This window comes from Panthera onca, chromosome A3, assembly GCF_046562875.1.
Source record: "Panthera onca isolate mPanOnc1 chromosome A3, mPanOnc1 haplotype 2, whole genome shotgun sequence".
Classification (NCBI taxonomy): domain Eukaryota; kingdom Metazoa; phylum Chordata; class Mammalia; order Carnivora; family Felidae; genus Panthera; species Panthera onca.
The window spans coordinates 81,150,881-82,242,913 of NC_138341.1; the positions used below are offsets into that span (position 1 = coordinate 81,150,881).

Below are 1,092,033 nucleotides of genomic sequence, written 5' to 3' on the forward strand. Positions count from 1 at the left end.
GGGCCCCAAGCCTTGAGCTGGTGCTATTATTATTGTAATAGCCCACGCATTCTTGCCTGTATGTAGAAGCACATATGGACACCTATAGTGTACATATTTTGAGAATTTAATTGGATAAATGTTTTAAATTAGGGTAGGCCCCAGATTCAACTTCCATGATGGAAAAGAACATCCAATTAGATTGCAAAAACTGAATTGTTTCGCTGATCTTCAAAGATTGATATAATTGCAATTTAAAATTTTGATCCCCCTCCCCAAAAAGTTTGATTCTTTGAGACTTATCCAAGGTTCCTGGATACACTATTGCAACATTCAATGAAGAAAGCCGTGTTCTTTTAAAGAACTAACTACATCAGACTTGAGAATTTCCCCAAATTGGCAATGCAGTTTTGAGTGGTTCTTTTACTCCATGCTGCCCCTCTTGAACAATGTATGGATTATGATCTAGTTTGACTTGATATCTAGTTGATGGAAAGTCCTGGTATCAGTGTCATCTCCTCTAAGAAGCCCATCCTGATTCCTTCCTTTGAATACACAGGGCATTTTGTCTTCTGCCATTAGCCTTATTTGGCCTCATCTTTCTTTTTTTAATGTTTATTTATTTTTGAGAGAGAGAGAGAGAGAGAGAGAGAGCGCGAGCACGCGCGCAAATGGGGGAGGGGCAGAGGGAGGGAGACACAGAATGTGTAGCAGTCTCCAGCCCCTGACACAGGGCTCAAACTCACTGACTGCAAGATCATGACCTAAGCTTAAGTCGAATGCCTAACTGACTGAGGCACCCAGGCGCCCCTGGCCTCATCTTTATCCTGGCTTCTACCCTGTAAATACTTCTTGTATAGAAACTGCTGTAAAGTTTCCCTTGATCCCTCACAGGCCAAGTCCAGCCTGATTCATGCAAGCTGTCAACAAATGCGGATAAAAGGAACTGAACAGTCAAATGCATAGAATGAATTGCAGGTAAACTTTCCTCTTTGATTGTCTATGTTTTGGGGGAAGGGCACATTCTTCTGAGGACACTGTGCTCTAGTCCTGATTGGGTCCTGTGCTGCAGACTCCACTTCCCGTGATGGTCAGACAGATGTCCTAACCAGTCGGATTAATACTAGGAGATGAGATGGAGTCTGGAATGAGTGCAACAACTACATACACATTATCTGCACAATTAAAAGGCAGAAACCACACATTTGGTAGGATACCTTACTGGGCAACAGGTAAAAACAGACCATAGCAAACACATTTGTTGCACTGCAGAATTATTTCATGCATTATTACTGTAGTTCATTTGTTTCCTAAAAGATCATTTAAGGATTGTTCAACTAGTTCCCAAAAGGGAGGAGGAGGGAGTTGGAATCTCTTTCAAAGCAAGAAAGGAAGGGAGGTGGCTTTAAAGTCTGCATTGAATCAGCTTAAAAGCACATAACTTTATCCTTTAGTAGATATTAGGCCTATGCTTTAAAGGCAGGGCAAAACCTACTTGCGTGAAGAAAAAAAAGCAAATCAATCAATCAATCAAAAAAAATGTTTTCTTTTTTGGAAAGGGAGGGACTTCAAAACCCAAATGTGCCAAATGCCTCCTCCTTCTTGAAAAGCCCTCCAAGTTAGAAGCAAGCCTAAGAAAAACGGCTTCTCTTAGGATGCTCAAAGTTCCTTGCAGCTGATTATTTTTCAGGAGGAGAATTAGACAAAAATAATACAAGTGGGAAATAAAGAGAGTGACCTACTTTACAGGGGGGAAAAAGGAGCTCTGTGTGAGCGTTTTGATCTAATTGACGGTGTGGGGTTGCATGCCCAAATAAGGCGCTGTTGGTCGAGTCTGCGCGGGAGAGGGCCTATCTCGAACTCGAGCCTAGGAGAGGATAAAACAAGGGCCCTGGAACTGGTGGGCAGGGAACCCCAGTACACTGGACCGACTGGTGTTCAGAGGAAGTTCCCTAGGAGATTCCTTCTGGCTACAAAACCAAGTATGATAGAAAAGGACCGGTAGGGGCGCCTTTCTTTTCAAGGGCTACTTGCTGGAATGTGCGAGGGACCGAGGGACATCTGAAAAAGGCTGCTGGGTGCACGGCACCGCGCCAGGCGCTGTACTTAGGTGATGTTAGGGAAGAGGTGACTTCCCGGGGCTAGTGGGCCTCTCCTCTCCTTTGGTTTCCCCCCCGGGGGCGTCTATACCACGCCGTGGAGGGAGGTCTGCGAGCCCAGAGGAACCTGCTCACTGTTCCAGGCCTCATCGAGGCACAGGATCTCCCCTTTTCACCCAACGCTGTCTCGGGGCCCCGCAGAGTATCAAACCACAGCTCCTGGCTCCGGGGACTATTTATGTGCATCTGTCTCTGTTGGGCGTTTGCTGCGGGAGCCTCGGTGAAAGCCTCCCTGTTTTCTCGCGCGCGCGCCGCTCCAGCTTCTCCTTTTCTTGGATTCTCGCCTGTCTCCTCCCACAGAGGGAAAAAAAAAAGGTCACGTATGTTTGGAAAAATATGTAGGTCAGTGGAACATTTCCTGCACTGGTGCAAAAGGAGAGGAGGGCAGGGAGGGAGGGGAGGGAGAGGCAGAGCGGAGCTCCGAGGGCGCGCTCCTGGCCACAGCCCCCTACCCCAAGTGCCTCTGCGGGGGGTGGGGAGGGGGTGCTGCAATTAGCCGTTCCTTTCCATCCTTGACCCATTTTCCAGACCGGCTATGTTAGCCTTGGAAGCGACACCGATTATTTCTCCCCAGCAGGCGCTGTAGTCCTCCCTAGAACAGCACTCTCCAGCTTCTCCCCCAACCCCAGTGTCCAACTGCCCCCTCCCTCCCCGCCCCGCCGCCAACGCTCATTGAGAAATCGCAGTGGTCCGCTTGCAGAGACGCGCCCTGTGCCCGGGCTCTGGCTCGGCGCTCAGACCTGCCCCGCAAGGACGGTGTGGAGGGGACGACAGTCGTGTGCTCGTCCCCCTTTCCCCCCAACGCACGGGACAGCGGGGTGGCAGCGGGCTTGGCGAGGGTCTACACTAGGTAGGAAGGGAAGATTGCTTGCCACCCCCAGCGACAACTTTAACGGGACTTCAGCTGGCAGCCCCGCGTCCGCCTATCTCCCCTCTCGACCAGTTCACTTCTAAGCACACACACCCCCACCGCGCGCTCAGTTCCGACCCCGCGCCCCAGGCCGGACTTCGCCGCGCGTCCTGGCAGCCCAGAAGGGGCGGGGGCGGCCTCGGGCGCGCGGGTGTCTAGGCCGCCCAGAGGAGCTGGGGGTCCGGGGGTCGCAGGATGCGTATCCCAGGCTGGGTCGGGGCCAAGGCCCGGCGTGCGGCCAGAAGAGACCCGGCAGCAGGAGCGGAGGGAAGGAGGAGGAGGCGAGGGTGGAGGAGGAGGAGAGAGGAGGAGGGAGGAGGGAGAAGGGAGGGGGAGGAGGAAGAGGCGACGGCAGCTCTCCCCACCGGCTCTACGTGCGGAAGAGTTTGCCGCGCGAGCAGCCGGCCTCCTGCAGGAGCCGAGGGACCCGCGCGACGGCGGCCAGGGAGCAGCGGCCGCGTAGCTCGGAGACCCGCAGCCGCGGTGGCGGTGGCGGCGGCGGCGGCGGCGGCAGCGAGAGCAGCGCCTCCCGCCGCCGCCCGGGAGGAGCTCGCCGCGCCCGCTCGCCGCCTCGGCTCCCAGCGGCGGCGGCGGCGGCGGCGGCGGCGGGAGGCGCGTCTCCCCGGCCCAGTCCGCGCCCGGCCCCGCGGGGTCGCCCCGGCCAGCTCCGAGGTAAGGGGCCGCGCCTGGGGACGCGGGGAACCCGGGTTGGAAGTCCGTGAGCGCGGGGTCGCGGGACTCGGTCACCTGCTAGTCGGCGCGGTGAACGCGCGGGGCGGGGAGGGGCGCTCCGACACGGGGCTGCGCGGCGCGGGGGTCAGGGGCGTAGAATGTTGGGGCCCCACCCCCACCCCGGGTCCTGCCGCCCGGGACACCGCGTCTTGCAGGACTGCAGCGGCGGCCGGGCTGGTGTGCTCCGTGTGCCTCTCGCCATAGGAAGCAGAGGACGAGGCACCCCGAACCTCAGGATTTGGGGGAGCTCAGAGGATACTGTCAGGGTGGGTAGAAGCCGTGCCCAGGTAGCAGCCTGGAGGCTTGCCCAGTGGCCTCTCTGGGCCCCACTGCGCGCCTTCGCGAAGAGTGGGGAGCCGGGTAGCCCTGGAGGGTGCGGCGTGCGCGCCCCGGGCTCGCGATCTCTCTGGGTCCCTAGGTCGGAATTGTTTCCGGGCCCGATTGGGTACCTAGTCTGCCCCAGCATGTTTAGAGAGCGTCGCCTTGCCACTGCTTCCCAGGTTAGATGCCGTCGAGTTGATTTGATAGGTGTGCCCCCTCCCCGGGCCGAGGAGGAAGGCACACCTTTGACCTTTCTATAGAGCTGCGCAGGGTCGTTAACCAGAGGGTAGGGACAGGTGCCAAGGTGCTAAATTAAAAACTAACCCGCTCCTCTGCCTGCCACTCCTTAACTGCTCAAGGTAAGAAAGTTTGTTTTCAGCCTTGTGATTCATAAATAATTAGTAACCAGTTTCGTAGATTAAGCAAGATGGAAACCTTAAAAATACATACGCACTTCCAGAAAGTCTAAAAACTTCCAAGGTTGGATCCGGGAGTCTTTAGTTCAGGAAGTTAAAAGCCTCGGGACTCAACAGGTGTTCAGAAGGGGTCCGAGAGGGGAGAGCTCTGCGTGTTTGTCTTTAGTACCTGCTCCTTTGGTATCGTGCCCCAAATTCGTTGAATTTGTTGGCTTGTTTCTTTACAGGTATTGAGTAGTTATTAACTTAAATAGCAAAGATGAACTCATCATTTATGATCATTTAGAACCCAAACCTTCTTTTCCTTAATAGGAGGGTTCTCCCCGTTTGGACTTGCCAGATAATTAGCTTTAAAGCAGTTCCTGGCAAGGTGCACTCTGTCCACGAACCTCTAACACTAACTTAGTACCTGACCAGTGAATTGACTAATTATGGCTTGCATTAAAGCACAACTGCCCTTCTTGGGTGGGAGGCGCCGGTTCAAAATTCAAGGGCAAGTTCTAGCTCTTTCTATCACAAAGATTTCCTTAATGGGAGTGTTTGGCAAAAATAATCCCAAAATGTCTTTTAAAATAACCATCGAATAAATAAAATGTTTAAAAGCGTTATTCTGACCAGGGCCACTATTTTGCAAAAGAGAAAAAAAAAAATCTGTTTCATTACACAGCTAACCCAGGACCCATAGAAGTATTGGCATTTCTCAGCAGTCTACTTAAAGATTTAGTTAAAAATAAAGTGTGCAACATAAAGACATTCAATAATTGTCTTCCATTTCCCAGAGAGATGCGGTGTGTGGCTTAAAACAATTGTAAATGTGCTGCTTTTAGCCATTTTCTTCTTGGAAATCGATGCCTCTATTTATTTGCTGATTTGTCCCACTGTGCACGATCATAGAATTGGTTTTATTCCTACTATTCCCCAGAGTGACTCCTGCGGAGGTGAGAGAAGGGACTACATGCTAGAGGAAATATGTTATTAATAAAACGTTACCCCCCAAAGAGTTAACCATGCCAAGAAAAGAACCAAGTGAGGTTTTACTAATTAGTGTGATGAAAAAAATTCCCTGATATGATGACAGTGTTCAGATGGTGACTAAAAACTTCATCTTTATGTAGAAAATAACAATTGTTTTTAAGCTTCTTTGGTCCTTTTTGGAGTTTGGGTCCTTTTTAGTGTTTCTGGATGTTTAATAATGAAAACTATAAAGATAACAAAAATGGTAAAAAAAAAATTACATCATCTGATGTATATCATTATGAAGTTGAATTTATCCTAGTTTTTAAACAATCTTTCTTAATTCTTGGTGATCTTTATAGGTGGCTCTTAACCCTGCCACTTGTTTTCAGATTGTAAATTCAAAATTAGCGATTTGTTCAGATGACAATAATAATGCCTGCATATACATTTTATATCGCCATCTGTATATGTTAATTTTTTCAAAGTCTTGCTCTTGAGCCTGAAGGACCAAAGGGCTAAGTCCTTTTTGTTCATTTAAAAATTTTTTTTTAACGTTTATTTATTTTTGAGACAGAGAGAGACAGAGCATGAACAGGGGAGGGGCAGAGAGAGAGGGAGACACAGAATCTGAAACAGGCTCCAGGCTCTGAGCTGTCAGCACAGAGCCCGACGCGGGGCTCGAACTCACGGACCACGAGATCGTGACCTGAGCCGAAGTCGGCCGCCTAACCGACTGAGCCACCCAGGCGCCCCGATCTTCATTTTTAAAACAAGTAGATATCTTGTTCTTCACGTGAAAAGTCAGTTTTTCCATTGTGATCTGGACACTGATTGTCCCATGCTGATCCCATGTAAGCGGTGACATCTCTTTCCCAAGAGAGGTCAAATTACAAGGTGTTGAAAATAGCCCAGTGACTCAGTATTCTTGGCTGCTGTACACCAACGGTTTAATTGGCTGCATCAGAGAAGCATCTAATTGAGTTTCACATTTAAATAGTGGAAATGATACTTGATGCATTATTTGCTTACACAAATGTTTAATTAGCATGTTCCTGATCTTCATTCTATTTGTAGCAAAGAAGGGAGGTCAGGGACTGCTCATTCATATTCCCTGCAGCATCTCAGCCCTATGAGGCCTTGTTCATAATAGATGCTCAATAAATAGGTGTAGGAAATGAGCTGAACCATTGATGAGAGTTATCCAAAGGTTAGAAATTTGTGAGTGCTAATAGGATACTTAACTATGAGTAACTCTAGTTTAAATCTGATGATGATCAGTAGTACCTGAGAGCACTGAACAAACACTTACTAAATGTGAACACTTGTTTTAAAAGGGGAATTTTTTTTGAATTCTCTGGCAATGGGGACCACTTGGCATTGCAAACAAAGTAATCTCTTAGGTAAAGTTCCCCCAAAGATCACTTGAACTTCTGCGGGTCCTAAAACAATGTGTGGTTTCCATTTGATGATTCAGAATAGAAAGGAGAGAGCTTAACTTCTACACTGGTGTGAGAAAAGCAGTGTATTAAAGAGGGTGGGAGGTGTCAAGGATCACGCCTCAAACTTCATAGTGCGTGCAGTTTCCTGGGGACCTTGTTAGTACATGCTAACCCAGCACATCTGGGTCAGGACCCAAGATGCTGCATTTCTCACAAGTTACCATGCACTCTTGATGCTGTTGAAACACCAGCAAAGTTCTGGAATATACTTAATTCAGTTCAGCATATGTTTACTGAACATCTACTACATGGTAGGCCCAGGCAATGGAAAAATAAAGAATGTGGGTCCTCTCTGCCCTCTCATCAAGCAGCTGACTAGATGAGGAAGAGAGAAGGATTCTTTCTAGACCAAAAATGAGGTCCTGGACCAGAGAATGGGCCCAGGAAAGGGGGTTTTCTGATAGGGCTTCTACTTTGCTGACCTTGACCTCTATCTAGTCTTCTTGGAATGGAAAGCTTTGTGATCTGGCAGAAAATAAACTGCAAATGTTGAAATCAGACAGACCTGGGATAGCCTCCCTGCTTAGCTATCGTGTGACCTGGAGCAACCTTTTTTTAACCTGTTTGAGCCTCAGTGTCCTGGTCAGAAAAAGGGTGGGAATAATGCTTCGCTGGTCAGGTTGCTAGGATTACCAGAATGATTGCTTTCATTACTGTCAGTGGGAAAGGGGGGGCTGGTAGGCAAGAGAAAGGAGAGGTTCCTAAAATATTTTTCTATGTAGTTCACCAATTAGAGATTCGATTTGGTCAACCAGCAAACCCCAGGCAAGCAGTAGAGAACCAGGCTAGGGCTGGAGGGTGGGCAGCTGTGGAAGTTAATCAGAGGCAAAACGGAATTATCAGGAGCACGCACATCTCCACTCTTCTCCTGTAGTGCCCTGGCTTCTGGTTAGCCTTGGTGACACCCTGCTAGCAATATATTTACCTGAGGGTGTTCCTGGAGCCTAGCCTTTAGGTTCCAGTGATCAAGACCAACTGGTGTTTGTACAGTCAGGCACTCCTTTAAAAATCTGATTCAGAGGGAAGGGCAAGTGCCTCCCCTCTTTGAGGGGCACTGGTGCATTCCCTGGCAAGGCACTTTTAAGGAAGGATTAAGCCATGAGCAGACTTGCGGGGGGGGGGGGGGGGGGAGAGAGAGAGAGGGAGAGAGAGGGAGGGAGAGGGAGAGTCCTTTCCCATTTAGCTGAGTTAGCTGAAATTAGTGCAGGGTGTGTCCGAGTTCATCAGGCAGATGTTTTATACTTCAGGCTGTGAGATGATTGTTTCCTCTTGACATCCAGGGAAGATGGATATTCCAAGGCAGTGATCTCTATCACTCTGATCTTAGGAGGGGTAATCTGGGTGGCCCTCAAAATACTTCAACATTGCTCTACTTTATATATATATATATATATATATATATATATATATATATATATATATATATATATATATATAATATAAGGTATATATACTATGTAAGATATATATAATATATAAGATATAGGTAGTATATGTATTAGAGTTCCATTTATTATTTGCAAAGGAAATTTTACTGCTATCATTCCAGCTCCATGCCTCCCCACCTAAAATAAACCTTGAAAACCAAGTTGTAAGAGAATGCCAGTGGCCTTTTGATGTGTGGGGGAAGGAAAAGCAGAGGAATGACTGGAGCCAAGGCAGTCCTGGGGTTGGGGTAGAGGGGTAACAAGGAGGGAAAGGAGGGCAGCAAGCATCTGAGCACCCAGAATGGAGGTTAGAGCAGTGGCAGGGGCAGAGGGTGGGAGGTAGGAGCCAGGGACCCAACTTTGTAGACTCTGCTGCTGTGCAGAAAGCTGTGGAGGATTATGCCCCTGGGTCTTTGAAAATCATCCAGGCTTCCAGTAGACACAAGCCCATCTAAAGGAAGGTAAGGGGTGCCTGGGTGTCTCATTTGGTTAACCATTGGACTCTTGATTTCCACTCAGGTCATGATTTCACAGTTTGTGGATTCAAGTCCTGCATCAGGCTCTGCACTGACAGTGCTGAGCCTGCTTGGGAATCCTCTCTCTTGCTCTCTCTCTGCTTCTCTGCCCCTTGCATGTCTGCTCTCTCTCTCAAAATAAATAAACTTTAGGGGTGCCTGCATGGCTCAGTTGGTTAAGTGTCCAACTTTGGCTCAGGTCATGATCTCACAGTTTGTGAGTTTGAGCCCCACGTAGGGCTGTGTGCTGACAACTCGGAGACTGGAACCTGCTTCGGATTCTGTGTCTCTGTCTCTCTCTGTCTCTCTCAAAAATAAACATTAAAAATAAGTAAATAAACTTTAAAAAAAGAAAAGGAAGGTGAATGACAGAGCTAAGCAGCATTATTCTTCCAGCCTCTTCTGAACAAAAAATGGTAGTGCACAATTTCATGAAGAATATTTGTGCCCCTTGATCATCAAGATATGGAGGAGAATGTGTTTAAATTATCATTTTTATGTCATAAAAGTATATTTAATTTTTGGAAAGCCCAGAAAAGAGTGAAGAAGATAGAGATTACCTGCAACCTCAAGGTGTATTTCCTTTCAGTCTTTTTTTTCTATACATTAAATGTTTTTTAATGTTAGATATTTTAAAAATATGTATGAATAATCTCATAAAAATTTCAAATAATCCAGGACCATTTCTAGTAAAAAGATGACCTTCACAGTCTGTGTCCTATGTAAGTGTCATTCCCCTTTTTCTGCCTAGCAGAAACCTGGTTTTGCTGCTGAGTCTACCCTCCCTGGTCCATATGTCTCAGGAGTAAATCCTGATTGGCCAAAGCTACCCAAGTGAGCCTGCCATTCTTGCCAGTGATTGGCTCAGCACAAGCATGTGGACTTTGTCCTGGCCAATGAAGCATGAGGGTGGGTTACTGGCCCTTCAAATCAGGCAAGGAGGGAAGCAGCCCTTTTCTTCTGGATATGCAATGCCTGTAAGTGGGGCAACCATCAGCCCCCAGAGCAGGCTAGGCCAGGTCCCAGCTGACCTGCCAAAGAATGCAAAGGTGAAGAATTGGACTCCATAGTGCCCTTAGCCTTCTGAATTACCCAACGAGGAGTCTCTGCTTTGCGATGTTTGGGAGATCCTGAAACTGTCCTGACCACGTAAAGCAGGTCAAGTTAGGTTTTTGTTAGTTGTAGCCAGAAGCATCCTAACCGATGCACCACATACCTCTCCACCCTTCTCAGGAGATGAACTTGGGGGTGTAGTCTGCTAGTCATTTTCCGGTGCATTTACATATATACCCATATATGTATGTCTTCTTTTTAAACAGAACTTATCCCATGACTTTTATGTAGCGACTTTTTTTGGCATGAGAATTTTTTGGGTCATTTCTTATATCTACTTCATGCTTTTTAAAGGCTACATAGTTATACCGAGGAGTACGGCCGACACATAATTTAACTCATTGTTAAACACTTACTGTGCTTTGTTTCCACTTCTTTACTATTACATTCCATGTTGTCTTAACTTCCTTATCTGTATATCTTCGGGTACATTCCAAGTTTTTGTAAGTCAAGGGGTTACTAGGAGGGGATTCCTGAGTAGAGGGGCGCATCTGTTGGAAATATGGATAGATGCTGCCAAGTGGATGACTCAAATAGCTGTATCCATGCCCTTTCCCACCCACCCACCCATGTCTTAACCAACACCACACATTACCAGTCTCTTGAATTTCTTTTATGCATTTTCCCATGCTTGACGTAATGCTGGTTTTCTATTCTGGTTGCTTGCCTTAATCTGAGCATAGGCATTTCCCCATGTCATTAAATATCCCATGCAAATATAATTTTAATGGCTGCATGATAGTTCATGATAGTCATTTTTGAAGTATTCCAGTGGTTTGTGAGGACACAAAAGAGAATAGTGGAAGTTGAGGCTTTCCATAAAAACTAAGGAGACCTGATCAATCTTGCAATCATCTCAAAAGAGCCCTGAAAATGGTATTAGGAGACATACCCCTTCAGTGATCTGTTTCCAAGAAAACTCTTGAGGAGATGGCTTTCCATCAGACAGCAGGCTGCCTCTAGCATTTCTAAGAAGCTTTACTGTTTCTGGGATCAAAGCGTTTACACCCTGACCGACATTCTTTCTCTGAATGTACAGGAGTCACTTAAACAAATACTTTGTGCCTGACGCATAGCTGAAATGTGAGTTTGTTGTAGTCTTTGAAATTTTCCGCTTCTGCCAGGGAAGACAGGAAAGCAAATGGGATAGATGAAATTCATAAAAGATGTTCATCATGTTTTTTCCTCTTGTTAATTCAGAGAGGAAAATCTAATGTTTCCAGGAAGTTCCTGGGGATGGGACAATTCCATTTCCAGTCTTGGTCCTCTTTGTAGGCCTACAGTGCTTCAGGGAGCAGTTCAGATTTGTCTTTAGTGCTTAGAAAAGTCCGGTATTTTTTCAATTTCAGAACTAGATAGCTTCAATTTTCCACAGTTCCGTTTCACAAGATTAAGGCCTATTTGGAAATAGGCAGCAGGATAGATGTACACAGTGCAGTGTGAGTGTTCAGCCTGCCTGCTGATGCTGTGAGGGAGGTGGGTGGGCATTGCTTTGTAGCGGGAGAAGAGTTTTGGAGGATGTGGGTTTGCGGGGCAGGGAGGAGCCCATCCAAATGGGGTGTTTGCCGCATCAGCGCTTCCCTTCATGCCGTCAATGAAAGACACAGCCTGCAGTTCAGTCATCACTCACTACATGAGATGCCTGGTTTTCTGCAGATGGTGATCTAATAAAACTGAGGAAAACTTTAAAATCCCAGTTTTGGTGTGTGTTTGTGGTTGGAGTGGGGGCAGGCGTGTTAGGTGGAATGGTACCAAGAACGATTGCTGTATAGCTCTGGAATATCCGTTCATCTTAAGACCCAAAACAGAGATCGTTGCTGAGCTCGCCAAGGCTTTAATGGTCGGGGAGGATTTTATTTTTATGGCTTCGCCTCCCTTCCCCTTCACAGCGGTTGTTGGAGAGAGAGATGCATTCACAGCAGATTTGCGTGGCAGTTTTGAAGAGGTTTTATGATCTCTCGAGTTAGAGAACTTGTTTCTATTTCCAATCATAATGCAGTCCTTGGCTGGTAATAATCTCTAGGATTTCTGGCTCAGGACAAACTGATTTCATGTGAGGTAAGGAAGCTTCTTGCGTTGGAGCTGCTTCTGGGGCTTTCCCTCAATGCTTCCACTCTTGGCCTCTGTCTCTCAGTTCCCTATCCTGGATGGCCGGGTGGTCTCATCCCATGTGGTCCTGGGATCATGGGAGCACTTGCCACACTTGTTATGGAAGCACTTCTGGAATTGATGGTTCGCTAGCACACACCGGGTTTACTAAGTGGAGCTGGGGTGACGGTGGGGGACACAGCTCATAAAAGACCCTCCACCCTTGGACTGTCTTCTGTACTTTCATCTGATCAAGAAAGGCACTGCTTGAGATTGTGTCTGAAGAAGCCCAGTACCCCTCGATTTAGAGTTATACACGGCCTCGATGGAAACAGTGCCCTCCCCTGCATTACACATCCCATTCTCAACTTCCACCTTCTTTGCTGTCATTCACCACTCTCCCCACACCCCACCCCCTTCCCCAAGCAAGCAGACTCTTAGCTCCTGGCCGCCCTTGTCCCTCACTCACTCTCTAGTGAGCCATGGGGTACTCCCTGGCAGGGCCCCCAGCTGCCACTCTCTGTCAGTCCAGTCTTGGACACAGCCACCAAAGTCACTGCCCCTGTCCGTACATGTGTGTGTCATCCTGGGCCTGGGCTCAGGCTGGGTTCGTGAGCCCCCCAGGACGCCCAGCACCTCATGGGAGGAAGGTGGGTAGGTGTGCAAAGTGTGCTGTGGACAGGGTGAGGGAAGAACCTGTACTGGCTCCTGACTGCCACACACAACAGATGTGACCCACTCAACAGCGTCTAAGGAAACATGACAGCGCCCTGCTCCTTCCATGGGGCCTCAGAGCAATCCATGTCTGCCTCCCCACCTGGGGGCAACTCCTCAGTCACCCTGGCCCCTGAGTTCTTTGGAAACCTGCTCCACACACTCACCGGGACAGTTTCCTGGCTGTTCCTGCCCTGGCACTTGTTTGCTCTTGCTTGGCCAGGGCCTGTTGCGCTGGCCACACAACTTCAGGGGCACCATTCATTCTCCCTTGTGCCATGAAAATAGCCATGCTTAGCAGCCAGTGTGGCTCCAGTGTGCGCCACATTCGTTTGGATTCCTGCTGTTCAGTGTATGTGGACTTACGAGGTGGGAAGAGTCTATTACTCTTCCCACTGTACGGTGGGTTTCTTCTCTCTTTTGTCTCTCCATGGCTGGGCTAGTGGCATTCTCTACGCATGTGATGAGACTGTTCCAGCTAACCTGCTCCAGAGATCTGCACTGGCCCCTTACTGGCAGAGACCTGGGAAATAGTGGGGGTGCCTAACGAAAAAGACATCATGCTTCAAATTTTTTTAATGTCTATTTATTTATTTATTTATTTATTTTTAACGTTTATTTATTTTTGAGACAGAGAGAGACAGAGCATGAACGGGGGAGGGGCAGAGAGAGAGAGAGGGAGACACAGAATCGGAAACAGGCTCCAGGCTCCAAGCCATCAGCCCAGAGCCCGACGCGGGGCTCGAACTCACAGACCGCGAGATCGTGACCTGAGCTGAAGTCAGACACTTAACCGACTGAGCCACCCAGGCGCCCCAATGTCTATTTATTTTTGAGAGAGTTTAAGTGGGGGTGGGGTGGGGAGAGGGGCAGAAAGAGAGAGGGACAGAGGATCTGAAGTGGCCCCTGCGCTGAAAGCAGTGAGCCCAATGTGGGGCTCGAACTCATGACCTCGAGATCATGGCCTGAGCTGAAGTCGGAGGCTCAACTGACTGAGCCACCCAGGTGCCCCGCCCTTGCTTAAATTTTTAAAAGAAGAATAGTTCCTTTTGTGTTCCCCGTTTCTGTGAAGTTGTGCTGTGTTGGCGTGAGTTGGCTGTTCCCAGTGGCCAGCTGTTTAACCCCTGTGTACAAAATCTCCTGTTTCCTTTTTGCTGTGTGTCTAAGTATGTATGTAGCTCTATTAAGCACCAGAGTCTCATTTCCTAGTTTGTGCCACTTGGGGTGGTATCGTTAGGATGAACCTACTTGAGGCTGTGTTTGTGTTTTCTGGCAGCTTGGGTTTGACAGCTCTGGTGTGTATTGCAGCCTGTTTATAGGAGATACCTATTAAAACATTCAGGCTTTTCCTTGGCTATGGCAACGTTGACCTATGACCTGACTTTAAATCAGAGCATGTGAGCGGCCATCGCCATGGAGGCGGGCAGCATTTTAAATGGTTTGATGAAAGCAGTTTGTGGCCCGTAGCAGGAAGCCTTGGCAGCCTGACATGGTCACTGTGGCCAAGTGAACTTGGCAAGTCACAGACACCCCAAAACAGAGCCTCTTCATCCATAAAAGGGAGGTATTCATACTAAACAGTCGATATCAAGAGGAGAGATGTCCATAACAATGAGAAGTAGTAGTCATCTTTTTATCACTCCCTGCTGGGACCAGCTCATCCCTCAGACTGCCCACACACCACCACTGCCCCCAGGAAATGCCAGCCTCAAGGTAATTTCTTAATGAACGATGTCCTTGCTTTTTTCAGACAAGGTACACGCTAGCAATTAAAGACACAGTATATCCCAGTGTTCTCTTAAAAGCTAACGTCATGGGAAAAAATGAAATGCTCAAACTATAGAAGCCAAACACAGTGTCTTGGCAGTTGCTTGGGGTTGCACACTTTGCTTTCAAAAGCTTTTCCCGTTTCTAAGAACAAAGTAGCCTGATAACCTTTTGTGTCTGAAAATTCGGTCTAAGTCAAATAGACTCTGTGGATTCCCGTGGATTCTAAGATCTTATGGGATGTATGGGGCATCTCACCATGATAAATGTGACATGTGCTGTTTCTTCTGACCTCCTGTTTTTTCTAAAGAGGGTTGGCCTGCAGCCGTAGGGCTTAGCTCTGACCACCTGGAAGGATCCCGTTACTTTTCTCCTATGTCACAATCCCCTAAGGAGCAAGAAACCACCTGATTTTCAATGGAAATGGGAGTTTACTCTTTGGATTGGATGCACAGACACACACAGAGATACATACACACCCTGATTTTGGTTAATAAGCTGCTTTTGCAATGGAAGGAGAGGACCTACAATGGACTGAATGTTTGTGTCCCCCTAAAATTCATATGTTGAAACCCCAAGTCCCAGTGTGACGGTATTAGGAGGTGGGGCCTTTGGAAGGTGATTAGGTCATGAGGGTGGAAACCTCATGGATGAGAGTCACGTCCTTATAAGAAGAGGCTGGAGAGCTAGCTAGCCCTGGCCATGCCGTGTGAGGAGACAAGAAAAGGCCCCCATCTGCAACCAGGAAGAAGATTCTCACCAGAACTGACTGTCCTGGCATCCTGATCTTGGACTTGCAGCCTCCAGAACTGTGGGAAATAAATGTCTGTTGTTTAAGCCACTCAGTATATGGTAATTTGTTACAGTAGCCAGAATAGACTAAGACAGGACCTTGGTGATCCTCATGTTTTCCAGATGAAAATGAGAGGTTGCAAAAGCCAAGGGTCCTTTCCCTGCTCCCAGAACTCGCAGGTCCTGCAGCCAGGCAGGACTGCTGACCCATTCCAGAAGGTTCAGTGCTTCCCTTTCTCTGCTGAGGCCTGAGCATGATGCCTCTCCAGCTGAAATCCAGCCAGTCGGCAAGAATGAGGCTCCCTCTGGCCTCAGCCAGCGCACTCACTGCCCTGAAATCCTGGGAGGGAACATGGTAGTCCAAATGACCAGCCGGCTTCCCCCCAACCATTGTCTTATCTCTCCCTGTGTGCTGTGCAGCCCGCTCTCTGACATGAGCACAATAAGATAAGGAAGCCAGCGTCCTGGGGCAGCCTGGAACAGGGAGAAACAAACACAAGGCTGGACACAGACTGTCCACTTTGACTTCTGGAACCCACTCACTCTTGTGGGCACTGACATCCAACTTCCTTCCAGATAAGCAGAATAAAAGCACAAAGCTCACTGGTGTCTGTGATGAAGAATGAGATGTCCCTTGAACAACTTCTGATAGTGCTTCTCATGCATGGGGGACAGGCAGGGTCAACAGTAGGAGCTTCCCCCTGCACATTTTGTATCCCAAAGCTTTGTCACTGCCACCCCATGGGCATCTCATTGTCATTTTTTCCATAATAAATTAGGCAGCATAAACTATCATTAGGCCTAGGGGTTAGGGAGGGGCTACACCCAACTGTCACTGTCCCACACATTAGCTCCTTTGATTCGACAACCGTCTCTGGAGGGAGCACTATTTTATTCCCATTTTACAACTATGATACCAAGGCACAGAGATGTTAAGTGATGTGTTCGGGGACATTCAGAGCAAGCACTTGAATGTAGCCCTTTAAAGAAGGAGCAAAAATAGAACAGCCAGTTTTTGTTTACTTTTTCTGAAACGCCACTTCTAAGAAGATAGGATGTGTCTAAAACAAAGCGAGCATCTTGAACATGACTTCTGTAGCTTACGCGGCTGTCCTGAGCTTGAGGTTGTTGTGTGGTGGCTGGGTTCACCCTGTGGTTTGACAACAACTCTGATTTGTTGTCCGAGTTCAACCCGGCCCTCAGGAAGAGGAGACTGCGTGTCAAAGGCCATAAAGAAGGAAAGCTGGCAGGAAAAGCGTTTTTAGGGCAAAATCGTTATTCTGTTCTTTGCCATCTTTTAGTAGCTAACTGCTTTTCAAAATTATTTCTTTAGCTGTAATGAGTACTGTTAAATCAGGACACTCCTTGTGTCTTTCCTCATTTTCTCTGGAGTCAGGTATGTCTTTCTTTAGCTGAGAGCAACAGAGAAGTCAGCATGAAAAGGTCAGGGCCAGCTAGCACTTTTGTGAAACATCATTTCACCTGAGTCTCATCAACCCCGGGGCCTAGAAAACCAGCAGCTGACTGGTTGGTGGAGAAGCCTCCCCCAAATCGCCCAGGGTTCACCCAGAGTGTGTTTTCCCACATGCTTCCCCTCCACATGTAAGTGTGAACCTCAGCACTCAGTGAATGTGAAGGAAAATACATGCAGGCAAGGTATTGAAGAGTTTTTGGTGTTTTTTTTTTTTAACATTTATTTATTTTTGAGAGAGAGAGAGAGAGAGAACGAGTGGGGAAGGGGCAGAGAGAGGGAGTATCGGAGGCAGGCTCCACGCTGTGAGCACAGAGCCCAATCCGGGGCTTGAACTCCTGAACTGTGAGATCCTGACCTGAGCCCAAATCAAGAGTCAGCTGCTTAACTGAGCCACCCGGACACCCCCAAGGTATTGAAGAGTTTTGAATAACAGGGTTTGACTCCTGGCGGGGGCATCTGTGAAGCGGCTCCCCTCCCTCTGCCAGCTTTGGGTGGCTGTGGGCCCAGGTGTTGGGCTCGTCTTGGGGGTGGAGCCTCGAGGAGCCCTGTCAGATCACTTGGGTCTCTGTCTTGCTGCTCCCACCACCGATAGAATCAGAAGCAGAAGCCCAAATGAGCATCAGTAAGGTCATTCAGTCTATCCCATGATTGGCATACGTGGGCACACACATGAAATCAGATTCATTCTAGTCCCTGTTTGTACCACACCCACACCAAAGAAGCAGGATTAGCCATCCAGGACCTTCTCGGAATGAGTGTTATTATGCTGACGTGATAAATGTTTCTTTTGTCACCAGAATCCTTTAATAACATCTATCTGATTTATTCTGGGCTGCGTATTATTTCAGAGAGCTCTAAAACAAACTGATTTAGGATGGTTTTTCAGCTATGGAGAGTTAAATTTGTGCCTTGGATGATGACGACAGGGGATGGAGGGATTGGGATTGCTTCTTTTCATGTCTGGCCGTGAATTTATATGAGCGGGAGTTAACTCTTATTGAAGGGGCACTTGAATTCTGATCACACAGGTAGGTTGTACCAGGTCAATTTCCTCCTTCATCCGTTCCACATACGCAGAATTTTGGTGTCTCGGTTTCAACATTTCTCTGGTTCTTCGGTGTTGCCTTTTGCTCCTAACATGAAGTCACGTCCCCAGGCCGCAAGAGCAGTGTCAGAAGAAAGAGAGGTATGGGGTTTGGGAGGAATAGTTCTTTCCATCTTTCTCAGATGGGGAAAAGTGGGGTTGGAACTATGGAAGAACTTTAGAAAGAATATGAGGTGAGGTCTGTAAATTCTGAAATGTGGTATTCCTCTTAGTTCTGGGGCAGATTTTTCAGATTTTTAATTTTCCAATTAAAAACAACAGTACCTTTAAGCATTTTAGTATAGCTTAACTGGTGGCAGCACTTGTATTGCTAATTCTAGTAAATTATGATGCTCACAGACACCTGAGTCATTTGGCTAGGCCCCCTCATCCTTCCAGAAGTTATTAGTGTTCTAGGGCAAACCTCGTATCCCAAGGAGATTCTTTCCACCCAAAGTAGAAGCGTGAATTCACTTGAATTCAGGCAGAGGAGATAATTGATTCCAATAACTTGGGGCCCATACTGGATCTATTTTATATTCTGTCTAAAAGTTAGGCTGTAAAATGCCATATTTACCCCAATGTCCTATTCTCTATATTATACCTAACCACAGGTTTCCAGCCTTAAGATAAACAATTTGCATTTTGCTTTTGCAATTTCCTCTTTCCGTAACTATCAAGAAACTTCTGGGAAGTCTGTGGGGTTAGCTTCTAATCTGCTAGAACAGTCTTATCCCCAGCTTTGAATCTTATGGCAGTCTCCCCAAGAGGAGAGTCGGGGCTGTGGAGCTGAAAGAGAGCTTAGAGGTCAGGCCACCAGGACCATCATTTTACAGAAGGGGAAACTGAGGCTGGGGTTTGGTGATGGCAGAGCCCAGCACAGAAATAGGTCTTCACCCTCCTGGCACAAGGTCATCATCCACCCGATCCCATGCCTCACTTTACCTGTCTTTCCATGCAGGTGCTGACCATTTTACAAATAGGAACAGGATTGTAGTGAAATAAAAGACAAATATACAGTATATTTCAAGTCCCCAGATTGCCACCATTGGCTTACCTTATTATTATGATTCCCATAAGTTGTAACGATAAACATTTAAAATTTGCTTTTCATGGTTGTATGCACTGATTTCACTTCTTTGCCTTGAAGATGAATTTGCATAGTCAGTGGGTTGAGATGGACAGACCAGTGCAGGGCCAGGAGACCCCTGCTCTAGCCCCTTGTAGCCATGGGGGAGTACTTCATTTCTGAGAAGTTGAGAATATGAGGCCCATCTTCCAAAAAGCATTTGTGTGATGATCAAATGAATCAATTGATGGTGAACACATTCTCTTTTTTTAAATATTTATTTATTTTTGAGAGAGAGAGAGAGAGACAGAGCATAAGTAGAGGAGGGGCAGAGAGAGAGAGACAGAATCTGAAGCAGGCTCCAGGCTCTGAGCTGTCAGCACAGTCCCATGCGGGGCTTGAAACCATGAACCCATGAACCAACTGAGCCACCCAGGCACCCCAAGGGTGAACACATTCTAAAAATAGTTAGTGCCTGAGAAATGTAAGGGATGCCTCTATCCACTGCTTTGGAGATGTTATTTTTTAATATGTAAAAAAAAAATTAAGTTTTAGATTTGTTTTTGTGGTTTAATGCAGATTATTTTTATGGTCCTTCCAATAAAAGAGATCTCCTTCCATTTCCTTTTTATCCAAAATCGACACCAAGTGTGTCTAGAACTTTTGTTTTATATCCTTTAAGAATGTTTGTGCTTGACTGTAAACAATCTTTGAACAGTAGTTAAAGGAATATATACTTATCACTTTTTTGCTTTGGGGCCAAATTAAGGATTGATTAAAAACTCATGCTTGGTAGCGATAGAGTATATTAATGAAAACTGGTTTCATCTATATCCTGGGAGTATATCCTGGCCCTTTACCCATGCTGTTACCTCTGTCTGGAACACTCTTTCTGTCCTCCTCACCTGCTGACTCTGGTTCACGCTTTAAGACTCAGCTCTGGTTTCTAAGAGCCTGATGTCTGCCCTCTGGGGTCCCATAGAACGTCTTGCTTGTGTTCTCACGGCAGCACCTTAGTTTAAAGTTTCAAAGTTACCAGCTTCTGCGGCTTACTCCCCGCTTGTCAGGTTCCCGGGAGTGGAGATCAAATCTTGTTTGTTTTGTCTTTTAAGAGCTGCTGTATAAGAGACATCCTCCATCAGCGTTTATTGAACTGAACCAAAGGACAGGAAGCCTCTATCATTTGAACCAAGACCGACTTTTAAAAAGTTGCATCATTCAGTTGCTTTTATGTTCTTGAGATATTCCAGTGTATTAAAGTTCTCTTCTCGGCCAAGGGCTAATTCTTGTGTTCAGAGGCCCTGGGTCCTCAAAACCTTCTAATGCTTCCTGCTGGCGGCTGCTTCATACCCCAGACAACCTTCTCTCGATGGCCTCTCTTCTTGTCCTTTTTTTTTTTTAAATGTCTATTTGTTTTGAGAGAGAGAGAGAGAGAGAGAGAGAGAGAGAATAAGCAGGGAAGGGGGAGAGAGAATCGCAAGCAGGCTCTATGCCGTCAGTGCAGAGCCCTACACGGGGCTTGATCTCACTAACCGTGAGATCATGACATGAGGCGAAATCAAGAGTCAGACTCTTAACCAACCCACACACCTTGCTGTCTTCTCATCTTAAGCTGCTACAGCCTGATGTTCCTGAGGCTTTGGGGTTTAGAATCTGGCATCCCAGATATGATATCTCAGAGAACATTGGATGCCTGTGAAAACACATGTCCCATAGTGGTGGGGCACAGAACACTGTCAACCATGTCCATCAAAGAAGGTCACATGTGATAAGTGAAAACACGTGACAAATGACAGCCTGATTCCATTTTAGTTACAAAAATGGATAAATGGAAGGACTAAGCTATCTGTTACAATTCAGGGGCTTGGGGTCAGGCCCCTGCTCTACTCCGTCCAGCTCTGCAGCTTTGGAAAGTTGCTGGAACATGGTACCTCCATTTCTTCCCCTGGAAAATAGGGGTGTGATAGTGCCAGCTTCATGGTGTTGATCTGAGGATTCACTGAGATGGTATATCATCTAGGATTGCGCCTGATATTCAGTAAGTAGGCAGTACCTATTAGTTGTCACTATTAAGTTTTCTTCAGTGAACATTTATGTTCATGCCAATTGTACCTAAGAAAATTGTGGAGAAAGTGTTAAAAGTTAAGAGAAAGAAAGCAAACAGTCCCTATCTGTGTGGCTGGGATCTTGCTGGAGGACTGGGTAGGGGAATGGCCAGGATGGGCTGCTGTGTCCATTGACTAAGGGTTGGAACATTCCATAGCCAGAGTGATCCTGCAGAAAGACACACACACAGTTAAGCCCCAGGTGCCAGGGAGACTAGAGTGCTGTCTCCCTAAGTATTTACTGTCCAAAGGGATAAATCCCAGACCTTGGAGACATCTCTGGGTTATAGAAGCCCAGACACATGGGACTCTCTGACCCCTCGAGTGATTTCATATCCAAAAAGGTCAAGGTAAGAATCCAGGGCCCTTTTTATCTCATTTCCAAGGAGCAAAGGTTTCTCTTCCTCCTTTCTTGACAGAGAGAGGGGCAGTTACTTCTTTCCCGTATGTAAGCAGAGAAATCCTTTTGTGTTCCATCCCTCATCTCTGGCATGTAATCTGTACCTATGCAGAATGTCCCCATAGTCTCTCATCACCTTGCCTGGGGTCAAGGTGTGGGGGCTGATGCTGTAGCATCACTGGCTATTGGTCTAGACATCAGTGTCAGGAAAGAGCTGTCTTGTGTTTCTGCAACATTCACATATATAAAGTACATAACCATACAAGCGGGTAACATCTCAGACCCTGCACAGTTTGACAAACAGGCCGTATAACTGGGCACTGGGAACACCACTGACCCAGAGAAACTCATGTCCTGTCTCTGGGACACATTTAAGGAATGAGGGAACTAGGTCAGCACAGCCCACAGGGGACATGGGCAGGACCAGGAAGCTCCAGGTGGCCTCACCAGTACTCCTTCTTTTAGAAGAGCCACCCTATACATGAATAAGCAGCCAATTTTTACAAATTGTTGCTGGATTCTTTTACAGAACAGTACAGTCCTAATGAAAGGGCTCTGTCCCAAGCTGTTCCTGAAAGAAGTAGAGAATGCTGGCGTCTCCTGGCATTTCCGTGTCTGATCAGCCTCATCTGGGAATTTAATCCATTTTCTGATCAAAGTCCAAAGTCTCTGTTTTGCTCCAGCTTTAATCATTGGCTGTAAAGACTCCCTGCTATTTCACTCACTCACACACACACTCACACACACACACACACACACACACACACACACACACACATTCAAATCAGGTTACAGGCAAATAGTGATTTAGTTTTGAGGGTTGGGGGGGTTGGGTAGGGAGTACACATCCAGATAAATAAGCAATCAGTACCTTCATTATGGGCAGATGTTTTGGCAATCTCAGGTAAAAGTTAATGTTTCCAGAATGTTGGGAATATTTTATTCTATATGCTGAATTCTATATGTGAATTGTTGAAAGGGCCGTGGCCCGTGTTTTCTGTTATTTTTTAACATTTCTGCTGAGCAAAAGAAGAAAAATAAAGTCAAATGCTTTCCAGACTCCAGTATGAACTTTCACTTCTTTTTGATTAAAAAAAAAAAAGTTTCCATTTCCTTCAAGAAAGTAGATGATATTTTTGAAGGTGACTGAAGGATCCCTTTATAAAGGAGAGTGGGCAAGGCTTGTAAAGGACTCGTGCACACAGGAACCCTACACAGGACTTCCTTCACCTTACCTATCAATGAATCGTTCAGATGGGTTGGAAGATGGGAAGATGGTGTGTGAGATCCCAAGCCAGAACTAAGGAATTCCAGCCCCAGTGTGCGGGGCTGTCGCTAAGGATCCCATGCCAGCGGAGGGGGATGGAGTTTGGTGCTTGAAAGGGCCCTGAAGACTTTTACCCAGGATATTTGGAGAGCAGGGGCTCAGATCAATGAGCATTTTGATGATTCTCCTTAACCATGTATTTCGTACTCAGAGCACCAATTTCCAGAGAATTAGAAGAAATAATACATAAACTCTACTGGAAAATTCACCTTTCGTTGCTCATTCAGTCTCCAGCAACGCTGAGGAGCCCATGATTATGAACTGGTTTCCACATGATTCCCATTGGCTCTACGGGTATAGAAGATATAGGGTACAAGGCTGACATGCATAGGTCCAAGGGTGCATTTTGCAACAAATCCTTAATAATATATTGCCTTTCTATTTATCTGTTATATTTGATGAGTGTAGGGGAACTTTCTGTTGTTCTAGTTCTGGATCAGTGAGTATTCACTCTTGATGCTATCCAGATAAGTCACATATGCCAATTGAACATAAGAAGAATGTTTCATGATTGTACATATTGGTCCTATGTAGGTCTACCTTTTCCCAGAGCAATGGTTGACTCTCTCATTGAAATTCATTTTCTTCATGCTACTTTGGTTTGGGAAGGAGATAGAGAGGCAAGGATAAGGGAGGCCTGAGCAACACAGGGCTGAGGAAATAAATGGAGACCAGCCAGAAGAGAACCAGCAAAGCCTATTTATGCTGAACTGACTATATAGCAAGGGAGTCAGCCACCATCTCTTGCATTTCGGCAGAGACTCAGAGGCAGGCAGAGGAGGGGGAGAGCTGTACGTGGGAGCAGGGAAGGCTCCTGGTGTGCCCTGATGGGAGGCCATTGGCGTGGGGAAGCTGGAGGTGAGCTCAGGAAGGGGGGCATCTGTGATCATTTAAAGGTGCGTGTTTGGCTTTCTCTAGTAGTTCCTCAGTTGTAAATGGGAGGTGTTGGAAATTAGGGAAGTTCTCAATTTTTAATCAAGTCCTGGCCATTTGTAGCTGATCACTGCAGAAGTTATTGGTTGGCATTTTGGATTATTGCTAGAGGCAGTGGCCTGACTGTTTACAAGCATGATGTAGAGATAGCAGGCTGGCTACCCGGGCTGGTTGCTGTAGATAAATGCTTGGTCTCCTGGCCAGGTTGCTGCAGGTTGTGGGTCAGAGTTCTGCTTTTACGTACTGTCCGGCCGTTGTTTGTTTGTAGGCTTAGTACCATAGTACCAACATAGCGCTGTCCGAGAGTAAACAAGAGGGCCAGCACCCGTTAGCCTGGGAGCTACTCAGGCTGTTTAGCTCCCAGTCAGGTAGTGGGCACTGAGAGTGCTCTGGTGGTCACCAGCAGGGCCCACCCGTGACCATCTGAGATCAGCTGTGCATTTGGTCATGAGGCTCATAGACACTGTAGCGTTTGTGTGCAGGGAGCTTCCGACTGCCTTCCTTCAGCTTGGACTTCACGTTAGTGAACTCCTTCCCTGAGGGACATACTGTTTTATTGGTCAGGGAGTCCCCAGCCTGGTTTTTAGTCCATTTTTGGTAGTGACTGACTGTCTTCATCATCTGAGGACTCCTTGACAGTGGAAGATTCTCGTCTGCCTCCTTCGTCTCACCTCTGCTCTTAGCCTTGACATGGCAGAGGGTTTTCTGGACAGGAATGGAGTCTTCCACATGGCTCTGAAATTTCTGTGGTAATCTCCTTCTTCAGTCAGTTTCTCAACACCCCTGGAAGATCGATGTCATGACCTTCCTACCCAGGGCACGGCATCTGGCCTGAGGCCAATGGAGACCGCAGCCAGATGGCTTGGTGGTATTTGTGCCAGACCGTGGTGCCCATCCCTGTGGTCCTGACAGGCCCCTGGGGGTCCTTCTAAAGGCGGTCCCCCTGCCCCCTAGTTTATCGTTTGTGTTTTTATTGTGTGTTTAACATCACTGATAGTCAAAGGAGACACTGGAAACCTTCACTTTTCTAGAATTCAAGAAAAAAAAAAGTTTTCAGAGTTTAAAACAGTAAGTTCTACACAAAATGTGTCTAAAGTATCTAAGTTTATAAATAAACTCTAAAAACATTATGTAGGGTTTTTGAAAGACATCTGCAAGTTTTGAAGAGGGGATGGTTTTAAGCAGGCATTTCTTCTCTTGCCTTTGTGTGTGTTTGCGCTTTTACATTAAATGACATCCTCTGAGCGTAGGAGTTAAGTCAAAGCTGTCAAAAGATTTTTTTTCCATTCTAATAACAACCCTTGTGCCATTGACTACCAAGAATAACAATGAGCCTTTTTTTAAGCTAAAAAAGAGTATTTTTGTCGCTGAAAGAACAATTATTCATGTCCTTAAGTTATTTAAGGTATTTTTTTATGAATTCTAAGAATAAGTCATTTTGAAGTTCAACCACACAAAATAAAAATGCTTTATTAGTAGGCCCTCCACCTGAAATATTTCAGTTGGTGGTCTTGGCCTTTCAATAATAGTAACTAACATTTAGTGAGGACTTTTATGTGCCTTACCCTGTAAGGAATGCTGTAATTATATTAACCCATCTACTTTTCACATTATCCTCGCTTTATAGCTTGCAAATTGAGGCCCAGAAAGGTTCAGTCATTTGCCCAAGGTCACATATTGCCACGATTTGGACGTGGGCCATCAGACATCCACCTTATGTCTGCATTGACTCTAGAAGCTTCCACTTGCATGCTGTTGAGGAATTTAGTTTCTCTCTTATTTCCTCCCAAAACATAAACTTGGAAAGAAAAAGAAACATTTGCTGTACATGCTTTTGTCTCAGAACCCTTCAGACCTTTGCTGTCTAAGAAGTAATGATGATCATTATGCTCTTCCCTAGAATTTGGCCTAAGCTGTTGCAGATATGGCTGCCACTGCTGGCTTGCTATCTATAGTGCTACCTCAAGAAAAGACAAGTGGAAAAACAAGGAGGAGGGTGGTGGTAAAAGTAATTTCTGATTATCTTCTGATCTTGTTATTTTATCTTTTGGTTAAATAGGTTTTTAGAAACCCCCCCTTTTTTTTTAATTGCAGTAAAATATTTAATACCACTGAACTCTCCACTTAAGGATGGTTAAAACAGTCAGCCTTATGTTATACATATTTTACCAATCAGTCAATCACAAGAAGACAAAAATTTAAAAATCCAGTGAGCTGACGGTCAGCTCCTCAGCAAGGTGTGATGTCTGTGGGATGCATGGGTTGCATTGGCTGGAATGGAGTGAGACTTTCCCTGACATATTAACATTGATCTCACAAGGAACCAGAAAGCCTCAGCAGGATATGAAGACCTTCAGAAAGAAGCCAAAAATAGTGTAGAAGTGCCTCCTTTTGGTGCAAAAAGTGGCTGATTTAGTGACTTCAAGAACCACTTCAGTTCCTGCTGTGTTTGGGGAGTGACAAGTGCAGATAAAGACACTGTGAAGATAGGCCTTCCTGTGCTTGAGAGAAGAAAACAAAGAATTAATGAAGAAGGGCGTCCCTGGCACGTATGTTTAAGTTTGATGGATCTAGTCTCTTTTAGAAGTGAATGTCTTCAAGGACTTTTCTCTGCAAGGAGGAAGCGCAAGCCCAGGGAAGGAGGCTGTGTGGCACTGATGCCAGGGTGTGTGGCTAGGCCAGGGAAGATTCAGCCAGGTTCATGATTTTAGGAGGGTTGTTACAGGTTTTGCGAGAATCTTGATTACAAAGTTCCATGGGTTCTTGGTGGTCTGTTCCATCCCTGTTTTTTTCATAAGCTGTGATTTTTAGGGTGCAATTTTTGAGGGTCTTATAATGTTCTAGAAGAAATACCTGCATCATACTTGGGAGGGTGATGCCCTGAAAAGTTCTTATAGGTACAGGGGCAGGTCAAGATCTGGATCAGAGCTTGAGTTTTGCCACTCTGGGCTCACTCATAAAGGATTTAAAGAAGGAAGAGATGGATAGTCAAGAGAATTCACAGAGCCTCAAATGTCCTGCACAATTTGGCATAGAGCTAAGCCAGGCCACCTTAAAATGGTCACCTCCACACCTAGAGCATACACTCTTTCTCAGAAGCATCCCATTGAATGATGGGAATAGACACATGCCATCACAAGGTGGAAAAAACAATCTTTTGCTTCAATGTGTGGGTGTTTAAGAGCGTTACCTGCATGATCAGAAAACCTAGGGCTGGAGATACCTAAAGAGCACATTTCTCTCTAGTCGGAGAATACATAAATCTAGAGCTGGAAATTATTTTAGATTTGACATTTACGTTGTCAAGAAACTTTCCCATATGTCCAACAAGGCTTTCTATTTAACTTCAGACTGGCAAAAATAATTCTATTTGGGAGAAAGGCTTGTTGTTGTTGTTTGTCCTGAACTGCCCTGACACCTGCTCTCTGCTTTGAGCCGCTTCACCATGAGCCCCCAGTCTCCTGCGCTGAGGTATAGCCAGTGTGTGACTGGCACACGTCAGGACCCGGGGCTCGCTGTGGCGGGTCACTGACAACATCATCCGCACGTCAGTCTCAGGAGTATGGGATTCCCCTTACGTTTGAATCTAGGTGTAACCTGAGTTTAGAGACTCAGTGGGGAGAGAAAGACCCCCATTTTCTCCCCTAAGTGCTGTTCCATGAGCAAGATGCACTTCTTCCAAACAATCCTCTGAAAGTATTTATTTTAGCCTATGTGGCACATCAGCCTAAAGTCAGCTTCCTTTCTCTGGTTTGGATGGTCGTTGGGTGTAAGAATGAACGTATTTAACAGACCCTAAATGGGGTCTTTAAGTCAACTGTCACCTCCCTGCTTAATTACGACCACCAATAAATCCTAGAGAGGATGGTGGCCAAAGCACTTTGGAGTTTCCAGCAGATACAGACCATGAATTCTAGCCCTGTTGCCCATTAGCTGCAGGAATTTGGGCACCTGGTTTTAGGACTCTCTGTTTCAGTTTGTTTCTTCACAGGGACTGAACTAGAGGTAGCTGTTCCTTAAGGTCCCTTCAGCTTTAAAATTTCTGCCTCGATGATATTTGAGTCACAACATTATTGTAAAATTCCTATAAACATGAATTTATCATATATACCAAAAGCTATAATGCTTTTCCTAGTCATCTGTAGGAAGAAATTAAAACTGTTGAATTAACTTTGCCTAAAGCCACACCGTGGAAGGTTTCAGGGACCAGGAGTTTTCTCAAGGCTAAAGTTTGTGACAAAAATGTTTTGAAAACTGGAGAGAGGACATGGCAAGGTTCTGTCCATCAGAGGCCCCACCATCTGTAAGTATTTGATGTAAGCTAAAAGAGGCATCAAGAGTTGGTGACGGAGGGAGAAATTACATTGTAATGGTTGGTGGAAGGTGGTTAGTCATTTTGAAAAACAAAATCTAAAATTTTACATCTTTACTTTATGCCAGATAGCCAACTTAAATTCCAGATAGATTTAGCAGTGATTTTTGTTTTTAAAGAAGGAGAAAATTAAAAAAGCAACATTTGTAAAGCTTTACCCTTAAGTAAAAAATTTTCTGTAGAAGAATGAAAAGAAGTTGCAAAAGAAAATATTGGCAGATTTGACTTAAGTTCCTGTGCTTCATAAAAAGGCAATCCAGGGGCGCCTGGGTGGCTCAGTCGGTTGAACATCTGACTTCGGCTCAGGTCATGATCTCACGATCCATGAGTTCGAGCCCCACGTCGGGGTCTGTGCTGACAGCTCAGAGCCTGGAGCCTGTTTCAGATTCTGTGTGTCCTTCTGTCTCTGACCCTCCCCTGTTCATGCTCTGTCTCTCCCTGTCTCAAAAATAAATAAATGTTAAAAAAAAATTAAAAGAAAAAAAGGCAATCCAAATGTGAGGATTGTTCACTGGAGAGGATATTTGCTGAAAAGAATGAAATCTTCAATGTAAGGAAAACTCTAGAAACAGGTTTTATAACTAACACTCTTACCCAGAATTTCTCCAATTCTGCCCCAAGAATCACTTGCATTAGAATTAGTTAAAAAGGTAGATCCCCATCCTCTGCTGAACTTTCCCACCAGTTCTTCAGCATGCTGAAGGTTGGGATCCATTGCCCCACTCTGGCAGAGAGCCTTCCTCCTGTGAAGGCACAAAAGAGGAATGACATATGGTTAACACGAAAATGGTTGATCTCTTGAGAAGTTGAGGAAGTGTAAATAAGATCATTTTTCATCAATCAAGTTATTTAAAAAAATCTTAAGTGGTAATTCCTAGAGATGTGAAGCGTGCTTTCCACAGCATTGCTTGTGGCAGTGTGTATAAGGAAAGCCAACTGCAGCATGTGTCAAGAGCCCTTGACATCTTTATGCTCAGAGCCCCAGAATTCTAATTCCAGGACTTCTCCTAAGGGTATGCTAACCACAGTGCTGTTTGTATTGGCAAAAAGTTGGACACAGTGATATCTGAAAAGCTTGGTGTGGTTGAATAAACCTTGAGCAGTCACTGGCCGGAATAGTCTACAACTATTGAAAGTATTATTTCTGGAGACTATACAGAGTAACACAGGAAAATGCGTATAATGTTAAGTGGAAGAAGGATCAAAGTTCTGTCTATAGCATGATCTCAACTACATAAAATGCACCTGTACTTAGGAAAGGAAATGCAAAATGTTAGTGGTGGTTGCCTTGGGTCATGAGTCCATGGGAGGTTTTAAAGGTTTTTATTTAAATTTTTTTTTTTTACTTTTCTGGGTCCTCCATGTTTTTGAATGACTAAATATTTTAATGTGTATGAAGGGAAGGGGGTACCTACTCGGCTTAGTCTGTTGAGCGTCCAACTCTTGATTTTGGCTCAGGTCATGATCTCAGGGTCATGGGATCGAGCCCTATGTCAGGCTCTGTGCTGAGCGTGGAGCCTGTTTGGTATTCTTTCTGTGTCTCCCTCTGCCCTTCTCCCTTGCTTGTGCTTTCACTCTCTCTCTTAAAAAATAAAAAATAAATACATGACGGGAGGTGGGAATACACTCAAAGGTGATCTTCAGTGAAGGAGAAGAAAAGAAAGTGATGTCCTGCTTCAGGTAGGCTCTGGGGGAGGAGGCTCAGAGAGTCCTGCATTACCTCAGGTGGTGCTGGCTAGGTAGGTGGTGTTGTGCTCCCATTTTGAAGATAAGGCACTGAGGCTTGGGTAGGGTAGATAACTTGACTTGGATCCCTTAGTAAGTAAGAGTTTTTGGAGGGGCGCCTGGATGGCTTAGTCGGTTGAGCATCCAACTTCAGCTCAGGTCATGATCTTGCAGTTGTGAGTTGAAGCCCCACATTGGGCTCGCTGCTGGGAGCCCAAAGCCTGTTTCAGATCCTCTGCCCCCCTCTCACTTCCCCTCCCCTGCTTGTGCTCTCTTAAAAATAAATAACCATTGAAAAAAAAGTTTTTGGAAACTCCAGGGTTGGATACCCTGGCCATTTTGAGGTAAGAATTTTCCCCGTGGGACTCAACCTACCGTTCTTAGAGCTGGTCCTAATTTGACAGATGTTTACATCTTCAGCAGACTCAGGGTGACCCGTTCAGACCCACAAACCTGTCCTCTTGCTGAGGTAGGGAAGAAGGGAATGTGTGATGGGGCAGTTTGAGGAAGGCACCCAAACTGGTGTAGCTGCAGAGAGATGGGCGGGGCTGCTCCCTACTTGTGAGCACCTCACTCTTCACAGCTGAAGGAAGAGAATGTGCAAAATAGAAGAGCAAACCTCTATGACCTGCACTCTCCAGAAGCGTCAGACCTGGTCGGTTCACACTAGTTCTCTGGCAAGGGAGTTAGTTCAGTGGGAAGAAAAAAAAAAAGCCCACTAAAGTCTCCATATGAATTTCACTCATCATTTTTCCAGATCACTTAAAACATTAAGCACACTGAAGCATTAATTAGCGTGCTGAACTTCCTGAGAGGAGCAAGAATAATTGGAACTGTGAATTTTAATTACCTATCTTGTAAACTCCTTCGAGGTAAAGAAGGCCTGTCTACTTCCCCATAGACTTTCAAGGGGACTCCTTCAGATTTCATAAGACTCTCCATTAGAACCACAGTCAGTAAAGTGTTGTTGTGGGAATATATTGATCACAGGCACCTGAAGGGAACGCTGTCAGCATCTGTCTGGAACTTGCTCAGGCGAGACCAAGACTGAAGCTAGAGGCAGAATTGATAACTACTTCACTTAATGATGAATCTTCAATTTGTTTCTCAAAAAATAGCATAATATGTAAATTTAAATGGACATTTCTCAGAATTCTCTCAGTCAGTCAATCCTCTATGATGGAGTGTAGGACAGGTTGGGTTTTATCTCCACAGTCCTCCAAGGGGTTGCTCACCAGGGCCGTTGGTAGCTATGTCCTGGGTGAATGTATTTGCAGTCATGCTGGGGATATCAGTGTGGATCCCATGCAAATGCAGAGGACGTGGTTGTCATTTTTGCGTTTATAACCTCAGGCCAGGAACAGTGTCCTTTTGTGTTCACTTGCTTCTAAAAGGTCAGTGCTTCAGAATAGGTCTTTCATACATTTCAGAAGGAGGCCAGTGAGACCCTGTAGTGCCAAGACAAACTCGTGGTACCATTCTGCTTCTCAAGGCAGGATGCATGAAAGGGGAAATAAAATAAGCAGACACGTGGGGAGAACAAAGGGGAACCACAGGCTCCAGCAGCAAGGTGGAGCAGCTCACCTTTCTGGCACATCTGTCCACCGGATGGAGGTGTAAGGGCCAAGGTCTGCAAGGCAAGTGGTGACCCCGGGAGGGAACAAGAACTAGCACAGCCCTGAGGAAATTTAAAAGCTGTAAGCCCTGCCATTTGAGGGTGGCCGGTGGCCCTCTGTGGCCTGGTATGTTGTCTCAGAGACAGCACCGAGGCATGTTGTGGGAGATCATGGCAACTGGCCAGGCCTGTGGCTTGGGCCAAATCATGACTCTGTCTAATGAGAGTGGATGAAACACACTTCAAATTAGCCTAAGCAAACGAGAGAACGTGCCAGGAGGATACAGAGTAGGTGCAGAATCCATGGAGGGAAGATCATACCAGGGCCAACATATGGACTAGGGTTTTCCTTTGCTGCGTCAAGGCCCCATCCTAAGACAGGCTCTCCCGATGATGGGAAAAGCCCCCAAATCACACCCTAGCACCCAGAGGGGAAAGAGAAAGCCTTTTCCCCTGGCTTCTATAGTCCAGTCCTAGGGCCATATTCTGATTGGCTCTGCTTGGTCACATGTTCTCTTCTTGGGCTGCTGCAGTGGCCTAAGTTATGACTGTAAAGTCCCGGGTCATGCTCACGCTTGGAGTCTGGTGATAGGTTCTATGAGTGACAGCTGTGTTAAAACAATGTGACAAGAACCTAAAGGAAGTAAGAGTGGGCTGGAATAACTGGAGCCCACAAAGAGGTATACTCCAGACCTGCTGCTTTTTTGATGATGCTCATTGTGAATATGTCCATTCATCAGTCTTACCAGACTGTCAGCACCAGACCTGTGCTGACATGGCGAGGCCGTTAGCCACCTGTGGTTGTTGAGCACCTGAAACATGGTAAGCCCAAACTCTGATGTGCTGTAACTAAAATACAAACTGGATTTCAAGATTTAATAGGAAAGAGAGAATGTAAATTACCCTATGAATAATTTTGAAAAATGTATCACATGTCAAAAGATAGTATTTTGTATACATCAGGTTCGACAACATATATTGTCAAAATTACCTTTATTGTTTTATGTTTTTTATTGTGGCTACTAGACATTTAAAATTACATATATGGCTCACATTTTATTTCTCTTGATGGCACAGTGGTAGACTGAATTCATATTTCTATCTTGGGGGTATTCAAGTAACAAAATACCAGTTTATCCTTAAGTTTACTATCCACTGGGCCATGTACTTTTATTTTCCTTGAAACTGTCTCCTATAACTTCAGTGTGTATTCCTTGTTTGAATGTTAGGGGATTTCAGTGAGTAAGTTGCCCTTCATAATTCTGAGACAGAAGTCTATTCTTTCTAGAAAGGCCCAGTCTGTCTTATCAAGACCCAGAGACTGTGGCCCAGACTTACCAAGCTAAAACCACATCAGATTCAGGGGGATAACGGTGACTGACAGATGTCACAGTTTAGGTATAGAATCTCATTCTTAGATCCTGTCAGTGAAGGTTTGCACGTCTCCATTAAAACCACCAGCATTCTGAGCTACTTTGTTTCAGCTCTTGCAAATTATTTTTGTGCCTCCTTTGTTGACTCACCATGCATTTAGTCTGTAATCCGGATGTAAGAAAATGTTTCAGAGCTTAATCAAAATGGGAGCTCTCTGCCCACTTTTAGGTCTCACTGTTGCCTCCCTCCATTCATCCATCCTAACATTCCTTCATTCAACAAGTGGTTACAGCCTCTGGTATGTGTGAGGCCTGGTATGGGTCCTGGGAATGAAGCAGTGAGCCAGCCAGGCCATTCCCCAAACTGGTGGATCTGGCAGTCTGTAGAACCAGCTTTCGCTTGCTTTCACGTCTGGTGAATCAGTGGCTCTAAACCAATTTTCCCCAAAACTCTTGCAGGAAAAGTACAATGCCTAGTATGGAGAGACTCCGGATAGTTCAGCTTGAATGGAGCCAATGAGGACACAGGTGGGGACCCTGTGCCTCTACCCTCTTAAAGGGCTCCTCTGAAAACTCTTGTTTAAATCACCTTTCTCTCTCCAAACATGTTTTAGTTATTATGTCTCCGGTAATACATTTTGATTAGCTGGATTAGAGCTAAGATCCCCACTTGATCAAGCAAAATTAAGGAGCTTTTCCTGAAATTGACATATTGAGAGAAATACATCCAAAAACAAACCAAAAGAAAACAAAAAATGGATCCAGCTCTGTCTGGCTCCTTAGGAATGTTTTCTCTAGGACAGGCATTAGATTTCAGGTAATTCTCCCCATGACATGTAAATACCAAGTGAAAATCAGGCAAGACTGCAAATTAGTTCATTTGGTTGGGTGATGAGAACTGTTTCATTAAGCCATTGCCCACTTTCCCAAGCAAAAGCTCCCAATGCTGTCGCTGTTACCCTTCTTTTTCATGAGCTGTGCTGATCCAGTTACAAGGCACCCATTTTACCTGCCAGAAGGAACATTCTCTGATGAGTATTTAAATGCATCCCATTTAGACCTTAATGGAACTAAATTAGTGAAGATTTGAAGTGTAAGAGAAAAAAAGAAAACCTTTCCCCTTTCTTCTCCTTTGAAGGAGACCATCTGAAGCTGATTTTTTAAAATTCATTGTTTTTAAAGGGAAAGCACTGAAAATAATAATGCTCAGCAGAATTAAAACCACTTAGCACACTCTGAGTACAACTCAGTGTGTTTCCTAGTTGCTTAACAACTAGGAAATTAGAAGCTACAAAGAGAAAGCTTGTATATACGTGTGTGTGAGGAGGGATGTTCAGAATCATAATTAATATGAGTCGAAAAGAAGCATCCGTGTGGTCCGGGGAGAACAGAGCCATAAGGAGAGGAAGATGTTCTGGTCAGCATTCGGACTGCTGCATACTCCCCTTTTTGTTTTGGTTGTGTCATGTAAATGTGGAGGAGTGGGTAGTGAGGAGATGAGCAGAGCAAGTGCTGGAGAGTGGTGGGGTGCATTATTGCTGGAATTAGGATGACCTGGGGTAGAAAGGACAGTGTGTCCAAGCACAAGCTTAAGATACTGTTGTTCCCTGAAATCCCCTTGAGCTTTCACTCACCGGAGACATCGCTAAGCCTGACTGTGTACTAAGTGGCAGAGACATAGAGATAAAAAGCCCAGTCTCTCTTCTCAAGGAACTGGCTAATGGGAAAGGCAGCCAGGGGACCATCACTCAGTGTGACAGCTGCCCTTGGATATGGCTGCTGGGCTTCCTGCGCCCATGTTTGTCAAGGCAGGACAGGCCGGAGCAGGCCACTGTGCGAAGTTGCTAAAGGGCAGGCAGAGGTTACTGGGCTTTAGTCTCAGGGAGAGTTCTAATATTGAGGGGCCACTGCTTCCCCAGTGGAAGCTGGCCAAGTAAGTATGATCATGTGCTCTTGAGTGCCTGGTCTGGAGGCCACGCGAGTGTTTCTGTACACCCGGTGTCTGCTACAGGCAGACCACTCTTCACTCCGTGGTTTGGTTTTCCTTCAGTGTCTTCCAGAGTTCTCTGCCTTGTACCACTGAAACAACCACTCATGCATATCTTCTTATGTATAATATGTGGTCTCCCTTACATCTTTTTTTGAGAACTCAAGCTGCCTTCCTGTCTGCACTGAAGAACAAGCACGTCTATTTAGCCATTATCTGTTACAGGTGAGCTGGAAAGCTGGTTCTGGAACATTCTTTAGGAATCTGGAAGAAAAATTGGTACTCAAAGGAGGAAATGATACTATTTTTTTAATGTTTATTCATTTTGAAAGAGAGAGAGAGAGAGAGAGAGCGAGTGCGCAAGTGGGGAGGGGCAGAGAGGGAGAGAGAGAGAGAGAGAGAGAGAGAGAGAGAGAGAATCCCAAGCAGGCTCCTCACTATCAGCCTAGACATTAAGAGTCGGACGCTTAACCGACTGAGCCACTCAGGTACTCCAAAATTATGCCATTTTTAAGAACATGTGATTTGTTCAGTGTTAACCAATATGTTGGCATAGTGGGCCTAGAAAAGAGATGAGGGTTAAGTCACCCCCACTTTCTTCCTATCAAGACTTGTGCTGCAACTGACATTACTTGTCACCATAAAAGCCACAGGTCTTCTGACTCGGCCTCTGCCATCTGGGGTTCAAGGTCCTGTCCACATTTAAAAATCGTAACCCAGGGAAAGTGAGACCTAGAGAAAGAATGTGATTTGCCAGGCTATTAAGTGGTAGTAGTGGTTAGACTTGAACTTGGATCTTCTTTTTATTGAATATGGTCTTTCTCCTTTTTGTCCTCTGCTTTGTACCTTTAAAAACTGCAGAGAGAAAACACATTCTCCCATAATACTCTCTTGCTTGTATTAATTACTTTAATTCCCTCTCGGAGCCAAGAAAGCATTGCCAAACCAAAGTTTTGCTGCATTTCCGGTTCTCTGTGTTTCCCCTTTCTTTACAGAGAAGGCTGGATTGTAGGGAGGCTGGAAGAGTCAAGTGTGCTGGTCAAGGTGCAATTCAGAAGGTGGTGGGGAGCCCCCAGGACTACACATAAAAATTAATTACAGAAAAATACATCATTAACAGCAGATCTTACAGAAGGTCCCAGGGTGACTATTATGTGAAATTAATTAGTACTTATTTAATTTTTTTTAATCACCTTCTTGGTACTATGAAAATAGTCCTAATTACTGACATCAGTAGTTTTAAGTCATTACGGGTCATTATTTTATGTGTCAGTGTACTCATTCAGCCCTACATACATGGATTTAAATATAGCAGCCCCTTCACCCCTTGGGACAGTTTTCCTACATGGTAACATGTTTGGAAAAACTAAGTAAAGCTGGCCAAATCAAAGTCTCAAGGAAATAAGATGTTGGAGTAAAATAATTGACAGTTATGCTGGGACCAGGTCACCAAGGACCTGATGTTGCTTTTTTAGCATTTGTCCTGAGTGTCATGGGAAAACAATGAAGGTGTGTTTAACTTTTTATTTTGAATAATTTCAAACTTAGAGAAAAGTTGCAAGAACAGTACACTAGCCAGCTTTCCTATACCTTTCACTAAGAATTCCTGTGAACATTTTATCATACTTGCCTGATCATGCACTGTATTTATATACGTATTATTATATTTTACTAAACCATTTAAAGATAAGTTGCTGATATGATGCTAAAGGACCCTTTCCTGTAAGTCCATAGTGCAGTCATCAAGATAAGGCAGTTAACCTTGACGCAGGCCTTTCTAATCCTCAGGCCCGTTAGAATGTTGCACATTGTCCCTTTAATGTGCCTGGTGGGTCTAGAGTCCAGCTGTCTCTTCCATCTGAGACAGTTACTCTTTTTTTTTGTGACCTAGACATTGTGGAAGATCACATGTCATTTACTTTATAGAATAACCCTCCATTTGGGTTTGTCTGATGTGTACTAATGATTACATTGTGTGTTTTTGCAGAAACACACTGTGATGCAGCATATCAGAAGACCATGCTCTTGAGGTGCCTGGGTAACTCAGTCAGTTAAGTGTCTGACTCTTGATTTCAGCTCAGGTCATGATTTCACAGTTCGTGAGTTTGAGCCCCATATCGGACTCTGCGCTAACAGTGTGGATGGAGCCTGCTTGAGATTCTCTGTCTCCCTCTCTCTCTTCCCCTCCTTCTATCTCTCTCTTTCTCTCTCTCAAAAATAAATAAACATTTTTAAAAAGTGAAGTAAATATTTGAAAAAAGACCATATTGTTGACTGGTCCCATTACAAGTGATGTTAACTTTGATCACATGATTAAGGTAGTGTTACCAGCTTTCTCCACTGAACTATTTTTTCCTGTTAATAAGTATTAAAAGATATTTTGAGGCTAGATGAATATATTGTTTCTCATCAAGCATTCACTCACTAGTAGATGCTTGCTAGGTGCTTCATACTTGAAATAGTCTTTACTATGGTGGTAGGCAAATGCTAAGCTTGGAACTCCTTCATCCCATCTACATGTGTTAGTTGGCAATCTACTTGAAGGAGGAGATTTCTTTCTCTCTCATTCATTCATTCATTCATTCATTCGGATCAGTATGAGTTCATAGATTCTTGATTTATTCCGTGGGTTATAATTACATTTGTGGCACTCAGACTATCACAGGTTTTGTCAGCAAGAGCCCCCTTGAGCTGGCTTTTGACATGTCTGCATCCTTCTTTGAGCATGTGTTACCTTCTGGCACAATAAGATGGTCCAGACTCATCCTGTCCTTTCCCTGCTCCAGCCCTGGAATAAGCAGTACATTGAAGGGCTCTGAGTTGGAGAGTGGCCTGATCTGATTGGCATTTAAAAAATATTATGTGGCTGCCCTTGAGGACACTGAAGGGAGAGGCAAGAGCCGAATCAGAGAGTCCATTCATAGAACTCCCAGCTATCACTTGGTCTGTTGGCTTGGGCTAGGTAGTGACCGTGCAGATGGGAAACGGGGGTGGATCCAAGGTAGATTTTGAAGCTAGAACTGACAGAGTGTAATGGTGGGATGTGAGGGGGACAGAGGGAAAAATGGAAGTGTCCTTTCCTGAAATAAGAAAGGCAAGGAAGGGGATGACAGCTTTTGGCAGGAAGATCACAAGTTCCAGTTTGGGCCTGTGGAATAGGAGCTCTAAGGTAGCACCAAAGTGGAGGGCACATTTAGACACAGGAGTCTGGAGCTCAGGACAGAGGCCTGGCTGGACACACATACCTGAGTATTGTGAGGTTCCACCACATTCTTAAGGGCCTCTTCTATAATTTTTTTTTTTGAGAGAGAGAGAGACAGAGACACTCCATGCCCAGCAGGGAGCACAACACAAAGCCCAACTTGGGGCCTGATTGGGAGCTTAGTCTCACAACTGTGAAATCATAACCTGAGCCAAAATCAAGAGTCGGACGCTTAACTGACTGAGCCACCTAGGTACCCCACTTCTCCAAGTTTTGCATCGAGTCATACTGACCAGCACAGTTGTCCTGCTCACTTGCATTCTGCCTTGTTTTCTTTTTGCAGCTCTTGGCAAGCACTTGGCATTTTTCACACATATTTCAAAGCTTCGGGGCAAGTTTTCTGAACTGGCCCTTGATCCATTTTTCAAGAAGGAGGAGTATAAACAGATTTCCTCTCTGCAGTACCCCATGACCACCCAGCCCCAGTAGACTGGAGGAGGTGTCAACAGTAATTGCCACACATTTTTTATGTTAAGGGATCTGTACTGAACTATGAATATGTTAAGAAAAGAAGAAAGAATATGTGTGTGTCTTTACATATACATATACGTGTGTGTACATATTAAAATGTTTGGTTTCAAAAAATACATTTTCACAAAATTAAGATTGACAAGGGATTTTTGAAAACAGAACATAGATAAAGAATCCACGAGGGGCACCCAGGTGGCTCAGTCAGTTAAATGACTGACTTCTGCTCAGGTCAGGATTTCATAGTTTGTGGGTTTGAGCCCTGTGTGGGGCTCTGTGCTGATAGTTTGGAGCCTGGAGCCTGCTTCAGATTCTGTGTCTCCCTCTCTCTGTGCCCCTCCCCTGCTCATGCTCGCTCTCTCTCTCTCTCTCTCTCTCTCTCTCAAAAATAAATAAACATTAAAAACATTAAAAAAAAAAAAAAGAATCCATGATAAGGGGAACATAATCCTGGCATTGCCACGGCCCATCAGATGGGTAAAAGGAGCAGATTAGAAAAACACATACCAACCAAGGACAGCCAGAGTCAGAACTGCTTCCAAGTAGATGCTTGCTCACAAATAACACAATGCTTTTATCACCCAAAATTTGCTCCTCAGACCATAAACAAGGGATCTGGCTTTCATGCATGAAGTTCAGTCCTCTTAGTAGATATGGATGTCATTTGTTTTGGCATTTTTGCTAATGTTTATGGAGTTATTTTTGCCTCTAAATCAGAAACAGCTGGTTTTACTGACGTTCATGGGGCTGCTTTTTTAACTTTTGCTTTTGTCTGAAAAGCTATGTCGGGAACTCTCCATGCTTCTTACATTAATTTTGGTTTTACATCTAGGACTGGCACTGACAGTAACCTGGCAATATGGGAGGCCAGACAGACAGCCAGGGCCACGCCGGGCAGTACCGTCGTGTGGAACACGTGGTGGTGGAGGGCCATAGTGATGCAGTGGTCGCCCCAGCAACTACTGCCTCCCTTATCGCAACCTTCTTGGATCCTTGGTAGACTAGAAGAGGAGGTCTTTGGGTCCCCTTTTGCCCTGATTTTTTTTACATTTCCCAGAGGCATATTTTGTCATCAGGTCAGCATACCCCCTACTCCTTTTTCATAAGGGTATATAGAGTCTGGTTTCTATATAGTCAGTTTGGCTGGAAGATCTGTGGAGAAAAGTACAGACAGTGTTCAGCTCTGTTGTTGTTTTTATTGAGGTAGAATTGACATACAGTGTTGTATTAGTTTGGGGTGTACAACATAGTGATTGGACAATTCTGTACATGACTTGGTGTTCACCATGATAGTGTAGTTACCATCTGTCACCATACAACGTTATTACAATATTATTGACTATAGTCCCTGTGCTTTACCTTTTTTAGTTTTCATCTCCATGACTTATTCATTTTAGAACTGAAAATTTGTACATCTTAATCCCCTTCATGTATTTTGCCCATTCTCCTAGCCCCTCCCTTCTGGCAACCACTATTTTGCTCTCTGTATTTATGATTCTCTTTGTTTTTTGTTTGTTTTGTTTTTTAGATTCCCTATGTAAGTGAAATATTGCACTCATCTTTAAGATGTCTGACTTCACTTAGCATAATACCCTCTAGGTCCATCCATGTTGTCACAGATGTCAGGATCTCATTCTTTTTATGGCAAAGTAATATTCCATTGTGTGTGTGTGTGTGTGTGTGTGTGTGTGTGTGTGTGTGTACACACACACCACATCTTTATCCATTCATCTATCAACAGACGCTGGGCTGCTTCTGTATCTTGTCTACTTGTAAATAATGCAGTAGACATAGTGGTGTGTGTAGCTTTTTGAATGAGTGTTTTTGTTTTCCGTGGGCAAATACCCAGTAATAGAATTACTGGATCATATGGTAGTTCTATTTTTAAGTTTTTGAGGAAACTCCGTACTGTTTTCCACAGTGGCTGCACCAATTTATATTCCCACCAACAATGCATGAGGGTTCTCTTTTCTCCACATCCTTCCCGACCATCGTTATTTCTTGTCTTTTTGATACTACACTTAATGTGAGTCTCCCTTTATAGGGCATACACATGTACAGGTCCCATTTTGTGTCCTCACCATACTAGAGATGGCAGCTGTATGGGACTCACGTGGCTCTCCTTACATTGCCTTTTAGCAGCATTAATAACAGCTGTTTGTAGAGTTGTTATGAAACAACTTGTTTTGGGATGGCATCATCTCCAATAAAGAAGAATGTGTATTTACTTCTCTATCAGGAACCATAGCTCATACAAAACAGAGTAAAAATAGCAGCTACTGTTCTGTCCAGTTATTCCGATGCCTCTGAAAGCCTACCTTGAAAAAATGTCCCCCCAAAACAAGAGAGAGAGAGCAAAAGGGCCAGCTTGTAGCTAATAAACACTCACCACAGAGAACATTTATCCCAAGTGTTTGAGTGCCACACGTAGGTAATGCAACTTTGCTGGTCAGTCAGACTAGTTTTATACAAGCGGGAGGGGACCAGCTGCCAGATTGTGCTCTTTTCCACATTTGGTTGGTTGGTTGGTTGGTTGGTTGGTTGGTGGTTGGATGGGAGCCCCATGTGGTTACCCACCAACCCCTGCCTGGGTTACTGATTGTGTCTCAGAGGGAGAGACTCTGGCAGGTAGACAGAAGCTCGTATCAATGCTGTGCTGCCCATGGGCCCACACATCCATAGCCCATGTTCAGTGGGTTGTTTGCCTTTGTCAATATCCTCAAGGGATGTGAAGCCCAGCACTAGCTTTGGATGGGGGAAGTATATCTCATGGGTCAGAATTGCACGTGAAGGACTTAAAATAGCTTCTCTTTCCTCCTTCTAGTCTAAACACAGGAATGGGAAATTGTGGACACCAAAGGGTTGCATATTTAAATACAGCTGGACTATTTTTGCACAATGGTGAAGAAATGGTTTTTTGTGTCATGTTTTATATCTTTGCCATTCTGACCATTTTTATTTTATCTCTTCCATCTGTGAGCTCTAATACCTCCTATTATGTATATAATTCATATAGAGGTCCCTGGATTCCACTTTGGAGTGTGATTATTGCTGTACATTTCTCTCTCATACACTATACCCTCCCTGAAGGCCAGCTTGGGAGCTAAAGCACATCTTAATTTGTCACACTGCCTAAGCTGAACTGAACACAGTTCAGCACTGAGGAATTGCCTGAAATGAATGAACAAAAACATTCCTACTACATCAAGACTGGTCTACTTGTGAAAATGCTATGCTGAGATGTTGTCAAGGGATATGTATTGCACCTGAAATATCGGAAGCTAGATGCTCAGTGGGAATTTGGTTGACTTGGAGTATTACGATTTAACATTATATTCCTTTGGAAGTTATGAATAATTCAGAGCACATAGGGGATACCTTTTATCTTTTCTGGGTTGTTGATTTGCGTGTGGTTATTGTGCTTAATAAAATATGAAAAAGAGGACAGAGAGCTCATCTGAATGTCAGCTCAACATTTTGTGGTTATTGTTTTAGGAACTATTACATTACCTTAAAATGCTAGACCCAGTAGCCCATTGAGGTAAAATATTAGGAGTGTATCGAAACAGCTTATAAATTTCCTTGATATTTTCTAAAATATTGTGATATAATAAGATTCTCTGCTTCCTAAAAAGATATAAATAAGGCCTCTACAGCATAAAATGGTGATGAGTTGAGACTTAAGTTGCCCTCTGATCAGCCAAATAACTCCCAGGAATAAATAACTCCAGGAGAAGCCAGCTTTAGAACATGTGTATGAATTGTCTGGCTTTAAAATTATAGAGTCATTTCTAGGCATAAGGAAAATGACATTGAAAAATGGTTGCCAAGTCATTTGTATTGTTTGTATATCTGTACAGGCAAAAATTGCGGCACAACACTCCGTTATTTTTTAACTACTGCATGTTTCAGTGCTTGTCACCATGGATTTATGGTGAAAATACAAAGCAATAGTTTTCAAACTTACTCATCTCAGGATCCCTTTACATTCTTAAAAACCAGGGAGAATCACAGAATATTTTCTTACATGGCTTATATTTATGAATATTTGCCATCTTAGAAATTGAAACCAAGGAAAATTTAAAGTCATTATTAGTTCACTTGGAAATAACAATAATAAATGCACTGCATTGTAACCTAAAAATAATAACTATGTTTCCCCTAAACAATAGAATTTAGTAAGAAGAGTGGCATTGTTTGACTTTTGGCATATCTCTCTAATGTCTGCCTTAATAGAAGGCAGATAAAACATATCAGTATCATCTAGGAAAACTCCACTGTGGACTCTTGAAAAAATAAGATTCATAAAGATGAATAATGTCTTAGTATTATTATGAAAATGGTTTTGATTCTGTGGGCCTTGTTGCAAAGCCTATGAGCAACCTAGGGGTCATCAGCCCACATTTTGAAAACTGAGTAATTAGTTGAATACAAAGTAATTAATTGAATCAGGATATTCTTGGACATAAAAACGCTGAATCCAACTAAGAATCTGTTCTCTGTGCCAAGGTGTTGGCAGTCTGTGGTGAGAAAGTGTCTTGTTCTGCCTAACCAAGCTGATGGGATCCTTTGGACAGACTTTCAGCCTTCTCTCTGTATAAGGGACAAAACCTGGCCTCCTGTCTGCTTAAGGTGGTGCAAAGCCTCTACTTACCCGCTCTCGTCTTCTTCACACACTTTCTTCTATACTTTCCTCCCATTGCTGTGTTTTGGAAAGCTCGCATGATTCACCTAGTTCCCTTACCAGTGACTACTGACATATTCTGCTTTGTGTGACACCTTTGCTCAACCTAGGGAACCTGGTATACTGTTCACCACCATGCACTAAAATAAGAAGGTGACCTCTTGAACAAACAGAACCCTAGGAAGACCCAATACTTTGACCATTAGAGAAGAATTTAGAAAAGGGGAAGTTCCAAGTGCTTTGTGCTGTTGACTGAATCCTCAACCCACATGCACGAGGGCAAGCTTCCACCAGGCTTACAAACTGAAGGTGCTCTGTCTGGGAAGGACAACTGCCAACTTTGGGGACAAAGAGACTCCTGTTTAGACCAAGACTATGTAAGTTCTAGAAGACCGGACCTGGAGCAGTGCTACAGAGGGAGACCTTGAGCTGCCTCTAGTTAAAACTGTTAACATCCTAAGCACTTGCCTACACGTTGACTGTGATACCTGCTTATTCCTGCCTCTTTACTGACTCCAGCCTGTGACACAACCTCCAGCCTGACTCCCCCACATGGCCCTCCACCCCCTCATCAGTGTTCATATTAAACTCTTCCCCTTATGAATGAACAGTTTCCTTCCTCATTGCCTGGCATTGATCCCTGCTGTGTAACCACAAATTCACCTGGAACCTAGCTATACCATCAGTTAGGGCTGAACCATTGGAACTGGAGTAAGCAGTGCAGTGTGACAAAGGGGTTGAGACCAGAGAGAGGAGAGGAGAACGATCAATCAGTACAAAGGATTCCTGTCCATCTTCTGCTTTTCTCCTTGAACACTCCTGACACAGTTTGTCAAGAGCAGTCTACTCATGAGTCACTTGTTTACTGTGGGATTTCATTCCCCTCCCTGTAAGAAAACTATGAGGGAAGTAGAGCTGAGTTAATTTTCCTTTAATCTGGCCCCCTTCTGCTTTTCCCAGCAGGCTTTATCCCTATCAGCAGGCCCAGATATTTCCATCAAGGTATCTCTTTGTCAGCAGCCTCAGATAGAGTTAACCTGACATGTCAAGGTTAACACAGATGCTGTGTGCTTTCTTTCTGAAATATTATGCTGAAACCTGAATGCAGGACGATTAGGTTACTCTACCAAATAGAATACACACTACAAAATATCCAGAATTATTACAATGCCACAAGTAAAGACAAGAAGACATAGTAGTATATGATCTTTGTTCATTTATGCATCCAGTCATTTAAAAATATTTTTTGAGTGCTGTTATGTGCCAGACATTGATACATCTGTAAACAAAACACAACAAAACAAAAGATTCTTACTGTCATTGTACTTACATTCTAGCCAGTAACCACTCATCATTTGTCCAAAATTTTGGATGAAATAAATCTTTTCCCTAGATTCCCAGTGGTCATATTGGTTGATGTAGTTTCTTGTTTGCTGTTGGCTAGATGTCCAAGAAGCTGAGGTGAGTGAGGAAAACAGTACTTGTTCTTTTCAGTGACATAAGACATACTAGTCTAAAAGGAAATCATTTACAGATTAACTAATTTATTTGGTAACCAATGTAATATCTGGTCACTCAACAACTTGCCAGATTTGAAATGGTTGTTCCGATCTTTTGTTAGGAGCACTGAAAAATAGTGTACTCTGACCTAAAAAAACAACTTCCTAGATAGTCAGTATTTGCTGTGTGCTTGAAAAGACTGCTTATTCTTGCATTATTGGGTGCAGTATTCCATATATGTCCATTACATCTGTGCTACCCAATTTTATATATCATAACTCATTGTTGTGTTGCTTAATATTTCATTTATGAAATAAGATTTGTCAGAAGTTTCTGACTGTGATAGAGGAGTTGTCAGTTTCTCCTTATGGTTTTGCTCTATATATTTTGAGACTGTATTGTTAGGTGCATACAAGTTTAGAATTATTTTTCCTTCCAGGTGAACTGTAACTTTTATACACATTTTGTGACCCTTTCTTATTTCTAGTTATGCTTATTGCCTTAAAATCTATCCATCTGGTATTAATAGAAGTACACTGGATTTCTTTTGTTAGCATTTACCTTGTATTTGTTTTTCCTCCTTTTACTTTTAAGTTTTCTGTTCTTACCTTTTAGATGTGTTTCTTATAAACATAATTTGCTCAATTTTTAAAATTATGTATGATCATATTTTTAAATTAGGGATATAGTTCATACATTTATTATGATTAATATAAATATAATTAATAGATATTTATATAGTATAAATATAATGTTAAAATATTCTATTTTAAACCATTTTATATTATATTTGGCATTTGTCCTTTTTGTGTTTTCCTGCCTTTTTTTGATTTTTCTTTTTCTGTTTATTGCATTTCCCCCCTAATCTGAATTTACAATCTTTTTTTTTCAAAGATTTTGTTTTTAAGTAATCTCTACACTCAATGTGGGACTTGAACTAACAACCCTAAAATCAAGAATTGCACACTCTACCAGCTGAGGCAGCCAGGCACCCCAGAATTTATAACATTTATGACCTTCATTACCCTAGTATTTTAACATGAATACTTAACAGAGTTCTATGTTAATAATATTTTTCTTCTTCTCACAAAACACAGGAAACTTAGATTGATTTATTACTTAAGTGCTATTGTTATCCAGCATTTTAGTTCCATCTTTTTGGTACCCTCAATTAGTCACTATTATAGTTGTTTGATAAAGCACAGTATCTTTTCTACCATTTCTTCTTGCCTCTCAGAATTCCCATCTGAAATAATTTACTTTTTTTCCGAATGAAGTCGTTTAGAATTCAGTTTAGTGGGAGTTTGCTAATGGAAATTCCTTCATCTGAAATATCTCTATTTTATCTTAAATCTTAAAAAATATTTTTATGCGGTATATGGTTCTAGGATGATGATCAAGTTCCCTCAGGACTTTGAAATTATTATTTTCCTGTCATCTGGCTGCTATGTTATGTTTGCAAAGTCTGGAGCCAATCCAGTTGCTATTCCTTCTTTAGGTGGTCGATATTTTTTCTGTCTGGCTGCATTTAAGATCATCTCTTTGTCTTTGGTAATCTCCAATTTCATGGCAATTGTCCGTAGGAGTAGATACATTTATATTTATTCTGCTTAGGGTTATTGGGTGTCCTGAATCTACAGAGTCATGTTTCTCATAAACTTTGGAAATTTTTCTTTTGAATATTTCCTGTTCCCCATTCTCTCCAATATCTCTTACTAGAACTCCAGTTTGATATGTATTATATCTCTGTTAGATTTCACTCTGTCTTCTCTCAAATTCCCTCTTATATTTTCCATCTTTTTGTCTCTCTATTTTGCAATCTGGGCAATTTCTTCAGATCTGTCTTAAATTTTACTGATTCTTGCTTTACTTATGTCTCACCTTAATTTTAACAAGTCTATTGAGATTTAATTTATTTTATTCTTATTCTTTTTTTTCCTTTGTCAAAATTTCAGAGTTGCTTGGTCTTTAAACAGAAAACAATTTCTCATTTCTTGTATTTCTAAGCCTCCTGTTTATATCTTTAAACATATAAAACATACTTATTTTATGATTTATCTATGATCTTTCCAATATCTAAAATCACTGTGGACCTGATTTCTCTCTCTATTGTTTCTGCAGGATCTTGTTCGTAGTGTTCTTTTTGCACATTTTGTGAATTCTGACTGGGTTTCTATAACTAGGAACTTGATCTGTAAAAAATTTTGACACCTAGGTTAAGGTTATTTTCCTCTAAAGAGGATTTGCATTTTTTCTGCTATGTACCTGAGTACTTTCAACCTGAAGTCATTTTAAATTCTCTCATGTGGATTTTCAAACCACACAGGTAGAATTTGGGCCTGAAACCTGTGTAAAGACCATCTTGTGGTTTTGACTATTTGGGGGAGACTATTTTTCTCCTTGAGGTTGAAAAGTCAAATTCCTTCCTGTCTCTTCTGTGTGAGCAGGTTTGCTTCTTATTCCCATTTATGCTGAACATAACCCTCCTCTGAGATCCAGGCTTTATGCAATGGTCTCATATGTGATTCTCCACCACGGATAGGGTTTATCTCTTCTTTCTGCCTCTTGCCACACAACATCCTATCAAAGTTTACAGTCACCAGGGTCTGCCTCCTGGGAAAACCTAACTTTAGCTCACTTACTCCCAGGACCCCTACTTCCACTCTGTGTTTGGCCTGTACACACTTATCAGCTCAGCAACAATTCAGATGTTTTCTATTCTTTTATCTTTCATTTTTAGTTGACTTGATTAGGAGGTTGTCCAGGGTATCTGGAAGTAAAACCACATGCTTAATTAGTTAATAAATAATCCGTAGGCTAGAACATTTGAAGGTCAAGAGACCCCATCTTGGTTCTAGCGATGTCACCCTCTCTGTTCAGCTCCTCAACCACGGATGGCATTGGATAGGCCCCATTCTTCTTCTTTGTTCTTTCTAGTTCAACAAACACCCCCAACTAGCACTTTAGTGAGAGGAGCTATGCACATGCCAACAAGTGTGGTTATAGCAAATGCTGATGCTTCAGATCCTTCCACATGATGATTCTTGTGAGGAGTTGGCCCTTCCCATTTTTGCCTCTGAGTTGAGCTGTGTGGCCTTTAGTGGCACCTTGGACTTTGGAAGAACCAAGTCCTGTATCATTCAGGCCCGAGATCAATGACTCTCGACCTCTTTGTCACTGCTATTTTGGCAGCGTTCTCCCTGGTGAGTCCGGGTGTCCACTGCCCCAGGCATCCTGTTGCCTTCTTTCAACCCCATGCCCTAAGGAAGGGACCAGCAAACTACAGCCTGTGGGTTGCATCTCAGCCATGCCTGTTTTTGTAAATAAAGTTTTATTGGAACACAGCCATGCCCATTTGTATTTCTTTGACTGCTTTCATACCACAATAACCCATTAGCAAAACCGAAAATATTTACTATCTGTCCCTTTACAGAAAGAGTTTGCCAGCTCTGCTCTGTGGCCCTATACTAGGCTGCTCACCCCTCCTTTAGCTCTTCCCTACAGCATCCTGTATCCACACATTTCCTCCTCATTACCCACACTCATAACCTTGACAGCTCCAGCCTTGTGCCACTGGAAGCTCCCTCCTTACCTCAGCCTCGTCAGCATTTGACCTTTGAAGCATAGAAATGCATCTCTGCATGTTAAAAGACAATTAATAACTTGCCCTAGGAAGCCCTCAGTTAATTAAGTTAGACACTTATAGTGTCCCTGATCCATTAGGAACCTTCCTCCACCCTGGAGTAGGTCTTCAATGCCAGACTTTTTGGGGAAAGACAGGTATCTGGACATGTTCATGGCAAATACACATTTCAAGAGGCAGACTTGAAAATAAATAAATAAACAATAAACATTTTAGTGAAGTTAAATAAAACAATAAACATTGTTTATAAAACAATAAACATTTTAGTGAAGTTAAATGGCACTTAATGGCATCAGAGGAGCTCTCCTTTTAAAGCAGTATCTTTAAGAGTGAAGAGTTAATTTCTACTGAAAACAGCCACAATCAAGCATGTCTGTCTCTCAGAAGAGGCACATCAATATGCTTTCTCTGACTGAAAGAACACAGTCTTGTGGTCAGGAGTGTGGACTATGGATCCAGACTGCTTAGGTGGCATTCCCCACTCTGCCATTAACTAAATGGTGATCATGGTAAAGATACTTAGTTTCTCCATGCCTCAGTTTCCTCATGTGGATAAAGGGGCCGTAGGGTTACCAACAAGATCCAATGAGATAAAATATTTTAAAGTACCTAGAACGGTGCCTGGAGCCTAAGAAGCCTTCATGTTATTTAATCTTTCTTCTTTCCTCATCTGTAAAGTGGAAATCAAAGCAACAAACTATTATTTTGTTTGAGGAGTAACCACGATGGATTTAAAGTACCAAAACAGGACACTGTAGGAGCCAAGTAAATGGTAGAGAGATGCCATTTTCTGGGGTTTCACTAATATTTGTTCCAGATTTCCCTTTCCCCAATGAGGTTTTCTATGAATTCCTTTTTTAAAAGAAATGGTTGCTGGAAACATCTAGAAGCTAGTGGCCATCCTCAGGATGGTGGGCTTTCAATGACTGCTTTAGGCTCATTCTGTTGCTAAACACTAGATGAGAAGTCCAGTGAGATTTGTGGTGTTCTCTTGTCTACCAACTCTTCTTACTCCCGTACTCAGCCACCACTTCCAGGAAGCCTTACCTGATCCCTAATCTCCTTGGTGCTTCTGTGGCTTCATGTAACGACTTTATTTGTCCAGATAGGGAAAGGGATGGAGTTATTCATCTGCATATCTGTTGTGACTGACAGACTACATTCCAGGAGGTACCAAAGACCTACTGGTTCAGTACATAAAATAAATTAATGAAGAGAGGCACTTGGGTGGCTTAGTTGGTTAAATGTCCAACTGTTGATCTCAGGGTCATGAGTTCAGGCCCCACACTGGGCTCCACGCTGGATGTGGAGCCTACTTAAGAGATAAAAATAATGAATAAACAGATGTCAGTTAAGACCTCAAGAGCTACAATGAAGATATCGATCTTAAGAATTTTGCAGTTTGGTTCATTTTCTCAACACAATATTAAATCTCATATGAGTACCGTATAAATATATACCCCCTCTCTTTAAAATATGTGTCCAAATTGCAGAGTTAATGAAAATATGTGCACAAAATAACACCCGCAAATAATGCCAACCCAGCTATAGTGTCCTTTAAGAGCTCTGTCTTCTCCTATTCTTTACATTTTGTTCAAACACCATCTTTTTAATGCCATCTCTAAAAATATTTTAGAATTATGATATTATAAGATATTTAATTTTGCAATAATTCAGTAGGGATGTGTTTGATGAGTGGACTTGGTTTACACAATAAGCAGGACTGCCAGATCTATACAGTGGACTGCAAGTGAGCTCAGAACCCTCCCCCAGTCCCCGTCCCAGCATCCCTTATATATGTTGCACCTGCTCCGTTCCTCATCACTGAAACTATCTATAGCTATAGCGTTATGGGGCTTAATAAGGCCTTAAGGACAGATAATGGCTTCACATTTCAACGAACCTGAAAAATAGGAATGGCTTCCAGAGACTTTTTTTTCAGAGGACAGTTTTTTTTTTAATGTTTATTTGTTTATTTTGAGAGAGAGAGAACACGCAAACGTGGGCATGAGCTGAGGGGGGGGGGAGGCAGGAGGGGGGTGAGAGAAAATCCCAAACAGGCTCCATGCTTTGTGTGGACCTTGATCTCAGGACTGAGAGATTATGACCCGAGCCGAAATCATAAGTCGAGTGCTTAACTGACTTAGCCACCAGGCTCCCCTCAAAGGACAGCTTTAAATATGTAATCGACTCTTGATTGATGAGGAAGTAGAGAGGAGTAGTGGAATAAGACCCACACGTTGGGATTAACAAAGATTAATTATGTTTGAATTTGTCATGGACTGAGCAACCTCCAATGCCTCACATGGGCCAGAGGTATGATTTCTGCTTCAGGGAAGAAACTGGGAATTCTTGTATAGTAATTATGATTTTCAAAGATAAAAACAAAAAGTAAGACATAGGTTTTCTGTAGGCTTTCTCACAGCCCTGAACCATGGTCAGGGCAGGAAACGTCTGGAAATCTGGTGCTCTTCACCACTGGCTTTCTCCTGTCCTCCAGTTTGGGGTGCTATGATCCAGGTTCCAAGCCACAACCCCAAGAAGGGTGGATAATGGTGAAGCCATTATCTGTCCTTAAGGCCCATGTCATGGGCCTCTTGATGGATAATTTGTCTTTCACATTTGCATCTATTGAAAATGGGGGTGGAATCCTGGCCCTTTTAGCAGGTTGAGGAGAATTTTTTTCATCGTTTTTAGAATCAAAAGCTCAAGGACTTGTGTTGTCTACATACATTGGAATATTACTCAGCCATAAATAGGAAGGAAATTCTGACACAAGCTATACCATGGATGAACGCTGAAGATACTATGCTAAGTAAAAAAGCCAGACACAAAAGGACAAATATTGCATGATTTCTACTTACATGAGGTTTCTAAAGTGGTCATATTCAGAGACAGAAAGTAGAACAGTGGTTTCCAGGGGCTGGGTGGAGGGCAGATGAGAAGGTAGTATTTAATGGGCATAGAGTTTCAGGTTGGGAAGATGAAAAAGTTCTGGAAACGATTGGTGGTGGTGGTTGCAGAACACTGCAAACGTGCTTACTGCCACTGAACTGTCTATTAAAAATGATTAAGATGGTAAAAACTTTTTGCTGGTAATATATATTTTACCACAGTTAAACAAACAACAAAAAAAAAAGCTTAAGCATACACCTGACACTAAGGGATCACGCAGATGTGATTGAAAAGCTGCCGTGGGCGGGCTCTCAGGGCGGGAACAGGACAGCCCCTTTCATGAGGTCCAATAGGCTCAGACCCTGGTGGGTTCTGAAAGCAGACAGCTTGTGGAGACTTGAAGGAAAGGGACAGGGCCATGTTCTGTTGGTTTTGCAGACTGGAGGTCATTTACTTTGGTATTTTGAACATTAAAGCTTACGAAGTTTGCCGGTTGGGCTGGTCTTAAGGCTCAGATTAAGCAGCAAGTACTTTTTTTTTTTTTTACCTAAAATGCAGAACAATAGAGGACGGCAGAAAAGCCTTCCCGGGCTGCTTTTCCCCTGGAGTAACAAAAGGGAGGATGGATGGGGGGAAACTCCCACATGGAATCAAATACCACAGGAAGCAAATCTCAAACCACATGATGTGAGTGCAGAGGGAAATGGGAGTTGGGTGAAAACTGGGTGAAGTGCAGAGAGTTCTGAAGTGAGGGCTCTTAACCCTATTTTTAGCATCAAAAATGCTGTGAGTCCTGTTACACCATTACACTCCCTCGAATCAAATTATTTGCCTTTCTCCACATTTACCACTGCTAATTGTTGTGTTTGAGTAAATCAGAGCAGGCCTGCCTGCCAGGGCAGCCAGCATCAGTGGAGAGCCCTCCTCTGGGGGGAAATGGGGGGGCCCCCTGCTTCTGTTACACCTTCCGCGGACCTGGCACTTGAGTGACACACTGGAATTGTAAATGCACTTTTTAGTATTTCTCCAGGGTAGACAGGACAACCAAATATTTTGAACCAAAGCACTTGGCCGGTACCATTTTGTGGGACCAGAATGTGTTGCCTGGAGCAGGTACGGCCATGGGTCACCCCCCACCCCCAGGCCTGGGAATGAAAACTGCCACGGGGTGGGGGGGGGCGGGGGGCACCTTCCATTCATTCAGTGCAGTGCCGATGCCGCCCTCACTTCTGCTAGCTCCCCCCCTCACCCCAAGAACTCGAAATCAGGTATCAGACTCTTGCTTCCAGACCTGGCCTTCCCAACAAGGCTGTGCATCAGAATCTGTGAGGGGCCCAGGAGTCTGTATTTTAGTGGCTCTCCCAAGTAATTCTGCTGCCCAGCCAGACTTGAGAAGCGTGGCCTTAACCGGCTACTTTCCACCAGTGGTAGCGAACAACAAGTTCCAGTGTGAACCGGGTGCATGGTGAGAGGAGAAGGAAGTTGCTTGAGGCCAACTGCTGTGACTGTCAGTGGTAGTCATATGCTATGACTGTCAGTATGTGCCCTGGCACCGGTAGCTCTGGTCCCTTAGGAAAGCTGCACCTCGCTAAAATCTGTTTCTTTGGCCATCTCAGCCGCCTGGTAAACGCAGCCACAGGGCATTGCATGCTGAGCTCCTAAAGAGGGAAGAGAGCCCGTTGGGCCTCTCTGCCTTCCCTGACTCTTACCTCAGATGCACAGGTGGAGGTGGCCACCTGCTCTCAGAGGCTCAGGGAAGAAGTGATGTGAAGAGCAAAACTGCAGCAGCCAGAAGAGGCGGGTGGCCCTGGTGACCAGAGAAAGGACAGACAAGGGAGAGAAAGCCAGTAGAAGAACCAAAGAGGTCTGGTGTTCCAGGGGCACTTGACTTTGTACACAGTCCACTCATCAGGAGTCCTCCCTAAACCTCACTGATCATGCTCATCAGAGTGAGTCTGAGCCACCCAGAAGAGGTGATAGTCACGTTCACTTCACTCTGTTGAGGTCAGCAGGGAGGTGTGAGATCCATATAGGAATTGTTCCATCCAAAGTGGATAAAATAAGAAAGCTTTCTGGAACAGTTTGTTTCTTAGAACAATGTGTTTTCCCACAGAGCTAAGCTGCTCGAGGTCTGGCCCAACAACATGGCTGGTATTCACGAGCCTCCTCCTCCTTAGATGGGCTCTGCAGCCCTCCAGGCTTTCCTGGGGACTCTTTCATTTGAGACTGTGAATACTGTCACACCCATTTTATGTAGCCCCCCACACAGTTTCTGATTCTTTTGCATTCTGGAGTTATCATTCCAACCTTCAGTGGCAAATTAAATATGACATGAATCTTGAGTCAAGCAGCTCTTCCTGACTCTTCTTAGGAAGCCCCCTCATTTCACTATTATGCAGCTTTATCTTCAGTTGATGAACTCTTTTGATTTCATTCCATGAACTACCTTGTAAGAACCATACAATACCATGGACCCAGAAAAATGAAATTCATATACATGGCTGAAACTAAGTGGAACATGTTAAAAACTTACAGGCTGGGGCACCTGGGTGGCTCAGTCAGTCGAATGTCCAACTTCAGCTCAGGTCATGATCGTGTGGTTTGTGAGTTCGAGCCCCACATCAGGCTTGCTGCTATCAGCCTGTCAGCACAGAGCCCGCTTTGGATCCTCTGTCCCCCTCTCTCTGCCCCTCCCCTGCTTGCACTCTCCCTAAAATAAACAGTTATTAAAAACAAAAACAAAACTCTTATATAGTTTGACAACTTTGGGATTTGTTAATTACTTGCACCATAGCCAAACCAAGAATGCTCTGTGTCTGTGGGCCGTCTGGACTCCTACATTAATTGCAAAAAGTGATGAGAAGTCAGAGTTACCCAATGCCTGTGGAAGGTTTTTTGTCAGCAGCTTAGCTGGGCTGCCTGTGGCAGATGACCACCTCCAGGAACCTGGTCAGTGTGTGTAGCCAGGCAAGGGTCAGTGGCCACCTGGCTCCAACCTCTAGGGAAGGCCAGGCAGGAGGAAGAAGAGTCTGGAGGAGTGTCCCAGGAGCTCAGTAAGGAGAGAGGACCAAGGGAGACAACATTCCCTGATATCTGTGTCTAATCAAGATGGCTGCAGGCCAAGAGGAGACAGGATCACCCCTAACAAAATAGGCATGCTTTGGAACAGCTGAGAACCTGGAAAGCCAGCCTTTCATCTTTACAACATTGGGTGAAAGCATGAGAAAATTCCACAGGCTAGAGAAAAACAGCTACCTGTAGCACTGAAGGAAGAAGATTTGGCTGCTTTGTTTGTTCTTTAAAATGAATACCTGGCTTTAGCCCTCATCTGCAATGGCCTTGTGTAGTCATTAGGCTCAATAAGAATATACACCCTGGTCTATCTGCCAGTCAAATCAAGGTCACCTCCCTGTTTTGTTTGCAAGAAAAGGTTGCTGATTTTGTTGGTGTTGATTTTGTAGATTCTCATTGATACCCAACTATAGGGGAGTGATGTTTACTTGTTTGAAATTTATCCCAGTTCAAATAATACAACCTGGGCTTTAAATGTTACCACTGATTTTTTTAAGGTGTCTGTGAATTATTTAGGACCAAATGCCTTCTAAATCTTTTTGTGAAAGTGCAGTAGAAAACATCTCTGGAGCACATATTGGTAGATATGAATAATTTGCTTCACATAATATTTAAATATTCAAGACGTTTTCTCTTCTAAATCTGAGATTTAGAGGTGGCCCATTGGAAGGGAGTTGACTGCAAATCCAAGATCATAATTATGTCCTTGGAATCAGCTTTCCCTGACTCCCCTCTCCCAAATTCAGTAGGGCCTGGCTACAGTGAGCACCTGTCTCTAGAAATGCAGAGGCCAAGAGAATCAGGACAGGGATATTGTGCTTCATGTGTAAAGTGGTAGAGGGTGCTCTTTGCAAAAGGCTTTCACATTTTTTAAGTTAAAAACAATCGTAAATATGGAACAAGGTGTGTGCTACAGCAGCTTAGGGAGAGAGGCCACTGATTCTATGCCTGAGTGAGCTAGCTTTGGTGGGGAGGCGCTGGCTACCTGTGCTCACCAGATCTAGTCTGGCCACCAAAGGCACGTACCACTCACTTCCAAAGATAGCATTTCAGGGAAGAGGGGGCACCTGAGGATATTTGGCCTGGAAAAGAGGTCTCTGGGGGGACAAGATTACCTTTCTCTGATACTTGAGAGCTGATTTCATCCCTAGGATGGCTTTAATAAAAAGAAAACACTTTTAATGGAAAATGACAAGTGTTGGTGGGGCTATGGAGAGATTGGAACCCATGTATGTTGTTGTAAACTAGTATAGCTGCTGTGGAAAAGTTTGGTGGTTCCTCAGACAGTTAGATGTGGAGTTACCATATGACCAAGCAGATGAGAACATGTGATCCACACAAAAACTTACACCCATGTTCACAGCAGCATATGCAGAACAGCCAAAAGGTGGAAGCAACCCAAGTGTCTATGAATAGATGAATGAATAAACGAAATGTGGTATCAACATGTAATGGGATCGTGTGAGCCCTTACAAATGAAGGGAGTTCCGAAACATGCACCCACGTGAATGAACCTTGAAAACATTTCACTTATGGGAGAAGCCCAAGACAAAAGGTCACATGTTGCATGATTCCTTTTATATCCATATATCCAGAACAGACGGAAAAGGGATTGAAGGGGAACGAAGGGCAGTGACTTACTGAGTCCAGGGTGTTTCTCTGAGGTGACGAAAAGGTTTTGACTCTAGAGACGGGTGGTGGTTGCACGACCTTGTGAATGCAGTAAGTGCCGCTGAATCGTACACTTTCAAATGGTTAATTACAGGGGCGCCTGGGTGGCTCAGTCGGTTAAGCGTCCAACTTTGGCTCAGGTCATGATCTCGCAGTTCGTGGGTTCGAGCCCAGGGTCGAGTCCTACATCTGGCTCCATGCTGGCAGTAGGGAACCTGCTTGGGATTCTCTGTCTCTGTCTCTCTTTCTGTCTCTCTCTCTCTCTCAATCTCTCTCTCGCTCTCTGCCCCTCCCCCACTTGTGCTCACACATGTGCATGCACGCTCTCTCTCAAAATAAATAAACTTAAAAAAAAGAAAAAGAAAATGGTTAAGTACATGCTAAGTGAACTGCACTTCAATTTTTAAAAATAGTGATCTAATCTGAGTGCTGCTATTCTCTGTGTAGCCCCTGGACATGTAGCAAGAAGAAATGAATAGAAGCCCCGGGATGGGGAGGAGGTGGGGGGCAGTGGTATTTTGGCTCAATAGGAAGAATTTCTGATGAGTTCAATTAACAGGAAGTAGAAGAGGCTGCTAGAGACAGTAGCAAGTCCCCTCCCCCCTCTCCATGAAGAAGACTTAACCAGCACTCCCCCGGGTGCTATGGATGGCATGCAAGCCTATGGCAGTGCTTCTCCACCCTGGGTGCATCAGACAGAGGCTCCCGGGTGTCCGTCTGCCTTAGGTGGAAGAGGTGACCACTGGTATCCCTCCCGCCACCCCTCCATCCCAACAGGTACTTCTGTCTTCAGGACACTGTCGCCTTGCATGCCCGGCGGTCCTCACCGCACAGTGTGAACACTCCATGGGCAGCTTCAGCAGCTCCAGGGTGCTGGTTAGGAATGCAGAATCTCAGCCCCTCCCCAGACCCTCTGCGGGATCAGAATCTGCCCTTTAATCAAACTCCAGCGTGATTCATATGTACATTTGAGTTTGCTAAGCTGCTATAGACCTTGATTTACAAAACGCTTTGAACTGCTTTTTTCATTTTATCTCCTGAACCATCAAGAGTAGCCACCAGGGCAGGTGACACACTACTATTTGCCGGATGAGGAAGTTGAGGCCCAGAAGGCTTCACTCCCTCCAGGTGTTGCTGGCAATGCTAGTCTCCTGGTGCCTAATCAAGGGCGCCCTCCACCAGGCCCCCCAGGGCCTGTGTCCTTCATCCCTGACTGCCTGCACACCTCCCTCCAGCTGCCCATGAGGCCTTGCCCGCAGCCCAGGCTGAGTCAGTGTTTGATGTGCTGAGGAGGAAGACACAAAAGATGGAGGAAATGCAGGGCCCCTTTTGCCGAATCAAACTCTCAGGTGCCAAACGCACCTGAGCTTCCCCGGGCACGCTTATGTTTCCCAGTCTCAGTTCACGACTTTATGTGATATTCTATGTTGTGATGAGGGGGCCACGCTGAAGAAGGTTCTGGTGAGGGTGGGGACAAGGATGAATATACATTGTGCCTCCCCCAGAGGTGGGGAAGGGTGGAGGCACCACCCTTCTGCTGGGGAGCAGAAGGGTGGGGCCAGCAAGCCCCCTTCCAAGTACTAATATTCCTGGTTTGGGAAGTATTGTTACTAGCACGACTAGCTAACATCAGTGAGATACTTGCAGGCTGCATGAACTTCTTACCCCTTCTCTGCTCTGGATTCCTCACTAGTGAAGTGGGGAGCAGCCCTGTGGAGCCCAAGATGGAAGGGAAGAAGTGTCCCATGCCTGGGTGACGGGCCAGCTGAAGGCCCCAGTTCTCTTTACTGCAGGGGCACACTGAAGAATCTCAGTGACCCTACAGGGCCACACCTCAGTGCGATGAGAAATGGAAGTGTGGCTGCTAGAGGGAAGGTCCGGGAGAAATTCACGCTGGCCACCCAGGGTCACCATGCTTCTCGTGGGAACTCTTTACACTTAAAGTGCTTTGTCCTAAACACATGAATTTGCAGCAAGGCTTATTGCCGAGTTACCCTTTGAAAGTCTGCAGGCTCCAGGTGCTGCAATGCTTGGTAAAACCAGGAGCTGGAATATCAAACAATAGAATAAATAATAGGGGCGCCTGGGTGGCTCAGTCGGTTAAGCGTCTGACTTTTGATTCTGGCTCAGGACATGATCTCACAGTTCTTGAGTTCAAGCTCCACATCAGGCTCTGCACTAATGGCATGGAGCCTGCTTGGGATCCTCTTTGTCTCCCTAAATAGATAACTAAACAAACATTTTTTTTAAAAAAATAGTATAAGCAGGGGCGCCTGGGTGGCTCAGTCGGTTGAGTGTCCGACTTCAGCTCAGGTCACGATCTCACGGTCTGTGAGTTCGAGCCCCGAGTCGGGCTCTGGGCTGGTGGCCCAGAGCCTGGAGCCTGCTTCTGATTCTGTGTCTCCCTCTCTCTCTGCTCCTCCCTCGTTGATGCTCTGTCTCTCTCTGTCTCAAAAATAAATAAACGTTAAAAAAAATAAAAATAAAATAAAATAAAAAATAAAAATAGTATAAGCAAAACAGGTAACATCTGAAATCTCTGAATAATGGCTTTCTTGTCCTCATATTGGTAGCATCCAGCATAAATATGCAGAGAGACAGATTAGGGAGTCCCATTTCTCCACACCTGGGAGGTGTTGGTGCAGGGCACTTCCCCAGGCTGAACTAACTGGAGGCAGGGCCTGGAGAGAGTGGAGGACCCATCCCCAGCCTTGGGGCTTGATGCTGGGTGGTTCCTCACTGCTCAATGCTCTTGCTGTCATTTGCTGGTCCCTTGCCTTTTAAAATTTTTATTTTGCAATAATCATAGACTCAAAGGAAGTTGCAAACAGTCCAGGTTCCATGTACCCATCACCCAGCCCCTTCCAGTGGCTACGTCTTACCTCCAAGAAACTGATACCGGTATAATGTGTGTGTATCGTGCTGTCATTTTACCGTATGTGTAGCTTTTTGTGACCACCATCACCTGTTCCCTTGATTTTTAAAAAAAAAACAGCTGTGGGATCTCACAAACTCCGTAAAGGCTGATTTCTTGGAGCTATCCTGATAGCAGGAAGGGGCTACCGTGCATCTCAAATGGAGGAGGCATGGTTCGCATTATATTCTAGAGCTGTGTGGTACAGCGACCCTCTGTCTTGCCTGTATGAAGTCACATATACACATGTACACGCACTCTCATTCTTTCTCTGTGGAAACTTGGAAGTGTTTAGCAGACTGTTCTGGTGGCCTGTTCCTTCCTGGGCTGGGGAAAAGGGAGGAGCCTGTTCTGCTTATCTGAATTCCTTTTTAGAGGAGAAATCAGTGTGAAGTCAGACAGTCTTGGAAGTAGAAGTTGCTTTCATCTGTAAGAGAAGGAAATCAGCCTAACCAATGGGAAATCACTTGGAGTCATGTGTGCCCTAAACTTGCAAACATAGATATGCATCCTACAGGACACCCGAGTCTATAATGGATTGGAATCAAAACAACTGGAGGAAGAATTTGCATCCAGAAACCACAGCATAGACAACCCACAAGTATTGCCATTTTCCTTCTTTAATACTAACTTTCAGATAGAAGGTTAATTTTTTTTAACTGACCCTAATCCAAGAAACAAAGGACTTGCTGGGATCCACCGGGGCTGGATGTTGTCATCAGTAATTGTGCTTATTGCAAGCCATCAGCAAACTCGGTCACAGGTGGTGCAAGCAAAGCCCTACAGGATCAGAATAGATTCATACTCTAGTCGTTCCCAACTGAGAACATCGGCACCTGACAGTGTTATAGGTCAGGTCTTACTCATTTGCAGAGAGGCATGTCAGAGCCACACACAGTAGCAGCATAAACCTGAACTTCAGGTAGCCACATGCTTCAGGATATTAAGCATTTAGGTACCCGTGGTTAAGAGAGTATACACAGCCTTGATTCGTCACCATGGCACAGTCATGGATGGACAATGCTGTCTTGTAACCAGGGTGTCTACTCTCATGGGTTCTTATCCCCCTTCCTCACCCTGCCTCCTTGTCACCTGTATGGACACCTCCCCATAATAGAACATGGGCTAAATGACTATATTCAAATAGTTGGAAGATCTCATTTTTATATGACATTTCATAGTTCACAAAGTTATTTCTTACTTTAACCAAAGGAAGAAACCAGTCCAAAAAAAGAATCACCTGATTCTCAAGGTCCCCCAGCTGGTCAATGACCGAGCCAACCCCATACAGTCCACATCTTCTGATTATACCCTCCCACTGATTAGGCCCCATCACACAGAGCAGCCTTCCGGTCTCCCCTTAGAGGGTGGTGTGCAGCCCTGAGGCATTTTTTGAATTTGCAGAAAGAAGAGCAGCTCCTTCCATGGGGAGCCCAGCTCTGGCCTCCTTTCTCCTCATCCTGCTCCTTAAAAGTCCCCCAAGGGCAGAGCAAGTGCTTGACAGAACTTGACCCTGGTTCTGAATTCTGGTTTCCAAACCCAGATCTGTGGCTACAGCTCCATGGGTCATTATTCACACTGCTTGCTTACGCATGAAACCACTATAGTTTTCAGCATTTTAAAGTTTCTATGAAGCGGTTCTTCCTGAAGTCACTTCTTTCCTCTTTGTCTATACTTAAGTCACACTCTCAATCTTCTCCTTGTGGCTGTACAGCACTTAGGAACTTATCAGAAAGCAAACCAAGAGACCACAGAAAGAGGAAAGCATATGCTTCAGACAACTCACCACAATCCCATCTCTGATGTGGACGTGCTCTTCCCACCCCTGGGATGCTTGGCCTCACAGTGTGTAAATCTTACTGTGTCGCCATGCAACAACATATGGGAACACTGCATGCGTGTACACACACACACACACACACACACACACACCCATACGTTGTTAAATCCTCACTTGTGATGATGGCTAAGAAAGGCTATGTAGTTGTTAATATCATTTTTTAAAACCTCAAAGTGTTTGCCAGTGTATAGCCAGAGACAGACCACCCCCTCAGAGGGAGCTGGCCTGGTGTCATTCTGACATAGCTGTGAACTAGGCTTCTTACTCTGGAGCAGGCACAATAAACACTTTCAACCACGTGAAGGAGGAAGGAATCTCAAATGAGAGTATAGGTTAAGAAGAGGAACTATTTCTAGGAGAAGGAGGAAGGACTTAATACTTCTTATTGCCATTTTATTTTTGTAATTAAATATATTTAATTTTATGTATATACACACATATACATATAATAGAGAGCTTGACTTTATTTAATGAAAACTTGTCTAAGATCCTTTACCTTTTTATTCTTAATGAAAGAAGGGATGAATTGCAATGAATATACATTGCTTCTCCCTCAGAAAACAATGAGAAAATTTGTAAATGTTTTCATTCAAACCAGACATCTCCTTTTGTTTTGTCAGTTGACTTCCTTCTCCTTCAAATAAGCTTACAAAAATGAAATTTATTTGTTTACATTTATAATCTCCAAAAATGTTAGTGTGACCTTGCAATAATTATTCAGTTCTGTTGTTCTAAAGAATCTGATCGTTTTGGGGCGCCTGGGTGGCTCAGTCGGTTAAGCATCCAACTCTTGGTTTTAACTCAGGTCATGGTCTCATGGCTTGTGAGTTCGAGCCCCACATTTGGCTCTGCACTGACAATGTGGAGCCTGCTTGGGATTCTCTCTCTCTCTCCCTGTCTCTTTGGCCCTCCCCTGCTCCTCACATGCTCTCTGAATGAATGAATGAATGAATGAACTTAAAAAAAAATAGTGTTGAACCAGTTAAACCACTGACATTGCGGAGACGGCTTGGGATTCTCTCCCTCTCTCTTTGCTCCTCACCAGCTCTCATTCTCTTTCTCTTTTTCCCTCTCCTTCTCTCCCTCTCTCCCTCTCTCAAAATAAATAAACTTTATTTTAAAAAAAGAATCTGATAGTTTTTTCATAGACTCGAGAATTTAGCATCTTGTAGGGGTTGAAAACCACATGACTTAATATAGGTAAAGATAAGAATGTAACACCATTAAATATACTGAATTACTTAGTTAACTAAGCAAGTAAATCAAACATGTTTTGAGAGGCTGCAGCTGCATTGAATAAATAATAATAAATGCATTGAAGAGTAGATTTGACTAATGTGTACTCAGTGTATTTTAACAGCGTTTCACTTTCAACTGTGTTAAATTTGGCTAAAAGTGTAAAATTAATTATTTAAAACCATAAAAGGAATCCAAACTTCCCCCAACTTTACCCTGAATTATAGAGTTAAAAAAAAATGTAGTTGTGGCCTAATGGAAAGCAGGTGTATGATACTTTGTTAAGCAGACTAATTGGTGGTGATGAGCCTTGCACCTGCAGAAGGGTCATTAGTGAGGGTGGGATTCTGCACTCCTCCAGCGCGTGGGCCCTGAGCCACTCACACATTTAGAGTATGATTCAGTTCGCAGAAATGTTGTTTATCACCAGCTCTTCAGGAAAATACTGTTATGCAAGCTGAAGTCTCCTAGTACAGGAACCTTTGGGATTGCGAGGGACCTTTAAAAGGACTTGCTGTGTTGGTTTCCTGGTAGCTGCAATTGAAAAATAAAACTAATTGATGTCCATGATTAGTATCTGTTATTTAAATGTGGAATAGCACCTTTTGAATGGCTCCTAGGGTTGATGTAACAAGAACTACCGCCTGAGCTAACATTCATCGGGCTCACATTCTAGGCGGTTTGCAGCTATTGTGTCCTTGTCTCAACTGCTCTGTGAAGGTGGATTTTGAACACAGGATCCTCCTGCCCTGTTGCCTCTTTGCCAGCGGATCTGCATCTCTTTGATTTTGGCGGGGCTCCCAGGGCACAGCTATGTGCTGAGTAAGTAGTGAACAAGTGTTCAAGGGCCAGGAGGAAGAAGGAAGGAAGGGATGATTTGCAAAGGCCAAAGGACACTCTTTTTGCCCTTTTGTTCTGAAAATGTGAAAGAGAAGTTTTCCCATAACGTTTCCGAAAGAGGGTGGGCGAACATTCTCAAAGTTGTGGGTTTTTAGGTTGGGATGTTTCTAATTTTTTTAATGTTTATTTATTTTTGAGAGAGACAGAGTGTGAGCAGGGGAGAGGGAGACAGAATCCAAAGCAGGCTCTAGACTCTGAGCTGTCAGCACAGAGCCTGATGTAGGGCTTGAACCCACAAACTGTGAGATCATGACCTGAGCCAAAGTCAGACACTCAACCTACTGAGCCACCCAGGCACCCCAGAGATCTGAATGTTTCTAAAAGGTTTATTGCTAAACCTTGTAACACCTTTGTCACAGAAATGAAATAAAGAGGAAACAATGCTCAGCATTTTAGAAGAAGGCCCTCTAAAAATTATACATATCTGCATTTACAGATTATGTCACCACAGCCTGGCTTGAGATACACGACCACTGCTCTGTGGAGAAACTTCTCTGAGACAACCCCCCCCCCCCCCCCAGACTAACTTTTGTTTGTTCCTGCTCTGGGGGCACCAGGGAGCTATTTCAGGGTTGAACTAGGGTCCTGTCCCTCCTGGGAGTCCTGGGGAATAGGACCTGGCCCTCTGGGGACCCCAGTATCAGTCTCCAGGTTTGAGCTGGGCCCTCCTGAGAAAACCAGATTTCAGCCTCCTGGAAGTAGGTTAGATCACCTGGGCCTCAGGGGAATTTCCCCCAGCGTGTCTGGTGCTTTGTCCAGCTCCTGAGCCCAAGAAGCCCGGATAGTGGTTTTTCCTCTGCAGAGCTGCAGGCTGAACCAAACACGGGGAACATAGGAACAGCGGCAGGACCGCCTCTCCAGCATGGGGTTCTGGCACCGCTGGCTCAAGCCTGTCCTTGCTCCCAGCAAGTGTCCGGTGATCACTAGGATTCATGGGGGAGTTGGGGGAGAAGCGTCAGGTGGAGGACGCCCCCAAGCAGGTGGCCTCAGCACCACCACCATTGGCCTCAGTGTTCTTGCAAATTGTCAGGGCTGTGCACCTCTGCAGGTGAAGCAGCTGATTTCACTGAAGAAAAACACGAATCGATTGGTCTCTGAAGGCAGGGAAATGGTAGTGGGTGTCAGTCCACGCTGTTCTTTTTAGGCAGTTTTGTTTGTCTTGCCTTTTTTTTTTATTTTAAAGAACCATCTCTCAAGCTTTCTTTGAATTTTCCCCATTACCTGGGTCCCCTGGCTGCCCCCTAGAGGCTGGCCCAGGCCACCCAGGCTGGGCTGCGAGCCGGCACACCCCTCTCCCCGAGGACGCAGCACATCAGTAGTTCAACACAGTGCACGGTGCTGCTGAGCTGACCTACTTTTCCTGTTTGCCCACAGCAGGCTAAGCCTGTTTAGCGTTGTCCCGAGGGGCTGGGCAGAGCAAGGAGCTTTCCGAGGCGTACAGATGGCAGTCTTCTGGGTGAACGTGGTTTAATCTGTTTGCCCTGTTTTCCATTAGTCTAAAGGGTTAGGCCCCAGCACCCAAGGTGACGTGGGGACAGGGTCTGAGCGCAAGGCATCCTGCATCCTGATTCAGCCTGTCTCCTGGAGATCCTGCATTATGGTGAATTATTGCTGGGAACCAAGGCTTCCTTCCAAACTTTAAAAACAGATTTCTCAATGGAAGCCCTTCAACCATATCTCCTGTAGCAGGAACCTGTACTGAGCCCCAGGAACCTCTGCTTGCTGAGATGCAGAGAAGTTGGGAACTGTGTTTGTCCTCCCTTGAGGGGTCTTCCTTCTCATGTGAATGTGTGAGTATGTGTGTGTGTGTGTGTGGCAAGAGGTGGCTGGCGCAGGGATTGACTGGGTAAGGCCAAGGCACTGCAGAAACAAATAGAGATTATAATGAGGTGGGGCAGGGTAGGGGTGCTTCCCTGACCTTGGATGGATAAGGCTGGAGGGACGAAGAGGCTGGTGTTGCCAATGTAGGTGTCAGGGGACAGGGACGGAGGAGGGGACAGTGTGACCGTGGATGGCAGTTTGTCATCCAAAGCTGTGGATGCCATGCTCAGGAACGTGGAGTAGATCCTCTGAGCAGAGGGGAGTGTGCACTAGCAGGTGTATATATGCCCCCCAAACACACACATGTATTTACTGCCTTTATTCTTTGCTGAAATATTGCTGCATTGCTGCTTGTGGGCATAGGATAGTGTCTGTTAGAGTTGTTCAGGGAAGAAAATCGTAGGATCAGAGAGTCATGATTAAATAAGCTGACATATGAGAAAGCCAGAAGCTAGCGATTTACGGTTTTTCACTAATTCCTCCTGTATTTTGTGCATTGCAAAATGCCTTATGGAAGACGTCCTGGGCCTGCCCTTTCTAATTGCAAAGCCCTGTCTGACTGAACCGTCCTCACAGTGGGGCTTGCGTCTGGAACTCTCCTGGACACATTGAAGCCACTGCCCCCAGGGGAGAGTCAGACCATCAGGTACATTGTGCATTTCCTGGGGTCGCTTCATTAGACATTTATAAGAGGAGAGGATTCAAACTCTGTTTGAAAAAAGAAAAAAATAGACTTCTCATACTTTCTCTTGCAGTTTCTTCACTGTTATCTGGCCAGATGGAAGGAGAGAGATCAAAAATGCCTTTAATTTACAGCATGAATATCTGAATGTACAAAATGAGAAAACTGGAGGTTTCTAGTCCTGCCAGGGAAAAACCCAAATGGCCTTTAAATGGTGTAGAAGTCAGGCCTTTTTGGACCTGCTCACACTCTTTGCTTGTCTGATGAGCAAGACTGTCTCAGGCAGTGATCATCCATACCGTTGGCCAACGTCTTCCTGGTGGAAGTGCTTCGAGCCCCTTCTCTTGGGTGGACTGGGGGCTTCCTAGGTCTGTTTTTGCATCTCATCTTCCCATGTGTATTATTGCGTCCATAGGGCAGGACTTTCTTCAGACTCCGTGTGTGGAAGGGGCTGTGTGTTTCTGGAAGAGAAAATGGAAGGCGGGCATCCAGCGAGAGAGGGAAGGACATCAGTCTGTGTTGGAAATCGTCCTCCAGCCAAAGCTGGTGGGGCATCCAGACATGGGATTGTTTCTACAGAACATTCCTGTCGTGGCTACGTTACATCTCATGAATGCCATTTGTCCATTGGGGAGGTGGGGCACCCCTTTTCCTTCTGCCCTCCCTAGTCAGGGGCTGCTTTCTGTTGGTGGGCTGGACCTCTCCTTGGGGTGCCCCCTCACCAGGCCCCTTGTGACATTGGTGATTGTGGCTCAGTCTCCACACTGCCTGCCCACAGAGGCACATGCAAGATGTCGCACCCACAAGAGGAGTAGTGGCTTTGAGCAGGCAGAGAGACAGACACTGACCAAGGCACAAGACCACCCTCTGCTTGCTTAGACACGTCTGGATGTTAGCCATCAAGGCCCATTTCCCCACCATAGGCACCAGATACAACCAGAGTCATGTCAGGAGGGGAGGGCTGTCCAGGTGGCTCGGATGACCTGTCAGGATTCCCCACCCCAGAGGAAAGCCCCGCAGGCCAGCACCCATTTCCCCTGGGGGAATGATTCTCAGCTGAATTGTACCATAGAGCCAACAGCAGAAGCATCAGAGGATCTAACTTTATGGATACCCGTGCAAGTGAACACATTAAATACGGTAAGTCACCATAGGGTCTCACGTCATGAAGAGTGCTCCCGTGGGCTCTTTGCAGCCCATGAGCTTGGCTAGGCCCAGCTGTCCTAGCATAAGTGGTGGGCACGCGCTCCCTGGCTTTCCACGGAGAACATTCTTCATTTAAACTGTAAAGAAAAGAAAAATCTTTCAACGAGAGGAAAGAGAAGACCATGCAAAGTAAAGCCATTTGTACTAGTGAGGCATTTGGCGTGCAGCTCTGGAGGTCTGGCCCGCTCTCATCACAAAGTCATGATTTCTGACCACTGCACTGTGAAAAAGGAGGCAATTCACCTTTCTTGCCCAGCTCTCCCCAGCCAAGTGCTCTACATGGGCGAGCTGCCCTCCTGGGTCTCGTATGGATGGGGGAAAGTGGGCATCATCCCACATTCGCAGTGAGCTAGCTGTTCCCGAGTCTGTGTCTAGGCCACCACGCTAAGTGAAGGGAAAAAGGCAGAGGACATTCGTACCTAGATCCTGTTAGCTCCCAAAGTAATTTCGTTGCCTCCCACAGTTAGCAGTTCACATGAAACATCCCACATTTTTATTAAACATTATTTGAAGCTCTGATAGGAAGCCCAAAAGTCCACAGCCTGGGTGTCCAAAACAAGCTTGACTTCCCCTCTCATGGACTTCTTTTTCTGCTCTTCTTCTTACAAACTTGAGCACAATTTGGATGAGTGTTTCCTGGGCCAGAAGGAGCTTTAGGACCCACGGTTATGTGGAGGGGAGCTGCTGGCTGGAACAGGGTTTTATGGACTCATTTCAGTTTTTCTGTGGCAGCTGACGAGTGGTTCCCAACAAAGGCTTTCACTGACTCAGCTCTGAACATGACTCATAAATCTCCTTTTCCCCTCTTGCTGATTTTTATAGACATCTATTGTCCACACCCTGACCACACACTGTCACCCATCGAAATCTCTAGTTGACTCAGGTTTACACTTTATAAAGGGCCCTCTGAAAGGAGTCTTAAGTGATTGGAACCTAAGTTCCAAAGGTTGCAAGAGTAATATTTCATGTTAGGGTGACCCTAAACATCCAGATATCTAGATGATTCTTATTTTGGAAGTTCTTTGCTGGCCACACGATGTCATTGTGAATTTATTCAATAACTAAGTTTCTTTCTCTATCCATTCCTTCATTGCTATGTCACTGTTTCCCTGAATAATGAATCATCAGACCGTTGCATGGGGGACTCATGATGGTACCAGGCAGATAAAACCTCGGCGTTGACCGTGGAGAAGCTTGTGGTATAATTTTCATGTGTTCATGGAAACTCGCTGAGGTCGGGGCAGGGGTGGGGTCTCATCTGAGTTGTTTCTGGGAACTGGGCTCAGTGAGGCCGCCGGCAAGGTTCGGGAAGCACGGCTACCTGGGGGGATTGCCAGAGTGGTTGGGGTTAAGGATAGACGTGTCCACCTTGCATTTCCCAGGTCGAGGGATGTGCCAGAGTGTAGCGAGCATTTCTCAGTCGAAGGGGAATTGGGATTGCAGGAGCAGGCAGCGCTCAGGTTTCCACTGCCCATTTCCTTTAGAAAAGCTATTTTTTCCCCCAGAAAATGAATCATTGCAACCAAAACAACATTCCCTGGAGAGGAAGAATTAAAATGTGGAAGTTATTTTCTAGCCTCCCCCAGAGGACAAAGGGAGACGAGTGAGCATTGCAGTTCATCAGTGACTGTTTTTCAAAGTATTTTTATTTCTTAAATATAATGAGAAAAAATCATTATCAAGTTCCCACGTGGAAGACAAAGATGTTAATCCAAAACGACATGAGGTCCCCTCATCAGGGGCTGACTGGGAGGACAGAAGGCACCCTCCCTATCCACAGTAAATAAACAGCAGTCAGTGGGGGAGATGCATGTGCTTGGTATTGCCCCTTTTGATTTCAACCCATTCTTGCGTTTAATATTTTTTCTTTTTAAGGAACTATATTTACCAGGTTTGGTTGGTATGGTGGGGAGGAATATTAGGATTTTCCAGCTAACTTGGGGTCTATAATTCAAACCATTTCTCAGCCAGTTGGAAAATGTCATGCTTTTATTTTGTAAAATTCATGGACCTTTTAACACAACAGGCTTTATAATAGTCAGTTGGAGGAAAATTCAAGGCGATACAGAATGACCCACTGGGCCTATAGTGGTTGTACAAAAAGTTAGAAATTAAAGACCCTGAAGAGTAAGGCTGAGTAGTGATTCTAGTGACTCTGTCTGGCCCCCAGCCTACTTTTCTAAATAAAGTTTTATTGGAACACACCCACACTCATTCATTTGCATACTGTCTGTGGCTTCTTTTGCACTGCAACAGCATAGCTGAGCAGTTGCAGCAGAGACCTGAGACCGTACGGTCTGCATTTAAAATATTTACTAGGTAGCCCTTTACAGAAAAGGATTGCCAACCAACCCCTGCGTTAGTAGAATAACATAATTTTCATTTATGTTGCATGTAGGCTTCTCTGGAGACCCAGAAATGAGCTGCCAGTCCCCAAGTATGTCCCTGTCACCTGTATGATTCATTAGTCTCCTATCTCGCTGACACACTATGGGACCCAGGACAGATGTGCCATGAGAAAAGAGTTACACTGCCATTTGCTGGTCCTTGCTCACCAGGGGCCAGAGTTCCAATCAGTTATATAGCAGTAAGTAGCTGTGAGAAAGAATGCTCCAGAATTCTTAGGGTAGAAATTTCACCTGGGTAATGAAAATGTCACTTACAGAACTCACTTGTGTTCTTCAGTTCAATTAAAGGCAATAGCTATTTCTTGAGGACATCCTCAGTCATTCTGTGTTTGCTCCATTCCCTTCTCCCCCCACCCCCAGCCTCATGACCTAGATTTCTGCTGGGTTATCACTGGACACCATGGGCAGTCTGTGTGCATGTCTGTCTGTCTTTCCGCCATGCCTGCTTCCACACACACACACACACACACACACACACACACACATACACATACACCTACACACACAGTTTTCAACACTGACTGGGAGACAGGAACAATAATCTCACTCTGCTCAAAGACATTTTATAGACTGAGGTACCAGTTCCTACTGCTAGCTTTTAACTTCTTATCATTACTGATATCGTGCTTAATAGTAGCTAGAAATTTTTGAGGACTTGTATGTGCCAGGGACTGTGCTGGGGGTTTCTCACTGATTCTCTCATTTTCTTCTTACAACCCCACAACGAGGAGGCCCTGCTGTTGTCTCCACCTCACCAGAGGGGCACTAGGACCCTGGAAGCACACATACTTGCCCGAGGTCACAAAGAGCTACCGAGGAAGCAGGGTTTCTGGCAACTCCGGGCCACCAGGGCCTTTTCCCCCTCCCAGAGGTGGATGCCAGACCCAGGAGCTCAGAGACCCAGTGTGCCCCACTAGCTCTGCCTCCTATTGCGGCGGGTGTGGCTTTCTGATAAATTCCTGGGGACTTCCTGAGTCCAGCCAGTGCTCACTGGCCTTGCTTGGTTAGATTCTCCAACTGGTCTGCTTCCTTCCTGGGCCCGAACCAACTTGCTTTATGCACCCCATCCTGCTGGGTGGTCTCCACAACCCTGCTTGCTGGCAGCCACAGGTGGTCTCTGGAGGTGGGACAGGAGCACCCATCTGTGGGTACCTCTGGCCGCTAATATAGTCCTTCCTTTCTCTGGTCAGGAGCATCTCTAGGAAATGTTAGGTCTGTGTGACTGCATTCACTCTGCAGTGACCTTCCTGCTGTGCAGAGAGTATGTTTATTGAAATTCAAGTGAAGATAAGAAGAAAGGATGATCCTGGAGTTACCTGCCTTAGCAGGGGCTCAGGACCACCACAGTGGGAACATAAAGGTTAGGACAGTTACGCGAAGCAGGCATGGGATGGACAGGACTCACTTTGAGGCCTGTGCTGCAGGCATCACGCTGGCCCTTTATTGTATGCATGCGTGCAGAGATACTTCTCATTTATGGCTCACGAGCTCTCTGCCTGGTGGGTGTCAGCCTCACTTTAGGAGTAAGGGAAACAAACTCATGAAGTTTAAGGGACTTGCTCAAGGTCATAGAGCAAGTGGGTTGGAATTGAAATTTAAATCAGCCTGACCCTGAAGTCAGAGATCCACGCATTCTCAGTAGGCTGGGGGTGAAATGCCTGAGTCAGCTCCAAGGAGACGACGCGGGGTGGGGGTGGGGGGCAAGGGGGCGCTCCGCCTGCAGTCCTTGTGTCCATGGTCAGGTCACTCAGCCCTTCTGGGTGGTGCCTCCTGATTTGTAAGGGGAGGTAGCCAGAGCCAGCTCATTCCATCCATAGAACTGGATGGACATAACATGAGATTATAGTTTTTCAGAAGTTTGCTGTGGCTGAGGTTGGTGAGGGAGCCAGAGGCCCTTCCCGAAGAGTCCGATAGCGCTTTAGTTAATAGCTCCTTCACACACGACAGTTCCTGTCTTAATTTTTAGTCTTTAGGACATAGCTGTACCTTTAAATGTACTTCGTGAGTACTGTTACTCTGGATTACCCATGATCATTGAGAAGTTTGTGGGAGTCAGTGTTAGGCAATCACATCAGAATTCAGATAGGGTTTGGCTCTGGCTCTGACCTTCCTTTCCTCCCTCTCTGCCTGTCTCACCCTCCCTTCCTTCTCTCCTTCATTCCTCAGATACTTATTGAGCACTCCATGTGGGTAAGGAGCAGGTCCAGACATCATGGCATGTGTAAAGATGGGTGATGCCTGGTCCTTGCCGTCAAAAAAGATAACCTGATTTTTTGAGTGTCTGCTGTGGGCCAGGCTTGTGCTGGGGTACTGTCACATGTGTAAACTTAATTCTTTTCCAGAATCACAGCTGTCCTCTGAGGGAGTTCTCTCGCACCCCTCGGATCAGAACCTCCAGTGTCCTCCCTTTCACTCAGAGCAAAAGCCAACCTTGGTCCAGTCTCCCTGGTGTGCATCCCTATGGCCCACTTCCCTCAAGTCATGGTCAAATGTGGTCTTATTAGCAAGGACTTGCATTGACTTCTGAAAGCTCCCAGAGCAAGACTCTGGCTCACTATAGCGCTCCCTAGCCTCCCCTCCCGCACCTGAGTCTCCAGTATTTTTCTCCACAGCAGTTACAAGCAGGTGACGATATTTACTTATTTACTTGCTTGTGGCTTGCCCCCACTCTCCTGCCTGACCCCACCATCTAAGAGCCACAAGAGCAGGAACTTCGCAAGGTGCCCTGGCACTCGGGGAATGCCTGTGGAATAGCCCACCCTCACACATGAACACCATGTTCGTGCTTCAGTGAACGCACTCTGTTACCTCTTCACAGAGAGATGCCGTGTACATGGATCAGAGGCCTTGGGGTCGCTAAGATTCAGCTTTTCCCAAATTGTTCTCTAGATTCAACACACTCCCAATCAAGGTTGCAGCAGGCATTTTATAGAAATTGACAATGTAAATTCTAAAATCTGCAAGGAAATGCAGAGACTTAGAATAGCCAAGAATCTTAAATAAGAAGAACAAAATTGGAAAGCTCACACTACATTGCTACCAGAAGTCCCTGTAAAACCAGAGGAGTTAAGCTAGTGCAGAACTGGCATAAAGATAGACAAATACAGGATGCTACAGAGTCGGGAAACAGAAGAAGTTTCCCTACACAGAAGGTTCGCTGTCTTCAAATAATATGCTCAATATGTTTCCAGGTGAAGTGCCTCTAAGTTTAAAGCAATGGGTCCAATTGTCAATCTGATGAAAGTTCAATAAGTATGTCTCAAAGTCTAAAAACAGAGAAGATAGTATATTCGTTGTACTTCTTTGAGGTTCATAATTGGATCTACCACTTTAAATTTAGAGATTCTTCATCTGGAAAAGGGGTATCTGAAAGCTGAAGAAAAACACTGTGTATTCTATGTGTGAATGTAACTAACATGCAGTTTAAAAATAAGTTTGTCGCTACCTCAGCTGGGTGATTAAGGCCAGAGCCACAGAGATACATGCTGTTATTACCCTTGATATGAAGTGATAAGAATGGCACTTTACCCCTGTGAACGTCCTCCTAAAAACCCACATGTCCAGTCTGACCATGAGAAAAAAACATCGGACAAACTCAAATTGAGGGACATTCTACAAATACTCCTCGAAATTGTCAAGGTCATCCAAAACAAGGAGAGTCTGAGAAACTAAGGAGGCATAATGACTAGGTGTAATGTGGTGTTCCAGATGAGATCTGGGGACAGAAAAGGGACATTAGGTAAAAACTAAGAAGATATTAATAAAGTATGGACTTTGTTTAATAATAATGCGTCAGTGATGTTCATTAATTGTGCCAAAGGTACCATACTAATATAAGGTGTTCATAATAGCAGGTACTGGGTACAGGATATAAAGGAACTCTCTATAATGCCTTTGTATTTTCTGTAAATGCAAAATAGTTCTAAAATTTTTTTATTTTTCTAATTTTTTTAATGTTTATTTTTTGAGAGAGGGAGAGAGAGAACATGAGTGGGGGAGGCGAAGAGAGAGAGGGAGACACAGAATCGGAAGCAGGCTCCAGGCTCTGAGCTGCCAGCACAGAGCCCGATGCAGGGCTCCAGTCCATGAACCGTGAGATCATAACCTGAGCTGAAGTCAGATGCTCACCGACTGAGTTACCCAGGTGCCCCAAAATAGAGTTTATTTTTAAAAAAATGTTTATCCTGTGTCTGCTACAGAGACTTGGTATATAAATGGAGCTGAATAGAGATTCTGTTAATATATGTATAGGATCACACAAGACATTTGACAAAAATGCCAGTGCAATTCAATAGGAAAAGAAATGTCTTTTCAAGAAATCACCCTGGAGTAACTGAATGTCCAGATTGGAGGAAAAAATTAAAAGATGATCCTTGACTGCTTTTACCCCACACATAAAATTTAATTTGCAGCGGACTGTGGATCTAGATGTGAAAGCTAAAATGATAAAGCTTCTAGAAGAAAACAGGATAATTCTTCATGACACTGAGGTGACAAAGATTTCTGAGGACACAAAAATCACTAACCTGGAAATTAAAAAGTTATAAATTGGACTTCATCAAATTTAAAATTTTTTTTTTTTCAACTTTTTTTTATTTATTTTTGGGACAGAGAGAGACAGAGCATGAACCGGGGAGGGGCAGAGAGAGAGGGAGACACAGAATCGGAAACAGGCTCCAGGCTCTGAGCCATCAGCCCAGAGCCCGACGCGGGGCTCGAACTCACAGACCACGAGATCGTGACCTGGCTGAAGTCGGACGCTTAACCGACTGCGCCACCCAGGCGCCCCCAAATTTAAAAACTGTTCACCAAAAGATGCCTTCAAGAAAGTGAAAAAAGGCCAGCCACAGACTGGGAGGTGTTCACAAATTGATCTCTAGATCTGGCAAAGTAGTGTATGCAGAAGAGAAAAACGTATAAATCAGTACAAGGAAGACAAAAAGAAGCCCAATTTTTAAGAAGAAAGAAAAGAAAAAGGAAATGGGCAAAAAACTTGAACCGACACCTCACAAAAGAAGCTATCCGTGGTCAAAAAGCACATGAAAAGATACTCAGCATCATCAATCATGAGGGAAATGCAAATTCAAATCCCAGTGAGATCCCACAACACACCCACTAGAATGACCAAATGTAAGAAACCAGTACCAAGTGTTGGCAAGAATGTGGAGCTGCTGGAACTCTCATATGTTCCTGGTGCAAATGTAAAATTGTACAGTACTATGGAAAACAGTTGGCAGTTTTTAATAAACTAAGCATATGGCTACCATATGATACAGCACTTACACTCCTAGGCATAAACACCCAAGAGAATGAGCACTTATTTCCACCAAAAGACGTGGGTATAACTTACACTGGTGACCCGTAGGGAAGGCGGTATCTGCCAACTTTCTCCACTTACAAAGTTACCATTTTCCTTTGTAATTAATAAATATATTGAGGGAAATACTTTTTTAAAGTTTATTTTGAGAGAGTGAGAGAGAGAGAGCATAAGTGAGGGAGGGGCAAAGAAAGAGAGAGAACCCAATAGGCCCTTCACTGTCAGCATGGAGCCTGATGCGGGGCTTGAACCCACAAACCATGAGATTGTGACCTGAGCTGAAACTAAGAGTCAGATGCTTAACTGACTGAGCCACCCAGACAACCCTTGAGGGAGATGCTTTAAACTATGCAGATATCCTGAGTCTTCTCAAACGTTTGCTTATTAACTTAAGCATCCATGAGTGGATCTTGCCTGCAACAATTATTACTATGGGGTACTGATGGTGATTTTCTATTTCCCATATTCTTTCTACATTTATTAATTAGAATTCTTCTGTAAGGGAGATCTGTCACCCTGCCCCTGTTTCTTTCTTTCTTTGTAGCAGTATAGACGCCTGAATAGTTTCTTCTGTGGGTTACAATCTATCGTTACTGATTTTGTGGCTTAAATAGTTACAAGACACTTCTCTGCCAGGCTCTCCTTCCTCAGCCTCTCATCATTATTGTATTATTATTTCTTGAGTGTTATTATTTCTACATGTAGATGCCTATACTTCAAATTTGGACAGTTGTAAAAGGTTTTTAAAAGACTCCAAATAGTTTGTGTTCCAGAAAAATCCAGACATATCCAGAACTGGAAGAGCTCCTCAGAGATGAACATTAGTGGCATGCTGGGTGTCCTTCCTGTTCCCCTTCACACCTCTCCACCCTTCACTCTGCACTGGGGGCTTCCCCACGTGGGTGATATCATGGCCTCCCTGCCTCAGCCTTCTGGGTGGTATAGCTAATAAGAGACACAAACAGGCGATGAGATGGGTGGAGAGTGAAGTGAGGTATTTATTCCCTTGACTCCCCTCTCAAAAGGTTTCTTCATGCCGGCTGCATCCTTCCACCAAATGCTGCCTCCCCTATATGACATACTCCTTCCAGGTTTGGCAAACTATTTGCCTCTGGTCCCTTCACCCTCAGAGCTGGTAACAGCTCATCTGATACCAACCCTAGGTAACCATACCATCCCTCTTGGTTCCCCTACCCCACCCACAGCTTGGTAATGAAGTCCTGTTTCCTGTTGGGATTCTGGCTAATAAATCTCATAAACATCTAACATACTTAGAATATATATTTATCGAGAGTAAAGATTCTATAGCTTCCCTCCCTTGTTCACTCTTGGGGTTAATCACAACAATAGTTATTTTCTCAGCTCCAGACAGACTCTCCTCTGCCTTCACTTAAGCTCATTTTCTCTTCCCTGGCTCTGTGTGGTCGTAAAAAAACAAAACAAACTGCTCAAAATCCTTTTCATTGGAAACTCTTTATGCAACTGGGAAGAGTAGTCGTCACCTCTTAAACTTCTCTACTCTTCCTTTACCCAAACCTCACAGGAGAGATTTTTTTGCCTTTGACCCTCCCCCTTTTCTTGTGTGCCTTTGGACCCTGTCTAGCTTCTGCACATCGTGAAGTAAAAGAATGGCTCAAAAACATGAGGCAGGAGGAGCATAGCCATGTTCATAGCAGCACTACTCATAACAGTCAACAGGTGGAAGCCACCCAGTGTCCGTGGATGGATGACTGGATGAACAAAAGGTGGTATAAACACACAATAGAATATTATTCAGCCCTAAAAAGGAAGGAATGGGAGCACCTGGGTGGCTCAGTCGGTTAAGCAACCTACTTCAGCTCAGATCATGATCTCATGGTCTGTGAGTTCAAGCCCCGTGTCAGGCTCTGTGCTGACAGCTCAAGGCTGGAGCCTGCCTCAGATTCTGTGTCTCCCTCTCTCTCTGCCCCTCCCCCACTTGCACGAGCGTGCTCTCTCTCTCAAAAATAAATAAACATTAAAAAAATTGATTTAAAAAAAAGAAAGGAATGGAGGAATGGTGGTTGCCAGGGTCTGGGGAGAGAGGGAATGGGGAGTTAGTGTTTAATGGACACAGAGTTGCAATTTTATAAAATGCAAAGACTTTCTGGAGATGGTGGTGATGGCTGCACAGCAATATGAATGCACTTAATCCCACTGAACTATACACGTAAGAGTGATCAATTTTATGTCATGTGTATTTAATTAAAAAAAAAAAAAAACCTGGGGAGGGCATGGGACACAATGGGCTCAGTGACAAGACAGTGAGGACTTCAGTGTGGGGCTCCTGTGGCAGGTGCTACTGAGGAACTTGGCTTAGGGGCCCTGTCTCACCAGGCACAGTTGAGCAGAGTGGCACAGACAGGGGACAGATGACAGGAATCAGTCAAGACAACAGGAGGGATGGGGAAGAAGAGGAAGGAGGTATAGGTCATCACAGCTTCATGGATTCAGGAAATGTTTAAGGACAAACAAATATAAAACAGAGAAGATGTGGTCAATAAAGAATAGCTATTAGTCACTCCTAAATGTTTCATTTATGACTAAGCAATCCCAGTAATCCAAACAGGATTCCGGAACCTCAGGAAAGCAGTGTGAAGCCCACATCCCTCCTGAGAACGTGCTCTGTCCAGGGGCACCGGGTGAAGGGCTTGGCTTGGCTGGGTCCTTGCTCGTGACCTGGACGCATGGGCAGCCAGCACTTTCTTCAGAGCAGGGACCTGGGGTAGTGCATCACTAAATGAGTTGATGCCGTATTTTTCACATCTTAAAACTTTGAACAGATTCCATCTGGGAGACATTAAGCACATGCCTGTTTGCAGATGTGTTAACCCCATTTTAATTACGATACAAGCCTTAACTGCCGAATAGCGTGTCTTGCAAGTCTATCACCAAAATATGCCTTTCCGTTTACTGAATGGGGCATGTGTGTAAACAAGGGCTGTAGCTAGAATTCCTCCTCCTCTTCCAGCTCACACCCATCCCTGTGCACTTGTCAGACCCAGATCACAAAACCAAATTATCTTAGAAATATTCATTTGCCCCAGTAAAAGGTTATCTAAAACTTTAAGTTTCGAGAGTGTTAGTGCATTTGCAAAGCGTTGGTTTTGGAGTTCTGACTTCAGACCCTCTTACAACAGAAGCGTGTGGGCAGTGGCGATTCAGCTTCCCTGGGGTCCGCACCCATATCTCAGCCACTCTGCCCTCTATGCTACCGCATAATTCTCCTACAGTTCTCCCTGCAGGCTGTGGCCTCATGGACACCCTGAGAGTGTTTCTGCTCTGAGGGCTGGCTGGAGGGGGTTCCCCAAACAGGCGGGACCCTGGGAAACATGTGAATGAAATAAAGAGTCCGAGCATGCCTGCATGTGACAGAGGGACCCAGATCTGTGGGGCAGCAAGAAATCCAGCCGGCTGCCTAGGAGAGTACAGGTTCTGGGCGGTGAGCTAGTCTCTGATGACTTTGGGCTACAAGAACATTCCTGGATTGTTACTTAATTTTTCACATCTGTGTGCCTTGACTGTCTAGGGAAGTGTAAATGCCTGGAAGGACTATGGATTATAGTCCTTTGGGGCCCCAATTTCTTCCCAGCTGCATGTAAGAGGGGTCTGTGTATTTGAATGACCAGATAGATAAATGCTGTTCTTTACAATGTCATGGGCACCTTGCAGGTTTAAGGTTTGAGATAAACAGATACTTCCTTGAGCCGGGTGTAGACAACAGTTGTCAAAGTGCAGTCTGGGGGACCCCTGGTGGGTCCGGGAGGTCAAAACAACTTTCCTAATACAAACACATTATTTGCCTTTTTGACGCTCGTGAATATACAGTGAACCTTTCTAGAAGCTCCTTGAAAGCTATGACTGCATGGCTCTGACACCTAGAATGAGTGTTTGGGGATTTAAGATTTTTCAGTTTGAACCCACATACATATACAAGAGCTCTTTGGATCCTCAGTCATTTTTGAGAGTGTAAAGGGTTTTGCTGGAACCAAAAAGTTTGAGAACCTCTGGGCTAAGACTTGTGGGTTAAATCAGAGCAAAACAACAACCCCAGGAAAGACCTAGAAGAAAGGTCTAGAAGTAGACGCTAATCATCTGTTCTTTTTTTGCAGGAAAAACTGTGTAGAAAATCTAATGGATGAAGATGAGAAAGACAGGGCAAAGAGGTAAGAAGGAGCATCTTCCCTGCCTTGGTCTGTTCCATGCCATCTATGAGGCTCAAACATGCTTGTCCTCTTCCAACATAGATGAGCTATCCTGTGCATGTCCTGTGCAGCGGGACAGGGCACTAGGGACATGTTCTTGGTACCCACTCTCCTTGAAATATTGTAGTGCTCTACTAAAAAAATGTAGACCAGCTCCCCCAATTTTGTTCCTTATCCTGAAATTCCTCATTGTCTGGGACTTGCCAGGTGGTTTATATTTTCCACATGTTCATGTCTTAACCCTGGTGACTTGGGTCTCCTTTGAGAGGCCGCTGGCTCTTGCTTTTCCAGCACAGACACTGCTGAGCAAGGCAGCATGACCGGAGAGCCAGGCAGACCTGAGTTCAAATCCCGCTCTGCTGTGGGGAGTTGCCTGGCTTTGGACAATAATAGTAATAATCATTCCCAGATGTTGACCACGTAGTAATCACCCTCATGTGCTACGTGCTTCCATATACCCTATCTCAGTTTTCTCACCTGCACCTGGAGATATCGTAGCCACCTTGCACTGCTGTGGGATTGGCCAGAAATCCTAGTTCATTTGCTGGCATGTCAGAGCTCTTATAACCCTATTCTTGCTTATTCCTTCACTGGGCATTGATTGACTACCTACTGTGGGTAAAGTGGAGTCATAAAGCTGATATTTTGAAGGTAAAGACCTGTCAAATGTTACCAACATCGCACAGTTTGCCCCCGTGGGCAGTTACTATGTCAGGCTTCAGGGAAATAAAGATGATACGAGGAGGACACGGGTGAATGGTAGGTGGTTTGTAGGTGACTACAGATGATCAAGCTGCAAGTGACAGGCCCAGCAATGGAGTGTGTTCTCCTGGGAAAGTCTTCACTCAGGCCTGAGGACAAGCCTTCTCCCTCCAGTCTCATCTCTTTCTGTTCCCACAGTTGTGTGTATACCTGGGGGCAGGGGGAGGAAGAGGGGACGGTCCTTCAGTCCCCTGTGACAGGCTCTTGAACAGTTGCATGGCTGAAGGGATTGCCCACTTCCCTTCACAGAACCCACTGCCTGGTTGTCACTTACAGAATCCTCCACTTGCAAATGTTGCAGCCTTCAGAGATCCCCCAGTTCGGCATCTCCAGGGAGAGGGGCATCTGTCTTTCCAGTGTCACCAGTTGGGGGGCGGAAAGGGTGGTGGGCATGAAGACAACAAATCCCCAGCCACTCCAGACCTGCTAGACCTGAATCTGCAGAACACAGTGGGAGTCTGTATTGGTTGTTAATTCCCCCAAGTATTTCCTTAAAGAAAAATCAGGGAGCAGGGGAAATGGCCAGAGTTGTAGGCCGGACGGGGTTGGCATGGAGTGAGGATTGTCGAAACTGGATGGTCAGCACGGGGGGTTCATCATACTCTTACCTCTATACTTCTCCATGTTTCAAATTTTCTCTGATAAAAATTTGAATAGACAACAATTCAAATAATACCTCAGTTTATTCTGAAGGAACATGCCCTTCCCTTGGCATTGGGAAACAGGACTCCCCACAGCCATGCTTCTCAAACCTTAGGCCACAGCCTTCAAGGGTCACAAAATCCCTGTGGTCCCAAGTAACAAGTGGATGAATAGACTAACCCAGACCAGACAAGAATAGAATCTTCCTGCCCTCTCTCACAGACAGACTGGCTTCCGGTTCTTTCCTCTGTGTGTTTGACCTCTTGGTTTCCTCCCAGGTAGCTGTGGATTGCGTGCAAAGGCAGACAGCAGCGCTGTCCCAGATGATGAATTCCAACAAACCCTCACCTCTCCCCGCTTCCACTTCCTCACCTGCAACACTAGGCAATCATTTCTGTCCTGCAGCGACAGGGTTATTTGGGGAGGCAGCCACAAAATACACAAAGAAGCTCTTTCGTGTGTGTGTATGCGTGTTAATCGTTACACACGTGTGAAAATACAGGACACTCTCATACATTTACAAGGTATTCTCCTTGGTTAGCAGCATGAAAAGATGGGTAGGGGTGGCCAGCAGTCACCGAGTGCTTCTTGTGTGTCCTAATCCTCTACACTAAGTACTTTTCTATGCGTTAGCTCGTGTCATCTCAATGTTCTCTGAGGTGTGTTTCATTGTTATCCCCATTCTACAGAGGAAGAAACGAAGGCTCAGTAACATCATAAAGCTCTCACAAATGGCAGACGTTAAAGTTAAACAGGCTTCCTAACCTCAGATTCTGGTCCTATTCCCCAGACTACAAGAAAATCCCTTCATGTAGGGACTAACCCAGTCTGTCTGGCAGGCCCACACTGAGAGCTGTGTCGTGGTGTAACTTCGGAGTCCATGGGAGTTTGCTTCTGCCATCCTCATGTTAATGTCACCTTCCAGGCCCCCCCACCTCAGCCCTCCCTCTACTGCACTGCTTACCTCAAAATGCAGAGGAGATGAAATGCTACCATTCTCAGGGGTCACCAGATGGAGACATTCCAAGAAAATCTTGGCTAAAAGTTCTTAGAAATAAATCAGGTCGTATGCAGTTTCTTTCCATTCACTCCCACCCCCCGTGGCTTTGAGGAGGTGGGCACGCATGCTCTCACACTGCCCGTTTGGGAGTCTCCAGGCACACATCTGGGGTAGTGAGGTTGCTGGCTGGCCCTCACCCCCTCTCGACCTCAGTTGGGGAAACAGGTCTATAACGCTTGGCAATACCCAGATCTGTTTGCCAGAATAGCAGTGATAATGCAGGATCCCTCATAACACTTGGGAGAACCCAGGAGGAAATAACCATAATCCTAAGATTATATCCGTCTCAAAGCCTCTGGTTGTGCAGGTTTTGTAGCAGCAGCATCGGGAGGCCCTTCCCCTAATCCCACCTGGAGGCCTGAGAGGAATAGTTTTCACTCACACAGTTTTTTTTGACAAGATTAGAAATGCTTAGCTTCAGATCAAAACCCTCATTGTCTCCAGAAAACACACGCTATGTTGGGCAAGGTTTCCAAAGCTTTGGGCAATTCATGGTTTGTTCGGATTGTTTGATCAAGTATTCTGAACCGGGACACAGGTCCACTTTCTTCTGCGAATTTCCGTGTAAAACCAGCGAGTACTGAGTGCCTATTGTGTGTCAGAACTATTTGCTGTTTTTCCTTAGGGACAATACAAAAACATGGTCCATGAACTCAAAAAGGAAACAGTCTGATTGAGAGACATTTGGAATCCCTAGATAATGAGGTTCACAGTTTACCATTTTGTGGTCCAGTGATGCACATGCCTTTCTAATTCTGGTGTGACATAGTTTTGCGGGACGTGTGTCTGTGTGTGTGGCGGGGGGAGTCATCCAGGAAGTGGCGCAGTGGGGCAGGAAGTGCACAGCTTAGTTAGGAATGAGACAGGCCTGGCTTTGACTTCTGACGCTTTTACTTTCTGTCCTTGGATGAGTTACTCAACTTCTGTTACTGAGGAACTAAATGCAGCTGCGTGTAAGCGCCTCCTCGCACACTGCGGGGAACACAGTGCTAATAAGAAATGCTAAGATGTATGGAGCACTCAGTGTGTGCCTGCGGCAGCTGACATGCGTAAGCTCTCTCATCCTCACAACACCCCCCTCAACATAGGCTTTTACCAGCCTCATTTTACAGTTGAGAAAGCCAGGGCCTGGAACCACACAGCCAGTAAGTGGCAGGCAGGGATTCAAACCAAGGTATGATTTTGAGTTCTGGGCTCCTAAGGACCTCTCCTGACAGTCAGTAAGTGGAAGCTACTCCCTTTGGTCGACCATGTGCCCAAGGGGTAGGGACAGAAAGTGTTGTATGAATCCTCGCTTTCCAAAGAAAGCCAGTTTCTATAACTTTGCAGTGTTGTAAAGTACAACTTACTCCATTTCTTGAGAGAACGGAACACTAAGAGGAAATTCTTTCATGGTGGCCTCTTCCTTCTGTCCAGTATTGAATGAGTAATTCATCAGCATTCGTTAAAGTTACATTAACTCCTACCAGCTGGGAAGTTTTGTTTCCCTAATTGTGTGCATTTTTGTCGCAGGAGGGAAGATGGGTGGTGAGTTGAGAGCTATTGCTACCTTTTGTTAATAAGAATGAAGAATGTCAGGCAAAATAGCTTGGGGTTCTCAATAAAGGATGCTGGTTTGCAAACACAAGCTAAACAATTTTATTATTCTTTGACCCTCATCCTTACAGTCTTAACACTGATAAAATGGCCAGGCAAGAGGGAGAGAACATCGCTGCAACCGAGACACTCATCCATGCACTTTTGCAGAAGCAAGTGTTGCAAAAAGAAAAGCTTTAGCCTTAGTATTCCTCCTGGCTCCCCCCAGGGTAGTTTGTCGACATGGACCAATGACTGAGACCATTCGGGCACCCTTCCATCAGTGTTGGTTAACTAAGAAATGTACTAAGCAGCGGGAAGATAAAGAGGAGGATACACAGCATCACCCTGCCCTCAAAGGATTTTGGGGCAAGTTAGGGAGGCTTTCTTGAAAACAAGCATAAAGGAGAAATCATATCTTGCAGGGTCTGTGTTGAGCTAAGCCAGGATGATGGTCACAATTCATAAGCTCTGTTTCTCAGCCAAGTGCCTTTCATGGAGAGTAATATGGTTAAGAGGAAAGACTGGCCTCATTTTATTGTTTCATTTCTCTAGATGTAAATTCTGTAGGTCTGAAAGGAAAGGCTAGTCCGATCCACGAAGGTTGTAGCCCACTTGGAGGACTCCAGCTCTGGGCGCACTCACTGATGCCCCTGTGTACAGGCTCAGTGCAGAATGAAAAGCCTGACCCTGTGCAGTATATGTCGATGTTTCCAGCTGGAGCCTATCTTGCTAATTTTGCTGTGATTTTCTTTCATAGGCTCTTGACTGGGAGTTACGCATATCATCATAAGCCCCAACACAGGGAAAAAAATGATAGTAAAAACATTTTTGAGACTTCCTTTCTGTTTGTTTTATTTGGTGATTAAGGCAGCAGCAGGCATTGCAAGAATATAGACGTATCAGGACACACGATTCATTTATATTACCCTGTAATTTCCAGATGAGTGATTCTGTATTCCAAACAAAGGGAAAAAGTAGAACTGTACTCACAGGCAGAATGCTAATTCTTACTGTGGCCCAGTAAACAGCAGAATGGAAAAAGGGCCTCCCTCTATTTGGGGCTCTTGGCTTCTACCCTAGTGGGGTACTTTGGTCAGCTAAGAAGCATTGTCAGAAAGAGAATTGTATGCCTGGTAGGCTTAGAAACTTGGGAAAGTCTTAGCTCAGGGACACCCAGAAATTCTCTGGGAGCATCTGAGGTAGAGAAGAATTCACTAAAAACTCTTTCAATAATTTCAATAAATTTTAAATTGAAAAAGGGATGGGCAGAAGTCAGCCATTTTGAAAATGTTTCTTTTCTGCAGAAAAAGCTAAATATTCCTTTGAGAATTTCAGTGACAAGTTGCTAAAGATTGTGCTCCCATGAAACTCTCCCTGTGTGACTGTTAAGTAAGAATCACTGGAAAATTAGGCCAGCTTCTCATTTGGGCCCCAACATTTCCTGATACCTCTGGGTAGAAGTAAAGATGTTCCGGTTACATCTCAGGAAGAAGGAATAGCACAAGCCGAGCACAGTCATCCCACAAACACTTCACCAAATGTCTGCGGTAGAAAACAAATTGAGTCTCCAGAATTCTCCATGAGGTGAGGGAGACATCATCCTGACCCATCTAGCTCCACATGGGATGACTTTTCTCTCCACACACCCAGATGATATTCTTTCCTGGAACCAAGCTGCTGAAGGCTCCTGAGCTCAGTGGTGTCCCCAGCCCCCACAGTCTGGGCGTGCAGGGAGGCTGTCTGACTTATGGTCATGAGGAGGTGTGCACCTGTCCCAAGGACCCAGGCCTGGGCACAGGAAGGGACTGCACTGGCTTTAAATGGAACTTGCTTTATGTCAGAGTTCCCTGGAATGTATTCTGAACAACACTAACCTCAGGAAATGCCCCCCCCCAAGACAAGTTTGGGCCATGCTGTTTACTTTTTCTCCCTTTTGGAGAGTTTCAGGGCTCCTTAGCACATTGAAAGTGCTAAAACTGCAATTAGAAAATAAACCAAAATCTGTTCCATTTTATGTAACTGTGAATTTAAAAAATTATCTGGAGGAAAAAAACAAAAATTGGTAACAACAAAATAAACTTCTCTGACCATAGTCCTTTTTCCCAAAATAATTCTTCATGATTTTCCATGGAAGCCCTTTTACCCAACACTGTCTTAAATCAACTTTATTCCCATCATTTTAGCACATTTTCTTACATATGAAAATACACCAAAACAACATTTGAAAAATAGTAAAATGTTGAAAGAAGTAAATAAATCTCATTTATAATCATACTACCTAGAGATAGACACCGTTAACATTTTGACGTATTTCCTGTCTCGTTTTCCTACATGTCCATCAAATTTTAAAGGGAATACTCTTACAAGGTTTTTGTTAATGTGGCTGATCAGACTCTAATTTATTCTTCATGAAAGTTGACCTTTCACGGATAGGACTGTCTTAATGTGGAACATACTTAAATTTATGTCATGCCTGTGAGCATTGCATTGTTCCATTTGCCTCTCCGGATGTTGACAGTGAGCACCTACTTGATATATTTCAATTCTACAAGAAACTGTGAGTTCATTCCTCAACCACTCCCTCTGTTTCAGGTACTCCAAAGACTTGTAGAGACTTCAAAAGAAGCATAAGACCTAATTCCAATAAGGATAGCCTTCTCAAACAGGTTCATTTTGCTCTGTGTATAATACTCAAGTCTGAGAGGGCTCATCTGCACGCTTATCAGTTCCTGTCTCATACTATAATGTGGAACTAGTTAGCTCAGTGTAGATATGCCAGAATTCCTGGTCTGGAAGGAACCTTGGGCATCACTGAGTCTTTCTTTAGGCATTAACTCTCCTGAGTATCTGTTACCGTGTAAATGTGCCTCTCCAAAATGCACAGGATTAAAGCGACAGCATTTATTTGCCTGTGGATCTTCAATATGGGTATGGCCTAGAAGGGAATGCTTGTCTCTGTCCCATGTGGTCTCAGCTAGAGCTGAGATGGTGGGCTGGCACCACCTGAAGACACACTCATTCCCATGGCTAGTGGTTGATGTAGGCTGTCAGCTGGGACTGTGGCTTTCCGTATGGAGATGTAGCGGCTTCCTCACAACACGTGACTGGGTTCCAGGGTGAGCGTCATGGACAAGAGAGTCAGTGGGGAGCTGTGTGTCCTCTTACTCCCTGACCTTGGAAGTCAGGCAGTTCCCTTGTGCTACATTCTGTTCCCTTAGACACAAGTCACTGAGGCCAGCCAGCCCACACTCAACGGGAGGGGAATTAGAACTCACCTTTTAATGGGGGGAGTGAATTTCAGACAATTTTTAATTCTCCAGCTTGAAATCACCTTATCAGTGTCCTCACTATTCTGTAAGAGGAAGCCAAGGTCCATGGAGGTGGAAATCCCTTGTCCACTCTCTCTCATGGCATAGGTAGCAGAACCAGGATGAGGACTCCTATCTTCTGGTTACTGGTCTAAGGTTCCTCCGGCTAAGCTGTATCATCCCGGTTCTCTGCTACCCCACCACTCTTCAACTTCCAGGGGTAGCTGTAAGTGTGAAAACAATATACTTCATAAAATGTCTTTAGCTCCTCACCATGGAGACCCTCTATGGGAAAAAGCCGTTCTTCATGGAACTACATACTTCCAGACTTACTGCATACTTCATGGAACTTCATGGAGTTCCAGCAAGGGAAGCCCACTGGTGCTTCCGTCACCAGTTCTGGCCACTGCTGTCCAACTGTATTGGGTAGCATTTGATTTTTTCAGTTTTTATTTCATGTGGCCAACTGCATGTGATTCAGAGAGCATCTTCGATTTTCCCTCATCAGCATGTTCTATCTACTCAGTTAATAAAACTAGACTTACTGGGGCTAATTTAAAAGATGGATACCTTGGGATTAAACATCAGGAAGAGATCCTAGTATGGAAGTATGTCAGGTGTTAAGGATAGTTTCTCACTGGATGCTGGAGAGGTGTAAGCAGCAGGTGCCACCAGCCAGACCTGTCTGCACATGAAGTAGATTAAAAGGAAGAGTCCACTCATTATAGTAATTTTTTCCCCTTTTCCACTGATTTGTTCTTTATTCCTGATCTAGCTCACCAATCAGGAGTTCTGATACAGTGATTTTTAATTTCTTCCCCTTAGGGAAACACAGGATTTTTGGTGACATAAAATGCACCTGCATCACTGTCATGTGCCCTTGTGAATTTAGAGAGGACTGAGTACACATTCACCTACATGCTCAAACTCCCCATTCCTGCCATGGGGGCCTCCCTAGAAGGATGGGAGATGAGCATCTTTCTTCTTGGTCTATGCCACAGGTTTCTCAGAAGGACCTGATCCCCATCTCAGCTATAGCTATGCCTCTTGAGTAGTTGAGTGTAAAACCCAGTCTTGCACACTAAGTGTGCACACCCTGTGATCATCTCCTCACCAAGAAGAAAAGGAGAGAAGCATTGAGTATGGTTTATATAATATGCATCTATTTCATGAAATCCCCCAATAAAAGGGCATTCAAGGTACCACTTATTGGAGAAATACAAGAGGGGTGTGTTTGTGTGTGTACATGTGCATATATGCTCAACCCCCCTCCACAACACTTGACCTTGGAACCATGGTCCTATCCCACCTCCCTTTGTGTAATACCTCTCCTTCCTTGAGTCCCCCTGATATACCATAAGCACCATCATCTTATAAGAATGCCAGTGGCTGTGTTAAATCTCACTTAGATCCTGAAATGCAAGTACAACCCTCCTGTGGAATTCCAGAGCTCTGGGAGCCTACACCTCTGCCTCTCACCCCATGTGCCCTAGCTAGACCAGTATGGGTACCCAAATTTATCCTCAGTCAGTAGGGAGAGTAGTTTTATTGGCTTAATAAACTCCATGTTGATATGCAGTATAGTTTCCTTTTGATACTTTTCAATGCTAGATCACATCAAAGTGATACACTCATGCCAAGGGAAGGACCTACCCAATTAATCTGTAATCCTCCTTGTTTTCCAAAAGCCACCCAGAAATATGTTTCCTTAAGAGTCTATTATTACTATTGTCCAGCTCTCCCCTATATACTTTCCTGCAAAAGAATCTTCTTTACAGACCCTGCCATCAGGACTTCAGATTCTATGTTCCCACCTTTTGATTTCTATGGATCTTTTACATACTCACTAAAAAAAGTATGAAAAGATATGTGGACATTCTGAACTGGGTAAGATGGAGTCAGCCTACTCCATCCTGTCCACCACACTGAATACAGTTCTAAAACCTTGGCAAAATGTATGTAACAGCTAATTGAGGACCCTGAAAGTATGTAGTAGGAGGCAGATTGGAAAAGTATCAAAATTTGAAGTACTACTGAACTGGCATTTTCTTCCCTCTAGTACCCCCTAGCCTAGACTCAATGCAGCCAAAACCCAGAAGTGGGCATCTGTGCTGACAAAGAGAGGACACAGAGAAGCCCTCTACATGCAGGACAGGATCAGGGTCTCTAATGCTCAGATTGAGTGAGGGGAAATCTGCCCTGTTTTGTTTTTTTCTCCATATCCTTGTACCCTGTAAGCAATCCTGTGATAGCAGCAGCAACAGTAGCAACAGCAACAACAACATGGGCCCATAGGAAACTTAAAATGTCGAGGAAAAGGAATCTTTCTGAGCAGAGGAACTATATTCTAAGAGGGTGGGATGAAACCCTGTTGTTTTTTTCTTCCTTTCTATTTTCCTACTGCATGGCCCCAAATGAAGGTGCACATGTAGGAAGTGTGAGGCAAAGCAGAATAAAGCAAAGAACCAGCTTTCTGGCCAGAGGAACTAAAAGGGAGCCTTGGGAACCAAAAAGTACTGGGAAGAGATATGAGAGGAAGGAGCTCAGGAAAGTGAACATATAAAGAAGGTTATGAGATCCTGAGCTCCCCACCAATCTGAATATGCATGGGTCTGACCTTAAGTAGTATACCGTAGACTTTCAGACTGAACCGCAGGATAGACCACCACCCGACATCCAAGACCAGCCACATGGGATAAATCTAGATAGCACCATGAATTTCTTATCAGAAACTATGGAAGCCATCTATCTAGTAGTGACACAATATTTTTTAAAAGTTTAAAGGAAAGAACCATTAGCCCAGAATTCTATGTCCAATAAAAATATCCTTCAGAGATGAAGGTAAGTGAAGACATTCTCAAGTTAAAAAAAGCAAAACAAAACAAGACAAAAATAAGAAAGTTTCTTATCAACAGACCTTCTCTGAAAGAATTGCTGAAGGAAGCTGTTATAACAGAAAGGAAATGATACCAGATAGAAACTTGGAGTATGAGATATAAAGGAAGAAGAGAAATGGTAAATATCTGGCTACATAGAATAAATAGTCTGACATTTGGGGGAAAACAACATAATCTGATCTGATTCACTGTATGTAGATGTAGGGCACAAGATGACTACATCATAAAGGAAGGGAGTATATAGAGAACTATATGGAAAAAAGTTTCTACATTCCACTTTAAATGGTAAAATATTATAAGTAGGTTCTGAAAAGATAATTTTTATATTATAATCCAAAGAGTAATTACTGAGCACTATACAAGGAACTATAGTAAATAAAAATATAATAGATAAATTAAAATGAAATACTAAAAATGTTTAAACAACCCAAAAGAAAACAGGATAGAAGAAATAGAAACAAAAACAAAAAAAATGAAAAAAAACCCAGAAAACAGATGGCAAAATGATATACCTAAATCCAAACTTATAATTATATTAAATGTAAATGGTCTAAACATGCCAACTAAGAAAGATTGTCAGAATGAATTTTTCTAATGACTTAACTATATGCTGTCCACAAGGTATTCACTTCAAATATGATGATATAAGTAGGTTCAAAGTAAAACTGTGGAAAATGATATACCACAAAACATTAATAAATTAATAAATTAATTCATTAATAAATTAATAAATTAATAAATTAATTTATTAATAAATTAATAAAAAGAAAGCCAGAGTGACTATATTAATATAAAATAAAGTAGATTGCAAAGCAAAGAAAATTTCCAGGAATAGTGACAGTACATAATACTAGTCAATTTACCAAGAACACATAGCAATTCTAAATGTGTATACACCTAACAACTGAGCTTCAAAATACATGAAGCACAACCTAAAGAAGTTTACTGAGTCTTTAATATGCTTATCTCAGGAATAGAACTAGTAGAGAGAAAGTCAGCAAGGGTATAGAAGAATTTAAAAACACCAAAACACCATTGACATTTATAGAATACTCCACCTACCAATAGCAGAATACACACTGTTTTCAAGTACCCATTGAACATTCCCTAACCAAATTCTGCTTTATAAAATAAGTGTAAACAAGTCTAAATGAACCGAAAGTAAATTGCAAACAGAAAGATGGCAGGAACAATATCTCTAAAACTTGGAAGTTAAACAGTTTGGCTCCTAAGTAATTCAAAGGTTAAAGGGAAGTCTCAAAGAATTTTAGAACTGAACAAATATAAAAAATACAACATACCCAAACTTGTGGGTTTCAGTGAAAGCAGTGCTTAGAGGGAAATCTCTAGCATTAAATGATTATAGTAGGAAAGAGAAAAGTCTCAAATCAATAACTAAGCTTCCACCTTATGAAACTATAAACAGTAGAGCAAAATAAATTCAAAGCAAAAAGAAGAATGGAAATTATAGATGTGAGAGCAGAAATCAATAAGATTGAAAGCAGAAATATAATAGAGAAAACCCAAAGGTAACTTTAAAAAAATCAATAAAATTGGTAAGCCTTTTGCAAATATGACCAAAAAAAAAAAAAAAAGCCACAAATTACCAATAGCAGGAGTAAAAAAGGAGATATTATTACACACCCTTCAGACATTTAAAAAGACATTAAAAGACCATAATAGAATACTATAAACAACTGTATCCATGTAAATTTGACAAATTAGATGAGAGGTACCAATTACTCAAAAACCAGAAGCTATCAAAACTCCTACAAGATGAAATAGAAATCTTGAAGTGTCCTATAATTAATAAAGAAATTGAATGTGTAGTTAAAAGTCTTCTGAAAAAAGGAATCTCAGACCCAGATGGTTCCACTGATAACTTCTGCCAAACATTAAAAGAAAAAATATCACCAATTCTACACAGTCCCTTCCAAAAAGTTAAGAGAAGGAAATACTTCCCAACTTATTTATGAGACAAGCATTACCCAGAAAAAAAATAGTACAAGAAAAGAAAACTACAGACCAATATCCTTCATAAACACAGATGTAAAAATCCTCAATAAAACTTTAGCAAGTTGTATATGTGTGTGTGTGACATATACATCATGTACACATATATGTAAACTACATCATGACCAAGTGGAGTTTTATCCAAGGATTGCAAGGCTGTTCAGTATTCAAAAACCAGTCATTATAATCCACCAAGTTAGCAAGCTAAAGAAGAAAAACCAAAACCACATGATCATATTACATGAATACAGGGTTTTGACAGGGGTTTGACAGAATTCAACTTTTATTTATGATATAAACTCAGCGAACTAGGAATAGGAGAGAATTTCCCTAAACTGGATAAAGGGCATTTGCATAAAACCATTAGCTGATATACTTATTGGCAAAAGACTGAACATATTCCCCCTAAGGTGGGGAATAAGACAAAGGTATCTGCTGTCATCACTCCTATTCAATATCATAGAGCAGTAAGACAGAAAAAGAAAGCAAAGTCATGTTGATTGGAAAAAAGGAAATAATACTAACCTATTCAAAGATACCATGTTTGTATATATAGAACATCCCAAGAGATTTATCAAAACAAAGAAATATAAAACTCCTATAATTAATAAATAAATTTAGTAAGTTGACAGGATACACAAGGTCAGCACACAAATCATCTTTCTGTCGGCTAGCACTGAACTATTAGAAACTAATATTAAAAATACCATGCCACTTGTAATCAATCCAAAAGAATGAAATAGGTATAAATTTATATATGGGATATATGTGTGAAAATTGCAAAATGCTCATGATAGAAATCAGGGAAAACCTAAATAAATAGAAAAATATATTGTGTTTATGACTAGAAGACTCAAAAGAGTAAAAATGCAAAATTTCCACAAATTGGTCCATAGATTTAAAGCAATTTCAATCAAGGGGTGCCTGTGTGGCTCAGTCAGTTGGGCGTCTGACTTCGGCTCAGGTCATGATCTTGCAGTTTGTGAGTTCGAGCCCCGCATCGGGCTCTGTGCTGACAGCTCAGAGCCTGGAGCCTGCTTCAGATTCTGTGTCTCCCTCCCTCTCTGCCCCTCCCACATTCGTGCTCTGTCTGTCTCTCTCAAAAATAAGTGAACATTAAAAAAATTGAAAGCAATTTCAATCAAAATCCTGGTAGAACTCTGTAGATATAGACAAGTTGATTATAAATTATAATGGAAAGACAGAGAAACTAGAATAGTCAAAATAATTTTGAAAAAGAAGAATAAAGTTGGAGGAATCACATGATCCAATTTTAAGGCTATTATAAAACTACAGTAATTGAGACAGCATGGCATTGTGGAGGAATAGATCCATAGTCAATGAGACAGAATAGAGAGTATAGAGAACCCAGAAATTGACCTACATAAATATGACCAACTGATTTTTTTACAAAGGTGCAACAATAATCCCATGTAGGAATGCTTTGTCTTCAGTGGTGCTGGAACTATTGGACATCCATATACAACAAATAAACTTCAACCTAAACCTTATAGGTTATAAAAATAACTAACTCAAAATGGATTGTGAAATGTGGAATGTGTAAAACTCCTGGAAAAAAAAAACACAGGAGTAAATTTCTGGTCTGAGGTTGGGCAGAGGGTTCCCAGACCTGACAACAAAAGCACAATCCACAAAAGGAAAAAAATTGCTAACTTGGACTTCATCAAAATGAGAAACTTTGTGAAAGACACCATTAAGAGAATAAAAAGGTGAGCAGTGAGAAAATACGGACAAATCATATGTCGGACAAAGGACTTGTGTCGGAATATATAAAGGATGCTTAACACTCAACAGTAAGGATATAAAAGACCCAGTTTAAAAATGAGCAGAATGCCTGGGTGGTCAGTCAGTTAAGCTTCTGACTTCAACTCAGGTCATGATCTCATGGTTCATGAGTTCAAGTCCCACATCAGGCTCTCTGCTGTCAGTGCAGAGCCCTCTTTGGATCTTCTGTCTCCCTTACTCTCTGCTCCTCCCCTGCCCTCTCTCTCTCTCTCTCTCTCTCTCAAAAATAAATAAACATTAAAAAAATTTAAAAATTGGCAAAAGACATGAACAAATGCTTCACCAAAGAAGATATAAGATGGCAAAAAAATGTACATGAAAAGATGTAGAACATCATTAGCCATTAGATAAATGCAAATTTAAGCCCCAGTGAGATAATACTGCACATGTCTTAGATTAGGTAATTTTTAAAGTACTGACAATACTAACTCCCCTTAAGGACATAGAACATCTGGTTTGCTCCTATAGGACTGGTGAGAGGTAGGATGGTAGGGCCACTCTGGAAAACAGTTTGGCAGTTTACTATGAAGTTGCACATACAATTTCCATATGATCCAGGTTACTTTCTTCAGAGGGCTAAAACCTTGTGTTCACACAAAAACCTGTACACAAATGCATACAACAGCTCTCTTCATAATCACCAAAAGTGGGAAGCAACCTGAATTTCCTTTGCAGGTAAATGGATAAACCAGCTGTGGGACATCCATACAATAAAAAAGTGCTCAGCACTAAGAAGGGGCAAGGTACTGATAGGCACCATGACTTGAATGAATCTCAAAGGCATTCTGTGGGTAGAAGAAGCCAGGCTCAGGGGTTACATGCTGTATGATTGTATCTCTATGACATTTTCCACAAGGGAGCATAGTGATGGAACACAGAACAAGGCTTGCCGTTGGTTAACAGGCATGGAGAGAATGAAGGAGCTTTAGAGGGAACTCTTCTGTCTCTGGGTCATGATGATGGTTACATGAATTTATACACATGCAAAAATTTATAGAACTGTGCCCAAAAGAAAATGTTTACCGTATGTTCATTTTAAGAGTAATAATCTTAAAGATATGTATCATCAGTGTTACTTTCTCATAGACAAATGAAATTCAGGTGAAATTCCTTTGCCTCTGACCCCCACATTCTCCCCCATGCTCCACATAGTGGGTCTGGTTAGTGCCCAATTCAGGGAGCAGAGTCCCTAGCCATGTAGGGCACAGTACTGTGGCTGACCAGCCTCACCTCTCCTTCCTGTCTCTGCTCACTTCCCCCTGAGCTGGGGTCCCTTTCCCCCTTTCCCCGGTTTCTTAACCATTTCCCTCCCCCAGACTGTCCATCAGTACCCTGTCCTGGATTCATCCAAAAGCCAAGACCAGATTGCCTGTACTGGCATTTGAGACTGTGGTTGACCTCACTCTTCTTGTCCTCTCTCTCACTTTACTTTCTCACATGTCCCCAACTGTCCTGTCAAACCTGGCCAGTCAGCTCTTCCTGGGCTGTCTTCCCACCGCCTGCCTGCCCACCCCTCAAGGCCACCTTGCATGCAGCCCCTTCCCTGAGGGCTCCCCTCACCGCCTCACAGGGCTGATCTCCTTCCTTTGTGAACTCCCTTGGCAATTTGTCTAAACTTGTCACCTAGCCCTTATCATGTTGTACCTGATGTGTGAAATCCATCTCTTCCTCTAGACTCTAAGCTTCTTTTAGTTGGCTGTTTTTAGTTGTTTTTCTGCAGCATTCTTCCCTGAACACAAATACCATTATCCTATTAGCATGAAATGCCATTTTTCTGCAGAATGTGTTTTGTTTCTGTGCTATAACCTCAAGCAGCCAGAATTCGTCACTCTTAGTCCTGTGCTTCCAGAGCACTGGTACAAAGCTCCATAACACATACCTTCACGGTGGTTCTGGAGGGAGTTGTGGAAGGGAACAGGAGAGTGCAGCGCTTCACGGCATGGGCATCCAAGCCAGCCTGCTCCACCACTGCCTACTGATGTGACTTCAGTGAGTCACACAACCTCTCAGTGCCTCAGCTGCTTCATCTGTGAAATGGGGATAATAGTATCTATCTTAAAGGGTCATCATGAGGATTAATATATGTGAAGCACTTAAAATGGTGCCTGTTACATAGTAAGTACCCAGCAAAGGTTATCTGTGTAACCAATATCCCTTGAGGGACACTAGGAAATATAACTTGGGGGCTTTTTGAGCCCTTCATTCAAACCAAAGGGTCAGGTTTGTATCAATGTATATTTAACACACACACACACACACACACACACACACACACACACCTTCCCTTCCAGCCTTTCTCTCTCCCCCTCTCTCTGTCTCTCTTTCTCTCCCTCTCCCTCTCCTGTCTCTTAAATCCAATATGAAGAGAAACACCCCAACTGAAAAATGGGCAGAAGATTTGAACAGACATTTTACAAAAGAAAATATATGAAACAACAGTAAGCATGTGAAAGGGTGTCCAACATCATTAGTCATCAGAAAAATGCAACCTAAAACCACAATGGGGAAACATTACAATGCCTAAAGGAAGAAGAGACAGACAATACCACATGTTGACAGGCGTGTGAAGCATAAACTGCTGGTGGAAATGCAGGCACAGTACAGCCACTTGGCATAACAATATGGCGGTATCTTATAACAGTGAACTAGTAAACATATATATACTTACAATAGGAATTAGCAATTTCACACCTATGTATTTACCCAAGAGAAATGTGTGCCTATGTCTACACAAAGACATGGATGTGACTGCTCACAGCAGCATTCTTCTCAATACCCCTGAACTGGAAACAACCCAATGGAATACTAGTCAGCCATCAAAAGGAATGAAATGTTAATGTATGCAACAACATGGATGGATCTCAAAAACTTAATGCTCCATGTACGTTAGAGACTATATGCTGTCTGATTCTATTTGTATGAAATTCTAAACATGGCAAAACTAAACTGACAACAGCAGTGGCTTCCTGTGGCTGTCATCAAGGGGGACATCAGCAAGTTGGAGGAGAATACCTTTCAGGATGAGGGAACCATTCTGTCTCTGGGTTTCGGTGGTGGTTACACAATTACCAAACTTCATCAAACCAGACACTTAAAATGGGTGAATTTTGTTGAATGTAAATAATGATGTAAAAAAGAAAAAACAAACCCAGAGGCTGATTAAGTGTCTTTCAGCTGGTTGCGCCAGTGCCTTATGTGTGGTGTCTCGGGGCCTGCCAAGCTGACTTCCTTATTGGAAATAAGGTCATTCGAGGCTCATTTTCTTTCTCTTGCCTCAGAGCTGCAGATCCAGCTGACATTGACCGATTTCCAGTGGGCACCATAGTGTGTCCCAGGCGGAGGCTGACGGAAACAAGCTTGTGTTTCTGTCACTAATGATATAAGCCTTCATCGTATTCTCTGCCAGGCCATGTTGGTTGTCATTACACCCATTGAAGAAGAGAACAGAGTAATAATGAGCTGGGTGTTATCGGCTCACAAATAATTTATAATGGGCAAACTAGGACAGGAACAGAGCTTTTTTTGGCTAAGGAGGCTGCATGTCACTCTTAAAATCTAGGCCAAAAAATTATTTATAATGCATAGACAGTCACTCAGAAAGTTGAAAGGTTCCTTTCTTCTCTCCCATGTGTTTGAACATTAGGCTTTTTACCCTAGACTAGCAAAAGGCACCTTAGGTTCTTCCTTGGACACCTGCATTCAGTCTGCAACTCTGAGAACACATGTGAGGGCAGTTACTTGGTTAGGAATGAGGCCTTTGTAGAAACCCCTATCCAAGGATAGGAATGAGGGAAAAGTCAGGAAAAGGAAGAGATCCTTACATATGGGTAGTGACCACACACTTGAGAAGTGAGCTTTAAAGAATTGCCTCAGGTGTTATCAGAAAGGAGCCCAAACCAAGATATTATCAGCAAAGGATGGTTTGTAAACAGGTGTGTTGAAATAAAGGCAGGTCATGTGTCCTCAGGCAGAGGCAGAGTGGTAATGGCCATCGTGGCATCTAAGAAAAGGATATTTTCATCATGTCCCTGTGTTTACAAGGGCTGTTTGGGAAGGCAGAATCATTATTGACATTGATACCTGTAGATGTGGATACCTACCCCAAGGGAGGCCAGTTCCCCTGATGGGAACTTGCTGAATCGTCACAAGCTACCAGCACCCAGTCCTGACTTCATGCTGGCCAACAGCCTCCTGATAAGTGATCAGCCGTCCTGGGCACCTTGATGCCAGACCCCAGGGTACGTAGAGCAAGTAGACCATGTTTAACGGGCCCTGCCACTGTGGCTCCCGCTCTCTCAGGGAGCCAACTTTGTGGAACAAGCCCACCCTGGGTGAGTTGAAGGTTGGTCAGCTCTCCCAGCTCTGGCTCACCTTTGACTAAGGTGACTGTTGATGAGGAGCTAGTCCTGTGGGGCTGAGATCCAGCCCCTGGGTCTGTGGCATGTCATTAAAGATCAAGTCTTGGGGCGCCTGGGTGGCTCAGTCGGTTAAGCATCCGACTTCAGCTCAGGTCACGATCTCGCGGTCCATGAGTTCGAGCCCCGCGTCGGGCTCTGGGCTGATGGCTCAGAGCCTGGAGCCTGCTTCCGATTCTGTGTCTCCCTCTCTCTCTGCCCCTCCCCCGTTCATGCTTTGTCTCTCTCTGTCTCAAAAATAAATAAAACGTTAAAAAAAAAATTTTAAAGATCAAGTCTTCTAGAGCAGTGCTGTTTCCCAGACCTCCTCAGGGTGAGGGCAGGCTTCCTATGGCACGTGCTCCTTGTTTAGCCATCTAGGAGAGTGGCCCCTAGAGCCATGTTTTCCTCTTCCAGTTCCTGAGGTTCCCAGGCCTCCTCAGAGGTCCCCTCCTCTCAAGCCGAAGGACTCTACTTTGTTCTCTGTATAGATTGTGCAGTGTAGCATGTCATTTTTTAAATAGACTTTATTGTTTTTGGAGTAGTTGTTCACAGAAAGAGTGGAGAAAAATAGAGCAGAAGATACAGAGGTTTCCCATATATCCCCCATCCCTACATATGGACAGCCTCCCTGTTATCAGCATCCCTCACCAGAGTGCTACATTTGTTCCAATGGATGAACCTTACGTCGACACATCATTATTACCCAGAGTCCACAGATTACATTAGCGCTCTTGGTGTTGTACGTTCTGTGGGTTGGGACAAAGGTATAATGATGAGGATCCACCATTATAATGTCATACAGAGTAGTTTTGCTGCCCTAAGGTCCTCTGTGTTCCACCTATTCATCCATCCCCACCTCAACCCCTGGCAGCCACTGATCTTTTTACTGTCTCCATAGTTTTGCCTTTTCCAGAATGTCATATAGTTGGAATCATACAGTATGTAGCCTTTTCAGATTGGCTTCTTCCACTTAGTGATATTCATTTAAGGCTCCTCTATGTCATCTTTAAAAGGGTTCATCTGCTCTCAGCAGCTTGACAGCCATATGCGTTCTCTGTCACACATTGGCCCTGGGTCGAGCATGGCTTGCAGACGGTTATGCTTCGTCTCCCCAACAGGATGACGAGTTCTGGGGCAGAGGCCAGGACATATGCCCTGTGTGGCACTGGCTCCCTGCCAGACACTCAGGGAATTTGGTTTGCCCTTGGAACTCAGTGCCAAGGGCTGGGTGCTCTGGGTTGGAGGGGCTATAGTTAAAGCCTAAGGAAGGGCTATCAGAGCAAAACCCTCTGGGCTGCAGCCATGTACACAGCATGTCATTTGCTCTCTGAAGGTTAAAGCTCCATGAAGTCAGAGTGAGCAGCATCTGGCAACAGAGCTAATCTGTGTAAGATTTCGCATCTGAGTCAGAACTTACTTATTAACACTGTCTGTCTTTGTGGCCAAGAGTCTAGCAAAACATTTTTCTGTCCCCATTAGTCAACGCGAAAATGTGGCAAATGTTACTTTCCCTGAAAGGGTTCTGATCAGATGATCACAACAGAACACACTCTGATAGAAAATACTTCTATTTCATAATAAAGCCTTTATGATGTGGAATGTTCTAGTAACCTGTGTGTTCTGTGCTTACAGAGCTTCTCGAAACAAGTCTGAGAAGAAGCGTCGGGACCAGTTCAATGTTCTCATCAAAGAGCTTAGCTCCATGCTCCCTGGCAACACGCGGAAAATGGACAAAACCACCGTGCTGGAAAAGGTCATTGGATTTTTACAGAAACACAATGGTAAAGGTTACGCCTCTCTCCATTTTTATCCCATTCCTGTCCTTTCATTTGACGATGACTTCATCAAGCTGGTCTTCTGCTTGGTTCTGGCAAAGCCCGATCTCATCAGTCACAGGCTTCCTCTTGCAAAGGCACTCCACCTTCTTTAATATCCCACCTCCAGCAGGTTTGGGAGAGGACGCTTACCTCCCAAATTGCTTTACTAGCCAGAGGAGAGAACCCAGAGCCGCCTCACAGGTAGCACCCAAGCCCAAGTGGAGTGGTGTTAACAGTGGGAATGTCTTGATTTAAAAATGGCTGCAGCAAGCATTTTTCATTCAGCCCTGAAGAGATGCAATGCCCAAGAATTCATTTTCCACTGGACGGGAATGTACTGGTTTCCTCAACCACCTCTGCCATGGCCCTGAACTCTTTGGCTTTCTGAACTACACCATGAAAAAAATAGTAATTTATTTACAGTCAAATACTTTTTTTAAAAAATATAATTCATGTGCCATAAAAGTCACCATTTTAAAGTTTATAATTCAGTGGTTTTAGTCTATTCAAAGGGCTGTGCAACCATTAACACTAATTTTGTCATCCCATAAAGCAGCCACTCCCCATCTCCCCTCCCTCCAAGTCCTGACAACCACTAACCTACTTTGTCTCTATATATTCTAGGTATTTCGTACAGATGGAGTCCTCCAATATGTGGTCTTTTGTTTCTGGCTTCTTTGACTTAGCATCCATAGTTTAGCAAGTGTCAGTAATTTCACTCCACTTTATGGCCAAACAATACCAATTGTATGGATATACCACATTTTGCTTATCCATTTATCAGTTGAGGGTTTTGTGTTGTTTCCACTCTTTGGCTGTTATGAACAATGCTGCTGTCTGTGGACCTACGTGTACAAATTTTTGTGTGGATATATGTTTTCAGTTGTCTTGGATATATATCTAGAATTAGAATTGTTGGGTCCAGTGGTAACTCAGGGAACTGCCAAACTGTTTTCTGCAACAATTTCATACTCTCAGCAGCAGTGTGTGAGGGTGTCAGTTTCTCCACATCCTCACCAACATGATATTGTCTGGTTGTGGGTGTGGGTGTGGGTGTGGTGTGGTGTGTTTATTATAGCCTTCCTAGTGAGTATGAAGGAATATCTCATTATGGTTTTGGTTCGCATTTCCCTAAAGATTAATGATGTTCAGCTTTTCATGAACTTATTGGCCATTTATAGATCCTTCTTTAGAGAAATGTCTATTCAAATCCTTTGTTGATTACTTATCTTTTTTTTAATGTTTTATTATTTATTTTTGAGAGAGAGGGGCAGAGCATGAGCAGGGGAGGGGCAGAGAAAGAGGGAGACACAGAATCTGAAGCAGCTCCAGGCTCTGAGCTGTCAGCACAGAGCCCAACGTGGGGCTCGAACTCATGAACTGTGAGATCATGACCTGAGCCAAAGTCAGACACTTAACCGACTGAGCCACCCAGGCGCCCCTACTTACCTTTTGTAATTGGAGTATTTATCTTTTTTTGTTGGGTCGTAAGAGTTCTTCATATATTCTGGATACTAGACCCTCATCAGATGTATATAATTTGCAAATTTGCAAACATTTTTCCCATTCCATGGGTTGCCTTTCACTTTCTTACAGATGTCCTTTTACAAAAGTTTCTAAGTTTGAAATCTAGTTATCTTTTTGTTGTTGTTGGTTTTGTGTGCCTTAGGTATTCTAAGAAATCATTGTCTACGGATATGAACATTTACACCAGCAATGTTTTCTCCTAAGAGTTTATAGTTTTAAACCATAGATAAAGCCTCAAGTATACAAGCTACAGGGTGAGCATTTAAGTATTTGATTCATTTTGAGTTATTTTTTGTATATGGAATAAGATAGGGTGTTGAAATTCATCCTTTTGCATGTAGATATCCAGTTATCCCAGCGTTCCTTTCTTTTTTAAAAAAATTTTAACACTTACAGAAAATATACAAATCATAACTGTACAATTGAATTACTTATCACACTGCTTATTAGTGAACACAACTAGGAACCCAGGTCAGTAAATACAAGCTTCCCCAAAAGATGGCCCTTCCTCCCTATCTACCTCTGCTTTCCCCAAAGGTAATCTGTGTTCTGACTTCTAATACTAGAGATTGGCTGTTGGAACCTTATTCAGATGGAATCATACATTATGAACATGATGTTTATGAGGTTAATCTGTGTTCTTCCAGTGTTGTGACTGGTTCGTTTTCATTGGTATATGCTATTCTATTATATGAAGTTACCACTTGAATCTGTCCTTGACCTTATGTCTTTCTCAAATAACCTTCTCTCCCTTTTACCTTTTTCCTTTAAACCATTTTACTTCTTAGCACTGACCACCCTGCCCTGCTGCTCACCTATGGATGGTACCAAAAAATTGGAGGAGTTAAGAGGGTTCAGTAGATATTAACAAGCAAAAAGAGCAGAATTCTTTTTTTCCTTAACCATGACACCAAAAATAATAAAGTCAGAAATGTCAGGTTATTGAGGAGATAATTACAGTTCTTCTGTGCTTACAGTGATGCTTCTCTTTCACTGAACATTTTCCTAGACAAGATGATTTCATGGAAGAGGGCACAGCTAGGACATTAGAAAGTTTCATTATACTTGCTGTTCTTTTATTATTTCTTTAATAATTGTGTATACCTATTAAAAATATGACAGTAATGATACATCCTCCTTCTTTTTTTTTCCAAAGCTGCCCAGGGGAGTGTAAAGAGTATGTTAATTGCTTTTGCTAAAAGTCAGGGAAGAACAATCAAGCAGGATTGGAATAAAGTGTTGCAGCAGTATTCGATTGCCCCAATAATTTAATCAGAATGGTTATGTTTCCTAAATAATGATTTAGCTAAGTGAAATAGCAGGTTGGTTTGATTACTGAGATATTTTGCGCAAATTACTCAAACTAGGTCAGTGCCACTGAGAAGCAGGACAGCTGTTAAATAGGACAGCTGGGATCAAGTTCATCAGTGTGACATTTATGCTGGGCTCTGTCTGCTGCAGAATTACAGAATTGTCAAATTGGGATCTGGAAAAGATCAGTCAACAGAAATGCAGCCTCCTAACACCAGGAGCACCCATATCCATCTCACCTTTTTTATAAGACTAAAGACTGGTTTGCACAGCCCCCTTAAATGCAACCAGGATCACCTCGGGATTTTACTTATCCTTTGTGATACTATATTCCAAAAAAACCCAAAAAATCCATAGTAGATTTTATGGAGGAATTCAGTGGTTGGACCAAAATTTGGATTAAATCAAAAACAAAAACAAACAATAACTTCACTTATAATCCAAATGGACATGAACTCCACAGGCATCTGCAATAGGGTAGAGAATAACATGGTCAGCATTTACTCAGTCCTCACCATGAGCCAGGCAGGCATTGTTGTAAGGACTCTTGTATAGTTATACAAATGAGCTTCATAGCAGTTCCCCTAAGTTAGTATCATTTCACAAATGAGACAGCTGAGGCACAGAGACGTTAGGTCAGTCACCTGAGTCAGCCAGCCATGATAATGGGGAATCTATATGAGGCAGTCTGCCTCCAGAGCCCAAGTTTTTAATACTATACCATACTGTTTTTCAACAAGGCATAGTTCATGGGGCTCTTACAGATATTTGTATCATAGCTGTGCTATAGCTGTCCATTAGCACAGCCATTTAGACTACTGGTTCTCAACCTTGGCTGCCCATTAGAATCTCCTGAGGAGCTTTTAAAATACATGTAACCAGGTCTCACATCAGAGACCAATACATCAGAACATCTAGGGTGGAACCCCAGTGGTGAGCTGGAGCTGGCTCATCCTGGCTTGCAAAAGATGATTATTAAATTTTCAGGAGTTTTGCAAGCTAGTTGACAGCTTAGAATCAGCCACCATGTGAGTATTTACACCACAGAAATGGCAGAGGGCTTTTTTTTTTTATTTGTAGGGATGGAGAGCCTTTTACTAGCACACTACTGGGTAGGGCACAAGCATGTGTATTTTTAAAGCTCCTCAGGTGATTCCAGTGTGCAGCCAGAGTTAAGAACTGTGGATTTAGACATGCTTTCTGCTTTCATGATAAAGCAAGACCACATGATCAGTAAGAAAAGATGATTAGGTCTAGGTAGTCGTTATAATTACTTATAATGACTCTTTCCTCAATAATCTTTCAAGCATCCCCATTTTCTCAGCTTGGGAGATAAATCTTGATCCATATGTATTCTCTTTGAAGTAATCCAGATCAAACTGAGAACCTGACCATGTTTCTTTGTAGATACATTTTGTATCATCAGTATCTGTTTTAAGAGATAAATCCCTAAATTATGTAAATAGCAGTGTATCACACGGCCTTATCCATGCCCATCTAAATGTTGCTTCTACAGGGCCAGACTGACCTGCATGCTTTCCTTTTCTTGTGTGAATCTCAAGCTGATTTAATGGGATTTTCTTCCAACATCAAATCCTGTTCCTCATTCATGCCCCTTCAATTTGTCTGCCTTAGTGGAGAAGGAATGAGGTTGTGTGAAGAAGCTGCAGAAAAAAGAGAAACACCTTTGTTGGACAGGGTAATGTTAACCCAGCTTAGTAGAGAGTTTTTACCCCATTTCCAAGACTTTGCTTTGACTACATATATCTCAAAGACATACTTCTCCTATTTCATGAATAACAGGAACAATTAGAAGGCGAGCACTCTAGGGCACAACTACAACTTATACTATAGTAGAATTTTGGGGTTTAAATATTAATTGCAATGTTTTCCTGAAAACAAAATGCTTCTAGGTGGTTTTGTTTCCCTTGCTATTTAGAAATTACTTTGACCACACCTCTTTGCTAACCCTGCCCTGTCACCTATAGCTTCTAATATTGGAACCTCAAATGCCAATGGAGACATGATTATAACACTGAACTTTATTTCCCAGTTTAACATTTTTCTATTTGCCTTGAGACATTTTATCTAACATAGACACACACACACACACACACACACACACACACACGCATTTTTAATATGCTGTGAATTGATGGGGCACCTGAATGGCTCAGTTGGTTAAGCATCCGACTTCGGCTCAGAGCATGATCTCATGGCTCGTGGGTTTGAGCCCTGTGTCAGGCTCTGTGCTGACAGCTCAGAGCCTGGATCAGATTCTGTGTCTCCCTCTCTCTCTGCCCTTCCCCCACTCATTCTCTCTCTGTCTCGGTCTCTGTCTCTCTCTCAAAAGAAAACATTTTTAAAAGTTAATATGCTGTGAATTGAGCCTTAACTTCTAAGGATTACAATCAAATTGTTGAAATACAAAGTGAATAAAATGGCTGCTCTCAGTATTCTTATGCTGGTGTTTGGAAAGTATCTAAGCCATACTGAATGATCTAAAAGTTACTTACAGAAAAGAAATGGGTCTTTCATTTTCCTTTATTGCTTAAGTTGAATGAACCATTGTCTAAATCAACTTTGGACTCCTGGAAAGACTCTTCTCCTGGACAGTTAATCTACAACTTGATCCTAATGATCAAAAGAACTTTACAGATGAGTTTATATCTTAGGGAAAGGGGGAGACCTTTATGGCATTTATTTATTAACATGGCCTTGGTAGATTTCTTTCCTACGTGGTCAAACTATGGCAACCATTTGAGGAAACGAGAGTTTCACCCTCTCTTCCTTGCCTCGGCTGGCACCCCGGAATGAACACTGGCCCAGAACTGCGTGTAGCACACTGCCTCTGCTTCCCAGGATGCATTTCATCTTGTGCAGCCTCTGGCCACAGTGGCGGAAATAGCTTGTTCATTTAGAATCTTGGAAGAAGAAACCATCTTGGGAGCACCAAGAAAATAATCCCTAAAGAAACCTCGTACTACATAAAGTGGAGCAAATGCTGGTTAAGATGGAGGATAAACTGCAGGAAAAACAAATATATCTGATATGGCATTTGATCTCTCTGTAATAATATTATTAGGAACATTTTAGTAATAAAAAATACACTTTCAAAAATGCAAGAGAACTAGGGTGCATAAGGAGTTTTATGTATTCCAATGACTACTACATTTACAAATGTGAATAACATCTTCAGTACAAGGTAGTCACCATAATAAGAAAATTATAGATAAATCTAGAAAAAGTTTGATAAGAATAAATTCTGGCTGTAAAAGCCACTAAGTAACATATATTTGTCTAACATTTTGTACTTCAGTACCTGGAAATGCTGAAAACTACACTACATCCTGCATAGACACAGTAGGTCATTTACTACAAGTCTAAGATGTTTCTGGAATTTTGAAAACCCCAGATCTCTAAAGTGTTTTGCTTTGCCTTGACCATAAAGAGGCAGCTGAGGAACTCGTCCTACCATCCCAGTCGCTGTTTCCATTACCTTCATAGGTGACAACTACCTAACCCCCAACTGCTGATGGTGGGCTTTGTCCTGTAGAAATTCAAGGGCTTTGTGCTGCTTGCTACTGGCAGGCACTCCGGCCATGCAGAGGGTAGAGCACTCTTCTCCTGAACCTCATTAAAAGGGTGTGAAAACATCCAGAGACCTTTTTAAGTCCATTACATCCAAAGTCCCTAGTCCTTAGAAATCAGGGTAACATATTTCTTTATACTGGCTTCTTTAAATGACACAGAAGTTTACACAAAAATTACACAGAAATAAGCATGCTTTGTTTGTTAATTCTAATTCCAAGGTGACTTTTAACATAAAAGTTTATGTCTTTTTTTTAGAAGTCTCAGCGCAAACGGAAATCTGTGATATTCAGCAAGACTGGAAGCCTTCATTCCTCAGTAATGAAGAATTCACCCAGCTGATGTTGGAGGTGAAATGCACTTTCAAATTAGCTTCATTGGTTGCAAATCAAAATGTAGCTGCTTGTTCCAGATAAGACCCTGTGCCCAAAGTGAACAACTATTCTTGACTCTGGAAAGAGGTCTTGAAACAGATACCCCTTGGAGCTCTGCATGCTATTGCTTATATTTTGGCTACTGAGTTTGGCAGTAGAAGCAAGAATTCCCAAACTGAATGTGAGTGTGTGCTGGGGCATCCGTGACTGCAAGGAGAACCCCACTCTTGGGCTCCCAGTCAGAGGGACACCCAATCTTGGAGCTGGGAAGGGCAAGGATGCAGGTAGGTAGACAGGGGGGAAGGGGGAGGAAGAATTACGTCTCTGCACTGACTTTTGGCTCAGAGAGCCTCCTCCTTATGCAGTGATTATGTTTCCCTTAGTAGAACACGTTTTGAAAACAAAATTCTTTTCAGGTTAGGCTTTGAACTTGAGTTCTGTTGCATCAACATGGCATGTGGGTGTCAACTGTAAGTGACCCTGTGCCTCCCTGCCCTTTCTGGGCTGAGAAAGAGGCTCATGTGTCTTCCTCCAGAAAGTTAGGTGCCCACGCCCATCTCCAGGGTTGTATTTGTGGAAATCTGGCTGATCTGGGCCAGTGGGCTTCTTCAATGTCCTGTGTTTACATTTGGGTGAAACTTCACAGATGAGGATGAGTCGCTACGGAAACGTGTGGCTGGGTGTTCTGACTTCCAAACTGGGGATTAGTCTGGGAGAGCATGGACGTGATAGTGGAGGGAGAGAAGGCTCCAGACCTGGCACGTCTGGGCCCTTGACTTAGAAGAGGCAACAGGGACAAATGAGTTCAGCGAAAGGAAGTTAGGCACTGGCTGCACGTCCGTGGTTCCTGGCAGGGTTTTTGGAGAGTGGCTTCTTTCTGTATCTCCTCTTAGGTGCCTGTACAAGACTGATGTAAACTTTAATTTACATAGATTAACTATGCAGAAAACAGAAAGTACTGGAGTAAGAAAGTGCCAGAACGAAGATGTCCAAATATTATGAAATATAAGCGCATTAATGAACATTTGCATAAAATGAAAGATACTTAAATCTGCATGTGAACTATATTTAAAGAAAATACAGAACTTTCTCCAGAAGCAATGCATTTTAAGTATGTTAAATTTAGACCAGCTTGCGAAATATAATGTTGAATTAATGTATCATTATGCTACTTTACATAAACCATTTTATCTTTTAATTCTTAGGGAACAGTAGTTAAAACGCATAACCCTATAGCACCCAGCCTCTTTTTCAGAATGTGTAGCACAGCCTTCTTTTTTTCCCACTGAGTTTCAAGAAATCAGAAGTGTTTGAGGAAACAAGACTTTTATAAAGTTAAAAATGGATACATATTTGGGCTGAAAGGCAGGACTGAGATTCAGTAGACTGGAATTTCTAGAAAAAGATTTTTAGATTTGTATGTATATTCTTTTAAGATTTTTAAAAATTTTGTTTTGAGAGAGAGAGAGAGAGAGAGAGCACATGAGCAGGGGAGGGGCAAAGAGAGAAGAGAGGGGCAGAGGATCCTAAGCAGGCTCTGTGCTGACAGCAGAGAGCTCGATGTGGGGCTCAAACCCACCAACTGTGAGATTATCACCTGCACTGAAGTCAGATGCTTAAACGACTGAGCCACCCAGGCGACCCTGTATGTATATTCTTTATGCACTTTCCCCTGCTCCCAGTATAGACTTCTTGAAGTGGATCTAAAGGAATCATGCTAGGTGAGTGAATTAAGCCTGAAATTAAGACTGTACAACAAGCAGGTCTTCTGGACACATTGCAGCTTTGAGGGGTCTGGGAAACCCACCAACTAGTACTTCTGATTGATCTTTGTTTTAGACTTTTATTCCAACCTGTTGCTCCTCAGTAGACACAGACCTGGAGATGAGTAACTATACCTCCAGTATATTCTCCCAGATGGCCTGGGCCCTGGATTGGCCCTCACAGGATGATGTTGTCACCATTTGCCACTAGGCAATTTCTAACTAGTTTGTGTCTCTTTCTAGCTGCACAGCCCTCTCCTTTTCCAGAGCCGTTTCAGGGAATGTGACGGATTCAGATGCCATGTCTTGATGACCATGAGGTTCCTCTCTCTTTCTGCCCCTCCCCCACTTGCACTCTGAAAGAAAGAAAGAAAGAAAGAAAGAAAGAAAGAAAGAAAGAAAAGAAAAGAGAAAAAAGAAAAGAAAAGGAGGAAGGGAAGGAAAGAAGGGAAAGCTCTTGTTGATTGGCAATTAAGGAATTTGTAGTACTTCTTCTGAATTTTATTCAGAAAAGCTATAGTGATCTTTTCTCACAGCCCAGAGGTTGTCCCAGGGAACACAAGAAGCATCAGACCCAGGAATTGACATAAAGGGGTGTTTTCATGTCTTTCTGGCATGTGGCAGGTATAAAATTTGGGCCATTATGGCGTTTCGGGTGTCCCCGAAGCTGTTATCACAGTCAACTTTACTTTGAGAGGGACGCATGACTTCCCAGTCACAGAGTGTTGAGTCACTCAGGTGGTACTGAGGGGACCTTCTAAAACCACAGCAAGCGTTTTCCAAGCAGTGACTCAGCGCACGTCTTGCGCATTGGATGGGAAACGCCAATAAGCTGATGAAAGTTATCTTCCATCTATAAATACCTTCAGCTCTTTAACACCCACATGCTTTACAAATCCAAGAGGGGCTTGGGCTCACTGTGCAAGAAGATCATTTGTACTGTTTCTATTTTCCCAGTACTCTGCCCCACTTTTTCCTAAAAGGTCCAGCTGACATCCTCAACAGTGGCCCCACCTTGTAAAATTCACCGCCAGGAGGGCTGAAAATATGACTGAAAAAAAAAAAAACCAATTAGGAAAAGAAACAAAAGGTACCAGGATGTACCTCTGTGTTCACCATGACCCATAAATTTTATTAGGGTTTTTTTAATCTCGGCCCTATGGACATCTCAGACCTCATCATTCTTTGTTGGGGGGGAGCATCCTGTGCATCGTCGGATGTTTCAAAGCATCCTCAGCCTCTACCCACTAGATGCCAGCAGCACCCACCCCAGTAGTGATGTCTGCTGACACTGCTAGATGTCCCTAATGGGGGCAGGGGGGAGGGGTCGCTTTGCCCCTCATGGAAAAACCCTGATATAATCCAAAAGGATGAGGTCCTTAAGAAACATGCTTTAATATAGTTTTCAGTCTTATATCCTGCCATATGTAAGTATAAAATAACACATGACCCTAGTGTGCATTTTCCTGGTGAAGAGAACTCCCTCCCATTTTGGCACAGTGCCTCTTGTGTGCAGTTAGCGGACTGTTTCTGATTCCTGCTGCAGTGCACTTAGCTGCACCCACCTAACAGACAATGCATGCCCTTTTGGCAGTGCAGACCTCCAGTAACACCCGGGAGGAACTAGCTGAATGCATACAAAACGTTTCCAAAACTTTCTAAGCACATATTTCAGTGTGGCTTTTTCCCCCTTTAAAGCAGAAAAATCCTCACATTCAGAGAAGATGTTACTTCAAAGATACTGTCGATAAAGCAACAGTGATAGGTTTACAGTAACTATCCACCTGAGCCTTTTACTCCCTCAGAGATTTGTTTTCTGGTGAGATGGGCTTTGTTTTAATCTTTTCCATCTATTCTGGGCACCTATATAGCCCGTAGCCAAGAGGACCCCATTCAGAATTACATAGTCTGAATTTTAGAAATCACCTTGCAGATCTTATGAAAGCATCATGAGAATCCAGTAAAGAATCTAAAAACAAAACCGCAAAGCTGTCTGTAAGAAAATGTTGACGGCTGGGGTGCCTGGGTGGCTCAGGTGGTTGAGCCTCCAGCGTCGGCTCAGGTTATGATCTTACAGTTTGTGAGTTCAAGCCCTGCTTCGGGCTCACTGCTGTCAGCTTAGAGCCCTCTTTGGATCCTCTGTCCCCCTCTCTCTGCCCCTCCCCCACTTGCGCTTTCTCTGAAAGAAAGAAAGAAAGAAAGAAAGAAAGAAAGAAAGAAAGAAAGAAAGAAAAACATTGGCAGCCTCTACCCCTTCTTTCCTATCAGAAGCATCTATAGCAGCATGCCTCACATACAGTAGACACTCAGTAAGTAATGTGAATGTTCTTTACAAACAGCTCCTCCAGGAGGTATTCCTCCTATGGCAATGAATGAAGGCAGAGGTTGACCCTGACTGACAGTTGTTAATGCATCTGTTAGGTCCAGTATCTTCCGGTAAATGTTTCCTGCTGAACTCAAAGCCATATTGACGGTAGAGGGATGGGAACCATACAATATCACTGACATCTTTTAATGGTAATTGAGGTGTTTCTGATTTAGCCCAACGGGATGCTTATCATTAAACACTACTTAGGTAATTTCCATGGCTAAATTTTGTCTCATGATATCAACAGGTAGGATTCCAGGGAGTCCTTTACTGCTTTGGCAAGCACTTTGCCTAGGCTAGACGAATCCGCGTACGTAATCCTCCTGTGCAAGGCTGAAAAGTGCGGCGAGGTTATTTGTGGAAATATTCTAAGAGTTACACCACAAAGTCAGTGTCATGACAGGGGGTCCTTTGCTTCAGTGACATCCTCCTCCATAAAAGCACGGCTAAGGAGCCTTCCACTGTTGCATTTTCCGCAGGCGTTAGACGGCTTCATCATCGCAGTGACCACGGATGGCAGCATCCTCTATGTTTCAGACAGTATCACGCCTCTCCTGGGGCATTTACCGGTAAGTGTCTGCTCTGCTGACCTTTGCCAGTACACATTATCATCTTACCTTGAGAACCATTCAGATCTCAGATCAGGGGTGACGTAGGTATGAGGGGGTCTGTGCGTAAGAAAAGTTAATGGTGTTCTCAGCAAGAACTTCCCTTCTAGAGGAAGGGCAGACGCAGGCATGTGCCATTCTGGAACAAGCGAGGCACCAAGATCTTGGCAAACCCCGACCTGTCAGGGGGACATGGGAGCAGGTCCTCACCCTCTGTGGCCCAGAAGCCATGCAGCAGCTGAACCGATGAGAGAGTCCCAGCACAGTTAGCAGATCTTAGAGCCTGTACCGAGGCTGATGGGTGTCCCTCCAAGGGAAAAGCCGACTTCCTGGGTCAAAGCAGAGCTGGTGGAGGAATGTACAACAGATGGATGGTGATGGGGTGTGGTTTGGGGATCACTGAGGACATGTCTGAGATCACAAGTGGGTGATGACACTTAATGGTAGTAAGAGATCTGTGACGGGGGGGGATGGAGGGTGAGGGGAGAGTTGAACTATTCTGAGAGGATGTAGTTGGACCAGGGAGGCCTTGGGGAATGAGAAGGGTGTAGGCAGCAGGACAAGCCCTGCTGTCCAGGAGAGCCAGGTGGAGGCTCAGAGTGGGGGTGGGTGCTGCTTGACAAAAACCATCCTAGATGTTCTTCCCTCCCCTTCTTCCTCCTTCTTTTGCTACCTTCTTGCCTCTTTGCCTCTCCTCCTTTCTCCCTCTCCTCCTCCTCTCTGCATAAGTCCTCCTGGAACCCTGCTAACACCCACTCACCAAGCAGCACCTAGCCTGTGGAGGGTCCACCTCTGGGGATCTCTCAAAGGCGTTTGGCCGGCCTTCCACTTCCTGCCACACCATTATTTATTCCTACAGAGTGTGATCTTGAATGACAGCTCTACCAGGAGCATCCCAAATGAGATAAAAACCTCTCTTCTCTCTCCTCCCAACAAGCCCTGCCAGACCACCTAACCCCACCACTCCCCACTCCCCGCACATGGGTGGGTGGGTGGCCAGCAGGTGTGATAAGGAGGGTAACTGCTTCCCCTAGTTCCTGTACAAAGGAAATCCTGGGCTAGGAAGACACTGGAGGACCATGGCCGCCTCTCCTTAGCTGCACCTGACAGAGAGCAGTGTGGCCTTGCTCTGTGAGCAACTCTGCTTCCTTGGGGTGATGAGCCCAGCTTTGCTACTGGCCCAGGATTCCACACTGTCTTGGGTTACACTTGTCCTCGGAAGCCACTCCCCATTGCATCATTTCTGCAAATGACACTGTGTGGAGATCAAAGCCACTGTCCACATTTTTCCTTTGCTTGGTCATTGTGTGACATAGCCCAGAAAAGGAGTTTTTACCTTGCTAGGCAGATGCCTTTGAATTACCCCATAATCTGTCTAACCTTTGTGTTTTGGCCCACTCCCTGCACCATCTCCAAGTGAATTTGGTCGGGGGGGGGGGGGTTGGCTATCTCCTCTTGATAGCTGTCAGAGAGGCTGGTTCTCATTGAGTCCCAAGGAGACAAAAGCACAGTTTCACCCTGGTTTTATCTGAGGCTAGAATAGTGATGAGGCCAATACGAGGAACACAGAAGTGATCCCACCAAATCAGCCCAGCTTCTTTGGGCTGACCTGAGGTGGCTGAGGAAAAAGAAGTGATGGGTGCTTCTTTGGAGGAGTCTGTGTTTTGTCTTGAAGGGGTGGACTGGGGTCATGACAGGCACCGATTGAAAGCAATGACATGGAGCCTCCTTAATGACCCAGGAATGAGATGTAGGAGCCCAGAGATGTTTGGGCAAATAGGATTTGCTCTGTTCTGCTTTATGCTTTAGTAATTATCTGATGACCCAGTTACTATACATGCCAGAGGAGAGTCAGAAAGTAAGTCTGGAATTCTGATTTGAAATTACGGAGCATTTTAGGACCACCTATGTGAATGATTCTGTAACTCTGGAAGGATCAGAAATGATCCTGTCTCTGGCTTATCAATGCTAGAGACTCATATGAATCATGAGCATCTGTCAATACACAGACCACACCCAGACATACATAGAGTCAGCCCTTAAAATCTCGCCAGGGGAGGTGAGCTCAGGATGGGCAATCCCCAAACTTAACTTCTATTTAACTTATATTATCCAGTTTTTATCCAGAGCATCACCTTCTTCTCTTTTTTTGCTTGCATCTTTGTTCTCGTGGGTGGACAAGGGAGATTAAGGATGGATGCTTCCCAGGTGCCAATCAGTCACCGGCTGGTTCAGCAGAGGAGCCCATCCAAGAATACCTGTATCCCCTCTATTTTACAAAGAAGGAAACCCAAGGTGGCCTGGCCAGTGAGGTGTAGAGCAGGGCCTAGCCCAGACATGACTGCCTGCAGAGCCCAAGCTCATCACCACTTGGCTCCAGTGTATTCCTGATGCCAAGGGTTGGAGTTGTCATTTGGGAATTCTGCTTTTGGTTTAATTCACTTTGAGTCTGACTTAGTTACTACTCAGCATGAGCCGAGGACTTGTCCACAGACAATGCAGCCTTTCGAAAGGCCCACGTGAGATTATTTTCCCTTAAGGGTTTGCAGTTTTGTTGAGAGATTTCACCTATAAAACCATTAGGGACTAATCGGAAAATAGCCAACAAGTATTGAGCACTTACTATGTGCCAGGCACCACTAAGAGTGCCTCCCGTGAGTGAATATGTGTAAAGCACTTAGTACCTGGCACAGAGCTAGAGCTATATCACATTCGCTCTCCTTACCCTTATAATTCTTACAATGACTCTGTGAGATAGGTACTTACCCCAGTTCAAAGATGAAGAAGCTAAAGCACAGAGAGCTTCAGGTTCTATAGCCAGTAAGTGGTGGGGCTGGAATTTGAACTCAGGCATTTTGACTCTAGGATTGGTTGCTTAACCACTACTCAGAATTCTATATAAGACAGAGTAAAGTTCGGTGTACTCTCAGGGTAGGGAGACTGGTTAAGAAGAGAGGATGGAGAACTGAAAGGTAGTGGTCAGTCTTCGTGGGAGAGGTGGCCATTGAGGGAGGGCACGTCCAACAGAGACGCAGTGTGGGCAGGGAGCAGGAGGCTGTGGGCCCCGGCAGCAGGGCCCCATCGGTATCAAAGGCTGGCACACCAGGGGTTAGGTCCCACTATCACTTGCGTGGCCTGGGATTGGAGGCCCATCCATGATTGGGAAGGTTGGGGGACAAAAAGCAGCAAGAATTCCTTTCTATTTTGAGACTGTCAGGTTTATAGTCTCTCTGTCCCCTTCCTACTACCAGAAACTCAGACATGGCAAAAGCTCCCGTGATAGATTTCTGTATAGCAATCTTCTGCTGAAACATGCTAGAACTTTCTCTCCCAACTTGATAGAGAAAAAAAGAAGAAAATAGCTCAAAGAAGAAAATGATGTTAAGACAAAGTCAAAACTTTCCTGTGGTGGCGACACCAGTACATTTCAGTATCTAGAATTAACAAACACTGGTGGTCAAAGAAGAAACATGGGCATGGTGGATGAGTGTGCAGATGGAAGACCAAGGGCTAGAGGGAGCTTCCGAAATGAAAACTTTCCAGGAAAGATCTAAGGGACTCTAAGTCACATGCCTCTGACAGACTTGGGAAAGAATCATATGGCTGAGGCAGAACCAAATGAGAGACTCAAAGTAGGCATAATCTGTGTTTCCTGTTTGGACTTTTGTTTGAGTTTCTAAAAAATCTTCCCAGGTGGTTGTTTTGATTTGTTAATGATTGCAATGTTTGCTGAATGAGGGGGATCATGCTAGGCTCATAAAGCAGAAGTCCTGTCTCTAGCCCTGAGCACAGACCCCATGTGGCTAAGTGTTCACTGGGTGATGGGCTGAGGTCTTAAATGGGGCTGCTACCTCAGAAGCAATTGCAAACAGCTCTGGGAAGTGCCTCAGAAGTGAGAAACATGGGCGTGGACAACACCACTTCCCCAGTGGGAGATAATCTAGGGCATAGTAATTATAAAGTTGGAGAAATCTACAGACCAAAAATTACTTTTGTGGAATGCTGGTTCTCCTAAGCTCCAGCAAGCAGTGCAAGATCAAAGTGGAATAAGGGAACAAATTCCCGTGGTGAGGGTCACAGCAGGGAGAGGAGGTCATGAATAGGAAAGACAGAGCTCTGGGCTGTGTTACCACACAATGTAGCAGCAAGTCCGTGAAACACCTTCCAGGAAACATCGCTCTGCCCTCCCTTCCCCCTCCACCTGCCCTCACCTGCTGGAAGAACCTACCTGATCCCAGTCACCTGGTCAAAGGTGGCTCTTGGTGGGGGCCAAGCTGGGGGTCCCTCTGTCTAGGAGGGGTGTGGCAGGTGTGGCTACATGCAGCTCAGAGTTGGTCACAGGTTGAAAGAGTCCAGGTCACCAGTTAGATTGTTTTTATTTTAATGTGCCTTTTGATTTTTATAAAGCATACATGCAAAAGTATGTATAAAACATACATTCAGTTTTTAAATTGACGATAAAGTGAGCAGGAACATACAGGTAGCTGTCACTGAGGTGAAGAAACAGAATATAGCCAGGACCGTGGAAGCTCCTGTCTGTTCTTTTCCCATCATACCCCCACCTTCCAGCCAGAGGTGACCATCTTCCTGGCTTTTGAGATCATTGCTTTCTTGTTTTTCTTTGCAGTTCTACCAACTTGTGATCTGTCACTGAACACTGTAATTTAGTACTACCTTTTGTTTAACTTCATGTAGAATAGAGCCATAGGAAATGTACTCCTTTTGCTCAACATGGTTTATGAGATCCATCCATCCCACACTGTTAGTAGTGGCTGTCATGGGTTTATTTTCACTGCTGCCCAGTATTCCACTGGAGGAATGGGCTAAAATTTCTGCATCTGTTCCAGCTTGGAAGTCTTAGAAAGGGCTTTTGTGAACATGCTGCGTGTGTTTCCTGATGGACATCTGCAAGCATCCTATAGGGACTATGTGTAGAATTGCTGGATTATAGAGTAGGTTCACCCTCACCGCTACTAGGTAATACCAGGTTGCTAACAGTGGTTGCACCCATCAACCCTCCACCTGCAGAGTTGAGTTCCAAGTGCTCCGTGCCACAGAACTTGGATTGTCATGCTTCCTACTGTTTGCCAACCTAATGCATGAGGGCATCTCATGGAGTTTTGATTTGTGTCTCTCCCCCATTGCTAATGAGATGGAGCATCTTTGCATATGTTTGTTAGCCATTTGGATTTCCTCATTTGTGAACACGGTGCTTGTTCAGGTATTTTGCCATTTTCCTACTGGATTGTCTAGTTTGTTTCTTGTAATGATTTGTAAGCATTCTTTTCATGTTCTCAATACTCGTCCTGTGTCAGGGGTCATTTGAATTGCCTCCTACTCACTCTGCCTTAGGGATACAGGTTCGGTGGAACATACAACACCCAATACTGGACACGTGAGCTCAATAGCTGTTTAAGTCACGTATGCTTACAACCTGGAGGGCGAGGACGCACGGCCACACGGGGCCGCGCTCTGGAACAGTGAACCAGCAGGGGCTGTGAGAAGCAGGCTTCCTAGTAACAAGGGGGTGAGGTACTCCCTGATCCCCACAGGAGTGAGACTGGCTTGTTTGAATAATTCTACAGGCTGGCAGGGAACTAAACCCTCTAGTCAGGGATGAGCAGGAACTGTGCCTGTCCCCCTTGATAAGGAGCACTGTTTAGCTAGGGGACCTTATCCATGGAGCCAGAGTGTGAAGGAGAACTTTCAGTTGTGCAAAATCGAGGCCCTCCCAATTTTGCCAGGTGACAAGGCAGCAGTTAACAGTGAACCTTAATTTTAGGACTTAACACCATGGTGTGTGTGTTGCAAACATATTCTCTCATTTTGTGGCTTACCTTTCCCTCTCTCGGTTCTTTTCATGAATAGAGATTCTTCATAATTGGTACCTTTTATACCCTAATTAATTCTTCACTACTCTAAGGTCAAAGCCACTTGCAGTGCTGTCTTCTGAAAGCATTACTGTTTGGCCATCAGTTTGATTCCGAATCTAAATTGCATCAAAGCATATCGACTATGCTTCCAGCTTCCTGGCCCCTTAGGGAGATCAAGGGCCTGACTGCTTCCCTGAGCTCATTCCTGCCTCTTCGCAGTATGAAGCTTCTCCAGGACTTCCCACAATTGCCCTTTGCAATTGTGGCCAACACATCTCCAGCCAGAACTGCCAGGGCCCGTTTGGGACATTGCTGGACAGAGTGTCCACCCAGCTCATTTCCAACTCAGCTGGCCAGCCTCTGTGTGCTCCCTGTGCAGGCTCTCACTTAACTTTGCTGGGTAGGACTAATCTGGTGCTGCTGGTTTGTAGGGTGAGAGGAAAATGCCTCACTGCCTCCCGAAGCGCTTCCAGATCATCCCCAGGCCCCCATGGGGCCCCAAGAAGAAACATGGGAGATATGCAATTTGGAATTTAGGAATAGGCATTCGTATTGAAAGTATTCTTGGTAAAGATTCTTGATAAAGCAGCCAAGGACATCCCAGTAAGTTGAGAATGAGAACCTTCCACCTCCAACAGGTAAATGATGTTCTAGACACTGTGATTCAGCTATGAAGATAGCTGCAGATGGCAAATGCCCTCCCTTGTCTCTGTAATTGCTGTGATTTTAATAAGCAGAGCTCAGCTCATTCAAGGGACAGTTCAATTGCATATATAATTTACTCTCCGGTAAGCGTTAGGGTTTAAATTTTCAAATTATCATTGTTTGTGTTGGTTGTCATGTTGAAATGGCATAATAGTAATATAACAGTGAAGAGAGAGAGAGAGCTTGCTCTGTGCCAAGCACAGCTCTGAGCACTTTACGTGCATGTATTGACTCATAATCCTCACAGCCTCCCCCCTCCCACCAATCTCCATCCAGGGTTCACCTTTATTCTATGCAGAACTTGTAGCCTGAGGTGCCCCCTGTGACCTGCCAACTGCCATCCACAGGAGCAACAAGGTCAGGTAGCCCTGTAACCCTGCTCCCTGTCATACATCAGGGGAAGGGGTTTCCACCTGGCTCTCCAAGAAAAGGCCATGGAGTGACTTCGTCATCATTTTCTTGTATCTGAAATGTCTCTAAGAAGAAAGAATACTGTTGTCTTTGAGCATTAGTCAGCATCTAAAAAACTAAAGGGAATGTGCTTACAATAAAATCAAGAACATCAGAAGGAACTTGGAGAAAGCCTGAATGAGAAAATGATAGCACAGGCTAGTGAAGGGTTTGCAGAGTCTTTGCCAATAGAGATCAAGCCAAGCCAGGGTGCAATGGAGCTGGGAGTCCCTTCCTTTCCTCCTCCTGTCCTTCATCAGCCACCAAGTTGGTATCTCCCTTCCTCACAGCCTCTAGAATGCTGGCTGCAAGAGGGAAGGGGCTTGCCTGCTTTGTTGTGTTTCTTCCCAGTGCCAAAGGCAGTGGCTGGCAGGCACACAGTAGCCCTCAGTGTTGGGTGGATTATGCTGTTGAATGACCTGTTTGGACTCTCCCTTCTCCTGTGCATTACATCTCCCCATTCCCTGTGCCTACTCAGACTCTGACCATCTCTAGTCTGGTTTCCTGTGCTCCCTCCCTCCTCAGACTAGAAACCTTAAGGGATTTCTTTAAAGCACTGGTACAGTGCCTTCCTCTAGGCCCTCAGTGGGTTCCATCTCCCCATCCCAGGCACACAGGACAGGGCACTCTCTCCTCTGCAACCTTCTTTGCTCTGGCCTCACTTCCCTTTGCAACCCCTGCCTCCATTGCTCTCCTCCCTCCCCTGTGATGTTTCTGTGCATGCTGTGCCCCCTGCCTAGAGCACCCTGGTTGCCCTGAAGATGCCATCTTGTCCCCCAGATCCCACTCAAGGATCCCTGCCTGTGGGAATTGTTCCCTGAATGCCTCTCGTTCCTTGTGATTGGATTCAGCACACCATGCTCAGTGTTCTAGGGGTGTCTTGTTTTTACTCCTTTTACTTCTTTCAGCTAGTTAATGCATTTTTTTTTAAGGCCAGGCACCATTAGATGTCAGGCATATCAAGATGAAGGCAGATAGGACCCCTACTCTCCTGGGGCTCCTGTTGGATGGGGCAGGCAGAGGATACACATCAGCATGTGAACGAACAAGAAAACTTCAAGAACTTTCTTAAAGGGTTATTAAACAATAACACTGAGCATCCATTGAGTGATTGCTCTGTGCCCTTTGACCAGTAGCTCCTGGCTTCCTTCTCTTTTGGTTGAGCAAAGCGCAGCCCTGAGGGGGTAGAGCCAGCTTTCAGTCCCAACCTCTAGGGTTCTCCCCACCTTGTCGTGACACAGGCCAGTGTGGTCTAGGCAGACTTGCCCTTCACCAGCGGTTTCAATATGGCGCATAGTAAGGGGCTTCAGAGGCCAGAGCCACAGCAGTCAGGGTGGCATTTATGCATGCATTCTCAGAAGCAGTGCCTTCAAAGCAGGGACCTAAAGGATGCACAAAAGTTAGCCAGACAAAAGGAGCAGTGCACGATGTCCCAGCCTCAGGGTGCAGTGTGGGGAAGAGCAAACCTGGTAGACTGGAAAGAAGGAAGTTTAGAGGGTGGGTAATACGCAGCCTCAGAAGTGAATGGGGAGGTTCAGACTTTGTCATGGGAGCATTTGGAAGCTGACTGACAGTATTTGATTTGTTTTGTATTGTTTTGTTTTGTCTTTAAGTAAGCTCTGCACCCAACATGGGGCTCAAACTCACAGCCCTGAGATCAAGTCACATGCTGTACGGCTTGAGCCAGCCAGGTGCCCTGCCGCTAGATAGATTTAAGCAAGGGGGTGACCTGATCTGATGCTACAAGGCTCCTTCTGGCTGCTGATGGAGAATAAGTTGGACAGGAACAAAAGTTGATGTGGGAAGACCAGTTTGGTCAGTTCATTCCCCAGATAAGAGATGATGGTGATCTAGACTGGGGGTTGAGGCCATGGAAATAGAGAAGTGAGGAGATCTGAGAGAATTTGAGGGAGGAACGTCTCACAGCACTTGAACATCATTTGGATGTGAAGATGAGGGTGAGAAGGGGAGACGTTGAGAATGCCACCAAGGTGTCTGGGATGGGCAAGTGACCAATTGGCAATACCGGGCATCGGGACATTGAGCTCGAGGGAAGAGGAGATATGGGCGCAAAAGAATGAGGACATTAGGGATGCATGTGAATCTCAGGTTCTCAGGGGGCACACAACAGAGAGTTGCCTGGATATACAAATTTAAGAGTGTTTGCAGGTCATGTTTCAAAAATGTATGAAAGCATGAGTTTATCGAGGGAGACTAAGGCAGCAAGAGACGTGCCTGTCTTCTCTTTCTCCTCTGTGAGCTTCCACCTGCACTAGCCACTATGGAAACCACTAGCCACATGTGGCTATTTAAATTCCAATTAAAATCATTAAAATTAAATACAATTAGAAATTCAGTCTTCAGTCCTACCAGCCACATTTCAGTGTTCATAGCCACGTAGCTGGTGGCTCTTGTAAGGGACAGCGCACGTTATAGACCATTTCCATCTTCACAGACAGTTGTATTGGACAATGCTATAGCTAGATTCTACATCTTACTCATTTTGTATGCGCAGTGCCCAAGCACTCAGAAAAAAAGTGCAGTTCCTTCGATTGGAGGGATCTTAAGAAGTAAACAGGCATTCGGAAATGGGGGTCAGAAAAGGAACCCCACACATTCTTTACAACCCTTCACACGAGTGACAGGGCTCACACGGGGGCCCCAGCCAGAACACAGGAGTGCTGGTAGGTGGGGCTCCTCCAGGAAGAGTGGGACTGTCTGCATATTTGTCTAATTTAACTCTTACTTTTCTCGTGGGCCCTTGGGCAATACCATAACACATTTGCATTGGAACAAGTGACACGTTCTAGATTATAATCCTGGATTACAGAGTGATGGAACTGAGAGTCTTTGTGGAAAATCAGATCTTGGACTTTTCATTTCAGAGATCAGTTCTAAATGGTCCTGAATGTCCAGGTTTTGGTTTTGCTTTTGTTTTTCATCTTCGTTGAGTGTGTACCTTTGTTCTTTATTTTCTTTTTCAGTCAGATGTCATGGATCAGAATTTATTAAATTTTCTTCCAGAACAAGAACATTCAGAAGTTTATAAAATGCTCTCTTCCCATATGCTTGTGACAGATTCCCCCTCCCCAGAATACTTAAAATGTAAGTTTACCTTTACTGGTTTTACAAGATACAAAGATAAGAATTTTACTTTGGAAAGGAGGTTAGCATGAATTAAGAGAGGGAGAACTAATTTTAAGAACAGCTTTCCTTGTGACTCAGAGTATTTCCAAATTCCTTAGAGGTATATTTTATTTGAAATTTAAAGCTAAAACTAGAGTTTTATGTAGTAGTAGTATGTAGTAGAATCATATGACATTTAACTTCTCTGTGGAAAATTTGAAAGCATGGTGCTTAAGAATAAGAATTCATTTTGCCTGTAATACAAGTTCTTTTTTTTTTTTTTTAACATGAGAGTCTTTTGGTAATCAACACTGCAAAAAATCAGGGAACAGTCGACTTGCTTATTTTAGAGGGCACTGTAAAGCTAGATGTATATAATAACCAAGTATCCAACTGAAAACTGAATAATTAGGTCAAAACGCCAAATTCTCCTCTCCCGAGGCTGTCATCTGGTTATTCCTATACGTTTCCAGTTTTTATGGAATTTTAAAGTTTTTCTCAAAATTGGCAACCTGGATGGAAAGGGCGGCCTCGGTGCCTGCTGAACCATGTACGTTGATGGAGGTAATGCAAGTGCCTCGTGCTTGTTCAAGCCTTAGTCCATTTTCCATGAATAATTTGTCCTGTTGTATATCTGATTTTACTTCAAAGCAATGTGAAAAGATTAAATTAAAGAGAGCAGCTCTATATGAGCAGCTTTATTTTAATACACCATATGAAAACAACCAGAACTAATCAATGCCGACATAAGCAACCACAGACATCTGGGAGCAAATTAAGACTAATTGGGCCCAAGTACAGAATGCAAAAATATCCATATAGACTATGGGGGAAAACCCCCTATTCTGCAAAGGTTATAAAACCATGTCCAAAAGTCAGTCATAATGAGAGAAATGTCCTGGCCGTGTGTAGACTAAAGCCCATGAGTTACACAAAGATAAACTTGTTTAGTCTAGAATCTATGTCATATTCATGTTCCTTTTTCTTTTTTTCCTTTAATGGCCCAGCTGACAACGATTTAGAGTTTTATTGCCATCTTCTCAGAGGCAGCTTGAACCCAAAGGAATTTCCAACTTATGAATACATAAAATTTGTAGGAAATTTTCGCTCTTACAACAATGGTAAGCTTTAATTGTCATATAATTGCGGCAGTGTCTTTTATCATGCAAACGTGCACACGGGGGCATAAGAATCCCTGAGGGAGGAGGAGTGAGAATACGTGCTTTTCATATTTGCGTTTGGATTTTCATGTTCCCAAGATGCGTTTTGTGCTCGTAAATGCTGTCTCCCGTTTGAGAAGAACGTACTCCCACACTTGTTTATGCCGGTGCACAAAGTCCCACTGAAATGCACTTTATTCATGTATTTATTTTCAGGCTGATGGAATAGTTCTGTACTGTGGGAAACAGCTTCTAGTTAATAAAGAACAGGCTCAGCCTACACACAGCCAAACAGGGCTTCACTGTGACATGAAGATCCATAACCTTGGTTTCTGCATCTTTAGTCTCCTTTTTCCAGAACTGCTGTGAGCATGTTCTCATGGGTCTGGCACATAGGTCTTCTGCTCACTCTGACCCTAATGCACGGAAAGTGGCCGTTTTATGAGGAGCCAGAAAAATCCACATTTGGATGGATTATGAAGCAGATTAGCCAAGTGTAAAATCTTACTTTCTGAAATTATCCAGATAACTAATGGTCCAAGCTCTGGTTGTACCCCTAAACTAGACTGACACCCTCAGTTTCCCTTTTGACCCTGGGAAAATGGGAAGGCAGGCCTGGTGGCGGAAATTCCGAAGTACAGTCCCCAGCCCACAGCCCCACTGTGGAGCCCAGCACAGAAAGGCCTGCCTTTTGTTTGCTTCACTCCTCAAACCTCAACACAAAACAAACCACTTTGAATGATCTGACATTTCATAAAACCACAAAGATGGGAAAAACAGAAGGAAGAGTTGACAGGGATGGGAGAGAGAGAGGGAAGGAAAGGAGAAAAATACCAAAGGAAAAGAGACAGGAAGATGAGGCACAGAAATGATGGGTGGGCAGGTGGAGACACCAGGGAGTTGATGGCACCCCTGCTTGGGCAGCCTCTGGACCCACGATGGAGTCCATTTACCCACCAAATTAGACCCAGAGTTTCTGTTAGAATCTGCCAACATAATGGCCCCGAGTCCTAATGCTGAAGCTGACCAGGATCTTTCCTTCCCCCTCAAACAATCCTCTGTTGTATGTTGTTTGCATAAATATACATACTTTGTCTAAAAGCCTGAACTAGATGCTAAACACTTTGGTCCTGCCAAAGTGATTTTCAAGCCTAACGTTCAGGGCTCGTGCCTGGATGATGGGCTCCTTGGCTAACTTGGGGCCCTTTGGGAACCTACCCAAACAGGGTTCCTAAGTGGTTGGAAGTGAAGACAGGTCCGCTTACACAAGTGGGGCCCTAAATCTGGGTCAAACAGGATAAAGCCAAAGCCTGACCATGTCTAACCCGATTCATCTGAAAGGCTTTCCTAAACCTCAAGAGATGAATGTTTTATGAACCACACAAGTAAATGGTAGCTGGTTGGGCTGCCTAGTTCAAGAAATTGACCTACGAGACACCTGGTAGAACACCCAGCATGATGCCAGCCCTGGTGCAGAGTTCACTGGGTGAGGCACCTTGTTAAAATGAAGATTCTAGTTCAGGAGATCTGAGGGTGGGGCTGGGATTGTACAATTGGAAAGAACCTTGGGGCTCTGATGAAAGGGGTCATGGACTTTGAGAAACACTGCCCTATTGTGATACTAAATGCTATTCCATAGGAATTGTAATGGTACTCCTCACGTTAATGGTGCTCCTTCCTACAGCTTTATTCTTGAATTCATATAAGCAGTGGTTTGCAATTTGCTTAAAATGTGTGCTGTGGCCATCATGCCAGCTGCTGGAATAGCAGAACATCCCATGTGTCTGCGTGCGAGGAAGGGGAAGGCACCCTGGCCCCCCGGAGTGCCAAGACTGGAAATTCTGGGATGCTGCTCCCACGTGTCTCCATGACAACGGCGCACCGCTTAATTAAGGAACCGACCTGTGATTGGCTGTCGAGCAGCAGTCCCATCCTTTGTTCATTTACATTTCCACAACTCTCCCTTACTATGCTGCTGAATATCACTTTGAAGCTTCCTGTCGCTTATCACATTTTAAAGGGTTTCAAGGAAAGAGGCAGACTTCATTGTGAATACCTGTTTGTTTTTTTTTTTCCTAACCAGCAAAGCTTTATTTTCACTTCACGTTGAGACAATGTTTGTTTGCCTGAAAGAATATGTGGAAATTATGTGTGATTTTTTTTCTTTTTTTTTGGAAACTGTTACTGCTATAAACACACAGCATCGAAAAGTGGAAAATTTAAAGCCAAGAGTGCCAGAGTGTCTTTCCAGAGCCTGTTGAACAAACCAGAGTTAGGGGGGCTTTCCTGAGGCAAGAGTCTCCAAATGTAATTGTGGAAAACCTGACATATCATTCTCACTTGGATGAAAATAGACCACAACAAATGTCAGAGGGAAATGAATTTCTAAGATGGAACCCTATGAAATCACCAACATTCAATTATTTTTTACCTGTAAAACAGAGTTTAACATACTGTAAGAAATACTGCAAATTTGATTTTGTAGGTTTACTTCTTAATAAACATTGGACAATGGGTTAATCAAAATAGCTCACCTTAGGAGTGCTTCCTAACTCCCAGGTCCTGGGCCCAGTCTTTGCATTGATAATCTCATTGAATCCTCTCGCCAACCTTATAAGTGGTACCATTGGCATCATCGCATCTTAACAGAGAAGGAAACTGATGCACATAAGAATCAGAAGTGCACATTCTAACCCTGAACTCCTACCCTTAACCCCAGTGCTTTGCTATGTTGCAAAGCAAATCTATGTTGAAATTAAACATGTAGATGCAGCACACAGGCCTGTCCCTGCCACTGGGCATGCTGTTGGGACATGATGTCCGTCCCTATGCACATCAGATGTCCCGCACCTGTGAACCACGCTGTTTTAAGGATACCCAAGATTTGTTTGAAAACAAATGGGTTTATGCTCACAGATCTCTAAAAATGGGCACAAGACACTGTGGAGGCCACACGGGGAAGCACCAGGGTAGGTCAAGAGGCAGGGAGATTAGGAGATGTGGGCAGGAGCCTCCTAGTGTGGTTTCTGTAGAAAAGATTGAGTGAGGCAGCATAAACAGACTTCAGTTTGGTGGGTTTAAATAATTTTAGTAGGCTCTTGGGTAGAGGGGTTTGTCTCTAGTTCTCAGGGACCTGAGTGATTAGGGCAAGTGGATAGTAGCCCAGAGTGTCAGAGCCCCATAAAGGATATGGTTGGGCTGTGAGCTCTAGATTGATTGGTTTGCCTATGAAAGGTGCACTGGAAGGTGAGTCGTACCCTATTTCTAGGAATTGACCAACCCTGAAAGCAGCAGTTTCTCCAAGGTCAGCAAGGCCCCAAATGTCAAAGCACCAAATACAGAGAGTACAAAATGTGGTTTGTACACAAGCCACCCCATGCAACTTCCCTGAGTCCCCAGGCATGGCACACCTTTCAAAGCAATATGTGTAGAAGAAAAATGACTATGAACATTGCTTTTATTTTAATAAAATCCCTGTGTGCACTTCAAAGAACTATGTAGGAAACCCTACCCTGGTCCGTTATCAGGAAAAGTCCTATCATTTCTGTAGGGCTGCTGAGTTTATGGAGCATTGCCTGGCACATTCTCTTTTGATACCTGTCAGGAAAATACAAGGCTCTCATTTTTATCAATAATGGAGTGGAAAGGATGGTGACATTTACTGATCTGTGAGCTCTTTGCACCCCTTCCTGGGCCTATGCAGTCCATGCCTGGTATATAAGTAAGGCTCAACAAAAGTACGTTGGCCTAGACTGAGGCTCAGAGATCTTAGCCCTGGACGTACAGGTGGTAGGGGACAGAGGTCCAGCTCAGACCTGACTTTTGACTCACAGGGAAATGAGGCTTTTCCAAAACTGAGAGCTAATAATAGAGCTCTCCTTCACTGACCCCAAAACCCACCCCAGAGATGGAGGGGTGGCTTCCAGGAGGGTTCCCACTACTTCTTTGGCCTTTAATCCGATGCAAAGATTAAATCCACTGTGGTACGTGCTGGGTAAACTGGCACATGTATAACTTATGGTGATTTGTGAATTGTGTGCACTGAAAGGTCACTGACCAGTGTATGGTCAGTGTATGGTCATCTTTGGCCTCCATTCTCTCCCCATTCTGTGTCCCCCACCCCCATCAAGTTTCTTCCCCACCTGGACTCCCTGGGTGCTCCCTGATGTCCTTATCCAGGCCCCTCACCCAGGTACCCCTGCCAGTAGTGTTTCTGACACACTCTCTTCCCTGCCTCTTGTTCATCTGATCAACCAATTTGCCTTGAGCCTGATAGAGGTGCGGGCTGTGACTCAAAACTCACATCTGTAGGTACCCTTGGGCCTTAAGCCAAAGGGCCCAAAGGGGAACATGTAGGCTTCAGGGCATGGAAGACAGGTGACATTGATCCAGAGAGGGCTTTTGATGACCCCTAAATCCCATAGATGAAGACCCTCATCTGCTTGCCTGCTAACTCAGATAACTTCATTTGGCTCTGTCACCAGTATAAGTAGGTCGAGTTAGGAATTTGGGGTGTGGGGAGGCACAAAAGCCCCTTTGCCCTTGTTAATGAGATTAAACCCTCCAGTGGGACATTTCCAGATTCAGCAGCTGATTGTGCCATCTTACCCCTTTACCTCTGTACCCCCCTCCATGCACCATGGCTGCACAGACACAGCAACCATCGCCTAAATACTTCACCAAATGGAATTTTCCTCTGCTTCAGTATTTGCACATCTCGGTCACTCCTTCGGACTTCATCATTTGGTACAGATGTTCCGGGGTTGGGGTGGGAAGGAGGTGAAGATGGGACTTCACATCTTTAACCTAGATTTTTAATAAACGTGAAGAAGTATGTGTCAGGAAATGGAACAAGAAAGTAGCTTTCCTAGAACTGTTTCACTTCAGGACAGTTTCTAACCAAGTCTGTGAAGAGCTTCCTGAGGGAATCTGAGCTGGAATACGGAACCACATGTCTCCTCCTCTTCCCATAAAAAGCCTACTGTCTGATCTTGGCCATGTGGCCAGGAGCACCAGAAATCACCACTGATGGCAACAGTCCCTGGTCTACCTCTGCTCTGCACATCATTTCCAGAAGAGAGGTGAAATGAAGTTACTTTATTCGGGGCTATGTTTGTCCCATAACAGATGTTTAAAAATACCTCCAACAAATACACCCTTCCATCTTTTTTCCTGGTCCAGTTAAATAGAGGAGCCCCTGGGGCCTCTCCCAACCCCCCACCCAAGTCCCACAGCCCTGCCCACCACTCTTACTGTAGAGGAATCAGCCACGTGATTTTAAAAGACGTAAATGAACAGTCTTTGCTTTCAGGGGTCCTAGTAAACAGGTTCCAGTTCCTGAAATATAAGTTCATGCCAGGAAGAAGGCAATCCTCTATTTAAGCCCTTGCTCCTCCCCCAGACTTGGATTTAAATGTGCATCTGACTGAAATCCAGAAAGCAGTATTTCAAAAGTCGTTGGTGTGGTTCCAAATAGGTCACCCTCAGCAAACATTCCACTCTGGGCTTTCCAGAAACCACACACCAGAGTATAAAAGTTTCCCTGCCCTCATTTTACCTATTCGCCTCTAACCACACAACCAGATTTGAAATACTGGCAGAAATGGAGGCTTTTTAGCTTACAACACTTGATTCCGTATGTTCTGTGGGATTTCTGTAGGTTGCCTCATTTTATGGCTTTAGGGGTTTTGTTTTTTGTTTTCCTGAACTGAATTGAGATTTCTCAGTTAGGGGAACAAATCCACTCCCACCAGATCTCACTGAGAATGGAGATGTGAGTTTAGCACAGGAAGGACAGCCTCGGGGAAGGAATGTCTCATCTATCTGTCACAGGCCCCCAAGAGCAAGAAGCAGAGTGTCCCCCCTCCGCCCCAACATGGAAGTACCACATCTTTCTCCAGCAGAGGCCAGTGCTGCCAGATTAGATTGGGGAGGAAATAAGAATGCAATAAAGAACAAGGTGTTACCCAAGGTCATTGTCTTGCTTGAGCATCTAGAGCCCATATTAAAATGGAGCAGTGAGGAACGGTCACACAAACACATCTTCCTGCTTGTTCCAGCCTGGGAGCAGGGCACTTCCGTAGAGGTTGTCCAGGAATTGTGACAACAAATGTGCACAAGACATCCAGATGGAGGACAGGGGACAACATCCTGTACGAAGTCCACTTTCCTTAGGGGGAAAATCAGCTGGCCCTGTCCACAACAACTGTCTGGTGGATATCTTGTCAATGCCATTACAACCTCCTGCCCCCCAAATACTCATTTTTATTAACAAACACCAAGGAAAAGAAGAAATATTTGAGACGTATATTTTCCCATCTGAGTAATTTTTTCAATCCAGCAAATTGCAAACCCTTAGCCTTCTTGTGTGGCTCTCAGTCTGTCTCCAGCCTCGTTCATTCTTATGCCAAACAGAACTGGCAGAAAGAAAGCAAAGAACCACGCCTTACCCCAGCTAGTTAGGTGGTGCTCTGGGCCAGAAACCGGGGCAGGATTATTTTGCTGCGGCTGTCCTAAGAACCGAGTAACCTGGCTATTCAGAACACATCGGGTAAAGCATACCATACTGCTAGGAGAAAAAGGAAGCCTCTGAAAATAGTGCTTGATTAGAGGGAGAGGATTTCTCGTGAATGTTCAGGAAATCACTTTTTCCTTAACATTCCGACACTGTAACCCAGACGTTTTGGACAGTTATCATAAATGAGATTTGAGAACGTTTTTCTTCTCTCAGCAAGCCTCCTCACTGATTGTTTCATGTCTTCCTGAACACCTTTCGGCTTTCATTTTTGTTTGCTCCAAGAAGTGCTGAGAAAGCTATTTGTCACTCTCCTTGCGGACTATTAGTGTGCTTTCCTACAGCTGTTGCAACTAATTTATCATAAGCAGGCCATCTCTGATCAGAATACTTAATTGTTTAGGCCTGATGACTGAACCAGTACTGAGGAACCATAGGTACATCTTTTTCCATTTCTTTCTACTCTTTTGCTATTAGCTAATGTTCACTATCCCCACCTCTGCTTCTTCCTCATTCTTTCCCACCCCTTTGCAAACATGTCTCACGCCACCGGAGACTTCCCTGCCCTTTCAGACATCCTTGTCTTCTTTCCATGACTGACTTGAGAGGTCACCTTTGAGATGGAAGCCAACCCCAGACACTAGGAGAGACAGACTTTAATCACTCTTATTCTCTGGAGAACCTTAGGGCTCTCTTGTGTTCAAGCCCAAGGCAGAATTCTTCCAGGGTCTCTAAAATTTGAAATTGTGATGAAAGGTTCAGGAGCAAAGAAGGGCTGGATCACCCCCCATGGACTGTTTTAATAGGAAGGCTAAACACAGAGCACCGTCTTGCATGTTTCTGAGCTTGAGACCCATATGGGCACTTGTGTTGTTTTCACCGAGTAGCAACTGCGATATACTGATTGGCAGCAGACCTTGCCCAGGTCCTTCTGACCAGTGTAAATGCACCAGTAGGGCAGTGAGCCAGCCCAAGTGCCGGTGGGACCCCGGACCATGCTCTGTAGGCACCCTCCCACAGCAACCCAGCCCCCAGCAGCACCAGGCTGGGCTGCAGAAGGGGAGCCCCTGTGGGGTCTCGAGGCCTGTGTGTTTGTTGCAGGCTGGGATCAGAAGGTCTCTTCCCCAGCTAGATCTTAAGCTGTAGTTTTGGGGGTGAGATGGAAGGTCCTCTCATCAGAGACACATTCAGTAAACACATGTTGAGCACCTGCTGTGTACAAGACGCCTGCTCAGTGTGGGAAACAGGGAACTAGATCCAGTTCCTACCACGGGGAAACCTGTCTCTTTAGCTTTGGGCAAGAGTAAGATCAATTTCAAGTAAGATGACCCTCGGGGCAAAAAATGTAGCAAGAAATCATTGCTTTTATCTGTGGCATGAATGCTGTGCGTGTGTGCGTGTTGTAGTGGTGGAAGAAAGAAGTGGGAAAGCAGGCAGAGATCTGATAAATAGGGCTGCGTCTGCATCAACTGGTTAATTCTTCCGAGAGGCTCAGGAAGCCAGTTGTAATTAGATATGTTTTTTCTATTACTTAAATTGAAACAACTAATTAAATCCTTAATTAATGTTTTTTAACTACCTTGGGATAAGAAGTGCCAGAGAAGTTATTCTAAGTGCTAAATATTACTCTGAAGTCCCAGGGAGCAGTTTGCTCATGTGTTGACTCTGGAATCTGTGAGGAGGCTCATGCTGTGAATAAAAGTCATTTGAATCGCGGTTGGCAAAATGTTTCAAGTATCTTCTTCCCCTTGACTTCCCCCAAGGTTATCCCCTTGGCCTCTGTTACAACTTTCATCCTTGATTCACCATCACCTTTGATCAAGCCCTCAGCTGTTTAAGGTTTTGGGGGAGAAAGCTCGTTTAGAAGAGGAGTTTGATTGGTTCTGGGCCCCTCTGTAAAGTATCTAGCTTATCAAGTGCAAGCTATAAGCAATAATGAAATTTCCCCTGCGGGGTGCATTTTCATCTTTAAAACCTTAGAAGTTATAAAAGGAGTGATACACAACTGCATTGGGAGGCAGCCAGGCCAGCAGTAAGCTCTGCGAACATTCACATAATTTCCGTGGTCTCTGCCCCTTGAAGAAATTATTAGGGGCTGGTGTTTCACTCCCCCACGCTCCTTCTGTCTCCCTGTCTTCCTCATGGTAAATCACCAAGAAAGGCACTTACTGACAGAATACATTAATTTGGTAGCCAGAAGGATCATTCCAGCAAGGCACATGGTTTAGAGACAAATGAGAGAGACTCTCTAGAAATTTCCAGGAAGTCCTTTTGGAAGTTTGCTTCGAAGGCCTAGGTTTTCTGAAAGAGTAGGGAGAATTTTATTAGGTCTTTATTTGGCAGTCGATGTCTCTTAGATTCAAGCAGAGGGGGTATTTCACATCTGGGAGATTTTTTCATGTCTTTTTTTATTATGCAGATGTTCACATCTGCAGACCCTTCCCTTATGGGATTGCCTTCTCTCCCCTCAGTGAGTCCCTTGGCTCACCCTCCACATTAATCTACAATGGACTAAGCCAACTAATGACAGCTGTAAACTCCTCAGGGACCACTGTTTTCTACTTTGCCCCTTTATATTCATGTTTGGAAACATTTATATTAATATTTATGTGAATCAATTCAGAGAATATGTTTGGTAAAATGAATTTATTCATGTTAGTGGATAGAAGACCACATTATAGAATCACTTAGAAACCTACGAACATATAAAACAAAAATTATTGGAAAGCTAAAATCCAAAGAAAGTCTTGCAGATTTCATTTTAGAACGCATTTCATTTTCTGTTGCTTTATATGTTCTCAAATTGGAAAACACAACTATGTTTAAGTCTACAAGTTCAGAAATGTAGTTAGAATTCAGGATCTAGTTCAGGATATAATCAACTACATTTGAAAAAGAGAGAGGTAGTATAGATTATCTAGCATAATGATCCAACACCCTAACTACATGGTAGTAAGTGTGGGGGAGCTTTTAAAACCTCCAGTGCCTGGGCTTCACAGCCAGAGTCCCTGGATCAGCTGATCTGAGAATGGCGTCTGGGCATCTGGGAGGCCATGTAAAAGGTCCCAAGGAATCCGATGTGTAGCTGAGTTCAAGAATCCCATATACATAGTCCATTGACTTTTCTCATACTTAACAGGGTTCTTTTTCCCACCCAGCATACTCCACCTGAAATAGCAGAATTGTTCCCTGGCCCAAAAGGTAAAGCAGCTCTCCCCAGTCACTGTGAAGTCATCTCTGTAGCTCCCAGGGAAGATGGCAGCTGGCACCAGCTGGCACCTCCCTGGAGGGTGTGCGGGGGCCTGTTCTCAGCCCTGTAGTGGGCACGAGCCCTGAGCAATCACCCGTCTGCCCTGTAAGAACTTCAGGCTTGGCGACGGAAGACCTGGTTAGAGTCCCTGCTCTGTTATTTCGATTCTGAGCCATCTTGGTTAATACATATAACCTTTCTGGGCCTCAGCTCCCTCATCTGTAGAATGAGGAAGGTCACACCTTCCCAGACTTGTGAGAATATGAGATACTCATGAATAGGTTTGTCACCTGTGCAGAGCTACAGAACTAGTGAGTTTGTGGGGGACACTGTGTACCTCTGGGGATCACCCTGGATCCTGAGGCCATCTCCTCAGTAGCACTGGCCAAGCCCAGCATCAGCCTGGCTCCCGATGTGGAGTTTCAGGGCGGAAAGCCCTTGGATCCCAGGTGTGCTGTGCCAGAACCAGGGGTAGAAAGGGGGGGTCAACAAATGCTGGGGGCCCGTCGTATCAGAAACCGTGTCTGACTAGGGAACACACCCCGAAGTGAGAATGCGGGCCCATACCGCAAAGCGAAGCTCTCTTCTCCTTTTGTCAAATGTTTTTCCCAGCACAACAGTCTGTGTCCCTGTAGGACTACTGGGAGCAGGAGGCAGGGTAGTCTGCTGGTACTCGGATTCCAACTCTATTGGGCTGTGAGCAGGTTACCTCACAGGCCGTGCCTCCCGTTTCCTGTGCGGGGCGGATAATAGTAGCCCCTACCTCACGGAGGTGTCTGTTGTACGAATGAAGAGAGTGAATGTACGCGAAGCCCTGACTGACAGTGATGCCAGGTCGGGGTCGGCTGCTGTGCCACACAGGGCTAACCCATCTGCCTGTCTCCTCCCGCCCCAGTGCCTAGCCCTTCTTGTAATGGCTTTGACGGCACCCTTTCAAGGCCCTGCCGGGTGCCGCTGGGAAAGGAGGTCTGCTTCATCGCCACAGTTCGTCTGGCAACACCACAGTTCTTAAAGGCAAGTACCTGGGAGAGCTCGTGTTGTGTGAAACTAGTACAGCTGAGTCACGTTTAGTTACAGCTCACTAACCGTCTTTATGGGAAAGAATAAGATGGCAATGAAGTTGCCACTGACTTTGAAAAGTTGAAATGTCTGCTTTCTGCACCTGTGAACTGCGCCGCATGCCCCTTGCCCTAACTCTGGTTTCCCAGGAGCTCTTTTGCTGGAAGGCAGCATCAGCTGCCCTTCAGCTTGCAGAGATGCTCATTGGCAACTCTGTAGATCCTCCTCCCTTTCATGCCAACGTTACTACCACTCAGGGCAGGCCGAGGTGAGGGCCAAGTGTCAAAACCCAGGGCTTGTCTGTATTCTCTCACCCGTGATTGCTTTAACATCCATGGCATGAATGCGGAGTTAAATTAGTCATTCAAATTCAGATGAAAAGCCATTTTCCACATGTTTACCACCCTTCCAGATAATGGGAAGGGAGTGGTGTGGCATTTTGGCTCTTAGGTATTTTTCCCCAGCTTGTGAAATAAATTTAGTATCAGCTAATACTGAAATTAGCTACAGATGATGAGTTTCAGCCCAACACAACTTGGAGACTTGCTCTAAATGATTTTAACTTCTGTTACCCACCATGCGTTCTTGAACCAACCTAGGGTGAGCATCTGGCACCCCAAGCAATATTTTTTTCCCTTCTAATACAGGAAATGTGCATAGTTGACGAACCTTTAGAGGAATTCACTTCAAGGCATAGCTTGGAATGGAAATTTTTATTTCTGGATCACAGGTTTGTGAAAAGAAAAACATATTTGGGTTGGGTCCTTTTCAAGTTGTTTGCATGAGCCAGGCTCTCCTTGGGAGAGAAAAGTCGGGACTTGTCCCTTCAAGGAGAAGGGCTTTCTGGCAGCAGGGAAAATCATTCCCGGCCAAGAGCCAGGCGGCCTCCCTTCAACTCCAAGTGCCCCATCCATGGGTATGATCCGTGTTTGTGCCAGAGCATCTCAGGAGAGCCAGGTGCCACATCCCAGGGACATCTTTAGGATACCCTCACCCCCATCCCACTCGGGACCCTCTCCAGTTCCCCGGAAGGCAGGGGCAGATGGGAGAGAACCTCCTCGTCTTAATTTTCTCAACACCCTTTTGTCCCTTTAACTTCACCTTCTTTCTTTCTTCTGTAACATTTTTCACAGTTGAAGGATGAGAACTCTCCCCTCCCCACCCTTTAAGTTTTTGTTAAGCTTTGGGACTGGACTGCCCCAATCGATAGCTGTTTTTAATTATTCGGTAATGATAAAATGTATTATTATTTAATGCAGGTTACGCTAAGCAAACTGAATATATAAATGCCAAAAGGGTTGAGCGCTTTGGGAAACACAGCCTCTCTGGTTTTAACCATTGCAAAATTACTGTCCTGCCATCGTTCTTGAGAAATGAGGTCTCTGTGTTGATCATGAAACATGCAGACTGTACCCTCTGTGTTGAGGTGCCACCACGGTGAGTCTGGCAGGGGGACCTGCTTTCTGATGAATTATCCCCGTTGCTTGGCAGAGCCCCTCCGATCATAGGATACCTGCCTTTTGAAGTTTTGGGGACCTCAGGCTATGACTACTACCACATTGACGATCTGGAGCTCCTGGCCAGGTGCCATCAGCACTGTGAGTACCGCACACCCTGCCCCAGCGCCTGACGGCCCCCAGCACCCTCCACAGTGCCCCGACAGCAGGACTCTTGGGCCCTGGAAGTCCACTTATTGCTTGGTTTCTTTTTGAGGAGGAACACTTTGTTTTCTTGAAAATGATGTACGAGTGTGGCAGAGGTCCCTGTGGTTTGAGTTTTTACCTGGAATTGACTTTGTTCCTCCTTCTCCCACCCCCCAGCACCTTCCCAGTATCCTTTAGATAGGTAAGCTGTTTAATCTTACCTAAGAAAGCAAGGTAAGTGATGATGGTCATTTTTTCTAAGTTATGCAGTACATTATTTTAAGTTTATTTATTTATTTTGAGAGAGACAGAGAGAGAGTGCAAGCAGGGGAGGGGCAAAAAGGGGGGGGGGGGTGCAGAGGATCCGAAGCAGGCTCTACGCTCACAGCAAAGAGCCTGACACGGGGTTTGAACCCACGAACCGTGAGATTATGACCTGAGCCTAAGTCGGATGCTTAACAGACTGAGCCACCCAGGTGCCCTATGCAATACATTTCAAAGACAAACTATTGAACTCACATCACTGCTCATTGTAAGCAGACGTATATTGGTCACAAGCTACAGGCCAGATACTGAGCTAGACTAAGCACATAAGGATGATCAGAATCTCCTTGCTGCTCTGCAGGAGCAAGGTCTAATGGATGCTTATAGGATGCTGTCACTGCATTGGAGGGAACATGTTCAGGATACTGGGGGTGCTCAGAGGAGGATTCCTCACCCAGCTAGGGGAGGGGACCGGGAAGGCTCTCTGCCATGGAAGAGGGCCACAGGTTGGGAGGTAGGGGAGGTACCCCATGTTGTGGGGTGGGCAGGGGATAGAGGGAGAATTACAAGCATATCTGTGTTCTCACTTAGCAAGAGGAGTCAAGAATTAACCATTTAAAGCCATATTTTCAGTACCAAGTTCTAGCTTTAAACAGGAAAATTTTTAATCATAACGGATCCTGACACATAAATTGACCACCAACACTGTATTTTGATAGATGTCCTGTCTGTAGTATCCATTGTAACTTTCCCTTCTCTGCTGTTCTTATCAAAAGAATAGGCTTAAGTTCCATCAGGATCCTCAGAACCTAAGGCTGATCTTTTTTTTAAATATTTATTTATTTATTGGGAGAGCACAAGCCGGGGGGAGGGGCAGAGAGAGGGGAACAGCAGATCCAAAATGGGCTCTGAGCTGACAGGCTGGCAGCAGCGAGCCTGATACAGGGCTCGAACTCATGAACCTTGAGACGTGACCTGAGCCGAAAACAACTGAACCACCCAGGTGCCCCTAAGGCTAATCTTTAAAACGTTAACCCTTTGCTCCTCAAAGTGTGGTCCTCAAACAGCAGCAAGGACATCACACGGAGTTGGCTAGCCTTGTAGACTCTCAGGCATCCCCACCAGGCCTGCGGAATCAGAACGTCCATTTTTACAAGATCCCCAAGTGATTCATGGGCACGTGAAAGTTTGAGAAGCAGGGTTACCTCAAGCCTTGGCTGCTTCTGACTCTTCTAATGGAGCAAGGCCACCTTGGTTGTAGGATTACCTTCATCATCTGAAGGAGTTGCCCCAGGGCTCAGGCAAGATGTTCTCACTCTGTCCAGCCCATGCCCTTACTCAGCTGGGCTTCCTACGTCTTTGGAGATCACATTTTCCAAGGCAGTGGCTCCCTTTATAGCTTTGGTTTCCTGGTTGTGATATCTATTAACTGTTTGCCAAAAGAGGTGCTAAATTCCAGCCACTGAGGCAATAAAGTCCAGATTATTCTTCTTCCCTAGACCCACAGTCCAGCCTTCTGCCCTGTGCAGTCTAATATTCCAACAGCATCCATTCTGTTCTTGACACCCCCAGGGAAGCCCACCAACAGACTTGACCGCAGGGGACTCCACGCAGCCCTGCAGCACTGGGGCCTGAGGTGGAAGGCATCTGTAGCTGACTCTCTAATTTAGGACCGTGTAGACTAAGCATGAACTACTGACTGACAGAATCCAGCCAGAGGTTGCTGTCAGGTCTGTTTTGGGCCCAGATCCCCCCGTGTCTGGATCATCTCTTCTGTACTCAGCTCCTGCAGCTCCAAAGACAGCTCCACCTCCAGCAGGAAAACCTGTGCCTCTTTTTAATTAAACTCCAGTTTGGGAATCTGCCCTTATCCGAGGCTCTCTCAAGCCTTTGAGCATCTGGGGAAGCCTGCAGATTGTTCTTCCATTATTTAAGAATTCATTATCGCTTACCATTATCTTGAGAGTCACTTAAAATACAGCGCACCTGGGGAAATAAACCGTGTTTGGCACTTTCTGGAAGCTTGTATTTTTAACAGTAACTTCTGGGGAAGAGATCATTTTTGTATTAACGTTTGCTACCCGCAGACCCCATTTTCTCCTAACAGTGATGCAGTTTGGTAAAGGGAAGTCCTGTTGCTACCGGTTCCTCACCAAAGGCCAGCAGTGGATTTGGCTGCAGACGCATTACTACATCACTTACCACCAGTGGAACTCCAAGCCCGAGTTCATCGTGTGCACGCACTCGGTCGTCAGGTGAGGGCTGGGGCTGGGAGGGCGGGCGAGCCCCTCACAGCTCACACAGAGCTCCTGCCGCCTCAGGCATCCCAGCTTCTGGAGAGCCAGCAAGCCCCGGGCTTGAATTCTTCAGTTGGGGCCAGGCTGTGCTCTGCAGTTCACAGAAGAGTCTCCAGGTACACATCCCACTCGTTCCCTTGACGCTGAAGGTTCAGTTAGGCCCCTCCTCAAGCCTCACACGCTCTTTCAGGCTGCCAGGATGTTACTTACTGACTTACTGCTTCACTGACCTACTTGCATATTTTCCCCTCATCTCCATCCATCCCCCAGCCTTCCCTTGTCACCATTTTGGGAAGAAAATTAAAATTTTGCCTCTAAATAACTCACAGATATAGTCCCCTTTATTGTTAATGCATTAAAAAACAAAACAAAACAAAACAAAACCCTGCTGGCAACTGAGGCAGTGATGGGAATAGAGCCCAGCTGCCGGTGGGAGGGGGTTCCTGGTGGTTCCTGGTGGCCTCAGGGAGCCCCCGGCCCAGTGTGGGTGAGGAGAGCTTTCAAGGGAGGCAGCATATCCAGCATTTCCTAGACGCAGGCTGTGTAGGGTCATAATTCCCAAAGGTGAAGGAGAAATGTCATTTGTGGGGTTTTTTTCCCTGACTACAGAAATTGTAAGGACATAAATCAGTTTTAAACTGGTCTGGAGAAGAGCATTTGAGCAGAGCAAAGAAAGAAAGGTTATATATATTGTATGTCTGTATGCACGTATACGCAATAGGTAGATAGATAATGGATATATATAGAGAGATATATGTACACATACATATAGATACATACATACTGCATTTATATATATACATAAGAGATAAATGATTGATAGATAAAATGGATAGATACCATGCATACGTACATGCACACACGTGCATATATACAGTTAACAAGTAAATCTCCCTTCTTTTAGCAAGTGAGGAAAGAGGAGAAATGTTGGTCTTTCTTGCCAGTGACCCTGACCATCACACTGCATGCCACTCTTAGGGACTTGATCTTGGCTTCCCAGCCCACCCTTGGGCACTTCAGCAGCCAGTGATTTCCCGTTACAGGCCAGTCCCACCCACCACCACCCAGCCTGGGCCTTCATCAGAGGGCCTTTTTGCCCCCACCAGCAGCATCTTGGTCTTCAGACTCTGCCCTTGACCCTGCTCTTCCTCTCCATCCCCCACCTCCCAAATCTTGGAAAGTAACCCTCACAGAGAGTAGGGAGTGAACTAGTGAGTAAATAAGGTAACAACATTCCAGAAGCCCAAGAGCCACTGTCACTGCCCAAGTCCCCTTGCCCAGCCTGCACCTCCACACATGAAGCAGAAGCCATGGCTGGGTCACTTTGGCCTTCACCACATTGAATTGATTAGCCCACGCTATTTTATTTTATATTTTATTTTATTTTAAAGTTTATTTATTTATTTTGAGAGAGAACGTGAACCGGGGGGGGAGGGGCAGAGAGAGAAGGGGACAGAGGGTTCAAAACAGGCTCTGTAGTGATAGCAGCAAACTCGATGTAAGGTTTGAACTCAGGAACCATGAGATCATGACCTGAGCCAAAGTCTGACACTCAGCCAACTAAGCCACATAGGCGCCTCTTACCCACACTATTTTAAAAGTGGGTCCACAAATTAATTAATCAGATCTAGATTTGTTTGAGAGAAATTAATTAATTTAGAAATTAATTAATCTAGATCTAGATTTGTTTGAGAGAAAACTTTCAAAGGTTGTAATTATTTAAAAAGTCATGTGTCCCTTCTCTGTGTGCATAGTCCAGACTGAGTAGGTTTTAGGAAAGGCTTCTGATTATTCAAAGGCCAAGTCTTATCCTGTAGATGAAAATATGTTTCTAAAGACAATGATGTTTGGAAGTTTCAGGGCATGGGGAGAAGGTAAGTAAAAGAGAAGGGAGTAAAAACATCCTGGAAAGGAAAATATTTTGAATGTCACATTAGTCGCTCTGGTGGAATTTAGGCACAGAATGAAACTCCTTCCTCAAACAAGTGACAAGACCAGCCTCTTTCGTGGCGATGATCGTGGGGTGGGTGTCATGTAGGGTACCTCGATGTACCACACAAGCCCTCTTTGCTGTTGCTATCTGAAATGTCCTACCTCCTGCTGTGGTCTCTTGATTTCCTGATCAGTTACGCAGATGTCCGGGTAGAAAGGAGGCAGGAGCTGGCTTTGGAAGACCCGCCACCCGAGGCCATCCACCCTTCAGCACTCAAGGTATGCTGATCCCCACCAGATATCTAAAGGCCAAGTTTGCCTAAGTAAGCATTCCCATGAGATGTTATAATAGAAAGAGTAATAGTTTTATTTGCTATGTTCCCAGTACTATCCAACACGTTTCTCAGGTATTCTCTTGTTTACCATCATGACGTTCCCGTGAAGCAGGCACTGTTACTGCCCTCGTCCTGCAGATGAGGCCCAGAAACACACAACACACAAAATTTAGCTAACATACTGGAGGGTACTGAGGATTAGAACTCACAGAGCTGTGTAAAACATACCCTCTGGACTCAAAGCATGATTTGGTGAATTTCCATCCTTACAGGAGTGGCTACAGTAAGTCCACTTTGTATCTCTCCCACAGATAAAAAGCTGGGGGCTTATCCCATCATCCCATTGAGGTATAGAATAATTTAAGTGCCCCTGTCCTTCCCTCAGCCTAAGTTCCGGGTCCTCCACAAGTGCCCCTCACGGATACTGTCCGTGTCGTCGTCGGCAAGGTGCACTTTCTACTTCCTCATCTGAAGGTCTTGGTTAACAGCCATGTTGGAGCCAGCTTCATGTCAGGGAGCTCTGCTTGTGTATTTCCCTTCACAAAGTCTTATCTCCTTCCCTGCTCCACACTCAGCTTTTAGGTTCACCCCCCCCCCCCCCACAACCAGGCTTTCCCCCTGTGTCAAACAACTAGGGAAATGTGCAAGCAGACCAGAGCCCTGCTCCTCAAACGTCAACCTTCAAACAGACACAAATGTTGGGGAAAAAAGAGAGAAGGCAAGGAAGGGAGGGAGCATTGTATTTTATCAAAGCCAAGACGCTAACCATTGTAAGATCCACCATTATTTATCTCCCGCTAAGAAAGAGAAAATGCTGCCACCAGTCAATCTGTGAAATAAGGATTTCTTTTCATCAGTTGAAAGACACATCCCAATTTTAGAAATGTCAAAATGTAGGGGGGAAAGTGTCTCTTAATAATTGGTAAAATGTGGTTCAAGTTCCAGGCTGCCCAGTGACCTAGAATCCAGAGACTTCGGCCAGAAGCTGCTGTGGCAGCAATGGTACAATGAAAGCATCTCTGGTCCACGAGAGCTGAGTTGGGAGGAAAGAGGAATAACCTTTAAAGACCAGAGAGCAGTCAGTGTCTTCAGCGAGCCTCCCCTGCTGGCACGCTGCATGGTGATATATTGTATGGTGATTCATCACCAGCACACTGATACAACGCACCTGCCATTGTTTGTGGAAATGTTTATTATCCCACTCTGTCATATAATGCATCATGTATCATGTCCAAGAACAGAATTAAGCTGCTCATAGGCAGGTGTTAGACACCCCATATATCACAGCTCACAAATGGGCATAATATGTATCATCCGCTCAGAAATTCATTATTGAGGTTTCAGATCCTTTGGGACTCCTAGAACCCAGTGGAACTTCTCATAAACATACACGTATGTATAAGCACACCAATACAATCTCGGGCTGCCTCTTTTCAAGGAAAAGCTCCGGGACAATGCTTTTCAAACTATCAGTGGTGATGAACTATTGTTTTTTTAATTTCAAATCGGTCACTGACTGTTCGCTTTTGTAAAACGCTAATTCCCATGCTTGGATGTGATGTGCAGATATGTCAAATGGCTATAAAAGTCTTTTGGTGCTTCCTCTCATTTCCTGTCCTTATTTCTCTGCTGACCAGGAGCACACGATTTGCCAACAGCCCCGGGCCAGGGACCTCACTCTAAGGGGTGTATCTGGGGAGACTCTGTGACTAAGGAGCAAAGTCCCAAAGCTGACATTTTAGCATAGCAAATCCAGGCACATACTGTAATTTGAGTTTGCACAAAGGACTGTAGGCCAATATCAGTCATTTCAGCCCTTCTTGGGCACATACACAGAATCCACCCTCACTGGAGCCATGACTCAAAAGACAGAATAGCCACATAGACTTGCACCCAGAGATTTAAGACCCAAGACTGTAGGACATAGAACGGCCTGTGCAGACAGCCTAGTGGATGCCAGGAATGTCACTGTCCTCCTCTGCCTGGGTAGGAGCATGGCTCAGGAGAGTAAGCATTATGTTTCTTCTTTAGCTTAAAAATTATCCTACCCCCTGTCTTCTCACGCTTATGACATGAAGCCATGCAGGATGGAAAGATGGCTCCTGAGGGTTGGAAGGTCACAGTTGCTTTCTCATCACATCACACTTGAAGCAAGGGCATCCTGGGATCCAGGATTGGTTAGGATCCAGGAGCGAAAGGATAGGAGACCTTTGGCCTTTTGCCTGTTCTTCACTCCGGGGCCCTGAGACTGCAGAGGAGAGGCAGTGGGGAGACTGTGTGGGGCACATTCTGAAGGCTCCAAAGGCATTTGTTTCAATGGCGTGTTAACAATCCGGTACCACCACCAACTTCATTTCTAGAACCTGCCTCTCCCCCTGCCCCCACTTCTGGGAAAGCCAAGAATCTGGGCAGTGAGGTGACAATTTTAAGAAAAAAAAATGCAACATCAGTTATGAATATCTAAAAAATCAAAATCCAAGGTGAGCAAGTGTAATAGATACTGCTTATATAAGGCCACAAGCCTCTCAAAGATGTCTGGATTAAATACATGTACAAATATTGTACCTGAATGTGTCTGGAATGATCTCCAAATTGTTTCAGTCTTTCTCCCTACACCCTCCAAAATTTTCCACATAGTTAGAGGAGAACTAAAGTCACATTCCTGTCATCTCGATACTGCAACGTGGACTCTGTGTGTGTTTCAGGACAAGGGCTCCAGCCTGGACCCTCAGCAGCACTTTAACGCACTTGACGCAGGCACCTTGGGCCTTAACACCAGTCATTCACCATCAGTGTCCTCCAGAAGCTCCCACAAATCCTCGCACACGGCCATGTCAGAACCCGCCTGTGAGTGTGCTGCCACGGATGGCGAGGGGGTGGGCGCCCATGTGGGGCCAGGGTGGTGGGAGTATAGAGTCCCACAAAGGGTCCCAGGCCTGAGCAGAATCAAGACAGTCTCCGCCTGCCAAGTGGAAGCCGCCTTCCGGTTCACACTGTTTCTTGCTTCCTTTCCCTCCGGCTTTCTGCCCTCCACCTCTCCACACTCCAGAACAGACATAAAGCAGGTGACACGCAGGCCGGATAGTCTGGCCAGGTTTTGGTGACCCTGGTAAGATGTAGGATCAGGCAGGTGGTTGAACCAGGTGGTGGACATGAAGCTCGGGGATGGTTTGCTCCCAGTGGGGGTCGGGTGCTGGCAGAACCTGAAGCTGTGGCTCTTGCAACAGCTTCCATTCATGCTGGACTTTTTTTTTATCAGACATTCCACCCAAGCCCTTGTTTCAGGCATACTACAGTCATTGCTCCCCTCTTTTGATAAGAAAGCTGTTAAGGATGCATGAATCAGGAAGGTGATCGGTTGCTTTCTTACAGCTGCCCCAAGCAAGCTGATGGCAGAGGCCAGCACCACGGCTTTGCCGAGACCAGCCACCCTGCCCCAAGAGCTCCCCGTGCCAGGGCTCAGCCAGGCAGCCACAATGCCGGTATGTATGTGACCTTAAACTCCTTCTCGACCAGAAGTGCCACAGCGTGGCAGGGCTGACAACACCATAGGACAGCATTACTGCATCTTCCCAGAGAAGCAGTTGTACTTGGAGATTAAGAGTATGGCGTGGCAGGCAGGGGTGGGAAGCTAGGTAATTGAATTGGCAAGTAATCTGAAACATTTTTATTCCAAAATTAACATGGATGTGTATTCAAGGAATGCAAAATGCAAATGAATTTTAAAGATTAAGCTGAAAAACCTCAAACCGGGAGTCACATCCCCAGTGTCTCTGAGGGTACACAGGATCCTTCCATCTGAGGTCCTGTTTCACTCCAGGGAAAATGTTCAAGAAGTCAGTGCCAACAAAAATCTATCTCTGCATACATCAGGCAGTGTCCCTGATACACACCAGACCTCCCCAGAAGGTCAGGGAGTGAGTGGCCTTTTAGAAAGCACGCTGGCTGTATGCAAAATCACTGATACACACAATACTCCAGTTATCTCCTGCCTCGTAAGGGGTCACACCAAACTTAGCGACGTAAACCAACAGTCATTTCTCACATTCGCGGGATTCAGGAAGGGCACAGCAGGGCTGACTCCTCTCTGCTGCCTCGTGTCAAGAGGCCTCACCGACTAGACCTGGGGAATCCACACCCCAGGGGTGTCTGCGCTCATGTCTGGTACGTGGGGTAGGCCGGGCTACCCTGAGACCATCCACCCTCCACTTGCCTGGGCCCCTTCTTGCCTGGGCCCAACTTGCCTTAGGCTTCTCCCAGCATGGCGACCGGGTTCCAAGAAGAAATGTCTGGAGATGGAGCTTTCTGTGAGAGCCAGCCAGAAGCTACATGGCTTTCTGTGACCTAGCCTTGGAAGTCCCACAGTGTCACCTCTGACATCCTTCTTGATCAGAGCAGCCCCAGCTCACCCACAGAGATCGACATAGACTCCACCTCAGGATGGGAGAAGTGTCCAAGAATGTCAGGGGCCACATCCAGGTAGTTGCCAGATACCCCCTACCCAACCCTCGCTGACATTTTGGAGATGGGAGGGAATGTGCCAGCTTCCTGCTTGCGGTCTCCAGGAAAATCATGCAGGCCCTCCTTGAAAAGCTGGAGTGACGTGTTTTATTTTCAAATCGCACAAGACAAAGACCACTTTCTTTTTCTCCAGCCACCTTCCAAAAATGCTTCCAAGCCATGAATGCCATTCTTCCGATACTTGGCAGTCCAGTAGAACTACTTTCTGCCACTGATGGGGGTGCAGTTCTGGTTCCTCTCCGCTGTGTGAGGGATGCGATCCGAGGAGAACAAACCAGGCTCCAGGCAGCCCTGTGCTGGGGATTCCTCACTCAAAACAAGGTCTCCTGTGGTCACTTCCTCCCAATGTTGTCCTGCGTGACACTTCCCATTTGGGCTTCTCTTTATGGTCTCTAGGGCCTGAGGGACAGTTTGGGAGTAACTTCAGAAGAACCCTTTTACTTTTCTTTTAAAAACTCTCAATAGCCCACGAAGCTGAGGATTTCATTTCTTGTTTCTATACATTGCTACGTATCGCCCCCACTGTCCTCCTGCCCTGCCCTGAGGGATCAGGAAACAAGGTCTGTGACTCAGCTGACTGCCCAGGAGTCTCTTGAACAGATTCCAGGCAGAGCCTGGTGAAATTGCACCAGTATTCACTGCCTGGATGAATGAATGGATATAGAAACGCATGGCACATCTGTCCGCTGCATTCAGGTTGAGCAGGAAGGATAAGGGCCACACGGAAAGCCAGCGCTGGTTATTAGCACAACCCCATTCGTATTGCTCGATGACAGTGCTAAGAATTTATCAATTTGGGAGAAGAAGCAACCAAATCCAGCAAGAATGGAGTCTAGAACAGAGGCAAGGAAGGGGGAGCGAGAGGAGCTACCAAGCTCCGGCACGTCATAGCGGCTTTGCAGGGCACACCATGGTGGGAAGGCATCCCAGACCCCGAGTGACTCCAGGATCTTGCTCAAGGGCACCCTGCACCCTCCATCAGCCATGTGTCAGCTCTGACTCTGTGTCTTGCAAGGGCGGCAGCACAGCCTACCTTCTGCATGTAAGCTCTTCACTCTAGTGCAGAAGGGCCTCCTCTAGGCCAGAGAACCCAGCTGAGCGAGAGCATCCATGTGCCTCTGTAATGGCCCAGAAGTGGTGTTTGTTAACAAGGGCCCCCTCTCTTCCCCAGGCTCCCCTGCCTGCCCCGTCATCCTGTGACCTCACACAGCAGCTCCTGCCTCAGACCATTTTGCAGAACCCACCTGCCCCCATGACACAGGTGAGTCTGGGGCTCAGGGAAAGGGGAGCCTGGTGGTGGCACTCCCCGGGACAGAATGCTTGCTATCCTCTTGGGTGTGTAGATGCATCCGTGCCAATGTATAGGTACCAAAGCAAGATCCCAAACCGGGGGATGTTTCTCTTGACACGCAGGTGGGGCACGTCGAGCTATGAACTTTGTCCTCTCCCTGTCCCCTCTGGCCATATCTTTTTCTTAATCTTTGTTCATCCCTCAGCCACTTCTCCATGTTCCTCTTACTTTTTATGACTCCAAATTGGTTATGTTATTTCAGGAAAAGTTTGAATTAGGCCAAATGTCATAGGAAGCTGTGAGTCCAGTACTATAAATACCACATTTGTTGGTTGTTTTGTTTTGTTTTGTTTTGTTTTTTAAGGACCGTGGCTTTGCTGAGTAATTCCTTCCTTGTTTTAGCAACATTCAGTGAGTTACTATTTGGGTCAGTCCATGAGCTGGTGTGAGGGGCACAGCCCTAGCTTTTAGCACTCAGAGTTGAAGGGAGAGGTGGGCATACCAACAGACCAACCTCCATGGCAGGGTATGTGTGTTTACACAACCAGTAAGAAAAGAGCCTACCGAGGAGGTGACCCCTGAGCTGGGCCCTGCAGGACGTGCTCGAGGCCTGGTGAGAGGCTGAATGAAATAGTGGTCATTCATTCTGTGGCCGCGTAGGGCCTTTGAGCTGACTAGCATACACTGCACTGAGGCCAGGCTCCACTTTCAGTTTCTTTATGGGATATCTAGCTTTGTGCCACTGTCTGGCTACAAGGGGATCCAAGGTCACAGTTCACTGACAAGTACTCCTGGCCGCACTCCTGCCAAAGTGTGGACTTCTCTCTTGGGGCAAATCCATCAGCACCGATGAAAACTCTTTTACAGCACATGTCCCATTAACAGCCGTCTCAGATGCTTTCCTGGAATCAGAAAGACACCTGCTAGCACATGCCCCTCGACAGAGTTAGGCTGGAAGGATGTCAAAGCTACTCATCCAGAGTCAACTAATTAAAATAGTCTATGTTCATCCTCATTTGGAAAAAAAATTTTTTTTTTCTCTTCGAATTTCCAAGGCACATTTGGTATGAAATTAGTAAGTTTTTCAATCCAAAGGCACATGAAATGAGGGTTCCTATAACTTCTGGGTCTTGCATCCTAAAGGAATGTCTTTGTTTTATTATGCATAATGATGTGATTAAGGCCTTCTTCAAATTCTAATGTTTCATGTATTAAACGTCATTTTAATTAACAGAAACAGTTCTTAGTCTCTTAGGCATGTTATACTTAATAATAACCATATTCTTTAAGACATTCTTGCATAATGCTGACCTTTCAAGTCAGACAGTTCTTTGCATACCAGCTCCATGTAAAACAGTGCATTCTACAGTTTTCTCTCTTTCCATTCTCTGAAGCTATCTATCACTCTAGCACCCTGTCGTGGAAAGGGGCGGGGGGAATAAAACCTAAAGTCTGACAAAGGGTTTTCTGGGTAACTAGCTGGTGGTTTGGCTTCAAGATGTGTTTCTAAAATGTCTCTAAGTTAGAATAAATGTCTTTCTCAAAGAGGCCATGATCAAGAATATAACAAGAGACTAAGGCCTGGGTGTCTTGGAATCCCTTGAGAAAATCAGAATAATATTAGAAGTCACTATCACTTATGAAGCACAGCGCTGGCCCCTCCGTGACTGCCCTGCCCCCTCCTATTTCCCTTTGGAGCCAACTGGGCAACCCAGAGTGTCCTCTCCACTGGACATGCTAGGCGTAGCCCCCAATGTTTCCTGACTTTGTAGAACCCCTGGAAGCTTTTGTGTTGTGGTTGTGTGTGTGCGCGTGTGTGTGTGTGTGTGTGTGTGTGTGTGTGTGTGTGTGTGTTTAATTTGCTACCTAGTAGAGGTCGCTTTCTTAATGGAATTCTCTTTCAAATTCCCAGCTGTGTGTTTTGATTACTTACATTCTGATGAAGATTTTTGTGATACAGTCTGGTTTAGCACAGAGAACTCATATTTAGCAAGAGACTTTTTCTGTTAAATGAAATCTGAAGGCAAAGCTGCTCTGATTGAGGTGGATTTGGGAGGTGGGGGAGGTGTTGCTGGCAAAACCGCTCGGCCTCATCCAGCTCCTGAGACTCAGAATTCACATTTTGGCCCTGGACCACCAGCTAGCTGTGCGATCTCAAGCGAGCCACAACCTCTGCGTGACATGGGGGTATGATGTAAAGAATTAAACGACTGGCCAGTGTGGGTCTCTGCAAGTGGCAGCATATAGTGGGTTTTTTTAATGATTTTGCCACTCCAAAAACTGCAGTCAGTTATTCCATCCTTCAGTGTATCCTATCTGTGTTCTAAAGTCTCCCCAGCCTCCTTGCTTTTCCATGTAAGAAAGGTCAAAGGGCAGAGGAAGAGTCTCTGGAGGTGTTTGCAAAAGACAATGAGCAAGAATCAGACTAGGGAGAATGTTGGGATAGAGATTGAGGGAATGGAGGTTAAGTCATTGTTTAAAAAAAAAAAAAAAGGAGGAGGAAGGGAAGGAAAAGATAAGGAGAAAGGGAGAGGGAGGGAAGGAGGAGGAAGGCAGGGAGGGAGGAGGGAAGGGGAAGTCCCAGGCCAGCAAACACATGTTCCTCAAGAAACAGGAATTATTGAGTGCTCCAGAGAGCCCAGAGCAGGGTAGCCACTCCAGGGAGTGCCAGCCTCCCTTGCCACGATCCCCTACTTTCCTCGTGTTTCCTTGCAAGGAAACACCCTATGTCAAGGTAGGACCTATGTCCCAGAGATCACCTGTAGAATCTTTCTAAAACCAACCTCCATCCCAGGAAAAGGAGTAAGAGGTGGAATGGAGGGGAAACTTGGAGCTTATGTGCAAAGCAGATATCAGTGTCCCTCCTGTAAGGGCACCCTCTGCCAGTGTTACCCTCAGGATAAATGTCAGGTGATTGTACTATTCTTTTCCTTAGTCTTTTGGTGCACAGATCTCTAAGTGCAGAGCAGCAAATGAACCTGAGGGAAGTGAGGGAGGGTGGTAAGGCCTCCCCACGGCCTCAGGCTGGTTTGGAGAGCAGGGCCCCCACAAATTGTAGCTATCAAGCTCATTTGTGAATTGTTACAGAAGAGCCCTGTATGCCAGGATCAGATTTAGGATAACGATAGGACCCCAGATTGCCTGTGAAGCTGTCACATGCTCTCTGATGCACTGCTTTTGACATTCATCCCCAAAACCATTTGTCTGTCTAACCAAATTTGGAATGTCAGTTTGTGAGCACTGCTCACAAAATTGTGTCCCAATTCTGTGGCCCTCCCAAGCTGCAGTGCAATACATTAGACCTGCAGGTTCTGGTAGGCCTGAGAAAAGCTCATGTGGGGACCACTGGGCCTCCCAGTGCTCATCCAAAGACCCTGTGCCCTGCCGAGCGCCCCAGCAGTGAGTCACTCAGGAGGGATACCAAAAAGGGTGGATAAGGGACCGGAAAAGAAAGTGGGCAGGGCTGCTCAGAACAGCAGCAACATCTGTCTGCAAGGCTGAAATAACTCTTTCATCTGGTCTTGTGTTTTGACTCCACCTTCAAGTTCTCAGCACAGTTCAGCATGTTCCAGACCATCAAAGACCAGCTGGAGCAGCGGACACGGATCCTGCAAGCAAACATCCGGTGGCAGCAGGAGGAGCTCCACAAGATCCAGGAGCAGCTCTGCCTGGTCCAGGACTCCAATATCCAGGTGAGGCCTCTTCCTGGGCCAGCATCCGCCACGGTCTCTGTCCTCCCTGCCTCCCTGCCATATTTATCCACTGTTTCGGGGTGGGCAGGACTCCCACCAAAGTGCCTCTGTACTGCCCTAATGAGTCCTGCTTACTAAGCATATTGCAACCTCCAATACCAAGTACAAGGAACAAATCCCCCCTCCTCCATCCCCAACTCCAGGCCAAACACGAATTTCACATGACACCCTCCCTGTTGACCCCTTGCTCTGTTGGGCACATAATGTCTGTATATCACCTGCATTTTCATTCATGAGTGGTGGTGGTTTGCCCTACATTGATGCCTGCCTCCCTCCCTCCTGTGGGGGTGTAGACTCCCAGCACCTGTGTAACTGCTTTCATAGCACCGGGCCGGGTACTGGCTACCCGTGGGGAAATGGAGGCAGCTCTACTGTAGCCTCTCACCCAAAGGGGCCATGAAGGGAGATCTGGGAAATGATGAGATCTGCACCCTGCACAGAGGGGGGATGGGAGAGGGAGCTGGGGACTGGAGGTCAGCACCCTGGCGTCTCCAGGCCACCCCATTTGTGGCATGCCCATTGAGGCATGCTGCAGTTCTGACAACAGCAGCTTTCAACCATGACACTGCCCCCCACCCCCGCCAGATGTCGCTTCTTTAAATCCTTTGGAGAGATTGCTTTTGGAGTGAAAGCTGTATATATTAGATTTCTTACAAGGATAAGTGATTTTTACCAAGTTTTACTTGTATCAGGTGAAGACTATGTTTCTTCCCAAGTGCATTCTTTTGACCCAGCCTCTAATTGTGAACGTAATTCTAGCTCACCTTGGAGTCTGCCTTGAGAGCTCTAAGCATTTGCACTCCTCCCCCCACGCCCCTTAGAAGAGGCGGAAGGAAGCAGGAGACACCCTTGGAGAAAATGGTTGGAACACTGGCCCTGCCGCTTCCCGGTCACGGTCCACACAGACCCTTCCGGGGGGACCAACAGGTTCTATGCGAGCGCAGCGCCCTAGCCCTGCGCGGTGAGATAACGCGTGAAGGATCGGCGATGCTGGGTAGCGGGAGACACCTGCTGCCGGCCTTCCTGCCTCCCTGGGCTCCTCAGAGGCGCTCCTGGCTTGCTTTCCAGAGCCTAACTGCCCCTGCCACCCCCATCCGCACAGACTCTCAGCCTGGGCTCTCCCTTCCCCCCGCCCCACCACCCGGAGGACAGAGCCCAGCGGGACGCGCACTTCCCGCCCCGGGGGTCCGGGGGCGGAGAGCTCGGCCACACCCAAAGCCCTGCAGCTGCCCCGCCTCCTCTACCACTCCCCAAAACGGGCCCGGGAGAAGACCACAGTGTTTACAGGAAAAGAAATGCAGTCATGGAGGTGTCAAAGTCCCTTTTTGCTTATTCCTTCCCAGCTGTAATATTTTCTCACTGATCCAAGGCCCGATTGGCAGAACTTGCCTGACTCCAATTACTTGAATGGAATTTTTACACTAACAGGAAGGGGAAAATTGAGCCAGAAACTGCTAAAAGCAAGGTAGGCGTATGAACATCCTCCTCAGAGCCCGGGCCTTTCTATTTCCTGCCTTTTCCACATTCAAGCTGAATTCTAAAATAACAGGCGACACAAGGTTATCTCTTTCACTCCTTGTTATGAAGAAGTCTTATTTTTCTTCCTCGTGACCAATGCATTTTGTTACACCCCCCCCCCCCCCAAAGTATCCATACCAACAGAGCACCTGAGTTTTGTGAGGGTTGAGGTGGAAATCAGGCCCTGCAGTGTGTTCCTTCCCGGTTTTCATGCTTGTGACCTTATCTTTGCAGTGGAATTTTCCAAAGAACATGGAAATCCACAGATTGTCCAACCAGAGAATATTTCCTCAAGCAGCCTGCCTTCTTGTAGTTTTACAAGTTTACAGATTTAAAGAAATACATTCCAAAATGTACAACCAAAATGTGATATTCCTTAAAAACAAAACCAAAAACCTGCGTGGTTCAAGCATAAAGAAAAAGCAAGTAAAAATTACTCCACCCCTTCCCTAAAAAGGTAGGAGTGGGGAAGAGAGATTAAATAAGAATAATTGATATTTGATAGACTATCAACTATTGATATATCAAACTATTGATGAAGAGTTGATCATTGTTGAAGCCTAAATATGATACATGGGGTTTCATTATACCTCTATTTTGTGTATTTCTAAGATGTTCTGTAATAGTAAGTATTGTAAAAGGAAGCAGATTAGAATAATGAAAAACCACATGTGAGCATACGATTGGTTTATTCTTAAAAATTAGAAGCTTTTTTTCTCTGATAGCTTTTTCTATTTGAATGTGAAGGAACTATTTTTCTCATACTTCCTATAAAGTTGACCCCCTGTGCCTTTTAAGAAGTCATCCTCCTAAACCATAAAATTCTACTTTTTTGTGGGTAAAACAGAGGCATGGATGTGCACAGTGAATTAGGATTGTCACCTACAAAAGCCTTTACCAGAATGTCAGTGGACTTTCCTACTTTACTTCAGTGCCCCTGAGCTTTCATTGAGACTATGTGTGCATGTGATGCTTACTGAGTACAATTAAAACACACACAGTAACACACACACACACACACACACACACAACTGGGTTATGAGGGAAAGGTCCTCTGAAGTGTTTGTGTCTGCACCTAGATGGGAGCCATGAAGGATGCTACTTGGGGAGAGCTGTTCCCATGAAAGGTTGTGTCACCCCCTGCAGTCCAGAGAAGGATGCCTCTTGTTCTCTTTTTGAGAGTATGCACGCCCTCTGCTGGCTACTCAAAGAAATGCCAGGAAGGGCACCTGTAGCAATGGCAAATGTGTTCCTTGATAGTTCTTTTCAATCACTCATCTATCTTTCTTTCCTTTCTTCCATCCACCCATTCATCCATCTATTCATCCATCATACCTTCCTTCATTCCCTCCATCCACTTATGCATCCATCCATCATTCCTTCCATCCATCCACCCTCCAATACACCTATCAATCCATCTATCCATCCATCTATCCTTCCATCTGGCAGACACCCATTATGTATCAAGCACTTGGTTAGGCACTGTGCAAAAACAGAGATACACAGGACAGGGTTTTTACCCTTAGAAGGCACACATCAGTGGGACAGAGTAGCAGAGCCAGCAGTCTCTGACATAACACAAGCAGAAATAGTTTGCCCTTCTCTGAGCAAAAGCCTCATTTATTTGTTTATTCATTCATTTATTTATTCATCACTCATTTTTCAGATAGTTTTTGAATGCCCAAAGAGGCAAAGGAACAAAAAGTTCCTTTTTTCATTTTAAATACTGTTGTTACTATCTAACGTTGATTGAGCCCTTACTATGTCTCAGCATAAATTTTATTTAATCCTTTATGAGATATATGATGTTAATGTCACTGTTTTATTAATGAAGAAACTAAAGCTTTGGAAAGTCATGAAAACTGCCTAAGGTCATACCAGTAATACATGTTGGGGTTGGAATCTGAACCTAGGTATGTGATTTAAGCCACATTATACTGCCTGTCATAAATAAAGGTTGCAGTTTTTTTGAAGTCTAACCAGAAGGTAAATTGTTCCCTACCGGAAAAATGTATGTTATGTAGTTTTGAGTATTGTGTTTTTGCTAAAGTGATGAAGTGTAGGTCACTGTAAGTGCTATAAGTAATAATCTCCAAACTGAATCTAAGATGATTGATACCCAGAAAATTCTTCTTAACTTCTTAAGTGACAAAGAGCTCTCATTGAAAACCTCTCTGGTGGGGTAGAGGTGTGAGTGGAAAGCAGGGAGATCAGGTGGGGTGGTGGAAAGGGGACCAGATGGGAACCTGGTCCACTCAGCTCAGCCACCCACCTGCCTCAGGCCTCTCGGAGCCAGCTCAACCCCCGCCCATGAGGCGTAAACTTGAACTAACTACTCTGCTCCTGCTAGTATCTACTTGGCATGGTTCTACCTCTGCCTTTCCATAATTACTCTGTCACTCAGCAAATGTTGGCATGTCGGTTCTGTACTGGGTTTGAGGTTGTACTGACCTGAGTACAGGAATGGAGGATTAAAACTCCAGATGCTAGAAGGAAGAGGGACTTGCTCCTCAAGAACTCAAAGCTATAGCCCTTAAAGGGAGGGGAGCACTGCCTGTCAAGAATCCAGTATATTTGGGGGCACCTGGGTGGCTCAGTCAGTTGAGCATCTGACTCTTGGTTTCGGCTCAGGTCATGATCTCACAGTTCATGGGTTCGAGCCCCGCATCAGGTTCTTGGTGATGGCGCAGAGCCTGCTTGGGGTTCTGTCTTCCTCTCTCTCTTCCCCTCCCCTGCTCTCTATCTCTCTTTCTCAAAAATAAATAAACATTTCTAAGGAAAGAAAGAGAGAAAGAAAGAAAGAAAAGAAAGAAAGAAAAAGAAGGAAAGAAAGAATCCAATATATTCAATAATACCAGTTTTCAATGCCCACAAGGACCTTTGATTCAAAGAGCTGGTTACACGTCTTAGGTTTAAATTATTATTAAAAGTATTAAAGTTGTTTTTCTTAAGGCTTTAGAGTCAATTTACAGATTATATTTTATTTACAAATCTAATTTGGTCTAAAAATAGCAATGCTTTTACTTGTTTTTATTTTTTCAGCTAGTTTATAAATGTAACAAATCATAAATAACCAACATTCTCTACCAAAGCCATTAGTCTACAAGTTCAATATGTCTAAATCTTCCAAACGTTTCATGTGCTGAACAAGGCAGACCTGTCAACTTAGAAGTAAAATTTTTCTAAGCTCTTAAGCAATTCTTTTAAATCAAACACATCAAAAATGAAGTAGATCGAGGTTCTCATAAACACTTAAACATTCTACAAACTTATCAAATTCTCTTAAACCTTTCAAATTAAAACTTCCAGGCCAATGTATCACATTTGCCTCCCTGGGAATGCAGAGTCACCTAGCTAATGGGAGCGGATTGCTGGGTAAGATGCCCGACCGCAATGTGGGTACACACCCAGGCCAGTGGTCAGAGATGTAAGGCCTGGCACAGGGCCTGGTCCTACTGCCAGGATGGTGCAGCCTTATGGCACAGGTTAGCCTACCCTCTGCCACCATTCATCCCATTAACAAGATATTTCTCTCTTCTAATAAGAAACTGGTAAGCCAATGCAGTCTCTATGCAAGTACATTGAGTTATTTATAGACCATCTGGATCTTAGCATCTTTTACACTGATAGACCTCCATCGCTAGACGGTAGCCTTCTATAAGGCAAGGTCAGCATCCCTCCGACCCACTGCTCCACCTCCAGAACCCTTGCACTGTGCTTGTGGCATCACAGCACCCAATGTCCCCACGTTGAGTGAATGAATCCTTCCCAAGCAGGTCAGAGAGAGCAAGAAAGCCGTGGATAGGGAATACAGAGAAGGTGCAGACACCTTGGTGTGTGAGGCATAGCCCTGAAAGTGGAGGCACATGTGATCCCAAACTTAAAGGTACACTGTTCTGCTTCCAGATGTTCCTGCAGCAGCCAGCTGTTTCCCTGAGCTTCAGCAGCGCAACGCGGCCTGAGGCTCAGCAGCAACTCCAGCAGAGGTCAGCCCCAGCCTCCCAGCCCCAGCTTGTGGCCAGCCCTCAACTCCCAGGGCAGATTGCCTCAGCCCAGGTGGCAAACCAGCACCTGCTCAGAGAATCAAGTGTGATATCAACCCAGGTAAAAGTGCTTGTCTTCATACTCAGTCCTCACCACCGAAGCAGACCAGGGCATGCTTGATTCCTGCAGTATCCCGAACTGGAAACCTATTGAGCCTTTCCTCTGTGACCAGGGCTAGAGTATGTTGGGGGGGGGGGGGGGCGCGAGGAGGTTCTTTTCCTTATTCTAAGTCACTCTGAAGCCCCAAGTTGTACTAGTTTCCTTCTGTGTTTTATTAATATGTTAAAATATCTCAATGGTATCCTGCAGTTGAAACTTTCAGCATTGATCCTGACCTGGGTTGGAGGTAGATATGGATACCCAGACACTCACATTGACAGCCATATGTCCCCGTGTGTGTGTCCTCAGTCCTCTTCATCTAGTCTGGTTATAGCCATTATCAGTGTGAGAACACAGGTTATCCACTTCTGTTCATTGTCCCTTTCCCCTGGGCCACCGTGCTCCCTCTCCTTCCTCCAGATTCCCCACCAAGCCCTTCCCTCATTGTCATTACTACCTACTACAAGCCATCAATGACTTTGCAATCTGACAGTCAGCCAGCAATAAATGGCACTTAAATTGAATGAAATTGAGAGGACCTAAGCCCCTGCTTCTGGAAGATCAAAGATTGGAAGGCAAGATACAGCCTCTCCTCAAGTCTCATATTGGCACCTGTTCAGCAGATCTGCTGAGCTCCTCTTATTCACCATCTCCCAGGGGAACAGAGACGAATAAGACTTATCTTGACTCCAAGGAGCTTCTAGTCCCATGGGGCCTCTGGGAATGTAAACAGATAACGTACAGATAACATACAATAAAATGTGGAAAAAGTCCACATTTAATAGTTTGGCCCATCTTCACCCAGATTTGAGGGTTTTCCTCTAAAATGCAGCCTTTTGGTTCTAAAGGTCAACAGAAAAATTAATGAGAATAGCCAAGAAGAATTTGGAAAAGAAAAACTGAGGAAGGGCCTACACTATCCAATATTGAAAAATTTCAAAGATGCCTCAAGAGTTAAAACACTGTGGTGCCATCATATGAATGGATAGTCAGTCAAACACTGGAAAACCCAAAAAACAAAAAAGCAAATCCAAGCCCATTCCATCATTCATTTAAGATTTCAGTCACAAGTATTTATTATGTGCTCACTGTGTGCTAAGCACTGAGGGAAAGCAGTGAACAAAAAAGAAAACAGCATCTCTGTTGCAAGTCAGGAGAGAGATGCAAACGAGTAAAGATGACAGCATGTCAAATGGTTATGCAAGAACACAGGTGAATGCTGGGGGTGTGGGCAAGAACACAGGTGAAGGTTGGGGACTGTGCTGGAGTTTTCAATAGGTAGCCTTTTCTTAGAGTAGATAATATTCGATAAAAGAGACCTGATGGAATGAGAGAATGAACCATACCAGTATTAGGAGGAAGAGCATTCTACATGGGGGAATCAGCCAGTGCAAAGGCCCTGAGGCCTGATGAGTTAGAAACAGTAAGGAGGTCCACGTGTCTGGAGTAGAATTTGTGAAGCAGAAGGTAGTTCCATGCACATTTTCCTTATTTGCTGAGTGCCCAACACTGTTCTAGGCCCAAGGGATTTAAAGAATCCTTGAGGTGGTTAAGCATCCAACTCTTGATTTCAGCTCAGGTCATCATCTCATGGTTTCTGGGTTTGAGTCCTGCATTGGCTTCATGCTGACAGCATGGAGCCTGCTTGGGATATATCCTCTGTCTCTCTCTCTCTCTCAAAATAAATAAACTTAAAACAAACAAACAAAACCACAACAAAGAAAAGTAGTGGGTCCTAAGAGGAAGGGCCAGGGTAGGTAGAACAAAGAGGTTCTGGGGAGGATTCCTGGAGAGATGACACCTGAGTTGAGTCTAAGTCTTACCTCTCTCATTAACATGATGGCTCCAGGGTCCACGGCCTATGAGAAGCTCACAGATGATGCAGGGAAGTGGCCACTCAGTGAGCAGCTTGACGCCCCAGTTCAGCAGCACCACGGCTGTGCTCCCACCAGCTCTGAGCCTGACCACGCTTGCTTCCGCCTCCCAGGATGGCAGCCAGTGCCAGCCCAGCCCAGACTTTGGTCATGATCGGCAGCTCAGGTACTGAGATCGCCCTCATTTAAAAGATAGCTCAGGTGCAGCTTTACAGTAGCCACTTCAGCCTCCCTTCTGCTGCCTCCCAGTCTCAGCTAACAAAGTGGCAAGAGAGGGCTGGGGTCTTGGATGGCTGTGCTCATCTTCCTCTGAGAGCAGAGTGGGCACAGTGGGTGTCAGGGGCAGCCAGAGAGGGCCCAGCCAGGCTGGGCAGGTGCTGCCGTCAGCCAGCGGGTCTACAGTTTGGGTGCTGATTCAAGTTTCCCATTTATCTCCTCCTCTGCTCCAAGGCTATTGCTGAGCCAGCCCATCCAGCCCATGATGCCTGGGTCCTGTGATGCGAGGCAGCCCTCAGAGGTCAGCAGGACTGGACGGCAAGTCAAGTAGGTGGCCCCGGGTGGAGGGAGGAGGCAGAGAACTGCACTGAGTGGTCTCAGGCTGGCAGGGCTCTCATCGGCCTGGACCAGCAGCGTTCCTGTGCGTCTCACACGAAAGGCAAGGTCAAAGTGTGCCCACACCCTTTGCAAGGAGACCCCCTTAGCTCTTCTTCCATTTCCCATTGAAGAAGATCAAACTGTGTGTCAGCATTCCGTGCTTAAAACAGGACCTGAACAAAACAATTAATTATATCCCCTGTCTGTCATCATCTTCAGATATCTTTATGGGTCCTTTGCCCTCGGTAACATCCCAGGTAAATGTAGCCTGATCCCCTTCCCCAGGGCGCTCCCATGGCTCCATCTGACCAGCAGATGCTGGCACATTCCACAGGCATACTTGGACACTTGGAGCTCTCCAGCTGTGTGGTTCTGGTGCCGAGCCACGGGACTGTGAAACCCTGCAGATGTGGGCTCTCCTTCCTTCCCAGACACGCAACTTTCTGTGTCTCCTTCCGCAGACTCTTCACCACTTGCAGCCCCCACGTCCAGAAGCAGCTTTGTTCTACTATTGCATTAATTACTGGGGACAAAGGTCACTGGAGACCTAGGAATGGATACTCGAAAAGCTACTGGAAAACAGTTCCTAGCTCTTGACAGGAGGCAGAACTATCTCACAGACGTCTTTTTTGCATAAACATTGGTTGAGTGTGTGTCTGAAGTTTACTAGGACAGGGCTAGCTAATTAGGCCTGGCCATCCTTAGAGCCATCCCCTAAGACCAGCTCCCAGAAGCCCTTCCTCCCATGTCCTCCTTCAGCCAGTTATAATAATAACAGTGGATGTTTTCTGAACATTTCTGAGAGGCAGGGGCTGGTACCTGTATCGTTTCATTTTATCCTGATAAAAACCCCGTGATGGAGAGAGATGGGGGATGTGCACTTCAGGAGCTGCCTTTCAATTCTCTGATGGTGCTCTCAATTAGACAAAACAAAGACTTGTTACATCGCGTTCCAGAGATGCTTAAAATGCAGTGAACTAGGCAAAAATGGGCATTCTTTCTTCCAGAACTCTGCCATTTTCCGTCAACCCAATGATTGCTACCCTCCCCATATTCTCTACCGTAGTCTCTTCCAGACATGACCTAATGCTCCACCTTGTTACAAATGACCTCATAGAAAGAAATCACATTTCCAGAATATATAAATACAAAATGAACTTCTCTGTGCTGTCTTTAAACACCTGTTCCTGGTTTGTGCTCCTCCAGAGCTTTCCCTAAATGGCCTTCTTCTGCCTCTTGTTCATAGACCATTATCATCAACACCTTTTCCTTTTCTAATTTTTTAAATTGTGGTAGAATATATATACACCATTTTTACTATCTTTAAGTGGACAGTTCGGTGGCATTCACCATCACCACCATCCATCTCCAGAACTTCTTCATCTTCCCAAACTAAAACTCTGAACCCCATTACACATTAGCTCCCCACTCCCTGTACCCTCCATCCCCACTGGTCTACTTTCTGTCTCTTATGAATCTGACTCCTCTAGGAATCTCATCTAAGTGGAGTCACACAGTATTTGTCCTTTCGCAACTGGCTTACTTCCTTTAGTATTACTTCATGTGCTCTGGATGTGTGAGAATTTACTTCTTTTTTGAGGCTGAATAATATTCCCTTATATTTATATACCGCATTTTGCTTATCCATTCACCCATCGATGGTTACTAGGCTTGCTTCTACTCTTTGGCTACTGTGAATATTGTTGCTACAAACATGAGTGTACAAATATCTGCCTGAGTCCCGCCTTTCGTCTTCTCTTGGGTACATTTCCCGAAGTGACATTGCTGGATTGTGTGGTAATTCTAAGCTTTTTTGAGGAACTGCCGTCTTGTTCTCCAGAGTGGCTGCACCATTTTACATTTCTATCAGTGCACAAAGGTTGCAATTTCTCCATGTCCTCGTCATCACTTATTATTCTGGTGGGTTTTTTTTTTTTTCCATAATAGCCATTATGATGGCTGTGAAGTAGTCTCTCATTTCGATTTTGATTTGTATTTCCCTAATGACTAAGGATGTTAAGCATTTCTTCTTGTGCTGATTGGCTATCCTTTTGGTATCCTTTTTAAGAGCAATGTTGTTCAAGCCCTTTGCCTATATTTTTAGTCAGGCTGTTTTGTTGTTGTTGAGTTGTAGGATTTTTTTTAATAACCTGGGCATCAGTCCTTCATTAGATATATGATTCGCAAATATTTTTCATTGGTGGCCTTCTCAATCCATGGATAACGTCCTTTGAGGCATCAAAGTTTTCAATTCTGATGAAGTCCAGTCTGTCTGAGGGTCCTTTTGTCGTTGCGTGTGCTGTTGGTGTCACATGAACACCTCTTTCTCAAAAGTCTGTTTTCTCCCTCCCACGTATGACCCAACAGGTATCCGCAGAGCCAGTCCGTGTTTCAAAATGCAGACATGCACACCACCAGCAGCAGCACCTCGCCCCCCGTCCTGCTGATGGGACAGGCGGTGCCTCAGCCCAGCTTCCCCGCCGCCGCCTCCAGGCAGTCACCCCTGCAGCCCGCACAGGCCCCGCAGCAGGCACAGCACTTCCTGCAGGTGGGCACCCCCGCACTCATGCGTGAGGGCACAGGGCCCGGCTCCAAGGCAGAGGCCCGGCAGGATTTCCCTCCCTTGCTTTCAGGATGGTTCTAGTCCTCAGTTCCGAAATAAGCACCACATAGATTTGCATTTGAATCTTTGCAGTCTATGAAGTTTATAATACTTAAAGTTTATAAAATCCGTACATCTTTAGTATAAGAACTTAGACTCAGCCATTATGCCTCATAGGTCCGTATTTTTATTATAGTGTCCATATTTTTTTTTGCTCTACTTTTAGAGCAAAAATCAGACGCTGACTACTGTGTTTGTCAGACTTGTTAGTGTGTTTATACACAAAGTCTGATACAAATATAAAATTAAACCATGTTTAAAGATACATCAAACTTGCCTGATAAATACAATAATGTGGCATGAATTTGGGGCTTTCCAGGGAAATGTGGGGCACATTTACATGTGGTCACCACTTATTCAAGCAAGTGCCAAATCCACTGGAGCCCGAGAGCCAGTAATTGGAGTTCAGATGGGACAGAAGTGTCTGCTTGGTCTCTGGCCTTCCCTCTGACATATGCCCAGAGCGCCTTCCTGCCCCAGCCCTGACCCTGTCCTGTGTACATCCTTCCTGGCCTCCAGCTCCCACCACAGGGCAGGGCATAGCTTTTCTGTCACTCTGCCTACCGTGCTTGGGCACCTTCAAAGCCACAGGAGAGTGTGGTGACTGAGACATTTTAAGGATAGAGGGATAAAGATGAAAGGAGTCACCCTTGAAGGTCTTGAATACAATTTAATTCCAAAGATGCTAAACCATTTGTGATATACCTTTCAAAGTTCTCTGACCTCAAGCATAGTGGGAGCCAACTCTAGACTTCAGTGTGGCATGTCTTGTCATTTTGCAGGACACAGAAGCAATTTTTGGATGGGTTCAGGTGAAGTGAGAAGACAGGGATGGTCTGGGCAGAGTTAGAGGCCTCCTGTGTCTTTCTTCAGCCTTGGCAACAAACATGTTCACAGACACCTGTAACTTCAAGATGTGGTGCTAAGAATACACAGAGCACTTGGGCCTGTTTGCTGCCCTCAGGGGCCTCAGGGTGCATTGTGGGGAGAGGGGATGTCACAGAGAGCTGTCAGATTCTGGGTTAGTGCCAGGTAAGAGCATTGTGCCTGGAGGCCTTCGTGGAGGAAGGACTCGAGGCTGGTGGGGGGGGGGGGGGGGGGGCGGGGCGGCACCTGCTGCAGAGCCGAGGTGTGGATGGAGTGAAAAGACAGGAAGGGACAGTGTTCCAACAAGAGAGACAGCCTGAGCAAAAGTGGAGGGGCAGGTGTGCCTGTGGTGTCCTGGGTTGTTTGGATGGGGGAGATTTCATAGATGAGAATAGTGGGAGACGGGGCTTACCGTTCCAAAGTTAGGGTTTGACCAGTTGAAGTTTCTGAGCTTCAAATGAGGATGTTCCCCAGTAGATGCTGGCGAATGGCAGTATTTGGAAGTAGTTACCGAATCAGGGACCATGGTGAAAAGTATGCCGACTGCACGTGTGTTTGGATTCTGCTCTGTCAGTTATCTGCATGTGGTCTCAGGTTCCAACATCCCAAAACATATAGGCCACATGTTCAGGAAACCATTCCCCAAAGCCTAGTCCCTGGCCCACTGGCCCAAAGGAACCCCTAGTGCTCGGCTTCCGAATTCACACCCACCTGGGGGAGCCTCAGGCTCCTTTCTTCCCCACCCACCCTACGCCCAAGGTCCTGCCACCACAAGATCCCGCCCTCCCCCCTCCCAGCCATGGAGGTGAGGCCTGTAGTCTGACCACACCGGCATTACCGCCCCAGCATCTCAGCGGAGGAGTTGCCAAAGCACAGAGGCACCTCTGGAGCCCTTTGTCTCTTCTTTGCAGGTACAGGCACCGACCTCTTTGCACAGTGAGCAGCAGGACTCCCTACTTCTCTCCACCTACTCGCAACCGCCAGGGACCCTGGGCTACCCACCCCCACCCCAGCCCCCACGCCCACCCCGAAGGGTCAGCAGCCTGTCTGAGTCCTCGGGCCTCCAGCAGCCGCCCCGGTAGTGCCCTGGCACCTCAGTCGGGTCACAATCAGCTTTAACCAATGGACGGACAATGGGAATGGCCACAGGAGTGGGGGAGAGGAGTTTTAAACCCTTGGCTTTTATGCACACTGCATACATTTCAGAACTCCTGGATGGTAACCTTCTCCAGAGCACAGCAGCTGGCATGTGACACATGATCAGAGTACTGGCCGTGTTTCCCTTGCCTGTGTGTTTCTCGGGCACACTCTACAGCCATACTCGGATGGGAACCGAGTGCCCCCGCGTAAGTGTCGTTACTCAGTTGACTTAGCAGGTGGCATGGCTCACTGCGTCCTCCTGAGAGAGCGCACTGGTCCCTCTAGCCGGCTGTGGTCTGTCCACGCTTGCTAGCTGGCCTTCACTGTCTTGACCCTCTTTTCTTTGCATTCGAGAAGCACTGGGTCAGAGATCTGTTGAAGAGAGAGAATAAAGAGATTATTTTTCATTATTTTTAAATGGTTGTTTTTGTTTTAATTTGCACAGCTGCACAGAGGAGATAACTTAGGCACTTTCAGGTTTTAAAAATAATAAGGTCTCCTGACTTCATTTGGAGACCGCAGTAACAAAACCAGCCCACCAATCAGATGGCAGAGCTGGTCATTCTTCACCAGGCTGCAGACCCACACCCTCTGGCCTAAAACCTAATGGAAGGAGGTTCTTCACCCCATGCCCGTTCTGGTGATTATTGTTTCCCCTAAATATAACACTGGACTGTTCCTGTTTACTTGGTTGATTGCAACTACAAAGGCCGACTCAAAGCAAAGCACAATCATGCAGCTGATGTTCCAGAATTCTGTCGGGAACTATGAGACTTTGGAGGAAGAGGTTCCACAAGCCAGACAGGCCTGTGGAGCCCCAGGTCCCCTAGGAGACCCCACCACGCACCGGCCCCTTGAGTCAGAATGCTGCATCTTTCTACAGATCTTTCATGATAAGACCGAGGATTGGATTCTCCTTTTCAAAATGCACTTTGCTTTTTTTGTATGTTTTGTTATGTTGAGATGTTTCTAAAGAAAAAGGTTTTATGTAATTAAAAGACGAAGTGTAGTGAACTGTACAGCTGTTGTAATAATGACCTATTTCTATATAAAATAAAATTGTATGGATTATGTGTAAATTATTTTGTATCTGAGACGCCAGTTCCTTTCCCAAATATAAAAGTATAAAAGTTTTCCTGTGTTTTTCTGTGAGTGGAAATTTTGTAATAAATTAACGAATTTGTACAATTTCCTCTGGAGGCAGTTTCTGTCCCTTGGTATACATGCATGCATACATCTTTTCTTCATTAACTTTTTTTTTTTTTAATTTCAAGACATTTCTAAGGATAATCGAAGATATCGAAAAGGTGAAAGCAAGCAATGAATAAATCAGGTTTTTTGAGCTGCAGCATATGCACCAGCCCATCAGGCTCCTGACCTTCATAATTAAAGGTTGCGCCAGAAAAAAAAAACAACAACGGTATAAAGATGACAGCACAACAAACAGAAACAGCAAAAGCCCCTGGAAACATCTCAGCCTTCTAGACATAGGGAATCTGTGGATCTGACGGAGACAATCTGCATCAAAGCAGTCACAACTCATAATTAAACTCACCTGGGCTGGACTTCATGGGCTCCAGCTGCCAACACTTAGATCTATCGGTGATGTGCATGGGGTTTGTGTGTCTGTGTGTGAGAGGTGTGTACACACGTTTTGTTGGTGGGGGGAGATATAACAGCAGCATCTAGGAGACTTCTGCCAACTACAGATATCCCCCCACCTCCCATGAGGCCTCATCACGCTGACATAAGGGTGCCCTGGCACACCATGATTGAGAATCACAGAGATGGCGCTGCTCAGCACAGCCCTTTCCGTAAACATTGGCCCAAGAGAACTAAGTTTCTTTCCTTGTTCCATTGCTGTAGTTCTGTGCGTCTACCTGCCTCCCTGTGACGTAGGGGTAGCTCCTCTGTTCCGTGGCAAGGATCACTTTTGGTTGGCACAAGAGGCTATGCAAATAAAGTCACCAAAAAAGGAGTTTTATTGTTCACACAGTTGCTGTATTCCCAAAAAAAGGTAAGTCTCAATGTTCTGCATGCTTTAGGATGATTTACTACTCTTTAAAGGAATCAGAAGTGAACCTTCTTTCTAAAATGAGAAGTCTAGGGGTTGCCTGGCTGGCTCAGTCAGTGGAGCATGTGACTCTTGATCTCAGGGTCATGAGTTCGAGCTCCATGTTAGGCGTGGAGCCTACTTAATAATAAATAAAAGAAAAATGTAGAGGCTGCTTTTAAGGCAAACAGGCTCGAGCAATGGAATATATAGAAAGGGCGGACAGTGGCCCCATGGCTGAATACAGACAAGCCCATCAACTGACCCACCTCAAAATATCCATAGGCCCTAATTAACCAAAGGGCTACATACAACCAGGCTCAGTTACCAAAAAAGGGGTCATTCCATACCTCACCATACCTCCTCACCTTCCCTCTTTAAAAACAGCCCCCACCGTCTTGTTGCAGACAGCCTCTCTTTTGCTGTCCTGCTTGCAGCTCCCTTGTGGTATATTCAATAAACTTCTATCACCTTTCTGCCTTGGGTAAATTCTTTCACCGCCCATACTGCTAGCCCTGCATAATCCAATCAGGAAAGACACCACATTTAGACACCACAAAAAAGTCTGTGTGAAACTAGATGAACTATTTGGCAATTGAACTGTTTTGTAAATTCGAAGGTTTATACATCTGATTTTTCTGTATTTGTATTTTAATTGGCCTTCAGAATCCTAAATAAAGCAAGATTTTTAATGGAAGCAGCATACTTATTATACTAGGATTTTCAAGCTGGAAGCCATTGAAAGATGGCAGAGTACAAACCATGTTACTAATTTAATTTAGCATTGCTTAAATTTCATACATGTTGGATAAATCTCTTATTGTGCAACATTTCTTTAAACCCACATAACATCAAAAAAAGCAAAAAAAATAAATAAATAAACGCACATAACATCAGTGGAAGTTCAATCCTTAAGATTTTGATTCATTTAATTCCACTCTTTAAAAGGTGGTTTTGTAACCCTGTCTTGTTTCCAGAAAAAATCATGACCTTTCTCTTCGGAAAACTGTAAAGCCTTGGCTCGTAAGAAGCGGTTGAGATGTGAACTCTGGAAAACGCAAGCTTTGGAATGCTACTACTGGACAGATCTTCCTTTAGTGCCTTCCTTCTGCACCACCACACCCCTTTCATCTTAACAATCTTTCAGTGGCTTTTCTTAGGAAATCCCATTGGACCTTCCTAAGCACAATCTACCCAAAAAGACCCTTCAGCACTTTAGGGTTTGTTGTCCCTCGAGACTGGGATCTTCTTCCTTGCTGCCCCTACAGGGAAGCATTCAGATCCTGTCTCATTTTAAGGATTCCCTGGTAATCACTAAAAGTCAAAAGACATGGGAGAGAAACCCAGCTAACAAAGTTTATCTTAAAGGTTTTGGTCTCTGGGAGGCCAGCAGTGACTGGCCTGACCCCTGAGGCTTGAGAGAGAAGAAGCTGGAAGAGCCTGCAGGGCTAAACTGAAACAGGAGAGCCCCCCAGCCAGGCTAATGATTATCAGTCCTTCAGACCAAATGGTTTTTATTGTCTGTTCAACCTTGACTTAAAGCAGCACAGTTGACATCTGAGAGGGCCATTTCGTAGATTTCCACTGGTGGGGTCTATTTGCTTGAAATTTCAAGACTTTAGAGATAGGAGAAGATCCTACAATGTTTCAGAGAAAATAAAACAGATCACCAAGGAGGCCACATGACTTCTCAACAACCACTCTGAAAGAAGACAATGGAGAATACCTTCAAAACAGTGGGGAGAAGTTATTTTCAACCCGAAATTCCATACAAGTCAAAACATTAATAAATTTGAGGGTTGAATAAAAACCTTCAGGTATGTGAGGGCTCAACAACTTTAGCTCCCATCCTCCCTGTCTTAAGAAGCCATTAAATGGTGTGCTCCTGTGAAGAAAGGGAGTTCATTTAGAATAAGGAAAGCACGGATCCATGGATCAAACTGACTGTCTTAGAATCCCCAGATTGGTGATACCCAGTTCCTAAGCCTCTGGGGAGCTCTAGAATCATCCCTCTGGGCGTCTCCTCAGAGCTCCCTATTGTCTCTCACATCATATCTAATCCACTTGTTCAGCTGGACTGCTTACTGCTTCCCCAGTTCCCCTGCCTTTTGATCCCCTTCCTCAGTATGTCTTCTCTCCTAGTCTTTGTGCCCCAAGGGACAACACAGGTAGAAAGCAACCCAGCCCCATACTCGGTCCTTACTCTGTCCTCATCTGGCTCTTTCCCACTCCCCATGCTCCAGTAGTGAAACTTGCTAAAATCACTGATACTCTCCTGTTTGGAGAATCTAGTGGGTACATGTTTTTGCCTTCCTTAAACTCTAGCATTTTTTTTTTTTTTTTTAAATGGTAGTAGTTCCTTGTCCTATTGTTTTGGGTTTTTTTTTTTTTTTAATTTTTTTTTTTTAACGTTTATTTATTTTTGAGACAGAGAGAGAGAGACAGAGCATGAATGGGGGAAGGGCAGAGAGAGAGGAGACAGAATCGGAAGCAGGCTCCAGGCTCTGAGCCATCAGCCCAGAGCCCGACGCGGGGCTCGAACTCACGGACCGCGAGATCGTGACCTGAGCTGAAGTCGGACGCTTAACCGACTGAGCCACCCAGGTGCCCCTAAACTCTAGCATTTAGAACGTGCTGACCACTTTGGCTTCCTTTTGACTTAGAACATGTTCAACTAAATCTTTTCCTACTGCTCCAATGACTCGTTCCTATTTTCTTCAGCCCCCATCTCTTAAATGTAGTGAGTCTACACCGGTTTTCTCTCTCCAAATCCTCTTGGTTTTACCTACTTGTATCTATAAAATCAGTCTGCTTCTTTCCAATCCCGCTGCAACTGCCTTAGTTCAGAACTCCTTGTCTCTTATGTAAATAACTTCTTCCTACTAGTTTCCTTGCTATGATCTTGCCCACCTGCTCCCAATCTATTCTTCACAACGTAACTGAATTAATTCTAAAACAAATCTGACCATGGCACTGCCCTCCTGATAACTTCAATGATGCATTACTTGTAAAACTCTTGAGTAAGGCCCCACACTACCTCATCTCTCCGCCTAGAGTCTAGGAAGCCCTATTGCTTCAGACGGTTCACCTGCCACGCTCCACTTCTCTGCCGGTCTACCTCCTGCCCATCCTTTCAGCGCAGCACTAGCCTCCCTGCTTTCTGCACCCCCGGCCCACCCATGCATCGGGCCGGACACGACCCTCGGGTGGCTCCACAGTCCAGGACAGTAAGTAAGCACTCCCATTCAGGAGTGTCCTTGCTCGACGAGGGCGCCGCCAGGGCGGCAGCTGTCTCCAATTTCAATGGTACCGCCAGCTAGGTGCGGCGCCACACTCAGGTTCATCAAACGTCGGCCGAATCAACGAGAGAATGGGAAAAACAAATTGGAGTCTTTTTTTCCCGCCCCAGGTCCCATCCAGCTGTGGGCCTGGGCTTTATTTCCTCTGAAGATTTAGGGGCAGAGGCGAGAGACCCTGCCGCACCTCCACAGCGCGGTGGAGGCAACTAGGCTACTAGAAGGCAGACGCCGAGAGCGCGCGGCAGGAACGCGCAGTCTTGGCCCTCCCCGGCTCCGCCCCCAAAGTGTGCTTGCTTTTCCCCGGACGCGCGCCGCTTACGTCGCAGCCTCGCCTCCCTCTTCCACCCACCTCCAGGCGACCCGGAAGTTGTACTTGTGACGCTGCTTTCCCTCTCCCACAATACCTCGCGGTCTTCCTTTCCAACCCGGGCCTGGCAGGGTGAGTGTGGGTGCTGGGTTTCGGCTTCGATAATCTGCTTCCATCCTCGCTGGGGATTGTGCTGACCGGGACCGCGAGATTTTTTCTAAGCCGGTCCAGGACTCCGCTTTTCTCGGGGACGCGAACCCGCGCTGTTTAGTGGGTTTCCGTAGCCTGGGAAGAAGAGTGGCCAGGCTTACGGGAGCCAAGCCTGCAGGGGTTTCTGGGGCTCCGGGAGCATCTGAGGGGCACGGCGCTTTGACCGCGGGGAAGCTGACTTGGCTTTGCCAATACCTGGGGTTTCGGGCTTGCCACGACCTTTTGCACCGGCAGCGCCCTGAGGGTGGCAGCGTGAGGCCGGGCTTGGGAGGGAGGGAGGACTTGGGTTTGTGCTGGTCCCATTCTGGTCTGAACTTCCTTGTCGCCTGGGTTTAGATGGCTCCCGCAAAGAAGGGTGGCGAGAAGAAGAAGGGCCGTTCTGCCATCAACGAGGTAGTGACCAGAGAATACACCATCAACATTCACAAGCGCATCCATGGAGTGTGAGTATGTCTGCAGTCGGCCCGATGCCTTGCTGGTTGGGGGCTTCTGAACTCACGCGTCTGGCTGTCACTCTGAGGTCTGTCTAGTTAAAAGCTAAAAATTCGGATCTCTGTTCCATGTCCCCTGTTTAAGGTTTATAGGGTTTAAAGCGTAATCCTGGGAGGTTCGTGATTGGAAACACAAGATTGAATTGTAGTTTCTGGGAGAACCAGTTGGGGGAACTTGGTGATGATAAAATGATTTCACTGGGAGCTTTGTAACTGAATAAACCTGGGCAGGCTAAAGGGTAAAAGATGCATATAGGAAGACAAACTTTTAAATGTCTCTAGACCCCCGTAAAGCTAAGCAATTAACTGGAAAAGGAGTATTCAATCCAGGATGTGGACATTTAGAGGGGATTCTTTTAGTTCCTGACACAAATATGTATTAACTAAGCCTGGTTGAGTTGAAATACCAGAAATGAGACTGTTAGACAAGAAAAGAATGTGTCAATAGAGTATTAGGGCAATATGTGTGCAAAGGACACGTGGCTGTTGTGGATTTGTGATGTACAAGAATATTGAGAATGATTTTGAATGTTGTAGTTCTTGGGACTTTTTGTCTGTATGGTTTTAAGTTCTTAAGTTTACTGCTAAGAATGGAGACCCAATCCCTTATTGAATACTGTTATTTGGAGTATTTTTTGAAGATACGATATTTGTTAATTTTAAAACATCCACAAACAAGCGCATTCCCCCCCCCCCCCGCCCACTAGTATGTATGCATATTTTCTATTTGGCTTAATCATATCCTTGTAAGGAGAGACAAAGTAACCTTAAATTGGAAAAAAAAAAAAAAAAAAAAGAATTATTTTGGTTCAGTATCCATAGCCCCAGTTTGCAAAAACTTTTCAAGTAGTTCTGCCAAGGTTTAACCAGATATGATCCTTAAGGCTCAACTTGGACTTACAGTAAATAATTTTTCCTGTATTCTAAAGTTCACAAAATGTTTCTACAGGCAAAAGACACCAAAAGCAAATACAGAAATGAGAAGGTGATTGATCCTAGGTTCAGGCATTGAAGTGATTTTCACACTGATCTTTAAATATAGATAACACTGGGGCGTGCCTGGGTGGCTTGGTCGGTCAAGCATCTGACTTCAGCTCTGGTCATGATCTTGCGGTTCATGAGCTTTCAGGGAGCTTGAGCCCTGCATCAGGCTCCTTGGTGACAGCTCAGAGCCTGTAGCCTGCTTCGGATTCTGTCTCCCTCTCTCTTTGCCCCTCCTTTGCTTATGCTCTGTCTGTCTCTCTCTCTCTCTCTCTCTCTCTCTCTCTCTCTCACACACACACACACACACACACACACACACAAATTAGAAATAACGTTGATATGGGACACCTGGGTGGCTCAATCTCATGGTTTGAGTTCGAGCCCCAGATGGGACTCTGCTGACAGCTCAGAGCCTGGAGCCTGCTTCCGAGTCTCTCTCTCTGTCTGTGTGCTTCTCTCTCGCTCTCTCCCTCCCTCCCCCCCCCCCCCCCCCCCCCCCCGCTTCCCCGCTCACACTTTCTCAAAAAGAAATGAACATTTAAAAAAAAAGTATTTTAGAAATAACGTTGATACAAGCTGTAAAGTTTCTTGGCTTTTAAGTATTATCTGCTTTCCATTGTGTAGAGTCTGTTGGCAGTATTTCTCAGTAAAAATAAAACAACATTCTAATGTGTGTGGAGCCTGTTAATGCCTAAACACTAATTTTGATTGGCATGTTAGCTATAGCAATCTAGCTAAACACCTGGTCAGATTAAAAGAGTTCCAAAATCAAGACCAAATTTTAATTGGACCGCCTATAAACTTCTACATTGGAGTCCCTTACTTTGCCTCCTGAATGTCTTGCTCTTTTGAGGTCATTCTAAAGTTTCAGTATTAAGCTCCTCAGAGCAATAGAGCAAAGTGGTAGCTAAATTCTTGGGGCAAAGGACACATGGCTGTTGTGGATTTGTGATGTACAAGAATGTTGAGAATGATTTTGAATGTTCTAGTTCTTGGGATTTTTTTGTCTGTATGGTTTTTACAGTCTGTGCCTTTTGGAATAACCAACACCTTGTTAACTGGTTTAAGGCAAAGACCCGTACAAATTCTGGTCCCCTTAACCATTCTCTAAAATGGTGGAGTATGACTGACAACCTAGAAACCAGAAACCTGGAGCCATTTTGGCTGAAAGTTGTGGACCAGGGCATGAGAAAAGGTGGCTGTAAGGAGATTTGCATTGTTGGTGAAGAGCTTTTCGGAAGGCCTAAGTGTGTGCAGAAACAAGACCGGAACGTGTGTGTTGTAATATCGACCTCAAAGTATCCGTAAATAGAAGTGAGGTCCCAAACAGACATTCTGTCCCCAAAGCCTCTTTGGCTAGAGAATTCAATAGTAATTGGTCCAGAGAAAAGTAGTGAGTCCTTGTCAAATTGATAGCCCTGCTTCCCATGTCCTAATTTTGTAGGTATGTATATACGTCTTTATTCAGTGAGAAGCACAGTACTCTGGGGTATACCTACAAAATTCTCCTTGACCATTCTTCCAGTCCTCCTCTGCCTGCACACAGGAACATCAGCACCAGAATCTTAATTCAGAGGACTACCTAATGCCAGAGTCATACTAAGTCATTTTAACAGGTTTCTTTGAGAAATTGACTTAGTGTGGTTCTTAGAAGATCAGCACAGAGGCCAGATTCCCCTAATACAGTGATCAGACATCAAAGTTCATGTTTCTCTCTCCCTTTTTAAAGTCACCTTTAATCTTAGATACTTTAAACGCACAAACTAATAGTAAACACATTCATGTAAGGAATACCATATCACTATTCTTTGGATAGATCTTGAAATAGCAGTGGACTTGCAAGGTGATGAGATAATAGTTGGGGTGGGGTACTTGTTCAGTCTTCCTTTGAAACGTTTAGAAATCTTTTTTTTTCTCCTGCAAGGTCTTTCTCAGAAAATGCAGGCAGTGCAGAAGTAAATGACCAAAACTACAAATCTGTCCTTGTAGGATACCAGCACTTTTGTTGCAGGAAGATGTCCTCTCAGTTCATGAGGAGCATCCAGATCAGAACCAAAGTGACTCTCAGTGCTGGTGTTCCATTCAAAGCAGATCAGCCTCCGAATCGTCTGATGGTGGAGATCCTGATACCGGCTATAATGCTATACTGGGGGCACACAAGTCAGTAGAGGCCAGAGAAGGAATTTGAAGAGTCTGAGAGATTTTTGTTCTTTTTCCTTATTAGGCTGGAATTCTGAACCACCCCTTCCAAGGCTCTTAATTGAGGGAGATGATTATACTTTAGTTGAGGCCAACAGACCTGTCTTGGAGTATTCCTTTGTTTGCCTGAAGTAGGCTCTTTCACTGTAATGTGATGTGGTCACATTAATATTAAAAATGCCTGATGGAGAAGTATGTTTGGTTTAACAAGTGGAATATAGTATTACTTGGTTTTTTCATCTACTGTAACTCTGGATGCCTGGGATAGTCCCCATTCCATAATTAATAACAGGAGCCATCACAGAAAGATTGTGCATAAGTGGGATTATTGCCACACCTACATTTCTCCTGTATTCCACAGTGCCATTGGGGCAATCTCTGAGATTTGTTGAAGGCACTGGGTTTTTTTGTTGCTTTTTAATTTTTTTTTTTTTCCAACATTCATTTTTGAGAAAGCAGAGTGTGAGTGGGGGAGGGGCAGAGAGAGAGGGAGACACAGAATCTGAAGCAGGCTCCAGGCTCTTGAGCTGTCAGCACAGAGCCTGACCTGGGGCTCAAACTCAAACCTTGAGATGACCTGAGCCAGTCAGACACTTAACCAACTGAGCCACCCAAGTGCCCTGAAATCCAGTGCCTTTTTGTATTGATGCTTCTTGGGAATAACCACATTTCCTTCCCCTCACCCCTTTATTTGGGACATTCATACATTTGTTTGGGAGAATATCAAGCACTTGACTATATTAGGCACAGTCCTGGGCTCTGCAGATTCATTGGGAAAGCAAAGACCCTGTCCTTCTAGTTTACTTTAGTAAGAGATTAAGATTCAAAATGGTAAAAAGCGCCCGGTGAAAAGTCAGTCATCTGTGAAAGTGCGTGCTGTTTTAAAGGCCACACAGATGATGGAACATTTGAAAAGTGTAGGTGTGAATCAAGTTCTTCAGGCAATTTATGCTTTGTTCTAAAACCCCCAAGTGAAGACCTGAATCCTTATTCATTTCTCAGTGCCTGCTTGATAAGTAACAATTGACGGTTCATTGTTCATTCTTCTGTGGGAGTGCTTTATTATTTTTTTACATCCAAAGATTCCACAGTCTTGTTCTTTTCTTATTTCTCCTCTAGCTGCTAACCTTGTGGTACCTCCTCACATCCTTTTAATCCTCCTTTCATCATCCTCTTAATGTTGAAGAGCCCCAGGACTCTGTCTGTCTTCTATCTATGCTGGGTAATAGTAACTGGTCTCAGGGCCACGTATATCCAATTACTATTGGCTTGGGTATTTATTCACATGTCCCAAACCAAGCTCCTAATCGTCGTCATGCCTAACTTTCCTATTCCTCTCGAGGCTTTTCCCCCTTTCAGTCATTGTCAGGTGAGCATGTCCTATTGGTCCTGCCTGCCACATTTGGACCAGTTGCCCTGGTCCCACCACCATTTCTCTCACTTAAATGGTTACAGTTAGCCTTGCTCAGATTCCACATGAGCTGGCCACTTACTTTCTTAATCATACCAGTAGCTGGGGTGTGTGTGTGTGTGTTTTGCTTTTTTTTTCCTTCTGCCTGAATGCTTTTCTCACAGATACCTAAATTGCTGTTCTCATGATCTGCAGATCTAGACTCTAGTATCTTCTTGGCCATCTTATTTAAACCTGCATTCCCTTTCCCTAATGTTCCCTCTTTTTTCCCTGGTTTATTTTTTCTCTGTGGTACTTGATACCATCTCTTTTACTCCATATTTCACCTACATATAGCAGTTGTACCTACTGCTGTTATTTCAGGCACCTTTTATTTCTAGATGGTCAGGTGTTTACATGAATGAACTGAACTTGCTTGATGGGTTCTAGAAATAGCAAGGAAGCTAAGTGAGGGTGGAGCAAAGGGAGCAGGGGAGATGGTACAGGGGTCATCTTTTGTAAGTATGGAAAATCACTGAAGGTTTTAGCAGAATTAAGTCAATCTACCATGCTCTGTATGTTATATTGGATTGCATAAAATTCACTTCCATCTAACAAGTGAAGCGCCTATTAATGCGCCAGGGCCTGCATTGGGTTATAGAGGTGAATGGTTGACATGGCCCCTTCTCTGAGCTTCAGTCGTAGGTGGTGGGGCACCTTTTTAGACTTGGGTCTCTGCTCCCGTTTGAAATGGCCTTCACTTCCAAATGCTTGGCCATTTCAGTGTGTAGTAAAGTTTTGCTTTTTCAACACTTTTTTATTTAAAAGCATGAAATTTAGATGAATTTGTGTGTCCTCATATGAACAACAGGTTAATAATATCTAACTCCGTTGAAACAGACATGAGTTAATGACCATGCCTGACACATGCTAAGAGCTCCAAGAATTGACTGTGGTTTTCATTCTCTCAAGAGGAAATGTTTAGTTTCCAAAAACATGCCATGTCTTAAGATATGACAAATAATGTATACTTTGATCTGAGAACACTTTTAGTTTTATAATCCATGTATTTTATGTTCCAAGTATATCCTGTTCTTTGATTTTGCTGGGCAGATGGTATTAGAGCATAGGGTGTTTTATCAGGAAAGAATTGTGTGTGTGTTAGCATTTCTTAGGATCATATGCAGAGCTCTTATCCCACATCATTGAAAGTAGATTGTGCATTTTCTGTTTCCCATGTATAACACTAGTTTTTGGGCATTGCACACTGCGGGGAAAGAGGATTATTATTGCCTTAAGGCTTTGGTTTAGATTTGTTTCGTGAAAACGGGACATCATATGTTACATATTTCATTTAATTTTCTACTTATTTATTTTCTTTGAATCTCAGGGGTTTCAAGAAGCGTGCCCCTCGGGCACTCAAAGAGATCCGGAAATTTGCTATGAAGGAGATGGGAACCCCAGATGTGCGCATCGACACCAGGCTCAACAAAGCTGTCTGGGCCAAAGGAATAAGGTGCTACAGTTATCTATGTTATAAGATGAACTTTTACAATTACACTAGCTTAACCAACTCTGCGCAGTCTATGTAGGTTCAGTGGAAGTATTTCCTTAAAATGTGATGATGACTCAAAGGGTGGGGTGGCATCTGCAAGGAAGTCCTTTGATGTGGTATTTGAACTGAGACCTAGATGATGAAAGAGCCAGCAGTGTTGGGGTCAGGTAAGAGCATTGCACAAAGAGCACACTTGGTGTGAGCTGGAACAGGTTGGTGAAGATGGGAGTACAGATGGTAAAGTGACTTGAACAGTAAGTGAAGATGGAGAGTTAGGAAGGGAACAGACTATGTGGCATTTTGTTGTTTATGGCAAAGAGTTTGGTTCTATCTTCTAGACATAATGGGAAACCTATGGCACAGTGGTTTTCAGCAGTAGGCAGTTCTGGTGTCACTACTACAGGTTGCCACAGGTCAAGGGCTCTGCTAAATATCCCACAGTGCACAAGGCAGCACCCCTACAATTATCCAGCCCAATTGTCAATAGTGCCAAGCCCTCCTTATAAGCAGGACAGTGGTTTTTGCTGTGGAGGATGATATAAGGTGCTGGAGTAGACCAGCTAAAGGGAATGGTGCTGGTGTGGATCTAGGTGATTATTAAGGCTAGAGCAGGGTGAGGGAGCGGTCTGCATCTGGTGTTAAGGGAATGACAGAGGGACCTGAGATTCAGCCCTGCAGTTGCTGTCATTGAGCATTCTGGTAGAGAAGATATGTCTAATAAAGGAGTGTCCAAAGAGGTTCATTGAGATGATGGGGGGAGGGGAGCACAAAAGCCAAGAAGAGTCCTGAGGTTTGGATTGCTTCAGAATGCTTCATGGCCTCAGACCAGTAAAAGGAGATAGTCTGCTGTAATGCTGCTAAGGTTGGGTGAGAGGAGAGGGTTGTGTGCATAAGGTAGGGAAACTGAACAGTTACTAGTCTTCTGTGTTGAATGTGTCCATCAGTGTTTGGTGTTTCTCCAAATTTACATTGAACATAGACAAATCCTATAATTAAGATTTGGGTGTTGGTAAGAGGGAAAAGATCTAGCATGTTTGGATCCATGTTTCAGCGTAGGTTGAGTGTCAGTGGTTGCTGCCTGCTGAGACAGACGTACATCCTGAGACCATAGCATTTAATGTCCACCTTGTTGGTATTTCTTTTCCAGGGAACTGCTGTCTACTTGTAGTGCCTGATCAGATTGAGATAAAGGATAGAACACAGATGAGGGGATAGAAGGTGTTAGTACCAGTGGCAGTTATTTTCTTGATAGGAGGCATTGACTTAGCAGCATGTTTATATCTTTATTAGGAATGTTCCATACCGTATCCGTGTGCGGCTGTCCAGAAAACGTAACGAGGATGAGGATTCACCAAACAAGCTCTATACGTTGGTTACCTATGTACCTGTCACCACTTTTAAAAGTAAGTTGAAATCCCATAAAGCTGCTGGAATTAGAAAGGCAGCCTTAGCCCTTTTAGAACCTGAATTCATCTGTCCCAACAGATACTTAATTATGCACCTATGTGCCCTGCATCCTTCTTATAGGGAAATGGGTAACAGGCATAATAGTCACTGTAAACCTTTGTGTCATGGTGTGGGAAATTGCAGGAAGATACAAAACAGGTCCATAGCTGGGTTGTAAAAAGGTCATGTAATACTGGCCTCCACCCTTCAAGAGAAGGTTTTGGAATGTTAAAGTGTGAGGTGTGAGGATGGAAATTGACTGACTCTCCCTCCTTTTGCAGATCTACAGACTGTTAATGTGGATGAGAACTAATTGCTGATTGTCAAATAAAGGTATAAAACTGCCTTTCTGTTTGGTTTTCCCTTTCTAGTTGCCATGTACAGTTGACTCTTGAACAGTGTAGAGTTAGGGGTACCAGTTCCCACAAAGTCAAGTACCCAAAACTTAATAGACTTACCAATGAAGTAAGCTAGAAGGAAAAATGTCAAACTAAATCAAGAGAAAATAAATTTACAGTGCTCTGTCAAAAAAAAAAAGTCCACATGTAGGGGTGCTGGGTGGCTTAGTAGGTTAAGTGTCTGACTTCAGCTCAGGTCATTATCTCGCGGTTTGGTGGGTTCAAGTCTTGCGTCGGGCTCTGTGCTGTGTTTCCCTCTCTCTCTGCCCCTCCCCCCTCACACTCTCAAAAACAAACATTAAAAGAAGAAATCCACATATAAACGGACCTATGCTGTTCAAGAGTCAACTGAAATATCTTTATGCAGTTGCCAGTTACATAGGATTGCTTGGAGAGCTTTTCCTATAGGGTATGCCTGTGCCCCTTCTCCCCAACACCTGGGGTCTGAGTATCTGGGTAGAGTAGAGCCTAAGCAGGTTTTAAAAGTGATTCTGAAGTGCATCGTGGCCTAGGAAAACCTTTTTAGGTTATCTGGGGGACATTGGGGGTATACGTAATTCTAGGAAAGATTTTTCTAGAGACTGGCATGTAGAACTCAATCGCCATTGGCCACTTTACATATTTTAACATCTTTAAATGATGGAAATATCTTAATATATTTGATAGTAGCTTAAACTATTTTTTAATATAATTAAGCTGTTTGTATTGAGTATACCTTCAAAAGGTATAGAATAGTAATTGATTTTTGATAGATTAAGCCAGATTAAGGCTTTTATATACAGATCATGTTATACGTACAGCTCACTTGTTTGTAATGGCCCCCTGAAGTATTTTTAATCCCCATTTATGTGGAACCGAAGCTCAGGTAAAGTTTACCGTTACAGTAATAAAATCCACTAAATTCAGCCTGAAAGCATTGTGTTGGAGGGATTATATTTCATCAGTGTTTACACCCCTGGTGTTATCAAATGCTGTTGTAAATAGGTACTTCATTTTTGAGCCCCAGGGGTGATGGTACTATACGTAACCACTGTGGGGAGTTGAACACCTACACTATCACAATTTACTGAGAACGCAGACTGGGTGGGGATGATGGTGGAGATACCTCTAGACACAAATAAGTTATAAACAAGGACCAAGTCAATACAAAAGTTTCTTATTAAAAAACTTAGAGGCCAACATTGAAAGCATGGTTTGTACACAACATTTTTGGAAGGACAGAGTACAACCAAATATATTAAAATGGTTTCAATTACCAGCATTGAAACAAAATTAGTGCAAAAGAAAGCCAAATACAATTGCACAGATAGTGGCTCTTGGATCTTGAAAGTGAACTTGATTTGTAACCTCTCCCATTATCCAAGTGAAGAATGAGAGCTTGGGCTTTTGTCTCTGGTTTAGTATGATACATTCAACTCTTCTGTTGCATCTGAGAACGAAATCATACTAGCGTCACAGCAGAAGTGCCCATTTCAGCCAATCTGATGAAAGCAAAACAGCAAGTCACAGCATCAAGGGAACTAATGTATGGATTCCCTATAGCACTGATAGGATCCAACTCATAATTCTCTTAAAGAATAAATAGAAATGCTTGCGGGTTGCATCAGTTCCCCTGGCCACAGTTGTGGCTGTCCGGTTGCTCATCCAGATACCCAGCTTGCAAAATACGCTCAAAATGAATTAGGCTGAAATGAAGATTGAGGGGCTGACCCCTACAAAACAGGTCCAAGGCTTTGGTATGGCTGACTCCTCTCAGTAAACTGCTATCTTGCTACACGTTGCTCAGCTTGAGTTCAGGCTGTGATTGGCGGCTCATTTCAAAAGTTTTGAGACTGTACTGATTGATCTTGGCGTTTTCAAGTTTCGATTTAATGTCCAGTGGCTTTTCAAAAAAGTTTACTAATGACTGTTCAGTCAGAAGTGAAGCTAAAATATGTTCAAGGGAGACAGTCCAGTCCCCTTCTACCTCTTCAGTAAATGTCCGGGAGTCCTGGGGAATCTTCCCAGCGTTGTTGTCTGCAAAAACCGAGTCCTGGTCTGGAGAAAGAGCTGAAGCCCGCAGCTCCTCCCCACCTTCCTGGGAGCAGCTTCCAGAGCTGCTGCTTCTCTGCCCCACTTCCCCAATCTGCAGCAGCAGAGTGGTTACTGTGGCAATGGCTTGATACAACTCGTTTTCTTCTGGATCTTCATGAAACATACTGTACAAAGTTTTACAGAACTGGATAAATTCTCTCTGGAATTAAAAAATACACAGCAACATAACCAGGATAGAAATATAATGTATATATTTTTTAACTTAAAAGTTCTTAGAGAAAACCACATAGCAGTCTTTGAAGCAAATGATAAGATAGTTTGCCTTTCTACTCAGAAAGTACTACCAGTGACTCCAGGGAATTTATAACACAGAAATGTGCTCTTTGTCTATACAGTAACTATTAAGAAAAAATCTGTGCATTCCAGAGGACATGTGCACCCTTTAATCCAAATCAACTTGTAGAAATGGATCCAAAAGCTATAGAGCTTGTTTATAATGATGTTTAAATCTAGGATTTACAACAGAGAGAAAGTTGGAGACTGCTTAAATGTTATGACTAAACAAAATAATGGCTTATTCATCTGATAGGATACCAGGCAGGAACTTAACAGATGTGAAATGACGTAAAACAGTGATGCCTGATGCTTTTTCAAAGTATATACGCATTGCGGCTCAAATGGAGAGTCTAATGTGATGAAAGGCACTTCTGGTGGGATTTAGCTATACATTTACTCTAGGAATAGGAACATGGTTGAGACCTAACTTAATAATTTGGGAGAGGGGCACCTGGGTGGCTCAGTCAGTTAAGCATCCGACTCTTGATTTCATCTAAGGTCATGATTTCATGGTTTGTGAGATAGAGCCCCACATCAGAGCCTGCTTGGGATCCTTTCTCCTCTGCTCCCCTGCTCACTCTCAAAATTTTTAAAAATAATTTGGGAGAGCTATTCATGATTTTGCAGTAAATGAAAGCAAGGTATTAAAACAAGCCTACTTTTGTTTATAGTTAAAAGTTGACATCCTGTATATCAGAATGTTAGTACCGGTAGCTCTGGGTGATGGGATTTAACTGGCTTTTTAAAAAATGAGGTAGAGTTGACCTACAGCATTGAAATGTGACTATATCCAAGAGAGAATGAAAATTTGAAAGCAACTCCCCAACAGAGTAGAGCAACCCTTCTGAAGTATTCCAGGATATATGAATGCCATGTGTTCTGTGGTCAAAAGAGACCAAGAAACACTGCATGCTGAATTCCTTCTTGAAGGCTCACAGTCCACATTAGCACCAAAAAGACTGATAATCCTATAATAAAGGGACATTTCCAACTTGAAGCCTACATTTCCCAAACTTTGGGAGGAATCCTTTAAACATTTACCTTTTAGTCACCAGTGTTCAGCTCTGATCCTTTGATTATGGTTTTGGAAGTAGGCCCCAGCTCAACTTTCAAGCTTACCTCTGAACAAACTGGCAAAGTGGTTAATTCTCTGCATAGAATAAGGTTCATACCTGGCTCATTTTGGGCAACTCTTTCTCAGTTTTATCTTTTTCTTTGGCTAAATCTTTAATCATCTGCTTCAGCTGTTTCTGATAATCAACTGCATCACCTTGAGACACAGAAAATACAATATATATTTTAAAACTCAGTGAAAGCAAAAAGGAACATATAGAATGGGGCAGTGAGGGCAGAATTCCACTAAGTATACACAAACTGAAAACAGATTAGAGAGTCTGTTCTACAACTGATCATGAATGGAGTGTGGTAGCTGCATGACAACCCCTCAAACCTTAGGCAAGAGGAATAAACGTGGTGGTTGGGCCGAGGGGCAGTCCCTCAATACACTGCCACTTGAAAGGTTTCTGGCTTCTGAAAGCAGTGGGCTGTTGATTCACAGTATGAAGGGACTAGGTAAGTCCACTTCTAAGAAGAGCTGTGAAGTTTCTTCTAACAATTGCAGTGTGTGCCTGCAGGGGAATTAATGAAAAGAAGTACATACCATTTGACTTCCCAAAAACCAGCGGTCTTGATGTCGACAACAGAGGATTCTTTAATGGGGACTGGCTGTCTCGATCATTTTCAGTGAGTGCTTAAAACAAACAAAAAAAAGTTACGTTGAACAAATTACTGCATGTTAAGCAAAACTGGCCATAATTCAGCTTCTTATGTAATTAAGAACTAAAGGCTAAGCCAATAGCAACCCCTCCCCACCCCCGCACCCTGTGGGCTGCAGTCTTTGCAGGGACTCTGAACTCACCTGTACACCAAGCACTGGATACACAGAGTAAAGAAAACAACAGACCACATAAAGCCTTTTTCTGGATTTACGTAGACAAGATTTTAATTAATGAAATACAAATTCATAGGACATTGCTGATACTGCCCTGGAAAAATGTATGTAGTAAAATCCTATTTTCTAAAACTCAAAATATATGTACGTATATACATACACAGAAATTCTAGAAATACACAAATTTCTGGATGGTGGGATTAGCATTTTAAACTTCATGGCATCTGTTTTCATAGTGAGCATATACTAAGTTTCTAACAAAAACTGAAAAATTGGTGATTACAAAGCATTTTATCATTGCAAGTTTTCTTGAAATATACAAAAATACTCCTAGCAGAATCTTCATTATACTACTGAAAATAGGAAATGGCACAGCCATTTTGAAAAACCATCTGGCAGTTCATCAAAAAGGTAAACACAGAACTACCATTTGACCCAGAAATTCTACCCTTATGTATATACCAAAGAGAAATGAAAACCTACCCACTTAGAAACTTGTACACAAGTTATAGGAGCATTGTTCACAAGAGCCAAGAAGTGGCAATAAACCCAAGTGTTCAATTAATGGGGGGATTAGGACATAATTATCAAATGGAGTATCAAATTCAGTCATGAATAAGCACAGAGACAGGCTATAACATGGATGAACCTTGAAAACTGAGTAAAAGCCACACACAAAATGGCAAATTGCATTATTCCCATTTATAGGAAATACCTAAAACAGGATTCTATAAAGACAAAGCAAAGCAAAATGGATGGGCTGGGAGCAACAGCGAGAGTATGGTCCTTTTTAGGGTGATGAAAATTCCTAAAATTGTGATGATGGTTGTTTAAAGATACTAAAAAACGGGTTTTGTAACTTTAAATGAATGCACTATATGGTATGGGAACCACAGATCAAAAAGCTCTTATAAAAAACAATTCTAGGGGTGCCTGGGTGGCTCAGTGGGTTAAGCCTCTGACTTAATTTCAGCCAGGTCATGATCTCAGTTTGTGAGATTGAGCCCCGCATCCGGCTCTGTGCTGACAGCACAGAGCCTACTTGGGATTCTCATTCATATTCATTCATTCATATTCTCTCTCTCTCTCTCTCTCTCTCTCTCTCTCTCCCTCTCCTTTCTGCCTCTCCCGCATCGAAGTGCACTCACTCCCTCAAAATAAATTAAAAAATTATAAAGAATGAATGGACACAGCAGGATCCTTATATTTACTAGTAAGCCACTCACTGAGAATAAAAGGAAAATTCAGTTGTAATCCAACAAATATCCCCAAGATGGCACCAAAGCCTTGATAAGGTACTCTCCTTCCTACTTGGGAGACATGTTTCTGGGGTTTGGGGGGTGGGAATTGTTTGGGGTTGTTTTAGGTTTGGGGGTTTTATTATAACAGATGTTAAGTCATTTTTCCAGGCTTGCCCAAAAATTCTACACAGTGGCACATGCGAGCATCCACTCACTGAATAGGAGGAAAATCATAATAAACCCTGGATGGTACTTAGGGCAGTCATGATGGAAACAGATTTTTTTAGGTAATAGCTGCTAGAAGATGTCAAGAGGATATTGGGTCTCTAAGAGGTGAAATGTGTACACAAGTCACTAAAAAATTGCTCTAACAGAAGAATAATACAAATATTATGGGAGCATAGAGAGGAATGGTTAATTCAAGAGGAGGGTGAGTGTCTAGAAAGGAGACAGGTAAAGAATCAATGAAAAAACTCATTGTTACCTATGCTCCGAAGTATACAATGCATTAAGGGAAAGTAGTAAAGGTTGTTTACAATCTTTAAATGTACTTTCCACCTTCTTAAATGAGGTATCTGAACTCTCATAAATGTTTCATAAACATTTTTACATTCTGATGCGTAACTTGTAATTCAAGACTATAAATGAAATAAGAGACATTTCTATTAAAGTTTTCATTGTGTCTCGCTTCAAGTATAGCACAAGTTAAAATATCTTGAAGGATTTACATTTGCAGTCTATCTCAAACTTCTATCTTAATGTGGTAGATACCTTCATGACTTCAATAAATGCCACCAGCAGGAAAGTCTGTTCTCTGGCTTCAAGGACTTCATCGTCATCACCACTGCTATCTTTGTCACTTTCTAAATGGGATTCTTGTGGAGGGGAAAAGCTAGTTCTATTGTATCTTAGCTCTGGTGGAAGAGTACATACACTGCTTTCAATACAGTTTGGTTTTCAGATGCAGTTGAGACACTACAGTCATCAAAATAATACCATTCTCCTATTTTTTCTTGCAAAAACAGAATAGTGCCTTCCTAGCCCTCCACAGTGGTTGAAAACAGCAAATTATAGCAGCTAGGACTTGCAATTAATTAGGAATTCCAATATATCCAACCAAGTCTTTGATAGGAAAGCTAAGTAAAGTATCCAACTTGGGTCTCAGATATCTAAGAAAATCACTGAAGGGGCACCTGGGTGGCTCAGTTGGTTAAGCAGCCGGCTTCGGTTCAGATCATGATCTTATGGTTCTGTGAGTCTGAGCTCCACATCAGGCTCTCTGCTGCCAACACACAGCCCACTTCAGATCCTTTGTCTCCCTCTCCCTCTGTTCCTCCCTTGCTCATCCTCTCTCTCTCAAAAATAAACATTAAAAAATTTTTTTAAATGAAATTAAAAGAAAAACACATGATGTAAACAAGTACTGGATGCTATGATCAAATCCATTTTCCTAGTGGCTTGACAATTTGGGTAATACCAAAGATCTTCAGTACCCAGCTCTTCTAAAAGGTTCAATGCAATATTACAATTTCACAAAAGATGTTTTCGGAGGTGTGTACACCACATTTTTCATATTTTTCAAAATCCTCTTTTGGTATTTTAAACTCCAGTCGAAAGAAGAGATCTTTCGTCTAGCTTAAGCTATCACCAAAATGAATGTGCATGGTATAATTTCTGATGTCGTTATCAATGCTGCTTAAGTTGTTAAACTAGAATGTAATCTTATCATTTTAGTGTGTCCTGTGAAAAGCTGACCTTTGTAAGTTTGCTTGGTATGTCATCCATTATCAGAATCATCTCAAAGAGACTATATCCATTCTCTGAGAGAAGTTCCTGATCTTAGCTGGATTCATCAATTAGCTCATCTGTTTCCACTTCATTTGGTGAATCCTCTTCATGTGTGCCATTTGAGCCATTTCCATTAATAATTTGGTCCTTAAGGCAGTGTGTCTTTCAGTTTCTTGGATTTTAATAGATCCTTTGACATATTAACACATTCTCAAAAGCAGTAGATTATATAGAGTTTATCATCAGTATTGTTTCTTAGTATAACCATAAGAAAAGGCTAAGCAAAAAGTGGAGAACCAATATGGTGGGTGTAACTTGGGTGCCAGACTTTTCTCTTAGGCAAACCATGGTCGTCACATGTTCCATTGTCTTTGGTCCTGTTGATGTTAATTTCACACACATAACATCCATTTCACAATACTGCTAAGGTTTTTATCCACAGTGACTACAGTATGAAATCTGTGATTGTATATGTCCATTCCTATCATCTGCCAATACTCTTGACAAAGCAGACAATGTCATACAAAGATCTTGTGTATTTCTAATTGTACTGCATAGGTTTAGAAAGGGGATCCATTCTAAGTAAACAAACTTCAAAGATACATTCTTTTACCATAAGTGATGAAATAAAATATTTTGTCAAGTAACAAAATGGATCTAATGGTACTGAAATGTTAGAATACTTAGGATTTTTTTTTTTAATGTTTATTTATTTTTGAGAGAGGGAGACAGAGAGACAGAGCGTGAGTGTGGGAGGGCCAGAGACAGGGAGACACAATCGGAAGCAGGCTCCAGGCTCTGAGCTGTCAGCACAGAGCCCAACGCGTGGCTCGAACCCACAGACTATGAGATCATGACCTGAGCCGAAGTCGGAGGCCCAACCAACTGAGCCACCCAGGTGCCCCAGGACTTCTTAATATTAGTTATCATACCACTATTTATATTGAAATGGTTACATGCAATTCCTGATTAGGACTTTTAAATAATGATCTCTTCAAAACAGGCTGCCACTATTACTGAAAACTGAACAAAAGGTGGAAGCAAGTGTCATTACCAAGAATTTGAATGTTCAAGTGTTTTTTATTTTATGTAAAGCATGAAACATCACACAGCTTCACCCTTACTGACAAATATATTACTGAATTTTTTTTGGCTAATATGACTGGATTTTGACCCCTTTTAAAAATTTTTTATATCAAATATTCTAAAATAACAAAGCTTTTCCTCTTTTGTACACAGATACTGCTATATTTGTCTACAGTTAGGTTTCAGATTTCAAATTCTAACACTGACTATCACTGAGAAGCATTGCTAACATCATTCTTGGTTGAATTTTTGCTTTGAATCCATACTTTGTTGCTACATGTTAATATATTTTCAAGTGTGCTTTCAATTTTCAATTAAGTTCATTCAGGTCTTCAACTTGAAATCCTTTTTAAAATAACCATCTTTAACCAAATGGCAAATTGGAATTATCTGTAAGATTTTTCCTTTTAACTCCACTTCTTTACAAAACCCTTTCTTTGGACAGCAAATTCACTTGTGTGTATAAGTCCTCAAAAAGAAACCTATTTCTTCACGTAAAGCTGAACACAAGACTGGAGCAGCTCAAATTCTATTGGATTTAACACTTTAAGATCATTTAATGTGGATCCAGACCAGCAGGACCCCCAGGGGAGAGCTGCTCTGCAAACATAACGTATTCCCTGAATCTTGGCATCTCTAGGAGCTGGGGGCATAAGCTGCCCCCTCACTATGCTCCTTTACAGAAAGCCTCCAGTGTCTCATTTGTTTGTGCTCATTTACCATTTCCAATAGAGCATTCTTGGTAGCTTGCTTTGATGCTTCTAACGAATCTGATGTTCCAGAAAATGGTCTTCTGGAAGTCCAATTAGTATAATTCACTGAGCAAAATGACCAATATCTGTAGATTTATCAGTCTGCAATGAAAACTCCCAATTTAATAATCTTCTGGAATACTGTTCATCTGTACGTCACCTGATAAGGCATCAAATCATCTGGACTATTTCTCTTCTATTTCCTCTGCTAAACAAACAGTGTTGTAATCACTATAGAGCCAATAAAGGGAGCTCTTCTGGAACTGAGACCCTGGGCTTAGCACTTTCTTGCTTCCTGAGTTGCATCAGATACCTTTGTAAGCGAGCTCACAAAATCCCTTTGCCTCCCATAATACCCTTGCAAAGTTACAAGCAAGAGCTCTGCACAAGGTGGGTGTGTAGGGCCCAGGGGCTGTTGTGCTTTGTTTGGTACCATGCCTCCCTCATCTGGCAAATGAGGCCTTACTCTCTGAGGGTACAAATTCAAACTTGCAATCCTCAGTATACCTCCTCCTAATTAACAAGACTCTTCTTTTACCTCCCTAGTGTGTGTGTTCCACCTTTACTCAAAAAGTTATGATGGGAAGTATGTGTTAAAATTAAATTTAAATTAAAAATACCTCAATGTATTGTGGATCTTTATGGCCTTAACAAATTGATACCTAAATAGGTTTTAGGTTGTCTGCATTATTAAGACTTTTATTTCTTTGTGTCAAAAATTCCAATGTTAAATATAGGTAAGCGAAATAACATATATCAAATCTCAATTTGCACTTAATTAAAAATTTTAAATTTGGAGTCATATAATATAAATGTTACAATCCCATACATTCAAAAAGTTTTTGAAAAGTTGATTTTCAAAAGCCATGAAGGTCTACAAATGTCTTTTAATGAACTAATAATTAAAACATGGCTTTTGGAAATAAACAATTTTGAAACAAGTTCAATATGAAGCTAGATCAAGAATCAAATATCAGCCTCAAATGATAATATCAAAAACCAGTAAGTTTAAAGATATATTACACTACAATCAAATGGGATTTATTCCCAGGATGCAAGGGCAGCTTAATGTTCCCAAATCAACATGATACATCCTATCAACAAGAGAAAGTATAAAAACCATATGGTAATTTCAATAGTTGCAGAAAAAGCATTTGACAGAGTACAATATTCATTCATAATAAGAACTCTCAACTAGACCTAAAGTAGGTCTAGAGGGAACATACTTCAACATAATAAAGGCCTTATGAAAATATGAAAAACCCACAGCTAACATCATACTCTGGGGAAACACTAAGAGTTTTTCCCCCAAGGTCAGGGAAAAAACAAGGATGTCCACTCTCACCACTTTTACAACATAGTACTGGAAGTTCTAGCCACAGCAATCAAAAACAAAGAAATAAAAGGCATCCAAATCGGTAAGGATGAATTCAAATTTTCACTATGTTTAGACGATATCATACTATATAGAGAAAACCCCAAAGGCCACCAAAAAACTACTAGAACTGATAAATGAATTCGGTAAAGTCACAGGATACAAAATCAGTATACAGAAATCTGCATTCCTATACATTGATAATAAAGCAGCAGAAAGTGAAATTAAGAAAACAATCCCCAGACCCGGGACCCAGAGCAGCTCACAGGTGGTAAACAATAGCTCTTCAAGTCTGCAATAAAAAATGGCCTCCAATAAACCTACATTGCAAAAAATGAGAAAGAGAACGGAAAGAGTAAAAAAGAAGAGGCAGGGCCTGAAGAATTTGTGATGAGAATAGTACTGGGCCGACGTGTAGTGAACAGGAAAGTGGAGTACTTCCTGAAGGGGAAGGGATCTATAGATGCTGACAATACTTGGGAACCTGCAGAAAATTTAGATTGTCCAGAGTTAACTGAAGCATTTCTTAATTCTCAAAAGCTGGTAAAGAAAAAGATGGCACAAAAAGAAAATCTTTATCTGACAGGGAATCTGATGATAGCAAGTCAAAGAAGAGAAGAGATGCTTTTGCCAAAGGTCTTGATCCCAAATGAATAATTGGTGCCACAGACAGCAGTGGAGATTTCATGTTTCTCATGAAATGGAAAGATTCAGATGAGGCAGGCTTGGTGCTGGCAAAAGAGGCAAATATGAAGTGTCCTCAGATTGTAATTGCTTTTTATGAAGACAGACTAACTTGGCATTCTTGTCCAGGAGATAAGCTCAGTAACTGTTTGCATTGTTTTTTATATACATTTATACATATGTAAAATCCGGGTCTTGGTTTTTTGATTTATTAGTGTGAAGAAATAACATTCTAATGAAAATCAAGTTTCACATGTTTGTTTTGAAGTAGTATTGGGGGGAGTTGTTGGGGGTTTTCCATCTATACCACTGGGTATTCTGGGCAAATGAAAGCTTCCTTTATCAGAAAGGAATATTTAAGAATATGGTATATTATTCCCCTGCTTTAGACAACACATTTTCTAAATGTTGGGGGAAGTCTTCATAGTTGTTACTCAATCAGAACTTTTTGTTAACTCTCCTATATGCCTAAGGACCACTCTGGGTTTTTTTTGTTTATTTGGGTTTTTTTTTTGTGTGTGTATACTTAAAATACATATGTAAATGGTTTTTTTTTTTTTCTTCCTTTTTTTAACATTCCCCAAAATAAAAACAGCATTTTATAACCATGGATAAGCTCATGTTTCTGGGATGCCATCATTTTTAGCAACCTAAGAAATAAATTGTTTAAATTGACATTTTTCCTGAAGCCTTAACCTTTAAAATTTTGTAATTAATTGTGCCATTTTAAAAAAAATGTAAGCAATTTAAATGGGACAATTTGAAAAGCCATATCAGAATCCATATCTACATTCATACAAATGCAAGTTTATTTGCAAGATCCCTGAAAGGAAAATTTTATCACTACCAACAGTTCCCCACCCAATGAGAAAACTAGACAAGTCCTGGTGTGTTTTAATTAATTAAGCTAAACTTAGTTAAGTGAACATTTAAAGCTTCCTTCTAGTGACCTTTTCCTTTTCAAGAAATTGAAATCCCTGTGCTGTACTAAGTGGTCATGATTCATGGAATCTTTAACACTTCGTTCATGGAAACCTAATCATAATCAGATGGTTAGAGATGTTGGCAATTTAGCACCTTCTGGAATAAATGGGGGGACAAACGTCTGTAATCTAAATTCTTGACCTGTGTGTTTCGTCTTTACCCCAACTCATTCCTTACATGTAAGCTTAATCTTCTCAGTATTTGAGTTACTGGTTCAGCAGAAACCAGGAGAAGCAGTACCTTTGTAGTCAGAATGTTATCCAACTGTATATTGTTTACTTTATTGTAAATACTGGTAAACAGTGGTCAATAAATAGTTTTATATGCCTTAAAAAAAAAAAAAAGGAAAACAATCTCATTTACAATTGCATCAAAAATAAAAAGATACCTAGGAATAAATGTAACCAAGGAGGTGAAAGACTGGTACTCTGAAAACTATAAAACATTGATGAAAAAAATTTAAGACAACACAAAGAAATGGAAAGACATTCCATGCTCATAGGCTAGAAGAACAAATATTGTTAAAATGTCCATACTACCCAAAGCAATCTACAGATTTAATGCAATCCCTATCAAAATACCAACAGCGTTTTTCACAGAACTGGAACAAACAATCTTAAAATGTGTATGGAACCATAAATGACCCTGAACAACTAAAGCAATCTTGAAAAAGAAAAACTGGAGGTACCCAATTGCAGATTTCAAGTTATAGTACAAAGCTATAGTAATCAAAATAGTATGGTACTGGCACAAAAACAGACACATAGGTCAATGGACAGAATAGAAAATCCAGAAATAAACCCACAATTATATGGTCGATTAATCTTCAACAAACGAGGAAAGAATATCCAATGGGAAAAAGACAGTCTCTTCAACAAATGGTGTTGGGCAAACTGGACTATTTTCTTTCACCATACACAAAAATAAACTCAAAATGGATTAAAGACCTACAAGTGAGACATGAAACCATAAAAATCCTTGAAGATAGCACAGGCAGTAATTTCTCTGACGTCAGCCATAGAAACATTTTTCTAGATATGTATCCTCAGGCAAGGGAAACAAAAGCAGAAATAAACTGTTAGACTACATCAAAATAAAAAACTTCTGCACAGCAAAGGAAACAATCAGCAAAAACAACAAAACAAAAGGCAACTTATGGAATGGGAGAAGATATTTGCAAATGATGTAGCTGATAAAGGGTAAGTATCCAAAATATATAAAGAACTTACACAGCACCCAAAAAACAAATAATCCATTAAAAATGGGCATAAGAAATGAACAGAAATTTCTCCAATGAAGACATCCAGATGGCGAACAGACACATCAAAAGGTGCTCAACATCATCATCATCATCAGGGAAATACAAATCAAACCTATAATGAGCTACCACCTCACATCTGTCAGAATGGCTAAAATCGACAACACAAGAAACAAGTGTTGATGAGGATGTGAAGAAAAAGGAACGCTTGTGCACTGTTGGTGGGAATGCAAACTGGTGCAGCCACTGTGGAAAACAGTATGGTGGTTCGTCAAAAAATTAAAAATAGAACTATGATCCAGTAATCACACTGCTGGGCATGTACCCTGAAAATACAGCAACACTAATTCAAAGGGATACATGTACCCCTATGGTATAGCAGCATTATCGACAACAACCAAATTATGGAAGCAACCCAAATGACCCCTGACTGATGAATGGATAAAGATGTGGTACATATACACAATGGAATATTACTCAGCTATAAGAAAGAATGAAATCTTGCCATTTCAACAACATGGATGGAGTTAGAGAGTATAATACTAAGTGAAATAAGTCTGTCAGAGAAAGACAAGTACCATATGATTTCACTCATATGTGGAATTTAAGAAACAAAACAAACAAGCAAAGGGGGAAAAAAAGAGAAAACCAACAGATTCTTAACTATAGAGAACAAACTCATGGGTGCCAGGAGTGGGGGAGGGAGATGGGTGAAATCTGTGATGGGGATTAAGGAGTGCACTTGTTGTGATGAGCACTGAGTAATGTATAGAAGTGTTGAATCACTATATTGTACACCTGAAACTAAAAACCCTATGTTAACTATACTGCAATAAAAATAAAACACTTAAAAGATATTTAAAAAATGAGAACTCCATCATGACTATCTTTGCAACTTTTCTGTAAATTTAAAATTATCCCAAAATAAAATGCTTATTTAAAAATTAAGATGAAATAAATGAATGAAATACAATCAATCACATGTCCTATTTAGCAATACTAGATACAGATGATTGTGAAAAGAGTGACAGCGATGATAATAAGGGAATAATTATGCACGTCTTCTATGTTAGTAGGAATACATTTGTGAAAAATAAAGGCAAATTCAAGAACAAAAGTCACTAACTTATACTGGCATAAAAGGCAAAAAACTTCACTGATGCTAAGCCATTTGCAGTAAAATAATAATGAGCCTGTGGGGAGGTGGAGGAGGAGCTGGGTGGCTGCTACAGAATGTTCCCTGGGGATACTGTAGAGCATATATTATATGCCAGTTCAGTAATGGCTCAATTCAGGAAGTGTACCCAAAAACCCCACAAATTATGTCCACCCACATTTCCAACTTTTGTAGAGGTGTTAGTTGTAAAAGGCACCAGGATCTCATGGCCCTAAAAATTCCCTTCCTAGTCTCCCTCGTTGGGAAGTCCTGTCAGAGCCCCATCCAACACCAGAACCATATGGCCCTGGGTCCAGAAACCATCTTGGCATTACTAACCCACCTCTATGAGTTTCAAAGATCCAAGGAATACCTTACGGTTAAAGCCACGTAATACCTCATAGGTATCAAAACTGATTTCTTTGTTACTGGTTACCACTGCTTAAACTTGAGAGAAGCAGGGTCTTACCTGCTGGAAAAATGATACGGTCCTTCAAAAGAGTAGGCTAAAATAACCATCTATTAAGGCAACCAGGGTCTGCTGCCCCACACATTTCACAGACCAGCAGTTCCCAGCATGTTGTCTTCAGAACTAGTGAGTCGGAAACTCTGGAGCGGGGCCCAGGAACCAGTGTTTTAACAAGCCCTCCAGCTGATTCTGATGCATGCTGAAGTTTGGGAACCACTACCATAGGCCATACAGTACAGTACTGAAAATCTGTTACCAGTAACCCCAAACTAGAAACATCTGTGGACTCAAGTCTAAATGAAATTTTAAATGAGAACTTCAGAGTCATGCGCAAAGCTTCTTTGTGTCAAAGCAGAACAGAGCCTAAATTTTTTCCTTAGTATTTCTTACCTGGAGGGATATGAAGTCTATATAACAGCTTAATTTTCTCATTCATTTCTCCATTATACATAACATCTGCAAAAACAGAAAAGAGACTGAGTATATGCAAATGGTTAAAGTACCTTTGTCATGACACAAACTCACTGTGGGGAGAGAACTTAGTAAGGTCAATACTTGTTGACCCAATACCTCGTTGCCGCTACCCCCAGACACACTATGTTTGAAATGAAAATGTAAAAGGTAGCGATTGGTCACTATTGACCGGTAAGATAACCTCGTGAACTTTGGCCTCATACAGTCTGAAAGATTTTAACTTTTTGTGCAAGACTTAGGAACGTGGCTCCTAACAGGCCACCACCACACCCTGGGTACCAGAGGAGAACAAGGGCAATGACCTTGTATGTTGACAGTGTGGGCCCTTCTCACCCTCCTTAAGGAAGCATAAAATTAGACATGAGAGGAGCCTGCAGAGTGGTTTCTAAAATCACAAAATCATGTCAGGCCCGTGCCCAAATACATTTCATCGTGTGGTCTGCCTGCTCCACAGTCCACCTTGTCTTGTGTTCATGGACTCCCGTCCCAAATTAACTTGCCACGGTGAAGACCCACAGAGTCCTACCGAGACAGCTCACAAATGCTTTGAATTCGATCAGATGATCCATGTTGTCATCCAGGAGCCTGAAAGTCCTTTCAGCGAGGATCTCCGTGTGGGCCCCACAGGTCCAGGGCGAGACAAGCTGAAACAGGTGTGTAAACTGCCGGACGTCTATGCGGTACTGCTCTGCATAGGGCCTGCTGGGGTCGTGGCGTGGGGCCACCGGCCTGGGCTGCTCCCAGTAGCAGCTCATCATGTGTTCTCTCTTAAAACAAGAGAGAGGGATCTTTGAGAGATGGTGGTCCCTGGAGGAGCCCGCATGCTTACAAGCCACGGTCCACACAGCCCTCTCTCAGGACTCACCTGGCCTTGGAAAATATGTATTGAATAAGCAATATTATAACACAAGTGAAAAAAATTAAAGCACTTGCAATCTCATTACTCTAACCAAACATGCAAAACATTTCCCTTGTTACCTTCTTGTACTTCTTACCCACATGAATATGTAATTTTGACCTCTTTTTCTAAAGTTACTTTTTTCATGGTAGCAAACTACACCTAACAAAATTTACGGTTTTAACCATTTTAACCATTTTTTCAGTGTGTACTTTAGCTGCCATAGTGTTAATTCTAGGAGACCTAATTTTTATTCTATTGTCTCATAAAATCACACCTGAAAACGACAAAGCGCTAACTAAACAAGTCTACAGAATACAGCAGAAACCAGTAGCATGGGTTGCCTGTCAGGAGGGAAAACGGGTGGGGACCCCAATGTAGAACCAAGTCCTTTTACTGCATATTTGCTTACAGGTTTTGAATTTTGAACCAAATGACTATATTAACAATTCAAAAAAAACAGAAAAAAAAAAAAGGGACTCAAAGTTTTAGGACTATACCAACAACTACAGCAATCAAAACTGGCCCTGTCCCTGAGGCTCGCCTCTTTAGGACCATCTTTTACACCCATACTAAATCACCTCCTGGGGCATCTCAACTCATAGAAATGGCTCCCAGTGACTGCAGGGTTCTTCACAATTTCACTGCCCTCCACCTGTAAGAGTGGCACAGACACAAGTGTGGATGCTGTAATATGCAAGCACATATCCTTGGATGAAAACCAAAATGCCATTTCTAATTTTACTGTTGTGTTGGTTGGCAGCCGAATTCTTCAAATAGTCTTTGTAGAATTGTGAAAGATGCCACAGGAACTTTTCAGTGTGAAACAAAGGTCTAATGAATTTCCATTCCTAAAAGCCCCAGACATACTATGAAATTCCATGTACATTTGTGCATCCTGTGATGCTAAACACCCACAGAATCCTGCCAAGAAAACAATTACAATAAGCAAACCAAGGACTTGGCACTGTTGGACCTCATTAGTGGAAATGAATTTTGAAAAAATCAAAAACACTTTAGCAATACAGGCTACAGTTTGGTTTGTGTATCCCTGAGGAACTCATCCTACAGAAACTGCAGCACCGGTGTCCAGATAAAGGCACAGATTGCTCAGGGCAGCAGTTTATAAAGCAGCAAAAAACTGGAAACTTCAATGCCTCTCGATAGGTAAATGGTTAAGTAAATTATGGTTCAACCCTACGGTGAAACTGTACAGCTATTTTAAAAAATTTTTTAATGTTTTTATTTATGTTTGAGAGAGACAGAGACAGTGTGAGTGGGGGAGGGGTAGAGAGGGAGACACAGACTCTGAAACAGGTTCCAGACTCTGAGCTGTCAGCACAGAGCCCAATGTGGGGCTCGCATTCACGAACTGTGAGATCATGACCCGAGCTGGTGGGACGCTAAACTGACCCACCCATGTTCCCTGAAACTGTACAGCTATTTTTTACATGAGAAAAGATCTGTATATATTATCTATAAACATATCCATGATAAAAAAAAACTGCAGGCTAACATGTAGCATAATCTGTTATGTGCGGAAAAAAATGTGTGTGTGTGTGTGTGTGTGTGTGTGTGTGTGTGTGTGTGAGAGAGAGAGAGAGAGAGAGAGAGAGAGAGAGAGAGAGAAAGACATAGTATAAAAGGGGAAAAAAAATCAGGAAAGATACTCACCAATTTGTTAATAGGAATTACCTGTACAAGGGTAGGACTGCAGGTGGAGACAGGATGAGACCCTTTCATTTTTGCTTAAAAGTTTCTTTTTTTTTTTTTTATGGGAAGAATAGGTATAATTTTATTTTCTTTGTTTTGTGATTTTTAATTAAAAGTTGAAAATAAGTCTTAACCAGAATGTGGAAGCAAGCAAAATATTAAAGAGACCAAATAAACTTTTAAAAATTTATTTTGAGTAAGAAAGAGCAAGAGCAAGGTGGGGGGAGTGGGCAGGGGGGGGGGGGAGGGAGAATCTCAAGCAGACTCTATGCTGCCAGTGCAAAGCCCACTATGGGGCTCAAACCCACAAATCAGGAGATCATGACCTGAGCCAAAATTAAAAGTCATACACTTAACCAACTGAGCTACCCAGGTGCCCCCAAATATTATTAAACAGCCTGATAATTCATTCAAGAGTGAATGAATTTAACAGATCATTAATAACAGCAGGTTTATGGAATACATAAATAACTGTTTTTCAGGTCTTTGGTGTTTCCAGAAATATTCTGTGACACCAAGTTTGTATTATATTGTTCACATCTTACTGGGGTAAGATTAATGATACTATTCTCAATTTGAGAGAATAGGAGACAGACATCACAAATCTGAATTTATATAATTTGAAAGACTGCTTTACAAACACGGATGGACCATGAAGGCATTATGCTAAGTGAAATAAATCAGGCAGGAAAAAAAAGAAAAATATTGTATTGATCTCAATCTAAAAACAAAACGCTAAACTCGGAAAAAGAAATCAGACTTGTGGTTCTCCGAGGCTGGGGTGAGGAGTGGGGGAACTGGGTGAAGTGGCCAGAAGGTACAAATTTCCAGTTATAAGAAGCACTAGGGATGTAATGTATGACGTGACGACTATAGTTAAGGGCTATATGGTATACTTGAAAGTTGCTAAGAGAGTGGATCCCAAAGTTCTCATCACAAGGAAAAAAAAAATTCTTAAGCTTACTGTAGTAATCACCTGACAATATACGTAAGTCAAGTCATCATGCTGCATGCTTTAAACTTACAGTGCTGGATGCTGGTCATATCAATAAAACTAGAAGAAAAAAATTGCATTCAAACCTTAAAAAACTGCTTTAAATTACCAATAAAAATAGATTTCATTAAGTATCAACCACATGGTTCATCTTGAATAGGAAAGAGTATGTAATGAAGACGGTCAGAGCTACTGCTTGTTAACACAGAAGGATCATGCCCATTCATTCCAGGCTTAGGGAAGGATGCAGTGAAGTTATGGAACAGACTCCTTATTAATAACCTATCATGTATTTATAAAGCAATGGAAGGGTATCTCTATGTGAACCTTTCCCTGAGAAAATGAAATTCTGACTGAAAAGACCAGAGGTGTATGTAAAACCCAACTGGAGAACATTATACCCCACACAGTACTTAGGCAAGTATTAGGACACATGACGTCAGGCTATGAAAGCCAAGGGAATTCAGAGAAGGCCAGAAGCATGGAGAGAAAGGACAGTCTGACAGGGCTCTTACGTGGTGGGGCATATGCAGACTCTGGGCCCAGAAGCACTGGAGCGAGTACATAAAAGTGCTGTACAACGCAATCAGACACCATGATTATCATGCTATTTTCCTGCAATTTCCTTTGGAAGTGTATCTTAAAAAAATATTTTGTATTTATAGTTCTTAAGTTTCTATTTGTAGTTAGTCCTAAGAGTTGGAAAGCTAACTACAAATAAAATTTCATTAAGTACCAAACACATCGTTCACAGGAAAGACAGAAATAGGAAAACAGCTCTACCTTCTTTAAATACTCTTTGTATTAAAGATGAACATGGCGGGGCGCCTGGGTGGCTCAGTCGGTTAAGCATCCGACTTCAGCTCAGGTCACGATCTTGCAGTTTGTAAGTTCGAGCCCCGCATGGGGCTCTGTGCTGGCAGCTCAGAGCCTGGAGCCTGCTTCAGATCCTGTGTCTCCCTCTCTCTCTCTACCCCTCTCCTACTCATTCTCTCTCTCTCTCTCTCAAAAATAAATAAACATTAAAAAAAATTAAAAAAAAAAAAGATGAACATGGCTAGTACTTAATGAATTTTACTCATTTAAACCAATCTTTTAAATTATAGAAATTCAGATTTGTGTCAGGTCTTAGACCGAGAACAGTTAGCCTTAAATAAACGATATACTTTCACGCTAAACAACACACTTGTCTACCTGTCTTTATGTTTCTAGTATTCCCTATTTTTCCTCCTCGAAAGTCGAAGAGAGGTGGGGGCTTGGGACACCAGTAACCTTTGACTTCATATTTTCTCTTCTCAACAGAGGAAACTATCAAACTTGAAGACAGGGGATGTTCACAGAAGACACGGATCTGAGAAGTCCTCCCTATACATCCTGCTCACTAGGAACGAGGGTGCCAGGACTCTAGGCCAACAGCCATTTCAGTGACTGCAGGCAAATATGCCACGACAGATGTGCACAAGGTTCAGACCACCTCTACTGCTCTGCTTAGAAGCACCTGACGTGTAGCTTAGTACTATTTCCATCAGTTTGACAATCTGAGTTCAGGAAGGACAGCAGCTCAGAGTCCCCACCAGGAAGGGTCCTGGAAGCCAGACTCCAGACTTGCTTTCTCCAACTGTCCTTTCTTTCTCCCCCTTCGCTGCCATAGTGTCAGGTGTGGGTCACCTAAATCCTGCCTGTCTTCCCCATTTTCATCTGCTGTTTCAAGCAAGGACAGTTCTAGCAGGGTTATGGAAAATTTTCTTTGCTGGGTGATTTAAGTAGCAAGATCTGGATATCTACCTCAATATCCAAATATTAGAAATACGGTTTAGTATATTTAGTATCGCCAATGATAGACTCTAAGGTCATTTTAAAATGAGTAAGACTACGTGGCAACATGGAAAAGTGCTAGAAAGAGTATCAAGGGCAAGTCAAGTATAAAGTAGCGCACTCTATAAAGCCAAATATCAAAATATGTCGATATGTATTACGGAGGGGAGTAGGAGTCATTACAAAGCATAGGAGGTGGTGATGATAGTAACGGTCACTGTTCCACGTACTCAGGCCTGAGAACTCCATGGAGAACCGTGAAGAACGGGTTACCGGTACCCAAGGCCCTCAGCAGAGCACAGCTCTCGTGTGTGAGCCGCAGGCAGGCGAGGAGAAGATGGAGCCAGCAAGTGGGGCAGCTCCGGCCTCTGCTGCCACTGAACAGGCGCGTGGCAGACTCCGCAGCTTCCACATGCTCACCCACCCACCCCGGCAGGCCGACAACATGGGCTTGGCCTTTCACTCCCCCATTTGCCCAGAGTTTCCTACCTTGAATAAGTCATAGAGTTCTTCCAGGTCTTCAGGAAGAATGGAGACTTCTGGGGTAACAACGCGGAGCTTGAAAGAAGAATGAACAGCAATGGAGTGAGTTCTGTGCCTGCACTTAGGAGGATCGGAGGAACAGGGGGCTCTTCTTGCTTGCAGGGGGGCGAGGGGACGCCAGGCGCCAGTCCTGTCACCCAGAGCAGCCTGTTCCTCTCTGACGCAAAGATCACCATATGGTAACTTTCTCAAGGTGTTTACCCTCAACCTTTCCAATTCACACATCAGTGCCTCAGGACAAATGTGTAGGTTCTGACAGAAGTCAAACTCTAGCAAAGACGGGGCTTGGGCAGGAAGTTCCTCCTGAATAACAACGAACACTGCAGGCCTTCTGTGCTAGGCATTTTATATATCGGACTTCATTTAATCCCGGATGCTGGGTATTAGTATCCTCATTTTACAACCGGGTAAGCTGGGGCTCACGGTGGTTAAACTGCTCACAGTCTGACTTGAGAACCTCTGCTGTTTCTATACCAGGTCATTCTAATTCAATGGGGGGTGGGTACAAAGCTGGCATTCAGTTTATGTATTTATTTTTAGTAATCTCTACACCTAATGTGGGGCTTGAACTCATGACCCTGAGATCAAGAGTCACAGGCTCTTCTAACTGAGCCAGGCAGGCACCCCAAAAGCTGGCATTCTTATGAGACCAACAGGAGACCAGAGCCCAGGTTAGTGCCTGACTGCCATTCTGATAACCCTTGACTCACCACATTCTGCTTTGTGGTGTCTTCATGGCCTTGGAGAACCCTGATCCTGTGCTTACAGCGCAGGTGCTCAATCTGCTCCACAGACTGGTCTCCAAATTTCTGCAGAGAAACAGAGTCACTCATGCACAGAATCCCTTTTTGCATACAAACAGAGGAAAGTAGTAGTAGTCAGGGAACCTCCCTCAAAACCCACCTCTGAGAAAGTTTCCAAGAGGGCGAGGGTGGGGATGGGGCCAGGTCCAGTTACCTCATAGGAGTCCCGGATCAGGTCAGCAATGTCAGTCACAGGGTAAGGCTCCTGGTCATCAGAGAAAAAGGCATGGTGGCTGCCGACTGAGGGTCCAGGGCTGTCCTCATTCTTAATGTGATCTAGAAACCTGAGCACACAACCCACCTTTGAAGCACTGGTTTCCCCTCTCACCCGAGCACCACACCACACCCACTACCTTCACAGGGGCCATGAAACATTTCAGAGCATTTTCAAACAGAGTTCATTTGTCTTCAAACACTGGGAGGAAGGCAAGGTAGCAACCACTGTGCTCCTTTAGAGAAAAGGAGACATCCCTAATGCCAGACTTGTTGATCTGGGCTCCATGGGCGGGTTTGCAGAGATCGGGAACTCTCTGGAAGTCAATACAGAGTTCTGTGCATATGTGCAATTGTAAGCTTCCACAGTGTTCTGAAAGGGAAACTCTCATCTGTCTTTCACCTTGCCCTCAGCTCCAAGAAACCCAGGTTCCAGTCCTCAGCCTCATGGGGCTTTTCTTTCACTGTAACACACCAGCCCCTGCACATCAAATGTCTGAAACCTCCAGCTAGCTGCCTGAGACCACCATTTCCTAGTGCCTACCTGCCTCATTCAAGGCCACTCTGAGTGTGTATCTCCTCAGAGAAAAGCACTGAGAGCCCACTCTCCTCCTGTACCCTCTCACTAGCTGGAGAGGAGTAGGGAAGATGGCGCTTTTCACCACACACAGCCAACAGTGCCACCTGATGGGATGACAAGTGGCAGAGTGGAAGGAAAAATTCCACAATGACGGCCCTGCTGGGCACCTGCTGCTGCCTTTACCCATCATCTGTCTGGCAGAGCCCTCGGCTGCCCGCCTCGCCCCCCATGAGCCCACCTGCTGAGGACCATGAGGGCCTGGCCATCGTCCTTGCTGCTGCACAGGCCCTCAGCGTTGGCTTCCAGCACGGCCAGCCCCAGCTGGAAAATGGCTTTGATCCCATCGTAGAAGAAGCAATCCACAACGCTCACCGCACTCTCCAGAGGCATAATGCTGAGGAACAGCGTCAGGAACCACGAGAGAGAGATGGACGCTAGGGCTGAGAGGTCGTTCATGTGCTCCGCCAGCTCGGGGAGGTGCTCCTTGATGAGCTCCTCAAAGACTGACTGGTCCACCTGGGCCCCTGGAAAAGGCAGGCCATGGAGACTTGGTTGGGCAGGGAGTCACACTTTCTAAAGTTAGCCTGAAACTGAAACTAATCTGAGATGATCAGAACAATGAAACCAAATTGGAGTCCAGAAAAGGACTCACACTTAACTGATTTTTGACATTGACTAGGGTAATTCATTGGGGATAGTATTTTCACAAAATAATGCTCAATCAGAGGATACCTGTGTGGGGGAGGGGGGAGGGGGGTGGGAACCTCGAGTCCTACTTCACACCATACAAGAAAATACATCTGAAATGTGTCACAGACCTAAATATAAAAGCTAATACTATAAAGCTTCTCAAGGAAAATAGAGGAAAAAGGCAAAATTTCTTAGGACACAAAAAAGCAATAGCCACAGAAAAAGTTATAAATTGGACTTCATGAAAATTAAAGACTGGTGTTCTTCAAAAAACAATAAAATAATAATACAAACTGCAAACTCAGAAAATATCTGTAATACATATACCTGACAAAGGTCTTGTATTCAAAACAACAACTCTTGCAACTTAGTCATCAATAACCAATTTTTTCTTTAAATAGGCAAAAGATGTGAGCAGACACTTCAAAGGAGACAGTAAACAAATGGCCAGGAAGCACAGAAAAATATGCTGAAGATCCTTAATCAAAGAAAGGCAAATTAAAGCCTCCATGACAGATCCCTTTTACCCACTAGAATGGCAAAAATTAAAAAGACAATTCCAAGGACTAACAGGGATGTGGAGCAGCTAGAACTTCTACACTGCTGGTGTGAGATGTGTGACTACAGAATATCTTGCTTTGAAAAACAGTTTCTTACAAAATTAAAAATACATCTAACCTAGGACCTAGCAATTCTACTCCTAGGTAAATACTCCAGAAAACAGACAAACTTTATTCACAAAGAGACTTCTACAGGAATGTGTATTGCAACTTTACTTACAATAAAAAACCTGGAAACAACTCAAATCTCTACTAACAGGTGACTGGATAAACAAATCATGGTATAAATGTATAGTGAAGGGCTACTCGACAATAGGAAGGAACAAATTACTGATGCACCAACAACCTCATGTTATACAAAGGAAGCCAGACACAAAAGAGATTACATTCTCTGTCATTACATTTATACCAAGTTCAAGAATGGGTTGAACTAATCCGTGGTGATGGAAATCAGTATCCTGCCACAGGTGGGGAAGGGGCAGAAGGGAACTTTGTGGGTTATGGAAATACTCCACCCTGCACTGGGTGGTGGTCACAGTGTGCACATTATCACTGACAGTCTGCTGGTCACCGAGGAGTATGAACTGTGCCATTGCAACACCATCAACAGATGACCGCTTTGGCAACTTGCCTCCCGATGTCCCTGAGGTCTGATGAATCTGTACTACCATGTACAAGGTTAAACTGCCTCCCACAATATAAAGTACAAAGGGGAGTACTCAGGCACATGAAGGGAACCAGGAAAGACAGTCTAAAGTGTACCGAAAGACCACTAAAAGGCACCAAGTGGTCACCTCCTTCCCAGCTAACCCCCCCTTTACTCTCAGTGGTCATCACATTCCCTCAGTTCTTTGGATACCAGTCTTCAGAAAGCTTCTTCTTCCTGCCTTGCTCCTACATCCAGTCCTTTGCCAAATTCTGTCTCAAATTCGTTCTTTGGTTTCTGTTCTCACAGCTGCCACCCTAATATTAGGCCACCTCCAGAAAGGGTATCTAAGAGTATCACCAAGCAGAGGCAATTTTTCTGTCACTTGTCCACTAGGAGGTGCTGGACCACAAAATAATGCAAGTTCAAATCAGCCATAAGAAGAAGAGAAGGCATCAAGTGTGTGCCTGTGAGCTGTGGGGTCATGGGTCTGCCCAGAGCCCAGCAGCAACAAATGGACCTTCTCACTATCAACGTATGCAAGTGGTGGGGGTACGGGGGCGTTTCCAAGTGTGCCCTTCAGGTCCAGCCTCGAGGGTCGCCAGCACGGCTCCATATGCCTCCTGTCCTCGGGGCGAAAGGGGTCATCTGTCTGCATGAGCTCCTTGGATACTGAGAGGAAGACCACCCTCTGTTTCCAGGCCACAGGGAAAAACCTCTCTGGTTTTCACTCTTCAACTTGTTTCCTGAGCCTAAGAAATTTTCTTTTCAGGTTATCTCAGTACACCATTTTGCTAGAATAGTGCAGAGAATTACACCGGTTAGTTGTGCAAATTCAAGAGCCAAGCAGGGTTTGTACAGAGACCAGCTGAGCAGCACAGGGGATTTTTTACTGAGAACTGATGACACATGTCTTGGCCCAGGCTCTGTCCCTACTCCCCAAGCACAGAGGATGAGGAGGAAGGGGAAGGAGGCACATTACCAATGACTCGGTGGTTGAAGTAGTCGGGGAGCATCCGCTCACACACAGCAACCAACAGCCAGAAGGCCTCCTCCTCCTTGGCATACAGCAGCAAAACAGAGGTCAGGATGTTCATGGACTGCTCGGGTTCACAGAGGAGGGGACAGTTAGTGACCAAGGCACACAGACACTAAAAACCACACAAGTCAGACTGCAGATGAGAGACCCAGGGCAGCCCAACCACACTGACGCTCATGAGGTGGAATGATCACGTTATCAACATGGTCCCCACAAGACACACCAGGCTGAGTGACCAGCCATCGTCCCGTTACTGTCCCCATCTAGTAATGCTGAGCCTCAGGCTCAGGTCAAATCCAACCATTCTGTATGTTCAAACACACACAAGACATTCACACACTGATTTTGCTTATTTACAGGAAAACAAAGTTTAAAGTCTTCTATTTTCAAATATCAGAAACACCTCTAACCCCGTCTCATGCTGGGGCCGGAGGGCAGGTGTTTTAATTTACTGAGTTTTATTTTGTGCTTCTTTACCACATCCCTGAGTAAACTTCCCGAGCAAACTCAGCAACTGCTCCAAGGACATCTTACCTCCACTTGTGCTTCCTGAAGGAAAGGGACTGACCCCAAACATCTTTTTCCTCCCCAAACGGCACTGATATTTTTTTAAATAATCCCCACAACTTCTGTAGAGATCTAGAAAAATAAAGCTCCACAGAAGGGTTATCAGTGCCGTCCTACAGCGGAGGCCTGGAGGGGTGGTGGAGACAATCTGTCCTACAGTGGACAGCAACTCAGCATGTGCACTGCTCTTTGCTCCAAGCAAAGTTTCTAATTTCAAGTAATCAGCCTGTTTGACTATATGAAGATGATTCCTTCCGCCTTATTTGATACATTCTTTCAGGGAAGGGACGAAGCACAGAGCCCTCACAGAACAGTCAGTACCAGACAGCCAAGAACACCAGGAGCTGAAGCCCAGCAGATCAACACAAGACATGGACTCAACGCAAGACTGCTCCTCACTGCACGCCTCACCTGGCAGTACCCAATTTTAGGGTTCCGGTGGGCATAAGCCGTCAGGACTCTCCTCAAAGCAGCAATTCCGGTTTCATTTTGGAAGGCGGGGTGCTCTGGTAAGGAACGGTGCAGGTCCCGTTCTATCTCCTCCGTCACCAGGCAACATTTTCCCATGGACTCCTCCACCAGATTACCATAGTAACCGGGATGCGAGGCGAGATCAGTTACGGCATCTGACGATTTAAAAGTAATTTTTCAAGGGGGTGGATTACCAGGATAGAGTCAACATGGGGAGGGGGCTTGTCCTGCCGGAAGACCTCAATGGGGTCTCATTACTTGAGGGACATAAAATATTTTGAGACCACACACAACCAAAAGGACTTCATTTCTGCCAAAAATAAATAAAGAAAGAAAATGAAATAATGTGGCTTTTCTAAGAATAACCTTACATAGAGGGAAACAGCTCATACTAGAAATAACTGTATTAATATGTTTTTAGTAAGTTGTATTCTCTTGTAACAGGAAGAGTGGATATGTGGGTGTATTCATACATACAGATGTACACACAATTTTCATATATTCACTCAACAATAAATTACTGAGCATGTATGTGCGAAACATGTACAATTATGCTTAAGTAATCACACAATTATCAAGGAGCCAACAAGCCAACAACAAGAAAGTCTGAGGCCGGGATCATGATGTGCAGGTCGACTAAGCATAGCCCACCTACTGCTGACCTCCCACCCAAGCCTCTGACAGGCAGATGACATCAGGGGTGAGGCATCCATAACACATGAGGATCCCATTCCCTTATCAGCCAGCACCAGGGCACCTGTGCTTCCAGCCAATGGTCCCGCTTGGGCGCTAGTGGCAGGTGGGGCTCCAGTCCTGAGACCAGCCCCACACAGGGAGGTCCCAGGAGAGCAGGGCAAGCAGAAAGGGCCCAGTTCTGCCTTTAAATGCTAGCTAAGGTTTTTTACTTCTGACTGGGTTTAGTATACTACGCTCCTCAACTCTCCCATCTGCTGTGATTCCCATCACATCTGATAAACAACCATTTCGGCACTCCCCTGTCATCAATGCTTAATACTAACAGCTGTCACTCATTACGCAACAGCCTAAACACCACAGCAATCTTTCTGTCAACACTACTGCTTGAAAGGAAAGACAGCCCTTTATGAACTAGCCTTTTTTTTTTTTTTTTAAATAAAACGTGTGTGTATTTTCATTAAAGAGGCAGACGATAAGCCGGTGGCATTAACAGGTGTCACTCATTGGGTGGTAAGATTATGAGTCATGTTACTTTCTTTGCTCGTTCCTCTCTGTTTTCTTTCCAACTCTGAGTAGGGGTTGTTTTTATTAGATACAAAAATACAGAAGGCATTTTTTAATTTTAAAAAGGCCTGTCTTTGGTAGGCAGCTACAGAAACAAGGCAACAGGTGGGGGGGGCTCAGAATGTGAGACAAGGTGAGCAGTGGTAGCAGACCTATCAATAAATGCCAGCAAGTAGGTCAGAAAGCAGGAAATGTGCATCTGGGCACCCAGGGCTGGAGAGGTTATGGGCTTGATTATCTGGGGGAGAGACTGGGAAGAAGGAAGACAGAGGGTGAGGTGGGGTGAGAGTCAGCATGAGGCTGACATGAGAGAGGAATATAAGAAATGTGCAGGGAGAGGCTCCAGGGTGGCTTAGTCGGTTAAGCTCCCGACTTCAGGTCATGATCTCAGTTTGTGAGTTTGAGCCCCACATCAAGCTCTGCACTGACAGTACGGGGCCTGCTTGGGATTCTCTCTGCCCACAACTCAATCTCTCTCTGCCCCTCCCTCCCTCCCTCTCTCTCTCTCTCAAAATAAAAAAAAATAAACTTATAACAACAACAAAAAAAAGTGTACAGGGAAAGTCCAGGTGCCCAGGCTCGGCCTCTGGGAGGCCCATGCTGACCTGAGAGCAGCAAGGCCACTGAAGGAAAGGGGACCTCCTCACCATGCCTCCCGCTGCACCCTGAAAGGAGCAGCTAAGTCACACTACTGGACAACAGGGCCTTCCCTTCCTGCCCGCAGGGCCCCACCTCCTCTACCGAGCCAGATGAAACAGCCACACTCAATGCAGAGAAAGACAAACGCCTGCTCAGCCTGTCTCTGGAGAAGTTGGTCCCTGTCTCTGCGCACCCATCAGTGAGTGTCACCAAACAGCACCTGGGGCCTGAGGCCAGACAAGGTCATCACTGAATGGGTCAAGTGGTATAAGAGGAAGACGTGGGCAGAAGAAAAAATGTCCACAATTGTACCTCTTAGGGACCCTGTGTGTCTTCAACAGACAAGGGACCAATAGAAAGTATGATGGGGGGGGGGGGGGGCGCCTGGGTGGCTCAGTCGGTTAAGCGTCTGACTTCAGCTCAGGTCACGATCTCGCGGTCCGCGAGTTCGAGCCCCACGTCGGGCTCTGGGCTGATGGCTCGGAGCCTGGGGCCTGCTTCCAATCCTGTGTTTCCCTCTCTCTCTGCCCTTCCCCCATTCATGTTGTGTCTCTCTCTGTCTCAAAAATAAATAAACGTTAAAAAAAAAATTTAAAAAAAAAGTATGCTGGGGGATTTATTTGAATGCCACTGCAAGTGAACAACATACACAGATTTTTGTTTGTTTAGTGTATTTCAGAATGCATGTCCTAGAGAGATACTTCCCTTCTAGAAGGTTCTTTACAGAATTCTCAGGACTATGTATAGACTCAACATTATTTTTAAAAGAGAGGAGGTCACTTCAGCCAGATCTCACATTGACCAAGGAGAACATCGCAGCCCAGGGGTCTCAGGCAACTTGACCCAGGTCCCACAGGTACCACAGTAAGAGTGCTGAAGTTCTGGGCTGGGAACATCACAGAAAGAATCTAAAGATGGATGACTTGCCTGCACACACACATTGTTCAGATCTGGGCCTCTGTTCCTGTTCTGCTCCAGAAAGAACTTTTGGCCTCAAAATACCAGAAACACTTACCTGAGAAAAGCAGCCAGAGTTTGCCACGTAAAGACTCAGGGATCCCCATGGCTACAAGCTTCCGGATCTTCTCTGTGCGAAACATACACACGGTTCTGCCATATTCCACAAAGTGGTCATTCCACAGGCTTATTTTTATCTGCTCCCTGGACTGCAAATGGAAATTTTGTTAATGTACAAAGAAGCCCGTCCATACCTTCCACTACAGCCCATCCAGAATGCATAGCAGAGGGATGTTGCCTCTGTTAACAGAGGAACCAACAGTAATGGGCAACTGGGTCAGCAAATATTTTTGAAACACTTCCAGGCACAGAGGATGTAAAGATGAACAACAGTGTACCAGCCCTTGTGGAGTTCAGAGCCCAGCAGGAGGGTTTACACAAATAAAATGCCATTTTCTTGGCAAAGTTGATCGTAAGAATATGTTTGTACAAACACTCAAGTCACCCAAAGCAGATAGGAGGGAGGGGTGGGAGTGGGGGACGTTAGGGAAGCTTCTCAGGATGTTGACAGCAAGCCAGCTGCTGAAACACAGGTCAGCTCAGAGGGCAAATGAGGGCAAGAGGTGGGTGGGGATCATAATTTACCCTGAGCTCTGCCACAACCAGAAGAAAAACTGAAACCTAAAAAAATTACATTGTTCTCATTATCAGAAACAAGAAAGATATCATTTCTCTAGGCAACTAAAAATCCTTTAAAATCATCTGTAGATGGTGGGGTCTGGGTAGCTCCATCGGATGAGCATCTGACTCTTGATTTCAGCTCAGGTCATGATCTCCTGCTTTGTGGTTTGAGCCCCTTGTCAGGCTCTGTGCAGACAGTGTGGAGCCTGCTTGGGATTCTCTCTCTCCCTCTCTCTCTCTCTCTCTCTGCCCCAACCCTGCTTGCACGTACATGCTCTGTTGCACTCACACTCTCTCTCAAAATAAATAAACTTAAAAAAAAATTATCCCTAGATGGCTTTTTAAGCAAGAGGTCCATAGATACCCCTGGCACATGGGTCCCAACGCAGCTTCCTTCTAGCCATCGTATCTTTTAAGAGTACAATTTCTAGCCCATTCACCCTATTGTATGTAACATTGCCCTTACATTCTCCCTACAAAGAGGATGAGTATAAATAAATGTAATAGAAATATCTTCAGTCCAGTAAAACTACAGTATAGGAGACCTTTTGTTCCAGGAGAGAAACAAGAAACATTGTAAAAGGAACCCACACAGACACCACTGGGTAAGAAGAGAAACACTTGTTCTGTATCTGGAAGAACCCACAGAGGACAGCACTGATGGCTCTATAGGTCACATGGCCAAGAGTTTCGTCAAAGAGCCACTTAATAGGGCAGGTAGGAAAGTCATTGCCCTTGGTCATTTGACCACATCCTCCATGTATCCAGATGTGCCCAGGCAACTGGAATCAGCTGACCCCCTCCCACTACTGCCAAAGAGGAAGAGGGAGGGGCGCTAGCCGCTGGGGCTGCACGGCCACCCGCACCACACCTGCTCTCCCGAGGCCTGCGGGGCTGGGGCTCAAGAAGGCAGAGCCATGCCACCCACCATTCGCAAGTCGGGGCTCTGGCTGCCTGACTGCTGGAAGACAGATATCAGGGCCTCGGGGTGCAGGCGCGGGCTCTTCTCTTTTTCACTTTCCTCACTATTTTGAGAGGACACCATTTCAAGATCTCCAAACTTGTGGTCACCGCACATGCTTGTTGAATGAAACACAGGTGAAGTCTGCTGGAAAGAAAAGGAGGGGAGCCAGAAGAAAGTCACCGCTTTACCTATGGAAGAGTCTTTGTTTTGCCTTTGGAGGCATGAAGATAACATACTTAAACATGCCTATTAATGACTCAAGGGAAACAGACTAACATTAGACCCAGCAGATTTGATCCTCATTGTGCTTTCCCGGTAAGGCTGCTCACACACACCTAGCATGGGTCCAACAGGGAGCCAGCCAAGCACCATTTCTTGTATGCTTCCAGAACTGAGGATGTCAATCTTCAAAAAACAACCCTACGGTACGGAGAGACTATCTCCTTTCCTCCCTCTCACTGCGTGGGTAAAAAGAGGTCAAGCAAGAGAGGGACGGGTGTGTAACAACAGGAGACAAGGCCCCAGCAGATCCGGGTCTGTTTTACAGCTGTCCAACCTTAAGGACAATGTAACGTCTCTTTTAACAAGTTACATCTGCTCCCAAATAACATCCAAAGTCAGGTGGGGGGCACTGACCCTTCCAACCTGTGAGGGGGTTGTTCACTAACCTGCGGGTCAATTCCCCAATCAAACCCTCCAACCTGTGAGTGGTGCCCTGTCAATCCCTTTGCCATATGGGTGTCTCCCACCAACCTAACATATGGAGGGGTGCCCATCAGATCCACTCACCTCTGCTGAGGGGTGCCCTATGAACCCCTGTAACCTGTGAACAGGGGGCCCCGTTAGCCCCTCCAACTGCTCATCTGCATGGGGCACCCTCGGACCTGTGTAGCACCCACTCAGGATCCCTCGAGTATCAGAAGCGATACAGTGTCTGGTACACAGGTCCAGTCATCTCTTACACACTTCTCTCATACCCAAGTAGATTAGTGTCACGTGCACACCCTTTAGAGATCACTGCCCTGGAGGTGGTGAGGAAAGAGACCTTCATTTTATAGGATCCCACTGTTTCTAAGGATCATACCATGTCTTCATCTTGGGAGGTGTCATAATGCACGGGGTGGTTGGCGTGCACCCGCTGCAGCCTCACGAGCAGGCTCCCCACCAAGTTATCTCTGTCCTTTAGCTCAATGAACTGGAAGGCCATCTTGCTCCTGATGCTGACAATGACGGGATTAGGTAGCAGACTTGTGTCCTCCATCTTCTCAATGCTCACCACCTATTGCAAAAAAATTATACACAAAGGTGCAGCAAGAGAAAAAGGAGGGCACGCATTTCAGTTACATATTTAGAAAATATCATGTGCTAGAAAGTAAAACCAAGTAACTTCAATAAGAAACTGATACAAAGGTTAAAAAGTGGTAAGGCAGCAAGCATATTCACAAGAGCCAAAAGGTCAAAATAACCCAAGTATCCATCAGCAGGTGAACGCAGAAACAAAATGTGCTCTATCCACACAAGGGAATATTACTCAGCCTTAAATAGGAGAGAAATTCTGACACCTGCTACAATACGGAATGAACCTTGAGGACATTATGCTAAGTGAAATAAGCCAGACACAAACAGGCAAGTGTTGTATGATTCCACTTACAAGAGGGAACTAGAGCTATCACATTCAGAAAAAGAAAGTAGAGTGGTGGTTGCCCGGGGCTGTGGGAGGGAGGATGGGGAGTTAGTGCATAATGGAGACAGAGTTTCAGTTTGGGAAAATGAAGAAGTTCTGGTAATGGGTACACAATAATGTGATGTATTTAATGCCACTGCACCGTAACACTTAAACATGGGTGAAGTGAGGGGCACCTGGGTGGCTCAGTTGGTTAAGCATCCGACTTCGGCTCAGGTCATGATCTCGTGGTTCATGGGTTTGAGCCCCATGTTGGGCTCTGTGCTGACAGCTCAGAGCCTGGAGCCTGCTTCGGATTCTGTATCTCCCTCTCTCTCTGCCCCTCCCCTGCTCATAGTCTCTCTTGTCTCTCTCTCTCTCTCTCTCTCTCTCTCTCAAAAATAAACATTAAAAAATTTTCTTTAAAAAATGGGTGAAGTGCTAAATGCAATGTCATATATATGTTACAACAATAAAACAAGTACATACGTAAGACAACCCTTGGATTTCTTGCTCCACTCCTAAGTAAGAATATTTGCAAAATGAAAACAGCTAGAAAATGACATGGAGGGAGATCACACAAATGAAAAAAATTTGAGTTTTTCCAAAGAGAAGTGCTTAGAATTTGGAAGGCCTGGTATGAAACAAGAGTTGCTGTTACTGTCCCAACAGACATGCCTTGAAACCGAAGGACTGGGCTTATCAGATCCAGAAGTGGCCGCAGGTTGCCTTGCATTTCCGGGAACACAACTGCAGAATTTTCTAGGAGGAAGGGACCTGATCCATATTAAAGGCAACACTTTTTAAATGTTTAACTCAAGTCCCAGGAGGGTATAAAAGCCAAGCAATCTGACATTTTCAAAAGGTGACGCTTTTTTGTCAGTTGTTTTTTTGCTTTCCCCATTTTTGTGAGTGAAAGGGGTGGATTCATTCCTAAGGGCTGTTGGAAAAGCTATAATTGCTAGGCATGTACTTTCTAATGAGAACTTTATCAAAAACCCTGAGGTGAGAGTGTTTTATTCTCACCAATCACTTCTATGCAAATTTCAGGTGGCTGTAGCAACGACAGAAAAAACAACAACCAAATGAGTACTGGTCAAATTCAGGCCGTGCTTCCCCCCAGAGGCCCGTGTTTAGCTGGCCAAACCCTGCTGGCTGAGCACCCCTGCCTGTGCCAGGTCCCACAGTGACCATGGGCTCAAGGATAAAAGGTGGGCTTGGGAAGCTCCTGCCAGGGCGGCTACCTCTCTGAGCGGGAGGATGACATTACAGCAGCCGTCTTCCTTGCTGGCGAAGCAGATGTAACGGTCAGATGTGAACATCCGCCCGACGGTGTGACAGCGACTGAACGGCGTCCACAGCGAACAGTCCACAACTGCGTGCAGCTTCTCTTGCCTCGGCAGCCTGAAGAAAGCCCGGAAGAACTCATTCTGTGCTCTGGCTTCAAGGTCCCTGGCAAAGGAGGGACAGAGAAGAAGAAGAGGCAGGAATGGTGACTGAACACACTGGAGTACAAAGAAAAACCCTGTGAAACCACTCACTGGCATAGCCGGATATTGAAGTGGATGCCAAAAGGTGCTGAGCCCCTCCAGGTCCTGTGTGGGTCATTAGCGTGCACCCCACTTCACAGCCAATCTTTGGAACGCGTACTCAAGGCAGAAGGGGCTGCCCCTGCACAAAAGTATTATGACAAACTCACAGACCTTCCTTCCTGGTTTGAGTAACATTGTGAATTACCATAAAACAATGAAAAATCCAGTATCCAAAAGTCAGATAACAACAAGGGTTGACAAGGATGTGGAGAAACTGACACCTTCGCACACTGCTGGTGGGAATGTGCAGCCACTTTGGGCAACAGTCTGGCTGTTTCTCAAAAGGCTCAACATGGAGTTACCATAAGACCCTGCAATTCCCCGCCTAGGTATACACCCAAGAGAACTGAAAAGGTACATCTGCTGAAAACCCTGTACATGTGTGTTCACAGCAGCATTATTCATAATAGCCGAGAACTGGCAACAACCCAAATGTCCATCAACTGATAAATGGATAAACACAACATGACAGGGCCACACCATGGAATATTACTCGGCCACACAAAGCAAAAGTACAGACACATGGTACAACATGGGTGAACCCTGAAACCTTACAGATACAAAAGACTACACACTGCCTGATTGCATTTATATGGAATTTCCAGAATGGGCAAAACTCATAACCACAGAAAATAGATTAGTGATTGCTTAGGGCTGGGGATAAAGGGAGAAGTGGGGAGTGACTACTCATGAGTACAGGGTTTCTTCTTGGGGTGAAGAAAATGTTCTAAATCAATTGTGGTGATGGTTGCACAGCTCTGTGAACAGACTAAAAAACCACTGAATGGACACTTTAACAGGGTGAATTGTATGAATTATATTATGAATTAAATGTATGAAGTATAGCTCAAAAAAGCTTAAAAAAAATTTAGATCTGTGCGGGCATATAGTAAGTGCTGAATAATCATTAACTATTATTACCTTTAAAAAACAAATCCAGGGGCACCTGGGTGACTCAGTTAAGTGTCCAACTCTTGGTTTCAACTCAAGTCATGATCTTACAGTTCATGGGATCAAGCCCTGCATTGGGCTCACAGTGACAGTGTGGAACCTGCTTGAAATTCTCTCTCTCCCTCTCCCTGTGCCCTTCCCCCTCTCATGTACACACTCTCTCTCTTAAATTAAAAAAAAAAAAAAAAATCCTTCTAAATAAAAAAAATCTAAGTAAAGTATCGCCAGAGAGAAGCACATCAGTGTCACATCAGTACAGACAGCAGAGAATGGTGGTGAGCTAGGGGAGAGATCCTACCCCAGGGAACCCCCACCAAACCCCGATTCTTGGCTGTAACATCCAGTAAAGCAAGAAGGCAGCCAAATCACAATGTTTAAAAATACTGATGAATGTATGTCATACCCCAAAATTCTAGGAGAAGGGAAATTCCACTGTACAAAGATAAAAAATTTTCTTTGTGGGGCGCCTGGGGTGGTTCAGTCAGTTAAGCATCTGACTCTTGATTTTGACTCAGGTCATGATCTCACAGTCATGAGATCAAGCCCCACATCGGGTTCTGTGCTCAGCTTGGAGCTGGCTTGGGATTCTCTCTCTCCTCTACTCTGCCCCTCTTCCACTCATGTTTTCTCTCTCAAAAAAAATTTTGTTTTTCTTTGCCACATTACATAAGAGTTCTTTAACTTTGTCTGATATAATTAGCACTATGCTCAAAGTAAGGAATACGAACTCTTGGCTTATTAGCTGTGTGACCTTAGACACACTCCTCCATATCACATCCTGACATCTGTAAAATGGAAACAATAACCTTTCTGCTTCAAGGGATCCCTGCAAACATAAAATGATGTCCACAATATTGAGAAAGCAGGTTAGAAACAGTATCTACAGGGGTGCCTGGGTGGCTCAGTTGGTTGGGCATCAGACCCTTGGTTTCCATTCAGGTCATGATCGCATGGTTCATGGAATCGAGCCCTGTGCTGGGCTCTGCACTGACAGCTTGGAGCCTGCTGGGGATCCTCTCTCTCCCTCTCTCTATGCGTCTCCCCTGCTCACATTTGTGCTCTCCCTCTTTCAAAAAAAAAAAATTAAAAAATAATTAAGAAAATAAACAGCATCTACAGTATGACCCCATTTACATAGATTCTATATAATTTGCAGAAGTGATGTGTAAAAAGACTTTGCCTAAAATGTTAATAGCAGTTGACTCTTCATTGTAGGATTTCCACTTTTCATTTTATTCTGCTTAAACTTTCTACCTGACCACATATTGTTAGCTTTTTAAAAATTATTCCATTTTCTTTTAGGAAAAGAGAAACTTTTTAAATATTGCATAAAAGAAAAGTATGAAACTCTGCAGCCTGAGTGATCTTTTAGACACGTGCCCCCCTCACCAGGGCCATGCTTGCACACAGATGCCCCTTCTGCCCCTGTTCTCGTTCCCAACCCAGTCCTTGTTTTCACACCATCACACAACTCTCTTCCCAGAGACACCCCACCCCCCCCCCCAACCCCAGAGACGGGCAAGTGCTTGGAATTTATTATCAAACCCTCACAAAGAAAAGATACTTACATGTCCAGAAAGTCCTCTAGGTACAAAAAGAAACTATATAAATTCCAAGATCAAGATGGGTCCAGTTACTGCAGGCCAAAGCTACAGTTCCTTACCCTGCAGTGCTGATATTCCACAGATGGCTGTTTCCAAAGGAGCCTACACTTGCTCCACAGAGGAGCCGGGAGAACATGGGAAAGCACCATGAATGCTCTAGAAATTCATGTACTAAAGGATGGAAGGCAAGGCCCCTCAAGATCACCCCAGTTCCCTGAAAGGAGGAAGGAGACACATACATTCAACACATTTACACTGGAAGACTTACATCCTTGTCCCCAAAGCATGCTGGCCAGGCTGGCTGTGGTGAAAGTGAAGCCAGTGCAGCCTGTCTGTACTTATCTTACAGATGTGGCTCCAGCCACCACTGAATTCACCTGTTGGCTATTCTTCCCTAGAAGCACAGAGAGAGGGGATAGAAGGACTTTTTGTATTTACTTTGCATCCAGCTCTTCAATTTAAGAGTTAAGGTGCTCAGTTATCTGATGTTTCTATTCAGTACACCTGCTGCGTCAGCCAGTTCAGCCCCTTCTCCATACTACACACCATCTCCATTCTCCTTTCTGGGCTGTTCCCTGTCACTCCAAGGGTCCATCTCTCACACATTCAGCAGCCGGAGACCAGTGACCTAGCATTACAAGACAGAAAGCAGCAGGAGGGACTTCTGAAGTCATCTTCCTTCCTTAGAAAGTTCTCTTCCAATTCTACTTCTAAATATGCATTACATGTATATATGTGGTATTTAACTTTCCGACATAACTGAGATGAAGACCAGCAGCTTGAGAGATGAGTAGCACAAGCCCTTTATGAAGCTCAGAGTAAGACCGCCTCATCCCTTGGGTCTGTTTCCAAGCAGGTGATAGTTGTGATGCTAAAAATGCCAGCTCATCTTTCTGAAGAGCACCAACAACAAAGCCTGCTGGCCACAATTTGCCTTTCAGACCTTCTACCACTTACTAAATGTTCCCACTTTTCCTCCATAGAGATGACCAACAGACACGGGTCATAACCTACCATTCAGAAAGCACTAGCTAAGCTCGGGCCTGAAAGCCACAGCAGAAGTGCCCCCAGAAAGACGGAAACTAGCCCAGGAACCCCAACAGTATTCACCAGCTCTTGTCCACGGTGCTGGTATGTGCCGGCCAAAGTAACTGCTCCAAGAGAAAGCTACAGTGGATAAGAGAAGGGGAAGGTGCCACAAATCATCCTGTCTTAACACATGTCATTGTATGAGCCCGGAACCACCTGGAAATCAACAGGGGTTCATCAGAATATGGAGCAACACCAAGTTTGCTGTTAAAGCTGAAATTAATATGTGCAATCGTGCATGACAACCATGCAGACAATTCTAGACTATATACAGACAATTTAAAAATCCAGACTTGGGGTGCCTGGATGGCTCAGTCGGTTAAGCATCTGATTCTTGATTTTGGCTCATGTCATGGTCTCATGATTCGTAGGCTTGAGCCCCACATCAGGCTCTGCACTGACAGCACAGAGCCTGATTGGGATTCTCTCTCTGCTCCTGTCTGCTTCTCCCCCACTCCCACTTAAAAATAAATAAATAAACTTTAAAAAAATCTAGACTTAATTTCTTAGACCTCAGACCCAAGAAATGAAGGGGTAGGTAGTTCTTTTGTTTTCTGCAAACCTAGAATTAGGTTTTCCCCTCCTAGTTTAGATACAGGTATGAAAAACAGGTTTCCCCTCTCTCTTACTCATCAACATTTTAGAATGCTTTAGGGAAAACCTGTATTAGGCCTTATACACAAACTCTCCCTCCCTCATTTATCACTCATGTACATATACAAACCTACTGTGTGTCAGCAGCTCAGAGCTTCTCAAGGTCAAATGCTTCCCCAAACTCAGTCTGTGTGTCAGGCTGGGGCAGATGGGCTCCCCCATTAGCTCAGGGTGTGAGGACTTCCTATCTGTGTCCTCAACAGGAGGCCTCAAGCACCATCCCGGCCCTGCTGGAATATCTCAGTCCTCTGCAGCCAGTCAGCCCCAGAAAAGCACATACAACGATTTCTGGAGGCTCTTAGTTAACATACTTGCCCACAGACCCACGCCCAGCTCCTCTGAAACTCTGGAATATACCAAGAACCAATAATGTAGAAACAAGGCAGAAAGGCCAGATACACTATGTCTCCTCAAAGCCCAAGTCTGCACATAAAACACTGTGTTTCTCCAATGTGTGTTTACTTAAAACACCTTTCCTCAGCCTTCCCCCAAGAGCACTCCGGAAACAGAAGGAAAACACTGCCCTGCAACATCTTAGGCTGGGTCCCCTGGGCACAGTGGCGGCATGATCGGCCCTCAGACAACAACCAGTAGCGTGGAGGTGGACTCAGCTGGTGCCTGCAGTGCCCCATTTCTCTGAAAATCCAGCCAACGGAGCCCCGACAGACCAGGGCCTCAACGACACCGGCATCCAGAAGGCTTTTTCACACTCAGGGCTCCTGCCTTTGTCCCGCCCCAGAGAGAGCCACCTAAATGACCTGCACAAGCTCAGGGCAGCTAGGGCTCTACAGGGTCGGGAGACGCAGGCCTTTCCTGGTCAGGTGGAAGCTGTTTGGGACTGCATGAGCCCCAAGAGATGTCAACTCTGAACTAGAATCACAAGGGCTGAAAGTTGAATAAATTACAGAGTGAGCCTGGGAATTCTGAATAGGGACTCAGGAGAAGAGCAGAAAAGGGAGTGAATCTAGGCAGGAAAGGCCAAAGGTCTGACAAGCCAGGCTGGGGAGCTGAGAATCAGCCAGGCAACAGGGGATGAGGGCTTTTTTTTTTTTTTTTTTAATTGTTAAGGCTTATTATTATTATTATTATTTACTTGGGGAGGAGGGAACTGGGGAGGGACAGAAAGAGGGAGAGAATCCCAAGAAGATTCCACACTGCAGAGTCCAATGAGGGCCTCGAACTCATGAACCGTGAGATCATGACCTGAGCTGAAATCCAGAGCTTAACCAACTGAGCCACCCAGGCACCCCATGAGGATGAGGGCTTATTACTGAAGACATCAGCCCCCCTGGCAGCCACTGTTCACCTCTGGAAATCGCAGAAATACCTTACAACAAATCTTACAATAGCTTAGAATGAATCTCCATTTACTACAGTGCATTAACTGAGCTTCCCTCCAGTACTTTCCAGCCAGTCAATACAGATTTTAATGAAGATACTAATTCTGATTTATTGAAACCCATCACCTCACCAATATCCCACCCCCAAAATAGCTGGCCATACTGTTCTCAACCTATCACTCACAACATCAGTCTGGTTATTTTATGTTGTAAATTTCAGGACCAATCAATGCATTTGTTCTGCCCAACTCCTGAAAGCCCCTTCCCCAGCCTCAGTCACCCCCCCATCCCTGGATTCTGTTACTATACACCAGAATCCCTGATCCAGGCCCTCCTCTGTGCAGTGTGAGGGCTAGGCTAGGGGACTCTCCAGTTCTGCTGGCTCTAACTTATCTGACTGGTTCTGTTGTATGATGTACCATCCCACCCTCCTGGCTCCCACTGGAGTTCCAGCCCCACTCTGCTCTGTCCCCAAGTCCCATGGGAGTAAGCACAAGCAGTGAACATGACTAATCCATAATCAGATGGCTCACCACATTCGTGACCCCAAGGGCACCTTTCTAAAGCCCTTATCTGGGAAGGGAAGTGAAAATACATCAACAAAAGGGAGCCTGAGGAGCATTCCAGCACTTCTGATTGTGCCCTTAGCATCAAGAGACTGTTTTCCTCAACTTGAAAACCTGGGCTCTCTTGGCAGGATGTCAAGTTGACTGAGTCATTACCTGTTTATGTCCACAGGCCTATGTCTCCATGACAGAAAGCTACACGAGACCCGGCAAGCAACTGGTATGCAAGGACATGCCTTTCACTTTTGGAAGAAGTCACTCAAAGTGCAGTGACCAGCAAAACACACCACAGACCAGAATCCTGCCGTCCACGCTGGGGCCAGCCCTAGGCACCCATGGGTCCCCAGCAGCTCCACCACCAGCCACTGCCAGGGCTCCCTTTTGTCCTTTTCTCTCTCTTCTCCTTTCTACTTGTTTCTAGGACAGAAAGTAGAGGAAGGAGAGCCTTGTATAATGCACCTGAGTTCTGGAATGTGAATGGAAACTGTCCGTACTGATGAATTCTCTTCCAAAATGAATGAGTATACCAAAGGGTCTGAAGCGCTACAAACCTGCCATCCGCCTCTTCTTTCCCTATTTCTGCCCCAAGCCAAAATGCTGCATCTAGAAGTGGAGCCATGAAGGAACATCAGGAAATTTGTGAGCAGTCACCTGAGATCCCAATGCTCATGGAGCTGACCAGAACACACAAGGCTATTAGCTGGCCTCCTATTCCTAAAACCCAGCTGCAATTCACACACGTACACATCTGTGTGCAAAACCCACAGGAGAGGTGTTAAGTTCTAATGGGTGATTTATAGGAGCCCTTTAACAACTCCTACAACTGAGTTGTAGTAACTGATCTTTGTTGGACTAAAAAGACTCAGATACCAAACTACTATAGAGATACTTAAAGAAATATAGGAGGGACACCTGGGTGGCTCAGTCGGTTGAGTGTCTGACTTCTGCTCAGGTCATGATCTTGCAGTTGGTGAGTCCAGGCCCCACATCAGGCTCTGTGCCGACAGCTCGGAGCCTGGAGCCTACTTTGGATTCTGTGTCTCTCTCCCTCTCTCTCTGCCCCTCCCCTGCTCACGCTCTCTCTTTCTCTCAAAAATAAATAAACATTAAAAAAAATTCATATGGGGCACCTGAGTGGTTCAGCTGGTTAAGCGAAGTCTGACTTTGGCTCAGGTCGTGATCTCGTGGTTCATATGTTCAAGCCCCACGTCAGGCTCTGTGCGGACAGTTCAATGCCTAGAGCCTGCTTCAGATTCTGTGTCTCCCTCTCTCTGCTCCTCCCACGCTCATGCTCTGTCTCTCTCACTCTCTCTCAAAAATAAACATTAAAAAAAAATTTTTTTTAATTAAAAAAATATAAAAAGAAATATGGGAGAGCAGGGTGACCACTGTGCTGGACTGTCTTCTCTGGACCAGAGACAGAGCCAGAGATATAATGTGAAACCCGCAGGAGGCACAGGGAGGAGCTCAGGGCTGGGAGTCAGAAGACCCAAGGGCAGCAACCCAAGGTTCCCTTTTTGTAAGGGAGTGACAAGCAGCAGCATCCCCTCTTGCAAAGGAAGTGTCAGATTATCAGAGAGGACACAAAACCAAGTGAAATTAAATTCATTGGAGTTTTACCAAAAAGTGCACTTTTTGATTTTTGCCTTATTTTGTGACTATACATGATCAATTTATAACATATGCACATAGCAGGGGCTCTGAATTCTTGCTGAGTACATGTAAACTACAAACAAACACACCACCATTTAGAGACTATTAATTAGACCCATGTTCTCCCAGATGTTCAGAGAAAACAGTAAATGTGTCTAAAGAGTAACAGGAATGTTACAGTGGATTAAAAAAAAGATTTTGGGGTAGCGCTTGGGTGGCTCAGTTGGTTGAGCATCTGACTTCAGCTCAGGTCGTGATCTCACGGTTCGTGAGTTTGAGCCCCACATCGGACTCTCTGCTGTCAGCACAGAGCCCACCTCAGATCCTGTGTCCCCACCCCACCCCCCTGCCCCTCCCCCACTCATACTGTCTCTCTCAAAAATCAACAGTTTAAAAAAAATTTTTTTAAGGTTTTATTTTTTTATTTTTTTTAATATATGAAATTTATTGTCAAATTGGTTTCCATACAACACCCAGTGCTCATCCCAAAAGATGCCCCCCTTAATACCCATCACCCACCCTCCCCTCCCTCCCACCCCCCATCAACCCTCAGTTTGTTCTCAGTTTTTAAGAGTCTCTTATGCTTTGGCTCTCTCCCACTCTAACCTCTTTTTTTTTTCTTTTTTTTCCTTCCCCTCCCCCATGGGTTTCTGTTAAGTTTCTCAGGATCCACATTAGAAAGAACACATATGGTATCTGTCTTTCTCTGTATGGCTTATTTCACTTAGCATAGCACTCTCCAGTTCCATCCACGTTGCTACAAAGGGCCATATTTCACTCTCTCTCATTGCCACGTAGTACTCCATTGTGTATATAAACCACAATTTCTTTATCCATTAAAGGCTTTTTTAATGACTGGACACAGAATGACACAGAACTACCCTATGATCTCATAATTCCACTTCTGGGTATATGCCCAAAAGTCATGAAAGCAGGAACTCGAACAGATATTTGCGCATACCTGCTCATAGCAGCATCATATACGATAGCTAAAAGGTAGAAACAACTTTGTGTCCATCAATACATGAATGGACAAACAAAATGTGGTATATACATACAATGGAGTATTACCTAGCCTTAGAAAGGAAAATAATTCTGACACAGGCTACAACATGGATGAACCTTAAGGAATTACACCTAAAGCCAGTCACAAAAAAACAAATACTGTAGGAGTCTACTTATATGAGGAACCACAAGAAGTCAAACTCAGAGACAGAAAGTAGAACGGTGGCTGCCAGGGGTTGGGGGAGGAGGGAATGGGGAGTTATTGCTTAATGGGGACGAAGTTTCAGTTTTGCAAGATGAAGAGTCCCAGGGTTGGATGGTGGGGATGGCTGCATAACAATGTGAATATACTTAACCATTTTTCAAGCATACGGTTCAGTGGTATTAAGGCAACAAATTTTAGGTTATGTGTATTGTATCATGTAACAAAAAAACTTGTGTAATGACTAATAGTATTCAAATAGCAGTGGTGATTCTATAATGATATCAAATATATCCATCCAGGACAGCATTTGACAGAAGGCTTATTCCTCAAAGGGTATCTTGGTATCAACTCTGCAGTTACCTGGTCTGACCCACCAAGTCAGAAATCACAGTCAAGCTCGAACACCACTGTTTAAATTTTAGATAATAAAGCTGAACTTCTTTAAAAGACTAATAATTCAGGGGCACCTGGGTGGCTCAGTCAGTTGAGTGTCTGACTCTCAATGTCAGCTCAAGTCATGATCTCACAGTTGTGAGCCCCATGTCGGGGTCCATGCTGGATATAGACTCTGCTTGGGATTCTCTCTCTCCCTTTCCCTCTGCCTCTCTCCCCCACTTGCATGCCCACCCTTCCCTCTCTCTCTCTCAATAAATAAATAAATAAACAAATAATAAATAAATGAATAAATAAATAAAGTGACTAATAATTCAAGCAACTGCCTCAGACATCTCCGTAACTAGCATCAATTTGGGGCAAACCAATAATAAAGAATGCTACCTTACAGTATTACTAAGGCACATTTCTTTGTTTTTTTTTTTAATGTTTATTTACTTTTGAGAGAGACAGAGACAGAATGAAAGTGGGTCAGGGCAGAGAGAGAGGGAGGCACAGAATCTGAAGCAGGCTCCAGGCTCCGAGCTGTCAGCACAAAGCCTGACCCGGGACTCGAACTCACGAGCTGTGAGATCATGACCTGAGCCGAAGTCAGACGCTCAACCAACTGAGCCACTTAGGTGCCCCTAAAGCACATTTCTAATGACAAACCAGTAACAAAAATAAATCTCATTGTCCTGAACACTTATTTCTACAAAGCGATTTCATATGGAAATATAACATTTCTTAATGTTCACTGATAAAACACAGTGTTGAATGGAATTCTACCATGAAGCTATTCATATTACATTGCCTAGAAGTAGTTTTTTATAAAAATCAGTTTCAAAATATCAGGGAAAAAAAAGCAGAATTGGATCCAGAAATCAAAGACTACTGCATAAAAAAAAAAAAAAAAAAAATTAGGGCGCCTGGGTGGCTCAGTCGGTTAAGCGTCCGACTTCGGCTCAGGTCATGACCCTGCGGTCCATGAGTTCAAGCCCCGCATCGGGCTCTGTGCTGACTGCTCAGGGCCTGGAGCTTGGAGCCTGTTTCGGATTCTGTGTCTCCCTCTCTCTCTGACCCTCCCCCATTCATGCTCTGTCTCTCTCTGCCTCAAAAATAAATACATGTTAAAAAAATTAAAAAAAAAAATTAACAATCTCAGCCAATTATTATGTCACAATCATGATTAACAACATAGGAAAATCTGCATTTTGCCAAAGGGAAACTTAAATCTAGTACAACTAAGACTAACAAAGCCCATGTAAATGAAGCCACGGTCCCCCAGGTGAGAAACAACTGAAAACAGAAGTTCTTACCTCTTGGTGATCTGGCTTGGCTCCTGCAGGTCTGGGTCCAGGTCAAAGACCTCATTGTCCAGCAGCCTTCGAAGTGTCACATCGGCCAGCTGCTCCATGATCTTGAACACCTCATCAAGGTTCAGGAACATGGAGAAATCACGCTCCTTATTCTGTGTGGTGATTCGGATGGTGTCCGTCAGAAAGACGTTGGATGTTCTTTCTAATTTCTGGATATCAACCCAAGGGACTATAAGTTTAACTAGAGGGAAAAAAAGGCAAATACAGATTTTAACCTAACATTTGAGTCATACTTAAGTGTATCAACAAACAAGAGTCCAAGGCTTTCCTTAAGCTGAAATGCAAACACCTTTTAAACCAGAGCAGTAAAGAGGAAGCACAAAACTGGTTGACAGCTGTGTGTCAGAACCCAATTCATGTTTAATGGTTTTCTTAAAGATTTAAGTAAAATTTTCTAAGTTGCTGGCTACCGTACACATGGAGGGGACACTGTTCTGAAAACATGAAAACTTCAAAAACATTTAAACTTAAATATTTGAAAAATATGCAAAAGTTTCTCAATCTACATAATTTCTGGTTTCAAAGGCAGCATTCATGGCGTAAGCTATGAAAAAAAAGAAGTGCAAAAGAGGATTATTCATGATCTCGGATAGAGAAACAGGCTTAACATTTAGACTGTGTCAAATGACAGAGTCTTAGGAGACACAGTACAAATTTTTATGGAATTCTTTTTAAAGTAATACAGTACAAACAGTACATTTTATAAACAAGTACTCTATTCTGGGAAATGTTTCCAATACAGTGGGTAGCCAGGCTAGCTTGCTAATGCAAATGGAGAAGGGACGATGCAACAACTTGAAATGATAAATGTTATCAAATATAGAAATTCTTTTTTTTTTTTCCAAACTTATCCTAACAAAATTTGGCTTAGTGACCATGATCGATCAGTGTCAGAAGATAACTCGTTTTCTTTTTCAAATCAAGGAGGGGATCATTAAGTGTTTCTATTTCTAACATTTCTTTCTGCTTATTCTGCAATAATGTTTTCAGTGCTTCAATAATTTAAAAGGCCACAGATCTTCTCAGGCTTGAGAAGAAACTGCTTCAGCTACTTCTAGTTGCTTTCACGTAAGTCTCTTACACAAACACACATAGACACTCTATAATCATCAACTTTCACTTCATTAAGCATCTACTCTGTGAAAGCCCTTCACTTAGAAAAAAGCTCAAATAGAGAAAACAGACATGTAAAATAAGCAACCACTAATTTGACAAAATCAAACAGAAACACAAACATGGTTTTGGGAAAGTCCCTGGAGGTGATAAAATCTGAACTGATTTTGAGGGGTGAACAGGAATTTCCAAACAGGCACAAGAACGGGGAAGAGAAAGAAATTAATTTTGAGAAGCATTTCAAGGGGCGCCTGGGTGGCTCTGTCGGTTGAGCACTGGAATCTTGATTTTGGCTCAGGTCACGATCCCAGGGTCGTGGGCCCAAGTTGGGCTCTGCACTGTGTGTGGAGCCTGCTTAAGATTTTCTCCCTCTGTCTCTCTCTCTCTCTCTCCTTCTGTTCCTCTCCTCTTCTCATGTTCTCTAAATAAAATTTAAAAATTTTTTTGAGAAGTATTTTAGAAAGTACAAGAATAAGGATCATCAAGATTAGGTCAGAGTACACGAGGGTGGGGAAAGGCTATGTACGCAGAGTGTATGTACTGGAGCATCAGACTGAGGCTGGCAGCGTGAGAAAGAGAAGTGATGACCCTGTGCAGGAAGCTGGTTCAGCAAAATTCAAGAGGAGCCCTTCCCACTCGTTAAACTTGAAATGTAAACTTAAATGCAGGAAGAAAAAAAAAAATTCTGCATATAAACACACATATATATATATATATACACTCATTATATATATATATATATATTATATATACTCGTACTCATATAAACACACACACACACACATATATATATATATACACACTCAGTTTATATACACACAGCTTCCATCCTGCATGGGTGCTTGAAACAGTATTTGGTTCCAAAAGAAGTTTCAGTGGGAATAACTTTTTAAAAATTCAATATACAATTGACACTTGTGGCTTTTCTTTTCTTACCTGGGAATTCCATCATCTAGCATGGCAATGGTCAGTGGATAAATGTGCGAAAAGTTAATTACTACCTGAATCTCAAGTGGACCCAGGTGAAGAATTCCTTCTGGTTCCAAGGAACAACCGTATATCTTGCTAGTTACTCTTCCGGGAGCAGTCATAACCTTCAGGGCTGGGAATTTTTAATTTTTTTAAAAATGTTTTTATTTATTTTTGAGAGAAAGAGACAAAGTGCTAGTGGGTGAGGGGCAGAGAGAGAGGAAGACACAGAATCCAAAGTAGCTCCAGGCTCTGAGCTGTCAGCACAGAGTACAATGTGGGGCTTGAACTCACAAACCATGAGATCATGACCTGAGCCAAAGTCAGAGGCTTAACCAACTGAGCCACCCCAGGCTGGGAATTTTTTACATGCTCCCCAACCCCGCCCCCCCACCAGCCCCCGTTCATCTTAAGAAATAACATGTTCCACTCCTTTAGAAGTACTGGGGCCATCAGTTTTAACAACGTGTTTTCAGAATAAGATAAAGTAAAAAACCTGCAGGAGCTATATGAAGTGAGCTACACAGAAATGTTTAAGGCAATAGAAAAAATGAATTCTCACAAAATCAAAGCCCCTTAAGGGTAGCAGTATATATCAATATAATTGTCTGCACAAGTCATTTGGAAGTTAATCAAGTATCACTTGTTATCATCTCAACTACTCATTTAAATCTTCTGTTCTCTAACTCTTCATCTTGTCTCAGGACAGCACAAGCATCCCGAGGGTCAACTTCATCTGTGAACGCCCAAATCGCTCCAAATGCCTCACTTACGTTCCTTGCCCAGGAAGAAGGAGTAGAAGCAGAGGTGGTTGATGCTGAGGTACAGCCAGCCTTGGCGGGGAACCCTGCCCTTCCAGCAGCAGCAGGAGTAATAGGTGACCAGCTTCTCCGCCTCCGGGAAGTTGAACCTGGCTTCGAACTTTACCAAGGCCTCTCGGAACTTCTCCGGCTCTTCTTCCTGCTCAGCAAGCCTGCTACTTGTCTCCTCAGCAATCAGAGCCTGCCACACAGAAAGATACAGGTCCCCTCGTTAGTGTAAGGGACGAGGGGAGGGACAGGCAGAAGCAGGAAGGGACAGCTGAGCACAGGCACCTAAGGAGTCTGCACTGCTCAACAACAGACATGCAGGGTGGAGGAGAGAAGTTCATCACACTGTCCACCACCCAGAAACATGGCCACACTCAAGGGGGTGGGGGGAGGGGAATGAGCTGGGAGGTAGAAAACCCAAGAACAAGTCTCTCACTTGGCCACTTACCAGCCCTGAGGCTTTGGACAAATCACTGACTTCTAAGCCTGAGTTTTCTAACAAATTACTATTTTATACCTCCCTGTTCTACCTACAGGAACAGGATGATCAAATTATTGGCTCCAGCATGAACCCAGTGCATCAACTTTAACGAACCACCCAAGTTTGAGTTATAAGTTAGTTGTTTTTAAAAGGCTAATGAATGTCGGGGCGCCTGGGTGGCTCAGTCAGTTAAGCATCTGACTTCAGTTCAGGTCATGATCTCACAGCGTGTGAGTTCGAGCCCCACATCGGGCTCTGTGCTGACAGCTCAGAGCCTGGAGCCTGCTTCAGATGCTGTGTCTCCCTCTCTCTCTGCCCCTTCCCTGCTCACACTCTGTCTCTGTCTCTCTCTCTCAAAACTAAACATTAAAAAAAAAGCTAATGAATGTCTTCCTCCTTAGATTCAAAAATTTTAGTACAAAGCCAACAGGTGCCTATCTGTGTGACATCTGACACCTTTCACTACCACTGAATATTCTACAGTCTTCTAAGGTAGAAAAGGAGTTATGTTGGCCAAGGTTGTAAACACCTCCAAAGCACTCAGGTGCACGAAGAGGCAAGACAGAAAAGAAAACATCTAAATGTACAACAGCTTTGCCAACAACAAGTAACAGTAAGGATCCTTTCTAAGTCTGGGGTAAGGCTATGGAAGTGTCTAACATAAGCTTGTGGCCTGTTCCTAAGGGGTGACAACTCGCTGACAAGATCAGAATTCTGATTCCCCACATTCTTGTATTTCATGAAAGGCTAGGTCCCTTAAGACAAAGCCACTTTTGGGGCAAAGCTACCATACCCTAGACTTTATAAGAGATTTTAGAAAATTATTTAGAAAACCTGAGAGTTTCTATTAAAGTAAGAATTATTTTTAAAATGAATCTGAAGGTTGATAAAATTTCAAGTGCTTTTCATTTCATTATGTTTTTCTTCTTTCCCAAATTTTATTTAACCAGACATTATAAAATAGAAAAGTTATAAGAAGTATGAATAATTTTAAAGGCATATGAATGGGGCACCTGGGTGGCTCAGTCAGTTAATCATCCAACTCTTCATTTTGGATCAGGTCATGATCTTGCTGTTGAGGAATTTGAGCCCCACGTTGGGCTCCATGCTGGCAGTGTGGAGCCTGCTTAGGATTCTCTCTCTCTGTCCCTTCCCCACTCACTTGCTCTCTCTGTCCCTCTCTCAAAATCAATAAACTTAAAAAAAAAAAAAAATTAAAAAAAAGAAGCTTACGTAATATAGGGGCACCTGGGTGGCTCAGTTGGTTGAGCATCTGATTCTTGATTTCAGCTCAGGTCATGATCTCCTGGTTTGTGGGATCGAGCCCTACATCAGGCTCAGTGCTGACAGTGTGGAGAATGCTTGGGATTGTCCCACTCTCCCATTGTCTCTGCCCCCACTCTCAAAATAAATAAACATTTTTTTTAAGGTGTATCTAATATATAAAGCTCTGGACCGTGAGGTATGAAGGGGATTTTAGGAAGGCTCTACAGCAAAGAGTCATGGATCCACTGGCTCCAGAGGCAGCCACAATGGTGGCTGTACAGACTCCTGACTTCTGTGGATTATTGCAGTGTCTGGTAACCAGCACAGCTCAAACCACAGGGATTTCTTTAAAGCTTCAGAGAGTAGCCAACTGTTCAGGATAGGAGTGGGAAAGCCTCAGTTTCTAATTCCTTTGGATCTTCCCAGAGGAAATGGAGAACCACCACTACATGTGTTGGCCCCAAAGGTATAACCCCATCTCAGACCACAAGAACCCCTCCATCCCCAGCCCCTGATCCAGACCAGCAGCCTCCCTCGGACTGTTTTTGTTTTGGTTTGGTTTTTGCTTTTTTAAGGCCTTTTAGCTTTGATGTGCAGGGGATCAGACTACACCATCCCAAAATACACCTCTTTGGCATAAGAATTATTCTGAAAACAACTGAGAAACAGCAGACACCAAAAAGGCTCTCTGCCCTCCTCCACTATTTGTCTAAAACAAGGATATCAATTCCCATTTGTGAAGGTATCTCCCTCTCCTGTGCCAGGAAGAGGAGGGTAACTCTAGACTCTGACCAGTGCTGAGAGGGTAACAAACCTCACAAAAATAGCCCTTCTCTTCCTTTCATTTCCCCCTACACATTTAATTTACCTTCCCACAGTGTGCCACCCCTGGAAGCCAAATTCTTCTTTGTCCTGTCACTTCTCTACAAACATATGGCTCTTTGTTAAGATGCTGTATAAGCCCTACATTCTAACTACCCTTCTGAGTTACTCATCACTGAGTTTCCCCCTGTGCATGCATACTGCACGTGTTGATAAACTGGTTTTCTCATTAATTTGACTTTTGTCGGTTTAATCTCCAGGCCATGGGAGGAGAACCTAGGACAGTAGAGGGAAGGTTGCTTCCTCCTCTACAGAAGATTTCCTAAAGCCACTGTAGCAGAAATGAAATTTCCTTCCTCCAAATTAAAAGGAGAAACCCTAAATCAAAGAACCACCACAAGCTACGTTAGACTAAGGAGAAGGGAGATAAGTGTAAAAAATTACCATGAAATGGGCATTTCTGTAGCTAAGCCCCAGTGTGAGCTGACCCAGGGAACCAAGCTAGTCAGCTGAACCAAGCAAAGATGGTAACCCATGGGCTAGGTATGTCCCCACCACAGCCTGGGTCCACCTGCCAACTGCACAGGCCAAAGGTGACACTAAGAGGATACCTGCCTGGATTCAGGAGACCTTTGGTTTCCACCTGGCCCCACAAGTGTTCCTGATGCCCAGAGGAAAAGAATACTTCTGTTTTTGTCCCTTTAAAATCAAGAATTCACTTTGATGCCCTTTACTAAAAGCTGAAGCACTCGGGGTGTTAAAAAGACAAACTTTTGAAGAGAAAACAAAACAAAACAAAACAAAACAAAATCAATGGTCTGGGATATTTTACCCTCAAGGAGGAAAACTATTACAGGCTAACATGTTAAAATGTTTAATAAGAGATAACCTCAGAATGAGAAACAGTCTCTCCCTGCCTGAGAGGGCTTTTATTTATGTTTTTTTAATGTTTATTTTTGAGAGAGAGACAGAGTGTGAGTGGAGGAGGGGAGGGGCAGGGAGAGAGGGAGACACAGAAACTGAAGCAGGCTCCAGGCTCTGAGCTGTCAGCACAGAGCCTGATGTGGGGCCCGAACTCATGAACCGTGAGATCATGATCTAAGCCAAAGTTAGACAACCCACTAAGCCACTCAGGCACCCCTACGTGATAGGGCTTTTAAAACATTGGTTACCGGGGCGCCTGGGTGGCTCGGTCGGTTAAGCGGCCGACTTCGGCTCAAGTCATGATCTCGCGGTCCGTGAGTTCGAGCCCCGCGTCGGGCTCTGTGCTGACGGCTCAGAGCCTGGAGCCTGTTACAGATTCTGTGTCTCCCTCTCTCTCTGACCCTCCCCCGTTCATGCTCTGTCTCTCTCTGTCTCAAAAATAAATAAACGTTAAAAAAAAATCTTTTAAAAAACATTGGTTACCAATCATGTTATTGCAATGACAGTTATAGAAAATATAACTTACAGGAGATATTAACAGATACCTCCCAAAATATTCCTCTCTTGCTTCTCAAAATATAATTGGTTTTAATTCCATTTAATTAACATATTTCAAAAACAAACAGCCACTTTGAGGGAGAGGAAAGTTCCAGGTCCAACAAAATACAGTGACAAGCTGTCACAACTGCAAAAAGGAGGGAACAGCTAATTTAAGGAGTCAAATAACAGGGGAATCTGGGTGGCTCAGTCAATTAAGTATCCGACTTCAGCTCAGGTCACGATCTCTTGGTTTGAGGGTTCGAGCCCCACATCAGGCTCTCTGCTGACAGCTCAGAGCCTGGAGCCTGCTTCAGATTCTGTGTCTCCTCTCTCTCCACCCCTCTCCTGCTCACACTCTATCTCTCTCTCAACAATAAACATTAAAAAAAAAGGAGTCAAATAATATTTTTTGCTCTGCAAATACATAAATCATAGCATTTTTTTTTCCTGAGACAAAAGAGGACCTTTCACTTTTTGTAAAGGTTAACAAAAACTTAGGCCTGAGAATAATGTGTGGATCTTTAAATTTCAGGTGTATTTTGCCCAACTGTCTGCAAAGTTTGACAGGTGACAAGTCTAACTCCTTTGACTGTGTATTAAAAGCTAAGATGTTCAGTTACAGTGGAGAAAACTTCAAACCTGGTCAAAAATGCTACAATGGCCAAAACATTATATGGAAGTTTGTAAGAAAGACGGGGAAATGAGGAGAAGCATTTCAATCAAAGGACCTACCTTTACCTTCCCTTTGACAAAGCTGGCAATGTCATCTTTATTATCAAAGACCGACAAAGTATGGAGGAGATTTTGCTCCAGCCAGTCCCAGTGCTGGTTTATTTCCTCTAATGTTGCACCTGGATTAGAACAGAGAAAGATGCTAAGGTTAAAAGTAACTCCTAGCACATGAACTCATTTGCCAAATATTATGAATGCTGTGTTTGTTATTAAAACACCTCGGTTTCTCACATCCTGGGCCACAGCAGACTTGGAAGGCCCCCTCCTTCGGAGACACGGTCTCCCTCACCACAGCACTGGGATTTGCAAACACCTGTCCACTGCCACATGGATGAGCCAGGTGACCAATCAGGTCACTCTTGGGATTGCTATGCGGACATTCCTGCCAGCCTCACTGATGCATGGACTTCCTACCACATCCACTCAAGGGATGGAAACATTTATAATTACGCAGCCATTCTGGGGGAAACAAGCCCCAGGAAGCAGGCCAATTCTGAACAGTCTCACATGGTTTATTTACCTTGTGTGAACAGGGATCCCTCAAGAGGGACCTCAGCCCAGGTTCACAGAGGAAAGAGCCTCTTGAGAAAGCGCTGCAGGTTGCCCAAGGGTGTCGCCACTTGCAACAGGCACCATTAAATACAGCAACAACCTAGGAAATCTCCAGGTTTACCCATCTATACTTCGTATCATTCACAACCATATCCATTAAGAACATTCATAAAAAGAGGTTGTATAATGCATGCTAAAAAACACAGAAAGTTAAGTCCTATATAGCAAGTTAATTTCTTTCAAAGTCAATTAAAAAAAAAACAACACTCCATTACTGAAGCATTAGGCAACACTGTTACCAAAAAGCTTAGTTATTTTAGTATTTCCTCTCAAGGAGCCTCTTAGTACTCTCCATTAGACAACGAGCACCTTGATACGGTGACCATGACAGCTCCTAGTGAAGGACCTGGCACACAGCACGTGCTCCAAAAAGTCCCCTGACTTGAAGCAAGCATGGTCCTGGACAAGAAAAGGCACATGTGCATCAGGTGTGTGTAGAACGGAAACAGATACAACGCCCAGCTAAGAGGATCAGATTTCCCAAATGGGAAGCAGGAGATACTCTAACTTCAAAGGTTAAGGGCTACCAAACACCAGCGCAGAATAAGCTTGCCGATGTGTGAGGCACAGTGGTCAAAAGAGCCACATGCCACTTCACAAAAGCCAGATAGGCATTTTGTTGACACCAAACTTTGTGAATGCTGTTTGCAGCCTTCCTCGCTGTAGAGTTATAGATGCACGTAGGGATCTTAGGAAAACCTCAGGCATAGAATGCCAGAGAACTCACTCCAGACTTGTGCACTTGGGGTCAGTGAGTATCAAGAACATCTGTGTTAGGATGTCTCCTTGGGAAGGAGTCATCAGAGCAATCAAAGAGAATTCTTCATAAGGAAAAGAGCGCTCTGGTCTCTCTTCCTCTTCCTATAAGGAATCCCATCATGGGGGCCCCACCCTGCGGACCTTCTCTAAACCTAATTAGCTCCTGAGGTCCAACCTCCAAATACTATCACATTGGCGGCTGAGGCTTCAATGTATGAACATGGGGGAGGGAGACATCATCCAGGGCACACCAACCAGTGATCTGCCCAGCCTTCCGTCAGCGCCCCACCCCCCCAGTCTTGCTCTTTAAGGTGGGGTTTAGGAGAGCCAGCTCTGGGCAGGCATGGTCAGGATCCTCTCACTCTCCATCCCCCTCCCATCCAGGGGGCCCTTGTGGCGGGAACCCCTGGCCCCTCAGGCTCTCCATTCCTCTTACAAGGGGGAAAGATCCTTTTAAAACAAAATCAAACCAAGCGGTTCCACGTTTCACAGCATAACTCTCGTGAAGCTTCTAAATGTTGTCTAGCTGAACTCCGGCCCCACACTGTCTGTGTGGTTCCTCACATTCAGTACTGAGGCGCTTCAGGCAGACGTCAGTTTTGCCCACCTTTGGCTTCAATATCTGTCATTTACCGTCCTCCAATAGCAACCGTGTAGGTGTTAGTCACAAAAAACATCTCCTAAATCTGTGGGTCAGCAATGGTGTCTTCCTAGCTGGCAGACAGTACATCACACCATTGAGAGAGAGTCCTTCGGTCTTCACTGAAGCCAATAAACTTGCACAGGTGCCTTGGGGATGCCTGGGCCTCTGCCCTTCTCTTTAAGGTTTACTCTTTCTAGGTCTTTGTCCTTTATTATCTATTATAATAAAACCAACTGGTCAGAATATTTTTTCTTTAAAGCTCATTTATTTTTGAGAGAGAGAGAGAGAGAGAGCAGGGGAGGGACAGAGAGAAAGAGAGTCAGAGAGAATCCCAAGCAGGCTCTGCACTGTCAGCACAGAGCCTGATGTGGGGCTCGAACTCATGACCTTAGCTGAAATCAAGAGTTGGATGCTTGACTGACTGAGCCACCCAGGCGCGCTGGTCAGGGTATTTTTAATAAAAGCAAAGAATAAATGGGAAAAATTATCTTTATTGGTCACCAATCTTTTGAGTATGAGAACTTCTTTCTTGGAAGGAAGGAAGGAAGGAAGGAAGGAAGGAAGGAAGGAAGACAGACCTTGGCGGAATGAGGAAGAACAAGAGAAAGGAGAAGACTCACCTTTGCGACCTTTCTGTTCCAGGGACTAGGTCACTGCTGTGTAATGAAGACTGAATGAGGAAATGGTGGCTCAAGCACCTCTCCGAGGTCAAATATACAGAATGAAAGGCAAGAGCAGGGTATGAAATCATTCTCTACAACCCTGAAGTACTCTGGGGCCCTCCCCTAACAAGCTACATTTCAATTTCTTTTTTTTTAAATTTTTTTAATGTTTATTTATTTTTGAGAGAGAGAGCGAGAGAGACAAAGTGTGAGTGGGGAGGGGCAGAGAGAGAGGGAGACACAGAATCCAAAGCAGGCTCCAGGCTCTGAGCTGTCAGCACAGAGCCCGACACGGGGCTTGAACCCACAAACCACGAGATCATGACCTGAGCAGAAGTTGGATGCTTAACTGACTGAGCCACCCAAGCAACCCATCAATTTCAAAGTAACATTTACATAATCTTTAGGTCCATTACTTCATCTGGCCTGACACTTAAAAAAAAAAACAAAAACAAAAAAACCATTTTGTGTTTGTACTTAAGAGTCTTTCCAATTTCCTGAATGCATCTTCCTTCCTGGATGACATGAAACAGGTTTTCATTTATCCCATTAAGCTCACAGGTCCAGCACAGTTAATTGTTAACAGCTAAACAAGGAGGTTGTCCTCAACTGATAACCGCAGACACCATGAATAAAACTATAATCAAGCCCCAACAGTGTAGCACATGGAATTAAGAATTGAGACAAAGTCATCAAAAATGTACGCCTCTATTCTTTAAAAGAGTCTTCTACCTACGGGGAGAAGCTTATGACAGGGAAAGATAATTCTAAAATAAAACCAAGCCTACACCTTGAGAGAGAAAATAGGCACATAAAAATACAAAAATCTGTCACTGAGCCACAGTTAGATTTCATTACAATCTGCCCTGTTGTTGAATAGAAGACATAGCTGTATGTCTCTCCTGGCCAAGACAATCAATATGATGAAACTTTTCCACCCTACTGTCTTCCATTTCCTACAAAAGTTGCCAAATGGCAGGGAAATTTTCCAAACTATAATTTCCTCTGCAGGGAAGTCTTATGATAGGCTTCCAAAATACTACAAATCAGTGCAAACCAACTGCATGTCCTCGGCCCCAAAGGACTAAAAAGGAAAGTCACTAACAGAGCTCACACACCAAAGTTCTGAATCGATGCTGTAGCCAGTCTTCCCAAATTACACAAAGTAACCCAACAGAAAATAGCTTTTGAAAAAATGAAAAAGAGAATACGTGTTACTTTATAAGGGCAACCACTGATTGTAAAGTATTTGTTAGAGGTAAGTACACATACATAAATATTTTTCTGTCTGTGAGTCATGCTCAAAAAATGTTGGAGGGGCACCTAGGTGGCTCAGTCTAATAAGCATCCGACTTCGGCTCAGGTCACGATTTCACGGTTTGTGAGTTTGAGCCCGGCATCAGGCTCTCTCCTGTCAGTGCAGAGCCCGCTTCGGAACCTCTGTCCCCCTCTCTCTCTGCTCCTCTGCCCCCTCAAGGATAAGTAAACATTAAAAAAAAAAAAAAAAGTTGGAAAGCCACCACATCACAGACATACGAGTGGCAGGAAATGTAAAGAGAAAAATAAGAACATGAGAAAGTGTCACCACTGAAGAGGCAGAATGATAAAAAGTCTACAAATGAACAACATAGCAATATTCCCACTGCTTCTGCTACAGGTCTTCCAAAACCAAGACGGAGGAGAGTTGTTCTGGATTGAAGTGTATCCCTTGCCCCAGACAAATGCATATGCTGAAGCCCTAACCCCCTAAAATGACCATATTTGCAGACAGGGACTTGAAGGAGGTCATTAAGGTTAAATGAGGTCATAAGGGTGGCGCCTGGGTTGGAGAGAACTCAGTGCCCTTTTGAGAGGAGGAAGGGGGGCACCTGGGCGGCTCAGTTGGTTAAACGTCCAACTCTTGATTTCAGTTCAGGTCATGATCTCATGGTTTCGTGAGTTTGAGCCCAGCATTGTCAGCCCCGCTGTCAGCATGGAGCCTGCTTTGGGATTCCTTATCTCCGCCCTCTGCCCCTCCCCCTGCCAAGTAAATAAACAAACTTAAAAAAAAAAAAGTCCACTTTAAAAAAAAAAAGAAGAGAAAGAGACACCAGGAATGACCATGTGAGGATATAGGGAGAAGGCAGCCATCTGCAAGCCAAGGGGAAGGGCTTCAGGAACAACCAATCCCGCCAGCTCCTGGATCATGGACCTCCAGCCTCCAGCACTGAGAACCAATAAATATTGGTGTTTAAGCCACCCAGTTTGTGGCAGCCCTAGGAGGCCAATATAGCTGTTTAAAACCACACTTTATAGGAATACTGTGGATTTTAACAGAAGTCCAAATGGCAAAATTATACCTGTTTTATTAAGACAAAATAAGACTTCTATTTCCCAAGAAAATTAAAGTTCAGAGGATCGTAAACATTACCCACACAAGAACTCAAATAAGATTTATAAATGCCGATGCAAAACTAAAATCCAGGATTAGAAGCCCCAATTAGGCACAGATCAAACAACCATGATGATTTATAAATTACCAACTCTAAGGCAGAACAGCCGTAGGTGGTAGACACAGGACATTTTCTGAATTCTTAGCATGTTCCCAGGCATTTTGTAGATATGTCATACACTTGACATTGTTTATCTTAATAAAAATAGCACAAGGTAGGTGGTATTATTTTCTGGGTAAGAAAACTCAGGGCAGAGAAGAGCCAAGCTCAAGGCCACGTCTCCGGGCTCCTAAGGCCTCACTCTATCGTAACACACAGTGGAGATGGGAGCCTGGGGAGCTGGGTGGGCAGTTCCCAAGAGCTGAGTCACTTTCAAACTCACACACAGTATTTATTCGCCTAGGTTTCCTCCAGGGAGGTTTTCAGGAAATAAAACAAGCATCTCATTGTCTATACCTACAGCTTCTGCACGAACACAGCCATAAATAACATGACCCAAGCTTCAGTTTTAAAAAGCAACTGTTTCTCTCTGCTTAATAACTACCCAAATGAATTAAGGGTCTTTCGTGGCCATCGAAATCCTAATTTACAATGAATGGGCATTCCATGTGCATAGCTCAGATCTGTTCCTTTGAAATAGTACATTTCTCTATTGTCCAAACACTAAATGTCTACCATCAAATGCCTGGACTAAAAGCCATATGGACCATAAAGGGGCTAATTAAAAGCAACACTACCATTTCTCAATTTCATGTAACACATCGTATACAGAGTAACTCAAAAACAGCATTTGAGTAAAAATCACAAATGAGCAGGGGAGAGGGTTGAACCAAAGCCTTTAATTTTCAGAAACCTCACATTCTTCAAGTGGATATTCTAACATCTAATCCATGCCTGAAGCAGCATCTTTACAGAAACCTGTGAAAGCCCAATATCAACATCACGTCATCATGACTGACAGTATTTTCATACATACACATCTATGTTGCTTAAGAAAATAAGTTTTAAATACTTTTACGTAATTTCCTTGACCTTTTCTGCCTTCATATTAAGTCCCTAAAAGTATTTGCAATAAGTGAAAAGACCAACCTCCCTGACACTGAAAGTAAAATATTTTAAATTTGCAACTGAAACCGTCATTAAAATGTCCTTGTATTAGTGCCATTAGAAACACTTCTCAGAATTAGAAGCAAAGGAGTAAGAAAATTTGATCATTAACCAAAGGAAAAAAAAAATCAATAGAAATGGAACCAGAAAGGACATAGATAAAATAATCTGTAGACAAGGACAGAAACAGCCATTATAAATATACTCCAAATATTCAAAAAGCAGAGGAAAGCATGAGGATGGTGAGAGACCACATGAAAGATATAGAGAAAGAACCAAATCAAACTTTTAGGGATGGAAAAACAGTGTCTAAAATCAGAAATACACGAATGGGATTAAAAGTAAACTACACATTACAGGGAAAAAAAAAAAAAAGAGTAGGGAACTAGGACATAGTGATTAAAAACTAAAATGAAAAGCAGAAGGAAAGGGATTAACAAGAGAAATAACAGAGCATCAGTGAGCTGTGGAACAGCAGCAAGCAGTCTACTAATTGGAGTCCCAGGGGAAAGAGTTGGGGGGGGGGGGGGGGGAACAGAGGCCAGAGAACAGAAAAATATGTATATATTGGAAAAAACAGCTAAAATTCTTTTCCAATTTGATGAACACTATAAACACACAGATCCAAGTATCTCAACAAACCTGAAGCAGAAAAAGCATCCAGAAAATCACATAAAAATGCATATCTATTGCAACTGCTGAAAGCCAGTGATAAAGAAGAAAAAAAGACAATAATTATAGAGCAACAAAGAATGACAATAGATTTGTCAGAAACAATGCAAGCCAGAAGACATAGAAGAACAGCTTTAAAAGTATTAATTTAAAAAAAAAGTTAATTTACAAGTACTTGAAAAAAATTAGTGAATTCATGTATAACTTGGGAATAATAAAACCTTCCTAACCATGCCTCAAAATCATAAAGTATAAAAGAAAGGCATTCTAAATCCCACTACATTAAAAAAACCTCTAGGAGGTAAAACACATCAAATGCAAAGCCACTAAAGGATGTGACAAACTGGAAAAAGATTTTTGTAATTTCATTTCCCAGATAAAGGACTAATATTCCTAATACAGAGACAATGCCTAAAAATTAAGGGGAAGAAAAGAACCACCTAATAGAAAAAAGCAGAGGATAAGAACAAGGAGTTTCTGAAAACAGCCCTAAACGTGAAAAACACTCAACGTCCTCATAATAAAAGGACAGCAAATGAGAAATATGCAGAAACACCTATGAGGCTGACAGAAAGCCAGAGGTTTGACAAGAGATCCAATGACGAAATCTGGGAAAGCAGGTACTTTCATCCATTGCTGATGGTAATGTTTTCCAATGCACAAATCTAAGGGAGGGAGGGGAATTTAGTAATATCTAAACAAAGCTTCATATTCATTTACTAGAGATGGGATTGCGAGATTGAAAGTGTGATCTAGCCCAATGATTCAGCGGTAAAGGTACAAAACTATTTGCCAGGTTACTCACTGAGACGTTGCCATGGCCAGGGATGAAAACACCACAAATGGCCTTCATTAGGGAACAGGCTGAATAAACTATGGTACTCCTACAAAATGAAAGACAAAACAAAGGAGAAAATAATCTCTGCTCTCTGATATAGAATGATTTCCAGGATATGTCCCTAAGTGAACAAGGGCAAGGGACAGAACATAGTATGTGTGACCTTTGTAAAAACAGGGTGGGAGAATGTATCCTATATTTGTAAAACAAAACAGTAGAAACCTAAGTCAGAAAAAGACAGGTTTCCTAATAGCAGAGGGAAGGAGGCAGGGAGGGGACAGCAGTGAAAGCCTGGCTCCTTTACATATATCTTGTTTACAGATTTTATAGGTTTGATTAAGGAATCATAAAAGAGTTTTCCTTTTTTTTTTTTAAGGTTAAACCAATAAAGGAAAAAAGTAATCCCTAATTTAAGTAAATGGATACTTATCAGGTTATTGAAATGATTACACAGAGAAAATAGGTATTTTAAACAATGTTGACTATACATCCATAATTAAATATATTCTAAGGCCAAACAGAGCTGCAAAACCTTAAATTTCATTCGGCACTCTTATCGTTAATATTAGTATTATTTAGAAATAATATGTATGTGGATGTAGATGTGAGATAGTCAGAAAATTATGTATTGTTAGAAATCAAGATTTTCAATGTATAAGAGAAAAATATAAAATCAAAGCTAAGTTATAACTATGCAGTTTTACAGTTGAATTAGAAAATTAATATGGACTCATAATTGGGGTGCCTGAGTGGATCAGCTGGTTAAGCATCCAACTCTTGATTTTGGCTCAGGTCATGATCTCACAAGTTTGTAGGTTCGAACCCCACATCAGGGTCTGCAATGACAGTGTAGAGCCTGTTTGGGATTCTCCCTCTCCCCCTTTCTCCCTCAGCCCCTTCCCTGCTCACACTCTTTCTCTCTTATAAAATAAACCTAAAATTTTTTTTTTAAATATGAACTCACGATTTATGTTGCTTTTTCATAACACACACTTCTTAGCTCATGCTTATTTGAAAAGCCTTAGAAGCAGTGGCAACCCAGTAACAATGAAGGACCCTACACCAGACTGTGGCCCCTATATACCGCTCTCCACTAAAAGGAACCAAGGGCTACTGGAAAAATGGTGGATCCACACAAGAGGCAGAAAAATGCACAAGATGAACCTTTAACATCTCACTGGTCAGAAAACAAAGAAGCACTCAAAGGTGACTGGGAGCAGGACCACGTGCCGGAAGCCACAGGAAAGGCTGCCCTCCAAGGGGCAGATGAGCCTGACAAGCACAATCTGAGCATGACAAAGGACTACAATTAACAGATGCATACTGGATGTATAAAAACTCCTGGCGTCTACTGTGCACTGTACAATCCTCCCAACTTCCTGTACTTTGAAAATTTTCATGATAAAATATTGGGAGTGAGGAGCACTTTAAACTTTAAAACGATACTAAAAAGGGAGAGGGTGGGAAGAAGGAAAAATCTGAAACAATTCACTGTCACCACTGCAGATCACCAGGGCACCCACTCCTCACGCTAATAGGCAAGTAAAGCACCAACATCAGCATTCTCCTCCCCTCTTTTCTGAATGTACCACATCTCAGGGTGACCAAGTAACCCCAGTTAAGGAATTAAAGCTCTTCTACACAGTCAAGCTGAAGCTCAGGGCTGTGAAAGCACAAATTGAGTTGGGGGGGTAGGAATCACCACTTTATGACATGTAGAGAAAAAGTTAATTGGGCAGGTGTTTACAACAGGTGAAACCACTAGATGAAAGGTTGAAGGGGAAGAAGGCAATGAAAAGGGGCACCTGAACTCATTAGCTGGTCTAAGCATCACTAAGAGTAGGACATGCAGGGGATACATGCCTGCTGAGAGGACATGGTATAAAAGATGTGGAGCCACCTATCAGGTATCTTTTTCTTTAAAACTGTTGGGGGCATCTGGATGGCCCAGTTGGTTAATCAGTCCAACTCTATTTCAGTTCAGGTCGTGATCTCATGGTTGTGACATGGAGACCCTCATTGGCTCTGAACTGGGTGTGGAGCCTGCTTGAGATTCTCTCTCTCCCTCCCTCTGCCCCTCTCCCCCACTCGTACTTTCTCTCTAAAAAATAAAATAAAATAATAATAATAAATAAAATTTAAAGACACTAAACCTGAATTTAACTGAACGTTTCCAAGTACCCCCCAGTCTGGGGGACATACAAGGAGGTGAGCCCTATAAACAGAAGCGTAGCATACGCGACATTCTATGTAAAAACTGACCCAATTTCTTCACTAAGTCAATGACTTGGGGGGAAAAAAGCAGGGTGGGGGAGGGTTTCCCGACTAAAGGAGACAAGAGACACAACCACCCAATGAAGTGTGTGGTCCCTCTTGAATGTGGATTAGAACCATCCAGACCTATATGAAAGACTCTTTAAGCAGACATGCAGCCTTGGGATGGAGAGTACACATGACATCAGAGAGTCCCAGTTAACTCCACGAGTTTAACGATGCCACTGTAGGAGCAAAAAAATGGCCATAGATTCAAAGATCTCTACTAAAATATGTAGAGGTGAAATATCAATTTCTAGGATTTGCTTTAAAATACACATCAGAGGGGTGAGGAGAAGGCAGAGAATAAGAAATAAAGAAAAGTGGGGAAAACCATGACCCAAATGCACCTGTGTTCTGATCCCCACGCATGGGCCTGGAGGATCTAATTATAATGTCCTCACTCCTCTGGGGTATGTTTGAAAATCCTCACAATGAGAAACACTTTAAAATCTCTTTTTAACAAAAACAAGTCATCAACTTGGATAAACTGACCTCCACACCTGAGGAAGAGTATTTTGTAAAATCAGAAGTGAAAACAGAGCAAGAAAACAGGGTAGAGGACTTCACACTCCCTGAATTTCCTTATTTTTTCAATCAGGATCATTCCCACGCCCAGGCCACTCAGATACATCAGGTTCACAGCGTAAGTCCGAGAAGCCAGGGCAACAGCAAGCCCTCAAGTGAGCCCTCGGGTTGCAGACAGCTTCGATGGCATGGAGACCAGGGTGACCCCAATCAGACAACACACCCAGGCCAGCAAGACCTGAGGGAGAGGCAGAGCTCTGGGCACCCCAGGGAGTCTGGAGGCTTCTGCTCCCAAGCTCTGCCTTTGTTTTTGATCATTAAGGAATCATTTAATAAAAAGCCATTCACCAAAGTCATCTTATTTTGAAACCCATCGGCCTCGGTCAGTCTCCTCACATCTACTAAAATGGAAGAGATGAAACCAGATGTCTGCGAAGATCCCCTCCAGGTGGTTTCTTTTGTCCAACAGGTCGTGCTCTGTGCCGATGTCAGACAATCTGTGAGATGCCAGAGAGAAGTCTGATTCCCAGCTTCACAACTCTAAGATTCAATGCAGGTCATATCTATTCTGAACTATGTCCAGCAACAAATCAGGACTTAGGTAAGGAGAGACTTCATGGGGAAGAATTATTTCAAGTGGGAGAAACAGGGCCTGTTGCAAGAGAGGCAGGGGGCCATGGCTACCTGGAGAACGCAAGACAGTGTGGTCTGCAAGTGTCTACCCAGGTTAAAAGCATGGGTTTTTTAAATAGGACTTTTGACCTTCAATTTACTAAGTCTAAAAGTTACACTCAGGATTTTCTTGCTTTTAAAAATAATTATAAGCAACATCCCTCATGGACAAACATCTTTAGTGAGTTTAATTATTTGAGCATAAGCAAAATTATTTAAACCAGTAGGACCCTGGTGACAGAAACTCCCCAAATGAAAAGAAGCATTAGCCATGGCATGTCTCAGCCATTTCCGAGTGTAAATCCTACACGGAAAACGCCAGTTAGTATTATTGAAGGAAATCCCAAGCAACTAAAAACAAATGTGACAACTCACATTGAGTGACCTCAGAGTGCGCACCCAAAAAAAAGTTCTTACTTTCCTCCTGCAGGGCTGCCTCCCAGTTTTTCCTTGAAGTGCACAGTGAGTTCTGTTCTTGAAAAAAGATCTGGCTGGCACTTCCTTTGCTGCCCTGGCACCAAGTTAACCAAGACACTAATCTGATCCACCCTGGAACATTTCCTCCTGTAATAAAATTCTCTCTCCAAAGACAAAGCAAACAGTGATGCAGAATACAAGAAACTAAAACGCCAGCCACGGTCAAGGGCAGAGATAAGAAACATCAGAATGAACACTTGAAGAGAACGTTCTAGAAGGACCTGTGCCTGAGCTACCCAGTGAGGCACTCGATGCAAGATGTGGCCCTGGCAACTTACTAAGCAACTTAGGCCTTGCTTCCTCCCTCTCCAAAGTCAGCAATTATACATACCTATACGTTGTTAAAAGGAACAAATAAGGAAAGTGTGTGAAAGGAAAGTATTTTTTAAGCTGGAAAGCCTAACTGCTGTGATTCTCAATTTTTAAAAACCTATGCCACATATTTTGTTAGCAACACTACCACAGCTTCCTTTAATGGAACTTGGAAATTTCAAAGTCTTGTATTTTTTTTTTCATTTTCCAAATTGAAAATATTAACTAAGTTTTTTCAAACTACCCACTTACTCCCTCTCAAGATGCAGGTATGCCTCTGCCCACCCAGGTGGGCACCTCGCCCTGGTCTGCTTGAAAATCTCTGTACTCTACTGGTGTAAGATGTGTCATGGCATCGTCATGCCCACCTACTTACCTTTCCCCCATTTTCCTGCTCTCCCTTTCCCTCAAAACCATGGGCCTAGACCTTACTAGAAAGGTGAAAACTTGGCACAGCAATAGCACAGAGAGTCACCTACTAACAGGAACACGAAATGATAAATCGCTAACTCACAGCCAGGCATGGCCTGGACTTTTCAACTGCAGGATAAAGCACAGGCTGAGACATCAGATGAGAAACCCCAACAAAGTCTCCTTGCTCTTCCAGGGTCCCCATGAGCTCTTCATGCTTAGGTGTCAATTCAGTCAGGGCTGGAGCCCTAGACCTCTCATCTCCTCCCCCTACTCTTCCCTCCTTCCCCAACCCGGTCCGGGAATTGGCTCCAGGAATTGACTCTCCTGGTTCCCCACACCACGTCCTTGCTTTCTACTCATGCACCAATCATTATATCCAATATCAAAGGGAAAGTAGACATGCAATAGAAGGTTACTCGGTCATAAAAAAAAAAAAAAAAAAAAAAAAAAGGAAATTCTGACACCTGCTGCAACATGGATGAACCCTGAGGACACTATGCTAAGTGAAATAAACCAGTTACAAAAACACAAATACTGTATGATTCCACTTATATGAGGAACCTAGAGTAGTCAAACTCACAGAGACAGAAAGTATAGTGTATTGGGGAGGGGGCTGGCAGGGAGAGAGGAATGGGGAGGTCATGCTTAATGGACAGAGTTTCAGCTTGGGAAGATGAAGAATTTCTGGAAATGGACAGTGGAGATGGTTGCACAACAATGTGAACGTACTTAATGCCACTGAACTGTGCACTTAAAAATGGTGAAGATGGCAAATTTTAGGTTATATATGTTTTACCACAGTAAAAAAAAAAATGCCTTCTTTCTTCTCTTCTTTCTTTCCTTCTCTTTCTTTCTTTCTGTTTTTTTTTAAATTTTTTTTTTTTTTCAACGTTTTTTATTTATTTTTGGGACAGAGAGAGACAGAGCATGAACGGGGGAGGGGCAGAGAGAGAGGGAGACACAGAATCGGAAACAGGCTCCAGGCTCCGAGCCATCAGCCCAGAGCCTGACGCGGGGCTCGAACTCACGGACCGCGAGATCGTGACCTGGCTGAAGTCGGACGCTCAACCGACTGCGCCACCCAGGCGCCCCTCTGTTTTTAAAGAAAGCAAGATCCCTCTTTCGCAAGTTTTTCTACTGTCAATGGTGCTGGTGGCTCATTACAGAGCTCCTGACCCAGGCCCTCACCCAGCCATAGAATTTCCCTGCTGTGGTTTCTCAGAAAGGGCCGAGAAGTCTTGTTTGTGACCTCATGCCCCCTCTCTCACTCCTCACATACAGGACACTGACGTGCTGAACCCATCACCTTTTCTGAGTAACCGACTACTTACTCATCCCTAAAGATGGAGTCCCTACTTGACTGCTTTGGCTTATTTGCACACCTACTATTTGCTTAATACCAGGCTCTATCTACCCTGGACACTGGAGGGTTAGTGGTGAGCAGGACTCTGAGAAAACTTTTATTTTCATTAGAGAGGTAGACAACAAAGAAAGTTGAGTGACAGCACAGGTAAGTGCTGGAGGGGTTCCACCGGCAGAGTGGGGGGAGCGGTTGGCAGGGGGTGTGTGTGGGGTCTCTCGGAGGGGGCATCTGAGCTCCAACCTGAAAGACAGGGCATAGTCCTCCTCACCCTCTTCTAAACAAGTGCTCACTCTCATCATGTGTCTTTTATCCAGCGAGGCCAGTAAAGTCCATAAAGCCTTGAAATTCATGGCATGTCAGTTAAAAAATAGTAACAACTTATTGCTTATCTCTTTTAACCACAATCATCCACAGATCTGCTGCCAAATAATATTGCTCACCCATGGCATTCTCTACCTAGCTCTTCTACCTCTGCTTAAAAGCAAATAGAAGAAAAAAATTATTCTCAAAAGCTCTCCTATGTCTCCCCATCCTGCCGTGCAAACAGCCGAAATCAAATGAAGATATAAATCGTTCTTGCAGGCCACTCTTCCTGTCCCTGCCCACGTCCTGGTGCCGCCCAGGCCCTTCCTACAGTTCTTGTTTGTGCTTTATCTGAGACTTAAAACCCTGGGCAGGGATCCTTTCTCAATGCTCAAGACACAATAAAATATTAAATATGGTTGAGTCAATATCACAGTGCAGGATGCCCACATAACTCCCAGAAGAGGCCTAAGTATCTAAATCAATACCACAAGCCCAAGCCCCTCCCCGTTCTCTCTTCCCTAACCCAAGAAAAGCAGCACTGGAAAGAACCGCTGCTTACACAGGGGACCTTCTGTGGGCAATACAGCACAAGAACATGAAGCATCTGTAGACCTGCCATGGGTCAGGTCCAAGGCAAATACTCAGCCAAGTGGAGACTAAAACAAGCAGATCCTTGAGATCCTGGCTCAAGAGAAAGAATGTTCTAGGAATTCAACCTGCTCGGAACTACACTGCCAGTGGTAGACGGGGTGTAGGGGAAGCAAGCGTAAGCTGCTACAACCTTTACAGCATGCAGCTTGGCAAATATATGTACAGATGGCCTTAGAAAGTACACGCCCCTGACACAGAACTTCCTTACTATGTGCTCGTCAAGGGCCTTGCCACCTCTCACCTTCCTAATCCTCGGGCCCGCTGGACCTGCCACTTCCAGGTTGCTCTTTGTATCCCCCAGGGCCCTGTAACTCCAGGTGGAGGAAAACTCCCCTCACACACTCACCAAGGAACCCTGACACCAAGCACATGTCTGGTACGTGACAGTCACCCAACATTTCACGTGAATGGACTTTGAGGATGAAGAAGCATCCTGAAATATTTAAGTGTATGGATGTTCATTTAAGTTTTGAAAATGCTGAAACATCAGAATCAATTAAGTATCTAATAAAGGACTGGATGAGTAAATTAGGCCACAGCCATAAGGCTGAGTGCTGTGCCACCATCTACTCACTGTGGTCTGAAAGTGCTTCGGGAGCCCCAGATGGCTACTGTAGACCTCCCAGGCTACAGAGATGCAGGATCTAAGCAGGGTCCCTGCTCCACAGACTCCCCAGAAGCCAGCCTAGTGAGGAGACAAACTCCAGAGGTTCCCATAAACAGCTCTAAATCCAGAGCAAGACCAACTCTTTGGCTTGGGGCAGAGTGAGAGGAGAGATACCAAAAAGAAACTGGAGAAAGTCAGAGGATCCTGCGGCCTCACATCCCACATCCTGCCCAGCAGCACACCTGTCCTCTCTGCTCTGTCCCCTAAATACCAGTCAGAAAGTCATACAACATTGGTACAAATAACAGTGTCAATCTTAGCTAACCATGTCCAAGCATGAGCATGTCCAGGGATGCAGAGGAACAGCACAGCAACCAAGCCAACATCTGACAGCAAAAGAGCATCAACAGATGAACAGAAAGTGTTCAAAAGACAGAGACTGTGCCCTAGGGAAAAAAAAAAAACACGGAACCCTCAAAGAAGAAAGGGAAATTCTCACAAATGCTTCATAGTCCAAGACAGTTAAGAACATGACTTCAATAAAACAAGAGCATGAAGATGAGATGATGAAATTACACATGAAAGGGCGAGCAGACACCTAAGAAAATCATGATCAAAACAACATAGCAAGGGGCGCCTGGGTGGCTTAGTCAGCTAAGCGTCCGACTTCGGCTCAGGTCATGATCTCACAGTTTGTGGGTTAGAGCCCTGTGTCGGGCTGTATGTGGACAGCTCAGAGCCTGGAGCCTGCTTTGGATTCTATGTCTTCCTCTCTCTCTGCTCCTCCCCCATTCATGCTCCCTCGCTCTCTCTCTCTCTCTCTCTCTCTCTCAAAAATAAACACTAAAAAAATAAAAAATAAATAAAAACACAGCAAGAGGAGGAGGAAGTTAAGCAAAGTGTGGGATCCAGGGCTGAAAACAGAATTATGAACTTGTTGGAAAGGATTATGAACAGCACAGAGGATACAAGTTGAAAAGACAAATCAAGAAAAACAGGAATGAAAAGTAGACAATAGCTTTCCAACATAAAGGATCTTTGAGGCAGGGATTCCAATAAATGGAACATAAAATACATTTTTAAAAATACATATAAAGAAGAAAATTTCCTGAAGTGATTAAAGAAATCAATCTACATATTTTTTAAATTTTTTTTCAAATTTTTAATTTAGTTTTGAGAGAGAGCATGAGTTGGGGAGAGGCAAAGAGAGGGAGACACAGAATCTGAAGCAAGCTGCAGACTCTGAGCTGTCAGCACAGAGCGGGGTTCGAACTCACAGACCGTGATATCATGACCTGAGCTGAAGTCAGATGCTTAACCGACTGAGCCACCCAGGCGCCCCTCAATCTACATATTTTTTTAATGTTTTTATTTTTATTTTTGAGAGAAAGAGCTTGAGCAGGGTAGGGGAAAAGAGAGACAGAGACACAGAATCTGAAGCAGGCTCTAGGCTCTGAGCTGTCAGCACAGAGCCCAACACAGGGCTCAAACTCACGAACTGAGCCAAGTTGAACACTTAACCACCTGAGCCAGGTGCCCCTCAATCTACATACTAAAAGAGCACATCAAGTTCCTGACAATGTGCTCAAAGCAGTAACCAAGGAAGTTACTAAACTACTTAACTTCAAGGGTTAGACAGTTACAGGTGCAAAAAAGCACATCGCCCACAAGGGGACAAAAAGGAGAGGGGAAAAAAAGGCCACCCTAAGATTTCTCCCATTGCCTCTTTAAATATAGGAAGACTCTGGAGCAATGGCCACTATACTCTAGATGGCTGGAGACTATCATACCCAGCCGAATTATCATTCAAGTCCAAAGCCAAGGGACAAATACTTACAAATGTGAGACATAACTGAGGTAAGAAAACTGTAATCTAGTCAATCAAGAGATGAGCCAAAATTAAAGATTCGATATTAGGAAAGCCCTACCTGAGTAAAAGCATTAGATCAATTTAAATACAGGACAAAGCCAAAGAACGGAGGACAGCATGGTGGCAGACAGAATGAAAATTACAACGTCAAGTTAATAGTAACACGTTTTTAAATGAAAGGCTGGAGAGAAAGGGGGGAGCATATGAAGGCTGGAGCATATGAAGGCTGGCATCCTTGTCTTCCAGGCTGGGGAGTCAACACACATGGTCAGAGTTGCAACACTGCTTTAAAAAGCCACAATCCTAACCCTGTGATACTTTCACAAATCTCCTCCCTTAGTCTTAGATGAACCTTTTAGAAAATAAGCTCTCACGTTAAGGAAACATTTTTGAAGTTTCTCTGGTTTTACTTCAGCTTCTTGTTTATTGAAATCAAGTAAAAACATAACACTTTTATTATAAAACAGCATTGTCAGATAGATTGCATTTTTACAAAGGTACTTCTGACCATCTTCAAAACTATTGTTGTACCTGTCCTAAATACAGTATAAAGTGGTCTCAATGAGGTGAACCCAGTGTGGCCAGAGGTTGCTTTGGGTGGCTAGGATGTGAGGCGAGAGACATTTTCTTCTTTGAACTTGTCAAAGGTTAATGGATTATACTGAACATGCATCGTGTTTACCATTCGAAACCCAAACTAGAAGCTTCTGTGTGTATTAGCACATGTACTCAGAAGAGAGACCAGCACTTTGATAAAGGGGTACAGAAGATTTCCTTTTCTTTCTCTCTTACCAATTTAATTTCTAGAAGGTGAACATTTATGACTCATGTGGTTAAAAAGACACATCTTGCTTTAGTTTTTTAATAGAAGGGGCTTCTCAGATGTAATGATTGATTCCCAGCCCCAGAGGTGCTGGAGAGGCAAGTAGAGCATTAGACGGTGCAGGAGGACTGAAATCCTAGAAGAAGAGGACGGGGGGAGGGGGGGGATTGCAAAATTCCCGTGGGGTGCAGCAGTCCAGTAATGCGGCACAAACATGGAACAAGGGGGTGAAGACTACCCTAAGTCAGACACAGCCCTCAGTCGCCCCCCCACCCCCATGCCTTGTACCATTACGATAGGTGCACTTGCCCAGGAAGGCATTCGTTATGTCAGAAACAAGATTCAGGAAAAAAGGGTTCCATTCATACTCAACAATATACAGCACCCTGGAACAGCACACCACGCAAAAGCCTGGCATGCCCAAGCTAAGGTGCCCAAGCTTGTAGCCTTTATGTGTTTTTGATGGGTGAAAAAAAAGAAAAGAAAAGAAAAAAAAAAAAAAAAAAGAACTCATAAAAGCAGATGAGTTTCTAAAAGGAGTTACCTTCAAGCTTCACCAACATGCAGATAGTCAGCATGCTTAGACCTTAAGGTTTGGAATGTTCCAACTGGAACAAAACTCACCAGTGGCTATGGCCCAGTAAACGTCTGATCCACTCAGTAACTCACCACATGCTATGGGAGAATAAACCTGGGACCCAGGCACTTGAAGCAGAATTCGAAATGGAGCGACCCGTGCATTGGAATCCAGCACTGCATCCAGAGCACCTACCAGGCGACCTTCAAAAGAAAAAAGAAAGTGCACCACTGAGCACAGAGACCGACCAGCTGCCCACTCCCTGCAAAACAAGGCAGTTCGCTTTGTGTCTAGACTTGACACCAGAAGGCAGCAGGCTCACGTCCAGTTCTTCAACTCACCTCACAAGAGCCTGAGCTCCAGGAGGCCCAGGGCTTTGGCTGCCTAGTACCACTCACCCAGCATCTGGAATAGGGCCTGACATTAACAGGCACTCAGTACAGATTTGCAGAATCCAACAACCACGGGAACAAGGGGCCCTGAACAAGTCACCTAACCTAGCTAAGTGTTTCCTTTCCTCAGCATCTCAATTACAGAGGCAACACAACTCTATAAATAAGAGCTGGAAATATGGAGTCAGAATGTCTGACTCAAGTCTCAGTTTCCCAACTTTTAAGCTGTGTGACACTGGGCAAGTTACTTAACCTCTCTGTGCCTTGGTCTCATTTGTAAAAGGGAATTATCACAGTATATCTACCTTATAGGGTAATTGTGAGAATTAATGTATGCAACATTCAAAGTTCTTAGACTATTGCCTGGCTGTAAAAACTACCGTTATTATATCATATCCTCAAAGGTAGAAAAATAATCCCTGCCCACTCCAGAAGGGGACCGTGAGAAGAAAATAAAATATTGAAGTCCTTCACAGACCATAAAGCACACAAAGTAAAGGTCTATCACTCTGCTGTAATGAATATCATCATGAATCAACAGCAAACACACACACACACCCACACACCAGGTGGCAGACGATTTCGTATTGTCCCATTACTCGTTTGCCAGGGTTCTGCACTGTAGAGTTACTCCTTTTTCCCTTTGTAATTAACAAGTATTCTGTGAAGTTCTTTGAAACTGCATTCCTCCTTAAATTTAACTTGTTTATTTCTAGCAGTATGGTTTCATGTTTCCCTACCTTATCCAATCTAGTATGACGATTATTTTGATGTTCACGTTGTCTCTGACTTGGCCAGTAGGTACCCCTTCAAGCTGGCTTCTGTGTCCTTTGGACGTGTCCCCATTATTCTACTTTCTGGCAAATAATCCAAGTTCACCCTTTATTCTTCCTGCTCTAGCCCTGGCATCAGCCATTTCTCCAAGAAGCCCTGGTTCCTTTAGTGAAGAATGGTATTTAAAAGCCAAGGTCTGGGAGCCAAGTACACTTACTGCTGTGGGGGTGCTTGCTCCCAGAACCTTTCAGTGGACAGAACCTGGACTGTACATATATGTACATATGTATGGGTACATGTTTATGTATGTATACACACATATACTCATTGACATTTTCATTTTTATACTGATTTTATACATAAAAACTTCCAATTATGATCCAATGCCAGCACTGCGATCAAATACCAGGGTCATTCCAGTTTCTTTCCATATTTGCAACTCTCTTCTCCAACATGAGGAACCTGGCTTCCATTATTCTTAATATATTTACTTATCTGATCAATTCTATCCCCTTTCTGACAGATGCCCTCTTTACCTTATCTAGGCTCCAACTGACCATCCACCCCACCCATACAATTACCTTGATCTGTCCCCATTAACAGCTTTAGGGAAAGAAGGAAGGGTGCCTGAGTTTTTATAGCAGTTATTCCTTAGGCTGCTCAGAATTTTTGTCTTACTGGTTTGTTTGCACAGAGAGAGAGCACACATGTGCGTGAGCCAGGGAGAGGGACGGAAGGAGAGAGAGAATCTTAAGCAGCCTCCACACTCAGTGCAGAGTGGGGCTTGATCCCGTGACCCTGGTATCATGACCTGAGCTGAAATTAAGAGTTGGATGCTCTAATGGACTGAGCCACCCAGGCGCCCCTCACTGGTTTGCTCTTGACTTACATGTAATTGAGAGGGCCTGAAAGCTGTCAGCTAAATAAAGGGGCTGCTACTTTAACACAGAACTTGCACAGCTGCTTAGGGGAACTCTGTGATCAAAAGCACAGGTGGGGGGCACCTGTGTGGCTCAGTCACTTAAGCAACTCTTGATCTCAGCTCAGGTCATGATCTCATGGCTTGTAAATTCGAGCCCCCCATTGGGCTCTGCACTGGGGGCATGAGTCTGCTTAGGATTCTGGATCTCCCTCTCTCTGCCCCTTCCCCACTTGTACTCTCTCTCACATGCAAATTAAAAAATGAAACTTAAAAAAAACCACGGGCAGGAAGGCAGGACAGGGTAAAGATTAAGCCGTATTTGTGTAAGATTGATAAAACATTTTTGCCTGTCAAAGCTTAGAGGGGGTTAGTGATAGGGAAGCAGATGGAAGGAAAGTAGAAAGGTGCTAAAAAAAAAAAAAAAAAACCCCACCCATCCCACATGCAGACCCAGTATTTCCCAATTTAAGAGATCTGTTGTAGAACCCCTATCTGGTTTGCTAATAAGTAAAACCTGAGCAACAAAAGGAGGAAGTGAGAAGGGTGGGCAATGACTTGGTGTCACCATAACTCAGAAGCAGTCTCTCTGATCGGAAACAGTGATTTTTTTTTTCTCTTCAAGACTCAGGAGCTTTTGCAATGGTCAGGATGTTTTATACCAACACAACCAACCTGGTAGGAAGGTGGGGAGGACAACAAGGAAGCAAAGAGGGGACTTCTAGTTTCAGCTCCCCCGCGTAAAGAATTTGAAGTCCTCACTCCCATCCTAATGATAAGAAGCTGAGCAAATTGAATATCCGCGGCTTTTCTGGGACCCATCAGAGACCCAAGGGCACAGGTCAAAATCACAACCCAGAAATCTGGAGAGAGGGGACAATCCAAAGTCACAGCCCAGATCACTCACCTGAAGCAGAAGCCGCTGGGGCCATCAACTGATAGAACACTTCAATAAGGTTTTGACAAATTGCTGGGAGGCTGAGTGTGTGGACTAGCAGGAGAGTAGGAGACTCCTGATGGCCACAGTCTTAGGTTTTACCTGTACAGGTTTTACTACCAGGTTCTCACTATGAAGAGCGAGGAAAAACCTCTCCTGATCTCCCAGAACATTCTCCACAACAGGGGCCTGCTCTCCGGCAGGGATGGAGACTCTCCAGAACCTTATCCCAGCTGGGGGAGGGGCGTTTCTGGGACTCCAGCCCCCTTCAGCCTTCTGGTCTCACCTGGTGAAGGGGGAGGGGTCAGGGTAAGGGAGGCGTCCAAGAAACACTGTCCAGAGCACATCCCAGGGACACAGACCCACTGAAAGACCAAGATTCTTTGATAAGACTTACAGGGTGCTTCTTCTCCCCATACTTTACCACCACATCAACAGGTTCTGGCATAATGACATTGGGAAGGACTGGAAGACTCTCAGACTCCATGTGAGGAGCTCAAGTTTCTGTATTTTTTTTAATGTCTTTAAGCAAGCTCTAAGGCCAATGTGCACCTTGAACTCACGACTCTGAGATCAAGAGTCGCACGCTCTACCAACTGAGCCAGCCAGGCGCCCCGGAGCTCATTCTTAAAAGAAGCCCGAAGACAGAGAGAGAGACCAAGGCAAGGACACCTGAGGAATCAGAAAACCTGGGGCATCTGTGGCTACAGCAAACCAACAGCCCAAGTCCTAGACAAAATAACATAAAACTCACACTAAAGAACTATTTCTTCAGTTCTTGTTACTCCTTACATTATGCCTGGCTTGCAAAAACAATGACAAAGAATGCTGAAAGGCAAGAAAACACAGTCTGAAGAGACAAAGCAAACATCAGAATGAGCCTCATGCCTGACTCAGAAAACATACCTGACCAGTACTATCAGAACTATGAAAGTCACTAAAAACCAGGGAGGTCTGAGAAACGGTCACAGCCAAGACAACAACTAAATGTGAGGTGTATCCTGAGAGGGATCCTGGGTAATTAAAAGGCCAGCAAAATCTGAATAAAACACAGACTTTAGGGGGCGCCTGGGTGGCCGAGTCAGTTAAGCGTCCGAGTTCGGCTCAGGTTATGATCTCACGGTCTGAGTTCGAGCCCCACGTCGGGCTCTGTGCTGACAGCTCTGACCTTGGAGTCTGTTTCAGATTCTGTGTCCCTCTCTCTCTGCCCCTCCCCCACTCAGGCTCCGTCTCTCTCTGTCTCAAAAATAAACATTAAAAAAAATTTTTTTTAAAAACACCGACTTTAATTAACAATCACTGTCTTTATATTCTACCACTGCTGTGACAAGTTAGTACAAACACAATAGCTTAAAAGAAGCAAATTTATTACCTTATAGTTCTGTAGGTCAGAAGTTTGATACAGATCTCACTGAGCTAAAGTCAAAGTGTCAACAGCCTCCTTTCTGGAGCCTCAAGGTGAGAACCCCTTTCCTTGCCTTTTCCAGCTCCGAGTGGCCGCAGCTCCCTCACTTAGTTCTCGGTCCCCTCCTCCATCTTCAAAGCCAGCAACACCAGGATGAGTTCCTCTTCCAGTTTTAAAAACCCTTGTGATCACATTGGGCCCCCCTAGATAATCCAAGCTCATCCCCTATATTCAGGTCCACTGATTAGCAACCCAATTAATTCTATCTACATCCTTTAATTCCCCTTTGCCATGGAACCTAACACATTCGCAGGCTTGCAGCATTATTCTGCCTACCACCAAAATCCATCAGTACCAGTTCATTCGTTGTAACAAATACACCATGCTAATATGTCAATAGGAGAAACTGGGTGTGGGGTATATGAGAACTCCCTATACTACCTTCACAGTGTTTCTGTAAATCTAAAACTGTTCTAAAAAATAAAGTTTAGTTTTTTTTAAAAAGTGACAAGGGAGGGCGCCTGGGTGGCTCAGTCGGTTAAGCGTCCGACTTCAGCTCAGGTCACGATCTCGCGGTCCGCGAGTTCGAGCCCTGCGTCGGGCTCTGGGCTGATGGCTCAGAGCCTGGAGCCTGCTTCCCATTCTGTGTCTCCCTCTCTCTCTGCCCCTCCCCCGTTCATGCTGTGTCTCTCTCTGTCTCAAAAATAAATAAACGTTAAAAAAATTAATCTTAAAAAAGTGACAAGGGGAGTGAGTCAGTGTCCGCCTGCAGACAAGGGCCCTCCACTCCACATCTGCGCAAATGCAGACTGCCCCTGCAGGAACCCCAGGAGCGGGCAGGGGCTCTGAATCCGAGGTAAACCAGAGCACTCAGGGTGGAACCAACCACAGCACGAACACAAAAACAGCAGACAAGGGTCCAATATGGCAGAGAAGACACACAAGTGGGAGACAGATCAGTAAGAGTCCTCAGTAGGAAAACCAAAAGGAGAAACGAAACATCTGAAAGAAAAAAGCATCCTTAAATCTCTGCTGAATGGTGAAGGAAAATGGTTAGTGTGGCAAAGAAATCGTTCAAAGTCATTAGAAAATAGGGTATGATGTCCACAAATTTCAAATGGGTCAAAGACAAAAATATATACACACGTACATATCAATAAGGTAAATAGATGGCAAAATGTTTACGCATAGCTCCTAACAGGGTATGCAGCCCTACTTATCTTTTTATAAGGAAGCTGACGACAACTCACATGGATGGCTCTGAGGCAGTATTTATTTGGCAGACTCAGGCTCATTAAAAAGAAAAAATACTGGGGCGCCTGGGTGACTCAGTCGGTTGAGCGTCCAACTTCAGCTCAGGTCACGATCTCACGGTTCGTGAGTTCGAGCCCCATGTCAGGCTCTGGGCTGATGGCTCAGAGCCTGGAGCCTGCTTCCGATTCTGTGTCTCCCTCTCTCTCTGACCCTCCCCCATTCATGCTCTGTCTCTCTCTGTCTCAAAAATAAATAAACATTAAAAAAAAAAATTAAAAAAAAAAAAAGAAAAAATACTGAAGTCTGTTTTCTCATTAATCCTCATGGCCACCTTTGGAGGGAGGGATAAAGTGGCTAAAGCTCTGAGCACTAAGGACTGGGCCCTCCCCAGCTCCAGCTCCAAAACAGGCCTCTTCCCCTGCTCTAGGGCTGTTTAAAGACAGGGGTGCCTGGGTGGCTCAGTGGTTAAGTGTCAGACTTCAGCTCAGGTCATGATCTCGCGGTTCCTGAGTTTGAGCTCCACATCTGGCTCTCTGCTGTCAGCGCAGAGCCTGCTTGGGATCCTCTTGTGCCCCTCTCTCTCTGCCCCTCTCCCACTCATATTCTCTCTCTCTCTCTTTCAAAAATAAACATTAAAAAAAAAATTTAAAGACAGGGTAACAATTATTTTCAGAAATGCTCCGCCATCCACAAACCTACACTTCTAACTACATTCAGACTGACTTTGCTCTCCCAAGCCCCGACTGGCTGAGTCTTGGCTCTGTCTCCAGGAACAAATCCCCCCAAATGCAGGGCAGCTCGCATGGAGCATTCTGGTCTGCCTTCTGTGGCAGCTCCATATGGCTTGTCTGGCTCTACAGGAAAACCCTCCTGGCGGCACAGTGAGTGCAACACTCCTATTTTTAGGCTATTAGAATAACAACTCTGGCGGAGATAGATGTCAAGTGACAAGTTTTATAATTAGGGCCCAAAAGGGGCCTATGAATAATTTGCTTCTAAGTGATAATGCTGCAAATCTTTCATTCTGGCTGGATTTCATGCACATGGGTGGTACCGAGTTTAAGACGAAATGGCAGCTACTGACATGGAACAAACAAGGACACTTGGAGAAGCCTTCCCACTGCCTCCTGGTTTATATAACAACCTCTGTGTCGGGCCTGGGACTTAACCACAGGCAGCAGTGACAAACTGCTCTGCTCTCACCAGTAACAACACCCTCGCATAGTAAAACCCATTTAAAACACAGCAACACCCAACCCCCACAGAAAGCATTTTAAGGAAAGCAAAAAAAACAGAAAACAGTCTATTTTTTACCCCCTGCACTGAAGAAAGCGGGTCTCCCTAATGGCTTTGGGCTTAGAATAGACCTCAGCAGCCCCATGACAAAAAAAAAAAAAAAAATTCTTTCACTCCAGTAAAAAGCTTCTCATCATTATACCTAAGCCATCGATGTGATGGCACACCCACAGTGCACCACAGCTCAACACCATAATCCACAGTTGGGAAACTAATTTGGTCTCAAGGTCTGTCTTCACGTTGGGGCTGTTTGGTTTGGCTGGTATTGCTGTTTTGGAGACTTAGGAGAAAAGGCAAATAAAGAGCCAGAATAAAGGAAAAAAAAACTTTTATTTGTGAAAAGTAATAAATAACGTAAAAGATCATGTGAAGTCCTTTCTACTAGGCTTGAAAAGAGAAGATAAATGTTGGGGATATTTGCATTCCCAATGAGAAAGCTCTACCTATTCAAAGTAAAATTCATAATCCAAATTACCAGACTCTGACTTTTTTCTACAAAGCATTTTATATAATTCAATATACCTCTCAGTGTGAGTCCCTTATGATTCCCACAAATCTCCGCGAAACCGAGAGATGATGGTGCTATTTTCAGAGTGCAGTCAATTGGTGGGCAAAGCCACAGGGTAACTGAATCACGCGGGAAGCTCGGGAGCCGGCCACCTGATGAGCTCATCTTTGTAACGAAGTGCCTAACACAGCAGCCACGTGCCCATCGTGGTGACAGGAAGAGCCTGCCAAATCCACAACACAAGTCGGAGCAAGTGCAGGTCCGGAGGAGAGCTTCAAGGGCACCACAAGGGAGGGATTCTGGTCCCAGTTCTCGAGAACAGGACAGGCAGCCACCATGCCCTCACCTGCACACTGCATTCCAGTCCCATGGGGACAAGGAGAGCCACACAATGAACCTAGGCTTTCCCAGGAAACCAAGAGAGGATGGTGGGTACAGTGGGTAGCTCTGATCAGCCAAGAGGAGTTACAAGTGCAGACCATTCGGTCCTGTTCTCACTGGAATTAAGGGACTCTCAAAGAATCCTTTTTGCCTTCACTCAAAAGCTGTGAAAATTCTTCAGTGGGAACAGAGTTTCTGTTTTCCAAGATGAAGAGAGCCCTGGGGATGGACAGTGGTGATGGTTGCATAACAATGTGAACTGTACACTTAATACCACTGAGCTGTACACTTAAAAATGGTCCAGATGGTCAATTTTATGTTACGTGTATTTTACCACAATTTAAAAAAAAAGCATGACAATTCTAATGATCAGAAATGTCCACAGTGGGGCTCCTAAAGTAAATATAAAAACAATTTTCCTAACTCCATTCCCCACGTGATAAATCATAAATGCATCTGAACATAAATGCACTCCGGGTCCACACTGCTGAACTCTGACACGTTCTTCTAGAGGCTCCATAAATAATCCTTGGATGGGAACCAAGCTGCCTGCTTTGGCTCAGACCGAACATAAGGATCCTGTCATAGTGAACCTCCAAACAGGGTGACGTAATGCTCGAAGTGCCTGACAACAAGAATCCTACACAAAACACCATCATGACAGCCAGTTCCAAACACAGTGACTTCCCTGCCTTAACAGACACATGTTGCCGTGGATATAACGAACACTGTCTTGAAAATTCTCCATCATTTCCATCCACTTGACCATCCATTTATCTGGTCTTCTGGCATGATGATTATGTAAAGCAATTAGGATTAAATCCTTATAGTACAGGGATGATCCAAGGCTATAAAATAAGAGGTAAGGGGTACAGTAACAAAGAAGTTGACTTGAAGGCCTGATACCATCTCTAAATGAAACGCCAGCTGCTAGGGGCATCCAGAATGGATGGGGATGGGTACCTGTTCCACCTCTACTGCCAAGCCCAGCACAATCCAGGATTGCCCATAGCTCTTCCCTGGACACTAATATGTCAATTTTGGCCACTCCCAATGGCTATGAAATGGGACCCAAGTGCTCTAGGACCACGTGCTCACCATCCTGATGGTTCTAGCCCCGTGCTAACCTGTCCTTCCCATTCTGTTCAGCTCTTTCCAGATACTTGTCACCCTTTTTTTTTTTTTACCTACAAAAAGGTATACATAATTAATGTATGAGTTTGAAGTATGCACCCATGAAACCATCACCATAATCTATGCCATAAACATATCCATCGCCTCCAAAAGCTTCCTCCCACTCTCTTATAATTATTAATATATAACATTGTGATAAGAACATTTAACATAAGATCTATCCTTTTAGCAAATATTTAAGTATAAATATTGTTAAGTACAGGCATTATGCTATATACTGGACCTCTAGGACATGCTCATCTTGTGTAACTGAAACTCTGTACCCTTTGACTAGTTCTTCCCCATTCTCTCCTCCCTCTAGCCCCTAGCACCACCATTCCATTCTCCGCTTCCATACGTTTCACTATTTTAGACTCATCACAGAAGTGGTATTATGTAGAATTTGTCCTTCTGTGACTGGCTTATTTCACTCCGCAGAATGTCCTCAAGTCACCCACACTGTTGAAATGGCAGGATTCCCTTCTCTTTCAAGGTACTCACTTTAATCCTGAAACTTCCTCCCTTAGATTCCAGGGACCCCTAACCAATAAAGATTAGAACCATCCCCTAACCCATAAAACCTAGAAAAACAAGTCACAGGAGCGCCTGGGTGGCTCAGTCAGTTGGGCATCCGACTTGATTTTCGCTCAGGTCATGATCTCACAGTTCATGAGATCGAGCCCTGAGTCAGGCTTTGCACTGATAGCGTGCAGCCTGCTTGAGATTCTCTCCCTCTCTCTCTGCCCCCTGCATTGGTAAATAAATAAATAAACTTAAAAAAAAAAAAGAAAAAAGTCACAAAATTATGTTATACTGACCCTGGTGTATTCAAATGTAACAGAAGCAAACTATATTCCCTTGCCTGTTTCACCTTCCTCAAAAGAACCAAAATCCTTTGACAAAACATCTCTGAACTCTCAATTTTGTTGAGAAACTATCTGCTTGGGCCAAAGTCCTTAAACAGCCTAGAGCACTCGGGTACCTGCAGACTTTAACAGCAGACTTCCTGTTTGGGACTTATTAATTTATCACTTTTGACATCCTGTGTTTAACAAGTCCAATGGGTATTGCCTGTACTCCCAAAATCACATTAAGGGAACCAATTATGAAGAATATCTTTTCCAAAAATCTTTCCTAAAATAATGAAGTTTGGTCTCAATTTACCCTTCTAAAGCAGTTTGGTTTTTTTTTTTCTTGATTACAAAATAAATACATTCTTATTGTAAGACATTTTGGGAAATATATAAAACCACAAAGAACATTTACCTCACATCTTGCCCCTTGACAATAACTCTTCGTACATGTCCCTAAGGCCTTTTTTCTAACTAGTCACAGATAAAGACTATTCCATTCCCACATTGAAGATTTTGAAGAAAGGAAGTAAAAAACAAGGCTGAGCATGAAGTTCAAAGAATTGTCCTTTCCTGCTCAGAGGCAGTTGCAGAAAGGCTGTTAAACTTGTTCAACAAGACTCATGTGTGGTGCACAAACCAGTTTACCAGCCAAATTTCATTAAGTGCAGCCTGCTGCCTGATAGCACCTTATACTGTTACAGTCACAACCACCTTGCCAACCACACTTTTGTTTAATGACCCTGTACATAATTAAAGGCAGGAAATGGAGCTTAGAGGCATTCAAGGATCACAGAAAAATAAATAAATAAGGTAAGGCAATAGTACTTCCTTTGCAAAATGGAAATCAATGTGAGAGTCAAAAGGGTCAGTGAAGCAAGACATTTCCACAGACTCAAGTTCAAAATGAAAGACAGTACTTCACTGGATTCCAGCTCCTCACATGGAAAGAGCCCCCTGGGAGCCTGTAAAACTGCAAACCAGTCTTAAAAGGGATTAGTCTGCCTGTTTCATCAAGCTTACCAAGCTACATGTATTTCAATACAGCAACTCACGTGCAATTGTTAAGACACTTTTAGTGAACACCTACTATGTGTGCGACACACTTTAGCTTGATTAATCCTTCCCCAGAGGTATTGCCATCATTTCTAAAGTGCAGCCAGTGAAGCCACAGTGGGTTCCATTCATCTTGAGAGTGTGCAGGTATACCAAAAGAGGTCAAGCTTGGCACACCAGTGTTTGGCACAATTGTTTATGATGCTCTTTACTACCTTTGCAATAAAGCCCATATTTCTGACTTTGGTTTCAACATTTCTGTCCTTGGTAACAAAAGAGTCTTTTTAGGCATCAAATTACAACTAATTTGCTATAATTAAATGTTAGATGTTTACCACCTACAGAAGTTTCTCACTTTATAAATAAATAAACAAACACACACACATTTTTTTTAAGTAGGCTTCATGATCAGCACAGAGTCCAACATGGAGCCCAACTGCAGAGCCCGACGCGGGGCTTGAACTCTTGACCTTGAAATCAAGACCTGAGCCAGACACTTGATTGAGCCACCCAGGCACTCCAGAAGTTTCTTACTTTAAATGCATGTATAAGGGTTAAATGCATGCAAGGGTTAAATGCACGTATAGAGGGTTACAAGGGGAAAGGCAGGGATCCTTTATCCGTTCCCAACACCTGGTGTACCTGGCTCCTGGTATGCTTTTAATAAATATTTGCTTAACAAATCCTCTGAATAAAATAAAACTAAAGAACACAGTTCTTTAAGTTCACTTGAAAGAAATTAGTTTTCCATAAGCTACAAGTAGCTGGAGTTTTGCTCCCTGTGGATTCTGATCTTGAAATCCGATTACTCAAAGTCTGCCATCTGTCATTCTCTTTCAGAGACTTGCAACATATCAACAATTGCATGGTTCTGTTACAGAACTCCACTAATCTTATCTCAGACTAGGCAGGAGGTAAGTGTTTCAGTAACTAAATTTATCTCAGGGATTAAGTAGATTTTCTTATTTTTGTGTTGTGTTTTGTTGTTAGAAGAAAGCACACAGCACAGAAGTCCCAGCCTGTACTAAGTATGTACCCTGCTTAGCCCTCCCTTCTATAGGGTCAAACAGATGGTAATTTAACCATTAATTCAGGAAAGGCTGGAAAAAAAAACAGGACAACAGGGCAAGCTAGAGAGTAAGGAGAATATCCTATCTCCCCAAGAACAGGTATTCTATCCCATGGAAATAAGGAAGTGAATTTACTCCTATGACCCATGGCCTGCCTTCCCCATCAGGTGACACTACTATAGACCCAGTCTGTAACAAGCTGCCAGTTAGCACATCTCACAGAACCTGTTGCCATCTTCAGGTCCTAAGAAAGCTTTGGACCAGGGCTTAGCCATGTGCGGGTCAAGATAGTGTCCAAGGAAGAATCAGGGAAGAAAGGGACAGCGAATAAAATGACAGCTTGCCCCTGTCTCTACAGTCACACATCGTAGTAACAGTGGTCACCTAACCCTTTTAAAAAACGTTTCTTTCTGAACCCAAGATGCACATCTACCAACGTCCATGGGCGGAGAACCTGTGGGGAAATGCAAAGTTGGAGCCAGTAATTAGGGAAAAAAAAACAAATAAAATTAAATTTTAATAAGATGGAATAGAGAAGCCTTAGCAGCTGCAATTTACTCTCTCAGACTCATGGGCAACGTTTTATTACAGGAGTTTTCTACTGGGAATTCTGATCTTGAAATCTGACTGTTCAAAGCCTTCCTCACTTAGGAAAAGCTGCAGCAGCCTTCAAGACCCTGGATCCTTGCAACAAGCCAGCAGTTGTTGGCAAAACACTCTGACATTTATTCTGCGGACATACACCCCGTAGTAATGATGGAACCAGGACATCTCATGACCTGGCTCTTCCATTCAGAGCACTTTTGTGCCAGAGAACCTGGCCACCAGTAGAAACTGGGTTAAGTCCTTATCACATAAGGCTGAGGACATAAGAAGATCCCAAGAGACAAGCAACTTTCAGCAGGCTGTTGGGTAGCCAAGATCTAAAAGTCTTCTCTTTATACCATTTAGGAGGATTTTAAGTTGTTAGAGCAGTAAGAATGGAAATAAAAATAAATATATGAAAAATCCCCACTGAATCCCACCGGATCAACAAATCAAACTAACTTCATATTTCTGTGCTTCCTTCTAACAAAAGGATGATATTGATTTCATGCAGAAAGGTGAAGAGAGTGGCAAAGTAGTAGCCCAGTACTCACCCTTCAGTTGGTCTAAACTAGGGAAGTCATATATTCAGGAGTGCCAAAGACCTGGGTTCAAATCCTGACTCTGTCCCTTATTAGTGGTGTGGCTTAGATAAGCGTCCTCACCTCCCTCAGTCTCTGCTCCCTCATCTGTCCAGTGAGGTCCACATGGATCTTGAAACATGTGCAGAGTACCTGGACCAGACAGCTGTTACAGACTGAGTTGTATCTTCCCAAAAAAGATGCTGAAATCCTAACCTCCAGCTCCTCATGGTGTGACCTGACTTAGAAATAGAGTCTCTGTAGATGTCATTAGTTGAAATAAGGTCATACTGGGGTAATCTAATATGACTGGTGTCCACATGAGAAGACAGACACACAGGGAGAACGCCATGTGATACTGAAGCTACAGATTGGAGCTGCACAGCTGCAGGGAATCCCAAAGATTTCCAGCCATCATGAGAAGCAAGGAAGAGGCAAGAAAGGATTCCCCTACAGGTGTCGGGGAGCATGGCCCACAAACTTCTCGATTTGGGACTTCTGGGCCCCAGAACTATTGTTCTGTTGTTTTAAGCAACCCAGTTTGTGGTTCTTTGTTACAACAGCCCTAGGAAATGAATGCATTGCCCAACTCAGGAAGACTTCCTACTGGTCCGTGTACATGCACACAGAGAGTGGGAGAGCTTCCAACATGCAATGTACAACCATCTTCCTGTACCCAAAGTGGATTTCATAACCAAGCTCTATTTACTAATTGTTTATATTATTAATTTTACTTATTGCCCTGGCTTGCCAATAATCTAAGTACAGAAAAAGACAAATTCAGGGAAGAGGCATGCATTCATTCAAAGTCATTGTCAGTTGCTTATAGGGGAAAACATTTTTTAAGCCCTTAGAAGAGTGAATGCCTTACAATTTCCCTATAGGGGGGTTGGGGGTGGGGATAGCCCCCTGCAAGGAAGTTGGAGAGTCTGCTCTTGATAACTTCCTCATGATCAACATGAACACAAAGCTTATTCGCAGAAGTTCCTGAAATATGGGCGCCTGGGTGGCTCAGTCACTTGAGGGTTCGACTCTTGGTTTTGGCTCAGGTCATGATCTCGCAGTTTGTGAGTTCCATCCTTAAGTTGGGCTCTGCACTGACAGTGAGGAGCCTTGGGATTCTCTGTCTCCCTCTCTCTCCCCCTCCCTCATGTTCTCTCTCTCAAAATTAAGTAAATTAAAAAAAAATTTTTTCCCTGAAATAGCCAAAGTTACAGTTATCATAGTTCCCATCAGTCACAGAATCATGTTCAGGTGAGGACCAGGCCCACTTCAAAGTGGGGGGCAGGGGGCTCTCACTGCTCCTGGTACATACATGGCCAAGCCCCCAGGCTCTGCCCAGAGACTCGAGTCCTATGGGCCTCCGGGCCTGGACTTAGCATTCCTAAGTGCCCTCAGGGGGTCTGCCATGCAGAGGGGTGAAGACCAGCAGCTGGTCCAAATCCTTTCCACTCCACACAAACCTGGGGGCCCCCTCACATGAAGGCCCCTCTAGCAGGCAGGCCCAAAGGGACAGGGGAGCAAGGAAGATTGGATACAAACCACTCTACTCACAGATTCCTTCACACCAGTCACCTGGTCCCTACCTCCCTGCTGACTGAGGAGCCCACATGTCCTCTACACCCTAATATGTCCTGTCTCCACCTGCCATGTTGCTCCTTTCCGGCCAGCCTCAGAAGAGACACAAGCCTGTCCATCCATGTTCCTGACACCTTCCTTCTGGGTCTGGTTGCATTAATGACTCCTTTAAATCTCTAAAACAGGTGTCCCCTCCAATCTTTGGCTTCAACGCAGAGTAGCCTGGGGAGCTTCCAAAATACTGATGCCTGGGCCCTGCCCCAGAGTCTGGTGTAACTGGTCTGGCATGCCGCCTGGGCACCAGCACTCTTACAGGTTACTCTGTGACTTTGCTGTGCAGCAAGACTGAGAGAACCGCCATCCCAGCATCTCTTTCTCCTGAATCCCTAAGGCTCTGCATCCTGCTACTTTGCCCTTGAGCTGCTCTTTTGTTTCACTACTTTCACCTTGAAAGTTGCAGAGAAGTAGGACACACTTGCCACCCCCTTTCTTCTTCATCCATTCTATCTGGCCTCCATCCAGACCATCCTTCTGTAGGAGTCCCTGCAAGGACAACAACCGTGTCTTTGACACATGGCTCATTCAAGCCTTAGTCTTCTTATCTGTAAAATGAGGATGATAACTACCCTGACTTGTCATGGTAAGGACTAGATGAAACAAGGTGACATATACTAAGATTTCTCTCTCCACAAAACAGGCAAAATAAGCCAAGTGAGTAAAAGGATTGGTGTAGAATCCTGGTCTCTATGCTCCTGGCTGCTCCTGATCTTTGTCCGGGGGCTTGTGCCCACTGTTCAGGAAGGGCCCCTGACTCCTGCCATTGGAGGGGCAGGGGGCCAACATCAGTGATGTTCTATCATCTGAAAGCCAGCTCCTCAGACCAGATAGGGCTGACATGAAAACCTACACATGCTGAGGGCCATCCTGACCCTTCTCAGCCACTGCTCTCAATGCAAACCATCTCTCACACACCCTTCCTGGGCTCTGATCTGCATCTGTCCACCCATCACGCACATCTCAAGATTAGCCATGGGTCACTCCACAGGTTCTGAATCCTGCCTGAGCCCTGGAACTTCCTGGAGAGATTTCAAATCCAAATCCAGAGATGTGTGGTATGGCCTGGGATGGGGGCTGCTGAAAGCTCTCCAGGATCCTGAATCACTGGTTCTGGCCTATTATTTGCACAGTAAGCAGGGGCCTTCATTATCTGATACAGCTGCTAAAGAGAACAAAAAGTACAGGTAAGAATAAACCAATCCATGATAGCCAAGACGTGGGAACAACCTAAGTGTCCATCAACAGATGAATGGATGAAAGACATGGTATCTCACACACACACACACACACACACACACACACACACACACTAGAATATTATTCAGCCAGGAGAAAGAAGGAAATCCTACCATTTGCAGTATGGATTGACCTTGAGGGCATTATGCTAACAGAAACAAGACAGACAAAGACAAACACTGTATGATATCACTTACATATGGAAGCTAAAAGCGCTAAGCTCCTAAAAACAGTAAAATGGTGGTTACCAGGGGCTGGGGGTGGGGGGTGGTGAAACTGTGGAGATGTTTTAGGGTACACACGTGCAACTAATAAATAATTTCTGGAGAGCTAATGCACAGCGTAGTGATTATAGTCAACGATACTCTATTATAAACTTCAAAGTTGCTAAGAGACTAGATCTTAATAGTTCCTACCACAAAAAAGAAACAATAATTATGTGACAGGATAGAGGTGTTAGCTAACACTACAGTGGTAATCATACTGTAATTTATAAATGTATTAAATCAACACGTTATACATCTTGTATAAGATATTATATGTCAATTACATCTCAATAAAAAAAAAGAAAAAATCAACCCACATTTAGGAGAAAACCACCTCTCAGTCTCCACAGTAAAATAACTAAATACAAAAGTACAAGAAGGGGGAATGTCTGGGTGGCTGAGTCAGTTGAGCATCTGACTCTTGATTTCAGCTCAAGTCATGATCTCACGGTTCCTGGGATCCACGTTGGGCTCTGTGCTGACAGCCAGGAGCCTGCTTGGGAATTTCTCTCTGCCACTATTTCTGCCCCTACCCCACTCGCACTCTAAGTACAATAAATAAACACACAAACAAAAAACTAAGTAAGCACAAGAAGGCCCATGCAAGAAATGCCAATTTCAGGTTCAATCTGGCAGCAGAAACTGGATAAGAAACATAATCCCAGGAAAGCTCTGGACAGACACAGGGACAAACCGAGCAGCTGATTCATGTGTGACCCTAATACTGGGCTAAGGGCATATGGTCTTGGAAAGAAGGCATTCAGAAGGCATGAGCACATACTACTCATACACCTGGAAGAACTTCTGAGTAGGGTCAGTTATGCTTAAAACTCAGAAGCTGGCCCCTATGATTATAGTGAAACGCCAGCATTCCCTTGAAGGGTGTATTTTATTTCTTTAACTTCTTAGCCCTTATGAAATTTAGCAGACCAGAAATATTGAACTTACAAGTCACATGACAACATTGACCAGCCTCACCTAACAGAGTCTATGACAGAGCAAACCTCCCTCACTCCTGACAGAATTCATCTCAAATCACCAAGGGGCTCTTTTGAGAGGAAAGAAAAATAAAGTCAGAGAAAAACAATTCCAAAGAGCTTTACTGAAAAAATACAAAGCATACAGTATTCTATCCTTTATAACACTGTTACCAGCTGGGCTTATCTGAACACAAGCCATTTCAGTGCCCCCACCCCCATCCCCACGTTGTGGACATCGTTACTACTGTCATCAGCTAACACATTATCACACACATAGCATGTACCAGGGCCGACAACAAGCTCTGGCCACTCATTACCTCGGTTTAAGACTCCCAATGCTAAATGGTTTCACTCCTGAGGCTCAGAGAGATTATGTTGCTGGTACAAGGTCACAAAGCAAATGAGTGGGGGAGGAGCCAGGACTCACATCCAGGGAAGATGTCCCCAAACTAGGCTCTGTTACCTCCTGTGCTTAGACTGGCAGCCTGTGATTCTAAGCAAACCAACTTGTATTCTGAGCAGGGACAACAGAGCGGCAACATGGGCCCCTGGCACCAGCAGGCTACTCACTAAATGAGGAATCCTTGGAAGCTGGGCAGGCACAGCCATGGGGCAGTCACTTCACCCAAGGGGGAAGAAGACTCCCTCAGGAAACACCCATACACATACTCCATGCCATCACAGAGATCCTTGAACCCAGGGACAGTCCCTGGGCAACCTTCGCCTACACTCCAGGTCCCTAGGGAGAAAAGGGTCTGACAGAAGTCCATTCCTGGCACCTACCATCAATGTGTCCCCTACGCTCCTGGGCCAGGAGGAACCAGGCTGAATATTCTGCAATTACTTGACTCTCATTCAACTAAGCAGAATGTGGGTTGTCTGTTCAGGAGTGAATTCCATATCTCACAACAAGAGATAGAGAGAAAATATGGGGTAAGTATGAATTCTGTCCTAATAAGGCATAATACTTCTTGCAGGACTACACATGAAATCCAGTCACTGGTAGCAAGGTGAGCTCTCAACACCACTCAGGACTGTCACTATCAAGGGGATGATTAAAGGGAATGATTAAAAACTACAAACGACAGGGGTGCCTGGGTGGCTCAGTCAGTTTCAGCTCAGGCATGATCTCACGGTTTGTGAATTCAAGCCCTGAGTCGGGTTCTGTACTGACAGCTCAGAGCCTGGAGCCGGCTTCAGATCCTGTGTCTCCTCTCTCTGCCCCTCCACCATTCACGCTCTGTCTCTCAAAAATAAACAAACATTCAAAAAAGTTAAAAAAAAAACCAAAAAGCTACAAACTACATCACTGACATCCTAAAAGATGAAGAAAACAATCCTGGAAGACAGGTAGTATGTGTGCAGAGGGCCAGCCAACTACAAAGGGGCCCAATTCATCAATACATCCATATTTTTTTAGACTGACTCTTGGGAAGAGGACTCTACACAAGCCTCTTAACCATCCTGTTAGAATGCCGTGATATGGAAGAATGGAGTGTTATTTATTCACTAACTATGCGACTGTGAGTAAGTCATTGTTTTAACAGCTTGGCACAGTCTAGTACTAAGTGTCAAGTGAGGTTGAGATACCAGGAGTGACACAGGTCACCCCTCCAGTCTCAAGTCCCTCCTCCAAAACACGAGGGTCCCATTCACAGACAGGCCTGAACTGAGAACGAAGAATGAGCACATGCTTCAAAATGATGAGGCTGCTGGGAGCCCACTGTGTCCACATCCCAGGCAGCTGGGGTGGAATGGCAGGTCCGGGGCATGCACAGGAAGCAGGTGTCGATGCACAACTCTGCTGGGAGGAGCATAAATCATACAAACACACAAAATATGCTGTGACACATTTTCCAGTGCTATTATTCTGGTAGGTGAAGAACAAGGTGTCTGTGCAGATACATATGAGCTTGATTATATAGACAATGGATAAAGCTGGAAAATCAACTCAAAAAAGTTAACTGGGATTTGGGGGTTTTTTTTCCTATATTTTCTCCAATTTTTTACAAGCAGCATTTATTTACAAGATCATGGGAGAAAGCATCACTACAAATTTTTTTTTTTTAAGTTTATTTATTTTGAGCAGGAGCGTGCACATGCAAGTGGGGGAGGGGCAGGGAGAGAAGGAAAGAGAGAATCCCAAGTAGGATTCTCTGTGCTGCCAGCATGTAGCCTGACCAGGGCTCAAACCCACAAACGGTGGGATCATGACCTGAGCCAAAACCAAGAGTCGAACACTCAACAGACTGAGCCACCCCGGTGCCCCACTACAAAATCTACAAGATGTTTTTAATGTTCTGTTCTCTAATTTAAAGAATGAAATTATGACCAGAAGTTATCTTTTTTATACTACGTTGACTGCTTATTAAGTCTATGTGCCAAGGATAGCCAGCTCTTGTGGCTGCATATTACATAAAATTGTACATGGAACCAAGATGTACTTCCAGACCAGTCAAGATCCCAGCTGGTTTTTAAAATAACTTTTTAAAACAAAACAGTGCTCCCAAATTTGGAAGATTGGTCCACCTGTGTTCTCACCAGTGCACAGCTCACATCAGCATGCTGCAAGCCTTTGCAGTGGGGCCAAATGTTGATCGAAGTGTAAAATGTGTTTTGCCACAGCCAGGAATATACACTTGCACTGTGGTGTCTGTTGAACAACATATCAGGCCCAGCAGCCAGATAACGTGGGTGTATAAACTGCAGCAAATGAAAGGTGAGAGGCACAGGAGAATGTCAAGGCAGCACCTATGTTCACCAGAACACACAAGGTCAACGTCTCACGAACACCTAAGACGGCGCAGGAGACCCAGCGATGGACAGAGACACAAAGCACAAACCAGCAAAAGGCATGAGAGCCAAGAGATGGTGTGACCCCACAGCACTAACTGGCTATAACTGTTACTAAGGTGCTGAGCTACATTCCAGCAGTATCCAAAGTACATGTGATCGCCAACTACGTTGGGATCCACTGCCCTAGATGTAGCAAGCATCTCAAGCAGGCTCCCAAAATAGAGCATAACGCTGGGTAAGGTATACACCTCAACTTGTGCCTTCACAATCTGTGAAAGCTTTGTGTTTTTGAGCCTTTTTTTCATTCTGTGATTCTAACCACTACTCCTAAGACAGACAATTTTACTCTTCCTGTGTGGTGTTTCATGGTCACCGCTGCAGGCCTATGTTACCAAAGAGAGGAAGATTCATTACCATAATAGACAGCTAGCTGTTTAGATTCAGCAAGGTGCTCACAGAGTTCTCCGCAAGCCAGAGAACACATTTCTCCCACGGCTACTGGCCACATCTCCACCTAGCACCTTACAAATATATGGCCAGAGGTGCCAGAAACAGCAGGAGGAAGGAGGTAGAGGATTCACTGTAATCTCCAACAACGGGATAACTCAAACCTTTTTCCTCTCTTTTTTTTTTTTTAAAGTTTATTTATTTTGAGGTATGGGGTTGGGGCGGAGAGGGAGAGAATCCCAAGCAGGCTCCGCACCGTCAGGGTTCGAACTCAAACAGTGAGATTATGACCTGAGCTAAAATTAAGAGTCAGACACTTAGCTGACTGAGCCACCAAGTGCCCCAAACCCTTTTCCTTTCTTTACATACATTTAACAAAGTATTTTCATCATTATGTAAATGTAGCATAGAAGTACTGTGTGTCTAAGAAAAGTTCATTTGATATTCAAGGTTCTATGAGAAATGCTTTCAAATTTCCTAAAAATAATTGCTACAGAGTCCTAAGAGGGTTGTTTGCAGGCTAACCAAGATTAAAAACAAAAAACTAAGCAAACAAAACAAAACAAAAAAAAAAACCCTACCATATTTCTATTCCCCCAATCCAAAAGACTGACAGTAAAAAAACAAATTTAAGGGAAAACTTCACGTTAATTTGATATATATTCAGTTGGCTGAAGGGGAGTGAACAGATTTGGCAAGGGTTTTAAGAAAACTCTCAGCTGACAGAAGGTGAGCAAGGGTTATTCCCCAAGAAATTCACTGAAAGCAAGACTGAATTTGAGGACCAGACCCAATATAACCTTTGCTTCCAATCTTCCTGAGGATGTGGTCTTTTTTGGTACACAGCCCAGGTTTACCAGCTGCCAATAGTACTTGCAGATCATTACTTAGGAAGCTGTGGGGGGAAAAAAATCTGACAGAGTCACGAAAAGCCAACTGGGCAAAATAAAGCATTTAGAGACACTGTAGGACTTCCCCACAACAGAACAGGACCTGTACTCCCCTAAATGGGCTTGTGAGCAGAGACTCAGAGCCCTCACCTTGTCAAGTGCCTTAGAACTAAGCTCTTCAATATGCAAACTATCTCACAAATGAACAATACAAATCATCAAGCTATACATTCATGACATTTGTGTGCAGATTAATTTCCTTTGAGCAAGTATTTTTATGCCTGCTTAAAAAACAAGTGGTCTCCCATGACAGATGCATTCATCATCCAAATAATCAAGTGGTCTTCCGGCCACTCCTTTGTCCAACAGCCAACAAGTTAATTGGACAACCCAGCACCTCTGGAGCCCACGGGGCGCCCGGGGCCAGGGTTCAGATTCTGAAAACAGAATCCCACATTCCTGAACCTACTATTCACAGCCACTCCCTCCCAAGAGTAGACAAAATGAACTGTTTAAAAAAAATTGTAGAAAATAGCCCATTTCCATGTCTTATATATCCAGACCTGAATACCAGCATTTTTACAGATTTATGAAGCTCCTGCAAAGTCAGAAACCTGAGAAAATAGACATATAGAGATTTAAAAAAAAAAAAGCTTCCTTGCAGAAGTTTTATTTCCACAAAGCGAGGCAGATTCTAATCTATTCAAATTTCATTTATTTTAAAAAATCTTCATTTGTTTCAAAGAAAGTCCTGCATTTACTTCCAGTAATCCTCTGAAAAAAAGCAACCAAAACCACAAGCCCTCAATATCAGAAATAAATTATGTTAGGCACTGTTTCCTGTCTTTTTACACCTAATAATAGTGTGAACTAGTTTGCAGATATGAGGTATAGCAGTTTTACATTGTAGCACTATGATATAGAGCCCAGAGGCTTAGAGATATATAAACGCATTGTTTAAAAACTATCACCTAAAAAAACTTTTCTTTTAATAAAATAAAAACTGTCACCTTTCCCTAACACTAGAGTCAGGCAGAGTAACCAATATGCACACGTTAAATTCGGAGACAGCCCCAAACCTCATTTGTGATTACAGCTCTTCCTTCATCCAGACATTTTAATTCCTGGCATTAATTAATTGTAATAGTTAATTAATTACAGGTAAAAAACTTGAACTCCATCCTCCTCCCCTTAAGACCCTATTAGGTTATAATGTCTTAAGAATAACAATTCTCTATCACAAGCATCTCTGCTGTGCACATATGGACTTTCCATAAATACTTGTTGATGTTCCTGACTGATCAGCTTTAGAGAAAGACAAAGTGCCAGGATTCTGCTACCAATAGCTTGACAAATCAGATGACCATACCAACCTCATCTTGCCAAATGAAGATACCCGGTGGCCTAGACAAATCTTCATATGTAGGTTAAATGAGGTAAAGTAGATGAAAACACTATGAAAAGTACAATACAATATGCAAAAATGCTGTATTATTATTGCAGAGTAATAAGCAATAATATTTATAAAAAATAGGAAGTTTGGAAGAAAAAGGCATTTTAAGTTGGCTGTTCTTTCCTGGAGAAAATGAAGACAGAAAACTGTAAATAATAAAGACAGACAAGGTCAATTGTAGACATTGGTCAAGTCTTGAGGTGGACAGAGTCAGAGAGCTTTCCTAATTCTTTGAAGACAGCTTCACTCTATTTCTGAGCAAGTCAAAATTATATCCACAGCCCCTTCTACTTCCTCCTCCTCCCCTTTACTTCTTTTCCTCTCTCAGATTAGAAGGACTCTCCCTATTCACTTGCTACATGTGGCTAGCCCCAGAGACACGGGTATTTGGAACTGGGGGCAAGAGCCACAAACTTAGCACCCAAGCTGGTAACAGTAAAATAAATCTTGGACTCAACCTGGCCCTAAAGAAGCAGATCTTCAAATGCCAGAAATTCTCAGTTCACTTCACATACCATGGAGGGGATATGTCCACCACCTATGAAGAGTAGCCTTGCCTATGTAGAAAAGAATCAACTCTGCAGTCAGAAGAAGACTAGGCAGGGAGGAGGTGGAGAGTGGGGAGTGGCAAATGGATGAAGGGGGTCGAAAGGTACAAACTTCCAGTTATAAAATAAATAAGTCCTAAGGATGTGATGTACAGCATAGTGCCTATAGTTTATAATACTGTATTATATATTTGAAAGTTGCAAAGAGTAAATCTTAAAAGTTCTCATCACAAGAAAAATAAACTTGTAACCATGTACAGTGATCAATGTTAACTAGACTTACTGTGGTGATCATTTCATAACATACACCCACATCAAGCCATTATGCTATATAACTGAAACTAAGATCATGTTATACAACAATTCCATCTCAATTAAAAAAAAAAAAAGACTAGACACACACTATTTGAAATCGCTGAACTTTTAGAGCTACAAGGAAATACAGAGGTGACAGGGACCAGCCTCCTCATTTGACAGGTGAGGAATCTGAGCCTCCAGGAGGTTGGGTAGATGTCTCAGGGGTCACACAGCACTGGGAATTAACTACACCTGTGAGACTGAGTCCTGTCCCCAGCTCTCCCTACTGCTTGGTGTTCACCCTTCAGAAGTTAGGACCACCTCACGCCCTCACCTACAACTTACAATTATTCCAGGATAATGGGGGGAAGGTGACTAACATTAACTAAGCACTGCAGCTGTCAAGCACTGTCCTAGTACTTCAGATCCATTTTTTTTTTTTTTGCCATTTACTATCATAATTACAACAATTTATATTAGTAGTATTAGCTCCATTTTACGGAAGAGGAAACTAAGGCCAAAGGTCATACAAGTAGGAAGAACAAGATTTCTCTCCTTTTCTAACTCCTAATAGTCCTATCCTTTGCCCCAACAATGCTTAAAGAAATTAGGTATGGATATGATTGAGATCATGGTAGAAAAATCCACCGAAACCAAATTCACCTTAAGCATTCTACTCCATATCTTAGCTTTGAAAAACAAATACATATCAAATCCAAAACAAATAATTTAATTATAAACTTGAAAATGCCTAACTCAAATTCAAATTCTGGTTTGTTTGTTTGTTTGTTTGTTTGTTTTTAATGAATTGCAATGCACCTCTAAACAAACTTCAGTTCTTCCCTTCAATTGTCCACTCAGCCCTAATGGGAAGAGAAACAAGGGTTTTAAGAGATAGACTGAGGGTACTTGGGAAGCTGGGAACCCAGGACCAGGGGCTACAGTCCCAGCGAACCAAGTACAGTCCTAGCCATTCATTCAAGTCTACAGAAGCCAGAAGAAACTGAGAACTACATGTAAAAATCAAGAGTTTCCTTAACAGTTAAATACAGAATTACTGTGTGATCCCACTATCTCACTTCTGAGAATATATCCAAAAGAACAGAAATCAGAGACTCGAATAGATATTTGCACATCTACATTCATAGCTGCATTATTCACAATAGCCAAAAGGTAGAAGCAATTCAATGTGTATCAATAGATGACTGATCAAGCAAAATGTGATATATCCATGCAATGGAATCTTACTCAGCCTTAAAAAAGAAGAAAATTCTGATACAAGCTACAACATAGATGAACCCTGAGAACATTATGTTAAGTGAAATAAGCCAGACACAAAGACAAATACTGTATGAAACCACTTACATGAGGGTAGTCAAACTCCTAGAATAGAAAGTAGAATGCGGGTTGCCAGGAATTGCAGGGAGGGAGGAATAGGGAGGTCACGCTTAATGGGCACAGAGTTTCAGTTTGGGAAGATGAAAAAGTTCTGGAGATGGATGTGGTGATGGCTACATGACAATGTGAATGTACATATCACTAAACTGTACACTTAAAAATGGTTAAAATGGTAAGTTTTCTGTTCTGTATATTTTACTACAATTTTTAAAAACTTTGTTACCTAAGCCATCTTAATAAACAAAATATAACAGGGTCTCAACAGATGCCAGCCCAGCACAAGATGAGAAGGAGCAGGTCTGGAGAATGCAGGCATGGGGACTCCTGTCTCAGCAGTCCCTTCACCTTTCTGGAAAGGGCTAAGTGCAGTCAAGTGAAAACAGAGCAAGAGCATCGCTGCCTCAGATCAGTCCGGCTCCTCATCTGTATACAAAGGAATATGGCTGGTGGTCTCCAAAATCTGAGCCCCATCAGTCACCCTGCTGTGACCCCCAGAGGCCAAACAACTAAGAGTCCCAGTGGCATGGAGGTCAACCTCATGACTGGGAGACTCGAACCCACAGCTGCTGAGGCTATTTTTAAATAGGAAAAGGAGTCCACTTCATTTCGGTAACCTACAGAAGGCTGCAGAGTGCTTCTACAAAAGGGAAAGGGAGCAGGGGTGCTGGGAAATGCCGCAGGAGCCCACTGTGCCAACACTTCCAGAGCACAGGAGGGCTGAGTCCTTGGAGGGTGTCCATAACCCAGGGCCAAAGCAGAGCACAGACGGGCCCAGAGCCAAGCTGTGCTTACAGGTATTCCACGAGCCTCTGTCTCAGATGAGGACGAGGGGTCAGAAAGACTTCAAGAGATAATATCCCTAAGGCTGGCAAGAACCTAAAAGATAGGGCTCAAAGGCCTAACTTATTTGACTAAATATTTCAGTTTTTAAAAGCAAGGACAACAAAAGCCAACCTCTTATAGTGTGGCGGCAAAAAAAACCACAAAATGTTTTAATGAAGGAAGTTTAAAATGAGGTTAACATAGTTAAGGGGATTTGTGGCACACACTGAGAATTCCAGTCCTAGGTTAATTACCAGAGTTAGCAATTACAAGAATAAAATCACTCTAGATTAATTATAGTAGAGTAAGTTCCCTGAGGGCAGGACTTTGTTTTGTTCACTGCCTGGAGAAGAGCTAGGCACACAGTAAGTACCTACTGAATGAATATCTTTTCCATGATTTTTATTCTTTTAAAATTCAGCTATTTATTGGCCACAACTAAGGCCTAACCTAACACTGTAACATATATACATGATATTAAAAAGTCTTATGTCATAGTCATTTACAGTTTGGGGCAGGTGGGGAATATCTATATATGCCACCCACCCTGCTGCACATAGTAACTGGGACCCCCAAGAAACCTCAACTCTAGAAAGCATGTTACCAAAATGGTTGTTTCCATGACAAAAGCAGAAGGTGCTTAGTTCAGACTCACAATTAAGTTATTTTTCCTGCAGAAATTTCCTAATGGGTTTTTGTTGTTAAATTACAGGTGTATCTTACATTTTCTTATTACAGGCTAAAAATACCTCTATCAAAATGGACAAGTGCTTCCGGGTTCACACTTAAAATTATCTTTTTTTATTTATCTTTTTATTTGGAAATAACTTCAAGTTTAAAGAAAAGCTTCAGGAATTAAAATAGGACAAAGAACAGTCATATACCTTTTGCCAAGAATCAGATTTGCCTACTGTTACAGCATACCTCATTTGCTGTGTTATCTGCTCTTTTTCTCTTGATATGATGTGATAGGACGTAATTACATACACACATTTTTTTTTCTGAATCATTTCGAAAGGAGACCTATTTCCATGGATAGGGGTATTTTCTTACACAACAATAGCATCGTTATCAACCTCACTAAATGTAACACACATGGTACTTTTATCTACCACTGGTATTCCAGTTTGGTCACTGACCCAACAAGGGACGCCCTTTGCAGCATGCTTCTCCTTCCAGTTCAGGACCCATTCTAGGGTTGGGCATTGCATTTAGTCATGTCTCTAGTTGCCTTTAATCCTCAGCCTTTCCTTGTCTTTACAACTGATGAAGACAAAGGTCCCTATCCCCCTTTTTTTGTTTTTGACAGTTTTGATCAAGTTATTCTCTTTCTTTCTTTTCTTTCTTTCTTGTGAGAGGGAGAGAGGGAGAGATTGAGCACGAGCAGCGGAGGGGCAGAGAGAATCCCAAGCAGGCTCCGCACTGTCAGCAGAGAGCCCAATGCAGGGCTCAAACCCACAAACCGTGAGATTGTGACCTGAGCGGAAATCAAGAGTCCACACTTAACCAACTGAACCCAAGCACCCCTATTTTCAGTTTGTAATAAAAACATGCTAACATCTGAAATATGTATTCAAATTTACAGATTTTACACACAGTTTTAATCATTTGCTCTGTACTTAAAATGTACCTCTCTGAAGTTGTGATGGGAAAATCGTCCAATTTATACAATTCTGATTCTAAATAAAACTTTTCAGAAATGTATACAGCAATATTATAACTATAGCATATTAGAGCATGTGTTCTCAAAGCTTCTGCAATTATGATCTCTTTTGGTGTCAGTAAATCTGCCATTCAATTCTCTCTCTCTGAGATTCTCCTTCCCTCCTTCTCCCTGCTTTACTCTCTCCCCCTCCAACCCTCCCTCCCATGCACACACAGACTTTCTAATAATCCTTCTGGTATAAATGCATGCTTGCCTATGGAAACTCTGGTCTTGAACCTTACCAAGATTTCAGGCACCATCAACACATTTCTGGCTTTGCCTATAGTTAAGGTTTCTGCAAATTTTAATTCAGAGAAAATAACTAAGTGTACTATTACATGGTTCTAACTTAACTTTTGGCTATGAAATATAGAGTACTCAAATCTAGCTTTCCAGGTAGTACAGGAAGTTAAAAAAATCACACAAGAAAAGCAACTTTTACAGTGGGATACACATCCTATCAAAGAGAATTTCCAGTTCCACAAGAGGCTCTCCAACCCCATTTATTCACACCTAAATGTTTTATTTGGATAAATGAAGATAAGCAAAAGGCTGCAAGATAAAACAACATCCACTTCGTGCAGACCTTTGCATTGCAAGCACCTAAGCAGTAGACATCAGAAATGCAGCTCCAGCTACCATCGACCTCACCTAATAAATAGCAATTCCCAAATTAAGATGCCAAAGTGTAATGTGATCACTCTTAGCCTCACCTGGCCATGAAGCTGACTCAAGTACATTACTTCAACTAGCAAGTGGCGGTACAGCAGACACACATCTCATATTTATCAAATTCAACAATATGCCCTGGCCAAAACGCAGAGGGAAAAACAACCGCTCACGTGGACTGCCCATCCATCAAGGAGCACAGGCCCTGGTGTGAGCTCCCTGGGGAGCTGGAGGCTCTGGGCTCCACAGAGGCCCCGACTTTCCAGGAACTCCTTGTAACATGAGCAGATTACCAAGAAGGGGGCCCTGCTGATTTTAAGGGTAATTTTTCAAGCAATTTTTGTCCTTCATGTTGATTTTGGAACCTAATACCCACATTAAGAGGCAGCTCCGTTATACTGAGATTAAACAGTATCCACTTTGAGCCCTAAATGAGTGTCCAAACTCTACCTCAAGAACATACAGGAAACTAAAGGTTAAAACAAAAACACACAGGTGTGCGCGCGCACACACACACACACACACACACACACACACACACACACAGTTTTGGGACACTAGTTTTATTAAAACCTAATTTCTCCACCCAAATCCTTGCTGTGACTGAATCCTTAATATATGGAAGATCATGAGCTATACATTCCTAAAGCAATCTTAACGCCTTGCTTACATTTTACATTTACTTTTCATTATAACAGCAATATAACAGAAACTCAAAATCCAAATTTGCTCACTATGCTCCCAGGGTAAGTGTAATATCCAAATCTCTACCTGAGGTTGAAATATGCTGTTTCTCCCTTGTAAAACTGTGTCTGTCATGCAAATACTGCATCTCAAGTGAAAAATTCCAGAAGTGCCTTCCAAATCTTTCATCATAGGCCAATCCCACTTTAGAAGGCTAACACATTTCCTTATGAAAACATCCCTATATCACAAACATTGGTGCACAAATTTATTTAAAACTCTGTTGAATGGACAGTAATAATAATTCAGGATAGCCAAACTTTCTGGTCAATCTTTGTAATTTACTAAAATGATATTTAATCTGTATTTTCCTTCTAGAAATAAATCCTATTGTTTGAATCCCAATAACATTACTGATAACAAAAGTTTTTTATTTACATAGTAAATAAATGGTAACACACACACACAGGAAACTCAATGTGGCATCCAATGCCAAGCAATTAACAATGAATTTTTAAGTTGCTATGGTTTCCTCGAATAATTTCTTTTGCCTGGTGAAACAATTACCACCCATTCTGACCCAGCATCCCTGGGATCCATTTAAAATAGTTCATCCTTCTGGTGACCAGTTACAGATTCTTTGAGGTAATTTTTTTCCCCAGTACTCAGTATTTAACCTTATTCCCAAATCAAAATTCCTTGGGAATTGTCTCCTGAGGTCCTGCTCACCTGGATGCCTTACCTCCTTTACTGACCTATTCAAAACCTAGCCATGACCACTTCAAGGCCCAGCAGCCACAGATGCAGCATTCAACAGACCTTCCATTTCCTGACAAAGAATAAATTTGTGGTTTTCCCTCTTTTTTTTTAAGTTTCTTTATTTTCAGAGAGAGAAAATCCCAAGCAGGCTCCGCACTGTCAACGCAGAGCCCAATGCGGGTCTTGAACTCATGAATCATGAGATTCATGGACCTCATGAGATTCAGGACCTCAGCAGAAACCAAGAGTCAGACACTTAACTGACTGGGTGACCCTGGAGCCCCAACAAATAATAAATTTATAATAACAACCAAAACCAACCAAATCCCACCTTGATAAAGCTGCTCACGTGCATGTCTACTTCCTCTCCACCCATCCACTCCCAAACTACTCTCCCTGAGGCAGCCAATGTCCCTCGAGCCTTTTCCATACCATACTGCAGAGTCCATCCCTCTCCCCTCCCTCTTTCTTAAATACACTTTTCTCTTGGCCTCTGGGAAATACACTCTACTCATTTCCTCCTGTTCTCCTGACCACTCCTCTGTCCCCTCTGTGTTTTCCTCCTCTACAAGCCTTTCTAGACAACTCACAAGCACATCAAACTGAACTTGTCCAGAACAGCTTCTCAGAGGCCACAGAGCTCTCACACATGTGCTTTCCTTTGCTCAGAAGGTCCTTTCCTCCCTGTTTTACCCAGCTAACACCATTCTAAGCACCCTACAGGTCTTAGCTGACACAACAGATCCTCAGAGAAATCCTTCCTGACACTCCCAGCCTAAATTAGCTTCCCCATTATTCCTTCTCATCACCCTCGCCTCCCTGAACTTACCACCATTTATAATTCTTTCATGGTTTAATAATCACTCCATCACTACCACTAGCTTTTTCCATCCCTTTAGATGATAAGCTGCATGAGAACACAGGGCCTGACACTGTTGAAAGAAATGTTCTTTTGGCTTTTTCTTCTTTAAATACAAATAATTAAACAGGGGTGCCTGGGTGGCTCAGTTAGTTAAACGTCCAACTCTTGATTTTAGCTCAGGTCATGATTTCACACTTGTGAGATCGAGCCCCACATTGGGCTCTGAGCTGAGCATGGAGCCTGTTTAAGATTCTCCTTCTTTCTTTCTCTCTCTCTCTCTCTCTCTCTCTCTCTCCCTCCCTCCCTCCCTCCCTTCCTCTCTGCCTCTCTCCCACTCATGCATGCATGTGCTTGCTCTCTCTCTCAAAAAAATAAAAATCAATTTTAAAAAAAAGGGATTTTGACAACGTATCTAGAAAACATAACAATTTGAAGTATGAAATCTTCCACTGTTATTATAAAACTCTTAAAATAACACCAACAATAATTGTTTCTCAGGTTAAGAAACTGAACCCCAGAAGGAATGGGTCAGTCACAGAACCACATCTCTGAGGTTAGGTAAGAGATAAAAATCATAAACTTGTAACTCTAAACCAATTTCTTCTCCAGAGGGGGGAAAAAAAAATCTAGGCTATCTTTTGATTTCAAATTAAAGTACCTGACTAGATTAGATGCATTTCTGAAAATAGTTCCTAAGCCTCAGTGAAATTGACACACCCCACACATGGTAGACATTTTGAAGGCTAAATATAGTTTACCGAGAGGACAAATATCTGAAGCATGGGTAATCCAAGAGTAATCATGGTCCACGAGGCAAGAATGAAACATTGCTTCAATGCCTCTCCTTATCCCCATTACACATACGGTGCTGGTAACCAGAAAAACTGCCAAGCTCTCCCAAATTTTAGATTCAGTCTACATTTTATCCAATTTACATGTGCATGTAAAAAAACAAATAATTCTACCAGGCTCAGTGAGAAACACAACAGCTCCCTCATGACCTTCCCTACTCCCACTTCCCAGCCCCTGAAGGAAATTGCTTCGATCCTTAATGGATTCTTTTTGCATTTACCTTCATATCTCTGATTGTATCACTAGTTCTTTTTTTTTTATTGTTTATTTATTTTGAGAGAGACAGGAGAGAGAAACAGACTACAAGTGCGGTGGGGGCGCAGAGAGAGAGAGGGAGACACAGAATCCGAAGCAAGACTCCAGGCTCTGAGCTGTCAGCACAGAGCCCGACACGGGGCTCAAACCCATGAGTGTGAGATCACGACCTGAGTCAAAATTGGATGCCCAACCTACTGAGCCACCCAGGCACCCCTATCACTAGTTCTTGAATTTATAGAGAGCTGAGCTTTGTAGTAAAACTATGAAACTTGGCTAACCTACACAACTTTTTATTTTCCCTGCAGTTAACAACTGCCAAGAATTCTTGGCTGATTTAGCTTTATCAATAATTTACCCACAATTCCTCTCCTAGTGCACAGACCTTCCTTCAACATGTGCATGGATGGGAGGTGCTCTACCAATCTCTCTTCCCCTAGGAGCTGTCTTGCAGCCTTTTGCCCTGCTCTCATCTGGACTGAGGGGTCTCTGAGCTGTCATTTTACAATTTCCCTTCACCATCATCCTGGAGATTCCCTTATAAGGACTTGTTTTTAAACAAGTAACAAAAAGCACAAACTCTTGGGGGAAAAGATTGTACCCGACTGCATGAAAATTAAGAATGTTAGTTCTTCAAAAGACCCAAAATTAAAAAAGTCCAGTCATAAAGTGATAAATTTTTAATACTTAAAAAATACAGAACACACAGACACATGTGCATGTATACACACACACACACACACACACACACAGCTCCTAAATTAAGAAAATCATACTTCCTCATGTATTTCAGGTTACTGAGCCATGTGACTTGCTTTTGCCAATATAAACTGAATAGGAGCTCCAGGTTGGCTAAGTCAGTCGAGGATGTGACTCTTGATCTCAGGGTCATGAGTTTAAGCCCCACACTGGGAGTAGAGATTATTTAAAAAATATACAGGGGAACCTGGCTGGCTCAGTGGGAAGAGTGTGCAAATCTTGATCTCGGGGTTGTGGGTTTAAGCCCTATGTTGGGTGTACAGATGACTGAAAAAAAAATAAACATTAAATAAAGTGAATGGAAGGGATAGGTGTCACTTCCAACTACAAGTTCTAAAACCCAACATGAGAGTCACCAAATTCCTTTCCCCCCTTACCATGTAACCATGGAAGCATTAGGAATGGAGCCTCCATCAGCCCATCTTTGGATGCCTACAAGAGAACCTTGGGAAGCCACATTGGATATATAACATGAGGGAGAAATAAACTAATGTGGATCCACAGAGATGTTTGGGATGTTTGTTACCACAGCATAACCTAACCCATTATGGCTGATATACCCAACAAGATCACTCACAGGTATATTCTCCAGAGAAGCTTTCACACATATGAACGTTATACAAGAATGTTCATAGCAGTATTATTTGTAATAACAAAAACAACTAGAAACCCAAATATGAGCTGACAAAAGAACGAATAAATGAGTCATTCCCATCAATGAAAATGAATGAATGCGGCTATATGCATCAAAATGGTTCAATGTTAGGGAAACATTAACTATATATATACACATATATATGTAAAACTATAAATATAAATATAACTGGGATGTGGAAAACAAGCTTCAGAAAAAAACAAAGTAAATTATTATTCCTTTTGTATAAAGTTTAAACAGCACACAAAACTCAACAATGTATTGATTAGGGAGGGGAATATAATCAGGAAAACACACAAGAGATCTCTTAAACATTGGAAATACTCTATTTTTTTAGTAACAGGTGATAGGTATTGTATTACTTACACTTTATATTTACATTATGTACTCCTATGCACACAGATTTCGTATTTTAAAACTTTAGGCAAACTACCATCCTATTTATTATTTTTAAATGTCCAATCTCCATCAGTAACTACTTATTCAGAATAAAACCAACCACAAAATACAGTGCCCTTTCTTAAGGAGAACTTATTTGTGGCTGTTTATTTTGCTGCTGATTTTTCCTTCCTTTTTTGAAAGTAAAAAGCAGGAAGCAGAAAAATAAAATCTGGTGGAACAACAGACCCACCAAATGTTCAAGAATATTAATGACTCAACTTCACAGAGCTGTGTCAGTTGGCTGGTGATATACTGGGGAAATCATTCCTAGGTCTGTACAGGATCATTTACATAAAGGTTACCAACGGGCAGTTCTAACAGCTGGGCTGGCGCAGCTGACAAACTACCGCTAGTCCTTACAGGCACGCAGGGCAGGCGTGAGAAATAGCAATGACAACACTCTGTATTATTTATTCCTGCCTTTCGCATAATTCCCATTTCCAGGATGATACAAAACATTTCTCAGCCTCAGAGGCTCACACTCATCAATTCTACTTGGACATCCATGTACTCACTAAATATTTACTGAGTGTTGCAAGCAACAGAAACTGTTCCAGTGCTGGAGGCATGGTGGTGAGGGACACAGACCTGGGATCTCCATCCTGGAGATCATGGTCTGGTTCCCTAGAAAGTGATAAAGCCACAAAAGGCCACATCATGGGAAACAGCGGTGAGTGCTCTAAGGTGTAAGAGGATCAGAGGAGGGAGGGGTCCAGTGCCCCATCGCCAGGTAGCAGAGCTCAGGCTGAGATCTGAAGGGTGTCAAAGGGAGAGAAGAATTAGCCAGGCAGAGGGGGAGGTGAGGGCACCCCCAGGCCGAGGGGACAGCAGGTGAAGGTCTTGGGAAGTGCCTGACAAGTTGTCCTTACCAGGAGAAGGTGAAGGAGAAAGAGCCTGAGAGGTGGTGCGGAATAATAGCTCTTGCAACACCCAAACAGCTGTTAAAATATGCTCAGGGCTGCTTTTCAATACAGATGATTAAAGTTTTTTAAGTTAGGGGGAAAATCTGTCTTGGAAATTTGATCAGATTTACTACTTTCATTTAAAATAAATTCCTTCTCTATCCAATGCTGCCAGAATATAGAGTCAAGACCATAAAATCCTATCCCTTCACAGCTAATAAATGAATTCTTTAAAAGCTACAAGCCTCTCAATCATTTTCAGCTCTTCCTAAGGAGTTCCAATTAGGCTGAAATGGCTAGCCTCCGCTACTGCACCACCCACACATTTGTACCTCATATTATTCCTCGAGGGACACAGTCTTTGCCTTGTTTGATTACCTAATTACAGTGCCCTTATTATGCCTTAATTAAATGCAACCGTTGGAAACCCCAATGTTTTAATGGCTTATCAGCCCTTAAAAACGTATCAGTTATTTTACCCGTATATCTGTATCGTAAGATATCTTCCAGTTTATGCTCTTAAAATCAAAGTACTTCCTTTATTTGTGTTCCTTCCTTAATGTGCTTTTGGAAAATAAGACCAAAGCATGTAAGACTCTGGAGCCAATATCTGGGAAGTCTACACAATGCAAAGGCTGCCCAACTGAACTGAAGAATTTTGTTGGTAGTAAAGACTAAATCCACCAACAAATTCAAGGGCTCCTGGCTGGCACAATCAGTACAGCATGCAACTCTTAATCTCAGGGTCGTGGGTTCTAGCCCCACGCTCAAGTGGAGCCTACTTAAAATAAAGTCAAGGGGCACCTGGGTGGCTCAGCTGGTTAAGCGTCCGACTCTTGATTTCGGCTCAGGTCATGATCTCATGGTTCATGAGTTCAAGCCCTACACATGGCTCTGCACTGACTACAGAGCCTGCTTGGGATTCTCTCTATCCCTCTCTCTCTGCCCCTCCCCTGTTCGTGGTGTCTCTCTCTCTCTCTCTCTCTCTCTCTCTCTCTCTCTCTCTCTCATAAATAAATAAATAAACTAAAAAAAAGTCCAAAAAAAAAAAAAAAGGGGCAAAAATCCACCCACAAATTCAGCTACCTGAGCAAGACTATAGCCAAGAAAGCCAACACTCAAGCTGGGCTTCACCAATTTCCAATTTTTCAACAGAGTCATTCTGAGCAAGGCTAGTGACCACACACAAATCCCTGGTGTCAGTTTCGTATCCCCCAGTCTTTGGCACACTGTCCCAAAGAGAGTAGACAATTCACTCTGAGCACAGTCACTCAACGCCTGCAACACCGAAGTGAAGTTCCCTTTATTTACTAGGATTTAACAAAGGATTTCAAAGAAGCTCTGTAAAACAAATCCTGCTAGCACAAACTGCTATTTAAATATTTAACTTTCTGGGGCACCTGGGTGGCTCAGTAGGTTGAGCGTCTGACTCCTGACCTCAGCTCAGTTCACGATCTCACGGTTTGTGGGATTAAGCCCTGCTTCAGGCTCTGCACTGACAGCATATAGCCTGCTTAGGAGTTTCTCTTTCCCTGCCCTTTCCCCACTTGCTCTCACGCTCTCTCTCAAAGAAAATAAAATTTTAAAAATAGTTTAAGATATAAACAAATATTTAACTTTCTGGGATACCTGGGTGGCTCATTGAGCATCTGACTCATGATTTCAGCTCAGGTCATGATCCCTGGGTCACTGGATCGGGTCTGCACTGAGTATGGAGCCTGCTTAAGATTGTCTCTCTCTCCCCCTCTGCCCCTCTCCCCTGCCTACATTCTCTCTCTCTCTCTCTCAAAAAAAAAAAATAAAACTAAAACAAAAATAAAAATTAATATTTAACTTTCTGGGGCACCTGGGTGGCTCAGTCACATTCTGGTTGAACGTCCACCTCTTGGTTTCAGTTCAGGTCATGATCCCAGGGTCATGAGACCAAGCCCCACACTGGGCTCCATGATGAGCCTGGAGCCTGCTTAAGATTATCTCTCTCAGAACACCTGGGTGGCTCAGTCGGTTAAGCGTCCAACTCTGGATTTCAACTCAGGTCATGATCTTGTGGTTAATGAGACTGAGCCCCATGTGGGCTATCTGTGCAGAGACTGCTTGGGATTCTCTCTCCTCTCTGCCCCTCCCCCTGCTTGCTCGCACATGCATTCTGTCTCAAAATAAATAAATACACATTAAAATAAAGGTTCTCTCTCTCTGCCTCTTCCCTGCTTGCTCATGCATGCTCTCTAAAAACAATTTATATTTAACTTTCCAATTATACTTATTAAATACTGCAGTAATAAATATTTTTTATATCCTTCACTTTAATGCAAACTTCTTTACAACACTTTTATTCTAAGAAGCCCTCTTGTTAGTCAATTTTTTAAGTGTTCCTTCTCTTTTTTTCCAAACAGACTAGGTGGCAAGCCCAGATAAGCCCTTCATATAGTTCTAATCCTAAGCCTTGTTTGAATTGGAACCCTTGTGTATTGCTGGTAGGAATGTAAAATGGTACAGCCACAGTGGAAAAGTTTCTAACCCTCTAAAGTAAGCTTCCTTATTGTCCCTATCTTGAGGCTGTTACAACTAAGACTCAAATAAACCAAATAAACTAGCACAAGGCCTCTCTGTCCAGATTTGTAACAGACTTATCTTGACTCAAAGTCGCTATTTTCCACTACACCATACTTCCCCCTGTGACCCTAGCTACTTAGGAAATTGTTAGCCCCTAACTATTATAAATGCAATGACAGCAACAGGGGCTGAAGGCAAACATCCTGAAAAGTAGAAGCCATCAATATTTTCTTCAAATTACAACTTTTTAACTGCCAGGCTCTTTGGGAAAAGAACTACAAGGTTATACAGAAACACACATAATAGAACTCTGAAAAATAAAATCCTTTAGAGGGGCATATCCAGGTGGTGACATTAGGTCTTTAAAGCTACATTTGTGCTGCTCATTTTAAGTGCTTCAGGGAGCACTGGAGGAGAGGGCAACAATGATGTGTTCTTCTGTCTGCACCTCCCAAATGCTAACTTCTCCCACTCAGTTCTCCCAGAGCTGAACTTTCATAACAAACATTCCTATACACCTGAAACTAATTTAACATTGTGTGTCAACTACACTGAAATAAAAAAAAATTAATAAAAAAATATTCCCACAGGTTGGAGATTGTATTCAAGTGAATACTTTTATACCTTGACTTCCTCCCTTCCAGAGCAAAATCACTTCTGTCCCAGGAGCTTTGGAAACATTTTATAATGCTGTATTCAGCCACACCATGTTGTAACTGGAGGATAAGGTGGCTGCCTCCCACTACTGTCCCCAAGCCCAGGATTTCCTTCTCCAAACAGGTCCCAAGGGGTGGTAACAGAGGCCGCCTGAGAAGCTGGTGCCATGATCCTTCCCTCTCAAAGGGAGCTACTTAAAAAAAAAAAAAGACAGAAGGAGGAGGTCTATGTTTCCCACTGATTCCCTCCAGCTTTCCACAATGGTCAGACTGCCAGGTAAACAGGAAGCCGAGGAGAGAGGAGAACGTTCCCGTCCCATGTGATCAGCTCAGCCTCAGTCAGAAAAGCTGGGCCTCCACTCTCACCCAACTTTTAACGAAAAGTAGAATCCATCATTCATGCATATGTTCTTCCATGTAGTCACCCTACAAATGTCTAATGAGCATATACTATGTGCTAGGCACCATCATAGGTAAAATACCTGCCCTCATAGAACAGACAATCAGTAGGAAGAAACAATGAACAAAATGATCAACGATATTGTATATTAGAAAGTGAGAAAGGGCTATGGAGAAAATAAAACTGAAGATATATATAGGGAATGTGTGTATTAGTCGGAAGAGCGATTATTTTCCTCAATGAAACGAAACCTTATATTTCTGAGGGTAGGTAATTTTTAAACATGTCAGACTAAATGCCAATGGAGACCTCATATGTTTAAGCTCCTATGAATGACAAATTCAGCATCGGAATAAAAAAAAAAAGGACTTCGTTACCACTCCCTTACATTTTATTTCCAACCCCTCTTAACCACCTCTACTTGCTTCTCTCCAAAGAAAAGCCTACAACCAGTCAGAATACCCATCATGCTAGCCCTCATTATCTTCATAAACTCAAAATAAATTGCTCAAAATCTGCCAAATCAGAATTCTACATATTCTGAAAACCACCACCAACATTAAGCTGCCCTCTGTGTCACACAGTCTTGATTTTATAACATTCATAAGTGGTTAGGTTAGGACCAGCCCATTGGTGGATGTGGTAACTCTGGGTTGCTCAATCAGCACAGCTACGTAAGTTGCTACCCAGCTAAATGTCTGAAGGTAAAGCAGCCTAGGAAATGTCAGGCTTTCACAATCAACAGGAGGTTCAGAGTCCCTGAGAAATAAAGTGTCATCTGTCTTTTCATGGGGTATTTTTTTTTTTTTGGGTTGATCCTTATTGCCTTTAAGAATATTGTGCATATTCACTGTAAGCCCAAACCGAAGTATACACCAAGGAAGGCCAAAGCCACAGGTATGATAAGAGACCTGCTTGGTGCACCTGGGTGCCTCAGTCGGTTGAGCATCTGACTCTTGATTTTGGCATAGGTCATGATCCCAGGGTCATGGGATCAAACCCAGCACTGGGCTACTTGTTGAGTTTGGAGCCTGCTTGAGATTCTCTCTGCTCCTCTCCCCAGCTGGCACTCTAACTCTAAAATTAAAAAATAAATAAATAAAATAATAAAAAAGATCTGCTTGATTTTGGAATGCAAAAAGGAGGCGGACTGCATCATTTTGAGTTCATCACAGATACAGATTCTGGACAACAAAGCCAGGCTCTCCGGAACCTCCTGAATCTCCATCAGCATCATAGCTGAGGCTTTGTCCAGCTTCTCTGGACCTGTCTCCCTTGCTAGATGGCGAATAACCCGAAGTCTTTCCCAAAGCAGCCTCAACAGTACCCCACACAGTCAGCATGAACTAAGTGATGAAAACACTTTCTGGGCAGATGTTCCATGTTTCCCATTTCACAAACCTTCAAACCCTGTCCTTACCCTCTACTAAAGGAGACCATTTACTCCTGCCTCCTATACTAACTCCCTCCCTCAGAGCTTAAAACTGCTCCCAGAGCAGGCCCACCTGCTGCCCAACCTGTCCTCACTACTCACCACCACCATAGGTAACCCCACTACAGCTTTCATCCAGATTCTTCAACTACCCCACTACTCTTTCGTCCAGAATGCCCACCAAGTCATACCCACTCCTTGAGGCTCAGTGAAGTCCATCCTCTTAAGGAATCCAACTGCCAGCTTTCTCACCTTCCGGGTTTAAAGTACAGGAAGGGTAATTCCCTTTACACTTGGTTCTGTTTCAGGGCCTGTTGATCACATTCCCCCATTAAACTTTACTCCAGGAGGGCTTCCCCCAGAATAAGCAGACAGTGGAGTCACCAACAGTGAGGCCAGGGACCCAAGCTCAGTCCCTTGACCTCTCTCTCCCGCCGTGGTCTGATTCTCAGTATAAGGAGGGATGTGATGGGAAAAAGATCTAAGGTCTCCTTTATTTCAGATTCCAAAATTCGGAAATTTCATATAGATCCCCTAGACACAAATGAAAATTCTAATAAACTGTTCTTCCATTGACCCATTTAAACAGGTGGCCCAACTATGCAAGCTGGCCTCAATGTTTCCAAATGCTTGATCTTCATGGAGCCTTGGATAGTAACTTTTAGAAAAATTGCTTTGTTTTTTCATAAATTTTACAAGCCTGAGTTTTTCCTCCTATCATTGCTTGGAAGAAACAAGTGGGGGAGGGGGTAACTGACCCGCTCAATTTTGCTACTAAGATCGTAAGCTTGGGATTCGCACTGCCTCGGCTTCTCCTCCGGGCGCGCAAACGGTCCCCAGCCCGCCCTGCCCACACGCCCGACAGCCGGGGATTGCCAGGGTCGGTGGCGGTGGGCCGTCCGTGTGTCCCCAGCCGAGACACCACCTGGAACGTCGGGGCGCATCCAGATGGCCGAGTCGGGGCCGCACCCCGCTGTCACCTGGCCCCGCACAGCGGCCTGCGCTCCTCCCGGGGCGGCCCTCGCTCCCTCGGCTCGACCTCCAGCCGGCGCTTCTCTTTCGATTCCTGAGCCGAATCTGGCCTCCAGGCGGTCACTGGGCCAAGAGGCGAAGGCACCTGCCTCTCCCGCAAGAACGCACGAGCCCGCAAGTCCCTTTTGCCACAACCTCGACGGGGGCTTGCAAGAGAAATACAGAAGAAAGGAAAACAAGCCCGAGGCAGGGCCGTCCCGGCCCGGCGTCTCCCACGAAATCGCCACCTGCGATGCACCCCGGGCTGGGGGCCGCGGGCCCGGCAGGGAGCGAGGTCCGGGGCCCGGCCCGCCGCGCCCGCCCGCCCCGGCGCGCCCCTTACCCGTGAGGCGGCCACCCCCCTCGCCGTGCCCGCGGCGCCGCTGCAGGATGAAGTAGCAGCTGCTCTTCTGAGTCACCCAGAGCTTCAGGGCGTTCTTCAGCAGCACCTCCTCGGGCTTGAGCCACATCGCAGCGGTCCGACCGCGCCCGCGGGCCCCGGCTTACATCGCCCCGGCCGCCTGCCGCGCCGGGCCGAGCCCGCTCGGGAGGAGGCGGCGGCGGCGAGGACCGCAGCCAGCCGGCGTCCTGCGCTCTCAGAGTCCCGGGAGCGCGGCCGGCGCAGCTCCAGGCTCGCAGCCCGCGCAGCCGCGCAGGCCCCGCCCCCGGCCCGGCTCCGCCCCCGGCCCCGCCCCGGGCCCGCCCCCGGGCCCCCACCGCCACCCCGCCCGCTCCCGCGGCGCCGCCTGGGTTTCCGAGTCCCGGCCGCTCCAGCGCACAGTTCCGGAGTGGAGGGAGGAAGTCCCATCCCGGCTGCCAGGTTCCCCCCCTCCTCTCTCCGTTGCGCTTGCAAGGAGCGCCTAGACTCTTCTTCCTCCGCCCCTCCTGGGAGGCAGCTCGGGACCGCAGGACTTGACTCCCCGCCCCTCACTCTGAGAGGGGGAGGAGCGAGGGAAAAAGACATCTTGTTCTCACAGCTGCAGGTTGCCCAACCGAGGGCATTTATTTGTCTTTTGGGGAGCAGAGTGCACGCCAGAAAACCCAGGTGTGTTTGGAATAATATAGCATTTAACACAACAAGGAACACTTTTACGGATAACAAAAAATAGCATTAAAAATTAAAAGCAATTACTTTCCGATTTTAAAAAATTGTTTGGCCCACGTTTTCCATGCTCTCACAAGGGATCCGACAGAGCTGCTGAAGAGGCAGCAGCGATATTGTACGACCCTGAGTCAAGGCATCAGATCAAACTCAATCTGGACGTCCTCGTGAGTATAGAAGACAGCGATATTAGGGCTCCCCTGTGAGTCCCCTACACGGCAATCAACCCAGTCACATTTGTTCTAAGAGAATTGAAAGGCTGGGAAACACGGAGTACGTGATACTAAAGAAAAGCTATAGAGAATGTGGAGGTAGGGCTTTTAAAATGAGTATTTCCTCAAAGCTGTTGTAGAACTAGACACATGGTAGCTGGCCTTGCACAGGCTCATGGTCCTTCTAGCAATGTCCTCAGAGAGGCAGTTAAATCCAACACCCAAAAGAGAAGTAAAGGAAAACTCCCATCAAAATGACCCTCAGGTTTTGACAAAGGAGTCCCTGACAAAATGTGACTGTTAATTAGGACAGAACTGAAAAGTAGAAGTAAATCCCCTACAGAACATGTGGGAACTGAGTGATATTTCTCACTGGAAACCAAGAAATCTGCAGAGGATCAGAAGGGGTCAGCTCAGAAGCCTGGACCTAACCGGGCAGGTTAGAAGCCACATGAAGAGAAGAGCCCTGTGGGAAGAACAACCAGAATTGACCGCCCAGAGAGGAGGGACCTCTGTGGTTGAGAACTGGGAGGCCACTGACAAAGATCCTCTGAGTAAAACTGAGGAAGAGCGCTGTAATCAGGGAGATTTGGAGGCAGTGGAGCAGGGGCCAGGGATGGCAAGAAAATACTCCTTCCAGAAATATTCACTGGAACCTCTCCCTCTCAGACATGCTGCCAGACCCTGGAATTGCAGAGAAGAATGGGGGATGGGCCCTGCCCTGATGAACTCACAGGTAAGCAAATAGGTACAAAGGGTAGTGGGAGTCAGGGTGGAGACAGTGGGGATGCACAGAATTAAGGTTGGGTTCCTCAGGGAGGGGACTGAGAAAGCCCCACAGAACAGCTGTTGCTTGACTGGGGCTTGGGAAGTGAATACGTGTTTGCCACCCGGTCAAGTAGAGAGTCGTGTCTGGTAAATGGATCAGCATGTATGACATTGTCGTTTGGGGCATAGGGGATGCAGCCTACAGAAGTCAGCCTCCTGGGCACAGAGCAAAGTGAAGAAGGCTGGAGAGGGGATCTGGAGGGGCCAGTGGAGAATATGTCACACGATGGTGACAACTTTCTACTCTTGCTCATCTCTGGGTACTCCTCACCTCTTTTTGGTATTATGGTTTGAATTGGGTCCCCCAAAATTCATATGTTAAAGTCCTAATCCCCAGTACCTCAGAATGTGACTTTATTTGGAAATAGAATCATCACAGATATAGTTAGTTAAGTTACAGTAAGGTCGTTAGGGTGGACTTCGATGCATTGTGACTGGTGTCCTTTTAAGAGGGAAGGTTGGACATGGACACACACACACAGGAAGAGCACCTTGTAAATTTTGGAGTTATGCTGCCACAAGCCAAGGAACTACCAGAAGCTAGGAGAAAGTCCTAGAACAGATCCTTCCCTAATGCCCTCAGAAGGAACCAATCCTACAGACACCTGGATCTCAGACTTCTAGCCTCTAGAACTGTGAGACGATTTCTGTTGTTTTAAGCTGCATAGTTTGTGGTACTTCATTATGGCTATTCAAACAAATACAACTGGCTCCCTAAACCTGTCCATACCTGTTCAGTAGCAAGTCTCTCGAGCCATTCTGGGTTGAATTCTGTTCCCTGCCAGGACCCCAGGAAACCCGTTTCCTCAATAGGGAATTCTGGCTGGCTCCTCACCTATTTGTGCCTGCACAGGGAGCAAAAGAGATGTAGTAATCTGTGGCACACAGAGCCAGCAAGATACTCAAATTAGCACTGTTGGTTAGCATGAGGGGCTGATGGAGGACAAGGCTTTTGGGGCTCTTGCTGCTGCTGCACTTGATTGCTATAGCAACCCTGATAACTACAAAGATCGTAGAGTGAGATGGCTGTTCCTGACTGCCCTAGAGAGTTTGTTTGTTTAAAGATAAGCGTGAAGTATTAAATTCCCATCTCAAGGTATAGATATGGGGAAATTGAAAGAATCCTTTATCTGGTATAGACATAGGACAGACAGGGGTCATCTTCCGATTTCAAATACAGTAGTTCCGGTTACAAATTGTTGCAAAGGTTAAGTGTTCAACTTGAGCAAATTCTCTTCCTGCAATTAGGACACGTGATTGGGAAGTAGGACCATAGACTTGTGATGGGAATATTTGAAGGGATGCAGACAAAGTGATAATTATGTGACACAATAAAGGTGTTAGCTAACGCTACAATGGTAATCATATTGCAATATAAATGTCAAATCTATATAGTAGTCCTCCTTTATCCTTCGTTTCAGTTACCTGCTGTTAACCGCTGTCTGGAAACAGATGGTCTTCCTCTGATCTATGGACAGAAGGCCAAGGGTAGCCTGATGCTATATCACAACACCATTATTCACCTCACTTCATCTCATCACATGAGCATCTTATCATCTCACATCATCACAAGAGGAAGAAGGGTGAATACAGTACAATGAAATGCTTTGAGAGAGAGACTACATTCACATAACTTTTATTGCATTGTGTTATCATTAGCTATTATTATTAGCTATTATTAGCTATAATTGTTAATCTCTTACTGCCTAATCTATAAACTAAGCTTAATAATAGGTATATATATAGGAAAAAACATTGTATATATAGGGTTCAGTACTATTCATGATTTCAGGCATCCACTGAGGGCTGCAGGTTAAGGGGAACTACACCTTAAACTTACACAATGTTGTATGTCAATTATACTGTATCTCATTTTTTTTAAGATTTTATTTTTAAGTAATCTCTACACCCAACGTGAGGCTCATACTCTTAACCCAAGATCGAGAGTTGCATGCTCCTGAATGAGCCAGCCAGGAGCCCCAAATATATCTCAATTTTTTAAAAAGCAAGTCGGATGCAGAAACTTGAAAGAAATAAGAGACAGAGAATAACAGAATTAGAATAGAAATTGACAAAATTATCCCCAAAGGCTATCAAAAAATGTATCAAAACAAATGTGTAACTGAGAAAAATAGGTAAATCCAAAAGTCAGATACTGAAAAATTAATACAGGCTCTAGAAAAATTGATCAACAGAAAGAAAAAGAGGGAAGATTCAAAATAGAGCTTCATAATGCAAAAAAATAGAAATCATCGCAGATTCCAGAGTTACTGAACAAACAATACTAATGTATTATTAATAATACTTTAAAAAGCTGAGTTCCCAAATCCCAAGCTTCCCTTGCCAACAGAAGTAGCATTTCTCTATATGAGAAAACTATCATTCACTAATTGGAAGAGCTTTCAAGACTTCATCTGAGGCCTTTGCCTATTCTCCTCAAAACCTGCCCACATGGCACCTCACCGGCTCCAGGGCCCATAGTAAGAGTAACTCCCAGCATAGCCCAGGAAGATGATTGCACGGTCTCCTGGGGCAGGGATGGAAATAGATTTATACACCAAGGGAGTTAGAATATCTTGCCAATATGTATTGGGAGAAAGCTGACAGCCATATATGGGCATGGAACATAAAGTGTTAAACTGAGGCACCTGGGTGGCTCAGTCAGTTAAGCATCTGACTTCAGCTCAGGTCAGGATCTCACAGTTTGTGGGTTCAAGCCCCGAGTCGGGCTCTGTGCTGACAGCCTGGACCTGATTCAGCTTCTGTGTCTCCTTCTCTCTCTGCCCCTCCCCTGCTCATGCTCTGTCTCTCTCTCTCTCTCTCTCTCTCTCTCTCAAAAATAAACATTAAAAAGTTAAAAAAAAAAAAATGAAGTGTTAAACCAATGGGCCCCTGGGAGGCTCAGGTCATGATCTCATGGTTCATGAGTTTGAACCCTGCATCGGGCTCTACACTGACAGTGTGGAGCCTGTTTAGGATTCTCTTTCTCTCCCTCTCTCTCTGTCCTTTCCCTGCTCCCATCCATGCTGTCTCTCTCTTAATAAATAAACTTAAAAAAAAAATAAAGTGTTAAACCAAGAAGTATAAAATATAAGGTTGGATTCAGCAGAATTTATGAATAAATTTTGTACTCAGGATTCTTGATAAAATATGTCATATTCAGCACCTGTGAGTGGCTCAAAGGTTTGATTCCTTAGTTTATTGAAGCCTAGATTTAACAATGGCCTATAGTCAATGAGGCTGAGATACCAAAATTTCCCTGGCATATTATAGATTGAGAAAAGAGTCTGAAGATTCTGGAGATAGGAATGTTTGAGTGGATATGTTATATGCAACCTACTTGGCCACCAACCCACAACCATATCATGCATCTTCATCAAGACATTAAAAGATGTAGGGAATTTCTTCTACTAATGGCAGTTAAAGACCAATCTTCCTGCTGAAAACAATCATAAAAGCTGGATAAAGTATAAGAACAAATCTGTTTCAAGTCATGAAAGAACTGCTATGGCAGCAAGGACTTGAGGGGATATGTACCTGGGAGAGGTGAAACTGACATATAATCAAGTTCTTCCCTTCAAAGTATGTGCTGATTCCCAAGTTCCAGCTCAGAGACCAAGAAGCCAAGCATATCTTCTAGAATTTTACAGGCCCAGAGGGACAAAAATTGGAGTTGGGGTCCTCAAAGTGTTACACTCCCAGTGTAGACAGGAACCAGAAAAAGACAAGACTTCCCAAAGATTAGACCTGCCCAGCCCACAAGCATCTCAATGCCTAACTAAAATAAGATCTTCCCCAACCATAATTACCTTCCAGGAGCAAAAATATATCCTCCCAACAGATGATAACACCATCCAGAGTCTCAGTTTTTTTCTTTGATCTTTCATATACCATATCAGCATCAATATATTACCAGGCATAATAGGAAACAAGACCATATGACTAAAAAGAGAAAAAAATCAAAATCTATTAGTAAGAAATTCACAAAGTAAACAGATATTGGATGGAATTGCCAGATGCAGAATGGGATTATATATAAATGATAAGTTCAAGGATTGAGATGAAAATATAGAGAATTTTAGCAAAGAACTAGAAAAAATATACATTTTTTAAAAGATCTAATGGAATCTTAGGAAAAAAACCACAATACTTGAAATTAAGAACTCCATAGATGGGGGTGCCCGGTGGCTCAGTTGGTTAAGTGTCTGATTCTTGGTTTTGGCTCAGGTCATGATCTCAGGGTTCCTGAACTCAAGCCCCACATCAGGTTCTGTACTGGCAGAGCAGAGCCTGCTTGGGATTCTCTCTCTCTCCCTCTCTCTCTTTCTGCCCTTCCCCCCTGCTCTCTCTTAAATTAAAAAAAAAAAAAAAAAAAAAAAAAAAAAAAAAAAACCAGCTTTGAAAGAACTCCAGGGGCACCTGGGTGGATCAATCAGTTGAGCGTGTGACTTCAGCTCAGGTCAGGAGCTCACAGTTTGTGAGTTCGAGCCCTACGCTGGGCTGTGTGCTGACAGCTCAGAGCCTGGAGCCTGTTTCAGATTCTGTGTCTCCCTCTCTCTGCCCCTTCCCCGCTCATGCTCTGTCTCTCTCTGTCTCTCAAAAATGATTAAATGTTAAAAAAAATTTTTTTTAAAGAAAGAACTCCATAGATGGGTATAAAAGTAGACTGCACAAAATTAGACCATTAGTGAAGTAGAGGATTAATTAAAATAGCCAGATATTTCTCCCAAGAAGATATGTAGATAGTCAATAAGCACATGAAAAAATACTCTACATCATTAGCCATGAGGGAAATGCACATCAAAACTACGATGCGAGGCACCTGGGTGGCTCAGTCGGTTGAGCTTCTCTAACTCTTGATTTCAGCTCAGGTCATGATCCCAGGGTCGTGGGATCGATCCCTGTATTGGGCTCTGTACTGAGCATGGAATCTGCTTGAGATTCTCTCTCTCTCCCTCTGCCCCTCTCCCCCACTCAGCCTCTCTCTCTCTCTAAAGTTAAAAAAAAAAAAAAAAAAAAAAAAAACTATGGGGCTCCTGGGTGGCTTAGTCAGTTGGGTGTCCAACTTTGGCACAGGTCATGACCTCATGGTTCGTGGGTATGAGCCCTGCATCAGGCTCTGTGCTGATGGCTCAGAGCCTGGGGCCTGCTTTGGATTCTGTGTCTCCCTCTCTCTGTCCCTTCCCCACTCACACTCTCTCCCAGCTTGCACTCTCTCTCTCAAAACTAAATAAACATTAAAAAAAAAAAAAAAAAGGAAAAAAAAAAACCTACCATGAGATACCACACTGCACTCTCTAGGATGGCTTCAATTAAAAGACAAGAAATAGACAATAATAAGCATTGGTGAAATTAGAACTTCCATACCTTTCTGATGAGAATTTAAATGGTGTAGTTGCTTTGGAAAAGAGTTTGAAATGTTCTCAAAAAGTTCAACATAAAGTTACTATATGACCCAGCCATTCTGTTCCTAGGTATGTACCCAAGAGAACTGAAAAATCTGTATTCACACACAAAAAAAACTTTACATGAATGTTCAGGAGCAACATTATTCATAATAGTTAAAAAGTGGAAACATCCATATGTCCATCATCTGATGAATGGGCAAACCAAATGTGGTATATCCATACCGTGGAATATTATTCGTCCATAAAAAGGAATGAAGTATTGGCACATGCTACAATACAGCTTGATTGAATCTTGAAAGCCACTATGGTAAATGGAAGAATCTAGACACAAAGAGCCATATATTATATGATTCCATATGTATGAAATACATAGGCAAATCTGTAGAGATAGAAAATAGGTTAGTGTTTGTCATGGGCTAGGGGAAAGAGAAGAGTGGGAGAAATGGAGAGTAACTGTTTAATGGGCACAGGTTTTCATTTGGAGTGATAAACATGTTTTGGAAAACGCAATGATGCTTGCACAACATTGTGAACATACTGAAAACCCCAGAATTGTACACTTTGAAAGGTAACTTGTAGAAAATGGTGTCCAAAGCAGTGCAAATAAACTCTGGTCCATAGAGATACCCCCACTGGATATTAACCTACTTTACATCTATTAGCAAAATCACTTCAATATTTCTGACCAATATCTTAATCTGTACCTATTTATCTGTTTTTAAGATTCTCCTTTGAACTAGTCTTAACATCTTACTGGTTCCCTCATTAATTACTAAATTGAATAAAACTGTTACTTCATGTTCATTTTATGGCTGCCATGAGAGTCGTGCTTTTAACTTTTTGAAAATTATACTTTAGCGGTAAGAAGAAGGGAGATGATGCCTAGCAGGATGCTGAAATTATTTCATTGTAGTAGAAAGATGGGGAATGGAGAGAGAAGTTAACCTTCAAAGATACTTTTGTTCCCTTACAGAGAATACAAATACCCTCACTAAATATACCCCGTGACCCCCCAGAAAGATGCCACTTAGTCTAAAATCTTTGGCAAAGCACATCTGAAGAAATAGGCCTGGTCTCCAGGACAGGTCTCTCCCCTGAGAGCACTTGAACCCCAGTGGCCAGCTGCTTTTACTCTGACTGCAGTCTGAGAAAGAACATGGGGACACAGGCACAGACACATGCCCTGGGATGGTAAGTGTTCAGAGATGAAAGTATACCTTCAATTCAAAACTTGAGTAACACTATTTGCTTGTGGTTAGGGTAATGGTTAGAGTTAGGATAGGGTTAGGACAGGGTTAGGTTAGGGTCAGGGTTAGTTTTATGGTTAGGATTAGAGACCAGCTGTCAGGTAATTGGCCAAAGTGTCATGGGTTTAGTAACACCAAAAGTCTTTACATTAGAAGTGGAAAACTTCACATATGAGTCTTTCCTCATGAGTTGCCTACACCTTAGGGTGGTAGTGATCCAGGATCCTGCCCCTGTACTCAGTGCCCTGACTTTTATGTTCTGTCCACATCTGTCCACCTTATCAGTTGCATCCTCTCCTGGCCATCAGTTCCTCCTCATAAGCTTTTTTTCACACATGCAATTTCAAAATAATGAAAAGGCATTTAAATTGGGAAACGTGGGGCGCCTGAGTGGCTCAGTCGGTTAAGCGTCCGACTTCAGCTCAGGTCACGATCTTGTGGTCCGTGAGTTCGAGCCCCGCGTCGGGCTCTGGGCTGATGGCTCAGAGCCTGGAGCCTGCTTCCGATTCTGTGTCTCCCTCTCTCTCTGCCCCTCCCCCGTTCATGCTCTGTCTCACTCTGTCTCAAAAATAAATAAACATTAAAAAAAAAAAATTTAAATCGGGAAACGTAAGGTGCGCCTAGGTGGCTCAGTAGGTCCAACTTCAGCTCAGGTCATGATGTCGTGGTTTGTGGGTTTGAGCACCGTGTCGGGCTCTGTGCTGACAGGTCAGAGCCTGGAGCTTGCTTCAGATTCAGTGTCTCCCTGTCTCTCTGCCCCTCCCCTGCCGTGCTCAGTCTCTCAACAATAAAATTAATCTTAAAAAAAATTTTTTTAAACAGGAAAGGAAAGCTGAATATTCTCCTGCTTACACCTGATGCCAGAAAGAATTCGTAAGCGAACTCTTTGATTTCTGTTCACAGTTAATGTTCTTTAATTCGTAATAGAATTGTCATTGTGTTTTCTATAAGCATCCATTAGTTGCCAGTTAGTTACTAAATGTAATAATTTTCTGTTTTTCTTTGATTTAATTTCTTTAATCCTGGAAGCAATATGTGTTTTTGACATTACTGATTTTCTTTTGAGCCCTGCTTACAGATTCTGCTACTTGACTTGACTTTTGGCCCACATTTTCAACTTGACTTCTCCTACTCATGACTTTGTGTTTCCTCTTGTAACATGAATTCTGTGAATGTAAACCTGTGACCTAGGGCATAGTTTCTTGGTCTGTCTATTAATGATAGTCCATTTGAATGTAATGTACAGGGAAATTATCTTCTTTGTACTCACACATCCTTGTTACAGTACCTTTCTTCTAATGGGCTCAAAACCCTGCTCAAAACCAGTCCCAAAACAAGTTTTAGGAGATTAGTTAAGTCAAAAAACATCCATTGATCCGGTTCAACTAGCTAGCACTATGCGAAATTCCAGGGATGAAAAGAGGAGTAAATCCCAGATCTGATTTCAGATCTTAGCAAGGGAATATTCCCCCAAAGGAAGAGGAACACTGCAAAAAGACTCTTATGTCCTAACCACTGTGCTTGCTGTATTTCTGAAAGGTATCTCTCTTTTCTCACAATAAAGCTAAAAGAAAAATAAAATTAGTCCCATTTTACAGATGAGAAAATTGAGGCCCACAAAAATTTTAGTAGCTTGCCAATATCACATATCTGATAGGTAGCAGAACCAGGATTTGTCGCTATTCTTTTCTGAATCCCAAACCAATGCTTTTTCCATTAATGCACAATCTGAGTTGATTTCGGTATTGTTCACAGAAGCAGAGTAACATCACTTTTTTTTCCCTTAACATTACTTTCGTTGAAGATTAGAGTCATCACCCAAATTACGTGGGCTTTAAGGAGGCAGACCTGCATTCAAAATTCTTCTTTCCATGGTGCCTGAGCCAGTGGCTCAGTCGGTTAAGCATCTGAATCTTGATTTTGGCTGGGGTCACGATCGCATGGTTTGTGAGATCCAGCCCTGGCTCCATGCTGACAGGGGGAAGCCTGCTTGAGATTCTCTCTCTCCCTGTCTCTCTGCCCCTCCCCCACTCATGCACTCTGTTTCTGTCTCTGTCAAAATAAATAAACTTAAAAAAAGAAAAGAAAGGTAATTTATTAAAACGGAAGCAAGTCACAGACCAAATTTTGGAGCATATTCAAACATATATTGAACATTTATTAGAAATAAAGCTCAGGGGTGAGAGGCAATATGGAGGACCCTTGTTGGGATGAGCACTGGGTATTATATGTAAGTGATGAATCACAAAATTCTATAGCTGAAATTATTATTACACTATATGTTAACTAACTTGGATTTAAATTAAATACAAAAACTTGGATTAAATTAAATTTTTTAATATAAGTTTAAAAAATTAATTTTTAATTAAATTAAATCTTAATTTAATTAAAGAAAGTCCATATAGTCCTACACCCTGTTCTATAAGCTCTTGAAGTCTCAGAGCTCTGACTACACCTGGCATTAAATGTTAACTCAAGACAAAATCACAATCATATCCCAGAAGTAATTTTGTGGTTGATATCAGGCAATCAGAATCCTTGTGTCGGAAATTGGACACAGGAATGTTTAGTTTAAGCCATACATACCATTCTAGAGGGTGAGAGGTGAAGGGCTCACTACATTTTACTCAACTCACCTTCTCAAACAAAACAAATGTTGGAGCACCTGGGTGGCTCATTTGGTTAAGCGTCCGACTTCAGCTCAGGTAATGATCCCACCATTTGTGAGTTTGTGAGTCTCACATTTGTGAGTCTCACATCAGGCTCTGTGCTGATAGCTTCGGATCCTCTGTCCCACTCTCTCTTTGCCCCTCCCCCAGTCGCTCTTGATCTCTTTCTCTCAAAAATACATAAAAACGTTAAAAAAAAATAAATCAAAACAAATTTCACCGATAAAATCACTTAACTTTTCTTTTTTAAATAATTTATTGTCAAGTTAGCTAACATACAGTGTATACAGTGTGCTCTTGCTTTGGGAGTAGATTCCCATGATTTGTTGCTTACATACAACACCCAGTGCTCATCCCAACAAGTGCCCTCCTCAATGCCCATCACCCATTTTCCCCTCTCCCCCACCCCCCCATCAGCCCTCAATTTGTTCTCTGTATTTAAGAGTCTCTTATAGTTTGCCTCCCTAAAGTCACTTTTTTTTTTAAATTTTTTAATGTTTATTTATTTTTGAGAGAGAGAGAGAGACAGAGCATGAGCAGGGGAGGGGAAGGGAGAGAAGGAGACACAGAATTCAAAAAAGGCTCCAGGCTCTGAGCTGTGAGCACAGAGCCCGATGCGGGGCTTGAACCCACAAACAGTGAGATCATGACCTGACCTGAGCCAAAGTCAGACACTTAACCAAATGAGCCACCCAGATGCCCCTAAAATCACTTTTCTAATATCCATTGGGTTGATTAACAAAATTTCTGTTTGGTGCTTGGAAAGAAAGACAGCTGGAGTGTGGGCATTTGATTATATGCTCCCCAACTACCTCTACAATATGTATTCACATTTAGAACTAAAGTGTCTGATGCTGGCTCCAGAGTGTGGATTAAAACCAACTCATACATATATCTATGTCACTTTATAACCCAATGTAAAGTATTTTAAAGTAAATTCCTGCCAGTACCACAACTGTCATCTGTGCTCCAGGAGTCGTGGTGGCTCTGTGGCTTAGAATACAGTTATTATAAGCACTCTCTTCGAGGATTTGTGCAGCAGGAAAGTCCTTGGCATTCCCTTTTGTAAGGACAGTGCACCGATCCTTCTGTAATCTAGGGCAGTTCATCTAACCTCTGCTTGCATTTTTTCCCATGCCTGTACTTACATAAAGAACATTAACATGTTTGGAAAGAATCCAACAAAATACAGTTAGTGTTCAGCTCCTTAGAAATCCCCTTCCCAGGGTCTGTGCAGGCTCAAACAGATCAGGCTCTTCTCCCTGGAGAAACAATGCACAAAAATGAGGCCAAAAGAGACAGGAGAACTAGGGAGGAATAATTATTCTTGTATTTTTCTTCTTAGCTCTTTTTCCATCTCAAAAAAGAGATATAATCTGAGAAATCATATTAAATGGCAATGCTTATGAGTCTGTACATGTGCCAAGAAAAATTACACAATTAGGAAATGTACAAATGAGCCATGTCCTGTCCCAAATTCTTTCCCTATTTTACAACCAATTTGTTTCATTTCTTTACCAGATAGAGAACCTGTATTAATAACCCCCACAAAATAGATCATCCTTTAATTTACCTCATGATAATAGTAAATCAAAAGACAAATTTTGAAACACTTTCTATTAGTGCTGAAAGATTGCTGATCAATAGATGATACATAATCTGAATTCTTTTTCAATAATAAGCTTCTTAAATAGAAGATTTTGATAAATTAAAATGATCTTTGTAAATTAGAATCTTCCCAAGAGAGAAGTTATACTATTTTTTTGGAGGATCCAGGATTTAACCTAAAATGGTTTTTGTTTGTTTGTTTGTTTTTGCATATTCAGCCATCACCAATAAGAGTGAAGTACTCTTATCCTGGTAGGATTTCTAATTTTACTCACTAGAATATATTGTGAACCTCCCTTTTTCACTTCTTCACATATATTGACATTAATAAGGGCTCACTTTTGAATGAAAGATAAAATCTAAGGACCCAGTTCAAAAGAGATAGCCCAGCAAAAAAGGACCTATCCTGAGGCACATCCTCATGCTATTTCAGAGTGCCAATGAAAGAAAATCCTAAAATCTTCCAAAGAAAAGAAAGAAAAAAAAATCACAAACAAAAGATTAGGAATCAGAACAATATGACACTTCTCCACAATAATACTGGAAAGTAGAAGACAGTGGAATAAAACCTTCAAAATTCTAAGGGAGAATCGTTTTAAACTAGGAATTATATACCCAGCCAAACTATTAATCAAGTACAATTTGTTAACCAAGTGAAGACATTTTCAGATACTTCAAAAACTTTACTTGCTGAATATACATTCTCAAGAAATACTGAAGAATGTGAAAAGAGGGAGGAAATCAAGGAAAAGCGGAAGAAATGGGAGCCAGGAAGTAGAGGACTCAACACAGGAGAGTCAAAGGGAGCTCACGCTCCAAAGGTCAAGGTGAGACCCCACACAACAGTCGTATGTGGTGAAAGCAACCCAACGGCAGTGGAAAGTTTGGTACCTGAGGAATTAACCTGCTTGAGAACAAGTAGGTTGTGAGGAGCTTGAGAGCTCTGGTGGAGGGTTTGAGAGCAAATTTGTGTTGAATACACAGAAAAATAAACAAATTTTTTTTTTTTTAATTTTTTTTTTTTTCAACGTTTTTTATTTATTTTTGGGACAGAGAGAGACAGAGCATGAACGGGGGAGGGGCAGAGAGAGAGGGAGACACAGAATCTGAAACAGGCTCCAGGCTCCGAGCCACCAGCCCAGAGCCTGACGCGGGGCTCGAACTCACAGACCGCGAGATCGTGACCTGGCTGAAGTCAGACGCTTAACCGACTGCGCCACCCAGGCGCCCCTAAACAAATTTTTTAAATGAGGAAATGTTTAATGCAAGGGGAATGAAGATGTACATGGAGAGAAATGTAATCATACATAAATAGAACTTGGCTGTGAACAGTATTAATTTTTTTTAATGTTTATTTTTGAGAGAAAGAGAGAGAGAGAGAGAGAGAGAGTGCAAGGGGGGAAGGGGCAGAGAGAGAGGGAGACACAGAATCTGGAGTAGGCTCCAGGCTCTGACCTGTCAACACAGAGCACGACGCAGGGCTCAAACCCATGAATTGAGAGATCATGGCCTGAGCCGAAGTTGGACACTTAACTGACTGAGCTACCCAGGAGCCCCTGAACAGCATTAATTTAATCAAAATAACATAACCACTGAATGTGGGTTTTAATTATGGTGGAAGAATGGGCTATGTATTGGGGAAAAGTGAAGGGTAGAAAAATGAAATTCTCATCATTTGTAAAAGGAAATTAATTGATAATATCTTCTGTTGAAAATCAAGAATTAGTAGTATAAGCATTTGGTTTAGAAATAGGGAAGCAAATAGCAGAAGAAAGAGCAAAAAGAGTTGAAGAAGTTTGTAGGGAGTGGACATGAGGGGTGAGGAAGGGTATGAACAGGAAGCTGTTTTAAGTTTAAAGAAATATATCTTTTTAAAATTTTATTCTGTTTTTATTTTAATTCAGTATAGTTAACATACAGTGTTGTATTAGTTTCAGGTGTACAATTTAGTGATTCAACAATTTTATACATTACTCAGTGCTCATCATGATAAGTATACTCTTTAATCCCTATTACCTATTTCACCCACACACACCTCCACATCCCCTCTGGCAACCATCAGTTTGTTCTCTGTAATTAAGAGTCTGTTCAGATAATACCAGCATTCTTCACAGAGCTACAATGAACAATCCTAAAATTTGTATGGAACCAGAAAAGACCCCAAATAGCCAAAGCAATCCTGAAAAAGAAAACCAAAGCTGGAGGCATCACAATTCTGGACTTCAAGATGTGTTACAAAGCTGTAATAATCAAAACAGTATGATACTAGCACAAAAACAGACACATAGATCAATGGAACAGAATGGAGAACCCAGAAATGGACCCACAAACATATGGCCAAATAATATTTGACAAAGCAGTAAAGAATATCCAATGGAATAAAGACAGTCTTTTTAGCAAATGGTGTTGGGAAAACTGGACAGCAACATGCAGAAGAATGAATCTGGACCACTTTCTTACACCATACACAAAAAAAACCCTCAAAATGGATGAAAGACCTAAATGTAAGACAGGAAGCCATCAAAATCCTCGAGGAGAAAGCAGGCAAAAACCTCTCTGACCTCGGCCACAGCAACCTCTTACTCAACATAACTGTGAAGGCAAGGAAAACAAAAGCAAAAATGAACTATTAGGACCTCATCAAGATAAAAAGCTTCTGCACAGCAAAGGAAACAGCAAAACTAAAAGGCAACCAATGGAGTGGGAGAAGATATTTGAAAATGACATATCAGATAAAGGGTTAGTATTCAAAATCTATAAAGAACTTACCAAACACAACACCCCAAAAAACAAATAATCCAGTGAAGAAATGGGCAGAAGACATGAATAGATATTTTCCAAAGAAGACATCCAGATGGGTAACAGGAATATGAAAAAATGCTCAACATCACTCATCATCAGGGAAATACAAATCAAAATCACAATGAGATACCACCTCACACCTATCAGAATGGCTAAAATTAACAACTCAGGCAACAACAGATATTGGCAAGGATGTGGAGAAAGGGGATCTCTTTTGCATTACTGTTGAAAATGCAAACTGGTGCAGCCACTCTGGAAAACAGTATGGCGTTTCCTCAAAAAATTAAAAATAAAGTTACCCTACAACCTGGCAATTGCACTACTAGGTATTTATCCAGAGGATACAGGTGTGCTGTTTCAAAGGGACACTTGCACCCCAATGTTTATAGCAGTACTATCAACAATAGCCAAAGTATGGAAAGAGTCCAAATGTCCATTGACAGATGAATGGATAAAGAAGATGTGGTATATATATACAATGGAATATTACTTGGCAATCAAAAAGAATGAAATCTTGCCAGTTGCAACTATGTGGATGGACCTATAGGGTATTAGCTAAGCAAAATTAGAGAAAGACGAGTATCACATGACTTCACTCATACGAGGACTTTAAGATACAAAACAGATGAATATAAGGGAAAGGAAGCAAAAAGAATATAAAAACAGGGAGGGGGACAAAACAGAAGAGACTCTTAAATACAGAGAACAAACAGGGTTGCTGGAGGGGTTGTGGGTAGGTGGATGGGCTAAATGGGCAAGGGGCATTAAGGAGAACACCTGGGATGTCCTCCCAATCCCAACACTTGGGATGATCATTAGGTGTTAAATGTAGGGAATGAATCACTGGATTCTACTCCTGAAATCATTATTGTACTATATGCTAACTAACTTAGATGGAAATTTTTAAAAAAAATTTTTTTTAATTTTAAAAAGAATCTATTTCTTGGTTTGTCTCTTTTGTTTTCCTTTGTTCATTTGTTTTGTTTCTTAAATTCCACATATGAGTGAAATCATATGGTATTTGTGTTTCTCTGACTTATTTTCACTTAGCATTATACTTTCTAGCTCTGTCATGTTGTTGTAAATGGCAAGATTTCATTCTTTTTTAGGGCTGAGTAATATTCCACTACATATATATACATGTGTATACACATACATACACACCACATCTTTATTCATTCATCTATTGATGGATACTTGGGCTTTTTCCATAATTTGGCTATTATAAATGATCCTGCAATAAACATAGGGGTGCATGTATCATTTCAAATTAGTGTTTTTATATTCTTTGGGTAAATACCCAGTAGGGGGGTGTAGGACAGTAGTATTTTTATATTCTTTGGATAAATACTCAGTAGGGGGGAGGTGTTAAGTTGTAGAAGTTCTTTATATATTTTGTATACTAACCCTTTATTGAATATTTCATTTGCAAATATCTTCTCCTATTCAGTAGATTGTCTTTAATTTTGTTGATTGTTTCCTTCATTGTGAAGGACTATTTTGATATAGTCCCAATAGCTTATTTTTCCTTTTATTTTCTTTGCCTCAGGAGTCAGATCTAGAAAAATGTTGCTATGACTCATGTCAGAGAAATTGCTGCCTGTGCTTTCTTCTAAGATTTTTACAGTTTCAGGTCTCATATTTAGGTCTAAGAAAGATGTATCTTGTAAAAATATGTACGTTGATAAGTATACTTTTGTTTTTCATTTTGAAGAGTGAGCAGGAATTGAAAAATGAGTAGAATGAGTTTAGAAAACTCACATTTAAAGATGAAAATGATGAATTGAATTCCAGATGGCTGAGGCCTATGATTTCCTCTCTTTACCTGTAAGAAAACCAATGGCCAACTTTAAAATCTCTATTTTGGTTGCTGGGGACATGGAATGATAAGTAACAAAAATTCACAGATTCCTCCCCATCACCTAATACCTACAAGGAAAGGTTTGGGCCTCTAGTAGCACTAACTCCCATTTCTCAGTTTGGTACACCCATAAATCCCCACTCTAAGGAACTGAGCATTGTTTTAGTTGCTTGGAAATGAGCAAAAGAGATTACCAGGTGTTCCTTAACATCAGCATATGTTTTACAAGTCCATAGGGACAAAGGTTAACTTGTAGATTTTTGTCTAGTTTCATGCAAATTAATTTCCATCCCATGGAAAAGATAACCTCAAAGGTTAGAGCTTATGGCCATGTTGGACATTATCCAGTTCTGTATATAACCAGCAATGTATTAAATTGGTGATGTATACCTAAGTTTCGCAAATGCTTATAGTATCTTATTAGTCACAGCATTTTAATTGTTCCCTCATTAATTAATGAGTTGCATAAATCTTTGACATTTTCATTGTATATTTGCATTAGAGTATGGTGTTACCTTTATGAAGACTGTATTTTAGCAAAGACTAAAAAGAAATCTATATAAACATTTAAAACTCCTATTCTGGGGCACCTGGGTGGCTCAGTCGGTTAAGCGTACAATTCTTGATTTTGGCTTAGGTCATGATGTTGCGATTTGTGAGTTCAAGCCCCACATCGGACTCTGCATTGACAGTGTGGAGCCTGCTTGGGATTCTCTCTCTATCTCTTTCTCTGCCCCTCCCCCCCATCAAAATAAATAAATAAACTTAAAAAAATTAGAACTCCTATTCCTAGAATTAGCCTTTAAAACACATTGTTATAGAAATTAACACATTTTTTTAACCAAAGTAATGTAGAAGAAACTGGGTTTTATTCTCTTTCCTGTTCTGGTTGGAGGTACCTGTTAGGCTTAGTCAATCAAGCAAAATGTTTTCAGGGAGAATCTTCCAGGCTCATAGGATGGACCCAGGCCTCACAGACATTACAAAATAAATAGGAAAAGACCAAATATTAACAATGAAGCTTGGAGGCAGAAGAAGATTCCCCTTAGAGTCTAGAAGAAGACAAGATCATGCTCTAGGTTAATGGGAAGGCTTCTTTCCCAAGCAGGTGTCAGCTAGAGTTGGGGCTTCAAAGGTGGAACAAGGAAAAAAAAGGAGGGCACACAGTGAGCACAGACTAGGAGGTTTAGCTGGGGAAGGCCTGTGGGAAGCTGGACAGCTTGAGAGCAGGAATAAAGAGACTGCTACTCTCTTGGGGTGCCTGGATGGCTCAGTTGGTTAAGCGTCTGACTTCAGCTCAGGTCATGATCTCACAGTCTGTGAGATCTCACGAGCCCCGTGTCGGGCTCTGTGCTGACAGCTCAGAGCCTGGAGCCTGCTTCAGATTCTGTGTCTCCCTCTCTTTCTGCCCTTCCCCTGCTCATGCTCTGTCTCTCTCTGTCTCAAAAATAAATAAAAATATATATTAAAAAAAAAGAGACTGCTACTCTCTCCATCCTGTTCATTTGACAACAATGTATTACCTCACTGCATTCATTCATGATCTTTTTATGTATCTTAGTCCTTTTAGCCTGCAGTAGCAAGAATACCTACCACAGGCTGAATGGCTTATAAACAACAGAGGTTTATTTCACATAGTCTGTAGGCTGGGAAATCCATGATTAAGGTGCTGGAAGATTGGGTGTTTAGTTCACAGACAGCAATCTTTCACTGGGTCCTCACTTGGCAGAAAGGGCGAGGGAGTTTTCCTGGGCCTCTTATACTGGCACCCATCCTATATGAAGCTCATGACCTAATCACCTCCCAAAGGCCCCACCACCTAATACAACATCACATTGGGGATTAGGTTTTAACACATGCATTTCACAGTGAGGGGAACAAAAACATTCAATCTATAGCATTGTGTTTTTAAATTAGTTGTAAGTTCTTTTGCATTGCTTTATTTATACCTATGAGAAAAACAAAAACAAACAAAAAAAACGTATTCATGTAATATATTACTGTGCTAGGGTTGCCAAAACAAGATAACACAGACTTGTACCTTAAACAGAAATCTTTTTCTCACAGTTCAGGAGGCTAGAAGTCCAAGGTCAAGGTGCTGAGGAGGTTGGTTTCTGATGAGGTTTCTCTCTGATTTGCAGATGGCCACCTTCCCACCGTGTCCTCACATGACCTTTCTTCACACATCCCTGGTGTCTCTTCCTCTTCTGATAAGGATGCCAATCGTATTGGGTTTGGGCCCAGCCATATGGCATCATTTAACCTTAATTACCTCTTTAAAAGTCCTGTCTCCAAACACAATCACATTCTGAGGTGTATTAGGGGTGAGGACTTCAACATAATGAATTTGGGGTAGGGGACACAATTCCATCCATAACCCATGGTAAAAACTCGAACAGTACAAAATGATGCACTTTGAAAACTGTCTTTCATCCACCCCGCCTTCAGTCACATGTCCTCAAACACACATTACCATCCACATTTTATATGCCTCTGTTAAAAGTTCTTTGAGGGGCACCTGGGTGGCTCAGACAGTTAAACATCTGGCTTCGGCTCATGGTCTCATGGTTTGTGGGTTTGAACTGCACGTTGCACTCTGTGCTGGCAGTGTGGAGCCTGCCTGGAATTCTCTCTCTCTCTCCCTCCTCCCTCTCTAAATAAATAAATAAATAAATAAATAAATAAATAAAGTCCTTTGAAGGTTGAGACTATGTGGTGTAATCTTTACAAAAAGGAGAGGTAGGACACTTGCTCAGGCCTGCAGAGGGTGGTGAGCACCAGACCTTACAGGACGGCACTGCCCTGACCTCTGCCCTCCTCCAAATGCACGGGGACAGGTAAGAGGAGAGCCTTACATTTGCTGAGAATGCACCTTCTGGGTGTGGCTCTAGACAGAGAGGTAAAATGGGAAGGAACCATCATCAGATCAAACATATCATACAGGGAAAGGGGAGAAAGGGCAGGGAAGCAAAAGATAAACAAATAGTGGCCTGGAGATTTCCTAAAGTATTTTAACCTAGTGAACAAAATAATATGATGGCTACTGTACTTACATTTTGAAAATTCCTTTAAATTGTATATGTGCATAAACTTTTTTAGTTTTTTTTAGATAACAGCTTTATAAGATATAATTCTCAAGGCACCTGGGTGGCTCAGTTGGTCGAGAGACCAACTATTGATTTCCACTCAGGTCATGATCTCATGATTAGTGGGACTGAGTCCTGCATCGGGCTCTGCACTGACAGCGTGAACCCTGCTTGGGCTTCTCTCTCTCTCCCTCTCTCTATGCCTCTCTCTTGCTCTTTGTTTCTCAAAAATAAATAAATAGGCACACCTGGGTAGGTCAGGTGGTTAAGTGTCTGACTCATGACTTCAGCTCAGGTCATGATCTCAGAGTTCATGAGTTCAAGCCCCGCATCGAGCTCTGCACTGACAGTGTGGAGCCTGCTTGGGATTCTGTTTCCCTCTCTCTCTGCCCCTCCACCACTTGCTCTCTATCCCTCTCAAAATAAATAAAAATTAAACTTAGAAAAATAAATAAACATTTTTTCAAAAATATATAACTCACATATCATAAAATGTACCTGTTTAAAGTACAAAATGCAGTGGTTTTTAGTGCATTCACAAGGTTGTACAACCATCCCTACTATCCAATTCCAGAACATTTTCATCACATTTTATAAAAGAATCCCTGTGCACATTAGAGTCATTTCCATTCCCCATTTCTCCCAGCCCCTGGCCAATGCCAATCTATAGAGTTGCCTATTCTGGTCAGTTTATATAAATGAAATAATACAATATGTGTCTGGCTTCTTTCAGTTAGCATAGTGTTTTCAAGACTCATCCACATTGCAGCCTGTATCAATACTTCATTCCTTTTTATGAATATTATCCCACCCTGTGAACGCACCACATTTTGTTCATCCATTCATCAGTTGATGGGCATTTGGGTTGTTTCTGTCTTTTAGCCCTTATGGATAATGCTGCTGTGGACATTCACGTACAAGTATTTTGTCCGCACAGGTTTTCAGTCCTTTCAGGTTAGATACCTAGGAGTGCAATTGCTGGGTCGAATGGCAACTCTGTTTACCTTTCTGAGGAACCGCCAAACTATTTTCCATGTAAAGCTGCATTGCTTTACATCTCTTCCAGCAACATGTGAGGGTTCCAATGTCTCCACACCTTCCTAACGCTTGTCTCTGTCTTTTTTGATTATGGCCAATGTGAATGTGATAGTGATACTGCAGCGTGATAGTCAATGTGAAGTGGTATCTCATTATGTTTTTTTTTAATGTTTATTTGTTTTCGAGAAAGAGAGAGACAGAACATGAGCAGGTGGAGATGAGGGGGGCAGAGAGACAAGGAGATACAGAATCTATGCTGAGCTATCAGCACAGAGCCTGATGCAGGGCTCAAACTCACGAATTGTGTGATCAATTGAGCCAAAGTCGGATGCTTAACTGACTGAGCCACCCAGGAGCCCCGTCATTATGGTTTTTCTTTTTCTTTTTTATGTGAGAAAGAGAGAGAGAGCATGTGTGCGAGCAGGTGCCGAGGAGAGAGAGATTTTGTGTTTTTTGTTTGTTTTTTTTTTTTTAGACTTAAATTAGTTAATATATAGTATAGTATTGGTTTCAGGAGTAGAATTTAGTGATTCATCACTTACATGTAACACCAACAGGTGCCCTCCTTAATGCCCATCACCCATTTGGCTCATCCCCCCCCCACCCAACTTCCCTCCGTCAACCCTCAGTTGTATTTAAGAGTTCTGTTCTCTGTATTTAAGAGCCTCTTATGGTTTGCCTCCCTCTCTGTTTTTATCTTGTTTTATTTTTCCTTCCCTCCCCCTATGTTCATCTGTTTTGTTTCTTAAATTCCGCATATAAGTGAAATCATATGATCTTGTCTATCTCTGACTTATTTTGCTTAGCATAATACACTCTAGTTCTATCCCATTGTTGCAAGTGGTAAGATTTCATTCTTTTTGATTGCCAGGTAATATCGCATTGTATATATACCACATCTTTCTTATCCATTCATCAGTCAGTGGACATTTGGGGTCTTTCCATATTTGGCTATTGTTGACAGCACTCCTGCAAACATTGAGGTGCATGTGCCCCTTCGAATCAGCATTTTTTATTTGATGCAATTGCTATTTCTAGGTCATAGGGTGGTTCTGTTTTCAACTTTTTGAGGAACCTCCATACTGTTTTCCAGAGTGGCTGCACCAGTTTGCATTCCCACCAGCAGTGCAAAAGAGATCCTCTTTCTCCGCATCCTCGCCAACATCTGTTGTTGCCTGGGTTGTTAATTTTAGACGTTCTGACAGGTGTGAGGTGGTATTTCATTGTGGTTTTGATTTGTATTTCCCTGATGATGAGTGATGTGGAGCATTTTTTCATATGACTGTTAGCCATCTGGATGTCTTCTTTGGAAAAGTATCTATTTGTGTCTTCTGCCCATTTATTCACTGGATTATTTGTTTTTTGGGTGTTGAGTTTGATAAGTTCTTTATAGATTTTGGATACTAACCCTTTATGTGATATTTCATTTGCAAATATCTTTCCCATTTCATCGGTTGCCTTTTAGTTTTGTTGACTGTTTTCTTCACTGTGCAGAATCTTTTTATCTTGATGAGGTCTCAGTAGTTCATTTTCTATTTTGTTTCCCTTGCCTCTAGAGATATGACTAGTAAGAAGTTGCTGTGGCTGAGGTCAAAGAGGTTGCTACGTGTTTTGTTCTCTAGGATTTTGATGGTTTCCTTTCTTACATTTAGGTCTTTCATCCATTTTTAGTTTATTTTTGTGTCTGGTGTCAGTGGTCCAGTTTCATTCTTCTGTATGTTGCTGTCTAGTTTACCTAGCATCATTTGCTAAGGAGCCTTTTTTTCTGTTAGATACTGTTTCCTGCTTTGTCTCAGATTAGTTGACCATACATTTATGGGTCCATTTCTGGGTTCTCTATTCTTTTCCATTGATCTATGTGTCTGTTTTTGTTCCAATAACATACTGTCTTGATGATTACAGCTTTATAATATAGTTTGAAGTCCAAAATTGTGATGCCTCTAGCTTTGGTTTTCTTTTTCCTCTTTTTTTAAAGTTTATTTTATTTATTTTGAGAGAGAGAGAGACAGAGAGAGAGAGTGGGGAAAGGGCAAAGAGAGAGAGATGGAGAGAGAGAATCCCAAGGATGCTCTGTGCTGTCAGCATGGAGCTTGACACAGGGTTTGACCCCACAAGCCATGAGATCATAACCTGAGCCTAAATCAAGAGTTGGATGCTTAACCAACTGAGCCACCCAGGTGCCCCTGGTTTTCTTCATCAGCATTGCTTTGGCTATTTGGGGTCTTTTCTGGTTTCATATAAGTTTTAGAATTATTTGTTTTAGCTCTGTGAAGAATGCTGGTGAATGCGTAGACTGCTTTGGGTAGTATAGACATTTTAACAATATTTGTTCTTCCTATCCAGGAGCATGGAAGGTTCTTCCATTTCTTTGTGTCTTCTTCAGTTTCTTTCATAAGTGTTCTATAGTTTTCAGCACACAGATCTTTTATAAGGTTTATTCCTAGGTACCTTATTTTTTAAGTGCAATTAATTATAAAGGGATAAATTCCTTGATTTCTCTTTCTGCTGCTTCATTATTGGTGTATGGAAATGCAACAGATTTCTCTTTTTTCAACATATTTCTGTATGTTGACTTTATATCCTGTGACTTTGCTGAATTCATGTCTCAGTTCTAGCAATTTTTTGGTGGAAACTTCTGGATTCTCCACATGGAGTATCATATCATCTGCAAAGAGTAAACGTTTGACTTCTTCCTTACCAATCTGTATGCCTTTTACTTTTGTTGTTGTTTTTGTTGTTGTTGTTGTCTGATTGCTGAGGCTAGGACTTCCAGGACTATGTGAACAACAGTTGTGAGATTGAACATCCCTGTCATGTTCCTGACCTTAGGGGGAAAGCTCCCAGTTTTTCCCCATTGAGGATGGTACTAGTTGTGGATCTTTTGTATATGGCCTTTATGATGTTGACGTGTGTTTCTTCTTTTTTTTTAATGTTTATTTATTTATTTTGAGATAGTGCACATGTGTGAGCAGGGGAGGGTCAAAGAGAGAGAGACAGGGAGAGACAGAGAGACAGAGAATCCCAAGCAGGCTCTATGCTATCTGTGCAGAGCCTGACTCAGGGCTTGAACCCATGAACTGTGAGATCATGACCTGGGCTGAAATGAAGAGTCAGATGCTAAAACTACTCAGCCACCCAGGCGCCCTGAGGTATGTTCCTTCTATCCCTAGTTTCTTGAGGGTTTTTTTTATCAAGAAGGGGTGCTGTATTTTGTCAAATGCTTTTTCTGCATCTGTTGAGATGATCATGTTGTTCTTATCCTTTCTTTTATTACTGTGGTGCATCACGTTGATTGGTTTGCAGATATTGAACCATCCTTGCAGCCCAGGAATAAATCCTACTTGATTGTGCTGGATAATTCTTTTAATGTATTGTTAGATTCAATTTACTAGTAGCTTGACAATTCTTGTATCCATGTTCATCAGGGAAATTGGTCTGTAATTCAAGAAAGAGAGAACCTTAAACAGTCTCCATACTTAGCATGGAACCCAATGTGGGGCACGATCCAATGACTCTGAAATTATGACCTGAACCTAACTCAAGAGTTGGTCGCTCAACCAATTCAACCACCCAGGCACCCCATGATTTGCATTTTCCTAATTGCCAATGATGTTGAGCATCTTTTCAAGTACTTATTGGTCATTTGTATATTTTCTTTAGAAAACTGTTAAGATCCACTGCCTATTTTTAAATTGTACTGCCTTCCTGTTTTTGACTTATAATAGTTCTTTGCATATTCAAGATAAAGTCTGTATTGGTTGGCTCGGGCTGTCAAAACAAAATACCACAGAACAGGTGGCTTAAACAACAGAAATGTATTTTCTGACGGTTCTGGAGGCTGGAAGTCCAAGATCAAGGTGCCAGCAGGGTTGGTTTCTGGTGAGACCTCTCTCCTTGGCTTGCAGACAGTGTCATCACATGGTCTTTTTCCTCTGTGTGCCCACATCCCTGGTGTCTCTTCCTCTTCTTATAAGGACATCAATCATATTGGATTAGGGCCCACCTTTATGATCTCATTTGACCCTAATTATCTCTTTAAAGACCTTTCTCAAATATAGTCACATGGGAGTTAGGGCTTCAAAATATGAATTTGGGGAAAACACAATTAGCCCACAACAAAGTCCCTTATCTGATGTATGATTTGTAAAAGTTGTCTCCCATTGTGAGTATCTTTTCACTTTTTTGATAATATCCTTTGAAGCACAAAAGTTTTTCATTTTTATGATGTCCAGTTTATTTTTTTTGTTTTGTTGCTTATACTGTTGCTGCCATATGCAAGAAATCATTATTTAATTGAAGGTCACAAAGATTTATAACTATCAGTGTTCTAAGAATTTTATAGTTTCAACCTTTAGGTTTATGTTTTTGATCCATTTTGAGTTAATTTTTGTATATGGTGTGAGGTAAGGGTCTGATTTCATTCTTTTGTACGTCAGGTATCCAATTGTCCCAGAACCATTGGTTGATAAGACTCTTCTTTCCCTATTAAACTATCTTGGCACACTAGTTGAAAGTCAGTTGACCATCAAGGTAAGAGTTTATTTCTGGACTTTCAGTTCTGTTTCATTGATTTATATGTTTATGCCTATACCAGTTCTACACGGGCTTGATTTTTGTAGCTATGTAGTAAGTCTTGAAATCAGAAAGTATGAGTTCTCCAATTTTGCTTTTCTCTTCTTCAAGATTGTTTTTGCTACTTTGAGGCTCTTGCATTTCCATAGGCATTTGAGATCAGCTTGTCAATCCCTGCAAAAAAAGCCAGCTGGACTTCTGATAGGAATTGCATTGAATCAGCAGATCACTTTAGGTATTATTGCCATCTTAATAGTATTAAGACTAAAAGTCCATAAACATGAAATGTCTTTGCACTTATTTCAGTCCTCTTTAATTTCTTTCAACAATATTTGTAGTTTTCAGTAAACAGATTATGCACTTCTTTTGTTAAACTTATTCCTAAGTGTTTTATTGCTTTAGATGCCATTCTAAATGGAATTTGCATGAACATACTGCTGAATGTTTATAGGATATAGAGTTACAGTTTTAAGAGAGAAAAAATGGTTTCCTGATAGTGGCGATCATTAAAACTTCCCTACAAAGTCTCCCTATTAGCTCTTTGTCACTTTGCTCTCATTTTCCTTTCCTCCCACTCCTTTGCCTGAATGCATTCACCTAACACATGTGCAAACAAGCTCTAACTAGCCTCCCTAAGGTGAACAAAAGAAAAGGTAAGTGGAATAAAGAAGCAAGGAGATCAACTGTTTCTGTTTGCTCAGCAGCTGTCAAGGGAAGCTTTTCCCCCTAACATTGTTCACGCAAACGGCACCATCTGTGATATTATATCCCAAACTTCTTCCTTGAAAAAAAAATCATGGAACAAAATTGCCCACATGGAGAAACATGCTTATAGAAGTCAAGGACTTTCTGGGATTTGCCTCAATGCTGGATTGTACTGGTGATTATTAATTATGGTTGAGGCTAACTTTGCACATAGGAGAGAAGGCTTCCATCCACATAGCCCATTTTCATGGATGTTAAGGAACTCCCTGCTCTGTAATATATACCCTTTCTTTGATAGAGCTTGCTGTGTATCAACCCCAACTTCTGGAATTAGAGGTTGATTCCTTTGGCTTGAAACATTAAAGTTAAAAATCCGCTATCTCTGGGCTGGGTTATTTAGTAAACCTTTAGAAGTGTTTTATTGCTGGATGTATTTACCTCTCAGATCAGGACTCTAGACCTGCTGACGTAAAGAACACAGGAGGTATCTCACCATGAACAGTCCAAGGTGTCATTTGTCTATGTTCACCAAAATTCCAACACTCAAAGTTCATCTCTAACCATGAATACAACTTCAGGAATAGGCCAGGCCAGCTTGTGGGAAAGGGAAAAGCAGAAACCCCCCAAAAAAATGCTGTAGGCTTGGGGTGCCTGGGTGGCTCAGTTGGTTAAACAACTGACATTGGCTCAGGTCATGATCTCACAGCTTGTGGGTTTGAGCCCTGCATTGAGCTCTGTGCTGACATCCCAGAGCCTGGAGCCTAATTCAGATTCTGTATCTCCCTCTCTCTCTGCCCCTCCTCCACCTCTCTCTCTCAAAAATAAATAAACATTAAAAAATAAAAATTAAAAAATTGCTATAGGCATGATCTTCAAGATTTTTTCCCCAGGGTTGACTTAGATGAGATACATGTGAGGTTTTGTCCACCAAAGTTGTCTAAGGCAATGTCCTGTCCAGGATGTTCCTAAGAACTCTCTTTCAGTGAGCACACTTGTAGTTTTTATTACTGGGAGACTGGGCTTTATCTTCTTTGAAAATCACAAACAACATCTTCATATTACTAATGGGCAGGCTATTTCTTGAATATACTCTCTTTAACTGGACACCTGGCACAATTGATCCCAACTCCCTCACAGAAGAAGTACATGGCTTTAAAAAGAGCCACACTTCATCCAAAGAAATAAACTTCAAACTTGGTCCCAGGGCTTCTGATTCACTGCTCTCTTATCCCTGCAAGATGAGGAAGAGGCAGTCTGCAGAGTGAAAAGCTGGCCCCCTAGGGATGCTTGGGAATTCTGAAGGGTCCTGGATGTGTGTGGGGTGAGCTGAACTCAAGGACCTAGTTTTCTTTTCAGATGTCCCCATTCTGATTAAAGCCGTCATTAGCTACCAGGGCAGAGACTGCTGGCTGTCCACCAAAACCCAGTCCTCTCTTCTCCCTGGACTCAAGGCTAGAGTACATTTCTCAGACTCCCTTGTGGTCTGGTGCGGCCATGAGATGAAGTGCGCACCAGGGGAAGCGAGTAGAAGTCATGGAGGCCAGTTCCAGGCCTGCTCTGTAAAGCCATTCCCTTTGCCCCCTTCCTTCTAGCCGAATGGTACCAATCAGGGCCTCTTTGGAAACCAGGTGTGGGGAATGACAAAGTGATCATCAGCTGAGCCCCCTGAGTAACCTTGTGGAGTAGACCTCCAGCTGACCCCTATGTGGGTTGTTAGCGAGAAAAATAGGTTTCTGCTTTAAGCCATTGTAAGCGAGGGCCTCTTAGTCACAGAAGTTTAGACTTTTCCTCAAGTCAACGACATCCTACTCGTGACTAACTTTGTTTGTTGACCCTCCTTAGTATCTCTTAACTTCCTCCCCTCTCTACCTCCACTGCCACTGCCTTTTGAGGCCCTCATCACCTCTTATCTGGACTATGACAACAGCCCCTAACTGGGAAACATTGAGATGCAGGCTGGGCCCTCTCTAGCTCATTACCTTCACGCTACTGTTCCCTCAGCAGGAAATGCCCACTCTCTCCCCGCCCCCCCTTTGTGCCCTCTCCATCTGGCAAGCTCCTCCTCACCCCTAGCTTCATGGGATCCCTTCCCTGATACCCTATGACTCTGTCGTGTCGTGGTTGTTGTCCTGTCAGCTCCTAGAGGCCGGTCTGGGTTCTTGTCACTTCTCTCCCCAGTACTTAGCCCGGTGGCTACCCACTTAAGGTGTTTAATAAATGAATCAGTGGGTGAGTGACAGTTTCCCAGCACCCTAGAGTTCCCCTCTCCCCCATTTGATGCTACCATCTGAAAAGTCAGGGCTGTCTCATCAAAGCCTATCCCTCAGGCTTTGGCCCCTGCTCCTGTTTTCCCTCCAGTGCCGTAAGTTTCTTCTGCCATTTCAAGTACACAAACATTCAAAGTACAAGTGGTAAACAGATTAGGAGAGCTTCATGTGCACAGCCGTTAAGCCGTTGACATCTCCCCCTTCAGGGTCATCCTTACTCCCCCTCCGGTCTCATTTCCCTCACCCCTCTTCACTTAGAGAAATAGGATTGGATGAAAAGGCAGTCTGACTTCACAGAAGGTACAAAACATGGGGTTTTCCAATCAGGGATGGTTTCCTGTCAGGGGTGGTTGCCTCCCTGTGCAGGAAGCTGTCAACCTTCAGGCTTCCCTCCCACATCCTACCCCTTTCCTCTGCCTCCAGCTCCTACAGAAAGTATTTAAGGGGCAGTTCTGTGCTGAGCACAGTAGAACTGAAACCCCTGTCCCCCGCAGGGTCCTCACTGTGGCACATGCAGTACTTTCACTCCACAAGGGAGGAAGCATGATGACAGGCTGCTCCAGGCTTGAGGAAGGACAAGAACGACCTTATTCTGATAACATCCCCCACATTGAGCTGGGAAACTCCTGACCCCTGGAGGCTCTTCTCTCAGGGATGATCAGCAGCACCTCCTCTGACATAAGACATGCCCATGGTCTGAACTGCTCAGGAATGCAATGAAGAGAAATCGAGACGGCGAACCTTTCCTATGGCTGACCTAAATCTGAGAACACGCCCCCTCCTATTCATCAAGGGCCCCCTCCTTCTTTGAGCTCATGGGCATTTTTTTTTTTTCTATTCAGTATTAGCAAGAAGTTGTTATGATACGAAACTGCCCATAATCCATTTTCCCCAGATCTGGGGTTATTGTTGATCACTTGCGGGTCTGTGACAAAGCATAAAGAAGTAGTTCAACAAACAAAACTCACTGAACATAAACTCTACATTTATAGAAAAGAAACATAGCAAAATTGAAATACTTCGTTCTAAAGTAATAGTGTTAGCAGATCATTTCCAAGTATTATTCAGAAGGTAGAAATGTCCTATAGTTTTCCCAAACGAATCAACTTATGTCTGCATAATGGGTGGTAAGGGTGATGCTCAGGGCTGGGAATTGAGAATCATGGGCTCCAGCTCAGTTCAGGTCTGCCACTCATTCTGATTACAAGGGGCTTATAGCCTTGGGGCGCCTGGGTGGCTCAGTCTAAGCCTCTGACTCTTGGTTTTGGCTCAGGTCATGATCTCACAGGTTCGTGGGTTTGAGCCCTGCATCGGGCTCCGCACTGATAGTGCAGAGCCTGGGATTCTCTCTCTTCCCCTCATCTGCTTGCTCCCATGCTCTCTCTCTCTCAAAATAAACAAACAAACAAGCAAAAAAGAATGAAGGGGCTTATAGCCTCTCCGTCAGGGTGTTTGCTTCTCTGTTTAACCAGGACCCTGTGCGTTCTGCAGACTATGTTGCGGGAGATGCAGGACTAAGCCCGGTTGGGGACTGGATACAGAAGAATGCCCTGACACTTGGTGATGTTGTCCAATGTCTTAACATAAGTGGGCAAAGCCCACATGGTGAGACGGTTAAATTCTTTGGAGGAGACATAATGCTAAGCCTTGGTCTTTGCGCCTCTCTGATTTATTGTGAAAGCATTCCTTGACCTCTTTTCTGTCTCCTGACCTTCAAGTATTTCATTGGTTCCCCCGAGCTCTCCTTTCCCCCTGAATATCTTTTAAAAGTCTTAAATGTTGTACTTCATGGTCATTTTAAGGTTATATGCAGGATTATCTTACCGCCTTCCTTTGGTTAGTGCTTAATTCTGTTTCAGAGGAAAACTAGCCTTCCCTACATCCCCCACCACACACAACACACAGACAAAAAGACATTTGCAGAATCATCAACATTTAATGATCCTGCTGAAATTAGTCTCCTCGGATGCAGCTAATGGAGAATGTGTGTCTGCTTTGAGATTCCCAACCGTCCCCAAGGCGGCTCCGGTTCTTACCTGGCCCCTTTATCAAATCTGGCCATCAGATACCATCAGATTGATTTCACTTGGGGCCCTTTGGCGGAGGAAGCAATCAGAACGGGTTGGCTGAGAGTTTAAGGTGAGCTGAGAGGGGAAGCTGCACTGGGCCCTGAGCCTGCACAGGGTCTCAAGGACCCTCAAAAACATTTCAGTCCTGGAAAGAAATGTTATAGCCTCCAAAATATGAAAAGAAAATAACAAAGTCAAATAATGTTTATTTCTAACACCAAATTATAAAATCTTTAACATTTTTGATAGCAGCATGCATTTATTGTGGAATATCAGCTACCTAAATATGTCTAATGTGGTGTGGCAGCAAGAAGACACCCAGGCCACAGGAGGTGACCAGGGCTGCTGTCGGGCGAAGAACCCAGGATGCAAACACTTGACTGAGGTCCTTCTCTCAGGTGTCACCCTGACCTTGCAAGCACCTTGAGTACCTCCTACAAGTGTGCACCCCAGGCAACTTGTCTCTGTCCTGGGGCCAGCTTTGGGTTCTATGACACATCTCTGGATCCTTAGCATAAATTCTCCCTTTTCACTTAATCCAGCTTAAATTGTAAACAATTGTAAACAATTGTTAACAATCCAGCTTAAACTTGTAAACAAAACTCTTAAGGGGGCGCCTGGGTGGCTCAGTCGATTAAGCCTCTGACTTCAGCTCAGGTCATGATCTCGCAGTTTGAGTTCCAGCCCCGCATCGGGCTTTGTGCTGACAGCTCAGAGCCTGGAGCCTGCTTCAGATTCTGTGTCCTCCCCTCTCTCTGTTCCTCCCATGCTCATGCTCTGTCTCTCTCTGTCTTTCAATAATAAATAAATGTCAAAAAATAAAAATAAAAATTTAAAAACCTCTTAGGGCAAGGATCCAGAGCCACTTGGCCACCCCCTCTCCCCGCTTTCCACAGGAGGGCAATCTACAGATCTTCCTCAACTTGTAAGAGGGTGACATCCAGATAAACCTATCCGAAGTTGAAAATATCCTAAGTCGAAAATGTATGTAACACACTTGACCTACTGAACATCATAGGGTATTTGTTGTTTATCCTCATGATTGTGGGGCCGCCTGGGAGCTGCTGCTGGCTGCCTGCTCAGCATCATGAAAGTATTATACTGCAGAAGGCTAGGGTGGAAAAGATCAAAAGTAAAATTTTGAAATATGTTTCCGCTGATGCATATATTTTTCACACCATCATAAAGTCAAAAAATCCTAAATTGAACCTTCATAAGTTGGGGACTATCTATTGTTAGTTGGTTAAAGAAAGCAGTAACTATTAAAACTTTCAAACGAGCTTTCTCCACAGGAGGCTGGTTTGGGGTGTGTACTTGGATGTGCTTTTGCTGGAATTATCCACATAAATAATGTGTTGTTGTTATATAATTATAACTTTGTATTTACTATGTTTACTATTTAGGATCTGTCTCTTTCTGCTAGGATGTAAGTTTCATGCAAGGTGGGAATCTTTGTTTTCATCATTTTTTTATCAAGTGCCCAATGGGTACTCAATAAATATGTCTTGGAAGAATGATAAGCACAATCCTGCTAGAAATACCCAGGCCTGGGTGGCTCAGTTGGTTAAGCGTCTGACTCTTGATTTGGGGTCAGGTCATGATCTCTTGGTTTGTGGGATCGAGCCCCATGTTGGGCTCCATGCTGACAGTGCAGAGCCTGCTTGGGATTTTCTTTCTCCCTCTCTTTCTGCCCCCACCCTGCTCACGCACATGCTCTCTCTCTCTCTCAAAATAAATAAATAAACATAAAAAAAAAAAAAAAAGGAAATACCCAGGCCTAACCATATTCCTACTATTAGAAATAACCCCCAGGCGCCTAGGTGGCTCAGTCAGTTAAATGTCTGGTGCTTGATTTCAGTGCAGGTCATGATTTCATGGTTTGTAAGTTCAAACTGTGTTCACACTGTCAGCACAGAGCCTGCTTGGGATCCTCTCTCTCCCTCTCTCTGTGCCCTTCCACTCCCCTTCTCTCTCAAAAATAAATAAACATTAAAAAAAAAAAATAACCCTCTTGGGGTGCTGGACTAGCTCAGTCACTGGAACATGTGACTCTTGAACTTGGGGTTATGAGTTCAAGCCCCCTACATTGAGTGTTGAGTTTACTTAAAAAATAAAAATCTTCCAAAAAAAAAAAAAAAAAAAAGAAAAAGAAGAAGAACCCTCTTAAGTCAATTAAACTTTTTACATTGCTTCCAAAGTGATTGGTGAGCAAAAGCTAGATTTAGAAGAGGGTCATTTGATTATCTGAATCAGATCCCTTCTTTTTATAGATGAGGGGAAATAGGCCCAAGGAACAGAAATGACTTGCCCAAAGTCTTACAGCCCAAAAGTAACAGCCCTGGACAGAGCTTGGGTCTCCCAGCTCAGTATCTTTCTGCTACAGCACACAACCTCTCATTCTTCGTACCTGTGGGTGAGACGCTGGGCCGGGACTGCTTTTTCCTCTGCTACCTGACTACACAGCTCAGCAGGCAGACAGTAAGGCAGTAAGGCAGTAAGGCAGTAAGATGGTAGAGGATTCGGCTTTCCTGTCCCCGTGCATCAGCAACACAAAAGCCACAGACCCAAGGACTGTAGCAGTCAGTTTTCCTTCCATTCTGATCATTACAACAGGTGTTATTGGACTAGCCTGAAGCTGTATCCTGTACCCGAGAAGAGGGGGCACCCCAGGAAGTTTCCAAGATAAATCACACTTTTTTTGAGCCCTGATTTTCCAGAGTCAACAGCTTCTTTGATTGATCAACCTCCAAAAGTGCTTTGCCCCAGCTAGCAAGATCTTGCCCAGGACAAAATCAGAGCCCCTTCTGACAGGTAACATAAGAAATGATCATGAATATTCAATAGTGCAGCATTTTTGTTGTTGCCTGAAACCCCTGTGGTTTAGCATGGGGAAAATCCAAATAAATCCAAGACATGATGGTGGTGTGTGTCCAGCTTTGAGGCTGCCCAGCAGATCCCTGGGAAGAATCAGGAATGGAAGAGCTTGGTGAAAATATCAGGACAATTCAGTGATATGCCTCATTTATGGACCAGAGTGAACCTGTTCACCAATGCCCCTGTGCAAAAGTTCAAGGTACTACTGAACTGTGATTATCTCAGAGTATTTCCATTTTATCTGTCATCCATAATTTATAAGGCTCTGAGCATACAATATACATATGGTAGTCAAGGTATGAAAAGAAATTAGAAAATAAGATATAGCAATAAGATAAAAAATCTGATCATCTGGCATAAAATTTGTTCTAAATATACATTTTTTTTTCCTTTGTATCCAAAAAACTAGGAAAATCTAGATACTTGGCATTTGGAGAGCTCTGGGATGGGAGAAAAAGTATCCCTAGATACTGGAATGTAGATGATTACTCTAGAAATGTTAAGCTGGTGTGCTTGGAGAGGTTTTGCTTTAAAAAAACAAAAGCTCCCTTGATTTGTCATCACAGAGGGATGAATTTTTTTTTCAAAGGAGTCTGCTCCACAGTCTTTGTTATCAGAGCTGGCTGGTCAAGACAAACTCTAGCTGTGGGTACCCTCGGTTGGCGAATAATTTGGCATCCCTTCAAACTGACATTCTTTAAATGTTTTTTTCAACATTTTCTTAGTGGGGGCAGAAAGAACAGATTGTCTACTAATAAAAACTGTGTACCTCTTTCTTTATGTTGATAATAAAGGATTTATTATATGCTTGTGAAGGACAAAAATGAGCCAGATAAGTAAGGAGATGATTTTATTTAGGCTATAGCAACAGGGAGAACATTCGTTGGTGAGGAATGCCTCTGCATATAGGAGAGAGGTGTGGGCTTTATGGAGGCACGGAGACCAGGGAATCACCCACCAGGCCTATGGCATCAAGAGAAAGAGTGGACAGCAAGTCTTATCTAATTCTAATGTAAAGGAGTTGTTCTTTGTGATAAGGGTGTAGTGGCCAAGGGTGGGCCACCCCAAGATGGTCCACTTTGAAGATTATTTTAAATTTAAAACAACCAAAACCCAGCAAATTCAGGAAAAGCTCTTTACCTCCCCCTCAATTGCCTAAAAAGAATTTAGATAGAGGACCTGCTTCAGGAAAGGAGCTATCACCATAGATAACTCCATCATACTATGAACTAGGTGTGGTAGGCAGGGAGGAGGAACCTAGCAAGGCCACTTTGATCAAAGTCCTCTGTGTCCTCTTGTTTCTGAGTGGCCCAGCAGACATGTGTTTAACAAACATTTACTCTGTTTCATTGTCCTGTGAATTGCACTCCTTCCCTTTGAAGTCCCAGACCCCTCTCCCCTTCCCCTTAATTCAGAATGACATCTATACCTCATTATACCTATCTTTGGAATTTCCATGTCTGTGTGGATTTCCTGTACATACACAGTTAGATTAAATCTTCCCCTGTGAATCTGTTTCATGTCAATTCGATTCTTAGTCCTACTAAAAGGACCTTGAAGGAGACAGGAATTCTTGCTCCCCATCAAAGGTTAGCTGTTTCTCAGAACACAAAAGGGTAGGGAATCTTCTTAACCATAGGTGTTTTCCAGGAGGACAGCACTCAGGTCAAGTTCTATATTGTCATACCCTCATTGGCAATATTTGAATTTTTTAATAATTATCTTTTGGGGTGCCTGGATGGCTTAGTCGGCCACCAGTCCGACCCTTGATTTCCGTTCAGGTCATGATCCCAGGGTCGTGGGATCGAGCCCCGTATTGGGCTCCATGCTCAGCATGGAGTTTGCTTCAGATTCTGTCTCTCCCTCTGCCCCTCTCTCTTGTGAGTGCTCACACACGCTGTCTCTTTCTCTCTCTGAAATAATTTAAAAAAAATAATAACTGTCTTTCATGTCCCCGCTTTTCTGTTATTCATTACTGCAGAGCATAAATCATTCCCACTCACACAGTTCTGTTCAGATTATGTTTACATGCTCTGTCTTCTGGCTTGTGTGTGGCAAACACTTTCCTGCTTTTCTGTAGTTCTCGTTCTCCAGTTGGTTTTGTTGTTGTTATATATTCTGAAGCTGGCAATTTCAATGGTAAAAATATTGAAGAGTTTATAATTTAGGTAATAAATCACTCATCTCCAGTTATCAGCACTAATCTGGGCATTGTTTTACCTGGCATTATCTTGTCAGATGTTTAATCTCAAATTCAGAGCTGGGTCTGCACAAGACAGTTATCCACACACACAGTGCAAAAGTGCTCCATAGTGATGTGTTGGTGCTTCTGAGGAATGGTACACTGATTGATGTGGGGGGTGGGTTCCCCCCCGCCAGGGCATTTTACATTTTGCCAATTATGTGAAGAGTCCCATGTGGGCACCCTACTTCTCATTTATTCTAATGATTTTTAAAATTATTATTGAGCTATAATTCATGAACCATAAAATTTACCCTTTTAAAGTAGATGATTCAGTGGTTTTTAGTATATTCAGAAGGTTGTACAACCACCACTACCATCTAATTCCATAATTTTTATCACTTCTAAAAGACATTCATACCCATTAGTAACCATTCTCCATTCCCTTGTTAAAGAACAAGAATTGAACTGAGTAAATCTGAGGATCTAACTGGCTTTATTAAGTGACTCAGGAATTGGGTGGCATCCCATCTACCAAATAGGATGGAGCTCTGAGGAGTTGTACAAAATGGACTGTTTTTATAGGAAGGAGGGTTTATAGGAACATCTTTGCAAAAGGTATTAGCAAAAGAAAAGATTATTTCAGGTGAGGTCACTTTCCCTTAGGGGAAAGAACATGGGGTCTCATCGTGCAGATTACCTCATCTTCCTTGGTGGGGGAAGTGGAGAGGGCCCATGTGATAGATTACCTCATTGGTACTGACCAGAAAATTCCTGACTGACCAGATAAGACTACATTTCTAGGGGAGTTTGAAACTGTAATTAAATCTTGGTTTGCTATCATAGGGGGCAAATGACTCCACTTTGGACTGGTTTCCTTTTTAGCACCTTGCTGCCTCTCTCCGCAGCTGCTGGTAATGATTAACCTATTTTCTGTGTCAGTAGATTTGCCTATTCTGGACATTTCATAAAAATGGAGTCATATAAATATGGCTTCTTTTTGTGTGTATTTGGCTTATTTCACTTAGCATAATGTTTCAAGGTTTATACCTGTTGTAACATGTAGCAGTACTTCAGTTCTTTTCATTGCCAAAGACTATTCCATTGTATGAATATACCACATTCTGTTTATCCATTCGTCGGTTGATGGACATTTGGGTTGTTTCCACTTTTTAGCTATTACGAATAAAATACTGTTATGAACATTTCCATACAAGTTTTTGCATAGATATGTTTTCATTTCTCTGGGATATGTACCTAGGAGTAGAATTGCTGAGTCATATGGTAATACTGTGTTTAGCTTTCTGAGTAACTGCCAAACTGTTTTCCAAAGCAGCTACACCACTGTTTTACAGTCCCAATAGCAGTGTATGAGAGTTCCAATTTCTCCACATCCTTGCTGATACTTGTTATTGTCCATCTTTTTAAATATAGCCATCCTAAGTGGGTGTGAAGTGGAGTTTCATTGTGGTTTTGATTTCCCTAATGACTAAAGACTTGAACATCTTTTCCTGTGTTTGTTGGCCATTTGTGTATCTTCTGTGTGGAAAGATAATTCTCATTTCTTAGTTAGTTCGGTTGTCTTTTTATTGCTGAGTTGTAAGTACATAAGTTCTTTATGCATACTGGATACTAGTTCCTTAATATACATAATTTATAAACATTTTCACTTTTCACTTTCTTGATAGTGTTCTTTAAGCACAGAAGTTTTTAATATTGATGAAGTTCAGTTTGTCTATTTTTTTCTTTCGTTGTCTGTGCTTCTAATGATGATTTAGTGCCATGTAGACATTCCTGCCCCAGGCAACCAGCTGATTGGCATTCTCTTGATCTGCGCCAAGCTAGGGACTTGAAAACTTTGGAAAATACATTATGAAATGTATATTTCTGTAATTACAGTCTTTGTCTTTCTCCCCAAAGATGGTAATTAGATGGCAGCGTCCAAACCCCTGAGCACTGTCTCAGACATATCCTAAGACACATCATGGGGCAGAGTGGTGCCTCTTTCTGTTCTAAGTTTTAAAAGACTTTTACCATGTTCAATTCTACAATGCAGTATTTCCCCCCAAGTATATTTTTCAGAATGTTCTTTCCCATGAGATACCTGCATAAAAAAGTCTCTATTGTCAAATAAGGGAGTGTCAACGTGTCAAAGCTCTGTAGAAGATTCACAACCCATGTTAGAATAATGAAGTCTCTAAGAAGTTCTTCAATAAACAAGTCTAAACCAAAGTTTCTCAAATTATTTGAGCAAGAAACAATTACAAACAAGGAACTTAATAAGTGTTTGAAATAGCACACAACTGAACAGTCAGGAAAGGATTGGCTATCTTAGGGAAATAGTGACCTAATGCAATGAAAATGTTAACATTCATGTCAGGGTACAGCCGTGAGTCCCAGTGCCCTCCTCCCTCCTATAGCCTCACCATCTGGAACATGTGGTCTTCAAAATAGCTAGGGGAGTGAGAGAAAGAATGGGGGAGCTTGGTTGGTAGTTTTCTATGGGCTGGACCTAGATGTTCCCCATACTGCCCTGGCCACAGTAGTCTCATCTGTCAAGATACAGTGTGGTCTCTCTGTGTGCTTAGGAAGAAAAGGCTTAATGACATATAATATGAACTCTATGCACCACACACACTTTGGGGAGCACTGCTCAACTACTTACATGGCTTCAGAATGGTCATCCATGTTGATTGACTGATTGATGGCATATGAAGAAGCCCCTGAGAGCAAGCACTGTGGCCTCTGCTCCTGGACCACCTCCCAGTGGGGAGGCTCCATCTTGCCTCAGAGCCCGGCCCTCAGTGTGGAACCAGGGAACACACCTGTTCTGACCCTGCACTTACATTGCCACCAATCGTGCGCATTTCCACACAAAAAAACAGGCGAACATTTGGAAGATCGCATGCCAAAAACTTTGTACATTTTTATTTCATCAGAGACGAAATTTGACAGGAGCAATTGAGTCAATGAATTTAAATTGCTCAACTGAAAATCAGGCCAGTGGGATACTAATGGGAGAATATGGCTGTGTATATGAACAGACCGGCAGAATCCTGAAAAAATAGCCAATGCATTAACATGACCAACCCATAGCCATTATTCCTTAGTGTCTGGTCATGTCACAGAAATGAAGAGAGAAGGGAAAAAAGGTAATGTTCATGGTAAATACTCAATGTTTTCCCAGAAACTAAACTAGGTCTTAGTGTGGTTGGTGCATCAGAAAGGCATCGTGAGCTCTGTAGTCTGACATAAATGGTCTGAAAGACACGTTAATATTTTACACAAAACAATCAATAATTCCTCACTGAGGGCAGATGATGTTTTTGTGCCCCATTAGTGTGCATTTAAAGCCTTTTCAACATCAAGTGGTGTTGCAAAGGAGAATGAGAGCTACTGAGCACGTGGCAGTGAAAAAGAAAGTGAGGAATGAAAAGGGTTAGGAAAGGTGCTGTGGGTGACTGGAATGTGAGGTTCTTGGGAGGGTCTCCTCAGTGGCGAGGAGGCCTGGCACAGTCCATCCAAGGTGGGTCAGTGCCCAGTGCCCTGAGCTACCGCCAAGACCAGTGCAGGGCCCACGCGACAAAGGTGGCTGGGCCGGGGGGGGGGGGGGGGGGGGGGGGGGCAGGGGACGAGGCAGAGCTACCTGTCAGAACCCAGATGGGAGGCAAAGCTCCTTTTGGCCACAGGGTGATAACAGGCAAAGAGCACCCGCTTTGGAGCCAAAACCTGGCTCTGCCACCTCTGTGACCCTGTTTAGGTCACTTACCCCCCTGCAGGGCCTGCTTCCTCCTCAGACTCAGAATTATAGTCAGGCCTGGAAGTAGCACCGTCAAGCCCTGATGCACAGCGGGCGTCCCAGGATGGCAGCCACCCTGTTGCTATCTGTCTGCCCATATTTCTTTTTCTCTCCCAGCACTTGCATTCCTCTCTGCTGTTCCCTACACCCACCACTCCAGCCTGAAGCCAGAGACCACGCTGTTTCTCTCCTGGCTCCACCTCTGAGCGGCTGCAGCAGTCTCTTGAGGAGCTTGCTAAGGCTCAGCCTATTCAGCTGAACGTGAGGAACATGTCATCTGCCGTCTGCTTGAGCGGTTGTGAAGATTCAGCATGGTAATGTGTGTAAAGTGTGAACACACTGCTGGACACAAGCAGACACTCATGGAATACTCACGGTTGTTATTCCACTACTGATGTGAGCAAGGGAATTTCAAAGGGGTGGTGATGGGTACTGAGTGTGTTCAATGTCGTGACAGAGGAGAGAAAAATGAGCACTGAGAACGGACACGTACCACATGGTCAGTGCAGGTGGCATGCTTTCTCTCCAGCAGAGGGCAGCTGTGGGGAGAGAAGAAGATGGGCCTTCCAGAAGCTTCTCTCTTCTCTTACAAATATTTCCCAAATAGCCCCTCATTCATTGCAGATGATGATGTTCCTTGCCTAAAGCTGAGCAATCCTTTTCAGAGTGTCTGCCTAGCGACCTGGCATTTCCCTGTCACTGCACAGGTAAACCAGTAGGATGTGTTTGGGGGGTAAAAGTAATATTGTAACTGAAATCTGACTGGGCTCCCCAAGCTGGTTCTGCTGTCATCCCACACCTCAAGGCCAAGGTTATGTAGCCATACCTTTTAAAAAACCCCAAACCCACTGAAAAACATCCCCTAAATAATGTGGATAAAGTTTCAGGGAGAGAAGAAGGAAAAGGTTCCACTGACATCACACCCGCAGACATTTAAAAAAATCCATCATAACTGCTGGTGAGAATGCAAACTGGTGCAGCCACTCTGGAAAACAGTATGGAGTTTCCTCAAATAATTAAAAATAGAGCTACCCTACGACCCAGCAATTGTACTGCTAGGTATTTACCCAAAGGATACAAAAATGCCGATTTGAAGGGGCACACACACCCCAATGTTTATAGCAGCACTATCAACGATAGCCAAATTATGGAGGAAGCCCAAATGTCCATTGACTGATGAATGAATAAAGAAGATGTGGTACACACACACACACACACACACACACACACACACACTGGAATATTACTCGACGATCAAAAAGGATGAAATCTTGCCATTTGCAACATTGTGGATGGAACCAGAGTATATTATGCTAAGCAAAATAATTCAGTCAGAGAAAGATAAATATCATATGATTCACTCATATGTGGAATTCAGGGAAAAAAACAGATGAATATAGAAGAAGGGAAAGAAAAATAAGATAAAAACAGAGAGGGAGGCAAACCATATGAGACCATTAAATACAGAGAACAGACTGAGGGTTGCTGGCAGGGTGCTGGGTGGGGAGATGGTCTAAATGGGTGATGGGCATTAAAGAGAGATGAGCCTTTGTTGGGATGAGCACTGGGTGTTATATGTAAGTGATGAATCACTAAATTCTAGTCCTGAAACCATTATTACACTATATGTTAACTAACTTGGATTTAAATAAAATTAAAGAGAGAGAGAGAAAGAAAGAAAGGAACAACGAAAGAAAGAAAGAAAGAAAGAAAGAAAGAAAGAAAGAAAGAAAAAGAAAGGAAGGAAGGAAGGAAGGAAGGAAGGAAGGAAGAATCCACCATAACCTCTCTCAGCTGCCTTCCTAAGGTGGTTCTGTGTGTCTTCTTGTCCAGCCCTGCCTTTGGTGCCTCTCCCCTCTCCCACCCTTCAGCCTTCCTCTCCCTTTTTTTTTTTTTATTTTTTTAAGCCTTATTTATTTTTGAGAGAGAGAGACAGAGAGAGACAGAGAGAGAGAGAACATGAGTGGGGGAGACACAGAGACAGAGAGAGAGAGAGAGAGAGACACAGAATCCAAAGCAGGTTCCAGGATCTGAGCTGTCAGCAGAGTCCATTGCGGGGCTCGAACCCACGAGCCGTGAGATCATGACCTGAGTCAAAGTCAGATGCCCAACTGACTGAGTCACCCAGGCGCCCCTCTTCCTCTCCCTTTCTGCACACGCTTTGCTTCCCTCCCTGCCCCCTTACACCTCTACTCATTTGCACCCCCATCCACAGCACTGCTGAGAAAAACAAACCTTCCACCTCAGGCTCCACCCATAGGAAGGCAGAAAAGGAGAAATTAATCAAGGAGTAATATTTTCCTTGTCACAAGGTAAATATAAATTCATCTTTAATAGTTTTTATATTATGCACATTTCCTAAAATTTCTTTTTTCTCCTTTCTAGTGGCAAAGTAGCAAGAAATGAAAATCTGTCTGGGTAGGGAAATGTAATTAACTGACTACTTCTCTCTCGTAACTTCTCAGCCTGGAGAAACACTCTCAGAATGTCTAAAGTGAAATTTAGTTTTTACTTTGCTTTGACGCTCAGTAGCCTGGTAAGGAAATACCAGAGTTGAATTTTATGTAAGATACATTTTCTTAAAGACTCCATTTATTTTAAAATGCATGTAATTCAGAACTAATAATGGTGCGTATTTTTGTACAGCAACTAAAGTATGCTGGGAGATGACACTCCTTGGATCTTGTACAGCAAGGCATAGACTGCCTTTGTTTTGGATCATCTTTTCAATGACGTGAATATAGCAAACAGCCTGGGCAAAGGGTAGGTGCAGCTAAAGGTGTCCTTCTTTGTAACATGTCTGCTGTCCATTATAAAAGATGTGGGTTCCACAAGCTCTGACTCCTAACCCACTGTGGTGCAGGTGTCACCTGGTCGTGTCTGTGTTGTCCTGGGAGCTGGGGCTCTGGGAACTGGCATGAATGCAGCTGGTCCGGCTGATGCGATTGCTGTGAGTGCTGGGAAAGGTCATCAAAAAGACATGCCCACCAGTTGACCTGTGAGCTGGATCCCAGCGCTTGGAGGCTCCTTACCCCCTCCCCTGTCCTTGGAATGTGGGTTCTGCTTGCCTTTCCCGCTCCAAGGACACAGCCTTGAGATGGTGATGTGGTTTTGAAAACACCCACATAGTATCTGTGACTGAACCCAGTTAAGGCCTCTATAAACTTTTAAGATGCAGTGGGCAGATGTGAGGATCCATTCATCTTGCTATATCACCCAAGACAAGCCTTATATGGAGGTTCCCTTTTTTACTAAAACTGTCATCTACCAACCTAGAGTGGCTTGCCTTTCTTTGGTCTCTCCCTGCCCTCCCTATATAGGGACTGATTTCACATTACACCCAGGGAGCTCCAAGAGGACTGTGAGCCAACATGTGAACAATAAACCATCCTTCATCTCTGATCCAGGACTCCCCTTGTCTACCCTGGGTGATGAACTTCCAGGGAAACTCCAGTGAGCACAGTTTACCATACACCAGGCTCTCCAGCTTGGAAAGGGTGTATTGGAGGTTTCCCTTATTCTGACCCCAGAGCACAGTCATGGCTGGGCATGAAGTCAGTGATGAGCTGAGCCAACACAACAGTGCAGTGCTCACACCCTGAGTTGCCAGTAGGAATGTCAGTGGAAGTTAACAATTCTTAGGCTTTAGTTTACTCTATTTCAAAGGCCAGTGGACTGTCTCTATTACATTTGCTACATTTTTCTACTAAAAGGGATTCTGTGACTTGGAATGTTCTCTACCTGAAGGCTGTGTCTCTTGTCATTGCTTGCAAATGAATCAGTGTGTGGAGGTCATTTATCATCAGTGAGACGGAAATCAGGAGAACAAGAGACATAGAGCTTGGTCTCTGGGAAGTAAGGAGATATTCTGCCTTCCTCTGGTTCCTTCTGGCGTTTTCCAGTTAGAAAGGTTAGAACTAGACAAATGCTGGGGAGAAATAAGACTGAAAAGAAATTAAAAAAAAAAAATTTGAAATAGTAGAAGGGCTCCTGGGTGGCTCAGCTGGTTGAACATCTGACTCTTGATTTCATCTCAGGTCATGATCCCAGGGTGTGGGATCAAACCCTGCATCAGGCTCTACACTGAACATGGAACCTGCTTGGGATTATCTCTCCCTCTCTCTGCCCCTCTCCCCTGCTCACATTCTCTCTCTTTAAAAAAATTTTTTTTAATTAAAATAGTAGACATGCTACCTGTTAAACTTTCAAACAACACACAGGCTTATTGAATGCACCTGCTAAATTCTCCCTGGCACCCCTTGGTTTGCTGGGTGTCCCATCAGGCCTTTTTCTTTGCCAAACTGGGGATGGGGAAGATATGTATATAAGAGATGATATTGATGGCTCCAAAGGAAAGCCATGGAAGCAGGTGGGAACTTCATGCATGATCAGTTAAGGGAGGGGGGGGGGGGTGGTCAGAGAACATTTCTGAAGAATCCAGAGTCCATCTTAGAAGGTGGACCGTAGGGGCACCTGAGTGGCTCAGTTGGTTGAATAACCAACTTTGGCTCAGGTCATGATTTCACGGTTCATGAGTTCAAGCCCCTCATCGGTCTCTCTGTTGTCAGGACCAAGCCTACTTCAGATCCTCTGTGCACCCCCCTCTGCCCTCCCCACTTTTGCTCTCTCTCAAAAATAAATAAACATTAAAAAAAGTAGACTATAAAAGAGAAGGATTCCATACTTAAAACCACTGAGTTACACACTTGAAATGGGTAAATTATATGGCATATAATTTATATTTCCATAAAACGGTGATTAAAAAAAAAGATGTGGGGGCACCTAGGTGGCTCAAGTACTCAGTTGAGCATATGACTCTTGATTTCGGCTTGGGTCATGATCCCTGGGTCATGGGATCAAGTCCTGCATTGGGCTCCACACTGAGCATGGAGCCTGCTTGGCATTCTCTCTCTCCCTCCCTCTGCCCATCTCCCCACCTCTCACTCTCTCTAAAATAAGAAAAATAAATACTTTTTTAAAAAAGGATTTCAAACCAAGTTAGGTTAGTAAAAAAAGAAGAGAGACTGTTTTAAAACCCAGACATAAGCTTACATGTTTTTGGTGTATCTATGGTGTCTGTAGAAAGATTCTAAGGATGGGGCGCCTGGGTGGCTCAGTCGGTTGGGCGTCCGACTTCGGCTCGGGTCATGATCTCACGGTCCGTGAGTTCGAGCCCCGAGTCGGGCTCTGGGCTGATGGCTCGGAGCCTGGAGCCTGCTTCGGATTCTGTGTCTCCCTCTCTCTCTCTCTGACCCTCCCCCGTTCATGCTCTGTCTCTCTCTGTCTCAAAATTAAATAAACGTTAAAAAAAATTAAAAAAAAAAAAAAGAAAGATTCTAAGGAGGCAGGAGCATATTCATAGATTCAGACCTTTCAAAATAGGAGGGGTAGGGAGAGGAGAAACTTACTCAGGGGATTACAATTGTATTTATATTTTTTTTATTTCTTAGCCTGGGTGACAGGCAAGTAGTCCTTATTATTGTAATGTACCGTGTGTCTAACATGTTTTGTTTTTGAAGGGAAAGTGATTAGAAATAACTAAAATCCAGAAAAATAATTTCACATTCTGTAGATTTGTATTTCTTTCATCAGATTTGGGTTGGTGTTTATATTGGAATTATGTAACTTTTAACTACAACTGATCTTCCGTTTTTGCTTAATTTTAAAATAAAAGGTAGTGGGGCTCCTGGGTGGCTCAATCAGTTAAGTGTCCGACTTGGCTCAGGTCATGATCTCGTGGTTTGTGGGTTCCAGCCCCACATCAGGCTCTCTGGTGTCAGTGCAAAGCCTGCTTCAGATTCTCTGTCTCCCTCTCTTTCTGCCCCTTTCCCACATGCACTGTCTCTCTCAAAAATAAATAAGCACTTAAAAGAAAAGAAAGGTAGATTAGTATTGGTTTCATGGTTCCCTAAGGGCGTGGGCTTTAAGGCTTTGGTTGGTGACATCTGACCAGTTTCTAATGCCATTTAGTGGTAATGACATACACAATCTTTGAGATCAGTTTCTCAGACTCAGACTTGGAAATATTCAGGAGCTTTAAAACAAAAGAACAAAAACAAAAACACCAACATCTTGGTCCCAACACCCAGAGATTCTGACTTAATTTGTCTTGGGTACAGCCTGGTATCAGGGCTTTTTAAAAAGCTACTCGGGTCATTTTAAATGCAAACCGAAGATTGAGATGAATGAGATAAATGTTTTACTCCTAATGTACAGTAATGACCAATCATTCATTCATTCCTTCATTTGCTCAGCAAATATTTATTGAGCACATATTTTGTGCCAGGCACTCTTCCAAGTCCTAGGAGAGTAACTAACACACTTAAGATCCCTGTTCTCCTGGTGCCTAAGTGGCTCAGTCGGTTAAGCATCCAACTCTTGATTTCAGCTCATGTCATGATCCCAGGGTGGTGAGATCGAGCCTAGCATCAGGCTGCAATGTGGGCATGGGGCCTGCTTAAGATTCTCTCTTTCCCTGTCCCCCTCCCACCTTGTGCTCTCTCTCTCAAAACAAAACAAATCAAACAAAAGATCCCTGTTCTCATGGAACATGTGTTCCATTGAGAGAAGAAAGACATGAATCAATAAATAACATCAAGAACACTACCAGGCAATAATGAGTACTTTGCAGAGATTGAAGGGGAGTGATGGTGTGGAGACTTGTGGGTGACTGTTTCCCTCAGGATCAGAGAAGTCTCTGAGGAGAAGCTGAGGATGAGAAGACAGGAAGGAGCCAGCTCTTTGGGTAGAGAAAAGAGCAAGTGCAAAGGTCCTGAGGTTGCAATGAGTTGGCCTGTCTACAGGACAGAAGGACGGCCAATGTGAACAAAGCACAGATGAAGGGGGACAAGCATTGCCACATAAGGTCAAAGAGTTGCTGTTTGTAAATTAGAGAAAGGAATTAGGGTTTTATTCCAGCTGCGTCAAAAAGCCACTGGGTTGTTCAGCAAAGTAGTAAATGAGCTGTAAGCCTAAAATATTAAGAACTTGCTTTCACATGTCTTAAAATTGAGGCTTTTCATCAGATTTCTCTATAGGTTATCATATTCAAGATTGTTTCTGTAAGCAGTGGGTGGATATATGTTAATTTTTTTTTTAAAGTTGGGTATTCTATTACATTTTAACTAAAGTTGCAATTCAGAGATCTCCAGCACCACTCCCAGGTTCGATGATTTGCTAGAAGGACTCACAGAGTTCAGAAAAGTGGTTATCCTCACAGTTATGGTTTGTTACACACAAAACGATACAGATGAAAGTCAGCAGAGCAAAGGGACTCACAGGGCCGTGTCCAGGAGACAGCAGGTGCAAGATTCCACCTGTCTCTCCTGTCACACGTGTATGGACCACCTGTTCCTCCCAGTAACGGCGTGTGGGAGCACACACTATATTGCCAACCAGGCACCTCTTACTATCAAAAGTAATTTATCAAAAAAGGGCATTATAAATGTGTTATGTAGGTAAGACATGAGGTTACTAAATGCCAGAAGAAGACAGCTGAAAGAGTTGAAAAAGGTTGTCTCCTTGAAGAAGAATAGCACGGGGAGGAAAAGGCCAGGAGACTGCTGTTTCTTCATGATGAGTTGTTAGAACTATTCCGTCTCGTTTGCAACTATCAATTTGGTAAAAAAAAAAAAAAAAAAGTCAATTTGTGTTTTAAGAAATTAAAAAGACAGTGGTGAAAACTTAGTCATGTTTTGAAAAATCATAAAAGGAAGGCAAAAGGAAACTATTTTTTAATGTTTTAGAAAACTTAAGAAAGTTTGGAAGATACAAGATACCCTGAAAATGTTCTAGGAAGGGAACAGTGACAAATGAAACCAAGTGGTATTTCTTTTTAAATATTTATTTTATTTTTGGAAGAGTGCAAGTGGGGGAGGGGTAGAGAGAGGGGGACAGAGGGTCCAAAGTAGGCTCTACACTGACAGGCTGACAGCAGAGAGCCCAGAGCCTGATGTGGGGCTCAAACCCACGAACTGCGAGATCATGACCTGAGCTAAAGTCGGACACTTAACCGACTGAGCCACCCAGGTGCCCCACAAGTAGTATTTATGTGATGGAAAAGGTCTTGGGTTGTTTTAATTTGAGTGCTATTTTTAAATGTTATTTTTATAGACGTGAAAAACCCGTGAGGGTTTTCCTAGGTTCATGTGCAACATCGGGCCCTTCATTTTTTGCAAAAGGCACCGGGTTTCAACTTGTTTTCCTAGAGCCTGTGGGAATATGACAGCACCTCCAGGCCACCTCGAGGGTTAGTCCAGGGGAGTCAAAGTGAGTGGGGCCCTGGGAGTCCTCAGTTCAACCAGAAGGGCTCTCCTTTAGTCTGGTTTGCATAGTGGTGTTCTCTATGAGATTTCTTAGGAGAGGGGCGACCTCTGCTGGTAAAAGTCAGAAAGCTACTACCGGAGTCCACTTCTGCAGTGATCCTGTGCCTGAGGAAGGATTCTGGACTCAAATTCCTAAACAGCTCAGCTCAGTGCATCTCTAGGCAGTTTTGGACAGCCAGTCTAGATTTCAAGAAGCACTGGCCCAGCAGCAGCAGCAGCTCAGGTGCTGGACGTTCGGGTGCTGGTGGTCTCCTGGGTCGGCTGGTTCAAATGGTCGAATTACGGGTGAGTGAGGGCTTATTATGGCTCCGTAGGGCCTCCTGGCCACAACAGCTGGACTCTCACGCATTCTTTGTCAGCAAACCTCACAGAGGGCCACGTGTTGAGAACTGTGTATCCAGTGGTGAAGAAAGGCATGCATCTGACTTCACATCGGGTGTCTACTTGAAGATACAGGCAATTATAGGACATTGTCATGCCACGTATCTTCATCTGCCTCTCCTAGAGCCAGTGTCCACGTGTCTCTACCCTGCCATGTAGTGCAGGAGGTTGTGGACCACATCAACAGCTCCCCTAAGCCTCTGGTTTCTGGTTGGGTTTTCTCCAGCAGATCTGAGTGGACAGAAGAGTAGAATATTTAGGGTATTTATTTCCCTAGGACATAGGAACTTCACCAATCCCAATAGACGCTTTCCTTCTAGGTTCTGACAATCCTTCTGTCCACTTGTTTCTTTGGGCCTGGAGATGGTAACTCCCCACCCCTGGGTGATTGCCCTGTTCCTTGTGACTCCCCATACCCTCCTCCTCCAACTCCCCTAGAGTTATATAATTTGAACATGACACCTGCTTCCTGTTGGGATCTTGACCCAGGCATCTCTGACAAGTGCAATGTCAGGACAAGCACAGAGCCTAGCACTGAGGACAGTGTATCTTGTTACCAGGGTGGGGAAGAGGTTGTGTGAAAGAGGCAGGGTGGAGTAAATTTTGTTGTGTTTTGACTTGATTGCCTGATGTGACATTAATAGGCAATCATCTTGTGGTTTAAAAGTCCATTAACAGTTTAGATTGTCTAAAGCAGGGGTCAGCAAATTACCATCTGGGTCAAATCTGCCTGTTTTGTAAATAAAGCTTTATTGGGACACAGCCACGCTCCTTTATTTACATACTACCCAAACCTGTGTTTGCACTATAACAGTAGAGTTGAGTAGTTGTAAGAGATGATACAGTTCACAGAGCTCAAAATATTTACTATCTGGATCTTCACAGAAAAAGCTGGCTGATCCCTGGTCTAAGGCAGCAGTTCTCAGAGTGCGGTCCATGGAAGCGTGGGGAGTACCTGAGAACTTTTCTGGATGTCAGGAAGGTCAAAATTATTTTCATAACAAAAACAAGACATCATTTGCTTTTTTTACTGCACTGACATTTGCACTGACAGTGCATTCGCAATGCTGGGTAAAATTGCAGGGTACTTCTGCACCAATCGAGCCCCCAGCACCACGTCATTCTGGCAACTGTAGTGTTCACTGCTGTGAACATGCTCATGGTAAAAAAGGAATAAAAGCCAGCTTCACTTAAGAATACCCTTGATGAGGGGCGCCTGGGTGGCTCAGTCAGTAGAGGATCTGACTCTTGATGTCAGCTCAGGCCATGAACCTAAGGCTGTGGGATCAAGCCCCACATCAGGCCCCAATGCTGACTGCAGAGCCTGCTTAACATTCTCTTTCTCCTCTCCCCCACTCATGCTCTCTTTCTAAAGGCAAACGTATATAAAAAATATATATGCTAAAATTTTTTTAAATATATATTTCAGATAAAAAATGTCCTTGATAAAACAGTAAACATTATTAAGTGTATTAAATCTCATCCCTTAAGCACATGCCTTTTTAATATTCTATCTGACAAAACAGGAAGTACACATGAAGCATTTCTGCTACATCCATAGTTGTTTCAAAGAAAAGCACTTTGGCACTTTGCTTGAATTTAGAGCTGAATTAACCATTTTTTTTTCATGGAGCACCATTTTTACTCTCAAGCCTGATGAGCAAATGATGGCTATTCAGTGCAAGGTACTTGGCAAATGTTTTCTTGAAAATGAACTAAGTGAACCTGTCACATCAGGGAAAACTACTGGGAGTATTTGTTGCCAATGATAACATTTGAGCATTCACGTGAAAATTAGAGTTTTGGAAAACTGGTGTTTGCACTGTGAGCTTCAGAGCTTCCCAATACTTAAAATACTTTTCTGATATCAGTGATGATGCTAATAAATGTGTTTTATTTTATTTTTTAATTTTAATGTTTTTATTTATTTTTGAGACAGAGCATGAGCAGCGGAGGGGTAGAGAGAGGGAGACACATAATCTGAAGCAGGCTCCAGGATCTGAGCTGTCAGCACAGAGCCCGACGTGGGGCTTGAACTCATGGAGTGTGAGATCATGACCTGAGCTGAAGTCGGACTCTCAACCGACTGAGCCACCCAGGCACCAAATAAATGTGAGTTTTAAATATTGTGTAATGAAATGCATCAACATATAGAAGATCTGCATATCGCAATGAACAGTATTTTCCAGATGACTAATGTATGATAATCCAAAAATCATCCATGGTGAAAGATCTCCACAGTGTGCAAACTAGACCAACAGACTTTAACATAACCGACTATGAAAATTCATTGACATGGTTTCAGATATTGATATGGTTTATAAAGAGCCTTTAAGAAACTGTAAGTTTTGGTGTTTATCAAAGGATAGCCAGAATTATGTAAACAGCATATTGAGCTGCTCCCTTTTCAACTAAATATCTGAGGCTGGGTTGTCTTCATATACATTAACCAAAAAATATTCCAACAGATCAAATATAGAAGCGGATATGAAAATTGAGCTCTTTTCCATTAAGTCAGACATTAAAGATTGTAATGTGACTCTTCTCATGATAGGTGTTTTGTTATTTTCATTGTTCTTTTTTTTTAATTTTTTAATGGTTATTTATTTTTGAGAGAGAGACAGAGTGTGAGCAGTGGAGGGGCAGAGAGAAGGAGGCACAGAATCCAAAGCAGGCTCCAGGCTCTAAGCTGTCAGCCCAAGGGGTAAATCTAACCAAAGATGTAAAAGATCTGTATGCTGGAAACCATAGAAAGCTTATGAAGGAAATTGAAGAAGACATAAAGAAATGGAAAAACATTCCATGCTCATGGATTGGAAGAATAAATATTGTCAAAATGTCAATACTACCCAAAGCTATCTACACATTCAATGCAATCCCAATCAAAGTTGCACCAGCATTCTTCTCGAAGCTAGAACAATCAATCCTAAAATTCATATGGAACCACAAAAGGCCCCAAATAGCCAAAGTAATTTTGAAGAAGACCAAAGCAGGAGGCATCACAATCCCAGACTTTAGCCTCTACTACAAAGCTGTAATCATCAAGACAGCATGGTATTGGCACAAAAACAGACACATAAACCAATGGAATAAAATAGAAACCCCAGAACTAGACCCACAAACGTATGGCCAACTCATCTTTGACAAAGCAGGAAAGAACATCCAATGGAAAAAAGACAGTCTCTTTAACAAATGGTGATGGGAGAACTGGACAGCAACATGCAGAAGATTGAAACTAGACCACTTTCTCACACCATTCACAAAAATAAACTCAAAATGGATAAAGACCTGAATGTGAGACAGGAAACCATCAAAACCCTAGAGGAGAAAGCAGGAAAAGACCTCTCTGACCTCAGTCATAGCAATTTCTTACTTGACACATCCCCAAAGGCAAGGGAATTAACAGCAAAAATGAACTACTGGGACCTCATGAAGATAAAAAGCTTCTGCACAGCAAAGGAAACAATCAACAAAACTAAAAGGCAACTAACAGAATGGGAAAAGATATTTGCCAATGACATATTGGACAAAGGTCTAGTATCCAAAATCTATAAAGAGCTCACCAAACTCCACACCCAAAAAACAAATAATCCAGTGAAGAAATGGGCAGAAAACATGAATAGACACTTCTCTAAAGAAGACATCCAGATGGCCAAGAGGCACATGAAAAGATGCTCAACGTTGCTCCTCATCAGGGAAATACAACCAAAACCAAACTCAGATATCACCTCACGCCAGTCAGAGTGGCCAAAATGAACAAATCAGGAGACTATAGATGCTGGAGAGGATGTGGAGAAATGGGAACCCTCTTCACTGTTGGTGGGAATGCAAATCGGTGCAGCCGCTCTGGAAAGCAGTGTGGAGGTTCCTCACAAAATTAAAAATAGACCTACCCTATGACCTAGCAGTAGCACTGCTAGGAATTTACCCAAGGGATACAGGAGTACTGATGCATAGGGGCACTTGTACCCCAATGTTTACAGCAGCACTCTCAACAATAGCCAAATCATGGAAAGACCCTAAATGTCCATCAACTGATGAATGGATAAAGAAATTGTGGTTTACATACACAATGGAGTACTACGTGGCAATGAGAGAGAATGAAATATGGCCCTTTGTAGCAACGTGGATGGAACTGGAGAGTGTGATGCTAAGTGAAATAAGCCATACAGAGAAAGACAGATACCATACGTTTTCACTTTTATGTGGATCCTAAGAAACTTAACAGAAACCCATGGGGGAGGGGAAGGAAAAAAAAAGAGGTTAGAGAGGGAGAGAGCCAAAGCATAAGAGACTCTTAAAAACTGAGAACAAACTGAGGGTTGAAGGGGGTGGGAGGGAGGAGAGGTAGGTGATGGGTATTGAGGAGGGCACCTTTTGGGATGAGCACTGGGTGTTGTATGGAAACCAATTTGACAATAAATTTCATATATTAAAAAAATAAAAAATAAAATAACCACGATTAACTATTAAAAAAAAAGAGCTGTCAGCCCAGAGCCCAACATGGGTCTTGAACTCATGACCTGTGAGATCATGACCTGAGCCAAAGTCAGACACCTAACCAACTGAGCCACCCAGGCTCTGTGGACACCTGCCAGCCTGCCCAAGCAGGCTCTACTCTGTCAGTGCAAAGACCAGTAAGGGGCTCAATCTCACAAACCACAAGATCATGATCTGAGTCTAAATCAAGGGTCATACGCTGAACTGACTGAGCCACACGGTGCCCTAAGAATAAAGGGTTTCTGAGTCCTTTAAATCTGAGGACTGCTCATCTGTGATAGGGAGACCTGGATGCTGTTGGGTAGTGAGGCAGCATTCAGGAGATGGAAAGCTGGTCAGTCTACAGAGTCCAAGCCCTGGATGGATATGATTTTGACTATCACGGCAGCCAGGCTTTGTGTGCTAGGCGCTGTGCCAAGCCTTTATCATCATTTGCAAGCACGCTCTTAAAGTTCATACTGTTGACCTGTCGCTTACCAGTGAGGAAACTAAGACTCAAATTTCAGTTCACAAAGCTGGTAACTGGGGTGGGAACTCAAGCCCGGTCAGCTGGGTCCCATGTTCTTAACTGTGACTCCATGTTACTCTGGACAAGGCTGTTTCTTTATGTTCCTTTCCCAATAAACTGAAATGGTTCATGAAAATCCTGTCTCACTATCAGCCTCCAAATGCCAAGGGACCTGCACTTTAGCTCTTACTAAATTATCTTTGGGCATACATAAGTTCATGTACAATTATATGCAAACAAAAACAAAGCATTGGAAATTATCTGCAACAGGGAAATGAGAACAATAACCACTTAGTTTTTCATTCATTTCCCCTCTGAGTTTTGTTTCTAAGGTTTGTTTTGTTTTGTTTTGTTTTGCTTTGCTTTTAGGTGGGGAGGGGAGGGGAAGAGAGAGAGAGGGAGAGAGAGAGAATCCCAAGCAGTGACAGCGAGAAGCCTGATGTGGGACTCTAACTCGCAAACTGTGAGATCATGACCTGAGCTGAAATTGAGTCAGACACTTAATTGACTGAGCCTCCCAGGTGCCCCTCTTCTGAGTTCTTAACTCACGATTTACAATTTGTAGCTGTTTTCAATTCTATGATTGTCATTAATGAATGGCATTGCCAATTCTCTTCAGCAGGATCATTTATCGCTGAATAAAAAAAAGGGGTGTTCCAAAATATCTACACTCATAGGTTTGGTCTTTCTCATTGGAAGGATTTAGAAATGCTCGAAATCAATTTCATGTCAGATGTTTTGTGCTGAGGTCAACAAAAGGCTAAATTAAAAGTTTTATTGGAGGTGAACAGTGAAGCCAGTTTTATGCTTAAAAATCTACAAAGAAAGATTAGTTCTTTCAAAATAAACTCAACTTTTTTCTCTTCTTTCTCAAGATAGGTAAGGGGATGCACGGGGAGCCCCAGGGAATGGCTTCTGTCCCTGTGGATTTTCTTTGTTACCCAGAAGAGGAAACTGAGGCTCAGAGGGGTCAACAGCCTGCCTAAAGTTATAAAGTAGAGGAAAGACTAAGCTTCTCCTCATCTAGCGTGAAGTCTCCTCAAGGTAGGGACCGGTGTCACTCACACTGTTGTCCCACCTGGGCCAAGCAGGCATGCAAATGGGCTTGGCAAATGGGTCCTGGCAGGTGTCCGCTGAGCTGCACCCCAGCAGCATTCCTGGTGAGCCTGATGGTGAAGCTCGCGCTCACCTCCCTGGCTTCCTACTACTCTGACGTTGTGGGTCAAGTGGTTTGAATGCCCTGACTTGAAAAGAAACCAGATTTATCACCACATGCAGAATAAGGAAGGGCTTTGAGGGAGAATCAGAAAAATGGAAAGAGCCTTCTGATGCTAACCTATTCGCCGGAGGCGACTATTCAGCTGATGGGCAGAAAACCAAATGTTCCCACCAAAGCTGACCCTTTCTTGCCTCGCTCAGTTTTTCTGAAGGAACCACATGGAAGGGATAAGAAAAACTAACCCCAAGACCTATTACACGGCACCACAGGGAGAGTTAAACTGTTTTGCCTTGTGTTTCATAGTGTTCCACGTGGAGAGTGGATTGCAGCTGCTCTCAACACCAAGAATGGAGCTGTCAGAGTTTCAGGAGGCAGAACAAAGGAGAAGGAACATCTGGCACTCCTTTCAGTTTGGGACATGGGGGAGACTCCAGGAAGAACACATAGGCAGGTGTTTGAGTGAAAAAGAACAAATCCCAATCATACACTTACAAGAGATGTTTTCTGTCTTTCAGTGACATTTTTCTCATCTTGGGGTGCCTGGGTGGCTCAGTCAGTTGAGTGAAAGACTTTTGATTTCAGCTCAGGTCATGATCTCACGGTTAGGAGATTGAGCCCTGCCTGCATCAGGCTCTACGCTGACAGCATGGAGCCTGCTTGGGATTCTCTCGCTTCCTACCTCTCTGCCCCACCCCCCCCCCCACTCATGCCCATGCTCGCTCTCTCTCTCTCTCAAAAATAAACAAACATTTTTAAAAAAAATTTTTTTTCAGTCTTAAAATTAATGCATGTTTATTTGGAAGTCACATGAATGTAAAAAGAAAAACAAGTATCCATCTGAAGACAAACACTGTTTACAACTTTATGTATGTATGTATGTAATATATATACATACACACGACTATAAATATCACCTTTGCTTTTGGCATTATAGCATTATAGTATAGGATGCTGTTATGTATTTTTTAACTTTTGATTTTGAAATAATTGCAGATTCACAGGAAATCACAAAAAACATGTAGGGACAGTTCCCGTGTACTCTTCACCCAGTTTCCCTTAGTGGTAACATCTTGTGTAACTATAAAACACAATCACAGTTAGGAAACAAGCAATTGCAAGGTGTGTGTAGAGTGTTATGAAATTGTATCACACATGTACACCTGTGTAGCTACCATCACAATTACCACACAGAACTGTTCCATTACCACAAAACTTACTTGTGCTTCCTTTTCAGAGTCCCATCTACCTCTCTGCCCCTCCATCTCTACCACCACCCCTAATCTCTGGAAACCATTGATCTATTTTTCAGCTCTAGAATTTTATTATCTCAAGAAAGTTATATAAATGGAATCATAAGTATGTGACCTTTTGAGATTGTTTTTTTTTTTTAGCTAGCATAATTCTCTTGAGATACATCCATGTTGTTACATATATCAATAGATTCATTCATTTTTAATTGCTTAGTAGTATTCCATGTATAGATTTACCATATAATTTTCAATGGTTGGTAAACAACATTTATAATGACTGCATAACATTCCCACTGGTAGAGATGCTATGGATTTCCTAGCTATTCCCTTGTTGTTAGGCTTTTAGGTGTTAGTGATAAAAATAAATGCTGTTGAATGTCTTGTCCAAAAAGGGTCTCCTGATTCTTATTTCTTTAAGATAGACTTTCAGAAGTGGAATTTGCCAGAGAACCTGGCAAACTAAGTCCTTGTCCCCAACCAGGGAGTAGACAGGACCAGGACCCAGCATACCATCACTGCTTGACGAAGATAGTGGTTCTCACCAGAGTTGGGCATCTTCCTTGTAAGCCTAAGAGATCCAGTTGGATCTAAAATGGGGAAATTGGAACTGAGGAGTTACAGTTTGTGATTTAACTCATGGAAGCTACTGCAACATGCAGTGAGCAAAGGTTACAACCAGGAAAGATGAGTCCACTAACATATGCAGATACCTTGACCTCATCTCCCCTGATGTTAAGGTATGTAGCTGCAGAAGGCAGCAATCACATATGCTCAGCTTTGTTTGTACCTACACTCAGGACTGAGGTGGACCCGGTCCCTCTGAAGTGGCTGGGTTTTTAACCATGTTACAGACATCTTACAAAGTCCTGTAGGTGTTGGTACACCAAAAGTGGCAGTGAGAAATCAGGAACTTAGGCATAGGAACCCACCGATAGAGTGAAAAGCAATTGCAGAATGGGAGAATATATCCACAATACCTATATCTGACAGAGGACTCATATATAGACTACATAAAGAACTTCTACAAATCAATATGAAAACATCAAACTGCTGAATACAAAAATGGGCGAAAGATTGAATAGGAATTCTGCACAAGAGAACACCAAATGTCCAATAACGTGTGAACTTCTTTTAGACATCAGGAAAGTGGAAATTAAGAGCACAATGCAAAACCACTAGACACTAGACACCCAGTGGAAAGGCTGAAAAGAAACAAGAAAGCATTGATTGTTGATGTGAGGAAAAACTTGTTGCTTTACTCACTACCCACAAAATGCTCTGCACTCCAAATGTGTAAGTCTTCTCCCCGAGTATAACTTTGGTATGAGCTCTTCAGTCGTCTCCCTTTTGTTTAGAGTTTCCTGGGATTCTTGCAGCCAATTGAGAGACAATGAAACATTTCCTTGCCTCATACCAAAGTCAAGTTCACTCTTTGTTATGGGTTGAGTTGGGGTCCATCTCTCCCAAATTCGTGCTGTTTAGTTCTAACCCCCTGTTAGAATGTGACTGTATTTGTAGAGGGTCTTTAAAGAGTAATTGAATTAAAATGTCATTAGGGTGGGCCTTAATCCACTATGCTTGGTGTCTTTATAAGAAAAGGAGATTAGAACACAGACAGAAGACCATATGAAGATACAAAGAGAAGATGCCCATCTATAAGCCAAGAAGAGAGGTCTGAGAAGAAATTGACCCTACTGACAACCTTGATCTTGGACTTCTAGCCTCCTGAACTGCCAGAAATACATTTCTGTTGTTTAAGCCGCCCAGTCTGTGGTACTTTGTTATGGCAGCCTGAGCAAACTCCTACACATTTCCAGCTGCCTTTGAAAGGGAAATGTCTTTCCCAGAATAGGGAGCAGTGGAAAAACAGCATGAGAATTTCTACAAAAGGATGAAAACAGAAGTAAACATCTGGCAAGATTTTAGCTCAGATATGAAAGCCAAATGTCCATCGACCTCAGCTACCTGAAGCACAGCAAGGAAGCAGTGAATGTTCTGAAAAGTTTCTAAACAGTGTCACAGAATCAAACTTCCAGCAACTACACACCCTCTCACTGTATCACTCATATTTGAACCCCAACTGCAAGGCTCATTTCACTCTTGCAGGAGAATAACAACAACCCAACAGGGATGAGAGAAATAGAAAAACTATAGAAGACAGACCCAAGAATTTAAAAAAGTGTAGCTACTGGAGGACACTTTGTATACAGCAAATAGTTCTTTATGCCTAATTGGCCCTTGTCATTAGTGTATCAGAGCATGATCGGAGCAGGGTTAAATTGTGTCCATATACTCCATTTGAAGAGAGGGTAACATGTGATCCATTTTAGAAAGAATTTAAATCAGTTTCAGTGGGGTGTTTGACTATCTGGTAAAGTCAATTATCATAAAGGATGAGGTGATTCTCCAGTGGGGGGTTCTAGACTGCACAGATAGTTACTGTGAGGCTAACCAAGAGGTCACCAAACTCCCCTAAGCATTATGAGAGCAGGGCTTGATCTCTCATTCACTACCTTTCAGCAGTGCCTAATATCACTGTCTGGCACATATTAGGAGCTCAAAACTGTTTATTAAATCCCCAAATGCTGGTGTCGAGTTTAAGGGCAGCGATGAGGTGGGTGTGAAGGAGAACAACTCTCGAGACACAAGCTCAGGAGAACTTAGGGCCTTCAGGAGGCCAAGGGTAGGCCACTCAAAATTGGCCTATTGATTATTTAAAATAAAATTTACTTAAGACACAGCCTGTGTAGGACACTTAGACCTCCTCTGTCCCCCTGAAATCGTCCTTAGGAGAAGTACCTTCCTGTGCCACCCTTATCATCAGAGATGGGAAATTTAGAGGGATGAAAGGTGTACCAACAACACTTGTTACTTTTTACTACTGTACTACCCCAGCCCAAATTCTGTGTGGAATTCCTTACTAATTGTATAATAGGAAAAGATAGGATAAAATAGGCAGAGAGGGAAAGGTTAGGACCTGAGGTCCCTCCCTGGGTGGGGAAAAACACATATTTTGGAACAATGCTGGGAGCGGCTGACCACAGCAAACCTCTTTGGGCCATAAGTTTCCCCTTAAGAATGTAACAGACACCACCTACTCCCCCTCAGGTTCCCCTCAGGAATCTGACAATCAAAATACTTAAATAAGTAGATCATAAAATGTATGGGAATGATATGGCCATAGGCCACCCCTCATACAATAGAAACAAGCCAATCAAAAAGGAATGAGTAGACATTTAGAGTTACCTAGTCAATAAGGGTAGAACCGGAGAAGACACAAGAGGGAAGGAAAGGGGCCGACCAAAACCCTATAAAACGAAATGCCCCCTCTCTGTAAAGAGAGCTTTCATTCTATTCTTACTTTCTTACACTCTAATGAATTTTTGCCTGCTGCTAATTCTTTGTGGTGCTCACCTCTTCATTCTTTTTTTTTTAATTTATTTTTTAACACTTATTTATTTTTGAGACAGACACAGAGAGAGAGAGAGAGAGAGAATGAACAGGGGAGGGTCAGAGAAAGGGAGACACAGAATCTGAAACAGGCTCCAGGCTCTGAGCTGTCAGCACAGAGCCCGATGCGGGGCTCAAACCCACGGACCGCGAGATCATGACCCGAGCCGAAGTCGGATGCCCAACCGACTGAGCCACCCAGGCACCCCATCACCTCTTCATTCTTTGAAGAAGCAAGACAACGAACTACAGGTATTGAGGTTAAAAAAAAAAAGCCTGCAACAATTGAAGTTCCCAAAGTTGTTCTTGTCTTGTCAATGCCTCATAGATGTATTGTCTCTTTGTCTAAAAAGTATGAAAACTGCCTTGATCATTTTTTTAGGTTTCAATTTCATTAGTGGACCTCCTTGCCCATGTAATAAAACTCTGGGGCTTTTCCCCTACTGTTAACCTGTCTCATGTAAATTTAATTATTAGTCTAGCTTGAAGAACTTTGGGCCAGCAATCCTCCCCTCAGCGTCTTGTAGGTTGAATGGTGTCTCCCCAAAATTCATGTCCACCTGGAACCTCAGATCGTGACCTTATTTGGAAATGGAATCTTTGTAGATGTAAGTGAAACCGCTTAAAAGCATAAAGTTGCACAAAAATCAAAATGGCTGCACTAATGCTTCAGCAAAGGTCAATTTTAAAGCAACCATTTTCCTCTCTTCCACACACCTCCCCTCCTCCCTTCTTAGCCTTTTGTATCAGGAACTTGGTACCACCCTGAAAACTACTCTGGAGGTTGGCAGCACCTACACAATTCCTGTTGAAACTGGCCAGGCCCTGTATTTCCCAGTAACTCCCTTCCCCCGCCCTTTCCTTCAGGGAGGGGGAATGGGTCAGGCTTGCAGTTTTTTCAAGGGCTGCCTGCTGCAGTCTCCTTTGCCAGGCAAAGCAATAAAGCTATTGTTCCTCTCTTTAAAAAAAATTGTTTTTTAATGTTAATTTTTGAGACAGAGAGAGACTGAATACAAGCAGGGGAGGAGAAGAGAGAGAGGGAGACACAGAATAGAAAGCAGGCTCCAGGCTCTGAGCTGTCAGCACAGAACCTGATGCGGGGCTGGAACCCATGAACCATGAGATCATGACCTGAGCCGAAGTTGGACGCTTAACCAACTGAGCGATCCAGGCGCCCCAAAGCTATTGTTCCTCTTTATCCCAAACTCTGTGTTCGCATTGTGTTCTGGCCCGGAAGCAGAGAGGTTGGTTTTTGACAACATAATCAGTGAAGGTGAGGTCCTACTGGATTAGGGTCGACCCTAAATCCACTGACTGGTGTCCCCAGAAGAAAGCCATGTGACACACAGACGCACGGGGAAGAAGGCTATGTGTCTACAGAGGAAAAGATGGGGCTGGGGCAGATATGAGGCAAAGGATGCCAGAGACTGCTGGTAACCACCAGAAGCTCAGAGACAAGGATTCTTCCCTAGAGCCTTCTGAGGGAGCACAGCCCTGCCAACCCACACTTTTATTTTGAACTTTTAGCCTCCAGGACGGTGAGGAAACAAATTTTTATTGTGTTAAACCACCCAGTTTGTCATTATTTGTTGCCAGGAAACTAATTCAGGACCTGAGAACTGTTTTCAGGGAACATGTAGGAAACTCTGGATATCATCTTAATTTTGAAAATGATCCTGATGGGGTTTTGGGGTCATGGTGGGGTTCAGAGCTGATGGCCAAGAAAGAATTCTCGAACACGTCTTTGGTGCAAAAAGGTTATCTTATTAAAGCACGGAGACAGGACCTGTGGGCAGAAAGAGCTTCACTGGGGTTGTGAAGAGTGACTGATTACATAGTATGAAGATGGGGGAGGTAAAGTCAAGAGGAAGTTTATAAAGGTATTTCTATATGCTAAAGAAGACTCACAGATTACTGGAGGCCTGGCTAATGTCAAGCTAAGGTTGTTATTCCCTCTAGCAAAGCATTGACTTTATGACAGTAGGGAGTTCCTGGACTTTAGGCTATTGGTAAGATCCTCCTTTTTTTTGGTAATTGTATCAGTTTAACCATTTGTTTTCTGTACTTTCCTTTGTTCTTGGGCAGCCTGAAGTACCTGAGGAATCTCACACGTTTCCCACCTGGTGGGTGTGTGTGTGTGCTAGCTTGTGCTTTGCCCTCAGCTTGCTTTATAGCTCCCTCATCAGTCCTACGGAAAGAAAAGTATTTAGTTCTTTCGGTGGTGGTGATGGTGGTGGGTAGTATGTTCAAATATTTTGAAACATCTTTAAAGAAAAGTAAAACCTAGATATGTGTACTGATTGCTATTACAAAGAGAGCCCAAAATGCAAAATGGCTCAAACACAGTAAGGTTTATTTACCACAGTAAAAAAAAAAAAAAAAAAAAAAAAGAAAATGAGAGTATTTTCTAGCTAATTTGAGTCAGTTTCCCAACGGTCCAGGTGTTAGCAAATAGTATTTGCTGCTGTTAGAAATGTTTTGGCAGGGGGCGCCTGGGTGGCTCAGTTGGTTAAGCGGCCGACTTTGGCTCAGGTCATGATCTCACGGTCCCTGAGTTTGAGCCCCGCGTCCGGCTCTGTGCTGACAGCTCAGAGCCTGTTTCCGATTCTGTGTCTCCCTCTCTCTGACCCTCCCCATTCATGCTCTGTCTCTCTCTGTCTCAAAAATAAATAAACGTTAAAAAAAAATGTTTTGGCAGGATCTTTCAAGTGGACAATCTAGCAGTGGATTGCAGCAGCCTTCATAATTTGCATACCTGGTGACCCGGCCATTTCTCTTCCTTCAGTTTTACTTGAGATGAAGGTGGTGCCTAACTAGATGATTCTTGAGCTGCTATCATTGTGTAGTGCAGACCGGATTTCCCTAACCTGCCTGGCAGAAATCCCTTAGGATTTCGTTAAGTCTAGGGAGGGGGCTGGGCAAGTCTGGGGAATACCACTGATTTCAGCCCTGAGTTCACATTAGTCACCTGGGGAGGTGTTTTTGTTTTTTAAATACTTGGGCCCTCATCTTTGGGGGCTGGTGCTACTTTTTTTTTTTTTTTTTAAATTAGAGAACATTGTCAAGAAAACTACATTTCTTTTTTCTTTTTTTAATTTTTCTTTAATGTTTATTTATTTTTGAAAGCGAGAACAAGCAAGGGAGGGCAGAGAGAGAGAGAGACAGAATCTGAAGAAGGCTCCAGGCTCTGAGCTGTCACTGCAGAGCCCTGGGCAGAGGAGGGGGTGGGGAGACTGGTGGCTCCAACTCACAAACTGCCAAATCATGATCAGAGTTGAAGTTGGATGCTTAACGGACTGAGCCACTCAGGGGCCCCTGGAGCTACTATTCCTAAAGTTTCCCCAGCGCCTTACAACGCACACTCAAGGCCAGAATCAGAGCCTTAGGGCAGAGAAAGCAAAAAGTCGCATAACAATTTTGTAAATGAGTATTAACTGGAAAAATTTTCTCAATATCCTGTTAAAATAACCATGTACAAAAACTCAAGTGCAGTAAGATTCCATTTATGCAAAAAAAATGTGAGACGAAATTAACTTTGGTTATGAGAAATGTCCTTGTTCAGTTACTTGCACTTAAACAGTTTAAAATCATGAACAATCACGTATGTTATATTAAGAAAACCATTTTGAATCTAAGACGCATTTTTCCACACGATAACGTGGCCCACGGTCGTCGGAACCGTTGGCTGCCACGCACCGCCCCGGGAGCTCCTAGGAGGTCCGCTTGGGATCGCGGAAGTGCAGATCTCGCCCCCAGCGCCGGGTGGTCCCACAGCCGCTAGAGGCCAGAACCCCGCTGGCCCGCCCCTCCCGCAGGCCCCGCCCCCGCTTCCGGCCTCTTCACCCTTCCCACCCAGCGTCTCCGGATCCTCTCCCTGGCCTCGCTCCAGCCGGCCTCGCTTTCGCTCGGCGCTGCCCCACCGCTCTGCTGCTGTCTGGCTTCTCCGACGTGTTTTGTTTGCGACGCTGTCGTGTAACAGCGCGCTTTACGGCCGTGGGGACGGGGCGAGCCGGCGCCAGGGCCGCTCCGGCCGGGAAGCAGGGCAGGCGGTCGAGGTTGATGCCCGGCGGCGGGGTGAGCGCGGCGTCTGGCCGACTTCTCACTGCCGCGGAGCAGAGGGGTGCCCGGGAAGCGGCGGGGTCGGCGTCCAGGAGCGGCCCGGGAGGCTCCGGCGGCGGCGGCGGCGGCAGAGGCGGAGCAGGCGGCCCCGGGCCGGGCAGTGGAGGCCCGGGGGGGCCCGCGGGCAGGATGAGCCTGACCCCGAAGGAGCTCTCGAGCCTGCTGAGTATCATCTCGGAGGAGGCGGGAGGCGGCAGCACCTTCGAGGGCCTGTCCACTGCCTTCCACCACTACTTCAGCAAGGCCGACCACTTCCGCTTGGGCTCGGTGCTGGTCATGCTGCTACAGCAGCCGGACCTACTGCCCAGCGCGGCACAACGCCTCACCGCGCTCTACCTGCTCTGGGAGATGTATCGCACCGAGCCTCTCGCCGCCAACCCTTTCGCCGCCAGCTTCGCCCACCTGCTCAACCCCGCGCCGCCCGCTCGCGGCGGCCAGGAGCCCGATAGGCCGCCCCTCTCAGGTACGCCGGGGCAGCCCGTCCCTTCCGAAGCCAGATGTGCGCTGTGGTTAGATTGGGAACTTTCCACCTATCCTTGTGCGAGTTCATCCGCAAGTGACATTGTCTCCTTTTGAAATTGTCTATCCCCCCCCCCCCCCAAATATGGAGAATCGGTAGCTTAATTACAGATTCAGGGCACCGCAGATTATTCCTCTCAACTGTACAGGCCATGAAACCATGCAGCTGAGTGGGGCTTGAGAGTTTTAGCAACTCAGTCGCGCTTCATTCTTGTTAAGCCCGTTTGAGATGTGTGACGTTGTAACTAATGACAGCCCGCTCCTGGTTTAAGTCTCAGTCAAGTAAATAGAATTCGTTCAGAACTCGAAGTTGTTGGGCGGAAATAGACATTAAACGGCGTTTAAGGACTTTGCGCCACCTTCGTTGGTTTGTTGCGTGTCCTAGGATAATGTGATGGGAGCAGAAGATAAAAGGTAGTCTCAAATTTACGGCCTAAGTTAGGAAACGCCTGACTACTGGACGTTATGTAAAATGTATATTGGTGCAGCATTGGTGAGATCAGATCTGTGGGTTACATTCAAGGCTGCCTTTTCTTTTTAACTCAAAGAGATACCTTTTGAGACGTGACTTTGGGAGAAGACTCGGCCAGGAAAGCAGAAGGGCACAGAGGGGATGGTGATTAGTGATAAGGGTACTCGGAAGACTAAGACAGAGACCAGTGTACTGGGGGAAGCAGGTAATTAGAGGTGGGAAACAGTTTGATCTTAAAGTACTCAACCTGTGAGAAAATGAGCAAAACACGGTGTGGGTAGAGGCCACTATACAGGGAGTTAAAAGTGAAGGCAGTGGATTTTGAAGTAATACCATGAAGTTTTTCATGGCACAGGAGGGTTTCTACGTTGCAGGCCACTTGGTGTTCATGTGTGGCACCCCCTTTGGATCTAAAACATCCTCTAGTTGGTTTCCTGCGGTGCTCTTATGTAAGAGGGACAAACTTTGTGTTGGATAAGATGCCCTTTTAGGGTACTAGTTCTGAACTAGGCTTTCAGGGAGTTCCAGAATGCCCAGAAAGCAATGGAACATATTATGGGTTGTCAAAACCTACCATCCTAAGAGTCCCTTAGCAGAGAATGGGGACATTGTGGGATTTATTCAGAGAGCCCTTTGAATTCTGAAGGCCAGGTTAGGCATAGGAAGGATCACTTACGTCATTCTCAGATGTAGTGAGTGTAAACCTAGATGTAGACCATAGACTGCATTACTTTCATTAAAGCAGGGATGGTGCTTAAATGGACAATGGAAGCTATATCAACACCAAGACTTATATTGTATGTCTAGGGTGAACGTCTAATAGATATATTTTTGTAAAGTTTTTCAGATGATTCAGATTCAGAGCTAGGTAAGTAAGATGACTTCTCTTCACTCAAGCTTGCAGTCTGGTTGGGGAGACATAAATGGAGTCATAACCAGTGTAGTAAGAGTTGTATTAGATGTCACATATAAAATGCTTGGTAGCAGAGAGGAACAACTACCTGTGTGGCTGGAGACGTCCTCAGAGGGAGTGATGTTTTTGCTGGATGGTGATTAGAGGTGGAGTAAGGGGTGTGTGTGGGGGTGGGGTGTGAGGGAAGGGTGTGGCCCTGTCAGGTACTCTTAAAGCGCTGGATATATTGGATGTTTTGAAATCAGAACTCCTAAAACCTGGAAGATTTTGTGCAACTGGAATGTAGGATATGTGGGTTGGAGGGGAGAGATGATATTTGGCAAGTGGGTCAGGATTAGATTATGAAGGGACTTAAAATGGTGCAGAAGTTTGGGTTTAATCCTGTGTAAACAGGTTAAGTATTGTGAGCATATGTGTACATAAAAATATGACTAGGTGGTAAGTGGGAGTGTGAACTGGGTGATGGGTGGGCAGGAGTCAAAACTGGGAGCTGGGGAAATTAGGAAGGCTGACCTGTAGTTCAGGCAGGAGAGGAGAGGAGGGGTCAGAGAGGAGGGAGCAGAGTCTGGGGACAGTGCCCCTGGGGAATGGATGAGGCTTGGTGAACCACTGGATATGGAACAAAAGGGGACAGCATTTGGCACGGTGGGAATTTTGTAGCTTCACTGTTTTTCGAAGCAGGTGTGAGAAGTGTATTTGCCCTAGTGATGTTTCCTTGTCTCTTCAACCTGTACAGTTGCAGCAGCAGAAGAGAAAACTTTTTTTTTTAACCTTATTTATTTTGAGGGGCACCTGGGTGGCTCATTTGGTTGTGTCTAACTTTGACTCAGGTCATGAGCTCACGGTTCGTTAGTTTGAGCCCTGAGTTGGGCTCTGTGCTGACAGCTGGGCACCTAGAGCCTGCTTGGGATTCTGTGTCTTCCTCGCTCTCTGTGTGTCCTTTCCCTGCTCACGTTCTGTCTCTCTCTCAAAAAATAAATAAATGTTAAAAACTTATTAGAGCACAAGCAGGGGACAGGCAGAGGGAGAGAGAGGATCCCAAGAGGGTTCTGCGCTGGGGCTCTATCCCACAAACCATGAGATCAAAACCTGACTGAGCCACCCAGGCGCTCCAAGAAGAGCATTTCTGAGCACTGTAGCTTTTTTGTTTTTGCTTGCACGGGTAAGCTTTAGCCTTTGCATGTTGGAAATACAGGTAAAAAAACCTTAAGTTTCATTGATATTGCCACAAATAGAATTTCAAATGACATATTTAATTACATTTTCATAAATGTATATATTTGGTTCACTGAAACTTAATTTTGTTTTTAAAAATAAGTGAATGGAAATGGCAAGTAGCAAATGCTAATTTTACCAGAGTCAAGTTAATTTTAAAAAATAACCATTGGAGAAATTGTTATACATTTCTGTTTACAGGATTTTTACCTCCTATAACTCCACCAGAAAAGTTTTTTCTTTCCCAGCTGATGCTGGCACCCCCAAGGGAACTCTTCAAAAAAACACCTCGACAGATCGCATTGATGGATGTTGGAAATATGGGCCAGTCTGTGGACATTAGTGGGCTTCAGTTAGCCTTGGCTGGTAAGGAGGAATCAGTGGTTTGGGTATTCTTGTGTGGTAGCACTAGGCCGCCTTTTTTTTTTTTTTTATGAGCTTCTCCACTTAAAATGAAGGTTTTTGTAACTGTGCTAAAAGCTTAATAACTTCTGTGAAAAACAGCTTCAGTACTGGATCCTTGTTAACATGGCACAGAAGTTCACTCTGAGTTTTCACCTGAATTGATTGTGTTTCCAATTTAAGAAGAATGCTGGATAAAATTTAGTCTGTTTAAAAATTTTTTCTTGATGTCAAAATGATCTACAGATTCAGTGCAATTTCTCTTAAAATCCCAACAATGTGTTTTGCAGATAGAGAAAAACCCACCATAAAATTCATATGAAATCCCATGGGACCCTGAATAGTCAAAACAATTTGTCTTGGCACCCTTGTTGAGAATCATTTGACGATATATGGAAGGGTTTATTTCTGGGCTCTCTATTCTATAATAATTGCTTTGCCTGTCTGGATTCTACTATACTTCTGATTACAGTAGCTTTGTAGGAAGTTTTGAAATCAGGACATATGAAACCTCTGCTATGTCCTTCCTTCTGTTTCAAGATTGTTTTGGCACCTTCTGTGTTACATGTGTAAACGAATGAATGGATTCTCTTGAGGCAAAACCATGTTGTAATAGAAAATAGGGGGACTTTCTTGATCTGGATGGTCAGAGCATCTCTGAGTAGGGAAGGTAAGAAGAGGCGCCTTTTGTTTAACTGCTCTCAGCAAAAATATGGACGAATGGGTCTTAACCACTTGAGAGTGATTCATTAGGGAAATTCTAATATATAGGCAAATTTTTGAACCCTTGATCTTGTGATTGAGCTGCAGTATTAATTAATTTTGACAGTTTCCCATCCTTCTTAGATTTAATGCATCTGTGACATTGTTCAATAAACTCCTTTTTCCTTGGAGTATTCTGAACCTCTGAACCTCACTTTTTAACTCCTGGGTATCAACAATATAACAGTGGTTATTTTCTGAAACCAAGAGAAATCTTTTTAAGGCTTTTAAGATTGAACGTACACAGAAATACCTATTGGTCACTAGTGCTGGATACAATCTATTCACAGAAATAAAATACAATTTTGAAAAGATAATATGAAAGCTGGGTACAGAGGTGATAGGCAATTTCAGTCACCTTACCTTCAGAAGGGATAGATATTCTGAGGGTTCTAGTTTTGTATTTAATAGAGTGAGAATCTGATTTCCCTTGCAACTTAGGATGACTTGAGTTAGTTTGTGAGAAAGTTTTAAAGTATATCAAGCCCAGAAAAGAACACGTTAGTCTTGAGAAAATTGGGCACAGTGGCTAAGCTTGCTGCTTGCTGTCCCCTACCCAGATTGAAGATATCCTAATCCATTCATTTTTACAAGTACCAAAAAACAAAAACAAAGTGATGCACCTGTCTTCTCTGGAGCTGACTACACACAGATGATCTTTGCAGAGACCCTCAATTCATAGGTCTTGTGGTAGGGTTCATGGACCAGAGGTGTGTTTATGGAGGATGCCTTTGCATTTTTTTTTAAACTTTAAATAAACAAGCAGACAAGTTAAACAGAAGTAACTATAAGGTAAAAGTAACACTTTTACCCTGTTAACAATGTCAGTATTCATTTTAGAGGTTTTATTAAAAATTCCTGACAACTTGCACTTACTAGTTTACCACACAATGTGCCAGTTTAAACATTTTCCTTGCATTTTGGTCAAGAGTATGTTAATTTTTTGTGCTTTAGTAATCTGAGATGAGAAAATGGCATCTCAGGATAATTTTAATTAGCATTTTCCTTGAATGAGTTGAACATGTGGTTACAGATCTAAGGCATCTTTCATGTCTGGCCATTTTTCCATTGGATCGATGGTCTTTTATTAACACTGGTAGCTCTTTAAGGAATTAGGAATTTAGCTCTGTGTTTTCAAAATTACAAAATCTGAAATACATAATTTCATAAAACCAGCATGTACATTTTAAGGAATTATAAAGTGACCTTGGAGCAACCATTATCTAAGTTCAGAAATGGAATCGTTTCAGGATCTTGTGGCTCCTTATGTGTTTCTCCTACTCGCTGCTCCCTTTCTTCCCCATCACTAACCTGACTTTTGGGATAATCATTCATGATTTACTTTATAGCCCTCCAAACTGTGCATGCCTATAGTTTAACTTTGGATGTTCTTAAACTTGATGTGCATGTGGAATCATACAGTGTTCTTTTGGGTGTGGGTTGTAAGATGAATCCATGTTGATGACATAATGGTAGTGGTTTCTTTATCCATTTTACTATTGATGGGCGTAATGTTGCCATGAACATTCTGGTACATTCTCCTAGTGTACATATGAAAGTGTTTCTTCTAGCAGGAAAGATAAGCACATGTAAAACTTTACTAGCTAATGGCAGATTATTTTCCAGATTTTGCTGTGCCATGTTTCATTCCCATTACCAGTGTGCAAGTTACATGACATTGTCTACATCTGATAATTTCAGATGTTAATTTTTGCTAATCTGGAGGGGATCTTGTGTTTTGACTGATTTCCCCACCCCCTGTCCCCAATGGAATTGAACATATTTTCAGATGTTTATTGACCATCCAAGCCTTTTGAAATAAAATGCTTGTTGAAGTCAGCCCATTATTTCTTTTTTAAAACACTGATTTGACTTTTTTTTTTAAGACATTAAAGTATAGTTGACCTACAATATTACATTAGTTTCAGGTGTACAACATGGCGATTTAACAGTTCTGCACATTTATTCAGTGCTCATCATGTTAGGGGTAGTTACCATCTGTTACCATACAAAGTTATTGCATTATTGACAGTATAACCTACGCTGTACTTTTCATTCCATGATTTATTTAAAACTGGAAGTTAGTACCTCTTTATCCCCTTCACCTATTTTGCCCATCCTCCTCCTTCCCTCCCCTCTGGCAACCACCAGTTTTCTGTCTTTAGGAGTCTGTTTCTGTTTTTTTTTTTTTTAATTTGTTTCATATTTTTAGATTACACACAGAAGCAAAATCATATGGTATTTGTCTTTGTGTGTCTGACTTATTTCATTTAGCATAATAACTTCTAGGTCCATCCATGTCACAAATGGCAGGATTTCATTCTTTTTTAATATTCCTTTTCACAATTCTCCATTGTGTATATATATACCACATCTTTATCCATTCATCTTTTGATGGACACTTAAGTTGCTTCCATATCCTGCTATCATAAACAATGCTGCAATAAACATAAGCGTGCCTATGTGTTTTTGAAATAGTGTTTCTGTTTTCTCTGGGTAAATATCCAGAAGTGGAATTACTGAGTCCTATGGTACTTCTGTTTTTAGTTTGTGAGGAACCTCCATACTGTATTCCAGACATGCTGCACCAGTTTACATTCTCACAGTGCACAAGGGTTTCCTTTTCTCCACATCCTCACCAACATTTGCTGTTTGTCTTTTTGATACTAGCTATTCTGACTGGTGTGAGGTCATACTGTGGTTTTGATTTGCATTTCTCTGATGATCAGTGATGTTGAACATCTTTTCATGTGTTTGTTGGTCACCTGTGTATCTTCTTTGGAAAAATGTTCTGGTACTCTGCCCATTTTAAAGTCTGATTATCTGGGGTTTTTTTTTTTCCCTTGGTGTTGTAGTACTTTATTTATTTTGGATATCAACCCTTTATCAGATACATCATTTGCAGATAGCTTCTCCCATTTATTAGGTTGCTTTTTTATTTATGGTTTCCTTTGCTGTATAAAAGCTCTTATTTTGATGTAGCCTCAGTTTGTTTTGTTTTTTTCCCCTTGCCTGGAGAGACGTATCTATAAATAAGTTGCTAAGGCCAATGTCCAAGAGTTTATTGCCTATATTTTATTTTAGAAGTTTTATGGTTTCAAGTTTTATATTTAGGTCTCTTATCCATTTTGAGTTTATTTTTGTGTATGGTGTAAGAAAGTGGTCTAGTTTCGTTCTTTGCATGTAGCTGTCCAGTTTTCTCAGCACTATTTATTGAAGAAACTGTCTTTTACCCCAGTCATATATTCTTGCCTCCTTTCTTGTAGATTAATTGGCCATATAAGCATGGGCTTATTTCTGGGCATTCTATTCTGTTCATTGATCTGTGTGTCTGTTTTTGTCCCAGTACTATACTATTTTGATTACTGTAGCTTTGCAGGTAGTTTGAAATCCAAGAGCATGATACTTCCAGCCTTGTTCTTCTTTCAAAAGATTGCGTTGGCTATTTGGGGGTCTTTTGTAGTTCCATACAAATTTTAGGATTATTTGTTCTAGTTCTGTGAAAAATGCTATTGGCATTTTAATAGGGATTGCATTGAATCTGTAGATTGGGTAGTATGGACGTTTTAATAATACTTGTTCTTCACAGCCATGAGCCTGGCATGTCTTTCCATTTCTTTGTGTCATCTTCACTTTCTTTCGTTAGTGCTTTATAGTTTTCAGAGTGCAGGTCTTTACCTCTTTGGTTAGATTTATTCCTAGTTATCTTACTGTTTTTGGTGCAGTTGTAAATGGGATCATTTTCTTGATTTCTCTTTCTACTACTTTGTTACTAATGTATAGAAATGAAGGGGCACCTGAGTGCCTCGGTTGGGCGTCCGACTTCGGCTCAGGTCATGATCTTGCGGTGCGTGAGTTTGACATCTGCGTCGGGCTCTGTGCTGACAGCTTGGAGCCTGGCGCCTGCTTCGGATTCTGTGTCTCCTTCTCTCTCTGCTCCTCCCCACCTTGTGCTCTGTCTCTCAGAAATGAATAAATGTTAAAAAAAAAAAAATTAGAATGCAACAGATTTTCTGCACGTTGATTTTGTATCCTGTGATTTTAGTGAGTTTATCAGTTGCAGCAGTTTTTTGGTGGGTCTTTTCAGTTTTTCTATAGGTTAGTATCATGTTATCTGCAAATAGTGAAAGTTTTACTTCTTTCTTACCAGACTATTTTTTTGTCTGACTGCTGTGGATAGGACTTCCAGTCTTGTGTTGAATAAAAGTGGTGAGAGTGGAAATGCCTGTCTTGTTCCTGACCTTATGGGGAAGCTTTCATCTTTTCACCAGTGAGTGTGATGTTAGCTGTGGGTTTGTCATATATGGCCTTTATTATGCTGAGATTTGTTCCCTGTATACCCATTTTAGTAAGAGTTTTTAATCATGAATGGATGTTGAATATTGTCGAATGTTTTTTCTGCGTCTATTGAGATAACCATATCAGTTTTATCCTTCATTTTGTTAATGTGTATCACACTGGTTGATTTGTGAATATTCAACCGTCCTTGCAACCCAGGAATAAATTCCACTTGATCATTTATTTTTGTTGTAATCTTTATTATTTCCTTCCTTCTGCTTTTAGGTTTTGCTCTTCTTTTTCTGGCTCCTAAAGGTGTAAAGTTCGGTTGTTTGAGATTTTTCTTGAGGTGGACCTGTACTACTATAAACTTCCCTTTTGGAGCTGCTTTTGCTGCATCCCAAAAGTTTTGAACTTGTGTTTTCATTTTCATTTTTTCCACGTGCTTCTTTATTTCCTGGTTGGCCCATTCATTGTTTAATAGCATGTTATTTAACCTCCATGTATTTGTTGTCTTTCCAGTTTTTTTCTTGTGGTTGATTTCTAGTTTTGTAGCATTGTGTTCAGAAAAGATGCATGGTATGACTTGATCCTTCTGAATCTGTTGAGACTTGTTTTATGGGCTAATAAATGATCTGTTCTGGAGAATGTTCCATGTGCACTTGAATGTGTATTCTGCTCTTTTAGGATGGAATGTTCCAGATATATCCATTAAATCCCTCTGTTCCAGTGTGTCATTCAAAGCCACTATTTCCTTATTGATTTTTTGTTTAGAGGATCTGTCCACTGATGTGAGTAGGGTGTTAAAGTTCCCTACTATTATGCATTACTGTCAATTTCTTCCTTTATGTTTGTTAGTATTTGCTTTATATATTTGGGTGCTCCTATGTTGGGTGCATAAATATGCACAATTGTTGTATCTTCTTGTTGGGTTGTCCCTTTTATGATTATATAATGCCCTTCTCTGTCTCTTGGTACAGTCTTTGTTTTAGTCTAGTTTGTCCTGGGGCACCACGGTGGCTTAGTCAGTTAAGCCTCCGACTTCACAGTCTCATGGTCCTTGAGTTTGAGCCCAAGCCCTGCGATGGGCTCTGTGCTTGACAGCTTAGGGCCTTGGAGCCTGCTTCAGATTTTGTGTCTCCCTCTCTCTTTGCCCCCCACCACATTTGTGCTCTGTCTCTCAAAAATAAACAAACATTAAAAAAAATTTGTGAAAGTCTACTTCGTCCTGTATAAGTATTCCTCCCTGTCCCCCCCTCCCCCCCATCCATTTGCATGGAATATTTTTTTTTCTATACCTTCACTTTCAATCTGTGTCTTTGGATCTGATGTGTGACATCGGACATGTCTCTTGTAGGAAGTATATAAATGGGTCTTGTTTTTTAATCCATTCAGTCACTGTCTTTTGACTTAAAAGTAAATGTGCATTTAGTTCACTTAAAGTAAATATTCATTGATATGTATGTTTTGCCATTTTGTTAGTTTTCTGGTTGTTTTTATAGTTCTCTGTTCTTCTCTTGCTCTCTTCCCTTGTGATTTGATCCCTTTGTTTAGTGTTATGTTTGGATTCCTGTTTGTTATGTATATGTTACAGGTTTTTGGTTGGTGGTTACTATGAGTTTTATATATAATGTTCTTTGTATATACCAGTCTAAAGTAAATTGATGGTTGGTTAAGTTTGAACATTCTGAAGGGCACTATATTTTTACTCTCCCACCTCACCCCTGGCTCTGTATTTTACGGATGTATTGTATGTATATGTATGTATACATACATGTATATATTGTCATATTTTACATCTTTTTATTTTGTGCCCCTTATCTAATTATTATAGATATAATTGATTTACTACTTCTGTCTTTTAACCTTCATACTAGCTTTATAAGTGATCTACTACCTTTAGTATGCATTTGCTTTTAACAGTGCATTTTTTTTTTCTTTTCATAATTTTATTCTAATTATGGCTTTTTCTGTTTCACTTATGAAGTCCCTTTAACAGTTGTTGTAAGGCTAGTTTAGTGGTGATGAACTTTAACTTTTGTCTGTCTGGGAAACTATCTGTCGTTCAATTTTGAGTTCTAGCATTGCTGGGGTTAAGTACTCTTGATTGTAGGGTTTTTCCCAGCACTTTGAATATCATGCCACTCCCTTCTGGCCTGCAGTTCCTGCTGAAAGAACATCTGATAGCCTTTTGAGGTTTTCCTTGTAACTATGTGCTTTTCTCTTGCTGCTTTTAATATTCTTTTTTATCTTTTAATTTTTAACATTTTAATTATGTGTCTTGATATGCACCTTCTTGGGCTCATCTTGTGTAGGGTTCTCCGAGCATCTTAGACTTGGCTGGCTCTTTACTTCCCCACGTTAGGGAGGTTTTCAACAATGATTTCTTCAAATAAGTTTTCTGCCCCTTTTTCTCTTCTTCTGGGACCCATTATAATACCTGATGTTGTCATAGAAATCCTTTAACCTATCCTCATTTTTTTTTTCTTTTTGCTGTTGTGCTTGGTGTGTTCCATTACCCTGTCTTGCAGATCGCTGATCCTTTCTTTTGCATCTGCTATTTATTCTCTAGTTTTCATTTCAGTTATTGTATTCTTCAGCTCAGTTCTGAGCTTATTCACTTTTCTCTCCGGTCCAGTGTGAGCATCTCTATGACCATTACCTGAACTCTTCATCAGGTGGATTGTTTATGTTTCCTTTAGTTCTTTTCTGAGGTTCAGAACATATTCTTCTGTCTCATTTTGTCTGACTCTGTGTTTCTATATATTAGGTATGTCACTTACATCTCTTGGACTTGAAAGTAGTGGCCTTATATAGAAAATGTCCTGTGGAGCCCACTAGTTTAATACCCCCTGATCACCAGTCCGGCGCTATGGATATCCCTTGTATGGGATGTATGTACCCTTCTGTTGTGACTGGTCTGCAGCAGATGGGGATGCTCTGGCGGGTGTGGCTGCCCCCCAGCACAACTGGCTGAGAGTGTGGTTGCAGCTGCTGCTGGCTTATTGGTGGGTTTTGTAGCTCCTGGCTGATTTGTATTGGTGGGGGAGGGGGGGATGTATCTATATTCTGAATCTAGCCCTTTGTTCATATGTTGCAGACAGCTTTTCCCAGTTAGTTTTTTCACTTTCCTTGTGTTGCCCTCAATTTAAAAATGTCTCTTATTTTACCCTTTTTCAGAACGCCAGTCTGAATTGCCAACCCAAAGTAAGGCTAGCTTCCCTAGTATTCTCAGTGACCCAGACCCAGATTCTTCTAATTCTGGATTTGACAGCTCAGTTGCCTCTCAAATCACAGAAGCTTTAGTCAGTGGACCAAAGCCACCTATTGAAAGTAGGTATATTACTTTTTTGTACTTGGTTTTATTTTACCAGCATCCTGAGACTTTTGGTTTTCTAAAACATGGTGTTACTTTTGTTGCTGCTTAAACTTGAATTCAGTGAGACACTTCCCAGTTATAGTGTCTTGTAGAACATAGTAGTGATGGTCTGTGTTCTTTAATAAAATTACATGCCAAGTTTTTTTATCAGCATTCCTGAAGATACAACTTCTGATTTTACTGAAACGAGTCTTCTGTAATTTATTAACTTTTGTATTCAGGCTTCTATGTGGTTTTAGTGATGAAGGCATGCTTTATCCTTAGGGATAAGAAAATGTTCTCCAAATTATAGTGTCACCATGAGTTTAAAACTTACATGACTTTAATGCCATTATTAGATCTTTGACATAAATGGGTTTAATATTTGAAGTCTAAGCAGAGCACAAGTGTGCCTGACAGCCCCATGGCACATACTGGTTTTCATTTAATATTTGCTTACTGTGTGTTGCGTAAGCCATCAGAAAAGTATGTGAAAAGCAAATCAGATACGGAGTCTGGCTAAACGTACGTACTTCATGGGAATGTTTTCATTATCATATAAGTAGTGCTTCTTCTGAGGTGTTAAAAGTTTTTTCTTTTTATAAGTGGTCTGAAAAGAGATTGAGATGCCAGTCCTACTAGATGTAAAATGCTGGATGTGAGTGAAGAGAGAGTAGAAGATAAACTGGTGATTCTTAGCCAGAAAACCTTTTCAACAAACCATTCTCAAATTTGGCAGGGGCTAGGACCCATGGTCAGAATAAGCCATCTGAGGCCCTGTGTGGAAACCAGAGTGAGTTATGAAATTTGTTCAGCAAAAATCCCAGCCAGCATTTATTTTCTTGGGCTTATAACTTAGGGTTCAGTCTTATTTCATACAACAATTGAGGTAGAGTCACTGCATTTTCCTATTGTTGTTTTACTGTTCTATGAAAATGAATATGGGATTTGTGAATTCAGGGGTTTATGAAAGTCTCTGGATTCATTTGGGAATGTCAAGCCAACTGTACTTTTTTGTTCCCTGCCATTTTATCCACACATAATTTGCCACCTCAACATTAGAAGATGCAAAGAAAAAACCACAAATAGTGCTGAATAAAATAATAGTAATTATTCACTACTACTGAATAAAATAATAGTAATTAATGGGGCACCTGGATGGCTCAGTCAGTTAAGTGTCTGACTGTTGATCTCAGCTCAGGACTCGATCTCAGGGTTGTGAGTTCAAGCCCCACGATGGGCTCTGCACTGGGTGTGAAGCCTACTTAAAAAAAAAAAAAATACCGGTCACTAAGAATAGGAAGAGTGAGATCAAGTAGCATTTCATTTTTCCCATCAGAACTCTCACCAGTATGTGAAGTTGTATCCTTTTGCTTCTCAGTGGTGATCATGCTTGAATTAAAAATCATCAGATCATGGTAATGCCTTCATCTCTCCTGAAAAGTAGATTTGGGCTCTGGAATAATAATGTTATATCAGTGTTTCATTTTTATGGCATCCTGAATAAAACCCTGACTTTCTATATCATCTCTGCTTTGGATTTTGAAGTCTGCAAGTTTTATCATGTTATCTTTATACAGATGTGCATAGATGGTAGCTTACTGATCGAAGCAAACATTTCCACTCTCGTTACAGGCCATTTCCGGCCAGAGTTTATTCGTCCACCACCTCCACTCCACATTTGTGAGGATGAGCTGGCTTGGCTGAATCCAACAGAGCCTGACCATGCGATTCAATGGGACAAATCAATGTGTGTCAAGAATAGCACTGGTGTGGAGATCAAGCGAATAATGGCCAAAGCCTTCAAAAGCCCCTTATCTTCTCCTCAACAAACACAGGTATGTATTTATTTGTAGGTGTTTTATTTTAATCCTTCACATGATAAATGACCAATAAAATGATCCTGCCGATAGGAGCCAGCAATAATAATGTTTTGGATCCAAGAAGTCTTGGATCTCTGGAGCTTTGTTCTGCCCCTCCCACTCTGGTCATTTTACTCTGGAAAAAGACTGATGACTCAACACGTATCAACACTTATTTGGGGCCATTTTGACTATGGGAGAGGAGGGGTAGGATGGATCTCACATTTTTGGCATTTTGCAGATGTTGTTACATTTGCTGGACAGTAACTACTGAGGGTAAGTGAGATTAACATCTTATGGAGGAAGAAAATGAGACCTAGGGAAGGTAAGCTAGCCACTGTCACACAGCTGGTTAGTGGTGGATTTGAGATTTAGAATAGCCCCTGCTGTTCTTTGTGTAAGACTCCCCTGGGCTGGGAAAGGCAAGGATACCTGGTGGGTGGTTTCTGTTTGGTGAATTTTACCCAGCTTTGCAAACTTAAACAGTGGAACTTGTGAGGACATACTGACACTTCCAATCCAGTTTACCACTGAAAATGTTACTTTCAGAGTCAAATAACAGCTGTTCGTAGTTCACTTTGTTTGCTAGGCCATCCTAAAACACAGTCCACTGTGGTATATGCAGGCAGGTAGGGGAATGAACATAGAGAATTTGTTAGAAAAACCACTTATTTGGCAGAACTACTTTTGAAGGTATTTATTTAGATTGCGTCGCGTGAGTAGGGCCTGAACTGTACGGTCTTGCCGTGAGGCACCACGACAGGGCAGCGATCTCCTCCCGTCATGCTTCTCTCCTTGAGTGTCTGTTCTCTGCCTGGGCTGCACTCTTTCCCCTGTTCTCAGTTCTTTGTGGCCTGTGCTTTTCTGGAGAACTGGTTGGCAACTAAGATAATTTTTGGTTATAACAGAGGATAGGAAAAGCCTACAAAGCTGTTAAGGAGGATGCTGTTACAGTCCACACAGCATTCTATCCAACCAGACCATACTGAGGCTGGTTTAATGCCCTGGAAAGGGATCACTAGCATTTTTAGTCTTGAAGTTGTCTGCATTTTAATATCTTCACAGCTTAAATGTAAATTTAAAAATTAATACAAGATTATGATGGGTTTGAGGGAAGAAATTTACCAAGTGGGTTCAATGTAGATAATTTTATAGTTTGGTTTTGTAGGCAGGAAAGAGAATATTTGACTCAAGAACCTCTCTCTTTTTAAAAATTTGGTTGTATTTAGCTCCTGGGTGAATTGGAAAAAGACCCCAAACTCGTTTATCATATTGGCCTCACTCCAGCCAAACTTCCAGACTTAGTGGAAAACAACCCTCTAGTTGCTATAGAAATGCTGCTGAAGTTAATGCAGTCAAGCCAGATCACGGAGTATTTTTCGGTTCTGGTCAACATGGACATGTCTTTGCATTCAATGGAAGTTGTAAATCGGTAAGTTTTTATACTTGATCGGGTGTGGGTGGGGGCAGTGTGAATCTAGATCCTGATTAAATGGCCAGAAGGCAAAAACTAGCAACAAATTTTTAGTTTTTTGGTTTTTTTTTTAACCTTCTTGAAATTGTACTGAAGGCTGCTCTTTTAAGCTTATCAGCAAGTAAGAACTAAGTAATCACAAGTATGTGTACAGGAGTGTTCTTTCTGGGGTGGGAGAGAGAGGAGGCAGGCATGAGGCTTTCAACTTTATTTTCTGTCATTGGCAAAACTGGTCAGCTGTTTGTTGAAAACACACTACTGTGTGTCTGCATTATCCTGTGCAGGCTTTTCCCTCCAGTGCAGACTCACTTCCTTCTGGGGCTGCTTCTGCTCCCTTCCTTGGACCGGCTGCCCTCTCAGTGCCAGCTTTTTCCCCTTCACTATGTTCTTGTAGCACTGTTTTCACCAGCTATTTGGTATTTATTCCAAGAATAACCACATCTTTTTATCAGTAGTATTCTTTCTAGAGAATAATTTCAAGGATGAGGTCTGTTCCTTGTGGCCCCCCCCCCCCGCCCTCCCCCTCTCCCCCCCAATCTCAAGTGACCACAGCACTTTTCTCAGAGCACTGGTTCCTTGGTGCTTTATGGGGAAAGGTTCTGTAGTCAAAGAAGTTTAGAATTCCTTTTGGAAATTCATACTGTATAGTTAGCATAGCATACCTTTATTTGAACATGGAATTCCCATCTTTTTGTTTTCCTTAAAATATTTCACAGAATCTTTCAGAAAATACCAGCTTTCCTCTTGGAGACACTAATGTGCCACCAATGCCTTCTGTCACATTCCATCCGGATCTCTATCACCATGTTCCTGAATGTGCCACACTAATCCCAGATCCCAGCTTTTCCTCACATCACTTGCTAGGTTATAAGAAATACTTCAAGGTTTCAGTTTTAGGCCACTTGACCTTTTAAGGGTTTTCCTGTTTTTTCATTTACACTGCTTTTTGCAAACCCCTCATTTTAGCCCTTAATTATACTTACTAAAAATTATACCTTCTTGGACCTACCACCTTGCATAGCGCTTACATGTAATTGGGGTTTAGTTAACATTACTTACTAGAGCTTGAAGACCATTAACTACAAATTAGGATTCAACCAAGATCACAGAAATGTGGTGTTCAAAATTATGAGTAATTTTCATGTGTAATGTAATGCTAAGTATAGACTTAAAAAATGAAGTGCCATTGACTAACAAAGTGGGTGACTCAGGCTTATTTGCATAAGTATGTTTAAAAGTAGGTAACTGATCATCTATCAGAAATTTTGACTAAATGACCAAAGAGGAATTTTATATTTTATGGGTAACAGTGTTTTTTTAACAGCCCTAACTTTTTAACTTTCTGAAACAGACTCACTACAGCTGTTGATCTACCTCCTGAATTTATTCACCTTTACATATCAAATTGCATCTCTACTTGTGAACAAATTAAGGATAAATATATGCAGGTAAGTAGCAGAGATTTCTGTAAATTTTATAAATACCTGCCAAGAAAACGGGTACACTAAATTTGCTTTCTCTTTTTCAGAATCGTTTGGTGCGTCTTGTGTGTGTCTTTCTTCAGTCCTTGATCCGTAACAAAATAATTAATGTGCAGGACTTGTTTATAGAAGTGCAGGCATTCTGTATTGAATTCAGCAGGATACGAGAAGCTGCTGGCCTTTTCCGATTGTTGAAGACCTTGGACACTGGAGAAACACCTTCCGAGACCAAAATGTCAAAATAATACCTCATCAGAACCACCACATTCATTATTCAGCTGTATTGTGACTTAATTCTTAAACTGTTAGAACCCTGAGTGGATTGCTTGGCCTAATGCATATAAACACTACTTTATCTACTTAAAGCAAAATTTTCCCTTCCTGGATGACTTTTTCCTTGAAATGGATTTTTGGTAAGAACTTAGAAAAATGTGTCTATTTTGGTGTCTTTGCTGATGATTAGGATTAGCAGTTATCCAAAAAAAGTTCCTGCAAAAAAGTAGATGCGGTCTTTAGCACTGTAGAACCAAGGTGCCTGTTTTTGTTTAAAACACAACTTACAGGCTACTGATAAATCAAGAATCCCAGTTTTCTTAAGGTTCTAATATTTTAGTATTTAATGAGAGTAAATGAAGACATTCTTAAGAATTTGTCATACTGCCCTTGAGGTGAAATCAGTTAAGTGTTTTTGAATCAAGTGGCAAACAGAAGTTTGGTCCTTGAACCCATTTATGCGTATAGCCCTTACCGCCTCCTGAAGCACAGTTTGAATCAAGGAAATGCTTCTAACTTTATCCTTTCTTGTCATGGGGACTTAATAGACAACAGAATACATGCATTCCTTGGACCTCTTAGAAACATGGAAACTCTTAGAAACCTTTTTTGAGACTATAATAGCTGGTGTAGTGTTCTGTTTTTTTCCTCTCGAGCTGTTCATTAGTTCTTCAGTTCTTAGTCTAAGATAGTTATTTTCTTGTTTAAAGGAAAAATATTAGTCCATGTTTTGGGAGATAACATCACCACTGAGGAACTGTCATGTACAGTCTGTACCCTGCTGCCTGTGCTAGGGCAGATGACCTGTTTGAGACGTAGGAGGACAAGGTGGCTGGCGTCATGTGGGCTGTTATCCCTCATTTAACTTTGGACAACAGTGCCTTACATTAAAGTTTTTTATGAACTGTATTATGTGTTTTTTTTTACTTGAAGAAAGCATGAAAAATTCCTCATTTACTGAGGTACTTCCAAAGCCTGCTCTTTATAGGGAAATAATCTATTCAACAGGAATTCACCTTCCAATTTAACCCTCAGCAAAAGTTAAAGGAAACCGAGCCTACGGGTTTAAAGAGGAGTTTCAACCTTATCATACCGGCAAAAAAACAGTACTCCTAGATTTATAAGAAATTTTATGTCTCATGTAATCTTATGAAAGTAAGGTATTTATAAATGTATTTGCTTAAAGGAATTAAGAACCCAAGCCAGTGTACTAGAGGAATGCCTTTAAGACATCCAAAATGATAGTAACAGCCTTGATTTCCATACCTATAAGTGGGCGTCACTGTTTTACGTTATTAGGTTTGGGAATTACTTCCAAAAGTACTTCCAAATACTTCCAAAAGTATTATTGAGATACTTCTTGGAATGGCAAAGTTTGGACGACTGTTGGAAGGGCTCCAGGACCTACTGATTCTCTGATAACGTTGAACGGCACTGGCCAACAGCACTATTAACTCATGCCTGAACAAAGCTTACCTAACATGTACTTTCTCTATAAGGCACATCAGCCTTCATGTGCTGAGAACAGGAGACAACACTATGCGTGGGGGCCATTTTAAACTGTAAAATCACCAAGGTACAAAATTTTGGAAAAGACGCTAAATACATAGTGGAGAAGGATACACTATTGACACTTTGAGAGCTGAAACAAGAAGGCAGAGTGTCCTCTTACTAAACCTCAATTGGAAAAAGTGTGTCACATGCCTCAAAATTTCACTGCACTGTACGTGTCCACAAAGGACTTGCAAAAAGCACTGCCCATCCTGATGTGAGGGTTACAGATAAATTCAGTTGGTGAATTTACAAGTTCTGGACTCTGCAAATAGACTATTGCTAAAAATTCCAGGATCACACTATTGGTGTTTACTTGAAAGAGGAAAGATTTCCAAATCTAAATAGTTAACAAAAAACAGTAGTTATATTTAGGGAACATTTTACCCCCCCCCCTCCAAAAGTGAGTCAGGTTTACATTTAACACCAGCCGGGCTCTGTGCTGACAGCTCAGAGCCTGGAGCCTGCTTCCGACTCTCCCTCTCTCTCTGCTTCTCCCCTGTTCTCTCTCTCTCTCTCTCTCTCAAAAATGAATAAATATTAAAAAAATTTAAACACCAGCAAGAGGTTCTTCATTAAACATGTTTAAAAGTAGAAGAAAGGTTACCTGAAATCAACTATAGTCCTGGGATTCAGTAACTGTAATCAACTTTTAAGTGTAGTTCAATTGACTGCCATGTTAAAAACAATGTATCTTGAATTCTCTGGGTTTTCTAGTTCCGGTTTCTAGTTGTAGTATCTTCAAATCACCTGTAAAAAGACAGCACTAAGTTACACCATAGGGTAGAAAGAAAAAATGCTTCAAAATTAATCAGATCCCAAGATACAACTACTTTAATTCTTTTAGCAGTGTTTATACATTTAAACAACTTCAAAGAAAGTTATCACTCACCTTTCTTACAGAGTACACACTTTCCCACAATTTTAAGTGGTGTGTACCACTACTTAATGTATCTTGTAATGATTCTCATGGAAAGCGATGGCTCACGTGCTTATTTTAAATAATATTTTGAAGGGCAGCACTTTAGCATTTTAAGGGTATCTGGAAAAGTAACGCATATTTTTACGTACTCTTTAAAATTCTTGCACACTCTACCTAGGTACTAAGACATTTTGTTGGTTTCACTTTATATCTGGTCTGTTGTTTTTATGCAATCACTACTGTTCTGATCAGGAAATCCATCCCTAAAATGCTTCCAAAAACACAGTCCTGGGATCCAATACCTATGCAGCCAAGCCCCACGAAAGTGCTGGTGTTCTCAGGTTTCTCATTAGCCCATAATATACAAACTTACACCTCTTCAAAAAAATGGATTGAATTAATGTGATCCATATACCTTTTTCAATTTACAACTTCTACTTTGCTGTTAGAATAAAGGCAAATCTAGCTAAATGGCTGATTACACTGTAGAAATTTTACTTTTATAAGAATTACGTTAGTACCTTTTAAAATGAAATGGTTTTAAAACTTCAAAAGCGAAATTAACTGGGAAAGGCGTAGGTGGCTTTTCTAATTGGTTGTTGCATCACAGAAGCACAGCGTATGTTATATATAAGACTCACTTTGGTTCAGGCCAGCATCCTGTGCTTTGTAAATCACAAATTGGGTTACACTGAGCTCAAAGAGACTGCTTTTGACCAAACATGTAATTACCTCAGGTTCTCGTTAATAACATACACATACTGATTTAAGCTCAGCCTTCACTGAGCAAATAAACTTTAATGTGCTCAAAAGAAGAAACTTGCCAATTAAGCTATCCTCTTGGGGAATTTAGTTACACTGGGTATTTCATCCCAGTGGGAACACACCTGTTCTTGAAGGCCTATTTCTGTTTCTGATTCTAGCAGTCCCTGATGCAGCAAGTAGACTGCAAAGTATGTAGACAGGTATTTACTACTCAATTTAAGATCCAATGCCTTCAATTCACTGATTTTTTCTTCTAAAAATATCAGCTCTCTTTGGGAAGAGCAGACCCCTCTGAGAAAGCCTGCCCAAGTGCAAAGCTTCAATCCTGAGGTTACTGAGGTCAGACCAGTGATTCGCTTCTGGAGATTTTGTCATCGTGTGCCCCACAGAGAGCAAACTGCTGATGGGCACACTGCAATTCGGCCTTTTATTGTCATCACTCCTCAGTGACTGCAGGAGACAAGCTCTCAGGAGAGGCTTTTTATATTCAAGATCCCCCAGACTTCAGCATGTGAGGAAGTTTACCTGTCCAAGGTGCCCTGTTTTTGCACATCTCCTCCTGCCCTTTGTGGTGTTCTAGCGGGAAACCCAGAGGTAGCACCTGGGCAGGCGGCTGACAACAGTGCTTCACGTTCATGGTCAAACTGCTTCTTTCACATGCTGCCTGGGACTTTCAAAGTTAAAAAAAAAAAAACAAAAAACCGTTTCTACAGTATTTGTGAACAAATGGCTTTTATGACAATTGTTAGAGGGAACATGATTACTGCCATAAATAATATGACTAACCTTAAACCAAATCTCTCTGGTTTACCCTTTCTTGATTACATTCCCATATTCCGAGTAGCATTTTATCAATTTCATGTCTCAGCAAACATTCTGCTAATATTTGACCCTTTTCTATCATATTTATATCTTAAAAAAAAGCCTATAAAAGGAAGCTTTCAAAGTGTTGCAGTTCTCTATTTTTTCTTGGTAATTCCTTTCTCTGCTATTAAAGACATGTTTCCAGGGGTGCCTGAGTGGCTCAGTCGGTTAAGTGACTTTGGCTCAGGTCAGAATCTCACTGCTCTGTGGGTTTGAGCTACTGATAGCTCAGAGCCTTGAACCTGCTTCAGATTCTGTGTCTCCCTCTCTCTGCCCCTCCCCCATTCATGCTCTGCCTCTCTCTCAAAAATAAACAAAAAAAATTATTTTTAAAGACATGTTTCTGCAGATGAGACCAGACCACTACAGTTCTTCCCATCTCCTGAATTTGCAGTTTAGTGTTCAAACGTTTGAATTATGGAAAGCTGTATCTGATAGCTGCTAATGAAGAAATCATACTTCTGTAATTATCAAACAATTTAGCTTGATCTGTCATGGTATTCTTTTTAAAAGTCTGCTTCATTGGATACTGGAAAGAATTATTAATTAAAGCATGTCTCCCAAGTATGTATCTTAAAATACAAACAGCAAAAAACCTACTTCGTACAGAATCAAGGACATACTTTCCTATTTGCAATGAACCACAAAGATAATGGCTATTATGGAAACCTACTTTGAGGCTGTCAGTGAGAGCTCAAAGTCAGTCAACTTTTCTACTTCAGTAGCTCCTCAAGTTGAATCTGGCCACAGAATTTACACCAGCAAAACTGTTTACTCACCAAATGTTTCACTATGAGTGGCTAAAATCCAAAGGCAACAAATAGTTTGAAGGAAAAAAAAGAAAACAGAGCCATACAAAACTTAGATGCAGCTGTTAAGAATGAATTCCTTACATTTTTTAAAACTCCAAACAGACCTTTATTTTTACTCACAAAATAAAGATACACACAACTAGCTTAGAAGCAACAAAGGACAACAGTTTCAAGTTTTAAAAAAATAACTCTCCCTCATCCTCCTCAACTTCCACCTCCAAGAAGGGAGAGGAGAGCAGAAAGTGTGTGTTTTTACTTAATAATTTTATAAAATTTAAGAGTGCAGTCTCCAAAAGCTTTACATTCACCTGCCGCTTTCAACCTACAAGTGAGAACAGCCAAGATTAAAAAGGATAGATGATTACACAAGATCATGATCTTTAAATCAATCAAGAAAACTGCTTACTTTGTAACAGAAACAAAGTTCTCCATCCTTTTAATTGTAAAGATTAAATTGTAGTTGGAACTAATACAGTCATCATTTACAAAAAACTCTGCCTGCTCGATTTTCTTAAGGCAATGAAGAACTTACTGCTCATGTGTGATGAAGGATCTTAGCTTTTCATTCGTAGAAAAAATGGACACATTTCCCTCTCCTTTAAGGTATCACAAGCAATTAGGGATTAAAAAGGGAAAATGCAAATCCTAAAGTCATCTAACGCTTTTCCTATAATTCCAAAGAGAGAACAATGAAAAGGTGTTCGTAGGTTTCAAAGTCTATATAATAACACGGAGGTTTGAGAAAGCTGTAGATTTCTCAGATCTCATTTATAAGTTTAATGTTCTAGAAAAGCCTTTCCTCCAAGGAAAACTCGTGATCAATAACTGAAGTGAATTATACAATTCCACTTCCCACTAGTCTAAATTCAGTTGCTCAGTCTAAAGCCATCCTTGAGAAACAAAATCCCATTTGTACAGTACCGTGGTAGCTAGTCTAGTAGTATTCAGAAAAACCTCCCCCTGCTACCCCCTTTAAAGGGCCTTCCTAGTGGTCTCCTCTGTAACAGTCCAAAACAACATACTGTTTATTGTAAATGATATATTTTAGTAGATAAATATATTAAGACTAATCAAAACATCTCTTTAAGAATAAAATATCTTAGCCCTTTGTGTATCAAATCAGAACCTGAAAGGTAAAAGAATGTACATTATTTTCAAATATACAAACTATGTGCTGAAGTAAAAAAAAAAAAAAAAAAAAAAAAAAAAAAGTCCTTTAATTGAAGTCAATGCTCTGTCCATGACGCGGTCACCAGGATGTGTGCTAGGAGACGGGCCTTCCATGTTCAAGGTCGCTCCTGCCCATTTCTACAATGAAGCAACAAAAGCCAATGTCAGCCACTTAGCATATTCTAAACTTCAATTACAGAAGCACTGTGACTCATTTGGAGACTATAATTCAAGCAACAAATTACAAAAAAATTTACATAAAACCTACATGTAAAATTGGCAACTCATTCCAGAGAGCAAAAAAAAATATACAAACATCTTCCTCACACAGAGTGTGAGAAGTTTTCTCACATTAGCTTAACCAATGTTACTTTAATCAACATGGTGCTATTAAAAAAAGGATGCAGTCTTCTGGTTGGTGAACTAGTGTATGTTTTCAAAAGTAAACCAGACAGCTATGACGACATCTGATGATGATGATGGTGGTGTCACTGCCCACAAAAACAACAAAGAGCATTTCCTGTGTTATATATGTGACTCTGTGAGGTAAGGATTAGGATGTTATTATGCTCATTTTACAGATGATGAAACATGGGCACAGAGACATTAAACTATCTTGGAAAAGGAACTGGTGGTTCAAAGTCAGAAGGTTTCTTACAGGAATAGAGTACTTCCTTAAATACAGAATCAAATACTTCAACTCACCTACAGTCAGAGCCAAGAAGGTCAACTGGACAACAGAAGGAGTACTCACCAGGGAAACACAGTCTCTAGTGAGTAGTCTATCATTAGTAAGTTCCACATTTTATTTCTAGTTGCTCCGAAGAGCCTAGTAAATGTTTTCTCAACTTTAAGTGAAGCCACATTTTATTCTGGAAGTACTAGTGTCTGCTTAAGAGAACTGATTTCTTGGGAGTACCTGGGTGGCTCAGTCGCTTAAGCGTCCAACTCTTGGCCCAGGTCATGATCTGATGGTTCAGGAGTTTGAGTCCTGTGTCGGGCTCTGCTTCGGATTCTCTCTTTCTCTCTCTCTCTCCCTTTTTCTCTGCCCCTTCCCTGTGTGCATGCATGTCCTCTCTCTCTCTAAACTTTTTTTTTTTTTTAAAAGAATATATTTCTCCAATTTAATATTTCTCAAATTATATTGGTACAATGATAAGGTGGAAAGAACAGAACATTTAAATTTACCTATCAATTTACTCGTGAACAAATACTTGGAAATTAAAAATAAAAAAGGACAAAAACAAAAAACAAAAAACAAAAAAGAAGAAAGCAAACACACACACAAAAGGCAGGTGTGGGGAGTGGGCCCAGCTTCTTCAGAATGTATCCAACATCCTGTTGTTTTATAACCTAGCATCTTTTTCCACTTTTATTTTTATGCACTATTTCTTTGTGTGTGTGTGTGTGTGTGTGTGTGTGTGTGTGTGTGTGTAGGGGTGATTTTATTTGTATAGAATACATTTCCAAGGACGAAATATCAGCTTCAAAGACTATGTATTTTTAATTTAATAGATGTTGTTACATGGCTATTCAAAAAGGCCAGGGGGCGCCTGGGTGGCTCAGTCGGTTGAGTGTCCGACTTCGGCTCAGGTCATGATCTTGCAGTTCATGAGTTCAAGCCCCACATTGGGCTCTGTGCTGACAGCTCAGAGCCTGGAGCATGCTTCAGATTCTGTGTCTCCCTCTCTCTGCCCCTTCCCCGCTCATGCTCTGTCTCTCAAAAATGAATAAATGTTTAAAAAAAAATTTTTTTAAAAAGGCCATAACAATTTACATTTATAGCACAATGTATGGAAATGCCCATTTCTTGCATCCCAGCCAGCAATAAATGTTAGCTGTCTTTTGAATTTTTTTCTCATTTGAACACTGGAAAGTGATATCTCACTGCTATTTCAATTTGCATTTTCCTAATTAACTTGCATTTGGATTTGATCTTTTCTTGTTTTTGTTGTATACCTGCACTTGTAGTCTACACTATGCACTATTTCAAATGATAATAATATCCTACTTCTAAGAGGGGAGAGGAGATGCTGACAGACCAATGCACGGCAGATAACAAGAGTGCAGGAAAACGTGGGGGACGCTTAGGGTGAGTCTTTATCGGCCTTTAACTATCTCAAGGGTGGTCAAGTACTAGAGAAAGGAAAGTTAGTTTTTTTTCTGGAGACTGAAGGCAATGGCAAAAATGACACTGGCACGCACTTGGGCTCAACTGGACAGGATGGATTCTAAAGGTGGTTCCATCCCAGCAGGCAACCAGGGAGCTGGCTGGGAGAATGTCCTTTCTGCATTCCAATGCTCGGAAATGGGTTTTTCCTTCTCTTCCACAGTGTGCTCTTCTTCCTTGGCTACTGGTTTAAAACCTAAGTTCTAGTATTTGTTTATTTTTGCTTCATAGCCAAACATAAAACTGATTCAGTTTGAGTTTTACTGATTTGGGAAGATATGCTTCCTCTTCCCGTATGGAAAAATTCAAAATTGGAAGCATCAATTCTTCCCAGTTAAAATAAATTCGATTATAATAAAAATTTTCACTCAGCAGAGTAATTTTAATTTTTTAGAAAAATGCAGAATAGTCCAGAAATGTTTTTAAATTAATAAAGGTGAAAGAATTTGCCTTGCCAATATCAAAACATATGTAATTATTATTCACTAAAATGATTATAATTCACTAAATATTGGGACAACTGGTTAAACATTTTGGGGAAAAATAGGTTAAACCTTCCGTTAAGCTATGTGAATTAAAAATTTAAATGTAAAATACAAAACCACAAATATTAGCAAAATATGAGTTAATATATTTATAATCCTGAGATAAGGAAGACCTTCCCAAGTTAGTATGCTATCAAAGGCAGAATCATGAACATATGTTGGGACTAGAGAAAAATTAAACATTTCTACTAGCAAAATATACCAACCAGTCAAAGGACAGACAAACTGGGGGAGAAATATATGTCATACATCTGACAAAGATCAAAGAACTCTTAGAAGCAACATGAAAAAATTAGTTTCTCCAGAGAAAAATAAGGATGAAACAGGCAACTCCTGAAAGAATAAAAATGACCAACAAATATGAAAAGAAGGTCACCTCATTAGTAATTAAAAAAAATGCAATTCACTCTGTCTCCTCTCTCAGAATGACAAGAAATAATCAGACATCTAAGTGGTGAGGGTATATGCATAATAAGTTCTTTTTTTTTTTTTTTTTACTTTTTAAACAATGTTTATTTATTTTGAGGAAGAGAGAGAGACAGAGAGATTGAGAACACTCAAGCTCTTGGGGCAGGGAGGGAGAGAGGGAGAGAGAGATTCCCAAGAGAGATTCTGCACTGTCAGTGCAGAGACCGATGTGGGGCTGGATCTCTCTCTCTCTCAAAAATAAACAAACATTAAAACAAAACAAAAAAAGAGTCAGATGCTTAACTGCCTGAGCCACCAGGTGTCCCTACACAGCGATTTCCGAGTGTTAAAAATAAAGTCGCCAAAAGGGTGCGGTTTAAAGAAATTACAGTGAATCTAAACTGTAATACTATGTAGCCACACAGAATCATGCACCTATTGATACAGAAAAGAGCTGCACACATTAAGAGAAAAACAGGTAACCTAACAGCACATAAATGATATGTGATTAAACACAGAAAAACATCTGGAAAGCTATTTATCAAAATGTTAAAATGGTATTTCCAGGTGTCGGATCACAGTTTCTATTTTTCCTTTATGTTTTTCTGCATTTTATGTATTTTTTCATTTTGTTCCCTAACTGCTAGCAACATTGTTTTAAAACCTGGAAGGCACTTACCTAGTAAGGCTGTGTCTTCACCTGCATCTTCTTTAAAGCCGGCATCACACTGCAGTGCAGACTCACTAGTGGAAGAGGACGGTAAATTGTTCCCGTCACTTCTGTCCTCCTCTTGTAGAGTAATACTCAAATTTGCAGCCAAAACACTCCCAGGGGTAGATTCTGGAGCGGGCATCTCCTGCACATCCTCCACCTCTCCCTTGAGAGACGAAAAGAAAATACCTTGTCTGGGTAACACATTCAAAGCTTATCTATCATCTCCTAATGATTAGGCATAATCCATACGGAATATTTTTATACACAGAACCAGGCAAGAACATTAATGTCTTCTTTATTTAGCAACATCAGAAAATTAATTACTTCTCAATAAGCAGCTTTCTAAGACCTAAACGGTATTTATTTTAAAAACCATTTCCCACCTTGACGTAAGCAATGCCACATTTAAATTCTTTATTGACAGTAAGTGAAGCTTTGTCATAGATGCATTTTCCCTGCTTCCTGGACAGAGGGTGTGAATCAGCCTGGCTGTGGCCGTGAGCTAGGATTACTGCCTCTAACTGTCGTACTGTCTTACTGCAGGCACCAGGGTTTGGGGGAAGAACACAGTATCTGAAAACAGAGGGCTTCAGACTGCATTTAGTTCACTTAAAAACAATCAATTGTGGCTCCCTGAGGACAGTGTCTATTGGCTCTCAGTCTACCTTCAACTCTCCCGTGCGCTGCTTTAAAGAACAGGACCATGAAAGTGACATCCCGGTCTTACATGGAGGCTAATCCAGATACCTTTCTGATTAATACCAGAGTCAGGCCATGTTGTGAGAGAGGAAACCACTAGGTCACCTGGTAAATGAGCAGTGGCTTTTGGGTTTACTGTGAGCCTGGGCTTTACGTGAGAACATGGTGTTTGTTGCACCTCCCTCACCGGGCTCTCAGGGTCAAGGGCACGGCTGGCACGCTGCTCCCACTGCCACTCCACAGGGTTTTAGAACCGCCCTCCTGAACAACACAGCACACAGACTCCTCCTCACTGGTAACTGAGACTCCCGACACAGCAAACCACGAATCCTACTGAGTTGCTAGAAAGTCCAAACTCCCACCCAGCCCACCCTTATCTGTTTTCCCAGATAGTTACTGAAGTGCCTGACAAACTGGACTACCTGCCAGTCTCAAAGCCCACACGGTCATACCCCTATCTGCAAAATAGTGATTGGTCAGACAAACTCTTTAACACCAGGCTCAGACTCCCCTCTTAAAATACCACCTTCTTATCTCCCCACTCCACCTGGTGGAGTAAATTCCTCCTTCCTCCATGCTCCTCAGCACTTCAAACATACATCCTCTGCTACACTGTGCGCGGGTGTGTCCCCTGGCCCCCAAAGTCCAGAAAATGAAATCCCCAAGAGCCCACAGGCAGAAGGGCTGCGTCTCACTTGTCTTTGTCTCCCCAAGTCAAGTTTCGATCTAGCACCTGAAAGAGTGCTCCTTTGATACATGCTTGCTGAATGAATGAAAACAAGAGTGACAAATGGACCATCCAGGAGGTTACAACTGCAAATGAAAGGACCACCTCCCAAGTCCATGTGAAGGACTGACAGCAGCTCTCTTACCAGTCATTACCATATGAGAGTGTCATACCTATGAAACCCAATGCAGGATGGGCCACAGGGTTTAAAGAAAATGGCCATTCATCCAAAAAGTAAAAACTAAGGGCAAGACAAGTTAATCTCTTACTATAGGTTTCTGTTCTTCAAAAAAAAATTACTTTCTGAGGACATACTCAAGCTTTCTGAAATTAACATTTTAACAAATATACATACGTAGATATATTTCCCAAAACAAAGCTCACAACGATTAAAGTCTCAGTACTAAGTTTAGCGAAATATCTTTATAAAAACTTTTAGGGGGCACCTGAGTGGCTCACCCGGTTGAGCATCTGACTCGATTTTGGCTCGGGTCATCATCTCATGGTTTGCGAGGATGAGCCCTGTGTCAGGCTCTGCACTGACAGTATGGGGCCAGACAGGAAGGGAAAGAGGAAAAGGGAAACCTTTGCCAAGAAAAACATCTGTCAAGCTCCCTGTATTGTATTGGTTAAAATCCTAGGAAGGTGCACTCTCTTGTCTGAGCTACAGGCTCAGTTCACTAAGTTTCAAGTTCACTAAGAAAGCATGTTATGCCCTGCTAAGTAGAGCCATCATTATTAAAAACTATAAACTATAGAAATTCTAGAGGAAAGACAAAATTTCTAGACATTAAAGCGGGTGAAGTTTTCTTTCAATAAGACAGGTCTTGAATGCTGGCCAACCACCCCCCCCCCCCCCCCCCCCCCCCCCCCCGCCGGCTCTTTCTGTGTACCTATGGTGAGGGCATTCTGGGACTCACACTGAAAAATATAATTCACATAAAATTACAGTAGTAATTAAGGCAGCAGGCTCTCAACTATCTTTCCAAGGCTCACTAAGCTAGAAGATGACAGGGTACCTCGAGGACTATTATGGCTATAAGGTGCATGAAAAACCTCCTTGTGGTCTCTAGCTCTACCATAAACACTATAAATTTTCTAAAAAAAAAAAAATGTTTAGCAATACAAGAAGTTTATTTGATACTTAAATGACTTCTTCCAGAGATCAGTATTTCAAAATTATTTACTGTTTAACAATCAAGAATATTTTAAGACATTAATACATTATACGAAGACTCTAAAAACAATTAAAAATACAGCAATCTAGAGAAATCTTTTTTCCCCCTATGTCTCCCCTTTTGGGTGGGACTACTGGTTAAAAGCTTATACCTAAGAATTAAGCAAGCTGGTGTCTGAAAGCTGATTCCCCAGTAACTAGCTGTGTGACCTAAGCAAGCTACTTGGCTTCTCTAAGCTCAAGTTCCTAATTAGAGAAATAGTACTTACCTCTTAGAGCGGCCTTGAGGACTGCATGTAATAATGTACATAAGGCCCTCAGCACATGGCTGGCTATGATGAAGCACCCCCTTTCACTCTGCCCTCATGTCTCTGTTTTCTGAGGAAGGACCTATGACCACCTGAGTACCACAAACTGACAGAGCAAATTCCACACGGGACCAATTTCCCCAGCAGGATTTGGTTTCGAAAGCCAGGAATCTGAGGCCTTGTGTCAAAGAGTGTTGGCTTCAGTTTCCTCATATGTAACATGTGTGCCTGGAGCCAGAAAATGTAGGAGGCTCCTTTCATTTCAAACTTTATAATTCTTGTTTATATGACACTGATGAGTATATATATATATTCTGCAGGGCAGCATACCAAAGCTCATTGCTCTAAGCAATTACAAACTCTCTGGAGGGAAGCATCTGGCCGTATTAGTCTATAACCGCAAAGGTAGCAGTTCATTAATTTTTTGGGATGTCTTAAAAATGCATTTTTAATCACGAGGAAAATTTCTTCAGAGAACCACAAACATGTTAGAAGGAGCACTTAATCTGTTCCTCTTGCCTCTGGTCAGTAATGAAATCGCATCACTCAGGAAGAACCGGGGCAGAGATTGAATATAAACAAAAATGTAACAAACCCAATATCCCAGGGCTTTGATGACATCAAGTTTACACATTGGACACGTGCGGTGATCCAAAAGCCATGGGTCAATGCATATTCTATGAAAAATATGCCTAAAAAAATTAAGTATGTGTTAATGTTTTAAAATAAATGTTTATATCTTATTAAGGAAACAACACATTCTACTAACTCACCTTCTCAGAACAAGTTAAACAACTTCAAATCAACATTCTAGTCTATTCACTTATTCTATGTCATTATCTATTCTATTTCCCATGTTAAACAGAATCTGGAACTTACAGGGAAATCTTCCCTTCACTCCACAAAAACAGCACGGTTTATTTTTGCTTCATGCTAGGCTATATTTTTATGTGCCCCTGTAACTTACTTAAAAGCCTTTTGGGAATAAATGTGGCATAAGTAAACCAAGAGCAATAAACTTATCCTGAACTCAGAGTATCTTATAGAAGTTCATGAAATGAATCAAATGGAAATACAGCAAAATATAAACAGATCGTCTTAGACTGTAGGCTTAAAAGAAAGCACTTAATTTCTGTCTTAACTGTGTTTTTGTATACTCCATGTTTTTCTAAAATGATCACTTTCAGAATCAAAAAGAAAAAAAGAAAAATTGCCTACATATTTTCTTTTACTGATTTGTCTTAGTTGGCTCACTTTGCCTCCTACCTGGTGAATCTGTCTTCTATACATGGTGAAGATACAGAGTCAGGAGAATGGGTACAGTATCCATGGCTCCAGTGACCACTGTGTGACGTAATGCTGGCAGTCTGAACCAGCTGTTCAACCTCTCTGTATCTACACCCCAGGCTGTTCTCAGCAGCCGACATGCAGTGTGCTTACAACCGTGCTGGGCACAGGAAATACTGAGCAACTGTTATCACTATTAATGCTGTTGTTTGAAGACCTCTTCTTCATACAGAAGTCTGACAGCACAGTTAAAGATAAAAGAACTTAATTACAGAATACAGTCTAGCCCAGCTTGTCTTCTGTCCTTTCCATCCTCAAATTGAAACTGAAGCTGACTGACCCAATGGAATGATTTTTACAGAAACACAAAGGAAACGTGTTGGCTTTATTGCAAAATTTGTTAAATAAAGCATGGGAGAAAATGGGGAGAAACAAGTAAAAACCCCAGATCAGGAGACCAGGAAATGTGCACATGCAACATGTCTGCTTGTTAGGGTCAAGTATGAAACCCAGCTCAGCTATCAGGACAGATCTGGTGTCACAAAGGAAGTGAGCCTCAGGCCGCTCACTTGTGCTGTATCCCAAGCATTATTTTTAAGTCAGAAAGACTGGCCCTAAAGCATCCTACAGTAAAAATCCTTTCTGATTTTAATAACTTTCTACAGGACATACTGACCCAATACATTAAGTGCCCACCACACCAACTTCATATAAAAGCCTGCAGACTGAAGTTAGCGATCTTTATTCTGGAAACTTTTGTTATTCTGATATTTATTTGTTTTCTCTACAGAATTACTGAGAACTTAATCTACTATAGAGTACTTATATATAAATACTGAAGTACTTTGTAAACACAAAGCAAACCATAATTACATATTAACTTCTGACCTATTTCTCCAATAGGTGAGAAGTATAATTAAAACTGATCAGACTCTAAAGTATATTGTCATTTTGTACATCTTTCTGGTAACAGCCATTCTTCTAAATGGTTATCAATAAAGTATCCCATTATTTAATTAAAAAAAAAAAAAAGGAAAGCTTGACTTCCCATTGCTAAAGCAAAGCCCCTAGCATACCTAAAGCAAGAAATATTTATTTGGCAGAACCTACCTAAAGCACTACACCCCAGCATGCAAACAATAGCAGACCACTGCCCTCCCCGATCGACTCTCTGCTAACTATACCTGGCCGCCCCCCTTGGGGTCCTTCACCAGTCATGCTTCAGTCTCCTTACTCCGACACAGCATATCTTGCATGGCTAAATGTGGGATGGGATTCCCAGGTTCCTAATGAAGCCTGCTTTAGACTAGAAGCCAAACAAAGATACATAATGGGTCTGTCTTAGGACCTGAAGCGTCCTAAGCAATTTGAAGGCAATATAATCCAAATCCAGGAGCCTCGAAGGCTCCAGCTTCCTTCCTAAAAGATGAGACGATCACAAGATCATCACATGATAGCAAGATCCTTACATCATAAAAAAACACGTTAACACTTTTGTCGGAAACCTGAAACATAGTGGGTAGTTTGCAGCGTCTCAGGAAGTAACAAGGACGTACTTGCATGGCAGAATTCTGATAACATCCTTCACTTTAAAATTCTCAATACACACCGCACAGTTTTCTGCATCAACGTCGACTCCCTGTAAAGAGGAAAGAAAAGAGTTCACTACATCCTTGCTACACGGTCTATGCTTAGTAAAACTCATCACGTCCTGGCTAAAACAATGACCAATTCTATACTACAGAGGTGCAGCCGGAAACTAAACACAATCTTTTCCCCACTGTCCAGAGATTTTTTACAGAAGCTGCCTGAAAAGGAAAAAATGTCATTGTCTACCTAATCAGACACCAACAGTTTTTAGCTACTAGGGGAGTGTTCATGTGTCTTTAATGTTCACGTTTTAAGGGTTATGGAAATAAATGTACATGCTTGCTTTACAATGGTAAGTTATTTTTCAAATGTAAAACTTATAAGGAGGATTAATATCCAATAAGATACTCATTTCTAGAATCATTAAAAACTAACAAAAAATCACTAGAATTTGCTAAAGAACATGGTTTCAACTTGTAAATGAGAAACACAAATGGCTAAATATCTGAAAATGTTCACCTCACTAGTGATAAAAGAATCACAGATTAAAGTCAATTACTGTTTTTCTTTTTTTTTCTTTTTAATTTTTTTTATGTTTATTTATTTTTGAGAGAGAGAGAGGCAGAGTGTGAGCAAGGGAGGGGCAGAGAGAGAGAGGGAGACACAGAATCCGAAGTAGGTTCCAGGCTCTGAGCTGTCAGCACAGAGCCTGACATGGGGCTTGAACTCATGAACCATTAGATCATGACATGAACCAAAGTCAGACGCTTAATTGACTGAGCCACCCAAGCACCCCTCAATTACTGTTTTTCATCCATCAAATTAACAAAGGCAAAAAGAAATAAAATGTGCTGGAGAGGAAAAGTCTTGTGACAAAATTCCCACTTCTAAGAATCTATGAATCACAGACCTTTTTGGTGGTATCAGCTTTCCCCCCGTTTCCCTGGGTACCCCCCATATTAAACCACCTGGCCTCAACCAATCAACCAAAGCAGGCATGGCCAGAGTGGTCATCTGACCCAAGACAGGCCAATGAGACTCTCTTTGATTCCGGGATAGATTCAGAAATTACAACCAGTGTCTGCATGTAGCTGCAACTTTAGCAAGTGGATTGTATGGGAACATGGCTACCCTGTCCTTATGTAATTATTTAAAAATACCCTGAGCCATGTGTATCACTTGCTAACAAGCAAGCAGTAAACACTGATTATTATTATCAAAGATTATATGAAAATTTCTTAACATTTAAAATGGTATGGTACCACTAAAGTAAATATTATCACTTGTTTTATCATATGCCATGCAAAAGTAATGAAATAATTTAAGTTTATTTATTTATTTTATGAGAGAGAAGAGAGCATGCACACAAGGAAAGGGCAGAGAAAAGAGGGAGAAAGAATCCCGAGCAGGCTCAATCTTACAAACATTGGGATCATGACCTGAGCCAAAATCAAGAGTCAGACACTTAGCCAACTGACTGGGCTAGCCAGGTGCCCCATGATGAAATAATTTTTAAAGCCCCTAATGGTTTGCCAGCTTACACATTACTGTGAATGCACCCATAAGAAAAGAAAAACTAGAAAACAAACCTGTCTCTAGAACTGGACATCATGTAGATTTAAGAAAACACACTTTTCAGTATAAGTTCAATCAAAATCATCAGAAAATCTATGTATGTGGTGCCCGGCTGGCTCATTCGAAGAAGCATGCGACTCTTCGGTCTCAGGGTGGTGAGTCTGAGCCCCATTTGGGGTGTACAGATTAAAGAAATAAAACTTAACAAAAAAACAAAAAGAAAAAAAGAAAGTAAGAAAGAAAGAAAACCCATTTATGTACCTCACAGGCCATTTAGGGATCCTTTTTTTTTAAAAAAAAGTTTGTTTATTTTTGAGAGAGACAGAGACAGAATGCGAGTGGGTTAGGGGCAGAGAGAGAGGGAGACACAGAATCCAAAGCAGGCTCCAGGCTTCGAGCTGTCAGCACAGAGCCTGACAGGGGGCTTGAATTCACAAGCTATGAGATCATGACCTGAGCCCAACTCAGACGCTCAACCGACTGAGCCACCCAGGTGCCCCTAGGGATCCTTTTTTAACCATTATTTTGACAACTTAAAAAAAATTTTTTTTTAACATTTATTCATTTTTAAATTTTTTTTTTTTTAACGTTTATTTATTTTTGAGACAGAGCATGAACGGGGGAGGGGCAGAGAGAGAGGGAGACACAGAATCGGAAACAGGTTCCAGGCTCTGAGCCATCTGCCCAGAGCCTGACGCGGGGCTCGAACTCATGGACCGCGAGATCGTGACCTGAGCCGAAGTCGGACGCTTAACCGACTGAGCCACCCAGGCGCCCCAACATTTATTCATTTTTGAAAGACAGAGCATGAGCGGGGAAGGGGCAGAGAGAGGGAGAGACACAATCTGAAGCAGGCTCCAGGCTATGAGCTGTCAGCACAGAGTCTGATACGGGGCTCAAACCCATGAACGGTGAGATCATGACCTGAGCCTAAGTCAGACGCTCAACTGACTGAGCCACCCAGGCGCCCCTATTTTGACAACTTTCAAAAACAGTGGAATCATATTTTCAAAAATGTTCTATTTAAAATATGCTCTGTATAGGAAGAGGATATCAATTTACTTATGTTCTCAAAGATTCAATTCAGTATATTATACATATAAGCCTCTGTTTTCTCATATTTTATAGACTGAGACTTCCTGCTATGGAGTAAAAGACATTTTCTCAGGGGAACATAAAACTACATGCTACTCAAGTAACAGGCCACATCTAATGCATGTACAGTTTGTCACAGGCTTTCACTGGAGACTCTCTCCCCAAGGACCCTCAGTGATCTGTACATCAGGTGCTAAACCTAAGCTGTGACATGAGAAACTTCTATTATTTATTTTTTTACTTTTTCTGTTCAGTACACATCTGCATGGGAAGAAACCAGTACCCTGCACAAACTATTAAAATTCAACTGTTACTTCTGTTTAAGGCATGAGGGAAAGAATGGCAGCCAACGATGTAATTCCAAGAGTATCTCCATATTAATATTCTAAATAACCCATTAATATCAGAAGCCAAAGTTAAAAAAAAATCAAAGGCCTATATTTAATGAGTATTATGTTTTCCTCGCCCTCCTCCCCTTCCCCCTCCTCCTCCTCCTTCTTCTAAAGATTTTATTTTGAAGTAATCTCTACATCCAGGATGGGGCTTGACTCTACAACCATAAGATCAAAAGTCTCATGCTGCACTGACTAAGGCAGCCAAGAGCCTCTAATGAGTATTATTTGTTTTAAACCTTTAAGTTGGTCAGAAGAGATACATACAATAAGTATGGTTATTTTTGAAGGGGGAAGAGAGAGTGGAATAAGTGAAGTCTCAACAATTTGGTGAGATGTAAGAAAAAAGAAAAAAAAGGGGGGGGGGAGCACTTGGGTGGCTCAGAGCGTCTGACCTCAGCTCAGGTCATGGTCTGTGAGTTTGAGCCCAGCATAGGGCCCTGTGCTTATAGCTTGGAGTCTGGAGCCTGCTTAGGACTCTGTGTCTCCCTCTTTCTCTGCCCCTCCCCCACTCATGCTCTGTTTCTTTATCTCTGAAAAATGAATAAACCTTTAAAAACAAAAACATGGCACAAAAACACTCAGATCAATGGAACACAACAGAGAACCCAGAAATGGACCCACAAACGTATGGCCAACTAATCTTTGACAAAGCAGGCAAGACTATCCAATGGAATAAAGACAGTCTCTTCAGCAAGCGATGCTGGGAAAACTGGACAGTGACATGCAGAACAATGAACCTGGACCACTTTCTTACACCATACACAAAAATAAACTCAAAATGGATGAAAGACCTCCATGTAAGACAGGAAGCCATCAAAATCCTTGAGGAGAAAGCAGGCAAAAACCTCTTTGATCTTGGCCACAGCAACTTCTTACTTAACACGTCTCCAAAGGCAAGGGAAACAACTGCAAAAATGAACTACGGGGACCTCATCAAAATAAAAAGCTTCTGCACAGAGAAGGAAACAATCAGCAAAACTAAAAGGCAACTGACAGAATGGGAGAAGATATTTGCAAACGACATATCAGATAAAGGGTTCGTATCCAAAATCTATAAAGAACTTATCAAACTCAACACCCAAAAAACAAATAATCCAGTGAAGAAATGGGCAAAAGACATGAAATAGACACTTCTCCAAAGAAGACATCCAGATGGCCAACTGACACATGAAAAAATGCTCTACATCACTCATCATCAGGGAAATACAAACCAAAACCACGAGATACCACCTCACACCTGTCAGAATGGCTAACATTAACAACTCATGCAACAACAGATGTTGGCAAGGATGCGGAGAAAGAGGATCTCTTTTGCACGGCTGGTGGGAATGCAAACTGGTGCAGCCACTCTGGAAAACAGTATGGAGGCTCCTCAAAAAATTAAAAATAGAACTACCCTACAACCCAGCAACTGCACTAGTAGGTATTTATCCAAGGGATACAGGGATGCTGTTTCAAAGAGGGCACTTGCACCCCAATGTCTATAGCAGCACTATCAACAATAGCCAAAGTATGGAAAGAGCCCAAATGTCCACTGATGGATGAATGAATAGAGAAGAAGTGGTATCTATATACAATGAAGCATTACTCGGCAATCAAAAATAATGAAATCTTGCCATTTGCAACCAAGTGGATGGAACTGGAGGGTATTATGCTAAGTGAAATTAGTCAGAGAAAGACAAATATCATATGACTTCACTCATATGAGGACTTTAAGACACAGAACAGATGAACACAAGGGAAGGGAAGCAAAAATAATATAAAAACAGGGAGGGGGACAAGACATGAGACTCTTAAATATGGAAAAGAAACAGAGGGTTACTAGAGGAGTTGTGGGAGGGGGGATGGGCTAAATGGGTAAGGGGCATTAAGGAATCTACTCCTGAAATCACTGTTGCACTATATGCTAACTAATTTGAATGTAAATTAAAAAAATAAAATTTTAAAAAATGATAAAAACAAAAACAAAGACAAAAACAAAAAACAACGGAACCAACCAAGTCAACCAACAAGTCAACATGGTTATCCACACTTTACAGCACAGAAGACAGACTAATAAAAAAGTAAATACTACTTCATTAGCAACTGTTTTCCTTTTAAAGAATCAATCCTCTAAGAATCTGAGGTTCTAGATTAGGATCTGTCCTATTCCAAAAATGCTTTAAAACTCTGGTATGATTTTGACCTTTTCAGTCTCATGTTGGCCATGTCAAAATGTTTTCTTTTTTTAAAAAGTAGTTTTCAGTACATCTGTTCTCACCCTCTCCACAAATCCCAGTGTTTTTTCCCTGCAATTAAGGGAATCAGAGAGAATGGATACACAGCCTTAGATTTAACAGAAATGAATTTAAACTATCAAAGGTCTATGGTCTAACAGAACTTGAAGTTCTTTAGGTTCCTTAGAGTCATCTGGGACTGACCAACAGGAAGAACTTTCTTAGCAAATGAACATACCGGTCCTGTCCAGTATGGTAGCAACCAGCCAATGGGGCCATTTGAGTATTTGCAATGTAGTTAGTGTGACTCAGGAATTGAATTGTAAGTTCAATTTCATTCTTTTAAATTATAATAGCTACATATGACTAAAGGCTACCCTATCTGATGGCACAGGTCTGGAAGGCTCTTCACATGTGCAAAGGAGTATTTCTGCCAACCCTTCTCCAAAATGAAACATGTATGCAACTTAGTTCTAACTCAAACCAGCCAAAACTCCACACAGTCAAGGTGAGTTTAACAGAATGGAAAGTTTTACTTAGACATATAAACAGATACGTACTTTAAAAGAAGCAAACAAAAAAAAACCTCATGAAAATATTACCTTTTCTCCATGCTTTACAGTATGAAGTGGAAGCTGGCCAATAATTTTCTTAGCTTCTTTTCTATGACTCTTAGGTAGGAAAAATATCATCATTAAAAATTTTAAGTCACTATTTCCAAAAATTTACATAAGCTTGTAGAAAAAGCTTCATTTAAAAAACAAAGTTGAATGACTACAATGAAAATAACAAAAACTAATATTTACATCCTAATGTATAAAATAGCCACATATAACTTAAAGAGATGTTTGATCAAGAATACTGATTTTCAACTCCATGTCTGAGGAAGAAACCAATTCTCACGTTTAAATGTTGGCAAGAGAGGAGTAAGCTGAGGATCGGGGCCCCACATATTCATCAATATATTAACGTCTGTCCCTAAAATGAAAGCGGCTTCCTATGCAGCAGGTGCCAGATGACCCAGAAACGACTACCAGATGCCAGACGCCTACCAAAGCCAGAGAGGGTGGCTTTTCAAGACAACAGGATAAGCATGAAATTCAAAGGCCTGTCTTTGGAAGCCTCTGGCTCTTCTTTTACTGCCCTCCTCTTTGTTGTGACAGAGACACTGTCTCTCTGCAGAAAAATTGCCTTGAAAGTTGCCCCACAATGGAAGCCGGGAAGGCCTTCCCACTCTGCTCCTTGCCTTCAGGCCTAGTGTTCTTTTATTTTAAACACAGAACCAGGTCCACTCTACCTCAGGCCTATTTATTACCTCTTTATGTCTGAAAAAGGCAAAGATGGTATCTGCAGGAGCAAAACACGCAAAAAGTGGCCCCATTTAAAGGTATTTAATATCCTACAGAACAGAAAATTTAATATATTCTAATTAAAAAGTTATTTTCAAACAGTTGTGTTGTAATTAAACAGTATGAGTGAAAATGAAATTAAGAATATGGTCCAAAAAAAAAAAAAAACCCTCAAATGTAACTTAAATTAAGACAATATATATGAGAAATATTTATGAGCTATCTTTTAAAAAGCAAAGTTAAAAAGAATTATCCGTAATTACCTGACTTCCAAACTGTGAGCCAGTGTATAGGAAACGCTGTATATAGTAAAATATCAGCCAGGCTAACGAGATAATCATCATGGTGATAAATGCAATGGCCACAAATACCACAGACTGACCACTGATGAACTCCTGCACATGACGGGTGCCAACTCCTATGGTCATTTTGACTGCAATGCCTTTCTGCACCAGATCCAAAATTTCTCTTCCTTTTGGGTAGCTAACCATAATGACCACTATATTTCCTGTTCCTGGAGGAAAGAACAAAAAAAGTCAATATGAAGAACACAAAATAAGACACAGAAAAAGGTTAAGAGAAATAGAAGAATACTACAGTCTGTCCACATATAACCATCCCAAAACTTCCAAAAATGTTTAATTTTCAAGGAAAACTGGTCCCAAAAGAGAAAACAGACTGATTACATTAGAAGTAAAATAAGTCTTAAGGCACCTGGGTGGCTCAGTCAGTTAAGCGTCCAACTCTAGATCTTGGCTTAGGTCATGATCTCACGAGTTCATGAGATTGAGCCCCAGTCAGGCTCTGTGCTAACAGCATGGGGTCTGCTTAGATTCTCTTTCTCCCCTCCCCCGCTCATGCTCACAGGCACACTCTCTATCAAAATAAATAAACTTGAAAAAAAATAAACAAGTAGAATAAGTCTCTAAAAACTACCCCCAAAAGTTAAGAGCGCCATTCAATTTCACAGGTGAATTCTACCACCAAACCTTTAAGTAAAACCAATAGTACTAAAATTGTTCCACAGATTAAAAAAATTAAAAAGGAAGTTTAGAAATTATTTCTAGAGAATAAAACCAAACATGGGAGTGAAACCAAAAGAACCATACAGACTAATTTCACTTATGAACATTAATACATGATGCCCAAAGCATGCCTATTAAACACAAGGAGGCATCTGAGAATTTCTACTATAATCACTGTTATTTAACATTGGTCCGAAGACATGAGCAGACATAATACAATAATACAATAATAATAATAATAATAATAATAATAATAGGAAAGAATGGGTAAAGATGGGTGAATTCCATCTGTAGATTAATAACCATAAAATATCAGTAGTATTCTTTATTTTTTTTTTAATGTTTATTGTTGAGAGAGAGAGAGTGTGTGTGTATGTACATGAACACGGGAGGCAGAGAGAGAGAGAGAGAGAGAGAGAGAGAGAGAGAGAGAGGCGGGGGGTGGGGGGGGGGGAGGAATGAATTACAAGCAGGCTCTGTGATACCAGCGCAGAACTCGATGTGGGGTTCAAACTCACAAACTATCATGACCTGAGCTGAATTGGACGCTTAACTGACTGAGCCACCCAGGTGCCCCTTGAGGCCCCCTCAAGATTTAAGTATTCTTAAATCCTTAAGTGCTGTTTCTGAAGTTCATTAGGAGAAAACAATCAAGAATGATCAGGCAAAAATATTTTTTTTGACTGGGAAAACTTTCTAAACAATAAAACCCAGACTAAACCTTTATAATAAAAGTAATTAAAACAGTGTAGTAGCAGCACAGGAAACAACCAGAATAACGGGGCAGAATCAAAAGTCCAGAAATTAGACTCTAATATATAAAAAAACCCCTCAGTATATGATAAAAATGCAATTTTAAATCACTGGGGTAAAATGGATTACTTTTTTAAAAATAGTATAGGGAAAATTGGGTATTATCTGAGAGAAAAAAAGCTACATCCCTTTCTCACAACTTATGCCAAATAAGTCCCAACTAAATCAAAGATTTAAATATATAAAAAAGAGGAAATATAAACATGAAAATTTTCCATGTGGCTAGAAAAGAGCAAAATCAAGGAGTCAAGATCAAAAGAGCAAATGGTCATCAAGGGGAAAAAAGGCATATAACACAACAAAGACTGAAAACAGTTTCCTGGAAGAGAAAGAGCAACAGAAAAACAAAGGAAATGAAGTCAGTTTGCAGAAAAGATGAATACGTTTTTTTTACATAGCAGCTTCGGCGAGAACAGAATTCACACGCCACAAAATTCACCTCTTTAAAGTGTACAATTCAGTGGTTTTTAGTGTATTCAGCAAAATTGTGCAACCATCACCCTAAATAGAAAACCTGAATGCCTCTGTGGTCACTCCCCAACAAATGGGTTTTAAACACATTAAGTCAGGGTACAGATGAAAACATTAAACAGATCTTCAACTTATGATGGGTTTACATCCTCAAAACCTATCATAGGTTGAAAATATCCTAAGCAGAAAATGCATTTAATATTCCTTATTGAACATCACACTCAACCAAGCCTACCTTACAAGAGCCTAAGGTTGGGCAAAATCCTCTAACATTAAGCCTGTAAGAAAGTGCTATCTGATGTCATTTATTGAGTACAGTACCAAAACTGAACAGAAGGGTGGTCTGCATGCAGAATGGTTGTATCGATTGTCGACCTTCGTGATTGTGTGGTGTAGGAGGAGCTGGGGCTGCTGCCACTGCCCAGTATCACAAGAAAGTACTGTAGGGCACATCGCCAGCCCCGGAAAAAATCCAAATTCAAAATTTGAAGTACGGTTTCCACTGAATGTGTATTGCTTTCGTGCCATCATAAGGTCAAAAAATCGTAAATCAAACCATGGTAAGTTGGGGACCATCTGTGTCCATATGATTGGCAAAGATCAAAAAGTTTTGATCCTCTATATTGTCAAGAGTGAGCACAAATCTGCACACCTGCACACTGCAGGGGGGAACTTATTTGTGTATGTATACAGGAACTATCTATAAAGATATTTGTTGTCAAATTTGTTTTCTCTAAGTTTATGGTATCACAATCTAAACGTCCATCAACAGGAAGAGAGTTATATAAATCCTATATAAATACACATAGGATATGTGGGCAGACTGAGGCGGCAACTATTAGCACTGATAGGACTCAACACGACAAAAGAGGAAAAAAGCAAAATGTCAAACTGTGTGGACGAAAGATCTAGATGTCGTATCAATTTAGACTGCCTCTGGAATGTGACCCAGAGTCTAGGGACCCTGACTATGTCTGGAGGGAAAGAGCTGGACACAGTAAAAATTCTGTATCATGTGCACATATTACCTATTCAAAACTAATTTTAAAAATACACATAAAGAATGTTCTCTGGCATCGCTTCGAAACTGATTTATAACGCAATTCTTTTGCAGAGAAACTGAATCTGTAGCAAATCCACTGTGGCCCCCCCGCTGCCATCAGGATTGAGTTACTGAAACACCAGAAGGGCACCCTTCTAAGGTGGCTCCGGCCTGGAGGCCGATCCTCTGACCCGGGCCTCAAAGTGTCACTTAACAAGAACTGTACTGGTCTCCACACTCACCCAGTCTGCCGTGTCATCACTGGGGAGACACGCTAAGGGGGAAGGCACTTCCTGCCTTCAGGAAAGCAAACATCTAAAGCTGAGAAAGACAACTACAGAAACAATTATTATGATAGTTACACCACTTGTAATTACACGGCACCTTATAAGCAGAAAGCCTTTTTCATAAACCCCTTTTGGTGGAAAATTTCAAGTATGGACTCAAGTAGAAAGAACAGTTTAATGAACCCTACATACCTATTTCAGTTAAAAAGTTTTATACAGAAAACAAAACTGTTTCTATGCTATGGTTACAGCCACATAAAACTTCTGGTACAGACATAATGCTCTTTGTGTTAATTGGGGAAAATAACTTTGGAGCACTTTCATATTTATATCTCACATGCAGCAGAAAGAGGCAAAATTACCATTTTACAGATGAGGGTTCTGAAATCTTGAGAGCTGCTCAATGTCATACACCGCATGGAAAAGCCAATCCTTGGGTCTGAAGACCCAGCTCCCACATGGTAAGTCTGCCCTGCCCTCTCCTCATGGGGGACCCAGCCTTCAGAGCCTCACAGGCTGGGTTCAAATCTGACTGTTATCCACTGTCTAGGTCTGGAGAATCTACCCTGAGAGTATTTATTCAGCTATAAAATGAGAATGAGAATTTTTCTATTTTGGACTGTTGCTTATTTAATATGAAAGTAGAATACAAAGAGCTACAGAAATGAAGTGATAATTTTGTCTGAGGTGGGACAGAACTCTTTCCCTGGGAGGACACTTGAACTACATCTTGAAGGACAGACAAGGTTTACCAAGCCAATGAAGGGGGGATTTCTAGGCTGTGAAATCACCATAAAAACCTATTTGGGATGGTGACTGGTCCTGTTTGGTTAATGATAAAAATATAGTGGTCTCCCCCTTATTCACGAAGGATATATCCCAAGACCCCCAGTGGATGTCTGAAACCACAGATAGCACCAAATCCTATATATACTATGCTTTTTTCCTACACATACCTAAGGTAAAATTTAATTTACAAATTAGGCACAGTAAGACATGAACAACTAATAATAAAGTACAATTATACTACCAAAAAAGTTATGTGAGTGTGGTCTCTCTTAAAATATTTCATACTGTACTCACCCTTCTTGTGATAAAGTAAAACGCCCACATGATAAGATGAAGGGAGGTGAGTGACGTGGACATGATGACCTAACATTAGGCTACTACCAACCTTCTGAGCATAGGTCAGGAGAATCATCTACTTTCAGATCAAGGTTGACTGTGGGTAACTGAAACCATGGAAGCTGAGACCATGGATAAGGGGGGGGGGGCAACTACTGCATATGTAAAGGTTATCCTGTTGATCTCCTATCCCCAGTGCCTCACATAGAACCTGGCACATAGAAAGTGTTTAATAAATATTTGTTGAATAAATGAATGAATGAATGAGAGGTGGAAGATGAATTGAGATTAGAGAGGTTCTCGAACACCAAATTTTTTTTTTTATTTATTTTGAGAGAGGGGGCACATGCATGAGCAGGGAAGGGACAGAGAGAGAAAGAGAGAGAGAATCTTAAGCAGGCTCTGCACTGTTAGCACAGAGCCTGACACAGGACCTGAACTCATGAACTGTGAGATCATGACCTGAGCCGAAATCAAGAGCTGGACGCCCAACCCACTGAGCCACCAGGCACCAAGGACACCAAAATTTTCAAAGGGAGGGGCTATTAACACACAACAATTATCAGAAGGATAACCTGAACTGAAAACACTTGTAATATCTACTTGAAAATTTTTACCTAGGAAACTAAAACAGTTCACTGGGTTAAAAGAAATCATTAAAAAAAAAAAGTGTCTAGGATGACAGCTAAACCATTTGCTATGCTAATTATAGCAGCAAGATTGCTTCTGGGAACCACTTTAAATTAATAAAACTCAGAATGAAGATTCATTCTATCCCATGATTTACTTTTCTGGGACATTTTTTGGGGATGAACTGGAAGCAGGGCAGCTCAGTGAAAATAAATGACCCCAAGGGCTGCCAGGCACAGGCACCTTATTCGGCCCTGCCCTTACCTCCTGATGCACTGCCTCCTCCCTAGGCCAATCCTAGAGAGCCTTAGTAGCACAAAAGAGCAAGTCATAGCTTATTTCTAAACTGAACACCTCTGTTTCTTCACAGGACGCACAGACGCTCAAAGACTTGGGACCGGGGAGAGAAAGCTCTCAAGATTTTTCTTCCCAAGGCCTTAACACTGCTACCAATCATGCTTGTGTAAAAAAATGTCACCTGGTGCAATCCCCCTCCTTCCCCAAAGAATCTATACCTCTCACCATTACAGGGAAACTCCTTGAAGGCAGTTTTATTTTTGTCTTACTTAGCACAAAGTCTGTGTACAGAGAACATGATCATAAACCTGTCAAATAGTAAATACCAAACACAGTACTCTTTAGCAAGCCAAACTATCCATAACATAAAACTCTTCTGTGCCAAAAATAAAATTGCATACGTTTCCGTTTCCTTTCAAATTTCTATGTTCCTCTTACCACTTGGTCAAAAACAAAAAATCCTGTCTTGGGAAATAGTGGGTTCAGGGGTGCCTGAGTGGCTCAGTCAGTTAAGCATCTGACTCTCGATTACAGCTCAGGTCACGTTCTCAAGGTTCATGAGTTCCAGCCCCACAGTGAACTCTGTGCTGTCAGTGCAGACAGTGCGGAGCCTGTTTGGGATTCTCTCTCTTCCTACCTCTCTGCCTCTCCCCGGCTTGTGCTTGCTCTCTCTCTCAAAATAAATAAATAAACCTTAAAAAAAAAAATAGTGGGTTCAAAATTCTAGAGTTTACATGTGAGTCTAGTGTACCATTTTGCCTCCCAAAGGAAATTATATAGAGGTGGGAACTACTGAAATATTTAAAGTGGTGGATTAGATTTCTGTTCTAGAAAACTGATTCAGGCAGCAAGAAACACATTTTAGAGTTCCAGAAAAAGAAACCCATGACGTTTCAGGTCTTTTTTTTTTTTCCTAATAACTTCCATACTCTCTCCACCTTCTGCCCCCAACCTAGGAAATTCCTGGTCACATCTTTGATTCAGCACAAGCTCAACTCAAGGCTGCTCAGAACCACCTACCCCTTTGTGGCTGCAATGCATCAGTGCCTCTTAGACACAGCTTTTTATACACCCACCACAATTTCTTTATAGGTTTCTCTCCCTCACTAGACGAGTACTACCTGCTCTTATTTATTAGTTTTTGTAGCCCAGCATCACACAGTGATGACCTATAGAAGAGTTTCTGTATGCAAATATTGGCTTTCCTTCTATATAGTTGAAATGCCCCAATAAGGAGAATACTATGGACTGCTTTGCAGGAGGAACAGGACACTAAATATGAATGTAAATGTTTCTGAAATTTGAAGTTATTATATAAAGCAGAAATGTTTTTATGGTTGGCTAGGAAGTGTTGGCAGGACACAAAAACAAATGTTGATTCTTTCCTTGGAATTTAAAATTAGGTTTTGGATAATTCGACTTGCTCAAACATATTTCATATTTGTTGAATATACTATCCACCTCTTTGCAGTGTTCCGAAATGCGTTACTTTATCTCAGGACATCAGCATTTTACAATTCTATTCCTGACACCAACAATGTCCTATAGTCCAACCCCACCTACCACACACACCCAGAGACACCCTTCTCCATCAACGTGTCCTTCAAAATTCAATCTTTCTGGGAACTGTCTCAGCTAATCCCACCTTCTATGTGCCTGTGAGGTGCCATTTCTGTCTTCCTACAGCACCAAAATACATTAATTCAAATCCAAATTTTTGGATCATTTGAGTATAGCATTAAACATCATCAAAAATTTATTATTCATAAAAAACTATTTACCATATTCTGCAAATGCAAAATGCACATCTTCCTTGACGCTAGGGGCTTCTACATCTTTGTCATCTTCCTCCATCCCAACTCTGGCCCCTTTCTCAAACATAGCTCGAAGTCTTAACAGTACTTGGCACTCAGTAAACACCTGTTAACAGAATGTGAACTGTATGCAGAATGAATGAATGAATCTATTTTTAAAAGGTCAAGATTTCAGCTAAAGTGTCATCCTATTTATTACTTAAAGATTATTTAAGTAATCTCTACACTCAACATGGGGCTCAAACGCACTACCCCAAGATCAAGAGTCACATGTTCTACTGACTGAGCCAGTCAGGCATCCCCAAGATCATCCCATTTATTAACTGACAATAACTACACTAAGGCCAATACTCTATAAAAGTTTTTGTTTTAATGATTTGACCTGTACCAATTTTTACTCACCTTAGTCAAAATGACTTCTAGTTACCCTTGCAATACCTGCTTTACGTGTCCTTTCTTTGTTTCCTAAGCATATAATTCCATCAAGGTCCAAACCATATTATCTAGAAAGCTGTTTATCGCTCTTACCATGCCCCAAAGTCCTCAAAGGTAGGCATGTGTCTTATGCATTTCTATCCCTGAGCAAGCACAATAGTTGGCCCAAAGTGGCTGCTCATTATCCTGTCTGCTAAAGTAAAGGAAATTAAGATTAATTAACAGGGGATTAAACAGTCCTTATAGTTGTTCTGATAGAATATTATCTTGATGATTTTTTTTTTAGAACCACAGTAAAAAACTGATTTGAGCCCAAAATATCTTATACTGGATTTAGTAGAGTCAAGCAACAGGTTTAAAAAAAAAAAAAAAAAAAAAAAAAAAACTGCTGAAATTCTCCTTGAGATTTGGGAAAAGACTATCACAATTTAATTTTACAAGCAGCCACCTCTACCTATTCTGTAGGACAACAGTGCTACACAGGAACACCCAAACCATTGAAATCTGCGGTTTTTACTGTCTCTAGCCACATCCTGACAAAATGCAAGAAACCTAAACTTGACCTGCATTCAAGGTTCTGCGTGACATTTCAAATTCAAGTATGTCAAAGCCAGTTTGTCTTCTGAGTTAATTCCATTCTTTCCATTCTTAATGCTACTCCATTCTCAACAAGTCATGATACATTTGTACCCTTGTCCCCAGTTGGGCCAAGTTGTGTGAAGGTCATTCCTTTCCATTTCTTTGGTCACCACTATAATATTTGCCCTTATACAGATGACCCTTTGAACAACACAGGTTTGAACTGTGTAGATCAACTTATGCAAGGAATGTTTCCAATAAATACAGTACAGTACTGTAAATGTATTTTCCCTTAGGATTTTAATAACATTTTCCTCCTTCTAGCTTACTGCATTGTAAGAATCTGGTATACAATGCATATAACATCCAAAACATATGTTAACTGACTGCTTATGTTATTGATAAAGTGTCCAGTCAACAGGAGGCTATTACTGGTTAAGTTTTGGGGAAGTCAAAAGTTATACGCAGATTTTCAACTGCATGGGAGGTTGGCACCTCTAATCCTTGTGTTGTTCAAGGGTCAACTGTATTTCTACTTAGACTAGCCCAAAAGTCTGACAAGAGTCTCTGAAGATTTTCCTGTCTAATGCCCTGGTCACAATGCTACCAAATTAATCTCCCTTGAAGTCAGTGGCTCAACTGTTGGATGATTCCGTCATCATTTCTCCCCTCAGACATTTGGTATCATCTGGAGACATTTTCAGTTGTCACAACAGGGCACCACTACTAGAATCTAGTAGATAGAGGCCAGAAACCCTAAACATCCCATAATGCACAGGAAACCCTCTCCCACAACAAAGAATGATCTGGCTATATATACAGATCACCCTGTTACCTTGGGCCAGTTTCCTCATCTGTGAAAAGGGGTTAAAGTACCTACCTCAAAAAGCTGTCAGGAGGATTAAGTGAGCCACACTGTATGAAGAGCACTGAGCACAGTACCTACACACTGGGTACTTTCACACATTTAAAAAAAATTGCTAAAGCTGTGACTTTTGTCTTTTTTCTCAAACAATTACTGTCACAGAAAAGGGACTGAATGGACACTGATAATGGGAATAGAAACAAGAAAAGGATTTCAAATAAACATCGATGAGGTGTTTTTCTGGGCCTGGACAAATTTTGTGTCACTAGTATAAGCAAGCAAGGCGGCTGAACCATTTTTAAAGCAAGTGCTATTAGCCTGGAAAAATGTTAATGTCATTATCAAAAAATGCAGTAAACAAATTTAGAAAATTGTAGCTGATGAGCCTGCCACTGAAGAGAAAAAGTCCTGGGGTACCTGGGTGGCTCATTTGGTTGCGTGTCTGATGCTTGGTTTTGGCTCAGGGCATGATCTCACAGTTTGTGGGTTCAAGTCCCATGTCAGGCTCTGCGCTGACAGTGTGAAGCCCACTTGGGAGTCTCTGACCCTCCCCTGCTCTCTCTCAAAAATAAACAAACATGAAAGGAAGGAAGGAAGGAAGGAAGGAAGGAAGGAAGGAAGGAAGAAAAGATCCAAATGAAGATGTTGTAGACTCAAAAGAGATTGCAAGGACCCAGAATCAGAATCCTGACACACTAACCTTTTTGACAGAACTACTAAAATTGGGAAAAACCATCAATAGGATGTATCAGGAATGCTCTGTGAAGTCTGATAGGGCTTTTCATGGTAGTCTTATGGAAACATGACTTGGGTACAACAATTAGGTAGACTTGTAATCACTGTAATAATTGCACCAAAGGTGGTGCCTCACCCATTGCCACCACATGAGTGGTTACCTCTTCTCTATCCTGGATACACCACTTCCATCCAATATCAAACATGGCTTACCATTGTTCACCCTACCCTCACTTGCCCTATAGTTTCTGCCCATTTCTCAGGACCTCCTGAGCCCTCCCAAACTTCTTGGAAGAGTTGTTCTAACAGTTTCCATTTTCTCACCTCTCAACTGATTTCCATTCCCATCACTGCTAAAATAGGCCAAATCCAAAGTCACTTTTCTGTCCTCATTCTAGTTAAGTTCTAACTTGCCTTTAAGAAATCAAAACAAAGGGGCGCCTGGGTGGCTCAGTCAGTTAAGCGGCTGACTTTGGTTCAGGTCATGATCTCAACTGCTCGTGAGTTTAAGCCCTGTGCTAACAGCTCAGAGCCTGGAGCTTGATTCAGATTCTGTCTCTGTCTCTCTGCCCCTCCCCTGCTCGCTGTCTGCCTCTCTCAAATATAAAATAAAACATTAAAAAAAAAAAATCAAAGCAGAATGAAAAAGTACAGGAAAAAGGATATCTGACTTGCAACAGCAGCAACTTTAAAAAAGACTTTAATCACAGTAAGTCAAGAGTCATGATCTTAGAAGTCATAACAGAAATATGTCCACTCTGCTGTGTACTGCTCCTATGGGACTCGGAATTCAGTTCTGAGGATGTCTTCTTGCAAAATAAGACTTTTAAACTGTCATCACTGCTTGAAGATAGAACCTGTTGAGGGGAATAGGTGTGTGGGAAGTACTGCCTGGCAAAGAGCAAGATCTTTACTGAATGAACACAACTTGAAAAATTTCATCTGAACTCAAGACTCAAGGAACCTAACTGGCAGTCGCGCCAGTATTAACCTTAATGTAGAGAGCGAGAAAGCATACCTGAACTTAAATCCAGATTTTCTGATTCGAAAGTTTAGAATATTCGGACACGCTTTATTAAAGTGGAGAAAACAAGAGTGCCACCAACCACCACTTTACGTTGGTGAAGGGGCTGCCAGACCTTGGAGCGCGCTAGGAAAGAGCTTCAATTCTCACCCCACCTGACTCTGGGTAACGAAGAATGGAAAGGGACCCATGATTAGCAATCATGAGACCTTCCACCACAATCCTCTTTCGGTGGGTTTTAATTTCCTTCTCTCTCCCCACTGCCCTCCTCCAGATGGCACCTCCCTTCACTTGAAGGGCCCAAGGCGAAGATCTGATTTTGTCTGGACGCCCGTCTAACTTCCTACAGCGTCCCGGGGGGGGGGGGGGGTCACAGAGCGCAAACCTAGAGCTTCCCCCGCAGTTCCCAACGGCCAGAGGCCGTCAGAGTCGCGCTCCCGGCCCCTTCGCTGCTTGCCCCTGGGAGGCGGGCGTCAAGGCCGAGGACGAGAGGGCCGCGGGCCATGACTAGGCTGCAGAATTCCCCCCGCCACTTCCCCGCGACCCCCGACCTCGGCTTACCCGCGTGGGACATGGGCACGGTGAGGTTCCCGTGGCTCTCCTCGTTGTAGAGGACCACGGCCGAGGCGTTCCTCCGTGCAGCCACCAGCACCTTGTCCTTGAAGGTGCAGCCACCGCGCGCCACCAGGGCGACCCAGGGCGCGGCTCCACGGCCGCCGGGCGCGGGCACGAGGAAGCGGGTATCTGGCGCGCAGCCCTCGGGGTCGCGATCCGCCGCGCGCGGGACGCCCACCAGGCCCTGCGCGCCCTCCTTGGGCGAGCTGTCGCCGAAGCGGCCGCTCTCCGAGACGCTCCATACGGTGCGGTTCGTGTACGGGTCGACGTACTCGGTGCTCACCACGGCCGAATACCACTCGAACGCCCGCCCCCGGGCCCCGGGCGCGCACACAGCCAGCGCCAGCAGCGCCAGCGCGCTGCGGACCCCGACGCCGGCCTCGGGCCGCCGCCGCCACGCCATGGCCCCGCAGCCAGGCAGTCGGGGAGGAGACCGGGCCGGGAGCTGCGCGACTCCCGAGGTCGGGAAGGAGGGCGCGTGCGAGCCGCCAGAGAGCGAGGAAAAGACGCTCTCTGCCGAGCAGCGCAGAACCAGGCCGGGGGGCGGGCGGGGCCGCGGCGCACGCGCACCTGGCGGAACGGGGCGTGGGGCGGGGCTTTTCCTGGCCCCTCCCCGCCGGGGATCCCGGAGCAGCGCGTGCTGGCTTGAGTCAGACCCTCTCAAGTGCCTTGAGCTTGTCTGGTTCTGGCGGTTAGGCGGTCCAGTGACGCCGGGACGGGTGCTGGCAACCCACTCGCCGGCTTGCGCCACTGGGGGCCCGGTGGCCAGACGCCGAGCTTGTGTAACAGGACCTCGAGGGCCCCCGAAGCTAGGGGAAGTAGCCGTCGGAGAAACGGGAAGCTCCTCGGCGTGCGGGCCCGGGGGGCATGGGAGCGCGGTTGTGTAGAGTCGTCCAGCGAATGTTTATGAAGAATTTACAGTGGAGCGGCGCCTGGGTGGCTCAGTCGGTTGAGCCTCCGACTTCGGCTCAGGTCATGATCTTCAGCTCGTGGGTTCGAGCCCTGCGTGCGGCTCTGTGCTGACAGCTCGGACCCTGGAGCCTGCTTCGGATTCTGTCTTCCTCTCTGTCTGCCCCTAACCCACTCGCATTCTGTCTCTGTCTCTCTCAAAAATAAATAAACATTATAAATGAATGAATGAATGAATGAATGAATGAATTTCCGTGGAAGGCACTTGGCGGAGGCCTTACTTGTCTAGAACCAAGCTGCACATATTTTCCAGATACGTTTGGTGGCCAATTATTTAATGCTAATTGATACCCTGTAGCTTCTCTCAAGCATTGTGCTCACAACAGCCTTTTCTATTATGGTATTTTATGTGCAATCTGCAGTTTTGAAATAAGTGCATCTAACTACCTATTTAGATGAGCACTTAAATTGTATAGCAGTAAATAAATAAGTATTTGGAAAGAAATACTGGGCGATAGTCCATTTAAAACTGCCGTGGATACAAAGCCTTATTGCTTCAGGAAAAGTTTAGAACATTAATTTCTGACTGACTCATCTTCCTCCTTCTACAAGGATCTATAATTGAAGGAAGTAGGCTGTTTCCACTCATAGCAGGGTTTTTGTTGTGCCTTAAACCTTCTCACTTTCTCCTTTTTATTATCAGCCTCTCTTGGGCTGTATTTTTAAAGAATGTATTTATTTAAATTCAAGTTAGTTAACATACAGTGTAGTATTGGTTTTAGGAGTAGAACCCAGTGCTCATCCCAACAAGTACCCTCCTTAATGCCTCTCATCCATTTAGCCCATCCCTCCTCTCACCTCCCCTCGTTCTCCATATTTAAGAATCTCTTATGGTTTGCCCCCGTGTTTATCTTGTTTTATTTTTCATTCCCATCCCCTGTGTTCATCTGTTTTGTTTCTTAAATTCCAAAAGAGTGAGATCATATGATACGTATCTTTTTCTGACTTATTTTACTTCTTAGACTGCATTTTATTATTGATTTATTTATGTATTATTAATAAAACCCCATAAAAACATCTGGGCTTTTCTTTTGGGGAGGTTTAAAAAAATTTTTTTTTAATGTTTATTTATTTTTGAAGGAGAGAGAGACAAAGCATGAGCAGGGGAGGGGCAAAGAGAGAGGGAGACACAAAATCCCAAGCAGGCTCCAGGCTCTGAGCTGTCAGCACAGAGCCCCATGCGGGGGCTCCAGCCCACAAATGGTGAGATATGACCTGAGCTGAAGTCGGACACTTAACTGACTGAGCCATCCAAGTGCCCCATTTGGACTCCATTTTAAAACTGCTGTAAAATGCAGCCTGACCCATAACCCATAGCTTTCCTTGAAGTTAGATCTCCTGTCCCTTTCCCATCAGGAAACTAGTTTTAAAGGCTTAAAGGAAGGCTTAAGGCCTTCCCCTTGTCCCAGGCCTAGAAGAGCAAGCAGGCTAGAGAACAGCTCCTCAGACACATTATGTCTAGCAAAACAAATAGTTGTAGTTCCCAGAATCTGCCTTTGTAGTTTCACATTATGTCTCGCAAATTCATTTCCTTCTTTCTGAAATCCTCCTGCTCCTGGCTTTTGTCCTGGCAAACACCAACTTAGTCTTCAAGTTTTATCTCAAAAGCTATTTCTTCTGTGAAACCTTCTTTGGTTCCTAAAGACAAACTTGGGTGCTCCTCTTAGTTTCCATGTTGCTTAGGTATGCTATGCTTATATGTTAATGTTATAACAGCAATACTGCTTTCCAAATACAGGTTTTTAGCCTTCTTACATCATAAAGGCAAGGATTGTGTCTGCTGTTTTCATGACAGCGAGCACAGTACCTACCTACCTACCTACCTACCTCAGCAAGCAGTTATGTGTGTAATCCATGTTTGTTAAATGAGCAAAATAGCTCCTTTTTACTGTTTCAGATTTAAGGGACTCATGACTGTGTACAGGTTTGTTGCTCAGAGAAGTTCAACAGGCTAACAGGAACAGGCCTTGCAGCTCCTAAGCCCTGAGGCTCACCCTAGCTTCTACGTTTTCAGTTTTTCATTACCAGCTACAGGCCTGAGCTGGTTCCAAAGCTGCCACCACTGGCTTAAACCATTAGGGCCTTTGTCCCCTAGACTAGCTGCCAAGTGCCATTCAGCCTCTTTAATTTCCCTTTCTCTATTGTCCCAAGAAGAAAAGCTGACAGGCCTCACCCCCACCACACTCTTTACACACTCTTTACAGGGGAGATAGGTGCAGGTTTCATTATTTTTTCTTTTAATTGTTTTATTACAGAAAATTTCAAATGTTTCCAAAAGTAGAGAGACTAGTGTAATGAAGCTCTATGCACTTATAATTTAAATTCAACAATGATCAACTCATGGCTAACTTCATGTCAAATATACTCTTGGCCACTTCCGCTTGCCCCTACTGGATTATTTTGAAGGATATTCTGGACATATTTTATTTGTAAACATTTTCATATGTACCTTTAGAAGTAAAAACATAATCACAGTATTATCACAATATTTAAATAAATTGTCTACAGTTCTTTAATATCAAATATCCAGTAAGTGCACAAATTTCCTGATGGTCTCCTGAATGGTATCTTACATTCAGTTTGTTTGGATCAAGGTTCAAACGTTCACACATTGCATTTGGTGGAAATGTGTCCTGAGTTTCCTTTTTTCATAAGTTTTTTTCCCTTCTTTTTTTTTTAAGTTTATTTATTTATTTGGTGGGGGGGAAGGGAAAGAGAGGGAGGGAGGGAGAGAGGGTGGGGGAGAGAGAGAGGGGGAGCAAGCAGGCTCCATTCTGTCAGCGCAGAGCCCAAATTAGGGCTCGAACCCATGAACCGTGAGATCATGACCTGAGCTGAAATCAAGAGTTGGGACGCTGAACCAACTGAACCACCCAGGCGCCCCATCTTTTTGAAGAATTGGATGATTTGTCCTGTATAATTTCCCACATCCTGTATTTGGCTGATTGCATTGGCTGATGACAATCTACCATGTTCCTCTATCCCCTGTACTTCCCGTGACCTGGTGGTTAGAACAAGGGGTCTCTGATACAAGTTGGATTTCTGGGCCAAAAAAAAGGGGGTGCTGTGTACTTCCACGTGGTGGCATCATGTTGGAGTGTCTTTCTTTTTTTGCAGTGTTAGTTGCCATTAATGATCACTACCTAAATCTATTGTTTCATTAAGTGTTTGCCAAGTGGTGATATTCTATCATTACTTCTTCATTTTATTTGCTAGAATACTTCTATAAAGAGAAACTTCCCTTCACCAAATAGGGTTACCCTCAGGGACAATTTATATAGAAAAACCAGATTAAAATTTTCTTTTCTTTATCAGTTTTCAGAATACTAAATCCCTAACCTCCCTTAAAGAGAATTCTTTTTAGAAGTCCAATGCACTATCCATTGCACTATAGAGCCAGGTAAGAGAATTCTTTTTAAATTGTCATTTATAATGCATAAATTTAGCATACTTGATGAGTTTCAATCCTTTGCTGTGATAATTCTTATCGTAGCCCACATTTACTGGAGTCCACTTATTGAAGTCTCTCATCGCTGGCCAGTGGGAACCTCTTTAGATGGGCTCCAAAATCCACTTGGCCCCTTTGATATCTTCCTTGCTTTCTGTAGTCAGCAGAGCATCAGCCATTTCCCTGAGGACACTTGTTTCCTTTTAGTAAGGAATGCTCTTTAGAGACCACAATCTGTCCCCTGGCTTTTTCCCCCCATTAATCATATAATGATACATGTTCATTGTTTTAAAAAAAATCAGAAGATATAGGGACTCCTGGGTGGCTTAGTTGGGTGCAAAGCCTGCTTGGATTCTCTCTCTCCTCTCTCTGCCCATCCCCTGCTCACACGCAAATGAGCGCATGCTCTGTTTCTCTCTCTCAAAATAAACTTAAAAACAAATCAGAATGTATAGATAAATTGAAAGAAGATTGAAAATATCATAATGATACCAGAGAAATGCTGCCAAATTTTGGTAAACCACATTCCAGACTTTTTTCTATGTCCCTCTAATTTTTTTCCTATAAATTTTCTTCAGTGTTTTTTTATTTTTTTATTTTTGAGAGAGTGCAAGCAGGGGAGGGGAAGAGAGTGAGGGGACAGAGGATCTGAAGCAGCCTCCCTCTGACACCAGTGAGCCTGATGTGGGGGTAGAACTCACCAACTGTGAGATTATGACCTGAGCTAAAGTCAACCAACTGAGCCACCCAGGGGCCCTTTTCCTGTAAATTTTCTTAAAATGACAAAAATACAGTGCATTCTGTTTTGTTTATTTGCCTTTAAGAACTCAGCAAAGTCTCATGAACATTTTTCTACATCATGAATACACTATGAACATTTTTCTGCGTCATGAATATACTTCTCTAAGATCACTTATTTTATCATTTTTTTTCAACATTTATTTATTTTTGAGAGATAGAGAGAAACAGAGCATAAGCAGGGGAGGGACAGAGAGAGAAAGAGACACAGAATCTGAAGCAGGCTCCAGGCTCTGAGCTGTCAGCACAGAGCCCAATGTGGGGCTTGAACCCATGAACCGTGAGATCATGAACTGAGCCAAAGTCAGATGCTTAACTGACGGAGCCACCCAGGTGTCCCTCTCCAAGATCATTGAAATGACTACATGATATTTCATCATTTGAAAGCAGCACTGTATTTTGTTTTGTTTAAGTAGCCTTCAAACCCAGCATGGAGCCCAATGGAAGGCTTGAACTCTCAACCCTAAGACAAAGATGTGAGTTGATATCAAGAGTCGGACACCTAATGGACTAAGCCACCCAGGTGCCCCCAAAGCAGCACTACTTTTATAATTAATCCTGTTTTGGGACATTTAAGTTGTTTTCTATTTTTCCATATTATAAATGAGAACATAATATGGAAAATCTTATAAAATTTTCCATATTTATATTACAAATAATATTACAATATTTAAAATTTATAATATTTATCATTGAAAACTTAACTAGTCATTTAATGTTTCTCCCATAGGATCACTTCCTAAAAGTGAAATTGCTAGTCCTAAGGATAGATATGTTAAAAAAACCTTTTTAATATAGTATGTTCTCATGATTCAAAATTCAGAGCATACAATAGGGAATGCTCATTGCACCCCTTGTCCCAGCTGCCCAAATCAAGGCAAACAGTATTACTAGTTTCTTTTTTTATTTAAAAAAAAATTTTTTTTAACGTTTATTTATTTTTGAGACAGAGAGAGACAGAGCATGAACAGGGGAGGGGCAGAGAGAGAGGGAGACACAGAATCAGAAGCAGGCTCCAGGCTCTGAGCCATCAGCCCAGAGCCCGATGCGGGGCTCAAACTCACGGACCATGAGATCGTGACCCGAGCTGAAGTTGGACGCTTAACCGACTGAGCCACCCAGGCGCCCCCAGTATTACTAGTTTCTTATAGATTGTTCCAATGTAAGTCCATACTTATACAACAAATTAATTTATATGTTTATATGTTATACATATGTTTATATGTATACCTTTTTCTCACAAATGGTGGAATATTATACACTACTTTGCACCTTGCATTTTTCACTTACTTGTAAAACACACCCTCATCCTTCGTTAGGCTATATAGGGTTGCATTGTATGTTCAATTTTTCCATCAAGTATTTAACGAGTCCTCTACCAATGGACATTTAGGCCATTATCAACCTTTTGCCATTACAAATAATTTTGCTATAAAGAATTTTGCCCATATGTCCCTTACACATTATCTATAGATAGATTTCTAGAAGTGGAATTGGTGGATGCAAAGGTTAGTGCATTTGCAATTTTGGTAGATGTTCCCAAATGCTCTCCCACAGAGGTTTTACCAAATTCCATTCCACCAGCAGTTTATGAGAGTACACTCCAACATAATGTGTGTGCAAACTTTCTGACCTTTGCCAATCTGACTGGCAAATAATAGGAGTGGTTTTATTTGGGTATGTATCTTTTTACTGCTTTTTACTTAAAAGTGACCCCCTGGTCCCTTTTCATTTTGCTGTTGATCATTACTTGGAACAAAATGAGGAAGTTTTAAAAATATCAAACAGGGGAAAGTACCCAGTTATTTTGTTCCTTGCCCTGAGCCGAAGTTGGACCCTTAAGCAACTGAGCCACCCAGGCTCCCTGCTGTAATATTATTCTTAATGGAGTTCAAACTTGTAATTAAAAAAACGTTATTTAAATGTGTAATATACCACATTTTATTTTATTCACACCAGAGACTTTAATTGTGCTATCAAGATAAGCTGACTTTCTTTCTCTTCCTTCCTTCTTTCCTTCCTCTCTTCCTTCCTTCCTCTCTCTCTTTTTCTTTCTTTCTTTCTTTCTTTCTTTCTTTCTTTCTTTCTTCCCTTCCTTCCTTCCTTCCTTCCTTCCTTCCTCCTTCCTCTTTTGCCTGTGACTGGATAAAGTTTTTTTCACCTCTATAGATATTTTAACTTTTTCAAAATGATATTTAATAGAAAAGTTTTAATTCTACATTGGCCTACTCAAATACAAGTACTACCTATCAGTGTGCTTGAAGATCTCTCTCACAGTGTGCAAAAGAATCCCCACTAAAGAAATACCTTAGAGGGTGAGGCTGGTGTAAAGACTGACAGTGTCATTCATAACCCCCAATGCAAGAATTTTGTGTTTTTTGAATGGCTCTTTGTCTCACTTATTGACTCCATAATACATGCATTGGCAAAGAATCTCATCTGCAATTTTACAATCTTCAGTATGTGAGAAATCTCCCATTCTTTGTTCTTTTGGGTGGTGGCTTTTTTTTTTTTTTTTTTTTTAATAAATCATGCCATCTACAAATAGTGATAGTTTTATTTCTTCCTTTCCATTTTGGATGCTTTTGTTTCTTTTCTTGCCTAATTGCTCTGGCTGGGACTTCCAACATATGTTGAATAAAAGTGGTGATAGTGGACATCCTTGTCTTGAGGAAAAGCTTTCAGCATTTACCTTCGAGTGTGATGTTAGCTGTGCGCTTGTCATATATGGACTTAATATGTTGACATACATTCCCTCTACACCCACTTTGTTGAGAGTTTTTATCATAAATGATGTTGAATTTTGTCAAATGCTTTTTCTACATCCATTGAGATGATCATATGATTTTTATACCTCAATTTGTCAATGTGGTTATCACACTGACTAACCTGCAGGTGTTGACCTAGCCTGGCATCTCCAGAATAAATCCCACTCAATCATGGTGTGTGATTATTTTAATGTATTGTTAAAATACATTACAAATTGAATTTGCTAGTATTTTGTTGGGGATTTTTACATCTATGTTCATCAGGAATATTGGCCTGTAATTTTCTTTTCCTGTGGCATCCTTGTCTGGTTTTGGTATCAGGGTAGTATAGGCTGCATAAAATGAGTTCCCTCTTCTATTTTATGGAAGAGTTTGAGAAGGGTTGCATTAATTCTTTTTTGAATGTTTGGTAGAATTCACCAATGCAGCCCTCTGGTCTAGGACTTTTGTGTGTTACCAGGTTTTGGATTACTGATTCAATTTCCTTATCAGTAATTGATCTGTTCAGATTTTCTATTTATTCATGATTCATCTTGGTAAGCCATCTATTTCTAGGAATTTGCCCATTTTTTTCTAGGTTGTCTAATTGTTGGAGTATTATAATTGTTCATAATTATTTCTTATGATCCTTTCTATTTCTCTAGTATCAGTTGTAATAGTTCCTCTTTCATAGAAAACCCTAAAGACTCCACAAAACCGTTCAAACTTGGCACAAATACAGACATTAAGATCGATGTAACAAAATAGAGAACCCAGAAATGGATCCACAAACATATGGCCAACTAATCTTTGACAAAGCAGCAAAGAATATCCAATGGAATAAAGACAGTCTCTTTAGCAAGTGGTTCTGGGAAAACTGGACAGCAACATGCAGAAAAATGAACCTAGACCACTTTCTTATACCATACACAAAAATAAACTCAAAATGGATGAGACCTAAGTGTAAGGAAGCCATCAAAATCCTTGAGGAGAAAGCAGGCAAAAATCTCTGACCTTGGCCACAGCAACTTCTTATTCAACATGTCTCCAAAGGCAATGGAAACTCAATTTGCTAGTATTTTGTTGAGGATTTTACATCTATGTTCATCAGGAATATTGGTCTGTAATTTTCTTTTTGCAAAAATAAACTATTGGGACCTCATCAAAATAAAAAGTTTCTGCATAGTGAAGGAAACAATGAGCAAAACTAAAAGGCAACTGACAGAATGGGAGAAGATATTTGCAAACGACATATCAGATAAAGGGTTCGTATCCAAAATCTATGAAGAACTTATCAAACTCAACACCCAAAAAACAAATAATCCAGTGAAGAAATGGGCAAAAGACATGAATAGACACTTCTCCAAAGAGGACATCCAGACGGCCAACCGACACGTGAAAAAATACTCCACATCACTCATCATCAGGGAAATACAAATCAAAACCACAATGAGATATCACTTCACACCTGTCAGAATGGCTAACATTAACAGCTCAGGCAACGATAGATGTTGGCAAGGATGCAGAGAAAGAGGATCTCTTTTGCATTGCTGGTGGGAATGCAAACTGGTGCAGTCATTCTGGAAAACAGTATGGAGGCTCCTCAAAAAATTAAAAATAGAACTACCCTACAACCCAGCAATTGCTGAGTATTTATAAATACCAGGTATTTATACAAGGGATACAGGGATGCTTTTTCAAAGGGGCACATGCACCCCCCATGTTTATAGCACTATCAGCAATAGCCAAAGTTTGGAAAGAGCCCAAATGTCCATGGATGGATGAATGGATAAAGAAGACGTGGTATACATATGGAGTATTACTTGGCAATCAAAAAGAATGAAATCTTGCCATTTGCAACTACATGGATGGAACTAGAGGGTATTATGCTAAGTGAGGTTAATCAGTCAGAGAAAGACAAATATGACTTCACTCATATGAGGACTTTAAGAGACAAAACAGATGAACATAAGGGAAGAGAAGCAAAAATAATATAAAAACAGGGAGGGGAACAAAACATAAGAGACTCTTAAATATGGAGAACAAACAGAGGGTTACTGGAGGGGTTGGGGGAGGGGGGAGGGGCTAAATGGGTAAGGGGCATTAAGGAATCTACTCCTGAAATCATTGTTGCACTATATGCTAACTAACTTGGAGGTAAATTAAAAAAAAATTAATAAAATTAAATTAAAATTGTTTAAATGTATAAAGTCTAAATGTAGTTAAAAAACTGTTCGAAATAATAAATTCAGTAATGTTGCAGGATACAAAATCAATACATGAAAATCTGTTGCATTTCTATACACTTATAATGAATTATCAAAAAGTGAAATTAAGAAAACAACCCCATTAATAATTGCAGCAAAAAGAATAACAGATATACAAATAAATACAACCAAGGAGGTAAAAGACCTGCATATTGAAAACTACAAGAAATTAAGGAAAGAAACTGAAGATGACAAAAATTAATGGAAAGATATTGTGTGTTCATGGATTGAAAGAATTTACTATCCAAAGCAATCTATAGGCTCAGTGACATCCCTATCAAAACTCTAATGGCTTTTTTCACAGAAATAGAACAAACCATTCTACAGTTTGGAACCACATAAGAACCTGAGTAGCCAGGACAATCTTGAGAAAGAACAAAAAGCTGGATGCCTCACATTCTCTAATTTCAAACTCTATTGCAAAGCTATAGTAATTAAAACAGTATGGTATTGGCATAAAAATAGACACATAGATTGATGGTCAGAGTCAACGGTTCAGAAATAAACCCATTCATATATGGTCAATTACTTTATGACAAAAAAAAGTCAAGAATATACAATGGGAAAGGGGTAGTCTCTTCAACAAAGGGTGCTGGGAAATCTGGACAGCCACATGCAAAAGAATGAAAAAAGAATGAAACTAAGAGGCACCTGGACAGTTCAGTTGGTTAAGCATCTGACTTCAGCTCAGGTCACGATCTCAGTTCGTGAGTTCAAGCCCAAATCAAGCTCTCTGCTGTCAGCACAGAGCCCACTTTGGATCCTCTGTCCCTCTCTCTCTCTCTGCCCCTCCCCTGCACTCTCTCTCTCCCTCAAAAATAAATAAACATTTTAAAAAAACTACTGAAATCAATAATAAAGAAAAAAATTGGGGAACCTGGGTGGCTCAATCGGTTGAGCATCTGACTTCAGCTCAGGTCATGATCTCAGTTCATGAGTTTGAGCCCCATATTGGGCTCTCTAATATCAGTGCAGAGCCTGCTTTGGTTATTCTGTTCCCCTCTCTCTCTCTGTCCCTTCCCCTCTCACTCTCTTTTTCTCTCTCAAAAATAAATAAATAAACATAAGAACAAAAAGGATGAAACTAGACTACAATCGTATACCATACACAAAAATTAACTCAAAATGGAACTCAAAAATTAACTCAAAAAACTTGAATGTAAGACCTGAAACGATAAAACTCCTAAGCTCCTTGACATAGTTCTACTGATGACTTTGTGAATCTGAGACCAAAAGTAAAAGCAACAAAAGCAAAAATAAACAAGTGGGACTACACCAAAATAAAAAGCTCCTGCACAGCAAAGGAAATTATCAACAAAATAAAAAGGCAGCCTACTGAATGGGAGAGAGTATTTGCAAATCATGTATCTGATAAAGGGTTAATATCCAAAATACATAAACATACAACTCCCCCTCCCCAAAAAAATCTGATTTAAAGATGAGCAGAGGAGGGGCACCTGGGTGGCTCAGTCGGTTAACCTTTGACATGGGCTCAGGTCATGATCCTGAGGTTCCTGAGTTCAAGCCCCATGTCGGGCTCTGTGCTGACAGCTCAGATCCTGGAGCCTGTTTTGGATTCTGTGACTCCTTCTCTCTCTGCCCCTCCCCCACTCATGCTCTGTCACTCTTTGTCTCTCAAAAACTAAATAAACATTAAAAAAATTTTTTTAAATGGGCAGAGGGTTGCCTAGCTGGCTCAGCCAGTAGAGCATGCAACTAACTCTTGATCTTGGGGTTGTGAGTTCAAGCCTGACGTGGGGTGTGGAGAATACTTAAGAATAAAATCTTTAAAAAGTAAAAAAAAATTAAAATGGGCAGAAGATCTGAATAGTCATTTTTCCAAAGAAGACAGATAACCAACAGCTACATGAAAAGATGCTCAACATCACCAGTGATCAGGGAAATGCTAATCAAAACAAATGAGGTATGACCTCACACCTGTTAGGATGGCTATTATCAAAAAGACAAGAAATAACAAGTGTTGGTGAGGACGTGGGGAGAGGGAATCTTTGTGCACTGTTGGTGGGAATGTAAAATGGTGCAGCTGCTGTGGAAACAATATGGAGTTTCCTCAAAAAATTAAAAATAGAACTATCATGGGGTGCCGGGGTAGCTTAGTTTCTTGAGAGTCCAACTTCAGCTCAGGTCATGATCTCATGGTTCATGAGTTTGAGCCCCATGTCAGGCTCTGTGCTGAGAACTCAGAGCCTGGAGTCTGCTTCGGATTCTGTGTCTCTGTCTCTCTCTGCCCTCCACTACTCATGATCTCTCTCTCTCTCTCTCTCTCTCCCAAAAATAAATAAACAAAACAAAACAAAAGAACTATTACATGGTCCAACAATTCCATTTCTGGGTATTTATATGAAGAAAACAAAAAACCTAATTTGAAAAGATACATGTACCCCCATGTTCATTGTAGCATTATTTACAATAGCCAAGATATGGAAAAAACCTAGGTATAAATCAACAGATGAATTTGTGGTACAAAGAAATTGTGGTACACACACACACACACACACACACACACACACACTCACAGAATGGAATATTATTCAGCCATAAAAAATGAAATTTTGTTGTTTGTGACAACATGGATGGACCTCAAAGCCATTATGCTAAGTGAACTAAGTCAGACAGAGAAAGGCATACTGCACGTTCTCTCATACATGTGTGGCCTTAAAAAAACCAAACAAACCAAAAACTAAGCTCGTACATTGTGATTGCCAGAGGTGGGGGTTAAGGGATGGGAGAAATGGGTGAAGACGATCAAAAGATTATAAAAATTTAAAGATTAAAAAATATGTAAATTCACCTACTTAGCATTTCTACTTCTAGGTAGGTATCCTGCACATAAACCTCCATATATGTGAAGTGGTCAAAACAAAACCAAAAACAAAAACAAACACCCCCCCCAAAAAAACAAAAACAAAAAAAACAAAAAACAAAACCAACCAACCAACCAAACAACCCAAAACTCCAAAACAAAGAAAACCTAAAAAACTCACCTCAAGGTTTGCTTCTGGGTAAGCAACCGACCACACACAATTTCTCTGCACCCCCAAGTTATGATATGACTTAACACTTTCAACCTTGCCCCACCTGTTACTTGGCTGATACTGAAAGTACCTGAGCCTGTGGCCCCTTTTCTAGGCACTGTGCTCTGCTTATGGGAAGCCCTGCGCCAGGTCTGTGGGAGGAGCACCTCAGGGAGGGAAATTTTGAGCGAGGTCAGAAGGAGCAGTCAATGAGCAAGATCACAGAGGGGTCCCCCTACTTCCTTCCTCTTCACTGTAGCTACACCCACCCAAACTCCAATTCTACTTCTCTGTGTTGGATTCTAGGCAGAGGAAGTGGCTGCAGGACTCCAAGTCCTGTTTTCCAAAGTGAGTCATCGCAGGGCCCGACCCTAAAAAAATCAAAATCAAATCACTCACTCACTCACTCACTCAATCAATCAATCAAGTAAGACTATGGTCTCTATACCACGATGAGTGTTTCAGTCAGCAGAAGGGCCCCTCAAAATGTAGTAGGGCTCCAATGGGGTCCAGGATCTGGGGTTTGGGGCTGAGGAGGGCTCTGATTAACAGCCCATTGTAGACACATGAACCCCTCACTGTCAAGGTGTCCAGTGGTACCATAAATTCTGTTTACATACTGTTTCCCTGCCTACATGGGGGCAGGAGAAGGCTTTGCTGGGCAAGGAACCCCAGTGCCACCTCACCTGAGATCTCAGCATCTTCTTGGATATAGCCTTGGAGGCTTGCATGTCCGGGGGACTGGCTTCCTCTTTTTCTCCTTACTCCCAAAGGTGTGCGCTCTCTGCCTCTGGAATCCTTCCTCTTACCCCTCTCAGTCAACGTGTATACTCATTGCCTGAAGAACTTGTTGAAAGAGTTTCCTAGGCCTTACCCTCAGAGATTCTGATCTCAGAGGTAGGGCAGGGCCCATGAACTCACATTTCTAACTACCTCATAGGCTCCTCAGAGGATTTCTCTTTCTGTGACACTGACTAGGACCCCTTCAAAGGAGGGAAGAGCCAACGGCTTCTGTCGTCCACTCAACAAAACTTCCTAAGGCTCTCAAGAAGGAGAGCCCTGCACCTGCTTGGATTGGGGAGGGGTGTGGGGGTGATGTGGGCATAAAAAGGAGAATAAATTACTATTTCAAAATAAATACAACCAATTAGCGGCACCTGGGTGCCTCAGTCAGTTAAGTTTTGACTTCAGTTCAGGTCATGATCTCACGGTTTGTGGGTTTGAATCCCACATTGGGCTCTCTGCTGTCAGCCTGGAGCCTGCCTCATGTCCTCTGTCTCCCTTTTTCTGCCCTTCTTCTGCTTGCGTGCGTGCTCTCTCTCCCTGTCTCAAAAATAAATAAACATTAAAAAATTTAAAATTCAAAATAAATACTACCAATTAGAAATCATGAAATTAGGTTCTGCTACTAAACCATCACTTATCTGATTTAGGTATGACTACATGCATTCTGAGATTCTGTTGAGGTTGAAAAAAAAAAGAAGTTTCCAAAGTAGCTTAATCTCTTCATGATGGCAGGGACTGTGACTTTGTACATCTAGGTAAGCATAGTGATGAATGTATGAGTGAATGAATGAATGAATGAATGAATGAATTATAACTTGGTAAAATTCAAAAACAACACATATTCACCTTTACACAACCCAAGTTTATCTAAAGAAGAACTAGAATGGAAATCATGTAATTATCATGTAGTAATTATTAATTGATTATTAATTATCATGTATAGGTTGTTTTTGGTGTTGGTACTACTCTGGATGAATAAGAATGTTCTGAATTTAATTCTATGAATTAAAAAAATGTTTTCTCTCTTTTAGACATTTTCTTTAATGCAGTTGAATGATTTTATTCGTAATAAAATAAATATTACAAGCTTAAATAAAACCTGGGTTGCTAGGTTTACAAAATCTTTCTAGTTCTGTTTGGGGTATGTAAGTGCGTGTTGGGTGAGCATAGGGCAAAGGACACCTGTAGGTACAAAAAATGGACCTATATTGGGGCACCTTGGCGGCTCAGTTGGTTAAGTGTCTGACTTTGGCTCAGGTCATGATCTCATAGCTTGTGACTTTGAGCCCCGTGCAGCTCAGAGCCTGAAGCCTGCTTCCGATTCTGTGTCTGCTTCTCTCTGCCCCTCCCTGACTCGCACTCTGTCTCTGTCTCTCAAAAATGAATAAATGTTAAAAAAGCAAACAAAAAACCCGGACCTTTGCTAGGTTCCCCCGTGAGTGTGTCAAAGGCACTGCCCATTTGACTTCCCAGATGGATCGTAGAAGCCCCTGTCCTGGGGTGAACTTCTACTGGACTCCGTTCAAACCAGAAAACCCAGGATGGCTCCTGAGAAGAAATCTCCCTAGGCTCATCTTTGTCTAAATCTAGGCCACAGTGGCTCCAGCATATGGGTCTAATATGGGTCAGGGGTGCTAGAGGCCTCTCTTAACTTTGGGATCACTAAAAGAACCCGTAAATATGGCACCAATGCACAGAAGTGGGTAATTTGGTAATGTTAGTTATTAGTCTGTAAACCGGAACATTATCAAACATCCTTTCCAGAAGTTGAATCAGACTATAATTAGACCCAAGCCTGGGCACTCCTTTGCACAATAGCCTGTTTTGTTGTTTGGTTTTTGCTTTTTAACCTACTAGCTACCTCTTTGGTCTTCTGAACATTGCCAGCGTTAAGAAATGATGGATAAACTGGACTCCATTCTCCAAAAGCTATCCACGATGAATTTTCAAAAAGAAAATTTCTGCAGGCCTTTCTAGGGCTCCTGCTTATTGTGATGCCCATTCTAGAATCTTACCTTCGGATGGGTCAGGTTATCTGTAATACACCAGACCATCACTGTGCAAGAGAAATACAATATGAGCTACATATGTAAACTTAAACTTGTTAGTAGCCACATTAAAAAAGTAAAAAGAAACAGGTGAAACTAAATTTAATAATGTTTTACTCAGTTGAATATACTCAAAATATTTCAATATATAATCAATATAGTTTACTTTTTTTGCACTAAGTCTTTGGAATACAGTATGTGTTTTATACTTCCAGTACATCTTAATTAGGACCAACCACATCTCAAGTGCTCAATAGCCACATGTGGCTAGTGTTATGTTATTGGACAGTGTAGGACCAAGTGAATGCAAGCAGACTTCCTGAGACATTGCTGTGTGTCTAGCAAAAACATATTACTTGTTAACGGACTCAAAATACAACTGTGTCTTGATATCACATACGAGATCTTAAAATATCTTCCTTTTTTTAAAAATGTTTATTTTTGAGAGAGAGAGAGAGAGAGAGAGAGAGAGAGAGAGAGTGTGTGTGTGAGCAGGGAGGGGCAGAGAGAGAGAGAGGTAGAGAATCCCAAGCATGCTTTGTGCTTGTCGGCACAGAGCTGGATGCTGGGCTCAAACTCACCAACTGTGAGATCGTGACCTGAGCTGAAATCAAGAGCCAGACACTTAACTGACTGAGCCACCCAGGTGCCCCTTGAAATATCTTTCATACAATTTGTTCAATCAAGCTTCTTTCTCAAGTACTAAAGATCTTAGTTTCTAGGATTTTTAGGTGCCTAGTATCTCCTGCTTTCAAAAATATGATTATCTAACAAATATTCCCAAGTAGATCAATGGAAACTTTGTCTTACTGCCATTTGAAAGTTTATTTCCAGTATATGAAATAAGTAATTTACCAGATGATGAAAATTATGAGGTTGGACATTTACCACAACACTTCTATAAAACTTTTCTTCATCCTTGTGAAATAAGCAGGCTATGACATCCTACAAACCCCATAAATACACACAAATTGTAAATGGTTGCTAAAAGCCTATAAACAGGGAGCGTGTAAGGCTGCAAGGTGCTGGCTGTATTTTGTGAGTTCTTAAATGCATTCCTAGCACTGGGTCACCCCAGTGATTGCAGCTTATGCTAGCAGAGCCCGTTAGACAATGTAATAGTTCACCATGAGAAAGTCTTCCATTTCCTCAAGCTTGTGGATATCACTGTTCTTTTGGAAATAAGTAATACATTTATACTCATAAAATGAGCTACTGTTCTGAGTACATTTATGAGAAAAGACAAGATTGTTCATTAATCTTATTTAGATAATCAGTTAGAGGGGAACCTAACAACAAAATAAAGAAATAAAAGAAGGCATTGACAGTCTCATCTGCCAATAGGCAAAATTCACTATCTCCTTCCTCTATTTTTGGTTCGTCTTTGGAAATATTTGTTTATGGTCAGCCAAATAAATAGAACTCCATTTTGTAGATAACTGTTATAATTGTCTTTACAGGGATTTTTCTGTTTCATCTGGGTCCTTTTTATTGCTGTAAGATCAGCAGCAATGTCCCCATTTTCATTCCTGATTTAGTAATTTGCACTCTTTTTCCTTGGTCAGTCTAACTAAAGGTCTATCAATTTTGTTTATATTTTCAAAAAGCCACCTTTTGGTTGCATTGATTTTCTCTATTTTTTTTTTCTCCTATTCTCTAATTTACTCATTTCTTCTGTAAGCTTTATTAAATTCTTCCTTCTGCTTGCTTTGGGTTTCATTTGCTTGTCTTTTTCTAGTTTCTTTTTTTTCTTCATTTTTTAAAATGTTTATTGATTTATTTTTGAAAGAGAGACAGGGAGAGCTATTAGCTCAGAGCCTGATATGGGACTCCAACCCCCAGGAAACTGTGAGATCATGACCTGAGCCAAAACCAAGAGTCAAATGCTCAACTGACTGAGCCACCCAGGCGCCCCTAATGTCAGTTTAAAGTAATAAAGTAGGATTTACATCTGCCAATTTACTGTTTGTTTTCTATACATCTAATGTCTTTTCTGTTTTTTCATTTCCTCTGGTATGACCTTCTTTTGTGTTATATAGACATTTTTCTAGTTTATCACTTTAATTCACTTGTCACTTCTTTTAGAATATTTTATAAGTTTTCTTACTGGTTGCCCTAGGGATAACAACATTTTATAACAATCTGATTAATACCAACTAAATTTCAAAAGAATATAAAAACTTCACTCCAAGATAACTTTGTTCCCTCTTCTCTCTTTTTGCAATTATTCTCATATAAATTATATCTTTATAATTACAAGCCATCAACAGAGTTTTATAATTATTGCTTTGTGCACTTGTGTTTTGAATCAGGGAGGAGAAGAAAAGAGTTACAAACATAATTAAATTGTCTTTTTTTTCAAAATTTTATTTAAATTATAGTTAGTTTACAGTGCAATTAAACTGTCTTTTTATATTTATCTCTGTAGTTACCTTTACCAGTGTTTTTTATTTCTTTGTGTGGATTCAAGTTACTGTCTAATGCTCTTTCATTTCAGTCTGAAGAACCCTCTTTAATATTTCTTGTAGGGCAGTTTGCTAGCAGTACATTCTCCTAATTGTTTGTTTGCTTATCTGGGAATGTCTTAATATTTTCCTACATTTTTAAATGTTTATTTTTAGAGTGAGAGAGAGCACGTGCTCAAGGGAGGGGCAGAGATAGAGGGAGAGAGAATCCCAAGCAGGCTCCATGCTGTCAGTGCAGAGCCCAACGTGGTACTTGAACTCATGAACCATGAGATCATGATATAAGCCAAAATCAAGAGTTGGAAGCTTAACTGACTGAGCTACCAAGGTGTCCTCTCCTACATTTTTTGAAGCATAGTTTTTCTGGGTATAGAATCTGTGGTTGACAATCTTTTAATTTTAGCATTTTAAATATGTCATCACACTGCCTTCAGGCCTCCATGGCTTCTGATTAGAAATAAGCTGTTGGGGCGCCTGGGTGGCTCAGTCAGTTAAGTGTCCGACTTCAGCCAGGTCATGATCTTGCGGTCCGTGAGTTCGAGCCCCGCGTCGGGCTCTGGGCTGACGGCTCAGAGCCTGGAGCCTATTTCAGATTCTGTGTCTCCCTCTCTCTGACCCTCCCCCGTTCATGCTTTGTCTCTTTCTGTCTCAAAAATAAATAAACGTTAAAAAAAAAAATTAAAAAAAAAAAAAAAAAAAAAGAAATAAGCTGTTAATCTTATTGAGGATCATTTCTATATAATGAGTCATTTCTGTCATGCTGCTTTTAAGATTCTCTCTTTCAAGAGTTTGGTTATGATATGTTTAAATGTAAATTCTTTGGGTTTGTCTTACTTGGAATTTGTTGAGCTTATTGGACATATAGAAAAACGTTTTCCATCAAATGTGGATTGTTTTCAGTCATTATGTTTTTTCAAGCATTCTTTCTTCCCCTTTTTCATCTCATCTGGGACTCCTATTATGTGAGTATTAGAATGCTTGTGGTGTCCCACAGTTTTTTGAGACTTTTTTCATTTTGCTTGATTCTTTTTGTCTTTCTGTTTCTCACACTGGGTACTCATTTTTTTAAAATTTTTTAATGTTTATTTATTTTTGAGAGAAAGAGAGCATGAGTGGGGGAGGGGCAGAGAGAGGAGACACAGAATCTGAAGCAGGCCCCAGGCTCTGGGCTGTCAGCACAGAGCCTGATGCAGGGCTTGAACTCACAAACTGTGAGATCATGACCTGAGCTGAAGTCGAATGCTTAACGACTGAGTCATCCAGGTGCCCCCACACTGGATAATCTAAACATAAATTATCTTCAAGTTTGCTGATTATTTTTTCAGCCAGCTCAAATCTGCTGGTGAGCCCCCCTAGTGAATTTTTCATTTCAGTGGTTGTACTTTCAACACCCAAATTTCTATTTTTTTCTTTTTAAAATAATTTCCTTGTATTGATATTATCTATTTGGTGAGGTATCATTCTCACACTTCCCTTTATTTTGTAGACATAGTTTCCTTTTCTTTGAACATATTTATAGTAGCTAATTTAAAGTCCTTGTCTACTAAGTCCAATGTCTGGGTTTCCTCAGGGGCAGTTTCTATTGACTACTTCCCCTACCCCTGTATGATGGGCCATACTTTCCAGTTTGTTTGCTTGTTTCATATATTTTTGGTGAAAACTGGACTTAAATCAGATTCTCTCCCACCTCAGCATTTATTGTCACTGTTGTTTGTTTAGCAACTTTCCTGAACCCATTCTGTAAAGCCTGTATTCTTTGCTGTGTGTGGCCACTGAATTCTCTGTTCAGTTCGCTTCATTGTCTGTTCACAACTGGTCTGAGATTTTCTTAAGTGCCTTGAACCAGCAAGTCTCCTGGCCTTTGCTGAATGTGTTTATGTGGGGGCATGTTCTCAGTGTACAATGCTGTCCTAGCTTTGTCTTTTGGATTGGGCAGAGTCTCAAGGTAATCTAGAAGTGAGTGATTAGGGCCTTCTCAGCCTTTCCTAAGCATGCACACAGTTCTGCACAGGCATGTGGCCTTTTAGATTCCCAAGAATATGCTGGAGGTTTTCAAAATCCCTGTGGACTTTTTATCCCCCAGGTTTTCAAGTTTTTTGGTCAGTTTCTCACTTGCCCCAACTGTTAATACCACCTTAGGCAGCTGAGAAATTAAAAAATAGCCACTGAGGGGCACCTGGGTGGCGCAGTCGGTTAAGCGTCCGACTTCAGCCAGGTCACGATCTCACGGTCCGTGAGTTCGAGCCCCGCGTCGGGCTCTGGGCTGATGGCTCGGAGCCTGGAGCCTGTTTCCGATTCTGTGTCTCCCTCTCTCTCTGTCCCTCCCCCGTTCATGCTCTGTCTCTCTCTGTCCCAAAAATAAAATAAACGTTGAAAAAAAAAAAAATTAAAAAAAAAAAATAGCCACTGAACTTTTCCCCTGGGAAAAGGCTGTTCCCACTAAATAAGTACTGAATGAGGTAAATGACTTCTAATAGAGGAGGGTAAGACTGCCCAACAGCCAGAGTACTAATTCATTTAAAATATGTACTGGAAGACACCGTGTCCGAGGGTAGTACTGCTTGAAGTGTGGTCTCTAGTCTGGTACCAGTCACTGAAGTGTTTGTTAGTGGTCTGACAGGAGATAAAGAGCTTGTACCAATCTACTGTTTCCTTTACAATAAAGAGTCTTGATACAAAAAGAAAAGATTTCAGCTGAACCAAGCAATGTGCTTAATGATATTGGACTATACTTTTTGACAGTATGAGGCACTGTATGAGGGAATGCAAAAATAAATATGGCATAAGCTTACTTACAATGACTAGAGATGAAATGTTCCTATTTGTATGTTTTGGGGGCACCTGGGTGGCTCAGTCAGTTGAGCATCCAACTCTTGATTTTGACTCAGGTCATGATCCCAGGGTCATGGGGTCAAGCCCTACATTGGGCCCTGTGCTGAGCATGGAGCCTGTCTGGGATTCTCTCTCCCTCTCTCTCTGCCCCTCCCCCCACTCGTGCTCACTCTCTCTCTCTCTAAAAAAAGATAATAATAATAATAATGATAAATAAAATAAAAAATATTTGTATGTTTTGTTAGTAGGTAAATTGTAGTGAGTACCATTAGAAGCTCCAATCAATACTGAGAGACCTTCCAAGTAGAAAAATCTGGCAATGCTTTACTGAAGCAGTGAATTTGAATTAAACTTTAAATGATAGTTAAGAATTTTTTCAGGATAAAAATAATTTTTCCAGTTTTATTGAGGTATAACTGACAAATAAAAATTGTATATACTTAAGGTATATAGTGTGACAATTTGATACACGTTTACACTGTGAAATGATTACACAATCAAGTTAACACACCAATCCCCTCACATAATTTTGTGTGTGTGTGTGGTGAGAACTTCTAATATTTACTCTCTTAGCAAGTTTCAAGTATACAATACAGTATCACCTAGAACTTGTTCCTCTTGTAACTGGAAGTTTGTGCTCTTTGACCAACATTTCCCCGTTTCCCCCAGCCCCTAGCAATTGTCATTCAACTCTGCTTGTATGAGTTCAGCTGTTTTACATTTCACATGTAAGTGATATCATACAGTATTTATCTTTTGGTGTCTGGTTTATTTCACTTAGCATAATGTCTTCTAGATTCAGTCATGTTGTCACAAATGGCAGGATTTCCTTGTTTTTAAATTTATTTTTATTTTGTTATTAAGTTTTTTATTTTATTTTTTTTAAATAGGAAAGGAGAGAGAGCAAGTGCAAGTGGGGGAGGGGCAAAGAGAGAAGGAGAGAGAATCCCACGCAGGCTCTGCACTGTCAGTGCAGAGTTTGATGTGGGGCTCGAACTCACAGACTATGAGATCATGACCTGAGCTGAAGTCTGATGCTTAAATGACTGAGCCACCCAGGTATCCCTTAAGTTTTTTTTTTTTTTTTAATTTTTTAATGTTTATTTATTTTTCAGAGAGGGAAAGTGCAAGTTGGGGAGGGGGAGAGAGAGGGGTGGGGAGACAGAGAATCTGAAGCAGGCTCCATGTTGTCAGCACAAAGCCTGATGTGGGGCTGGAACCCAAGAACCGCGAGATCATGACCTGAAACAAAATTGGACGCTCACCCAACTGAGCCAACCAGGCACCCCCATTTTTTTTTTTACTTTATTTTGAAAAAGAGAGAGAGGGAGAGAGCATGAGTGGGGAATGGGCAGAGAGAGAGGGAGAGAGAATCCCAAGCAGGCTCTGCACTGTCATATATATATGTAAATCCATATATGTAATTCACATATATGGATTGATATATATGATACATGATATCATATATATATATATTTTCTTTATCCATTCATTCATTGACAGACACTTAAGTTGTTTCCATACCATATATTTCCATATATAGCCAGAAATGGGATTGCTGGATGATATTGTAGTTCTAGTTTTAATTTTTAAGGAACCTGCATACCATTTTCCATAGTGGCCAGTTTATATCCCCACCAATACTTGTTATCTCTTGTCTTTTTGGATATTAGCTATTCTAACAGGTGTGAGGTAATATCTCATTGTGGTTTTGATTTTCATTTCCCTAATGATTAACAATATCAAATATCCTGTCATGTGCCCTTTGGCCATTTATACATCTTCCTGGAAAAATGTCTATCAAGGTCCACGGCCCATTGTTTAATTAGGTTATGAATGGGGTGGGTAGGGTGAAAAGATAAGGCATTTGAGGTAGGACACAGTATAAGAAAAAGTTTGGAAGTAGGAAAACTGGGGTTGTGTTTGGAAGCTAGTAAGTAGTGAAATTTGAATGGAAAATAGGGTAAGTTAGAGTGAGGTGAGGTCAGAAAGTATTTGAGGCCACATTTGAAAGGACTTGGAGGGGTGTGGCACCTGGGTGGCTCAGTTGGTTAAGTGTCTGACTCTTGATCTAAGTGTCAGGTCTTGATCTCAGGGTTCTGAGTCCACGCCCAGCATGAGCCTACTTAAAAAAAAAAAAAAAAAAAAAAAAAAAAGGAAGAAGAAAAGAACTTGGATTCCACACTATGGGGTTTGTCCTCCACTTGGTGGACAACAGGGACACACTGACATTTTGTGAACCAGGAAGTGACATGATTTTACTTTGATTTGAAGGATTAACCTCATATCTTTGAGGAGCAGGTATCTAAAGAGTAAGAGACTGGAGTGAGAGAGACTAGTTATAAGAGACCAATCATGAGGGACCAAATCAGGGTGGTGGTAGTGGGATCTGCCAGGGCCATGATTAAGGCAGCATTTACAGGTCTTAAAACTGCTTAAATATGAACAAGGGAAAGAAAGGGTGCTTGAAAGAATGATGGTGACAAACCAAAGTAGAGAGGCAGCAGGAAGAACTGGTTTGGTGGGAAGATAATGAGCTGGCTTGGATTGAGTCTGAGTTGCTTGGCAAACCATCCAAGTAGAAATATGCACAGACAATGTAGGTCAGCAACTTGAGTGAAAGGTGAGGTCTAGTGATCCTAATTTGAGAGGTAACAGCATCCAGATGATTAGAAAGCTACAAGGATTGGGATGCCCACAAAGGAAACTATTTGAAGAGAGAAGGTTAGAGAGACTTGGGGGTAGGTTTTCTACCTTAAGCCAAGCAAGAACCTGGGAGGAAGAAGGAATGGTGGTTGGGAAGGGCAAGAGAATGAAGAAGAGACATTAAAAATGACAGATAAATTGTTCAAGGAGGAAGACCCCAGGGATTATCTTGGCTATAATACTGGAAGCTGTAAATGTAACCATTAAATGCGTTAAGTCATTTGAGGAGAAGCAATATTGGTAATTCCAAGGAGCGTAGGATTGAGGGGAGCATTTTCTTTCTTGGGGTGGGGGAGATGGGAATTTTGTAGTCTGAGGAGAAGGAACCAGGGATATGGAGAGATGAGGAAGGAGGTTAGAGGAAGTGGTTGATGGATGAAGTCTGCAAAAAGTTGCTATCTGGGTGGGATTCAGCCAGAAGAGGCAACCTTACAAGGAAGGAAGTATATATTTTTCTTGGATATATATGGGGGAGAAGGATGAAAAGGTAAGTGTGGATACAGAGACATTTTGATGTGTAGAGGCAGGAAGCTGAAGGCATTCTTAGTGGGTGACTCATTCTTCCCGAGAGAATAGAAAGTGAGGTCACCAGAGACTGGGGTGGGGCAGGTGTTGTGTTTTGAGAACAAGGAAAAGGATTGAAGTGGCTATTGGAGAATGAGATAGAGTCCACTAGAAATGGGCAGATTTCTGAAGACCACTGGTAGCCCAACTGAGTCTAAATTCAAGAATTTGTGGTAGAACTAGGTGGCATGATCAATCATGTGGGGTCCCTGGAGGGCAAAGCAGATAGTGGGCTCTTCCAGATATATATTCTAGTCAGCTACCTATATATTTTACATTATCACTGCAGGTGAAGAACAGGTTCATACCTTACCTGGCGTTGTAGTCCCTATAGTCAGTACAATTAACATGTTCATACTTAATAAGGGTTTATAGAATGAATAAACAAACTGTACAGCAAGATTAAAATTCTTATTAACTGGCTACCATACAGCAGAAGGAGAGGATGGTGGGTGAGAAACAGTGTTATTACTAAGACTGAGTCAGTGCCCCGTCGGCAATGGCCCATCTCCACGTGCCAGAGAGAAGATGCCGGAACCTTGGATACTTCTTTCTTGTAGAAGCTCAACACACCTACTTGTGCAGAAGAGCTCGTCCCCTCCCCTCCTTGGTCACCATGCTTACCTTGCAGACTTGATCTCTAATTTGGCTTCCTAAGATATATTACATCTAATATCAAAGCCACAATCATGGTTTACTACAAAGATTTTATCTTCTTTTAACATTAATAAATTAGCATGATGGCTTATAAAACCAGTCTTGTGTGAATTCGATTAATGGGAGGCATATTAATTCATGGATGAATTAGCAGAACAAGTTCAAAAGCTGCAAAGCTGGGCAGGATCAGAGGCAATTTACTGTAATTATACTTCTTCCAGAAACAAACTTTTATGTTGTTAAGACTGAAGTCAAGAAATACAGAATTTAGTGCTCCCTTCAATTAGAAGTATCTAATGTTTTAGCAAAGGACATGGGCTTTTCTAAAAAGAACAATCAAAAAAACCCACAGAGACCACATGAGGAAGGTACAAGATAAAATTAATAATCAGCTATTTTATGAACATTTGTAGTCTACAGACCTAGATTCTCAGAATTTAATATTTCTGGGTAGAACACTCCTTTTAGAGACAGATGACTGTGAACCTGAGGTGGCCCGACAGTGAATCTTGTAGACTTCAAACGGCAGGGGTGTAACTGACTACCGCTGCTGGCCTTCTCTTGGTCAATGACTGGGTGCTCCAGCCAGGGATGCTGAGGCACTTCTTGGAAGACATGGACCTCTTCTGATGGCCAACTTTGGCTTGAGGGCTCTCCTTTGGACTTGCAGAACCTTCCTTATATCACACAGAGGTCTGGGACACCTCCAGCAGTCTTTCTTCCCTCTCTCCTTCACTCAAGGTCAAATTTGCATGAGTGCTAATTTGTTCCCTACCTTTCCCAGTTTCCTTCCCATTCTCTCTCACAGGGATAATAAAATGCTTGCTCCATTCATCTTATCTTGGAGTTGGCTTCTTGGAGGACCTGCATTGACATGGAAATTGGCATCATGACCCAGAGGCCAAGAGGCACTGATGGCAGGTGACAGTTTCCATAGCATTGTTCTAGCCACTGAAGTGGCTAATGGCATTGTAAGAAATATGTATTTTGGTTTTTGTCCTTGGGAGCTGATGGCCCCAATCTGAGTTCAAAGGCCTGAGAACCAGGAGCACCAATGTTCAAGGATAGCAGAAGGTGGATGTCCCAGCTCAAGCAAAAGAGAAAATTCACCCTTCTTCCTCCTTCATTCTATTCAGACCTTGAATGGACTGGGTGATGACCACTTACATTGGTAAAAGTGATATTTTTTTCTTAGTCTAGTGATTCAAATGCTAATCTCTTGGGAAACAGTCTCACAGACACACTCAGAAATGTTTAACCAGCTATCTGTGCATCCCTTGACCCAGTCAAATCCACGCATTAAATTAAATTAAATTAAATTAAAAATGCAGATTTCCTCTTCTCCACTTAATATGTAAGGAGAAAAAGGGACGGTCTCAGTGAATTGAGATTTGACTGGGGAACATACTTCTGTGACCAAACCACTGAGCTAAGTATAGTAAACATCTGTTGGGTGTGCCTACTGAGGGTCCATCTCCTGTTCTTTTGCTAGGAGCACCACCATTTTGTTTTGTAGAAAAAGCCTTCTACTCTGGATACAGTCTTTATGGGAGCCTCACTCAAGGTGCTTCCTTTCCCTCACTCAGGGGTTGGCAAGTGACTCAAAGAGGCGCTCTCTCCCAGAACCTGAATTAGAGCAGCACAAAACTGGAGATGATTGGAGAACATTTGTTCAGAGGCCAGGACTCTGAAGAGACCTTCTCTTGGCTCCTGAAGCAGACCTCTAGAAGCCAGGAACTGTGGCTTTCTTTCAAGTCTGTGGTCATCCCCAAAGAATTCCAAGACTTCTCTTTGCTTAAATTAGGCAGAGATGGTTCTCACTGGTTGTACTCTACTCCATCTTTCAAGAGAGTCCCTTTGGAACAAAATCAAAAAGGAACAGCAAGGAAATAAGGAAGTTTATTCTCTTACAAGTGGGATCACCTTTCTCTTTAAGGGCACCATCACATTCAATGTCTCTGTGGAACCCTCAAGAACCTCCTCCTCTTCCTCATGGGTGAACAGAGCTGTCCCAGAGTTACATAATTAGGAAGTGATGGGGTTGGCACATATATTCAGTTGTCTGTCTCAGTGATGCTGTGCTGGGATCTCTCAAATCACTCCTTGCCGTGCCCACCTTGGTCTTGGGTTGTGATTTGGGCCCCACCACTTATACCCTGTGAGACCTGAGGGACCTCCTCTGGACCTCCATTTCCATGTCTGTAATGTGAAGATGTTGGATTGCTTGCCCCATAAGTTTTCTTTGCCATTCTCAAATTTTCTCTCTTTCTCTGTGACATTATGGGTAGAAAAAGGAATGTAAGCATAACATTTCCTTTGTGCTTTATATACATTAGGCTCTATTCCATGTATTTTGTATGTATTAACTCACTTAATTCTCACAACACCCTACCCCTGTGATGGAGGCTCTGTGAGGGCATGGGCTTTGTTCTGTTCACTCTTGTATCCACTCTGTGCTTGACGTAAAGTAGGTGATCAATAAATGTTACAACATATAAATAAACAAGTCAAAAAATAAGAAAAAAAAATCAATTGATGAATGAGTAGAGAGGAGGAAAGAGACCATTTTTTTCCAAATCAACTTCTGTGGTCTTTTAGCTTTCTTGAAGCTCAGTTTGGGTTCTCATGATTTCTCCAGTAGGCTCTAGGTGTTTTGAGGAAATTCCTGAATTAGTTCTCTTTGTTCAGCTGCTGTGAAGATATGATTTCTGCAACTGCTTCATTTCTCATTTCTTCTTTCAAGTAGAACCAATAACTGAACCCAATGTTTTAAGTACTTAGATGAAAAATGGGTATCATTTATTTTTACCAGGATCTAGATAAGAAAGGCTTTAAGGGTTCTGAGATGGAAGGTTACAGCCCACATAATCCAGTTCTAATGGGGAGTTTTCTATGACCAAGTCACTGAGGAAAAACTTAAGCTTAGTTTATGATACGCTGCTATCAGCCAGAAGTGGACAGCTGCAACATTGTGGTTTCCCCCAGGAGGGTGTCTTTTGACAATACGGAAGGCAAATCCTGGGCAAGACTGCCCACATGGAGAGACAACCAAAGAGATGGTCTGTATTAATGGTTTTTTTGGCTAGATAGCCAGGGATCTGGAAAATAAGACAGATAACAAGGAGGCCTGAGAAGGGGGAATGTGCATCGACATCTTGGAATGGGCAAAAATTGGGAAAATATTCAATACCCCATGTGCATGTACACCAAGGAGCAGAGGAAGACCGTAATAATCAGAAGAATGACATGCCCTATTCTGTGCATGTCATTTAGCCTCTTTTTTCCATCACCCCTGCCCAGTGCAGGTGGGGTTGTGGGTAATGCATGGATTCAACAACTTATGCTTCCTTTCACAAGACTGGTGCTGCTACTATGGCTACTGTGTGCTGGCCCTGCCACAAACAGATGTCAGTGCTCAGTCCCCAACATGGCATCATTCCCAAACGGATCAGCTATCCAGGGGTAGACTGTGCTGGTTATTGACCAATTGTCTCTTACATCTGCAATGTCTCTTTTCTAACTGGTTCTGTAATGTTAGGGCTGGGAGTGTACAAACTCTCTTGGAGTCCCACGCTCCCTTGCCAGCTGACTTCCTATTACCTTCTGCCAACGGAAGGCACTCATGGCAGATCCCAAGGTGGGAGAAGGGGAGGAACTGCTCCTTCAAGAGGTGAAATCCTGTGAGTATTCAAGAGTGTCTATGTTGAAAATAACTGGCGAATAAGAAACCACATACTTCGGTCTTCTATTTGAAGTTGCTAATTGAGCGAAAAACTGCAAGACCGAATCACATAGGACTAAAAAGGACAAACATCTGTGTGGGATTATTATCACTAATGTCACGAATACCTATCAAATTTACTCTGGAAATTATGGCTGTTCTCTCCTGAAAAGCCTGTGAGACATTATCCACCAGGTAAGTCATTGGGCATTACTGATTTATTAAAATGTGTGAAGAGAGCACACATTTTTTTCTCAGCAGTAACATTAGGAGCCCCTTTGATCTCTGTTGACTTTTTAGCTGAAGGGATTTGGACAAATTTGTTGGCATCAGAAAAGACAAAGTGTTGTCACTGTTTGATAGCTATTTGATATTTGAGCTCTTTTAGCTGCAATGATTGCAGTCTTTGTAGAAATCATGTATTAACACTTGGTGAAAAATTCTGTGTCTTAAAGGTTTGTGCAAATACATTTAAAACATAGTGTTCTGGTTGCACAATAATGTGAATGTACTAAATACTACTGCATTGTATACTTTACAATGGCTAATTCTACATTATGTGAATTCTGATTAAATGGAAAACTTTTAATGTATCTTTTTCACATTGAAAAACTTATTTGGCTATAATTTCACCTAGATGCAAAGACATTTTAAAAGTTTCTCATTCCCTCCTTCAGCTAATCCCTAAGCTTAGAGCTATTTTATAGGTCTTAGATCTTGGGTAGTTTTTTGTTTTCAGTAAAACTCATGATTTTCGATCACTTAGTAAGTAGAGTAAGATGTGGAGGACTTATTGTACTGGCTATTTAACCCAACTATTCCAAAAGGCTCAAAATAATCAATAGTGAAAAATATACAGAACTCTCAGGTTACTTTCTTATGCATACTCAGAAAAATCACCAATTTTTTTTAGTTTATTTATTTATTTACTTTGAGGAAGACAGAGACAGCACAAGTGGGGGAGGGGGAGAGAGAGAGTGAGTGAGAATCCCAAGCAGGTTCCATGCTGCCAGAGCAGAGCCTGATACAGGGCTCAAACCCATGAAACCCCAAGATCATGACCTGACCTGAAACCAAGAGTCGGATGCTTAACCAAATGAGCCACCCAGGTACCCCAGAAAAATCAACAATTTTAAATTTGTATGAATTTGTATGAAATCATCAAAAAGGAATTCCGGAAAAAAAACTGTGGGAATTTGTTAAGATAGTTATAATGAAACATTATGATGTGAATTCAAATAGTTCTGAACCTTGTTATTTATTAATTTTAGTTTTCACAGTTCCTGCCTCTATACATAGCAGATTCTTTCTTTTTCCAAACTAAAGCTATACAGAGGCTCTGCAGGAAAATAACGTCTAACAGAATTATCATTGCTCTTCTTCATATGTTGCTGAGGATTTTTCTGATATCACATCATGAGGACCATCATTCTAAATTTGTTTGGCAATTTTAACCTTACATGTGTAGACAGATCTATATTTGTTTATTATATTTTATCTTTTTTTAACATTTATTTTTTATTTTTGAGAAAGAGCATAACCATAGGGAGGGGCAGAGAGAGAGGGGGACAGAGGATCCAAAGTGGGTCTGTGCTAACAGCAGAGAGCCTGATGTGGGGCTCAAATTCACGAACCCGTGAGATCATGACCTGAGTTGAAGTTGGATCCTTAATTAGCTGAGCCACCCAGGTGCCCCTATTATATCTTTAATTTAGATCCCTAATTTCAAAATCTATTATACTTAAATTTATTTTTTCCAGAATCCCATTTCCTTAATAGTTATGCCAATTTATATTAAGAGAACCTCTTTTTTTTAAATTTATTTTGAGAGAGTACAAGCAGGGGAGGGTCAGAGAGAGGAGGAAAGAAGATCTGAAGTGGGCTCTGTGCTGACAGCAGTGAGCTGAATGTGGGGCTTGAACTCATGAACCATGAGATCATAACCTGAGCTGAAGTCAGATGCTCAACTGACTGAGTCACACAGGTGCCCCTTAAAAAAACCTTTTTTTTGCCCCTCGTTCTTCGCAGATGACATGATACTTTATATGGAAAACCCAAAAGATTCCACCAAAAAACTGCTAGAATTGATTCATGAATTCAACAAAGTTGCAGGATATAAAATCAATGCACAGAAATCGATAGCATTCCTATACACCAACAATAAAGTGACAGAAAGAGAAATCAAGGAATCGATCCCATTTACAGTTGCACAAAAAACCATAAAATACCTAGGAATAAATCTAACCAAAGAGATGAAAAATCTATACACTGAAAACTATAGAAAGCTTATGAAAGAAATTGAAGAAGACACAAAAAAAAAAAAAAAAAAGGAAAAAGATTCCATGCTCCTGGATAGGAAGAACAACTATTGTTAAAATGTCGATACTACCCAAAGCAATCTACATATTCAATGCAATCCCTATCAAAGTAACACCAGCATTCTTCACAGAGCTAGAAAAAATAGTTCTAAAATTTGTATGGAACCAGAAAAGACCCCGAATAGCCAAAGCAATCTTGAAAAAGAAAACCGAAGCAGGAGGCATCACAATCCTGGACTTCAAGCTGTATTACAAAGCTGTAATCATCAAGATAGTATGGTACTGGCACAGGAACACTCAGATCAATGGAACAGAATAGAGAACCCAGAAATGGACCCACAAACGTATGGCCAACTAATCTTTGAGAAAGCAGGAAAGAATATCCAGTGGAATAAAGACAGTCTCTTCAGCAAGTGGTGCTGGGAAAACTGGACAGCGACATGTAGAACAATGAACCTGGACCACTTTCTTACACTATACACAAAAATAAACTCAAAATGGATGAAAGACCTCAATGTAAGACAGGAAGCCATCAAAATTCTCGAGGAGAAACAGGCAAAAACCTCTTTGACCTTGGTCACAGCAACTTCTTACTCAACACGTCTCCGGAGGCAAGGGCAACAAAAGGAAAAATGAACTATTGGGACCTCATCAAAATAAAAAGCTTCTGCACAGCAAAGGAAACAATCAGCAAAACTTAAAAGGCAACTGATAGAACGGGAGAAGATATTTGCAAACGACATATCAGATAAAGGGTTAGTATCCAAAATCTATAAAGAACTTATCAAACTCAACACCCAAAAAACAAATAATCCAGTGAAGAAATGGGCAAAAGACATGAATAGACACTTCTTCAAGGAAGACATCCAGATAGTCAACCGACACATGAAAAAGTGCTCAACATCACTCATTATCAGGGAAATACAAGTCAAAACCACAATGAGATACCCCCTCACACCGGTCAGAATGGCTAACATTAACAACTCAGGCAACAACAGATGTTGGCGAGGATGTGGAGAAAGAGGATCTCTTTTGCATTGTTGGTGGGAATCCAAGCTGGTGCAGCCACTCTGGAAAACAGTATGGAGGTTCCTCAAAAAACGAAAAGTAGAATTACCCTACAACCCAGCAATTGCACTACTAGGCATTCATCCACGGGATATAGGTGTGCTGTTTTGAAGGGACACATACTTCCCATGTTTATAGCAGCACTATCAACAATAGCCAAAGTTTGGAAAGAGCCCAAATGTCCATCGATGGATGAATGGATAAAGAAGAGGTGGTGTATATATATACAATGGAGTATTACTCGGCAATGAAAAAGAATGAAATCTTGCCATTTGCAACTACATGGATGGAACTGGAAGGTATTATGCTAAGTGAAATTAGTCGGAGAAAGACAAATATCATATGACTTCACTCATATGAGGACTTTAAGACACAGAACAGATGAACACAAGGGAAGGGAAGCAAAAATAATATAAAAACAGGGAGGGGGACAAGACATGAGACTCTTAAATATGGAGAAGAAACAGAGGGTTACTAGAGGAGTTGTGGGAGGGGGGATGGGCTAAATGGGTAAGGGGCATTAAGGAATCTACTCCTGAAATCATTGTTTCACTATATACTAACTAATTTGGATATAAATTTTAAAAAATAAAAACTAAAATTAAAAGAAAAGAAAAAAAAGAAAACCTTTTTTGTTGTATGTGTGTAGGGACTACATCAGACTCTCTCATTTCTCCCCATTTTTATAACTGGGATATTATTCTGGCATAACAAATAAAAATCAATTAGCATTATTATTTTTTAAAAAACTAAGATAAGTTCACCTCATTTAATAGAATGATCAAGATCCAATTAATTTTTGTGAACTGAGTTTTTGTTCTTATTAATTGGGTCTTCTTTACATTTTACTCATTTTTTTTATAGGAACTAATTTGTCATGAATATGTACTACATTAGTTTCTTATGGCTGTTGTAACAAATTATCACATAGTTAGTGCCTTAAAGCAACATAAATTGTGGGTGCCTTGGTGGCTCAGTAGGTTAAGTGTCAGACTCTTGATTTCAGTGCAGGTCATGATCTTATGGTTCGTGGGATCGGATCCCATGTTAGGCTCTGCACTGACAACACTGGGCCTGCTTGGGATTCTCTCTCTCCTTCTCTCTCTGTCCCTCCCCAGCTCTCATGTGCACACACACACGTGGTTGGCTCTCTCTCTCTCTCCAAATAAAAAAATAAACTTAAAAAAATACAAAACAACACAAATTTATTGTCCTAAAGTTTTGGCGGTCAGAAGTCTAAAATGGTTCTCAATGAATTTAAATCATGGTGTCAGCACAGCTACATTCCTTTGAGGAGGCTTTAGGGGAGAATCCATTTTCTTTGCCTTTTCCAGCTTCTAGAAGCTTCTTGCATTTCTTGGCTCATGGCCCCTTCCATTTCCCAAGCCAGAAGTAGCTAGTTAATTCTTTCTCACATTGCATTACTCAGACTCAGACTCTCTTGCTTCCTTCTTTCACTTAGAAAGACTCTTGTGATTATGTCAGGCCCACCCAGATATTCCAGAATAATCTCCTATCTCAAGATCTTTAACTCAATCACAAAGACAAAGTTCCTTTTGCCAATCCATTCACAGATTCTGGGGATTAAGATGTGGAAACCATAGGAGGGCCATTAGTCTACCTACCACCAATAAGGATAAATCATAAATATATAATGTTGCAGAAGGACACTGACAACAATATTCCAAGTATATTAATTTTTAAAGCACATAAAACAATACTATATATTGTGGGGAGGAACACATAGTCTGTATAAGTGTGAAAATAAGCATGGGATGATAAACTTGCCATCTGCTGGATAGCGGTGACTACGGGGAAAGGAAGAAAGAAGGATTAGGGGGTATGACTTTATTTCTTTAAGAAATCTAGGGCACCTGGGGTGCTCAGTCAGTGAAGTGTCTGACTCTTGATTTCGGCTCAGGTCATGATCTCACAGTTTGTGAGTCTGAACCCTTCATCAGGCTCTGCACTGACAGTGTGGAGTCTGCTTAGGATTCTCTCTCTCCCTGTCTCTCTGCCCCTCCCTGGCTTGCTCTCTCTCTCTTTCTCCCTCAAAAACTAAATAAATAAACATAAAAAAATTTTAAAAACAGAGAAATATGAAGCAAAATGTCAACATCCTTTAAGTCTAGGTGGCTGTTACCTAAATGAATGCCTGTTATATTTGCTTACATGTTGCATTACTTCATAATTAACAACTGAAAAATATTAACATAGTGTCCAGCAACATCTCAAATGATGTTAGATAAGTTGAACTAACTTCAATTTGGTTTTGTTGTCATAAAGAAACCAGTTTTCCATAACTTTTACAAAGCATACTGGAAAGTGAACAAATTTTTTTTTTTACTTTTATGATATTTGTTGTACAGTCTGTTTCTCCACACAATATTTAGGTTTCTAGTTAGAACTTATGTTTTAAGAATGCCTGGATGGCTCAGTTGGTTAAGTGTCTTGATTTAGGCTCAGGTTATGATCTCACGGATTGCAGGTTGGAGCCCTGTGTTGGGCTCTGCACTGAGAGCACAGAGCCTATTTGGGATTCTCTCTCTCCCCCCCCCCTCTCTCTACCTCTCCCCTGCTCATGCTTACACACTCTCTCTCTCAAAAAAATAAACATTAAAAAAACATATATTTTAGTGCATAGCATTCAAATTGATATTTTAATTCAAAGTGTTGATCTTTTCTGAACCAAGAATGTAACTATCTGGTTAGTTGTAGGATTTTAGTATTTATTTGATGACTGGCCAGAATGGCAGGAAGAAATGAGAAAAGACCTATCCAGTAAAGGGTCTTACTGGGTACTGGGGAAATTACCCCAGAGATACCAATTCTGAGACACTGCCTATTAAAACTATAAGATTTCAGGACACCTGGGTGGCTGAGTCAGTTAAGCATCAGACTCTTGGTTTCAGCTCAGGTCATGATCTTACAGTTTCATAGGTTCAAGTCCTGCATTGGGCTCTGCACTGAGAGTGTGGAGCCTGCTTGGGAGCCTGCTTGCTCTCTCTCTCTCTCTCTGCCCCTCCCCTACTTGCACTGTCTCTGTCTCTCTCAAAATAAATAAATAAACAAGTAAACAAACAAAAAACTATTAGATTTCAAAGAAAAAAAAATCCTAAAGGCTTGCAGGCAAATTTATCAAATAAATTACAAAAGAAAGAGAATTAGTCTGGCAGCAAAAAAATTAGTCTGGCATCAAACTTTTCAGTCTACATACCAAGAAAGCAACAACACACACCATCAAAAAAAAAAAAAAAAAAAAAAAAGAAAGAAAACAAGGAAAGAAAGCGTGATCCAAGGGTTTTATACCCAGCCAAGTTGTCCTTCAAATATCAAGGCTAAAGAAAAGTAATTTTAGACATATAATAACATAGGGAAATCTGCATCTATCAACTTCTTTGAGGATTTACTACAGGATGAGTATTATATAACCAAATGATGACTTGGAAAACTTCAAACAGACTGATGGTGAGTATTTTGAAATATATAAATATACCTCTAAGATTAAAACAAAAGTGGGGACAGAGGCACCTGGGGGGCTGTGTTGGTTAAGTGCTCAACTCTTGGTTTTGGCTCAGATCATGATCTCATGGTTCGTGAGTTCGAACCCCATGTCAGGCTCCATGCTGATGGTATAGAGCCTGCTTGGGATTTTCTCTCCTTCTGTATCTCTGCCCCTCCCCTGCTCTCTCCCTCTCTCTCTCTAAATAAATAAACTGAAAAATTTTTTTAGAAGTGGGGACAAATGTAGAAGACCAATGTACAGATGTTATATATTATGATAAAATTGAAAGAAGAAAACTAAAATATGGGAGAAGGGAGTATGAAAGTGGAAAACTTAATAAGCTTATTGGTTATTGTAGACAATAAGTGGGCTTTAAAGGATACCAATTTAAAAATGAACCAGATCATAAAAATTAAATAAGAAAATAAAGGAGATGCCTACTTGTGAGGCCTGAAACCATAAAACTCCTAAAACAAAACACAGGGAGTAATATCTTGGACATTGGCTTTAGCAACATATTTATGGATGTGTCTCTTCAGGCAATGGTAACAAAAGCAAAATAAAGTATTGGGACTTCACCAAAATAAAAAACTTTGGCACAGCAAAGGAAACTATGGACAAAACATAAAGACAACCTACTGAATGTGAGAAAATATTTGTAAATGATGTAACCAATAAGAGGTTAATATCCAAAATATATCAAGAATTTGTACAACTCAAACCAAACCAAACAAACAAAAAACCAAACAATCCAATTAAAAATGGGCAGAGGGGTTGAATTGACACTTTTCCAAAGAAGACATACAGATAGCCAAGACACACATGAAAAGATGTTCGACATCATTCATCATCAAGCACATGCAGATCAAAAACGTAATAAGATATCACCCTATACCTGTCGGAATGGCTAATATCAAAAAGACAAATAACAGGTGTTGCTGAGGATGTGGAGGAAAAGGAACCCTATGTGCTTTTGGAGGGAATGCAAACTGGTGCAGCAGCCACTGTGGAAAACAGTATGGAGGTACCTTAACATTAAAAATAGAAATACCACACAATCCAGTTATTCCGCTATTGGGTATTACCCAAAGAAAATGAAAACACTAATTCAAAAAGGTACATGCATCCCTATGTCCACTGTGGCATTATTTACAATAGCCAGATTATGGAAGCAACCAAGTATCCATCAATAGATAAATGGATAAAAAAGATGTGGTATGCGATATATATATGTCATACACACACACAGTAGAATATTACTCACCCATAAAAAGAGTGAGATCTTGCCATTTGCAACAACATGGATGAACCTGGATGGCATTATGCTAAATGAAATAAGTCAGTCAGAGAAAGAAAAATACCATGATTCCACTTATATGTACAACCTAAAAAATAAAACAAAGCAAGCAAACAAACAGTAAAAGACTCTTAAATACAGAGAACAAACTGGTGGTCACCAGAGAGGAGATGGGTGGGAAGATAGGGGAGATAGGTGACCGGCATTAAGAGGCACAAACATCCAGTTATGAAAAAAAAAAAAAAATAGAAAAGAGGGGAGCAAAGGCATTAAAAAATTACAAGGGACTTCTGCTTCTAGCATGATGGAGTAACAGGGATTGGATTTAGTCTCCCACTTGAAATGACTAAGACAAAGACAAAATGTGTGAAGTCATGGTTTTTAGACCTGGCACATCAGATTTTGGAGAAAAGTGATTCCTGAGGAATCACTCAATGTGAGACGTGTGAGTGCCCACCTTGTTGTCTGGAGAGAATCTCCGTGTTGTGAGTGAGTCCAGCTAGAGCCCAGTGGTTTCCTGAATTGAGGAAATGGGATCAGGAGTCCTGGGAGGCCAAGATGGCTGGAGTGTGCAGAGGAAAGTGCCAGACAGGAGAGAGCGGCACGCTTGCGCGCACGCGTGCGCACACGCGCGTACACACACACACACACACGCACACACACACACACACACACACACACACAGTGCCAGAGATCTGCCAAGGGTCTATTTCTAGTCTTCATCTAAGTATTGATCAGTGCATGTGTATGAGGAAACTACTCAAGGCTGTGGAAAGAATCAGCCTTTTAGATTAAAGGGAACAATCCTGGAAGCTCACAGAGGGCTAAGAATTGTTCCTGTGCTCATGGGCTGGAGTGGGAAGCTTCCCAACTCATGGACAGTGAGTACTCAGAAACTTATTGTTTCAGTAATGGAGTCACATTAGTCACAGACTAAAGGTTGCTCTGATCCTACCTAACCAACCTAAAAAACAAAATTGAAAGGATCAAACTGTTTCTAAATAACTTCATCTCAGAACAACGTTCAATGATATTTATAGGAATACAAAAACATCTAGCACCCCAAACAAGGTACAATATTCAGTAAAAAAGAGGCTGGTGAGGAGAAAAGCAGATCAACAGATTCAGGCCCAGAAATGACAAGATGATTAAATCTGTAGACAAAGCACACAGTTAATACAACTCTGCTTATTATGTTCAAGATGGAAAAGATTGACTGTGGTAAGTAGAGATAAGAAAGATATAAAAAGGACACAAATGGAAACTCTAGAGATGAACAACACACTGGAATTAACAGCCGATTAGATACTGCAGAAAACAAAAGGTGTAAGTTCAAAGGTAACCACAAGAAGAAAAACATGAACTTTCCTAAATACCAAAAATGTTTTAATAAATAAGAATAAAGAATGTGCAATCTCTAGGAAAAGAAGTACAGTAAATAAAATATATATTATAAAATATGACAGAGACCAAACATAACAGTTGCATCCATAAATATGAACGGGCATACTAACTCAGCTACAAAAAGAATACATCTTAAGTTTTCCTAAAATATTTTGATGTTGTCATAAAGGTGCTCTAGTTTTTTGCTTTCTTTTTTAAAGATTTTATTTTTAAGTAATCTCCACACCCACTGTGGGACTCCAACTCACAATCCTGAGATCAAAGTTTACCTGCTCCACCGACTGAGCCAGCCAGGTGCCCTAACTTGCTCAACTTTTGAGCTGTACAACATCCATGGGTAATACATCCTAACTCAAACAGTATTTGTATTCCAGACCTGAGGAAAGTGAGTATGCTGACTGTGTGTATGAGTATACAAACACAACAACAAAGGCTTTCACAGGTTGCATTCATATTAACTTTATTTATTTATTTTTAAATGTTAATTTTATTTTTATTTTTTGAGAGAGAGAGACAGACAGACAGACAGAGCATGAACAGGGGAGGGGCAGAGAGAGAGGGAGACACAGAATCCGAAGCAGGCTCCAGGCTCCCAGCTGTCAGCACAGAGCCCAATGTAGGGCTCGAACCCACGAACAGTGAGATCATGACCTGAGCCAAAGTCGGACGCTTAACCGACTGAGCCACCCAGGTGCCCCTAACTTAATTTAAATAGGTATCTTCATTCAAATAGGAATCTTCAGTCCTATAGGTATCTTCATTCAAATAGGTATCTTCATTCAAACAGGAATAGTACCAACTGGATTTAACTTCCCTAAGAATTCTAGCAAAGTGCATAATGAGAATTCCTGACCTCAGAAACTATGTGACATGATAAATATGTGTTGTGTTCAACTGCTGAGTTTGGGGGTAATTTGTTACACCACAATAGATAACCAAAACATTGTGATACAATCTAAATCAACTAAGCAGATGATATGGAAATTATTGGTTGTCATGTTAGGGCATCTCAAAACTTACTGGGTGGCTATAATTCAATCAATACTTAATCGGGTGCCTGGGTGGCTCAGTTGATTAAGTGTCCAACTTTGGCTCAGATCATGATCTCACAGTTTGTGGTATCTAGCGCCCCCCCCCCCCCCCCCCCCCACTGGGCTCCGTGCTGATGGTGAGGAGCCTGCTTGGGATTCTTTCTCCCTTTCTCTCTCTCTGCCCCTCCTCAACTTGCACACACTCTAGCTCAAAATTAATAAACTTAAAATAAGATTAAAAAAATCAACACTTAATAAATTGTTGGAGACAGAATGTCTCATGGCTTACAGAACGATGCCTTGGAATACAGCCTCCTCAGTGATATTAAGCATTTACTCATCACCATCTTCTAGGGAGAGAGCCACTAAATCTGGATTATAAGAATAACTTGGCTGCATTCTCTGTTGGGGAATAAAGATGATCTTGTTTGCCTGTCTCTCAACCTAGATGAATAACCCCTTCTAGTCCATTCTACCCTTTTGATCTGTTTTATGCCCTTCAAACAACTCTTGAGTGATAATTCAGCTTTCCTGATGGTTTGGAAGTGGGGGGGGGGGTGGTTTGGAAGCAGGGGGTGGGGGGATGGGGGGGTGGGGGGTTGGGGGTTTGCTCCCTATTGTGAGGCAGGAGCATTAGGGTCTGTGGATGCGGTCCTAGCTGGTTCACTTGCTCAGCCAACAGCTATCCCCACAAACCTCAAGTCTGACAAAGTCAGGTTTATTGGCTCAAGGAAATAGAGACTGCTACCAGCAGAGCCCCGGGGCATTTCACCAAACAAAGAGATAAGGTTTTTACGTAATATGGGGGAAGGGAATCTAGGTACAACTTAAATGAAGCAATGTTTGGATAGCCTCAGGGCAAACAGGGCTGTGTAAGGGGTTGGTCTTGGGTCTAAACTGCAAATCAGACTCAGGGCTTTGTTTCTTGGAAGTTAGCAAATTAAAATAGCTATATAATGTCTTGTCTAGAAAGTGCTTTTCTAGAGACTGAATTTGAGTTAAAATGGAAGGTGTTTCTCTACGTTAAAGACATAGATCTGGGCAAAAGTGGGATTTTTCATTCTCACTGATCTGACTTTAAACAGCAAAATTTCTGACAGCCGCTGATTTTAGAGTAAGGCTTCTCATCAAGAAGGCATAAGTCATTCAAAAGGGCTTTGTTATGACATTTGACAGCTGTAGCATGACCTTGGGAGTCATACTGTTTGTTTCCAGTTAACTTTTGCCACTGGCTTTGTGTCTGTTGTGCCAGCCAGATTCAGGGCAGGGCAGTTTTTCCTTTCTTAATATAGTGTCTGGAGAGAGGATTGTTTGAATCTTCATTTAAAAAGCTGGGGCACCTGGATGGCTCAGTCAGTTAAGCATCCCACTCTCAATTTTGGCTCAGGTCATGGTCTCACAGTTTGTGGGTCTGAGCCCCACATAGGGTTCTGCACTAACAGCACAGAGCCTGTTTGGGATTCTCTCTGTCCCACTCTGCCCCTACCCCACTCGCACTCCCTCTTTTAAAATACACAAACATTTAAAAAAAATCACCAGCTACTTTGCCAAACATAGTACACCACAGATGAACACAATAACAAAATAATTACCATGTTTAAAAACAAACAAACCCCAAACAGTCATACTGTTTCCCAGTTCCGAAACAGTCTCAGGTCAGCTACGTAATTCTTTCAAAATTATCTATTAAAAAAGTGGCATTCATGTAGGAGAGATCTAGAGCACAATCTTTAAAGTAATTAAAATATTGTATGACTTGGGAAATGTGAATCATGACAACAAATGTTTTTTATGCCAGGAGAACGTAAGAGATCAGTGCCATGCACATTTCTTTCTTGTTAGAAGGTGTTAATCAGTGTCCAAGCAGACAAACAAACACTCTAGATAATTGCAGTAAACAGGGATTAAAGCAGGGACTTAGCTACAAAGACATTGGAAGGGCTGGGAGGGAGGTGGGGATCATGGCAAAAGGTCCTACTGCCTGGCTGTAGGCACATTTGCATTGCTGTTCTTGTATTATTGAATCAAAATAAAAATTTGATACTGATCACAATTTGATACTGGTGGTGGTTCGGGGCATGGACGTGAGGTGCCGGCAATTGCTGGCTGCCTGACTCTGGGCACGGTTTCTCACTTGGCCCTCAGACGAGGGCCCACCTCCCAGGGTAGCTGCAATGACTAAACAGGGTATGCCTTACCGATGGCTTGGCTCGTAGCAGGCCTGGCACTCAGGAAATGCTCCACTGATTCATGGTCCTTGCATCCGCTGGAAGCAGCGTGGACAGCCACTCACCCTGGTGGAGAATGGAAGGAAAACTATATAGAGATGGCTGGGTCCTTCCAGAAAAACGGTACAGCACTGAGAAGAGGGAGAGGAGGTTGGAGTCAGACAGTCCTGGCTTTAGTACCCATAGGTCCCCAGGAGTGTGCACATCTGAAGAGCTTGCTGAGGTACAGGTTTCCGCATGGAACACTGAAGCATTTTCTTCCTTGCAGGACAGATACAAACACTAAATGAGATTTTTTTTTTTTAAGTATGTAAAATGCCTAGCTTGTAGCAAGAGTTCAATTCCAGGAATTTCTGTAATTAAGTAATTATTTTAGAAATAATTTAATATAATTGAAATAATTAAATATTTAGTTAAAAATCACTATCAAAATGTCATAAAGTATTGTGACCTGTCATCATGTAAGGCGAAAACATTTACGTTTGTGTGTATGTTTTCAAAGGGGAGAGTTTGGTGTGAATGTATGTACACCACAGTCATTATAGGTGGCTCAGAGCCACAGTTTCTCTCTGGCCTAGATCCTGCATTCTGAATTTGGGATTTTCTCCCCGGATTCCAGGTTCTGAGAAAGTTGAAGTTCCCAGATATAGCCACCAGGTGGCGCAGCGATTCCTTGCCAGGGTGTAGTGAAAATCCAGGTTTGGAAGCCAGAAGTAGCGTGGGAAGCTCAGAAAGGGTCAGCGGTTTATCTGGAAGTGGTCAGGAGGATGCAAGACTTCAGTGAGGGGCAAGAAGGCTAGGGAGGTGAGTCACAGCAGGAGAAGGAATAAAGCAAATGTGTCAGTAAAAGGTACCCGTGGGACCTGGGGAGGGGCTCTGGCCCAAAGCCCACAGATAATTCATCCATTCTTGCCAAAACATTTGTTGAGCACTTACCGTGAGCCATAAGCAGGGCACGGTGTGAAATCAGCCCCCTCAAGTAGGTCACAGGAGGAGTCTGACACATAAACAAATGACTAATATATAATGTGAAAATCACAAGACATGATGCCACCATCTCTTTAACCCTTATGATGAGCCAGGCACTTTATAATTTCCCTACGTTGCATATGAAGAAACTGAGATTCAAGAAATTCACTCGTTTCCCGAATTCACAAAGCTGAGAAACAATGGTTTCAAAGGCTATGTTAGGAGTGCTTTACCCATCATTACTCCTCTACTAAAAGAAGACAAAACAGCCCCGCTCCTTTAAAGCTCACCACTTGAAGTTAGTCTTGGCAAGCGTTGACAATAAGATGGTGGGCACTCCCCAGTGGGCTCAGGTGCCCCTCTTTCCCTCCCCTCTGCTGGCACCCCATCTCCTGCCCACTGTTCATTCACTGTCCAAGGCATCTGGCTCACCCTACCCACCATCTTCTGGTCACCCCAGCTGCCTCTCCCACAGCCACAGCCTGGCCTTGGTCCTCACTGACAGCTCAGCTCTAGAGAGCACTAGCTCACACATCTCCCTATTCATAGTGACTCGGTCTTCCCTCGGGTTGGCTTAAGTACAGTTGGCTCCGCAGCTGTGAAAATTGGTAAAAGGAAACCTCATTTAAAATGGCGTGAGGAGGCCAGCAGGGGGAGCTCTAACGCCCTACCACTGGTTGTCAACTGCAGACCCAACAGGAACACTTACCTTGCACGTAGATACTTGAGTTAGCTACGGCTTCCGGGGCTTCACGGTGGAGGAGGGAGGAAGGGTTCTCTCCTCACCTCTCCAACAGCCCAGCCAATGAGAGACTGTCACAACTCAGCCAATGAAAAGCCACGGCACTTTGAACTCCTAGTTTACACCTGTGACTATTTCATTTAAAACAAACCCCCTCCCCCCCACCCCCCATTTCTCCCACTCCTCTATGAAAGACCGGTCCTGTCCTTTGTGTTGTGTTGTGGGTTTGCCTATGATTTTGCCATGGCTTGCTTGTTCCGAGTTGCCATTCTCTATTTCTGAATAAACCCATTTTTTGATAGTAAAATAACTGACAGTTTTATTTTTAAGGTTGACAGCTATTCTTTGCTTCACTGGGTCCCCTTACAGCTAGTCCAGCTTCTCCCTGCATCAGCCTCTACTGACTTCACTTCCTTCTTTCCCTGGTTTAGTTCCCATGACGCCGCATACCAGCCACGTTTAAAGAACACTGGAAGCTCCCCCTCATCTCGCTCTGTTCCGTGGTGCTGGCTTCTACCCCGCTAAGGCCTGTCCTTGCTCAGGACTGCATCCCGCAGCAGTGCTGGGAAACCTTGCAGCAGGGGAGGCTGTTGGGCGAGGAGAAGGGAAGGGGAATAGGACATTTTGAAAGGAGGCGAGGGAGTGCTCATTGCAAGGGTTCAGAGTTCTCTGGGAGGGGAACAAGGGTGTGGACTCCCAGGGCTGGACTGTGAAAATGTCTGACAGCTGCTTAAGAGAATGGGAAACACCCGAGGGGGATTTGGGCAGCGTGGAGGGCCCAGGTGAGGATGTGGACCCTGGATCTAAGGTGTGACCAATTGTGTGCTTGTGGTTTTCCCTGTTAACACTTGGCTGCAGAGACGGACAGTGAATTTATCCAGGGCAGGGTTTTGACATGTGGTTCCAACAGAAAACAGTGGGGATATTGGGGATACTGGGCGAAGTGCTGGAGAGAATCTACAGACATTACCAGATTACCTGGCTTAAAAACCTGCTTGTTTACTTATTGTTTACAAAACATAAACTTCCTGAGGGCAGGGCCTTGTTCTCCATGTAATCCTACATGTTGTGGTCACCTTCTTGAGTAAGGGAGTCAGACGCTGAGAATAAAGAACCTCAGGGTTTTGGCAGGACAGGAGGCTAAAGGAGAGAGGGTGTGGTTGAAGGTCTGAATGCACAGTTTCAGAGGCGGGTCACTGCAGGAGACTTGCTCAGGGTATGGGGGCCTGAGGTCCAATGCAGATGGGTGACCAATCCATCTCAGTTTGCCCAGACTTTCTGGACTCCACCACTGAAAGACCTATGTCCTGGAGAGCCTTCAATCGTGGGTAAATTGGCCAACTGGTTACTAAATGGAGAACAAGAATATCTCCGGGAAGCCAGAATAGTGGTGGGTAGTCTATGGAAGCTGCAGGATTGATCATTCTTGTGAGCTTGTCATTTTTTGCCACACTCTATGTGGGACTCCTTAGGCATGTTTTCTCAGCAGTGAAAGGGAGCTTTTTCATAGCCCTGAAGTCTGGGAACAACAAGTATGCTAAAAATGGCAAATACTTCTAAGAGTGGCAACACCAAAGTGTGGCTACATCAGCATTTTCAAGTCTGCCAATTAAGCGCATGGTACTTAGAGCCTTAAAAAATCACATCAACAAAGCTCCCCTGCAGATTCTTTCCTTTCTATAGGAAATTTAACTGCTGATTTATTCTAATAGCATCTATTTTCTTAGAAATCCAGTAATGTCAATTTGCAATATTATATGAAAGGACTATACATAAATATCATAATTTTATTTAATTGAGCACGAGAATCATGTCAAGAATGAAATAGTCTTTGGTTAAATAGACATATCTAGTGTTGAAAATAGATTTCACACTCCACATGCATCACATAACATAGACAAACCATAGCTTTGTTATAATTCAAGTTTTATAATTGCTGTTATAGCAATCAAATATGCATCAATAAATTATTCCAGAGAAGTTTTATTTTCAGAACAGAATTTGATGGCTAAATTATTGAAAATGAAATACAGATTTTCTGGAAAAATTGTAGAAATACATTTCAACCAAAGAATAACTCTTTCATAATGAGTCAACATATACAAGGTATACTGAAGCAAGTAACATCAGAATTATACTCTCTGTGTCACCATCATAGATTTGTACAATCACTGTAAATAAACGTGGGGATCAGGCTATAGCTATTCACAGAAACAGAAGAATACTTTCCCAGAATATTTAAGAATATTTCAGGAAGATTCATGGAAATATAGTTCTTTGTTATAAGTATCAGTGGAGAATCAGTATGTGGAGACTTGGATTCCTATATGCACCTATAGCTTACTCAACATGCTTATGTCAGAAACTTGAAGATATTGTCCCCTTCTAAGTGTCCCATGTAAAACCAATACAGAGATTTGTTGAATTCTTATTAATTTGTATTCAGTGTTAAATTGAATACATTTAGAAAACTTAAATCTTCTATCCCTTTCACAAATGCATAGGTTGATGGTTGACAAAAGTAAACTAATGTTGTCTGTTCTGTTAGATTTTGGCACATGGCTCAGTTCTTCATTTCATTGGGGACTAACAAGATGTAGCATAAATGCCTTATTAAGTAAGCTAAGCCATCAATTTTATTTGTATTAGACTTTTTACTCTGAGATAATTGCAGAAATTGTAGATTCACATGCAGTTGTAAGAAATAATACGAAGAGATCCTGTCTACCTTTTACCCAGCTTCTCCCAATGGTAATATCTTGCAAAACTATACCATATCACAACCAGGATTTTCATACTGGTATAGTCAAGATATAGAATGTTCCATCCCAAGGATCCTGTGTGTTACCCACCTCTCTCCTTCTCCACCCTCCTCCCTAGCAAACTCTAATCTGTTCTCAATTTCTAGAATTTTGCATTTCAAAATGTTGTATACATGGAATTCTACAGTATGTAACCTTGTGGGATTGACTTTTTCACTCAGCATAATACTCTGGAGATTCATCCAAGCTGTTGCTTGTATGAGAAATTATTTTTATTGCCGAGTAGTATTCCATGGCACAGATGTATCATATGTTTCACCAGCCACCCATTAAAGGACATCTGGTTGTTTACAGTTTTTGAATATTATGAATAAAGCTGCTATGTATATTCACGTACAAGTTTTTGTGTGAACATACATTTTCACCTCTCTGGGACAAATGCCCAACAGTGCAATTGCTGAGTGGTGTGGCAGCTGCATGTTTAGTTTTATAAGAAACTGCCAAATGGTTTTTCAGAGTGGCTGTTCCATTTTCATTCCCCTCAGCTATATAAGACTGATCCAGTTTCTTTGCATCCTTACTATTATTTGGTGTTGTTACATTTTTAGCAATTTTGATGGGTGCTTAGTGGTATCTCATTGCGGTTTTAATTTGCAGTTCCCTAATGATTAGTGATATTGAGTATCTTTTCATGGGCTTATTTGCCATTTGTACATCTTCTTCAGTGAAAAGTCTGTATATGCTCTCCATTTTTTAATTGGATTTTTAAAAAACACTGTTGAGTTTTTGTGAGTTCTCCATATATTCTAGATACCAGTCCTTTGTTGGAAATGACTTGCAAATATTTTTCTCTCAGTCTGTATGTAGCCTATCTTTTCATTCCCTTAACATGGTCTTTTTCAGAGCAGAAGTTTAAAATTTTGATGTAGTGCAATTTATCCAACTTTCCTTTATGGATTATGCTTTTTGGTGTGAAAATACTCTTTGCTTAACCCTAGGTCCCTATGATTTTCTACTTTTTAAAAAAATGTTATAGTTTTACATTTTATGTTTAGAATTATGATCCATTTTGAGTTAATTTTTATACAAGGTGTGACAGGTAGGTTGAGGTTATTTGCCTGTGGATATCCCATTGCTGTAACACATTTATTGAAAAGACTATTCTCCCTCCATTGAAGAGGGAGTATACCCAACTGAGTATATTTGTGTGGATCTATTTCTAGATTTTCTATCCTGTTCTATTGATGTATGTGTCTGTTCCTCCATCAATAAATACCATACTATCTTGATTACTATAGCTACATAATAAGTTTTTATATTGAATAGAGTGATTTCTCCTACTTATTTTTCTTTTACAAGATTGTTTTAGTTATTCCAAGGCCTATGTCTTGGAACTCTTAGAATAAACTTGAATATGTCTACAAACTTTGCTGAGATTTTGATAGAAATTGGATTAAATCTATAGATAAATATGGGGAGAACTGACATCCTTGCTATTTTGTGTCTCCCAATCCATGAACATGGTATATCTCTTCATTTATTTAGACCTTTGATTTCTTTCATTAGTATCTTTTAATTTTCAGCATTTAGATCTTATACATGTTTTGATAAATTTATACCTAAGTATTTATTTTCTTCAGAGTGATTATAAATGATATTATGCTTTTAATTTTTGTTTCCACTTTGTTCATCTTTAATATTTAGAAATATGATTATATTTTGTGTGCTGATCTCACATCCTGAAATCTTGCTGAACCCACGAGTTCTTTCTTTTATTTTCTTTTTAACAGATTCTTTAGAATTTCCTATCATGTCATATGTAAACAGAGATATTTTTATTTCTTTCTTTCCAATCATATGCATTTAATTTCTTTTTCTTGCTTTATTGCCATGTGTAGAACTTCTGGTACAGCCTTAAACATTTTTATCAGTGTAAATGTCTGGAGATTTGCTAAAATGCACTGGCCTGAATGAGGCCCATCATTCTCAAACAAGTGCATTTTCAACACTTTTCTTATCATCCAACCTGTCTAGAGTTCATTTCCTATAATTTGGATAAATAACTGATAACATTCATCAGTGGTTATAAATGGCACCCACACTGCAAAGTCCCTTGAAGCAACAGAGAGGCCTTTAATGAGCTAAGTGGAAACTGCTTATAAAAGCAAACTTAGCATAGGAATATTATTCATAAGACAGAACCAGGAGGTAGTGATGCTCAAAGAATTAAGGTGTGAGGTTGACTTATGGAGTATGTGGTATGTCCTTCCAGTTGTCCCCTCTTACCTCTAAATTGGTGATAGCAGTAATTTTAAACTCAGAAGTATGAAATACCATCAAAATTACCTTATTCTTATATATTAGAAATTGCTATTGTTAGGAACTCTTCTGAGAATTGACTTTTGACAAATAAAGACTTCTGTGCATCTTACTATGCTTTTAGTAAAAGGCACTTAAAAACATTTTGACGTCTCAAACTCTGTTCATGTCTTAATTTTTTAAACAAAAATATGATCATTAATAGCATTTTTACTTATTTTAAAAATGTATATTTCCTATATATAGTGTTGCATTTTTATGTTATACGATGTACCTAACCCATCAGAGAGGGTTTATGGCCATTATGAAAAGACAGAAAATGGGGTACTGCTTGATGCTTTATAGACTTCAATATAAGAGGTCTTGGATATATACACATAGGTCCTTAGAGGCCTTAGATGTGTACTCAGGTACAATGTAGTTTCTTGAAAAACCAGGAGCTCCTGCACATAATTTGTAGAAACATTTTAAATCTGTAGTAACAACCAAATTTCAGAGATGAATTTTTGTTTGTTTTGGTAGTTAACAGTGACAAATCATCATAGGCAGGCTAGTCATCGCTTTACTGATTTTGCCGATTCAATGAGTACCTGTGCATTTCAGTAACTCTCTTGTCTTTTTCTCAAGATTGGAAATGATCTAAGTACCACTCTATCCATTGTACGCAGTGAGTTCTGGAGTCAGGTCTTGGGGCATGGACCTAGCCTCTCTGAGCCTCAGTTTTCTCATCTGTAAGTAGCAATGATGATGTGAATCTCACTGGTTATAAGGCTTAAATGAGATGATCTTGCCAAGGGCCTGGTCTAAAGCTGGGCAGGGAGTGTGCCTTCAATTAATTACTGACTTCTTTGCTTCCTCTTCTTACACTTTGTCCTGTTTCCTTCCCCTCTTCAGCCTCTCCCCTCTCCTCTCCACATACCACAGAACGAGACACTTCTTATTTTGGATGCCACACCTCATGCCTGAGAGAAGGGAACCCTCTGTCAGAAGCACTAGCAGTGGGGGTCTGGAGAGCTTGTTGCTGAGGCTGTCCCACCTCATTAGTGTATTCCCATGGCCTGCTTACACAGATAGGGCTGCGCACAAGACTCTGTGTTCTTATGCCATTTTCATGTTACAGCGTGACCAAAGCTTCATAAGTAACTGATACATTCTAGCAAATGTGACTTCATAGTGCACCTGCAGTTCAGTACATGGCCATGGATAATCCGGAGACAAACAGTCCTGCATGCTCACCCCAAACTCAAGACTGACCGTGTGATGCACTTAGTTCCTTCATGGTTGCAGTGAGTTTCGAATCAAGACTGCTTTGGGCACAGCAAGCAACAAAAACACTCTCACGATACAGTGCAATCACATTGCACATACCTCTTTTTTTTTTTTTTTTTTTTTTTTTTTGTCCTAAGGAATGGACGGCAACTGTCTCAACGTGTCACTTTGGCAACCAACAATGTTTCTCAAGTCGGTGAGACGGGTGTGAATACGATATGAACAAAGGCTATATATGTGAGTACCTGTGTGGATTGGGAGTTTGCAAATGACCACTTTAATATCCAGTCTGGCACAGGGTTCCCTGGCCACCCTCTCTCGTTCTGCTGTGAGGATGACAGGGCTGCTGCGAACCCTGGCAACGAAGAGTCAGCGGTCAGTCGCCGTCGGCAGCAGCACTTAAAAGATTTTCATTTCACGCAAACACCGAGCGCTTTCCTCTTACTGCATCAGGCCTTTCTTGGAACTGCCTTGAAGTATTCCTCCCTTGAAATGTCGGATACTCCACCATACCATTTCTGAAGCCAGATATGTTCTATCTTCATCTTCATAAAGAACCATTCATACTGACGAGGCCACTTCCTCAGAACTGGGTGTCTGCAGAAATAAAGGAGAGGTCATGACACAGCTGCTCTTATCAGGGGGTGTCCCTCCCAGGGCACCGCTCCAGAGTCGGCATATCACTGGGCAGGTCATCCAGCCCTTCAGACTCCAGGCCTCATTTGGGCTGAAGCCAGAGGCGGATGCCAGGGAGCCAAGGATGGGGACTGGGGCAGCCTTAGGAAGGCAGGAAACTGCCATCTGCACAGAGGGGCAGCCCAGTCTTGCACCAGGCTCCTTGGTTCGGATCCCAGGCGGGCTGCTGATGAGCTGTGGTGCTTCGTGGGCTATTTGCCCTCTCAAACCCCGGTCTCCTCACCGTCAGGGGGGCCGACAGTGACGGTGCTCTGATTGTGGGGCTGCGGGGGGAGCAAACAACTCTGCACACATAAAGCACCTGCACAGAGCAAGTGCTCAGTGAATGCTGGTTGCTGTTATCAGGAAACATAAAGAAAGGCGTTATGTATCTCTGTCTCTATGAGACGTTAAAAGAATTGTGGGCCTCCGAAACAAATCTGCTCAGGGGGAGATTTCCATTCCTGCAGCAGGCTTACAAGTGTTGAACCAAGTTGAGAGTCAGACAGAGTGGACAGGGAACATCACGTTCCACCTTCTGCTTACTGACTTGCTTTCTCTCTCACATGTAACCCTAAACACAGGCACTGTCAGTGCAAAGCCTGACGTGGGGCTTGAACCCACGAACCGTGAGATCATGACCTGAGCTGAAGTCAGATGCTCAACCGACTGACCCACCCACGTGCCCCAGCCCACTTCTTTTAAACTTCATAAAAATTGGGGCACCTGGGTGGCTCAGCCGGTTAAGTGTCCGACTCCTGATTTCAGCTCAGGTCATGATCTCACGGTCGTGAGATCAAGCCCCATGTCTGGCTCCACGCTGGAGCCTGCTTGGGATTCTCTCTCTCTCTGCCCCTCCCCCACTGTCATGTGTGTGTTCTCTCTCTCAAAACACATCAATAAACATGAAAAAAAATAAACTTCATAAAAATAAAAATTTTACTCATATCTAAAAATGTTATAAAAATTCGAAGACCAAGTGCAGACTGGGAAGAACATTTGCAACAATGCATATGCAATAATAGGCTGATGACCTTTTATAAAAAAATATATTTTGAAATAACCGTAAACTCACAGAGAAGTTGAAAAGTACAGTACAATGAACTATTTCTTCCCCCCTAAACTATTTGGAAATAAGTTGGAAATAAGCTGATGTGATGCCCCAATACTCCAAATACTTGTGCAGCCAAGATGATAAAAGGTTGTTGTTATCTTAAGCAAACACGTTTTGTACTTGCAGCCAGAACACATTTTGGCACCTGCAACTATAACAAATCCCAGAGGGCACTGGTTTTGCATCCAGGCAGTGAGTGGTAGGGGGAGGGACCTGGAGGAGACTGACAGCAGGGGTTTAAAAGAAGGTAAAGATAAAGTTAGTGGAAACAGGAGGTAAAGGCACCCTCGTAACATGGTGGTGGAAAATTCAGCAACACTGTGCCTACAGAAAGTACGGAATGAATTTAATGAACGCAATGGTCTCCCTAGGGTTTTGACCTAGTCTCACTGCCTATCATAACATGAAAGAGGAGGGTTTAGAAGGAAAGAGGACAGCTGGGCCGGGGTGCCTGGGTGGCTCAGTCAGTAAAGCGTCTGACCAGCTCAGGTCATGATCATGGGGTTCATGAGTTCAAGCCCCACATCAGGCTCTCTGCTATCTGCACAGGGCCAGCTTTAGATCCTCTGTCCTCCTCTCTCCCTGCCCCTCCCCCTCTCTAGAAAATAAATAAACATTAAAAAAAGAGGACAGTGAAGTTAAAAAATAAATCACACACACACACACACACACACACACACACACACACACACCCCTATGCTCGTTTCTCAATCTATGTACTGAAAACCACACGTTCATCTTGATATATCCAATCGCAATCCAATTCCAGAGTTCACTCTCATTTTCTCCATTTACGTGTAAAAAACCCCTTCCTGTGGTGTGAGAAACCAGGCTTCCCCTGTCCTTACCGTGTTTACTTATTTGGTGGTTCCCCTGTATGTAAAATCTTCCACCTCCTTTGGGGTGTGGGTAGCTCCTGCAGCTTACAATTTGCTTTCGTCTTACTCTTCCACTAACTAACACGAAGTGTGAATCTGCCTATTTTCATTGCCTGTGCCTCTGGGAAGACACACAAAGCTCCTAGCCCCAGCTCCACCCTTCCACTCCCTGCTGCCCTCCCTGCACAGACACCCTCCTGACCCATGGGAGACCACCCCTCCAAGCAGGCACCCTCCTTACCTTTCACGAGCTCTGGGCCTCCTGCCTCCTGCTAACTGGTCTGCCCTCTGGCACATTTTGATCCCCACAGCGGTGATTTTTAAACTTTAGTAGAAATGCTAATTTCCTGGGACCTGCTTTTAAAATTTAGATTGAGTCTTACATCCAGAGAATCGGATTCAGTTAAGCAGGTCAGGGCAGGAGGGTGGGGGCAGAAAGCCTGTCTATGCAAGAATCCTCAGTGGGTCAGATGTAGGTGTGAGAGGACCACACTGAGAAGTGTTCTTTCACTTCTGGATGTATGAAAATGTCTGTTTTCTGGACTTCTCTACAAAGCCTCAATTATTTACTTCCATTTTTAAAATTTTTTAATGTTTATTTATTTTTTGAGAAAGAGAACAAGTCAGGGAGGGGCAGAGAGAGATAGGGAGAGACAGGGAGAGAGAGAATCCCAAGCAGGCTCCACACTGTCAGCACAGAGACAGACACAGGGATCGAACTCATGAACCATGAAATCATGACCTGAGCCAAAACCAAGAGTTGGATGTTAACTGACTGAGCCACCCAGGGGCCCCTGGTTATTTCCATTTCAAGGCAGGGCGTTGTAGAGGGTTGCAAGTGCGCAGGGAAGAGCGCCTGGAATCCCTCAGTGTGGGGTGCTGTCTAAAGGCAGGGTGAGGCCACGGGAAGACAGTCTGCCTGGCCTCTGCTGTCACCTGCAGCATGTTGCTGATATCACAGCTCAGACCTTCACTATCACTGCCTCAGAGGCATCACATGGCACAGTCATGACTTCTGCTTTTTATTACAGTGTATTTCTGGACAAACCAACTTCAAAGCATATACAAACCTTGAAAACATGGCTTGCTTGGCAAATTCTATTTCTTCTGGAGACACTGCAGTCATCTGGCCAGTGAGCGTCAACCGGGCACATCGGGGGTCTTCCGGGTCGACGATATTTTTTCTGCATTCAAAGAATGTTTTTCACTTATTAAAATGATGATAGAACATAAGCCTGAAATACCAAGAATTTTATTAAAAATTAAAAAGAGCAGCCACATGGCTGGGTCTATCATTGAAGTTTTTACACTATCTATAATTACTTTAAAATACTTTGGCACACGGGGTGCCTGGGTGGCTCAGTTGGTTAAGTGTCTGACTCTGGATTTCAGCTCAGGTCATGATCTCACCTTCCGTAAGATCGATCCCCATGTCAGGCTCTGTGCTGACTGTGAAGATCCTGCTTGGGATTCTCTCTCTCCCTCTCTTCCTGCCTCTCCCACCCACTTTCTCAAAATAAATAATCAATGAACAATAAAAACATACTTTGGCACTGGCTGTGTGAGAGGTGTGTTTGGGTAAGTGAGACATTAGCCTGCACCCTGGGGGGTGCATCTAGTCAAGGGTGCACATTCTGCAAGACCCCAGTTGGGAGCCACTGTCCGGAATCCGGTTGCTACTCTGCACAACCTTAGGGGTACCACTCAAAGACAATAGGAGGTGTGCTCCAGAAGTAAGGCAATACATCTGCCTGGATCCAGCGGTGACTGAGGTGAAGGTTTTCTGACATCACAACCAGAATGTGGAGGGTCCTCCTTCAGTGTAAGGGATGTTGGAAATAATGAGAACATTAGCGTGACTGTATTTGTAACTGCCTGCTAATGAGTGTTTCCATGGTGACAGAATTCTTCTAAGACTTGGCTTTCATTGAAAGAGTCACCTGGCAGTGAGGATGTACTTTGTATTCTGGATATCACTCTTTTTCCAGGTGAATATAATTCTAATATAAATATAATATGATATGATATGATACAATATAATTCTCCTAATTAGTAATCCTCCTAACTAGGGTTGCCAGCTAAAATACTGTATGACACATAGTCATGTGAGAATAGTTGTTTACCTGAAATTTAATTTTTAAAAAAAATTTTAATGTTTATTTATTTTTGAAGGAGAGAGAAATAGAGCATGAGTGGGGGAGGGGCAGAGAGAGAGGGAGACACAAAATCTGAAGCAGGCTCCAGGCTCTGAGCTGTCAGCACAGAGTCCAATGTGGGGCTCGAATTCATGAGCCGTGAGATCATGACCTGAGCTGAAGTCGGTCGCTTAACCAACTGAACCACCCAGGCGCCCCTGAAATTTAATTTTTTACAGCTTTATTGATATATATATTTAATTCACCCTTTTTAAAAAAATTTTTTTTTGATGTTTATTTATTTTTGAGACAGAGAGAGACAGAGCATGACAGAGACAGAGGACCTCAGAATATTCAGAGTTGGGCATCCATCACCATTATCTAATTTTAGAACATTTTCATCACCTACCCACTACACCCTTTGCCCATTAGCAATGATTCCTCATTTCTGACCCTTTACCACATCCTGAGCAACCGCTGATCTACGCTCCATCTCTAGAGTTGCCTGTTTTGCCCACACTGATGGAATCATACCATATGTGGGCTTTTGTGACTATCTTCTTTCACTTAGCATAGTGACTTCAAGGTTCATCCATGTTTTAACCTGTATTGGCACTGCATTGTTTTTATTGCTGAATATTACTTTATTGTATGGATAGACCACACTGTGTTTACCAGTTCATCAGTTGATGGGCATTTGGGTTGTTCCCATTACAAATAATGCTGCTATGAACATGTAGGCACATGCTTTTGCGTGGATGTGGTTTTTAGAGGTGGAACTGTCAGAAAGGGAATTGACGGATCCTACGGCAAGTCTACGTTTAACCTTTTGAGGAACAGCCAGACTGTTTTCCAAGCAGCTGCACTAATTTACATTCCCACCAGCACTGTATGAAGTGAATTCCTTCATATTTTTGAGGGCACTTGTTTTAGTCTGTCCTTTTCATTCTAGCCGTCTTAGTGTGAAGTGATCTCACTGTGGTTTTTATTTGCATTTCCCTGATGGCTAATATTGACTATCTTTTCATGTGCTTACTGGCTGTATGTATATCTTTGCAGAAATGTCTATTCAAATCCTTTGTCCATTTAAAATTGGGTTCTTTTCCTTTTTATTATTGAGTTGTGAGAGTTCTTTGTATATTCTGAATACAAATCCCTTTCCAATATGTGATTTAAACGTATTTTTTTTCATTTTCTTGATACTGTTCTTTGTATTATTTTTATGATTATTTTTGTTTTAGAGAAAGAAGGAGAGAGTAAGAAGGAGAGAGTAAGAAGGAGGGGAGAGGGGCAGAGGGAGAGAGAGAGAATCTTAAGCAGGCTCCATGCTCAGTGTGGAGCCTGATTGGGGCTCGATCCCATGACTCTGGGGTTATGACCTAAGATGAAATCAAGAGTTGGATGCTCAACTGACTGAGCCACCCAGGAGCCCCTTGATGGTGTTCTTTGATGCACAAAAAAAATTTTTTTTTTTAAATTTTCATCAAATCCAAATAACTTCTTTTTCTTCTGTTTCCATTTATGATTTTTTTAAAGCTCCCAGCAACCTAGGGCAAAGGATATTTATCAAAATCCTACCCATATGTTATGTTTTATCTCATAGAACAAGACAGCATTCATATTATTAGATATTGTGGTTTTTGTAGTAATATAAGAAATAGAAATATGTATAAAGATTGAGAAATAATAAGCATACTTGTAGTTATTTGCAAATGACATGACTGTATAGAGAGGAAAATGCAAAAGAATCCACACTCAGAATATTAGTATTAAGAAAAAGCTCAGCAAGATTGTTGAATTCAAGAACAATAAACAACTGCATTGCTACTTATAAGAAAACAACTATTTTTGAAGTACATTTTATATACTAAAAGGTATATAGATGGTAACTAAACCTATAAAATACCTGGGGATAAATTTAACCCAAAAATGTGTAATACCTTGGTGGAAAAAATTATGACTTTATTGAAATACATAAATGGCCTAAGTAAAGAGAGGGTTGGTTATACCAAATACATGAATGGGAAAACCCAATTTAAAGGAGATTAATTTCTAGAGACGCTATAATTTCAGTTCCAATTCTGATATATATATTTTTAATAAAACAAAACAAGCTGAATCTAAACTTCACATGGAATAACAAAAGTCTGAGAATAGTCAAAACCACTATAAGGAAGAACAACATGGTGGGAGCGCTTCCTCTACAGATAACCCTAACATAAAACCATATTAATTAAGGCAGTGGGTATTGGTACAAGGACAGACCAAGGGAACAGACTGGAAGACCCAGAAATAGACCCATGCTTATATGTTATTTCACATACAACAAAGACTGAATTAGAAATTAGCAGGTAAAGTTCTAATTATTCAATAAGTGGTGCTGAAAAAAATGGTTGTCTGGAAAAAAATCTAAAAAATCAGACCATGTATAAGTCAATTCTAAATTGAATTAATGATTTAAATGTATAAAGCAAAGCCTTAATACTTTCAGGATAAAATATTTATGACTTCAGGGTTGGAAAGAATTTCTTAAAGATGACACAAATGCTCAAACCACAAAGGTAGATGAATGTGACTTATTAAAATTAAATCTTTCTTCAATAAAAGATTTCATAAGTTAGCTATGGGTGAAGTCTATTCATTACCACTATGATTTCTTATTCTATCAGTGAGTGTGGTAAGTGGAATTCTGGGATGGCCTCCATCATCTGCACCCCTAGTACTCTGCCCTGTACAATCCCTTGTCCTTGAATGTGGGCAGGAGCTGGGACTCTCTTCTAGCCAAGAGAATATGGCAAAAGTGAAGCGCTGGTAATCCCATGCTTATATCACAGCCAGTGAGACAGACTTAGAGACTGTGGGAGAGAGAGAGAGAGAGAGAGAGAGAGAGAGAGAGAGACTGTCTTACCCATGGGAGACACCCTTCTATTGGCCTTTAACAGGTAAGCTGTTGTGAGGTGACCTGCCTTGGCCGTGGAGAGAATGGGCGGTGGCTTCTAGGAGCTGTGGACTCAGTCCTACAACCACAGGGAACTGAACTGTTCCACAAGGAACACTCACAGGTGCTAGAAAGAGGACCAGAGCTCCAGAAAGTGTTGTGGCCCCACTGACATCTTTCAGCTTCGGAAGATTCTGAGCAGAGGACCCAGTTCAGCCAAGTCCAGAATCCTCGCCCACAGAAACTATATAACAAGTGTGTGCTACTTCAAGTCTCTACGTTTGTGTCAATTTGTTACACAGCACAGAAAATGAATACAGTGTGTGTGCTGAAACTATAATTTTTAACTGACAATTTTTTTTTCAGTTACATTGTTAGTTACTGATTTCCAACCTACATTTTGGTCAGAAAGTTATCCATATAGGTATCTATTGTTTGATATTTGTTAAAATCAGCCTTAAAGCCTCATGGTCAATTGCTGTGCGCCTGAATAGGATGGACATTCTCTAACTGTTCGGTGCAAGGTTCTGCAAATTACCATTACAGCAAGCTTAAGTGTCTTCAAATCTCTTACCTCATTGCTATTTTTGTTTTTGTTTTCTTACTCTATTGATTATTAAAGGATGTGTTAAATATTTTCTGGACTTAATTTCTGGATATCTATCCTTGACACACACACACACACACACACACACACACACACACACTTACTTTTCTTCCTCCCAAAGTAGTTCTATCATAATTTTTACTCTATTCATACAAATATTATGTTTGCAGTGACACAGTGTTTACTAAGCCATGTAGTACACTATGAATAAACTTCCTTTTTATACAACCTTTTGTTTTCATTTGGAATTAGTTAATAACTTCCCCTTTATCTTTCTTTTCTTTTTTTTTCTTTTGCTTAGTTTTCTATGAACCTACCATTTATTCATTCCCAAACTTTTCTTTTTAGCATAATCAAATATAAGATATATTCCATCATATTCAAAAGAACTGAAAACATAAGTTCATATAAAAACTCGTACATCATTGTTGATAGTAGCAGCATTTATAACAACTCCAAAGTAGAAATAACCTGAATGGCACAAAAATAGACAGAATGTGGGATAGCTATTCAATGGCATATTGTTCAGCTATAAAAAGGAATGAACTACTGGGGTGCCTGGCTGGCTCAGTTGCTGGAGTGTGCAACTCTTGATCTCAGGGTTGTAAGTTTGAGGCCCACACTGGGTGTAGAGATTAGTTTAAAAAACACTTTGGGGCATCTGGGTGGCTCAGCTGGTTGAGTGCTTGACTCTTGGTTTTGGCTGGAGTCATGAGCTCACAGTTTGTGGGATCAAGCCTAGCGCTGGTCTCTGGAGACTGCTCGGGATTCTCTCTCTCCCCCTCTCTCTCTGCTTCTCCTCCACACACACACACACACTCTCTCTCAAAATAAATTAAAAAAATAAACTTAAACAAATTTATAAAATGTATATGTTCTCTCACTGCTGAAAAAAAATGAATGAAGTACGGATAGCATGGATAAACTTTGAAGATACTTCAAGGTGTGTGTGTGTAAAATTTATATGTATATATATACAGCATATGCAAATTCATAGAGGCAGAAAGATTAGTGGCTGTAAGGGCTGGGAAGAAGAGGAAACAGGAAGAGAAAGCTAAGCTAATGTGCATGGGGCTTATCTGGGGGGAAATAAAAATATTCTCAAATTAGATAGTGGTGACAGATAGATGCAGAACGTTGTCAGTATTCTAAATGTCAGTGAACTTCACACTTTAAAGGTTGAATTTTATGGTATGTGAACTATATCTCAAGTAAGAAAAAAGTAGCATTCCACTGAGTTCACTTTTTCCTTCTTGGGGACTGTCATCCTCTGGGTCCCACTGGTACCGTTTGCTTTTATGCTTGCTATATGACCGTAATCTGGAGAACTCCCTCTATTGTCAATGGGGAATTTCCCCATCCTGTGTTGGATCACTTCTTTCCCTGGGCTGCCATCTTCCTCTTTCTTCTCATTTTGGTATAATGGTTCTGTCAAAAATATATATGTTTTCTAAGAAAAAGTTCAGTGGAAGTAAAATTACCTGAGGTTTTGTATGTTTGAGAATGTGATTAGTTTACTTTCATTCTTGATGGATAGTTTGGCTAAGTATTAAATGCTATGTTTGCAATGATTACACCAAATAATGTTGAAGGTACTGCTCCATTCCAGTGTTGCTGATTAAATAGTCCAGTGTGATCTTCTTCCTTGCTCTTTTGTATGTGACCTTGTGCCCTTGCCCCTCTGAAAGCTTTCAGAAACTAATCTTTACCGATGAGTCCCTGAAACTGCACAATGATGTACCTTGATACAGGCTTAAAAAAAAATCCATTGTTCTGGGTACTTGGTGGATTGTTTTAAACCTGGAGACTCATGTCTTTTGGTTTGGGGGAATTTTTCTTCAGTTCTATCTGGCAATTTTTTTCCTTTCATTTTCTCAATTCACCTTTTCTGGAATTCTTTTATTTTGGCTTTTGGAACTTTTGGATTGGCCTTTTAATTTTCTTATTATTCCTCTCATATGTTTCATCTGTTTCTTTTTATTCTACTTTTTGGCAGATTACTTCAAATCTACCCTCAAATGCTTCAGTTGAATTTTTAATTTTTGCTACCACATTTTTAATTTAAATTTAATTTTTCTTAATTTTAAGCAGGCTACATGACCAGCGTGGGGCTTGATCTCACAAACCATGAGATCATTCCCTGAGCTGAAATCAAGTCAGATGTTTAACTGACTGAGCCACCCAGGCACCCTTCATATTTTTAATTTTTAAGGGTTCTTTCTGTTTGTTCTCATGGAGTGTTTTTATTTTAAAGCCTATTCTTCTACAGTATATTGTCTTCTGTCCTGAAAAATTGCTTCCTTCTCTTTGTATTGTTTTAATTTTTCCTAGTTCTTTTTATCTGTTCATTTTGCATGGTAGAGACTTTCCTCAAATGTTTTCCTTGGCTGTTTATTCATATTTAAAATGTGTCACCCAGGAGGGGCCCCTGGGTGGCTCAGTCGGTTGAGCAGCTGACTTCTGCTCAGGTCGTGATCTTGCAGCTGACGAGTTCAAGCCCCGCGTAGGGCTCTGTGCTGACAGTTCAGAGCCTGGAGCCTGCTTCAGATTCTGTGTCTCCCTCTCTCTCTGCCCCTCCCCTGCTCATGCTCTGTCTCTCTCTGTCTTAAAAATAAATAAACATTAAATAATTTTTTTAAAAAAAGTGGCACCCCAGAGCCAGTTGGAAATTGTGACTGCATAGGTATGGCTTTCTGACTAGTGCACTTTACTCTAAGGTGATCAGTCTTGATGGTTTTGTTGAAGGACTCTTAACTTTTCAGTATCTGGGTTTTTTTGTTTGTTTGTTTTCTCTTAGGCTGTTTGGTATCCCTGGGGAAATCCTCAAAGGATTCTCAGACAAAACCTTGTTAAAGATGACCTTAGTCCATAATTCACAGGAAGAAGCAAGAGCCAGCAGAAACAGTAAATACCAGAAATAGATACCCAAGATATACTAAATTGATTATAAGATAAAGATATCTAAAATGCATAAGGTCTCCCAATCTTTAATTGAAAGTGTAGCTCTTTGGGGGTCAGATTTTATAATGGGCCCTTATTTCTAACCCGTCACCTGACCCAGTCCAAGATATTGTTTCTTTGTTCTCATTGTATCAAAACCTAAGCCTCTACTTTTCCCAGACCGGCAAACCCCACTAGTGAAGTTCTGGTTCTGTTTCTTTTGTTTGTTTGTTTCATCTTCATTTCTGACCCCCAGGGGATTTCTTTTTGTTTCTTATGAGTATGCATTTAAAAGAATGTTTTTCTTCCTACCGCTTTTTTTTTTAGATTGATGAAGTCTGTAGTTGTATTTTAAAACTTTAAATAATAAAAAAATGTTAAGATTAAAAACAAAGAATTTCCATGTAGAAGATTTAGAGACTATAAAAATATGTTAGAAAGTAAAAATAAGTGTTTTTAAATAAACTTGGAATTAGAGCCTACATAGAGCTTTTATCTTATTTGTTTCCACTCAAAAATTAAATTGTGAACATTTTAGATCGAGAAGTACATGCTGGGAAATCTATTTACTCACAAAATTCTCAAACATTTATCTACTATTTCTGTCTACTGAATATACAGGAGGAGCTGGAAAGATCCACCTCTGATGCTGAATGATTTTACTTGTATTGTGAGAGCTGTGTGACATAGCTGAGTCACAGCAAATACAGTGTCTGGTCTCATTGCCCCCATCGACCTTGTGAGCTGGAGCCCCAAGAACATAGCCTCAATTTCCTCTTCTGAAAAATGAGGACATTAATTTTTGCCCGACTTCTTCACAGAGTTCAAAGGAATGTAAAAGCACGATGAACATCATAAGGAAGTAATGAATGGTTTTCTCATATATATAAATGTGAAACTACAGTAAGTGAATGTGAGCAGGTTAAAGATAGAGAAGATCGTCTTCAAGGCAGACTGAATTATTTCCCTTCTCCATTAGTCTATAGCCTTGAAAGATTTTTCCGGCACTGCATTTCATTATGGTAGGCCAAATGAGAAAACTTTATGATGGATTGTTCTCCAACATCAAAGGAGAACAGCTTGCATTTTCCTTTTGCTTGAGGCCAGTTAGAGTCAGGAAAAAGGGAGGTGGAGTACTCCTTCCTTGTCTGTCTTGTACAGTCCGGATAGCCAAGCATTCTGATATATGGTAAATGCAGAAGGAAATGAAAGGCATACAGTGAGGTGGTTAAGAGTATGGGTTCCTACTCAGGGATGCCTAGGTGGCTCAGTCGGTTAAGTGTCCTACTCTTGGTTTCGGCTCAGGTCACCATCTCACAGTTTATGAGTTCAAGCCCCATATTGGGTTCCGCACTCACAATGCCCAGCCTACTTGGGATTCTCTCTGTCCCTCTCTCTCTGCCCCTCCTCCGCTCGTACTCTTTATCTCTCTTTCAAAATAAATAAATAAACTAAAGAGAGAGAGAGAGAGAGAGAGAGAGAGAGAGAGAGTAGGGGCTCCTATTCAGCCCCTAGACTGGAATCCTGGCTGTGACTCAACCTCTCTGTGCCTCGGTTTCCTCACCTGTAAGAAACAGGCACAAAAAGTTCCTGCCTTATAGTGGTGTTTCGAGGTGTTGGTGGTGGGAGACAGGGAGACTTTTTGGTCCTGCGATGAGCAAGGCTCCCCAGGATAACTTTCTTGACTGTCTCCACTACTCAGATTTACATTAACTGGTGACTTTGAAAGAAGACACCGAACATCTCCCTGCAGGAAGTGCACATACTATGCTATCCATCTGCCATAAACAAGAAAGACCTGCCACAGCTCAGGGAGGCCCCGGGTGCAGTGCTTCAGACTGTGTACATCTATTGAATTCTGAAGTTCCCTGGCCCACACCATGTTGGCTAGGTCAACGAGAAGGCAATACTTTGCTATTCTGTCTGCTTTACTCTTTCATTCCTCCACTGGTTTAGAGCAGGCAAATGATGGCCTGGCTGGCCAAGTGTGGCCTGTCGCCTGTTTCTGTTTGGCACGAGAGAGAAGAATGGATTTTATGCTTTTAGAGGATTGAGAAAAATCAAAAGAAGAAGATTTTATGACACATGAAATCTATATGAAATTTGGATTGCACTCTTCTTGCAAAAAGTTGTATTGGAGTACAGTCCCATTCTGTGGCAGCTTTCAGGCTACAATGGCAGAGTTGAGTGGTTGTGACAGAAACTGCATGGCCCACCTCACCTACAAAATTTGCCATCTCCTCAGTACAGAAATCATTTTCTGACCCCTGGTTTAGACTGTGGGACTGGAAGAGGAAGGCTGTTCGTCAGGCTCTCTGGAACCCTTACACGTGGATTAAACCCTTACATAATATAATTAGAATAGTTCCTGGTGTGTAGCAAGCCCTCATATAGTGATGCTGTTGCTGCTCAAATGTCACGGGGGCTGAAAGGGGTGGGGTGGCTGGAGAGTTCAGGAATTTTGTAGCCCCAATTGGTGGGGGTATCGATCATGAAATATCAAGAAGATTGCTGTGGACCGAACTGTGTGCCTGGCAAATTCAAATAGCGAAGCACGAATTCCCAATGTGACTGTATTTGAGAGAGTAAGAGAGCATGAGCAAGGGCTGGGGAAGTGAGAGGAAGAGAGAGAGTCCCAAGCAGGCTCTGGACTTGGGGCTCAATTCCATGAACCGCGAGATCATGACTTGAGCTGAAATCAAGAGTCGGATGCTCAACTGACTGAGCCACCCAGGTGCCCCATGAGTGTATTTGAAAATAGGGTCTTCAGAGAGGTAATTAAGGTTAATTAGTTAATTAATTAAGGTTAATGAGGTCGTGGGGGGGGGGTGTCCTCATCCGATGGGACTGCTGCTCTTATAAGAAGAGAACAGATGGGGCGCCTGGGTGGCGCAGTCGGTTAAGCGTCCGACTTCAGCCAGGTCACGATCTCGCGGTCTGTGAGTTCGAGCCCCGCATCAGGCTCTGGGCTGATGGCTCGGAGCCTAGAGCCTGTTTCCGATTCTGTGTCTCCCTCTCTCTGCCCCTCCCCCGTTCATGCTCTGTCTCTCTCTGTCCCAAAAATAAATAAAAAACGTTGAAAAAAAAAATTAAAAAAAAAAAAATAAAACAAGAAGAGAACAGAGAGGGGCAGGCAGAGGAAAGCCCATGTGAGGGCAGAGCAAAAAGGTGGCCGTCTTCAAACCCAGGAGAGAGGCCTCAAGAGAAACCAACCCAGCTGACACCTTAGTCTTGGGCTTCTAGACTCCGGACCTGTGAAAACATAAATTTCTCCTGTTTCATTCTCCCAGGCTGTGGTATTTTGCTACGGCAGCCTGAGCTAACACAAAGATGGTAGGGACAGAACGGTCATTATGAAATGGTGAGCATCGAAAGCCTCCCCCTCTGCCTCTCTGGCTACATTTGTTGCAGAGGTAGGGTGTTATGGGATGGAAGGCGTTAAATTAGGAGAGTAGTAGCTAACATATAATGAAGGAGGGAGTTAACTTATAAAATCTTGGAAGTATTTTTTTTTAAGCTTAAAATGGAGACCTATTATGTTTGTGGCACATCCTCTCCCTGTATTGGGAGCCTGTGTTGAAGGAGCCCAGGGAGATGTGGGAACAGCACACACTCTCTGGCTCCTGGAAGTTTGTGTGTTTTTACCATCCTAATACTGTGATGTGCCCCGGCATCATGGCAAAAGCTGTCCCCACTGTGGGGACCTTGCCAGTTTCTGGGTAGGCCAAGCAAATCATTTCAAATCTACCCACTTAGCTACCTATTCGTTTCACTTCATAATTTTATTACTGCCGAGAACATGATATAATTTCTGTTTTCCTTTTTGAAATCAGGTGTGATTATATGACATTTACATATCTTCTTTACATAACATCACATATCTTTCAAGGCAACTGATTTGTCTAAGCCTCACAATATCCACACGACGTAGGTCACGTAATCTGATACGCAGGCAAAGAGCTAACTCGGCAGACCACGGTTGCTCAAAGCCTGCACGTTTCAAAGAATGGCCTGTTTCAGGAGGACTGGCCCTTGACTGGCTCCTGGAGGCTAACCTCTGAGCTCTTGACACCTCCTTCTGAGGCCCTAGGCCACACTGGATCAATCTGAACTCGTGGGGCCCAGAGACGGAGTAGCTAAGATCAGTCATGCAGACACTGTAGTGCCCATGTGACTGAATTACAGTGCAAACCCCGGATACCAAGGCTCAAGTGAGCGTCGCTGGTTGGCAATATTTTGCACACGTCGTCATGCGTGGTGGCCGGGAGAATTAAGTGTGCCTCCATGTGGGAGGGACTCCCGGAAGCTTGTGCCTGCTTTTGCTTGGACTCTGCCCAGTGCAGCTTTTTCCTCTGATGACCTCGATCTGTATTCTTTCACAGTCATAAAGCACGAGCTCCTGAATCCTGTGAGTTTTTTGGTGAATCATCGAGCCCCGGGGGTGGTTTGGGGGCTCCTGACACAGCTGGCCAAGCAGACTCTCACAGATCCTCTTCTCCCAGATGGCGCACATTTCTAAAATGGAAGCCCTGAGGCACGCTTCATTGAAACTCATTCTCATCCGTTACATTGCATTAAAATCTTGAGAAAGGTACGTTTGTTAAGCAAAGCATATGTTTTGCTTATATTTAAGGAACTTGTTTTCACTTGCCTGGAAGTTTTCTTTTATTATACATCCTGTTGAGTTATAGCAAGAGAAACACTGGACATGCCCACATTTTCAGGTAAATTGCTTCAGGTGAGAACACTGTATACCACTGGAAACGTTATGGTCTGCTGTGTTTATGAAACCGCAAAAATTAGTTGCTGAACTGTGAATTTTTCTTGTGGGTTAAGGGGAAGGAATGATGGGAAGCAATCCACATAATAACTACAAAAACTGAATCTATATTGAACTTTGTAAAAAACCCGAGATAGGAGAAAATAAGTAAGAATAGTAAACAGGAACAAAATTTACATATACTGGGCAAGACTGTCATCAGTTGTGCCCAATTATTTGTTCACTGTTAAAGCTAATTTCTTCACAAATTGCTCTTTGATGAAAGCAACAAATTAGTACTCATAAGTAAGTCATTACAGAATTTAAATAGGGAGCATCATATGTAAATAGGAAGCGTTTTGCTTCTCCACTGGTGGTGATTACATAAAATACAAAGGAGATGATGTATTTAAATAGGCAAATAGAAAACTCGATTTACATAGTGGGCAACCCAGCTAGACTCAGCATTAAGTTTCTTCCCACCTGTGGTAGGCAGGATAATGCCCCCACCCAAAGAGGTCTGCAGCCTAATCTCTGAGACACGTGACTGTGTCAAAGAGCAATTAAGGTGGTTAATCAGCTGGCATTGGATAGGGAGATTATCTGGGATTATCTGGCTGTGCCCAATGCAGTCACAGGGGTCCTTAAGGTCACAGAGGGAGGCCAAAGAGAGTGTCACAGAGATGTGGTATGAGAAAGACTCAATTAGCCATGGCTGGCTTTGAGTGTGGAAGGGGCCATGGGCTAAGGAGTGCAGGCAGCTCCTAGAAGCTGGAAAAGGCAAGAACATGGTTATTCCCCTAGAGCCTCCTGGAAGGACACAGTCCTGCCTACAGCTGGATTTTAGCCTACTAACACCTGTTTGGGACTCCTGTGCTCCATAACCTTAACACATTGGTGTTGTTTGAAGCCACTGGGTTATGGTGCTTTGTTACAGCAGCAAAAGGAAACCATATACCATCTGGAAGAGGTCAGACTGCAACCCCACCCTTAGTCACGTGAGTGCAACACACCTGGTCAGTAAATGCACCAGCGACAGGAAGGGGGATGCAGTGTACCCAGGGGACCCTTCCAGTTCACCTTGGTGAACAGGGGTTGCAGGAAGCACTCCTGCCTCTTGCCTCTGTACTTTGCATATTGTTTAGGCATCCACTTCTCCCTCACACAGCTTCAGGGAGCCCTACTCCATCCCCACATCCTGAGGGCTGGGATTGCCTACAACAACGAGCATGCTCTATCCCCTGGCCAGAGTGACATTTCAGGGATTGGCACAAGAAGTTTGGTCACTAAAGCTCAAGGACCTACTTGCTGGGGACTTCTGGAATGGCAACCCCCTTACTCTCCTTTGGAGTCTACCTGGTGAGATTCCTGCTTTTGCTGGACATAAACAGAGAGCGACCTCGAAGTTGCCAGCACCGCATTTGGATCACAAGTGGGGCCACCCTTAAGGTGGAGCAGACACTGGAGGAGGCAGACAGGAGAAACGGGAAAATCTCATTTTGGCCGACACTGCAGAGCCCCTAAGAAAAGCCTACCTCTGGACTTTTCAAATATGTCAACTAATCAATTTTTTTAATTCTCTAAGCACATCTGAGCTTATTTTTCTATTTCTTGCAACTGAGTGGTTCCTCACTGAAAGGAGGGCTTGCAGTTTCTGGAACTCTTCTTGTTGTTAGAATGGATCCTAATGCTGGGTGGTATTAATAGTGATCCACAGGGGAGCCTGAGTGGCTCAGTTGGTTGAGTGTCTGACGTTGGTTCTGGTCATGATATCTTCGTTCATGAGTCTGAACCCCACATGGGGCTCTCTGCTGTCAGCGTGGAGCTCATATTGGATCCTCTGTCCCCCTCACTCTCTGCACCTCCCCCGCTCATGCCCTCACACTCTTCTCTCTCAAAAATAAATAAACACTTAAAAAAATAGTGATCCACAAACTATTCTCAATACAGGTAGTAAAGTCATGGTGGAACTGTGTAAAGTAAGGGTGGTTCCCATATGCTACCATTGGTACTAACGCGGGATCATGTGAAGCAAAAATGGCCTGTATTTAAAAAATATTCACAAATCTATGCATTTCTCTGAGATAAGACTCTATATACCATCTCTCTGGCAGAAGTTCTCCATGGGTCTTTCGTGTTTCTGAACTCTTGTGAGCAGAGGACTAGCTCCCTGTGTTTGGGACCATCTTTTCCCTGAAGATCTTTATAGAGCAAACAGCCTTGGAAGAGACAGTGTTTCCCTCGGGGGCAAAGGGCAGGCTTATTTGCTGTCCAGTAGGGTGAGGATGCTGTCTTTCTTGGGGGTGGGGGGATGGCAGGCAGGCTTGCTCTGTTATACAAGATTTTGTTTCTCTGGGCTGAGGGTTCCTTTCCCATAATGCAACCCACTGTGTGTACATGTGCCCGTGGTCCTCTTCACATCCCTGTGGGAATTAGGGCCCATGGGAACCCCTGCCATAAAGTGCTGCTGCTCTAGCTACTAATATTGCTGTGAGTAACAGCCCTTTTTCTCTGACCCATGAGTTTTGTGTCTTCTGCCAGCATCCACGAACCATGGCAGGCTCACTTGTTAGTGAGAAGGAACATAGGGTAGAGACCGCATGGTGGGAGCAGAGAGTAGCAAATGCGTCTCAGGAAGGGCTGCTCTCATGTTTAGGAAAGTACGTTAATGAGTCTGGACGATCAGGGCAAGGGAAGGCCCCCTCCCTAGTGCACCCAGGCTGGTGTGTGGGAGGAAAGAAGGAGAGATTAAGTGTGTGCAATCCTGCAAATGTCGTCCTCCCTGATGTTATTGCATTTTGGATTCCTGTAGAGGCAGTAGACACAGAAGGGTTTGGTTTTGCTTGGGGAGGTTGGTGAGACACAGAAAAGAAGAGAAAGGCACAAGCAGGAGACATGGAGTTTGGAAGGGATGCCATTGCACATTCAATGCAATCCCAATCAAAATAGCAACCGCATTCTTCACAGAGCTAGAAAAAACAAATCCTAAAATTTGTATGGAACCACGAAAGACCCTGAACAGCCAAAGTAATGTTGAAAAAGAAAACCAAAGCTGGAGGCATCACAATGCTGGACTTCAGCCTATATTACAAAGTGTAATCATCAAGACAGTATGATACTGGCACAAAAACAGACACATAGATCAATGGAATAGAATAGAGAATGCAGAAATGGACCCACAAATATATGGTCAACTAATCTTTGACAAAGTCATAAGAGTATCCAATGGAAAAAAGACAGCCTCTTTAGCAAATGGTGTTTGGAGAACTGGACAGCAACATTCAGAAGAATGAAACTGGACTACTTTCTAATATCATACACAAAAATAAATTTAAAATGGATGAAAGACCTAAATCAGACAGGAAACCATCAAAATCCTACAGGAGAACACAGGAAGCAACCTCTTTGACCTCGGCTGCAGTAACTTCTTACTTGACATGTCTCCAAAGGCAAGGGAAATAAAAGCAAAAATGAACTATTGGGACCTCATCAATATAAAAAGCTTCTGCACAGCAAAGGAAACAATCAACAAAACTAAAAGGCAACGGACGGAATGGGAGAAGACATTTGCAAATGACATATCAGATAAAGAGTTAGTAAGTATCAAAAATCTATTAAAAACTTACCAAACTCAACACCTGAAAAACAAAGAATCCAATGAAGAAGTGGGCAGAAGACATGAATAGACACTTTTCCAAAGAAGACGTCCAGATGGCTAACATGCACATGAAAAGATGCTCAACATCACTCATCATCAGGGAAATACAAATCAAAACCACATTGAGATACCACCTCACACCGGTCAGAATGGCTAAAATTAACAACTCAGGAAACAGGAGATGTTGGCAAGGATGTGGAGAAAGGTGGAGAAAGGGAACCCCTCTTGCAGTGTTGGTAGGAATGCAAACTGGTGCAGCATTTCTGGCAAACAGGGTGGATGTTCCTCAAAAAATTAAAAAAAAAAAAAAAGAATTACTCTATGACCCAGCAATAGCACTACTAGGAATTTATCCAAGGGATACAGGAGTGCTGATTCACAGGGGCATATGTACCCCAATGTTTACAGCAGTACCATCAACAATAGCCAAATTATGGAAAGATCCCAAATGGCCATCAATTCATGAATGGATAAAGAAAATGTAGTGTATTTATGTATGTACACACACACACACACACACACACACACACACACACACCGGAATATTACTCAGTGATGAAAAAGAATGAAATCTTCCCATTCGCAACAACATGGATGGAACTGAAGGGTATTATGCTAAGTGAAATAAGTCAGTCAGAGAAAGACAAATATCATATGATTTCACTAATATGTGGAATTTGAGAAACTTTACAAAAGACCATAGGGAAAGGGAAGGAAAAATAAGATACAAACAGGGAGGCAAACCATAAGAGACTCTTAAATACACAGAATAAACTGAGGATTGATGGGGATAGGGTGTTGGGGGGGTGGAGAAAATGGGTGATGGACACTGAGGAGGGCACTTGTTGGGATGAGCACTGGGTGTTGTATGTAAGTGATGAATTATGAGAATCTACTCCTGAAGCCAAGACTACACTATATGTTAGCTAACTTGACAATAAATAAATAAATTTGAAAAAATGGGTAAAGGCATTAAGTAGTTCTCCAAAAAAGATATATAGGTAGCTAATAAGAACATGAAAAGAAGCTTAACATCAGTAGCCATTAGGGAAATACTTATCAAATCTACATGAGATACCACTCCTTACCCATTAGGATGGCTATCATAAAAAAGGCATAACAAGGGTTGATGAGGATATAGAGAAACTGGAAACCTCATATGTTGCCGATGGGAAGATAAAATGGTGCAGCTAGTGAAGAAAATAGTCAGTTCCTCAAAAAATTAAACACAGAGTTACCATATGACCCAGAAATTTCACTCTTAGGTGTATACCAAAGAGAACTGAAAAAAAAAATGTCCATACAAAAACCTGTACACAAATATTCATAGTAGCATAATTCGTAATAGTCAAAACATGGGAGCAAATGTCCATCAACTAATGAACAGATAAATAAAAATAGATAAATAAAACGTAGTATATTCATACAACAAAATTGTATTTGTCCATAAAAATGAATGAAGTGTTGATCCATGCTAAAACATAATGAACCCTGAAAACTGATGGGAGAAAAACTCTAACAGTGTGATCTCCAGTGGAAGCCATATTATATTTCTTTCTAAGTCTGCATGACTGTCCGTAGACTTTGTTCCAACCCCAAGCCCAATTTACGGCTGGCCAAGCACACATCGTACACCTGTTTTGTGAGTGAGTGGCCTAAAGGAACACCATCTTGTCCTTGAGATATCGATCAATGCTCCTGCTTCCTGCATTGCTTTATGACAAAACTTGTGATTCCTGCCTACATGCTAATCCATAATCTTTTGAGCTTTTACAAGATGTAAAAAGGATATAACTCTGTAAAAATGATTCACTCTCTGGAGCACTTTCTTCCCTGTCAAGAGTGTGCTTCCCAGGCAGCTGTCTTAACTTGGACTTGAATAAAATGCTCTTTTTTGCTTTTAGAGATTCTAAAAGGTTCGTTCATTTTGCATCGGCAAAGCATTGTGCTAAGTGAAAGAAATCAGTCACAAAACCATACATTATATAATTACACTTATAGGGAATGTCCAGAATAGGCAAATCCAATAGATATACAAAAGAGATTATTGATTTCCAGAGGCTAAGGGCCTTGTAATAAAACTCTTAAATCTATCTCAGCAACCCTAAAAGCTTTCTGGAAGGTGTATATTTACAGAAGTTGCATCCTTATGAATCCATATCATTTCAGCTCAAGGAGGAATCATGTCTACCAGGTGAATAAAACATTATGAACTGGATCAGGAGAGGTAGTCAGAGATGCAGGAAAGAGGTGTATAAAGACAGAGGAACCAGAATCATCAGTGGACCCATGAAATGAGTGTCCTGGGAATCACAGGGACAGAACTTCATGGAGCTGAAATGAAATTCGGGAGAAAGAAGTGGCTGCAGGTTATTGGGAGCACTGACCATGGATATGAGTGAAAGATGGGAGAGAATACTCAAACACCTGCTCAGTAAGTCTTCTGTCCACATGGCTCCCTGGTCTTCCCAGACAGCTCTTTTAAAAGCAACTCAGGTTAGTGTTAGCTTTAGGATTTCAGGGATGTGTAGGCAAAGGAGAAGAGGCAACATGAATCTGGACAGACAGCAATCTATTTAGAAGATTTATATGTTGCCTTCAAGGGGAATGAACACAATTCAGTGAAGAGAAATTGAATTCAGCTTCTTTATCTGATGAGGGTTGGGCCCTGTGCTTTGAAACTCATGTCGCGTCTCAGGTAGACAGAGTGCAGACGGAGATGTATCTTGGCCGTTAGCAGGCAAGCTGTTGCAAGCACATGTTTCCTCTGTGTGCAAACTCTCCTAGAGAATGATGGAAGAGAGTGCTTTCCACACGCAGTTCTAGGGGCACAAATCCCGGAGCCTGCATTTAGAATTGGGCTGGGCTGAGGTTTTCAGCTACCACTCAATGTATTTCTTCTTCCTACAAGAATAGTTAAAAATATGCAGGCTAAGGGGCATTTATATATGTGGAATTTCTTGTCATTTGCTGCAGAGAAGGAATAATTAAACTCAGTACACTATTTGAGTTGTGTGCGCCCACCAAGCGTTTATCCTGTGCTTGTGGCATAAAGGCAGACCAGCCCTACCATCAGCACCCTCCCATGTTTTACCAAAAGAATTTCTCACACTGTCAATGTGCCTATCAAATGCAGGGGCTACTCAGAGGATAGGGCAGGAATCTGTGTCCAAGCACATTGTCCCAAACTCTCTAGTGTGAGTGATGCCTTTTTGATGTGTGATTCTTCGGTGTTGAATTGCATCCGCAACATGGCACCCCACCCCCCAAGCCAATAATTCTGAGGGATCATCATTTCTGAAAGCCTCCTATCCTATGTTTTACACATCTACTGGGCTGTAATCCATTCAGGGTCTGGCACCTCCCTCTCAGAAACTAGATTCCTTTGCAAACCAGAATCTTAGCATCTCCTCTGATGCCAAACCACACTGAGTCCCGGTCAATTAAAGACCTTTGACAAGCTCATTGTTTGGGCAGAGATGCCCTCAGCTGGGGGGAAAGGAACGGGCCATGGCAATATTTCATTAAAAGCCTTTTGGGAAAAAGGAAACAAGCGTTTTCAGATAGAAACATAGCATTTGTCCAAACTATCAAAATTTTTTCATTGTGAAAAGCATCCGATAAACCTCTTTTGTTTCCATTTATTTCTAGTCTTCAAAATGGAAATTCATCTGATGCCAAGAACAGAATGTCACTCAACAGAAGAACCCTTCCTGACCCAGAGGGCCTGCTTTGCCTTGGCTCTCTGAGAAGATGCAAAACCTAAAATCCACAGTGTTCAAGCCTGCATGCTCCATAAGAAAAGATGTTTCAGTGGATGAGAAATGTCTCTGGGGGGCTTTGTTATTTACTGGATCTTCATACAACTGGGTCTCTGGTCTGAGCATAAATTCACTTTGGCACAGGAGCATCTCTATATGCTTATGTATTTGAAGGGAGAGGAAAATGAGAGAGGAGGGGGCTGCGGATTGCTGGCGAAGCTTGTAAACTGGAATCTTATTCTCAATTTGTCATGTTCACCTGAGTTTGGAGACCTGAGCTTTGTCCCTTAGGAACCGCCAATCCTGTCCTTAATCAGTACTGAAAGTCACTTTCTGCTTATCATCCAGTAAGATTCCCTTTCAAATGATCTCCTCCAGGAAGAAAGACAGGGTAATAGCACCCAATTCAATATGTCCTGGCGGGAGTCAAGACAGCTGGGTGTGATGAAATCTAGTGACTTTACTGTGACATTTTAGGGTAAGTTCAGGGATCAGAGGATCGGGTGGTGAAAAGTTTGGGGGAAAATCCCCTAACTACATGGGATGCAGTATCCCAGGTTGAATTTTTCAGATTCACCAAGAAACTCGTTAAGGTCCCCATACACCTGTAAAATACAGAGAAATATTTGTCCCTTTCCTTATTCTCAAGATGTTTGCCTCTCCCAGCTTCAGTTAAGGAACAGATATCTGCTGTGTATTTTCATCATTAAACTTCCTGAGAGTTTTGGATACTCAATGTCCTTCACCCATAGCAGCTTTGATGGATCTAAGTATCAATTTTGGGAGGCAAGATATGAGTCAACATACATGAGTGCTTACTGAGTGAAAAGCATTTCTTATATATACAATGGGATATTACTCAGCCGTGAGAAAGAAAATCCTGCCACTTGGGACAACATGGATGGTCCCTGAGGACATTATGTTGAGTGAGAAAAGACAGAGAAAGACATATATGGTACGATCTCACTTACATGTGGAATCTAAAAAAAAAAAAAAGCCAAACTCACCAGAACACAGAGTAGGATGGTGGTTACCAGGGCCTGAGGATTGGGGGAAATCAGAGAGACGCTGGCCAAAGGGTACAAGACATATAACTGGAAGATGAGTAAGTTTTGGACAGCTAACACACAGCATAGTGATCACAGGCAAAGACACTGTAGCATAGATTCCGAAGTTGCTAAGAGACCAGATCTTAAATGTTCTCACCGCAGAAAAGAAATGGTAATCATGGCATGTGGCAGAGGTGTTAGCTAACACTCTGGCGCTAATCACACTGCAATATATAAATGTATCAAATCAACATATTGTACACCTTAAACTTATATAACGTTACATGTCAATTATATATATAAAAAAAAGGTGCATTTCTTAGCTACCTGCCAAACACATATCAGCTTGGATTACAATGAGCTTTCAGGTTAAAGCTCTCAAATTAATAAAACTAGAATAGGCATCAAATATTAAGTCAATTAGCAAAGGATCAGGCTCTCTTATCTATACTGAGAGGGAGGCAGGATCCTGGCCACTCATGGCCTGTTAGGCCATTACCAAGGATTTCGTTATTTTTTCCCAATGAAAGCATTTAAGCAGGGAAATTCCAGGATCTGATTTGGGGTGTGAAAGATCACTTCAGCTGTTGGATTGACGATGAATTCAAGGTGACAGAGTGGCCTGGGCGACCCAGTGGGGGCAGTTGACGTTTCCGTTGTGAGAATGGATAATACGAACGTGTGACAGTACACACAGGTGCACGCCCATGCACGCGCACACACAGCTACCTACCTGTGTGTGGAGCTCTAAAAGCAGGCGGCAGGCTCAGCCCGCCCTTGTAGTAGAATCAGATGCATTCAGCTTACCCTCAGGCAGGAATTGTGTTTGGCCCCGCTTCTTGAGCTGCGTCTTGCCCGTGGAAGTGGAGCTCACCAGCCTGTCCCCATCCAGACTCCACAGGCACCAGGGCTAACCCTGATTCACGCAGAGGCAGGTTGTAGCTGAAATGCCCAGGGAATGGCTGGGAAGGCACCTCTTTTCCTTCTCTCAGAGCTTCAGCGGCCACGTTGCTTCCTTCTGGCCTGACCTTGGTTTGTTCAGCTGCCGAGGGCTCCTCAGCCCCAACGTGGCCCTGTGGGCCCACAGAGCCCTGGGATACATCACACAGAAGGAACCAGTTCTGGCTTTGTCTTCCCACTTAGGATGAGACGGGAAAGACCCGGCCCCTCCCCAGAGGGGAGCCACAGAGAATAGGAGCCACAGAGAATACGAGCCCACGGAAGGCACCAAACGTGATGGTGAAAATGCAAGTTTTTGATTCCCAATTTCAACTCACCAGCTTTATAGAATGAAGGCAATTTTTATTTTCCTGAGTAAGAGCTGCCTTCTGAAGATGAAAGGATCAGGTGGCTTTGATTCATCATCATCATCCTCATCAACTTCATCATCGTCGTTGTCATGATCGCCATCATCATCAGGAGAAACAGGTGCTTTTGTATCCCCCTGTTCTGAGGGAAACACTTGGAAGCGCTTGACAAAGACCTGTGGTGTCGCCGGCCCTCCGTCCGGGCCCTGGGATCAGGCAGCAGGGGCCGCTTGTGCTTGTCTTGCCAGGCTGTCCCTTGAACTTCTTGCTTGTCGGGGTGGTTCCTAGCCCTGGACACTTCTGCCTGATGCTTTGTTATGCTCCTGGGGCCCAAGGAGCTCCTGCTTGGGTTGTTTCCCCAGGTCTTCAGTGTTTGCCTGTCTTTCTTGGTAAGTCTCTCAGCTCAACGTTACCAAGATTCTGGATGTAAAACCTCAAATGTAATGCTGAACTTGGACTGGGAAGCTCACTCAGAGGAGTCACCCCTGGTCATAAGCAGTTCACTGGAAGTAGTGGACCTTGGGGTGATAACAACCCTCACTGTCTGGTAACCTTAGCTTTGGTGCTCACTGGGGCTAACCTTGATCTGTACCTATTTCTTCAAGTTGTGTCTTAACATTTCAGAAGCTTAAACAGTGCGAGGAGGGAGGAGTTCTGAGAAGGAGTCTCACGTGAGGATCACATGAGGAGCCTGGTGGCACTTATCCCTCCTCTTCCAGGCCAGAGTGACAAGCGTGCTGAGATACTGATGCCCTCGGCCCTGGGGTGGCTCAGTGGGGCCTGGGTGGCCACCTCTGGCCCCGAGCTGCCCTGGGGTGTTGTGCAGACGTTTGCACTTCTGGTGTGTGGACCTGCCATGAAGATGGTTTGCACACATGATTGATTCCAGGCCATGTAGACGGCCTGCCCAGCTTTGGTAGAACCTCAGTCCCCCTTGGCAAGGTCCTCTCTAAGCTAGGTTTCTCATGGCTGCCAGCTCTCAGCTCCTGCTGACGTCCACCTGGAACCTTCCAATAAATTCCTTCCACGACCTGTGAGCTGCAGCCACTGTGTGCACCGCTCTGTGTTCTGCTGTCTGTCTTCAAGAGCAGGTGCAGGATCAACACTCTCCAGCCTCATGACTACTTTTAGGATGCCTGACCTAGGCACTCCTCAGGTGTTTAGAAAGGTATCCTGGGCACATACTTCTAGTGCCAGCAAGCAAGCTTGACTGGCCAAGAACATACTGAATATTCCATGAAAGAGGAAACATCCCTTTTCCTGGCTTCTTGCCATACCTGCTGGGGAACTGGGTCAGCTGAACTGTCTCCAGCTTGGTGCCGACTCTCCTTGTCAGTGTCCCAAGGGGAAGTGACAAGGTCTTTTATCTGGGCATTTTACAGCATGTTGTGGCTTTGATTATTACCACCACCTACCCCCCTACTCTGGAAAGAACTAATCAATTTGTTTGCTTTATGTTTTTTTTTTTATGCTTTGCATAAAAAATAATCAAACTTTGGAATTGGGATAAATCCTATCCTAGTTCCTGAAGGGTCACTACATCTTAGTGTCCTGGGGGTTAAGGGACTCGCCTGAGGCCACTTGTTGCATTTGCTGCTGCCCAGGGGGTTCCCTGCATGCCCCCACACAAACTTGGTCCAGATATCTCCAGGCAGGATCTGATTTCAAGCTCTACATTTTGAGTTCAGACAGAGGTGTTGGATCAATGCTCCATTTGCACGTAAATGTCTTTTCTTTCAGACTTTTAAGAGAGGGTGTATTAAAGAATATGGGGTCTTTGGGTACACATCTCTGGTGGTGGGGGATAGTGGGTTAGAAATTTATTTGAAAAACAGTAAATAGAGAGCGAAGCAGGAGACTCTTGGGGTGGTAAGTAGATTCTATGCTCCATGTGCCCCACAGACAAACTACTCGATCTTCCTTCATCAACCTCCCGGCTTCCCCTTTCCCATCATAACAAGAGCTCCTGTTTGCTCACTGATACTGTACAAGACCCTCAACCCTCCCAGGAACCGTATGAGGTAGAAATTATTATTCCCATTTCACAGATGAGGAAACTGAGGCTCCGCAAAATTAGGTAGCTTGCCCCAAATCACATAGCTTGGTGAGTGGTGGAATTCTGTTTATCTGAGTCCAAAGGTACATATACTTTTTCCACTTCAAGTTGGTGAACACATCATTTTGCATCTCAGGGCCCCAGTAAATTCATGCAACTCAGAAAGGTCCCACCCCATAGACCCTCTGCTTTATAACAAAGAACCTGTATGGGTAAGGCCAAACTCTGTCTACCTGCAGAACTCTCCTTCAGATTCTGGCAGCAGGAGGGAGGCCATGGGGTTCTTCATCAGATCGGCCACTGCAGGGTCCTTGGGTGTCACATAGAAGAAAGGAATCCCAGTGCTGTTGTTCAAGGGGCCGTCACTGATGGGCAGGCAGTTCCCAAATGGCAGTCCTGGGATCTAACAAACACCAAAAAAGGCTTTTTCAATGCAGGGTATTTTATTTTATTTTATTTTATTTTATTTTTCATTTCATTTCATTTCATTTCATTTCATTTCATTTCATTTTTTTGTTTTCAATGCAGGGTTTTGGATTGACCTGAGCTGAGAGCTTAGCCAGGAAATATAGCAATGTTGATGGCATGGCATCACCATAGTTCTGACAGGTAGTAAATTAAGGCACAGTGGTTCCCAATTGACCCAACTCACCCGGTGATAGCTCTGGAATCTCTATTGAGGAGCTGAGCAGGGACATTCTGTTTGGAAGGATGGCTAGGGGATTATTCTTGAAGCTGCTGCATGTGCATAGAAAACACCCTCACTTTGTTACATTTAAAGTTATTTGGGGGTGGCACTGAAATTTATGGAAGTCAGCTACAACTTGCCCCTGCGAGCCCAACTGCCTTCACTGACTCTTTTAAAGTTCTGACAACTTTGGGGATAGATCTTAAGTCTTAACTTTAATATCTTACCTGGTCTTTGGACTCTGAGAACTTTCTACTATTGTTTCTTTTATAGCTACACCACTTTCTCACTTACTAGTTCCATTTTTTAATTGTAATCAATTTTTCATTATATGAGTCAGCAACTTGCCCTTTTAGAGAAAAGGAAGTCACAGAAACATTGCACACTCATTTTTATTCACGATCTTCGGTGGAGTAGGTGAAATTCTTAGACATGTATGCAAGTATTTCTTAGGTTTTCCCAGGCCCTGCTGGGTCCTGCATTCCAACCTTCATGAGCTTTATTTACCCTTTACAGAATATTCCTTACTGTGACTGAGCTCAGAACTCAGGAGCTGTCTTGTCTTTAAAGCACTGCATGGCAATGGTGTATAGACCTGGAATAGGAGATGGCTTTCATCTTTGAGAAGACACAATGTTAAGGTGTCTTCCAAAATGGGAACATAAGTTCATTTACAGATTCTCTTTTTCAGCTTGTCATAAATTGCCTGGAATCATGCTTTGCACACATGACATGCATAGGGTAAATGCTCTCTGAATGGACTGAATTTGGACTAAATGTCAATATTGGAAAGGGGAATTCCTAAGAACACTAAGAAAAAAGATGTCAAAAGTCAAAATATCTTTAGTACTAGACTAAGTCTAGTGCCAACTAGAGATCCCACTAGATCTCTAGTGCCAACTAGAGATTTTTTTTTTAAGTTTATTTATTTATGTAAGTAATCTCTACACCCAATGCAGGGCTCAAACTCATAAGCCTGAGATCGAGAGACACACGCTCTTTCCACTGAGCCAGCCACACACCCCAGAACAATCCGTGCTTTAGATGAAGATCAGCCTCATTATTTAAGCTTCATATCTTCCTAAGGTATGTCTTAGGAGCATAATTTATAACTGTGAGGAACCATTTGGATGCTGTGAATGTGATTAAGATCATTGCCATAATCAGAATAAAGTCATTTAAATATTTTTTAAAAAGTAAAACAGGACCTTCAAAACTAACATAGTCAACCACTTAATTCCATACAGGGGGAAAATAAAGTGGACAACTCGGTGACTTGGCCAGTCTCCAAACAGATGAGACCATACCTGAGGTAAGAACCTGCCGCTGGCCAATGACCTATCCATTCCCTAAAAAAATATTTATTTTGCATAAATTAAACAGTTCAAAGTACCTCTCTGTAATAAAACCCTTACATCGATCTCACCAGCCCTAAAAGCTTTCTGGGTCGTGTATACTTAGGGATGTCACTTCCTCATCATTTATCCATGTCATTTTGGCTTAAGGTGGAATCATACCTAACAGGTGAGTAAAAACATTTACGAACCGAATGATAAAACTGCAGCTGAAAACAACTCATTCCAGCATTTATACACTTTGCACCCTAAGCCTCCTTTCCAGAAAATCTCTTAAGTTCCATATTTCAAAATGTGAACTTCCACCAAACCCCCCGTGGTGTCTTTCTCCCAGTCCCCAGTGTCAGTAGGTGACCGGGAAGTTCGGGTCCATTGGGTGCTGTGGGCTGGGAGGCTGCACGCGCCTACTCTATGATGCCTAAGGCGGCTCTGGCTTCTTTTGTCCAGGTCTCGGGTCAGGCGCTGGTTATGTGTACGCCTCTTTGACCATCTCAAGACTGCACTTCAATCCCCATGCGCCTGGCAGGATGCCTGTCAGCACCTCCCAAGCCCCCCATTTTGCCAGGTTAACCAAAGCACAATCTGGTTCCGTTATTTACGCGCCGGCCACAGCGCAACCCCGCCGGCGGGGCACGTCTGTGAGACCTGAATCCGAGCGCGCCAGCGGTCGCTAGCATCTCCCGGTCCCCAGGCCACCGCCAGGCACGCACCTGCAGCCGGCTCCGGGCGGGGCTGCTTACCTTCTCGTGGGCGGACACGGTGGCCAGACAGCCCCAGGCGCTGGCGTGGGCCAGGAAGCGGGCGGTGCTGGGGCGCAGTCTCGGGCCGCTCTCCCGCCGGTAGGAGAACATCCCGGGCGGCGCGGGGGGCGGCCTGGAGCGGGCGGCGCCGGCCGGGGGCGGCAGGTGCGCGTCCTCCTTGTGAGCCGAGGCCGGGAAGCTGCGCTGCCAGATGCTGCCCGAGTCCTCCAGCAGCGCGGGCAGCGCCTCCTCGGTGGAGGCGCTGTCCAGCTCCTCGTCCACTTCGTTGGTGACGGCCCAAGACACCGAGCTCACGATCACGTAGCCCGCGGCCGGGGACAGCAGGGCGCTGCAGCACAGCAGCCAGGAGAGGCGGGTGACCGGCCGCGCGGGCCGCTGGCCGCGGCGCACGGACATCTTGCAGCGGCGCGCCCTGCCGCGGGGACAGCCTGGAGCGCGCGGGAGGCGGCGAGGGCGGCAGCGCCCCCGTGCGGCGGACGCGCGGAACTGGACTCCGCTGGCGACCGCCGCAGGATTCCCGGGCGGGGTCCCCACCCCTGGATGCCCTCGCAGCCTCCCGCCGTGTTGAGAAGTCGAGCTCCTGGAAAAGCGGATTCCACTCGAATACTGCACGTCCTGCGGCCGCCGTGCGCAGAGTCCTCACCGTGTGCGAGGTCCGGGGATGGGCTCATTACCTGCTGGATGGCACGGATTCTGCAGCCAGGGGGTGGTGGGCGTTCAAATCGCGAACCAACACACTCCCCTACTTACCAGCTGTGGGACCCTACCGGGTCACTTAACCTCTCTGTGCCTCAGTTCCGTTATTAGAAAAACAAGCAAACCACGGTATTGAACTCATTTGGGTGATGGATGGGAGAATTAAATAAGTTAACATCTGGAGAGGCTTATATTTTGGTAATAGATAAAGGTAGGGACTGTTATCATTTTATAGAGGAGGAAACTAAGTAAATGGTGAAGGTAAGATTACCACCGAGTCAGTCTGATGCCAAAGCCATTCCCTTGCTTTGTAAGGATAATGACTGTCTTACACTTGACTTAGGAGTGCATTGCTGCGAGTTCTTCTGAAAGCAAAGTCAAATTTTTACATATCAACCAAAGTAAAAGGTAGCAAACACCCAGAGACAAAGTGGCTGGCATGCAGTAGCAGAGAATTGTAAGAATGTATCAGAGTTTCAAAACATTCTTTTATTGGTGGAAATTTGAGCTGTTTCCAATAGTTAAGTTTTATAGATAGCAACATAATTCTAAATCATTTACACTTTAACTTCTGCTTATGGTATTCCCTTATCTGCCCATTAAGAGACATATTCTGCTCTAGATTTTCCACCTAAAATCTAATAGTCCTGCTTCCAGTTTGTTATGGATGAAAGTGACTTGAACCAGCATCAGAATTTTTGTAGCCACTGTGTTACACTGTGCAGTAGCCAGAGGATCCGTTATCTACCCTGTCCTCCATTCCATCTACCTCCTCCTTTTCCCTCCTATTCAAAGCCATTTTTCTTTAAAAAGTCTTCTTAATCTCCTCAGTGCACTCCAAGCTGGCCTCCCATCCCACCCCAGCCACCCTTTCCAGGATGCCTTCTTTCTGTTGCTAGTCTAAGGGGAGTTCTGGCATTCTCTCCGCATGATCTCGTCTCCTCCCACGGCTCTGCCATCCTTTTATGCTGCTGACTTGCCAGCCTCTCTCACTTGCCCCTGAATGATGTGTCCCATAGTCTTGGAGAGGCAGTATAGCAAGTCATTAAAAGACGTGAGCTCTTTCAAATGACTTCAAATGAATTGACATCCTGCTCTATCACCTACTAGCCGTGTCTGTAAAATAAGGACAGTCACTTCTATCCCAGTGGCCTAGGAGAAGCACAGAGCAGACACGTGATAGATGCATACCACAGCCTCTTTTCTCTCATATGCTCTGCGGGGGGGGGGGGGGGGGGGGGGTGTTGAGGGAGGGAGGCAGGCGAGCCTGGCAGCTGACTCCTTCCACCCAGGCTCTTGTTCTTGGCTGTTAGGGGCCACTTCTTCCTTTGAGGCTCTGGTGGAGGTGGATATTTTCCTCTGCCAGTCCCAGCACATGATGTGAAGAATAAATGCCCAGTTCTTACTGTTCGTTGCCAGCAGGATAAAGTCCAAGCTCTTTAACTTAGTATATAGGTCCCTTGTAACCTGTCCGTGCCTGTCTGTCTATCCCTGTCTGTCCCACTGCATCACCCTCCCAGACTCCACGGCAGCGATCTGGCGTCTTTATGGTTCTACAGTCAGTGAACACCCACACATCCACCAGATAGATTAATACAATTAGCATTTTGATCTATTTTCATCCTCACTTTTAATCCCTCTGTTCATTCATCAAGGTACATGATAGTAATTTACAAATATTTCTCTTGAGAGAATGCATGCAGCAAATGCATAAAAATATATGTACAAAAAACCTGTTAAAATCATTCAGGTGAAGTGAGGGAATATTGCCAGTTCCCCAGAAGCTCTCCATATGCCTCTCTCCCCAAATCACAATCCCTTGCCTCCTCTCCTAGAGGTAATCACTGTCTTGACATTTGTGATACACATTTCTTTGCTTTCCTTTATAGTTGGATTTCCTACACATGCAATCCTCAGTGTTATAGATTCATCTTACCTATTTTGAACTTTATATAAATGATATCATACTTTAATTTTTTGTGTCTATGTTGTCAAAATTATGTTTGAGAATCATACTTACTTTGTTGTTTGTAGATATATATGGCTGTATAGTATTGCATAGTGTAGCTATATGACCATTTATTCAACTATTGTCAGTAGGTGTTTTATTTATTTTTATTTGTATTTATTTTGTTGGTGGTGGTTATTTTGAGAGAGAAGTGGGGAAGGGGCAGAGTGGGGGAGACAGACGACCCGAAGCAAGCTCTGCACTGTGAGTACAGAGCCTAATGCGGGGCTTGAACTCAGGAACCGTGAGATCATGAGCTGAGCTGAAGTCAGATGCTTAACCAACTGAGCCACCCAGATGCCCCCGTTGGTAGGTGTTTTAATAGGTTTTGTTATTCAGGTATGGTGAGGCCAGGTAATCAAGAGATGCCTGACATTGAAAAGGTAATTTATTCTACTCATAGATCCCAAGAAAAGGGATCTTTGGCCAATGGGGACAGGAGTCAAAGGATTTCCAGGTCATGGGTGGGCAGTTCACTTTACACCCTTCCTCAGAGGGTATCCAGCAGGATTGAGCCCCGGTTGCTCACAGTGGTAACAGCTAAGGGACACAGCCTTAGAATGGCTTTCCTTCCTCCCTGGTCCAATCACTCTAGTCCCCCACTCCTGTTCTTTAGGACTACATCCCAAAGTAAACTACCCGTGTGCTAAGTCCTTGTCTCAGGCCCTTTGGAGGAATCCAAACTAAGGCACTGGTGCACATTCAAGAGTTTTTCTAGGGTATATACCTCGTAGTAGGGTTGCTGGTTGTGGGGTAGAAGTATGCTTCATTATATTATATAATGTCAAACTGATTTCCAAGATGATGGTACCAATTTACATTGCTACTATCAGTGTATGAGCTTTCCTGTTGCTCCACATTCTCATCAACACAGATTATGGTTAGATTTTTCTGTCTTTTCTCTCTCCCCCTCCCCCCCCAACCCAGTCTGATGGATGAGTAATGGTGTCTCATTTCTATTTTAATGACTGATGTTGTTGGTTGATCACCTTTTCATACTGTCATTGGCCAGTTGGATATCCTCTTTTGTGAAATGCCTGTTAATGTCTTTTGCCCATTTTTATTGGGTTGCCTGTGGGTTTTTGTATTGATTTGTAAGAATTAATTTTATTTTCTTTATTCCAGTGCTTTGGTATTGAAAAGTGCCACAGATTGTTTTGGGGTAGTTGTTAATGTTAATGTTTCTATCCATCAACCTAACTGGGCTAAGGGATGTCCAGATGGCTGGTAAAATATCATTTCTGGGTGTGTCTGTGGGGGTGTTTGAGGAAGAGATTAGCATTTGAATCAGTAAATGAATAAAGAAGATTAATCTCATCAATAGGGATGGGCATCACCCAGTCCTTGTGGGTCTGAATGGAGCTGAGACATCCACCTTCTCCTGACCTTGGACATCAGCACTCTTGGTTCTCCAGTTTTCAGATTCAGGCTGGGCCTTTACGCCATTGGCACCCCTGGTTCACAGAACTTTGTGTTTGGACTGGGACTACCCCACTGGCTTTCCTGGGCCTGCAGCCTGCAGATGGCAGATCATGGGACCTCTGTCTCCATAATCACATGAGCTAATCCGTGTTGTTCTATGTATCAGTAGTGTTTTCCTTTTTACTAGTGAGTAGTATTCCCTTGTATGGACATGCCATATTTTTGTTTATTCATTCAACAGTTGATGGCTACTTGGGTTGTATTTATTTATTTATTTATTTATTTATCTTGCTATTAGGAATAAAGCTATTAATAGCATTCACGTACAAGTCTATGTGGGGACACGTTTTCATTTCTCTTGAGTAAATATTTAAGAGCAAGATTGCTGAGTTGTATGGTAACCATAGGTTTACCTTTATAATAAATTGTCGAGCTTTCTTTTCCCTCCAAAGTGGCTATACCATTTTGCATTCCCACAGACACTGCATGACAGTCCCAGTTTTTCTGCATCTTTGGCAACACTTGCTGTTGAGTGGCTTTTTAATTTTAGCTATTCTACTAGGTGTGTCATGGCATTTCATGGCAGTTTTAATTTACATTTTTCTAATGGCTAACAATATTGAGCAGCTTTTTATGTGCTTACTTTTTGTCTCTCTTCTTTGGTGAATTGTCTGTGTAAATATTTGCTCATTTAAAAATCTGGTTGTGTCTTCTTAGTGTTGAGTTGTGAGAGTTATTTTATATGTTCTCCATACCAGTCCTTTTTCAGGCAGACATTTTGCCAGTGTTTTCTCCCAGTTTGTGGCTTGCATTTCCATTTTCTTACCAGTGGCTTTTGAAGAGCAAACATTTAAAATTTTGGTAACGTCTAATTTATCATTTTTTTTCTTTCATGGTTTGTGCTTTCTGTACCATTTCTAAGACATCTTTGTCTGATCTAAGCCCATGAAAAATATCTTTGATGTTTTATTCTAGAAGCTTAATAGTTTTATCTGTTACATTTAGGTCTGTAATCCATTAAAAACATTTTCTGTATATGAATGAGGTTCATTTTGTCCCTACAGAGATCAAATTGATCCATCACTCTTTGTTCAAAAGACTATCCCTTTTCCTGACTTACATGTTCTTTTTGTCTTAATGCTGTATTTTTCTGAATACAATGAGACATTGTTATTTTATGCAGTCTACGTTTATTTAGATTTAGCTATGTACTCTCCAGTCTCCTCCCTCTTTATCTTTTCTTGTATCTCAGATCACCCATTTGTGATCATTTTCTTTCCTACTGAAGTATATCCTTTAGAATTTCCTTTAACAAGGGTCTACTAGTGGCACACTCTCTTTTGTTTGTCTGAAGTTTACTTCTGTTTCACTCGCAGAAAATATTTCTGCTGAGTACAGAATTCTAGCAGTAGGCCTGTTTTCAACACATGGAGGCTTTCATTCCACTTCGGTTCCTGTGCTGCTGCTGAGAAGTCGGATTCCAGTCTCATGGCCACACCTCTGAAGATGACTGTTTTTTATTTCTCCTGTGGCTTTAAAACTCTTCTCTGTGTCTTTGGTATGCAACTAGGTGTGGGTTTCTTCCTTCCTCCTTTCCTTAGAAACATTTTGGACCTTCCCTCTGGTCTCTAACCTGCCTTTCGTATCTGTTGTCTCTTTGTCTTTGTGCGGCATTTAGATAATTACAGTGGATGGAATGTTTGTGTCCACCCCACCCCCAATTCATGTGTTTGGGGTGGCTATATTTGAGGATAGGGCCTCGAATGAAATAATTAAAGCTAAATGAAGTTGTAAGGATGGGGCACTGGTCTGATAGAGTTAGTGCCCAAATAAGGATACAAGAAAGGGGCACCTGGGTGCAGGTTAAGCATCTGACTCTTGGTTTTGCCTCAGGTCATAATCTCACAGTTCATGAGATTGAACCCTGTGTCAGGTTCTGCACTGACAGCCAGGAGCCTGCTTGGGATTCTCTGTCTTCCTTTCTCTCTGCCCCTTCCCTGCTCACACACTCTTTCTCATTCTCTCTCTCTCTCTCAGAATAAATAAATAAACGTTAAAAAAAAAAAAAAAGACACCAGGAGTGCCTGGGTGACTCAGTTGGTTAAGCGTCCGACTTCAGCTCAGGTCATGATCTCACAGTTTGTGGGTTCGAGCCCCCCATCGAGTTCTGTGCTAACAGCTCAGAACCTGGAGCCTGCTTCAGATTCTGTGTCTCCCTCTCTCTCTGCCCCTCCCCTGCTCACACTCCGTCTCTCTCAAAAATAAAAAATAAACATTAAAAAATAAAAAAAAAAAATACACCAGAGAACTCTTTCTCTCAATGTGCATCAAGGAAAAGCCTTGTGTGATGATATAGTGAGAAGGTGGCCATCTGCAAGCCAGGAAGAGAGCTCTCACCAGAAACTGAGTCTGCTGGAACCTTGGTCTTGGACTTCCCAGCCTCCAGAACTGTGAGACAATAAATGTCTGTGGTTTTAGCCACCCAGTTTATGATATTTTGTGATAGCAGCTCAAGCAGGCTGAAACATTGTCAAACTGTGTTCCGTTATGATTTTTACCATTTCATAGTCTTACTAGGAGTATATGAGTACCACATGGGCTACTCATCAATGATGCAGGTGGTCATAGCACTTATACAGAAGGAGCTATTTTGAATTGGAACTCAGTTACTTGGCTTAGTAACATTTTGCAGAAATTTTAGGCTTGTTTAAGCAGTTCATAGCAAAGGACCCTTCCACCAGCAAACATTCTCAGGTTTGGCTGCAGGACACTAGCCTTTGGTATGTTTACAAAAAGATTTGACTAGTGATGGGAGGGAACACATTGCAGAACTTCTGCTCATCCATTACTTCCTACTCACAAACGTTTGCCAAGAACAATGAGAGGCATGTAGTCACAGGTAACAAAGCACAGTTTAAAGTTTAGAGCTAGGAATGTAAAGAGGATCCTGGGATGTCTTCTTGGTCAGAAAAAAAAAAAACCAAAAACCCAAAGCTAGAAAAGATTAATGGGTCATGTCAAAAGAACACAGGAGTCAACTTGAAGAGACTTCCACTGGGAAAAGGTGGAATAATTTAAGCATCAAAAAGAATAATGGTGGCAGTTATTTAAAAAACTAAGCATACATATATTTACTGTCCTCCCAGCAATTGCTCTCCTGGGCATTTATCCCAGAGAACTAAAAACGTGTGTCTCCCACAGAAACCAAATACATCATTGTTCATAGCAACTTTTTTGTAACAGCCCCAAACTGGAAGCAACCCAAATGTCCCTCAATATGTGAATGGTTACATACAGGCACATCCGTACCATGGAATATTGCTCAGAAATAAAAATTGAGGGGTGTCTGGATGGCTCAGTTGGTTGTGTCTGACTTTGGCTCAGGTCATGATCTCATGATTCGTGGGTTCAAGCCCCATGTCAGGCTCCTGTGCTAACAGCTCGGAGCCCGGAACCTGCCTTGGATTCTGTGCCTCCCTCTCTCTCTATGCCCCTCCCCACTCACACTCTGTCTGTCTCTCTCAAAAGTAAACATTAAAAAATTAAAAAATAAAAAGAAATCTAAATTGATATGTGAAACAACTTGGGTGGATCTTATATTGAGTGAAAAAAAAAGCCAGTCTTAAAAGGTAATACATTATATGATTTCATTTATAGAACATTCTCAAAATTACAAAATTATAGGAGTGGAGAACAGATTAGTGGTTGCTAAAGGGTTAGTGACGGTGTGTGGGGTGTGTGTAACCGTAAAGGGGTAGCATGAGGGAGCTCTTTGTGGTGATGGAAGGGTGCTGCATCTTGACTGCAGTGGTGGTTACACAATCTATATGTGACAAAATGTCATAGAACTGTACACAGAAGGCACCAATGTCTGTTTTTGGTTGTACAATGTCTGCTTTTGACATCACACTATAACTGTGTAAGACACAAGTATTGGTAATGGGTCTCCTGAGTTAATAATGATTAAAAACAAAAACAAAAGACAAGCCTTCAATAGTCATCACTGGAAGTTATCAAGGCATCTAATTTATTCTGATAATTTATTTTTTCTAAAGCAAAAATAATTCAAGCATTTATCCTGCCTTTCCTTTTATGTTTCAATTCTATTTCAAGGTAACCAAATTGTTGATATGGGAAAGATTTTCTTTCTAGACAAATTCCAGCTAATACATCTAGAAGGAATTAGAACATTAGAAAAAGAAATCATTTTGCAACCCCTAATGAAGCAATCTATATAGGCAACAATAATCAATATGTGAAATACTAAATGAAATATTGAGTGGAATCTTATAGTAGATAGATCATCCTGGCAACACCTGAACCCCATGATCAATCTTAAGTCTTTTCTTTGTCTTTCTTTCTTTCTTTCTTTCTTTCTTTCTTTCTTTCTTTCTTTCTTTTTTTCTTTCTTTCTTTCTTCATTTGAGAGAGAGACCGAGAGTGTGTGAACAGGGGAGAGGGGCAGAGGGAGAGAGTGAGAAACTTTTAAAGTTTTAAATTCTTTTTATTTTGAAAAAGAGAGAGAGAGAAAGGAAGGTGCAAAGAGAGAGAGGGAGAGAGAGAATCCCAAGCAGGCTCTGTTGTCAGTGCTGAGTCCAACATGGGGCTCGATCCCAAGAACTGTGAGATCATGACCTGAGCAGAGTTGGATGCTCAACCAACTGAGGCACCCAGGTACCCCTTGAAAGAAAAAGAGAGAGTAAGAGAGAGAGAGAGAGAGAGAGAGAGAGAGTCTTAAGCAGGCTCCACACTCAGCATGGACCCTGATGAGGTTGATCCCATGACCCTGGGATCATGACCTGAGCTGAAACCAAGAGTCAGGCAGTTAACTGACTGAGCCACCCAGATGTCCTGAATCTTAATTCTTAATTTCACCAAATGTGGGACAAAGGACTACCTTTGTCTGTTTAGGCTGCTATAACAAAATATCACAGACTAGGTGGTTTAAACAACAGACGTTTATTTTTCACAGTTCTGGAGGCTGAGAGGTCCAAGATCAAGGTGCTGGTAGATTCGATGTCTGGTGAGGACTCTTTTCCTGCCTTGTAGACAGCCACCTCACTGTGTTCTCACATGACCTTTCCTGTTTTTCTCTTTTTTTAAGGGCACTAATACCATGATGAGGGCTTCTCCCTCATAACCTCATCTAATCCTAGTTACCTTCCAAAGGCCTCCACTTTCTAATACTGGGGTATAGGGCTTCAACATACGGAGTTTTGAAGGAACACAAATATTTAGCCCTTTATAGTGACATCAAGTATTGCCTGATGTGATGTAGTAGTGTGCACAGGTAGGAGGTACACAGTGCTATCTATGAAGTGTTTGAAAAAAATTTGGCCTGAATCTGCTGAAGCTTCTATTTTAACTGCTAGATAACACAAATACAGAGTCAATGGAACGAGTCATATAATTCAGAATGTGGAACACTCCGTAGTACAAATAACCCAGTTTCTTCAACAAATAAATGGGATGAAAAATTATAGGTGTGTGGTTATAGATATGAAAATATTTAGGAGACATAAGATGAAATGCAAGAGATGGGTCAACTGTTAAAAGCCATTATTGAGGTCAGTAGAGAAATCTGAATGTGGGCTAAGTATCAGATGATATGAAAGAACGTTGTTTTATTTATCAGGTGTGATAAGGGAGTTTCGGCTAGGTAAAAAATTCTGTTACAGAGACATACTACAGTATTTACTGTTATATTTGCGAATCCTGTATCTGACAAGGGACTTGTATCCAGAATATCCAAAGAACATGTATAAGTCAATTACAAAAAGCAAAGCAAAACAAAACAAATAAGCCTATTTAAAATGTGCAAAGGATTTGAACAGACATTTTTCCAAAGAAGACATGCAAATGGCCAATAAGCACATGGAAAAATGCTCAACATCATTAGTCATTGGGGAAATGCAAGTCAAAACCACAATGAGATACCATCTCACGCCCACTAGGATGCCTATAATCAAAAAGGCAAGTGATAGATATTGGTGAAAATGTGGAACCTTTACACATTTCTGATGGAAATATAAAATGGTGCAGCCATTTGGAAAATAGTTTGGCTGCTCTTGAAAAGGCTAAACATAGAGTTACCATATGAACCAGCAATTTCATTCCTAGGTACATGTACCCAAGATAAATGAAATGTATGTCCACACAAAAACTTGTACATCAGTGTTCACAGAAGCATTATTCAAGTGGAAATGAAATTATTCATGTTTCCATTACGGGAAAACAACCTAAATGTCCCATCAAACGATGATGAATGGATAAATGAAATGTGGTATATCCATACAATTGATGATCATTTGTCAATAAAAGGAGTGGTTGCTAGGGCCTGGGAGAAAGAGAGAAGAGAGGGCGACAGCTTTCCCCTGACCCTGATACATTTCAGTGAATTTACTTGTCACATCTTGGGTGGGGAGTGAGGATGGGGTGGGAAGGAGGGGCACGTTTACTTCCTACTCACCCTTACCTGGAGTGTATAGCCCTTTGGATGTTCCAGTTTATAAGGTCGCTATTAGACTTCCTACCCTGGTTGGCTTCTGGTATTTGACTACTACTGCTCTCTTCAAATCTGAAGCTCAAAGTTGTGGGGATTGGAAAAAGCAGCCTTGGTGTTTAGCTCACCACACTAAATTCCACATTCTCTTAGATTAGGACCTAGAGATTTGTTTCTATCTTTTTGATGCTTTTAAGAAGACATTTTATATTTTTCCAACACATATAGTTGTTTTCACCTGATGAATTAGTTCAAATAAACTGGCTTTCCAAATTTCTGGAAACCAATAGTGATTTTAAATCCCTTAATAATTTAAAATTCATGGCCATCCACTTCAAGAGGCTGCTGGGGCTGCCTGGTAGTGCTACTCAACTTTCCACCTTTCTGGGAGGCTCTCACAATTTCTTTTTTCCTACTTTCTTCAGATCTCTTTTCAGATTACACCTTGTGAAAGAGACCTTGCTTGAGAACACTGCATGAAGTAAGACCTGCCTCCCCATCATGATTTTCTTTATTGGGTGTTATTTTTACTATTATACTTAGGAATCACTGCCTAAGATACCAGGCTTTTATTTGTTACTTAGTTCGGTGTGGGTCTTCTACCAGGATTACAAACTCCTGAGGAGCAGGGATTTGCCTGTTTAGTTCACTGATGATCCCCAATGCTTAAAGAGTTCCTGGTAAAAGAATATACATGACAAATATTTGAGAACACATTGCTATACATTTTAGATCAAACTTCTGTGTTTGCAAGATCTGTCTGCTACCAGATTGTTCGTGGGTTTCCGATTTAACATCATCGTGAGTGCAAACTTAACGTTCCAAGATCCATGTGCTATTTGATGTGCTTGTCTTTCTGTAAGTACCATATTGACAACAGCGATGTGCCCTGGGAAGATTGGTTTGTACAGGGTCTCATTATTATTTCTACTTCAAATTACTGTTTCAGAAAACACGATGGCTGAGTGAGCCCAGCTGAGGTTCATGAAGTCCAGCCCAGATCAGCGTAACCGTCCAAGCAACCTGGTGACTGGTAAGGAATAATAAATCCATTGTGGCTGTTTTAAGCCATTAAGGATTAGTTTGTCATGCCGAAATTGTGAAGCGATAGATGGCACAAGCAGAGAACAACTTTTGTCACTTGATCTATGAATTATTTCTGGCTCTTGGATAAAAACCCAGGTTTGGGGAAGGGGCTAGAGGCAGTGGCTATTTACAATCGTGTTCGCGTTCAGATAACAGACCACCAGTTGCTTTCAGTCATAGCAACCGTTGTGTATTGTTATGATTTCAAGTCCACTTCTTTACGGTTTAAGTGAAGTTGTCTTGATCTGAGGGTGATTTACATTTGGGGAGGCCATGTCAGAATGATGTCACCCAAGCTGTGCTACTGAGTGCCTACAGAGAGGAAACCCTTAATACCAAGAATTTGTGAAGACTCACCAAGAGTGTTCCGTCTGAGCAAGGCTACTCTTGGCTGATCTCAATAGCTCTCTGAAGACCTTGAGACATTAGCTCCTGCCACGATGAAGGCTACGCTCCTTGCTGGCAGTGGTGTAAACCGTGCAGCGGACCCACGAAAGAGATCTTCTTGCCCGTAAACACGGGCCTCTTCGCTCTGCTAGCATTGTGCTCTAGCAATCTGTGCTGGCAGCTGGACGTCAGCTCTTGGTTGGCTAAGCCAACTCTTCTGAGAACCAACTTGCAGAAAGGTACACCTCAATTAAATTTGGTCTTTTTTTTCTTTCATCTCCCCTTTGCCTAGAACAGTAGTGTAATTAATCTATCACTGGTTTGGACTATATTATTTCCTTATTGGCTCATGAAGAGACATTATCCTGTATGCTACTGGCTTGTGACATATTATTATTATAAATTATAATTCCCCCAGTGAAATTTTGTTAAATAAATTACTGGCAAAGACAATTTCAGTCTCTGAGCATAATTTGCCATGAACGAAACAAGAACCATCTCTGATGAGTAATTAAAATGTCTAATCCAGTGTAATAATCAAAATGTCAAACTTTATTAAGGATGAAAGCTTCTCCTCTGTCCTGGCTGAGAACTGTATTGGGTCTTGAGGCCTGGGGTGAGGGAGGTGGATGTGGGGAGATTCTCTCTTCTTGCTTGGCCTCCTGCCTCAGGTTGTCAGCGAGGTGGATTGAGAGGGGAAAACAAAGACGTACATGGCAGGTGTGGTTCCATTTTCACATCAGTGTTCGTTGACCCTGGTGGCTTTCCAAGCTGGCTCACTTTCTCCTGAAATCCTTCCATGAGCTTCTTAGCCATTCCCCCACCAGGAGCCTCTAATGCAATACCAGTGTATATGCAATACCTTCTATTTTAAAAACACATGTTCACGGTGCCTGGGTGGCTCAGTCGGTTAAGTGTCTGACTCTTGGTTTCAGCTCAGGTCGTGAGCTCACGGTTGGTGACACTGAGTCCCATCAGGTTCTGTGCTATCAACGCAGGGTCTGTCACCTTGGGATTCTCTCTCTCCCTCTCTCTCTGCCCCTTCCGCACTCGTGCTCTCTCTCTTTCTCAAAATAAAATAAACTTAAAAAAATACACTTTCATACATAGCATAAAGCAGAAAATTAATCAAATCAAGTCATAAGCTCTGTGACACATTTTCACAAGGTGGACACACTTGAACGGCAGATTGGAACACTATCAGGGGTCCCAGAAGCCTCTTCCTCTCCTGTTTCTTACTACCCACCCTCATCCCCTAACCTAACTTCTGACCCCAGAGATAAGCAATTCAGATTGTTGCCTTTGATGAACCTGGTTAGCTTTTTCAAGGACTGAACATCCTCTGCTAGCTCTCGGCTAATCAGTTTACCTCAAAATATGCAAATAAAATTCACTATTCCCAATCTGGTACATCTTGTTGCTACCTTTGTTTCTTGTCTCCCATCTGTCCACTTACACGTGAGCAAATGAATGATATGCAAGGTCACTGAACAGTGAGTAAAGGAATATCCCTGAGTAATTCTTTGATAAACTATTACTCCCAGAGAGCTTAACTAATGAGATAACATATTAAATGTAGTAGTAAAGGTCCCTGAAATAATGATTGCTTCTTTAACTATAAAGATGCATAATTCTTAACAAATCTAGTGACACAGTTCGTGTTTCTTTAAAATTTCCAAGCATTTAGGGAAATTTAATTCATTTCTTATATAACATGAGATCAATAAAATATTCTCTATTATTTCCTCTCATACCAGAAGTCGTGTTAAGCATGAATTGCTAAATTCCTTTTAAATGTTATAATCAGTTACATAAAAATTGATCTGGCTTAGCAGTGAATGATCTATTCTTAGTTTCAACATTTCTCAGGATTTTGCAACAAAGAGCAATAAAAAGTGACTCAAAGCAGGGCATCACCATTTGTTGCAGACATTGTTGGGTTCAAAATTCAACCTCACTTCAAGAATGTTCTTAATGGACCAATAAGTAAGCCTAACGGTTGGTATCAAATTGCATTTTGTCTGTTTCTTACTGCCTGAGGAGATCTTTCCACAAATTCTATTTCAATCGGGGCCCTGCCAAGGGGAAGAAAAATGTTACCATTGGCCTTTTACTGGTTGTACCCGTTTGTATTCAAATTTTATCTCTCGCTAGAGATCTATCCATTTCTCTACTCACAAGATTTCTCAAACTTCTCTTCTATTAAGTCCCTGGTAAAAACACTTGAAAAGCCCTGAAGAAAAGCAACAGAAGCAAAAAATATTCTCCAAATCAGTTTATATGATTCACCTAAACTAACTGCTTGAAATACATATAAACCCAAAATAGACAATGCAACCTCTATTATGTACATAAAATCTTCTTTCTCATCAATACAAAAGCTTTAGCACTTAATATATTTTTAAGAGTGAAAATCTATGTTTTCTCATGTCCTATTCTAAGAAATGATCTTATATATTAGTGTTGCTTTCCCTGAAAAAAATATTTTCAGAGCTTTGGGGTACATCTGATACATGAATTACAAATTTTTGTCCATCTTTTAGAGTTACCAGGGCCTCTTGTCCCACAGGAAGGCTGAGTTTGAAGGTGCTTTCAGTGGCCTTGTCCTCCAACGATATCTGGATGAGCTGCAAGGGGGAAACAGTCACAAGGAAAAGATAAAAAGAGAAATTATATGATTTCCTGTTGCAGGACCCACCATTTGAATTCTTCCACCATGCCCTCACAGACCTAACCAGAAGCTTCTGCATTTATTTACTCCTACTACTGGAGATCCCAATTTCTCTGAGGAATGCTCAAGGCCTGAGGACTGCAGGGAGAGAATCTCAACCCTCGGATGGTACAAGAGAGAGGGGTCATGGAGGGTGAGGCAGGTGGGCTGTCTTTAGGAAAAGGAATGGGCCTGCAGTTGTTTGTGACCACTTGAGATAAAGCCAGCACACTTCCATTAAGGACATGGGAGAGTGTGGATCTGGTGTGAAAATCATGAAGAAACGCATGAAATGTCCGCGGGGCTCCATGTGGCTATAATGCTCATCACTTTGGCTGCCTTCCAGTTGGAGACCAATCCCTGTATTCTTGGCTCAAATTCCCACACAGACCCTTCCTCCACCATCCATCAAGCATGCCAGTAGATAAGGAAGGTAGGGGTGGGAGGACCATGAAAATAGTCATTGGTTAATTTAACACTCAGCTGGGTAGTAAGAGATTTGGGAGATTCACAGATTCTGATGTTAGCTTAAGCACCTGCTCTCAGCTAACACATCTAACTTCACTTAGCACGTCTTCCTATCAGAGAAACAGGATAATATGCCTTCCTTCCCTTAGCTCCAATGGTACTTGGGAGATGAGCAAATCCTTGGACATGATGACTTTCAGACTGACAGAGACGTATTTTCTTGGCCCTGTTTTATCGATAACCCCCCACCCCCCATAAGTCAACATATTTTGACAAAGATGGGTACACGACAACTTCAAATGCAAGGTTAGTGAAAGTATTTCATACTCTTCCTCCCTAAATTTGACAACAACCATCACCACTCAACCAGAAGATGTGTTTCTTCTCTCTCAAAAAAATTGTCTTTACCTCTGTCCTAGATCTAAAGAGTTGCTTGTTTTTAAATATTTTTGCCATGTTTTAATCCTTGAGTACATGCCCTAAAGTGAAAACTGTGTAGTCTGTTTTTAAAAAGAATATTTCTTATTTAATATCAGTGTGATTTTTTCACTTTATTCTTAAACATTCCTTGGCACCTTCCTATTTTGAACATTGCTAGAATGTGGAAGAGTGGCAGATGGATATGGCAGTCCAGAATGCTGACTTCGGTTGTTATCATAGGTGCAGGGCGGCACTAAATTGTTCCAAGAACGAGGCTGCCACAGATGTGCAGCTGAATGGGGTGTTAACTCGTGGCAGATGAATGCAGATGGGACACAGAGGGTGTGCTTTTTTGTTGATGATGAGTGCAAATGCCGAATAATGAATGCAATAAAAATTAGATGAGCGTAACTTTTTGGTGTTAGAGTGTTTAAGTCATTATAGCTAATTCAGCAAGCATGCACAAACAGAGGCAGGTTTAATTAATCTCTAATGCATATTATCTTGGATTATCTGACATTCATCTGCCTGTATTGCTTTATTATGTAGTTCAATTAAGTAGTTAATGTCTTTCTCTATTGTTTCCACCAATTAAATATAGGTCAAACCCCACTGCAATGAACTTCAGAGTTGCTAGGGGATTGGGTGGGGTGTGGTGAAAGGTGCTCAGGTTAGGAGGTTTCATTGGAGAATTAATAATGATGACTAATGGTTATGGGTACTTAACTTATGTTCCAAGAATCTTACAATGATTGACTTATTTAAGCTTCATAGCTGCCCTATGGAATTAGATAGTATTATTCCTATTTTGTAGATAAAGAGACTGAGGTACAGATAAATTAAGAAATTTGCCCAAGATTCTCAGCTAAGAAGTGGAAGACAGGGAATCTGAATCTCATCTAGGAAGTTATGTACTAGACTGCCCACTTATGTTCCCAAATCATCAGACTCGAAGGTATTTCTAATTTATTCCCATCACTGCTTTTGGAATTAGAGCACATGGCAGCACCTTCTGGGAAGAGAGAGGGTGCTAGGAAGGGACAGTTTTGCAAGGAGATCTACAAAGGTTTGAATCTCTGCTCTGTCAGTTACTAGTGAGGTGACCTTGGGAACATTACTCAACCCTTCATGAGCCTCAGTTATGCTATCTGTGAACCGGGAACAATGATGGTACATCTCATTGTGTTGTTGAAACGATGCATTTACATGCCCACCACGAAGTTTACTCCTGGCTACCTTGGTGACTAAGGGGCATGTCAAATTGTCTACAGTCCTAGCTCTCTCCCCAGCCAGTGAGTGGAGACGTGCACACTTGGAGCTGAATGTCCAGCACAATTCCTTGTCCTGTTAGGACTCCATACAATGTTCCAGAGTGTACTCAGGTGAGTTTCCCACTGGCCAGCCCTTGCAGGGGGCCCTGTTGCCAGGACAGGACATTTCGTCCAGAGGGTCAGGGTGCAGGGAGACACATTTTCCTGGGCACAGCCTGGCCAACTGGTCCCTTCTTCAGATCTAACTGGGCCTTCTCTCTGCCAGCAGCCCTGAAATACCAGCTCGTGAGTGATGCCCTAACTGTCCCCAGCTGCTCCTCTCCTAACAGGGCCCAGCTCTCCTTGCCCCCACCATTGGGTCCCTGATTTGAGGCCAGTATATCACTATTTCACGCCTATCTGTCATGTCTGCTTCACATACACACTCACAGAGGAGGTGAGTTTCTTATTTATAGATAAGAACCTATATCCACCTACTGAACCTACTCCACCAACAGCATCAAAGGCAGCTGGATATATGAACATAACTATTGCAAGACAAGAAAACAAAGACCAAAACCAGAGAATGTGTAAACCCGACATGCATTTCTTTCACTCTGGCTCATATTATTTTTGTCTAGTACGGTGTTCTGTCCAAGTAGTGCTTAATAACAGGGTTCTCTGCACTCTGGGGTACTTGGAATGAGGGTTTATTCAGGAAGGAAAGGTCCCTGTGAGGTTCTGGTTATTGTGAGGACTATAGGGCATTGAACAGTTTCAGGCTGTGACTCATTCCCATGGTCAAGACCACTGTTAACTCAGGTGAAGGGCAATGGCCTTGCCTGGATCTCCTACTCAGCTCAACTCCTCATCTTCTCAAAAGGGGAGGGAACTTGCGGGTGCAAAAGAAATACTATGTAAAGTGGCTAAACTTCCAAACATGTGTATAGAAGGTTTAGAAATTAGTACTAAGACAATTTTTTACACGAGGCACCCTCCACTTCCCCAGGCAACGGAGGAGTTTCAATTGCTTGCTCCAGCAGCCTGGCTCCTCTTTCTGGCACTCAAGGTCCCCTCTCTGAACTCTGCAATCTGTGTCCTATTCTCCTTTGGGCATGGACCACCCTCCTCTGATCTTGTGTTGTGGGAGAAGAATGGACTAGAGATCAGGCAGGCCAGGGTTCCAATCTCCATTCCACTATTTGCTTGCTGTGTGACTTCCTGCAAGTCACTTAGCTTCTCTGAGCCTCAGTTCCCTCAGCCATGGCATAGAAATGATAAGGGCAGATACTCTGCTGGGCTGTATGGCTTGGAGATAATGTATAGAAAAGTTGTATAGTAGGTGGAAATAGCAATTCTTATTTTTGTATCTTTCAAGATGTACCCCAATTCCATCTTTTCAAAATCCGAAGTGGTAGAGGTGTTTTCAGGGCTTACCTCTTAGTTTAGTTAGCTCAGTTAGCCTAACTACTGAGGAAAACAAAGTCAAGAGAAATGTAGCTTAAACTAAATCTTACAGCTTTCAGCCCACGGACAGACACCTGAAACATGCGGAGTGTGACCTTCCTCAAGGAAGTCATGGCTGCCTTAGCGCATTAATGTTTATGTTTTATTACAGACTAAACCTTATCTTAACAGTAGCTAGTCCCTCAAGGTCCTGAAAGCCTTGCTTCAAAATTCCTGAGACTTATGCTATCCCTAACCCCCACTAATCAAAAAGTATATAATCAGTCACTCCTCACAATCCCAGTGCAGTTCTTTCTGCCCACGGGTCCTGTCCCATGCTATAATAAAATCACCTTTTTGCACCAAAAACATCTCAGGAATTCTTTCTTCCAAATTTCATCATAAGCGTGCCTGGCAAACTCTGGCAAGGTAAGACCCAGGCCATCCAAATATTCCACACCTCTAAGTGTGCCTGGTATATAATCTATACACCATGAACGTTTGCTGACCAGTGTTTAACAGATAAGCTACTATCATCACCCCTGGCAAAAATCTCCTGAAGCAAAGATGAGTCTAGAATCGTGTATCATTGTTTGGACAGAATGATCTTTGTGGATTTCCTAACCATGTGATAGTTCTTACTTCCCTTGCCAAGCCTGCCCCTGTGTCTGTACCTTATCACCTGTGTCAGTGTCCACCAGGAAGCCCAGGACCCTGAGAAACACACTGTTCACACCCACAGGACATTGGCTCTGGCCTACGTGTTTCAGCATCACCCGATGTGGATCCATATGTGGGCTGTCATACGCCAGGGCTGGTGAAGAATCTGGAGGGTGGAAGGTTGCCTGGTCTGGCTGGACAAGAGACTGGTCATCTGGTAGCATTTCCTTGAGATTTTCCACATCATCGTCATCCTCTTCCTCTTCTATGCATGACTGAAGTATATGAATCACATATTCCAGAAGCAGCAAATGAAACAGATGCCAGGAGCCTACATTGAAATAACAAGCCCAACTGAATAATTAGATATAGACAGATGGACAAATAAACAGATCACTGTGGAAATACCAACTTTTCTGGGGCTTTCAACTCCTGGTTACTGGGACCTTCTCACTCCTATAGCAGATCCTCAGGGGTCCTAGGCGGGCATTCCATACCCATGAATCCCAGTCAAGGAGGCTTTTGGACAGAAAGCACAGACAGCTACATAGCCTGAGCCATGAAGGGGAACTTAAAACCCATCTGGTGTGAGGTGGGAGAAAAACAAATCCCACAGAGAAAGAGACGCCGCTCCCAGAGCTGGAGAATGTGCCTCCTTGGCCTCCGGTGGTTGGCACATGAGGCTGGGCCGTAAGGGACAGGCTGGGAGGCGTGGAGGTATAGTGCAGAAGGGAGCCAGCTGCCCTTAGGAGGCTGGAAAGAGCTGGAAACGTAGCTATGCCTTTCCCCTGTTGCAGTCTGTGTGGCTGCATCTTGTGGTGAGGGAAGTGGGGGAGGGAAGCTGGCTGGCATTCTCTCACGTGGGCCTGCAAGGGGTGCCCTCAGTGAGACTGGTAGGGGAGACAGGAGGGCATGTGACTCAGCCGAACGCTCCAAATCCCAAGGCCTTTGGTTTTCCAGAAAAGGAAAAGATAATTAACGTTAGGCTGAAAAGCGGGACTGGGGTGGGGTGTGGGGGAGGGGGATCTGGCTTATTGCTATCATTAAAAGACACTTTTCTAATGAAGGTAAAACCTTGACTCTTTATACAGATATAAAATGAATGGGTGTCAAAGAACTCATGTGTCATTTATTAAAGAGGAAGTTAGTAAAATGTTGCAACTGGTTCAAAAGAGAATTCAAAGCATTGACCATATACAGACAGTGAAGAATTTACACAAATTCAACAGACCTGTCCTCAGGACAGTAATCAATGGCATCCACCTGACACAGCTAGTTTGCATTTCCCTGAAGGAGGATCATTTGCATTATCATCAGTTGGACACAATTTAGAGTTGTAAAATAACTCAAACACAATGAAAGACAGAGATAACTCAGACCAGTGTGCTGAACCTTTTGCCTGTTTCAATGCCTTTTGTCCATTTCAAGCAAACTTCTGTCCATATCAAAGCCTTATACAATGTTTGTTTTTCCTTGATAGATCTGGGTGAGATGGGATGGCTTGACAGGGTCTTGAATGAGCCTGACCTCCCTCTGGCCCACTTAACCATGTGAAGAGGAAAAACTGGTGTAAATACTTTCTTGGGCTTCATACAGGGATCCAAAGAAAGTGTATTGGGGGAGGGGACGATAGCTTCAGGGCTGGGTTTCTTTCCATGACTACATGTGAGCCCTGCGCCATCAATTTGTGCTGGGAGAGCATTAGCATAAAGCAGAGTCATTTGGACTTCATTAAAGGGGAAATCTCATTACCAATGGGTGTCATCTCCATGGCAACTCACAGCAGCCACCCTCCAGAGTGTTGGCAAAACTGGTCTACCATAGGGCTTATCTCCTTTTCCTTGTTCCACCTGCTCGCCGTGAGGACATCTCTGGAGCAGGGATTCCTCACCCTGATTAGTGTGCAAGATCACAGGGGTGGAGACTTTGTCTTTCCACTGCTGTATGCTCAGTGCCCAGGAAGGCGCTTGCGACTTTGTAGGGACACAATAAATAGCCGTTGGAGTGAGTGATTCTTTCCATGAGGCTGGAGGGCTCAGGGGTGAAATTCCCTTCCTACAGCTCTCCTACACACCATCTTTGCCACAGATGTGACAGACGTGAGCTTCTCCGACAGAGAAAGACCACCCATTTGACCAGAAAGTTTGCAATGGATGCTATTTCACTCTTTCCACTATCTGCGTACAAGGATGACTTTATCAACTGTTATTTATAGAATTTAAATATGGGCACCCCAAAGAACCCACTTTTTTTTCTATCTTAGTTGGCTTCCTGGGTGCTTTCTTCAACATGTCCCAAGAACACAATTCAAAAACAAAGGTGGGGCACCTGGGTGGCTTAGTTGGTTAAGCATCCGACTATTGATCTAGGGGTCGAGTTCAAGCCCCGTGTTGGGCTGTGTTCAGCTTGAAACCTACTTAAAACAAACAAACAGACAGATAAACAAACAAACAAATAAAAACCTGGGGAAGCTTCTAAAACATCCAACCATGATGGAATGGGAAAGGGAAGCATGTATCATGTTGCCATTAAAAAAAATGATTGTTATGGCTTTGTATGACTTTCTGTGTCTATGTTGTATTTTGCTTTAAAAGGTGAAAAGGAGATGACTGGATTCTATGTAGAACACGGAGAATACTTATGCTATGATGACATTAAAAAAAATTTTTTTAATGTTTATTTATTTTTAAGAGACAGAGAGACAGAGTGTGAGTGGGGAGGGGCAGAGAGAGAGGGAGATACAGAATCTGAAGCAGGCTCCAGGCTCTGAGCTGTCAGCACAGAGCCCAATGCAGGGCTCGAACCCACCAGCCATGAGATCATGACGTGAGCCAAAGCTGGACATTTAACTGACCAAGCCACTCAGGTGCCCCTATGATAACATTTTTAAAGGGTAGAATACAAAATGTTTTGTAGTCTCTGACTTACCAAAACTATCTCTGTGGCAGAGGGTCATGGCTTTGCTCACAGTGGTAAGAAGGAAATTCCATCTCAGCTGGAAGCTGGCGGCCAATTTGATAAACTCTTCTTTGTTTCTGCTTGGCTATTACATTTTTGTGAGGAAAAAAATGCTGGGGTTTATGACAAAATCAAGAAGATCATGTTTTCAAATGCGCATAGGTGTCATGCGCAGACTTTCCCAAGTGGCCCAAGGAGAAGAGGAAGAAGAAATGATGAGGCGGGCAGAGAGGCAGAGGCACACTGGCCTATATCTGGTCTTGTGGCATCTCCTGTGGAGATGATTCCAGAGAAGAACCTTTTGAAGTTGGTGGAGAGAAGGAAAGAGGTGGGAGATTGGCCTACATTTTTTGTTTTAACCCCATGAAAGAAGTCATTTTTGAAGTGTAACAGAGAAATCCTGCAGGGCAGCCTCACTGAAGCCCACCTGGCGGTAGCCATTGAGACTCTGTTTTATCCTTGCCAAGGCCATTCGTGTGAAAAAGTCGCACAGAATCCCACAATAATGAAAGTAATGGGACTGATTTTGGAAAGCACAAAGCTGGCCACTTCGTCAGGTGAATGATCTGAGGACTGGCAGGTCCCACCCGTGGGGCCAACAGAGCCGAGGCCAGCCGATGGCCTGCATAGCACTTAACTGGGTGTGGGTGAGATGCCTCTCTGTGTGCAGGCTGAGAAACTAACCAGACTGGGAGCTGCCTTGGGCCGCACTTGCAATGAATTACAAACCCATGGGATCATATGAATCTTGCATGCAAATGTTGGAATGAATGCCCCAAAGCCTCCTAAGCCTCATCGTATATGTGGACCACCCACTGGCTTAGCCACATGTCTCTGAGGAGGAGATGTTGAGACTGTCTAGGAATGAAGGAATCCCCTTTCTCATCACTGCTTCTCTCCTTCCTTTGCCTTCACTGGGAGTGCCTTGGGCTCTGGGAACACATGAACCCCGCTCCCCCCGTGGTTTCTGGCACCCCCCGCCAGTCTTTCTGATCATCTAAGTGGGGCTCCTGGGAGAAGCCCTGCTTCACAGACACAAGGATACTTTTTTAGAGCATGAAGAGAAGTAGCTGCGGGCGACCAGCTCTCTGCTTAGACGTTTAGACATAAACCCTCAACAGTATGGAATATTCCTCCGCTCGCCACCCACGTGGCACCTCAGGTTCCCGTGTTCAGAAATTGCTCCTGGGCCCCAACTGCACAAGAACGGGGAGAACGAACACGTGACACAGCTGAACATCTCCCTCTGCTAGCGAGCTGCCAGATGCTAGCCACGGAAGCCATTAGTCATCTCCCACATGCCCAAGGGCTTACATTTTAACAGTCTGAGTATTTTATTGACAATACACTGCTTTTTATCAGCCAAGCTGCTTTACAAAAACAAGCCCTTCAAAGGCACGCGGTTACAAAAACACCATTTTTCTAACATGCTTCATTGGTGAAGGCTGAAGATAGGGTGGTGGAGTCTTGGGAAATACAACATGTTACGTGGTCTAAAATAAGATGAGCCCCTCTGGCTGCTCCAAGGCAGGTCTGGTATTACTGGTATCAGAGGGCTCATCTTGGTTAAAGTCAGAGGTGATGAATACCCAAAACAAGGAACAGAGGCTTGAAAACTTCTGTGGGTGAAGCTTTCATGTGAATAAATGTCTCCACAGCATCATAGCCCTAAACATGTTTACCACTGTTATAAATAAGCTTTGCCAAAGACCGACGGGGAGGGATAAAAGCCATACAGAATCTGGAATGATTAGCACCCAGAAGCAAAGAACGGAAACAGACACCTGCCAAAGGTTGGGAATGACCTTCAAGTTCTTTTCTGAAAAGTTTTCTGGTTCATCTCTATGAAGTGTGCGATCCCAGTGCTGCCTGCAGTCTTTGTCTCAGGTATTGTCTGTGCCCTTTCTCTTTGATGGGGAGGACAGGCATACGGACAAGAACAGGCAGGGCAGGAAAGAGGAGAGAAAGAAATGTGACAAGAGGCTTAAACAGAGAAAGCCCAAAGTTGTGTTCGCAGTACAGGCCCTCTAAGTCTCCTCCAGAGATGTCTGCTTCTTCTTCCCTAGACAGATCCTCCTTTTTCCATATGCTCATTCTGCTCAGGTCTCTCGTGGGGACATTACTCCCTTAGCTTGTTTTAATCCTATTCACCTTCCACACCCCAGTTTAAACCCCGCCTCCCTCATCAAGGCCTTTCCTGACGGCCTCAGACTTCAGAGGACAATGCCTCACCCACCGTGGGCCACTAGGACAAGGGTGCTGTAGCTTTCTCGGACAGCATTCTCAGCTCTTACAGTGTGGCTGTGGAAGCAGAGGATGATGACAATTAAGCAAAGAACCCTCCCTGTTCAAGGAACACCCAAGTTTCAAGTCGACTGGAAGAACGAAACCCATCTATATCGAAAACAATTCGTCTTTGATTTTGTGAAATCAAGCCTGATGCTTTATTGGGATAGTTCTGCAAAGTACCCAGAAAAGTGCCATTCTCCCCAAACAGACAAAATTGCCCCTCCTCCTAGACACTTCTGCTTGGTGCACACATACACTCATCCAAGCTCACCTGCGCGCGCGCACACACACACACACACACACACACACACACTCACCTGCATACACATGCCTCCCCCACATGCTCACTGGCACACACACTCACTAGTGGTCACTCACACACACATGCTCACCCACCCCCACTCACCTGCATACACATTCTCACCTGCATACACACCTGAGCCCACATGTGCTCACCCAAGCGCACATGCTTACCCACAAACACACACCTGCGTGTGCCAGCCTCCGATTCCTGCCTTGCTACAGGAGTGAGACACCACTTCCCTATCTTTAACACCCGCACCAGCAATGACGCATTTCTGGCCAGAGAAAACTCTTTCATTTCATTGGGTCACGGGCACTGGTGCTAAAATGTAGCTGGAATGATCAACAACCCCTTCTTCCCTTAAAAAAAATATCATGGTACAAAACTGATGAACATAAGGGAAGGGAAGAAAAAATAATATAAAAACAGGGAGGGGGACAAAACATAAGAGATTTTTAAATATAGAGAACAAACTATGGGTTCCTGGAGGGGTGGTGGGTGGAGGAATGGGCTAAATGGGTAAGGGACATTAAGGAAGACACTTGTTGGGATGAGCACTGGGGGTTATACATAGGGGATGAATCACCGGAATCTCCTCCTGAACTCATTATTGCACTATATGCTAACTAACTTGGATGTAAATTCAAAAAATTTTAAAAATCATGGTTTTGTACCTGGAAGACAAATGCTTGAAGATTTGAAGACAGACAATTCAGGAATACACTGAGGTCTGTGGATGTCCCCAGCAAAGAAATCAAACTGCTTAAACCTATAGACAAAAGAAACAAAAAGATTGTGAGCCAAGAAGCAGGATTTTACTGTAAGTATTTGTGTACGGGGTAACCTAGGGGACGACACTGGAACAGTAGTTTAAAGGAACTCCCTGGGGCCTCACACCCCTTCTGAACACAAAGCATGAATTCTAAAGCCGGATTTGTCACCTCTGCGGTCAACTAGTTCAGAGTTATGTGGTCTTGCCTCTTAGGAACCACCTCTGTCACTTGTTGAAATGGAAAAAATATTTTGAAATAATAACTATACCTTGTAATTATACAGAACCCAGCTAGAAATGAGCTCATTGCATGATACAGACATGACCTCACCTATCCTTGCCATGTTCACAAAAGGGGTAGTTTATTAATGTCCTCAAAACTGATGGTGGACATCAAAGCTGATGAGGGATGTGCCTTGCCTGGGGTTATAAACTCAATTAGTACAGACCTGAAGGGTGGAGCCCCAGCACATGTGACGTTGGGACTTGGCTCCTGCACCTGCACAGGCAGCACTTAGCAAAGAACAGCCTTTGGCTCTCTCGCCTTTTTGAATGCAGCCATGGACCCAGCAGAGTTTAGAAAACTGAGTAGGTTGCCATGGCCCTGACTGAGGCTTGGCCAGGGTTCATCTGGCAGATCTTTGAGGTACACCTCAAGCATTTGCCTGCTAGGTGTCAGCAGTGGCTACCAGCATACTGCTTCCCTGCTGGCTCTGTGCCCTCTTGGAAGTTCTTCCATCCACAAGAATGCCAGCAGGAACACAGGAGGACTGGGCAGGCATCTGGGAGAGAGGCCTCATGCCTTCCTGGGGTTCCCTGGGCTCCAGTGGGAGCAAAAGCAGGGTTTGGGCAAGCACCTGGAGCTTTGGGGAGAGCCAGTAGCCTGGGAGGGAGGTCTTTTGGGCTCCTACTAATGAGGACTGCTTGTCCATATCTCTGAAGCTTGCTGGGTTAGGTATTCACCTTTTCATTGCTGGTTTGGTTGGAAAGGGAGATCCTAGGGAGGATCTGGGATTTGGGATGGCCAGGCAACAGGGGCAGGGGCTACTAGCCAAAAAGTATGGACCTATTTATTTATTATTTTGTTTTAAAATTTTTTAATGTTTATTTATTTTTGATAGAGCACAAGCAAGGGAGGGGCAGATAGAGAGGGAGACACAGAATCAGAAGCGGGCTCCAGGCTCTGAGCTGTCAGCACAGAGCCCAACGCGGGGCTCGAACTCACAGACTGTGAGCTCATGACCTGAGCCAAAGTTGGATGCTCAACCGATGAGCCACCCAGGTGGCCCAGTATGGACCTATTTAAATATTTTAATAACTGGTACAATCCTACCAAAGTCAGCCCTACTTCAAGGTTAAAGAAAGAGGCAAGGATAGTTTGCAGTGCATGTATGCACTGCCGACTCCAGGTACTCATCTAGTTATGAAGCACTGAAGGGCTACCCTGTGCCAGCACTGTGCTGGGTGGAGCAAGATGAAGAAGCCACGGCTGACATCTGAAGGAGCTCACAGGTTCTGGGGAAGCAGAGCTCTATGCAGAGTTGAGTGTATCAGGACAGAATCAGGCTCGTGGAGGATGAAGCTAGTAGACCTTCCCAGGACTCCCTGGTGGAGTGTCTGGAATGGGTGCCAACCGAGCACGGCCCCCATGGCCCACTCCCGGCGACTCTCATACAAGGGCCTAGAGATTCGCCTACAGTCTGGGGGAGGAGGTCGTACACCTTCTGCAGCTCTCCTCCTGAAACAGCACCCAGGTTCTCCCCCTGAGTGAGGACAGCTCCTTCTCTCACTACTCTTGCTTCCCCAGGATGGAACGATGCTGTCAGCCAGCTTGCTGAGTTCTTTGTGGAAGGGAGATTTTTTTAAAAAATAATTACGACAGATAGCAAAGGGCAGGAATATCCACATACTTACTATCACTTGTTTGGAAAGTAGCGAAACACAGTAAAAGCACCATGGCTAAATTTCACATTGTTAAAAATAATAATTGATGATGCTCACAATAGTGGCAGCAGAATCTGGCAAGGCAGGGAGGTCATTCAATCCAGTTCAGACAAGGGTAGAAAAGACACTTTCGAATCTGTGCGTGTACAAGATTGATGAAGAAGTCTTTTCTTTCAAAGGAGACACTCCAGGTTGATTTCCAGAAAGAGATGCTGTGAGGCAACAACCACACTCATCTGTTCATTCATTCAACAAACATGTACTAGCACTGGTGGCCTGGCGGACCCTGGAGGAGTGTTCCCTTGGGTGTTCCTCACCCCTGCAGGAAGAGGTGTGCGAGCAGATAAAGTATAATACTAAAGAGCAAAGTAGGTTCTACCTCTATTAAGAACTCATAAACTAGTGATGGCCGGGCAGCCCCAGATATATCCCAAGCGCTCCAGTAACACGAGCTGCAGAAGGAAGATTACATTGCATCTCCGTGTGCGTCTCCAGGTCAGCCGTGCTGCACGGGTTACTAGGCGGGGCTTTCTTAGAAGTGTCCAAAGCACCTTGATTGATGATGGCATGTAGATCCGACTTCAAAACATTGACCCTCTTGTTGTTTTTCAATACCATTCTCATAGTCTAAAGATAATGGGGAAGCATAATACCTCATTAAATCTTGGCATTTTACTTTTTTACTTTTTTTTTCTTTTTAACATTTATTCATCTTTGAGAGACAGAGAAAGACAGAGCGTTGAGTGAGGGAGGAGCAGAGAGGGAGGGAGACACAGAATCGGAAGCAGGCTCCAGGCTCCGAGCTGTCAGTACGGAGCCCAATGCAGGGCTTGAACTCACTGACTGCGAGATCATGACCTGAGCTGAAGTCGGACACTCAACCAACTGAGCCACCCAGGCGCCTCTTGGCATTTTACTTTTGCCTAATCCCCCTCTCCAAATGACCAAGACTTTTTTGTTGAGGAGAAAGAGAAGTGGATTAAAACTGAATCCTAAATGACAACTGACGTGTTTGAATTTCCCACATTCTAGAACTGTATTTCTGAAAATAAGCATTCAGAGTGGTTTGCTCACAGCAGTTGGGGTTCTCGGGGCACCCCACTCCACAAGCCTAAACTACTCTAGAGAGGAACACAGTAAGTGACTGAGCTTCTGCAAGGGAAATGTGGCTTTGCAGAGTGAGTGTTGACTGGTTCCACAGGGTGGCTGTGGGGACTCAGAAGCTGTCCCTGTCCTTTCCTCTCAGAGGGAGGGCCATGAATTCAGCCTCTGGGAGCTGATTTCCTCAGCTGGCCAAGGGCGCCAATCCAGTCCCTTACATTCCTGGAGTCTGTGGGATGGTCATCCTCACACCAGCCTCAGGAGCAGGCTCTAGAGCCACCTCCATCTCACTGAGGAGGAGCCTGAGGGCACCTGGGGTGTTCAGTAAACCTTCCCAACTGATACTGTTAACAAAGATAAGATTCAGAGTGGCATGGCTCCAGAACCCAAGCTTGCCATTTGAGTTGGGTTGGGATGAAGGCCTTGCTGTGAGGCCATCACCCGTTGACCCAACCAGGAATGAGAAAGTGCTGGAGAACTGGATGGGCTGTGAGGAAACAGCCCCTAGGAATGCAAAGTCTAGGGAGAGTTTGTGCTGGAGGGATGGAGAGGGTTAAGTGGAAGGCCCAACACAGCTCCTGCTGATTTGGAACAGAGCAGCAGTCTAAGCACTGTCCTGATCTGGTGTCCATAGGATTTCAGAACAGATTCCCGAGCGGCCTGCACACAGGCATTATATAATCTTTCTTTCAGCCCCAGTCTGCCTTCCTCTAACACTGAAACTACACAATCAATCCAGCAGGGAGACCTGGCAGCCCGGACACACTGAGTCCTTGGGGCCACGCACTGGCTGAAGGGCTCTGTCTGCCATGATGCCCTTTCACCTCTGACCCTAACTGGCCCTGGTCTGCTCTTACATGGGGTCTTCCTCTGGAACTTTATAACATTGACCTGCTTGTTCTGCTTTTTCTTCTGCAGGGAGAACCTTTCTGAGGAGGGGAGCTGAGGGATGGGCTTCTAGATGAGTCTTGGCCCCACTAGGCCTTCCCAGTTAGTGGCCAGCAAGGTCCTCCTGTCTGCCCTCTGCCCTTTAAGTGGATGCACATGGCCTCCCTGCAAAGGGAACTGCCACCTGTTCCTAGGGGATACATGCAGCTTTCACTTTTCGCTTCAAGAAACTGCTTTGTTCCCTCCTGTCATGTTGGCCGAAACCTACCTTTGCCATGTTGGAAAGGTATGTCTTTCTTCTTAGTCTTTTGACAAACACAGTAACTTCTGTTAAGGACAATACACGTGGCCATTACTGACAGGGTAGCTTCAAGTTCTCATGTACATAGTGGGGGAGAGGAGGCACAGACAGAGGCACACACATCTACCTAGGAAGGTACAGCCGCCTAAACTGCCCTCCACATCGGGAGACCTCTGTGTATCCTGCTTCCCACCACCCGCTGACCTTTTCCCGAATGGCTAGGAGAGGTTGACAGGGGCCACTGACTAAAACACCCCCCTCCCCCACCCCTTCCCCTCAGTCTCCCCTCCCTTGTACCATAAAATGATGTAACCCCGGCATCTGATACACCGGCTCAAAGGAGTTGAAGATTTTTACCCAGGAAACTTGAGTTCCCAGACTTTGTCATCTCTACAGTGCTCTCCTCAAAAAATGACCCAAGGAAAGGAAAGGATGACAAGAGAAAATCTAAAGGGAATGTGTGCATGTATTCATCTGACAAATCTTTATGACCGATATGCGTGCAGCGTTTGCTCCATAAATGTTTGCTGGGTATTTGCCAGGTTTTTGGATAAAGGAGGCAGCCTCTACCCTCTAGGGGCTCACCCCCTGAGGATGGGTCACCAGACATGCAGACTCCCTCCCCACAGCAGGGTAAGTGCTCTGGCAGTGTGAGAACAGCATAGGGAAGAAGGAAGGAAGGGGGTGCTGGGTGGGGGTGGGGGTTGCTGAGGGAAGGGAGAGGCCTGTTTGGAAGAAGGTGTCAGGGATGACTTAGAACATGCAAGTTAGGAGTTAGCGAGGGTGAGGAGTGGGGGGTGAGGGAGGGGGGTTGCGGATGGGGTTGGCAGTCTAGGCACAGGCAGGAGCAGGAATAAGGGCCTTTTTGGGGACAACCTGTCTTGTGTTGCTGAGGAGCACCAATGGAGGGATGTCCTGGAGGGCTGGGGACAAAGATGAGGCCAGAGGCCAAGCTGAGAATGACTTTGCATAGGGGACTTTCCAGGCAGCAGGGGCTATGGAAGGTTTTAATGGGTCAGATAACTGTGTAGAATGATCACTAGGTGTGGAGGGGAGTGTGACTGAGCGGGTGAGGCTGGAGGCAGGATGATCAACTAGGAGGCTCTGAAGTGCCTCTGGGAAGGACAGAGGGAGCCCGGGGTTGGGTTAAGATGGGAGGTAAAGCCACCACAGGAAAGCTGGAGCGGGGCTTGGTCTCCCCACTTCATGGATCTTCTGCCACAGCAAGTTCCAGACCTTACATTCCCTGCAGCACCCCCTCCCTGCGGATTCTTGGCTGGCAGTCTCATGGTCATGGTCCCATAGATCCAGGTGGGTCACACGAGATCAAGATACCCAGTGTGAGTACCGAACCCAGCAAGGGGTGCAGGGCTGGTGGGTTAAAATTAGACATGGTCCTGTTATGTGGGCACTCTGAGAAGGTAGCAAACAGTGTGCAAAGAAAGCAAGACTCAGCCCTGAGCAAGCTGGCCCAGGAAAAGGAGGGTCCTGGTGGGGAGGCTGTTGGAAGCAGCTACAGGTGGTGGTGGAAAACCTCACAGAGGCAGGAGGGAGAAAATGGGTATTTCCAGGACCATAAACATGTCACACACACGTGGGTGAATGCTGGCATTTAAAGGAAGCCATTGTAGTCCTGGAGCAGGCAAGCAGCCTGGGGGAAGTAGTATTCAGCCACTGCCATCTGGTAGCACGATGGAAGGGAAAGTGTTCTAGAAAGCCAATGGGCAGACTGAGACCACAAAGGTGTCAATGCCCCTGTGGCCCAAGAGGTGTAAGAAAGTTAAGGGCATGGGAGGGATTTCAAAAGAGGGAGCAATATTCTTTGAAGCCTTGCGGGAGGCCACACAGAGCACAAAGAGGCGGAAGAATATTGGAGCCTGAGCCCTGGGCAGCCCTGCTTGCGTGGCCAGTGAGCCCAAGGACTGTAGGCTGCCTTCGGGGGTTGGTTTGAGAAGGCTGCATCAGCCAGGGGCTGGAGGCAGAGCCAGCTCCTTCCCTGCACCTCTATCCCGGAGGGCCTGTCAGAAGTCCCTGTTAGTATTTATAAGGGGCAATAGTGAAAGGGTGTGGGTGGATCAGCACAAGGACCCGTCATCGCACTAAAGCAAACACCAGCAGATCTGAAGTGGTCATGCCTTGCATACCACAGTTTAGTGCAGGAGGGGAAGAGTTACCCAACAACTGAGGTGTCCTGCCTCAGTCTGAAAGTCAGATACGTCATCTACTCTCAACAGAATTCATTTTTTTTTTTTTTTTTTACTGAAACCTACCTTTGAGTTTAGAGATCTGCACGAGGGCGGGAAACCCTTCCAAAGCATTAAGTAGCCACAGCTTAAATTTCTTACTAAATAACCGGACAGATTTCAGGTACTGAATAGAAACATCTTCCAAAAAGTCATGAAGGAGAACGTCCTCAATTCCCTGCAACAGAATCGTCAAGATGTGGTGGCTGCCGCCCAGGGTAGGGGTCCTCTAGTTACAAGTGGCCATGGTCAGACGTGCCACAAACTCAGAGAGAAAGCCACCAGCGGCTTGGCCATTCACTGCTCACTGTGCAGGATGTGCAGCCAGGATGGTTTTTTTTTTTTTTTTTTTAAAGATCTTAAAACATTGCTAATTGATTCAAAATGTTAAGAAACACTATTTCAGCCAATAGTAGGTGGGTCAAATCCAAATACATAAGGGCTGAGAACCCAGCCACCGTTTTTCAACCTTTGTGTTAAAAACTTTGAAGGACTAGACTATTTCCTAAAAGGTAATAAAGTAAAAGGTAAAGGTTCATGGCCAGCTTAAGGAGAACCACAGAAATTATATATAACTGATCCCCAAATAATGATAACCACTCTAGAGATAGAGCATTAAAAACAAACAAACAAACAAAACAAAACAAAACAAAACAAAAACCCAACAACAACCAGAAAACCCTGGCAATTAGGTATATTCCAAAGCAATTATTCCAATTACTCATTCTAAAAAGTCTTCTTTTGTTGAAATTACCAGAGAAAAAACTTTGACCTAGTGCAGAGTTCAGTAATCATTGGAACCATAGGTCACCATGTGTATTGGCTTTTTCTTTACGTGAGGTAACTTTCGCTGAATTAAAAAAAAAAAAGCTGAGTTTTGGGGAAAGATCAAAAGGCTCGTGGTCCATCAACACCATTATTTACTCCTCAGAGGGCTTGAAGACCACAGAGACTGCAGAGCAGGAGGGCTGTGGTTCTAATCCCAGCATTTGGTATCGATTTCTAGAAAGGAAAGACAAATATCTTCCTACCTTGTACAGCTGCACATCGTAGCATTTAAAGAGCTGGCACACATCGGGCAATGACATAAGCATGACTGTGTCTTGCTGCAGAGATTTCCAGAAAGAAGTGAGCAAGTCCTCCACCTGATGAGGGAGTAGAACATACCTCCAAAAACTCATTTTGTGTCTGGTGAGACTAGTCCCCCGTTACATATTTAATCAGCTCCAAGTGATAATGGGATGAATTTCAGTCTAGTTAATGTAAAGCTTTGTCTATGAGTTCTTCCAGGCTGTGTTTTAGAAGTATTCTTTCCAGTAGCCTATCAGAGAACAACTGCCAGTTGGATGGGAAGACATGGAACGTAATTTTCATGGTTTTCTGGAAGGGAGGCCATTTCTGACCACAAGGGGGCTCCTGTTGATTGTAACAGGATAAAGATCTGGCCACAGGGCACAGACCACAGACCACAGTTTAGAATAAATGTTCATTGACTGACTCCCTCAATTATTTGTCAGCTCAGAAGGACGTGTAACAGTATGTAATCAAAGAGGCTTCCTCCTTGCCAACTTAGAATTCACCTAAAGACTCTGTGATAAAAGAGGACCAGTATCATTCTACATAGGGGCCTTCTTTAAAGACTTCTGTAGATACTTTTTGTTGTGGAACAAAATGGCAGCTTCCTTACTTTTCTTTATCTTTGCCCATGATGACTCTTCAGACTCTATTATTGAACCAGATGACCAACATGAGATGCCAGCTAATAAAGACTCTTGCCTTTCAGGGATTTTTGTAAGCTCAAATATTTTGAAGCATTGAAACCCTGACAGGAGGACCTGCCAATGACTCCAGGCAAGGACTATCCCTGTATGTAGGCTGCCAAGGAAGTTAGGGCCAACTCTCTAAGTACCTGATGATGAACCTGTGATTTGAAATCTTGTTACCAGGGCATTAATTCTTCAGAAGACGTCTCCAAGGAGACTCATAGATATTGAACAAAAATACAATAGTGGGATGAGAGGATTATTAATCCTTTTACTGTCAGTTTGGTAACTTTGGAGCATGGCTTTTTGGGGTTGGTGGGTTTTTTTTTTTAAATGTTTATTTATTTTTGACAGAGAGAGAGACAGAGCATGAGCGGGGAGGGGCAGAGAGAGAGGGAGACACAGAATCCAAAGCAGGCTCCAGGCTCTGAGCTGTCAGCACAGAGCCTGATGTGGGGCTCGAACTCACAAGCCGTGAGATCATGACCCGAGCCGAAGTCGGTTGCTCAACTGACTGAGCCACCCAGGCGCCCCAGGGTTGGTGGGTTTTAATGAGATAGCAACCATGGGCTCATCTCTGATAACTCTCTCACCAATCCTTCCCAAAGTCATCCAATCCTGTTGTATCTGCTTTAGGAATAGTTCTCCAATTTGTCTATCTTTTTTTCTGATGTCATTGTCACTGCTCCAGACCTCCCCCCTCAGTTCTCACCTTGACTATGACAAAACCTCCTCACTGCCCTCTGCTCCCGTATGGTGATCTTGCATCACTGTCTCCAACCGCTCCCCCTGCCCCACTTCTCAATCAATCAGAATTCTTCACAGGGCATGAGACCCTTTCTAGCACCAGACTACTTTCACACCTTCCGTCTGGTTCTCTCCTTAAGAGATATTAACATTTAGTCATAGTGACCTTTCTGTCATGTCATTGCCTGTGAACATCTTGCTGCTTTTGCCTACACCATTGGTTCTACCTGGAACCCCTTTCCTACTGCACTTTGAGTCTGTTGAACTTCTGCTTTTTCACTGCAATCAACAGCAACATGGCTCCCCCCCTGGGAGATTCTCAGCCATCTTATTACTCTTTCTCCTGGCACCCAAAACAATCCAATCAAACTGCCATTCTAGAACTTGCCATATTGTATCATATTTATTGGCTTGTATTGCTCCTTTTAGTACCAGACTATAAGCCTTATGAAGAATATGTTCCCTAGTTCCAGAAATGGTTCTAGTCACAGGGTAAGAATTAAGTTAATGTTTGATGAGCAAATGAAGGAAAGGAGTATATTAGATATCCAATGTGGATGGATATCTATAAAATTGCATTAGTAGGACAAGGGCCATCCTGAAAACACCTTGGTATCTCCTTCACTGTAATGTTTTACACACAATAAGTACTAAATGAACTCATGCCAAATGAACATTATCGCCCAAAATTGAAGTACTTAGAACACTAGGCATCAAAAAAGATTTCATTTAAATGTGCACTTGTTCCCCTGGATTTTCTATGGCAAAAGATAAAATTCAGAATGGTTAAAAGATTTGCTCATGTTTTTCACAGCCAATTCTAGAATAAAATCATCCAGTCATTACAACACAGATGACCCTGCTTCAAAGTCTTGCTTCCTTTTCAGTTAGCAGGTTATCAGTAAAATGACTCTTTAGTGTTACTGAAAATTCTAGGGTGAATGTTACCAACACTTTATTCAAAATCAGCAGGAATTACATCTTAAAAAATAGCTGAATTATATTTGAAGCATAAGGTTATATTAGCACCTTGGAAAATTTCCAAATGATTAAACTGAATAAAAATATCACCTCAGGTATCACCTCAATAACTATAAATAGCTGCCTTCTAAGCACTTCAGTGCAATAAATTACTACTTGACATCCCTTGAGGGGTCTTTTCAAGTACAATGATTAATGATGAGTCATAAATACTTGTGTTTTATAGATAAAACCCTACCCTCTCAAGTTCTTGGTTCCTCACGTTTTGTAAAATCTCTTGGCAATAGTTGTAGTATTCATCAGCAAGAAAGGCCATCTAGGAAGGATATGGAAAATCATTTCAGTTTTAGGGGCACTTCCAGAATGAACTGATTCTCAAAGAATCTTTCCAAGCCCTTAGAGTCTGCTGCTCATGTTGCAATTCTGATATAACAGTAGCTGAGCTCTTCCAGTGTTGTTTATGTGTAGCAATGCATACATGTTATTGGCCTAACGTTGACATAGCTTCAATTTTGATGTCATAACTCTAGGGTCTGTACCATCCACTAAAGAGGCCACCAATATCTGACATCTTTCTCCCTAAACCCCAATTTGCCCCTCCATGTTCCCCAGTCCCAGCTTCTAGAAAACCTGCATATCTGTTCTCTGTTCTGTCATAGGGAAGCCCTCACTCTAATGACAAAGTGGTCCTAGGTGGAGCCTTTCTGTAAGATGTGAGGGGAAGACCTGAACCTCCTGACTGACACCAAGCCCCGGGAGGGAACGTTGGTGCTCACAGGTCTGGGAGAAGGCAAACGTACTCCATCTGGTTCAAATGATCACAACAAAATAAGAAGATATCTATTCCCCTAGGCATCGAATGCATGAAAAGTTACTTTCCCCCATGTGTGCAAGCCTACCATTTTGTAGGAGTACTTCTTTGCCAGTTCTTGCTCCCAGAATGGACATCTCCTGAATTCAGACAAAGGGGATCCAATAGGGTCTGTCTTTATCGGTGAACGATTTTCACACTAGAAACCATTTATACACGGATTATTTCTTCAAAATAAATGAATTTTCTTGTATATAAACCATGTCATGATCACATTGCTACTACAGGTTAATGTTCTATGCAAACTTTTATACACACTCTGGATATATCATTGATCCAGCAACTTTCCCCCTTATTTCATTCGAAGTGATATTATCTTTCTCCTATAATTCTATAAACTATGGTCATCAGGAAGCAGTCAGGACTGAGTATATTACCCAGATATATCACTCTTGCAGTCATGTATTACAAGTGCTATATAGTAACGTGATAAAAATATTATGTATGAATAATTTAATACCACAAATGCATTTATATAATCCTTGTCTATATAACTGTCCCTCCTTGAAATAAAACCGGATCCTGTCTAGGTCATGATGCCCATATTAGAAATCTCAGGGCTAACTACCAAGGAAAATGAAGAGCACAGCCTTTAGAAGTACAAATTACAGAATGGTAAAATGTTTCCATCAAGGAGGAAAAAAGGTAACATGGCAGAAAGCAAATTCAACATTCCTTCCTGCTGTCCCCTTTGAGCAAGGGAAGGCATGATCACTCTTGATTGAAGGACATTGGTTTTATTTTAAGTGATTTCTTCAAGATTTTCCTGAACTACTTTTAAATAATTCCCATTTTCAATAGAGTAGGATGAAATCATTCCTTTGAGTTGGAAATTGAGATGGCATAGCCCGCCACGTTTGATTGCAACAAGCATGAGGGTTTTCCTCTTCAGTGTCTCTCCAACTCAATGGTGCTCTGACAGTACAGTTCTAAGATCAATATTTCATCCTTAGCTTTCTCAGATCTTATATACTTAGAGCCTTACTGAGCTACTCACTTATATCTTGCTTAGTAGATTGTTTATGTGGGTTTGCAGTATGTTCCTGTCTGCAAGCCACCTGAGGGCAGAGTGGCCTTCGAACCACCTGCACCCACCCTTATGGATAGGAGTAGCACTCAGCTCCCATCCCACACAGTGCTGCACATACTCGAGAACAGACATTACCAGCTTCCTCCTCTCATGTTTCCTTGTTATCAACCCACATCACAGTGAGGATCAGAGAAGATTAGGGGTCATGGTCAACAGCCTTCTTAGTGTCCTAAAATCTGTACTACTTAACTCTTTGTGGTCCTGAACCTCTTTGAGATTCTGATGAAAGCAATTGTTCCTCTCCTTGGAAAAATGCACAGTATGCACTTAATATTGTGAAGATGCCAAGTTGAAATTCGCCTCATTGATATATATTTTTAAATAAAAATAGAGGTATATGTGTCTAAATAAATACATAGTCATGTAGAAAGGCAACAGCTCAAAAAATGTCATTTCCTTTGGGTGCTGTTTGGTTCTCACTGGGTTTGCACTGGGTGCTATTCAACCTTCATTCCTACCACTTTGGAACACTGGCTTCATTTGGAGTCATTGGATGGAGAGCTCTTCTAGCATGTGGGTGTGGGTCATCAAGAAAAATGGGGCTATTTCATGGAGTTCACTGTCCTGGTCATTAATCTTCTATTAGAGAAGCACTGAGGAATCATCCAGTCTAACTCTGGGCTGGCTTCTCTTACCTACCACATCTTACCCTAACTACATCCATTTTCTCCACAGCACACCCTGACCTCCTGTATTCATCAATGCTCCTGAGGCTTATGTTTCTATTATCAAAGCCAGTGCTTCTCAGGTGTGGTCCTGAAACCATCCACATCAGAATCCCTGGGAGCACTTGGGGTTCATATCTCTAGGGCCCTAGTAGATCAGATGAGGCCAGCAATCTATCATTTTAATCTGCCTCCTTAGTGAGCCTTATGCATGCTCAAGTGGAGAAGCATAGTTCCAGTCAGACTATTCTCTGTCTCACTGCAGAAATCTCTACCTTTCAACATGGCAAATGCATCACAGTTCTACCTGTTCAAAGTCTGTATATGTAATATTGTAGTAATGTAAGAAATCATTACAAGGACCATGTAAAAGTAATTGATTACCAAAAAATAATAATAAAAAGCAAAGTTATGTGTTCCTGAAGTTAATTCCTTCCCAGCTCTTCCTATGAAAAGAATTGATCTTTCAGGAAAGAAAAATGTTTTAAAATCATGATTGAAATCTTTTCTTCATAATATACATAATCATAAATCTAAAGTGAAAGTTTATTACAGAACCACTGAAGTTGGAATTTCTTCAGGAGAAGGCATTCAGGAAAGAATCAGAGGGATTCCCATTCTGCAGAAATAGTTCAGCAAAATGACAAAGAAAAATGTGAGAAATTCTATTTAGATTTTCCAAGTATATCAAATGCAGTTTGGAATTTTCAGTAGTTCTAAACAAATGTCATTGTAATCTTTAGTAAGCACATACAATGTGTCTCACCCTGGAGGTACAATGGGGGACCCTTTCCATCAACACCCGATCTACTAGGTATTATCTGCTTCCCCTATCAATTCTCCTGGATGCCTTTGGTCCTTTCTGCATCCTTGAATACACTGCTCCCTCAATTATCACTCCCAAAGCAAATGTATCCTGTCATTCTCCTTCTAAAGTTGCCTCAGTGGTGGCCTACAGTCTCAAATCTAAATTCCCCAGCCTGGCTTTGACAAGCTATTTGCCATCTGATCCCACCCAGAGCCTACGGTTTCCCCAAATCCTCACCTCCAGCTCCTCACTGCCCACACACTTCCTAACATGAATGCAAGCTACACTCTCAAGATGAAAGCCTCCTAAAAGAAGATCTGAGTGACCCCTCCAGGATCAGCTCAAGAACAGTATGGCAGACAGACTAATGACTGCCCGAAGATATCCACATCCTAATCCCCAGAACCTTAGATGGCGAGAGGGACTTTGCAGATGTGATTAACTTTAAGGACCTTGAGATAGGGAGATTATCTGGAGCATCCAGGCAGCCCCAATGTAATCACAAGGGTTCTTAACAGGGGGGAACCCTTCCAAGCTTCAAAGAACCAGAGAGATGGCATTGGCAGCGTGAGGACTTAGCCCGCCTTTGCTGGTTTTGAAGACTGAGAAAGGAGCCATGAGCCAAGGAACATAGGCAGCCTCAAAAGCTGAAAAGACAAGATATAGATCCTCCCCTCCATCCCCCAGAAAGACTGTAGCCAGCACTTTGATCTTAGCCTGGTGAGACTATCAGACTGTGACCTCCAGAACTGTAAGAAAATCAGTTTGTGTTTTAAGCCACTAAATTTGTGCTAGATTTGTTATAGTGGCAATAGGAAATGAACACAGGCCACCTCTTCCATGAAACCTTCCCTAGTCACTCTGGCCCACTACAACATTTTACCCCCAATCCCACTTTGGACTTCCCAATCCACCTACAGCCTACCCTGGCTATTCCACAGTACACCGGTTGTTTCATGTCTATCTCAGTTTCCCAACCATGAAACTGTATTCTATTCACGTATAGGGAGTTTGTTTTTACTTTTCTCTCACACCCCATTCAGTCCTCAAGAATGCTTGTCACAAAACAAGTTTTCAAAAAGTTACCCATTCAATGACCCTCTCAACAAGACAGTATCAAAGTACTATCGTGTCGTCTTGGCCAACTTAAGCAAAATTCAACTCATGATGTCATAGATTAGCTATTAATAGTTCTGGTGTCCTAATTCAAAAAGCTATAACTGTAATATGGAGACATTTTCACACAAATTTATTGCCAAGAACCTAAACATCCTTCTTAATTATAGCAAAAGAAACACAAACAGCTGATGTGCAGCAAAACAATATGCTCCTTGAGGACACCTGTCCCAGCATAGGATGTGGTAGGTACATGGTGGATAATCAACAACACTGGTAAAATGGGTGAGTGGTTAAGGGCCACACATACTAAGAATATTAAACATAGGAAAACACTTGCTTCTAATCAGGCAATTACTGAATATTGCAGGCTCTATTATAGTAAATTTATTTTATTCCATACTCACTGTTCCTTCTTGTTGGATAATGCTGTTATAGTTAGTAGATTTTTCAAAGGCAATGATATCTCCACTGTGACAGAATAGATAACAGAGAAATAATTTTAGTAAGCCACCTGTTTCTGAGCACAAGTATGAAGTGTTTTTTTGCAGCAAGTTTACTTATATGGGGTATAACTTGTATTTCAAAACTCTCTTCCAAGTTTCTATACATGACTGGTGATTAGCACCTGCTTGGAGTTAAAAAAAATCAATTTCTATAACTGGGGTAACCATGTATTTCTTTTGAGAGGTTTATTCTCCTTAGAAGTAAATTTATGATGTCATCATAGGTAGAACTTGCTCCTGAGAGAAAAGAAAAATCATCATGGAAATGAAGTCTTATACTTCCTGATTTGGAGCTTTTAAAAAATTTTTTTAATGTTTACTTATTTTTGAGCCGGCGGGGGGCGGGGGAGGGCAGAGAGAGAGGGAGACACAGAATACAAATCAGGCTCTAGGCTCCAAGCACAGAGCCCAACACAGGGCTTGAACCCACAAAGCGTGAGATCATGACCTGAGCCGAAGTCAGATGCTTAACTGACGGAGCCACCCAGGTGCCCCTGATTTGGGGCTTTTAAAATTATCAATTCATATATGAGAATATCCTCTCAGTGGATGGATATAGCAGAGCACCTTCACAGAATGAGGAAAGTGAGAATAATGACATGTATGTCCTATTTCACCATGCCTCTTGGATTCATACCTTATATAATGGAGACATTCATATGTCATAGAGAACAGATTCAGTCCTAGCTATGCATTCTGGAACATTTTCCTTTAATTCCAGGTATTTGAGAAACTGGTAGCCCAGAGATGACCCCTTTTTCAAAAGGAATGTGTTTTCTGTGGATGCCAGAGGAAATGACATTTTTTTTCCCCAGTACCCCCACAATCCTCAGAGCTGTGGCTACTCTGTCCACTCCAAGTCAATACACATCCTCATACCTGACTGTTTCAACTCTATGTAATCATACAAAGAGAAGAGGAAGGCAGTGGGCTAGTGCTCCGCTTCTGGAAGCAAGGCAATAGTCATTTTTAAAAAAATTTACATCCAAGTTAGTTAGCATAGAATGCAATAATGATTTCAGGAGTAGAATCCAATGATTCATTTCCTACATATAACACCCAGTGCTCATCCCAACAAATGTCTTCTTTAATGCCTTGTGCCCATTTAGCCCTTCCCCGCACCCACTACCATTCCAGCAGCCCTCAGTTTGTTCTCTATCTTTTAGAGTCTCTTATGTTTTTGTCCCCCCTCCCTGTTTTCATATTCTTTTTGCTTCCCTTCTCTTATGTTCATCTGTTTTGTATCTTAAGTTCCACATATGAGTTAAGTCATATGATATTTGTCTTTCTCTAATTTCGCTTAGCGTAATACCCTCTAGTTCCATCCACGTTGTTGCAAATAGCAAGATTTCATTCTTTTTGATTGCCAAGTAATACTCCATCTTCTTTAGCCATTCATCTGTCGATGGACATTTGGGCTCTTTCCATACTTTAGCTATTGTTGATAGAGTTGCTATAAACATTGGGGTGCATGTGACCCTTTGAAACAGCACACTTGTATCCTTTGGATAAATACTTAGTAGTGCAATTGCTGGGTCATAGGGTAGTTCTATTTTTAATTTTGTGAGGAACTTCCATACTGTTTTCCAGAGTGGCTGAACCAGTTTGCATTCCCACCAGCATTGCAAAAGGGATCCTCTTTCTCTGCATCCTTGCCAATATCTGTTGTTAAGGCAATGGTCATGAATGAGATGGCCTGGAAGGAGGCGAGAATCAGGGGGAGCAGGGGAGATGGAGGTAGATAGCTTTAATCTCACACAGGGAGAGACTATGGTCCTGCTCAGCCTCTCCAAAACCCGCAAGCTCTCTGCTGAAGGTTTGTGTCCAACCCAAGTCATGGAAACCTGGGCACTATACTTGATACCCATCTAATCAATGTTTCCACATAATAGTCTATTTCAAAACAGGGCAAATAGATTCAGGGTCTGGATCAAAAGCACTGGAAAGCCACCCTCTTAACCTTCCACTAAGAGTTGTTATCACAATGGGAATTGTACTTTGGAATGCTTAATGGCAAGAGAGTTTCAGAATGTGGGATCTGTTCAACCTGGAGGGGAGATATATATATATCCCCTCCACATAGTATGATGGATTGATGGATGATGCAAGGAGAGCCACACGTGAAGAATTCCACTTGTCATATCTCAATGATCTCTTGGGTAGGCATGGGACATGATGGAGTTTCTCCAGGTAAAATTTGTAAATAGCCCATTGCCACACAAATTCTGGGACACTACATCAACAAGACCAACAAACAATACATAAAAACATTGGATAAAATGTAGATTGAAATAAAACAGAAGAAAATGTCAGAAATGGCAGTTCACTGAGTAAAGGGCTAATAGACAAGGAAGTTAAATAAAAGTCTATAGTCATCAGCCCTTAAGAAATGTCTTAAAAATCATTTGTGAGGCTTTCCTCCACTAAATTGGAGGTAGAGTCATTTCTCTACAAGTCTACATTGTGTTAATATGCTACTCCTAATATTTTCTACAGAGGTGGTAGCCTCTGTAGAGGAAAAAAAGTTATACAAATAATTGCAAAGACATTGAGTGGGAGTTAAGACAGTTGAAATATAGGGTGTTAGGAGAACATATGTCATGAGGCCCATGCTATCCTCTTGTTAGTTCAACAGTTACATGCCTGTAAATTGGCAACTTGATAAGCTCAGGAGAGTTTCCTTTGTGATTAGCTACCCCATCTGGTTGGTACTTATCACAACACTGTACTTGGACAGCACTTACTAAACTCTTTGGACGATGACAGAAATCTTCACGGGAAATTCCTTTAGATACTTACAAACAGGAGTCTGGAAGCTAGAAGGTTTAGTTTTGGACTTAAAGGAATGAGAAGGGAAACCCTCCACCTTATTGCTCACCCCCTCTACCCCAACCCTGATTCTGATAGCTTTGGAAGCCATTCAATTGAGAGTGACACTCTCAATTATTTAGGATTTATAAATGTAACTCCCAAGTTCTGCCATGTGTTCAATATAGAATACGAGTTTAATTCAACAGCTATCAAAAGGAGGGTGGCGTTACCCTCCTCGCTGTGAAAAGGAAGACTGAAGGGGAACTCCTTGCACTATAGCCTTTAGGTATCAGACTAGGGGATACAACCCAACTATCCTCACTGGGGAGCTATTTTATTTTTGTACCATTTAAATTGGGGGAGTTTATGCTTTTAAACAATGGTGACAGGAAAAATAAAATTCGTCAACTTTGGAGAGAGATGTTAAAAAAAAAAAAGTGCCCATCTGCATCTGGCCAGACAGTGACAGCTTGCTTATTCAGAAGAATGGCAAGGCAGCCTCTTCCAACCTTGGGATGCCTTAGTTCAGGTCAATGGCTCACAACATGGGTCTAGGTTTAGTGCAATCCTATTTATTTCTTTAAAAAATTACCCAGTCTCAAACCTTCAAGCAAAGATGCATGAAAGTATGCACCAGCTAGTGGGAGAGAAGGAGGCAGTATCAGAGCAGACTACAAAGCAAGTGAGCAGAGGATCACTGTTGGAGACCAGCCTTGTGCCAAGAGGGAGATCTGTGGAGACCCAAGACAAGGGCATTGGCATCCAGAAGATCTGGCCAACTAGGCTGAATGGACATTGCAGGTCTTGGCTCCATGCTTTAATCTTTACATGAGGCTGGGTTGGGCTAGAACTGGAGACTGTGGTAGACAGGTGGGGTCTACTACTCAAGAGGAGGGGCAGTGACGGTAGGGAGGCCAAAACAGCATTGGAGGTGACACTTTCAGCTCTCAAAGTGCCAGCCAGGATGGTCTCATGTTCTAGGGGTCACTGTCACTGCATCACTTTCCAGGTGTGGTTTTGATTCAGTCCTGTGGGCCATTTATTAGGTTGTGGTTAAAAGAATAGTCATTGCTAAAATATGGTTCTAATAAAACCACACTGATATCCAGAGCCAGCTTTGCCATGAAGGAAGGGCTTCCAGTCTAAGATGTCTTCTTCCATCATTCCCTGAGGCCTGAGACGCTTTCACGGTGCCGAATCGAGTCTGCCCAGTGATGTCCCTTGTGTTGTGAGCAGTCCCCTCAGCTCATGCTCCACAGGGCATAACTTGGACGAGACCCAGGATGTCAGGATTTAGCTATTCAGGATAGGGAATGGGGTCAGGAGGTGCTGCAAAGGGTCTGCTGGAAATGGAGGGAGAGAGACTCAGGAAGAAGGAAGGCTGAGAATTCGCATAGTACAATAGAATAGGCATCCTTGTCAAGCTCTGCCCCTGACTTGAGATGTGGCCTTAAGCTTGTTGCTTGAAGCTTGTTGCTTTGAAGGCCTCAATTTTCCAACCCTATACAGGGAGGAGATGGGCTTTGATGACCCCCAAAATCTGTTCCAGCTCCCAGAGCCCATATCCTTTGTGGTCACGTGGACTCCAAGCCCTCCAGGGTCTACATGATGGTTAGAAGATATTTTTCTGGGCCTCGTGCAGGGAGAGTGGAGGAAGGCTCTTCTGGGGCCCTACAAATTGTCCACTTCACTCAGTGCAGTGTAGACACAGCAAGAGAACCACATTTTACTTTAATTAATTTTTATGATCAATTTGGCTAAAGAAGGATCCAGCATGAAGAGGATGGAGACGTCATTACATGGCACACAACTCATCTTTTTTTTTTTCCCCATAAAATCTTTCAAATGTGGTGTTAGCTTTTTGGCATTTGACTTTCTTTTAGTTTAACTACAATTTGCATTCACATTCTCAGGTTTTGACATCATTTGTCATTAATCCAGGCTTTCATTTACATCATGTTGGCCTCGTAATTTGTCCTCTCAAATCACTCCAACAGCAGTGAAACAACTTGAAGCAATTACAAAGGTAAGAGGATAAAAATGTAATAAAACCTAATTCGTGGACCATTGTTTGGTGTCAGAATGCAAAGCCAAGGTGCTTCATCTTCCGATCATTAAAGGATCTAATTTCAAGTTTTCCTCTAAGCACATGAATTAATTAGTTCGGTTTCATTCGGAGATGATGAACTTAATGAATATTTTTGTAACTAAAACTGAAATAGTAAGCATATGTATTCATATAAAGACGTGTGTTGTTAGGATTGCAAAAAAGCTTTCTTCAATATAATTTTGCTTATACTAATGATACTAATCACTGCAATCCACTGAGCACTTACTCATTGCTAAGTGCTTTACTTGGTATTACCTAAATTCTTCCAACAATCCACGAGGTAGGTTGATAATAACTCGTTATTATCCCCATTTTATATATTGGAAAAGAGAAACAATTCAAAGAGCTAGAAACCCAGCCCTGACTTCAGAGCCTCATCTCTATACCTCTTCTACAATTCTGTCTTACAAGAGGTACAGGTAGGATGAAAAATAATGTACACAAGAAGGACAAAGTAACATGTCAGGTTTTGGAAACTTAAAATAAAGAACTACCTTATTTGTAAAACTGGTTTGCTGAGTGTCGTAGATTAGTCATGTTCTGCATTGGGGGCTGTTGCTTTTTATACTGCTTAACTGTACCCTGACCCATTAGACTTTATGAACAACTTAATTGCAAAATGGTGACCGCAGGAAACACCTTTGAAAGTGTTGAAAGTCTAATTCATTTATATTTACCCTCCTGGGGTAAAACTCAGCAAGCAGAAGTCAAGCTCCACCGGCAGACAGCAAACATGTGGCCTTATAGCGGGCATCTCTGGCTGGAGATGGGTGAGTGAGGGGATGCTTTGAGCAAATTAGATCGTCCAGTGTTTGCGAGCTTAGGAGCGTTACCTGCTTTCAAAATCTTTTCCAAGCAAGGGTGCAGTCTAGGATATAATTCTCCACATGTATGTTTCTTGAACTGCCAGGCAGCAATCAGGTAATGTGTTATTTTTTTTAACCTTAACACGTTCTAACTAGCCTTGAAAACCATAGGGTGGACAGGGCCAAAAAGCAGGTTGCAACTTGGATACCTTATTAGTACCTAAGAGTTAGGCCCTCTGGGGCTCATCAGAGCCAGGAAGGCTCAACTCCTGCCCCGTGCCATGGCTGCACAAACAGAAGGAAAAGAAGCCCTTCTTGGGGCTAGAGAAAGACTCTGAAGAAGCTACTGGTGTTCTCTCTGACATCATTAGGTCTGTGGTACCCACAGTTGCCAGGCTGACAGCTCCCTGTGAACTCATTCTCCTCCAGGGTGGTGTGTTCTGAAAGACGAACCTTCACCTTTCTGCTTTGTTGGCACAACTAGCCAGCTGTGGACCCACAGCCCTGGATTCCACAGGCTCTGGGGCCCACCGAGGCAGCCCCCTGGGCTCTTGAGCTGGCAGAAGAAGGACTGAAAAACAAAGGCATGGAATGTTGAAGGCACAATTTCAGAAGCTTTTTAAAGGCCTTTAATATCTTAAGTTGGAAAAGCTGAGAGAGAGAGAGAGAGAGAGAGAGAGAGAGAGAGGTGGGCAGAGGTTTCTTGGGGGAGGAATGAGAGCAAGGGTTAGCTTCCATATTTCCTGAAGGAAATATGAGACTCTGTACAGTTGATTTCAGAATCTACATTAGGTAGAATGGGATTCATCTATTTGCAAAATGACAAAAAAGTTTTCCTTGGGACATATTAACGGGGATTTTGTCTGAGAGGTAGAGAATAACAGTGAATTAATCTGGGTTGTTTCTCTAGATGTGACCATAATACATGCATGCATGTTCTCTCTCTCTCTCTCTCTCTCTCTCTCTCTCTCTCTCTCTCTCCCCCATTCCCCCCTTCTCCCCAGACAATAATAAAGCATTTTATACTCTGTCCTCAATTCTGCAGTGAGTTTCTAGGTCAGCAATTATACCTAGCTCCAAGTCTCAGTCTGGATGCCAGCTAAACAAGATTGGAATCTGGGGAGGCCTATTCCCTGTAAAATTATGTTACCCCGGAGAGAGGAGCAGGAGGGAAAATGTTCTGGATTTTGTGAAGGGGTCCTTTTCATATGGTACACACTGCATATTTATAGTCATTTTTCTTTAAAAAAAAAAAAAAGCCTCAAACTTTTCATTTGCTTTGAAAATCAAACCTTGGTCTCTGCTTGGTTCAGGGTAGACGCTGCCTCAGCAGTTTTTTAGCGAAATTCAGCGCAAGTCCCGCCCCACCCCACTGCAAACGAATGTTGTTGACACGCTGAAATCCCCGATCTGCTCCTAGGCTACCTATTTAAGTGTCCAGTTAAGGGGATCATCAGTGCCATAGTCCCTGGCTCTGGATCATGTCCTCCTGCTGCTTCTGCTTGCGTGGAGGGAGGGGTGACATGGATGGTGTCAGAGACCTGGGCATCATAGTTTCTATACTGATGGGCCTTTGGAGGTGCAACATGGAGGACATAAGGAAGAGATAAGGGCTTATTTTGAAACTAATTTAATTTACTTTATTTTATTTTTAAAAACATCTTTTTAATGTTTATTTATTTTTGAGAGAGAGAGCACATGCAAGCAGAGGAGAGCCAGAGAGAGAGGGGGACAGAGTATCAGAAGCAGGCTTTGTGCTGACAACAGAGAGCCTGATGTGGGGCTTGAACCCAAGAAGTGTGAGATCATGACCTGAGCTGAAGTCAGATGCCTAACTGACTGAGCCACCCAGACGCCCTGAGACTAAATTAATCTTAATTAGATTATTACATGCTTCTTTGTAGTGTTGGGGGATGGTGGTGAAGAGGAAGCAGAATCCCCCAAAGCCACCCCTTTGCTACCATCACTGGTTCCTGGCCAAATCTCTCAGTGCTGATGCTTTTATTGGCGTTTCCATTTCTTTCCTTAAAATAAGGTCCAGAGGGGAACAAAAGACAAACAGGATGCCATGGAACAGCGTACACACAGTTCAATGACTCAGAGGCTTGTTGCTGGGTTTGGAGTACATTCCACTCTAAGATGCTCCTAACAAGGCATACTCTTACAAAAAAGGGAAAAAAAATCCCACAATAACAACAACAAAAACCAAGAATTCAGATTCCTATTTTTCTCTTTGGCAAATGTTCATAAGAAAGTTTTTGTAAATCAGGCCTGCTTCACTGGGGCATTCAACTTTTGGGAACTACGAATACACTCCTCTGTGGTTTGCTGGGGGTTCCCCCTCTGTATTTAACACTGGGTTGCGGGGGGGAGTCACGTTTTTGATGGCAAATGGAAAGAGGTGCCTGAGTAGCCAGGCAGCCGGCTGCCCTGAGCCCACTGGGGTTGAAGACTTCCAGGTGTGTGGGGTCTGGGGCTCCTACCATTGTATGCTTCCTGGCTCGGTTAAGGTAATGAGGCAATTTAAGGTCTCCAGAGGAAGATGAACGTGCAGGAGAGTGCTTTGAAATAAAGACCTGAACTCTGTGAGAAGAGAGAATGGGCTCTTGAGCAGAAGAAACAATAGGACATCTGGAGATATGACCTTGAGAAATGGGCAGATTTCTGTGGGGATACTTCATGGGACCTGTCATCATGTAGGATTAGGCCTGACTTATTATTGGAAATTTAAACTTTTAAATGTTTTTATTTATTTTTGAGAGAGAGAGAGAGAGAGAGAGAGAGCAAACAGGGTAAGGGCAGAGAGAGGGAAGCAGAAGATACAGAGAGGGCTCTGTGCTGAGAGCGGAGATCCCAGTGCAGGACTTGAACCCACGAACTGTGAGATCATGACCTAAGCTGAAGTTGGACTCTTAACCAACTGAGCCATCCAGGCACCCCTGAAATTGAAATGTTAATTGAGGTAATTGTAGATTGACAAGTAGTAAGAAGTGATTTAGAGAGCTTTCTAATCTGCCTAATTTCCCCCAAGGGTAACATTTTGCAAAACTACAGTACAATATCACAACCTGGATATTGACATTGATACAATTCACTGATCTCTCTCAGACTTCCCTAGTTCAACTTTAACTCATTTTTGTGTATATTTAGTGCTATACACTTTTGTCACCTATAGAGATCTGTGTATCCATCACCACAGACAAGATACAGAACATTCTCCTGATCGTAAGGATCCTTGTGTTGCCCCTCCATAACCATATCCATCTCTTGCTTCTTCATTCCCAGGTCCCTGACAACCACCAATTTGTCCTCCATTTATTTTTTTTTATTTTTATTTTTAAAGTTTATTTATTTTGAGAGAGAGAGAGAGAGAGAGCAAGCAAGCATGGGGGAGGGGCAGAGAGAGGGAGAGAGAAATTACCAAGCAGGCTCTGTCTCTGTCAGCACAGAGCCTGATGCAGGGCTTGATCCCACAAACTGAGATCATGACCTGAGCCAAAACTAAGAGTTAGACACTTAATCAACTGAACCACCCAGGCACTCCTGTCTTCTGTTTAAAAGTTGTGTCATTTCAAAGTGTTTTATCGATGAAATCATAAGGTATGGAACTTTTTGAGACAGGAGTTTTTTTCATTCAGCATCTAGAGATTCATCCAAGCTATTCTATCAATAGTTTGTTCCTCTTTGTTACTGAGTAATATTCCATGGTATAGATGTACCAGAGTTTGTTTAAACATTCACTTAATGAAAAATATCAGGACTGATTTAATATTTGGCTATTATAAAGAAAGCTGCTATGAACATCAATTTACAAGTTTTTATGTGGATATAAATTTTCATTTGTGTGGGGATAAATGTCCAAGAGTACAATTGATGGTTTGGATGTTAATTGTATGTTTAGTTTTACTAAAACTGCCACACTATTTTGCATTCCTACCACCAATGTATAGAATGATCCAGCTTCTCTGAATCCTCACCAGCATTTGGTGGTGTTGCTGTTTTTTTATTGTAGTCAGTCTGACAGGTGTGTGTTTGTATTTCACTGAAGTGTATTTTGCATTTCCATAATGATTAATGACACTGATCATTCATGTGTTTATTTGCATATATCCTCTTCAGTGAGAGGTATAGTCTTTTGGCCACTTTTTAAAAAATGTTTATTTATTTTTAGAGAGAGAAGGAGAGAGAGAGAGAGAGAGAGAGAGAGAGAGAGAGAGAGAATGAATGAATGAATGGGGGAGGGGCAGAGAGAGAGGGAGACACAGAATCCAAAGCAGGCTCCAGGCTCTGAGCTGTCAGCACAGAGGCTGACATGGGGCTTGAACTCATGAACTGTGAGATGATGACCTGAGCCAAGGTGGGACACTTAACTGTCTGAGCCACCCAGGCTCCCCTCTTTTGCCCATTTTCTAATTGGATTTCTTTCTTTCTTTCTTTCTTTCTTTCTTTCTTTCTTTCTTTCTCTTTCTTTCTTTCTGTTGAGTTTTGATAATTCTTTATATATACTAGGTATTAGTCCTTTTCCGGATACGTAGCTTGCAAATATTTTCTTCCAGTTTGTAGATTGGCTTTTCATCCTCTTCATAAAATCTTTCACAGACAAAATTTTTAATTTTGATGAGATCCAACTTATTAGCTTTTCCTTTTAAGGACTGGGGCTTTGGTGTCAAGTCTCAGAATTTTTGCCTAGCCCTAGGTTCGAAGATTTTTTCCTATTTTTTTAAGTTTAATATTTTTATGGTTTAAAAGTAAGTCTATGTGGGGCACTTGGGTGGCTCAGTCAGTTAGGCGTCCAACTTCGGCTCAGGTCATGATCTTGCAGTTTGTGAGTTTGAGCCCTGCATTGGGCTCTGTGCTGACAGCTCAGAGCCTGGAACCTGCTTCAGATTGTGTCTCCTCTCTCTGCCCCTCCCCTGCTCACGCTCTGTCTCTCTCTGTGTCTCAATAATAAATAAACGTTAAAAAAATTTAAAAGTAAATCTATGATCCATTTTGGCTTTTTGTTTGTTTCATCTATGTTCTATTTTGAGTTAATTCTTGTATAAATTGTAAGGTTTAGTTGTGAGGTTCATTTCTTTTCTCTTTCTTTCTTTCTTTCTTTGCATGTGGCCATCTAGTTGTTTCAGCACCATTGGTTGAAAATCTAGTTTCCTTCCACCGAATTACTTTTGCACCTTTGTGAAAAGCCATTTGAGCATATTTGAGTGGATCTATTTCTGGATTCTCTATTCTGTTCCATTGGTCTGTGTCTGTGCCTCCACCAAAACCACACTGCTGTCTTGATTACTATAACTACATACTGAGCCTCAGTATCAGGTAGCGTTTCCTCTCACTTGATTTTTCTTTGTCAAGATTGTTTGAACTATTTTAGGGCCTCGCCTTTCCACATAACTTTTAGAATAAGCTTGTCTATGTCTACAAAAAAACCTTGCTAGGATTTTTTTTAAACAACTTCATTGAGAGATAATTCACATACCATTCAATTCACTCATTTAAAAAGTACAATTCAATGTTTTCTTCATATATTCACAGGGTCATACAATTGTGCAGAAAAGAGATAACATAGCAGTATTGAGACTGCTCTCCTTAGAAAGTCATGCTTGTAAGATTGGCCCTTGTCTGGAGTCTGGGAACTTGGTTCCCAGGGTGTTCTCAGTCAACAGTTAACTGATAAGAGTGGTTCCCTGTGCCTAGACTGTTTGTGCAAACAATATAGTTTATGTTGAATACCTACTTTAGTTTTGGGGATCTGTCATTTTGGCACATGCTAGGAAGAATGTGCTTATGACCATCCCCCAATAAAATCTTTGAGTGTGGAGTCTCATAATGGGCCTACCTGAACAGAAACATCACACATGTGTTGCTGTATTTTTGTTGCATAGAGGAGTGCACTCTGTGTGACCCCTCATGGGAGAGAAAGAGCAGGTGGAAGCCTGCATATAGACGCCTCTAGACCTCTGCCTCTTTTCGCCTTATGACTTGACTGTGTATTCTTACTATATCTCTGTAGTAAATTTTAGCTATGGGTATGAATATATTATTTTGGTCTGCCTGGTTTATCTGTTACCACTGGAGCTCCCTGCTGGTGCTGCCTGAGGGAGCTGGAGGGCTTTTCCCAGACTGGGTGGGGGATTGGTCTCTGTGGGGCAGGGGCTCCCTCTATTGGTGCTCTCCAGCTGCCTCTAGGTGGAGTGGGGACACAGGCTTCCTGGACTAAGCCACTTGCTATAGCTGGGTCTCCCTTGACAGATTAGCTCACACTCCTTATTGTATCTCATGGTGGAAAAAGAGTGTCTCAGACCCAGAGAGTAAGGAGAGTGCTTTCCCTAGCTGTTTATTTTTGGTGGGACTCCCTCTTGCTGCCCCTTGACCAATATTATTAGAGGAATGAGAGGAGAAATGAATCTACCTGGATGCCTCATCTTGCTAGGTAGTGGGTTGGGAAACAGTGGGCCTGGATGAGTGGGGAAAGATGTAGGATGCCCTATCACTGTGTTGATTGTGCAGCCCTGGGGTCCCCAACCAGCTCATTTTCTTCTTGCCACTTTTTAGAGTTTTTCTTTGTTTGCTTCTTGCATTATTTCCAGGGTTCATAGTTGTGCTTAGCAAAAAGAAATTGATCTACACCATCTTGTCCCAACTAAAACTCTCTACCATCATATTTTGACTCATCATATTTTAATTTTTTAGGCACAATCGTATAATCAAGGATCCCAATCACTGATAACATTAATTTATAATATATATATATATGGTCTGCTTTCGGGAGGTTTCTGAGGCAGTTAGAATGATGTATAGGGAACAAGATAGTGTAGATTCACTTTTCCTTGCTGCTTCCCTCTAATACAAATAAATACCCCAGAAATTTTTCAGTGGATCATGATACGAGGGCTCTGAAAGCTGGAAAGAAGATGGGACTGCCTAGAGAAGTGACAGTGTGGTGAGTGCCCTGGGTTTTCTTTTCATGTTCCATGCATATCTGGACTGGATACTGGAGAGACCTGAAATCTAGACTGTCAGCAGACATAGATATAAATCCCAAGAAAAATCTGCATTCTCCGAACAAAGGACTAGGAGAGGAAAGTCTAATAGAGACCTAGAGGGGGCTACAACCCTTGCTCTTGGAGTATGGGCTGGCCACCCAGTCTGACCACAGTGGCAGCCTCAACATCCTGGTGGGCTGAACCATCCCCAACTCCACACCCGGGGCACTGACAGGTGGGCTGATCTGCCTGCATGGACAGTATTGAATCCTCTGGCCAACTCAATGGAGCACAGAAGGGCAGGCATTACATCCATAGGAGCAATGCCAGCAGAACCTGGTGTTTCCCTGACTCACGCCAACTGGCAGAAAAGGACTCAGGCCCAGCCACTCTGGCTGTCTGCATTCCCCACAGAAGGTGGCCCAGGGAAGCAGGTTCAGCCCCTACAGGTAGTACTAGTAGGGAACTGATCAGAAGACCTTGCAGTGCCAAAAGAATGAAGCAGACCAGAGCAGCATGCAAGGGTTCTGAAAACTAAACTGTCATTGGAACTACAGCACAAAAAAATAGACCAGAACTTACATGCTAAACCTAAATAGGGTGACTGTCTGCTAAAGTAGATTTAAACAGGATCAAAAGTCTCTAACATCATAACCCAAATGCTCATGATACAACAGAAAATCAATAGAAAATGTCCAGGATACAATAGAAAAATACATAGATTGATGGGTCAGAATAGAAGGGCCAGTAGTAAACCCACACACATATGGTCACTTAATTACAACAAAGCAACTAAGAGTATACAACAGTCTCTTCAATAAGTGGTGCCAGGGAAACTGCACAGCCACATGCCAAAAAATGGAACTTTCTTATGCTACGAAAATTGAATCAAAATGATATGAAGACTTGAATGTAAGACCTGAAATCATAAAACTAGAAGAAAACATAGGTGGTGAGCTCCTTGACACCAGTCTTGGCAATGACTTTTTTGAATTTGACACCAAAAGCAAAGACAACAAAAGCAAAAATAAACAAGTGGGACTACACTGAACTAAAAAAGTTTCTGCACAGCAAAGAAAACCATCAACAAAATAAAAGGCAACCTACTTCATGAGAGAAAATATTTGCAAGTCATATATCTGATAAAGGGTTAATATCCAAAATATATAAACATACAACTCAATAGCAAAAAAAAATTAATTTAAAAATGTGCAGAAGATCTGAATAGTCATTTTTTCCAAAGAAGACATATAGATGGCCAATAGGTACATGAAAAGATGCTCAACATCACCAGTGATTAGAGAAATGCTAATCAAACCACAATGAAATATAACCTCTATCACACACCTGTTAGAATGGCTATTATAAAAAAAAAAAAAAAAAGAAATAACAAGTGTTGGCAGGGATGTGGAGAAAGGGAACCCTTGTGCACTGTTGGTGGGAATGTAAATTGGTGGGACCACTGTGGAAAACAGTATAGAGGTTCCTCAAAAAATTAAAAATAGAAATACCATATTATCCAGCAAATTCACTTCTGGGTATTTATCCAAAGAAAATAAAAACACTAACCCAAAAAAGATATCTGCACCCCTATGTTCATCACAAATTGCTTACAATAGCCAAGCTATGGAGACAAACTAAGTGTACATTGACTTTTGAATGGATAAAGAAAATATGGTGTGTGTATTCCACACAATGGAATAGTATTCAGCCACAAAAGAGAATGACATCTTGCCATTTGGGACAACATGGATAGACCTTGAGGGTGTTATACTAAGTGAAATAAGTCAGAGAAAGACAAGTATTATATGGTTTCACTTACATGTGGAATCTAAATTTTTTTCTTATTTATTTTTTTTTTTTTAATTTCTTTTAACGTTTATTTATTTTTGAGACAGAGAGAGACAGAGCATGAACGGGGGAGGGTCAGAGAGAGGGAGACACAGAATCTGAAGCAGGCTCCAGGCTCTGAGCTGTCAGCACAGAGCCCGACGCGGGGCTCGAACTCACGGACCACGAGATCATGACCTGAGCCGAAGTCAGCCGCTTAACAGACTGAGCCACCCAGGCGCCCCGAATCTAAATTTTTTTAAAGCCAGAGGTGCCTGGGTGGCTTGGTCGGTTGAGCAGCTGACTCTTGATTTCGGCTCAGGTCGTGATCTCATGGTTCATGGGATCAAGTCCCACACTGGGCTCTGTGCTCACAGCGTGGAGCTGTTTGGGATTCTCTCTCCCTCTCTCTCAGCCCTTCTCCTGCTTGCATGTGTGCTCATGTACACTCTCTCTCTGCCTCAAAATAAATAAATATACATTTTTTAAAAAATTAAAGAAAAACACAAATAAACAAAAAACAAACAGACCCAGAAAGCATAAAACTAACCTTATAGATAAAGAGAACAGATTGGTGGTTGCCGGGGGTGGGGCAGAGGGCTGGGTATGGATAATTGGTAATTTGTACCTTTTGATTCCAGTTATAAAATAAATAAGTCCTGGGGGTGTAGTGTACAGCTTGGTGGCTATATTAATAATACTGTATTGCATATTTGAAAGTTGCTAAGAGAGTAAGTCTTAAAAGTTCTCATCACAAGGAAAAAAATTATGTAACTGCATATGGATGTTAACTAGATTTACTGTGATAATCATTTTGCAACATATGCAAACATCAAATCATTATTATGTATACTTGAAAAGAATGTGATGTTGTATGTCAGTTATATGGGAGGAAAGGAAGGAAGGAAGGAAGGAAGGAAGGAAGAGAGAAAGAGAGAGAGAAAGAAAGAAAGAAAAGGAGAAAGAAAGAAAATCACCCATAATACCAAGAATTAGATAAGCCACAATTTGAATGAGAAAAGACAATAAACTGACACTGATATTAAAATGATTCAGATATTGGAATTATCTGACAAAGATTTTCAAGCAGTCATTATAGAAATGCTCCAACCAGTAGTCATAAATTCTCTTAAAGCAAATGAAAAAATAGAAAGCCTCCACAAAAAAATAGAAGTTATACAAAAGAACCAAATAGGAATGCTGAAAAATAAAATGACCAAAATAATAACCATAGACATAATACCATGAAAAAATCATAGATATGATAAAATAAATACATCAAAGTCAAGAGCAATATGCTTAAGAGTCACATTGAATGTTTACTATGTGCCAGGTGCTGTTTCAGGCATTTTCATTGTATTAATTCATTTAATCTTCATAAAATACAAATCAGAAACACTACATGATCCAGTAATTCCACTGCTGGATATTTACCCAAAGAAAGAAAAGATAATTTGAAAAGATACTTGCACTCCAATATTTATTGCAGCATTATTTACAACAGCCAAGATATGGAAGCAACCCAAGTGTCCATCAATTGATGAATAGATAAAGAAGATGTGATATATATATACAATGGAATATTACTCAGCTATTAAAAAGGATGAAATCATGTGATTTGCAACAACATGGATGGACCTAGAGGGTTATTATGTTAAAGTGAAATAAGTCAGATAGAGAAGGAAATGCTATGTGATCTCACTTACATATGAAATATGAAAAACAAAACCAATAGGGGGGCCTGGGTGGCTCAGTTGGTTAAGTGTCCAACTTCAGCTCAGGTGATGGTCTCGTGGTTCGTGAGTTCGAGCCCTGCGTCGGACTCTGTGCTGACAGCTCAGAGCCTGGAGCCTGTTTGGGATTCTGTGTCTCCCTCTGTCTCTGCTCCCCCCCCACTCACACTCTGTCTCTCTCTCTCAAAAACAAAGATTAAAAAATTTTTTTTTAGAAAAACAAAACAAATGAATAAACAAACAAAAAGCAGAATTGGACCTATAAATACAGAGAACAAACTGATGATGCCAGAGAAAAGGGCATGGGGTATGGGCACAATGAGTGAAGGGGAGAGGGAGATATAGGCTTCCACTTATGGAACAAATGAGTCACATGGATTAAAGGTACAACATAGGAAATATAGTCAATAGTATTGCAATAGCATTGGATGGTGACAGATGGTAGCTACACTTATGGTGAGCACAGCATAACACAGAGAAGTTGAATCACTATGTTATCCACCTGAAACTAATGTAACAGGTGTGTCAACTATAGTAAAGTTTCTAAAAAATTAAAATAAAAAAATCACTTCCCAGCTTAAGACTCTCCAGTGTCTCTCTATCACACTCAGAATAACATCCTACGTCCTTGCCAAGACTTATAGGTCCCACTTCTGTGTTCAGATTCCTCTCTTCCCACTCTTCTGCTCATTCGCCAACCTCCACCTCCAGACTTTCTTTCTGTTCTTTGAATTCATTCCTGCCTCAGGCCCTTTGGGCTTGCTCTTTCCTCTGTCTGCAATACTTGTCCCTCAGATATTCACTTGGCTGACTCTTTTTTTCATATTTCTGCTCAAAAGGCATCTTCTCAAGGAGGCTTCCCATGACCCTGTTTTACTGTCTTCAGATAAATCTTGCTATTGTCCCTTCTTTATTGTGTTACATCTTCCCCACTAAGATAGACAAGAGGGAGACCTTGTTTATCTTGTTTACTTTTTCATCCCCAGTAACTAGAACAGGGCCTGACTTATTGTCGGAACTCAAATATTTGTTGAATAAACAAATAAGTGAATGATGAGTTCTATAGTTTTCATTATCTGAAAACCAGAGAAATGAAGTTTTTATTTCGAGACCTAACTTTGTCACACATGTCCTTATATAAAAGATACAATGAAATAGAAGACATTTTCACCCGTATATTTCATGGATTATTAACAGCAAAATATCATTTATTATATTTCTGCATTCTAAAATATATATTTAGTATTTCTAAAAATGTGGAATTGGTAAGGAGGTTACCTTAGATCTTAGTGCTTAAAAATATCTCTTAATTGGCCAAGACTGTATAAAGTTTATCAATTATTAAATATTAATAAATATGTGTTGAGCATGAAAAACACCCGCTGCTGGGCCTATGTCATGGATAAACCAATGTTACCCTTGTTCTTACCTGTGTCCCTGACAGCCTTCCTTTTCCTTGCTGAGGATGAAGCCTACTTCTTTCCCCATAAAGACCAGTTCTAGACCCTCTCTCTGTGACATCGACCCAGAGACCTCAGGACACTAATGGCCTCTAAGTGCTGCTGAGCAACAGCCATGTCATGCTGCAGGGCTCTCCAAACTGCCTGCTGGGTGCCCTGGGGCAAAAAGACACAAACTCTAGGCCTAGCCTTTGAGGAGCATACGGGTCAGCAAGCGGGAGAATACATTAGCACAAGGAAAGCTCTAACCCTAACTGAAATAAATCTCCTATCTATTCCCTTCCCTAACTTCTCTATTTTTTGTTGATGTAATTTTTCCATCTTTGTGACTAATCGATGAATAAGACATTTAAGAGGAAGAGCTGGTTGGAAGAAGAATGTGATGACTTTATTTGAGGTTAAGTTTGAGGTTTTGATGGGACAGGCCGGGCTGAGTCATCTGTGCTCCCTTCTATTGACATGGACTCAACCAACTGAAGACACTGCCTTGGACAGATCTTTCTGATCCGCCTCCTGTTTGGTCCAGGTGCTCGTCTGAATGAGCCCCACAGCTTCAGAACCATCTCTGGGCTGACTCTCTTGTTCCCAAGCTAGTCGGGGATGGCTTTGGGGGTAACACTTTGTGCAGATTCTACCTACTGGTATCATAGATTGAAATAAGGAAGTCAAGAGGCAGCGATGATTTGGAGGGAGATTAAAAATTTATATTTTTACGTACTAAGTATGAGGTGCCAGTGGGTCATCTACGTGGAGATGTCCAGTAGATAGTCCAAGAGGAATGGCTGGGAGGTGGGAGAGAAAGGTCCATCAAAAATGACTTAGGGGAGGAGTCATCTGTGAGGGCATGGTGATAGGTGATGGATAAAGAAGGATGAAATATCTTGGGGCCAAAGATTGGAAGAGCACCACTGGTTGGGTCTCAGGAAAATGCCTGCATATAAGGGGAGGAGAGATAAGGAGACTCAGAGGGATCGCTCTGGGGAAGAAATTGGATGAAAAGTTCTTGAGAGCTAAAGGAAGTTTTAAGAAGTGACCAATTCCATCAAATTTTACAGAGAAATTGAGAAGAACAAAGATGCACTCAATGAAAAATTGCTCTGGCAATTGAGATGATACTTATAATGAAAAGTATCCAAGAGAATGAACTGGAAATGCCTTTCTCTGGCCAGTGATGTTGCCAGAGACTGATTTATTGCCCACATCAAAGCCATGTTGACATGATGTGTGTGTTTCCATCCTTAAGAAGGATTAATAGTGGAACAGCCAAAAAAAAAAAAGGCAGATAGTGACCCATGACCAAAATACCTAAATGATAGATACTAACCTGTGATCCCTTTTTTCACCCAGAAGGTAGCAATACTGGGCATAGAAGAAAGAACTTCTCTTGATACAGATTCCATCATAATGATACCTGAAAAATAAAGGTTGTCTTAAAGATTATGTCAAACCACTGACATGCTTTACAGAAGCTACAGAATAGACTCGCTGATGAAGACCTGAAGTTCTTCTCAGAGTTTTATCATTTACTCCATCTATTAGCTCTGTTATGTAGACAGATTCATACTACTTCATACACATCAGCTTTGAAACAGGCTTGCAAATGTTCCACTCTTCTTCCCCAATTTAGGACACTCTGGTCTTAGAGAGATGTGACAGGGAGAGGCTCCTGCTGTCACTGCCATGAACGTTTTTAAAGTGAAGGGTAGCAATACCAACGTTCCCTGTACTGAGAACTGGACTCGAGCTCTCAGAAACCCAAGAGGGAGGAGGTTCCTTCTCTGCAGCCCAGGCACTTTGCTGAGCTGGGAAACTGTAGCTGCTTGTCTAGGCTCAAAACAGCAGGACAAAACTTTTTCAAATTAACTATTACCCAGTGTTTAGTTTGGCAAATGCTTCGGCTGTCTTCATTCCCTCATGGGTAGCAGGCCTCTTTCCTAATTTGGCTTCCGTCCCTTCTCACTGATTTCCTGATCTCACTGATTTCTCCTATTTTTCTTCATTTAAAAGAAACAACAAATAACAATAGTAATTGAGTGACAATTATAACCCGATGCACCTGATAACACTGGAATTTCCTTTTGCGTTAAAAATACATAGAACGTAGGTACCTGGTCTCTCAAAAATAATTCAAATATGCTAATTAGATGAGGGCTTAGAAATTTTACTTCAAAGAGTAACTAAAACAGTTCTATTGCTCTCTGTGTGTAATTATTTAAATATTTCAACAGTTAGACATTTATGTCAAAACACTTAAAGTGTTCAAACAAGAAAACATATTGTAACTTGCATATTTTTTTTTAATTTTTTTTTTAACATTTATTTATTTTTGAGACAGAGAGAGACAGAGCATGAACGGGGGAGGGTCACAGAGAGAGGGTGACACAGAATCTGAAACAGGCTCCAGGCTCTGAGCTGTCGGCACAGAGCCCGACGCGGGGCTCGAACTCACGGACCGCGAGATCATGACCTGGGCCGAAGTCGGACGCTTAACCGACCAAGCCACCCAGGTGCCCCTAACTTGCATATTTTTAACAAAATCACTAAGAAAACAGAAATGAACACTTCATTCTAGTATCACCTAAATTATTCCAGGCACTAGGATTTCATTTGAAGTATGAGAATTCTCTGGTAAGAGTTGATATTTATAGTTCATTTAGTTTTGCATTTTTTGTCACCCATTTTTTGATTTTTCAAAATGTTTGTCTTTGAACATTTCAAATAAAACAAAATGATAAACCTACCTGGCACTTCCTCTCGTGCCTAGCCTCCGGGTACCAAGATCAGGAAAAACCAAATGCACAAGCTGAAAGAATAAGCCAGATTTAAAGCTGCGATTTGAAACTATAGAAATAAAACTTACAGTTTCTTTTCTTACAATGTTTACATTGTATTTCCTCTTTTTATTATAAAGAAAATATATGCAAATGAAATTTGGAAAAATCAGACAAGTATCAAGACAAAAATATACCATTCAGAGGAAACCGCCATTTAAACCTCAGTGTGGTTCCTTCTAGTCTTTTTTTCAAAGCTTCAATATGTGTATGTACTCTGTGGGTGTTCATGTGAAACAGTTAGCATGTGTGCAGTTTTGCTTTCTACTTTCTCCCCTCCCCTTTGTACCATAAACATTTCCCCTTGTCATTAGGAATTCTCTAAAAACAGGGTTATCAATAGCTGCATAATAGTCCATCATGTGAGTTGCCATGATTTTACCATTTTCCTCTTTTTCCAATGTGATAGTCATTTTCACTTTTTACTATACTATTCATTTGTTTACTTATTCTTTTTTGTTTTAAGGTTTTGGTAGCAAATGCTATTAAAATATTGAATAACACGGCTACTTCTGACTCAACTTCTCATGTCCTACTTATGTTTTTGATGTGTTTTATTAGCACTGATATATGTTTATAATCAATTACATTAAAAAATAGAAGTCTGTTCCATTTTCCTTATTAGAAGAGGTCCATGACACGCACGGTATCCAAGTGCATGTCTGTTGAAAGTGGAAATCCTGGAGCATGGTGGAATTAGAAAAATACAGAGCATGGAAGGCACAGTGTTTCTAGCAGTAATGATTTCTGCTATTTTTCTACAATCCCCTCCATAATCATTCAGCCTCTTTTTTCTGTTTAGTTTCTTGTGACATCCCTCTTTATTTTTTTCTTAATTTCCAAGTAGTAGGATTTGACAGTGTCTAATGTTTCTCTGGTCTGGTTCCAGCCCTATCAGTTCCTACCAGAAGCCACCCAAGCCCGGGAAAGTGGGGGGAGGAGGAAAAATGAAGAAATAGGAAAGGCAAATCTTACACAACTGAGCATCAAGGTTGTGGGGCCAAACTGAGAGGTTCCTTCAGGGAAGGGGGACCAAAATGTGCAGATGAAGAGTAAATGATAGGAGATAAAAGAAAACATCAGCAAAGTCTAAAAATGCAGAATTAGGGGCCAGAAATTCCTACTTTCAACTACAGATTCTGAAAATCCCATCACCTCTTAAGAAACTCACTTAAAACCTTCCCTATATATTTAGTTGTAAAATAGTACTATTTTAGTTGTAAAATAGTAGGTTTTTACAACATTTTAGGTTCTTTAGTACCTAAAAGAATGGTCAGATTCAAGGCTCTGGGAAATAATCTGGTGTTTTGGAGGTAGGAACAGAAATAAATTGCCTAGTTGTCTGGCAGCATAGATATCTCTACATTTTATTTAATTGAGTAATACCAACCCCAGACTATCCTCTGATTCCATTTTATGATCAGGTACACCAGTTAAAATGTAAAAATAAACTGAGATGATTATTTCCAAAAAATGTGAAAACTAAAAAATGTATATTTAATATATAGACAGCTCATATAAATTAATGGGAAAACAACAATATCTCAATAGAAAGTGGTCTGGTGATAACACGTACCCACAAGATACATATGGCCAAAATGCATGTTAAAAGTACTTATCTTCCCTAATCATCCAATAAGTGCAAGTTGAAACAGCTAAATACAGTTCTTAACCAACAAATTTCCTAGGTCAAAAATATTAGGGATTTGGGTACAAATATCAGGAACTACCATGAGGGTTGGGATTGGTTACAATTGTCTAGAATCTCTCCTAAGGAAGTTACCAGGTACAGATAAAGACTAGAAAAGAGAAACAGCATAAACAACCTAAACTTCCAATAAAGGAAATGGTTAAATGAATTCTGGAACATCCACAAAGTATTTTGTACCATTATACAATATTTATTTAAAATATTTTAATGTGAAAATGTTTACGATATTCTGAGAGATAAATAGGCATGTAATCATAAAAGGTAATTATTTCTTGAGTGCTTCCTATTTGCCAGCACTGCTCAATTCTTTTTACATGTGTTCTCTCATTAATTTCTTAAAAACATCTCATAAGGTAGGGACTATCATTAACATTATGAATTGCTTCATTTTACAGTTGATGATGTTGAGGCACAAAAAGATGAAATAACTTGCCCAGGGTTAGACCTAATTAGGTGCATTCCAGGCTTAGTGCTGTTAAAAAGCATACCATATTGCAAAATCAACAACACAAGAAACAAGTGTTGGTGAGGATATGGAGAAAAAGGATCCCTCTTGCACTGTTGGGAGGAATGCAAACTAGTGCAGCCGCTCTGGAAAACAGTATGGAGGTTCCTCAAAAAGTTAAAAATAAAATTGTCCTATGATCCAGTAATCACATTATCAACAATATTTACCCCAAAAATACAAAAACATGAATTCAAAGGGATACATGTACCCCTTTGTTTACTGCAGCATTATTTACAATAGGCAAACTATGGAAACAGCCCAAGTGTCCATCGATAGATGGACGGATACAGAGATGTCATACACACACACACACACACACACACACACACACTGGAATATTATTCAGCCACAAAAAGAAAGAATGAAATCTTGCCATTTGCAACAACCTGGATAGAGCTAGAGAGGATAATGTTAAGCAAAATAAGCCAGAGAAAGATAAATACCATATGATCTTACTCATATGTGGAATTCAAGAAACAAAACAAAGAAGCAAAGGAAAAAAAAGAGAGGAAGGGAGAGAGAGAGACAGACCAGAAACAGACTCTTAACTATAGAAAACAAACTGATGGTTATAAGAGGGGAGGTGGGTGGGGAGATGGGGGACATAGGGGATCAGAATTAGAGAGTACACTTATCATGATGAAAAAAAGATTAAAAATTACACAGTATTGCATGCGGTCTACCCACCTATCCATCCACCTCTGTGCACACTCATCCATACCTCAATATTTCAATCCATCCATCCACGTAGTATCTATACAACAGGATGAGGCATGAAGACAACAGACAACAGATAGCAAAGTGAATTTTGAGACACACATCTTATGGGACTTGCATCCTCAGGTATTTAGCTAAAATTGGGTTTTAAAACCCTAAAAAGTCCTCAACTCAAATCACTCATGAGGTAGAGAGAGGAGGAGGTGTAAGGGGATTTCTTATGGCAAGACCCTCTTATCTGTAAAGGGTGTGTGGGACAGGATGTGGCTCAATCACCTCAGGCCTAGCAGAAGGGGATTCATGATTCACTTGAAGAGGTCTTGGTGAGGTCCCTGCAGTTAGCATCTGGCTATGGCATAGGACTCCTTATAGAGTACAGATGGGCTGGCCAGTGGACTTGGTGGACAGGCAGAGGAGAGTGGCTATCACCCTCGTTTCAGCCATCACACCCATAGTCTGTTCAGGCCAAGAATGGCTGAGTAGTTCCCATAGCAAGAAGTTGTCTGCAAAAGAGCTGACATGTGGGAGAGCCCAGATTCTGCCCAGCAAGAGGCCCCCAGGAAGTCAGGCTTCCGAAAGAGTTGTTCACCAAGACAAGGGAGGCATACTAGAACATTCCTATGGTCTGCTCTGAAGAAGCCACCAAAGGGACAAGGAAGCCAGAGTCTGCCTGGCCCCCAAAGTGTGAAGCTGAGCAGAGGGAACTTTCTAGCCATTTTTTTCCTTCCCTGCTCCCAGAGGGGTCAAACCATCCCCAGCAAGTTTCAGGGAGGAGGGGTAGGGAGGGAAGGGGAAGCCCCCATGCCTAGTTCTCTGCAGGGAAGAAACTATCCTGAAGGAGCTGGGGAAAAGTTTCTACTTTAAACCCAGTTCAGTCTGGGTGTTATATAGAACTGGACATTCTAAGCATCAAACTGATATCATGTGGTAAATGAAGAGTGACAACAGTGCTCTGTATCACCCAAGGATTTCTAGAGAGGTCATCCTGCCCACTCACATGCTCATTCAGGAGTGAAGGAAGAACCACCCAATGAGCAGGCTCTAAGCACCATGGGAAACACAGACAAAGTCACTGTGTGATTAGTCCCTCAGCTCCTGCTGGTCACGTGTATGTGCATGTGTGCACAAACATGCAAATAAACTGTGCATGTGTGGCTACATCTGTGGACAGTGAGGTTATAGCACTGTTTATTTTCCTCTTTTTTATACAGTTTTCTCTAAATTTCACATTTTCTATAAAGGGACTATAAACTTTTATAATCAGAAAAACTCAGTAAATGTTGTTTTTAAAAGGGAAGTCAGTGTTATGGAAATTCCCTAACCCATGTGAGGTATCACTTGCACCAAGAATGAGCATTACCCATCATATGCCCAGGGTTGCCAAAAAGAGCAAGAAACATTCCGACATCTGCACAGGAACTTGATGTGGAGTCTGGAATCAACTACATTCCCGGGGGAGGAGGGAGGAAATGAGAATTGGGTATTTTGTTGTTTCTCTTGTAAACATGCTTTGGAATCATATCCTTTTCCCCTTCCTCTCCCTTGTCCATTAGTCAAGTTCAGGAGCAAGGGTCCCTTCCCAACTCAGGCTCCATTGAGTGGACCATTCTTCAGGCAAATCCCCAATGAGAACTGAAAGTTAGTACCTCAGGGTCTTGAAGAATGGATTCTAAGGCAAGTATTAAGATGAAAAAGGCTAACTAAATACCCATTACCACATACCGGGGTCTCTTTTTAACTTTTCCTTTGGAATTCTCTGCAGTGAGACTACCCCAGAGGGGAAACCACTTACAAGAAACGTTGAAAAAGATTTTGAAAAATAGGCTTTGATTTCTTAGAAAAGGCAGCAGAGATCTTACAGAACTCAAACATGTCACGCTCAAGTCATGCCACTTCCATCTGATTAAGCTGCTGGGCAGGTAGAGAAGGAAAACGCTGCAGAGCCAGGGTACCCAGAACTGGCCCCCGCTTGAGGAAGGGTCCCCAGCTGCCAAGTGATGAAATGGCAAAATGTGGGCTGAATGATAAGTTAGCCGAGGGAATTCCTGGCTGGCTGGAAAAGCTTACTCAGGGACACCTAGCAAACATAATGTGTACTCAACATCTTACATGTGCTCATATCACTTTCATTTACTGAGCTGGCGATGAGAGATATACTTTTCAAATATGTGAGCTTCACCAGGTTGAGAAGACTGGATGGCCTACGAGATTCAAGATACTGGTAAATACAACTGCAGATTGCAACTAAGAAGTTGTAATATAGGAATAAGGGAGTGGCTGCTCCTGGGTTCAAATGGTTACCTGCATAATGACAATAATCTGAAAGTGACAATATTTTGTATCTATGTAGAGTATTTCACAGATTACAGAGAAGTTTTGGAAGGCCCAATTTTAATTCATGTGAAAAAATACTTAAGGGTTATTTTTGTTGCCCACAAACTTAAAATGAAACCAACAGAGTGACATGGAAAGATAAAAGCCAATAGGAGCCCTCCTTTCAGCTCCCCCCCCCCCTGCCATAAAAGTAAGAGCCCTGTCTTTTTTTTTTTTTTTTTTTTTTTTTTTTTCTTGTTTAAACGTGTTTATTAAACCAAAGAAAAAACCTCTCTCTCCTTTTCCCTCCCAGCCTCCCCTTTATTTATTTATTTTTTTTTTTTTTATTTATTTTTTTTTTTTATTTTTTAATATATGAAATTTACTGTCAAATTGGTTTCCATACAACACCCAGTGCTCATCCCAAAAGGTGCCCTCCTCAATACCCATCACCCACCCTGCCCTCCCTCCCACTCCCCATCAACCCTCAGTTTGTTCTCAGTTTTTAACAGTCTCTTATGCTTTGGCTCTCTCCCACTCTAACCTCTTTTTTTTTTTTTTTTTTCCTTCCCCTCCCCCATGGGTTTCTGTTACGTTTCTCAGGATCCACATAAGAGTGAAACCATATGGTATCTGTCTTTCTCTGTATGGCTTATTTCACTTAGCATCACACTCTCCAGTTCCATCCACGTTGCTACAAAAGGCCATATTTCATTTTTTCTCATTGCCACGTAGTATTCCATTGTGTATATAAACCACAATTTCTTTATCCATTCATCAGTTGATGGACATTTAGGCTCTTTCCATAATTTGAAGAGCCCTGTCTTCTGAGCACTCCTAAGGCACCGGGCTGTACCCTTGGGGCTATCTACCTTTCAAGAAGAACATCAATAAATTGAAGTCATAACGAAACAAGTGGGCAGGAAGGTAAAAATTTGGGAGCCAGGAGAATTCAGTGTGGAGAAGAAAAGACTGGGAGATATAAAACATCGTCTCAGATATTTGAGCAGCTGCCACATTAGACGATTCTCCTACGCATTTTATTATTATCAAAAGTGCAGGATTTCCATCAATGACTGTGAGTTTCAGGGATGAAGCTTTTTGGATAAAGGAGTGGATCTAAAAATGCCAATGTTTTGGAAATAACACTGGAATCCACAGAATTGCTTGTGGGAGGGTAACCTGGAACAGCCATTTTGGAAAATAGTTTGGCCCCATCCCCGGACATCACAGCCACACACTCCCTTACCCTGCAAGGTTCATTCCTGGACATACACACCCAAGATAACATCTTCATGTGCACAGCAGGAAACATACACATGAATGTTCACAATAGCAAAAAAAAAAAAAAAAAAAAAATCTGGAAACAACCCAGATGCTCATCAGTAGGACAGTGGATGAGTAAACTGTGAAATATTACACAATGGCCAATGAATCTAGATAAACCTTAAGATAATATTAAGTGGACAGAGTCCCAAAAGATGACAAATAACATGATACCACTTTTTTAAAAAGTTAAGCCACAAAAATTAAAAATATGCTTTTTAGAATATATATATGAAATAGATTAGACAAAGAAAGTTAAATACCATATAATCTCACTTACATGTGAACATAAAAAAATAAAACAAAACAACAACAAAGAAACAAATTCATAGATGCAGAAAACAGGTTGGTGGTTGAAAGAGGCAAGAGGCAAAGAGACGAGAAAATGGGTGAAGGTGGTCAAAAGGTTAGCAAATACATATAAATGCACTATAACTCTTTTTTAAAAAGCAAGGTGATGAGGAACAGGTTGATGGTTCCCACCAGTGGGGCAGGCAGGGAGATGGGACATGGGACCACTGGTAATGTGGTTCATTTGTGGTGGTGATTTCGCAGATGTTTACCACGTTGTTAAAAAGGAACTAAATAATCAGATGGAATAAGGCCATGCATGGATTCATGATGACAGCGTGTCATGAACCAATTCAATTCTGTCCATCTGAGGGCCACCGCAAAGAAGAAGGAATGAAAAAAAGGAAAGAATGAAGGGAGGAATGGAAGATTTTGAATTGGCATCACTGTCGCCCGGTGAGCAAGCTCCTTGTCACCCACACCATTTCAGCTCAAGCCAGGTGGCTGCCCAAACTGGTATGGTTGTGCAGGTTGTGAGCTGCACCAAGGTCCCTGATAGGGAGTTGAATGGGTTTTCATCAGCCTGTGCTCTGCTTGCCAAGCAAGATCCTGGGGAAGGACTGTGTTTGCCCAGAGGAAAAGCACAGAAATGTGCTGCCCCATCACCCAGCTCTAAGCCCTGTGGCTGTCTCTGTCCAGAGAGGGCATTTTGTTCTCATAAAAAGCTCCACCCAGAGGTACTTTCAAAGGGATCTTGCACTGGGTGTGGAATTGGACCAGGTGAACTCTAAGTTCCCTCTGAACTCAAGGATATTTTTCAGGGACTAACAAGTGGAAAGAGGTCTGACTCACAATTCAAGAGACTAGATTTGACACTGTAGGGGAGCAAAATTTGCCACCCAAAAATGGGTCTCTTTAGTATGTGGATTATTTTAGGCCGATTATTTTTAAGAAAGAGAAAGCTCAGGAAGAATCTTTGACCTTTCCCCTAAATGCATAAAAGCATTTAGAGGATCTGCTGTCCTCTAAGGGAGGTATCACTATAGATAACTACAGTATAATATTAACTAGGTGTGGAGGACAGGGAGGGATTTAACAAAATTTGTTTGTTAAAATTCTTCTATCATTTCTATATGGCTCAGCTATCAATGTTTATCAAACATTTACTCTTTTTCATCTTCCTGTGAATTGCATTCTTTCCCTTTTGAGGTCCCACATTCACACCCCCTTCTCCTTAGCTCTGGGTGGCATATAAGCCTCAATTGCCTGACCATAGGGAATCCTTACACATACATAATCAAGTTTGATTTTCTCCTGTTAATCTGTCTCTTGTCAATTTAAATATTAGACCAACCAAAAGAACCTGAAAGAGTAGAGGAAAATTTATTTGCCCAAACACAGCCCAAGCATTGCAACTAGCTGTGGGATCCTCAGCCTTAATCACTGCTGATTTGTTCTCTTGACCTCTAACGCTGCTTGCCTCGGCCGATGGCTGTGACACAAGACAAAGCATTAAAGATGCCAACTGTTTCCTCCCCACCCACATGTCCTTCCTGCAGCCCTCTCTTGCCAGACTGTTATGATGTCGGGCACTGGGGCAGGAGTTCAGGTCCAGCATCATGGGAAGCACCATCCGAGCAGCTAAAATGGGAAATCAGGAAGTCAGTGAAGGAAACCGGCTTCTGGGAAGGGGCATGGGGCAGGCCAGTGGAAAGGAGCAGAGTCCCAGTGGTTTAAGGATATACTACAGAGAAAGTAAGAAGATACCTGGTGACTTACAGTCTAGTTGTGGGCTGTCTGAGATGGGAACCCCATCAGCCACACATGGCAACTCTGCACTTGAAATGTGGTTAGCCCAAATTGAGATGGCCTGTACATGTAAAATACGCACCTGATTTTTGAGGCTTAGCCTGAAGAATGAAAAAATAACTCAACGATTTTATAATACAGATTCCATGTTGAAATAATATTTTAAATATTTTGGGTTAATTTTAAAATAATAAAAATTAATTTCACCTTTTAAAATACTTTACAGGGCACTTGGGTGGCTCGGTCGGTTTAAGCATCCAACTTCGGCTCAGGCCATGATATCTCATGGTTTGTGCGTCAGGTTCTGTGCTGATAGCTAGGAGCCTGGAGCCCGGAGCCTGCTTGAGATTCTGTGTCTCCCTCTCTGTCTCTACCCCTCCCCCACTCACATTCTGTCTGTCTCTCTTTCAAATATAAATAAACACTAAAATTTTTTTTAAAATAAAATAAATAAAATACTTTAAAAATGAGGATACTAGGGTGTCCTAAATTATATCTATGTCTCCCATTACATTTCTGTTGGGCAGCAGTGGACTAGACTCTGTGAAACCCAAACTTTTTATTGTAGGATTTAATGAGATATCCTTTTCCTTTAAAAAATTCTCCTTTTAACTTGTTTTGAGTTGGTGTCTGTCTATTCCTAAAACCAGATGGAAAAGAGTCTTGGACATAAATACAACTTCATGATTGGAAGTTATTATTGTTAATTTAATAACAATTAAGTTCCATGATTCTATTAATTTTTTCCATCAACAAATCCTATTGGCTCTGTTTTCCAAATATATCCAGAATTTGACCCCTTTTCACTGCTACATCCCTGTCCACTCCCTGCCACCTGGGCTCTTTTCACCTCCCTGATTTGACCTCAAGGTCCTGAGAACCATCCTGGTCCTCTCTCCCTGTTCTCCTCCCTCCAGCTGTTGCAGCCTCTGTGCTGCTTAGGCTCCTTCTCCCCTCAGGGCCTTTGCCCTAGCTCTGCCTGTGCTGCTCTCTGTTCGTATATCCACATCCTCACTGCCTTATCTCTTTGAAGTCTGGACTCAAATATTACTTCTTTTAAAATTTTTTAAAAGTTATTTACTTGTTTTGAGAGAAAGAATGAGTGGGGAAGGGGCAGAGATAGAAGGCCACAGAGGATCTGAAGCCGGCTCTGTGCTGACAGCAGTGAGCCCGACGTGGGGCTCAAACTCATGAACCGCTAGATCATGACCTGAGCCAAAGGTGGATGCTTAGCCCACTGAGCCACCCAGATGCCCCTCAAATATTACTCCTGAGGGAAGCCTTCCCTGTCTGTCTTCCCTAAAATTACAACTCTTACACACACACACACACACACACACACACACACACACACACACACACTCATCTCCTTTGGCTCTATTAGTCCCCTTAGCATTTATATTATCTAATATACTATGCATTTTATATTATTTGTCTCCCCTAAGTGTAATAAATTGACTAAATTGACTAAGGGCAGGAATTTTTCTTTGTCTTGCTCATTATTGTATTCCCAGCATCTAAAACAGTGTCTGGCACATAGCAGCTTCTCAATAATATTTGTTGTATGTGGAGGGTCTCAGAGAGACTATCCTTGTGCTAATAAATCTTTGCTCTATATTATATGGTCTACACAAAGCTCCTGACAGAGCCCTTAACCTCCAGAAAGGATATTTAAAAGTGGCTCTTGGAGTTTGTGTGGTGCTAGATGTTGGCATTTCTGTGCAGGGAATAATGGCCCAACAAACCTGGCTGAGTATTTGGAGCATTTAGAGCTGCCATTGTTGTTCTTTCTTAGGCATCACCCCACTCCTTACCTTTCCTGGCTTCTCACTATTAAGTGTGGACAAGGGACAGAATGGCTTTTCAAAGAAGATAAAGAAGTATATTAACTATCTGGTTGGCTTCCTAGAGTGAAGCCAATTATTCCAACTGAGAACCCAAATAAACTATGGTATTTCCTCACCAATTCACTTGCACACATTTTTTTTACTCAATGAATACTCTTTTTTTATCTTTACAACCTACCTTCCCAAATGTGGCTGGATTGACTTGGGTCTGAGCATTGTGACCACAGGTCTCCACATAAATCTCATACATCAGACAACGAGGTACACTGTACCCTTCACAAATACAGAAATTGTCAACCAACCTGTGGGGAGAGGAAGACAAGGCAGAGGAAATTGGCATTGGTTTTTCTAAAGTAGGACATTTTGATAAGGATCAATAGTCAAACACAAGTGTGGGATCCAAGGAAATGAAACCTGTTTAATTCATTGAATGCAAAGGCTCACCAATCAGCATCAATAACATACCTTTTTGTTCTCAGCCCAGAGTTAAATATATTGATTGTGGGCCTTTATTTTTTTTATTAGGTCTTTAATTTTAATTCTAGTATTGTTAACATACAGTGTTATATTAGCTTCAGGTGTACAATATGATGATTAAACAATTCTATACATGAGTAAGTGCGTATCATGATAAGCGTAGTCTTTGACCCCATCACCTTATTCACCCATCCTCCCCTTTGGTAACCATCAGTTTGTTCTCTATGGTCTGTTTCTTGGTTTGTCTCTCCTTTTTTTTTCTTTTGCTCATTTGTTTTGTTTCTTAAATTCCACATATGAGTGTAATCATATGGTATTTGTCTTTCTTTTATTCTGCTTAGCATTATACTCTCTAGATCCATCCATGTTGTTGCAAATGGCAAGATTTCATTCTTTTTTATGGCTGAATAATATTCCAGTGTGTGTGTGTGTGTGTGTGTGTGTGTGTGTGTGTGTGCGTGTGCGTGTGTGTGTATCACATCTTCATTATCCATTCATCTATCGATGGACACTTCAGCTCTTTCCATAATTTGGCTACTGTAAATAATGCTACAGTAAACACAGGGGTGCATGTATCTCTTTGAATTAGTGTTTTTATATATTTTTGGTAAATACCCTGCAGTGCGATTACTGGATCATAGCATAGTTCTATGTTTTTTAATGTTTATTTATTTTTGAGAGAGAAAGAGAGACAGAGTGAGAGCAGGGGAGGGCAGAGAGAGAGAGGGAGACACAGATCTGAAACAGGCTCCAGGCTCTGAGCTGTCAGCACATATCCCAATGCAGGGTTCGAACTCACGAACTGTAGATCATGACCTGAGCCAATGTCAGACACTTAACCGACTGAGCCACCCAGGTGCCCCTGGGTAGTTCTATTTTTAACTTTTTGAGGAGCCTCCATACTGTTTTTCATAGTGGCAGGACCAGTTTGCATTCTGATTGTGATCTTTTAATTATCAACATGGTGGGTTTTTATTGTCGTTTTGTTTTGTTTGTTTTTTGGTTTGTTTTTGTTTTGGGCATGTAGGAATATTAAAAAGAAGCCCAAATTATTGGCTCAGCAGACACTTGGCTCAGCAGCCAAGATCTCTGTGGCTAAAAAGTGGGAATTATGTATTTGCTCTATCACCCCTGCAGGTGACTGCTGGAGCCAGCACAGCCTGCCAGTCCCTGTGTGCCTGTGACCCAGGGCACGTGTGTGACGCTTTGCCTCCATCCTCCAGTTGTTTGCACAGTTTTTAAACCTGAGTCCTGTAGGTCAGGCCACTATATTTTGATCTTTTAAACTGAGATGAGATATAAAATGCAAGAAACCAAGAGACAGAGAGGCAGTACACTTTCACTCTTCAGCTGAGTGGCATTTATGTGATCTGCTGCACCCTAGGCCTCTGCTCAGGGTGGGGTCTTCACCGTTCAAGTGCTCCCACGCCCGGGGTGGGGGCAGGTGGGGGCCCCTTGGCAACCAAGGGCTCTGCCTGTGGCTCACAACCCACAGCCAGCCCTCTGGGGACAGCCAGGTCCCTGTTCCAGCAACCGGTATGTGTGTGGGGCAAGAAGTGAGGGAGACTGAGGTCCGAAAGTGTGGTCCCTAGTGACATCTGATCACAATATTCCCTGTCCTAGTTGAGGAGAGACTCTCGGGTTCTTCTCATTCTCTTTCTCTTTCAGAGAAATATGCAAAGCAAGCCAATATAATTTTTAAACATAGAAGAATTTTTCAGCAGGAAATTTACCAATATCTCTTCTTTCTCATTGATGATATACAGCTTATTTTCTGGGATGAGGTATGCTGAGGCCCAAATTTACTTTCCCTGAGAGCTAAAGACCACAGTCACAGTTGTTGACCCATTCATTGGCTTCCTAGGAAAATGAAAAAACAACATATGGTGGAGGGTGGGGGAGGAATCTTTGGCCCTGTATCTGAGGTGTATAAATGACCACAGGCCAGGTGGCTTAAAACAGCAGAGATTTATTCTCTCACAGTTCTGGAGGCTGAGAGTCCAAAATCAAGGTGTCCATAGGAATGGGTCCTTCCAGAGACTCTGAGGGAGAATGTGTTGTATGCTCTTCTCCTAGCTTTTAGTGGTTGCTAGATATCCTTGGCATTCCTCAGCTTATAGAGGCATTGCACTCATGTCTGTCTCTGTCTTCACCTGGGCTTCTCTTCTCTGAACGTCCTCTCTCCTCTTCTAAGGAGGATGTGAGAGATTGGATTTAGGGCCCAGCCTACTCCAGCATGATCTCATCTTAACTAATTACATCTGCAAAGACCCTGTTTCCAAATAAGGTCACATTCTGCGATTCCAGATAGATATGCGGTTGGGGGGACACTATTCAACCCAGTTCCTGCCCAAGGAGGGGGTTTTCTGAGAGTCTTCTTAACATCATTGTGAGAAGGGGACACTTGGGATACTTCACAATGGCTTAAATCTAGCTGCTCCGGCACCAATTACCTGGCTCAATCTTGAATACAGGATGATGTCTATTGGTGGGGTGGGAACAGGGAGTAGCAAATTCATATAACTAGGTGATGTCTGTATACACTTTTTGTCAAGACACCACTTGCTGATACATGAAAAACCCATACCTGAAGTAGAACAAAAAATAGCTATGCTGTGGAAGCTGCAGCACAATGTGATAGATGTTAAGTTCAAACTCACTGTTGCTTATTCATAGCTACTACTGATTTAGTCACAGAACGGTCTCCTTAAAAAAGAAACACACAAAATATTCACTCCTTAAAATGAACTCTAGTTTAAATTTTTGCGAACTGCTCTTCCTCATCATGGAAATTCATGTGTTCCAGGCCTCTGTGAACTGTGTCCTCCTCTTTCAAAATGGCATTACTGAGCCTGCTGGGTGCACAAGACTAAATAATACTATCAATAAGAATAACGGCAAAGGTCTGCGATGAGACTTTTTTCTCTGTCACACACCTAAACAAAGGACTGCTTTTTGGCTTTAAGCCTTGCACTGCCACTTGGTGACTTTGCTACTTTGATCCTGGCTGCACCCCATTTCAGTCTATGTGCCTTTGGTCATTTCCCCAAAGTCCTTAGCCAGATCTCAGAGACTGGCCTGTGGTGGGCAGCCAGCATACATTAACTGGGAAAAATGGAAGGTTTGAAAGAGGTTTTAGTTTGTTCAGTCTGAGCATCTATTCGGAGTCGTGCCTTTACTTCAGCTCAAACAGCAGTTTGTTCAGCATTCAGTCTCCTATGCGCATAGGAAATTACGATTATGAGTATTACCCAAGGCTTTGCACCTCATAGACCCATGCTTAAACTCTGATTTGGAGAACCCTCATAGGGCTTTTGTGACCGGAAAACAAGCACGTGATGTGCCTAGTACACTTGCAGGCACATGGAAGCTCTTATTGTTACCATTTCAGTGTCCACCTCCAAAACCTTGAGCAGAAGCAAGAAAGACATCCATGTTGGTAGACTGGTAGCACAGAAACACCTGTGATAAGTGAGCCTGACTTTCAACTCCATGTGGATCCAAGGAGAGGCTGACTGGGGATGTGTAGGCAGTAAGGCTGGGCAGAACCATTGGCAGGTGAGATTGGTTCATGATTTCACACTGTGCAACCAAAATGTCATTTGGTGGTCCATAATTATAAAGCTTGTCCCGGTATGGAGTGAATCTGATCACTGAATTCCTTGCTGAGCTGCATAGGAACTGTAGTTTCCAGGTCTCACAATCAGATGAAGTTGATTGCTAGGATCTTAAAAACATTCATGATGTTCTCTTCATTTGAGTGATAGGCAGTCTGATAATAACCAACATCAGAGCACACATACCTAGCCCTGCGATTCTCACATTTTCTGAGTGCTCCTTTTCATGGCAAAGAAAAACATAACTCTGGGAATTACATATGCTGGGAATTATAGTACCCTTTGATTCAGCCTGATCAAAAATTCTTATGAATTCTGTATCTTTCAAAATAAATTTGCATTTCATTAATTTCCATAGTCTTCAGAAATTTGGGAAAGCCATATTATATGTGGGAGACAGTTATTTTAGTCTATAGCCAGGCTCAGCATGCATTGGGATTAGAAGATGCTTAGTTTCCTCAGAGGTGTGAAGCCAGGTGCCCCACCCAGCCAGACCTGTTTGGTCTGCACCCCCCTAGCAGGGGAAGTCAAGTCACTGGTCTTCATCCCTTTGTGCTCCCCGGAGGTCTGGCCACCTCTCTCTCAATTTCTATAGTCCTTCCTGTCTGTGAAACAGAAAACGTCTATTACTTCTATTCCTGGAGACAGTTCCATTCCTTTCAGGACCTTTCTCCTTGGAGAATTTATCATATGCTTATGACAGTGGCACTGAAGCCTCTAAGAAATGTTGAGGACCTGACTAGTGACTAGAAAATGAAGTAATGAAGTAATGCTGAAAATGGAACATTTCTTCCACGTGACAACAATCAGCCTCCCTTGATTTTCACTGGGAAGCCTGAGCTGTTTCTGAGTGTCTGGACAGCTCAGCTGCCAGTCAGTACCCACTGCTGCTCTTCTAGGAAGCTGGTCTCCTTGGGCATCTTTAAGACCTTCCAGGATACCAAGGCTCTGGATTACAAACTGAGCGGCTCTATTGCATGTGCGTTTTTAAAAATATATATATATTTTTAATTGTGATAAAATACACATGTAACAAAATTTACCATTTTAAAATATACAGTTCAGTGGCATTAAGCACCTTTGCATGGTTGTGCAAACTTCACCACCATCCATCCAACCAAGTCTTTTCATTTTGCAAAACTGAAATTCTGTACCCATGAAACACTAACTCCTCATTCCCTGTGCCCCAGTCCCTGACAACCACCATTTTACTTTCTGCCTCTATGAATGTGACTACCTTAGGTCTCTCATACAGGTGGAATCACATAATATTTGCCTTTCTGTGACTGGCTTATTTCATTTAGCATATCTTCAAGAGTCATCCAATATTGTAGTATGTATCAGAATTTTCTTCCATTTTAAGGCTGAGTAATAGTGCATTACATGTACATATCACATTTTGTTTATCCATTCATCTGTGGATGGACACTTGGATTATTTCCACCTTTTGGCTATTATACATAATGCTGCTATAAACATGTGTGTGCAAAAATCTGTTTGAGTCCCTGCTTTCCATTCTTTGGGGTACGTACCCAGGAGTGGAACTGTGGGATCATAAGGGTAGTTTTATTGTCAATTTTTCTGAGGCACCGCCATACTGTTTTCCATATGGCTGCACCATTTTACATTCCCACCAACGGTGCACACGGGCTCCAATTTCTCCATGTCTTTGACAACACTTGTTATTTTCTATTTTTGTTTGTTTGATAATGGCCCTCCTAAAGGGTGCAAAGTGGTTGGGGCTGTGTTTTTAATGCCAGTGTTAAAACCACCAGTACCAATGATCTGTTAAACATTCTGCCTCATAGACTGGATGCCTAAAGAGAAGCCCTCTACAGGAAACTATGCCTCTCCTCACCTCCATTGCTTCACCTCCTCCTCAAACTTGAAGAACGTGACCCCTGTGTTTTACAGGCCTGCAGGGGTAGGAATTCACAGCATAGGACTTGAATTAGTTCAGCTCACTGCTAAAATGGTCTACAGTATCCTAAGCGATTTAGGGCACCTGCACTGTGGGCAGCCTGCATTGTGTCAGTTCACAAGCAATGTTAGGAAGGTGTCCAGGTATTTTTGAATCTCTAATCATTCTTTCAAGTCTCTGGAATATAATGCAAACCCCAGAAACTCCAATTTACTAAATGGTGACATGGAATAGTTGACAAAGGCATCCTCATAGTCCTTTCTTCCAAGAAGGAGCCACTGTGCTGAGGGGTCTGAGTTAGTGAGTGTAAAAGAAAGACAGCACTGCTGTGTAATATTCTGAAAACACCGTGTGGGCTCTAATATGTATTTTTTTGATTTTTTTCTTTTATGCAAGATAAAATATATCAAACATTTTCTTTTGGAGGAAAAGGGTAACCTTTTAGGCCTTTTCATGTTATAATCACAAACACACCCTTCATTTTTCCATTTCACTCATATAACTTTTTCAAAAAGCCTTTCCTGAGAAATATTTCTTAAAATCTTGTTAAAAAGTAATCAGATTCTTCTATTTATTCTGCTATTTATTCACCTTTTAAATGTTAGGCTTTAGGTTTTAGGACTGGTTTCAATTATTTTCCTATTTATGAAAAGCTACAAACCCATGAGTTCTTCAGTCCCAAGGGCTAATGATATTTTTCTTTCCAGTTTTTCTGTCCCTATTTAAATAGCCAGAAGTGAATTTTACAAACAATGTGGAATGCATTGTTAAAGCTAAAAATTGCTTTGCTTTAAGTTAGAAAACATCCCATTCTGGATCTCATACCAAGGGGAAACATTTCCTCTCAGGGCCAACGCCCACGTGCCTTCAGATGTATATGTAAGCCAGAGTCCAACCAACAGGACCCCTGGTGGGGGGCGGCCTGGATTGCTTCCCGCGGTCAGTGTGACCAACAGGGAAGTCCTCCCACGGAAAACCCACACCAGGAGGGCTTTTACTGTGTGTGTGTGTGTGTGTGTGTGTGTGTGTGTGTGTAAGTGTGTCTTGAGTCCCATCCAGGGCTAGGCTCGGGCAAGCCAGCATCAAAAGGCGCTGGTCCTGGGTGTGAACGTCTATCCTTCCAGAATTTTTTTTTTTTTTTTTTTTTTTTTTTTTTTTTTAATCATCAGGGCTCCTGGAGCGCAGACGGTCGCTCCTCACACTGGTTATTGGCCCCAGGTCCCGGGGACAGCAACGGAGGAAGTGAGGTTTCCCCCCTTCCCTGCACCACCTCTTCCATTCTACGGGCCCAGAGCGCCTCCCAGCCCTGACCTCGAAACCCGGCCGGGTGGGAAGGCGCCCGGGCCGCTCACCACTGGATGATGCCGCCGTGCACGCCCCGGGTGCCCACGCCGCCCGACGGGGAGGCTGGCACATCCTCGGCCATGGCGCAGACCCGCGCCCGCCGCACTCAGGCAGGGAGCGGGCGGCGGCGCTGCACCCGTCGGGCCGCCGCCGCTCCTCGGTGTTTACTTTAGAGCGGGGCGCGCGGCGGGCGCGGGGGCCGGAGACGAGACAGAGAGGCTGGAGAACCCTGGCGCGCGGCGGAGGCTCGTCGGTCACGCGCTGCCGCCAGCTGCGAGGGTTGGTTGGGGGCGGGCGGGGTCAAAAGATCGAAAGACAGAAATACAGAAGGCGCTCTTCTCACCTTGCTGCCAATCCATCAAACAAAGGAGGAAGCAATAAAGAAAAATCAGTGTATAAGTTTCAAACCAGGTCGCGGTGTTTGACTAGCAGTGGTCTTCAACCCTGCCCGCACTTTGGAATTACGTGGAGTTTTGAAAAATATTGACGCCCTAGCGCCAACACCAGAGGTTCCGATGTAATTGGTCTGGGGATGGGAGGGGCCTGCGCAAACCGGCTTTTTACAAACTCCCCAGGAGTTTAGTGATGCTAGAGTGCACCCAGGGCTGAGAACCACTCGTCCTGAGTTTTGAGGGGAGCGGGCATCAGGACTTTTGAGAGGACGACCCCAGGTTACTCTAGTGGTAGCTCCTGTTGGGAATTGCTTGGAGTGATCCCCCAAACCTGCAGCCAGATGTTGGGAGTCTTTGCCCTCAAGAGCAATATGTTCACGTCGGTGCTGCACGATGTTTAACTGCTTACTCTCTCCCAACCTCGCTTCTCTTATCAGGGATTGTGTGATTATTGTAAGTATTAAGTGAGCTAATAAATGCAGGGCGTGTTGCATGAAGAAGAGCTCAGTCAGGCAACCGTTACTTTGGCTGCTGACTGCTTATAAGTTCTCTCATAAGGATTTCTTCATCTAGACTAAAAATACACTTGACAACTCAACAACAGCAACAACAAAACAGCCCAGTTAAAAAATGGGCAAAGGGGCGCCTGGGTGGCTCAGTCGGTTAAGCGTGACTTCAGCTCAGGTCATGAGCTCAGTTCGATCCCCAAGTTGGGTTCTGTGTTGACAGGTCAGAGCCTGGAGCCTGCTTTAGATTCTGTGCCTCCCTCTCTCTCCCTGCCCCTTCCCGGCTTGTGCTCTGTCAATTTCTCTCTCTCTCTCTCTCAAAATTAAATAATCATTAAAAAATTTTTTTTTAAATGGGTAAAGGACTTGAATATTTTCACCAAAAGAAGACATACAAATGACTTCATCATACAATGACATACAACATGGAAAGAGGTTAAATATCATTGGCCTTGAAGGAAATGCAAATCAAAATCATAATGAAATATCACTCCACATGCATTGGGATTGCTATTATTAAAAAGAAGAAATAAAAAAAAACAATTGTTGATGAAGATGTGAAGAAAGTGGAACCATGTTCTCTTGCTGGTGGGAATGCAAAATGGTGCAGCTACTATAAAAACAGGTGGTTTCTTAAAAAATTAAAAATAGAATTAACATATGACCCATCGTTCCACTTCTTGGGTATGTACTGTTTGGGAGGAAAAATTTTCCTTCATCCTTCAAAGATTCTTATGGCCATCCTAAGAATTAAATTTACATCAGGCAGATTAACAGGAGAAAAACAAATTTAATTTTGTATGTATGAGAACCCCACATATATAAGAGGTGTATAGACAGAAAGGTAAAATGAGGTATACATGCCATCCTGAGCTGAGGAATGGATAGCGTCCTGGGGCATGACAGGGGAACAGGGCAATTCATAGGACAATAAGAAAAAGGGCAAATGTTTGGTAATTAGATGTTTGCCCTGCCATACTGATGGGTCACACAGATAAAATTTATCTCTGTAGTAACTTTACTCTGGGAAATATCCCAATTTAGATTCTTCTAGGTGGTTAAGGGAGGAGCAAAAGTTTCTCTTGAGCCCACAGGGTCTCAATTGCCTTTAGCTCAAAACAGTCCACATGCTAAAGTGGCACATTCTGGGGAGACTTGATCTGAATTCCTTCAGTGTCCAAAAGGACTGAAAGCAGGGACCTGAACATATATTTGTAATTTGTACCCTCATTCATAGCGGTATTATTCACAATAGCCAACTGGTAGAAGCAACCCAAATGTCCATCAATGGATGAATGAATACACAAAATGTGATATTTACATACTATGGAATATTAGCCCTAAAAAAGAGTGGAACTCTATTACATGCTACAACATGGGTGAACCTTGAACCTTGAAGACATTATGCTAAATGAAATAAGTTAGCCACAAAAGGATTATTACACTTATATGAGGTACCTAGTATAGTGAAACTCATAGAGACAGAAAGAATGGTGGTTACCAGAGGAGAAATAGGGAGACACTGTTTAATGAGTATAAAGTTTCAGTATGGGATTAGGGAAAAGTTCTAGAGCTTAATAATGATAATAGTTGCACAATGTAAATTATTAATGCCACTGAATTGTAATCTTAAAACTGGTTAAAATGGTAAATTTTATGTTATACATATTTTACCATAATTTAAAAAATCTTCCTCAAAAAAAGACACCCCCCCACCCCAACACCACATGAATACATTTTGGAAGCAGGGCAGAGATTCACTCAACAAACAGCAATGACTGTCTTCTGTGTGACAGCACTTGAAAGTAGTTGTTCGGATATATTGGAGGTCTCCAGGGCCAGCACTCTCCCTCTAGTGGGACACCATCATCAGGTACCAGGAATAAGTTTCCAAAAGGAGTTCTAGAGGAGAGATCACAGGACATTCATTAAAAAGATCCTGAGCTTTGAGGTTTGGCCAGGTCACTGGAGCCAACCCCAGATGGCAGCTGGCTTCCCTTTGGGGAGCTGCACCAGGAATCAGCCTGGATCTTGAAATTTGGGGAGGGTATTTGTCTGGTGTAGGGGGTGGGGTGGGCAGTAAAGTGGTAAGGATTTATGATCAATAAGTGATGGAGGCTGATGTTTGCCCTGTTTATCTTCTCAGCTGAGTTTCCCTGTTTAGGGCTGGCTGCTTTAAAAAGCCATCTAGTAGACAGGTGCCTGGGTGACTCAGTCAGTTAGGCGTCCCACTCTTGATTTTAGCTCATGTCATAAGGTTTGTGAGTTTGAGTACCGTATCAGGCTTTGTGCTGACAGTGTGAAGCCTGCTTGGGATTCTTTCTTTGTCCTTCCCCCACTCATGTGCACACATGCTCTCTCTGTCTCTCTCTCTCTCTGTTTCTCTCTCCCTCTCTCTCAAAATAGATAAATTAAAAAAAAAAAAAGGCCATCCAGTAGAGGACAGATGACACCACATTAACCCCCTCAGGCCAGGAGTCAACAGCATGTAGAGAGACTCCTTCATGACCTGGCAAAGAAGGAGGCCAACTGTGTGGGTAAGAAGTGGGTTGGCAGCAGCTGGTCTCAAGTAGTGCCAGGAGACTCCACGTAACAGGGAAAGCTGAATGGTAACTGTGATGAAGGACTAGCAGGAGGAGAGAAGAAACAACCAGATGACATGGTATAAAAGGTTCTCCAAGGAAGCCCTCTTGAGTTCAGCTCTTTCTTTCTGGTTGTGTCCAGAGAAGTGGTCGGTGTCTCAGGACCTTGGGTGGGAGCTCTGCCAGGCTGCTTCATCCGTTTTGCTTTGGCCTGAGTGCTCACATCCTGGGCTTCCTGCATTGGGACAGGTCCTTCTCAGTGACCTATGGAAGCTGAGAACATGGCTCCCTCCATTCTTTGTGTCGGTCCTGCAGCCACCCAAGGAACTTCCTAAGATGCCCACCCATTTCCATAGAGACTGGAAATAACCAAGAGAGAGCCTACTGTTATTAGGCTCAACTTGTTAGGGCCAAATTGAGGTCTTATTATGTCACTGATGATTACGTGATATTTGCATGTTAACTTTGCTCCAGTCAGTACTAGGCATTGGAACAGATCTTGGAAATACAGTGGGACACCATGATCCTCTGGTTGACCAGTGGTCTCTTTGCTGTTTACTACATCAAATATTAGATGCAGCGAAATCCAAACATTATTTTGTCTTGCTCCAGAGCTGTTGAGGCCAGTTGGTTGGAGGCCATGGGGTCAATTTCATACCTTCCTCCCAAAGGACCAGTTAATTTCATCTATGACAGGTGACAGCTGGTGTCCCTAGTTTGACCAGCCCTCATACAGATGAAGACTCTGAGTAGTTACATGCTAATACAAAAACATTCTTGGATTTATTCACAGTGTATGCCTTCCTAACGTGCTAAATGTGCAAAAGACATTTGCTCTGCATATGACTCTTTTACTAACAGCATAATTAAGGCTTTTGTTTGGGTTGAGCATATAGCCACATAGACTGCTAAGTAGAATTAGGTCTAAAATTCATTTTATTTTGGGGGCGCCTGGGTGGCTTAGTCGGTTAAGTGTCTGACTTCAGCTCAGGTCATGATCTCATTTTGTGGGTTCAAGTCCCGCATTGGGCTCTGTACTGACAGCTTGGAGCCTGGAGCCTGCTTTGGATTCTGTGTCTCCCTCTCTCTCTGCCCCTCCCCTGCTCATGCTCTCTCTCTCTCTCAAAAATAAATAAACATTAAAAAAAAAACAAAATTCATTTTATTTTCAAAGAATGTTTAATTGCAACTGACATAACAAAAAATTTCCTTTTATGGCACTCACTGATGAGATAGCCAGACCCATGTATATGCTCTCTTATATCTGAAAAATCCAGTCTCCCTCTAACTCAGGTTCACCATCTGACCATTAGTGTCCTATACTATTACAGAGAAAAGAAAGCTTAAAGTTAATATCAAACAGAATTCCAATTCCTCATGTCACATTTTTATATACTACAAGCTTTTTCTCCCTCTGCCATTGAATATATCTCTTTTAGTTGAACAGTGACTTCTTTTGCCTAGTTCAGTCTAATTGGTTTCTAGATTATCCAATTAGTCTCATTTTACCTTCTAAAAGGGCACCAGCTGTGACTTATCCTTGCACAAAACCATCTCTAATCTGGGGTGCTTAATTTCATTCAATCCTTACAATTATTCACTTTCTGTGGATGTACCAGGTGTGTTCAGGCAATAGATGTATTTTTGAATAAATCTAATGAGTATAATGCATTTGGTCAAGAATGTAGAATGTAGTTAGCATCTGCATGGAGAAAGCATTACAGAGAACTGTATGTTTCATTTTCATCTGGGGAAGAGACTTTCTAAGATCATTGGGCTCTAAACCAATAAGTCGTGAAGACTTCAAACTATACTGGAGCAAAGCAATCTCATTGGAGAGATTCCAAATTGCTATTACATGTTAAAATTTTCATTGGTCTAGATTCACCTTCTGAGTGTCTGGTTCATGTGCTAGTTGAAATTGATCGTGTACACCACATTCACAGACATGAGGATGATGAGAAAGAAAATCCAAATCTACACAAAGCATATCTCTGCTATTTCTTGATCTGAAATCCATGATTTGGAGCACTTTGGAGACATACTGTTTCTGTAGAGGTTAGTTTCTACAGACTCACAGTTTTTTTCTCCCTGCTTTTGCACAGGTCACGTGAAAGTTGGCCACAAGTGGTGTTACAAACAGTATTATCTGCAGAGGAACTCAGAGAATGCATAGAATGAAAGGGAACAGCCTTCATGCATCACAGAATGCTTGTAAATAATTTGTAGAGGAATACATTTGAACTCTTACTACATTAAAAGTGGGATTGTTTTCTGAAGTCTGATAGAAAACCAAGCAAAAACAAAGTGAAAGTGGTTTCACTTGCAAAAGAACAGTAGGAATTAAATAAGTCATCCTATTAGAGCTGTCACATAACCTCAAAAGGCACTTGTTCAAATCATGAGTGTGTGCAAAATCATAAATCACACCCTAATTTGTTTAATAATTTTCTGAGAGAATGAGCAAAGGCACACTAATGCAATTAGTTTGGGTTTGTGTGAATGCTATTTTAAAGGTTTTTATGAGCATGGAGGAATTATTTTTAAAAGCAGGGCTTTTTCCTTTTTTAATTTTTATTTTTTAATATGAAATTTATTGTCAAATTGGTTTCCATACAACACCCAGTGCTCATCCCAACAGGTGCCCTCCTCAATGCCCATCACCCACTTTCCCCTCCCTCCCACCCCCATCAACCCTCAGTTTATTCTCAGTTTTTAAGAGTCTCTTATGGTTTGGCTCCCTCCCTCTCTAACCGTTTTTTCCCTTCCCCTCTCCCATGGTCTTCTGTTAAGTTTCTCAGGACCCACTTAAGAGTGAAAACATATGGTATCTTTTTCTGTATGACTTATTTCACTGAGCATAACACTCTCCAGTTCCATCCACATTGCTACAAAAGGCCATATTTAATTTTTTCGTATTGCCAAGTAGTATTCCATTGTGTATATAAACCACAATTTCTTTATCCATTCATCAGTTGATGGACATTTAGTCTCTTTCCATAATTTGGCTATTGTTGAAAGTGCTGCTATTGGGGTACAAGTATCGGGGTACAAGTGCCCCTATGCATCAGCACTCCTGTATCCCTTGGGTAAATTCCTAGCAAAGGCATCAAAATTGGCAAAGATGAAGTTAAGCTTTCACTTTTTGCAGATGACATGATATTATACATGGAAAACCTGATCGACTCCACCAAAAGTCTGCTAGAACTGATACATGAATTCAGCAAAGTCTCAGGATACAAAATCAATGTACAGAAATCAGTTGCATTATTATACTAATAATGAAACAACAGAAAGACAAATAAAGAAACTGATCCCATTCACAATTGCACCAAGAAGCATAAAATACCTAGGAATAAACCTAACCAAAGATGTAAAAGATCTGTATGCTGAAAACTATAGAAAGCTTACGAAGCAAATTGAAAAAGATACAAAGAAATGGAAAAACATTCCATGCTCATGGATTGAAAGAATAAATATTGTTAAAATGTCAATACTACCCAAAGCAGTCTACGCATTCAATGCAATCCCAATCAAAATTGCACCAGCATTCTTCTCAAAGCTAGAACAAGCAATCCTAAAATTTGTATGGAACCACAAAAGACCCCAAATAGCCAAAGTAATATTGAAGAAGAAGACCAAAGTGGGAGGCATCACAATCCCAGACTTTATCATCAAGACAGCATGGTATTGGCACAAAAACAGACACATAGACAAATGGAATAGAATAGAGACTCCAGAACTGGACCCACAAAAGTATGGCCAACTAATCTTTGACAGAGCAGGAAAGAATATCCAATGGAAAAAAGACAGTCTCTTTAACAAATGGTGCTGGGAGAACTGGACAGCAACATACAGAAGAATGAAACTAGACCACTTTCTTACACCATTCACAAAAATAAACTCAAAATGGATAAAGGACCTGAATGTGAGACAGGAAACCATCAAAACCCTAGAGAAGAAAGCAGGAAAAAACCTCTGGCCTCAGCTGCAGCAATTTCTTACTTGACACATCTCCAAAGGCAAGAGAATTAAAAGCAAAAATGAACTATTGGGACCTCATGAAGATAAAAAGCTTCTGCACAGCAAAGGAAACAATCAACAAAACTAAAAGGCAACCGACGGAATGGGAAAAGATATTTGCAAATGACATATCAGACAAAGGGCTAAGTATCCAAAATCTATAAAGAGCTCACCAAACTCCACACCCGAAAGACAAATAATCCAGTGAAGAAATGGGCAGAAAACATGAATAGACACTTCTCTAAAGAAGACATCCAGATGGCCAACAGGCACATGAAAAGGTGCTCAACGTCGCTCCTCATCAGGGAAATACAAATCAAAACCACACTGAGATGTCACCTCACACCAGTTAGACTGGCTAAAATGAACAAATCAGGAGACTATAGATGCTGGAGAGGATGTGAAGAAACAGGAACCCTCTTGCACTGTTGGTGGGAATGCAAACTGGTGCAGCCACTCTGGAAAACTGTGGAGGTTCCTCAAAAAATTAAAAATAGATCTACCCTATGACCCAGCAAAAGCACTGCTAGGGATTTATAAGCAGTTTTAGGGGCACCTGGGTAGCTCAGTATGTTGAATGTCCAACTTTGGCTTGGGTCATGATCTCATGGTTTGTGAGTTCGAGCAAGCTTAACCACTCCACTGGGGGAAGTCTAAGTGGCAGCTTCCTTGGTTGCAAAATGGGCAGTAAAGTAACTACTGCCAAGTGTAGCTGTGAGACAAAAAAAAAAGCTGATAAAGCATTTAAGCACAGTGCCTGGCACATAGTACGTGCTCAGTAAACTTTTGACTTGCCTATTTTACAACTTTTATTGAAAAGAAATAGTTAAAATGATGTCAGTTATTTTGAAATTTTTGGTATGGTGATAGTATTATGGTTATGTTTGTAAAGAGAATTCATCCATTCTAGAGATACACATTCAAGTATTTACAGATGAAATGAGAGGATGTCTGAGATTTTCTTCAAAATAAACCAGCTGGCAGGGGTGGGGAGGAAAAGAGGGAAGGATAGAGGATATGAGATTGGCAGGTACTGATGACTGCTGATGCCAGGCCATGAGTTCATTATACTTTGCTTTCCACCGTCATGTGTTGAAAATTGAAATTTTATATATATATATATATATATATATATATATATATATATTTAGCTTTTCATTATATATATATATTTAGCTTTTCATTATATATATATGTGAAGCTGTATTATATATCTATATATATATGAAGCATATATCTATATATATATGAAGTGTATATCTATATCTATATCTATCTATATATATGAAACTGTATTCCAGGGGATGATGCATAAAAGACATTTATACACATATAGACATACACACACACTTGTTTCAGATTTTTCTAAAACCCTCTTCAACATGTAGAATATCCAAACATAGTATGTTATTAACAGTATAATTAACATTAGTATTTTTTCAATATGCAATTATTAGGACTCTGGTTTAGCATTCTGCAGAACACTCTGGCAACTAAGTGTTCTGCATGCACATACAAAAAATTCTTCTTTGAAAACTCCCAAATACTATACATCTGTCTTGGTGATTTGCAGATGTATTATATTAAAGGACCTGAGAGGTCCTGCAGTAGATAAGCCTGTTTATCATTTAACTTAATGTCTGCATGTTTAATTATCTAAAGATTCCCACCTCCTCCCCATTTATTTGTCTGTTTTTACATAACACTGATTACCATTGATAAACATCTTGAAGGATAAGGGGGTCCCATGGAACTCAGTTCGGGAAACACTGGTATGAGCTACATCACAGAATAAGTCAGATCTTGTGGGCTGTCCAGGAAGTGTAGGATGCTGTTAAACAAAATGTTTTTTAGAGGTTTAGCAAAAAGGAAGCTTAGTGTCCTTGTCTCATGCTTCCTTTGTCTACTTTTCTTCTTTCTACTCTCCTTCCCCATGGCCCCAAACCACCAGCTGCCACATACCCAGAGAAGAGAAAGAGGTGGCCTTGTGAATGAATCTCACTCACCTCTCCCACAGGAGCAGCGTCTCTGACTATAGTGTGAAAGGGAGGCTAGAGAAAGAGTTCGGGTTCCTTGGGGCTCTGGATGGAGTCTCAGCTCCCACTCTTCCCTCCCATAATTACATATAACTTGGGCCTTCTTATGGCAAGCAAGATTTAAGTCAGAGTTTGGTTCTATCCAAGGAGAGATAGCATAGGAAATTAAAAATACATATATAGTTATGTTTTATACATTTAGCATTCTGCTATGATGCAAATGAATTTTCTCTGATTTTCCTCTTAGCTAGCACTTGAATTCATGTTTTAGCTGTGCATTGGAAAGCACGATGAAAACTGAATAGACTGATAAGTTTGGGATTTCTTTGCTCTGGAAGTTTTATAAAAATAATAACAATAAAAAGGAGTGTGATCATAACTGCTCAAGAAATATGCTGAGAGTCACAGAATGTTGATTGACAGACTCACTTTTTACTTATCTGCCCACCACACAATTAGCCACTTTCCCTTCCTGATCCTTCTGCAGCCCAGCCAAACACTGGCACACACCTTCCTCCTCATCCTTTACTCTATGACTAGCCCCAGTGCCTCTGAGATCCTGGAGTCCTCTGCCCTTCCCTTCTGATCCCCTCCACTGTATCTTCTCTAGTCTTCCTTTCTTTCTGTCTCTTGACATGTGGAGGTCTGGGGAGACCAAGCAAACCTTGTGCCAGTAATGAACATTATGACACTAAGAATGCTAATACTTGCCACAATGTTCCTTAACACAATTGTTGTTACCATTACACCACATTTGCTCCTAAAACTCATAAAACACTGTCATGTCCACCCATTTATGGAGTATTTTTATTGTTTTGTAGGTAAAAAAAATTCCTTAGAAATTAAACAATTTGCTCAAGATTGTACAGTTGCAATTTGTATTGCAACTAAATTTGTGATCCGTCTAAACTTTTGCTATCATTCACATTTTGGTCAGTCCTCTGGATCCTCAGTTTCTCAAAACTGACTGCAGTGATATAACCGCACACCTGAGGATTTTTCTTCTCTATGGGTGTACACCTATAGTTCAGATATTCGTACAGAAATTATGTAGATTTGAATGTCTGAACTTGCAGTTCCTTGAGAAGCTGCCCATCTATGTGTCTTAGTGCCTTTGCACCACCTACTCTTTCTGCCTGAAGCCTCTAGACTTCCTCTCATCTTCTCCTGGCTAACTTCTGTCCAGCCTACTACAGGGTCATCTCTCCTTGTCCTGGAAGCTTTCCCAGGCCCCTCTATTTCATCCCATTTAAATGCGGGGTTCCCCAGGGCCCTCCTATACCCCTGAGCTCAATTCTATCACAGCATTGCTCATGCTGGGCTCTACCACTCTGTGTGCCCGGCTGTCCTTCCTCTATATGGTGAGTTCCTTAAGGTAGGGACTGACTAGCGTAATGCTGGACAGATACTGGTAGGTGCTAAGTAAATGTTTGTTGAATGGCTTAAGTAATGAGAAATGTCTCCTGAGAAAGATGATAGGAACTTGAGTTTTGTGTTTCTTAAAAGGACCATTTCTTGCATTGTTTGTTTTAGCATATTTTCTATTTCATAAGGTAGGGGTGGTGTTTTTTGCTTGGACCCATCCTAGGAAGCATCACTTGAACTTCCTGACTTTGTTGCCTTTGTCACATCAGATCCAGCCCACCATAAAGAGGCCTGCTGCATTTGATTTCCTCTGCAAGGAAGAAAAACAAAACAAAACAAAAGTCTCAATTTATCACAAAACCCAGCACAGGAAAGCTTAAACAATGGCTCCCACACTCAGCTCTCACATTGCTGAAAAAAACTATTTGTCTTACACAAGGAAGAGAGTTCCTCAAATCCAACAAAGGCAACTCTTCTTCCTGGATAAAGCAACTTTGCCGGGAATGAGAGGAACATTCACAATACAGGTTGACAGTCAAATGACTTTTGTGAACCCAGCAGACTAGTCGAGGAAAGAGAGGCTGACAGCATCCCACTGAGGAGTGGATCCATTTGGTTTTGATGATGAGATGGACAACAGCTATGACTTATAGCACCCTTGGACACTATACAAGTTTAAAGGCACACCATGAAATCATCAGATGTTTTGGAGGAAGCTGGAGACCCATTGAGTCCCACATGGTTGTATAGATGGTGAAATAGAGATTCTTCCCCTATTTTCATCTTTTACCTTCCTCTGCTAAGTGCTGAGAATGCCTGCTCTCACTTCATTTAATAGCAACCTCCTACTGTGTGATATCTGTGTTACTAGTTTCATTATTTGTCGAGCACCTTCTGATCTCATGACAAATTTAAAAATAATTCTCTCTCCTTTCTTCCTTTCTTTTGGATTTAGTTTTTTTTTTTATTCCATTTCTTATCATCTAGTAATTTGGAAGTAACATCCTGTGTCTATTTTAAAAACATTGTTCTAGGAATTACAACATGGGGCACCTGGGCAACTCAGTCAGTTGAGTGTCGAACTTCAGCTCAGGTCATGATCTCACAGTTCATGGGTTCAAGCTCCATATTGGGCTCTGTGCTAACAGCTCAGAGCCTGGAGCCTGCTCAGATTTTGTGTCTTCCACTCTCTCTGCCCCTCCCCCACTTGTGCTCTGTCTCTCTCTCTCAAAAATAAATAAACGTTAAAAATATTTAGAAATTACAGCATACATATTTAACTTCTTGAAGTCTAAACTAATTAACACATTTAGCCTACTCCTCAACAATAGAAGAAACTTAAAAACATTTAACTTCATTTCCCTTTCTGCCTACTTCTCAGGAAATGCTGTAATTTATTTTAATTCTATCTTTTTGCCATTCCCCAGCATTAATACTTTGTTTTATACAAGCAGGGTTTGTTTGCCTTACCCATGTACCTTCTGTTTTCTTTTGCTTTATGCTTTGCTCCTTCTTTCATCATGGCATCACTTTCTTTTTACCTAAAGATTATCTTTTAGAATTCTCTTTATTGAAGATCTATTTTTGGAAACCTCTCTCAGGTTTTATTCTAAAAATATCTTTAGGGGCGCCTGGGTGGCTCAGTCGGTTAAGTGGCGACTTCGGCTCAGGTCATGATCTCACAGTCGGTGAGTTCAAGCCCCGCGACGGGCTCTGTGCTGACAGCTCGGAGCCTGGAGCCTGTTTCAGATTCTGTGTCTCCCTCTCTCTGACCCTCCCCCGTTCATGCTCTGTCTCACTCTGTCTCAAAAATAAATAAACATTAAAAAAAATTTTTTTTTTAAATAAAAAATAAAAAATAAAAATAAAAATATCTTTAGTTTTCTCACTTTATTGAAGGATGTGTACACTGGTTTTAGAAGTCTTGAATGACATTTACTGCTTCCAGCATGTTGTTGATATTATTCCACTGTCCTCTGGCTTCTATAGCTGATGCTGAACAGTCAGTCATACGTCTGTTTTTTTTCTTTGATGACAGTGTTGGGTTTTTTCCCTGTCTTCTTTTAAGTTCTCTTCAGGTTTGCTATGGCAGATTTAGATGTGAGTTTCTCATATTTTATCCTGCTTGGGATTTCTTTGATTTCTTGAATTTATGGATTAGTGTCTTCCATCAGTTGAGGAAAGGTTTCAACAATTACCCCTTCAAATGTTTCCTTTATCCTATTCTTTCTCTTTTGGAACTCTGATTAAATGGATGTTAGACTCTCACTCTATTTTCTAGTCTTTTAAATCTCTTTTCATGTATTTTATCTTACTTTTAATCCACTAATTGACTTTTTAATTTTAATTATTATTTTTTATTTCTAGAAGTTTTATTTGGTTACTATTAAAATATGCTGTATCACATTTTATAGTTTCTTATTTCCTCCAGAAATAAGCTTTGTAGCTTGTTATGAGCATTTCTTTTTAAAAATACATTAAGAAAGTGTGCCTGCCTGGCTCAGTCACTGGTGTATGTGACTGGATCTTGGGGTTATGAGTTCAAGCCCCATGTTGGGTGTAGAGATTACTTAAAAAATCTTTTTTAAAAAAATATTTATTTTTGAGAGAGAAACACAGAGACAGAGTGTGAGCTAGGAAGGGGCAGAGAGAGAGGGAGACACAGAATCTGAAGCAGGCTCCAGTCTCTGAACTGTCAGCACAGAGCCTGATGTGGGGCTTGAACTCCTAGACCACGAGATCATGACCTGAGCCAAAGTCAGACACTTAACCGACTGAGCCACTCAGGTTACCCAAAAACAAAAAAATCTTTTAAAAATACACTTAAGTATTTGTTACATATTCTGTCTGATAATTAATTATCTGAAGTTTGAAGTTTGATTTCTCCAATCTACTATTTTACTTATTCTTGTTCAAGATGTTTGGTTACTTGCATGCTTGTTTGCTTTGGCTATCTATTGGCCACTATTCTTGAAAAACTATCTTTAGAGTTTTATCTGCCTGAGGCTGAAGATACTTTCCTCTAAGAGAGAATCTGTGCTTATTTTTGCCAGCAGTCTTGGGACACTACTAGTCCAAGAGAAATTTAAACTAACCTCAAAGCTTGAGTTGTGTTAGACCACCAGGTGATATGGTTATGAACTGCAAATCCACACAAGAGTTAGGTTGTGGTTATGACTACAGGGAAATTTTTATTTCCCACACTCTTCTCAGTATTGATGCAATTTTCTTTAAGTTTTCTTGTGGATGTTTGCTTAAGGAATAGACTTTTTGGGTCCCCGCTTTATGGAGGGATGGCCTCTCATAAGACCAACCCCACCCTGGTCATGCCCTAGGTATTGACTTTTCTCCCATTGTCCCATGAGGTCAAGAAAACCCAAGCTCAATTTTGACCAGTTGGCAAATGCTCCAGAAGGAACATTAGAGTTTCATTTAACCATAGAGGTTTTCCACTTAAATGTTTGGTTTGGTAATTCCTTATTATCTTGTTAGCTCTTTGGTGTTTTTAATACACAGTGAAAGTGAACTTGAAATTATTAGAAGTCTTGGGGCTGAAACAATCTGAACATATTCTCAAACTTTATTTTAAAAAAATTTTTTAACTTAAAAATCTTTTATTTTATTTATTTTGAGAAAGAGAAAGAGAGTGGGAGAGGGGGAGGGGCAGAAAGAGAGGGAGAGAGAGAATCCCAAGCAGCCTCCGCGTTGTCAGCGCAGAGCCTGAAGTGGAGCTTAATCTCACGAACCATGAAATCATGACCTGAGCTTAAATCAAGAGTTGGACTGAGTCACCCAGGTGCCCCAAACCTACTTTCAGACTTTAAATGGGCAAGAAGCCTGGCTCGCTGGCATAGAGCCAGGTGTGGAACATGAGTGCCTAGTTGGCCACTTTTGGAAAACTGAACTGGTACTGTGAGATGAACTGAACACTGGGTTAACATGTTCTGATGCTGATGCTCATCAGACTTTAGAAAGGATCTGGGTAAAATGAGTGGATAAGATAAGATTTTTAAATTTTTTCATATATTAATTTTCATTGATTTTTAGCAAGAGTATTATTCTGAGTAACCTCGCCAATTGTATTTCCAGAAGTAGAAGTCAGTCATTTTCATCTGACTGATTCTTACTCATCTATTAAGATACATTTAGGCATCAAATGCCCCGAAGTATTTCCTTATCCTCCTAGTCCTTCTCATGCAACCCAGAGCCCTGCTGGATGATCTCAAAACCTACCCACATGATGGTGCCATCATTGTACTTATCACACCGCATTCTTTTTTAATCTTGTTTTTAATTGTGAAATACAATACACTACAAAAGGAACGTTAAATATAAAATATAGCTTAACAAATTAGTATAAAACAAGAGTTGGCAAATATTTTCTGTAAGGGGCAAGATAGTAAAGATTTTAGGCTTTGTGGTCATACAATCTATCTCTCAACTACTCAAGTCTGCCATTGCAGTGAAAAGCAGCCACAGGCAACATAGAAACAAATGAGTGTGGCTGTGTTCCAATAAAGTTTTATTTACAAGAACAAGTGGCAGGCAGGATTGAACCCACAGGTTGTAGTTCTATAACTCATTAGTACTTTATGCCAATGAGTAAACACTGAGTTAAGAAATGGCATATTGCCTTTCTTGGCCCTTCTCAACCATAATTCCTTTTCACAAATATAATCACTATCCTGACTTTGATGATAATTCAGTCTTTGCTTTTCTTTGTAGTCGTACGAGCTAAGTATACATCCTTAAACAAGATAGTCAGTTCTACCTATTTTAATTATTATATATGAGGACACTTAATTTTTTGCATCATGACTCTTTTTACTTTTAAGATTCATCCATGTCACTGCATCTAGCTATAGTTCATTCATTTTCTTTGTCATATAGCTTTCCATATGATGGTATGACAGTTGTATGACTTTATTTATCCATTCTACTATTCATGGACATTTAGGTTGTTTACAATAGTTTGGGACTATTTTGAATAATGCTCCTATGAAATGTCTTTTGGTACGCACCTGAAAGCATTTCAGTTGCACCAAAAATACCCAGCAGTGGGACTGCTAGGTCATAAGGTATGTAATTCTTCAATTTTATTCAAAATGAGAAACTGTTTTCAAAGGGGCTATAGTAATATACACTACCATCAGTAGTGCAGAAAGTGCCTGCTGCTCCTTTTTGTTAAAGATAAAAGATTGCTGGCTGAATGAAGCACCCTCCCCCCGCCCCAGGTTCCACCTTGGGCAGAAAACCTTATTCTAACAGAAACTTTAAAGTGTAAAATTCAATGGCTCTTAGTATATTCACAGAGTTGTGCACCCATCACAGCAATTAACTGTACAACATTTGTATTACTCCTAAAGAAAATCTGCACATCTTAGTAGTGACTCCCTACCTGCTCTATCCTGCCCAGCCCTAGGCAACCACTAACTTACTGCCTGTCTCTATGGATTTGCCCAATCTGGACATTCCATATGGAATGTGGAATCATACAATATATGGCCTTTTGTGTCTGACTTCTTTCACTGAGTATATTTTTTTTAGTTTATTTGTTTGTCGAGAGAGAGCAAGCGGGCAGGGGAGGGACAGAGAGAGAGAGGGAGAGAGACAATCTTAAGCAGGCTCCTTGCTCAGTACCGAGCCCGACACAGGGTTCAGTCTCACAAACTGTGAGATCATGACATGAGTTGAAATCAAGAGTCAGGCACTTACCTGACTGAGCCACCCAGGCACCCCCATTTATACAATATTTTTAAGGATTATCCATATTGTAGCATGTATCGGTACCACCTTATTATTTATTTTTAATTTAAAATTAATTACTTATTATTTATTTATTAATTTAAAATTATCAAATTATTTATTTATTAATTTATTAATTATTATTATTTATTAATTTAAAATTAATTACTTAATTAAATAATTATTTAATAATTATTCCAAACACTATCCCATTCTCCACAGTGGGCTAAGAGCTTCCTCCTTGGCTCTGAATGCTTTGAATAAGCTAATATGTGCTTCTCTAACTGAAAATTACTTAATATTTTTCTAAATAAAAATGACTATCACCCATCTCTTTGTAAAGAGCAGGGCTATTCTCTATCTTTGGTAAATGGAAGCAATTTAATTCACCCTGGTGACGTGGGATAGCTGTTCCAGTAAAATCAATAAGGGATGAGTTGCTGTGAATAAAGTGTCACATTCTGATGGCTGAGATTAAAGATAAAGTCCCAGATGAACTGGAAAAGAGTTCTATTAGATTTTATGTCTGCTGACATCACTGAATAGTGTGATACAAAATATCCAATGTCACCTTCCCTGGGGAACAGCATCAGTGATGGGTCAGCGTGACTTCTTCCCAACAGCTTTCTTAAGCCAAGAAAAGCATCAGTTTCCCCTGTTGCATGCTCTTTTTAATCTAAAAAGGCTTTCAGGGCTTGGGCCCTTCAGAAGCAATCTCTCAGCATCCTCTGACCTAAGGTAACACAAAGAAGGAAGGAGAATTATTTGAATGAACTGGAAGAAGGCTGGCCATAGGGCACTCCAACTGAAGTCCCTAAGGGATACTAAAAACAAAACCAAACAAGGAATAAAAGCTGATGAGAATATTGATTCATACCATACTGGTTGATCAATATGTTGTCAGATATCAAAAGAATTAACAATAGAACATTTGGAAATGTGTACTCAGATGGAATAAATGTCAAATAGGAAAACGGGGAGATAATTTTATGGGCTTTTTACAAAACTTATGTCAAAGTAAAATGTTCAAAATGTTAAAAACATGACTTTCATACAAATATAGAAAGTTTATTTAACACATTAGTGAGAGATTCAGTACGACATTAAAGCTGTTTCAAAGTAGAATTTAAGAATTTATTTAGTCAGGAAAGGCATGCTGAAATGGCTTTGCTAAGTGTATTTATTTACTGAGGCTAACATAACAAAGTACCACAGACCAGGGGCTTAAACAACAGAAATTTATTTTCCCATGATTCTGAGGCTAAAAGTCAGGGACCAAGGTGCTGGCAGGTTGGTTTTTCCCAAGGCCCCTCTGGTTGGCTTGTGGCCAGCCATCTCTTCTTTGTGTCTTCACTGGACCTTCCCTCTTTGTGTGTCTGTGTCCTGATCTCTTGATCTCTTGTTACAAGGACACCAGTCAGATTGGATTAGGGCCCATCCTCATGGCCTCGTTTTAGTTTAATTTCCTCTTCAAAAATCTTGTCTTCAAATACATTGTATGGAATTGGGGGTTAAGACATCAACATATGAATTTGGGGGGACACAGCTCACCCTATAACACTTTGCGTTAGAGACAAAACTAGTTAATGTCCTAACAGGCAAGAAAATGATAATTTTGGGTGTAACTTTGTTTACCAGACAGATCTTTGCAAACCTACTAGGCAAAAATCTACAATTACGAATCTAGGCCAAATCAGTAGTAATTAGTAACTCAAGCAAAGGTACATTCCCCAGAGAATCAAATAATCCTTGAGTGGGCCTGTTCAACAATGTCCCTAAATGACAGTGAAAGGAAATGCAGTTACCCTTTTATTGTAATCCCAATTTTGCATAGTTTTTTTTTTTTTTTTTTTACGTGTGTAACAAATATAACAAAACGTAAAAACAGGTAAGTGAAAATACAAGAGGTTAGGGAATTAAATGATATACAGTGTACATTGGAGAAATGGTGAGTCTTGAAATTCATGCAATAGAATTTTTTCAAGATTAGGTTATTTGTAAAAATTCATTCAGTAACACTGAAATTATTTTATTGCCTCTTTCCTTTTTTAAAATGTTTTTTTAATGTTTATTTATTTATTGAGAGAGAGAGAGAGAGAGAGAGAGAGAAAGCATGAACAGGGGAGGGACAGAGAAAGAGGGAGAGAGAGAATTCTAAGCAGGCTCTGTGCTGTCAGCGCAGAGCCCAAGGCGGGGCTCAATCCCACAAACTGTGAGATCATGACCTGAGCCAAAATCAAGAGTCTTGGACACTTAACCAACTGAGCCACCCAGGTGCCTTGCCTATTCCAATTTATATATAAATTTAAAAGTCATGATAAAATTCAGAAGATTAGTAAGTATTCATTCATTATTTTATTCACAGTTTCAAATTAAACATTGTACTGTGGAAAAAATGGATTTGAGCAACTAACATTACTTTTTTCCATATCTGCTTAAATTTATAAGAGCTATATTCACGTGAACAATTAATGTGTCTATTAGAAATGATTCTGGCATAAATGACAATAGAGCCAACTGAACCTCGACTCTGTAATACTTTCTTAGCTATCAACACTATGCTGGTTTAAATTGACCCATGTGTTACCTTAACGTTTGACAGACACTCCCAGCACCCAGTCACATCCGGGTTCCCCAACCAACATCAAATAACTGAGTCACTCAGGCGCCTCCCCCCAAATTACAACTTTTACCAAAGAAAGGGCTTTTATGAACCAATAAGAAAAAAACCAAGCACCTTAATAAAAAATCAGGTAAAGAACACGATTAATCGATTCACAATAGAAATTCAAAAGCCATGTAACATGAAACACAAGTCTCCTAATAATCAAAGAAATAAAATTTAAAATGGAAATGAGAAAAAAAAAATCATGGATTAGATTAGCAACAGGTTTTTCTTTTTCCATTGGCTTAAAAAACAAACCACAAACACCTAATGTTGAGGATATGAAGAAAGGGGCAGGCTTTCTCAAACATTGGGTATGGCAGGAAAAATAGGAGCAACTTTTCTATGGAGCAATTTGAAAGCATTTATTAAAAATGCAAACATGCCTGTTGTTTACCTCAACAATTCCATGTCTAGGAAAATATATTAAGAATCACCCATTTGTATAGAGGACTCTAGAATTTTATGCATTACTCTGTTGTTTAAAATGAGGGGATTGAGGGATACCTGGGTGGCTTAGTCGGTTAAGCCTTAAACCCTGGATCTCAGCTCAGGGCTTGATCTCAGGGTCATGGGTTCAAGTCCCACATTGGGCTCCACACTGGGCTCTGCACTGGTTGTGGAACTTACTTAAAAAATAAATAAATAAATAAATAAATAAATAAAATGAGGGAACTGGATAAAATGTCCTGTTTGATAACAAAAATATATTGCTATAATAATAATAATAATAATAATAATAATATATTGTCTTTATAATAATAATAAAATATGTTCCTTCTTATAACAATAAGAAAGCTATTACTATTGACAAGAAAAATAGAGTATGTGAGCAAGGTTTTCCAAAAACAGAGTATTGTTCATTTATATACCATATACCATTTATATATACCATAGAGAGAAGCATTTATATACCATAAAGAGAAGCAACAATGCTTCAGTTATTTGAGGGGCACCTGGGTAGCTCAGTCGGTTGAGATTCCGACTTCAGCTCAGGTTATGGTCTTGTGGTTTGTGAGTTTGAGCCCCGCCTGGAGCCTGCTTCAGATTCTGTGTCTCCCTCTCGCTCTGCCCCTCCCCCATTCACTCTCTGTCTCTCTCAAAAATAAATAAACATTAAAAAAAATTTTAAGCTGTAATTTGTATTACAATTTGTATGTTAACCATTTAAGTAGGCTATTTTGTAAATATTTCCCCCTTCTTTTTTTGTTTTATTAATTAACTAGTTTATTGTTTGGGTGAATTTTTGCCATGTACAAGTCTGCATGTTTTGTAGTCAATCTTTTAAAGTATAATTTCTGATTCTAGGTTCAAGATAAAGTAACATATGTAATTTGCAACTGATATTTAAAACAATAAGTTCTTAGAAGGTAGGAACTGATGCTATATATTCTGTATGGTGTGGAGGCTGGGTATTTTTAAACAGCAACAAATTTAGGTATGCAAGGAAAATTCAACTACGTAATATAAACAATGGCATGCTGAGAAAAAAAATGACCTTACCAGAAAAACAAAAGTTTGAATAATTTCTGGGAATGTATTTAAAGAGAGAAGTAAAAAGTCTACACACAATGCAATAGCTAATGGGAGCAACAGTTAGTTACATTCTGGGTTTTTTTGCAAGTGTAATTGATTTTTAAAAAGTTGAAGTCCCTGGAAAAAGAAATGAAAGGCTCTGGAAAGTAGGATAATTTTGTTTAAAAATGCATGAAGCTCTTTGATAATACAGCATGGTTGGGGAAATGCCAGAAATGGAGATCCAGCCACAAGAACAAAGCTAAAGTATTTTATGTCATGAAATGAAATAAAAATTTTAAAAGGATAATTTCAGCAACTTTACGGCTATTTTCCAGGAGATCACTTACAACCACAGATCTGCAGCTGTGACCCGAAATTATCTGGGTTCCCCCAGCATGGGATGAGAAAACAAAGGAGAGCTCTGAGTTCATACAAATCCAAGTCTATAGCCAAGAATAATTTAAGAACTCTAGCGATAAAAGATTAGCAATTGGCATTTAAAAGAGTGTGAAATGGAGTGTGTTTGTAGTCTTTAAAAAAAAAAGGAAATAAACGGAACTGAAAGGATGAAATATATTGTTACTGTTGTTGCCATATTCCCCAACAGCTACATGAAAATTCTGCAGGCACCCCCAGTGTCAGGTTCAAATGCAGACCTCAAGCCTTCTAAGTCTACCCCTGAGGTCTTGGTTAGTCTACTCTTACCTGTCCTGATAGCCAAGCTAGAAAGCTTTGAGTTATCTGGGGTTCTTCTCTTCTCTCTCTGCCTTAGACCCAAATGATGGACAGGTGACATTTGTTCTGATGAGCTTTCCCAAGCCCTGGTGAAAATTACTTGGTCTTCTGCTGTACTTCTAAAAGGAAGGTGCTTTTTCTGAGATTGAGTTTATCACAGCTGCTTTGTATTTATAGTCCGTATACATCTCTGGCACATAACAGATGCTCACATGGTTTCCTGCGTTGGAAATATATCCAGGAAGGCTAGTCACCTATGTGATGTATTTTCTCTGGCGGAAATCAGTCTGACTGCTGTTTCAGCGTTGCTGCTCCTTAATCCTTGCATATTCCATTGCTATAATTTTTTTTAAATTTTTTTTTTTTACGTTTTTAATCATTTTTGAGACATAGAGAGACAGAGCATGAATGGGGGAGGGTCAGAGAGAGGGAGACACAGAATCTGAAACAGGCTCCGGGCTCTGAGCTGTCAGCACAGGGGCCCGATGCGGGGTTCGAACTCACGGACCGCGAGATCGTGACCTGAGCCGAAGTCGGCGCTCAACCGACTGAGCCACCCAGGCGCCCCTCCATTGCTATAATTTTTATGATTTTTCTTCTCTGGCCTTGGATCCATGGGGTTTTTTGCAGCTGTTAGTAGCTGCCTACAAAATTCTAGACTGTATCCCGAGGCTTGAATTAGTTTCTGTAAATTAATAGGCCACTGTGATCACTTTTTATTACTAAACCAAAGAGCCACCTATGATGCAAGGCATTTTGTAACCTTTGGGGAAAATATTTCTGAAAGCCATTCTCATGCATCTGTGAGTGGCGAAATGAGGATGTCTGTTGCTTTTTTAAAAAGAGAATTCTTCTTTTTAGTCTATTTACAGAAGAAGCTTTCACATTATTTTATGAAGTGCACTTTAAACCCTCCTGTGCTACAGATACTGAAATAATGTTCCTGGAGAGAGGTTTGAAAAGAAGCTGCTGGAGCTGGGAGGCTAAGCTGTCTGTCACCTCTGAAGAAAACGTGTCTAATTCAATTATCAGAGTCAAACAGTCAGCTCCTGGTCAGGTGGATGGTAAATTGACCTCACCTGAAACTGGATAGACAGGTAATCATGAGAGATACACAGCCCAGCGCAAGTAATTCCTGATGGCAGGGACTTAATCCCAGTCACCATTTTATTCCCGAATAGTACCCATAAAAGACCTTTGAAGCAATTTACTGTTTTTGAGATACGGCACAAAACCCCCTCCAAATGGAGGCTTTTCTCTGTTCCTTTCCTCGGGGATGGACATGAGGGCCAGCAGGCGGCACAGGGGTTTGGGCACAGACCAAATATTTGGGTTAAGTAGCATGAACAAGAATAGGTTTTCACCACCCCACAACTAGAAAAGATGCTCCAGATCTCAGAGGCATTAAGAGGCACAGAGCCTGGCAGATGGAGGAAGAATGTAAGGGAGCTCCAAAGAAGTATGGAGACACTGCCAAGACCCAAGGGTGGCCAGGGTGTTGGCTCACAGAGGTCCATGTTCTGCATCCCCTCCTGTCCCACCCTGCCGACCACACGGCAGGAGTCTGTCTGCTCAGTGCCCTTGAGGCTTAGTTGGCTGCAGTGCAGTGTTCCCCACGTGGACAGCTCTCCTATTTCTGGCCCTTCCATTGGGACTCCAAATACCTGTAAGCCCAAAGGATGGAAGCTGAGCTTTGAAAATGAAGGTGACCCCATCCTGCACTGTTAGCTCATTGGGAGAAGAGCCTGAAGGGAGCCAGCCCAAGCCTACACCTGAGATTGGATGGTGGTAATTACTTTCTGCTGAACAAACATTGGAAGGAAGCCCAATAGCAAAGGTGTGAAGGGATGAAAAAAGTCAGCCGGCCAGTCAGGCTACAGATATTTAAGAGTACCCACTATCTCCTTGGTATTCCCTCAGGTGCTGGGAACAGGGCAGTGAAATTCCTCCACTTGAGGAGAATAAAGACAGGAAGAGAGGAAGGTGGGCATGTAGACAGTCAGGGCCAAGGATGAGTTTATAAAGAATTAATAATGTGGTCTATCCTTATAATGAAATAATACTCAGTGTTTAGGATGAACAAAGTTCTGACACATGCTACAATGCAAATGATCCTCAAAAACATTACACTAAGTGAGAGAGTCCGGACACAAAAAGCCACATATTGTGTGATTCCTTTTATATGATATATCCAGAAGAGATGACTCTCTAGGGAGCAGAATGTCAATTAGTGGTTATAGGAGCGAGGGGGAGGGCACATGGGGAGTGACTGCTTAATGTGGAAGGGGTTTGACTTCAGAGTGTTGAAAGACCTGCTTTTTTTCCCCACCCAGCTTCTAGACTTCGTGACACAGAATGGGAGGAAAGGCACAGATGGTAGGACTGGAGAGGTGGGTGGAAATGGAGATGGACTCAGGCGTGCTCTGGGCTCCCCTTTGTGGGGGACAATCTGAGCAGTGGCAGAGGCACCAGAAACCCGTGACAAAAGCTAAGTAAATGGAAATCTATGTAGTCTAGAGGCTGTGGAGGGCAGAGGAACACAGGAACAAATTGCAGAGCTGACTGTTGAGGATGTTGCATGGTTGTATGGTGGGAAGCCCTGAGCAGTTTTAGCATGTGAGAGAATTGGAGAGGAGAGGAGAGGATATTTTAGGAGGTGTTACGCAGGTCAGTGGTTCTCAAATTGTGTTCTGGGGATTGCTGAGTGATCTGTAGTCACTTTCAAGGCAACTGCACATTTAAAAGTATTTTCACAAGAATATTAAGCTGCTATTGGCCTTTCCACTCTCATTCCCTTATGTGCACAGTGAAGTTCACTGGAAGCCACAGGACGTGTGGTATTGCAAGTGGCTAAATACAGAAGCAGCTATGAGAATTTAGTTGTCTTCTATTAAGCCAGACACTAAAGAGATTTGCGAAAATGTAAAACAATTCTACACTTTCCATTAAAGTTTTCAAAATATAGCCTCTTTTTCATAAAAACATATTATTTATCTTAATGGATGTATCATTGTTATCGAAGTGACTGGATAAATATATATTTTTAAATTTTCAGTTATAATTGTAGCAGGGTAAATACCAATAGTTAGAATGCACATATACAAAAGCCCCTTGGGTTCCTTGATAATTTTGACGAGTGAGACCAAAAAGTTTGAGAACTTCTGGTATACATTATAAAACTGGATCTCGTTTCATGATTTTGGCATGATCTATGTAAAACCTGGGCCATGTGGGCTCTTAATTCTTTGGGCGCAATCATAGGAACTTTAAAAAAAAAAGTAAAATTGCTGGTCAGCTAAACTACTCTAAAAACACTCTAAAGATTTAAGTACTTTTGAATTTTGTTTTCTTTTTTTTTTTTTTTTTTTAAAATTTTTTTTTTTCAACGTTTATTTTATTTTTGGGACAGAGAGAGACAGAGCATGAACGGGGGAGGGACAGAGAGAGAGGGAGACACAGAATCGGAAACAGGCTCCAGGCTCCGAGCCATCAGCCCAGAGCCCGACGCGGGGCTCGAACTCACGGACCGTGAGATCGTGACCTGGCTGAAGTCGGACGCTTAACCGACTGCGCCACCCAGGTGCCCCTTGAATTTTGTTTTCAAATTGAGTAGAATATCATTTCCTAACCTGAATATTTTATCATCCTGTTTTCTCCTTGACATTACATACTGCCTGTTCTCTGAAACCTGGAATCTTAATCCTTATTCCAACTTTCTTCACACAGAAATATTCAAAAAAAGAGAAATTCCAGCTGGGAATGAGGCAGCTCTAAGTTGTTGTGGCTGTCTGGCCTTGAATGCAACACATGGCAGTGAAATCATTCATCCTTTCTAATGACCCTGGGTAAATTTTTATTTGTTTCATGGGAAGAAAGCCAAATTTCATGACTAGAAATACTATCAAAATTAAAATCCCTCTATTATCAAAAGCCCAAGAGATTTTCTGTAGAGGTCTTATATCCAATAAAGCAAAATTCTCTTGATCCAGTGAGTTGACAAATCCCTCAGAATTTATTTTAACAGTCCTTAACTCATTGATCCATGATCATTATAATCTCAATAGAGACTGGAAATTGATATAATATCCCCCAAACAATTTGTAAACTGGAAATATTAATGGATATCATCTGGTTAATTGTATGTCTGAGCTCTCTAGAGAAATAGAACCAATAAAAATACATATAATGTATATATACAGATATATATATATGTATATATATGTATATGTTATAGTCCTATAAACAATAGGTCTATACATACATCATATAACATATATACACATATTGTATCTGTAGTCAGCAGGCTGAAGACTCAGGAGAGCTGATGGTATAGTTCCATTCTGAGTCTGAAGGCCTGAGAACCAAGATGGTATAAGCTCTAATCTCATTCTGATTCTAAATCCAAAGGCAGGAAAAGATGGATGTCTTGGCTCAAAAGACAATTAGGCAGAGAGGGTGAATCCCTCTTCTCAGACTTTTCTGTTTTATTCAGGCCTCTAATGGATCAGATGAGACCCACCCACACTGGGAAGGGTGATTGGCTTCACTCAGTCTATGCATGCACATGTTAATCTCATCCAGAAACATCCTCATAGATACATCCAGAATAATGTTTTACCAAATATCTAGGCACTCCGTGGCCCAACCAAGTTGACATGAAAAATTAATCATCACAGTAATTTTCTAACTTTTTTTAAACCATGGGGACCTTATGTCATTGGGATGGAGGTATTGAATCCTCTGTCCCCATTCCCTGTGGGTATTCTGAAGATCCACAAGCCCAGTGTGGAATCCCTGTTTATGAGGATCATAGTGAACACCTACTTGGCATATCCAACTTGGAAACCATACTAAAGGAGCTACCAGGACATTCAGAATTGATTCATTTCAGTCTAAGACTCAAAGCAGAGAAATTTACATGAAGCTGCCTCAGTCATTTCAAAATTTGGGAGGAGATGTGGCCCGAATATGCAGGGGACTCATTCTGAGTTAGAAGAAAGTTGATATACATGAGGAGAGCCCATTATTTACCAGGGACCATAAATTTATGTATATTTCCTAAGGTTGTTCTTGTCACCACCCATCTGAAGGACCATTTGAAGGTTCCTAATGGCCAGAGTGACTTTGCCATGTGGATTAGCTGTGAAAATATCCTTCCAAGGTGTCCTGACAGACACAGAGCCATGGTAAATATCTCCTCCATAAATACCTATCACTGAGTTTTCACCAAAGCTGCAGAAGGAATGAAGTAATAATGCTTTTCTGTCTACACATGCTTGTGTCCCAGAAGCAGTCTTAAACATAAGCACTGTGCTGGTAGAGGGTTGTTAGCTAGAGGGAGAAGGAACTTTTAACAGAAGGATGATATGCAAGGGAAGGCAGTTCAGCATCATGCCAAAGGTAGGCATGTGGGGGTGTGGGGGTTGGGCAACAGAGAGGACAGCCAATCGAGGTATTGGCATACTCACACAGGCAACAGCTGGGGAAGGAAATCCAAGAGGATAAGGCTAAAAATAGAGGGATACTGAGTGGGGAAGGAGGCTAAGGTACAAATTAATTGAAGGCATCCTCACTGAGCTGGTTGGAAAGTCTTAAGAAGGTGTCAGATCAGTGGAGACCTTAAGGGGCGATGAACGTAATACACAGTTGAATGTTCAGGATGATGAGAAAGCAAAGGAATAGAGAGGCTTCAGGGGGACCACTATGTGTCTAGGTTTTGAGGGACACAGGGTGCTGATATCTGACTACCACCTGACAAGAGGCTAGGGGTGAGACTTCCCAGGTCTGGGCTGGATCTGGACCCACTGGATCACCTCAAAATGGATCCCACTCAAGAGGACTGTCTGGAGGATATGCAAGCCTCAGATGTCCAGAGGGACAGAGTTGATAGAAGACGGAGGTAGAAGAGAAGTTGGTGTTGCACAATTTACAAGCTTCTTTTGTCCACTTCACTTGTCTTGGAGCCAGTCAGCACTCAGGAGATCATCTACATGGTGCCCCTAATTTATAGCCAAACCCACTGGTATTAGATGTTTTTCCATGGTGAGGAAGTCAAGATTGATAGGAACACTGGAACCTGTAGTACTTGTGAAGTTCATTTAACTCAATCCCCACCCTGCCTAATCTGCCCATCATACTTCCTCTTGGGCATAGTGTCCTTGACTTGCTCTTTTAATCTTAAACAATTGGGACATGCTCTTGGCAAACTTGTGAGGTCACTGAGGCAGAACCCTGGTGTTCCTTTTCTACATCCCTCTGGTGTCCTCTCCTCATTCCCCATTCCATCTCACACAAGTATAATCTTGGGACTCATTGGGTGACAAGAAATCCCCTCCCCACTTGCACCCATGGAAACTTGCCTCTCATGATGGTGCTTTCCCCTCGGGTTCAAATTCTGGCTCTGCCATTTACTAGCTGTATGACAGACAGCAAGTCATTCTGTGGTCTAGGTCTTTCATGTGGAAAACAGTGACAGAAAAGTACCAAACCAGAGAGTCACCGTATGTTTACTGGAACATACTGGCACAGTTGTCACTGGAACATATAGCACTTAACTCATACCACAGGGTTTCCCAAATTAAGAGCCAGGGATATATATCCTTAGGTGTTACCAGGCTCACGGATTTGAGAAATGCTGCTATTTACTTGAATGGATGATACCCTCAATGCACAGACAAGTTGCAAACCACAACTATCCTTTGAGTATGAATTGTGACATAAATACCAATAAATGTGGCCATGGTATCTCTAAATACAAATGTTGTCACAGCCATGTGCTGTGTGAGCAGTGGCTAGCCTGCCCTGGGTCCCCTAGCACTCTGGTGTTTGGTCTGTGTCCCTTAAGCAACTGTGGGATAGATGACCCTCCCATGACCAGTGTGACTGATGATTTAATTAAAAGGAAACATGGTGAGGGAGTGTGCTCAGAACTGGAACCTAGAGTGCAAGATCTTCAAGGTCTTTCTTTCCAGCTCTAAAATTCCAAAATAGCACATCCTTCAAAATGTATGAAATCATATTACAGCACAGAGGCATATGATATTGTTATGGACTGAATGTTTGTGTCCCTTCAAAATTTGTGTATTGAAGCCCTTACCCCCATTGTGATGGTATTTGGAGGTTTGGATAAGGCCATGAGGGTGGGGCCCCATGATGGGATTAGTGTCCTTATAAAAAGAGGAAGAGAGACCAGAGCCCTCTCTGTCCCCAGGAGGACACAGCAAGATGAGGGATGTCTGCAAGGCAGGAAGAAAACTCTCACAAGAAGTAGATCCACTGGCACCTTGATCTTGGACTTCGCAGCCTCCAGAACTCTGGGAAAAAAATGTCAGTTGTTTAAGCCACCCAGTCAATGGTATTTTGTCGTAGCGGCCTGAGCAGACTAAGACAGATGGCAACCTAAGCAGCCCTATTTGGTATAAGTATTAAATCAATTTAATAAATCAATTAAATAAATATTAAATCAATGAGGTATTCATCTTGGACAACACTTTGCATTCTTTTGCTAGTGATTATTGATGAATCTTAACTGGTTACCTTACTAAGAATTTTACCAGAAAACTTACAGTAGAATTGGCAGAACTCTGCCCAGCACACCTGCAGCCAGAATTTAATAAGGGGCAGGACTGGGAGTCAAGGGGCCTGAGGTTGGATTACTGTTCTACTGCTACAAAGCTGCTTGGTCTAGAAGGTTCTTCCTCTTTTGGGGTTCCAAGTCCTCAGTGGCTTACCAAGAGCAGAGCAAAGGGAGCAGCCACCTCAGATGCAGACTGTAAGGGGAAGAACCATCTGTAAAGAATTCTAAAATAATAATAAAACCAACTAAAAGTCAGTCTGCTTTATAGAATCACTGTGCTCTAGCATTTCTAAAGTCATTGATAAAGAAGTCCTCACTCGAAAAATATTTTTTGGTTTAAGTTCTTATTTTTAAATTTTTTTTTAATGTTTATTTATTTTTGAGAGAGAGAGTGAGAGACACAGTGTGAGTGGGGGAGGGGCAGAGAGAGAGAGAGACACAGAATCTGAAGCAGGCTCCAGACTCTGAGCTGTCACCACAGAGCCTGATGCGGGGCTCGAACTCACAAACTGTGAGATCATGACCTGAGCCAAAGCCGGACACCTAACCAACTGAGCCACCCAGGCACCCCTTAAGTTCTAAATAATTGGTGCAGTTACCATAGATTTTTAATAATACTTATGTAAACTTTAGAATATGTGTATTACTAATCCATTATGTTAGTTTTTCTATGGCTGCATAAGAAATTGCCACAAACTTACTGGTTTAAAACAGCATTCACTTCTCGGCATATGTCCAAAGGAAATGAAATCAATATCCGGAAGACACATTTGCACTCCTGTGTTCACTGAAGCACTATTCACAATAGCCAAGATAGGGAACAACCTAAGATTTTTTGATGGATGAATGGATAGAGAAAATGTGAGACAGACAGACACATACACACACACACACACACACACACACACACACACACTCTCCAGAATATTATTCAGCCATTGAAAAGAAGGAAATCTTGCCATCTATGACAAAATGGATGATCCATGGGCATTATCAACAGCATGGACATTATGCTAAGTGAAAGAAGCCATACACAAAAAGACAAATAGTGCATGAACTCACATAAACATAGAATCTAAACTAGTCAAACTCAGAAGCACAGAGTAGAATGGTGGTTGCCAGGGGTTGGAGGATGGAAGAAATGCGGAGATGTTGGTCAAAGGGTACAGAGTTTCAGTTACTCAGAATGAGTAAGTTCTGGAGATCTAATGTCACAGCACTGTGACTACAGTTAAAAATATTGTATTGCAGATTTGAATTTGGCCAAGTGGGTACATCTTAAGTGTTCTCATCACACACAAAAAAGTAACTATGTGAGGTAATGGATGTGTTAATTAGCTTGTGGTGATCATATGACAGTGTATACAAGTATCAAAACATCAAGGGGCTCCTGGATGGCTCAATCAATTAAGCATCTGACTCTGGGTTTCAGTTCAGGTCATGATCCCAAGGTAATGGGATCAAGCCCTGAACTGGGCTGCGCACTGAACATGGAGTCTGCTTAAGATCCTCTCTCTCTCCTTCCCTCTGCCCCTATCCCCTGCTTGTGTGCTCTCTCTCTCTAAAAAACAAAACAAAACAAAACAAAACAAAACAAAAATTAAGTTGTCTCAACATCTTAAATATATACAATTTTACTGGTCAATTATATCTCAATAAAGCTAAAAAACAAACAAAAAACCCAGTCCCTACTTATGAATTCACAGCTGTGTAGGAGTGGCACAGTGTGGCTGAGCTGCTATTCTGTTCCAGGTCCTGGAATGGAAGTCAAGCTGTCAGCCAGTCTGAGTCTTTGGCTCCTAAGGCCACTCACATTCCTTGCCATGTGGCCCCCTCCATCCTCAAGCCCACAACAATGCATCCAAAATTTCTCCTGCTTCACATCTCAGATTCCTTATGTCTCTGACTCCCACAACCAGATTTAAAGGGCTCATGTGATTAGGCCAAGCCACCTGGATAATCTCCCTAAAAGATCAACTGAGGTGAGACCTTAACTACCTCTGTAAAGTCCCTCAACGCAGGGCCTAGATTCGTGTTTAACTGAATAACAGGAGAAAATGCCTGGTCCCCAGGGGTTGCAGTTTGGGGGCCATCTTAGAATGCTGCCCACTGCAGTCCTTACTAAACTTTATGTACCATGGAAACATTATTTCAGAGAACTTCCAATTATACAATTGGCCGTGGATTAGCCTGGGCTTAGCTACACCCATTCCTTTTGAGAGCAAACCGGCCTGTGTTCCCTTTGAGTGAGTTCACTTCAAGTTCATGTCTAATCCTCTGTAGAACTACATATTCCCGCATTTAAACAGTAGATTTGAAATAAACAATGATAGCAGAATGATTGCACAGATGAAGAAACAGAATGTGAGTTATTTCTAGTCTCACTTTCTATATGATGACTTGGAGTTTTCATTTTTAAAATTTAAAACTTTGAAACTATGCCAACTGCAAAACATAATATTTTTGTTATGTGCAAATTTACCATACACAAAATGCATGATTAAATTTGAGTAATATTTGAAAATGTATTTAAAATTCAAATTTATTTTTTTACCTTACATTTATCAGTTGTTATGGCATTGTACTATCATCCATTACCATGATGAACCAATTTTTAAGTATACATCTTTCTCCTCTATATTAAAAAAAGTTATTGTAATTAAAAAACACTAATCCATTGTTTCCTTCCTTTGTTGTACCAAAAATGTACTTCCTTTTTTGTGCTGGATATTTATGTTTTACTGTCATGATTATATATAGAAAGCTTAATCAAAAGAAAATTTTACTGCATTTTTTAATGGCCATTATTATGACTTATTCCATTTCCTGATTATTACTGAAACACAGTTTGTTGCAAAAGAAGGAGAGTGATTAAAAACTGATCAAATACACTGTGTACCCACTGCAGGTGCTTGGGCAAGCTTCAGATAACATTAGCAGAGAATACCATTTCGGGCTCTCTCCCACATTTGGGAGACTGGTAAGTGCTGTGTATATATTATCTCATGTAATCTTCACAAAATCTTCATTTTACAGATAGGAAGCAGCCCCGGAGAGTTGGCTCACTTGTGAATATAGAAGCGGAGACTCGAACCCAGGACAAGTCCACTTGCCATGTCATGAACTGGCAACTTGTAGAAAAGCCTTAACATGCTGTTGTTGTTGTTTTTTTTTTTTTCTTTTTTTCCTATGAGTCCTGCCTCAGGGTGGGCAGTCCCATGATTTCGTGACATGACTTCTCTGTGGAAGCAAAGAGAGTGGGCCAACCCCCCTCCACTATTGGCAGTTTTGTGCCTGAGCATGGCTGACCCACCTGATGCTGAGTTGAATCAGCTACCCTTCTTCTGGCCCCATCACTACTTCTGAAGCTCTGGGATAGTAAAGGAGGCAAGGCTTGTTTTGGATATTTTTTAACCTGTTAGCCTGTGTGTTTGTTCTTTCATAGCAGTGACTGCGTGTGGTGGATGGGTGTAACCCCAGCACCTCCCAGGGTCCTTGGCACATAGTATGAGTTCAAGAAATGTTTGTGGAGCTTACTTGGCTGGCTGAATGCAAGCTACTGGTTAAGAAGGTATTTGGAAACTCTCTGGGAATTTTGTTTAATACTGAGACTCTGATCTCACATGAATGATGATCAATTCCTTCCTCTGGCAGGAAGTAGTGGTCCAGTTTCCTCAGCCAGAAATTTCCCCCTGCGACTGTGGTGGATTAAAACGGAAGGAGCAAGCAGAGCTGTGGAACAGGCAGGACAGCCAAGGTCAGCATGGCTGTCAAACAGGTCCAATCACATTGTCAATAAAAGGAGAGTCTGGTAGTCACTAAAGTCATGTGCAGATACTCCAGTTGTCTCCTGCTGGTGCATGGTAGGATTGTACTTCTCTGTACCTACTGAAATTAGGCATGGCCATGTGACTTGCTTTGGCCAATGAAATATGAGCAGAAGCTTTGGGAGCTTGTAATTCACCATGTTGCCTTTTTCACAGCACAGTGATCATGGAATTTTGTGTGGAGAAGGAACCTCTATAAACCTGGGTCCCTAAATGATTATAGTGGGCAGAAATATTCCACCAACCCATAGCAGACAAATAGCATGAGCAGAAAATAAACTCTTATTGTTATTAAGTCACTAAGATTTTTAGAGTGATAGTTACTATACCAAGCACCTCGCCTCTCCTGACTAACACAGAGGATCTGAGGCAGGTATGGGGAGGCTGAGGAGCACATCAAGGGCCTAAAGAGATATGGAAAAGAGAAATAGGAAACATGGGTCAAGAGGTCAAGTGGCAAGGGGGTCTGGGTAGACACTGAAACTGGAACCCTTGTATGTGGTTGGGCTTTACACATTCTGCAGCAGGCCAGCTCTCTCTGAAGGTCCCAGGGGTAGAGAAGGTGAGCACAGGCCATGCAGTGACACCATCCAGGAGATATGCTAATGATGATTTTGTGGCAAATGCTGACTGTCAGTCAGTGCTGACTGGGGAAGTAGTGGCAGGAAAAGGGTCAGGAAGAATGTGTGTCATGCAATTTGCAGTTTGATCCCGGAAAGTTCTAACTCTCCTCAAAAATGAGTGACTTGGGATATCCACAAAGGAGGCATAACTCAGACTTCCTGTGTGGGAAGCAGTGCTTAGCTGTTGGTGAGTTATCATTTTATCACACGTGTCTAGCAGCTAATGCATTTACTCTGGGGCCACTCCTAGAACAGAGAATTTCTTGTGGAACATTGGTCATTCTGCAAATATTTGAGATTGTAGGCATGGAGCCTACCACAGTGAGTAGACAGGCTTCATGAGTATTATGGTCTGTATAGAGCCAAATAATTAATAGCAATTTACAACATAGATTGTTAAGTACTATCAGAGCTAAGTGCAGTTTATCCAGAAGAAAATCACATAAACTAGTCTGGGAGGTCTACAAAGAACGAGATTGCTAGTTACTGCATTGGGAGTTAAGTATCTGCTGCTATGTAGCAAATGTCTTCCAATCTTAGACAACAATGCAAATTTTCAAGGGCCAGCAAGATCAGGGAAATATTATGTTGCCTGAGGATTTGAATGCAATATAAAAAGTTCTGAAAAGTCAAAGGTCTTGGAATAGAACATTCATGAAGTGAAGGCTTATGATTCATACTCTCGGGTTCACTTCGTGGTCAAACCAAAGGAAAAAAAAATCTGGGGAGTTTGAAAGAAGCCAGGTATCTGGAATTAATTAACTAGTTCCTTTTTTTCTTTCTTTCTTTTTTCTTTTTTTTTTTTTTTTTTTTATAAATTATGAGTACTACCAGAAACTCAGGGGACCTGAGACCATCAGAAAATTAAAATATCACAATGACAACAGGGTTAGGTGCCCATTTCCAGTTAACCCTTCATGTACTAGAGCATCCTCTACCATATTTATTCCTATCCTGTTCCCTTCCACTGGACCTTTTCATCCTTTAAGTCCTGGGTTAAAATCTATCTCCCAGAATTATACAAAACAAACTCTAATAAACAGCAGTTCCCTGTCAAGAATGGGAGCATGTGGGTAATGAGAAGATGGTTCACTTTTGGTTTTGTTTTGTTTTGTTTTCAATTTTTAGAAGCATGTATTATTTTATTTAGGTGAAATAAAAAACAAACCTGAGAAAAAGAGTTCCACCTCCTCCATGGAAGGTTCTCTGATTCTTCTATTGCAGAGTGACCTCATGCTCTTTAAGTCTCATTGTCTTCTACCTTAACTAATTTTCACAGCTAAGTCTTTTCCCTTCCTTTAGACTCTCCGTTCCAGTCTCAACTAGAGCCATCTGTAGAATGAGGATGGTATTGTTCATATACTGGGAACTCAACTAATATTTGGTGAACGAATAGACACCTCTAATGTTGGCACCTTACTTTATGGGAATCATAAAGTGCACACATGGTTTGCATGCGTGTGCACACTAGAAATTCACTTCTTTAACTGAGTCCCCAACTTTGTATAGTTTAGTAGATATAACAACTGTTTTTTATTCCCTTCTGCTTTCCACACACCCCCATCAGGAAGAGGCCAGCCAGTCCATCATCTCCCCAAGAAATGTGAAATAATGGTATATAGTAGCTGATGGGAGTTGGGGAAACCTACAGCTCTTCCTTCTGTGAGGAAGCAGGACTCTGAGCCAGAATTCTTCCTGAAAGCCCTGCCCACCCCGTTTGTGTGTGCCTGGGAAAATGGCCTCCTTTCCGCACCACTGTGCATTTTTCCCTTGTGGGTCCACTAGATGGCCTTCCACGAACACAGTGACTTTGAGGAGGCCCATGTTGCAAGAGGAAATGCTTCCTTGCTTATTTGTTCATTTGTTTGCTTTTTCTTCCACCGTTTGTCCCCATTAAGTCCCCTGAAGTATCACTGATATTAACAATACCTTGTGGATTTGTGAATGAGGAAAGTGCTATGGCAGAGCTGAAACTATGGGTCATCAAGCAGAGATTTCTGATTGTTGGCAAATGATAACTGATTTTCAGAGTGTTAGCATTTTGTTCACCACACATATAGAACTCTCACAGAAAGAAATGAATAGTAAAATAAATCTAAGGGCTCATTATGTATCTATGAAACTAGTTAAAATGTATCTATAAAACTAGTTAAAAGGAGAAATGGCAAGACCTAGTATGGGCTGGCATGTGAGCGAGGAGGCTCATTTGCACATTGCTGGTATCCTGCATATATTGTGGCTTTTATGAAGGAATAGGATTTATGTAAGAGCTATAAAATAACTCCTACGCTTTAACCAGGAAACTGTGAGGAAAAATCTAAAAGTTAGAAAAAAAGCAAGCAGTACAAAAATGTTTTGATCATTGCTATTTGTAGTAGTGAAAAAGTTGGAAACAACTAGAGGGCTCAACAATAGGGAAGGACTCAGTATATCCGTATAATAACTGGGCATTAAAAATGGTGGAAAGTGTGACCTCTGTCTGTATCTGTGCATGTGAAGTCACGATAATGACATTTCTCTAGTTAAAGACTAATTTTCTGGTTTGGAGAGTGACACTAAGAGCAGGCTATTTTCCTCTGAGCGAGCTCTTCTACAGACAGCAGAGTGTCATCAGACGGGAGTTAAACAACAGTAAATTCAAAAGCAACCTTCCCTGGGAGGAAGTGGACAGTCCCTTGATGCAGAATATAGTGCAGACTTACAGGGAGACGATATTGGAAGAGGCCTTAGTCACCTTGGTCTGCTAGAACAAACTACCACAGACTACCACAGACTGTAGCCTCAACAAGAGACTTTTATTTCTCACAGTTGTGGAGACTTGGAAGTCCAAAAAAGGTGCTGGCAGATTCAGTTCCTGGTCAGGGCTCTCTTCCTGGCTTCCAGACAGCCATTTACCTGCTGCGTCCTCACAGAGCAGAGAGGAAGGGGCTCTGGTCTCTTCTTATAAGGGCACTAATCCCATCATGGGTTGAGGGGCATTTTCATGGCCTCATAAACCTAATTACCTTCCAAATACCCTACCTCCAAATACCACTGCAGTGGGAATTAGACTACAATATATGAGTTTTGAAGGGACACGATATTTAGTCCATGGCAGGGAACAATTCCACCAGCAGATGTTAAACACTGTATAGAAACAGCCCAGGCCGGGAAGACCCGAGAGCTGCTTCCTCTGTGGGACTAACTGGGTGTAGTTGTGGTTCTAATGGAGACAGGCTGGGCACTCAGGGGCTAGCCCACACATGTACAAATGAACTATTGCCTGCTTGGATTGCATCACTAACAATCATAGACTTTTCCTTCTGATCTAGTATTTGAACCTATATTCAAACTACCATACAATTACACGTTACACTATTTTGTGTGTAACTTAGGGCCTACAGGCTTGAATTACTTTAAGGAATAGTCTGGTGATCAAAGGGAAGAAGCCATGTGATAAGGCAGCATTTGACTGAATGCCCAGGTCCCAGAAGGGAGATTTTCCTGGCATCCTTTCCACTGCAGTAAAAAAGGCAGAGTATAAAGCAGCACTGATTACTGCAACATGAAAATGTATATTTGAGCTCTGACAAGTTAGGCATTGCAGATTAAAAAGAGTCATATAGAATATAAGATTTGTTTCCTTTCTCCTATAAGATTTTGGAGTTAAAAATAAAATTTTTTTTAAGTTGTTCAAGATTTCCTCAAATTCAGGGATAACTTTAAAGATCACCCATTAAGATTTTTGCTAAGCACCTACTATGTTCTGGCCCCTGTGCTAGATACAGGGGTTATATCACTGAACAACACAGACCACTGTCTCTAACTCTATCAAGCATAGTCTAGTGGAGAAGGCAACACTTATGCAATAAATTAATGCTATAGTGACATGCTACAAAGGAGAACCCGACTGCTATGAGGTTGAATATCAAAAGTCCTCTTTATATGGAAAGAGGCCAAATGTCCATCAATGGATGAATGGATAAAGAAGATGTGGTATACATATACAATGGAGTATTACTCGGCAATCAAAAAGAATGAAATCTTGCCATTTGCAACTACGTGGATGGAACTGGAGGGTATTATGCTAAGTGAAACTAGTCAGAGAAAGACAAAAATCATATTACTTCACTCATATGAGGACTTTAAGAGACAAAGCAGATGAACATAAGGGAAGGGAAATAAAAATAATATAAAAACAGGGAGGGGGACAAAACAGAAGAGACCCATAAATATGGAGAACAAACTGAAGGTTACAGGAGGGGCTGTGGGAGGGGGGATGGGCTAAATGGGTAAGGGGCACTAAGGAATCTACTCATGAAATCATTGTTGTACTATATGCTAACTAATTTGGATGTAAATTTAATAAAATAAAACAAGTTAAAATAAAAATTAAAAAAAGAATGTAGGAGAAATAATTATATTGCAATAAATTCTTTAAATTAAAAAAAGTCCTCTTTAAATGGGAATGTGGTGTGGGAATGGGGATTCAGAGATTTTTTTTAATGTGGTTTAAATGGAGACTTGAATGGTATAAGTTAGTTGAGTGTGATTAGCCAGTTAGAGCTGCCATAACAAAATACTTATGGACTGGGTAGCTTAAATACCAGAAATTGATTTCTCACAGTTCTGGAAGCTGGGAAGTCAGGATCAAAGTGTCAGCTGAGTCAGTTTCTGGCAAGGATCCTTTCCGGCTGGCTATCTTCTTGCTCTGTCACATGGTGGGGGTTGGGGCAGGGAGAGCTCTCTGGAGTTTCTTTTTATATAGATACGAATTCTACTGGATTAGGGCCCCACTCTTATTACCTCATTTAACCTTACTTACCTCCATAAAGGCCTTGTCTCCAAATTCAGTCACATTAGGGGGTTGGGGCTTTAACAAATAAATTTTGGGAAGATACAAACATTCAGTCCATAACACTGAGGAGGGCGGGGGGAGAAGGAAGGATACCATGACTAAAGGGAGTAACAAGTGCAAAAGCCCAGGGGCAGGAAGTGAAGGAATAACCCTGTGGCTAGAAAGACAAAAGTGGAAGCAGGAGGGGGAGAGACTGGATTAGCCTGAGCCTTGGAAGCCAAGTGAAGGATTTTGTTCTATCCTAAAAACAGTGGAAAACCACTGGAAGTTCTGAAGCAGAGAAGTGATACTGGAGGGCAAGAATGAATGTGGGGCAAGTAGTCTGGAAGCAAGAGATGATGGAGGCCTGGACTCTGGTGGTGTTTGTGAAGATGGAGAGAAAGAGGTGGATTTGTGGTACATTTTGGAGGTAGAATCAACAGAACTTAGTAAAGGTTTGAACAGGAGAAGAGGATGTCAAACATGACTCCAGGTGTTCAACACGAACAACATCTACAGATGTTGGCCATTAATGAGGAGGGCTTTGGAAGAGAAGCAAATGTGGGAGAGAAATGGTGAATTCAGTGTGGACAGTTAATTTGGAGATATCTACATTGCCTCCAAAGATGAAATTGGACATAAGGAGCGGTCTGAGCTCAAGATACATGTTCAAGAACAACTGAATGGGATCAGCTAAGGAGAGAATGCAGAGTGAGAAAAATAGAAAGCCTAGGATTGAACCCTGAAGAACACTATTTATAGGTTGAGTAGGAGAGGGTGAGGTAGCAAAGGAAGCTGAGAAGTCAGTGAAGTAGGAGAGAAATCAGAACAGGGTGCCATGGAAATCAGTGGGAGAGAGTATTTCAAGAAGATGGTGGTCAACATTAGTGAATGCTGTTGTCAAGTCAAGGAGAGGACTGACCATGTCCTTCCTTGAAAAGGTTGTGAGATATAAAACAGTCTCGAGTGGATTGGGAAATCAGTGGAAGGTGAGAAAGTTTGGCTGTGAGGGGCAGAAGAGGTGGCCTTTAGGAATGGAGATGATGTGGGACTGAAGGAGGGGTTCTGTGAGATGGAGGAGACCTGAGAGGGTTTCGGTGCTAATTAGAAGGATCTATTATCTGACAGGAAGAGGACCAAGATAACATTCCTGGGAAGGCCAAAGGGGATGGGTCTGGAGCCCAGGAGAAGGCAAAAAGACACACAGGTCCCAGCTTATTAGAGAAGGGAAGGGAGTGGAGAAGATGACTAAGGGAGCAAAAGGCTGACTGAATGTTTTGCACAGGGATTGGGGACTATTGTTGACTATTAGTTACTCAGGGGGTGACCGGCCTGGGCCATGAGTTGGGAAACCCCTGATGTCAGTACCTTTAGGTTTCTCCTCTTGGACCATCTGACACCCCTGAGGAGAAGCTTCCAGCATCCTCCACAGAGGGTGAAGACCTGCTTGCCCGTGCTCTGGGAGCTGCATGAGAAAAGAGGGCTGCCCACCACAGCTGCCAGTAGGCACAACACATGTCATTTTCCCATCGTTTTCGTACACAGTGCTGTTCTCAATTGTACCCACTATTCCTAGTTCTGAGACGGCCCATGAGCTCTCTCCATAGACTAACTCTCCAGTCTCCTGACAGGGTGGGGGAGAGGCAGTTGTGGTATGGAGTGGTGGGTTACTTGCAGAAGTGCCTGCTGCAGCCATGTCCTGAGCTCTTTGAGGGTGGTGCAGTGTAAACTGTGTAGATCTCAGCTTTCTGCACTGCCAGATTTGGCTCTCATCTGCTTTCCAGCTTCCAAACCTCATTACCTCCTGTCCTGTTCGCTTTCTTTATTATAGTTTAGTAGGTTTCAGGAGAGATCAAAGTCAGAGGCAGGTGTTGAGTCTGCCATCTTTATCTAGAAGTCAGACCCAGATCCTATGGATTGTGAAAGAACACTTTTGCTTGGTCGGAAAGGAAGTGGCCCCAGAGCCTTTTGTCCCCTCTGCTGCTGTATGGATACCAACACCTCAAACCAGCCTGCTCACCTGGGCACATCCAACCAAAGCAAACAAAACAGAGACCACACACAGAGGCAAACTATAGAGTCTGAGGCCCTATCAACTTGGATTTGGAACTACAGAGGCCCAGAGCCTTCAGTCTCACTGATGGCCTTTAGCAAGCCAAAGACAAAATGAGACAAACTTAGAAACATGTCTGCTTCTTCCTTATATAGTGATTCATGATCTACCCTTTAAGTCCAAAGAAATGATTTCTTTTTCTGAAGTCTACAAAGGAACTTTATAAAAATATTTGCAGAAATCCAAATAAAAGAAGAAAAGAAACTTAACCATAATCCTGTCTGCTGCACACAACACATAATTTTGTTGTTTTGTTTTTTCGGATTTTCAAACAGTTCTGGTTCACATATATTCACAATATTATGGAAAGAATCTATTTATAGGTCACCTCTTGTGGGTTTGTAAAAGTAGTTATTCCTCTAATCCTTTCAGTGCCTAAGCCAGGCTCCTTTCAGAAGGGAGAGCACTGACTGCTTCAAGTAAATAACATACAGAACAATGCAATTAATTGTCTAACAGAGGGATGGGGCACTGCCCCTGCTTCTAAGAAGCCCCTTGGTCAGGTGCTTCAGTAAACTAGGGAGGTAGACACTGCTCTGACAGTGATTTGCACATTGTAGAGAGCCCTGACTCCAAATCTTCCCTATTGGTCTGCCATGCTTCCTCCTTATTATAGCCACTTCCAGGGTTGTAAGACCTTGTGCCTCAAGAGAGTCTTGAATTTCAGAGTAAGAAAAGGCCTTACAGGCCATTTGGCCCAGCACTCCACACGCCTGAATCTCTCAGCAGCCATGACTAGTAAGTGTCTACCCTCTGCTTGCACACTCCCATGGCCTGGAAACTTGGTACTGGAAAGCTCCAATGAAGTTCAGACACATCCTTGTGACTACATAATTCATCAAGCCCTTAGCCTCCACTTTACATGTTCTTATGAATTAATTCTGATCAGGCCGGGCCAGGTTGGGCACCAGAGTGGGGATTTGGGGTCCTCGGGTAGAATGTGGGCTCCAGGCAGGGTGCCAGAGAATGAGTAAGCAGGCATGAGCACAAAGAGAAAGTCTGCCTACTAATGTCACCCCAGAAGGTCCTGCTGGCAGAGATCCCTGAACTCTATGCCTGTGCAAGTTCAATACAGTGCCTGAAATGAATTTACCTATCAGCTTCTCTGTAGCTCCTTTTGACATCCTGCTTTCTAGTTATCCATACTTGGTGATCTATCCTTACCCCCATCCCATACAGCCTCCAGATAAGGCCCTGACCCCTAGAACAGATTGTCCTATTTAGGACTTGCAACCTCCTGTGGTGGATAGTATGGGCTGTCCCCTGTCATCCATTCTAAGCCCCTTCTGGAGTGCCTCCTTATTCTGCAGCTACTGGAAAGCTAGCAACTACACTTCCCAGGTTTCCTTACAAACAGGGTTTTGGTTGTGATCTAGGCTCCACCAATGAGATATACCAAAGTATGGGACTCAGTTTGGACCTGAACTGAGAGGGAGAGGGCAGAAGGTAAGGCAGTCATTTCACCAGTGCTGGACTGCCGTGGAGGCAGTGAGATCCTTAGGAAGGCTTTCTGCAGTGCTGCACAAGTATGCTTCTGAGCCTGGGAATTGTTTCTGGAAGCTCCTGCTTGAATCAGCTACTTAACAATGATTTTTTGTAAACTGCATAATATTCGGTAACGAATCCCTTGAACTGGCCAGAGTTCTGAACTGGTTTCTGTTGTTTGCAAGAAAATTCTTTTTTCAAGTACCCTCAGACTCTGGATGGCATAATATTTAATGTGGATATTAGTATTTAAAATGAACCCATATTGATGACCTATGACATTCTAGGCATGTTATATATATTCACACACACAGACACACACACACACACACGCACACACACACACACACACCACTAAAAATCAGAACAACCTAAGATGTAACATTATCCTTATTTGGAGATAAGCTGAGACTCAGGGGATTTAACAACTTTCTCAAGGTTTTATAGCTAGTAAATGGCAGACCCAGGAGGTGAAGATACCTAAATCTAGAGACTATCACTTTATTTTTCTCTGTGCTGCATCCAAGGCAGTCCTCTGAGACATAACATAACTGCTATCCTGAATGCTTCATTTCCTTCCACCTAGCACTCCACTCTCCTTAGGACATTTATGTCACACCCAGTTTTCTCTTCCAAGATCTTCACGGTTCCATGCTCAGTTTTTTCTGTTGTGGAGCAGGGTCATTTGAGAAGGGCTGGGATGTGAGTCAGCATTTCTCAAACTTTAACATGTGAAGCCCAGGAGATCTTGTTAAAAGGCAAATTATCAGACTTCATTTCTAACAAGCTCCCAGCTGATGCCAAATGCTGCTGGTCCATGGACCACTCTTTGAGTAGCAAGGGTAGGACAATGTAGCATCTGTAGGGGGAGAAAAATTTTCCTCAACTCTCCTAAGGTCTCTGGCTGGGTCTAAAAATCAAACTGGCAAATTAACAGGAGAAAAGAACACACATATATTTAATATAGATTTTACATGACTTGGGGGCCTTCATAAGGAAATGAAGCCATGAAGAAACAGGTCTGAGTATTTTTATACTAGGTGTGATGAATAGTGGGTGTTCATGTAGAAATATGATAGGTCAAGGAGTATGAGGTAAGTATTGTAAATGGGGAATTTAGCAAGGCCTGTTTGCTAGGATTCTTGTTGGCATCCCTTTGTCTTTGGACATAAGAATGTTCCTTTCTTCTGGGTACAGAGAAGCCACCTCTCACAGAGGGTTTATAGCCTGTTTCAGGGGAGAAGGGCCAGGGGAAAGTGAGCATGACTTTGCATATGCCATTTCTTCAAATTCCTTCCACTTAAGTATCCATATGTCAAGGCACTATATTTTGGGGCAGCGTGTCCTGAACCCCATCATATCTCACACTCTTGGTTTTTTGGGGGGGTTTAAAATGTTTATTTATTTATTTTGAGAGAGACAGAGAGACAGAGAGACAGAGAGAGAGAGAGAGAGAGAGGGCACGAGTGTGCAAGCACACACAAACAGGGGAGGGGCAGAGAGAGAGGAAGAGAGAGAACCCCAACCAGGCACTGATGTGGGGTTCCATCACCATGAACTGTGTGTGAGATCATGATTAGTCAAAATCAAGAGTTTGTTGCTCAACCCAGGTGTCCCTTGCACTCTTGGTTTTCAATTTCAATTCTATCACCTATTAACAGTGTGGTCTTATTTAACTGATTTACCCTTTCTGAGGCTCAGGATCCTCATCTGTAAAATGGAGACAATAATATTGACCTCACTGGTGAGTGTAAATGAAAGGGGATGATGCCATGGACTAACTCTTCACTCATTTTGGTTAGAATTGGAGGTGTAGCCTCCATTGACATGGAACATTAAGGCTGCTATCTAGACGGAGCTGTTAAAATGCAGACTGGGACCCAGATTACTCAGTGCCACACAGGAAACACATCTTCGTGAAATTCATCTGGTCATCCAGGCCTGTTTACTCGTGGTTCTTGTTTTAAATGCTCTCTTTCAAACAGAGGGAGCAGTTGACAACAGGGAAACTGCACCTGGGTGCTTGGGGGCTTGTACCCCAGGTCCATGCCTGTATACTGATTGCTCCAAGTTTCAGAATTGGTCCCCCACAAGTGCAGGGGTCCAAACTCTCCCTCCAACATAACTGGAAAATGTTCCACTTTTAAACTGAGCAAAGAGACAGGATCACATTTCCTCAAGCCCCAGTGAAGAAATCAGGTTTGGTCCTGGGCCTGTGTAGTCTGGAGTGTGCTGTAGGCGGGTGGGAGCTTAGAATGGGTGCTCACTGCCTCCCTGCGCGTCCCCCTTCTTGGAATAGCTGTTTGTTCTCACCAGTTAGTGTTGTCAGCATTTCCATTCAAGACCTTATTGTCAGGCATAAAAATGGGCCTTGAGCTGAAACTTGGAAGCTGGGCAATTAGCATATTTGAAAGGAAGCCAACTGGTCTTTTGTTATTCTGTGGGGCAGAAGGGATTCTTCCCTGCTCTTCTAAACAACAAAATGGGGTTGTTTTGGGGCAATTTAAAAATTAGTAATAGTCATGGACTTGGGCTGTTTATATGGAAACTCCCAAGAAAACTGTCTCTGGGCTTTCCAGTGTGATGTATAATATAGAGGGTTTCCAGACCCTGTGATGCACTGTGCTGACCAGAAGGAATTAGAGCACTTTAATGTGACAACTGGAAGCCAAGGAACTTTGTGTTTAAAGTAGGCCTGGTGGAAGTGGCCAAGTCCACTGCTGCCTTCCAGAATGCCTTTAGGAAAAATGCTGACCAGTCAACTGACAAATATGTAATGTGCGCCTTCTTCCCAGAAGACACCAATTAGAGATTTGGAGCTGGGGCTGGGTACTGATGAGCAAAGAAATATGTAATCTAAGTAGGAGGGTGGTCTGGATCTAGAAAGGTAACAAACACAGGGCTAATAAGGGCTCCTTGTCAAAGGAGGAACCAGACACAAAGTGATATAGAAGTGATATAGACACGAAGTGGGGGAGAGACCATGAAGGACTGAGAAAAGATTGTTGTTGGGGTGTGTGTGTGTGTGTGTGTGTGTGTGGCCATCAGGTAGAAGGAACAATGGCTTTGGAACCAGTCACTAGCTCAGTGAACTTGGCCAATTTCTAAGCCTTGGTGAAGTACCAGAAACTATTATATGACTAAGAAAAGCAGTACCAGGACTAGGTTGTTATGGAGATCAAATGAGACAATGCATGCCAAGATCTTAGCATATAATAAATGGTAATTATGATTTTTAAATAAGTACATCAGTTTTTAGAGTTAAATAATCAGAGAAAATAGATCTGTTCAGAGCCTTGAAAATACAAGCTGTAGGTACTTTGTAATCTCCTCCTCTCATTTTTTTGCATACTAAATATGTAATTGCTGATTGATTTTTCATAATATACATGAATAGGCCAAATGTCTTTTTCTTATAAGGTATTTAAGATACAGAGATTAATATAACTAACTAGGTTTGCCAGATAAAACACAGACTGTCCCTATGCGACATGTTTATTTCCAAATTATTTATACTAAAAATCATTTGTTTTTTATTTGAAATTCAATTTAACTGGGCATCTTTTTTTATTTCTGCTAAGCCTGGCAACGTTATACCTAACACCGAAGTACTCAACACTCAGACTTTAAAATGTCAGTATTTTCCTGTCTTATATCTTAGCTTTAATTATTTTTATATTTTAAATAGAAAGTTATAGATCACAGTTTAAATCTCTTTGTAACATTCCCCAAGTAAAGCCCTCCACTCTGCCAACCTCTTCCAAAGAAACTTATTTATTATATTAGTGATTATCCTTATGGGGGTGTTTTTCTGCTTTTACCACATGTGTGTATATCTAGAAGAAAATATACTTTGCTTTTTGTGCTTTATGAATCTATATAAATGGTATCTTACTGTACTTTTCTTTCTGTCACATAATTTTTCATTTTAAACTTACATGTGATATAAATATTTGTATGTTGCATGTAAGAAATACATAATAATAACAAAACCAATGCCTGTATGCCCATCACCCACAAGTGAAACTATTGCTGATATTTCTGAAGGACTTGTGTGTCCCTCCCAAATTTTATCTGCCTGCCTCCCATGAGATGCCACTGCTTCCTTGAGTTGAGTGCTTGTTTCTTTACTTTTCTTTACAATTTGCCATAATATATGTAATCCTGAAAAACATATTGTTTAGTTTTAAATGTGTTTAAGCTTTGTACAGAATACATGTTCTGTGTATTCTTTCAAAACTGTTTCCCTTTGACCTTATGTATTTGTGCAGTTCATCCATGTTGATGAGCATAGTTATGGTTCATTGACTTTTTTTTTCCACTGCTATATAGTATTCCATTGTATAAACACTATACTTTGCACTACCATTGGATATTTAGCTTGTTTAAAGTCCTTGCTTCTATAAACATTGCTATTATAAACATTGTTGTATTTTTTCCTGGTATACATACGTAAGAATTTCTCTATGGTAAATACCTAAGAGTGGGATTTCTAGTTCCTATTATTATTATATTTACTACTATTTTTCAAAGTAGGTCTATCAGTTAATACCTCCACCAGAGTTTTGGCCAGTTTATACTTCAGTGGTATGTAAGTATTCTGGATGTATCATGGTCTTTTCAACATCTATCCATCTAATGCGGACAAAATGACATCTTGCTAGGGCTTACATTCCCATTTGATCATCTTTTCATATGATTATTGGTTATTTGGAGTAGTTTTCTGTGAAGTGACTAATGCATCCATTGTCCATTTTTAAAGGTTTGAAGAAGGAGCAAAAGGAGTAGGGGAAGAAAGAAAAGAAGGGACAGAAATATATGTGGCCTAGAAAGTGTAAAAGTTTGCTGAAATCTGCTTTCAATTGTTTTCTTAGGTTTTGGTATTTTTAAGTTCAGTGTAGTATAAGGTTTTGCTTTTTAATTATATTATAGAATATCATCTGTTTCTGGCTCTCTGGCTTCATTGGTCTATTAATACATCACAATGCTAATTTATTAGGGTTCCAAAATGAGTCTTGATGTCTGATAGGGTAAACCTGTCTCCCTTCCACATGCCCCAACCTGTATTCTTCTTTAAATGTCAACCAAACCACCTTCCCACTTGGTCATAATGATCCAAGTTGATTCAATGCCTGAGTTGATTTTTATGTTTACATGTTTCAACTGTCAGTAAATAAGAATGAAAGGGTTTTCTTTCTCTGGCTGATTATTTTACTGCTATTCTTAACAGGAAGTGGGTATTTCCAACCCATGGCAAATGTGTGTATTAGTGGTAATTAGGAAACTTACTAGAAGAATCAAACTCATTTTGGGGACATCTGTTTGGCTTTCTTTGCCCTTCTGCTTGCTTCCAGTGTAGGAGCTGAGCTCTTAATTAATTACTACTTATATTGAGTAGTAATGCCCCCTGAGAAGGGAACCAGCTTGCACTGAAGAGAGCATAACAAACAGGAGATGGCTGTAAACAGACAACAAAATTTACTGAATGCTTATGTCTTTAAATATCATTAGGTACATAAAACCAATCTTCTTGGAGATCTATCAATTAAATTCACACGATCATTCCAAATTCTAACATAACTTCAGCAGCAGAGATGATTCATAGCAAAGGAGAGCCAACTGGACAGCAGTTGAATTTCATGTTTTCAAGATTGTAAACAGCTTTATTGAGGCATAATCTATATGCGTTTAGATTCACTCATTCTAAGGGCACATCTCAATGATTTTTAACAAATTTATGGAGTTGAGTGACTGCCACCACAATCCAGTTTTAGAACACTTCTATTAGCCCCCAAAGTTCCCTTATACCCATTTGCAGTTAATTAGGTTGATTAGGCACCCACTAATCTACTTTCTGTCTCTATAATGTGCCTTTTCTGGACATTTAATACAAATGGAATCGTATAATAATTAGTCTTTTCTGTCTGGCTTCTTTCACTCTATTTTAGAATTGTGTTTTGAGGTTCATCTATGTGACAGGATGTATTAGTAGTTTTTTTCCTTTTTATTGCTGAACAGTATTCTATTGGGTGCACATGAAATATTTTGTTTATCCATTCACAAGTTAAGACATTTGGATTGTTTCTAGTTTTGGGCTGTTATGAGTGATACTGTTCTGAATATCTACATACATGTCTTTGTGTAGACATGTGTTTTCATTTCTCTTGGGTAAGCTCCTAGGAGTGGAACTGCGAGGTAAAAGAATGCTTGGAGGAGTTAAGATGGCAGAACAGCATGGAAGCTTTTTTTTGCATCTTGCATCCATGAAATACAGCCAGAGCAACACTAAACCATTCTGCACACCTAGAAAACTGATGTGAGGATTAACACAACAATCTGCACAACCTGAGCCATAGAACTCAGTAGGTACGCAGCGCGGAGAGGTCACCTGGGGGAGAGAGAAGCTGCAGAGGGCAGGGAGCTGTTTTTGCTTGTGGAGAGAGGATGGAGACAGGGTGGCGGGGGTGGGGGGGGGAGTACAGGAAAAGCACCCCCCCCCCCAAAAGCAGCTGGAGAGAAAGTGGAAAAGTGGAGAGAGCCACAGGGACCGAACTAAAAAGGGAGAAAGGAGAGAGTTTAAATTCCACTAAGACTCTATAAACATGGGGAACACAGAGTATGAAACTCTGCAGCTTGATACCTGGCAGTGCTCTGGTGGGAGGGATGAATCCCCAGGAGCAAAGTCCAGGCGGTCCTTGGGCCACAAGGGGAGAAGCAGTTCCCCTGCTGGGAGGACATTTGGTAGAGGCTCTGCAGCACCCCCACAGGCAAAGGTGCCAGCAGACCCCAGAGAACAATCACATTCATCGGTGCTGGGACAGGTTGCTAAGGGTGGCCAGATGTGTGTTGCGATTTTCCATAATCCCTGAAACGCTGCTGCTACAGGATTGTGAGAACATTTTCTGAGAAAAAATGTTCTGATTGTGAGAACATTTCAGAAATTGGTGCCCAGCTGGCAGAAATGGGTGCGACTGGCACCCAGTTGCAGTCTCTGGGCATTGGCAGCAGCATGGTCCTGTGAACATTCCTGGGTGTGGCCGGCACCTGGCCATTGCTCAGTGAGACCCTCTCCCAGAAAGTCTGAGTGGGACAAAGTTGCAGTCCCTCAGAAGTGAGGGGTTGGGAAACACAGCTGCATCCGAGATGAAACTCAGGAGGGAGGTGCCGCCTGGAAACCTGATGGCTTGGTCAAGGACAGTGTAGAAGCAGGGAGTAGATGGAAGCTGGAGACAAAGCATGGGTGTGCAGTTGCTGATGTGGGAGAACAGAGATCCCATACTAGAGACTGGGTAGCTGGGTGATGCCATTTTCACCCCTCCTGCGCATACGCATACACATTTACAAGCGCCATTACAATCCACCTCAGTAAACTAAGCAGCGCCATCTCGTGGAGAATGGAGTTGTTACACTAAGCCCCACCCAACTGGGCCAACCTCGCTCTTCAGGAACAGCATAAGTCTCTCCACCTGCTTAGTATATGGACTATAAATTGCTTCACAGTTTGACTTCTAGGTGAAAACGGTGTAATTTCAATCGTATTTTGGTCTATTTGTTGGTCCACCTATTCAATTTTCTTTTTTTTCTCTTTTTTGTTTCTTTTCTTTTTCTTGTATACAGAAAGAGAAAAACATTATTTTTATTTTCAATTATTATTAAAAATATTTTTATTTAATTTTTTTCTACTGTATTTTCACTTTTTTATAAACTTCTCAAATTCTATTTTACTTCCATCATTTAATTTTATTCTATGTCATTGTATTCATTTTTCCAAATTTTCAACATTTTCCTTTTTTTTTCTTCCCCTTTTTCTCTAATCTCTCAAGTTCCTTTCAACAACCAGACCAAAACACACCTGGGATCTAGCATCCTTTATTTGATTTGCGTGTGTGTGTGTGTGTGTGTGTGTGTGTTGTTTTTAATTTTTTAATTTTAAATTTTTTTACCTTATTAATTTCTTTTCTCCCCTCAAAATGATGAAATGAAGGAATTCATGCCAAAAGAAGGAGCAAGAAGAAACCACAGCCAGGACTTTGTCAACACAGATACAAGCAAGACGTCTGAACCAGAATATAGAATCACAATAATAAGAATACTAACTGGGGTCAAAAATAGATTAGAATCCCTCCCTGCAGTGATAAGAAAAGTAAAAGCTAGTCAGGATGAAATAAAAATGCTATAATTGAGCTGCAATCTCAAATGGTTGCCACGGTGCAAGAATGGATGAGGCAGAGGCAGAGAATCAGCGATATAGAGGACAAACTTATGGAGAACAATGAAGCAGAAGAGGGAAACTAAGGCAAAAGAGCACAATTTAAGAATTAGAGAAATCAGTGACTCATTAAAAAGGAATAACATCAGAATCACAGGGGGTCCCAGAACATGAAGGGAGAGAAAAAAGGGTAGAAGGGTTATGTGAGTAAATCATAGCAGAAAACTTTCCTAACCTAGGGAAAGACACAGACATCAAAATCCAGGAAGCACAGAGGACTCCCATTAGATTCAACAAAAAATGACCATCAACAAGGCGTATCATAGTCAAATTCACAAAATACTCAGGCAAGGAAAGAATCATGAAAGCAGGAAGGGAAAAACAGTCCTTAACCTGCAAGGGAAGACAGATCAGGTTTACAGCACACCTTTCCACAGAAACTGGGCAGTCCAGAAAGGAGTGGCAGGATATATTCAATGTGCTGAATCAGAAAAATATGCAGCTAGGAATTCTATATCCAGCAAGGCTGTCATTCAAAATAGAAGGAGAGATTAAAAGTTTCCCTGACAAACAAATGTTAAAGGAGTTTGTGACCACTACACCAGCCCAGCAAGAAATTTTAAGGGGGACTCTCTGAAGGGAGAAAAGATGGGGGAAAAAAAGACCAAAAGTAACAAACTCTAGAAAGGACAAGAGAACACCACCAGAAATTCCAACTCTACAAGAAACAGAATGGCAATAAATTCATATCTTTCAGTACTCACTCTGAACATCAATGGACTAAATGCTCCAATCAAAAGACATAGAGTAACAGAATGGATGAGAAAACAAGATCCATCTATATACTCTTTACAAGAGACCCACTTTAGATCTAAAGACACCTTCAGATTGGAAGTTAAGGGGATGGAGAACCATCTATCATGCTAATGGTTGACAAAAGAAAGCCAGAGTAGCCATACTTATATCAGACAATCTAGACTTTAAAATAAAGACTGTAACAAGAGATGAAGAAGGGCATTAGGTCATAATTAAGGGGTCTATCCATCAAGAAGACCTAATAATTGTAAACATTTATGCTCCAAATGTGGCAACACCCAATATATAAATCAACTAATCCCAAACATAAAGAAACTCATTGATAATAATACCATAGTAGTAAGGGACTTCAACACCCCACTTACTGCAGTGGATTGATCATCTAAACAGAAAATCAACAAGGAAACAATGGCTTTGAATGACACACTGGACCAGATGGACTTAACAGATACATTCAGAACATTTCATCCTAAAGCAGCAGAATATACATTCTTCTCCAGTGCACATGGAACGTTCTTCAGAATAGATCACATACTGGGACACAAATCAGCCCTTGACAAGTACAAAAGATCGCGATCATACCGTGCATATTTTCAAAGCACAACATTGTGAAACTCGAAATCAACCACAAGAAAAAATCTGGAAGGATAACAAATACTTGGAGATTAAGAACATCCTACTAAAGAAGGAATGGGCTCACCAAGAAGTTAAAGAGGAAATTAAAAAGTACATGGAAGCCAATGAAAATGGTAACACCACAGTCCAAAACCTCTGGGACGCAGCAAAGGCAGTCATAAGAGGGAAGTATATAGCAATCCAGGCCTTCCTAAAGAAAGAAGAAAGGTCTCAGATACACAACCTAACCTTACACCTTAAAGAGCTGGAAAAAGAACAGAAAGTAAAACCCAAAACCAGCAGAAAACAGGAAGTAATAAAAATTAGAGCTGAAATCAATGCTATCAAAACCAAAAAAAACCACCAAAAACCAAAAAACAAAACAGTAGAACAGATTAATGGAACCAGAAGCTCATTCTTTGAAAAAATTAACAATTGATAAACCACTAGCCAGTTGGAGAAAAAAAAAAAAGAAAAAGAAAAGGAAAGGACCCAAATAAATAAAATCAAGAATGAAAGAGGAGAGATCACAAGCAACACAGCAGAAATAAAAACAATAATAAGAGAGGGGCGTCTGGGTGGCTCAGTTGGTTAAGCGTCCGACTTCAGCTCAGGTCACGATCTCGCGCTCCGTGAGTTCGAGCCCCATGTCGGGCTCTGTGCTGCTGGCTCAGAGCCTGGAGCCTGCTTCAGATTCTGTGTCTCCCTCTCTCTCTGCCCCTCCCCCGTTCATGCTCTGTCTCTCTCTGTCTCAAAAATAAATAAAACATTAAAAAAACAATAATAAGAGAATATTATGAGCAATTATATGCCAATAAAATGGGCAACCTGGAAGAAATGGACAAATTCCTAGAAACATATAAACTACCAAAACTGAAACAGGAAGAAATAGAAAATTTGAACAGACCCATCACCAGTAAAGAAATTGAATTCATAGTCAAAAATCTCCCCCCCCAAAAAGAGTCCAGGCTCAGATGGCTTTCCAGGGGAATTCTACCAAACATTTAAGGAAGAGTTAACACCCATTCTCTTGAAGCTGTTCCAAAAAATGGAAATGGAAGAAAAACTTCCAAACCCTTTCTATGAGCCCAGCATTACCTTGATTCCAAAACCAGATAAAAACCCCACTAAAAAGGAGAACTATAGACCAATTTCCTTGATGAACATGGATGCAAAAATCCTCAACAAGATATTAGCCAACTGGATCCAACAATACATTAAAAAAATTACTCACCACGACCAAGTGGATTTATACCTGGGGATGCAGGGCTGGTTCAATATTCACAAAACAATCAATGTGATTCATCACATCAATAAAAGAAAGGACAAGAGCCACATCATCTTTTCAATAGATGCAGAGAAAGCATTTGTCAAAATACAGCATCCTTTCTTGATAACAACCATCAAGAAAGTAGGGATAGAAAAAAAAAAAATAAAATAAATAAAAAAAAATAAAGAAAATAGGGATAGAAAGATCATACCCTGAGATCATAAAAACCATACATGAAAGACCCAATGCTAAAATCATCCTCAATGGGGAAAAACTGAGAACTTTCCCCCTAAGGTCAGGAACAAGACAGGGATGCCCACTCTCGCCACTGTTATTCAACATAGTATTGGATGTCTTAATCTCAGTAATCAGACAACACAAAGAAATAAAAGGCATCCAAATCGGCCAAGAGGAGGTCAAACTTTCACTCTTTGCAGATGACATGATACTCTATACGGAAAACCCAAAAGATTCCACCAAAAACTGCTAGAACTGACCCATGAATCAGCCAAGTTGCAGGATGTAAAATCAATGCACAGAAATCGGTTTCATTCCTATACACCAAAAATGAAACAACAGAGAAATCAAGAAATCGACCCCAATTGCAATTGCACCAAAAACCATAAAATACCTAGGAATAAATCTAACCAAAGAGGTGGAAAATCTATACACTGAAAACTACAGAAATCTTATGAAAGACATTGAAGAAGACACCAAAAAATGGAAAAAGATTTCATGCTCCTGGACAGGAAGAACAAATATTGTTAAAATGTCAATACTACCCAAAGCAATCTACATATTCAATGCAATCCCTATCAAAATAACACCAGCATTATTCACAGAGCTAGAACAAACAATCTTAAATTTGTATGGAACCAGTAAAGACCCCAAATAGCCAAAGCAATCTTGAAAAAGAAAACCAAAGCAGGAGGCATCAGATTCTCAGACTTCAAGTTGTATTATAAAGCTGTAATCATCAAGACAGTATGGTACTGGCACAAGAACAGACACATAGATCAATGGAACAGAATAGAGAACCCAGAAATGGACACACAAACATATGGCCAACTAATCTTTGAGAAAGCAGGAAAGAATATCCAATGGAATAAAGGCAGTCTCTTCAGCAAGTAAGTGCTGGGAAAACTGGACAGTGACATGCAGAACAATGAACCTGGACCACTTTCTTACACCATACACAAAAATAAACTCAAAATGGATGAAAGACCTCAATGTAAGACAGGAAGCCATCAAAATCCTCGAGGAGAAAGCAGGCAAAAACCTCTTTGACCTTGGCCGCAGCAACTTCTTACTCAACATGTCTCCAGAGGCAAGGGAAACAACTGCAAAAATGAACTATTGGGACCTCATCAGAATAAAAAGCTTCTGCACAGCGAAGGAAATAATCAGCAAAACTAAAAGGCAACTGATGGAATGGGAGAAGATATTTGCAAACGACATATCAGATAGTTAGTATCCAAAATATATAAAGAACTTATCAAACTCAACACCCAAAAAACAAATAATCCAGTGGAGAAATGGGCAAAAGACATGAATAGACACTTCTCCAAAGAAGACATCCAGATGGCCAACTGACACATGAAAAAAAGGTCAACATCACTCATCGTCAGGGAAATACAAATCAAAACCACAGTGAGATACCACCTCACACCTGTCACAATGGCTAACATTAACAACTCAGGAAACAGATGTTAGTGAGGATGTGGAGAAAGGGGATGTCTTTTGCACTGCTGGTGGGAATGCAAACTGGGTGCAGGCAGTCTGGAAAACAGTATGGAGGTTTCCCAAAAAATTAAAAATAGAACTACCCTACAACCCAGCAATTGCACTGCTAGGTATTTATCCAAGGGATACAGGGATGCTGTTTCGAAGGGGCACATGCACCCAAATGTTTATAGCAGCACTATCAACAATAGCCAAAGTATGGAAAGAGCCTAAATATCCATCAATGGATGAATGGATAAAGAATATGTGGTGTGCCCAGAACTAGACCCACAAACGTATGGCCAACTCATCTTTGACAAAGCAGGAAAGAACATCCAATGGAAAAAAGACAGTCTCTTTAACAAATGGTGCTGGGAGAACTGGACAGCAACATGCAGAAGGTTGAAACTTGACCACTTTCTCACACCATTCACAAAAATAAACTCAAAATGGATAAAGGACCTGAATGTGAGACAGGAAACCATCAAAACCTTAGAGGAGAAAGCAGGAAAAGACCTCTCTGACCTCAGCCGTAGCAATCTCTTACTCGGCACATCCCCAAAGGCAAGGGAATTAAAAGCAAAAGTGAATTACTGGGACCTTATGAAGATAAAAAGCTTCTGCACAGCAAAGGAAACAACCAACAAAACTAAAAGGCAACCAACGGAATGGGAAAAGATATTTGCAAATGACACATCGGACAAAGGGCTAGTATCCAAAATCTATAAAGAGCTCATCAAACTCCACACCTGAAAAACAAATAACCCAGTGAAGAAATGGGCAGAAAACATGAATAGACACTTCTCTAAAGAAGACATCCGGATGGCCAACAGGCACATGAAAAGATGTTCAACGTCGCTCCTTATCAGGGAAATACAAATCAAAACCACACTCAGATATCACCTCACGCCAGTCAGAGTGGCCAAAATGAAGAAATCAGGAGACTATAGATGCTGGAGAGGATGTGGAGAAACAGGAACCCTCTTGCACTGTTGGTGGGAATGCAAATTGGTGCAGCCGCTCTGGAAAGCAGTGTGGAGGTTCCTCAGAAAATTAAAAATAGACCTACCCTATGACCCAGCAATAGCACTGCTAGGAATTTATCCAAGGGATACAGGAGTACTGATGCATAGGGGCACCTGTACCCCAATGTTTATAGCGGCACTCTCAACAATAGCCAAATTATGGAAAGAGCCTAAATGTCCATCAACTGATGAATGGATAAAGAAATTGTGGTTTATATACACAATGGAATACTACGTGGCAATGAGAAAAAATGAAATATGGCCTTTTGTAGCAACATGGATGGAACTGGAGAGTGTGATGCTAAGTGAAATAAGCCATACAGAGAAAGACAGATACCATATGGTTTCACTCTTATGTGGATCCTGAGAAACATAACAGAAACCCATGGGGGAGGGGAAGGAAAAAAAAAAAAAAAAAAAAAAAAGAGGTTAGAGTGGGAGAGAGCCAAAGCATAAGAGACTGTTAAAAACTGAGAACAAACTGAGGGTTGATGGGGGGTGGGAGGGAGGGCAGGGTGGGTGATGGGTATTGAGGAGGGCACCTTTTGGGATGAGCACTGGGTGTTGTATGGAAACCAATTTGACAGTAAATTTCATATATTAAAAAATAAAAAAAAATAAAAATTAAAAAAAAAAAAGAATATGTGGTGTGTATATATACATACATATGTGTGTGTGTGTGTATACACACATATATATATGTGTGTATACACACACACACACACACACACACACACATACACACACACACAATGGAATATTACTTGGCATTCAAAAAGAATGAAATCCTGCTATTCACAACTACCTGGATGCAACTAGAGGGTATTATGCTAAGTGGAATTAGTCAGAGAAAGACAAATATATGACTTCATTCATATGAGGACTTTAAGATACAAAACAGATGAACAAAGTGTAGGGAAGCAATAATAATATAAAAACAGGGAGGGGAACAAAACATTAGAGACTCTTAAATATGGAGAACAAACAGAGGGTTATTGGAGGGGTTGTGGGAGGGCGGATGGGCTAAATGGGTAAGAGGCATTAAAGAATCTACTCCTAAAATCATTGTTGTACTACATGATAACTTGAATGTAAATTTAAAAAAATAAATTAAATTAAGAAAAAAAGGAGTAGAATTGCTGGGTCAAGTAGAAAGTTTAACTTTCTAGGAAAATGCCAGACTGTTTTCTAAAGTGGCTGCATCATATAAAATTCCCACTGGCAACGTATGAGGGCTATGTTTCTCTATGTCCTTATACTTGCTATTGCCTTTTTGATTATAGTCATCCTAGTGAGTATGTACTGATATCTCACTGTGGTTTTAATTTGCATTTCCCTAATAACTAATGATGTTGAATATCTTTCATGAGTTTATTAGTCATTTCTGTAATTTCTATGGTGAAATACCTATTGAAATATTTTGACCATTTTATATAGGATTATTGCTTTTTTTATCAACATGTTTGGAAAATTCTTTATACCATTTGGATATAAGTTCTTTACAAAATATATAATTTGCAAATATTTTCTCCCAGTCTATGACTTGTCTTTTCACTTTCTTTTCTTTTTATTAAAAAATTTTTTTAAATGTTTTTATTTATTTTTGGGAGAGAGAGAGAGAGAAAGAGAGAGAGAGAGAGAGAGAGAGAGAGAGAGAGAGAGAGATGGGGGGCAGAGAGAGAGAGGGAGACACAGAATCTGAAGGAAGTTCCAGGCTCTGAGCTGTCAGCACAGAGCCCGACATGGGGCTTGAACTCATGAGCTGTGAGATATGACCTGAGCTGAAGTCAGACGCTTACCTGACTGAGCCACCCTGCTGCCCCTTGTCTTTTCACTTTCTTAATGGTATTTTCTGAAGCACAAACGTTTTAAATTTTGAAGTCCAGTTTATGAAATTTTTCTTTTATAAATCTTGTTTTGGTGTCATTTGTAAACATGTGTAGCCCAATATAAATTTACAAAGTTTTTTTCCCATAAGTTTAATAATTTTAGCTTTTATATTTATGTCTATGATCCATTATGGGTCAATTTTGTTGTTTTTTTATTGAGATGAGAGTCTAAGTTATTCTCTTTTTTTGGCATGTGGACACCCAATTGGACCAGGAACATATGTTTATGTTTATGTTTATCATTGAATTGAAATGTCTAGAACCTTCATAGAAAATCAGTTGGTAGTAAACACGAGGGTTTATGTGTGGACACTTAATCAGGGCCATTGATCTATATGCCTATCCTTGTACTAATACCACACTGTCTACATTAGTGTGGTTTTATAGTAGTAAGTTTTAAATTAAGTAATGTAAGACCTTAATTTGTTCTTCTTTTAAAAAAATATTGTTTTGGCTACTCTAGGTCTTTTGCATTGTCATATAGATTTTTAAAAATCAGGCTGTGAATTGTTATAAAAAAGCTTACTGGGAGTTTGATAGGAATTATGTTGGATTTATAGATCAATTTAAAGAGAACTTCCATCTTGACAATATTGAGACTTGAAATCCATGAGCATGGAATATCTATTTGTTTAGATCTTTAATTTTCCTCAACAGTGTTTTGCAGCTTTCAGTATACAAGTATTGCACTTCTTTTGTTAATTTGTTTATCTTCTGTGATACTACTGTAAATGGAAGTGTTTTCTTAATCACATTTTTTGGATTTTTTTATTGCTAGCATATGAAAATATAATTGATTATTTTATACTGATCTTGTGTCAGGCAATCTTGGTAAACTTGTATATTTATTCTTATTAATTTTATGTGGATTCTTTGGCATTTTCAACATACAGAATCTTGTCTTCTGAGAATAAAGACAGTTTTACTTCTTCGTTTCCAACCTGGATGACTTTACCTTTTGTTGTTATTGTTTTGTTTTCGCCTATCTTATTGGCTAAAACCTCCAGTACAATGTTGAAAAGAAGTGATGAGACTGGGCATTGCTGCATTGATTTTAATTTTGGGGGGAAAAACATTCACTTTTTCACCAGTAAGTAAAATGTTAGCTATGGGTTTTCCACAGATGCCCTTTATCCTCCTATTCCTAATCTGTTGAGAGTTTTTATCACACATTGGTGTTAGATTTTATCAAACGCTTTTTTTGCAACTATTTAGATGATCATGTGGATTTTGTTCTTTATTCTATTAACATATTGTTTTATATTAATTTACTTTCAAATGTTAAGCCAGCCTTGTATTCTGGGGGTGAATCCCACTTGCTCATGATGTATCGTCCTTTTTATATGTTGCTGGATTCAGTTTGTTAATATCTTGTTAAAGATTAATGCATCTATGGACATTAAAGATATCAGTCTATGATTTTCTTTAAAAAATTTTTTTAATGTTTATTTATTTTTAAGACAGAGACAGAGCATGAATGGGGGAGGTTCAGAGAGAGAGGGAGACACAGACTCCAAAGAAGCTCCAGGCTCCAAGCTGTCAGCACAGAGCCGGACATGGGGCTCAAACTCATTGACCGTGAGATCATGACCTGAGCCAAAGTCGGACGCTCAACCGACTGAGCCACCCAGGCGCCTTTAATTTTCTTTTTTTTGGGGGGATGTCTTTGTCTGCCTTTGATATCAGGACAAGCAATAATGAGTTGGAAAGTTTACTACCCTCCTTAATTTTCTGGAAGAATTTTGTGAAAGATTGATACTGTATCTTCTTTAATTATTTGATATTGTATCTATTTTGATATTCGAAACCATCAGGTTCTCAGCTTTCTTTGTAAGAAGTTGTAAACTAATTCAATCTCTCTGCTTCTTAGGGTCTAATTCAGATTTTTCATTTATTCATAAGTATTGGTAATTTCTTTCTTTCTCTTTCTTTCTTTCTTTCTTTCTTTCTTTCTTTCCTTCCTTTTCTTTCTTTTCTTCCTTCCTTCCTTTCTCCCTCTTCTTTCTTTCTTTCTTTCTTTCTTTCTTTCTTTCTTTTCTTTCTTTCTTTTCTTTCTTTCTTTCTTTCTTTCTTTCTTTCTTTCTTTCCTTCCTTCCTTTTCTTTCCTTCCTTTCCTTCCTTCCTTCCTTCCTTCCTTTCTTTCTTTCTTTCTTTCTTTCCTTCCTTTCTTTCCCTCTCTCTCTTTTCTTTCTTCTTTCTTTCTTTCTTTCTTTCTTTCTTTCTTTCTTTCTCTTCCTTCCTTCCTTCCTTCCTTCCTTCCTTCCTTCCTTCCTTCTTTTCTTTCTTTCTTTCTTTCTTTCTTTCTTTCTTTCTTTCCTTTCTTTCTTCTTTCCTTTCGGCTCCATGACCAATGTGGAGCCCAATGCAAGGCCTGAACTCATGATTCTGTGATCAAGACCTGAGCTGAGGTGAAGAGTCAAGTGCTTAACTAACTGAGACACCCAGGTCCCCCAATTTTTGACTTTCTAAGAATTTGTCCATTTTATCTAGTTGTGTGTGTGTGTGTGCGCACACACAAATTTGTTCATAATAATTCTTTTTTTATTAACTATAATTTATTGTCAAATTGGTTTCCATACAACACCCAGTGTTCATCCCAACAGGTACCCCCCTCGATGCCCATCACCCACTTTCCCCTCTCCCCCACCCCCATCAACCCTCAGTCTGTTCTCAGTATTTAAGAGTCTCTTATGGTTTGCCTACTCTCTGTAACTCTGTAACTCTGCCCTCCCTCTCTGTAACTTTTTCCCCCTCCCTCTCCCCCATGGTCTTCTGTTAAGTTTCTCAGGATCCACATATGAGTGAAAACATATGGTGTCTGTCTTTCTCTGCCTGACTTATTTCACTTAGCATTATACCCTCCAGTTCCATCCATGTTGCTACAAATGGCGAGATTTCATTCTTTCTCATTGCCAAGTAGTATTCCTTGTATACATAATAATTCTTTATAATCCTTTTAATCTCTGTAGGATCAGCAATGACGTTTTTCATTCCTGATTTTGGAAATGTGTGTCTTCTTTGAACTTTTTTTTTTCCTTAGGTCTAGGTAAATACTTCTCAATTTTATTAATATTTTTTGAAAAACCAGTCTGGGTTTCACTGATTTTTCTTTATTGTTTTTCTGTTTTCTATTTCATTGGTTTCTCTTCTAATCTTTATAATTTTCTTTCTTCTACTTGCTTTGTACCTAGATTGGTTTTTTTTCTATTTTTTTAATGTGGAACCTAGGTTATTGACTTCAGAGCTTTCTTCTTTTCTATTACAAGCATTTAAATGCTATAAATATCCATTTAAGCACTACTTTCTCTGCATCCCACACATTTTGATATGTTGTGTTTTCATTTACACTCAGCCCCATATATTTTATAATATCCGTTGTGATTTTTTCTTTAACCCATGGGTTATTTGAAAGTGTGTTGTTTAATTTCAAGTATTATGGGATTTCCCAGATTTCTTTTTTTGTTGATTTCTAATTTAATTTCATTGTTGTCAGTAAACATCCTTTATATAATTAATCTGTTTAAATACATTGGAACTTGTTTTTTGGCCTATCATATGGTTTTTCCTAGGGAATGTTCCATATACACTTGAAAAGAATGTGTGTCTACAGTCAGAGTGTTCTGTATATGCCAGAGTGAATTGGTTGATAGTTTTCAACCCATCGACACCCTTGTTGATTTCATATCTAGGTTTTCTATCAATTATTGAGGGGGTATTGAAATATTCAACTGTTATTGTGGAATTATTTATTTCAACTTCAATTCTTTCAGTTTTTACTTTATTTATTCTGTTTTTGGTATATACAATTTTAATTGTTTTAATTCCTCATGTATTGACCATATTCTCATTATGAAATACTCCTTTAATGTACAATTGACTTTATTTTATTTGAAATGAATAAAATTACTTGAGCTCTCTTATGGATACTGTTTTGGATATCTATTTCCATCATTTTACTTTCGATCTTTTTGCATCTTGGAATCTTTGTGTAGTTTACCTCTTCTAAACAGCATACAGGTGGATCTTGGTTTTTTAATCCAGTATGACAATCTCTGCCTTTATTTTGGAGTGCCAGACTTGAGGGGGGTTTTGCTCAAGCCCCTGGAACCAAAAAGCTTTCTGTCCTCTGCTGATGGATCTGTGAGTGGATGAGGGCCATTTTCAAAGTTCAGGCCATTTTTATGTCCTATCCAAGTTTTTCCTTTCCACCTGTTTTTTTGTTTGTTTGTTTGTTTTGCTTTGTTTTGCATACCCCCTGTATCTTCTGTATAACCCTATGGTTGGCTAGGATTATGTGCCTAGCTTGGGCTGTCTCCAGTCTCTGCTAGGCATGCACATCAACTCAGCCAGGAATATGCTTTTCCTGGCCACAAATGCAACCTCGGGCTAATAGAGTCATCACCTTCATCCACTGCCAATGTTGTCACTTCCTACTATGTAGATGGATGTAGGTGTCACCACTGCTCCAAACCAAGCAAGATTCTTGATTGAGGCTGCAAAGATGCTGATCCTCATGGCCCATCCTCCCTGGCAAAACATTTTCCACTGACCTGGGCGGGGGAATGGAAGTAGCCCCAGGCAAAAATGCCAGACTCCCACTGTCCTTAGTGGTTTTCTATACAAAATATTTCTTATATTTTTGTATGCCTTTGGTCAATTTCCAGGGCAATGAAATAGTTGTTTTTGTCAAAATTTGCAAGCTTTATAGTTACTTTTTGAGGACAGTATTTGTTGACCTCCTCACTTGGCCATAGCCAGAAATCCCACTAACAATGTCAGGGGCACTGAAACCTATTTCCTTCAGGGCAACAGGAAGTTTCAGTATTGAACACTGTCTGTTAGATCCTGAAGTCTGCTCTTGCCTCACTTATTACAGAGCAGGGTTGCACAATACTGGTTTATCTGTCATCCTAATCTAAGGGAGTTTAGTCAATGAAATGGTAAAAACAAAAAAACAAAAAAACAAAACAACAACTTTGTCAGAGGCATTTCCCCCAATACAGCAATCCTCAGCAGTCTTGTATAGATAGAATCCCAATGTATTCACAGATTTTTATGTGTTTTAACACTCATGACTTCAAGTTTTATAGCATCCCTGGTGGGAAATGGAAGGTAAGATTTTTCATGAGCACTTTACAACTGGCATAATTGTGTCTTTAAAAGATGACTATTAATGACACCTGTTGAATGCTTAGGTACCTGGCATTGTGCTGTTTCACCTATATTAACTATAAGTTAGGTAATATTACAAGCCCCACTTCATAGTCGGAAAAGTAACCTACCAGAAGTCACCAACTAATAACTGGGCTCTGAAACCAAGTGGTTGAGCACCAGAGCCTGATTCCTTATGACCTACACTCTGTGGCTTCATGATAATTCTTGAAAGTTATAGGCCTGGACATGACCAATCAATAGAAAGATGGTGAGTTGTAACCTATTTCAACATTAAATACAGGAACAAGGAGACAGCGTTTATGCCCAGGTCGGACATGGAAAGTATAACTATTTTGGTACAACTAATACTTAACTTCCCTAGATGCACACGATTGGAGTCACTCATGATGGACTTTAAGCATATCCAGCCATCTAAGTGACTCATCCTGAATGTGATGGCAGGGCTTAGGGAGGGCAACCTCTTTTAAGGACAGCACCTCCCACCTGTGGGTGGGCTAGGTATCCCTTCTTTCTCAATGAGTTGAGCTAATAAGGACTTTGGAAAGCCCTTCTTTCTCAATGAGTTGAGCTAATAAGGACTTTGGAAAGCCCTTCTTTCTCAATGAGTTGAGCTAATAGGAACATAGAGGGCCATTTACTTCCCTCATTTTAAGGATGAGTCAATTGAGGTTTAAAGAACTGACCCTCCCCTAAAGCCCCTGAAGGCTGTTCAAACATTACCTCTTCCCTAAAGCTTTCCTTGTAAGGACATTAATCCTTACCTGCTTTCCTCTCTGAATTCCTTTAGTGTGATCCATATGCTTCATTCAGGGAACCCTATTCTAGATGGCTAAATGGTTTGATTCTTACAGGGTAGATTAAAGCCAAAGTACAGGTGGGAGCCCAAATAAGGCAGTTACCTTTTCTCAAAGAACAGCTGCTCTACCACTCTGCACACTGGAGTGAAAGGCACTGTGGCTGCCTGTCCTATTTCTGGGGAAACATCTCAAATACAGGGCTTTCTAATAGTGGGCATCATATTTCACATATACAGTCATACAAAATTCTTTCTTTCTCTCTGCCTCTCTCTTTCTTTCCTTCTCTTATTCTCCATCTCTTAGAAATACAGAAACATATAGGATAATTGAATGAAATAAAAGCTTCCCCAAACTGATACTGAGCTCCTCCTTATGGTATTGGAAGGAGAGAATTTTTCCCTTCCTGGTGTTTTTCCTTCTCACTCTCTCACCCAATGAGAATATATATATTCATATATATATATATATATATATATATATATATATATATATATATATTCTCTATATAATATATATAGATAAATATATCATGGGCATCCTTACTGGAATGTCAGGGATCCTAGGAACAGATTCCACAAGAATCTGTTAGGTAAAATTCCCTAAAGAAAAGGGATTTGAAACAAGTCATCCAGTCATTTATGATTAGTTCCCTCCTATTTCTTTCCTTGTATATTTCTTAATCTAATGTGATGATGGGTGGAGGTGGAGAAAAGCCTTTTAAAATAAAATAAAATAAAATAAAATAAAATAAAAATAAAACACCTCTTTTGCTCTATTCCCCTTTCCAGACTAGAAATAGTCCTACAGTAATTATGCATAATACTATAGACTTGATAATGATGAGTCTATGCATATGTATGGCTGAAAAGGGCTCATTCACAATTTGTACCATACGTATTTTTTTGTACCATGGAGACAGTGAGGTTGATTCCAGTGTTGTGGACTGTAATTGTAGTTTGCAGCTGCCTTTTTGCATCATCATACACTGTCTGACACATGGATTAAAAACAAACTCTACTCTGAATGGCTAAAATCAAAAACACAAGAAACAACAACTGTGGTGAGGATGTGGAGAAAAAGGAACCCTCGTGCACTGTTGGTGGGAATGTAAACTGGTGTAGCCACCATGGAAAACAATTTAGAGGTTCCTCAAAAAATTAAAAATAGAGGGGCACCTGGATGGCTCAGTTGGTTAAGTGTCTGACTTCAGCTTAGGTTATGAACTCCCGGTTTGTAGGTTTGAGCCCCACATCAGTCTCTCTCTGCTGTCAGTGTGGAGCCTGCTTCAGATCCTCTGTTCCTCTCCCTCTCTGCCCCTCCCTCAGTTGCTCTCGTGTGTATGTTCTCTCTCTCTCTCTCTCTCTCTCAAAAAAAAAAAAAAAATTAAAAATGGAATTACCATATGATCTAGTAATCCCATTACTGGGCATTTACCCATAGAATACAAAACACTAATTCAAAAAGATACACGCACCCTTATGTTTATTGCAGCATTATTTACAATAGTCAAATTATGGAAGCAACCCAAGTGTCTATCAATAGATGAATGGATAAAGAAGATGTGGTATATGTGTGTGTATATATATATATATATATATATATATATACACACACACATATATATACACATAGATATAACATACACAATGGAATATTACTCAACCATAAAATGAATGAAATCTTGCCATTTGCAACAGTAAGAATGGATCTAGAGAGTATAAGTCTAAATGAAATAAATCACAAATACCTTATGATTTCACTCATATGTGGAATTTAAGAAACAAATGAACAAAGAAAAAAGGCAAAACAAAAAACCGACTCTTAAGTATAGAGAACAAACTAATGGTTACCAGAGGGGAGATAGAGGAGGTGAAATAGGTAAAAAGCATTAAGAGTATACTTATCATGATGAGCACTGAGTAATGTATAGAATTGTTGAATCACTATATTGTACACCTGACACCAATATAACACTGTATGTTAACTACTTTGGAATCCAAAATTAAAGAAAAAAGAACTCTGCTTCATCTCTCATTAGTGCAAACCACCTTGGTTGAACTTTAAGCCTTATAATAGTTATTGGCAGAATGTGGGTACCTCTTCCACATTATGTACCATTAGGAAGGCATCAAAAGTTCATGGATAAAACCATTAGTCAGTATTTTCTGCCTTTGCCCTCCCTCATTCCCTCACTGGTATGGTGCCTCCAAATCCAAAGGCTACTTTGTCATGACTAGGACTGTGTCCGGAAGAAGCTCCAACAGTTTCCTAACGTCCCAGATCTTCTCTTGCCATACTGTCTCAGATTGGTTTCCACCTCTCTAATCCTAGCAATACCACCAAAAGTACAGAATCTATCCATGGGAGAACTTCTAGCCTAAACTCAATATTTGCTTCAAAAGTTTCTAAAATTTAACACTACTTGTTGAACTTCTAGAGTTTAAGCAGCCCACTATCTGGATTCTTTTGGGACCCTATGGTCTGTGTCTCAAACTTAAGGATGGATGGTCACCACAGCTTGGACTGAGGCTGAAGGAAGAATGGGCATGGCCATGCCCTTCACATGTGTCTAGTAATGGCTTTAGCTTGACATTATGATAGATGGTTGTTTATTATTTAATGAATTATATAGGCAGATATTAAGAAGTGCCAAATGTGACCTAGCCCTGCCCATTTTCCAAGGGCAATATAAGTGTTGGTAATATGGCTTTTTATGCTCTTAGGAGAAAAAAAGAAACATTGATGTGACTGTATAAAAGACAAGGTGATACATGCATGATACATGGGTCTTCTGAGTTTTCTCTGAGGTAATTATTCTCAGAAGGCACAAACAGTGGAAGTGCTTTGGTCACCTCTGCCCAGGCACCCATCCATTTGAGGTGGCTCCTTGAAACAGTATGAGAAAGACCAGATGGAATTAAACCCACATGATTAAAGGAGAATAAGTGTGGGGAAGAGATCCAGGCCAGCAGGCAGAACAGGACACTTAAAGGGTAGAGCAATAGATGAGAGATGGTGCGGTGGCCCAGGCAGAGGTGGTAGTGGTGGTAGGGCTGTTGTTTATGTCACAGGTTGTCTAACACAAACAAATGGGTATTATTTGACAGCTGGGGATAGTGCTGTCTTGGAAAAACCAAGATTGGAAGATTCTTAAATATCTGGGCAGCATTAGGAAAGCCAGTGGGCAAGAGTGTATACTTGTTCAGGGGCATCTGCTAGATCTGGGACACAAGTTGAGGAGTGCATTTCAGGAAGTTATGAGAAGTGGGGTACAAGGTCACAGAGAGGTGAGCAACAAGAGAGAGTTAAGGCTGGGCATTGTGGTAATCTTTCTTAGCTGTTTCTAAAAACAGTATCCATCTGATATTGGTCTTAGGCCTAAGGAGTAGAGGCAACTGGAGCTGAGGAGACTGATAGACCCAAATAAGTCTCAGTCCCACATCACAAAGCTTTGATCTCTTGTATTTTCATATAAGTGCCATGACTTGTATGGCTGAGAGTTAGCACAGAAGGAAGGTGGGCTGGTCATAGTGATCACAGATCAACAGACAGAAACAGGTTGGGCAAAAGCACAGTAACCTAAAATGAAGTCTGAGAAGAGTACTGAGGAGTCAGTGCAGAAGTAAAGACTTAAAACCAAATGTTGTGGCATAAAAGGTTTCATGACTAGTGGCTCATTGGATGGAGAAGGAACTGTTACAGATAGAATAGCAAGGGAAGGATGCACTTGTTCAAGTGCCATTAGGACATTGTGGGTTAAAGGGTTATAGAACATCTGTCTTTTCTGGGATGCAGAATACAGTTGAGTCTTGTTTTTAAATTTTACATTTATTTTTATCCAATCAGAAAATCTCTGCCTTTAAATTAGATCATTTAGACCATGCATATGAAATGTGATTATCGATACGTTTGGGTTTAAATCTATTGTCTTGTTACGTATTTTGTATTTATCCAATATGTTCTTTGTTCTCTTCACTCTCACTTTCTGCCTTCTGTTGGATTAGTTGAACATTTAAAAAAATAATTTCATTTTATATCCTCTGTTGATTTATTAGCTTTAACTCTTTATTATGTTTTTATGGTGGTTGATTTATGATCTAGCCTATCATAGCCTACTTTCAAGTAATATGATACCACTTCATGTAAAATACAAGAAATTTCCAACAGTATAATTCTATTTTTCCTCTCACAGCCTTTGAGCTATCAGTGTCCTACATTTTATTTCTACATGTTTAAAAGTCCACATTATTATTGTCACTGCTTTAAACAGCCATCCTTTAAAAAGATTAAAATAACAAAAAATTGTTACATTTATCCATATAGTTATTATTTCCAGTGTTCTTCTATCCTTTGCATGGATCTAGGTTTGTGTCCTTCTTCCTCAGAGATGTACTTTACCATTCCTTGTAATGCAGGTTTACTGTTGACGAATTTTTTCAGCTTCTGTATGTCTATAAAAGTTTCTATTTCACCTTTGTTTTTTAAGTATAGTCTTGGATGAAGAATTCTAAGGTGATAATTTTACCTTCAGAAATTTGCTCCACTGTCTTCGAACTTCCCTTGCTTTAAACAAGACATCTATTATTCTTTTTTTTTTTTTAATTTTATTTTTTAATATATGAAATTTACTGTCAAATTGGTTTCCATACAACACCCAGTGCTCATCCCAAAAGGTGCCCTCCTCAATACCCATCACCCACCCTGCCCTCCCTCCCACCCTGCCCTCCCTCCCACCCCCCATCAACCCTCAGAAGACATCTATTATTCTTATCTTTGTTCCTCTGCACATAATATGTCCCTTTCCCCACCTTGTGGTTTTTTTAAATTATTTATCTATGTTTTAAAGCAACTTTATCATGATATGCCTTGGTGTAGTTTTCTTCATGTTTCTTTGCTTGGGGTTCAGAGGCCATCTTATATTTGTGTGTTTATAGTTTTTATCAAATTTTGAAATTTCTTGGCCTTGATTTCTTCACATATTTTTTCTGTTCCCTGCTCAACTTTGTGATGCTAGTTACATGTGTATTAGGTTGCTTTAAATTGTTCTAGAGTTCGCTGATTCTCTATTTTTTCCCCAGTCTTTACTCTCTCTGGATTTCATTTTGCATAATTTCTATTGTTATATCTTCAAGTTCACTAATCTTTCCTTCCATCACGTCTAATCTACTGTTAACACGATTCAGTGTATTTTTCATCTCAGACATTGATGTTTTCATTTCTAGTTGATTTGGGTCTATCTTCCATGTCTCTACTTATCATGTTCAATCTTTCCTCTAGGCTCTCAAGCATATGGAATATAGTTATAATTGTCTTTTTTTAATGTTTATTTATTTTTGAGAGAGAGTGTGCATGTGAGTGGGGGAGGGGCAGAGAGGGAGACAGAAGATCCAAACTGGGCTCTGACTGAACCACCCAGGTGCCCTGGAATATCATTATAATTATCTTAATGTCTTTGACTATTAATTCTACCATTTATGTTATTTCTGGGTAGGTTTCTATTAATTGATTTCCTCTCCCTTCATTGTGGATCACATTTTGCTGCTTCTTCATAGGTCTGGTAATTTGGATGCCAGACTGCTGCAAATTTTATCTTTTGAGTGCTGGATACCTTCATATTCCTATAAATATAGCTGAATTTTGTTTTGGGATGAGTTAAGTTGCTTGGAAAGAGCCTTTGATACCTTGTGATCTTGCTCTTAAGTTTTGCCAGGTGAGACTAGCAGTATTGAGTCTAGTGATAATTTTGTCCCACTAATGAAGCAAAACTCTTCTGAGTTCTCTATGGGACACTATGAATTGCGAGGTTTTTCATTTTGGCTAGTGGGAAGAGGATCTTTCCTAGCCCTGTGAGAAGTTAGGGGATTATTCCCTCTAATCCTTTTGTGAAATCCTTTTCCTGGCTTCAGGTAATTTTTTCACATGCATGTGAAGAAAGACTTGAGGGGGAGATCTCAAAGGTTGTCATCATGTGCAGCCTCTTGGTCTTCAGTACTCTGCCCTGAGAACTCAGTCAAGTTGGCTTCCCTGGACCACCTGTGTCATCTATTCAACATAGGGACACTGTGGGGTTTTCCTTGTGCTCTCCTCCCTGTGCTACATCTTGGACACACTCTGCAGGCAGTAACTGGGACAAATTTTGTTTTCCCTTCTCAGGATCACTGTCCTTCATTGCCTGATGTCCAATGTCTTGAAAACATATTTTCTTTAGTGTTTTGTTGTTTCGAGTAGGGGGTAAATCCAGTCCTTGTTACTCCATCTTGGCCAGAAGAAGTTTATTTGTGTTTCCAAATGTTTTCCACCCATAAGGCTTGGTTTTTTTCAGGTGAGAAACAGAGGAGTCTTCCAAACCTCAATGCTCACTGGTGAGCAGGGTTAGGGAACACATTACCTTATATTACCAGGCTCGGAAACCTGTTCTCTGATCTATCTCTAACCTCAGTAATCTGCCTTGACTAACTTGCTTGGCTCTTGTTCTATATCTAGCTTTAACCTCTATAACCAAAATTCTTTAGCTTATTCTTTGTCCTCCTACAGAGCAGAAAATCCCTTAATAAACTCAGTTCCTAACTCCTTACAATAATATATATTCTACTTACACCCATTAACTTGACATTCATGCTTTCTTTCATTCATCAAGTGTTCAGAGTGCCTATTATGTACCAGGCACTCTTCTAGGTATCAGGAATACAATTGTAAGCAAAATTAGACACTATCTCTGCTTGTGTGGTTATTCCAGATATTTTCTGACTACAATAATCAATAAACATTGAAGTTTACACATGTGACCTTATCTGATTCTAGATTTAACCACAATGATTATAGTACAAAAGCACTTGACTTCCTTCTTCCATTATGTAGCACCCTCAGTTGGAGTGAGACCACAAACATTTAGGTTAACTCTAAAGGCTTCTCAAAGCCATGTCATTTCCTGTGGTATCAACTTACTGCAAAGGCCACCACAGGATCAGTTATCCAATTTTGCTCATAAGTCCTGAACTAGAAACTGAGTTTCTTTTTTCTCATCTGGCTCCATGTTTTAAAAAATTCCCACTAAGCTTAAATTTCACCACTTGGATCTGTTTAGGCATATATTCAGCAAAATTACAATATGAAAGGCCATCCCTTAGTCATTTACTTGAACCAATAAATAACTCAGCTGATACCAGCCATCTCCTGGTCTTGTCCCTTCATTAGTCTTGTGATCCCTAGGGCACGGAGTTTGACTCCTAGTTTTTTCCTTTACCTTGAACCCTCACTGCCACCTTGCACCTATCCTACTCCAATACACATCCACTTATTAGAAAGGAAGACTCATACCCACTTCTCCCATTACGTATGAGGTAACATCTTTGAGTATCATTCCTGGCCTGTTGACCTATCCCTTATTCATTCCTCCATATGTTCCTCGATTCATAGATGACACCTATTGGTCTATGTTCTTCCACTGAGAGGATCTAATCTATTAAAAGGCTCTAACACTGAGATATCAATCTCTCTTTTCCCAGAAAAGAAAGACCAGTATGAGGCACAATCTTGGCTAAGAGGGTATTTTTGCAAACATGATTTCCCTCATGTGGGCTTTCCATGATCAGAATTTGGGGGTAGGAGGATATGTATGAGAGAAGGATGGAGAGTATGTTAGTAGCCAATGTGAATTGCTCATCTACACCACATCCTCCAACCTAGTTTTTATTGTTGTTGTTTTTTCTCCATGGGGGTCACAGCACAATTTATTGCCCAAAGAAAACACACACACCTGAGAGCAACTCCCCAAATAGGGAAAAATGAGAACAGAATACAGACTCTTTGGAACCAAGAAAGAAGGAAAAAATGGGGAGGCAAATTTCTCCCTTTCCTGGGACTTCACACAGAATCCTAGGGACCTGCTTCCCACCCTAGCTCCTCAGCAGCCCTGATTTGGGCCAGCAGCTTCCCAGAGAAGTAGGAGGAGGCAGGAGACCACAATGCCTAAAGCCCAGTTCCAGGGCTCCCTGGACACCCTCCCCAGGCTGAGGTGGAGGGGGTGCTGCAGCCACCATGTACTGTTGCCTGCTTTGGGCACCAGCCTCTCTAGGGTAGTGAGAAAGTCTAGATTCGGTGATGGGAGAGAGATTTTTGTGAGCCCATGAACCTCTAATATTCTAGAGTAGAGAGGCAGAGGGATTCCTGGAGGGGGAGAGCCAGAAGTGATATTTTGGTCACCATCTGCCTTACTCTTGCATCTACCATTCAATTGGGTCTACACACAAGAGGGGAAGAAAGTATCTCTTCTGGAGCACTGCCTACTAGGTGATAAATGGCAGTGACTAGCTTAGGAGCTAGATAGGGAAAGATCATGTTTATAGGTGACATGTCATCTAGATTTATGATCTATAAGAATATGAGCAAAGGGGTCAACAAGATCCAGTTCCCCTGCCACTGGGCAGTGGAAACTCTCCCATGAAATTAGCCCCTTATTTGCTGTTGGTTCCTCATCATCCCACGTGCTCTGACAGTGAGGAGAGTGCAGTGGATGGTGGGGAAGTTGGAAGTTTGGACAGAACACTGATAGGGCTGTTATCCAGGAAACATCTTGACCCGGTGATCCCACCCTTCGCTTACAGGGTTCTGTTTCCTGGATGCGGCATGAGGAATTCTATGTGAAAAGCTAAATATAATCTTGACACAGTGTTTCTGGACAGGAAATGCAGTTTGAAAGTGAGGACGATGATAAACATATTGACAAAGCATACACAAACATAAAAGTCTAGCCAAAGGAAAAAATGATAACCTTCATTCTGAAGACCTAGAAGAGCATATTGAAGGTATAGTATTTTCTGTTTGTGTTTTGTTTTAGGGCATCCTAAAGCAGGATGTGATGCAAAACTAAAACAATCCAAATTTCAGTTTTCTTTGATAAAACTCTTAAATAGAAAATGCAGAAACAGAGTATTTAAGAGTTTCTTATAACTTTTGCTTCATATTTTGGTGGTGACTTTTTAAAATTTGAAATACCAGCACATGAAGTCTTTGGATGATAACGGAAGGTATATGGCTTTAGTCTGTCTTTGGAGACACTTGATTTCTTCTTTTTGATAGCCTTCTTTTTAAAAAAAAATTTTTTTAACGTTTATTTATTTTTGAGACAGAGAGAGACAGAGCATGAACAGGGGAGGGGCAGAGAGAGAGGGAGACAGAATCGGAAGCAGGCTCCAGGCTCCGAGCCATCAGCCCAGAGCCCGAAGTTTGATATGATAGCCTTCTTAACTGCCCTCTGTAGAGCTCACTTTCCAGAGTTTCACACCGACCTAAAAACAGGTGTGGTTCTCCTCTTTCAATTAGTAATCTATGTGCCGTTCCTCTAACTCTGTGAGTAAGCCCAGTTCCCCACTAACTATTCAAATGAGGCTAACACCAATTCACAATCTACACTTAACTCAAAAACTGCATAATGTTGGTTTTAAGCCTTATACTTTGGAGAATGTCAAACATATACCAAAGTAGAGAGGAACTTCTAATTGAATTGCCACATGTCCATCACTGGCCTGAATAGTGATCATCCAATCTATTCCCTCATCATCAACTCCCCGCTTCCAGGTTTACTTTGAAGCAAATTTCTAGATAATGTTCTACTGAGAACTTAAGACCTAATAGCTATGAATAGTAAATAATTTGGTTCTCTTTGTGTGTGTGCCTGATAACCCAGATATAGATGAATGCACCATTCTTCCATATTGCCACCAAAGATGCGTGAACACACCAGGATCATCTTATTGCCAGTGCAGTCCTGGGTTTGTTGGCCCCAAACCATATCATTTCTTCTGTAAATATTTCATTATGCATTTTGAAAATACAATCTCTTTAAAAATTACCCAGGATACCATTACACCTCCCAAATCTTCTTAATAATTCCTTAACATTTCAAATATCTCCACTCGATTATTTTGAAGAAAATATCAGGCATCTCAATATTTCATTTGTAAATAGTCCAGTCTATATACACCTTTTAAAAACCACCTTTTATTTTTTCTGAGCAAAATGAATGCCATTATCACACTTTAAAAAATTAATTCCTTAATATCATCAGATACCAGTGTAAAAGTTTCCCAATGTTCTCATAAATGTCATTTTACAGTTGAGTTATTTGAATCTGGATCCAAACAAATCTACACGTTACATTTGATAGCTATGTCCGTCACATCTCTTTTAATTTATGTGTTCTCCTCCTCTCTTTGTTTTTCTCAATAATTCATGCACTGAAGAATATGTCTCACATTCTGGATTGTTCAAGTTTACAGTCCAGCAGTGGTTCTGTTCTCCCTGAAAACATTCTTATTTTGCCTTCATCTTAAAAAAAAACTTTACTGAGACATACATGACACCCAATAAACTGCACACATTTAAAGTAGTATAATTTTATAAGTTTTGACACATGGGTATGCACTTTGATGCCATCACCACAATCAAGATAATAAACATATTGTCACTCCCAGATACATTTTGCTCTCTGAATCTGGGCACACACTTAACTTCCCCCAGTCTCAGTTTCCTTTCTGTAAAACAAGGGCATGTACAGGATAGATGTACAGAATTAGATGATCATTAATGTCTCATACATATCTAAGTTTCTATTATTCCCTCTTTGCCTGTTGCTCTATCAGGTATTGGGACAGATATATGTGAGTTTCATCTCTATAGAAAATCCACAGATGGAGCCTGTAGGTTAAATTGGTTTTTCATATTTCATAGGGTTTTCTTTAATTCAAATAAAATAAGAGGCCCTTTAAGCTGCTTCCTCTCTTGCATACCAGAAACATTCAGAAATTGGTTGCTCATTGCTGAAAACTGGCACATTTCTATTTAAGCTTCTGCTTCACAAATCTCCCATTTCAAACCTCTATGAAGCACTGTCCTTCTTCAAACCAGACTGAATGTAATGTAGGTTTGGGGCCCTGCAGGCACTCATCATTCTCTAAAACAGGAAAACACACCAGGACGACGGATCAAATGCTTCCCAGGGAGGAGTTGGAGAGATGCTGATTTTAAAATGTTCAAGAGATGATCAAAATGAACATAGCAGGCAAGTGTTTAAAGCTGAGAAGATGGCAGCAAAGATAATTTGAATAAATCTGGATCTATAGGCCTGGTCTAGGCAGAAACTGCTGGCAGGGTATGAGCAAATTGGGGCCTGTAGTATTAATAAAAAGTATGGTGAAATTTTCCTGGAGATATGAAAATTTCAAGGACTCTCAGTAACACATTGGTTTGTTCCTTTACTCGCCCACTTGGTGTTAGGTATCTGGTAGGTCTGGGAACACGAAAATAAATAATCTGTCACCCCTAAGGAGTTTATTCACTTCCAGTAGATAAGAATGTGTGCTTGAATATCTATAATATGAAGCAGCCCATAATTGGGGCCCCAGTTTCCCCTCCTAGGAGGGTTAGACTTTAGGATCTCAAAGACAAAATACTCAAAGACAATTCAGATTTAAACTAAAAAGTTCATTTCATTGTATCCGTTAGTGTAAAAGCCCTTAATTCAAACACACATTCATTCAGGATGCCCCTAGCATTGTGGGTACAGTTTCCTTTCCCTGGAAATCTTTCCCATCCTTTCCCCTGGCTAATTCCTATCTCCTTCCATATCTCAATTTAGGTGTCTTTTATTCTGGGAAGTCTGCTCCGACCTCTAAGTTTTGATTAATACTACATGTCCCCCATCACTCTACTTATTAAGTGTCTATTATTCATTGGAGCCACCCAGTGGCCCCGTGCAGCAGGAAAGAGTAATTGGCTCTATCTGCTAACTGTTCCAGCATTAGAAAAAATCCCCAAAGTGAATGCTTAAAAATAACAACTATATATGTAGCTCATAATTTTGTGGGCTGGGTGGCTGGTTCTGTTGTGCACTGGCCTGACTGGTCTCGTCCAGCATCACACATGCATCTGCAGTCAGCAGGAAGCTGGATGATCTAGGGCCATCACCAGGCGGCTCTTCCTCAATCCCCGTGGCCTTCCATTCAGCAGTGGAGCTCAGCAACTCTTCACAGTGTCATCCCACCCACTATATTGCTTACAAGTCACAAGGCTGTCCTAGATTCAAAGGGTCAGGAAATAGACTTCACCTTTTGATGGAAGGAACTGCAAAATACTGTAGCCATTTTTGTAATCCATTGCCCCAACTTTCAAACTGAGACAGGTTTTCTCAGGGAAAGAGCTGTGCTTTGTGTAAAATAAAGAAAGGGGTCCTCAGGGAGTTGTCAGGATAGACTTGGAATGAGCAAAGTAAATTTCTTTGAATTTAAAAAGTCTAAAAAAATTGTTTTAAATTTCCATTGGCACCTAGGAAGTGAGAGGGCTATGGGGAGCAAGAAGAGAGCCAGTACTCTGAAGGCTGATGCAGTGCCTTGCACACTCACACACACATACTACTCAGACTTTCACCAAAGTTCTCCACGAGCAGCCAGACCTATGATACTTTGGAGAGGGAAGTCAGATGGGAGGTGTCCAGGGGAGGTGACACGGAGCAGCAAGGAGGAGTTGCAGACACGCAGAATCTTAAACCTTCATCATTTCTGATTTTTCCTTTAACATGGGCAATTTTAAGGACATCACTGGATTCTACATTTGTGCTTTAAGCAATGCTTTTTTTTTTTTTTTTTTTTTTACATTTTTTGGTGAAAATTTCAAACATTATGAAAGTAGAAAGAATGGTTTAATGAATACCTATGTACCCAAATCTCTGCTCCCACTGTGATCAACTCATAAACTAGCTTGGTTCACCTTCTGGCTACCACAGGTTTTGAAGCAAATCTTGGATGTCTCCTCTAAGATAGGGAATTATATCAAAAGTGTATATTTATCACAACTTTACAAATTTAATAATAATTCCTTAAAATTATCAAATATGAAATCAATATTCAGATTTCCAATTAGGTCCATACATTCCAAGTGCTTGATGTGTTTTAAATCTATTAACCTATAAGATGCCCTTCTGATATTCTCTCTCTATTTCTTCCAGTATATTTATTGAAGAAACCAGGTCATTTTTCCTAGAGCTTCCCCTGGTCTGGATTTTATGGATGGCAACTCCATGCTGCCATTTAACATGTTCATTTATCTTTCTTCTATTCTTCCTGTAAATGGGTAATTGGATCTAGAGGTTTGATTACTTTCCAATTCATTTATTTTGGAAAGACTACTTCATAAGTGATAAAGGCTACCCTTTTATTTTGGAAGACATTTTCCAGACTCCTGGCTTTACAATTCTGTTATATATTTTATATTAGTATGAATTTTGAATAAATAAAATATTCACAATCTTTTCCTTCCAATTAATGAATAAATTTTGGGTTTTTTTCCACATTTCCTACTCTGGCAAAAAAAACAGGGAGTGAGGAATATGCATAGTTTTGAAATGCCAAAGCAATAAATTTTCAAATCAGTTTGGAAGTGCCTTTGATATATGTGTGATCTAATTTCCAGCATTCAGCAGTAAAACACTGTGAGAAGACTTAGTGAAATGTCTAACACACTGGTGTGAGCAGTAAAATGGAAGCAATTGGTTACAGAAAAGGGAAACCGCAGCCACAGGAGGTTTAGCTATTCAGAGGAAAGAATAAGAGAAGCTGGGGTTGCCAGTAACTTCTGGCACCCTGTGGCAAACATCAGCCATCTCAAGAAGATGTTTCTGTCTCTGCTGGCCATCAGTAAACATCCGGGTTAGCTAGCAACTATTCATGATCTTATTGTCAATTAAGGGTTGGCAACTGGGCTATAATGTGTTTGTAAATACACACGGAGCCCTTACAGCATTTCTTAAAAGGAATTGCTGTCTCTATTGGAACTATGCCGGCTGTGAAAGCAATATTTTTTCTTATTATCTACTTCATCTAACAGTCTCTTGTAAAAAGAACAATGACTTCAGAGCTAGTTAATAGCACCAAATATGAAGAAGGAAGGTACAAACCAAGCAGCTCCCCCTCCTCCCAAAATTCCTGCAGGTGGAAATCTGTGGAGTAGAGCTGGCCTCTGGAGAAAAGGCTGGTCTAACTGACATGCTATATATAGAATCCAGGAAAAGAAAGTGACCTTTGTGCCCTGCATCTAAAGGCTATCAGGCGGCAGGCCTGAAGTTCAATATGTCCTTGGCTTCCCCATCTTCATCCCTTTGTTTGATTTTTATGAGAATCTGTATGGGGTGGGGGGTGCCTCTCTCTCTTTCTTTTTTCTTTAGTCTTTTTGTTTTGTAAAACTATTCCATTCTCTTATTTTTAGGACATAGGAAGCAATGCACAGAGGTGGCTTCCATAGAGAAGCTATAAATGGCTACATTTTAACTTGATACCATGGAAGTTGGGAAAGTGATGCACTGCTGTATGGTTGCTAATTCCTGCTGAAAACAGTCCCAGATTAGGCCTGGTGCCAATGAAAATGCCTCCCCGCCCCACCACTACCACCAGCTACCAGCGGAGGGTAGAGTGTGAAGAAGGAATTGCAGAGCAGTGGAACAAGCATTAGGCTGGATGAGCCGCATGTGAGTTTCCTCAGTCAGAAATTAAGCTGACATAGTTAAGTGTCTGACTCTGCTCTCAGCTCAGGCATGATCTCAATGTTTGTGGGATCGAGCTCCACGTTGAGCTCTGCACTTACAACATGGATCCTACTTGGGATTCTCTCTCTCCCTCTCTCCTGCTCAGGCATGCCCTCTCTCTCTTTCTCTCTCTCAAAATAAATAAATAAACTTAAAAAAAAAAGTTACCTAGCGGGTTGAAATCAGGTGCTCTGCAAGGTCCCAGCAGCCCCACCTGCCTCTCAACTCTCAGAGGTGTTCTAGATGATCGTATTAGTTTCCTGCCTGCTGCTGTAACAAGTTAACAGAAATGTAGTGGCTTAAAACAACAACATAAATTTATTATCCTACAGTTCTGAATGTCAGAAGTCCCACATGGGTCTCACTGGGCCAAAACAAAGGCATCAGTGGGGCTGCGTTCCTTTCTGTAGGTTCCAGGGGAAAATCCATTCCTTGCCTTTTCCAGCATCCAGTGGCCCTTCCCTCATCTGCAAAGCCAAGTCTTTCCCATGCTGGCATTTCCCTAGTTTTCTGCAGCCAGAACTGTTCTCTGACTTTAAGGATTCATGTGGTTAGATTGGGCCATCTCATTAATCCAAGAAAGTCTTCCCATCTTAAGGCCTTTATCATAGCTGCAAAATCCCCTTCATCACATCAGGTAACATATTCACAGGTATTGGCAATGAGGGTGTGGAATACCTTTGGGACCCACATTCTGCATGCCACAAAGATCACATTTGCCTTAGGAAGAGGAAAAGAAAGACAAATGAGGAAGGAAATATTTTCAAAGAGACTTTAAAGTCCACATTCTTTACCCTGTCATTTAAGACCCTTTAATCAATCCACCTGTCCAAAATTGTTGCCCCATTTTTCCACTTGAAATAGCCTCTACCTAAACTGAATAATGCATGGTCTGGGCTTTGCCTCTTCCCACACTGTTTCTATTCCTGAGAGTCTGTGCAATCCCACCCCTTCTCAGCATTACTGCTTTCCCTCAAAGTCCAGCTAATGCACATCTCTTAAAAGCCTTCCCCAATAGTCCAAGAGAGAAGAAAAACATCAGTATTTTGTCTGTTATCTTTTGTTAACAAGCCTTCTGCCTGGTCTTATGGCTCCTGTCCCACAAGACTGCATGTTCCCTGAGGCCCTGATGTGTGTGCTCCCATGCCTTGCATACAGCAGGAAATGCATCTATGTGTGTTGACTAAAGGCCTGAATGACCTTCAGTGGACTTGTAGTGGGAAGAAAGAGGCCACAGAGGGAATACCATAGATGGCATTCTGCACCATTATATCTTTGAACTGGGCATGAAGCACCTCATTGGTGTTTGCCCCTAAAGAAGGAAAAGCTACCTGTATACACAGAGGGCATGTGGGTCCTAACAAGAGGGAGTACCCATACCCCCTTTAGGAAAAATGGACACAGCCTGATTATGTGCAAGGCCTAGAAGTAGGAGGGAGAAGTCATCAAGGCTTCCCATTACCCCCTTCACTCCCCACTTGCCCCACTCCTCTCCATACATAGGTAGGAGGAAATTGTGTGTGGTATTGTTGCAACAGTAGAGAACTAGGTCACAAAACAGTTGAGACTGTTCCTACTTAGTAACTCTCTTACAGGTTGAATTGTATCCCCCCATAAATTCATATGTTGAAGTACTCCCAGTAGCCTCAGAATGTGACCTATTCAGAAACAGGGTCTTTGCAGATGTATCTAGTTAAGATAAGGTCATAGTGGAATATGCTAGACCCAAATTCAATATGACTTGTGTCATTATAAAAAGGAGAAATTTTGACAGGGAGAAGGCCATATGAAGATTGGAGTTAGACTGCCACAAGTCAAGGAACTAGCAGAAGCTGGGAAAAAGGCCTGGAACAGATACTTCCCTAATTTCTTCAGAGGGAATATCACCCTGCCCACACCTTGACCTCAGACTTCTGGCCTCCAGAACTGTGAAACAATAAATTTGTTGTTCTAAGCCACCTGGTTTGCAGTGCTTTGTTACGGCAGCCCGAGGAAACTAATACAAACTCATACTCATTTTGGTTGACTTCCTGTGAAAGCAAATTTTCTTCTGTGGACAGAGTAACTTTGGGCTTGTTACTTCTCTAAACCTCAATTTCCTCATCTGTATGAGGTGCATGTGAGGATAAATGTGATCTTGAACATCAAGCAACTAGCTTAGTTCTCTGCACATTAAAAGCTCTCAATAAATGTGGTGATTTTATGCTTAGTTCACATAGAGATGTGGACATGTTCAGTTGGTGGTCAGGGCTGGCTAGAGCATGAGGCATCAGGGAGGTATCTGGGCATGGGGGCTGGAAACAGAGGTGGAGCCAGATTATAAAGCTGAGGGAGATATCGGGGAAACCTCATAATGGCACCCCTTCAGTTTTACCTGGCTCATCTATTTTTTTGCCTATCTCTACCCCATCTTCATCCCCTCCTTCCTGCTGGCTGCTGTGCTGAAGAGGAAAGGAAATGTATCTAAGTTTATAGTTCATGTTAATTCCCTCAATCAGCAAAGTGGGAAAATCACCCAATTGGTGGAACTTAGTTTATAATAATATATGTGGAATAAGTGAATAAATAAATGGATGAGTAAATGAATGAATGAACAAATGAATGGACGGATGTATCTCTTGGCCCCACAAACTCCACGTCTTTGTACCCCACATCTCCATTAAAAAGTAGGCTTTGCTTTGGCTCCCACTGTCATTCAAATGGTAGCAATTTGACCATCTGTCTCAGATCCAAGAGACTTTAGCAGTTACATGAGAAGAAATGATGTAAACATGGGAAGAACACCAATGAACTTAAATCCTTTGGTGGGTCTTACTTCAATAGTGAAGCCTGACATTTCAGCCTGACTTTGTGGGGCTTTCAACACTAGCCTTCCCTCTCCCATGCCATGGTTTCCCTCACACAGCCTTTTGCCCAATCCCAGCTCACCTGGTGATTAACATCACTGTCTATCCACCCTCCCCTCAAACACACGCACATTTGCTCTAAGATGCTCCCAATCAGCATAAATCTTGGGTCTCTGCTCCCCTTGACATCACCCCAAGGCTACTACACCAGCCAGAGACATAAATGACAGAAGAGAATGCACCCCTTCTTAGATCAGATTTACTTCCATATTTTTTCCTTCTTGATCATGTCTTCAATAACAAACTTGTTAATTCCCTATCCTTGCACAGTTGGACTGCTAAGGCCTTTTTGCCCCATCCTCAGTCAATATGTAGCTCATACCTATCCGTGAGACCTATACATCCCAGCCTATGCCCTGATCCCATAGTTCCAGAGCTCTGCTTTGTTCTCCTACAGCTGGGCTACCCCAAACTTGCTGCCCATGATTCCATGGGGAACTCGTTCCCACCTGGCTACTTGGAGGCTCTATTTGGTATATTTCCTCCTCCCCCCTGGTCTTACTCATCACTTCTCTCAAACACCTGAAAAATTTACCAACAGCCCGTCAATGCCTCTCAAGGCACTTGGCTTTTAACCTCAAGTTCCCCCAGTGACTGAGAGTCTAGTTCTGGTTCAGCTCAGACCCTCTTCAGGCTGTGCATCTGCTGGCCTTGTACTCTTGTCTCCTGCTGTCTACTGGGCCCTGGGCTATTCAGTCCTGTCTTCAAGCCCTCATTACCACCTTTGACACTTGCTTGTGCACAATCAGTGTTGTCCATAAGAGGTAAATCCCCTATTGGTTTATTTCTACAAAATTTTGCTTCCTTCTAAAGTCCTCTGCTGGCTCCTGGCTGTGGCCATGGAGGACCAGAGTTCTCTCTTTTGAAGTGTTCCACATTTTTACTTGAAGTGCTATTCTGAGAGTGGGTGGCAGGGTGGATCGTTTCCTCTTTGGAAGGGAAGGTGAAATGAATTCCTCCATTTTCATAACACCCTGGCACTTCCAATTCTGCTACTAACATCTCCTCACCCGAAACCACCCCTCTCTTGTTAGTCCTATGCAATCATGTTGTGCCTGATAGCAAGTACCTTACATGTGCATAACTCATTTCCATTTCCTCTCTTGCCACACAACTAGGAAATGGGACTGGGGCTGGCCTGTGTGAAGAGTTCTAGAAAGAAGGTGGATGAGTTAACAAGGGGATGCTAAAGAGAAGGAAAACATCAAAAGAAGAGCCCTCTTTACTAGCCTTTTAAACTCTTAAACAGCAGAGAGGAATAAAGACTTTTATTCTCATGGCGTATTTCTCCTTAAAGATGAGCATTTCTTTCTTTCATTCTAGAGTTTTAATTAAACATTTAAAATAAAAGGATCTCTTATTATCTTTCTGGTTTGTAAAGAAATATCACCTCCACACTGATCTCACAAAGAGAACCTGGAACTCAAAATTGAAACTCTTTGCTTTCAATTGCAGGGCTAGGAAGCACTTGGAGCAGGTGGAGCCAGCTCCACTCACAAAGGGCTGTAATGTCTGTATCCTCTGTCACACTGCTTCCAGACATCTGCTGGCTAATTTTTTGGTATGATTATTAAAATAATGCAATGCAGGGGCACCTGGGTGGTTCAGTCGGTTGAGCGTCCGACTTCGGCTCAGGTCATGATCTCACAGCTCGTGAGTTCGAGCCCCGCGTCAGGCTCTGTGCTGACAGCTTGGAGCCTGGAGCCTGCTTTGGATCCTGTGTCTCCCTCTCTCTCTGCCCCTAACCCACTCGCATCCTGTCTCTGTCTCTCTCAAAAAATAAATAAACATTAAAACAATTTTTAAAAAAAATTTTTTTTCAACATTTATTTATTTTTGAGACAGAGAGAGACAGAGCATGAACAGGGGAGGGGCAGAGAGAGAGGGAGACACAGAATCTGAAACAGGCTCCAGGCTCTGAGCTGTAAGCACAGAGCCCGATGCGGGGCTCGAACTCACGGACTGTGAGATCATGACCTGAGCCGAAGTCAGACGCTTAACCGACCAAGCCACCCAGGTGCCCCAAAACAATATTTTAAATAATGCAATACAAAGCTAAATTGCCAAGCTTCCAAGCAATACAGCAATAGGCAAATTTCTGCTTTGAGAGCAGGTTAGGCCCCTCCTTTCAATGATTCTGGGCCTCAGGGACACACAATGGCCACATCTGCCTTCATCTTTCCTTAGCAAAGCCTTGCAGTGGGAAGAGCTGACAGAGCCACCAGAGGAAGCTACTGAGCACATCTTTTTCCCACTGCAGAAGGTGCCCTCAAGGTTTAGAGTCCATTCTTCCTTCCACTTGAACCCCCTTTGTCATCTAGAGAAAAAGATGCTATCACTACACTCACGTTTTCCCCTAAACTGCCCACTTCATAGCAGAGGAGAAATGGGTGTATTTCCCATCGCACAGCAGTATGGAAAGAACCTCTCAGGAGCAGGCACAGTGCCCTTTGGAGTTGTGTCTTTCCATGATGTCAGCTTTATTCATCTGTAAAACAAGGTTAACCCAATTGTTAAGCAGTTTCAGGATTCCAAACTCAATGACATTTCACTATGCATTGAACTTGACTTCATACACGTCACACAAAGTGAGGCACAATGCCAAGTCACACTACAAGCAAGATACAACAAGAAGTAAGAAGTTAACAAACCAAATGCAAAGTCAGTCTGTGAGCACACAGCTGAGTTGAAGACTCTGTCCGGTCTGGGTCAACTCTCAGCACTTACTGCTTCTTATGTTCAAGCAGTGGAGGATCTGTTATGTTCAGAGATCAGTCAGGCAGAGCCTTTGGCAGCAGTTGCCTTTTTGATGTGATCAGACGTGAAAGGGTCAGCATCTGGAGAGTCTGACAGTTTGCTGCAAAAGTCTTTCCTTTTTAAAGGTATTTAATCAGTCTTGGGCCTTTGCAGGTCTCCTGTGGTTCTGCTGGTTATCAGTTCTGGGTGTTGTCAGCCTGTGATGGTTTTGGCAATATCTGGTCTTAGCTACAATGCCCTTGGCTGCTTAGGTCACTGTTTGACGTGAGTCACTGCTTGACATGAGTGACTCCATCTTGCTCTCTACGGCAAGTTTCTTAAATCTCCTGAGCCAGGGTTGTCTGTACATCGGCGACTGTAATGATCAATTGTACATGCCAACTTGACTGGGCCACATGGTGCCCAGATGTTTGGTCAAAGATTATTCTGGGTGTATTTGTGAGGATGTTTCTGGATGAGATTAGCATTTAAATCAATAGACTGAGTAAAACAGATTGCCTCCCAATACAGGTGAGCCTCATCCAGTCAGGCAAAGACTTGAATAGAACAAAAGGCTGACCCTACCCCAAGTAAGATAGAATTCTTCTGCCTGAGTGCCTTTGAACTGAGACACTGGCTTTTTCTGGTCTTAGACTTGAACCGAAATATGAGCTCTTCCTGGGTCTTGAGCTTGCCAGCCTTTGGACTGGAACTGACCCCATTGGTTCTCCTAGTTCACAGGCTTTGGGTCTCAGACTAGACATAAACCATTAGTTTTCCTGGGTGTCCAGTTTGCCAACTCACCCTGAAGATCTTGGACCTTGCCAGCCTCCATAATTGGGTAGGCTAATTCCTTATCTATCTATCTATCTATCTATTCCTCCTATTGGTTCTGTCTCTCTGGAGAATCCTAATACAGCAATAAATGAGACTAAATGAGGAAAGCCAAGGACTTGATATACAGAAAGCAGAAGGCTCTCTACCTTCCTAAATGTTCAGAGTTCCAGAGACTGGAACCCCCAACCCAACCTTGGCTGACAGTCACTTGGTGAGGTTCCCAGGCGCTCAATTGCATATTTCTGTTGAGCTCACATCTACCTCTATTCCTAGAGGAAGCCCTTGAGGGCCACAGAAGGTTTCACTGTTTGTGAAATGGGAATGAAATGATCTTATCAATAGGAATTGTTTTCCAAATGTCCTGAAGAGGGTCAGTATCCTCACTGTTTTGATAATGATGACCTTTGTGGGCTTCCCCTCACAGAGTGAGCTAGTGTAACACAAAGAACTGCATTCCTCAGTGGAAAAGAAAGGGCCTCAATGTGGAATGTGGGCTTACATTGCCTTTTAATGGCCACTGCAAAAGACAGCCCAAGTATTATAAAATGCCTTGATTTTTCTTTTTCTATTTTCACACTAAGATCTGTAAAATAATAATAAAACCAGAAAATTCTAAACCTGAAGCAGAGAATTACATCAACATATTTATCAGAGACCGAGTTTAATCAAATACAAATCAAGTCACATATTTGCAACATCTTAATTTGTACTAATTAAGAGAAGTTTTGAGTGATTTCCTTCCCCCACTCCACATAACACTTCTATTTTGGGATAGACAGATATCTTCTCCACTTCAACTTTTCATTTATTTGGTTTTCCACTGATCATTAGCACTTAGCTTTCTTCCATGGGTTGTATTAGTTTGCGATCAACTTTGAAATGCTCTGAAGGAACAGTGAGTTCAGAAGCCATCTGATGCATCTTGCCTTACATAAATGGATTTTTTACCTCTTCGAACAACTCCTGAGCTAATAAAATGGAGTAGGAAGCTTGTCATGGGAAAAGGAGATTGGTAGTCATTACCAGTGGTAACAGAGAAGCTATCTTTACCTTCACATCTACCCAAAAGGGTAATTACCTTAACATCCACTCAGAAAGAGACTCTTTCTAGCAATGCATGTGACTTTTCCATGGTTCTTGAGGCACTCCTCATTTGGGGGAGGCTGCCACTATTTAGTTTTATCCACTGACCACAAACAAGTGGTAACTCCATTTCCAGACACAGAAAGCCAACTTCCTTTTCTGATTTCTCCAGTTCCTGTTATCCAGGATGGAGCCCAAGAGAAAAGGACTAGCATAGTCCAAGTCTGAGCTAAAAGCTTGGGCTGCAGGTGTGAAGAACAAGGTATAAGTGTTAATGGGATAATGGTTGGATTTTGGCTTAGAGGAGTTATAGGGTATATATATATTCTTACTTCTGAGTCCAGAGAAGGAGTATTGAATTGGATGAATGGGAAGACATTACAAAATTCTGAGGATTAGAACTCCCAGGTGCTGAGAATTTGTGTAAGATTCCTCTTCACTAGTGAGAAAGAAAGGTCTCAAACTTGGAACATGGCATCAGTAGGTGCCTAGAAAGAGCTCTGATAAAACCCAAGGGGCAGGAATTAACTCTGCTTACAGATAGCACTGAAAGCACTAATCTAGCACTAAGTAAGCAGTAAAATCTTTCTGTTTCAACTTCAAAGAGACTCAAGGACGGAATGACTGTGCCCTGGCAGCTTCCCCTTTGAGGGCTGGACCCCTCACCTCAGTGCTCCGAGGGCAAGCCAACAATCTGTGTGGAGAGGGAAGGGCAAACAACACTGATAAAATGCTTCCAAGGGACAGACAGAATGAATGCAAATATGACCAATCAATACCTAGATTCTATCTGATATGGCATCAAAGCCGACAGTTTACACATAAGCAAATACAATGAATCAACACATAGAAGCAATTTGAGAAATGTAAATGTAAAATTTTCTCATAAAATTTTATGAGAGCATGAGGTACCTATAAAGCTCACAAGTAAAAAGAATGTAAATATTCAGCTTGGTCAGACTCAATTAAATTGGTTGGATCTTTAGGGACAACAATAAGGCAATATGTATAATAAAAGTTACAAATTTGTTTTATGACTTCTTATAACCCAATGCTCTACTTTGGGAATTATGCCACATATAAATTATATACCTACAATTGTAAAAAAATAGGAATCATTTCAGATGCTTGAGAGTAGGGAATTGGTTAAATAAATTATGGCACCTTAACCTAAAAGCATATGGACATATCCCATTATTTTATAGATGAATGACACTCAGGAGTTTAAATTCAGGATGGTGAATAATTTTCTTTTTTTTAATGTTTATTTATTTTTGAGAGAGAGAGAGAGAGGGGGAGAGCACATGCACAAGAGTGGGAGAGGGGCAGAGAGACGGAAACAGAGAATCCAAAGTGGGCTCCACGCTGACAGCAGAGAGCCCGATGTGCGGCTAGAACTCAGGAACTGGGAGATCATGACCTAAGCTGAAGGCAGATGCTTAACCAACAGCCATCCAGGTGCCCCTGAATAGTTTTTCATCTTACGCTCCAATTCTCTTAGTAGTATGTCTTAGAGTTCTAAACTGAAAAGGCCTGAGGCAGTATTTGGCCTCCTTAGAAGGAAAACCTGATCAATTAGCAATATTTGCTAAGGGGATGAGATGGAAGATGAGGTGTGGGAGGAGGCTCTATGCACCTAACCATGAGCCCTGGGTTATGGGGCTGACCAAGAGCACATATGAGCAGTGGAACCAGTCTCCTTCACTGTGTTCTATAACACAAGCCTTCAACTGGGGTTTGAGGATTCCCGTGGGTGGGCAAAGATATCCCAAGGCTACTCTGGAAGTTTCACAGGAATGTATTACATGACCCTCCATATGTGTATATATCCTTTCCTATAATGGATATATACAAGGCTGAGATCTGGCCTGAGTTCTCAAAAGTGTATTACCACTTGAGAAAGGTGGGCATGCTACTTCATCACCTGAAATCTTTATTTATTTATTTAATTTTATTTTAATTGCAGTAATAAATTACATGGATCTTCAACTTAATTTTATAAAATTATAACCTTTTTAACCTAATAGCAAAAAAGAAACAATATGCCAGCTCTTGGCATTGTTTATCTTTCATTAAATGCATAAGAAACACTTGATCATGATGTATTTAACTTAGAGATTTACTTCCAAAAAATTCTGCCTTTTACATTTAATTTTGTATTGGAGTTGATAATATATTTATGTTGTTTTGATAAATCATGTTCTAAAAGAATAATTATAATGAAAAGTTAAACTGTAAGAAAAATTAATGCATAAAGTATTATGATTACACTGAAATGTAAAATTTCAGTTTCTGTACATTTGTTTTGTACAGTGGGATAGCCCAAAAGGCACTTTCAAGCATAACAATATAGTCTGCAGACAAAAAGCTGTGGAGAAAGAGAATTGGAAATACAGATTCAAGAAGAAAAAACTACCTCAATTAATTTTTTTAATGGATGTTGGTGAGTATCAAATTGTTATAGCTTTGCAATTCCATTATAAACTATTCAAGATTGATATGTTTTATTTTTGATATTCAAATATTTGCATCAACGCAACTATTTAAATTTATGTGAAAATTTTAAATGTCAACTAAAAATATGTAATGGAGCAAACATTTTTGAAATTCTTTTAGGGAGTATGTGACAAAAATCTTTGTAAACTACTATTCTTCAAAGGTAGTCTTGTTACCAATGCCTCACAAAGAAAGGTATCTTGATTAAATAAACTTGGGGAATATTTCAAATCCCCACTTTTAAAACTTATACCACATATTGAATATTCTAGGAAATCTTATTTTTTTTTTTTTTTTTTTTTTTAAATTTTTTTCCCAACGTTTTTTATTTATTTTTTTTGGGACAGAGAGAGACAGAGCATGAACGGGGGAGGGGCAGAGAGAGAGGGAGACACAGAATCGGAAACAGGCTCCAGGCTCCGAGCCATCAGCCCAGAGCCTGACGCGGGGCTCGAACTCACGGACCGCGAGATCGTGACCTGGCTGAAGTCGGACGCTTAACCGACTGCGCCACCCAGGCGCCCCATTCTAGGAAATCTTATGGTTAAAAAAGCATGTTAAACTTGGTTTAATCCAGTGTCTCAGAAACTAAGCTGATCCCAGATTTCTATTTTCTTAGATATCCCTTTTAATGTCCATGGGATAGCCTTGGGGAAAAGCTGCCTTGTCATACCCCTCTATCTACTTAGATTAAATAAATGTTCTCATAAAAAATTTGTGAGTCAAATAGTGAGAAAAGTAGAACAAAATAATATTGACACATATGACAACCATGCAAAACTGTTTCTGGCTGAAATAATTTTGGGACCAATGTAAACAGCTTAGCATTTCCTGTTTTTTCCTTTTGTAAAGTTGCTTAGGACAAAGATAAGAAGAAAAGGGAGAGAATGAGGAAGGGTGTGTCTAGGCATAAAGGAATTAATTACAGCTGGAGACTGATTGATTCAGGAGAAGGTCCTCAGTACAAAATAAGGCTCAGAGTCCCACGGGCCGTCCAGATCCTGGAAGATGTACTGGGTCCACACCAAACATCAGTATCTGGGGAACTGTCCCAAATAAAGAAGTTATTTTACCTGTAGAGCTCAGCTCTTGAGGATAATTATTCATTGCAATCTGGTAGACACAGCAAACTTTATGTTTCATGGGCAAAAGGGCCAATCTCAAATTTGTAAATGAACGGTTTATGACATTTGGATAAGACATCTCCAGCTCATGCCATTTCTCTAATAAAACATCTTGGGAAGAACTGGAGCAGCTGGCTGAGGTTTATGATCTCCAGGGGAAGCTAAGTTTCTTCTTCCCAAAGAATTCATCTCTTGCAGGTGCTTGCATTTCTGTGGCAGACTCAGTTTGTCACATCTTAGTGACAATTTCCTATAAAACAAAGTCTCCTAACTTTAAAAGGAAGAAGAGATCTTAGGGGAGCAATGCCATATAAAATCCAACATGAGGCTGTTGTCACCCACAGTGAACACATCTACTAGAGAGCCACCAGTCTCAGTCCTCTAAATAGACTTGCCTCCTGGATGAGGATCTGTACTACTGGAATTCAGCTAGGCCTACATCATGACAGGAGGGAAGAGAACAAGCTCAGAATACCACCTTTAGCCTCAGGAAAATATTTGGGCAGCTGAGCTCCCTAAATAAAGCTGTCAGTCCTTAAAAGTAATCTACCCATGATTATCTGAGAGTTTACCTAATCGCAGATTATCTATATTAATTGTGTATGTGTGTGTGTGTGTGTGTTGTGTGTGTGTGTGTTCTGAAAATAGCCACGACAATTACCTACTATCCTACATGTTCTTATATTTTTACTAAGGTGAAATTCAATAACATATAATTAACTATTTTTAAGTATACAATTCAGGGGCGTGTGAGTGGCTCAGTCAGTTAAGCGACCAACTCTTGATTTCGGCTCAAGTCATGATCTCACAGTTGGTGAGTTTAAGCCATGCGTCAGCCTCTGCGTGGACAGCAAGGAGCCTGCTAGGCATTCTTTCTCTCCCTCTCTCTCTGTCCCTACCTCCCCCTCTCAAAATAAATAAACTTTTTAAAAAAAGTATACAATTCAGTGGTATGTATGATATTCACAAGGTTGTAAAAACTAGTTCCAGCTAGCTTCAAAAATTTTTCATTATCCCATAAAAATATGCCATGCCCATTAAGTAATTACTCCTTACCACCACCATCCCCAAACACATGCCTGGTAATTTCTAATTTTCCCATCTCTATTGATTTCCTTATTCTGAATTTCTTATTTGCTTATTCTGAATTCCTAAGGAATGTTGGTCTATAGGTTTTCTTACAGTATCTTTGTCTGGCTTTGGCATCAGAATAATTCTGGCTTCAGAATGTATTAAAATGTGTTTCCTTTTCTTCTAAAATTTTGGAAGAGTTTGAGTAGAGTTGGTGTTTAATTCCCTTTAAAATGGTGAAATTTAGAGAACTTTCAGGGAAGATGGCAAAATAGGAAGACCCTAAGTTCACCTCACCCATAGATACAACTAAATAGTACCCACATCACTGTAAATAACTCAGAAAATGACCTGAAGCCTGGCAGAACAGACTCTTCACAGCTAAATGTAGAGAAAAGGCCACATCAAAGAGGATAGGAAGGGCAAAGATGTGGTTGAGAGCTAAACAGACCCATGGGACTGTCCACAGGAGAGAAGGATGCCTCAGGCATGCAGAGGAAAGAAAGCCAGATCCTCACACTAAGTACCCCAGGCAAAAGGAACCTGCATGAAAACCAGAGGGCCTGAATTTCCCAAATTCTTACAATAAACACCTGGAACTTTAAAACTCAGCAAGCTCAGCCCTGGGAGAACCAGGAGGGTGATAGGAAACTCAGTGCCCACCCTTAAAGAGACTGTACAACAAACAGCTCTGCTGAAATATAGCATAGAAGTAGCATTTAAAAAATGCCTGGCATATGCAGGAGGTAGATTTGTTTATTAACCTCAGAGCATGGAGGGGCAGGAATCCTTGGGAGCCTTCTTCAGGAACAAAGGAGTAGACAGGTGCCATTTCCTTTCCCTGTCTCCCAGCGTAGACACAAGGACACCTGCGGGGAGCAGTGCAGTGCCAATGCTCTCTAAATAACTTGCTAACACTGTGCAACTGGCCCCCACATTTTCCTGAGGACATGGCCCCTCCAGCCAGGCCTTGGCTCCGGATCCTTTCTCATAGCAGACCTGTGCAATCCTTGCTAACACTGCATGTCCCACCCCTATATCCTCCTGCCATATGCCCTTGGCTGGAATCATATAGCCTCCCAAAACTGACAGGAAGAAATAGAAAATTTGAACAGACTGATTACCAGCAATGAAATTGAATCAGTAATCAAAAAACTCCCAACAAACAAAAGTCCAGGACCAGAAGGCTTCACAGGGGAATTCTACCAAACATTTAAAGAAGAGTTAATACGTATTCTTCTCAAACTATTCCAATTAATAGAAGAGGAAGGAAAACTTCCAAAGTCATTCTATGAAGCCAACATTACCTTGACACCAGATAAGAACAGCACACAAGAAAGAGAACTACAGGCCAATATCACTTATTAACATAGATGCAAAAATCCTCAACAAAATACTAGCAAACTGAATCCAACAATACATTAAAAAAATCATTCACCATGATCAAGTGGGATTTATTCCCAGGATGAAGGGTAGTTCAACATTTGCAAATTAATCAACATGATACATCACATCAGTAAGAGAAAGGATAAGAACCATATGATCATTTCAATTGATGCAGAAAAGGCATTTGACAAAGTACAAGATCCATTCATGATAAAAACCCTCAACAAAGTAGGTCTAGAGGGAACACACCTGAACATAATAAAGGCCATATATGAAAAATCCTCAGTGAACATCATACTCAATGAGGAAAAACAGAGCTTTTCCCCTAAGGCCAGGAACAAGACAAGGATATCCAGTCTTCCCTCTTTTATTCAACATAGTACTGGAAGGCCTACCCACAGCAATCACACAACAAAAGGAATAAAAGGCATCCAGATTGGCAAGGAAGAAGGAACACTTTCCCTATTTGCAGATGACATGATACTATATGGAGAAAATTCTAAAAAGCCCACCAAAAAACTACTAGAACTGATAAATGAATTCAATAAAGTCATAGGATATAAAAGCAATGTACAGAAGAAGTCTGTTGCATTTGTATACACTAACAATGAAGCAGCAGAAAGAGAAATTAAGAAAACAATACCATTTACAACTGCACCAAAAATAATAAAGTATCTAGGGATAAACTTAACCAAGGAGGTTAAGACCTCTGAAATCTACAAAACATCTATGAAAGAAATTGGATATGACACAAAGAAGTGGAAAGATATTCCATGCTCATGGGTTGGAAGAACCAATATTGTTAATATGTTTATACTACCCAAAGCAATCTACAGATTTAATGCTATCCCTACCAAAATACCACCAGCTTTTTTCACATAAGTGGACCAAATAGTCCTAAAATTTGGATGGAACCACAAAAGACCCCAAATAGCAAAGCAATCTTGAAAAAGGAAAACAAAACTGGAACTAGCACAGTTCCTGATATCAAGATACACTGCAAAGCTATGGTAATCAAAACAGTATGGTACTGGCACAAAAATAGACACATGGATCAACACAGCAGAATAAAGAGAGTTCAGAAATAAGCCTGCAATTATGTAGTCAATTAATCTTTGACAAAAGAGGCAAGAATGTGCAATGGGAAAAAGACTCTTCAACAAATGGTGTTGGGAAAATGGGACAGCTACATGCAAAAGTATAAAACTGGACCATTTTCTTACACCATACACAAAAATATACTCAAAATTGAATAAAGACCTAAATGTGAGGCCTGAAACCATAAAAATCCTAGAAGAGAGCACAGGCAGTAATTTCTCTGAAATCAGCCATAGCAACACCTTTAAAACAAAAGCAAAAATAAATTATTGGGATGACATAAAAATAAAAACTTCTGCACAGCATAGAAACAATCGACAAAACTAAAGGGCAGCTTATCAAATGGAAGAAGATATTTGCAAATGACATATCTGATAAAGGGTTAGTATCCAAAATATATGAAGTACTTATACAACTCAACACCAAAAAAGAAATAATCCAATTTAAAAATGGGCAGAAGACATGAACAGACATTTCTCTGAAGAAGACATCCAGATGGCCAACATAAGCATGAAAAGGACTCATCACACATTATCAGGTTAAGGCAAGTCAAAACCACAATAACATATCACCTCACACCTGTCAGAATGGCTAAAATCAAAAACACAAGAAACAAGAGGTATTAGTGAGGATGTGGAGAAAAAGGAACCCTCATGCACTGTTGGGAGGAATGCAAAGTGGTGCAGCCGCTGTGGAAAACAGTCTGGAGGTTCCTCAAAAAGTTGAAAATAGAACTACCCTATGATCCAATAATCACACTACTGAGTATCCCCAAAATACAAAAACACTAATTCAAAGGGTATTTGCACCATATAGCAGCATTATTTACAACACCCAAATCATGGAAGTAGCCGAAGTGTCCACCGATAGAGAAGAATGGATAAAGAAGATGTTGTCTATACATACAATGGAAATTTATTCAGCCATAAAAAGGAATGAAATCTTGCCATTTGCAACAACATGGTTAGATCTAAAGAGTATAATGCTAGGCAAAATAAGTCAAAGTAAGATAAATACTGTATGATTTCACTCATATGTGGAATTTAAGAAAGAAAACAAAACAAATGAACAGAGAAAAAAGACAAATGAAAAACAGACTCTTAAGTAGAAAGTACAAACTGATAGTTATCAGAGGGGTGGCAGATGTGGGGATGGGTGAAACAGGTGAAGGAGGTTAAGAATACACTCACTTTTTTATTAAAATTTTTATGTTTATTTTTGAGAGAGAGAGAGACAGAGCATGAGCATGAGCATGAATATGGGAGGGGCAGACAGACAGGGAGATACAGGATCCAAAGCAGGATCCAGGCTCCGAGCTGTCAGTACAGAGCCTGATGCGAGTCTCCAACTCACAAACCATGAGATCGTGACCGAAGTCAAACCGAAGTTGAACGCTTAACTGACTGAGCCACCTAGAAGCCCCCCAAATACACTTATCTTGATGAGCATTGAGTAATACAGAATTTTTGAATCACTATATTGTACACTTGAAACTAACATAACACTCTATGTTAACTATAGTGGAATTAAAATTTTTTTAAATCGTTTTAAAAATGTTTGGTAGAATGCATCAGTAAAGGGATCTGGTTCCATGCTTTTCTTTGCTGGGAGGTTTTTGATTATTGATTCAGTTTCTCTACTTGTTATAAGTCTGTTGAAATTTTCTATTCCTTCCTGAGTCAGCTTTGGCAATTTGTGGGTTTCTAGGTAACTTTTTAATTTGTTGGCATACAATTATATATAGTATTCTCTTTTAATCTTTTTAAATTCTATAAGGTCAGTCATAATATCCTCACTTTTACTTCTGATTTTAGTTGTGTCTTCTCTATTTTTTTCTTAGTTTAGCTAAGGTTTGCCAATTTTTTTTGATCTTTTGAAAGAACTTACTTTTGGTTTTATTGATTATCTCAACTGTGTTTTTCATCTCTGTTTCATTTATGTTCACATTAATCTTTATTATGTTGTTCCTTCTGTTGGCATAGGTTTTTGTTTGTTCTTCTTTTCTGGTTGTTTAAGACCTACGTGTTCTTTTGCAATGAGACTTCACTGTCCCTTCATCAAGAGTTAGGGTCCATATCCTCTTATCCTGAATGTGTGGCCCTGTGACCCAATATGGCCAAGTGAATGTGGTGAAAGTTATGTTGGGTGCCTTTCAAGGCAAGGCCTTTAGCCATTGCAGTCTGCATTTCCTTCTTGAAATCTAGCTTCCGTACTGTGAGGAAGTCCAGGCAGCCATATGGAGAACCCACGTGGAGAACTGAGGACTCCACCAAGCTTCCAGCAGCCAGCAGCCACCCACACGGCAGTGAGGCCATCTTGGACCTTTTAGCCATTCCAGAGCCCCAGCGGATGCCATGTGAAGCAGTACTGCTTGATCAAGACACAGAATTGTGAGAAATGATAAATAATTCTTTTCTTTTAAGGTTATTTATTTATTTTGAGAGAGACAGAGAGAGCACAAGCAGGGGAGGAGCAAAGAGAGAGTGGGAGAATACAAAGCAGGTTGTGCATGGTCAGCACGGAGCCTGAAACAGGGCTCCAACCCATGAAACTATGAGATCACAACATGAGCCAAAATCAAGTCTCAGACACTTATCAGACTGAGCCATCCAGGTGCCCCTAAATAGTTACTTTCAGCCATGAGGCGTAGGGATGACTTATTACACAGCTGTGGAGGACTGAAACAGTAACCCCAGAGCTTCTCCTCCTACCGGGACCCCCTGAGCCAGAGGGTTCAGGGAGGATTGTGGGAGGAGATGGCTTCAAGTACTCTACATGAGTTCTTCACATGTGCTCAAGCTGAAAGAGCATTTCTGAATATGAAAAACATTTTTGGGTTGCTGGTAGAATTTGTGTCTGACAACTGCAAAGGGAGCAGAGCTAGGCAGTCTGGAGTTCAAAAGCCACGTCTGCTGTTTGGTGGTTGGTTGTACGACCTTCAGCGAAACACTTCCACTCTCTGAATCCCAGTGTGTTCAATAGGAAATGTGGGTATTTAGCAGGGCCTTTTAAAGGATTTAGTGGAAAAACAGATTCAATGGGTCAAGCACGTTCAATGCTGCTATTGCTGATAGTTCTCCATTTCCTTTTTTACCCCGCCTACAACATAACAGGAGTCCCACAGGACAGGTGAAAGTGGGTATGTTAAACCTTCGAATGATTTCAGCATATTTACCAGTCTTAAACCCGGAAACTGAAGGAGGGACAAAGTGCCTCAATAACCTAGGGAAAAATTTTTTGAGACTTTTGGAAATATAGCAGACCTGTTGAAACATCATAGAATCAGCTACATGGATCAGGAAATATAAATTTATGATTCTAGTTTTTATCTTGAAAGGAACAAAATTGCAAATTATTTTTCAAGATTAAAAAAAATCAAAGATTAACTGTATTAGAATTAAAATAAAATATTTAAAAAATCAAAGAAAAAACAGCCTGTAAACCATGACATGGAGAATTACATTATATGACCTCCTGCCCTCACCACCACCTGACAAACACCCCATATGTATGTATACATGTATGCATGTATATATGCACACATGCCTGTGCACACATGCGCATATGCACAATGTAATTGTGTGTGCATCTTTATGTGTGTCTTCATGCACGTGTGCACTATGGGTGTGTATTTTACACTGCCCTAGGCCCAAGGGGCTGATGAATCATCGAAGTTAGGGAGTGAGAACACTTAGCCTGCCCTACCTCTGCCATGCACTTGGCATACAACCTTTACAGCAGATGTCTTTGGGGTATCAGCAGAACTCACACAGTATACAATTTGCTCCCATCTCCCATCCTTACATGCAGCCAAGTTTCTATTATGTGAGGCCCCTGCCCGACACAACAGCTAATTCTGCTAAATTGGACAACTGACCCACAGTGGACCAATCAGATTCTTCCCTCCAGAAACCTGGATTAGGGATTGAAGAGAGCCAGCCAATTTATATGTCTGCAACTGCAGTGTGAATGTGAGCGCTCTCTGAGAGCCAGGGCCAAGAACACCAAGCAGACCTAAGAAGTGTGGCAAAAAGAGAATTCCTGAGTTCTCCAGGGCTTTCTACAGGCTTGTTTCTAGCCCAGCTTTATCTGTCCCTTTGGATTCCATGGAATACCCCTGAATCCTTATAATAAATTTTATTTATTTGTCTGTTTGTTTGAAGTAACTGAGATTGGTTGCTGCTTCTAACCAAAACTTCCTTACAAGCCACTTATCTTCATTATGTTTCTATTTCTTCACTTAAAAAACAAGGAAGTTTGATCAGACACCTTCCTAGTTCTAATTTACATTAATGGTACCTTCCTGGAGCCTGCCTCCAACATGATGCTAGGGTTTTGCTTACGTTTCGGAGAGAGGTGGGAAAAGACATTGCAATATTTTACTGTGTAAGTTGCTTCTCCAGAAGTTATACAAAGGTAAAAGCTCACTTCCTCCAGAGCATGCCAGCTAGACAGAGTTCATCTTTACATATATCAGATAAAGTCTATACTCACTAATGGAAATAAAAATGTCTGAGTGGAAAGGAATCTTTGCAAACAGAATCCGGATAGAATATGTTTTTCCAGATGAGAATTTGGGGTATGACCCCATAAACATAAAAACTTTCCTGTCTCTATATCTTTTATTTTTTTAGTTTATTTATTTATTTTGAGAGAGACAGAGAGAGAGAAAGAGAGCATGTAAGAGAGAGCATGAGTGGGGGAGAGGCAGAGAGAGAGGGAGAGGATCCCAAATAGGCTCCATGCTCTCATGGAGCTCGAACATGCTGTCATGTCTGACGCTCGAACCCACAAACTGTAACATCATGACCTGAGCCAAAATCAGTCAGACACTCAACTGACTGAGCCATCTAGGTACCCCTCTATATCCTTTATATACTTTAAATTATAAAGTCCTATAAATTATATATTATATAATGAATTACATACTTATATTGTTAAGTATGGTTTTGTTACTATAAACCCTGTCTTCCTAGTTCAATTAAATATTCTTCCAGAGTAGAGGTCAAAATGTGTACTTCATGCTGTGAATCCCTATTGTGCCCAGCCCCATTTTTGTTATGTGGTAGTTACTCTTGAAAAACATGCAGTTAAGTTGCATTCACCACCCAAATAAACCAAGGTTTAAAGATGCTCTTACCTCACTGAAATTCTTAGGATAAGTGTATGCCTAAGTGTATATATTTCCTGGCTAAAGGGACAATTGATTAAATAAATGAATGATGCCAACAAATATTCATTGAGCTCATGCTAAGTATCAGAAAAAGTATACTCACTCACCCCACCCCCATGCACCCACAGCTCTTTTCTGCAAGAGCAATGAACAAGCAAATGGAGATGAGCTATTTCTGACAGAGGTTTATCTATGCGTCCCGGAAGAATACTTTATACCCAGTAAATGCCCTGTTAATCCAGATCACTGAAGAAACAGATGGGATTATATGTACAAGGATACATAAGGGGAAACACCTTGTGAGGGAAAATAGGAAAGAAGCTGAAAAGGGCTAGGAAAGCCACTAGACCATGATGCCAGTCTGACTCTGAGTGATGGAGAGCAGGGAGAAAGGCTGGATGAAAGTCTCCTGGACTGCTATGCAGTCTGAGGAAGGTTGAAAAAAGCCATAGGAGTCCCATGGCTCCCAGGAACAGACCTGCCTTGATATTGTGCCCAGCTCAGTCACTGACTGAGAGCAGTCCATGGGAGGCATGATCTTGGTGCAAAATGACGATGAATTTCAGAGTGGAGCAGCTGGGGTCCCTGATCAATTACACCCCCCGTCGTTGGCAATCTGCAATGCATGACCACCACAGATACTCATATTTTTGCTTCATTGAATTGATGATTTTACCTGAAAGAGCCACATCCCTCTTCTTTTCTTACAATGTCCATTCTCACCATGACAGAAGAGGTTATAGATCTCAAGAGGTCAGCAACCCTAGCCATTCAATTTTACAGTCTGAAAATCCCCATTAAGAAGTCCATTAGGAAGCTTCCAGGAGCCACGCTTTTTACAACCTCAGAAAGTTCAGATCATCTGACGAATGAGCATTTCCATGGTATCACCAAGATTTGTTCTCTGAGAAATATAAGGGTGCAACAGAAGTAGATATATGTGTGACAGAGAAAGACAGACAGACACTGGCCTATTAAGAATTTGCTCTAGCTAAGCTTTCAATGTGAGTATTTCAGTACTTACCCTGTTTTGATTAAAGTGAAAAAACCAGAGATAATGCAGCCAAATTCACTTAATATCAAGTCACTAATATAAAATCTATTTCATGGATTTTTTTCATCCAGACTCTAAGCAATTTGGCAAAATTGCAATACAACTAGCCAAATACTCACTGACATCAAAACACCATCAAGATTAGCACTAAGTAAAAAACAAAACAAAACAAAACATTGCTTTCTGAGACTAAAAATTACTTGCTATCAACTAAAGCAAACAAAACTTATTAAAACTCGACATTTTGTTCTTCTCTCAGTGTGTTGGGTAAACACAACAGAACCATTTGAGCAGACCAGAATAACAGTATAATTTCTGTAGAATTAAAGGGCTAAGAACTTACCCCTGCTTTCATGATGTCATTTTCTTCTACTCTTATTTTTAGAAAACTCTATATACATTAATCTGGAAGAAGGAATCTAATTATATTTAAATGATGTTTTCTAGTAGTTTCTAGTAGGTTAAGCCAGACTTGCAAATGGCTTAGAAATAACAGGTTTAATAATATTTGCAAAAGGCCTATCTTTGACTGGAAAACTAGACCCATTTTGTGTTCATATCTTATCTTCCTACATAGCTATGGCAAGAAAAATAAATTTTGTTCAAGAAAAAGCCATTTGGCTATTTTCCTTAGATCTGCATGCTCAAGTCTAATTTGGTCCAACTCCAATGACTACAAGAAGCCAAAGGTAAATTTATACATATAGCTTATATCAGCTCTAAAAATTACCTTTTGTTCAAAATTCTCAATGAGAACAGGGAAAAACCTCCTCCTAATTGTATAATTCCTCTTCTTTAGCATTTTCTTCTTGAATATTCTTTCATTCAGCTATTCCTTCCACATTTGCTGATTATAATATGTCTATCATTCTGATAGGGTCTGTGGAGGAAATAAAATATGGGAAACACATCTTTACTCTCACAAGATGTTCAGTTTATTTGGAGAAATAAGACATATACATACATCCCTACAACACATAATGATATACAATCAGTGAAATGGAGGTTTAAGGCTAAGACAGAGAAATTTTGGCCCCAATTCTTGGGTAGCATTTAAGGTAGAGCTTGTGAAAGATGTGTCTGAGATGAAAGCAGACAAAGAATGTGCCAGAAAATGAGAAAACAATGAGACAGAGAGGGAAATAAAAGGGACAGCATGACCAGTTTTGTTGAAAGCAAGGCCCATTTAGGGGAGTAGAGAGATATAAAACTGGAAAGGTAGAAAGGGCCAGACTGGAGAATTTTTAATACCAGCCAGAGAAGTCACTAAATACCAGCTGGGAAGGCAAAAAAGAATCACTAAAAGTTCTAACAGAGAAGTGATGTAAAAAAATTTTTAGGAAGCTGTTAATCTGGTGGGGATGTGCAGATTCCTAGAAGAGGCAAAAACAGAAACTAGAAGCCAGGAGGGTATCACGAGAATCAGAGCATGAAGCAAGGGGGCCAAGTTAGGATCACAGCAGTAAGAATGGAAAAGTGGGGTCTAAAGGAATAGCTACTAAAGAAGAATTGACAGGATATGCTCAAGCAAATGGATGACAATGGCAAGAGAGATAAACTTGAAGATGACCCCTGTGTAAGCCTGGGCAATGGAACTTGACTATGCAACCAACAAAAATAAAAATAGTGAAGACAGAAATGCTAGTGTGGATAGAAGGAATGTAGACGGAAAGTAAAAACACTAAGTTTAACCTTAATCATATGGAGTTTGTGGTGTGAATAGTATGCCTGTAGTCACTTGGTAGGGAATATGGCACTAGAGTTCAGGACACAGGTTATGGGCTTGTGATTGTAACTTAGGAGTGAGGGGGAAGATGATTCCACAGGCTCACAGAAGGCCATGGAAATAGACAATATGTCAAGAGAGGGGAGCAAGACAAGAACAGAAAAGAGAGTTCAAGATAGAACTTTGGGAAGTGTCTCCCCTTGCAGACGTATTTTCCTTTAATATGTTTGGGGAAGGCAGTCCCTGAAGTGTGATTGGCTCTCCATTATCATATTCTCCCCTCAGCTGCTCTCAGAACTACCTTGGGTTACTTACACTGTTCTTCATCACTTGGACCTCTGTGTCTCCTGTTCTTCTTCAATAATTACACCTGGATATGGTGGTGATGGTGCAGAGATATCAGCATGTCTCCTTTCTGGGGTATCCTTTATTTGTCCATAAAACCACGCAAACAAGGCTCTGGGGCATACTGAAAACTTTATTAGAGTTTTGGGAATAACTACAGGAAATGATATGAGGGAGAGAAGAAAACTTAAGTCTCCATGCTAAATAGATTGTCATATCCCAGAATCCTAGAGAAAAGAAAAAGCATTACTCCTTTCACAGTGTACATTTGACTTCTTAGTCTTGTTTTCATGACTTGAAACCTATCCTTCTATTTCTCTCATTAAACAAAAGCACATTTACCTTTTTCTTTTTCTGTGCAAATTTCACACCTCTATTCTGGACCCAGTGGATTCTCTAACACTGGACCATAATGGAACACATGGAACTCAGGGAGCACAGGAAAATACTAGGACACTTCCCAGAATGTGAGCTAGTCAGTTTAGGATAACAATGCAGGTGGCTTCAGGATAACAGTCCACAGAGGGCTTTCCCACTACAAGTTCAGTCCCTGTTCAAGTATCTTCATAGTGGGAGGTGGGGATAGCCCTCTAAATTGCCCTACAGATAACATGAAAGCACAATCTCACATGCCCTTTTCAGGGACAAACAATTTTTCTCAGAGACAATGTAGTCTAAATACACATTAAGGAAGAGAAACATTTTCCTAAAGGCAATATAACCTATAAAAATTTCCCCAGTTTATTTGAAATAGCTTTTTAGATTGCTAAGCAGAATAATTTTTCCCATTTTTACTCCCCTATTCTAGGATGTGCCTATGGCCCACCTCTGAAACTCTTGGCTTTCTAACAATAGAACCATTTATCTTCCCCCAAAGACCTTGCAGAAACTCTGAAATTATAGTTGTCTTATAAGGAATTTGAGAGAAGTAGCCAGCTACAGTGGCAGAGGCATAATAGTCAGAAATGTAAAAGAATAAGGAAAATAGCAGTACAATTTAGGCCAAGAGAAAAAGAGATTTAGGGAGAAGTAGATCATAGTTTCATGTGCTCCAAAGAAATTAGCATAGAAGACAATGAGAAAAGTCATTGCCAACTTAGATGTCATTGGTGACCATCTACAAAAGAGTTTCAAGAGAATGGGTGGGGGTGGAGGAGAAACCATAGAAGTTTTCTCTTCAGGAAAGAATACCCATGTAAAGAAGGGGAAAAAGGACATGACAGCTTAAGACAGTAGGAGATTGGGGGTAAGGTTTTATTTAGGTGAGAAATCCCTGGAAAATGTTATAAACAGGAAAGATTTAAGACAGGCTTGTTTCTAGTTGATGAAGCACGGTGAGATGGAAATTAGAGGAGATAGAGGTAGAAAGCTGAAGCTATGTTAACAAGATTTGACTGATTTTATTTTGAGAAAGGAAGGAAGTAGACAAAAATATAGAAAGATACAAAAACAAATAAACAATCAAATAATTTAAAACAATACTGAGGTAGAGAGGAGGGCATTGAGAAAGATATGTTTCCTCAAATGAACAAAAAGCCAAACCATCTGTTGGGACTGAAGAAGTGAAGTTGGTTTGGAAGTCTGAAGGTTGTGGCAGAGAACTCAATGGCTCCTACATGGAATTTGAGAGGAAGCAACAAAAAGAGTAGAATAAAAAACCACCAGACTTCCTTTACAGATAATTTAGACCAAACTTTGCAATGAGTACAATTACAAAAGCTAACAAAATATAAAAATCAACTACTTGATGGTGATAAAGGCACTAAGAATTACCCTACTAGATTCAGGAGATAATCCAGAGAGGTACGCTTGATATTAGAATTCCTTTCCCCTTGGGTGTGTTTGCTACTTCCCGCAGAGACATCTGAGCAGTGCTTTTGCCAACCTTATGGAGTAAGAAATATAAAAGTAGGATCCCAGAGACCCTGAAGATTAGGAAGGAGAAGGATCCCTAATGAATTTCCTGTGTTGTCAGTTGAGTCTCCACAGGACCATAGGAAAACTAGAAGCAAACTAAGACCACCAAAAATTGCAGCCCAGCTTCAAATCTTCTCAATTCCTGAAAGTGCATAATGTGATCCTGGATTGCTACATTTTTCTAGGAACCTGCTGGAAGCAAGTACAGATCTTCTTTTTTCTTTTTTAATTTTTTTAATGTTTATTTATTTTTGAGAGAGAGAAAGACAGCGGGAGCGGGTGAGTGGCAAAGAGAGAGGGAGACACAGAATCCGAAGCAGGCTCCAGGCTCTGAGCTGTCAGTACAGAGCCCAACGCAGGGTTCAAACTCACGAATTGTGAGATCATGACTTGAGCGAAGTCAGACACTTAACCCATTCAGTCACCCAGGTGCCCTGCAAGTATAGATCTTCTATGGGAAAAAAATAATGTTATTCTAGGCCTCAAATGTTTTCTACAAACAAGTATTCAAATATTGCTTCTAGCACACAATGAGAATAACCAGACATACCAAGTATCCATGGATGAATTAATGGTTAAACAAAATGTTTACTATTATGGAATATTATCTAGCCTTAAAAAGGAAGGAAATTCTAACACATTCTATAACATGGATGAAACTTGAGAACATTATAGTAAGTGAAATAAGCCGATCACAAAAAGACAAATGCTATATGATTCTACTTGTATAAGGTACCTGGAGTAGTCAAATTCATAGACACAGAAAGTAGAATGGTGGTTTCCAGGGGCTGACAGGAGAGGGGAAATAAAGAATCATTGCTTAATGGGTACAGAGTTGCGTTTCTGCAAGACGGAAAGGTTCTGGAGATGGATGGTGTTGATGTTTGCACAACAATATAAATGTACTTAAAACTGCTGACTGTATGCTTAAAAATGGTTAAGACAGTCAATTTTTTGTTAGTGTGTTTTAATAAAATAAAAAATTTAGAGAAGTGAAGAAATTTCTAAATCAAAACAATGAGAGAGAAATGAAGACATTCTCAGATAATCAAAAGATAAGAGAGTTTGTTGCCACTAGACCTGTCCTACAAGCAATGCTAAAGGATGCAGGGCGCCTGGGTAGCTCGGTTGGTTAAGCATCTAACTCTTGATTTCAGCTTAGGTCATGATCTCATTGTTCATATGTTTTAGCCCTGCTTTGGGCTGAGTACTGACAGCATGGAGTCTGCTTGGGACTCTCTCTCTCTCCCTCTCTCTCTGTCCCTTCCCTGCTCACACTCTCTGTCTCTCAAAATAAATAAACAAACGTTTCTGTTAATAATAATAATAATAATAATAAAAGAAATGCTAAAGGGTGTCCTCCTGGTTGAGCTGAAAAGAAACTAGACAGTTACTTGATGCTGTAAAAAGAAATAAAGATCTCTGGTGAAGGGGCACTTGGGTGGCTCAATCAGTTAACTGTCAGACTCTTAGTTTTGGCTCAGGTCATAATATCATGGTTCATGAGCCCTGCATGGGGTTCCTCACTGTCAGCACAGAGCCTACTTGGGATTTTCTCTCTCCCTCTCTCTCTCTGCCTCTCCTCCATTTATATACACATGCTCTCTCTCTCTCTCTCTCTCAAAATAAACAAATAACCTTAAAAAAAAAAGATCTCTGGTGAAGGTAAATACATAGATAATTATAAAATCTAGTATTATTGTAATTTTGGTATTAACTCCACTTTTTAAAAACATGGTTTAGGCGCACCTAGGTGGCTCAGTCAGTTACGTGTCCGACTTGGCTCAGGTCATGATCTTGCAGTTCTGGGGTTCGAGCCCAGCATTAAGCTCTGTGCTGACAGCTCAGAGCCCGGAGCCTGCTTTAGAGTCTGTGTCTCCCTCTCTCTCTGCCTCTCCCCCCACCCCTCAAAAATAAACATTAAAACATTTTTAAGTAATAAAAAAATAAAAAATAAATTTAAAAAACATGGTTTAAAGGACAAACGCATAAAAAACATACTACTGGTCATGTACCATGTAAAGATGTAATCTGTGGCTTCTAATAATAGAAAGGGAGAAGGGAGCTACATACAAGTTTTGTGTGCTACTGAAGATAATTGTTATAAACTCAAATTAGGGTGCTATAACCTTAGGATGTTACATTAAATCCCTATAGTAACCAAAAAGAAAATAGGTATAGAATATACACATAAGGAAACGAGAAGGGACTCAAACACACAACAAAAATCAACTAAACACAAAAGAAGGCAGTGATAATGGAAGTGAGGGACAAAAAAAGCTATAATACCTAGAAAACAAATAGCAAAATGCCAAAACTAAGTAAGACCCTCCTTATCAGTAATTACTTTAAATGTAAATTGAGTAAGCTCTCCAATCAAAAGATAAAAACTGGCAGAAAAGGTTTCTAAAAATGGATTCAACTATATACATCTATAAGAGACTCACTTTAGATCCAAAGACACAAATAGATTGGGATACCTGGGTGGCTCAGTCAGTTAAGTGTCTGACTCTTAATCTTGGCTCAAGTCATGATCTCATGGTTCCTGGGATCGGGCCACATGCCGGGGTCTGTGTTGATGACAGCATGGAGCCTGCTTGGGATTCTCTCCCTTTCTTTTCCTCTCAAAATAAATAAATAAACATTAAAAATTTTTAAAAGAAAAACAAAGACATAAATACGTTGAAAGTGAAGGGATTGAAAAAGGTATTTCATACACAGATTAACCAAAAGAGAATTGGGGTAGCTATACTAATAACAGACAAAATTAACTTTAATTCCAAAAGACTAAAAGAGAAAAAGACAATATATAAAAACATTTTTAATACAGTAAGATAATATAACAATTAAAACATCTACACACCCAAGAGACTTTCAAAATTTATGAAGGAAAAACTGACAATTTAAGGAAGAAATAGTTTTACAATAATAGTTGGAGACATGAATGCCCTACTTTAAATAATGGACTGAACAACCAGAGAGAAAATAAGTGAGGATATAGAGGACTTGGACAACACATAAACCATCTAGACCTAACAGACATACAGAATATTCCATGCAACAACAGCAGAATACACACTCCTTCCAAGAACATGAGACATTCTCTAGGACAGACTACATGTTAGGCTACAAAACAATTCTCAGTAGGTTTAAAAAGGTACATATCATAGGGGTGCCTCGGTGGCTCAGTCGGTTAAGCCTCTGACTTTGGCTCAGGTCATGATCTCCCAGTTTGTGAGTTTGAGCCCTGCATTGAGCTGTCTGCTGTCAGCACAGAGCCTGACTCAGATCTTCTGCCCCCCCCCCCTCTCTCTGCCCCTCCCCTGCTCGCTCACTCTCTCTCTCAAAAATAAATTAACATTAAAAAAAAGATAGATGTTATACACAGTATCTTCTTCAGCCACAATGGGATGAAGATAGAAATCAGTAACAGAAATAAAATTGGAAAATTCACAAGCATGTGGAAGCTAAACAACATTCTTAAACAACCAGTGGGTCAAGGAAGAAATCACAAGGGAAATTAGAAAATATTTAGAGACAAATGAGGATGAAAATAAAACATACCAAAACTTATGGGATGTAGCAAAAAGAGTACTCAGAAGGAAATTTATAGCAGTAAATGCCTACATTTTAAAAAGAGAGAGAGAGAAAGATCTCAAATCAATGGCTTAACCCTGCACCATAAGGAACTAAAAAAAGAAAAGAAAAATAAACCCAAGCTAATAGAAAGAAGGAAATAATAAGGATTAGAGCAGAGATAAACAAAATGCAGAACTAAAAAGCAGAAGAATCAAGGAAACCAAAAGTTGGTTCTTTAAAAATATCAACAAAATTGACAAACGTTAGTTAAAGTGACTAAGAAAAAAAGAACAAGCTCAAGTAAAATTACAAATGAAATAGTGGACAGGACAACAAACACTACGTAAATAAAAAGGATTATAAGAAAATACTATGAACAATTGTATGCAAACAAATTGGGTAACCTAGATGAAAAGGACAAACTCTTAGAAACAACACAACTACCAAAACTGACTCAAGAATAAACAGAAATCTTAATAGGCCTATAACAAATACAAAGATTGAATCAGAAACCAAAAACCTTCCAACAAAGAAAAGTCCAGCACCAAACATTTAAAGGAGAATTAGCATAGATCCTTCTTAAACTCTCCCAGAAAATTAAAGAGGAGGCAACACTTTACTAATTCATTCTATGAGATCAGTGTAACCAAAGCATGACAAAGATACTACAAAAAAAGAAAATCATAGATCAATATTCCTAATGAATATAGGAAATCTATATTCAACAAAATATTCAATGAAATATTAGCCAAGTGAATTTGGCATTGTAGCAAAAGGATTTTACACTGTGAACAAATAGGAGTTGTCCCAGAATGCAAGGATGATTCCATATATGAAAACCAATCAATGTAACACTATATTAATAGAATGAAGGAGAAAAAACTACAAGATTATCTCAATGTAGAAAAAGCATTTGGAAAAATTCAATACACCTTCATGATAAAAACACACAGTACACTAACAGAAAGCAACCTCCTTAATATGATAAAGACCATGTAGGAAAAACCCACAACCCATCATACCCAATAGTGAAAGAGTGAAAGTATTCCCCCTAAGATCAGGAACAAGATAAGGATGCTCACTTTCATCACTATTATTCAATATCACTCTGCAAGTCTTAGCCAGAATAATTAGGCAAGACAAGGAAATAAAAGATATGCAAATTAGAAAAGAAGTAAAATTATCTTTCTTCTAAGATGATGTGATATTATATGTAGAAAACTCTAAAGATTCAAAAAACTTTTTAGAGCTAATAAACAAATTCAGCAAAATTGCAGACTGCACCATCAACACTCAAAAATCAGTTTTATTTCCTTATTCTGGTAATAAATACAACAGAAATTTTAAAAACAATTCTACTTACAAAGACCTAAAAAGAATAAGACACTTACAAATTAGCTTAACCAAGGAGATGAAAGACTTGTACATTGAAAACTATGAAACAAAGCTGAAAGAAATTAAAAGAGATGTAAATAAAAGGAAAAGATATTTCTTGTCCATGAATTAGAAGACTTAATACTGTGAGGATGACAATACCCATAGTGATATACAAACTCAATGCAATCTCTATCATAACCCCAATGATATTTTTTGTAAAAATGGAAAAGTAGATTCTAAAATTCACATGGAATTTCAAGAGCTCTGAGTAGCCAAAACAAACTTGAAAGAGAACAAAGTTGGAAGACTCACTTTCTAATGTCAAAATGCACTACAAAGCTATGGTAATCAAAACAGTATGGTTGGTACTGGCATAAGGACAGATATAGACAAATAGAATAGAATTGAAGAATATAGAAATAAAATCTTTTATTCAATGGAGGCAAAAGGTAGTTTTTTCAACAAATGGTTCCAGGAAGACTGGATATCCACATTCAGAAGAATCAGTTGGAACCTTCCTTTAGACTATATACAAAAATTAATTCAAAATGGATCACAGACCTAAATTTAAGAGCTAAAACTCTTAAAAGTAAACATAAGAATAAATCTTCCTTGGATTTGACAATGCTTTCTTAAGTATGAAACCAAAAGCACAGGTAGGGGTGCCTGGCTGGCTCCATCAGTAGAGCATGTGACTCTCTCTCTCTCTCTCTCTTTTTTTTTTTTTTTTTGTAAATTTTATTCTTTTTTTTTTTTTTTTTTTTTTTTGAGAGAGAGCATTAGAGAGAGGCAGGGAGAGAGAGAATCCCAAGCAGGCTTTGCGCTGTCAGCCCAGAGCCCAACGTGAGGCCTGAACCCACAAACTGTGAGATCATGACCTAAGCCAAAACCAAGAGTTGGAGGCTCAACCAACTGAGCCAGCCGGGTGCCCCAATGTGACTCTTGATCTTGGCGTCATGAGCTCAAGCCTTACATTGGGCATGGAGCCTACTTAAAATAAAAACAAAAAAAACAAAAGCACAGGCAACAAGAGAGAAAATAGAGAAACTGGACATCGTAAAAATTAAAAACTTTTGTGCATCAAAGAACACTATTAATAATGAAAGACAAGAAACAGAATGGTAGTAAATATTTGCAAAGCATATATGTGATAAGGACTTAATATCCAGAAGATAATAAATAACTCTTACAACTCAAAAACAAAAAAATAATCAACCCAATTTTAAAATGGGCCAAAAAGATATACAAATGGCCAATAAATGCATGAAAAGATGCTCAACATCATTAGTCATTAGGGAAATGCAAATCAAAACCATAATGAGGTACCACTTCACACCTACCATAATGGCTATGATAAAAAAACAAAATAAGAAAATAAAAAGTGTTGCCAAAGATGTGGAAGAATTGGAACACTTGTACATTATTGGTGGGAATGTAAAATGGTACAGCAGCTCTGGAAAACAGCTTGGTGGTTCCTCAAAAAGTTAAACACAGAATTACCATGTGATCTACCATATAATTCCACTCCTATATATACCCCAAAGAATTGAAAACAGTGACTCAGGTTCTTGTTCATTAATGTTCATAGCAGTACTGTTTATATTAGCCAAAAAGTGGAAATAATCCAAGTGTCCTTCAACAAGTGAATGAATGTTTTATATTTAGATTTCTCTAAAGAAATAATGGGAGATGATAGATAGATAACAGATAGATGGATACAGAGATACACAAATATAAAGAGATTTATTATAAGGTATTGGCTCACATGATTACGGAGGCTGAGAAGTCCCATAATCTACTATATGCAAAGCTAAAGACCCAAGGAAGCTGGTGGTGTAGTTCAAAGATCTGAGAGCTGGAGAGCCAATGGTATAGATTCTAGTTCAAGTCTGAAGGCCTGAGAACCAGGAGTGCTAAAGGAAAGAGACCAATATCCCAGCCAGCTTAATCAGTCAAGCAGAGAGCAAATTCAGCCTTCCACTGGCCTTTTGTTCTAGTTTGGCTTTCAACAGACTTGATGATGCCCACTTACACTGGGGAATGCCATCTGCTTTACTCAGTCCATCAGTTCAAATGCTAATCTCCTCAAGAAACACCCTCACAGACACACCCAGACACCATCAGCTATCTGGGCATCCATGGCACAGTCAAATTGACATATATAACTAACCATTACAAAATATGACATATACATGCAATGGATGTTATTCAGTCATTAAAAAAAAATGAAGTTCTGTTCTTTCCCTGCCACCATGGAGTCATACCTGGAGGTGGAGGCCCAGGTGCACCAAGATTCGGCTCCACCCGTAACCCATGACCATGGTTGAGGAAAGCATTACTGCTGGAAGTGTAATGGATGTTAATACTTTTTTACAAGAGGTGCTGAAGACTGCCTTCATCCATGATGGCCTACCACATGGAATTTGTGAAGCTGCCAAAGCCTTAAACAAGCACCAAATCCATCCTTGTGTGTTGCATTCATGTGTGATGAGCCTATGTATGTCAGGTTGGTGAGGCCCTTCGTGCTGAACACCAAATCAACCTAATTAAGGTTGATGAGAACAAGAAACTAGGGTAATGCATAGGCCTCTATAAAATGCACAGGCCTCTATAAAACTGACACAGAGAGTAAACCCTGCAAAAGTGGTTGGTTGCTATTGTGTGGTGATTAAAGTCTATGGCAAAGAGTCTCAGGCCAAGAATGTCATCAAGGAATACTTCCAATACAAGAAATAAACAAGTAAAAAATGTGGTCCTTGTTCCTCAAAAAAACCAAAAACCAAAAAACAACAACAACAACAAAAATGGAGTTCTATAACATAGTGAAACTTGAAAATATTAAGCTAGGTGTAGTGGTCCAGACACAAAAGGACAAATATGTAATTCTACTTATGTGAAATACCTAGAATAGGAAAATTCAGAGAAAATAGATTAGAAGTTGTCAGATGCTGGGCAGAGGTGGAATGGGGAGTTATTACTTAAGGGGCACAGAATTTCTCTTTGGGCTGATGAAAAAAATTGGAACAGTGGTAATGGCGTATATGTAATTAATGATACTGAATTGGTACACTTAAAAATTACAAAAATGTACAAAAACATGGCAAATTTTAAGTTACTTATTTTATTCAATAAACAATTGATTAGTGTCCTTGACTACATTCACAGTAAAGAAAAACCATATGATTGTTTCAATGGGAAAATCCTTTGATAAAATTCAAAACCCATTCACGAAAAATACTTTTAGCAACCTAGAAATAGAAGGGAATTTCCTTAATCTGATCAAGGGTATTGTGCCAGTTATCGATTTATTGCCTTTCAGATCCAAATTCACTCTTCAGTACCTGCTCTATGATGGACGGGATTCTTGAAGCACTCACTATTCCTTCATACCAAGTATGTGGAACTTTGCCAAAAGGGGGTGCTGAAGTGACACTGCAAGAGAAAGATGGCTTCTCTTTCTGACTCCAAAGTACAGTGTTTTACTTTTTCTTGCTCCTGCTGCACACTGGTCAGAGGTGTGAGTGGGTGGGCACATTTGGGGTGCTCTGATCCAGCTCTGTGCACAGAGCATGTAGTCCTCAGTAATCTTGCAGCCTCAGTCCAGGTCCAGTAATGGCCTTCCCATGGCCTTTCCAAGATCCTGGCCTCACACAGTAGAAACCTAACTCTTTCTACACCAGCCTTGAATGGCCTAAGTCCTAAAAGATTGTTTCCTGTTTGCCTCTCAACCATGGCCCTGTGCTAGCCTGAGCAACCCTGAAAACTTTTCCACCACGCAGAGTGCTGCAACCACATGACTTACAATGAGGGCTGGGAAGGAAGCCTTGGGAAGGAAGCTCCATTTCCAAGTTTGTATTTCCTTGGATACTCTCCTTCAGCCCTGGCTGTCCTTTAACATTATCTCTGCATTTTCATAGTTACCCTCCTATCATGGTTAAATAATTCTTTGTTGAACTTGCCCTGTTTCCCTGGTTTCTCATTGGGACTGACTAGATGCAGAGTGATACAAATACTTACAAAATATCTATGTTAAATATCATACTTAATGGTTAATATTGAAAAACTCCCCTTTGAGATCAAGAACAAAACAAGAATGCCTGCTATCACCACTTTTATGCCACATTGTACTAGCCATTGTAATAAGATAAGAAAAAAAGGCATATGGATTAGAAAGGAAGAAAGGAAATTTTTATTATTCATAGATTCTAATGATAACATACATTTAAAAGTCCAAAATGATCTATTCAACTTTAGACCTAACATATGTGATTAACTGGATGCAAAATCAACATACAAAAATCTATTACATTGTTATTTGCATGATGATATAATTATGTGTAATTATTAATACAATTATATTTCTAATATAATTAGGAATATAATATATAAGAAAAAGAAACTTTAAAAATACCATTAACAAAAAACATAAATATATGAAATGCTTAGCAATAAATATAACAAAAGATGTGCAAAAAACTGTAAGACATTATTGTGAAAAATTGAAGAGATCTCAAAAAATGGGTAGATAATACAAGTTAATGAAATAATAGGCTCAATATTGTGAAGATGCCAATTCTTCCCTGAAACTTATGTTTAGATTCAAGACAATTATAATCAAAATTCTTACAGGTTTTTTTTTTTTTTTTGTATAGGAAACTGACAACCTTATTTTTAACATTTATATGGAAATGAAAAGGTTGGTAAAGAGCTTTCTTCTATGAAGAAGAAAAACAAGCAAGGAAGACTTGCTCTACCAAGTATCCAGACTTATTATAAAGGTACAATAATTAAAATAGTATGGCACTGACATAAACACAGAGGTGAATGGAACAGTATAAAGAACCCTAAACCAGACTCATGCATACATGAACATGACAAGTTTGTCACTGGAGAGAGTGGGTGAACCATAGCATTTCAAATATATTGTCCTGGAAAAACGGGATATCCATGTGGGAAAAAAAAGAAACTTGGCCCCTATCTCACTCCATATAAAAACGAATTTCAGATAAATTACAGATTTAAACGTGAAAGGCAAATAGTAGTCAAAATGAATATTTAATAATAATAATAATAGTAATAAAACTTCTATAAAAATACAAGAAAATATCTCATGACCTCAAGACAGGGGGACATTTCTTACACAGCTATAGAAAACAATAACCAAAAGAAAAGATTAATAAACAAGACCACATGAAAATAAGAACTTCTGTGTATATCAAAAGATGCTGTTCAACCAACCCAAAAGGACTCCTACAAACTCAGAAACAAAAGACAGACAAATGAGAAGAAAACAAGGAAAACCACTTAACAAAAGAGAATATCCATGGCCCCAAAACATAGGAAATAGGGCTCTACTTTATTAGTACTTAGAGAAATGAAAATTAAAAATACATTGAGATATGGGCACCTCAGTGGCTCAGTCAGTTAAGCATCTGACTTTGGCTCAGATCATGATCTCACAGTTCATGAGTTCAAGCCCCACACTGGGCTCTGTGCTGACAGTTCAGAGCCTGGGCCTGCTTTGGATTCTGCCTCTCCCTCGCTCTCTGCCTCTCCCCCATTAGCACTCTCTCTCTCTCAAAAATAAATAAACATTTAAAAAAAATTTTTTTTAAACACTGAGATAACACTATACTGACAACACCAAATGTAAGTGTAGATATGAACCCTGAACCTTCATTCACTGCTGGGAATGGTGGATGTATGTAAATTGCAATAACAAAAATTGGGAGCTAGTTGATTCTCTTTCCCCTATTCCATGATTCAGAATTCCACTCCTCAGTGGAATTCCTAACAAAAATACATGCACATAGGCACCAAAAGACATGTACAGGAATAACCACAGCAGCACTGTTCAACATAACCCCAAACTGAGAACACAAGTATCCAACAATTACATAAAGGATAAAGAAATTATGCAGGCCGGTGGGGAGCAATGAGTGAAGGGAATGATAAGGTACAAACTTCCAGTTATAAAATTAGTAAGTCATGGGGATGTAATGTACAGCATGTTACCTATAGTAATACTGTATTGCATATTTGAAAGTTGCCAAGAGAGTAAATCTTGAAGGTCCTCATCACAAGAAAAAAAAGAAAAATTTTTTCATGGCTAAGTATGGTAATGAATGTTAACTAGACTTGCTGTGGTGATCATTTCACATTGTATTCAAATATCAAATCATTATGTTGTACACCTGAAACTAATATAATGTTATATGTCAATTAGTCAATTATACCTTAATAAAAATAATTTAAAAATATGGTATATTTATACAATGAAATAATACACAACGCTGAGAATGAATGCACTATAGCTTCATGCAATGACATGAATTTCATACACATAATAAGTCAAAGAAGCCAAATACACACAATACATATACTATATAATTCCATCTATGTGAAGTTCAGAAAATGAGAAAAACTAAATTATAGTGTTTAATAGTACATGTTTAAGTTGTTAAAGCATGAAGAAAGGTTAGGAAATTATTACTATGACCTTTAGGATAGTGCTTACTATCCTTTGCAGAAAAAGACAAAGTACTAGTGATCAGGAGGGGCATGAGAAAGACTTCAGGGGTGTTGAAACATTCTAGTTTTTGACCCAGGTGATGATCAGTTGGAGGTTAACTCTGTAAAAATTCATTGAGCTGTATATTCTTTGTAAATGTTTGTAATATTTAATTTTTTGAAGATTTAACAGAACAAATGACTGCCTGGCAGCACTGAGGACGCAGTAGACAACATCACATTTTAATAAGTCCTAAATGTAGGTACTCACAGTGTGTAGGAGGCTGAGAGTGAGAGATGTGGAGAAGGAAGAAGGTAATGACCCAGGATGGGGTCTGGTTTGTCAGGACTCTTGAGGGCTGGCAGGGAGGAGTGGGGAAGGGAAATCACACATCCTTAAAATTGCAGTTCCTGAGGCAGACATTCAGGCAGACATAAACCCAATTCATTAAATGCCCTAGGAGAATACAAAGACAAAAGACCAAAGATCACAGTGAGGGAGAAGAGTAAGTTCATAGATGTGAGAGTCTGGAAGAAGTAAAGTATATTAGACACAGAAGGACAGCTTCAGTGAACACTGCAGTAAAATGTAGTATATTGATACCATGTGCACAGAAGCGAGGATCTTTTAGCCTAGTATTCATTCATTCATTCATTCATTCATTCAACAAGTATTTATTATCAGGAACTATTCTAGTTGCCATAGAGAATGCAAGAGGGTATAAGACAGTTCTTCTCTTTAGTTTTAACTAAGATAAAACATATCCTCGTGAACATTTAAGTTACTGTTCAAGATTCCACTGCCCAAAGGATAAAGCCCCAACTCACGCCCACACATGGCATACAAGCTCCACCTCATTTTGACCCCTTGCCAGTGGCATTTCCCCCATGGGTCTCTGCTCTTCCCCAGAGAAGCTCATCTTCACTATTTCTGTGACCGTAACAGAGGCCCAGTTCTATGCACTTTATACCTATTCATTCTCACAATGACTTTAAGAGGTCAATACCAATATTATTCACATTATTGTTCAGGTGAGGTAACAAGCCAAGAGAGGTTAAGTAACTTCACATTCATAATAGCTTGTAGGTGCTGGGGCCAGGACTCCAACCCTGAAAGCCTGGCCCCAGGGAATGTGCTCGCCACAACTACAGCTGAGCCACAGCCATCTTTCTCTGCCCCATGACAAATCCAAACTTTTTCATCTCTCTGTAGGTTTGGATTTTCTCCCTGTTGTCTTCCCCACAAACTCAGCAAGAAGGCTGCCATCTCTGTGCACCCTTCCACGGCCACCTCCTCAGGGCCAATCTCTACCTTCCTCCTCCATGCCCTCAACTTTCATGGGCCTCTCCTAACATGTCCCTAGATGTCCTCAAGGGAGGAAGCTTGCCTTGTTTTTTGATATGCCTTCTCCAGAATCGTTCACACATGAAATTACAGGCAATGCTGAATTGGATCCAAAGAAAAACGTAAATCCTAAATAAGTGGTGCCAATTTGAGTCACTAAGGTTAGAAGAAAGAAAGGCCCATGCAGTCTGAGGTAGCTCAGGGAAGTCTTATGAAAGGGGTAGTCCTTGGTTAGACCTTAAGGGATGAGCAAACTGTGTATCACTGAAGATGATCAAGAGGGTGACCAGGGTGGGAAAGAGTATGTGCACAGGCCTGGTGACTCCAATGCACAGGGTATCTTTAGAAGTCCATCTTTAAACCAAACTTCACAGAGCATAGGCTGCAGGCAAAACAATCAGAGATCAAGAGGCAAGAATATTAAAGTACCAATACAAATACCTACCCTAGGAACCCTCAAAAAGTCCTTCTTAAGTAAATCTAGAAAACCAGAATACTTCAGAGTATAAGAGACCTGGTGGAAAAAAAAGATTAATCACATTTAGAGTTTTTTCAATACTTTTTATTGGATAATATGGTACACAACTGATTGCAGGGTTGGAACTGCTCTGAATTTGGAACTGTTTTGAATAAATCAGTATTGGGGTGCCTGGATGGCTCAGTCAGTTGAACGTCTGACTCTTAATTTTGGCTCAGGTCCTAATCTCATGATTTCTGGGATCGAGCCTCACATCAGGCTCTGTGCTGACAGCGCAGAGCCTGCTTGGGATTCTCTCTCTCCCTGTCTCTCTGCCCATCCCTCTCTCTTTTCTCACAAAAATAGATAAACTTTAAAGATCAATCAACCAACCAGTCAGTATAGGTATACGGAGATTTTACTGCATTTTCTTTGCAACCAGGCCATCTGAGTTGTTGCCATCAATCAGGGCCCGGCCTGAGATTGAAATGATGCCCATACAACGCCCATCTATGCCAGCAGCAATCTCCTCTCCAAGCTTCTCATAGTTATGGTACATCCAGTCCTGCCACTTGCAGGCTTCTGACATGAAAGGGGGCACTGGCCATACAAAAGAGATATTTCTTGAGGGAGGCATAGTGTGGATTTCTATGTAGTCTCTTTTTTGGGGTACCTGGAAATATATGCTACCAGGTTAAGGTTACTGATGGAATGTCTTTGCAAACCAGACTGAACAAACTAGGAGGATGAGCTCTACTATCCAGATTGTACCTCTTGTCCTGCTTAATCTTTGCTCTTCTTATCATCTTTCTTCTAGGGGAATGAGAGGAATATAAAGAATATATAAATATTCTTTTCAGCAGATGTCTACAAAGGAAAGAAAACCTCTCCATTATTCTTCAGAAGACCCCAGACCCATCAGAACTTCCTTGAGGTGTGGAGAGAGGCCCCTTGCCTCCACCTGCCTGGCCTATCACTAAAAGAGAATCAAATATAGGTAGTAAGCCTGTCATCACGTGAGAAAACCTTTCCTTTTACTTCTACATATTTGCCTTAGATTATTCACAAATAAAAGTTACACACATTTCATTGGCACTACTACATCTACAAATCACCTTGATCTCATTTAAATTCATTTTGCAAATGGGCAAACATTGTTCCATGACTTTTACTGATTGCCCAAGATTGCAAAGTTACTAAGAAATAGTGCCAGGCCCATGTCTAGGACTTCAGGGTCCAACTTTGTCCCACCTCATAGCAAACACATTAAAACATATTCCCATCCCACAGAACATATAGATTTTTGCTGTATAATTTTTATAATTCCAGTTTGGAGTTTCCTTATAACTTACAAATGTTTTCTCGTGATCCAAACTGTTAACATTTTTATGTAATCATATAGGGCTTGAGTTGAGTAGTAGCTGACTCATTGATATCATGTTACATTTTGCAGACTCTTAATTAAATATTTATTTCAATTTCAGTGTTTAATCCTCATGTTTAGGAGCCAATTTATTTTTTTCCAGGTCTGAAATATTGTCATGGGTCCTCGAAAGGTCACAGGCCCTGAGCACTAAGCCAAGAATGCCTCATGGCAGAAAGAGCTCCCAGCACAGGGGTGTGATGTGAGCAAAGGTTTAGAGGCTGGAATATAGAAGGCAGGTAAAGGTGGCTGTCACAGATTCAGCTGGCTGGAACAGAAAGGACAGAATCTGGTCTGTCTCTGGCCTTCCATTAGCAAGGTCTAGCTTGTGGATCTCTGGGACAATCTGCTGCCGGCACTCTGGAGCAGGCTATTCTTTTATGTTAAACCATACTATTAATCCACAGAGTTAAGCAGCATCCAGAAAAACTTCAAAGATGATCAAAGGAAGAGTTTATTCTATATGTTAGTAGAGTCCTCCCCAAAACAAATCTCATAGGATTCAGGGATACTGGTTCTGACTGACCTCATCACCAAAAACCCCCAACTCCAGAGAGAGCTGGGATTGGAGAGGAACTCTAGAGAGAGCAAAAGGGACCCCCCACTACCACTCCACCCCGCCTTCTGTTGCCATGGGGACATGCAGAACCCTTCCACCAAGCAAGCCTGGGATTAAAACCATTCCTATTGAACCTCCTGCTGGGTGGCCTCGTTTTGGAGGCAACATATTCCCAATAATTCTAAGTTGAGTTTTTGTAAAATGCATTTTAAATGCACAAGCCAGGGAAATCTAACTTTTTACAGGTGTAGTGCACTGCTCCAAATCCTTTTTAAAAAAAGAAAGAAATTTTCAATACTATAAGCAGTCACTCTTTTTGGATGTCCATATTTTTGCGTTCTGCAGAGTTTTATTAAATTAGGACACATTACCACAGTACTTGCTGAAAACATATTGCATCAGGCCTTGGAATTTAGAGAGAAAAATGAGTTGTTGTTTGTACCATGTCATTTTTCTTCAGTAATTGAAACAAATTTGAAGATGTGGAGAAACCTGGGGATTCTGGAGAAGCTCTTCACTCATCTACTTCTCTAGTTGCCATGGAGAACAACAGTTTTAAAGGCATCTTTAAATAAAGTCAGCCCTGAGCAGAAACCTCTCTTCTTGAGTGAGGCAAAATACTAAGGGGGTGGGAGAGAGGTCTCTTTGCTGCTCTAAACGGCAAGTAATCTGAGGAAGATATAAGTGAGCCTTGTGTTTATTCAGAAGACACATTCATGTAGGAGACAGCAAGCAGTTCTGGGGCCATGCACCTGCCAGAACTTTCCAGAGCCTCCCTCTCATGCTCAGGATCCAGTTTCTGATCCTTAGAGCTATGGGCTTCTGAGAGCTAGCTCTCTCTCCATATTCATCAGGCTTCATTTACCAAATATTCTGCTTCTTTGTTCCCATCAGTCCTGGAGCTCCCAAGAACATGGTCCACCCTTTCCCATTGCCTATAAATAACTTCCTTTGACACATCTGTCCAGCTTCTCCCTCTCCCCCTTCAAATTTTTCCTTGAACCTCTCATCCCCTTGGAGCTCCTTTGTTCTGGTTACCTTAGGAAGGAGGGTACTAGCCAATAAAATGATGATGATGATGATGATGATGATGATGATAGGTGTTTATTATGCACATATGAAGCATTTAGCATAGATTATCTCATTTTATCTTTGGGCAACCTTCAGATAGGTGCTATTTCTATCCCCATTTTACAGAGGAGGAAACAGTTTTAGGAAGCACAAATGACTTAGCCACACAATTGGCACATAGCAGAGTAAGGGTTCAGCCCACACTTTCCAACTCTAGAGTCTCCACTCATATTGTCTCTCCATCTAATCATTCACTCATTTATCCAACCAATATTTATTGAGCCACACACTGTTCAAGGGCAGATAGCAATGATGAAGGCAAAAGAGGTTTCCACATTCATTATGATTCTTCGATTCTAGTAAGGGTACATAGGCAAGAAATGAACAAATAAACCAGATAATTTCTGAGATGGGAGCTGTGGAGAAAATGCTTCAAGGAATTGGGCAGAGCAGTGGTTTTCAAATTTGAGTGTGCATGAGCTCACCTGGGTGGCTTTTTGAATCACACATTGCTGGGCCACACTCTCAGAGTTCCTCATCCAGTAGGTCTGGAGTGGGGACTGGGAATTTGCATTTCTAACAAGCTCCCAGGTGAGGCTGCTATTGCTGGAGAATTCATACTTGGAGAGTCACTGGCATAGGGAGTAATTAGGACTTGAGTGCGGTGTGGGGAAGCCATTTTCAGGATGTGTGGCATTTGAGCTGAGACCCAAATGATGAAATGGGTAAGCCACCAGAAGATATGAAGATGCAGAGGGTACCAAAAGGGCAAAGTCCCAAGGTGGAAATGACCTCTCACTATTGGAAGGACAAAACAAAAATATGCTGGGTGTTTCCTGAATAAGGAAAAGAAGAGAAACAAACAAGGGCCAGCTTAGACCTAACACAGTTTAGTTATTTCTTTTCCTCCTGCTCTGTTAGACAACGTTGTTTTAACATGAAAATTAGAATGTCTTTAACCAACAAAATGTTGACAATTAGTTGATTTAAAAAATAAAGGTCCATTATAAGATTGTTTTAAATGGCACCTCCTGTGACACATTTAAAACATGATTTAAATTGTCCTTCACTCCAATGCCATTCTCAATTGTAATTTTTCAAGCAAAAGTAATCTATTGTGTTACATCACTGGTGTTGTATATTATTTAATAATGTATTTTTTTATCTGGAGAGTCTGTAACTTGTTGCAAACTTGTTGCAAATCTGCAACTTGTTGCAAAATTCAAAGACAGGACCCATGCCTTTTCTTTCCTCATTCTTCGACCTTAGTGCTTTTCAAATGTGCTTAAAACTGAACTCCTACAACTGGCTCCCTGGCACTCTTTAACAAGGAAGAGTGATTTAGGTGAACCTCTTGTTTTTGCCAGAGTCCCTTGTCCACTCTGTTCCCTGAGGTGCAGGAGTGCTGACCTGGGAAAGGATGAGGTCTAGCCTTCTACTGGATTCTCAGCTAAGGTGAGCCTAGTCTGCTGCAGGAAAATTGGCCCCTCTCTTTCTCTCAGCAGATACATTTGGGGCTGCTTTTGCAGCCAGGTCTTTATGTTCCTTTGCTTTGGATCTATTCTGAGGAAGCAGTGAGTTTCTGCATGATTGATAAAAACAGCCTGTTCATCTCATTGCTTAAAAAAAACATAGGAATGATCAAGATTCTGAATTTCCTAAACATTGCATAGTTGATGGCTGGAGCATCCAGAGATTACTGTTGGTGAGTGTTATGGGCTGAACTGTGTCCTCCAAAATTCATATTGTGAAGTCTTAACCCTTAGTACCTCAGAATGTGACTGTATTTAGAGATAGGGTTCTTACAGAAACAATTAAAGTTAAATGAGGTCAGTGGGGTAGGTCTTATTCCAATATGACTGGGGTCCTTATTAGAAGAGGAGATTAGCAAACAGTCATCACAGACAGAGGAACAGCCATCTGCAAGCCAAGGAGGCCAGCCTCAGAAGAAACCAACCCCGCTGACACCTTGCTCTTAGACTTCTGGCCTCAAGAATGATGAAGAAATAAATTGTTGTTTAAGTCACCCAGTCTGTGGCTCTTTGTTATGGTGGCCCAAGAAAACTAATATAGTGAGTATATGGAGGGCAGCTGGTTGCATCTAAGCCACCAAGAATTTGGAGAGTTAGTTCTCTTGAGAACTATGTGTTTACTCATATAGAAACTTTGTTATACTTTCCATTCCATGCTTTAAAATTTTTTCTCTATATAAAATAAAAATTTAGAAAACCAGGTGTCTTGGGGCACCTGGCTGGCTCAGTCAGTAAAGCATGTGACTCTTGATCTCAGGGTCATGAGTTCAAGTCCCATGTTGGGTGTGGAGCCTACTTAAAACAAAAAGATGAAGAAGAAGAAAACCAGATCCCTCCTCTGAGAATTTCTTCAAAGTTTCAGTTCTGCAGGAAGCCTGTGGGCCAAAGGTTAGAGGGAAGAAATAGTTCTCCTGGTCCTCCCCTCCCTGAGACAGTGGGGTTCTCTGGCTTTCTGCTACAACTTTTGGTGCCTGTCTCTCTAAGCCTAAGACAACACTATCCTTTGACATATGCTTTACTTACTCTGGCCTAGTCAGCAAACAGGGCATTTCTGGGTTGTTGATTCTGCTGCACATTTGGTTGAGATATACCCTGACCCAGATTAGCTCACTTAGATAGTTTGGAAGAAAGGTTTAGGAGGTTCTGGCAAGTGCCTTTGCCTCTGAGGTTCAAGGAATATGAAGCATGAATAGCCTTTTTAATATGCCAACAATGACAAAGTATTGGGTATCCATGAAAGGGCAGCCAGGATAGAATACCAACGTTATTTCTATGAGTCCTACAGCAAGAACTTCCTGTCTGGATAAGTCACTTTTGGTTGCAGGTGACAGAAAACCAACTGAAACTAGCTTAAAACAGAAGAAGGGAGGGTGTAGATTTAGGTCTAGAAAACTGGGATATTCAAGACATGATGGTTTCAAGTACAGTTTGATCCTGGGTTCAAATTTAGTCATCAGGAAGTATTACCTCATGCTAACTGGAGACTTTGCTTTCCTGTGTTTGGATCCATTCTTAGGCAAGAACTCCTAATGTGTTGGCAAAGATGGCCACACATTTACCAGCCATAGAGGTAGTAACGCCAAAGAAAAGAAAATCTGTCTTTTCCCAGAGTTACAGCAAAATTCTAGTGGAGACCCCTGAATGGTCCAGCGTGGGTCATCTGATAATTTCTAAACCAATCACTGTAGTCAGGATGGTAGAGTACTCTGGGCCACATGCCCACCTCTGGGACTCAGAATTGAGGTGGGGGTGCTTGGCCTCATCTGAGCCACTAAGAATTTGGAGAGTTGGTTCCTCGGAGAGGTGCCAGGAAGAAAAAAAAAGTAAACACATGAAACATTAATCTAGTATTACATTAGGCTGGCTTATAAAAGATGCTCAAAGGGAAAAGAGCTGTGTCAAAAATTTTGGACTGTCATGTGGAAAAGAGAACGGAATGGAAAGGGGACGAAGCTTAAAATTATACATAGAAGTTATAAAAGACATAGATTTCAGCTCAATGCACGGAAAAACCTTTCCGGAAGTGAGGACAACAAAAAGGGGTGCTTCACAAAGTGTTTATCTCCCCTTTCGTAGATGAGTTCTAGTAGGGGTAAATGGCCATCCACCAGGGATGCAGAAAAGGGGGTTCTAAGTCAGGTGTGTTGGGGAACAGACTGATTCCGAAGACTTCCTCCAACCTCAAACTCCAATGACTCTTGAACTACTTGTTTCCACATTAGGAAACCCTAAAGCATCAAAGAAAGTATAGACCAGAGGGGAGCACAGTGGGCAGCACTGAGGTTTTGGGGTTTTTTTAAATAAAATTTTTAATGTTTATTTACTTTTGAGAGGGTGGGGAGGGGCAGAGAGAGAGGGAGACACAGAATCCCAAACAGGCTCTAAGATGTCAGCACAGAGCCTGTTGCGGGGCTCAAACTCATGGACCCTGAAATTATTACCTGATTCAAAGTCAGATGCTTAACCAACTAAGCCGTCCAGGCACCCTGGATTTTTTTTTTTTTAAATTAACATTTCCTGAGTCTTTACTGTGTGCCAGGTACAGGCTAAGTGCTTGCATCCTTCGCCCCATTTAGTCCCCAGAGTAACCCTTGAAATAAACTTTAGTGACCCCCATTTAATGAATGAGGAAACTGGGGTACAGAGAGGTTGAGTAACGTGTCAAGAATGACACAGTAAATAGTGGAGCTGGGACCCAAATCCAGGTCACTTGTAACTTAAGCCAAAGCTCTTAACCCCTTTGTTCTTGGGGGACAGGCAAGCCAGCTTCTTTCTAGAGTGTCATCATATACCTCCTTCTGCTCACCTACCCCCTCCTGCCTGCTCAGGATCAAGGTCGATCGGGTCCAGATGGTAGCGGGTGCATCTAATGAGATGTGAGGGTATTACTCACAAGAAGCCAAGAGTGGCTGGGAGATAATCCCAGATTCACATCCCCACACTTGAGATGTCAAGAGCAAACGCTATGGCCATGCATTAAAAACAAACACAACAACAAAGCCAGCGTTATCCTTGAACCCTTTCCAACTCTGGTTCCTCCAACTGCTTTGATGGATGCATCAGTTAGTTAAGCCAGGTAGGCAGGCCCTTCTAGTGGCTCCTATCTTTCCTCTGGGCTTTTAGAACAAATAATTTAGTTTTTTTAAGTTTCAACTTTTTTATCCCTTTAAAAAATTGATTCATTGTATCTTTAAAAAGCTATCAGGAAAAGAGTGGAATTATTTACTATTTCATTTATCCATTTGCTTATGAAGCAAATATTTATTTAGCACCTACTACATGTGAGATCTTGGGTTTTGCAGCAAAGATGGATATTTATTTCACTTAGCAGTCAAAAACACACATTTCCTGGAGTAACTTATAAAGGAATTCATAGTCAAAAGCCATACTATTTACCTTAAGGATCCCTGGTGGTGTAGGGGGAAGCCACCTACTTAACCAGTCAGTTAAGCATCCAACTCTTGATTTTAGCTGAGGTCATGATCTCATGGTGTAGTTAGTGGGATCAAGCCCTGCATCAGGCTCTGCCTTGACAGCATGGAATCTGCTTGGGATTCTCTCTCTTTCTGTCTGCCCCTGCCTGATGTGTGTGCACGTGCGCTCTCTCTCTCTCTCTCTCTCTCTCTCTCAAAACAAACAAATAAACTTAAAAAAAGATCCCTAGGGGTACCTGGGTGGCTCAGTGAGTTGAGCATCCAACTTTGGCTCAAGTCGTGATCTCATAGTTTGTAGGTTCAAGCCCCATGTCAGGCTCTGTGCTGACAGCATGCAGACTGCTTCAGATTCTGTCTCCCTCCCTATGTCCCTCCCCTACTCTCTCTCTCTCTCTCTCTCTCTCTCTTTCTCTCTCTCAAAAATAAACATAAAAAAAAAGATCACTGGTGACCATAAGTAATTGAACCACCAGAATTCATATTAAAAGCTGCAGTAGATGCCCTGCAAGTTTCTGAAAGGGTCTTCTCTGGGAATAGTCAGCATAGGAAATTTACAGCTGGTTCCTCAAACTGCAGACAGATATTATGAGTCTTGTGCCTGCCTTCAGACCTCACAATACTTTAGGTTTCTACTAGGTTATTTACCATACATATTCATACATGTTGTTAGTTTACCCTAGTGCAAAAAAGTAAGCAAGACAGCCACCTGTCTCCAAAACTAAACCAGCTCCTATCCAGCCTTTCTTTAGAGAGTCCATGGAGAAGTCTCTCAGACACAGAGAAGCAGCTGACCAGGATGGCTTAGATCTGGCCTTTGCCCCTCACTCTGTTCTCATTGTCCACTGTGCCCAAACCCAATCATGCCTCTAGCCCCAGTGCCAATATAATCCTTTCTCTCTGTGGCCCCGGGATTACTGACACAGCCCAACTAAAAAATATCACTTCCAACACTAACTAGTAAGAGAGACTAAGAAAATACAAGAAGATAGAGCAAATACAAGCAGCATAAAAACATCTAAGCTTAGAGAGAACCACCTCCAGTCCTACTGCATAGCTACTCATGGACTAGGTTCATAAGCTCTATCCCAATTGTTCTCAATCCTGGATGCACATTGGAAACACCGAGAGAGAGAGAGAGAGAGAGAGAGAGAGAGGAATAATACCAGTTTCCTGGACCTTACTTTCTAATGGTTTTGGAACTTGGCTTGCTGGCCTACAAATGGATAACACACATTCCCAGAGACTCTGATTTGCTTGTTTGGAGGTGTGACCTAGGCATAAGTATTTTTAAAAGCTTCCAGGTAATCTAGTGTCTGCCAGGTAGGGAACTATCACCCTAGACCACATGAAACAGAATGAACCTCGACATTATTTAATAAGCTTCCCAGTTATAGCTGACTGTATTTCTAAAGGTGGTGCCTTGGTGGTACCACCTAACCCTCATGTTCTTCCACAATGTATTCTCCACAATGCATTCCTTTATTTTTTTTATTAAAATGTTTTTAAAAAAAATTTTTTTTAACGTTTTATTTATTTTTGAGACAGAGAGAGACAGAGCACGAATGGGGGAGGGGCAGAGAGAGAGGGAGACACAGAATCAGAAGCAGGCTCCAGGCTCTGAGCCATCAGCCCAGAGCCCGATGCAGGGCTCGAACTCACGGACCGCGAGATCGTGACCTGAGCTGAAGTCGGACGCCCAACCGACTGAGCCACCCAGGCGCCCCTTATTAAAATGTTTTTAATGTTCATTCATTTTAGAGGAGAGGGAGGGCAGAAAGAGAGGGAGACACAGAATCCAAAGTAGGCTCCAGGCTCTGAGCTGTCTGCACAGAACCTGATGTGAGGCTCAAACCCACGAACTATGAGACCATGACCTGAGCTGAAGTTGGACACTTAACCAACTGAGCCACCCAGGCACCCCACAATGCACTCCTTTAAAGATAGAGTCTATAACATACTCAATGGTGAGAAACTAAGACTTTCCTCCTAATATCAGGAACAAGACGAGGATTCCACTCTCACCACTTTTAATCAACAGGAGTAGAAGTCCTAGCCACAGCAATAAGACAAGAAAAATGAATAAAAGGAATCCACATTGGTAAGGAAGAAGTAAAACATTCACTATTTGCAGATGACATGATACTCTATATAGAAAACTCTAAAGACTCCACAAAAAGCTACTAGATCTGATAAATGAATTCAGTAAGGTTATAAAATACAAAACTGGTGTACAGAAATCTGTTGCACTTCTATACACTAACAATGAAGCAACAGAAAGAGAAATTAAAAAACAACCACATTTACAATTGCACCAAAGATAATAAAGTACCTAGGAATAAACTTAACTAAGAAAGTGAAAGACCTGTATTCTGAAAACTATAAAATATTGATGAAAGAAATTGAAGATGATACAAACAAATGGAAAGATATTCTATACTCATGGATTAGAAGAACAAATGTTATTAAAATGTCCATACTAACCAAAGCAATCTACAGATTTAATGCAATCCTTATCAAAATACCAACAACATTTTCCACAGAACTAGACCAAATAATTCTAAAACTTGTATGGAGCCACAAAAGATCCCGGATAGCCAAAACAATCTTGAAAAAGAAAAACAAAGCTGGAGGTATCACAATTACAGATTTCAAGTTATACTGCAAAGCTGCAGTAATCACAAAAGTATGGTACTGTCACAAAAATAGACACATAGATCAACAGAACAGGATACAAAGCCCAGAAACAAACCCACTAATATGTGGTCAATTAATCTTCAACAAAAGAGGCAAGAGTATGCAATGGGAAAAAGACAGTCTCTTCAACAAATGATATTAGGAAAACTGGACAGCTACATACAGAAGAATGAAACTGGACAACTTCCTTATACCATACACAAAAATAAATTCAAAATAGAATAAAGACCTAACTGTGAGATCTGAAACCATAAAAATCCTAGAAGAGAGCACAAGCAGTAATTCTCTGACATCGGCCACAGCAATATTTTTCTAGATATGTCTCCTGCAGCAAGGGGAAAAAAAGCAAAAATAAGCTATTGAGATGATATCAAAATAAAAATCTCTGCACAGTGAAGGAAACAATCAATAAAACTAAAAGATAACCTACTGAATAGAAGATATTTGCAAATGACATATCTGATAAAGGGTTAGTATCCAAAATATATAAAGAACTTATATAACTCAATATTCCCCCACAATAATCCAATTTAAAAATGGGCAGAAGACATGAATAGACATTTATCCAAAGAAGACATCCAGACAGCCAACAGACACATGAAAAGATGCTCAACATCACTCATCATCAGGGAAATGCAAATCGAAACTACAGTGAGATATCACCTCATACCTGTCAGAATGGCTAAAATCAACAACACAAGAAACAACAGGTGTTGATGAGGATGTGGAGAAAAAGGAACGCTTGTTCACTGTTGGTGGGAATGCAAACTGGTGCAACCACTGTGGAAAACAGTATGAAAATTCCTCAAAAATTTTAAATAGAACTATCCTACAATCCAGTAATTGCGTTACTGGCTATGCACCCAACAAATACAAAAATGCTAATTGGAGAGGATATATTCACTTCTATGTTTATAACAGCATTATTTACAATAGCCAAACTATGGCAGCAACCCAAGTGTCCACTGATAGATGAATGGATAAAAAAAGGTGTGACACACACACACACACACACACACACACACATACACTATGAAATATTATTCAGCCATAAAAAAGAATGAAATCTTGCCATTGCAAAAACATGGATGGAGCTAGAGAGTATTAAGCTAAGGGAAATAAGTCAGTCAAAGAAAGACAAATACAATCTGATTACATTCACATGTGGAAATTAAGAAACAAAACAAATGAACAAAGGAAGAGAGAGAGAGAGAGAGACAAACCAAGAAACAGACTCTTAACTTTAGAGAACAAATAGATGGTTACCGCGGGGAGATGGATGGAGGGATGGGTGAAACAGGTGATGGAGATGAAGGAATGCACTTGTGATGAGCACTGGGTGATGTATAAAAGTGTTGAATCACTATATTGTACATCTGAAGCTAACATAACACTGAATGTTAACTACTCTGGAATTAAAAGACCTAATAAAATCCAAAAATAAAAAATAAAATAAAGATGGAGTCTAATTTCCCTCTCCTTTTGTCTGGGTAGGCATGTGTGCTTCAATTAATAAAGTGTGGCAAAGGTAAGACTATGTGACTTCGAAGGCTATATCATAAAGGCCATGCATTTCTCTCAGCTTTGTTAGGACTCTGATGAAGTTCAGCAACCCTGAGACTACTGTGCTAGGGAAGCAACGTGTAGGCACTCAAGCCAAAAGGCCGAGTCATCCCCACTAAGACAATACATAGGGGGTGAAACCATCTTGGGTTCTCCAAACCAGCACAACCACCACCTGAAAGAACTGCCACAGGAGCCAAAGAACTACCGGCTGAGCTCTACCCAGATTCTGATCCACAGACTTCATGGATGTAGTAAAATGGTAGCTGTTTTATATGATTAAGTTTGGGTGGATTTATTATGCAACACTATTAACCTAAATACCAGTTGACTCTAATGTGCAGCCAAAGTGAGGAACCAGCCTCTTATTCCATGCCCATTTGCCTATAATTATACTTGGTCTCCCCAAACTATTAAGAACTCCTGCCTATATACCAGGACTCCAAACTGGGCCTCTCATCTTTAGCCAATTGCTCCCTCATGGAACAGTCACAGAGGCCCCGGTCTCACTCAGGTCCAGATCCTGGTGTGTGGACAGGCCTCACCTATGGCTCCTGAGCCAGCCTGTGGCAATCGCCATTGGAATGACTCCCGAGTGTGGCACAGGTCCCTTCTGTCAAAGGTGCCAAATATGCACTGTCAGAACCCCGTACCTACTATCCCAGTGTCAACACAGCCAATATTTCCCATAAGCCCAACTTTCAGAGTGATCAGCAGTTTATTCCTATTAGAGTAACATAGGAAAATACAGAAACTACATTTTCTCAAGTCTGAGTTCTCAGTGATGTTGAGACCCAGAAATTTGTAGATCATTATGAAGGGTTTTACCATGAGGGGGCCAAGATGGCGGAACAGCACACAAGTTTTTTTGTGTCTCTCATCCCTGAAATGCAGCCATATCAACACTAAACCATCTTGCACACCGAGAAAACATATTTGAGGATTAACACAACAATCTGCACAACCTGAACCACAGAACTCAGCAGGTATGTGGCACAGAGAGGTGAACTGGGGGAAAGAGAAGTGGCAGAGGGCAGGGAGCTGCTTTTGCTTATGGAGACAGGATGGAGAGAGGATGGAGACAGGGTGGAGGAGAGTATGGGAAAGCATCCCCTAGACACAAAAGCAGCTGGAGACAAAAGAAAAAGTATGCAAGGAACTGAACAAAAAAGGGAGAAAGAAGAGAGGAGAGGGTTTAAGTTCCATTAAAACTCTATAAATGGGGGAGTGCTGAGTCTGAAACGTTGCAGCTCAATACTTGGCAGAGCTCTGGTGGGAAGGGCGAATCCCCAACAGCAGACAGCGAGGTCTGAAGGGTCCTTGGGCTGTCATACTGAGAGAGGCAGTTCCCCATATGGGAGGCCATTTGGTAGAGGCTGTGAGGCCACCCCACAGGCAAAGGTCCCAGTGGACACTGGAGAACAACCGCATTCATTGGTGCTGGAACAAGGATGTTAAGGGGGAAGCCTGGTGCCAGATGTGTGTTGTGATTTTCCATAGCCCCTGAAATGCTGCTGCTACATGATCACGTGAACTTTTTGTGGGGTGGGCTGGCACCAAGCCTCAGTCTCTGGGCATCAGCAGCAGCATGGTCCTGTGAACGTTTCTGGGGGCAGGGAGGCACCCAGCCTGTGCTCAGTGAGACTCTGCCACAGAGGGTTGGAACAGGTCAAAGCCACAGTCCCTCATAACTGAGGGGTTGGGAAACAGCCCCATTTGAGATGGAACTCAGGAGGGAGGTGCCGCCTGGCAGCTTGATGGCTTGGTCACGGACAGTGTAAAAGCGGGGAGTGGATGGAAGTGTGAGACAAAGGAGAGGTGTGGGATTGCTGGTTGGGGAGAGCACAGAGTTTTGATACTACAGACTGGGTAGCTAGGTGACACCATTTTCATGCCTCCCGCACATGCGCATAAACGTCTACATGAGCCAGAACAATCCATGCCAGTTAGCTAAGCAGTTCCACCTACTGGAGAACACAGCCATTACACCAAGCCCCGCCCAAATGGGCCAACTGGGTTCTTGAGGAGGAACACCACAAGTCTCTTCACCTGCTTAGTTTAAGGACTATAAAGTGCTTCACAGTTTGACTTCTAGGGGAAACCAATGTAATTTCAATCATATTTCGGTCTGTTTGCTGGTCCACCTATTTAATTTTTTTCTTATTCTTTCCTTTTCTTATTCTTGAATACAGAAAGAGAAAAAATTATTTTTATTTTCCATTTTTATTGAAAATATTTTTCTTTATTTTTCTGCTATATTTTTTTACTTTTGTGAATTTTTCAAATTCTATTTTACTTCCATCATTTCATTTTATTCTATTTAACGGTATTATTATTTTTTTCAATATTTCAAACAGTTTCTTTTTTCTTCTTTTATTATTTTTCTTTTCTTTTCTTTTTCCCTTTTTTCTCTAATCTATCAAGCTCCTTTCAACAACCAGACCAAAAAACACATAGGATCTAGCATCCTTTGATTTTTTTTGTGTTGTTTTTAATTTTTTAATTATATATTTTTTACTTTATCAATTCCTTTCTTCCTTCAAAATGACAAAACGAAGGAATTCATGCCAAAAGAAAGAGCAGGCAGAAACGACAGCCAGGGACTTAATCAACACAGACAACCAAGATGTTTGAACCAGAATATAGAATCACAATAATAAGAATACTAATAGGGGACGAAAATAGATTAGAATCCCTCTCTGTGGTGATAAAAGAAGAAAAAGCTAGTCAGGATGAAATAAAAAATGCTATGATTGAGCTGCAATCTCGAATGGATGCCATGGTGCAAGGATGGATGAGGCTGAGCAGAGAATCAGCGATATAGAGGACAAACTTATGGAGAACAATGAAGCAGAAGAGGGAAACTAAGGCAAAAGAGCACAATTTAAGAATTAGAGAAATCAGTGACTCATTAAAAAGGAATAACATCAGAATCATAGGGGTCCCAGAATGAAGGGAGAGAAAAAGGGGTAGAAGGGTTATGTGAGCAAATCATAGCAGAAAACTTTCCTAACCTAGGGAAAGACACAGACATCAAAATCCAAGAAGCACAGAGGACTCCCATTAGATTCAACAAAAAACGACCATCAACAAGGCATATCATGGTCAAATTTACAAAATACTCAGGGAAGGAAAGAATCATGAAAGCAGGAAGGGAAAAACAGTCCTTAACCTGGAAGGGAAGACAGATCAGGTTTGCAGCACACCTTTCCACAGAAACTGGGCAGTCCAGAAAGGAGTGGCAGGATATATTCAATGTGCTACATCAGAAAAATATGCAGCCAAGAATTCTATATCCATCAAGACTGTCATTCAAAATAGGAAATATTAAAAGTTTCCCTGACAAACAAAAATTAAAGGAGTTCATGACTACTAAACCAGCCCTGCAAGAAATTTTAAGGGGGACTCTCTGAGGGGAGAAAAGACAGGGGAAAAAAGACCAAAAGTAACAAACTCTAGAAAGGACCCGAGAATACCACCAGAAACTCCAACTCTACAAGAAACAGAATGGCAATAAATTCATATCTTTCAGTACTCACTCTGAACTTCAATGGACTAAATCCTCCAATCAAAAGACATAGGGTAACAGAAAGGATGAGAAAACAAGATCCACCTATATACTCTTTATAAGAGACCCACTTTAGATCTAAAGACACCTTCAGATTGAAAGTGAGGGGATGGAGAACCATCTATCATGCTAATGGTTGATAAAAGAAAGCCAGAGTAGCCATACTTATATCAGACAATCTAGACTTTAAAATAAAGACTGTAACAAGAGATGAAGAAGGGCATTAGGTCATAATTAAGGGGTCTATCCATCAAGAAGACCTAATAATTGTAAACATTTATGCTCCAAATGTGGCAACACCCAATATATAAATCAACTAATCCCAAACATAAAGAAACTCATTGATAATAATACCATAGTAGTAAGGGACTTCAACACCCCACTTACTGCAATGGACAGATCATCTAAACAGAAAATCAACAAGGAAACAATGGCTTTGAATGACACACTGGACCAGATGGACTTAACAGATACATTCAGAACATTTCATCCTAAAGCAGCAGAATATACATTCTTCTCCAGTGCACATGGAACGTTCTTCAGAATAGATCACATACTGGGACACAAATCAGCCCTCGACAATTACAAAAGATCACGATCATACTGTGCATATTTTCAAACCACAACACCATGAAACTCAAAATCAACCACAAGAAAAAATCTGGAAAGATAACAAATACTTGGAGATTAAGAACATCCTACTAAAGAAGGAATGGGCTCACCAAGAAGTTAAAGAGGAAATTAAAAAGAACATGGAAGCCAATGAAAATGGTAACACCACAGTCCAAAACCTCTGGGACACAGCAAAGGCAGTCATAAGAGGGAAGTATATAGCAATCCAGGCCTTCCTAAAGAAAGAAGAAAGGTCTCAGATACATAACCTAGACTTGCACTTTAAAGAGCTGGAAAAAGAACAGAAAGTAAAACCCAAAACCAGCAGAAAACAGGAAGTAATAATAATTAGAGCTGAAATCAATGCTATCGAAACCAAAAAAAAAAAAAAAACAAAAAAACAAAAAAACCCAAAACAAAAAACAAAACAGTAGAACAGATCAATGGAACCAGAAGCTCGTTCTTTGAAAAAATTAACAGAATTGATAAACCACTAGCCAGTTGGAGAAAAAAAAAAGAAAAAGAAAAAGAAAAGGAAAGGACCCAAATAAATAAAATCAAGAATGAAAGAGGAGAGATCACAAGCAACACAGCAGAAATAAAAACAATAATAAGAGAATATTATGAGCAATTATATGCCAATAAAATGGGCAATCTGGAAGAAATGGACAAATTCCTAGAAACATATAAACTACCAAAACTGAAACAGGAAGAAATAGAAAATTTGAACAGACCCATAACCAGTAAAGAAATCAAATTCATAATCAAAAATCTCCCCCCCAAAAAGAGTCCAGGCTCAGATGGCTTTCCAGGGGAATTCTACCAAACATTTAAGGAAAAGTTAACACCCATTCTCTTGAAGCTGTTCCAAAAAAATGGAAATGGAAGAAAAACTTCCAAACCCTTTCTATGAACCCAGCATTACCTTGATTCCAAAACCAGACAAACACCCCACTGAAAAGGAGAACTATAGACCAATTTCCCTGATGAATATGGATGCAAAAATCCTCAACAAGATACTAGCCAACTGGATCCAACAATACATTAAAAAAATTATTCACCATGACCAAGTGGGATTTATAACTGTGATGTAGGGCTGGTTCAATATTCACAAAACAATCAATGTGATTCATTACATCAATAAAAGAAAGGACAAAGCCACATGATCTTCTTAATAGATGCAGAGAAAGCATTTGACAAAATACAGCATCCTTTCTTGATAAAAACCCTCAAGAAAGTAGGGATAGAAGGATCATACCACAAGATCATAAAAGCCATATATGAAAGACCCAACGTTAATATCATCCTCAATGGGGAAAAACTAAGAGCTTTCCCCCTAAGGTCAGGAAGTAGACAGGGATGTCCACTCTTGCCATTGTTATTCAACATAGTATTGGAGTATTGGAAGTCTTAGTCTCAGCAAACAGACAACACAAAGAAATAAAAGGCATCCAAATGGGCCTACAGGAAATCAAACTTTCACTCTTTGCATATGACATGATACTCTACATGGAAAACCCAAAAGATTCCAGCAAAAACCTGCTAGAACTGATCCATGAATTCAGCAAAGTTGCAGGATATAAAATCAATGCACAGAAATCGGTTGCATTCCTATACATCGATAATGAAGCAACAGAAAAAGAAATCAAGGAATTGATCCCATTTATAATTGCACCCAAATCCAGAAAATACCTAGGAATAAATCTAACCAAAGAGGTGGAAAATCTATACAGTGAAAACCGTAGAAAGCTTATGAAAGACATTGAAGAAGACACCAAAAAATGGAAAAAGATTCCATGCTCCTGGACAGGAAGCACAAATATTGTTAAGATGTCAATACTACCCAAAGCAATCTACATATTCAATGCAATCCCTATCAAAATAACACCAGCATTATTCACAGAGCTAGAACAAACAATCTTAAATTTGTATGGAACCAGTAAAGACCCCAAATAGCCAAAGCAATCTTGAAAAAGAAAACCAAAGCAGGAGGCATCAGATTCTCAGACTTCAAGTTGTATTATAAAGCTGTAATCATCAAGACAGTATGGTACTGGCACAAGAACAGACACATAGATCAATGGAACAGAATAGAGAACCCAGAAATGGACACACAAACATATGGCCAACTAATCTTTGAGAAAGCAGGAAAGAATATCCAATGGAATAAAGGCAGTCTCTTCAGCAAGTAAGTGCTGGGAAAACTGGACAGTGACATGCAGAACAATGAACCTGGACCACTTTCTTACACCATACACAAAAATAAACTCAAAATGGATGAAAGACCTCAATGTAAGACAGGAAAATCCTCGAGGAGAAAGCAGGCAAAAACCTCTTTGACCTTGGCCGCAGCAACTTCTTACTCAACATGTCTCCAGAGGCAAGGGAAACAACTGCAAAAATGAACTATTGGGACCTCATCAGAATAAAAAGCTTCTGCACAGTGAAGGAAATAATCAGCAAAACTAAAAGGCAACTGATGGAATGGGAGAAGATATTTGCAAACGACATATCAGATAGTTAGTATCCAAAATATATAAAGAACTTATCAAACTCAACACCCAAAAAACAAATAATCCAGTGGAGAAATGGGCAAAAGACATGAATAGACACTTCTCCAAAGAAGACATCCAGATGGCCAACTGACACATGAAAAAAAGGTCAACATCACTCATCGTCAGGGAAATACAAATCAAAACCACAGTGAGATACCACCTCACACCTGTCACAATGGCTAACATTAACAACTCAGGAAACAGATGTTAGTGAGGATGCGGAGAAAGAGGATGTCTTTTGCACTGCTGGTGGGAATGCAAACTGGTGCAGGCAGTCTGGAAAACAGTTTGGAGCTCCTCAAAAAATTAAAAATAGAACTACCCTACAACCCAGCAATTGCACTACTAGGTATTTATCCAAGGGCTTCAGGGATGCTGTTTCAAAGGGGCACATGCACCCCAATGTTTATAGCAGCGTTATCAATGCTGGAATGAGTTCAAATACCCATCAATGAGGAATGGATAAAGAAGATGTGACATATATATACAATGGAGTATTACTCGGCAATCAAAAAGAATGAAATCTTGCCATTCACAACTACGTGGATGCAACTAGAGGGTATTATGTTAAGCGAAATTAGTCAGAAAAGACAAATATCATATGACTTCACTCATATGAGGACGTTAAGATACAAAACAGATGAACATATGGGAAGGGAAACAAAAATAATATCAAAACAGGGAGGGGGACAAAACACAAGAGACTCTTGAATATAGAGAACAGACAGGGTTGCTGGAGGGGTTGTGGGGGGGGGATGGGCTAAATGGGTAAGGGGCATTAAGCTTGTTGCACTATATACTAACTTGGATGTAAATTAAAAAATAAATAATTTTTTTTAAATGAAGGGTTTTACTGTTCCTGTCAGAGGCCCTTTTCCATATACTATTTTTCCAGACATTGCCATTTTCTCTCAGACTGGTGGAAAAATCACTGGTGAGGCACTGAGAGTTACCTAGGAATTTATACTGTTCTTTCTAAGAGAAGGCAAATCTTGAAATAAATGTAGACAACATGGAGGCCTCTTGGAGTTTGGGCCCAAGTACGCATTGTTTGCTAGAAAGGATTGAAAGGAGCTGAGCCACATCTCTGGATGTAACCAATCATGCCTACGCTGCTGCTCTGTGAAGTCCAGTTGTTTGTTTTGTCCTTGCTTCCCGTTTCTCTTCTCTTCTGGGTCTGATGCTGATACTCAGATTTTCAGGTTGGTCATGGTTCCAGAAGTTTCACTGAGGTTCGTGGTGATCTAAGCCTGTAGTCTTTGTTTCTTTCTTCATCAAGAAGCTCTGGAGTTAATGATTAACACTTTAGAACCCACCCTTCCAAATAGTTGTTTCTGAAAGACAGCCTGTAATTGACAAGAGAGCTGGAGAAAGGCCAAGGACATGGGCTTTTTAAGGTAAGCCTGTTACAGCTTTGAGAGGAGTATGTTTCAAGGAGTTAATGTTGCACCAAAGGAAGAGATGTAGTTTTTTTTAAAGGTAGGTCTTAACTCAGGCCCAGGAGCTTGGAAACATGGAAACAACAAAAGGCAAACCGAATTTGGCTCTTGCGAGAGCCATTTGAAACTGTCTTCCTGTAAATGTGAACTGTGTCTCTGCAGCCCTAGAGGATGGGTTCTGAAGAGAAAATGTCTCCTTATTAGGACTCTGAGCTGTGTTGAGAAAAAATGTGCAGGCACATTAGAATATATCAATTAAATAAAATACCATCAATACTAGATCTAAAATGACAAGTTCCTTGCTAGCAACAATTGCAGTGACTCACCCTGCATGTCTTGAATAAATGTTATATTTCAGCAAAACTTTATTTTAAAACCACAAAATCAAGGGTTTAACTTTTCATCCAGTCACCTAAAAAGTACTACAACACTATCCAGGAATAATGGAACTTCATTTCAGAGACCTAATGTGATATTGTTAGAGGTGGTGAGCAGGGTGAAAGGGTTTTAGCGACTTCTTCTGATCTGTTCTTCACTCAAAGCTGCTGCCAATAAGCTACTCCTAGAGGACACCAAAAGATCCTTTTCTGTTTTTAAAATAATTAACACGTTTTATCAAGAATTATTATGAATATTTAAAGAAGACTTCAGTGCAGGATCTCCATCTTTTTTTCTCTCTCATTTTCCCCAGGAAAACCTGCATTTCTATAATTCAAAATTCAAAATCTAGGGGTGCCTGGGTGGTTCAGTTGGTTGAGTGTCCGACTTCAGCTCAGGTCACGATCTCACAGTCTGTGAGTTCGAGCCCGGCGTCAGGCTCTGTGCTGACAGCTCGAAGCCTGGAGCCTGCTTCGGATTCTGGGTCTCCCTTTCTCTCTGCCCCTCCCCTGCTCATGCTCTGTCTCTCTCTGTCTCAAAAATAAAAATAAAAATAAAAACATGTAAAAAAAATTCAAAATCTAATCACAAGAAAAAAGAACCTAAGATCAACCCTGTTGTGCCAGCAATCAGGCAAAAAGGTATAATGCTCTTTTGAGTTCGTAAACTTAGTTCAACTAAAGAATAAGACTGTCAGGTTACATTCACAGGATAATTAAGGTGTGACTCCTATGTGAGTCTACCATTTAAAAAAAAAGATAAGTCATAGATGGCTACCTGTTTTTTCTCAAGGGATCACTCTGTCTCAGAAGAAACGTCTATGCATTGTCACCAGTTAAACAGAACTGAGAAACAGAGCCATCAGAAGGTATCTGGACAAAGCTGGCTCCCACTGTTTCGCTTAAAAATTTTTTTTTCATTGGAGATAATATCCATACCGAAAAATGCTCATATCACAGGTGTCCAGCTGAATGAATTTTCACAAACTGAACACTCTTGTTTTACCAGAGCTCAGATGAAAAAAAAAACAAACAAACAAAAAAAAAAACACAACACAGAATATAAGCTGCCCCCAGAAATCCTATTCTCTCACTGCCAGGGGTAACCAGTATCCTAATTCTAACATCATAGATGAGTTCTGCCTGTTTTTGTACTTTCTATAAATGGAATCATACAGTATGTTCTCTTTTGTGTCTGGGTGCTTTCACACCATGTCTTGTCTGTGAGATTCATCCATATTGCTGCATGTAGTTATAGTTCATTCTCTTTGTTGGCGGGTATTCCATTGTGTGAATACACCACAATTTATTTACCCATTCTACAGTTGATGGGCATTTGGGTAGCTTCCAATCTGGGGCTATTATAAAGAGCCAGCTGCATGAGTTTTTACACAGTGCCCAGGACTCCTCCTCATTTGCCTGAATGCTTCATGGAGGTCTTTGGAACAGCACCGGCCCCTGAGCTCCCGACAGCATTGTCAGTCTTGTCCTTCTGCTGGCAGATGCAGACCTTAGAAGAAAAAGGCCACAGCTCCCCACCTGTGAAAACGGACTCTTGTTTTCATGAAAAAAGTTTTTTAAAAAAAGATCAGCAACTGAGAACAGAAGTAAGTATTGTTCGCATTATCACAGAGAGTTGAGCAGCTGGCCACAGGGAATTTGGATCGGAGATAATAAGGTAACTTATCTTATTGAAACAGGATACAGGCTAACAATTCTTGAGCAAGGAATAGGGCATGCCCAGGGAAGTAGCAGATAGTATAAGCTGAGTGGCTAAGTGCTGCCAAGAAAGCGTAACTGAACCATCTCATCTCAATGGGGTACAAGTTTAAAACAAGGGCAAAAAGCCAAGATTCTTCGTAAACAAAATCACTAGCTTAACTCTTCCCTGAGAAAGCAGGTTTGCATCTTGACTCTGGGTCATCCTGGGGATGCTGCCCAAATTCTCAATGAAGTTCTGCAAGGGGGAGGGGGTGATTGCCACACCCTTCCTTGGGTGCTAGGGACTATGGGACTTCATAGGTAAAAGTCCTGGCAACACTGAGCAAATACTGAAATGATATGTGTTCCCTCTTGGCCCCCAAGTGCCTCGGTTTAGACAAAAGGTCTAGAACGCATCACAGAGAGCTCATTTGTTTAAATGGGCTAGAATGTGACTTGGAGGAAAGTCAGAAGATGGACAGTTTGTTCTTCTTGACAATGCAAAAGAGAACAAGTGAGAACACTGTGCCAGTGTCAGTGTGGAGCAGAAGAGTGCATGGAAGAGATCAGTGTGGTCCAAAGGGAATGGGTGAGAGCCAAGAGGCAGGATCAAGGGCAGGAGAGGGCTGTGCATGGAGCAGTTTTCCCTCTTCTACTTGGCTCCACTCTGTGCACATCCACTCTGGTTACCAAGAGAAAAGCTTCTATAGTTGTTTTTATCTTAGAATATTTTCACTTGTCCACCAAACCCATCATTGTAGGCACTTTGGTGACTTGGCTAAATTGTCAAAGTGAGGCCTGAGGAGGACACCCTTGATTGTAGAAAATAACAAACTGGATTTCAGGAGCCATCAATTATCTTATGAACATAGAGTGTTCTATGTGTCCCTACTCTATCAGGCCTAGGATTTAGGGTGGCTTCAGGCAGTCACTTCCCCGGGCTCTCTGTGTGGGCCATGAGTTGGTGGCTCCAAGACAGTGTTTCATTTCTACTGCAAGTGGTGACGACAAACTTGGATTTCAGGGGAAAATACAAGATTATCTTTGGAAATAAATGGCAGGCGACACAATGATGCTTTGAGATCCTGGTGCCATGCGGTTCAGCTGTGCACAGACAGGTTTCCACTAGGCCTGGAGACGCCTCACCAACCTTAACCAGCAGGGCAACAGCTCAGGCCCTGTAAGAGGCTGCAGGTGCTCTAGAGTCAGGCAGGAAAACCACTGCCTTGCAGCTGGCATCCCCTCCGCACCCCAAGAGTGAGCCTTAGGCTCCTGCTGGAATCCTGGCCTCAGTCATAACAACACTTCACACTGAATCATGGATGTGGTGTTTCTCGTCCTAAAAGCTACATATTTTATCCCAACAGGAAAGAAATAAAGCAAATATCATTACACCTATTTTACAAATAAGCTTAAGCAAACCCAGAAACAATAGACGATTGGCTGATGTATAAAGAGCCATAAGCCATAGGTCCAGGTTTCCTACACGTGCTCACCAAACCACACCTTCCAGAAGGATGAACATAAATCTCTGATAGAGCCAGGTCTGGCCACCTTTCAGGTTCTGAATAACTAGACCCTGGATTGAGGGGTCACAGATAGCGGTGTTGCTGAAGCCAGAACGGGGAGGTTTAACTTGTTACTTCCTACCTAAGAATGTGAGGTGAACAGATTTGAGAGATGCTTAGGTGGTAGAGCGAACAGGAGTTGGTGACAAAGTGCTGGGGAAGAGGAAAGTCAAGATGCCCCTATGTTCCTGGTCTGCAGATCTGTGTGGGTGGTGACACAATCACTGTGCCAACCAGCCCTGGAGGACACCCTTGATTGTAGAAAATAAACTGGATTTCAGGAGCCATCAATTATCTTATGAACATAGAGTGTTCTATGTGTCCCTACTCTATCAGACGCAGAACCAATGGGGCTGGAGCAATTGGTATGAGCAACCAACTCCCCTGAGAGCTGATGGATCTGCTTAGGTCACCCCTGGCTTCCCACTGCATTTGGAATCACATTTGAACTCCCGCCCACAGTCTCCAAAACCACACAGGATCTGGCCTCTGCAGACCTCCCCACTTCATCTCCCCATTCTCCCTCCTACCTCCAGCTTGTGATCACCTCCAACCTCTTAACCTTTCAAGCTTGTTCCTATCTCAAGACATGTAAATCTGAGACAGTCCTGAAATCCTCTTCCTCAAGATCCTCAAATAACACCTCCTCAGAAAGGCCTCCCCCAACCACCCTCTTGGGTGACTCTCTAGCCATGTTCCCTGCTATGTTTTTCTTCATAGCGCTTAACATTATAAGAAACTAACGAATTTCTCAGCATACATGTTAAGCATTTCCCCAAACCATATTTTGTGCTCAATGTTAGAAGGCAATAGCTGAGCAAGAAAATTGGCCCAGAGTCATCCTGGTAGAGATGGAAAGAAGTGAGCAGATTTATTCAAGAGATGTTTAAAAAGCAGAACTAACGAGGTTTAAAAAGCAGAACTAACTGGATAGGGAAAGTGAAGACCCCTTTTAGGTCTTCATGGATGATTATGTCAATCACTGAACTGGGTTGCCCTAGAAAAGGGGCAGTTGTGCTTATAAAAGGCATGAGTTGGGCTTCTTGGAGTGCCTGGGTGGCTCAGTCAATTAAGTATCTGACTCTTAATTTCATCTCGGGTCATGATCACAGGACTGTGTTATTGAGCTCCACATGGGGCTCCACCCTCAGCATGGAGCCTGCTTAAGATTCTCTCTCTCTCTCTCTCTCTCTCTCTCTCTCTCTCATTCTCTCTCTCTCCCCTCTTCTGCTCTCACACACGCTCTCTTAAAAAAAAAAGGTATGAGCTGGGCTTCTCACTTACTGAGTTTGTGGTACCTTTGAGGCATCTGGGAGGTCCCTCCAAGTATGCAACTGATACCTGTGTCTGGAACCCAGTACACAGTATGTGTGGCTGGCAATGGACATAATGCTTGTGGATAAGATAGCCGATAAGAATAGAAGACAGAGACAGAAGAGGGCCTTGGAGCAAGCCTTGAGGAATTCCTCAAGAGAACAGCTGAGGAGTTAAGCTTGAAAAGGAATCAGAGGGGGTGGAGAAGGAACACCCAGTCATTGGCTGAAGACAGAAGAGGATTTTGACATGTGGGTAGCCTTCCTTGGCTCCCAAGTTGGACTCTCTGGGAGGGTCATCTCCAGCCCCGTCAGCCAGTGCCTGACACAGAGATGTGTGTTGAACTGGATATCCACGCTTTCCAAGTGATCTATTGCACAGCCTTTACAAGTGCTGACTTACTTAGGCCTCACAAGGACCCTGTCCATTACTCTCCCCCATTCTTCAGAGAAGGAACCAAGGCACCCAGAGGGTAAATGACCTGCCCAAGTCACAAAGCCAGTGAGTCTCAGGATTCAAACCCAGAGTCCATGGTCTTTATCATCATACACAGGAACACCCTCCCCCACTTTTTGCAGGCTCCTCTTTAGAGAGCAACGATACAATATCAGATAATTTGCAATAGCCAAACTTCACCTTTAGTAACAAAAACATTAGCTCTGAATGCAAACACAAAGTATGGGCCAGTATCCTCTTAAGCATTTGGTAAAAATAATGATGCAGTCTTGACTCTTTTTCCTTCCTCCCCTACCTCCCTGAAGAATTGCTTTGTCACCTTCTGAGGGAGTTCCCAAGCTCTGGGAGGGTTCAGAGAAGCTTCTGAGATCAGGATCCATACACAGGGACACTGGGTCATTCAGGTCTTCCCCTCCCCCCTGGGTGGTGGTAGGAACGTCAAAGCTAAAGTACACTGGAGCCACATATGGTGAAATCAGCTCGGACAGCCTGCACTGCTGCAGATGTTTGTGCAGGGTGGCATTTCCACGTCAGCTGAGCTTCTTGCCTGGGGACTAATATGGGCCTGTTTCAGTTATGACCTAGTAAGTAGACGGTCTGAATAGGGAGTATCTCAGTGATTTTGTATGACCTTGAGAGTTCCTCTTCTTAACCAGTCCTTCATCATCATTCAAACCATGCTTCCTTCCCATAATGTTAATAACCAACATTTCTTTGTTGCCATTGCCCTCACAATTTCAGAGTCTCCTTAAAATTTTGAAAACCTACACTTTTTAAAGTTTATTTCTTTATTTTGAGAGAGAGAGAGAGAGAGACAGAGAGAAAGGGGCTGAGAGAGAATCCCAAGCAGGCTTCGCACTGTCAGTGTGGTGCCTGATGAGAGGCTCATACTCGTGAACTGTGAGATCATGACCTGAGCCAAAATCAAGAATCGGGTGCTTAACCAACTGAGTCACCCAAGCGCTCCTGAAAAAGCCTGCATTTTAAATGAAAAAAATATATATTGATAATGCAACCAATCATGTCTTTCACAAGGCTAAACAGTAGTTTCTCTTTGGCTTCATAAAATCCCAGAGCAGCCAACCTTAGAATATGTGTTAGTCACTTTGTATCCAAATAACACTGTGTGATTTGGTAAAAAGCCATGTGTTTACTGTCATGAAATATAATGTGTGGAAAACATCAAAATGCTATTGTGCAGGCTCTTCTAATAGCCTATCGGAACTTCCTTCACTTCAGAAATGACACACTTTAGGGTAGAACTTCCTATTTTAAAAACCACATAAACTCTCCCACCCATTCCCCTTCCAACCCTTTAGCAATCTGATTATGTAGTATTTTTATTTTCCCACTGTGATTGCCACTTTACCAACAAATATAACCAAGTTCTGAGAAATGCATAGGAATGCAGTCATACTAAGGCAGATTCACTTTTGTTATTTTTCCTTGCTTTTAAGTTCATACATTCAGTATTTTCCCCAGTGTGGCTCATTGCAATTGTGATCTATCTGGAAAATATATTACTGACCCATTAACAGAACCCAGAGGAAAACATGTTTGCTTCTGTATTGATGTGATTATTATGTGGATTTTGTAGTTTAAAAAGAAAGCAACTAGATTCTGCAACTGTATTCTTTGTAGAAACCAGCTTTGTTGGGGCTAATCTCATCAACCAATGAATTACACACTGATTACTCTGCTCATTCATTCTCAGCAAATTATAAGCAAAACTTCCAAGAATGATTGACCCTCTCACCTGGGCTTAGAATGGCTTTGGACTCTTCCTTTGGATTTACGTCCATGATGATGATTCTCAACCAGACGACTGATCTGACCAGGCTTCCTCTCATACTATCAGTCTGAAGGGCTGTGGAAGCAGAGGACCTGGGCTCACATTCTTACTCTATAGTCAGCCACCTGAGCTGGACACTTTTGTAGAGGGGCTTCCTTGACTCCTCCCTCTCTTTCATCTGTGACACCTACCCTGCTCCCCCAACCAATCAATCACCAAGTCCTGTCAATTCTGCCTCTTAAATATTACTCAAGGCCACCTGCTTCTCTCTGTTCCTCACTGCCACACCCTGGCTCAGCCTCCATCACTCTTAATCTCTGAAGTTGTCTCCCTGCCTCCATAAATGGGATCATTCCATAGAAGGGCTCTTTTAAAAATGCAGATTTGACTACAGCACCCTCCTGCTTAAACCCCTCAACAGCTGTCCATTACTTGTAGGTTAGAGCAAAGGTACCTCTTTATTACCCTGAAGCCCTGTTCCATGACATGACCTGGCAACTCGGCCTTCTGAGGCTGTCTCCTCCACTCCCACCATGTCATATAGCCATCTCATACAGCTTGAGACCAGCACATACTCTGTGCTAGTTCACTTCCTCACATGATGTCTCCTGGCATTACTTCTAAGGGACTTTTCTTTGCCCATCTTTGCCCAATTCCTGATTATCCCCAGCATAGAGTGTACAGCCTCTAGAAGCCTGCTCTCCATCCTTGCAAAGTACCCTTATTCTTATTCACTTCCCCAGGTCCAACAAGTGCCTGTCTCCTGAACTTCCTGAACATCCTACACTTGATGGAATTTCTCTGAGTCTATCTCATCTTCCAGCCCAGTGCCCTTGTGGGTAGGGATGATGTGGGTTTTTTTTTTTTTTTTTTCTGTATCTCCTGCTCAGTACAGAATCTGTCACAGAGTAGGCATTCAGTAAACATTTGTTGGTTGGTAATGGGGTTGGGGTTCTATGTGGTTCTTAGGGTACTGGACTTCCATCTATATCTCATAGAAAGCTCTATTTAGGTTTCCACAAATATTTGATTCAAATTTTATTTTTAAAAGATTGTTAAATTATTTTTCATACTTCACATAATAGATTCAAATATGTTACTTACAAACACATGACATACTGCAGATCAACAGGCTAAGTGTGTTGCAAGGATAAATCATTTTTGTAGACTCTGAATAAATCTTCTGCCATTTTCTGGTTAAATCTCAGGTTATAAGGCTGGTTCCTTTTTTTTTTTTTTAATTTTTTTGACATTTATTTATTTTTGAGACAGAGAGAGACAGAGAGAGACAGAGCATGAACGGGAGGGGAGGGGGTGGCAGAGAGAGAGGGAGACACAGAATCGGAAGCAGGCTCCAGGCTCTGAGCCATCAGCCCAGAGTCTGACGCGGAGCTCGAACTCATGGACCGTGAGATCGTGACCTGAGCTGAAGTCGGACGCTTAACCGACTGAGCCACCCAGGCGCCCCAAGGCTGGTTCCTTTTAAAACTATTAACAGTTTATAGCCATTTATCTGTGTGAATTAGGAATTTCTTTACAATGTGACCAAAGCAGATACCAGAAATAAACTAAAGCCTGAAGCTTTATCAGGTTGCAATGGTTTCCATAACCATGATTTTTTTTTAATATTTAATTAAAAAAATTTTTTAATGTTTATTTATTTTTTAGAGAGACAGAGACAGGATGTGAGTGGGTTAGGGGCAAAGAGAGAGAAAGACACAGAATCCAAAGCAGGCTCCAGGCTCCGAGCTGTCAGCACAGAGCCTGACGCGGGGCTCGAACCCACGAGCCGTGAGATCATGACCTGAGCCGAAGTCAGATGCTCAACTGACTGAGCCACCCAGGCGCCCCTTAATATTTAATTTTTAAGTAATCTCTACACCCAATATGGGACTTGAATTTACAACCCTGAGATCAAGGGGCTGTAAGTTCATTCCACGCACATGCCACTGACTGAGCCAGCTAGGTGCCCCCTTAACCACAATTTCTATTTTTTCCATTTATTAAAACAACCTGTAATTCTCCTTGGCTGGCTTCACCATATGCAATTACAAGAAGTCTGAAGTTATAATGGAGATGTATACTAATAAAATGTTCTGTTATCCCCCTGATATTTTAGGGATTTCTCTAAGATGTTGTTTGAAAGATGGGTCTAGTACTTTCTTTAAAAGTTTGTAAACTTCTGGCCAAAGGGAAGTGGGGTCCTGGGGCTGAGGTTGTGGCTTCCTGGAGATTCAGCACCAATTCCCAAGGAAACAAAACAACTGCTGGGGACTGGGCCCAGGAAGCAGCTCTGTGTACCCTCTGCACACTGAGGATCCCAAAGGTCTGCAAGTCAGTCTCACTGTCTGCTTTGCAACAGGACCCTCTCTGCTCTGCCGCTGGAAAGTCCTGGGGGAACAGATTCTCACACGCCTATGTGCCAGCCACTGGGAGGACAGTCCCGTCCCTGCAAATCTGCAAGGGGAATTCCAAAGGGACAGAAGTAAGGGGAAACCAGGCCTCAAGCTCCTTACAGGAACCTGGTGGAGCTAAACGGAGAGGCACAGTTCAGGGGCTGCCAGAATTAGGGAGCAGCACAAAGATCCCTTCCTTCTCCTTCCTCCAGATACCGTGCCAAGCCAGTGCTGTGTGTGGGTCAGCTGCCCAACTGGGCTTTGTGCCCTTCCCCTGGTCCCTGTGAGTTTCCTTCTCACTCACTGAACAAATGTAAATTGGGTACAACATGCTGTGTTGGGTCCCCCTCTTGGGGGTTTCTATAGCCATGCTTGTCCAGGGCTCCCTAAATCTCACCCTGAACAAATCCCTCCCTTGATTCTGGTTTCCTGTCAAGCTACTGCCTATCTCATCCCCTACCTTTCATACTGAAACTTTCTGAAATTAAGGATTCTCTGGATTCTCTGCCCGTAGACCATCAGGTCACACTCCCCCAAACTGACTGTAACTGGTTTTCCCCTGCTGCGTGAATGATACCCTTCAAAGGTCATTGGTGACTTCCTTATACTAAAATCCAGCACCTTTCTGTAAGGCCTGCTGGCAACTAGCAACCACTCCTCATCCTTGAGCTATTCTTCGCTTTTATGGCTTCACTTGCGGCTCTCCCTCCAAATCCCTGACCACTTCTAGCTTGTCTCCAAGGATTTTTCGACTTCTTGTTCTTCTCAAGGAAGACAGTTATGTTTGCCAGGGCTGCTGTAACAAGGTACTACAGACTGGAGGTCTCAAACAACAGAAATGTATTTTCTCACTGTCTCAGGGGGTAGAGTCTGAGAATGAGATGTCACCAGTGATGATTTCTCCCCAGGCCTCCTTCTTTCCTTGGACATGGCCATCTTCTCCCTGTGTCCTCACATGTTCCCTCCTCTGTTTTTCTGTGTCCAAATCTCCTCTTCTCAGAAGGACACCAGTGTTATTGGATTAGGTCCCACCCTGATGACCTCATTTTAACTCAATTGCCTCTATAAAGGCCCTAACTCCAAATAGTCACATTCTGACATATTGGGGGGTGAGGACTTCAACACATGAATGCTAGGGAGGAACACAATTTAGCCCACAGCAATAGAATTCCAGATGAGGTTCTTGACTTTTTTTTAATGTTTATTTATTTATTTTGAGAGCGAGAGCACACACGAGCAGGGTAGGGGCAGAAAGGGAGAGAGAGAATCCCAAGCAGTCTCCTCGTTGTCAGCACAGAGCCTGATGTGGGGCTCAAACTCATGAACCGTGAGGTCATGACCTCAGCCAAAACCAGACGCTTAACCGACCGAGCCACCCAGGTGACCAGCCCCTTGACCTTTCTTAATGCTTCTTTCCTACACCCATTTCTAAAGCTTCTCACTATTCAATGAATGCTTTTATTAATTTTTTAATTAAAAAAATAATGTATCTCATTAAAATAAAGTAGGACAATCCTTTAGTGTTTGAAAAAAAAGGTTAATGAGAGGGTATGATTTTCAAGTAACTAATCTCAAAGTTGTTTTCTGAGCTCTGAGACCAAATTCCCAACAAGTTTTCCAACACCTCCCCATGACAGCTGGTGCATCCCACAATGTGTTCTCTCCACAAACACCATTCTCACTCCTTAACCCTCATTTGTTGGCCAAAATTCCCCACAACTCTTTGAATGACTCCTTTCTTCTGCTTCACTCCATGCCCAAATATTTTGCCCATCCTATATACTCCTCTCTCGAGAACAGCTATGTAATTTGTGAGACCTAGTTCACAATTTGTGGGGCTCTTTGTTTTCAAAACTCAAGAGTTTCAAGACAGTGACAGCAGAGCATTAAAACAAGCACAGGGTACCTCAGAGCATAATCTTATGTGACTGTGAAAGTCGCTTACCCTTGAAGCTGGCCCTGCCCCCTGCATTATCCCTCCCACATCACTCTGCACTCCATCCCCACTGATGCCCTGGATTTCCACGCTGGCCTCCTGAGACCCCACATCCATCACGTCTTCCCCATCCCACTCTATCTGCCTGATAACTCCTACTCAACGACATCTGCACCTGGCATCCTCTGCTCAAAGCCTTTGGTATTTCCTCATTTCCTACCAAACTGGGCACAGACTTTTCAGGCCAGCATTTTAGTCCCTGATTTCCTGACTTGACTCCTACTCATGCCTGTCTGACACAAAGCTTGAGGCAAACGTTCTAGTCACTCTCTTCAGACTGTTCTCCATAGACCTCAATCTCCAAGCCTTGTGCTTCTGAATCCTACCCTTTCCATCTGTGCCATCAGAACCTCTCCAAAGATTAAGGCCTATCTCTTGCAAGAAGTGTTTCCTGGGTCTGGTCACTTCTTTCTGGTCAGCCTCACATGTTCAGGAGCTGTGGTAAGCACTTACTGCACACTTGTCCTTGCCAAGGGCTTGTGTGCTTTTATCCTTTAAACCTCCCATACCCCCAGAGGCAGGTTCTATCACTATGCCCTAGGGAGCTTGGAGGGACCATGTGTTGTACATGGTCCTCGCATGGTGGTGGACCAGGGTTCAAATGCAATAGTCTGGCTCAGAGTCTGTGCCTGTCTTGTGCCTTGTGTGGCTGATATTTGTGCATTTCTTCCATATCCACAGTAGACAATGAGCCCTTTGAAGAAAATAGATCTTTTCATCTTTGATTTCCCTGAGGCACTTCCTTTGTCTCCACATTCAGCCCATATTGCTTATGTGATGGAGCCAGAAATTTTGAAACACTGGGTTAGCCCAGGAAGATGCAATGACCAAATATATTACCTTACATTTCTGAATACTTAGCCAGTTAAGGATTCTTTGGAGTGACAACCCTTTTCAAAAGCAATGTACTTTGGGGACCATTCAGGAAATATATTTGTATTTGTCAATCACACTTGACTTATGAATTGGTAGATTGAACTCTGTGTTAGCTTACCTACTTTCCTTCCAACTGAGAGCCATCTGAGGGGGTCTTTGATTGGAAGGAGGTAATCCAGCTCCCTCACATTTGTCCTGTTGTTTGGTTTTGTGTTAACCTCTGCCTCCACCTAAATTCCCCCCTCTCGCCAGGGCTAGGCCAACAGAGGGTAAGGGAGGGAGCCAGATTTCTTAGTCTCCCACTATTTCTTTACTTCTCACTGGCACTGGGAAAGCAGCTTCTTCCAGAACTTCTGTGGGGCCCGAATGCAAATGGTTCTCTTCTTTCCTCCTTAGTCCCTTTCCCGCCCAAGAACCAGTGATGCAGAGTGAAAACTGAGGGAGGTTTTAGAGAGAGGGGCACATGGTTAATATTTATATTTAAATAAATGCGTGTGTGTTAAACTTTACCCATAGACATTTGAGAAAATATGTCTTGTAAAAAGGAAGGCATTCTTTCCAAAGCTATTCACCAAAATATTTGCAGTGGTTGTATCTGGGTAGCGAATCTTGGACGCAACGGTCTTAGCTTTTTAAAGACGTATTTAAAATTTTTGTCTATGGCTAAGGTGTATTACTTGGGATGTATGTGTTTTGTATTGAGTTGGAACTTTAGAAGCATGTGACATGTAGCCTTATTCCTGTGCCCATCTCCTCACCTCATGCAATTCCCACCCCAGATACTGTTGGGGGAAACAGGAGGAACTAGGTGCCACCCAAGGGCCTTTGCCTGTGGTCTGCAGGCATGTGAGTGCCTTCGCTGGGCAGAAACATGGTCAGGAGTATACCACTTCCCCTTTGAGCGGGAATTCCAGGACTAAGGTGGTGATGTGATTTGACCTAAGAGGGTGTAACAAGCCTGGAGGAAAAAGGAAATGAGCAGAGCTCTCCTGATTCACCGTCTTGTGTGTTCACCACAGTGCTCCACTTCCTGGGGTTGCTTTTTGCCACAGTTGGGGCCGGTGTCAGCTCAGAGCTCACTTGTGGTTCCCTTCCTGGGACCATGTGAGGTAGGGACAGGGAATGATGGCTCGGGGGTCCTTCCATCCTGCCAACCAATGCCCCCTCTCTGTCCCTCTTGCCCCTCTACTTCAAAAGTGCATCACCTGCCTTGCTTTTTAAAAAATTTTTTTTAACATTTATTCATTTTAGAAAGACAGAGCACGAGTAGGGGAGGGGCAGAGAGAGAGGGAGACACAGAATCCAAAGCAGGCTCCAGGTTCTGAGCTGTCAGCACAGAGCCCAACGTGGGGTTTGAACCTATGAGCTGTGAGATCAAGACCTGAGCCAAAGTTGGACACTCAACTGTCACTTGCCTTGCTTCTAACCTACTTCTCAACCCACTGCAATCTACCCACCACAAGCTAGCATGTTGTTGGCATTCTAGAAACGCTGGTTGAGTTACCAGATCTTTACATGCTCTGTACGCTACCCTGATTCCATGTTGCCCTTCTTGTCTCTGCTTAGACAGAGATCTCAGTAACTCCAGCCCTCTCCCACCCCTTTGCTGGAAACCCAGCCCAAGGGAACAAAAGGGATATCACTTCAAACAACACCATATTTCTCCACCTCAACATTTCCCAGCTTCAGATAAAAGGAATGGGGTGAAAATGCATAAACACAATGGAAACAAGCCAAGGGTGTCTGAAAAGTTGGATACTGTGTCCTATTTGTTCCTAACAGCAGCGTCAGAATGGAGTGAAACCTACCTGGGTCCATGCTCTTGTCACTCATCTGGACTGGACTCCTCTCCCTCCCACTTGCTCTGTCCCATCCTTCTCCACAAAGCCTTCTCAACCCATGTCAGCCCACAAAAGCTACCTGTGACAGTGCTTGTAGTATGACCTCACTGTTCATCTGTTTATATCTTATCTGCTCCCAGATACAAAGCTCTCTGAACACTGAAATCATATTTATGGACACAGAAATAGGTGCACAGGTGCATAGGTCTTGAGATTGAGATCTGGGCAAAATGCCCGGCTCAGTCCCATGGTGGTTGTAAGAGAACAGGTAAGTTGCTTGAACTGCTTTGAGGCTTGGTTATCTCATCTGTCAATTAGGCAACAATAATCTCTACCTTATAAATGAAATGAGAGATAAAATGAGAAAATACATCTAAGAGTTCTGGTGATTTAGTTATTTTCCCAACATTTAACATGTTGCCCTCCTTCCCAATACCTAATGCAAGACCTTTCATGTAAATGTTCGATAAACATTTATTGATTGATTAACGGATGGTGAGTTACACTCCATTCCTTCCTGAATCTCCTCTGTGTATCTCAGAGGGTTGGCCCACAGGCATGTATTATGGAAGGGTTTGGATATATGCTTTGGTAGTCACAAGAAATTAGAGATAAATATTACAATCCATCGACAAAGTAGTCTAAATATTTTTTTGTTTGTTACTTTTCCTATATCCAGAGAAAAAGAACATGAAAATAACATGTTTGAGAAAAAGTCCATGCCAATCAGTAGGGCTTGTATGAATTAGTATTCTCTTCCACAAAGAGCTTTAAGAAAATGTAATCTATCCATTAGAAAGTAGGTATATGGGTCAGGGATTTGGCCAGAAACAGACTGCATACTTAAAAGGGGTAACTGTAAAGAGTTTGTTCAAAGATTTCTTTTTCTTTATTATTTACAAAGGGTTGTGAGAAACCAAAAAGGAAAGGTGAAAGAGTCTGTGTTACAACAATGGGGATCTTCAGTTCTGTTAGATCTAAAGGACCAAAGCAAAGGAAGAGTTACTGGTAACCAGCAAGAGCTGTATGTGTTAGAGAAGGCTGCCTGACATATGCTGTGGTATCCATCAGAGGAACACAGACCTGCAGAAAGGGAGCTGGTGGAACCAATAGCCCAACTTTCCTTTCTGCCTGTCCTCCAATGTCCTGCTGTGGCTTCAACCCAACCAAAAGCCAAAGGGGAAGGAGGTATGTTGCTAGTCCATTGAGGTTAGCTTCCTGGGCATAGAGTTGGATGGACAGTGGATCTGAAAGGCAAATTTAAAATATCTAGCATGATAGAACAGGAGAAAGAGAAGTGAAGGGGAAGTAGAGTACATAAGAATAGCAACAAAAATGGATACTAGAAATAAATCCAAATATTTTAGTAATCACAATAAATGTAAACAGATGAAAGAGTCTTCGATTGGAAAAACAAAAGACAATCTACCACAATTCCCATTTTTTTTTTTTTTTTTTTATTTTTTATTTTTTTTATTTATTTTTGGGACAGAGAGAGACACAGCATGAGCGGGGGAGGGGCAGAGAGAGAGGGAGACACAGAATCGGAAACAGGCTCCAGGCTCCGAGCCATCAGCCCAGAGCCTGACGCGGGGCTCGAACTCACGGACTCACGGACCGCAAGATCGTGACCTGGCTGAAGTCGGACGCCTAACCGACTGCGCCACCCAGGCGCCCCTCCCATTTATTTTTTTAAACATTTATTCATTTTTGAGAGATAGAGACAGAGCATGAGTGGGAGAGGAGCGGAGAGAGACGGAGACACAGAATCCCAAACAGGCTCCAGGCTCTGAGTTGTCAGCACAGAGCCTGATGTGGGGCTCCAACTCACTGACTGCAAGACCATGACCTGAGCAGAAGTTGGACGCTTAACTGACTGAGATACCCAGGTGCCCATGCCATAAGTTCCATTTAAAGGAGACATATCTCAAGCAAAAGATATCAGTAAGTGGAGAATAGAAAAAGATACATCATTAAATACAAATTAAAGGAGGACTTCTCTGGTAATACTAATATCAAACACAACAGAATTTAAGGCGAAAATTTTTTATGTAAATGAAGAAAGAAAAACACCAAGAAGATACAAAATTATGAAATCATAACTACTTAATAATATAGTCTTAAAATATACAAAGCTAAAATTGATGGATTTACAGGAGTAAAGTGACAAATCTACAACCATAGCAGGAGATTTAAAAAAATTTTTTTACTGTTTATTTATTTTTAAGAGAGAGAAAGAAAGAGAGAGAGAGAGACAGAACATGAGTGAGGGGAGGGGCAGAGAGGGAGACACAGAATCCAAAGCAGGCTCCAGGCTGTCAGCACAGAGCACAATGTGGGGCTCGAACTCACAAACTGTGAGATCATGACCTGAGCCAAATTCAGACACTTAACCGACTGAGACACCCCGGTGCCCCAATACACTTACCTGACTGAGCCACCCAGGCACCCCAGTATAGCAGAAGATTTTAAAGTGTATCTCTCAGAACCTAACAGATCAAGCAGACCAACAGTTATAAAAATTAAGGCTCCCTAGATTTGAACAAACCATTTAAAAATGGTTAACTCTAGTGAGTAACATAAAAGCTCCTGCACCTATCAAATAAACAACATACAGTTTTTTCAAGCACAAATGGAATATTTTCACACTGATCACACTAGGCCACAAAGGAAGTATCTATACATTTGAATGAATCAACACCATAATGACCACCATCTCTGAAAACAATGCAATATTAGTGATTATTAGAAATCACCAGTAGGGGTGTCTGGGTGGCTCAGTCAGTTAAGCATCTGACTTTGGCTTAGGTCATGATCTCATGGTTCATGAATTCGAGCCTTTTGTCGGGCTCTGCATTGACAGTGCAGAACCTACTTGGGATTCTCTCTCTCTCTCTCTCTCTGCCCCCCCCCCCTTGGAGTCTCTCTCTCTCTCTCTCTCTCTCTCTCTCTCTCTCAAAATAAATAAATAAACTTAAAAAAAATCACCAATAAAAAGGTATCCAAACCATTTCTCCCATGTATTTTGAAACTAAATGGAATACTTCCAAATAGTTCATAATTTAAAGATGAAATTCAAGAGAAATTATAAAACATTTAAAACTAATAGTTTTGAGGGGTTCCTATATGTCTCAGTCTGTTAAGCATCTTACTCTTGATTTCCGCTCAGGTCATGATCTCAAGGTTCCTGAGATCAAGCGCCACATTGGGTTTCATGTTGACAGCATGGAATCTGCTTGGGATTTTCTTTGTCTCTCTCTCTCTCTCTCTGCCCACCCCCCACTCATGCTTGCATGCATGCATGTACTCTTTAATAAATAAATAAACCTAAAAAAAAGAAATAATCTTAATGAAAAAAAACTAACAGTTTTGAAAATTCAACTCTTTGGAATGCAGCAAAAGAAGTACTTACGGGAAAATCAAAGCTTTAAATACATCTATTAGAAAACAAAAATGACTGTAAACTAATGAAGTGAAAGTTAAATTCATGAAGCTAGGGAAAAAACAACAGTGATTTTAGTATTTATCTTAAGGAGTGTTACACTTAGATGGAATGGCATATATATTTGTATAGTTTCATCCAATGTGTAGCTCTTTTTCAGTGCTGTAGCTAATTAGCTTCCTTGGTGGTTGGCACATATTAGGTGCTTAATAAACATTTGGTGAATGAATGGATGAGCGAATGCCCAAGAAATTTCCTATTTTCAAGTACCCATGTTAAAAAAAATGTGAAAATAGGGGCACCTGTGTGGCTGAGTCAGTTAAGTGTCCAACTTCAGCTCAGGTCATGATCCTGCAGTTCATGAGTTTGAGCCCTGTGTCGGACTCTGTGCTGACAGCTTGGAGCCTGGAGCCTGCTTCAGATTCTGTGTCTCTGTCTCTCTCTGTCCCTCCCCTCTTTGGACTCTGTCTCTGTCTCTCTCTCTCTCTCAAAAATAAATAAACATTAAAAAAAATCTCTTAATGTAAAAATACAAAACAGGTAAAACTAATTTTAATACTATATTTTATTGAGTTAATTGTATCCAACATATTATCCTTTAAACAATAATCAATATAAAAAATCATTGGGCTATTTTATACTTTTTTTCATACTAAGCCTTAAAAAGTCAGTGTTTATCTCATACTTAAAGTATATCTCAATTCAGATGCTAACTTTTCATCAGAAACACTTGATTGGTTTTTAGATCTCCTAAAATTGACCACTAAAAAGTATTTTCAGAGGTGCCTCGGTGTCTCAGTCAGTTGAATGTCCGACTCTTGATTTGAACTCAAGTCATGACCCCAGGGTTCTGGGACTGAGCCCTGCATGGGGCTCCCAGTGAGCACGGAGCATGCTTAGGATTCTCTCTCTCTTTCCCTCTACCCTTCTTGCCTCCTTCATCACATGCTCTCTCAAAACAAACAAACAAACAAACAAACAAACAAACAAACACAAGATAGGGTTGCTTGGGTGGCTCAGTCGTTTGTGTCTGTGAGTTTGAGCCCTGAGATAGGCTCTGTGCTGATAGCTCAAAGCTTGGAGCCTGTTTCAGATTCTGTGTCTCCCTCTCTGCTCCTCCCCTGCTTGCTCTCTGTCTCTCTCTCTCAAAATAAATAAACATTAAAAAAACCCAAAAAACAAAAAAGTATTTTCATATTCCAACATTTGAAACTTACTTAAAAGTTTTCCAATAACTGAATTGTCAGTTTTTAGGTTTAAATATTAAAATTAGGGGCACTTGGGTGGCTCTGTTGGTTAGGCATCTGACTCTTGATTTTGGCTCAGGTCATGATCTCACAGTTTGTGAGTCCAAGCCCGGTTTTGGGCTCTGCGCTGACAGTGTGGAGCCTGCTTAGGATTCTCTCTATCCCTCTCTCTCCCAGTCATGCTGCTCTCTCTCACTCCCTCAAAATAAATAAACTTAAAAAAATTATAAATATTAAAATTAAATAAAATAAAAAATTCAGGGGGCACCCGGGTGGCTCCATTGGTTAAGTGTCCAACTCTTGATTTCAGCTCAAGTCATGATCAAATGGTTTGTGAGATCCAGCCTCTTGTCGGGTACTAACAGTGCAGAGCCTGCTTGGGATTCTTTCTTCCTCTCTCTCTCTGCCCCTCCCCTGCTCATGCTCTGTCTCTGTCTCTCTCTCTAAATAAAGAAACTTTAACAAATACTGTTTAAAAAAAAATCAGCTCTTCAGTCATACTGGGCACATTTTAAGCAGCCAACAGCCTCGTGTGGCTAGCCAGAAGCTATAATATTAGACAGAGTAGTCCTTGTCCATAAAGGTATTCATGGAACAAAGAACTGTGTTTTCCAAAGTATTCCTCCTTGACTTGTCTGCTAGCCTATGTTAAGATATGGAAGTTTCCATTCTGACCTCAGTAAAAAGAAACTTTCCTGCCTAAGTTACTATGTAGAAGTAAGGTAGCTCTGGACTATCAAAGTTACCCCTCTCTCAACAGCCTATGAAAATTTCTATTTAACAATAGCACTGATCACTTTATATTCTTTCTTTGTCAAGGATCAGTAAACTACACTTCCAAAAATATTAAAACCTTATATAATGGAAACAGTAGGGTAGTTTGCAAATGAATTAATAGCACTGGATTTCAGAGGACCCCAGCAAGAAAGTGGTGAGAATTCCCTGGTATCCTCTAAATTGAATGCATCTGTGAAAGGAGTGGAAGGAGAGCTCATGGCAACACTGCTCACTGTGCTTGAAGTCCCACCTCCCATCCTCCAGGGCTCCATGACAGGCCCAACACCAACACACCACACCACCTGTCTCCTCCTTCCCCTGCTTGGCTTGGTCAGAAGGGAGGGCTTATTTCAGCCAAAGAAACTCAACACCCCAATCAGGTAATTCTTTCCGCTTTGGCGTAAATTCAAGATGTGCAGAACCCTTGGGAGGCTCTTCACCACATGGCCATGCCCTCTTTGCCTCTCAAGCTTTGTCCTTTCACCTTGTGGAAAGAGAAACTCAGAAAAACTGTTCAAGGGCTCTGCTTTTGGCACTGCTACTGACTCACAGTGAAACCTGGAGCAAGTCTTTTTGGCTGAGATTCTAAAACAGGAATAAAGTCTTCCCTACTTATATCCTAGACTATTATGAAGGTCAAAGGAGAATATGTATTCTATGTAAAAATACCTGGAAAAGTAGAGAGTACTTTATTCACCTAAAGTATCATTTTAAAATCATGTTGCCTGCAAGTTTCCCCAAATATACCCAAGAAAGACTTAAAAGGTAGGTAAACCCAACAGGCCTTCTCATTTCTTGTTGGGAATATAAATTGGAATACACTTTTTGGAGGGAAATGTGACAGTATCTATCAAAATGTTAAGTGTTCATACCTGTGGAACCATAAATCCCATGTCTAGGAGTAACCAGAGAAATACGTGTGTCAAAGAAGATGTATGTGCAAGGATTTCACTGAAGCACGGTTTGTATTAGGAAAAATTGAAACCCGCCTGGAGTTCCAACCATCATAGTAATAAAGAGAACTATGCAGCTGCTACAGAATGAGGGAGACTTATGTATATCTATGCAAATGAGACCATATGACATTCTGATGTTTATAAAAGCAGATTACAGATAGAATACATTAAATAGTATAAATATATTATTCATATTGCATTAAAACTATGGAAAACATCAGTAAATGACCTTTTAGGAGACAGACTCTGGTAGACCTTTCACTTTTTACTTTTGTTTCTACACCATTTAAAGTTTACATTGAGCATATGACACTTTTTTGATAAGCAAAAGAAGTAAAGATGTTTCCATCTTAAAAAAAACAATAAAATAAAAAATTATACCAAAAATGTGCTAGGCATTAGCCTAGTCATTTGAAATCATTTCATGATTTAATGATTAGTGATTAAATCATTTGAAGTGATTTAAAGATATGGTCCATTTCCTTCAGGGAGTCACAAATTAGCCAGGCATATTTAAAGGAAAAGAGCAGTCCTCCTTACACTCCAAATAATTATCTCCATCTTTAAAAAAATTTTTTAATGGTTTATTTATTTTTGAGAGAAAGACAGAGCACGAGTGGGGGAGGGGGCAGAGACAGAGAGGGAGACACAGAATCCAAAACAGGCTCCAGGCTCTGAGATGTCAGCACAGAGCCCGATGCTCGAATTCAGGAACGGTGAGATCATAACCTGAGCCAAAGTCGGATGCTTAACAGACTGAGCCACCCAGTCACCCCTAATTATTTCCATCTTACAATAAAATTTGTAATTTTATTTTTACATGGTTATATGAGATCTTTTCACTATTTTTAAAACTTTTTTAGCTTTTGAAGTCCCAAGATATATTTACCCTTACTTTTTCTTTGTTCATTCAAGAAGTATTTGTGATACACCCCACAGCCAAGACACGGTTCCATGTGCTATGGTGGAACTGAGGGTTATCTTATTCTGACCTTGGGGAGTTTGCAGTCTGATGGGAAACACAAGAGATCTGTATACAGAATAACAATGCAAGGGAGAAAATGACAAGTGCCCAAAGAGATAAACTAGATAATGGATTCTGGGCCCTCAGAGCGCAGGCCCTAGGGAATATAACAGGCAAGAGGATGGTGAGCCATTTGTGATTGGAGGCAGTGGCCCTGCGGCATGAAGAAGTGGTGGGATTTGGAAAAGTATCATTTTCTAAATATAGAAATGAATTGAGAAATGTATAAGAGTTAAAGCAAGTACCAAAGCTTACTGCTGTTTTTATTTCCAATGACTAAACCGACACTCTTGCCACATACCTATTCCTTTGTTGTTGTTTAACCAGAAGGAAAGCATGTGAACTTGCTGCCTACTGTTGGTCTACTATTCTCCCTCTCCAGCAGAAGCACGACCCAAGGGTGGACCTTCGGAGCTCTGGCTGAGTTCTGGGTGTTGGTTCAGTTACTACTCCTCAACCCATAAAAGGAGCTCTTGGATAGATTATTTTTGGTAACTGGAAATCTCTGAACAAACTTGATCTCTGAGCTGAGTCAAAAGTCATGTCTCTGTGCAACCCATGCTCCACCTTTTGTATATCGGGAAGCAGCTCATGTTCACAGTGGCCTGACACACAGCCAGAGTGATGGGTGTGTGGAGCCAATCAGTGCTGTGCTCCACAGAACCAGGCCCTTGAGCAAAAGGCTCCTCTGTGAAACAGCAATTCTAACCATTTCCTCCTAAATCCGATTTCAACATTCTAGAATGTCCCTCGATAAAGACGCTCATTTTCTTCTTTTTTTCTTTGTTCTCACGACAGTTTAAGGAAAGCTTGCATGAAGGTTACCTTTTCCTCTGGTAACAGTGCTGAGTCTTGACAACCAAGAGGGGCCATCATGTGACTGGTAGCTTTGACTGAGTAAAACATCATTCTAGCAAACATTTTGGGAACCACTGAGACTATGGGCAACAGATGTTCATAGACACAGTTAGCCAGGATGGTTTTCTTCCAATCTGTTCTATAGATAATTATTAAGCAGTTGATATGTCCCAGGCACAGGGGATACAAAGATGAATGAATGACCATGACCTGGTCCTTAACCTCTAGGCATCTGCGTTTCAGGGGAAGAGACATTAATAGCTACCATTATTTGGGTCCTCTTCAGGGTCAGATGTTATGCCATTATAGTTTCAATCATACTCTACAACCCTGCAAGATAGGGTTTGTTAGTTTCTTTCCACAGATAAAGAAGCAGAGACGTCAGGCAGCACAGAAGAGGTACACAGAGCATAGAAGAGACCAAGTAGAGGTTAGAATGGGATCTGTTCTACCAATGAACTAGAAATGTACACAAGACCCACAGTGAGAAGCAAGAGAGTGCACAGAAGCCGACAGTTATGATAAAATAGATAGGACTGTAAGAGGCAGGTGGAGAGGTAGATAAGCATTCTGGAGACATGACAGGTCTATAGGGAGAGAGTCCCGAATCCCTGTAGCTGGACAGAGATAGCAGGACTTGTGACCAGGAAACATGCAAGAGCTCTGCTTCCAGGGCAGAGATGCTATGAGCTCAGTCTTCTCTCTTTTATTCAGTAACCCAGCTGTACCTCAGTCAGCCATCTTGAAGCTTCAGAAGGACAAACACAAGAGGTAGAAGGAGCATACTAATCTACTTTCCTGGAAGGGTGATACTCCACTGGAAGTGACTCAGCAGAATCACTTCATGTCAAGCAGAGCATATTGTGTGCCTGCCACAGACCAAATACTCCAGTGGAGGGAGTGGGCCAGTAGTCTGGTCAAATCTGCACTGGTCTGGGGTGCCTGAGGGGCTCAATCAGTTAAGTGTCTGACTTTTGATTTCAACTCATGCCATAATCTCGCAGTTCATGAGATTGAGCCCCATGTGGACTCTGTGCTGGCAGCTTGGAGCCTGCTTGGGACACTCTCTATCTCTCTCTCCCCCCTCCCCTTACCCCTCCCTTGCTCACCTACTGTCTCTCTAAATAAATAAGTAAATAAATAAATAAAACAAAATAAAATAAAATAAAAGTAAATTAAAAAAAATTTTTTTGCATTGTCCCAAGAGATTTATTTACCTTTCCCAAAGCTCCACTGGTAGTGGTTGGACTTGATCTGTGACATCGGGCAAGACACACTTCCTGCAAATGCTTTACTGACTCATCTGTATAATGTTCAGGGTTGGATAGGCTGATTTCCAAGGTCCCTCTCTGCTTTCCATGTCTACAAACTTAAGTCAGCATTTTGAGAAGGAAGACAAATTCTTATACCTCTTTACCTCTATTTGATGAGCTATTTTTATTGCAATAGTCAAACTTAACATGTGGAAAGAAGTATCCTAAGCCCTTAAGCATATTGTTACACAAGGGGGAAAAACTCTATCCTAAGCCCTAAGTATATTGACAGAATATAGAAATGTGGGTTTTGAAGATCTTAAAAATGGCAAGTGTCAGAATGCAAGTTATAATCTGGGTTCTATCACCTATTGGCTACTGAACTTCAGACCCACTCTTCCCAAACTCCAGTTTCTACATCTGTCAATTGCAGTAAAGCATCTTACTGTGCAGAGCTGTTGCAAAGATCAAATAAGATGATAAATATAAAAGAGTTTTGGGTAAGACAAGAAGCTAGACAAGTGCATGTTAGGAATAGAATTTCCAGTATTAAATTCCTGATGGTCCAAGATTTGGCTGGCAGGCAAAAGACAAGAGGCAATGTATTATGGGTGAACAAGGCCAATTATGGATCAGGGCCCAGTAAAGTGGGGGAAAGAGCTTGCTGACAAAATGAGAATTGGAAAAAGGGGGGATTTGATTTCATTTGAGAAGGGAGAGAGTAATTGGGAGCAGTAAGAGTACTTCAGAGGAAAGACAGAACTCCATTAAGCAGTTTCTTCTTTATGTAAATGTATCTCCTCCTATGGGAAACCAAGCACCGGGGTCAGGAGTGCTGGAGTTCATGTTGCTTCTCAGATTGCTTACCTTGGGATCATCTGGCTGCCCCAACCATGGCATTTAAGGATGAGAAGACAGACCAGGGAAGAAGAGATGACTTACCTGAGGTCACAGGAGTGGAAGCAAACTCAAAGGGCCTAGTGAAGGGAACTCTATCAAAGAGTAAAAGGCACAATCCTTGCCTGAGATGGGAGTCTGAGCCTTTGTAGAAAGCAGATCTCACCTAATTCTAAAGGGTTGTACAGGGTCCCACCAGGAAAGGATTTTAATCTCCAAGAAGAGAGTTAAGAGACTCTTGCATGAGAAGCAAGTCAGAACCAACAGGACACAGATGTATATCATATGCTGTATCAAGCTAGGTTCAGTGATGATAATGTAAATTTATATATTACCCCCCCCCCTTTATACAGGACTATACAATAGATTCCTCTTGTTATGGTAAAGCAATTTTGCACTCAATATAGCTTCCCTAGGCACAGGATGTGCAAATGAGTCACTCACAATTGGTTTGTTGTTGTTATCCGTACTAAAATGGTAGAAATTATTATTTTATAATACCATTATGGCTTTTATGTACTCAGGGCCTTCCATGTGTCCTATCCTGTGCTAGTATGTATATACCTTCCAATCTGCAAAATGACCTGGTTACATAGATATCTGAAGATGAGTAAACTGATGTTCAGAAAAGTTAGGTAATTTGCCTGAGATCACACAGCTGGTAGATAAGTGGAAAAGCCAAGGTTTAAACTCAGTTATGCCTGGTTCCAGAGCCCAGCCAATGTTAGTCCCACTAAATGCATGGTGCTTTAGGACACAGTGATGGCAAAGAAGCAAAATAGCAACTGCAAAGGCCAAAACTCTGGACACTCTATAGCAAAATCATTTAATTAATCAAAAGTTTACTGGTTCCAGAGCCCAGCCAATGTTAGTCCCACTAAATGCATGGTGCTTTAGGACACAGTGATGGCAAAGAAGCAAAATAGCAACTGCAAAGGCCAAAACTCTGGACACTCTATAGCAAAATCATTTAATTAATCAAAAGTTTAAACTTAAGTCAGTGGGGTGCCTGGGTGAGTTGGTTAGTTGAGCATCTGACTCTTGATTTTGGCTCAGGTCATGATCTCGTAGTTCATGAGTTTGAGCCCTGGGTCGGGCTCTGCGCTGATGGTGCAGAGCCTGTGTTCTCTCTCCCTCCCTCTCTGCCCCTCCCCCTTTCAAAATAAATAAACATTAAAAAATAATAATAAACCTAAGTCAGCAATCAAAACCATTATTTCTGCACTGTACCTAGCTACTGTTCTATTTAGTTCAAGACACCACATCCTAAGTTTATCAAAGAGAGCAAGTATGCCACAGTTAGCAGGCAGTCCCATTAACACAGGATCTCAAAGTAGATGAGGATCCATGACTGTGGGGTTTTGAGCATGCCACAGGAAAATATTCTCAGGTAGCATTAGGTGAGTCAATTCAACAGACACGTTTTGAGCATCAACACTTTCTAAATCTTGTGTATGCTACCTGGGAAGGAGTGGTTGCTTCATAAGACTCACAGGTGACATGTAAGAAGACAACATCATTATATTTAAATAATGCTTGTTAAATGTTTTGGAACTCTTTGTAAAGATAATCTTTATTAGCTGATTCAATTTCATCCAGTTGGGTCATATTATAGAAATGGTTTAAAGAAGCCCTATTTTTATAACATGACTTAAAAGTCTAGAAGAAAAAGAAATAAAGAAAGAATTAATAAGTAATAAGCTTGGAGACATGAAATGTTACCTTAGGCAAGATGAAGGGGTATGTAGTGGCCCAAAACAGAGCAGTAGGTAATTGTCTCCAAATTGCTATTATGGGGATGGTCAGAGGTACAGGCCACAGATGGGAGCTACCTCGTCCCGTGCTGTCTCCAAGGGCACTCGCTTTATCCCCTCACAAATGTCAGAAACCCTAGAAATGAGGTGGTAGGCAAACCAAGCTGGAAACATTCTAATGAGGGTAGTATTGAGTCTTAGGGGTCACTGAACCTATTTCAGGAACCTCTTCCTTTAAAAATATTCATTAATAAAAAAATAACATTGATTAATATTTACTAAGAGCCAGGCACTGTGACAATATCTACAGATACTATCTCTCTCTCTCTTCCACTCTCTCTCTTTGTTTAACCAACTACCTTGTAAATTAGGCTTTAATATCTGATTTTTGGACATGAAAAAAAAACCCAGAAACCCAAAGTAAGGTTAACTTGACCCAAGTTTACATATCTAGGATTTTCACCTTTGCTTTCCCCATACTAGGGCCCAAGCACTCCCCTCCATCTCATACAACCTTCCTCTCTTTAAGCCAACCAACATTTACTGAACCTTCACTCTGAACAAACTGTTGTGGAGGAATTCAAGAAAGCAAAAAAAAACATACTTCCGGACAGCAGAGAGCTTAAAATCTATAACAGCAAACAATTCACACAAGAAGAGAACAACATCACTACAAGATAATTACAAAGATAATTAAATGCATGAAAAGAGGGCCTGGTGGCTTGCACATGGGGGGTGTTACCCTAGGCAGAGAGGGAGTGATGCAGTTCATCCCTGAACTTGGAGGAGCAAAACTTAGATGGGAACAGAGGTGGGGTTACATGTGTTCTAGCAGAAAAGACTTTCCGCAGTAAACTTGCTTGTTCCGGAGAAGGGACTACAATCTTGGTACTTCTGCAGTCTGGGAAGAAACAGCATGAGCATTCTGGAGACATTCTGAAAGACTTGCTACTTCTTTTTAGTTAAAAGAAGTACTGAGGCAAAATTTACATAGAGTGAAATGCACAGATCTTAAGTATAAATTCGGTGATTTTGATAATATGTACACATGTGCAATCACTCCAATCAAAACATAAAAGACACATGTTACCCCAGAAACTTCCTTCATGCCCCTTCTCAATCTCACTCCTTACCCCTAAAGGCAACCACTGTTTTGATTCTATATCCACAGATTACAACTTCAAATGAAAAGAATATGCACTGCTGTGCATTACTTTGTGTCTGCCTTCTTTTGGGCTGCATAATGCTTTTGAGGTTAGTTCATGCCATTGTATTAGTTGTTCATTTCTTTTCAGTTCTGAGTAGTGTTCCATTGTACAGCTGTTTTGTTTATTCATTATTCTGTGGTGGATATCAGGGTTGTTTCCAGCGTTGGGCTACTATGAATGAAATTGCTATGAACATGGTTGTTTACCATTTTAAAATCCATTTTCTAGTCTCTTCTTTTTCTCTCCTTTACTCTGTGAGAATTTAAATGACATCCTGCCTTAGATACCAAAAGAGCTGGAGCACAAGGCCCTTCCTTGTTAGGGTACTCACACACACAAAAGGCTTCATGTTCAGATCTACCTGTACCAAATAAGGAAAATCAATATGTGGATTTATTTTATTTATCAAGAGTTTTGATAAACTTGGGTAAAACTATTTGCAAGAAGTTATGGAAGTAATGTGTTACAATTTGTAACTCATGGCAGTTTTTAGCTGCTCCATATTCTAACTACTTTGTGTCTTCCTAAGCAATGCTGTAGTAAGAATTTCCCTAATACATACACAAGGATGTCTCACCCATCCATCTATGAACCCATGTTGTTAAGAATGAAAGAAGTGGGGGTCCTGGGTGGCTCAGTTAAGCGTCTGACTCTTGATTTTGGCTCAGGTCATGATCTCGCAGTTTGTGAGTTTGAGCCCATGTGGAGCTCTGTGCTGACAGCATGGAACCTCCTTGGGATCCCTCTCTCCCCCCTCTGTCTGCCCCTCCCCCGCTCATGCGTGTTCTCTCTCTCAAAATAAATAAACATATTTTTTTAAATGAAAGAAGCAAAAGAAAATGGAAGCTACATGTCTTTCTCCTTCCTCCATTTGCAACAAATCGGGAATCAATGAAATTCATAAACTAGTCAGTAACAAGAACAAATCTGACCCAGAATCAGAATTCTTTCCATACACTACTTCAGTGTTCCCTATTCAAACCCCCAACTCAACCCCAGTTGGCACCCTGCAGATTGTGAGTGCTGAAGCCTGACCACCTTTGTGATGTGACCATCATATCCCTCCTCAGTCACACACATCCAAGGTGGTTTTTTTCTGTCATTTGACACCCATGTTTAAATACCTTTCTCATTACCAAAATTTCTGATCCATTTAGAAAGTCCTTTAGAGGAATATCTAGTTAAATATGGTAGACTGAGTCATGTATTTGCCTTCACTCTCTCCAAAATCTTCAATAACAGACATGAGTTGAAAAAAAGAAAGAAGGAAAGAAAGAAAGAAAGAAAGAAAGAGGGAGGAAGGAAGGAAGAAGGAAAGGAAGAAAGAAAGAAACCTACAAGGACACAGAACAAGAGAAGAAATGACAGTAACACAAGTTTGGAGCCTGGAAATTATATGGGATTGTGCTAACACAGCACCCTTGAGAAGCCTAAAACCTAAACTAGCAGAGGAAGAAATTCAGAAGTAGACTGATTTCCAGTAGAAAGCTAGAAAGACTCAAGAATTAGAGGCATTAGTACCTTTCAAAGTGGGAGTCCAAGTCAGACTAAAAATAGGTATATATGGTTTAAGTGGCTTTGAGAGCTAGTTACACTTGAATTTCCCCTGTATCCTAAGCAACCAGGCAACTACCCCAACACATGCTGGGATAAGGTTCACTCTCTGAAGAGGAAGAGCTAGACAGACTCTGGCCCTAAGGACAGCAGGAATGGTGGAGAATGGTGTTACCATACTGAAAAGAGGGGACTAAATGAAGGTCAACTCTTGAGAGAATGACATCTCTCACCCATTCTCCAATTTGACTCCAAGGACACAGATAGCCAGGCTTATATCTCCTAAGAAGAGAAGGAGGAATTATCCTCCTATGTACATTTGGAGATTTCCCAATGAAACATATCAGCCAGATCACCCAACAATGAAATCCACCAATCAACAAGCACCACATCCCCACATAGGATTTCCACTCCTAATTGTAAATGGGTCACCAGACATTTAAAAAAGCCTTCCAATATTAACTACAAGGGTCAAAACAAAAGAAATGTCAGGTGGGAGTTGGGGAGATATAGGCAAAGAACACAAGAAAACATATATAATTAATATCCTTACAGAGATAACTAAAGGCATACATCCAAGAGATAAGAACAAGAGGTTATAAAATAAATTTTTAAGAAGGGAGCTCTTAGGGGTGCCTGGGTGGTTCAGTCAGTTGAGTGCCTGACTCTTGTTTTTGGTTCAAGTCATGGTCTCATGGTTGTGGGATGGAGCCCCGCATCCAGCTCCACACTGGGTGTGGAGCCTGCTTAGGATTCTCTCTCCCTCTCTCTCTCTCTCTCTCTCCTTCAAAGAAATAAATACATAAAAATGAAAAAGAAGAGAGCTCTTAGGAATTAAAGATATGAGAACAGAGGGGTGCCTGGGTGGCTCAGTCGATTGAGCATGTGACTCTTTGATTTCAGCTTCAGCCATGATCCCAGGGTCACTGGATCCAGTGCCATGTTGGGCTCTGCACTGAGTATGGAGCCTGCTTAAGATTCTCTCTCTCCTTCTGCCCCTCTCCCCAGCTTGCACACTCTCTCTCAAATAAAACAGTAATAATAAAAAACATATGAGAGCAGATATGTAGAATTCAATAAAAGGGTTAGAAAATAATGTTAGTTAATATCATAGGCATAGAACAGAGAGAAAAATTTAAAAAGTTGGAAAAATATTTCAAATATTAGCAAATAAATCAAGATGATCTGATATCCAGAAAGGAATTCAAGAATGAACAGAGAAAGGAAGGAAAGGAAATAAACCAGTCATATGAAACAATTTCCTAGAATGGAAAGATGTGTCTGTACCGGTAGGGAGGGTTCACCAAGTGTCCAGAGCAATGGAGGAACAGCAGTACATAGGCCACATGAAATTTCAGAGCAGCAAGGACAACAGAACATCTTAAAGTCTTCCATTGATTTACACAAAGGCCGGGGTGGGGGGGCACACCTGGTTGGCTCAGTTCGTTAAGCGTCGGACTTGTGATTTTGGCTCAGATCATGATCCCAGGCTCATGGGATCAAGCCCCATGGAGGGCTCTGTGCTGGGTGCGGAGCCTGCTTAAGATTCTTTTTCCATTCCTGGATTGCTCTCTCTCTCTTTCTCTCTTTCTCTCTCTCACGCTTAAAAAAAAAAAAAAAAAAGACACCGTCAAAGCCTTAGGAATAGACTAGGAATCAGAGAAGCTCAGACTCCTCATAAGTGACAGTGATAATACACCTTAAAAATTCTATGGGAAATTATTTCAAAATCAAAATTCTAGCAAATGTCACTGGAGGGTGAGGCTAGAATAAAATTTCTAAAACTTGGTCTTACTTTTCACCTCCCATGGGTGTTTTTGTTATTGTTTGTTTGTTTGTTAAGGAATGCTGTGCTCTATGGAAATGAGGGAATGATCCAAGCACAGGCAAAGATGGGATCCAGGAATAGGCACTCCAACCCAGATGAAAGGAAAGGGTGCCTTGTCCCCACACTGATGGTTGGGGATATCCTGTTGTGACTTCAGAGCAGCAGGCCTGGAGTGCTACCAGTTCAAGTTGAGACAGGAGGACAGAGGGTTATAGGAGGGGGGACCCCAGGGGAAAAAATGAAATTAATAAATTACCTATTATATTTAAACATATTGAAAAATAAAAATAAGTAACAAAAAATAAATATATTGAGAGGAAATTTACATTTTGGGACATTAGTGATTGGCACATAAAAATCTAAAAAGAAAAATTAAAGCTGCTATTCTCTTAAGAAAGCAAAAAAAAAAAGATTGAGTGAGAAAGAAAATATAGATAATTATAGTACATGACATGGCTATGTCATGACATGGCTAAGCTTTCAGTAATATTTCCAAAGTCATAGTAATATCAATACTAGATACTGATTTGTACTGCATGCAAAAGCAGAATAGGGGCACCAAGATGGCTCAGTCAGTTAAGCGTCTATTGATCTCCACTTCGGTCTTGATCTCAGGCTCATGAGTTTAATCCCCACGCTGAGCATGGAACCCACTTAAAAAAAAGACAAAGCAGGGGCGCCTGGGTAGCTTAGTTGTTTAAGCCTCCCAACTTCAGCTCAGGTCATGATCTTGCAGTCTGTGAATTTGAGCCCTGAGTCGGGCTCTGTCCTGACAGCTCAGAGTCTGCCTCAGATTCTGTGTCTCCTTCTCTCTCTGCCCCTCCCCCACTTGTGCTCTGTCTCTCTCTTTCTCAAAAATAAATAAACATTAAAAAAATTTTTTTAAAGCAGAATGTATTTATATGGGGAGGGAAAGTGTAATGTATGTGAGTGAATTATTCTCTTCCACAGAAGACAGACAAAAGATAACATCGAAGCAAAAAAATAAACACTACTATATGCAAGTTATTTTAAAAATATGGAGGCAAAAATAAAAATAAACAGCCAAACTAATTGGAACTGGGAACCTCTTGAAGTGGTAATCAAGGTTGGGGAGGCTGGCATCGGGACTCCTGCTTTTGTTACAAGGTTGTACAATGATTTCACTTTTTATTTTTTTAAATAATTCCACTTTTTAATGTATGTGTATAACCTTAAAAATGGGAATTTTCTAAAGCAAAGAAAAAAAGGTATAGGCTTCTGGACATTTTGGTGTCCAGAGATATGAGCACATTGAATAATACAGGATGTGATGCATGTAAAATGCCCTGATCCCACCAGACACAGCCACCCACAAGTTCAAGGACTCCCACCTATCTCTGGTTCCTCCTTCAAAGTTGTTTCACAGGTCACTAAAGGCAGATTGGTTTCTCTTTGGCAGTTTACACCCAGTGACCATGCTATAGCTACAGTACTATCTTTTCTAGTGTGTGGAAGAAATGCATAGGTTGCCAGGCGAGTGAACTAAATGTTATATTTAGCCGGGAAGATAACATATCCCTAATGTTTGGATTTATCAAAACAAATTCCAGATGGCAGGCAAGCCACAGAGAGAGGGCCATCTGGTAAGTTAAAGCAAGGCTCATTTTTTTAAAAGGTGAAAGGTAGTAAATGTCAAAACTTCCTATAGTGAAAATACATCTATCTGTTGCTACAATTGGAGGAGCAGTCCTGAGCCACATGTCTTACATGTGCTAATTTAAATATCTGTGACATTATGCTTTTTCAAATACCTGACTGATTTTTTAATGATCTAAAAAAGACTTAGTGAATATAGTAAGATTTTATTGTATACCTGCTAAATATATATTGTATGATGGCAGCTGCAGGCATTAATAAAACCATTTAACAGACTCAACAATTACACAAATACTTTGAAAGTATAAACTAATAAAAACGGAAACAATTTTTTTCAAAATGATTTAAGATGTTGCTGCCATTTTTGATTTAGCTCAGCAGTGTATTTTTAGTGCATTTTTCTCTTTGACAGAATGTTTCTTGCACATATTTTCTTCCTTCTCCATTCCCACTGCTCCCTCTGAAACTAATCATTACATGCCTGTATTTATTCACGAGTTTCCCACCCCCTCCCTCTGGCCCCACTTGCACACAACTTCCAGCTTAATCTTCTTTAAACATTGCTCTGTTTATATAACTTCCTGGCTCAAAAAACAGTCAATACCTCTCCAATGTCCAGAAGATAATGTGCAGGCTTCTACCCACTGACACCCCCACCTTCCCTATTCTACACCTTGGATGTGATTTCTCTCATCTCCCCAGGCCGCAGCCAGGCTATCACCCAGAAGAACTGGAGCTCTGCCCCAATCTCAGTGCCTCTGGTGGGAGCCCTGATTCTCTTTGCTGGGCCTAATAGTCTTCCCCCCCATGAGCTGAATCTAATAAGCCGTGTTCAGCATGAAGGTGAAAAGTGCTCTAACACGAAGAGGCTTCTGTGGTTGAGCCCACCTCCAGGTCAGCTTCTAGGGGTGATGTCATTAGCCTAGATCTTATGTGATGGAAAATGTTGGTCATCTCAATAATGGTCTCAATAATGGTCCCCCAAAGATGTCCTTATCCTACTTCCTAGAACTTGTGTATTTTTCACCTCACATGGCAAAAGAGACTTTCAGATTCAAATTAAGGAATCTGAGGTAAGGATTTTATCCTGGATTATCTCAATGGACCCAATGTAATCACAAGAGTCCTTATAAGAGGGAGGCAGGAGGGTTAGAGTCAGAGAAGATGATGTGATGACAGAAAGAGAAAATTTGAAGATGCTAAACTGTTGGCTTTGATGATGGAGGACAGGACGATGAACCAAAGAATGGAGGCAGCCTCTAGAAGCCAGAAAGGGCAAGGAATGGATTCTCCCCTAGAGTCTCCATAAGAATCCAGTCTTGCCTACCTTACCTTTAATTTGGACTCCAGAATTGTAAGATAATACATTTGTGTTGAGTTACTAAATTTGTGGTAATTTGTTCTGGAAGCTAATACAACCTCTTTGTAGGTTCTCTTGGTTCCAGCCCCAATAATCCTGGCCTGTACTCATCTCTCCCTTGGCCCATAGTGAAGTCCCAGGAGGTTAGGCTGAAATTGATATAGGTTAAAACCTATATTAACTACTAGTCACATGTGGCTATTTATATTTAAACTCAACTAAAATAAAATAAAAAATTCAGTTCCTCTGTTACACTAGTTGCATTTCAAACGTTTAATAGCCACATAAGGCTAATGACTATGGAACTGGATAGTGGAGATACTGAAAAATTCCATCATCACAGCATGTTCTATGGATAGTGCTTGCTATGATAATATGTTGTATACCACTAGTTTTCACAAGCCCCTGAGTTCTTTATTCTGTCTGGTTTTACCTTTCTCCAATGGGCCTCAGGTAGGTTCCTTAGGGGACCTTCCAGGCTGGGGAAACACAGCTTAGAAGCGACAGAAGTGGGCACACATGGGTGAGTGTGCATCCTGGGTTGTTTCCATTGCCTGGGTCAAGGTGGAGTCTTGAACAAAGCCAGGGAGGTTCCTCCAGGACAATCTCCAGTGCTAGGTCTTGGCCCTTCCAGGGACTGCTGCCTGACTTCAGGGAGCATGTCTGGTTTTTTGAATTGCTTAGGAAGTCTGTTCTTGTAGTTAGATGATAAAAACATTCTTCATTATTTTCTTCTAATAAACTCAGAGTTTTTACTTTAAAACTTTAATTCATCTGAAACTTATTTTTATGTATGATGTGAAGTAGTGATCTTATTTCCCCCAATGGATAGCAAATGTCCTTATCATTTCCCCCCCCCCCCGCAATTTGAAATGTCACGTTGGTCCTTAAAATAAATTTCCATCTATAAACAGATGTTTTTTTTTTTTTCTATTTAGCCCTACATGACTGTCATCCTGCCTTAAATGTTATGGTTTTGCAGTCTATTTTGCCATCAATCAGGGAAATTCCCCTTTCATTGTCCTTATTTTTCAATATTTTTTTTTTGTTCTTGTTGTTTCCTCTTCCTGATGCACTTCAGAATCAGTTTGCCAAGTTTCACATAAATGGCCAGCCTGAAATTTTTTTGGAATTATTTTGAACTCAGACAAATGGGAACACTGACATCTTAAAAATACTGAATCCCTTGGTTTAAGAACAAGATTTGCTGTTTCATTTACTTAGGTGTTTTATTTTTTACTTTTTAAAAAGTTTTATGCTGTTTTCATTTATTAGTCAATTCTAAGGCATTTGTTGTTGCTAACATGAGTTTTCTTCCCATGGATTTTTAAATTACTTAACGTGTATACAGGAAACCATGGATTTTTGTGCATTGCTCTCTTACTGAACCCTTTCTGTTTTAACAGTTTTTCTACTGATGCTCTGGGATTTTCTAGATAGACCATCATACCATCTCCAAACAGACAATTTTTCCTTTTTTGCTCCTGGTATCTTTATCCCTTACTTCCTTTCCTGGCTTAATTTATTGGAATATCCAATAGGATATTAAATTGTAGTGGTAACTAGTCACCCTGTATCTTCCTGACTTTTTAAAGGGTATACTATTATCTCACCATTACATATAATGTTTACTGAAGGAAATTTCTTTCTTTCTCTAATTTGCTCAAAAGTGATGTTGAAATTTAAACAAAATATTGTTTTACATTTGAAACAATTACATTGGGTTTTTTCTTTAAATTGTAAATGTTGAATTATAATAATCTTTTTTTTTAATTTTCCATGCATGGTTATCTTTTTTCCATGCTTTTATTCAGTTGAAAACAAAAACTGAGCCTCACATTAGCATTTTATATATTTACAGAAGAAATAGACATTTTTTTAAAGTTTATTTATTTTAAGAGAAAGAGAGAGCAGGGGAAGGGCAGAGAGAGAGGGAGAGAGAGAATCCCAAGCAGGCTTTGCACTGCCAGTGTGGAGCCCGATGCAGGATGCAAACCCAGGAACTATGAGAACATGACCCGAGTTGAAATCAAGAGTCAGATGCTTGACCGACTGAGCCACCCAGGTGCCCCAAGAAACAGACTTTTAAAAGTATCATTATTATAAGGATAAAAAGCTGATTCCTCATAGATTCAGGTTTTTTTTTTTTTTAACTTAAATTTTAGTTAACAGTGCAATATTGGTTTCAGGAGTAGAATTCAGTGATTCATCACTTACATACAACACCTAGTGATCAACATAGGTACCCTTCTTAGTACCTATCACCCATCTAGCCCAGCCCCCACCCACCTACCTCCATCAATCCTCAGTTTGTTCTCTATTGTTAAGAGACTCTTGTGGTTTGTTTCCCTCTCTTTTCTTTTTTTCCCCCTTCCCATGTGTTCATCTGTTTTGTTTCTTAAATTCCACATATGAGTGAAATCATATGGTATTTGTCTTTCTCTGATTGACTTATTTGCAGTGACGTGGATGGAACTAGAATGTATTATAATAATGGATTTAAAAAAATTTTTTTAAGTTTATTTATTTTGAGAGAGAGAGAGCGAGCGAGTAGGGGAGGGGCAGGGAGAGAGGGAGAGAAAGAACTACAGGCAGGCTCCATGCTGTCAGCACAGAGTCCAACCTGTGAGATTGTGACCTGAGCTGAAACCAAGAGTTGTACACTTAACCGACTGGGCCACGCAGGGGCCCTAATAATGGATTTCTTAATATTGAACTAGCCTTATGTTTCTAGAATAAACCCTACTTAGTCAAATACTTTAGAATTAACCTTTAAATACACTGGTAAACTCCATTTGTTAGTACTTTTGCATCTATATTTTAAAATGATGTTCTTTTATACTTCATTATTTATTGTTTAAGTTCTGTCCAATCAGGTTTATATTAGCTTCGTAGATGACTTAAGAAACTTTCTTTTGCTACCTCTGGAAACTTTAAATGTCCTAAAGATCTGAGAAAATTTTGCTGTAACTGAGACAAATTACTTTTTCATTTTCTAATGTTTTATTTATTTATTTTGAGAGGCAAGGAGGGGTAGAGAGAGAGGTAGAGAGAATCCCAAGTAGGCTTCTTGCTTAGCATGGAGCCCAATGCAGGGCTTGATTCCACAACCCCGGGATCATGACCTGAGCTGAAATTAAGAGTCAGATGCTAACTGAGCCACCCAGGTACCCCTGAGACAAATTGCTTTTTAAAGATTAGTCTTTCAGTAACTTTAATTTCTTCTTTAGTGACTAGTCTATTTTGTTTTCTAGCTTTTTAAAAGTCATTCTGGCTCCCATATTCATTGCAACATTATTCATAATAGCCAAAATGTGGAAACAACCCAAGTGTCCATCAATATATAAATGAATAAACAAAATGCAGTATATACATACAATGAGATACTCACCCATTAAAAAAACAATGAAGTTGTGATACATGCTACAACATGGATGAACCTTGAAAGTATGCTAAATGAAGTCAGTCACAAAGAAGCAAATAGTGTCTGATTCTACTCTTATGAAATACCTAGAAGAGGGAAATTCTGAGACAGAAAGCAGATTAGAGGATACCAGGGGCTAGGAGAGAGGGGGAATGGGGAGTTATTTACTGGTTACAGAGTTTCTGCTTGGGGTGATGGAAAAGATTTGGAAACACAGTGATGAGGGTTGCACAACAATATGAATATAATTAATGCCTCTGAATTGTATGCTTAAGATGGTAAAAATGACACATTTTGTGTTATCTATGTTTTATCGCAATAAAAATTTTTAACCCATATAAAGTGTTTTTGTTTAAAAAAAAGGTCATTTTTGGTAATTTATATTTTCCTAGAATATTTTCCCTTTCTCTAGATGATTAAATTTGTTGGTATGAATTTCTAGTTTTATCTTTTCCTTAATTTTATTTATCTTTCTCTTTTAATTGTACAAGCTTGCCAAAAGCTTATCTATTTTATTGTTTCTTTACCCCTCTTCCTTCCAAGAACTAGCTTTTGCTTCTATTGATGAAATATGTTTTTTCCTTTCCAATTAATTCTTCCTATTAAATTCACAAGTTTCTTTTTCAAGAATTATTTCACTGTCCTTTTTAACTTCCTATTTTTGTTGTGTAGTCCCCCTGCTGTCCTTTATTTGAAAATAATTCACAATTTCAGTGAAAATTTATTTTTTTACATTAGGGGTTAAACATTTTAAACAATGTTACAACAAACTGATTTTTTTTTGGCTACCCTTTTGTTATTGCTCATTTCTAATTTTACTGCCTTACAGCCAGAGAATGTATCCTGTACATATAATTTGTACTTCTTATTTTATTTATTTTTTGAGAGACAGCTTGCACACATGCATGCATGCACATGCGTGAGTGGGGTAGGGGCAGAGGGAGAAGAGGAGACAGAATATCAAGCAGGCTCCAGGCCCAGCCTGAGGCTGGACATGGGGCTTGATTTCAAGATCATGACCAGAGCTGAAATCAAGAGTCGGAGGCTTAGCCAGCTGAGCCACTCAGGTGCCCCTGATTTGTACATTTTAAACTGTATTGAGATTTTCCATGTGGTCTGATTCACAGTGGTATTCTGAGGTTAACAGAAAAGAATGCATGTGAACAAACACACATGTATGTGTAAATATATATATGTGTGTTAGTAGTTAATTCTACTATTCAAATCTCCCACAGAAATACAGACTTTTTTTGTCTGTTTAATATTTCAATTTCTGAGAAAAGTATCTTAAAATGTTCCACCAAGATTTTGGATTTTCATTTTTTTTGCATATTTGCATACATATTAAGGCTGTGTTATTAAGAGAGCAAAGATTTATGACAATATGTTTTCTTGGCAGACAGTGCTTTTTACCATTATGAAATATCTTTTCTCATTCCATCTAATACTTTAGTCTTAAATCCTGTTTTGTCTGGTATTAATATTGCCATACTTATTGTCTTTTTTAACCTGTATAGCTTTTCATTTAAATGAGTATATGGTTTTACAGTAATTTTATTTTATTTTATTTTATTTTTCTTTTTTTTTTTTTTTTAAAAAAAGGTATATTTATTTTATTTATTTTTTTTTATTTTTTAATATATGAAATTTACTGTCAAATTGGTTTCCATACAACACCCAGTGCTCATCCCAAAAGGTGCCCTCCTCAATACCCATCACCCACCCTGCCCTCCCTCCCACCCTGCCCTCCCTCCCACCCCCCATCAACCCTCAGTTTGTTCTCAGTTTTTAACAGTCTCTAATGCTTTGGCTCTCTCCCACTCTAACCTCTTTTTTTTTTTTTTTTTTTTTCCTTCCCCTCCCCCATGGGTTTCTGTTATGTTTCTCAGGATCCACATAAGAGTGAAACCATATGGTATCTGTCTTTCTCTGTATGGCTTATTTCACTTAGCATCACACTCTCCAGTTCCATCCATGTTGCTACAAAAGGCCATATTTCATTTTTTCTCATTGCCACGTAGTATTCCATTGTGTATATAAACCACAATTTCTTTATCCATTCATCAGTTGATGGACATTTAGGCTCTTTCCATAATTTGGCTATTGTTGAGAGTGCCGCTATAAACATTGGGGTACAGGTGCCCCTATGCATCAGTACTCCTGTATCCCTTGGATAAATTCCTAGCAGTGCTATTGCTGGGTCATAGGGTAGGTCTATTTTTAATTTTCTGAGGAACCTCCACACTGCTTTCCAGAGCGGCTGCACCAATTTGCATTCCCACCAACAGTGCAAGAGGGTTCCTGTTTCTCCACATCCTCTCCAGCATCTATAGTCTCCTGATTTCTTCATTTTGGCCACTCTGACTGGCGTGAGGTGGTATCTGAGTGTGGTTTTGATTTGTATTTCCCTGATAAGGAGCGACGTTGAACATCTTTTCATGTGCCTGTTGGCCATCCGGATGTCTTCTTTAGAGAAGTGTCTATTCATGTTTTCTGCCCATTTCTTCACTGGGTTATTTGTTTTTCGGGTGTGGAGTTTGATGAGCTCTTTATAGATTTTGGATACTAGCCCTTTGTCCGATGTGTCATTTGCAAATATCTTTTCCCATTCCGTTGGTTGCCTTTTAGTTTTGTTGGTTGTTTCCTTTGCTGTGCAGAAGCTTTTTATCTTCATAAGGTCCCAGTAATTCACTTTTGCTTTTAATTCCCTTGCCTTTGGGGATGTGCCGAGTAAGAGATTGCTACGGCTGAGGTCAGAGAGGTCTTTTCCTGCTTTCTCCTCTAAGGTTTTGATGGTTTCCTGTCTCACATTCAGGTCCTTTATCCATTTTGAGTTTATTTTTGTGAATGGGTTTTACAGTAATTTTAGAAGACTTATAGTAAAATGAACTCCTTGACTCACACCTCCTACTCTGATTTTCTCTCTGTTGAGACAACTACTTATTACTTTCATTGTTCTTCTGATAATTGCTTCCACATTTCTAAGTAATAACTTTTCCCACTGCTATCTCTTGGTTTTTTAGTTTTAGGTTTTATCTGTTTCCTGTTGTAGAATGTTACTATTTAGCTCCCTTACGTGACTCCATCACATTCCCATTTCCATTCACCACATCCTCCCAAAACAGTTATAATTTTTGGTTACATCAATATCCAATATTCATTATGATGCCTATGAAAGTTATTTAGTATATTGTGATTATATATCCTTCTAAGTATAACTTTTTATTTTCCCTGGAGTTAATAAATTTCCCTCTTTGCTTGGTTAAGTACCTATCACTAATTCATTCCTAACTTTTCACCAGGAGTGTACATCTCCCATCCACATCACAGTCTTCTCTCTGCCCTTTTGTGCCATTGGTTGATCTCAAGACCTGCTGCATTGCTGTCCTCCTTGGACTTCTCTGTATCTTCACCCTGAGCATTCCCTTGATCATTCTCCCGTGTTTTTATTACCAATTTAATTCATTATTCCCTCCTTTTGTTTCCCTTTCCTCTTTCCCTTCCTTTTCCTTTTTAAAAATTAATTAATTAATTAATCAATTTTTTTACTCCCTTATTTTTGTGGACCATATCCAAAGCTTCTTAGGACAGGAGACATAAGGGTAACCTGTCAGAAAATGTCTTTATTCTACTCTTGTATTTGATTGATAGTTTGGGGGGTATGTGTAGAACTCTAGGTTGAAAATCATTTTTCTTCAGGATTTTGAAAGCATTGCTAGTTTCTAGACTTGCTGTTGAGATATGTGATGCCAGTGTGATTCTCACTCCTTTGTGGCCTGTTTTGTTTCCTGAAATCTTTTAGGATCTTTCTTTTGTACTGAGTACTCTGAAATTTCACTAAGAGTTGCTTTGGTATGAATCTCTTTTCATCCACTGTTCTGGGCATTAGTTGATGCTTTCCATCTAGAAATTCATGTCATTTATTTCAGGGGGATCTTTTTTGAGTTGATAATTTGATAATTTCTTTTCCTTCATTTTCTTTTGGAAACTCCAATTTCTCAGGAAAATGAAACTGCTATACTGATGCATTGATCCTCTATCATTTCTAGTTCATTTTCATCCTTTTTCTTACTCAGGCTCATCATTACTTCTACTTTCTCGGAGACTTTTTCAAATTTATCTTCTTATTCTTTCATTTTTTCATATGTGCTATTATTTTAACTTCCAAGACAACTTTTGAATGTTCCCTTGTTTGTAGTCTCTTGGTTTCTTGTTTTCATAGATACAATTATCTTCTTTTACTTCTCTGGAAACATTGCTTTGTTTTGCTTCCTAAGTTTCTTGTACTTCTCCAATATTTCTGTCTCCCCCAAATTTCATTTTTCTCTTGTTGATTTTTGATTTGTTTTCTGCTTATATGTGGAGGCTTTCTTGGAATATCTGGTAATCCTTAGATGATCTTTCATAATCAAGAGCAAGTCAATTAACAGTTTACTTGCAAGGCCCCTATGTGTGGGTGTGGCTTGTTTTCTAGTGGGTATGCTATTAAAGAGATCTGTCTGGGCAGTGTAGTTGGAGGACCCCCACCATCAATATCTGAAAGTCTTTCTCTTAGACTAATCAGATTCCTGACTAGTCACGCCTGTGTAATAGTACAGAGTACGAGCATTCTTGGAGCCAAATGGAGGAAGGAGACCAGGGGCTTTCACTTTATACTACCTTATGGTAGCATTTCCCTTAAGCTTACTGTACTTAGTGTGGTTCCTCATTCCTCACCTAAGCCCTGAGTCCAGGCTTACTCTAGTTCATTCTTGCTCTAGCATTATGTAGAGGTGGGAAGTATAGTTGGAGATCTAACTACACTATAGATAAACTTCAATCAATAATCCTATTTTTACCCTTACAATACCCCACCTTCCATAGTCAGACTGGTGCTGGTGACTCCTACTTTTGAGCCTTCCTGATACTCTGTGTCTGTGGTACAAAGTTGTCTACTTCTGGGTTCTTCCCCCACTGCCGAACAGGCATGAGTTTTTTGTTTTGTTTTTTGTTTTGTTTTTGTTTTTTTAATCATTTACCAATTAGATGTCTAACTGCTTTCCTTTCCCCAAGATGTTGCTTCATGACTTTGTCTTTATGGATCTATGTCTATATATTTAAAAAGTTCCCTTTAGGGGAGCCTGGGTGGCTCAGTCGGTTGAGCGTCTGACTTCAGCTCAGGTCATGATCTCGCGGTCCCTGAGTTCGAGCCCCGCATGGGGCTCTATGCTGACTGCTCAGAGCCTGGAGCCTGCTTCCGATTCTGTGTCTCCCTCTCTCTCTGACCCTCCCCCGTTCATGCTCTGTCTCTCTCTGTCTCAAAAATAAATAAACGTTAAAGAAAATTAAAAAAAAAAATAAAAAGTTCCCTTTACTATAACTTTAGTGGGTTTTTAGTTGGAAGTGGCAGCATCTTTAATCCATCATATTTAACTCAATATTCCCCATTTATTTTCACTAGTATTTGCTTGCCCTATCTTGTTTTTTGTACTGTTCTTGTATTTTCCAACTTTAAATCTGTTGTTTTGTCCCAGGTGTCTCTTACAGTAATAATAAGAGCTAATATTTATTGAGCACACTACTTTTTAGGCACTTTAAATATATTATACATGTATTGGGGTACAGATATTATACATGCTTTATCTCATTTAATACGCATGACAATACTATGAAATAAGTGGTATACACTATTCTTATGTTCACTTTACATGTACCTACTAAGTAGTGTACCCAAGATGGAAATCCATAGCCTGTACTAGTGTACTAATCACTGTAATACTAGTGATCTAGATTTTTAAAATCCATTAGTGCCTTTGTCCTTTAACAGGGGAATTTCAACCCATCATCTTTAACATGTATGAAATCTTACTATGTGCAGTAAATTACTATAAAAATAATATTATCAGTAAAAATTCACTTTCTTTTCCATCTCTGATGTTGGGTTTTAGCCAATTGAATATTTGTGGCCTCTCTCTCCTTTTCCCTCGGCCATGAATACAGACACATCTCAGATAAGGCTGCTCCCTAATTGTAGGTACTAGAATGAGAAAAAACATGGAACACACCTACAGCCTGAAATAGAGTCATACCCAAGCTATGACCATCATGAACTGTGAGCTGGAAATTAATGTTTACTGTTACAATCTACTGAAATTTTTGAGCTGTTTGATACAGCATCTTTTATCTTCTGCATCTATAAAAACTTTTCTTTTGCTAATGTACATTCTTCAATATTATCTTTCTAAGACCTGTGGAATACAGACTTTCTCAATCTTAAAATGTCTTTATTTTGACTTCCTACTTGCACATTAGCTTGGCTAGGCATAAAATTTAAAGTTGGAAGTAATTTTAATTTGGAATTTTGAAGTTAGTTTTTAATTTTTGGCCAATATCCCCCTGTACCCCATGTCTATTGTTTCTAATGTTGATTTGAGTTTCATTCCTTTATAGATAACCTGTTTTATTTCTAGAAGTTTTAGGAATTTCTCCTTATTCTTGGAATTTTAAAATTTTAAGATGACTTTTCTGGATTATTTTTCCTTTTTTTCTTGCTCAATACAAAGTGGACTCTTAAATCTGAAAATTCATATTTTCCATCACTTCTGGGAAATTTTCTTCAATTATTTTTCTGAATATTTCTTCCTTTCTTTTGTCTCGGTTACCTTTAGAACTCCTGCAGGAAAAATGTGCAATTCTCTGTCTTCCATGCCTTGTACTTTGTATCTCATAATTGACCATTGTCATTACTTTATCCTTTAGAACTACATTGAGGGAGAATTTCTTGGTTGATCTTATACTTTCAGCTGAATCCACTCTTCTACTTAGCCCAATTATTTAATATTTAGTTCATAAATTATTACAAGGTATTAAAGTCAAGATTCAAATCCAGAGTCTGTGCCGTTAACTACCACATTACTAGTAAATGGTATTTTTTTTCTTCAATGTAATTAGAGTCTTTGTCCTTTATTAAATAAATTTTAACCCACCTACATTTATTGGGATAATTGACATGTACAAATGTACTCTTATCAGCTTAAGGACATGAAAACCTTTAAATTTTCTCTGAGGATATAATTTATAAAGTATTTCTTTTTCCTTTCCTACGTTAAGGTTATTTACTTGGGGTTTGTTTGTGTCTTTTTTTTTTTTCTTCAATGTGATTCTAATGCCTTTCTTTTCTCAATGTTTTTTTTCCCCACAAATAACTAGGTTAATCTTGGCTTTTTGCATTCATATTTTAGAGTCCCTCTTCATCTGTCATTTAATGTTTTGATTAGAATAGTCTGCCTCCTTCTGATTGTGAAGAAGGATCAGGATCTGGGATTAGGTTGGCATAAGAAGCTTGTCTTCTGGATCTTTCTCCCTCCCTCATTTGTTCTCTTGAGTCCTAGCCCCATTACCTGTGTGGTCCCCCATGCCAAATTTCCCACTTAGGAGAAGGATTCTCGTACTTGGGAAGCAAATATGGAGTCAACTCTTTCCACCTCTTTCTTCTGTCCTCCAATGTCCCTATGAAGATCTAGAAGCACTTCAGAGTCTACCTGTTTCCTTCTTTAACCCCAACATGATGAATGTTTCTCTTTTGAATGCAGTTATAGAGGTTTTAACCTAGGGACACACATTGCTGTCACCACTGGATGTACAGTGAAAGAAGGGGAAGGGAAAAGACTGCTCAAAATATAGTTATTTAACTTACTACCCTCACAACTGTTTGAAAGTCCAGGCTTGTTCTTTGTATTCATTTATGCTGAGTGCTGAGAAATTTTAGAATTGCTTATGTGGCCCTGAATTTTAAACAGGATTTTCCTTTTCTTGTTTTGCCATCAACTCAGTCCTATTCACCCTTTGTCTTCTAGGAATTCCTAAAATTTCTGGAGTATGAAATTTTTCTTTCTTGTGTTTTTGTGTTGCTATTGTTCTGTCTTAGTTATTTCTTTTTTTAAATTTTTTTAATGTTTATTTATTTTTGAGAGAGATAGAGACAGAGTGCTAGCAGGAGAGGGCAGAGAGAGTAGTAGACACAGAATCCAAAGCAGGCCCCAGGCTCTTAGCTGTCAGCACAGAGCCTAATGTGGTGCTCGAACTCACGAACCATGAGATCATGACCTAAGCCAAAGTCAGATGCTTAACTGACTGAGCCACCCAGGTGCTCCTATTTTAGTTATTTCTTTAATGGAGGGAGGGATAAAATATAACTTTAGTTCTTCATTTAGCCAACGATTCAGTCCTTCATTTTAAAAACACATTTTTAGTCCCTTAAACAAAGTAAGGAAAGGGAAAAAGATACATTTGTGGGTAAATTGCTTCTTCGTAGCCACTTCCAACAGGCTTGAGTGAGGGACCTTTATCATAAGTCTTATAGTCCACACGCACTGGAGACTATGATGCTTGGCCAAATCAGTTAACTACTTTTTGAATTTTTTGGTACACTCTCCCTTTTGGTTTTCACTTGCTCTCTTCCCTCAATCCACCTTTCACTTAACTTGAATATGCAGAGTTGTCAAGTAGTCTATTTTCTCCTATCAAGTAGTCTATTTTCTCCTAGATAGAAAATCATCTAAGACATTAGTCTGTATTAAAATGTTAGGAATTTAATATATTTTCCTCATCAGTAATATATGTACTTTTAAAATGATGAATAAAGGAAAGCAATTCTCATCCTAAGGGCTTGCTATGGGCTGAATGTGCCCTCCAAAATTCATGTGTTGAAATACTAATGCCCAATGTGATGGTATTAGGAGGTGGGGCCTTTGGAAGGCAATTAGGGCATGAGGGTGAAGCCTTCATGAATGGGATCAGTGCCTTTACAAAAAGACATGAGAGAGCTTGCTTCTGCTCTCTCTACTCTTTCTGCTTTGAGGATACGATGAGAAATCAGTGGTCTGCAACCTAGACAAAGTCCTCATCGGAACCTGACCATGCTGGTGCTCTAATCTGACTTCCAGCCTCCAGAACTGTGAAAAATAAAGTTCTAAAAAATTTCTGTGGTTTATAAGGTACCCAGTTTGTGGTATTTGGTTATAGCAGCCTAAACTAAGATAGGGGTAAATAGGTGATGGTGGCATTTCAGATATTTCAGAGGCAAAGCTCTTGAAAGCATAATTTTCAAACCATTGCCACTTTGTCTATTCATAAATATATAAATGGAAATACTCCAGCAGCTTTGACCAAGTGTGCAATGTGAACTGCTGACAGTCATTTATTTTCTTTCTTAGTCCTCTACAGTAAAAGACAGTAATAATGCTTATTATTACTATTTTGAGCAAAAGTCAGCGTAGTCCCCTGAATATTTGCTGGGGGTAGCTGGTTGGGTATTTGTAAATGGGCACCTTTGGAAAAGTGGAGGGTATGATGGGTGAGTGTGCAAGGGAGGGATTTCGTGTTTACTTCAATGTCTTCTGACATCTCTACAGAAATAGCACAAAGACAACAATAATTTCCAAAAGCCCTCCTCCCTGCATTGTGATCTGTCATCTTAGGAATTTCCTTGGAAGGAGAGAACTCCACTGCATACCTGTGGTTGGGAGGATTCATCCACACTGAAGGGGTCAATCTATAGAGCAGGGCCAACTCACTGGGGTATGTACATGAAATAGGTTAATTATTTCTGACAACTGCCCCTAATAATTGGATCTCCCTTACACTGGTGGCAAGGATCTTATGGTCTTGTCCAGATTCCATACCTTTCCTGCCACTTTTGGGTTTTTAACAACTCCCTTGATTTTCACTTAATTGCTTTGATTAGCTTGGACTAAAGAGCTCTGATCTATCCTCCTTAATTTGAGGTTCTTTCTACTTAACCATTTTGATTCCTGTCCAACACATCAGTGTTTGTTTTAAACTAAGATATAACACATACTAATCTTAAAGTGTACACTAAGATGAATTTTTACATTTGTATACAACCCAACCAGCCAGATCAAGTTATGGACTGCTTACTATTATTAAGTTTAGAATGAGTGAGCATACCACTGTAGTGTCACATGATATAAAATGAAAAAAAGTTGCACAATCCCATCACAGTTTAGAATTAGAAAAGTCAAGATAACAGATTTGCTATAATACTACTATCTTTGCATGCTTTTTCTAGAGCTATCTATGTAGGAACACCATGCAAAAGATATTTTTAATGCTGAACATGTTATAACATGCAAATTAAAACATAAAATATTAAAGCCTGTGTTAACCACACTTTTACTCATCTTCTCCATCAGAGTCAGTTTCAGGGTTCAACATGTTATTCTCTGTTCTCTCTTGGGTGCCCACCATAGTTATTTTAGATTCACAGAGGCACCTAAACCCACATAATAACCAAGTCCCTGCAAATCTACAGCTAGAACTTACTTTTTTAAAAAATATTTTATTTTTAAGTAATCTCTACACCTAATGTGGGGCTTGAACTCACAACCCCAAGATCAAGAGTGGCATACTCTATCAACTGAGCCAACCAGGTGCCTCTACAACTTAACTTCTTTTACAAATTGTCTCATGCTTTCAGTTCCTGCCCAAGTTTAATACTGTGTAAGAGAAGTGAGTATTTGGTAAAGTTAAAAACGTGTGCGTGTGTGTGTGTGTAACATTAAATACATCTGAAATATATTGGGAAACCTGGGACTACTCTCTTTTAGTAGGTTTTGTTTTTCTTCATTTTTAGTGAATTTAAGTGTGCATCATACATGATGATCCTTGGCTTTCCAGTTTCGACATTCCAAAATGGTGTACAGATTCACACTTGGGGTTGAGCCTGTTTGCCCTTGTTCAAACCAACAAACTGGGCATTGTTTTTGCACCATCATTCAGAGCTCTAAATAGTTGTCAAGAATGTGTAACCAGACATGTAATTACCCAAAGTGCCCTTTTTCAGACCCCATGTTAACTAAGTGCATTCCCCTCATTTCTCACATTTACCAGGCTTGTTAGTGTCTCAAGATTGCTAGCCCAAAAGCTCAGAACTATCTGTGTCTAGGGCAGCATCTATTGGCTGGAATCCAGCAAATGTAGAAGAATAAAGATAATTACTTGTAGAGCAAGTTCAAGGGTTCCTTAATATAATACCAAGTTACTTCCACTTGTCGTGACAGAATCTTTTACATAAAGGATTTTCTCTTGGAGAGAGGCAGCCTGATGTAGGAGAGTAGGACAAATTAGACATGGTCTAGGCTTCTCTGCATAAAGTGGTGTGACCCTGAATAAGTCAGTACCCTCACCTAAATATGACCATCATTCTCTGAAAAATGCCAATAGTCATAAAGCTGTATCATTCCAAGGATGTTACAAAAATCAGAGGAAATACTGAGCAGGAAAACCCTTTGTTAACTAGTAAATGTCCTGCAATCTTTACAACTGCTTTATTTATTGAGAAGCAGTAGTTTCATGCTTTCTAGGGACCACTGAACTCATAGCCTTGAACAGGCAGTGTACATCTCTGTTCCAGCCCTTCTCTGTAGAGTGAGGGTCCTCCTTGGACCCCACTGGGAGATATCAGATGGCTACCCATAAGGTATGTCTTGAAAAGTGATGGATGATCTACATTTCCCCACAATACCTCCTGTACTAGAGCCTGTATCAGAACTTGAAATACCCACTTTGAAACCTTCCCATCTCATAATTTGGCAGAGCCTTTTTAGAGAGTGACAAAATATACCAAGAACTTTAAAAATGTTCATAGTCTTTGATTTTGCAATTCCACTCCCAGGGATTTATCTTGAGGAAATCCTAGCATGTGTGCTATTTAAAATAGTGACTGATTAGAAATAACCAAAGTACCCAACACCACATGATTGGTTAAATAAATTATATTACAGTCAATGCAGCCATTAAAAATTAGATTGTAACAGAATATTTAATGATGTTGAGATGTTCCTAATATATGAAGTGAAAAGGAGGTCACCTAACTGTACAATTCTGATTATATTAAACACACACTCCCACACACATGCACACGCACACATGTGTTTGCTTAGAAAAACAAAGTAAATATATTAAGTGTTAATGATTATTGGTAAGGATTATTGGTTAATTTTGTATTTTAGTATTTTATTTTATATTTCCCCGTATTTTCTTCAATGAATACATATTATATTTATAATCAGAGAAGGTAATTTTTTTAAGTTTCTTTTGCATTAGAGAATTAAGTCTTCCAAAACTTGGTAAAAATGTGTAAGTTACCTAAAACTTACTGGTCAAAAGCATAAGTTGTCCATGTGAATCTAGTTTTTAATCCTGGATTTGCTACGTTCTAAATGTGCAATCAGGGCCAAATCACTTAATGTTTCTACATCTTGGTTTTCCTTCTACGACATGGGGATAGCAAAAGTGTCTGCTACTCAGGGTCATTGAGGATTAAATAATGTAGATAAAGTCCTGGCACACGGTGAACACCCGATAAAGTAGGGCTATTACTACTACCAGTAGCAGTGCTGGGAGAGCTACTACATTCCTCTGCACACTACCCCTGTGACATCATCACAGGTAGTGTATCAGTCTGATTTGTAGCTGCCTTCTTGCAGAGTAGAGAAGGGGAGTTGGGAGCAGAAAATGTTGAGGATTCAGGGGCCTCAGAGCTGTGCACTCAGTGGGGAGAAGCGATATTCTTTTGTATCCAGATAAAATCCTTGAGAGCAAAAACTGCCCCACTTTAACTTTCCTGACTTACAATGTTCAGAGTAGCGCAATACCAGCTGCTGGAGGAACAACATATTCTAATTTCCTGACTTGTACATAGTAAAGTTTCATTGTATTGACAGAGTCTTGCATTTAATTTCCTTAGCTTTTTAGACACAAAGCATTCCTAACAAGAAATTGAAAATAAAAGGGAATAACTACACAATGGAATACACATGCTGATTTGAATATGTCACTGAATCTCATAAATACTCGTTAATAATGCATGGATGTAACAAGGGAAATAAATAGTTTTGCTTCCAAAAGCAATATGATCATATTTAGAAAATATAAAGAAAGTCATCCTCATTTTATCCATTGCCACACTATATTCCCTTATTTATATTATTACATCAAGAAATTCTGTCAAACTTAGCAAAAGACAGAGTTCTTTCAAAAAATTAAATAAACATGCTTAAATTTCAATTTAAAACAAGAAGCTATTTCTAGCAACGCAGTGGGAAAAAGTCACAAAGAATAGTTCAAAGCCAGTAAGACACTATTTTAAAACATTTAGCTAATTTACAAATATCCCAGCCAAACTGGAGATTACTCAGTGCTGAAAAGTATTGCTTCTGGCTTTACAACAAGCAAATTAATTTCTATTTGGACCATTTCTTCTTTAGTTTTCTTCTGCCTTTTCCCCCAGTCATCTGTTATATAATTGTAAAATGGTCTAAGAAATGTTTTTATGATCTAACTTAAAGGTAATTCTTTATGGTGATTTACAAACTGAAGTCATTCATTATAAAGTCAGTCTATTTGAAAAATGAAAGTAACTTGTAGCTAATGGTTAGAAGAAAGTTTTGTGTGATTTTTTAAAAATTTATTTATTTATTTATTTATTTATTTTTTAACGTTTATTTATTTTTGAGACAGAGAGAGACAGAGCATGAACGGGGGAGGGTCAGAGAGAGGGAGACACAGAATCTGAAACAGGCTCCAGGCTCTGAGCTGTCAGCACAGAGCCCGACGCGGGGCTCGCACTCACGGACTGCGAGATCATGACCTGAGCCGAAGTCGGCCACTTAACCAACTGAGCCACCCAGGCGCCCCTGATTTTTTAAAATTTTGATGGATTTAATACAGTGCTACAAACTCAGTATATGCCTAATAAATACATGTTAGATAAGGAGAGGGATGGCAAGAGGGACGGTGAGGAAGTCACAGCAAAAACTATCAAAACCACTGCTTTTCTAAACCATCCATGTGCTAAACTGGAAACCACTACATGAGGGTAAGAAAGAATAATAGTCTTCAACTTCTCTAAGAAACATCGAAATCATTAAATTACTGTTATAGGTTGAATTATGTTCTCCCCAAAAAAGATATGTTGAATTCCTAAACTCCAGTACCTCAGATTGTGTCCTTATTTGGAAGCAGGATGGTTGAAGATATAATTAGTTAAGATATTGTCATCCTGGAATAGGGTGGACCCTTAATTCAATATGACTGGAGTCCTTTTGAGAAGTTGGCCATGTGAAGACACAGACAAGGAGAACGCCACATGATTGGACCTATGCAGCTGTGAGCCAACGAACACCAAAAATTGCCAGCAAACTACCAGGAGTGCAGGGAAGGACTGACTCTCCTACAGGTTTCAGAGGTAATGTTGCCTACCAATACCTTGATTTCAGACTTCCGGCCTTCAGATTGTGAGACAATACATTTCTGTTGTTTTAAGCCATCCAGTTTGTGATATTTTGTTAGGGAAGCCCTGGAAACTAATACAATTACTTTATTTCATTTTCTTTTAAAATTTAAGTTTGTATTTTTTTTTTTAAGTTTATTTATGTATCTTGAAGAGAGACCAAGAGAGTGCAAGTGGGGGAGGGGCAGAGAGAGAGGGAAAAGTCTCTAGCAGGATACACACTGTCAGCACAGAGCCTGACCATGGGGCTCGAACCATGCAGCCGTGAGATTGTCACCTGAACAAAAACTAAGAGTTGGATACTCAACTGACTGAGCCACCCAGGTGCCCCTAAGTTTGTATTTTTTAATTCATAAAATAGATATGCTGCTAAAGGGAATTTGTAGAATCACTTCTTGAAAGGAAAAAAAAATGTCACAGTTTTGTCAGCCAAAAAGTACGAAAATTTGATGTATTTCCTCCCAATTTTTCCTTGGAATAGTTTTTAGCTTTTGTGCAGCTATGATTATAATCTCATACAAACTTATAGTGATATTTTCAATTAGCATTACAACATACATTTCTCTATTATTACAGACTTTTCATAAACATTCTTTAAATTTGTCAATATAAGCAGTGTTGCCCAGATTATTGTTTGTAACTCTATTTTATAATTCTCCTGTTTTAACTTTCTCAATCATTCTTTTGGATCGACTCTGAGAAATTAAAAATGATCATCTCATCAACCTCTCCATAATGTGCTGTGTGAAAAACCGGAGGTAGGTTATTTAGTAAAAAACAGGCTGTCAAATAGACCCTAATAGATCACAGTCACACTTATAGACAGGAATCCTCAGATCTGTGTAGAAGATGTAGTAGGAGAGTGAAACATTTGATAATAATGAACCAGTTCGTGAATATTTGGTCTCACTCACCAGTCTGGGTGCTTTAACCACCATGACAATGCAGCTTCTAGTAGTATTGAATACAGACCCTAGGTTTCCTGATTCCCACTCCTGCATCATTTCTACTCAGGTCATGGCCATCATTTAAAAATGCCTAATGTGCTGCTTAGTTTTGAACTCAGCATAAACCTATCTAACAGATATCTGTGTCATATTATCATAGAAATCTTGGTTCTAAGTATACCTTTGCTTGAGATTTGTAAACTTTTCTTAGCCATGGAAATCTTGTCTTCATAAACTGTTACTCATATTCCCAATTTATAAAGCATAGAAAAGCAGAACCTGTGTGATGACAGGGAAGCAGCAATAATCTCAGCAGCCCTATTACTAACTCCCTTGACCTCCCTTGGGATAGAGGCAGCCCCTGAACTGCCTCCAAGGAACCCTAAGGTTCAGAGGAACACTTTTTGTAAAAGAGAACACATAGTCTAGTTCTTTATCCACTTTGTGTTTAAAATGGCTATGCAGAAAGGGATTTTCTTTCTTTTTTAAAACAATTTTTTTAATATCTATTTTTTTTGATAGAGAGATAGAGAGAGATTGAGAGAGAGACAGGGTGTAAGTGGGGGAGGGGCAGAGAGAGAGGGAGACACAGAATCTGAAGCAGGCTCCAGGCTCTGAGCTGTCAGCACTGAGCCTGATGCAGGGCTTGAACTCATGAATCATGAGATCATGACCTGAGCCGAAGTCCTTGGACACTTAACTGAATGCGACACACACGCACTCCAGAAAGGGATTTTCTTAAGGTTGGAAGTGTGTAAAGAATTAAGTTATGAAAAACAGCTTTTCAATTTTTCCTAGGCCACTGGTTCTCTCTTCTGAATGACTGTCTTGTTCCCAGTTCCTGGAAATTTCAAAATGGGCGGTGACATTTCTAACTTGGCTTATGTTGTAGCCTTTTCCAAAGTATTCCCTCTTTAATTCTTCTTGCCATCTACTGGTGCCCCATTTTCTCTTCATTTTGTCCTCTCTACATAATTGAAGGGCAAAGTTGTGATTCTAAAGATCATTTTTGCGTAGCACTTCTCCACAAACACTATTATAAATCTGAAGCCAGCTAATGATAAGTTCTAATGCAATAAAAGATGCAATTCTGTGAGAATAAGTGGTTTTTCCTTTTTGTGACTCTGAGTTGCATTTCCAGGAGTGATAAAGACTTTATGCTGATCCAAACAAACTTTCTCATCCAGCTCTTCCTCTCCCCAACACCAGGGGCCCCACTCCCAACTAACCTCAAGGAGCTGTCTTTAGCCAACAATTAGGTGATCCAGGTGATCCATGTCAGTCATCGCTGGCTTCTCGATCTGGTCCTGATGATTAGTTGGCCACTAAATATAGAACACAGACATAGATGAGAAGATGAAAATGACAATTATATTTGTTCAAAAGAATAAGAAAGGCCTCAAATTTTGTAATTCATAAATATGGCATTTACAGTTCATAGTTTGTCATCGGTAGGTCACCACTTAATCTTTTTTATAGAGCATACTTTGTAGAGTATGGAATATTTTGAGAGTAGAATCACTATAATCAACTGAGAACTGCAAATCAATAGGACTGGCCAACTTGCACTAATGGAGCCTTGTGATTCATTAATTTTTAAAGGGATAAACTTGATTATGATTGAACTCCTCTTCAATGGAGGTTCTGATGCATACTGGCCAGGATCTGATCTATTTCAGTGGTGACATATTAAATAACTGAGCATGAGAGAGGCCCATTGGTCTAGTCATTTCCTGAGATTTCACTGTAGAGGACACAAATATATGATCAAATATAAATAAAAACTGTTATTTCTTCAGCTAGCAGGACTACCTTGGTCTACCCTTGGCAGAGCCTCTGATTCCATTCACCAAACCCTCTATCAAAAACAGACATACTTGACAACTATTTAATGTCCCCAACCAGCTTCTCCCAACCACTTCCTATGGCTCACATCTTGATTTCTAAGGCTAGGGCTATCTCTGACTTCATTCTTGAGACCCCTTGAGGATTTTTTACGTAAAGGACTTTTCACAGTGGAAGTTGATTGAAGCAATCCTTATATGTTTATTTGCAAAATACAAATTTACAAAAAGGCTAAGTTAAGGGACAGTAACCCCCTTCATACAACATTTCAAATAGGTTTTCTAGAACTAGCAAGTTCTTCTGTGTTTAAAACACTGTTCTGTTTTTTAAATATACGTTTACAGAAAACTTTTCCTGAACTCATAAAGTAAGAGGAATCTACATTTTCTTTTTCTAGCTAGCTAGGTCCATCTAGCCCAGCTGCCCAGAGTAAAACCTGCTCCTTAACATACTCCTCACTGGCTCATCTCCATGTTTCACTTTTCCTTCTCCTTCACTTGGACTTACTGTGATCATCTCTCAAATAAACTACCTGCACCAAATCTCTGTCTCAGGATCTCCTTTTGGGAGGTCTGAATTAAGAGAACTTCCTCATGACAGAAGTGACAACATCAACAGCCCTGGTAGCTAGGGTAGGATGTCTGTTTTGCCTGTGATCTGCTTCTTCTTTTGTTCCCTTTGATCTGCTTCTGCATCCTACACCTTCCATCCTGTTGTGCACTAGAGTAGTTGCTTCCTTTTAATTCAACTGATACACCAGTCAAAAAAGATTCTGACTCTACCAATGCTCAAAGTTGGCTTTTAAAGGGCTGAGCTTTGCTGCCAAATCTACAGCATTCCACATGTTCCATTAACTTCCATTGCTCATATCAACCCCCTTCCACTCTGGTTAAAAGGTATGAGCAGTTGTAGGACTGAGGCCAGGGTGATGATACAAATATGAGTTTTTAAGGTCCGGAGAGGATCTTTCAATCATTTCCATCCAAGTCCTTAATCTCACATGTTAGAAAACTGAGAGACAGAGAGGGTAAGCATTTACTTAACACTTTGTCTATCAGAGAAGAGGAACTTAGATCTCTGACTCCTAACCTATGCTTTTCCCTTTCTGGGATTTTCCTGAACACATTCCACCACTGCTTCCTTTGTTTGACTCAATTCCCCCTGCTCACTACCACTTCCATCATTTATTTCCAGTTGACCTAAGCCCTCACTGACCCTGAGCCCTTAAGTTATAATCATGTAGTCCAGTTTCACAGATCTTCTGCCCTTCTTGCCCTCATACGGAGGTTGAAAATTTCTACCAATATTTTTGCAACAAAGAAAAAACTATGAAATAAGTAAAGTGATATACAGGGAGTTGTCACTGACGACCTCTTGCATAATTGAGTTCCCCTTGGGACTTGTGTGACTGGGTAACTGTTGTGTGGCCCATTGTACGCTGGGAAGATACACATTTGTATCTCATGGCCTGCTGAATACATGAGCATCTAACCTGCCTGTGGAGCTCTTGAAAGCCAAGGCTAGGCTGTTTCTTCTTGACTTGACTGATAATCTGGCTTCTGTTTTTAACCTCCACATCACCCATGCTTTAGCTTTTCTGGTCCCACCTAACCTGTCTAGCTTTACCTCTCAGGGTCTTCTGAATCGAGTCTTCTGGCCCAGTGTGGCCAGGTTCCTAATTTTTCCGACTTCACATTCCTTGTCTAAGTAAGCTATCTTTTCTTCCAGCCTAAAATGCCAAGTTAGCATTTATTTTCCAGATTATTATTTTGATTATCTTTTTGGGTCGGTTTATTTTGTAGTCTCAAATAGATTCTTAGGAACAAGGGCCATGACTTAAGTCTACTTCTTGGTACCATACAGCATATGTCTTATTATGGACTGAATGCTTGTGTCCCCCTTGTGTTGAAACTCTAAGCCCCAATGAGGCTATATTTGTATATGGGGCCTCTAAGGAAATAATTAAGGTTAAATTCATAAGGTCATAAAGGTGGGGCCCTGATAGAATAGGGGTGGGTGTCCTTATGAGATACCAGATAGCTTTTTTTTTTTTTTTCCCCCTGTGAAAACCCACATGAGGACAATACTGAGAAGGTGGCCATTGCAAGCCAGGGAGAGAGCTCTCACCAGAACCCAAATCAGCTGGAACATTGCTCTTGGATTTCTAGCCTCCAGAACTTCGATATAATAAATCTCTGTTATTTAAGCCACCCAGTCTATGGTATTTTGTTATGGCAGCCAGAGCTAACATAGGACTGTTGATTGAGAAAATGGCCCTCACCCTCAGATCTCAAGCAGAGTTACAAGCTGGGTAGGTGTCGATATTTCTGTGTGAAAAGTTAACTAACTTCCCACAGAGTCCAAAACAAAACCTTCCTTTGTCACCACCAGTCAACAACTGTATCTTTTCCTGTGTTCCTGACAACATCGTCCCAAGTGCGAACAAAGCTCTAAGCCACAAGTAAATCTTTTATCTTCTTGTCTACACTAACTCTGGCATCCTATCAGATGCCAAGTCTTAAGAGAGTCTACTGGCCCAAGACCTTGTATCTCCTTTCTCCAGGCCTTATTACTCTGTCCTGTGCTTTTGAGATGGCCTCTTAATGGTTCTTCTGATCTCTAGTCTTCATCTTATTGACAGAAGAGGAAACAAAGGCTCAGAATTTAAGTAACATGTTTAAGGCTGCACAACTGATAACTAGGTTCAAACCTAGTTTAGTTTTGCCTCAAATCTAGCCTACTTTCCACTAGACCTGTTTAATGTTCTTCGTATACAGCCAGAATTCATAATGTTCTGCCTTTAACTATAGCTATTCATGAGACTCTTATACACATTATCAAATTGTAAGCTCTTCCTTATATCTCAGGCAATGGCTAAGCCAGCGCCTTGCACTGGGTAAGGTACTTCAAGAAAAGGTACTGAACTGAAAATGGAATGTAACCATCACAATGGTGACATGGGACATAACAGTTTAGGAGAGAGAGATTCAGGGAAAGCTTGTAGGAGAAGGAAGAGTTGGTTCCTGAGCTGTGCTTGAGGTAATGATGGAGAATCTGGCTAGGCAGAGAAGAAGTGGGTGATCAGAGGTGGGCCTCAAAATCATGAGTGAACCTGTGGAGGGAGGCTGGCTTGGGGTGGGGGGGCTGCGTTTCTGCAGTGGGTTCAGCTGTGCTCACCAAGGAAGTCACTTAACTTCTTTACATGTTGGTTTTCTAATGTGTAATGTGGGAAAAATAAAAGTACCATTTGGGGTTAATGTGAAGAATAATGAGATAATGTACGGTAAATGCTTAGCACGCTGTCTGAACCTAATATGTGTTACCTGATACTAATACTACTACTAAATATTAGTGGTAGTAATATGGTCTGAAGCATGTCATACACACCAATCTAGCTCTTTGAGTAAATAATTTACACTCACAGATAATGCCATTGCAGTGAATAGATTAGAAAACAAAATCATTGAAACACACTACTTAAATTCAAGGAACACTTTGGTTACTATGACTTTCCTAATCAATGGGTTCCAGGAGTCCCTCAGAAGGGATTCTCATAGTTGAAAATCTTCAAGTCGTTGAGAGGCAGGAGAGTGCTAAACATATTCTGGGTAAAAGGTTAACTTGGCTGAATCAGAGTCTTAGCCTTTCTGAGTAGGCTGACCCAGTGAGAACCCCTATTCTACTTCCAGGCTGCGCTTTTAAGGAATTTAGCCACATTCCTTATCTTTCAGTACTTCGGTTTCCTCATCCTTAAAAAATGTGGATAACAATACATAAGGGCTATAAGACAGGTTAAATTGGGTCCTGTGCATAAAGCATACATAATGGTACACAATGATGACAGTGATGTTTGTGAAGCCTGATTGTGAAGGGCCTTGGATTTTCATCCTGTAAGCCTTTTGTTCTCAAAATGTGATCCCTGTAACAGCAATGCTAGCATCATCTGACAACTTGTTAGAAGTATATATTCTCAGGCCGATCCCAGACCTGCTGAAGGTGGGGTCAGCAATCAGTGCTTTTACAATCCTTCCTGGTGATTCCGACGCACTTCGGTTTCGAACCTGCTGTGAGGTAATAGGGAGCCATTGAAAGTTTTTGTACAATGGAATGTGATGAAAATGATCCTAGTGCGCAGACAATATATCCTCGTATAAGAGGCTCAAATTGCCTAACTACGGAAAAGCTTCCAAAGTTACTGTTAGAAGCCTGTTTATTGATCCTTAAGCATCCTAGGCACAAACTGGGGTTATCACTTAGGGCCCCAAGCACAGTGCTCACCTAATGAAGGAGGTAAGGAAGTCAGCGCACCGCAATTAAGAGAAGCTGCTTTGGATACTATTTCCACTGAAAGGCTTGGGACCGGGCGGCCAAGTGATGCTCAACGAATTCTTCCCTACAAGCGTGTCACAAACGTAGCCTGCAAGAAAGGAAAAGAAAACCTTGTAGGGAAACCGGAAATGAGGGTCTTAGGGGTATAGAATCTGGTGGTGGGGGAAGGGGATAGGATACGCGGGGGTAAGGAAAAAGGGCGGCCCCTCGTTGGCCGGGCGACACCCCCTTCCCGTCCGTTTAGAGCCCGGGCGCGGCCGGCGGGCGGGGCGGGACGGGACGCACCCCCTGCCGGAGACAAGGCTCCGTCAGCCTCTGTGCGTTTACGGCCAGGTCGATCCTGTTCCGTTTTGTTAGCGCGAGGTGGGGCGTCTCCTCACCCTCGGCACCTCACCGGGGACATCCCGGTCCGTCTCGTCCCTACTCTGGCCCTTTCTACGAGCGCCGCGCCGGCCGGTAGCCGCATCCCGACCGCTGTCCGCGCTGCCCGCCGGCCGGCCATTGTTCGGGCCCCACCCCTGCTGAATATTCACGCCGAGCGGGCGGCTCGCCCCGCGCCCTCCCCAGCGGGGCTCGGGCTGGGAGTGCGTTTCCGCTCGTTTTTCCTGCCGGAGAAGGAGAGGGGGAGCTGTTTTCTCTCTCCTCAGAATATATTTTCGGTGTCCCGTTTCCCCTCCTCCCTCGCCGCCGCCGCCCCCTCCCTCCCCGCCTCCCTCCCCGCCTCCGCCCCCGCCTCCCGGGTTATCTTTGTCTCGCTGCCTCGCGCTCACTCGCTCAACTCTCGGCGGCGCCGCGGCCCCACGCTCCGGGCCCGTCCTCTAGGCGCGCGGCGCGGGGCGCGGGCGCCGGGGCCTGAGGCGGCGGGCGACGCCCGGGGGCCTGACGGCCGCCCCGCGCCATGGTGTGAGCGCCGCCGCCGCCGCCCCGCGCACGCTCCGTCCGCCCTCCGCGCGCGCGGCCCGGGCCGGCCGAGAGCCGTGACCAGCCCGCCGCCGCCGCCGCCCCCGGCCTCGCGAGGCGGAGTCCGGGCCGCCTGCTCCCTAGCGAGGAGGCGCCGTCGGCGGCCTGGCCTGTGACGGAAATAAATAGAGAAACAGATATATTTATTGGTACTATTTTGTTTGGTGGCAAAAAGGGAAAATGGCGAACGACTCCCCTGCAAAAAGTCTGGTGGACATCGACCTCTCCTCCCTGCGGGTGAGTGGCCGCGACGGGCCCCGCCGCGGGCGCGCTGGGAGCGGGGAGCTGGGGCCGCGCCCTACCCCGCCGGGCGCTCGGGCGCCGCCGCGGGCAGAGCCGCGGGCGCGGCGGCCCCTTTGTCTGCCTGCGTCGGCATGTGCGGGGCGGCGGGGCGCGACCCTCCGCCGGCGCCCCCACCCCGCCGCCCTGCGCGGCCCCGGCGCGACCCTCGAGCTCTGGGAGACCGCGCTGGGCCAAGCCCACCTGGTTTGCAAGCGCCCTTTCTCTCCGACTGCCCCGCTTTATTTATTCATTGTTGTGCTGCTTTTAAATTCTAACCCCTCCCCTCCTCTTCTCCAGGATCCTGCTGGGATTTTTGAGCTGGTGGAAGTGGTTGGAAATGGCACCTATGGACAAGTCTATAAGGTCGGTGTGGGGCGCCGTCTTTGTTTCCCGTGGCACGTTGAAACTTCTTGTTGGGGGACGAGGAAAAGGATGATAAACACGCCGCTGACTGGAGGCCACGCCACTTGGCCAAAGTTGGGAAAGGGGTTTCGCCTTGCAGTCCTTCTGTTTTTAAACAAGAGTTTATATTCAGGCTGGCCTTAAAAGACCTCACTCATTTCCTGGCTTTGAGATAAGGAAATAAGCTACACTCTTAGGCATGCACTTTTCTTCAATAAAATGGGAAAACATTTTTTTTTTTTTTCTATACGGCAACCTTAATTCTTTGGTTTTCTCCAATTCTGGCCCTCTGAGTTTGTGTGTATTAATGAGAATTCAGTATAGGGAGGCCTGGCCTATGATTATCCTGAACCACTGCCTTGGCCTTCTTGAAAATTGTCATCGTGTTGCCTCGTTTTAATGTTTGCCAAGTGCTGAAGGTGAGGAGTTTGGTGTTACCTGTGACTTTTGAAAAACTCTATCACACATCCTATTGATAGATACATACGTATTTTGGGCAAGCAGGGAGGGGCGTGTGTTTGTGCACTAGGAGCAGGAAAGAATTACAGCGTGAGGATTATAAAATCTGAATTCCAGGAATAACCTGTTTGACAGGTGTGTAATTGAAACAGAGATGAGGGAGAGTGAGGAGTCAAGAGGATGCCCAGATTGCACACCCACCCCAGGCCTGTCTCTCCCTCTCTCTCTCTCTCTTTTTTTTTTTTAACACCCGCCCCCCCCCCCCCCCAACGGTAAATGAAACTAACAAATCTGGAGACGATGAGTCTTCTCTGAGTAGCTGACACCTGATGTGACTAACAGTGCTGTTCATTTTATTCAGGGCACATTCTGGAGCGTCTGAAAGAGCTGTAGGTAATGGAGGCACAGATCTTGAAAATTTGAAACAATGTTAAATTTCCCGGGTCCTGATTTATTTCTTCTTATGAAACGTTTTCTATACGTAATTTACACTGGGGTGCTTTCTAGCTGTTAGAGTGAGTACAAGGTTGGGATAGAAAAAAAAAAAAAATCTTATGAAGCCGGGCTTTGTGGTTCACCCTGAAGAATTGTCATTGTTTCATTAAAAATGGAGGGAGGGGGTTGGAAGCTGACTGTAGACGTTTTCTTAGGCCAAATTAAGTGTGGATCCTATTGTCTCTTTTATGCTTTCTGAATAGGATTTATCTGTTGATTGAACGCCTCTCCCCAACCCCAACTTCCCCTGGCCTGGCTACGTACTGGGCTCTGTACCGGCCTGCGGTCTGAACTTGAGTCTGTATTCTTAGGTGTTCTCAAGTGAATTAGCATGTGTTTTGTTGGTTAACTGTTGGGGCCGGGGCCAGGTTTTTGAATTTGAAAGGAAGCCCTGTTAACTCAGCCTGCTGGGCTCAACTGAATTTGGAAGACTTTGGAACATTTTGGAAAAGATTGTGTTGCAACTCACTGAGTGGCCTGGTAACTGGCTCTAAGACGTTCTCCCCGGCCCCAGTGTTTGTTTAAGCCCCAGTCGGTTTTTTTCTAACCCAGTTTTTCTGGCCAAATCTAAGTGGTGAGTGTACTCTTCCAAGTGAGTTAGCCAAAGCTTGGCTTTGACCTGGTTACATAGTAGTTGGATTGTTTGTATCTTCCTCAGTCAGCATGGATGTGAAGGGCAGTGAAGTAAACTAGAAGCCAACAATCCGTCTTTAAACCAGAAGAAGAAAGAAAGAATGAAACCTGAATGTGTATTAAGTGGCTTTCAGAGGTGGGTGTTCCTTATTGGTAGTAGTTTGGGCAGGTTCTTGTTTAAGTTTTTTTCCCTCTTCATTTCCTTTGGATCTATCCTCTCCTTCCCCCAAGCTTTTGAAATAGATTTGCTGAGCAGTGCAGTTGGGAAGCATTTGGGATACTGGCAGTGACACAGCTCTCTGACTACAAAGTCTGTACAGTTGAGAAGAAATTCTCAAATTATGCAAACCTAACAAATTAAGAAGTCTGTGCAAAAGTGGCACACACACAAAATAGTGCCTGAGATTTTGCTCACCAGCAGTTCTATTTTATTCTGGAAAAATTAAAAAATACACAAGGAGAGAGAGTGGATCACCTAATTTTATAGTTACTAGCAGGTGACTAATCTAGTTTCATCTGTGGTCTTTCTCTCTCCATAGTATTTTAAGGTAAAGCCTACTTACCATTTCACTAAATGCTTCAGTATGTATCATTTTGTTTTTCAGATAATCAGATAATAATTCAGATAATACTATTCTCAAACCTAAAAAGTTAATTCCTTAGTATCAAATACTCAGCGTTAAGGTTTTCCTGATTTTTCTTATATGTTTCCTTACTATCACAGCACTTATGAACTGATACTGGGAAGTTCAGTCTTGATAGATGATAGAAATAAGGGAGGCAGTTAATATCTCCATTTTCTTCTCCCTTTCAATGTCTAATTTCTAGAACAGTTATGCAGAGGAGTTTATTTAGGATTTGTTGGCGTGATTTGTATATGGTGGTTTTGGGGTTGGATTATTGGCACTTAAGCACTTGTTTATTGTTGCTAAACATCCACTGGTGTGAATCACATTTGAATTGGGAAAATATTTGTGATAATTTGTTGTTTATAAAGAGGCTTTTTTTTTCCCCTTCACATAACTTCAGGTAAAATATCTTTAAGTTGAACCCTGTAGCTAATTTGTTTAATTGTTATATTTTCTATTTTTTCTGTGAACTTTTTATTTTTTTAGTGACTGTGGTTGCTTATTTTGAGAAGATTGTATTTATGTGAGGTGAATGAGTAAAAAGAGGGAGTTTTCTGGGTTTTGATATGTTTTATGAAAGTGCCTTTTTTTGGGTAGTACCCCCAAATTTGGTGACAATTGATAAATAGTTTGAGTATAGTTCAAGGATATATAACTATCTTAAAAGATTTGAAACACAGAATATATTCTATTTAGAGAAATTTAGTTTTTGCATTAGGTTTCTGAGGGATCACCATGAAGGCTATTCATAAATTAAAACCTAAGAAAAACATTGTGAATTTCAGCTTATGGGGTTTCATTCAGAATAACATTTATTTATAAAAGAAGTGTTTATAAGATGATCTTGTGCATGTTGAGTAAATCTAGTGAATTTTAGTTATTTTCATCAAAGAGGGACAGTGTGAAAAATCAAAACCAGAACAAATGCTTGTTTTTGTGTTATATTGGGTTTTATTATTTTTAATATTTATTTGACCATTTTTGTTTTTCCCTTGGGGTTACTGTTACCTTGTTATTTTGTATTTGGTGAGCATACAGTGACTAGTATTCCAAATGTCTTGACTAGGAGGAGAATCCTGCTTTTGGAAAGGTACTATAGGTAGTGAGAGGGGAGGTTAGGGAGTTTAGAATCCAGCAGGTGCAGTGTCTGGGGTCGGGGCTTGCTCACAGAAAGGATGGCAGCCTTTCTGGAGATTTGAACATCTTGACCCTGTCTGCACCTGTTCTTGGAGGAAAGGTAGGCTGTAGACCTTGAGTACTGTGGGTCCAAAGACGGTAAGCAGAAGCAACACAGAGTTTGCCACCTGTTAGGGCGTGGTGCTAATGCTGTCCCCCTCATATACTGAAGAAAAGGGGAATGGGGGTGTGTGACAGAAGGGCTGAGGGTGACTTTGAGGTTTAGGGAGTAGTGGCATCTTGGGGGGAGAGATTATATGCTTGCCAGTTAAGGAGGGATGTTATTCTTTGAGCATTGAGGGGTCATTGAAAATTTTGTTGGGATTGGGGAACCCTTGGGAGTAAGTAGGAAACCTGATCAGATGATGTTTGGGAAAGGAGCAGGTAAGATGGTTGTCCTCAGACAGTGGTCCAGAAGACGGGAGGTAAAGGCCAAAACGGTAGTAGCAGTGGTGGTAGAGGGGAAGGGTTTGGGGCTGAATTCTTGGGCATTCTTCCTCGCTGAGGTCAACCTGCTAAATTCAGTCATTATCTGCAGGCTTTGGTCGTGTCCCTTCAAATGGGGACACTGTTTGCCCACTGGATTAGGAGGAGCCTTGGGATCTGTGAAAGTGCTAAAATTACTTTCAATTGCTCAGCAGTAGAGTGCTGTAGAAATCGTGTGGCTTTTAAAAATCATTAGTCTAACATTTTGGAGCAAACAAACTTGTGGGAGAGGGTTCTCTAAATGTTATCCCTTACGTGTAGCATCTCTTGTTCTTAACTGGAGGTAAAGGCATCCAGTGGGGCAAAATGAATTTTGAGGAACTAAATGTTTCCATTGTAAGAAGGTTTCAACTGCCACCAAGTGGCATGTACAGACTTGTTCTGAGACTTAGAGCTATGAATGCTGGAAGAATTCTGGACTTGGGTAAGGTGGGAGGAAGCCAACCCTGTTGAACATGTATTGGTGTGTAGCTCTCCTAAAAATATCAACCCCAGATTTCCAAAAACTTTTTAATTAAACAAAATCATAAAAATAAAAAGACTTATAGAAAATCCAACCACCACATAAAATCCTACTCATGGTAGTCTTAAAATTTCTTATTGCTTGAAACTTTCTAATAAATGTTCATTTGCATAGCTGTAATCTTGTATTTTTGCCTTTTTCTCTTAACCAATTTTGGTTATGTATATATTTCTACGTATTGAGATAATCCAAAAATATTATCTGGGGGTACTTTTGGTGCAGTGTGTGTGTTTGTTGGTTTTGCAGACTGATACTAGCAGGGCAAAGACTTTGAAGTAATACATCCTACTTTTGAAATAATGCATCTCTGAACAGGTGTGCTAAGCCAAGGAATAAGCATCTAAGGAGTTTCATTCCCAGGGAACTAAAAATATTTAAACTAGAGATGGATGCTTTGACACATGAATTTGATACATAGTCTTTTATTTTGTTTCTTTGCTGGATTAGTAAATACTTGGTCATCTGGTTGTGAACAGCTGCTTAAGCCAAGAGATTGCCTCCTCTTAGGGCATCAGATACTTTCCACTTCTTGCGTTGTATTAAATTTATGATGCCTGTGCTTCCTATCATTAGTATCAGTGCTTTCATTTTTCTGTATTCCATTCATTTTTTAAAAATTGGTAGACAGCAAAAGAATATTTAAATAACTGTACAAGTGTTCTGCTTTCAGACCCAGCTTGTCCAGACACTGAATCAGAACTGTTGACCAGAGGGCAGCACTAATGTGTATAATAATGTAATAATCTGGAAGGCTCACTCCCCATCTTCTATATGGGTCTGTCATGAACATTATACAAAAACGTAGACCATAGGACAGTTGACTGTATTCGAGTCAAGGGCTTATTCCAAGTAAGTTCTCAATATCAAACAGTACTTATTTACAGTTTGTGATAATTTTAAGGGTTGAAACAATTGTTAGTTACCATCTTACCTTTTAAAAACAGTGCTTTAAAAACTTTCACAGATAGATAGTGATTGCATATCATTTTACTAACTGCTTGCAAGTAGATTGCTTTGGAATATTTACTACAAACAGACTTCTCATGAATTCAAGTTGGTCTTTTATAATACTAGTCTGCATTACCAGTGTTAAAGTATTAAAATATATTATCTAATTTGGGATCAATTACTTTATGATCAGGGACTAGAGATTTCCAAGTACTTATTTAGCTTTTGGAAGATTTGGTTGGTATTTTGCTCTTACAACATGATAACAGCACAGTTGAATCAGGATATTTTGAACACATGGAGGGATGGCTAGGAGGAGAATGGAGAAAGCCAGGTGATGTATTCCCAGTGACCAGTGTGGCAGCCATATGTTCTCAGGTTTAATAGTGTTACATGACTGTTCAATGGACAAAATACAATATTCTGTTAGGCTGGTTGAGTAATAAAAGTTCGCTGTTATTATTCAGAAGAGAAGTAATGTGATGGGAGGCAGTTTTTTCTATAAGAATTTCACAAGCGAGAGTAAGTTTTAGGACTTTCCAAGTGTTTAAAATTGGGATATTAGAAATCCTGATATCTGTGTAGCATTATGAGGAACTTAAGAACTAAGTTGAGGAGATGAGATACAAAATGTTGAACCATACAGGGCTGGTTTCATGCCACTCCCATTTCTTGCTGTGCTCTTATCCCAGCTGGGCCCTGGGCACTGTTGTGCGTGTTGGGTATACATATAGTGGTGAAGGAAACAGGCAGTTTGTTTATCCTCAAGAAATTCAGGAAGGACAGGGGAATGGACACAAAATGCTAAGTATGTAACATCCACTGTAAATCCTGTAATGTGTCTGTCTCCCTAGGTCCTCCGGCCAGCATACTTGTATTCAGACACAGCACATGCACTGGTGCATGGAACTGGCTCAAACTTGGAGTGCGCTTTTTCAGCCTCAGAAAGGCTTCTTTGTACTGTAAGATACAGTACAAACAAATGACTAGAAAAAGTGAAATGAAAAAGTAGATATACAAAATACCAGCCTAAGTGTTATTATTAGAATCAAAAGATACAATGTCAAATTGCAATAAGAGTTTTTACAGTTATTCTGTTTCTGAAATTATCAAGCTTTGTACCCTAGTCAGTAGACCACACTTTGAGGAGCACTGAACTGGCAGGATTGATTCTGCACCAAGACGGAGACGGGAGGGGGGGGGGGGGGGGCTCTTCATGAGCTCTTGGGTTGATTTGTTGCATCAGCAAGCTGGAGAATTGGGGCCATTGTCCAGGCCTAGCAGGTGTTCTCCCACCCTTGAGAAGTAGGGAACCCAGGGCACATGCTGCCCACAGCTTTGTGCATAATTTGCCTTTGAGCCCTGGGGCATCATTCTAACTATCTCAAATAGGGCCCAATGCTGACAAATTATCCTGTTACGTTAAAATAATTGAAAAAAACCACACTTGTACTTTATGACTTAAAAACTTTATTTTCATTTTATGATAAGTAGGGCCTTACAAAACCTATCAAAAGTTATGAATGCACATGGTTGCAACCAAGTGATCTAAAGTTCTCATATCAGATCATGGAGTATTCCTGTTCCCAAGAGGCATGCATCCATTTTCAGCCGTTAGTTGCTACTGCTGAAGTTTACTGCTGTATTTCTAAATGATATGCTTATGTGGCTATTTCTTGATTTATCAGTTTTATGCATTTCTTGACTTCTTGTAATAGTAGTTACAGTTGTTGAACTACAGTTTTGAACTTCAATAGTAGTTGAAGATTAGCTCTTAAAACTCATCCCCTCCCTTAAATGAGTGCGTATATCATAATTTTGGGTTAAAGTGATAATTGTTTATGTTATTATGACTATGTAAATACCATTTATCTCTGAGCCACCGTCTAATAGGATTACATATCCTTTTTTAACATCCCTTCCCCCTTGCATTGGCATACGTTTTCTTTTGCTTAGTTTTCTATGTACCTGTGGTTACTTTCCCCTGCAAATGCCCTAAAAGATCAGATGCGCAGCAGAGTTACGCCTTTATCAACAATTTTTCCAAATGCTTGAATACCTCAGATAATTTATTGTTCCAGATAACCTGTTGATTCCCCCTCCCAGGGAGGTACCTCACAGCTGGCCAGGCATGGTTGCCCCTTAGACCTGGTACATAACTGTTCTCTTGTATCATTTCTGTTTCCTGGATACAATAGTCTTCGTCTTGGGTTTGCTATCTAATTTTCCTGAAGCACATCCTCCAGTAGCTTTATAAGAAAATGTGCATGGCATATAAAAGTTTTAAGTTCTTGCTTGGATGGCTGAAAATGTATTTATTTTTCTTTAACATTGGATTAAAAAAATTTTTTTTTAATGTTTATTTTAGAGAGAGACACAGAGAGAGAGAGAGCGCAGGCGCGCACTGAAGCATGTGCACGGTAGCCGGGAAGGGGCACAGAGGCAGACAAGAGAATCTGAAGTAGGCTCCACCCTAACAGTGCAAAGCCCAACATGGGGCTAGAACTCACAAACTGTGAAATCATGACCTGAGCCAAAGTCTGACACTCAACCAACTCAGCCACCAAGGCACTCCTTTTACATTGGATTTTTATGTTATCTGGTAGAAAATATTCTGGGTTGAATACCCAGTTTTCCCTTGGAATCTTGAAGACATTTCTTTTTTTGTTTGAGTGTGACCTGTTTTAAATTTCTTCTGAGAAGCTTTGGGGATACTCTATTTATTCCTGGAGTTCTTAGGTTTTATGAGTGTCTTTCATTGTCATTCACTGATCTGCATACTTAGTTAATTCTTTTTCTTTTTATCTGGAGATGTCCATTTTTTTCCTGGGAAATACTTTTGTTCTCACCTCCAAGGAACGTCTCTGCTTTCTCTTTCTGGAAGTTCTTTTTTTTTTTTTTTTTTTTTTCCTGTGTTTAAGTACCAGAGCAGTGCCAGGCACAGCCCAGGTGCTTTCTTTATTTTTTAAAGCTTATTTATTTTGAGACAATGAGAGAGAGAAAATGTGTGCACACTTGTGAGGAAGAGAGGGAGAGAGAGGGAGACACCCAAGCAGGCTCTGTCAGTGTGGAGCCTGATGCAGGGCTCTAAACCAAAAACCGTGAAATCATGACCTGAGCTAAAATCAAGCCATCCAGGTGCCCCTCTTTCTGGAAGTTCTATTAGTCATCTCTTCAATTTATTTTATCTTTTACTTTTTTTTTTTTTTTTGTCTTTTTGCTCTGTTATTCTGTGTTTGACTTTACATTTCAGTATATCTATTGAATTTTTAGCTTTATTGTATTTTTAATTTATATGAGCAGCTCTCTTTCATATTTTTTGTTTTTGACTGCATCTATTCTCTTGTGGATATATCTCCTCTATCTGAGGATACGGAGTATAGGATTTTTTTGCTAGGTTGATTTTGTTGTTTTCTTGTCCTTCTGCATTTATTTTCCTGTTTTTTTTTTTTTTTTCCAGATTTTATTTTTTCCATTTGTTTATTTTGGTCTCTGTTTAATGCTAAAGATTTTTCTTAAATGCCCAGGTATTTCGTAACTCTGCTCATATTTAAGAGTAAGGCACTAGAAGTGAAATTGGAGGCTCAGTGTGTATGGGCAGGAGGCTGTTTGGTGATATTTCAATGTAAGCAGGATCAGTATGTTCTCATGGATGGGGAACCCCACTTCTCAATACCTGTAGATCTTTTCCTTGGAGTCACTTTTTCTCTAAGAACACTCAGAGGCCTTTCTTGCCTATGGGCTATCTGTCTATTTATTGGAGTTCTGGCGTTCAGGGTGGAGGAATAAGGCTGGAGCTCTGCAGTCTACTATCTTAACTTTTCAACCCTGTGTTGCAGTACTTTGTCTCATGTCCTCTCATCTGGAGCATTTCTCCTTCAGTTTCTTCAGAGTTTAATCTTTGGTTTCTTATGGGTATGGTGTGATGTGAAATAGCCACCAGACTGTGAGACAGAGGAAGAGGTTCTGGGGCATTCAGTGACTAAATACTAGCGCTCTTGCTTTTAGCCATATATTTTGTCGTGTCAGTTGCTTCCAGATAATGATCTTCTTAGGGTTCTGTGGGGCTTATTACCTCACTTGGTGTCCTTCTCAGCAGGTACTTAAGTTGTAATGTTTTCCTCTTTAGTAAATGAACTGCTGCCCCCTCTTTTTTTGCTGTCAAAACCTGATAGAAATGATTTCTGCTGTCATCCCTTCCCCTTTATCTCTTAATTCTTCTGTTTACCTTAAGATCATTTTCATGGAATTAACATGCATGACTCATGTGATCAGTCCACCAGACTGGAAGTTAACTAGAAGTTGTATCTGATTTTAAACTTATCTTTGATTTTAAACTTATGATTTTACTCAGGCGTTTGCTTCTTTTCGTCCAGAGCAATAACAAAAACACAACAGCAACAATATTGAAAACATTGCCTGAGTGCATGACCTCTGGGCTGATACTTAATTTGGGAGATGCAAGCCCAGAGAGATGAAGAAAGCAAGGCAAGGTGCAGAGCAGGGTGATGTTATGTATCACAAGTTTTGCTGCTGCTCTGAGTAAGCTTTGAAGAAGAGATATTTTTTTTCTTGAAGAAGAGAAGTTTGCTAAACGTGTTTGTTTGGGTTTTCCTGACCCCTTTCTTGAGGTGTATTTTATGTTGTGAAATGTACCCATTGTAAGTTTACATTTCAATGATTTTTATTTTTATTTTTTAAAATTTTTATTTTTGAGAGAGAGAGAGAGAGAGAGAGAGTGCACACACGTGTGTGAGCTGAGAAGGGTCAGAGAGAGAGAGAGACAGAGGATCCAAAGTGGGCTCTGAGCTAATAGCAGAGAGCCCACTGCGGGGGTCGAACTCCCAATCCATGAGATCATGACCTGAGCTGAAGTCAGATGCTTAACTGACTGACCCACCCAGGCATCCCTACATTTCACTGATTTTTAATAAATTTGCTGAGTGGTGCAACCACCATCACAGGTCAGTATTAGGATATTTTCATACCCTAGCAGGATCCCTTATAAGTATTTACAGTTAATCTCTATTTCAGCCCGGACAACTACTAGTCTATTTTATGCCTCTATATATTTGCCTTTTTTGAGCATTTCTTACACTACATGAAATCATACAGTATGTAGTCTCTTGCATCTATTTTCTTTCTTTTTTAATTTTTAATGTTTATTATTTTTGAGAGAGAGAGACAGAGACAGAGAGATGGAATGTGAGTGGGGAGGAGCAAAGAGAGGGGGAGACACAGAATCCGAAGCAGGTTCCAGGCTCTGAGCTGTCAGCACAGAGCCCAATGTGGGGCTCAAACTCACGAACCAGGAGATCATGACCTGAGCCAAAGTCAGAGGCTTAACTGACAGAACCACCCAGGCAAGCCTCTTGCATCTGTTTTCTTATACTTTGCATAATGTTTTTGAGGTTCATCCACACTGCTAAGTATGGTAGTTTGTTCCTTTTTATTGCTGAATAGTTTTCCAGTGTATGGATAATGCTGTGTTTTGTCTATTCACTAGTTGATGGAACTTGCTGTGGTTTTTAGTTTCTGGCTGTTGTGAGTAATGCATTCAGCAGGTGTTTTGGCCTGACACCCTGGGCTTGTTCAGAAGAGCTGTGCAATTGGACTGTATCTTGGAACCTTATGTAGAATGGAGTGGGGATTTATCTGCCTGGGTCTTCCTATTTGTCAGCAGTATAACCAAACACCTCCCAGTTCTGATCACCCTGCGTGCCTGTCTGCTTCCCTGAAGCCTGTACCTTCCCCACTCTCATTATTTGTCATCCTTGGGTTTAAGTCATTTCTTTAAACATGAGTACAGTTTCTTATCTCTGTAAAGACAAACTGTTCACTATCAGTGATGTCATTGGTAATAAGAACCAGGCTAAACCAGTTTTTCTTTCTCACTGTTTTTTGGGGGGATTCCAATGTGCAGTAGCCAGCCCATTTGCCATGTGATGCTAAATACAGGAGTGTTCTTTCATCCTTGGCAGAAGCTATTGACTCACCAGGATTTAAAAAAAGCAAAACAATCTATAATCTTTGGCCAAAGGATGTATAGCAAGTTAAATATAAATGATTTGTTATGTCATATTGGGGAATATGATTATTCATTTGATTTGCTTCAAGTATACCTTTTAGAGTATTTTTCTCACCTTTTATTCTTCTAAGTAGTTCTATGATATGTTTTTTAAAGGAACTTACTGCGGGGCGCCTGGGTGGCTCAGTCGGTTAAGTGTCCGACTTCGGCTCAGGTCATGATCTCACGGTCCGTGAGTTCGAGCCCCACATCGGGCTCTGTGCTGACAGCTCAGAGCCTGGAGCCTGTTTCAGATTCTGTGTCTCCCTCTCTCTCTGCTCCTCCCCCGTTCACGCTCTGTCTCTCTCTGTCTCAAAAATAAATAAACATTAAAAAAAAAAAAAAGTAAAGGAACTTACTGCATTAAAATCAGATCTAATTAAATTTAATTATGTATACTTTTTGGAAATTCTTGTGCTTAGAACTTTCATTCTTATCTGCTAATGATAGTAACAGAATACTGTTGACTGTCAGATCCTTTCTCCATTAGTTTTTCTGAGACCCTCTGTATGTAATTGTGTAGTTTTAGGATTATTCTAGTTTGAGCTCTCAGGTCAAAGACTGAATATTACCTGAGTCAGGGCTGTACATCCAAGGGACATACAATTTATTAGGGATCCTAGGTTAGGCACTCAGTGTTGCCTGAGGTTGAGGATAGGATGTGCATTCAAGTGACGCACAATTCATTGGATGTATTCATTCACCTGCTAGGACATGCCTTAATTCCAGGGCCTTTCCTCTTTGAACTCACATATTAGAGCATTTATGTTCTATGTACATATGGTCTTTTATCCATTCTTGTTGCTTCTTCCCTTAATTCCCAGACAAAACTTGTGGATGTTCAACTTTTTTTACTCTTCAGTGTTTGGAGGGCTCAGTATCTGTTTTGTGTTTCATTGCCTATAGATAATTTTTAGCCTGCTCTGTTAGGCGTGATTTCTTTCAATCATTTATTACTCAGGTATTTAACACGTATATGGTATGTGCCAGGCACCATGGGAGTCTCACATGTCATGGTGACCGTGAACAAGGAGAGAAGTCAATCAGCTTGTGTTCTTGTGGAGCACATAGCAAGCAATTTTAAGAGGATGATATAACAGATGGGGAAGAGCAGGGCTCAGGGCAGTGTATAGCTAAGCTGGATCTGATAAAGTAAATACAGTGAAACTTTTATATACAATGAAACTTTATGATTTAAATTCAGATTCTCTGGGTGAGGCAGAGATGGGTGAGGAGCAAAGAACAGTGGGCTTGTTTTGCCATGGAGCTGATGACTCATTATCCTGGTTAATAGAACTTCGAATAAAGATAGGAAGGGGTGTGTTCCATTGATTATGGTAGTTGCTCTCCCTTTTAGTTTGCCTTGAGCCATCTGTCTCTTGGGAGGCCTTGCATCCTACATCTGTTGCTGCTTTGGTGTTCATTATTGTTTTGCATCTCTTGTAACATTTTGGAGTTAGCTTATCCATTTAGCACTCTCAGCATCCCCATAAGGTAGGGTAGGGAAGGAGCTCCCATCAGACCTCTCAGAGTGTCCTATGAGCAGCATGTGGAATAATATCTAGAATATTTGGGGAATGGATGGCCCAAAGTGGGCTACATTGTGCCCTACACTACACACATAGGAGAGACTACTTTATTCACCTGCTGGTCCCCTTAATCTTAGGGCTGGAGTAACCTCTGTAAAATAGGAACAGTCGTGTGCAGCTTTGTGCTATTCAAGTAGTTTTTAGTAAGTTTCTAGAGTTAAGGTTATACAAGGAAATGATTTAAAAGATGAAGTTTTGCATTTCTTTTCAGGTCTTATGTATTTACTTTTTGATAATATAGACAAAAGGTATTTTCTTTTCCTGAGCCTACCGAGTAAAATGGTTTTGTGGGCTTGTTTGAAAACAATTTAACATCAAGTGAAATATTTCTAACCTTTCTATAATTATACTGGAAAAAAGGCCTTTTTAATTACTTATGCTAACCATCAAGGTATAAAATTCTTTTTATTTTATTTAAGCAAGGCCTCTGTCATTCATCAACCCCAAGATTTAATTAGACATTTTACTAGTTTGCTATTCAATTAGCTGAAAATATTTATTTCCTTTTGTACTTACGTGAAAAAAAATAATTTAAAATGCTAAATTGTACATGTAATTTATTTATTTTTCTTGACCTTTATTCTGTTTCATTTTTTTCTGTCTTAGTACCGAGGACTTGGTCTTATTGGTAGATTGTCTTTTTCCCCTTTTTGCTGCTTTCTTTTGTATTAATTGAGTGTTTTTATGATTCCATTTTCTGGTTTATTACCTATAACTTCTACTTGTATTGTTTTATAGGTTGCTTTAGGGTTTATAGTACACACTTTTAACCTATCATACTTTACCTTCAAATGATATAAACTTCATGTGTAATAAAAAAACCCAAACATTACAGTAGTATCACTTTCATTTCTCCTCCCTGGCCTCACGGTATTGTTATTATACATTTTACTTTTACATATGTTATAAATCTTAAATTTACATATGTTATAAATCTTAAAACATATTTGTTATTTTTAAACAGTCAACTATCTTTTAAAAAGATATAAATAGTAAGAAAAAAATACCTTATACATGTACCCATGTGGTTAGCATTTCTGGTACTCTTCATTCCTTGTGGAGATCCATATTCTCTCTGGTACCATTTTCCTTCTGCCTCAAGGACTTTACCTTTTTTTTGTTGTTGTTCTACAGATCTGTTAATTCTTTCAGGTTTGTATGTCTGAAAACTTTTTGAGCCTTCATTTTTGCAAGATATTTTTGCTCTGTATAGAATTCTAGATTGCTGTTTTTTTCTTTTCAGTATTTTAGAGATGTTCCTCCACTGTCATCTTACTTGCATTATTTTTATTGAGAAAGCTGTCCTTATTATGTTCCTTTGTATTTATACATGTCATTCCTTTCCTGCCTTTTAAGATTTTCTTTACCCTTGGTTTTGAGCAGTTTGATTATGATGTGTCTTGATGGACTTTTCTTCATGTTTCTTGTGGTTGCTGTTTGTGAGCTTCTTGGATCAGTGAGTTTGGAGGTTTCATCAAATTTGAAAAATCTTTGGCTAGTATTTCTTCAGTGGTTTCTTCAGTGGGCTTCATTTTGGCTGGTTTCTTTTGCTGTGCCATTAACTTTTCTTCACTGTTGATTCTGCTGTTAATTCCATCCAGTCTATTTTTTATCTCAGACATCGTATTTTTTTCATCTTTAGAAGATTTGGGTCTTGTAAAAATATTTTCTAGGTCTCTACTTGACTTTTTGAAAACATGGAATATAGTTATAATACCTATTTTAATGTCCTTGTCTGTAATTCTAATATCTGTGTCAGTCTTGGGTTAGTTTAAATAGATTTTTCTCACTTTGGTTATGTGCTGCTGTCTGGTAATCTTTGAGTGGATGCCAGACATTATGAATTCTACCTTGTTGGGTGCTGGTATTTTTTTGTTCTTATAAAATATCCTTGAGGTTTGTCCTAGGGGTGCATTTAAATTACTTGGAAATAATTTGGACCTTTTGTGTCTTGTTTTTATGGTTTTTGTTAAGGAGTTCTGGAGCAGTGGTCGATCTAATGCTAATTAACCCCCACTGCTCAGGCAAGACCTTTCTGATACTCTGCTTAGTTCCCAATGATTTATGAGTTTTTCCATTTGTTTGGCGGAACAGATACTTTTCCCATCCCTGTGTGAGCACTTTCACTGTTCTTTCTAATCCTTTTGAATAGTTTTTTTTTTCTCCCAGCCTTGGGTAGTTTTCTTAAGATTAGCATGAGTTGATCATTACTTGGCTGAGTATGTAGGGATCTCTCTACAGAGCTTGGGAGTTCTTCTCTTTCATTTGTGCAGCTCTCATCTCCAGTACTCTTCACCTGGAACTCTAACATCCCTTAGTCTGCCTGGACTCTAAGCTCCTTCTCCTCAACTAAGGGAGTCTGCTAGGCTCTGCTTGAGTTTCCTCTTTGTGTGCCATGCCCAAAAAGTTTGTAAAGGGAGTAAGTGCAGGCAGTTGTATGGCTCACCAAATTTGTTTCCCATCTCTCAGGGATCACTGTCTTTCATTGCCTCATGTCTAGTTTCTTAAAAACTAAAATTTTCATTAATTTTGTACAAGTTTGTTTGGGTTGTTTTAAATAGAAAGGTAAATTCATCCCCTGTTAACTCCATCTTGGCTAGAAATGAAAGTCCGGTGATAGGTCCAGTCTGTGTCTCATTATGAGACACATTATTCTTCATTATGAGACATCAGCAACATGGCAAACTGTGAAAATGACCCTTTCCCCTTTTCTGATGGGAATAGTGGGGAGTAGGAGGGGAACAGTCTTGGATTTTAAACATACCATTAGAAAACAGGTTTATTGAGATACAATTCAAATACTGTATTACCCATTTAAAGTGTACAATTCAGTAGCTTTTAGTAAATTCACAGAGTTGTGTAATCATAGCCACATTTTAGAACACCTTCATTACTTTCAAAAGAAACCCCATTACCCCAATCCTTCTAAGACTATCTTTCTGGTTCCCCCTACCTCAGCCCTAGGCTACCTTTATTACTTTAGAACACCTTTATTACTTTAAAAAGAAACCCCATTACCCCAGTCCTTCTATGACTACTTTTCTGGTTCCCCCCACCTCAGCCATAGGCTACCACTAATATACTTTCTGTCTCTATAGGTTTAGTTATTCTGGATATATTATGTAAATGGAATCAAACAGTATGTGTTTTGTGACTGGCTTAGCATGTTTTCAAGGTTTATTCATGTTGTATGCATTGGTACTAAATTATACCACATTTTGTTAATCAGTTGATGGGCATGTGGGTTGTTGTTACTTTTGGGCTTTTAGGAATATTGCTGCTCTGAACATTTGTGTATAACTTTTTGTACTGTGTTTTTCTCTTGGGTATGTATCTGGGAATATATCTGGGAATGGAATTGCTTGGTCCTATGAACTCTATGTCTAACCTGTTAGAGGACCTGCTAGACTGTTTTCCAAAGCAACTGTAATATTTTACATTTTCATCAGCAGTATATGAAGGGTTCAGTTTCTTCACTTCCTTTCCAATACTTGTAATTATCCGTCTTTTTTTTATTGTAGCCATCCTAGTGTTATATAATTTTGCTGGTTTTAATTTGCATTTCTCTGATGACTAATTGTAGTGAGGATCTTTTCATTTGCTTGCTTGCCATTTGAATTTCTTCTTTGGAGAAATGGTTATTCAGATCCTTTGCACATTTTAAAATTGTTATTATTTTAATTTTTGAATTGTAACTTTTTTTTTTTTAATGTATGCTAGATACAACAAGTCCTTTGCCAGATATATGACTTGCAAAATTTTTCTCCCATTCTTTGGGTTGACTTTTCCCTTTCTCGATAGTGTACTTTGAAGTACAATAGCTACTCATTTTGATTAAGTCCAATTCGTCTATTATTTTGTTGCTTGTGCTTTTGGTGTCATATCTAAGAAACCACTGCCTAAGCTAAGGTTATGAAGATTTAGTTCTATGTTTTCTTTTAAGCTTTATAGTTTTAGCTCTCATATTTTAGTTCTTTCATCCATTTTGAATTGATTATTTTCAAGTGTATTTATTTATCTTGAGAGAGGGAGGGAGAGGGAGAGAGAGGGAGGGAGAGGGAGAGAGAGAGAGAGAGGGACAGAGAGAGAGAGAGACAGAGAGAGAGAGAGAGAGAGAGAGAGAGAGAGAGAGGGAGAGAGAATATCCCAAGCAGGCTGTGCACTGAGCCAAGTCTGGCAAGTGTTGATCTTGATCTCACAGCTGTGAGATCATGACCTGAGCTGAAATTGAGAGTCAGACAATTAACCGACTGAGCCACCGAAGTATCCCCTGGATTGATTTTTGTACATTATGAAAAGGAGAGGTCCCAGTTCATTCGTCTGCATGTGTTATCCCAGCACCGTTTGTTGAAAGGACTGTTCTTTTCCTGTTCATTTGTTTTGGTACACTTGTTGAAAACCCTTGACCTTGAATTGGAGGTTTTCTGAACTCTGTTTTTCTCTTTTTTAAATTTCTGAACTCTTCATTCTATGCTGTTGATCACTTTTTTTTATCCTATACTAGTACCACACTTGTATTGATTACTGTAATGTTGTAGTAATTTTTAAATTTTTAAAAAGTTTTTATTTATTTTGAGAGAAAGAGAGTGCACAGGCATGAGCTGGGGAGGGCAGAGAGGGAGACAGAATCCTAAGCAGAGTCCATGCTGTCAGGCTCTCTCCAAAACACATATTTGTGAGAGACCATCTAGAGATTCTCCTGAATCCTCTTACTCCTGCAAATGCATTAAAGAATAATCTGATAATGATGATTTTAGAATCTTAGCGACCCTATAAATTAAATACTGTACAGCATAAAAGAGAAAAGAGTACAAAATCCAGGGAACCAAGCCAAGATACCTAGATGTGATATAGATCTACCTAGATTATTTTGGCATTTCTTGTAAAAATTTCACTGTAAAAAGTTTACTGCAGAGTATGTACAAATTACATACCTAGGTGGCATACCTATCATTATCAGGAAAGTAGAGGGAAATCTGTTTCTTAAGGAAGGTCAAAGACTTTGGCCCTGAACCACTAAAAAATAGTTTGCCTTGAACTTTAAGGGTTGATTAATCAGAAATTTCTGTGAAATTAAAATCTTTATTCTTAAAATATTTCATCCAGGAGGAAAAATGTGCTTTGCTAACCTGCTATTCCATTTTGACACTGATAAATGAAAAAGTTCCTAATCTCCCGTCACCCAGACCCCACCAAAAGTAGCAAATGCCCAAGGAGCTTTTCGTTTCATTTGTAGTCCTGAAACTCAGTTGACCTTGTGATAAGAGCAAGTTGTTTAATATCTTTAAGAACCTCCTTCATATAATACATGTTAAGTCTCAAATCCAAGCCAGAGTGTTGCTTCACTAGACAATGGTGACTTTAAGGCACTTTGGAAATCTGGTGGTACTACATAAGTGCTAAATTATCAAGTCTTGTCAGGTGTAATTTAACAATTATTATACTCTCAAAACACAGTTTTCCTTTAACTTTTCCAACTGCTTGTATATAAATATCGGCAAAAGAGGAACTACCCAGAACACAGATTTCATCCAGGCAACCTGTTCAGAGTAAATTACAGGGAAGGAAGATTTTTGCTAAAATACACTTCCTCTGCTTGTGAAGAAACCTTTGTTGGGAAATAATCTTTAACTCTGAGAAAATTATGCCATCTCAATGCAATATATTAATGCTTAAACATCTTTCATTTCAAAAGAGGTTCTTGAAAGAAGGCAGCAAAAAATCCCCTCTCCCCTAAAAAGTAGAAGAACTATGTTCTACGACTATCTTATATGACTAATCAGAAGAGCTTGGTCTTTGCTTTCCCCAGCAAAATGGGAAAACTATCCTTCTGTAAGTTCAAACTGGTATCAACCAGCCCTGAATAAAAATAGGAGATAAAATTCCTTTTTAAATCATTTGCAGAATTCATTTGAACATTCTGGTAATTACTTCCATGGGTGCTCATTGAATGTGAGGGTTGGGGGGAATCTTGAGGTTATCTAGACCAAACTTTGGTAAAAGAATGGACCTAAGATTAGTGTTAAACAGGTAATAGAGGTCACAGAGCTCATCAGTCACAGAAATGGTAAAACCTGTTTCTTTTTCGTTAAAAATAAATTCAAAATATTGCTTGTCACATAACATTTCTCCTACAAATTCCTCAATAATTTTTCATTTGCTACTTTTGGTGGGGTCTGGGTGATGGGAGATTATGATAAAAATATGAGACCCGAAGAACTATAAGAACAAACGTATGTGAACTCCACATCTGTATTTGCTTGAGCTCCATGGCAAAATACCATGGCAAGACTGGGTGGTCTAGATGATAGAAATTTATTTCCTCACTGTATAGTGGCTAGAAGTCCATGATCAAGGTGTCTGCAAGTTTGATTCCTCCTGAGGCCTCTCTCCTTGGTTTGCAGATGGCTACCATCTTGCTGTGTCCTTACATGGTCTTTCCTCTGTGGGGCGTGCATCCCTGGTGTTTGTGTCCAAATTTCCTCCTCTTATTAAGGCCACCAGTCAAATCTAACGGTCTCATTTTAACCTCATCACCTCTTGAAAAGTCTGGTCTCTAAATACAGTCACATTCTGAGGTATGGGGAGGTTAAGGCTTCAACATATAAATTTTGAGGGGGGATGGGGAATGACACAGTTCATTTCATAACAATACCATAATGGTTTTTTTTCACAGTACACACACACAAAACAAATAACTGTGCTATCAGGTAGTAATCTATATTAACTAATAAGATTTTCATTTTTAAAAACTAAAACTACATATGGTCTTCTGTTCAGATACACATATAGCATATTTATTAAATACAGAAATACTAATAGACTTGTAGATGATGGAGATAGAAATTGGCAAAAAAACACAGTCTGTGTTTTCATGGAGTGTAACAAGATAAAATGTATCAATCAGGTGGTGATAAATGGCTTTTTCAGTTGACTTTGCTGGGTAACCACCCCCAAAACTTAATGGCATAAAACAACCATCATTTTATTTGCTTATGATTCTATGGGTCAGCAATTTGGACTGGGGCCAAGCTCTGCATGGTATTCTTTTGCTGGTCTCTCCAAAGGCCCCTCAGGCAGCTGCAGTCACCTGTCAGCTCACCAGGAGCTGCATACTGGAAGATAGGGGCTGGCAAACCTTTTCAGCACCCTGTTGTTTTCTTTGATTACTGTTTTCTCTGTCATATCATGGTTCTTTCTATTCCTTGCATTCTTCATTAAGGAATATTAAAAAGGTTTTGGATATTATGGAAGATTCCATTTTGGGGCTTTAGATGGAGATACAATGCTGACTTTTTAGAGTTTATTTATTTATTTATTAAATACTTTATTTTTAATTAATCTCTACACCCAGCCTGGGGCTCAGACTTTTACAACCCTGAGATCAAGAGTTGTGTGAACACCCCTGAAATATCTTTATTTTACAAAAAAGTCTAATTACTCTTTTTTTTTTTTTTTTTTTTTACTGGTGAATTTATTTATTTATTTATTTATTTTTAATTTATTTATTTATTTATTTTTTATTTTTTAATATATGAAATTTACTGTCAAATTGGTTTCCATACAACACCCAGTGCTCAAAAATATGGAACGCTTCACGAATTTGCGTGTCATCCTTGTGCAGGGGCCATGCTAATCTTCTCTGTATCGTTCCAATTTTTAGTATATGTGCTGCCGAAGCGAGCACTAATTACTCTTAACTGCAGTGTTACCACATGTCCTATTTTACGTGTAGGAGTTAGGATTTTCCATCCATTTACTTGGCTGGGATGACAATAGCAAAATGATAAATAAGTCATAAGTTTGCTTTGGTTTTAGGTGCTCAACTGCCTCCACTCCTGTATGGCAGTGCTAGGCCTGCTTTTCTTAGCTCAAGAGGAAATAAGAATAGGGCTTGGGCCAAAGGAAGTCATGCATACCCAGCTTGCAGTTTGTGAGCTTTCTCATTGGTGGTTAGGAGAGTAAGTGAAGTTTATTTCCTTCCCCAAAATGTTGATTATGAAGAGGAAATGAGATCTGTCTACAGGTAAACTAACCAGATTGTATCTGCTGTTTATGTGTCAGAAGATGGAATTTGAAAATGAGTTCCAATTCTTAGGAAGGATGAAAGAAACAGTAGGATTGAGGTTGAAGTGTCTGAGGTTAAGGCTCTTGTATGTTAATTCTTAATTTCTTTATTTGGGAAAAGAACAAACTCTTGGCATGAATTATCAGTTATTTCTAAAATTCGTAGTCTTCTCTCATTAGAGGACAAGTTGGCATAGGCTCCATTATGAGGTCATTTTTAGTTTCAGTTGGTTGGGCATATGGGGTATGGTTGTCTAAGGTATGCTATAGGCCATGCATAGGCTTTTTGTTTAAGAGTTGAGGGTATTTCCACAATGATTTTGATGGGTTTAGAAAAGAATCAGAATGTGCTAAGCTCAGTGAGGACTCAGTTAGCCTTTGATAATGTTATTGTATAAATTAATGGAAATGGAGAGGTGAAGACAGAATAGAAAAAATGCTGACATTGGAGGCTGGACTGATTTGTGGGAGGTTTGGAACCACCATACTATAATTGAATAAGAGGGGACACCTTGACAGTGTGTTAAAATAATAAGTTATTCGAGTACTGACTCAGATCTTATATATACATTTCCTCATTTTTATCTTTATTTTATGTATGCATAGATAGGTTAAGTAATTTGCCTATAGGCACATAACTAAGCAGTGGAGAAACCAGATTTTAAGGCTTTTCAAGTCTTGACTTTTAAGTTTAGCACTTAACCATTTGCCAAACTGTTGCCCAGGGTATTGACAGGTTGAGTTGATGGGCAAGATGTTTCTAGGCAGAGAGAAGGTAGGAGAGTTGGGGGCCCTGGATGACAATGGGAAGAGGGAGGGAGGGGGAATTAGGGTCGGGTTGAGCAGCAAAGGAGGGCAGAAGTTTCTAGCCATGAAGTTTTCCTTTTCCCCCCTCATTTTCTGTGCCTAGTTTGGTGCTTCTCAAACTTTAATGTTCACTTGAGTCAGCTGGGTTGCTTGTTAAAATCCAAGCTTCTCACCGATTCGCAGGGTCTGAGATGGTGCTTGAGATTATACATTTCTAATATGCCCCCAGGTGGTGCTAAACCAATTTCACACTTTGAACACTAAGGACCTAGGCAGGAAAAAAACAAAACAAAACAAAAAACCGGAAGTGTTGGTAGTTAGCAGCTGATTTAGACATTTCATTGGAACACAGCTGTAAGAGTGGCTTATCTGGGCGAGGATTATGTCTTATCTGTGTGTTGTATCTGTCTTGTTTATCTGTAGGTTCAAAATCAGCAATTTTGTGAATGGGCCATAGCTTTCAGTTGGGATTGTAGGCTGAGATTCACAGGATGTTTGTGTCTGGGAAGGCTGTTAGCAATTATGTAGCTGGATCTCTTAGGTTGTATAGATGGAACAGCGGTGGATTTTTGGCCTGGTCAGGACTAGGTCACAGAGGTCTGTCTCCTGTGCTCTGACCCTCAAGTGCTTTCTTTCTGGGTGGAAGGCAGTGCAGTGAAGTGATTTAGTGACATGGCAAAAGTCAAAATATGATTCTCATATTCCATTTTAGTTTGTAGTGCATTTCCTAGCATAAAAGTTAAGGGTCTCAGAGAGTGAATGAATAAAGGCATGAGCTGAGGTTTCCAGGTGAAGCCGTCACAGAGTGGGTCAGAGGCTGAGGATGGTATCTGAACTGTGGCAGTATATTTCTAGTGAAAATAGATGACGCCACCATGCTGTTGTGGAGCAGGTTGCAGACCCAAACAGAGGCAGGCCTTTCAGACAACAGCTGTGTTTTGAGTCAAGAGAGGAAAAATGGGCAGGTGTGAATGTAATCAAATGGATAACTCGGGGAAGACTTTTAGGCATGCTGTTTAGTTCGTGGTTATATGCTCTCTTGTGTCTGGGAAAACAGGCGGTAGAAAGTATCATTGTTGGAATAGGAAATTCAAAAGCCCGATTGTGAAAAAAGGAAGTTCTAAAAGGGGGACTGGTGGATGGAAGAGAGGAAGAACTTGAAGATTTAAAGTACTACTGAGAAGCAAGAAAAAAATGTCTGGGCAGAGATGTGTATGTCACAGTTGTACCTAAGTGTATATCTTGTGGGGGGGATAGTGGATAAAGTCAGTGGTTTTTATGTTGAAGTCTTGGAATTAGATTGTGTTCTGAAAAGAACTTCAGAGAGCCTCTAATTCAGCCTCAAGGTCCCAGAGAAGTGGAGGGAACAAATGGCTTAAGATATTTATCAGCTGTCTAGTAAACTGCCAAATGGACTTTGCATTTTTCCCTGAAATGGCTTGTTGATACTCTTTCTCTCATCTTACTCATTTTTTAAAAATACACTTTACTACATACATACTTTTACTAATACAGGGCCTGTTATGTGCAGGCACTGTAATAAACATTTTTCTTTTTATCATTTTCCTTTGGATTTTGACTTTGTGCTTTCTGAAAATTCAGATATTCAAGCTGATTTAGTAATCTTTTGTTTCTCTTTTTTTGATACAGGAATACCTACCTCGTTTGTCTTTCTGAGGCTTGAATTTGGAAAGCAAAGTTTTTGCTGAAACTGATTTTGCCAGAATTGGTATTATTATATTTTGTGGTTTCTTGTGTCAGTTGCATCAGATTGGCCTTTAGAGAACATTTTTAATACTTGATTTTTCTGTGTGTCACATTAATAAAAAACACATTTTATAATTTGTCCTTTAAAAGAACTGTGCTGTAGCAGAATTGCCTTTAGCGCTATTTTCAGGAGCTTTATTACCATGAATTCAGATCTCAGTCATTTAAAAAGTACAGAAGTAACATTCCCATTTTACAAATATATGCCTGTAAAATTTAATGTTCACCGTAGGACATTTCAGTAGGCTCTGAGGTTAAAAAAAGAATAAAACTTAGAAATTGGCAATATTTCATGGGAGACATTGATACAAAGGTAGTCCCCGAAAATAGCCTGGAGAATCTGAAATGCACTTCTTCATGACTTTGGAGAGGTGCATTGTTTTCCTCTAGACCAGTGTAAAAAGACTATTTTATGAGAGCAGGTGGCCCAGACTTTGTGAACTAAGGGGCTGATGGGCAGGAGAAAGAAGGGCCTCAAGAGGCAGTCTGTATGCGAAATGTATTTGAGTAGCCTATTAAGGTTAGGGGTGTTGTGTTGCGTTTTGTCTTGTTTTGTTTTGTTTTGTTTTGTGGTAACTCATATAGAATATAAGAGTTGTCCTAAAGCTGTGTCATGCTTTCCTTCCGCTCCATAGCAAATGCCTGGCAGGCGGAGCCCCTCTCTCATCTTCTTGTTTTTGCCTGACCAGTAAAAGTCAGAAAGACAGTAGGCTCGCTTTCAGCTGATGACAACTTCTCTAGCTACTTTTATTTCCTAACTCCCGCTGCACCAGCTAAACAGAGGTCTTTCTGAGTATCTTCTTGTGTCCTCAAAGCTCCTTGACTACAGTTTACAACAGGGAAACAGTAATAGTGGGAAATCTTAAGCTATGGGCAAGAGGTTCTCAACCCTCATGTATCTTGGAATCACTGGGGAGTTTTTAAGCCTCACCTAAACCAGTGAGTCCTAGGCTTGCCTGCACATCACAGTCACTTAGGGAGCTGGGGAAAAAAAAAAAGATGACTGTTCTGAAACCCTAGAGACTCCGAACTGACACCCAGATGACACCTGGGTGGGATTTTTAAAAGCTCCCTAGGTTGTTCTAAGGTGCATTCACACTTGTCTGGAATTTGTAAGTTTCTGCCCTGTGGCTCTTTTGGGGGTTGAATTTGGAAGTCCTCTGAGTATGTTAACTGATGTAAGGATAGATTTAAAAAAAATGCTCATCACCGTTTTGGCTTCAAGTCTACAAGATAACATGAAAAGAGACATTGTCTCATCATGTCCTCTGCCAAAATCAGCATCTCAACACTGTTGCATGTGAAAGGAAAAATCTGGTGGGTGGCATTTGTGGCTGATGATTTGGGGAGGGGCCAGGCCACCTGTGGCATTCACCTATGGCATTCAGCATTCTGTAGGGCTTAACTGGGTAGTTTATATCATGGATTTCATCTCTAAGTCTTTGCTTGTCCTTACGAGGTATTTCTTTGTGGCCCCCTCATTTCTGTTGGTGGAAGTCTGGATCAAAGCTAAGTGTCTTGATGAGTCCACTGAATGTTCCATGACCTGTGTAGGGGAATCCTTGACCTGTTGTTTTTAGTTTCACAGCCTTCTCAGGTTTGGGTGATGCTGGAAGGAAGTTGGACTCTGGCTGGGGATAACGCATTCAGCCATGCCATCTCTAATACTGTGACACTGAGGATAAACCAGATTGATTTATATGCAAGGAGTTGCAAATTTAAGACTTTTGAAACTGGCTTTCTGATGTTTGATGATTCAGAATTATAAAGGGTCTTTGGGGCTTGTACTTTTTTGTGTGGTGATTCAAGAACTTCAGAGGAGTTGTGAAAACTGCTTTTGAATTAGTGTGGTATTTACTACCCCTAGGTTATGTGGTCTGCTTCAGTAGGTAGGTATGGGTGCCATGCCACAGAGAACCAGTAATTTGCTAATTTATGATCCTTTCCTCTTTAGTATTTTAGTTTTGATTTTGTTGTTGACTATCATCAGTTTTAGCTAAATATCAGCTAATAAGAGCTAGTCATCTTGGAGTTAATTGTGGGCTTTTAATGGTTGTGAGTAAAAAGCCTTCTTTTCAGTTTTCCGCTTTGCATTGGCCTGGCTAGTACTGTCACACTGCCATTATGAAGGCTTCCAGTTTTACTTAGAACATAAATAACTTTATTTTGGAGTGAAAGGGCCTCAGTGGACAAGATTATTGAACACATTCCTTGAACTACATAAGAAAGTTCAAATTTTGTGATTTGTTTCACCTGATCGTCTTACAAATGCGATAGAAGAGGATTTCAGTCCTACTCCTTTGGAACTTTCTCATGATTTGTTTGAATAGTTTGCAGGTGATCTATAAGAACATAGAACATTTAGCATTTTCTCATGTAGCTACCATTTTCCAAATGGTATTTGGAAATTATTTCCAAATCCAAAGAAAAGGATTGATTTCTTGTAAGCTCAGTAGAGTATATTTTAAAGGCCTTAAGCTAGTTTACAAAAAATATTTCAACAAATACTATTATCTCAAAACACCCAGAAGTATAAAGAACCTTGTATAGTCAGTGAGGTGGTTGTTGTTTGATTGTAATTGCAGAACTCCTTAGAGTTTTATCTGAAGTGAAAATTATTTTTGTCAGATGTAGCTTACCAAATAAATGGCTTGTGTTTTAAACTTTCTGTGTGTCTTTGCAAGTACAGATTAATATAAAATGAAAGAGAAATAAGCACTTAATGGTTTAGTTGGCAGTTAGCTCTTGTGTTAAAAATTGTAAAACAGAAAGTGCTCAGCACATTTAGGACTCCATGTAGGGAACCTGTGGAACAAAAGACCTAGAACATCATAAAGTCCAGCTTGCTCTCATGAAGTAATGAGGAAATACCCAGAGTTGGTAACCTTAAGACTACAGCCCAAATAATCTCCTGATTTCCCAGTCAAGAGCATTGTTGGGATTTTGATTCAGACCTACAGACTGTCATAGCATATTTCTCTGCAGCGTGTTAGCAAGGTCATGACCAGTGCTTTTCCTCCCCTCGGGCACTTGTTAGACACTGATTGCTAGGCCCCACCTCACAGTTTTAGGTCCAGTAGGTATAGATAGAATGGGGCTGAGAATCTGCATTTCTAGCAAGTTAGTGGGCAGTGTGGAAGCTGCCGGTGTGGGGACTACATTTCAAGGTAATGTTTGTATATTTTAATTGCCTGGGGAGCTTTCCTCCCAACATTTTATTATGAAAAATTTTAAACCTACAGAAAAGTTAGAAGTTAACTATAAAATCAAAAATTATTTATATCCATCTCTTAGATTTTATAATTAATATTTTATTATATTTACTTCCTCACATAGTTAATAGTCCGTTCTTATTTTTTAAAGACTTTACTTTCTTAGAATAGTTTGGGGTTTGCCACAAAATTAAAAGAAGGTGCAGAGATTTCCCATATACTTCCTGTTCCCCACACATGCATAGCCTCTCCTATTTTTAATATCCCCCACCAAAGTGGTATATTTGTTAGAATTGATCAAACTACACTGACACATCATTATCACCCAGAGTCATAGTTCATATCAGTTCATCTATGGGTTTGGACACATATCTGTCATTATAGTATCATAGAGTATTTTCACTGCCTTAAAAATCCTCTTTTAAAAATGAAATGATGTATGGAAGCTAAGGGGAAAGGAAAGGATTTTGAACCTGAACCTGATGCGCCTTGTTCCTGTTTTTTGAGATTCTTTTTAAATGAAATAAGTTTTGGTTGCTGTTGGTGGATTTTACCATTCTTCCCTTCCTCCAGAAATGATTAGGAAAATTATTAAGAGTCCCATAATCTTCTGTGGACTTACCAATATAGTGAATCCTCTCCTTAATTTTGAATTATTCGTCAGAATTGTAAGGGAAGCTGGTTCTGCGAGTTTCTGTGTAACAGATATAGTAAAACCAGCATTGAAAGGGTAGGTGTAGATTTTAATATAATTTATTATTAATTTAAAAAACAGTGGGAGATGAAATGGGCTCAGAAAGTCAACAGGGGTGGCTGGTGTATAATCTACTGTGGCCCTGGGGCTGAAGTGACCCACACTCCTTCCTTCATAAACTCTCCAGAACTTACTTACTTTGTGTTGACTTTGTTCCTTTGAGAACTGATAACTCCTCGGGAGTATAATCAAGATGGGCTTGTGTGGAGTGGGGCTGAAAGGAAAATGGCTGGTGCCCATTCGGAATGAGTGGTTTTACCATCTTGAGATGAGTAATGTTTAAAAGTTTAGCTACTCAGAAAATGAGATGTTACAAAATCCAGGGGAATTTTTTTCTCCCCTTCCTACCCTGTGGGAATATATTTCCCCTCTTCCCTAGCTATTTTGACAAAATGGAAGGCAGTCTCTCCTTCTCAGGTGGCTTCACTTAGCTGTTACTCCTTCCCCTCCCAACCACATTGAAGTGCTGGTGGGCTTGGAAAGACAAAAGTGTAGTCTCTTGGAGCCTTTATCCTTTGTGTATTTAGGATCTTGCAGCTGTCAGTCCTCCTGGCCTGGGACCCTGTGTCAACTGACCTCTCAGCCAGTATGACAGCATCCCAGATAGGTTTTTCAGGTGACTTCCAGGACTGTGGATTGGAACTGATGGGATACTTGTGTTGTGAAATATTGCGCCCAGTAAGCCTCAGTGATCTAAAGTCAGCCTGTCACTCGCACACTTTCTAAATGCCCCTTACCCTGGCCTGGAGTCTCTGTGTCTGCCCAACACAAAAGCAACTGAGCCCAGAGCTGGAGGTCGTCCCTGATCTTCTGTGATTGAGGAAGGAAGTGACCATTGCTGGTGATGGTCAGAGATGGTCAGGAGAGGCCTGACTCTTCAGGGGAAGGATGAAGGGATTTTGGAAACCACTTAGTATAAGGCCTGTACAAGACCTTTGTGGTCATCTGGTCCATTAACCTCATGGGGCCCAGAGAGGTTAAACTTCTTTCATGAGGTCACCCAGCAAGTTGGTGTCAGGGTAGGTCCTAGAATTAGAACTTGGATCTCTTTGAAAGCTGGCATTGGTGAAATGAACACTGGGCATTAGGCAGTGCTATTGATGTAGGAGCAGCAATAGATAGATACTCTGATGTTGAGGAAGAGGAGAGGAGTCAGGAAGGTGTAGGTGGTTGGCTTCTCAGCCTCCTGTGGCTCTCAGTTTGTCAGGCCAAAGGGCAAAATGTACAGAGTGTTTGGGGCAGTGGGAAGAATAGGAATTTGGAGCCAGACAGACTGAGATTTAAATATCTTTTCCACCACTATTAGCTTGGAAACCTCAGATAAATTATGTTCTCTTTTAATTTTTCTGACCTGAAAAATAGAGATAGTATACTTTCCCTCCCCCCAATCAAGCTTCACCTTGAAGGTGACATTCTCTGTGTGCAGGTGGCCTTGTACAGTGCCAGTCCAGGATGGGTGATCAGCACATAGTTGTCTTCTAAGGGCTCACCAGCTCCTGGGCAACCACTTTCCTAGACAGATGACAGGCTCTGCTATAGAAAGAGCAAAGATTTGGAATGGTATTTCTAAGCCAGTTCCATTTCTATCACAATCTAGTTGTGTGACCTTGAAAAAGTCACTTAACCTCCAGGAGCTTTTGTTCCCTGAATTGCAACCTGGGGATAGTAGTACTAAGCTCAGAGGGATGGAGAACTGAGGGTGGATCTCGCAGTGTGTAGCATGTGGGGGCATTTCATAAATTTAACAGCTTGCTCCTGCGAGTGTCTGGTAAGAATTTCTTTGTCTTTTTTCTTCTGTTATTAGTGAGACTGTTGATAGAACAGAGCTCCTATGAGTGAGTTGATTCATTTCTTTAGTTATAGAGAAGATTGAAATTTTGAAATCTGTGCAGAATCAAATAGATGGAAAATATAAAGAAAACAATCCCCTGATAACATATTATATCCATCCTCTAGCCCCTTATTTTTTCTTTTACGTTGTAGCAGCTGGTTGTTACATGCACAGAGTTTACTACAGTATTAAAAAAAAACCCCAGTGGGGTACCTGGGTGGCTTAGTTGGTTGAGTGTCTGACGTGATATCAGCTCAGATCATGATACCAGGGTCACGGGCTCGAACCCTGCATCAGACTCTGCTCTGAACGTGGAGCCTGCTTAGGATTCTTTCATGAGGTAGTTTACTTAAAAGATTGTAATTGCCCTTATTACATAGCATGCCAGAATTTTTATATGTATGTATTTTTTCCCATTTCCATTGTTTGTGTCTATAATCATACACCCATTTGCCAAATGAACAGCGTTTGGTTGTTACCTATTCACTCACGCACACATTGGCAAGCTCAAGGCTCTGTGTGTTGCTCTGAGAACTGGCCTTCCTTCCCTATGCTCCTGTGGCCTCACATGCAGAGGGTTGGCTGCTTTGACTGTAGTCAACCCTTCTTCCCTGTGTGCTTTCTGGTCCTGTTTTGTAGGGAGAGAGGTTCCGCGTCTGTGTGCTGGTCATGTTATCCAGGGAACAAATAGCATGACCGTCACTCTGGTCTGGCTAGAACTGAAATCTGGGGTGGTTGTGGAGTGAAAGAAGCCTCCTGAGAAAATTTCCTCAGCATCGGTGGACCTGGAGGAAAGGGGAAGGGAGTCAGAAGGGGAAAGGCCCAGTTTTGACTTGTATCTGTGGGCAGGGTGCTGTTCAGAGACAAAGAGAATGCATCAGACTAAGATTATACCTCCTCCCTTCTCACTCGCCAGAACTTAAAATTGCTCTGTGCAGCACTAAAGCCTTTTGTTTTTCCCTTTGTATACAGTAAAGGTTTAACATGCAGGTGTACAGTGTAGTGACTGAGTTTGAGTTGCTGTGTAAGTGAGATCTCTGTTAAGATGGCAAGGAGGTGTTAGGCTGGAAAGCAGGAAAGTTCTAGGGTGGAAAGGGAAGAGTGAAGGGGATGGGGGGGCAGTCTTGCAGTGACAAGTGGGGTTCTCCACAGCAGGCTTCCAGACTAACATTTTTGCTAGGGTTAGCCCTGTTTCTCTTCATCTCTGTACTAGACAGGTGGAAGTTGTCAGAGGGCAAAGGTCTTCATTTCTTGGACAGTGTCTGAGCGGAAGGCTGTTTGAACAGCTTGGCCAGGACACCAGCTAGGCACCATCTGTTTTATTTTTGTAGTGGGGTTTCCTGCAGAGATCAAATGAAAAATCAGTAAGTTTTGGAGTAAATGCTTCCCATGATACCCTTAAGTCACTCTTCTCTGTCATTTGTTAGGGGTGGGGTAGGACCAAGGCAAAAAGGCAGGCAAGGGCCAACTGGCCCATAGGAGGCCCTTTGCAGCTAGCCAAGGAATTCAGGCTTCATCCTAAACTTGCAGGATGAAGGAGGTGAAGCAGTAGAAGGAGTCAGGTTTGAACGTGGAAAGAGCAGGAGTAGAGGAGGTGGCATGGGGCAAAGTGTGGCTGAAGCAAGGAGAACTGTTTGGATGCTGTTGGAATGGGAGCTGGAAATGGAGGTAGAAAGAAGGGTATAATTTTTTTTTTTTAACTTTTTTTTTTTTTATTTATTTTTGAGACAGAGACAGAGCATGAATGGGGGAGGGTCAGAGAGAGAGGGAGACAGAATCGGAAGCAGGCTCCAGGCTCTGAGCCATCAGCCCAGAGCCCGACGCGGGGCTTGAACTCACAGACTGCAAGATCGTGACCTGAGCTGAAGTCAGACCCTTAACTGACTGAGCCACCCAGGCGCCCCGAAGGGTATAAATTTGAGAGTGGGATGAATATGATGGTTACAGGTTAAATTGTGATTGTGACACTGAAGTCTCAGAACTTGGAATGGTTGCTCACAGATGTTCTTATGGATGAGTGGTGCTTTTTCTGTAGGGGAGAAACTGACTTCTCCGACCTTCTATTTTCTAATGCTTTCCCCCGTTAACACTTTGTAGAAGTCCACTATTTATAGGTGTTTCATTCCACCAAAAGCAAGTGAGTATTAGATGTTTTCAAAGTTTAAAAATTCTAGAGGTGCTGCTGCAGCTGAGGTCCAAATTCCTTCCCATTTGTTTTCACACAGTCCCTGGCAATAGCCTTCTTCTTAAACCCAACTGGCCTATCTATATCTGATCTGTTCCCTACAGCTCAGCTGTAAGGATCTGTTCAGAACAAAAGCCTTATTATGTTACCCTTCTTCAGGGATTGCCCATTATGCATAGGATAAAGGCCAAACTCTTTGATATGACTATGTCCAGGCTAGTCCAGCCTCTTACTTGGTCCAGGCCCCATCCAGGCACCATGGTCCCATTTCGTGCTGCCAACCGCACTGGCCTCTGTCAGCCCCTGCCTCTTACCCGGGTCCTGCTTGCCAGGCACCTGAGACTTCTGCATGTCCCTCCCTGATGTCATCCTCATCTGGGTCCTGGTCACAAATATAGGCACTTTTAGCACTGTCTTTTGCTGACATAGCCTGTGGCACAGTTGTGTTTTTACATTTGTTTGTGTACTCTTTGATTAGTGCCAGAGAGGGATCGCCACTGTGTATCTGTACCCCATTGCGTATCAGAGTTGCCTGGCACATAACTGGTCCTTACTTGTTTTGAGTTCATCTCTAGTGCATTGTAATCACTCGTTCTGTTGCAGATTCTCCATCATTTAGGATAGTTGTATCAGTGTGTTTTTTCTGATTGACCAACACAAGATAAACTCCATTGTAGTGTGTCCCCTAGTAGTACCTGTTCTGACTTTGCAACACTCATTTTTTACTGTAGTGAATTGTTGCTCTCTCCTGCTAGGATGTAAGCTTTATAATTGCTGTTTGTGACACTTAGGGTACTTGGTACCTTGGTACCTTTAGTTAATAAAAGTTTATTGACTTAAAGTACATTTCAGAAAGATATCTATTAAAATAAAAGTAATGAAAGCTTTGGCATCAAAAGATTAATCAGTCCTTCCATCTTTCTCCCTCTTTTCCTCTTTCCTCCCCCGCTCCTCATTTCCTTTCTTTCTCTCTTTTGACAAATCATTTTTACTATCTCAGTATTACTGTGTGCTGCACTATCATGAGCTGTCCACACACAGGAAAAAGGGGCTTTTGGGTAATTTGGAGTTTTGATTATGAGAAGTTAGTCATTATGACAAATCTGTGAAACATGGATGATAGAGCTGCTAATAAAATTTAATCTTGCGCAATTATTTGTCACCTGGAAAAGCTGCCGTTCTGATATTTGTGCTTTTTCTCTTGCTTGGGGTGTGTGGGTTTCTTTTGGCCAGACATTTTGAATGATGTATGTTTTCTGAGAGATGCAAAAGTGGGGCCAGGGGTGTTGGTTTACTCTAGCGGTAATGAGCTGCCACCCTTACTTGGGGAATGAGGGCTGTATCCTCATTTTAATTTTTGGATTAAATTAAGTTGGTTACATGGTTCAAAAGAATTCATAAATTTATAAATTGGTCCAAATTACTTAGGTTAATTAGGAATTATCTGATGTGAGGTGTTTTGTTTCTTTTTTCCCTATTGCTAATTGTTGTCTCTGATGGATCTGAGATTGGGAAATATTTAGTAGTAATATCTGGAAGCGAGGCAGGCCTGGAGTAGTCTGGAGGTGGGTCTGCCTAGTGTTTTATTAAACATGCTGATGAGTGCACACATTAAAGATAATGGGTGTTCCTTTTCTTTTCTCTGCCACTCCTTTTGAATTGCTCAAAGCCAGGAGCCTATGTCTGGAACAGGTGACTCAGATGAAAGAAAGTTTGAAAAGGAAAAAAGCTGTCATTTCTGGTTACTCACTATCATTCAAGCCCAAATTATGCTTTTCTTTCTACTCTCTCCTCCCTTCTTGCTCCTTCATTTAGATTCCTGTCTCCTGACTTTTTAAATAAAGAGTTTGACAGGAGTAAATGGAAGTGGAAAGGAAGGTTGTGAGTTAATATTTGTTGGTCCCTTTCTCTGTGGCAGGCTGTGGAAACATGATGAAATTCAGAGAGGTTACCTAACTTGTCGACATACTGAAGCTCACAGGTGGTAGCAAGGGCTGGGCCTGGACCAGGGTTTGACTCAGAGCTCACTTCTGGACCATGGTGCCTCCACTGCCTTGTCACCACCACAGAACATGTGCTTCAGAGTCAACAGTAACAACTGCCTGCCCTACCCTGCCCTGGCCAAACAAAACAAACAAACAGAATTAAAAATGGAGACATCTCCTTTTTACTTATCTGAAGTCACTGAAATACATTCCTAAACATTGGGATACTTCAAACACCAAGGAGTATCTACATAAACCTTGGATCATTCTTAATCCATTGAACAAAAGAAATTAGAAAAACAGCTTCTGACCAGAAACTGTCTTGGACTTTTCATGAACACAGGGGCCAGCCTGAGGGATTACAGCATTTTAGGCTTTATACTGAGAAAATACTGAGAAATGCCTATAGTCAGTACTGGAAATAACTTTTATGTAGTTGTTTTTTTTTTTTTTTTTAAGGCAGTAGGATGTCTTCTTTTTATATTGGGCAATTAAAGTCAGTTTCGGTTGAACAAAATTGATAGTAGTTGCCTCTGGGAGGTGATTTAGTACTTTGAGATTTGTAAAGTGAAAGAAATAAGATAATGATCTGCAGAAGTTTTTTTCGGTTCAGTGATTTTTTTTTTTTTTTTTCTCCTGTTTCTCAAATCTGTCTTATTCCCCACCATTCTCCTGTACTTTCAGAGTATTTTAGGGACTCTGGTGCTTTCTGCAGCATCTAATGACCTCCCTTAATTTCTTGGCCCCTGTGGCTCTGCGTTGCTTTCTGGGTTCTTCTCTTCTTGCACCAGTGTATTTTAAAGGAAGTACCAGTGGCTGCCTGGGTTGCCACCAAATAGGAGGTGACCTGGGGAAAGTGACTGAACTTTTCCCACTAAGAACCCATTTTTTCACCTGTAAACTATGGTGAATCACAATAGTGCCTATTTCATGAGGTTGTGTTAAGGATTGTCAAAGATGAAGCCAGACACTAAAGTAGTAAAGACATATTTTGATCTGTAAAAACTGTTGCAATAGGGAAAAGAGTCCAGCATGAACTGAACTCAACCTCAATCTATACAGAGATGCCTGGACATTTTAAAGGGAGAATGAAGGAATAGTGAGGGAGGTGAGTGGGCCCTCTCAGGGAGGGAGTCAGGGAAGTAGAGGGTTGGTCCCTTTGAAACCCATCTGGGTTTGCTAGCTAGCCCTTAGTGAAGTTAGACTCCTACCCTCCCATGGAGACTGGGGGACAGGGGCCCTATCTTCAGTCATTGGCTGGAACAGTCCCTTCTTTTGGCAGCATGAGTTTCTCTGGCAGGCAGGACCTTTAAGGGGAGGCAGGCTCATCATCCTAAGGATGTGCCCTTGAACTGTTAGAAACTATGTTTGAGCTTGTTCAAGTCTTTATAGGCTGAGGTTAATGCCTAGTTGAGAAGAGAGTTCATAGGAACCTGGCTACAATTTATTCAAGGAGAGAATCTCTGTCAGGATTAAATGAGATTGTGTTCATAAATGACACATGTAAGTGTGCTTGCTGGCCATCATATTCCTTGGTACCTCTGGTAGGACATTTGCCTTATGTTTTTAATCATGACTGTGTCCTGTTACCCAGTAGTTCCCGGAAGGCAGAATTTGTGGCTTAGAGATGGTACAGGGCCTGGCATACAGGGTAGGCGGTGAAGCCACTCTGATAGTCCCATGACAGTTGACTGCAGTCCCTGCAGGTGACTGCTCAAATAAAACAGGCAATCAACATGGTGTTTTCCTTCCTTGCACATAGTTGATGTTCAATAAATAGACACATTAAATCATTAAATCACTATTTTAAAAATACCAGTGAGGGGTATAGATTTTTGTGTGGCACCAAATCCTGCTGTACATGAGCTCAGTGGGCCAGCCCCTAGGACTCTTTCCTTGTGGTTCTGGTGGGAAGGTGTTACTTTTGCCTTCAGTTTGTACCATGGATGACCCAAAAGGAAAACATTTATGAAGACATGTTACATAGGATGTGAAAGACATTGATCTTTTACATTGTTAGGAGTCTTCCAAGTGTTTTTTCCCCTGAAATATCATTTAGTTCTAAAGATTTTGTTTTTGTTTGTTGTATTTTGCTATTTACTTTTGTAATAATTTAGTACAACTTAAGAAATAGAAAGCAGAGGATGCTTTCTGTAATAGGTGGTGTACTGTGCTTTGGGTTGTTCTTAGTGGTTGTAATTTAAGTTCCCTGGAGGTTGTTGCCAGTTGCTTTTTCAGTCTGAGCACTCTATGCCTTATTGAATTAAAGTTTTTATATAGATTTACTTTTCATAAACTCTGTTGACTAAGTAAAGGTTTCAACAAATACATAAATAAACCTGACTCTGAAAACTTTCTGTCACAACATGGCAGATAACAGAATTTTTAAGGAATCTCTAAACTCCAGAAATGAATTCAGAATTCACTCAGATAGATTATGGTTGTTAATCAGTTCCTTGTTAGGCCAGCTTTATTTGAGAAGTCACCTGTGGAAGAAGTATTGCGGGAACCAGCCTTGGGATTGTCAGAATGGCTTCTACCTCTTAACCTGTAAATGAAGAGGGCCCTGGAAATCTTCTCTCAGGAGGCTCGTTATGTCTGAGACTCTGGCCGTTCCTATGTTCTATGTGGATTATGGGCCCCAGGCAGAATATCCTAGAAAGATGGAAAATATTATTGAACCTTCAATAGAACATCTGCCCCTGCCTTTGACTTCAGAAGTGATTTTTATTTTCCCCTAACCATCATAATCTAAATAGGTCTACTTTATTGTCTTGTGCTTCTAATTTATTATATGAATTGGAGTTCTACACAGCATAGGTCATTTACTGTCTCTAGCAGAATCAAGATTTGAAACAGTGCTTTTTGACCTTGATGTCTGTAGTAGCTGTTCTTTTCAAGCTTGCTGTGAAGACAGAAAGGAATGTTGACATTCAAAAGGGAAAATAAATATTTGAAGATAGGTTTTAGTCTTCTCAGTTTGCCCTGTCAGCATAAGCAAGCCCCTTCCCTTACTTGCTTTAAAAGAACCTTATTTTTAGAGTAAGGGAAGGAAACACGTCAGTTCAGAAAACCTTGCTGAGTTTTGTGGAAGTGGAAAATTCTCTCTGTGGTCCTTCTCATCTTTTCTATTGCTAATAATAATAGTAATGATTATAGTCAGCATTTGGAGTGTTTATGAGTTGGACACTGTACTTCTGAGTTTTCTACCCTGAAAATACCCCCTTAGCTGTTATTCCCATAGCTACAGGTGATGAGACCTGGGCTTATAGGGGTTATTTCTCTTACCTAAGACTATGAAGGGTTTTTTAAAAAAGGGAATTAAATCCAACTTTATGATGCTTGAGGACTCTTAAGGATTCCTGAAGACTGTTTTATTATAAACTCTAGTTCTGAGTATCCATCTTCTACAGTGCAGTGTGGAGGGCAGTAGATCCTTTTCTCCCTTGAGCATTTTGCAGACTCCATGTTAATGTGGATTCCTTGCCCTTTTGCTGAGTTAGATCAAAGGAGTTTTACTCTTTTTCTCTCCTTCTTCCCCTCTTTTAATTACTCAGTTTTAATTTCTAATGTGGTAAATATTGATGTAATCCTCCTAAACAAAAGCTCTTTGGGGTTTTTAATCTTTGTGAATATAAAAAGATCCTGAGACTAAAACAGAACTACTGGCCTGGTGCTTAAAAGTGTAAGTTTTGGGGTCAGCTGTCCCCATTCTAACATTTATTAGCTATGGGCCACTGTGAAAATTATCTTTCTGAATCTAAATGTCTTTAGATGAAAAATGGGGCCAATAATAGTAACTAACAGGGTTGTGAGGATTAAGTAAACTAATGCATACCAAGTGTTTGTCTTACAGGGTTAGGTACTCAGTAAGTGTTGTTACTGCTGTGCTGGTGGTGGTGGGGATACAAAGATGAGTGTCAGTCTGCCAGTCTTTAAGGAACTTACAGTTGTTTTTGAGGGAGGCAGACAGGTAAACAGATGAATAAATGTGTTCATAGGTGGTGTAGTGAGTCTAAGTCTCACTACACTTAGTCTAAGTCTTCACTCTAAGTGAAGAGCATGCTCTTTGTATTGCTCTTTGACTTGGAGGAGATTGTTACCAAAGGCATAGGGGTGTTGCCATCTGGGCAGTAGGAAAAGTGTAAAGGACCCTTCAGAGTCCTGCACTCCTGAGTTGGGCCCATCCTAACTCTGGAGGAAGAGTGCTGCCCAGCAGCAAATCTGAGCGCTAGCTTCCAGGCTTCTGGGATTTTGCTTGGAGGCTTCCCAAGCATGTACCAACTGGTTCTGACCTTGGTTAGTTTGGGCAGACTGAGGAGGCCACAGCCCAAGGCAGTGGAGCTGTGGACCCAAAGCTGATAGGTAACCTAGGGCCTGCCTGTTCTCTTCAGTGACCTCTTTGGACTGGTGCTGTTTTTCTGAAGCCTTTAATATAAGTTGTTTCTTTCCTAGTTTTTTGCTTCTATGCCAGCCTCCTGCCTTCCATCTGTCTTTATGGACCGCTCCCCCACCCCCACGCTTTTACCCCATCCCTTCCCTCTTCCCGCTCTCCCCCATTGTCTCTGTCTTTTCCCTCCCTTTAGGGTGTTTATGATAAATAAATGTGTGCCAAAGAGGGTGACTCCCCTTTTATTTGATGCTAACTTTGGCCTGAATAAAATGAGAAGTAGAACTATTCAGTACTCCTTTCTCAGCCCTACCTTCTTTTTATGGAAAAAGTCCCGCCCCTGGTGTTTTTCAACAGCCAGCACTGAGAGTGCTCAGAGGCCTTGCTCACTGGCATTCTTCTGCAGTGGTTTCATTGTAAAGTTTTTGATAGACATTCAGCGCTAGCCAAGTAAAAGGGAACACTTCTAAGTACATAGGACACACAGATACATCACTTGTATTTTATGAAATGGGTCAAAGAAGACTTAGGAATTTTTATTATCTCTGAATGGGATAACTAGCTAGTGAGAACTAGCTTCCCCCTTTACCCCCATAGTATATAAGTTATAATTTAGAAACCTGAAAGAACAAACCCACTTTCTTCCAGATTTTAAATCTAAAGTAAAATGAGAGGCTTTCATGCAGCCCAGCATCCCCTTCCCCCTTTAAAAGAGGTTTTACTTAAATAGATTCTGAAAAATAGAAATCTGTTTACATCCAGTTCTAACTTGGCCTCAGGTTTTGTGCTTGAAGGAGCTGGTGACACTAAAGCAAGGTAAACTCACTGTTTTCTGAAATTAGAAGAGCCTGAGGGATGTGTGAGAATGATCTCTATTAACCTGATGTTAACATATCTTGCGGACAGTTGTAAAGAGGAGACTGCCTTCATTTTTAGGACTGTAAGGTCAGATGCTTCTAAAATGTATATACTGATCTGAGAGGCTTTTTAGGATTTTCATTTGGTCAGCAATATTCCTAACATGAATAAAGTAACAAAACAAAGAGTTCTTCATAGGAGAACTGTGGACCTTGTCTCTCAGTAAATGACTTGTAACAAGGAATAGCGTTGATTGGGTCATTTTTGGATCAAGTGTTATTAAGGCCCCAACTCTTCAACAGTGCTGCTTTTCAACAAATGTGTTGTCTGTTCCCTGAGCATGTGACAGGACAGCCCATTGAGCTCTTCATGGGGACTTACATTTTCCTGGCAAGATGCTATTACCCTTTATTTCTACTCTATCCACCCCATCCCAACATGTTAACTCCTTTTACCAGGGATGAAAATACCCCACATTTTAAACTCAGAAACAAGTAATACTTTTAAAGAAGAAAACCGTGATGAGGGAAAGGGATGACCTGTTTTTCTTAAGGTGTTTCTAGCACTTTATTTGTTGCCACTCTGCTAAGAGCTATGAGGAAGGAATCTCGTTGTTAAAGCCTGTGTAAAATTGGTCAGTGGAATTTGTCATAGCATATTAAAACAAAAGAACATAGAAATCTTGAGGTGACTTCTGAAATTGGACAGAGCAAATTTAGTGACTTTGATCTTTTTATCACTTACTGAAATTTAGTTTTCTTTTTTTCTACTTACTAAACTGTAGACGTTGGGTTTGCAGAGCTTACCTTGTGATGAGCACTTAAGGGTTCAAATGTCAGAACTTTGTGTGAGGAGGTAAGGGGGACTGAGCTGGTGTGTGGCCTTCCCGTGGCCAGGGGGATGCAGGAGCAGCCATGCTAGTGCCCCTTATGACTGAGTCTTGACTTGCTGGGCTTCACCTCCCTTCCCGGAGGCCTGCCTCATTATAGATGCAGAGGTGCAGACAGCATTTTCTGTCATCTGCTCTTTGCTGATCCCTTCCTAAGGACAAAATTGGGTGGCTGCTGCAGTTATATGGTTCTGAACTTCTGAGACCTGTTTTTTGAGATAGGCAGGAAATGAGTTATTCTGAGTTGTCAGTTTTGCAGAGCAACTCTTAGAGCACCAGAAGTTTATTTAGTAACTATGGTGGAAAGAGTTCGAGGTACTTCTACCTCTGATGAGGTAGAAAATTTTAACTTCACTTTATTGACCATACAGTATTCTTTTTAGTATTCTTTTTCACCATATGAGTGGCGATTTAAGTAGTGTGCAACCAAGTTGAACGTAGATGAAATACAGCATATGCAGCCTATAAAGATATGTGGCTCTAGGTTAGATATCACATGATTTCTTCTATAACAGCATTTCATATTATAAAATAGGTTGATCAGAGAGGTACTAAAAGATGGAAAATGAAAATAATGTCCCACTCCTCTCCCCCACTTCTCTCCTGAACAGTGCTACTTAAGTAGAGTGTTGGTTCTGTGGTAGTTTCTCTCACACAATGCTGAGCATGGTATCATTTGCCCTAGGGTAAAAAACAAAAGTCATAGAACATCTTCTGGCTATGAATCCTGAATGTCTCCTATATTACATAGCTACTTTTGCGCCATGAATTCTGAGCTTTTTCTCGTTGTATATGTAATTCTGATGTTTCTCCCACTCATTTCCTCTCCTCACAGGGAGCTTTTTAGAGCTTTGGGTCTTAAGTGCATTCCAGTTATGAATGTTGAATGTGTGCACACACTTAGCCATCCATGGCCATTAAGTGTCCTGCTGAACACCCATGTGTGAAAGTGTGGTTAAAAGTACCTTTCGGGTTGTGAGCTACTAAATTGATTTCTGTAGCTATTCCTTGGGAAACAGAGCCTTAGAGTATAAATAAACCTTTGACTTGCTTTTGTTTTGTTGCTTACTTTTTCCTTTCTAGGTAGATGTATTCCTCAGACTATTGTATTGGCCCTCACATGGTTTCTCTGCTGTTATTGCTACTTTTTGAGATCATGTATTCATGTGTCCTTTGATTTTTTTTTTTAAATACATGTGTATGCCGGTATTTTTATCGTTGGTATGATAAATGAATAGTTTTCATTTTTTTAGAGTAATTGCGAGAAACTTAGTATTTTCTAAGTTTAAGAAGTGGCTTTATTTGTGGCTTAATTTGGTAATATATCTCAGTAATGTATATTGTATTCAGGAGAGTTGACTGCTTCTCATGACTGAACCACAGGCAAGGACCTGGTTTCTACATCCTGTCTTGGAATTTTAATTTTGTGGGATTACTTTTCTCATTGCAAGATGAGAACTTGCTATAAAAATGCTGTTTTGTGGATCTTGCGCATTTTGCCTTTAAGTATAAATATCTATTTAAAGAGATTTAAACTCATATTAAAAATAAATTACATTTCACTTTTGAGAACAGTATAGACCTTTGGAAAAATTTCTTTTAGGCCAAATGTAGACTTGTTTCCCTAAAGTGCTCCCATCCCCACTTTTCTTAGGTAGTTTTGATTTTTAGATCTATCCTATCTTTTGTTTTTGTTTTTTATTTCTCTGGATTTTTTTTAATAGAAACATGAAATTTCTAGCATTTGTTGCTAAAACATAGGTAATATTGAGGAACCCAGGTATTCCTCAAATGGTTATTTGTAACTACCTTGGATAAACAAAATGTTATGTCTTATGTCTCCATCTTTTTTCCCTCAAACACATTTTGATGTTGACATCCAAAGATAGAGTTAACTGTGAGAGTTTAGGATGGAGACCAGGAGAGAAATTTTAAGGTTTGTCCTGGGGCTGCTTTTGTGTACTATGCCCTTGGTCAAGACTTGTGTTGTTTCTGCTGGGTTTGGGGAGGGTAGAGTGATGAATCTGGTCCCCATCGTGCAGGGGTAGGCAATTCAAGGGTGGGATGATTAGAGACTTCTTTAAAGAACAGATATGCCCACCTTCTAATTAGAGAAGACCTGCACCATGGGTGACCACAAATTAAAACAGCTCAGTAGGGACAGAAGATTAGATGCTAAGTTACAACAGCCTTATGTATCTCTTCTTTCTTCTAAACTTTTTCTTTTTCTGCCTGAGCCTTCCATAAGGGATTAGGAAAGTTGTCTGAGGAAGTGAACAAATCAACCAACAAACAAAAAAAGTCCCGGGGTTTCATTTCAATACTAGTTGTGCCTGATTTGGTACAAGAAGTAGGCTTGGTTAATCTTTGCAGCAGGCTTTGAAAATGATTGGAAACAGTAAGAAGCTGAATCTTTCACTTGAGGCATTTCATCTTGTGATTCTAGTGGAAAATGCTCTGGAGACACTTGAGAAACTGAAGTCATGATTAATAGCACTAACAAAGCTAAGGGTAGAGTTATTTCCTTCGGAGAAGCAGAAGGGCTTTTAATGTCTTCTTAAGCACAATGATATGTCGAGTATATTGTAGTGTGTTTTCTAGATTGTGTAGTTCAAAGAAGCAACTGCAGCCTGAATCTTTGGTGTAAAACAGAGCATCTTAGTATTTTATGGGATTTCCAGAGAAAGTTGGTGGGTACAGGCTGTCAATAATACACCTTGCTTTTTGGCTTTTGAAGAAGAGTCTAGAGTTCACTAAATGAAGCTGTTCAAAGCAGGGAAGCACTGGAATAGATTTCCATTTGCACATTAAAAAAACTTATGTGTGTGGGGATATGTCTGTGTGTGTATAGGGAAATAACAAATGCTTCTGGTATTTGCTATCTATTTAGTTTTAAAATGTTTTTTTTTTTTTTTTTTTTTTAATTTTGAGAGAGAGAGAACACGTGGAGGAGGGACAGAGAGAGGGGGAGACAGGATCTGAAGCAGGCTCTGTGCTAACAGCAGAGAGCCCGATGTGGCATTTGAGCTCATGAACCATAACATCATGGGCTGAACTGAAGTTGGACGCTTAACCAACTGAGCCACCCAGGAGCCCCTGGTATTTGCTTTTTAAAAGCAAACACGCATAATAGCAAAAAATAGTCCCTATTGTTTTGCTTTGGGATTGAAACTAGAATTATTTACTATCAGATGATAAATTTATTGAAGAGCTTTCATGTATCCACTTAATTTCTATTTACTATTTCTTGTCTCTGAACTTAGAATGCACAAGCCTGCTTTTTGAAATAAGGAATGAAGAGACATGTTCAGGGTCAGCAGGATGATCTAACAAATGGGGAGAATCCAGATATTGTTATCTTCTGCTGTAAGCTCTTTATCTACCCTTTTATCTTTTCATTTGACTTCCTCCAGGCCCACTGCTTGGGAGGAGCTCTTTTGCCTTGCATTGATACCTGCTGCTGGGAGGGAGGTATCCTTTCTGGTTTGTTTTGTGTGCCACTTCCACTTCCCTGTTGGTGTGTTGGAGAGTGTGACAGGGCTTTGGTTTTTGATGTTGTTGTCTTTAATATTTACTTATCTATTTTTGAGAGAACACATGTGTGTGGGTGGGACAGAGAGGGAGAGAATCCCAAGCAGCCTCCCCAGAGGCAGCACAGAGCTGGACGTGGGATATGAACCCAAGAACCATGAGATCGTGACCTGAGCCGAAATCAAGAGTTGGACGCTCAACAGACTGAACCACCCAGGTGCCGCTGACAGGGTTTTAATAACAGCTTTTCAATTGTGAGTTAGCATTTCCGCAAAGAATTCAGTGGTCCACATTTGAATATATACATATTCTTGTAAGATAAAGAAGCATGAAGTCAAATGTAAAAGGAAAGGAGAAAATAATTCAGAAATTGGTAAACTTTAAATGTTTGGTAGAATATATTAAAAAGGATACCAACTTTGTGGAAACGCTCTTTTTCTCGCCCCCCCCCCCCCCCCCCACCTTTTTCATACAGCTGAGAAGTGGGATGCTTGGATGAGAGTGATTCTCTCCATGTTCCCAGTGCTATTTCCTTGTCCCAGCTTGGTGGGACAAATAACCCCGGGAGTCTAATATGTCTCATCTGCAGAATGGGGCTCAAAGAAAAGACCAGAGTGGGTGATTGCTTGAGGTCCCTTTAGTCATTCAGCAAATATTTATTGGGTACCTGCTGAGTTTGAGGCACTGCGTCTCCAGGTGTTCAGATTTAAAGAAATGAATGGAGCAGATAGTGTGGTACAGAACACATGCATGGAACAGATCACTCCTAAATCAATGCTGGTGTGACTTGTAGGTTGAGGGAGCGTTTGGAGGTGCTGAAACTAAAACTGGTACTAGCTTCTATTTAAAGGTAGGGGAATTGACCTTAGTTAGGAGCCTGACTACAAGCAGCTACAGACAGAGCTGACTTAGAAGCACAGTGTGGTAGCTTTGATGAGCATCACTACCTTTTGAATATGTGTGTACTCTCCTGGTTGGGTGCCTATGGTTTTGCGTGCATCTAAGTTTCTGTGCAAGCTACTGTTAAAATCAGAGGTGTTGCTGGGATTCTCAAGGTTGGTCAGTCCTAGTGCAGTCTGTAACTTCTATCCAGGTCACTTTTGAAAGTTCCTCTTTTCTTGACTGGCAGGCCAGTTAGCTTTTAGCTGATGGACATTTTTTTTTTTTTTTTTTTTTAACTTTTGCTGTTGTTGATTTGAGGACTGATCTACAACTTGGGGAAAAAAACATTCAGTTTCAAGGATAGTTCTAGCCAAAGAGAATTGTCTGGAGGCCTTAAAAGTTGAGATACTTGGGGGCGCCTGGGTGGCGCAGTCGGTTAAGCGTCCGACTTCAGCCAGGTCACGATCTCGCGGTCCGTGAGTTCGAGCCCCGCGTCAGGCTCTGGGCTGATGGCTCGGAGCCTGGAGCCTGTTTCCGATTCTGTGTCTCCCTCTCTCTCTGCCCCTCCCCCGTTCATGCTCTGTCTCTCTCTGTCCCAAAAATAAATAAAAAACGTTGAAAAAAAAAATTAAAAAAAAAAAGTTGAGATACTTTTGTTGAAACTTGCTTTGGAGTGAAAATGTTGCAATCTGTAGATCTATAAATCCACGTGGGTAAAAGGGTTGCCTCGTCACAAGTCTGCGGACAGTTATATGTGAAGTGTCTGTGTGGATGGGGGGCCCTGCTGGTAGCCTGTGGGAAGGCTTCACCAGTGAGAGAGGACAGGGATAGGCGTCTGCAGGTCAGGTGCTGTGTTAGGAGTCTTTGGGTAAATGACAACCTCTTAAGTCTCAGTTTCTACGTTGGACGTAGTGAAGATGGAAACCCTTGACCTGCGTGCCTTTCAGAAAATTGACCAGGGGACACAACAGAGGAGCTTTCATAAGCAGCACTGTTGTGTAAAAATGATCACTGCTATCTGTGGCCAGCCTCTTCACTGCCCTAGGGACTTTGGTAGTGGTGGTCTAGTGGTTCTCTTCACTGTCACAAAAGGACAGTGATCCTCTGCTTGTTCTGGGCCTAGCAGTCTCAGCAGTGATATGTCTGGGTTGTGTTCATGTGCTATTGCTTTTAAGTCTTCAAATAGTACAGGTTAAAAGCATATTTCTGAGGAATAACCCATGGTTTGGTGGGGTTTGGGAGAGGATACCATTTGTGAGGCTTGAGTGGACTGTGGTGAGGACATCACCAAAAATGTCTGTTCTTTTGACCCACAGAAGTGTCTGTTGTTATGAGTCTTATCCTCTGAGCACCAGATCCCTGGCCTGGTACTTCCTGGATGAGCAGTTCTTAAAGCACATTCCTTTCTTTCTCCTGTCCCTACTTGCAGAATGTGGGAGAAATGGCCAATGGAATAGACAAATCATCTCTCTCTCTCTCTTTTTTAACCCAGCATTTAAACAAAATGTTCTTTATTACCTAGCTTCCCCAGAACTGGTTAGGAGGGAGGGAGTAGGGTGAAATTGGGCAGTGAGGGGGTAGCTTTGAGTAGAGGGTGGGCATATTTATAACTGATTCAAAAAGTACCCTTTAAATCACTTTTCATACGCTGCATTATTTGAAACCTTTAACACCCCAGATGTATGAATCTTGACTATGGTTTGGATAGTGACTATCATATTCACTCATACTTGGGCTGCTTTTAATTTATACTGGATTCTACTTTAGTTTGGTCCCAAAGGAGCCAGCTGTTACAATGTCAGCTGTTACACCATTGTGTCCTTATCAGTGCATTATGGTTTAGTTGCCTTCACAGGTAGGTGACCTCAGGGTCTAGAAAGTAAGCCATGTGAACGTTCCCTGAAGATGTTGGAGAATAGCACTTTCCAAATTTTATGTTACTTCCCTATTTGTTTTTTGTTATCTTTTTCTTCTGAACCTCCCTTCCTTCCAGGATTGTAAAGTGGATTAAAATAATTTTATATTGAAATTGGGAATTTTCTGACATGCCCAAGGGTATAAATGAAGTTACCCCAAAGTATTGAAAGTATTGAAAGCCTGGTCTGTTTTCAGATTACCTGAAAGTCAATGAAAATAAAACAACATAGGGATTACATGGCCACACAGTTTTAAATTTCATAGGTTATGTTCACAGTGCACTGGCTTGTCTTTTATTGAACGGTTAGTTTCTCAGTGATTCATGCTCTTATCTGAAAGGTAGCATTATCTCTTTAGTCCAACTGTGTGTTGGTTCATTCTTGGCTCAGGAGAAAATGCCGCTCCCTGTATCATCCTACATTTTCTCATGTATTTATTCATATAATACCCAGCCCATTTTCTGATGATCACAGTTGACAAGCTCACACCTTCTGCCTGAAGGCACTCAACACTAGGAAGTTACAGGATAAAGGAGGAGGGAAGGTAAGGGTGATGTTTATCGTGCACTGAGCCAGGCACTGTACTAGTTTTTCACCTGCGAGGATTAATTTAGATAATGTAATATTCCCATTTAGCTGAAGAGAAAACTGGAGACTAGCGAAGTTAAATTACCTGTGGTCCTATAACTTGAAGGTGCGGAGTTAGAATTCAAACTTATTGCCCTGAATTGCCGCAAGAGTTTTACCACCGTGTCCACATCATTATCACTGCCGGCCACTGCCTCGTGTCTGATTATGAGACCATGTCAGTCTCAGGAGACCCAATCCTGTCTCTACTGGTGCCAGGCTCCAACTGTAGGGAGTCATGGCATTGGAGGCCAGCAGCAGACTATAGGACAATGCCAGTTCTGTGCTTGTTGCAGAATAAATAATGGTAACAACAATAGCCAGCATTTACTGCATGTTTCATGCATGCCAGGAATTACTTAGCTTCAGGAGTGGAGCATATTTACACACACTATCTTATTTAGGCCTCTTCAGATTAATGCCATGAGGCAAGCCCTGTAACTATCTCCGATTTTTTCGAATGATGAAATTGAAGTTTAGAGACATTTTTGCAACTTGCTTGAGATTGTAGAGAGCTAGTCAGTGGCAGACTGTGATTGGACTTCCTTACTAAACACCTTCCCAAATTTGCCTGTGATTAAAATAGTTAAATCAGTTTCTTGAGTGCACTCTCTCCCCAACCCCCCTGCCCCACCCCAACACACTTTTCAAAGAAAATCTTTGTTTGAAATAAGAGGTTTTGAAATGTGCCCTTTGGTATTTTGAATATAAACATTCTCATTGTGCTGCTCACAGGAGACTGTGTAAGTTCATTCCCTGGAGGACTTAGCAAAATAGTATAGATATCCGTCTTTTTTGTTGAGGTCCCAGAGTCTGAGAAATCAAGTCAGTGGCATCCTAAGGTCTTATCTAGCTCTGATATATGACAGTGATGTGGTTTTTTTAACAAGTGTGTGTACCACTTGTAGCATTTTTATGTGTTATCCTTACAGATATTTTATAGTCTGCAAATATCTGCTGAGTTTTGTTTAATCTGAATGCATGACTATAGGACACCCAGTGAAAACATTTCCAAGCTCCAGTCTAAAAGGTAGTCCATTTATTTCAGGCAGTACTGGTTACAGAAATTGCAAACACATTGAGGGGTTTTGGTGATTGCTTTGGATTTAATCAGTTATGCACCTTTTAGACAGTTGTCTCAACCTTTAGTGGCTTAAAGAGTTAAGAGCCATTCACAGCACGGTGGCTTAATTAACTCTTTAAACTACAAAAAGTCTAGGCAGAGGTTTCTTGTGGCTTCTTAACTCCTGCTGCTTGAGGATTTCTCTGTGGGCCTTGCAGGAGCCACTGAAACACAGCTCCTATAAGGGTGGACAATTATAAGTTTCTATTTGAAGCGAAATGAAGAGGAGGGGATGATTGACCAGCCAAGTGTGTTTGAGCTTTGTTTTATTTCTGTTAATTGAAAAGACTCAAAGAATGAATTGCTTTTCTTTTTTAGTGCTGGTCGTTAATCTAAAAAATCTGCAATCTTATGTTTATGTGAATGTGAAATGCTTTCAAAGGGAGAGATAGTCTGCAGGGCATTTCTTACTGCTAAATGTGTTTCCATGTTTCTCACCAGATACGGGAACTGGTTGCTGCCAGATTCTGTGGGAAATGACTTTCAAGCTATCGGTTATGACATGGTTCTATTCACAGTGTATTGGAGGCTCTGCATTGGGGGAAAGCATTGTTGATAAAAGTTTTCACTAAGCAGATTGAATTAAAACAAAGTCCCAGAAGAGAGTATAGGTGGCATATTGGCTGGAACTAAAAGCAGCAACAACTTCTCAATGCTCAATAGCTCCTTGTTGGAAAAGCACAGTCTGATGACTTTTTTGGTTTTGAATTTTTATGAGGGAAAGAAAGGTATGGCAATAGAAGGCGGGGAGGTTGTGAGGATGAAGGGGAAGGACCCAGGATGTTGTTTGTAATGGCTGCAAAACCCCAGTGACCTGTATTCTGTCCCAAGATAGTGAACTAACATAGTGTGGTTCAATGTATTTGTTTTTATTTATTTAAGCCTTGCTCCAGAAAAAATTTCAAGTGACCGTGTACTATCCAGGTGAACCTATTGATGTCCTGAAACAATTATGAACATGATCCCATTACATTAAATCAGCTAAGAAGTCTTAGTGAGAAATTGACCTTATTTGCTAGATTTGGAAATTAATGACTAAGAGTGACAAGATTTGTCAACTACTTTTATAAAATTTAATTTGTTATTTTGATGTCTTTTTTTGTTTGTTTTTAAGCAGGGTGAAAAATTCTTGTATTCTAGGCTAAAATTCTTGAAGGTTTTCTTGTGGACTTCCTAGTAAAAGTCCTTTGTGTGCACACTATGAATTCACATGACCACGGCAGGGGATATATAACTGCTTAGATGCAGCAGAGGGAAAGGCGGGCCCATATTCTTGTTCCTTTCATACTTGTTTGTTACCTGGCACTGCACATCTTTCTCGTTCCCCCATCCCTCTCGGTGCTCGAGAGAAACTCAAAGAAAAACTTTACTTTGTAGGTGGCCTGGCCTGAGACAACTGTTGAAAGAACAGAAACTCCAGAAAATGATACTTTGAGATATTTTGAGAGAGCGAGAAAGAGACCGCATTCACATAACTTTTATTTTAGGAAAAGGATTTGATTATAGTACATTCTTAGGCCCATTTACTATAGTAAGAAAGAGGTAGTAAAATATAACTCAGCATTTTTTTTTTTTTGTTGAAGGAAAAATAGTTGCTTTTATGAACACTTTGGAGCTTTAAACCATAAGCACATGTATAAAGTAACAATTGTTGTCACTTTTCCTTAGTTAGTTGACTGAGGTAGTTGTGAAGCAGTTTCAATGTATTCCTTTTCTCTTTGCTTCGTCCTGAAGTGGATTGAGTTAGTGGACCTTCTTGGTTTCAGTGCTAGATTTAGCACATAGTGGAGAGGTGGGTGGGCGTGCAGCTTGAGATCTGTCTTCTTTTTGCTGTGCTGAACTGGGTTATGTGCTTAGGTTTTCTGGACACATAAAAGTTAATTTCCTGGGTTTTGCTTGCCTTGGAGAGCTTGTTTAGTTTGGGTTGGGATGTGATGTGGAGAAGTAGTTTCATTTTGCTGATGAGGTTTAAAGTAAGCTCCCCAAAGTGAATAATTTTGAGTAGAAAGGTATGCTTACTTTAAGCCTAAGTTATAAACAGAATAATGTACACCCACCTCTACCTGTTTCTAGGTCAGCTGTGTTTCAGGAAGTCATAGAGACACCTTGATCTTAATGAAACCATAGGATCCCAAGTGATCCTTCTTAGACCTCCTGGAAGATTTCAATATGAGCTTTAATAAAAATCTAATAAAACTAAGAGGGAATCTAGAAGCTGAGTAGATGCCATCTAGTTCAGCCTGTTCTTATTTTGCAGCTGGGAATACCAGTACCTGTTTCCTAGCAGTTGAAGAATACTGTCAAACTATTGTTGAAAGTGATATAGAGGTTGTTAGACTAGACTAGACTCTAACCATTGTCACCAGGGTCCCAGTTCACCTTTACCAAAAGTGTGTTTTATTATTGAATGTCCATCATCACTTACAAATTATCCTGTTCTGCTCTGAAAAATGTTTACCTAAGTGTTTACTTGGTGGCTTGTGTTTGAGTAAGATCTTTAATGCCAGGGCTATTTATTCTTCCATTTTACTTCATGTAGAATGCAGCGGTACAGGGTTTGTTGGACTTTTCAGATCTCATTCAACTCTTGAGATCTTCTCAGAAGTATCTTGTGTGTCCCTTTGGGGTAAGGGATATGCAAGACGGAAACTTCTTTCACATGGAAAGCTTAGGGCATAAAGAGCCTTGGGACTTTGTTTTATACAATTACAGTGCCATTAGAAACTCATTGAAATAATTATAGTTAGACAAATGCTTTTTGAGATAATGATATATTTATTATTTTAGATCATCCTCCCTTCATAACCTCAAGAATACTTTGTACAGATTACTATATATACCATACTATATATATTATAAATTCTGTTTTTGTTTTTGTCTCTTTCTGTAAAATTTGAGAACACTTTCCTTGTAAATAATAAATAACAACTTGTAAGTGAATAGACTGGATCTGCAGAAAAGTAATCTGTACCTTTCAAATGGGAAAATCAAGACTTGAACCCAGTGCAAAATTTTTTCCCCGGTGAATCAGATACATAGTAGTAGTGACAGGTCATATAATACAAATGCCAGGAAAAACAAAATTTTACAATAGTTCTTAGAGTAATGAATATAATCTTGGAACCCTCTATTTTGGAAGTTGATAAATCAGAGATATCAATGTGTCAAAACTGGGGTAACACTAGCTATTTCATATTCTTTATTTGAAAGGAGATGCTATAGAGGAATTTAAGGACACATCGAACATTGTCAGAGACATCTGATTCCACATTTGTTCATGCTTCAGATCGGTTACCAGTTGAGAGCAATAAAGTTCTTTGTTTACTGAAATTGTACCAGGAGTTAGGTGTTTCAGCCTCTCTCCCTTAAGAATCTTAACCCTGACTGATCCCATAGGTTTGCTTCAGATGCTTATCCTTTTAGGAGGAAACATGTGCTTTGAGGAAAGGAGACAAATCTGGCAGAGGTCACTAATATAGACATTAGAATTAATTACAACTCTGGTAGCATATTCTCTTGAGGTTAAATTGATCTCTTGGGAGTTTGACATTATAAAGCAGAATTGCCATTTTAACTTTAGATATTTTAGAGTTTTTGTTTTAGTTTTCATTAGACTATAAAGGTTAATTAAGTTAGGTTAGACTTCTCTCTGTTTGAATGAAGTTTACTTCCTTGGGTTTCCTTGGGCATTTTTCTTCTTGAAAGAGGTCTTATCTATTTTCCTTTTCTTGAGGGAGTCTTGCATGACACCATCTCCTTGGCATTTCCTCTGAGTTTGTTCTCTCAAATTGTCTAAGAGGAAGGGGTTTGTTTGTGAAGGGGAGCTGTGATATAAGTGAAAATTAACTGAGCTTTTTCTGTAATTCCTTTTTAAAAAGAAATTCAGACTCTTATTTCACTTAAGCCTTTAAAATATTTGTGGGTTTTCATTCTATCTGGGTTCTTAAGCTTTCAGACATTCTGAGACATCTATATAGGAACTAGACAAGATACTCTTCTACTGAAAAAAAATCAAAGTGATAGGCAGAGGCAAAAAATACTCTTTGTTAGATTTGTTAGATTAATACAATTTTTTTTTTTTTTTTTTTTTTGCTCAAAACTGATTATTTTAACTTGTTGGCAGTTGGATAATAAAGACTAGATTGAATCCAGAGAACCAACTTCTTATCTTTGGAATTGGAAGTCCTTTGGGAACAAACAATTAAGCAATATAGAGTTTTGAAGTGAAACATTTGTATTTTATGAACTCGGGTGTAGAAGTTAAAGTACTGTTGTAGCAATGTGGTTTTCTTTTCACTTGGTTTTAGTATAAATGAAGTACTTTATTTTTAAAGTTATGTAAAATAAGATTTGGAGGTTTACAATTAGGCATATTTTTTTCTCGTAATTTTTTCTTTTATGATTGTGTAGATTGTGGAGACAATGTTGCTTGACCTTTTCCAGTGACTTGTCTGAGATTTTGCTCAGGCCCAGTCATCCAGCAAACATTGACCCAGTGTACTTTGTGTGTCTAAGATTGTCCTGGGTTCTGGGGATATAGAAATGAATGAGACAGTCAATCCTTACCCTCAAGATCCTCTTACTTTGTAGGCAGGTAATTAAATTACAGTGAGAATGGGCGTTTGAGGGAAAAAGGGACACTTAGTCTTTGCTTCAGCTGTAACTGTCCCCATCTGTCACCAAGTTGCATGTCCCAGCTGTACAGAGCCAGGGCCTCCACACACACACCACCTTCTTGTTAATGATGAGTGACAAGGAGGGCACATGGTTGGAGAAGAATGGGCTAGGTAAACTGTGATTTGGGAGACCTGGGTTGACTCTCAAGTCAGTGGGCTTAAGTAGGTCTGTAAGCTTGTGCAAACTAACTCCTCTCAGTTTGTTTCCTTGTCTGAAAAAACAGGTCCAGGAGTCCCCCCTCTGCCAAGCAGGGTTGTTTTTAAGATTAGAAAGTATATGGAGGGGCGTCTGGGTGGCTCAGTCAGTTAAAGTGCCTGACTTTGGCTCAGGTCATGATCTTATGGCTCATGAGTTTGAGCCCCGCGTTGGGCTCTGTGCTGACAGCTCAAGCCTGGATCCTACTTTGGATTCTGTGTCTCCCTCTCTCTCTCTGTGCCCCTCCCCTGCTCTCTTTCTGTCTGTCTCTCTCTCTCTCAAAAATAAACATTAAAAAAAAAAAAACATTAAAAAAAAAGGTATATGGAAGTGAACTTTCAGTTAAGCTTTCATTAAATGGTGTTCTTATGATTCAAGTGATGACCTTTGGCACCAGGAGTTGTGCATCCTACATTTAGAGATACCTCATTTTAAATGTCTGGGGGAAATTCTGTCCAAGAGAATACGGACTCGGGCAGATTGCCGTGTCTTGATAAGATGCTGAGTCTACCCCGACTTCTCTGTCGTGGTGAATCTACGGCTGGGACAGGTAGCACAGTTGGTCATGGGCCTTGCCCCCAACCCCCTCTGGGCAGTGAAGGTTTTTTCACTTGCAGTGATTTTAATTTCTGGGATTTAGAATGCCAGAGGAGTTTTCAAAGGCTGTCCTTCTGAATAGAACTTCTGTCTGGCCTAGGCCCTCATACTCCCATTCAGGCCTGAGTACAGAAGTACTTTTGATACCGTCTGCTGAGTTGTCAGCTCTTGTGGAGGTAAAATGGCTAAAGTGGCACAGGGGAAGATTATTAAGGGCATGGCCATCTAAATGGGAACTTTTTAACAAAAGTCTGCAGTAAATGGAATTTCCTCATTCTAAATTGCTGGTGAGGAAACCTCCCAAGCATGTGTCGCACAAAGCTTTCTGTTGTCCTACTGGGGGCTAGCAGAGGGCTGTGAGGCTCTCTCTCTGACTTGATGAAATCCCCTCCTCCCTAGCTTTTCAGCGCTTGGTTCTCCCTGTGTGGGTGTACTTTGAACTGGGAAAAGAAAGGATTATGGAAAGCAATAGTCTGCTTTCTGCTAGTTTCCAGCAGCTGTTTTGGGCTTGTGAGGGTTGGTTGATGTGGAGAATTTTAGTGGCTGCCATTTGTGGAAATAAGGCATCTGATCAACAATTGTTAGGTAGCTGGGTGGGTTCCTTGAGGCAGCGGATCTGTCTACCACCTGGCGATGTGAAGCCAGATAGTGTTGTGGCTAAGGGCCCAGACTTTGTAGTCCCAGACAGCTGGGTTGGAGTCCTACCTTCCTACCACCTAGTTGTACAACCTGGGCAGTATAGGGAGCAGCGAGTCTACTTTATTAGTTACTACAGAACTCCAGGAAGAATCATGTATACTGAGGGACTTAGGCAGCAGAACTTCCAGAACAGTTATTCTCACCTACGACTTCACCAATGGATAAAGGCTCTGTTCTCAGGGCTGCTGTACAGCTGGATAGGAGTTAGGTCACGACAGAACGACTTTGCAGAGTATAAAGTGCAGCCTGGTTATTGGTATTAACTCTTTTTACAAGGTAACCCAAGTTGGTGGGCTTATAAAATAAATGTTCAATTAATTTCTTTTTGATCAGAGAATGACCAGAGTTGTTATGAGAATGTGCAGAAATGTACACAAGACTTGCCTTGCATCTTCTATCTAAAGCAACAATTTTCAGAAAATTTTAAATTAAATCCACTGGCAGTTCTGTCAAAAAAGGCCTTAGGGTTCATGGACTCTAGACTACTTAACAGTGAGATGAACGAACTTGAAACATGTTTCCTCAGAATTTCTGTGAGAAGCACAGAATTGCGATATTTCTGTAAAATAGAGTTATTTTCTATTTGGGATATACTTTTCACTTAAAAAGAGCTCTCCTGGTGCATTTAAAATGTAATCCGACTTAAGGACATCAGTGCCAGTCAGTGTGCCAGCACAAGGCTGTGAATAGAGGGAGGCTGGAAAGACCTAGACTCAGAGAGTCCAGGCTGCATACAGTGTGACTTTAAATGCTGTTTTGCCTGAGGAATAGGGATTGATTTTCAGCAGTGCTGTCATATCTTTTATTCTTTGTCATGTGCAACTGTAGTGACATGACACAACTTATGTTGGGAAATCTTTGTAGGATCAATGTTTCTTTTTTATTTAAAAAAAAATTTTTTTTTCAACGTTTTTTATTTATTTTTGGGACAGAGAGAGAGCATGAACGGGGGAGGGGCAGAGAGAGAGGGAGACACAAAATTGGAAACAGGCTCCAGGCTCCGAGCCATCAGCCCAGAGCCTGACGCCGAGCTCGAACTCACGGACCGCGAGATCGTGACCTGGCTGAAGTCGGACGCTTAACCGACTGCGCCACCTAGGCGCCCCGGATCAATGTTTCTTAAAGAGGATTTACCAGGTTAGGGGTGAGGCCCGGAAGATGGCGGCGTAGGAGGACGCGGGGCTCACAGCGCGTCCTGCCGATCACTTAGATTCCACCTACACCTGCCTAAAGAACCCAGAAAACCGCCAGAGGATTAGCAGAAGGGAGTCTCCGGAGTCAAGCACAGACTAGAGGCCCACGGAAGAGGGTAGGAAGGGCGGCGAGGCGGTGCGCGCTCCACAGACTGGCGGGAGGGAGCCGGGGCGGAGGGGCGGCTCGCCGGCCAAGCAGAGCCCCCGAGTCTGGCTGGCAAAAGCGGAGGGGCCGGACGGACTGCGTTCCGACAGCAAGCGCGACTTAGCGTCTGGGAGGTCATAAGTTAACAGCTCTGCTCAGAAAGTGGGAAGGCTGGAGGACAAAGGGAGGGAGAGCTGCTGAGCCTCCGGACGGCAGAGCTCAGCTTGGCGGGGAACAAAGGCGCCAGCGCCATCTCCCCCGCCCATCCCCCAGCCAAAATCCCAAAGGGAACCGGTTCCTGCCAGGGAACTTGCTCGCTCCGCGCAAACACCCAACTCTGTGCTTCTGCGGAGCCAAACCTCCGGCAGCGGATCTGACTCCCTCCCGCTGCCACAGGGCTCCTCCTGAAGTGGATCACCTAAGGAGAAGCGAGCTAAGCCTGCCCCTCCAGCCCCCGTGCACCTTGCCTACCCACCCCAGCTAATACGCCAGATCCCCAGCAACACAAGCCTGGCAGTGTGCAAGTAGCCCAGACGGGACACGCCACCCCACAGTGAATCCCGCCCCTAGGAGAGGGGAAGAGAAGGCACACACCAGTCTGACTGTGGCCCCAGCAGTGGGCTGGGGGCAGACATCGGGTCGGACTGCGGCCCCGCCCACTAACTCCAGTTATACACCACAGCACAGGGGAAGTGCCCTGCAGGTCCTCTCCAAAATGACCAAACGGAAGAATTCCCCTCAGAAGAATCTCCAGGAAATAACAACAGCTAATGAACTGATCAAAAAGGATTTAAATAATATAACAGAAAGTGAATTTAGAATAATAGTCATAAAATTAATCACTGGGCTTGAAAACAGTATACAGGACAGCAGAGAATCTCTTGCCACAAAGATCGAGGGACTAAGGAACAGTCACGAGGAGTTGAAAAACGCTTTAAACGAAATGCAAAACAAAATGGAAACCACGATGGCTCGGCTCGAAGAGGCAGAGGAGAGAATAGGTGAACTAGAAGATAAAGTTATGGAGAAAGAGGAAGCTGAAAGAAAGAGAGATAAAAAAATCCAGGAGTATGAGGGGAAAATTAGAGAACTAAGTGATACACTAAAAAAAAAATAATATACGCATAATTGGTATCCCAGAGGAGGAAGAGAGAGGGAAAGGTGCTGAAGGGGTACTTGAACAAATTATAGCTGAGAACTTCCCTGAACTGGGGAAGGAAAAAGGCATTGAAATCCAAGAGTCACAGAGAACTCCCTTCAGACGTAACTTGAATCGATCTTCTGCACGACATATCATAGTGAAACTGGCAAAATACAAGGATAAAGAGAAAATTCTGAAAGCAGCAAGGGATAAACGTGCCCTCACATATAAAGGGAGACCTATAAGACTCGTGACTGATCTCTCCTTTGAAACTTGGCAGGCCAGAAAGGCTTGGCACGATATCTACAGTGTGCTAAACAGAAAAAATATGCAGCCGAGAATCCTTTATCCAGCAAGTCTGTCATTTAGAATAGAAGGAGAGATAAAGGTCTTCCCAAACAAACAAAAACTGAAGGAATTTGTCACCACGAAACCAGCCCTACAAGAGATCCTAAGGGGGATCCTGTGAGACAAAGTACCAGAGACATCACTACAAGCATAAAACATACAGACATTACAATGACTCTAAACCCATATCTTTCTATAATAACACTGAATGTAAATGGATTAAATGCGCCAACTAAAAGACATAGGGTATCAGAATGGATAAAAAAACAAGACCCATCTATTTGCTGTCTACAAGAGACTCATTTTAGATCTGAGGACACCTTTAGATTGAGAGTGAGGGGATGGAGAACTATTTATCATGCTCCTGGAAGCCAAAAGAAAGCTGGAGTAGCCATACTTATATCAGACAAACTAGACTTTAAATTAAAGGCTGTAACAAGAGATGAAGAAGGGCATTATATAATAATAACAGGGTCTATCCACCAGGAAGAGCTAACTATTATAAATGTCTATGCGCCAAATACCCGAGCCCCCAGATATATAAAACAATTACTCATAAACATAAGCAACCTTATTGATAAGAATGTGGTCATTGCAGGGGACTTTAACACCCCACTTACAGAAATGGATAGATCATCTAGACACACAGTCAATAAAGAAACAAGGGCCCTGAGTGATACATTGGATCAGATGGACTTGACAGATATATTTAGAACTCTGCATCCCAAAGCAACAGAATATACTTTCTTCTCGAGTGCACATGGAACATTCTCCAAGATAGATCATATACTGGGTCACAAAACAGCCCTTCATAAGTTTACAAGAATTGAAATTATACCATGCATACTTTCAGACCACAATGCTATGAAGCTTGAAATCAACCACAGGAAAAAGTCTGGAAAACCTCCAAAAGCATGGAGGTTAAAGAACACCCTACTAACGAATGAGTGGGTCAACCAGGCAATTAGAGAAGAAATTAAAACATATATGGAAACAAACGAAAATGAAAATACAACAATCCAAACGCTCTGGGATGCAGCGAAGGCAGTCCTGAGAGGAAAATACATTGCAATCCAGGCCTATCTCAAGAAACAAGAAAAATCCCAAATACAAAATCTAACAGCACACCTAAAGGAAATCGAAGCAGAACAGCAAAGGCAGCCTAAACCCAGCAGAAGAAGAGAAATAATAAAGATCAGAGCAGAAATAAACAATATAGAATCTAAAAAAACTGTAGAGCAGATCAACGAAACCAAGAGTTGGTTTTTTGAAAAAATAAACAAAATTGACAAACCTCTAGCCAGGCTTCTCAAAAAGAAAAGGGAGATGACCCAAATAGATAAAATCATGAATGAAAATGGAATGATTACAACCAATCCCTCAGAGATACAAACAATTATCAGGGAATACTATGAAAAATTATATGCCAGCAAATTGGACAACCTGGAAGAAATGGACAAATTTCTAAACACCCACACTCTTCCAAAACTCAATCAGGAGGAAATAGAAAGCTTGAACAGACCCATAACCAGCGAAGAAATTGAATCGGTTATCAAAAATCTCCCAACAAATAAGAGTCCAGGACCAGATGGCTTCCCAGGGGAGTTCTACCAGACATTTAAAGCAGAGATAATACCTATCCTTCTCAAGCTATTCCAAGAAATAGAAAGGGAAGGAAAACTTCCAGACTCATTTTATGAAGCCAGTATTACTTTGATTCCTAAACCAGACAGAGACCCAGTAAAAAAAGAGAACTACAGGCCAATATCCCTGATGAATATGGATGCAAAAATTCTTAATAAGATACTAGCAAATCGAATTCAACAGCATATAAAAAGAATTATTCACCATGATCAAGTGGGATTCATTCCTGGGATGCAGGGCTGGTTCAACATTCGCAAATCGATCAACGTGATACATCACATTAACAAAAAAAAAAGAGAAGAACCATATGATCCTGTCAATCGATGCAGAAAGGCCTTTGACAAAATCCAGCACCCTTTCTTAATAAAAACCCTTGAGAAAGTCGGGATAGAAGGAACATACTTAAAGATCATAAAGGCCATTTATGAAAAGCCCACAGCTAACATCATCCTCAACGGGGAAAAACTGAGAGCTTTTTCCCTGAGATCAGGAACACGACAGGGATGCCCACTGTCACCGCTGTTGTTTAATATAGTGCTGGAAGTTCTAGCATCAGCAATCAGACAACAAAAGGAAATCAAAGGCATCAAAATTGGCAAAGATGAAGTCAAGCTTTCGCTTTTTGCAGATGACATGATATTATACATGGAAAATCCGATAGACTCCACCAAAAGTCTGCTAGAACTGATACATGAATTCAGCAAAGTTGCAGGATACAAAATCAATGTGCAGAAATCAGTTGCATTCTTATACACTAACAATGAAGCAACAGAAAGACAAATGAAGAAACTGATCCCATTCACAATTGCACCAAGAAGCATAAAATACCTAGGAATAAATCTAACCAAAGATGTAAAAGATCTGTATGCTGAAAACTATAGAAAGCTTATGCAGGTAATTGAAGAAGATATAAAGAAATGGAAAGACATTCCCTGCTCATGGATTGGAAGAATAAATATTGTCAAAATGTCAATACTACCCAAAGCTATCTACACATTCAATGCAATCCCAATCAAAATTGCACCAGCATTCTTCTCGAAACTAGAACAAGCAATCCTAAAATTCATATGGAACCACAAAAGGCCCCGAATAGCCAAAGTAATTTTGAAGAAGAAGACCAAAGCAGGAGGCATCACAATCCCAGACTTTAGCCTCTACTACAAAGCTGTCATCATCAAGACAGCATGGTATTGGCATAAAAACAGACACATAGACCAATGGAATAGAATAGAAACCCCAGAACTAGACCCACAAACGTATGGCCAACTCATCTTTGACAAAGCAGGAAAGAACATCCAATGGAAAAAAGACAGTCTCTTTAACAAATGGTGCTGGGAGAACTGGACAGCAACATGCAGAAGGTTGAAACTAGACCACTTTCTCACACCATTCACAAAAATAAACTCAAAATGGATAAAGGACCTGAATGTGAGACAGGAAACCATCAAAACCTTAGAGGAGAAAGCAGGAAAAGACCTCTCTGACCTCAGCCGTAGCAATCTCTTACTCGGCACATCCCCAAAGGCAAGGGAATTAAAAGCAAAAGTGAATTACTGGGACCTTATGAAGATAAAAAGCTTCTGCACAGCAAAGGAAACAACCAACAAAACTAAAAGGCAACCAACGGAATGGGAAAAGATATTTGCAAATGACACATCGGACAAAGGGCTAGTATCCAAAATCTATAAAGAGCTCATCAAACTCCACACCCGAAAAACAAATAACCCAGTGAAGAAATGGGCAGAAAACATGAATAGACACTTCTCTAAAGAAGACATCCGGATGGCCAACAGGCACATGAAAAGATGTTCAACGTCGCTCCTTATCAGGGAAATACAAATCAAAACCACACTCAGATACCACCTCACGCCAGTCAGAGTGGCCAAAATGAAGAAATCAGGAGACTATAGATGCTGGAGAGGATGTGGAGAAACAGGAACCCTCTTGCACTGTTGGTGGGAATGCAAATTGGTGCAGCCGCTCTGGAAAGCAGTGTGGAGGTTCCTCAGAAAATTAAAAATAGACCTACCCTATGACCCAGCAATAGCACTGCTAGGAATTTATCCAAGGGATACAGGAGTACTGATGCATAGGGGCACCTGTACCCCAATGTTTATAGCGGCACTCTCAACAATAGCCAAATTATGGAAAGAGCCTAAATGTCCATCAACTGATGAATGGATAAAGAAATTGTGGTTTATATACACAATGGAATACTACGTGGCAATGAGAAAAAATGAAATATGGCCTTTTGTAGCAACATGGATGGAACTGGAGAGTGTGATGCTAAGTGAAATAAGCCATACAGAGAAAGACAGATACCATATGGTTTCACTCTTATGTGGATCCTGAGAAACATAACAGAAACCCATGGGGGAGGGGAAGGAAAAAAAAAAAAAAAAAAAAAAAAGAGGTTAGAGTGGGAGAGAGCCAAAGCATAAGAGACTGTTAAAAACTGAGAACAAACTGAGGGTTGATGGGGGGTGGGAGGGAGGGCAGGGTGGGTGATGGGTATTGAGGAGGGCACCTTTTGGGATGAGCACTGGGTGTTGTATGGAAACCAATTTGACAGTAAATTTCATATATTAAAAAATAAAAAAAAATAAATAAAAAAAAAAAATAAAAAAAAATAAAAAAAAAAAGAGGATTTACCATACTTATATTGTTGACTCAGAGGAACATTGAGATTAAAAGAACTATATGTAGTACATGTTTATATGTATTTGCATAAAACTATACTTTATGTATATAAAATATCTGTGTCCTGCCTGTATAGCTTTGCACTGTAGTAGCCTACATAAAGGTGTTTCTGAAAAATTGCACCCAGGTTGAACCTTGCCGACAAATCATAATTGATCTTGTTGGGAAGTTCATTGTACTAAGTGTCAGGTGACTTGGAATTTAACCTTGGTTTTGACACTAACTGTGAGTGATCTTGGCTGAATCTTTGCCTTGAGCTCAAATTCCCATTGGTAAAAGGAGGATGTGAACATGCTTGCCCTACTTACTTCTCTGGGGTTGTTGTGATGATCCACGGTGTATGTATATGGAAAAGCATGTTTGAAAAGTATGTAGTGACTTGGAAGATGGTGTTCCATACATATATCATTTTTAAATGTATATTAATGGTACCCAAGGAATTAGCTGTGTGGATAGTTTTGCTGTATTAATCACCAATGGATTATATTTGCTTTAAAGTTCTTAAGAGTATTCTAAAGGAGATTATACATGAATTCTACAAACCTCTCATTTTCTGGTCACATTTGTCATTTATAACTTAGGCTACTTTCCTTGAAGTAAACCAATACCCCAGTTCCACATTTTAGCTCATCTGTTTCCCTTATTTTTGTTATTCCTTTTTCTTTTTTCCTGTATTCTCCTTTACTTATTTATAAACATCGCTAGAAATCCTAAGTGCTTTTAAGTGAAATCATTTAAGACTAAAACATTCATTTTACTACATATGTGATCAAATTTAGGATCACTAATAGTTGGAAAGCCTGATACAGTGTAATCCTAGATGGCTTGGAAATATAAAGTGTTCTCTAAGAAATATTGTTCCAAAAAATGTTAATCAGAATCTAAGGTAAAGCTGGCGATAGAAAAACGAGTTAATAATAATAAAACAATGTCAGGGAATAGTCAGATAAATCCAAAATGTGAGCCCTTCTATAAAGCAGCTGGTATGATTTCTTCAAAAAGTCAATGCCATGGCTATCAAAGGAATGCTGGGAGGGATTGTTGTAGAAACCATCTAAAAAATGGGGAGAGGGGATTAGGAACATTTAAATATAGATATTTGATGATTTGGGGACTGTTGGTTTTATTTTTGTTTTTGTTTTTGTTTTGTTTTTTAGTTGTAATAATGGTGTGTGATAATGGCAAGAGAATACTCTTAACTGTATTTAGAAATGAACTTTTTTGATGTCCATAACTTATTTTGAAATGGCTCAGGAGGACCTCTATCTTATTAAGCAAAATAGAAATAGATATATATGTCACATGTTACATGTTGACTCTAGGTATTAGATATTCAGTATATTTGAAAGTATTTCTTCCACTTTTCTGTATGTCTAGAAATTTCACAATTAAAAGTAGAAAAACAACGTTTCAATTTTTGAGGCAATCATTCTTCAGGTTATATTTTAAAATGTTAGGCCCACATGAATTCTTCTAAAAGTGGTGTTTTGTTTTGTTTTTGTTTTTGTTTTTGCCATGCTGATTTTTGCCTCTTTTCAGCTTGCTTGTTGAATCTTGAATAATGAAAGACTGCATACCATATGCGTGGCATGGGTGATTTGGGAAGTGCTTGTAAATGCTCTTGGCAGCCCTTGGCACTGGCCCTGTGACTGTCTCACAGGCCCACCTTTGCCTTCTGAGTAGTTGAGCCCCTCCTTATCCTCTACTGTTTTCTGGGGAGACTTTCTCCCTTACCTGATGAATTAAATTAATGTTGAGCACCTGGCCTCTATGCTATAAAAGTCTTTTAAATGATAGAAAAATGAAGTTATTGGAGTGATTGTGTCTTCTCTTTTTGAGTGAGTAGGGCCTGGATCAGAGGCAGAGCTGGTGATAGTCACACAAGCTTAGTGAGAAGGAAGTTATGTGTGGGGTTTATAAATCAGGTAAATTGATGTGATTTTTGTGTTCTTATAATCATAAAGTTATAAAAGTATAAAAATATATAGCATATATTATCAAATAGTATGTAATAGAATAAGCACAAAAGTCTTACAGTTGGACTGTGGGAGAGCTATGGAGACGGGGTAGCTATGCTCAGCCTTTGGGGTAGAATCTGGGACTCTCCCAAGTTAATTCTCTGTATAAATACAGATGCAGTTTGAATTAATTGGGTAGTTTTGAAGGAGAGTAACCTTAAGCCTCATATTTCCAGCCACAATCTCATTTATAGACTTACTGTCTAAGAGTTGTTTGACGTTTTCTTTAAAAAAAGTTAAACATTGCATATTTTTTCCTAACTTGTTTCCAGTTTCAAGATATCTAAGCTTATTTCCCTTTATGTTTCCTATACTAGTAAATAATTCTTTCAAACTCTGGTTACATAGGTTGAAGTATCTTCTTTGTGCCAGAGAGACTTGTTGACAATAAATAGAGGATGGCTAAGTGGAACAGTGGGTATGTGGCTCAGTCTAGTGAGAAAAGCCACAGAGACATATTTGGGATACTCCTTTCGGAAGAGTAAACCAACAGCCACACATACTTTGCAAACATGTTACCTCACTAGAAGTTGGATGGATAGGTCCTAGAATTTAACCTGGTTTTTGCTAGAAATGCTTTGAAATTCAAAATTGTAAAGAGCTTATCTCCTCTCCCACAGATCGGTTTTCAGAAGCTCCTCAGTTTGGAATTCAGAGAGAAGTAAGCTGCTCTTTGAACATGAAGGTTGTCCTTGTGGCATCTTGCTTTGGCGTGTCTTTGACTTTTGATTTTGCTGTAATCCATAATCTCTAGAATGACCTTGTCCTTTAACTTTCAGACCTCAGGAAAGTATACCAATGCTATGTGTTTGGTGTAAGCAAACATCTCACCTTTGGAGATGCCTCTGCCTCTCTTTTTATCCAAATCAGAGTCTTCACTGGGCAGAGTCCTCTTGCTCTGGCTCCAGACTGGTCTCCCAGACAGAGGTGTTCTCCTCTAAGTGGCACTGTTTGTGGGGGTGTATGGCAGGTTGACTTTGGTTTTAATTAGGCAGGAAATTTGCTTTAATAATTGCTGTGATAGTTGGACTTGCTAATAACTGGGTGAGAATGAGCTATAATATTCTGTTGCTTGCACTCAGACCTGTTTTTTCTGTTTGTTTGTTTTTGTTTTCCCTTTTTCTTTCTTTCCCGTAAATAAAACTGCCTTTTGGATTTGGAGGCTTACTCTGAAGCAGTACTGTTGTTTAAATAAAAGATTTGGAGAAACTGATGGAAACACAGATTTTCTTTATGTTTTTCTTTAATCGTTACTTATTTGTATGCTTCCTTTTTATATGTGGCTTATTACTGCAATTACTTAAGCTGCCTCTCTAAGTATATGATTATCTTGCATCATAATCACAGTAATATTTTAATATAATGAGTTGGGACATCATTATATTGCATTTCCACATCCAATTAGGGGGTATTCTTTGGGCTTTTCAGAAAGATTTTGATTTATTTCTTCTAAAATTGACCACTGGGCTTGGGAGATAGAGAACATTACTATATTTAGTATATTCTGCTTTTCTTTTTTTTTTAATTTAATTTTTTTAAATTTACATCCAAATTAGTTAGCATACAGTGCAACAATGTTTCAGGAGTAGATTCCTTAATGCCCCTTATCCATTTAGCCCATCCCCCCTCCCATAACCCCTCTAGTAACCCTCTGTTTTTCTCCATATTTAAGTCTCTTATGTTTTGTCTCCCTCCCTGTTTTTATATTATTTTTGTTTCCCTTCCCTTATGTTCATCTGTTTTGTCTCTTAAAGTCCTCGTATGAGTGAAGTCATAGGATTTTTGTCTTTCTCTGACTAATTTCTCTTTCTTCTTTTCTTTTAATACTGGTAACTGCTTTTACCAAAAAATTACGTGTTGGATTAGAAAAGACAAAGTTAGCCTCTCGAGGAGCAAAAAGTACTTCATTCAGTTTTGAAACCCACAGTGGGGTCTTCATTCAGTGTCCAGGTTTTCGCTTTGATGCTGTGTGCTTTCAGTTGTAGTCCTGACATTTTAGGTTTTGTTTGCTTTTACTTAATGTTAGTGTCTGCACAAACCACATACATAGTCCACTTTTTTTCTGTGTAAATCTTGAGATAGTGCAGTAACCCCTCTCTTGCCCACTCCTCAAATAAAAATATATGGCACTGTGTGCTTTTTTCCTATGTTAGTGGAAAGGTAGGTAGGCATGGGGTTAGACGAGCAGATAGATCTGTTCCATAGCAAAGGGTATTTCTAGGCAACATCATTGATGTTAGTATTTCTTGGGCAGTCTAAATCTAAGGGTTTTAGGAGGTAACTCAGTTGAGTGATAAGAAAACACCCTCTACTGCCCTTTCAGTGTTGCTGCTTCTTTTAGCATAAGGCACAAATGTCTTTTGTTTATGGTGAAAAGATGCCAGTTCTCAATAGGTACAGGATGTCAGTGGCCACAGTTGGTATAAGCTTGCTCAAACCCTTCTAATTTTAACTGTAATGGTATTTGGTTATAAAACTAAGTGAAGAATCTGTGAAGGTCTGGAGTTTTACTTATTATGTACAAATTTTGTGATTATAATGAAAAAATTTGCTTTTGCCAAAATCTTGTGCATATGTTTGACATATGCCTTCCTGGGAAAAATTATAATTCACAAAATCTTTTTTTTTTTTTTTTTAATGTTTATTTCTGAGAGAGAGTGTGTGTGTGTGTGCATGTGTGTGCGCACGCGCACACACACGCGCGCACACACACGCGCGCACACACACACACACGAGGGACAGAGAGAGGGAAACAGAGAATCCCAAGCAGGTTTTGTGCTATTAGTGCAGAGCTCAACGCGGGGCTCAGTCTCCCATCCCAAACTATGAGATCATGACCTGATTCGAAATCAGGAATTGGACGCTTAACTGACTGAGCCACTCAGGAGCCTCAATTCACAAAATCTCAAGTGGTATTAATGTGACTTGGCTTTTTTTTTATGGCAAAATTAACTTTGATTATTTTAAAATCTTATTTATTCCTATCTTATCATTTAAACAAAAAAGCAGAGTTTCAGCTCCTTACAAATACTAAGTATCAGCTACGTGCTAGAATTGCAGTAGAGAAAAGTCAGCAAGGTAAGGTCCCTGCCCTCCTGGTGCTTACAGATGCATGAGTTTGTTCTTAAATAAAAGGAAGGGTGGTTATGGTGGATAGAATTTTGAGAAGATACAAGGATAAGTTAATGGGAGTGGATTAGGATGGGAAAATTGCTTAAGATTTTTGTGGTATGTGCTTCTACATTATATTACAAATGAATTAAGTTCTCATGTTTGCATTTTAATAAGATTGTAGTATTGTGATAATCATCAAGAAATGTCTTGAGATTTTTGAGTCATGATTTTGAACACTTTGTTGGGGGTTGCATATTTAAAGCATGTCTGGAGGGAATTAGGGGATGACTTACAACTCTTAACAGCTGACTGATACCAGTGAGATAAAAGATTTCTGTCTTTTATTAATATGTCATCAACAGAATTATATTTCATAAATATACTAGGAGGAACTGGGTGCATTCACATCTCTTAGTTACTGTTGATTTATGATATCACTTGTTTACTTCAACGAATAAGTTTTTTACTTTAGGAAGTTGCTGGTAGTTTATTTCCTATTTAACAACATGTTAACATAGATGTAGTTAGAGCACTCTAAAGCAACCATCTGAAAATATGTTTTAGGTCTAAATTTCACAAAACATTACATTTTTGTACATTCTAATTTTTGTAGAATAAAAATATTACATTATTAAACTCTGTAAATTCATTTCAATTCATTTATTTAATGAATTTATTTAACACATTAAATTCATTTAAATGTGATTAGCAATAGCTTGCCTCTTTATCTGGTCTTATTTCTTAAATAGAGGATGGGTCTTTGTGTCCCAGTAGTCTCCTTACCTAATCTTGGATTGCGCTAAGCAGTCTAACCTGGGATTCTTAGAATTGCTGCTGCTGTCTCGTGTGGCAGCCAGCCAGCCACAAGACTCTGAATTCCCAGTGGGTATTTAGGGTAGAGCAGGCAACTGTTATCAGGTGGCACCAAACTGTGGCAGGATCCAAGATGGATGTAGGTTGCATACATTGCCCCTGTCTTCTCCCCTCCTACTTTCATAAGGAGGAGATGCTGGTACTTAATTGAGTGAGTAGCATGGGGGAAGGAGCAAAAGCAAACCTTCTCGTACCTTCCTGGGGTCATGATGGTCATGATTACCTTGGTGGGGAGAACCACCAGCATCTGCAGTGAGATGAGAAGATGGCATGGCCATTTTCAAGTTATATCCCCTTTGCTGTATCACTTACACTTGGGTCCAGGTTGTCTTTAAGCATACCAGCCGATCCCCTGTTGCCCCATCCAGTTGCTCAAGCTCATTTTTTATTCACATATTCTTCTGTGCCAGCTGCTCAAACTCCAGTGAATTTCAGGAGCCTGCTGGAAAGAATAGGGAGCATTTTCCACCTAAAATTGTACCTATCCCTTCTCTCTGGCTGAATTTCTTTCCTACCCCTATATTTTTAACTGCAGAGGCCATGCAGATGGCAGCTGAGTAGTTTAATTGTACAATGGCTCCAGTTAATGAGGTCAGATTCACCATTGCTATTCCCTCATTCACATGATGATTTGAAATGCACAGTGCTCCAGGATGGATGTGATCATTTGAAGAATTTGAAACTATGATGAGAAGATGCCCGATTGACCCCATTCACTGTCATTCTTTAAATAGAAGCAAAATCCCTTCATAGTTTACTAGTATCCTAAGACTGAAACACGATAGTTTGATGTCTTATGATTGAAGGTTTAGAATTAATTGCTGGTGGTCCTAAACTGTGTGGTTCATTGTCTGTCAGCAGGGCTTCTTTTTGGGCCTCTTTAATCTCCCTCAGCATAGTAAAAGCCAGGCCTCGGGCAAGACCTACTGTCCCTGTGCTATGTGGTTGCTCTGCTAGGGTTCAAAATTCTGTCAGCTGAGAGTGTGGAAAGAATATTGCCCAAATAAAATTGTTGCCCTTGACCAATTCTTAAGTGTGACCCCCTGATGGAGAGGACTGGGGAAATGGCCCACAGATTTGCACTCAGCATCTCAACCACCTGCAGATCATTCAGAAACAAAGTCTTGTTTCTTATTCCTGAAAGGGCAAATTGTCTCCCCAGGGCTTACAGTCAGGTGTCTCCCATTTTAATGTTTATTTTTGAGAGAGAAAGTGTGAGAGCACACACATGAGTGGGGGAGGGGCAGAGAGGGAGAACCTGCGCATTGTCAGCACAGAGTCCGTTCCAGGGATTCGAACCCATGAACTGTGAGATCATGACCTGAGCTGAAATCAAGAGTCGGATGCTGGGGCACCACGCTCAGTTGGTTGAGTGTCTGACTTCAGGTCATGGTCTCACAGTTTGTGGGTTTGAGCCCCGTGCTGGGTTCTGTGCTGACACCTCAGAGCCTGGAGCCTGCTTCAGATTTTGTGTGTGTGTGTGTGTCTCTCTCTGCCTCTTCCCTGCTCACGCTCTGTCCCCCTCTCTCTCAAAAAATAAATAAACGTTAAAAATTAAAAGTTGGACGCTTAGCTGACTGAGCTACCCACGCACCTCAGGTGTCTCCCATTTGAAACAAACCCTGTACTTGAAGTTGTAGTTCACATGTGTGAGAAACTGGACACCCAATAGAATTTCTTCAAACTTGGTGAACTTTAGTGACTTGCAAAAAATTCTTTGATCTAAGTACCAGCTTTAGGAACACACCTACTGATTGAGAACACAGTATAGAAGTATTTCTATGTATACCAGTTTTGTTCCTTTTAAATTAGGGATTGTTGCGACTCCCTTTCCAAAGATCCAGAGAAGATTATTTTGTGTGATTCCATCCAAGAAAGGACAGGAAAGAAAAGTTGCTACTGAATTTTTTCAGGTCTCCCCCTAGTCTGGAAGAACTGTGTTTCACTTTCAGTGCTATATGGGAAAAGTGGTGCACGCAGCACAGCTTAGCGAATGAAGTCCTGTTTGGCATTTGTGATGCAGGGTGTTTCATCAGTTTCATGTAATGTAATGAGTTGCTTGTGTGGTCATGCTATTTCATGCTTCTTTACCTTAGCATAACCTAGGCACTGTGCTGGGCTGTCCATACATATCCTCACTTTGTCCTTGACTTCACTCTGGGTGCCTGAAGTTGGTAACATTGCTCACAGCTTTATTACTCTGCTTTGTTTTTATCAGGGTTGGCAAGGTTCAGTTTCTTTGCACTGGGTTTTCAGAAAATGAGTACACCTTCACATTGGTGTGGGATAGTTCTTTGTAAATGCTGCAGAATCTGTGATCTCCTTTCCTGTGCTTCTTTGTTCTCTACAGAGCCTTGGTGGCTCAGCTCTTTCTCCTTGACTGTAGCTCTTGGAGTAGGAATTACACCTGTCTCAGTGTTGATATTTTCCCTGATAATTTCCTAACTGGAGATGCTAATTTGTAATTTTGTTGCATGATAATGTCATAAGACTAGGAAAAGTGAACACCAGCAGAGGGAGGGAGGGAGGGAAGATCATGCCAACAGAGCAAAAATCCCTAAGCGGATGTGTCTGTCTGAGGGGCCCCTCACTGAATAAACAGGAAAAGAGGCTGAAGGTCTTAGAGGTGTCCTGGGTTTTGACTCATTCCTGCTTCCCTTCAGTGTTTAAATTTTATTTTAAAAATTGTCATAAAGTAAAATTGACTTTGTTCTCTTTTGGTGTATAAGTCTTTGGATTTTAACACATATATAGATTTAACCACAGTCAGAATACAGAACAATTCCATCACCCCAAAAAGCCCCCCTTTCAGTTCAAATTTTGAAGGAATGTCTTGGTGCTGAAGAGACTTGCATTCTTCCTAAGGAGGGCTGTTTGGAAGGGCACAGAAAGAGGCTGTGGAGGGGCACACAGGTATGGCAGAATATGGGTAGCCTTCAGGTTTTCTCAAGAAGCCTGGAGTGTGCTCTCACGCAGGCCCAAGACCTCTCCCCAGGGGTCTGTGATGGTGTGTGTGTGGCCATTCTCAGTCTCATTGCTCATGTTATCACACTTCAGTGCTGCTTATCCTTCTAATGAACTAGACTTTCATCTTAAAAAAAAAAGGTCTGAATGATGGCGGTTGTAGGCATTCATGGGTTTTGTAGTTGATGTCAGGATTTTCCATTAGTCTTTTTTTTTTTTTAATGTTTATTTTTGAGAGAGAGACAGAGCACGAGTTGGGGAGGGGCAGAGAGACAGGGAGACACGGAATCCAAAGCAGACTCCAGGCTCCGAGCTGTCAGCACAGAACCCAGTGTGAGGCTCGAACCCACAGACCATGAGATTATGACCTGAGCTGAAGTCGGGCGCCCCTCCCCTGTCCATCTTAACCTTTCAAGCTTCCTGCCTATTGTTGAGTGGTTTTCCAAGGCCAGTTTAGGAGAGTTGGGAGAGCAACTGGCCCATAGCCATAAGGAACAACACGGGGTACCTGATCCTGGAAAAGGAAGAACTTTGTCTACTCCAGAGGCAGGTGGAGAGAGTCTGCATCCTAGAAGGGAATCAGCTCTTGGGTCCTGTTTGTCCTCCCCCATTTAATTATATCTGTATCTCACCAAGTTTATTCCTGTGTGGTCCGTTGAAGTAAGGACTGCTATGCTAGTCTTGCCAGAAGGCCCCTGCGGGAGAGATCACCTGAGAGGTTTGAAGGTTGTAGCTCTTCTTTGAGGTTGTTTGAAAGTTGCGTTTGCAAATCACTGAATAGATTCATCATGCCAGCATCTGCCACTCATGGTCTTCATTGGCCTCCTGATTATTCATTGAAAAACCATTTATTGAGGGCCTGCCAGGTATAGTCACTGTGGTGGGGGTGTTACTTTTCCTGCCTCTAACTTGGAATTTGATAATAAAGGAGTCACCATCTGGATGTTTGTTGTTTTCATTGGTAGTGGGTTTTTGTGTGTGGGCTGGGGGAACTTAGGGCAGTGTTTTGGTCCTTTAAAAATTCTTTAAGGGTGGAACGATGAAGGGGAGGGGGAGGGTGACCATACCTTCTGTTTGCCCAAGGCAGTCCTGGTTTACATCTTTTGTCCTGGCATACTTATTTCTAGTGCCTCATTCATTCTGAAGTGTCCTATTTGGATAATAAATTAGTATGGTCACCCCCAATGGAGGGGGAAGGGAGATGGGGGGGCACTTGTGTGGTCATCTGCTACTTAGTGTTTTTGTTGAAGTGTTACATGGCATCTGCTGTTTGGGCTTTTCCCACTCTGTTGGGGCCACACCAGTTTGTTTTCAATGGTCATGAGATAACAACCGTGCACAACCATGCATTTGTTAGCTACAGCATGATGTTTAACATTATAATATGGGGGAAAAAACTTGTAACATGGGATCCAGGGTGATGGTATTTTGAGGGCTTTTTAAATTTTTATTAAGAATGTGAGTTTTGGTGGTACATACTGGAGTCTTTCTGACATTATTTCTCACGGGACCATAGTTGTGGTTATTGTGATTATTTAGGGGAGATTATAAAGTATGGATGCTCAGGCCCCACTCTTAAGGATTTTGATCCAGTAGATCTGGGTGAAGCCCAAGATGTAGAATTACAAACAAAACGAAAACACCCAGCAACAACAACAACAAGCCCTCCTGGTGGACTGATTGTCATCTAGGGTTGAAGAACCACTGCTATGGCCTGTGATCAAGGATTCTTGGCCCATGCCAGTACATACATGTGTGAGTATTCTGAGGAGTGAGGGCTGTGGGGCTTGCTGGAGAACTCCTGCTGGCCCCCAGGGCAGCCTCTGCTCAGTTCAACTTTACACCTGGTTTCCATGGGCCTGGAGACCCAGCTTTAACCAATCTGTTTTTTAAGGGAAACTTTAAAACTTAAAAATCTGGGTTTTAGAAATGTGCATTCTCTTCATTTTTGGAATTTTCAATTTTGAAAAATGGGCAAAAAGCACCCCCCCTCCACTATAGGAAATACGATGTCCAATTTAGCCAGTGAATTACCACAGAGAAGAACCTTGCTATATTAGCATCTAGAGAGTGGTTGCTGGCCTTAGAATTCAAAAGCATTGGCTTTATAAGATGCCAAGATCATCTGAAATGGTAGAAGTACAGCCGTAACAAGGACAGCACACACAAGCTATTAATGTGGCTCTGGAAGGGGCACCTGGGTGGCTCAGTTGGTTGAGCATCCGACTTTGGCTTGGGTCATGATCTAGCTGTTCACGAGTTCGAGCCCCGCGTTGGGCTCTGTGCTGACAGCTCAGAGCCTGGAGGTTCTTTCGGATTCTGTGTCTCCCTCTCTCTCTGCTCCTGCCTGGCTCACTCTCTGTCTGTCTCTCCCTCTCAAAAATAAATAAACGTTAATTTTTTTTTTTTTTTTAAATGTGGCTCTGGTGATAGACTTTTGTTATTACTCAGCAATCGAATTTTGTCATCTCATAGCCCAAGTAACCTCATTCCAAATGTTAATATGCAACGATGTGCACCATAGTTTTAGGGATTTATTTTTCAATGAAACATGTTGTTTTTTCTCCCTCTGAGTGTTGTCCTTACAGAAATAAGGTAGACTTTGTTTTTGAGTGCTAGGTTATAAAGTCATAACTAGGCTCTGCCAAAAGAGACCTCATACCTCAACCTTGAGGATGGGGTTTTGCTGAAGAGAAACTGTGCAGTCAGGTGGAAAGTGGACAAGTCTGGAAGCTTTTTTTGTCCAAAGCCTTTGGCTTTGCCTCTTGCAGCCCTCTCTCTCTAACCCAAGCCTGAGCTTTGCACGAGAAAGCAGTCAGTGTTGAGAATGGCTTGGCTTGCCCAGAGAAGTGGTCTGTTCTGGTATGCTGGGCAGTGCCTGTTTTCACAGAGGTGTATTTGGGGCACTGTGTCTGTTGTTGGCATGAAGGAGTGGAACACGTTACCATTATCAGAGCTTGAATAGAACCACCATGTTGCCTACAAGCCGCGGTGGATGATGCACTGGCCAAGTTAGTAGGGCTAGTGTGGCACACCCTGAGGCGCCTGTGAGTTTTTCTGTGTAGGTTAATTGGGGCTCAGAAGGTCCTGCAGGGCAAGTATTCATCACCTTTTTCAGCTCTGCACAAATGACAGGAGAGCAGAAAGGGCCTGCCTCCCTGACTACCAGTATAAAATAGCAACCACCCCATCCCAGCACTCCCTCTCCTCTTCTCTCTGGTAGGTTTTCCCTGTAACTTTTTTTTTTTTTTTTTTTTTTTTTTTTTTTTTTTTTTTTAAGCATCAGAACATATTCACAACAGCAGCAAAAGTATTCACTTGTGCCCCCCTCTTAGAATGAGAGCACAGACTTTCTCTACTTTGTTCACTATTGTATCCCTGGTGTGTAGACCAGTGCCTGGTAAATTAATATGCTGGCCTGGGGAGTCAGAGCCCTGAACATTTTATACTGAGATGACCACACTTCTGAGAAGTTAAGTGGCTCATTCAAGGTCATATATCTTGTCTAGTGGCAGAGTGAGCAGTTGAGTCATATGATCAGAATTTTTGTTTACTTTTAGTATCTTGGGTTTTACTTGGGAAAGCAAATTTTGGTGTATTTGTGGCTTGAAGCGTTTCAATTCAGTGTTCTCTTTCTACCTACAGCTCTGTAGGGTAATTTGAGATGCCTGTGGCTGTAGGTTGAAGAGAATGACTTCCCTGGAGCAGCACATGCATTGCTTGCTTAGAGTCTCATAGTCTCATGAACTCATAGGTTTAATCAAGTGGTTGTTGAAAGGGAAAGGCACTGAAAGAGTGGTGCTGGGCATTTTTCCTGCCATCTCTAGTTAAGTGTGTTGGAGGGCAGAGTTAATTAGGCAGTTACATAGATGTGTGCGTGCTCACACTCATTTATCCCTGATTTGCTTGGCCAGCCTGCTCTGTGGGGCCATGGCTTCTGATCTAGGCAATTTCAAAGTTTGCTTTCTCTCCTTTGTATCATTTTCTGAGTCCTGCCCTTTTATGCTGATAGTCCCAGGCTTTTTGTAGACTCCAGTAATATTCCTAGAATTCAGCAGGGTGGGCACTGGCTGGGAGGTGTCTTATGGGGGTAGCAAAGAACTTTAGGGTGATTCCTTGGCAACTGTCAGGTTTCTCAAAGTACTTTGGTTGCAACACCTGAGGCTGTGGAATGAGTAAGGGGTTGGCTGAAAAGGATTAAGAAGAGTTGAGAAGGCTTTCCTGAAACAACCCCTGGAAGCTTTCCTCCACGTGAGGGGACAGGCAGGGAAGCAAATAAGCTTGTATGAAGGCACACACCATCCCCTGACTGACCATAGATACTTCTTACCACATTTCACATACTGACTCCTGCTGCCCACTGTTGTCCATTTCCTGAGATGCAAGCAGGTTCTGGAATGCAGATCTTTAGCTTTATTTTTTTTAATGTTTTATTTATTTTTGAAAGAGAGAGAGAACGTGAGTAGGGGAAGGGCAGAGAGAGAGGAAGACAGAGGATCCAGAGTGGACTCTGTGCTAAGAGCAGACAGCCTGATGTGCGGCTCAAACTCACATTTTGTGAGATCATGACCTGAGCCGAAGTCAGATGCTTAACCAACTGAGCCACCCAGGCACCCCCTAGACCTTTAGCTTTAAATTGCAGTGGCTTGTGAGGAGAGGTGCTGATCCAAATCACTGATTCAGGTACCTAGAGCTTTGCAGCCATTTTTCCCTCGTTTTGGTTGTATGACCTTGGGCTAGTTTTCCAATCTCGTGGAACCCCCCACTTCCTTTCTGTAAAATAGAGATGATTTTCTTCTTTGCAAGCTTGTTTCAAGGACTAACTGTATTTTATATTAAAATATTGTATACTTCTTAATGTGCCAAGCACAAAAAAATCAGTATTATTGAAAATATTTGTTGCAAGAATGAATACGCAGTGTGTGCTTCTCTATCATCCTTTCCTTTGTGGGGTGAGAAAGATTTGTTGGTAGGAAAAGTAGGAAAAGAGGAAACTGAAAAATAGAGGGAAGCATAAATTTCATCACAATTTCACTTTGCCTTTTCATTGAGTTATATAATGTGCTCATTGCATGGTCTCATCTTACAGACTGCTCAGGGAAGGTGGTCAAAACACTGCCTTTGGGGCAGTGATTGCCAGTGGGGCAATCAGCCAGCCCCACTGAGTTTATGTAAGTCCTAGTAAAGTTCTAAAACAGTTCTTTTATTTTATTTACTTACTCACAAAGTCTTTCATTTTGATACTTATTCTGATAAGGCTATAATGGGTGTGCACAACTGAAAAAAGAAGTGGCTATATAACAGTGAGGAAAACTCACCAATTTTTATATTATGGTTCTTTGTAGTAGATCATGATTTCTAACAAAAGATGCTTTGAGGAATTTTCTTTTTCAAATACCAAGGCAAGAGCTCTTCCTATTTTCTGTGGAAATATCTTTTAAACTTTTTTTTTTTTAATTTTTAATGTTTAATTTTGAAAGAGAGAGAGACTGAGCACAAGCAGGAGAGGGGCAGAGAGAGAGGGAGACACAGAATCTGAAGCAGGCTCCAGGCTCTGACCTGTCAGCACAGAGCCTGATGGGGGGCTTGAACTCACAAACCCAAGAACTGTGAGATCATGACCTGAGCTGAAGTTGGACACTTAACTGACTGAGCCACCTAGGCATCCGCTGTGGAAATACCTTTTAAACTATCAACTATTGTTTTCATTTTGACCAAGTTAAATTTTAGTTTGCATAAGGATACTTTGAAAACTTGAGTTGATGGTGTGCATGCATCATTTCTGGTAAGGGATGCTATCAAACAGACCTCAAAGGGAAATTCTAAGGGTGGGTTTTCTATTTTACCTCTTTTTTTTTTTTTTTTTAAGAAACAATTGAGGTATTATGAAGAGTGAATGAAATTCATGAACGTGCTTATGAATATTCAGCACAAGCGTATTAAGAGGTGTATGCAGACTTTGAAAACCAGAAGGAAAACAAATATGTTACAGATCACATGAGGAAAGAATTATGCCCTCTAAACTGTATCAGTGCTGAGGACATGGCAGCAGAAGTAGTTGAGGTTCAGAAACTAGGTTATATTTGCATTTAGAAATCATTCTGGGAGACCCGAAACTGCTTACAGTATGACTTTATACAAATACTGTAAATGTATCTGGGTTCAAGGACTGTATTAGAATCAGCTTCCTGAATGCTGAGAAAAGGTAAGGAACAATTTGGAAACCTTAATTGAAGGTTGGGTTGGTGATGGGCAGATGAGGAGCCCAGAATCGAATTCGAATCCTTGCATCATTTAATCTCTTGCCTTTTTTCCTCCCTCCCTCCCTTCTTCTCTTCTCTTCTCTTCTCTTCTCTTCTCTTCTCTTCTCCCTCTCTCCCTCTCTCCCTCTCTCCCTCCCTCCCTCCCTCCCTCTCTACACCTAACATCAGGCTCCAATTCACAACCCTGAGATTAAGCATCACATGCTCCACCAACTGAGCCAGCCAGGCACCCCTAATCTCTTGCTTTTTTATTAAGTTTGAGTGCTTTAGTGTTGCATCAAGTGATATTTCAATATTGAAATTGTGCCATGGGTGAATACTGAAAATTGAGTGTCATGTGAGGTAATGGGGAGAAATGTAGGAGAGCTTCTTGGTGGACATGAGGTTAGTGATCAGAGGAGAAAGAAGGGAACCCACAGAATCCTGTGTTATCTTTTGTTGTGGGTAAATGGTTAGACATTGCAATAAACAAACTTCTCATTAAAATTCACTATTCTGTGTATGATGCGGTTTATCTCTACCCACCCTGTCCTGCACAGATATCTCCCATTGGAGGGAACATCTAGCATGCCCATGGTAGTTTTGAACTTTGGAAGGTTTGACCTTGGAGGACCTGCCCCCTGCTTTGAAAGCCATCTCTCAGATACTGTAGTCAGTTGTACCCATCTCTTCCTGCTGATGCTGTTGCTGCACTCCCAGCGCTCCCAGTTACCATGCTGTCTTCTGGGACTAGGGTTCCTGTCTCACTCAGTGTGTTCTTCGTGAAGTTAGCAGGACCTGTTGCAGAGGGTTGTGATTTATCACCATTTTACAGAGGAAGAGAACGATGTCCAGACTGGCCCAAGATCACCGTCCTAGCATGTGGTGGAGTTGGGCTTCCAGTCTAGGGCTCCTGGTTTTAGTGCCCACTTTGGGTACCATTCTGCAGTATTTAAGTATCTTAATATGTGAAATAAAAGGAACTAATTTAAACATTGATTTCTTTTCTTTAAAAATAATAATAGAAATTTTTATCATAACAATATCAACAATTTAGAAAAGTACAGAAAGGTGAACTCACTATTTTTTGTAACAACAAATATGAAAATAACATGTTTCATGTGCAGTTCTTGCTATGAGAACACTCAAATAGGGAGTATGTGTTTTATGAGTTGTGTTATCTCCTTTGGTCAGTTTTATTTTGTCCAGTGGTGAGTTAAATTACCTTTAGGAGTATATTATTTTAATGTACCTTGACAGTCACGGATTCAAATGTCAGGTCTAGTGTTACCACATTGACTATTACTTAGCTGTTGAATGCAATATACCATGTCTCATAGTGGCTAATTACTTTATATGTTACTTATGGTTTGGTATTTGTTATGCTATTAAACATTCTTTTGTTATTTTAAACTAAAATTGCTTAATCTGGTCAGTTCAGTTTTTCAAGTAAGTAGAAGAAAAGGCAGTTGCAAATGTGTATTAAATGTTAATGATAGCTTGTTTGCAGAATCCCAAATCTCTGTTGTTTCAGATACTTTGATTTGAAGACTTGCCAGTGCCATGTCTTTTACTGTTAATATAAGAATTGATATGCTGATTTTTTTTCCTTTATATTTTCTGGACCCTTTACTCATGGTGCTTTTTTAATTTGCCAATCTCCCTCTTAAAACGTGATTCCTCACACTTACTACTGTGGTCCAGACACTGGCTCATGTATGTACCATACCATGGGGCTACTCTGCCTCCTTTGAAAGGAGCACTGCCCTTTTTAATGCAGCTTCACCAGGTGTTTTAAAAAGCAGCTGCCCTTTCTTCCCAACTTACTTACTGCTCAGCCAAATCCCTCTCCTGCTTTGAAGGAATTATGCCTAAGCTCTCATGGCAGTATTTCTTTTTTTGCACTCTTTCATGTATATGTTCATCCAAATTGTCTCCACTTCTCAACATGAAGGTGCTTTTTGCTCCTTTGCTAGCTCACCTGACTGGAACTTGCTTGCTATCTGGCCAACACCCCTTCTACCCCAATTCTGTTCTAGAACACATCCAAAAATGACAGAGCAAGCATACAGAACCCAAGTGACTGGGCCTTCTTCAGAGGAGTCAGAATAACACCGCCTTACGTAACGTTCCCTGGGGCTGTTACTTAATTACAAGGACAGGATAGTAATTGATGTTCATAATGATTTCCCTGAGCCATTAAAGAAAGTTACTTTATTTATTTATTTAAAAAAAAATTTTTTAATGTTTACTTATCTTTGAGAGACAGAGCACTAGCAGGGGAGGGGCAGAGCAAGAGGGAGACACAGAATCTGAAGCAGGCTCCAGGCTCGGAGCTGTCAGCACAGAGCCCGATACGGGGCTTGAGCTCACGAACTGTGAGATCATGACCTGAGCCAAAGCCGGATGCTTGACCGACTGAGCCAGCCAGGCGCCCCAAGAAAAGTTACTTTAATGTACTCAAGATTTCAGGGTTTGGAAAGATTTCCATTCAGATTGGGCTCTCAAAGAAAAAAGATGTAAGCATCAGAATGACTCATTTATTGGGGATTGGGCACTAGGTAAAAGTTTTTACATGCTGTTTATTTTGACTATGATTCTTAGTGGAAGTTAAGTCTGTACATTCTCTGCTACTGAGGCATAATTTTCCTTAAAGGGATTGTTGTTCCAGATAAGATAGCTCCAACCTAAGAAAGGTATAATTCTATATTGAGGTCTTTAATTTTAAACTCTTGAGGGAATAGAAATTGCACTGTCTTCTTATTAAATTGCAAGTCTGCACTGATGTTATAACATGTACATATTCCTGTGCTTTCTCTGCCTTCCTGCTCATCCATAGCCTGCCTGATCATGGCAGGCTAATAAGGCAGGCTAATAATAAGAGGCAGATACACAGTTACTAAAGTGAGAGATATTAGTTATAAGCATGAGATGTGCAACAGCACAACCCTGCTCACCTCACACCGGTTAGGCTTTGGAGGAGTGTGATGGGAAAAGCAGGTGTTGGTGGGGTCATGTTGCCATTATTCCTGCTCTGTTGTAAGGAGGGTTTTGAAGACTGAGGTGTTTCTTGAAGTGTTCTGAGCTGTCTCTTTCAAGTTAATTATATGGTTCCTTATCTTAAATGGCTCACAGGGTGCTGTCTGGGTAACATGCCTCCCCACTTTGGTTGAATTTTGAAATTTTCACAGACACTTCCTAGAAAAGAGCACTGAGGAGTGGGGCCTGTGGTTTGGGGTTTATGAAACAGAACCAGTGAAACTGGTCTTTGCCTTTGGAGGTGGATGGATGTAGAACCTTAGAGTGGTAAGTGGATTGATTGCCCAGTGCAGGCCTCATGCCATTCACCATGTGGTCATGTGGGTTCATATTTGGCATTTAAAATAAGGAAATCTAAGGGGGAACATATTGGAATTAAAAATTTTTTTTAATCTTTTTTTTTTTTTTTTAGAGCAGTTTTAGGTTCACAGCAAAATTGAGAGGAAGGTACTGAGATTTCTATGTACATTGCTCCCGCATGTACATAACCACCCCCATTATGATAGCCTGCACCAGAGTGGCACATTTTCTTTTTTTTTTTTTTTTTTTTTTTTTTACAGTTGATGAATTGACATGTCAGAGTCCATAGTTTACAGTAAGGTTGCTCTTGGTTTGTTCTGTGGGTTTGGACAAATGTATAATGACTTGTATCCATCATTATGGTGTAGTACAGATTGGGTTCACTGCCCTAAAATCCTCTGTGCTCCGCCTGTGCACCCCTCCTTCCCCTGTTCAGTTTTTAAATTGAACTATGTGTGATGTGAGTAAGACATCTTGGGGAGAGAATTGACACACTGGGGACTTGGCCTCACTAGTGTGTGTCCTCCTTGCTCTCTGGGTGTACTTTCTTGACTATTTAATCAGCTAGTTTGTTAACTAGGCTTGCCAGCCCTTTGAGCTCCTGAACATTTCAGAACAGAAGTTCTGTGTTTTTATTATAAACATAATTGTCACTTCTTAGAATTTACTTATTTTAAAAAAAATCTTCAAGTTTATTTATTTATTTTGAGAGAGAGAGAGAGAGAGAGAGAGAGAGAGAGAGAATATGCAGGTGGAGGAGGGACAGAGAGAGAGAGAGTGAGAGAGAGAATCCCCAGCAGTCTCCACACTGTCAGCGCAAAGCCGGATGTGGGGCTTGAACTCCCAAACCGTGAGATCATGACCTGAGCTGAAGTCAGATGCTTAACCGACTGAGCCATCCAGGTACCCTGAATTTATAAATCTAACCTTCACACATCAAAACCCCTAGCTAAGATGATGAGTGCATATGTTACTGTCAGTAAATATTGTATAGTCCAAAAAGGATATGAGAACGTGAATTTGGGCTTTTTAATACAAGCTTGGAAAAGTGATTTCCAAACTTCAGAACTCATAAGAATCACTAGAGACTGGCTTTTAAAAAGTCACGATTTCCTGTATCCCACTTATGGAATTCTCATGAATGGAGCCTGAAACTCTACACATCATGGGTGAAAGTTAGTGATTTTTGTAATTGAATTTTACATGCTTAAAAAAAAGACTTAACATCTCTCTTTCCCACAAGAAACTTCTTATACCTAAGATGTTACATCTGCATACCAACAACACACCACTAAAAACATTAAGATCAAATAACAGCTTCCAAGTTGGCTAGGGAATGAGGAGCAGCCCCTTCTGCAGCAAGCACACGCATCACCCCATGATGGAATGTCCCCTTCCCGACTCAGTGGGAGATTGGCATCTTCTTGGTCCAGTGCAGTGTATGAAAACCCCCTTTTAAGGTCCTTGCATGTTTGGAGGGAGGTGATGCAGTTTGTGACACAGCTTCTAGTCCTGGGTGAGTCACTGAGTTCTCCCTCTTTCTTCTGGCCTGGGATTTGGACTATTTGTAGTTCAGATCTTAAGGGGTCCACATCTTGTCCTTTGGTGATCTTCAAGAGCATTAGGACAATCCTTAAAGGCCCCACTACAGCTTCTGTGGTGGGTCTACACTACTAGCCTCACAGCAATGGTCCCCTTAACAGTAGTACCTTTTGCACCTCGTACCATGGCAGAGCAATTTGTGTCACACTGTCCTGTTTCCTAAGTGTTTCTGATACAGAGTACAGTGTTTCTCTGTCACAATGTTAATGTCCCTTCTTGTGGATCTTTTTTTTTTAACACCCCTCTAAATTATAAGCTCCCTGAAGGCGGATCCAGTGTTTTATCTCCCCTGGGAGTGTATAGGGCATGTCTTGAGCACTGGTTAAATATAGTCAGTCTTCAGTTTACTGAGCATTGATAGGTTTTACTATTAAGCAAATAGAAAGCCAGTGTCAGGAAGTTAATCTCTGAAGTTTATGTTTCAGGTTAAACTCAGCAGAAAGGAAAAACATTCTGATCTCCAGTATTTATTGAAAGAAAATTTATGGTGAGATAAAGGAAGGAAAAACAAAAGGCTGTTACCAGTTTTAGAAAGCCATGGATGAGGCACTCTGAATGTGCTTACATATGCCTTCAGATTCCCTAAAGAATTCCTTTGGGATGTTCTTTTGTTGGCTATTTCTGATTAATCACAGGAGAGAAAAGGCCAGGAATTGAGAGTAAGTTTTCATTATTGGTTACTACATCCCCATGTTTGATTATAATCACTTACAATATTTGTGTGTAGAATAGTAGACTTGGCAGCTCGTATGGAAGTTGGTTTAATAGGGCGTTTGTGGTCCTTTCTGTTTTGAAGTTTACAGCCTGTCTGGGTGTCAATCTTGATCTGATTAACTTAACCCTCTCAAAGCTTCAGTTTCTCTATGAGGTGGGGACGTCGGCACATACATATGTTGGGTTGTATCAGGAGTAAATGAAAATGCATAGGAAGCACTTTGTTCACTACGTGCCCTAAGAGTGGGAGCATCCTGGTGCCTTGTGTCCTGTTCTTACAGTCCTATATGTAGTATTAGAATGCTGTCCAGGTGTCACAAGGGCCATGCTTGCTGGAGTTCAGGCTGTCAGTGTGCTCTCTTGGGTTGTGGAGAAGAGAAAATATTTATTGTTCCTGAATTGTGTTTACTTACCTTTTAAAGTGTCATAAACCTGATAGAATTTTCCTCTCTAATAGTCTGTCCACTTTCTCAGGCTGAATGAGTACAAAAGCTTTATGATTCTGTGCAGAAAGATGAGATTTTAGTAGGAAGCTCTGTGAACAGAAAAGGAGCTGCTAAGTTGCAGTGCACATCCTTGTTCAGGTCTGAGGTACTGGTGCCATACAATGACAAGGGTATGTGAGGGATGATTGGTGTCTCAGCAGAAGCATGACCATCCCCTAGGATAGGAGCCCTGAGTAAAGGACTCAGGCTTTCATTTCTTTGATTCAGTCACACTCCAAGTTTCCTCCTGTGACCAGAGTTTGTCTCTCAATAAACATATGTATTCATCAAACGTATTTTAATGGAGTCACCTGGGGTCTAGGTAAAGATTATGCAGCATGAGTTAGTTACCTGTTATTTGGTGATATGCCATCTTTTTCCTCTTGGGATTTAAAAGCTTCCCTTGACTGAATGCTGATCTTCTGCCGCTAGGTTCCTCGTTGTGGGTTAGGGACAGACTTCATTCAGTAGAGGCAGACAGACAGGCTGTCACAGTGCCCTTGCATTTTAAAATCTTGTGGTGTGTATGTATGTGTATTTTTCTTGGAACATGTATCATTAATGTAATGCATATTTGCAGATACAAGGTGGCAATTTTGACTCTCTTAGAATCATGAAGGAGAGTCAGAAATTAGGGCATTTTCCTTAGCTTGGATGTCTGCCAAGAATAGTTTGAATTTTCCTTTTAAAAAAAGAAACATTCGTTTTCCCCATTTACAGACCAAAAATGAATCAAATGCCTTGAAGTTTGCTTTACTGAAGGGGATAGGTCTGGTTAGTGTGAGCCAGTCTGACTTTGTGTGAAATAATATTTATTGCAGTAGCAATTTTAATTCCAAATCTTGCTAACCCTTTGAGGGCATTGAGGGGAAATAATTTAAGCTGTTTCTTTAAAAACAAAAAAACCTCAACTGCAGGAATTTGACAAGTTGGTAGAAATGGTCCATCCCTCACATTTTATACAATTGTTGTAGAAAGGAAATTCTGCTACCGTTGTGTCTTGGGCAGCAGAATAATAAAACTTACCTTAGAGTTCTTCATCTGTCAGTAAGATAATGAATGACCTGCTTTGTTGGCCCTCATAAAGTTTTTTAGAAGCTACTAAGAAAATAGTTTATTGAATAGTATTTGGGGGCTTTTCTTCATTGGATGTCTCATTAGTGCATTAATGTTTACATGGTGCCTCATAGATAAAGCCAGGGGCCTTTAGTCTCTTCCTCCTGGCATTTTATAACACTGGATGGGACACCGTGTCCAAGAAATGCAGACAATAGGACAAAAGAGTCAAGTTTATAAATGGATGTTAGGTATGTATATTTAATACTGACCAAGTCATATACTGGGGTGTTTTAAGAGTGGATGATACAATGTAAGGGTCCTGTTACTAGTAAGTTCCAAATCTCTCCATGCACAGGCTAGGCATTTTAGTGACAGACACAATTCTGGGTTCAGACTCAGGTGAAGGAAAGTGGTCATATTGGTCATCTTTAGGGAGCAGACTACATGAAGCAGCCTTTAAGAGACGGTATAGAGGTCAGCGTGGAATGCTATAGTAGATGCTATAGTAGCCTCAAACTTCAGTGAAATAATGCTTTTTCTTGTATTCTTGAGTCCCCAGCACAAGGCAGTTGGTTATGATTATGTGTATTTTCTCTTCCTATACCACTGAGGGCCATTTGTTACACTCTCGAGTGATGCCAAGGGAACATGGGTAGGGCTTCTCTGATGGGTGGGGGCATCTGACTTTTGGAGACTTAAGCTTATAGCTGAGCTACCCTAAGCGGGTGACTGTATTCTCTCTTGGTTAATACTGAGTAAATCACAGACAAATTTTTATCCTTTCAAACAACTCTTCCTATGACCTCCTTAGCACACAATTACATGCATATAGATGTTTAGTACATTCAGCCCCAGCTGTAGTTTTTCTCCTGGGACTGTTATGCTCACCATTTTGGTTCTTTTAAGCAAAGATGATCCATCTGAGTAGGTAATTATTTGTTTCAAATTTAGAGGTTGTCTTTTTGTTTGTTTCTTTAAAAAAAATAGAGAAGTATATTACTTTAGCACCCCACTGCCTTTCCTCATATTGGCCATGCCTTTTGAAAATGAGAAATGGGCCTAACTTGACTAGGTAAGGTAGTTGCAAGGTGAATTAAGAGAAAAGGTTAGCATGGGCCTCTGGTGAAAGTGTAGAGAGGAAGACTGTCATGCGAGAGTCCACTATATGCCAGATACGATGGCAAGGGTTTTATGTATTGTATGCACTTTATTTATAACCTGTCTGTTCTAAAAAGAACATTGGGATCCTCCAGTGATCCTAGGAAGCTTGTCAAAGTTAAGCAGCTTTCCCAAGGAAATGTAGTAATGAAGTGGTAGCAGAAAAATGAAAGCCCAATGCTGCCAGAGTCCCAAATTTCATTTCTTTCAGTGTTGTCTTGTTTCTTGAAGAGGAGGGAGACAGAATTCTTGGACCGTTTTCTGATTTCAATTTAAATTTAAAATGGACCTAATTTTGGAAGACCTGGTATGTGTTAATGAAGACTAGTGCCTTTGTGTGGTCCACCTTCTGACACAAATAATTGATTAGTTGTTAGGTCCTGATTCTCTAATCCCTTAGTAGGGGAAACTCAAGTTCTTGGTAAAGCAAATACTAAGTGAATTCATAACTCTAAGCTTTTATGCCACTGTCAGACTGCTAAGTCTTTTTTTTTTTTCTTTTTTAAAAAATGTTTATTTGAAAGAGAGAGGTAGAGCACATGAGCAGAGAAAGGACAGAGAAGAGAGAGAGAGAGAGGGAGAGAGAGAATCCTAAGCAGGCTCAGCGCTGTCAGCACAGAGCCTAGTACAGGGTTTGATCTCACAAATCGTGAGATCACGATCTGAGCCGAAATCAAGAGTTGGACACTTAACCGACTGAGCCACCCAGGCGCCCCTGCACTATAGTTCTTCTTCATGATAAACCTGTGAGTTGAGCATCACTCTTACCCCTTTTATACAGACAGGAGACTGAGGCACTGTTACGTTACAGAGTGGAGGACATGAGGTGTGGACACAGTCTTGATGCTGGAGTCCATACTCTGGATCACTATCCTGTAGCTTTAGGATCTTGCCAGTGCCCAAGACATGAAGGACAACTAAGTTTCCTGTGTGTTAATGCTTAGCACAGAGCTGGGGTTACAAAACTTTTAAAAACGACTGAGGTTAGGGGAACCTGGGTGGCCGAGTCAAACATCTGACTCTTAATTTCAGCTCAGGTCATGATCTTTTGTTTTGTGGGATTGAGCCCCATGATGGGCTCTGTGTGGACAGCCCCAGGGCTACTTGGGATTCTCTCCGTCTCTGTCTGTCCCTCATCCACTAGTGTGCACACTCTCTCTTTGAAAATAAATAAACATTAAAAAAAAAAAAGACTGAAGTTACAGATCCTATGACACACATAGGCAAAAATTTTAAATAAGTGATTCAGGAATGGACACTATCAAAAGATACTGAATCTTGGACAGACAGGTAGTAAAAGATGGCAGTCAAATCAGAAATATAGGAGCCCATTTAATGTTCATAAATTAGAACTTTCTTGACACACAATTGTATTCCACGCCGAGCATCTCTGAGATGGAGCTTCTATAGATGTTACATGACTTCTTAGATCATTTTGTGTGCCTTATGGTAACATACATATAGGGCAGCATTTTTATTCAGGATTGTGGGTTACGTAGCTTTTAATGCAGAAAGAGTGCCAGACTGTGGAGCAGAACTGTGTGAGAATGCTGGGGAAGGTGTCTAATGGGGTACTGACGCAGCAGCTGAGGTAGCGGTTCAGATCTTTTGAGGCTGGGTATGCTGGAAGAGCATGCTGGTGGACTGGTAGCTGGGAAATGGCGGAAAGGGCAGGAGGTGTTGTTTCTTGGATCATGGACCAATGTGGGATAACCCTTCTTGTCTCAGAAGCAGAACTTGAGACTGAACTGCAGGTGTATGTGTTGTGGCAGGTGGTGTCCCCATTTTTGAAGACCAGGAAGGTAGTTCACTTTGGAGGAAGGTGGTGATGTCTGCGGATTGGTGAGAATTGGGTTGAGGTTCTTGGCCTATGGATTTTGTCCTAGTTTCCTGTATGTTGTTATTGTGCACTTACTGCTCATGAACTGCTCTGCCATTGCAGGAATCCATGGTGTCCCAACCACATACTGTTGAGGTGTAATTGTAATACAGTGTCATTTTCATGGAGTCGTTTTGTCCTAGATGTAACTTGAGTTCCTGGGTAAGCTTTCCAGACTAAATGGAGAGCTTCCCTCAAGTTTCAAGTTCTAAAGTTCCTAACTGTTCATCATGAGACCACAAGAGAGACAGGCTCTTGGGAAATATGGGGACATTCTTTGTGTTTTACATTTGTTGCAGACCGTTGTTCATAACGCCCTGAAGTAGATCATGCTCAGGATATCTGGGTAGCTCTATGTTACTCGCCGGAGAAAAGGCCGGCAGAGCACTGTAAAGAGTGGATGGAGAAGCACAGGACTGACAGGAATTAAATCCATTCCTGTTCATCTGGGTGAGAGGAGAATGACCTCACATTGGTTTGAAATGCCAGGGATAGAAATAGTGAGTTTTAGGTCCTAAGTCAGGAATTATACTATAGCTGTAAGAAAGCACTCTCTGTTTTTGCATCATCCCTATCTCCCTCTGTTCTGGGTAATTATTTTCCAACGTCTCTACCTTGGGACTGCAGGAAAGCTTCAAAGAAGACTCTCAGTATTACTTTCATAAAATCAAGTAATGGGTCTTGAGAGTATACTGGGGAAAAATGACTTTTCCATTTTTTGACAATAAATACCTAGAGGTTTTTTGGGTCATTTCATTCTTGCAGGATGTTAAGAAAGAAAAAGTGACTATCCTGTTGTATAGAAGAAAATATTAAGTTGCTTAGGTTGAGAGGTAATGATATGTAAATTGAACCCAAGACAGAAAGAAGGAATTGATGCTTTATCGAAACTCAGTTTGTTCTACTACTTGTTTATTAAGTGTGGTTCATTGGTATTACAAACCGTATTGTTCTATTGGGGAGCATGGGACTAATTTCATTATCACTTTTGAGAAAAATTACAAAAGAGATGATGCATTGAAACTTCAGCCATTCTGTTGTAATGATCATGCAAAACAGCGGTGCCAATTGTGTTTCTTTTTTTCTGTTTTTCAGGGTCGACATGTTAAAACTGGTCAGCTGGCGGCCATCAAAGTTATGGATGTCACTGAGGTAAGATTGAGGCACAAATCTATCTATCTCTCTATATCTATTTATGTTTTTATTAAAAAATTTCTTAAAGTTTATTTTTGAGAGAGAGAGAGAGCACAAGTGGGGGAGGGACAGAGAGAGAGACACACACACACACACACAGAATCCAAAGCAGGCTCCAGGTTCTGTGCTGACAGCTCAGACGTGGGGCTCAAATTCACTAACTGTGAGATCATGACTTGAGCCAAAGTCGGGTACTCAACTGACTGAGCCACCCAGTCGCCCCTTAAAAAAAATTTTTTTTTTAATGTTTACTTATTTTTGAGAGAAAGAGTGAGAGTGGAGGAGGGGCAAAGAGAGAGGGAGACACAGAATCTGAAGCAGGATCCAGGCTCTGAGCTGTCAGCACCAGAGCCCGACACGGCTCGAACTCACGAACTGTGAGATCATGACCTGAGCCTAAGTCAGATACTTAACTGACTGAGCTACCCACGTGCCCTGAGGCACAGATATTTTTAAAGAAATCATTATATAAAAGACAAGATTCTCCTGTCCCTCTAACCCCCATTGTAAGAGTATTGTTCTGTTTGTAGAATCGATCTTGAACAAATTACCCCCCTGTGACATTGTGGGTTTATAAGGTCCAGCAGACTAGTTGGTTTAAATTGTTGCAGATGGTCCCCAAGTAACTAGGAATCAGTAGCATTTTCTTAAAAAAAAGGGGGGGGGGTGATGTCATCCTTGGCAACTTAATGGACCATAATTGGAAACATCTTCTCTAATGGAAAAGAAAGATTTGAGAAGGGATCATGGAGGTCACATGAATAGGGAGATTGAGGGATGTGGGGTAGGGGAAAAGCTTCTCTAGGGTATTAGGCCACATTTGGGCCATTTCTTTTATTTTTAACATGGGGAAAGAAAACAGATCCAGCCAAGTTCCCAGAGGTTTGAAAACAGAAACATCTGCTAGAATGCTGAGCAGATTGTTGGCAAAATTTAGTAGCAAAAAATAGTTCTTGAAATGGTCACATGAGGATTTACTCTGTAGCTTTAGATGGGAAAGAGGAGAGTTTAACTCAGACAAAAAGTAAGTGTATGTGTTCTTGTATGTGTGGATGTATATACATGCATAAGTCTATATTTAATTTTTAAAGATAACCCTAGATTGTAGTGAACTAAATCCATCTTACTTTAAATTATTTTTATCTGAAATTTATTTTTCATTCTTGTGATTGCTTCTGACTTGCCTAATTGTAAATGAAATTTACCATCATAACATCACAGATTCTAGAGTTAGCCAGCAGCTGTGGGGATTTGGGATATCTTTAAATCAAGCCATATCTCCAAATCTGGGGTTGATCTAGGGAGATAATGGCTAAACTGATCTCAGGTGTGCGATATTGAGTATTGTAAAGAGGTTTCCTCCTCAGCCCTATTCTCTCTTTGGTCTCTAAGAACATGCTTATCTCCACTATAAATATTTGTTAGTAAGAATTAGAAAATATTGTTGTCTGTGGATTACGGGACATTTGAAGACGTAACATTTTATGAGATGGCTGCTCTTTTTCTGCCAAAGAAAATACTGAAGACTTTATAATGAAAAAGTACCCGTGGACTATTCTCTTGCTAGAGTGACCCTATCTTGGTGCACATCTTAGGGGGAAATTGGATGCTTTCCAGTTAAATGTTATTTTTAAGATTATAGAGTGGTGAAAGGAGCAGAAATTCTAACTTAACTGTAATTTAAATACAATAGTGAAGTTATTTATGAAGTGCCCTCTGTGAATGGAATGATGGATGGCACCTTCCTGTCAAGCATCCGTTCCTGCTATTGTGCATGTTGCGGGTGCTGCATTGGGAAATGGGGTAGCCAAAGCCTATACTTTCTGGCGTTTGTTAACATACTTCCTGATTGGTGTACGAGCAGACAAGGTACCATTTTAAATGTAAGCTTTTGGAATTTTACGAAGCACTTTGAAAGTCCTCAGGATTGTGTTTCTTTCCTCACTTCAGCCTGTGCTGCTCTGGCTGACAGAGCTTTTGTCACCAGCCAGGCTGTGCTCCCTTCCTCATCTTCTCTGTAGAGATCCTCTTCCTCTAAGCTCAGCTCTGATTATAACTGCAATATGTGAACACTCTTTTAAAAAAGGTGTAAAATATAGGAAAATACATTTTTTAAATGTTTATTATTTATTTTTGAGAGAGAGTGCGAGTGGGGGAGGGGCAGAGAGAAAGGGAGACATAGAATCCAACATGGGGCTTGAACCCATGAACTGTGAGATCATCACCTGAGCCAAAATTGGACACTTAACTGACTGAGCCACACAGGCGCCCCTATAGGAAAATATTTTTAAAAGTTAAATTCTTATTTACTACCTTACAATAACCACTATTGGTGCTTTGGTTTGTTTTACTCATCTTTTATGAGCATGGCTATGAAATACATATCTATGTGTGTAATAGATGCTTTTGTGTTCTACTTTTGAATTGTATACAAAAGGTACTTCCTTGCCTGTAAAATCAGGCAATGTTGGACAAATGCATTTTCAGGACTCCTTTAAAAATAATTATACAGAACCCATGTATTCAGGTAAAATGAAAACCAGATGGTGAGTCTTCAGAACAAATACAAACCCAATCAGCCATTTACCATATTGGCGTCTCAGTAATGTTTCTTGTGTGTTGTTTTCATACAGTGACCTCTGTGCTATAACTTGGGGCACAGTCAGGGCTCAGAGCAAGTAGTGATTATGGATAGAGGATGTCATGCAGCTGGCACCCTGGAAAACATGCCCTTGCTACTCCTCACATCAAGAACTTCCTAGCTCTTGTAAAGTTTTGGGCATTGGCCTAAGGGGGATCTGGGAGCAGGCTGGCATGAGGGGGAATTTGCAGCTGAATTTTCTGGTTTCAGCTCCAGCAGGAGGGGCTGTTGGAGTGGTCCTTTTGATGAGAGCAGGCTTCTGTATGGTTTCTTTCTTTCTTTTTTTAAGCTTATTTATTTGCTCTGTGTGGGGAGAGGGGGAGGGACAAAGAGAGAGGGAGAGAGAGAATCCCAAGCAGGCTGTGCACTGTCAGTGCAGAGCCCAAGGTGAGACTCGAACTGAGGAACTGTGAGATCATGACCTGAGCTGAAATCAGGAGTCTGACGCTCAACCCACTGAGCCACCCAGATGCCTCTGTATGATTTCTGACTTCTACTCCATTTCTACTCAGGAGCAGAAAGTGTGAATGCTTATTCTTCAGGAAAACAATAGATTTGTCCTGATTCTTGAGCCTCTTCCTTAGGTGAAATTGAGAGGCAGTTACCAGGGTACTAGTTATTCCTCAGACTCAGAAGGCCAGAAAAGTAGTAGGTGTGGGGAGGTAAATGGTCTAGCTGCTCTTCTCCCCAGCTGTCAGCTGTTGGCATCCCTGAATGAATGTGCTCTAGGCTGGCTGCACTGAGTCCCTGTCACCTCTGTACTTGATTTTGTGATCCTGGACAACTGAGCCAACTGAGAATTCAGATTGCACCCTGAGGTGAAGCAAAGGTACTGTGTAGGAAAGTGAGGGGCCTGGATGGGAGGCGTTTATTTGTAGGAGATGTACAGATCTCTCTGTATTTCTTCTCTTCTCAGACTTTAACAATCTTAAGAATTGACTATCTTTAGGGTTTTGAAGGGCTTTTTTTAAAGAAAGCTTATCATTTCTCAGATTGGTTGTGGGAAGGGTTTAAGAGCAGGTTAAGGATATGTTCAAACTGGAGAAGACCAGGACATGAGATCTATAATGTGGTGTTTTTGTTTTTGAGGTAGTTATAGATTTGAAGAATTTGCAGAAAATTATATAGGGAGTATATAGGGAGGTCCCATGTATCATTCACCCAGTTTTCCCCAGTGGTAACATCTTTATAACTGAAGCCCTTGCACAAAACCAAGCAAGGCAAACAGTTGCTCTCACAACTTAAGGATTTGACCTGGCCTCCAGTGTGTGGTTATAGCAAACAGGCCTGCACCATTACGCAGTGTCTGCCTGCATGGCTTAGAACCAGTGCAGGCCACTGGCAGTTGGCACTGATCCACTCCACAGAGTTTGTTTAGAGTTCCCCAGTTTGACATGCACGTATGTGTTTTCAGGGAAACTTGATTGAATTGGTTGTTTGAATTCTTGATAAACCCCTTCTTTTCAATCCCTGTGTCTTAATTGTTGTTATATGTGAGGGGCTGGTACTTTGTTTCTTGCAGTTTGGGGATATCCCATTATTTTGAGTTAATGCTCTGGAAGATAAAAAGGTGAATTAGCTAGACCAGTAATTCTCAACTTGGGGTTCATAAACTCTTGGAGTAAGATTTATCTCTGAGAAATAAATTTTACGTTTTCATTTTAGTAATTTCCCCCAAACTTTTTACTATGAAAATGTTCATAATTACAGAACTGTTGAAGGAATGAACACTCTCTCCTTTGCTTAGATTCAATAGTTGTTAACATTTTGTATATGTATTACTTGTGTATTGTTGTGGCACCACAATGACCCTTCACTTGTCCATACCTGAGTGTACTTGTCTTAAAATACAGTCTTCCACATAATCCTAATACCACCTAAAAGAATTAAATAATGCTTTCAGAATTTCTCCTGATGTTCAGTCTGTATTCAGATATCCTCAAGTGTGCCAAAAATGTTTTTACAACCATTTTTTCAAATCCTAGTCCTGCCAAGGTTTGCACATTACATTTGGTTATCTTTTAACTCATTTCTTGTCTTCATCCATTCCTCTGTGTCCTCCTGGCCCCTCCCATTCTTTTCCCTCCCAGGTATCTGATGTTCACTCAAGTTTGAAAACCCTTACTTTAACGGAATCTTAGGAAAGAAGCTACCCCCGCATATTTATGAGTGAAGATTTCTAGCTCAGAGACACTGGCACCTCTTGCTCAGGAGTACATTGCTAGTTAGATTACAGAGATTAAAACCCAGATCCTTGATTCTCAATGAGCCTTTGAAAGTAGTCACAGTTTCAAACATTTGGTTCTGAGTAGGCTTGTAGAAAGACCTGATTTGATCTGGACCTTAAAGAATGAATGGATCTTGACCATTTTTCTCCTTTCCAAAGTTTTTTAGCAGATCACCCAGAGCAGACTTTTTTTTTTTTTTGTCTTAGGATCAAAATGTTTGTGGTTGGTAGTTGTGACTTATTCCTTAGAGGACAGGAAGATGTCGGGCCTGATGCCCATTGGGGGACAGGAAGCCAGCCTGCAGATTTTATTGAGTACCCTCCATATTCTTGCACTGTGTTCTAGGGATGTGAGAATAAAAGGTATGTAAAAACACAGCCTTGCCTGGAATAGCCAGTAAAAACCTAGCCTCTGCCTATCATCAAATTGAAGAGGCAAGAGCCACAGAAACAGCCCAATGCAAAGCAGCATAGCTCATATCTGGTAGGTAGAACAGTGTTTGAGCACCATCTGAGCTAGGTCCATGAAAGAGGAACAGGACAAATTTCTTGCTCTTAAGGAGTTCATGCTCTGACAGTAGGGAGCAAAACAAACTTACTCCAGTGACAAAGCAAGGCCCTGTCAGGCTTGACAATTTTCTCTCTTTTCATTTGGAGGGGAGCACAATGTAATGAATGTGCTGTTCTTGTCTAGACTGAACATAAGAACAAAAGGAAGCAAGGGAGAGATCTCTGTGGACTGTGTGACCTATTGTTCCATCCTGTTGTTCTTCAGAGTCCAGTTAAATGCTGCAGGCCTTACAGCTTGGTACTGGCTTCTTCCATTTCAGGCAACGGGTGGCACTTTCTCCCTGCCCTTCCATGGCTCTGGCCCACTCACCGTAGCATCGCTCACTGAGGGTTGTCAGGAGAAGCCGCCTGTGCATCAGTGAGACCATGGGCAGCTGTCAGTTTTGACAGCAGTTGTGTGTCCTCCTCTACCTCCCTCCCCCACCCCTGCCCCAGTTAGTCTTTCTTTCTTTGCCTTTACTTTTTACCTTTCTTCACAAGCTGCCTTCTGTCTCTTTGCTACTGAGAGAGAAAATGATGTGCCAAGTTTATGGCATGCCAGATTTCTTATCTGGCATTTTCTTACCTTTGATAACTTCTGACTTAATTTAAATGACCTTGATTCTAGATTGCAATTCCTAATTAGGATTGTTTTCCTTACTCAGCTTTTCTATAGATAAAGATCACAAGTTGTATCTCTTTATTATTATTATTATTACTATTGTTATTAATACTGGTACAATTCTGAAGAAAAGCTCTTAAATCGATTAAATTTTGATTTGTTTTAATTAAAAAAGCATGACAGTGATTTTGAGAACTAATAGTTCTATCCTTTGTATCCTCAAAGAATACAATAGTATTTCTCAGCTTCATTTTCATTATCACCTCCTGAAGAAGCCTTTGCAGATATTTTTTCCTAATCACCCTTTGTGAAATTTTAAAATGTCTGTACATCTGTTCATGTACTGTATGTATATCTTTATGCTCTATACATAAAAATGACTTAAACTTTTTCTCTTCCACCTCCAAAAATCACATTTCACCTCTGTTGGGGAGGGGAATGATATCACCCAAATTGAGACTACCTGGTATAGAATAAGATAAACATATGACCTTAGACAAATGAGCTAGAGTAAGTATTGTGCTATTTCTAATATTTTCTTTTTTAAAAAAAATTTACCAGATACTAGAACTAAAGTGATAAAGAAGATCTACTAGCTGGGAAAGTATAGAGTGCATGAAGTGCTAACACATTTTTTATTTTGACTTGTGCCAGGCATCGCATTGGGTATGGTAAAGGCACTTGCTTGAATTCACATAGCAGACTTTGAGACCGATATTATCATCCCCTCTTTCTAGAAAGAATGAACAAAGGCTTGGACTTGTATCCAAGCTTTTCTGATTGTAAAGCTTGCTTCTCTTTCTTTTCAATCTGTCTGTCCTTCTTTTCCCAAAGTAATGTGGAGGGCACAGGTTGAACTTCTCAACAAATAGGTAACTGTTGAAGTGTTTTAAAAATAACTGCTGATGGTGATACGACAGTGAAATTTTTTAAAGGATTAGTTTTTGTTTTTTGGCAGAGATAGAATGTGTTTCTATTTTGGATTAATTCATTCTAATTTAAGAATGCAACTGGATTTTACAAAATACCAAAATTCTTTGTTCTTATCTATTTAATAGGTAAATAAGCAAAGGAAGATTAAAACTAGGTCAGCTGTATACCTCAAATGTTTTGTCTTTCATTTTGAAAAGCCTTCATTTTATTTATGGATGACAATAGTTGATACCCAGAAAGGCAGTTGACCTGGTTTCATAGCTTGTTGCCAGAATAGCATCCCAATCTTCTTTTCATTGCCCTGAGATATCTCTAGTTCACATTAGGAGTATAGTATAGTGCCGTTCTGTAGTTGTCTTCTAATGTAGTAGCCAGTAACAAGTTGCCATGCCTTGTGAGTTGTAGGAGCTCAAATCTTTGGTGAATTGTATAGGATGGTCTGTTTCTCGTGGATACTTGGAGAAACTTATAATAGATCTACATTATTGTTTTCATTGTCCAAGAACATTATAGTAATATATTAGAAATAGAGGACTCTTGAAGATATGATCCTATTTTATAGCATTCTCAATTTTTGTAATAAATATTAATAATCATAGATGTTATACATTAGTCATAAATAAGTTAAGATCTGTTCCTCACACTTAAATTTCATCCCTCTAAGGAAAGAAAATAAGAGTGTTTTAAAATTATTAGTGTTTAGAAAGAGTTCATTTTTGGGTTTTATTTTTAGAATTGCCACTGAACTAATACAAATGATTTATCTTTTTTCTCCTCTTTCCTATGAACATAAATTTGAAGCCTATATATATTTTTCAAGGTGAATTTATAGTTTATGAGCCTCATAGAAAGTCCACCTCTATTATATTTAATAGTCATGTCCTGGCTTTTACCCCAAGACAGTAATAACACCATTTGTTAGAGTAGGGCCTAGAATGAAATTTAATAAAGCTTTTAGTTTCCTCATCTGTAAAATGAAATAATAATTCCTACTTCATAGGCTTTTGTCAGAATTAGAATTCTAGAATAGATGTAAAGTGTCTAGTATATTAATTTTTTACATAGTAAATGAGGGTTTCTTTGTTTTCTTCGCTGGGTTAAAGATACCAAGATAAAATAACTCACTTTTGCTGAAGACTTCTGTTACTCCTGGACTTTGGTTACTATTGTTATTCTCCTTTGATATTCATGACTCTGTTCTTTCTGTATCTTTCACTCCTGAAGGTTTCTGCATCAGGTGGCTTCTTTGTCCCCTCTGGTTATAGGCATCGCTGTCTGGTTCTTGGCGATTGCTTTTGTCGTGCCCTATGAGCAGTTTTCTAGTGCTCTTTTAACGACTGCCTAGGGAATAATTTCCATGCATTCATTTCTTGCTTCTGTTATTCTTTACTAGATTAGAAACTCTTTACAGGAAGCTAACTCTTAGGATTCTCATAGCCCTTCTAGGCTTATGACAGAGCCCTTCACATGGATGATGCTTAGCTTACTTTGCTGTTTCTAAAGAATGTCCTGGCAGTTTTAAAGATTTTTTTAATGTTTATTCATCTTTGAGAGAGAGACAGAGACAGAGCACGAGTGGAGGATGGGCAGGAAGAGAGGGAGACACAGAATCCAAAGTAGGCTCCAGGCTCTGAGCCGTCAGCACAGAGCCTGATAGGGAGCTTGAACCCACCATGAACCACAAGATCATGACCTGAACCAAAGTCAGCCTAAGCCCTGAGTTGGACGCATAACCAACTGAGCCACCCAGGCGCCCCTGTCCTGGCAATTTTAATGGAGAATTTCAGAAAGTGTTATGGACGTTGACATAAAATATATAAAGATTCCCTCTTGTAAATTAGAGGCAGCTCTTAATAGGTGTGTACTAGTATATTTTTATTATATTACTGTACTTTAAAATCCTATGTCTTCTCTCTTGCTTTGTGGGATAGTTTTGAAAAGGAACAGAGAAAAATGTCATTCATTCTTACCAAAAATATGACAAAGTTCTAATCACTTTGGCCAGATGCAGTTTTGGTTTATTTGGGACTGGAAATGGCAAATATCAACCATAGTTTGCAGGGTTTTTTGTTTAATTTTTCTTAAATGCTGTTCATGAAGTTGCACTAATTCATTCATTTAAACCATTCCTGAACACCTGGTCTTTTTAATACCTACTATTCTCAGATCTGGGGTGAAATAGAAAATTAATTATGCTCTAGAAGGAGCTATTCTTGATCTATTGGTTAAACAAAACTTGCTGTGAACGGGATGCTCTTTGTGATTGTTAATGAGCACTCTCCAGGCAGCTTCCATAATTTCTTAGTTTAATTCCATTGCTTAATGAATCAAAGGCATTTTTCTAAGTAAATAGTTGAATAAAAAAGTCACCCAGCAAATTCTGCATAACCTAAATTGCCAGTTTTAAAATATAGGCCCTGGGAGCACCTGGGTGGCTCAGTTGGTTAAGTGTCCTACTCTTGATTTCTGCTCAGGTCATGATCTTACATGTAGTTTGTGAGATCGAGCCCTGCGTTGGGTTCTGTGCTGACAACGTGGAGCCTGCTTGGGATTTTCTCTTTCTCCCTCTCTCTGCTCTTCCCCACTCATGCTGTCTCTCAGAATAAACAAACATTAAAAACATAAAATATGGACCCTATTCTTTTAAAAATCTCATCTTCCCTCTCCACCATTTTTTTTTGGCGGGGGCGGGGGGAGGGGCGGCTATAAGTGAAAAATCTTGACATCTCCCTTCCTGTTTCCATTCCCAGCAAATTTATTAAAAAAGGTGTGTTGGAGGTTCTCAAGACCATCATCAGGTTTGATGATTCACTAGGAGTACACAGGACTCAGCATGTAGTTTTACCCTCAGTTGCTATTTATAGTACAATGGAAGGACACAAAGCAAAAATAGCAAAGGAAAAAGGTGCATGGGATGAAGTCCAAAGGGAGCCAGGTACAAACTTCCAGGAGTCCTGTCCTGCTAGAATCCTATAGGACATGCTTCATTCCCCCAGCAGTGAGTTGTCATGTGAAGTGTTGTTGCCTGCCAGGGAAGCTCGTTACAGACTCAGTACCCACATTTTTTATTCGGAACTGGTCACATAAGCACATCTGTCTGGCATGTACCAAAAATTTCAGACTACAAGCAGGAAAACAGGTGTTCAGCAATAAACTGTATTCTTTATTCAAACCATCTAGGAACAGTGAGCCACTCTTATCAGTTCTAGGAGTGGGGGAAACCCTCCTGAAATCCAAGGGCCAACCTCGCAAGGAGGCCATTCTGGGGATAGTGTTCTCAGGACTTGGGACCAGACTCTTCTGAACTCTGCATTCATTTCTCAGCGTCTCTAATTGGGTGTCTAATAGCCCACACTTAACATATGTCATGTGAGCTCCTACTCTTCCCCCATAAACCTGTCTTACCTGTAGCCTTGCCCTTTTTCAGTTGGCATTCCCAGCCTTCTGTTTGCTTGGGCCAAAAAAGCCTTGGAGTCCTTGGTGACTACTCTTCCTGTCATATATACTCACCTCATTTGTTAGGAGATCTGTTAGTGCATCCTTCCTTCAAATGATACCCAGTTTCTGTCAAAATAATCATGGCCATTGGTGGACAGTGGGAGGGAGTGAGCCACAAGTTAATAACTGTTGAATGTAGATTATAGATAGGTACAGGAGAGTTTGTTATCCCGTTTTCTAAACTTTGGTGTATTTGAAACTCATAACAAATTATAACCATCATAAGAAACAATCACACACGTGGACCTGTCTGCTACTACTACCACCACCCCGTCCACCCTTCTTTTCTCAGCATGGCAGCTCGGCGATCCTTTAGAAATGTCTGATTGGAGTCTTTCATTGATTCCTTACTTAGCTCAGAGTAAAAGCCCAGGCTCTCAAAGTGGCCTATAGTACTTTGCTTGATTGGCTCCCTGCCCTGTTCTGTCTCAGACCTCCTCTCCTACTTCCCATTTGCCCTCCTCCAACTATACAAAACTGCTCACTCTTCCTCCACCTGCCAGGGAGCTCCTGCCTAAAGACCTCAACACCTCTCACTTGCTATTGTTTCCTCCCCTAGAATGCCATTCTTTCAAGACTATATGGCCCGCTCCCTTACCTTCCTACTCTTAATGCCTTTATCTTATTCTTAGTTTTCCAGTTCCATACCACATTGTATAACTAGCCTATGTATTATACTTAGTGTATATCAACTGCCTCTATCATTACTCCACTCACCCCTCTCCCCCAGGAACATAAACTCCATGATGACAGGGATCTTTGTTTTTTTTCAGTGATACATAATCCCAAGCACCAATTCAGTGCCTGGCATATAGAAGGCATTTCACGAATGTTCGTTGAATGAACAAATAGTGCCAGTGCTGGGACACATATTAGAAATCTACTAGAGTGCCCCTTCTTTCTTTTTCTGTGTTAAGAACCCAAAGCTCAAAGAAGTTCTGTATAGTTGGTTAATGATTTTGTATGAGTGTGTGTGTGTGTGTGTGTGTGTGTGTGTGTGTGTGTTTGAGGATTCTCTGTCTCTCTGTCTCTGCCTCTTCCCAACTTATGCTGTCTCTGTCTCAAAATAAATATATAAAAAACTTTGAAAAATAATAAAATAAACATTAAAATGGTAACTTTTTAAGAAAGAACTCCTTAACACCCCCACCTACGTTTTTCCAAATTTAATGCCAATAGATGCTGTCCAGTTTAAATTCTGTTTGTACGTCCTATGTATAAATTCATAGCCTAAACTAAATTGCCCATATAATAAAACTTAGTGGAATTTCTTGTTTTCTTACTCTGTTAATGTCCGGTGAAATCTATGGTAAGAACATACAGTGTCTTAAGTTGCTATGACAATGAAAGAGCTTTTAGAATAAAAGCTTTAATTGTTCAATTGGAGAAACCTCACTGCTCCCCCTCCCCTCAGCTTTATACCCTGAAGAAAGAGAGAAATCTCTAGTGACAGAATTCCCTATCTTCTAATTATTCTGACTTTTGTACTAACTATAGAAAAGAGTGTTGACTTCAGTGGGAATTATCTAAAGCAAGATTAGAGAGACAGCTATTTGATCGGCTAAGTTTTTAGCATCCACATCTGCAATATTGTGGGTACATTACTAATCCATACATACATGGCCCTGAAACAGTGGAGGAAGCTAGGCTCTCTCTACTCCAAGGTGGGAAAACTCCTTTGACAAAAGAGCAGACCCTGAAAGAGCAGCTTTTCTTCCTATTATTCCCCATGCCATCTCAGCTGTGCCACAGATGGGACTCAATCCCCTGGATTTTTAACTCTATATGCTGATGTGCCATGACGAAGCCTAAATTATATTATAACTATAATCCTGCCTCAAAGCTTGTGTTTGTTTTAATTGTTCATTTTTACAGATTCAAATTTGTCCCTTTGAACCTTGGGCATTATGTTTGTTCGGTGTATGTTAGAGGTTTTCAGTGATCTTTAGGATCATCATAATCATTCAGCTTCTATTCAAAAACCATGGTGAGGTGAAGGAAATTGATGTGCTGGCTCCTCTCCCTAGTACTCACTGCTGCTAATTGGTCTCCCACTCTGATGCAGAGTACAAGCCCTGACTAGGCGGAAACCTGCCTCTTAACCCAGAGTGCTACTGTGATCTGTGATCTGATGGTTGTCACGGTGTCTGGAGGCTCTGAAGTCCAGTAGGCTTTTCTCCTGGCCTGGGAACCCCATGCCAGTTTTCCTTTATCTTGTTTCTTTTATATCTAGACATTCTCAGATACCTTTTTTTCCCTTTGTCCTTAATATATATACCTGTGCTGTAGCAATGTATTTTCAGGTTTGGAAAGGTTTGGAAGAAGCCACTTCTCAAGGGTAACTGTGTCTACTTGCATTTGTCTGTATGTGAAGTATAACGTGAATACAGAAAAAGGCATACGTTATAAGTTCAGTGAATTTCCAAAAAGTGAACACTTCCACTCATGAGACACTCATGAGATCTTTCAGAACTCCTGTCTTCACTAGAGTCAGAATTTTTTCCACTGTCACAAGTCTTCAGCAGAGTTTTCTCTACGGCACCCTTGGGGATTCTTATTTGGCTTGAGTCTTTGAAGTGATGTCATATTGCTCTTGAGTCTTCATCCTGTTTGTGAGGCTTGTTAGCTTTTCTGCTGACCTTGCTGTTTGGAACATGTCCTCCTTGCCTCCTCTAAGGTGGTGGAGGTTTGGGGTGAAATAAAGATAGGGAGGTGAAACCCAACATAAAATTCCAAGCAAGCCTGTGTTCTTGTCCCACCCTATCCTGCCCAGCACCCTCCCTACCTTGGTTCCTCACATATCTTCAGGTGAGAAATCTCTCAGGCTCTATTCATTCTCATTTCTACAGGACAAGGATGGTTTAAAATCCACAAAGTCTTTGGTGTGACATTCTGTCATAACTAAGCAGCAGTAACAGTAGTAACTGTTAGAATGAGGGAATGTGTCATTATGTGGTATTTCCTGATGGTGAATCACCTTCCCATGAGCCCCCAAATGAGAGGAGGTGTGCGTTTGAGAAAAGAGTGGATGAACACTTGTTTGTCGCTGTTTCACTTTTAATGCTCTTGGGCTACATCGAGTCTCCTCTCACTTTTGTTCACTTATTGAAGATGCTGGATTTTTTTCCTTTCTGAGGCTAGAACTAAAGAAGATTCCCTGGTTATTTGTTCTTCCTTAAGTTGTTTAGAAAGAAGATGTTTTTGTTCAAAAGGGGAAAGGAAGAAGAAGGTTGTTAAGACAAAGGAGATTAAAATTTGTAACGGCAGTGTGAAGCAGCAGCCTCTCTGGGTCTTTGTGAGAACCGTGGTCATACTGGACCTGGTTCCTCTGTGTGACTTAGTACATTGGAGTGCTATTGCTCACACAGTTCCAGCGGCCTTTTCTTATGTTTTCCCTTCCACCTTCTTTAGCCTAACATGGCACTTCTTTATGATAGCTTGAGTAAGTAGACTAACAGTGTGTCTTGCTATATTTGTATAAGTGCCTTCTAATGGTACCGTGGTTCATAGGGTGTGTGTGTGTGTGTGTGTGTGTGTGTGTGTGTGTGTGTGTGTGTAGGGTGACTGTCATCCTTTAGTCCAGAGACAAAAGGGTCAGGAAGTGGTAACATTTGTGGTCAAAGATGCATCTTCATAGTGAAGTCCAGGAAAGTGAATTGTTACTTTCAAGATAAGCCCCTTGCCTTACTAGTGATTATAGGTTCTAGTTCTTTTCCTCTGTGTGTTTTCATTTTCTGCATGAGGAGGATGGGGAGTAGCTGCCCATTTCTCCTCACTTTGCTAATAGAGTTGGAGAGAATTCGAGATGAGTGCTGTATGATGTTGGTGCAGTGTGTGTAAGGGTTGTGGCCTGGGAGCTAGCTCATGGAGGGAGGTTGCTGGCTTCTGCAGACAGACACAGGGACTCTGCATCTTCCTCTTAACCCATGGAGACCGTGGCTGTGGCCGCCGCTGTGGTTTGGATACAGCAAAACTTATAGCTGATGTTGCTTCAGGTAAAGCTAAGGTCATCACAGACGGTGAATGTTTTCTCAACTACTCTTGTCATGTTAGCTTAGAAGTTCAAGGTTTTTGGGGCCTTTTTGTTTTACTGCTAATTCTTATCTTCTCGATGGAAAGAAAGTGAAAATTTATCCTCCTCTTCCTCTAAGAAAGGTTTAGCTCACTGACAGTGGTATATGTTTATATTTATTATGTTATAATTTTATAATAACATTTATTATAAGTTACATGTATTTGTGGTGTGTTAATTATAGCTCAATAAAACAGTAGGAACAAAAAGTTAAAGTGACTTCTGGAGTATTTTTGTTTTTTTATTTATGAAATATAGATAATCTAGGGAGAAAATACAGAGAAATAAAAGATGAAAAAGCATTTCATAATTCTGTCACCTTGGCTTAATTACTGTTAACATGTTAGTGTATATTTTTCTGTTTTCATATATTCTAGATACATATGTGCCTGTACATATAAAATTATCTTTTACATGATAAAATAGCCTTTTTTTCTAACATTAAAAGTCATGTACTTATTTAGAAAGTTGAAAGATGGAAAACCTTTTTTCCTTACTCTGCCCTCTTCTCTCTACCGCTACCCCCCCCCCCCCCAAGATAAGTGTAGTTGACTGGTGTGTTTCCAATCTTTTGCAGATTAAAGCTATTTCTTATTGCTGCTAATCACTTAAGGAACTCCCCATTGAACATGTGTGTTTATATGGCTGCATTTAGTTTAAAAATAAGTTCAGATTTATTTTAAGCTTTTTCCTAAATAATTTAGATCAATGCTTTAGTCTTATGTAGTCTCAAACATAAACTTCGTATAGATTTTTTTAAGTCACTACCTCACAATACACTTGTACCTTTAAGCTTGTTAATGTTGTGTATATACTCTTTATATTCATGTAGTGGTTACTTCTGTCCATATACTTTGTTTGGACAGTGTAGTCTTTAGCTTGTAAAATATTACAGGGCAGGCTAGTTTAAGTAATTTCATAATACTGTGTGACTGGAAACACTTTTTACTTTTAGTTGTTTTTCTATTTGGCCTATAAGATCTTGAAAGGCGGGCACTAATTGCTACTGTACAACATGGTTACTTAATCTCAATACATTTTCTGCTTCTTAAATGACAGGGTATTTGACATTATTATTTTAGCTCATCTGAAAATAAGGAAAACTGGAATTAGGGAAAGGAAGCAGTATATAACCTAGGAGAAGCCTGATGACTGTTTGAAACTAACGTACTGTTTTAAATATCTTTGATAGATTCTGTGTATTTCTACTGATACTTGGTTCAAATTTTCCATCAGTTGCTTAATTGAGGTAGTTCATTCTCAGTATTTGTTTACATATTATCTTCAGCATCTGTTGCTTCATTTGTATGGAAGGCAAGATAGCCGGCTGCCAGCCCGTCTCTAAGCTGGACTGTGACCTCATGTCTGTGATCGATGGACACAGCTGTGGGGTTTCCATGTGTGCTTGGCAGCACCAGCACCAGAAACATCTGGTCTAAGAATGTAGTTCTCTTCTCCTGCAACCTTATGGAAATTATTTGGTGCATAGTGGAATAATGCCAAGCATCCTTACTCGATATAGAAGTCACAAGGGACTCAAGAGCCCAAGATGGTGTTCTTTGCAGACTTGAAGATATTGAATTGAAAGTATTATTGAGTATGTACCTATAAATCACTTAGTCCAGTGCCGATGCATACGTGCTGCTTTTCTTTATTCTAAGTTTAAGAAATTTTTGTTTTGGTATAACGGGTAGCAAAAACAGCAGTGAAGGCTTTGGCCTAACAGAGTGAATTAGTTTGATTGAAATCCCACAAGAATTGCTATGTCTGAGATGCATTTCTTAGCAGCTCCTATACATTTTTAGTGAGGCTATTTAAGGAAGATTACAACCGCTGTGAGGTTTTTCCTTTATATAGGTATTAAATGTGTGTATTGTTTATATTTATCTTATATATTATTACATTTATACATACTATAGTTCATTTACATAATTAGTGTGTAATCAGTTAACCTCATTAGCTCTTGCATTGGCCCTTCTGGGGAAGTCTTTTGTCAAGATTGGCACTTGTTTTTATAATATCTGAAGAGGTCAGAATACCGTTTTGAAAACATGAAGCTCTCCAGAATTTACTTATTATATCTCTAAGATTTTATGATTTTTTTTCTCCCAAGGAATTAAGCATATCATTATCTTTAGTTAAAATTAACCACTGAGGGCAACTGAGCTCTGTATAGCAAGCCTCAAATTAACCCCTTGTTTACTTTGGACTCTTAAGTCAAGAAACATTTCTTTTTCTTAGAGAACCTTTAATTTTAAAGTCAGTTTGTCCCCCACTCTGTATCTGTGCTTGGCTAGATAAACAGACCAACCTAATTAATTCTGCAAACAGAGGCTACAATGCTCTTTTTGTGTCAGTTTTTAGCTCAAGACTTAAGTATTCAGTAGAAAGACTAACTATTGAATATGCACCAGTGTGTAAACATCCGTGCACAGTGAACGAGCACTGTTGATGAATTCAGATATGAAGTTGCCAATTTATACTAAACCTGACAGGAAAAGAGAATTTTCTTGATTTCTCTTATAGATTTTGTTTTATCAGTAACTTAATCTAGGCTCAGAGAATGGGAAAATAGTTTTTCTGGTGAGTGTTGTTACTTCATTCTGTATATTAGTGATTTCTCTTGTCTGGATTTCTTTTAAACTGGCTTCCCAACACCCTTAGCTCTGTAATATCTGCCCACATGCACCCGGGAGATCTCTTCTCACCTCCAGGGCAACTGGTTGCCCTTTCCTGACTCCTGTCACTAGCCTACAATTTCTGTGTCTTACCCTGCTCTCTCCCTTTCCAGTGCCTGCACAGTGTCTGTTTTGAAGTGAACCTTCAACATGCTGATTGAATACATTGGTACCAATGGATGTGCATAGATAGGGATGTGGTTCTTGCTAAAAGGCTGTCAAAGTGACATAGCAACTTCCTGGCCTTCCATTTTTTTGGGTTATTGGTAGATGGTAAATTTAGCACTTTATATTGCTGGTTAGGGGTGGATGAATTGGGCAGGTTCCAACATGGTAATATCGTTCTTTGTTCTTATGAGTTTGGTTTGGTGAGCAAACAGCCTTTCAGGGTCTTCACTGGAGAAATTTATTTGGACATGTAACTAACTGGTTTGTATTTTGATCTCTGTAAATCAGTATTTCCTCTCAGAGGGGATGCCATTTTGGGTACTTTGTGTGATCTGATGGTGATGATTTACTTTCTTTTGTTCCTTTGTGCAGAAATCCAGCACGCACGTACACACACACACACACACACACACACACACACACACGCGTGCGCGCATACCCACCTTATCTCAGGGGTAGGCATGGGGTAATTGGTGGTCCTTTTTCTTGCCCTAAGTGAGAGTTCTAGTTTTAAATGGTTACTCTGACTTGGCTAGCCTGACTTGGGAGGCTCCACACAAACACCATGTGTTTTGCTTCTGTGGCATTCAGAATACAGGGAGCAGATGATCCTAAGAAAGGGAGGACTGCCATGTTCTTTAGGGAGTGGCACTGTTTGACTTTTGTCAGAGAGCATCTGGAGTGTCCTCAGGCCTTCCTCTCAGATCTCTTTTCCAGTGACTCCAGCCTGTATCTTAATTTTTCACTGTGTTTGTGGGTGTGTGTTATAGAAGGAGGGAAATGGATTAAGGAACATGATCTCAAGTTAATGAGCTATCTTTAGACCAAAATGACTTAACACAGTTTTGTGAGATACATACATAGTAGATTGCTTTAAAGTTCTGTATAAGGTGATTATAACAAAAAGTTTGCTATTCACTTATCTTTCTGGTATTCTAAAAAACAAAATCTGCACTTTTTCCTTTGCTTTAAATAATTGCTGTACAGCTGGCTTGCTGCTGGTTGGGGTGGTGGAGGGATACATGAGGTGAGAGGAGCAAGGTTAAGGTAGGATATGAACTTATGTCTTCAGAATTGATATTGAGAGTTTATTTTGGTTGGGCTGTTTAAATTGGATTACTTTAATCCTGTATTATTGCCTTCCACCCTATACTTAAGGATTTTTTTCCTGGAAAACACTTTTTATTCCTATATGCATGTAAAATTTGCATTTTAAATAATCCTGTGATCTTTTAAGATCACATTTAAAGAAAGATTTTTGATAGAATACAAACACTCCATATCAGCAATAATATGTATTGTGTTCAGAACATGTCTTAGAATGAAAATACTTGAAGTTGAGGCAGATTGAAGTGCCAATGGTAGTTGTAACATTCCTTAAGACTTGGGATACATTGATTAAAACTCAATCTCAGAACAAATCACCTGATTTCTGGTTGATATCATATATTGAAGATAATTGGTTATCCATTCCCTTTAGTCTTTTCGGAATCTGGATTTTTTGTATCTTTCCATGTTTTTCCAAGAGGAGCACCTGCAGTTTAACACTGTATTCTTATATGAACAGAGGTAACAGCATCTGTAGTTCAGGAAACATGGTGCTAATCATTCTTTAGCACTAGACCTAATTTAACGATAGCAATCAGAAAGAAAATAGGCTACAGTGGTGTTCACTGTTTTGGTGGCTGGTTCTTGGTTTAGGTGATGGCTGGCACCCTTGCCTAGACCCTTTTAGCCCATCACAGCAGTGAGTCAGTAAGCCAGGCGAAGTGTGTGCTATTGATTGTCCACCTACCTGCAGCCAGAGGGCAGGTGATGCCAGAGATTCGTGTAGTTTGAGTTCACCTGGGCTACTTCTTTTACCTCCTACTACTTCCTACTTAGTTTAGGAATGCTTTTTGTTTAGAATTGTATTAAATGTTCTCTATTTATAAAGCAAAAGATAATTATAGTTTATTTCCCAAACATAATATTTGAGTATCTACTATGTGCTAGGCACCATGATAGTCTTTGCATGTTACTGATGTTTTCATTCACTCATCCTGGCTTGTGACTCACTGGCCAAGAATGGATTAGGGTTTCCTCCACTTACACATAAAGACACTGAGGCTCTGGGATTGCGCTCGTGCGCTCTCTCTCTCTCTCTCTCTCTCTCTCTCTCTCTCTCTCTTTCTTTTAAGATCAACTGTCTTACCCACATATTCAGTGTGACAGGCACTGTCAGGGTACAGAGATGAACAAGATAGAGTCCCTGTCTTTGGAGCTTGTGTTCTCATAGAGAAGGTAGGTTTTAAACTAATCACTGTGGGGCGGTGAGTGCTATGGAAAGCAATTATCTGTCTCTAGAGCATGTGTTTCTTATGGTACTTAATGTTTTCATTGCTTTTTCTGGATTCTTCTGGAGCTCGAGACTTGCATTTGGCAGGGCTTTGGGGCAGAACTAGAGTGAGGCTTTTGAAGAGAATGGGCTTTCTCCAGCTGGGAGACTTGGTGACTGACACTTTTTGATGAATTTCCGTGGCTATTATAGTGGGCTCTTTTGGAATATACTGGTGTTTGGTTCAGAGTAAAACTTCCCTGTAGGGTTTTATTAAGTGATGTGAGGTCAGTTTGTATATCTAGCACAGTGCAGATGGTGGCACTGTGGAATCAGATCTCCCACTTCATGGACTTTGCCACTGGCTTAGAGAAGGGTATGAATGGAAATGGACTGAGGCAAGATTTTCTTTAAATGTCCCCCTTTCCTGTTGGGACTTTGAAGCTTCTGATTCCATATTCTCATTTTCTCTCTTCACATAATTTGGTGTGTTTTCTAAAAAGTTGGGAGGGAGAGACACTTTAAATGGTTTTCCTAGTTGGAACTGAAAAATGAGGAGGTGAGTTTTAATTACTGAAGTCATTATTTCTGGTGCCATTCTGTAGCTTTTCTCTGCTCCACAGTAGTGAGAAATGATCACATAGATTTAAGAAGTTTTGAGATGTGTTGGAATGGTCTCCATGTACATGGTAAGTCCCACCTTACCCAGAATGTGAGTGGATGTGGTATGCTATTCCCAAATGAATGATCGTACCTGAATTGTCACCTAAAAGCTCTTAAATGGGTGATGTCCCTCAGCAGTTAGAATATCTTGATTCTGTTTTCTGTTTTGCCCAAAGATATGTGGAACTTAGTCATTGTCTTCTTGAATCACTTCTATGGTAAGCATCTTTGAATACTTAGAGCTAAGGGAATGGTTCTTCCTATGTGGTTTCCACGAGGATCTTCCAGAGGTGTGAGAAATACGTGTCAGAGGGTCTCTCAATTGTATTTGAATGGAAACTACCCTTTCAGAACAAAGAGGGAAGTCCCTTTGCAGATGTGCACATTATTCATAATGAAGGGAATTGTTTGAAAATAACAAAATGGTAACATACACACCTTTGAACTGAAGCTTATTTCCTTGTTGCCATAATTGGCACAATCTAGCTATTTTCTGTTATTCAGCAAGCTCCAAGAGTTATTTTGAAGGCACCACTGATTTTAACAACATGACCTTTGAAAGACAGTTTACCAAGGGTAGATTTTTACTTTTCTCTACATGATCATTGTTTGATTTCTTTTTTGTTCTTTTTTCACTCACCTACAGTGGTGTACCATGAAATATGTCAGGGTAAGGAAGCTGGAATTAGGATAGTTTATGAAGGGGCCAGGAGGGGAGACAGAAAAAGTGAGGAGAAGAGTAAGATGAAACCATGAGACATACCAAAAATCTTTACTTGGCCATTGATATCCTCAAGACCAAATTAGAAACTTACTGAGCTGTTTAAATACCGACCATACACCCTCCCTACTCTAGCAGTGAGCACTTCTCCAAGAATGTTCTATAGAATACTTACTTCCGTCTGGCAATTTCTGTGCTTTTGATTAAGGCATAAACTAATAGCTTGCTTATAGAAATTGAGATCAAACAAAAATTGTTTTAATCTTACCAAAGTAGAGTGATTTTGCACATTCATTTTATTCAAGTTTTTTCCCATCTGTGATTAAATTTTCAAGGTCTCATGATTATATTCTTCCAGTGGGGGGGAAATGGGAACAGATAGATGTCTGTATGATGTGTAGGGGCTTTTATTCTGCCACCCTGGTTTAGGAATTGAGACATCTGTAAATCCAAGTTGTTGCTTTCTAAATGCACTAGATTCTAATTTAATAGACCATAAAAAACAAGCTGTCTCACATTCCTTCACAGACAGATGCCCAAAAGGCATCACTGTTACTCCCTACAGTGAGGTGTAGGTAGTAGGTAGTTTACTGGTTTTGTCTGCTAATTCTATCATTAGTGTCAGTTCTGGAGTCATTTCAGTTGACCCCTCCACTCACCATGGGCATTTGTGCTGTTTCTTTGCATGGCTGGTAATTTTTAGTTGGATGTCAAACATGTGATTTTTACCTTATTGGGTATTGGATATTTTATATTCCCATATTATTGAGTTTCGTTCTGTGATACAGTTATTTACTTGAAAGCAGTTTGATCCTTTTTAGATTTTTTTGTTGGGATTAGATCAGCATTTAGTTTGGGCCTGATTTTGCCCTGCCATTGAGGCAGGAGCCTCTTGAATGTTGTACCCAAATTCCGGTGAATGGTGAGCTCTCCCAGTCTGGCCAGCGGCAACAGGTATTATTCTCTGTTCTTGTGAGCACTGTGTTCTGTTCCCCCTGGTGCTTTGGGAGGTTCTCTTTCTAACGACAAGGATGTGTTGAGCAGTGCTCTGCTGAACACTGAAGGGGAACTCTCAGGTCTCCAGAGCCTGTTTGCGTTCTCTGTGCAGCAAGCTCTCTCTCCTCTCTGGTCTTTGTCCTATCAACTCCCCAGCCTCTCAACTCAGAGAATTGTCTGGGCTCTGATTGGATTTCTTCTTCCTATGCCAAAGCCTGGAATCTCTCTCAAGGTAGTAAGCTGGGACAATTACAAAGCTTTCCTGATGTTTCCCATCTCCCCAGGGTCACTGTCCTTCAATCTCTGATGTCCAGTGCCTTAAAACTTCTTCATATGTTTTGTCTAATTGTAGTTGTTCAATGGGAGAGTAAATCTGGTCCTTGATAATCCATTTTGGCCAGGAGCAGAAATCCCCATCATTCCTTTTAACTGCAGACATTTTTCAGAGCTCAGCCTTTATGTGACTCACCATGTCAGATATGAAGCAGGAGCCTTTGTGCTTGTGAGTACACAGATGGATCCAGTAGGAAATGCACAAACATGTACCACTTTGCAAACCCGTACCTTCTTCAGAACTGTGCCCCTTGTTGGCATTCATTACTTGGGCCTGATTTTAGGGTTTTAAGCAAGACTCTATTCAGTGTGCACAGTATTCTATTCTTTTCTGGCTTGCACTGTGATAAGCTTCATGGAGTTTGCCACTGGCTTAGTTAGAGAAGGGTATGAATGGACCCAGGTAAGATTCTCTTTTAAGCGATCCTTTGGCAGGTCAGAAAGGTGAAGATAGTATGATGGTTGATGGACTCCATTCGCCTTCTCCTTTGCTCTAGGAAAAACTTAAGCTTGGAAATTCTCAATCTCAAGAAGTTATGGGTCTGGATTGGTACCATCATGGAAGGCAAATTAATCAGCAAGGTTCTGGTACTTCAGGCTCCCATCGATTTCTTCTCACAGCTGACAATTGGTGGAAGCAGCCCAAGCAGGGAGATTGGCGGTGATTCTAGAACAGCATGGAAGGGGTAAGGACCCTTATTCCAGAGAGACAGAGGGACTAGGCCATGTGAATTGACAGAAACAAACTCACTTTGGATTCTTAGGGAGCTGTCTCCTCTAACCTAAACTCTTAACTTTGCTGTTACTAATTAGGAAAATAGTACATGTCAATTATAGAAAATTAAGTCAGTTTAAAGAAGAAAATGTCTATAATCCAGAGTTAATCTTTGATAACATTTCTTTTTTCCTTGGTATATACTCATTAAAACGTATGTAGTTATCGCAATATACTTGTGTTGAGAATGGCAAAAGTTGCTGTGAAAAACGTATTTTGTTTCTGAGTATTTGGGATTACTTATCTCTTCTTGGTCTCAGTAAAACTGCAAGTTTAATTATGTATGGGGGAAGAAATCTTTCTTTCTGCCCTTCTAGGTTCTTGACCAGGGCCCCAGTAACATAAGATAGATTAGCGAGAAAGAAACAGAAGTCTATTAATATGTATTTCATATATATGTGGGAGCCTTTGCAAGAAAAATGAAGACTCAGAGAAATTGCAAAACCCAAATACTTTCATACTTGTTGAACACAGAGAGAGACTGTAGTGGAAAAGTAAATAAAATATATGGGGAGGCTAAAGGAAGATAAGAGATACGTTAACAAGGTTTGCTTGTACAGAATTCTCTTGGCCTCAACTCCCTGTCTCTGGTGATGAGAATGTTTTTTTTTTTTTTCCATTTGGTATAGGAAGGACATCTTTCGCATGGGAGTTTTATCTCTGGCTTTCAGGAAGAAATGGGGGAGGTCAGCATGCCCTTCTTATACCTGCTGTTTTTTTTTTTTTAAGTGCCTTTAGCTCAGAATAACCATTCTGTCTAAAAGCATATTTGGGGGTGACATATTCTGGTTTCCTTCAATTACCATCAAGTGGTTGGGGGATTTTATTTTGGCCACACACTTACCTAGCAGATTGGTTTTCCATTTCAGTCAGTGTCTAGGTTTCAGGTCCTGCTTTATGAAGGTTGACATACTTTAGGGTCCCCAACAGCAGGTATTCCAATTGTGTGTATATCTGTGTGTGTGTAAATAACTCCCTTATGAAGGAAGAAAATGGATGGATTCTGAAATCAAGTGCTAAGGCACTTGTATCCATGGTGTTATGTCCTGTAGATTGGGGCTTGAAGGCAACTATTAGGACTTCTGATTGTCGATGTCAGGAAATGTTAGAAAGCTATAATAGTTTCATTTAGATCCGAGAGGAATAATGATCTGTTTTATTTGACTTTATTCCTTAAGCAAGGATCATCCTGTTCATTTGCCATGTTGTGCTTTTTGGTTGGAGGTTATCACAGAGATGTATTTTGGCTTCCTTGTGGTTCTTGGCATCAATCATGGAAGCATCCGTCTCCCAAGGTTGTTCATGGGGAGGAAAACGGAGTGAAGTTTATTCACCATCCTACATCATCTTGTCACAGCCTCCAGTTTTCCCCCATCACTCACCCCACCAGGTCCATCCAGGTGAATGGTGCTACTGTTTAATTCTCTTCTTTACCACATACTTCTAGATATCAGTTGAGTGATAAAATCTCATCAAAATACAGCAAATAATGTGGCCTGGCAGACTTTGTACAAGACAGAGGAGCTAAAGGGCTCTGTGAGGACTTTGTTGTGTCTAGTAAAATTTCTGTATGGTGCCTATAGACAGAAAAGACAGAGCAGGTTAAGGGCTTCAGGGCCATTCCCTTTGACTTTGGAGTCTCAGAAGAAGTTCAGCAATAAAACTATAGAGTGTGTCTTTTTGTCTGAAATGGGTCCAAAACAGCATTTCTTCTTGAATAAGATGTCTCAAGTGTCTGATTTCCATTTTAGTTATGTTAATTTTATAATTTTTCTGTGGGTTTTTTTCTGGGACTGATGGATCTTGGAAGATGTGGGCTGATTAATTTTAAAGAACATGCCATTCCTTCACTGGTCCTACAGAGCCAGATCCTATAACCTTTTTTTTTTTTTTAATAATTTTTAAAATTTATTTTTGAGAGAGAGAGAGATGGAGCACGAGCAGGGGAAGGGCAGAGAAAGAGGGAGACACAGAATTCGAACAGAGCCTGATGAGGGGCTCGAATCCATGAACCGCAAGATCATGACCTTAGCTGAAGTTGGACGCCTAACCGACTGAGCCACCCAGGCACACCTTATAACCTAATTTTGTTGCAGAATTTTTCATACATTGGTCTGTTTACCTTTGGTTGAATTGTCAGTGAATTTAAGTCAAATAACTTTTCGTGTGAGTAAAAAAAAAATAATAATTTTGATTAAGTCAACTGGTATGGTACTGGATAATACTCTCAGGTGTAACTGGGATTTGCCAGGTAAAAAGGTAATATCTTCTCATTTTTGTACCAGTTTACAGTCACATAATGGAAGGTTCGGTAGTAGTTAATTAAAACAAAAGATTAAACTAGTCTTTAAAAATGGATATTTGCATTCTAAGTGTATATTCATTTGTATATTTTGATGGTGAAATCTAACAGATATTTGCATATCTCATTTTATCAGCCCTCTCTCCACTAGCAAAGATACAGTGAATAATGAATTGCCCTTCCTTTTTTGTTCAGCTGTTAATGGGTAGATCTAATTCTATGAAGAATTATGCTGGGAAGAAAGATGATTACTCAGAACATTTCCCAGTCCTCCTGGATCCTCCCAGTTAGCTTATCTGAAGTCTGCCTGTCTCTCCTCACATCGTTACTGTCATCAGTGGAAGGAAAGAAAATTTGGGTAACAGTTTAAAAAATATTTTAAGGAGTCATTTTTTAAAAACTCACTACTCATATGCACTCCTCTGTGCTCAGATGGTGGAGTGGGCAGGGCTTGCCCTATGACTTATTTATGAACCCATAGCTGCTTTTGAAAATTACCACTATTCAGATGTTTTCCCCTCCTCCAGCCTCTAAGCAGCCAAGGAAGGCAACAGAAAACTCCTTGCCTAGTCCTATTCCAGCCAGAGACAAAGACCTTTTCTATGAGAGTTGGCTCCCCTGGTTGGAGTCCAAAATGCTAATTGGCATCAGCTGCATTAAATCGCTGAGTGGAGCCTAGCAGCTGCCTCATCATGGAGAAAACCAGGAGGGAGCCTTCCTTTTCTCACCAAAACGTACCCTCTCTTCTCTGTAGTTACCTTTTTTTTTTTCTTTCATCTGTGTATGATTGTGGGCTCCTAAAGAGGAGAATGAAGGGCAAGGTCATTTGGACTTGGTCTAGACAGATGGGATATATAATCTTAGGTCATGTCGTTTTGTCCATTCCACTTTCTTTCATATACAGGGTGGTTGTTAACTTTCAGTTTTAGCCTGCCCCGACTGTTTTCTACTGTATTTTTCTCAGGCTAAATGGGGCGTGTGGTGGTGGGAGTGTGTACATATTTAAATGTTGGAATGAGACCACCAAACTTGTATTTAACTAATGACCAAAGGGAAATTTGAATTCAAAAGTTGGTTCATTATTACTCCAAAGACAACATGTATTATTATACACATTAGTCATATTCAGGATTCCAGTTGTAGTTGGCTCAAAGCCATTGGCAGATTCTACATTTCTGATGCTTTTTCTCCAAGGTGGGCATTCTTAATCAGTATATGACAGTTACTGGTGGTAAAATGACCTTTTATTTTATAAGATGCATGATGGTCATCTATTTTGAAATCATAGAAGCAAGAGAAGGAAGGTCCAAAGTATATATAAACGATTTCCTAAAATACTAGTTTGAGAGGCCAGTATGGTTTCCTCTCAAAATTTTTGGTAGTTCAGTTTCATATGCTTCCAGGATTTGACTACTTAAACCTTGGAAATACTCTGGCAAGTGGCATTGATCTGATTACTGTATTTATGGATAATACTTGGATGTTTCAGTTATATTAAAAAAGCTGTTGCCAAACTTGATTGTATTTAAGTTCTTATATCATATTTCATTGTTTCTAATATGTGGCCCAATTTCAAAAATGTATGTCTTATGGTTGATGGTGAATCATACTTTCATTACATGAAGTACTTCAGTGTCTCTATCTAGTGGCATCTTGGATTTAAGTAAATATATTGTGCTATGACAATCTGCCAACAGTATTTACCATTATGCATATTAAGTGTCTTTCACATCAGTGGACAGCACTGAATTTAAGCCTATGAGAATTTTTAAATATATAGAATGCATAAGAATTTCAATTCCATGAGCTCTGAAAACATCAAGTGCTTCTGGAAGCTCTTAGTTCTTCTTATAAAGAATGGTGAAAAGGGGCACCTGGGTGGCTCATTCGGTTAAGCATCCAGCTCTTGATTTCAGCTCAGGTAGTGATCTCAAATGTTGTGAAATTGAGCCTGCTTTGGTCTTCGTACTGAGGGTGGAGTCTGCTTGGGATTCTCCCCGCCCCCCCGTCTCTCTGTCTCTCTCAAAATAAATAAATTAACCTTAAAAAAAAAAAAAAGAGTGGTGAACAAGTCAGATCCTAGAAGACACTGATTTATGTTGCTAAAGAAAAAATATATTGAAACTAATCAAAATATGTTGTGATCCTTAATTATTGCACAGGAAGCTTCTCATGGGAGAATTGTAGGTAACATTTGCTTTCTGTCAAGAAGTGAAACTTACTGGCAGAGTATCACACAGAATAATGACTCTTAGAATAATTTAGCCAATATGGGGAGTGGAAGGGAGGTAGGTAGGGATGAATCAATAAAAGCAAAGTCTGTGCAACCCAACGAGATGCACACACTGCATGTCATGATTGGCTACAAATACAAAATTAAAATCAATATTTTGATTTTCTCCTATTTTAGTTCACCATTGTTCTTTTTGTTTTTGTGTAGTCTTTATATCCCAGATCTTTGTACATTGATGATTTTGGATAAAAGGAAAAAAAAAATCAAACCTTTAGCTGACTTTCTAATCATCTAATTGTGGTCCAGTGTAAGGAAAGTGGGGTATTTAGCTTTTCAGGGCACAACATGTTTAACCATAGGACTTGTTCTAGGAGTGACAGTCACTGCATGCCTTTCCAGTCAGGAGCACATTATTGGCCATAGGGTCATGTGCCACTTTTTGTTAGGAACCTATTGGTCTTGACAGGTCCCATTAGGGTTGTCCTGGGCTGCTCCCGGATACTGTTGGGAGTGAGTTGTAAGTTGTGGTGACGCTGGAGAGAGAGGCTTCATGCGTTGTGTGCCAGCAAGTTGTGGCACTTGTGTGTGTATGTGCTCACATACACACACTCTGCGTGTGTATGTGAGCATGTGGAAAGAGCAAGAAGATAAAGCTTTTAATGAATTGGGCCTTCTAGCTGTGTTTTGGACATGCTTCCTTCCTTACATTAATAAAAATTGTCACCCTTTTATGTTTTAGTATAAAGTTTCTTTGAAGAAAAGTCCCAAGTAGGAGTGTGTTCTTGTGTATACTAGCCAGGCTTAACACTGCTTTTGTTTAGGATTAAGATAGTTATCCTGGTTATTCAGTATCTCAGTTTTCATTGCTACTCTCAACATGGCCATGTTTAAATCACAGATTGAAGTGATATATTTGGTGTGTTTTCATAGATACAGGGTTTGAATGAGAATTAGTACACAGATTATTGTATGGACTGTACTTGGCCATGTGACTCTGCTCCGTGTTTGCAGTCACCATCTGCTAAAATCACATGACAACTATGCCTATTAATATACTGTAATATTCTAATATACTTATGTCTGGGGACCAAGCTGGAGGCCACCATCTGAAAAATCACTGTACTGAGGGACACCTGATTTGACTCAGTAGGTTGAGTGACCGACTTTGGCTCAGGTCATGACCTCCCAGTTCATGAGTTCGAGCCCCACGTCGGGCTCTGTGCTGACAGCTCAGAGCCTGGAACCAATTTCAGATTCTGTGTCTCCCCCCTCTCTACCTCTCCCCTGCTCACACTCTGTGTCTCTCTGTCTCTCAATAATAAATAGATGTTAAGAAAAATTTTTTTAAAAAATAAAAAAAGAATCACTGTACTGAGTTTGTTTTGTTACATGTTTGGTTTCTAAAGCAGTAGTGTACAGTTGAAAGTTGTATTTTAAGAAATTTTGTTTTTTCATTTGGTGTCATCACTAATATCTAATTAATAATGTTGTAGCTTTTATCTTAACAGTATTTTCAAACCAAACTTTAGATCCGTGAGCCCTTTTAAATGGGTTTTGGAGATGCGAGGCTGTCACAGTAGGTTTCTTCAGCCTGTGTGCATGCATGTTCTTTCACATGCACTATCTTTCTCTTACACACCTTGACTACTTAGAAACGCTGAGTCTTCCCTGGAGAAGGAAGCACATCAGTTGTAAGTGGATTGAGCATGTCAGTAAATATATGTAATAAAGGGAATTCTAGAGATCTGATTATCCAGTGTTTCTCTAAGATCATTATCCTCCCCCAGATGCTGTTTTTCTAGCCAGGGTTGTTTTTCTCTTTTCCCCCACCTTCTCCCCTCTTCATCACTTTAATTCTGCTTTCCTCTCATTCTCATGCTATCCATAAATTTTACTTAACATAACCCAGCAGGTAGTTTGGCAGACTCTCTCTGTGTCATGTGTATGCACCAAGGGACAGAATGCCCATGCTGTTGCAGGTACTGCCCCAGGGGTGTATGAGAGAGAAAGGCGGAGACTGGCAGCCCTCACCATTCACAAGGACAACTTATTTTTATTTTCCAGACCTGTGTCACCATCTGTTTCTTTCATTCTCCTTCTGATCTTCTCACACAAACTCTACATTTCTTCCTCTGTTCATCTCATTTTAATAAAGCAAGAGTCTGGGGGATGAGCCAAGTCTAAAACAACCTGCTGTCGCTGAATGATGTTTTATTACTGTGGCTCGCCGGACTCACCTGGATCTCTTTTCGGGGTAGTGGATCTCATTAAGCATGCGATTCGTCCAGGGCCTGCAGTGCTGGTCTATATTCGGTAACCTGCCTGTGGCCACACCAGAAGGTAATGCTTTCTGCAAGGTTGTTACAGGTGAAGCTTCTCTGCCTTAGGTGTGCCAGATGATTTATATGCACAAATCTTTTCTAGAAAAGAAACAACTTTTCCTTGTAATTAGTTGAAATAGTATCAGTCAGTTCTCTTTTTTCCTCGCATTTTTACAAATGAGCAAATTGAGGTTCAAAGGTCATAGTTAATGGAATAACTGCTCCATGCTACATCTTATATACATCTGTAACTTTTGTACTTACTTATTTCTTGCATAGCTTGTAATCACATTTCAAAGGGTGAGTCGTGTTGAAGTCCCCAATTCTTGTCACTAGGATAAAGTGAATGTATGTCTCTCCCTTGTGGGAGGGGCTGGGAACTCGTGTTATTGCCTGTGGGTGGGGAAGGTAAAATGCACATCATTCAAAAGCCACACATTTTATTTTTATTTTTTTCTCAAGGATGAAGAGGAAGAAATCAAACTGGAGATAAACATGCTGAAGAAATATTCTCATCATAGAAATATTGCAACATATTACGGTGCTTTCATTAAGAAGAGCCCTCCAGGACATGATGACCAGCTCTGGGTAGGCAAATATTTCCCGAAGGTTTTGTGAGGTTTCCTCTTTAGTTGTACTAAAAAGGACAGTAAGGACCTTCCAGAGGGAGGGGAGAGAAAAGCAAAGACAAAGGGGGTATTGCCTGGTATCTTCCTTGGCTTTCTTGGTTAAAGGTTAAACAGTCTTGGCTGAATGTTTATTTTTATGTTGGCTTCACTTTGCGTGGAAAAAAGTTAACTTCATATTTTAGGAATAAAATGGCACTTTTTAAAAGTAATGTAACCAGAATGCAAGGAAATTAGGAGCTCGGAAATAAAACCAACAATAAAAACTTTATTTATGGAGATTAATACGGAAGCTCAACTAAATGCATCTTCTTTGCCATCTGGAAGGGGACAAGTCACAAGAAAACAGTATAACAGTATTTATTAATAATATTAATGATGACAATTAATTGAAAGTATTAAATTCCAGGGATATTCCTAGAATTGGTAAACATTCAGCCTTATCTCTTACTGAGCCACGTCTGTCTTGAAGATAGTGACACTGACATGCTGTCAGATCTGTGGTTATCATGTTATGCCAAAGGCACTGGACTTAAAAAGCAGGAAAATAAATACTTTTTCTAATTTTTTAAAACTCATCATAGAAAATTTGCAAAATTAAGGCAAAAGAGAAGCAATTAATCTTTATTTTCATTGCCCAAGTCCAATCAAAGTTAAAATTTTAGAATAGCTCGGTTCATTTTCTAGGTATTTAAAAAATATACTTGTGTTCATATTGTATAAACATTTAGGTGTTGTAAAAAAATGTATTTTTAAAATTATGTACTGCTTTAAAATAGCATTTCTGTTAATATAAAAGGTTGAGAATCATAATGTATGGAAGATAGAATATCTTTGACTCTGGCAAATGAGAGAAGATGTTAGAGTATTTCCATCAGATTTCTGATAATTAGTCACTGATTAAGGACAAAATGGTCTTCCCATGCCCATATGAGAGAGGAAGAACACTTCAGAATCTCTGCACTGGGGGATGTGCTGTTAAATATCAGAAACTCTTAAATCTCCTGGATCAAACATACACAGTGAATAAATTGAATGGCGAAATGAGCTCTCAGTAATTTGGATGCTTCCAAGATGATCATGTACCCAGATCTTTAGGGAAGGCAGAGGGGGGTTAGACTGCTTTCCTGACTTCCCTCCAGTGTGTACTAATAGCTGTGATGCTCTCACTGACTGCTAGGATGTGCTAGTCACAGTGTGTCTTGTCTGTCCCGTAGCTTGTTATGGAGTTCTGCGGGGCTGGGTCCATTACAGACCTTGTGAAGAACACCAAAGGGAACACACTCAAGGAAGACTGGATAGCTTACATCTCCAGAGAAATCCTGAGGGTAAGGAGAAGGGCGAGTCTGTGATGCCCGGTACAAGGTCTTGTGTTTCCATTTTCATTTTCCTAGCCCTGAGTATTTCTTTGCATTAACTGTAACTGTACAGATGTTCTTTTCATGACTTTCAGAGCCAAGGGCTCTGTATAACTGGCTGGCTTTGATTGATTAAGCTACATCATGGTTTTGATTATGACAAGTATCTAAAGAAAGTAGACTTACACAAAAATAGTTTTCTGTATTTCCCTGAACTCACCCTCCAGGTGTTAAAAAGAAAATGCAAGTGAAGAGAAATCCTCTCTAACTATTGTTTTTATAGGAATCCTGTGTCTAAGCTTATGAATCAATATCAATGATGCCAATTGCTGGCTTTTAGAATCATCTTGTGGACTTTGGTATTAACTCTGAGAATTTGTTGCAATATTTACGAGGGGAAGTTCTAATGTTTAATGTTATTTACAGCTGATTGAAAGCCAGTTTATTATGTTAACGTTTCTGAACTACTGTTTTAGCAGATTCTAAATGATCGCGTTCAGTAGTGGTGCTGCACTTATGCCAAGGGCAGAGGGCCTGTGTAGATTGCATTTGGAAAGTGCGTGTGGGTTAGCAGTGGGCCTCTTCCCTTTGGCCAGCTGTCCCAGTGTCACTACCCCTTAATTACACATTTAGATGATTTTGTTGGATTTCATTTACCCACCACATTTAAAAAATAAAGACTGTGGAGTTAAACTAGAATCTAATTCTTGTGCTTCTCTCACTAATAAAATAAACTGTTGCTGTATTTTTTATTTATAGGTAAATTTACCCTACTTTTATATTTAAGTTTCTTAGAGGATTTCAGGTTTAAAAAACACCACCTAGAATTTACAGAGATGAATTTTAATTCCTTTTTATTTAGATATTTTATGAAGCCCTTGAAATTAAGCAGTTCCCTTAAGAAAACTAGTCATAGGGGCTGAGGTGGAAGAACCTTACCTTCTCTTTATAATCACACTCAGATTTCATTATGAAAACATGAGAGTCCTGTCTTTTATGGTTATTGTAAGAAGCAGAGTCTAAAAGTGGAAAACTAAGTATCCCATCCTGTACTGCTGTGAAAGAGTTCACCAAGTGGGCAAATGCATTCATTATATTAACAACTAAAACTCTTGGCGTGGTCTGCAGGAGAAAACAGTGGTTAGAGTGAGGCAGATGTGGGTTTGAGTCCTGCCTTTGCTACTTACCTGATACACACCCCTGGCAAAGTTACTCCCCTTTAAGGACTTTCTTCATCTGTAAATTTTAGATACCAACCTTATGAAGCAAGTGTCACTGTTATGAGAATTAAATGAGTTGGTATATATGAAATTATTTAATGTAATGTGAGTATATAACGAATTGTCAGTAAATATTAAACTTACTGACACCTTTTGTGTATATAATTCCAGTGTAGGATTTCTCAAGCAGAGATGTAGGTTTTAGTATGAATGCCCTAGGTGTCAAATGTATTTCACCTATCAGAGACAACTAACGTGTTTTTATGTACGCAGGCAAGCATTTTTCTACTGATCGTGTAATAAGTATATTTAGCTATTTTACTTCCATTGATCTCAGACATTATTTCAAAGATGCCCAGGTTGTTTGAGGCCCTGGAATGATCATAATAGCTTAATGGACATCCTTCTGAGATACACCAAATGTTTTCCACCTCAGTGGGTACCTGAAACAAAGAGTTCCCTTCATTTACATTTCATTTAGGATGGCAATTTTTTCTATAACCAAAGTCTAAATGAACTAAAAACAAGTCTCTGGAAGAGTCAGTGTGTCACAAGCTAGTGTGTGTTTTTTCACAGGGACCACTGAGAGTCCACTTTGGTAAAGAGAAAGCAATATGGTAAGAAGGAGGTGAGCTGTCCTGGAAAAGGAAGGCACCCAGCCAGCCCAAGTGGATAACCTGGGTTCTCAAAGACACTGCTGGGTTAGCTAATTTCTGCAGCAGCGAAACTTGTCTACCTTCTTTAGTAGATGTTAGATTCACATGCTGTTATTATGTTAAGATCCTTAGAAGGTTGAGAGTCATGAGCATATAGGCCTCAGACATCAGTAGGAAAGCTCTCTCGGGCTGGCCCACTGAGACTCTTGACCAAAGGTTTACCAACAAAGCCAGCCATGTTCATTCCAGCCCACTTCCATGTTTATAGTCTGCACAGCTATTGATGCATTTTAGTAGAAGCTGATATTCATTGTGAGCCTTTCATAACCAACACTGAAGGACAACCTTTGATGTTCCTTTGCTCTGTGTCCATGAATGAGAGTTACAGGACGAATGTTTTCTGGTTTTGAAACTTTGATGCATTTGCTCTAGGGTAGTATTTAGTGTGTATTTGGACTATCTTTGCTATGGAGGAATAATTGTGGCTTAACTTTTGGCATGGTAGTAGTTGAACATGCATTCTCTCTCTTCATATAGGGAAAGATGTACTCATTTGGAATAATCATAACTCAAGTTCACACTGTCTACGAGCTATTAGACACACCTTGAGTGGTTTCACCTGGAGACACATCAGTCCCTTAGCAGTAGGGACAGGAAGTAGATATTTCTTAAGTTTATTGCTTGTAAGAAACAAGAGTGCATGCAGGCCACATTTCTTGGAGAAGATGTGAATACTTATGTTTGTTGTTGCTAAGATAATCCTATAAAAGTATAAGATGGGGGTTGTGAAAGAGAATATAAAATGAACTGAAATAATAGAAGTAGGAATTATGAAAGAATTAGGGAAGCTGCTTTTTTTGTTTGTTTCTTCTTTGCTGTTCAAAGTTATGCCATGCTGAAAGGAGAGACTTTCTTCCTAACTATAGCACTAACATACCATATATTTTTAGTGCCTTTTTCCCCTAGTCAGTGCTTTGCGGTGTAACACTGCACATCCTGTGTGGGGGGAAAATAAACAGGGCCATCAAGTAAGCTCAATTCTGCTTTATAAGCAGACTAGTAAATTGTTGTTTAGAAACCCCCTGTGCTAGAAAAATTAGTATTCTAGAGCGGCTGTTATATTTAACACATACCCTACACAGTAATGATAATAAAACCTCACACAAAAAATCAAACTGGAAAATGAAATAAACCTTTCTTCTGATCTGGCCTTTTTGAATTGAGACATTTCAGAATAAATAGCTTGCTTGTATCTTAAGGAGGCAGCCTATAGATTTGGCTTCTCTAGCTAAAGATAGAAAAAGTACAGGAGTTGTGAGAATGACACATTTTTGTCTGTCGGGCATCTGTTGGATGCAGAATGTGTTTTTGTTCTTCTGCCACCTCTCTTAAGAGACATGCTCTTGGGCTTTGCTCCAGATACAAGGTCATCAGAAAGTGCTATATGCCCAGTAGGGTTTATATCCTTGGGAAGGAAGGATATTTTATTTGAACATAAAGCTGTTTCAGTGGCAGAATTGTTTTATGCTGGGGTGGAAGTGGGATTGATCAGCAGTTAGCAGTTTGTCACTATGTGGTGGGAAAACTAGGCAGTGTTCAACAGCCAGACTTAAAACCCTCTCTGGCTCTCTGCTTTTCCCCCGGGATGGGTCTAGTTCAGATATACCCACGGGGTCACCCACTGAAAGATGGACATGTAGCGTGGGAAAGGAACCACCCTGTACACAAATAGCACAAATTACAGCAGAGAAACTACAGATGGTAATCTAGAGCGTATCTTCAAGGAACAGCTAGAAACGGGTAATGTTGCTCACACAAGGGACCTAACCCACTGGAATTGGGGAATGGGTACTTCTTTCTGTTTGTGTGGTACTACTGGTGCTGTCTTCATGGGAAGGCACTAAGATTGAATTATAGTACGTTCCGAATATCGTTCATAAAACTATTGGCGTGCATGTGCATTTTGTTATAAAAAGTGTGTTCCTGGCTATTTGCAGCAACAAAGAACTAAAATTCAAATCTGTCTGTCTTCTTCAGGGACTGGCACATCTTCATATCCATCACGTGATTCACCGGGACATCAAGGGCCAGAATGTATTGTTGACTGAGAATGCAGAGGTGAAACTTGGTATGTGATGCATGTGCCACATGATCTAATACTTGGCCCCTGGTGCAGACCAGCGACACTCTCTACCTCACTGGCATTTAGCTAAAAGCTCAGTCTGTTACCCACATTTTCTCTTTTGTTCTACTTAAGAAGTGAGAACTGGGCTTATTATTTTGTCTGGCTCCAAGCGCCCTTCCCTCTTGCTTCTCCCCTCTGCTCTGCTCACCATATAATAGACAGACTACTGTTTAAATCAGATCACATCACTTTCTTTCTTAAAGACCCGTTAGTGGCTTCCTTTTACACCTGGAATAAAATGTACATTTCTTACCATGGCCCATAAAAAGCCATGGCTCCTACTACTTTCCAGCCCTACTTTGTGACCATCCTCACTTCTCTCTTCTTCAGTTCACTCATTTTTATATTTCTTAGACTTTTCCCTTGGCGTCTTCACATACACTGTTCCCCACTGGGAACAGTTCTGAAGTTGCAGTTTTTTCCTCATCTTCAGAGACCTTCCCTGACCCTCTGATCTGTATTGGGTCCCACCACTTGTTTCCTCATTAATACTGATCACAATTTATAATTATACAGCTATTTGTTTGCCTCTATTTCTGACTTATTTACCGGAATGTAATTTCTAGGACTGTAGCAACTAGGATGTTTTATTTATGAGAGCATTCTTTTTTTTTTATAATTTTTTTTAACGTCTGTTTACTATTGAGAGACAGAGAAACACAGAGCATGAGCAGGGGAGGGGTAGAGAGAGAGGGAGACACAGAATCCGAAGCAGGCTCCGCTCTGAGCTGTCAGCACAGAGCCCAACGCAGGGCTCAAACTCACAAACTGCGAGATCATGACCTGAGCTGAAGTCAGTTGCCTAACCAACTGAGCCACCCAGGTGCCCCTTATGAAAGCATTCTAATCTGGCACCTAATTTAGTGGCTTAGATGTAGTAGGTGCTCAGTAAATTTATGTGTGGATGCCTGAATGGATGAGGTCCAAAGTATCTTCCTGGAGATGATTTTATAATGGTTCTTCTATATTTCCTGTTTCCCTTACTTGAATTTGAACTTTTTTCTTTTTTCCTTTAAAAAAAATTTTTTTTTAATGTTTTTATTTATTTTTGAGACAGAGAGAGACAGAGCATGAGCAGGGGAGGGGCAGAGAGAGAGGGAGACACAGAATCCAAAGCAGGCTCCAGGCTCTGAGCTGTCAGCACAGAGCCCGACACGGGGCTCAAACTCACGGACCGTGAGACCATGACCTGAGCTGAAGTCGGACGCTTAACTGACTGAGCCATCCAGGCGCCCCTGAACTTTTTTCAATCCCACTTTTATATAATGGTTCTGTCAAATTTTTAAACAGAATTAGCAGTAAGTTTTCTTCCACTAAGGCATCACAGAAAAAAATTCTTTCTACTTATAAGGATCTACTCCATCTTTCAAAAATCTTACGCACCGTAGTTCTACCTTAAAATCTTCATTATTGCTTTCTTGCATAATACCTCCATTTATCGGTCGTCTGTGGAGAAATAGGGTGCCCATTTAGGAAATTCCCTCAAAACCAAGATAGGAGACACTTGAATTGTTCTCATTCCCAGTGACTCAGCAAGCTGTGTGTGTCCCCTGCACTGGCCCACTGGTGCCAGGCCTGTGATACTCCCTTCGTAATAATCGCTTGGTGATCACTTGGGACTGCTATTTGAGTTGCTGCAAATGGCATGCACTGCTTGGCACATGTGTCTGTCTCAGGAGCCCTTAGCTTGTGAGCCCACCTCTTGGCCATGTCGTTGCCCGAGTGGCTTCAGGAGATGTACATACACAAGTTGAGTCTATAACCCCATTCCTGTGAGTGACCTCAGCATCGTGCAGTCCTCCTAGGGGTAATGACAATGTACGTAGTGGTATCATTGGTGAACATTCTATTAGAGATCCTGATCTTCCTGTCAGCTCTGCCTCCCACCCTTGAACTTTCCTCTAGACTACCATCATCGTTCGGCTGAGTAGGATGTAGGGGTCACTCTGAAAAATCGGAAGTCCCAGGTACTCTGAGGGGTGTTTCTTAGTATGTTTGTGATAGAGCTTCATTCTCTTTATTGAATTCATTACTGTGTTCTTTCCAGAAAACCTTTGTGGCTTTCTTCTCTTTCTGTGGTTAGTGCTGCCTCAGAAGCTAGGTCATGTGGGTGTTAGTCAGTTCTCCTGAACTTGGAGCTTTCTATGACTTGATCTTGTTTGTCGCAGGCATGTTTCCTGCAAGCACTGAATGTCCTAATTCATCCAAAAGTCCCTCTGGTGGCCACTATCCTGGAAGCTCAGGGAAGTGGCTGGGTTCAGGCTTCCCAGGAGCCGGTAGGTAGACTGGTAGAGGATCTTGTCATTTTAGTGGCTCTGCTCAGGAGACTGCTCCTTATCAGTGCTGGTGACCTTGAGGAGTTTGTATATCCATGAAGTATTATTCCTTGAGTTTACTCTGAAGACACCTCCTCCTCACCTTTCTTCGTCTGATAGTTTACTTATTTGCTAATTATGTTCTACTCCTTCCTTTCTCTTCCTCCCACAGTTGATTTCGGTGTGAGTGCTCAGCTGGACCGGACAGTTGGGAGGAGAAATACATTCATAGGCACCCCCTACTGGATGGCTCCTGAGGTCATTGCCTGTGATGAGAACCCAGATGCCACCTACGATTACAGAGTAAGAGGCGCCTACTTTCTTGGCCTTTACTGGGTCCCTGGCATTCCTGAGGGATGGGGGCACTGCTTACAAAAAGGTTACTGCTTTTTCAATGAGAATGACTTGGAAACTTTGTTGCAAGTGCAAATTTTCTGGAACAGTATTGAGATGCTGTCTTGTTATTGTTCATCCCCCATCACCTCTGTTCTCCTTACTAAGTAATATTCTGCTTTCAGGGCAATGCAAGTCACTGACTTGTGCATAGAACTTTTTGTCACGAGTAAATTAAATGCTTCTGCCCTGTTTGCCATCCTTGTAAAATTGAAGAATATAATCAGATGTTTATTATAATTTTAAAAATACTGTCAGAATATATAACAATAGCTTCATCTATGTGAAATTTTAGAGTATTGCTAAAGAGCTTTACAGCTTTGATTTGGCATACAAATAATATATTTAAATTATTAGAGTGACCTCTAGGGACTTGTATCAATAATGCACTTTTTTGATCTCAATGTAAAGCCCATATTTGATAATCAGATTCAGGTTGAGTGTTTACAAAAATTATTTTTTTAAAAAAGTTCTCTTGCTGTAATTAAACGAGTCAGAGTGTCTATGTATCTGTTAACGGTATTCAAAATTGAGTTCATATCTTCACACTCTCCAGTGTATTTTAGTATTTATTATAAATACCCAATTAATGAAGCTCATTTTAAGTATATGGTATGGAGGAATTTTTATTTTATTTTATTTTATTTTATTTTTTAAATTTTTTTTAATGCTTATTTAGTTTTGAGACAGAGACAGAGCATGAACGGGGGAGGGTCAAAGAGAGACAGAGACACAGAATCCGAAGCAGGCTCCAGGCTCTGAGCTGTCAGCACACAGCCCAACATGGGGCTCAAACTCACGGACCGTGAGATCATGACCTGAACCGAAGTCGGACATTCAACCGACTGAGCTACCCAGACGCCCCAAGAAATTTTTATTTTATTTTTAAACATGCTGGAGTATTTTACAATAAATTATAGACTAGGTGACTTTTCACTCTTTATTATGTTATTACATATCCAAAAATATTTTCCAGCATACCCAAAATATTATGATGCTTAAGTAAATTAAAAATAATTTCATAGTACAGAGTTTGTAAATAAACCCAACTGGTTTATATCTGGCTTATCCACATGAGTGTTTAATATAGGACAAGACATTGTATTTGGTTGTTTGGCTACTGTGTATCTCTTAATCAAGGCTAACAAACTGCCCCTCCTCCTCTTTTTTTCATGACACTGATTTGTTGACGAGGCAGTATTCCACCATATAGATTTGTCTTACCATTTTTAAATTTTAACTTTGCAATCTTTGTTAAGGTATTTTCCTTGTTTCTTATAAACTGGAGAAATTCCATTAGTACTCAGAAAACCTAAAGCAGGATTGCCTCAGGAGATGGGTATGGTTTGTGTTATATCACACCAGGGGGGCGTGAACATCTGTATATCCCGCCACTGATGCTTAAGATTAGTCACTGAGTCCAGGTGGGTGAAGCCCCTCCTTTGCACTCGACAGTATGGAAAACCTCATAAAAATAAGGGAGAAATTTGTGGGCCTGTCCTTCTTGGAATCAAACATGTGTTTGAATTGTGTAACATAATTATAGGTTATTTAGAAAACTGAGCAACTTTAAGTAAATCTTTCATTAGAATATAGCATATAAACAAAAGAATGCTAATGATAATAACTACCCAATTGTCTGCTTTTTAAAAATCTGTTTTGGATTTTAAGAAATTGGCTGATAAAACTTACTTCCGTCATTCATCAGCCGATGTTTATTGAGTGCCTACCACATGCCAGTCACAATTTTGGGGACGCAAAGGTGAATAAAACAGACGAAAATGTCTGCCCTCATGAAACTTGTATTTGGGTGGGGAATAAAGTTAAAATTCAAATTTTACAATTAATATTTCAGGGGACTGAGAAGAGATTCCAGGCCTAGAAAGGCAGCTGATTGCTTACTCCTTATTAAGTTTGAAGGGACAGTAGAGAGGCTCAGCGGTGTGATTACAGTTGGTGAATTCACCTCGGAGCCTTTTATAAAGAAGGCTTTCTAGCCTTTAAACTTTTTTTTAAAGTTAATTTATTTTTTAATTCAAGTATAATTAACATACAGTGTATATTAGTTTCAGGTTAGCCTTTAAAATTTTAACATCTTAATTAAGTTTGAGATAGTGACATAAATCATAAAATTAAACATAACTTGGGCCAGGAGTCAAAATTATTGAACGTAAAGAAATGAGGAGACACACTGAACAGCAGGCATACAGTGGCCTAGAGAAGCTTTTACATGGACCATCTCTTGTTCAGTCATAGATGGGAGTGGTTCTAGTTAACAGGTCGATTTTATATTTATTTTTTCATTCATTCATTCATTTGGAAAGTATTCTTACGTATGTGTTTGTGCTTTTAATTTTCTGGCAACTTCTTTTCAGTTTATATACCAAAAAATGCCTTTAAATCATTTGTGTGACTAGTCAGCAGTGATAAGTTAGTGGCTTCATATCTAATCCAGTAGCTGTAACATACTGTTTTATTTTTGCAGAGTGACCTTTGGTCTTGTGGCATTACAGCCATTGAAATGGCAGAAGGTGCTCCCCGTAAGTAATGTACTTTCATCTTTAGCCCAGCTCTTCTGTGTGAGTTAAAATCAGCCTCAAGCCTTCAAAAAGAACAACTTCATGGATAAAGCCTTTCCTAGTGGGGCATTTAGTGGAAGGAATCATAAATACAGTGAAGTTTTAGATGTAAAAGGATTCTTGGCATCCACTCTTTCTTTTGAAGATCCCTGAAGTCTGTAGGCTACATTTTACATTTTATCTTTTATGTAAGTTGTATTTAGATATGTGACCTGAAATTATGCTGACATCAGATAATAGGCAGTAATTTTTCTTTTCACAATTTAAACTTTAGTGAAACTAAATCCTAACACGTGACATTTTAGTAATACTTATGTTATTACTTTACAAATAGAGGCCTAACTTTTTATCTGTAGAATAATTTTTTTTTCTTTTTTTTTCCTTTTTTTGGATACTTGTGAAATTTGCTTCTCCCTTTCAGTTAAATCAATGACAACTTCATAAAATTGATTTTTGAGCAGAGACGGGTAGAATTGCAGAGAACAAAGGGACAAAACAGCGTTATCTGCTGGTCCCCCTAAAAAAAGGGGTACACAAAGAATGTATACATGTCATGCTACATAGTTGCTGCTGAATAAATATTTGTTGAATGAATGAAAAAAATTTCCAACAGCTAAAAATTAGTTTACAGTACAGAAATGGATGTCAGTCTTGAACACCATGTTTCTTCATGTTTCCCTCTGAGGAATTGAGACAGGGATGTATTGCCAGATCCTTTGTTTCAGGTTTTTTTCACAGTGGGAATAGATTGTCTTCTTTGCCCCCATTTCTTAGCTGCCTTGTAAGATTCTTACGAAGGTAAATAAACATACAAAAATGCACATTACCTCTTTTGATATATTAATATGTGCATTTACACCTGCTATGCCTTTATGGACAAGTGAAAGAAATATAAACAGTAAATGCACAGAATCAATCCATTTTGTTCTCTCGTCTTTGCTCCTTCTTAGTAACACTGGCTATAGCAAAAGAACAGTTAACATTTCTGGAGGGCTTCACTGGGCTTATTACTATGTCTAGGCACTCTGTGAATGCCTTTTCGAGCAGTATCTGATTTAATCCTCACAGTGACCCTATGACAATAAAATTATTTTCATTGAGATCTTATAGATGGTGTAGAAACTTAAGCTATTCACTCTTTTAAGACTTTGAATCCATATTTATCTTTGATTTATGAAAACTTTCCAATGTCAATTTGAATTGTGAAATTATGTTCTTCTTGTTGCTCTTGACCTCCTTATCTTTTGCTATGTTTATGAAGGGGCAAATTCAAGGTATATCCTAGGGTTGATAGCTGGATGTCTAAACTGCTTGACATAAAGATTATCAGATGATGGGACAGCGCATTTGATATTTTGAGTGAGCCCTAGAAATTAAAAATGAGTAAAATAAGTGCCATACTGACACAACCATCTCCTTTCCCCAGCTCTCTGTGACATGCATCCAATGAGAGCACTGTTTCTCATTCCCAGAAACCCTCCTCCCAGGCTGAAGTCAAAAAAATGGTAAGCTATGTATGCTTTTGTTGTTGTTGTTGTTCTTTCCTTTTTTAAAACAAATTGTTCCTTTTCAGTTTCGCTCCAAGACAAAATTCTAGCCATTTTCATTCCCAAAGAACGTAAGAGCCAGCACTGTGAAACACCAGTTAAATTGGTTTTTTTCTTGATAAATTCTTTTCATTACAAAATAGTAACAAGTGACCATATGAAATACTGTAACATGGTTGAAGAAAAAAAGTTTCACTTTAATATTTAAGCCCACTTTTAAGTATATTTCTAAGCATTTTCACATTAAAAAGCATAGCTGTACTGACTTTGTAGTTCCTCGGGTAAGATAGGATTTGAACATTAATGGAGGCATTTACTGTAATGATTGCAAAACATTGGAATTATTTGTATCTTTTTTCATTCCAGAAATGAGAGGAATGGTCCTCTCTTTGGGCTGCCACCTTTCTTTCTCCCTGCAGCTCACATACTTGCAAAGCCAAAGTTGCTTATGAGTGAAGGGAGATGATGGTGACCTTCCTCGTGAAAGCTTTAAGAATTGTAGCGGTGTGGAAAAGTGTTGATTTGGTTTAGTTTTAAAAGTCTTTACAGGAGAGGGTAGTGCTTTGTTTTCACCTGAGAATGTTGCTCCCTTATTTCTCCTTGAACTTTTTTTTTGAGTCCTTTCCTCTCACTTTGTCTCCATTCAGGCTCCTCATGCACGTGGGTCCTCTCCCCTTCTTCCATTCCTGTTTTCTGGGGCACGTCTGTCTCACTGGTGCCCACCTCCTTCTATGGTGGTTTTTTCCCCTTCTGAAACTATTCTCACTTATTTTCCAATGAGTGTTATCTCCTCTTAGGTTCTTGACTCTAATTCTGAAGTATGTGAAACATCTCAGTTTCAAGCGTTCTTCTGTTCTGGTTTTGGTCTTTTAGCCATTACTGTGCTCTTTTCTTCTTGGTTGCTCATCTTCTGATGTCCTGTGGTTTTCTTTGCCCATCTGTGGGCTTTACATGCACACACGTGTTTTCACTCTTGTTTCTTTCATACTTCTCCCCGTTCCTCACTGTCTTTACCGACCTTTTGTCTGCTGGTAGGAATTTTCTCATTCTACTTACACTGTCTTTAACCACCTTCAACTCCAGATAACTGAGCTTATCTAGTTCCACTTACCAGTTTTTAGAGAGTTCTTTAAATCTGTACAGTTGTCAAGATTTTAGCCCCACTTGGTCTCTTGTACTGAAGCATGATAGCTGTAGTCATCAATGGTGGGTGGCCAACTTTAGGGAAACCAACTGTGTATTGAGGACATCACCAAGGAGTAAGTTCTGGGGGTGGGGTAACACTACCTAGCTAAATCAAATAATGCTATCTTATTAAAGGGAGTTTATGCTCTGTCTTTAGGGTACCTCACAATTCACAAGTCTTGTCAGCTGGCCCCACTCTGATTATTCTGTCTGTTATTTGCAGTTTGGGATTAACCATTCTGTGTATAATACAGTGATCTAAAGAGACAGCTGTAGATGGCAACAAATCTTCCTGCTTTCTTACACCACATTTTCTCTAAAGTTGATTAGATGCATTTTCATCCATTTACATCATTGCTGTCATTTTATCCAGGTATTCTGAAAGAATGAGATGATTGCAAACATAGTGTTTTTTTTCCCTTTCTGATTGCTATCTTCCTATCCACCAGTGTAAATTTCTCCTGCTGGTTTTAGAGAAGTGATCAGGGAATTCTCTTCTAGCAGAACTTGACAATTGATTTTAAATTTTTTTAATTTTTTAATTTTTTTTTTTTTTATTTATTTTTGAGACAGAGAGACACAGAGCATGAACGGGGGAGGGTCAGAGATAGAGGGAGACACAGAATCAGAAGCAGGCTCCAGGCTCTGAGCCATCAGCCCAGAGCCCGACGCGGGGCTCGAACTCACGGACCGCGAGATCGTGACCTGAGCTGAAGTCGGACGCTCAACCGACTGAGCCACCCAGGCGCCCCGACAATTGATTTTAAAGAATATATTGTAGATCATTGATTCCCAAATGTTAATTTGTAGACATGGAATGTGAGAATCCCTTTGGAATCTTAATTTAGGGTTCCAACCTCAAAGTGTTTCTTGTTTGTTAGGTCTGAGGAGTGACCCAGGTATTTGTATTTTTAATAAACTCTCAAAGTGGAGTTTATGGGCATTGGAGTTTAGGAATCTCTGTGTTAGAGCAATTTCCACGACAACTGTGTAGAGTCTACCATGTTCCTCACTACACAGAATAAAGAATAAAGACCACAGAATAAAGTCACAACCTTGCTGTGTGACTTTGAGGACCCTTCTCTGAGCTGATTCTGACCTATTTTTCTGTTCTTTTCCACTTTTTATACTAGCATCAGAAAACGATTCATTACTCCCTAATATTTTCTCCCTTTGTTCATGTTGTTCCTTTCACTCTGGAATGGTGGCTTCTCTCTCCCATTTCTAGAGTATCAACTATCCTACTTTTTTATGCTGGCTAACCCCCTGTAGCAGTAGTTCTTTCTTCCTCTGTAAGGTTGAGTACATACCTGCTATTGTGCGTCCATAGATTTCCTCCACTTTATTTCCTATGTGTATTTCTTACAGAGCCTAGCATAAACAAATGTAAACTGAAATGTAAATATTTGTCGAATTGAAAAAAATGGCAAATTTGAATGGAAATACAAGACAATAGAAGTGATTCTTCAAAGTAGTGAAGTAATTAGAAAGAACTGAACGAAAGACTGAACAACTCATTCATTCAACAAAAATTTATTACATACCTCTTGTGGTCTGCCATGCTCAGTGCTGGGCATTGCCGACAAGTTGAAAAGTAGAAATCCGTTCCTGACCTGTACCCCAGCAGGGAGACAAACATAAACATGAAGTGTATAGTCTATTAAATGCAAACAACCTTAGAGGAAAGCCTTCTAATTTTGGGCATGTAGGGTGGAGTGTTGCCAAGGAAAGCCTTACCTAAGGAGACCATATCTTATCTTAGTCTCAAAAGATAGGATAGGTAAGTGTCTTGGCCAAGGCCATGGATAGGGGTCATCATGAGCCAGGCATGGAGGAAAGGGGAAAAGTAGAAGTAGCTAGTAGGGTAAATGTTTGTGACAGAGTCCTTGCCCTCCTCAGAGCTGTTATGTATTTCTGTCTCTGTACATTAAGCATAGAGAACTGATCGAAATATCGTATTAACAGGTTCAAGAGCCAAAGCATTTGGTCATTTACCAGCTCCTTATCTTTGTGTCCATCCTTGTCTTCCAGGTTCCAGACATCTACTATCCTGTCTGCCTTCATTTTCACAAAAACCCCTGTGATTAAATGACTAATAAACAACATTACATTTAAACCTAGTTCATTTAAAGCTGACTGCTTTCAGAGCTCTCTGTGGTGTATTGGTGGTGGTGTGGTATAATTCTTAAACCGTGTTTAAGTGATGCTCCTTATCCACAATGGTCCTGGGTTCCTCATACTTTCCCTGTGCATTTGCAGAATGTTCACAGTGAATTATGAAGCTCTTGTATGTTTTCAGACTAATAATTTACTGATATTTTGGAGCTTTGCTCTTTGCAGTAGAAATTCGATGATCTTTTTTACTTTCTCTTACAGGTCAAAGAAATTTTTTAGTTTTATAGAAGGGTGCCTGGTGAAGAATTACATGCAGCGGCCCTCCACCGAGCAGCTTTTGAAACATCCTTTTATAAGGGATCAGCCAAATGAAAGGCAAGTTAGAATCCAGCTTAAGGACCACATAGACCGGACCAGAAAGAAGAGAGGAGAGAAAGGTATTAATCTGTTTTTATTTTCATCTTAAAAAAAAAAAAATATTTGAGGTTTTTGCCCACCAGAATAGGTTACTCCTTTTCCACCCAGGAGTTTGTGCTCCCTTGGCCGGTGCTGGCATAGTTTGTCTCTGCTCTGCGGGTCAGCCATGAGCCTCAGGGCCAGCCCGACTCAGGTGGAGTAGACCGGAGCTGCATGCTATGTCACCAAGCTGACACCAGATAAACCGCCACTGTGGCTGGTCAGCATGAAGGGATGTTTCTCTTGTTCCTCCTCAGGAACATGTCTTTGTTGCTGCTCTTTTTACTTCATTATGTGCATTTGCATTCTGAATAAGTCACTCAAGGTTTATTGAGCACCAGCTGTGAACGTCACCATCCGTGTGTTCATTGCATGTCTCTCCTACTTGAGAACCCTCTGGGTTTCTTACTGCTTTACTCTGTGCAGGTGGTGTGGCCAGGCCTGGGCCACATGTGTGCCTGACTACTTTTCTGTCACCATAGCACAACGTGAACATGTTAATTATTTAATGTTTCTTTCTGTTCCTGGTGTCTTGGTTTTATATCTCTGTGTGGTCTGTATCTACCTGTCCGGAGCACCATCTGTCTCCTTGCTGTCCAGCAAGATGGAGCCCAGGCTTCTCCACCGTCTTCCGCCTTCACCGAGGCCTCCAGCTCACATTGATCTTTCTGTTTTATGAATTCTTATCATAACTTTACAGAACATTTGATAACTGGCATCTTGACGGTGAATTTTTTTGACGTTCAAATTTCAAGGCCAAAAGAGAAACTAAGAAGAGCAAGTTCAAGGCAGTAAAAAGACTTGGTCACAGTCCTCTTTGGAGGTCTGTAGTGAGCTTTTTACATGTTCTTTTCAGTCTTCAGAGCTACATTATCAGCGATGCTCACAACTACTTTTGGTCCTCTGATATATTCAGTTATAAAAGTAATTAAGTTTGGTATGTTAAGCTATGCAGTTACAATAAGTGAACTGAAATTTGAAAACAAAGCTTTTTTGGGGGTGGGAGAGGGAGGTTATTTGTATATTGAATCATTTTCCCAGTATGTACTTTCTTAATAATAGCTCACCGTCATGGAGCATTTGCTCCGTGCCAGGCGTTTTCTGAGCACTCCGCCTGGACTCTCGTGCACATTTGTGGATGAGAATTATGGAGCACTTTATCTTCATTTCTTTATTTTCAAGTTACATTCATTTACCTTTCAGATACCCTCAGCCTCTTGTCAATAATTAATAGTTCATAGTACCAAATTGTAAACATAACAGAGTACTACTTAAAGGAGTCTAAAAGATTACTTAGGTTAGAATTTCCTTTGGAAGCTAACCTGTTTTTATGTTCTTTAAAATTATACAGTTTTGATGGTCTTCTCAGTGAAAAGAACTAATGTTGTATATATAGATTGATGAATCTGTAGATATGTGTATCTAGAATTATGTATAATATAGACTGACCCCATTTTAAGTTCTCAGAACTGTTTTTCTTACCGAGATACTGATTTCCAACTTCTGTGTCTCTGAAAAAAGTTAGAAACGTGGTTTTTGTTTGCAAATAGACTTGTTTTACACATCTCTTCAACCTTTCTAGTTTTGATTGCTCTCTGGAGTGAAATTGTTCACTCAAAGTTTAGGTACTGACCTTAAGTACAAGGTCTGTTACTTGGGGTGACGTAGTATAAAACCTGCTGATGTGAAAACAGGTTGCTCATGTTGACATTTTTGCTTGATGTGGTGAAAGAGCACCTTCTCTCTCCTCCTCTTGCTGTATTGTTTTTGCACCGATTTTTCCCTGGCTTCACCTTTGTAATATGTGGGGACATTGGATTTTGTCTCTCAATGCCCCAAGTACTTCCTGTAGTTCACTCATCAGTCCCGCAGACCTTTCTCTCTGCTGCACTCTGAGTGGCTCCCTGAGTGCCAACAGTAAACAGATGACATCTCCTAGTTGCCTTGGTTTGGGCAGTTAATCTCTTTCTTTAGCCTTTTGGCATCAATGGGATTTTGCCAATTTGCTGATGCATTGGAGTCACTTTTCTTGAGTGTCAAGAGCTTGAGCACCCCTCTCACAGCCCTGTACCCCCTCACCAGTGTATCCCATAAGGGACTGTCTTGAATACAGTGAAATCTGCTCTTCCATGGGGAGTAAGGGTGGCCCAGGGAATTGGGTGTCACCCCCCTCCTTCCCCAAGTACTCCATATACATTATCATTTTCATAAAGAACGTATTGTTTATTTTCTGCCATAGTGCTCTTAGAGATGTTTGCATGTACATCCATGTGTCATGATTTGTGAACTGTTCCATTTATCTTGTCCTTTATAGATGAAACCGAATATGAGTACAGCGGGAGTGAGGAAGAAGAGGAGGAAGTGCCTGAGCAGGAAGGAGAGCCAAGGTAATAATGATGAAGCCACTGTTCAGCTTCCTGCTTTATGAATAGGTTGTTTCATGCTAATGCCAGGATTTCAAAAGATGCCTGCGTAGTTCAAAGAAATCTTAAAGTACTTTGAAAGTACCTTAATCTCTTCATTCTTCTTCATTCTTCAAAAGATTCTTATGAACACTTTTCCCCCTCTGGATTCTCTTATTCAGTGGTGCTTTACCAAGATTGCACTGTTTCCCCTCCCCCAGTTATTTGGAAATGTAGAGTGTTGTGTTTGGTTCTGAGGAAAGGGATCTTGCCGCTGGCACTTACTGCTCCAGAAGGCATGGATGGTAAATGCTGTGCTGCATATTAAATAGTCCTACCCACAAAGAACTGTCCTGCTCATGGGCCAGTAGGGCCTCCATTGAAAAACACTGCAGTCTTTCCTAAAATGTTTTCTGTTTTGTTTTGTTTTGCTTTCCCACAAGTGTGGTTACCAGTCTTGCATTTTTTCTACGAGTGTATATAATGTCCTGACCCATCTACTAGTCTATGTTTTGGTTACCTGTGGCTTCCCAAGTTACAGTGAAGCAGAAGGTTGAAGGTTTGGTAGTATGAACCTTATAGTAACTATTCAAGGAATATGAGATTTTGAAATTTTAATAATGGTCTTGCCTGGCAGTCCTTTGTGCTTTAGCCACACAAAACTTACTGAACAAAAGGAGGCTGGAAGGGCGTGTTGAGAGACCTGTGGGGACCCATGTGTGGGCGGTGGGGGTTTGAAGAGAGCACATGAAGAGATGAGAAAATCTTTTGATAAAACTCCTTAATATCCTTTTCTTCATACATAGGAGAATGTTTTTAATCCATCTGAGACTAAATATTTTCTAGTAATTTGAATCGATTTCATGAGAAATATAATTGTTTTGGATAGGAGTATGATAGAAGGAGAGAGTGGTTTCAGGAGATTGATTTGCCATGTTATTTCTGGGCATTGGAAGTAGAGTGGTGGCTCTCAGCAGGGAGACCAGCTAGGAATGATGTTGTTTATCTCCCAGTGGCTCATTCTTGGGACCCACTTGGGCTCAGCTGCTTACTCTGGAAATAGGCAGTGGGAGGGCATACGTGACAAGACTTAGTGGACCAGAAGAAGAAGGGAAGGGTAGTCCTGAAGATTACTCTGATCATTCTATTGTGGTAGACTCAGAACGTGATGTTGCTTTTATTGGTGGGAAATAAGGTGGTCAGAGAGGGACTAATGAAGTGGGAGAAGAGGATTTCAACTTTCCTTTTATAGAGTTTGAGTTGATGTGAGAATCCGAAGTTAGAGATGTCTTGTCATGCAGACATCCCGGACAGAAACAGATAAAGGATGTAATACTATTGAGTTGTAGATACAGTTATTCCCATGTTTAGTTGAGTCCCAGGGTGGAAGGAACTCATTAAGAGGATGAATGAGAAATGGAATAGCGTGCTGAGGCCGCTGTCTCATCCGGAGGGCAGAGTGATCTGTGAGTACTCCTGAAAGCTCTGCCTTTTCCTACAGCTCCATTGTCAACGTGCCTGGTGAGTCGACGCTTCGTAGGGATTTCTTGAGACTGCAACAGGAGAACAAGGAACGTTCCGAGGCTCTTCGGAGACAGCAGCTACTGCAGGAGCAACAGCTCCGGGAGCAAGAAGAATATAAAAGGCAGCTGCTGGCAGAGAGGCAGAAACGGATTGAGCAGCAGAAAGAACAGAGGCGGAGGCTGGAAGAGGTAGGAAGAGGGAAATGTCCAGTGGGTATTCTCTTTCTTTATTCACGCTGGTAGCCAGACACTCAAAGGAATGTTTTCTGTAGCCTCCTGATGTGATACCTTTCCCCTGGCTTAGCTAGTCAGGTAACTTCAGAAGGAAGGCTTCTGTCTATGGTTTTGGACTGTCAGGTCTTCACATTCCTTGAGGTCTTTGAAATGTTTTCCTTGCTTGTAAAAACTGAAGGACCTGCCCCACCATTGTGCTAGATGCAGAGCAGCAGGGTCCCAGAGACCGCATCATACCAGTTCTGGAAAGGCTGTTTCTGTTTGTGGTTTAAGTTGGCCAGCTCAAGCTTGACCTGACTTAGTTTCTTCTCTTGGCCTCTGGATCTAAGTTCATGTGTACATATTTTTTTGAAACTTCAGACTTTTTCACAGGAAAAACATTTTTTTTGGTACAGACACCTTAACTTTAGTTTTTTATAAATGCCTTAACTTTAGGCACACACTATAATAAGGGATGAAAAAAAGAATTACATTGGGTATAATACAAATGCTGTTCTGTAATCTAATTGTTATCTAGTGAGATTAATTATATCCTGTGATAGGGAAATACATTTTGTACCACCTGCTGCTCATTTAATTCATTAATACTAAGCACCACTGGTGATGTGGTTACCCACAACTTGTTCGTTTGTAATTCATAGAAGTGTTATTTCTCTTTCACTTGGGGCTCAAAGAAACTTTTGATTTTATTTTCCTAACTACCTTTCATAATATGTCTCACAGCTCCAAGTTTCTCATTCATAATAGTACAACTCCCAGTTTCTCATTCATAGTAGTCTCCACTTAATGCATACACCTTATCGCTTCACGTTTCTTATGGCAGAAAAAGAACCCAAAACAACAAAAAAGCCCTGTATTGATACTAAACAGTGGAATTTAATTTAGATAACAGCACATATTACACAAGTTAGTTAGGAGTGTATTTGGGTTGGGGGGAATCTTTGTTTTGTGTGTTTTATAGTCTGAATTCTGCAAAACTTATACTTTTACCTGACTTAGAAAACCAGTGTCTGTCTAGCTAAGGAGAATGGAAATGTTCAGCCTGGGCTTGCAGAAAAAAACATAGGACATAACCTTCCTCTGTAGGAGGGACAATATTGCTGTTTGTGTAACTCTTTTTGTGGCTTTTTTGCAAACTCTTTTGTAGTATTTTTAAGACTTTCTCCATGTTCTTTGAACATAACAGAAACCCAGAGTAGTCCAGGGTTTTTCAAGGTTGCCTGTTGACCATGGACTTCGTATATGAGAATGCTTGAGTTTTGAGGCTCAATTTCCAATTGTGTCTTTATGCGACATTCTGCACTGTCCATTTAAATCCTGGGCTCTACTTTCCCTGAGGACACGAAACAGGTTAGTTTGGTGGTTTGTAACTTTAGCTCCAGCCCATTTGTAACACAGAATTTGCTACAGAAATTGCTTTCGGGCCAAGTGGTAGTGAGACAAGTGTTCGTTATCCAGCCTCTGTGCCCAGTAGGGAGTGAGGATTACAAAGTGAAGACCAGCACTGGCTAGAGGAGAGACACTAAAGTTTTACAGCCATTTTGTTTTATTAGTTAAAATAAAGACTTGAGGATTAAGGATGTCTGGTAAGTGAGAACTTTGCACTTTACTTGCTTTAATTAGCCATTTAATTTCAGCTTCTTAGTAAAAGTTCAAACTCACAGTCACCTCTTGGCACCTCTTAATCAGAAAAGATGGAGCTAGGTATGAAACAGGGGACATTTGCATGAATAGAATCCACTGATTTGGATTCTTGGTAATCTAGCTCCTTTTTTCTAGCCCAGGGTAATTAAGCATTGTCTATACTCTAGGTCCCAGAAGGTAATTTGGGAATATTTGAGCCCATAAATGATTTGTAGCCCTTTATTGGCATTAAACCTTCAATCAGAACTGTGTGGGGAATAGGGATTCCTTTTGTTATTAACAAAGTAGGTAAAGATGGTTAGCCTCAGTCATAAGATAAATGACAGTTAAAACTGAAAGGAGATGACAAATATCTGGCAATGACTGGCAAAAAGAAATGGCCCAAGAGTCGAGGTTGTAGGGAAACTGAGTATAGGTTTTCCTTTCTATGCAACTGCCATAAGATCAGGCTTATTGGTGCTAAGGACTCCTGTCACACCACCATTTCTATTTCTGAGCTCTCTTTGCAGGTTAGTGCTTTTGCCCTGCGTAAGTTCTTCATCTTTAAGAAATCTGTATGTGTATATACTCCACTCTTCCTTTGCTCCTTGTAATGTGCTGATAGGATCTCTCTCCTTTGTTTTCCTCTGCTTCCTCTTCCTTGGCTTCTGCATGAACTGGAGATCTTAGAAGCCCTTGCAGATATTTTTGAGTCTTGTCTCTCAGTTTTGCTGACAATGAGGTTTCTGTTTCTGTTTTCCATTTTCCTTGTTGCTTTTGGATGGTCCCAGGCTAAAAAGGGGAGAATGCTGAGCTCAGGCAGCCAAGTTTGTACTGGCAGCTTCGTCCACTCCTTTTCTGGACCTCACAGCTCCTCTAGTGTTTGACTTTGCTCCTTAGTCTTTCTCATCAGGATCCACTCAGGGTTTTCTCCGCTTACTCTAAGTATTTCATCCATATTCAAGACCCCGTGTGGTAATGACCCAGCCTCAAAAATTTTAATATTACCATTTACTTTTCATATTTAGATGCATCATCACACCTCTGGCTCAAATAGAATTGTTGCCTCTAGCTCATTTTTTTTCCCCATAAAAATTGTTCACAGGCCAGCTTTTTCTTCCATTCTTTCTTTTCTTTTTTTTTTCTTTGAGCACAAATGAATATTTGATTGTATTGTTGTCTTATCCTAATGGTTTGTGCTCTCTTTGCATTGAGTCTGGATTTGATACCTATTAACTATGTCTTCCTACTCCCACCACATCCACATATTTGATTAGCATGTTTTCTCATTCTTCATCTAATTTTAATACAAATATGAAGAGAACATCTGATCAGCAGTCTAAGTTAAGATTGCCATGTTAGTTGGTGTACTTCAGATGTTTTTTGAACCTGTTACATATTTCACTAAGTTTCCGTTTGCTAGTAGATACTTCTTCATTTCGACCTCAAGAAAACTTACCTAATTATTGGTAAAAGCAAGATACATTTGTCTGTGTTTGGTGTGCTACTTTAGTAAACTTCAGAAAAAGGAAATTTCTTAGAGAAGATTTGTTTTTTTAGCAGGACTTTGGTGCCATCAGCACATTCTCGTTTTGTTTTTTTTGTTTTTTTAATATGCATAATTGATTATTTTAGTATGGAAGAGTCACAATCAAACTTCTCAGTTAAGGTTAGAATTTATCCTTTCCTTTAGAAAAAAGAAAAAGACAACAAACCAATTTCCTGTCTCTCCAGTCTTCCCCTTTGGGAAGATGACCGCAGTGCCTATGCTCTGTAGACTTTTTAGGCCCTGGAGGTGTAGCTGTCACTTGGTGATTTGGGCTGCCTCGAGTTGGGGGTAAATGTTAGTGTCAGCCCCAGCGGTCTCTTTGCTTTTTCTTCCACCAAGAGGACACATGGTTATATTCATTCCTGTCATTTCTACAAATTTCAAAGTGACTAAAATCTTAGAGGGGTGGGTGAAAGTGGAAGAAATTAAAGATGAAGGAAAGCAAGAGAAAAACAGTTTTTCTGTGTGAAGTGAGATCAGTACTGAAGCTGAATTATAACACTAGAAAAATGTAAACGTTTCTAAGAAAAAAAGTTAATAAACTGCCCCATGTATTTGTTGGCTGCGAGATCTTGGAAGGAAGGCATGGTGGACTCCTTTACCCCAACCGGATCTTCACATATCTTAAAGGAATAGGAACCATTTCCTCACCCCACTTTGCTTACATGAAGGCCTTTGTTTGGCAGATCATGATTGTCTCCCATCACAAGTACATATTAGCACAGGGCTACCTTTTTTTACATACATGCATCTGGGTGTGCAGGTGCCCCTGTAGCCCACGCCCTGCCTTCTCTGTCAGCAGCTCCATTTTTTTTTTGCAGAGGGTAGCTGTCTTGTCTTTCAGCCTCCTTATAAGTTCTCACATGTTCTTTTGACATCCTAGTCTAGCATCTGGTTATATTTACAGTTAAATTTTGTAAGAGTTAGCTTAATTCACCAAATGTTGCTTGTTGCCTAAAGATGGGGAAGAGTTGTCTTTGGGGAGAAGCAAATAATTTTTCTACTAAGGCCTCATCAGAACTGGCAGGAAAAAAAACCTCAAGGATTGGTGGTGGTATGTTTGTGGAGTAACATGACCCCGGAAGTGCTTGGAAATGGCTGAATGTGGAAACCAGACTGGTTTATTAAAGTCCGTTAGTTTCTACAACAGTAAGTCCAGTGAAGTGTGTTTACATGGACCTCACCATTATCAACGTGATCTATTTAGAAAAGTTTTTAGAATTGTGAGATGAAAGCATTACTTTTAAGTACCAAACTAGAAAGGGAGCCTAATTAAAGCATAGCTGGAAAAGTACATATTTACTTGGGCATGCTTGGGAAAATTTAAATAATAAGGAATTCTCTTTATAATTTGAGAGATGTAGAAATCACTTTATAGCATCATGCAGTTTTTTAGTTTCTTTGATTTTGTTTTCAAAGAGTGATTTAAGAAAATAATGATGACATCAATTTGCAAATGCTTCAAAGGATTATGTCATGTTTTTCATTCTTAGTGGGGTAAGCCTGAAAAGGCATGTTCATTAGAGTTTCGTAGGTTTTGTTATTTGAAATCACAGGCATAAGGTTAATCCAGTATGAATTGATGTTACTTAATTGATGGTTGATGGCATATGTTTTATTTTGGGCTGTTTTCTTTTGAGGTTCTTTTGCAAGAGGCCAGTTTTTCACATTAATCATCTATTAAGGTATATTTACTAAGGGATTTCTTTTAGTTTTAATTGTCTCCCCTCCCTTAAATTAAGAGCCTCTTCTGAGTATAGTGGTTTTTATGGTTCATAGTTTAAATTCTTGCTCTTAGTCCAATTAACAGTTTCAAATGTTAGAGCATAATGTGGAAGAAGAAATCAGTAATTGCATTGTTTTTTGCCTTAGCCATCAGTCTTGTCAGCCAGTTGGTTTTCATACCAGGACTTGCTTAGTGGGCCAGTCCTAGGAAATACAGCACTTTCCACATTGTCTTGTTGATTTTTAAAAAGCATGTGACTTATGTTACGTACAAGACTTGGAGGAGAGAGCTCTGTCTAGTTTATCTTTGTATACACTCACCATGGTGCTTATTAATATTTCTCCAATGCATGAATCAATCATTTGTAGTCCTACTTGCATCTCTGGAAAGAAGGGACTTGTTCTTGAAATTTATGCCTGTTCTTAAATGGACTTCTGGGTTTGAGATCTCTAATTTGAGTTCCAGAGAGACCTTAGAGAACTTTAAAGGATTTTGTAGACTATTCTGAGGCATAAAAGGTGTGTTGTGTAAAGTACGAGGCACTAACCAAATGTAACAATTCTTGTTTAAGCTTTTATGTACTTTCCAAGTGATCTTGAAAAGATGGCGTTATGATTTGATTGGATCTTGTTGGGACCTAGAGATATGAATGGATTCTTTAGTCCTTTATTACTCTAAACTCTAAATGTTGGAGATAAAATCACAGCAGTTTTTCTCTTGGATGCCGTGTGTTCGGTGTGAGGGTTGGATTCAACCCAAAAAAGTATTTATTGTGATATTTACTACAGAGCAGAAAAGATAAGTGAAACAGGATTCCTGCTCTCAAGGAGCTTATGGTCTTTTGTGTGTGTGTGTGTGTTGATTTAGCAACCAAGAGTTTCTTTCATAGGAAACAAAAAGCTTTTCGGAGGCTTTCATTTGACAGTTGAGAACATCAGTTGTAGCCTATTCGTGTTTGTAAGATATTTGCTTACTCTTATTTTGTGATGTGCATTTTGAATAAAACTTAAAATTTTTTTTAAATTATGGCAAATAATTACATAATAACCGTTACACTGATTTAGGAAAACAGTTGAAGAAAAATAACATGATGCTTATTACCTCACTTAAAATTTTTTTTAATATTTATTTATTTTGAGAGAGGGGGAGTGCAAGCAGGGGAGGGGCATAAAGAGAGGGGGAGAGAGAGAATCCCAAGTAGGCTCTGCATTATCAGCACAGAGCCTGATGTGAAGCTCGAACTCACAAACCGTGAGAACTTGACCTGAGCCAAAATCTAGAGACGGATGCTTAACCAGCTGAGCCACTCAGGCACCCCAATGCTTACCTCACTTTCGTTGAGAAATCCCAGTGAAGTGACTGAGAAAAATGGTATAAACAAGGACAACGAGAACAAGAAAGGAAACCAAATTGTGGAAGTTAGATAGTACATGGGAGAGTAAAGATTGTAAGAAGGCTAGTACTGCAAATTCTGGAAGAGTCAAAAATGAGAGGCAACAGGTGGGGCTAACAGCATGTAGATATGGAGAGTTAGATTCTCCCACCCCAGGCAGCCAGGCTACTCTGTTCCTTCTCCTCTGTGGGAACAGATATAGACTTCCTAGAAAAAGTGAACAACAGAGCCTCAGTATATGAAGAATTCAGGCACAACTGAGTATGTGGAGAGAGAGAGAGAGAGTGAAAACAAGGGCATTAATTGGAAGTCTAAGTATTCACCAGTATGACTGCATGCACACTCACCTCAGCTCCCACAGTGTTGGTGGCCACACTTACTACAGATGCCATCTTCTTTACCTACACCTTCTGCTCAACCCAGGCAGGAGATGGGGAGGATTCTGAGAATGCTGCAGAGATTCCTCTCTGGAGATACTGACTAGCCCAAGGGACAAAAAGCGCCAGTGAAATGCCCATGCTGCTTCCCATCATCTTACTGTGAAGCTTAATAGTTACCAACCACTCTCCATAGCCCTTATAATTTCCTTTTTACTGTCTTAAATGTGAATGGACAGCCAAGATTGTGGGCACTGAAAAGAACCTTTAACATGAAAGACAAGTAGAAAAAGAATCTTGAAGGAAATAGTGTAGGGAACAGAAACTATTGCACACACAGACACATGCACATGTGTAGGATCTTAATATCCCTCGAATGAGAAGAACAAATAATATTCATGAAACGATGTTCAGAAACTAAGAATTTTTGAGGCTTTTAAATTTTTTAAAAACTTTTAATTATTTAATTTTGAGAGAGATGGGGGAGGGAGGCAGAAAATCCCAAGCAGGCTCTGCACTGTCAATGCAGACCCCAGTGCAGGGCTCAAACTCAAAAACTGTGAGATTGTGACCTGAGCCAAAATCAAGAGTCAGACCCTTAACTGACCGAACCACCCAGGCGCCTCTGAAAAGTTTTTATAAATTAAAACTCCCAGAACGTTGTGGGGGGCGGGGGGGTTAAGTTTATGATGAACAGAAGAAAAACCAAATCAATTCAGGGGGTTTAACAACCATTTAATTAGATGGTGTAGGAAATAATTACCGTAGGGAGAACTACAGAACTAATTCAAGGAAAGTTTCCAGAGCTAAGAAATACGAATTTCTGTACTGACTGAAAGATGTACTGAGTCTCCTGCACAATGAATGAAAAAAGACCCATACAAAGGTACATATGTCGTCTTGACAGTTCACAATGTCTGGGATGAAAAGAACATCCTAAAAGCCATGGTGGGTGGAGTAGGTAGAGGGTTGGGGTGTGCATGGGTCTTGTACTAAGTATCAGGAATCTGAATGGTCTGAGATTTTCCAGGAGCACCATCAGAAACTAGAAAATGACATAGCTGTGCTTGCAGAAATCTGAGGGAAAATTACTAGCCTGAGTCAAAATTATATGTACCTTGTGAGAGTAAAGGTTCTGTGGCCTGCGAAGTCCCTAAAGCCTTTTGCCTTGTTTTCACTTCTCAGGAAGCTACTGGAGAATGTGTTCCAGCAAATGAGGACGAAAGTGGCAAGGGCTACAGGAAACAGGATCCTGTACAGGAGAGAGTTCAAAAGAATTCCTAGGAAGTTGGTGGCCAAGCATAGGCTGCCTGGAGAGCAAGCAGTCTTGGTTGGTGTAGGGGAAGAAAGGGGTGTGAGAGGTTAAATCTCTAGGAAGAAAGAATGCCTGATTGACTTGACCATATTGGAAGGAGGTCTGTGGTGGTGCAAGAGACTTTACAGATGATTTTGTGATAGACCCATAGAAAACCAGTGAAAGAGACCACAACAACAAAAATAAGGCAATTAATAGCTCCTCCAAACACTAAATTTTGCCTTGAATGTGGTTTTCTTTAATCAGAAATTGTCACATGACTAGACTGGGAACATGGAATGGTGATGTGGATGGATATTCTTTGGGGGAGAAATCAATAGATGGTGTCTAAAGTGGAAATTTTCTTAAAAATAGCTCTTATGAAAGTGTTATTTAAAAATCAGGAGGCAAATACTGTGAGAAAAACAAAAGGCATTGGAAGTGATTCTACCTTGGGAATCACGAATTGGGGGTGAGGAGAAATGGGGCACCTTATTTTTGACATACACCTTATAATTCATTTTGACTTTTTAAAGTACTTTGTACTTTAATTTAAACTTTTTAAATGTACATATGGGAAGTGGGAGAAAGAAAAGAAGGGAAACAAACCACAAGAGACTCTTAAATGACGGAGAACAAATGGAGGGAGATGGGTGGGGATGGGTTAGATGGGTGATTGGTATCAAGGAGGGCACTTGTGATGAGCACTGAGTGTTATATGTAAGTGATGAATCACTGACTTCTACTTCTGAAACCAGTGTTGCACCTAATGTTAAAATTTAAATTAAAAAAATAAAAATGTTTTTAAGTGTAAATAATGTGGAAAAAGCTCCTTGTAAAATCACTTAAAAGTTGCCTCTTAGTAGTAGCATTTAGTTACATGAAAGTAGTCAAGATTTTCTAATGGGCTAGGAGCCCTGCCCTCAGTGTAGTTGGAAACAACCAAGAAAATGGATTGTACATGTCTTACCACTTGGAGGCTTACTCCCTTGAAGGAGAATGAGTGCTTCCACTTTAGAGCCCATGTGACCAGAGGACGTGCACCGAGGTCCTGCCATTTCCTGAAGTCAAGGTGACAACAGCTCAGGAGAGGGGAGATGAGAAATGGGTCTGGGGAGTGGGTGGCCTGAGATCACACCTGCACTTGGTGCACTGGGGCAGGCAGCAGCTCCAGGTGAGAGGCCTAGCATGTGGAAAGTCAGCTCTGACCCTGGTTCGCTCCCTCTCTGCTTTTCCTCCGCAACTTCCGCTTTTCTTCTCTGGAGCTTGCATCTGGAGGCTGGTTTGAGTTGGATGCTAGACCGCATCTGGCTGCCAGCTGTGTGGCGGCTTAGTAGCAGGCTGCTGGTTGGTCGTTTCTCCCAGACCTCAGCATGACAACCTCCAGGGCTCTCCTTGGAGTTGTGTCCCCTCCTGACTCTTTCCTGAAGGAGTCCTTGCTGATGATAGCTGAGGCGTCAGCAGAGATGGGGATGGCTTTGCTTTCATTAAAGTTTTTTGTTGTTGTTGTTGTTGTTGTTTTAGTATAAGAGAGAAACAAGTGCAGGCTATTGCTTTTCTTTCTGTTACTGTGATACTATAAGTCTAAATGGGACCTTCAACATCATATGTAAAAATTAAGGAATTTTTAGTAGTTTGCATGGTGTATAAGGAAATGGCAGTAAGCACATCATCTCTACGGCTGTTGTGGGTCTGCATCTCTGTGGTCATGTGGCATTGCTTATCATAGTGCAGTGGCATGGAGGGTAAGAGAAACTGAAGGCGTATATCTGATGCATATGTCTACTTAACATACCTTTGCACTGAGTATGTATATTATAAAACATGCAGAAATAGCTATCTTAAAAAGGGTGAGCTACAAATACAAGTAAATAAGAGTTGAGTGTTTTTTTCCTAGACTTCACTCGATGGTCTTGTTCACTTCTAGAGACTGCTGATGTAGACACCTACCATGCTAGTTCTTCACTTCTCTCCTCTCTTAATTTCAGTGCATCAGGGCGCCCTCCACAGGATGGTGTGGGGGGCAGATCTTTTGCAGAGGAATGATTCTCTTAGAGTTCATTGCCTATAAGACTTTTTAAACACGTTTTCTCATTGTAGACACCAACTATTGACTTCTTCAAAATAATAACCATTGTAAACTCCACACCATGATGATTTCTGATGCACACTGCCTCCTTCGCACCCCCACCACACATAACTCTGTTCTGACAAGTCAGGAACCTGGGGCTCATAGAGGGGAAGTGGCTTGTAACAGGGAAGCTGAGCAGAATCAGGACCACAACCTCTGTCCCTTGAGACCTTTCACTTGTCTTTCTAGGATTCCATGGTGTGTACTAAAATTTTTCAAAGGACCCCTCTAGCCCATTTTGGCTACTTTTGTTATCTAAAAGTTGTAAAATTCATTGCATAAGGTTCTTTGCCTCTTCTGACCTGTTCATATTAATCCGATATACTTGGAGCCTAAATTCTCTGAAGCTAAGGGGCAATTTTAAGGGCAGTAGATACTGCTTGCCTGTGATTTTGTTTCCCTTTTCTTTGTTTTTCTGTTTTCCTTTTGTCTGACAGATTTGGAGGGAAATTGTTTACATATCTTGTCAGGTAGCTTTCTGTCTTCCTTTGTTGTGATTGTGGGTTCTTATTTTCATCCAGAGGTGAGGCCCTTCTTACCTTGCCTGCCAGGTGTTTGCTAAACCCAATGTATTCTAGCAAGTCATTTCTCTTTTATAAAACCTGAAAGTGTCCTGATTGTTGCCAGCCTTGCCCATGGTTGTTCTCAGAACTAAGCAGTGCTGAGTCTGTAAAAATAGTAGAGTACACAAAACCACTCTCACTCCTCAGGACAGAAACTTCCACAGAGCTTCCATGTTCACCTCTTAGAGGAAAATACTCACAACTGTTTTAAGCTTTAAAACTGATCGAATGAGATTCTTTATGTTTTAGGTTTATTAGAAGGCTTTTTGTTTTATTTTGAATGTCTTTATATTCAATACAGAAGCTCAGAAGATGCTTTCCTTTGGAAGACATGGCTAGTCAGGAATATCTGAAAGAATTAAAGAATTTCTGTTTAAAGCAAAGAAACTTGTTTCCCAATTGGCAAAATATGAGGATTTTTATTACCAGTGTTAGAGAAATGGTTGTATTCTGAGCTTATATTTGTTATAAGTAACGTACTGGTAAAAGCCACTCTCTTCTTTTTGTTCCTGAATGGAAAAAGCAAAAATTGTAAAATAAAAGATCTTAACTTAATTTGCTTTGAAGTAGAAAGGCTCCAGTAACACTGCTTGGATGAGATTCTCAGATTTCTTTCCTCAAGTGTCTGTGTTATATTGCTGGTGAAGTCCTGGGGCAGGGTGAGGTGGTTTTGTGGGTTTTATTTATCAGTAGCTAGTTTAAAAAAAATTTTTTTTTTAATGTTCATTTATTATTGAGAGACAGAGAGATACAGAGTGTGAGGAGGAGGGGTAGAGAGAGAGGGAGACACAGAATCTGAAGTAGGCTCCAGGCTCTGAGCTGTTAGCACAGAGCCCAATGCAGGGCTCGAACTCACGAACTGTGAGATCATCACCTGAGCTGAAGTCAGTCGCCTAACCAACTGAGCCACCCAGGCGCCCCTCGGTAGCTAGTTTTTAAAAAGAAAGGCCTCTTTCCTCCCAAGGTGCAGCACAGTGCTCAGGGCCAGGTGCCCTGAATGCAAGCCCCACACCATGGCACATGTGCCTGTATGGGCATTAAGCTAGCAAATGACAGGCAGCAAGTACATTGTATGGGGACAGTGTACATGTTTCAATTTAATAAAGATGCCTTGGCCATTAAAGTTGTAGTTTCTAAACACCAGGACAGGAACTCTTTTATTTCTACGACCCTACCCACACCCATGGGAAACTGTGTGTTTTGTGTGTTGAATTCTAAGAGCAGACATTGCTGGGAAAAAAATAAAGCATGAGGGGCACATGGGTGGCTCAGTCGGTTGAGGTCCAACTTCAGCTTGGGTCATGATCTCACAGTCTCCGTGCTGACAGCTCGGAGCTTGGACCCTCCTTCAGATTCTGTGTCTCCCTCTCTCTGCCCCTAACCCACTCGCATTCTGTTTCTGTCTCTCTCAAAGATAAATAAACATATAAAAAAATTTTTAAAGAAAAATAACTAAACCATGCAATATATGGAATGAGAGAGGAGATGGGGCCAGAAGCTAACTCAGAACTGTATTGAGAGTAATGGTCATGTAACACTCAGCTGAGAGAGACCAGGTACCAAGAAATCCTCTCTGTGCAAGGGTTCCACATATAAGACATTTCTTTATATTTCTTAGGAAATCATTTTTTTAAGTGTCTACCTTCAGAATGAATGCTTGTGTGTGTGTGTTGGGGGGGGGGTAGAAATTAATACTCAGACTATAATAAATACCTACTTTTATGCCTATTACAAATATTTATGTCTAATATCCCCAATAACTTTATCCCAAACTTTCTTATTTAATAATCTTAGTGCCACATTGAAGTTTGTGGTAATACTGTCAGCTTCCTGTGTCTTGAGAAATTCGATGGGTGTGTATTCTTTAGACCTGTGCTGTCCAGTACAGTAGCCACTAGCCATATATGGCTATTTAAACTTAAGTTAACTTCATTGAAGTAAAATTGAAAAGGAAGTTCCTCAATCGTACTAGTCATATTTTAGGTACTCAGTAGCAACATGTGGCTAGTAGCTACTCTATTGAATAGTACTGAGACAGAACATTTTCATCATCCTGGAGTGTTTTATTAGATGGCCCTAGTCTAGAGGCTAGCATTTTTCATATTTGTGGGAAGAATTGGTTAATTCTATACTTTACACTGTAGAAGTGCCTTATTAACAGATGTCTGGGGCTGGGTGAGAAAAGCAGCCAGACAGGTGCCCATTGTGTCCCACTACTCTATACTTAGGGGTTATATAGAACAGCCTGGATTAGGAACGGTTGTTAGAGTAACGGTTGTTACTACCTACCTGCTAGTAGGATGCACATGGTTAATACTACAGGCATTAGAGGCAGAATGGCCCTTCTAGTTTGGGACTTGCTAGCTGGGTGACACTGTGCAAATCACGTGACTCTTCTGAACCTATTTGCTCATCTGTAAAGTAGGATTGAAATACTTATTTCCAGGTTTGTTTTGAAAATTTTATTAGATAAAGGAAATGGAATAAAGAATATCAAACACTGAGCACAGTGCAGGACATATAGTATGCATGTGTGCTGTGGCAGTTTCTTAAATTCATTACTATGAATAATACTGGTAATTCTTATTCTTATTGTTGTCAATTTCTTTTTCCTTTCTTTTTCCTCTTTTTAACTATTTCTTTCCTCTTTGCTTTACTTCCGTTCTCCTTTATTCCTTTGTCTTCTGTCTTTTTCTTCTGATTTAAGGGCCCTGGATAATTCTGTTAGTGATGTGCATGGATAAAGAATTCCCTGTCCTTTAGTTGCGTAGTATAGTGAAGAATGGGGAATTGATATCAAACGAAACCAAACTGTGTAAGGATTCACAGAAGCACCCCACCTTTGACCAATATTTATGAGGAAGCTGGTACATGTGGGGTGGAGGAGCAGTGTGGAAATAACTGGCCAGTCGAGATGGGGTCTGTGAACTTCCCCTCATCAGCACCTACCTGTAAATGGTCAGCAAAGTGTCATGAGAGCAGTAGTTAGAAGATACCTGCTGATTACATATCTTTACTTGCGCAGCAACAAAGGAGAGAACGTGAAGCTAGAAGGCAGCAAGAACGTGAACAGCGAAGGAGAGAACAAGAAGAGAAGAGGCGTCTGGAGGAACTGGAAAGAAGACGTAAAGAAGAAGAAGAGAGGAGACGGGCAGAGGAAGAAAAGAGGAGAGTTGAAAGAGAACAGGTTAGGTCACAAAAGAATGTTCTGACCATGCATATGTGAGGTCATATGTGAGGTTGCTTTGTAGAGTTGGGGGATTTGGGACTCAAAGTACAGACACGTGTGCACGCATGTATGTACACACACACACACACACACACACACACACACGAACACACACACACATATTCAGGACTTCAGAGGTTTGAAAATGCTGAAGCACAATTGGAAGCACAGCAATAAATTGAATTAATAAATTGAAATTAAAAATGATGGATAAATTTTTACATTTAGAAACCTCTTGAAGTCAGTTGAGTGGTCTCCAACTAGTGTGATGCCCAAAAGATTTCTGAATATTTCTTTTTGGGCTTGGCTTAAATGCTTTGAACCTCAAATATCTGGATGATGATTAGCCTTTTCTTTAATGAACTGAAAAACCAACCACAAGGAATGTTTGAATTATCCAGTGGCTGAATATCATAATAAACATATTTGTATATAACTCAGTATATACCTATGTAGCATTAGAAAAACTAATAACATCGTGGTTTTGTTTAGCCAAAAAAGATGATATTTTGGTAATACTTAGAGCATTTTATTGATGCCAGCTATAGTTGTCTTTAGAAATCTCTGTTCCCTGAATTGACTGTGCTTTTGTGTCTGTGCTGTCAGTGTGAGCCCCTCAGAACCTCTTCACCTCTCACATCTTTGAATTGATCGCTCTTTGTTATGAGCTTTGGGTAAAGGAGGAAAGATATGAACGGAGACCAATTTAAATAATACTTGAAATTCGTACTTAAAATACTTATCAACTATGGTATTAACTTCCACAGTTGAGTATTCAGCTACTATCCTTGAAACTGATCATATGCTTCAGGTTCTCTGCACATGTACTATTTCTTCCTGAGAATTTAAGGATATTTCTGTTACTATTGACATTATTGGCCAGTCAGCACTGGTGTGTTTTGGGTTTGTTTGTTTTGTTTTTCCCCACATTCTGATTTATACTTAGGGATTGCAAAGAGGAGTAAAAGTAATTAAGCTTTTGAAAGTTAAGTCTCCTAGGGGTAATTCTCACAATGTGATGGTGAGAGGAGTATGTGACAGTAATACTTCATCTTTAATGTGCTAGTGACAGTCATTAACGTTCATGTACAGCAAGTATTCTTTTTTTTATGTTAAATATAATTTATTGTCAAATTGGTTTCCATACAACATCCAGTGCTCATCCCAACAGGTGCCCTCCTCAATGCCCATCACCCACTTTCCCCTCTCCCCCACCCCCCATCAACCATCAGTTTGTTCTCAGCATTTCAGAGTCTCTTGTGGTTTGCCTCCCTCCCTCTCTATAACTTTTTTTCCCCTTGCCCTCCCCCATGTCTTCTCTTAAGTTTCTCAGGATCCACATATAAGTGAAAACATATGGTATCTGTCTTTCTCTGCCTGACTTATTTCACTTAGCATAATACCCTCCAGTTCCATCCACATTGCTACAAATGACCAGATTTCATTCTTTCTCATTGCCAGGTAGTATTCCATTGTATATATAAACCATATCTTCTTTATCCATTCATCAGTTGATGGACATTTAGGCTCTTTCCATAATTTGGCTATTGTTGAAAGTGCTGCTATAAACATTGGGATACAAGTGCCCCTATGCATCAGCACTCCTGTATCCCTTGGGTAAATTCCTAGCAGTGTATAGCAAGTATCCTTTACCTCTTCTTGAAAATAGATAGGTATCAAAGTAGTTTTATTCTGCTTTCCTTATTCTGTTGCAAAATCTTTCGTGTTAACAGTGCTGTAAGAAACTGCACTTCTGCATGTTTGTATACATGTATGATTGTATTCTGCATGCTCATTGTATGTTAGGACATTTGTGGTTTGGATAGACGTGACTTTCCTGGTTGTCCTTGTGTTTTGAAGGCAAAAAGACAAAACGACTGTACTAATTTGGTCTTTCAAGTTATGGTTCATTTCAGTCTAGTTCAAAGAAGAGGTGAGTTGGAACTCAGATTCCTTTCTCAGCTGTTACAGGGGAAGGCCACATGTCATGCTAGGTCAGTGCTTGGCATAGCATGTGCCGTGGAAGGTTAGGCTAGGAGGAATGGGACTTGGAGCCCAGGTTGGAATCAGAGTGTCTTTGCAAATGCCCTTCTAGATACACTTTCTCCCAGATTGGCTTTTTTGGGTAAAGTTTATTTTATAAGATAAAGGTTTCTGAGGAAATGTATATGTCATGATTTGTGTTATCCTGCATTCTCTAAACCAGAATTATTGGTTAACTAAAACTTCTGTCCAGCTCAGATGTATAGCTATTTTTATTTTAAAATGTGTGCCATGGTACAAGTGGATGGTCAGCATTAGACACTGTAAAGACGTAATCTGAATTTCAGAATAAAACTTCTCTTCTTAGATCTCTTAGTCTACTCCCTTTCTGGAACAGTTAGCTTTTTTCCTTCTTGAAAAGGAAGGAAACTTCTTTTGTTTGTATTTCAGAGTTGTTTAATGTCTGTGTCCTATTTGAGCCTTACAAAAAATCTTGAGAGTTGCAAGAGAATGTTTTTTTTTTTTTATTAAAAAAAATTTTTTTTAACATTTATTTATTTTTGAGACAGAGAGAGACAGAGCATGAACGGGGGAGGGTCAGAGAGAGGGAGACACAGAATCTGAAACAGGCTCCAGGCTCTGGGCTGTCAGCACAGAGCCCGACGCGGGGCTCGAACTCACGGATCGCGGGATCATGACCTGAGTCGAAGTCGGCCGCTTAACCAACTGAGCCACCCAGGCGCCTCAATTTTTTTAAATGTTTGTTTCATTTTGAGAGAGAGAGAGAGACAGAGTGCGAGGGAGGAGCAGGGAGAGAGAGGGAGACTGAATCTGAAGCAGGCTCCAGGCTCTGAGCTGTCAGCCCAGAGTCCGACGCGGGGCTCGAACTCCCGAACCACAAGATTATGATCTGAGCTGAAGTCAGACGTTTAACCAACTGAGTCATCCACGTGCCCCAAGAATATTCTTGATACTCATTTCTCAAATGAGGATACTGAGAAAATGGAAGGTTGAGGGTTTTCTAAAGGTCTGAGATTTCCAAACGTCTCTTGATTTCCTAGTCTATTAAATACGCATGCAACTTCAAGGTTGGATTTCTCCTCTTTACATGTTTTGGGTATGTACCTGTTTTCATTGATCCAGAGGCTTGTCATTCTCTTCCCCTTGAAAATAAGTTCACCGCCCCCTCCCCCACAAACACACACACACACACACTCTCAGTCTCTTCTTGAAGAGCCTGGGCCTATTCATTTGTGAGAAACCACCTGAGTCTGGTGTTCACAGATCATGGCTTTCAGAATATAGTCATTCCAGGTACCTTCTGTGTCATCAGAGAAAACACAAATCATGTTTGTTCTGTTTTAATATTAAAACGGATTTTGGTTTGGGGTTTTAAAAATTGGCAATCCATGCTTGTTTTAAATGATTCATCGGAACCCTCTAGGGCAATGAGAACCCTCTGGTTTCTTATCTAATTAAACTTGATTTCTCTGGTCTACCATCCTTAAGAGGAATATCCTGGTTCTTTGAAATCCTGCAATTGTATTTAACAGCTGCGTTCTTACAGAAGAACTATCAGATACTTTGGTGTATATCAGTAGAGTGTATATCATCATTTATTAGACTCTTTAGATCTTCGTTGACCAATTTGAAGATCTTGGGGACAATCTTTCACTATATGTTTCATAATATATCCATCACTAAGTGAATTACCACTGAAGACCATTGGGGCAAATGGTTCTTGGTGCTCCATTCAGGTGGTTCTGATGCTTTCCTTTGGGATAAATTGATTGCTGGGTAATTTCTGTGTGACAGGAGTATATCAGGCGACAGCTAGAAGAGGAGCAGCGGCACTTGGAAATCCTTCAGCAGCAGCTGCTCCAGGAGCAGGCCATGTTACTGGTAACGCCCTGTATCTGTCTTGTTCCGTAGCATTAGGGCTTATTTCTCTATCCCTCCCCTGAGCTTTGGGCATAGCCGTGGTGATTACCAGACCATTTTGGTTAGCGTTGTGGGCTGACAGGCTCAAATGGAGATGTCCTCTGTGGTCATGCTGCTTTGGTCACATTTCGAGGTGGCTTCTATTTACTTATTTCCTGTTGAAGAGTTAACCGTTCTCTTTGGTAGATAGCAAGGGTTTGAACAGAACTTGGCATTCAGTGAACAAACTAGAATGCCAAAGGCTGAAAGTTCAAAGCACATGCCATAGGATTTTTGCCTAATACACTAACTTTTGAAACCACCAAAACCAACTTTTAATTGAATTCTCTCTCTGTCCAGTGATATTATGGTTAGCAACAAGCTGTCATATTTTTCCGCAGGTAATACGCTATTTAAAATCCCAGTCATTTTGCTCTGTGATTAAAAAAAGGTGGGGGGGAAGGCATGGTCTTTGTGAAAAGTTGAGAATGAATCCAGAGAAGAGGCGAGTTGTGCGGTGGCCCATAGATTTAGTGTTCTCCTCTCCCTCTCCAAGGAGTGCCGATGGCGGGAGATGGAGGAGCACCGGCAGGCAGAGAGGCTCCAGAGGCAGTTGCAACAAGAACAAGCATATCTCCTGTCTCTACAGCATGACCACAGGAGGCCGCACCCGCAGCAGCAGCAGCCACCGCAGCAGGAAAGGAGCAAGCCAAGCTATCACGCTCCAGAGCCTAAGCCCCACTATGAGCCCACTGACAGAACCCGAGAGGTATTTTCTTTCCTTTGTTGCTTAAATATTGATCCGGTGTTGCTCATTCCCTGGGAAGTTATAGAATGACTCTTAGGAGCTGTGTAATAGTAAGCCTAGACAGGGACACAGAGAGCAGATCAGAGCCAGTCTTTTGGTTTTCTAGCCAAGAAAATGTGGTTCAGACAAGTGAAAGGACACTTGCCTGTGGTCCCTTATCTGCTTGGTGTTTTCTCCAGAGACAACCAGAGTGCCTCTGTAAACAACTCTTGGGTGAAGTGAGCACTAAACAGAGGGGAGATTATATGGCAAAATCATTCTTAAAATGTACATAAGGGGATGGTGTCCTGGTTAACTATTTTTCCAAAACCACCATGAAAATGAACAGTGCCTATAGCCCAATTATACTGACTTTTTTAACAAATCACTGATTGTGATTTGTTAATGAAATTGGTGCAGTTGGGCCACCCAGAGCCTCCTGGTGAGGATGTGGCAAAGCGGTAACTTTTGGAATACTAGGAATCCTGGAAGCTGGTTGACTTCTGCAGTGTGTTGAAACCTGGCCTGTAGGTGGCACCCTTCCACCACGTCTCACCCTCACAGAGAGTAGATTCTAGGAACAAGTGTTCTCCGTATCCTAGAATGCCTTTGTTTTGGGTACGATGAAATGTGTTTTGAATTCCTGATGATAATCTTCTAATCTTAATCTTTTGGTGTAGTTAGTTGTGACGTTCATTTTTTTTTCTAGTTTTTTTATCATCATGTACAATCTTAGAATTCTTGCCAGGAGATTTTAAAGGCTTAATTTTTATCTTCATATTTCTTTATCTCAAATTGAATTTTAGCCCTATTATATTTGCCTCCTCTCTTTCCTTGTAGCTAGAGAAAAGAGAAAATTTCTCTCTAGGGCCCTTCCACTCAAGCTTTCTTTGGGATCTCTGCTTTTCCCTACTAACACTGAGTTATGTCTTCTAATTCTCTGATGCAGGTGGAAGATAGATTTAGGAAAACTAACCACAGCTCCCCTGAAGCCCAGTCTAAGCAGACAGGCAGAGTATTGGAGCCACCAGTGCCTTCCAGATCAGAGTCTTTTTCCAATGGCAACTCCGAGTCTGTGCATCCTGCCCTGCAGAGACCAGCTGAGCCACAGGTAGCAACAGCCCGGTGGCTGTGGGCTGAGGTGACTCACACGGTAGTTCACTAAGCCATGGGCCTGCTTGTAACATTCACAGATTGGTTTGTTACCACATTAGGAAAAAAAGAGATTCACAGGAGTGATTCTAAATTAACTTACAGGTGATATCCCCTTAGTTGATAGAGAAAAGAAGGATTTTTTAAAAAGATTTTTATTATACTCATTAAGGATATCTAGATTCAGTGATTTCTTCTTTTAGTCTTTTTGTCTTTCCTAACTCAGATGCTCATAAACAAATGCCTCCTTTCTCTAATTCAAAATTTTTTCAGGTTTGTTTTTAGAAAGTACATAGAGGGAGAACCAGAACCTTTTCTTAACCTTTGATCCTTGGTTCCTGGCCAGTTGCATGAGTGGGCTTTTGGAAATCCAGTGACAGCCCAGTTGAAATTACATATAGAATTTCTTGGTTTGTCCAAATGTACATATTTTTTCTGGGAGAAAAGGGCCTTTCATTAGATTCTCAAAAGGTTCAAGATCCAAAAGAAGATATGATCTAGTAGGTTCAGTATGCATTTCCCTGAAGTAGGCCAGGGGAAAGGTCCTTTCATTAGGTTGACCACAGCATTCTGCCTTGTCTAGGTGAGGGAGAACCCCTGGGCTGAGTGCTATGTGGTTAAAAGAGAACCCTCTGTCCTGTCCAGAGAAAACAGTTAATAGCGGGGATTATCCATGTCAAAGATCTGAGAGGTCCTTAAAATACAGATTCCTATTCTCTTACTGAAAATAAGTAACATTTAGACATTTGGCACCTTGAAGCCTGAGTTGACTTGTCACGGATGCTTGCATGTGTTCGGGGATAAAAGTTCATATTCTTGTGATTGAAGTAGCTGTGGTGTTCAGAAAAAAAAAAATCCAAAGGAGGATTTGAACATGCTTTACAATAAATAATACCAGTATGGAGGAGTTGTTTAAAAAAAAAAAAGAAGAAGAAAAGAAAAAAGAAGGACCAGACCTAATAAGCAAAGCATGTGTTTGTGGGGTTGGGGGGTGTTAGGGGACAGGGAGGAATTTACATGCAGTCAGCAGTGTGTTGATTCACAGAAGAGCTGAGCCACAAGCCAGATTGTGAAGAAAACAGTACAGGTTAAAGGGGGGAGAGGGAAGGGAAGAGGGACTAGTACAGTAGGTTTGTTTAACAACATTTGGATGAAGAGTCTAGGACTAAACTTTTTATTCTGAAAGTTAAACTTACAACAAATAGAAAATTTTTATCTATTTGGCCACTAACAATTTAGAAAATAGGAGTTCCTGAATTATGTAGGCTACTTTTATATTAATGATTATAGCCTCCCTTTTCTTCTTTTTACCTAAAGTTGCTTTGGACTGAAACCTATGCTTATGAAAAAATTCTTTGAGGAGACTGTTCACATAGGATTCTATTTTTAAACCCAATTTTTATTATAGTTGTAGATAATGCTTTGTTTCACATTTTTCCACCTGAAAATTTTAAACATTTAAGTGGTCTGGGATTATGCCAGTAAATGGAATTTGTCCCTCTCCTATGGGACTTATTCTGAATCTTGCATGTAGAAAGGTTGAGCCAATTGTGATTTGGTATTTTTAGTTCTCATTAAGTGCGTTGATATAATAGATAGCATAGCTGGAATTATATAAATTGCAATCTAATATAATAAAATATAGATTATTTCAGAGATTATTTTCCCAACTTAAAAGCAACCAGATTAACTCAGGTGACAAGTTGTTGTTAACATTTTTTTCAATTGTCAAGTAGAAGGCATACTCCAGTAGCAGCAGCAGAGGGAATGATAGTATTGAATATTCCTAAAGAAACCAAAATTCCTTTTTTTGTAACTACTATGAACATGGATAGCAATCTCTAAAGCATGAGTGTTTTATGACTTGAGAGAAGAAAGAAATAAAATCGGTGTATTTGAAAAGTTGGCTGTTTTTAAGTTGTATTGCTGTAATCTGCCAACACATAGGGGTTTGTCTTTGCTCATTAAATGTGTTCTGTGGTTATTTGGTCTGAAATTTTATGAGACCAGGTGATGTGAGGATGGATAGATAGGTCTGCATGTATGGCAGTGTCTGTCTTGTGGTTTTTCTTTTCTCCCTCTCTCTGCCTGTCCACTCTCTGCTTTGACATGGATGTGCATGTAGCATGTTGTCCTCCCTTTTAGGATTAGGACTCTGTGAGGGTTTTTTTGTGTGATTTTGTTTTGTTTCCTTAATCTTTGTGTTTACTCCTATCTGTAATGTTAGTCTGGATATTAAAAGAGTTTTCTTTATAAATGTAAATTTGCTTTTTTCTATATATTGTGTTCCCCAGACTGCTTCGTCCCTTAGAAGTATAACTGTTCCACTGCTTGGCTTACCGAGTACTGTATTGCCCCAGTTTGCCTTCCCCTACTTCTTGTTTTGGATTTGGTATTGACCAGAAAAGCGTTTTATGCAGAACGCATTGAATGTTTTGTGTTTTGTTTTCTTGTAAGGTACAGTGGTCCCACCTGGCATCTCTCAAGAACAATGTTTCCCCTGTCTCGCGATCCCATTCCTTCAGTGACCCTTCTCCTCCCAAATTTGCACACCACCATCTTCGCTCTCAGGACCCATGTCCACCTTCCCGCAGTGAGGTGCTAAGTCAGAGTTCTGACTCTAAGTCGGAGGTACCTGACCCCACCCAAAAGGCTTGGTCTAGATCAGACAGTGACGAGGTGCCTCCAAGGGTAAGAAGCAGAAAGACAGATGTGTGCTTCTTTTTTCCATTTTGTTATTTAAAAAAATATTTATTTTAATTAAGGGTATGATGGCTTCACCAGAATGAAGGGGCAATGAAACTTCAAAGGAACTTTTTACAGTGGGGAAAGTTCCATAGTTAGGCAGTTATATTCAGCCAGTGGCCAGTTAGCTTTTTATGGTTGTTGTTAGTGCTATACTTAAACACAGAGTAACAGAATAATATATGAGTAAGTCTATAAAGAATATACTTCTAGAACAAAAAGAATCAAAGTATATTTTAGCAGCTGTCTTACACATTTATACAAAAGCTATAAATTGTTTTGCAACATTAATGATTATCAAAATTTTCAGAAAAGGTCTTTTAAGAAAAATTTAACATAAACATTTCCAAAAAAATGATTTTGTTCTTTTTAAATTGAGGGATTTTTGTTTTTCAATTTTTTGTTTTGTTTTTGGTAGTTAATGGCGAAGTTAAATGAAAGGCACTTTTTCATTTCGTTAATTTTTCCCTCCACTTGGAATTTGCTTCCTCTGAATATTTTCTTGCTTCCTACCAGTCTTCATTTCCTACTGATCCGTTTGTAGACCATTGTTTGGTTTCTTTGAGCTTATTTTTCTGATTCTCACATTATCTCAGCAAAATGCTTTGTATGTCCCCTGCCACTAAGCTTCAGTACAAACATCATTTAAATGTTACGGAAGTGTAGAAAGGCTGTTTGTCCTGGCTCCTTTGATGCCTTTGACTTAAATTTTCTCTATCATATTGAATCAGTGGAGGGCATAGAAGGATCAGGGAGAGGGGTAGTGATAGTAAGGCTCACATAATTCAGACTGTTGTAAAAATATGTTTTGGTAGGGAAATATTTTTTTCTTCTCATTTTCAATAATTTAATTGCTATATTTTTCTACCCCAAGGTTCCTGTGAGGACAACATCTCGTTCTCCTGTTCTGTCGCGTCGGGATTCCCCACTGCAAGGCAGTGGACAGCAAAATAGCCAAGCAGGTCAAAGAAACTCCACCAGGTAAGAGAAGAGGGAACCTTAAGAATAGGTTTACTGCACAGAATATTCCATCATACTTGTTTTCATAAAAATGCTCATAAACATGGAACCATCTGGGGTAAAGAAATCATCAGTTTATAAAAGAAAAACTGCCAGGAAATCCATTATCATGAATAATAGCAAACTGGTCTATAGTGAAAAAAGAGTCTGAATCCAATGGTATGTTTGGCAGTTTTAAAATGAAAACTCCCTGTCTGTGTAAGGGCAAGTGGAAGGGAAGGCAGGGGAGAGTCTGAGACAATTGTAACCTGAGGGAGTTTATCCTCTAAAGGATGTCCTAATGCCTTGGGAGTGGTATGGAAATCACAAACGAAAGAAAGTGCGGGGTTGACTTGCAGTCTGTAATAAACTAGTGCGTTAACCAAATAATATTTTCAGGTTATAGAGCTGTTCTGTTACTTAAAATAGCTAAACAGCTATCTAAATTTGAATTTAACTTAATTAAAATTCAATATAATTAAAAGTTATTTTCCTTAGCTGTGCTAGTCCCATTTCACATGCTCAGGAGCCACGTGCATGTTATACTACCATGTTATACTACTCAGCTACAGAGTGTTTTCATCCTCTCTGTGATTTCCATTGGCCAGTGCCGTCCTAGGAGAAGGAAAGGGCACTATGCTGACTATTTTGTACTTGATCACCGCCAAACCTCTGAAGTTAGCCTTGTGCACATCTAGCCTTTTAGAACTTGAAGTGCTAAGATGGAAGACAGGCCAGAAGCTGCAGAGAGCCTTCTTAGTCCTTAAATGATCAGGGTAGACTGTGGGATTCTCCTGTGATTGAGTCTCTGTATTAATTGTAACCTAGCAAACTTGTGCTCTGATTGCATCCGTGGCCAGGGTACATCACAACCTGTGCTTTCTGTCATGTTTCTAACACAGCCCATACAAGGGAGTATGCTGCATAAGTGTTGGCCCTTGAAGGCACTGATGGACAGTGAGAATAGTATAATTTTGTGTGTGATTACATAAGTAGACTTTTTTATAATAAGAAACTGAGTTTGTAGCTGTGACAGAAATAGTAACGCTTTTAGACTGAACAGTAGCATTTCCTGTCAGTTGTGATGAAGATGTGGGGTCTGCTAATGGTAGCCTGTCATTTAACATTTTTGATATGAGATTATCTGGGACACTTTGTATACCCAAAACCAATGTGACGTGTGTGAACTATACTTGAATTTAAAAAAGGATCTGGGAGATAAAAATCCATGAATAACCTAATTAACTTTTGGTGAATTTAATGTTAAATGCTGTTTTAATGTTAAATGTTGCCATTTTTTTCTCACCTAGATTTCAAAGACATCGATGGACACATCACGCATATGTTTATAACTTGATCTTGGCATAATGCATTAGCTTTTCTCTTTTCTTTTCTAACAGCAGTATTGAGCCCAGGCTGCTGTGGGAGAGAGTGGAGAAGCTGGTGCCCAGGCCCGGCAGTGGCAGCTCCTCGGGGTCCAGCAACTCAGGATCCCAGCCTGGGTCCCACCCTGGGTCTCAGAGCGGCTCTGGGGAGCGCTTCAGAGTGAGATGTAGGATGCCTTTGTTTTTCCCTTCCCTCGTTAACAGTATTGGGCTATGATGGTGTATTGGAGGTTCTTTTTAATCATGTAAAAAGGCCTATGGTTTTTCCACAGCTGCATACCACAAAGCAATGTTTCAGTACAGGTTGCTAATGCTACCATAATTTTAATAACAAAGAGTTCACTTTTGAGAGCTTACACATGCCTCTCACTGTGAGCACTTTATATGCATAATCTCACTTAATCCTTAAAATGACCGAGGGAGAGGGGAGAGGGGAGAGGGGAGAGGAATGTATTGTGTCTCCATTTTACAGATTAAAGCAACTGCAATTTAGTGAGATTGATAAACTTGTCCAAGATGATTAGCTAAATGTCTGAGCTGGGATTTGAACCCACTTCTTAGAATGTAGGCTCCCATCCACTCTGTCATCATTATTGGTTATTTTAACTGTCAAAATATTAAGTTAGTGAAAGTTCCCTCCAGTATGTCATTGACATAATGTAACAAGGTGTTACGAATACATGCTAAGCAGAGTCAGGTCTGAGTGTGAAGCCTTGAGTAGGGTTAGCAGGAGTGGGAGGGAGAAGGAGGGGAGAGAGGCAGAGGCTGGGTGGGCTGGGTCAGCTTTATGTGACGCACTTCTCTATGTTTATCCATTTCTGCTCTTGAATTTCACAGCGTCATCCAAATCTGAAGGCTCTCCATCTCAGCGCCTCGAAAATGCAGTGAAAAAATCTGAAGATAAGAAGGAAGTTTTTAGACCTCTCAAGCCTGCTGTAAGAATTCTACAAAATCAGTTTTACTTATTCCAAGCTTGAGTGAGATCTCTTAAAAATATGTGGTTGAGAAGCTTACAGTCTTTTTCATGGGGCCCTCTTACAGATTTCAGGACTTAGAAAGAGTGCCGTGTCCTCACACATTTGTGCACACTCATACCCCACCACTATAGTAATTTTTTTTCAAAAAGTACAAAAGAAAGAAAAGCCTTTTTATTTTTACCTCTTTGCTCAGCGTTAACCTTTATGTATTCTTGATAAGTTGGGCATTTACAAAGTGGCTTTAAAAAAATTTTTTTTTTAATTTATTTTGAGTGGGAGTGGCAGAGAGAGAGAGAATCTCAAGCAGGTACCACGTTCAGTGCAGAGCCCTATGTGGGGCTCAGTCCCACGACCGTGGGATCATGACCTGAACTGAAATCCGAAAGTGTTGTCTGAAAATGTCTGACGCTTAAACAACTCAGCCACCTAGATGCCCCAAAACTGGCTTTTAGACTAAATTTTTTTACATTAACTTCTTTCTTCAATTCACCTATTATTTAAATTCTGCCTTTTGGTACCAGAAATGACGGTTTTGACTTCCTCATACTTGGTCTTTAATCCTTGTTGCATTAACTGACCATGTAACTGTGCCCATTGGGGGTTTTAAGCCTTTTGGAATTTTGATTTCTTGCTTGAATTGATTTCTGTACTTCCCCTCACTCCCCTCTCTCCCGTGCTTCCTTGTGCTGTGCATTCTTCATCACTGATGGCTTCTCCGGCTCACTGAAACTGCTACTGCACTGAAGGGTGAAGTGGTAAGCCCCATCTCTGAAAGATTCTGCAGCAGAACAACATTCCAGCTGCCTCTTCATTTTAGCTTATAATCCATCCACATTTCCTTTCCACCCTCAACTTCCCTTTTTGTTCTTTTCTAGAATTCAAAAGTCCTAGACTTCTGCTTTATCTTTTTAACACAGAATTTACTGCATACATTTATTGTTAAATACAGCTTCTAAAAATAACTTCTTAAAAAGCTACAGTTGTAATTATGAAATAGTTAAGACCCAAGGTCCAATACACTGTTATTTCAGAGGCTTAAGCTCAAAAAAGAACAAGATCTTCTTACCTGTGGAGAAGGAAACTCAGTTGGAACTGCTAAAAAGAAAAAGGAAAAGTGACTACATAGCCTGCTTTTAAAAAAAGTCATTACTTCCAAATGTAATTCCCAAGTAGAAACCTCAGACTTTTATATGAAAATGTAGAGTATAAATAATAATTACACTTAAAAATTATATTTGGATAATTGAGTATGAAAATATCTCAGTATGGAAGAGTAAAGGGAAGCGAAGCTCCTTATGAATGATATCTTTGAACGTGGATTTCCATTCTGTCTGATGTTCGTATTTGTTGGCAGCGTTGCAGGGAAGTGTGGGTAAGATGGCACCAGGGAAGTGTGCCTCACCTCCTGCCGACAGCAGCACGCACTGCCTGCACTTTCTCACTCTCTGTGTCATGGGCCCTCTTAGGAATGTGGCGAATTGTTAACACTCTGTGAAGTGAGACATGAATAACATACTCACTTTTCTTAGCTTTGAAATTGTTAAAAATAAAAGAGTTAAAAATAATGAGTTCACCAAATAAAAACTCCCAGTCAGCCCTTTTTAACTAAAATCTTGCTTTCTGGATAGTTTTCTCGAGAGAAGACTTTGTTATATGGGCAGAAATCCAGGGATTTGCCTTCACACATTTGTTGATCTAGAATTTTACATTAGGGTTTTTAAAAAACACTATTACCTTATTGTAAGCAGATTGTTTTTTATTGTTGTGAGATTTGAACTGTGTGCAACATCTTTAGCTTCTTTTCTATCGAAAGCTTGAAGAGCTCACCTTCTTATTAATTATACTGGTAAATACAAAATAGTTTTACAAAACTGATACTGTGGCTATCTTATCAGTAGTTAAAATGAAGAATGTCTCATAATTTGCTGTTTTCTTCCCACTGCCCCCTGCATGTGCCCCTTTGCCTTACTCCTTTTTGTCCTGTGCATTAGGATTTGACTGCACTGGCCAAAGAACTTCGAGCAGTGGAAGATGTGCGACCGCCACACAAAGTGACAGACTACTCCTCATCCAGTGAAGAGTCAGGGACAACAGATGAAGAAGATGATGATGTAGAACAAGAAGGAGCCGAGGAACCCACCTCTGGACCAGAGGACACCAGAGCAGCGTCAGTCCTTGGTGTATTTTAGAGAGGCTGAGAATGTCTCCACTGAGCTTTCTTTCCATTTGGAACCGTTTTTTTCTAAACCTATCCTGATTCTATGGCCATTTAACATTTAGTTCTCCTGGATTCAACAGCAGACAGCCTTCATGTTTTTCCCTCTTCTGTGTGTGTGTGTGTGCGCGCGCGTGGGCACGTGTGTGCCTCTCCCCAAGACCCCGACGTGTATTTTATTTTATTTTATTTTTTTAATTTGAGGAAATGACAGAAGGGAAGTTTCAGTTTGATTGAACCATGTTAACCATAAGAATTCATCCTAAATTTTTTGCTTAAAAACAGACAATACTGGCAGAAAGGTCTTTGTTGAAAGGGAAAAGCTAAGCATTTATTTTCCTTGAGGAAACTATATCTGTAGCCTGACCTCATCTTACGCCTTTGGGAAGGTGGAAAATCTTTTTTTTGTTGTTGTTGTTTTTTTTTTGTTTTTTTTTAAGTTTTATTTATTTATTTTTGAGAGAGAAACAGAGAGAGTGAGCAGGGGAGGGGCAGAGAGAGAGGGAGAGAGAGAATCCCAAGCAGGCTCTGCCCTGTCAGCATGGAGCCCGATGCGGGGCTCAAACTCACACTGTGAGATCATGACCTGAGCCGAAACTAAGAGTCGGACTCTTAACCGACTGAGCCACCCAAGCACTCTGGGAAGATGAAAAATCTTAAACAGGATGTTTTCTGCTCATGGGATTATTATGGCCCTTCACTTCTGAATTTTGTTCCAATAGGTCATCTCTGAATTTGAGCAATGGTGAAACAGAATCCGTGAAAACCATGATTGTCCATGATGATGTAGAAAGTGAACCAGCCATGACTCCATCCAAGGAGGGCACTCTAATCGTCCGCCAGGTACCTGTGTCTTCTCTTTGTTGTTAGAGGCAGAGCTTCTCCTGTAGTCATTAACCCACTTGCTCATTCACTCACTCATGCTGTTTCTACATCATCATCTGTTTTCATGTTAACAAGACCCAGAGGGTAGAGTATCGGGGGCTAGGGAGGCAGGTATGTGCTGCATGCCAAGAAGGTAGCTAGCGGTCTTCCACCCCACATTGCTGCTCCTCTGCATGTTTTGCGGCAGCCCTCATTCAAGCACCACGCCGATTCTCACAGTCTGTGTCTGAGCAGTAGAAAAGCCACATGGAGTCCTTCAGCAAGCTTGCAGGGCGAGGAGGCAGACCCCGGTCTGTAGCAGGGCAGCCGCAGAGGTTCTGCAGAGAGCTCCCAGCTCTGGGCATCCACAGTGCTCAGCAGGAGCAGCCCTTTGGCAGGAGCAGTTGAAGAGCGGATGAGCCTCCTCAGTCACAGGAGGGCCTTGTGGAGCAAAAGGGTTGGGAGGTCTCGCTTGTGTGTTCCAAAACGTTAGTTTCCTCACTTGTTGAATATTAAATGTGTCGGATTACTCAGTTTTACAACTGTCTGTTCATTTCTTAGCTTAGAAGACAGAGAAGTGATACACTTCCCATGACATAGAACAGGCGCCTTTCTAGTGTTTTGGACTTTTCCTGAGTGTGTTTCATGCAATGGCAATGCATTCGGATGGAAAGTGGGAAGAAGGTGGAAAAGACCAGGATTCAGAGAAGCGACAGGGTACTCTCTAGGGCTTTAGATAGATATTTAAAGAAACAAAAAAGGCTAGTGGTTTTGGTAACAACAGCTAGTGTGGCAGATAAACCAATTAAGCCGTCACCGCGCAAGTCCTGTGGCCACCAGATGAGGTACTTTGAATTCTGTTGGCTCAATGTAGGCATTCGGCGAGGAAGTGTGAACAATTTTGGCCAGTTTCCTCCGGTCTTTCCTTGATAATTTAACAGTTTGAAAAGTCACACAGCACCATTAAGTCAGTTATCAGTAGGGTCATAGGGAATTTCAGCAGCGCTTGAGCGAGACGAGTGTGCCTGTTTTTTCTACAGAGTACAGTTGACCAAAAGCGCGCCAGCCATCATGAGAGCAATGGCTTTGCCGGTCGCATTCACCTCTTGCCAGATCTCTTACAGCAAAGCCATTCCTCCTCCACTTCCTCCACCTCTTCCTCCCCATCCTCCAGCCAGCCGACACCCACCATGTCCCCACAGACACCCCAGGACAAGCTCACTACTAATGAGGTATGTCTCGCACCACAGCTGGCTGCTTTCATAGGGTTTGACCAGCACTGCCTAGTAGCTAGTTTGCAGAGGAGACCTTTCCCACACCCCTCACCCCTCCCTTCCCCCTGCTTTCTTCTGTCACCTACCCTTCTCCCCAACCCCAAGTAACATGTTTCAGATCTGCATACAAATCCCTTAACCCTAGATCAATGTCCCTCCAACTTGCCAGTTCACTGTTTACTTTTCTCTAGATGAGTGTAGTTGCATGGCTTTCTTTATTCAGTTTATTTTTTAAAAGTCTAAATAAAATGATTGCTGTGTTCTCAGATCCATATGTATTTGGCATGAAATTCTTGTAGCCATTTGTGGAATCTGCCTTTTTCATTCTTTTTATCTGATAAGTAAAATATAGAAAAATTTGGTTAAGCAGACTTGGCCTTATCTGGACACACTTGTTATCCTGTACAGGAATCTCCTTCAAACAGGGCTGAGTTGCTTTTTGTTTTTGATGGGGGGTAGATCGTTGGTTGGTTACTGATTCGTTTTCACCAACCCTGTTAAAAGGATGTCTTTCCTTGAAATCCACCTTCATTCAGAGTTTAAGAAAAGGCCAAATGATTTTTAGGGAAATGTAGAAAATTAGGATGTTAAGAAGAGCAAAGGTCTGAGCATGCTTTAATTTAAATTTTTGAATGGAAAATCTGGTGTGCTCGTTTGAAGGCTTGGCTGTGGTGCTCAGTCTGGGTGCTAGTTGGGTGGTGCTTTGCTCTTTGGAACAAGATTATGCCCCAGGTGCAGTGACATAGTCCACCTTGAGCACCCTGTACTAAATTAAACAAGTGGTTTGATTTCTTGGGAGGTTTGGTTTAAATGCATTTGTCTAATGGTCGAAAGGAGGTTGAAAGTGGCATGTAGCTTCAGCCAATCTTGTTAATGTAAACATTTAACTGCCAGCCTGTCTCTACCTGCTTCTATTTTGGTTCCCTTGTTAGAAAGAATCAGAATAATCCTCTCCCCCTGAGGAGCAGGGGCAAGTCAACTGCTTCCAAGGTGGGCTTGCATCAGATTGGCCATCGGATGGATTGGCCATTGATCACAGGATGGGGTGGGAAGCTTGCCAGCAGACAGCTGTGTGAAATGGGAGGAGAGAGCCTGGGAGCCTAGGCAGTCTTGGGCTCTAGGACATAGTGGCTCTCAGCTGCCTGTGGAGGGCGAAAGGTTTCAGGACTAAAGCACTTGATCAGAAGTGTTCTTTTTTCTCCAGCGATATATCCCACCTACACTCACATTTCTCCTTATATTTATATTTAAACTTTGCTCCATTTTGCTCTAATGTCCAATATTTACTATAACCCTTAACTCACTAAACTGGCAAGTTTATTTTTCCGTTTGTTTTGTTTTTAATTGTCATTACATTTCCACTTAACAATTTGTTTCACTTTCTTTGTGTTCTGTTATTTTTTTTTTTTGTCTTAAGTTACACTATTAACCAAAACACTAGCGTTCCTAAAAGAGCAAAAGTATGTGCCATATCTTGTTGTTTGCACCTTTCACTAATGAGCCCCTGTTCGATATGGGTTTACTGATGATGCACCTAAAACGGTGGTAGCCAAAGCTTCTGTAGCTTTCTGGCAAGAGGCTCACTTTAAAATAAATAATACAAAGCAAAGATTTGCCAATATTCCAACATATATTAATTGGGCAGAAGAATAATGTCAGAAATTGATGAATTGAGATAGACATTTCAAGCCTGTCCTTTAGGAGTTTTTATTATCATTATTTATTAAAAAAAAAAAAAAAAACAACAACTTGGAGCATGAAGTGTAGATTTTGTTGGTAGCTCACAGCATTCCTATGTTAGATGAACAGTACTTCTGAAGAGAGATGTAGCTTTTTGGTGGTTCCAGGTCGAACAGCCTATTGTCGGGCTGTGTTGTGCACATGCAGAGGCACCCCTGAGAGCATTTGGGGGGAACGATGCAGGAGGGATAGGCCTTCCTAGTGGGAAATCATGCAGTGTAGAAATGGATTGAAATGTTGTATGTTCATCTTTTTAATGTCATTTGTATTAATAAAATTGAAATTTACATTGCAGACTCAGTCCGCTAGTAGCACACTCCAGAAACACAAATCTTCCTCCTCCTTTACACCTTTTATAGACCCCAGATTACTACAGATTTCTCCATCTAGTGGGACAACAGTGACTTCTGTGGGTAAGTAAAGGAGCAACAAGAAAGCAGCTGACAAACAGGACTTGGTCACTTTGTATTGGTCTTTCTGATGGCTGAGGCATGGCATGGTGGTTGTTTGCAGGCACAGACCTCGGATACAGAAACACCCATCCCGCTTGCATTGCCTTATTTGCAGTGAGCTGCATAGTCAGTTTCCTTTTCCCATATACATTTCTTACAAATTTCTTTTTCTTGACAAAGGGTCCGTTACAACATGTGAATATTTACTGAGGTGTAGCAGGGGAGGGAGGCAAGCGCATTGTTTGTGTGTACAGAAAATAATTTAAAGTGTATCGTGTTCTAGTGGGATTTTCCTGTGATGGAATGAGACCAGAAGCCATAAGGCAAGATCCTACCCGGAAGGGCTCAGTGGTCAATGTGAATCCCACCAACACTAGGCCACAGAGTGACACCCCAGAGATTCGTAAATATAAGAAGAGATTTAACTCCGAGATTCTGTGTGCTGCCTTATGGGGTAGGTATCGTACTGCTACTATGACTCTCTATCCTTTTTTTTTTTTTTTTTTTTTTTTAAATTCTGAAGGGTGGACTGGTCTTTTAGAGAAGTACTATTTTGGATAGTTTGGGGAGTTTTTAAAGAGTTGTTAACAGAGAAGTTGGAAAACTTTTTTTTTTTTTATGTTTATTAATTTATTTATTTTGAGAGAGGGGCAGGGGGAGACAGAGAGAATCCCAGGCAGAGCATGGAGCCTGATGGCAGGCCTTGATCTCACAACCATGAGATCATAACCTGAGCTAATATCAAGAGTCAGACGCTCAACCTTCTGAGCCAACCAGGTGCCCCTGGTGGGAAGACTTCTGCGATGCCCACCCTTGTAACCTTTTCCTAAAGAATCATGCAGGCATGTGTATGTTCATGCACTTGTTTCAGTCAACGGCTAACCTCCTGTCTCTTCACATAAAGAAAAAACTAGAAAGATGAGAAAGACATTGTTGGTCCTTATTTATAGGGAGAATGAAGAAATTTGTTGGATTGCAGTTTGATGTTTTTCCTTGCCCTTCATGACTTGGGCCTCACATGGAAATGAAGTTTTTAAAAGCAGTTTTTTACTGGCCGGAGTCTGCAGAAGCAGACTGTTGTACTGACTTTCTCCGTTGCCTGTCTGCAGTATTGGTGTAGCATATTCACAACCTAAGACGCCACAAGAGACTAAGTCTGCCATGCGCAGGACTACACCCTCTCATGTTCTGAACCTGGCCTCTCTGTCATCACCTTCCTTGCTCCCACAGACAGAACCTGTCTTAGAACTTGTCTTCTAGTCCCATGCTGTGTTTTTGTTCTTCTCCTGCCTGAACCCCAAAATCTATTTTCAGTAGGGACCCTGTTTCTAATCAGAACAGTGTCTCCTTCCCTTGACATTACAAATGTAAGTAGACAGAAGACATGCGATCCGTTTTGGTTGAATGCGCAGCACGTCTGTCCGTTGACTGCTCTCCTGCCCCTTTCACCAGCTCCTACTCGTTCTTCTCCCTAGGGGTTTAGGAGAGTCCTTTCCCCTTTGCAGACACACCTGCTTTCTCTTTCACTTTTTGAATTCTGGGTTTCTGTCCTTGTCATCACTGAGTATCTTAAGTCTCCTATATCAGAAGGCCTTTTCTGTATTGACCTTGTAGGTAAAGGTAACAGTAGGCTCTTGGAGGGGGATTACTAGGATCATGTGAAAGCAGCTGGCACAGCATTGTCACCGCATGGCACTGTTAGTGTTGCTGGGTGAATGCCAGTTGTGATCACATCATGGAATGGAGTTCCATCATGTCCTTTCTTTTTAAAGGCCTTTTGTGGGGGTGTGTATATCATCAAAATTGATACATTATATTTAGTGTAGAAATAGTGTTAAGTAAGTTAATTCTTGGAAATTGGTGAAATAATTTTTATCTGGAACGTTTGCACTTGGTAGCACTCTTACACTGATTTTATGCTAATGTCCTACAAAGTGCTGGACTCTGTTCTGTGCCATTAGCTGATTTAATGAAAATCCTCCTTCTTTTTTTTTTTTTTTTTTTTTTTTTTTTTAATTTTTTTTTTCAACGTTTTTTATTTATTTTTGGGACAGAGAGAGACAGAGCATGAACGGGGGAGGGGGAGAGAGAGAGGGAGACACAGAATCGGAAACAGGCTCCAGGCTCCGAGCCATCAGCCCAGAGCCTGACGCGGGGCTCGAACTCACGGACCGCGAGATCGTGACCTGGCTGAAGTCGGACGCTTAACCGACTGCGCCACCCAGGCGCCCCGAAAATCCTCCTTCTAATGAACTTCTTTAATACCTCAGAGAATAAGAGTATCCTGAGCTTGTGTTTTTAAAAATGTGGTAGAACTTTCCATTTTATCAGTATGTGGAAAGGCGTGATAGGCAAGATGACTTAAAGTTGAAATGCATTTCTATAAATCCATGTATTTGAGTTGCTCCTTGGCTCGGGGCACATCAGTGATGGGTTTCCTTAAACTGCCTGCTAAGCTAAAAAGTAAGTTAAAAAAACAAGCCTTTTAAGTTAAATTTAAAAATAAGCTTTTTAAAGACTTAAGACACAGAAAAGTTAAGACATGTACTTTGAGAGTGGTAGCCTGACAAGGGGAGAAAATTCAGAGGACTCTAGAGTATTAGTTTGAAATGGTGACATTGATGCATTGAAAGTCAGCTGACCAGTGTTAGATAGGTTAGACAGGCTTTTTGTGTGCCCTCTTAGAAAATGCTAGCCTCAGGGCACCTGGGTGTTTTAGTCAGTTAAGCACCCTACTCTTGGTTTTGGCTTAGGTCATGATCTCACAGTTCGTGGGATGGAGCCCTGTGTCGAGCTCTGTGCTGACAGCATGGACATGCTTGGGATTCTCTCCTGTCTTTGTCCCTCCTTGCTTGCTCTGTCTCAAAACAAATAAACTTAAAAACAAAACTTTTAAAAAGAAAATGCTAGCTTCAAGCATTCTTTTTTAATCATCTTATATAATTGACTTCTGCTTTGTAAGATGCTACCTATTTATTATATTTTTGTAATAAGACGGTTTTCCCATTCACAGCCAGGATTATTTTAACACACATTTTGAACATGATTGTTCCAGCTTTTTTTTTTCTTTTCTTTTCTCTTTTCTTTTCTCTTTTCTTTTCCTTTTTCTTTCTTTCTTTTTTTTTTTAAATTTTAAATTATCTGTACACCTAATACAGGGCTCGAAACCTACAACCCCAACATCAAGAGTCACGTGTCTACTGACTGAACCAGCCAAGTGCCCCTGTTCCCACTCTTAACAGTAAACTATCTGCAGTTTACTACAGAGCATTGCCTGTAATATCATCATAGAATTTAAAGGAAACTTTATTTATTTTTATTTTTTTATTTTTTTTCAATATATGAAATTTATTGTCAAATTGGTTTCCATACAACACCCAGTGCTCATCCCAAAAGGTGCCCTCCTCAATACCCATCCCCCACCCTCCCCTCCCTCCCACCCCCCATCAACCCTCAGTTTGTTCTCAGTTTTTAAGAGTCTCTTATGCTTTGGCTCTCTCCCACTCTAACCTCCTTTTTTTTTTTTCCTTCCCCTCCCCCATGGGTTTCTGTTAAGTTTCTCAGGATCCACATAAGAGTGAAAACATATGGTATCTGTCTTTCTCTGTATGGCTTATTTCACTTAGCATAACACTCTCCAGTTCCATCCATGTTGCTACAAAGGGCCATATTTCATTCTCTCTCATTGCCACGTAGTACTTCATTGTGTATGTAAACCACAATTTCCTTATCCATTCATCAGTTGATGGGCATTTAGGCTCTTTCCATAATTTGGCTATTGTTGAGAGTGCTGCTATAAACATTGGGGTACAAGTGCCCCTATGCATCAGTACTCCTGTATCCCTTGGGTAAATTCCTAGCAGTGCTATTGCTGGGTCATAGGGTAGGTCTATTTTTAATTTTTTGAGGAACCTCCACACTGTTTTCCAGAGCGGCTGCACCAATTTGCATTCCCACCAACAGTGCAAGAGGGTTCCCGTTTCTCCACATCCTCTCCAGCATCTATAGTCTCCTGATTTGTTCATTTTGGCCACGCTGACTGGCGTGAAGTGATATCTGAGTGTGGTTTTGATTTGTATTTCCCTGATGAGGAGCGACGTTGAGCATCTTTTCATATGCCTGTTGGCCATCCGGATGTCTTCTTTAGAGAAGTGTCTATTCATGTTTTCTGCCCATTTCTTCACTGGGTTGTTTGTTTTTCGGGTGTGGAGTTTGGTGAGCTTTTTATAGATTTTGGATACTAGCCCTTAAAGGAAACTTTAAATCACACATTATAGAGTTAATAGCCATTTTTCCCCATCTTAAACCAGATTTCTATGAATACAGTCGCAGTTCCTAATACAGCTTGCCTTTGAGCAATTAATATTTAAAGTTTAATTATACCTAACAGTTGAAAGGTTTAAAAAGGATATTTATAAAAGGTTATTGCAGCCTGCAACTTGATTTTTTTCATCGTCCCATAATTTCCAGGGTGGTTATTTTCCAGTGACTCAATATTCCTCTGAGTACTAACACTCAGTACTTTACAGAATGACATAGTTCTTGGAAATACATAATGGAGAATTATGAGGTAGAGTATAAGTACCAAAGTATCTGTATTTTTTATGTTTATGAAAAGACTTTTTCAGTTTGTCTTTTATTCCTTTATTATTTCTTACTGTAAAATCTTGATTGATGTTTGGATGCTATTTGTTTTTGGAAACCACAAATAATAGGTTTCAGAATCTTATATTTCAGTAGTTATTACCAGACTTTTGACATGGGTCTTTCAGCTACTTGATATTGAAGATTGGGAAAATACTGAAATATTACATGAAATGGAATCTTTGGAATGGACTCTGTCTGAAAACAGCTCTATCAGTTAATGTTTTGTTTTTCTTCTGTTTACCTGTGAAGCCAGTTAAAATTATCTCACCTAGGTATGTGGAGGGAAAACAGTAAGGATAATGTCCAAATATAGTTCTGCATTGATAGGGAGATGGTCACCACAAAATGGTGAACCTCAAAAGTGAAATTGTATGAAAATGAATGGAGCATTACATAAGCATTAATTTTTCTTGCAGTGATGATAAGTGTGTTTTTAAATTGGACAGTGTTTTTTTTCTTAGCATTAAGTAACGATCTGATGTGTGTCATCTTTCTATTAAAAAACTTTTTCATGGAAAAACATGATGGCTTGTAAGCCTTATAAAGTGTAAGGCTGTGAACCCTAATTCAAAGCCACAGTGTTACCTGATGAATAAAATGGTAGTATCAGCCATAGCTGATATTTCATGTGGCTATTTAAATTTAATAGAAACTTCAGTTCCTCAGTTGCACCAGCCATGTTTCAAGTGCTCAGTAGCCACGTGTGGCTAACACATTGACATCAAGATAAGTTCTGTTGGACAAGGCTGGTCTGGATGGCACATTCTAAAAATCTTAATTATAAGTGACAGACGAAGTCATGTGCATTCATAAGCCTTTTACTTAAGCTCTTCAAATGACCATACTTTGAGAGTTTTGTTTACTTTTAATGGTTACTCTTAATGGGTAGTGAATACTCAGGTTTTTCTTCCTTCACATTTTCTGAAGCTATTTCATAGTATGTCAGGTTCTAACAAGCTCTCATTACAGTAATAGTAGATGGAAAGCACCTGTGATTTGGTGGAAGCATATGTGGGACAGCACATACAGGGATGCTCTTGTGAAACGTACCACAGTTTCTGTAAGGGCAAGATGGAAACCTGTATCATATGCCTAATAGGTTTTTAATGGGGGGCTTTCCTCAGGTCACGCTATTATCAGAAATTGTAGATGTCTAGAATTCATGAGGACCTTTTTACACATTTTACATTTTTTGAGGACTCCAGGGATAGTGTTGTATTAGTTTAGAGCCTACAGTGTTTCAGCACATTTGTAACTGTTGTCCTTGTGAGCCTTGCACTCTGTTAGTTGAAGTTTTTTGCATTTGAATGGCAGTGATAGTTACTACATATGTAAATTCCAGGTTCCCAGCTTCCCCCTAGACCCCAAAAAGTGTGTCCAGTTTCCTCACAAGGATTGCTTGGATATAGATACTGTCCCTCCAAGTCTTGGGTTTTACTTGCTCAATGGAACAGGGACAGAGCTGAGAGAGGGTCGGGAGCGTGTTTACTTGTTGCCTTCACAGTTGTTCACTTGAAGTTTTCTGGAAATAGGGTATGTGTGTATGTCTGTGTGTGTTCCTGTGTAATTGGACGCGTGAATTGTGTGGTTCAGGAAAATACATGGTATTCTTCCCTATCATTCCATCTACCAGTAAATATTGATTGGGCAATTTTTTAAAAGCACAAATACTTTATTCCTTGTCTCAGTGAGTTTATTACCCAGTTGAGGGAATCAGTGCAAACATGTATGTGCCTAACTGCTTAGGAATATAAAGTGATCTGTGCTACATGTTACATGTTACAAAGTTGGTTTAGACAAGGAAGGTTATAGACCAACGAATGAAGGCATTTAAGGAAATAAGTGAGTGATAGGGAGAAGTAAGTTGACTCAAGGTACAGAGAGTTTTGAATGCCAAGTTGAGGCTTTTGTACCCTGCCCTATAGGGTGTGTAGTTTTGAAGATGTAGTAGGACCTAATGAATATTGTCGGAAGATGAGGATTGTTTGGGCTGCTGCCATGAGCAAGTAGAGGGAGGATGTTATAACAACCTGAGTTAAAGTCACTATCCATCGTTTACAAGGAGGCCAAAGCCTGATGTAAGGTGGGAGCAGAGGAAAGGGAAAGGAAGGTTTTCTCTGGTTCTGGCGGTCAGTTTAGCTAGATGTGTGGAATGGGTGGTGGTGCTGTTACAGAAATGGCAAAAGTTGAGAAGTTGGTTTCAGTAGAAATTTACAGCAGGTGTGGAAAAGCAGGTAGAGTATGAAATTAGGAGTTGATGGTTCTGACGTGCTCCTTCAGAAAGCAAAGGAGATGTCTTTTGTGTTTTAAGAAGCAGAGAAGGTTTAAAAAAGGGGTGGGGGGGCGCAGAGAAAACCAAGAGCTGGAGCTGAATGGAGCTGGAGCAGGGGGAGACCATGGTAGCAAATAGAGAAGCCAGGATTGGTCCCATGGGGAGGTCACAGTATTTTAATATTCCTAAGAAATATTGTTGCTTTCTTGATGATGATGGAGAATGGTCTTTAAGAAAATGGCAAGGTGAGTCATAAATTGGTAAGGATTTGAGGTAGCTATATCTCATGCCAGAAGTTTGGCAATCAAAATAAAGACAATAAAGGAAGTATGAAGGGATCATGAAAACAGACATCTCTCTCATATCTTTTTTTTAGATTTAAGTAAGTATTTCACCCTCACTCCTCTGTGATTTGTTGCCATTTGGTTACTTTAACCTCTGGCTATTCCAAGCATTTCTTTTTGTGGATGAGTTTAAAAACCACTCTTTTCCAGATAGCTGGTGTTATCCTTTCCATACAACCAGACTGTTTGCCAACACGGCATAAAATTCAGGTCTTTCTGTGTTCTTAAAACAGGAGTGAATTTGTTAGTGGGTACAGAGAGTGGCCTGATGCTGCTGGACAGAAGTGGCCAAGGGAAGGTATATCCTCTGATCAACAGAAGACGATTTCAGCAAATGGATGTCCTTGAAGGCTTGAATGTCTTGGTGACAATATCTGGTAAGTGTTCATTTAATAAAGCAAGATTACTTCCCAGCACAAAACTTCTGTTAGCTCATTTTTTGAAGTAATGGCTGAATGAGGTACAATCGTAGCATGGTCTCATAGTAAGGTAATAGAAAGATGTGACCCACGTGTACACACTGAACCTGTAGGGCTCCTCTAAAGAGCAGTCTTGAAAAGCACAGGGGCATGCGCTCTCTAGTTGACCTCTCCCACACAACCACCCTCTCTGCCCCGTTGCTCGTTGGGTTTAATGTGGCTTCCCTGGCTTGGAGGTTTGTGTCTGCTTCCACCCATAGGACTCTTGCATGCAGAAGGGACTGTGCTCTGCCATGATGGCACAAGTACCATATTATGGTTTTTCTTTACATCCGTTAACACTTACTATAAGCTTCTTTTTAGAAAGAGGTTTTTTTTAGTATAAATTATGTAATATATGTGCATTGTGGAAAAACACTACTGTAGAAAAGCAAGTAGGAGAAATAAAATGTAAAATCATCCAGAGATACTATTGACTTCAATTTTTAACTTCTAATCTTTTAAGCATACACACACTTAAAATACACTCATAAAGGGGGGAAAATCTGCATTTAAATGGTTATACAACATTTCAAACATACAGACAATAATGAGAGAATGATTACAGAATAATGACACCCATGTACTGATTAGTTTTAACAGGTGTTAGATACACTTTTGTACCTGCAGTTAGCCTCGCTTCCCCTTTCAGCTGCCCCTGTAACCACTGTCCTGAAGTTATACAATGTTCATTCTGGTTTGACCAAATCAGGTACTTGCTCTCTCTGTGTCATTAAACATTTCTTTATAAACAGTTGTATTTTATATGGCTATAGAGTGTTTTTTTGTATAGATATTCTAAAATGTATTTACTTCTTTGTAAATCTTTTAGTTTATCCCTTTTTTCCCCTCACGTAGATATTTTTGGCATATATCTTGTAGTTGACTTAACCATTGCTCACACATGCCTGTGATGCGTGGGTACTGGTTTCCTAATAATTTGTATGATTGCTGGAGTCAAGAAGTATGCAAAATTGGAATACTTTAGGTCTTATAATAACCCACAGCAGTTTTGATTTAGTCATCTGCTAGCTCCAGCTTATTATATTTGTTTATATGTAACATCTCTTGTAGTTATTTTAGTTTTGAGATACGCTTTTGGTTGTAAGTAAAAGATGTTTGTTGAAGTGCAAAAATTTCGCCATCCATCTCATACTTAAATGAGAAAACAACCATTTACAACTTGAGTGTTAATGTGGAGTAGGTTTTAAAATTGGAGGAGAAATGAATCTGCCACTAAAAATGGCTTGGGCTTCATTTTGTGATTCACTGAACAAGAAGATTTATGGGAATCACTAAACAGCTGACACCAGTAATTTTTGGGGTCTACTTTTCTCTATTTCTCTTTTGTAGCTTTTAATGATTTTTTTACAATCATGAAAGTAATAAATATTAATTGTAGGAAGCTTAAAAAAATGAGAAAACCTTAGGAAGAATAAAACAAAATGTTACCCTATCTCAGAGACCACTCTTGTTGACACTTCTTTATATTTCCTTCTCCTCATATCTGTAAGTATATATTACAGTATGGAAATGGAACACTATATACATAAAAGTACATAGTTTTGTTTCATTTAACATATTTTATTGAGTATTTCCCCACATTCAAAAAGTCTTCAAAACAGGGGCGCCTGGGTGGCTCAGTCGGTTAAGCATCCAACTTCAGCTCAGGTATGATCTTGTAGTCCATGAGTTTGAACCTCACGTGGGGCTCTGTGCTAACAGCTCAGAGCCTGGAGCCTGCTTGGGATTCTGTGTCTCCCTCTCTCTCTGCCCTTCTCCTGCTCACACTCTGTCTCTCTCTCAAAAATAAATAAACATTAAAAAAAATTTTTTTTATTTAAAAAAAAAAGTCTTCAAAACTTAAAAAGATTGTGTCGAAGTATAAGACGTAATACAAAAAATGCACAGATTATAAGTATACAGCCCAGTGAATTGTCACAGTTAGAATCCATCCATGTAGCACCTATACCCTGGTGAAGAAATCGAACAATCCCAGCAGTCCAGAAGCTTCCCTGCAGTCCCCACTTTGCTGCCTCCCAGTCACTGCCCCCCATGTTCCCAGAGGGAAGCACTGTCCTTTAAATACCTAAGATTGGTTTTACCTTCATTGAACTAAAGCTACAGAAATGGTAAAATGGTAGGTATTCTTTTGTGTCTGGCTGGGGTTTTTTTTGTTTTTGTTTTGTTTTTTTTTGAAGAGCACTTTAGGTTTACAGAAAAGTTGGAAAGAAAATATAGACAATTCCTGTATTACCCCCCACCTCCAGTTTTCCCAATTAGCCTCATTAGTGTAGTACTTTTGTTGTAATTGATGATCCAGTATTCACACATTATTATTATTAACTAAAGTCTGTAGTTTACGTTAGGGTTCACCCTTTGTGTTGTACAGTTCTGTGGGTTCTGACAAACACATAATTATCCACAATTATAGACTAATTTCACTGCCCTGAAAATCCCCTGTGCTCCACCTATTCATCTCTCTCCAAAAGTCCCTGGCAACAACTGATTTTTTTTTTTTTTTTTTTTAATTTTCTATGTGACCTTTTCCAGAACATCATAGTTGAAATCATGTGTAGTATGTAGCCTTTTCAGACTGGCATCTTTTCTCTAGCAATATGCATTTAAGTTTCCTCCATGTCTTTTCATGACTTGATAGTGCATTTCTTTTTATTGCTGAATAATCTTTTGTGTGGGTGTGCCACTTTGTGTATCCATTCACTTATTGAAAGACCTCTTGGTTGCTTCCAATTTGCAGCAATTATGAATGAAACTGCTACAAATATTTGTGGACAGTTTTTTGTGTAGACATGTTTTCAACTTATGTGCTTGGTTAAATACCTAGCAGCATGATTGCTGAACATAAGGTAAGACTACATTCAACTGGGCACCTGGGTGGCTCAGTTAGTTAAGTGCCTGACACTTGGTTTCCACTCAGATCATGATCTCGCACTTTCATGAGTTCAAGCCCTGCGTCAGGCTCTGCGCCCGCACCACAGAGCTTGCTTGGGGTTCTCTCTCCCTCCCTCCCTCCCTCTCTCTTTCTCTCTCTCTCTCTGTCTCTCTCTCTCTCTCTCTGCCCCTCCCCCACTTTTGCTGTCTCTCTCAAATAAATTTGAAAACATTATTTAAAAAAAAAAAAAGACTACATTCAGCTTTGTAAGAAATAGCTAGGCTGTCTTCTAAAGTGACTCTATCACATGTTCCTACAAGGCATGAATGAAGATGTTGCTCATGGCCTCATCAGCATTTGGTGATGTATTTTGGATTAGTATAGTATAGTGTCTGATTATTGTTTTAATTTTTAATTCCTGATGAAATGGTGTTGAATATCTTTTCACATGGTTATTTGCCATCTATGTATGTCATCTTTAATGAGGTATCTGTTAAGGTCTTTTGTCTGTTTTATAATCGGGTTGTTTGTTTTCTTCTCTTGAGTTTTAAGAGTTCTTTGTACGTTTTGGATACAAGTTCTTTATCAAATAGGTTTTTGCAAATTTTTTTTTTTTTTTTTTGCAGTTTGTGGCTTATCTGTCCATTCTCTTAACTGTGTCTTCCACAAAAGTTTTTAATTTTAATAAGGTCTAACTTACCTTTTTTTTTTTCTTTCATGGATTATCCTTTTGGTGTTATATCTGAAAAGGCATTGCCAAATCCAAGGAGGTTGTACCTAGGTTTTCTCCTATGTTATCTTCTAGAAGCTTTATAGCTTTGCATTTCATGTTTAGGTCTGTGATCCATTTGATCTTTGTGAAAGGTTCAAAGTCTATAAATTCATTATTTTTTGTATATGAATGTCCAGTCCTTCTAGCAGTGATTGTCGAAAAGACCATCCTTTTTCTGTTGAATGGCCTTTGATCCTTTGTCAAAGATTAGTTCATTATATTTTTTTGTTTGTTTTTTATTTTTGGGAGAGAGAACCAGTGGGGAAGAGGAGCAGAAGGGGAGAGAGAGAGAGAGAGACAGAAAGAAAGAGAATCTCAGGCAGGCTCCATGCTCAGTGTGGACCCCAATGCGGGGCTCTGTCCCACAACCCTGGGATCATAAACTGAGCTGAAGTCAAGAGTTGGACACTCAACTGACTGAGCCACCCAGGCACCCCCATAGTTCATTACATTTGTGTGGGTTTAGATCTCTGTTTTGTTCCATTGATCTGTCTTTCCTTTTGCTAATACCACATTGTCTTGATTACTGTAGCTTTGAAGTAACTCTTGAAGTCAGGTAGTGTCAGCCCTCCAAACTTGTTCTTGCTCAATACTGTGTTGGCTGTTTTGGCTCTTTTGCCTTTCCATATAAAGTTTAGAGTCAGTTTATTAACATGTACAAATAACTTGATAGGATTTTGATTGGGATTACATTGATTGTACATAGATCAAGTTCAGTAGAACTTACATCTTAGCAATATTGAGTTTTACCCATGACCATTGAATATATCTCCATCTGTTTCGATCTCCTTTAATTTCTTTCTTCAGAGTTTTGTAGTTTTCCTCATACAGATGTTGTGTAGGGCTATTTTGTCACATTTATAACTAAATATATCTTTTTTTGGTTTTTAGTACTTCTGCAGATGCTGTATTTTAATTTCAAATTTCCAATTGCTTGTTGCAAGTATATAGGAAAACAGTTGACTTTTATATATGAACCTTGTAGCTTGCAACCTTATATAATTATTTATTAATTGCAGGAATTTTTTTTTTTTTTTTACCAGTTCTTTGTCATTTTCTATGTAAACAGTCCTGTATTTCTTCCTTCCCAGTTTGCATACCTTTTATTTCCTTTGTCTTACTGCATTAGCTAGGACATGTAGTATGATGTTTAATAGGAGTGGTAAGTGGGGACACCCTTCCTTGTTCCTGATCTGAAGAGGAAAGTATCTAGTTTCTCACCATTAAGTATGGTATTAGCTGTAAGTTTTTTGTAGATGTTATTTGTCAAATTGAGGCAATTTCCCTCTATTCCTATTTGCTGTGAATGTTTGATCATGAAATGAATGTTGGGTTTTGTCAGATGTTTTTTCTGCATCTGTTGATAAGATCATATGATTTTTCTTCTTAAGCTTGTCAATGTGTCTAGTTTCTTTTGTTCAACACCTGTTTTGTTGTTGTTGCTCATAGAGGTGTATTGTTCCACTTCATTTCTGTGTATGACTATACCACAATTCATTTATTTGTTCTGTTGTTGATAAACATTTGTGTTTGCTGTTTTCAGTTCTTAGGAACAATGCTGCTGTGAACATTCTTGTTCATGTTTTTGGGAGCTCATACACACACATTAATATGAAGAGAGAAGTTACTGGATCATAAGTAGCATATACATGCATCCTACTTTAATAGATAATGCCAAGCTTTTTAAAATGGTTCTAACAATTTATAGCACTGGTTTCTGAGTTTCTAGTTACTCCTCATCTTCCCTACTTTGAGTACTATTGTTCTTTTTAATTCTAGACACTCTGATAGATGCATAAAATTGTATCTCATTATGGTTTTAATATGCATTCACTAATTGACTATTGAGAGCAAGTACTTTTTTATGTATCTATGAGTTAACTTCTTTTGACTGTTATAGTCGACTGCCCACTTTTTCAGTTGGGTTATCTCTCTTCTAAGTGATTTATAGGTTGTGAGTCCTCTGTCAGCCCTTTAAGTTGCACACATCTTCAATTTATGGCTTTTTGCTGGATTTGATTCCCTGCCTTGGTTGATCTATTTAATCTTCCTATGCTGTCTAATGAGAACTAATAGCTACTCCAGAGAGTTTTGAGAATCAGATCACATAATACATGTGAAAGCATCTTATAAGGTCTGTTGGTTGCATTGCTGTGCAGGTGTTTGTATTACTTTGTGGTTTATGGATACTGGCTATCTACATAAGTGTGAGTTCTTTTTTCTTTTAAAACCTTCCCTTCTAATCAGGCCTATACCTGATGATAATTCTATAGGAGTTTCAAAATCCATTTTGAATAGCTTAAATTGAGGTTCTAGTAAAACTCATACAGAATGGTTCCCTTAGGAGGATAATATTTATTGCTCATTTGGTTACTATTGTTATTAATAGATGGCACCTACTTTGAATACGTATATAAAATATTTATATTTGTTTTGCTAGGCAAAAAAGATAAGTTACGTGTCTACTATTTGTCTTGGTTACGAAATAAAATACTTCACAATGATCCAGAAGTTGAGAAGAAGCAGGGATGGACAACCGTGGGGGATTTGGAAGGATGTGTACACTATAAAGTTGGTAAGTTCCAGGAGGGTCATGAGGGTTTTGTTCTGCAGGGTTTTGTTCCACAGGGTTCTTTCTGATACACCTAGATGTTTTCTGCGATTATGTTTCTAAGGCATCTTCTAATCCCGAAGTGTCAACTTGACTCACAATGCACCTTTTAACATAACCCCATTCATTCCTGCCATTCATTCTGTCCTCCATCCATCTCATGCTCACATTCATCTTGCGAGCAAGGCTTTTTACCCTTCCTCTTTGACAGTCCAGATTCTTCTCTGTAAGATGTGGTCACAATAACCTCTCTAAGGAAACCTTGCCAAAGGAAAGCCAGCCAATTTGGATTCTTGCTTTGTGCTCCAGGCCTCGTCTCCATTGAGAGGACTTTGGGTCCTTGGCAGTCATTGACAGAATGTTTGAGAGTTTGACCAAAGAGCTATATGGCTTGTTGTTTTGAATGAAGCGCACTGTGCAAAGCTACTGTGCTCTTAACTACTAAACGAATCTAGTCGGCCAGCCAATGTTTCGTAGCAACTGTCTTGTTTTTTCTCTTGCTGGCACGCATGCTTTGGTTCTTATGAAGTAAGAGCTTGCAAGAACAAAACCAAAACAATTTTTTTTTTATGTATGAAAAAAAATTAAAATACTGGTACTAATGTTGGAAGTAAAGGGGAAATAATGAAGCTTAGCCAAATTAAACTTTATTGGAGAGATAATATATTCTAATAGAATTTGAAATGGGAATTTGAGAAGATCAGCAAATAGTCTCTATTATACCTAAGACTGATTAATGTAAGGGTCCTATTGAATATTGATTTCTGCTACTATGTTTTGTTTTTTTCTGTTTATGAAAGTATATGCTATAGTCATTCTCTCTGCTTCTAGGGATATTACAGTCCTTGACATTCTCTTATTATTTATATAATCTGTCCACAACTCTCAGCTCACTGATTAATAATGATTGCAGAAGCCACCCTAGTTTGGCATGATTCTGAGTGTTACTGAAAAGTAGTACTATATACTTGATGAAATTTTGGGATTGGGATTTTCTGTGCTGTGTTTATGTGAAATAATTTTTGCGGGGTAACTAAAATCATCTAAGGTTAAATTTAATGAAATCATTCAGAATGGGTGAAATGTGCATGAATAGATTATCCTACAGGGGGAACTAGAGGCAGATGTGTTACACTGTGCTGGGCTTTTCATTGGAATAAAACAGTTATCCTCAGGTCTGTCATTCTTACAGAATGAATCACAAGCATTTTCTGCGGTAAGAGTGTGTGGTACCATTCATTCATTATACTTTTAGGAAATTATATTCAGTTTATCAAGACCTGTGCTGTACAATATGATTTCCATCAAGAATAGGGGCTACTTAAATTTATATTTAAATTAATTAACATGAAATAAACTATAAAATGTGGTTCTTCAGTGGCACTAGTCCATTCCATGTGCCCAATGTGGCTATCATATTAACAGTACAGATCTAAAATCTTTTCATCATTGCAAAAAATTCTGTTAAACAGCACTGGTTTGGACAACCTTTGATAATCCTTTGTGTCTTAATATTAATGTCAGTGATTTATTCGAATAGTGATACTATATTGGAAATTAACAAGGAGAATTATCAAGTTAACAAGCCATCTCTCATGTGCAAAGGAAGAATAAGGTAGTATTGTGACATTAGATAGTTTATAAAGAAACTGGTAGAGCTGTGCCAGACCACTAAGTCATGTGAGGGCACAGCCCCTCAGAGCATCTGTTTTTAAGCAGAGTTGGTTGGCTGCAAGAGAACCGGAATAGCTATGTAAAGAAGGCATTTTCAACTGAAAAAATGTATATAGCTGAATAGAGATTTCCTTTACTACTGTTCTTTTTGTATGGAACTTTAGGTAGAATTCAGGCAGTCACTGCCTATATAGATCAGGAAGCGGTTTGAAGTGATACTTAGCTGATTAACCACTTCATTATCCTTTTGAAGCAATACTGAGCCCTTAAGACTTTAGGGTGGTAGGCCTGGCATTGTCTTTGATTAGTAAATACTTTCAGTCTAAGAAGATTAGGAACATTAGTGAAAGTATTCCTTAATAGTAACCAGAGTATTGGAATTGAGTCCCAAACATCAGTCAAGAAATATGGGAATAGGCTGAATCATACATAAAAGTATTGGAAAAGGAAACTCTGAGGTTTGATCACTCAGCATTTTTTTCCTGTTGATCTAGATGACTCAATAGAAGGCATTATTTATAAAGTTTGCAAAAGACAACTAACAGAATTTAGAGTTCCATGTTGATTCTGACCTGTGCTTCTCTTGTTTATGTTGTTGTTTTCAGTAAAATATGAAAGAATCAAATTTCTGGTAATTGCTTTGAAGAGTTCTGTGGAGGTCTATGCGTGGGCACCCAAGCCATATCACAAATTTATGGCCTTTAAGGTAACAGCATCAAGTGTACTTACAAGTAGCATCAGCCATGCATGCATGACCAAGAAAGAGCCAGAGGACAGTTTAAAAACCCTAAATAGTTAAAACTGATCATTTAAAAGCTATGTACTAATATAGAGTATAATTCTGTCATAAGAGAGGCCATTTCTAATGTAATAGGCCTCACTGTCTGCTTTCCAAGCCCTCAGAGTATGAGGAAAGAGCTAAATGTTTGGTAGACATTGATTGATATGTCAATATGGTAACAGAAAAAAGTAATGCCACCTCTAATTAAAAAGCAGATCTTGGGGTGCCTGGGTGGCTCAGTCGGTTAAGCGTCTGACTTCGGCTCAAGTCATGATCTCACGGCTTATGAGTTCAGACCCTGCATCGGGCTCTGTGCTGACAGCTCAGAGCCTGGAGCCTCCTACTTCACATTCTGTGTCTCCTTCACTCTCTGCCCTCTCCTACTTATGCTCTCTCTCTCAAAAATAAATAAAAACATTAAAAAAAACAAAAACAGCAGACCGTGACCATCTGCCTGAAGTCATGCATGTGTATAAAGATTTAGATATGTTTTTGATAAATAGTATCCAACAATAGGCAGCTTGGAGGTATATCTTTTCAATAGAATACTAACTAAAAAACAAATTACAGAAATTCTTAATGACACAGGAATATGTATTATGCGTTAAATAGAAAAAGTAAGTTAAAAGCATGAATAATGCATTGTTTTTGTTTAAGGGAAAAACTATAGAAAAACATTAGTATTTTTCTGTGTGAGTATTTTTAATATTTTTTATAATTCTAGAGTTCGCATTAGATACAAATTTATGAAATTCTTAATTAAAATATTACTCTGACATTAGATATTATAAATAACTTAACATCATTTCTTATATTAGGCACAAAACTTTGAGTATAGCTCCTGGGGCTGTTTTAGTGCATATCATGAAATTAAGAATTTTTCATCCAAAATGATTCTATTTACTTACCTTTTTTTCTTGTTCTTGATACATTTTATTAAGGGTAAGTTTCAAGTATTTGGAAAATTGACATATTTAGATTGCTTATTGCTTGATTCCCCAATAAAGCAGGATAAATGGGGTTACCATATTTGCTCAAGAAATAAATCCACATGTTACTGACTAAAAGTAATTGGTTGTATCTTCTGAGATCTGGTCTTAATATCCTTTATGTGCCAGATGTACTCTCCTAGTTGCTTTTATAAGTATATTGTTTAAGTCTGTCTTGTGAGCTGTAGGTATTGATATTAATCAAGAACTGAGGTCATCTAGTTTATTACAGGTCATCCAGGTTAATATCCTACAGCTTTTCATCACTGTATTGCTCCAGTCAAAAAATTAAAGTAGAAGTCTCTATGATGACTATGATGACCATACTAAAAATTCTCAGTATGTGACTCCTGCAACTCCACCTCTTTCTCCATTGTCTGCATTGAATAGTTGAATACTGTGCTACAGAAAGTCCTGGTTCTTTCACTTTAGATGTTTTTCTCACCAAGACAAGAAGGTGGAATTCTTGGGCCAGGTAGGGGGAATTTGCGACACGTCTTCTGGAAGAAATGTCTCCCAGATGCTGATTGGCAGACAAAAGCATAATAAATTAGAGACTTATTTCATAGAGTATTTTTGCTTATGGTTGTTGCCAGAATGGCTCAGTAATTAAATAACTGAGTACCTTGGGTTTGGCTTCTCCTGTTTGATCTATCAGAAATAAGTTCTTCTTTGTCTTACTACTTTTGTCTCGGTTACTTCTTTGTAGTCATTTGGAGAATTGGTACATAAGCCATTACTGGTGGATCTCACTGTTGAGGAAGGCCAGAGGTTGAAAGTGATCTATGGATCCTGTGCTGGATTTCATGCTGTTGATGTGGATTCAGGATCAGTCTATGACATTTATCTACCAACACACGTAAGAAAGAACCCACACTCTATGGTTGGTTGACTGGCTTCATTTTGTTTTGACTTTTTTCTTTACTCTGCTTAGTGAACTAACACAAGCAGGGATTCCTTGCTTCCCCTTGGTGTGGGGGTGAGTATTTAAATGATGTGCCATTCTCAATAGCTGCATGCTCTGAGACAAGTGGAAATCCATTCTCCTGGCTCTGTGAAGCCCTCCTGAAAACCTCTTAGCCCTGGCTTTGACTAACATGGGATGTATTTGGGGCAATTGCTGGCAGGTCAGAATATCCCTGGGTTGGGAGTGGTTTCAATTAATTTCTTAATAGAATCCACAATCCAGATATGTTCCAGGGGCCTCAGAAAATGTGAACTAGTAGAGTACATGACCTGTAAAAGGTATTCTTTGAGATATATGTCGCATGAGTTTTCCAAAATTTTATTCAATTGCTGTATTTATTCACCTGGAATATTAACCAGTGCATTCACCAAGACAATCTTTTTGAATGCTATTTCAAGGATAGAAATAACCACAAACGTACTTCCCTGTACTTTGTTCCTCTTCTCTAGATCCAGTGTAGCATCAAACCCCATGCAATCATCATCCTCCCCAACACAGATGGCATGGAGCTTCTGGTGTGCTATGAAGATGAAGGGGTTTATGTGAATACCTATGGAAGAATCACCAAGGATGTGGTTCTGCAGTGGGGAGAGATGCCAACATCTGTAGGTAGGTATCAGAGGAAAAGATAGCATATGTAAAAATGGAGCCTTCTCTAAAACTGCATGTTATCACATCAGTTTTACCTGTTGTTCAGACATTTTGGCCATTTAGCAGAATGGTTGGCAGAAAAACAAAAAACAAACAAAAAAAACCCAGAATGGTTGGCAATATTGATGGTGAAAAGGGAGATTGTAGACCATGGCACTGGTCATAGTCTGTTTTAGAACAAAATCCAAGTAATTATTTAACACTTTAAAACTCTGTCATTTACAATCCTTCATTTAATCCTTAAGACATCCAGGATGTAGGACAGATGTGGTTGTTGACTAATCTGTGGAAAGTAAAAGGAGGCTGAAAAAGGGTAAGGGATTTATTCTTTCGAGTGGCAGTGCCACTCGATAATCTGAAATTTTTAGTTTATATCCCAAGTTGTTCTGGTTTCAATGTAGTCATTTTCTCTTCTCATCACTTCTTCTTCCTGCCTTCTTTATGACTGGTTTGATAAAAATAGGAGCACTAAACTCTATATCCAGTGGGTCATTGCTCAAAATAAGCATGAACCATCTCAAGAATTCAAATTACCACTTCTCAGGATAAACTTTAAAAGCAAAAGTTCCTTAAAAACAAAAATCTCCATATGCTAGACATGCAGATAATGTGTGTATTATATGAGCAGCATCTTTTCATAGCTGTTTCCTTATCTTTAACAATTTCATGTTTTCCCCTCTCAAAAAGCATATATTCGATCGAATCAGACGATGGGCTGGGGAGAAAAGGCCATAGAGATCCGATCTGTGGAAACTGGTCACTTGGATGGTGTGTTTATGCACAAAAGGGCTCAAAGACTAAAATTCTTATGTGAACGCAATGACAAGGTAATGGTTTCCTTACAACTTCTCTTTAGCTGCTGTTAGCTTTGGTAATGGTTTACTTTCCACGGGGTTTGGTGAAGCCTTTTCTTGAGGTTTTGATAGATTCTGAAATAAATTCATCAAGCAACATTTTAGTAGTGACTTTTTAGACCTGTATATAGGAGTTGGGGTCTGTTTTATTTTGTGTTTGCTTATGAAGGGATAAGAGATACTTGTTTCTGCCAAAATCATCGTATGTTGTTTGTAGTGGTTGTTTTTAACCCCAGTAGGTGACCTGTATGAGCTATGTTTGGTTTAGGGATAGAAAAGGTTAAAACTGCCAATCTAGTGGGATTCTTCTGTGATTGGAAGAAAGCCCCTTGCAAATTTGGTAGGGTAAAAGTTTTCTCTCGAGACCCTGATGTGCATCAGAAGGATACCACTTGTCTGCTTCTGAATAGTAAAGTAACTTCATAGTTTGCATGTCAGAAATACCTAACAGTATAAATCATTTTATGCAGAAGCATGAGCACCTCCTGCAGCTGAGACCCCCAGTCTTCAAAAGACCTAAAAACCTTTGTTTTTCAAAACTGGCCACATCCTTGTTACTTTCAAGGCCTACCAACTCCCTGGAATCCCCTCCCTAAACCAGCCTTGGAGTGGAGCAGCTGGATGGCCAAGGGTGTTGACCCATCCCACGTGCTTTGAGAAGGACCTCCCAGGTGGGCCTGGCCTTTACCAAGCCCAGCTTTCTCTCTTTTCCCTCCACTTGGATGAAAATGTCTTACCACCTGAGGCAGCCTGTTGCAACCTTAGAAACTTCCCTCTTAAGAACATTTCCACCTCTTGTCTCACATTAAAATATATTAAATACCCTAGCCACTGGCCCACTAATTGACTTCTCAGATTAAATTTGAAAATTCACCTTGACAGAGAAGAGCTCTAGATCTCTCCTTGACAGCTGGGCTTTCTGCCTAACTGCATGCTCAGTAAATACGTTGCACCACCACCAGCCCCCTTTCCTGTGATCCTGTAGCTCGTTTACTAACGGTGTTGACATTGTTTTCTAATCATTTACCTTAGAAATCCATACAACTTCCCAACCCAATCCAGGATTTTGCCAGCTTTTTGGCTTATATTTTCCTGAGTATATTTAATGTAGCCATAACTATAATATTCTTTGAACTTGGGCATTGAAATATTTTTATTATTTATTATGTTATATCCTTTGAAGTTTACTAATCAAAGGCCCAAAAGTAAACTATAGTATTGTGACTATAGAGTAATATGAAATAACATATATTTTAGCTTAATTTTTTAAAAGAGAAAAATCAGGTTGCTAAGGAGTTTTCCAGACACATTTATCTTTTAGATGATATTAGCAGTGGAGATAAAAAGAAATAACTCAATTTCAGAAATATCAGTGTTTTTCTTTTCAGTTCTCACAATATGGCAGTGATAGCCTTCTTAGTTGTGATAAAAATTAGCTACAGAGATGATCTCCTTATGATCAAGTGATACTGATGTCCTCTCAGATTTTCTTTTGAAAGAGGCCTTTGGGCTTTTAGGCTGCCTGCATTTGGAGGTGTTGAGGTATTGAGGTGTTGGTGGCACTAGGTCACCTGCCTGGGAACCATAGGAAGGATTGCTCCAAAGGACTGGGTTGTGTTGTGTCTTCATGGTAAATCTCTCCCTCCCTCTTTCTCTTGATTTTGCAGGTCTTCTTCGCCTCCGTTCGGTCTGGTGGCAGCAGTCAGGTTTATTTCATGACATTAGGCAGGACTTCCCTTCTGAGCTGGTAGAAGCATTGTGATGAGGATTGCTGGCCCCCAGAGTCTTCAATGAGATCCTGAGAACTTGGAATTCCTTGCAACTGGAGCTCAGAGCTGCACCGGTGTAGTCCAGGACAGCTGTGTATGCAGACACCACGTGTGGGGTGTTTCGTTTCGTTTCATTTCCTTTCTGCACCTCTTACCAGTTTATCCCCCTTCTCTTCTTTCCCCTACTCAAAAATAAATCAAGGCTGCAATGCAGCTGGTGCTGTTCACATTCTACCATCAGGTGCTATAAGTGTTTGGGATCGAGCATCAGACCAGAAAGCAAATGCCTTTCCTTCAGCTCCAGAATTCCTTGTCTCTGAGTGACTCTGTCTTATGGGTATCTGAAAGTGGAGACTATGAACATGCCATTGGTTTGGAAGTGGGCACATGGAGGTGTAAAATGGTGGTCTTATGAGCGGTTTGCTGAAGCAGAGAGCAGATTTAATATAGTAACATTAACAGTGTATTTAATTGACATTTCTTTTTTGTAATGTGACAATATGTGGTCAAAGAAGAAGGTGCAGGTTTAAGAAGTTAATATTTATAAAATGTGAAAGACACAGTTACTAGGATAACTTTTTTGTGGGTGGGGCTTGGGAGGCAGGGTGGGGTGGGTTAAGGGGGTCCCATTTTATTTGGATTTTTTTTTTTTTTTTTTTTTTTGGCTTGGCCAAAAACTCCGTCATTTTTCTGTGTACCAGGTTTTGCCTAAATCATGTGCAGATGGTTCTTAAAAAAAAAAAAAAAAAAAAAAAAAAGGAAAAAGAAAATGTGTGCATTTGTATAATGGCCAGAACTTTGTTGTGTGACAGTATTAGCACTGCCTCAGCCTAAAGGTTTAATTTTTGTTTAAACCTAGAAGCACGACAAGTTTTACCACAGTCTGCACTTGCAGAGGAAAAGAAATTGTTTCAGCCACATGTTTATTTTTTTGCCTACCTCATTGTTTGTAATGCATTAAGAGGTGGTTTAGTTTATATGTTTTTGGAGGAAAACATTAATGTTTAATTTAATCTTAATACCAAAACTATCAGATTGAAGTTTGACTGTTATTTTGTCACAGGTCTCAGTAGGCACAAGAGAAATTGTCCCTGAAGATGGGAAATAGCCACATGGTTTCATCATGCTGATGGATGCAGTCTGTTTTTCTAAGTTCAGAGAGCAGAATGCTTCGTTTTCACCAGATGCACCATTAGTGGTTGATGGGCAACTATGGCCTCTAACACAAGGGGCCTCACTGTTCTCAATTTGGGGTTTGGTGGCAGACAGGCGGTCATGTTAGAATAGTCACACAAACTGTTCAGTGTTGCAGGAACCTTTTCTTGGCAGGGGGTGGGGGGGGTGGAGTTTCCCTTTTCTAAAAATGCAATGCACTAAAACTATTTTAAGAATGTAGTTAATACTGCTTATTCATAAGATGGCATCTTCCTGTGTTTTAGGTGTAATATCCAAGCCCTGGCTTTTCTCCTCCTCTCACTTGCTCTCTTGTTCTCTCTCTGTTTTTTAAACCAATTTTACTTTATGAATATGTTCATGACATTTGTAATAAATGTCTTGGGTAATAATTTGTTTCATGGCTTCATGGTCACTCAATTCCTCTGAGACTATTAATCTCTTGGTAAAGGAGCAATGCTCAGTGTCATGGCTGTGCCATCTTACTTTCCTCTTGTTGAGTTTCGAGTGGGAATATTGTGTGATGGCTACTTTAAACTTTGTTTACCAAACAGAACTTGGCATTTCATAGGCTTAATACTCCTTTGTGATTAAGTTTCTTTTATAACATGAAAAAGGAAGATTTTCCTCCCGAAAATATAACAATCATTTGCACCTATTTGTTAAGGCTTTACCCAGCATTCTCATCCTATTTGGCATCCAGTTTGACCCCTGTTATTCTGTTCCTCCTGGTCAGCATCTCTGCCAAAGGCTCTCCTTTGAATTATAAAAACCTAGTGAACAATCTGTATACTCACAGATGCAGAAACAGCAGCTGGTTGTACATAGCCACAATGACAGATAAGTAAGCGAGCCTTAGTCTCTTTTGAAAAGGACAAGGCATTAGAAATGGCTTTTCCATCTGTGTGACTTTGGAATGATGCTGATGTCCAAAGCAGAAAGGACTAGTTCTTTTCTACGGATTCATAGTTAACACAGAGAAGATTGAAGAGTTAATCCCACCTTTGGAAGGGACTTTTGAGATGGGCCAGATGCCATCACCACAGAATTTCAGTCAAAATCAAATTACCGCTGGTGATTTCCTACATGTTTTAGTTTTTTTGGGTAAGATAAAACGTGCCACAGTGAACACGTGTGCATGCCGAGAGGAGAAAGAACTAGATGGCTTGGTCAATCCAAGTTGGCTTTGTAGCCTCTCCCATGACTTTAGAGAGAGGTAAAGTTGAACAGGTATCTGAAAAAAGAGTGAATTTCTGGTACCAATAAGGAAGACAGAAAAAAATACTTATCCAACAGACTTGAAGCTCAGTGTCTGTAAGTCAAGGTGGGGTGCACAGATAATGCACATGACTTTTCACTGGAATTACTATTTAGAACTTGACAAAAACTGGATTTCCTTTCGGAGGTAGTGGGGTCTGAGCTCAAGCCTGAATTGTGCCTGTCCTGGTGGCCACCTGGCACTCTTTTGGTGTTTGTGTTGAACGTAATCAAATCTATCTGTGTGCTTAATTCACTGAGGTCAGACTGCCGTTTGTCCTTATGGGGCGGGCTCCTGGTGTGTGCTTTCCTTGGCTGTGGTGTCCTTGCCTTCTTGGCTGCAGCACCTTGTACACCAGATTGTGTTGCTACAGCTTGATTCAGGTACCCAGTTAGGTTTCTCCATTAAAAATTACGAGCTGGTGAAATTTCCTTCTTCTAGAGAAGGGGTGATCTTTTTTTCCCTTTAACAGGGTAGTGACTTCACAAAAGTGCCAAGATGGCAAAATTATAAAAAGAAGACAGTATTATACCATTAAATATGGAACATTGAACTACTTAGCACTGCTCTTCAAAATACAGATGTCTCTAAGTATAGTCAAAGCTTTAATAAGTAATACCTTTCTGTATTTAAATCAGAGCAACTCTGTATTGAGTGCAGTGTTCTTAACTTTTTTCTCATGCACATGTTATGTTGGAGAAAATGTTTACAAAAATGGTTTTGTTTCACTAATGTGCATCATATTTATGGTTTATTTTTAAGTGATTTTTTATGGGTTATTTAGGTTTCTGTCTTAGTTGTAGTCCACTTACAGTGATTCATAATTCTTAACTTTGCCAATTACAAATTTGCTAAGCAGTAGTACAAATGACAGACTGCATTAAATTTACTAATCCTACAGCTGCAAAGCAGACTGGTGGCAAGTACATGCCCCCCCCCCCAACCCAAGTGCTAACTTGTCTTCTGTGTATTATGAAAATTACTGTTGTCCCCCCACCTTTCTCCTTAAATAAAAGAAAAATGACACCTATTTTATGTGGCATGAGTTTCAAATATATTCTGATCCTTCAGAATGTCTCCTTCCCATGAGGATCCATATTTTATACATACCTCCTTCCCCAGTGCCACCCCTGGCTAGAGAGGGTAGCTCCATATCCTGCTATCTCCTGAAACAGGAATGTTTGTTCAAGGTGAGCTCTTGATCTTGAAGCCAAGAATGGGTAAAGCTGATCCTTAAGGAGGAAATAAGGTTTTATTTTTGCAAGTCTGAATTGAATCAGAAAGTAAACTAGCATGATGTTTGTATCTAATAGGACAGTTGAAGTGGCCCTTCCTCAAATTGGCATCATAAATACTAAGGCCTAGTAATTGGAAGGTCTTTGTGGCCAAGCCCCTGGGGTGTGTGTCACTGATTTCCCCCAGAGATCTGACATGCGTGATCCCCATTGGACAGATCTAGGACCACATTGCCGCGACCAGCATTTTGGCCAAGCCTCCATGGTTGCAAAGGGGAGGCCACACTACATGATCATAACTCACATGTTAATAAACCAGCTCCTTTGTGCTTCATATTAGAAACATGTTGTTTCTCTAAGGTGAAAATAAAATTGTAAATACCTAGGCCACCAAATGAGTATGTTTTGTCTTTTCCTACGTGATATTTGTTACAGCTGGTGGATGATTAAGGAATAAAAATCTCATGGAGGGCTAGTTGTCTTGGTACCATCATTCATTCTTCCTGTTCCTACTTTGTCCTCCACTGGTGTGGATCTTCTTAAACAAGCAACCAAGATGAAAACAGCCCCTCTAACTGATACCAGCTCTGTGTTTTGGCATCACATTCAAGACATTCAAGGGTGCAGTAAAATTGCTGCCTTCTTTTCCATCTGTGACTTCAACAACAACAGATACTGTGCTTTACTTTCAGAGTACAGTTCACCCTTAAACAACATGGGACTAGGGTCACCAACCCCTTGTGCCATCAAAACTCAGTATAACTTCCAACTCCCCGGTAGCAGGCTAACTACCAGTAGCCTACTGTTGATTGACTGGAAGCCTTACTGATAACGTAAACAGTCAACACATTGTGTATGTGTTACATACTGCATTCTTAAAGTAAGCTAGAGAAAAGAAAATGTTATTAAAGCTATAAGGAAAACACATGGGCCCACATAGTTCAAACATGTTGAAGGGTCAACTGTAGTTATTAGAAAGTAAAACTGGGGCGCCTGGGTGGCTCAGTCGGTTGAGTGACCAACTTCGGCTCAGGTCATGATCTCGCGGTTTGTGAGTTCGAGCCCCGTGTCGGGCTCTGGGCTGACAGCTCGGAGCCTGGAGCCTGCTTCGGATTCTGTGTGTCCCTCTCTCTCTGCCCCTCCCCCATTCGTGCTCCGTCTCTCTCTGTCTCAGAAATAAACATAAAAAATTAAAAAAAAAAAAAAAAAAAGTAAAACTGAAAAAAAAAAAAAAAACAGTTAAGGAATTAAATGTTGGGAAAAGTCATTACTGCATTTTCTTCTGGGAGAAATAACATACTCAGATACAGGTTCTCATACCTGGTCCACTTTCCCTTTCACCTGAATGTTAATCAGATTCTATCCAGGTTTCAAAATCTGTCCCACTTCTGCCTCTGCCTTGCTTAACTTCCCTGTGCTTACAGTCAATAGCCTCTCCTATACCCTGATAGCTGAACATGGCATTGCTTTTGTTCACTCTTTGTTTCTGTCTGCATACAGAGTCTGCATATGAGCTGAAGTTGGTTCTCAGGGTTAACCATTTATTAAATCCTAACTTCTCTGCTCCTCAGAAACTGCCAAACATGTTGCTGGTGCTGAACAGGCACACACAAATTTCTGATCGTTTGTTTAAACGAACGAAATTAAAACCCTGGTGTTAGTCCAAAGGGAAGCCAGCGCTTGTATGCCTTGTGGGACTTGTGAGGAAGTGTGCTGGTGTAGACAGGTCCTAGGAAGGGTGTGGAGTTCTGCCTTGTTGGGCACAAAGCCACCCAGCACCCTAACATAACTATAGTATTCACCAGTCCCTGTTGCTGCAAGCTGGCTAGCTGTAATAACAGTGTAGGACCCTTCATTCCTAAGTCCTCTTTCCCAGTTTGCTTGGTTATAGGAAATTTGAATTTGATGGTCCAGCACAAAATGCCCACAGAAGGATGTGGAGCTTTTGAGCAAGGCAATTTTATCCCTTCCTTCAATTTGGACATCAGACACAACTACAAACGTTGGAAGCCAATATTAAATAACTTTTTTCACAATAAATGATATTAAATAATTCCTTGATTGTTTTTTAACAGCTTTATTGAGATACAGTTCACAAAGCCATAACGTTCAGTGGCCTTTAGCCTATCCAAACTTGTGCATACATCACTACCACAATCAATTCTTAAGCATTTTTATTGTCCTTGTCATTATCTCCTCGTCACCCCACCACCGCCACCTCCCCCTGAAGCTTTAGGCAACCACTAATCTACTTTTCCTCAGTATGGCTTTGCATCTTCTGGACATTTCACATAAGTGAAATCCTACAACTTGTGTCCTCTGTGACTGGTTTCTTTGATTTTGCAGAATATTTTAAGATTCATCCATGTTGTAGCATATATCAGTACTTTGTTTCTTTTTATTGGCATCCTTGGTTCTTCACCTTTGTCACTGGTACCTTCCCTTCAGCTTTAAAACCAACCACCTCACTGATAGCAAACCGCGTTCCAGCCTCAAATGAAAACTGCACAGTTAACCATCCACCCTGCAGGGGAAGCAGCTGACAAGTGGGCTCAGAAATGGATTCCTGCTGAGATGTGTTTTCTTTCAGTCTGAGCTCTTAGAAATGCAGTGATCCCCTCCCCCACAAGATCCTGATGCTAAACATCAGGTTCATGATGGACAAGTTTTGGAACAGAGGACTGTTTGGGAAGCACTCCTACCTGCTCACAGCAGGTGTCCAACCCCCAGGATGGTTGGGACTGGTAGGTGTTCTGCTTATGTCCAAGGCCTGGATCAGGGTACTCAGCCTGTCCCTCTAACTTTGTGTGCTCAGGAAGGGACACAAAAGCTGGTCTTGCTGGGCCAGATCCCTGTTTTGTCCTGGGAAAATACTTAAAACTGTCACATTTCAAAAGGATCTTGTCCTGTTGGCAGCTCATTTGTATCTTCCTGGCATCGAGGACATTTCCTCAGTGTTGCCTCCTGGAAAGCTGTCTAATTGTCGCTCAACTTTCCTTGCAGTGTACATCGTTGAGTAAGTCTGGACACTAGTAACTTCTGGGAACTTGGTAGTTGAGCAACCACTGGGTGCTGAGCAGTCTTGAGGTATGGTGCTCCTTTGGTGAAATGGAGGGAAGTTGTCTAAAGGGCCAACTTTGAAAATGGTGCTTAGTGTACTCTAGATGTTAAAGCGGGGCCTTTAGTAATGGTGCATATGAAAAAGATTTACACTTTTTTAGCTTAAAAAAAAATGTGGCTGCCAAAAGAGTTGGTGTGAGTTTGGACTGTATGAATAAAACTGAAGTGAGAGAAGATGATGGTCCCATTGTGGTTAGGTCGCATTTGGTTAGATACACTTGCCATGGTATCTGGACAAGTTGCACCCTTGGCACAGGTGAGGGTCCTGGGTGGGAAGGGCTCCATAAAGTTCCCATAAAGATTGGTTTAAAGAAAAGGTAACAAAAAATAATTTGGAGAAGTAATTATAGAAACATCTAAAGATTGTTGAACTAATCAATCTATTCTAGTTTTGGTTAACAACAATGATAGCAAATACATTGTGTGTATTTGCTAAAAACAGAGCCTGTTGTAAGGACTTTTACATATATTAACCTGTAGAAGAAAAGACTTGGGGTACCTGCTTCTTGACTTAAATTTATTTGGAGGGGTAACAAATGGAGGGTAGGTTGCTCTGCAAGGTGCCAGGTGGTAGAGCCAAAAAAGGTGGGTTGAGCCCCTAGAGAGAATTTGTCTCCAGTATGAAAGGCACAATCACAATTGTCCAGGAGAACAAAATGGGCACCTTGGATGGATGGCCAGTCCATGCCCTTGAGGCTGTTTTCATTGGGTTGTAGAGGAGATCACTTGAGGTGTTTTGAGACTAGATACAAGAATGGTTAACAGTCCGTGAGCCATTTGAGAGTATTCTTGAACCCACAAACAAAATGGTTTTGGCACTCCTTGTAAACATGAATGGATTTTTTGAGCAAATAAATATTTAGGCAACAACCCTAAGAGTTCCTCTTGTCTGCAGCAGAAATGGGATAGGTGATGGCATAGATAAGAACATTCTCCAGGACACATGGATGTGTTCACTGCCCCACAGAGCTCCCTTTCCAGGGCTTCTACTGTGGAAGGCACACCCTGTTTGATTTCTCTTTCCCAGTAATGCGGCTGTCTCCCCAGTGAACTCTACACCCCCCACTCATGAATCCTGCAGACTTTCCCACCTCAGGAAATAGGCAAGTTCTGTTGGACCTGAGACCAGGCTGTGTGGTCCCAGAGGGCTTTCTGCATTTAGTCAACCCTTTAGACTGTCAGAAATCATTGTATGTTCCCAGGCCCAGGTCTATGTTGGATTTTCAACCTAACCTAAACAGTGGAATGCCAATATATAAAACAGAGAAAAGAGATCCATTTTAAATTCAAATTTGTAACATTCTTCAAAGATTAAACAGTGAAAATTGGTACTTGCTATTGGAGTTTATGAGGGCTATGGATCATAGCTGTCAGTGTCTGCATCAAGTTGCTTTTTTGTTTTTAGTTCTCTAATATGGAGATCGTTATGATGCCACCAAGAGTGCGACTGCTGATTTTAAACAACTTGGGGGCTCCTGGGTGGCTCAGTCAGTTGTGCCTCTCTTGGGCTCAGATCCTGATCCCAGTGTCGTGGGATGGAGACCCTCATGGGGCTCCGTGCTGGTGTGTGGAGCCTGCTTAAGATTCTCTGTGTCTACCCCACTCATGCTCGCTCGCTCTCTCTCTCTTAAAAGTAAAAATAGAAAATACAGTAAACAGCCTTTCAAGAAAACAACCTAAAAAGCACATGAAGTCAACACTTTGGGGACACTTGTTAGTGATTGATGGGTAGCAGCAGAAATTTTTAAGGTGTGCACAAAAATAAGTTAACCTGGCAACACAAACTATTTTTGTTTTGTTGGTCTCTAGTATAAGATCTATATCTGATTGTGCATGTTTATAAACTTTTAATATATTTTATTTAATTCTATATAATCCAAAATACAATTTCAACATGTAATCAATATTTTAAGTAAAGGGATGGTTTACATTTTTTTAATGTTTATTTTAAGAGAGAGGTATGTGTGCACACACATGTGCACCAGTGGGGGAGGGGCAGAGAGAGAAGCTCAAGCAGGATCCAGTTCCACACGGAGCCTGATGGGCTTGATCCCACAGCCATGACCTAGGCAAAATCAGGAGTCAGTTGGATGCTCAACCAAGTGAGACACCCGGGTGCCCCTACATTCTTTCTTCATAATAAGACATGAAAATCTGGTGTATATTTCATACAACACATCTCAGTTCTGACAAGCCACATTTTAAGTTCTGAATAGCTACATGTGGCTAGCTTCTACTATTTTAAATGGTGCAGTGCTATATAGCCTTTACCCTTTATATACCTTACCATGGTAAGAATCTTTTGAGGTAAATACTGTTGTATGCTTTACTGGAGAAGATACTGAAGCTCCTGCAAGTTAAATAACCCACTGGTCATTCTAAAAAGTATGAATGGAAGAGGAAGAATTAGAAACCGGTCTGTTTATCTCCAAACTCTGGGTTTTTTAATATATCAATGCCCCTTCTTTTGATTTAAAAAATAAGACAAAATTCCACTAGAATTAGCTACCTGGGATGGGGGGTTGTGGTCAGTTTCATGCATTTATATTTTTATCAAGAAGCCTGGATTTTGGGAGCACCTGGGTGGCTCAGTCGGTTAAGTGTCTGACTTGGTTTTTCGCTCAGGTCATGATCTCACAGTTCATGAGCTTGAACCCTGCATCAGGCTTTGGGCTGACAGTGCAGAGCCTGCTTGGGATTCTTTTCTGTCCCTCTCCTACTCATGCTCGCTCTCTCATTCTCTCTCTCTGTCTCTCAAAATAAATAGATAAACTTTTTTTAAAAAAGCCTTGGATTTTAGAAACTTATTTTTTTTCACTTATAAAACTTTTGCTCCATGGTTTATTACAACAAATGTGAGACAGTTCAAGGCAGACTACATAATTTGCAAATATCAAGGGGCCAATTTGCAGTTTGTGATGCATAAGAAGATCTCATTCTTCCCTGCGACACTGACTCCGCATGCTTTGACATTTGAAGTCTCCCTGCCTTGCTTGGTGTTTTCTTCATTTCCTCAAGCTCATAGCCAGGCTCATAGGCAGAGGGAGAGCACAGATTTTTCACATACCCCACCAGAAGTTGCATGCAGTAGGATCTGCAGAGCTGGATGGCTGCTTATCCTGAGGAAAGTGGGTGTTACACACAGAATGCCCTGTGCTGGGAAACATGTTCAGTCAGGAACCTCTGACTCATGTGACAGGCGCAACTAGGACCTCATCCTGCTGAGAAATGAAACTGTCAGGGATTCCTCATGCTTGTGGGGAAAATCTGGTCCACGTGTATGTCCAGAGGCTGGTTCCTGCCATTGTGCGGTCCGTAAAAGAATGGGACCCATGTGGGAGAAATTGAGAAACAATGGTAGCTCAATAACTTGGTGTACTCACAGCATATTTATGTGTAACCTAGTGACTGACAAGTTTCTGAGTGTTCCATTCCTGAGTCACTCTGTTCTGTCCCCCAAATTCAGGATCTGTAGGTGTCTCCTAAGAGTCCATGTCAGTCTCCCTTGTACTGAACCTCTTGTTTTAATTTATACTCTTAATGCTTTGATGCCATTCTAGACAAGTCAGATGCAGGTGTTTCTACCACATTGTTTATGTTGAAGCCATGGTTGTTGTGAATTGGATGTAACATAAGAGAGTGCTCATCCTGGAATCTGCCAGAAGTAAGGGCTTATCATTGTAGGACCAATCCCCTAAACAATATTCCCCCAACATGAGATAATCAAGTTCAGCTATCTGAGAGCATATTTCTTACCTACATCAAACTGAAGCATCTGCTTTGAAATAAATGTCTTATAGTTTTATGCTCTAAATAGTTTATCCATTCAGTAAATATTTATGAAGCACCATGCTTTGTACAAACCACTGTGTTACATACAGAGACTAGTGTAAAAAGTGAAGGAAGGGGTGCCTGGGTGGCTTAGTGGGTTGAGCACCCAATGTTTGATATCAGTTCAGGCTGTGATTTCACAGTCTTGAGATCAAGGCCTGCATCGGGCCCCACACTGACAGGGTGGAGCCTGCTTGTTATTCTCTCTCCCTCTCTCTCTGCCCCTCCCCTGCTTGCATTCTCTTTCACAATAAATAAACTTTTTTTTTTTTTTTAAGTGAAGGAAGTGGATCTAATTGTAGCTCAGTTTCCCAAAGGAAGTTCATTATGAGGAATTAAAAAGACGACAGCCTTCCCAAAGTGCATGGAGACCCTGAGGCACACTGCAGGGAGTGAGGCTCAGGCTCCTTGTGAGACAGACAGGACCAGCAAGGCTGCACACCCCTTCCAGGTATGGATGCTTTAGACACCCAGAGTCTTGTTTCCAAACCTTGAGCATGTGTGTATCAGATCATCCGGTGGGCGGGACAGGGGTTAAAACAGGGATTGCTTGGCCTTATCCCCAGAGGCTCTGATTCAAAAGGTGAGGTGTGGCCAGATAATTTGCATTTCTAACAAATGTCCAGGCAGTGCTGATGCTGCTGTGTGGGACCACACTTTGAGTACCACCCTGTTCTATTGAAATTGTTAGTAAAAATATTAAAAACTAAGGACATTGGGGGCGCCTGGGTGGCTCAGTCAGTTGGGCGACCGACTTTGGCTCAGGTCATGATCTCGCAGTCTGTGAGTTCGAGCCCCGCATCGGGCTCTGTGCTGACAGCTCAGAGCCTGGAGCCTGTTTCAGATTCTGTGTCTCCGTCTCTTTCTGACCCCACCCTGTTCATGCTCTCTCTCTGTCTCAAAAATAAATAAACATTTAAAAAAATAATAAATTTAAATAAATAAATAAATAAATAAAAACTAAGGACATTGAAAAATGCAGATCACAGTAATTCCACGATCAGATAGAAGCACAGAGAACTCCCAGAGGAGTGAGTTAAGACCAAAGGAGACAGAGGCTATCACTTGCCTGCACTTACTAAGCCTCATTGGAAAGTTCCTTAGCAAGAAGGAATCAGAGACTGACACCCGAATCTGTTGTCATCATCCTTGTGTCTTATTTGCATGTATTGATATGCCTGAAGGGCTAGAGGGGGTTGTTACAGACTGAATTGTGTCCCCTGGAAAATTCCTATGTTCAACCCCTAACCCCCAATGTGACTGTATTTGGAGATTGGGTCTTTCTAGAAGTAATTAATGTTAGATTAAGTCATAAAGACGGGGCCCTAATCCAGTAGGATTTGTATCCTCGTAAGAAAAGGAAGAGATCCCAAGAGTGCCCACATGGAGAAAAGGCCATCTGCGCGCCAAGGAGAAACTCAAGAGCAACAAAAACATACTTCATCTTGGACTTCCAACGCCCAGAACTATGAGAAGATAAATTTCTCTTTAAGCAACCCAGTCTGTGGTCTTTTGTTTTGGCAGCCTGAGCAAGATAATACAGGGTGCAACCAAGGTGAGAAGGTGAGCTTCCTAGAGCAGGGGAAGGAGAAGCTTGGAAGGGGGCTCTGCAAGTGGAGACTGGTTCAACTCCCATCAGGTGACAGGACCTCTCAAGAGGTGAAGTGTTGTGGGAAATGAGCATGAAAAGCTGAGGTCACAGTAGGCAGAGCCAAGGATCCCTAGGTGACAGACTCCACATGCTTGAACAGTGAATGTCTCCATGGGCTGAAGACTCGAGACCTATTTTCTGTTTTCAGGTGACACCTAAGTCCCAAAGATATTGGTGAAGAAGCCAGCCCCAGAATGATTTAGCTTGAATTTCTTAACATTTTAACCAGTGGGGGCTTAGGATTGGATCTGAATTTTTTTTTTTTTAATGTGTCACTTACTGTCCTGAATGTTGTGGATTAAATTCATATCTACTATGCCATGTATAAATAAGTGATAAGCTAACATAATACTTAAAAATTATTCTATTATGAAAAAAATTAAATATACACAAAAGTAATAGAAAGATGGACCCCTGTGTATCCATTACCCTGCTTCAGCTATTATCCATGTATAGCCATCTCTTTAAATTATTCTCTCCACTTGTGAATTATTTTGAAGTGGTCCTCAGGCATTGTATCATTTGATTCACAAATATTTCAGTATCCTAAATCATTATCACACCTAAAAAACTAACCAAAGTCTCTTAATGTCTTCGAATAACATTCAGTATTCAAATTTCCCTGATTGTCTCAGTGATTTTTAACAGTACATTTATATTAGGATCTATATAAATTTAATATATAGTAATTGGTTGGCACCTTTTAGTCAGGGTTATTAAATGCTCAAACGGTTCCAGCTTTGGCCAGTATATGACTCTTTAAGTTAGTTCCTGGGTGTTTTATACATGACTTAATTTGGTCTGTGATGGTTTTGCTTTCTGGTATTGTAAGTTTCAGGCTCATTTTGCTCATTTTGTAGCTTAGCCCTGGTATCCCCTCATCTCTCCAGGACATATGAACTCCTTTAGTGGGACATGGTATTTTGTAACCACAGTATGGTGTTGGTGTTGCTCATCACTACAAAGTTGGGCATTTTTCTAGGTCTTTTAAATGGAAACAATTTTTTTTTTTAATGAGGGAAAATTCATCATTAATTTATACTGAAATTCGGGACAATAAATTATTTCTTTAATCTCCTCCATCTCACTGTCTATATCTTCTCCCATCCTCAAGTCCTCACCAACAGTATCATTCATTTGCTACAATGTATACAGCAAAGACTCAGAATAATAACACCATCACCAACAATATGAAAACAATTTAAGGTTTGTTTGGGGTAGGTTTTGTTTCTGTATTTGGCCTGAGAGCATTTATGCCACCAGCTTGATTTTATATTTTGCTTTGGATTGTAGGGGATTGCTTTTATATTTTAATTTTGTTTTATAATTATGTAGAGTATTCCTTTTCCAAGTCAAATCTACAAAAGAAAATGTATTCAGAAAATTCCCTCCATTTAGTTTCCTTCTTTCCTTTATAGTAACCATTTTGGTTAGTTTCTTGTTTATCCTTCCACTTAAAAATATATAATCTAATGTATTTGGGTATTTGTGTCTACCCTGTGCCCACCTCACATTTCTATACCTTGCTTTTTTCATTTAATCACCCCAGAGATCACTCTATAGCCACGTAATGAAAATATTTTGCACTCTATTTATACAGTAATGTAGCCATCACCACAGTCTAGTTTTAGAACATGTCTGTTATCCCAGAAAGCCCCCTCCTGCCCCTTTGCTATCCCACCTTGGTTCTAGCAAAGATAATCTCTCACTTTCACATTGCTATTGATGGTTGCCTAGTGTCCCATTGTATGCATGTGCCATAGTTCATTCATCCAGCCCCTACAATGCTTCAGTGAATAGCCTTATGCACGTTCGAATTTTCACCAGTGTATCTTTGGAATAAATACCTAGAAGCGTTTCTTTTTTTAAAATTTTTTTAATATTTAAATATTTTTGGGAGACAGAGAGAGTGCAAGCAGGAGAGGGCAGAGAGAGAGGGAGACATAGAATCTGAAGCAGGCTCCAGGCTCTGAGCTGTCAGCACAGCCCGACACGGGAGCTCAAACCGACCAAGCGCAGGATCATGACCTGGGCTGAAGTCAGACGCCCAACTGACTGAGCCACCCAGGCGCCCCTCCTAGAAGCGTTTTCTGAGTCAAAATATCAGTGAATATGTAATTTCTCTAAATAATGCCAAGTTTCCCTTTTTGAAGGGGTTTACCATTTAGCATTCCCACCAGTAATGTTGACAACCTCACCAACAGAGTAGATAGTTAAACTTAGAAATTGTGTCTCAATTTAGTGTTAATACACATTCTTCTTCCTCTAAAGAAGGTTAAACATTTTTCAGGAGTTTAAGAGCCATTTGAATATGTGTGTGTATGTGTGTGAGTGAGATGTCTGCTTCTATCCATTGACCATTCTTTATTATTTTTAGAGACTTTATATATTAGAGATAATTTTTTATGTGGTAAGTTGCAAATATTTTTTTTCATTTATCCCTTTTGTTTCCTAAGTTTTCTTCTAACTGGGTAAAACATTTTATTTTTATGTGATCAACAGCCAATTTTTCCTCTTATTTCTTTTGGGTTTTGAGTCAGGAGAAGCTTCTCCTGCCCTGACTATGGAGTACTTTGCTCCTCCATGCTTCTAGTATTGGTATAGTTTACTTTTTTTTCTTTAACATTTTATTTCCTGATTTGTCTGGATTTATTCTGATGTGCAGTGTGAGGAACAAATCTGCTTTTTATCTTTTTCTGTATGGTTGTCTTGGTCTCTCATAACACGTATTTAAAAACCCAGCTTATCCCTGCTGACCTGAGATGACCCCTTCATCTTATCATATGCTACATTTTTATATGTAATTGGGACTATTAATGGATTTTCTGGTTGGTTCTCTTAGTCTGTCTATTCATGTACAAATCCCACAATGTTTTAATGGTGGAGATTTTATAATTTGTTAAAATGCCTTTTCTTTTCTTGATTTATCCACTTTAAAATATCAATTCCTTGCTAAGAAAAAAACAAGACTTTGCCCAATTTACCCCTCATTTCTTGGTCCTCTTCCCAGCTTTTCAGAATTGTATATTTTCTTCTACATTTTAAATTTTAATTTTAAATTTTAAATTTTAATTTTAAATTTACATTTACATTTTAAATTTAAATTTATGGTGAATTCTAAAAAAAAAATCAACTTTATCTGGATATAATTTATATACACTGAAATGCAAACATTTTAAGTGTACATTTTGATGAAGTCTGACAAACTTACATACCCATGTAACCACCAGCAGCACAATCAGAGTAAACACTACATAAACATCACATATTTTGGTTGCAGCAAATTCAGTCAGTATGTGTCAGTTCCTCAAGGAGTAAGGTGATGGCATTAGCCCCATGCCATGTCCTTTGCCACTTTTCCCTATCTTCTACCTCTCGAAGTTTATCTGCATATTTTTTTTACAGTCTCAAAATAACATTCGAATTGTTACTCTGTGTGATATTCCATGCTTTGTCTATGGGTTGATCATGAAATTTGAAAATAGATATATATTATTTACATTATTCCAACTCGGAATCTTATTCTCTGCCTAGTCAAGGGGTTGTAGAAACTACTTTTTACTCTTTACAAATGTTATGACCTTGATACCACTGAAAGCAGCATATTTCTGGTATCTGGATCAAATGGATTATCTTCTTCTGTCCTCTAATTGCTGAAACCATGGTTCATATTTCAACTATGGCTTTCCTAAATAGATTTTTTTTTCTAGAATCCTGAAGTACCTTTAAAAAAAATAGTCCTCATCTTATCCTCCAAAACATCCAGGTTTTCATTGGTATCACCTATAGAATGAAATCCACTTGTCTTAGAGACATCCCTTGTAGACCATCACGTCTCCCTGCTCTAGTCTGGACTGGTTGCTATCTAGGACTGCTAACCAATTCTCTTTTGGGACTTCACTGATCACTGCCCCTCCTCCTACCTGGGTTATACGAACTGCTTTCTGGATTTCATTTCCTTTTTCTGTTTTCCTTCCTTATTTTCTTGAAGCATATCCTTGAGTAACTTCCTCAGGAAGGGTATATGGGAAGAAAACTTTAGGTTTTTGTCTTTCTGAAAATGTCTATATTCATTCCATCTCATATTTGATTGATAGTTTGCCTGGGAATAGGATTCTAAAGTAATAAAAATTTCCCTCCGAATTGAGAAGTTATTGTTCCATTGTCTTCTATAATTTGATTGTTGCTGATGTTAGGACTTGTATCAGTATGATTCTGATTTCTTGGTGCTCACAATTTTCCCCATCTGAATGAATCAGATTTTTCTATTATCGTTGGTGTTCTGAATACAATAGATCCACCCCCCACCCCACCACCACCACCATCACCACCACCACCACAAATCTGCGATTTCACCTCCATGATTTCAGTTACCTGGGGTCAGCTGCTGTGCAGAAGCAGAAGATCCTCCTTCTGAGTTATCACCAAAAGGTCAAAGGAGCCTAATACTACATCACAACCCCTACATCATTTACGACATTTCATTTTATCACGTAGATATTTTATCTCACATTATCACCAGAAGAAGAGTGAGTACAGTACAATAAGATTTTAAGAGACATCACATCACATCACTCTCATTACAACATATAATTATCATTGTTCAATTTGATTATTATTGCTGTTAATCTTTCTGTGCCTAGTTAAACTTATCATAGGTATGTATGTATAAGAAAATACAGTATTTACAGGGTTTGGTACTATCCACAGTTTCAGGCATCCACAGGGGGTCTTGGAACGTATCTCCTGCAGATAAAGGAGGGTGGCTACTGTACTCATGAGTCTTCTTTCATTAAAAAAAAATTTTTTAATGTTTATTTTTGAGAGAGAGCAGGAGAGGGGCAGAGAGGGAGGAAGACACAGAAACCGAAGCAGGCTCCAGGCTCTGAGCTGGCAGCACAGAACCTAACACAGGGCTCAAACTCACGAACTGTGAGATCATGACCTGAGCCCAAGTCAGACGCTTAACCCACTGAGCCACCCAGGTGCCCCAAGTCTTCTTTCATTTTAATTATCCATTTAGTGGTCCCTTTCAATCTGAAGTCTGGTGACTTTGTTTGGCTCTGGAATGTTTTTTCCTATTATTTTGTTTTCTACTTTCACTAACTCTGACACCACAGGAATTGCTATTAATTGGATGTTCTATCTGGTAGATTGACTATCTCATTTTTTTTCTTTGTCTTTTTAATTAAAGTATTTAACATTGTCTTTCTGCTTAATTTTTCTTTCAGCCTGTGTACTGATTTTTTTTTTCATTTTAGCAATCATATGTTGTTTTGCTAAGCACAGGTAAAGACATCAGGTAATGATGGAATAGCATGTTCCAGAACACTGAGAACAACTAGAAATGCTATAAAACACACACACACACACACACACACACACACACACACACAGTTTGAAAGCATTGGAAAGCTATTAATGCAGTTAGGACTTAAGGGGCCATGATGCTATGGAGAAGGAGTTGCATACAGGTAAGCCCAGGATTCTGTAGGCATTTGCTAATTTGAAAGTGGTGTAGGTCCAAGAGTAGAAGTTGCTGCTGGGAGGCTGGGAAGTTGAGTTTAGCCTTTGGCAACCCCTTAGTAACTATAGCAACAAAATGTAGACATCAGGGCTACCAATGCAGCCAAACTTAAAAGTCTAAGGTCTCAGAAAAATAGAAGCTACATTGACATAAACTCAACATTTTGTTCCATATTTCCCTCAGACATTTGCTAATTCACAAACATCATAGGCACAAGAATCTAAAAAAATTAGAAAACTAAGCAGAACTTTTGACAGTTTTATGAGTCTGGGGAGTCAGTTCAGTTAATGGATCACTAATTAGGAGAGGCCCTGGTAAATATCCTGGGCTTCCTTCCATTGGCACCATGGAAAGGCCACACTACAGGATGAAGCGCAAACCAGAAAAAGACCACCCTTCCCAAAAGACTAAAACCTGACTGGTGAATCGAATTTCAAACTGGATAAGATGATGTGTCTCTACTCTAACTGTATGCCAGAAAGCAAACTATATTCTATGTGGAGGAAGATAACATTAGTGGATCTCAAATGATGTCTCCAAATTTTTATACATAATGTCCAATATGCACTAAAAAATTATCAGCTGCTTCAAGAAATAACAAAAAATAAGCTTGGAAAAAAATTACAGAAATAACTCACAGGTGATGGCAAATATTGGAGTTACACTAGACTATTTAATTTTCATGTTCAATAAATAGGTGAAATGGTTGAAAATTTCTGCAGGGAACTGGAATTAATGAAATAGAATAAAATGGAAATTTAGTAATAGAAACTACTGTTAAAAATTCCATGAATATGAATAAAACAACCTACAGAACGTGAGAAAATATTTGCAAACCATGCATCTGATAAAGAGTTAATAACCAGAATATATAAGGAACTTTAGTAACTCGATAACAACAACAACAAAACCTCAACTAAAAAGTGTACAAGGGGCACCTGTGTGGCTCAGTTGCTTGAGCATCTTGACTCTTGATTTCAGCTCAGGTCACGATCTCATGGTCATGGATCAAGCCCTATGTTGGGCTCTGTGCTGAGTGTGGAGCCTGCTTGGGATCCTCTGTCTGTCTCTCTCTCTCTCTCTCTCTCTCTCTCTCTCTCTCAATAAATAAATAAATAAGTGGATAGATAGATAGGTATTTTTTTTAAGTGTACAAAAGGTCTGAATAGATACTTCTCCAAAGAAGATATACAAATGGCCAAGAAGCACATGAAAAGTTGCTCAACATCACTATTCATCAGGGAAATGGAAGTCAAACCTCAATGAGATATCACTTCACACTCATTTGGACAGCTATAAAAACAAAATAATAAATGTCAAGAATGTGGAGAAACTGGAACTTTTGTGCATTATTGGTGGGAATATAAAATGATACACCTGCTGAGGCATAAGTATAAGTATGATAGTTCCCTGCAAAGAATAAAAATTGAATTGTTACTGAATTCCATTTCTGAATATATACCCAAAGAATTGAGAGCAAGGTCTTAAAGAAGTATATGTACACCCCATGTTCATAGCAGCAGTATTCACAATAGTCAAAAGGTAGAAGCAACCTAGTATCTATTGATGGATGAAGAGATACACAAATGTATAAACACAGAAAGGAATTAACCTTAAAATGGAAGGAAATTCTGGCACATGTTACAACATGGATGAATCTTTAGGACTTTATGCTAAGTGAAATAAGTCAGTCAAAAAAAAAGACATACTGCATGATTTCACTTATATGAGGTACCTAAAGTAGTCAAGTCCACAGAGACAGAAAGTAGAATAGTGGTTGCCAGGAGCTGGGGGAATGAGGGAATGGGAAGTTACTGTTTAGTGGGTATAGACTTCCAGTTTTGCAAGATAAGAGTCCTGGAGACTGGTTGCACAACATTGTGAATGTTACATTATTGAACTGTACACTCAAAAATGGCTAAGATGGTGGGGCACCTGGGTGGCTTAGCTTGGTTTCAGCTCAGGTCATGATCTTACAGTTCGTGGGGTCAAGCCCCACATTGGGCTCCATGCTGACAGTGTTGAACCTGCTTGGGATTCTCTCTCTCCCTCTCTCTCTCTTTTGCTCCCCCATTTGTGCTATCTCTCTCTCAAAAAAAAAATCTTTAAATTTAAAAAAAATGGTTAAGATAGAGAAAAGGGAGCCCTCATGCACTGTTGGTAAGAATGTAAATTGGTACAACCACTGTGGAAAAAAGTATGGAGATTCCTAAAAAAAAAAATTACAAATAGACTTACCATGTGATTCAGTAATTCCACTCCTGGGGGTGCGCCTGGATGGCTCAGTCGGTTGAGGTCCAACTTCAGCTCAGGTTATGATCTCTCAGTTTGTGAGTTTGAGCCCCACGTCATGCATGCTGCTGTCAGTGCAAAGCCTGCTTTGGATCCTCTGTCCCTCTCTCTCAAAAATAAACACTAAAAAAACAAACAAACAGTAATTCTACTAGTTAATACTTACCCACTGAAAACAAAAAAAATAATTTGAAAATATATGTACAGCCCTATGCTTACAGCATTATTTACAATAACCAAAATATGGAAGCAGCCTAAGTGTCCACTAATAAATGAATGGATAAAGAAGATGTGGTATATATATGCAATGGAATATTGCTCAACCATAAAAAGAATGAGATCTTGCCATTTGTGACAACATGGATGTATCTGGACAATATTATACTAAGTGAAATAAGAGAAAGACACACATGATCTTGCTTATATGTGGAATTTAAAAAGCAAAACAAACCAAAAAAGCAAAACCAGAATTATAAATACAGAGAAGTTTGCAGTTGCCGGAAGGGAGGGAGTTAAGAGGTAGAGGGGATTAAAGGTACAAACTTACAGTTATAAAATAAGTTAGGAATGAAAAGTACAGTGTAGGGAATCTAGTCAATGATATTGTAGTAAGATTGTATGGCAACAAATAGTAACTACACTTATTGTGGTGAACATAGCATGACATGTAGAATTGTTGGATCACTGTGTTGTATACCTGAAACTAATATATCTTTGTATGTCAGCTATACCTGAATAAAAACAATACATGAAAAATTGTTAAGATGCTAAATTTTGTTATGTTTTATAAAAATAAATCTTTTAAATACTAAAAATAAAAACTTCCACAGATGAGTTTAATAGCAGGTTAGATATAGTAAAATAGAGGATTAGTGGTATGGAAGATGGGTCAATAGAAAATATCCATAATTACAGAGAAAAGGCATGGGAAATACAGAAATGAACATATGAGATATATGGGACAGACATAATGTAGAAGTCTAACGTACGTGGAGACTGGAGTTCCTGAAGAAGAGGAAAGTGAGAATAGGGCAGCAGTATTTGAAGAGATTGCAGGCAATGATATTTCCAAATTGATGAAAAGACATTAAATGACAACCTGAGGAAGGAAGCTCTGTAATCCCCACACAGGAAGAAAAATACACCTGGGCACATCATTATAAACCTCTGTCAGAAGCCAAATACAGAGAAAATCTTTTAAAAAGCCAAAAGAAAAAATAAATTACAGTCCATCTTCATTATTTCTAGTTTCCATATTTGTTAATTTGCCTACTTGTTACAATTCATTTGTAACCGAAAGGCCAATACTCCCGTTGCTTTTACAGCCATGCATACACCAGCAAAAAATTTGAGTCACCCCAGTGCCCTAAACTTCTTGGAACCACTGATCTTTTTACTGTCACCATAGTTTTACCTTTTCCAGAATCTCATAGAGTTGGAATCATACAATATTATAGCCTTTTAAGACCGGATTCTTTTGCTTATTAATTTGAGATTTGTCCATGTGTTTCTGTGGCTTGATAACTCTTTTCTTTTTATTGCTGAATAATACTACATAGTATAGCTGTACCACAGTTTGTTTAGCTATTCACTTTTTGAAGAACATTTGAGTTTCCATTTTTTGACTATTATGAGTAATGCTGCTATAAACATTTGCATGCAGGGTTTTGTGTGGAGATAAAGTTTTCAACTCATTTAAGTAAATACCAAGGAGCATGATAGCTGGATTGAATGGTAAGAGTATTTGCGCATTGTAAAAAACCTGCCAAACTGTTTTCCAAAGCGGTTGTACAATTTTGCATTCCCACCTGCAGTGAATGAGAGTTCCGGGTGCTCCACATCCTCATCAGCATTTGGTCTTGTCAGTTGTGGGGAAATGGATTCAAGAATTCCTTGTACTTACATAAATAGGTTAAAAAAAAGAAAAAGAAAAAAGCTTAGGGTGGAAAGCCACCACCACCACAGGGCAAAAGCTCCCAGGATTGGTTAGTGAGATATTACAGTGGGATCACAAGTAACTTGTTAGATCACCTGCAGAAAACTACTTTCCATCTGGCACCAATATACTTTGATCACAACTTCAACTCCACTTGCCCCCCAGACCTTTTGCTTCTTACACACACAAGTTAATGATTACTATCTGATTTTCTTCACGTTTACGACATGTATAAGATCTTGAGAGCTCAATAAATATGGAGACAAAACCCCTGTTTGGGGCTCTTGTCTCTTCCCTGACATTAGCCTCTCTCATCTTCTTTTCTGCATCCGCTCTTGCTGGACAAGAGAGAACTCCAAACTCGTAGTCTGTGACAGTCAGTGTTTGGGACATTAACAATTCTAATAGGTGCATAGTAGTATCTCATTGTTGTTTAAAGCACTGTGTTTTTAATTTTGGTTTCCACATACTTGCTTTTTGTACGTGGAAATGTGATTGATGTTTATGGTTTATCTTGTATCCTTCAACCTTTGTATACTTCTAGAAACTTCTAGAAGGTTATAGTGTAGATTATCTGAAATTTCTATGCAGACAACCGTCTCATCTGCAAGTAGGACAGTTTTATTTCTTCCTTTCAGATCTTTATGCCATTTCTTTTTATAGATTTACTGCAGTGGTTAGAACTTCGAGTAATATATTGAATAACTAGTGGTAAAGTGAACATTTTTGCTTTGTCCTTAATCTTGGAAAATATTCAACCTTTTACCAAATATGGTATCTATAGATTTGGTTGTAGATGTTTTTCATCGCATTGAATTAGTTTCTCTTTATTCCTGACTTACTGAGAGTTTTTAATCATAAACAGTTGTTGCTAAACAATGTTTAGAGGGAAAAAATGTATTTTGGTAATGCTTATATTTGAAAAGAATGAAGTTTCTTCCACTCAGATGTACTAGAAAAATAAGAGCGAATTATATCCAAACAATGCACAAGGAAAAAAAAAATAGGATAGAAACAAATCTGTAAAATTGAAAACAGGAAAAGAATAGAAAAAAAATCAATGAAACGGAAACTGGTTTATTGAAAAAAATCAATAAAATTGATAGACTTCTAACCACACTGATCAAGCAAAAAAAAAAAAAAGAAAAGAAAAAGAAAAAGAAAACACAAATTACCCATACCATGAAATAGAGTATAGCACAAAAACCTTACTGACATGAGAAGGTGTTAACACAGGTGTTCTATAACTAACTCTATGATGGTAAATTTGACAACTTAGATGAAAAGAAACAATTTTTTGCAAGACAAAAATAACTAAAACTCAGGAAGAAATAGAACAACCTGAATAGTCTTATACCTACTAAAGAAATTGAATATGTAGTTAAAAAGCTTCCCACAAACCAGAACAACCACTAGGAAAACTATACAAAGTAATATTAGTCAAAATCACTATAAATAAGTCAAGATAAAGACTTTAAAAATATGTAACCCATTTGTAGGCAAGAAAAAAGAAACAGAAGACCCAAACAAACAAAAAATAAATAAAAAGGGCAGACCAAAGCCCTAACATCAATGATAACCTTACGTATGAATGTTCAGGGAGCAATTTATATGGATCCCAAAGGTATACTGAGTGAAAAGGCAATCTCAAAAGATCACATACTGTTTAATTCCATTTATTTAACATTTATGAAATGACAAAATTACAGAAATGAGAGAACAGTAGTTGCCAGTGTTTAGGGATGTGGGAAGTGGATGGATATGAATATAAAAGGCAGCATGAGGGACATCTTTGCCTTGATGGCACAGTCCTTACATCTTGATTGTGGTGGTGTTACATGAACTTACACATGTGATAAAATTTATAGAGCTAAAAAAACACTACACAATTAAGTGCATATAAAACTGCATCTGGGGCGCCTGGGTGGCTCAGTCGAACATCCAACTTCAGTTCACGTCATGGTCTCACAGTCCATGAGTTTAAGCCCCACATAGGGCTCATTGCTGTGAGCGCAGAGCCCGCTTTGGATCCTTTGTCCAATTCTCTCTGCCCCTCTCCCACTTGTGCGTGCATGTGCACGCGTGTGCAGGCACGTTCTCCCTCTCTCCCTCTCTCTAAGATAATGAAACATTTAAAAAATTAAGAAAAACCCTGACATCTGCGTAGAGTCTGTGGGTGTTTCTCACTTGTATTGTATTATAATTAGGCCAGGTATTACCATTGGGAGAAATTGACTTGAAGGGTACATGGGACCTTTCTGTACTATTTTTGCAACTTTTCATGAATCTATAATTATTTCAAAATACAAAGATTTTAGAGATCACTTATATTTCTATTCAGCAAAAATTCAAAACTAAAAAAAAAATGTAATATACATTTACAATAGCTTTTAAAAAATCAAAGTCCTAGGAATAATTCTAATAAAAACCTGCAAGTCCTCTACACAGAAGACTTTATGAGGAATTAAAAGAACCAAACAAATAAAGTGATATGTTTATTGATGGAAGAATGAAAAAGATGTCAGTTCACCCCAAATTGCTATGTGGATTTAATAGTCTTGATCAAAATCCCATCAGGTCTTTCCCTTCCCTTCCCTTCCCTTCCCTTCCCTTCCCTTCCCTTCCCTTCCCTTCCCTTCCCTCTTTCCTATTCTTTTCTCTCTCTCTCTCTCTCTCTTTTTTTTTTGATGAAAGTAATAAACTGATGTGTACCAAAATGCAAATGGTAGATATATCTAAGATAATGATAGAAGAAGAAAAGTTGAAGTATTTCCACTCCAGATATCAAGACATACTGTATGGGGCACCTGGGTGGCTCAGTCGGTCAAGCGTCCAACTTTGGCTCAGGTCATGATCTTGGGGTCAGTGAGTTCCAGCCCTACGTTGGGCTCTATGCCAACAGCTGAGAGCCTGGAGCCTGCTTTGGATTCTGTGTCTCCCCTTTTCTCTCTGCCCCTCCCTTGCTCACGCTCTGTCTCTCTCAAGAAATAAACATTAAAAAAGAAAAAAAAAAGACTTACTGTAAAATGACAGTGTGGTATTGATATAAGAATAGGCAAATAAACCAAACAAGTAAAATAAAGTTCAGAAATAAACTCACACATATATGGATACTTATATTTATGACAAAAGTCCAGAGTACTGGGAAAAAAGAGTTCTCTTCAGTAAAGGCAACTGGATCACTTTTATAGTGATATGTGAAAAAATACCTATTCCTCACACATACAAAATCAATTCCAGATGATTGTTCTATGGATAAAGATAAAACAATAATTCTAAGGCATAACATGGAAGAACTTATTTTGAGTTTAAAGTAAAAATTTCTTTGATAATATGCATAAAGCATTTTATATATATATTTTATAAAACATTATATATATATATATATATATATATATATATATATATATATATATAATCTGAACTCTTCACAGATTTTCTTTTCCATAGCATCCTTTTGTTTTATGGATGTAGTATCTTCTCCACGGTGATACAAATTAGAATCTTTTAACAGGTTTCTTGATTTTGTAAGTTCAACTTTTTGCTTGTTTACTTTTTACATTCCTGGTGTCCACATATGTCTGATGGTTCTAAATTTTCCTAGGACTAGATTGCTTATAGGTGGTGAACATAAGTTTCCTGTGCTGTTGTGTAAGTAGGTTTGTTTCTTCATTAAGTCTGAATAGGAAAGCTTATGGGAGCTCTGGGTACATGGCTGGATGGACAGCTCTTTAGCTGGGAATCTCCAAAATGCTAGGATTCCTAAACCATTAGCCTGTTCCCACACAACCAGGTACATTTTTTTAGAAACTCTCTGGCTTCTTTGCCAGGCCCTCAGAACCTTCGCATCTCTGGGTCTGAATCCCCTGAATTTCTCCAGGAAGGTCTCTTCCCTGGCCCCCTGTGGACTTCTTTTGCATATAGATTTGTCTATGGCTTCCTCCCCTGGACTTCTCTCAGCATGCATGCTCTCATTTCCTTTTCTTGTAGAAGTATGTGAAAATCTGAATACCCCTCTCTTTATTCATGTCTTTTGTTAATATTGTTGTTAGTCAATGGTAGTAAGTGGAGAAAAACAGATGTTGTCTACCCTCTTAAAATGAAACCTTCTAACTCACCCTTCTTTTAAGTACTTAAATTAGTGTTTGCTAAAATTACTCAGACATAATATCCTGTAAATGAACATCCAAATGAAACATATATTTACAAATAGTGTTATATATAAATTTGAGGGGATTATGGGAAGGTTGATCAGTCTGACTACAGGAATAAAAATTCTTCTGTCCTTTAGGAAGAAAACCATTTCAGGATTCCCACTTGTAGAATTTTTTATTGTACAACATGTTTCAGTAATAAAGCTTAGGCATCCTAGTGTTTACAAGCTCTGGGGCTTGAAATCTTACAACTGAGTACTTTTCCAAGTAGCAAAATGAATCTAAACATGTTTCAAGGAAAATCCATGTCCTGTCCACTGGTACTCAATTCTCTTCAGGGCAATAAGTCTGGTGAGCAATAAGCCTTCACAAACTTCACAAAAGATTGCCAGCTCATCTGTTCGCTTATCACTTCTCTTCATCCCCCTCTCTGCCATCAGCCTACCACATGGAAAAGCAGAACATTGGATTTTCCCGAGAATAGAATCTCAACCTGTCAGCTATGCAACTTCTGCTCCAAATCCAGGCTGAGTAAAAACAATTTTAAGGAAGATCATCTAAAGTAGTGTTTCCTAAACACTGTTGTATGAAATACTAGCCCTTCCAGATGTCAGCAGGTCCTCACACACAAAAGAAGTTCCATGATTAACCAAATGCACAATTGCACATTAAAGGGTCTGAAAAGGGAAGCTTCATAGGAACCAATGTGTTCAACTTCATCTAAACCAAACTTTACCCCACAGTATTTATTCTGGAATCTTTACTAAGGAGATTTACCAGAAGCACACATAAGAAATTTACTTCTCTATTTGTTACACAATGCTGCTGGAAAAAATCATCTCTTGTGATACTTGTTGTCCAAAACACTCCACAGAACAAGTGTCTTTCTGAGTTTGTGTGAAATGGGGGGTGGTGAGAACAGGGGTGCTTTACCCTTTCTGATCAGAGCAGAGCCATGTGATTGTTCCCCTTTTTGCTCAAGAAAACTCTGAGTCAAACTCGATACTCTTTCTTAGTAAAGATATGGGTCTCTGTGATTAGCATATTTACTTCCTTCCTCTTTCCATATTCTTATTGTTTTGATTGTATTTAATCCTGTTACTACATCCTTTGGTAACTCTTAAAAGCGTTTTAGGAACAGTTAAGACCGAAATGTGTTTCAAAGGGCTAAGAAAGAAAACCTGACCAAAATGTGACATTTAGTGTTGATACATGACAATGTAAATATCTATGATCATACAGATTCAACAATACAGTCATAGTCTAATCACACATTGTGACAAGTTCCCCATGACTTCAAACAATTTTTACGTGGTGGATTTCAATTGCAAGAAAATATTTGGCTTTGAAAAATAATTACTATCATGTTCTTGTGCCTTGTATTTGATAACAAAAAGAAAACCTCAGGGAAACTATAGATTTACATTTCCATTTCATGGGAGGATGTGGACTACATTTAAGAATAGTTTAGACAAATCTTATTTCAAAATGCAAATTCGTCATCAGAGGAGGTTGGCTGTTTCCCTAGGCTTCTCTCGAACATATTACCACATGCAGCCTACATAGCGTGCTGTTCTTAGGAAATATCTTCAGTTGGCTTTTTAAAATGACAATGCACAATCCTGGCTGATGGGGGAAGGGAAGTAAGGAGCCAAGAGGAGGATTCAGAGCTGAGGTCTTCAGGGACACACATCATTTAGAATTTATATTGAGTTATAATTAAACCACTTTGCCCAGAACATTAAATCATAGTGTATGGGGAAGGGGGGGAACCTAAACATCTGGCAGTATGATACTAGTTAAATAAATTATGGTGGAATACTACAAAATCAATAAAACGGATTAAAAAAATATTTAACAGCTTTAAGCACTCATGAATTTAGAATAATAAATATTTAATATTTTGATTTTTGTGTTAGTCAACATTTGCCATGTTCAGTCAGAGATAATGAAACAAAAAAGTTAAAATTTTTACTCTGAGTTCAAAACACTAAATAAGTACAAAAGAAAGTTAAATGAATGACGCTATTTTGTAAATTTGTAGATTAATACTTCTACCTTTATTAAAGCTTAAAAGACTTTTAATGCTCCCTGTATTATTTATTGAATAGCGCAGGGTATTAACATCATGTACAGGTTGTTTCAAATTTTCTAAAGCATAACAAATATGTCTGTATAAAATCTACAGAATTATAAGGATGCATATTTACAAAGCTGTTTTCTCTGTTGTGGGATGTTTGTTTTCTTTTTCATACATTTCTGTTTTCTACATTTTTCTGCAGTCCACATACATAGAACTTTTAATATGGAAGGATGTCCATAAATTTCCATGGTATAACAGATCTGAGGAAACATTTCTGGTTACCTGCCCTGTCTCCTTCTAAACTGAACAGATCTGGTTTAGGTTTGTGACCCCGCACCTCCCACCCACTTCTGGCTAGGGCTTGATGGGGTGAAGGTGCCCCATCTGCCTGCAGGTAGATGATCAGGAAGGGGTATATGGCTCACTCTGACAAGGAGACTGGTGGGCAAGTGTCCCGGAAATTTCTGAAAAAGGTGTCTTTTGAGCAAGAGCTGCAGGAATAGACAACTGCTTTCTGTTCCTCCAAAGTCAGCAGCAGGTTGAGAGACTGTGGCCACAGGATGAAGCCAGCACACAGGGGAGAGCAGCAGGGGGATCCTAGGGAAGGGGCCAGGGCTTCAGGGTCAGCCAGCATGGGGCTGCCTGGCCACTGGCTGCAGAGGCAGGAGACCTGACGACTGTCATCAAGTTTAAACCAATTCTAACTGGGATTTCTGTTCCTTTATTCCTAAAGCATCCTGACAGAAGAGGGTCCTTCTGAAATCCTCGCTGCTGTTGGCCATTGGACAACATTTTCCTTCTTCGATCCAACCTGTCCTCTCCAGCAAGCGAGCAAAGTTCAGTTGATTTGAGACCAGTAAGCAGGTGGTAGCTTCCAGTTTTCCTTTCCTTTCTTGAAAATATATTCACTACTTGGAGCTTAATATTTTTCATGTGTTTTCTTTTCTGAAGAAGGGTATTTATTTTTAATGCACTGAGCAGAGGAGTAAGGCCCAAAATTACTTTCTTTGAGTGAAACTTCGCTCTCGGAACTTTCTCCTTTATACCAAAATCAGGTAGTCCAGTTGTGATCCTATCTGTTGAGAGACCTAAATAAAACAGGATCAGCCTGGATGCTGTAGAATAGCACAAACTGACATGTCCCCAGAGGCCGGTGGCAGGTGGGGTAGGGCCTCATGGTGAGAATGAGCTGGCGTGGATGTGCTGAGGACCATGGCACGCCCAGAGAGCACAACATCTAGAGAAGGCAGCACTCCTGCCCGATGGCAGCCCCATCGTTTCAGGCAAGGTTGTGCCTGGCTGGGCATTCTGGACTGCCCTGGGCCTGCTGATGTTCAGACATGGCACCCCAGACATGTTCCAATCAGTGAAGGGCCCCACAATTCTTTTTTCCCTCCATCTGAATAATGTTTTCATAATGCAACTTGTGCTTGCTTTCATTGAAACGAATGCAGCCTGTGCTTGTTCTGTGGGTTGCCTCTGAGGTTGGGTCAGACAAAATCCCCAAGGCTTTTTTCCTCCAGCTACCTTCAAGATGGCCTGTCCTATCCTGTACATAAAGAAAGGGAGAGAAAAAAAAATAACTGCCCTTCTAACATCTAACTGTATGCAGGCCTATTTCATAGTAAAATCATTTAATGATTATTCAGATGATAAATTTTTTTATGCATGTACGTTATGTCTTATTTTGAATTTGTGTTAGATGTATGTGCCAGAGAAAGACGATAGAATTAACGGCACCGACACCTTGTAACTCTTAATATGGACACAATAGTGAGGTTTTTATGTTTCCCCGGGTGGTCTTTAATGTAGGATTTGGTAAATTCCGTGTTGTTAGGTTAGGCCCATAATCCTAACTTATAAAAATTTTTCCTTCTTCTGAGCCTGTCATCCACTAAATTAGCTATCATTTTGTGTCATCTGCATGTTTGAGGAATACATACGTTCTTTTGGTTTTGAGGCAGACCCTGAAACAAATTTGCTTAGGGGAACGTCAAGGGTAGAGCTCTGTGAGATACCAGCAGAAGCCCCTTCCTCACTGTTTAGTTGATAAAAATCCATCTGAGAAGGTCCTCATCTCTTTAACTTGTCCAGAAGGAAGAAATAAGAGGCTTAATCCATTATCTCCCTGCATGGACAGAACAGAAAAAGAAAGAAGTTGTGTTAAGAATGACATACTATATTGATAAAAAGAGTCAATTCATTGAGGTTTAACCATTATAAACACGCACAAACCTAAAAAGAGGGTCCCACAACATATGCAACAAAAACTGATGGAATTGAAGGGAAGAGTAGTTTTACAATATAGTTGGAGTTTTTAATAGTACACTTTTGATAATGGATGGAACAACTAAATAGAAGATCAGTAAGGGAACAAAGGACTTAACACTATTAAACTAGACCTAATGAACATAAACAGAACACTCCACCCAAGAACAGCAGCATACACATTCTTCTCCAGGGTATATGGAACATGCTCCAAGATAGACCATACGTTAAGCCATAAAATGAGTTTCACTAAATTCATGAATATTGAAATTATGTAAAATGTCTTCCCCAGCTACAACTTATAGTTACAAATACCTAAATAAAAAAAAAAGATCCCAAATCAATTACCTAACTTTACACCTTAAGGAAGTAGGAAGAGAAGAGCAATCCAAACCCAAAGCTGGCAGAAGGAAAAAAATAGTGTAGATAAATAGAAAAACAATAGGGAGAATCAATGAAATCTAAAGTTGGTTTTTGGAAAGATCAACAAAACTGACAATTCTTTAACTGAACTGACCAAGAAAAGAGAGCAGACTCAAATTGCTAAAATCAGAAATGAAAGTAGTAGATACATTACTCCAGCCCTTATAGAAATAAAAGGATTATAAGAGTGTACAATGAACAATTGTATGTCAAAAATTAAATAGTTTAGACAAAATGGACAAATTCCTAGATACACACAAGCCACCAACACTGGCTCAAGAAGAAACAGAAAATCTAAACAGACATAAAATAAAGAGATTTAATCAGTAATCAAAATCTCCCAACAAAGAAAAGACCAGGACCAGAAGTCTTCTTTGGTAAATTCTACAAATCATTTAAGGAGGAATTAACATCAACCTTTATTAAACTATTCCAAAAAATGGAAGACTAGGGAAAAGTTTTTAATGCATTCTATGAGGCCACTGTTACTCTGATACAAAAACCCAAATAAATACATATAAATTATAAGAAAAAAGCCTCCAGGCCAATGTTCATTGTAAATATAGATGTGAACATCCTCAACAAAATACTAGCATACCAAATCCAGCAGCAAATTAAAAGGATTATAGATCATGATAAAATGGGATTTATCTAGGAACACAAGTGGTTCAACATATGAAAATTAATCGAGGCACCTGGGTGGCTCAGTTGGTTAAGCATATGACTTCTTCGGCTCAGGTCATGATCTCATGGTTTGTGAGTTCGAGCCCTGCATCAGGCTCTGTGCTGACAGCTCAGAGCCTGGAGCTTACTTTGGATTCTGTGTCTCCCTCTCTCTGCCCTCCCACCCCTTGCACTCTGTCTATATTGCTCAAAAATAAACACTAAAAAAATTTTTTTAAACATATGAAAATTAATCAATGTAGTACATCACATTAATAGAATAAAGGGAGAAAAAACACATGATCATCTCAATTGATGCAGAAAAATAATTGGACAGATTCCAACACCCTTTTATGATAAAAATGCTTAACAAACTAGCAATAGAAGGGAACTACCTTAACATGATACAGGGCATTTATAAAAAACCCACAGCTAACCTTTACTCAATGGTGAAAGATTGTAAGTTTTTCTCCTAAAATCAGGAACAAGACAAGAATGCCCACTTTTGACACTTTTATTCAACATGGTCCTGGAAGTTCTAGCCAGAGCAATCAGGCAAGAAAAAGAAATAAAAGACCTCATGCCAGTTTACCTTTTTCCCCCCTACTTAAGCAATTTGATTTTTCTGTCTGGAATCCTGTAAGATGTTGTTTTTGTCCATGGTATTCAGGTGTTTTACCAGGATATGCTTGTACATGTATCTTTTCTAAGCAGCCTTCCCTGTGACTCACTGAATCTTCTCATTGCACATATTCAAATATTTTTCCAGTTCAAGGAAATGATTCTCCACTGTCCATATGTTGTCTTTCTCTCTCCTGCTCTTTTTTTTTTTCCCCCTTCAAGGACTACTATCCTAGACCTGTCCTCCAGGTGTCTTTTCTTTCCCTTCCTGACTTCCACCCTTCTGTATTTGGGTCCCATTTTTTGACCTGTTTCTTTTATTTGATTTTCCTCAGCACCATTGGTAGCTCACATGCCCAATATCTCAACAGCAGCTATAACAGTGACTCCTGAAAATTGTCTACTCAATTTTTGGCTTGAGAATATTTTTTTAAGTTCTAAGATATCTTCCTTTCCTTTCCTTTCCTTTCCTTTCCTTTCCTTTCCTTTCCTTCCTCCTGCATTGTTCCTGAAAACCTTGAATCACTCATTTCTTTTTTTGTCCAAGGGGTAACATAGTGTAGTGGTTAAAAGTGTGGGTTCTGGAGCCAGAAAAACTGCCTGCATTCAAATTCTAGCTCAGCCTCTTACCATCTATGCAACCTTTGGCAAGTTACTTAACCTTTTTGTGCCTCCATTTCCCCATATGTAAAATAGATTTAATAATGATGGAGTTGTTATGCCAAAAGCTATAGATTGTTTATAATCTCAATATTGTGCATCTTACTCTATGACCACAAGATCCATCTTTCTAGGTGATTCTCTTCCTATCACAATCCTGATTATCCTTTGGGCTCATTTGTCTTCGTTCCACTTGAAGCTCCTACCCAGCTTCATGACTTGTATAGGGAGTTACACTTGCATATAACTTTCATTCCCTTGCTCCCTCTCATTTTTAACTTGCTTCACAAAAGCACAACTATGGTTATATGAAACTCTCCTCCCTTGCACCTACGCATTTGACCATAGATCCAGAAAAACACATATGCAAACTGATTGGTGTCCTTTTAAATTCTATACACAGACCTCTGTGGGCCCTGCCTACTGCCTACTGCCTGGCCCTGCCTACTGAAGGCCCTCCTTAACTCCTTCTCCACCTTAACTTCTCACTTCTGGCATAATCATCCATAGCAGGGAAGCTTTCATTTGAAGCTGGTGAATTAAATACCATGGTTTGTAATAGAGTTCAATTCTGGAGCTCTTCTAGTGTCCTCGGCAATTTGATTTTGCCACCAAATCCTGAAAGGGCCTGAGGTTAGCAGAGTGCTTAACTCATCTGGGTGCTTGATTGTTTAATTTGAACAAGAAAATATATTCTGAAAATCTCTGTGCTTAACAACATTTTTGACCGGATCACTCCTGGTCATGCTCTGGGCTTCAAGCAGCACATGGTGATGGGTCCTAGTGTCAGCCTCTGCATTGCATAGTTTTCATGGAAAGGTTTCAAGAGACTTATGTGGGGAGGAAAACTGACAGATGGTGCCCTGCCTTACTAGGAAGAAAGATAAAGAGTTTAAAAGTAAGTGACTTCTGCTATACAAATGCTCTAGTGAGTGGGATGTGTTCACCAAATCCAGGAAATAGAATTTGGGGGTGGTATATTTCTCCCACTCTCTCTGGGAAAGGAAAGTCAAGGCTTGAAATATCTAGACTTCTTAGAACTATGAGGTCATGCTCACTGACAAATGTACTTTTATAGTGTTTTTTTCCTTTGTATTCCTTACTGTTTCTCAGAATTCCTCTACCAGCAGGCCACTCCCAGTTGGAAGGGGATTCCCTGTGTATTAAACAGACTTCAGTGTCCCAGAAGTGGTACCTGAGGAAAGCAACAGCTAGACCACCTTGGGCAAAACTTTACACAGACTTATGAAAGTTAGGCAGGTTTCCAAGGGCCATCCCAGGGGGACTTACTGGGCACAGCGACCTGACTGGTTGGAGCTGGTTCTGCCGAATGAGCCCTGTGTAGTGAGCAAAAGCTTACAGCTTCAAAGCAGCCTCATGCAAGGAGAAACCAGGTTGTTGAACTGACGCAGGGGTAGTGTCATGGTGGAGCCCTCTCCCATTTTAGTTGTTACCACTGGCGGGATACTTTGCACCTCACAAAGGATTGTTTATTTGGGTGGTTAAGAAGGTAGAATTGTGTGTACATCTGGGGGCTGCTGTAGCCTGATGCATCTATTGACCCTCGCCAGGATCTCTCAGGCTTAAGTCCAAACTCAGTGAGTAGGAATCAAATGTAGAGAAGATCAATGAGCCACGTGTCTGCCAACAACTCCCAGTAGCCAGATCCCAATATGCCCAAGTGACAGAAATGGGAACTGCAGCAGGGTATCAGGAGGGGAATAGGAAGAAATCCTTCTCCTTTTTTTTGACATTTGCTAGAAGAGAGGAATTCCATTCTGGGCTGTTCGAGCACTGGACTCTCAGGAGGCTAGTTAAACCTAGGCTTATTCAATGCTTGAGTGGCTTAAAAAATGTACTTGTCAAAGTCCAATGCACTTGTTAGGTAATCCCAGTGTGCAGTCAGAGATGAGAGCAGCCAGGCTCCAGGCATGGTGAGAGAAGATGTCTTTCCAGCCCAGTGGGCACTGTTGGTAGGAAGACCAGACATGGGCAAGAGGTGGATGCTGTTGGCTCTCTTCCTTTCTGTTGTTCATTTTATACCCCAACTCTGCATGGACAAAGTGGCTTTAAGAGTAGTAACACCCTTCCCTCATCCTCATTGTCCTGCTCTAGATATTTGAAGAGAAGTTAGGATCTTTCAGAACATGAGGCGCCTGGGTGGCTCAGTCGGTTAAGCATCCGACTTCAGCTCAGGTCATGATCTCGCGGTCCGTGAGTTCGAGCCCCACGTCAGGCTCTGTGCTGACTGCTCAGAGCCTGGAGCCCGTTTCAGATTCTGTGTCTCCCTCTCTCTCTCTGACCCTCCCCCATTCATGCTCTGTCTCTCTCTGTCTCAAAAATAAATAAACGTTAAAAAAAAAATTAAAAAAAAAAAAAAAGAACAGATACAAGAACCCAGGATGACTTTCTGGCACCAAATAAGGGAGAAAAGGTGGAAACAGAGATTTACAATGCTTGAGGTCATTTGTCAAATTCTCTCTACCCACTGAAGGCTGTGCACCAATGGGAGCCTCCCTCCCCTGTTACTTATGGCCTCCTCTGTGGAGGTGGAGGGTGAATGGCAGGACTGTTTTTGAAGCAGAGGTCCTCTTCTTGGAAATATGAGGTCGGAGAAAGGAGACTGCTGTGCCTCCCACCCCCAGCATTACTGTTGTACTTTAATGAACATACAAATACATATAAGGACTATATTTGGCTCATTCCTACACTGATCTTTTCATAAGGCATGACAGTCTCCACGGACTGTTCAAAGGTTTATTGTACCCAAGAGAGGACATGTGTGGGAGCACATGCATCCCATATACACTCATATAGCTTTATCACAATAGGTGCCAAATGTTAAGGCCTCAGGTGACTTACCCACCTTGCTCATTGCCTGGCCAATTGGCCTTTGTAACTAGGAAAGAGCTAAAGCAGTTTAGAAAGAAGGGTGAATTTGGAAGATGACTCCAAAGTCTTTCCCACACACTCCCACCAAGCACCTACTTCCTCTTCTAAGCCAAACAGCAACAGAGCTGGAGTTAGCAAGTTGGGAAAGGCCGTGGTTCCTCAGGATTTTGCCTCATTGGGCAGGATAAGAGTCTGGGGACTAGGGCCAAGAGCCTTGGGCAAGGAGAGAGTTGATGGGTGGAGATCCTGGGTTCCCTAGGGGCAATGATGGCTAAGTGAGAATCTGGGGAGGTCCTTTTAGTCTCCCTGGCCGAGTCCTGCCCTGGGGTGGATTGGGCATTTGAGACACTGAGGCTTGTAGAGTAAGAGGCTTTGCAGATGAAAAATACCAGTACTAAATTTCATAGGAACTGTGTTAAGCACTTATATTGCCTGAGTAATTGTCATAACAACTCTATAAAAGAGGTTCAATTTATTTCATTTTGCAAAGGAGGGAAGTAAGGGACAGAAAAGTTCAATGATTTGCTCAAGGTCATACAGCTAGCACTTGGCAGAGTGGGGATCCCAGTTTGGTTTCTAACCACCATGCCATGCTGTCCTTCATGGTTTCTCTGTGATTTACTTATTATATGCTGCTGGAACTACTAGCCACTCATCAAAGACAAAAAAAAAAAAAAAAAAAAAAAAAAAAAGAACTCTTCCTTGGGGTGCCTTGGTGGCTCAGTCACTTAAGCATTTGACTCTTGATTTTGACTCAGGTCATAATCTCATGGTTTGTGGGATTGAGCCCTACATTGGGCTCTGTGTTGAATTTACTGAGCCTGCTTGGGATTCTCTCTCCCTCTCTCTCTGCCCCTCCCCTGCTCATGTGTTCTCTCTTTCCCTATCTCTCTCTCTCAAAATAAATAAATAAACTTTAAAAAGAAAGGAAAAGAAAAGAAAATCAACTCCTTCCTTACTCTATATTCAAATAGAAACTCCAGATAAATTAAATGCTAAATGTAAAAATAATGAAATCAAAGATTATGAAAACAAATTTAAGCAACTATGTTTTACCCTTGGGATGGGGGAGAATTTTTAAGTCAAGACAATAAATCTGGAAAGTATATTAGAAATGACAGATGTATTTGATTACATATAATTTTCCAAATGGCAAATTATACTATCAGTGAAGTCAACAGGATAATGAGAAAATGGATGTGTATTGGGGGGTGGGTGGATATTTTCAATGCACCCTGAAAGATTGTTAAAAAAATCTTTTTAAATTTAGGAAAAAAACAGTGAACAAGTAGGAAAATGGGCAAGATATGTGAATAGGCAATTCATAAGAAAACAAATCAAGAGGCTGGCAAATTGTAAAAATTCATTAGCAGTTAGGGAAATGCAAATTAGGATAATGTGATTATAAAAAATTAACAAGAGTTACATCCATTACTGACATATATTAGGAAAAATATCTCATATACTATTGGTGGAAAATGAATTGTGCAGACTTTTGAGAAAACAAATCTAGCAACAAGTACTAAGCTAAAAAATATGACATAACTTTCTTCCCAGCAGTCTTACTGCTAAGACTCTACCTTATGGATATAAAAGCACCAACATGTAATGATTAATGTACAAAAAATTGTGCCAAAAATTAGACACAAGACCAATGCCCATGATTGGAGAATGCTCAAATAACTCTGTTCCTCCAAATAAAGGATATCATGCAGCCCATGAAAACATGAGTTACACTATACTAGTGGCCAGAAGAGAGTGTTATGATGTATTCTTTTTTTCCCTTTTTTTTCCTTTGGAAATATTTACAGACTTTCTGGAAAGTTGCAAAGTCATACAAAGAATTCCTATATTTCCCTTCACTCAGATTCCCCAGTTAATTTTTTACCACATTGTTTTTTTCTCTCTTTCTTTCTCTGGGTAGATATAGATAATTTTTCATGATTCTTCTTTTTGCCTAACTATTTCACTATGTGTTTTGTAAAAATGGGGACATTCTCTTACAAGTAGCAAAGTTAGGAAATGAACATTGCTATTGTTATTATTTATTCTGCAACCATCTGTACCACTGATGCTCTTTATAGGAAAAAGGAAAAAGATTTCTAGGATACCATCCAGAATCAACCCAACTTAGGATCCATATTGCATTTACCTGTCATGTCTCTTTAATCTTCTCCAATCTGTGACACTTCCTCAGTCTTTCATTGTCTCTCTTGATCTTAACATTTTTGAAGAGTACAGATGAGCTATATCATGGAATGTCCTCAATTTGGGTTGTCTGACGTTTCCTCATACATCAAAGATACAGGTCTTGCATCTTTGGTGGGAATATCACAAATGGGGTGATAACTGTTTTGAGTGACATGATGTGTGAATTGTGTTTTTTTAGTACATTCGTGAAGTTATAAAATTGTCATCACTATTTAAATTGAAATATTTTCATCAACCCAATGAGAAACCCTGTACTTATTTAACCACCACCCAAATCACTCCCATGCCTCTAACTCTAGGCAGCTACTAATCTACTTTATGTCACTACAGATTTGCTTATTCTGGACATTCCACATAAACTAAATCATACAACATGTGGTCCTTTGTGTGTCTGGCTTCTTTTACTTGGCATAATATTTTCAAGGACCATCCACTGGTAGTATGTATCAATACTTTCTTCCTTCTTTTGCATTGAATGGATATGTCACATTTTATTTATCTATTCATCTACTGACGGAAATTTGAGTGAGTTCCACTTTTTGGCTATTATCAATAATGCTGCTGTAAAAACGTGTGTACGAGTTTTTGTGTGGACATGTATTTTCCTTTTTCTTGGGTATATACCTAAAAGTGGATCACTCTGGGTCATAAGGTAACTTGATGTTTAAAACAATTGCATTAGTCAGGGGTCTCCAGAGAAACAGAAACTAATAGGATGTACATACATAGAGAAAGAGATTTACTATTGTGGAGACTTGCGAGCACTAATCAACAGTGTGGGCTGTAGGCTAGAGACCCAGGAAGCCAATGGTGCAGATGAAGTCTGAAGGCACTCAACTGGAGACTTCTCTCCTGCTTAGGGAGGCTGATCTTTAATTCTATTTAGGCCTTCATCTGATTGGATGAGGCCCACCCACATTAAGTAGGATAATCTGCTTTACCCATTTAATGTTAATCTCATCTAAAAACACCAGAAACACCCTGAATAATGTTTGACGAGTTATCTGTGCAGCCTGTAGCCCAGCCTAGTTGACACACAAAATTAATCATCACAGTGTTGTATTCCTAAGTGATAAAACCAAGTTTCGGAGAAAGGTGTGTAATATGAACCTACGTTTATAATACAATGACCAAAATATTTATCTATAGATAAACCAGTTCCAAGAAAGGTATGCAGGGATTACACCAATTACTAACATTTGTTGATGCAGTGGGTGCATACAAGCAAAAAGTATGAAGACTATATTTATAAAAGGCATTTACAGAGAAGAAGTATGTATTCCACGTATGTACAATTTTATGTATGTGTGTGCATTCATATACAGATAATGAAAAGATGGTTACTAAAAAGTTAATGATGTTTATATGCAAATAACAAATTTTTACTTTCTCCCTTTTAATTTTGTGAGTTTAAAAATTTTTAATTGATGTTAAAAACTTTTTTATAAATTAAAAATGTGTTTTGAGTGTATATTATTTACATAATGTAAAAAATGATGGGGCGCCTAGGTGGCTCAGTCAGTTAAGCATCTGACTCCTGGTTTCGGCTCAGGTCATGATCTCATGATTCTTAAGTTCTATCCCTGTGCCGGGCTCTGTGCTGACAGCATGGAGCCTGCTTGGGATTTTCTCTCTCCCTCTCTCTCTGCCTCTCCCCAGCTCACACTGTCTCTTTCTCTCTCAAAATTAATAAATAAAAACGTAAAAAAAAATGAAAAGAAAACACATTTAATTGTAAAAATAATTAAGAGAAATTGAGGTGTTGTCTCAGACCCTTCAATAATTTGGCATTTTCATCTACATGCCCCAATACTGCCGAATACGCAATGCCCTAACCCACTTGCCACACCAGCGTGGTTCAGAGACTGTTGGCAATCCCACATGTTTCTGATGCCTTGAGTGCAATCAACAGCTTCTATCACAACTATCTTGTTTGCTGGAAATTAGGGCTTATAGCATTATTTCATGTGAGATGGGAGAGCAAGATATCTTTGACCAGGTGAGGATGGTCCCTACAGTCTCACATGGCCATGGCCTACTGTCCTGGAAGCAGAGCAAGTGTATTTTCCCTTTGTTTTGCCTTGATTTAACTGGATGCGTTGGAAAGTCTCAACAAGCACTGTGGCATTGGATGTCCTGATTCCTGACACAGACCCAATGTTATTAACAGGCTGTTCTAGGTGTGAAATGACAGTATTTGGTCAACAAGTCTGTACTTCGGCTGTGCCTGGTTTAGAACCACTCCTAACAGGCTGCACTGAACTGAAACTGAGCTGGTTTCAGGTAGCAGGCGATGCTTTATGGGTCACTGTTATGGACTGAAGTATGTCCCTCGAAATTTGTATGTTGAAACTCTAATCCCCAAGTGACTATATTTGCAAATAGGGCCTTTGGGAGGTAATTAAGTTTAAAAGAGGTCATAGGGGTAGGGAGCTAATCCAATAGAATTGGTGGTCCGAGAAGAAGAGGAAGAAATCTCTCTGTCTCTCTCTTTCCTCCCCCTCTTTCTACTCCCCCCTCCCTCTCTCCCTGCATGTGCACAGAAAAGAGGCCATTTGAGCACAGAGCAAGAAGGCAGGAAGAGAGTTCTCACCAGAAACTAAACTTGATAGAGCCTCAGTCTTAGAGTTTCCAGTCTCAAAAGCTGTGAGAGAATGAATTTCTGTTGTTTAAGCCACCCAGTCTGTGGTCCTATTATGGCCCAAGCTGACTAACACATCACTTTCTTTCTGTCCTCGCTCCCAGCCCTTCCCCCTACTCTTTGGCTGATACTGCTCTTTATTCCATTTCTCATTTCCAAGGCCATTGTCAATGAATATGTAGCTTTCAAAGATATACTTTAATGTGAAATCTGGCCCTCTCCATCTTATTAGTGTATCCAGAATTTATTACAAAGTGTTTTCTCTTCTATAAGGATCCCTCCCCCATCTATGTTTCTTCTTTCCTTCAACGTGGTTGTACTGTCCATGGAAGGGGTTGTTTACCTAGTCTGATTTCCTCTGGGCACACAGAAATTAGCTTTATTTTTTTATTTTTTAAAATTTCAAACAATATAGTTTTATGTCCAAAATGCCCATTATTTTCAGAAATGTTTGTTCCTCATTTACAGGTCTTTTTAAACTTTCTTTTATTACTTTTGCTTTGCTTACATTTTTACTGTTTCTCTCCAAATACTGAACACACAACTTTATTTTCTTCCATCATAAATCAAGGGACAATGAAAAATAGAAATTTTATTATCATTCTTCACTATCACTATCATTCATTATCATTATCAATAGTTAAGTATTTAAATATGTAAGTTTGGAAAACAATATTCTTCTAACCGAAAGAGAATAGTAACAACTTCTCTGACTACTTTTTTTCCCCTAAATATAATTTACCATCAAGTTAGCTAACACACAGTGTATACCATGTGCTCTTGGTTTCGGGAGTAGATTCCCATGATTCATTGCTTACACACAACAAGTGCTCATTCCAACAAGTGGGCACACAGAAATTTACAACTGAAACAAGGGCTGGGCCAGATAGTGTACAATCATTGTTTATTTCATGTATGGTGTTTGATTTTCCTGAAGTTAATAATTGTATGTTTTCATTTGCTTAGATTTATGTGGGCTTACCATTAATATTTCTTTTGTTATAAGATCCATTTTAGATCTATCAATTTATTTATTTATTTATTTATTTATTTATTTATTTATTTATTTTTAAATGTTTATTTATTTTTGAGACAGAGAGAGACAGAGCATGAACGGGGGAGGGTCAGAGAGAGAGGGAGACACAGAATCCGAAGCAGGCTCCAGGCTCCGAGATGTCAGCACAGAGCCCAACACAGGGCTCGAACTCACGGACCGTGAGATCATGACCTGAGCCGAAGTCGGACGCTTAACCGACTGAGCCACCCAGGCGCCCCTAGATCTATCAATTTATATTCCAGATGGTGAAACATGAAATGACTTACAAAACCATTTTGTTTTTCTTGGGACCTCCCTCTTGGAATTCTCCAATCTCCTGCTCTAGTCTGAGTTGGTTGCTTTCCAGGACTACTGCATCATTACCAGTACCATCCTGAGTCCAAGACCAAGGGGGACCCATGACCCAAGTCCTATGCTTTGAAGATCCTTCTCCAGGAATTTGCCTCCCACGGAGTGAGGAGTCTCTAAGATAAAGGCGTCAGGCCAGCCAGAAACCCGTTCCTCCTTGCAGACCACACCCTGGGGACCTTGGATCCTGGAATTCCCTGGATTGCTCCAAGTCTTCTTCCAGGACCTGTGGGAACCTCTTCTCTGAGTCTGCTATCCTGAATGTGGACCTTGGTCTCTGTGTGTGTGTGTGTGTGTGTGTGTGTGTGTGTGTGTGTGTGTGATAGAGAGAGAGAGAGAGAGAGAGAGAGACCCAGCCAGCCAGAGACAGAGAGACAGAGATGTGATTAGGGGCATCTATTGGGGGTGCTGCTGCTGGCCTAGAGAGTGGACAGAACTTGACTGTTGACCTTGCATGCAAGGTCCCTTGTGGTGCTCAGCAGAGCCTCCAGTGAGAGAAGGAAGGGATGGGCTAGAGGCTGGCTCTCCTCTCAAGTCTTCACATTCCAGCCTACAACTCCAAGTGGAAATTCAACACCCCTCCTCCTTCCAGAAGGTATGCTGGTGAATTTGCTAAAGTAGGAGTATATATATTTCACTGAACAATTTGTTGCTTGAGTCATATCTTTATTTTTTATTTATTTTTTTTTTTAATTTTTTTTTTTTAACGTTTATTTATTTTTGGGACAGAGAGAGACAGAGCATGAACAGGGGAGGGGCAGAGGGAGAGGGAGACACAGACTCTGAAATAGGCTCCAGGCTCTGAGCCATCAGCCCAGAGCCCGACGCGGGGCTCGAACTCACAGACTGCGAGATCGTGACCTGAGCTGTAGTTGGACGCTTAACCGACTGAGCCACCCAGGCGCCCCTTGAGTCATATCTTTAAATGCTTCACTTTAAAGTATGTAGGCCTCCATTTGTATCTTGCCCTGGGCCCTGCAATGTTAAAGGTAGGCCAAGATGTCTTCATGGGAAGACTTTTCTTTGCAGCTTTCTTAAGATCAGCCCCCTATTTGCTGGTTCACATGATTATCCATTAGCTTTTACTGGGTAACAAACCACCTCAAAACTGGATGACTCAAACAACCTAAATTTTGTTTATTTCTGATGATTTCATGGGTTAGCTGGGTGGTTCTTCTTGTCTGGGCTGGCTCAGCTGAGGCTCCTGTGTCTGTATCCTCAGCTGGAATGACAGTGGTGGCTGGTGCCTTTCTCTACATGGCTCCACATCCTCCAGCAGGCCAGCCTGGGCTTGTTCACATAGTAGTGCAAGAGTTCCCAGTGTGACAACAGAAGCTGCAAGGCTTCTTGAGAACTATGTGTGAAAATCACTTGTTATTTCTGCCGCATCCTACTGGTCAAAACAAGTCACAAGGCCAGCCTGGTTTCAAGAGTGGGGACACAGACAGAAGGGGCTACAAAGGATTCATAGTGGGTTTTTTTTGTTTGTTTGTTTGTTTGTTTTGTTTTGCAATCTGCCATAGCACATCTTCATCTTTTTCTTTATTCCTTAGTTCTATAGGAGCACAAATTCCAGTAGTTTCTTCAGAAAGGTGCATGAGAAGTAAATGTTTTGAGTCCTTTCATATCTAAAACTAACAATGTGGTTTAGTGTTAGGACTGGCACACTCAAAAGTCTTAGTGTGGGGACTGAGTATACCAGAAAGACCAACAGTGTGCTATGGGGCACAGGCTTTGTGTCATGCCTGAAAGGACTAGAGGCAGGGGCCCAAGATCCATCATATGAACTGATACGCCCATGTAATGGACCCTCTGTAAAAACTGGACAGTGAGGCTCAGGTGAACCCCCTAGTTAGACTTACTTCATGTGTGTCATCATACATTGTCTCTGGGAGAATAATGTTCCCTGACTCCATGAGGAGATGCTGTTTTGTACTTTTTCTGGACCTTGCCTGATATACTTTTCCCCTTGGCTGATGTTAATCTGTAGCCTTTCCCTGTAATAAACTGTAATCGAGGATAGCAGCTTTCAGTGAGTCTGAGTCCTTCCAGTGAATTATAAAACCTGAGGATAGTTTTAGGAATCCCTCAAACTTGCAATTGGTATTAGAGTGAGGGAGGTCTTGAGTGGACTGTGTCCACTAATTTGGTAGTTGGATATATTCTTCCAGTTTCTCAAGAAATCTTCTTGTTCTCTGATAATTCTTTTCTCTCAATATCCTATTCTTGTAATATGTATTTGTAGGGTAGATTCATTTCTCCAAGGACATTCTAGGGTTGGTTGGTTTGTTTTCTCTCCATTCCCTGTTTCTTCTCCTTTAAATTTTCTGTGAATTTGTTTGTCTCTTTTGGTTCCTCTTTTTGATGGTGAGCACTTTCCTGAAATGTCTAACGATTCATCACTATCCATTCATGTTTAAAAATGAGGCATGAAATAGCAATTAGAAGTTTCATATCCTGTGCAGGCCTTGTGGGTTGGGGCTTCATTAGGGTGATCAGATAGTTGGCCTTTCCATAGGAGGATCCCCAAATATGGAAATATGTTTTCTGGGGATTTGAGATGAGTTTGCTCCCTGACTTCTTATGGTAGAAGTGATATAGGAAACATAATTTTGCCTGGGTCAGATTACATTTCGTTCTTCCTATCTTTGGCCACAAATTTTTACTGCTCTTAGCATCCTGTAGTCTGGCACCTCCATGGTTCAGTTCGCTCAGAGAATATACCTCTTTCTATTGTGAGTGGGGTTGGAGGTGGGCATAGAAATGTGGAGAGAGGGTAGTCACCTTGTTGCTTGAAATGGAGGAAGGGGTCTGTCATTCTTTGTAAGATGCACTCAATTCAACCCTTACATATACCTCCCCAGTGGCTTTGTCTGTATCTTGTCTCCTCAACAAGCCTCATTCAGTCATGGTGTTTATTGGGATTATTTTAGATATCAACATTAGGTCAAATGTTGTCAGAGAGAAAAGACCAAGTCCCTGTCTTTAAGAAAGTTAGCATCTTATGGAAAAGGATAATTGCATGCAAATAGCTAAAATACCAGGTGTATGTCCTATGCTATAGAGGAGAAATAAATATGAAGTTGTGGGAGTCACAGAGAGGACAGAGTGCTTCCACCATTCCACCAAGGAAGGTTTCCTGGAAGAAGTAAGATCTGGCTGGCTATATTTTGAAGGGTGAGTTGGATTTCAATAGGCAGAGATGGGCATGAGGAAGGGAGTGAGGAATGCAAGGAGAAGGAAGCCTATTAGTCTCTTTCCATGTATTTTACCACCTGGATCATCAGCTTTGTGTTGCTGTTGCCATGGTGAGCAGCTCTGTCTTTGGTACATGCTGAGTGTTTACATGAGGCCTGGAGGGGGCTCTAAGAGAGGCCTTCAGGACTGACTCCCAGAACAATTCTACACAACTGTCTTCTGTTCACCTGATCAGAAGAAACACCTGATCAGAAACACACTGGTAACCAATGTGTTAATGGCTTGTTATGTAGTTTGATCTGCAAACTACCCCTACTGCAGCTATCTCTCAACACCCACAAAGCTGGTGAGTGACCCCTGGAATGCTTTTCTGGGAAAAAAAACCCCAAATGTCTCTATGGTCATGCTTGCCAGTAGCAATAGCAGAAACTACCGGCTCTGCCATCCTTTGGCCTCTGGAACCATGAGGAAATGCATCTAACTGATGGTACGTGGTTTGTGTCTAGAGCCCTAGCAGCAAGGGCTTTTAGATCTTCAGTACAGGAAGGCAGGAATGGGCACCAAATGTCATCTTATCATGTCTTCCACATATATTAAAAATAATGTGATTTACCCTGGGCCTCTGGAATTCCATTAACAGTGTTTCTTGCAATATCCACTTCAGCATATAAAGCATATTTGTGGCAACAATCTAGATGATGATGATGGTTATTTACCTGGACTGATCTCTAAGCAGAATGCCAAGGCTTTCCATATTACCTGTTTGGTCTTGAACAATAGATTATTTTGTTGTTCATAGAGACTAAAAGTCCTCTCTGAAAGTTTGGCTCAGGGACAGGGAGACGATGCCTCTAGAATTTGTGGCAACTGTATTGGGTGCCAACCTTGGGGTGGGAGGGCAGCACATGTTGGAGACATACTCAAGATACAGCTTTGGTGGCATTTGTTCAGAAGAATGAACCAACCACGTGTCAGAGATTCCTCCAACATGCCATGCTATTCCTTCTGCCTTGAAGAGCAGCTTCTTCCCTTCTGTACACAACTCTTCACTCTTTAAAGCTCAATGTCTCTGGAAAGCCCAAGCATCCCACTGAGAAGGTAAGTCTTGGCAAACCAAACAGGGGTTGGGGTTTGCTTGATCCAGTGTCCCCTTGCTATTTTCCTCTTTTGTCCTCCTTGAAGGGCTGGAAAGTGGTATTACCAGGGGAAATGGTGGGTTCCCACAGAGGGGGATGTTCTTTCCAAGATGGTCTCTAGTTGGATTAGCCACTGGGGAAAGTACATGGGAGGGACCACCAGGGTGTTCAGGCTGACTTTTTTGCTATTGGTCTAGCCCAGCTCAGAAGTTGCTTGAGGGCTGGCTTTCCTTAGGCAGGCAGGCCAGCAGGGCGGCTGAGACCACCCAGGGTCTGAATAAAGGAAAACCATCTCCAAAGTCATCTTAAAGGTGATGCCCCTCACTTGACAGAGGGAGGAACTGAAGCACAGAAAGGTTGTGACTTATGTTCAAAGTTATTTATTACGTTCTGCAGAGCAAGAGCTAGAATCCAAGGCTTTGCCTTCTTCTTTTCTCCTCCCAGTGCTTGGATTAAAAGTATATTGCTTTTAATTGATGAGACAGTAAGGAAACTGGCTTTTATTTATTTTACTATAAAGCCAATTTGTAGAAGCCGATGCTGTCACCTTAGGCTTTGCATGCCTGGAGGTAGTACAGATCCACCCAGACACTCCCCAAGTTTCTGGCATGTTGGTATCTTCGAAGGCAGAATTGCTGGTTGTGTGTTTTGTAGGTGAGAAGGTAAGAATCCAGGGAGGCTAAGTGATCTGTCAAAGGACATATAGCAAAGCAGGATTGGTGCACAGTCTCTGAGCTTCTACCTTCTCTCCCTGGTCACAGGTACTTGACCACTCCTCTTCTGGACATAAGGCTTCCCAAAAGAATAGCCAATATTTTCTTTGGAAAGCCTGGGTCAGTGGCATTCTTCATAGTGTCCTGGGGGAGTCTGTGAACTGACTTCAGAGTCTAAGGAATTTAGGGGACTCTGAGCCAGTGGTCAGGCAATGGGTTGGCCCTCAGCAACATTTCCCAGGACCTCCTCCTTCAGACTGTTCCCTGGAGCTAGGAACTAACCGTGGCCACCTGGACTCTGGTTAGCGGCATTTCATAACGTGTTTCTGTTTTGTGTAGAGTAAACCACATGCTGTTTCTCAACCAGGCAGAGAAGTTCTGGCATTGCTTCTTTGTAAGCAAAGTAGTGTTAGGCAACCCTGTGTTGAAACACAGTGCAGCTCCTAAAACAAACCCTGGGGGTTCTGGCTTTTGACCTGAAGGCTCAGCCCTTCATATGCCATCAGTGCAGACCATCCTGAGTTTGAACACCAAGAGGTGTCAGTGTAGAGAAAATAGGTAGGCGATGCCACTTACTGGGGAGGGACCTTGGTCAAATCACCTCACACCCTCTGAGTCTGTTTACACATCTTTAAAACGGGGCTGAAAGTACACAACCTGATGAATGTTAGACAACTAAATGAAATAATATCTTCAAAGCACCTACCTCTGCCTGCTCTAACTTCCAACTGAGTTTCCTGGTCCCCACCCCATGGGGCCCAGTGCGAGGTTAAGCTACCACAAAGCAGAATTAGCCAAGGTGTCTCGTGCTGGATTAGGGTGGAGAGGGGGTGTATCACCCAAACCAGTCAACTACAAGCCAACTGAGATTAATCCACAGGAGAAAGAGGAGAATTGTTCATGCTGTTGCTTCCCCTTCCTGCTGTGAACAATTCTAGAATGAAAGTAGTCACCTGGGCAGTTAAGAGGCCTTGTGGAAAAACCCAAGGCTGGATCTGGAAGTCAGGGACAAGGTTATTTCTAGTTCTGTGGCTTGGCGAGGCCTCTTGTATCAGCCGGAGTCGCATCAGGAAGCAGATTCACCCCATGTGTCTCTACAGTGCTCTTTTCCAAGGTGTGGGCAGAGTAGGGGGCCACAGGGGTATTTGAGGCAGCCAGGGACTGGCCACAGTGGAAGCTGCCCATCTTTTGGAGGTACGAGAAGAGAAAAGGGTTTTTCCTCAGCCAAGTGAGAGTGAGATGCCCTCTGCCTCCTCCCACCTTCTGATATCCCGCGAGGGCCTTCTGAGGGCTGAAGAGAGGCCTGCATGGTGCGGTGTGTGGGGCTCAGCCTCCAGGCCTGGAGCAGGACAGCGTGTGTCTGTGTGTGTGTGTGCATGTGCATGTGAGCATGCATGATGGAAAGTTCCAAGTTCATCCCTGAACAGCTCTGAACTTCATCTATAAAAACAGAGGGTGGGGGGGCACCTGGGTGGCTCAGTCGGTTAAGCATCTGACTTCGGCTCAGGTCATGATCTCACAGTTCGTGAGCTCCGCATCGGGCTCTGTGCTGACAGCTTGAAGCCTGGAGCCTGCTTCAGATTCTGTGTCTCCTTCTCTCTCTGCCTTTCCCTGCTCACACTCTGTCTCTGTCTCTCTCTCAAAAATAAATAAACATTAAAAAAAAATTTAAAAAAAAACAGAGAGGGGTGCCTGGGTGGCTCAGTCAATTAAGTGTCCGACTTCAGCTCAGGTCATGATCTCACAGTTCATGGGTTCAAGCCTCATATCAGGCTCTGTGCTGACAGTTCAGAGCCTGGAGCCTGCTTCGGATCCTGTGTCTCCCTCTCTCTCTGCCCCTCCCCGGCTCGTGCTCTGTCTCTCTCTGTCTCTCAAGAATAAATAAATGTTAAAAAAAAATTTTTTTTTAATGGAGAAACAATCCCCACCCTGCCTACCACTCAGCTTGATTCTGTCAGCTCCCAAGCAGAACTTCTCAAGCTTGTGAGGTAGGGCACCTCTGCCCAGAGTTGGGGTAGGGAAACGGTAGGGAGAATATAGCCCTAAGGATGAAGCATGAAATGCATTTGTCTTCTCCCATGTTATCTTAGAAATTAGTATGAACATTTGAATCCAATAGCATAATATAATCTCCATTTGTTTTCATTACAAATGATATTTTAAATTATTTGCTTGAGTACACTTGGCCCTCTGGGAAAATAAATCATATTTGGCTTATGGCTTCACGACACCCCATCTCTCCCAACCTAGAGTTTTTCCAGGTATAGCAGCCCGGACCCAGGGAGCCACAGTCCCAGGGCCCTGCTGCTGGTTCTTTCTGGAAAGTGGGACTCTGAACAACCATCCGTGTCTTGCTCTGGGTTACATCGGTGAACACCTGGCAAGGCCTCCTCCTCCATGTTAATCAAGGTTAGAAGGCCTGTGACAGTGCTCAGGTGGCCCACATATATCAACTTCAAGCACTTCCCAGCAGTGGGAAGCTCTGAGAGAGCAAGAGCTGGACTCCAAGGTTTGGGGGAATGCCACCCTGTCTGGAAAAGATGGAGGTGAGGCTCGTTTGTCCTACCAGGGAAACGGAATTAAAAAGAAACTCTCCCAACCCTGAAGATCTCCCGACAAAGACAGAAGAGAAAGAAAGCAATTTTACAGGTAAATAAGCATCAAACCACAATGTGATGTGCAGCACAAGTGATCTGCTAAGAGACCGCAAAGCAGAAAGAAATCTCAACTGCTTACACTGCCAAACGGGTACAACCTGTTATATACATGTCCTCAAGATACACTGGTCAGTACCACTTGTCACACATAGTTCATCCTCAATTTACCCGGTAAACAAAGTCACTGCCCGTGTTAGTTCACTGATTTTTTTTTTAAGTTTATTTATTTATTTTGAGAGAGACAGAGAGAGAGCATAAGTGGGGCAGGGACAGAGAAAGGGAGACAGAGGATCCGAAACAGGCCCTGTGCTGACACCAGAGAGCTTGATGCGAGGCTCAAACTCACAAACTGTGAGATCATGACCTGAACTGAAGTCATACGCTCAACCAGCAGAGCCACCCAGGTGCCCTTAGTTCACTGATTTTATACAAAGGAAAGATAAACTTCTCCTGGCTTTATGACAGGAAGTACTCTTGCAGCTTGGAGCCAGGCACCTGCTGATGTTCTGCTCCTGGTTCTCCCAGAGAAACTGAGAGGGTATTTCCTTTGATGTTTACATTTCAAAGAAATGGCTCTCAGGTCCTGGAGAAAGACATGCCTGGGTTATAAATCTGGCTTCTTTAGGTTCTAAAAAAGATTTACATACATTTCAAAGAAAGAACTTATATGTTTTCTAAGGTAAATGCTTTAAGAAAAGAGAAGGGAGAAAATCTCTTCCCTTGTTTTCAACAAAAATTCAACAAAAATACAAATTCCTTTGGATTTGTGTTTTCCTTTGGATTTGTATTTTCCTGGGAAACAAATAGTGAGTTCCAAGGTGTGGGACCCCACTGCCCAGTCAGCCGGGCCTTTTCTCTTGCACACTGAGGGGACCTCAGAATGTGATTTAGACTACAGTGAAGTGGACAGCCAGGGCAATGCAGGACTTTGCAGAGGAGCAGCAGGGGAGGACTCAGTCTTTCATGGGGTTCTTTGTGCCTAATGAAGTGGCTGAGGCTTGGGAGATGTGGGGCTAAGACTAATTAGATAGTCACATTCAGTTTCTGAAAACTCAGGGCTAACATTTCTAGAACTTTTATTTATTTATGTATGTATGTATGTATGTATGTATGTATGTATTTATGGAGAGAGAGACAGAGAGAGACAGAGAGAGAGAGAGAGAGGCAGGGAGACAGAGAGAGAAAGAATCCCAAGCAGGCTCCACACTACCAACACAGAGCCCGACTCAGGGCTGAAACTCATGAACCAGGACACCATGACCTGAGCAGAAATCAAGAGTTGGATGCTTAACTGACTGAGCCACCCAGGCGCCCCTCAGGGTTAACATTTCCAAAGTCAGTCAAACCTGGTGGAGCTCAGAAAACCCACATTTTCCATTACAAATGTGCATGTCACAGGCTGAAACCCCTCTTAGCAAGAGGGATTTGGACCAAGCTGATGTTTGACAGAGGTGCTCAGGGGGTTATATTCTTATCCAGGTTAGAAGACAGTGCTCACAGCCCAGCAAGCCGTCAAGACCCTGGATCCCACTGGTTTGAGTCTCCCACTACAGGACACTGGCATGCACTGGACCTGGCTCCGTCCCAGCTCAGAAGCTCAGGCTGCCCTCTGAAACCACCTGCTTTCCTCATGCTCCTGAATGTTGCAGGTGCAGCGAGTTCAACTGGAAGCTCAGTGGCTGGAGTAGGGTTTGGCCCAACCCTGGGAGGAGGGAAACCTGTTTTTAGTCTGCAATCCCTTCTTTTTCCATTCTCTTCCTCTGCCCTCAGGCAACACCTTTGCTTCCTTCTGGAAAAGACACACTCATTTGTCTCCCCTCCCCCCATCCTGTTCCTTTCAAATGGGTCTTTTGTCCTTTCTCCCTAGAGAGGAGAGGGAGGAAAAGGACACGTGCGTGCACACACACACACACACACACACACCAGGGTAGTGGCATGAGACTGACTCCTTCAATGCTTTCCTTGTGGCTCTAGGACAGTTTATTTTTTCTCACATATGGTCCAAGAGCTACATCAGACTCACCTGGACAGGGTAAAAATGCAGATTCTTAGGCTTTGTACACTTCCAGACCTCGAAACTCTGGGGGTGGGGATCAGTCCAGAATCTGCATGTCCAACTAGCCTCCCCACACTGGCGGGTGCTTAAGAAAGGGGCTCCTCCAGAGACAGCGTGCCCTGGGGAAAGGGTGCGTCCTTTGAATCGGAAAGGCAGTGCTGCCCCTTACTCTGTGAGTGACCTTGGCCAAACCACCTAACCTCCCTCTGTCAAAGAGAGATGACACTGCTCAGCAGTGTGGGGACAGTTACGTGAGAAAACGTAGGTGGAAATGGTCTTAAAACTGCAAAGGACCAGCAGCAGTATAATATAGTACTCTTGCTACTTGGGAATCTTCCTGGCCTTTAAGCAAGCATCCTCAGGTTTGCAAAATATTGAGTCCTCTAAAGCGTCAGACTCTGTGGTCCTACTGGCTGGGTCTACTGCCAAGGCTTCCTTCTAAAGATGTTCAGAGGAGGGGCGCCTGGGTGGCTCGGGTGGCTAAGCGTCTGATTCTTGATCTCAGCTAAGGTCATGATCTCATGGTTTGTGAGATCGCGCCCCTTGTGAAGCTCTGGGCTGACAGCGGGCAGCCTGCTTGGGATTCTCTCTCTCCCCCTCTCCTGCTCACATGCTCGCTCTCTCTCTCTCTCAAAATAAATAAATAAACTTAAAAAACTAAAAGTGTTCAGAGGAGATTTCAAAGGGAATTCTAGAACCAACCTGCTCTGCTTGGCAAAATGCACCATTCTCCCTCCCCCTTGTCTGTGCATGCTCTGATCCTTGAGCTACTCCGTGGCATCATCCACACCTTGTCCAGGTAGGAGGGAGCCGCATCCGCTTCCTCCACTAGGGGCGCCACGGAGGCCTCAGTGCCCAGGCTCCTCCCGCACAGCTGCCTAAGTGCCCCAGGGTCTCATTTAATGTCCAAAAGACCAAGTTACATAACAGGAGGAAGTAAAATGCAGGACCATGCACTCATAGATCCTGCTTTAAGATCTTCACAGTAGGATTCTAGACTTGTTGAGGGCAGTGGGCTGGGTTGAATATTGTCATTTCTGTTAATGCTTAGTGCAATGCTAACTTGACACTCAATAAATTCTTGTTGGGTTGAAGAGTTTTTAGTACTCTGGTTTTTCAGATCTGGCCCTGTGGGAAACTATAAAATGAATTTTTTAATAGTAGTGGAAAAGTTGCTGAGAATTTACTGTAAGTACTTACTACTGTCAGATACCAAAGCCAAGTGGGTTAATTATCTCCTTTAATCCTCCCAATGATTTATAATTTACTGATGAGGAAATGGAAGCTCATAGGTGCTAAATCAAGTGCCCAAAGTCACACAGCTGTCGGTAAAGGGGCTGACATTTTTACCCAACCAAAGTGGGTCTGCTCCTCGATGAGTTATGCACACAGACTACACCAGGTGGAGTTGCCTCACAAGGTTGTCTTTATTTGCAGCAAATAAGGAGATCATGGGGAAGAATTTCCAAATCTGGTAAGCAGGCTCTTTTTATTAGAGCTAAGGTTGGATATTCCAGAAGGATTTTAACATTATAATGAGGCTGAGGTAACTGTCCAGCATTTTCTGATTAATTGTTCAAGCACAGTTGTCCTCAAATGGTTCTTTACCTGTTCCAGCAATTCATTAGTTAGTTTCTAAGAGATGTAATTGACAGGCAGAAGCTTCTAGGAGTTTCTTGAGTTCAGGAGTCAATCCTGAGTTCAGGGGGTCAACGAGTGTCTGCAAGCATGCTATGAAGGCTCACATATGAGCTGTGTCTTTCCACAACCTCAGCTTTACTCGATCATAAAGCAAGATTAACACAATTGTCAAGCAGGTTCAGGATCACTACACATTGAACTTGGCTTCATACATGCCACACAAAGTGAAGCACAATACCAAGTCACACAGCAAACAAGATACAACAAGGGGTAAGAAGTTAACAAAGCCAATGCAAAGTCAGTCTGTGAGCACACAGATGAGATGAAGACTCTGTTGGGTCCAGGTTAGCTCTCGGTGCTTACCGCTTATCATGTTCAAGCAGTGGAGGATCTGTTATGTTCAGAGATCAGTCAGGCAGAGCCTTCAAGGGCCTTTTTGTTGTGGTCAGACATGAAAGGGTCAGCTTCTGGAGAGTCTGACAGTTCCTGTCTTGGGCCTTTGCAGGTCTCTTTTGGTTCTGCTGGTTATCAGTTCTGGGTGTCCTCAGCCTGTGCTGGTTTTGGTGATATCTTGTCTTAGCTGTAACACGCTTGGCTGCTTAGGTCACTGCTTGACATGAGTCATTGCTTGACATGAGTGACTCCATTTTGCTCTCTATGAGGGGTCTTACCGCCAACAGGATCAAATGCAAGTTCGTCCCTTCCCCTGATTCTTCCCCCCCTGAAGTAATAAATAGCCCTTTATGAAATACAAATGCTGTATTAATGGCTGTTACCCTCATTCCTAATCCTTCCAGAAGAATTATGGTAAGAAGGAAGGTGGCATTTCATAGGCAGTAGTGCCTTCTGTGTATGGCTTTGTTTTTCTTTATTTGGGGTTTATTTTTTTAAAACCATTTTCAAAGAACATTCACCAACTCCATGTGATATGATCCCCACATCAGCTTGGTGAGCTATTCAGTAGGGTATTACTGCATCTTCTTTGAGAAAGGAGGCTCAGAGTGACTGTGATTTGCCCAAGGACAATGGGCTGAGAAATGACAGGGTTGGCTCTGGAACGGGTTGCTGCTCACTCCTGTTCCAGTAAAGACAAAGGAAGCCATAATGCAGAGGCGCTCTTGCAAGGGTTGGGGTTGAGCTTGGGTGGACCTGTGATCACTAGGTCTCAGATTGGGGGCTCAGGAGGTGGTAGCAAAAAGCTTTAGTCTCCTACTTGATAACAGTAATGGTGTTTGAAGTATTGATTAATTGATAAAAAAGACATAAATACAAAAGCCACAATGGATTCACCAACGCTTTCAATGAATTTTTATTTTATGGATCAACAATAGAATCTCTATACCCTGGGTAAATGGTAACTTATGAACATAAGAATATAATTAACTGTCTCTCCTGATAACTCCTAAGGATTCCAGAGCCTCTTGCAATTCCTATTTTCCCCATCCTTGCCCACCTCTCCTCTATACCCGTCCTCCCAAGCTTGCAAGGAAAACTTCAGAGGAAGACTCATTTTAGGTCCACCTGCCAAGGTGTTGGGAATGAGGGCCTTCTGTGGACCGCCTGGAGAAAGACTTCTCAGAATAGAGCTTCCGTTGCTGGCTATCTCACCTGAAGGGCAAGTTTAGCAGTGGGAATCAGCATCTGATGGAGCTGCTACAGTGACCCACAGCAGGGATAGGGTGGGATTTGCGTAGGTGGTCCTGTGCCTGAAACACTAGGGGCAAAGGTCTAGATGAGGGGACTTTGCATAGGGTGCAGGTAGGTTTGGGAGGGGTTGAGGTATTCAAATGCTTTTTAAAGAAGTGTTTTTTCAATTTTTGCCTTCCATAGCCTTCAGTGATCAGAAAATGATGGGGGCTTCCAATGCTGATTACCCACCCATGTTCCACGCACCCTTCCTACAGGGTGATACGTGAAGTGTAAATAACTCATTCTTGCCTCTGTAGAGAATGAGCAAGGTAAGATTTTTCTTCTTTCTGGTACAGGCAGGCAGGCCGAGCCTTTGGATTTTGAATTCTGGCCTCTCTTGTTGTGGCAGGTAAACAAATATTTTATATCCTGTTGTGCAGAACATAACCTTGTGAAAATAAGTGGAAAACTATCCAAATGGGAGCAGCAAACACTATGTATTTAGAGCTGGGTCTAGCAAGGGAGTTAGCCACCATCACTTGATTTTTGCAGAGACTGGAAGGTAGGCGGAGGAGTGGGAAAGCTTTCTGGTAGAAATAGGGGAGGTTTTGGGTGTGCCCTGATTGGAGATATTTGTCATGGGGAAACTGAAGGTGAATTTACTGGAAGCTGGGCATCCTCTGTGATGGTTTAGGGGCGTGTATTTGGCTTTCTCTGGCTGGTCCTAAATTAGAAGTGTGTGGGAGAGGAGGACAAATATTAGGACAGCTGTCATTTACCAATCAAGTCCTGGCCTTAAACATCTGAACATTGTTTGTATATTCAATCTCTCACTCCTTTCCCCCTCAGGGGATTTGAGTCCATTGCAGGAATAGCCTGGACTGATCCAGATGAGGGTGGGATGGGAGAGCAAGTGTGGAGCTCAGTGAGATTTGTGTTGAAGAAAAAGTGTGTTTCAATGGAAAATTATGCATCATCTATAGGTTGACATTTAGCATTGGATTATCAGAGTCTAACCCTCTTCATCACCTAGGAGCCATTCTGCAGCTCTTTGTTAATTGTAGGGAGCTGATAGATATGTAAATCATGTCCTGTCTGGAAGAGATTTAATTGGCTTCCCCCTACTTCCTTGGAAAAACCAAATTTGCCTCTATTATATATATATAATATTTTATATTTATGTTTTTTATATTTATATTTTATATTTATATTTTTATTATATATATACATATATATATATATATATATATATATTTTTTTTTTTTTTTTTTTTAAGTGGGTCCCTTCAGTTTCTCTGTCTCACAGAGAACAGAGCAGGGTGTCCTTGAGAGAGTGATGAGGGCCTTTGGTGCTGGGCTTGTCTGTGGAGAGGGTTTTCCATGTGGCTCCTGGGCAGAGTGAAGATAATGGTAGTAAGTTCCTTCCTATGGATTCTTATTTGACCCTGGACTTGACCGAGACTGGCTTTCTCACCAGCTCTGACTAAAGTATATGTGTGTGCTTGGGAGGTGGTGGGGGTGTGTCTGAGCCAGATTTAATTTGGTGTGGAAAAATTAGGAAATGTGAAGTTTCTTGTGACTAAGACTGATGAAGCAAATGTCATGGCTGCTTGATTTTGGAGGTTGGTCTGGGCTTTCTGAGAACATTTGCACAGCTTGTATCTGTACCACAGACTCACTACAGCTCCAGTTGATTAGAGTGTTAAGTAGCACAATTCAACCACGTACATTTGAAGGTCTAATTTGGCTCTATTAAGTGATTCATGAATTGGGCAAGATCTCATCTGGCAAGTGGAGCAGAGCTTCAAGGCATACAAAATGGAAAGTTTTTATAGGAAGGAGGGTGGGACAAAAAGTTATTAGCAAAAGAAGATTGTTTCAGGCAAGGTCACCTTCCCTTAAGGGAAGGATAGGAGGTCTTATTAGATGGATCATCTCATCTTCCTTTGAGGGCCAGAGAGGCCCATGACTGGCCCAGAGGCCCAGATTGCCTTACTGGTGTAGACCAGAAAATTCGGGATTGATTGGTTGTAAGCTTTCACTCCTTGAGAGGCTGAAACTACAATTAAGTCTTGGTTTGCTGTCCTGGGGCCAAGTGACTCTACCTTGGGCTAGAGGCTTTCTTTTTACCAGAGAAAAGGCAGATTTTGGAGAATTCATGCGCAAATTACTGCTCAGAAAGATAGGGGCAGGGAAGGTGATGTTAGGGATCCTATTTCAGACTCTGACTGACGAAACATGGCCACTACAACAATCACAACACAAAAGTTTCCCCAAATAAACAGAATCCAACTCCCCATACCAGAAACCCTTCTCAGAGAAAGAGGGGTGTGCAGGGATAATGTCAGGAATGAGGATGTGGCAATACCGTTCTGCCTGAGCTTGGGCCTGACTCCTGAGACGTGATGGGCAGGAAACAGGGCCAGCTGTACTGATGATGAAGATGGTGATAACAGTGAGCTACCAGAAGCCGAGGGTGCTTTTTGGGAGGACACACCACCCTTGGGGAGGAGGGATGGAACCTTGGCTCCATAGCTCAGCTGAGCGCCTGGGGCATCAGCAGCTCTGGGAGGCCCAGGCAGGATGGTGCTGAGGAAATGCCCCATGGCTCTCAGTGCACATGCTCTCAGTGTGGGTGACTTTAGCCAGATGAGTGAAGATTCAGAGACACACCAAAACACACTTAGGGGCACCTATCAGAGAAATGGTTGTTCTAGCTCCTTAAAAACCTCCCAGGGCTGGGTTGACAGTTGGGACTTGAGATCACTGGGTACTGATAGAAAGACTTTGGTCTTAACAACTGGGAGGTGGAATATACAAATGGACAATGGCCAGGATATATGTAAAAACAGCACTCTGGCCCACAGTCTGCAGTAACCAGCCCAGGAAACAAGCCTGCTATCTCTAAGCAGCCTTGTAGGAGGTCAGGGTAATTCTCTAGCAACCAGTCTTAGAAACCAAGCCAAGTTACAAGTTAACCCTTGTAACAGCCAGAGAAAACCAACTATGCACCTCTCACCAATCACACAGGGTGCCCAGCTTCTGGTTACTGGGCCTATAGCTTCTCCATGCCGACAGCCTCCAACCAGGGCATTCCTTTCTTTCCATCATAAAGTTTTCCCAAAACCAAGACATGGTGGCTGACATGCTTGTTATAGCCAGCTCTGAATAAATAGCCTTTGCTGGTTCTCATCTGAGTGGACTTCCTTTATTTCCACAAAAGCATGGATCTGTCCATGAAGAAACCTAACACAAAGTAGATAGAGCCAGCTCGGAGGGCTCCTGAGCCAGCCCTTCCCTGCCCCCCAACGAATTCCCTAAGTTCCTGGAGCAAGGTTTCGGGTTGGAGAGGGGTGGAGAATAAGGCTTGAGGGACAATTTTAGTGGCTCCCTCCTAGGCCCAATGGCGGGGAGATAGGAGGAGGTTTCACAAGAGTGGGGATCGTGACTGTTGTGTTAGGCTCCTGGGAATTTCAGAGAGCTGGTCCCCCTGAAAGCCAGCCGCTGACTCAAGGGGTCCCTGAAACATGGCACACAGTCATGTGCAGCTGCCCTCAGCAGGTGGCCTCGGGTGTGCACAGAAGATCTGGGCCTGGGAGGGGGAGGCCCAGGTCTGTGAGCAGATGAGAAAAGCAGCCAGGTATGGATCGTGTTACAGGGCTGGCTTTTTTTGACTTAAAAATTACTTTGACGTATTTTACATTTAGAGAAAAGTGGCAAAAATGAAAAGAATTTTCATGTCATTCACCCAGATTCCCCAAATGTTAATATATTATATTTTCTTTGTTCTTCTCCACTGTCTCCCACATGTGTATGTGTGCATGTGTGCGTAAGTGTGTGTATTATTGTTTCCTGAATCAATAAAGACTAAGTTGTAGGCATATCCATTTATTCCTACATACATTGGGTTATATTTCCTAAAGACGAGGAATTCTCTTATATAACCCCAGCACAATGATCAAAATCAGGTCATTCCCATGATATTGGTATCTAACCTATAGACCTTGAATAGATTTCTTGACTTGTCCTAATAATGCCCTTTAAAAGGAAAGAGAATCCAAGATCATTTGTTGCTCCTCACTTGTAATCTGGAACAGGTACCAGTCTTCTAGCACTTCGTGATACTGACACTTTTGAAAAGTAGGGTGTGGGATTCTGTAGAAGGTCCCTCGCTTTCTGTCTGGCATTTGCTAGTGACTGGATTCAGGTTGTGCGCCTTTGATGGGAGTGCCCAGGTAAGGTTAAGCTCCTTTCCGTGCTTCAGATAACTGACCTTGGAACCATGTAAGCATCTACATGTGCCTTCATGTGTGGCTCTGAGATTAAGCTATGCCCCAGGTGCTGTAAGCATTTGGGTCAAGAGAGTTTAGGCCAAAGGTCAGCGTGTCCCCCAAAGGAGGCTTCCTGTCACCTCCGTCTCAATCAACAACTAAACAATGGTTAGAATGGTTTTGTTTTTGCTTTCGTTTTGTTTTTGGTGAGGAGAGTGACCCTGCTAATGTGCGGGGTACAATTTAGAAACCAGTTCTCATTGCCGAGGTTAAAGGTATTTGAGACGTGTGACTAAGATATCATAGAGAGCTTTTTCCGTTCTTGCATAAACAGGACGTGAAAAGCCCCTTTAGGGATGATGTCCAGTCATCCTGTATTCAGTACAGGTCCTTTGTGGATTCTCATGAACTCATACTGGCTTGGCTTTTAGCTTACAGGACTATTTCATGCCAGGTGGTGGTTGGAGTACTTATAAGAATGGAAAACTGGAGCTTTTGGAGCCTACCCAATAAGATATATGAACTTCTTTTGTCCTTTCTTGCTAGTAAGCATTTTTAGTTAAAAAAAAAATGTCTACATGTATGAGATAAAAGTTGGTCTTAGACTTACTTTTCGTGTAACATGATGGCAAGGCTGTGGAGTGGAATCGCCAACTTCAGACTTTGCCAGCTAATGTTCTCTGTCAGGTCAGTTTGCAACTGAGGGAACCTCCTTCCGGAGTCTCACCGAGTGTTTAAGAAAGCCAAGAGCCCCCCTGTGCTGACAGCTCAGAGCCTGGAGCCTGCTTCGGATTCTGTGTCTCCCTCTCTCTCTCTGCCCCTCCCTCCCTCTCTCTGTCTCTGTCTCTGTCTCTCTCTGCTCCTCCCTCTCTCTCTCCCTCTCTCTCTTTATCTCCAAAATGAATATACATTTAAAAAAAGAAAAAAAAAAAAAGAAAGCCAAGAGCCCTTTTTTAGCTTGGCATGAGGGAAATTTGGATGCCATCCTGCATTGGCAAACTGGACACACAGAAATATAAAAGTGGGTCCTGCTCAGGGCATAGAGCTTCAATTCTCCAAGTCAGCTGACCATTGGAATTCCTTTGGGCATTGTTTAAAAACCTGATGCCCAGACCACACTTCAAACCTGTGAAATCAGAATGTCTGTGTTTGGGCCTGGCCCAGGTGATGATCAGGTGTGGTTTGGGTTGAGAACAATTGGAGGAAGGATCCCCGTCCCACAGGAGATTAGACAGCTGGGACCTCTCCTCCCGCCACCTCAAAGAGCAGGGCCCACAAGGGAGCCAAGGAGAGACTGGAATGTTTTTCTAGGGGTGGAGGCCAGGCAGGCTGGGGATTTTTGTGCCATGGATGCCACCCCACTGCCCCATCACTTTGGGTTACCTCTTCCTTTCCTTCTCTTGGTGTCTTGGAAAGGTCCAGGTTATGAATGTGGAGGGAGGAAGAGCTCTGACTAGAAAGGCCTGGTTGGAGATTTGGGGTGTGTGTAGTGGCTAGCCAAATTTGTCCTCACATACCTGGGGTGCTGCAGCACACCCTGCCCTCCTCCCTCAGGGGCATTGGGAGGGGAACTAATGTCTTCAAGCTGGCCCAATTATATCCCTAGGAAAGGCTGTTGACATACTGCTTCCCGTCTGGTTCTCAGGGCAGTAGAAGGGTCTGAAAGAGCAAACACAGTAATGTCTCTCTTCATTTTTAAGAGAAGGCCAGCAGGCATTGGTGTGTAGGTGCTGGCTCTCTTGCTCTAATGTGAATGACTTTTGCACTTCAGGGACAAAAGCTATCGGGGACTCATTTGGGAGAGTAGGCCCACTGCAAGAGCAAGTGGTTAACCTGGAGGGGACTTTGAAGAAGCTACCACTTGGGAGAGGGAGTGAGGGGGACAACCCTGCGTGGGGAGCAAGGGGCCTAGTGTTGGCCAGGGGTGGGGGGTGGTGGATGGGTGTCTGCAGGAGAGGGTCTTGAGTGAAGGTCTGGGGCAGGATGACTGAGGCCAGCAGGCTGATGGTGGAGAGTGGGAGGCCTGTGGCTAGGTCTCTGTCCTGTCACTAGGAGGCCATACCCTGATTTGGCCACTGACGAGACTACCACAGGCTTCTCTCACAAGTAGACTGGGACCAAGTTCTGGTGTGACTCTGGTCACTGGCTAGGTAACTGAGTGCATTCAGGGAGCCTTAAGCAGCCAACACCTTCTCTGGGAAGATGAGAAGCGCCGTCACCTCAGAAAGGGCTGCTCTGAATCCCTGACTGCACAGACGAAGAGACCCAGTCTTGCTGGTCTGTCTGTCAGCACCTTCTGTATGAAGTGATGGCCTGCTTCCCACCTGCCACATTGAGCCTATGACTTCATAGGAGCCCCATTGCTTAGACGTCTCCATTCGGTCGGCCCGGTATGAGCATCCAGTTATTAAAATTTCATCCCTGTGAGAGCCAGGGCTCTGAGGAATGCAGAAGTGCCAGACTGGGGAGCGGTGTCACTGATAGACCTGCATGTAGTCCCCTGGCCAATGGGAGCAGTCAATTCTAGAAGTGGTCAGGAGACAGAGGCCAGGCAAATGGGCTCCACCCCAGTCCACACCAGAGAGTGGGGCAGGGGGCTACAGGGACATGTCTGGCAGAGAGGGGCACGTACTGTCCCCAGGATGTGGGATCTAGGATCAGGGAACAGGGTTTGGTGTTCAGAGGCATCCCTGGGTTGGAACTCTGGCTCTCTTCCTTGCTGGCTGTGTGAAGTGGGCTCTCTGCCCCTGTTTCCTGTTTCCATTGATCTGTTTCCTGATCCCTGGAGAAGTAAGTTGATGCCATGCAGTGCCTGGATGGTTGGTACTTGAAGTGGAACGATGCATGTTGTGTATTGAACCCAGTGCCTGGAGCACAGATGGGATTCACAAACATCAGTTCCCTTTGTCTCTTTTCATGAGAACAGTGGTGTACAGTGGAGCTGATCTTGAGAAGGAAGTGGAGAGCTCAGCCATCAGAACCAGCGATCTGTGCAGACTGCCTGCTTCCTTAGGGGCCTGTCTCCCAGAGCCAGGCAGGCACAAGGATCATTCTGGCAGGGATCCAGAGATATCTCTGGAAGCGTGGACTTTGCTCCTTTCCCTACCCATCTACCCACCTACTTCCCACCTTACTCACCCACCTTTGCCTTCCACAGATGTCACTGCCTTCCAAGTGCCCAGACCAATTTCTGGCCTCTGACCTTTCGTTCCCCGCAGAGACTGGCCCTAGATGCCTGTGCACAGCAGCTCCTGCAGGTCCCGGCCTGACCTGGGGGAGGGGTCTGGCAGGAACAAGGTCAGAAGAGGCCTGGCAAGGCTGAATCGATACTGAGCCAATAGCTTGGGGCTTCATAAATTCTTTCCGACTGCAGTAGGCTGGTCCCAGTGCCCAAGGTGGGGCTGTGCTCACGAGTGGTGCCAGGAACTCTGGCAGGTGAGGCTGGGAGCAGGGCAGGCCCTTACTCGGCCCTCAGACTTTCTCGGCACCTCATGTCATTATGCTTCAGACGGGGTCTTCATGTCCAGTGCATTAACGAGTTGGTGTTAGCTTTGTAGTAGTTGCTGAGGTTTACTGAGTGCTTTACTTTGTGTACAGCACTTTTCTAAGTGGTAGTTTAATGGTAAAACAACCCTAGACAGACACTGTTATTGTCTCCACTATACAGAGGACAATGCAGAGGCACAGAGAGGTTAAGAATTGTGTCCAAGGCCACTAACTAGTAGACAGTCATGTTCACCTTTGCACATCCAGTCCTTGAACTCAGCAGGTACTTAATAAATGTTGGGCTTCACTGAATGAGTGACTGATCTCCCTCCCACTCTTGCTCACCAGCGATTGTTTTGGGGACGGCTGTTCAAGATCAGTGGTGCTGACTGGGCTCCCGGCCAGGGTGAGGGCTGTGCTTCTGTCAAGCACCCTGAGTCAGGTTCCCTCTGTGCTGGGTCTGGGACCCACTGCTGACCCCGTGGTGTGACCAGGCTTGAGGGGAGCAGGTCTGGAGAGGGCCTTTCACCTGCCCCACCTAGGAAGGCATTTTGCGTCTGGAATCTCCCACTTGGCAAGAGTAGCAAAGTAATTAACTTCTTGATGGAATGTGATAGAGTGAAATATCAGTTTGAAAAAGAAAGTGGAAAACAACCGCCTCATACTCTGCAAGGTATGTGGCATTCTGAATTGAACTGTCCTGTTGCTACATGCTGGGGAGTTGGGGATGGTTTCAGTCTTGGAGATATTTTCCATCTCCATCATATATATTTATTTTCTGAGAATGTGGATGGCCAACAAGTAAACGTTGTTTATTTCGTCTTTGTGGGGTTCGTAGCTAACCTCTTCTGCCACCACCACGGGTGAGCTACATCGTGTCCTGGTGCTGAGCTGGCCACTGTCCCTCTCATAGCCACCCCGTAGGATGGTGATGAGGAGCATGGGCTCTGGGATTGGAGGGTCTGAGTTGGCATCTCAGCTCCAGCACCAACCCCTTCTGTGTATCAGTTACTGCCAACTAGATGGTTTAGAACGACAGTTATTTATTGGCCCAGTTCTGGGGGCTAGAAGTCCCAGATCAAGGTGTCAGCAGGCCCATGCTCCCTCTGATGGCTCTAGGGGAGGATCCTTCCTTGCCTCTTCCAGCTTCTGGTGTTACCAGAAATCACTGGGGTCGCTTGGCTTGTAGATGCATCACACAGCTATCTTCCCCTTGTTTACGTCTCTGTGTCCAAATTTCTCCTTTTAAAAAAAATGTAATATTTTTAAAATTTTTTTATTTTTGAGAGGCAGAGAGAGACAGGATGTGAGCAGGGGAGGGGCAGAGAGAGAAGGAGACACAGAATTGAAGCAGGCTCCAGGCTCTGAGCTGTCAGTGCAGAGCCTGATGCGGGGCTCGAACTCACGAACCGTGAGGTAATGACCTGAGCCAAAGTTGTACACTTAACCGACACTGCTACCCAGGCAACCTGAAATTTTTCCTTTTTTATAAGGACATCAATCATTTTGGATAAGACCCACTCCAATGACTTCATTTGAACTTGATTGCCTCTGTAAAGAACTGAGTTCTGAGTAAGGTAACATTTTGATGTCCTGGGGGTTACCTTCTTTTATTGCTGGGGGTAGACACAATTCAACCATAACACTGTGTCTGTCACCTTTGACAAGTTACTAATGACTGCATACCTCAGTTTCTTTATTTGCAAAATGGGGCTGTCAATCCCTCATAATACCTAGTGGGGCTGTTGGGATGATGAAATAAGTGAATATGTGAATAAAGTGCTTGGGACAGAGGCAGGAAGTCAGTGACTGCTAGCTCGGTGAGTGAGAGCAGCTTCTACTGGGACCCTCTTCTTGCAGTTACAGAAGTGTAGTCTCTGGAGTTAACACACTTGAGGATGGTTTGAGGCTGGGTTCCAAACCTAAGTCTGCTTGGAAGCGGAGATGACTCTGTGATAGCTACTTCCCCGCCCCCTGCCCCACCCCACCCAGAGCAGCATTATGCTGCATGGCCTGGCCCTGTGCCACCGAAGAAAGGAAGCTGGCTGCATCCAGAGCACACAGAGCTCAGTCTGGAAAGTGTTTTCCCCACCTGTTTTTCAAAGAAAAACAGGGCTCTAGTAGATCTTGAGTACTCATGGGGTGGGGGAGAGGGAATGGGGTAAGGGATGGCTTCATCCCTCAGTCTTCAGCTTGGGTGAAATCCTATCACAAATCCCTTCCTCATGTGCAAAGGGAGAGGGGGTTCCCGGGGTGGCCCCGAGCCTCTTCTTACTCTGACAATCTGTGCATCTCTGGATCTCTGAGTATGAGAACAAAACACGTGACGGTCTGACATAACAAATCCCTGTAACATTTTGCTTAGTTCTACTAGTATTTGGTCCCAAATGGCCCCAAGGCTTGGACAGCTCCTTGGGGTTTGTTAGAGTGGGCCCAGCTGACCCCTTCTGTCTTTCAGAATCCAAAGGAACCAGAGCTGGGGCTGGGGAGCTCCTGGGGTTCTAAATCTGAAGAGGATTAATATGTGGGTTGACTGAATCCTAGAGAAGCCAGCAGATTCTTCCCCACCCCTCCACCAGGGCTCTGACAGAGTCTGGGGATGGAACTCCTTTGAGTACAGGCCCAGGAAGGCAAACCAGGTGGGCATGTCTGCTTGTGTGTGATCCTAACATTGCCTTCTTGGTCACCTTAGTCACCTGGAGAGTGGCCAGGATGACTGTGGGGTCATTCATCTTCCTGAGGCATTGATGGAGGTGACAGGGTGCTTCCTTGTAGTATTAGTGTAGGGATTTTTACTTTTGCCTGCAAAAGCTGGAAGAAAAAGTATGAACCCATGATTTCAGGAAAGTGGCCATTTATTACTTTGACTCTCAATGTTTTGAGAAGCAGATTAGTTTGAATTACTGGAGAATATATATATTTAAAAAGCAGTTGGAAATCTGTCAAGTATACTCTGTAAATGGATCCAGGCTAACAGAGTGTTCTGAATAGAGAAGCCTAGAACAAATCATCATGATATGTTATCAATACATCATCACTTTATGGCATGTGACTATTTTTCATAAGTATGTAATGTGTACTCACTATAGTTCTGGTTTTTGTTTTTGTTTTGTTTTTTATTTAGCAACCTTTTTTTTTAATGTTTATTTATTTTTGAGAGAGACAGAGAGAGTACAAGCTGGGGAGGGCCAGAGAGAGAGAGGAACAGAGGATCCAATGCGGGCTCTGTGCTGACAGCAGAGAGCTCAATGCAGGGCTCCAACTCATGAACCATGAGATCATGACCTGAACCGAAGTCAGACGCTTAACTTACTGAGCCACCCAGGTGCCCCACTTAGCAACCCTTTTTATCCAGATGGAATCAGAGTAAATTTCACTCTAGACCTTTTTCCGAACTGTCAGCATTACTGACGCCCCTGCTTTTACTGGATTATTGTCATCAGATCAAGGCTTATAGATGTCCCAAAAGTAATGGGGGTGATGTACTGAACACTCGATGGGTGAGAACAGATGATGCCAGTTGCTGAGACCAAACCCAGTGAGAAATGACATTTGAATTACCTTAGTATTGGTTACTGGTTGACTAGCATCTTGCTTGATATAAATTGACATTCATTTGTTTATGTCTTTATTATTGTCATTTCCTCTACTAGAGTGTGAGTTTTCAGTGTCTAGAACAATGCTGGGCTTGGAGCAAGTGTTCAAAATCATATTAGTGGAATGAATGAATGAATGAATGAATGGGAATGCTGTCCCCATGCTTGGTCTGATTCCAGGGTAGAGCCTGGAAGTTCAGCTCTTGTGATCTAGCTCAGCTTCACCTTTGTCTTTCTAAATAACTGTCCTCAGTGGGAATTTCCCCCACTTATTTACCTTTTCTTCCTGCCGTAGGTAAAGACACAGCTCTGAAGATTGTGAGCAGCTCAACTCCCCAGGCAGTGGCTCTCAACTGTGGCAGGCAACGCATTAGAATAACTGTGGGAGCTTAAAAAGTACTGACTGGCCCAGCCCCACCTCTTTCAAGATCAAATTGGTATGAAGGTGGGCCTGGGCACCAGTATTTGTTAAGAGCTTCTCATGTACAGCCAGAATTGAGAACCACTGGAGTAGTGCTTCTCAAAATTTTGTCACTTCAAACATCCAGATGGCCAACGGACACATGAAAAGATACTAACATAACTCATCATCAGGGCAATGCAAATCAAGACCAAATGACAATGGCTAGTATCAAAAAGACAGGAGGGGCGCCTGGGTAGCTCATTTGGTTAAGTGTCCAACTCTTGATTTTGGCTCAGGTCATGGTCTCATGGTTTGTGAGATGGAGCCCTGCAATGGGGGGCTGTCAGTGCAGAGCTTGCTTGAGATTCTCTCTCTCTGCCCCTCCTCTACTTGCACTCTCTCTCTCTCTCAAAATAAATAAACGTTAAAAAAGGAGACAAAAAGTAAGTGTTGGTGAGGATGTGGAAAAAGGGGAACCCTCGTGCACTGTTGGGAATGCAAACTGGTTAAGCCACGGTGGAAAACGGTATGGAGGTTCCTCAAAAAGTTAAAAATAGAACTACCATATGACCCAGTAATTCCACTGCTAAGTATTTACCCAAAGAAAACAAAAATGCTCATTTGAAAAGATATGTGTCCCCCGCCATGTTTATTGCAGCATTATTTACAATAGCAAAGGTATGGAATCAAATCAAGTGTCCACTGGTAGATGAATGGATAAAGAAGATGTGGTATGTATGTATATATGTGTATATATACACATATATGTATACATATATACATATATGTATGTGTGTGTGTGTATACACACACACACACACACATACACACACACACTGGAATGTCAGTCAGCTATAAAAAAGAATGAGATCTTGCCATCTTCGACAACATGGATGGACCTAGCGAGTATAATGCTAAGTGGAATAAGTCAGACAGAGAAAGATAAATGCCATATGATTTCACTCATAAGTGAAATCTAAAATAAAAAACCAAACAAAACAGAAACAGACTCATAAATAACAGAGAACAAACTGATAGTTTGAAGGGTGGGGGAGGGGAGACGGGCAAAATAGGTGAAGGGGATTAAGAGGCACAAAGTTATAAAATAAATGAAGTCACAAAGTTGAAACAAACAGCATAAGAAATATAGTCAATAATATTGTAATAACTTTGTATGGTGACAGATGGTGACTCTATTTACTATGGTGAGCATTTCATAAGGTAAATATCAAATTGCTACGTCATACACCTGAAACTGATATAATATTGCATGTCAACTGTACCTCAATTAAAAATTGAAAAAAAGAGGGGTGCCTGGGTGGCCTCAGTTGGTTGAGCGTCTGACTTTGACTCAGGTCATGATCTCATGTTCGTGGGTTTGAGCCCCGTGTCAGGCTCTGTGCTGACAGCTCAGAGCCTGAAGCCTGCTTCAGATTCTGTGTACCCTCTCTCTCTGCCCCTTCTGCTTGTGCTTTGTCTCTCTCTCTCTCAAGAATAAACATTAAAAAATTTAAAAAAAAAAAGAAAAATTGAAAAAAAGAGAAGAGATTGTCAGCATCAGAATCACGTGGGGATCATGTGGGTGGGGGGGCTGTTAAGTACCAGTTGCCGGGTACCTCCCTATTTCTGATTTAATAGTCTGGCATGAGGGCTCAGAATGCCATTTCTACCGGGATCTCAGGACGTGCCACTGCTGTTGGTGTGGGCAATACTTTGAGAACTGCTGCCCTAGGGACCCGGGCATGGTTCTCGCTGGCACAGAGCTCTCTGCTCCCTGCCCCTGCTGTGCTGGCTCTTCCTTCCCCTGCTGGGGCACTTGCTTTGCCTCTACACCGTCCTGCCCTTTGCTGAGACCCAGGATACTGACAGGGTACAGAAAACAATTTATTTTTATTAAAAAAATTTTTTTTTAATGTTTATTTATTTTTGAGAGATTGAGAGTCAGAAAGAGAATGTGAGTTGGGGGAGTGGTATGCAGAGAGAGAGAGACACACAGAATCTGAAGCAGGCTCCAGGCTCTGAGCTGTCAGCACCGAGGTAGATGCAGGGCTTGAACTTAGAGACCGGGAGATCATGACCTGAGCCAAAATCAAGAGTCGGATGCTTAGCCAACTGAGCCACCCAGGCACCCCAACATTTTTTGTTTTTGTTTTTTTTAATCTACTCTTCTCAACCCAAAGGATTGGAATGCTTCAAAAGGTGTTTGATCTGAAGGGGAAATGGACCCCCCAAATGGGGACCAAGTCCATGGAGGTAGACACATTCGTAAGTGGGTGGGGCATGGGCACACGTTGGTTGGGGCATGCCTGAGAGGTGTGCTTGTAGGGGGAGTCGTTTGCCACCTCTAGGAGTTGGCTAGCCCTTGAGGGCTCAGCAAGGCCCGGATGTCAGAGCCTCACAATACAGATGTTGTTAATAAAGGTCATGGTTAATGAAGGGGAATGGTTGGCCCTGACTTGGCAGACATAGGAATGGAGTTCCCTGTGGATTCATTTTAAAGTTGTTCTAAAAACACTGTCTCGTCCATAAAATACACATTGGCATGTAACTGCCCCATGCTTCTAAGCTCAACATCTCCCAGACCAGGTTAGGGGGTGTGACTGTCACCACCCTTTCCCTGTCCAGTGTATGCATTGTTGCACCGAGGCTAGCTGCAGTGGCATGAGGTCATGGGCCACCCACAGGCCCGAAGGGGCAGAGGCAATTGCTTCAGTAGTGCTGGATGGAGCACCATGTGTAACCACTGTGGATGTCACTTCCTGGGGAACCTGGAGTGCCAGCCCATGACAGGATGCTGAGAAGCGTGGATTCTCCTTTGTGATTAATTTCAGTTGAGGCCCTCCTTCCAGCTGCTGAAGGCTGCTGAGCCCAAGTGCTGAGGCTGCTTGTGACGACCTGCCCCAGGGGCGATGAGTGTGCTGGAGGGGTCGGGGCTCTGCATGAAGTGTGCGTGCCTGTCGCAGGCCAGGTGTGTCACCGCGCAGGTGGGGTCACTGTGAGGCTGTGCATTATATAACATGATACACAGATGAGAAGGCGATGGTACCCCTGGGGCCCTGCAGGATGACTCAGGCCCCGTCACCACTTTTCAGAAGTGTGTCAGCCGAAAAAGCAAAATTTTCTATACGTTACTAAGAGATTATTAGAAGGCAGAGAAAGTTCTCATGACTCAAAAAAAGAGCTGTGTGGGAACTAGAAGCCATTATGGAAACTGGGGCTATATTAGGGTGGGCCATGGTTGGGGTGTGAGTGACGGTGGCCAGGAAGGCCATTTGACCTGAGACTTACAGTCATAAAAGGCCGGGGATGGTGACTTGGAAGTTTTATCTCCAAATGAGTTTTATAGATTGCCTTTATTGTGGGTATTAAAAAAAACAAAACAGAACTGGGAGCAAACTTTGTGCTTGTACATGGCTGAACAATCGTCTCCTGAACATGCCCATGTCCGAATTCCTGAAACCTATGGTTATGTTGCCTTCTATGGCAAAAGGGATTTTGCAGATGAGATTAAGGTAATAATCTTCAGGTGGGGAGATTATCCTGGTGTATTTGAGTGGGTCCCAAATATAATCACCAGCGTAACTCACAAGAGGGAGCAAGGAACACATAGAAGAAGGTCATGTGATGATGGGACCACGGGGGGGGGGGGGGGGGAAGGTGAGGGTGCTGGAGGCCTCAGTGAATCAATGAGGACAACCTCTAGAAGTGTATTTTCCCCAGGAGCCTTCAGAAGGAGCTTAGCCCTCCAAGACCCATGCCATGCGTCTGACCTCCAGAACTGTAAGAGAATTAATTGGTGTTGTATGGAGCCACTGATTGTGGTAATTTGTTACAGAAGCAACTGGAAACCCACACAGAATGCATTTACTTCTTTTCACAGATGAGTTAGAAGCCCATTTGCAGTCAATCGTTTAGTTTGTTAGTTTGTTAATTATGTATGGGGACGGGAAGACTTTTCTCTTGCCTCTGTGAATAAGGCACAAGAGTATTTTTCTGTTATTGGTCCACTGACCAGAGCAGGCCTTGGAATGTTCAATGACCCTAGGGGCTTGGTGACCATATTGTCTTGAATCCAAATCAAGGATAAGAATGAGTGAATTTATGAGGATAATTTGACAGAGGCCGTCCCATCAAACCAGGGACAAATAGTCTCTGCTGTAATCCATGACACAGTGACCAACACAGATTCTTTGCTCCCTCAAACTCCCTCCTCACTTTTCTGTACCCTCTGGCCTCTACATCACAGGGCAGGTTGGAAGCTTGCCACAGAGGTTTTCAGAAGATTGCTGTCAATTTCTGACCCCAAACAGACTTTGGAAAGGGCTGGGTTCGAAAAATGAAGACTCATTGCTTCAATCCTTGCAATAAACATCCTGGGTGACTTTCACCTCAAACCTCAGAGGATTTCGAGATACTATAGAACATTCTGTGCCTTGTCCATTTCCCATCAGTTGGTGGAGAAATTGAACCAAACACTCTAGTGATAATGAGGAGGGGACAGTGTAGACCATGGATGGGAAATGGAGGGATATGGGAGGGTCGCCATTTTTCCACGAGTACTTTCAGTGATGGTTGGGTCTGAGGCATTAATTCCTCAAAGGGCTATTCAAGCAATTCTTGTGGCTCCATGATCGTACTTTCCCATTGAAGAAGTGAGGTTATGTAAATTCCTCTTTATGGATCACAAGATCAGCAGTTATACTTGACCAAAAGCAGACTGCATGGTTTCACTTCTTCTCTTTGGCTATATTAAGCTGTGGGCTTCCCTGTGCTATTTACCAAATAGGATCCCAGCCAAGGCAAAGTTAGCTGAGGCTGGTATGTTTGGTTGACCACAGAGAGAGTGAGGACAATACTCAATTATTTGTATACCCTTCATCCTGGGATGATGAGGTATTTGGGGAAATTTCCCTGCTAGGGTGAATTTACACCCTTGAAATTACTTGGCTTGACTCAAAATGTATAGCTCACACGTCAATCTAACCATGTCAAGATTGCAGAACAAAACCAAACGCTCCCCCTTCAACTGGTCATTGGAGAAAGAATAAGCATGGATACAGTGTAACCTTTACTCTTTGCCCAAGAAACTCCATTTTGGGGGTATTACAGCTTCCATCATGAAATTACATAAATTAATACAGCTTCCTCACCTGTGGTCTCCTTAAGTGCCTGGACCTCAATTTGCAACCACCTCTAAGTTTCTATCTAGGCCCAACATTGCATTTTTCTCAGATTTTATTTACCCAGTTTGAGCTGTGGTTCCCTGAAAGTTATCTTCCTTGTTAGCAAAAGGATAAAACGAGGGCCAATGGGCCTTTTTAGCTTCCAGCCATTTGTTCTGGATATGAAATCCCTAAGACTTCTCTAAAAGCATTTCTCTATCTGCCTTTTCACCTGTAAGAACCTGAGTATCTGAGTAAGTTAGACAGAATGTGTCATTAAGGTTAGTAATATGGATTTTTAAGGACGTTTGGATAAATGTTCTTTTCCATTCACCAACAGGGGGATCCACATTACACCTCTGCCTACGCTATGCAACTTGGCCCAACAGGAGGTCTTGGGGACTCAGAGGGTTCATGTTCTGGCACCATGCCTTGGTCCCGGCCAGATTTTTACTCTTTCCCATGTGGCTTTGTGTTCATATCAAGGAGGGCACTGGACCCTGGGGTATGTGGAGGGGGCAAGGGTGATGGGGTGCGTGCTCGTAAGCCCATCTGGGCCAACAGCAAGGCAGTGAATCCATCAGGGGCCCTGTGCATCTGAGGATTTGCAGCAGGTCCCAGTGAGTGGGCAAGCTCCTGTGGCAGCCACTGGTCTGGCTTACCGCCTCTCTTCCTCCACTCCCACCCCACATGACTCCCTCCTCTCTAACTCCTGGTGGCTGATGAAGGGGATAGAGAAACCATCAACATAACCTTTGGGCCTGTTAGAGGGAGTTAGGAGACATTTGTTTTGTACAGACATGATTTAGGACTGAATTTCCATTTCCAGCAGACAAACTATTCAGTTTGACAAATTCAACAAATTGTAATAAAGATTTGGAAAGTCACTGCCTTCCTTCACTTAACAATTAGAAATCATATAAGACTGGGACACGGAGGACTCAAAGCTTAACTCTCCTTCTATCCCAGAAGGGTTCCATGGGGACAGACATCAACTCTCTCACCAGTTAAAGCCCAGAAGACCTCCTTTTCTCTTTGATGGAGCCATGGTCAGGCAGAATACACATCACTTTAAAACCACCTCTCAGCTGGAAGTACGTAAGTTTTAGCGAGTCACAAAAAAATAAGGAAACTTACACACAGTTTCCTTGGCCACTTCCTCAACTGAGTGATCATGCACCCAGCACCATAAGCCAGAGGGTGCTCCCCGGTAAGGAGGGAAAAGGTGTGTTCACAGCCACTCAGTCAGAGAGAGTGACACAAGCCCTATTAGGAAATCCCTGGAGGACGAGGATATAAATCCCTGCCTGGACTGCTGAGTTTCCACTGAAGGTAAAAGTTGGGCCTGGCAGCCTTCCCCAGGCGAGAAGCAACAAAGTCAAAGAATGCAGGGCTGCAGGTAAGAGGATTTTGAGAATGTGAGGGTATGAGAGAGAAGGAGAAACAGAGAGAGTGAGAGAATGAGAGAGAGAGGGAATGACAGAATGAGAGGGAGAGAGAGAGAGAGAGAGAGAGAGAGAGAGGGAAATCTGAGGCGTCAGGACCCTTGGGTTCCATTTCAGAATGGAACCTCAAGCAGATTTCCTGATGTCTCTGGGTGTCTTCCTGGGTGACATTCCTCATCTCTTTGATCTTCACTTGTGTGAAGGTGACCTTGACCTTCTTGGGCTTCAGTTTCTCTGTCAAAAAAGGGCTGGATCAAAGGGTCTCTGAGGATCTTCCATGTTTCCAAGCAACAGGTAAAATTGGTGCAGAATCCAATAAAAGGAAATTCATAGTTGTAGACAGGTCACCTCGGGGGAGGCTGTGCCTACGAGGCTTACACTGAATTCAGAGGCTTTCTTCTTTGGAAGGTTGGGGAACTTTCTAGTAGGGCATGTTTCCTTTTTAAAAGTGGGTGTCACTCTTCTAACACTGGGGCTTTCAGAGCCGGCTGAATGCCAGGACTCTGGGTTGTCTTGGAGGAGTAGCAAGCAGATAGTGGTGGTAAAGTATGATCTGTGAGGCTAAAGGGTCTGTGTTCGAGTTTTGACTTTGCCTCTTACTAGCTGTATGATGTCACACCTGTGTCCATAACATGACTGTCTTTAAACCATTCTGTACTCTAGTGAATAAGGAGTACAATTTTGATAGAGATCATCTATCCAGTGGCCAGCAGCTGGCCAGTAATCAATAGCCAGGAAGCATTAAGCTTACCTCTATCCCTTGCTTCATTCTCGTGAAATAATAAAACTAGGTACGATTTTTAAAACAAAGTTAATTTTTATCCCCAATTATAATGAAATACATTGCACAATTTATGTTTAGCCTCTCAGTGCCTCAGTTTCCCCATCTGTAAATAGTGACCTTCGTGAGGAGGATCCCAAGGTAGTGGGAAGAGTAAATGAGTCTGAATCACGGGAAGCGCTTGGAGCAGCCTGGCACACCGTGTGTGCTGCCGAGATGTTGGCTCTCACTCTTTGGCATTATCTCTCTTGAATCCCACACCTTTGGAAGCCTTGGCTCCTCATGGAACCCCAGTGTCCTCAGAAGCTCCCAGCTCTGCCATTAGTGTGGTGTGGTCCAGGTCAAGCCTCGTCTCTGTCTGGGTTTCCTCTTCTATAAACAGACAGTTGAGTGACCTGACCTGTCAAACCCCCGCCACCCCCCCCCCCCAACCCCCACCAGCTGCTCAGGGCCTGTGATGGGATGCTGCTTCCTACTCCTCAGCTCACCCCATCCCACCCAGTTCACCCTTGCCCTGGCCCATCTCTCTGAGCTCTGCCATCTCAAGGGGGGCAGTGGGTTCCATCCCACCGGCTTGGTGTGGTATTCCCACACACACAACTGACATCTCATTTACAGTCACATCTCATTACAGTCTTGTCCGTTTCCACTGCATTTTCCCATATTTTGGCCTCTTTGGTTACCCTAAGAGGCAAGCAGGAAACTTGGGTAGGGTCAGAGGAGCTGTGAGGATAGTCTCTGCTCCATTGATTCCCAGCTGCCAGGGAGCACCTCCCAACTCCTGCCAGCAGGTGTCCCCTCAACCTCCTGGCTCCCACTGGACCTCACACCCCAGCTGTTGCATGACAAACTACTGTGTGATTAAGATCCTCAGGCCCTGTTCCTCCTCCCTCCCAGGCTAGCAGAGTCCGTGTCACATAAAAACGCAACTGACAAATGGCAGTTGTATGGGTTTAGGTTGCCTTTTTATGTTATCATCAGCTGCTTTCCGTATGGGGGCACATGGGCAAGACAGAGCCTTTGGCCAGTGCTTCTCAAACCTGAGGGTGTACCTGTACCCCTGGGGTTTAGTAAGCACAGACTGCTAGATCTGCTCAGATTTCTGATTCAGTACTTGTGTGCAGAATGTCTGAGGACTTGCATCTCTGAGCAGTTCCCCGGTGATGCTGATGCTCCGGGTCCGGGGACCACACTTTGAGAACCACTTCTTTAGGCAACAACAAGAAGTTTTACACCCAGTGCAAACTGACCAGGGAGTTGTTTCAGGACAACAACATTTTGAGGCCATTTTCAAAACAGCTCTCAGAGACCCACTGGGTTTGACATGAGTACCAGAGGCCGGAGGTCTTAAATAGGAGAATTCTTTTAACGGATGGACACATAATCACAGCAGGAACAAGAGGTATCTTAGTGTCTGAATCTTGACCTCAGGCTCCTATCAATTTTGTTCTTCACTAATGAAGGAACATTGCTTAACATAGGAAGGGGGTGGCAAAGGGCAGCAAAAAGATGAAAGGAATATGGAAGTTTCTGTGGCCAGGTGATGGGCCAAACCCAGTGGGGTCACAAGGGAAATGGTGATGGTGCTGTTAATACTCTAGCATCTCAGAGACCCTACTCCAGTGGTTCTCAGCCCTGGCCAAGTGTTAGAATCAGTTGGGGAACTTTTAAAAATCTCTGTACCTGGGACCAATTACATCATTAATGTCGGGCGCTGGGATCCAGGCATTAGTAGTGTTTAAAGTTTTCTAGGGGTGTCTGGGTGGCTTAGTTGGTTAGGTGTCTGACTTTGACTTAGATCATGATTTTGTGGTCCGTGAATTCGAGCCCTGCTTTGGGCTCTGTGCTGATACTCAGAACCTGGATACTGCTTTGGATTCTGTGTCTCTCTTTCTTCACCTTCCTTGCTCACACACTCTCTCTCTCTCTCAAAAATAAATAAACATTAAAAGAAAAATTTAAAACTTTTCAGGGAGTTCCAATGTATAACCAAGGCTGAGAGCCACTGCCCTATTCTGTCCCTTATACTCCTTACTGTCCCACCTCTATTAACTATTCAGGGACTAGCTCGACTTCAAACTCTGTGTTCTGAACCTGTAATTTATCTGATGAATTTCAGATTAATGGGCATTTGACTCACCAGTGGTGTGAATAGGAGAGAAGTCTGAGAATCTATATTAACCTCCATCCAAACGTTTCTGAAACATACTTTGGTTAAGAACCTCTGTTTCATATTGAGCATAAATAGTTTCCTAAACATGAGGAGGCAGATGATTGTGATATTTGATTGCAGGGCCAAAAGAGCCCAATTTAGAACCTTAATATTATCTTGCTATGTGACATAGACACGTACCTTAGTTTCTGGACATTAGTTTCACTCATCAGATAACAGGGATGGGTTAGGGAGCAGAGGTTCTTTGCTGTTGTTAAGGATCTCTGGAAAGTATTCATACCACCCACATTTGTCATGAAATGTCAAGGGGAAATTCAAGAATACGTGGACTTAATTGGGGATTTCAGGCTTGAGTATATTCACAGTCCAGGCAGTAAATCAACTCTGTGAGTCTGTGAGTGATAGGGCTTGTGGCCAATTGGAATAAGGTTGTCCCTTGGGAAAGAAATTCAGTGAAAAGTAATACCAACATTCTGGCTGAAGAATGCTTACTCACAAGCTGAATTGGCCCAGACCCTAGTTTGTGATTCACAGACTAGCTTTGACAACTTCTGACAATACGATCACATACACCCTGAGTTATGGCAAATCCTGGCCCCACCACTTTTATTTGTTTTTCCATAGAGGAGTAAGGAACTCTTCTTGTAAGCCTCCATGTCTTCATCTCTAAAACAAAAATAATAATATGTAGCTCATTACACGTTGGGGAAATTAAAAGAGCTTTGCCTACTGCTTGGCGTATATTGATGTTCAGTAAATGTTAGCTAGTATCACCATCTTCTATATCATCATCAGATTATGTGATTCTGACAGCAAAATTTCAGAAACCGCTCTGAAAGCCTGGAGTGATCAGGGCATGGGAATTTAATATAAGCTGTGCTCTCACTCCATGTAGACCTCTGCCTACTTTATTTAAGGATGAACCAATCTAAAGATCAATGCTTCTCAATCACCTAGAAATCTCGTTAATATGCCCATAATTCTGATGCCTGAGTCTGAGGTGGGGCCTGAGATTTCACCTCTCTTCACAAGTGATGCTGCTGGTCATGGATGACACTTTGAATAGCAAGGCTTCAAAACGTTTGGGACAAGGTTTTCTTACTTGGGAGCAAGGAAGAAGTGAAAGCAAAGCTGTGGATAGTTCCTGGATTTTCTAGAGCTAATATTCATTGGAATGTTTTTTAAATGTCTGTGGTAAGCAGAATCCTAAGACGACCCCCACTGATCCAGGCCCTTGTATATCCCCTCCCCTGAATGAGGAGGGAATATAAGAATGTAATGATTAGGTTTACCTTGTACCACAAAGGTGAAAGAATTTTGCAGGTGTAATTTAAGACCCTGACTAGTTGACTTGAAGTTGATCAAAAGGAGTTTTCCTGGGTGTGCCTGATACAACCAGGTAGACTGTATAAAAAAAAAAAAAAGTCTAGAGGTCAGAGTCAAGAGGTCAGACATACATGAAGCAACATTCGATATTGTTCTATTGGCCTTGAGAAAACAAACTGTCATCTTGTGGAGGTGGCCATGAGGCCGGAAATGGTGGGTGGCTTCTAGCTGCTGAGAGTGGCCTTGGCTTACAACCGGCATGAAAGTGGGGACCCCAGTTGTACAATCTAAAGGAACTGACTCCTACCAAAAACTTGTAACAGGACCCTGAGCTTTGATAGTCTGCTAGACCCTGAGCAGAGACTTTATCCATGCTGAGACCAGACATCTGACCCACAGCAGTATGACTAATGAATGGGTGTTATTTTAAGTCACCGAGTTCATGGTATCTCTACACAACAATAGAAAACAATTACAATTGTTTTCTTCGGTTGCTGTGCATATCATTCCAAGTTAGAGATAAACCTAAAACATCTCAGTAGCTTAGTACAACACAAGTTTCTTTTGCTCATGCTATCTCATTGTCATTGGTCAGCTGTGTGAGACTGTGGACGGCTTGCTGTAGCCACTTGAGGACATTTTCAAAAGAGAATTCATGAAGACCATCTGTTAGATTGTTTTGACATGAGTGCTGGGGTGGGAAATAGATGTTTCTCCTACTTAACAGAAGGAGAAAGACATGCAGAGACAACTGAGTGGATCCATGGATGGAAGTAGATAGACCTCAGCCTCCTATCAGGATAACCTGATCATCCTATGTGGCCGCTGTCAATAAACAAGGGCTCAGAGAAAGAGTGCTGGAGGGTAGGCACCAGAAATGAAATGCTTAGTGATCCATATCCTTCCTACTTACTTTACATGGCTATAACCAGTCATGTGACTATGTCTAACTTCAAGGGTACAGAGAAGTGAAATTCTGTGTATATCCAAAGTAGAAAAGTTCCAGATATTGGTCAGCGTGAGCATGTTGCTCAGGTTGGGAGGAAGCAGGATTTCAGACCGTCCAGCTTCACAGATCTCTTCTTGACAAGGCAGCTGGGCATTGCAGGGCTGAAAACAGCCAGAGGGGTTAGTGTGTGAATGGAATGCTTGACCCCAGCCACAGAGGACAGCAAAGGACTCCTGGTGAGACTTTTCGGGTCTGTGGAAAACCCAGTAAGTCTGGGCTTTAGTGGGCTTTCTCATGGCAATGGATTTCCCCAGACGGTATAGATAACAATCATTTGAGTTTTTTTTTTTTTAAATGTTTTATTTTTTTTTGAGACAGAGAGAGACAAAGCGTGAGCAGGGGAGGGGCAGAGAGAGAGGAAGATACAGAATCCAAAGCAGGCTCCAGGTTCTGAGCTGTCAGCACAGAGCCCGACGCGGGGCTCGAACTCACAAACCGTGAGATCATGACCTGAGCCGAAGTCGGACGCTTAGCCACCCAGGCACCCCAAAATCGTTTGAGTTTTTAATGGTTTGTTTTCGCTTGACTTTTCTCTGCTCTCATGGACATGCTGGACACAGGGCTAGGGAAAGCTGCCACCTTCTGTGACCCTCAGAGGACAAGCCACCCTGGTTGGGCACATTTTCCAGGGAGTGGAAGATGATCTTTCAATGCATAAAGAGAAAAACCCACCTTTTTTGACAACTTAATTTTGGAAGGAACTCTTTCTAAAATATATGTAGCATGGTGAAACTTTATACTCACTACAAATTGATGCTAAAAATTGTACCTTTAATCACTATTTTAATAAGAATCTCATTTGGTCTTGAGGCCCCTTTTCATTAGGAAAATGTCATCCCCATCTTGCTGGCTCACATTTGCCTCTCTTGGATTTATTCAGTCTCTTTTGGGTGGAGCTCAGGCTTTCAGAGTTTCTCACCTCCTAGCCAGGAAGGAGTCTGACAATAGGGAGGCCATGTCCTCAGGGCAGGATGGGAAGGGTGACAGTCCACACCTGATGGCCTGAGGACTTCACTGGTTTCCATGGAGATGTCTCTGGATGGGGTGGTCATGTAGTGTCTTGCTGAATCTACTGCTGAGTTCTGTGGCTGGGAAAACCCATGGTCTGATCTTGCAGCTGGGTCAGAGCCATGACAGTGGCCAACTTGGGTCCACTGTGTGCCTCACTGGCTCCATAGGTTCTCTGTGTCTTGGCCATAGCCACATTTCTCTCCTGGCTTAGACTGGCCATTTGTGCAGATTATACTCAGAATATTTAACAACCAGCAGGGATGAACGAACATCAACCAGTTGGAATGGATGCTGTAGTATTTGTTGCTGGACCAAGAGGATCTCAGGGGAGCCCCAGAAAAGCCATGGTTGTAGAGGGTGGAGAGCTCAGGGCTTAAGTGTGTGGAATTTACCACCTGTTGGGGGTATGTTTCCACATTTGGCCACACTGCTCCTCATGGACTGAATATCTGGCAGTCTTGGCTTCAAGTCACCTCGTCTTTCATCATGTCAGCCCCATAGTAGCCCAGATCTCAGTTTACCTCCCGTTCTCCACGGGAAGCACAGGGGAATATCTGGATCTCTTCTCCATCAGTGAAGAACTCAATCTAGCAGGGGACTAACCCTTGCATCCCTCTACCTGAACATGCCATGCCATTATTTACCTTCTTCCTTAGCACCCCCACTTGGTCAGGATGCCTTGCTTTACCATCCTGTGGTGTTCCTCTGGAGACCCAATTTGAAAGCAGAACAAAAGTTTCTCTGCTCTCAGTTGCTCCCCCACCCCCATCCCTTCTACCGTGTGTCTCAGGAGCATGCCAATATGCCTACTTGCTCTTGTGGTTTTCCTCCTTTCACCCTGCAGCCCCCAAAGCCTTTTCTTCTACTTCCCCTTCCTACCAGGAAGGAATATGTCACATCCACTTCCTTCCCTCCTTTCTGGGGAGGGTTTTGCTCTTCCCTTTTCTTTGGGCTATCGTTGCAGAAGAATTGGAGATAGCAAGGAGAGAAATACATTGGAATGTGTCACCCTGACACTGTCAGTCAGGCATAGTGAGGTGGAGGGACCATTGATGTCTGCTCTTAAAGGTCCTTGATTGAAGTACTCTGGTTCTTGCAACTGTCTTCATATTTTTCTTTTCCTTTTTCCTGCATCTGTCTTAATGTTTTTCTGTGTCCTGTGTCATTGGGCCATCAGCTGTCACTCACTTCTCTGTACATTTTCTTCTACCAGTACAGTCCCTCTTTCTAATTTGCCACCTCGAATCTGCATTTGATGAAGTGTTCTGGTCACATATTGCTGTGTAACAAAGTGCCCCAGAATTTAGCAGCTTATAACAAACATTTTATTATAATTCACATATTCTGCAGGTCATGAATTTGAGAGGGACTCAGCTAAGCAATTCTTCTGCTCCATGTGATTTGATTGGGTTCAAACAGTGGTACTCAGCTAGTGAAAGGACTCTTCTGGAGAGTCTAAGAGGGCTTTACTCACATGGATGGTGTCTTTGAGGGGATTCCTATGAGGCCAGACATAGCTGGAACTGTCAACCATATTCCTTACATGTGGCCTCCTTTGCAAGGTGGTCTCAGAGTAGTTGGACAATTTACATGGTGGCTGACTTTCCCCAGAGTAAGCATCCCAAGGAAACTAGGTGGAAGCATTCACCCAGCATTATTTTGTTGGTTAGACACAAGTCCCAGGCTGGCCCCATTCAATGGAGGGGAGTTGGACTCCAAGTTGTGATGGCAGAGTGCACAATCACATCATAGAAGACCACGTAAGATGGGAGATACTGTTGTGGCCATCTTTAGAAAATATAATTGCCACTCTGAGAAGTGATAATACTCTATACGCAACCAGAAAGAGGTTCTGTGAGAGAGGTGAAAAGCTCCTTTTGTGAGTAAAATATACATGCCTTTGTGCCAGGATCATATTGCTCTCTTTCAGCTGTTCAGATCATTTTGTCCTTGTTTCCTCTGCCCACCTTATTTCAGATGAATAAGTTCTCTGAATGACTTATTTCAGATGAATAAGTTCTCTGAATGACTGTGTGGTGTTTATTACATACACTCAGATTACAAGAGGTTGAAAGCCACATTCGGCTTAAAGGGGTTGCTTCCTGTCCCATGCCAACACACAACAAACATTACCCAGTGAGTAGCCCAGTGGAGCTAGAACTCCCATCCTCAGGAGAACTCAGAGGTCTTGAATCCTGGCTCTGCTGTTTTCTGGCTTTGGGACTTCTGCAAGTGAATTGATGAGATTTGGTGGTTATCTGACTAAGGCCCCTTACTTCCTGCTTTAGAAACTGGAGCTGTGCCCACGGCCGGAGCCTAAGTGCAAATCCACACTGACTTTGAATCCTAGGGTTTTACAGCTGAAAGAGACCTGGGAGCTTTCAGCAGCTCAGTCCTTGTTTTTATTTTAGAGATGAAGAAACTGTGACCCAGATTGGGTAAATCTCTTAGTGGCTTGCCTAAGATCACATAGCTAGTTAATGGTAGAGTGAATCCAGCTTCCAGAAATCCAGCTTCAATCTCCTGCTCTAATGTGCTTAAAGACTTTACCGCTAAGATGTCGGTCTGAATGAAAGCATCAGAATTCCATGGTAGGCTTTCAATGTGTGTGTGTGCATGTATTTACAATTGTGTGTTTACATGTTAAACACACTTCTTTTTTTAAAGTTTATTTATTTAATTTTGAGTGAGGGAGAGAGGAAAAGAGAGAGCATGCATGCACGCACAAGCACTGGAGGGGCAGAGAGAGAGGGAGAGAGAGAATCCCAGTCTTCGTGCTGTCAGCGCAGAGCCCAACTCAGGGCTCAATCACACAACTGGGAGATCACAACCTGAGCTGATATCAAGAGTCAGACACTTAACTGACTGAGACACCCAGGTGCCCCAAACATTTTTCTATAATATGGATTTAGGCATCAGGTTTATTGATTCCATTAGTTAAAGTTGAACACCATTCTAATGTAGCAACTGGTATTAGGTAAGTTATTGACTATGGTACCAGAAAGTTCTCAGGCTGTGAGAGGGACCCTTAGCAGGAGTTAGTAAGAATGCAGGTGGTGGAAACTCTGACTTCTAACTCAATTCTGCCAGTTGTGTGCTCTTGATAAAGTTACTCACCTCCTGAGTTTTTGGGTCTGCTTCTGTAAAGTGCTGATGAGAGCCACCACATTTTAAGTGATTTGTCTTTGCCAGCTCTGTGTTGACCTCTTTACATATCACATGGAATCTGACCCTTCTTTGCCACATGCTAGCTACAGCCATTTTACAGATTAGCAGACTGAGTCTCTCAGAGGCAGTATGATCCCCATGCCCCCCAGTCCCCGCCCCGCCACAGGCCCTAAACCATCCCGCTGGCACACAAGGAAGGCAGGACTCACATTTGCTTTGTCAGACTCTCAAGTCCATGTGCTTTCCACAGTTCTTTCCCGTAGAGACTCCCTAACTCTCAGAACTACTGTGCAATGTTGATGGACTTCTTCTGAGCTTCCTTCTAGGATGGACTCTGACCAATGAGTGGAGCTTAGGGGAAGGCAAATTTACATTTGAAATGACAGAGGTTTCTGGTTTTTTGTTTTTGTTTTTTAATGTTTATTTACTTTGAGAGAGAGGGAGAGAGAAGTCCCAAGCAGACTCGGTGCCCTCAGTACAGAGCCAGATGTGGGGTTCAATCCCATAAACTGCTAGATCATTACCTGAACTGAAATCAACAGTCAGATGCTTAACCAACTGAGCCACCCATATGCCCCTAAATGACAGAAGTTTCTGATCACGTGTATATTCCAAGACTGGAAGTGTCCATCTAATGAGGGGTAAAGTTGGCAATCTATGGAGGATGCTGGGTTTGGAAAGACTGTTTGGGCTGCTGAACTTTATGGCTTCTAGAGCCCCCTCTAGCTCCAGGTTCTGGTGCTTCTATAGAGCAGAGGATGAATACCAAGGCTAAGGATTGTGTTGACTCAGGATTACATTCCACTTTATCATTCCATTAGCTCTGTGGCCTTGGGTAAGTTACTTAATGTATCTGAGTCTATTTCCATTGCTTCATGTTTATAATGGGGATGATGCACTCTACCAGACTCATGAGTTTAGTTAGCCCTCTGGAATTTTTCAGAGCAGAAAATTCCTCTCACACAAATATCAGGTTAGGAGAATGTGAAGCCTGGTGGATTCATACTGTGGGTGCTGAGGGCCTCATGGGTGGAGCTTCCACTCCACATCAGTCATATTCTAGGAGGATGGCAATTATTCTGAGCTGGAAGGGTGGGTCTTGTCAGGGGCTAGCCTGTAAGAGGGCCTGATGCAGGAAGAAGGTGAAGGAAGTGTCTTGGTTGATGGTCCAGCTTGCTGGGGGCTCTGAATGACTCAGGCTTACTGGGAATGCAAAGTGTGAACAGAGGATTCAAATGAGTGGGGAGATGAGTTGGGTTGATTTGTTAAACCTCTTTGTCAATGGTTCTTGGTTGGGGCAGTTGACCAAGCTCAAAAGGTTTGATGAAAAAAGAGTGGTTTCAGAAAGTAAAACATAAAGAAGGCATGTAGCCCTTGGTGGAGCCAAGTCTTAGCTTCTCTAAGTTTTCCCTTTGAGATTCAGCCCATCATGGCCCAAAGATGGGTCTTCCTGTGCCATGGCTTCCAGTAAGCATTTCCATCTCCCCAGACCCCACTGGAGTCAAGGACATTGAGGTGCTCTCATTCTGACATGGCCATGCAGACCAGAAATTGTCCCACCATGCTGCACTGAGTTCCCTGAATTCTGGGGTTGGGTGGGGGGAGTGTGGTGTGGTGGGGAAACTAGTTTCTCTCCTTTCTGTAGACAACCCATCAAGGGTTCTGCTTTAAGCCAGTATACTAAAAAGAAAAAAAAAGCTGCCTCAAAACTGATCATGTATTTCTCTGCATCTGAAACTAAAGAATCTTCTTATTCCCTAAGCTCTTAACATCCTGTGCTTTCCAGAGACTTAGTTCAAAATACTTCTTATTTTGCTTCGGCTTTAAATTTTAAAAATTTCCAGGCTTAACATTGATGCAAATATTTATTTTCCTTTGGGTGTCAAAAGGTTTCATACCACATGCCTGTAACAACATGTGTCAGTTTTTAGGAATTTACTTTAAACTGGAGGTGGCTAAATAGTATGAGTAGGGCCTGATAACTCTTTGACTTCATTAATATTCAAGATCTGTCATCTTTGTTTTACTTTTTTGGGTGACTGTACTCCCTGACTCAGAGATTGGCAGCTGCCTAAAATCTTTCCGGAACAAGGTGAAGATAGAAATAAAGTTTAATCTTTTCAGTGAATTAAGAGATATATTAAAATATACTAGAGGGTAACATGTTTAATCCTTTTAAATGCCTGAAGATTGATCTCTGGAGCTATCATTTATTTGCTTATTTGTTCTCAATCTGCTAAAACATGTGTTCCTATATGCATTCTAAAGTATTTAGGGGTGAAGTTTGAGATGTCTGTAATTTTCCAGTGTTCAGGGGAACAATATGTATATGTGTATGTGTATGTATATGTGTAAGTATATGTATATGTATGTGTATACACATATGTGTATATATGTATATGTATACATGTGTATATATGTACACATGCGTGTATATATATATGTGTGTATATTATATGTGTATATATGTGTGTGTGCGTATGTGTGTATATGTATATATGTGTATATATGTATATATGTGTGTATGTATATATGTGTGTGTATGTATATATGTATATATATGCGTATGTATATACATGCTTTATATATGTATATATACACACATATATGTGTGTGTATATATAGGGAAGGAGACAGAGAGAGAATGAGAATAAAGCAAAATGTTAATAATTTGTGAGTCTCGTGAAATACATACTGGTGTTATGCCATCCTCACTTTTTTAGTCTGTTGGGATTTTCAAAATTAAATTAAAAGGTGAAGCAAACAGCTACATACTCCTAGGCTATGTGTACCATCCATGAGCAGGAGGCTGACACCAGGGATCAAAGGCGGTAAGCGGGGTGCTAGGCTCAGTGCGGGGCCACCAGCTTTTTCCACCGTACTGTGTCCTTTCTCCTTCCTTGAACTTTCCACAAATTGTTGGTCATTTTCTTATTCCTGGCCCTGCTTTCCATCTTATTCTTCGGTTTTCATACACTGGGTGTAGTGAAACATAGTTGTGTGGAAAAAAAAATTGTCATTCAAATTCTTGGAATCAGTTGCCTTTAAAATTTCTTTCTTCCAAAATCAGGAGACTATAGATGCTGGAGAGGATGTGGAGAAACAGGAACCCTCTTGCACTGTTGGTGGGAATGCAAATTGGTGCAGCCGCTCTGGAAAGCAGTGTGGAGGTTCCTCAGAAAATTAAAAATAGACCTACCCTATGACCCAGCAATAGCACTGCTAGGAATTTATCCAAGGGATACAGGAGTACTGATGCATAGGGGCACCTGTACCCCAATGTTTATAGCGGCACTCTCAACAATAGCCAAATTATGGAAAGAGCCTAAATGTCCATCAACTGATGAATGGATAAAGAAATTGTGGTTTATATACACAATGGAATACTACGTGGCAATGAGAAAAAATGAAATATGGCCTTTTGTAGCAACATGGATGGAACTGGAGAGTGTGATGCTAAGTGAAATAAGCCATACAGAGAAAGACAGATACCATATGGTTTCACTCTTATGTGGATCCTGAGAAACATAACAGAAACCCATGGGGGAGGGGAAGGAAAAAAAAAAAAAAAAGAGGTTAGAGTGGGAGAGAGCCAAAGCATTAGAGACTGTTAAAAACTGAGAACAAACTGAGGGTTGATGGGGGGTGGGAGGGAGGGCAGGGTGGGTGATGGGTATTGAGGAGGGCACCTTTTGGGATGAGCACTGGGTGTTGTATGGAAACCAATTTGACAGTAAATTTCATATATTAAAAAAAAAAAAAAAAAAAAAAGATATATGGGAGAAAAGTCACAAGATGCACCTATTTGTTTTTAAAAATTTGAGAATTTTGATTGTTCCTCCTTTTACTTTACTGTATAAATTTGTATAAAAATATTGTCTATATTTGCAGTCATTTTCATGCTACTTTACATGCATGTATATCTGTTAATGTTTACTCTATAATAAATTTCTATCAGCCAAAAAAAAAAAAAAAAAATTTCTTTCTTCCAGTAAGAAGGTCAACTCGGATTCAAGAAATGTCAAATTGTCTGTAATTTAAAGACATGTTGAAAGAATGAGGAGAGGAATGTTTTGCTGCACACCTCTGCAGAACAAATTCTTTTTCCTTTAGGCCTGCCAAAGACTTACTATTTCCCACGCTAGGGCAATTTTGGTTCCAGCCTTTTCCTGAGGTTTTGATTATTAAAAATGATCACTACTGCATGTTTGTGGTTTAGTTGTCTGAAGCCACTTCCTGAAGAGGTCACAGTAAAGCAGTTGTTTTTTGCCAAAGTCTTCAGAGGGAAACCAAGGCAATTAATTCCTTTGGCTGAGGGGGCCCTGGAAGGGGGGTGGGTGGGTGAGAGGGGATGGGGAGTACAACATTTTAGGGTTTCATGCCACTGGAACAGGGTCCTTGTTGAAATATCTCTACTTCTCACCCTGACCAGACATGCGATTTTGAGAAGAAGGTTAATGTCCAAATCACTTTCAACATGTGAAAAAGAAAGTGAAACGACTAGATTTCCCTAAGACCCTTCCAGCTCTGTAGCTCTGTGAAGCCTCAGCTGATAACTCCCCCTGGATGGACACAGTCTGACTCTTTGGTGTCAAAGTAATTTTAAACGTGGTTACAAACCACATAACTCAAGACTAAGCCTGCCCCTGTGTCCTGGGAGGTGCTCTCATCCAAGGGGAGGCTGCTCAGCTCCTCCTGCCTTTGAGTTGAATTACTTCTATTTTTTTTTAAGTTTATTTATTTATTTTGAGAGGGTGCGTGAATGCACAAATGGGGAAGGGAGAGAGAGAGGGAGAAAGAGAATCCCAAGCAGGCTCCATGCTCAGAACGGAGCCCGCTATGGGGCTCGATCTCACAAACTGTGAGATTGTGACCTGAGCTAAAATCAAAAGCTGGATACTTAACCCACTGAGCCCCAGGAACCCCATAAAATAAGTTTTTTCTTTTAAGTAAATTCTACACCTAGCGTGGGGCTTGAACTCATAACTCTAAGAGCAAGAGTTTTTGCTTTACCGACTGAACCAGCCAGGAAGCTGAGTCAAAGTGACTTCTTAAAGAGTCAGTCAGCAGAAACTGTTTGAAACAGTTGAGTATCAGAAAGAGGACCAGTGAGAACACAACACCTGACCTGTCAGGGCTCCTTCCCCCGGTGTTCTTTTTATAAAGTTTGAAAAGTTTGCATATTGGGATTCAGTTTGCCAATGTATGGCAGGAAGCCTAAACATATTAAAAAAAAAGGTAGTCTAGGGTGGGAGCCCCATGAAACCACTGAAGGACTCATGTTCCTGTCTTATCCCAGCACTGTGTGCAAGTGGTCTGCACCTTGTGACCCAATATGGTGGCTGTAATCCACCCACCATATCCATACTGAGCTAGCAGGAAGGAAGACCAGTGGAGACTTTTAAGTCTTTTGAGGAGGCTTTTAAGTCGACTTCCCAGGAGGAGCATACATTTCCACCTACATTCATTGACCCAAATTCTGTCACTAGGCCACTCCTAATTGCAAGGGAGGATGGGAAATAAATAGACTTTGTGTGGGATAGTAATGTGTCACACTAAGAGTCAGGGGTTCTATAATTGGCAAAGCAGGGAGGACAGATCTTAGAGGAGGAAGCTAGCAGCATCTGTCATAAATACTATATTTTTGAAGAGTAAGGGCTTTGGAATCAGTAGTCTTGGGTTTAAACTTCAATTCCTGCTTACTAGTTGTGAGATATTGGTCAAGCTATATAACCTCCTTAATCTCTTGTATTATACGATATGTCAAATTGATGTGAATCATGAGATTCACATCATGGGGGTAAAATGGCAAAACTTATTTTCTCAGTGTTTAGCTCAGTAGCTCACTATTTTTTCAGTCCCCGTGTCACCATCTTTGACTTCATCCACTTATTTGGATATGTGGTATTGGTTATGCATGTGTATTTGACTCCCTCTTTTTTCAAAGCCTCTCTAGAGAACCAGTGAATCTGGCTGGGACCAGTACAGTTGGGGATGTGAGAAGCTAATGTGTGTGCAAAGAGGGCAAAGCAACTTGGTCAATGTTGTTGTGACTCTTATGCTAATCAAGTTGCCTGGTTAACCTGAGGCTGGGGTTAGTGGTTAAAGTCACAGGAAACATTTGTGTTTCAGAAATAGGTGAAGGATAGGACCACGCAGAAGCAGGAAGAGCTTAGGGGAAACAGCCCTGGGGTAGACACACAGCTAAGGGGAAGATCTCAGGTCATTTCACTGCCCATTCCAGTTCCTCGTCACTCAAGGGGGAGTTCAGACTGCAACTCTGAACCCGTGCCTTCGGATGAGGGAGGGTTACTAGCATGCAAGTGTACTTCCTCAGTTTGCCAATCCTGCCCTGGCCACTTAAGGTCCATCTGGGTTTACTGTGAGACATTCAGAATGGTATCTGTTCCATTCTGAATGTTCCAGGGACAGGGAACAAGTTAAACTTTAAGGAAATGGGGAAGGGATGGTGATAGGGAATTTTTTTTTTTTTTTTTCCTGGATTCACTCATCACTCCCAATTTCCTGCTAGGCTTTTGAGCACAAATAATCTCTGGTACTCTCTGGGACTGGGTATTTTATAGGCCTTGAGGGCTGTGAATTAGACCATGCCTCGGTTCTCAAGACTGTCCCCACCCAGGGGAGCCAACAAGACACGGTTGTGGCAGACGTCATCATTGCTCCCAGGTATTTCCATTTCCAGTGTAACTTGAGGCTCCTCCCACTAGAGGTGGACGTAATCTCCCCGCCCCAGTGATGGCAGCTTTGGCCACATGACTTGCTTTGGCCAATGGAATGTGGGCAAACCAGCAGTAAGCTAGTTCTGAGCAAGGCTTTGAGTGCTCTTGCCACATTGCGTCCTTTTTTTTGCCATCACAGAAGATCATCTCCCAGGAGGTTGTAGGTCCAAGGAAGATGAGAGACACATGGAGGAGACTTAAATCCCACCCGAAGCATGGAGTCAAGCCTAACAGCCCGATCTAGGTCAGCCAACCCCTATCTGATTCACGGACTGTGAGATAGAATTGCTTTACACCATTGGCGTGATCGCCATGGCGCTTGTTTTATTCATTTCAGTCTTGAGATGGATTGTTGGTAGTATGGTTGTGGCAATGGTTGGCTAATACAACAGACCATTACGCTACGGTGTGAAAGGGACTGCAGGGAATTATGGAGACATCTGGTGCTCCAGTCTTGGGGAAGTATGTGGGGAGGAGTACTTTATGAACTTGTGTAAGCTATTCACTATTTGTAACTTATTTTGCTTTTCCTTCTGGGATGCTCTAGACCAGAGAGTTAGCGGTACATAGCATCCATCAGGTACGTCAGAATTGTATGTAAAATAAGAGCTAATCCATAGAGACAGAAGGAAGAGTTCTCCAACAAGTAAAATATAAAGACCTTTTGGCTTCTAGTGATTAAGCCACTCATTCATTCAACAAGTAGATCTTAAGGATATAGTTGTAAATAGGGTCTTTGAGTACATGAGCTTGCATTCTATAGGGAGGGAACGTGGTTGATGATGAATGCCACAGACAGCAATAGAGGAGGAAAGGAAAATGTGCAACATTCACAGAAGGGTGGTGCAGCTTTACACGGGAAGGTAAGGGAAGACCTCACTAAAATGATTTTGAGTAAAGACCTGAAGGTTGGAGAGAGCCTAGGCAGTGGCCACAACCAAGAAAAGAGCATCTCGGTTTGCAGCAGGGAGCACTAAGGCACACTTCAGGAGAGAGAAACACTTAAGATATGGAACACCTCTTCCAAGGCACCTTGTTAGTGCTCTGGGGAGTTGATGTTAGGTATGCTCAGTGAATATAGCTGTTGAGGAGAAAATCCAAAACTTTTGTGTTTTCTTGGTTATAAAGTCTGGGCAAAAAGATTTCCATCTTCAGGTGAAGCCTTCAGAGCCTCCTGCTGGGACCATCGTCAAGGTGTTCTCTCTCTGGGTGTGTGTGTGGCTCCTGGTGACCCCTCTGTCTCCTCCTACAGATTAGGGGGTGCTGAACCTGAGATCACCTCCCGTGTCCTTCAGAAGTTGCTGGAAACAATGTTTGTCTTGTACGTGTTGATAATCTGCGTTTATTCCTTCACCGTTCAGCCTGAGGAACACACAGGTGAGAAATGAATCTTTCAGCTGGAAAGGGCTTGCCTGAAGCTTCTCTGGGGGAAAGCAGTTGTTTATCTAGTGAAGTCTATTGTTTTCAAAAGGCAAGTTGTGACAGATGCTTCCTCCTGCCCATCTCCTCTGTTGCACTGTGCTTGCTCTGGGCATAGGTCATTCCTGCCAAAGAGTGAGCCAAGAAGGTGGTGTATTTGCCCTCAGGAAAAGGTGCCTTTGGATTTTAACCACATGTCCTGTCACAACTAAGCTCTTTTTGTATCTGAATTCAGCCAAAATCCACTTTTATTTTTTAATTTTATTTATTTTTAATTTTTTAATGTTTATTTATTTTTGAGAGATAGAGAGAGACAGAGCATGAGCAGGGAAGGGGCAGAGAGAGAGACACACACAGAATCTGAAGCAGGCTCCAGGCTCTGAGCTGTCAGCACAGAGCCCGACACGGGGCTCGAATCCACAAACTATGAGATCATGACCTGAGCCAAAGTTGGATGCTTAACCAACTGAGCCACCCAGGCTCCCCCCAAATCTACTTTTAATGATAAGGAGTCAACAAGTGAAAAATATGACACAACTTTTTAAACATTTTTTCATCTCCATGTGAACCAGATTGAATTTTCCCCACAAAATGTAAATTGGAATTGACAGTAACCCAAAAGTTGTTTTTGGGAGTTTTGAAATCATTATAACAGGAGTGTTTAATGGGGCCTCCGGGGTGCAGGCCACTTGTTAGGGGCACGCGGCTTCTTCAGAGCTGCCCATCCAAGGAGGTTTTAGATCCAAAGCCTGACTATGATCTCTTTGTCCTTCAGTGGCTGCAGGAAACTGCCAGTTTCTTGGCAAGCATTTCAAAACTGACTTCAAAGTGGAAGGGGAGCCTGTGGTCCTGAAGTGCCCCCAGGTGCAGTATTGGTTGTGGGAGTCTGTCAGCCCCCACGTCAATGTGACATGGCATAAAAATGATTCTGCTAGAACGATTCCAGGGGAAGAAGAGACACGAATGTGGGTCCAGGATGGTGCTCTCTGGATCTTGCCAGCCTTGCAAGAGGACTCTGGCACCTACCTCTGCACTGTCAGGTGAGGCCCCCCCAGGACTAGGGTATGGAGTGGAGCTCCTTCCAGAATGGACTTTTGCATGGTTCTTCAGTGTTGACCTGGATTTCAAAATGAGAATCTATTGTCCTCTTCACTGTTCCTGAAATACCTCTACCCGAGAGCTTTCCCCAGATACCCTCATGGCTCTTTCTCTCCATTTAAGTCTTTGCTCAAATGTCACCTCTTTAGAGAGGGCTTCCCTAGCCACTTTACCTAAAACAGCATTCCTGACACTCTCTCTTTTTACCCTGCTGGTAGTTTTCCTACCTGACACACGTGTGTTCACATATTTAATGTTTGCTTACCCTGTAAGAATGTAAACCCCAGGAGGACTGGGACTTGGGCCGTTTTGTTCATGCCTGCATCTACATGGACAAAAGAAATTGATATAGAAACTGGATGGGACTGTAGGAATGAATTAATCCAATTGCTTATTGTACGTGTGAGGGGACCAAGCTCACTTATGAAGTGCTTCTAGGTGGTGGGTGTGGAGCTGAAACTGGAACCCAAATCTCCTGATGTGGGGTCTACCCCCCTCCCTCTTTGTCCTATTGCTTTTTTTTAAAGTTGTGGTAACATATGCATAGCATAAAAGTTATCATCTTATCCCTTTTTGAGGGTACACTTCCGTGCGTTAAGCACATTCACATTGTTATGCGACCATCAGCATCCTTCATCTCCAGAATTCTTCATCGTCCTACACTGAAACTCTGAGCCTGTTAAACACGAATTCCTCATTCTTCCCTCCAGCTCCTGGCAACCCCCGTCTTACTTTTTGTCTCTATGAGTTTGATTGCTCTAAATACCTCATATGAGTGGAGTCCTACAGTGTTTGTCCTTTTGTGACTGGCTTATCTCACTCAGCACAGTGTCTTCAAGGTTCATCCATACTGCATTGTGTATTAGAATTTCATTCCTTTTCAACATTATTCAATGGGATAGTATTCCATTGCATAAATATCCCATATTTTGGTAATTATGGTGCTTCTGCCTTTAGGCTGTTGTGAGTGATGCTGGTCTGAACATAGGTGTACAAAGATCTGTTGGAGTGGGGCGCCTGGGTGGTTCAGTCAGTTAAGCGTCCGACTTCGGCTCAGGTCATGGTCTCACGGTCCATGAGTTCGAGCCCCATGTCCGGCTCTGTGCTGACAGCTCAGAGCCTGGAGCCTGCTTTGGATTCTGTGTCTCCCTGTCTCTCTGCCCCTCCCCTGCTCATGCTCTGTCTCAAAAAAAAAAAAAAAAAAAAAAATCTGTTGGAGTCCCTGCTTTGAATTCTTTTGGGTATATACCCAGGAGAGAATTGGTGGATCATATGGTAATTCTATGTTTAATAATTTTTTGAGAAACCATCACATTGTTTGCCACAGTGCCTCCTCCATTTTACATTCCCACCAGCAATGTACACGGCTTCCAGTTTCTCCTCATCTTCACTAGCACTTATTATTTTCTGGGGTTTGTTTGTTTTTTTGTTTTTTTGTTTGTTTCTTTTGGAGAGGAATAATAGCCATCCTACTGGGTGTGAAGTGTTATATTATTGTGCTTTCGATTTGCATTTCCCTAATGATTAGTTATGCTAAGCGTATACCCATGTCCTTTATTGGCCAAATGTCTGTTCGAGTCCTTTGCCTAGTTTTAATTTTTAAAGTTTTTTGTTGTCTTATTTTCAATTTCTTTTAAAAATGGAAAAATAATTAAAATGCAGTGTTATATTAGTTTCAGGTGTAGAGTATTCAGCAGTTCTGTACATTTCTCAGTGCTCAGCACTATAAGTGTACTTTTAATCACCTTCACCTATTTCATCCATTCCCCCACCTACCTCCCCTCTGACAATCACCAGTTTGTTCTCTGTGTTTAAGAGTCTTGTTTGTTTCTTTTGTTGTTGTCGTTCATTGGTTTCTTAAATTGCACTTATGAGTGAAATTATATGGTATCTATCTTCCTCTGTCTGATTTATCTCACTTAGCATCATGCCATCCAGATCCATCTATGTTGTTGCAAATGGCAAGATTACATTCTTTTTTTGTGGCTGAGTCATAGTCCAGTGTGTCAATGAATCATCCTGTCAATGAATCCTGCCTAGGAAATAGACAAACGATATCTTACTTCCATATCAGGGAAATGTGGATGCTTGATTTTACAATAGCTATCAATGCATAGTTTTTCTTTCCTTTTAGTGTAAAAGAATTCTAATGTTTTCCGAAGGAGCACTACTAGGAAAACTTAACAGTGCATTAGAAAAAGAATGGAATTGGGGTTAGAATAGTATGGGTGTGAATCCTAGCTCTCTCACTTTCTAGCTGGTAGGATATTGGTCTTATTACTTGGCATTTATGGGTTTCAGTTTTCTCCTCTGTAAAGAGAGTTGTTGGGAGAGTTCTATGAAATCACAGCATGTGAAGCACCTAGTTATAGGGAGCACTGTAGAAGACGGTCAATATATACACGAAAGTGCCTTTTCTTTCCTGAAGGCAATGCTTATTGACTCCTGTAGTGATACTATGCAAAAATCAGGGAGATGTCAGCTGAGTCATGTTTGTCTTTTAAAGTTTGTTTTTATGGTTGTTTTAAAAAATTATACCTCATACTCATTTTATTTTCTATTCTTGTAGAAAAGAAGAGATCTGAGATTGAGAGGGGTGGTAGAAATCTCAGTGTGGGTCAAAGTTGTGTAGCATGTGAGAGAGTCTACCTGGCTGATCTCTAGAACTCTCTTCCAGCTCTAAGATTGGGCTCCCAATGGATTGAGAATCACCAGCAGTTGCCATAATACCCTTTGGATTTATAGTCACAGGTCATGAAACAGCCCTGTTCCTGTGATTTTTATAATCTTCTGATCCAGAACCCACAAGGCCTTTCTGTCAACCAGGGTGGGCAAGTCAGTGGCTTAAAACCACAAATGCTTATTTATCACACATGTAACAAGCCAGCAAACCCATGTTGGGTTCAGAGACAATCGAGAACCCAGACTGAGGGGCCAGTCACTATCTCAAATGTTGGCTGCCATACCAGAAGGAGATTGCTATTAAAACTTTGGTGCAAGGACACCTGGGTGGCTCGGTTGGCGTCCAGCTTTGACTCAGGTCATGATCTCGTGGTTTGTGAGTTCGAGCCCTGCATTGGGCAGCTCAGAGCCTGGAGCCTGCTTTGGATTCTGTGTCTCAAACTCTTTCTCTGCCACTTCCCAACTTGTGCTCTGTCCTGTCTCTCTCAAAAATAAATACACATAAAAAAAAAAAAAAAAAAAAAACTTTGGTGTAGAAGTGACACACGTATATCTCATTGACTAGAAAGAGTCACATAACTGCACCTACCCACAGTGGGGCCATGACATGTTAATTCCACTGTATGCTCAGGATGGGGGAATTGGACACATTTGGTGAACAACACTAATGACCACCACCCCTTTGCTGTGGGGATGTAACACCATGTGGAGAATGTGAGTGTTGATCAAATCATTCCGCACCCATCTTTCTTTTGTGTCATTTTCACGGAGTGTCTTGCCCAAGGGGAATTACCAGATCAAAAATGTGAACAGATTTGTAACTCTCAATATGCGTAGTAAGTTTGGTTTCCACAGATCCTGCCCTAATTTGTGGGTTTTCCCAAAGCCTTACCAGGCTTCTAACCTTGGTTTGACCTCTTAGTTGTTGTACAGCCTTAGGAAAGTACTTAATTTCTGTATACCTAATTTTCCTCATCTAAAAATGATATAATAATAATTTCTGCCTCATAAGGTTGGAGAATAGATAAAATAATATATAGAGAGCACCCAACACAGGGCCTGGCATGTATCTCCTCCAGGTGCTGGGATGACTCTTTTCAGGTGTACACTCTTCTTTAGACTTGTCCTCGTTTACATTTCTTTTTTCTTATTCAAAAAAATTTTTTTAATGTTTATTTATTTTTGAGAGAGAGAGAACGTGGGAGCAGGGGAGGAGCAGAGAGAGAGGGAGACACAGAATCTGAAGCAGGCTCCAGGCTTTGAGCTGTCAGCACAGAGCCCGATGCAGGGCTTGAACTCACAGACCATGAGATCATGACCTGAGCTCAAGTCAGTTGCTCAACGGACTGAGCCACCCAGGTGCCCCTCCTCATTTACATTTCTTACAATGAGATTATATATTTTTCAAGATGATAGTTAACTTCCTGAATTTCTTTGTGCCTAAAATGTTTGTTCATTCTTTTCCTTTTTTAAACCAGACATGAAATATAATACAGATATTGGCTCTATATATTTGAATTAATTCTTTTTACTTTCAGGTAGCAAGATTTTATCACTTACTTCTTTCACATACATTTTTTACATTTTGTTCCTTCTTCAGATATAGATTGTTTTTTCTTTTGCTGTACAGGTTCCCTCCCCCCTGCCTCTTCCTTATACAGCACACATTTTCATGGTCTCTGTTGGTGTTGTGTTTCTTAGATAGCCAGGGGCTTAGCTGAGACCATTGTATTTTCATGTTTTTCTATTTTTTTCCTATGTTTCAATCAATGTTTTGCCTCTGCCATTTCCCCAGCTCTAGGGTCTTGATAGAATTATGATACTGAGATTAGAGTTAGGCCAACCAAAAAACAAACAAAACCAAAAGAACACACACACACACACACACACACACACACACACATACCACCCAAATTAAAAACAAAACAAACTTGCCAAGTTCATTTCCCCATGCAGTATTGCAAAAATATTTTATAGATCTTACACAAAGTTCTCAGCAGTTTTCTGAAATTCGACTTACGCTCATAGATAATTCCCAAGAGAAGTAAAGGGAACTTTATTCTAGGTAAATGGTGGCTTTTTGCAAACAATCTCTCTTTTTGGATATGGCCTTCTGCACTAGGAAGTTGAATTGGGTTGGGGCTGTGCTCAGGGACGCCCTAGAACCTGGAAAGGTTCAGGCCTGTTTGAAGGGTATTTGGGGATCTCTTAGTGACCCTCAATGGGTTTGAAATCAGGCTTGCAGAGAGGGTCCTTTGGGAAAAATGCAGACCATGTCATCATTTTTTTTTACAATAGTTATGATGTGGTACTTTTTTGTTGTTTTGTCTCTCAAGGACTCAAAAAGATCAGGAAGAGAAGCATTGTGATACTAATCAAGAAACTGCAGAACACAGATTTTAATGGGTTTGGGGAAATTCGTTTTTTTTTTTTTTTAATGTTTTATTTTATTTTTGAGGGAGAGACAGAGCACAAGTGGGGCATGGACAGAGAGAGGGAGACATAGAATCCAAAGCAGGCTTCAGGCTCCCAGCTGTCAGCACAGAGCCCACTGTGGGGCTCAAACTCATGAACCATGAGATCATGACCTGAGCTGAAGTCGGACACTCAACAACTGAGCCACCCAGGCGCCCCAAATTATTCTTAATGTCGTTTAGCTTTACTGTTATTTTTCCTTGTGATTTATTATCCTTTTTTCTCTTTTATATCAGAAACACATCTTACTGTGATGAAATGTCCACTGAGCTCAGGGTTTTTGAGAAGACAGAAGCTTCCCTGCCTTTCATATCATACCCGCAAATTCTTACGTTGTCAACCTCTGGGTCCTTAGTTTGCCCTGAGCTGAGTGAATTCATCCGTAACAAAATGGACATGAAGATTCAGTGGTACAAGGTACATCTTTAAAAACTGCCATTTAAAAAAAAATTTTTTTTAAATTGCCATTTAATTAAAATGTGTCTTACCAACTACAGGAAGGATATAAAATACCCATTCTGAAGATAACACGTTCACTTTTATATTTCTGATTTTTTTTCAACTAGTTAGTTTAAAAAGGGCAATGATTAATATGTTCTGTTCATCTTTATGTGGCTGGGGCAAGGGTCCTCAGAGTAGGAATTTAAGAAGACAGAATGTAAAATGAATGCAGAGTAAGTGGCAGTTGAAGAGAATAGCTTTTTACTGTCATTTGTCTATAGCAATGGGAAAAAAACCCATTGTTTATTTAACAACTGTGTACACATATTAATGAAGCTTTTTTAAAGCACATGATAATTAACTTTTGTGTTAAAGGAGTAAATATAGACAATTTGTTTTCTTGCCTGATTGAATAAATACTGTCATCAGATCACTTGTGTAGACCAGGTGTGGGCAAATGATAGCTATAACCAGTGGCCAAATTGAGTGGCCACCTGTTTTTATTTGCTGGGGATAGTTTTTACTTTCTTTGTTTCTTTCTTCTTTTATTTGAAAGAGAGAGAGAGCAGGGAGAGAGGCAGAGGGAGCAAGAGAGGGAATCTTAAGCATGCTCAGCATGGAGCCTGATGTGGAACTCAATCCCACGACCCTGGGATCATGACCTGAGCTGAAATCAAGAGTTGGACACTCAACTGACTGAGCCACCGAGGCGCCCCCAGTTTTCACTTTCTTAAACGGTTAAAAAAAATAAGACTAGTATTTCATGATATATGAAAATGACATAGAATTCAAATTTCAGTGTCAATAAATAGAGTTTTACTGGGACATGGCCATACTTTCTGTGTCTGTGGTCTCATACTCCAAGGGCAGAGCTGAATAGCTCTTCAAACTTACCAGAGGACAGAGGCCATGTGGAAGGTAGGCCTGAAATATTTACTATCTGGTCCTTTACAGGAAAATTTGCTGATCCCTGATATAGACAGACCATAGACTGATGCTGAAAAGTACAGTTATTTGTTTAAAATTTGATATAGGGCCACCTGGGTGGATCAGTCGGTTAAGCATCCAACTCTTGATTTTGGCTCAGGTCACGATCTTGCAGGGTGTGGGATTGAGCCCCGTGTCTGGCTCTGCACCAGCAGTGCAGAGCCTGCTTGGGATTCTCTGTCCCTCTCTCTCTCTGCCCCTTCCCTGGTTGCACTCTCTGTCTCTCTCTCTCAAAATAAATTAACATTAAAAAAATAGAAAAAATACAATTTGATACAAATTAATTCTGTAATCGAGGATAGGTCAACCAGTTGACTGGTATTATAGCTACAAGATATGTATAGGATATCAATGCTAATCGTTACTTAGCCTGAACTGGGTAGAAGTCTATTCTGGATTCCCTGGCATAAACTAACAAAGTAGGGACTGTTAATATCTCCATTTTACAGATTAAGAAATGGAGATACAGAAGTGTAAGGCACTTGTCCAAGGTCATGCAGCTGGTAGATGGTGCAGCCAGAACTCCAGCCCAGGAGGCCAGGCTCCACATACCACTGCCATGCAGGGGACCCCTGGGGGCTTAGAGGCCTTGGAGGAATGGGGGTACTGAGCCCTGTTTGGCTTTTTCATGTTTGGCTCCTCCTGTTAGGAACAATAAAATCTCTTTTTGGTTAGATAGATTGTAAAATAATACTTTATGAGCGATTAGCTGACAAACCTTTCCAGTTATGTCTGTGCTACCATTCAGAGCAAGAGTCTGAAACAGCTCAAGGTTATGTTTGACTATTGCAAGGTTTCGATCATCATGGTTTTGAAAGATAGGTTCCTGAGAACACTGTGTGCTCATTAGGATGTTTTTTTGAATCACATTCAGTTTTTTTCTGTTATTGGAGGCCTTGCTCTTGAGGATTCTGTTGTGTAAGACCCACAGAATCTCTCACCCATATAGGAAGTGTGCCCTCATTTCTCACATTTAGTTTTTCTTTTTTTCACAAATTTTCTCCCATCTTTATTGACTCCTAAAATTGAAACAATCTTTAAAGTAATTACTGCAATATCATTTCTTCTGAATATTACTTTTCAAGTCACAAGTGATTGAGGGGCAGAGGCAGAGAAGGAGAGAGAGAAAGAGATTCCCATGAGGGGCAGAGGAAAAAAGAGAGAGAGAGAGAGAGAGAGAAATGGGGCTTGAGACCACCGATGTGGGACTGGAACTCACTATCTGAGATCATGACCTGAGCTGAAGTCAGATACTTAACAACTGAACCACCCAGGCACCCTACAACTATGTTTTCTATGTTAACAAATTCCCTCTGCTAAGAAGTACAGTTAATAGTATGCCTAAAGTACATTTGTAAAGTAAATACCAGGGCAATTGTTGGATTGCATATTCAACATCAATTGTTAATACTGATACTATTCATATAGCTTTTGAGATATAAATTAGTACATAGTATAACTTTGAAAAATATTTTCCCCTAAGGATTCTGTCCTTTTGGATCAAGACAATGAGAAGTTTCTAAGTGTGAGGGGAACCTCTCGCTTACTCATACATAATGTGTCTGTGGAGGATGCGGGTTATTACAGCTGTGCCATGACATTCGCCCACGAAGGCATGCAGTACAACGTGACTAGGAATATTGAACTACGTGTCAACAGTGAGTACTTGCCATTGAGGTACTTTTCCACCCTGTCAATAGCAAGCATGCAAAGAACAAATTAGGGTTCCCCGTGGAATTCCTTGAATGTCTTTGGCAGGAAAGGAAGAGAGACCTATCAGTTCTCCTAAAGCATCAGTCTAATAAGACAGGTGTGAACCTTTGAAAGATAGAAAGCAGGGTGTTTTCATGAGGAAAGCTGAATCCCTGGGTAGTTGATAGGGTTCCAAGTGTGAGGCTAAAACACACCAGCAGATGGGGCCAAACAGTGGTTCACTTGGAAGGTCTCTTTGGAAAACCCCTTTTGGAAGGCTTGTGCTCCAGGGCCAGTGATCAGAACATGGCTGCCATAACTTTAGGTATAATTCTTGGATACTAGAATTTTATTGAACTTTTCAGTTAGAAGGCTGTGCATTGGCATATCCAGTGGAAAATGCCACCCTCCTTTTTTTTTCTTCCCCAAGGCACGTGGCCCTTGAAACTAGAATTTCAAATAGTGAGTGCTCTCATTGGTTTAAATGAGTTCTACTTGAAAATAATGTTGTTAACAGTGTTGATTAGTATTTAAAATTGTTCAACATTTATTGCACACCTCCTACATGCTGGACATCAAGCTTGGTGCAAGGAACATAAAAGTGTTTAAGTCCTGGACTCTGCCCTGAAGAGTATGCTGTATGCTGCTTTTCTTTATGTTATATACTGAACAAGTACACAGTTGGAGTCTTTTAAGGCATTTTGGAGGGCTTTGAAAATACATTAAGGTTAAATAATTAGTCATTGAAGGGAGAAGACATTTTTTTTTTGTCACAGGGAATCCAGAGATTCAGTTTTGCTACAGAGAAAATCGTGTCATGAACTGAAATCTCTAGACTATTTTACTGTCTTATGAGGATTTATTCATACCAACAACTTGTTCCCCCACAGGGAATCATGGAAACTTCCCAGGATTTTGAAGGGGCTCCTAATTATCCTGTTTATGTGATACTGCATATGAACACTAGGGGGCGACCAACCTTCATATTACCCAGTGTTATGATCGCACTGGTTCTCAAAGGTTCTCAAAGGGTGGTCCTGGGCCAGCCAGAAGTAGCAGCACTTGGATGCTCACTAGACTTGGAAACTCTCATCTCCACTCCAGACCCACTGAATTAGAAACAGGGATGTGGTGGGGGGAGCACAGCAATCTGTGTTTAACATGCGGCCCACGGATGCTGATGTACCTTCAGATTTGAGAAGCACTGAGGTATCTAGCCCCTGAGGCTCTTTTCTCACCGCCTCTCTGTTGCCCCAGCATCTGTGCAGCAGGCATGTGATTATGTGTGTTTATTGGGGGGCTGGGGGGAGACTCCTGGTCATGGTCAAGAAGCCATCTGGTCCTCTGCTGTGAGACTGCCTAATGCTTACTCATGTTAGAATTTCAAGAGGCTCTGCAGGAAAGGTGTAAGGGTGGAGTGAGCAGTTATGGAGATGGGAAGCCCTTCACCCACCCTCAGTCACACTCTTTGCTCTAGTTCAGGTGCCCAGTTTCTTCAAGTGGTTGGGAGACCTTCCTCTTGGGAAGTTGGGTTGCTATTCAGAAGTCCACCTCTGTTTCCCAAAAGAGTTTACGTCTTCAATGAACAAGACACAGTAGCCAATGCTGGGTTGTGCTCTTTGTCACTCAGTGTGGGATTAACAGTATAAACAGGTGGTTCCCAAATACTTGTGCCTTTTTAAATTTTTTTCGAGTGACTCCTCAGAGGCAGGAATGGAAAGGATGGAGATATTTTAGGGCAAATAGATGTTGGGGTAAAGCCTATCTTGTGGACATTGTGAACATTGCTATTAAGGATTTATTCAGGAAGCCAGGGAGGGGAATGGTTAATTATTTATCACAGAGCAAAGAACATCTGTTAGTGGAATGTGTATTTAAGTGTGGCCTCTTCCAGTAATATCTCTTCTGGGAAAGGCATTGGCCAGAGATGCTCACTTTTGTGGAGAGCCTGTTTCCTTTGCTAGACAAAGGTCGAATCTTACAATGGCTGGCCATACTGTCGAGGAGAACTTTGTTAATTAGCTAAACAATGGAACTTGACTCTCAGCTCGAAATGAAGGCTTTCCTAATTGAATCTTTTTTTCCTCCTATCATTCTCAGAAAAAGAAGAGGAGACAATTCCTGTGATTATCTCCCCCCACCAGACCATCTTAGCTTCGCTGGGTAAGGCCCGCAAGGACCGTGTAACCCACGGGGGTGCCTGCAGTCCCTAAGCGCAGTGTCCCAGACCCTTGTGACCCCCCTGGGTGGGACCCCAGGACCCCAGCGTGAGAGGCAGAAATAACAGATATGAGGGAACATTTCCTTCTGTGAGATGGTAGAAGTGGCATTGATTGAAATTAGGTCTATTTTGTTACATGAAAACCGTACCTACAAAAATCTACATGTAAAAATCCGAACATTCTGGTGACAGTTCTTAACTGTATGAGAGGATTAACAGCATGATTCCCTCATGTAGCCAGCACCTGTAGTATATTTTAAATCATTCACTTTACCAAAACTTGGCTGATGCTAAGCTTTTTCCATAAGAGTCCATTTAAAAAAAATTTTTTTTGTAATGTTTTAATTTATTTTTGAGAGAGAGAGAGAGAGAGAGCACAAGCAGGGGAGGGGCAGAGAGAGAGGGAGACACAGAATCCGAAGCAGGCTCCAGGCTCTGAGCTGTCAGCACAGAGCCCGCTGTGGGGCTCGAACCCGTGAACTGGGAGATCATGACCTGAGCCGAAGTCAGATGCTTAATCGACTGAGCCACCCAGGCGCCCCTCCCTAAGAGTCCATTTGTAAAGTGAGGCTGATCCTGCCACTACTGGCCCCAAGAGACAGTCTCTTGTCGCCGAAATAGCTAGCTGGTTGACTGGGGTGAGGAAAGTGACTGACAGGGTCTCCATTTTTCACTCTGGCTCACACACACTTCACTGTTGAACGTCACTATGTCTAACGGGATGCCACTCAATGCCAGCACTGACCGTGTAGGAGGGCCTCATTTCTCCTGTTTTCCAGAAGGAAAAGCTGCTCAGGGGTCCCAGTGGCTCAATGAAGGTCAAAAGCCACACTGAAGTCAGGCTGGGGTTCAGACAGGCCTGTGCCTGTGTTTGAAAAGATGGGGAAGGGTCCACCACTCAGATTTGCTGATGGACGCAAGGACTGGTGTGACCCCTGTTTCCTGGCTGGGTTCTGACGTATGATGTGTGCTGTCTTGCTGTATGCAGGGTCAAGATTGACAATCCCATGTAAGGTGTTTCTGGGAGCTGGCACACATTCGACCACCATGCTGTGGTGGATGGCCAACACCACCAGCATAGAGAGCGCGTACCAGGGAGGCCGCGTAACCGAGGGGCAGCGCCAGTAAGTGTGTGAAGATCTTTGTCAGCTGAGAAGCATCTTCTAGGCATAGCTGTTAGGGGACTGGTGTGGGCTTTGCTCTTCCTTTTAGAGACAAGGTCATACTGAACCTATTCGTAATGACACACATTCTACATTAAAAATAATCTTTTTGATTCTAAACTGTTGGAGTTTTAGGATTTTATACACTGAGTTTTGCTAAGCATTACCAATTGCTCTTGAGAATCAAACTTTCTCTAGGAGCTGAGTTGCTGCTGACTTGGCATCGATGTTGCATTTTCTAGCTGTTTCATTTGTGTGTCGATTTTTGCAGTTTTTTCAAAAACATTTGTGTGTCGATTTTTGCAGTTTTCAAAAAAAAAAAAAAAAGGAACCCAAAAAACTTTGGAGTTAATACATTTCCACTATGCACTCGGCAACCTGAGTGTCAAACATTTTCACAAACCCCTCGAAAGACTAAAGGTTAGCCCCAGTATCCAAGGGCCTCCTTTGTTTCTCCAGGAACAGGGGACTGCCGCAGGCACTAAGGAAGGTTAATACTAAAAGAAAGGAAGAATTCTGTTCATAAGCATTACTCTCTGGAATATGTTTTCTCACTCTGAAAGTCGAACAGTCAGACCTTGTAAGTGTGAACCATTTGTTTGAGGAAGGAGACCATTCAATGTCCCCAATTATCAAAGATTTTTAAAACTGTAGTTTTGGTACTCTGAATTAGCCTGAACTTTCAATTGCCAATTTTTTATCTTTTTTTTTTTTTTGAAAGACCTATCAAAAAATACCTTTCTGGATGCAGTTTAGCAGGTCAGAATTATATGTGGTTAGCACAGCTGCTTGCTTGCACGGTCGTTGTTGAGAAAAGCTTGGCATTGCTAACATGCCTCATGTGGGCTTACTCACACTGTCCACTCACTTAAAGGAGCCTATTTTCTCCCAAGGAGAAAAAAAAAGATAGTCCTAGTAGATCCACATACATGGTGTTTTTATTCATGCTCATCAGTAGCAGTGAAGCATCTTCAGATTACCATCACTACGAATGGCTGACCTGAGCCATTCCCTGGCCCATCTGCGGCTCTCTGCTCCCAACTTGAGTTTCCAGAATGACAGCTGGCAAAGGAGCAGAGAGGAGGAAACACCAAGGAGGCCAGGATTCCTGGAAACTCCCTCCTCCTCAATATGCAAATGATTTATTGGTGTTACAGTTAAGTTTCCCCAAACCAGACATTTCTATTCCCACTGCCGCCTCTTTGTTCATCAATGGCCTTAAAAAATGGATTCTTCCATTATCCAAACAAAACTGGCTCCTGTTAAGTTCTCCTTGTGACAAGCGTCCTGTTACAGGAACCAACATCTTTAGTGTCACTCCCAACAGCTTCAGTGTCACTCTCACCTTCAGGCACAGGCTTAGAAATTCTCCCAGATAGGGAACAAATATAATGAATGACAAGTGCCCTTGACTTTATGAGTTGAGACCAATTTAAGCACAATAGATCCTTCTCATTGAGAGTGTTTGGATGTCTACATTGTAAAGACGAACTTGCATTTGATACATCATGTTTGAGTGATTATTTCCTCCCTCAGGGAATACTCGGAAAATAACGAGAACTACATTGAAGTGCCACTGATTTTTGATCCAGTCATAAGAGAGGATTTGAACACAGATTTTAAATGCGTTGTGCGCAACACACTGAGTACTCAGATGCTACGTACCACGGTCAAAGAAGGTATGTATCAAGCAGCGTGTTTGATGTTCTGTGGCTGCTAGACAAAGTGATTTCCACGTGATTGCTTAGGCCACCGAAAGCAGATCTCTTATTTTTTTCTGATTTATTTTTTGTCGGGTGGAGGCTGGCTTTGGGAGAGTATATTCAAATCAAAATTTAAACAGCAAACTGATTTTTGGAAAAAAGACAAAGTGGTTCTGTGATAAACTTAAAAAAAAAAAAAAATCCTTGTGTCCTCATCTGGTTCTGCCCTGGATCAGCAAGACCACCTGTTTCTTCCTGACGCCTCTAGCGGCAGGGTGGGACATTCTTTATCCTGAAATTGAGAAACTCCCTTCCCCGAGAGGTGGGGGCTGAGAGATATGTGGGGCTCAGGGCAGCTTCAGGGTTAAAGTCATCAGTCGAGAGGAGAGAAAGCACAAGACTATAGTCCAGTCAACCCAGTGCCCATTTAATGGACCTTTAAGAAAGAAGAAAAGCCCATGCTATCGTTTTGACCAAGTTGATTTCTTCCCAGTGTTTAAGCACTGAGTGGGAAAGGGAAATAGAGGTAGTGCAGAGACCCTTGGCATCCAGAGAGGTCAACAGGCGACAAGCCGACAAGCCGGAAGTGATCTCCAGCTGCAGTCTCATTATGCCTTCTGGGCAGTCTGTAGCAATCAAAGAAATCGCTCCACATTCTCTGTGTTTGCTGGGAAGGCAGCTGCAGACAGACTTGTAATTGAAAAGCTGAGGATTTGGTTAAGCCTCAGGGCAGAGCATGACAACACCCCGGACGTCTCAAGCCACTAGTTGGAAACACAAAACCCTTGGCTCACCCCACATCTACCCAGCTTCTCCCAGGGTAAGGCAAAAGACTGCAGTTGGGCAGTACTCCTTTCATACTCAAGTTTGAGAACCGTTGTTCTAGATCATTTCCATGAAAGGGTCAGTAGTTGTAGAGATTTGGAAAGGAAGCGTCCCACGGAAAGCAGAGTTCACTTCTGGGGTTCAGACTGTGACCCAAAGGAACCTATGGTTTGTCTGGTCCTGAAGCTGGGACCCTTTAAACATTTCTGTAATGTGAGCCCACTCCCTGCATGTCCTGTGCGGGATTGGCCATGCCTCATGGCAGCAGGCATAGCCGAAAGCCTGTCACCAGCATTGAGAGGTGCATCTGGGCGGCTGCTTGGAAAATTAAAGCTTTTCTCATTTCTAAACCTTGTGGGATTTTAAGAGAGAAGAATCATCTAGAGAAATGGTCTGAGATTGTGTTGATTCCTGGAGGCCTAGACAGACTACGATAAACAGCTTTAAAATGTAGAGCTCTGGCTTCATCGTCGAGTCCAGTAACACTTATGTACTTGTGTGTACTTGTTATGCTTTTATTTGTACTCTCTCTATTTTCATAACACAGGGATACCAAGGAGTAGAATGTAAAATAGCTGGGTCCAAGCAATAATCTTGACACCTAAGGCTCCTTTATTTGAAGTTTGTTTTCTCTTCCTTTGCTACTTTACTTAATCTTCCTGACAGCCACACTCATTGGAAAGGGGCAGACTGTACCCTGGCCAAGTCATAGTTGGCTGGTGAGGCCTAAACAGATACCATCTTTTAAAAATTTTTTTTATTTTTTTAAAATGTTCATTCATTTTTGAGAGACAGAGACAGCACGTGAGCGGGGAAGGGGCAGAGAGAGAAAGAGAGAGAGGGAGACACAGAACCTCAAGCAGGCTCCAGGCTCTGAGCTGTCAGCACAGAGCCCCATGGGGGCTTGAACTCACAAACTGTGAGCTCATGACCTGAGCCGAAGTCGGATGCTTCACTGACTAAGCCTCCCAGGTGCCGCTAAACAGATACCATCTTATTGCACGCTATTCAACGGGCGGAACAAGGACCCGTGACCCGTCACCCCACTCTCTGCTATTTCTCTTTAATGGATTTTTGTTCTACCTTCCTTGTTTCCCTAATGCCACAGATATCATTCTCAAATATCTTTGACCTGATGTAAGGGACATGCTTTCTAAAAAATCAGTGCACTATTATTAGAAAAAACAAACCCCACTTCTTGTCTTCTCCGTAAACCTGCCCTGCACTATCCTGCCCTGGCAGTGAGAGAATGTTCCATCCACCCACCATGTGACTCTGTTCTTCCTACAGCTGCCACATTCTCCTGGGGGATTGCGCTGGCCCCCCTCTCCTTGGTCTTCTTGGTTTTGGTGGGAATATGGATGCACAGACGGTATAAACACAGAACTGGAAAAACATATGGTTTGACCACGTTAAAGACTGGCCCTTAAGATTTTCAATCTTACGTGAGTGAAATAAAGGCAATAAAACAATTCAAATCCAAGCGATATCCTTTTTCATGGAAGTGGCTTGACCTTTTCGAAGATAGTGCTCTTCCTCAGTTTAACAGAGCTGCTGTGTTTATGGTGAAGCCCTAAAGAAAGAATGTGATGTTTATCCTGAAGCTGAATGACAGGAGGAAGTGTGCATGTGGGCGGGTGAGTAGCTCCCTGCCACTTGTGACCGTTTAAAAGAGTGAGGTGCCCCCAGGCCTGAATTAGAGTCAAAAACATCTAGGTGAGTTTTATAATTCATTCATTCGTCATTTAACAAAAGCGTATTAGAAGTCTGCCTTGGCTATGCTCCGTGGAAGGTGTTATAGATACAAAAATAGTTAAGATGTAGGCTGCGTCTTGGGGAAGATGGAATTTCATTTTGAGACCAGAAAGAGTGCTTTAGAAATGCTACAGAAGGAGAATCAGCAAGAATGGCTGAATTTTTTCAAAAGGACGAGCCAAAAAGTAGCAATTAAAATAGAGTAGACTGTGAGAAAAATACATGTTATTAGGACATATTAGTGAACTGAGAAACAGACTCAACTTTACAACAAAGGTTCTGAAAGTAAGGAGGAAAGAAAGGTATTGGGATGATTGCATTACACATTGGAAAAAAAAAAGAACAAAACTAGGACCCCTTTTATATCATGTTACTCCTCCCAAAGAATCCCAGTTGAATTGATAAATTAAATTTAAATAAATCAAATTGTAGAAAAATTAGCATGACTCACTCCTTCATTTATTTGAGTCTTTGTTCAAGAGTCCTTCCTAGAGGCACTTCTGAATAGCACCTCTTTTCCATCCCTCTCTGTCCCCTCCCTCTGCTTTGTGTGTGATAGATCTTATCATCACCAAACCTTCCATTACATATTTACTTATTTATTTGCGGGCTTTCCCAGCGGATTTGCATGAGAGCAGAGATGTTATTTTGGTCACGGCTGTATCCCCAGTACCTGGAATCGTGCCTGCCATACACTGAATATTTAATAAATGTTTGTAGAATAAATGAAACTAGGATGTATTTTCTTTTGTTCGCTACCAATAAAATACAAGAATGGGCAGGGTACAGATGGATGGACTTAATTATGCTACAATTCGTGCCTAATAGAAGAATGAAAGCAAAAGGTAAAAGATATTATGTCAGGCGAGTTCAAGGAATTAATGATAGCCTATACAGTTAATTCAGGGTTTAAAGAAAGGTGTCATGACCCTCATAGATGGGGGAACATGAATAGGGAATTTATGGAAGAAACACATAATGAAACCATAGAAAAGTGATTTGTTTCAGTAATAATCAGAGATGTAAATTAAAGTGACATTGAGATAACAAAGCACTCACACACACTATCAAGTTTTAAAGGCAAACTCAAGGTCATTTCCAAATGGTAACTCCCATTTCCTGTAATTCCATTTATAACTTGGTACTGGGAAGTAGAAAGGGAATTTGTATCAAGCCAGTGGGGTGCTGGGAACAGCTTGTATCTTCTTGCAAGAGCTAAGTGTAGCGTCTCTTCTGAGCTCTGTTCAGTGATGTCATGTTGGTAGCTTAAAATCCACCACCCTGGGAGTACTGACCATAGAAACTGGCAAATGCCACAGGCCAGTGCCCCCCTCCCGGGTACGCCACTCCAGGGCCCTGCAGATGCCTGGGGATGCTGCTCTTGGGAATTAATCTTAGACAGTAATTGAACAAAAGAAGATAAACAGATGTATGAAATATTTCAGTGAAACTCATCACCGTGATGATGAACAATTACGCATCAATTATAAATTATAATTAACAAGAATGCGAGACTGAAATACTTGTAATGTTATGGAAAAATTGTATATTTTATGCGATTTATGTGATTATGACAATATTAAAATTCATATCCAGCTAGAAAAGGGTGGAAAAAAACCAAAGGATTTTGAAGACTGATTTCTTAGGTTTAATTCAAGGTCTACCATGTGGTGCCTCTGATCCTAGGCAAGGCCATTCATTAGTCTCTCCCTATCAGTCTTCTGATCTGGAAAATGGGGTTGATAACAGGGACTAGAGTGCAGTGTTTAATAATCAAAATCATAGGAGGAATAGACAGGAATAAAAATAGTTGTATTGTTTAGGCCAAAGGTTGGCAAACTTCAGCCTTCTGGACAAATGTAGCCTGGCCTTGTGTTTCTGTAAATTAAGTTAAAAAAATTTTTTTAATGTTTATTTATTTTTGAGAGAGACAGAGCACAAGTGGGGGAGGGGCAGAGTGAGAGAAAGACACAGAATCCAAAGCAGGCTCTAGTCTCTGAGCTGTCAGCACAGAGCCCGATGTGGGGCTGGAACTCACGAACCATGAGATCATGACCTGAGCCGAAGTCAGTTGCTGAACTGACTGAGCCACCCAGGCGCCCTTGCAAATTAAGTTTTATTAGAACACAGCCATGCCATTTTGTTTATGTATTGTCTGTCTATGGCTGCATTGGCTCTTTGAAGGCAGAGTCGTTGAGACAACAAAGTCTGAACTGTTTGCTATCTCGTCCCATACAGAAAAAGTTCTCTGACCACTGGTTTAGACTGAGGAAATGTGTAGGCAGTAAGAGCCTTACTTATATATTTCCCTGCTATCATCTTCTCTGTCCTTCCTTTCCTGTTTTGTAAGTGTGTAAGGAAGGAGAAGGAAAGGAGAAGGCAGAGCCTTTTAGCATCGAATCAGAACTTTCACCGTGAAGGAGGTGGAGGCAGGTTTGGAATGAAGAAGGGGTGAGGACTTTGCAAGGGGCTTCTCTGGGTGCTTCTGCCTTTCTGGCTCCTCAGGCTTGGGCACCACCCCACTCTCATCCCTCTTCCTTCCTGGGACTCCTCCTCTAGTGCTCTCCAGAGTTCCCTACCTTCAGATTCTGGCAGCTTCAACAATGACCTGGAAAAGAAGCTGACTGCAGCCAGAAAACAATTTTTTAGACTCCACCTTGACTGCACAGCTTATGCACTTCCTCCTGTCCACAGTTCACAAGTTGGGGGTCATGCTCTTAGAAAGAATAGGAAGCAATTTTGGACACCACATTTATGATAATATCAAGGTATAAGTATGATATTGGAATTGTTATATTTTGAAAGGAGAGTCATTATATTTCTTTTTTTTTTTCTATTTTAAGGTTTGTTTATTTTGAGGGGGGCGATGGGCAGAGAGAGAGAGAATCCCAAGCAGGCTCTGTGCTATCAGTGCGGACCCAGACGCAGGGCTCGACCCCACAACCATGAGATCATGACCTGAGCTGAAATCAATAGTTGGAGCTTAACCGACTGAGCCACTCAGGCACCCCAAAAGAAGAGTCATTATATTTCTAAGAGACATACAGGAATATTTATGGATGATAGTTGAGATTTGCTTCAAAAAGGTCCAGTACCATGGCAGGGACAGGGAATATAGATGAAATATGATTGGCTGTGTGTTAACGGTTGTTAACACTAGTGACGGGTGCCTAGGGGTTCCTTATGCAACTCTCTCTCTTTTTGCATGTCTAGAAATTTCCAAAATACAGAGGAAAAAACCAACAATATAGAAGTAACTAAATACCCACCAGACAATAAAATGAATCCATAAGCTGGGCACAGTGGAATCTTCTATAGTGGTGACAGTGAATAAAATACAGCTACATGCAACAATATGGATGAACCTTAGAAATCTTAAGCAAAAAACAAGTCCAGAAACATCTATTTATAGCATGATGCCTTTTTTTAAATGCTTATTTATTTTTGAGAGAGGGACAGAGTGCAAGAGGGGGAGGGGCAGAGAGAGAGGGAGACACAGAATCTGAAGCAAGCTCCAGGCTCTGAGCTGTCAGCACAGAGCCAGATGCAGGACTTGAATTCATGGACTAGACCGCGAGATCATGACCTGAGCCAAAGTTGTATGCTCAACCGACTGAGCCACCCTGGTGCCCCCGGCATGATGTCTTTTTATATAAAATGAAAAACAACTAAAATTAAAAGCTCTCTTCTGTATGCATATATGCAATACATACATGTATTTTTATATATTTATATTTAAGAGCACATATGTGATAAAACTACATTTTAACTATATTTGGATATGTATGTATCTATATTTAAAGAGTACATATGTGATTTTAAGGGTTTACAATTGTCTAAAATTTAAGAAAGCAAGAGCTTGAGAAACCCAAGGCTCACGATAGTGAACACATCAGGTGACCAGGGCTGGGATGGGTTAGGAAGATGTAAGTTTCATCATGTCTGGATCAAACAGATTAAGACACAGGCCACTCATGGACCAATGAAGAGTGTGCGTCTTCAACTTAGGATTCTGATTAATTCTGCACATCTGAGTCCAAATTAAACAAACAAAAGAAACAAGGTGTTTTCTTAATGTTTTCATCTGTTTTATGTTCCTTCTGTTGGTTGAACCTTCCAATTTGGATTTTTTTCACCTCCCTCCACAAAATTGGGGGGATGGGGGAGTAAATAGCATTTGACAACCTCACATTTTGGCATGCTACCTGTAGGAAAACAAGCCCTATGTAATGAAATATCACTTCCCCAAGAACTAACTGCGGGTGACAGTGGATGCCAGTAACAGGTACGAATGAACATTTATGCACTCAAATTAAATTTGATGTCTCAAGTATTTGAGACTGTGGTAAAATATAGGGGCTTTTCAGAGTGGGTAGGGTCGTATGTCTACAGTAAGATCTTCTAGGGACAGGATCGCTTCTGCTCATTGACACATCCCCACATCCCCAGCACCTGACATGGTGCCTTGCCACCTAGTAGGTACTTAAGAAGCGCCAGCTGGGTGGATAGAGAAATTGTGTGCTGCTTGGGTTTTCCCAGGACTCGCCAGCCTGTGTGGACAAATGGAATCCCACCAGTAGGACTCTTCCAAGTTTCCCGGCTCCTGCCCCTATTCCCAAATCTGCACTGGTTATTTGCACGACTCCTGCCAATAGCTCACTTGGCCACATAAATGGGCCTCGTGTTTGGTGGTTGTTTTCCTGCTCTTGTCCCCATCTACAAACATCTGCTAAACATGCCATCTCTTCAAGGCTCCTCAGTACTGTATCTGGCCTCCAATGGAGCACTGTCCCCCCCCAGAAGGCAGTGTTCCAGGGTGTCCGGAGGACAAGCCATCCAACCGCCACCCTGGGCTGCAGTTTCTGTCAGCTGTGGTGCCAGGAGCCAGAAGCTCTCCTTTCATGGCTCATGTGGCCAGCCAGACAACCGCAGTGGCGGTGGGGGCCTGCAGCCCTTCTCCCACATGGCTCAGCCATGGAGTATGCCTCTTCTCCCTGGCGTGACTGCAGAAAATTCTTCCTCATTCTTGTTCAGATGAAGCGAAGTAAAACAAAGTCTCCTGCAAAGAAACTCCCAGAGGTGCTGCTTACTGGTTCTTCAGAAATGGCCTGTCTGCAGTTACCAGGCTCCTGAGGGAGGTCAAGGATTTGGGTCACAGGGGGCCAAGAGCTGCTCAGCCAGCTGCAAGGACCAAGCCAGAGAAAGCTTTAGATGAGGGAGAAAAAAGCAAGGAAGAAGAGGAAACCAACATTTAATTGCTTAAAATGTGCAAGATTTTATATGTTTTACTCAATTTAATCCTCAAAATATCTGTGGGCGAATACTGTAACCCATGTTTTGGAGACAAGGGCATGGAGGCTAAGTTTAAATATTACATCATAAAGTGGCTTAGATGTATGGCAGCAAACAACTGATACTGACTCCCAGGCCTCAACACAGCTGGAGAACAGCTGGCCCCAATTTGGGGTGAGTCCTTTGCAAGAACACAGAAAAGAAGGAGCAGAGCAAATATTTGCTTTCCTGGGGGTGACCCGGCCACTGACAAGAGCTGAGATGCACGTGTCTGGTTCCTCTCCAAACTCACCAGAGGTACATCTGGAATCCATGAGGGGACAAGAGTGATTCTAGTGGGGGTCCCACCATGGGGAAGGAAGCACCAGGAATGGGACCCAAGTGTCCCTCTCCCCTACAGAATTCCTCAGGGTTTTAGTTCTCTTGTCTTGTGGGACTCCAACCAGCCTGAATCCCGCAGGGTGAAGGTGGACAGCCCACCCACACAGTCCCAGTTGGCCTTTCCGAGGCTGCTTGTCCTGGAAACACATGAACTTTTTCTGGACCTGGTGGTGGGCAATGTAGATTTGGCCCCCTGAAGGCTCAGAAATGGTTAGGGACAGCATGGGAATTAAATTTCCTGTTCCAGGGGTGCCTTGGTGGCTCAGTCGGTTAAGTGGCCAACTCTTAATTCCGGCTCAGGTCATGGTTTCACGGTAATGAGTTCGAGCCCTGCATTGGGCTCTGTCCTCCTAGTGCAGAGCCTGATTTGGATCCTCTGTTTCCCTCTCTCTACCCCTTCCCTGCTCTCTCTCTCTCTCTCTCTCTCTCACACACACACTCTCTCTCTCTCTCTCTCTCAAAAATAAACTTAAAAAAAAATTAAATTTCCTGTTCCAAATTACTGTTTTAAAATGTCAGTTTTATTATTATTCAGGTGTGGTGAGACCAACAAATCAGGCAATGATTGTCATTAAAAAGATGGTTTGTTATAGATCCTTGAAGAGGGCAGCCCATGCCATGCAGGGCCACATGGGGAAGCACCAGGGTGGGTCAGGAGGCAGAGGGAGGGAAGGGAGAGCATGGCCTTTACTATGGCTTCTTTTTTTTTTAATGTTTATTTATGTTTGAGAGAGACAGTGTGAGTGGGGGTGGGGCAGAAAGAGAGGGAGACAAAATCCGAACAGGCTCCAGGCTCTGAGCTGTCATCACAGAGCCCGACGTGGGGCTCAAACTCAAGGACCAGGAGATCATGACCTGAGCCAAAGTCAGAAGCTTAACTGACTGAGCCACCCAAGCGACCCAAGTATGGTTTCTGAGGAAGGAATGGACAGGACAGTGGAGGCAAGCTTCAGGTTGGCCAGTTTGACTAATTTCACTGAGTAATTTCATTCACTGGTACCTGGCTTAGGGCAGGTGGATAGTGGCCCTGAGAGCGTGAGAGACTGATAAAGGAGGTAGTTGGGTTGTGGACTCTGGGTTGGTTGGTGTGCATTTGAAAAGTATGCTCCCTGAATGGGCTAACTAGGGAAGGGCAGTCCCTTCAAGGTCAGCAAAGCTCAGGTGTCAGAAACACAGGGTTAATACAGTTATGCCCAGCTTCATCTGATAGCTCGCCAGAAGTTCAGCAAGGAAATAAATGGCCAAAAGTAAAGAGCCAACAAAAAAAATGCCCCAGTTTTATTTTTTTGCAAGAATATCAAACATCCTTTATCAAGCAAACTCAAGCTGGTAAAGCAGTCACCATAAACCTGTCAAGGGTTAGCACAAAAAGGTTGTAAAATAATATTCTGTAGCCCAGGTTTGATTTTAAATTCTTTTTGCACTATCAGGTTCCCAAGGAGACATTAAAGTACAAAGAGCAAATTATCCTGCCCTTGTAAATGCGAGTGTAAAGGAACCAAACCTCAAAAATGTTGAAATAAAAGTCTGAGTTTCCTCCTCCCCAATTCTACCTTGCTTGGTCCCAGCAGGACGGCTTCTCTGTCCAGGGACAGGGGACTGCGGTCTAGGCCGTCTTCTGTCTCTTGCAGGGAAGGGTGTGGTGCCGAGGCCTTGGGCATCGAATTGGCCTCTCACATGTCCCCTTTAAAAAGTCCCAGGTGTTAATGCAATATTAGCACAGCCCTGACTCCACTCATGCCAAATTTTAAAATAAGCTGTTTCCTGGCTTCTGGAGCTGATTTCTCAGACCATGGTTGCTCCCACCTGGCACTGGGTGTCAGCAGTGACCATAGCAGTCCCAGGGGTGCTGGGGAGAAGGGCAGATGGGTGCTGGTGCAAGCAGCTGGTTCTTGGAATGCCGGCCCCAGACCAGCAGCATTGGCATCCCAGGGGACTCACTGGAAATGACAGAGCCGCTGATGGGAAGCTTGCGGTGGTGCCCCCAGGAGGTTGTGAGGCACGCTCACAGTCTGAGTCCCACGTGGTTTGTCCAGAATCCACGATGTGGGAATGTCAAGTCTGTTGGGCCAACTACTCCCACAGGCCTTAGTGACAGCACCGTGGGGACCTCATCTGGAAAATTCCACCTGTGCATCTTATCTTAGCATTTGGATCTCTGATGTTTTCTTGAGTAACGTATGTGTCTCCAGGGGAAGCCCCTATCCCAGGTTCTGGGTCTTTCCTGGGGTCTTTCTTCCCCACCCAGCTCCCCACTCAGAACTTCTTACATGGCCTGTACTGATGAGTCCTGTGTTTTAGGCCCTGCCTGGTGACAGAGCTTCCCCGATATGTTGTCAGCAGGCCATGTGGTCCTGGGCCAGAGCACCAGTGTCTATAGCCTCCTGCTGTGGAAATTTCTAGGCCTCTGCGCCTTTCCCAAGGGCAGGTGTCTCTTCCAGCCCCACTTTGGCTGAAAAATCACCCTCAGCAGATCGCAGACCCTGCCTGTGCCCCTGAGGTCCCCTGAGAGTGATCCCCTCACCACATGCCTCTCTGTTCCTGATTTTCCCTCAGCTTTTGAATGATCAAGACCCTCTGCAGCATTTCCCCTACATAAATCTTTCTTTATCTTTATTATTTTTTAACTTAAATTCAAGTTAGTTAGCATGCCGTGTAGTACTGATTTCAGGAGAAGAACCCAGTGATTCACCACTTACATACATGACACCCAGTGCTCATCCCAACAAATGCCCCCCATAATGCCCATCCCTCATTTAGTCCACTTCCCACTCACTTAAATATGTTTCTGAAGCAGAGGGATGTGCTCCAATCCTGTGTGCACCAGGTAAGCAGGAGGGTTCCCAGCCTTGGCCACATACTGGAATCACGTGGAGTGCCTGAAGCAATGTTGCTGAAGTCCGGCCCCACCTGCACAGATTCTGCTGTCAGTGGTCAGGGTGCCAGCAATTTCCATGCCCTGCAGGTGGTTCCCAGAGCAGCTGGACTGGAACCTTGGCTTGTCCTGTTTAGTTTTCTAGCACCTGTGGGTCTGAAAGCCTTCCTTCATTTAGTTTCCTTTGCTTTCTGGACCAAGCATTATTCATTCATTCATCCATTCATTCATCCTGGCACATTCTTCTAGGTTTTTGTCTCATTTGGCTCTTCCATGTGAACACTATAAACTCTATAAGCTTGGGCTTGCCAGAGCCCCCTGCTCATCTTCTCTCTCAAGCTGGATAATCCCACTATATGCTATCGGTTCAACATCTATCCCAGGCCAGACTCAATGCCATTGTCCTAATGGCCCCTTTACTCTGCCTTATCTGTGCTGTACCTTCCTTTATTACTGTCCTAATAAACTGCCTGAAATACGGTTTTAGCCACGTTCCCTCAACAAACAATTCTTGCCACCCCATCTAGCAAGAATCATGTCACATTGAAACTCACTCAGCAATTATTTGAGCATTTTAAGATTCTTAGATTATGGACAAGGCACATGGATTTAAAATACGTCCCTCCACAGTATTGTCCTTGGCCTAAGTGGAGAAGGCAGCTGGGGCACGTAATCTGGCTCTGCCTGCTTGGGCCTGGGACTGACTGCAGGGCTAGAATGTCTCAGTGCCCATGGGCAGCACAGGCACTCAGTAGCTTTGCAGTTTAGATGCAGTACCACCACCACTGAAAAGGCGTAGTCCACTTTCATTCAGCTTTGCCTGAAATCATGCCACACATGCCTGTAGCTAATGTAGTTCAAGGTCCGGCTGGAGCAGTCTGCCTCCAAAGGCTCCTGTCTTTGCTTTGGTCACTACAGGGCCTGCCTCCCTGTTTCACCCCCATCCTACTTCGAACAGCCTTAATATGAAACTACATGCTAACAAACAAGCAAGCAAACCAATCACCCAGGAGCTGCAATGGCTGCCAGAGGAAGTTTCCATGGGGCAAAGCATAATGCGGATTGGAAATTGCCCGCCACTCTCTGTAAAACAACCTAGGCAGCACATGGTCCCATGTGGGCTGCTGCAAGCCTCCAAGGGAAGAGCCAGCAGGGCCACCACAACTTAAAGGCGTCCCCTGGGCCACATCAGATGTTTCCATCGTGGTGTATATTTTACCCACAAATCCCACTCCTTATCACTTCTGTTTTCCCCAGCTGAGTTCTGAAGCAATTCAGAGGAAGGACAGAAAAGTAGGCAGAAGAAGGGGAACCTGAGCATTACCCACATCACGGACGGAGCTGGTGCTGGAGGGTATGTCGTAGATATGTGGCCTAGGAGCTTCCTGATTCTGAATGCCTGAGCTGGACAGGTCCCAGCACTCAGTCCCAGAAGAATTTAGGACAGGGAGGAGCCCAGCAGAAGTTTGTTCCCTGTCGATAGCCTTGCCCCTAAAAGGTGGAACAGGAGCATGTGACTGAGCAAGGCATGCTTGGCCCCTCTCTGAAACTCATGGAAGGTCCCTCACACCTCCTCCCTCAGGGTGGACATTCAGGGGACCAGGGTCCAGGAGTGTCCAAATCGAAGGAAACATTAAGAGTGGGGACCAAATATTGCCTCCTAAAAATAAGCAATTCTTGGTTATTTCTGGCAACTGTACTGCAACTTTTGTTGTTGTTCCTGCCCAACTCTTCATTATCAAAAACTTCTTTTTGGAAGAAAGAACAGGCAGAATCGCTGGGCTGCGGTCAAAAAGTTCGAGTACCACTGGGCTCTCTTCATGGAGGCCAGACCCAGAGAGTGGGGCAGAACCTTTCTAAGGCCATTGTCCAAGCCTTTGTTTCCTGTGCAATATGGCCTCACCTTTGTACCAAAAAGAAAAGAAAAAAAAAAGTCCAGCAATTGTTCAAGAGACATTCAGAAGCCAAGAGGTCCTTATAGCTTGGTACTCGGTAGGTGATCAATTTGCTTGTTGAATGAATGGATGAATAAATGAATGAATGGATAGATAAATAAGTGAATGAACGAATGGATGAATGAACAAATGAATGGATGAATGGACAAACAAATGAACGAATGATTTAATGGATAAATGGATGAATCAACGAATGGCTTCTGCACTGAATGGATAGGGCCAGAGGAGGAGCTTGCCCATTTACCATTGGCTTTCCTGCAACTGGCTTTGTCCATGCATTTCCTTTCTCTCCAAACCCTACTCCCACTTTAGGGCTCTTTTCAAATGCTGCTTCCACCACAAAGCCTTCCCAAACACAGGGATAATCCCTCCCAGCCCTGAATCCTATGTGGATCTTTATTATAGCATTTAGTGCTTTCAACTTTCTATGCTGTTAATCACATGTTTCTCTTTTCTCGCCTATGAGTGATTTGAGTGAGGGTTCAGGGTCTGACTTTTTGTTCCTCCAAAGCAGACTGCAGAGGGTCACAGAGCAAAAAGCATTGGTAGACCCGCGCAAGGGCTTTGAGGAGGAAAGCTTAGGACAGGCTGGGAGGGAGGGAGGCAAACCATAAGAGGCTCTTGAAAACTGAGAATAAACTGAGGGTTGATGGGGGGGTGGGAGGGAGGGGAAGGTGGGTGATGGGCGTTGAGGAGGGCAATGAGATTGTTTCCCATTGGGATAAACACTGGGTGTTGTATGGAAACCAGTTTGACAAAAAATTTCATATTAAAAAAAATTAAAAAGGCAATAAAAGCAAAAAAAAAAAAAAAAAAAAAAAAAAAAAAAAAGAGGCTGAGCTCTAAGAGGCCCCAGAGGGGCCGCGTGATACAGCTCAGATCTCAGAGCCAATCAGATTCTCTCCGGAGAGCCTGACCCCCCAACACGCAGAGAGCCAGCCACGAGGGGGCGCTGGAGGGGGAGCTCAAAAGCCAAGGGGTGTGTGATGAGGGCCCGCGGGCAGGAACGCGTGCACCTGCAGCTCTCGCGTGTGCCACAGCCTCACGGTTTCTTCAGGCCACAGACAGTTCCATCCTAGGCTTATACTTTGCTCAAGCTGGGACTCGATCCCCTGTGTCCAGGCCAGCCTCCAGCTCCAGCCCACCTCCCCCCGGGGCAGCCAGAGTCATCTTTCTGAAACTCAAACGTGATGGTCGCTGCTCTGCTTCAAACTTTTTAATGGCTACCTATTGCCCACCTTCTGGCGTCTAAACCCAGAGGCCTTTTCCAGTCAGCTTACTTGTCTCATTTATTTTGTCTACTTCTGTCCCCTTTTGCTAGATTGTAAGCTCCATGAGGGCAGTGGGTTGTATCTGTTCACTGTCGCGTTTGCAGCTTCTAGCAGAGGCAGGTGCCCAGCAAATACTTTTTGAGTGAATAGGTGAATGCTTAGCCTCTGGCTTCACCTGCTGCCAGTCTCTGCCTGTCTTCTTACGCAGTGCTGGCCACACTGAACCGCTTGCATTTCTGCCAGGTCTCTATTCTCTCTGGTCTCTCGGGGCCTTGGCCTGTGCTATTTCCTGGGCCTGGAAAACTCCTTCCCTCGTGTTCAGTTGGCTGACTCCTCCTTTCTGTTCAGATCTTTCCTGGAAAGCCTTTCCCAACCCACCAAAGCTGGCAAAGACACTTCTCTTATGTGCCCGCAGGGCACCAGGCAGCCAACACAGATAGAATACTTGTCATTTATTGAGCCGACGGCCTAGGCTTTTTCTATATATTTTTTCAGACACTGTCTCCTTCACTTTCCCAAACCTATAAGACAGCTAGTAATAATACCCCTCCCAACTTGACATATGGAGAAACTGAGGCTTGAGCAGGTTCAGTTACTTGTCTTGGTTACAAAGGTAGTAAGGGGGGGTAGAGACAGGGTTTGAACCCTATTATCTAGCTCTGGATGCCACACTCTTGGCCCCGAAATCGCTTTTCTGAGGGCACTGAAGTTGCTTGCATCCTTACCTGTCTTTTCTAGTGGATTATAGGCTCCTTAAGGGTAGGGTCTTTACTTTATACCCTTTGGCTTTGTCCCAGTGACATGCTTAGCACGGGTTAACTGAATACATGTTAAGCACCCAGTAGGCACTTGGTGAATGAATGAGCAAGGGACAGTGTTAAGGTTTGGAGCACACACGGACCAGGAAAACAGAGTCCCTGTCCCCTACCTCCACATCCATCCAGAAAGCTCATTACCTATTCCTGGAGTGTCTATATGGGCTTTTCCCTTAAGGCCCCGTTTATCTACCCATGTGTGTACTTGGATGCCTCAAAGGAATCCATCCTTACAAATATTATTTGGAAAGCAGAGATCTATAGATTTCCCAATGTCAAGGATATCAGATGGATGAGTGAACAGGCTACGTGTTCATAGGAAGCGAGATGTTCTGAGGCGAATAAGGAGGTTTTTCTCTGCAGCCAAAGGAGGACACTAGAGTCCTACTGCAGGAATTATTCCCTCCTACACCCAGAGATTGGAGTTCCCTTTCTCGAAGATCTAGTGTTGCCAGGCTCTGTCTGCCCTCACTCCTTCATCCCCTTGTGAAAAGAACCCTCCCAGTCCCGCTTTGAGATTTAGATTTAACATTATCTTCCAACAACAAAGTAGGGCCTGACAGCTTGGTATGAACAGGGAGGGTCACTTTCCGAGTCACTGGCGTGGTTCAGAATGTTTTCTGTTCTTTGGACTTAGACTTTCCTGTTTAAATGTCTGAGAGTCTGGGCACAGGGTGCTTGCTGAGCTCTGACTAATCGGAGCCTGTGATTAAGTTATTTCAGACTCCAATAAAAATATTTTTAGAATAAAGTCCTTTGGGAGTTATGTCAAGTGCTGAGCACACTTTTCTTGGTAAACATTTGAGTCTGCCATGACTTTTTGAGTCAGCTTTTACGCAGCAATGTTCATCCTGAGGAAATTCAGAAGACTTATCTTTAAGGTCATAAGCCCAGGTTGACTTCAGAAGTCTCCTGGAGAGAATGGCATCTGATGATATCTCATGGGCAGTCCTTTGTGTTTTAGCGCATCATTGCCCCCCTCACCCCCACCTCAGCCCCACCCCCGTCATCTTTAAAAGACAAATTCCTGTAATGCACTTGACATTACAATCTGCCTGGAGAGAAAATTTACGAAGAGGTCGTCCTCAGTCTCCCCTTTGCTATTCCACCATCCCCTCAAGCCAGAGCATGTGGTGGTAGAGTGGGGGTGATTTCAGGGAAGTTGGGGGACCATGAGCCTCTTGACCTCCCCATGCTCACTGACAACACTGACTCTAATATTTCCTAAATTACAATTGTTCTGCAATAGCCCAAAGCAGATTCTCTGTTTTCTCCTGCTTAGAAGCAAAGTATGTAAACAAACAAACAAAATCTATTAAACAACTACCATGAATGAGGTGCTAGGCTTGGTGGGGGTTTGAAAGAAGACACACTGACACATTCTGCAGCATTTCCTTGCTCTCCAGGAGCTCATGGAACAAGAGTGGGCATGACATTTCACAGACCGCACCTGCTTCTCCAGGCCACACCAGCTTGTGGGTGCCACCGGCGAAGGGGCCACGATGGCAGCTAAAAGCCTTCTGTAGTCCAGACCTGTATCAGATGGGATGCATGTGTCCTCAAGGAGCAGAAAAACAAATACAGGGCGGTTTGAACCAAAACGGGTGTTTATTTTTTCTCACATTACGGGAAGTAGAGAGGTTTGGCAGCTCAAAGATGTCAGGATCAGTGACGTTTGAATTTTTGACCTTTTCTCATGGTCACAAGATGACAGTTGGAGTGCCAGACGTAGTTCCCACATTCAAGGCAGGGAGGAGAAGGGGAGCCTCTGTTCTGTCTTTACCTTCATCTGGAAACCCTTTCCTGAGCTTCCTGCTACGTCTCATGGAACAAAACGGTCACACGGGCTTCCCTTTTCCTGAGAAAGCCAATCCCAGCCTTGTGCACTCAGTTTTCTACTGTATAGTACAGCCGTGTTAGCAGCCTTTCTTTTCTCACTGATTACAGCCCAGTGTCCTAGCAACCTGGCAACATGTTTCTGTGGGCTGGATTGGAAGAAGGCTGGTGCGGTAACACAGCATGTTTCTCTGCTCTCAGCCCTCAGCAGGTATTCCCACACCTGGATCCCGTGCCCAACCTCCCTTCCTTTGGGGCAGCTCATTTTCCAAGTGAGAATATTATTTTGGAGGGGCAGCCAGTTGTCCTTGATTTGCAAGAGGGTGGATCTGGGGTAAGGCCAAATATTAGCCTCTATGTGCAGTGCAGTAATCCCAGGGAGCTCATGTAAGGGAGACCCAGGTGGGACTGACACCAACATGCATGACGTTCTGGTGAGCACATGATTTAGGCCATGATGCTGGGACTCTCACGAAAGGAGGGAAGCAAGGAAGGAAGGAAGGGAAATGAAGAAAGGAAGAAAGAAAAAAGGAAGGAAGCAAGGAAAAGGAAAAAAGGAAGAAAGAAAAAAGAAAAGGAAGGAAGGAAAAGGAAAAAAGAAAAAGAAAAGAAAGAAAGGAAAGAAGGAAGGAGAGAAACATACAAGCAAAACCCACTAGTTTGTACTGTGGAGAATAGCGTGGTACATGCCTGACACACCAGTGTGCTGTGGGAATGCAGCAGGCGAAAGGCTTGCAGGGTGGTTGTGTGTGCAGGTCGGTGGAGGGCAAGTAGGAAGGGGATGAGGATAGTGCTTGCATCACAGAAGAAAGCAGATTTAGTTCATTCATTCATTCATTCATTCAACAAATACTGATGTTTCCTACCTTAGCCAGCAAGAACAGACTTGTCCACTGCTGTGTGAGAGCTTGTCTCATGATGAAAACAGACGAAGATAATGTAATGAGTATTATAAAGTGTGAGACTGTGGAAGGTGCAGGAAGGAGAGAGTCGTGCTATTGGGAAGGGACAGAGTTAGGGCTGTTCCCTTGCTTAGGGAGGAGTGAGTGGGGTCTTGCCAAGTGGAGGGAGGGAAGGCTGAGCAGTGAGTGGATCTGGAAAGGGATGGCCAAGTTTGGGGAAAGGTGAGTGGTCCTGACATCCCAGAAAGGCAGAGAATAAGCAAGGATTGGGAGAACTATATCCCAGTTTTGTGCCGGACATTTCTCATGTTCTGAGGCTAAGTTATGCTAGAATAACCTGTTAGGTGAGAATTCCCTTAGTTTGGCTCCCCTGAAGGTGAATTCTGGGACAAAGACTTGGATGCAGGTAGTTTATGGGGGAGGTGATACCAGGAAGCAGGAGGGAGGGAGCCTGGAGAGGGAGGCAGGGAGTAAGGGAAAAACATGCAAAGGGTGATTTATGGAGCTCGCCTACTGTGGCCACTGGGGCTCTTGTCCCCAGGATCTCCTGAAAGGCACATAGAAGTTCCCCCATAATGTTTTACTTGAAGGAATGGACACAGATCAGGAGTGAGGGGTCCCTGAGACACCTGCTCAGGTATTATATTCATTCAAAAGGTGAGGGTCAGAAAATTTTAGCCTCTTGTCCCCCCCTTTTTTTTATTGCCAGTAAATGACAGAGCAAGGATTTGAACCAAGGTAGTCTGTGCCTGCAAAACTCACACTCTTACCTCCATCATCTGCTAAAATGGATGTTAGCATCAGTGTCGGTATGATATTTTTCTAACAGTCACTAATTCCTCTAGGCCTAGAAGTAATGCTAAGCTTGCTGCCACCACAGTACCTGCATAAGGGGAGTCACGTCACCAGGAGCTAGCGAGGGACGACATGGTGTAATCTACAGAGCACACTACAGGTCATGATCTCATGGTTCATGAGTCTGAACCCCACGTCTGGCTTCGTGCTGACAGTGCTGAGCCTGCTTGGGATTCTCTCTCTTTCTCCCTCTCTCTCTCAAGGAGGGGCAGAGAGTGCCCCTCCTTGCTCTCTCTCTCTCTCTCTCAAAATAAATAAATAAACTCTAAAAAAAGAATCTACAGAGCAAACTAGTTGGCCTAACCCAAGCATAAAATAGTGAAAAGGACAATAATAGGGTCTGTGGTGCATTAAAGATGGTCGGGGAAGAAAAAAAAAAAAAAGATGGTCGAAAATTCTTTGCAATTTCGCCCAGCAAAAGTGGCATTTAAATCCCCTCCTTCTAAATTCGGTCTTATCTTAGTGACTTGCTTGACCCATAAGATGAGGCAGAGGCAACTTCCTGGGCCTCTCAAAGTTTGTTCTCAGGTATCTCTACAGCTTACAGCTGGGCGTCTTGACTGGAACGCTTGCTCTTGGTGCCGAGCTGCCATATTAGATGCCTAACCTCGCTGAGGTTGCCATGCTGGAGAGGCCCAGGAAAGCGCTCTAGATGAGATTATTATCTAAGTCTGGCCTCCCAACTGCCCCTGCCAAGGTGCCAGATGTAGCAGATACCCACCAGACCAGACCCCTTCCAACAGAGTGCCACCAAGTAACCTCTTTAGGTGCCACATGGAACAGATGAGTCACCCAACCGCCCATCTTCTTGACCTACAAAATTGTAAGATGAAGTAATATACTTGTTATTTTAAGTTTCTAAGTTTTGAAGTAATTTGTTCCTCAGCAGTAGATAACTGGAAACTCGCCATGACTTTCTGTTTCCTGTAGTCACCGAAGCCTTACCCTTTTTAGAAGGACATGTACCATCTTTACATTTAGGCCCAAATACAACTGTTTCGACTAAGTTCCAAATACACATATTAGGAAATCATGGGGAAAATTTGGGCACCTCTCTCTTTTCCTCTGTGATCCACATCTGGGATTTGGGATCAAGAATCGGAAGAAACTGTCCCCAAGAGGGGAAAGCATGCTCCATTCTCAGCGTTGAATTTTAAGGGGTGGACCTAAGTCTTCTGAGTCAACCTGCAAACATAAGTCAGATGTATCAGAGGCCATCTGAGGAGGTTTCCATGAGCGGTTAGTAGGTACAGCGATGATTATAGATGAGCTTCCTGAGAGAAAGTAAAGCAGAAAGTACAACAAAAATTTGGGGGAATGCCTGCAGCTGAAGAAGCCAGAAGTCTGAGGTGACTAGCCGGGTGCTCAGAAGATGAGAGGGCTGGTTTGCTGAGCTCACGTCCAGGCTTGAGGAGGACTTCCAGCAGGAAGCAGTGGTGTCCCATGCCACAGTGAGGTCCAGGAGACTGGCCATTCAGATAAGGCTATCATCTTCTCCACCTTATAGGCACCCTCGTCACGGTTCCTTATGTCACACAGATACTGTTGGAAAAAAGACATCTTCTTTTACTAATTGTGGAACTAATTTATTCAGGTGTCTCACCTCTTTGGGGGCAAAGGCATGACATGGTTTTGAAATTTTTTCAATAACTATAGCCAGTTGTGTCCTGACATACCCATTTTTCTCTGGCCGTGGATCCCCCGAATGACTCATTGGTCCATTTTCATAACTTTTCAATAATGTTGGGTTATTGGAACAGTCTGGTTCTGATTGCTCATACTTAGTATTGTTCATTAAAAAAAATTAATTTCATGATATATTTCTTCCATTTACCCACTGCTGTGTGGTGTGTGTGTGTGTGTGTGTGTGTGTGTGTGTGTTGTGTACTGGTGTATATAGTGAGGTCTGTTATCTTACACCCTCTTTGTTTCCCCTGAATGCACACCTCTGGGTTGGTTGGGGCTGGCAGGGGGACAGAGAAAGCCCTCGAAGATTCCATGGATGCCTGCCCCTGGCCAGGCTGCTCTCTTTTTTCTGCTGGCTGTCACTGCTTTTAGATCTTGTCTTGAACTGGCCTGGGGTCCTTGTGGTGCTTTCTACTAAATGCTGGCTATCTGGAGGTAGGAAGGTACACTGGTTGGTTTCCTGAGGGTCCTGGGGAGGATGGTCTCATTCTACACATTCTCCTGGTTTTTTGTAATAATGTTAGTATCCCCAGTGCCTTGATCTGTTCTGGTTGAAGATCCTCAGCATGGTGGGATCTTCCCATAGCATGCTTCCCATGAAAAGGCAAATCGGGGTTTTTCTGAGCCCTTAGTCAATTCCAGCCATCCTGAAAGGAACTTTCACAAATGTTACCTGATCAGATCCTCTCTCAAGTCCAGAGAGAACAGAGACTGAGAAGGGGAAGTCTGCTCAAGCCACACCCACTGGGATTTTTATCCAGCTCTCTGTTTTCTTGTCTAGTGTATGTAGACCTTGTACACATCTCTACAACCATCACTTGTGCTCTGAGAGCTTCCTTGAGCCTCTTTTTAAAGCTGTGGTGACCCAGAGTTCACATAGTTTTCCAAATACAGCTCAAAGTCGGTTTTAGGCAAACACAGAATGACTGTTTCCGACATTGGTGGTCTTGCTACCCTTTGACTCAGTGGGGCAATGGGTAAATGTTGCCAAGAACTGGACGCAGTGAATGGCCACGTTTCTTCTCAGGGTTATAATCAATAGGTTGACATCTTTATTTTATAAAAATAGTAGAAGTAACATTTCTGGAAGTCATTTTAAGGAAAAGTATAACCACAAATACTCCCAGAGAATTAGAGCTGTAGATTCCTGTCTACTACTTATTCCTTTGTCGGACCTTCTTGAAGTTCAACAGCTTGCCATTTTATTATCTGGAAGAACTGAGTCATCTGCAAAGTTAGAGATTTCTTTGTGTACTCCCTCATTTTGGATCACGTTGAAGTATTCATTTATCTTGAAAGTTGGTTTTGGTCACTGGGTTTCCTGTTTAGCTTGATAAGTGCCTCCTTTTCTACTGGCTGTATTTTGAAGTCATTAGGTTAGATTTGGGGCAGGTCTGAAGTGTGACCAGAAACCAGATGAGATGCTAACTTCCGGATAAGGTAATTTATCAAACCTGGGATTTCCACTCGGGCAAGTCAAGAATGGGCACCATAAGCTTGTACCTTACATTACCATAAGGTAATTTAAATCATACTTACTGAACATACTATAACATACTAGTCACTTGATGTTTGAGTGGGGCAAGGACAATGAAATGGCTATTTAAATATAATTAAAGAAATGCAGAGAAGTCATTCATAAAGAGGAGGCACACACTAAAATCCCAAAAGGTTCAAGTAGGGTTGGGGTTAATCTTTCCACAACAATAACTGCATATCTACAAGATAGTTTTTAATGGTATGAATTATATTCTTTTGTGTCAACATCATAAAAATTATTTAACAAATCTCTACCATAGGGCATTAAGTTGCTTCTAGTTTTTAATTATTATAAACACTGCTACAGTAAACATCCTTGACTCTGCTGACACTTATCTAATTATCTCCTTATGGTAAATTCCCAAGAATGAACCTGCTGAGTCCAAGAGATGTGCATTTCAAGGGATTTAAGTAAAATACCCTCAGAAAGGTACTGCATGCCTACATTTTCACCAGCAGTGATGGAGATGCCTGGGTGTCTCTGTTCTTGACATTGCCAGGAATATATTTTTCTTCTGGAGAAATTCAAGGCCAATGAACCACTAAGCCCAGGAGGCAGAATTCACTGAATAAGTGCTTTTCACAATGCACACTTTGAACAGAGAAGTGGATAACATTCTTATTTCCCTCAATTTCTGGTGTTTTCTTTTTCACATCAAGTGTGTGGGTGGAATGTACCCAAAGTTTGGAATCAGCTATTTAATGGCTGTGGCTATGATGTCATTTGGTGCTGCCAACCCCCAGAGAATCCTCAGCCTATGAGTTTAGAACCAGGATCCACTTGACTGAGTAGGGGGGAGGGGGTGCTTGGAACATGGCTCTGAGGGGATGCTGTCGTGGGTTTCTGTGAGCCTTGCCTGCCCAGATGGTCAGGGCTTGGGCAGACAGGTCATTCTAGAGTCAACTTTTCAGGATCTTAGCAACAAAGAGGCAGTTAAGCAACACCTGACCAGGGACAGCTCTCAAATCTTGGAAGAATCCAAGTGCAGATTATTGATTTTAATTGAAACACTATTTTAAAAATTATTTCTGGTAGCAATTTCTATAGCACACATTTACCGAGAGTGGTTGACCAGATGTCTGTAAGATGAAGTATTAGAGATACCAGAGATGAAAGATTTTATCTGTTTTTGCCTTTCTACAACACTCTTTGCTCTGAGATCTGTTTTTCCTATGATCTCTTCCTTGTACCCTAATTAATTTTATATTTAAAAAAGATCTGGCCACAAATTGTAGCCTCAGAATTGTCCTTCACCTCTGGCTGTCCCATCTCCTTCCCAGACCTTTCCAGAATGTATCAGATCAGGGAGATCATGTGGTGGCTAATTAAGCACCAGGCTAGCCTGGGTTCAAATCCTAGCACAGCTAATTGCTCACTGTGTGACATTGGACAGACTCCTTAAAATCTCTATAAGCTAGGAAGATAATGCCTATCTCATAAAGTGACTTTAGAGATTGAATTGAACGGGGTAAAATAATATTGACTGTCTGTCACAGAATAAATACTGCTTAAATTGTCATTATCATCAGATGACACTGATGATGATTTCCAATTCCCAGTCTCTCTGAGCCTAGGTTTTAGAGGTTATTGGATTACGGGGGTTTCTCTGTTTGTTGGTTGATTTCCTAGATTACTGGGGAGTTCTAATTCCCTTTGTCTCTCCCCACGTGCTGCCTGGCCTGAAGTCTCCTTCCGGGCACAGGACCGTCACAGGAGGCACTGATATGTGCCACCCAGACCCAAACCTTGCTTGTGATAATCCCAGCAACTCATTGCAAACTGAGAGTGGTATTTACAGGCTGAACAAATCAGGGAGGGTGTATGAGGGCAGGCTCAGTGGTTGAGACTGAACAGCCTTGAGAATACAAATCTGTAAAACTATTAAAACAAGATACCTTTATTTTTTATTAAAATTTTTTTAAATGTTTATTTTTGAGAGAGAGACAGAGTGTGAGCAGGGGAGGGGCAGAGAGAGAGGGAGACACAGAATCTGAAGCAGGCTCCAGGCTCTGAGCTGTCAGCACAGAGCCCGAGGAGGGGCTTGAAATCACAAACTGTGAGTTCATGACCTGAGCCGAAGTTGCACACTTAACTGAGCCACCCAGGCACCCCAAAACAAGATACCTTTAGATTTAAAATGGGCTTTGTCCACCTGTTTCTGGAACAAGAGAAGCAGGGCATGCCCAGGGATGCATGGAAATTTACAAGAAAATAATACATGACCCCACAGAGCAGGGAGTAACCTCATGGAACATGTTGTCCCCAGAGGTGGCACAAACTGAAGAGGGGGTTTTGCCAAAGATCTAGAAGTCGTAGAGAGAGTGTCATAGCAACGTGTGCCCAGAAATCAGTGGGAACATCCTGAACCTTTTGAGGTTGGCCTCAGGGAAAACAGTCACCCCAGTGTCTCAGCCTTGTGCTCTGCAGACAAGCCCTCCTCAGGCCACTTCACCTTGTCCCTGAGCATCTCCTTCCTCTTAGAACCTTGGTCCCAGGTGGTGAACTCCCTCATTTTTGGTTTTCTCTTCTTTCCTAGAGTCTGGCTATGGGCAAGAAAATCATGAGCTCATACTTTTATATAGTTTATACTGAACCCAATTCATTCTTCCAACATGGGATGGGCAGGGAAGCTCTTATGCACCCATTTAATTGAGGTTTGACTACATCAGTGGACTTATGTCCCCAACTCCTCAGTTTCTTCTCATTTCACCATGAGTTTTATCTTGAGGTGTACTGAGATTTTACTAACTGATGAGGTTCATAGTTCTCCATTGTACAGAGCATTTACCTTCAAACAGGTGTCTTCATTGACCGCTGCTGGTCGAGTTTTTGACAACATGATGTGGTCATGAGAGAGAGAGATGGGGGAATTTTCTTAAGCCCCTCAGATCACAAGACTGTTTACTCACCTTGTAGGTGGTTTAGGTGATAAATTGCAATGGCAGGTCATAGGGTAGGTCAAGTGAAAGTAGATGTTACCATGGAAATTTCCACATCCTCCTACATATTATTATTATTATTATTATTATTTTAAGTTTATTTATTTATTTTGAGAGAGTGTGGGGGAGGGGCAAGAGAGAGAGGGAGAGAGAGAATTCCAAGCAGTCTTTGACTGACAGTGTAGAGCCTGATGTGGGTCTCAAACTCACAAACTGTGAGATCATGACCTGAACCGAAATCAAGAGCTGGATGCTGAACTGACTGAGCCACCCAGGTGCCCCCCGCCCACCATATATTATTAAAAGGTTTTTTTTTTTTTTTTTTGGTAGCATCAAATAGGAATAAAATGTTTGAGACAGCTGGACTACATTCTGAATGAGAATTCCAGGTTCTTGAAGTAGTGAAAACTGATCTGCTTACTCTAGGGAGACAAAATGAAGATGCTGAAGGAAGTGGTTTCCGTGCATTTCTTTGCACTTAAGTCATTGGACTTAAAGGAAACTGCAGTATGTCTACCTGGCAGGAGAATTCTGCCAAAGGCACTCTTATGAGGTTGCTTGCTTTATTTATTTATTTATTTATTTATTTATTTATTATAAGTTTTTATTTATTTAAGTGATCTCTACACCCATTGTGGGGCTCGCACTCACAACCCCAAAATCAAGAGTTGCACGCTTTTCCTACTGAGCCAGCCAGGGGCCGCTAGGCTGCTTTGAAACTGGGTTTGATTTTAATAGTAGTAAAGGCACAGATGTGTGTGTTTATTTTAGTTATTAGTTTGGGCATTGTTTTATTGCATGATGTAGGTTTCCAAGAGCAGAACTCCCGTGACATTTCCCCATGGAAAAAGGGGTTTGACTTAAGATGGCTCAATTTTCGGTCATTGTTCGGGAAGCCAATGAAATGGTGAGGAGGCAGTTGCTAGCAACGTTTGCCAGTGGTGTGGCTGAGGAGGGTGTTTTGGCCAGCTCTGCAGAACTTTGGCTACTGCTTTGTCAATTAGTGTGGTCAGGAGGTGATCTGGTGGTGACCGCTGCCTCTGGTCCGGGGCTCTGTGTCCTGCCTCTGTGGCCCTGCTGCACTTGATGGAGGGGTGTTTCCAAATCCTCTTGGTAGGAGAAGTAACTTCCTGAATAGTGTCCAAGCCAAAATGGATTTTTCCCCATCTGGTGAAATACCCAGTGCCATGACACCCGCCTATGCAGGTAACATCTAAATGCCCTTTGTCACAGCCAGGGTTCAGGGAGTTCGTATTTAAGCCCGTTTAGTCCAAGTTTAGGCACTGCCAGCTGGGGCTGTGTTCTGCAGACGTGAATGAACATGGAAGGTGTCCCTGAAGAACTTGGCAGGTGATGACTGTATGAAAGGCATGTGGGCCTGGTGGAGTCTGACCAATACAAACAGTCCTGGCTGTGCCTGTGACAACTTTTACAGGTGGAGATTATTTGGGGGCAAGGACCAGAGTGATCACATGTACTTGCTGATTTGTGGAAGAGAAGTGTATCGGCATATATACCAAGGCTGTCTCAGTCTGGAATGTTTCTGAAAGGATGCATTAAAGAATGGTAAATGTAGTTTCTCTGGGAAGGCCAGACGTTTTGGGATGGGAAGGCCGCTACTTTTTGAAGCATTGTTTGACCCGAGGCACATATTCCTTTTCCATTTCATTTACCAAACTGACTCTCTCGAGCTACTAGGGCTAACTGTGTGATCTTAGCCACATATCACCAAACATTGCTGAATTTCACGTTTCTTATTTGAAAAACAAAGGATTTGAGTGAGAGGCCTTTTAACATCTTTTCTATCTCCTTCTGAGGGTTAATTTTAAGTCTGAAGTACTTTAGGAAGTAGGTTGTACCTAGAAGCAACTTTCCATCTGAGATGTTTAAGTTGGCCATGACGCCTGCACCATGCTTTGAAACCCGGCCAACCTTGCTCCACAGAGAGCCAGGACAATGGAGATGTTTAAGATCAATCGCACATGCTCTCTGTCTCCTAACGTGACCAGAAAGGGAGAGTGTGTATCACTTCCAGTAGATCCAATAGATGCAACAGATCTTCCTGTGTGTGTGGATGGGTGGGACTATTTGAATCCTTTTAAGTCAAGCCAAAAACTGGGATTCAGGCCAACAGCCTGAGGAAGCCAGTAGCCTATTTGATCAGGATGTGTGAAGTCTTCTGGGATCTTCCATCAAATGGCCTTGTTTTCAGAAGCTTTCCTTTTGCTGTTCATTGATACCAACGAGCGCTTTGAAAGCCATGGTTGAACGATAGCTGGCTGGCATTCTCTAAAAAACGCTTCCAGAATGGAAGTATTCATGCTTTGCTAAAGCCAAGGAGCTTAAATAAATAGTGATTTCTTCCTTCAGTGGGGGCCTTTAATAGGCTGAAGGTTACCATTAACATTTATTTGAGGCAAACTGATAAAATGGGGTCACTTACAGGAAAGTGCTCTGATTAAGGCAAAGTTTGGTCTTTCTAGGAGTGTGTCCCTGGGTGACTGATTTGGTGTACATTGAAGGACCTGGCTGGTGGCTCAGGAAAGACTTTACTTAGGGCCACTGCCCTTATGTGAGTGAGGCCACTGAGGTCTTCAGGAGGGTTCACACTGGAGCCAGAAACTTCGTCTTGTTGGTGCCCAGCGGCATTCAGGTTCCCAGGGATAGATTCATTCTAACCAAATTTAAAAAGCTATTGCATTCCTGAATGCCCATTTGTCCACTATAACTGGCACCTCCCTTCCCAGTGATTTATGGAGGTAACTGGGGGTCTGATTTTGGGATCTGAAGGCCTCATAAAATCAATGCCACCAGTAATACAGGTAGAATTTTTCTGATGGAATTTTCAAGCCGTATAGTACTGCCATTAAGAGCATGATTTCTAGACCCAGACTGGCCAGAACTGAGTCTCAGCCCCTATTACATTGGTGACGTTGGAGAGGTTTCCTTAAGCACTTTCTCTGCTTCTGTTTCCCTACCTATGAAATTGGTATCATTTCATCAGCTAATTTCAAAGTTTGGTGTGACGATGAGATATGGCACCTAGAACAATGCCCGGCACATAGGAGGCAGAGGAGTGTTAATGGCCGTCATCATCTAGAGCAGGGGTCAGCAAATTCTTTCTGTGAAGAGTCAGATAGTAAATATTTCAGGCTTTGCTGGCCACACAGTGTCTATCTCAACCACTCAATTCTGCTATTATAGCACAAAAGCAGCCATAGACAGTATGTAAAAAAGTGGACATGGTTGTGTTCCAGTAAAACTTTATTTATGAAAACATGGAGTGGGCAGGATTTTGTCCTTGGGCTGGGGTCTACTGACCTCTCATCTATAGAATTCCTGTGATACTGGAGCACCATGTGATTACTGAATGTGGGCAAGGGACCAAGAAGAGGATTGTTTAGCCTTTATCCTTAAAGTAATAACTCTCCAACCCTTTGGGAGGTTGGAAGAGGTAGATAGGGAGACCGAGGCATTCATTCTCGTAGTGTGAAGTTAGCAAAATCGGATTCCCTTAACCATGACTTCAGTGCTTTCCCCCAACCCTGAGCAGCTCAGTGCTCACATGGATGGCAAGAATCCATCATGTTTGTTTGCGAAGGGATGAGGGACATAAAATCCTACCCAAGGACCAGCTTCCAGTGGGGGATATTGAAGGATCATGAAAAATGGAATCTCCATTAAAAGGGACCTTAGTGGTCAACCATCAGATGCTTCTATTCCCTCAACTACATCCTGTCCAAGGAGAAGTGTGGAGTAAATCCTCAGCTGGCATTGACCAAGAGCATCCTCCAGCAATAGCATCCATAATGGCTGAGGTCAGAACTGCCCTCAGATTTGTAAGAGGTCCCTGCTCTGGGCCCCACACTTTAGAGAAATAAGCAACAAATCCTCAAGTCTTCCTTTTAAATTTAATTTCAGTCTCCTAAGAAATTTTTTTGCAAGTTTGGCCAAGACCTGAGCAAAAAGGGATTATGGAAGAAAGTTGCTTGAGGACTCTTCTGAGCCTGAGGTGGCAGGGCGGGAGCACTGAGTTTGTGTGGGAAGAGGAGAAAATCACAGGTCTGCTCTGAAGACCAGGAGAAAGCTGCTGCTTTTGTTTACAGTTGGCTGCCACCAATCGCTAAAAGTAGATGTCTAGGCAGGAGCTGGGTTCCCTGAATAATTATATTTTCTTCCTCCCTTTGGCTGGGAGGATGTGGTTTTGGAACTGCCTAGAAATCCTGAGTCAGAAAAGTAAGGTGTGGTGTGGTCGGGATGGTGGGGAATCCCCTATAGTTTTAGGGTCAGGGGACCAACTGGTTGCTGGCCATAGGCCCGGGACACAAATAGGTAGAAATTCAGACATAACATTGCTAGGTGTATATTAAATACCATAGAAATGTCCAGACACATAGTATGTGGTCCCTGTTTGTAGTCTCATTTTAAACCTCAGAAATGTTAGGAGCGAGCCTAGCCAAATTCACAGCACCTTGTGTTCCTGGGTCACCTGGTTTTCCTGGTTTGGCTCCTGAACACGTCCCTTCTAGATATGTAATCAACACACACTTAACTTTAGTCAAAGCTCTCCTGGCTGGCATACACTCCTTTCCCTTAAAGTACCTTTCATGCATCAAATTTTACCCATTTTATGCAGATCAAAGTAAACCCCAAATCACCAGAGTTCTAGTTCAGTACAGTAAAACCTTGGTTTGCGAGCATAATTCGTTCTGGAAACCGAAACAGTGCTTGTAATTCAAAGCATTAATACATGAAAGCAAATTTCAAGCACCATTGGCTCACTTGTGATCCTGTGACATTCAATGTCACATACTACTTGTTTTGCAAAACATCGCTCGCTTATTAAGTTAAAATTTATTAGAAATGTTGCTTGTCTTGCAGAACACTCACAGAACAAGTTACTTGCAATCCAAAGTTTTACTGTACCGTTATTATGTGTGTGTGTAGGAGAAAGAGAGAATACACATATGTGTGTGTGTGTGTATACATATATATATAAATGTGTACATATACATGTATAATACGTGTATACACATAATATGCACACACACATATATTGTTTAGTTTTTTCATTTTGTCTTCCAAAATTGTCTCCTGTATTGTCTGAATATGAGGGGGGCTGGGGTAGTGCGTACATGGGCCATTTATTTGCCACTCTCAACTATTCAGTTAATAGAGTTAAGAGTTTGGAATGGAATGAAAAATACCTTCTCCACAGCTAAAAGAGACACTGCATTAGTTATCCACTGCTGTTTAATAAGTTTTCCTTGTTTGAACAATGACAACTATTTATTAGCTCACAGTCTCTGAGGGCCAGCAATTCGGGAGTGTTGGCTTGGCTGCTTTCTGGCTCAGGCCTTTCATGAAGTTGCAGTCAAGATGCTGGCCAGGGGTGCTGTCATCTGAAGGCTTGACTGGGACTGGAAGTTCCGCTTCCAAGATAACTCATGGCTGATCAGTTGATGCTGGTGGTTGGCAGGGGATCTCAGTTCCTCACCATCTACATGTCTCACAGGGCAGCTTGAGTGTCTTCATAACATGCAGCTGGCTTCCTCTGGAATGTGTGATCCTAAACACCATGGTGGAAGCTACATGCCTTTTATGACCTAGCTTAGGGGTCACCTACTGTTATTTCTGTAGGCCAGTCCTGATTTAATAGTTAAGGTAGAGGGCATAGATACTAGTTAAAGTGAGGATCACCTGGGGAGGGTCATATTGGAGGCTGGCTCCTGCTGATGCTATAACATCCCTGTGTAAGATGCAGCACCTTACTGAATTGGCCCTATCCCAGCCCTATTTTTGCAAACATTGCTCTCTCTGTCCTCTGTATGCCCTGGGCCTACAGATGTTGCCATCACCTGGCTCAGCTATACCTCCTCACTGATGCCTAAAGAAGTCCTTGGGCTCAGGACTTCATAAGAAACACAAAAAGTATTTGATAACCACATCCAGAGCATCAAAAGTCCACGTGAATATGAATAGCGCCCAAATGTATGCACAGTATCATCCTGACATTAACCACTGATACTTCCCCATTGAAGAACTGGCCACAGTCTCTGCTCTAGAGAGCGATGGTGGTGTGTCTGTCCTACCCCTGGTCCTCTTCACTGGTTAACCTTCGACAGCTTCTGCATTCCGCACGATCCGCTCCATTTCTCAATTTTAATTCATCTGACACAGCAGTTACAGAGATTCTCTGTATTGCTAAGGATCATCTTTAAAGGACTGGGTCCTACCAACAGAATCCTATGGGCTCCACTAACTGTGTTTCTAGTGTTCTAGATCCTTCTGTTCTCATGCACTCACTCACTCATTTTATTTATTTAACTGTGACTGTGTACACACTGTGTGCTGGGGCTGGTGTGGAGCCCTTTGCTCTCTTGTTGGCTTTTGCATGAAAGGTCAAATACTGTAGGCTCAAGCTGGGTGCTCCTTCATGAGGGGAGGCTCTTCTACAAAGGGCCAGTGAAAGCTGCCTGCAGCACAGGGGGACCAGATTTGAGAGGGCTCTCATGTAGGTGGAGAACAATGTTTTCTGGGCTGATTCTATTGAGTGGACTCTCGGAAGGGCCCTTCGTATTGTTGCATGGCTGTCTCCTCCGTTGTTTCTGATGTTCTAACATCCTAGTTACAGATGCTCAAAAGGTTTGTGGTCTTTGTGGAACTTTGCTCCTTTCTGGATTTTTGATCTCTTCCACAAAGGAGAGTTCTCTGGTCTTCTCCAAGAGTATATTTGCCCTCTGATACTTGTTTATCTGGCCTCTCAGTAGAGAGAGGATTCAAATCTGCTCTTTTTTTTTTTTAATTTTTTTTAACGTATTATTTATTTTTGAGACAGGGAGAGACTGAGCATGAACAGGGGAGGGACAGAGAGAGGGAGACACAGAATCTGAAACAGGCTCCAGGCTCTGTGCTGTCAGCACAGAGCCCGACGCGGGGCTCGAACCCACGGACCGCGAGATCATGACCTGAGCCGAAGTCGGCCTCTTAACCGACTGAGCCACCCAGGCGCCCCAAATCTGCTCTTTTAAAAAGGGGAGTGGCTGCCTGAAGCAGGTAGCATTGACTGTAATGTGAAGAGTCCGCTGGAAGAGATTAAGGAGGGGCACCTGGGTGGCTCAGTCAGTTAAGGGCCTGACTCTTGATTTCAGCTCAGGTCATGATCTCACAGTTAGTGAGTTTAAGCCCCGCATCAGGCTTTGCACTGACAGCACGCAGAAATGGCTTGGAATTCTCTCTCTCCACTCTCTCTGCCCCCTCCCTGCTTGCATTTGCATATGCACTCTCTCCCTCTCTCTCTCTCTCAAAATAAATAAATAAACTTAAAAAAATTAAAACAAAAAAGAAAGAGATTGAGGAAACAGAAAAATGACACAAAGCAGAAGTAAATACTCAGAAAGAGTGTGCCTCTGGGGACATTCAGAGGTGGGGCAAGCTGCCACACAGGTCTTGGTTAAGAGCCCACACAAGCTCTGGCGTGTTCCTCACCCTGCACTGGGGGCCAGGCACAGAACTTCTGGTCTACTGGAGGAGCCCCACCACTCATAAAGCTCTACATGGGGTCAAGGGACAGGGACTAGGCAACTATGTGAAAATGGATGCTCCCTGCTAAGTGACCTGGATGGACAGGGGAGGCCTCTAGAACTCAGGGGGTGATGGTAGCTTGTTCTTGCCTTCAGCTAACTCAGACCTGCAGAATCAGCTCCCAGCTCAGCTGCTAGTGGGAGAAGATGAGCCTCCAGGCCCATTCAGATTTGTCATTTCATCAAGGCCATCATCTCTGGGGTGGCTATGAGGGTCTGCTTTGATGAACTGACAGGTCAGTTGTGTAGGCTTCTCCTGGGAGGGGATGGTATGTGCGTGTGTGTGTGTGTGTGTGTGTGTGTGAGGGTGGTGGTGACCTGTTGGTCCAGAATCATTAGCTTCCTCCCCAGTGTGAACCCTATGAAGACATGAGAATATCTGAGCGCCGACCTTGCTCCCCGTCTGCCAACGGAAGGAGGGTTTTCTAGGCCCTCCCTGCCAGCACGCAAGACCGTCTTTATGCCACGCCCCAGAACAGTTTTTTAAGTATCTAATTACCCAAAGAGGGCTCTTTCAAGGGGGAAAACAAATGAACTACTCAATTCATACATTTAATTCCATGTTCACCGTAGGTGCATGGGGAAGGGGAAGTGATCGCATGATCAGCACAGGCCACAGGTTTCCCTGCTACTGGGAGGCTCCGTGCATCTGGCCTTTGACAGCACACGGCTCCCCGTAACCCTTTCAGGTTTTCAGATCAGAGAACCTGCTGTCAACCTAACAGGCAGTTGGCTACCCAGCCACATATGATGGGCACAGACAGACCTGACATTTTTTGGCTGCCCACTCTGATCAGGCATCCAGGCAAACACTCTTCATGGGATCATGTCCTCTGACCGCCTCACACACTCGGTGTCAACGCTCAGTCATAGACAAGCAGCCAGCTTGACTTAGGGGCTCAGTGAGAGTCTTCTGTTAATCTGGACAGCGAGGTGAGGAATCATTCCCCTACTCTTGTGCGCATGAAACATACGGGCGGCCCCAAACCACTTCAGGACGGTTCGTCTCCTTTCCCCCTGCCTC

General features: G+C 41.7%; 9 protein-coding genes, 2 long non-coding RNA genes, 2 other non-coding genes and 3 pseudogenes across 93 annotated transcripts; 8 read left to right on the forward strand and 8 right to left on the reverse strand.

The window, feature by feature from the left end:
- The first annotated feature begins 3,364 nt into the window (after positions 1-3,364).
- Positions 3,365-162,577, forward strand: NPAS2 (neuronal PAS domain protein 2). 4 transcript variants are annotated; one of them, XM_078444374.2, is made up of 21 exons: positions 3,365-3,720; positions 78,503-78,556; positions 98,691-98,839; positions 105,563-105,654; positions 110,289-110,378; positions 120,430-120,550; positions 121,579-121,692; positions 132,391-132,509; positions 133,202-133,284; positions 134,046-134,152; positions 136,569-136,716; positions 138,885-138,969; positions 141,731-141,872; positions 142,398-142,507; positions 144,718-144,807; positions 148,383-148,529; positions 154,014-154,211; positions 156,100-156,290; positions 156,575-156,667; positions 159,086-159,266; positions 161,159-162,577. In XM_078444374.2, exons 2-21 carry the CDS (start codon positions 78,525-78,527, stop codon positions 161,327-161,329), a joined length of 2,463 nt encoding a protein of 820 aa, XP_078300500.2. In that variant the 5' UTR covers positions 3,365-3,720; positions 78,503-78,524; the 3' UTR covers positions 161,330-162,577. The 4 variants fall into 4 exon arrangements, with proteins under 4 accessions (XP_078300500.2, XP_078300503.2, XP_078300502.2 ...); XM_078444377.2 differs by having other exon boundaries at positions 156,575-156,641; positions 161,159-161,296; XM_078444375.2 differs by lacking the exon at positions 3,365-3,720 and adding an exon at positions 3,995-4,460.
- Positions 162,578-167,068: 4,491 nt separating this feature from the next.
- Positions 167,069-175,666, forward strand: RPL31 (ribosomal protein L31). Its single transcript, XM_060608839.2, has 5 exons — positions 167,069-167,178; positions 167,593-167,699; positions 173,711-173,836; positions 175,166-175,278; positions 175,603-175,666. The coding sequence occupies exons 2-5, from the start codon at positions 167,593-167,595 to the stop codon at positions 175,632-175,634; spliced, it is 378 nt and encodes a 125-aa protein (XP_060464822.1). The 5' UTR covers positions 167,069-167,178; the 3' UTR covers positions 175,635-175,666.
- Positions 175,667-176,859: 1,193 nt separating this feature from the next.
- Positions 176,860-288,896, reverse strand: TBC1D8 (TBC1 domain family member 8). Of its 9 annotated transcripts, none has more exons than XM_060608752.3 (20): positions 288,596-288,896; positions 247,755-247,910; positions 229,070-229,188; positions 224,269-224,497; positions 221,354-221,594; positions 210,248-210,455; positions 208,425-208,619; positions 207,305-207,484; positions 205,754-205,904; positions 202,780-202,994; positions 201,745-201,862; positions 199,105-199,390; positions 198,228-198,357; positions 197,981-198,079; positions 197,217-197,285; positions 191,834-192,074; positions 191,224-191,289; positions 179,750-179,839; positions 179,262-179,359; positions 176,860-177,952 (listed from the first exon to the last, which is right to left on the reverse strand). In XM_060608752.3, the coding sequence occupies exons 1-20, from the start codon at positions 288,720-288,722 to the stop codon at positions 177,491-177,493; spliced, it is 3,480 nt and encodes a 1,159-aa protein (XP_060464735.1). In that variant the 5' UTR covers positions 288,723-288,896; the 3' UTR covers positions 176,860-177,490. The 9 variants fall into 9 exon arrangements, with proteins under 9 accessions (XP_060464735.1, XP_060464743.1, XP_060464761.1 ...); XM_060608760.3 differs by having other exon boundaries at positions 207,305-207,481; positions 288,596-288,895; XM_060608778.3 differs by having other exon boundaries at positions 207,305-207,481; positions 247,800-247,910; positions 288,596-288,894.
- LOC144615911 (ubiquitin carboxyl-terminal hydrolase 15 pseudogene) lies at positions 179,850-186,702 on the reverse strand (annotated as a pseudogene).
- On the forward strand, positions 186,587-187,151 carry LOC144615912 (chromobox protein homolog 3 pseudogene; annotated as a pseudogene).
- A 122-nt stretch (positions 288,897-289,018) lies between the features above and the next one.
- LOC144615910 (uncharacterized) lies at positions 289,019-293,223 on the forward strand. 2 transcript variants are annotated; one of them, XR_013554615.2, is made up of 3 exons: positions 289,019-289,521; positions 290,236-290,302; positions 291,816-293,223. It is a non-coding gene; the product is annotated as an uncharacterized LOC144615910 (long non-coding RNA). The 2 variants fall into 2 exon arrangements; XR_013554614.2 differs by having other exon boundaries at positions 289,019-290,302.
- A 58,859-nt stretch (positions 293,224-352,082) lies between these two features.
- On the forward strand, positions 352,083-371,646 carry CNOT11 (CCR4-NOT transcription complex subunit 11). Of its 2 annotated transcripts, XM_081795298.1 has the most exons (8): positions 352,083-352,795; positions 355,653-355,817; positions 364,074-364,226; positions 365,887-366,089; positions 367,343-367,545; positions 368,939-369,035; positions 369,116-369,287; positions 371,587-371,646. In XM_081795298.1, exons 1-8 carry the CDS (start codon positions 352,273-352,275, stop codon positions 371,589-371,591), a joined length of 1,521 nt encoding a protein of 506 aa, XP_081651424.1. In that variant the 5' UTR covers positions 352,083-352,272; the 3' UTR covers positions 371,592-371,646. The 2 variants fall into 2 exon arrangements, with proteins under 2 accessions (XP_081651424.1, XP_060464834.2); XM_060608851.3 differs by lacking the exon at positions 371,587-371,646 and having other exon boundaries at positions 352,087-352,795; positions 369,116-370,250.
- LOC132663024 (uncharacterized) lies at positions 356,440-371,591 on the reverse strand. 4 transcript variants are annotated; one of them, XR_013554613.2, is made up of 4 exons: positions 371,500-371,591; positions 369,072-369,287; positions 365,600-365,687; positions 356,440-365,512 (listed from the first exon to the last, which is right to left on the reverse strand). It is a non-coding gene; the product is annotated as an uncharacterized LOC132663024 (long non-coding RNA). The 4 variants fall into 4 exon arrangements; XR_013554611.2 differs by having other exon boundaries at positions 365,600-365,707; XR_013554612.2 differs by having other exon boundaries at positions 356,440-365,687.
- RNF149 (ring finger protein 149) lies at positions 371,616-404,175 on the reverse strand. 4 transcript variants are annotated; one of them, XM_078444369.2, is made up of 9 exons: positions 403,385-404,175; positions 391,945-392,195; positions 390,935-391,003; positions 385,018-385,100; positions 382,770-382,866; positions 379,228-379,426; positions 374,223-375,563; positions 373,105-373,249; positions 371,616-371,642 (listed from the first exon to the last, which is right to left on the reverse strand). In XM_078444369.2, the coding sequence occupies exons 1-7, from the start codon at positions 403,839-403,841 to the stop codon at positions 375,520-375,522; spliced, it is 1,200 nt and encodes a 399-aa protein (XP_078300495.1). In that variant the 5' UTR covers positions 403,842-404,175; the 3' UTR covers positions 371,616-371,642; positions 373,105-373,249; positions 374,223-375,519. The 4 variants fall into 4 exon arrangements, with proteins under 4 accessions (XP_078300495.1, XP_078300494.1, XP_078300496.1 ...); XM_078444368.2 differs by having other exon boundaries at positions 374,117-375,563; XM_078444370.2 differs by adding an exon at positions 371,785-371,934 and having other exon boundaries at positions 373,105-375,563.
- Positions 372,913-373,027, reverse strand: LOC132672796 (small nucleolar RNA SNORD89). Its single transcript, XR_009607695.1, has one exon. It is a non-coding gene; the product is annotated as a small nucleolar RNA SNORD89 (small nucleolar RNA).
- A 45,360-nt stretch (positions 404,176-449,535) lies between the features above and the next one.
- Positions 449,536-484,593, reverse strand: CREG2 (cellular repressor of E1A stimulated genes 2). Its single transcript, XM_060608897.3, has 4 exons — positions 484,054-484,593; positions 481,504-481,673; positions 457,131-457,244; positions 449,536-453,990 (listed from the first exon to the last, which is right to left on the reverse strand). Exons 1-4 carry the CDS (start codon positions 484,468-484,470, stop codon positions 453,843-453,845), a joined length of 849 nt encoding a protein of 282 aa, XP_060464880.3. The 5' UTR covers positions 484,471-484,593; the 3' UTR covers positions 449,536-453,842.
- A 13,842-nt stretch (positions 484,594-498,435) lies between these two features.
- Positions 498,436-759,502, reverse strand: RFX8 (regulatory factor X8). 12 transcript variants are annotated; one of them, XM_078444363.2, is made up of 20 exons: positions 759,389-759,502; positions 758,568-758,706; positions 753,674-753,769; positions 743,101-743,220; positions 706,861-706,971; positions 662,713-662,862; positions 555,741-555,864; positions 544,951-545,012; positions 543,534-543,620; positions 524,378-524,441; positions 520,320-520,430; positions 519,659-519,736; positions 516,961-517,074; positions 515,957-516,107; positions 513,654-513,712; positions 511,867-512,023; positions 509,355-509,449; positions 506,058-506,172; positions 503,144-503,460; positions 498,436-498,802 (listed from the first exon to the last, which is right to left on the reverse strand). In XM_078444363.2, exons 7-20 carry the CDS (start codon positions 555,810-555,812, stop codon positions 498,626-498,628), a joined length of 1,659 nt encoding a protein of 552 aa, XP_078300489.2. In that variant the 5' UTR covers positions 555,813-555,864; positions 662,713-662,862; positions 706,861-706,971; positions 743,101-743,220; positions 753,674-753,769; positions 758,568-758,706; positions 759,389-759,502; the 3' UTR covers positions 498,436-498,625. The 12 variants fall into 12 exon arrangements, with proteins under 12 accessions (XP_078300489.2, XP_078300490.2, XP_078300486.2 ...); XM_078444364.2 differs by lacking the exon at positions 759,389-759,502 and adding an exon at positions 759,013-759,322; XM_078444360.2 differs by lacking the exon at positions 759,389-759,502 and adding an exon at positions 758,999-759,322.
- LOC132663243 (small ribosomal subunit protein eS12 pseudogene) lies at positions 672,830-673,796 on the forward strand (annotated as a pseudogene).
- A 74-nt stretch (positions 759,503-759,576) lies between the features above and the next one.
- On the forward strand, positions 759,577-957,627 carry MAP4K4 (mitogen-activated protein kinase kinase kinase kinase 4). Of its 50 annotated transcripts, none has more exons than XM_060608916.3 (32): positions 759,578-759,815; positions 760,158-760,223; positions 847,973-848,029; positions 878,583-878,708; positions 879,964-880,074; positions 884,018-884,108; positions 886,653-886,783; positions 889,359-889,413; positions 890,879-890,957; positions 894,561-894,736; positions 897,070-897,142; positions 898,659-898,869; positions 912,596-912,757; positions 916,598-916,684; positions 917,259-917,471; positions 918,439-918,600; positions 921,099-921,332; positions 922,261-922,367; positions 923,789-923,937; positions 924,608-924,705; positions 926,739-926,914; positions 927,685-927,805; positions 928,867-929,058; positions 931,136-931,253; positions 931,576-931,746; positions 938,789-938,932; positions 945,119-945,253; positions 947,569-947,669; positions 949,443-949,616; positions 950,150-950,309; positions 951,039-951,178; positions 952,873-957,627. In XM_060608916.3, the coding sequence occupies exons 1-32, from the start codon at positions 759,759-759,761 to the stop codon at positions 952,954-952,956; spliced, it is 4,161 nt and encodes a 1,386-aa protein (XP_060464899.1). In that variant the 5' UTR covers positions 759,578-759,758; the 3' UTR covers positions 952,957-957,627. The 50 variants fall into 50 exon arrangements, with proteins under 50 accessions (XP_060464919.1, XP_060464981.1, XP_060464899.1 ...); XM_060608955.3 differs by having other exon boundaries at positions 759,580-759,815; positions 917,352-917,471; XM_060608909.3 differs by having other exon boundaries at positions 759,583-759,815; positions 923,786-923,937.
- Positions 780,847-780,954, reverse strand: LOC132672957 (U6 spliceosomal RNA). The gene has a single exon (XR_009607803.2). It is a non-coding gene; the product is annotated as a U6 spliceosomal RNA (small nuclear RNA).
- Positions 957,628-1,026,117: 68,490 nt separating the features above from the next.
- Positions 1,026,118-1,066,267, forward strand: IL1R2 (interleukin 1 receptor type 2). Of its 2 annotated transcripts, none has more exons than XM_060609422.3 (9): positions 1,026,118-1,026,364; positions 1,043,871-1,043,995; positions 1,044,813-1,045,077; positions 1,050,529-1,050,709; positions 1,053,204-1,053,378; positions 1,055,513-1,055,575; positions 1,056,622-1,056,757; positions 1,058,333-1,058,475; positions 1,060,615-1,066,267. In XM_060609422.3, exons 1-9 carry the CDS (start codon positions 1,026,351-1,026,353, stop codon positions 1,060,752-1,060,754), a joined length of 1,242 nt encoding a protein of 413 aa, XP_060465405.1. In that variant the 5' UTR covers positions 1,026,118-1,026,350; the 3' UTR covers positions 1,060,755-1,066,267. The 2 variants fall into 2 exon arrangements, with proteins under 2 accessions (XP_060465405.1, XP_060465396.1); XM_060609413.3 differs by lacking the exon at positions 1,026,118-1,026,364 and adding an exon at positions 1,042,438-1,042,862.
- The last annotated feature ends 25,766 nt before the right edge of the window (positions 1,066,268-1,092,033 follow it).

Bases quoted from the DNA above. Each gene is read 5' to 3' on its own strand.
- RPL31 (XM_060608839.2), top strand. From the start codon at position 167,593: ATGGCTCCCGCAAAGAAGGGTGGCGAGAAGAAGAAGGGCCGTTCTGCC. The intron at 173,837-175,165 runs GTGCTACAGTTA...TATCTTTATTAG, and splicing joins GTCTGGGCCAAAGGAATAAG to GAATGTTCCATACCGTATCC. The intron at 175,279-175,602 runs GTAAGTTGAAAT...CTCCTTTTGCAG, and splicing joins ACCTGTCACCACTTTTAAAA to ATCTACAGACTGTTAATGTG.
- RFX8 (XM_060609298.3), bottom strand. From the start codon at position 563,003: ATGGCCGAGGATGTGCCAGCCTCCCCGTCGGGCGGCGTGGGCACCCGG. The intron at 555,865-562,929 runs GTGAGCGGCCCG...CTCTCCCCACAG, and splicing joins CACGGCGGCATCATCCAGTG to GTTGGTTGACAATTTCTGTA. The intron at 503,461-506,057 runs GTAAGTCAGAGA...ATTTCAATGTAG, and splicing joins CTGCCACAGAGATAGTTTTG to GCTCCTGGCATCTGTTTCAT.
- RNF149 (XM_078444369.2), bottom strand. From the start codon at position 403,841: ATGGCGTGGCGGCGGCGGCCCGAGGCCGGCGTCGGGGTCCGCAGCGCG. The intron at 382,867-385,017 runs GTACGTCCTTGT...TAATTTTTTTAG, and splicing joins ATCAGAATTCTGCCATGCAA to GCATATTTTTCATAGAATAT. The intron at 379,427-382,769 runs GTTTGTTACATT...TCGTCTCTCAAG, and splicing joins TCAAAGCCCTGGGATATTGG to GGAGAGGTGGAGGATGTGCA.
- NPAS2 (XM_078444374.2), top strand. From the start codon at position 78,525: ATGGATGAAGATGAGAAAGACAGGGCAAAGAG. The intron at 132,510-133,201 runs GCAAGTACCTGG...CTTCTAATACAG, and splicing joins CAACACCACAGTTCTTAAAG to GAAATGTGCATAGTTGACGA. The intron at 148,530-154,013 runs GTGAGGCCTCTT...TTCTGCTTCCAG, and splicing joins TCCAGGACTCCAATATCCAG to ATGTTCCTGCAGCAGCCAGC.
- CNOT11 (XM_060608851.3), top strand. From the start codon at position 352,273: ATGCCCGGCGGCGGGGTGAGCGCGGCGTCTGGCCGACTTCTCACTGCC. The intron at 364,227-365,886 runs GTAGGTATATTA...CTCTCGTTACAG, and splicing joins ACCAAAGCCACCTATTGAAA to GCCATTTCCGGCCAGAGTTT. The intron at 369,036-369,115 runs GTAAGTAGCAGA...TCTCTTTTTCAG, and splicing joins TTAAGGATAAATATATGCAG to AATCGTTTGGTGCGTCTTGT.
- TBC1D8 (XM_078444371.2), bottom strand. From the start codon at position 269,203: ATGCTTTATTTTGCCCAGTTGGCTTTTCGTGACTCTGTCAGATTTTTT. The intron at 199,391-201,744 runs GTAATGTGCCTC...TGCCTTTTCCAG, and splicing joins CTTCAACCACCGAGTCATTG to GGGCCCAGGTGGACCAGTCA. The intron at 179,360-179,749 runs GTATGTACTTCT...CTGTGTCTCAAG, and splicing joins GGTTTTTGGGAAGTCAAATG to GTGATGCAGTTGATTATCAG.
- IL1R2 (XM_060609413.3), top strand. From the start codon at position 1,042,834: ATGGAGTCAAGCCTAACAGCCCGATCTAG. The intron at 1,042,863-1,043,870 runs GTCAGCCAACCC...CTCCTCCTACAG, and splicing joins AGCCTAACAGCCCGATCTAG to ATTAGGGGGTGCTGAACCTG. The intron at 1,058,476-1,060,614 runs GTATGTATCAAG...TTCTTCCTACAG, and splicing joins ACGTACCACGGTCAAAGAAG to CTGCCACATTCTCCTGGGGG.
- MAP4K4 (XM_060608909.3), top strand. From the start codon at position 759,759: ATGGCGAACGACTCCCCTGCAAAAAGTCTGGTGGACATCGACCTCTCC. The intron at 917,472-918,438 runs GTATTTTCTTTC...TCTCTGATGCAG, and splicing joins CCACTGACAGAACCCGAGAG to GTGGAAGATAGATTTAGGAA. The intron at 947,670-949,442 runs GTAACAGCATCA...ACTTCTTTGTAG, and splicing joins ACAAATTTATGGCCTTTAAG to TCATTTGGAGAATTGGTACA.
- CREG2 (XM_060608897.3), bottom strand. From the start codon at position 484,470: ATGTCCGTGCGCCGCGGCCAGCGGCCCGCGCGGCCGGTCACCCGCCTC. The intron at 481,674-484,053 runs GTAAGCAGCCCC...GGTGTTTGTTAG, and splicing joins CCGTGTCCGCCCACGAGAAG to ATCCCAGGACTGCCATTTGG. The intron at 457,245-481,503 runs GTAGACAGAGTT...CTTTGAATGCAG, and splicing joins TCTGAAGGAGAGTTCTGCAG to AAAAAATATCGTCGACCCGG.